The sequence below is a fragment of the Anticarsia gemmatalis genome, chromosome 22, assembly GCF_050436995.1.
Source record: "Anticarsia gemmatalis isolate Benzon Research Colony breed Stoneville strain chromosome 22, ilAntGemm2 primary, whole genome shotgun sequence".
Classification (NCBI taxonomy): domain Eukaryota; kingdom Metazoa; phylum Arthropoda; class Insecta; order Lepidoptera; family Erebidae; genus Anticarsia; species Anticarsia gemmatalis.
Window position 1 is genome coordinate 6,541,111 of NC_134766.1, and position 1,047,875 is coordinate 7,588,985.

At 35.3% G+C, this 1,047,875-nt stretch overlaps 30 protein-coding genes and 5 non-coding genes across 83 annotated transcripts; 12 read left to right on the top strand and 23 right to left on the bottom strand.

Annotated features, from left to right (window-relative positions):
• The first annotated feature begins 1,541 nt into the window (after nt 1-1,541).
• LOC142982580 (uncharacterized) lies at nt 1,542-8,783 on the top strand. 2 transcript variants are annotated; one of them, XM_076129148.1, is made up of 3 exons: nt 1,542-1,619; nt 1,725-1,874; nt 3,430-8,783. In XM_076129148.1, the coding sequence occupies exons 2-3, from the start codon at nt 1,761-1,763 to the stop codon at nt 5,503-5,505; spliced, it is 2,190 nt and encodes a 729-aa protein (XP_075985263.1). In that variant the 5' UTR covers nt 1,542-1,619; nt 1,725-1,760; the 3' UTR covers nt 5,506-8,783. The 2 variants fall into 2 exon arrangements, with proteins under 2 accessions (XP_075985263.1, XP_075985264.1); XM_076129149.1 differs by lacking the exon at nt 1,542-1,619 and having other exon boundaries at nt 1,626-1,874.
• Nucleotide 8,784: 1 nt separating this feature from the next.
• Nucleotides 8,785-10,088, bottom strand: LOC142982581 (uncharacterized). 2 transcript variants are annotated; one of them, XM_076129150.1, is made up of 3 exons: nt 9,952-10,088; nt 9,219-9,867; nt 8,785-9,025 (listed from the first exon to the last, which is right to left on the bottom strand). In XM_076129150.1, the coding sequence occupies exons 1-3, from the start codon at nt 9,970-9,972 to the stop codon at nt 9,000-9,002; spliced, it is 696 nt and encodes a 231-aa protein (XP_075985265.1). In that variant the 5' UTR covers nt 9,973-10,088; the 3' UTR covers nt 8,785-8,999. The 2 variants fall into 2 exon arrangements, with proteins under 2 accessions (XP_075985265.1, XP_075985266.1); XM_076129151.1 differs by having other exon boundaries at nt 9,215-9,867.
• Nucleotides 10,089-33,037: 22,949 nt separating this feature from the next.
• On the top strand, nt 33,038-184,873 carry LOC142982555 (nucleolar protein 4). Of its 5 annotated transcripts, none has more exons than XM_076129097.1 (15): nt 33,038-33,216; nt 33,611-34,351; nt 111,178-111,312; nt 112,304-113,149; nt 170,038-170,089; nt 170,281-170,355; nt 174,492-174,619; nt 175,400-175,573; nt 177,472-177,720; nt 178,370-178,516; nt 178,933-179,183; nt 179,563-179,643; nt 179,945-180,021; nt 181,533-181,625; nt 181,916-184,873. In XM_076129097.1, the coding sequence occupies exons 2-15, from the start codon at nt 33,806-33,808 to the stop codon at nt 182,149-182,151; spliced, it is 3,090 nt and encodes a 1,029-aa protein (XP_075985212.1). In that variant the 5' UTR covers nt 33,038-33,216; nt 33,611-33,805; the 3' UTR covers nt 182,152-184,873. The 5 variants fall into 5 exon arrangements, with proteins under 5 accessions (XP_075985212.1, XP_075985213.1, XP_075985215.1 ...); XM_076129098.1 differs by having other exon boundaries at nt 33,654-34,351; XM_076129100.1 differs by having other exon boundaries at nt 33,038-34,351; nt 181,539-181,625.
• On the top strand, nt 62,444-64,876 carry LOC142982882 (uncharacterized). Its single transcript, XM_076129605.1, has 2 exons — nt 62,444-63,302; nt 63,392-64,876. The coding sequence occupies exons 1-2, from the start codon at nt 62,961-62,963 to the stop codon at nt 64,085-64,087; spliced, it is 1,038 nt and encodes a 345-aa protein (XP_075985720.1). The 5' UTR covers nt 62,444-62,960; the 3' UTR covers nt 64,088-64,876.
• Nucleotides 115,145-115,251, bottom strand: LOC142982949 (U6 spliceosomal RNA). Its single transcript, XR_012960033.1, has one exon. It is a non-coding gene; the product is annotated as a U6 spliceosomal RNA (small nuclear RNA).
• A 275-nt stretch (nt 184,874-185,148) lies between the features above and the next one.
• LOC142982896 (uncharacterized) lies at nt 185,149-189,631 on the bottom strand. The gene is made up of 7 exons (XM_076129621.1): nt 188,692-189,631; nt 188,476-188,620; nt 187,287-187,448; nt 186,848-186,941; nt 186,235-186,393; nt 185,694-185,764; nt 185,149-185,411 (listed from the first exon to the last, which is right to left on the bottom strand). The coding sequence occupies exons 1-7, from the start codon at nt 189,542-189,544 to the stop codon at nt 185,222-185,224; spliced, it is 1,674 nt and encodes a 557-aa protein (XP_075985736.1). The 5' UTR covers nt 189,545-189,631; the 3' UTR covers nt 185,149-185,221.
• Nucleotides 189,632-189,759: 128 nt separating this feature from the next.
• IFT52 (intraflagellar transport 52) lies at nt 189,760-195,857 on the bottom strand. Its single transcript, XM_076129473.1, has 9 exons — nt 195,659-195,857; nt 194,946-195,163; nt 194,289-194,424; nt 192,874-193,022; nt 191,791-191,939; nt 191,290-191,437; nt 190,801-190,904; nt 190,410-190,551; nt 189,760-189,962 (listed from the first exon to the last, which is right to left on the bottom strand). Exons 1-9 carry the CDS (start codon nt 195,769-195,771, stop codon nt 189,793-189,795), a joined length of 1,329 nt encoding a protein of 442 aa, XP_075985588.1. The 5' UTR covers nt 195,772-195,857; the 3' UTR covers nt 189,760-189,792.
• Nucleotides 195,858-196,303: 446 nt separating this feature from the next.
• eya (eya transcriptional coactivator and phosphatase 2) lies at nt 196,304-247,132 on the bottom strand. Of its 2 annotated transcripts, none has more exons than XM_076129288.1 (15): nt 246,855-247,132; nt 225,260-225,509; nt 215,109-215,152; nt 207,831-208,171; nt 207,611-207,722; nt 204,503-204,607; nt 203,617-203,770; nt 203,064-203,217; nt 201,593-201,695; nt 201,078-201,249; nt 200,704-200,793; nt 200,139-200,350; nt 199,704-199,826; nt 199,275-199,396; nt 196,304-198,912 (listed from the first exon to the last, which is right to left on the bottom strand). In XM_076129288.1, exons 2-15 carry the CDS (start codon nt 225,335-225,337, stop codon nt 198,731-198,733), a joined length of 1,992 nt encoding a protein of 663 aa, XP_075985403.1. In that variant the 5' UTR covers nt 225,338-225,509; nt 246,855-247,132; the 3' UTR covers nt 196,304-198,730. The 2 variants fall into 2 exon arrangements, with proteins under 2 accessions (XP_075985403.1, XP_075985404.1); XM_076129289.1 differs by lacking the exon at nt 246,855-247,132 and adding an exon at nt 246,658-246,750.
• Nucleotides 247,133-247,607: 475 nt separating this feature from the next.
• On the bottom strand, nt 247,608-259,374 carry LOC142982597 (ethanolaminephosphotransferase 1-like). Its single transcript, XM_076129170.1, has 10 exons — nt 259,333-259,374; nt 256,635-256,719; nt 255,915-255,983; nt 255,331-255,529; nt 253,572-253,728; nt 252,897-253,005; nt 252,000-252,154; nt 251,220-251,400; nt 248,249-248,425; nt 247,608-247,751 (listed from the first exon to the last, which is right to left on the bottom strand). The coding sequence occupies exons 2-10, from the start codon at nt 256,689-256,691 to the stop codon at nt 247,686-247,688; spliced, it is 1,170 nt and encodes a 389-aa protein (XP_075985285.1). The 5' UTR covers nt 256,692-256,719; nt 259,333-259,374; the 3' UTR covers nt 247,608-247,685.
• A 52,476-nt stretch (nt 259,375-311,850) lies between these two features.
• On the top strand, nt 311,851-317,980 carry LOC142982613 (stress-associated endoplasmic reticulum protein 2). 4 transcript variants are annotated; one of them, XM_076129203.1, is made up of 3 exons: nt 311,851-311,988; nt 313,356-313,466; nt 317,083-317,980. In XM_076129203.1, the coding sequence occupies exons 2-3, from the start codon at nt 313,380-313,382 to the stop codon at nt 317,188-317,190; spliced, it is 195 nt and encodes a 64-aa protein (XP_075985318.1). In that variant the 5' UTR covers nt 311,851-311,988; nt 313,356-313,379; the 3' UTR covers nt 317,191-317,980. The 4 variants fall into 4 exon arrangements, with proteins under 4 accessions (XP_075985318.1, XP_075985321.1, XP_075985320.1 ...); XM_076129206.1 differs by lacking the exon at nt 311,851-311,988 and adding an exon at nt 312,115-312,133; XM_076129205.1 differs by lacking the exon at nt 311,851-311,988 and adding an exon at nt 312,239-312,259.
• A 186-nt stretch (nt 317,981-318,166) lies between these two features.
• On the bottom strand, nt 318,167-458,248 carry B4 (imaginal disc development protein B4). The gene is made up of 6 exons (XM_076129689.1): nt 458,034-458,248; nt 402,819-403,420; nt 338,338-338,475; nt 337,710-337,846; nt 323,319-323,547; nt 318,167-323,103 (listed from the first exon to the last, which is right to left on the bottom strand). Exons 2-6 carry the CDS (start codon nt 403,387-403,389, stop codon nt 320,894-320,896), a joined length of 3,285 nt encoding a protein of 1,094 aa, XP_075985804.1. The 5' UTR covers nt 403,390-403,420; nt 458,034-458,248; the 3' UTR covers nt 318,167-320,893.
• Nucleotides 326,678-326,768, top strand: LOC142982950 (U6atac minor spliceosomal RNA). Its single transcript, XR_012960034.1, has one exon. It is a non-coding gene; the product is annotated as a U6atac minor spliceosomal RNA (small nuclear RNA).
• LOC142982942 (nucleoredoxin-like protein 2) lies at nt 328,414-329,168 on the bottom strand. Its single transcript, XM_076129690.1, has one exon. The coding sequence runs from the start codon at nt 329,152-329,154 to the stop codon at nt 328,495-328,497; it is 660 nt and encodes a 219-aa protein (XP_075985805.1). The 5' UTR covers nt 329,155-329,168; the 3' UTR covers nt 328,414-328,494.
• An 8,453-nt stretch (nt 458,249-466,701) lies between the features above and the next one.
• LOC142982530 (serine/threonine-protein phosphatase 2A regulatory subunit B'' subunit gamma-like) lies at nt 466,702-475,907 on the top strand. Its single transcript, XM_076129056.1, has 8 exons — nt 466,702-466,936; nt 467,128-467,479; nt 467,867-468,038; nt 468,357-468,545; nt 468,933-469,069; nt 470,380-470,593; nt 471,031-472,733; nt 475,770-475,907. Exons 1-7 carry the CDS (start codon nt 466,792-466,794, stop codon nt 471,256-471,258), a joined length of 1,437 nt encoding a protein of 478 aa, XP_075985171.1. The 5' UTR covers nt 466,702-466,791; the 3' UTR covers nt 471,259-472,733; nt 475,770-475,907.
• LOC142982529 (5-oxoprolinase) lies at nt 475,773-496,485 on the bottom strand. Of its 3 annotated transcripts, XM_076129053.1 has the most exons (32): nt 496,354-496,391; nt 493,528-493,605; nt 493,297-493,366; nt 492,742-492,915; nt 491,446-491,637; nt 490,945-491,062; nt 490,116-490,286; nt 489,362-489,563; nt 488,929-489,026; nt 488,642-488,749; nt 488,052-488,204; nt 487,597-487,736; nt 487,102-487,169; nt 486,890-487,023; nt 486,145-486,296; nt 485,637-485,782; nt 485,043-485,184; nt 484,192-484,324; nt 483,642-483,786; nt 482,979-483,126; nt 482,419-482,531; nt 481,972-482,147; nt 481,580-481,677; nt 481,140-481,250; nt 480,391-480,524; nt 479,895-480,006; nt 479,405-479,536; nt 478,898-478,990; nt 478,382-478,517; nt 477,713-477,820; nt 477,259-477,356; nt 475,773-476,976 (listed from the first exon to the last, which is right to left on the bottom strand). In XM_076129053.1, coding segments are annotated over exons 2-32 (3,957 nt in total). In that variant the 5' UTR covers nt 493,530-493,605; nt 496,354-496,391; the 3' UTR covers nt 475,773-476,826. The 3 variants fall into 3 exon arrangements, with proteins under 3 accessions (XP_075985168.1, XP_075985169.1, XP_075985170.1); XM_076129054.1 differs by lacking the exon at nt 493,297-493,366 and having other exon boundaries at nt 496,354-496,485; XM_076129055.1 differs by lacking the exons at nt 493,297-493,366; nt 493,528-493,605 and having other exon boundaries at nt 496,354-496,485.
• Nucleotides 496,486-496,877: 392 nt separating this feature from the next.
• On the top strand, nt 496,878-506,401 carry Nsun2 (tRNA (cytosine(34)-C(5))-methyltransferase Nsun2). Its single transcript, XM_076129416.1, has 14 exons — nt 496,878-497,057; nt 497,136-497,228; nt 497,482-497,696; nt 498,108-498,285; nt 498,896-498,980; nt 499,443-499,582; nt 500,235-500,368; nt 500,802-500,989; nt 501,433-501,577; nt 501,964-502,175; nt 502,657-502,888; nt 504,849-505,015; nt 505,592-505,753; nt 506,140-506,401. The coding sequence occupies exons 1-14, from the start codon at nt 496,929-496,931 to the stop codon at nt 506,328-506,330; spliced, it is 2,271 nt and encodes a 756-aa protein (XP_075985531.1). The 5' UTR covers nt 496,878-496,928; the 3' UTR covers nt 506,331-506,401.
• On the bottom strand, nt 503,429-503,500 carry TRNAC-GCA (transfer RNA cysteine (anticodon GCA)). Its single transcript has one exon. It is a non-coding gene; the product is annotated as a tRNA-Cys (tRNA).
• Nucleotides 506,402-506,876: 475 nt separating the features above from the next.
• On the bottom strand, nt 506,877-533,207 carry LOC142982685 (centrosomal protein of 104 kDa). The gene is made up of 20 exons (XM_076129318.1): nt 532,817-533,207; nt 527,967-528,125; nt 527,467-527,602; nt 526,827-526,914; nt 526,352-526,532; nt 525,707-525,918; nt 525,073-525,270; nt 524,455-524,644; nt 524,012-524,099; nt 523,562-523,718; nt 522,975-523,201; nt 521,832-521,969; nt 521,158-521,289; nt 519,909-520,122; nt 519,057-519,476; nt 518,407-518,839; nt 518,195-518,297; nt 517,787-517,926; nt 517,232-517,327; nt 506,877-516,922 (listed from the first exon to the last, which is right to left on the bottom strand). Exons 1-20 carry the CDS (start codon nt 532,854-532,856, stop codon nt 516,801-516,803), a joined length of 3,474 nt encoding a protein of 1,157 aa, XP_075985433.1. The 5' UTR covers nt 532,857-533,207; the 3' UTR covers nt 506,877-516,800.
• Nucleotides 520,767-520,838, top strand: TRNAC-GCA (transfer RNA cysteine (anticodon GCA)). The gene has a single exon. It is a non-coding gene; the product is annotated as a tRNA-Cys (tRNA).
• TRNAC-GCA (transfer RNA cysteine (anticodon GCA)) lies at nt 522,240-522,311 on the bottom strand. The gene has a single exon. It is a non-coding gene; the product is annotated as a tRNA-Cys (tRNA).
• Nucleotides 533,208-533,710: 503 nt separating the features above from the next.
• Nucleotides 533,711-543,992, bottom strand: LOC142982840 (venom serine protease-like). Of its 3 annotated transcripts, none has more exons than XM_076129534.1 (10): nt 543,965-543,992; nt 543,591-543,673; nt 542,853-542,993; nt 540,349-540,475; nt 537,353-537,450; nt 536,542-536,740; nt 535,411-535,474; nt 534,884-535,017; nt 534,249-534,400; nt 533,711-533,919 (listed from the first exon to the last, which is right to left on the bottom strand). In XM_076129534.1, the coding sequence occupies exons 2-10, from the start codon at nt 543,669-543,671 to the stop codon at nt 533,740-533,742; spliced, it is 1,176 nt and encodes a 391-aa protein (XP_075985649.1). In that variant the 5' UTR covers nt 543,672-543,673; nt 543,965-543,992; the 3' UTR covers nt 533,711-533,739. The 3 variants fall into 3 exon arrangements, with proteins under 3 accessions (XP_075985649.1, XP_075985648.1, XP_075985647.1); XM_076129533.1 differs by lacking the exon at nt 543,965-543,992 and adding an exon at nt 543,899-543,947; XM_076129532.1 differs by lacking the exon at nt 543,965-543,992 and adding an exon at nt 543,754-543,892.
• A 499-nt stretch (nt 543,993-544,491) lies between these two features.
• LOC142982888 (uncharacterized) lies at nt 544,492-547,219 on the bottom strand. Its single transcript, XM_076129610.1, has 5 exons — nt 547,075-547,219; nt 546,471-546,600; nt 545,911-546,048; nt 545,423-545,549; nt 544,492-545,141 (listed from the first exon to the last, which is right to left on the bottom strand). Exons 1-5 carry the CDS (start codon nt 547,107-547,109, stop codon nt 545,053-545,055), a joined length of 519 nt encoding a protein of 172 aa, XP_075985725.1. The 5' UTR covers nt 547,110-547,219; the 3' UTR covers nt 544,492-545,052.
• A 2,757-nt stretch (nt 547,220-549,976) lies between these two features.
• LOC142982833 (uncharacterized) lies at nt 549,977-553,001 on the bottom strand. Its single transcript, XM_076129521.1, has 5 exons — nt 552,660-553,001; nt 552,163-552,292; nt 551,671-551,808; nt 551,239-551,365; nt 549,977-550,911 (listed from the first exon to the last, which is right to left on the bottom strand). Exons 1-5 carry the CDS (start codon nt 552,695-552,697, stop codon nt 550,769-550,771), a joined length of 576 nt encoding a protein of 191 aa, XP_075985636.1. The 5' UTR covers nt 552,698-553,001; the 3' UTR covers nt 549,977-550,768.
• A 726-nt stretch (nt 553,002-553,727) lies between these two features.
• LOC142982832 (venom serine protease-like) lies at nt 553,728-562,888 on the bottom strand. 3 transcript variants are annotated; one of them, XM_076129520.1, is made up of 10 exons: nt 562,711-562,888; nt 560,291-560,371; nt 559,721-559,861; nt 558,780-558,906; nt 557,992-558,095; nt 557,202-557,400; nt 555,969-556,035; nt 555,306-555,439; nt 554,499-554,650; nt 553,728-553,967 (listed from the first exon to the last, which is right to left on the bottom strand). In XM_076129520.1, exons 2-10 carry the CDS (start codon nt 560,369-560,371, stop codon nt 553,785-553,787), a joined length of 1,188 nt encoding a protein of 395 aa, XP_075985635.1. In that variant the 5' UTR covers nt 562,711-562,888; the 3' UTR covers nt 553,728-553,784. The 3 variants fall into 3 exon arrangements, with proteins under 3 accessions (XP_075985635.1, XP_075985633.1, XP_075985634.1); XM_076129518.1 differs by lacking the exon at nt 562,711-562,888 and adding an exon at nt 561,016-561,142; XM_076129519.1 differs by lacking the exon at nt 562,711-562,888 and adding an exon at nt 560,736-560,948.
• Nucleotides 562,889-565,130: 2,242 nt separating this feature from the next.
• Cep89 (Centrosomal protein 89kDa) lies at nt 565,131-575,917 on the bottom strand. Its single transcript, XM_076129217.1, has 13 exons — nt 575,481-575,917; nt 574,776-575,013; nt 574,210-574,385; nt 573,513-573,750; nt 572,959-573,097; nt 572,267-572,421; nt 571,679-571,777; nt 571,100-571,393; nt 569,799-569,958; nt 569,181-569,348; nt 568,598-568,760; nt 567,469-567,656; nt 565,131-567,099 (listed from the first exon to the last, which is right to left on the bottom strand). Exons 1-13 carry the CDS (start codon nt 575,499-575,501, stop codon nt 566,916-566,918), a joined length of 2,223 nt encoding a protein of 740 aa, XP_075985332.1. The 5' UTR covers nt 575,502-575,917; the 3' UTR covers nt 565,131-566,915.
• A 1,198-nt stretch (nt 575,918-577,115) lies between these two features.
• shot (dystonin-like protein short stop) lies at nt 577,116-952,812 on the top strand. 33 transcript variants are annotated; one of them, XM_076129009.1, is made up of 112 exons: nt 703,306-703,438; nt 730,786-731,557; nt 744,305-744,366; nt 755,223-755,240; nt 759,032-759,094; nt 760,436-760,525; nt 762,303-762,473; nt 822,225-822,418; nt 822,736-822,821; nt 825,688-825,875; nt 826,170-826,301; nt 826,620-826,789; nt 827,236-827,457; nt 827,887-828,091; nt 828,550-828,654; nt 828,990-829,108; nt 829,669-829,813; nt 830,389-830,412; nt 830,842-830,958; nt 831,481-831,605; nt 832,036-832,264; nt 832,700-832,879; nt 834,953-835,045; nt 835,388-835,562; nt 845,570-845,785; nt 846,460-846,556; nt 846,823-846,943; nt 847,746-847,978; nt 848,428-848,578; nt 849,654-849,737; nt 851,475-851,753; nt 877,288-877,400; nt 877,574-889,499; nt 892,208-892,354; nt 892,676-892,780; nt 893,344-893,462; nt 893,677-893,875; nt 894,406-894,633; nt 895,042-895,179; nt 895,901-896,124; nt 896,506-896,706; nt 897,593-897,793; nt 898,135-898,237; nt 898,647-898,754; nt 899,180-899,323; nt 899,695-899,800; nt 900,148-900,276; nt 900,704-900,861; nt 901,254-901,385; nt 901,652-901,764; nt 902,112-902,253; nt 902,609-902,775; nt 903,239-903,398; nt 903,813-904,009; nt 904,488-904,678; nt 905,059-905,183; nt 905,902-906,062; nt 906,492-906,616; nt 909,029-909,228; nt 909,643-909,837; nt 910,330-910,557; nt 910,948-911,082; nt 912,092-912,331; nt 912,662-912,832; nt 913,231-913,425; nt 913,762-913,893; nt 914,582-914,715; nt 915,441-915,633; nt 916,142-916,368; nt 916,872-917,016; nt 917,289-917,408; nt 917,618-917,815; nt 918,128-918,291; nt 918,666-918,765; nt 919,091-919,276; nt 919,641-919,759; nt 920,108-920,266; nt 920,763-920,994; nt 921,411-921,599; nt 922,080-922,234; nt 923,245-923,256; nt 924,217-924,442; nt 925,157-925,289; nt 926,055-926,178; nt 926,631-926,751; nt 927,073-927,230; nt 927,673-927,824; nt 928,173-928,413; nt 928,797-928,892; nt 929,299-929,481; nt 930,059-930,218; nt 930,874-931,071; nt 931,489-931,761; nt 932,897-933,020; nt 933,427-933,554; nt 933,994-934,070; nt 934,722-934,793; nt 935,568-935,600; nt 937,473-937,547; nt 938,486-938,657; nt 938,978-939,095; nt 939,530-939,639; nt 940,816-940,938; nt 941,423-941,540; nt 947,800-948,011; nt 948,338-948,495; nt 948,583-948,689; nt 948,782-948,944; nt 949,249-949,317; nt 949,832-950,191; nt 950,954-951,046; nt 951,254-952,812. In XM_076129009.1, the coding sequence occupies exons 2-112, from the start codon at nt 731,377-731,379 to the stop codon at nt 951,432-951,434; spliced, it is 28,524 nt and encodes a 9,507-aa protein (XP_075985124.1). In that variant the 5' UTR covers nt 703,306-703,438; nt 730,786-731,376; the 3' UTR covers nt 951,435-952,812. The 33 variants fall into 33 exon arrangements, with proteins under 33 accessions (XP_075985133.1, XP_075985137.1, XP_075985138.1 ...); XM_076129035.1 differs by lacking the exon at nt 947,800-948,011 and adding an exon at nt 947,069-947,205 and having other exon boundaries at nt 703,307-703,438; XM_076129018.1 differs by lacking the exons at nt 703,306-703,438; nt 730,786-731,557 and adding an exon at nt 577,116-577,610.
• LOC142982640 (proteasome subunit alpha type-7-1-like) lies at nt 671,906-675,601 on the bottom strand. The gene is made up of 4 exons (XM_076129252.1): nt 674,921-675,601; nt 674,383-674,596; nt 672,418-672,567; nt 671,906-672,091 (listed from the first exon to the last, which is right to left on the bottom strand). Exons 1-4 carry the CDS (start codon nt 675,178-675,180, stop codon nt 671,981-671,983), a joined length of 735 nt encoding a protein of 244 aa, XP_075985367.1. The 5' UTR covers nt 675,181-675,601; the 3' UTR covers nt 671,906-671,980.
• wls (Wnt ligand secretion mediator) lies at nt 943,042-945,625 on the bottom strand. Its single transcript, XM_076129039.1, has one exon. It carries the CDS (start codon nt 945,518-945,520, stop codon nt 943,883-943,885), a length of 1,638 nt encoding a protein of 545 aa, XP_075985154.1. The 5' UTR covers nt 945,521-945,625; the 3' UTR covers nt 943,042-943,882.
• A 946-nt stretch (nt 952,813-953,758) lies between the features above and the next one.
• LOC142982711 (26S proteasome non-ATPase regulatory subunit 9) lies at nt 953,759-955,848 on the top strand. The gene is made up of 3 exons (XM_076129361.1): nt 953,759-954,076; nt 954,347-954,579; nt 955,086-955,848. The coding sequence occupies exons 1-3, from the start codon at nt 953,866-953,868 to the stop codon at nt 955,299-955,301; spliced, it is 660 nt and encodes a 219-aa protein (XP_075985476.1). The 5' UTR covers nt 953,759-953,865; the 3' UTR covers nt 955,302-955,848.
• Nucleotides 955,823-957,483, bottom strand: LOC142982710 (dual specificity protein phosphatase 23-like). The gene is made up of 3 exons (XM_076129360.1): nt 956,936-957,483; nt 956,389-956,512; nt 955,823-956,121 (listed from the first exon to the last, which is right to left on the bottom strand). The coding sequence occupies exons 1-3, from the start codon at nt 957,335-957,337 to the stop codon at nt 955,823-955,825; spliced, it is 825 nt and encodes a 274-aa protein (XP_075985475.1). The 5' UTR covers nt 957,338-957,483.
• Nucleotides 957,484-958,310: 827 nt separating this feature from the next.
• Nucleotides 958,311-961,602, bottom strand: LOC142982843 (dual specificity protein phosphatase 23-like). The gene is made up of 3 exons (XM_076129536.1): nt 961,032-961,602; nt 959,750-959,873; nt 958,311-958,569 (listed from the first exon to the last, which is right to left on the bottom strand). The coding sequence occupies exons 1-3, from the start codon at nt 961,431-961,433 to the stop codon at nt 958,412-958,414; spliced, it is 684 nt and encodes a 227-aa protein (XP_075985651.1). The 5' UTR covers nt 961,434-961,602; the 3' UTR covers nt 958,311-958,411.
• A 7,387-nt stretch (nt 961,603-968,989) lies between these two features.
• On the bottom strand, nt 968,990-988,648 carry par-6 (partitioning defective protein 6). The gene is made up of 7 exons (XM_076129096.1): nt 988,416-988,648; nt 987,144-987,369; nt 977,838-977,965; nt 977,257-977,354; nt 976,606-976,774; nt 976,129-976,265; nt 968,990-975,725 (listed from the first exon to the last, which is right to left on the bottom strand). The coding sequence occupies exons 1-7, from the start codon at nt 988,473-988,475 to the stop codon at nt 975,605-975,607; spliced, it is 939 nt and encodes a 312-aa protein (XP_075985211.1). The 5' UTR covers nt 988,476-988,648; the 3' UTR covers nt 968,990-975,604.
• A 490-nt stretch (nt 988,649-989,138) lies between these two features.
• On the top strand, nt 989,139-990,197 carry LOC142982645 (coiled-coil-helix-coiled-coil-helix domain-containing protein 7). Its single transcript, XM_076129258.1, has 3 exons — nt 989,139-989,336; nt 989,410-989,508; nt 989,714-990,197. The coding sequence occupies exons 1-3, from the start codon at nt 989,286-989,288 to the stop codon at nt 989,822-989,824; spliced, it is 261 nt and encodes an 86-aa protein (XP_075985373.1). The 5' UTR covers nt 989,139-989,285; the 3' UTR covers nt 989,825-990,197.
• A 994-nt stretch (nt 990,198-991,191) lies between these two features.
• Nucleotides 991,192-1,008,587, bottom strand: LOC142982496 (ethanolaminephosphotransferase 1-like). The gene is made up of 9 exons (XM_076128974.1): nt 1,008,322-1,008,587; nt 1,007,400-1,007,468; nt 1,005,114-1,005,336; nt 1,004,744-1,004,897; nt 1,003,638-1,003,746; nt 1,001,550-1,001,707; nt 1,000,647-1,000,824; nt 1,000,085-1,000,261; nt 991,192-999,462 (listed from the first exon to the last, which is right to left on the bottom strand). The coding sequence occupies exons 1-9, from the start codon at nt 1,008,376-1,008,378 to the stop codon at nt 999,400-999,402; spliced, it is 1,188 nt and encodes a 395-aa protein (XP_075985089.1). The 5' UTR covers nt 1,008,379-1,008,587; the 3' UTR covers nt 991,192-999,399.
• A 12,274-nt stretch (nt 1,008,588-1,020,861) lies between these two features.
• On the top strand, nt 1,020,862-1,027,507 carry LOC142982856 (caspase-1-like). Its single transcript, XM_076129554.1, has 5 exons — nt 1,020,862-1,021,516; nt 1,023,144-1,023,322; nt 1,025,601-1,025,761; nt 1,026,204-1,026,590; nt 1,027,294-1,027,507. The coding sequence occupies exons 1-5, from the start codon at nt 1,020,934-1,020,936 to the stop codon at nt 1,027,481-1,027,483; spliced, it is 1,500 nt and encodes a 499-aa protein (XP_075985669.1). The 5' UTR covers nt 1,020,862-1,020,933; the 3' UTR covers nt 1,027,484-1,027,507.
• Nucleotides 1,027,508-1,047,875: the final 20,368 nt, after the last annotated feature.

Genomic DNA, 1,047,875 nt, shown 5'->3' on the forward strand with positions numbered 1-1,047,875 from the left:
TACAGAATAATTTCGTATCGATTTCTTTATGTATTTGAATAATTTTACTTATAAACTTATATATGATAAATTAGTGATTAAAGAGTGTTTAAATCGGTTATTAAATCTCTTCAAAGGATGATTAAAGGGTTAAACTTCTTGCGTTTTACTATCCTAAGCCCTAAGTAAGGCCAAATTACATTGTTGAATGAGGATCTTATCATCAGAAATTGTATAAATTAACGAAAGTAATTCCGGTAAGGGCGCAATACAATGCAATGAAGCAACAAGTAGCGCCATCTAGTAGCATAATACTTAAATAAGCGTGAGAATCCTGAATCACGCTATCAAAGTTTACACGGCAAGTATCATTAGGTCCAAAATTGAAGCCTAGTTTAACGGGGTGCAGCCAACCAGGCACGAGCGACGCGTTAGCCCGGTGGAAGTTCCTCCCTTTGATTCGCGTGGCAATTTTTTTTTTAATCTTCTTATCGTACGTTCATTGGTCAACCTAGTGTCAAAGTTGTTCAAGCCAGCCGAGAGGCCTTTGACATGACTTAACGACTGTTAAATTAGTGGACAACAACCGAGAACGACTTTTTACGCGCCCACGCGCCCTCCGAAGCATGGAAATACCTTTATGCGGTCACCCATCTATAGAATTACCGCGCCAATGATTGCTTAATCCACAGATCGTTAACAGACCGGTGACCGCAACTGGCTATGGTATCCTCATTTTCTTTAATTTGGAAAAGTTATTTTTAATTGTTGACTTTCATTATATAATTTACAACGAGCATTGACCTAGAGCGAAATTAAAACTACCAAGTAGGTAGGTATGTATAAAAATAAAAATATTTTTATATCTATCTGCCTATCAGTTACTTATCGTTTTTAATAAAATGATTTAGATATTACCTAACCTATAAATTGCTTACAGTGCATATATTGTGTATTATTTCTATGTTTCTAGTTTTTCTGAAGCCCACATTAAGAAAAGTCTGAAATTGCAATAACCTCAAATCTCGAATAAATCTTTTCGTATTTAGCGGCAGTCTTTGTTTATACAAAGAACTCTTCTCTTTCAAAAGAATAAATAAATTGTCTATGAGTATCACCAAGCTGTTCTTATAATATGATAATATTGCGAATTAAAAACATAGTTCTAACTTAGTTTACAATATTCATACATTTTCCAGCATAGAAGTTATACATTTAGACGCATAAATATCTTGTAGATTAGTATGTAATAATTTACTATTAAAGTATGTATCTAATAAATCTCTATGAACCATAAAGACAGACGCATAATTCCGCGCAGGCCAAATTCAATGCGCACTGAGGCATTGCACCATATTTCTATTAAAATTCGATCAAAATACATAAGTTTTTAACTCCTTTATTTCATTTATGAAAATATTTTATTAATTTACGGTAAAGAAGGCATATATTTTAAATGTAATTGAATTCTTTAGATAAATTAGTATCAGTTTGACCGGAACTTGCTCTCAACTATCAACAGTAGCGCCATCTTGATTGTCGATTTACTTCGACGCTATTTCCGCCGTTGCAGTGGTTGCCTCCATTTTGTACGCTCGTCTCTTGTCTATAATTTCCAATAGATCAGCTTTATGGGCATGGTCCGTAGATAATTTTTACTCTTTGGATACCTTACATTATTGTGGTCTCTGATTACTAACTGTCAAAACAATGTATTACTATAATGTTTTTGTTAATTTTTCCAGGTTTTACTGGTTGGATAATTATGTGCGTCTAGTGAAATGGATACGTGGGCCGATCTTTGCCGATGCTGTTTGTCTGCCAATTGCGAAGTGTCATTGTTAGATACAGAACAAAATGTAAATGAGAAGTTTCTTCAAATAACATCTATCGAGGTGAGTTTAAATCTTTGTTGTGAATGAGTAAATTAGGGCAATGATTGTGAAATGTGTATTTATAACGTATTTAAATCATGTTAGTATGTCAGTCTGTGAATTATTGACATGGGGCATAACCTCTTTTGCATTGTGAAAAACGCCGCGAAATCATGACATCGTTGATAGGCAACTATTCAACTGGATATTTTGTAGGAGATACATTGCTCCTGAGGTTGATTTCCTCCTGTAAAGATTAAAAACGTCATCGGCGTGAAATGACATTGTGCTATTATTTGTTATACAAACTCTTCTGTCACCAACAACTAGTAAAGAGGTTAGTTTATTATTTTTATATTGCCTGTTTCTGTTAAAATCTTACATACATGTCCGAGACTATCTGAAAGGCTGCTCTGGACATTGCATTATCAAATATATTTATAAAATTAGCTGTCCGATGAACATGGTCCAGTATGACTCTATTCAAGTTACAAGAAACTTACTATTCTTTTATACCAAAACTCTAATATGTTGTGATCGGCTATTATTCTGTCTGGTCTATACTGTATACCCAAATTTCTAATATTTAATGTTATAACCTAAATCGAACAAAACATTTGAGGGAAGATTTCATTTTGTTGAAAAGCTGCCTATAATATTTGGCTATGTAGAGCAGTATACTATGTTATAAATGTGCTTGCTTGTTATACTTGCTTATTCTTATAAGATTTTACTTGTTTCACTGACTTTCCTGCATACCGCAATCAAAGTTCTGACACACAATACTAAGGCAATCCCTCTTATGTTTAGCCAACAGAATGCTCAATATATGATTGGCAATAAAAATGATCTTAGTATAAATAACATTACGGACTTAACATTAAAATAAACACTTAAAAATATATAAAGAGCAATTTGTTTCCTATCAAATTAGGCAATATTGCATAGTTAACTTACCGAAAATCATCAGAATAGCAGTATGGGTTAAACAACCAGTTATTTGCCAAAACCTTCAGTAAACAAGCAATGTATTGCATTATACTATGTTAACAAGACAATCATTATTGTCGATACTTATCTGTTTATCTAATCAGCCAGTAATCACTCACTGTCATGTTACATTCAGTCCTTCAGCCTCTCAGTAATAGGATTGCATCATGATAAAGTAGCACTGCTAACTTGGAATGAAAATAACTTGACCTAATTCTTACATCTAGATAATTTGTTATTCTCTGATTAGAATAAGGAGTGGGTATCAACTACTTAAGTATTTTTGAATAATTTAAGAACAAATAAAATTAAATACTTCTAGTCTTGTCATTCCAAATATACAGTATTGTTTTTCTTATCCTTTTATTTATAATACTTAATAATTATACAGAAAACTAAATATAACATATTCAGAGAACTAATAGAGATAGACAACTGGTTTTAATACATGATACAATTGATTAAACACCTAATTGCAAAAAAAAAATTGGAATCTACTAAAGCTGAAGTTTTAGGGATATTGAGTTAATTAAATAAAGATTAATTATATAATTCTTTACTAATATGGCCAAATTAACATTTACAGGTGAGCCAAGATGATGGTCTACCACAGAAACTATGCAGTGAGTGTTACAATATCCTAATTGCTGCACACCAGTTCCGTAAACAGTGTATCAAGATGGATAACGAGTTGAAATTACAACTAAATGCTCTCTTAGAGCCTGAACATACCAAAGATAAGGGTGTAGACCTCCCTGATTTATCAGAGGAAATATGTGAGGACGATGAATTTGCCAACGATCCTGTCAAGCAGCTGGAAGCTATTATCAAGAAAGAACCGACGGACAGTGATGATGATTATTATTACGTACTTGTGATTGATGATCCCAAAGATAAGACTGATGAAGAGAAGACAGCGGAGCCTATTGAAGATACTACTACTAAAGTTAAACAAGAAGATACCAGTGTTAAAAGTGAAGAACATCAGGAAACGGTCAATTACGAACCAGAGGTACAAAATACTTCACAGTCACAAAGTCAGTTTGAGGACTCCATCAATGCCTTCCTAATGTCTAATACTAAAGTGTCTGCGAATGTGCCTGCTACCATTCTGGAGAATGAGGAAGAAGGTCAAGAAACTGATGATTTAGATGCTATGAATATTGACGAGACTCAAGACAGTACCTCTCAAGATCATACATTCGGCCAAATCATTGATACAGAAGACAATCAGATCATTGAGACAATCTCGGCTGATGCTATCAAAGATTTGCCTAATAAGAACTTTATAAAGATACTAACGACAACTGATTCTAACGGCACTATACTTTTGAAAGGTAATGATAGGATCCAGTACCTGACTGATACGCAATTAGTCACAAATGAGGATGAAGACGGTGATGCTATGTCTCAAGAAGTGATATTCTGTGAAGGAGACGAGTCCTCACAGTTCCAAATATTAAAATATGATGGGTCTGAGTTAGTGATTGAGTATGCTGATGAAAGCCATATTGCGACGGTACTACAACAGGAAGATGGGACGTTTTTGTGTGACTGTGGTGAACAATTTGAAGACTTAGCTGATTATGAGAAACATCAGTACAAACACAACCCGGCTGGAGAACATCTATGTAACCTTTGCGGAAAAGGCTTTGAATCTGCAGAGATATTAACTGGCCATATGTTGTTGCATAGTAGTACAGGACTTCTGATCAATTGTCCATTCTGCAATCAGCTAATTCGGCGCAATGCGTTGACTCAGCACATCAAATACGGCCATAATAACATAAAACCACGATGCAGTGTTTGTTTCAAAACATTCGCCAACCCAAATAACTTGAAACGCCACATGATGATCCACAGTGGCGTCCGAGAGTTCGAATGTGATATCTGCTTCAAGCGTTTCCATCAGAAAATTACGATGCAAACACATCGGCTAACACACATGCACCCGTTTTCATGCAATCAGTGCGACCAAACTTTCCAAAATAAGAGTGCATTGACCCTTCATAAGGAATCAAATGAATGTACCAAGTCTAAAGTGATTAAAGTGAAGGAAGAACTGATGAGGACAGTGAAACAAGAGATAACAACAAATCTTGGCAAACTTCTAGGATATGCTTGTTCATTGTGCAAGAAAATGTTCTCAGTTGAATCAGCTTTGGAGCAGCATGTTGAGAGCTCACATATTGTGGACCCAACTGATTTACTTTGCTCTGAGTGTGGTGAAGTTTTACCAAATAAGAGGGATATGCAAGCCCATATACTTACACATAAAAATATGAAAGCCAAGAATGCTAAGAGGTTTGAGTGCAGCATTTGCGGGAAAGGATGTTCAAGCCAGGCTATGTTACTTATGCATGAGAGGGTCCATACAAATGAGAGGCCGTTCCCTTGCCAGTTGTGCTCACTACGGTTCAAGACTAAGACACATCTGCGGACTCATCAACTAACCCATACAAGGGAGAAGAAGTTTGGATGCTCAGTCTGCATGAAATTCTTTGCCCTGAAGGGTAATTTGGTTGTCCATTTACGGACACATACAGGCGAACGGCCGTATGTCTGTTCAATATGTGGAGAGGCATTCATAGACTCTAAGTATCTTAAGAAGCATAAACTAAAGAAGCATGCCATTGATAATGTTCCGTGGAATCAATATTGACATGAGGAAAATTCAGTGGCGGAATAAGGATTAAGCTCCTTTAGACCCGAGACGGAAATCTTTCATAAGACTCAGTCAAAGGCTCTTTATTAAGTTACCATAATTTTTGGGTTTTGCTTGTAGTACTATACTGTGAGCAAAATCCAAAAATTATGGTAGTGTGATGTTTTTGATCAATGATGCAAGCCATTGCACTAGTTTAACTGAATGTGAGCTTTTGATACTTCAGACCAGTGTTTCTTAACCTCTTTCAGTCAGTGGAACGTTAAAAAGTCTGGCACAAATGCAAGGACCCGCTAAATAAAGAAAAAGAAAAGGTAGAAGAACTATTAAACGGTAACTACAAAAGAAGTCAGCGTTTATTCTTAGACTAGCTAAAGAGAAACGTAAATTCCTATTTCCAAGGTAAAGCCGGACCTCCTCACACACGCTCGTTCGCTCGTGGACCTTCAGAGGTCTATGAACCACAGGTTAAGAAACACTGCTAGACATCCGCCTTTCCGCTCCCGGGTCAGTCCGCCACTGAATCCATGCTCCATATCAAATATGCGGCATACTTTTTAATATAATATCGAAAACTTTTATCAAACTGTCAATAATAGATGACGAGTAAAGTAGCGATATAACATTATAATTCAAAAATGAATATGTACAGTAGCATGTAATATTATAAGCCTTTAAATATAACTAGGTGACTTTATCAATGTATGTTATACAAAATTGGTTAGTATTAGGACTGGCTAAAAGTCAGTTCTTAATAGTATTTTGTGGCCTTAGCTGTAATTACTTGTTGGATGATCAAAGATTTAAAATTAATAGATAGCCTACTTATACTCCAATTCAACAATTCAAATTCATGTAAAAATAATAATATTAGCCGAGTTAAAAATACAGTTATGTAAGAATTATGCAATATTTTACTTGTTACAAATGTGTAATCCATAGGGCCAGTTTCGCGGCTTCAATAAGTATTAGAAAACCTATTCAATAGATAAAACAAGAAGTGTATATCTCTACAAAATCTATTCAATACAAAAAAAGTCAGTTGTGTAGTACTCGTAACAGGCGGTCCTGTATGACAAGATGTATGGATGTGAATGAGGCAAGGGAAGTTTGTAAGGATTGTACCAAGTGGAGTTTTTTGGTCTCTGCCTAACCCTATGGGTACAAGGCGTGATTTTACGAGTGTATGTATGTATGTACTATGTACTTACCAATACTTATTCTGATTTGGAGGATCTTAGAGAAGCGTCTACTATATAATGTATAGCATCAGCATTGTAAATTGATATAAATATAGCCTTTTGTATCTGTCTTTGTCTAACCCACCATAATAAAGATATAGACACCATTACACATAAGAGATAGAGAAAGACATAAAAAAGTAGTTACATTGACAGTTTGATGTTAAGTTTTCGAAATAAAACCATTTGCTTGAAAATGTCAATTTTTGTCACGGCTCTTCTTATGTAAAACAATGGAAATGAGCCGAAATGTAAATAAAAATTAGTGTTTTTGTTAGTTAGATAAACGAATTGTTAGTATTTAACGTATAGTCAGCACTTTTTATGTATTTTTCATACATTTTGAAGATACCACGCCAAAAGAAACATTTTATTGTTTAGATACAAAAAGTCTTGCGAAATATTTACTTAGGTGTTAAAACGACTTTTTTGTTAGTAAAGACATCAATTTTTATACATAGAATAGACTTTTTTCTTTTTGTATTTTTTGACTAAGATAATGTAATCAATTGCATAAAACGACTTTTATTTTTTGTTTTTCATGTTGTAAGCGCAAGTCTTCATTCGCAATCGGCCAGTAGCATATTTTTGCCGCTTTTTTGTCTATTTCTGTGCTGAATATACGTTAGAAGTGTTATTTTTTACATTGAAATAAGTAACGTTTAATTTATCGCATGAATTCTAAGTGTAATTATTAATTTGTAAATATAATGTTTTAGGTTACAAATTGTGTTAGACATCACATATTGTGACGATTTGGCGGCCCTGTTTGTAGAACATGGTTTTTTAGTTTTTATCAAACAAATTTTGTACTTATGTAAAGTTGGAAGGCCTAAGTCTATTCTAAATTATGTATCTTATGTTTTATTTTGTGTTGTGTGAGCTTGAAATCTCTCTGGAGAAAGAGTTCCTCTGATCTAAGGATTGTTACACAAATATTCGGTTCGGCATGTACAGTTCGACAATTTTTATCGAACAACAAAACCAATTCTAAGTAATTACTGCACATGTTCAGCTTGTGTCCGATTACGCGGCGATGTCGAGAGGCATTCATCTACACCCCGAGTTTTACCGCCGGGCTAGGCTGATTAATGCCGAACTGAATATGTTGTAGCAAGCCTAACTGATTACCGTTTTTAATAGTATAGTATCCTATGTTTAAATAAACACAAAACTGCCATGCTTTTTATATAGTACAAATATCAAGATCCTGAAATTGATTCGTACTGAGCATTTTTACAGTGTAACATAGTTTGTTTTAAAAGCACAGACAATGGAAAGAAGATACCATAACGCTCTCAATCTCATTGTAGTAATACTGGGTCTATTTAACTGTGCGAGTTGAATCGCGTTGCAGTTTTGTGTTTTCAGTTAAGTGATTTTACTGATAGAATAGCTTTTATTGGCGAACGATTCGCCGTCCAAACTGGCTTTAACCGATTCATTGCCACCTTCATTTTCGTGATTTTTTAATGACTCAACTGTTGAGTCATTGGCCATGAATCGGTTAACTCCTAATAATAATATACCAAGCTTTATTACTTGTCAATTAATTTAATAGTGAAAACACGAAAGCATTTTAAAGTGTAGTTATGCCTGCAAAACCGATTACAGTTTAAGTCCATCTTACACAACGTTACTTAATACTTTATTTATTTTCTCCTACACAACGAGTATTTTAAGGCTTCATTTCCATTTTTTATAGCATAATAATGTAATTTATTTTTTTATCTTATAGTTTGGCCGCCAATCTTTGCAAATGCATCAGATAGACTGGTTTTTTTCATTTATTGTTACAAAAGTACTTTGTATGTAATAAATTATGTGATAAAAGTCAGAGAGGGTCGTTCGGAACTATTGTAAAGTTAAAGTTATCTTGTTTTTAGGATATTTCTTTTGGTCAGTCCAAAATGCAAGACACTCTTTGACTTATAAATCACATAAAAATAGTAAAATACTCACAATTGTTTGTGATCATAGAATATTTGTTTTCAATCTGTTGATAAGCAACATAATAAAGTTACACAAATTATATTTCGTTGTATTATTTATTCGAGTCAAATTTCTATTACATGATAAAAATAATCCTCAATCTCACTATTCAGTTATTCGAAGACACAAATTATACTACTGACATCTAGTGGCAAACGATAAAACTGAGGTTCCAAGTGATTTTCTGCAGATGGCATTGTTTAATATTCGGTTTAGGTACTTGATTTTCTTTTCTCTTTTAGGTAAATCTTCATTGATCTAATCTAATTTACCGAGATAAGTACCTAAAACAAAGAAAACAAATTTTAAAAGGTTATTTGTGTAATTCTATAGGGAACTGAATGTACAGTAATATTTCATCTTGTCACTACTTTATGAGAAATGTAGGTCTGTAATCTTGAATAAATAATTAATCTTATTTGTGCATTCATAATAAGTAACTTTTGCAATTATTATAAAAACCTGCTAAATACCTACTCAACTGTGATATAATACAGTCAGAAGTGTTTGTAGAGACCGTCTCAACGCAACATTTATCCAAAATCGTCCGGCTTCTGGGAAGTAACAGTTCAGCATTCATTCTCGTGGTTGACGGAGAAGCGGCCACAATGAACGTCTGATTGCGAGTAGGTTCAGAGACTTTAGCCGACTTTATAGAATAGTTCTCATCATCAGAATCAAGTGAGAGAATGCAATTTTCATTCGGAAACGATTCTGATAAAACCACTTCGGAAGGTACATCAGCGCGTTCATGCAACGACACTGAAAGGGGCGACTTTGAAAACTTTGTCAACTGAGACGAGTTCGACGTTTTCTTAGGCCTTTGTACCTTTATAGAAGACTTCGTCAAGTTCCCTAATTGCGCTTGGAATAGAATATCATTAATTGCTTTCTCAGCGTACAGTCTTTGGTCTGGTTCCAACTTTCTCAACTTAGCCACCCATACGTTAGCTATATGATAGTCGTCGTTCACACATTCTATGTCTTCTCGATCGTAATATGATACTGTACCATGTCTGGACACTACAAGCTCGTTTGATGGATCTAAGTTCTTTTTTTTATTAGATAACGACTCCATGGATGTTGCAAAGTCATCTTTACTGTCTTTTGCTATAGTTTTCAGTTTCTGTTGATAAAGGAAAAGTAAAATATGAGTCAAAAAGTACCAAGGAAGTATAAATAAGAAGGAAGTGTTGTAATAAATACTTACATCGAGTATTATACGAGACATGGTTGATGGTGACGCTGGTAAAGTTGGTCAATACATTTTTTTAACGATACATGTTAGTTTCGGTGTTTATTTCTTCATTTCATGCATTCGGGTGTCGCTGACTTCCATGTTGAATTTTGACTGATTTGATTTATTGATAGTGACAGTTTATAATAATATGTCAATGTGAGTGTAAGTTATTAAAAAGGTTGTTTAACAAAGACCTCTTAATTAATAAATACTATTTCACCGCGCGCAGGCAGTTTTAGGTCATAGATAGAGTGCCTACTAATCTAGTTGGAGCAACTTTAGTTCAGACGTAAAGTAAAATGAAATGTAAAACTAGTACTAACATTTTTAATACTCGTAAACCAAAGAACCATTTCTGTAATATGTGCCACACTAAACAGACATTTAGTTTTCAACGTACTAAATAAATCATAATATTATCAAAACCCCAATTCAGAGATTTGTCGTTCTTAAGAAAGTGTATCCAGTAGTTCTAACATACGTCGCTAGATGACTCTGTCCACAAAATGAATTACCTACACTTTAGGATAGATTCAAATCTTTAAATTGGACATTTTAAATTGTTAAAATCTGAGTTACCTATTTGGTATTAGTAATATAATTCGAAAGATAATGATCTCTACTCACAACGTTTTGTTTATAGTTAAACTTGAATCAACATTAATGTTTAACTTTGTATTGGGCAAGCGTCTGAAGTGATAACAATTTTATTATTTTTATTGATAAACTGATAATAAGCCTGAATTGAATTCAGGATTTCAGGATTTGCAACATTCACATTAATTTTAAGTATATCTTAAAATTACATTTTTAACTTATTATTTCACTAAAGTTAGCGAAAAAAAATACTAAACTTTGTAGCGCGTGAGCGTAAGCCTGAGTGAGCACATGTCTGCAGTAGTGTACGAACCGTCCCCATTCACCCCGTCAGAATTGAATTGATAGTACCAGGACAGCATAACAATGCAGGAAGAAAAATAAAGAATTGTTTCTCACTTCGTAGTATTGAATCGCGATGGATCTAAGGGCTCTTTTATTGTCACGCGTGTTTGCGTACGGATGCGGGCCAGGCGCGCATCCGTGCTGCGTGCCGCACGCAGAAAAGAATTTCTACACAACTGTGCAGTATTGTGCGTGTCGCCAGGAAGAGAACTCGTGTCGATGCTGCATACTAATTCTTTGCAAATTTCGAGCCACGCTGCGTCCCTAAAATCTCTGTTTTTATATAACTCATTTTTCTTATCCCATAAGCAACATCGTAAATGAACCTCAAATATTAATCTTTCGGTATCTATTTTCATTTTGATTGTACAACGTGCGTGCGCCCCGCTTGACTGTAAAAACAACACTGGCGGTGGAGAGTCGCCACACGCGTGCGGGCAGCACGCATCCGCGCGCACCTGCAGCGTGTCACCCGCGTACCGCTTGCTGGTGGCGCGCATGATAATAAAACCATGTATGGCACGATAGGTTGCGGGCGGCACGGATGCGCGCCTGGCCCGCATCCGTGCGCAAACACGCGTGACAATAAAAGAGCCCTTAACCTTGTTGCGCGCGCGCAAGCCTCGCTCAGTATACGAACCGTCCCCATTCACCCCATCAGAATTGTATCGATAGTACTAGGATAACATAACAATGTAGGAAAGAAAAATAAAATGTTGTTTCTTGCATTCATTTTATCTTAATGTATGTTAGACAGATTACTTTTAAACCTTGTTGCGCGTGCGCAAGCTTGGGTGAGCACACGAATGCAGTGTACGAACCGTCCCCATTCACCCCGTCAGAAATGTATCGATAGTACCAGGATAGCATAACAATGTAGGAAGGAAAATGAAATATTGTTTCGTACAATCGTATTGATAGTATTAATATTGTAAGTTAAACAAATCTGTACTTATTGTAGAACATATATTTTTTTAATTTATTCATATAATATCTACACTGCATTTTGTACACTTAGTTTTTTTAATAATTTTGTTTAATAATTCATAGTCATAGTATGTAAATCGTTAAAAGTAATTAATTACCTTAATTAACTGTATTGCTTGAATAAGGGGGTTTTATCTGACTAACTAATGGCCTTCTCACCGCACCTAAAGTTAGCATATCAGTTCTTAAGCCGAAGAACAAAACATATAGCGTTACGTCTTTACTAAAGATACAATCATAATATTAACACAAGCGTTACCTATATTATATTAGAAGTTATCATTAATACAAACAACAAAAATATCGATGTTGTTTATTTCCACGTGCCGCGATGTTCTGTCTCATGTGTCCCGAGCTCTCGACTTATGTCAGCGACCTCAAGTTACGCTATTGGTCGATACGCAGCCCCCGCTTCCCGCGCCTTCGTTTACCGCGGCCCTCGTTTAACGCGGCGCAACTCATTCGGCCGCCATTTGCCATACTACCATTCATGCGATTACATTTACGTCAAAAATATACCAATTAGTCATCAATTTAATTGTGTGTGAGTTAAAATGTCTTCAAAACCATCTAGTTCATCCACTCCTAGGAAAAGAAGTATACTAACATTGCATAAAAAGATATTTATCATAAAGAAATACGATAGTGGAATGAAAATTAGTCATATAGCAAAGGAGCTAGCTCTTCCTAATTCTACAGTGAGCACTATAATCAAGGATAAGAAAAGGATATTGGCTGCCGAAAAAAACGACTCTGTGTTACAATCTAGTACTATTATACGTAAACGACACGGAGTTATTGCTCAAATGGAGTGTGCGCTCAAAACGTGGTGTGAAGAACAAGCTGAACAGAACATAAAACTGACAAGATATGACATTTCGGAGCGAGCAAAAGCTATCTTTGACAGTTTGAAAAAAGATTACGGGGAAGCAGGCAAGAAGGTATCGTTCGTAGCGAGTAAAGGCTGGTATTTTCGCTTCAAACATCGTTGTGAAGGTAATCGGATCACGAATATGTATAACGAAGAAACCGAAGGAGAAAATCACGAAGTAAATACAAATGCAGATGCAGGAAAAGTGAGAGAAACTGAAAAAGAACATGTAGAAGTTAACACAGAACCTACTTTCTCCGACAAATTACAAGAAATTATTGATGAAAATAGGTACACTGCACAAACAACATTCAATGTAGATGAAGTGTGTTTGTATTGGAAGAAAATGCCTGAACAAAGCACACTAGCACGCAATGACCAAACTGCCAGCGGCTTCAATGATTCAAAAGACCGTTTTACAATCTTGCTCGGAGGTAACGCGTCTGGAGACTTGAAATTGAAACCATTGCTGATATATCGGATTGAAAGTCCAAGGGCTTTACAAAATAAATCGAAGGGTGGTCTACCAGTAATTTGGAAGTCTAACTCGCGGGCAAGCATGACATCTTCTATATTCGAAGACTGGTTCGGTAACTACTTCATACCTGAAGTAGAAAGGTATTGCTACGAGAACAATATACCTTGCAAAGTCCTGCTTCTGTTAGACTGCGCAATATACCACCCAACTTCGACCTTAGTAGACTTCGATCACCGTGTCAAAGTGGTATTTCTACCGCCTGGAGAAGCACATTCCTTGCAACCGATGCATCAAGAAATTTCATACATTTTCAAAGCAATTTACACTCGGCGTGTTTTCGGACACCTCGTAGAACTAACTAGATCGAACGGATTTGTGACTGTAGAAGAACTTTGGAAAGATTTTAATATATTAGATGCTATTAGAATAATACTTGACGCGTGGGCCGATGTATCTGAAAACGACTGGAAGAATTCTTGGAGTAAACTGTGTCCGTTTTTCTTTGAACCTGCCGAATATGAGACTGTCTCTGACACCATTGATGAAATTGTAAGCTTCGCATATGAATTAGACATGAAAATGAACAAGAAAGAAATCTGCGAATTACTTGATTCACACATTAAAGAGCCTACTATTGAAGATTTGATAGAAATGCAAGAATACAGCGCTAATGAAGAAATGGACATTCAAGATCCACTTTTATCAGAAGGTACCATGACAGTTGACAATCTGACGGAAGCATTTAGCCATTTTAAAATTGGCTTACAGATTTTAGAGAACATTGATTCTAATGAGCAAAGAGCTCGCACTACTAAGTTAGGAATTTTAAAATTATTGAGTTCTTATGAAGAGGTGTTGAACGAGAAACTTAAGACAATCAATCAGGAACAAACAATCGATATGGATAATACGGCTTCTAGTCAGTAAGTTTATATTTAATGACGGCTCTGATTTTTCTTCTTGTTGTAATAATCCCGAAAATATATTCTACTGATCATACATACCAATGTTTAATTCGTTTTCTTGCAATAAAGATCTTTTGTATTTCCGTCACTGTTCTACTTATTTTGTATACCTACTAGTCGTAACACAAGTTTACACGCCTGAAAAACTAAACCCGTACGTGGCCTGCGTGGTGGCCTCAAGGTCTAACCCCCCTCATTAAGGGAAGAGACCCCTACCCAGCAGCAGGATATTAACGGGTTAAATTAATTTATTTATTTCTAAACAAAATTATCGTATCACTCTAAAAGCAGCATCGCATGAAAAAGAGATTTTTTTAAATGTATGAAACTTAGATTTTGCAAATCAAACATTGCAAAGTCAGCGAGATGTTAAAAAATGTCAGTCAGACGTTAAAAAATGGCTTTTATATCATGCAAATATTAAATCTGAAGTACTAGAGCATCAGACAATCTTCTGTATATTTTCAAGTGACCTCAGTCTACTAGGCGACCTACATAGAAGAGTTCCAATGGCAAATACACTAGGCGTTCAGGTATTTTAGGCACCTTTACTTCCAAATGACCTCAAATGACGAACAAAAAAAATGTTTCACCTTGTCGCAGGTTTCACAAGTACTAGAACTACATAAGAATAAGGTAAAAAACACAAAATTTTAGTGATAAAGTTTATCATCAGTAAGAGAATTGATAGATGGATTTTTAATAAGCATTGATATTTGCCAGATTTGCCTGGCATTGAGCATGAGTAATATGATAAAAATATCTATAAATATATTCTTTACAAATGATAAACCAATATTAACAACCAAAAATACATATCCTCTGAAACTTCATATTCATTTGAGAACATGTTTATCGCGATGTTCAAACAACGTCAACGACTTGTCCGTTTCATTTTACCCCGTCACATTGGGTTTAAATGTTGTCAAGTACCAGGAGTTCACAAGTTTACAGGCAGTCGAACTATAGTTACGACTGCGACTCACGCGACTCTCGGCCCTTCATTCGTAAGGTGTTCAAACTGTAGAATGACATTGAAGTATACTTGTAGTTTAACGGTTTTATGAGCAAATAGACACCTGGATACTACAGGATCTTCTAAAAAAACACCCTTTGAGTTTGTGGGAGATTTTCGCAGCATTCGCTTCACAAATCGCGTCGTCGATCACGTTTCAATGAGAAAGTATTGTTCACGATCTACGTTTGTTTCTATTGACCCCGTCGCTCGCTACACTAAGGACTACTGCAGCGATTACCAGGGTATCAGTACCTCGTAGATGGTGCGATAATATTTCCGAGACGCCAGTGACGACACAACACCCAAGTGGCGACTGGCGACACGATAGAAAAAAAACATTGGATCCCTTATGTATAGCGTAAAAAAATAACATTTTTAAAATATTATTTTCACCTTTTAACCCTCAAACTAAAAATTAACTAACGCGCCACAGAATAACAATATAACTAATCTATCTAGTACATGAACTTCTTATTTTGTACTCGTCTCAAATGGAAATTAAATTTCAATTAACAAAATAAAAAAACAATCGAATGTAATGTACCTACCTAATTTAATAAATAAAAAACTCTTTAAACAACTTAACTTTTGGTGTGATTTCATGGAGTTCAACTATCAATACTTTCGCGGTGTGATCGAGGTGGGCCATCTTGCCCGCACATATTTCATCCCGACCAACACAAAGTACCAGGAGAACATCACACTATAGGAGAACCTAACTAATACGCAACAGCTTGAAGTGGTCGGCGAGGCGCGGTGCGGCCTGCCTGTTCTTTGGGGTTGGATCTCTTTTGCTTGCAACGTTTTGTTCATTTTGTCTACGAAACCAGGGTCGCATAAATAGTAAGAATTATTTTTGCTAAATGTGAGCTAGAGCGCAGTGCTTACTGGCTGTTGGATGCAGGTTTGTCTCTTGTTTGATTTTTAGAACTTGTAGGCAAAAGGAAACAGTACAATCATCATCACAAACAATCATAGCCAAAATTAACACTAATACACTAAGGTGAGGGCAAAAAAAAGTATAGTTTGCGTACTTAGCTAAATTGATTTTTATTAAAATTAGATTTTTTATGAATTGGGAATCTAAAAAAAAACAATAAACAAAACATTCTTATCATTATAACGTCGCGTCACCAGCTTTTACCCTACACGTCGTGATGATGACAGCTGTTGGACACACACGTTGTGTCATGCCGTGTTTCTATTGCCCCCTTCACGATTGTGCGGATCACAGCTAGCAATACCAGGAATTCAGAGCGTTATGGGAGGTGTGACAACTTGCGCGGCATTGACTGGGTGGGCTTTTCCAACGCGTTGTTTCTATTGACCCCGTCAATACCTACACGAAGGAATACTTCCATACTACAGTACAACTAGAGTAACAGCGCTTGATAGGAGGTACTAAAATTACTACTGCGGGAAAACCTGCAAGAAGGCTAGGAAGCCAATACAATGTAATGTAGCGACGAGTTTTTTATAAAATGATGTTTGGCGGGATGAGGCAGGTGGTAGACTTTGGGAGAGCCATAATTATTATCCCAACAATCATAATTGAACTGATAGAATAACTGGTTGAGAAAAGTTGTAGTTGCAGACCTTATCACAAACTACCATAGAACAAATTATATTTATTAAAAAAAAAAGATAAATAATAAACAACGCTGGCTATTTTCTTAGAACTATTCACATACAATGTTAAGTTAAAAGACTATATCGCTCCTTGAATACAAAAGGGACACAAATCGAAAACTATAAATTTTACAGGAGAGCCAAAACAAATTTTTAAAACTGTTTTTTTATAATATTTTATATATTTATTAATTAAATATAAGATGTTAGTATATCATTAGATGCGTATTTTTTAGCTCTATCTATCTACAATATAAACTTTGAAATAGCTGTTACCTATTAAGAAAAAAAAGCATATAAGTCCGTTTTGCATTCAAAATTTGAACCAATATCATGAAAAATATGTCAAAAATTAAACACAGTTTTGCAAATAAAAATGGTTTATTGTACATTTTTTGGTAAAAAACCGTACCAAAAAGTTAAATCTTATAAGTATATAAAATCATAAGTGAATAGACACCAGGAAAACATTGTATTAAACAATCTAAATTAAAAAATCTTTACTTATTATTTAGTAAGTAATATAATAGAGATCAACTTTGTGCGTAACTTTCATTATGCTGTAAAATTAAACATCAATCAATGGGTAACGTGACGGGTAGACTGAGTGCAGCAGGAGTATTGAAGAAATAAGATAATAGAAAAGTTTTATGAGTTTAATAAACCTTTATATTTATCATTCGTGGATTATTCAAAAGCTTTTGGCAGCATCACTCATTCCGCCATAGAATCATCACTTCATAACCAAGACCTTCTTAAAGATACTATGTAGAATCGAAGCTCCATACATCAAACTCGTCAAAGCAATATACAACAATCTCTCTAAATCCAAAGAAGCGTGAAACAGGAAGACGCGCTATCTCCCAAATTACTTACCAGCACCCTCGAAAAAAAATTCAGGAGCCTGGCGGCAATCAAAAGGCATTGTTGTTAGTGGCAAACAGTTAACAAACCTTTGTTTTGCAGACGACATTGTCCTCTTCTCTTCCTATGCATTGGAACTCGAATCAATGCTCAAAGATCTGAGTACGGCAAGCCTTCAGATTGGACTAAGTAAGAACCGTACAAAAACCCAACAACACAAAACGTAGGGTCGAGGTAGGCGGGCACGTCATACACTATGTCGACGAGTACACCTACTTGAGCCAGATAACCTCTTTTAACAACCGACGGGACAAAGAGTTGGACAAACGTGTCACAAGTACCTGGAAGAGCTCCTGGTCCATGAAAGAGCTAATGAAAGGTAACCTTCCACTGTCACTAAACCGGAAGCTCGTCGAAATGTTTATACTGCCCGTCCTAACCTACGGTGCCCAAACATGGTTCCTTACGGAAAACCAAAAGTAGAAACCGAAGGTTTGCCAGAGAGCGATGGAGCGTAGTATATCAGATGTAAGAAGAACAGATCACGTCCAAAATTCTATACCGTGCTCCCAAACTCGCATAGCCGATTTAGGGAAGAAGACCGCCAGGTTGAAATGGAACTGGGCCGGCCACATTATCCGCATGCATCCGGAAAGGTGGGCCCGCATATCTACCAACTGGATGCCAGAGGATGGTCATAGCAGACGCGGGAGGCTTAAATGGAGATGGCGGGATGACTTAGACGCATTTGAAAAGGACTAGTCGGATCTTGCCGCTAAAAGGGCGATTTGAAAGGGAAGGGTCCCCCCTTGCCTTTCCCTGCATCAAAATGTTTTTTACTTCGAAAATTTTAACGAAAACTAAAATTATTATCATGCCAAACGGCCATATTTATGGCTTTCCCATTCGAGCATGCTAAAAATAATTATTTATTCCACAATAATTTAATGCAAAAGGGACGTGTTTCAAAATATGCTACTGTTATATTACAAAATATAATAACAAATACTAGTGTTTGAATGCAAAACGGTCATTTTCAGAAATATGGCACTTTTGTATTCCAAAATATGGTAACAAATACTATAGTCAGAATGCAAAAAGGACGTTTCCCAAAATATGGCAGTTTTGTATTGTAAAATATAATCACATTTACTTGAAATTTTTGCACCCAACACAGACGTATTTTGGATTGTGGCACTTTTTCACGCAACTGACGAGCATTTGCGACGAATCTCCGGGCGCAACTCACAAAGTGGCTGTTTTGCACTGACATTACCTGTCAAAGTGAGCTAATGCAAAAAGGGCAGTAAGTCAGTGCAGCCATAATATAAGCAAAAATGATGGGGGTTTTTTTTTTACTATAAAATATAGTCGGTTCAGGTGTCATTTTTGCAATTAAACGATTTTCATTTTTTTTTGAGTTGTGGCCCTTTTGCATTGAAGGAGCGATATATACTTAACTAGACGGTACTGGCACCCCCACCCCTAAGATAAGATAAGATAAGATAACTAGACGGTAATGAACCATTATGAAGATGCTTTATAATTTTTATCAGTGGGCCATGTGCGCGTAGCACATATTTTATCCCGACAAACTCAAAGTACCAGGCGAATAGCACACTACAGGAGATTATTTACCGACAAAAGACGCGCGCATTAGTTTCTTGTGGGTTGGATCGTTTTACCTCACAACATTTTGTCCATTTTGTCAACGATACCAGGGTCACATAAAGATCAGAAATTACTGTCATGTTTGTCAAATACGGGCGGGAACCACATGTCTGCTTTTTCGTTCGCCAAAAAAAACTTTGATTTGTGATTATCAACAATATTCTCGTGAAGAGGTTTTGGTACTACCGTGGTCAAACTTCATGTAATCGATGTGCACTGTTTTTAAAGACACAAAATGCATCTAGTTTAATTAAATATACAAAGTTTTTGTTAAGCTTATGTTATAATTCTCGTTATTTTTTCTAATTTAATTAACCTTGACAAGTTTAGGTACTATTACAATGCATAAAACAATTAACTATATGTACATAAAAAATTTGTTAAAAACCCTTCTGACAATGGAACGTGATGGTACGTCGCGTCGCGTCGCGCTGTACCAATCTGCCCCGTCACATGCGCCCACGGACACAGAAAGTACTAGGCGAACATGACACTCGAGGCGCTCTAATCACCACGCTTCCCCGTATCTGCTGTGCCGCGGATTGACTGATATGATAGGAGCCGATAAAAGAATGTTACTAGATGAACGTGGATAGAGATATTGGGAGCTATTCAGCAGTGACAGTTAATTAATACGATTGACGAATTTTGATGTAAATTAAATTTCAAGACCTTAAATATGCTATACTTAATTAGTATCTAAGTATAGAACATTGAAATATGTATCTGTTGTTGCCAGATTACCCTGATTTTACAGACCTAGCCGGTATTTTGATGATAATGTCCTGGCTACGGGCGGCCTCCGCAGTTCACCTAACCTTTACACAAGTGTGTTTATGTCAATGACAATGCCATCAAAAACATTCTGTAAAAACCTCAAGTCTCGCCGTAAAAAGTTGTGAGATCTATATAATACCAAGTCGATTAATCTATTTAGTCTCTACTTAAAGGACCTTCTGTCTTAAGTTATTACGTATGTTATTATCATGCCAATTTAAAAAAAATACCTCTAAAACAAATAGACCGACCTGGCCATCGCATGATTTGATTATTAGTATGTATCACACTACACAGCACGACGAGAAGTTAATGCTCCTGAAATGTTAATGGCGAATTTGTGTTTTCTTGCGATGACCAAGTCGATCTATTTGTTTTAAAGGTATTTTTTTTTAAATTGGCATGATAATAACATACGTAATAACTTAAGACAGAAGGTCCTTTAAGTAGAGACTAAATAGATTAATCGACTTGGTATTATATAGATCTCACAACTTTTTACGGCGAGACTTGAGGTTTTTACAGAATGTTTTTGATGGCATCTCACTTCTTTTTGTAGAGCGAATAGAGCAAACATAAGTCTAATTTGTATGGAAAGCCGTATTTTTTTCATAATTCAACATATTTTCCTATGGGAATGTTGTTCAGTTTCATGGGCTAAACACCCTTACCCACCCTATACCCCCTCCCGTTATGTCTCATATAGTAGATACATATTTACACCTATTTATTTTATTTTCTACAGAAATAATAATTTAATTCATTAACTGCAAATGAAACCTTGTAATCTTATACATTTATATGGGATTACAAAGTTATTGTTGCAGTTAGTGTATTTAGAAAACTTGACCGAAATTAGAAAATATTGAATTTTTCCCATGATTAAGACACTAAACCCTATTTGTATTCTAAATTTTAAGCTTCTAAGTCTGCTAGAAGTACCTTAGACTTTTGATGATCGGTGAGTCAGTGAGTCAGTGAATCAGTGAGTGACAAAATTCAAAATTTTAACAAGTTGTCATTCTTAAACTACTGGTTTAAATTGACTGAAATTTTAAATATACCGTGTTTATACAATGACTGATTAGTTGCTGAAAATCCAGGCTTCTTGTTTTATCCACTACGAAATTATAGGGGTGTCAAAAATAGCCCGAATTGCTTCGAGAAAAGGATGTTACGGCCGTGCCGCTTTTTCTTTGCTCGACTTGCGGGGGCACTTCCGTGCCCCCAGATAATTTTAGTCCCCGTGAACAAAAACTATTGCCACGTTTGAATTACTTGTATGACGGATGTCCAGACTTCATGAATAACATGTATTAACTATTGAGTCTTCACATCAGACATCAATCGGCATTCAAATATTTTTTTCATGTGCAACCGCATACGCAGCACTGAGTGTCCGAGGAGACTGAGTGCGCGCTCTTACCCCGACATATTTTGTCCCTATAAACTTCGAGTACTAGGCGAGCAGTACGCTACAGGAGACTTCAAAAATGTTGAAGGCATGCGGTTACTGCGACTTGTCTCTTTTTACCTCGCCACATTTGTCCACTGACTTTGCGAGGACTAGGCTTGCATAGGAGCAAGTATATTGTCTAGGCTGTTGGCCACACAATCCCCGCGAAGTTATTTGCTATGGAATATTGCAAAGGCGTTTTCTAACGACGACCGTAGTTCTCTATTAAACCCAGCATATTTTATTGTAAAGCATTAGAAAATACTCATTGGTTACAGTTAAAAAAAAACCACAACCGAACATTAAGATTGTCACTTTACGTGCTGGGGAGCATTTGCAGTCAGTAGTTAACTATTTACAATGACCTTAGAAGCATACAGCTGACACGAAATGGAACCCAAGGCAATACATCAATGGCTTTTCGAAGTTATTACTTATCACAGTACTGAGTACAGACAAAGTACTTGGCTCTACAAAATATTACATCTACAGTAGTATTCGTCTTATTATTCCGTAGTTGTTCAACTAGGGTACTAGACCGTAGGACGGAGTTAGATTAGGAATAACAACTAGATGACGTCACGGAGACGATCAATCTCTGATAGTTTCTTAGATTGAGACGGAACTTAAGTTTGTCATAGTAGCCAACATGGGACGGCAATATGACTGGCAATGCAATATAGGCTGTTTCTTTCGCTCTTGATCACGCTCTTGATGGTTAATCAAATATCAAATTGTTTAAAGTCACTAGCTTACCCTCACACAGCTGAATGACTTCTTGATATTAAATTTTTAGAGTTTCTTTTGACTTGTTAAGATGTTTGCAAACTATTTTGTAAATTCGATATATTATTTTGTTTGAGCAAAATAGCTTGTTCGTCCAACTGAATATAGTATTATAAGTGTACTCTGCGTTTTTTATACTATTTCAAGAATTTCGTCACATTTTAAAGTACTAGTTAGTAAGTACGGAACAAACGAATTTTCAACAAACATTTGTTCGCAATTCGTCTAGACCCACTTGGCCAGCGTAGTGGACTCAAGGCCTAACCTCTCCCTCATTACGGGAGGAGACCCTTGCCCAGCAGTGGGACATTAATGGCTTTTTATTTATTGGTTTCTCCTCTGATCCTAATCATCAGTATCAGCTCAATATAATCCATCAACACTATGTAATAACACAAGTCATGATCGCTTAACCTTTCTTCCAAACCATGTTGGAGTCGGCTTCCAGTTTCACCTGATGCAGCTGAATACCAGTATTTTACATGGAGCGACTGCTTATCTGACCTCCATAACCCTTCGATAAGACCGGTTGTCTGACTTTCAAGATTCTGACTACTGTTAACGACTGTCAAAGATCTTGAAAATGACAGCCGGGACCCACAATATAACGTGCCTTCCGAAACACGGAGGAACTCGATATGTATGAGATGGTCACCTATCCACAGAACCACCCCGGCAAGCGTGGCTTAACCTCAGAGATCGATCCGCGCGGCTGTTGTTGACTAAGCTATGTATTAACACAAGTATTTTGACTAAATAGTTAAATACTGCTCTCACACGGTGTCGATCACATATACGTGAACAGGCAAATTCGTCAGTTAATGTATTCGCAGCGTATTCTGGCGTTATGTGGTCCTTCATTATAAAAGTGCGCGCCGGCAACCATACATACATACATACATACATACATACATACATACATACATACATACATATACTAACATATAGTGTATGTATGTGTGCGTGCGATGTGGAAGCTGTGTGTTAGTGTGTGTGTGTGTGTGTTCGTGTGTGTGTGTGTGTGGTATACAATATACGGGACGTACGATGTCGATGCGGCGTGCGGCCCGGCCGCGCCGCGCCTCCGGTGAATCATTGGGTAATGTGCTGCTACTTGGATTGTGTGGGGTTGATACTTGCATTTTTTTTTATAAATTTTGATAGGGCGAAGTGGAGAAAGAGTGTAAGGAAGGCTGATCCTACTACCATATGGGATGAATAGCCAGGAAGAGAGAGGGAGAGAGATAAGGTAACGATTGCCGATTGGGGTTTGCTTTGATGTTGCTAGCTTTGTTCTTGTTGATGATTTGCTTAACTCTTTGTGTTATATTTCAGTTGCAAGTTGGTTTTAACCTTATTTGTTGTTCAAAATTAGTACCTAACTAGTAGAGATTCCATGTGAGAGTATGTCTTACCATTAATTTCATTCACTCATCATTATCAATTTTAGACATACAACATTTCCACACGCCGGGGAATAAAAAAATAATCTTGCTATGTTACAAAGCTTCTCAATTTTAAATTTCGCTAAATTGACTTGATAGAATAGGGGATGAAAGTTTATATGAAAATTCTGTCCTAAGTCGTGACGTCGTCCGTGGACTACGTGGACGACGTCGCGGACAAAAGCTAGTATCCATACTAATATTATAAATGCGAAAGTAACTCTGTCTGCCTGTCTGTCTCTCTGCTACTCAATCACGCTTAAACTACTGAACCAATTTGCATGAAATTTGGTATGGAGATATATTGATACCCGGGAAAGGACATAGGCTATATATCATCACGCTACGACCAAAAGGAGCAGAGTACCAGTAATTAATGTTACAAAAACGGGGAAAGATTTCACCCATTCTCTCTAATTGGACGCAAGCGAAGTTGCGCGGGTCAGCTAGTAATAAATAAAAAGTCAAAAATATGTAAAGTATCAAGTAGGTGTAGTAGCAGTAGGTCGACAGTGCGCGGTGAGTGGCGCTCGGGCGCGCGGCTGCTTTGTTCCCGGGCTGGCAGCCGACGCGCCGCGCTCCGCCCCGACGATACACAGGGCTGACACACACTATGTGAAGGAATAATAATTAATATTATTTTTAGGTGTGTTGTTATATTTTGCGAGTTTTGACTGTGGTCAGTTGGAGCAGAATTCTAATGACATTGTAGAGAAAAGTAAAAATTGTGTCGATTGATGTTAGTTTGAGTGTAATAAAAGATTGTCAATATCATTATATCTATGACAATGAATGATATCGGCAGCTGTAAACATGTAGAGAAGTCTTTACATTCGGATTTGAACACATACCAGCATTAACATTTATAGATACTGTGTCGCAAGAACTACTTACTATTTATCAGCTATAAGTACAAATATAAGCATGAAATAAAAATTGCAAAAAGACTCAAAATAACAACTTGACAACACAGTAAGTGCTTCACGTGAGCTAACTCACCACAAACTTATAGACACCTTATTATAATTTCATAGAAATTCTTAAAATATGTCATTCAGTAGAAATCATTACCTATTATGCCACGACCATTTATTATGTCATGCTTACCAAAACATGTCAAAAATATATATTATATTCAGCCATAGCGCAATACCAGCCCTACGTTGAACCGGGGCGGGCCGATAACAATATCGCTGAGTGCGCGCGTCGGGCTCGCGCCGAGTGTCCGCCGCCTAATTTACTCCCAGCGAGCGCTGCGGCCCTGGTACCAACGACACGCCAACACCCGCTTTCTTGCATTTTAATCATTTTTTACGTAGCAATGGCGGCCAGGCGAGCGAAGCGTCGAAAATAACACTAATTGGAAACTAGTGTGAATTCAAATGAGATGCAATTGTTATTGGAGCATTAACGTTTTGAGAAGAAATAAACGATAAAATGAAGTGTAAGCATAGCGTAAAGTTGTTGCCTTATATTTGCAGTTTCATTGATGAAGAATCAAGATCATACTGAAGACCTATAGAGGCAATCCTGTTACCTAACTGTCATAGGCTTTGCTCAACGTTAAGCAAACATCATACTCTTGTATATTGTTTGTGCTAAGTTACTACACTCGGTACAGTGGAGCCCTACTCGTATACTTAAATGTGTTTTCGGGCAGAAAACATAATGTAGGGTGTTTTAGATAGATGTTAGCTGATTGTCAGACTAGCTACTACTAGTCATCAAAGTAATTCCTGTTTCTTGATTTTCATGCAACCTCTTGGGCTAATGGGAAATCTAGTTTAATTACGAACTAGCTAGCGTACCTCTCAGGATTTCGCAAGAAAAGACTTCCTGTGATAAAAAGTCGTACGTGTTAAGTACATGTTATAAACTATCTGGCTGCCAAATTCTGTGGCCATCCATCAGTACTTTAACAAACATTCACACACCACCAATTACTATAGAAAACTGGATAGTTCAATAAAATAGCCTATTTAAGGCTCTAAAACATTATAAAAAGATTATCTAAAGTAAAAAAACACAGTTAATTTTACACTACAATAGAAATAGGTCCGCATTTGTCCATGTCCGAAGTCCGATAGGTTTATTTATCGTATTTCTCAAGTAGAACACGTATGTCAAACGCGAACATCCACTGTGATGTATTCAGCCAATCTTGACTGCAATACACAATGCTACTGAAATATTGTTGGGCAAATATTTCATTTGTATTTCTTGAAAAAGTTTATGCTGAGATTGTTGAGTTAGCAATCGCCAGTTAGGCCAGCGTGGTGGACTTTAGGCCTAACTCATTACGGGACCCTTGCCCAGCAGTGGGACAGTAATGGGTTAAATTACTTATACAATTATACAATTATATTAAAAGTTTGAAATACACTCACTTTTCATAGAACATATAGTATTTTTGCTTTATTGTGAACGTTAACAAAATCCGGGCTCCTTTTGAGGGCATGCCAATAGAAAGAACCCAATAGCACTTTGACCGACTTAGGAATCGAACCCGAAATCTCGTGACCGACAGTCGCACATTCTACTAATCGGACCTCAGAATTAACGTGTAGAATGTCCACTAAAATTAGGTAACACATATTTTTCGGATTTTATAGCGTTATATTTTGTATTGAAATTAAAATCACACATTCTGTTCTGCATAATTAAAGACTAAAGCTAGATTTTATCATTATAATTAACATATTTATTAGTTATAACTAAAGAGTTAGTAAATCTAAACTTACTGAAAATCTGTGAAACTAATAAGCTGCGTTTGTAGGCGTAATTTTTTAATTAAAAGCCAAAGTAAGCCGCAAGCCGGTATCCGGGCCAATGTTGCCCGGACGGAAATCATTTTTATTTGAGCCGGCTATAACCGTGTTACTATGTATTTAGGCGTTTAATTAGAAAATTAGACAAATATAGCTAATATAGCTATGTTCTAGACCTGGTGCATTATTTTTGAATACTTAGATGATAAATTATACTACAAATGTTGATTTTTCAGCCTACCCCGGTGGGAAAAATACGTTTTATGTATGTAATTTTACAAATGCTATGTTGGAATCGAACTGATAACACTAATTTATAGGACGGCAGCCATTGGATTAATTTTAATTTATAACAAAAACTTGAATACTTTCCAGATTTTATTCCTGAGACGGAATGACGGAACCTGAGAGGAATAAAATCTGGAATCACAAAGTACACATTTGAGACCTCTCTATACATCAAACAAGAATCGAACCTAGATCACGGTGTAATTTACAATGACACGGCGACACTAACCTTTAACCGTTGCACACGCTACACACATGCCTAAAATTAACTAGAAAATATTTAAAATTGATTCGTTTTAAACATATCAAAGGAGACTTTAATTTTCCATCGTAGAACTGATAGACGTGTCTTCAATAGCCTGTGTCTAGTCTATAGCAAAAGGCAGTGTAATCCGACCGTTACGGTCTCCTTATTAAATAACTACCTATAGTGCAGTTGCTGATATTTTCTATAGACATTTTATAGGAAACTATACCTTTTAATGAGTTTAAGTCAAGTGTTGCAAAAATTCCGTGGAAATTGACATTTAGCTTTTAGCATTTAGCTAGGGATAAGTTCTTATTATAAGGAGAGATTTTCGGTGCGTCAAACGGGTCTTTAGAGGTAGACTAAGGTTACTAAAGGTACTTACTATTTTCTATTATGGAACTTCTATGAATGAGTGTGTAAGAAGGGTTTAAAGATTACTATCAAAATTTTAGTAAGTTTATTTCTGCCTATCCCGCAATGGAACTAAAATAACAGCGTAATATCTGCATGAACCGTCATTGTTTCGTTGCGTTTGAAAACTGTACTGAAAGAATTGAAAAATATTTTTGTCGAAAAACGATGAAGAATTTTCGCGGACAATTTTTAACTTTTACTTAACAAAATTACGATCAAGTACCAGGCGTCCAGGCAACTGTAAGAGTACTGAACTCGCTGAGTGCAGAAAAACTGTCGAGTGGCGAGATGAAATATATCTGGTCTACGGGCTTCCGCGTCAGATAAGCCGCGGGCCGAGTGGTGGTGACGGGGGGTGGGTGCGTCAGGGCCGGGGGGCGGGGGAGGCAGCGATCAAACCGCGGCGCGCGGCACTGGCTCGGCCAGTTAAGTAGGTGTCGATAGGGATGGGGTATTTTTTTTGGTTGTTTATCGATGAAAAGGACAATATTTTTTATTTTATAATTTTCCGTATTGCTAACTTTTTTCTAATTGTTTTGATTTGTCGAGCAATTTCTTGAAATGTCCACAAATCAATTAAAATGTTAGTTGTAAATAAAATAAACTATTTTTGTAAAATCGAACACTATAAAATGACCGCAAGATAGACCATAACGTGAAACTTAAGAAGGAACTCATTAATCATGCTTTCACGATTATGTCTAAAATTTTTATGCCTGCCTGTCCTATAGACCTGCATTTTCTTATAAAAACTCTAAGTGTCCAATCTAAGCTCAAAAGAGAGGGTCCCGCTTTTTCATAAGAGGAAATTTTTAACCAGGACAAGTCCTTGGTTTCTAGCACACTCTTAAATACCTACATTTCTTAGTTTCGAAACACACGTTAACTATGCAGATAGCACTGTTATCGATATAATAATAGTCAGTCGAAGTCATCCTGATTTAGAAAGTGCTAAAATATTAAATAGATAGACTTATCGATATCATCCTAGCCCATCACTACTCGCCGGGTGTGGAGTGCGAGTGTCGTGAAGCGAACTACGAAAGGCCCGCATTAGCGACCGAGTCGATTGTATCAACGACGTACTAACCGTACCGGCGCAGATACCTAACACTCCTACACTGCTCCTTTGCGAACAGCTGATATAACTGAGAAAAATACTTGATCTGAAACTAGAATTTACCATTATAATGTATTCGTAAAAACGGTGGCACCGTTTTGGATGAAATTTGGGTGGAGGATAGTTGATTCGAGGAGCTTACATTTTATTTTTAATAATTAACCCATAGGTATGTGGCAAAATTAAAGGATGAACGACACACGCGTCCTAGTATGTAATAATAATGTGTAAGTTTGTTTTAATCAAAAACGACCACTTACTGCCCCGTTTCTGAGAACATTTAGCGGTAGTTTATCTATTCAATAGCGTTTTTTTTTTCTGATGAGTTTATACTTTGGTGAAGATAAACTACCGCTAAATGTTCCTTAAAAACCGGGGGTAAGCAGCTTTGGATGTGATTTGTAACATTATCTTATCAGATGGAATTTAGACATGTTAATACAAATACTGTTTCTTTATTAAGCACATCGGACATTTAGTTCTTTTATACACATCTACTTATAGCTATAGAAAAAAAAGAACAAGCGTGAAGTTTTTTCGAAACAATGAAATAATCATAAATATTCTAAGAAGATCCCTTCTAATTAGCCACCCGTGGTGACGCGGAGGCGTATCGCCCCGCCTTCCGTCACGGGCCGTGGGTTACGTTCCCACACGAGGCAAATATTTGCATGTCCGACTTCAACTGTATGTCCCAGCAGTGGGCGTCTATGTGGGATTGTAGAATTGTGTGGATATAAGTTGTGAACGAAATAGTATAAAATTAAATAATTTACATGTTGGATAAAAAATAATGGAAAACTTCTTATATTTTTCACGATTTTATTTAATATACATAGTTTTTCCTATTATTTATTGTATGAAGATTATCAAATAATGACAAGCATGACAAGATGTATGGATGTGAATGAGGCAAAGGAAGTTTGTAAGGATCGTACCAAGTGGCGTTCTTTGCTCTCTGCGTACCGCTATGTGGAAAAAGGCGTGATGTTGTATGTGTTATCAAATTACTAAAATATTAAGTTATTTTTTTGAACGAAGTCTTTTTCAACACGTCCTTATTTTACTGACTCTATCAACTTTTGCAGTTTCTGCAGATCTAGTATCATTACATCACATTCCCGAACAAACTTATTTAGGAGGTGGATCACTTTTACTCGACCACTGCAACTATATGACGCCCTAGTAAATCGGGCTATGAAAGAACTAGCAATATGTCACTGACACGAACCGAGAGACGACAACCGGTGAACCACGCTCTTGAACCAATCATCTCATTTTATTCCATACTGTTAGAAAAAGACAGAAAATATTAAAAGGAAACCGCTCGAAATTCAGCTTCGTAGTTTGGCAAGAAAGCTTGGATGGACTTCCCGACGCATATACGCGGTTTTCGAGTTTCTTTGGGAACAATATAACTAGGAGCGCATAAACGTAAAGAGGTAAAACTGTGTCGTTTGTGACACTTGGTTTAATCAGACTCTGTATGACGTATGTTGCCTTGGTATAAGCGCAAGGCGGTTAAATCAAAACCGCGTAAGTCCGTCTACCCCGTTCACTTTGCTTGTCTCGAACGAAATGTTTGTTTATTTTTGCGTTGTATGGGACTTTAATTACGAATTAACGTTTCTCTGTCTTATTTAGATATGTTCTACCAAAAAAACTGCGTTAAGATTTTGTTGGCTCTATTCTATCCCACAGCTGGGCTAATAATTTAATTAAGTGATGATAAATTTATCAATAATAGTATGTCAATATCAAAGGGATCTGATCATCAGACTAATAAAGAAAGTAATTTTTAGACGTCTAAAGAGGTTTTGTAATCTATTTTATAATATTTGCACGTCTTATGATAATTAATTCAACTTAAAGTGATATCATAGATAAACAGTATTGTCAGTTATTATGTATCACGTAACATTACGTATTGTATTTAATTAATGAATTACAGCACACGTATGGCCAACCCAACACAATGAAAATGTGTGTGCGTGTGTGCGCGAGCATTGCTTAGATCTGATTCGGATGCGGGTGAGTTTCATGAGTGAATGAAACAGTAGTGTTAGAAAGAGACAGGAAAGGGGCGTAACCGATTGGTACCGCCCTCCCGCAAGGCTTGGCGCGTACGCGCAATACCAATCGTGCAGCTACTGCGTAGTTATGATGTCTTGGTACTTTTGAGCAAGATAGTCACCAATTGGCAACGGAGACTGTTTCGTTTACAAAATTGTACGTACTCGCGGTTATCGACAGATGGGTGCTGCCTGAATTACTGTGACTTTTGGTTCAAGTTATTTCTTATTCTGTGTTTAGGAAAAGTAATAAATAATTATAAGATGAATGTATTTTAATATTATATTTATTTAAGACACGCCAGAAAATTAATATTACACAAAATAAAACATTGCAAATGTAATCGACAAAGTTTCCTGAAAATTTAAGTTGCTGTCTATTTATTGTTCCTTACGCCATCTATGAATTAAAGTCGGAACTAAACGATTTAACGTTCTGTTCAATATTCGTCGAACCTAATTATTATATCTCCTTTAATGTTATGGTAACCTAGTAGAAATTCGTTCAATGAAGCAACATCGATTCTTCTTATTCAATCTAGTTGATCAATATGTAATTCAGTGTTTTTTTTCTGTTTGGCGTTTTTGGGTACTTTCATACTAAAATAATTAATGAATCGTTGGTAATTAATTGCATTCAGTCTCAATCACAGTATATTTAAAACCAAACAAATGAATAGTTGTAACAGTAATTCGCAAGAAACTAGCGCAAATGCTTTTTAGAATGCCCTGAGACATAGTTCACCAAGAAAATTAAATTAGGGCTAGATCAATCGCTCGATCAAGCAAAATCAATAAAAAAAATAATGATCCGAAATCATGGCTAACGTGTTCATCAAGTTCATAGGGCAGCATAAAAGCAAAGAATTATAAAGAATTTTGTTCAAACTTAACAGCCCAATGCCAGCAGTCAAACTTTTGGCAACTCCCAACTTATTACAAATCACAATAGTTATAAGAAAGTATTCCTTAAAATTACACGGATAAGAGCTAAAATTGAATGGGGCGCCTATTTGAAAGGAGGAGGCAATAAGTATGCGCGCGCGCCGCTGCTGGTGGTCTTGCCGCCTTTGTGGCTCTTCATATTTTATGTGCGCCTAGTAACATGCGCACATTTCGCGCAAGAGTGCGGGCTCGTGCGCACCAGTTTCGTGCCCGATGCGCGCGCAGCACAAACGTTGCTAATTACAAAACGCATTATATCCATCCTAACAATGATAAAAAAACGACTTTGTAATAAGAGACTTAAAGTAAAAAATTGTATGGCTAGTTTGTATGAAATGTTGAGAACATGTCAAAGCGAATTTGTTTAGAAGTGCGCGCGCGCGTCGATCGCCGCGGCATTTAATGTTGAACGCGCGCCGCTCGATCTGTGTCTGTCAGTTCGGACTCAGGATGGCGGGTGACTCCGACGCGAATGATGAGCTTTATTATAATTTATTTAGAAAAAGGGAATAATTTATTGAGATTAACCACAGATTATGGAATAGTTTTTACATAAAGATCTACATTTTCATTGCAATAATGTTCTTATTTGCAGACATGTGTACTATAAATTAAATTAAATCAGTAGGTATGTAATGTGTAGATTAGTAATTATTGAATAAATAATTGTGGTAAAACGGAGACTTTTATTACATGGATAACAAATTTTTTTTTTTTTTGGTCTACGTTAATTAATAGAGATGAAATGACTCCAGAGTCATGTTTGGTTAGAATTTAAGGCAGCTGGCGACCTTATCATATTTTTAATAACTTTTAATAAGGAAACCCGTAGTATTCTCTTTTCAGGTCCGCCCAATTCATCACAAACTACAAAAAAGCTGAACAAAACTTTTTGCGATTGGCGACATAATAATTAACAGCGCTACGAAAATCGGTGTTAAACCATTATCAAACGGCAACAAAACTTGAATGAAAACAGTCTAATAATTTAACAAGCTCCCAGCTTTTCAGCTCAGTTCGTAACAACAACGTCTGCAATCCATTGCAAATTAATCCCCCGTTGGGTTAACTTTAACGTCGATCGTAACTTGTGCATCGAACACATAGGTATTCGTGGCTCAGTGCCGGTATAATCGTATTGGAACGCGTCGGCAAACAATAAGCACACAAGTATAACTACAAGTAAACTTATCTATGGAACAATAGCCGGCGTCGCGTTATCTACGCGAAGGACGGGCACAAGTGCGAGTATTATCGGTGTAGGACGGCGGCGCCCCGCGGCCGACGATCGGCCCGATTGTTTTGCGGGCATAGCGTCGGCCCGTCCCGCACGTGCCGCGTACCGCGCTTCGACGCGCCGTGCGCCTAGCGCCCGTACTTCAGTGCTCCGCGCGCGCTGTCCGCGAGCGGTCGTCACGGTAGATCTGTGTCGCGCAGCGCTCTGCCCGCCGCGCGAACTCCGCACGGGACGTCTGCCCCGCACCATCCGGTACTTTTTTGTTTCGCCACCAAATTTTTTTCTTCTTTCGAACTTCGATCGCTGACACCTGTTGCCAGCCGGATTGTTTACCAACAAACTTCTAAATCGACTTTTGATTATTTTGACACTACCGATTTCTATGATATGGTTGACAATAAATAACTACAGATGTTCATCATCTCGTAAAATTGCAGTCCAGCTGATTCGGAAAGACCGATCATCCGAAGCCGGTGCTGTAATCAAAAATACTAAAAGGGCGAGCGACGTTCTCCTGCGGCGGTCCCGATCGCCGCCCGCCGGGAAAACTTTTCCTCTACACAAAGTCCTTATAGGTCGATGCGAACTTCGCAGTCAAAAGTTCGCGTTCTCGAAGTTGTACGCACGAGACTCGGGAACTTTTCAGTTCGACAACTTTCCGCGAAAACAATTCTGGAACCGTTTCTTAGAGCGATACGAGTTGCGTTTGCCCTAATGGAAAACAAAAGAGTACTGGGGAAGACGTACAGTGACTTTGTGATCAGTTCAAAGACAAATTAAACTGTTAACTAGACTATGAGGAGCTAACTTTTAAGTGCAGTGCTAATATAACTTATTAAACATGGCAGCGGCGATGATTAGTGACCGCGGACTTCGTAAAAAGTTAACGCAGGAAGCTATTCCGGAGAAAACTCCGCGGAAACCGTCGAAACGTAAATCAACCGCTGGGAGCTCGAAACAAGACAAGAAAAACGAGCAAAACAACAACAAGAGATCCAAGATCCACACTGGGGATCCTAAATTGGATCTGTTTTCGACGTACCAGCCTTGGGTGATTCAGACGTACGGTGATTTGGCGAAAACGAAGACAATAACTTTGAAAAAGTATGCGCGAATCCTGCGCACGCTCCGAGGAGAGGAGTGCAACAGCTCTGACAGTTCAAAGTTCCGCTTTTGGGTGAAAGCGAAGGGTTTTCACGTTGGAAAACCTCCGGGCTACGACGCCAAGCCCGCCGACGGGATCGTGTGCAGATACAGCGTGCATGACGCGGATGGGTGTAAAGTTGGGATGGACGGACAAGAAATATACAGTGGCTCCCAGAACGACCCTCCTCTTTACATACCCACGCCGCCGGTAAAGGTGAGAATGTCCTCGGTTTTATTTAAGGTATCGATGATCAATACAATTTTATGTATTATGCCTTTGCTGTTGTCGACTTTCTTTCTATTATATGGTAAATATTTTCTTGTATTTCTCTAGCCTGCATGATTGTTGGTATCGTTTAAATTACTTTTGTGTTCACTTCATACAGGTTGGTTTTGTCATCAAACAAAACGATAATAACCGTCACACTACATTGTTTATTTTCGCTCTTATTCATAAATAGAAACAGGTGATTTCGCTTACCGTTTTACCAAGGAAACATAACGCATGAGGAAATCTATCAGATTCATTCATTGAATAAATCTCGAGCTCGAGTACTCTTGAGGCGGTGCTTGAGGCTTTACAATATTTTGAATAGCAATGATCAATGGCTGTGGGATCCAATGAATGAATGAATGCATCAAAGATCTTACTGATGCACTTTTCTGAAAATGATGGGCCCGTTTTAGTAGGTCATCATTATCTTATAAATGAAATAAACAAAAAAGATAGTATAAAGATCAAAGAACAGGTGATGTATACTACCGAAGTACCAGGTTAGCATAATTGAGGAAGACATGACACTGTCATCATAGTGCGGAGAACCAACTCATTCATCATGGATGCGTCTAGAAGAGCTATCTTGATTTGCCGGTTTACGTCCTGCTTTGCTCATTCAAAGTTTGGCAACATGGATTATGTTCTACGGAATTTTAGAGTAGCCTAACTAACATTAATTATGTATGATTGGGACAAAAACTAAGAAATTGTATATAAGATTTGACCGGTTTTAAGAATCTGCCAATCATAATCGTAATCATAAAACTCCGTACCGGGACAAAATCTCGTAAAACGGTAACTTGCGTGATGGTGGATAAATCAAAGACATTGTTAATTAAGAACTCAATCAAGTGTTATCAAACGTCCACCATGGATAATGGAGCTACATTATTAGATTTTTTGCTTACGACCAGTGATTGGAAACTGCTTTTTCATTTCCTCTCGTTTCTTGTGAATAGATTAGACAGAATTAGAAGGACGGACGATGGGATGTTGTTTTGTTCTAATTACGACAGTTACCCATATGTATAAATACTATCTGACACCTAAGCAATATACTAAGGATGTCTTCGACTCCTTACTAACAACTGCGGAAGGTGCAAAGGTAAACTGGGTATAGAGTATCTATGTTAACGTCTACGCGTAACCAGTAAAATCATCCTATCCTTAATTTTTAAATCAAGTCAACAAGCAAATGGTACAAAATTAAAAATTTTGAGAAATGAAATATCTTGCTTTATCTGATACTTAACTATGCAAGCCTTATCTATCAAAAAGAACAGGGTAACAACAAAAACGTGATCAAGGAAACGCTTGCAGTGATTAGGGTTTCATCAAACCATAATGGTCGCAACATTAGTTATAAGATGTAGTTATACTCTCCTAGTTTCCCTTGCGCCGGGTGCCGGGTGTGCAGACGTGGCCGGCTCGCTCGCTCATTTATTATTAGCGGCCCAGCCTGCTACCTCATGTTTATTAAAGAGTCGGCTATCCCGCGAGCCAGGTCTCACCTGAACTCACTGCGGCCCACAGATCCGCTTATTATTAATATTTCGTTCGGTTCTTTGGATGTTATAAATGGTAAACTACAAGTCAAAGTTTAGTTAGCTTAGCGTATGCAATGCAGGAGGTTAACATTTCTGTTATAAATACAAAACCAGCTAGGAATAATTGCATCGCGATTTTAAGCAACTCACAAATAACATTCTCTTTGTGACAGTACACTAGCTACCTCTGGTTTCCAATTATTTTGTTCCAAACAAGGATCAAAATCGACCACTTGACCGTGCACCGAACGTGCATTCTAATTTCACGAGTATATTTGCTAAGCTTTCAATAGCCGGAGGCTTGTAAAAGCGCGTTGCGGGACATTTCCCCCCGTATCTACGCGCACATGACAATACGGACGCGGTGTGAAATTTTAAACAAACGCTCGCATTCAATTTATATTCACCGGGCGCTCCGGGCGCACGGTTTAGCAAAAACGTGGAGAACAATGGGTGGCGTGGTCGTGGCGACCACACATAGATGCCACCGCTGATATGTGGCCGATAACAGCGATCGATCCAACGCTGCTTGTTCTACTTGATCGCGCAACCTCTTGTCACGTTATGTCAGCCTGGTGATTCTTATCGAATGTATCGATCAATTGTTGCGATTGCGATGACAGCTTTACTTGGTGTCTCACTCAATGAATCGATAAAATTAACGAAGAAGATTCGATCCCACAAACTTGTGTGGTCACGGATGAAGTGGTCATGTACCGCAAATAGTTTCTAGAGAGAGGGTAAAAGCAAACAAACAAGCCGGAAGATTTAGAGCGCTATGACGCTACCTTATTGGACCAATAAATGATTTGATTTAGATATATGAATAAATTATTTAAGCTCGGACCACACAGATCCAAGTATAAGAACAGAAGACGGCACTAAACCTGGACCTGTCAACGTCCATGCGTACATATTTTATTAACAATTTGCAATAAATAGCGTAAACTGCAACGTTCTGAGATACTGGTAGAGAGAACTCAACTCGCACTAATGTGCGATCGTAACGCGACTTGCTCGTTGACACACCGTTTCTATTTTGCAAAATATTAGTTCTACGACCTCTGTTCTACAGAAAGTAAGTAAATAATAAAATTAAGTGTGAAATGTAAACTTAGCGAAACAACTCAAGAAGTGCATTTGAACCGTTTACTTAAACGAGACCGAATTTCAAATGAAGATGTCAAACTAATAAAAAAATGTCTGGGGAATTTAAAAATCGAGCGTCGCATTGCCAGCGTTATAATAAAACAAAGCGGCCGTAGTATAATTCATCTGGCAATCGGGGTGGTTCGGCTGACACACTTGATTAAAATGAATGCTGGACCACGACCAAGCCGTGCCGTTTTTACCTGCGCGCAAAATTAAACGCTTATTAGCAACGGGGACCTTTTAAATTCCTATAATTTATGGGTTTCCTAATCCTTTTGCTAATCAAGATAAATCCTGTCTTCATGGCCTTTTTTGCGGAATAAAAATGATGGTGATCTCCTTTATCTATGTTTAAAAGGTTAATGGTGTTATCAGAATGTCAGGCGTGTGCATTTTATATGTTAAAAAGCATATTTTTTGTCCTTTATTTTTTGGAATATCTGACCACTGACAAATTGTAAACATAAATCAATGATAAATATGATTAATTTCTACAAAAAAATGCATATCGATTTGTCAAAAAGTCCATGACTTTAAAAAGACATATCACTTCTAATTTTAACCACTCCAAACAAGACTGGCACACACGTCGAGAAACAAAAAAAAAGTAAAATAAAAGCGCGCGCGCGGCGCAATGGCGGATGCAGTATGGTGGTTGGTCGGCAATTAAATTATTCCACATGATCACACTGCGCCGGGTGAAGCTAGCATGTGCAAGAATCGCTTACTGCCTGCCACGCGATATTACCACGAAAATGTTGATGTTGATGAACAACTGCACGATTAGGCGGGAATATTTTGACGTTTAATTGGAATCCAATATGGCCGGATCTTTTTGGAAAAATTACTGATATTCGGCATGATTTAGAAGGTTATATGATTCAAAGTCAGAATAAATAAACCAAATACTGCAAATAATGCACGCAAATAACAGCCAAATTATGAAACCAACTCAAGAATACTAAGTAAAGTAAGAGAGTAAAAAAATTACTTTTCTACTAGGTAGTACATTTAATAAGTAGTAACAGTTTATGATTCTACTAAAGATAACTTACAGTCGCCGATGAGCAAAGTGCAACAAGTTACAAACTTATTATCGTCTTCGATTCTAAAAAATACAACAACAAAAAAGGTTCAAGTCCTAGATTTGCGTCCTCAACTTCTCTACTCCACACAATTTTTGAGAATTTATTGTCAATAATAATTAAGTCTAACTTTAAGCCTAGACTAGGATTCCATCCAGTCTTATATAACATCGATGCGAGACAGTCACATAAACTACTCGCTACGGAAACAGTCAATTAGGAAGTAACTCGTACAAATAACGTAAAGAATGAAACAGCACAGAAAAATAAGCTGCTTTAGTGCCTCTCTCCTTCGTAACAAAACATTTCAGGCACACAGGATCTATTGTAGTTACTAACTATGTACTAGGAACACAGAGAATTACGAAACGTAGCAAAATTACGTTACCAAAAACGAGTTTTGTTCCGTAACTTGAACTGACCAACTCCCGTTTGCCAGGTGATCATCGCACGCTGTCACGTGTTAGTGTTGAAATTAACTAAAATTCCCCTTTATGTGTCTTTGTGTGGAATAGAAAATTCGCAACTGCCTGAACGAAGTCAATTTAAGGTTATTTGCTAGTTTGGTGTATGTAATTAGGGTTCTAAGATATCATTTTGTGCGATGACTGATTCGCTATTATAAATACCAAAAAACGCACTAACAGTATTATTATGTTGAGACTATACCTACATCAAATCTCCTTCTAATTCGTCTTTTTCTTATAGGGGTAGGCAGAGACCAGAGAACGCCACTTGATACGATCCTTACAAACATCCTTTGCTTCAATCACATCCATACATCTTGTCATACCGGAACACCGGTTACGGTTCTCTATTTCTTTAAAAAGAGCAATCAGCGAGAATAAAACTAGCTACTGAAGAACAATAAAAAATGTACATATTTAAAAACAATCCCATGATTCAAAATTAGTACACTTAAAATAAATTTCAAAATCAAAGACGTCTGTATCTTGGGAGTCGGTTTTACTCGGCAATATCTTCGACGTAAAAAATGTATGTGAGAGAATCTCGTCAGATCTCGTTGTGTCCCATGGGACGCCATACAAATGACGGAATGCACACTCGTTCTACCGACATTTACGTTTACGTCTGTGCCAAAGAGCATTTTGTTATTTTTTTTTATTCGCGTGTTCTAGTTTTTGGGCGCTATCAGATCTGTGCATCCTTTTGCCGCGGGAGATTATATTCTAGAATGAAGATTTGAAAAAATGTGTAGGATTTTTGTGCTTTCACTTTTTTTTTGACGAAATAATCAGACAATGATTCTTTTTTCGTGTGAATTACTAAATCGTCCTACTAATATTATAAATGTGAAGATTAGTGACGATGGATGTTTGTATGTTTATTTTTAAACAAGAATAAATAAACATATCCGATGGTATGGCTCTTTTTCGACACCGATAAAATTAATTTAATTAACATTTGAAGGACGTTATCCGTACCTGCTTCTTCTACTTGACAAATAAGATTATTATATTGAGGCTCTGTTCAATTCTTCAATTAAAAATCGTGAGCAACTGGTAAAATACCTAACAAAAATATCACGGAAATTCATTTAATATTTAGACCGTATTAAAAAATGAAGTCAGTACTTTCTTAAAAACTAACCTAAAAAATAAAGCCCTTAGTCCCTTCATCTACCAGGCGCTCATATCCCACAAAGAGCTCCCTCTTACATAACACGCTGAACAATACGTTACTCTCAATGCACCGCAGAACGGTCAAGAACTGTATAATCCCGACATAGGTCGGTGGGCCATTGTAAAAATTACGCTATAAATTGGGCCCGGCTCGCGCCCGACGACGGGCCGACGCGGCCCCGCTCGTAAATTATAGTCAGGGCTGGCCAAAACGCCAAGTAGATCTATTATCCCTGTTGGGGGTAAAAATATTGAAACTTTTTTCGGTAAAGGATTATGTTGTGACCTCAGTTGATGTTAGTTTGAAAATACTTAACTGCGTTTAACATTGTAGAAGATAAATTGATAGCAATGCATTTTTCACGAAGTATGGAATGTAATGTTAAACGAAATCAGGAAGGGAATGTAAGAAGGTTTAATGTATTAAAGTTAGTACGTTAACAAATAGCTCCTATCCCTATACCCACAGAGGACTAAAAATTAAAAAGACTTTTAGCCAAAATATTTCTCTCTCAATAAATCTACTGGCTGAATAATTTTTAAATATTCCGCCAATAAGTCGTAACAACCCTAGATCTCGAGGCACGAGACAAGCGGCAGGCGCGACTACACAGGGTGCGGCAAAAAGTGCCGATAAGCGACGTGGCTACATTTAGACTACAAAATATGGGCCGTCATGATACATGGTTGTATGTGGTGGGATAACCACCAGAGCACACCAACCTTCTGCGTTTTATGTTGCCCTGGTAACTAAATGTCAAATTGTTTTAGCAAGACTAGCATTTTTGCGTTGCTTTGCCCCGCATCTAGTTAGTGTGAAAGATAATTTATTTAAAATAGAGAGAAGAGAGTTATTTCCGATTTTTTTTAATTAAACCTAAAAGCCAAAAGCGATTATCTCAAAAATAGGAAAAAAATCTAATGCGCTAGATCATATTTCTAAAAGTTAGGTCGATTACAAAGATCCTATGGTAGGTACTTTATATAAAATATCTTAGCAGTTTGTATACAACGTTGCAGTATTTGGCACCTAAATACTAAGTTGTTTTGCGTGCCAAGAGTGTGACAGTTTTTGCCCGCCCTACATGTTCGCATTTCTTGTCGACTCGATGTTTATCTAGACCTATCCCTGCATTGTTATAAACAGAATGCCTAGAAGTACTGTGTAAATATAGAAACATTAAATATTTAATGTGTAGTTTTAGGCGTAGTATTTTTTAATATTTGTGTTAAAAGTTTAAAAAAACATTTTTTCTTAAGCAAAAAGTTCACGATGGACAGAGAATGCAGGAATAAAACAAATACATTTCGAAAATACAAAAGATGATTTGTAATTTTTTTTGAAAAAAAAAACATTATTTCTTGTTATTGACGTCCTAAACTCTCAATCTAATAAATGGATAGAGTATACTTAACTATTCCTATTAGAAAATTCAACTTTAACTTTTTGACGACTTAAAAAGCCCAGCATAAATTCTAGTGTCTCGACAGCCCTGTGCAAGCGGCGGGCGGGTGCGACTTAACAAAGGCGCGGCGAAAAAATATAGATAACCGTATGTCTACGTGTTGAGTGCACGAACCGTGACGTGTGCGTATATCTGATTACGATATGGCATTTGACACGGTTGAACATCACTTTGACCCTATAACCGATCGAATATTGTATAGAAACTGTATTTTGTCAGTAAAAGTAGTTTATTCTTAGTGTTTTTCGGTGTTCAAATTGCTGGAAAAGTGTAGTACAAAATATTTGTGTAGTAAATCGTAGGGAGTATCCCAAGGAGCGATATTAGGTCCTTAATTAGTGCTACATGATTGACTTTTTAGGTCTCTTACTAACGTAGATGGGCAAAGATTCGTAGTACAGTAGGTTTTATGCGTAGATTGTTGTCCTCAATCGTTTGACGAACATGATTTTGTTCTTTCCCTTTAATTTGGATGAAGTTTTGAATGAGACAAAACACGTGGTTTTTTAAACTTTTAGTAAAGAGACCAATAGTTTTCTGTTGCTGACAGTCTAAAGAGACTTTTCATTTTATTTCATAGTACAAAGTTTGGCGTTTGAAAATTCCATAACGTAGTCAGGGGTTGTCAACTAAATATTAATGTATAGTACGTACTCGCTGGAGACTCCTTGAGATTCCCGGACGAATAAGCAGGGGTAAAAGAGCGAGTGTATAAAGCGAGCTTCGTATGGGAATGCTTTCAGTCCGGGGAACTATGCCGTGGGAGATACGGCCAAGGAAAATTAAAAACTACGACGTTATCTGTAAATAATGGATGTAAAGGTTTCTTTATAGATGATCTTTTAGTCTAAAGATAGGTAGGGATGTTTTAATAGTGATGTCTTCGACTTGAAATTGAGATCACACCAGTTGTCTCGGTCTAGAATCAAAACCTGTGCTTTTAGCATGTGATACGTGAATGTAGCGATTAGTTATTTATAGCGCGCATTAACACAAGTGATATAGCACAATCGTGGCGGTGAAAACCGTCCTGAAACCTGAAAATGTAAAGGATCGCTATATCATTTTTCTAATTTTGTTGTATAGCCTAACTATTCAGATAAATCAATGGCTTTATATTTCTAATAGCAAATATTTAAAGGTTTTATAGTTCTCGGAAAGCTTTGACAATATCAACTTTGAACAACAATTAATATTTAAAAAATCTGCAAAACATACGTATATTTGACGTAATTTCTCGAATCGCTAAAGGGAAAATGTGTTGAAACATTTTACTACTGAGTTGAACTCTCGGAAAAAGGTCTTTGTTGAAAAAAAGGTAAATAAAGACAAGCTGACGGCATCGCTGTCTACATTTTGTGAAACTCCCCTTGGAACTATAGCCTTAGTCACTAGGTTTCTGTTCTTTTGTATGTATGTATGCTTGTCTATTCGTTGTTTTTCGATGCAGTTTCTGTCTCCCTGTTTTATAGCTACAGGTCTTAAAGTCCTATCATTTGATTAGTGATTATCAAAAGCTCCTGTTTTATTTGTTGCTTTGAAATGAAAAAGTGAATCCTGTTAGAATATTTCTGAATTATTTTTTTAGAGTTATCGCGGGAGACACAGAGATGTATGTAGTTATAAGTGAATATAATTATTATAACGCAAAAATCTTAATTCTACTATTTCCGGTACTTAATTAATTGCCCGACGTTTTGTCCGAATTACACCGTTGCAACTTGCAGACCCGATTACTATGTGAACAAGACCCTCCCTATATAACCCGCAAAAAACCCTCTATATATAAAAACGGTTTTAAACTTCAAAATTTTACTCAGAACGGTAATTTTTAAGTGAAATAAATATAAATTACTTTCCCACTAGGCATAACAATGCGATAACATATTATTACATATTGAACGGTGTTTCGCATTCCTTCAATTAGACACGCTGCTTACTTCATTTATAACACGAAAGCGTGAAGATAAGGGTTTTGATATTATAACTGTAATGCAAATTTTTAAACCACAGTAATGAAAGGTACTTTGAAAAAAATTAAGAATCCTTTGACGTTAATTTTTCTAAATGCTCAGTACTTGTGGACTTTATATCGCACTAGGGACTCACCCTGGTTTCAACCGATTTTAAACTTTACTTTATAGAAATCTTTCAATGTTTTTACACAGCAACCTTCCCCATCAAACATTCTATCTATTATGAGAAACCGCATCAAAATCCGTTGCGTAGTTTTAAAGATCTAAGCATTGTTAGACAGATAGCAGAAAGCGACTTTGTTTTATACTTACTACGAGTATGGAGTGAAAAATAAATGTGCCTGGCAGCGGGACATTCAGGATTAAAAACAAATCCGTAACTGACCATTTCTTTAGGATCAATTCGGTCACTGTATTCTCTTATCTTCTTCAATTCGCTAAAGACAAAGTGAGACAGAAATATCTTGTAGGTCTTTTGTGATATCTATAGTAGCCATTTCCTTTTCTTTATGTAACTTTATCAAAAGTAAATTCTCCAAGACTTTTTTCAAAGTGCGCAAGCAATGGACGATTGAAAAATTTCTGCAACTGTATTTTATTTGACGTATAAAATACAACATAGAGTTGCATTTACATTATTTATGAATGTGAGAATATTGATAAAATATTTATAATGATCGGAAAAGCATAAGCGTAAAAGCAGTCGAAGTAAAAAAGTCGTTTAAATATTTCACTTTCCAGTATATAATTATTTAGTTGATATTTCGAAAATCGTCTCGTTTGTAACTTCTGCTGCCTAAAAAGCACATTTATCATAGTGTTCGTGTGGAATACGTATAAAATTATGCGTCCTAATTTATAATTACCGCATCTAGCGCCCATCGGACTCGTTAGCATCCTCGCGGGACGTTTACAATGGAGGCTTAGCACGTTTCAAACTCTATGTTTATTATCGGCCCTACCACTTGTCTTTGAATACTTGAACTTGATAATACGGATTGCTACGGAAACAGCTAGGGCTGTTCCGATAGTAATAAACTACATTATGTCATTTAGTTACAGTGCTTTCACAACTCTTTTTTTCGACGGTAACGAATCGTGATAGCGTTTTTTTTTAATTGTTCGAAAGCAACTGCATGATTTTACTCCCGATATCCGCGCAAACACGCAAATATTGTGTACATTGATATCGACAAACATTTCATGTGCCTTCGTGTCCGGGAAAATGCAAAAAGGGGGGTACGCACATGATGATCGTGCGACAAAAAGCTGCGGCGCATTCGCATTGCGGGCGTACGGCTGGCGGCAGAGTACCAGGGCCGCAGCGGCGCGAGGAGATAAGTAATTCTGCGGCGCGTCGGGGGCGAGGCGGGCGGCTGTGTGAAGTGGGGGGAGAGAGGGAGGGGGGGTAAATGCCCGCGCGGCGGCGGCGGGTAATTGGTTCGCGCCGCCCGAGGCGAGCCCGTAGTATCGCGCTTTAGCGACGGCGCCCTCCGGTGTCGAGCGCGCACTGGCCGAGCGTGGAGTCGAAATGATACGACATGTTTTTGTTTTCTTTTTTGTCGCTTTTTGTCGGTATAGATAGCAGGGTAGGTTCGTTATGGTAATAAGTTTATTCTGTATTTTAGATCCAAATGGATTATGCTACAAATTTATGTTTTATAATTTAGATTTAGACAATGCAAAAACTAGATTTCCTAAATGGATACCATCAAATAAAAATCATATTACGTAACATTACATTTTTTAAGCCGACATTTGAATTATGAATTTATTTCTTGGGAGTTTATTCTTGGTAATAAAAATAACGCAACTGCAAAATACTTGCAACTGACTCAACAGTAGAACTATAATTATTAAAATTATATGGACGACCTTTTTAGTCCTTATTCAATGACTCACAAAAATAATAAATCATCGTTCTAAACAAAAAAGGTAATAAAATAAAGACGTCTCCATGCCACTCCCGGCGACTGTTTGTCATGCTACCGCGGAGTTATAGCTATGTCATGCGGCCACCGGCGCGCCACTTTATACATCCGACCGACGGCGCTACCGCCCGCCACGAGCTACGAACACCTCTACCCACATATGTATACCTAGTACTTCAACACGGTATATCGAGTGCCATGTCGTTACCTCTCTACCGAAAAGTTAACATTTTGCGACGGTTTTATTACCAGTTTAGGTTTCGCACTTCGTTAATTATGGTTAATTTCTATCTCTACATTTAATTAGTCCACTTCAACCCATGGTTAATTATGTATTATTTCAACCGACTCTATGGAAGGTTTTTCGTTGGGACTTTCATCTACTCCAGACATCTGGATATCGTCGCCGGGGGTCTCCCCTGTTATCTACGTCTCATTCCGCTAACCGGTCACTTCTTAGTTCAATCGCTCTGCTTCACATGAGATAATCAGTATCAGGATAACTGAGATTCAACATATTTCTTAATAAAGTATGGGTTCCTAGTACACCACTACGAAATATCGAGAGTCAACCTCTACTTTGAAACGATATCGAAGTTTTTGGTCGGATTGAAGTTTGACAAGACTGGTGCTGGTAAAATTGCTTAATTTTTGTTACAAAGTTATTCAGATATGGTTAGTCTTCTGTACTCCAACGCTGTACTAAACATTGTCCAATACTTTCCCAGAATACTTTTGCAGTGTTTAAAAAATTGCAGACAGTGTGGGATTGTTACTTGTAAATTGATATCTGTCTAGATAGATACTTGGTGTGGTGGTATTATTTGATGAGATTCGCGTTGGCTATATCTACGAAAATCTATGAGTCAAACGCTACATAATCTGAGGATCGCATTGAGAGGTAATCTGTCAAAACATTCCTTCTTATAAGACATCTGGTTCAAGGAACAATAACCTCTTACATACCTATACATACCTAGTACTTCCATCACGAATTATCGAGCGAAATAACCTTTAACTGAAAAGTTGACATTTTGCGGCGCTTTTATTAGGTTCGCACGTCGTAAATTTTACAACTCATGAGATATTAGAATAACTGAGATATTTTAGATTAACGGTTTCAGGCCCGGAAAGGGAAAGGTTAAGGGTGCTATAAAGGAAGTCACACAGATGATGTATTTATTTACGTTGATGGCATATAGTCCCTTATGGAGTCTACAGTTGCCGACCTGCTGACATGCCATGTTGACGAGTTGCTGTTGGCGACTTTATTGCAAAGGTAGTCAACAATTCGCTGACATGATACTCTTGAAATAAGTAGTCGCCGACATCAAATTGACGACATATCGTGGTTCTTTGTGTGGCTGTATGTGTATAATAAAAGTCCCGAATTTAGTAGAGAGCCTTGGCATGTATGATTTCCCTAAATTATAATTAAAAATTCTGTGTATTTCTAGAATAAAGAGTACCTAACTGAATCAAACAGGCTTCCCTCAGCTGCATAAATAAGCTTGCGGGTCACTGATTTTCTCAATTTTGAATTTTGTGTACCTCTAGTCGCGAACCTTACATTCAAAGCTATTTACTATGTTTGACTATAGGCGCTGCGGCTAAAGAAAAATAGCTAAAATTCAGCTAATTTCTTATACAGATAATAGATATATATTGTGCATAGTAAACCAATGTATCTGACTATGGTACTAGATAGTTTAAACGCTAGTTGTTTTACAACGCAAATAGCGCGTTTGACTTTTGAAAGAGTCGAAATTGCATTCTGATCTCTGGAAATCCAATTCGGTAGGCGTTTCGAGTTGCTGTTAAAATAGTTCCTGACAGGGAGTCGATAGGGCCTACGTTTAGAAAAAAGTGATGATAGTTTTAGGTTAACTTGTGAACTACAAAACAAGGATTTAGGTTCCTCGGTTGTTCTAGCCTTTTTAGGGGGGGTTTGGCATGATTTTCTTTACGTGCAGCGTGTATTTTTAAAAGTTTAAGAGCCGGAAACCATTATAATATGTCGCACGGAGCAAGGAAAGGAAGGGTACCTAAATCCACTACACTAGCCAAGTAATAGTTAGTATTTTCAGGTTAGTCAGTCAAACTAAAATAAGCTTAGTTTTTTGGCACTCAATAGTTTTTAAGTCAAGTAAAGATAAGAATAGAATATATTTTTAAGCCTGAAATACTTCTAGGAACTAATATTCATATCTATTATTTCATCTTACCTATAAATAATGAAATCCGAGTATTTTTGCAACACAACTTATTGTTCTTTTAACTATTCATAAAAATAAGTTATATTCCTTAGAACAAGATTAAATCAACATAATACCGCTTACGTCCTTTTACTACTGGAAGCTACGAATATTTACTTTAAAATAAGTGATATTTATATATGACAAGATGTATGGATGTGAATGAGACAAGGAAAGTTTGTAAGGATCGTACTAAGTGGCGTTCTTTGGTCTCTACCTACCCCTATGGAAAAGAGATGTGAATTATCTATGTATGTACGACGAAGCCCAGTTGCCCAAACGGCAATGTTGTCCTACCCGGGAATAGAACCAGTGACCTCATGATAAACAGTCGCTTAGCATCATGTCGGCCGGTTGGTGTCAATATAATTACATTAGTATTTAAAGTTCCCAACCCGCACTTGGCCAGCGTGGTGGACTCAAGGCCCAATCCCTTCCCCTCGTTTGGGAGGAGACCCTTGCCCTGAAAAAATAAAAAAAAATAAAAAAATAAATCAAATAAAATTCTCTCACCACTTTAACTCAGAATGACATCTGTCAAATGAAATCCACCATCTTAATTATTTCCAAATAGTTCCTTCTTACATTTATTTAGGGGCATGCAAAGTCCCCAACCCGGACTTGGCCAGCGTGGTGGACTCAAGGTCTAACCCCTCCTTCATTACGGGAGCCGGGAGGAGACCCTTGCCCAGCAGTGGGACATTTATTTATTTATTTTAGTCCCTTCTATAACAATCATAATCGTAGCTTGACGGTTGAGCTTTATATCAAAGAGGGGTCTAAACTAGCGTGGCCCGTGGTCAGTAATGATAGGGCGACGCGGACATGTTAATTTTAGTGTTAAGCCCACAGGTAACTAGCGAGGGTTCAGACTGGGCTTCAAATTGAAAATAGATAGTTTTTTTTTTAGGTTAGTGCTGTACATGACTTGTTACGTATTATACCTCTACATATAAGATTAAATAAAGATTAGATGTATTTTTTTTCTTAAGCTGTGTCTTTATGACACAGGAAGGATACTTTATTATAGGAAAGAAGCCTGAATACAACAACGAGCCTGATAATTTAACAAATATTAAATACGAGCTTTTGCCCGCGATTTCGTCTACGTGGTTTAGTGACTTAGGGCAAAATTTCAACACAAACATTCTCCTTTTCTTACCCGTTGTCTCTAGATCGCACAAATAATTGTTCCGTGTGGGAATCGAACCCGCGATCTCCCGACGCAACGTTAGCAGCGTGGCGACCTAAACCACAGCGCCACGGAGGCAGTCAAATAGTTTTTTGTTTTTGATTTAAAAATATTTGGCGTTTAAATCTTCACAATCTTTGCCGTATGAGTGACATAATATATATCCCATCGTGTTAGTAACGCGTAACGCCGCGGCGCGAGACACTCATCAACATGGGAGCATCAATTAACATCAGGACAAAAACATCGACTCATTATAATTCGTGGGCTGCTATGTTCGGTCATTAGTCGGCCGAGGTCGGCTGTGTAGCTAGGGCTGAAATACGGTTGAAATTTTCGACGTGGTTTTATGTTAGAATAAACTTTGTTACTTTTTATTTAGTTTTTTTTTCATTTATTGGATGATAAAAATATGTCAAATGCCAGCAGAGGAAACCGAAGAATAAATAATATTAGTGTAAAGAAAATTAATTTGTACCTAAGTGTTCGATTTTTTAGGAAAAAAATGAAAATAGTAGATTTAGGATGCTTTGAAAACTGTTTTCAAAAAATATATTCGTAAGTTCGTAATAAGTAAGCTTTAATTATTTTTAGGGTCGGAAATCAATTTTTCTTTCAGTGATCTATAGTTTTTTTTTCTTTAGTTAGCTTTTTACCCCAGTCATGTCTTTAGATGTAAAGTTAGTACAAGGCGAATAAAGGAAGCATCTTCTGAAAAACTGTTATCTAACAAATGCTCTAGATAAATATTACCAGGAGAACAGTAGATTAAGCAGATTATAAGCGTAGTTGTTCTTGCCAGCAATCCACTTACATTTGCTGCCCTATAAACATTGCAAGTTTTTGAAGTTGCACTCTCTACAGGCCGACATTTTCTCTCACTAATTTACAGACTTGAGCGGGCTAAGTAGCTTTTAATATTTTCTACCAAGGAGCTAGTTAATAATGTAGATTGTCTCTGAACGGGACGAGGGTGAAAAACCCGCTTCCTAGAAAGGTATAAATTTCCTTGAAACTATTTTGTCCTGCTCTATGATAGATAAGATGGTAATGAAATTCGTAGAGTACGTAATATTATTATTGTGAGCCTGTATCGTCCCACTGCTGGGCAAAACATATTATTTAATAGTAACACCTTATTTTTTCCTGCAATTGGAAGATTAAAATAGGATTTTTTTTTTTGGAAACTGCTAGTTGTATTCAACCTCAATCGTTGCAATTTTAAAAAAGAAAAAGAATCATCAAAATTGATCCACCCAGTAGAATGTTATCGAGATAGCAAATAAAATACAGACGAATTGATAACCTCCTTTTTTGAAGACGGTTAAGAAATATAAACGTCAGTGTCGTTGTTGTGGTAGCCCTTCGGGTGGTGTCGGGCTGGGTCGGGCGCGGTCGGGGCCGCGCGACGGGGCGCATAAAATACGCCGCGCGATGTCGTCGGCTACACTACACGATGTGTCACGGATACACGACCCGCGTGGGGATGTGGCTACAGTGTTAAAACATCGACATCGATATTGTTTTAAAGCATTAAGAAGTTGTTCTGTGTTTAGTATCTTCGTTAGTGCTAATGGAGAGCTTTGCTAAACTATAGGAGAGTTTATAAGTTAAGAATTATGAAAAGTTAGATTAAGAAAAAGCGTAGGGAGTGGCAGATCGGTCTAAAACTTAAATTTTCCAACAAATTTCGGTTTAAACCTTTTATTTTCTAAAAAAAATCGTATTATCATGGTACAAATACGGCAATGCAGTAAAAATCATACTGCCAAAATTGGACAGTTCCTCACAAACTCGCACCAATATCATCCCTCTTTCAAAATTCTATCGACATAATATAAAGCGTCTTTACCACGTGGTGCGCTCGCATGCAATCAGTCGGGGCGAGTCGCGGCGACGCCACTCAGCGCGGCTCGTAAACGTTATCGGGTACATCGTAAAAACGCTACGTAAAATGGCGAACGTGCCGGCGACTGCCGCCCGCCGAGCGCCAACCTCGCACCATCGGCCAAACATGATATAGGTACTTGCTATATTTGAAACTGCATTTGCAAGTTTTTTTTTTGGCTGCTTTAACTTGGTGTATTTGGGAATGGTGTACTTATTTTTGGTTAAGTCATCGGACTCTATGTTTAGAATATTATCGAATTTAAAGGTCTTTAACTATTTGTGCTATACTTGTACTTATATCTCTTATGCAACGCAATAGAATTTTGCTAGAAAATGCTTTAAAAATGAAAATTATAGGCTTCATACAAGAGAGAATAATACTGCGTAAGACTAAAGTCACATACTAGATATTTTTTACTTTACTGCTCCTCTGCTAACTCGGGATTCCTCATAAAATGTCATAAGGGGTTAGACCAACTGCGGGATGCATATTACAATTATACAATTATAATTGTAAAAAATGTGTTGCCATTATTCTATTAGACATTTTATCGACATATCAAAACGTCCCTAACGATCAGTGCCGTTAGAATTAGCAGGGTAACACAGGGTAACTTAGAAGTTAGGATTATAGTTCCGGCTTGGGTCCGCAGTCCGCTACCCTTACCGTGCCGGCTGTCGGCCCACTCGGCCCTTCTGACACCGCTCTACATAAGTTATCAAACAAACGTCTGGTGAAAAGCCTTCAAAGCCTTTATAATAATGTTGATTTCTAATTAACGTTGTTTGATAATTCGTAGATAGATGCAGTGAGTGTCCTTTGGATGGGTGACCACAAACTGCTAAGTATGAGGCGACCAATAAGTGGTTTGCATTGGGCAATTAAATTATGCAAACTTGTTTTTATAGAATTTTGTTGCAAATTACTATTGCGGATATTCGGGTTTCTGTGTAGTGTGGCTCATAAGTTTTCGAAAAGATAAGATAGAACTTTGCAATTACTTTCCAGTTAACTACTTGTCGAAATCTTGTGGAAAACGGCAGTTCCTGGTTTTTTTTTATTGACACCCGAAAAAAAAATTCTTGCAGTTAATCCACACAAAATTTCAGCCATTTCTATGAGATAACTTCTGAATAAGATCAAAACTATAATTAACTTAACCAAAGCCTGGGTTCTTCATTAATCAAAAGGCTATTGATTTGCAATATCACCCGTAGGTACTAGGGGCACAGAAACAGGTGGGGACATCATTTTACAGCTGTAATATCTCATTAAGCCGTCGGCGAGTCCCGAGAAGGCGGGGCGGAATGGAATTAAACGCCGCCGGGACCGCCCGGCCCGGGGATATGCGCCCAGGGACTATGGTGTTGAGTTAAAATACAATTGTGGACTAGATGTGGCTGTATTATTTTGTTGACCTCCTTGTTTTTATTTTGTCCTGGTATGATCAGAGATTTTGTACTAATGTGTATTACAAATTCTGAGGATTGTTTGCTTCTGAAGTTCTGAAAGTAAAGATTCGTATTGTTTCGTTTTCTCCTTCGTTCGGCAAGAAAGAGGGAACCCAAAGAAAAAGCGAAATAAAAGTAAAGAGACTACTCTATAAAGACGTAGGTTAGTTCCTCGGCATGTAACAAATGCCTAAAACATCGGAAAATTATTTTCATTAGCACTATTACACAACCTCTACGTTACAATTAGCTCTTAATTGACTAAAAGCGTAATTTTACCAATGCACCAAATAATTACATTTACTATACCATACATTATGTATAAGAGTATATAAAACCCATTTTTTTTTAAATAACACCAATACAATATGTTATCCGTCTCCCAAAAACAGTCTTATATTTTTGACAAATGCCGTTTAAACCTATCTATTCCAGTGTCTCTACATCTAGTGACAAGGGTCGGACCGGCCTAGCCGTTCGCAAGTTCGATCAGACACTAATTGTGGTGTGAATTCGCCTGTGACGTCACAGCTCTCGGTCCACAGCAATATTACGTCACAGCTTGTTTAACAATATTGTAGTAGTGACCCCTTGTATGCTACTACTAACAATTGCTTTCATACGATTAATGGTTAGTAAGTAAAAACGTACAAATACTCCAAAAAACATTTCTTAAATGTCTTCGGGGTTTAGAAGACACTAAAAATATAGAACTATAGTATGACAACTGTTTTGAGAATAGAATGTACGATTTACCTGGTTTATAATTAATAAGTTCTATGTACTTATTTCCAATATAAAGTCGGTCAAACGGTCCACCTTCAGCTGTATTAGCCTGCGGGTCACTGATTTTCTAAATATTAATATGGTTCTCTACCATAATTGTAGTGATATCACTCTTAACAGCAGCTGTTTAACAAATAATCAGGTTATTGAGTGCCTCAACAGCTCTTATTACTATTTTATAACTTCTAATAAACCTTAATATCACCGCTTAGGGTAGCTTATTTTCACACTTCAAGTGCATATATCTCACTGTTGTTACACTAACTTGTGTCAAATAACTTTGACTACGAGATAGCACTTCTTTTCAACAACAGAAAAAGTAATGTTAGTTGCGCATAGCGACGTAAGATTTACAAAAGTAGAAATAATTTTCTCCTGTAAGTTTAATCTGTACAAGCCTACACACAACCATTAGAGTTAAACACACACACACACACACGAGGAGGCGAACACACGCGGCACAATGTTATCGTTTCATTCCGATTTACATAAAAATAATAAACAGCGAGCGAAGCCGCCACTAAAAACCATATCTTTTTCTCCCGGATAAGCCCCGGGCCGGGATTGTGGGTTCCCGGGTCGCGGGATTGCGGATCCCGGGACGTTATCAAGTTATCAATTTGGCCCGCCCGCCATATGTCCGGGAGATCTTTTGTATGGTCGTGGGGTTTCTTTGTGTGAGTGTGATTTACTGAGCCTTCGACCGTTTGATGTGATATAAAAATTTTAGTTTCGTAACAAATGTAGTTACGATCATGCGATGGAGTGAAGATATTGGTGTTGTTCTGCTATTGAAAATGTTGATACCTGACTAGATTTTATTTGGAACTGTGTTACCTGGAGGCTGAAATTCTGCTTTCATGTTATTATACTGATTTGTTGATAGCTCTCCTCTCTGTTTGGAGTAAATATGACATTAATCTGATCTGCGTTAATCTTAAATATTGATAATCCATTTACATACTTTATAGTTGTACACACATACATACAAGTATACATACATCAAATCACGCCTTCTTCCTACAGGGGAAGGCAGAGACCAAAGATCGCCACTTGGTACGATCCTTACAAACTTCCTTTGCTTCTTTCACATCCATACATCTTGTCAAAGTAATGATCAACTTTCAGCTTCAAAGTAATTATTACGGATAAAGTAACCGGAAAATAGAGCAATGGACTTGTCCAAAAGTATTATGTCTGAAAATGACACTTCACGATCGTACGTACTAGGAAATAGAGTCATATTTAATAACTAGTCAACTAAAATGTACGCACGATTCAGGGAAAGTCCAATTAAAGCGTTTCTCTTGATAGTCGTAACTTTGTGACGGGATTCGCAGAAAACTAGCTTTCCTAGAAAATGTTAGTTCCTAGGTTTAGACTAACCTGGTTGATGAAAACTTAAATTAATTAGCTAAGTATATAATAAATAATTAGTTATAGCATTTAGAAAATATAAAACGTGCTAAGTAGCACTACTGAGATATCTCGATACCATCGAGCAGAATCGAGTTCCTGTCGTCGAAATGTCAAAGTGACGTCAATTTATGATTCAAGTGTTTTGTAAAGTTATTATTCATTGTCAAGATTTTCATAACGTAAGGATCTCGACTTCTCCTGACCTCCTTTTTACTACAAAAGTAATTGATTCGATTAGTCATTGAACTATATTATTTACATTCTACTGATTCTTCGAGAACTAGGGATTCCCTTAAAATTTGATTTTTTCTTTGGCAAAGCTGCGGTCAAAACTAGTGACACGAAAACTCCCCCTCACCCTACCAGGGTCCCAGATTTACCGCGAAAGTCATTGCGTGCCGTGTAATCCACTTTTAATTTTGATTAATGCGCCCTAACCGAGCCGTGTACCCGGGCAAGCGCGAACCTAATACTGAATTAGGTGACTCGCCAATTAGGGATCCCGTACTGTTTCGTTTTTATGTTTACCTGGTATTCACAGTGGATTACTTTTGCATCTTAAACAACATTTTCAGCGACAAGTCGTTATTTTTATTCTTTAAGAAACTATTGTAATATTATGTGTTATTTTTATTTCCTATGTTGGTGTCGTCAGCGCATGACTGTGCTTGAATGTCCAGAATATACACAGCTGTAAACATAGCTGAAACTGATTTGTATACTAACTATTTGATTAGTGTTTTAATAATCATACTGTTTATTTTTCAGGTACGTCAACCATTTTGTATATCTTCAACGGCGTTATGTAAGTCTTCCTCACATTAACTGACATAGCTATGTAAGTATCTTATGTAGTTTAGTACATAGCACATACCTTCTCTATGTATAAGTTTAAATTTTAAACTAAAAGCCAGAGTAGAAGCGAGTATAAAACCACCGCAGCGGAATAACTTGGAGACTTACTAGGCGTAGCATACCCGTATCAAAATCTAGTGCAGACATCAGGCGCACATAACTCAGTAGGAGTAGGAGCGAAGTAACTTAGCGACAGGCGAGGCGGACGCGGCGCGGCTTCCGGGCGCGCTTCCTTGCGGAAATAGGGCCCGTTCCGGGGCGCCCGCGCCCGCCGCCCGACGCTCGTCTAATGGCGCGTGCCTCTATAATGTCATGCCACCCTGGTACCCGACGCTCGTTAGCCCTCGCTCCCCGGGTGACGATTTTTCTTTTTTTTTCTCTTTTCCACGGATTTTTTTGTACCATTATTATTTCCAGAGGTCTTGCTCAGCTGCTTGTTAGGTCCATGTTTCGCTATTTTGTTATTTTCCGTCGAAAGCCTTTCAGTTTTCTTCAAAGAAACTAAAATGACAGCATGTTTTTGTGGTTCTTTTAACAATGTTTCACGTAGAGCAGTGGGGCAGGCTAGGCGAGATATTAGCAACTAGAAGGTGGTTCATAACGAAAAATACATTTGCTCAAACTTGTTGATATTTTCACGTCTCACATTTGTGTCATACATTTTTATCTGGTGTCTTACATGTCATCATGATTATGCATGTCGGCGTAGTTAGTGAAACGTCACATGTTTACAAGTGAGCGAGCACTCATAGGTGGCGGATGTCGGCACCGACATACCGGTATAATATACGAGTAGGCAGTGAGTACCTAGTTGACATACAAGTTAGACGTATAGTGCGAAGAGGCGCCCTTAATAACAAACAAGTACTTGTACACATCAATCACTCTGCAATTTGAATGAAAACCAACATTCCAATGTGTATGAGCATTGATGAACTATACAAAACATTATGTTGATGAACCACGTTTAACAACATATGGACATTTAAGACATACTTACATGAGTTGTTTTTACTTTATTTGCTGAAAACTTCGAAACTCTTGAAGTTTTCATTGGCCACCTGCAAAAAGTGTATGATAGGTATAAATATATTTTTAGTTTGATAGCAATGACAAAAGTAGTTCTAAAGTTCTAAATTATTTATTTCAATTTGGAATGCTTTAATGATGTTGTTACTGGCCATCTACAAAAATACCATGAAATATAGATATTTTTAGCCGACTTCAAAGTAGGTTCTCAATTTGACTGTACATTTTTTTTGTTTGTTACCTCATATCTTTTTATTGGGTGGACTGTTTTTCTTTGCAACGACAGTCTTGTAATTTGAAGTCTTTTTTTTTTACAACGATAGACTTAAGTCAAAATTCTTACTTACAATTATATCGGACTTAAAGTCTACATTTTTATTATAATTTTGGTAGGAAATAAATGTTGCATAGCGTATTGCACATCTGTGTAGATGTAGATCGCGTGTCGTGTTCGTGTGTTCGTGTGTTCGTGGTAGGCGGGCGGTATGTGCATCGCTCACGTCTCGTGGTAGGTTGCCGCCGCGCCCCGGGCCGCGCCTCGCGCGCCTGTCGAGTGCCAGCGCTGACGGGCTATACGCCACACAACACTGTTTGATACTTGATATTTTTTTTATGTCGAATTTTGTTTTTTGGTAGATGGAGTTAGGTAAGTGTTGTTTGTAGTTTCCTTTAGTTTAAGTTTGTTGTTAGGTCCATTTTTTAATATTTATTCAAAATTTGTGTAATGTAAATTGTTCTATTTTATTGAAATTTTTGTCGTAATTGTGTATTAAACCAAAGAAAAGGTAGCTAAGGACAGGCTCATAATTAATTTTGAATGCTTTAATTATCTTTACTGAACCCACGCAAACTACAATCTTAACTATTCCATATTAAATATAAATAATACATCACATACAACACAATACTTCCATTAAACTAGAAACATTATTTATCAGCCTCATCTAAACTTATCAACGAAAAAATGTGGAATATCCATCAAAATATCGCGTTATCGTTAACGATGAGGCGCGCTATAGCGGCGGTCGGCTGCTCGTCAAAGGGCCAGGGGGCTCGAGCCTGTTAGCCTCCCACGCCGCCCGACTCGTACTGTCACCCTCATTATGTTACCGCGTGATACATTCTGCAAAATGGCGCTTTGCCACGGGGTACTGACATACACTTGTCAATTTACAACACTGTTCATTTGTATATAGACTTTCAATATATGAAGCTACGCGTGAGGTATTTTACCCACCAGTATCTGCTGTTTTTTTACAGCGCTATTCAATTTGAGCTGAAAATTCCAATATTTTCTATTTTACTGGCCCATTGTTTAGCTAACATATTATTATATTTTTGAACAAAAAAAAGTACATACATATAAGAAAATCTCGGCTAAAATTCCATCCGCGAATAAAACTATACAGGTAACTTATTATCTAACTTGCTTGAAGCAATGAATCTTCAAATAAGTATTAAATCGTTAACTACTGAATATCGTATTGACAACTCATTATTCGGACGTATTTTCATACTTAACTACTTAGCAGTGAGATAATAATGATCAATGGTCACAGATGGCGAGCGGAACAGACAGGTTCACACACTACACCCTCGCGTGGTTGTGACGACTGATTATGATTATAAGATTTTAGTGCGGCTTGATCAGTTATTATTGATTTAAATTCTACCCTGTACCGTTATTTATTCTGCATTTCTTTCTGGATTCGAGTCGGATATAGAAATAAACTCTTCTTTTTCTTGGAATAAGGTCAAGAAAATATTTTCTAATGAAAAATCTATCAAAATCGAGTAAAAATCCATCTTCTTTTGTGAGATTAGTTTTAATATAGGTAAACTTAAGTACTTTGCATACAGTAAGTACGTCAAAAAAATGTCAAGTGTAGCTGTGAGTGGTAAAAGCTACTGCTGTAAAGTTGCTACTGACACTCAGTTTCTTTATCACTTTTATAAATTATCTCACATTACGTCCACCTTACGGTCATACCTTCATCTCGCTTGCATCTCCAGATATACCTAAACCTGCCATAATCAGATATATAGTCCTTTTAAGTATTCTCTCAAACAAGGCGAGTCATGAAAAGGTCTATCACAAATCGCTGTCGGGAGTGTCGGGACCACACACAATCGTTTGTAATTCACTTCACGCAGATGCAAAACTGAAACTGCGCTCTATCGTACTGCGGTTCCGCTTGGATATCACTTACTTTAATATACCTGGTACTTTAGCAAATAAGTTTTCTGCTGTTTAGGGAATATTGCATAGGTTTCCTTTTACTGATAACCACCTATATCAGCTGAAATTGCTATAAACCCACTAATGACGCTAATGATGTTTCTTCTTTAGTAGTTTAAGTATTTCATCTTCCAGAAAAACACATCTTTCAAATCATTTTTCTTTGTGCAGCACCTACTTTACCAGATAAAGGTGGGATATGGCAATAAAATACCTTCTTTTTCACAATAATCTTCATGAAAACGGACCATAACTAGTGTCTGTAATACGAGAAGTCTGTACGTATATTGCATATTAGGTTTCCACAGAAATCGCCACTAATTTAGATAATCGGTACGTGAGATATAACTTGGCTCATCTATTTGGAGGAAACTAATACTGTTACTAATATTTCTGCTAATATGAGAGAACTGTTTTTAGGTCTATCCAAGTTAGCTTATTGGGACGCCTAGTCTTTTTCTGATATTGGTATTCTGTTCTGTTTTCTATAATATTGAAGATATTAACCACATTATCTAAATTCTGCTACTGAAGATGTAATTTATCGTCTCCAGAAACCGCTTTACATCCTTCACCAGACTTCCTGAACATAATCATACTACACATCCTTTTCTCAGTTAAAAATCTTACCATAATCTTCAAACAAAGCTCGTACAATAATCGTAAAAGCTGTCGCCAAGCACGTTAGTATATCACCGTGATAAATATACACGGGACTGCTAACGCCACAGCAGTGAGAGCGAGAAAATTACTGACCGCACTGCTTCAAAGCGATGCGATGAGTATAAAGCGATATTTATCTGTCTCTTGGCCTCGCCGGCACCGGCACCTATCAAGTCGAGTGCCGCACACAACGATTTACCACCCACACAATCTTTATATCTCCTCCCATAAGGTTTATTTTCGCTTGTCAGGATTATAGGTGGGTGTGTGGAACTATAGCACCGTAGATAGATGGGCTCGCGTGCAGTGACGCAACGCGGGACCGCTTGACATCTATATGTATAATGATGTCTGATATATTATGCGTGTATGTCTATGTTTTTGTGTAGTCACCTGCTTTTTGTAATACGACTGGTTATTAGATTGTAGTTGTAAGTGTCATCATTCGTTACATAAAAAGCTTTAGTTTGAATTGAAGATTTTTTAAGTTTTAGAATCATGAAACGTTTATTTATGTAATATTTACTAGTAAGTTTGTTTAAATTAGTTCAATATGACGACTAAACTAAAGTCGTGAAATTACAACAGACTCCTTTTACGTTGACGATATTGTATAGTATTAAATAAGAGGCTAGTAAGCCTCTATAAAGTAGGAAACGCTGAAAGAAATACAGATAAAAGTTACTAGGTATAAAATATAGCTAACATTCTTTAAGATGGTATCCATAGCGGTATTGGAGAAAAGATAAAAGAATCGCTTGAGCCAGTTTTAAAGACTAGATTACAGTTAACTACGAATTTAGTTAAACCTATTATAATTACGCCTTTATTTAAAACTTATTAGATTTTCTTAATTCGACACCACCTTGAATCCTCCACAAAAACCTTATTTCAACTCAAAACAGCCAACCTGCAATATGACAACAATTCCATTCAGCAACGTTGATCTCATAACGGCGAGCCGGGGCGATATTTAACCGTAGTGCGCCACAGCGGCACACATTTCCACGACATATTTCACGGGCTCACATCGCATCGCCGAGATTTTCCTCCGTTCCTCCTTACCCCGGCTCCACACTTTGGCCCCAACGATCGTTCCAACGTTGGGCTGTAGACTGCAAACGGTGAGGCGCACTCACGTTGGCTAATAAACTAGTTCTGTCCCGTCAGATCGCGAGCGTTGGCGCAGATTCCTTTGATCTAAACGACACGACTACCAACGCTCGCCCCAGCGGTGGGACCAATGCCTTTTTCTAGATCTACACTTTAGACGAATAGCGTTGCGCGTTGGGTCCTATCCTGGGGCCAACGTGTGGAGCCAGCGTTACCAGGCCCGTCGCGTTCCGCATCTTATCTAAGGCGTTTCCACTGACAGTGTCAGCCGTACGAATATTGCCACTTAGCTTTTATTATAGCGGCACAATTGTTCTGATAGTTTTGCTTAATTAAAACGGTGAAGGATGTGTGTTTGTTTATGTTTGGATAACATGTCAAGGCAGACATGTGAACGTTTTTATAAAAAAAAATGGTAAAATCTCGATGAGGCTAGGAAACATCACTTTATATCCTTTTTTTACAAACAGATATTGATTTATTGACAAATAAATAAAGTTTGCTTCGCAAATAGTACTAGTTATACTCGAAGTTTAAAGTAACGCCCAGAATTTTAGCAAGAAATATTTAAATGTGCCCACAAAAATATGCTTCATGTGTTTCTGTAAGTTAATTTCCTATTTCTATAGCACACCTCTAATATTCTTTACTTCCTTAGATTATAAACATTGAATACTTGTAAGAAATTTCATAAGAGAGTAACAACAACAGGGATTCCTATTGTCAAGTTAACGGGAGAAATTTCACTCCTAACGAACAAATATGACTTGAAATATTTGTTCGCCAGTTCACCCCTAAACAGCAAGTGACGAGTAGGAATGTTAATTAAATGCGCAATTATGTAATTTAAATACGTTTGTATTTGTAATTATAATAATATTTTGTACAGTGGAATATTTGATAGAGAAAGGTGTGTGAGTATTCATTTCAATCTTTACACTCTAAGAACTAAATTCTTCGTTTTAACCGAAATTTCATGACATACCGAATACCGAAACGTTAGCATTAAAAATACTTAGTTCATTAAAATAACTATTAAAATTTAAAGACTATTAAAACCACAATTAGAAGCAGTAATCGTTTCGAAACTGTGGGAAAACGCAGTGAAGAAAATTTATGAAGTATAAAATGTACAAACTTCCGATAAAGTTCAGAAAACTATTCTCCAGTAGTAGCCATTGCTTTAAGTAGGACATTACTGAGATAAGCTAATTCAAAACAATCATGTATCCACATAAAGTCACTTCTTCGTGTCATCAAAGTGTTTCCACTATTTTAATCTTACTGCACCTGCATTCAAATCGCTTCTACACTTCTACCGAGCACCTATTATCTTTATTAGGTGCTATTTCAATATTAATCGGTCCTTCTTCTACGTGACTCCTCATATTTACGACATAATTAATTACAATTACGTCACTATCCATTTATAAATGTTACACTAGGTGTCAAAAGTTCCAATCGTTATCTCGGCAAAGCTTTTGTAGTTAATTGAGGTTTCATCATGCGATGGAAACTTTAACTTAATGAATAAATTTAAACCGTTAACAAAACTCTAGGTATTTTTATATAAGGTTAAACTTTAATGTGACCAGTAGTTTAATACACCAGTTTATCATTACCCCAAAGACCATAATCAAACACCGTTTCTTAATTTTAAAATGCAAAACCTACTATTAAAGTTTCCATCAGATAAATATGGTACCCAATCCTGCAAATTGCATGGACAATTAAGCGTAGTCACCGCGGTCGGTGAGGTTATCGGCTGCAAACATGTGCAGACGTGAGGGCGGCATAGTCGACACGCCACGGTCGCCGAGCGGCGCGAGTAAATGGCCCGCGCCGCGCCTCTCCGGCCGGCGACGACGACCGGCGACCGAGCGAGAGCCGACTTTCAAGGATCATGGACGCTCGGGCACCGTACACACTTGATGTAGTGTGCTGTAGTCGAAATTCAAATTCACGATTCGATTTTTTTTTGTTTTGTAGTTTTTACAGTGTGATATTTTTTCTATCACAGATATTTAACTCTTTGAGCTAAGTTATATGAAGTAAAGTTTTGTAAAAATTGTTTTTTAGTAAAAAGTTTATAGTTTCACTTAATAAAAATGCTTTTATTGATTTTTAGTCACTGTGATTAAGTTTCTTATTAGAATCATCTTAATTTAGAAAAAATAAGATTCTACAAAGTTATGACCATAATTGGAATTTTAAATCGGTTAATAAAGTAAAATTACTCTTTTGATTGTTGATAAAGTACCTATTAATTTGCTCGATATTATTATGTGTTGTTAATATTTTATTTGCAACGCGGATAATACTTCAAAATATCTGATTCAACGGACAAACGTAATCTATACAGTAAATTATACAAGTCATAAAAGGCAACAATCCGACCAGAAAAACAAACATAAAATTTACAATTCGATTTGTTACATTTTCCGTCTAGGTCGCGTGGCGTACGGTTGCGGGAAATCTAAAATTCAATACCGCCGAAGATCGTAAGTGCTCAATTGAATAGTGAATGTGACAATAGTTGGCGAGTCGTCAGTGGCGGCCGGTCGCCTAGTAGGAACGAGCAGGCGTCCGTCCGCCGGCGGCCGCCACAAATCTTCCGTTTCACTCGTGCCCAGCCTCCGAGCGGTGAGAAGAGGAAACAGCACGCTCCAAAGCACGCGGCTGCGTGATACCGGCTACTCCCGAAATAGACCCCCCGCGCGGGGTGCCGGCCCATCGACGTGCTTTTAGTATGCTGCGCGCATGCGAACCGCCCGCACCCTTCTGCGCTCCTAGTACTTACGATACTAAACTCGCGAAATTAAATAACAAATCCGACTAAATAAAAATCTAACCGTGCTAAATAGCATGCTGTAAAACAAAATGGTCGCTATCCTGGCCAACCCCAAGTGGAGCGAGGACCTCACCATCCAGATGATAATCGAGTACGAGAAGCGCGAATACCTTTGGAACCCGGTGTCGGAACACTACAAGAACAAGAAAATAAGGGAGCAAGGATACATTGAGATAATAAACGCGCTCAGTTTGGTCGACGTCTCCGTTAAAGAATTGAAAAATAAAATAAAGAACATACGGTCGTCGTACAGCGTCGAGCTGAAGAAGATTCGCGCGGCGAGGAAGGCTGGCGCGCATGCGTACCGGCCGAGCGTCACGTGGTTCGAGCACGCAGACAGGTTTCTGCGGGCGATCGTCACTCCGAGCTCTGTGAGTTTATACTTTTGTTGTTTACGACGCTCGTTACACATGTTTACACATGCGCTGTGATGTAAAGAAGTCGAACGTTTGTTTGATAGGTGGACAACAGTCTGCTGGAGATTCCGGCGAGCGACGACAGCGACGCGGTGCAAGACTTGAGCGAAAGAAAATCTCCCGAAAAGAAAAGTCCGCGAAAGCGTCGCAGCTCGACGCGGTCGTCGACTCCGTACGTTCTCAACACGCCGTCGCCGCGGCCGGGCACTCCGTTCGGCCTGAATCAGGGGACGTTCGGCATCCTCCCGCCGGTGACGTCCGCGCCATTCCTCAATCCTCCGGTAGGGATAGCAACACCGCTGACAACTTCCCTCGCAACTATTTACCCGGTGCCGACGAAACAAAAGAAGAGTAACTCAGATAGCGGCGACCACACGGATCTGCCGCAGGATCTGAGCCAACACTCTGAGAACGGGAATGAGAACGAATTCGAGATGTTCGGGAAGTTGATAGCGAGTCAGCTGCGGAAGCTGCCTCTTAGCTTGGCGCTGGACACTCAGCTGAAAATACAAACGTTGGTGAACGCTGCGCGGATACAGGCTGTTTACCAACAATATAGTTATGCTGGGCCGTCGCAAGAGGCACTTTCTGTTCAGGCATTGTCTAATGGCATTCTAGCCAGTATGGCTACTCAGAGCTCTTACGCATCCCGTTCTTTGGGCTTGAGGAACGACTCTCCCGAAGACATGAACAGGGATATGAAGACCGAGTATTCTTTGGGTTCGGAGGCAGAGGACTAAACTCTGTTCGCTACTTTGACACCTGTTTTTGCTCACACACAACCTAAAGTACCTCATCATTCTCAATTAAGAGAATTTTGCTCATAATTTTTATGTACGTTCGTAATAAGCGTCCGACGCACAAATGATCACTTCCCGGTGATTTGGGTAAAATATTTAATGTCGTTATTTATACGTGTTTTAGATCAAATATTATTGTGATCGATGTGTAGTATAAAAAAAGTCTAAAACTATTTTCTATGGGAAAAAAATAAGAGTAGATTGTTTTTTCAAAACTAGTCATTTCGGTGTGACGTAGATCTCGATGTTTCGGCTGTGTTATTTTATTTTACGAAAAAAGAAACGAAAGTTACCGTTTTATAATTTTTTATATTTTTAAATGTTTTTTTTATCGTGTCCCCGAATTTCAAATGTTGCCAACATTACGAATTTATTTTATTGTGATAGGTTTTAAAAGTAGATGTGTTATAAATGTGTCTAATATAGATTGTTTAGGAATCTTGGGCAATGCCGGAATTACCCGGATATTTGCAATAATTTTAGTATTTTTAATTCTTTTATCGTGTCAATGTTTTATAACCGAGTAATTTGGGCATTGCCTAGGGAGTTTATCCTTAAATCTAAATGCATGCTAATAATATGAAATAAATTACCTCAGAATAGTGACAGTACCTCAAAGTAGGGTTATAATTTGGAATATTATATATTTGTTGTTCTATGTGCCACAATTAGATTGTAAACAGAATGTGATTTATTGAGAAATAAATATTTTATAAATGTCATAAACAATGAGTTTTATAACACCCTATATAACAGTACTAAAAAAAGCAAGAGTAAATAAAACGATAATTCTGAAATAGAAAGTACACCTATAAACTCTCTCTAGAAAATTGAATAAAGCTTAGGCTTAATTTATTAAAAATATGTTCCATAGTTACATAATTTTCTTTTCCGGTACCAATAATATCTTTTTTTTTTTTTGTATCTTTAAAAAGACAACTCCCGCACTAAGAATTGCTCTTGTGTCGCGGGGACTTTTACAAACATACAAACAACGGACACAAAGCACAACCAGACCCAAAGCAATTATTTGTGGATCGCACAAATAATTGCTCCGTGTGGGAATCGAACCCACGACCTCCCGTTGCAGTGGTATCGGCGTGGCGACCTAAACCACTGCGCCACGGAGGCAGTGATAATAGTCATTATTATTTATTATACACACACAACTTCAAAAAGTCATTGACCCTAAACCATTCACAACTAAAAAACAAAAACAAAAATGAACGAAAATTAAAAAATAAAAACAAACGACTTTTCAGTTTTCCGACTTCAATATTTCCTAGAATTCACCAAAAACATGGTAACATCGTTCATTTATTGTATAAATTAACTTCGACGCAATGGCGGCGCGTCTCAATGGCGAGTCGTGAACGTTTGACAGCGCGCGTCATTTGACAGTTAGGAATGGCGGGAAATCTGTGTATGTTGCCGCGGGAAATGTGTGATGCGAGGGCTTTAGGTATGTAGAATAGAAACTTTACGGGATCGTATGATGGGAATATTTGAAGCTAGATAATTTAAAATACTTGTGTTTCTATTTGGATTTGAACAAAAATCTTGGTACAAAGTACTTATAAATACTCAAAGACAAACAACGGACACAAAGAACAAGCCGAAACAAATATTTGTGAGGCAGTTAAAATTTTGGACTTACATAAAAAAAATATTCGATGCAGTAATTAAATAATTTACCAATTTTTTATCTGTAGTCGTAATCACGCTAAAACTTAACAGTAGTATAATTAGGTATAGTTTATGCACCTAAAAAACGAATAGGCTGTAGAAATATTATCTACGCAAACAGAATTCCGAGCAAAAGCTAGCTAAAATTAAATGTCAGTCTAATACATACAATAATCGACTCGTTCACAACTCTGACTCGAACCCCAATACGAGTAAGAGCATTGCACCTCGCTACTGATCGTCTCGCCCCATTACCGTTTATTATTCGTCCCGTTCCGCGTCGTCCCGCGTCGCTGTTATTATGTTAATACAATGCAGTGTACACGCGCCTTTATTGGGGCGAGTTTACAAATGTCCTGTTATTTTGAGAGAGGGGGTGTTATGGTGTTCTCTGTCATTTTTTTTATAAAATTTTTGAGACAATGTAATACAATAGATGATTTAAAAAGTACTTAAGAAAAGAGCAAGGGATATACTTTCATTTGCCAACCGGAAAATCTGCGAATAAATCTTTTGATACTTACTGAAAACCGAATAATAACTTTTAATTGTACCTTATATTGTAACAAGCAAACGAAACCGCTATCAAAAATAAGCCTTATCCAGTAGCTAGTAAAATTGGTTACAAAATGCATTGCAATTTGTAACCAATATTTCGCCAACGCGTATGTAAATAATATGTAAAGATAGATAGCAATGAAGCAAAGTAAGTTTGTAAGGATCGTACTAAATAGCGTTCTCTGGTCTCTGCCCACCCATATTTTTGGAAAAAAGGCGTGATTTTATGTATACTGTACTCCCGCGCAACTTCGCTTGCGTCACATAAGAGAGAATGGTTCATAATTTTCCCCGTTTTTGTAACATTTTTCGTTGCTACTCCGCTCCTAATGGCCGTAGCGTGATGTTATATAGCCTAAAGCCTTCCTCGATAAATGGTCTATCTAACACTGAAAGAATTTTTCAAATCGGAGCAGTAGTTCCTGAGATTAGCGCGTTCAAACAAACAAACAAACAAACTCTTCAGCTTTATAATATTAGTATAGATTTTACTGACGCACATGTAAGTTTGAGCGAAACTAGCGCTGATTTCCACTTCCTTACCAAGATCTTAGTGTTATAATCTAAAAGACTTAAATATAGTACATTACGTCATTCTTCATGTGTGGGATTTGATCTTAACTTATGAACTATTAGGCTATCGGGGCTTATTTATATTCTAGTTAAGTATTGGTTGTACATATGTAAGACTGACATCATGCTTGCTACTATATACTAAGAGCTTGCTTCAGGATTGTGTCTATTCTTGGAAATAACTTTGTGCTTACTATAGAGTCTTCTTCTTCTTCTTGTCGTACGGTTAGGGGTCAACCTAGTGTCAAAGTTATTTAAGCCACCCGAAGGCCTTTGACGTGGCTTAACGACTGTTATCTTAATTGACAACAACCGGGACCGACTTTTTACGTGCCCTCCGAAGCACGGAGACGCCTTGTTCAAATACCACTATGCAGTCACCCATCGTTTACCGACCAGTGAGCGCAACTGGCTACGGGCTACTTCTTCAGAGTAAAGTGTTCATAGGTAGGATACTTTTAGGTGTTGCTTACAGCCAGACCGGTTTTAAAGTGTGAAACTTTTAGTTATTTGTATTTGGTCATCCATCTAAATAATCACTTTTCCGATCATGTGAATATTGGATATGCATTTTTCAGTAAATGATTAAGTTATCCAAAATTACAATATTTTTCACGTTTATCAACTTGAAAGTGTCAAAACACCTACATCCCGCAACAAAATCTCAACTTGACATTATACTTCGAAATTCAAAATTTCCGACATTACAAATCCCGACACGTGACTTTCAACCTCTAAAACAAATCCGATTATATTCCCGGAAAGTTTTCAACTGATTCGCGACTCTATGGGTGGGAGTGAGAGGGGTATAGTGTGGGAGAGAGGTGGATAGTTAGTCTCGGTACGGGACGGGCGCAGTCGACGGTAGTTCACACTGACCGCGGGCGTGTACGGGGTGCAAAGGTTCTTGATACTTGGTAGTTTTTTTTGTTTATTATTTTATTGCAACAGGTCTTAGAAGAATCATGCTAAGCTGTAATTTGACTTGAAAGTTAGAGTTTTCAGTTAATTCTTTGTTGGTAGGTATTTATTATGACCAATATTGGAGGAAAACTGAAGAGTTGTTTATGAAAACTAGTTAGGTTTATTAAAAATCATCACTATTTATACTTTTCGTTAACTTACACATTAAATTTTCATATAAGTATGTTGGTGTTGTAAGTATGTTACCAGAGAAAAAGAATTTGAACGCTTACCCACATCGAAAAGGAAAATATTTTCGCGATCAAAATAAACCGTATGAATTTAATGCCATCATTATCCTCCTTGCCTTAATAAGAGATCTCGTCCCCTAATCTCGTTTGTCTAATTCACCCTGTTCCGATGACATTAGAATGATTACTGCCAAACTGGCTTCGTAGATGTCGCCACCTTTATATTAATAAACGTATATTAGAGGAAATTTAAAGTTGGGAAGTTTGTATGGATCGTACAAGTGGCGTTAGTCTCTGCCTACCCTTATTGTAAAAAGGCGTGATATTATGTATGTATGTTAAAGTATTTAGAATTTTAATTCATATTTGTTGCGAAAAGACTAATATCGCACTGATCAATGGTTTTTACAGTGTTCATGGGGTTCAGAACGGAGAGGTAAAATTTCAATATAATAAGTAACACTACAGTAATGGACATTATTCCTATAAGAAAGGCCAACCAAAAAAACCTTTCCCAAGAATTGAAAAAGAAACTAAAGGTGGTATAATTCATCATAAGACCCCTAACATAAGACGCGACACAACACGCACTCCATAAATCAGGCCCCTTTCTTCAACTTACGCTAGTTTACATGACACTCTTTATAATAATCGTCGATGCGCGGTCGGCCACCGCGATAAGGGATTACGAGCCCCCCACGCTTGCCCGGAGAGGGGGGAGGCCTCCCTCTTTTGCCCTGCTGGCTTTTTTCCCGCGCGCTTGCACTTTGCCGCAGAAAACGGAGTGAATATTGAATTATGAATTAAGATATGAACTTATGAAGCCAGTTCTCTTTAAGGCGTTCTGGTCTTCTGCTGAAGAAAGGTCTCGCTTACAAAGTTTGTTATGACAGTTTTCGTTGCACGTTATACTTAAGTGTTTTATGCTTTCAGCTTTTTAATGATAAGAGTTTTACGGAAGCCTCTTTTGTGGCTCTGTGAAATTTGTGCAGGAAATAGGCGAGATTTTTGTTGTAAGTAGGCAATCTTTTAAAACGATCAATGGCTGCCAATAATAATGCTTTTGGTAGCAGATATAATCGGAGTTTTCTTAACCTATGCTTTTAAATTATAATAATTATTGGGAGATTTGTCAAAATCAACTATTTAAAGCAGTTATAAGAAATGTTTCTAATATTTTTTTATAGAAACTTTCGTGCCGCTACGGTACAGATGGAATAACTATATAATACGTATTAAAAACTTATGTTGATTGAATGGAAAAAAACCAGAAAAATTCGGCGACGGGATTTTTTTTCTTAGCTTAACCCTGAACCGGTTAAGTTTGAGGCCAGACCCGCCCGTGCAATATTAAACAAGACTTGAGGTCCCAATAGATAAAAAACTCGGCTGACCCTTCAATAGTTTAAATATTCCATGTGGTGACAAACTTTTCTATTGTTTTCTACGGATATTCTTAAGTTCAGAGAGTTCGTGCCGAGGATTACATTTTTCGGCTTACTGCGACGCCCCGCGCCATATTTCAATATACGAGGTTGTGAAAAACTGACTCTAAAATGAGACTTTAATCTCAATTTTCTTATAATTATCCCTTCTGTATAGATTTTGTTTTATTACAATATACATATTACATACATCAAGTCCCCAAGCCGTATTTGGCCAGCGTGGTGGACTCTAGACCTAACCCCTCCTTAAATACGGAAGGAGAACCTTGCCCAGCAGTGGGACTTTAATGAGTTATTTTTTTTTAACATATTGGGACAGTAATAAATTTATTTAGTACACACATAATACCACGCCTGTTACACCCGAAGGTTTAAGCAGAGGTATATGAAATACCACCCCGAAATTAACACTATTAGTCCCATGTTTTATGGCATTGCTCTCTAATAAAAGAGATGTAATTGAATCTTTAGTTTATTTTCATCTCATTCTTCTCTTGATGAGTTGATAGCTGAATAGGTGCATTACTGTCGCTGTCAATATATTACTAACACCTATTGTCTATCCATTAAACCTAATGGATACACTGTAAAGAGTAAACAACTTTTGTTTTTCACTATAACGATAGAACCATGTTAACTTACCTATTGACTCGTGTCAAGAGTTCAATAAAAAAAAGTGTTTATATCGTTAGCTCGTACAAATCTTACAATTCCTATAAGACAATTGAATTTCAGTAACAAATTCGACTAGCTTAATATTTCGTGTTGTTGTCAAGTGTTCTGGGAGACATAAATCGGTGGGTCTGTATTCAGCACGCCCACTTGCCAATAAAGTAGCGATTCCTCATCAGGCAGCCCTGTGGAGCGAGCGATAGAGCCATAACGCGGTACAAAGCGACGCGGCGCCCGGACTGAAACCAGTCCTGGCAAATTAAATATGTAGGAGGCAAGCTCGCACCCACGCCGGCCAGGGCTACGACGCGACGCGTTTTTAATTTGTGCACGTTTATTACTTATTTATGAGGAGGATTCTTTTTGAAATGTAATTTTGTTAGGGTATGGTTGTGTAGGTACTTTGTATTTTTTGGCCTTGGGAACAATTCTTTACTTTATCAGTACCTAAGTATCATGGCTTAAAAAATACCCGATTCTCAGTTGAGAGCTATCATTCAATTCTTCTGAAAAATTTCAAGCCCTCGTATTATTTTTAAACATTCATAGGTATAGATAGGTCTACTTTCTACCTCAAAAAATATCCAAAACCCCTCAATCCTTCCAAAGAGTACGTCCTAAATCTTATAAGATCGTCAGCCTCATTATCCATAATACGTTGAGATAAAAAAAGCTACGTCAAACATCGCAGCCCTATCACAAAGCGTTCGTGGAGCGCACCGTCATTAGAGCTGCCGTTAGCGACCCGCGCCGCGCCAGACATTTTTTATGCAGCCCAGAACGACGCCCGCCGGTTTTCGACACGAACACAGCGCCTGATGTAGATGCAACGCTTAAATTATTGTTCCAAACCGAAGCAGAAGCTTTTTGGTCATTTGAATTTACGATTTTGCTCGATTTTTTGATGACTATTGAATTTGGTGTATAAAGGAATCTGGCACGATTCTGTACTGACGAGTATCGAAAGTTTGACAATTAAAATGTACTGCCTAAATCTACGACGCCCGTTAGAAGCGCTGATCAGAATTTCATACAAAATTTCTCGATAACTAGCCGGTGGTCGGTAGTCGATAATAGTAGAGAATTGAGCTACTGGTCTATTTCGGAGGTGCAACTACTGTGTTGTGAAGTTTCGAATGATTGTCTCATGTGTGACAAAGTGCTCCAAGTATTCTATCATGAAGTTCCGTATGCTGTTGTCATTTAATAAAGCACTGGTAGAGAGAATATTGTTACAGATAGAGGGTTCATTTATCCATAATTATTATTTCATAAACTTTTAACAAGTATTGAAATCGTCATTCCGTTTCGGAAAAGCTGCCGTGAGAAGACACGGCAAGAAACTCAAGGCTTGCTCTTTGTCAAAACACCAGTCTTATAAAGCTTAAAATATAACAAGCAGAATGTGGTCTAACCCTTGCGGGAAGCCGCGATAACATCAAAAAATACCTAGCTCAGTTAATAAGGCCCTAGTTAGACGTATGCCTCGAGGCAGGCAAATATGCAGTGAATGCGCTCTATGAAAAAGCCGGATGTCCTGTACTTCTCATCACGGATATGTCGTCTGTTGACTGTTGCACAAAAGAAAGAGTTTTACAGTTGCATTATTCAACTTAAATTAAACCCTTTAATGTCCCACTGCTGGGTAAGGGTCTTCTCCCGGAATGAGGGACGGGTTAGGCCCTCCCGGAATGAAGGTGTTTGGCCTTGAGTCCACCACGCTGGTTGGGAATTAAGGACTTTGTATACCTCCAAGAACTGTTCTAAAGATCTCTCAGACAGGCAAGACTGCATCACGATGTTTTCCATCACCGTTGGAACAAGTGATAATTATTTCTAAACACACACGTTACATCGAAAAGTCATTGGTGTGTTGCTTCGGGTACGAACCGTCGACTACTTGCGTGACAACTTAAACTCTTTTGTCAATTCCGAAAAATAATGGTTTCTTACGTCTTACAAAAATATTTTTTCTCAGAAATCTATCACCATCTACGCCTCAAGCCTTTATAGAGAACTCTCTAAGGCTTCCTATACATAGTTGCTGAAGAGTATTAAATTCCGCCACGATGAGGACCCAGCCACATAATATGCGGGCAACTAGCTCAAGAAGTGTCCTAAATATTCATGCAGTAGTACGAAGTTATCTGCGATATTCAGATCCACATACTACCAAATGTGGGAGTCTTGATATGAATTATGTGTAATGAAGGTCGAAGAGATATTGAGACGTTCGAGCAGAAATAACTTAACTTAAGCGTTAAATGCTACAAAAAAATGTATTAAAAGATGTATGGATGTCAATGAAGTTTGTAAGGATCGTACTAAATAGCGTTCTTTGGTCTTTGCCTACGCCAATAGGGAAAAGGCATGTATGTATTTACTACCAAAAAATTAAATTATTATATAAAATACAAAAATTAAACCAAATTATTACTAACGAAAAAAAGAAACGACTTGAAATTCTATTAACAATGCTTCAGCAAAATAAAAGAGTAACTAGTAAATAGGTTTTCGCAAAAGTTACGTGAAACTTCTATATATACGTGTAAAATTTCCTCTCATAGATAGTAGAACCTTAGTTTAGGTTCATTAAATTGACCTGACTCTCATTTTCAATGCTGCCCAAGTTGCTTTTTTTAACTTAAAGATGGGAATGATGATTCATCCAACTCTCATCGAGTTAAAAATCATCTATGTGAGTCTCAAATGATATTATAATATATTCGCAAAAATACAATGAATAAGCGGTGGAGAGGTTATAGAACAATATTATATTAGCCACCTTGAGCGTTAATGATAGAATACATTAGTAAGTCATAATACGAGACGTGACTCATTAGCGCGACGGGTGGTCTAATCTACTGATACTACTACTACTGACTGATTTACTTCGAATATGTGCGATATTTTATATACAAGTACCTATTATCTGCCTTAATGAGTGAATTTTTTCATCTAGTCGTTGGCTAGCTTCATATTTTTTGAAGATATGGTTATGTTCTTTTTCTTCTGTGGTAAGGATGTTAACTTTCTTTGTCTCTCCAAACGAGCAGCTTTAATATCTCCACAATTCATCTCGTCATAAAAGTCGAAATTACATTCAGGGAATCGCAACAATTTCCACGAAATATACAAAAATGCATAACAAAAACCATACGAATGCAGTGCGTGTATTTAGTATTCAAGAAAAAAACTTGCAAGCGTAAGTTATCGTGTTGCGTGGCACGAGTGGCCTAAAAAAACAAAGAGTATCCCACACCCCGTATCGAAGCCGCGTCGGTCGGTGGGCGCGGCCCACAGCGCGGTGGCTCGCCCGTCGGCCGCCGGCCACAAGCTTAACTGAACGTTGCCATGCTACCCACGTACAGCGCACGGAACATACATTTCACACTTTGAAGAATTATATTTTAACTGTTTTAAAGCGATGTTCTATTTCTATTTTTGGTATCGCTGTCTTTGTCGGGTTATATCTTTTCAGTTTCCGCTTAAGTTCGCGTTTGTCATATCAATTGAAGTTTGCTGTTGCACTGCAAGTTTCAAAGATTCTCTACTGCTTCGGAGTAAAGCAATTTCGTACAAAGAAATAGTTTGAAAAAAGTACAACTCATACAAAAATATAATATCATGCATGAAATAAAGTGAATTGAATTAAGTATATGCACGCGTACTATAAATTAGATGAATACCGAATTTTCCCTAATAAGTATTGTCGAACTAATAAACACATTTATCACGGAGCGCACACGTAGGTACCAGGCAGTGTTGGGTCAATCAACTAATTTTTTCAATCAATTGATTAGTCATGACTAATTTAGTCATGAATTATTTAGTCATGATTGAATTAATCATGAGTAAAAATAATAATCATAATCATGATTAAATAAATTAGTCATCAATCATTTAATGATTAAATGACTGATGACTAATTTATTGTATTTTTGTATGATGATTAAACTAAAAAAATTAATTCAGGTGACATAATTTTAGTTTAATTGAACACATCTATAAAACTATAACTGATCACCACCTTAAGTTGACTGAAAGAAGATAATTCCATTATCTATAAAATTTGATTTTCAAAACGCGTAGTTTTAAAAAGCAATTTAAATTATTTTAAACTAAATTAGCCCGAACTTATTTTTGCAAATGTGTACCTGTGTAAATTAAAAAAAAAAATTACTGATTCTGTTGTAAAACTAGCTTTAATTAAAAACCTGTGATTAACAAATCAACAGTCATGGAACGTAGACTTGAAAAGCTTAGTTTTATTTAACTATTATTTTTAGTCATTAAAATTTTAGTCATGATTGAATAACTAACACTAACACTAATTAATCATCAATCACGACTCATGATTGAATTTTTTTAGTCATTATTCATTAGTCATGAATAAATAATTTAATCATCAATCATCAATCAAACTAAATTTTGCCCAACACTGGTACCAGGGTGTCATAAATCAAAGAAGCATCAAGCCGGAGCGCGCCGCGTACACGGCAGCCCATTAAACCGGCTCGGTGACAGGGTGACGTGCCCGCCGCGGGGGCGCGATAACGCGGCCCGTATCCTGTGTCGTGCCAACTAGGGTTGCCGCACTTTCTTAACGATTTTGGTGGTCCCATGAGAAAATAAATTGTATCCGTTGTACGCGTGAGATAAATTACAGTGTTTTATATAATTTGAGAAGTTCGTTTGAAAATAAGTTTAAGGAAACGTTATTTTTCAATACACAAATATGTATTCAATGTAGTTTCATAAGCTGACCATTCATGATTCTACTATACCTCTAGTTTTAGTACTAGTCAAGTAGAACTTAGTTGTATGAACTTTCCTTTTACCGTATTATAGTGAGCATTAGTGAGTAGCGCAAACACGCCGATAAGTTGATCGCTAACAGCCCTAGCGGTGATGCTCGCCCGCCTGCCTCGTTCAATATTTGAGTATCTATACATGTTATGGGCGCCCGGTACTTTCGGTGGATTACCGCACGGCTGGCTACGCTCGTCTTTATTGTACCTGCGATTATAACAACCGCGCTATATAACGTTATATCTTTCTATACATAATAATAGTATATAGGTATGTTTATGTTTATGAGAAATCGCTGAGATTTTGTATAGTACCTATTGAGAGAAACAGAGCCTTTTCTTAGCAGACATGATTGTCTACCAACTCCTAATGATGATGAAGCTAGCTATAGGGATCAAATGCCTTTAATCTCACGAGCTTTCCTGAAAGAAAATACTTAGTGAAAACGCCAAATTTGGTGTTAACTAGCTGGTAAAATCCTTTGTTTTAAAGACAGCTGCCGCACTGAGAACTGCTCTTGTGTCGCGGGGATTTTTTACTAACATACAAACAACGGAGTCGAAGTACACCAGACTCGAGCCACTCATTTATTTGTGGATCGCACAAATAATTGTGCTTTAAGGGAATCGAACCTCGACCTCTTGACATAATGGTAGTGCCCTGAACCATAGCGCCACGGACACATCAAGTTCATAATATCTTGGAGACACTTCAAAATCTTTAAACCCTTGAATATTGTACGGTACTGATTCTTTATTAAATGCTCACGTTCGCGTGTTAGAGTTGAATGTTTTAATAATGGCTGACTTAAGTTCGCGGCACTTGCTTTGACTGATACATAAATTATGGCCTGTAGTTAACTGTTGCGACACGATTTTGATATTCGTCAATAAAGTACTTGAATAACTCCTGATCGGAGATAGTTTCGAGTTTGATTGTGCTTTGTTAGGTGAGTGTGAGGCGCCCATAGCCAGTTGCGCTCACCGGTCGGTAAACGATCTGTGAGCGTTTTTTTTATATGAGTTTTAACACTATTGAATAGATAAACTACCGCTAAATGTACCTCAGAAACGGGGGGCAAGTCATACACCACCGTTACGAACTGACCTATTGAAATTTCCAGTGAATGAGAAACTTGTATTTTACGGACAAAGGTCTCCCTCGCGGACAAAATATTTTCAAAGTAAAAAAATAAGATTAAAATCAAATCATAATATATTCAATTAGGTAATACCAGACACTAGACAGAGAGATTTGAGTACCTATAATATTTAAAGTTAAATGGACAATTGAGCAGCAAAATAACTCATTTACTATATCAAATATGTGTGAAAAATATTTCTATGTTCTATGTTCTATGTTCCCGCATCACAGGTTGTACGAATTACACAAAGCTAAATGCAACTGGTATTCCGCTTATATCGGAAATATGCTTTGTTCATGACATAGGACACGGGATTAACCCGACACTGGTCATTTTCTTTGTGATAGATTATAATTAAGTACGCTTGCATACTCAGACCTTTTACAAATTATGTTTAAATTAAATTTAACCCATTACTGTCCCACTGCTGGGCAAGGGTCTCCTCCCGTAATGAGGGAGGGTTTAGGCCTTTTGTCCACCACGCTGGCCAAGTGCGGGTTGGGTGTTTATGACAATTTATTGGTAGCCATATTTATGATTTTTTTACTTCTATGACTGAGGCCGATTTTCCGTCGGACCACTAAAAACCTATGACTTCCACTTCGACCAATTAAAACGGATCAATTGATTTTGTTCGTTCATCACACATTATCGGAAAATCATGACTTTTGTATTTTCTACTTTATTGTGTCTCGTGGTCAAATATGGCATCAAAGTTCATATCTAAAAGTGTTTGCTAATCACAAAGATGGTCAAATGTTACGCCAATATATTTATCAATGCCTTTTTGACACTGGCTTCACCAAACATTGAATGTGGCTATGAGAGACTTAGTCGATTTCGTAGAATCATACAACATGTAACCTCAGATGCACTATGTTATAATCAGTTCTTCTTGTAAATAATATATATTAACCCGACACCAACCGTCTAATGAAAACAGATAAGGCTGGACCGATTTGGAAAAAGTACAGTGAATGATCGTAGCATGTATCGGGTATTACTTGTTTAATAAAATGCAGGCAAAACCGCAGGCATCGCTAAAGCTTGTCTTAGAAATTAGCCACTATCTTAAGAACGGTGAAAAGGGGTCATTGCGGTTCTTGAAAAGTCAAAACGCGGGGATTTGACCGTCCATCTTTGAATCAGATGCGCTTTAAACATCCCTGCCTCAAATGTCGTGATTGTAATTAACGTGGGACTATGATGAGGGTTCAAACCCTTAGACTGCGTTAGATTGATGTACAAGCTGATCTGAATGCGGAAGGATCACTAAATTCGTAACAGCTTTTATATGGTTTAACTACAATAAGCTATATACATATGTATGTATAGTATATGACCCGCGCAACTTCGCTTGCGTCACATAAAAGAGAATGGGTCTTATTTTTCCCCGTTTTTGTAACATTAATTACTGTTACTCTGCTCCTGGTGGTCGTAGCGTGGTGTTATATAATATACAAATTATACAACAGCAAAATATTTTTTCAAATCGCACCAGAAGTTCCTGAGATAAGCGAGTTCAAACAAACAAACAAACACTTCAGCTTTATAATAGTTGTATAGATAAGCTTGGTGGCTTGTTGTACAGTGTATTTGACTCCTCATCTTGAGGTCTAAGGTTTGATTCACGGGTGGTGCAATTTTTTTTTAAGTTTTTAGTACAAATTTAAATACAAGCATGACTTCCGTAACTTGATACGTTCAGTCACACTGCATCAGGCTCTTAACGCGATCTTTATAAGAGTAGAGTTGCGACGTGGCGACGAATCGTTATCGCTTCATTTTACGCGACACATAAATATTCTGTCTGTTTGCAAGTGTGTGTGTGTTTGTGTGTGTGTGTGTGTGTGTCATAATGTGTTCTTTTGTGTGTGTGTGTGTGCGTTATGACTGTCGTCTGTCACGGCTCATGATGTGAAATGAAATGATGAAGTCGATTTGACTTTTATATTGCTAGTGTCTTGGACTTAATGGCTGTAATTGTGGTTCCTGTAAGGAGTTGGTGATGTGAGCTGTCTTTAGGGGTTTTATTCATTAGGCATAGTCAAATTACATAATATTAAATATAGTTCAGTAAGGAACTTTGTTCCACTTTGTCTGGACTTATAACTTTTTAGGGATAAATGAGCAACTTCATCGAGACTTGGCTTGGCATTTTTATTTCTTTAGTATAAAGACAAATTAGTTAAGATGACCAGCGTATAATAAACAACACAACATAAAAAAATATTTAATTTTTTTACGACTCCCAAATCAATCGCACAAATAATTGTTCCGTGTGGAAATCGAACCGACGACCTCCTGACGCAATGGTAGCGGCGTGGCGACCTAAACCACTGCGCCACGGACTCAGTATTTTTTTTTTTTTTTAATTAATATGCTAAAGTATCAAATCATGTCGGACTAACACACTGCGGCGCAACGGGCCGGCTCCAAGTGAGTGTTGGCCGTATCTGAGCCGCGTCGCTGGCGTACGGCCAACGTTTGATCAAACCGCGGCGAGCCGTACCCTCATATAATCTAATGATTGGCTGTGCTGCACTTTTAAGCCGAGAGCCTGTCAGATTTAAGTGGATTGAAATTGTTTTGCAGATTATTACTAGCTACTACTGTATTTGAGTGATTATTTTTAGCTAATAATGGATCAGACCAAATTATTGCATTTTAAAGGCACTCTTTTTAGATTAAACTAGAAAAATACTGTTCAATGTAAAGGTACTAGCAATAGTTCTCTAATTGCTGCTTCATTAGAAGACAATACAATGCGATTTTTTGTCACAAAAAAAAATGCTTGGTAACACTAACTTTGGGTCTACATAAACAGAAAGCAAACTTAACAAAGACATATACCTACACAAAATATATGCCTACAAGTATCAAGTACGTTCCACCGCGGTGTACCGTCGGTCCCGGGCCGCTCTGACGGCTGTCACTCCGACAGGCCTGGCCCCGCGCCAGCTGGTCACCGCCGTCTGCACTCATTGCCTCACTGTACTGCTCGCGTTTACAAACGACTGCTCTTTTCATGCTCTACCCCCGGTTTCTGAGATACATTTAGCGGCAGTTTATCTATTCAATATCGTTTAAACTCATTAAAAAACGGTATTGAATAGATAAACTACCGCTAAATGTACTACCGGGGGTTAGACCAGTGGTTCCCAACCAGTGGTCCGCGGATCACTAGTAGTCCGCGGAAGTCAAAATATGGTCCGCGAATGATTTAAAAAATTTAAATTATCAGGATGATTATTACATTTTATTTTTAGTATACTTACACAGTGGTTCATGCTAGCAAGAATAATATAAGAGTGGTCCCAGACTACACAGGTACTAGGTTGGGAACCCCTGCTTTTGACTAATAAAGAAGAAAATCGTACAATTTACTTTAAATTTGAACATACGAGACAATAGGACACTTGACAACAGTCGAATCAACTACTCTTTATGAAATACGGTGACGTCACAGTTTCATAATTTCGTTGGCATCAAATAAATGCCTAATAAAATGATTTAGTCTGTAACAATAACGATTTCAACAATATTTACAAAAAAAAAAACCTTGGCATTTGAGATGAACCTTTTACGAATACAAGTGTAATTAATCAACTACCTAATAAAAGAACGAAAGATAATCAAATCAAATAGAACACGAAAAAAAAATATTTCGCATTATAAAATACAACAGAAAAAACAAGTTTTAAATCGAACACCAAAAACTCATGTCCAACATCAATAAATCTCAAGTGACAACCCTAACGATTACTGCAAGCGACAAAAAATATCGCGAGCGAGTCAATCTTCGCGTCTCGTGCACGATAAATCTCATATTTATCTGTCGCTCAATACCTTAGTAACTCCCCGCATACGACTCCACCGCAGATATTGCTGCGGCAAACGCCTGCCACCTTATGTGAGCCTGGTACTTGTTGTAAATTTGTAGTGTAAAAAGACGTATCTGCAACCCAGTGTGATTTTCGTAGTTCTAACTAGTTGGAAGTATTGAATGGGTGTTATAGCGATTAATGGGAAGAAAAGGAAGAGGCCTTTTCTGCCAAACAGAAAAGTCACATAATCTTCTTTTTGTAATTTTATTTTAATTTGGAACTTTATTTTTTTATTGTTTTTGATTTGTTGCTCTGTAGAAAGAAAAGTTGCTACAGTTTGATCAATATTATTTTATTACTTAAGTAAAACTAAATAAATACTGGTTTAGCTTGATCCGATTTTTTTATATGTGTGAATAAGACAAAATATTTCAAAATACATTAATTATTACTTCAATTGAAAATTCATTAAAATATCTAACGTTTACTATTCGCGGTAAAAAAACAAATGAATCAGCAATAATTACGAAACGTTATGTTACATACAATTCGCTTCAAGTGTTTTATGATATCCTGGTACTTGTTGTAATTTTGCAATGTAAAAAGACTTGTGGTTACAATTGCGTAGATTTAGCAAACAACAAGTTTTATAATGGCGAATATGACGTAGTATTAAAACTGATAAAATGTCTGCCAGACTATGGACTGTTCGTCATATTGCTAGAAATGGAAAATATTGCGAAACATTTTATCAAAAATTATAAATTTAAATTGTACAATAATAATTTATTTCTGTTATGTACTGAAACTAGTTATAAGTAACACAATTTCATTTAAGTAAATCAAATATTTGTTCCGTATTTTTGGCATTTTTTAGGACTAAAGTATAATAAAATTATTAAATGAAAAATAAAATTGCAAAGAAAGATGTTTCGTAAACAAAAATATCCAACGCAACAAAATAAAATGCAACAAGGCAAAGTAACACCAATTCCGAATGTGACTGAAATACTAGGAGCGCATGAACAAAGAGAGGTGGCCGGTGCGCGCTCTGCCTGTGTCGCATTAGCGAAGCGGCACCTACATAATTTAGTTATAATGACGGCGTACTCGTTACCTCCCGGGCCATTAGGTGCCGACTACCTACGTCGACGTCGCGCGTCGTGTGAATCCACCGCGCCGTATAGCGATATAACTTTAGCATGTTTCTACAAACCTAGTAACTATATGTATGTATGTTGTTATATACTAGATGTGGTGTTCGTTATGTATTGTGGATATGGTTGGTTGTTTACTATATTTATCGTACACGTTGGTATACTGAATGAAATTTGGTATAACATCACGCTTGTTTTATTAGAGGGGTAAACAGAATTGTGTTACACTAACAAAATATTTTTTTTTTGCTGTTTTCTGTTATCATGTCACGGGGTGAGTCTTTTGCCATATTTTGGGGTGGTTTCGAACAAAAATTAACCCGTATTTGCGATTAAAACTTATAGACTTTTGCCGGATTTACATAGAAAATATCAGTAAAATATTTTTGTTAGCTTCAAAATCAAGATTACAAAATAATTACAGCGTCAAGTATTTACGGGTGAAGCTACCCTTATCTCATCCCCGCAATTTGCTAAGAAAAAAAAGCTTTGGAAACCCCAGTGTCGTAGAGACGTGCTTAAGTATACAACTGTCAGATCACCACGACACGACAACCGTGACTAAATCACGGTTTTTCACAAAAATACACCCCCAGCTCGAGATTTCGCAGCATCTCTACAACAAAGAGCAAAACTTTGCCGTTTGGAGGGATAATTACTAAGACATAGTCGATGCTAAAACTAAATATCTTTCGTTATTAAAAAGCAAAACTTAATGTACGTTTTATCTTAAATATGTATGATTTTTAAAGGAAGTTTTCAACGCAAATAAAGTGTCGAAAAATCTAGATGAACTAGTGTGTAATATTAAAAAAAGTGCCCCAGGTATAACAGCAATCAGTCGTGTATGTAAAACCAAAAGTTGGAAAGCGGAATAATAATTGTTTGACAGCGGTTGATTTAAATTGATTGATTTGTTCAGTGCGCTTTGTTCAATTTCACGTTACAAACAGACTGAACAAAACAACATATCCAAACGCATTTTTCATGTATTGGAAATTCGAATTTGTATTCTAAAATAGTGATGGACTGATCAAAATGCATGCAACCGACTCGATTAGGGTTTGCCTCAACAAAAAATCGACTAAAAAACTGTATCGATTGTTGGGAACTGGGACATAACAAGTGAGGTACTCCTAAACAGTTTAATAGCCGACATCGCTCCGTGATACCTCCCCTTCGTATTTTTCCGGCCACTTGTTCGGTGTTCCCCCTGTTCATCCCTCAGTGAACGCTCAACGTGGCTTTAGATACTTCTGTTTTGGACCTATTTTATGTTATAGTTGTATAGAAAACGAGTGAAGGGAAACGGGTTATCGTGGCATTCTTTAGGTGAGGGGCTTGTGGCCTGTCACTTCTTATGTGTTGTGATTAAAGATCACTAAAGTATGTACTTAGATACTTGGATAGACTGTGAAGTGTATTGCACTTCTAGATAAGTGGGGATTTAGATAGTTACGAGTATTTGCGTATTTTATAGTACGATTTATGCGAGATAGACGTTTGTGATTTCCTTTTTGCAACGGTGTTCCTGTTTCCTTATTTACAGTAATTTTCATCGACACATGTTTTGAGTAAATTTTACCCACGTCGGTAACAAAGGGAAATTAAAAATTACCCATTAAAAATGTACATTTTAGCACCAATTTCATTAATTGCGAGTTCCCGACCGCATCGGTATCAAATCGGTAAACATGAAACGTAGGCGCGATGTGAAATTAATCAGTTATTCCAATCAGCAAAAACCCATGAGAATTTTGTGCAGAGTTCCGTGAAAAAGAACTTTTGGAAAAGGAAACTAAAATTGATTACTTAAAAAAACTTAATCTTTTGGACTAGTTATTAAGAAACTGAAATATACTTTGATAGTATCGTTATCTTTTGAACTACTAATAGCAATGATTTGGCTTACAGACGTTCTGGAAAAGTGGTCATGAGTAAAAAACGCTTATGCTTTGAAATTGATGAAGAATGTTTACAGAAAACAGGTAGTTCATCTTAAATCTACTACAGAGATCAAAATGCGTTCTTATTTTTATTTATATGTTGATTTCAGTACGATTGATTAATCGAATAAAAAATCTAAACTTACGTCATCCTTGTAAAATACCATAATAATGTCCGACATGTAAAATATATTTACTAGAATTACGATGTAACCCGCCAAATAAATTATACCCTACTTCCAGCCATCACAATAATTTCAGCACATTACTTTGCTACATCTGTTTGTACCGGATGTGGCTCTGCGTGATGTTTTTAAAAATTTCACACTACCCGCGTTGGCGGAGGTGAGCAGGCAAGGAAATTATAATGGTGTATTGTCGCGACACTCTCGACGGATTTCCGCCTTTTCGTCCGTTAGGCTGCTGGGGCATGGTGGTGGGCGGAGCGGATGACACACCTGTTTTTTGGAAGAATTATTTATTATGCTATTAGAGGAGTTTTGGGTATATTTGAGAAGGAACTTAGAGTTTTCAGTGAAAGAATAGGAATATTTTCAATTGAGGAAACTAAATTTATTTAATAAATACGTTTCTGTTAACACTGTGTTAAATATCAGTACGTTCTATAGCAATTGTACATTATTAAAATAATAGTATATTCTATGAATATTGTACATTATTAGTGTAAATGCCAGCTCTGTCCGGTCACTCTTAATACAATTGAGTTGGCAGGCGGTGTCGAATTAGATTTTCTTTAATATGTATTTTTTTGAATGAAACTCAATACTTATTGTTGAAATTCATCTTATAATGCATTAGAGTTTACAAAGATCAGGTAACACGCACATAATCGATCCAAGCATTTACACATACAGTAACATTGGAATACGTTTACCAAAGTGACAGTAACCAATTCATCACTAACACTGACCAAAAAGAACGTTCCACTACTTAGCATTATCAACATTTTAGTCGATTATACTAAATCGATTTCACCAGTATTGACAGCTCATCGCCTAATCGTACCTTTTGTACTTCAGTCGAGTTTTACGACCTGTTCGCGATAAGAGTAACCGATTTACTCTGTTTTTGTTTTATTTCTTTATTGGTAGAGAATAAAACTATGGAAAAACCATTTCCTGTAATAGCCATAATACACTACTGTATTGGATTTCGGTCTGTCTTACACTTCTATTCAACGTCTATGTTATTCAAGCCAACTTAATTACAGTTGCTTGTTGTAACTGTAGGCCAGTGTAAACACCTTAGATTTCACCTGCTTGCTTTAGTTATTTGAACGGAGAATTTCATGCCTGAAAGTTACCAAAAAAATCTAGTAAAATGCTGTTGTTGTTCAGTTAAAGCGGCCTATAAACATAAACTACTTAGTACAGGAAGCCAAGAAGCTCATCATCATAGTCCTATCCCACCCGCTGCTAAATATAGGCCCGTTTTCTATATAATTAAGCATCCATCTTACTAAAATCGCTTCACTCAGCGCGACACCATGTCCCGTATCTTACGCAGTAATGGCGCTGCGGTCGCCAGCCGTGTCACTTTGAGCGCCCGCCTCGTTATATCCATCTAATTTTTGTACAGGTATCTCTGCCATTTGCCCCTAATGTTTCTGCTACTTAGTTCTCTAGAGACACGGGGATCGACGCAATATTTCAAACGATTTAGTAATATATTTTTATAATTCGTCGCGTTTTGATTTATGGATCGCTTCTTACATTACCTATTACCTATCTTTGTACTACTTTTTTTTACTACTTACTAACTAGCCTTTGTTATATAGCCTGGTGTACACACGTAACGTTTGTTTAAAATGTTTAGAATACGTATAAAAATCGCCTTGGAGATATCTAATTCAAAACACTGCAAATATCTAACACTCGAAAAAATCTGCAGAATTTTCTACAATAACCATTTAAAACCGGCTCGAATCACCCCACCTCGAATAAAAGCACTTCTTCCCCGCAACATGTATTCGATAAATCATCGACTAACTACTGCCTACTGCACCCCGCATCTCCCATCACTATATCTATACTATAGTGTAACGGCGCCATCTAGCGGCGCTCCCTGCTCATTACCCGCGCCACTTTCCCTCCACCGCGCTGATTGATTGATTCATTCGCGCGGCCCGTAACGATAAGTGCTCAGTTTAGCTTGTTATCAAGTCTGCGCTCCTAGTAATTTCGCTTCGATTGTATGACGCTGCCGGCTTTGTTTACCGGGTTTAGTCGATTATCAGCTAATTACGAAACGGGAAGGTATTCGACTAAAAATACAAATTAATACTTAATTAACTTATTTTAGAATTTATTATGTCCGTTTTTCCTAGAATCAGAGTTACCGAGTACTTAATTCATACCCGAAATTCGCTGAACGACTTATAAAAGTTATGAATTACACGCACATTTAACGGCCAAACAATTCCATATCTCCGAAAACACTTTCCAAAAATTCAACTCCATGCAAAATACCAAACAAACAACCGAAAAATCTGTTGAAAACATCTTTACGGGCATTATTTATGGGAAACGTTGACGTGGCCGGTTTACGATGGTGAATTGTTACCGGTTCATGGCAGATACGGCCGGTATCTCATGGCGTTAAAGTATGCCATTATCGGACCCGCGGCATTGTGGGGAACGACCATGATAAAGGTGTTTTCGACGCACCTACTGTAAAATTGTTTTGAAAATTATAATGTACCTGTGGAGTTTTGTTTGAGAGGTCGTTTTAGTTGTATTTTTAGCTGGAAAGATTTTTAAACTGCGTGAGGATGGTCGTTTTAAGAGCGGAGAGGTCATCCTGTACATAATAACTGTTTGTAAAAATACTTAAGTACATATTAAGCTAAACACAAATAAAGTGACGTATAGGCTTGTAGGGTAAGGAAAATTTTATGTATAACTTTGATTCTCTTCTAGAATTATATTTCGGTAAACCATATAAGACCAGTTTCAAATCTGGCTGAATTCATGACACTATAAACGTAAACCCTAGGAGTTAGGGGAGATAAAAGCATGCAGTTCGTGTAATTAAAGTACTCGCATTTTCTAACCCTAAAATTCACCGAAAAATCTCTGCACTAACAATCTCAGTCTCAGACTAGCTTTCAGTGCATAATAGACGCTTGTATTTCAGAGGAACAGATTTCAGCAACATCGCATGATATCCTTACCCCTCTTATAAGGTAATCACGGAAGATATGTGTGCTTAGGGAGTAACCGGACTCCGAGCGAGTCGGGCCGAGGGGGCGGGCCAGCCCGCGGCATGCGGCATGTCGAGCCAAGCCCGCGCCTTATAATTAGAGGCGCGTTGATAATTACGTTGGAAGCGAATAATTAATCTGTGTGGGCGAGATTGTAGGCGTTGTCTGTCGTACTACGGGTTACGTTTATTAATTATACACTGTTTGTCTCATACTTTATTGATAAAACTATCAGATACGTTCAATACTCGACTCGAAAAGCATAAGCCGATTGGCAATTTAAAATTTGAACGCCATTTTTTATTTAATAATCGACTAAAGAGATTATTCAGTGAAGACAATTGAAATCCGATTCGTCGTGTAACGGATTTTAGTCGATTCCGAAATTCGATAGTGTAGGATCGAGCCGCGTTCTAATTACGCGTCATCAGCGTCGCCGCGCCTGCATGCGCCGACGGAGCACGGCCCGTACTCTTTGACACGCGACTTTGTTGCCGCTAACGTTCCTGTTCCTATTGAAATAAAGTCGAATTTAGCGTGTTTCAACTGCAGTGCTAAGTTTGCTGAATCGTAATTACCGACCGCTAGTGCAATGCCGCTAGCTTGTAATTTATGATAGCCTGGTACCGCCGCGCCGGTAAATGTCGTCACCGCTCTGAGTGGTCAGGACTTTTTTTACAGGAAAAGCATTTTTAGGGTTCCACTTATTGAACATGGAAACCTTATAAAGATTACTTTGAATTTTCCCAGCTGTTCGGCGTTGCACAATATTTGTTACGAACATTTTGTACGCAATACTTTCATGGAGTTCCTGATTTCACCACGAACTTTTCGATATTGCGTGGTTACGTTTCCTGCAAAAGTTTTATTCTTGCTTTTAGGAACACAAATTTACAGATACCACAGTTATCTCTGCATATTTATAAAATGAAAAATGGGACCAGTTCAACTAAAATGAAGCAGTTGTGTTCAGGTTTCAAGTGAAAATACACGCAATTTCGTAGTTCGAAAACAGATTTGAAACTAAAACCGAGTATGACGCGTGGTTCCTAATATCCCTTATGAAGTTAGCTTCTTACTAGATTAACCATGTCATTAATATTTGCTGATAATGTCGCCTCCCCCGTATATGTACCGTAGTAGATTATATCTGCTAACTGACTCAAGAAGGGGGGACAGCGGGACAGCGCCGACAAACAGCCTTCCAACATAAATATTCGAGCAAGAAGCGACACCGCGTAAGGCGAGACATTCTCAACAAGTTGCAATAAATATAGCAAGGACTTAAATAAAACGCGGGACGAAAAATAAAATAAAATATGGCGGGTGTTCCGGTTGGCGCGAGCGTCGACGTTCGAGACGCATTGTTCTTGTGGCGCCGGTGTCGGTCGGCCGTCGTGAGCCACTGGATGCGGCGCACCTCCCTTTGTTTATGTGCTCCGTGTGCCTCCAAACATGTGAAAATGAATTTTGTATTGCACAACACGTACTCGGAAATTGAGCTTGTTCGAGTTAAGTTTTGTATTTTCAAGTTTTGGTAGCTCTCTCTATCGTCTCTACCTTTATACACTGCTGTATCTAAGTGGTTTTTTTGTTTGAAGATTCTCGAGAGCTTTTTCGGCCTTAATAGCAGCTGTTCCGTTGACGAACGAGGTAATGATTGATCGATAGGGTTAGATACAAGAACAAAGCAGAAATCATTTCTCTCTCGGTAGAAACAATCATAACCATACTATATTCCTTCTAGCACCACTAAACCCACGACATATGCCGGCGGGCAATCGCGAGAAAGCGCGGGCAACGGGCTGACGAGAACAGCGAGAAGGGGCGAGATGGCGGGATCGCGCGGGCGGTAACAAGTGCGTCATTAGCGTCGAGTGATGCTTGTAACGCGACGCCTGCCGGGCGCGCCGCCGCCGATGAAATTTATCGGAGTTATATAACTCCTGTATACTTATGTGCTTCTGGTCTCTCACCCAGACTGATCCCGACGTAATTATCAATTAATGTGTAAACCCGTCTGATTTGATTAAAATTGACATTATCTATCATTAGTAATTTCTACTGAATATCTCATTTGGCAAAGAGTTCGAGGGAAATAGGATTAAATTAAAATAAAAAGTCACTTGACTGGAATAAGTAGTATTTTATCAAAAGAGTATAATAATATAAATGAAAGCGTTAAGTTCCGTCCTCAACACCTCTTAATTAGTTGAACTTTTCCACCAAACAATTTTCCCAGCAAGCTAGTCGTGTATAGGGCAGAACTACACGCGCCACGTCCCATATGTTCAAAAATTCACAATATCAGTTGATTTCCCAGTCCTCCACACATCGCCCCATAGCTACACGCAACATTTTTACAAAACACACACCCAATTATCAAAACTGCTGGCTTACTACCGACACTCGAATACGAAAAATTTAACTTTAGACCAGAATAGCTTGTGATCAGAAGCTGATTTTAAGTAAAATTAATCGTAATGAAACAATATTAATTAGTATTATTTAAAAATTGCGATTAATTAATTATGCGTTAGTTCGAACGATTATACGCCCATAGCCAGTTGCGCTCACCGGTCGGTACACGATCTATTGGTTAAGCAAACCGTGGCGCGGTCATTCCATTGATGGGTGACCGCATAGTGATATTTCGAACCCGAGACCACTCGCACGGCAGTCGCGTACACTAGCAACCGCGCCACAGACGGCCTTAATACAGCCTGTAATATGTATACCATAGAGTATAGACACCCTTTTGTCGGTAGCCGCCTATCTGTATAATGCCTATACAGGTAGGTAGGCTTGTTTGCCCTAAGGCTTATACTGTCTGCACTCTAAATATGCTGGCTTTTTAGCATAATTATGTTTTAATTTTCAAAGAAATGGTTTTGGTTGCAACTGCCAGCATGTAGACTTTGTAGAGTTATTTAACAAAAATGGGCGTAAGAATTCTGTATTTTGGCAAATTTTACATGGTAATGTAATTTGATTTCAAACTAAGCAGAGCTTGTACTATGGTCATCAAATATAACATGCTTACATGCTTTTAAATACATATTTATATAGATAAATCAACAACCGGTTTCAGAACGGATACTCGAGCTCTTCACACAAATTTTTGACAATTTGTATGTTTGTATGTTTATAAAAGTCCCCGCGACACAAGAGCAATACTTACAGCGGGAGTTGTCTTTTAAAAAGAAAAACGATAAAATATACAAAATAGGTACATTAAGATTAACTTTTAAATCTAAAACCACATCGTGATTTTCACAAATAACATCAAACCAATCCAGGTATGCACTCATTCACGGTGTAACTGTAAGGCTAAACACCCAATACACTGTACTAGAAGCAATAGTGAACGATCAACATACATACATACATTACATACATACATCTATGTATATAGTCTGTGCGCTTCGGTGTCCCGCTCGGCCAGTGTGGGCCGCGTGTACAGGGTTGCCAGATGGATTTCCGGGATTGTCCCGGAATTTTGCGTGTCGTCCCGTGTATAGTAATTTTACTTTGCTGTCCCGGAATGAAAAAATACTTGTTTTTTGCAAAGTTACGATACTACGTGTGCAAAAGTCCAAATAATTTTTTTTTTAGTTACGTACTTCCCGGACCGAAGACCAAAACTCTGATTCCGTTCGTGGTCCCAGAAATGTCCAGGAAATTATGGCCACGGCGAGTGCAACCTGCGCCGAAACGTTAGACATTTTAAGATAAAATGCGTGTTCGCGTTAATTCCCGTACTCTATACATTAAACATGCAACGCGAGAGTTTAAAGTGTCCGGGAAATGATCAGCTTGGATCTGGCAACCCTAGAGCCGCGTATAGGTAGGTAGCCGTCACCGGTTAGCTACCTACACGGGCGTCCCGCGGTAGGTAGCGGCCGCCCGTAGGTATGTAGCGGTCGCGCGGTCACCTGGGTGTGCGCCAGTTTGCGAGTTGTCGCGCGCTCGTAAATCGCCCTCGGGCGGCGAGGCACGCGATAGTGATGTGCTAAGCACGATTATCGATATCGAGTTAGAGGTTTAGATGTTTTGTATTAAAAATGTTAAGTTTTTGTTTACGTTTTTGATTATTTTGATATTTTTAGGTACAATGGATTCTTGTTGTTCTTGTTTTACGTTAAAATATTTTTATGTTTAATGGATTCTTGTTGCTTTTGTTATTACAGGGCTGAATAGACTAACTGTAAATATTTTCTACGCTTATTGTGAGGATCAAGCTGTATTCGAAATATTATATAGTCATTCGGTTTTTGAATTAATACGTCCTGTTGTCTAAATGATAGAAACAGCAAATAATGATAATAAAAACAAAACACTACTTTGACATTTATTTTTCTTCTTTTTAGTTTTCTAACTAACAACAAAATCGACGACACGATTACTCACCTCGCTACTAACACATTGATTTATCACACGAACCGCAGCGCAAAGAGTAAACTAAACTCTATAAACATTGCCCGCTATTTACCCAATGCCAATACATCAGCATATTCACACTCCTGCATTATCATGCTCGCCTGGTACTCACCGGGCGGCTTTCAAGGGGATTTCCACTGTCACAATCAACAAAGCTCCGAGACATTTGTCCAGCTATTGTGGACACGCCGCCGCTCGAAACGGCCATATTTGATATTCGGAGAGTAATTTGTAGGTAAATTTAATATCACGAATATGTTTTATAGGGCTGTGGTGTTATTTAGATGTTAATTGCTTTCCTTTTGAATGGTTTCAATAATAAACCGCTTTTTTTTGCTGGGTGAAAGAAAATTATGAGGTTTGCTAGAAAAGTTAACTATTATTATGAATCTAATATATGTAGTTAAATTTACAGAGATTTTATTTTGTTATGCTTGTATGAGACAATTTTTGTATCTGGTTTTAATCTAAGATAGAACCGATTAATTAATATACCGACTACTTTTGTATTAGTCTGTATAGAACACGCAAGTTGCCTATGTTACTAAACCCAGAAAAAAATGTTCTATTTTTATATTAAGTGTTGCTCATGAACATTTTTAATTAGCGTTAGTAGTAATATCTCACACAAAAGCTTAAGTACATGGAAAAGGAAATATAACTTGACTATTCGCCATTTCGGCTTAGTAAAGAATTAGGGGCGACTTTATGTCCCCTACTAAACCGCTTAATGTATTCCTCATAAAAACTACTATTAGATTAAATAGGGTAAACATATGAGTTTCTAACAGTCGCTTTTAAGACTGTCTATCAGTTTAGCCTTTCTTCCAACTATGTTGGAGACGGCTTCCAGTCTCACTGGATGACTAGAAATCAGTATTTTACATGGAGCGACTGCCTATAGGACCTCCACAACCCAGTTACCTGGGTTATAACACGATACCCTTCGGTAAGACTGGCTGTCAGACTTTCAAGCTTCTGACAACTGTTAATGACTGTCAAAGATCTTTGGAAATGACAGCCGGGACCTACAATTTAACGTGCCTTCCGAAAACACTGAGGAGCACGGAGGAAATTATGGCCACCCATCCACAGACCAACCTCGGCAAGCATAGCTTAACTTCAGAGATCCACACGGTTGTTGTTAACTAAGTATCGAGCTCCACATGCGAAGGTATTGCAGCTTCAAAGTTAGTAGGTGGTAGTACCAAGTGATCTGTTAACTGCCAAGTCTGATTTTTTATTCAACATTTTTAAGGTAAGTAGTGGAGGGAGTACTGAGGAGTGAGGAGTGAGTAATTCACTCACATCACATTCTACTATAAATTACACGTAGAGCATAAGCCTTTGATTATTTTTCGTTGTCGAATTCTGCTATTTACACGATCTGCTATAACGACGACACACGTATTATTAAACAACATTTTTGATTTGGTGTTTGGTTTAGAGTTCCAAAAGATTTTTTTCTGAACACTAGAATATTAACAAATAACTTAATATTACATTAAAATCCTTTATCATCCTTAAAGTGGGTAAAGGCTTCTCCCAAGCTTAACACTGTAAACGATACAATCGAAATATAATAAACTTTGGCGTAATTAGTGTTATAATACATAGGTATTATAACACTAATTACGCCAAAACATGAGGCTCACATTCATAAAACTTGCGAATATTCAATATCAGCGGAGTCTCAGTAATGCGGCTGTAACTCCGTAACTCCGCAACTCCGCAACTCCGAACTGTAGTGCGAGCATAGTTGATGTAATATTAAATATCGCGGGTAGGAGTTGTTGGCGCGGCGGCTCGGGAGCGCGGTGGCGTGGCGGCTCGGTGCACGGTGGCGTGGTGGCTCGGTGGCTCGGTGGCTCGGTGGCTCGCTCACTCGACTCCCTTCACAGTCTCGACACGTATCGCACAGACGTATCCGTGTTTACTTCAGGGCTGTGCTGAGTAATTATTGTCACTTTGTTGCTTCGCGTAATGATGTTGGAAATTGAAATGTTTGTTTTATTTTTGAAATATGTTTTAGGATGTTGAGTGGTTTGTGTGTCATTTATGAATTGTCAAATACCAAGCATCAAAGAAAAGCTACGAAGTATCAATGACTCAATCATCTGGACCTCCAGTGACACTGAAAACATAAGCTCTGTCATAATTTAACTGTTAAAAATTAAAATAAATCAAAAATGACCTGATGGGAGGAGAATACACTGTGATACTAATTAATAAAATAAGCTTACATAACAATCTAATATAGTTAACATAACCGCACACAACATTTACTTATAACATAGTCTCGATAACATCCCATACTACATCATCTCTTCAAACCAGCGAAAGCAGATATCTATCACTACGCTCACATCATCATCATAATCTACGGTATCCAAGCCTAATATTTTACCAATATTGCCTTGACTCTCATATCACCCCGACCTTGTACACACACAAACACAAACACACACACACAAGCACACACACAAACACACAAGTTGATGTGTAACACAAGTTTGTTCCGCACGTACTATGACACGAAGATAAGTACAGTCGGATACCGTGTTTACTGCCACAGGGCTGTCACACAGGTAATTATTTAGATAAGCAAGATTAAAGCTTTGAACCTAGGTTTTTGGATATGTTAAATAATGCTAGAAGGTTACGCAATGTCAACCTGTGAAATGAAAACAAGGTTTTGGAAATTGTATTTTAGAAAATTTAGATTAATAGAAATTTTCTGTTACAAAACTGTTAAAAGTAATATGTTTCCCTGCGTCTGATGAGTCTTTTTTTAAGTAAAACTACGCTTAAAGTATGTTAAGTTCAAATTAAAGTATCTTGGGATACATTTTTTTTTTAAATTCGGTTGCAAATTTTGATAAAGAACTTCTTGCACTGCGTCTGAAAAGTATTTTTTTATTAACACTGCATTTAGAAGTATTCTTAAGTGAAATTAAGACCATTTTCGGTTAGGACAGTGTAATTTAGTCTACAATATATTCAAAACTATTAATTTCCTAAACATTTATAATGTAGCGACGTCAAGCCAAAGTAAATTATTACAATTATTATAGATCTTATGTTATGCTAAGCTTTCATTCATCATAGTTTTTTAAATGTAGTATGAATAATTTAGCACTAACACGCAACAGGCTTAGGCTGTTGACTTTGTAAACTAAGTATTATAATATATATTATTTATAAATACAATAAACTAACGAATGTTCTCTCTACACGATCTGATTACCATTGAACATCACGCAAGGAATAAAACTATAGCATTAACGGTTCTTAAGAACTATAATAACTTTATTAGAGGCTATAAAAACTGCTCATTAACGCTTATAAAAGTAAACGAAGGCAAATAAAAGCATTGTGGGATTATTTATCAGGTAGAAATGCTTAAATAGTTTTATGCACCTTCATATAATATATAATCAAGTCTTCCCATAGGAGTAGACCCACAGAATGCCACTTGGAACGATCCTTACAAACTTTCCTAGCTTCATTTACATCCATACATGTTGTGATACAAGACCGCCGGTTACGAGTACAACGCCCCTGACTTATTTGCAAAAGAGCTATATTATTTCTAGTTAGCTTAAGTTAATAATAATAAATTTATCACATTACTATCCCACTGCTGGGTAAGGGTCTCCTCCCGTAGGGATTACGCCTTAAGTCCACCACGCTGGCCAAGTGCGTAAATTTAAAATTAATATTATTTGCAACGAATTCCCACATCCATGGAACCATACCAAAAAACTTAACTATCAGTTATACTAGGTCGGAGAAAAAGTGTTTTCGCATTATAGTATGTATGAACTTGTAATAAAATCTCTTTGCTTCAAGAATCACAAATGAGTACACGGTTCATTAGGTTTCTTTCAGTGAGCTCGTGAGGTACCCAAATATCGAGCTTTTTTGTGTAGAGAAAAGATTTTATTACAAGTTTATACATACTTTAACGCGAAAAGACTTTTTCCCCGACCTTATAATTTATTACTACATCAAGGCATGAAGGCAATCAAAAAAGAATAATAAAATTGTAAAAGGTGTGTTGGCAGCCCTGCGCTAAGTACATAGTGTCTACGGCTGTAGCTACGTGTAGGTGTACTGTGTAGTGCCGCCGACAGAATCACCTGGTCTCGCAATTTTACGACCAGCCCGCCGCTTCCACCGCCTTTCACGAGCTAAGAGATGTGGCTAAATTGTATCGATAAAGTAGATTTTAATTTTAGGTTATTTATTTTTTTGTTAGCGTTTGAGTTAGAACTAGTTGGAGCTATTAATATTCCTAAAAAACACGCTAAACATTGACAATGACATTGAGTTGCCTTAATATTAAACGTTGTTTAATTTTGTATTGCAGCTGCGGTTCTCAATGTTAATTAGTAGAAAGCTCCGCTTTATATTTCTAGACATTGTGTAAAAATTACATTCGAATTTATTGTAAATTTTCTAAATAAAATACGTAATAAAAACAAGTCACCAAATACGCTGCAAAATGTTTCGCATTAGAATTTATTCACAGACACACAGATATGACCTCTACTGTCCTGTACTCTCTCAATACCTGTTAAAACAACAAGTGGTCCTAAAAATATACACAAATCTATCGATAACTTTCCTCCTAACACGTTTACATCACTACACCTCAAGTGTGCTCGGGCCGTCGCGTCGCGCGTCGTCCCGGGCGCGCCGACGATGGAATTAAATCGCACGCACGACACTTCCGCCCCCTCCCCCCCCCCGCCGTCGTACTCCCCCACCCCTAGCGCTGTTGCTCCCGTCGCGGTTAGGGCTGCCACTTCACGCTCACAATTTAACTTAAGAATTTCAACGAGTTGATAGACTTCTAGGATTAGTTGTTTCAATTAAGAGACTGCTTCTTGTCTGTGTTCTTTTAATCATAGACCTTTATACATCAAAGTTTTAAACGTTGACAGCCTCAATAATTGGATATAACTTGTGTGAATTAAACGTGTTTTGGTTTTGTTTAGCCGATTTAACCTTCAATAACATCAAAGGACTGAGACAACATAAATGCACTGTAGTTTCTAATAACAAAAACAAGAATCATCAAAATTAAATGTCATATACAAAGGTCACATTACCAAGTGTGCATAAAATTTAGGATGTATAAATTTAGGTAGGTTGAATGTGTCACGCAGCCCTAAACCACATCGGCAGGGGCACGCCTCGCGGGGACACCGAGGTGACTGATGCTCGAGGCACATGTGCTACACGGGCACGTCACTTAGCTTACGTCATCTTATTACCTACTACGTGCGCGCTTAGTTTTTCCAAATTCAAATGACTCCTTTAATTCTCTGTTAGCCTGGTACTCTGACTTAGAAATAGCGTTTGTGTTTTGCACATAAAGCATAATTTTGTTAGAATCGTGTTTGTAAACGTCGATGCGACCGGACGGACCGGTTTGTTGAATAAAACTTTGTTTTTGATTCGAAGGATTATCTCTGAAACTTGAAAACCGACTATCAACATTATTTGAGTAGTAGACACCTATTTTATTAGAGATTGTTTATTGTTTATTTGCTACTGTTTATCCCGGGAAGTGATCGAAAGGATATAGTTCAATGTCGTCGAAGTCAAAAGCTGTCAAGTACCTGGTTTACAAAAGGGTGATTAATTATGCCCACCAAATAAAGTAACTGGTCGTGCGTGCAGCATTCGATTCCAAAAACAATTCGAACCAGTTATTTTCAAAAACGCGCTCTTCGAGTACTTGCTCTCCTAGTACATTTTTGAAAATTTTTGAGGTCTCGTATTGAGGCGCAAAAAATAAAAATACGCAAATTCGATTTGGCGCGGGTAAAGTTACCGCAGAATTTTCAATATAGCGAAGAATGCGCCTATGTATGTGTATTTTTCATGCTACATTTTTATAGTGAGGATGTAGAAAGTTGTTTTGCAACAATGAAAAATAGGAGCAGCTAAATTCCCGTTATTAAATTTATAGAAAAAGCTATATAAGATCATAATTTCGATTGTCAAATTTCAGATTTCTTGTTGGTATCTAAACAGCTTTTAACTAATCATCGTAAAGGTTATATTTTGAACCCGACTCTTTTTAGTTCATAACAAAACATTTGATAAGATTAGTCCCTTGCCTCATCAGTCAAATATAAATTTTCAAACAAACTCTAAAACATTATACAAAAATTAGTTCAAAGATAACGACTCATTTTTAAAGCAGTGGTTCAAGTTCAAAATGCTTGATAGTACTTATATCGAAGTAAATACGCTTATCTGTTATTTTTGTCAAAAATAATTAACAGTAACAATATCTAAGCGAAAACATAAATAACCAATTTATTTTGATAATAACTTCTCTGGTCTCTGCCTGCCCCTATAGGAAGAAGGCGTGATTTTATGTACCTATGTATAATGTATGCGTAGGAACTTGGGAAGAGTTTTCTCTAGCTAAAAAACATACTTCTCTACTAGCTGACCCGCGTAACTTTGCTTGCGTCACATAAGAGAGAATGGGTCAAAATTTTCCCCGTTTTTGTAACATTTTTTATTGCTACTCTGCTCCTATTGGTCGTAGCGTAATGTTATATAGCCTAAAGCCTTTCTAGATAAATGGTCTATCTAACACTGATATAATGTTTCAAATCGGACCTGTAGTTCCTGAGATTAGCGCGTTCAAACAAACAAACAAACTCTTCAGCTTTATAATATTAGCTTTATAGATTTATTTCGAAAGCTACAATTTCGCATGATATTTTAGAAATGACCGCAAACTAAAGAACGGTTCTAAGCTTACTCCAAACTTCTCAATAAATCCTTCAAATTGTACATTTTTATCCATGCATGAACTATTAGCGTGTAGCGATTTCCATTCGGTAAAGTTCGGCTCACTTCGGCTCAGTTCGTGAAGCCTGTCTGTCCGGGGGCGGGTCGCGACAGCCAAGTGACTGATGCCTCGGGGCTCATGTGCCGTGCCATGTCGCCACAGTTCATGTCACACCTATACTATTTGTGTGATTATAGATAGACCGAAACATTTTGACAGTTGGATCTGAACATTTCGAGGCTGAATTTTAGCTTTTGGTTCTATAATGTTGCTGTTGAGTTTCTCTTAAGCTCAGACCATATTCTAATGTGTCTAATTTCTAATGTCTTTGCTCTCATATACATTATATTATGCCTTTTATCATAGAGATAGGCAGAGAACAAGTACTTGGTGCCTCCTTCACATCCAAACATACAAAATCCTTTGCTCTTATATTTGGGCACAAATATAATTATCACTTCTTATATGTTTATGCAGTTATATTTAAATTAGACAGACATAATTAGCAATCATTAGTATAAAAATAGCATAATTAAAATCTAGTTTGTAGACGTCATAATCACATTTTATATAGCTTTGCAAAAAATCATTACTTTGACTTTGATATACTAGGAATTAAGGAACCGCAAGAAGGTCTTATGAAGCTTAGAAAGAACAATATAACGCGCTTAGACGTTTCGCCGCCATTTTCGCCGGGAACCGTAATAGACGTAGCCGGATTGACTAATTCTATTATCGACGAAAGGCACGCGCTACGTGACTTATCGATAAATCGATACACATTGATAATTCAGTGGGTGCAACACTAGCGCTAATTAGTGATGGAACTTATATTGTTCAGTTCTAGAAAACGTGATTTTTCATTGCGTAGACTGGAATTTTATTAATTCGTCTACATTGCAGCGACTATACGGAAAACTGCAAATATTTTATAGCTACGTAATAGTTTAGAGGGGAAAATACCGGCGGCTAATGAAAAAGCAAAACGTAAAGCCTACTGGATATTCAATATGATGTTATTCCTAACATTTCATGTCAGCCTGGTACTTTTGTATGCAGTAGATCGGATAGTATTTCATTTACATAGGTTCTCTTGATTAAAACGCGCGTCCATACATTACATGAGTGAGGTAGGTAGTTAGTAAAATTATAATTAACTATCATTATTACTTAAAAACGAAATACATTTGTAGTTTTTTAGTTTGTACATTATATGCTATTACCAAATTGTTAAGTTATTTTCAAGGGAAAGAAGATAACTATTGGAGTGTCCGGAACTCGATAAGTTAGTTATTGTTACATTTCAAACTACGATAAATATTTTGTCTAACTTTAAATATTAAAGAATAAAAAAGGAAGATGCAAGTTAAAGCTAATCTTCGCTACCGAAACCAGCAATCGCAATAAGTTGTCGAAAGTGTTCGCGGAAATTTCACGTTCCATCTGGCAAATTCAGTACCAGGAAAACAGAAAGTATCAGCTGTTTATCAAGTGTAACTCGTAAAAATCGAGGGGAAGGGTTACTGACAATCGTAGTAGGTGATATAACGCACACAATCTGTCTATTCACACCCTTACTGGGAGCAACTTGATCAGCTATGGATGGATTATGTTGGATGAACATAATAATATAGGTCAGTTACCATATTGAAACAGTTTGAGCCCTGCTAGAACGGTGGTTAGATAGAACAAGAATTAATGTTCATGTGCTTATAATTTTGATGGAATCGGGACAGGAAAACTGATTAAAATGTCGTTTTGTTACCAGACCATGACTCGAATATCGTTCGGCTGCGTACTACTTCGGTAATCGGTTGATTGCTAGTACACTTGATAAGGTTGCAAGCTTAATTCATAAAAGCGTATGTACTGTCAACACATCGATCTGCAAAAATACTTTAGTTTTCAGTTGTGCTGTAAATATAAAGCGTAAAAACCAGTGGAGTGTGTATATCTGACGTTTTGCCGCACTGTTAAGCGCCCGAGTATCGACACGGGCGACTATTGTCATTCCCGCGCTACGCTCGCCGGCCCGCTTGTTTACGCCCCGAGGCTCCCCCGACCTCCTCCCCGGGTGTGCTCCCCTGGTAGTTTTTATGTTCTTTTATTACGTCACGTTCTCGTTTGCTCCCGTTTACCAGTTTCTTGTCTTTGTTAATTGTGGCTGTCTTCTAGTTTAGTGTTTTCCCTGTGGGAGTTGGGCAGTATATTTTCATTTTTACTTATATAAAAATAGTTCTGTAATATTAAGTACAAACATTGACTATCCCTTCAATCACTGTTGTAGTAAATGAGACGGAATAGTTTATATTGGTTCCGCAAACCATCATTGAGATAGAGGAATTTCAATGTTTCCATCATACCCCGTAGAAATCCAGTACCTACTTATTCTGTTATTTATGGTATACCCAATATACCTATGTTTATTTACCTGTTATACGTTTATCAATGCGACTAGAAGCGCTTTTACATTCTAATCCATACTAATATTATAAATGCGAAAGTAACTCTGTCTGTCTGTCTGTCTGTCTGTCTGTCTGTCTGTCTGTCTGTCTGTCTGCTACTCAATCACGCCTAAACTACTGAACCAATTTGCATGAAATTTGGTATGGAGATATTTTGATACCCGAGAAAGGACATAGGCTACTTTTTACCCCGGGAAAATGACGCCGGTCCCGGGAAAATTCAGGTGGCGAACGAAGTCGCGAATAATCAATATTATAATGACACTGAATTAACAAAATTCCGTTGTCATGGCAACTGTTTTAATGGCGGATATACCTTAGCGCGACTTCGTTATATTAAGAGATATAAATAATTTTGAGAATAGTTTTCGTGAAAAAAAAGCATATTTTATATCATCACGCTACGACCAGTAGGAGCAGAGTACCAGTGAAAAATGTTTCAAAAACGGGGAAAATTTTGACCCATTCTCTCTTATGTGACGCAAGCGAAGTTGCGCGGGTCAGCTAGTATCTAATAACGTATTTTCGGTGTAACATTTAATTTTAAATCATAATCATTCGTTCAATGATTACAAATAGCACTCATGATCTCGCTCCTCGTGTTTCAAACGAATTCGAACATATTGGTTAACCAAACTCATATTTAAACGCTGTCGGTTTACTAAATAAATAATAATTTAATTAGAATTTATACACGTCGGTATTTAAATGTCATGTCGCTAATGCAAATATATTCAGCTACTGTTTTTAAACAACTGTTTTCTTGGTTACAAATAAATAACAGTTTTCATGTCGGTGTACCTATGTCATTCGAATAATAAAAAAACATTGATAAGTAAGTATAACATAGGTACCTACATACATACCTACATCAAAATTACGCCTTGTTCCCATAGAAGTAGGTAGAGACGAAAGAACGCCACTTGGTACGATCCTTACAAACTTCCTTTGCTACATTCACATCCATACATCTTGTCATACAGCACCTAAGTCTCGGTATTTATATTTTTTTAGCTTATTTTGGGTCAAAGCCGGCGATATAATTTTTTGGTAGGTATTATGAAACTAAAATGGAACTATGAAAATATCACATAGTACGCGATATTACAGCAATTTAAACCAGCTCCCTGTATTCGTCAAAAACTGAACTGACTGTTATGTGCGTGCATATGTATGTGTACGTATGTGTGACGTAGGTGTGTAGTTTTGCCGAAATATATGATTGAATCGCACAAAGCTCTCGAACCTTTGCACTGCCGGAAATTATGTCCGACCGTCATTAATAATATTGATCTCCGTTATAATGAACTGACAGCTGTTATTCTACCTTTAAAATACTCAAATAACACGCACCTATTTGTTTATAATTTCATACACATAGTGGATCGGTTTGGGGGATCAGACCGGAATAACTCATATTTCGAATATTGAATTTCAAAAAGTTTTATTCCTCGTGTTTATAGTTGATAACGCTGTGGTAGCCCCACTATTACTACTAAACTCCCATAAAAATGCTAAGCACAAAAACCAGAATTACCAAGACACCATAAAAGCACGAGCGTAACCGCAATATATCCCACAATGTCGGTTATATTTTTACGGCTGTGGACTGTTGCCTCCGGCATGCGGTTGCCTTGATGCGGGACCCGGGAGCCGGGCGCACATCCTGTACGCAAACACCTCTTGCCTTTCTCTGAGCGCCTGGTAACGTGGTATATTATTATTAGGGGAGAGGTAAGAATTTATAAATGAAACTAGAGTAACCACCTGCTTTGTATGAACGCCTGGTTATTTCGTAGGTGTTTATTAGGGTGGACCAGAATGTTTAATTAATTAGTTTCACCTGACTTATTCCTACTTATAATCTGTATTTATGGTCTTACTTGAAATGTGCGTAGATCTGTAGTGTACTTTTTACAAAATTTCTTTGATGAAATACTGACAAAGCTATGATTACACCAGACACTTTTCTCCCTGTTATCCCATTTCAATTTATTTTCTTGTCTGGAGCATAAAAACCCAACGATTTATAATTTAAACGTACCTAGATTTCAAGTTTTTGAACTCGAGTCCGGGTGTACTCAACCCTCCACCGCTAATCCGGGTCACAGTGACACTTGACAGGTAAAAATCGTCTCTCAACAATAGAAGGGACCCGATTCTTTATGAGGGTTACTTATGAGTGCTTTCTGGGTGATTTCGGTGCACGCCGAGATTTAGAAACGTGACTTTATTTTGAATTTTTTATAAATAGAGCCCAACATTTCCTGGGAAGAGGGCATTTTCGTGGCTAAGATTTTTTTAAGTCGTCGTTAAGCGACGTCTTATAAATAAATATACATGACCTCTTGATGTTTACAAATAAAGCGAAATACATGGAATTTTTCTATTGCACAGTTATATGTATTTTGCAGTGCAAGATCGTTTCATCCGGTACATTTATGACCGAAAACGGCGAGCGAGAAATTTTAATATTTCAAATCGGACGTTGTGTGTGTACGTGTTGCAATGGTGCACGGTGACGGGTGAAATCTGCGATGAATACGTTACACAGTATGTCTCGACATACCCCGCAATATACGCGCTAATGTACAAAAATGAAATGTAGCCTGCTCTTTGTCTAAACGTGGCTTAACGTGGTTAGTCCCAAAATATTTTCGAGTATATTTTCTCTACTTTTATGCAATAGGTCACACATAGGTCATTCACTGACTATAAAAAGGAAGAGGTAATATTTTCGAATGTTGGTTTTCCTACTATAAAACTGCAACTACATCGGCATATGATTAGACTAACCCTCAAAAGCGACTGTGTCACAATAACAATAAATAAAATTACTTCAATGCTTTGCTTTCTTCGGGAAAGGTTAAGCTGACAAAAAACTATCTTAAAACTCACTTTACTTCCAAAAACCTTTAAATTAAACTCCAAGCACAATTCCCAGGCAAGTCTCTGTGCAAACTAATTGTAGAATCAGATCGACTGCAGTGTTCCACAAAGTCGTTTGATCGCTGACGGTGACCACAAAACAGACGGTATTAGTGCAAGTAAAAACTACTATTGAATGTTGAGTGCTGTGGCCAGTTGGGACGAATAATCAGGATAGATTTATAAACGACTGGCCAAGTTATGAGAGTATTAGAATTATTTAACAAATAACTTTTTGTAGCTATGTTACAACGCGCGGTAATTTTGTCTTATTGAATATTGCATACAATGCACACGTAAAAATTATTAAAATTAGGGGAAATGTGTAAAGACGAACGTGAAATAACTATTCATGAATCACGCAAAGCTTTTAATAGTGGAGGATCGAATCATAATGATAGATAATTGTCAAATAATCCCGAAGAACTGTCTTTATAAATCAAATTGATGCAGTTAATGTCGAAACAAGAACAGCGACATCAAAGTCAATATTCCTATTTGTCAGTTTTCTTTACCACAGCAATTAATTTCGCACATTCCCTCGAGCTAGCGACACCGTTGTCACCTCTGCGTCTCGCCTAGATGAAAGTGTTGGCACGCAAACAGACCGGCGACCGGTGCCGGCGACCGATGTCGGCGATTGAGAGCTGCAACTCGCTAACAGTTCAGAGCTGTTTTACATTCCGACTGTACATACGTCACAGTTCAGACGGTAACGGGTAATGTGATCTGGAACATAGCGCACGTTTTACTTTTGGTAGTTTTGTGCTATTTTAAATCCTGTATAATGTTGATTGGGGAAAAGGGAGTCGTCCAACATTCTTAGATACTCAGTAGGCCTAGGGTAATTAAGTCCTTTTTATTCTTCCCTAGGGGTATATAGTCAGGATTTAGACTAGAGATTCGATATCTAAGCCGCTTGATCATCTTTGGCGATGACTATGCAAGATGAGTAACAATTTTTTTTCAAAGAAACTATGAATATCTAAACAGGCATCCGTTTTATAGCTCACACGAAAAAAAATACATAAATCATAACCACACTTATCCGTTAAACGCTGAACACATTAACCAAACAATGCCAAACACATCAATTTTTTTCGCCCATTACCCTTCAAGCAAATCGCTTGCACATATCTGCTCTTTACCTCTGACACACACAACTGCATTGCCGCGATGTACGTCGTTCCTCAGTTACACACAACTGCTATGATGTACGTGGGGCCCGGGACAGACGCGTGTCGATCTCACAATACATCGCCAGTGTTACACATCCTGCACGGCACACGTTCGTCCCTTTGACACGGTAGCACGTGATGGTTTGAAGAGCTACTGTGAAGTAATACTGAATTCAATATATTATTATTAAAAAAATGTATTTATAAATAGCTCTTATTGCTGAGTATTAATATATTTTCTTTTGTATGAACCAGATTTTAATTTCACTTTAGTTCTTTAATTTAATCAAAATATATGTAGTATGGTGCCAAATGCTGTCAAAAAAACAGTGTACAGCGCTTGCACACTTAATATCACTTTGCAAGGTAAAAGTAGTCCTTTAAGTACAGAATTCAACATTAACAATATTATTTTTGGTTTAACAGTTTATTTATAAGTTTTAAACAAGAGTTACATTTCTTCTTTCAGCATTTTCCATCAAAAATAGTGTCCAATCTTATTTCATCCCAAACTGCATTAATTCCCAACCAAACTTGCCAAAACAAAATCTAAAATCAACAAGTTGACACCCCTCACGATCAATCTACGCACACAAGTGCACTGACATGATCACACACACACACACACAAGTGCGCGGCGTTATAATGGCAAGTCTTGGCGCTGTCGCGAGGGATCGCGGATCAAGTGTCGCGGGGAAGCGAAGATAGGGATCTGTAGGGTTGAACGTAACGGGATAAATAGTTGTGGTTTTTTTTAATGATCATTTATTTGAAGGGAAGTTAATCTGCTTTTTGTAAGTGAGAACGAAGCCAGTGGTGACGACTGGGAAAAAGTTATAATTTGTTTTCATATTAATCATATTTGTAGGACATTCTTGAAATTGCAGCTGTAACTTGTAAGAAATCTGACATATTATTATTATCTTCTTATTTATTTAGAATTTTACCAATTTATTATTATTAATTACCAATTTATTTAGATAAACAATAATTTGCCGTAGATCTCGTATTTTGCTAGTTAATGGAATTAAACAATCAGAATAATTACAAAAAAAAAAAATTGTACATATTGTACGCAACTCACATCTCAAAATTTGCTCTCAGAAGCTGCTGATAACAATTCAACAGTGTATCCGCCTGTTATCCTTCTGTACATGTAATCGAACGTGTCCCCGAACACTGTCAAACGTTTAACATGTCTCAACATGTCCCCATTCGATCGATGACCCAAGATGACCTAAATTCTATGTCAATATGAACCTATCAGTACAAAACTGTTTAGGAAAGGACTGAGGTGTAATGCTGTTAGTCCCTTTACAAACGCCCGAGGCAGGTTTAGTGGATTAAATTTTATATTTTTCTAGTTATCTTGTGGCTACTAGTACGTATTAGTGAGATATTACATACATTCATAAAATCACGCCTTCTTTCCCATAGGGATAGGTAAAGACCAAGGTTTGGTCCTTACAAACTTTCCTTGCCTCATTCACATTCATTATATCTTGTCATTATGACGATTGTTAGAAAGATAAATGTCTGGCTGACTTAAAAAAGTCTTGATTTTATGGTTGTATATCATCGTAACGATTCATTTATTTCTAACCAAACGTTTCTTTCGGTATGTGTATTTATTCTATCTCTTTCCACCACAAAAAAGCTCAATATTTGTTCAGCGCCGTGGTAGCCCTATAAAGCAAGTTTCGTGCAACGAATGTTAGGGGCCGTGCCGGCGGGCGGCGCGTCTAACGAGCGACTAGCGCCCGCTCACTGATCGCTTCTTAATCATATATTGATTGATTATGTGTTTCCTTGTTATGTACTACTGCTTACGTAATGCACCTTAGTAAATAAGCTGAGGAATTTATAGTATTCCTTTTCTGGAATATTTGTCGTTAATTTCTGGAGTCGTAGAGTATCATGAATTCTATCAGTCGTCTAAGAGAAATTGTACATATTTTCATCATGTGCAACTTGATCATTATCTCTCTTACCCTCGGTTTCTGAGGTACATTTAGAGGCAGTTTATCTATTCAATAGCCTTAAAACTCATACAAAAAAACCCGATTGAACAAATAAACTACCGCTAAATGTACTCAGAAACCGGGGGTTAAATCCTTAAGTGTCACCTTAAATTCGAAATACGCTTAACGTATTTTGATCACTGCTAGTTTAATCATCCGAGAGACCGACTAATACTGAAACTAGATAAAATAGAATATAAATTAGATAGCAATAGAAATAAGATTTTTTGGATAGTCTAGAAAAAATGCTTTAATAAGCTTCCAAATGTATGACCAGTAATACAATGTGCACACTATGACTGTGTCTCACACCTATTATCTAAGAGAAAGGAATAAATACAATATCGTGTGTGTCTACCTCCTACCCACATGTGGGTAATGCCTGCAGCCCCAACACGCTATAAATCTTGTAAGAAGATGCCATCACGTAGCGTGACCAAATGCTCGAGCCATTTGACATCGCCTCCGATGAATTCTTCTTCCAGTGCCACCTACTTGGCGTAGAGTTAGTTAAATACCACATATCTTAAAGAAAATGACTATATTTGATTGTACAGTTTTATACGAATTCTTTTCAATTATTTTTTTAGGCAGATTTACTAAGGAGCGCCTTTCTTAGCCAATCGTAGACTCCTTCCGAGAAATAGGTGAAAAGATTTTCTTATAGCAAAATAAAGAACCAGAATAATAAACTGTAGTTTTACAGCCAAACTTAATAACTACTAAAATTAGTAATCGCATGAAACACTTTCTCATACACACATACTTACATAAAATCACGTCTCTTTTCAATAGTTGTTGATAGAGGCCAAAAAACGTCACTTAATACGATCCTTAAAAACTTACCTTGCTTCATTCACATCCATACATCGTCATTCTTTTTCATCTACAATCCAATAGCAAATGCAACTCAGTCATTTTAGCCAAATATATTCCACAAATCTAAATACAAAGCCTATTAGCTATTAAACTAATCATGTGACAAAAACATGCTAATGACATCGTATTCACGCACGAGTGACCGCGCGCATATAGTAGTACCGTCCGATTGTCCCGTCCGTGCCAATGTCCCGTGCCGTAATGTACGCGTTTGAGGGTTAGCGATAGTGTCCGGTTTGCCACGCGTGGATGGGAGTTTTCTTAGGGAGAGTTAAATGTTTGAAGTGGTATTAATAGTAGTGTGATTTATTGTCACTTTTAAAATGAAAAGAATAACTCTCTTATTCATAAAAATATGCGAAGTTATAAAAGGCTTATAAAGTGTTTTGTTTCTTTCACTACTTAGCGAAAGGAAAAAAGAAAACATACTATAGTTGCTTTTTAACTAAAATAGGTTTATAGTGTGTTTATGAATAAAAGGGTAAGTTTTTAGAGAGTGTCAAGTAGTTAGTCAGAGTGTTTGGTCACTGCATGAGCATAATTTTATGAATTTTGTTTCACAATCAAAACTATATTTTATCTTAAGATATGTTGGGACTGTTTAATAATACAGATTTAAGAATTAAGATACAGATTAGTGGTTGCTGTGGTAAGGTCTGGACGTTGAGTAATATACACAAAAGTTCAACTTTAACTTCTTTGTGGGATAACTAATACCCAGTCTCAGATAATGCACGGTTTTGGTCTTTAGTTGTCGTAAATATTCACTTATATTCCAATGTAATATTAAGAAGTAAATTCAGTTCAATATCACAAGGTTCAGCAAGTACATCCGTGTAATAATGTCGTCGACGTCATATCCGCTTATCGGGAGTACAGGACCGACCGGATATCCCCCACTGGCTGCTTACCCACATCCGGCGCCCACCCCCACAAGTACTAGGATAGCATATCGCCGGGGAGGTGAGCTTCGCCTGTTTTAAATTGTTGGGAATTATTTTCAATGGTGTTTTAAGAACTCTCTTGGTTTTATTTTTCGAGTTGTGACTGTTTTATTCGCAGTCATTTCAGGTACTGGAGTAATGAAAATAAAGTTCCGACGAATATTGTGATTAAACATGCCTTTTAGCTAAAAGAGGCAGACTGAATTCTAATAATCGCATAATGCACCAACATAGCAGACAAGTCCGAAGTCTCAAATTGCAGGTATCCAGTTGCCAAAGCGTCCAACTCGGGACTGATTCTGGGAATTTCGTTGCAGAAACAAAGAGAGAACAGACCTGAACTGTCACTAACCGGAGTCGCACTTATTGCAAAAGTAGCTTACATTTCAGGATTAAACTCTGGATTATCTGAATTTACAGGAACATCTAAATATGTAACCCCTGCCACTCTTATTTTGGTAGTAACATTAACCAGTATTTCGCAAATGTACTAACATTCTCAATTTCTTTGTAAACTTTTTCAAAAATCGCAACTTAAAGTATCAAAACGTGGCGCGATCGTCTCGATCTAACGTTATCGAACAGGCCGCAGGTGTGAGCGAATGAAGCATTGCTCTACATCTCCACCTGTTGCTTACAGCCTGGTACAGCGATGTTTATCTCAACATGTACTCCTTTCAACACAGTTTGTTTTGTTCGCTTTCTTATTGACGAGAACTGATTTAAAAGATGGCAAATGTTTGACTGGTTTCGTTCGTTTTGCACGGAGATATTTTTTAAATTTAAAATTGCGGGATATAGCTGTACCTGAGTTTCCGTCTTGGGTTTCTTCTTTCAACTGAAAAGTGTTTCTACAGTTTTCTTTCCATTAATGAAAAAGGACACAGGCCAGGAAATACTGAGATTCGGAAAAATAACAAATAGCAAACAATGTTGGTATGTCTTTCAGACCTGTTGTCCATAAAATTGTATAAAATCGGAAACAAGCAATGTATTTCAACATTAACCTAATGAGCTGACTTAATAAATCTTATGAGACGAAATTTATGTTGACATTGCCGAATAAAGTGGTAAAGAATTGTTTCTAATTAAGACGTATGTATGAGACGCACGTCTGCTGGTTTTATGCGTGGAGAAGTTAAAATAGTGAACAGCGTTAATATATGCCATGTGACAACAGTTTCCTAGAGAGTGTGCAAAGTTTATTTCGCGAATTCCCTAAGAGCGTATCCTTGAACGTCTGCAAAAAAGATTCTTTACTTATTTTTGTAGATCCAAGCGCGTTTTTCCAAATTTAATAAACAATATCTAAATACCCTAAAGCTAAGGTAATACCCGAAACTTAATAAATTCTAGGCCAGCTCAAATACAATTTCATCAAAGTGGTTGCATTATAAAGGCGGCGTGGCGTACCGCACCAGGGTGGCATGAAGCGCGAGGCGTTCGCCAATATTTCGTACAATTTATTTTTATTTGGCGCGGGAATTGTCTCGGCGCGAATGGGGCGGGCGGGCGCGCTGCTAATTGGCGCGCCCGCCACAATAGGGATGTGAAATACTCGAGCCGGGCTCGAAATGTGAATTTAGTAAAATATTTCTTGGGTATTTTGTACTGGTTATGGGTTTAGATGTTGAAGATTGGTTGATGTAAATATTTGAGGCCGATTTCCTTTTGAGTTGATGTACAATAAGTTATTTGTCTCAAATATAAAACAAAGCTGATGAAGACAGGGCATTTAATTCAAAGACATAAAACTTAAATTTATTAAAGTTACGGTGCCCTGAGCCCGCCGAATTTGCTATTGATGTAGAGTTGGACTAATACACAGTTCACTATGAAATCTTTTTTCATAGATTAATTATATACTAAAGCCTTAATACAACAGTAACTACAAACACATCGACAACTGGCGGTCTCATCTCTTTACGGCGCGAATGGCGCGCTTCGGCCGTGTAATTGCCGAAGCCATTAGTCCTGCCCCGGGCCACTTTCAGACCGCGGGATAAGGATCTCTGATGATACCGCTGTTTCGTCGCCACCCATCTAACGCGCTACTTATTTTTTCCCCCAGAAAATAAATTCGAAATGTTTTTCGGTAAATAAAATCGCGCACGTAGGCATTTTCGAGTTGTTATTAAATTTACAGTGTGTAGAAATTGGTCAGTTGCTTTAACGTTAATGAGTTTGATAAGTTTGTCAGCAGTTTAAACTACTGAAAAATAACTTGACAAAATTAATCACAGTAAAAGCTTTAATTATTTTAAATAAAGGCAACACTAGTTTTCCGATTTTCTTTTCAGAAATTCGGCGTTTTTTATCAGCATGGAATTATTTTCTTACAATGGAACACTTTTCAGCTCAGTTGTATATTTCATTTAATTCAAAATTTGTGTAAACATTTTACTCAAGAGGTTTAAAGTCCCAAAGCTATCACTTTCTTTACTTCCTTGCCAATTAATTTGACCCGAAGTATATTTTGAAACAGTGTATTCATGCCTGGGAAATACAAATATGATGTTTCATTATTGCTTCTGTTTATTTTCTACATGGAAATATTACATAAATTATATTGGTAAATATACCAGTCATTGCAACGCACAGCATTTATTTTGCGTAGTTTGAAATCCGTAATGCATAGTGTGGCGCTTCGCAACTGATCCCGTAATTACGGTGGTCCCGGGCCCGGCGTCCGGCTAATTACAGCGGTCCCGTGCTCCCGGGACGGCCTAATTACGGTCGAGCCGCGATCGCGAGCCTAATTGCCCACCGCGGGTAATTTATGAAACAAATTACATGATTCACTTTGGTCTCATCCCTTCTGTTGTCGTCGGCATTTGAGGAACCCATCTTGATAACGTATTATTTAAGATTATTATTTTAATTCAACAGTATATGCTGCTGTGCAATCTATCGAAGAAGTAAATTCTCTATACAGGATTTTATAATATGAAATAAGTTATCCAGTTTCGCGCCAAAATTGTAGCGCCCTCTATAAAGTTTTGATGGCGAAAGCTTTGTCAGTTTTCAGTGGCGTTGGCCATCTAGCGGTGAATAATAGAACGACAGTAGTGCAACCTCTTGTAATGTACGCTAGATGGCAGTGTAAGTTATATTATTTACGAAGTTTTAAAACCTTATTTTTTATTTTGTTACAGAATGCACCAAACCAAGAGCCAGTGTACAGGAAGGTAGCCATCGTAGAAAACTTCTTCGATATAATCTACACTGTACACGTAGAACTAGAAGGCAGACCCGGAAAACATGCTGGACAGAAACGAACTTATAGAACTGTAAGTATTGTGCAAATCTTCTAATATTTAATTACACAAATCTTTATTAACTGAGATGCATAGAATGTGGGAAAATTATAGTAATATTTGGTGGAAGTCCCTTCTCTAAAATATTGCTCGGTATTGAAGTTAACGCCATCTAGCGTGCAATAGACAAATTATTACAGAAGCAAGCACACACTATACTCATGTCTCTACCACCTACCAGTTTTCGTCAATAGATGGCGTTACACACTGTTTGTCGGTTTAAAATAAAATTGTACTTGCTTTGTCTATTTATGAAATAGTTAATAGAATTCTTTACTATGATTCTCATGGTTATTCACTGCATGTATTATTCAGTAACATATCTTTCGAATGCCTTGTTTTTATACGTCTGCTCAGATGTTACCACATCGTTGATTATTCTTGTATAAATAAGCAATAGGATGTAATCTCTGACCAGCACTAGTTTCTACTAGATCCATTAAAAAAACCTTTACAGATTACAATTATGTTAACTAGGTTGGTGATGTATGGCACAGAATTAATGACAGTGCCATCAGATACTGACACTAAATATCGCAGGTTCACTTGTCGATTGCAATTAATTTATTCCTAGGAAACTTTTGTACAGCTACTCTGCATCACTAGATTTTATAGTACATTTTATACGAACAAGATAATAGCTTGTTTATTGTTACGGTTATAGTTTAAGAAGACTGAAAACAATCTATACTTAAGAATATTTTGTATAATCGTTTGCACATTGCAGTGTTTTGTAAAAAAATGTAAAATCTTAAACATTACGGTACTTGAAGTTACTGACAGATTTCCATTCATACACAACCATTTCATTAAAAGTCATAAAAGTTAACCAAAAGCAGTTAAGAGTTGCAGCTACAATAAAATAAACAACGGTAGGCGTCAATTCAACTGATTATCTAAGCGCAACTTTACAAACACAACAAAAGAAGTACTATCCCTTAATCACGGATGTTTTCGCCAACAGATCACGGAGACGTACGCGTTCCTGCCGCGGGAGGCCGTCACGCGCTTCCTCACCGGATGCGCCGAGTGCGCGCGGCGCCCGCGCAGTGCCTCCCCGCCACCCCTGCCCACGCCCTCCCCCTCCCCCACACGACACCCCACCTACCTCCCCTTCATACCCCACAGCGTGCCTGATTACACACGAAACTGGGAATCAGAGATTGACGCCGCACATTCCAACTATTACGAACCAAAGTTCGACTACACCGACCTCCAGCCTTTAAAGAAAGTTGAGAGCCCCAAGCCCACGGATGCAGAAGATCAGGAACCAACTTATATTGAATTGACGTCGAAGAAAACGAATGGATTTGAAGCCACCCCACTTTTAAGTAGAAGTTCGCCCGTAGAACCACCCTTCAGGGAGGAGGAGCCTGTCAGAACTGACCCTGAAATTGACAAAGATGACAATAGCCTCATAGATGTAGAAGATGTCAATCCTGACAGCTCACCTCCACTATCGTTACAAAAGGATGAAGATACTAAACAATCTGAAGCTGAAAGTACTAGGGCGGCAGAAACAAATGGAGCTAAAGAAAAGACTGAAGTTAAGAAAAAGTACAATCCGCTCGATGTCGCTAATTTGACGTCGAAAGATCCTCCTAAATCGAGGTCACCGCCTAGAAAAAAACTATTGCCTTCAAGTTTAGAGTTTCCTAATTCGTCAGGAAGGTTTCCAAAGCCTTGGAGGCCTGATGGTGGTGTGTTTTATGGTGGTGAAGAGATGGACTACAGCGTGCCTATAACGACGGCGTACCTGAAGCATATGAGAACTATGGGCTACCAGGAGCGCTTGGACACTGAGACTAAGGTGAGTTCTAGTTATAATACATTACTTTACAAATGCATCTAGAATTAACATTAAACAGGTACAGTAAAATAATCCTTAACGCAACATACAATTAAACACACACAACAAAACATATTTCCTCGATATCGCTCCAACACGAAGTCGGGTATATAAACACACTCGCGGAATCCAAAACTGTTTAAAATTCCACAATAGGTTGAAGTATCAAACCGCAACGATCTGACGAAATTATTTTTGTCCAAACAAATTTACAATGTAAAATATACATATGATTTTGCGGACCGCTTAACCCTAGCTTAAACTTTTGGCAACAAAACTGGCAGAAAGCTGTGGCGGTCGGAGCGACCCCAAGCTCGCCTTTGTACCGGTCCTTTATACCCACCCCTTGTTATGATTTTGAAGACTGGCATTTGATGTTAAAGTAAAAATGATTGGAGATCGCCGGCATTATGTCTGAGGGGCTCCGATCTAAGGTCATTGTTGACTGAATAAGATGTTTATTATATCAGTTCTTGGTATTTTCATGTCTTGTTAGTATTTGTTAAAATAATTATTAGGTAAAGCGAAACAGGTAGGATCTTTTACTTCGGTTGTTATTACAAATAGTAAGTTGTTTTGTTTGTGATACATTTTGTTAATAAAAAATGTTTAGGCTGTGAGATTTTGTTCTTGTTTCTTCTATTTGTCCGAAAAAAGCAAAAATACAAACTTTGCAATTATTGTTATGACAGTTTCATAGAGTTAGCTATCAATCTTGTTTTTATTTTTATTTTAGTTGAGATTAGTTGAGACTAGGCAGACATGTTTATTACAAAAATATTCTAAGATTTCGCACAAAAGTACCAGGCTCACAGAATTGATAGGCGTTAGACGTACCTGACACATAACCGTGCAATGGTCGCGGTGTCCCGACCCGATTGATTCAGACGAATGTCCCTCACAAAGGACCACAGGGCGTCACGCCATAATCGGGCGCCGCATCTTTTCTAACTCATTTTTCTCGCTTGGGGCGAGCGGGTGAGGGTGGCGGGTGGCAGGTTTCATCAGCCTGAGGGGGCGTCACGGTATTAGACAAGACACAAAAACGATGCCCGACGGAGAAGTGGGCAAGTAAGTTTTCTGATGACGGTTATATTTGCTATATACGAGATATAATAGGTTTTTCAGTGTTAAATTATGTTACATACGCCGGGGAGTTTCTTAGCTTTTATTTTAGTGATGTACTTGAATGTGTGGTGTTATTGGAAACGGTTTTTCGAGAAAATAAATATTATGTTGCGATGTTTGCTGTATGCTAACTTTTTTTTATATTTTTTGTTGTTTTTTTAACAAAGCTGACATCTGTGGCTGTGAGGGAGACGCTTAAAAGCGCTGAAATTATGCTAAACAATAAACATGTTTGACACTGAAAAAAATATTTTTTTCTGTACATTGTACACAAAACATTTAGTCAGAGTAATAGAGCCGACATTAATTGCTATAACCACATAAAGCTCATATTATGAAGCGACCTAACGTACAAAATATCCTACTAACAAAAAGTTTATGTTTGACCTTTTTCGTGTGGAGCCTCCCGAAGGGTCAGTGAGGCCCGTCCATAAGAGGGTATCGTCCCTTCGACCCCCAAAAGTGCCTTGTCCCCCCCCCCGGGCCCCGCATCGCACTGCGACTTGTAAGATTGATTGGGGCTCCTTCAGTCCATTGCCGACCACCCTTGCGGGATATTCGACCCTCCCCCCCCTTTTTTCTCGGGTACTTACCACCGAGATATAGATTAGATGGAACGGTTTTATTTTACACGCTTTCTCAGCCGTAAGGGTGTTTTAATACAATTTTTTTTTTCTAGCACATTCAATTTGTTTTTATTCAATGTTTGGTTTTCATTTTATTTATTAGATTTTAAATTTAGATCAAAATAAAGACGGACTTCGTGCCTAAAGTATCGTTTACTAGTCTCCCTCCATATTTTTTAAATTTCCAAAAACGAAGTCTTCAAAAAATGTGGAACGCTTCACGATTTTGCGTGTCATCCTTGCGCAGGGGCCATGCTAATCTTCTCTGTATCGTTCCAATTTTAGTATATGTACTGCCGAAGCAAGTACATCTGAACTAAATTGATACTGGTACACGTGCTAACTGCACCGAAAACTTTGATAGCGCGATTCAGCACTTCCTACATTTAGCGACATTTGAATATTGCGCCATCTATTGACGTATCTGTGAACTAAATGTGACGTCATCGTGGATATTTTTTATCCTTGAGATAAGAATGAAGTACACTAGTGTGTACTTATAATTAATATAAGACTTTGTGGATTATAACGTTAAGATACGTTTTGTGAAATAATTGCTTATCAGACCCAACTTCCTCCGAATACAAAAAAACTATTTATAACATCGGCTAAATAAAATATCTTAATATAATCTTAATGTAGAGGCTTCCTCTATACGCGAAAAGGTACATAAAAGTTTCACATCTTTCCAATAATTCGAATATTTTACAGGACCTGTAAACAACTGAATAAGGATTCAGTAGATCATTAATAGTTCAAACTAATTACTCTTAAGTCTTAAATCCCTTCCCATGTTAAGATTTTCAAATAAATACAATTTCAGTTTCCCAAACCCTACAATAACAATTGAAGCCACATCTAGTCCACACACCCCACCCCAGTTATTTTTGTGAGGCGATGTTAATAACACAACAGGCTATTTTATTCGTGGACCGCCACTTGTGAGCCGTGCGCCGGCTTTCATGTCAGAGATTAGACTTGCTGGACGTTATAGCAACACTATGTTGTATAAGTATTAAGAATATTAAGATCATGGGCTCAGAGAATTTTGTTGGACTAATTTTATGTTGGTAAAATTCTGGAAATGATAAAGTAAATACAAATACTATATTAATCAAAATGAATAAACGTAATGAATGCGAAAAACTTTTGAACAAGTTGTACCAAATACTGCATATGTGTATGATTATTTTCTTAATGTGTTTGTAATGGTCTGGTGGTGGAGGATTCATGGGATCAAAATTTCCGAAAATTACTTGCTTGCTTGTTTTGCAGTTTTGTTGTCCTGGAAGTATAATAATATGACAATAAAAATTAAGCGATCACATCATCTTTGATTATACTTCACCAGAAAAAATATTCTAGGTTTAATTGTATCGAAAATCTATCAGATAAACCTTTTTGACATTAGAAATTGGCCTTTAATGCTACTCTTAAAAAAACTTTTTCCAAAACCCACAAACATTCTTCTTCTTCTTCTACAAGAAATAATTCTTGCCAAGAAAAAACCCCATTAAACAACAGTGTGAAGTTAGCATCAAGTTGTATTTACGTCTATAGATCGCTGGGGGCCAATGTTTGCGTCCAAATTGTTAATTTACATTACCTTCGGCGGCATAACAATTTACTTCGCCTGTTTGATACAAGCCCGCTACTGGCTTCTTACTGATATAAGTGTAGATTTGACGGCCTCCGTAGCGCAGTGGTTAAGATTCACCTGGCATCTAGAGGTCGTAAGGTCGATTCTTACACGGAACAAATATTTGTGCGATCCATATGAATTGTTTCAGGTCTGGTTGTACTTTGTGTTCCTTGTTGTTTATAAAAAGTCCCCGCGATTCAAGAGCTATTTAGTTAGTGCGAGAGTTATATTTTTTAAACTTAAACTAACTAAATTTGTATGTGGATGGTATGACGATTGATTGTCGATTTTTCTTGTATTTATATAAAATTTTTCGATCGCAATTAGTTTGTGTCAAATGAAGTCTTGTGAAATTGTTTTTTTCCTTTGTATGAAAACTTTTGTCTACAGGTAACTTGATTTTTTAAATGTTGTTTAAAAAGTTATTGAGGATTTAAATAATCAGCAATCAGCAATTATAAATGAAAGAGAAGATTCAAGTATAATGTCTTGCCTAAGAAATTATTTTTTCTGGACGAACAAACTTGACAGACGAAATCGTGTAATATAAAACATTCTCAAGTAATCTTACTAAAGCAAACTTTTAAAATACAATTTTATCAAAACAAACAACTACACAAAAGTCACAAAACAAAGTCCCCCATAATTGCATCAACGCCATTCAAGACTCAAGACATCAATTACAAAAGTTATTCAAAAGCGATTCAACGAAAAGTGAATTTATGTGTGAATGCATCGTGACCTTGAGTGGTGACATAATTACGTTTCGGTCCCCTGCTGATCGATTCTGTTTCATTACCATGGGGTCCGCGAGACACCCGCCTGCATTCATAGGGTTATCTTCCACAACCGATGAGTGACGTAAAAACGAACACGCGCAAATGATTCTCATATCTATGCCCTTGCTAATTTAGCTCATTTTACAACACACACCCATATCAGTTTTAGATGTTTTGATTTCTAATTGTTGCGTACACGTGTTTTGGTTTAGCTCGTGTTATTAGGTCAGTCAGTCGGCGACCGATCAACAATTCGCAGAGCAGAACGTCAGCATAAATTCAGTAAGACACTGCGCTAAAAGTAAGCGCGCAAATAGCTTGGATTTAAGTGTTATTCTGGCAGCACGTTTAAATCAACCAAGTTGAATTTACCCCACACGCCGTGCCAAGTCGGGTTGAAGAGCTAGTCGCAAATAAACGCGAGCTTAAAGCCCTTGCGCCGCGGGGGCGGGTGCCAGCCAACTGGCAACCACCCCCGTTGTCATTTACCCTACTTACCGTCGCTACCAGGGAAGCATAACAGCAGAGAATTTTAACGGAATTAGTCGCGAGGCTGCTCGCCGCCTGCAGGGCGCCGTAGTAAATTCACACATGTACCTAGAACGTAAGGCGAAGGGTAGGAGCGTTCCACCCACCTCCACACCTAGTTTTAGCGCCTAGTAACTCGTGCACGAGGTGTCTACACGCAATGCCGCAAAAACAATATTAACTGAAGGAATAACATATTTTTAACTGCGTTTATTACTCTAAGTACGCCACTGATTGATAGGTCAGTCGAGCCATTGTAAAATGTTAATTTAACAAAGTGGTTTTTATATCATAAACTTAAAGCAGTTATACTACTATCACTATCACTATAGACTACTATCACTGTTTACCTTATTTTAACACGGTTGGGCTAAATTCAGCGTAAGTAAACCCTAATGAAAAATAACTTTTAATCAGTTGCAAAAAAATATCAGACTTATAAGCGATTAAATTATTCTTTATAAAAAAAAAAATTCTTTCTACGAATTTGACAATTGCTAAACATTTGTGTAGCATAATAAAGGTTGATCTTGAAGTTAGTAATTTAATAAGAATCAGCTACATTTTAAACAATAATTATAATATGAAGTTTAACCAAATTATTTAAAGTCAAATAAGTTAAAGTCACACCGTCATTGAACGGTTAAAACTAACGATTTGACGTATCAGCTGACGCTTGCATTTTCGTTCGTGACTTCTAGACATGTCTTTGTAGACTTTGAATTGTTACAAATAGTTTAAGTCGTAAGAAGAAGCATTAAATTTTATAATATTCATAATTAATGTTTGTGAAAAATCTATAAGGTAATTAAAATTTGGATCTTGCCCGGGTGTACCCGTGTACTGTATACGTCAATCCTGTAATCATGTAACACACTCTACATTAGTTTAATGATCCACGTTTAGAATTTCAGCAATATCTATTATTATCGCAAGATAGCGTAGGATTAGCTCAATATATTTTCAAACAGCCGGGCACGTGTAACAATGTAAGAGGTTGTACTAAATTGAAATACTTGTACTAGGAGAACAGCAACGCGGACAAGTAATTCTGTGATTACATTGTATGGTAAGCAACTACAACGTTGTCTTGGCGGTGCTGTTAGCTTAGTGCACTATTTGCGTTTTACTGCGGAATCTCCATAGCGCATATGAGTGCCTGGTACTTTGTAATAAAGATAGCCGAGGGACTTTCCTAGCTGGAGTTAACCATAAATCCATAGTTAGACTTATATACGGTATGGGCTATGGGTGGGGTAGGCTACTTTTGAGTTTTATGTAGCCATAATAGCCAATTGTCAGATATATTTTTGTACAGAACTAAAAGTAATCTCTAGCAAGTGTAATCACAAATTGAAGTTAGAAATGTATACTACTAAGTTTATTTCTTCCCGACTAATTTCCAGTACTAAAAATAAGTAAAGTTTTTACAACATGCGTCAAGCCAAGTCATTTAAATAATTCTCAAAATCAATGCAGTCGTACCTCTTTGGGTACAGGCGATCCATTTTATATATTTACGGAGCGGGCAGACTAAAAAAACAGGCTTGCATAAGTTATCTGGAGGTCCCAATAAATGTTTTAAGGGTGCGTAAATCATTACTGAGCCCGCTACCCCGGGATGGGCAAAGGACTGATCGTGGAGGGATGAAATTATGGATGAGACATATTTTCAATGCAGTTAAAACTAAGAGTTTTTTTATTCTGCTAAAAACATTACAATATACTATTTACGACATTCAAAATAATTTAACAGTATACATACAAATCGATACAAAAAATTAAAAATAAATTAAATTATCAAAATGGGAAGCTAAACTTCTATTAAAAAATCTATCTTTTTTTCGCATAATACAGTAATTGGTTTTATGAATTAAAAAGATTTGTCGTAGACGGTGAAACTGAGAATTGTTCATCATAAATACTACTTCGTCGTCTAAGTATAAATTGTATGGGCTATATAGTTTCCTTATCTCATTGATTGTTTACCAAATGTGGTCGTAACTGGCTTGACCTTCAGTGCAAGGACAGATTCTATAACCTTAGTTAATAGAACATCATTGCGTAAAGCTTAAATCCTATGAGAAACATTTTAGTCTAGGTTTGATTATACTATCACAAATTACAAAAGCAATTTTTGTTATTTCAAAGTCTTGTAAGTCACTCCCTAAAACTTTGTTACTGAACGAAATGGATGTCAAAAATAGTATTCGCGTGAACCTATTTAGGAACGAGCTCTTTTCTATACAAGTAAAACAAATCAAAGTTTACAAGGCAAAGTTACTTATTTCGGTGAACTAGGTATATGAAGAAAGTTGAAATTTATGAAAGTATCAACATAATAACGTGTGTTTAATTTATGACATCCTGGTACCACGGCGCGTCGGGCCCAGGGTATCACCCGCGGGAGTCCTTGCGACGCACAACCCTATATAATCTGCACTGACAGCCGAAGCCGAACCACCCGCCCTTCGCTATGTACACATTATCTTCATATATCTTATGGCGTCCTGGTATTTCAATAACGATAATGTTAAATTGTTATTCATATTTTATTTAACCTGAATAAAAAAAATGCACATGTTATATCAAATTTATTTAAATTCACTGATGGTTTCAGATACAAGTTGTTTCGTAGGAATTTGATATAGTTAACCTACAATATCATCATCGTCATAAACATCATTGGCCTGTCCCATCGATGAAAATACAGGTGGCATCAGACAGAAGAATATTTCTAACACAAGAATATCTTCTTTTGTAGCTATTAAGTACTTACTACTATACGGGAGTGACTACCTACAGTACCATATAAGCTAATCAAAAGCCAAAAGCACGTTCCTAGACAGGAGATATTCTTATAGAAAACTTACTTGGCGAAAAGACTGCATTCACAGTAACTAGGGCCGACATTTTAAGTGCCTTAGAGCTTGTAGACAGTCTGTTCGTCATTGAAACTTTAAAACTATGTTGTTCCTAAGACCCTATAGTTAAGGCAAGGTTACATAAGTGAAACAGTGCGATCGCGTAATATTTCAAATTCTCATAATAATCGTTTGTTCTAACTAGTTGTAATAAACCGCGTACGACTCCGTATTAGTTTTGGGTTCATAGAATTTACGAACAGCGATAGATGTAGAGTCGATAGGGGTAGATTTTTTGAAAAGAAAATATTAGTGGTATATAAAAAAACACGTTTGTGTTCTGATTTATTGAATTCTTGTAATTTAAAAACTAGTAGCTATTATAACAATATTTTAAAAAAACTCTAATTAAAAAAATATACAGCTTTCACTGCGGTCGTAAGTCTGACAGGTACATATTTTCACTCATAACTGTACTACAAAATACAATATTACGAAATTAAGTCAAAAAGCAGCCATGTTGTTCAAGCTACTCGGCTCTATACCTTTTCCCTGCCCAGTCCCTTAGTTTGATAGACGTGGCTGCAAAACTTTTTCTATGGTATCGTACCCCACGGTCCGTTGGGGAGGCTTTCTATTAAATAATCATTCTGTAGTCCGCCGTAGGTGCGCCTCTATTAACTGGCCAAATTAGTACTCCTCGCGTTTTATGCGAGCCTGGTATAGTGATGGTCAAATTGTTTAATATCACGCGTCATATTTTAGAGGGGTAGTTTGTTTTATTTATTCAGCAATTAAAAGTAAAATAATAACATATTTATTGCTGGGCACGAGTTTGTTTTTACTTTCAAATGTTCTACTGGGTGCCGACCAAGTGTACTTTGGTACCTTTGACACACCTTCTTTTGTACCTCAGACAGGTAGTAGTTTCTTTACACCTAATTAATGCAACTGTGTGTATTTGCAATCATTCTACCAATACCAACAATTTAAGAAAATCGTTCGGAAAAAGTAAGTTGATAAGCCGTTTTATGCAATTACTATTATAGGGCTTTCTTCAATAATAAATGTTTTGGAAATAAGAACTAGTCACATGGAAAAGTACACGAATTTGTGCATAACATTGTTAAATAATTTACCCAAGTTTTTTTTAATAAGACTAACACAGCACGTGTAAACCCCGATCGTTACAACGACAAAGGGATACTTTTAACAAGGTTTTACTAAAAATAATCTTAAATATGGAGTCCAATCCACCTACTACGGTTGCCGGGTAGGGTCGGGTACCTATCGAGTCATACGGGGTTCCGTCCCCCTCGCCTTAGCCCCCTCTGTGGCCCCAGGGGGCGCGTGGGAGGGACGAAACCTCTTAATTATTGTCACATATGAATTATTTTGATATTGACGCGCGTCTCGACCTCCTCTCGTTAGCGTCCCTTTGGGTTTCTTTTGAAAGCTCTGCGAACGTTATGCTCGCCTGGTATTCCGGTGGAGGGATCTCCTTTATGGTGATTTTTGTTTGTGGTTTTCAAAAGCAACGCCGCGTGAATGACCAAATATGCTTTGCCTCTTACAACGATAATAAACGTTGGGCTGCGAATTGTGGAAGAAATAGAATTTCAGTGCTATAACTAAAACAAACGAAACCGACAAAAGGTTTATAGGGTCTCTTGCCTTCCTTATTAAACCCTAAATACCTATTTAATACTTTATTTTAAAAGAATATGTAATTGTTTTTTTCGATAACAATCTTGTTTATTTTGGTATGCAAAACAAGAAGAAAAGACAATTGCGTTGTAGAAACAAACAATTTATTTATAGTCTTAAGTCTTGTAAATTTACTAATTTTATTTATTGTTCTGAATTTATTCACGAAGTAAAGTAGCTAGAACTAACTCTCAATAGTCACTATGATAGTTTCAACATTTCCACACACGGCTCGTTTCCTTAGTTATAAAATCGTGGTAACGTATTGCGAAAATTAATTTCCCCAATTTTCATTTGGAAGTGTTCAACTTTCACGATAAGTTTCCAACTGTATCTAAATTTTATTCATAAGTGGGTTTCGTGTCGCATCCACAATTAAGCCAAGCCTTGGTCCACCAAATACCCACCTAATGGCAACTTTAATTTTCCAAATTCACCTGGCGTTTATGTAATTCACCCCATACATGCGCCCCCTGGCCGCGGGGTGTCTAATGTAAGGCTAGGGGTGGCAAGCGACGCTCACGAAAAGGAAAGGGTGGTTCTAGCAATTTTTTTCTGATTTCCCCCCTCCCTTTTTGCCCGATAATACCCTAATGGTCGCTTGCTTCCTTTTCGGCGGATTTTTTTTGCCGTCGAAGATCGAGACGTATTTTTTACTCGCTTGTAATTTCCTCGTTTCCCCCCGAAATGAAAAATAAACGGTCAGATTTTTTTTCTATTGACGTATGATTTTTTTGAGGTCGCGAGCTCGACGCCCGATGATGACACGTGCATGTGTGAGCGCGCGGTACACGTGCCGCTGACACCACTCTCATACTAACACAACTAACAACTATACAAAGTTCTTTGGTTTGAGATTTGCTGGTTTACTTATTTTATCCCTTAGACAAATAACTGTCATTTTTCTTTTTATTACATTCAACGATTAGAGTTTAGTAGTACTAGTATTAATTATGTCTAGTCATTATGTTTATCGTAATGTTATTATGATTTTAATCATATTTGACCATTAAAATGCACAATAAGAGCTGAGTGTACGCGATGACAATTTGTGCTACGCTAGTTATTTTTATTGACTCTACTTACTAACTTACTTTGTTCATTTTGTTTTGAATTTATTTATATAATTAAGCTTTGTTAATGTTTTTTTTCATACTAGGTCAGACCCCTAATTTCGTTCGCCTGGACATAATAATAATGTTGTTTTTCTTTCTAAATACTTAATTCCTGTCTCTGTCGTCAAAAGTGATGTTTTATTAAAATTTCTCCTAGGTTCAAATAGATGGTTGAGGTAAATTGTTAAGACGTAAGTGTAAAAGTGCAGTCAGGTTTTGTTCGTTTTCTTTTGCATTGAGATTTCCTACTAATGGGTTCTGAGAAATAAAGCTATTGAGTTTTCTGCGGCTACCTATAATTTTCATGTTTTGTAGACGTTTTTACTGATATAGTTTATATACTGGGAATATAATTAAGTCTTTATACATTATAAAAGCATCCAAGGTTTGTTGACCCCGAACTTCAAAAACTTTCTGCACTTCGCATGCGTACTTCCGTACATTTTCATAAGTGATTAAGTCTGAATCCACTATGAAACTGACCATTAATGTACGAACGTCGACCTATTTCGCTTTAAGCGTGTTAATCAAGATAAACAATTTTTATGGACGCAATATATTTCCAATCCTTTGATTACCCTTAATTCTGTGGACAGTTTTAACCGATTATATCGAATGCCGGAGGAAATTCTCAGCGAGGCTCGCATGCGAGCGCAAGCACATTACTTTTATTTTGGCATCGATAAATTTTCGTACCCGGGTACCACCCTGCATAATGCATGCAGCGAAAAAGTAGGGAAAATAGAGAAAAATCGGGGAAAATTTCGCCCCCTCGACGGGGTTCCTTGGGCACCACCTACCAGGAAAGCAGGGGCGCGTAGGAGGTTACCGTCCGCCAAGATTAATACGGTACAGTACGACCGCCCGACGCCGCAGCTTTCATTAAAAATACTGGGACCCTGATGGGTTAGCTGGCAGACTTGCAGACTAGTGCCGCTCCGGGGCGCCGTCTGCGGTTTTACACAGAACACGTTCTACTAAAATGAATTCCGGGAATCTTTGCTTTTCTTTTGCGGAACGGCAAAATTTTGTTCGAAGCGAAAGAACACTGCCAAGCGAAGTTTTAATGTTTAACATACATCGTAGCAGAGTTATTTCTTAGTGGTACAAGCGCCCTAGTGGGCAGGGGAGACTTGTATTAAGAATCGCATGACTGTGAACTATGTGCGTTTGTAACTTTCTTTTGTGTCGACTCGAGTCAGATGATTGGTTGATTATTGCTACGGCGCTCGTAGCAAGTTCTACGTATTTGTAAGGAGGGTGCGCTACGCGTTGTGTGGTCTACGGGTTTGTGGTGGTGAATTATAAATTCATCATTTTATAATGCGAAAATTGTTTCCTATACATAAATATTGTATGTATGTAGGAAATTTATCCTCCAAGAAATATGCCCAGTACCACATACGTGCATAGAAATAAATATCAGTAATTTTCTTTGAAAAAGAAAAGGCAACGGTAAACAGTCATGAACTTAAATGATGCACAAAATAACAGCCCTTTCGTTATAAAAACCAGAATGTAATGTTCCAAATTGCCCAAAACAACATGAACAGACCAAGTTACCACAGCCGCAGCTCAATACAAAACCAATTTAAACCCATACACAAGTACAAGGCTAGCAGCAGTCATTAGGATTCCATCACTCACAAAAAGTATGTCCAGTCGCCCCTACCTCTTGCATGCTCCACAGTTATTATTTCTTAGCTCTTGCACCCCATGTCCCCCTAGTCGCGCTAAGTACTAAGCGGACTGTTTGTAGGCAAAAAGTAGAGTTACCCTCTCCCCCCTCGCCCCCTCGCTCACGCTTTTAAACCTCAAGCGTCCAAGTGCGGGGAATATGAAATTTTCGAAATGATAAAGCCGGTAAATAATAACTAGTAGTACGCCGGGCACGGCCGTCTAATGTACTGACTGCAAGAAATTACTTATACGCACTATTTATTATTTTGGACTTTCTTTTGAGTTACGTTTGAGTAAAGATTGTAATGTAGTCGTTTTATTTTTGCGGTGTTTGGTAAGTTGAGAAAAGTTGCAATTGTAATTGACTTCTTCTGCCGCTTTATTAAATGTTTCATTTGACTAAAACATAAAAATTCCCGATGGAGATCATCCATTTTGGGCCTTTTTTCAAAATGCCGGCCAACAAAAAAAAGTGGCATGTATCAATAGAGCTAGCCATTTGAAGCAATAGTTAGTATGGCACGAAACCGGTAGGATCGCTTTGAACCGAGTTATACAGTTTTGAATATTCATAATATTCAAACATTAATTCATTTCTGAAAGTGCTGTGAATCATAAAATAATGATTGATTTTGCTAGAATTAACTATCTTAAGCAAATGACCACTCTGAAGTTGATTTAAGGTCGTAAGCCCACGTATCAACTCGGAAACGGGCCGTCACCGTATCAGCTCGAGATCATCAGTATTATTTGTATGTAATTCCCTACTGTAACACACTTTTCGGAATCGTTATGTGATCGCCCCGGCTCACGACCATGGGAGTGGTTCGTATGCACATTATGCATACACCAGCACCCAGGGTGGAGTGCGGGGCTATGTGCAAATTCCGATAGAATTGTGGGCATACCTTCTAAACCGCAACATGTGTCCTCATAACAAGGGCCCTCATCACAAATCGTGCCCGAAGCACAAAATATTGTTCCACGTGCCGATGAGTCGGACATAACAACCCAACGGCAACACTCTAGATGACCTCTTACCTAGACGATGGTTTGTTAGTTGCACACAACCGAGGGTGCGGCCCCTTAGGTGCGAGTTTGATTCCCCCGGCGCCTCTATGCGTCGCCACTGGACTGGTCACTGGCGACTAGCGGAAGGTCAGCGCATCCTCCCTTAGCGAACCCAAGGGGCCGCACCCTCGATTGTGTGCAACTAACAAACCATCGTCTAGGTAAGAGGTCATCTAGAGTGTTGCCGTTGGGTTGTTATGTCCGACTCATCGGCATGTGGAACAATATTTTGTGCTTCGGGCACCATTTGTGATGAGGGCCCTTGTTATGAGGACACATGTTGCGGTTTAGAAGGTATGCCCGCCCTTCTATCGGAATTTGCACATAGTCCCGCACTTCACCCTGGGTGCTGGTGTATGCATAATGCGCATACGCACCACTCCCATCGTCGTGAGCCGGGGTGATCACATAACGATTCCGATAAGTGTGGTACAGTAAGGAATTACATACAAATAATACTGATGAGCTCGAGTTGATACGGTGACGACCCGTTTCCGAGTTGATACGTGTGCTTATGACCTTAAATCAACTTCAGAGTGGTCGTTTGCTTTAGATACTTAATTCTAGCAAAATCAATCATTATTTTATGTTTAACAGAACTTTCAGAAATGAATAAATGTTTGAATATTATGAATCTTCAAACCTGTATAACTCGGTTTGAAGCGATCCTACCGGTTTTGTGCCATACTAACTATTGTTTCAAATGGCTAGCTCTATCGATACATGCCACTTTTTTTTGTTGGCCGGCACTTTGAAAAAAGGCCCAAAAATGTATGGAGCGTGGATGATCTCCTTTTAAAATTTATGATCCGTAAATGCGACGTTGCAGATAATAATATAAACTGTTGTTGTTTTAGTTAAAATGTTACTGTGTTGTATGTATATTTGTACTCCGTTTAAATCTGAGTTTTCGATTTTATTCACACTCATATTTAATTGAAACTGCTAGAAAACTTCGTTTGAGTAATATTTTTTCAAAAATTACTGAGAAAATGTAGGTGTTTTTTGTGCAGTCAGTACTCGGGCAGCAGCGGGGTTCGTGTGTCTGCTTTCACATTTCCCACTCGCAACGTAAGGCGGGGTACGGTACACCCCCACCGCCCGCTGTGCTCCTGGTCCCTACACCCGCTTTTTATACCTTCCTGCCCGTCGAAAGTAATCAATTTGCGACTTAATTAATTAAGAAAAAAGCTTTGTCCGACGTTTAGTAACTTCAAATGACTTGTGTTATTTTTCCTCTTTGTTTTTTGTTTATTAAATTATACGCAGATCATTGCCATACTCAACAATATACTGCGAGTTTCCGTCAAATTCTTAACAACTAAATGAAATCCTTTTCCGATTAGATTCGGAAAGTTGATGAATCAAAAAAGATAAAAGGATAAAGGGTTATCGTTGGCATTTTAGTGTGAATGGTATGCGCGTTTTGTTCGTAAAAGAGAGCATTTACGTATGTGTAAGTAGTCAATATGTGTGTGACTTGACTCACGTGTCGCACTTACACGCCAGATAAATACTTAACAGACTTGCGTGCATACGTGAATTAAGTAAATATTATCAAGTCGGGCCAGTCTACCGCTGAACATAAACCTCTCTCTGCGCCACAACAAGCCGTAGTACACACGACAACCGCACAAACATGTCCACTTACTTAAAACATTCCGAGTTTGTCGTCAATTCCGTGATTATCAAACAAACCACCGAACTAAAATGCTTATAAAGCTCACTATAAGTTTGAAAGGGCCGAGTCAGCGCGCAAACATGTTAATTTACCGCGCGACCCAATTCCCCCATCCTAATTCCGTACCGTTTCCACACTAGCAGAGCTACAAATACTTTTCCTTTAGTTTCGTTTCACCCGATATCGTCGTTATCTAGTTAGCCCGGGTCGACGAGGGTCCGAAGGGTCCGGACTAAGTACCAGGACCGCATAGGTAGGTAGGAGGCTCGCGTGATGCCTGCCCCACACCCGCCAAGACTATTTATAAACGCTCGCGCTACGCAATGCCAGTGAGGGATTGTGTTCGCGCACGCTGAAACCAATTAGAGCTTATATGATCCTGGTAATGGTATTTTTCTTCATGTATTTTTCTCTTTAATTAATATTTTCCTTTTTGTTATATCCGCTGTCTTTTTTACCTAACTAGTCAGAAGGAGGGTAATGTTTTTATCCTACATTGACGTTTACTGCTTTGGCTTGGTTATAAACGCTCCATATACGATGAAGTATACAAAACATAGGTCTGTTACTACCAGTTACTTACTGCCTACTGAATACTGAAATTATGCAAATGGCGTCCCCACATGTTATCACTGACACTAAAAAGCAAAAGAATGAGTAGATACCATACAAACTAATATGGTGTACTCGTATGTAAACAAATCTTTGTACCAATATTACTATTTTTTGACTAGTACTTGTCAAATTAAATATGATTGACATGCAATAAAATTGTCATTACCGATATAACTAAAAGCATAACAACATTCCTATTGTACCCGGTCCACAGAGATATCCCTAACAAGAATCGCCCTACACTTGAAACACAAAGCACAAAGATCGCTCTTCTATCGTCCAGACGATCGACGCTTAAACTTAAAAATATAACGCTGCCATCCTCGACATTTCATACCTCCCACCCCTATATAAATTTTACCTTAAAAATCCGCAAATTCGGGGCTCCGGCACGGTCGCTAGACCTTTCGGAAAAGGGTCCACCGAAAGGGATTTGCCTTGGGATCGGGGCATTCGGCCCTACACTTATACAAAATGTCCAATATGGGCCCGCCCTGCGGACCCTTGGGGTCCGAGGTAGCTAGCCCTGTGAACGTAAACATACAAGTTTGTTGCCTAACCAACGGTCCTATTATGTAAGTGGTTGTCAGTTCAGACCGCAATCACGGCTAGTCTCCGCTAGTCTCGGCTAGCGGAGCTCGCTTTACTGTACTCGATTGGCTTTTACATGTTGAAGACATCATTTCTGAACTTTAATGTTTTAATTCGAATACGTAATCAAACAAACAAATCACATCGCAAAAGTATTTCGAACAGTCTCTATTTTTTCACTTCGAAAATACAACTGCTTGATATTAACACAATATAAACACACTCTCATATTGGCACGAACCAACCAACTCCTATTGGCGTATTCTTCCCTGGTACTGGTTCATCTCAGTGCAATTTAACGCACTTGCTCCAAACGCGCTGTCAATCTTATAAACTGAATAACTCTGTACTATTTACGAAACACGAAAGGGAAAACCTTTGATTCTTGCAAGAACATGAGGAAAAATAATACCGACATGCAACCAGCAAGAACATTTCTGGTAAAGGATGTTTTCCTGAAAAAAGGTTGAATTTCCTGAAACTAAGATTTTTAAATTATTTTCTATTTTGTCCGATTGTGAAAAAAGTGAAATTCGAGAAAATTTTTGGAAGCTATCGATGTGGTACGATTCAAAGTATTGTTTTTCTATTTGATAGTACATATATTGTTATATCTAACAGTATAATAAGCGCTTTTTGCAATATTTTTAAGAAGGCTTTAACTATTATTCATTACTTAAAAAGTAAATATATACAATAAAAAACAAAATCAATATTTAGTCTTTTTTAACTTTAATAATATGTATATATTATTCTTTATTCAGCTCAAATTAACATGAAAATCTGTACATTTTACACGGTATACGGTATACTTAACAAAAAAACCTCAAATATTCCAAAAATGATTTTTGCAAATTACAAGATTAAACCATCAAAATCTTGTATTTTTCATACTTACAGTAATTTTTATAATATTTCATAATAATTTTAAATTATTTTTCTTTTCCAGGTAAGACACTTCTCACAAAACGAGTTTATAAGGTAAGAGAGTTATTTTCTAAAGGCAGGAAGTAGAGGAATCGCGCCAATTAAGAAACGATACAAAGTAAAGATCTACAACCTTGACATTTAGATTGAAAAACATTATATTTAACTTTGGTAAAAATGATTTTATGAAAAAAGGTTGACTTTCCTGTAACAAAGTTTCTAAAACTATTTTCTATGTTGTCCGATTGTGAAAAAAGTGAAATTCGAGAAAATTTTCAAAACCTTTTGGCGTGGGACGATTCAAAGTATTTAGTTCTATGATATTGAGAATTGATAGGACAGTTCAATCTTCAGTTTTTGTATAAAATGAGAATAAAACGTAATGTTAAAAACGACATTGGGAAAAGTAAATACATAAAACTTTATATTGCCACAGTTTTAGTAACCAGCCAGCCAGCTACCAACTACTACCCAATACCAACCAGCAAGAACATTTCTGGTAAAGGATGTTTTCCTGAAAAAAGGTTGAATTTCCTGAAACTAAGATTTTTAAATTATTTTCTATTTTGTCCGATTGTGAAAAAAGTGAAATTCGAGAAAATTTTTGGAAGCTATCGATGTGGTACGATTCAAAGTATTGTTTTTCTATTTGATAGTACATATATTGTTATATCTAACAGTATAATAAGCGCTTTTTGCAATATTTTTAAGAAGGCTTTAACTATTATTCATTACTTAAAAAGTAAATATATACAATAAAAAACAAAATCAATATTTAGTCTTTTTTAACTTTAATAATATGTATATATTATTCTTTATTCAGCTCAAATTAACATGAAAATCTGTACATTTTACACGGTATACGGTATACTTAACAAAAAAACCTCAAATATTCCAAAAATGATTTTTGCAAATTACAAGATTAAACCATCAAAATCTTGTATTTTTCATACTTACAGTAATTTTTATAATATTTCATAATAATTTTAAATTATTTTTCTTTTCCAGGTAAGACACTTCTCACAAAACGAGTTTATAAGGTAAGACAGTTATTTTCTAAAGACAGGAAGTAGAGGAATCGCGCCAATTAAGAAACGATACAAAGTAAAGATCTACAACCTTGACATTTAGAATGAAAAACATAATATTTAAACTTTAGAAAAAATATTTTATGAAAAAAGGTTGACTTTCCTGAAACAAAGTTTAAAAACTATTTTCTAAGTTGTCCGATTGTGAAAAAAGTGAAAACCGAGAACATTTTCAACACCTTTTGGCGTGGGACGATTCAAGTTCTATGATATTGTGAATTGATAAGACAGATCAATCTTCAGGTTTTGTGTAAAAAAAAAATGAGATTATCAGTATTTAGATCATTGCAAAAGAAAAACGACGTTGGGAAAAGTAAATACATAAAACTTTATATTACCATAGTTTTAGTAGTTAATAAAGATAATATTGAAATACTCAATAAATTAACACATATTTTGTAGTTGGAGAGATAATTTATTTAAACGCAACCATCTCAGAAACTACTGATCTGTGTACAAATATTTTTTCACGGATGAAATGTGACATTATCTTAGCATAATGCTACATTTTAATCCATAATTTAACGAGTAAACCCGCGATAATTAAGTAGTATTAATAAATACTTATTATGAGTCACGGTAGCAATTAAACTTGTTAGGGCCGTTACGTGATTTTCATAATTATAGTTAAAACATGGCTAAGATTATAATATAATAACTAGGACCACGGTAACTCTTATATTGTTTCTTTTTGCTATAATAGTAGTTAAAATAAAGATGATTGAAGCTAGATTGTATTAATTGGTGCAAAGTAAGAAATATTGTTGAACAAATTGTCAGATTAAACAATAAATTACATATTTAAATTCAAGTACTTAAATAAAATGTAAGGAAGTCAAAATAAATAAGCGATAGGAAACTCTTTTTTATAAATCATTGACGTAACTAATTTAAAGTTGCAGTCGATTTTATACAGACAAAAAACATGTCACAATAATTTAAATATTTGTTACGTGTAGAAATCGAACCCATGATGCGTACGACTACCATTGCACCGCAGTGCAAAAGTATGAGATGGTATAATTTATACGTTTAAGAACTATTAAAACAATTTAGAATGCCGTTCTTTTGAATATGTTTCCTTGTTAGAAAAACACTGTCAATTAAATTAGCTATACTTTAAAATTGATATTATAATTTACAATTACGAAAATATTTGATATATTTTCTTAATTTCTTTTCAAACAAGCTCTCTTAAAATTGGAAATACTTTTAAAAGCCAGAATGATTTGTTTTTAAAGATAATTGTACTTGGCAACATCTAAATAAAAATTATGTATTTTCGTAATTTCTATAAAAACAACCTTTCCAAATATCTCGTGTTTCATTGCACACTTAGGTACAATTTGCGCCCAGTATTTCAGTACGCAGCGGGTGTACGGAAAGTGCTAAAAGTACATACATATAGGGGTGTCGGGGAAAAAGTTATAATAACATTAATGTAGGTTCTTTTGACAGCTCTCCGGTCGTCGTTAGCAGCCCTGTGCTCTGTATCTTGTCATAATCTTTTAGGGAGGTCCAAGTTTGTCGATAGGGTTTCGTTTGTCGATGAAATTTTGTGAAGGAAAGGTTAGTGTGTAAGTAAGATGTTGAATTCATAGGTGACGTTTTGATTTTTTAAATTTGTTATTCAATATTGGATTAGATATTTGGCTCATATCTCATGTATGATGTTGAGTTCTATTTAATAAGAGAGCAGAGACAGCTTTCCCGAATGTGTTTTGCAAATCTGATTTTGTGATAAGAATTTAAAATGCTTTTCACTTTTATATTCTCTATACGATTTTTTTGTAAAGAACAAAAGAAGTGAAAATATAAGAGTAAAAAAAATGTTGGTGCTGCATGGCTGCGAGATTTTCCGTAATTTTCGAAAGTTCCTCATTTATCATTTTCCTCTTCCACATAAAAATAAAGCTAGAATTATCGAGTGGTACATTATCGACAGGGCAGCAGCCCGCTCCAGGCCGCATCACTAATTACGGGCGCAGACGGCGGCGCCGGGTCGAGCCAAGGGTACACGGTCCTCTCGACTGAATTTTTTCCCCAACACCCCCATACCCCACCGGATGGGGAGGCTTCCTGTCCCTCCCGGACCCTTCTTAACATTTCCCTGGCTCGGAGGCACAGAAGGAAGACGCCTCGCTTATATGAAACCCTGGTACCTACCGCTCGGGTTATATACTTTTTTAGGGTCGGTCAGACCCTTTGAGGCCTTTCTCTCGAGTTAGGGACCTACATATTCCCTTTTCAGGCCCTTTTTGACCTTTGTAGGTTTAGGCCGCGTTGTTTCGTCGTTATATTATATAAAAGTTTCAGATTTCTCTTAGTGAGGGACCGTGTTGACACGGTCGCCGTGTGAATTTTTGGTATTTACACTATTCGCTATTGGAGTCAGCTTTAATTAAGTTTGTTAGTGGCTGCGCAGCTAATAAGGTCCAAAGCCAACTATCACAGCAACTTTTTAATATCTAAGAAAGCATCATACCTTCAAAATACTATAACAATCTGTGCAAAGAAACTGACTACCTATTTCGTCTTAATCACATTAACTGTAAAAATATAACTAGAATATGACAAAAAGTTCTTCAAACTAATCGACAACAACATAATAACAGTACTATCTAACTAAACCATCAAGACAAAATAAAATAAAAAAATTCACGTGAAAAACCCACTTTGAAAAGTAATTTTTCCGAAGGTTCCGTACAAATTTAACAAAGTTTTCACCTCAAGTTACCAGGAGGTTAGTGCGGCGAGGAGATATCTAGATACGGCGGCCAAAAGCACTTAAGTCAATTTTTGGTCAAAATCTTAAAAAGTCACAGCAATCATATTTTCGTATGATTCATCGATGGGAATAAGCACGTAAGTCAACGACGCCTTAATACGGTCGCAACAGTCTACCGTACCATATAACTTATGTTTTATCAACACATTGAGCGGCGGTATTAACCACTTATGTTGACTTAAGTTTTTTTAACCTGCACACCAAATCTAAAACTAACTGACTTAAGTGATTTGGTTACAGTAATTTTTGCTTATATTATTTTCAAGTATCTACCCTCTTTTTTTAAGTGTTTCATAAAGTGGGTGTCAAAATCATGGGTGTAAGAAGAAATACGCATTTCTTCATTAGCAGTTCTGTGTGACGGTAGTATTGTGCATTCATTGTGTCGTAATACTCGTAATTCAAAATGGATTCAAGAGGCAGAAAGTTAGTGAACCTCGTCTTAACTGACGCAAATACAGGTATGTTTCAACGTTTTTCTGTCATTTTAATGCAAAATTGAAGTTTTCGTAGAGGTATAATTACTACCCAATACAATGTCTAACCAACTGTAATTTTTTTTTACAGTCAATGACGACCCATACGCTAATCCACAACCAAGTTCATCTGGAACTCAAAAACAAATTAGTACTGAAGAAATAGTTATTGACTTTTCTAGTGACGATTCTGTTGCTGATCCTACCTACTCTCCAACGAGTCCTAGCTTGCTACAACATGAAGCAATGGACACCACTATCCACGACACATCACTAGATTTACAGATAATACAACAAGATGAGATACCTGAAAACATTGAAGATAAATTACCACAGCAAAACAAATCAGTGTCTTGTAGAAAGAGGAAGGAAGATAAGAAAATAAAAAGAAATTTAGGCCAATCCTATGAGACAGCTTCTGGGAAAACAGTTAATGAACGACAAATGAAGGAATTACCTAACTGTCGGAATAAGTGCCGAGAAAAAATAAGTGATGAGCAGCGTGCTGTAATTCACAAAGAAGTTTGGAATCTTGGGTCCTATGATTTAAGGGCCGCATTCATTTCATCTCTGATTACCATCAAAGAGAAAAAAACTGAGCGTCGTCGGGTCGAAGATCCTAGTAAACAAAAAAATAGACAGTGCACTTATAAGTATCATTTTAATGTGAATACAGAAAAAATATCTGTGTGTCAAGGTTGCTTTCTAAAAACCCTATCGATAAGTGACAATTTTATAAAGCTAATCGGTTTGAAGAAACGTAGCAGCTCGAGTGGTATAATAAAACCTGATAAACGCGGAAAAAATACACCACCAAACAAACACTCTGAAGAAAAAATTCAAGAGGTGATTAATCATATTAATTCGTTTCCACTATACGAAAGCCATTATACTAGACGCAATAGCACCCGGAAATATTTACCACCTCATTTGACAATATCAAAAATGTATTCTCTTTATAGTACAGCACATATAAATCCAGTAAGTGATAAAATATACCGCAGAGAATTCCACAAATTAAATTTAAGTTTCAAAAAACCGAAAGTGGACACTTGTCATACTTGCGACCTATTCAAAATGAAATTAAACTTAGCTACAGACGAGACCAGTAAATCAGCTCTTCAAAATGATCGAGATTTACATTTGCTAGCAGCTGATATGGCTTATAATGAGAAGAAGTTAGATAAAAATATGGCAGTTATGAATAACAAAATCAAGTGTCTGTCTTTTGATTTGCAACAATGCTTGCCAACCCCAAATTTGCAATCATCTGCAGCCTTTTTTAAAAGGCAACTATGGACATTCAACCTGACAATACATGACAACGGAACTGGAATGTCAACACACCACATGTGGCATGAAGGCATTTCGGGTCGAGGTGCTAATCAAATAGCCTCTTGTCTGTTTGTATATTTACAAGAATTGCCTCAAGAAATCTCGGTAGTAATTTTGTATTCTGATACTTGCGGAGGGCAAAACAAGAATACACATGTGGCCGCAATGTTTACATTATTTGATGACAATAAAACCATCTCTTAAGATCATTCATCACAAATTCATGGTACCTGGTCATACACATATGGAGGTTGACTTGGACCACGCAATCATTGAAAAAAAAAGAAAAGAACTGAAATACAAATTTATCACCCACACGACTGGATGCAATTAGTAAGATCGAGCAGCAAAAAATTTACTGTAAGAGAAATGCGGCAAAGTGATTTTTTTGATTTTGCTGCATTACTAAGAGGACCCTTAGTAGCACGAAACAAAGATGACGAAGGACATGTTTTTAAGTGGCATGACGTGAAGTGGCTGTGTTATGAAACTGAGTATGGCGTCTTCAAATACAAAACATCTCTTTCTAGGGATGAAGCTTTTAAAACCGTTAACTACAAACGGAACACGCGGCGAGAAAAGGAATTTCACTTGATGCAGATAAGAGACAAGCCATTACCAATAAGCGTGGAAAAAAAACGTGATATATTATCACTTTTACCTTTGATACCAGAATGTTTTCATAATTTTTATCAGAATTTAGTAACTGCTGCTGATGCCAGGAATATTGACCCAGATATATCAGATTCTGAAGAAAGTGACGCTTTGTAGTAATATTGTCTCTGTTGTTGAAATTTAATTATAATAATAAATAATAATTCATATTAATTAATTAATTCATTTGTATATCCTAAATGTTAATAAATAAAATAAGTAGTTATAATACGCTACTAAACACTTAAGTCGCGTTGTCAGTGCGTTCTAAAAAACTTAAGTCAGATATTTCAGCGAATAATAAATAAAACTTAAATATTCAAAACCCAATGTAAAACTAGTTCGTTCTTGTGCAATAAAAAACAATAAAATCTTTAACCATAGTACATTTTTTTTACACCAATCGATTATAACGCTCTCCTGTAAAATTTATGCATGCAAGAAAAATTGACTTAAGTGCTTTTGCTTTCCGAGTCTAGATATATCGGTCACTGTTTAGCAATCGCGCGACAACACTTCGACATCGTAGGTTTTCCCGCGCCAATAGTTGTGATGTGCATTGAATATTTTATAGCTACTTAATTGTTAAACGGTTGAGCAAATTTAAAGCTGTTTTCATTGATTTAAATGGCTTTATCTTAAGTAAATGTTACTAAGTTGATATCTTGTGAAATTAAATGATTGAAAAATAAAAACAGTTCTTTCATTTGTATATAAAGACGTAAATAAAGAAGTACCTATGTAAAGATCGTTGTAGTGTTATGTAGTCTCTACTTACTACGTTAGGAACAAAGCGTGAGGTACTAGGCCTGTGCTGCGACTTTGTCTGCTTTAAAAGACTTTTCCCATAATTTACTGGATTGAAAAGTGGTTTATAATTAATTATCAAAGATGTCTATTTGTTAAAACATACATAATATCACGCCTGTTATACCCCAAGGGTAAGGCAGAGATGTATGATATATACTATAATGTAAAATTTGTGGACGTAAAAATAAGTGTAAAAAATTTGGAGGTTAAGATAATAATATTATGAATTACACAATGCCTTTTCTATAATGTCAAAGAATTGCGTACATAGAACAATTATTATTTTGTGTGCAAAATGTTCGATCTCCATCAAACAAATGTATATGTGTGATTTAATTGTATCTACACCTATAATCATAATTTTATTCGTTCAATAAATACGAAGGTTATGTTCCAATTTCGTTCGTTCACGTAACACACATAGGTGTCATGAAAATCAATGACGTATACATACATACATTCTAAATATTATGCCCTGCGTCATCAAATTACATAACGTTACGAAAATAAATAATAAAAATAATTTTCACCCATTAATGTCCCACTGGTGGGCAAGGGTCTCCTCCCGTAATGAGGGAGGGGTTAGGCCTTGAGTCCACCACGCTGGCCTAATACGGTTTGGGGACTTTGCATACCTTCAAGAACTGTTTTAAAGAACTCTCAGGCATGCAAGGTTGCATCACGATGTTTTCCTTCACCGTTGGAACAAGTGACAATTATTTCTAACACACACATAACTACGAAAAGTCATTGGTGTGTTGCCTCGGGTTCGAACCGTAAACTACTTTGGGAGGTACCAACGTACTTGGCTGGTTACCAATGAGAATAAAATAAGATTTATCGAATATTTTTATCATAAACATTTACCTGACATGACAAATTAACTTCGATAATTTATTTCACGTCACTAATGAGTTGTATAAAATGTACGATATTTAAATTATGTGTTTTTTTTTATTATACTTAGGGATGTGATTACTCCGGAGTGCGATTTGATGTCGATTAATTGTTTTATTGTTTTCAATGTTATGTGAATTACGTGTTTGTGACTTTTTATTGGCATGACCTAATCAATTGTAAGATTAATCGACATAAAATATTTCGTTTGTAAACATTGAAATTATGTTTTTCAATAAAGTTCTGTTTAGGGAGTGACTCTTTCACCATTTGCAGACAAGTTATAATTTGCTCAACGCCTAGAATTTTTTACAGATTATCTATTTATTAGGTTCTGTTAACCTAATAAGTAAATAAACTGTTGTGTGTTAATTCAGACACTGTTGTTCAAACCATTGACTCATTGACATACATAAACGAATTACTTAAAAAGAAGAAATGTACCACTACCGCCTATTACGAAATTATTTAAATAAAAAATCCTCATTTTAAGAAAAATCCGTTAGGATTTAGACTAGATTTTAGCTTACGAAAAGAGATTAATTGAAAAAAAAATGTTTTCTGCATCTTTATCACACTAATTTTCACATATTTGGGTGCACTTCACACGTTACCAGGGCCACATATTCACCAGCGGGTGTCTGGATGGAATAGTGTACGCATTTCATAGCCCCACTTATTATACACGCGTTCAAGAAATAACGTACACCCACGAAATCATAAGAATTAGCGATTTTGAATCGTAACAATATAGAAGTTTTAGGAGCTAGTTTGAATAAATAAAAATGTGAATTATTACGTAGTTTTTTGCTCGTATTTGAGTTTATATTTTATATGAAACTGCAGTTTTGCTTAACAGTAGGGGAAACTGATATTTTCAATTGGGTTCAATATCAATGAAATGATGCTAAGAAAACACCATAATTTTTACTTATTTGACAGTTCATTAGGGGCTCAGTTAGTAATTTATTTGTATAAATAGGTAGTGTTTTTTGTGCTGTAGTAATAAGTTTTATGAAGCACACATGCCAGGTACTGTTTTAACAACAGATTTCGACAGTTTACTTTATGTTGATCTCTTCAAAACTCTGACTTTTTCTCGTTACTAGTCAAAATAAACACTTAACTTGTTTTTCTATAGCGTTAGGTTGTTATCAAGCCACATCAGTCGGCTTGGTCCGCAAGATACTATCGTACATTTGACATTTGGACTCTGAGATTACAAACGAACTTTGCCAAGTCAGTCGTAAGCGCCCGCCAACTTACTAAGGATTATACTACTTTAATATAGCGCTGCGACCGTGTGTATCTCCCTTAAGTGCCACTGTCACGAGCCAAAAGGCGAACAAAGTAGCAGAGCCTCTACCCTCCTACACCGAGTATAGCCGCCGCGCGCCACGGGGGTAAACTTTGATACCCCAAAACCTCCACCCGCGTCATGCCTCCCTGGTACCCGGCCCACCCACCGTGGGGCTTTGAGGACGTCTTTGAGCCCAACTTTAGCGGGGAAAACCCCAAAATTCAAGTTGGCCCACGTCCCCGATTACGAGTTGGCGATATCTTTGAAATTTTCTGCTCTCCTGGTAGCGGGAGTGCGGTTTTTAACTATTTTTCGTATGTTGGTGTATTGGGTTTACGATTCTGTTTGAGTTTGTGCTAAGAAAAAGGAAGGAAATGTGCAAAATTACATTTTTAAGAGAAGAGGCGATACTTTTAAATAAATCGCTCACAAGATTTCATCTTTAAAGGTACCATGTTACACTATATCAGAGAAATATATTTATTTATATGTATTTTGTTTCATACAATTGTTTTTCTTTTGAATTCTTGCACCAATAACATCTAAATTGGCTAATTGTGATTTTCGAACCCTCCTTAAAGTATAAGGGACATTAAATAATCTTCATCAAATATTTCATAGAATAAATAAAATACCTAGGAATATCATCGAAAACAACATACAACAGCTGCACAAAACAATTTGACAAACTAAGAAAGCTGACGACAGTCTTTCAATACAAGAAGTTTTCTCAAGAGAGCGGTGTCAAATAAAAGACATCAACGGGCGACTTAAAAAGAGTATTTTAAAATGTTCATTTTGATTCATAATAAAATTGAATAGTCTAACAATTAATAAGTATAAAACTATTTATTTTTGAAGGTATAACGTTGCGTTTGTAATACGTTCGGAACTTCGAATGAAATACATAAAAAAAAACAATAAAATAAAAAATAATTGTACTTTAATGATTGCGTTAATAGTGTTTTCGGTATTTCTTTTATGTTGATGATAAAACAAGCTCTGAAGATGCGGTTTATGCTACAAAGCATGTGTATGCAGTTTTATTTTACTTTTTATCTCGATAATCGATAAGTAAGAACGGCTGTCGTGGACTTGTTTCAATATTTTTCGTTGTCTGCATACGAGATGTGAGAATTATTCGTTTCGTGAATGGTTTTAATTTGATATTTATTGGATAACACGTTTATGGTAAAATGTCTTATTAAAGAAAATACCTAAATAATAAAATGGCTTGTTAGGGACACAACTATCGATATAATTCTATTTATTGAAAGTTTAAAGCAATTTCCAATTTCCTAACACCAGTAGCGCAGACCTGAGAGGAGGTTGTTAGATACCGAAATTACACGAATCTATAGAAATGACCAGGCGTAAAGGCGACGATAATACCGGGCTAGCATGAGCCGTAGGAGGTATAAACAAGGATAGCATTGCGTGATCGCGCTGTACTAGGCGTAATGTTTATTTCGGGCGCGGGCGTGATTTCAGTAGGTGTGGAAGTTATGCCATGTTGTTTTGTTTTAAGGGTTCTTTAGGTAATCAGATTTTGAAGTTTTGATGATAATTATTCGGTTTAGTGCTAAGCTAAATGTATGGCGTTTAAAGGCTATTGTAAAATTGCGAGGAAGGCGTGTTTTGTATCATATTTGAAACTAATTGAATGTGATTAACTAAAGTATTGTAATCGGAACCATGTGTTCGAAAAAATGCTTGCGGTTAATTATCATAAAGAGTAGAATTCTGACAGAATTTCAATGGTATTCTATTTATTAATTGAAAGATCGTAAGAGTTCTTTAAACAAATATGATTCGCTTAGATTTATAACTGTAAACTGTTTATAAAACCCCCTTCAATTTACTCTAATATTTTAAATTATCAGTCGGTACACGGTACATAACAAATTATTTTGAAAACACCTTAACTCACCATGGACTCAGGAGAGCTAGTAACTACTTTTCATAAATTATAATAAGATATTAAACGAGTTTTATGTACGAATATAAACAGAGACTAAAAGGGGAAAAGGGTTTTTTTATTATTTTCGAAATGCCTACAGGCCGGGGGCGAGAAAGCAAAGCTATCTACCGTTTACGATCAACCCAACTTAAGATTGGGTTAGGAGCCCTTAATGTATATTTGGTAATAATCGTTTTACCCGTTAAAACAATGAGATAATAATAAATACGTGCTTAGTGGAGCCCCTCCAAATTTTGTGCTTTTGATTTGCATGAAACATTACTGTGAAATTTCAACGCGGTTTTGAGTGTTGAGAAAATTATTTTAAGGCGCAATTTATTTGTATTCTGAATTTCTGAGTGAAAAAACTATTTAGAATACCACCTGCTTTATTAATTTAATCTTTATTCAATTGATACAAACACTCAGTTCTTAATGAAGCGTAGAATGATGGAGGGAGTCAATTTTTCATTATCCTTTTTCATTTAATTAAGATGAGAACACCTTACGTCCGTGGCTACTAGGGCGGCAGCGACCCGCGGGAGGTGCGATTAACTACTTCGTAAATAAGCAAAGTAATACTGGAAGAAGAATTACCGGCTGCCCGCCACTGGCCGGGTAAGGCAACCGGATATTTCTTTTAGCTGTCCAAAGAACCCCCCGGTCATAATGCCCTAGTGGGGTGCAGGGGGGCAGATATAAAGATACAGGCCCCCCACTTATCCCGGGACCATACCCGGTCCTTTTGCTTTTATAGGGGGTGTGTATAAAACCGAATCGCCCGGTTTTAGCTGTGCTAGAGTGTTACGATCGGGGCCGGCGGCGGCGGTCGCATTATGCCGACGGAACGAGACTATATCTGATGTGGCTATGGTGCCTCGGTACTTATATACAATGTTTAGACGATGGCTTCGCTCATTTATTAGTCTGGCGTCTCAAACGGTCAATAAAATGTTGAAGGCTCCGTAATAAACGGAAATTAGCCAAGAAAAAATGCGGTTGGAAATGTCCTAGTTCTTTTTTCCAAGTGTTTATTACTTTTGTTCCCTTATTTATGGCAAAGGATATAATACGATTTTGTTTTCCTTCTTCCCGAATGTCTATAAAACCTTTCTTTAATATTATAAATGCGAAAGTGTGTTTGTTTGTTTATTTGTTCCGCTTTCATGGCTTAATGGATCAGCCAATTTTCATTTGCATACGCGCGGACAGTATTATAAGGATACTATGAACATAAAGGAGTAAACCTAGTTTTTATATGGTACGTTTTCTTTCTAGTAAAGAGCGAGCCCACATTAACTTAGCGGATCATTTTCACTCTTTTTATTTTGAAAGTGGAAAAATAGAGGGTGGATCTTTTAACATCGTCCTGTAGGTGAGGCGGTGCGGCGCTGCATGTTGAAAGAGGTTACAAGTAATTCTTTTGTAAATTGAAATAAAACACCGGAGACGGGATTTTCATTAACCGTTCATGATAATGAACACCTATTTTTAGAACTAACTTTTAAATAAGTGAATAATTGTTTAACTAGTATGAATGAGTACGTTTTTATTCACATATTGTTTGATTCGTACATGCTTTATTAATGTGAAATATGAAAAACTTTTTTCATGTGTGACGTCATCGTATTTTTTTATTTTTTATACACCATTAACTCTACTGATATACATTGAGGGAATGTAAAAATAATAAGCTTTTAATTTATTATGAAATTTTCTTCCTTTGTAATCAAAACGCTTTGGTAGTTAAGACAGCTGTCGTGTCCAACCCGTGTCCGTTTCGTTCACGGGGAGGCGATACTAACCTCAAGATATTAATTTCTCTTTATTACCAAGGCGACATGTGCTTATAGGAGTTATAAGATGAAGGTAACTATGTTGTTTCATTATTCGAATGTCGGAGGGCCCGGGTGAGGGGGTGGAACCCGTATAAAAACGACAATTTCCTCTAAACGCGCGCCGCACCCGCGCCCGCGCCTGTCTCGCCGCGCCCTCCGGTACTAATTAACTGCCACGCGGTTATGTCATCCTAGTACCCCTGTTTGTTGGGCGGTGTTCAATTTTTTGTCTGGAGGTTGACAGCTTGACCTTTTCATATATTGTGAGATGTTATTTATTGTGTAGGGCTTCTATAATAAATAATAGGTAGCCTAGGGGTTATTCAATGTTTTTATTAGGAATAACTTATAAATTTATTGGATAACGTAACGTTAAATACGCCAGCAATAAATTACTTTTCAAGCTACTTAACAAAACCGTTTTAAAGGTGAATAAGTCAGTCGTCAGTCAAATAGACATGAAGTTTATGTTCATATTGGATTTCCATAAAATAAAAATACATTTTAAAACGTTCCTTTAAATTATATAACACACAGTCAATATTTTCATCTTTAAAGTAAACATGTATATAACAATATATGCATCTCTTCTATAAATATACATAGTGGTTTTAAAGTGTTCTAAACTATAGTAATTGTATTAATTAGTTAGCAAGGGAAACACATGCAGGTGTTAGGGCGCGCAGGGCATTTGATAAGGTGTGACCGCTTGACATTATCAGTCAAGAGATGAGACGTACTCAGCTGGATTGCACCTGTGTGTATCTTCACTACACCACGAGCGATATTGGGCGAAACACTAGGTGTATATAATACTATTATTGTAACTTTAGGAATAATGACGACTTCGAAATTGATTTTGATGATATTGCGGTTTATTACAAATTTGGTTACATTAAGAATAGGTCTAGTTTCTGCCCGCAACTGTGTTTACGTGAAAAGATTCCCGGGGAAAAGAATCCTATTTATTGATCCAAGTTATAAACTATCAGTGTACCAAAATTTCTTTAAAATCACTCCAGTAATCTTTTGTGAATGAGTAACAAATATGCATCCATCCCCACAAACTTACGCATTTATAATTTAGTAGGATTTAAGAAAATCTTTTTTTAGTTCGGATGTGTAATCGTTTAAATTAGACCATCGGAATCGACTCTACACTTTCTGTACTGGTTATAAATGTCTTTTATTGACTGGGCCTATTGTAACAAAGATATTGTATTTTCAAATTATTAAAAATTACACATGCTCATACATGCCTACTTTCACGTGGTAAGTTTTCAGTATATAACCACTATTGACCACCCATCTTAATCATGACCGCACCTAAGGTAGCTTCGATAATCGTTTACCGTTTACACAAGTAATTCTCAGGTAAAAGGGACTTAACGATGATGTTCTAAGACCAATAAGGCAGTGGACACAACACTAAACGACAAGACCTTCATCCATCGGCATATCTTCCACTTTGACCACTACGCCTAATAGCGCATTATAATAAACTACTGCTAATATATATTAAACCTTGTGACTATCTATTTAAGGTAGGTAATGGAATAATAGCGTTAGTTGTTATGTGTCTGTTTAGTAGTTAATTATTATGATCGGTTTGCTGTGTTGTAGGTAGAGTGGGAATTAGGGTGGTTTGTTTATAGTGTTGGTACTAGGGTGGCAGAAGATGCTGGGAGTAGAAGTAGTTTTTGACATGTACGATACACTTCGCTACTGTGTTTGACCATTTGATACTGCTACGAAATGAAAGCTGGAAAAGCAACAGAGTATACTTTTATGATACAAAATGAGTACAGTCAACTTGGGTAACTTTGAATTATTTGGGTAACATTGAACGTGGGAATTTGAACTAGTTTTTATTATTTTTTCATATAACATCAACACAATTGATAAAAGTTTGCAAAACTAAAATGAATCTTTACCAATTGTGTTCGTTTCATAAGAAAAAATAATCGAAACTAGTTCAAATTCCCACGTTCAATGTTACCCAAATGATTCAAAGTTACCCAAGTTGACTGTAATTACTTAAGTATTTTTTTTGCATTTAGATTTCTTGTATTTTTAAGTATTTAATTTTAACAAATAATATGCCAAAAAAGGAGAGAGTAATAACGATTGTAAAAATTTTGTTTAACTTGAAGTCCTTTCTTTTCAGAAAGCTTATTTTCATAAAACAGTTAAGAAAAAATCGTGGGTAAAATTATTTATAACGAACTCTTAAATTCCAGACAAACTTAAAAAATATAACACCTACTTAATTCCCTGGAAGTAAAACTAAAAACTAGCAAATATGACCCCAAAAAACAATTAACTAACACAGGAATCAAACACGATCACATTCAATTCAATATACCCATAGATGTCCGCACCTGTAGTTCGTTGCATATAGCGTCATTTACCTATAGATCAACTATAAGATCTAGGTTATACACATACCTAGGCTATGTATAGCATACCTGTATTAAGCCTATGTTGCAGGTCGCTGTGCCTAATTTTACGACATTTGATGAAGTGACTAGTTAGTCGGGCAGTTGGGGACCGACTTTTTACGGCCGATTTTTGTATCATATCATATTTTCTAATAAGATGATATTATTTTGATGGTAAATTATTATGTCGTGTGGATAGCTAGTCCAGTAGATAAATTTAAACCCATTACTGTTTTACAGAGTGTGAGAGAATTTTTAGTAAATGTTGTTAGATCTCTTATCCAGACGGATTTCTTTACTATGATTTTCGCGACCCTACAATTACTATTATACTGAAACTCCAATAAAATTAGCCCATAGCCAGTTGCGCTCACCAGTCGGTAAACGATCTGTGGGTTAAGCAACCGTCGGCGCGGTCATTCCATAGATGGGTGACCGCATAGTGGTATTTGAGCTGGGCGTCTCCGTGCTTCGGAGGGCACGTAAAAAGTCGGTCCCGGCTGTTGTCTACTAAGATAACAGTCGTTAAGCCATGTCAAAGGCCTTTCGGGCGGGTTGAATAACTTTGACACTAGGTTGACCACTAACCATACGACAAACCACAATAATGAAATTCTATTGAAACAAGTGGTGGGTCAAAGAAGAATTGAAATTTACAGTACATACATTTGAATGTTCACGATAAGCATAAAAACTTATGGATTTGTTCTCGTTCTTCGAACATCTCCACCTTGGGGCTAGACGATTCTTAATCTTTTTTCTTCACTTATTGACTTTATGAAGTAGGTACAAAAAGAATTAATTCCGAACAAAAAAAATACCAAAAGTGATTCAATTAGTAATTTCGCAACAAGCCTGTCTACCAATTACTGGCTGCGACACAGCACAGCTGTGCGAAATACACCTAACTATACACATACATACATACATACACATACATACATACATACATACATACACATACATACATATAAGTAAGATGCGGCGTCTTACGCTTCAGGCCCGACACACGTCTTGCCCGGGTCATGCTATCGCGATATTACAAGACAGTACTCTACCAACTGCTTGTTACAATTGAACTCTTATGTAGTTATGTACTCCTGGTAGCAAATTTACGAAAATTGTTTATTATTGCAGAAAAATGCAGCGGATAAGAAAATAGAAAGTCTAATTTTCGTTTAATCATTTGCTTTAAGTGCTGGATAGGCTATCTTGCAAATAAAGTAACAAGGAACATCATACGACTTATGAATAAGAGTCATATAACCAACGGTCAAAATTTCACTTGATAACCTAACCAATACTTAGTCAGACGTGGTAAAGCTAAGGTTAAATGTGATAAATGAAATTGCATCAAAGTTTTATTTAAGTAAACCTTATTTATCTCGCTTTGCGGCTATAACTGAACCGAAATAGTATTATTTGGAAGTACAGAATAATTTTAAAATAGTTTTTTCACACTGGCCATTAACAGGATAGTTAGTAATCTAGATTTCGTCTGAAAACATTGTCAAAAACTAATTGCAATATTTCGATTTCGGTTATAAAACAACACTTCCATTAATTGCTCTACTATCCCTTACTATAGGCCGAATTATAGTCACAGTTCACTCGCATTCAGCTATCAAAGTGTGCTGGAAATATCATCTTTATTACTAGTAAAGGTTTGAAAAAGAGGCTGTATTGTCTTTGTGTTCAAAGAATTTTGCTATCGAAGTAAATTTTTGTTTAGTTGATTCTTGTTTAACTCTACATTTAAAGGATCGGTTAGCTAATTTGTTAATTCTGAAATTATCCGAGATAATTGATGCCTAATCGAATGTTATCTTACTAGACACAAGTTATGAAAATAGTAACTACGCCACTGGTTTCAGAAAAAATGAACAATGTTAATAAATGAAAATAATCCGTCTACGAACGCATTTAGATTTAAAAACAGAATGCATATTTGTTTTACGCAATAGTTCAAATTCGCAGGCCCACCTATCCTGCAATTTTTTTCCACCATTTAAACACCCGCATATAATACACAGCTACCGCTTCGTATTTCATGAAACCCTGGTACCTCGCTCCCGTATATATGCACGTATTAACACATACAGCCTTTATTTGCATGTATGTATGTAATCGATAAAATGTATACCTACATTTACTGTGCGTGTCCCTGTGTGTGTGTTGATTGTATAATTACATCATCATTATCAGTTTATAGTCATGCAACATTGGTTAAATTGATTTTCCTAATTAAGATGAAGCTAGGCATGTGGAGGTTGGAGTCAAGATTGTTACGAACAACTGTGGCGACAATGCCTGCAACCTACGTCGATTTAGCTCATATTATCGTCTATGTAGCTGCTCATTTCGGCATAACAGTTCATGCGTGCATTTCATCACTAATGTAGCCAAATCGTGCTTAGCTAATGACTGTGCCAAATACAATAACGACCTGAATATCAACGAGAAATTGCAAGAAACTTTTTGACAATTTGCTCCAAGTTTGCAGTTCAGAATAGAGCTCAACTTCTCACAGCAAAGACAAAGTACTTTAAAAACAGTGAGTCAGAGCGACTTTTATGCGCAAACTTGTATAAAGTGCGGGTGCTATCGTCGGCAGGCTAGCACGCCTTAGGACACCTAATGAATTGACAAACATTTTTTACCTATCGATTGTCCCCGCGCTCAGAATGTGCGTGTGTTTCGAGTGTCATTGATGCATTTCGGTATGGGGACAAGGGGGCGATGGGGGCAGGCGGCCGGACAGAGCGGACCGAACGCACCTCGGCCACGACTCCGTGCCAGTGTGCGTTGAAACTCTGAGGGGCGAGCACGCGCGTCGCGCCCATCCACAACTTCCTCGCGAAACACGAACGAATTCTGAGCGATCATCTCGAATATTTGCTCTCAAAAAATAACTTCTGTGTCCTAAATAGGTTAGTTATCTACAGTGCTTTGATTATGTTGCTATTTTTATTATGAAAAATTTGCAATTAGGCGTCTACGCGCGAAGTTTTATCATCTTGACATACTAGTTTTTTGCACGAATGCAGGTTTGCATAGACCGTCAGGAATGGACATAGGAACTTGATGAGTAAGTAAGCCTTGGCATTAGTACATGGTGACAGCAAAAAAATGCAATTAGTCCATCGCTGGTTCGTGTCGCTAAGTTTCCTTTGTCACGCCAGTTTGAGTAATAAGACAGGGCATTGTTTTAGTGAATTTATTAGACGAACTGACACTTATGTACATAACGATTCAATCTTAGATTGTTCTAAGCAATTTCCTAGTTGGGTTTTTCTTTATTCCACGCAATTCGTTTTTATCGCCGGTTTCATAGTTTAGGAATTTTATGACACTATTTTTATAGATAGGCTTTTGTTATCTGTTTGAACATCGGTGTTAACTTTAAATGCTATGATTTGTTTCTAGATTACACTAATACCAATACGTACAATACGTATTTACACTATTGTTCGAAAATTAAGTAATTCTTTAGGCTTTATCAAATGAAGCCTTAATATAACTTTAATAACTGAATAACTTTACTAACTATATGCTACGTTTACCAGGGCTATCCGATCTCGTATAATTTTACTTAACGATACCAGGCCCGCAGACATGTACAGAAGTTCTAATGTTAGAACGCAGCGAAGTTTGAAAGTAATTTTGGAGTGCAAGCGCGCGTCGAACTAATCAAATCGTTCACGGTCCTTACTTTGCTGATAACACTACCCAGTGTTATGTTGCTCTAGTAAGTGAGCAACTTTTTTATTGCCTTTTCGTACATATTTTAAACGTTTTTAGATGTTTGCATGAAAAACTTTGAAGACCTTTGAAAATGTCATTATTTGATTAAATTCTCATCCAAATTAACCATTTATTTCTTTAAATAGTATGTCATTTTCATTTGAAACTAACCGTACCGTATAAAGATTCCCTCCTTTTGTATTGATAGCCTTTATCGCAATCCTCTCCATGCGTTTAATTAGTATATTCATGAAAAAAGGCACAAACCGACGGGTCGGAGGGACAATAAGAGTGGAGGACCGTTACTCGGTTAATGAGCCCCTCACATTCGACTAGCCGGGAATAACGTGCAAGGGCCGGTTGGCCGACCCTCACACCGTCGCGTAACGAGAATTAAAATATTTTCTTGCTATTATTACAAGTAATGTATCTTTAAATGATAATTGATAGGCAATCAACCTTTAATTAATTTTTCGTAATTATTATTGAGTTTTTGAAATGGGAATATTTTCAGTCACTAATGGTTTCCAATCAGTATCATATATAAATGATAATAACCTTAACTCTTAAACTACGCGTTAACTTACTAATTTACAAATTAAAACATGCAAATTAACATAATATTTGAAATTACCGTGTAAACCCTAATTCAAAAGTTTCAAAATTTCTATCGAAAAAGAAGTTACTAACAAGACTAACAAACTTCACAAAATACTATCTCATCTCGATTACAGCGCATTGTAAATGTGGTAGCTAATTCGCAAACTAGGCAGTTAATAAAAAAACGTTACGGACCACCGTACCCAAAGCTATTAAAGTGGCCTTGTCGTTATCGCTAAAAAGAAAATAGCTAGCAGTGCACTGACCGGAGTGCCGAGTGTTTCCAACTATAGCCGTGTGTCGCACCGTGTCGATCATTCTTCAAGGTTCGCAATGCAACTTGATGCACCGTGTGTTCACCGTGTCATTATTTTGCGCTGTGTATCGCTTGAATAATGTTTGTAATATCGACTTCAGCAGTTATGGAATAGGCAGGTAATAATGTTAAATTCGCGATTTGTTTGATTTATCGGGTTTATGCAATCGTCGTATTGAAGTTGAATTCAATTATATTATTAAGGTCATGCCTTGGATATTATTATTTGTCGAAATTACAATACCTACCGGTAGTCCAAAATGGTCGATTTAAGTTTATGTCTATACTAAAAAGTATAACACTATATACTTAAGTTATTATACTTTAACATACATACATACATAAAATCACGCCCTTTTCCCATAGGGGTAGGCAGAAGCCAAAGAACAATTATTCTATAAAGCTATTAAAAAACTTAAATCCCGTCATTGGAAATCTAAGTTAAACTAAAAACTCGATGCAAAGAACATTTCAAACATTTTTCTTTCATTCCTACTAAAGTTACTTTGATTGATTATTATGAATGAATCAAGTAAGAAAATAGTTATGTCAGTAATTAAATAGTATTAGATTATAACGTAATGTCTCAATAATAATTATCTGTTGACGTCAAAGCTTTTTACACAAGTTATTTATTATATTTTTATTGCGCGTCGGTGTGATTTCATACTTTTTACTTTTTTAATTATTTAAGTATTAATACGATTATTCTTATATTATCCGATTGCAGATGAGTTAAAACAAAAATATATAAAAAAAAAATTAATACCACGAAAAGATCTGTTCTAAATTTGTTTATTTGTTTTTTCTATACAAGTTTTGCTTAAAGAGTTTCCTAGCGTGAGTTTTCGCGATTTCGTAGAACACGTTTTTTAATATTTCCCGCGATCTCCCGACTTTTTAAGGAAATAAAAAATAGCTAAAGTTGATCAGAAATAATATAGCGTCTACTCAATGAACATTACATGGGAATCGGTTCAGTAATTTCAGAGATCAGACACCACAGATATACAAAAGTAAATATGTCGTAAAGTTTTTATTGTTGAATAATAACTTTTTGTCGTGGGTGTTGCATTATGTAGAAGATTGCTATATTGCCCCGCTTTATATGGGGCGAAGAAATAACCGATAATTTTAGCATTTTGTTTAGTAATCGTCCTTGATTGTTGAAATTGGGCCCTACCTTTATGACGAAGATGCTCAATTAAAATCCACACCTTAATATCATATTAGTTTAAATTAGAAACCCATACAATTTTAAAAGGTAACTTTATAAATAGCTAAATAACTAAAATTTACTTGAAAATTGCACGTTTGTAGACCAACAAGATAGATTGCCAAACTAAATGGACTAAGGCATCATAACAATAGCGAACATCAACTTGAAGAATTTCATTCTGAGATACAGATCGCATAAGGCACGTAAGCCCGGTGCCTGCAGATGGAAAATGGCCTATGCTGTTATCGCGCGCAGCATGAGAATGAGAGCCTTTGCGATTTAATCTGCTCAAAGCTCCGCCGTACCTCTGCAATCCTAGTACATTTTTTCTGTTAAATTTTCGTTTGTTCGTGCATTAAGGTTTTTTGAATTAATTAATTTGCCTACTTTGTCAAATTACTTTTCAGTTGGAAATCTAGATTATATTTCTGTGCCTAGAAATATCCTAGATTTATACACCTATTTTAAGAACGGTATAAATATCTAGAATGGAAAAGTTCAATCTTAGTTCGTTTTAAATTTAGCTCCCATTAAAATTGGCTAGAGTTTAATTTTACGTGGATTTTCTAGTTTGTAGGAAACATAGAACTTATATTATATAAAACTACCCCTTTGTAGATAATATTGTTTTGTTACTAAGGGGTTGTCTAGGCTCATAGAGTTTAAGACCCCCATTAAACAAAGATTAAAAGAAACAGCTTCTTAACTGTAAAATTTTTAGTCACTGTATAAAATGTATTTCGTTATTATAAAACTACAAGCAAGTTATGTGAATTAAAATGTAGATAGAATCAGTAAAACGATATATTTCATACAGATGAACTACTTTATCCAAAGTTTTAAGTATCTAAGCAACGTTAAAAGTTTTGTGTTCGCAGTTCTTCACATAAGTAACTTGTGTTTGAAAATAAACACGGTAATATGTTTTTAAATACAATATTTTTCGTATTAAGACTATTATTTTGTAAGTTTAAACATTTTTTTATTGTTTTAAGTAAAAAATCGAACTTGAATGTTTCCTTACAAAATCACTAGATTTCTTAGCAAGGAGTATATATACCTTTATGCACATTACAATTAGAAAACTACTAAATAAATCCAATATCACGTAAAACGATGGACATGAGTTTCTTTTTTCCACAAAAACAAAAGAATCGGAAATTAGATCTAGAATTATTCTATTATGTCAATTTATTGTCAGTCACAAAATGTCATGGATACCATTTAAATGTAACTACAGGTTAAAAATAAGTATAAACTTTATTTACCCTCTCAAGATATCTTAAATCAAAGTGTCTTCTAGATTTTTTAAATAAACATCTCATTAAAGCCGGTATAAAAGAAGCAAGGGTGCAAATTGGTGATCTGTTTAACTTTGCTACTTCGTATTTACATAAACAGTTTGACTTCTTTGATGTTCCTGCGAGCCTGGTAGCGGATGGATTAAGAATGACTAGAATTTTAAAGGAAAATGGTAGTATACGAACATTGTTTTCTAAAAATAGTTGGTAAAGTAATATTGAGTATATTTTTTTGCTTAGACTGTCTTTGTTTAAAACACAATAAGGTTTCTTTTATTACACTAACATGGTTGCCATCATACACTTCTTTCATAATACTTGTAGTAATTATTGATACTAGTGTCTACCTACAACTCAACTGCAGTATAAAGTATAACCTCAAAATTTTCACCGCGTTGAAGAGCCGTTAAGAAATGTAGTAAGTATTGTTCAAACCGCTATAGTTTACTAAATCTTTTTTGTGCTTATAGTTTCATCAAAGAGTTTAGCCGCTCTGTTACTGATTGAGTTAGGAAAAACTGAGTGAAATGAAGTTTCTTTTTCAAATTAATATAGTTATTTTAAATATTTTATCTTTAATTCCGACCCGTGTAAAGTTTTAGTGACGTCCCGCGTTTCTTTATGTTGTAAAAATAGAATAGCCAAGTCTCCCATCATTTCATTCAATACTATTTGATATTTTTAACTATCTCGTATAGTTGCTAGTAGTAGCTAGTACACGCTCTATTTTGATAGCAAAATCAATAGTTTTCTATTCAATTGTTAAGGGGTACAATCAATAGGGTCGGAAAGAAACTGGTTTCACAGCAATGGTCATTTCAATGGCGTAATTTGCTCTTATTCACCCTATTTCTATTTCAACAAAATACTGACAGGAGTAGCAAACAATGGGCTGAGTTCATTGAAAAGTATTGTGCAAATAGGGGAGCGGCGATGCGCCGTGAAAAGTAGCCTCTTCTCGAAAATAGCTGTTTCAAATGCGTTCCTGTAGTTTGTACTGACCTTACGCAATACTGTGTGGGCACCCCTTTATGCTGCTTTTTATACAAAGCTCTATCTTTTTTAGTTGCTCGTTTTAAATACGTAGGGTAAATGTTTAGGAAATGAAGTGTAGTATTTTTTTGTTGGAACATACAGGAATAAAAATATGAATGTCTTTGACACACTTAGTAAACACTTAAAAAAAATAACTATCGGATAGTCTCCACGTAAAATAGTAAAATAAATATCCTTGCTGTATCGTTTTTGAACACTCAATGCTTTATGTGTAAAGCAAAATGTAATCATAATATCATTGGATACGCGATTGTAGATCGGATAAGAGAGACCCAGAAGTAGGACATAATAGTTATGACGATAAAATGAATATATTTCATAGAAATATCGATTTTTGTCGCGAACAATTGTCCTTACGCCATTCCACAACAGCTGACGGTAATTGCAACTTTAAAATATTTATTAGGTAATTCGAAATGTCTATGGTCATATAAATTGAGTCTCGTTTAAAAATACGACAGCTGGGTGCTGTTTATGAAAACAAGAGTTGAATAAAAATTCGCCTTTTATAGCAAAATTAAGTAGTTGAAAGAAATTGTGGAAATAGGAACGCAATCGAAGCACCACGAAATTTTGTTTCTAGTCTTTCTGAGATGGGGTCAATGAACTGAAAACATCTGAAGAATACCTTACCGAAACCAAAGACAAAAGTGCTGTGTGTGAACCGTCAAAAAACCAAGATGGCCGCCAAAAGGAAAGCTGGAGCACTTCTGCAACATGTCCTGCCAAAGGTAACTTTTTAATTTTTTATCCGCGCTCCGATTTCAAGACGGTCCATCCTAGTAATGTATGTAAAAGGAACGAGGCGCATTTCAAACGGTCAAGATAAACATGCCAAGGCTGAGAACACCGCGATGGCACTTATAAACTGCGAGTTCCCGCCATGACTGCGCTGCCTACTATAAAGCGCAGTAAAAATGGTATAATTAAAGGAATTTATAATGACACCCGTAGCGATGTTAACCGACAAATTTGTGATGGTTTTAGGTTATAAGGTCCTTTGTATAGTAGGCGATCATTCTGATACGGTCGGATAGGAGTCGTGGCCGCATCGAAATTGGCGCCAAAGTCAGTTTTCCCGCCGCGGGCGGTTCGCCTTGCAAAATGGCGGCATCTCAAGTGACACGCGGCTAGCGTTGACAGCGTTAGAATGGACATGCTCCTAACTAATGTTTATATTAACATTAATTTGTCCATGACATGGAAATGGAATTTTCTATTGTTACGTTCGATTATCTTAGAATTCAAAACGCGGGTGAAATTCTTGGAATCCTATGAAACTATTTTTTTGTTTTACACAATAGATGTAAGCATTAAAAGAATCTGATTGGAAAGTTCGCAGAATTTTCTTTCATTCTTTGGAAAAACGGGCATTGTTATGTGCCAATAGATGCTACGTATTATTAATTGATTGTATATTATTATATTTGCATTCTTGTATTTAGAAAACCCTTTATGTATTTAAGAAACGTACTTCCAGTAAGTTTTCGAATCATTTATACAATTAGATCTATCCGAAATTCACATTTCTAAACGAAACAATAAAACTGCAAGTAAAATAAAAGCGTTAGACAGGTCCACTCTAAGATCGCTAGCGACCAATGAGGCGCCGGTCGACCTTGCATGCTGGCCGTATCTACTGCCCATGCCTACCCTACATCTAAACATAGCTACTTAGTGCCTATAACGTACCTACTTCATGCTACAAACAAGATGCGAGTAGTTTGTTTTAGGGATACAGTTTTACAGTTATTGTCTATGTAACCCAACCACGCGCGGCGCCAGCCGGCTATATGTGCGCTACCTTTGCCTACATCGCAAATGTCATTTATAAAAAAAAATGCTATAGAGTCAGAAATATTTGCGTTAAATTTATTTTGGCACTATTAAATAGTAATTTGAAGCCTATTGATTTTAAATTATGTTTTAATGCATGTTTTGAATTAGGACTGAATTATATTTTCTGCATAAGGCAGAAAAGTAGAAAAGGTCACGGGCTCTTAGTGCCTATTATCATAAATTACTGCCTGTAGCAGATTAATGTCAGTAAATTATGTGTTTATTTTACAAAATCTATAAGTAGTTACGCATATATTATATTAAACATAAATAAAATTTAAACATACGGTTAAGTTAATTGTTAAATTCATTTTTGAAAATAACGAGAAATAGAGACCTTGTAATTTAGTAGAGTAATAAAACTAAAACAAAACAAAAATATAGATAAGCTTAAAATATAGCGATTCTCACATATCAATTAACCTGTGAATGCTGTACACCAATTTTCTTAAATGGTAGAAAATCAATAGGTCTTGGCAAGTCCTCAGGGACTAGCTACCAGGCTGCCAGGCAGCCAAGAGATCGAGGTAGGATTAGACTATTAGCTGTCAAGATGCTTCGTAGACGATATCACTGTTACCTTAAGACGTTTCTGCTTGCTCACTAGGAGCCAGTATTTGGCATACCATGCTATAGAAGCATAGTAACGGCTTAATAATTAATGTTTAAAGGTGTACAACGTAACAAAAAATAATCGATTTCAAGAAATATTTAATTTCTTGAAATCTATACAACTGAAATTAAATATTTTTATTGATTCGTAAATTCAGAATTGTCTATTAAGGCAATGCGGCAACTAAAAATATGCATGGCTAGCCTAGGTACCTACTTTAAAGTTTTGCTTATTACCTAGTCGCGCAGGTGCAAACAAGATAAGTACCACATAGTGTTCTTAGTACGAGTATCGCTTTGAAGTTAATGCTTGCACTGTTCATATAAATAAACTTAACTAAACTTTATGAAGAAAAGTTTAAAATTCAAAGATCCTTATTTTATGGGAGCCTTAAACCAATTAATAGATGCTTTCTTAAAATTTAACTCCTTAAAACGTCGTCAAGTACCAGGCTGGTATAACAGCGAGGCGGTGTCCGCTGAGACGGCGCGTACATTATTCAACGCGCGCTCCCGCGCTCGCCTGCATTCCGTATACCTACCCGCATTGTTTGCATGTCCACCTGATATCCATGCAAGACTTGCTGCCTAAACTTTGCACATGAATTCAAGAATAACCGGACACAGCACTTGGCTACGTTGTTTATAGAACCAATAGTGCGCATTATTTTAGCATATAACTTCTTGCACTAGCGCTAACTTCCCGTCAACGCGTCCTTTGGTTTTCGCGGTTAAACTTTCTTGTAAAACTTTTTACTTGTATAAAGCATCACAAATTTTGTCGCTTATCAAAACGTATGGTTAACCATGGTTTAGCTGCAATTTAACTTCCATTTTAAGTGTTATAAAAATGGTCAAATAAGTATTTAAAAAAAACGATCTAACTTAGGTTGTTTAATTTCAGAGCTGACATAAATACTTGGAATTGCTTAAAATGTATAGAACTCAATGCCTTACTTAGCAACATTTAATAATGTTCAAGTTACGTGCATTTTCGCCTTTCTTTGTTTGTTTCAATCCATTCAGTATTTGCCGATTTAGCACATACTTAAGTAAGTAATCAATATAATATTGTTTTCGGTATTTACGAAATATCAGCGATTTCGTTACGGGATTAATAATATGTTGCGAAAGAGGTATACTTTTGTATGAATGTGTACCTATCTGCTTCAATGTTTGTTGTTATTACAATATAAGATTGTCATCAAAATCACTAATCATTGGACAATTCAGTTCAAAAACATCATAATCAATACATGTGTTTTTTGAGCTCGGAATATGTGCGTGTGATCTTCTCTTATTTAAAATAGAGGCTTACTAAAGCATTTGTAAATATAGCAATAAAAGCCTTAAAATGTACGAACGCCTACAAAACGTGTAGCACGACACAATGCAGATGTGACAGGCACAAGAAAGTCACTACAGATATCTGGCAAGCCGTCACTAATTCCATTTTCACCCCCAATTTATATCTGTCACTTTTGGTGCCGTGGACGCTGCGCGTAAAAATATTGTTTTTACTTATCCCCGTTGGGTGGGGGTATTACCCCCCTTTAGGGGACTAGGGGGCGTAATTACTTGAGCAGCCAGACGCTACGAGACGCTCCGTGGGGGTTGAAATTACTAACGGAGGTTTGCCCGCAAGCAGGCTACGCTTTTTGTAGGTGACGCGGGAGAATTTTTCTTAATCCGCTGTGTGGAGCTGTGAGGCTGACTCGCAGATCTTTGTGGCGCTCTTTCCTTTACATATATCGGCTTATTAAGTTAAGGATAGTGCTGTTTGGTACGTGGAAATGGAGAATGTAATACAGATTTTGTCGACTGGCAGGTTCATTTAGTGAGAACTACGTGCGTAAGTAGTGATAAAATTTTTTTGACTTTTACGATATTGATTAAAATACTTTTGTATAAATCAGAATATATCTCACATTACGAAGCTAGCTAAGCTAGTAGTGTGAGCCTTGAGAGAATATGGGTTGTTTAGTCATGTTTGTAAATTATCGGTGTGTTAGTACAAAATACTTTATCTATCGAAGTAAATATTGTACATGAGGTTACCTTGTGGTCGTACGAAACGGCGAGCCCAAGATAGTAGATCTTTACTTAATTCAACGTTTGTATGCTGCGTGCACCGTGCATTTCCTTGACATGACCTATGCTAATTCATAAGCTCCTGGTACTTTACAAACCGCCATCGCCGTGTTATTTCTGCTGACCTGGTAGGTCTGATTAAACATTTTGTATGTTTGTAAGAAGAAATATATACTTGTTAGTTTTATTTACTTGATTCACTCACTAGAGTTTTCGTAATTTTACGAAATAAATTAAAGGTTTAACAAAAAATGTTTACTTTTGGAACTATGGGATAAAAATGATAATATTTATCTTAGTAGCCATTTTTGAAATAATATTAATTAAAACCTTACTTTATTAATAAACATGCCAATTTTATTTAGAATGGCTTGTATAAGGGCAAAAGGGTGGCAACCATGTTGCCATACGTATTCTCTCAATTACTGCTTCGTTTATAACAACACTTGCGAGCTACAAAGTAGAAATCATCAAAATAAACCGTCGTCTCTAGCGTTGTTGGAACTGACCGTAAAGTTCGACTAGAAGTACCTACTATATGACTTTTCAAAGCGACAATGTACTGGTAGAGTCACGGACAATAATATGTATCACTGTCACAGTTTTCAATTGTACATCTTTGGGTGAAAATATCTTTTCAATTACTATCCATGGTATTTATATCACATTTTCGTAGGTGCTCCTTTGTGTGAAACTAATATTTTAATTATAGTTGTTAAAAACAATAATCATAATAGAAGAAAAATACATGGTAATTGTAAAATCACTTGGACTATAAGAATATAGTCAAAGTAATTTTACAATTACTGCCAAAAATAAGTCTTGAATGAAATAAAAGGTTTTCAATTAACTTAGCAATACGACTAATAACTTGTCAAGGTGTAGACACATTTGTCATCATTTAGACGACCCATCAATTGCAGGACATTACTCAAAACTTTATACTTTCGACTCTTACTAGAGTTTGAAAGAATAAGTGCAATATACAACACTAATGGACTATTGTTGCACGATTCTCTACCACTATCGACTATCGGCAACCGGCCAGCTATCGATAAATTTTGTTTGTAAATCTGATCAGTGCCTCTAGCAGGCGTTGTGGAAACTAATTTTACAGTACATTTTAAATGTCAAACTCCAGATACTCAATAGTACTTCGGAACGCAAGGGATAGACGCGAAACAAATGCTATGCAATAGGATGCAAGATGCAAGTATGAAAGCTGGCTCCTGGCCGCAACTTCGCCCGCGTGGACTACAGTTATATCATAGACATAACCACGAGAAAAGCTGTTATTTCAGCCTATATATAAGCTACAACACTACCAAGTTTCATCAAAATCCATTCAGTCGTTTTGTCGTAATTAAGTAACAACATTTATCCAAAATTTCGCAGTTACTATAATAATAGTATAGATTTATAAGATAGACCGTTGTTTTGATAGCATTGCATCTCTTTCGTAGCTAACGTGGGTACCAAAGACTAGTTTTATTGCAAAGATGTGTGGGCAAGGAAAAATTCTGCCAATAGGATTACTTCATTTTCATAGCCTTGTTTTGCGCAACTAATCCTATTGGGGCATTTTTCCTTGCGTACAGCTCCGATACTTTGCACATTTCTGGTGTAAACACAGCCCTAAACCGGTACCTAGGGATGTTCTGGTCTATACTTGACAATAGTAAATTGAAATATTTGCATTGATTAGGATGTACGACAGGTAAAGTGTTAATTATTGAGTCAGGGGGTGATTTAATTAATTAATTTCTTACACTTTTCACATATAACAGTAATTTTTGTTATATGGGTAATTAAATGTACTTACTTATTTGGCTAAGAAACCATAACATTGAAGTGTTATTTTCTGATGAGATCCTTTATTCAACGTCAAATTACGAAAAAACCACACAAATGTATGTATTTTCTAGTAAATATTCATGTTACTATTTGTGATTTTCCACTCGGTTCTTCAAATGACTTGCTTTTGCTTGGTGCAGGTCGACATTTATATTTGGATGGGTTCAAAAATACGGCAGCGGTGTCTGCACCGTTTCGATACCAATCGATATCTCAAAAATAGTTTCTAAAGTGTTCGGCCGGTGTCACTGTCAAATCTCAATTGCGTTTTAATATGGTTTGGGATAGACGTCGTAATTTTAGATTTTGTTATTCCTTCCTATGAATATTTGTGGCAGCCGAATTTTGTGAATTTATGAGTAAAGACTTGCTGAGAGAACAAGAAATATTATAGAAGCCTTTTAGTTACTCTTTATTTGACTTTTTCACAAGACATTTTTAAACCCGAGCAAAGACAAGCCCTAAAGCTAGTTGTGTTCAAAAGACAATTTTCTGTCGCTCAGGATTTGCCCGTTACTGAACTTGACATAAGTCTAGCTTTATCTCAGTCTGTGCGAAGGCGTGTGAAATCATGATTCTGCAAAAATATCACGGCATCCTTGGGAAGCATTCTGCCTGTTCGTGAATAAAGTAACTGTGTAAGTATTATCAGTGTGTAATGTTAGTATCGGAACATGCGTCGTGACGTAACCACCGGTATTTACATTACGGCGAGATATAACAGTAAATTTAACCACGTTTATAAATCTCGGCGACTAGGGGAGCAGGCGGGAGCAGGAGTCTCCAGGCGAGACGCGGCACGCACTCCTACGTAGGTATCCATATTTAGTGGCTCCACTCGCTCAGTTTATCACACTTCAAAGCGCACGAGTAAGCGCCGACTTGTAACCGCGTCTCCCCAGCGATACCCCTGTAACTAGGAAGCCGCTTTGTGAAATTCGCGATGCTTTTCGACGTAGACGCGACCCCCATTCGGTTTTTCGAGGTCGGCCCGCTTCCCCCTCACATAATGCGAGTATCTACCTTCGCGCAGTTTCTGCTAGCCTGGTACTTAACACGCGGTAACAACGCGGTTTCTGCACCTAGTTTCTCACTAAACTCGGAGCGAATGTGGGTGTTTAATTATTTATTCAATCTGTCGGAGGATTTTTCGCTGCGTGTTCCCCTGTTTTAGTTTTAATCGCATTAACGAAGTAACGCTGTGTTACCTACAAGGTATGTTTACATTAGCTGTCATCAATAGTAATGACTAATGGTCTGTCGATTCCTATGGTTGGACATCAATTTCTTTATGTATTTGGAAAATAGGGTAATATTTAATCAATATGTACTTCGATTACTCAAGGTTTTTTACAAGATTCTTTGGATACACGAATGACTTAAAGCTGATTGAAATTGTTTGTATGTTTCGTCTGCCAGAGAAGTCTTGAAGTTCATAATTGAACCACTAATATGAAATGCTAAAAGAGCAACTGTATATCGGTATTGGTAACAGTTTTTTAATAATACGTGCATCAGAGTTGATAGTTAAATGAAATAAATAAGAAAGTACAAAAAATACCTCGTAGTGGACAGAGGGAATTGATGATTGTTAAAAGATGATGAAGAATTACTTAACAGGGATCTGTTATCCTTTTGAAGCCAACTGCAAACTTTTGTCTACTTTCGCACACACACCAAGTAACTCATTAGTTTTCTAATAAAATTTAATAACTCAAAGGTATTCTCCAATTGTAGGTAAAAGAAGAATCACATTTTTAAGTGAAGCCAATAAAAAAATCCAATTAATGATCTGGTGATACGTTTATGGCACCAAAAAAGAACAGATTGCAATAACTCCTGCTCAATTTCTGGAACAAAGTATTTATTCCATCGTAAAATTCTCAGTATTCTTCTATCAATAAAGCACAAATTCGTTGTGATTTTTCCTAGAACTTTTCACACGTGCACTGGTGTTTTTCTGGTGAACCTTTAGCTGATAATTGTCCCGGACAAGTTATCTCTCGAGCGCAAATCAATTCTTTTTATAAAGACAGTGTGACATTGCTTTCGAAGTGCGTTACGGGGAACTGAAAATTTTAAAGGATAAAAAATGTAGGTTTGTAGGTTAGGTTCTATTTGAGTCTTTGTTTGCGTTCCTATTGAATGATTTTCCGGTGTTAAAAGTATTTTTAGTTAATCGTTTACGATATTGCGATCTTTAGAGAAATGTTTTTTGTGTGTTTAGTAGTTCCAGAGATATTTGTAACGTATGAATATCAAAGGGTCATCATACTTTCCAAAATACTATGCTTACAAGGATTCTTCAGGGTTTTTAAATATTAATAATAAATATGAATTATAATAACAAACAAAGAAATATAACAAAAATGCACCATAATAATAACTCAAACAAACTGAATTCTTGTTTTACATAAAGGACTTTTAAAACTTAACCTATTTTAAAATCTCCTGTTTAATATGAATACCTGGTAATCATTACCCAGCTACACATTTTAGTCTTAAATACAAAATGCTTTCCATTTCTGAAGAAAACCGCTGTAATATTGGCATAGTGCGTTTCTAATCCTTCAGTCAAGCTTGATTACCGAGTGCTTTCCCCCGGGAGCCGGCCAGTTTCCCGGAGCCGTGTTTGTATCAGTTAATATCTAAATATACCTATAAATCCCTCTGTACTACGAATTGCTAATATACTTCAACTATTTTATCATCCGAAAATTTAGGAGAACAGCATGCACGATTTATTTAGATAATTATGAAGGTATATCAAGATGTATGGATGTGAATGAAGCAAAGGAAATTTGTAGGGATTGTACCAACCGGCGTTCTTTGGTCTCTGTCTACCCCTATAGGAAGAACGCGTGATGTTGTGTATGTGTGTACATGTATAATTAAGAATTTTGTGTATTTCTTATATAAAGTAGCTATGTAAATCAGGCTACCATCAGCTGCATAAGCCTATGTTCCAATTTGTATGTTGTATACCTCCCTCAGTCGTGAATCTTGCATACAAGGTTTCCCACTAAGTTGTTGGACTACAGCAAAGCTGTAAAAATATCGATACTACTTTTGTTAAATTAGTTTTTAAGTAATACAGCTTTTAAACAACCTTAGGAAAGAAGAATTTGTGTGTTTTTTTCTTTGTTTGTTATTTTATTTCTTCCCATTAGGTGGATTTTGATAATATGTTTAATATTTCAAAGCTTGACGCTTCCTGTGTGGTGCTATATAAACAGAGTATTAATACTGATAGTGTTTCAAAGAATCTACAAACATAGAAATAAAAACTAGATGAAATCTTTATGATTGTTCAAGCCGTTGCGTGGATTCGAATCCTGCACATGAAATGTTGGTTTGACGTAAAACATTAAAATGTTTTATTTTCCTTTGTCTGTCTATTCTTTCCTGCGTAGTCTTTTATGTATATAACGATACTGATAAAATTTGTTAAGTAATAGTTTCAACTCCTATTAATGAGCAGTCGTGGTGTTTGATAGATTTCTTTGTATATAGGTGTCCAAAAATATATTTATGCATTTGTGCCCCTTCTTAGAATTTCTAAATACCATTGTGTGGGTTATAAAACAGTAGGTGTTAAAAAAGGTTAAGTCTTAAATTAGATTTGTAAACTAAGCCTACGTTTTACTTGGGCAGAATACAGGGCCAAAATAAAAAGAATTTCGTACATTAAGGAATCGATATTTTACCAAGTTGTTCAATATTCACGTAAGTATAACATCATGCTTTTACCATAGCGGTGTAGTATAAGCAGTCACTACGGTCGCCATGTATCGTGTACTATTATCGATACTTAAACAGTTTTGCAAAACAGTTTTGGTATGAAAAATGGAACCACCGCAACTGATCTTGTTTGGTGCATTCGTTCATTTTTGTCATGGACTGATGAGGCTTAAAGCAAGGGAGGGATGGCTGTCGTGTATGAAAGAGCTCCGTATTTCATCATTGTTTTGGTCAACTCAGTCTAGTGAATCCGTTATTCGAGTGAATTTTTGCCACCGCCCATGTAATCGTCATTGTGTCCGATGACAGGTAGCGTCCGCCCGGTAAATCAATGCCTGTTATGTACAACAGTCATCGCTTTATGTGCCTATGTACTGCTGGTATATAAGCGTCGTATGTATTGGTATAGTGGATACGCGTGTACGTAGATAATCTCGTCATAGCTCGCACCCGTTATGGTATTACTGTGTGTGGGCGAGGAGGGGGCAGAGGGGGGACACGGGCCCCGCGAGTGCCGCAGGGGGCGCTGTCCGCTTTAAAAATACTGGGGCGCAAGCGGCGGGCGAAACTACCGAGCAAGCAGAATGCTAAAGGAAGCCGTTTATTTTGAAAGACCGAAGACTTTCAACTCGCCTATGCGCTCCTGGTGGAGACGGGTAAAAAGTTGTAAAAATGGCGAATAAAAAAACGCCAACCCGTTGTAGCTATTAGCTGTGCGCTTGCAAAAATGTTTTTGGCTCATGAAACCGGCAGTTTAAAAGAAGTGCCTGCCGCATCAAACTTTTAATTCTTAAGTTTAAGTTAGCAATCGCCAGGAATGATAAATATTTGCGCAATTTTATAGTACCACTGGTAATTTTTCACTTAAACAGTAAAATACAGAATTCCTGAGTCACTTTGGAAACTTGGTGTATTTATGTAGTTGAATCGGACCGGAGTTTTTATAACTAGAAGATAGTTTACTTACGCGGTTGGACTAGTGACTTACTTTCCGAAAAAGTCAATCAATACGTGTCACATCTCGGCTCATATAAATATGTAAGAAAGCGTGCACAATAAGGATGTGGTCGCGCCGCACTCATTATCGATAATCACAGCGACATCGTGTTTAACGTCCTTTGACGTTCGAAAAGCGTTCCAAATTTGTATTTTGTTCGTATTTTCATAATTGGGCGCGGGTGGGCCGGGGTGCTGGGTGGCGCCGCGGGCGTCATCGCACCCCTTCGCGTGGGTATTTAATGATTATACGCTGACTGCCACCTGATTGCTGGCACTCCGACGCGCTATCGATGATTACTTGTTATCGATAGATTGCTTCATATGGGACGGAGATTTTCGTTTATTTTTGATGTTCGAGTGGACAGATAAGCTTCGTACCGCGATATTAAATGAAGTAGATTGTTTTTTAATACTTGTTGCTGTTTGTCAGACATGATTATTGCATGTAGATTTCACAATGATTTATCTTCTTGAACTTACTGTTCATAACTGGGAAATATTAGCAAGATTTGTAAGTTATTTCGCTAACTAGATATAAGAGTACTCGTTAGTTGCGGCAGCATTATAAAAACTCGCTTCTTTTTGAGCAAACATCTTGATCTGAATCAAAAATATAATGCACATCAACACACTCACAGAATACCTCACGAAAGTACTTCAAAATGTACCCAATAATATTTTTATCGAGTATCGATAAACTGGCAATGCGTGGCAACAGTGTCGCAGCGCGAATCACTCGCGGGGTGGCAAGCACTACACGGGCAACACGCGGAGTGTGCCGGCGCGGGGGCCGCGGGGCGAGGGGGCCGGGGGGACACCGCAGTACATAGCCCATGTATCAGTACATACCAGGCCCTCAGCACATAACCGCTGGTGGATTCCCGAAATTTTGCAGTTATTTTGTATGGAAAACTAGGTTATTCCGCGATTTATTCGTCTATCGGCAGATGACCGAGCGAGCGGTGTCGCTTCGACGCAGTTTATTTGATGCTATATGACCCAGTCAACTGGCACCGACAATAAAACTAATGTGCTGACAGACAAAGAATTCTCAATTCTGCTGAATTTCAAGGAACTCTTTTCGAATATTTTCTTGGCACATGCTTTGAACTGAAGTTTTAACTGGAACTTCATGATTCAGACTGCGAGGATTGAATGCGTGACAAATAACAGAGTGAGGAGTTAATTACGAATCAGTCAGTTGGATGTACGTTAAACGATCTAAGTGCACATGTTAACCTTTAACTTAATGACATATTTGTACTAAGCTACATGTAATACATACGCTAGATATACACGCACCACTGCACCTTATCTGTCATTGAGGTGTAATTAATTACCGACTAAATTGCAACGGTATCTACATAACTATACTAGGCATACATGACCGACGAAGGGTCAACGGATATTTAGTGTCCGCATAGCAGATGCGGTCCTTGGCCACCGCCCTGAAGACGGTCGATATCTAGCTTGTCACCCCACCTAACTCCTAACTGGCTATGTACACCTGGTACTTAGACGTTCAAGTACTAGTTGTAGCGAACATTTCGGTTTGAATAATAATACGAAACTTGAAAACGTTAAGTGAGGTTTAAGATAGAATTATGCGAAATTATTCTAAGGTGTCACTTAAAGTTATAAAATCAAAGTAATAAAATGCGGGTTAAGTTATGAACTGAATAAATTACATTCCAAACTTGAAGCGTTCACTCAGCAAGTCAGCGTTAACACTTAAAGTGTAATAAAGGCATTCTACAATATGAAAACGTTTTAATTAGCAAAACATACATTTAGCTTAGTCGAAGTAAATAATGTTACATATTACGAATTCAAGACATCTTAAGAATGTGCAAAGAAAACGTATTGCTTAATCGTTTCAAATTGAATTTTCAATTTTATCATACATATCGTATAATCGTAAAAAGTCAGAAATCAGTCTCTATTTAATGAAACTTAAAGCAAAAAAGCAATAGCCTCTACTAATAACATAATAAGTACTATTAGTTTATAAATCAAAACAGAATCACAAAGAACGTATCAATCAACAATCACAAACTCATAAAACGAAGCTTCAACAATCAAATAAAGAAGCAAAAGAAAACATTCGAACGTTTAAAAAATAAAACGATTCACGTTCCGAGTTCAAATAAAGTTCAATATTTCTCCACTTTTCCGTTCCGAAACTTAGTGTAAGTGTAGTGGTGGATTGATGACGTTTTGCATGGGATAGCGGCCACTTGTTGAACGAAAATCTTCGTATGTTTTCGTAAGTCTACGCCGACGTCAGCTGTTCGAAAGCATACAAAATGGCGCTTCGGAAATTTTCGTAAACTTTTTACTTTTTTTGCGAAGTCGATTTTAAACGAGTATTGTTTGTTTGTTCGTTTGTTTGTTGAACGGTGTTTTATTCGTTTTGAGGTGTTTTTGTGTACTTTTGAATTGTGTATTTTGAAACTTTATAATTTTAATAACGTTGCAAGTTAATCTATCGTAGTTTTTATTTCCCAACGAATGCAAACTAATTATCTATTTTAGCTAAATTACTGACTCTGTTTAGTAATTTCAAATCTGTAGATGTAGTCTACTATAATATGTACTTTGCTCTTACTTACTATTGTTAACAAAATCAGATCAATTCACATGATTTTGTCATAAGTATAAGCGACGAATAGTAAAAAAATGTGTCTTAATGTCCCTTAGTATATTATACTCTTAACTATCTAAAACTAAGCCAGGTAAATCTGTGGCGTTATTTTTTTACGCTGACATAGCGTAAAGGTGCAATTCCGTGTCCGACGGCAAACGGAATCATTTATAGATTCAGCAATAATGCATTCTAAAACTACGATAGTTGGACTCTATTGCTTGCTAAAGTTAATATATTTAACCAAGGCTTAAAGTAGATTGAATGCAACCATTTACTTTTGTACTTAAATTGACAAGACTTCAAATATTATCTTAAATTCAAGTGTATAAATCTGACAAAAAAATTAATCTTATTTTAAACGTCTAATTTATAACAGCCAAGCAACATCTTAGCGCTCCTGCATCTATGTGTGCGTGCGTTCGTATTCCACAATACAAAGGTTAGAACTCGCAGGCATTCAGTCTTCATTCATGCCGTCACTCACTGTTGAATTACTTTTACATTTCATTAGACAACCTCCTACATGATTATGGTACCCTGGTATAATCGTGCGTACTTCCTGTGATGGTAAATGACGCAAATGTTTTTATGCCTACAGTTCCTAACGACCTATCGTAGGTTTGGTTCCGCTCCGAAGAGACGCATTAAGCCTCTTTTGTATTTAGCTTATTTGGAAAATGTTAATAGGAAAACTATGTAAATGGACTGCTAGTCTTCTGTAAGGCTGTTTTTTTTGTCGCTATTTATAAATGAATGGAGGAAACCTATAATTAACTCAGCCACCTGTACATTACTATGCTGAGTACCTAGTAGGATTAAAACACGATTCAATTGATGATCTAGTTTTTTCCTTTGTGTAAAAGGTCAGAGTTTTAGATTTACACTAGATTTATATCTTTACGTAGTTATGTGTTAGAGACGAAATCGAATCAATTAGGCGTAACGAAAAAGATGGCATGTTATCATAAAATGTATTATTATCTTCATTAACAATTTTCTTTATTTAATTGCAATGCTTTATAGCTACATTGCAAATGAAATATAATATGTTTAACGCTCAATTACTTAACCGTTAGTTTAGAACTCTACCGCCTGAAGTTTCTATTCGCCTGGTCCGGCGTCAACTTGCAACCAGGAGGGCTGCTCGAAACTAGCTGCATTACCTTGATACCAGGGGGCCAGCACACATGCTGGGTACATCCAGCTATATTTAGTGGGTTGTCCATTTGAAGCACTATCGATTTGTGTCCGCGGGTCGGAGCGTTGACCCGCCCAGCACGGCCCGCCGGCCGTTTCGCTAATTTATTAATTATTTAAACTTACGAACGCATATGATGTCCTGGTATCAAGCATGCGTATTCCTGCTACGCGAGCGAAAACTGGGAATTTTGTGTCCTCCATTTTATTTGCTTTTTTGGTTATATTTCCAGCTTTAAATATTAAATGGATCGGGATGTTAACTGGCTAAAAGTTGATACTGCAATTTATTTTCTGAGTTTACTTAATAATAATATACTGAATATACAAGCGTATACTTCGACCGAGTACCTAATTGAAATAAATATCGCTTTATATACTTTAAAACATATAAAAGCAGAACATAAACAATCTCTACATACTATGAGAAACAAAATTTCAAATGATCTAATATTTAATATGTGGATCCACCAAATAGCAAATATTTCACTATGACATAGTAATACAATAGTGCACTATACTTGTTGTCCGTTCCCCGTTTGCGACGTATTCACACATGCGACAGGACAATAGGACATTACCAATCGGAATGGCGATCTCTGATTGAGAGATATGGATAGCAATCGGCACTTATAGCTATCGCAGTTAGGCATAGTTTAAATTTTGGGCTTAGAAGATAGTTTACTAACTATAGTTATTTTTTGACCCTATTAATTACATAACTAGCGAATTTTGCAGATGTCCCGAACTTTAAAACCGATTTCAAGGCATTTTATTCGACACTGAAAATTTCTTTCATTGACGCAAAACCTTAATGTATTGTACACTAAAAACCTTCCTAAAGAATCTACTGGTCAGAACCGCATAAAATCTGTTCGGCAGTTTTTGATATTGTGTTCAATAGACAGACAAATAAAACGGGGAACTATGCTTAGTACACTAATATCTTACTAATTAATCTATTGGTAAAAAACACGTGAAGCTTTGTGGTGTACTTTTTGATTTTGTCTATATTTGTATTCAGGCAGTAAAAGCGGGGGATTACTTTTTTATTATAAAGTGATTATAACATACTTATTTCCTTTGTTACAGGATAACTTAACGCCCGAACCGGCCGACATGAATGATGACGACAATTTTTCTAGTAAGTATTCACACAGAACTACAAAATATCTTCTTAAAAAACTTGCATCAAATCAATTTAAAAAACTACCGAGAGTTTATGCCGATAAAAATGATGGCATAAACGACTCAACTATTGGCATATTTTTAACAAAATGATTTGTAAATGAGACAAAATTTGGTGGATTGATTGGCAAATGTGATCTGGTGCAGGTCAGGGAATCGCGAAAGATGCGGAGAAGTTGAAAATGATGTTGCTTGCATGGAATTACCACAGTCAGACACAAGGTAACGTTGTTTTGTTTATTTCACAAATGTTTACGTGAAAAATTAACTACTATATGAAATTTGATGCTGAAAACCTTAATTATTTTAGTAATTCAATAAGTAGGTACTGGGAAAAAATGTATTTGCTCCTTCATATGCTATACGCAAAGTAAAGAAAATATACAAGAATAAATACTGAGATGACGAATTAACTGCGCCAAAAATAAATTGATTTGTAGCTCGATTCTCTACTACTATCGACTACCGACAACCGAACTGTTATCGAGAAATTTTGTATGAAAATCTGATCAGCGCCTCTGACGGGTGTCGTAGGAAATATTTTGGCAGTACATTCTTAATGTCAAAATTTCGATAGCTAGCCGGTTGTTGGTAGTCGATAGTGGTAGAGAATCGAGGTTTTGTATGTATTATAGTACTCGGAACATGACGCAGGGTTGACTTCTAACCACACGAAAAGTATCATACTAGAAAAAGACTTAAATCGTCAGTAAAATTCGCAGGCTAAGTGTTAATTGAGCACTTAAATCCTTTAATCCTTATGAATTTATAAAAGTACTCTTCGGTGCGTAAGTTATCATTATGATGCATTTATAGAAAATCCAAGTTATGCTAACAGACCTTTAATATTGACTGTTATTTCATGATCACGATAATTTCGAATTGTTATTTTATTATACTAAATAGCACTAAGGAAAAATCTAAACTAAAATAAAAAAAAACAAAATGTTCTTTCATAATTTTCACTGTCTACATATACAAAGTACCATTTTTATTTTGTATAATATATAGATGCGTGGCTACAAATCTTTGAAACATATCGCAACATCTTTAAATAGAATATTTACCATTCTGACTTACTTCAAGAATAAGATACTTTTGGCCTACTCACCTAGGTATATGAAATCCGAAATAACACTAACACATATTTTTTCTTCCACATTTTTTTTTCACACGTACGAAATTTGCAGCAGAAGCAAGTTCATAATAATATGTTTAAAATGAAAAGTCACAGATATTACAAAATATTTCCTACACAGGTGCATCCATAGCACAAAGCTAGTTAATACCATAGACATTTAATGAAGTCTACTTCAAAGGCCACTCTATAAAGTTTTTATTTGAAAAATCGTTTGTCGATGGTATTTTATTATTATCTCAACTAATTGTCGGTGTCAAAGAGTAAAGAAAAGCTTTGAATGGGTTTTGATAAAATGGTGTTAACTAATATGAGATGGGATTTTCTTGATAATTGTGTTTAAAGAGTTTTTGTGCAATGATTTAAATAAGTCTTCTCGCCTGTACGTATAACGGATTTTTTTAGCCAGCTGCGCTCAGAGGTCGATAAAAGATCTGTGGGTTAAACAGCCTTTGGCGCGGTCATTCCATAGATGGGTGACCGCATAGTGGTATTTGTTGACATTGATAGTTGTTGCTAAATATTAAAGATATCTATTTATCTAAGTTCCCTTGTCTCTGGCTACCCCTATGGGAATAAAGCGTGATTGCATGTGTATGTATCTATTCATATAGTATAGTTATATGGTATTATCGCTCCCCTAACTCACGAAATCGAAATACCATCAATTATTTGGTCAACAAATTACACGTGACAATCAAACCATCTTATTATCTTACCATTAGTAACACGAATCTCATACATACATACATACATACATACATACATACATACATAATATACGCACAATGGTTGATTAACAGTGACAAACGCATTGCCTATATCACTAAGTATACATACATACATACATACATACATATGTCACATTATTGATTATCTCAGAAGCATTGGGCCATTGTGACTAACTACATCTTCACAACGAGTTTGGGATAAGGATTCTTAACATTTGTTAAGGATATAACATTATTATTTTGACATCTTTTCTTGTATTTTTTGTTTGGGTTAAGTCGAGATTCATAGTTACAAAACACACTAGAACATTTTTACATCATATTTGATTTTAATGCAAAATTTTCTATAGCAAGAAATATTACTGTATGTAGAATTGTTATAGTTTAGAACGGTTGTAAAATTTACTGTCTTATAACTTAAAAAAAAAACAATTCTACGTTCTAGTCAGCTATCAAATGGAAACGAATGTATCTAGTAATTCTTCATACCCACTTATTTAACTCCAAACTTCGTTCTCAAACCCACTTTTCTTGTCAACCCAATAGTTTATCGACTGCATAATTTTCACTTCAAGTGAACGCATCGGCTATTTTTATTACAGAAGCCATATCGAGAGTACCAGGGACGCAGACGACGCAGGCACCTTCTCAAATTATTTATAACCAAGGGGGCTTGTTCGAGTTGACATTTAGAGGCAGATGCACCGGTCCCTTGCGTTCTGTAGGCCCTCATTAATTTCTGCCGCCTTGGTAACTAACTGTGCGAACACTAAATAATATTGCGAAATTATCTGTTTGTATGTACAGGGGGAGTACTTATGCGAAGTATTTGCCGCAAAAAATATATTTACACCGTAGGGCACGTTTAATGAAAGTTAATAAATATAAAATATTACTATTTTAGTCCATTCCATTGCTTCACTGAGTCGCAGTGGCACTTTTTTCAATTTATGCGCAAAGAATAAAAAAATCTAACGAGTTGCTTTTTTATAAATAGTTAATGATCGTTTAGTGAGTAATATGTCGCTGTCTTTGCGGGTAATGAACTAAACAACTATAGTATCTAAATATTGTTTTAGTTATTATAAAAAAAAACGGAAAAGCTTGTCATAACTAAAACGACCTCTCGCCTCTAACTATCTACAAATCAATTTATCATTTCTCTAGCAATATGAGCTAAAACAAAATGTTAAAAATACTACGGACTTGACAAGAGGCTGGCACAGAATTTAGGATACTATAAATCGTACAGTGTAATGTGCTCGCATAGTTTTAATGAGCTGGCAAATGAGTTGTAGGCACTGAAAATGTTCATAAATACATGGGTTTATAACCGGCAAGTAGAGATGGGGTACACTCGAAGCGATAAAAGTGCACAAACGGACGGACATAAGTAAAAAAATAGAAGCCGTTAGTTTAAAGATACTTCAGCCTTTTGAATACTTACTTTACTTACTTACTGCATTTTGGGTTCGAATTCGTCTATTCTAAAATATGTATTTATTTCTCGTTTTCTGATTGCATTTTGTAGAACACAATTTTTAATCCAAAGTAGCTTCTATAAAATTAGAAATTGTGACAAATATAATAAGAGATATTGGACCTTAATAATAAGTGATTTGATTTAGTATCCAAGCAGTTCTAACTTCCCTTTTATTGTAGGTTTGTACCTTATTTCTTCACAGAAGCAATCTACTGAAATGTAGTTCAACTTATCAATAAACTAGACCAACCTAAGGTTTCTTGCTCTTCATCGACTTCAATTTACCCATCGGTCAATGCAATGGACTGTCTCTACATATAAAAAAATATCTTTATAAAAGTTGCACATTTAGTTTCATCACTGCCTCATGAAACATATAAACCTATTAAGTTTATCTCAAATAAGTCAAATAACTTACTGGTCACTTAGCAAGCCTTTTATATCTTTGATTGTAACTTAATGAAACAACGAGGTACGGAAGATTAACTCGATAGTTTAGTAAACTATTGAATGTCCCGATTTCGGATTATAGTTCGTCTATTTTCAACAAACGCTGGACAAATAATAGAAGGATCGATATTTAGGTTACTCTCTCTCTATTTTAAAAACTTGACCTATATTTATTTCGATGCCTTTTTCGTGTGGTTAGTGGTGGTCAGTAAATGACAAAAAAAAGATTTGAACTTGAAGAACTTTTCCCATTTATTTAAGTCAGTTAAAAATAATAAAATATGTTGTCAAAATAAACTTAAGTTTGACTTTACTGTGTCCCATCACTAGTAATCCTTCCACGCGTCATGTAAAGCGAAGCTAGAGTACAAAGCAAGCTGTCATGGTTTTTATGACTATGAAATTAAATGCACTTGAAAATTATGAACTAAAACGACTTCTCCGAACAATGAAAGTCATACTACACGTCTGATTTTTATTGCTGTTTTGAGTGAAAGGGTGCAATTTGGTTACTTTGTGCACCTCTTACTTAATGCTATGTTCCTGGTACTTGCAGGCCGCAACGGTGATATAACTGAGAGTGGCGGAGACAGCATGGCAGATCTCTGGGCTTCATACCACAGCGCATTGGGACTCGGCAGCAAGCCACCCAAACCACCCACACCCCTGGCCACTGGCCACTCGGTGAGTTTTAAGGTTGAGCAGCGTTTCATATTACTTCGTAGAATATTTAAACTCTTTTCCTCCCATATTTTCCTGGTACGTAATAAAATTTTACTGCATTTTGCTCTTCTATGAAAAAGTGCTATCCGATATGCAGAGTTCTAACAAACACCTACGCGCACCTTGTGAGTTCGTTTTTTTATCGCCGAGGTCTTGATATAAGATATTGCTGCATCCTTTATTAAAATATCGTAGATTAAAATATCGCTGCATATGAAAAATGCACCGGCAAAGTGCATACGTAATATGGATGTCTAAAGTTGAGATAAAATGAAAATTCGATCTCCTGGCCAATTATATTGCCTTGGTGTTCTGATCCTTTGTTCCCATGTGAAAACATGGCGGCATATTTTATGCTTTTTGGTTGTCCATTTTATAAACCAGGAGGTTATACAGCTGCGTATTATTATGGTGACATTTCACCTTTTTGCCTTTATACCTGTATTCAAACGTAAATATTACATCTCCTTTTTATTAAAATGAAAGTTAGTCCTGTCTCTTTTAAAGGCGGCGACATTCAGTCACATTTAACAACAGATGTTAACTTAAAACCAAATAAAAAAATATCATTACTCTGATAAACACGCTAGGATTAGCAGCTATTATTTGAAATTAGGTCAACGAGATCGTATCTTCAATCTCTTCAAATTATCAACCAAGAACCAAAACAACACACATTTTCTCCCTTTTTCAAACATACTTTTCCGTAGTTGCAAGTACTAACTTACATTATTGGTACAGAGTCCCATTCACGTGGGTTCAGCGACCCCTGGCGTGGAGCCGGCATCAACGCACGATGAGACCTCGTCATCTGATCGGACCAAGGACGACGATGACGGCGGCGCGTCTGATGATGACTCCGACGACCGAGTCGACCCTCAGCACCATGATCCCGAGAGGCTGAAGGCTTTTAACGTGAGTACTACTTTATTGACCGAAATGATACTCAATTTTGAGTATCATATGAAGTCTCGTGATGACTGTTACTTTGGCATTTGTTGTGGCGATCGATATATCTTTAATTTATTTTGTTCGGGTAATTGCTCTTCCATGAATGATATTGTTATCAATAGTGCAAATAAAGAGAAAGTTCAAAGATGCTGTATTCGAATAGTTCGGAAAAGATAAAAACGGACTTTGATTTAGCTTTTAGAGAAGAAATCATGATACATAAAGAAATAAATGTTCTATCACAAATTGCTATCTACAGTGCGATCCTCCGCAAACCCAATTAAAACCAGTCAAGGATATTTACTTAAACACTATTGTTCCGACAATTTCCTGCTACCTTGACCTGTACCTCGATTCTGTACATTCGATACTAACGTCACGCTATCGAATACCATACATTACTATCGAGCTACTCGTTAGGAAACCGGCAGCAATCCGGCAGAGAATCGCGACCTATCGAGTATCGAAAACTTGACATTTAAAGTGAGAAAAAGTTTCGTTCTGAAAATTGCTGCTTAAATGCTCTTTAAATAAAATTTTTTTGGTAATAATTGTGTATAAACTAATTTTAAATATATTATATAGTGGATAAAAAATAATCATGAAAGGTATTATTCTCATAAATAATAATTATAGTCTACTTTAAACGGTATTAGTAAAAATAAATCAATAACATAAAAATATCATAATTAATGTTGGTCAACGAAACATTATCAACACAAAAAAAGAATCAGCGTCTTTTTTTTTCTACGTTGAAGCAGGCAAAGGAGACAATATCTTTTCAGCCTCGTTGGCCTCGTCTTCCTAAAAATATCCAATAAAGATTATTAAAATAATTTATTAAAATTAAAAATGGAAAGAATATTTTATTTCGAAATTCGAATTTCGAATTGCCCCTAAGTGCGTTCCAGCAAAAAAAATATTTATTTAATTTTATTTTATTTTAATGTTTGGTGGAAAATGGCGCCATTGACGAACATAGTTGTTGCGAAAATCCGCTAGGGGCGCTGATCAATTCTTCATACAAAATTTTTCGATATCTACTCGTTACTCGATACTCGATAGTTGTACAGAATCGCGGTACTGTACATTCGATACTAACGTCACGCTATCGAATACCATACATTGCTATCGAGCAACTCGTTAGGAAACCGGCAGCAATCCGGCAGAGAATCGCGACCTATCGAGTATCGAAAACTTGACATTTAAAGTGAGAAAAAGATTCGTTCTGAAAATTTGTTCTTTAAATAAAATTTTATTGGTAATAATTGTGTATTAACTAATTTTAAATAAATTATATAGTGGATAAAAAATAATCATGAAAGGTATTATATCTCATAAATAATAATTATAGTCTACTTTAAACGGTATTAGTAAAAATAAATCAATAATATAAAAATATCATAATTAATGTTGTTCAACGAAACATTATCAACACAAAAAAAGAATCGGCGTCTTTTTTTTCTACGTTGAAGCAGGCAAAGGAGACAATACCTTTTCAGCCTCGTTAAAATAAAATAAAAAAATTTATCTAAATAAGATTATCTAATATAGAATATTTAAATAATTTATGAAAATTAAAAATGGAAGGAATATTTTATTTCGAAGTTCGAATTTCGAATTGCCCTTAAGTGCGCTCCAGCAAAAAAAAAATAATTTTATTATAATGTTTGGTGGAAAATGGCGCCATTGAAGAACATAGTACTTGCAAAAATCCGCTAGGGGCGCTGATCAATTTTTCATACAAATTTTTTCGATAGCGAGTCGATAGTCGATAGTTGTACAGAATCGCGGTACTGATCATTACATATTTATGGGATTGCTCCAAGACAGTTCTTAAAGGTTTTAATACCAATTTACAGATGTTCGTTCGTCTCTTTGTTGACGAAAACTTAGACAGGATAGTGCCAATATCCAAGCAGCCCAAGGAGAAGATCCAAGCCATCATCGACTCCTGCACCCGACAGTTTCCGGAGTTTGCCGAACGCGCCCGAAAGCGCATCCGAACTTACTTGAAGAGTTGCAGACGGAATAAGAAAGTGAGGGGCGATGGCCCGACGACTGGCAATGGAGGCAGTACTCCTGGTACCGGCAACGCTTGGGATACCGCGGTGAGGGTCCGATATCGCTTTCATTTTATGCTACCTTGGTAGTTTAAATCCGTTCTTATGTGGTAATATGGTCATGTAAGCTAGTTTTTTTCCCTAAGTTATAAATCAACTACATATCAAGCTATTCTCAATGTCGCGTAAATCTTTACTTTATTACATTACGATCTTCAACAAGATCTAGTTTCCTTACGAGGCGCTTTATTTAGATACCGGTTTGCTAGTGATATATTTTTTGCTGCGATTGATGTCTAATAAAAATTCTTCAATTACTAGCTGTCCAGAGCATTTGTAAGACGATAATCCTTTGATTTTAAAAGAAACTGAACGTACTCTTGTGCTCGTGTAATTTGTAGGCCATGTTAAGAAAACAGTTAAATAGAATTGAACTGGACTTTATCAACTTACAACTAACTTCTCACCCAATACCAAAGTAAAATAAAGCAGTAGCTACATGAGATAAGGCTTCACTTAGAAGCGGCTTACACCAATGAACTCGAACTATAATTTTTCATTTCGACTCAAAAACCTTCATCGATTTTGCAGTATACTTAACTTGACTTACAAGTCACTAGCTATAGAAAGGTCCTGGAAACGTGTCATATAGAATTCAAAGAAGGCACAAATACTTAACAAGTATTTATTGTTGCAGGTCCGGCCGACACCAGCTCACCTGACATCAGTGCAAGCTGAACACATCCTGGCGCAGGCGTGCGAGAACGAGAGCCTGAACGCGAAGCGCATGCGCCTCGGACTCGATCCGGTCAGTCAGCCCATGCCGACAGTACCTACTCCTATGGTATGTGAACAGTACTACCACAGTTCTGTCAAGGGCCTTTTTAATCATTTAGCATAGATTCTTTTATTAAGAGGCAGTATTAAAAATTATCCCTCACTAGATCAGAAATAATCACTTTTTTCTTTTTCTAAACTTTGTCTATCTTTGTCTTTGGCATCGACTAAGACTAGTTTTGCGTGCTATAGAAGCCAAGCATAAGCTGAAATACCACTATCGCGCTAGGCCAAAAGTTAATTCTTATATATTGGTCGTTAACTGATTGTAGTAGCTTTGTCAACGTGATTAGCTTAAGTAATTTTTCGCTATTGTACTTCGTAAATAATTTTCCGACATAGCGGCAACATTCACTTTTAAATATCTTGAATCTGAATATAACTTGCGACATAAAATCTAAATTCTAATTCCTTACTTCACAGGCGATCGACACAACAGCCTCATCAGCCGTGGCGTCCTCATTCCTGGGCTTATACAGCGGTGCCATCAGCAGCCCAGCATCTACCCCGGCCACCACCACGTCCACCACGTCGCTGCCCACTGCTGGGCACAGCAAGGCCGCTGCCGACACTACCAGGCCTTCAGCCAGCCCCACTATGGATACTTCGCTGCTCAACAACAATAATCTGAAGCTTGATAACGCTAATGGCAACGCTGGAAGTAAGACTGCCAGGTGAGTTTTGAGACCGCATAATAACAAAAGAGCTAGGTGGTCCGACGACTTAGTAAAAGTTGTGGGAAGCCGATGGAAACCTGCGGCGCTAGACAGAACGTTGTAGTCATCGTTGGGGGAGGCCTATGTCCAGCAGAGGACGTCCGGCTGATATGATGATGAATAGTAAAAAAAATTGCCATCACGCAGAATAACCTGTTTAAACATGACTATAGATATAATTGCAACTACATTTCGTTACTTTCCATCAATTATGCCAATAAACTTCCGCTAAATTTCTTTATAAAATTTAGAGTCTGACTGACTTGGATACCTTTATTTTTAGGTAATTCTTTAACATTTACGGCACTATTAAAATATATTTTTCCCACATTCACAGCCCAGCTTCATCGCCAGCGCCTCTGTTCCGGCCCTCATTCCCCAACACATTCGGGACTCCGCAGACTTTCGGACGACAAAAGTAAGACAATAATTCTAAGAATGTGTTTTAATTACGATTTTTATGACATTTTTTTTAGACACGCGTTAGTGTGTAAAGGTCAAACGTATTAGTTTTAGAACTTAAAGCAAGGCTTCGTAAACAACAACCGCGCAGATCGATCGTTTAGGTTAAGCTACGCTTACAAAGACCGTATTATATATTCCGAGTTCCTCCGTGTGGGTCCCGGCAGTCCTTTTCAAAGTTGCCGCCTCCAAAATAGTTAGAAAAAAGGCTAGGCTGATATAGTATATGTACTGAACATAATTTTGTAATATTACAGTACTGCGACTAATCCTGCTGCATCAGCGCTATCAAGCAGCGCTCTACTGTCGACTCTGACTGCTCTGCCACCCACCGGTGAGTTATCTCTACACATAATAACAATATACGTAATTCTAATGTAAAAGGTAACCCACAGAACTATAAAGACCAACTTTATATTACCGAGAAAAAATTTTAAAACAGAAAATAATGCCATACAGTCGAATTGAGAAACTCCGCCTTTTGAAGTCGGTTAAACATGTCAAAGCAAATATAGAAGAAACGTTTTCTAGTATATTATAGGGACTTAATTTCTAGGCTTATATCCTAAAACAGGCTTTCTAACTCTTTGTGTACCTACTTTGTAATAAAACTATAAGACGTAAGTTAAGCATTGTATTACTATTTGTTTTGATTAAATGGATTGGTTGTTTGATAAGATATATCCTTCAACGTATAATAGGTAGGGCTAGAGCTCAATAGTCATGTGACAAACAGAAAAATAACATAGTGAGCTAATTGAAATACCAAAATGTTACACATACAAAATATTGAAATAATGTAATCATAGTATCACTCTGTACAAACATTCATCCCGCTATGACTACAAACAATTACTTACGTGTACGCTGGAGCGGCGACGTCGCAAGGCTCGCGAGCACGGCGCCGGCGCGTCTTGATCCTGTGACGACACTGACACTACGGCGAATGCATTACCTACCCACTTACGAGATATTTTTATCACTTAGGTGTTGTTATTTATTAATCATTACTAATCACTTAGGACACTTATCTTGGAAAAGCAATTCATAGTGAAAATCAACCGGTGAATCCAAAATTAAAACGACACCGCGAAAACAACACAAACCACACTAACTAATTATGAAAAACTATTAATAACTAATATGGCGACCTTATTATTGAAATGTCAAAATTACACAAAAACATAAACTAACACTTTTTAATTGCACTAATAACTTATACAAAAAATATAAATAACGTAATTTTTGCGGAAGATTAACTTAAATTTTAGTTTTTTGTTGAGGTATATACTGGTATGTGTGACAAGGCCACAGGTTCGGGCGGCACTGGCGGATCAAAGTAGGTACCTACATCAAAAATCGAACAGGACAGCGTCGCGTGCGCCGCCCAATAGCAGAGTTTCCAGAAAAGAGAGGCTTTATTGTAATAGCATTCTTTCTCATTTTAGTTTCATTGATTCGAATATCGAATGCCTCGTGAGCACGGTATTCTATAATAATCATAAAAATGAATCGCTTAGCGCTAAACTAAAGAACGACTGAACCTATTCCACTTTATTTTTATTATACTCCTTGGAGTACGAGGATGATGCTTACGGAGAGAAAAAAATCTGAAGAAATTGCTTAGGATTTCGCTCACGCAATCTACACCCGCTTTTGGAGTATTCTTTGAGCGAACTATAAATAACTATTTCGAGTTCGCTGGGTCAGCTAGTAAATAATAATAAAAATTTCTAATGACTAAGGACCTCTAGCCCTACCCATCGAAGAAAACAAGTCAAGTGGAAAGTGCTTCGATCATTGTATTTCAGGAACGAGTGTATATTAAATTGTTTAATTGTCTAGGTGTAGGTGTGAACGCAGCGATGGCGGCCTACCAGAGCGCTCTGCTGTCGGCCATGGCGGCACACACGCACACCTTCCCCACCAGCCTTAGTGGTCAGTATACAAACATATTTTAACTTATAATTACTTTAAGAGCTAACCGTTTAACTAGATTGTCTGCTTGTTCTATAACTTACAATAATGTACCAACATAAGTAAAAAAGTAGATAAAGTGACATTTAAAACTTCCACTTGTTTTGCTAATTCTCAACCACAATTTGATCGTAAATGCAAGGAAACGGTATCATTTGAGACGGAGTATCTAGTCGTTAATTCTATTGTGTTCCTCCAGATCCATTTGAGACGGTGTTTCTAGTTGATGCTAATGAGTTTTGCCCTTCCAGCGCCAACAGATCTGTCTCTGAAGACGACCCCGCCCACTTCCCTGCACGTGACGTCCAGCGCCTCGTCCCTGGCTGGCTCCACGTCGTCTCCGCAGACCAAGCCGCTGCTGTCGCACAAGCTGTCGGGCGCGGAGGTCGGCGCCGTCCGCCAGCTCATCACCGGCTACCGTGAGTCCGCCGCATTCCTCCTCCGCTCCGCCGACGAGCTCGAGGCGCTCCTCCTCAACCAACCCTAGGATTCACTCAAACCCCTCACCGATGTTTTCGGATTCAAATTTGGATATTTCTAAAAACATCTGTGCGTGACTTAAAAACTAAAGTGCGAGTGTTGAGTGGTTTCGTTTTGAGTGTTCAACCAGCCACTTTTTGTCGATATATCCCGTCTGAGGTACAAAAAGTCGCTGGTGTACGAAGTTATTGTTATTACGGCACAGATTTAAAATTCCGAATTGTTGTCTGGAAAAATGATTTGCTAAATTGCAAATGTCAAAAGTTAAACGATTTGCGACTGAATATTGCCAATTTTACCTACAAACGTTTTAATATTGTTTCTACATGTTATTATTAAACATAGTTAACCGAATTTTTTGTCAATAGTAACAATTAATAAGATGTTTCGACCGATTCATTGATCAGTTCGTGTAACAAGTTACAACAGTGACGGTCAGTGATCGGTTGTTCTTCTCACAATAGATTAATTCAAATTTTTTCAATAGATATTTCACACATCGCTTACATATAACCTAAATAAGTAGAAATACACGAGGCATAGTTTATTTTACAATTGTTATGTTGGTCACACTTTTGCATGCATTAATGAGGTGCTTGTTATATCCGTCTAAAGTGTTGCCAACATTACTGATTTGTCCAGACAAGTAGTGTTACAAGTTTAATATTCACTGATTATACGATTACATAAGAACACGCGCACACGCGGCGACAGTGGACGTTTATCGACTGTTTACTTATTTATCGATTTTTCGATACGTTCGCACACAACTTAGGGGTGAGTCGCCGATGTGCGCGGGCTCTTATATAACTTTATCGACTTTCACAAAATGAAATAAAATATACGCGAAGAGTTTTATTTTGTTGACGTCGAAGAAGTTGATAAATATACTAGAAATCTATTTCGGCGATATCGTACAAAGCTGCCATAATTATTGTAAAAAAATCTAAATGTTGCCATTTGAAACTCGTTGGGAGAGTACAAAATTATTTTTGTGTATATTTAGATTATAAGAGAAAAAAATCAGGGAGTCTCTAGATATAAAAAAAACGATTTCTTGCCTGGTGCGTTTTATAGAATAGAATATTGATTATCTCATCGAAAATTGCTTAAAAAGGCGGCTAAAATTTGGAGACGAAATACATCTTTACATTAATCGGTTAGCTTTGAAATGTGGATGTATCACATGTTGCTACAACGAATAATCTTGAAACTTTCGGTACTTAATTGGTACTTATTGTAGACACTAGCAAAGATACTTTGCTAGTGGTACTTTAGTGACACTTTAGTGTCGTACGTCGTCGTTTCAAAGTTGACTCAGAGCTCTAATATTTAGGTTTAAAGTGGCATTCTAGTAGTAAGAGGCACGAATTTATTTGTTGTTTTGTAAAATAGCGCTCTAGCAGTACAATGATTAATATATTTATAATTTAAACAATTCATTATTTAAAAAGAATCTATAGCTCTTTATATATTGTGATCGGCTCCATCCAAAATCTTTTTCGCTAGTTTTTTTTTCATAGTTTTAGTACTTTTTTTATTAATAATTCGCTTTGCTCAGTACAATGGATCGATGTTCGACTGTATCTATTTGTTACCATAGATTTATGGCCAAGTACTGTAGGTAAGTGTAATATAAGTTACTTGCTTATGGTGTACAAAATAAGATTCCACATAAAAAAAACTGTTTCGGATCAAAATATTTTTTTCAATTGAAGTTTCTATTTTTGGCCTAAAAATAATTTCGTTGAGCTACAAGTGGATTTTGGTATACCTCGTAATGTTATATCTGTTGTTAATTATAACTTAGTTTTACATTTTGGCCAGTTTTAGTCGATTTTTGTAATCTATATTGTAATTTCGTTAATAAGGCTAAAACAGAATAAATACAATAGAATAATTCAAGTCAAATAAACGCTTATTATGTTGCTACTGATTTTATAAATTCAAATCTTGACACCATTGTAGAACAAACATTGTTGAGTTATTCGGCCAATCACTATTGAGTATGTTGTAGACGCGTCTATTTCTAGCCAATCAGATGGTCGCGTTTGTGTTACAATGGTGGCGAGTATTTGAATTCTGCAAATATAAATGTATAATAGTTTCTCAACTTTGCCAGTTTTTCTCAATAGTGTTAAAGCTTAACGCCAGTTTTAAATAAAATTGTAAATTCACTTTTGAATACTAAAATTGCCAAAGAAACGAATTGATTTTTCGTAATTGAATTATGTATGTACGTGGAATTGCTGATTAATTTACTTATTATAATTATAATATTTTCGATGTTAAGTATAATTTTAAGGTTAGGTTTTGTTTTTGAAAATGTCATTCCAATATTTTTCTAAAAGGACACTATCGGTGCGAAGGACGACACGCTGTAGTCATTGTATATGGAAAAAATGTAAAAAGTATCTTTAGAATTATAAAAAAACGTTGATTAGATTACGAGAAAGTTGATGTTGGGATAACGATAAAAAACGAAAATGGTGGTAAAACGTTGAGAAAATGAATTTGTTAGACATTAAAATATATTATTATTAGAGATGTATAAATGGTTTACAATTATTATTATTAGTTCGAGAGAAATACAAAATGGTGAAAAAAAAAACCTACAAATGGCGATTGTTACTATTAACGATATGAGAATTTAGTTATAATTTTTGCAATTTCAAAATGTGAGTTTTACAATTTTGAAAAAGAAAATATTAAATATGCTCATATACTGATTACTTTGTTTTATTTACGCAACATGATACGTCTCCTTGTTCATTATTTAGCCACATTAGCCAGATTTATAACAACTTTTCTACTGCGAAAGGAAATAGTCAGTGGTAAAGCGAGTGTAGTCACTCTTCACATTATCATATTTCCATAATGAAATCATGTCCGGATACAAATGGTTCATGTAAGCAGGGTAGGACACACAGCACCCTAGTTCTATTGTGCTTCACTTAGCTTGAAACGCAATTGCGTGTAAACTAATATTAAAACAAAACAAAACAAAAATATTCTCAATCACTTTATTTATCTCCTTAGGTCTTACTATTTCAAACGAAAAGACCACATGTTCAGCGTCAGTAGCCGGGTGGCAGAGTCTCGGCGGTGGTGGTCGGTACTTTTCTGTATATGTGTGGTGGTCTCCCATCCATGAACGGATGGAAGCGCTCGTCTGACATGAGGCGGGCTGTCGCGTTCGTTATAAAGTCCATGTTGTCTTGAGAAGCGATGTATGAGAACATTGCTGGGAAACGCTCTGTGCCGCAACTGAAATGATTTTATATAGTGAGTGAATTAGTTGAGTAGTTATTATAAAACCATTTCTAAACTGCTGGTCTTCTCTGCTAGCTTGATAAGAAATAATATTGGTCAGATCTATACTCTACATTAATAAGAACAGTTTAACACAACCTTCTAAGAACTTAAGAAAAATTCCACTTGTTCCTAAAATCTGAATTGCCAACACGTCTGTTGTATAGTGGCAAAATCAGTTTGAGTTCATTAGTGGGTTCTTAAAGCGAACAATCAAGAAACAAAAGTGATACTTACAGTTTTCTGATACCCCAGGAAGCGATGCCCCATAATACACCATCACTTACAGCTGGAGCACCAGTATCGCGCTAGAACAACAAAAATTTGTTGAAACGTATTTAATCGGAGATAATGAGGTAACTTTTGTGGTTACTTTAGTAATCAGTAGCTCGATTCTCTATTACTGTCGACTACCGACAACCAACTGTCATCGAGTGTATGAAAATCTGATCAGCGCCTCTGACGGACGTCGTAGAAACTTTTTTGGTAGAACATTCTAAATGTCAACAGTTCGATAGCTAGCCGGTTTTCGGTAGTCGATAGTGGTAGAGAATCGAGGTACAGCAGACTGTGTGCCACAAAGACGATCGTTTTGTAGCGAACATATTATAAATCAGCAGCTGATTTTATAGCCTAATAAACGAAAACAGGCAAAGGACAAATATCTGTATAGATATAGGGTAGATAGGACACTCATATAGCTAGTACCTCCTTATATACACCTCCCTGGGTAGTGGTAAATAACCTCTAAATAGACTACAAGTACCAGGCTACTAACAGTACAAGGAGCTGTCCGGGCGGACTGCGACAGACATATGAAGTTGTCAGAGACCGCGACGCCGAAGCGTTTGGTGATGTTGTTGCATGAAGCGAGGCTCAGCAGATATGTGTGGTACGCTTGCAAGTGGTTCTCGCGGTCGTCGAAGACGCCGTCACGCTGGAAGATGAATAGAAAGGCGTTAGTTAGAAGGGAGGCAAAGCGAAGACCAATGTAATGTCTTTTAAACAGGTATGGGTGCTGCCAAATAACTTGAGCAATGATGCTAGATCGCAGTGAACGATTTTTTCCGCCCGATTGATAGATCAGTCAACCGGGTGTCCTCGGTATTGTGTCTGCGTTTTGTTTGTTTCCTGTTTCCTGCTACAATAACTTGTGCTCAAATTGTTTTGCAGCTATTATTAATTTGCGTCCAACAGCTGCTTTAGGGTTGCGGTTTAGTACTTATATGAAGATATTCTGTAAGTGTGACGATTTTAGTGCTCTACCCCTAAGAGCATTTATAATTTTATAAGTAAACACTACAATAATTCGTTCGCGATAGTGCCGATATTGTACAGCATTATCAAACGCCAGGAGTGCTATTCTCCGTAAAGGAAACTGTCCATCTTACCCTCTCGGATCCCCAGCTGGTGACCCACGCATCATCGAACGGTGGCAACATGGCACGATTAGGCAGATCAACTCCATGTACTGAGTGAGTGAACCTGTAGAAGATATAAGATGTTGCATATGAAGGTCACCTTGTAACCTTCTCGTCTGCACTGTGTGTGATCTTCGTCAAAAAATCTATTCGATCAAACCTTATATCTTAGTTGCTAATCCAGGTGGAAATATTCTCATCAAGGGTTAAGTTCGGTTACTGCTTAGATAATAATATTTAGATAAATGTTATTAAGAACACTCTACAAAATTATAAAAACTTTGTGATTATTTTAATTACCAGCCATTTCATCTTTTATTTCCAACAACCCAAAATATGCAAATCTTTTGGCTAACATTTTATACACGGACCTAAGACCAGCTTCCTCAAAAATTGCCAACATAAGTACCTTAGATTTCTATCAAGCAGTACTAGAGCGACGTCATAATCTGGTTTCTTCCGGATGCCCCACGCGGGGTGCTTCATCACCTCCTGTATATCTGCCACCTGGCCTCCCCTGTCCGTCTGCGTGGAGCCAGCGCGGACCTGCATGCGACTCATGCGTTCTGCTCTGTTAAAACAAATACATTATTAGGAGCTTGCGATACTGTGGTGTCAAAGTTTTTTAACCAACCCCTTGGACAAAAAAACAGACCACTGATTGTATAGATGACTTATGATGAGAAGTAAGTGTCACCTGCTGTCCTGCGAAAAAATAGTCGCCAACTCACAATTAGTTTGCGGAGTTAGCAGGCTTTTTTTATAAAAGTATGGATTCGTTATTAACCCTCAACTTTTCTTGTCCACAAGAAATACCCTAGATGTCAATAAAATGCTGCTTTTTGTTTTATGCTCGAAGCCTTGCCATCGCCAATTAGATGGTATAATCCTATTAGTCCTCTCAACTAGAGTAGGTATTCCAATGTGACTGTATCTTCAACGACCGCGAGAGCCACTTGCAAGCGTACCACACATTCCTGCTGAGCCTTGCTTCATACAACAACATCACCAAACGTTTCGGCGTCGCGGTCTCTGACAACTTCATATGTCTGTCGCAGTCCGCCCGGACAGCTCCTTGCAATGCTATTAGCCTGGTACTTTGCTACAGATATTCTTTATCATCATCCTTATTTAAATAGTTATCCCGGCACGGGTTTAAAATCAAAAATAATGAAGACTGTTGAAGTGTTCTTGCTGGTCAAGTAAAGAAAATTGTATTTTCTAATACTACATTTACATCTGAATTCGATAAATCGCATGAAATGCTTGAGTGATTTGTAATTATTGTACTTTTAATTGAATTTTACCATAAACATTCACGATTATCATTTAACTGGTATGTTTTCGCATATATGCGAGGTCATTGCCTTATATACAAAAGAAGCATATTGTATTATTTTGTCTAAATCTCATCATCTACAGGGAAAATTAAAAAAGAACTTCGCAGACGACCGTTATCATAAAATCAGAAAGAAGTTTATCACTCAGTATCTGAAGAAAAACATCTTGTATAACTGAAATGAAATATTAAAGCGTAACTTCAGGTTCTAGAAACCCCTGCATAAACTATTTTTGTATCAGTTCCTAAGCATACTCACTTCCAAAGGCAGTTGGCGGTAGTTATGACAAGTCGTGGGTTGAGCAGTGCGCCGGTGCACCAGTGGTCGCCGTCCTTCTGTATGGACACCGTGTACGGGTACTCGTCGATCATCGCCTCTCTGGCGCCTATCAGCCGCCTCGTCTCTAACAACGGGAAAGGAACCAAATAAAAATCAACATTTTATTTAAACTCTTTTATTTTTTACTTTAATTACCTTTCACATTTTTATTGCTAGAAGATTTTCCTTTATTCTTCGCGGCCTTGCCTTTGTCCCCTTTCTGCGATCGGGCGACTTTAGGTTTCTTTGTATGCTTGTTGTCATGTTTCTTTCCTTTAGATTTTGATTTCTTCCCGGGCTTTTTCACGGATTTCCCCTTGCGTGCCTTAGGCTTTCCTTTGTTTCCTTTCCCTTTTGATCTGACAACAGCGCTTCCTTTTGACTTTTTGGCGCGGCTCTTAGCAGACGCCCTTTTCTTATGGCCTTTCGCCCTTTTATTCTTAGATTTCAGACCACCTTTTTTCCCATGTTTAGCAGCTCCTTTTCTTGGGGCCCTAACATCTTTCTTATCGGAAACTTTAATATCCTTTTCTTGTGCTCTCGATTGTGTATCCCCAGATTTAGCGGGCGTTGAATTGTCTTTCTTCGCTGGTGAACTTTCTGTCAGAGACTTGGTTCCTGATTTCCCATCGCCTTGTTTCAGGGCAGACTCATTATTTTTAGGTGTTTCATGTGGAGACCTCTTTGGTCGATGTATCGGAGAAAACACGTAGTCAGGTAGGACCTTTTTTACTCTAGGTTTGGCATCAAAGGCCTGCTCTACGGGGAAGTAGGGGCTGTCAGGGACGCCCCCCACAGCCTTTTGGCTGCCGACCACCTGGAAGGCTGTGTACTTCTTATCCAGTTTTGAATCAGATCCTTTAGGTTTAACCACATATTTGCCAGATTTGATCAATATCTGTCCAGATCCATATGGTTTTACTTTTTTCGGGTAAGTTTTGACTGGATACTTCTCATTGCATGTAACGTAGCTTATATAAATAATAAAAATTACTAGCAGCGCCTTCATCGCTGCCGTTCTTGAAGCAAAATATATGATTTAATTGAAATTTTACGCTTACATTTTATGTTTGCGGAGATGGGTTTGTTTTATTGTGGTATTTCAATTTATATTTTATGGATTTTGTATTAGGTACGTGTATGATTGCGATATCGTGTTTCACTGTGGAAGAACGACTAATGTCAGGGGTACAGGGATTAATAAATAAAAGACTGGAAGACGTTTTGTATTTTATTTCTTAACTCAACGATGCTATCCTAGTCCTTGGGTGCTATTTTCTTGTAGGTGGCGAGTTGAACGGCTAGTTGGTGCAGGATGGCCTTGCCCGCGGGACCCTCGTCTGGTGGTAACGCCTTGGACAGTCTCACAACTCTGCCACACTCACGCACGAAGTATTCCAACTCGTTTTCTAGTTGACGGCCGTCACCTAATGTAACAGAAATATTATCGCTTAACTTAACCATCAGCGATAAAACGCTAAGAAACGCTTTACGCCGTTTTTCGAAAGACCTTTGAAATAGATGGACAATCTGTTACCGAATACTCTGCACATGAAGGTGGAAACTGTAAGCTAATTGCAAAGCATTAGAAAGTGACTCGCAGGCAATAAAAATCCATACTACTTAATCTACTTATGAATGCATACTTTAGTATCTGTCCTTCTTTTGCGTCAAAACAGCTGAACCAATTAGAAAAATAATGTGCAATAGATTGCAACTCGAAAAGGAACATAAACTACCTCAATCCACACCCATAATCTAGCGATTAATCATTTCTAAACATTATTCAACAATTATATGACACAGCTCCTACATAGTTGCAGGAAAGGCTAGGCTTAATGTATACGACACTGATAGTGTGCATGATATTTTACCTTGCCCTAACCGCGAGGCGGGTGGCTGTAGACACTTGTTGGTAAGTCTCGCGAGCTGAGACTTCTCCGAGCTGAAGGCTTCGTCCAGGTCGAACAGCTCGAGAGGGGGAGGGGGCGGCTCCCGGAACGTGGGGGGAAACACCTGGACAATAGACGAATTAAAATTGAATTTAAAGGATTCTTTGTGTCAATCAAAAGTAGGTGATTTCCATAATAATTGAAGTGGCTCGAATTTGAGACGGCCTCGACTTTAAAGACCGGCAACTGATATATGTTTTAGTTAGATTCCGACCAACCAAACAATTATACTGCTAAGGTATCACACAAATAACAATAAATTGTATCCTGCATATAATTTAAAAACATGTAATAATATGTTTCCACAACTTACAGCTAACTGTAAAGGCGGGAAGGGAGTCTCGAACTGTGGAGCGATCAGTCGCAACGGTTCGTGTTTGACTCCTAACGCTTCATACAGACCTAGTACTTCTGGTACTGGAACAAAGTAGATACACATGTAATAAGTATAACAAAACAAAGTAACAGAAAAAAATATATAAGCAGTTAATAATGGGGACCTCGGCAGGTCCTGTCAGGTTACAGGCCTCAAGAATTTAGAACCCTTAACTACCCTCATGTTGTTTGTTAGTTGTAGTAGATATAGTAATTCACATGCATTTAAGTGCATGCAGATATAGGGAATATTGTCAACCTGCCTATAGTAGTGCCTATCATCTTGTATACTTGCCATTTCTTTACAAATCAGTGTCTTTATCTACGTCCACCGTCGAAAAGATTGCTTTGCGAAGAACAGTAATAAAAGATTTTTATAACAATATTTTTTCTAATCATGAAGTAAGAACTATTAAGTTGTACTTACACTGTGCCAAGTTCAACGAGAACAGTCTCCAAGTGAAGAGTGCGTGTGGATGTAGCGGCGCCAGTCTCGGCGGAGGAGCTGTGGCCGGTTCCGGCAGAGGAATCGTGCTCAACCACATCATGTCGCCTAATGTACGGTATTCGTTTATCTACAATCGACAATAGCATTACAAGTTTTAATTATAATGTCTTTCTACTTGATGTTTTGCAACGACTACTTAGAAGTTTGATAGATTTCATTCCATCACACCTTCAGGCTCATATTAGTTAAGTTAAGAACACGTAAAAAATGTTTGCTGGATGATTCATTTTACTTAAGTAAACTCGAATCAAAAACTGTATTAAAACTATAAAAGTTTACCAAGATATTTAAGAAAGAGTCGGCGTTAAGGAACCACCAAGACCACAAGCAAGACCAACACTAATAAACATTCTATGACCGTTACATTCAATTCTCTACAGTACCTACTTTATCACCTCTCATTTAACTAAGTCAACTTACATCTGGATCCTCAACATCCACAGGGTTGAGATGCAGGTCAGCGGTACCGCCGAGGTAGTTGAACACCATCTCTCTGATCAGGTCGTTGCACTCACACTCCAAGTACTGGTCCGCGAAGAAATGACCCGAACCGATCACGAATAACTTGCCTGGAACATAAAAGAAGCGGTTAATCTATACTAATGTATACTTAGTTGTCTTAAAAAGAAAAAAAATAAATAAAAGTTGTCTTAAAAAGAAAGCTAAAGAGTTTGTTTGTTTGTTTGAACGCGCTAATCTCAAGAGCTACCGGTCCGATTTGAAAAATTCTTTCAGTGTTAGATAGCCCATTTATCGAGGATATAACATCACGCTACGGTCATTAGAAGCGGAGCAGCAACGAAAAACGTTACAAAAACGGGGAAAATTTTGACCCATTCCCTAGGTGACGCAAGCGAAGTTGCGCGGGTCAGCTAGTCTACACTATATTATAAAATTGTAGAGTTTGTTTGTTTGTTTGAACGCGCTAATCTCAGGAACAGCTGGTGCGAATCGAAAAAATATTATGCTGTTGGATAGCCTGTTTATTGAGGAAGGCTATAGGCTATATAACATTACGCTACAAACATAAGAAGCGGAGTAGCAACGAAAAATGTTTCAAAAACGGGGAAAATTTTGACCCATTCTCGCTTATATGACGTAAGCGAAGTTGCGCTGGTCAGTTAGTAAGTAAATAAAGCAGATGAGATAAGAAATATATTGACAAGAAAATTTCTCGCCTCGTCATGATTGGATTAAACAATATTTTATTTATATTATCTATCTGACCCACAAATCCCTTCAGATCCATCAATTATTTATAGATCCCGCGAACAAATGTGACTTTCTGAAGTAATTATTTCGAAGTAAATAGGACTCAAAAAGCTATTTTTAAAAGAGTTTCTAGAGATCTAAAGTTATCCAAACAGTCTCTGTATGTCAGTCAGCTAGTATAAAGGCTGCTACACAACAGAGCTACACACAACCGCGCAGAGATGACGGGAAGCCGTGTAACCCGCTGGTACACCCCTTGAGAAAGATAACAATTGCTTATTATTTACCGACCTCCACTTTTATCCGAGGTGTACATGGCAGCCACAGGTCTTTTCACAGGGTAGCACACGTCACTGCTAGAGAGTACCGCGGCGGCTGGACGCTTCACTGTCAGCGTCGCGCCGTACGGATACACAAAGTTTGGCGTGGCTGGCTCTTCACTGGAAGGCAATGAAGTATATTTAATTTTGTGAAAATAAATAATTAAAATTAAAATAAATTTAACCTATTAATGTCCCACTGCTGGGCAAGGGTCTCCTCCCGTAATGAGGGAGGGGTTAAATGACCGAATGCACACCTAAATGCCGACGACGTCGGGGTAGTCCACGAAAACATTGGTATCGTACCAACGTTTTCGTCTCAGACGCCTGTCTGGAGGATTGGCGTAAGATAGCCAATGACAGAAACTGTTGGAAGATTTTGGGGGAGACCTTTGTCTAACAATGGGAGTTACAAGTACAAGATGATGAGAAAATCCTAAATTATATTTTTTAAATAATTATTGTCCTACTACTAAGCACTGGTTGAGAGCCTCAGCCTTGTATGGTAAATTCTCAGACGGCGAAGGTATACGAAATTCTGAATTTAGTAAATCAATGACCCGTAAACTTATGCAGCTGAGGGTGGTCTATCTGACACGGGATTAAAAATCCTCTAGTTTGAAAAAAATGCAGATACATAATTAATTATCTGGATAAATAATATATGCTAGGACTATAAACAGAACTACAGCACTTAAAATTAAAAAGGTTAATAATTATTCAGTGCGTCTAGCGGATTTTAGCAAGAGCTATGTTCTTCAATGGCGCCATTTTTCACCAAACAATAAGTACATTATTTTTTTAATAAATAATATTATTTGCTGGAGCGCTTTTCGAAATTCGAATTCTGAAATAACATATTCCTTAAGTTTTTTATTTTATTAAATTATTTCAAGAATCCATATTGGATATTTTAAGAAGACGAGGCTGTATAGATATTGTTTCCTTTGCCTGCTTCAACGAAGGTAAAAAAAAATAGACGCTAATTCTTTTTTGTGTTGATAATGTTTCGTTGAACAACTTGAATTATGATATTTTAATATTTTTGATGTACGTATATTTACTAATACGGCTAAACGTAGACTGTAATTATTAGAAATTCGAATAACTTTAATGAATATTTTGTATCCACTTTAAAATATGTTTGAAATTATTTTATACACAATTATTGCAAATATTTTTTTTACAAAAATTTTTCAGAACGTTTTTTTTTCTTTTCTGAATCACTTTAAATGTCAAGTTTTCGATACTCGATAGTTCGCGATTGTCTGACGCATTAGAATCGAGAATCGAGCTATAGTACCTACAATAAATCCGATGAAATGTTAGGTAATAAAATAGTTGTCAAGTAGGTACATATAAATGTGGGTAGATAGATATTCTTACAGAAAGTCGTCAGACTCGCTGGAGTAGTTGGGCATCTTCATCAGGTACTTGGTGATGGCACGGTTCAGTATACCGTTGGAGATATGACACTCCTTCGGGTGATAGAACTTGTGGTACTTGGCGCGGACCACGCAGTCTGGAACAAGGTAGGACATTTTGTTATAATTCCTACATTTAAATATTTATTTAAGGAGGACATAAACAATGACCAGTAAAGAATTGAGCCCTGTTGCCCAATTAATAAGGTTATTTTTTTATAGGCTTCATTGCGTAGGTTACGTACCTAGCTTCTATTCTACTACAATGTTTTTACAAACTGTGTTCGCCTTTATCTATTGAAAGTTTTACTTGGTAGTTATTCACGATCTTCATCCTCCCATATTTTTTGAGTAATCGATAGTACAGAATTCACGCACCTACTACTACTATTCATTACTATACATTATTTAATACTACGATTCATTAAAGAACGGTTAAACGTTAGTCAGAGGTGCATGGAATACACCATGACTTCACATGACGTGAACATACGTGACGTCACGTCAATTACGACGTTCCATGCAACGAAATGGGGCGGGTATTGCATGTATCGAGCAAATCTTACCATCGCTTATATTTTATTGGTGGTTTAATTACCTACATCATTCTCACCCTTACCATTATTAACGACAATCCCAAACTCTTCTAGAAAGAAGTTAATATTAGTATTAGTTCGTTCCTCCCCGCCGTCTGACATGGCCACCAGCACGGAGTCTCCACGCTCCACCATGGCCTTCAGGCAGGAGAGCTCGTCATCCGTGAACGCGTTCTGAGGACCTGGGATCACCAGGATACGGACGTCTTCTAGTATGTGGGCGGATAGCTCGTCACGGTTGCTGAAATATTGTTAAAATCGTTTTGAAATACCTAGCTAACTTCAAGGTTCTATTTGTAAATTCATTGTACCTACCTACATAATATTATTTCGACATTCATTTAGGTACCTAAATAATCTTATTAAGTACTTATTTATGTACCTACCTAGTTTTTTATTTTTACCTACCTAGTTATTAAAAAGATGGAAAGAAAGACCCCTACCCAATAGGTACCTACATTACCTACTCAATTATAAAGTTAATAGCAGGTACCTTTATAGCAGTAGGATTAACGCGTTCACTGCCCAGCGGATTTTAAAGAATATCCTCTTTTAATGAGCTGCAAAAAGCTCGTCGAGGGACCAGTAAGCTATGTTGCTTCATTTCTGACGAAGCGTTAGGACCTAAGCGAAGTCTTTCGCTGGAATTTACAAAACTTGTTTTTACTGCAATGTCAAGCCCAGATATTTTGCGTCTTAAATTTAGTAATTGAAGTAAATAATCTCGTTCACTCACATCATAACTTTCCACGTAGTCTTCAGTTTTCGATGCAACAACTTGTAATTCTCTGTGATTTTGAACAACTCATTTTTAGACACGTCGAATAACACCGTGTCTACAGACTTCATGTTTGTTTAATAACACTAGATACGCAATAATAACTAAATATTATTTACGCTTTATTTCGAGTCTATTTCGAATCCTCTTTATTATGTTTTCAATATGTGTTGATTGTTGCCTAGCAACCGTGTTGACAGCTGTGGCAAATTGCTTCGTCATGTTGGTACACAGCAGGTTAAACTAAATAGTTATTAACACTATTTATTACTTGGAGCCCAGTTTTGTTATAGATAAAATATAGGTGCTGGCGGATACGGGATAGGTACCGCAATAAATAGGTAGTCAATACCTAGGTATGGACTATAAAATCACCTATATGTCTATGACGTATTTATTAAAAAAAGATATTCCCATTAAACTAAAGTAGGTAGGTATTTTATTTAACCAAAACTGTCTATGCACATTGCACATTGCACATTAAGCATTATTTTGTACTTAGTTTAGGTTCCAAAACCCATATCCAGGCACAGTGAAATTGGCACTTTATATATTGAAGTCCGGGGTTTCAATACTTGTTTGTTTAATAAAACAACAGATAAATTGTCAAATAATATAATTTTATTTACAAATCGAATAATGATAACTTTCGAACTAGATTAATAAGCTATGTCTAATCTAGAATTTAGTTCTGTATTTACAATTTTGTCTATTTTTAATTATAATTAAAAATATTGCTACGCTTCAAGTTGAATAGTCTTCGAATACAGCCGTTTATATGATTTTTGAGATATATTAAACAAATATACGTGTAATTACTACATAGCGTAAATATCTGGGAACATAAGATTTTCTTACAATTTACTTAAAAAATAGTCTTGAGGTGGAATCAAGACCTAATCTCTCATTTATTCTGGGAGAAAGACTTTTATTTAGTGATGGAACAAAAATGATTTCATTAACAAGATAATCTGGGATGTACAGTCAGGGACAAACATATAACAAACAATTTAAAAAAAATGAAAGAAAACATTAGATTTTTTACGATTTAACACATTTTCATCCAAATTATTCAAAATTTTGCATGCTTTAAATAATTTGTCCAAATATTACTATTTTTTTCGTGTTACGTGTTTGATAAGGAACATTTTTAATAGAACAGATATTTACGCTATGCAGTAATTAAGTTAAGAAAGTATAAAATAGTTGTGCTTATAGTAACAGGAACAATTTTTGTTTATCGCATGTGAAGAAGTCTTTTAGGCCACGACTTACCGAATACTCATCAAAATATATTTTTATAGCGAAATCTGAGAACAACATTTCCAAATTACTATTTAATTTAGTATATTATAGTGCTTTTGCAAACCCTATTCCTATGAGGCAGGCGAATTTTGGCGAAAATTATTTTTTTGCCTGATTGTTTTGCATCCATCAGTTTTTTACAAATTGCCATAAAATGGATCAACAAAATACGGTGTTTTAATTTTTACCTACTTTAAGAGCAGTAGGTGTTAGTTTTATAGTTTTATCAGATTTCGCTATAAAAATATAACTGTTAAAAACATCAGACCGAATCAAAAATAATATTGCTTTAGCATTTACATTTCAACAATTTACATCAACTCAAATAATCGTCACCTTCATTTAGTCATCCGAAACAGAAATAAAAAATAACAAGTTCTTTATTAGCTATACATTGCTCTAAATATAATAATACGACTGTACATTGTATAGAATATATAAAACTTATATAATAGGAATGGACTTTTTTAAAAGAAACTTACTATTTCTCTACTATTTTCATTTAAAAAATATTTACAAAAGAATCATTTTAGTTTCGTACATTTTGAGCTGACTTTGAGCTTTTATAAACTAAAATAATTAATATAAATAGCTGTAGCTCCACCTAGTGATAGAAAAATGTACTTTTAAGGAGCTTAGATAAAAATGTTTTGGATTTGAATATTGGTGCGATATAAACATATTACAAGTAGCTATAAAACGCGGCTTTGTTAAAATATTAAATCGTATTTTATAAATAAAATCCTACAAATATCCACAAATATAACAGTAGAGAATTAATTCCAAACCATACTTTTTAACATTTTCAAAAATTGAACCAAATTTGACCAAAGTTTTGCAATAAGTTCACACAATATTTCTACGTCCTGCCAAAGTCCTAAAAATCTTTTCCTTTTTATATCGCACCAATATTTTTAAAACTCCAAGCCTAGAAAAGCCTTCGACAACGGCCTTACAGTGAAACCTACTTATGTATCAGCTAAAAAAATAATATCAAATCTGTATAATAAATAAAAATATGTTTTTTCAAATAAGCTACGTTAATTCTTCTAACTATTGAAATGATAACATTTCTTCAATGTTGAAAACATACGAACACCATCAAAACCCATGACTTTTAAAATTTTCGCGTTGCATTCTATTGTATTATTCATCCAAAACCTTTTCTCATTTCTTTTGAATAAGTATTGGTTATCTTATAAGGTGGATTTATTGCAGCTTTTATATGCTGTCTCTTTATCTATCGGATAAGTTTTACGACACTTATCCATAAGATTTTAAACTGGCTGTTAGTATTTTATTTTTTGTACTGTCATAAAAAGTACTTCAGACCCCAAGCCCTTCAACAATGATTTTCTTTGCTTAATATCTTTGCATTTCGTCCGACCGTATTCCGTATACTTATTTATCAGATAGTTGAACCGCAATTAGTAAATTTGGCAGTTAGATCCACCAACCCAGCTTCACTGCTTCTGAATAAGAATCGATTAGGTTATCAGGTGGAATTTTGATAGTTGTTTCCATACATTTGCTGTCATTTTATCTACCGTTTAGGCTATCTGAGACTTATCCAAAAGCCGAAAAAGGCTTTCGAACTTCAATATCCAAACATCGATGTACCAGGCAATCATAAAACCAAAAGAGTTACAACAACAAATCAGTTATCTTTCATCCGTGTTCTGTCTTTCTGTTATAAATCGTGTCAAGTACCAGGGTAGCAGCAGATCATAAGAAGCCCATGTCTAGCGCGTTGTACAGCGCGGCGATGTCGGAGTGGCTGGATATCCTCCAGAAGGGATAGTTCTTGGCTTTGGCGGCCGCTTCCTCGTCTTGTCCATCGCCGATGACGACGTATGTACAACGTTCGCCAAAACGCTGTTTAATTTTTTCGAAGCATGTTTCTTTGCCTGCAAATAAAAAAGGTTAAAGTTACTATAATTATCTTTTGCTAGCACAGTTAGCACACTTTTGTTTCGAATCATACAAGATTATTCACGGTCTTATGTCATTCATGTCTTTTCTGCTTTCTCCGAAATGGATGGACTGGTTTTGACACGTCTTTCAGTGACAGATAATGAAAATTTTAAGATGGAAATTGGAATACTTTATTCAAAGAACTCAAGCGTAGTCGGTCTAGCTAATAATGCATAATTAAAGATTTAAATTGTCTCTGCCTACCCCTATGGGCAGAAGGTATGAAATTATGTATGTAAAGATTTAAATATAATAACACGAATTGCAAAACTGAATGAACCTAAGCAATACATACCAGTTTTAGTAGCGGAGTATATATTTTCAATAGGGAACACTCCGCCCAGTCCGAACAGCAACACTTTAGCGAGCGCCGGCACCAGCTGTGTCGTCGTTACTAACACGTTCACGCAGTTCTCTCTGTAAAACAATATGTTTAATTGTATTACTTGATATTTCTTTACTGTGTCGAATAGACGTTGCGTTAACTTTTTCTTTCCATTTGCTTTAAAATAGGGACAGGACTCCCAAATACAAATATCTAGTTCTGGAATCGGAATTTAAGGAAATATAAAAATTTAAAAATAAATTTTAAGTACAGCTCACAAACCTCTACACCTGCTATAAACTGGGATTTTCTCGAAAGCTCGAAAATGTCATTTCCACAAAAAATGGAATGACTTTCCGAACCTGATATGATACAAATGAAGAATATTTTGTTACTTACCTAGAGTTAATCATATTGAGACACTTGCAGGCGAGGGTTAGCCAGTTGTCTGTAGCTTGTTCTAGCTCAGCTCTTAGCTGTAGCCACTGTTCACGTTTTGCAGGACCGAGGAGACCACCCACACTAAAACAATACAATGTTACATTAGTAAAATCAAATGAAAGTATGTTTCGAATGTGATTTTTTTGGTTTAAAGGTGTTTTACTCTAGGTGTTTATGATACTCGGTTCCTGCACGTTTTAATGGCTTTATTGCACACACTTGCAAAATATTCGAAAAAGGCAATTGAATAAAATAGAGATACTCTGTGCAAATATGTGAGTGTTTCTTATTTTTCTAATCAGAGAATGAGGTAATGAGTTATATTAGGGTATATAGGGTATTATAATAACCTTATCATGAACATAGATAACTAAATGTCCATAGCACACATACCTATTCCTATAATTATTATAGGTGTCCTTAATCTTCCTGTAGCGGAAGGCGAGCTTGCGCATCCAGTCCACGCCGCCCCGGACACCCGGCGCACAGAGCCCCGTGTTGGGCGCGGCGCCCGCGTGGAACCCGTCGGCCGCGAAGTTGTACGCGGAGAGATCTTGGCCGTTGTCGTCCGCCGCCACTGCGTCTATGTGCTCCTGGTCACAGTCCTGCGGGAATGAGATTGTTTAATACATTTTTGTACAAAGGTAAGGGCTTTTTTAATGTATAACATTTAGCTTGTTTGGAAATTTATGAAATTCATCAGTTTATGACCACTTGAAAGGCCGGCAATTATCCTTGAAGATCGAAATGTCTTTCATTTCCAGAAATAAACGAAATGACTTTACTAATAAGTAAACCACTAGTTTCTTTTCATAATTTATCAAAAAACACTGCAAGCTAAGAACTTATATGAAACTATGTCTATAAAAGATAAAACATTATTTCCACACCATGAAACTAATTCATCATTTTACAAATTTTGAAACCAGAATTTAATTGTAAAGATAAAGATTCTTACCTCAACATCATTAAAGAAGAAGTGTGTATCTGCCAGGCTGAATATCATCTCTTCCATTCTAAAACCCAATTGAACTATTTGCTGTGTATCCTGTGGAAGAGACAACAAAAAATATTAATCAACTGTTAAATCCTACCTATCTACACTACAATATTCATCTTAAGCTCTTCTCTAAGATATCAATTAGACCTGAGTCCCAACTCGCAATAATATTTAACCACATAAATAAACACATACACTAAAGTTTGACCTGAGAATCGAACCTGCTACCTCATGATCAGAAGACAACAGCTCCACTTTCTTTTATTTGAATTTAAAATCCTTAAGTCCTAAACTTCAGTATGGCCAAATCTTATTTTAGATGAATTTTTTACCTTATTGTACTTAGTAGCATATGTCCCAGTGAGCAGTGAGTGGAATATAATGATGGTCTCGTCCAGGTCCCATATGAACACGCGGTCCGTGGCCGGCTCCGGCACGTGCTGCGCGGGAGACGACGATGTGTTGCGGCGACCTCGACCGCGGGATCGTGATGCTGTGCTTTCACTACAATAAAACAAGGTAAGTAAGAATTCTTCAAGCATTAGGCTATATTTACATACACATTTTTTAAGTTTACTAACACATTTTAAATTGAAAGAAAGCAAGACCATTCTTTTATGACATATTTTGCTGGTTGGATGTTTGAGGATGCCATCATTTTAGGTATATCTCTTTTAAATGTGAGCACTCCTTGACTACATGTCTATTACTTATTTTTTGATGTTTAAATAACAACTTTTTGATATGTTCAGATGCACAAAGTAAAATAATAATTACTCGGAAACCCAATTTCAAACTAAACATGACACACAGACCATTCAAAATTTAAAATGCGGAAGTTCCTTACCCAGAGTTCTCTCGACACCTCCGGCTGGCTGCATGTACTTCTGTTTTGATAGGGGATAGAGGACTTGTGTCATTTATTGATGGCAGCATGGACGATGGAGATTCTGTTAACAAAATATAAATTTATTAATACTAATACTCTACTTTTTTACACAATGTTGCCTGTAGCACAAGTCTCCAGTTTGTTTGAGTTTTTTAAATTATCAATGCCTAATTTATAATGCAAATGTTTCCCTTTTTCATGAGTGGGTACGCTTTATAAACTGCTGTGTTAAAAGTATAAAGCTGTGTACCGAAACACTTTATTTTTCTATATATGAAGCATATAGAATATACTCATGTTGCTTATTGTGCTCCACATACACAACTTACATTTTAAATGGCATAGTACTAAAATTATGCGTACATGAAAGTACAAACATTGAATACTAGAGACATTACATTTTAATTGAAAAGTTAATTATTTCTTTAATATAACAGTTTTGGTTACGGAAAAGTACTATCGATTAGGTAAATTATATTAGGAAACAATAGTTGGTCATTCAAGGCAATTAATTACAGATTGTGTAAGTCTTACTACAAGTCTAATTTCAACCCATTTAAAAAAAAACTAGCAAGCCTACTAGATTTAAATGTAGAGCTTTACAAACAGCCAGAAACATAAAACTTGAATTTAGAACAGCACAAATCACTCTAGATTGATAGGAAGCTATTTATTACTCGGTGACCTTAATAGCTTCGGGGTAAATTCGTTCAATGTCAAGGAAACGAAATTAAAACTATGGGACCGAAAAATTGATGAAAAAAAACTCATTTTAAACGACAAATACCTCTATCATCGTCACTATCTGTATCTGGCCAGTAATCCGAGTCATCAAAGCGATTCTCAGGCGTATTTTCTTCAACTTTTCTACGTTTATTGTTGTGAAAACTCTCGTTTTCTTTATTCATTTTTAACTAACACTATCACGGTAAAAGTTCTTAAAGGAATGGTAATCAGTCTTCTATAGGCTTGTTTGTAATGAACACACGGATTTGTACACTGTATTATGTTTTAATATAAGGCATTTGTTATAATAACACTACTTTGTAAACATTAACAACTTCGGCAACAAGTAAAAATTATGGCTGTCAAGTGTCAAATGCCCAACTCGATTTGACTTTGACGCATTTTTTGACGCGCTTTGTTTCAGTGTTGCAGTAAATAATAAAAATATTTAGTGATACTAATAAGATGATTTTGGTAAAAAATAATTTAATCATTAACCGTTTAAGTTAAAAATATGAAAGCAAGTTCCAATTTTATTTTTCTCCAATTTATTTTTTGATATGTGCCTAGAGCTTACAAATACAAATAACAGATGGCGATGTACGACTTCTTTGATTGCTACATAGATGGCGTTAGTAGTAGTTTATAAAGACTTAGTTGTGTTCACATTTATTTTATTTACTGATTTAACGGGATAACATACCTGATAAAGCACCTCCTAAATGATATGAAGTGTGTCCGGCGCTGCCGCTGCTGCTCGGTGAGCTGACGTAGGGAGAATAACTAGGCGTGGCGTAGTACCCACTGTATTGAGCCACATTGTGGTCCGCGTAGCCTGCTGCGTAGCTGCTGTAGTCCTACACAATTAATGATAGATAATTTAGTATGTAGTCTCGTAAATTTTATTTATGGTATTACAAGATAACTATAACGGTAAGACTGAATAGCGAGATGAGTGATGACATCAGACGGATGGACTTAAAACGACTAATAAAAGCCCAGGAAAAAAAAGTCATTGCTCTGTAAAATAAAAATATCCAGACCTAAATGTACAAACAAAGTCTGTCATCAAGTAAGACATACTTAAAGAAAACTAGCATCAGTTTTCGTCATCAATAAATTCGTTTTCTGAAGGTCCCAATCGATCGCAAATTCACCTAAATAGAATCAGGGAACCCGATCTTCTTTAGCGTTTTTCCAACCGCTGCCTAAATTTAACAGTAGTCATATAAACACATAATAAGGCACCGACTCACTTGCTGTGCAGTAGGGAAGGACTGCGAGAGTCCCCCGTTGTAGGAGGAGTACGCATACGGCGAGGGCTGCGTGCCAAAGCCGCCGCTCGGCACTCCGCTCACACCGCTCACGCCGTACGCGCTCAGGTAGGTCGGTGTCGCTTTACATGATGACCTGGTGGAATATAATTGTTAATTGGTTGTTTTTACTAATAATATTACGTCGCGTAGTAGTAAAAATCCAGTTTCTAAGATGGGTTGACGTCAGGCAGGCGGTTGTTTGTAAATACATCAGCCCTTAACAGCATGTTTTGAAATAGAACAAATGTTGTGCCGAACTCACTTAATCTTAGACCTTTATAGCTGTAGGTAAAGAAATCGTAAATATGTTTGCTGAACACATACCGACAAACTGTTATAGTATTCTAAACTAATTATCTCTTTATTCACGTTAAGAAAGGGATGATTAGCCGTAGTCCTAGAACCAAACTTAGCGCAGAGAGAGCCAAGAGTAGCAAACAAACCCTTCTTCTTCTCGTCGTATGGTTAGTGGTCAACATAGTGTCAACGTTGTTAAAGCCGCCCGAAGGCCTTTGACGTGGCTTAAAGACTGTTATCTTAATTGACAACAACCGGGACCGACTTTTTACATGCCCTCCGAAGCACGGAGACGCCCTGTTCAAATACCACTATGCGGTCTTCCATCTATGGAATGACCGCGCCAAGGTTTGCTTAACCCACAGATCGTATAGGTACCGACGGGTGAGCGCAACTGGCTACGGGCGCCTACAAACAAACCCTTATCTTAGAGCTTTTTAAGAAAAATCCGTGTTTGGCGTAAGTGTCTACTGTCTACAGTTAAAAGGCTGATAAATAAAAAAAACGTGAAGAAATGTGTAAAAGTCACCTGTTATTAGTGTTATGTGGTGGTGGGTAGGCTCCATACGGCTGGTTGTACAACGTCGAGCTGACGTACGACGAGGCCGCGCTGCCGCTACCATACTGCTGCATGCTGGGGGAACAAAGTGTCATAAGAATACTGGAACTGATCTGAACAGATCTTTGGTTTTAGATCAGGGGTTCCCAACCTTTTCTCAGTCCGGGACGACTTTTATATTATCCTTGTTAGCAGGGACCACTATGTACCTAAGTATATTAAAAATAAAGTGTAATATTATCGTCTTGAAAATTAATAATTTATAATCATTCGCGGACCATATTTCGACTTCCACGGACCACCGGTGGTCCGCAGACCACAGGCTGGGAACCACTGTTTTAGATACAGCTACGTACATTGATGCTGTTTATGTTGAGATTCATTGATTAGGAATATCTTAATGTGAGAGTAAAGTAGCACATATTTACCTTAAGTTACTTACACAGGTGTCGTAAATGTACTAACATTACTTCGTGATTTTTTGCTAGTTGAAAAAGAGTACCCTACGGAAGTGAGTAAGTAGGTAGGTTACCTTAAAACTATGTGATATTTCAGTTTACCGCACAAAACAACAAAAGATTGAACTTCGACAAAGTCCTTAACAATTTGAGTCCCAAGTATTTGTTAAGAAAATTAAATATTTTGACCATTTTGAACTGAGTCGCATTTCACGATAATTTCTGAAGACCCATAGAACACATTTATATAAAAGAAATCCAGTTGTCCTCCATACCTTCATCCATACCTAAGTAATACAACCGGGCTAGTTTTACTGCTCATTAAAATAAAACAAGGCACTTAGCGCCATTACGTAAGTAGTAAACGTCACAGATATTTTATAAAACATTTACTTGATAAAATCCCAGTAGTTAAGAATAAAAGATACAACTTTATGATAACAAGCGTGGACATATTTGAAATATTTTAAAACGAGTCTAATTTATTCTATTTAAATTAATAGGCGTTTTGAGGACGCTCACCGGTAATTGATTAGAAGTAAGCTACGTTTGATGCGGTCAGATTGTTGATGGATGACCGCAATATTATGGGCTTTAGTGCTCATTCACGTTGACTCGCGGGCGCGGTGGCGGGCGCGGTCGCGAAATATCAAACATATGGCGATGTACCGAAGTGTTCACGTACAAACCGTTCGCGCGGTCTAAGTCGCGGGCGAGCTAGCGGCGTCGCGCGCGGCCCGCGCGGCGCGCTCGCGCCAATATCAAACAAATGAAGATGTTCGTGTGTGTTCACGTCGAACTAGCGGTGGCGGGCGCGATTCACTCGCGATGTCAAGTAAGATCAACCAGTTTGAGCCAGTTTGAACCAAACGCCCGCCTGGCGGCCAACGTGAACACAAATCGCCACGTCCCCGCGCTCGCGACCGCCACCGCGCCCGCGAGTTCCAACGTGAACAAGCACTATATTTTGAATCTAGGCTTTACTAATACAGCTGGCGTTTGTCAGCGTCATGAATTAGAAATTTTTCATGTGGTTTTCAGGATAAATATAGAAAGGGGTACCGAGGTAGTTTAAGTATGAAGAACTTTAAAATTGGTTACAAGAATACGGTTTTGCTTAGAAAGTCTTTCGTGAAAAATTGCCGATGATGTTAGAAATACAGCTATCTAGGTAATATCTTCCTTAATCCAATTAAAATCGGACATATGAAAGCTTGTATCTAATGATATATTTGTATGTATGTTTGTTACTCTTCCACTCTAAAACCACGATAATTAGTTAGTTAAGATAGTTTATAACCTGGATAAACACAGAGGATAGGTACTTTTGTCCCCGAAATAGTTTCACACGAAAGAAGTCTTAAGCTGATTTCTATTCTCTGGCGTTATAAGGCCCTAATTATAATACTCTACTTTTATAAGCCTTCCTCTTCAGGATGTTATAAAACAAATTAATCCCCAACAAGATTAGCCATTGACGTATAGTTTACATAAGTGTGTTATATTAATTTTGCTATTATAAGGCTTCAGGTTCAACGACCGATGTGATTACCTCGCAAAGATTATTGTTTGACGTAGGTACAGGAACTACTCGATAATTAATTAGTTTACCTAATTTGTCTTGTTAAATATTTAATTAAGTATGTAGTAAGCTTCTGCCCACGACTTCGTCCGCGTGAATAAAATTCTCGAAGTAAAAAGAATTAATCCACGTTTAACGTGGTTACCTCGCCGAAATAACCGTCGCGCCGCGTGTTGTGGGTTCGAAACACAGGACAAATATTAGTGTGATGAGCACGAGTATCTGTTCTGAGCCTGGTTGTAAATTTATCTATATAAACATGTATTTAGAAGTATATAAGCATGTTTATTAGGTACCTGGTCACCATAGTCCACGCTCTGTTTAGTTAGGAATCAGATGACCGTGTGTGGGTTGTCAAATAATAATATTTAATTTAATAATACATTATAAGCCAAAGTACCAAATTTTATTATAATCTGTCCAGTAGTTTTGACGTGAAAGAGTAACAAACAAACAAACATACATACATCCTCACAAATTTTCGCATTAATGATATTAGTAAGATGATAATACGTCAGATTTACTCTATGGACAAATTAATTATGGAATCATCAAGCTTCTGGGTATCCCTGATTCCGTATTAGTTCGGGTATATTAGGAATTCGGATATTCGATTTAGCGAGAATAATATAATTAATCTAGCTAACTAATAATAATTATGGTGAGCTACTATTGACGGCGTGGTGAAGGAGAAACTAACTGATGTGCCTAGCTTCATAGGATTCGCATTATTACCGTTAACCAAATACCTACTGATTGATATCCAGCATCTTTTTAGCTTAAACTTAAAATTAGTAAACATTATCTATTAGATATTGGAATTAGTATATTTTCTAACAATCCGTCCGTCCTATAATGCTTTAAAGCTGCCCTCGCACACAAAAATGGAGAATTTTTGTTGTCGAAATAGCTTAATGACACCTAGTAACTTAAATTATCATTAATAAAGTTATAGCCAATCGTAGCCGGTCGTTTGCAGCAGATAAAGTCCGCTACGATGCCAAAAAATATGCGATAGAGAAGCTATAAAGTACATACCTATTATAATACTGGTAGGGCAGCGCCGACTGGTCGTAGGGCAGCGTCTCGCCGTACAGCGCCACGTCTGCCTCGCACAGCCCTGGGCTGCGCACCTCGCTCTTCACACCACCTGCATAGAAAAAACTTAATAACTTGAACGAAGAGAACAGAAGATAATGACATGAAAAAGGAGACTAAAGAAAATGAGAATAGTTGTATCGAATTTGATTGCACTCACCCGCACTATCCTCATTCATCAACCAGGCGACCGCAGCCGACGAGGAGGTTGAACACAGCCCTCCTGACGACGTCAACGGCAGAGCCAGACCCCCCAACGAAGACCCGCTCGAGCATCCGTTCGCCAAACTACAGCTCTCCACCTCCGAAGTACCAGGCAAGCATAAACTATCAACAGCTGACAAACTCAGCGCCGTGTTCGAAGTAGACGTCGTATTCTGGAACAACGTTGACGCTCCAGACACTAGGAGAGCTGGCAACGTTGCATCCTGGAGTAAAGACGGCGGGGAGTTGGACGTTGATTCCGATTCGCAAGGACTTGTGTTGACTTCGCCTGACAATCTGTAAAAAAAAAAACAAACGTCAGTTTGAAAACAATGGCTCGGAACTTGCAGTAAAAATCAACGTCCCTTTTTGTTTACGCCAATTAAAGAGTTAAGTGGACAATTAAAGGGCAGTTGTTTACGAAATAACAGCTTTTTAAGTTGGTCTAAGAGAACAGCCGACGTTATCATAACAAAGGGTGTAGAATCGTAAAAGTGCCTTCCGCTTCTTTGCGTGAATGTAAACATTTGTTATGTCTTAATTTTAGGGCGATTAAGCGTGATGGCTACTGACTTGATTACCGCAAATTAAATTTAGCTTTAGATTGAGGAAATGCGACAATTTAAATATGAGAACGTTGAGTGCAATTTATCAAAATCTATATCGCTACAAGGCGTTTCATTACGTAACTTTTCTAATAGTGTTATGTCATTTTCAATTAGAGGGAAATAATAATCAAGTTCGGTCGTCGTTAAGGATAAGCAATTAAACGACACGAGCATAAATTAACTTATCACTACTCGACGACGTAAAAATAATGACAACATGACGCACTCATAACAGTCAACATATTGCCCCAATTAAAATCGTGTTATACAAACCAAATCACACGATGTTTATACTAAATTAGTATCATTAAAACAAATCACCAGAATCGTATAACAGATGCCACAATTTGTAGCCCCTATCTCTCGGGACGACGGATTTATCAAACAAAATGTTTACACGTGTTCCGATTAATTAAGCCCCTTATCAACATTTTGTGAACGCAGTCATACCACCCGCCATTATTTAATCAATTCCCGCGCTGTCACTGTGACAGCTCATGACGTCATCACTACATTTTTATTCTTTTTTTTTGCAGCAAAAGTGGACAGGTTTATTTAAATTCTGAACACAGTTTAAAAAGCTGGAAACATGCAATATATTTTAATAAAATTAAATCGTTTTGTACTGTTGTAAAAGTTAGTTTATTATAATAGGCAACCGATCATAAAAATGAATAATTAAATTATTAACATATTATTATAATAATTGAATATCTGTGTCATAAATCTTTATTGTATTAAAATAAGTTGTCATCAGAAAGGCGTATCTATTTATTAAAATAAAATATCTTGTATTTTTCCACATGTTTACCTACTAGTCGGTAGATTCGAGCCAGTCTAGTCTAGACTTTTATTGGATCTCGAGACGGTCGACGCCCAGCATATTGGTAGGCTGCTTACCGTTCTTTTTTCGTAGTAATTATTTACTCTCTGTGCAATTATGAATATATTTTATTACAGACTGTAATATTTATGATTAGTCTAACTGTCAAAATTGCATAAATTACAGATAATATTCTTTACAAGAACCCGGCGAGGCGGCTACCCGTCTAAAGACCACTCAATATTTAATAGATTCGATCCTCTATTCCTTATACCTACAAAATAAGTATAATCATAAATACTTATTAATTGGATATTATAAATGTTTAATATCGATAAAACTGCACAAATTCATTTAACAAGCTTGTATTTTATAGATTTATTCGATGCTGTCATTATATTATTACCTACAAATCATATTTAAATGATAATTGCCAACAATTTATTAAACAAATGATAAAACAAAGCATACTCTATGGTATCACGCCACACCCATCGACAATTTATAATATTTTGCGCAATAAAATAGTTATAAACACTCATAACATAGTCAAATCTATGTTAATGGCGTATTTTAGCATAACACCTGTTTAATTTCTATATGAATATTTGCATAATTTAAGTCAAATTATATCTATGATTAATTGTCTAGTAATATTCATTTGGCGGGAACAACGTTTTTAAATTTTTTTTTTGTCACCAACCAGTTATGCTCAGCGGGAGACTAAGTCCTTTGGCACAAGTACACAATACTCTTTTCGTCCATATTTTAATTAGTAGCCGCTTTTAATTGGTGTTATTGCACGCGTCGTATGTTTGTGTTAAATGTTAATAGTAATGTGTGAAATTATTTATGCTTTTAATTGAGCATGAGCTTTGTGAGTTGTTCTCTTGTGGAAGCGAGGGCTTAGTAATGATTCTACGCTACCATAATTTCAGCAGATAAAATGATTATTTTAATGAACTACTGATGAATTTAGTGCTTTTTCTATACCAGATTGATTTCAGTGATAGAAAGGTTCAGTTGGTAAGTTAACGCTGAGGCTTCATAAATCGTAAAAGTGACTTTGTTTTCCGGATTATATTCCTAAGAGATGTATTTATTTATACTATTTCGTGATTGGTTTATATCATAAAAATAATAGCTTGACCTATTTATAACAAAGGTTCGGTTACATCAAAGCCCTAACAAATAAATTAATCTGCTTACGACATAAACAGCAAACGTAAATAATACAGCATTTATAAAGTCAAGAGGCCGAACACCGGGGCCTTTGTCTAGAAAAAAAGCTCTTGTTTATATTAGTTCGCGCCTTTTTCAAGTGTCACTTTCGAACTTCGAGCATCGGAACAACACTATCATATATCAAACGTCGGAATTTTTCAGTTAATGCTCGCATTGTCACTATATTTTTAATTGAAAGCGTTTTTTTAATGTTTTCGTCGGGATTCTTTTTACTCGCGGTAGTCATCGTAAAAAGTCGTTAATTTTTCGTCTAACAAAAGACTTCAAACGGTTTAATAGTCGGTCCATGCTTGACATTCCATATGGCGCAGTGATAGTTGTCACATTTTTAGTTTTATGTTCCGGACGAATTGATGTTTGAAATATGTGGCAGGCTTGATTAAGATATTCTTATTTCAAACGATTTATTGTTTGTGTGTTTTTAATAATGTTGGTAAACGAGTATCAGCTGTTTTTTAACTAGACAGATAGAAATCAAAGCTACTGCTTCGATGGAACATAGTTTAAATTACCGAGTTGAAATAATAGTTAAAATCGAAGACGAGCTGGAGGGCCTACTATAATTTAAGGAAAACATAACCGTGCATATGAAATTCAGACTTAAATATAGATCGAGACTTCGGCTACTGATATATAAGTGGAAACCTAGGCTACATAAGTACAGTTTATTCCTTGTAATCTTCTTAAAATATTCGTAAATGTTCAGCAAACGCTTTATAACCGAAAAAAACAGAATATTATGACCACACCTTTCCTAACCCTTGCCAAATTCCTTCAGAAATAATAAACAAATCGGATGGAAAAATAAAATACAATTATTCCGTAGCAATTTATCGTCACTCAAAAACAAAATTGGTTTGATCAAATCAGTGATTTAGTTAAGTGTTCGTTAGTTTAAGTCCTCAAGTAATTATGTTGAGGTCATCTTTCAATTCCAAGCCACTGATTAATTCGTACACAGCGGTGCACGGGACAATAATAATAATTGACCGGTATTTGTTCTTGATGGTTGTCATTTAGGCTTTGTTTCTAAGTCAAATAATTTTCAAGACTGTCTCTTCGGCGCGGTCGTTAGTGTATTCGACTGTCGACCGCGAGGTCCCAGGTTCGATTCTGTGATCGGGTAAAGTGTAATTGTTCTGTTGCCAGTTTTTATTGGATAAATTTTATTCTCGATAGTAGGTATTCGTAGTTCGGAGTTAGTAACGTGCCCGATATAAGGCAAGGCCCTCTATAACTTAGGACTTACAAAGTCGAGAAGTTGTGAAACTTGGCCTTAATAATCTTATTGTCAAGATATTTGAGATACCTAGACGTTTCTGCATTTTATTGTGCTTTATTTTCTAGTACAACCATTTAAATAAGTTTTTATAAAAAGTGAAACGACAAATCGTCACAAACATACGCAACACTACTCAATTCCAAATTCAAATCCTTCATACCACTTAAAATCCACACGCCCGCGCCCTCCGTTCGGAAACAAGTGTGCAGATACAAAAACGAACCGTTTAATTGCAACAGGACGTTTATCGCTCCTAATCCCATATACTTGAAGTTTATGAACGAAACAATAATGAGTCTGTGCCCTTTTGACAGGCACAATGGACGGCACACGACTGAATGAAACGACCTCTTTGTTTTTGTACGGGTTCCGTATGTGATTATTACATGTTATGAGTGTGTGAGTGGTTTTTTGGCTGCTTTGTGCTGTTTGGCTGGTAGATTAATGATGATAAGTTGCGTTATCGAAAAAATACTTTTTCTATTAGTGTTTATTGTAATAGAAAAGAAGATACAGAAATTAGGTATGTAATTTTATGTAAGGACATCGTTAAATTTAAGATTTGTTAACTACAGTTTAATGTTACAAATAAAATAGATAGTTATTATTATTAAGCAAAGTAACTAATCATACTAAGTTTACGAAAGTAACTGCAAAGATTTCATACACAATACATCGACTTGCGAAGCTCATAAAATGTATGTAGACTTCTCTACATTTGTAAGTAAAGTTCATGTTCATTTGTAAGTTAAAGTTTGGGTTAAAGATGATAATTTGTCATAAACAGCTCTATAAGGATCCCAAAACCAGTAGGCCCTTCCCGCCATTTGGTAACCACGTGTCAAGTTAAACGTCAAAAATCTATTAATTGCTGTTTTTTTACAGCTGCCAAATTTTTACGCGGTAAAAAATATAACAGATGGCATACGAATGAGTAATGTAAGGGTTAAAAATAAAACTTTTTAATTTATTACTCGTCTTAAAACGAGTTCCACGTTAGATTAAGTGATCTTATTTATTAGTGTGTTATTTCAATGGATGTGTTGATTTTAATTTTGTGATTATTTGTTTCATATTTAAGATTTTTATAAAAAAAAACTACTCAATTTCGTAACTTTAGAATCCATGAATTTTCGCAAGCCATTTGCTTAGTACTCTTCTTAGGATTTTAAAAGTTGAGTCTTCTGGCTAACAGTCAACTTAGTAATGTGTAATTGTGTAAAAATGATGCAATTATTCCACCAAAAACGTTATCAGGTAAAGGAAATGTCTGTTTAAAAATTAGGTTTTGGTATTACTTTATAGCCTGCCACAGTCTGTACAGTTCAATATATATAAAACCATCGCAGGTAAATATCCAGATAACTTTTTATCCATCGCTTGCAAAAAATAGCCGTGTACTAATTAAAACTAACAGAGTGTTCGAGCTACCATTCATTTAACCTATATTTACCACAGGATATTAATAAAAAACGACAACAAAACATCAACAGACTCACAGACAAGACATACGATACGTTAGATCCTGCTTGTCACACTTAAAAAAAATATACCGTGTAACGGAACGGAATTGTGTCAAAAAACTGATTTATACCATTCAAAACAAAGTTTAAGTTTAGCCATTCATTATTTTTGTTAAAAGATGTTCGACAACGTTTAAAAAGTAAAGGAATGTCGTGTTAACCACTAATTAACCTAACTAATATGCTGCCTAAAACGGAATGTGGCCAGTCGAATTCCGAACGTGGTTATTTTTTTTAATGTTCGCGAGATAAAGGCACGCATGAAATGTTTTTTTTTTTTAAATATATATTTTGGGTGAAAAATTGTGTGAATATATAAAAAGCCAGACATAATATAAAATTTAATAAAATTTGCATTAGATCTACTGATAAGATAGTGATCAAGAAGGTAGGATAGTTTTATTTAGATTAATGCGTCTGGTCTGAACTGTAGACGGCTGATGAAGTTTCTAAATTGAATGACGTCAATGATAGATTAATATTATTTTAATTATGAACGACGGAAACTAATTTAAAAGTTTTATATTGTTTGTACGATTCGGTTCTTTTTAGGCCGCAGAAATTTGAATTCAGTAGTTTCACGTGACAAGACAATATAATATCACGCCGATTATTCCCAAAGGTTTTGAGCAGAAGTGTATGAAATATATGTTTCATGTTTCCATGTTTTCCCATCAACAGTAAACATCTATAGTCCCATATAATATTGGGTGAGCCAACTGCCATATACCGGTCACGTCACCAAATGGCTGGCTACTATTGAGAATTACTTTCATAAATATAGGAAAAAGACCAAAAGTACTTTGCTGACCTGGGAATCGAACCCAAGGCCTCATGATCAGCAGTTAGTTACACTACCGATACTAGTCTCATCTTTAACAAATTTTTATTCTGGTGAAAATAAAATTATACACATAGTTGCAAATAGGGATAATCTACCTAACCTACCTTAAAATACACCTTGCAGCTCCCGGATTTCATCAAAAAAAATCTATACCATCAGATAGACACATATTGCAAAAAAAACCTCTTTAGGGTCCCAAAATCGTCACGTAACATAAAACCTATTGTGTTTTCCACTTCCTTTGATCTCGGCGTGATAATATGGCGGGCGTGTCACTAGTTTTATTAAGTAGCTCTTTTCACGGCAATTGTGTTCACAAAATGGCGGATTATGAGGGATTAAGGACCCTTCTCATTGTTGAAGGGCCATTGACGGGTGCGTTTCGATGTAAACTTTAATTGAAATTCGTATGAGTGGAATGATTGTGCTTTAGAGATTTATCGGAGAGATGATCTTGACTGTAGAAGTACGAGTATGTTATTGTATGAATTATGTTGAGGGTCTTTGTATCTGTTTGTAGTAGCGAAAAGAGTCTTTAGGTTCTTATGTAGTCTTCTGGAGTAAATTAAATCTACAATATGTTTTTAATTAACAATCGGTATGATTAGTTGACGTCATTTCAAGGGGAAGGCACTTTTTAACTATTAGTCGTAGCTATTTAATTGAGATAGCACAGCGTAATCAAGGGGCCCGTTACAGCTTTAAGCATAGATGGATCTCAGAATTATATCCTAAGTATTCATCCATCTCTATAGCAACGTAGAAATTGTATAACAAATATACACACGTAGAGCTGCATTTATAGCGAAAATATCTAAGTCTATAAAGAAGGTCTTCCCAATCTTTTGAACAGTACTAAATAATTAAGTTTTGTACAGCTCAAAGTATTGTAAATAGAGTTTTACTTACCGATCCGAAACATCGGTACCCGTGTCAGGTCTGGGCCGTTTTGCCTGAAACAATACAATAACTAATTAGGACATAGCCACGTGAAATAAATAGGTACCCAAGCAGACATGCAGTGCGAGAAGCAACTAAATGATTATAATACCCATACCTACCTACTTTAGGTTTATAAAACTACATAAATGTCTATCTAAATAAATTGAATTGAAGGACTATGATCTTGTTTGATATACGCTTTTACAATTAAAACCCATCTAATTTTATAGGACTATTTTTGTAATTTAATAATACGTATAGAAAAGGTATTATTTGACAAATTTTTGTCATTTCGAATTCAAAATAACAGTTTCACGTGTTTTTTTTTTAAATTGTGTCTGCATCAATGGCGTCTATTTTTTGTAAACTTACAAATAACCAAACACCATCTTTAAAAAATAGTAATTAATATCATTTATTGAAACTTGTTATTTTAATATGTTGTTAATTTGATGTGTATCAGTTTCCCGTTCCCGTTTGCGTGTCTATTGGGACAGTGCGTTTTTCACAAACATCTTGTACTTCTGAGAATTACATTCATTGTGTGTTGAAGAATGGTGTGTTATTGTGTGTCGTTCACTGTCGTACATAGTCACTAATCCTTGTTTTATTTGCAATATGTTCAGAAATAAATTTGAACGTATGTTGTTAAGAAAAGCCTTTTTTATAGAATATTAAGAAACTTTGATAAGAAAAAATACTATATGAATCAATCCAAAAAGCAGTTTTGTGCAGAAGCTATTACCGAAATTAAATCTATTTACAGGGTATAAAAAAATACATGTCTATTTCAAATACTTTGTATGAAGTTTACGAAATAAATGATAATAATATTTTGAATTTACACGGAAAATATATGTCTACATTTAATATTTATCTTTATCTTAAGAATACTTATTTGCGCGGTTGACAATCGCCCTATCCTTGACGTCGTCTACCTCAACACTAAAATAAAATTTCTTAACAAAACATAACACTAACAATCACGTCATCACAAAGATGGCCGCTAAAAACAAGTCGCTTTCACAATATTTAGCTAACTGACCTACGATATAAGTTTGCGTAAAATATCGTCTATAAATATGTACATATGTTGACATACAAACATGTAACATTCATGAGGTTTTCTAATAGATCTAAGAGATAAGGCTTGAAATTCCAAAATCTAGATTCCTGACCTGCGCAATGTGCGTAACGTGCTAAATCAGTTAGGCTATAAATTGTCACGTTACGCAAAAATTATCTCGAATCAAATCGACCTCTTTAATCAAAATTACGAAAACTCAGATTCGCCTTGCCATGTGTTACCTTGCCATGTGTATATTTTTTGCCGTAGGTACTGTCCTCAAATGAGCTTGTATTAATGCTTACCTACTTCCTGAATAAGTCCCTTCTAAAAATCGGTAACACTCAATTGAAAATTTTAAGTTTATGAAAGAAAGATTATAATATAGCTTGAACATAATGAACATGTTATACATTAACGCAACGTAATTAATGCACGCACTTTATTAAATTCAGGATGATCAATTAAATGTAAAAAAAACTATTTTCTAAGTAAGTATGTAACTTCTGGAGTAAATTATTGTGTTGTCTACGAAATAATAAATATTTGCAAAGGATTATAGAGAAATTGATGAAAGGCATGGAAGTTACAATATAATGTGTGTGCTACAGAATAATAGATGATTATCTTACAAAATTGTTTGTGGCACGTGTAAGCTAATATACACGTGTATACATATACATATTTATTAAAATCTCAAAGCTCAAAATATTTTTTATCTATGAATGAGATTTCAAAAATACCCAGACATCTAGCCATGAAATTATAAATAGCAAAATATTATATATAAAGATGAAAGATAAGCTCAAAATAGATAGAGAATAATTTAATCAAAAATGTATGTATCCGTAAACAACATTTGTTTTTTTTATTTTTGTAAAATATATTGTCATACTCTATGCATCTGCGTAACAAGATCATAATCGTATAGTTTTATAGATGTCCGAACATCTACTTCATTATTCACGGGCAATAAAACGATTGTACAATTTAATTGTTTTATGTAAATAACAACATACTAATTTGTATTTAATTATTTGGTATTTAAAACAACATGGCCGATTTAAAAAAATATATGGCACTGACAAACGACCGTTACATCTCAAACCGAAACAGGTTACATTTTATTACCAACCTTTGTGGCTGGAAAAAATGCAGTCTATGGTCAGTATTATTTTTAATTTTAATGTTTCCACGTTCCTGGGTATCTATCTTTGAAATCTTTGAACGGAGGTCAGATGGTTGCACAATTTAAAATTGACATTTTAAATCGATAAATATTATCTTTACTGATAAAGCCATGATTTCGTAATCTGAATTTTTAAGTCTCACGTCAATTAAGATGACTAGTTAAAATGGTAGCCGGCCATAAGTTTATGTATAAATGTTGATTTTTTTAATAACACGATGACATAAGCAAGTTCAGAATGGTGTAGAGATGATTCAGAAATTCTTATGTTAGCTATTGATTTAATCATTTTACGGCCGAATATGTTTAATGACCAACTAAATTTAGAGATAGCCGCAGTAATAAATCAGATGGTGATTATTTTGCAGTCTTCTTACTTATAGTTAGTGGTCAACCTAGTGTCTAATTTTATAAGCTGCCTGAAGGCTTTTGACATGACTTTACGACTGTAATCTTAATAGACAACAACCGGGACAACGTTTTTCCGTGCTCGGCAAAGCACGTTTCAAAGCGCAGTTCAAATACCCATATATAACATGATGCGCCAAGGGTTACTTATCCAATCGTTTACCGACCATTTAGTGCAATTAGCTAAAAGAGATGAGAAATTGTGATTTCGAAGCTTCGTTTTACTTTGATATTAAAATAAAAAAATAAACAATTATTTAAGGATTAAACAGTATTTGATGATAGAATTGCCTATAGACCAAATAGTTGTCAGCCCTCAGGAAAACCAGACAGGAAAAGAAAATAGTTAGAGACAAAACTAAAGCAGTATTTACTAAAACGGATGCGTGTAAATTCTTAGCTAAATATTTCTTAAATCGATATCCTTATCTAATAGATATCTCGATAAGTTTCTAAAACTAATGGTGGTTATAATAAGCTATTTATAGAGGAAAACAATTTAAATGGCCTGTTTTTTATCAACTAATAAAGATAGCTAGACAAAATTGATTGTTATCTAGCCGATCTTTAGATGTTATGTCTGTCATTGACTTTGGTTGCCTAGATTTGAAAATAGGTAGCCATTTTAGTACGCCCGTGCGTGTATTCTGTTGAACTTTTAATTCAATTACTATTAAACATTTAAGTTGATATTGTCGATGTCCAGAAACAAAGTAATTTCTAAGAGGAATTTTTGATAAAGAACTATGGCTATAAAAAGGGGATTTTAGCAGATAATTCTTCTTCTTATCGTAGGTATGGTTAGTGGTCAACCTAGTGTCAAAGTTTTTCAAGCTGCCCTAAGGCCTTTGACGTGGCTTAATGACTGTTATTTTAATTGATAACAACCGGGAACGATTTAACGTGCCCTCCGAAGCACGGAGACGCCCAGTTCAAATACAACTATGCAATAACCCATCCATGTAATGACCGCGTTAAGGTTTGTTTAACCTACAGTTCGTTTACCGACCGGTGAGCGCAACTGGCTATGGGTAAGAGTAACTTATGAATGATTTGTAAAAAATATCCGAACCATTGGTGAATGTTAACCATAAGTGCCATATTGGTAACTGAACTATGTGATATTTAGTATTTTTTTTTACATTCATAACATCACACCTTTTACACACAAAGGTCATCATCATGATCATCATCATACACAAAGGTATGCATGTTATATACAAAGGTTGATCCAAAAGTAATGATAACGAAGGTGATACACGATGATTACAGTAAAAATAATGATTTCATTTTTTACATAGTCTCATAACAAGTGAATAAAATTAATCGATCTCTTTTCTAATCCCAATATTCCCATAGAAATCTTTCAAAATGCCCCAAAATCACTAGTCACTTCGCTATCGTCGCCAAATTTCTTGCCTATGAAGTGTTTTTTAAGAAATTGCAATTGATAAGAGTAGCTAAGAGATGGATTTAGCAAATAGAATGGGTGATCAAACAATCTAAAAGCCATTTCTAGAATGGCAGCCACCGCAACTGCGACCTGTCAGAGCTGGTCTTGGTGAAACAGCAATCCAGCTCACACTTTCCGGTGTTTTTTTTTTAATGAGAGCTTCCCGTAATCTTCGTGTTTGGTATTTGTTATAAAAGCCTATTATAATGGCTCTCTTTTTCAATTATTTTACTGAAGTGATTCTTTCAGTGTTTTGAAAAAAAAAAACGCGGGAATCAAATGTCGACCTTGACACCTTCAATTTCTCCTTTGTTGGTGAGAAGGCTCTTTTCCAAGTCATGGATAGTTGTTTTTAATTTGGGATCAAAATGGTGGGTTTTCGACTAGTCTATTGTCAAATAACGTGACAAAAAAAGTCCTTAATCCGTTTGGAACTTTCCAAGATTCACCCGCGAAATGTCGACACGTTTTCGCTTTCGTTCGCCGTTTAACATTTTCGGTACCTAACGCGCGGAAACGTTTTTCATGAGGACCTTCTTAGAGGAGACCCTTAAAATGCTACTATATGAAATGCCTATGATCTAAGCTACATATTTGATGGTCATTCTTTGATCTGCTATCACAAAATCTTCAACTTTTTTGACGTTATCTTCAATAAGGGTGGAAGGCGTTTTTCGCGATGTTCATCTTCAATTGAAGTTCTTCCAATCTAGAACTCTTTTCTCCGACGTGTAACTATGGGAATTAGAAAAACAAAGTCCCCTGATGACAACAACAAGGCGCAATGTACTTCTTTAGTAGATTTTTTTTCAGTCGTGGGCATTGGCTGACTGCTCTAATGTAGTTTTTTTACATTTTTTGTTGATGTTTTGATGTAGATGTTTTCTCTGCGACAGCTCCTATTCAAGTGAATGTATTTACCAAATTACTTGGACTATTGATATGATTATTTTACCCCGAGGTAGTAAGTAGGGTTTATAAGGAAGCAAAAAAAAATCGATCGACCCTAGTATACCCTTAGGTGTATGAAATACACCCACGAAATAAGGCTTATATAGCCATATATCGGGCACGGTAACAAGCTCCCGGCTTCTAGTGAGAAAAATCCTAGGAAACAAAATTTTGCCAAGCCGACCTTACCCGAGCCGGGAAGCAAACCCCTCATGATCAGCAGTTGATACACAACCTGCCTGTTAAAAAAAAGCAAATTTTCTATTCGAATCAACCCCTATCTGTAACAATTATTTCAAAGCTCTTTTTAATATATTCACGTACAAGTACCAGGGTATCATGACATGGTAGGAGCAACGTGAAGGCATTTCGATCGTCACCACGTATTCCACAGCGCCGGACCAAATGTCCGTATATCATATAGACGGGATGGCGCCCAATCTTCTACCAGTAGGGTGACACTGACTATTATCGGCTACATGTTTTCTTTCCACTTAAGATTTTATTTTGTCAGTTTTCGAGTGCTCTAAGTATTTTTTTTGCATGTTGTTATTATGCGAACGAGATATTATAAGATAATTGCGTGAAAGGGTGTTATATTGAAATTTTAATGGGGTTTTGCATGACCATGGAAAAACGAAGGATTTTAATATTACGTTAAGTATAAGCTTTTTCCATTTTTAACAAAAAAATATGTTAATATAATATTATTATGTAACTGGCTCGTATTTAAAAACGTACATAGGTGGTACATAACACTAAAATATAATATTTTTCATATTTGCTTACATCAAACTTAATTTACTTTTTCTACAGTCTTTTTCACGGAGTATGTCATTAACTTTTAAATAATTTCTTTTCGACAAATATTTTTCTTTTTCAAATCAATATCATAGCTTCTCAAACGGCTGACAACTACACACATCACCTAACATGCAGGTTAAGTTTTTATTCACGTTGTTAAGTTAATCTTGATCAGTGAGGCGACGTTTAAGAGTTTTATTATTTATAACGTTCTTGTTATCTTACATCAGTGGTTCTGTATTCTGTAGCTAGTTACTTTTGATATATTGAATGTTTGTACTACGCTTATTAGTGGGAGACATTTGGAGCAAGAGACCCGTTTTATAGGGAAATCTAGGCTTAGCTTTTACTTACTTTCTATAAAGTGTTGTATTTGTATAGTAATCTGGAGTAATTTATTTAAAACTGTGTGCTTAGTCTTAGTCTTAGTTGAACTGTGTGGATTTATTTTGATTGAAGCAGATTTTGTGAATTGTTATAACCGGGAATAAAATCCAAGGAAGTGCGTTTTGTGTTCGTGTTGATGTGATCAGCCGAAACGATTATGGAGTACATAGGAACTATTTTACGTAATATTTCTCACAAAATAATTACCTGCTAACTAAATAATTTAGATTCAATTAGGAAAAAAGATCTTGTTGGGAAATAAATTTATAGGACGCTAAATAGCTAATCTTTTTTATTTATTAACCTAGTGGCGATCTTGGCTTTAAGCTGAATTTTTTAAGTTGCATTATTTCGACTAGTAATATTAAAATAAATGTCCCTTACTATTTTTTCTACCTTTTACTATAAATCATTCATGTTCACTCCAATTCTATCAAACAGAAAAAGTCTTCAACGCCTTGTCATGTTCACAAAGAACTTTCAACCTAGTTTTTTTGTAATAAAAGAAAAGATAAATGATTGACACAGTTGTTTCTGTCAATGTGGTTTATTTGTGGGACTGTTCACGCCTCTACGGTCCCAAACATATTTAGTACTATTTAGCAGGTACCTTGTGAAGGACTGTTCGTTAAGTTTTTGTTTATGATATTCAATCATTTATTTTAATTATAAATAACTTAACTAACATTTTGCAGTAGCAATTAGAAACATTTGGCAAATTTCAGTTTCGTTGCTGAAAACTGCCATTGATTTTGTTTTTAGTCTGTCTTAGTAGGAACGCCTGATTTTGTAACTTTCACATTTTATGCAAATACTTAAGTGTTAAAATTTTTAAGACATAGTAGGTAAGATCGCATCCTACCAAGCAACGTTTTTGATCTCTGCCTACCCTAATAGGAAAAAAGCGTGATATTATTTATGTATGTATGTATTTCAAGACAATCAATTGAAATCAAATTTATTCGTAAATGCAGATACTTATATATTTCGGTTTCACTTTTTTTTTTACTTTTTGATCGAAGTCACATAATATTGATCAAAAAATCTTCCATATCAAAGATTCCATACAAAACGATTTGATATTATTTCTACGAAAACACCATTTTCCGATACCCAACACCCTGCTTACCCAAAAATGATGAAACCGAGCACTCATTAACATCGCAGCCACCAGGAGAGCATGGGTCCCGAGGAGGTATCGTGTGAGAAAGGGCGTAAATCACCGGGCGCATTCCACTCGAGGTGTGAGGCCGCCCGATGTCGCGATAGCGCGGCTAATTTATACGTTTTACGCGGCGACAACGCGCTTGGACCGGCCCTTACATACAGGCTGGTTTATTTCTTGTAATTGGATTAAGGATGTTTTGGACAGTCTTTAAAACTTTTTCTAAGGTTTAAATCTTGATGATTGGTTGAGATTTGTTATTTTGTTTAGGTTTCGAGGCGACTAATATCAAAGCCATTCTGTATCAATTTGTTTTGCTAGAAATCTGCGACCCTAATAGGAACAAATTGAGCGTATTCAGGTCTGTCGCTAATGATCTTTGATGACAAACCTTAATGTAGTCTTCAAATTTTAACTTTGGTTCTTTAGGAAGAGGTTAGTTTTTTTTATTAACAGGTTTTTCTTACTATTCGCAAGCAAGGTTTAAAAATAATAAATGATATCAGCATTTTTACAAAATATTTGAGATGCCGAAATATTTTACGATATTAAGATAAGAAGGACCGCAATTTGTCACGGAAAACACGAAATACATTAATAAAACTTCAAATTAAGTAACACCCTATATCCTAAACAAGCATCAGGACAAAACGCTTCTTTATTTAAACGTAATTCGTTTATTGTTTTATCTCGCTGCATATTTACGATGGGGACCCCGCCTCGCTCCCGCATCCAAACGAATAAACCATCCAATTTATTGTCAACCAATTTTATGTTTTATCTCTGATAATAACATGTGATATTGCCGATTATTAATAAGTTAAGAAAGTTTTTTGACTCGGCGCGTGAAATGTCAATTTTAATAGTGATTTATATTTAGAACGATGTGTGGTTCATTGTTTTTATGGTGTCATTTGTTTTGTGCCTGTAAGCCCGTGTTTGAATTTGGAATGCGTTTGTCATGTCATTAATTTGATGACGAATGTGTAATTAATTTGAGTTTAGAATGAATGAATGTTGTTGTCTATGAATAACAAAGTTTTTTTTATGTGTTAGCTGAGGTTAGAAGAACTAATAATATGTAAGTATGTATAATAAAATAGAGTTTCTTATTATGAAAGTAAATGAAGCAATTATTGATTTCCGAAACTCAATTCGCAGAAGCCAGTAAGATATGGTAATGAGTATTGTGGAATGTGAAGATTGTTGCAAAAAGATAAAATTTTAATCATATTTTTTTTCCGTCAAAAAATTCGACGTATTTTTTGTCCGGCACGTTCTCAATTCCCAACAGTGTCAAAGGACAGTCTGTTTTGGATTACATAAACAAAATGGAGTTAAGCCCAATCGATTTAACGCGGGAACTTACAAGTTGTATCGAGAAAGACATCTCGGTCGATAAATCGCACCGTGTTCAACTATCAACTTGGACAAATTTGTTTTTATTGCTGTTATCTCTGGGTGGCTTTATGTTTGTTGTCTTTGCCTTCTATTTGTTTCTTTGTTATAGTATTTTATGTATCGTGCGTGAGATACGTTAAAAATGTACCATTGATTTAAATTAATATCTCTATTAATTTTAATGATTTGTTGAAGCTATTCTTGCATACATATATTATTATTATGGTTCAATGAACTGTAGTGAATGGTCATTTTTGAAGAGTTATTGATGTCTTTAAAGAATACGTTTTTAATTTTTAGAGGCAAAGGTCAACAGGTTGGATTCCGTTCAATTTTATTAAATGCCTCTGTCAAAGTTTTACTAGAAAAAAATATTTAATGAATAACTTTTCTAGGCGTATCGTATAGTTTGTTATAACTTACAGCGAAATCATTTTCACATTACAACCTAATCATCCGCGCAATTAGGTATTGTTACGCGCTAATCTCTTGCATTCCAAAATTAAACGATCAACCATCGTGTAAGCGAACACCGGCTCGAAGTTATGATAGCCTGGTATCAAGTGGCTAACGACGCTCTGTCCCGTAGGTAAGAACCAATGTATTACGACTTTTTAATGGTCACCATGAATGGGTAACATGAGATCTGACGCCTCACCATGCCTTACCATGAAAACATAAACAGTTTTGTACAATGAGAACAATAAAATTTGGTTTTAGTTACCATGGACAGATAACGCGCGCGTTAATTAATCATGGCGGTGTCTTCCATAAAGCTCGTTGTCACATGTTACTTTTTCGTGAAAAATAAAAATGTTCGATGTCGTGTTAAGACGCGAACATTTTGTTATACTTACCGATATACTTACAAAATTCGAGTTGTGAAACAGGATAATGGCTATTTAAAATAGGTGCGATCAAATAAAGATGATAAACTTAAGATTGGGTGCAGTTAATCAGGATTTCAGGGTATCATGCAAACATTAATCATATTAGGCCATACCGTGCATAAATCATAAGCTTAGAACTAATAAGAACATTTACTACAGAAAGTGCATGTGTGTGCGAGCGAACAAAAAAGTGCATTTCGTGATCAACGATTTTCAAGTCGCATGAGCTGATAAAACCCAATACTGAGTTAATGCGTTTACAAATGAGAATTTCCATGCGTTTGCGAGGTTTTTAGAAAGCCACAGACAATTATCTAGACGCAGGGTCAAAGTGGCGCCATCTATTATTCTAAAATGGAAATTCTCACAGCTCGTACGTTTGAGAGTATCAGAATGCATCTGACCTTTGGCTCGGCGTGGTCCAAGCTGCAGCGCGGGGAGGCGCCCCCGCCGAGGTAGCTACACGGCATCAGGGTCACCATCCTCTACCCTCGCGGTAATGTCACACACAATGTCACTTTGACAGTTCTTTTGGCGGGAAATAGTTTTTGTGCTGTCATTTTGCGCTTATCGTTTTGTTTTTGAACGGCACACAGTGTCTTTTGTTTGGTGAAGGTTTTTGTTTAGTATTCCACAATCCATTGCTTGGTTAACCTATGAACGAGATTTAGTTTTGAAGATAGTTGTTTTTTTAATGACTTTGTAGCATAGGCATAGTGTTAAATGGGCGTAACGTTATTATTTAAAAGAGGTCTACGTTATCAGTAACGACATTGTAAACTCATCAACGAAGGTCGGTACGCCAAAAAGTCAGAACGATTATAACGCTTCGCCGGTGGCTAGTTATTGAGAGCTTAGTCATCGCCCTACGGTGGTCGAAATAAAAATAATATTTAAAAACAATAAAAAAATATCCACGCATGCCGGACGGACCACCCACGACGATACGTCAAATGCCGATCGGCTATGTTCATCAAGTTGTCAAATTGAGTTTGACATAATTGTGAAGGAACCTTTTTTGTTGAACCTCATCTGTATTGGTTGATAATCTGTGGCTTCTGTTCGAGTGAATAGATACAGTATGGTACGAAGCTTTTTGTTTCGTTTGATCAAGTATTTTAATTAGGTTCTATAATTAGAATGACCGCGCGTTAGCTACTATCGTTACAAAAACTAGTTAAAGGGTAGGTACTTTGTTTTAGCGATTGTATAGACGTTTGAACGTTTGTTAGTTTTGCCGGAGAGACATAACTGTAGCTTACCTAAGTAAGGACATTTCAGTAATCATTATGACTAGTCAAATTTACAATAAGTAGAGTTCAGAGACAGAATTTGGTAACATGACCGAAATCTCTGTAACAATTTTCTAATTGATAAACAGGAAAACTTACATTAATATTGGTAAAATAACAAGTTTTTAGTAGGTCAAAAGCTCCTTTCCTTACTTCCCATTATAAGGAACTATGTAAATATTCATCCAATGTCTTTGTATCAATTTAATTACATCGACATCTATAATAACTTCTTTTCTTAATTAGCATACAAAGTTCCTAGTTCTAAAGTAGTAATTTTTACACCAACTACAAAGTTTGTAAGACCAGTAAGTAGCGAGACTATTTCCTTATTCCACAGAATACTTACTTAACAGTACAAGTATTTCAACCAGACATAACATAATCTTCTTATTGCAATGAAAATCTACACAGACAGCGATTACACGGCAATGTACCTGTCTAATAAATACATTTGATATCTTCCACAAACATCATAAATTCGTCTCCATCACATCAATTTATAACAAACGACCTGATGCCTATCAATATTAATAAATGCTTAACATAAAACGATTAAATACGGGACAAGTCGCGGGCGGTCATTAGCGTAAAAATAAAATATTTTTAAAACAGTGTGTTCTTAACAACAGGGGGTGAACAGTAGCATAGCGACGCTGCGTGAAACGGAACGCCAGGGTGGCCAACATAATCATAAAATATAAACTAAATATTGTCTTTGGTGCATTAAAATTGTGATTACTGTGTTGTTGTCTTTGATTTTGACGTAATGAGCGTTTATATTCGAAGTTTATTGTTTGCGTATTTCTTGTTATGCTTGTCTTGAGCTGAGAGTAAGAGTTTTAGATATAGACACCTTCGAATGTAGCTAAACTTAATAAAATACTGTCTATTAATGATTGTAAATGAAATTTACTACGTTTGTTTCATGTTTTAGTGAAGATTCTTTACCGTTGTAATGTATACTAGTAGATAAATTACCACTTGTATCACAAACTAAAAATAAAAGTGACCAATCTAACATTCAGGAATTAGTAACTTAAGTATCAATATTTTTAATTCGAAATGACATCGATGTATTTAATTGACTATTAAATAGGATATTATAATCGAAGCGACACGTTATGTCCTAAGTTTAATGGACGATGTTGGCAACCCACTCTCGTGGCCTTTGCCTCCTTCACAACGGGTGGTAAACGCTTCTACGGAAACGTCAAACTGCTTTTAATTCTTCTGCCAAAATACATTTAACATCCATCTCTCTCTTAACACGACGTATTAAAGTTCAATTTTCATTACCAAAACAGCAATAGTAATGTTGGCAGAAATCATAGCACGTGACTACCAAAAAATCTTTTCACATTTGTATTTCGAATGAATAAAGTTGATTTTTGAACTTTTTCTTTCCAGCCAGTTGGAAGTTAAGCTTGTAACTCAGAATTATTGGAGATTTTAAAGATGGAGGAGTCCATAGAATTTTATAGGCTATCAAAATGGTTTTTATTATTGACATTATGACCTAGGAGAGGTTAACGAGAATGTGAGACAATTCCTTCGCGCTAAGCCCGCGTGGGGTAGGGCCCAGTAGCTGGGGTCGTAAATTAAAAATTAATGTATCCTGCCTAAAAATATTAGACAGTGGCCAGTGGCTACTGTCGTTATTAACTTTGGTTTAATCACCTTAATTGGGAGAAGGGACATAACTTTTATATGAACGTGTTTTGTTAACAAACAAGTTAAAATAAAATAAGAAAAAAAAACACGCTGTATATAGACATAGGAGGAAAAATTCTGTACGACTTATTATGCGGTCCTGTATAACAAGATGTTTGGATGTGAATGAGGCAATGGATGTTTTGTAAAGATCGTACCAAGTTGCATTCTTTGGTCTCTGCCTACCGCTATAGGAAGAAGGCGTTATTACATGAGCGTCTTTTATACGAGTTTAAACGCTATTAAATAGATAAACTACTGCTACATGTACCTCAGAAACCGGGGGTAAGATTAGTTTATAATTTTGACATCTGTCAAAAAAAAAACAATGTCCGAACAAGCAATTTAGTACTGGCCACCAAGCACTATTGAAATTTGTAAAGAACATTATGAATATTCATTATTGGTATAAAAACGGGCAAGAGCGAAGTGGTCGAGGTGCCACATGTCCGAGTGGAATCGATTACTGATCGAGTTTATGATCGAATTAAAATCAATTGCTTGTATTGCAGCCAAAGAGTGGAGGTCCGTTTAGCCAGATTTAGTGAGATTGTAATCGTTTTGCTCTGAACGGGGATTATTGATAATAATTTTGGGTAGGCAATTATAATAGATAGTTTGTGTATGGTATGAGTATGCCTAAAAATCTGAGGCATTCTGTTGCACAACATAGATTTTATCATAGTCTTTTGATATTCTGTAGATATAAAAGCGAAAAATGCTAGGCGTTTTTCTCTTAACTAGCTCTCAGGCCACTAGTCCATTTAAATAAGTAGAGTTCAATATTTTTTGCAATAGTGAAACATCGAGAGGAGAGAGGGTCTACTTGAACGCAAAGAACACTCCTTTCAATAACACTCATTTGTAATAGCTCTATACTTAAAAAAACACACATCTTTATATATATAATTCTTCTGTAAGTGTGTATGTCACTGAACTTCTCTTAAACGACTGGACCGATTTTGATGATTTTTTTTGTGTGTGTTCAAGTGGATCTGAGAATGGTTTAGATTCACAATTTTGTCCGCTGGACAATGTTGTTTTAATTATTTTTTACAAATTAAAGACGTGTAGACAGGACAACGTCTGTCGGGTCCGCTAGTCTCTTATAAAACTTAGAAAAGGCATGTCAATGACAACCTATCTAAATCTTAAACAATCTATACCATCGTTATAATCATTTGAAACATTGTAAACACAAACACGACACGTTCACTACGAGTCTAAGGGCTAAAGGGTTCACTAACCGGTCGCATCGATAACATCTACTATATTAGGCATAAATTAATCGATTATAATCGCTAAAGAATCGACTCGAATACAATCGAGTGACGATAATGCGAATGAGAAAGGTAAGAATGAGTTTGAATGTTTTGATTGTTAAAAAGTTGACGTTGTTTTTTTTTAAGTGTTTTGTGATTTGATGGTCCTGTATGACAAGATGTATGGATGTGAATGAGCAAGGGAAGTTTGTAAAGATCATACCAAGTGGCGTTCTCTGGTCTCTGCCTACCCTTATCGGGGAAAAGGCGTGATTTTATATGTGTATGTTTCATATATAAACGTATATTAAGACGACTGCTAAAGACATAAAATAACATAATAATGAGATGTCATTATTCGGTGCAACCGTGCAATTCCGAGTGCTGCCACAAAAATATGCAAATCGACATGTATTTTGGAAAGCATAACCAATAATCGTATTCTTTTTTAAAATAATGATAATTGGCAACACAGAATTTACGGCGGTACAGATGAGACTTATAAAATTATTGATTATTAGTATTGACAGTAGTAAAAATAAAATAAATTTAACCCACTAATGTCCCACTGCTGGGCAAGGGCCTCCTCCCGTAATGAGGGAGGGGTTAGGCCTTGAGTCCACCACGCTGGCCAAGTGCGGGTTGGGGACTTTGCATGCCCTCAATAAATGTTTGAAACAATTTTTTAGGCATGCAAGGTTTCCTCACGATGTTTTCCTTCACCGTTGGAGCATGTGATAATTATTTCTAATACACACATAACTTCGAAAAGAGATTGGTGTGTTGCCTCGGGTTCGAACCTGCGATCACTTCCGTGGGAGGTGTCAACTTATACCACTCGGCTATCACTGCTATTTCCGCGTTTTTTAAAGTTTGCATGTATTGACAGTAGTACATAATTATAATTGTTTTAATTAATTAATGAATCATATTTCAATTCAATATAACATGATATTTTAATACAGAAAAATATTTAACAATCGATGTCCGCACGTGATTCTGAGATTATTGATAGAACAAAAACGTTAGCTCTTGGTTATCTACTAAAACCTTGTTAAATGGTATCTTAAATCTAGAACAGTTATTAAAGAACAGAACAATTATATTTTACGATAGTACTCGACCTAAATAGCCGGAAAATTACTTAGGCTAAAACGTAATGTAAGGGAAAATTAAATTAATTACTTAGGTAGGTACCTGTTTACCTAAATATTCCATTAGAAATATTAAGCTTTCGTACTACTGAGGCCGTTTACCTATTCCTTTCAGTTCGGTCTAAAACATAATTGCAAACGTCTTAAGAAAGAATATACAAAACCGTTTGATTTAGTTGCGTATAATATTAATTTTCAAAACAAAAAATTTTTTTTTCCCATCACTGTCCCACTGCTGTGCAAAGGTCTCCTGCCCAACGACGAACGGGGTTGGGATTGCATCTTCCACGTTCTAACTATTTAATAATATTTTTTTGACAATTCAAAATCAAAACTAGTCTTATAAAAGCACGTTTTTTCCCATAGGAGGAGAAACCAAGGAACGCCACTTGGTACGATCCTTACAAGCTTCCTTTGCTTCATTCACGTTGGATATTATCTTTATATATGTATATAATTCTTCTGTAAGTGTGTATGTCACTGAACTTCTCTTAAACGACTGGACCAATTTTGATAATTTTTGTTTGTGTTCAAGGGGATCTGAGAATGGTTTAGATTCACAAAAAAAATAAAATAAAATATAAAATTCTCGCGTCACAGTTTTCGTTACCGTACTCCTCCGAAACGGCTTGACCGATTCTCATGAAACTTTGTGAGCATATTGAGTAGGTCTGAGAATCGGCCAACATCTTTTTCATGCCCCTAAGTGACACTTTTTTTTTTTAATGGCAAAACAACGTTTGCCGGGTCAGCTAGTAGTATAATAATATTCAGGAATTGCATGCAATGCATTTGAATGAAAATGCTCGAGTTCGGCGCCGAAACGTCGAGAACTTCAAGGTTCAATTCATACTTGTGATAATTTTACATACTTACACTATTATTACTCGTATACTTAGATCATAAACACGCAATGTAAAAAAGTCATCTTATTGTATTTGTGACTTTCAGAATAAAATTCGTTTAAACAGCGTTTTAGAATAAAATTGTATACCTATCTATACTAATATTATAAAGCTGAAGAGTTTGTTTGTTTGTTTGTTTGAACACGCTAATCTCAGGAACTACTGGTCCGATTTGAAAAAATTCTTTCAGTGTTAGATATTCCATTTATCGAGAAAGGCTATAGGCTAGGATATACATATCATCACACTAAGACTAATAGGAGCAGAGTAACATTAAAAAATGTTTCAAAAACGGGGAAAATTAAGACCCATTCTCTCATAATAGTATGAGACGCAAGCGAAGTTGCGCGGGTCAGCTAGTCTTTATTAAGATTGTATTTGTCCCTAAGCAACCACCGGATGAAGTATTGTATCGATTTTCAAGAGAAATAGTCGTCAACAACGACAATGCGATTATTTAGTCTGCCGCGAGCCGATATTGTCAATGATGCATGCGTCAAATTGATGTACGGCGCGACACTGTGTCGGCTGCGTAGCACCTATATTACTTTCAGTTAAGTAAGCTTAGCCACATTTTCTGCCTTACGTATTGATCATTATTAATAATTGCACTGCATCATATTGTAGGCTAGTTTAGTTAAACAGAAAGTATCGAATAAGTTACGTATTTTAAATATTTAAAATACAGAAAAACCAGTACTTTTTTTCAGGTCATTGCATGTATTTTTTTAGTGGAGCAGACCTATAATCATTTTGGACCTTTACTTTAGCACAATTCCTATTATTACTCCTGTAAGCCTAAATATTAATTTTGACAACACCAATCTAATTACACACTCACTACAAATCAGGATTTATCTTCAAACCATTTAAAACGGTATTACCAAACCACGGTACATGTAATCTACGTCGCAACAAGATGAAGTGTATAATTGTCTAAACAGGTTCAAAATTATTTCTAATTAAGCTTCAATAGTAACTCGATAAGGTCAATTTTAGGCGCCGAACCGGCTACCTTCCAGTGAGAACTAATAGACTGACAGACTCCCACTAAACTGTAGCAAAAAATGACTAAAAACTTTGAAATGAAATCGATATGCCGTGTGAATGTACTAAATATTTAAATTGTGGTCAAAATAGAATCAAAGATATGGTCAATTGTGGTCATCTGTGTGGTCAATTTTCCAATCAAATTGGTCGATTGGTTTGCTACTGATTTGTCGAATGTCAATGTCAAGTACCAGGGTGGCATGAACATTAAGAATGTTGATTACGTGTGAACGATGCGATAATTAGATTTTAATGATGCTTTATCGTTTACTAATCTTCGTCATTGTTATAAAGCGACTTTGCTAGGGCATTAGGCTTTATTTCAGTAACAGATAGCTATAAAGTTGGAAAAATATCACAGTATTTTCTTTTTTAAAAATAAATAAGTACACAATTAAATACTTTACTCTGTAAAAACAACTTCTAGCTACGAATACAGTCACGTAGAATTTTCTTATATAAAAGTTAGTATCAAACCAGGTTATAAACCTCCAGAATGATGAATTTCATCGGATTTAATTCAGTACTTTTTGCTTGGAGTTACAAACATACCTACATCGTCACAAACTTTTACGCTTGAAGCAGTAGGGTAAGTATCGTAGCAAAACAGACATTTTGATTCGATAACCAGATATCACGTATAGATACTTTAATTGTAATTAATTACATTGGTCAACACGAATTTTGAGTCTGAGTTCTGTACCGTTGATTTTGATTACGTATACCTAACTAAATAAAGAAATAATATTTTTATCTAATAAAGTTTGCTTTTGTAGCTTTTAGAACGAATTTTAAATTTTAATGGAAAAGCTCTTCATTCACATTCAATTATAAATATATAAAAGTAAAAAAGTTATGATTTATGTATTTTTATTAATTAAAATGATGAAATAAGGCATTAAGAAATACAAAATACAAAAAAGGATACAATTTTTTTTTAGAAATGTATACTTTTGGTTTTTCTTGTGTGAAAATAGTAACTTAACGTATCAGTAGGCTCTCTCCATATTTGTGGTACTGCAAACTTCATCTTTTTTTTCTCTCCTCAGTACCAGGCTGAAAAAAATATTAATAACATTAATTAACGATGTACACATGTAATTTATATTTAAAAAAATATGTATATAGGCATATAAATGTTCATTTAATATAAGGAGTATTTTCTTACCTTCTAAAGTGTTTTTGCAGTTATTACACAAGAAGTGAGGTGCCCATATTTTATCCTGATTTCGTACTGACATGTTAAAGTAAGCTTCATAGGCTTCACAAAGTGTCTTATTTGATGATAAACAAATTGTATTGGCTCTCACTTTAATAAATTCATCACAAATGTAGCAAAAAGAGTACACGTCGATTTTACACTTTTTCGATGCCATTTTTAGACCCCGAGACGCAAAAAAATACGTTTTTCCTTAAGAACGCGCACGTGCATACTGCCATGATACTCTGCTAACACTCACTTCACACCCCCATCCCCGTTACCCCTGGTTTTGCATCATAAATGCAACGGCTCTTCAAAAAATCTGCCAAAACCTCATATATTTAGGTTTCGTTATATATAGTACAAAAGCAAACTTAATTTATTATTAATGTTGTTCCTGTTTTCTTTTTGATTTATATTATTAGAAAATATTCATTAAAACACAGGCTCAAAAAAAAAAAAATTTTTGTCGACTTGTGTTATCTATGCACCTAATAAAAGAAGTATAAAGATGTATTTTATTACTTTTTTATAGTCTTTGCTCACGTGGCCTCTCGGAACTTTGAATTATATGGTACCATTAATTTGTTCGAATTGAAAACCGAATCGAAACGGAATATTATAATTTTAAACGTACTTTTAAAGCTTTTCAATTTGTGTAGGTTGTTAATTGTCGAAGTAAATAATAGATATTTTATGTAGAGTTTAGAATTTCAATATAATAATGATAACGGTATATTTTTCTATTATTTTCATGTCCAATTAATAAGTTAAGTATCCAACGTTTTTTACAGATATGCTGATCAAATTGTTTTACGAAACGAAAGACAGAATTTTCAACGAACCATTTTAAAAGCGTAGTAAAAAATGCATTAAAATATATTCTCACTTACAGAATCGACAAATAAAAAGAAATAATATTCCAAAACTATTCCAAATCAAATTCTTAATCGTTTAAACGGAAGCCCTATATTTAAAAAAAAGTACATTCATAAAACCATAACCCTCAAAACGCGACACGCTATTCTCTATCTCTATCCGTTAATACACAGAACATCCTTAGATTTAACGATTGTGCATCTCTCTCGCACGCTCCGCCCATAGCACGCCCCATCCGCACCGGCCGAATTTCGACAATAGAACCATCGTATATACAGATATACAAACTTTCTGTATAATAATACCTATTTTCAATGTGCTTTGTAGTACGGCTGCAGTTCAGTGGAGCTTTCTATTTCGCTACTATAGAGTACCTATCTTCATATTCTAGAGGTCGTGATTTGCAATTAGGAAATGATTTTCTGATAAATGTTTCGTTTAGTTGATATTATTTTACCTTAAAAAGACTAGGATTGACTAAAACTTTTGCGATTTAAAAAGATTTTAATCCATTCTGGACTAAGAAATTGGTCATTTTATAAGATTACCGTAGCTTTTTACTACAGTGCAACCTTATTTTGGCTTCACATTTTGCTAAGGGCATAGTATCTTTCTGAACGATCGGGATTCCTTTGATATTAATTGACTATATTAACCAAAGTGGCTTGTCGAATTTCGAAGAAAACTTTTACTTTTGAAAACAACAAACCCGTATTCACACTACAAGATGTTATTTTCCTAAGATTTTCTACAGCAAAACAGCTAACTTCATAAATAATATCAATAAAGAGCCATATAGAATAGCGCAAACAAATTGAATATCGGTAACAAGGCTCCTTATAAGTTTAATATGACAGATACAAAATGGCGCGAGCGATAATAGGTTAAACGTCGTTCAGTTATACTCAGGTTGGCAATATTGTTACTAGTCTATGGCTTTTGAAATTAGACATGGCGGGAATGCTAGAAATAACTTAAATGCTATGATTTGAATAGCGATTTCAGTATAATCACGAGAATAAATAAGTAATTATGTACATTTCGACGGCTACAAACTGTATCACAAAAAAACCAGATCTATCGTTTTTTTTGGATGTGTCAAATATATCCAGTCTTAAAAAAGAAATAGCATTACAGCCCTGCACTACGGTCTTTAATATAGAATTAGAATAATGGTGTAGCTTTCGGTGAACGAAAGACTATCGAGAATAGTGTTTTTTAAATAAACGGGCAAAGTAAATTTCCGATAACATTTTTGGGTATCGAATAAATCAAAGTTATAATAATTACAATAAACTTTCATAACATCTTTATTTCAAGAGATAGAACATACAAGGTGCCTCTATATGCATTATACAAGGGTTAGCCGATCAATTTTCCATATAAATTATTATTGACAACGCCTAGTAAAAGACTAGTCGAGAATCTAGCTCCTTTTAGCACATTTCTACATGAAACCTCTTCTTATATATAATAATACGAACAGGCCAACATCATGTACGGTCGCCATTTTCTCTTAAACCCTTTACTGCATGAGATCGTAATAAAACCTCACTCAAATGTTGCACTACTTTGTTGCAAATCTGTTGTATGATCTAAGTGGTTTCGTACACGGGTGACTTTTTTGTTGCTGACATTTGCGAAGTGACAATAATCAGCGTGATTTTCTCGTGAATCTCTTACCCCCGGTTTCTGAGGTACATTTAGCGGTAGTTTGTCCATTCAATTGCGTTTAAACTCATATAAAAAAAACACTATTGAATAGATAAACTACCCATAAATGTACTCAGAAACCGGGAATTAGAAATGGTATATTCAATTGCATCCACAGCCAGTGTAGCCTTTGTCGAAATGTCAAGCAATTTAATGTAAAACGCATGATTTTATGTGTAATGACAGTAATTTTGAATCAATGCGAAAGTTTTGGCTATTCTTTGAAAAAATAAACGTGTTTTTCTCTAAATCATATTCTCAACTTTTAAAATTATTTGATTCCGAATAGTGTTAGTTTTACGCACACGCACAGATAACAAACACTTTATAGTTTCACGTCATTAAACCTTTTTACTCAAGAAATGATGACGGTGAAGAGATCTAGAGTTGTTTATCTACAACATAAAATTGCGACGTTTGCGCTGATACTTCGTGCAATATAGGAGAACCAGTAAATATTTTGTACATTAGTATGTAGAGCTATTTCAATCAGCAACAAACTCCTGTCTTCACAACTTAGGATATGCATATAGGACAAGTATTATGCAAATGTTTGCAAAGCATTGCTTATTGATATTTTCTAGCGAAATATTATTTGTTGTAATATACATATACATACATAATACATGTGGTTCATGTCCAAGTTTCAATTATGGGAATAGATATCTATAAGCGTAATATTTACAAGGTTTCTGAAGATTAAACAAGTAAAATAATGATTTAGTTTAGACTTTTAACAATCAATCACAATCACCTACGTAAGACAAAAGTGTTTTTGGACTAGCACACGATAAAGTTAAACGACAAAGGATTTTTTTTTATTTCCAAGATGTTTCCTATCGAACTACGACAGGATTATTGTCTAAAGAGATTTGTTAAACATAAAGAACAAATAAACTCATAAAATAATCTAATTCCGTAAACTTACATGACGGTGGACTCTATCAATTCTTGCTTGTTAGCGCTTAGTTGTTTCGACCAGGTTTTGACCATTATGCATATCTTGATATTATTTCCAGCTCTAACTACTAGGCCATCACAACCTGCTAGGAGTTGCACCGTTGCACGACATGTTTACATTACCGAGCCCATATCGGGCGAGACACCTAACGCTTACGATTCCTGCCACCCTGGTGGTCGCGATACGATGATGTCACTATTTTGCAACAAATACCTATTTGTATGGCTTTGTATGGTTTGTGGCGTTTGAATCATGTCGGCTCCTATGATATGTGATCTCCAATTGTTTTGGTTTCTATGAAATAACCGGTGGAAAAGTCAGTAGAAATTGATACCTAGTGATATTTCTCACGACGCTGTCATTTTATGTTTGAATACCTGTTATTTGTTTATAAGAAGGTAGTCCAAGTAATTCAGCAACTGAATTTCTAATCTATACACCAATCGTATTACGAATCTCCCTCATTCATAAATTCTTATTTTTTGCGTCTTAATGAGAGTAATAAATTTTTAGGCGAAAAGAAGCAATGAAACGACATCAATATTTAAAAGAAAACAAATAACATGGTTTAGCAACATTCTTCTAAGCCTCATTTTTTGAGTCGGTAAAAATAATTTTAAAATACCCAGAACTATATTAACGCGACTCTTTTTAATAGAAGAAAACCTAGGTATAAATCTAGCATTAAATAATCTTTATTGCGTATTCACTGTTGACACAGGTTGTGAAATCAACCTTGGTTTAACAATATTGCATGACTTTCAGACATCCCACACAACAATGCAATTGTATTACATCAAACTAAATTTATCTCCTTCAGATACACTATAACTGATAGGTTATTTTAACAGAAACTTTGTTCAGAAAGCATAGATTAATCATAGTTATCCTTGCACACCCAGAGTGGACGGAATACTCGGAAACGATCAATAGCTACACATTTATCAATAAAATTGCTGTGTTTTGGCTAAACTTTTTGAGTTTCTAAGAGCATAAAAGCAATAAGTCAATTTGATTAAAATTGTCTTAATTTGACTTCAACAAAATTGTTTTTTCCGAATGAGCACAAAAACATTTGCAACGTTAGAATATATAAAATAGTTATAAAAATATTGCTTTTCCTAACTTACATAAGAGTCAATGTAATAATACATTCCGATAACATTTTGTTCTACTACAAGATTGTGGCTTGAGTTTAAAAAAAAATTTTAGTAATCTTCACATTCCTTCGGGCGCCTGAAATAAAATTACCTCCTCAAATGTCATGTTCCCCTGCACCGATAAGACGACTAATAACGTGTAACCACGCTTCCAATTATCGTCTCATATCAAACAGATTACTAGAATATCAAGCCAATTGAACACTAATACAAATCTTATCGTAGCATATAAAATAGATCAAGATTATGTCAAAAAAACCTTCGCTATGAATCAGATGAACGATAACTAGGCATGTTGAAAGGGACCCAGATGTTTATCAGCGTCGAATCGTCGACCTCTAACATAGTTTTGGGAGCCTGGTACATTGTATGAATTTATAATGGGACAAAATGGGTGAAAAAATATAAATAATGTTTTTTGTGTTAGTTTTGAAGGTGTCATAAATATTTTGTAGTGTTTTTAAGTTTATGATTGAGAAACAGTTACTATGACGTGATAAAATGTTAGTTCAATTCATCATTGTAGATTAGAGTTGTAGTTTTTTTTTATAAGCCTTGATAAAGAAGTTGTTCGAATGACATTTTTGATTAGTTTAACGCAACTGTTAGCATTTTAGTAACAAGCAACTGACATTGCTATTTTAGATGCTTTCCGAAAACTCTGTCTTAATTCAAATCCATTTATGCGAACACCCATTTTTCGACTAGCATCCAAGTACTTGTTACTTTACTAGCCATTTAGCATCCGATTAATGTAATTTACGGCCGCTTGCACCAATTTTGTGTTATTATCGACTAGTACAAGGCATTTAAATTTTGTTATTCATTATGATATATTAGATGTGAGTTAATTTATCAGAAGTCCTAATCCGTAAGTCTTTTGCCAAAGTGTGTTTGATTCTCTTCATACAAAAAGCATTGTCTAAATTCGTACGGGCGGAACTGAGTAATAATAAGTAATGAATAAATACGCCATTACGATTACTCAGTAAAATAATTCAAGTTGATTGTTAAATGCCGGCCTGAATAACATCCGTTCAGTTAAACGTATATAATTCATAGTTTTGTGTTAAACAATTCGGTCGTGACATACGTTTGTTTTAGTTTATATATGTCGATTGAAGATATAGGCTGTAGTAATTTAATTTTTTTTACGTGATGTCTAGCAAAACGGTCAGGTGCGTAGTACTCGTAACCGGCGGACCTGTATGACAAGATGTTTGGAAGTGAATGGAGCAAAGGAAGTTTGTAAGGATCGATCGAGGATCGTTCTCTGGTCTCTGCGTACCCTTTTGGGAGGAAGGCGTGATTTTATGTATATGTAATTTTAACTGTGGAGTAAGTATGTCTTAAGACTTGTCTCTAAGAGCACTGTAGCGCGGGGGTCGTAGGTACGATTTCTGAACGAAACCTCTAGTTGTTTGGGGTTTTAAGTGCATGGTGCCGTAATTTGTGTGGCATAGTAGTACGTTAAAATAAAATATGCTCGCCTTTGTAATATTATTTCTAAAACAATATTGAATTAGCAATTAATTAATAATAGTAGAGTCATACTTAACTTTGATTTCAAATTTAGTTTAACAAGTTTAGGTGTTATTTATATACCTGCCCATAGGACCACTTTACATCTTTCAGCTGTAGTCAAAAAGAATTATAATCCAATCCCTAACAAATTAGTGAACACGACATTCAAATACCAAGAAATAACGCTTGAGAGATCCTTGTTCAATGAATCAAACCTTACACCTCGGCTAATTGTCCCACATGCCATAAACGGTGACGGACGCAGACATATATCTCAGATCACACAGACAAATCACATCTACATACATAAACAACACTCGTACAACATATTAATTAAACGAACACCCCAGAAAGTTCAGTAACCATATCCTTAAAACCAACAAAATAAAAGAGAGAACCCATCAAAAAGAATGACCATAAGGTCCGAGAACAATCGCCACATGTGGCCTGGAGATTAACCAAAAGAAAAATAAAATTAATATATCGCTGTCCCTTTTCAACTTGGGTGTTTTTTATATGTCTGTCTTGCTCGTTCGACAAAATCGTTCTTGGAAGTGCCGGGGCCAGCGTACGCGCATACAATGCGGGTGTTGTGAGCACGAATTCCGAATTTTAAAAAGGAACGAATGTGCAGGTTTGCTAAATCCTTTGACGTTAGAATCTTATGTTTGGATAACGGTCGCTGATGATGATTCTATTAAAATTGTGTCTTTTGTAGAGCCTTTTTTACGTGTAATAGTTAGTTTTTTTTTTTTAAAGTTCAGAACAGTTTGTAATTTTAATATGATTTATGAGCTACATTAAATTTGTTTTTTGACATTGCAAAAAAGTTCAAATATAAGAGTTTAAAATTGTAATAACTTTAGTTAATTACATAATAATGTATTGTTCTTGAAAATATTTATGTAATATTATTTCAATAACACTTTTTATTTACACAACTGATTCTATACTGCACTTGTGTGATCTTAACTATAAAGTCAAACTATTAGTAGTTTCAACAGTTCAAGAACACTGTCTGTAAATGAAGTTTTAAAAAGAGTTAAGTACACTTATATTAAGACGCGTATACCAGTCATAGAAAGACACGCACTCTCGAACTCGAAATGGATGGGAAAGACAAACTATATTTGAAAATTTTACACAATATTAGATTCTCTGATCTATCAAAATAATTGAATAGATATCATGAAAAGTAACCCTTATATTCATAAACACACTATAATCCTATTTTAGTTAAAAAACTACTACAATATGTTTTCTCTTTTACATTTCGCTAAGGAGTGAAAGAAACAAAACAGTTTATAAGCCTTTCATAACTTCATATATTTTTATGAATAAGAGGTTAAAACAATTTCGAGACGTCGTTTTCAGAATTGAAGCAACAGTAATATATCGTCATAGTGTTAAGGCATTGGATATCTTGCTAGGGCCATAATGGTTTTAAAAAATTAAACAAATTATCCTCTCTGCAGTTGTCAACTATCCAGAAGGGTAAGTGTTCAACAGTCGTTAGCTCTTAAGCCACGAGTGCACCACCATGTAACCGAACACCCTACCCCGCGACACGCACGCCAAAATGACGTCCTCTACATATTTAACCTTTTATTAATGAAGTATGCATTGTCCTCTTTTTACGGCACGAGACACTAGTGATGTGACAACAAACAAATATCGATAAATTAAAAATCGATTTTATCGATACAAAATTCACCAACAAAATATTTTTTCGGTGCCGCAATAAAAATGTTTATCTGTTGAAAGATAGCAAAATGAATATGATTTTGTAAATAACTTAACATTTTGATGTCGTCCGGTCGTAAAGCATAAAGAAATTAATACGTTTTTTAAAACTAAACGTTACTGAATAACGCAGTTTATACTTATATTTTCCGCTAAAATGTCCGACATTAAAATTTGATTTATTATAGGACATTCTTCATATAAAACATATGTCTTCACGTTGTGATAAATATGTGAGGACAAATAAAAATATAATAGCTATATTTTAGGAGTAGTTTGGCATCATATAAAACTATAAAGATATGCCGAAATAAAACTTAATAAAGTATTTTAGGAATATATTTTCTCGGAACGTTTCATTGCCTATGACGTGGGATTACACAACAACACAGCTATCAAACATGTGTCACCTAAATCTTAGATGACAAAAACCTATAATATTAAGGAAATGAAGGATTAATTAATGGACTTGACTACAAAACTACTAAACTACATTTTAGTTCAACTCCATGTTACAAAAAAAAAACATCATTACATTTCAACAAATTAGATACGGTTTTATAGTTTCAAAGTGTAATGTATTTATTGAATTTTAACTAATGAAATTGATAACTAATGATTGTTGATATAAACTTTCCAACCCTTTGAAATATCAGTCAAAAACAGCTAATTTGTTCTTCGAAAGCCTAGTGAATAAAATAAGAATGTTTGTTTTAGTAACTTAAACAATTTTTACGGTAAATCTTACATGAAGACATTTTTTTAAGTAAAAGATATACCTGTGCTAAGGAGGCTTCAATCCTAATCTTTACTATATTAAAATGTAGTACGATCAATCTTCAAATCGATAAACCTAGGCATCATATTAGTTAAATATCGACGTCTCCCCAACCCTACCAAGGTGTCACGCTTGACTAAGCTAAATAATCCCGACTTGGCGAGCTCAAGCTATCAGAGTTTCGCAGAACTCGCCACCGGCCCCGACCACTTAGCCACCCTTTGTTTTATTATTAATTGTGCAAAATTATATATTATTATAAAGGTTTTATAGGGATTATGCCACACACTGCTTGAAGGTTAAAGTGAGGCGGTGTGAAGAAACGATTCTTGTAGTGTTAGCTAGAAGCTTAATATTTCGTCAACATGGCTGAAAATTAGATTAAGTTAAGCTATAAAATATGGAAAAAACATGCTTACAACTAAATCTGTTTGTGTGCTTTTTGTCTGATAGAAAAACAAAAGGCTTTTCTGAATGTAGGAGCTATGCTGCATTATTGGGTTTTATTATGTGATGGAAAATAAGTAGAGATGAATTTATTGACAGACTTTTTCATTTACAATTTTCAGAATGTTTTTTTTCGAAAGCATATAAAATATAATGGCATAGCCTTAAACCTAACCTTTGAAAATACACCGTGGAAAGCGTCATAGCGGCTTTCAAACTAATTACTTGATGGAAGTTCATGGGACGTTTTCAAGAACACAAGAAATAAGTAAGCCTCCGTCGGCTATTAGCCTGAATTCATCTGAAACTAACTATCACCGCCTGTTGGTACTAGATAAGTACCGATTAAGCAATCGATGGTTTACCAATCAGTGACTACCGAATAAAATTGGTAGAGCTTTTTCAGTTCTTTATTTGGGACACCAAAACCATTATCGTTTGCGTATTTTCCTCTATTCAAGATTTACAAATTCCTGTCTATACACTAATAAACATGCCATTTTCCTACAGATATAGATAAACCAAGGAACGTCAGTTGCTACGATCCCTAAAAACTTCCTTTGCTTCTCATTCATACATCTTTTGATACAGGACCGTCGGTTACGAGTACTACGTACCTAAACTTTTTGCAAGGCATCACCGATATGATCTATTTAAACGCTCCAAAACATATCAAATACTACCAAATTTATAGATTTTCAACAATAAAACAGTTTATCAAACAACTCAAACGTCGTAATGTAAAAAATTCTCTTAATTTTAACGTGTAATGTTTATCAAATAAAAAGGCATGTATTTTGGAATCGGATCGTAGTTCGTTAACTAAAGCAATGTTGAATCATAAACATAATGCACGTAATTGTAAATGAATTGAACGTGGGTAACGAATCGTGACACTGTGTTGGGAAACTGTTGGCTAATTCAAACAGAGGAACATTTTTAAGACATAGATAGTTGTAATTCAAATATTAGTAACTAGCTATCTATCCGGGACTTTGCTTGAAATGAGTAAATGTACTAAAAAGTATATTTTCCCGGTTAAATGCTTTAAGTGTGCCTTTCTTTCTAATTAATTTAGTAAATTAATGAGTAACAAAAGTCAATCCTTAGAACTAAACAAGCTTTTGCATTTAGAGCAGTACTTATGGACAGTATTGTTTTGATATAAGAAGGTAGGGAGAAGAGTCATCATCGGTCTATTATTATCATATTATAGCCGAATTCTTCATTTTCAATCGGTTTAGACGTCCAACTGTGAACTGCGAAACCAATACGAAACACTCTCGCATTTCCTGATAATCATTGTAGAGTGTTTGGTGGACAGTCAAAGTTAAGGTCTTCTGGGTTTAAATTAACAACATCAGCTAATCCCTACTAGAACTATCTTTTCTAAGTTTCACGTTAGAAAGCCGCATTAGGTTACATTACTTACCCCCGGTTTCTGAGTACATTTAGCGGTAGTTTATCTATTCAATAGCGTTTTTTTATATGAGTTTAAATACTATTAAATAGATAAACTAAGGTTAAATATACCTCAGAAACCGGGCATTAGTAATCAAGTTAGATTTCTCTTTTAGGTGTTATTATAATAAACACAGAACCTCTTTGTTCAACCCTAAATACTAAATCGTATATAATCACATCAACTGAGAACTGGAGTGAGAGTCGTGAAGGAAATGAGCAATAAACCATTATGTCTGCCGCCTTGTTTATTGTTATATTACTTACACTCTATTATTTACTTATTACATTACTTTAAAAGATAGTAGAGGGAAGAGAATCCACGTTCTCCACGGTCAAAGATTTGGAGGATGTTGTAAGAAATGTAAAAGATCTGCTTTTACTTCTAGGTATAAGCCAATCTCTATGATTTTTCTTGCGTTTTTTTAATAATTAAGTTCGTCACAGTTAACCCGACTTTAAGGTCAACATGGTTTTATAAATTATACTTATTTCTACTAATTGGAGAATATGAACACAAAAAATCATATAATAACATAAATATAGCTCTATAATAGATACCTTATTTATAATTGTATTCTTGTTCTTATCGTATGGTTAGTGGCCAACCTAGTGTCAAAGTTTCTCGAGCCGCCAAGGCCTTTGACGTGGCTTAACGACTGTTATCTTAATTAACAACAACCGGGACCGACTTTTTACGTGCCCTCCGAAGCACGGAGACGAGCAGTTCACATACCACTATGCGGTCACCCATCTATAGAATGACCGCGCCAACGGTTGCTTCACCCACAGATCGTTGTCAGACCGGTGAGCGCAACTGGCTATGGGCTTATATTAATTTAAGTTTATTAATATTAAGCTTTGGCTAATTATTTAAATAAACAAACAATTTCTTAATCCTGTCTGCCTAAAAATAATGAGTGTCATAATATTTTACTGGCAAGAGCAGAGATTAGCGAGATATCTCGTAATAACAAATTGTATCTTATAAGATTTGAGATATAACCACTGATTATAACATTGTAATAAAATAACCAAAATATTCAAATTCGCCGTTTTTAAATACCGTCGCGGGTTTAAATAAAAGACCTTTTTTGCTATACATGTATAATACTTATATTCTCAATTATTTTATTATTTGATCCATATAACATATTATGTAGAATAGGATGAAAATCTATACTAATATTATAAAGCTGAAGAGTTTGTTTGTTTGTTTGAACGCGCTAATCTCGGGAACTACTGGTCTGATTTGAAAAATTCTTTCAGTGTTAGATAGCCCATTTATTGAGGAAGGCTATAGGCTATATATCATCACGCTACGACTAAAAGAAGCAGAGTACCAGTGAAAAATGTTACAAAAACGGGGAAAATTATGATTCTCTTATATGTAGCAAGTGAAGTTGCGCGGGTCAGCTAGTTAAAAATAAATATACTGAATTGCAGTAGTGACTTTAAAGATATCTTTCTAATGTTATAAATGCGAAAGTTTGTACGATTGGGTGTTTGGACATTTGTTAGTTACTGGATTGTTTTTTTATTATTTGACATAATAATATAGATACTCTGAATTAACATAAAATATTATGTTTTTATTATCTTTCAACGTGGACGAAATACAAAAGCTACCTGTTTTAATAAATCTTGTTCAACAATATTTAACCTATGAGACAAAAACAATTAAAACCTATGGAGGTAGGTAAGTGTATAATCATATTCATACGGGTAGATTATTTTAAAATAGAAACCTTACAAAATGCCTTGATACATCAAAAAATATTCTAACAAGACTCTACAGTCTAAAAGTAGACTCTACACCATATTATTATATTAAATTAATGTTACTATAACCCAAGTAATTTTATTTTAGCAGTTAAGTTTGGTAAGTAATCAGTGATTTTGCTCGCAAATAATTAAATATTCCCTTTAATTCATTAATATATTTTTAATAATCATAAATACAATTTTCTTATAGGAAATAACAATTAATATAGAGATAATCAATTACTAAGTCATTAATCTGGGGGCACGGAAGTGCCCCCGCAAGTCGAGCAAAAAAAAGCGGCACGGCCGTAATATAATATAATTTCAATAAAATCAAAATAGGTGCGGTATATTATATTTTAAAATTAATATTTATTGGATTCCTAACTGTCTAACTAACGCAGAGTTATTAAAAAAACGAATAACTAAGTAACATCTTAAGTAATAATTAATTTTACTGATAATGTTTATTATATTTGAGATTCTTGAAAAAATCTACAAATTACCTATGCAATGACTTGTTTTATTAAGTTTTTGGTTAATAATAATATTTTATTCTAGCAATATTTTTATATTATAATTTATATTTCGCTGAATTATATTAATATAATTGTTACGAAATTAGTAAGTGTTCCGAAATCCTAGCTTCCAAATAGTGCCGTCGTTCAATATAATAAAATCAATGAAAATCTAATTATAATCATTTTAAATTTTGATTATGTATTAATTTCAATAAAACAAGTTGTAGACATTAATAGAAAATAGATTTTGTTAAAAGTTTCTATAAATATTTACCTCATAGATATTCAACATGTCTCCGTCGTTATCATTTATATTGTATCAAATTCTATCTCCTCAGTACTCAACATCATCCAGCATGCGTTTTTATTTTATTTTTATTAAGAAAATATCATGCCTTGTTTATGCCACACCACCACAAAGATTTTTATTAAAATCTGTTAATCGCCATTCTCATGAAACACAACACTTACCTAATTATTTAATTAAATAATCTTCGTTCACTAACATGTATATTTTTATTTAATTTCACTCACTTTATTCACAAAAGTTCACAAGTCACAAGTTTTTCGTATTTGTTTTTGTAATACAATACTGTTGTAGCGGTTAGTGCTTTACTAAAAGATTCTTGTTTCTTTAAATCCGGTTCCTATATTTCGTATACGATAATAGACGTCGGGATATTAAAAAAAAATCGGTTCTGTAAACAATTGGAGATCTAACAAAGCAGCGCTTCGCGGCTATCCGAAGCTGTACTGAAATTCTAAACCCTGACTTCGGTGTCCATGTCGCGCACCCCCCATTACTAAATTTCGTATCGGATTTGAAATGACACAACTCGTAACTAACAAAACCCCAAACCCAACTCTATACAATTTAACATAGAGTTTAAAATGCTGCAACGCAATGTCCGACATCAGTCGTTTGTCAAAACTCCCAGCGCGCTACAAGGCTATGAGAACGTATAATTTAAAGACGGAGCTGTGCGCCTACTCGCTTACATACAGTCGTCTCGCTCACTCACACGGCGGAGGTTGGGCAGCTTTTCGCACAGCGCAGCGTCGTCGGATTGCTCATTTTTTTCGCTATTCAGTATTGTATTACGTATTATTTTGTGAATTAGATTGTGTCGTGGTGTCATATTCTGCTCTCTACCTGGCATTCTTTTAACAGGATGGATAGGGAAGCAGGTTGGTGTAATCTTTCTAATATCTTAAACACGAAAATGTAAAAATATAAATTTTATTTCTATAAAATTCTAATATTAAGAATACATTTGGTATAAATAGTTTTAATTAGTTCGTTTATTTATTTTTTTCTTTTGGTACGGTGAAGCAGCTGATTCTGAGGTGTCCGCAGATTTGTTTTACCTGAGAAAAAAAAACTCATTAGTATCGTGCCGAGTGCCTAGCCGTACTTATTGGAAAAAGCTCTTTCCGATGACAAGAAACTTTTTTCGATTGTATATTTTTACAAAAACTATAACTATTTGCAGACCACCTTCCAGCAGCTAAAACTTTACGTAAAATAGACGTCTTATTAAAGCAAACATTAAAACTTCGAATTCTAATTCCGTCACTCATTTGATACTTGTAAAATTCTATCCGAACTTTTCACCAAGAGACTCTACCGCTACACCTATCAGCTTTTCTGCTCATCTACTGTCATCTTTGTATGTGTTTAAAGCTTAAACAAGGCAAATATTCTTTAATTATTCGAATATTTTAAACCTAGCACATAACAAGAATGAGTCTCTACTATAGAGACTCCACCGTGCTTTATTATTCTAATAACTTGCAAAAAAATAAGACTGAATCTAGTCCTATTTTATAATAAGGATCTAAATCAGTTATGTATCAGTTCTTACCACACAAACTCCATAATGCACATGAGCGTATACAACACCAGCTAGCAGAAGAAACAGCGCGGCTGTCTCCAGGAGCGGCTGGTTGAAGGACACCACGATGGCTGCCAGCAGCGGCCAGAACATCGTGTTAATGAGCTCGCACTCACTGTTGCACATCTCGGCAATTATTAGCCGGCTCTGGAGACAAATGGACCAGTTATTATGGAGCTAAAAAAATATTGCAGAAAGACATTTTCCGCAGAAGGAAAAATTGCAAGGAATATTTGCTTTAGATGGCCAAATTGCTTTCCTAATCATCCGATCCGCGAGTTCTTATTCCGAAGGAGTGTTCCACTTTAGTTTTTGTGTTTTTTAGTTTATAATATCATGCGTAAAATAGAGATAAGGAGATATTTATATTACGAGCCCAGGAAGCAAGAAACATACTTCTATTGCGTCGGGAGGTCGTGATTTCGATTCCCACATGTAACAATTATCTGTGCGATCTACAAATAATTATTTCGGGTTTTGTTGTAGGTACTCTGCAGAAGTTCCCGCGACACAATAGCAAACCCAGGTTCAAGAGCTGTCTTTAAATACAATTTTCTATAAGTACGAAAAGTTCAAAAAGTTTCATAATTATGGAAGTTTCAATCAGGATGTCGAACATTCAAGTAGTTATTTATTTCTAGAAAAATACATTTTCCCATACAAACACCTATCGCAGCAATTTATAAAAATAATGCGTATTAGTTTTATGAATTCCTGTAGCGGCTACTAAGTGTATCGTGTGTCAAATAAAACAATACCTACAGGATCAGGTGACGCTGTACATTGCTGTGCGGCGGCGATACGATAAGATTGACGCCGGCTTTCACGAGAAATGTATCAGCAAGTTTTATGTACCTAGTTACTACGTCTTTTCCTAAGTTGTTTCCTAAGCATAAAATTAAGTCTTATAGTAAATAAGCTTAATTTTGATGTTGTAGTTTAATGTACTCTCAAATTAGTTAATTTGCTGTTATGAAGATATCACAATCACAGAAAAATTATATTTAATTGTCTCAAGTAAAGTGTTGCTTAATTTATGGCACGATAGTTGAATATAAATAATACCATTTGTTTATTGAAATAGAATTGAAGATATCCCACTGAGTTTTAATTGACGAGAATCCGGTAGATAAAAGTCTAAAAATCGCTTCCCGTCGGTATCTTCGCCGTTAAAACAACACATTCACGATTTAACTGCAAAGCTTAATGTTGAACTACCACTAGAAGTCCAAATAATGCTCATGTACTCCTTTAAATCTATCAGTAAATATCAATACTAATAACTCAAAACTATAGATAATTTAGATTTTCTGAAAATATTTTTTCGCTTCCGCAAAGTAATTAGTTTTTCCGTTCATCTCCCTAAAACTAACTTAAAGTCCAAATAATGCTCATTTATCTTAAAATTCAATTATAAAATTTTAGTGTTTGTAGTGTTTCGAAACCAATTTTTTTATATACAGAGAAATTATTTTTACGCCTTCGCAAAGAAATTGGTTTTGCAACTAACACTGAATCTCTCGACCTTTTGTAAGCCGATCAGGCTATAGATAGTTTGTGTAGCAACAGTTTCAGTCTCCTATTAGTTGTGTTACTGCCAACAACTATTTATTTTGACATTGCCAATACTTTGGCCTCACATTTCAGTGGCTCAAAAGTCACATGAGTGACCAAATTGTCTGTGAAAAAAAATGGTGACACAGCAAAAAATTGTATCTTATATAGGTATATATAGTGTTGTTTTACATAAATAAATATAATTTAGCAGATGACGCGCACATTCTGAATTAATTTTCGAAATACTTTTATTATATTTTTTTCGTAGTTCTATCTTTTACATAAAAAGAAGTACGAGCAATTTTTATTTATTTTATAACTGAGAATAATTAAAAACCACTAAAAAGTTATAGTTACTTAATAACAGCTTTTAAACATTTATCTCTATAATCGTGAAAGTTATTTAAACACGTAAAACGTAAACTTTTATTTAACACCTGCTATATGCAATTTCAAACACACTATAATTATCATTTTATTACTTTTATAGACACTTTATTTACTTAATTTATTTTAATGATATATTTGCGAGAGTTTAAATCCTTGTATGTATGTTTGTTTTTACCTTTCCATGCCAAAACTACTGAATAGATTTTAGTAAAAGTCCGCAGATTAGGGCACATGCCGCCAAAGTTGTAGACAGAAGCTTCCGAAGACTCACATTGCCTACACTACTTTATCCTTTAATTTAAAAGAAAATAATCAGTCGTACGTCATTAAATTACTTTTAACAAAATCAAAGTCTTTTGAATATTAATTTTCGTTTACAAGTTGTTGAACTGATAACATCGACTAATAATAAATAGATCCGACCGTCGGACTATGAGGTATAATCCTACGACGCTCATAGACTTATTTACTAAATAAATAATAATTTTACTGTGTAGTAGTAGGGTAAAGGTACTATTGTATTTACGCGTTACAAAGGTAGTGTACTCTAATTTTACGAAATACGAATTAAGTCAATGCAATTTCATGTGGCTCTTACTATAATTCTATTACTTACGAAATTTATTGGGATTTTCTGGAGCTTAATGTGGTTATGACAGAAACAAATGCACACTAGCATAGAGTTCGTATAGTTTTAAAAACAACATTTTAAACTTAGATTACTTTGTCAACTCTACCTCAAAATTATAAAAACGATAGTAACTCCATCTACTTTACGCTTACGAATTTAAACGGCTGCATTCAGTAGAACAAAATTGGAAAGCAATATTTATTCATTAGTAATCTCGAGACTAAAAACAAAACCCTATTTCCGTCAAAAATGTAGTAAATTTTAACGCATTATATTATTAAAGGGTTGGTTGTATTTTTCTGTCAATATATTCATTTCAATGAAACGTGAAAAATCTAGTAGCATTACAAAAAGTCTACTCACAGCAATATTACTGAACAATGTTCCGTAAAGGAAGATGAACGCCCTGGGATGCTGTTCCACCACGTCGTTCTTGGAGAACACCGCCCAGACGATCATGGCAACTGTCACCATGAGGATGGCGGATAACGGCCTCAGCATACCCTTGAATGAGTACATCTTGCCGGTACGGTTCTTGTACGACCTATGAAGAAAAACATTTCGATCAATGAGCAAAGGATGTTTGTAAGCATCACCAAGTGGCGTTGTTTGGTCTCTGCCTTCCTCTATTGGAAGCTGCCGAGATTTCTATGTATGCATATTATAGATTTCCGGGATAACATACTATTTCCGTTTTAGTTTTTTAAAGGATCTGCGTCGTGGAGTCAAGACCTTGCCTCTTTGACATTACGGGAGACCCTTACCCAGTATTAGAGGAGTAATAGCAAACTGATTAAATTGGGATAACTAATAATGAAGCCGGGCTTACGTTATACGACAAAAGAAAAGTCTTTATATTGTCCATACTTATTGTTGTTGTTGACAATGCATATTTCTCACTTCTCAGTCCAACTTAACGTCTAAAACACAAATACCTATCAGATATTATTTATACAAGAAATCACTTTGGAAATGTGAGTTAATTAGGACACAACTTCTACATTTCTACAGAGTTATCTAGTGACTATGAATTAATTATTATAGCGCCAAACATCGTCAAAAAATAATGATCAATCAAGGAATATTCTAAAAGCTCCAACAAAATATTAATATGTCTAATAATACTATATGGTTTATACTTACAAATAAACATTATAAATAGCAACAGGCAGCGTAGTAAAAAGTCCCACTGAATGTATCAGCACCTCGAAGGCCTGTGCAAAGGTATACCCGAACAGATACACCTTGTAGACCCCTGGACCATACACGCCTTCTACTATGAAAAGGATTGTGCATACCTGCAAGATATTTAGACAATTAGAACTTAAAGTCCACTAATCTGTGGACTTTAAGTTCTAAATGTCAGGTGTATATAAAATTAGGAATGAGTTTGTTTGTTTATTCTCTTTACACATGAAAATTTCGGTATCATCGCAAGATAGGAACAAAATGGCAGAGTGATAAATGTACGTAAAGAGTAGTTAGAACATTGACGGGACTCAACAAAATGTGGACGAAGCTGTGATAATGATTTAATTAGTATGTAGGTGAAATAAAGGTTGTTCGACAAGGATTATTCCATCATTTTTCTATAAGGGGTTAGTTTTCCCGGGATAATATAGTATCTTCCCGGGAAAATTAACCCAGGAATCCCAGCATAGAAGAGATCATGTTAGAAGAGTTCTTTTAGACCGTTGCTCAACAAAATGACATTATAGATAAACATAAGCGCAGTGGTTTAAGCGGTCACCTCGCCGCAACAACCGCAGCGCCGCGTGTGGTGGGTTCGAATCCCACCCGGGACAAATCTTTTGTGATGAGCACGAGTATTTTTCTGAGCCTGGATGTCAATTTATCTATATAAGTATGTATTTAGAAATATATAAGTATGTTTATCAGTTATTTGGTTACCATAGTACAAGCTCTGCTTAGTTTAGAATCAAATGACCGTGTGTGAGTTGTCCAATGAATGATAATGATGATATTTACTTACATTAACTCCGAATAAAATATTACAGGTATAATAATATGGTTACTCACCCACATGCTCAAGTCATATCCCCAGGGTAGGTACAAAGTCCCTGTACTGTACTTCTCCCAGTGACTGATGTAGAAGTTCAACACCACACTCATTACGATCAGAAATCCTCTGAAAACAATATTTTTATATACTTCTTGACACTATCGATTCTGGGATAACCTTATAATGTCCATATAATACTAATTTCGCTTATGATTACAAATCAGAGTCCAAGTCAATGAATCAATCAAGTCCTCACGACGCTTTCGTCGGAAAATGTCGACAAAAATATAGCGTCGTGGGCACGTTCTGATTTGTAGAGTATAGCCGACTATAGCCGACCGTGGCGGTCAATGGGTAAAAGATCGTAATTTAATTTGGGAAACGTGATCTCAAAAATGATAAAAATTTAATTTTGAGGCTACACTTACAATTTTTTTATTAAAAAGGCGGCATTATTTTGGTACAGTGATTAAAACATCATGATTAAATAATTGACTTCCTTCAAGATGAAAACTAATTAAAAAAAGAAACACTTTTATATTTAATTTGTAAGCTGCATTTGTCCGTTTTAGATAGTTGCAAAGCTTATGAAACCTCATTCGCCCGTAACGAATTAGTCTATATCTCGACCTTCCACTTCGCCTAAGAGGGGTAATGGCAGAATTATGACAACTATAAAAAAGTGAATTTACCTAAAACACGACACAGAATATTCCGGGTCTCGTCCGAAGATGGACATGATGGTGTAAGGAATGAGGAACACGATGTACGAGTCCAGGCCATGGTCGAACAGCTCGCCCAGTGGCCCGGACACACCCAGCCGACGTGCTTGCTTGCCGTCTAGACCATCTGTGAAAGAGAACAGGTGATAACAAAATGATAACCATACATGCTGGACGCTGGTCATACCACTCCTAGACTTAAGTCATAGTGCCAGAGTAACTCTGTTCAAATTTATTGCTGAAAAAGCGCTGTACGTTCAATAATATTATGCAATATAAAATATTACAAAATATGTAACAATATTGGTAGTCTAAAGGTAATCTAACTTTTTCATCACAGGTAATGTAAATCCACCCAATAGTTAATGAACAATGATTTCGAAGTTAAACAAATTCTCTTCCACCCAGATCTATTTAAATAAGCAACTAGATGAAACACTATTATGTAACATACATAATATTACGCCCTCTTCCCAAAGGGGTAGGCAAAGACAAAAAAAAACGCCATTAGGTACGATCCTTACGAGCTTCCCTTAACACTATTAAGAACATAATAATATCCGAATCGAAATATTACATTTGGCTTTTCAGGTTAAAAAGGGCTCTTATTTGTTGAAACGGAAAATCAATCAGACCCACCGTTACCGGCTTAGGAAATTCTAGGTACATAAGCCAGTTTTTTCCATCTATATTCTATATACATTTATTTTAATACATCAAAAGTAGCCTACTGAAATAAGTCCACAGTCCACTGTGACTCACTTCAGAGGTGTGAAACACGTGGAACATTCAGGTCAATTGTTCCCCAAGGTGAAGGTCATATTATGATTCACTATTCATATAAATAATTCCACACATACATCTAAATTACCTACAAACTCGCTTTGTCTGTCTCGTGTATGTGACGTCACTATACACTATTGTTTTATTTACATAATAAAAATATTACATACTAGCTGACCCGCGCAACTTCGCTTGCGTCCAATAAGAGAGAATGGGTGAAATTTTTCCCCGTTTTTGTAACATTTTTTACTGGTACTCTGCTCCTTTTGGTCGTAGCCTGATGATATATAGCCTATATCCTTTCTCGGGTATCAAAGTATCTCCATACCAAATTTCATGCAAATTGGTTCAGTAGTTTAGGCGTGATTGAGTAGCAGACAGACAGACAGACAGATAGAGTTACTTTCGCTTTTATAATATTAGTATGGATAATTTCATTGACTTTAGGAACTAATAAGGTCAAAGGTTAAGGCTTATATAGGCTCTTTAAAACTTCTTGCCCAGACAAGTCCATGCCCTTCTATGTACGAGTTTTGAGTAGTCTGGGCATAGGTTTGAGTAACGTTTCAGAGGCTGAATGGAACTTAGATAAGACATGGTCACTGCGTGTTGGTCAGAGTCGTAATTATGATAGCCGAGGAACATCTAGGCTGTCTAAATTAGTAAGACGTAATTTACATGGTCTAGGAACACCTAGACTATACTAATTTACACCGCAAATACTTCATCATACCATAGGCTTCTCGAAGGATAAGTTGCTCAACCTAGAAAGCTTGGTGTAAACCTTTAAGTAGGTGACTAGGAAAATAACATACTTGTAATAAAAAATCCCGCAAGGCAGACTTTGGGCAAGACCCATGACCAAAAATATTAATTGCATTACCATTGGGTGCTTGCATCCCACTAATCAACTTCTTAATTAGGTACTACAAATGCACTTACCCACCTAAATTATAAGCCAGAAAGATCAGCGCTCCACACAGTATATACACTTTGTTGGGTATTTCACTAACGTACGGCGGTCCTGGCCGGCCCCCTGCCGCGTATAGGTCGTAATCATGTATAGAGAGGTGCACGGTAGCTAACAACATGCATAGAAAGCCGGCGAATGTTATTGAATTCGGTGCTATTGATTTTGGTATTATCTGTGGACGAGAAAAAAAAGGATTTTTAAAGAAAAAAATTGACATATTGCGGTTTTTAAGACAAAAGATAAAAATAATATTTGTTAAAAATGGTTGCTTAGTTCGTCCACTATATTTCATTTAAAATTATATAATGCTCTGCCTCTTGACTTATTCAGCATACTTAAATTAAATCTTAAGTAAAACTATGAAGGTGTATGCGATGACGTATTTAACTTATTAAATAACAATATTTGCATACAAGTTCCCACGATTATTCAACTATTCCACTTGGATTCCAAAGGTTGATAGCAAAAAAATATATTGTAGAATTGAGAACCTTCTCATTTTTTCGAAGTCGGTTAAATATCTTGTAATAGATATACAATATTATATTTTTACTTACTTTGACTAGAGTATTCCATGTTGGGTGCATCACATATTGACTGAGAGGGCTTGTGTCTACTGCGCTGTACTGAAAACAAAGACAATTCTTAGTACATTTCATACTACCAGTATTACTGTATAATATTATGTTTCATATATATACTATGCTATTCATTGGTTATCTGCCATGCCCTTTGTTTATTAACTTTGATAAAAGCTAAACATTATCTAGTATAAACGCACTTGCCGTTTCATGGATAAGCTTCTTATGCCCCTATGCATAAAAGCCCAAGCCTAGTTAGTACTAGGTATATTTAGTCAAATAAAGCAGTGAGCAAGCCTGCTCTTTCTCTTTCTTTCTTTAGCCTGCATAGCATTGACATAGATACCAAGTGAGGGGCCAACGTTTTAACCACCAATATTATAGAAAAAAGGTTTTCATAATGCATGCATTCTGTATCTACTTACACAAAATCACGCCCTTTCCCATAGAAGGCAAATACCAAACAAAGTATTTATTTGTATTAAAAAAGTATTTAAGAAGATCATTGGTCATGACGTACCTACCTAATCTATTTTTCATTACCACCAGAAGGCCTTCACTTCACACACGAAGTACCAGGCACGCATAAATGCTTAGGAGGTTATCACTAAGCAACAGCCGATACGATATTATCAACACACATAATCTCTACGATAGTGAAATTCTTACTACTAAATCAATATTCAAGGTTCTTACCTTATATTTATTTAATCCACTCAATTGCCCGTATTTTAAATATTTGTGGTTAAACATTTTGTACAGCTACACTCCACACACGATACTGAGGAAATAACAAAAACACAGAATATTAAGGAAGTAGTAAGGTCAAGAAATAATAAAAAAAAATTGCTTGCGTAAGAACGGTCATTGTTTTTGTGAGCAAATACTGAATAACTTGTTTATGAATAATTGAAGACCTAAGACTTTAATCATTTTGTAATTAATATACATAGGTATGTACACGCTTTCTTCCCATAGCGGTAGGCAGAGACTATAGAATGCAACTTGGTTCGTTCCTTACAAACTTCCCTTGCCTCATTCACATCCATACATCTGGTCATTTGTAATTAGTATAGATTGTAAATAAAGTTATAGTCATGATAATAAAATCTATATATACCATTATAGATCTAACCCCCTTGTTTCTGAGGTGCATTTAACGGTAGTTTATCTATTCAATAGCGTCAAAACTCATACAAAAAAACGCTACTGAATAGATAAACTACCACTTAATGTAAGTACTCAGAATTAGGGTTAGTATTTTATTTGAAAGAATGTGTGATGCAAAGGTTAAGGTGAATGACATGCTTATATCACTGCACTGGTTTTCGTAGCTTCGATTACACTTAAATCAAATATTTTTATACAGACTTAATAGTCATGAGTTCGGAATAACTAAATATTATAATATTACGAATGCTTAATTTTGTGCTCTTAGCTAATTAATTAGTATTTGTGTGAAAATTACAAAAAATGATCATTGTTTAACCAAGTATAGAAATTTTAGATGAGGTAATTAAATTACTCAGTTATTTTTCACAAATATTGTATAATATTAGTAGGTATAATAATATACCATCGAAATTTAACCAAAAACTAAAATATTTCTTGTTTAAAAACGCGGAAGTTGTATGTTTATTAAACTTTGTGTATTGCGTCAAAGTGCATTCTCCAGACCGGTTATGTGTTATCATTATTAGATGTTACGTCAAAACCATAATTATATAGCAGATATTTATCACTGATATCGTAATATATATCTAATATCGTTTTCCTGCCTAATCTGTGTTTCCTAGGAAACAGTGAGCAAGAATACTAAAGGCAGAAGGAGGAAAACATCGTGGGAATTCGATTCGGCACCCATGAAATGAAGTCATTTATTTAGTTTAGTTATTTTAATAATTAAGTCAAACGGATTAATACGGTACTTTTGAATACAGGGGTTATTTTTAAATGGAAAGAAATGGACATGTTTAAGGTCAATAACACTATTTGAAATGCAACAATTTTATTTATAGCGATATTTAGTACCAAGAACCGGAAAACTGAACTCATCGCTAGCTTTTTATGCGAATTATTACAATAAAATTTACCCCAAATTTTCCTAAAGTAATCCCGTAGTAAAGTTTTACAGTAAGTTAAAATTTCTTTAATTTGAATAAGTAAGAAATGTTTTTTTTGTGATATTTAATTCTCGTATGTACAAAGTATAACGAATCGTTTCTTGCAAATTTTAATGACCTTTGCATGTAATCTAAATTTAAATTAAATTAATGATACTTAATTAGCTTTAAACAATGTAGAAACTCATTGACTTTCAATTAAATTGCTTACATTTTGTTTACAAAGAGTATTTTTAACCCGTAAACAAACAATAGCTGTTAAACGGACAATAGACCTTTGACCTGTGAATGTCCCGAAAGTAAGGTTTGGGAAAAGAAATACTGTAGATTCCTTTACAAGATTTAGCTATCCTATCCACAAAAAAGTAAGAAATAAAATCTACTAATATTATAAATGCGATAGTTTGTGAGAATGTATGTATGTGTGTATGGATGTTTGTTACTCTTTCACGCAAATACTAATGAACCGATTACGATGAAATTTGGTATGTAGGTAGCTGAAGATCCAGAATAACACATAGACTTTACACGGGAAGGGTTTCCACGCGGACGAAGTCGCGGGCGGCCTCTAGTATTACATATGAAAAATATCATACACTATTAGAGACAAATTTTGGCTAATGAAGATGTGAAAAGGTCTTGAAGCATGGTTTGTAAAATATATTTCGGCTTGTTTACTAGCATTCTATCTGTATGCCCGCCCTTCTGGGAGAGAGTCCTACAAAACCCTGCACTCCACCCAGAGGGCAAGGGTATGCTTAATGCATTAGCCACGTAAATGCTATCTATAACCACTGAGTAACTAATTTGAATAAATGATTAATTTATTGAAAATTATGAGCAGTCTATATGTCAATAACATATAATGACTCGCTGTATTTACATACAAATTATGTAAATCCTGCATATCACGTTATTCACATTACATCATAAGTTTCACTATCATTTACTACTGATAACGACGTATTATTTCACTTAAATGACATTAGTTCTATGAAACAAACTGCACGCACTTTTCAATAGCAACTTGGCGAAATACACTACCAAGAACAACGTTTATAAGACTACTTTAAAACAGGCAAAAGTTTCTACGTCTTTTACATTAAAACTACTAAATCGATCGGAGTAAAATTTGGCATACACATAGTTTATAAATTTAACTAACACATAGGATACTATTTAACTTTTCACACGCGTAATTGCAAGCAAAAAAATAGGTTTTTTCAACACGAATGTAATCAGTAGGTAAAATAATGACCAAAAATACTAACTGTTTATAAAATACGTGTGTTTTCGAACAAAATGGTAGAAATACTGATAAATGAATGATTTAATTGTAATCTTACGAATATGTGGCCTTAGTGTTTAATCAATGAAGACGGTCAAAGATTAGATAACAGTACAGAAGTGTACTCATTGATTGTGGTCAGTAGCTATAGATAACCTATAAGTTAAATTGTTAATCCGGTTTTACCGGTTCTGGATAAGTCTCTCTCTTATCGTATGGTTAGTGGTCAACCTAGTGTCAAAGTTGCTCAAGCCGCCCGAAGGCCTTTGACGTGGCTTAACGACTGTTATCTTAATCGACAACAACCGGGATCGACTTTTTGCGTGCCCTCCGAAGCACGGAGACGCCCAGTTCAACTACCACTATGCGGTCACCCATCTATGGAATGACCGCGCCAACGGTTGCTTTACCCACAGATCGTTTACCGACCGGTGAGCGCAACTGGCTATCGGATAACTTACCAGATGAAACTTTGACAGTAGGTTTCATACTTTTACTGGCACTTTATCTCAAGTAAAGGTCATGAGACATTTATTCCTAAGCTGCACAACTGAAGCTGAAAGCAGTTTTTCAATTCATCATTCTGGGGGATATATTTTAAGGTAACTATAAAAAAAATAAAAGTATGTCATACCCCCGGTTTCTGAGGTGCATTTAGCGGTAGTTTATCTATTCAATAGTGTCAAAACTCATATAAAAAAAACGCTATTGCATAGATAAACTACCGCTAAATGTACTCAGCAACCGGGGGTTAATCCAGGTTATACATTTTCTGTCTGCAAAATTGAAATCAAAGTCGGTCAGTACTTTTTACGAGAAAGAGTATGGCAATATTTATCGAACAATCAATCCGACTCGACTCATTTGTTCTTCTTGTGCCCATGGGGTTCATAAACACTTATTCGGTTTTACCGCCCGGCTAGGCCGACTAACGCCGAACCCAATAAATATGTAGAAAGTCTTAGAAACAGGCATTTACCAAACCTCACAAACAGTGGCGTAGCGTGTATTGGCGGGACCCCGTATAAAAAAATTTTTGGGGACCCTTATATCGTTTGGGGGCCCTTATATTGTTTGGGGGTAAAGGTTTTTCACTAAAGAAAATTATATTAAATATTAATATGCATGCAAAGTCCCCAACCCGCACTTGGCCAGCGTGGTGGACTCAAGGCCTAACCCCTCCCTCATTACGGGAGGAGACCCTTGCCCAGCAGTGGGACATTAATGGGTTAAATTTAAAATTTAAAATTTAAATTAATAAAAAATATAATTTAAATTTTAAATTTTATTATTATTTATTTTTTCTTACACACTTTTAGGGGACTCCGTGGCCCGGGGGCCCCGTATAATTGCTACGGCAGATACGGCGGTAGCTACGCCCCTGCTCACAAACTTCCGTATTTTCAGTATTAGTTAGATTAATTAATGCAAAATGTCAAATATGTCATCATCTACTAAATATCTCACGGATTTCCTTTGTACTTCGTCCGGACTCATTTAAATCACTTTACATTGTAATAATGTTAATAATCAATCGATCAGAGGATTATCATATCTATATGTTATATAATCAGTACCTTATCTGTATGTTACGAGACTCACATATACTGATAACAAGTTTATATTGATAATGTATCTGTAATCGTTATTATTAGTTAATTATTTTGACCTATATGAGGATATTTTAAAGGTTGATTATGTTGGGAATTAAAATTGCTAAAAGCTTCGTGTTAAAAGTTTGTAAAGGTCGTACCAAGTAGCGTTTTTTGGTCTCTACCACTCTACCACTATGGGAAAAAGGCGTGATACTTTGCATGTTAAATATATTAAGGGCTTATATATGTTTCTGTCAATTTCTCCTCACTTGTTTTTTACTTCTTTCAGCTAAGTACTAGATGCCTATATATCGACCGGTCATACGTACAAACGGATGGTATATTAACCAGGATGCCTCAGACTATGTTTGGTGTGAACCTGAAGAAAGCGCCAATATACTGTGAACAAATAATTTAAATTTCAGCTAAAATACAACACAAGTCTCTTTGAGTCGTCCTATTTATTGCAGAAAGCCTTATCTGACAGGCACACAGTCCTAAACTGAAAATTATTTGTAATCGATACATGGACTGAGGAGGTAAGTAGGTATGTGTGTTTTAGAAATAATTATCATATGCTCCAATGGCGAAGGAAAACATAGTGAGAAAACCTTGCATGGCTAAAATTTGTTAAAGACATTTATTGAAGGCATGCCCCAACGCGCACTTGGCCAGCGTGGTGGACTCAAGGCCTAACCCCTCCCCTCATTACGGGAGGAGACCCTTGCCCAGCAGTGGGACAGTAATGGGTTGCATTTATATTAAAAAATACGAGCATTCGAAAGATAACTTCAGTCCTGTACCTCGATTCTGTACCACTATCGACTACCGACAACCGGCTAGCTATCGACATTTTGACATTTAGAATGTACTGCCAAAAGGTTTCCTACGACACCCGTCAGAGGCGCTGATCAGATTTTTATACAAAATTTCTCGATGACAGTTCGGTTGTCGGTAGTCGATAGTAGTAGAGAATCGAGGCACTGGTGTTCAAGATTTCTGAAGTGTTACGTAATTATAACGTGTGAAGTCCCTAGTCCATTATGCATCGAATCGTCTCGACAAGCCGTTGTTAATAAAAATTGACCCACTCGCTTGATGCCGGGGCTAATTGATGCACTGAACTGGATGTTGCATTCGTTCTCGCCTATAAACTGTCGCGGTTTCAGTGCGAGATGAGATGAGCGGAGATGAGTAGAGAAAAATGATGGTTTAGTTTTTTTATGATGATTGATTTGTTAAGTGAGCAAAAAAGTACTATCTATATACATAGGTATATAAAACTCGGTAGGTGACTGACTGACTGACTGACCTAGTCTTATTATAAATCGATCCTTTTACGATACAGAATTTTGATTTGTAATAATGTTTAGAATTTAAGATCTAGATCTTGAAAAATATTGTTGTAATTTAATTTATAATTTTTATTTTGTATGAAGTTAAGAAATTTATTATGAAATTGTTAAGTAATAAATACATGAATGAATTTGTCCTACTGTCTCTTAAAATGGTGGTTGAGTTATAAAGGCTACTAGTACAATGACCCCTTAAACTGTCTAGATCCGATTTAGATCTATTTTAAATCCAATAATGTTCTATACCCGGCACTGAAACCGGCTACCCTTGGGTAGATTATTGGAATAGACTTTGATAAGGAAGAAATTAATTTACCAAAGAAAAAAAAATGTTGTGACGATTGAATCTCGTTCGTTACTTATTCGACTTAGCACTCTTAATAAAACGCTCTGTAATCGCTTATCAGCCTCCTCCGCTGTCAGTGAGCCCGTGCCCTACACGCGACACGTAAAAATAGACGTATGTTCATTTGTCGAAGTGCACAATGAGTTACGAGTGCAGACGTGCTAATTGCTCGTTATTTATGATGTCCTGGTAACTCGCACTAATTATCTACGCGTTGATAATATGCATCATTGTAATTTTGTTTAGGTATTATTTACATTGGAATTTAAAGTATGAAAAATAGCGTTTTTATAATTATAGTACATATTTTACATGGAGCGACTGCTTATCCGATCTTCACATCCCAGTTACTTAAGTTATAACACGATACCCTTCAGTAAGACTGGTTATCAGACTTTGAAACGACTGTCAAAGATATTTGAAAATGTCAGCAAGGACCCACAATCGTGCCTTCCAAAACCCGGAGGGGCTCGGTATGCATAAGACGGTTACCCATCCACAGAACGACCTCGGCAAGCGTAGCCTCAGAGATCCATCCGCACGGCTGTTGTTAACTAAGCCACAGCTAACAGAGGGAATACAAGTAAATATTAGGTCGGGGAAAAAGTCTTTTCGCATTATAGTATGTATGAACTTGTAATAAAATCTTTTCTCTACACAAAAAAGCTCGATATTTAGGTACTTCACGGGCTCACTGAAATAAACCTAATGAACCGTGTACTCATTTGTAATTCTTGAAGCCAAAGAGATTGTATTATAAGTTCATACATACTATAATGCGAAAAAACTTTTCCCCCGACCTAATATTATACGTAGAAAGACATGTAGTTAGATCAAAACAAAGACAACCTAAGCTATCAAACTAGATTCAGTATAGTGTACGTCTGTTTGCCCAGTTACCGGTAGTTATTAGCTACACTCGACACCAAACGGATTGTCTTGTCTTACTCAATCAAACCGTAAGTTGTATTACTGCATTGTCTGCCCGAAATTATACCACACTAGCTTCCGTACACGGCTCTGTTTGTGAAGAAGGATTTTCGTGATCTTTAAAATATTTGTATACTTACTTATTTTTGTATTTATTCTTTGGTTTCTTTCCTTCCTCTATAGGAACAAGGCGTGATTTTATTATGTGTGTATATTTTAGTGAAATGAATGGTGTTGTAAGATATTGTAGCTTCGTATTGAACTAAATCGGTTTAGTAGTTTTGTAGATCATGTACATGTATAAACTAATTACTAAATATAGGTTTTACTCACAGTATTTTACAAAGTAAGCTTATAGGTTACTTTGCCGATTTTTCTCAGTCCGATGAATATGTAACGAAAATCTTACCTATAGTTTATTTTTTAGATACTTACATAGCGTAGGAAACTGGGTACTCAACTAAAAAATATAATCATCTACAATTGACAACATTTCATTTTTTTAAGTAACATATATTATCATTTTATTTTAAACTAGATGTGAAATAAAGGGACCCATATTTTTTATTTTTGTGATATTCAGTTATTTTCATTCATGATTTTCACTTTGAAAATTGTTTCATTCTAAACAGACGTAAGTGCCAAATGACGTCACATATACGGCGGAATAGCATATAATGCCTTTGCCTCACAAGTAACACCATTTAGAAAAAAATATTATAAATGTCAGTGTCTTGTCAACCTGGCGCGTCTATCTTATTATTGTTTGCTTACAAATACATTATTAATTGTTTTATAAGTTATTATTTTCCGTTCTCCGTTATGTATAAGTCATAAAGGTATCTGAAGGATTCCAAGTTGCTGATAGTTGGAACCTGCCCAGTGTAAATTACTTAATGCTTTTGGAATATATGCACGAAAACATACTTACTTATGCATTACTTTGTCCATATTTTCTGAAGAATGTGAGAAGCGAAAAATAGACTCAGGACAAATTCTGAATTATTGTGGTAACCATCAGCCTACTTTAAAGGACTACAGCATATTTAATTTAATGCTCCAGTATATACACCAGCAGCAAGACCATAGCTATAGGGGTTTTAATCAGTTCTGTCAAGATGCTCTAAGTGAAAAGGTGGTTGACAGTGTGGCTGAAGCAACAAAAGATCAAGCAGATTCAAAGCTGTGGCATTCCATGTGTCAGGGAAGAGTCACTGGTTCTAGGATCTATGAAGCAGTACATTGTCAAACAGGAAATGGTGTTTTGGTGCAAAGTATCTTAGGTGGCAATAAAGTGCCTGAATTTAAAGCCACAAGACGAAGTAAAACATTATAAAAACAGATAATTAAAATATTAGAAAATGATTTTGGAGCTATTCTAAGTTCAGGCCTAATACTAATATTTGTGTTATTGGTGTTTCACCAGATGGGATTTCTGCGAAATTTGTTCTGGAGGTAAAATGCCAAATAAGTGGAAAAACAATCAAGAATTATGTTAAAAATGGCAAACTCCAAAAATAATGTAAGGCATAATAATGGTTCAGATGCATGCTACACATAAATTATTGAAAGATCTGTTTTGTATTGCTGATCCAACTTTTGAACGGACAAAATTAATACACAAATATTGAGTACGATGCAAATTACACTACAAAGATTTTAGAAGACGCTGAACCATTCTGAAAGCAATATACTGTTAAGACTATTTTAGAAAGTGTTAAATAAAACAAATTGAAATTAGTTTACGTCTTTTTATTCATTTTTTATTATAGGACTATGGAGATTTATTGACCCACATGCTACTGTGACTATTTCATCTAAATGTTGAATTAGTTTATTATATTTATATAACAGTGTGGTTTGAGTATCTTAAACACGGACACACAACACCAACAGCATTACACCATTCTTGCTTGTTTGAGCTAGGCACAGCAAAAAAATGTTTTCGATCGTCTCCAGAACTGTTTTCACAAGATGGCACAAGACAATATTTAAGATCCTTCATAACCCTATACTGTTAAGTGTTAACTAGGATTCATTTTGAGAAATCTATAATGTTTAATGTTCTTAAATGATGCTAAATACTTCAATGACTTATTTATTGTGGTATTTTCATGTTTGTTTACTTTAAAACATTATTGACATTCCAAATGTCAATCTACATAACTTTTATTCAAATTGCAAAGGCAAAGGTAATACGTTATTCTTCCGTATATGTGACGTCACATCGCATTTTTTGGTTTTTATTTTATTTCTCCCGAAATATTGAGCCAAAAAATAAAAAAAAATATATATTGTATTCAGGATGAGAAAATAAAGAAATGGTATTTTTATTTTAGGTGCTTTAAAATTTTGAAATGTTGTCAATTACCTATAAAAATCTACTAAGTACAATACATTATTACGTTCATAAACTTCAAAATTTATTTACGTTTCACTCAATTATTTACGAACCGAGCTCAAATGCTCGCACACCTACAAAACAAACATCAACCGCTGGTGATATGTGTTATATCATTCCGCGACTCATTTTACAACCAGTTTATTTCAAAATCTGTCCAGACAGGATACACCCTTAATTATTTCCAAGACACCCATCCCCCATTCGAAATTACGAGTAATTTTGTCGAAAATAGTGGGCACGCGCTCCCAGAGCAGACATTATGGCGCGTTTCGAATTTCAAATTACGCGCCGGTGTCGGATGGCGCCCTCGCGTCGTCATGGCAACGCACAGGTGTCGTATCGATCTCTCGCTGTGTCTGTACGCCTGGTAGTTTTGGAGAAAAGTATTGGCTGTTTAACTCTTGTTTATTTTCTACATACTTCATGATAATCAACTGGCATCGTTAGTTTCATATTATTGTGTAAACAGGGCACATAAAAAGATCTAATCGCGATTTTTATCTTCTAGGATACTCATTCAAATTATAGCTCATTGTATGTAGGGTAGGGCTATTTGCGAGGTACGATTTATAATGATTGCAACTCATTAAACTATTAGTTCTATGTACTTATCGATATTCGAAGCCATCACGTTACAAGCATTAAGTACTTTACTTCTCTATGGAATCCGTAGCCAATATTAATGACTAAACTACACAATAATAATTTAGACCCCAAAATCAACGTTTTTATATCTCGAAAGCATACAATAAAATGCACATAAACGTCGCAATAGCGAGCGCATTGAGCGCACGCTCCGTAAATTCAACTAAACTAGCTAAACATTAGTTTAAATTAAAACGGTAAAGGCCGTTTTCATTTGCATCGCACGTGATCGTCTGTGAACGCGTCTAGTCGCCTCATCAAGCTGGACTCAGCGATTAATTTGGGGAATTATAGGGTCTTTGTCATAAGCGGTAGCGAGTTTAAAGGGCTGATGATTTGAATAGAATACGTGAGATTTTGTAAAGCGTACTTAAAAATCTTGATTATTTTTCTAGCCGTGTTCGTTTAACTATGATGTTCAGTTATCAAAAATACAATTTGGAGGTATACTTTTCGATATTCGACAGAGTATTATGTACACACGCACGCATTTCGATATTTTTCTGCCACAAATGGACAAAACTAGGATATTTTCATGATTCTTTTCTTGATGCAATCTGCCTAAATTTTAATTAAAAAGTGCTAATTGTAATTTATAAAGCATGACGTGCCGAGCTATAAAGTGGTGACTGTATGTATTTTAACGCATCTTGTTAATTTATTCTAACCCTTAGCAATAACAAAACTATAAAATAATTAAAGCTCTTTGTTGTTGAGTTGAGTCATCCACAATTAAAACTACACAGTATCAATCATCAAATTCCCGCAATATTCTATGATATCACTATATTAGTCACTCCAGACGCCTATTAATCAATTGCCCTTATTCCACCCTCGCTCACTTGCAGATTGCACCAAGCGCCAGCCATTAGCGCGTCGGGCCGGATGGTCTCAGTCTCACACCTATTTACACAGCTTCCTCTTATGCGCTGCGCTCCTAGTACTTGCATATATCTACATATATGCAACGATTGCTAACATTGAAATAGGGGGTGAGATCATAGATACGATTTATTACTGAATTTCAGTAGATTTTTTTGAAAAGATTCAATCTCAAAGAAATTAAAAAAAAATCTCTAATTTTCATCCGTGCTGAATTTTGATGTCGATCGCAGGAACTACGACGAAATAAAAATAATTGGCTCTATGATGATACCCTGAAAAGTCGTCGTTAGAATGTGGCCTTTTGCTTTTTGTAAGCGTATCGGTAAATTTAGAACTGAAAAAGCTTTTAAGTCACAGAATATCGCTAGGTAAAACTGAATAACAATATGATTAGTCTTGTAATCTCATTGCCAAAGAATTTCCTTTTCCAATGATGATGATAGAATGTTGATTTGAAGGGGCACGAACACTCCAATACATGGAGCATCACCCGGATACTTTGTAAAATTGATACAGCTTTGGCGACAACGATGTTTTTTATTCATGGCCCAGTATCAACATTAGTTTTAAAACATGAACATTGTTCAGAACGATAATTAGAACAAAACCTACATTATAGGTACATACATAATATGTACTACACATATCTAATACATAGCAAACGTACATACATAATCTGTGAAACAAGACCCCGATTTATGGTCGTAACAAACCGCAATTCTTGATAACTTATTCTAATACCTACAATACGTCAGTAAGACAGTTGACATGCAAATCATCTGCCGCCGACAGTTAGCTATAAATTCATTGTAGTTGCATTGCCATTTGTCCTCCACAGTAATTGATATAAATGATTGGCTGATGTTGTCATCGTTGCGCTATCACGAGGTTTGTGTATGTTAATTCCTAGATATAGGTATTTGTCATCCGATTTGAGGATCCCTTAACGCTTTAACGCGCTCACGACATTATATTTTTGTCGACATATGCCGACGAAAGCCTCGTGAGCACTTTCTGATTTGTCGAGTATAGCCGACCGTGGCGGTCAAAGGGTTAAAAAGACCTTGAAACGAACAACAAAGGCGTTTGATTTTTTTTATATTGAACACGAGATATTAATGGAGGTAAACTGGCTAATGATAAATGAAAAAATCCATCAGTTTATGTAAGACTGACGATGCAATTGTACACGTATAAGCGTTGTTTTGCTGAAAGTAAGTAGGTAAGCCTCTGAAGGTCAACGGATTTGCACTCACGAATTCGTGTCATTTCAGGACATTTGTATGAAGAAGTAGGGTTTATTCTACTATTCCCATTAATCTGCTTAAGAATTTGGAGTTTGGTTGGCGAAGTCTATATCTGAACGAATTTATAGAACGTTTGCGTTCAAGGTAGTGGAATCATTACAGGAAACCAAAAAGTTTATAAGTACTTTATATCACTAACAAACCATTATCAATTTTTAACCTCCATTTATATGAACGATCCCAACGCCTAATCCTCTCTCATTTAACAAAACTCACAATTAACCATGAACCAATCAATATAAAAGGCATTAAACTCAGTAATAAGTAATCAACGTCAAATCATACAAGACGGCCCAAATCATTCTGATTTGATGACAATTTAAAGTTATTCCGGGACATTGAATTGACTCCGATTCATTTAAAGACGATCAACGACCACAATGACAGGACAGACTGTCGTGTCTCAATTACTTAGCTCTCAAATATGACACAATTATATGACAAAAATTGCAGGATTATAATCTGGTTTGTGTCGTACGAAAAATGTGATTAAAATTTAGTGATTACGTATATTTCAAACGTTAGAATGCGTTTGCCGACAAACGGTTAGCTATCGAGAAATTTTGCTCGAAAATCTGATCAGCGCCTCTTCGGAGCTTCGTAGGAACTTCTTACAGTACATTTTTAATGTCAAACTCTCGATACATGACAGTATCGACTGTAGAGAATTGCGCTTATGTTCTACATACATACATAATGCCTGGTAAAACCGGAGGATTTGACAGAGGTGTATGAAATATCCGCATTTTGCCATTAACAATGTTGGACTCGTGTTATAGAGGGCGAGCCTGTTACCACATGCGAAGCACGTTAACAAATTCCGGACTACTGTAGTTAATAATAATTATTATATTATGATATATTCTAACTTTAAAAATACTCGAGGATACAGTGTGCTAATTTCCCGAAAACAAAATAAATCTTTAACTTTTCTAAATTCTTTTGCTACCTTTTTAAAGTACCTTTGAAACCTCTGTTCATGTTTTGTCTATAAACTGACCGCTTCACACATTATTCAAAACTAAAATCTATACTCGTACAATAGTAATGAACGGCGCACGGTTAATTAAACCAATAAAGAGATGAAGTGCACACATACATACATAGATGCCAGCTGTGTTGTTCACTCATTACTAATAACTTCGATATAACACATAACAATTAGTTTTAGAGGTCAGGGCTGACACGCTGGTGTTTTGTTGAGATTTATATGCAGGTTAACTTTTGTGAAATGACCGAGATGATGAGATTCCAGTTTCAATTCCAATTCAGGTGAAGTGATATTTGTTTTTTATTTTGATTATATTGGCCATGTGCATGACAAACGTTTACGCAATTTCCAAATTGTATAAGACTAACTCATCATACCATGCAGTTAGACTACGTTTCCATGTGGCTCTTCGATAAAATCGTGCATAGCCTCATAGGTCTCAGATTATTTCGAAGTGCTCAAAACAAACAGTTATAAAAATACCAAATCTTATCATAAATTGAAATATGAAACAAGCTCTTATTTACTAATTCAATCTAACAGTTGAACTCGATCAAATTTTTGGTGCCAACCCTAATTAACAATGTGAGTTGCATTACAGTTGAACTGTGCGTATTAGTTGAGCCGCTCGTCTTTTTGTGAGCTATAAGCGGAAACTGATCGACGCGAGCACAAATGTTTGTAAATGCGATAATTTTTAGTTGCACGCATGCTGACTTAATAAACCGCGTGCTAACAATGTAGTGTAAGGTTTAATTACACGTAGGGCTGGCGACAATAGGCCTAATAGTCTTTACTTACAAGAGGAGATCTTTAACATTTCAAGTATCTACATAGTTTCCTTTCTGTACCTAAGATTACATTAAGTCCCGCTTGTATTTAGGTATTGAGAGCTATATAGGTAGATTTATATTATATAAGGGCCAGTTTCACAGCTTATTAGCAAGAGTCAGATAACCTATCTACTAGGTAAAGTCACAGTAATAGTATGATAACAACTGTACATCAACCGATAAGCCTTAATCGATTAAAATGAACCGAAAACGGAAATGAATAAAATAACAGCGTCTTTGTATCACTACACTGTAAAAAAAATTTAGAACATTGTTCAAAACAAAATATCGTTTTGAAATCGCTTAGAATATCTAGTGAAAATCAGAGCAAAAGCATCGAAAAAAAATTGTCTCTCTTTAGTCTTTGGTAGTTGAATTGTCAATGCCATTCTTTTAGGAGTCGATTAAAAAACCGGCCAAGTGCGAGTTGGATTCGCACACGAAGGGTTCCGTACCAAAAAGCGGCAAGGGAAATACATCATTTGTGAAAATTTCAGCTTTAGCTATCACGGTTTATGAGATATAGCCTGGAGACAGACAGACAGAGAGACTACCCTTTTTGTACGGACCCTTATAAGCATATAATCCAACGTAATCTGCAATTCGTCATCAGTGTTAATTACTATGATGTGTTTATGTGCATTTAATGAGAGGCGGGGTCTGATCATAAAGAAATGTGGTACTTTGTTTTATTGCATAACTGAATATTAGTGAGCGTTATGTGTGGCCTGTCGTATTATTTAATTGATGAATACTTTTTAACGACAAAGAAGTTTGTGTTTAAGAAGGTTTATAGTACTTTTTAATGAAAAAGAGGTTTCACGTTGTTTAAATATTATATTGAGTTGTTCTAGCGTGTATGATGTTCGTGGTGCATGGTGTTAAATATTATCTTTTATCGATTTCGTCGTGAATGTGGCTATCAAACAGAAAGGATTTTAGTAGCTTGTTCTGTCATAGGAAACTGCACTGACTTACTCTAGAGAACTAATTTATGAGTATCTAAGCGGGATAATAAGATACATGTTTATATATTATTACAAAATTTTATTTAATTATTATTAAATAAGACAGTTTTGGTAAAACCCTTCTCAACTTCTACACTGTTACGTGTGACAATATCTGGCAATCGCTACAAAAACCTAAACATTTTCGAAAAAAATAAACAATACCAAATTTTAATTTTACTTCGCATGATCGCCAAATAATTATACCTATCTAAAAATATCAAGTCTTGTATTCGTTTGAAATCTGATCTCATTTTGGCGCGATAACAGTTTTCTTTTGTCTTCAGTGACGTTCAAGAGCAAGTCTACAATCTCTATTACAATTTGTTAAGTTTACACTTTGCACAAACTCATAGACAACTCGTTACTTCATACTTTGTTATACAGCAGCTCTCAACCTTCGGCAACAGATAATTTTACAGCATATTGTATTGCAGTAAGAATAAGTAGAACTGTAATTTATCAAAATTTTGTTCTTTTACCAATGCACAATTAGTAACATACATAGACATATTGTTTTATTATATAGCAGCAAACCAATTTTTTGAGGTTTGCATCAATTTAGTAAATTTTACGTGATCCGCTCCCGGCCAAAGTGTGTTCCTTTGTAAAATTAAAGTTTATTCGATCACTTACACTTACAAAACTAACACATTACTCTTTTTTCATAACTCCAAAACCTCTAAAATTCATAACTTTTAAACTCTCGCGTTGCATGTTTAATGTATAATAGAATACGGGAATTAACGCGAACACGCATTTTACCTTAAAATGCCTAACGTTTCGGCGCAGGTTGCACTCGCCGTGGTCCCAGGCAGACTGCCTGGGACCACGGCGAGTGCAACAGGCAGACTGCCTGGGACCACGGCGAGTGCAACCTGCGCCGAAACGTTAGGCATTTTAAGGTAAAATGCGTGTTCGCGTTAATTCCCGTATTCTATTATACTCTAAAATTCAAACGTTGAGACGTTCCATGGAAACAGTTTAAATTTTACAAACTGTCATGATGAACGTATCGCGGTAAATAAATGTTGATAACACCTGTCCGAGGCTGTACGCAGTGTTGTCTGTGCCAGATATCAGTTTCAGTCACGGTTCGGATCCTTTGATTTTGTCCGTCGGTTTCTAAAAACTTCACAATATCATGTTACTAGTCTATTTCGCAACAATTAGTCTATGAAACAATGGCTGAAGACTTTCATGGCCGACGAAATTCAGATTGAAAATGTTTGGTTGTTTAGAAACTCATTAGTTACTGTAGCTTTTCCTACAGTAACTAATAATCTAACAAGCTAAAACGAATATTTTTTTTACAATTACGCATTTTGATCTCTTTGTAAAACAAACCTGTGAGTTATACAGACATATTATGAATTGAAAACCTTAAAATTTTTAATATACTACCAATTTTTGAAGATTTTATTTAAATTTTATCTGTATGATTCTTAAAAATAAACGTGTTTTGTCACATTTTCAAATTAAATCTGTTTAATCATATCATGAAAACTAGATGACACATTCTATTTGCTATTTTAAAGATCGGAAATGATTTAATAGTCATTTTGCGTGTGTCCGGCGCGGTCACGGTTTGCGCGGCAGATCGACGGTAACCGGACGCCATGTTGGGCCGCCATGACACCGCTTTGACAGCTGTCATTCGTAGCGGACATTCAAATTTAGAATGTTTGAATCATATTCTTGGATAAATGTTGTTTTTTTATTATATTTTGTCAATGAACTTTTGTTTTTATGACGATGTATTGAGAAATAAATGTAGTGTTACTTGTTATGTAAAGCAACATTGGTCGTCCGTCAATTGTTCAAGGCTTACATAATTTTACGTAAAATAATGCGGACCTTTATATTTAACCAATTTTTTTTTTTTTTAATATCGAAATTCAATTCATAAAATACAAGGAAATTAACCAAGTTCGTTTGATAGCAAGGAAAGTTACGATAAACCAAGGATAATTTCATTTACAAAGAAACGATTTTTTTTTTATTACATACAATACATACTACAATTATAAAAATCATCAAACCAATCTACTCATACTACGAATTAGTTTCCGATCCTGTAACATCACCCGGCTTCGTCTATCGGAAGGCGGCTAGCATTAAATTAATGTAATTAGCCCTTCCGTTCAATTTGCGCCGCGACCGACAAGTCGCTGTTAATAATAACACGTTCTATTGCTGACACTTGACAGCCCTAAGAACCGTTAGATTCTAAATACAACATTTTGACAGCTGTCATTTTGAAAATTTTTGAAACATTTGAAAATTGAAACAAAAAAACTAGTCTGCCCTTACTTGAATAATAAAATTATGATAACCAATTAACGTCCTGCAGCATTTTCCCATAGTTAATTAAGAAAGGATTTGGTAGGTCTTGGGTTCACAGTCTGGCCAATTTTAAGGACTTAACATAGGCCAAAATAACTCTTAGACATGTTAGGTTTTATCTTAATGTTTTTCTTCATTGTTAGAACAAGTGGCATCTAATGATAACTAGTAATAATAATTGATCTTTGCCTTAGGTTCGAATCTTCCATCATTCTCTTGGGAGACGAATGTTTAAACTACTCAGCATTTAGTTCTATTTTTATAGAAAATACCTACTTTGGAAAAAATCTATAACGTTTTTTTTTATTAACTTTTTTAAGGTAGAGTTTAATTCTGCCAGCCCTAAGAAATGTTTGAATCTTTTTGTAGATTGAGTTATCGTTAGTCTTAATGTTTTCTTTTAGTTTTTAGTATTGCTTTGACTAGCTTTAACTGTTTCGTTGTATAACAATCAACATTCAGCCTATTATGATGTAGTACGCAAATGGGTTTAAGGTCATAACATTTGTAGGAGAAGTAGGGATCAAAGAATACTCTTATAATTTATTGTTGCAGATTAAATACCTGTAGGTACGGCTGGCTATGGAAATTACGGTGCTTTTTTGCGAAAGCATTTAAGTATTACTTTATGATACACTAGCAGTGATAGCCGAATTGTATAAGTTGACACCTCCTACGCAAGTGGTCGGAGGTTCAAACCCAAGGCAACACACCAATGACTTTTCGAAGTTATGTGTGTTGCCAAGGAAAACATAGTGAGGAAACCTTGCATGCCTAAAATTTGTTTAATACATTTATTGAGGGCATGCTAAGTCCCCAACCCGCACTTGGCCAGCGTGGTGGACTCAAGGCCTAACCCCTCCCTCATTACGGGAGGAGACCCTTGCCCAGCAGTGGGACAGTAATGGGTTAAATTTATTATTTATTTATGATACTATAATTAAAGTATAATAGAATACGGGAATTAACGCGAACACGCATTTTACCGTAAAATGCCTAACGTTTCGACGCAGGTTGCACTCGCCGTGGTCGCAGGCTGACTGGAGCAGCGATGACAAGACTTCGTGTATATGAGGCGGACGAATGTCCATCCACCCTCATATTTGGATTTTTTCAACCGTCAACACAGACTACACTAACGGTGTCCCTATTCTGTATTAAAAGTTATGACTATAATTAAAGCTCCATTTTATTTAAATGCCAACGGCATATTATGTGCGGTCACATACATGAATATAAATTTCTGTAATTTTGACGATTTTGGTACGTCGACGACGTCAAACCCTTTTTTACATATTTTCGCAAAGTAGTTCGTAGTGTTATAACAAAACTTTTTTCTATTGCGACACCAAAAAAGGACAATTTTTTTTATTATAAAACCATAAAACATGCCTTTTCTAAAAAACCAAAAATTAACATCAACAAAACGTATCACTACAAAAAACAAAAGCAATCAACGTCACAATCCGAATTCCCATAACAACCCTCGCAATAAAACAATCAAGCAGAAGCTCGAACAAGTCTAAATTAATAAACACTAGTGGTAATCCTATCAACACGATCTACCCCCACACTCTCTCACCCTTCACCTACCCTTCTGTCTCTAGGGGTTGCGAATTATTGACGGCATGCAAAGTCCCCAACCCGCACTTGGCCAGCGTGGTGGACTCAAGGCCTAACCTCTCTCTAGTTTGGGAGGTGACCCTTGCCCTGCAGTGGGACAGTAATGGGTTAAAAACAGATTATAGTAGTTCAAAAACTGGAAGATTTTTGATTGAAATGACTAGAATTTATTAGGTATTATAATCATAGCTTGATAGTATTTGATACTTTCAGAATGTGCATATTATTATAATATAATACCATATTTTGTGATAAGACAAGACAAAAGTACTTAAGATGAGCCTGCCTAAATACTCAATAATAAAGAGACGTGCGTGATAATAATCACCTTGGTTTGTACCGAGCCTGTTTTATAGCAATTGAATCCCGCGAAATTGGAATGCAAAAAAATTAAATGAATTCAATCGAACTCAAACAAGCATTGATCTAAAACCACATTTAATGAAGTAACTATATGAAAATAAATAATTAGTATATAAAAATATACTCAACAAGTTAAGCTCAACATGAACTTGTTAACCACGCGTAATACGGATAATCCCTAGATTTTTCGAAACCGATTTCTCAACGTCACATATAAAAATGTATAACGAAACAAATTATTTTTGAGCTTTGTAGTTTATTTTATAAGTCGCTAGCTTCTGCTTGTGTTTGCATCCAGGCTAAAAGATTCCAAGGGTTAAAAAGGTAATCCTATGAGGCTAATACTGAAGCCGCTCAGTAGTTTTTGGATGTAGTGTAACAAACAATACAAGCACACATACAACTTCACAAACTTTCACAATAAAATTGTAATATTAGTAGGATCGGCTCTGAATTTCTGTTGAAATGTATCTATGTGTCAAAAATCAAACCCATTCAGTAGGTTTTGAATGTAAAGAAAACACACAAATACTGATATAATTGTACCTACATCCTTACAAATTTTTGTTTTTTTTTAATATAATAGGATAGCTCCAAATAAAATAATCAGTTTGTTAGAAGCTAACCACTAATGAGCTTGACTAATTAATTCACCTTATCAAAAGGGTGCTAATAAAATTATCCGGACATTTACTCGATTACACTTATTGTTATCATTATGTTCCATCACCCCCTCAGATGTTATCTGTCAAGTGCACACACCCTTCACTGCGAGGGTGTAGCGAGGGTAGTTTATATTGTACAGGGTTTTACGATAACAGTTTCATATTAGCACTATGATAACTTCTACTTAGAAGTATAAATAGCTGTATTCGTTTCTAAAGGATTGATAGCCAAAAGCTTGTCATAAGAGCTTTTTAACCGACTTCAAAAAAGGAGGAGGTTCTCAATTCGACTGTATGTATTGTTTTTTTCATGGAAATTAACAATTATAAGGTATACATATGCCTATTTATTTGCCCTATTTTTACCTAACTACTTCTTACCCTATCAAAATATATATTCGCTAAGCCTTTGTTAGAAACTATGTTGGAGTCGGCTTCCAGTCTCACCGGATGCAGCTGGTTGTTTGTGTAGTGTTTTACATGGAGCGACTGCCTATCTGACCTCCACAACCCAGTTACTTAGGTATTAACACGATACCCTTCGGTAAGACTGGTTGTCAGACTTTCAAGCTTCTGACTACTGTTAATGACTGTCAAAGATCTTCGAAAATGACAGCCGGGACCCACAATTTAACGTGCCTTCCGAAACACGGAGGAACTCGATATGTATAAGATGGTCACCCATCCACGGAACAACCTCGGCAAGCGTAGCTTAACCTCAGAGATCGATCCGTGCGGCTGTTGTTAACTAAGCCACGAGCTCCTCTCTTACCCTATCAAAATGAAAAATCGAAATGTCATCTGTAACAATCGATGCATAAATTACATGTAAAATAAAGTACAGTAAAAATTTGCATGTAAACCTTTGAAAATAAAGTAAAGGAAAGCTTTCTAAAAGAACAAAAATGTTTTTGCCGTGGTATTCCTTAATTTTTATTTATTTAAACCTAAAACGTAAAATTCCCACTGACTGCTGGGCAACAATCTTCTCCCCCTCCCGGTTCTATTTGTATGTATATAGGTATACTTTTATTTGTATTACTTATATAGAAAAACAAACTAAACAGAGCAAATCTTACACACACACTTATTTATAAACTTCACTATCAATAAACTCAAATCTATTGAAATCTTTCAACGCGGTTGTTACAACACTGCAGAAATTAATCCAATTACTTATAACATATTCATTGATGATGTTCATATCTGACGTGTTGGGGGTGATTATCACCCCTTCATGATGTTATCTGTCCATATTCTATACACCCTCGCTAAGGGTTGTTGTGTGGTACAACTTGGTATCCGTCTGATGCATTTTTTTATTGTCTTACATCTTAATATTTTCAACACGATGTGTGTATTAATTTTTATTAACTAAAAAGGTAGTTATGGATACAGTAAAAACAAACATTTTTTATTTTGTTAAGGCCGTGAAAAGAGTGAAATCATGAATGTACTGATTCTCACAATTTAGATGAAAAATTAGCGAATGTCTAATGTTATTTCTTTAAAATATAACTTTTAACATTGCAGTTACAAACGTTTTTGTCTTAATTTAACTCGCATTATGCCCCTGTTATTTACTCATTTATATAATTATTTCCGCCTTACATTAACAGTATTTAATACACATGTAAGTTATAGGTACATTAACATATACTAAATAAAATATTTAAAATACAAATAACTTTACGGAATCATGCTACCTAATTTTAGTATTTAAGTAAAGATAATTTCAACAAGTCACTTTAAAAATGATCACGTACCAAGTTCTCCCTCCCACTGGTCTATTCCCGCAAGTACGTCGATTTGTCAGTAGATATCAATGGTAGAGTATTGTAACCGCACACCATGCGATATGGGAATTCATTACGAGACCACTACTGGGAATAAAATGTCGAGACCATAAGGTCTGAGTGTTATGAATTATAATAATACCATTTGTAAGGGATGGTGATTTTTTATGTGGTAAAGAATATGTATTTTTTTACATTCGAGTGCAGAGCTTTAAGAAATACTTACCTCTACGTGTCGTGGCAATCTTTATCCCATAAAATACGTAGACAGTAGTCACGAAAATTCTTGAGTATATTCTAAGAGAAACTAGACAAGCGCTAGACTCCGCCCGACCTAGGAATATAACCCTGATCACGAATCAACAGTTGCAAAAGTACGTAACTATTCGGATCACAAATAGTCTGCAATGTATTTCACATTTTTATTGACTCAACATTACAAAAAGCAACGATATTTTTCAGCCATTTTCTTTCCTTTTTCCTTTAACATATTAAAGAGTACTATACCAATAGGTTTGCGCGCTATTATATGATACTAACATTGTATGGCAAAATGTGTATTTCATACACATGAACCTACATCTTCGGGTAAAACAGACGTGATTTTAAGTACGCATTAAAAAAATCTTAACATAGTGTTCCTCGACCTTTAATCACAGTTGCCATAAAACAAGACGCGTCAATTGGCGGGCACATCGACACAATTTGTCAGCGCGAACATCATTTATGTGTTGTAACCGTACACCGCGCGGGTACACGTATAAATTAACCGCGCGGTTTATCGCTCGCGATGTAGGTGGGATGAGTGTATGCCTTTATGATATGTGGTCTTTGTTTTTAGGGCTTTTTGGTAGTTGTTATTAAACTATTTTTATTAAAGTTCACGGAGGTAGAGAGAGTTACTTGTTAACGAAATTTTTCAAATTCATCAAAATGTATCGCTCGTCACTATTTTCAGTAAAGACCATTTTAAAACATATTTAACTTTGAAGAAATAAATTAGCCATTATAAAATAAATGTTTGTACGACGAGGATGAAACATAATTTGGCGCAGTGGTTTAAGCGGTCACCTCGCCGTAACAATCGTACCGCCGCGTGTGGTGGGTTCGAATCCCACCCGGGACAAATCTTTGTGTGATGAGCACGAGTATTTGTTCTGAGCCTGGATGTCAATTTATCTATATAAGTATGTATTTAGAAATATATAAGTATGTTTATCAGTTATTTGGTTACCATAGTACAAGCTCTGCTTAGTTTGGAATCAAATGACCGTGTGTGAGTAGTCCAATGATATTTATTTATTTATTTTATTTTAACGCCTTTTGTTGAAAGAAAGGTTTTGATTTTCACCGACGTATCCTTTTCAAACCAATTAGCCGACCTCAGACAAACTTTAAGATAACGAGATAGAATAAGTACAACATTTCTAATCGTAAGCTGTATTGAACTGGTAGATTATTGTCTTTTCGTACTCTAAGTATAAAATAACACGCACATTAAACTAAAACTATTAGTTCAGAACAATCAGTCATACAATCCTTATCTACTACACTATCTCCAATAGACCATTTGCCACATGACACCTCGTACATACAACTGTATAATAATAATATACATTATATTATGTATGTCATCATCAGTCCTGCAGAAACACATGGCTATACTGATAACAATAATGGCACATCGGAATTTTTATAATCAGTACGTTCCTAGAACTATGTCAGAACTTGTTTTTGTCATCGACACGTTAATATGTTCGTATTTTATGGGACAATTTCATGAACACTCTTGCCTGGTTTCTGTGGTACATTTAGCGGTAGTTAATCTATTCAATAGCGTTTTTCTATATGAGTTTAAACTCTATTTAATAGATAAACTACTGCTAAATGTACCTCAGAAACCGGGGGTGATCGGTAAACACTTCAGTTCCATGAAAATAATTGATAGTAAAGACTGCACGTCATAGCTGTATTTGAAACAAAATCCAATTTCTTTCCTTCCTAGGTCGTTAGTATTCTTTAATGCTTAAATCTAGGCTTTCATGTGAATTTAGCGAAAGTTTTCTAAAATCATCAGTGGCTGATAGTTTTAGTACTGTCGCTAAATTACTTTCATTACATTCTAAATTACAAAGTATATGCCAAATTTTCGATTATTCCGAACCTGACCCGAAATCCTGACCCGGTCGTGGGTTAGGTTAGGAATATGAAAAAATAATTAGTTTTTATTTCGAACGTAACCCTAGTCCTAACCTGACCCGACGTGTCGTTCCTATCATAACCCGAATTACGAAGTAGATAGGTTTCCCTCTCCCCTTTATAATAAAAAGAACGTATGTGTCAAATCAGAGTTTAATATTTGAAACACCTAATTAAAATATCACAGAATCAACATAATTATTGAATAATCAATATACTTATAAAACAAATTCACATCATTAATTAAACATTTACATAAAATGTAAAAAAATAGTGTTGAATGTAAATTTAATATTTGTAAACTGTCCCTCACCTTACCATTTCTTCGGTATTTATTTTCCCTCATTAATAATTTAGTAATGAAAATATCACAGAATCAACATTATCTTTCCTCAAATGATTTTCGTAATTTCTGGAAGCACACCAATAAAATGCAAACGAAACCGGGACTCCCGGTGAGCGTCAGCGGCGTGTCTGAACCAGGAGAGATCGCCAATATATTTAGGGATCTCTTTATTGTAAAATCCCCTCTAGGACAATCAACGTCGGTGATCGATGTTGAGACCGGTAAAGAGTTGGGGATCAAATTTAATGCAAAAGATGTTGCTCTCACTATTAATCGCATGACTAAAGGCAAATCTCCGGGTCATGATGGACTCAGCATCGAGCACCTCCGATACGCTGGCCCACACTTACCAAGAGTTCTCGCCATGTTGTACAGCTTCTGTGTGAGCCATAGTTACCTGCCGGCAGAGATGATACGAACGGTAGTTGTACCCATAACTAAAAATAAGACGGGTGACCTCTCGGACCCAGGTAACTATAGGCCCATATCACTGGCTACGGTAGTGTCGAAAGTGTTTGACGGCATGCTTAATACACAACTGAACAAGTCAGTAAAACTACATGACAACCAGTTCGGGTTTAGACCTGGCCTGTCAACGGAGAGTGCAGTGTTGTGTCTTAAGCAGGCTGTCACGTACTACACACAGCGCGGTACGCCTATTTATGCTTGCTTCCTCGACCTATCAAGGGCTTTTGATCTGGTTTCCTATGACAGGTTATGGAGAAAATTAGAGGAATCTAAGTTACCTATAGAGCTAATTAACACCTTTAAGTTCTGGTATAGAAATCAGATCAATCATGTACGGTGGGCTGGAGCCTTGTCTCATCCGTATGGGTTGGAGTGCGGGGTGAGGCAGGGAGGATTGAGCTCGCCTACGCTCTTCAACCTATACGTGAATGAGCTGATTGACGAGCTCAGTAGCACTAGGGTCGGCTGTTATATTGATGATGTCTGCCTCAACAATATTAGTTATGCAGATGACATGGTGCTGCTTAGTGCGTCTGTCTGTGGTTTACGAAAACTTATTAAGAAATGTGAGGAATACGCGAAGTCACATGGATTGACCTATAATTGTAAGAAGTCAGAGTTAATGGTTTTTGAGTCTGGAGGTAAAAGTCCGAATGTGGTACCGCCTGTAACCCTTAACGGGATGCTATTACAGAGAGTACGTATATTTAAATATCTAGGTCATATATTGACCCCTGATCTTAAAGACGATTCTGACATCGAGCGGGAGCGGAGGGCGCTGTCGGTCAGAGCGAATATGCTGGCTCGTAGGTTCGCACGCTGTTCGCTAGAAGTTAAGATCACGCTTTTCCGCGCTTACTGTACAACCTTTTACACGTGCAGCCTATGGGCTAGATATACTCAAAGGGCGTACAGCGCTCTCCGTGTTCAGTTCAACAACGCGTTTAGGGTTCTGATGGGGCTGCCTCGCTTCTGTAGCGCATCAGGGATGTTTGCGGATGTGCAGGTTAAGTGTTTCTTTGCAACGATGCGTAGAAGATGCGAGTCTCTGATGCGCAGGGTGCGGACCAGCTCCAACAGCATTCTAAGCATGATTGCAAAAAGGATGGACTGTCCTTACCTGGTTCATTGTAGTGCCATTTCACATGGAATGAAGCGACAGTGAGCCAGCCATATACTTTAATTATGGTATGTACTAATATAGATATTAAGTTTTACTAACAAAAAATGAGTCATTGTTACTTGTAATAAATAATATTCTATTCTATTCTATTCTATTATAATTAACAATAATAATAAAATTATTTCTCTCTCCAAATCAATGCTTTATAGATTAAAGATTGTTTTATCGAATATAAAATTACCTTAACATTTCTAAGGAGTGACCTACAGTAATCTTTCCATTTTTGACTTGACCTACAACGTACAAAATCCATAAATCTCGGTTAATTGAATTTTCACTCCTTTTTTCATTTAAATATTTCTTTTTTACAATGTTTAAAATCAGAATCACATTTGAGAGCATTTAAAACTGTCATTAAATTGCAGTTTCCTCGGATTTTTTTATTAATCCGATTATGCCACCCTTCAAGACAATTTGTGGTCCTGTGTCTTTCCTCGCTAACACACCAGACGTCAATAAACTTCTCATTTTCTAACCACTGCTTAAACATATAAGCTGAGAATGAATTTAATTTTTCATCAGAGTTCATAACATCCAAAATATAATTCCAACCTTCAATAATTAAATTTCGGGGCAAAAGAGGTAAAGCAGTGCACAAAGCTACTGTTCGGTATTGTAGCTTACTTTTATCTAATTTTAATTCTTTAGCTCGTCTCTTCACAGCCTTTGCCATATGGATCTGACAGCCCTTAATCTGGACTTCAGGAAAAATGAATTGCATAGCATTCATAGCTGCTTTTTCAAAATCTGATGAAAACTTGAGAGGTTTCCAGTTCGGTATTACTGTTTTGATTAAATCAAAAACTATCTTATATGTATTCTCGTTCATTTTGGTCATGAGCACGTACACTAGTGGTATAACACGTGTGTGCTCCATGTCACTGTTGTCATCTCCGTGTATGGTGTAAATTTGTTTGAATGGAGTAGGACAACTTTTAAATGTGCCATCACCAAAAAAATGTTCTAATACCGACATAAGATTTTTCGCCTCTTCACTAGCAAATATTAATATACGGTTAGCGTCATCGCGATAGTCTGCTATCAAAAAATCATTAAATTTCGGTGGAATTTCCACATCTTCGGGTTTGTTAAATTTGATTTTTTTAATATTCTCTTTTTTGTTTCTATTATAATAAAGTGAAGATTTAACACTTTTGAAATTAGGAACTTTTGTAACTAGTTGTATACCAGTGTCATTAATTGAGGCTATAGTTTCATTGAAAATGGTCGGTACAGGCTCAAAATTTGAATTTACAACAGCTTTTTTCAAGCTATCCAATTTTATGTCGACTTCGTTTTTAGCCACATCAGGAGTGCATTTATGTATTGTCTCTTTGACTATCGTTTTGTTTAGCTGTAAAATAAATTTGACATTGTTATTTTATCATTAACTCTGATACTATCGGGTCATTCAAGAAAAAGATTGGATACAATACCTTCACCGTTAACAACCCACTGCATTTAATATTTTTGTGATAGTTAACGCATCTCCATACAACTGTTTCTTTGTTTATTCTTTTCTTTGTGTACTGGTAACCAGCTCGTAACAATAAAGTACCACCATTTCGATTTATAAAATTTAAATCACAAGTATTATACGAACATCCTGGTACATTAGACATATTCTGCAAAATAAAACCAAGTACTATAGACGGAAATATGCAACCAACAATGCACATTAAAGGATGTCAATTGATTAACTTACCGTTTATATACTTTTAAATTGCACAGTTTTATATGACAACAGCGGATCACACACAATTATACAAGTGACAACAGAATAAATAAAGTTGCGGTACTTAGAAAAAAATATTTTCGAAAGTACCTTCATTTCAAGTTTGTTTGTTCGCTTAAGTTACTGTACGAGTAGGGTAGGTACTGTTCAGAAATATTAAAGTAGTTTTACATTCGACAGTTTTATATTTTTACAATTTTTAAGGTTCATGTTTGTTTATGAAATATATTTATTTTGTGATATTTTAATTAGGTGTTTCAAATATTAAACACATACGTTCTTTTTATTATAAAGGGGAGAGGGAAACCTACCTACTTCGCAATTCGGGTTATGATAGGAACGACACGTCGGGTCAGGTTAGGACTAGGGTTACGTTCGAAATAAAAACTAATTATTTTTTCATATTCCTAACCTAACCCACGACCGGGTCAGGATTTCGGGTCAGGTTCGGAATAATCGCAAATTTTGTATGTTCTTTGGGGTCATGAATGACATGGCATAAGCATCTTGGGTATTATCCGTTTACCCAATTACCGTATTCTCCTATAGTTTTATATAACTGTGAAGAAGGGTAAATAAAAATTGCATTTTGTGCAACGCAATCTTCGAGTGCTGTAGAAATTATAAATATATTATAATTAAATTAAAAAACCCTACCAGTTACCTATAACAAACTAGTAGGGCCCCCAAGGTATAAGGGCACGGATGCACGCGAGTGTCGTCCCGTATCAAACCACAATGGGTCATGTGTGCAGTGCGCGGAAGACTTTAGCTGGCTTCTCAAACAGGATCTACTGCTTCCACTCAAGGGGATGGTGATTGATTTTTATGGTAAATAGATGAGGTTTTTGTTATCTAGACCACAGATAACATCTAAGACTGGCTAATCTTTTAACTATTAGAGTTGGAGATGTCTACATGTTTACAATTGAAATTGAAATTTAGCATTAACTGAAATGAAATGGAAATTGAAATTGAAGCAATTTGAACCGCAATTTACCGAATACTGCTGTCTCTATATCAATATACGAAAACCAAAGGAAATGGTCCTATTTATCCACTACAAGAGCGACAAGTGTCACTGATTTTGTTTCGCTTAACTCTCAGTATTATTTTTTGCCCAAAGCAGATGAAGTCATCTTACATTTCTATAAACATCATATACCTACATCTACTCACAAATTATACCTTCGACATAGACAGCGCACTTACATCATCAAGCCTTGTTAAATGGGAATAGGCACTACCTATGCCTAATAGGCAGAGAAATGCCAAAAATACCCCTTGCCTCGTTACCTGCAAACTGTTTTTGCTTTATTAAATAAAATAATAATGTATGTCTCTACTCATAGTCTTTATAAAGCGTATTTACAATCATATGAGTTGGTACTAATACTGCCTACTTGTAGGTAGGTAAGCTACTCGTTCCCACGCTTCTGCTGCCTACGCATTATGTACATATATTATTATATGTATTGTTGTGTTGCACTGGGCGACGACAGCGGTTTTGTTATAAAGATTATTTAGTTGAAGATGTGACTTTTGATTTTAGTTTGGTGTTTTAAGGCAAAGATAAAAGTCTAGAATCTTGGGCCTTATGGAGGAAAACTGTTTAAAGAACAAAATTCATTGTCAAAATGTAGGGCTGCTGCGTCTGTTCGTTTAAAGCTATGACTGACTCACAGTTACACGACGGTTTTCTCATTGGAAAGAAGAAAAGGTAATAATTTCAATGTTTTATAGTCGTAAAACAGGCTGTCAGATTTGCTACACATATTCGGCTCGCCATTATGATGAACCCGATCGACACAGATTGCTACTTACGATATAAAAATACAGGACTAACTAAGGTAGGAATATAGATTATACTTTCGTTAGGGTCGATGAATGTATTATAAAAAGTACATAAGTAATTTGCGCATATCGCTTCTGTACAAAATAATCTACCTTCCTTACAATCAACGTCACAACAACTACCAATGTCAAGGTCGGTATTTTCTTCACAATATACATAATTGTATGTAAACTATTGCAAAACTAGGGCAATGGCGGCACCGGCGGCATATGACAGACACTTGACGAATAAATAACATTGTTCTAGGAAATGAACAAGTGTTGAATGACAAAGAAATGCGTGGTAGAGTGTTTTGAAGGAAAGATTTGTGTGTGTGTTTAGTAAATATTGTTAATTTAGGTAATAAACTTAGAACCTGACATAATTAGTTTTTTAACTGTTGATGACTTTATTAGTTATGTGTGATTGAGTTGACTTTTCTTCTGTGTAATTTGTTTAAAGAGGAATGTTGATGACGTTAACATAACTTAATATCACGTAGTTTTTGATAAGCGGCAAACCTCTTAGCTACTTATTTATTTTGTATGTGGAAGTCAGTTGTAGATACGACAGGCGTGAGGTTTAATCGTAAACCTCCTGAAGTATAGAGTATTTTAAAACAAAGGACCCAATTTTGACTGGAAAGACGTAGGTGTATTAATAAGCTATCTCTGCTTACAATAGTTAGTGTAGGTACTGTAGGTAGAGCTTATTTATTACATTACAGTCTCAATTATTTACTAGGATTATCATTGAAGTAATAGAAACTTATACCTTTTCAGCCGATGCCTAATTTATACTGAGATTTGTTATTTGTTTAGTCTACGCGTAGGTCGGCTAAACAAAGAGTAATGAGATAATAAATGAATTACCTAAGTTCAGTACCTAATAAATAATTGCCTACTACTTTCATGAATCAAATAATTCAGTTTATTAAATAAATATAATTGAATCGAATAATATGGTACCAGGGTATTATAAATACTAAGCGATAACTGATACTGCGTCGGGCAGGCGCCACTTGCGTCGGCACAACAACGCTGACTCAGATTAGAGGAAACACTCCTACTAACTTATGCGAGCTTGGTACTTCGAATGAATTTACTGTTAGTTTTTTACAAACAAATAAAAAAACAATTTTGTATGCATGATCGTTTATCATAATTTAGTATTCATTTTAGTGAATGAATTTGCATAAATAAAAAAATGTTTATCATCAGTCTAGCCTTCTTCCCAAAATATTGAAATCGACTTCCAGCCTCGCCATATACTGCCTACCGGACTTCCACAACCCAGTAACCTGGGTTATATATAACACGTTACCCCTCGGTAACGTGTTATAACCCAGGCTGTCAGACTTCCAAGCTGACTACTGGTAACGACTATCAATAATAATCTAATAATCTACTAATCTTTAAAAAAGACAGCCGGAGCATGTGCTCCGGCTGTCATTTTAAATTTTTGTAATTTTTTTGATTTTCAGTCACCTTAAAATTGTGAAATTTTAATGTGACGTTTAAAATCGGTCCAGTAGTTTTTGTGTTAGTTCGTTACAAACATACAGAATAATATAAAACTTTCCTGTTAATAATATTATTATAGATTTCAAACGTAAGTTTTGACCGTAACATAACTTTCGCGAAAACCTCAACTGAAAAACGCATCCTTTTGTTTAAAATACCAACAAACATTTACCACCAATTTACCAAGAAATATGCCATTAATATAATATTATATTTTATATTGAAAGAAACCATTAAGTTGGCCACTAACAAGATATTTCAATAAAGAAAATTATATATTTTTTATAAAGCCCATCGCTTGAACGTAACTTAATATGGAGGAAACCGGATAGCAGACAGTATGGCGCGGCCTTAAGTTTACTTTTTAATTTTTCTTTTTTATTTTATCTAGAGACTGACGGCGGTGATGCAATGACACGTTAGTCATTAATTTTAATTGATGTAGGTACTATGTAAATTACATGTTTTTACTCCCGAACTTGGCTAATGTGGTGGACTCAAGACCTAACCCTTCCCTCGTTCGAGGGTAAACCCTTGTCCAGCAGTGGGACAGTTATGGATAAAAAAACTATTTTTTCACGGATTCAACTTAAATTTCGAGGTACAAAATTAGGCACACCAATACGTCAAGAAAAAGTTTTTTTCAGGTTAAGTTAATGTTTCACCTTGAAATTGTATAAACTTGCATTTTAAATCGGCAATACTTATACAAATTGTTAGGTTAAGGTAATTTTATACATGTTAAAGGTTTATAAGTGGCTTAAACAACATCGTATCAAAAGAATGTAAATTAATTATCATTTGTCACTTCCTCCGTTCTCCATGACGCGTGTCGCAAGGACATTTTGTTGTTTTATTTCCACGAGGCACGTTTTTGTATCGTGTGTGATCCGGCGGGTGATCGGTTTTCGAGAGGACGTTGTTTGTTGATGGTAACCGATGGGTGCCAAGGCTTGGATGAGGATGGGGGAACGGATGATGAGCAATAGGGTGATGAACTCGTTTGTTGATGGTATCTAAGTTTTCCAGAAGATACCTATTTGCAAAAATTTGGACGCTTTCCGGAATGGATGGCCGGATGCAACAGTGGACCGAGGGGACTGGAAATTCTAGGGAGAGGCTCTTATTCAATAATTATTACTTATGAACAGATTTTAGAGAATGAGCAAGTAAACAAAATATAAAGTTTTAATATTTTTTGCAAGCAAATTCATCTAATACTGGAGCCTTTCTCCTTAACTATAAAAATAATAAACATTCACACCCAACATATTCCTTTCTAAGTTAGTTTGACATTTGGTATAGAGTTCCCGGCGGCCATGTTGTTTTTACGTAAAGGGTTGTGACACTGACAGATAGATAAACATTTATGACGACTGCTACGTGTTGAAACTTACTAAAGTATCGTTTAGTTAGTTTGTTTTATTTTGAAAGTATTTTAGTAAGTTTAGTTAAGTTTAAAATATACATAGATAATTTTGCGCTTTTTATAGCTGAAGGTGACGGCCATTTACCGGACGTGTTACGAAACTCTGGGCATTTATTGAGAAATCTTGTGACTTAAATTAAAAAAAGACTAATAGTAGGTAATTTTACCGACCAGGGGATTGAACCAAATACTTCATGACGAGCAAGCGGATACACTACCAACCGCGCTACAGTCTGATACACCAAGAATACTCAGTATTAGAAGCCAAGGTCTAGAAGATTTTGTAAGATTAGATAACGGTCTGAAAATATCTAAATAAATCCGTAAGAGCTCCCAATTAGTCACGATTAGTAATTAAATCGCGCCCGAGCTGTCGTTTGTGCCGTTAATAAGAGATATTATTTGTGTAAACTGCTCAAGCACTTGCTCTTAAACTCATAAACTTCCCTAAACTGCATCTTAGCTTGACAAAAAATCATCCTCAAAATATCTGTTACGCTTAAAAATATACCAAAGATTGACGTTTCCTTTTGTTTTCCCAAAATAATTCGGTCTGTATGTACCTCCATCAGGAACACATGTCCGAAATCGAAATCGGCGACCGAAAACTCCAAAAATTATCAAAACGAATCCCCGAAATAGACGAAACACGATATTTTCGCGCGAAATCAGGGAATATTGTTGAAAAAATACATTTTTTTTTATTTTTCTTACAAATCGTCCGCGCATGTGCATTGTGGTTTTAAATTACGCGGGAATGGTAAAAAAAATGTTTTTTATTACCTGTCACCTTTTCATTTGAAATATGGACAACCGATTGTAGAAAGGGTCAACTTTTTTTGACAAATGTCAGAAATTAAACTCTTTTGTCAACCCTTTCAATGATTGACCCTTTGGGAATTTGCAGTCGTTAATTTTTATGACTGTTTATTGACCTTTTCTTGTGCAGAACACGTAAAAAATGTATGTATACAATTTCGAAAAGGTTTGAATGATACCTTTCCGTACTTGTACTTGTATAAAAACGGTTAAAGTTTAGGGGAAATAAGAAAATAGTTATTCGGTTTTTCTGTTCGTAGTTAATTTCTTAATTGTCTTCTTCTCAGTGCTATAGAAAAGAACGAATGGAATATAATAAAGTATTAACAGCATTAGTGATCTAAATTCTTATTTGTGAGTGCAAAAATGAATGTTAGTAATTTGTCACTGGGAAATCGTGATTTTCTTAGTCTAAAATTTAAAATAGTTTTTCATTTTATAAAAAGCGTTTATTCATTAATTACATTGAACGCAGGATGTCTTTAAAAACTTCACATGACGACACCTTGCATCTTCACAACTGTGGACAGTTTTCAATTAGTACCCATTTATAATTAAAACTAAAGCAATCCGTCACCGGACACAGCTGGCCCGCTTCTAGCCGCTATTTAGTTTGGTCCTGTCTTGTTAGTCATTCATTACATTAGTAATGTTTTACAAACTTACTAAAACTATTTAGACTAACTAAAGGCAAGCCAATCCCATCCTTATCTACATTCCAATAAGGAATTACTGAATCTTCGTTACTAGGATAACATAAGTTGGTAGAAAGCAATGAGATAAATATGGCGGGCCAACGCGAGTGAGATGTCAATCACCTGTCAACGACGTCCCGCCTTCCTATACTCTCCTGGTACTGCCAAACGTAGTGTACGTATGGGATTTTGTCTTGCTTTTTTAACACTGAAAAATGTTTTCCTGTCCGTCTGTCAGCTTTAAAATGTTTTAAGAATGTGATGAATGTTTAATGTTTGAATAATTGTAACTTGTTAATTGTGTTGTCAGAAAAAGTAGTCACTGTCAACGGGTTGTGATTTGAAAATAGTCGAACTATTTCTAATGACTTTGAGCTAGAAATGTCATTCAGACCGATTTGTCATTCATCTTTCATGTATTTTTTTGTTTTTGTTGGAGCAAAACTATGTTTATCTTTCGGATAAAACAGCGTGTCTGACCTAGTCCTAAATTACATCAAATAACAAAGATGAGGTTTCAATGATTTAACAGAAACCATGAATACCAAATTGAGATTTCATATCAACCAAATAATTTACTACACATCGAACATGCACTCCGATTACCTAACTTTGTGGATCATTTACACATTCTAGTGACATCTCCTTCAATTTATGACACCCTGGTACATGAATAATAAAATCGTGACAGTAAATCATCGAAAACATTGACAGTATCAAGTTATTTATCCACAAGACCACAAGTCAACGCGCTGGGGCTAATAAAATAATATTTTTAGTGCGGTTCAGTAACCACACGCGCTCTATCTCACGAATATCGTTTGGTTTTCAATAAAACTCTAATATAATATTTCTTGGTGTAACGAGCATGGTTATCTGACAGTAGGTGCATGTTAACAACTTTTTTGAGACCACCGATGGTTAGATTGTTCAGATTATACTTTACTTCTATATTCTTTCGTAAAAATATATTCGACGATAGGTACTTTTACAAAAGTTCTTTACTCACAAAATTGTATTCGTGAGATTATAAGCGATTTTAAAAGAAATAGTAACAAGAAAGGTATTATTAGAATTTTGAATGCTTGCCAATTTAACCCGATCACAAAATATTTTTTTCATTGAAAATAAACTGTTAACTGAGTAAAAAGTGTAAGAAATACCCATTTACAAAATACAAAAGCTCAATAATAACTTTGTTATTGAATTTATAATTGATTGAAATTTGGGGTCAAAAGTCAACCTTTTACAACGTTCGATACAAGAAGTCATTGACCTCTCTTGTTAAGATATTTTCTCAAAAAGTCAAAGTTCACGAATTAACCCACAAAAGGTCATGATTGTATAAAATATCTTTGTAAACCTTTTCATAAATCTTAAGCAAACTCATAAAAAACATCAATAAAGGGTGCTTTGAGAAATTATTACACATTTTTGCGGTTTTCAAGAAATTCTCACGCGGTTTTGTAAGTTTTTTGTTATAAAGGGTTAAGTTTTACCCTTTTTGCAAAAAAGGGATACTAACGATGTAAAAATTATACTTATATTTTGAATAATCCTTGTTAAGAATTACAAAAAACGGTGAAAAGTTGTTCCAAACTTTTATATAAGATTTATGATGACTTTAAGATACATACATATTACGTATGTAAACCCGTTTTCCCATAGGGGTAGACAGAAACCAGAGAATTATAACATTAAAATCATAAATAAGAAATTACTGATCGTAGTTAGTTTTTATTTTTACTATATGCAGCTTCAGCTGACAGTCAGCCCTTACTAGGTAGGCTTGAAAAAAGAACTAAAGTATTGGCAACCAACACCGGTCCTTTCGACCGAGCACACAGGACGGAAGCGCGCCACTGTGCACACACATTCAAGTGTTTCGCAAACAACGCTTCGACGCACTGGACTCCTGGTACTTCGCAGAATTTTCGCATTTTTCTCCTTTGTTGCCTTCTGTTTACACAACCTTTTTTTCTTTTTTCTGCTATAAAATATATTGGACAATTTATATGTACATCCGGCAAAATTGTCCATAGTTTTGACAATTACGAATTAATTGGGTATGGTCGTGGAAGAAATGAAATGAAAGTTTAAACTTCCCAACAAAGGTATATTTTCAGGATATTTTCTTATCCAGTAACTGCTTACAAAACTGATGTTTGATATTACTTTGAAGCCTATATTCTATACACAGCATTCAGTACTGCATTAATTAAGCACTGCTGAATCGGTCGGTTCCTATTCGGTGGCTTAGATCCCCTCGCAACATTACACTCCAACACTGCACATGCGCAATAGATAGGTTGAGGGGTGAGTTAGATTTCTCCTTGCAGCTATGGACTCCTGGTAGTTTGCAAGATACATTTGCATATTTCGTTCGTCTTAAGAAATTCTTGCGACCCTTGCGTGACTTGCTAAGGAGGAGAGTTCGAATTTAAAATTTAAGTGACGATTTTATGAATAAAAAAGATAAAACATATTTCTGAAAACTTGGATATTTAATTTGAAGCAGTATTAACAGGTCAATTTAATTTTCAGAGCTCTTATGAAAAAAATATTTTAAATGAGAATCAGAAGTAACGCATAAAGTACAGAAGTCCACCAAAAAAAAAAAACTAAAATTAAATGAAGGGTGTATTTTAAATTACGCCCTTAAGTTCAAACATTATTACTTCATCCCCTAGAGGCTAGATAAATCACACAATGTGTTAGATGAGTACACAAACGACACAAAGCGGTCGAGGGGTGCGTGCAGGTGGTTGCGCGTCTCGCCGGCGCCTACTGTTTGCACACCGCCACAGAGATATGCCGCCCTAGTACATTGGGGTATATTTGCAAATATTTCGCAGTTGCAAAAAAAATGGGGTACTCTCAAAAATAGTCAATTAACTTGGTAATTGTTTAGTGAAAAAAAAATGTGCTAACGAATAAGATATTATGTCCAAAAGATGAGCTTTTGTATTGGGTTGTAGATTATCTTAGGGAGTCTTCTTGCATCGGCAAAGACCATGAATCTCTGGTCATCTCCCCATTCTGGGGTAGACCCTTCTACTGGGTTTATCGGTAATATTAACCAAAAATTCATGAACATTGTGTGAAATTCTTGTGTGTGGTCAAACAATTCAAAAAGCTTCTATAGACTATAGACTAGCACTACTTTATTTTACAATTCAGTCAATTAAAGTCAACCAATGGGTAACATTTTAATTTACTACCATTAAGGAAAAAAGCGTTTCTAAAATTGAATAATTAATGGCCAATATTTCGTCATATCGATCAGCTAAAATGGCGTCGGCTGGGCCATTAAAATGTTTGTTCTATTAAAAGGGGGCAGTGAAACAAACAAATTTGGAAGATGCCCTCTGTTTGGCCACCACTCGAGGGTGGGATGTGGCCCGATTCACTAAATGGAACAACGACTTTATGATAGGCACGAAGAACAATTTCAAATATTGAGCAAACTGCGTTTCTATCAGATTCGTTTTAAATTTTAACGATATAAATGCAAGAAACATAATAAAAGTTTTTTCTCATTTTAAGCTTAATAAATTCCTGAAATTCCTGTATATTCTTCTGAATGACGCGCCATTTTTAGAATGCATGATATACCTATGAACTTGCATACGCACTTAGGTAAAATTATCTTCGTGACCCTTTTGTGTGAAAGGGTCACGAAATTATTTGTAACAAAAAAAAGTACTACAAAAGACTACCAGGGCCGCAGAAATTACCAAGAGGCATGTCAAATTACGTTGTTAGGTGCGTACAGGGGGATTCAGAATTGGGATAATTAATTCCATTTGGCAGCGCGTGGCGGTAGATGGCGGTGGCGCGTAATTGCGGAACGCATTATTATTGGCACGCTCCACGCATTTGCGATAGGATGTGATTTTCAATGCATTTGTTTTATAATCCTCTCAATATCATGTGTTTTGAACGGTAACTGATAATAATAGGATATTTCCCGTTCGTTTTGCTTTGGTCATTTTAATTGGATAGGAAGTTTGATATTAATTATGCATGTTTGGTAATGATTAATGGCTATTTTAATTGCTATTAATTTAATTTAATTTGAATATGCCTACATACTATAGTCAAAACATTATTTTTGCTTTTGTGGAATCATTGCATTTATAAAATTTTACGAACATGTTCTAAATCTAGTGATGAATTAAGTGGTTTGATGACAATACTAGCTGCCTTTATCTATGTGATCGCTTTTTTTTTAACCCGTAACTTTCCCACAGCTGGGCAAGGGTCTCCCAAATGAGAAAGGGGTCAGACTTTGAGTCCACCATGCTGGCGAAGTGCGGGTTGCGAATCTATGCGATCTTACGAAAACGATAAAATTATTCATCACCCAGGATTGTTCTATTATTTCCAACCAATACTTACTTAATTATAGAAAACAGATTTCTTGTAACTAACTACAATGTACATTCATCAGCATACAATGTAAATATATATAAGTAAATAAGTTCTAAGTTTCATAGTACAGCGCGACCGTCAGACCGCAAAGGCGTTGTCTCGCGGAAACCGCAGCGCGCCGTCACACGCTCACTCACTGTGCCTGTGTCGTGGAAAATGTTGCTTTTTGTTTTGTTTTATACTACACCCTTCCGCTGCCGTCCTGGTCCTTGGACTTTGATACTTGTTTTTTTATATATATAAAAACGGTTAATGCGAATTATAAGCAAATTAAATCATTAGCAAGCAGAAAGGATTTTTAAAGATAAATAACATGCGCGAGCGAGGCAGCAGTGAGAAGCTTTTAAAATGTAATTGATAAAAAATATAATTTATTTGAGTATTGTTTTATTAGTAAAGGAAGGTTATTTGTTTTGTGCTTTGTTACCTAAGGTCTTGTAGTTACTGCTTCTCATAAATAACTAATTAATATGCATTGAATTTCAAATTGTTAAACGTCTTAAAATGTCTATCGAAATAAATTACTTACCAAAACTGTTACAAGTAGCTTTATTACTAGCGGAACCAGGGCTAAGTTTTACAGATAGTTAGAGCATGGAAGTTATTCTAACTGGTGGTCACGGGAGACGAGCATTTGAGCAGCGACTGCGTTCTGCTCTTATTGAGCGACACCCATGCCTCTGTGAACCAAGTACTACTTACTTTTAATTTTCGATATGTATATCATATTATTCACGACATTAAAAATAAGCTAAATTTGCACTATATAGAAATAGATAAAAAAACGAAAATATTATAAACAATAAAAATAGGAAGCGCACTACGCGTCGTAGTACAAAATAGTGTTCCTAGCAGAGCGTTGTCACTTATTGTCTAAAGTCGAGGGCAAATATAAATATTGATTGCTAGGTAAGGTGAAAAATACCGACCTATACGGCTTATACGCTATTTGCCATAAATAAAATACCTACCCATTTACCTACAAATTAATAACGGTTTAAAACGCTATCTCGATTGTCATCTCGTTTTTTTACTCATCCTTAATCTATTAAACTAACATGAGCTTTTATATTACTGTCTAATGTATGAAAGGCGTTAATATCTCATTGCATTAGTACCAACGACCAAGCCGGTTTATGTTCACAGCACAATCAATTACGTAGCCTAACTGTCGCATGTAATTACTTATTACAAGCGTTTACACTGCGATATCGATACTTTCTTACCATCTACCGTAGAAATTATACTCAGCTTATAAAATAACTGTAGGATACAAAGAGTATGTATATAGCTTTTCTATACTATTGTAATAAAGAATCAGGACTATTATTTTACCCTTAGTGTGAAAGTCGTATGTAGGTAACTAATGAATATAATAATAATATGATTTTTTCATCGCACTAATAATTTATCCTTATATACTATTACTCAACTTTATTCTCTAATCGGGACGAAGTTACCATTTTTTAGATAAAAACGTAAAACTAATTACCAAAAATTACACGTTAGACAATTTTCGACGGCAGTCATTGACAGGATGAACACTACCCAAACCACAGTCTATTAAAACAATACGACCAAAGTGATTGTGTCAACAAAAAAAACCTTGCAGCGAACCTTTCAAAAGCCTCTTTCATCCCCGACCGGGAGCGGAAAGCTTCTACGGACGACGAATAAAAAACACTCTGTATATCATGTTACCGTACATCTGGCTGTCTGGCGAAAAAGCACGAAATGAAAGGAAATTGTATTTGATGTGCTCCTTACAGTTTATGAGAGCCTGGTACTTTTTTTATATTCCACCTGCACCTTGTATGTAACAAACAGTCCTTTCTAGTATTATATAGAACTAGCTGACCCGCGCAACTTCGCTTGCGTCCAATAAGAGAGAATGGGTGAAATTTTTACCCGTTTTTGTAACATTTTTACTGGTACTCTGCTCTATTGGTCGTAGCGTGATGATATATAGCCTATGTCCTTTCTCGGGTATCAAAGTATCTCCATACCAAATTTCATGCAAATTGGTTCAGTAGTTTAGGCGTGATTGAGTAGCAGACAGACAGACAGACAGACAGAGAGACAGAGTTACTTTCGCATTTATAATGTTAGAGAAGAGATTAACTATTGTTATTTAATTTTTGATATAATTGGCTGGCTATCTACATTTGTATATAAGTTACTTATTTTATTTCATAACAAAGTACACATTCTATATTAATCTTGAATGATTTCATTTTCATAGACTTGTAACATCAAAAAGTTAAAGTAATGCTGTAGGATATGACTTATTTATTAAGTTCCATATTACACCCACTCATTTTATGTGTGAACATTTAAAACCCTATATAGGTAAACTATATACATAAACTATTTATATCGAGTACATAAAAGCACAAGTTACCCGTTACATTGTTAGCACATAGACATCTTAATCGCGTGGGTGTAGCCATAACATAAACTTAACCATTATTTCAACAACAAAGTCACACATTGTCCTCTTAACACCTAGTTTATGGTTATACCCTAAGAATTGACGGCTATGAAATCAAGTAAAGCAAGTAAATTGACAAGTTCGGTTTAAAATGTTTTTTAACCTATTTTTTAAGAGGTTTGTTTTTTTTAATTATTTTTGTAAAGTTGATAAAGAATCAATGCAATTTAAAAGTAGGTACGGTATGTACCTATATACTTCGCGATGGTGAATAAATAATTGGATTTTAATAAAATTACATAAGTACTCGCTATTAAAGCTGTTTCGATGGAGTATTGACTTCCTTATTTGACATACGAAAATTGATTAAAATTAAATGTTCGCAATTAACAATGTTCGGCTCTACCACTTAAATTATGTCGAATTTACTAATCGCTTGTAAAGAAAACTAACGTGCTAAATATTTGTTTAAATTAAATTCATGGAAATTAAACAGTATTATTTTTAATCTAACTAACAAACAAAATAATTAGTGTGATGTTTAGAAAAACCATGGCGCAAAACCAATTCAACCGAATTAGAATATCTAAGCACAAGTACCAGGGCAGCATACGATCCGAAGAGGTTAACTTTATCCTCAATGTTATTTGGATATTCCCACAGGCTTAGGACACGTGACCCCTTCATTAAATCCTTGACAGGTGACTTGGCGCGAAAGACTGCATGACGTCTAGATGATTCAAATTTGGAAGGATACAGTTTTATTTAAATTTGTACGTTAACTGCACATGATAAAGCTCAATTTGGTTTGTTAATCTTTATAAGGGTGGAAAAGAAGCGAAACTATATTTTTGTTTTTGTTTTGAATCTTATGCTTAGGTAATAAGGTTGATATTAAAAGTGTAAGGGTAACTTTGGAGGTGGTTTGTTGATCACATACGAGATGTGACGAGTGCCACGTGACTGCGGCCATTATACGGAAAAGCCCGTAATTATTAATAGTTTGGGGAAAATAATGTCGTTATTGTTTAGATTACGGAAAGATTTTGTGATTGATTGTTTATTTTGGCAACTACGAATTAATTTTGGCCGTATAATTCTACACACAGCTGCTTTTTCGAAAAAAAAATCCATGTTTAATCCTATTAAATTCCCAGGCAGTAATGATATCCCAAACACCAGTAAAAGCCATAATTACCAAGTAAAATTTATTTTTTCTTTAACTTGAACAAATATTGTCTTAACGCAAATATGGGTACCAACTGCGCTCCCACCGCTAATTACCCAGAGAATTTATAAATATTTGAACTTCATACGTACTTTTCATAGTTATATCTTTATTTAGTACTTGATTATTATCTTAAAAAAATATTGGAAATATGTATAAACCTTTCCCTTGCAGTCGAATAAAATTGTTCATAAATGTTTGTACACTGGTTGATCTTCTAACGTATATGAGACCCTAATAATGTATATCAATAAAAGAAACAAAGTATGGAGCAAATGTTTTAACAATTTTCTAAGAAAATCTCATTAATAATTATGAACTTTCCTGTAAATCATTTCAAAGGTACACGGGTTGATCTTCTAGCGTATATGAGAGCCTAGTATCTAATGTAACTCAATAAAATAAATAAAAATATAGAGCAAATATTTTAAACAATTTTCTACGAAAATCTTATTAATTGATAATAAACTTTTTTGTAATTAATTTCAAAGGAATTAATAAGCTTTATAATATAAAAAGACCTTTTGAAAAAAACGTTTTGAATGTTTGATGAGTGTAATTAGTATTATGCATGATTAATGAACATTGAACAAGTTAAGATATTTATATAAAGTGGGTCATTCCAAAAAATGCTTACGCAGTTCGTGCAGTTAAATTTTCACGAGTAAGTATTTTTTATCTCCACTCCTAGGTACATAGAGAAAAGTACTAGGCATACAGAAATGACGGTAGGTTGCCTTAACTTTCGTTTATGGAGGTAGAATAAACCCAGGTGTACCAACACCTCCCTCCCGCCCATTTCAAGCAGTAAATACCTCTTCATGAATAGTAGACAGGTGAACAAAATTACTAGGCATACAGAAATGGCGATAGGTAGTCAACTAGTCCGCATTTGTACAACGTTACCTACCCAGGTGTAACACACACTCCACCCCTTATTTTCAGTATGTATTAACAAGTACTAAGCAGGTGAACCAAATAACTAGGCACACAGAAATGGCGACAGGTAGTCCTAATATCATACAACGTGGAATATGGACAGAAACCCAGTTGTGCCACCCCGTCCCTCTTATTTATCAGTACCTCCTACCAAGTACTAGGCAGGTGCACAAAAGTACCAGGCTCACAGTAACGGCAGTAGGTATATAGTATCACGTTACCTCGGTATAACGTGACTGTTCTGCATCGTGACTAGAGATGACCCGCTCTACTAACCACTATGAATCGCTACTGAAATTCACAACAGAATTGATTTGAGGTCTATATAGAAGAATTACTATAGCAGCTGCTGTATTCATATGTTTTCCTAGTAATGTCAGTAGAAATTCTAGAAATTGAACTCATCTATTGACGGCCAAATTGATTTTGTGTCTAATAAATTCCATCGTAAAATATTGTTAAAAGATCATTTCAATAAATCATTCGTAAGTTTGTAATTGATAAAGGAAGTTCCTAATCGATCTTCTATGTCACCTACCCATAAAATAAAATTAAATTGCTGAATCGTTTTAATTTTAAAGTAAATACCTACATTACATAATACATTTTCATACATAATTTCTAAACTTAACAATAAAATAAATTTCTTATTAAAATTTTTCTTTTGTTTCTACAGGACATACTTTCCAGAGTTAGAAAATAAGTAGGTAATTCACCTTATTAAAAAAAACTAAAAGCCAAATTTTTTACAGACCTACATTTTTATTCCTTAAACGACATTCTCAGGTAGTTAAGAAAATCCAAAGAATATCTTAATAATATTATTTCGTGTGATGTCAGCCGGTGATCGGTGCCATTGTTCTAACGTTAATCTGTTTGCTTGTTTGTCGGGGTTCGACTCCGGGTCGGTCAATATTATAGCGATCGACTTAGCTTTGTGTCTTTCGGCTGAGTGTTACCGGTTTTTGGGAGATTAAAATGGCGCTTGAAACGGAATTGTACTAGATACGTTGAGTTGTGTACGATAGTTACAAATTACAGTCCTTTGAAATAAGTCTACTATAATAATGATAATATATGTTTATCAATACAACTTTCAATGACTGTGTCCAATAGTAATTTGTACTGTTTTGCTAATCATAACTTTTGAGCAGTTCAAGGTTTCGATATATTTTGGGTAACAGGGTTTTAGCAGCATCTCAAAAGTTGACAATATGACATGCGTGAGAAAAAATAATGACTGGACACCTCCATCGCATCGTTTTGAAAATAATTATATTATTTAGAGTCGTTCGGGTCAACTGTGCGCACTTTCACCTTTGGGACCACATTGTGAATTAGAACAGTGTAATCAAGACAATAAAAGTAACATATCAAAATAAACATTTATTAGACTACAATTTGGAAGACAAACCAAATCTGTAAGTATATTAGTTTTCATTCAAACAGACAAAAACAACTGAAAGTCGGAATGCGAACACTTGACCCGTGTTGTGGGTAAGTGTGCGCACAACTATGGGGTAAATAGACGCACTTAGGGCAAGTGAACGTATTGGTTAATTTGACCGAAATGAATGATATTAATTAAATTACTTCACCAAAATTATCTATCCATTGTAGTAAATTTAATGAAAATTAACCAGAATCGAAGATTTCCTCCTCAGAAATTCCAAACACCAAACCAACAAAACTACTTGAACATTCTAGGTATAAAAATAAAAACTTAATTAATCAAATTAAATAATTTGTACTCTTTCTGGCTTAAACCGACCCATTGAAGATGCAGCTACGTTTTATTTAAGTCTTTTGCGAAAACATGACTCGCTTATACCAATTGCTCCTGCAGCAGTACGTTTACTTTTACCCTGTTCAATAAGAGCTTTTGCTTTAGCGATTTGTTGTAACAGGCGCAAGTTCAGGTTTTGTTCTAATATAATTTCGAGGCATTGCGCTACACTAAAACAAATAAGTAAATAAGAGTTTATTTGGTACTAAAATTATATACATTTATTATTATCTATGAGAATCCGGGGCAAGTGGGCGCACGCGCACACTTTCCCGCAGACCCCAAAATTTAATATAAGAACCACTGAGTCCAAAGTAATGAATATAACTTTAGATAACGCTTACAAATTTCAACAAAAATATCCACATAATTAAAAAAATATGACTTTCCTGGTGTTTCTTTAAAATCTTGCGTGTCAGAATGTTTTCCAAACAACAAGAAAGAAACAATTAAATGGCCTAAAACAGTTTTTTGCAAATAAATAAACAACAAAGTGTGGTGCGGCGCACTGACATGTCGGGACTAGTTCGCATCGTTTGTAGCTAGGATTGACCAAAACAGTCACCCGCGCCCCCTCACCCCGATCAGAAGATATAGGCACTACGCTCACTTACCCACTGCGAACAGTTACCCCGAACGACTCTATAGTTACCATGAATACCTCTTATCGAATAAATGAAACAAGAAAAGATAATTATTTTTATGCCTTAGATACGACTTATTCAACAAGCGTCATTTTATCGCTCCCCAAAAAGTCCAATATTGTCTTGAAGTGCGTGTACGGTGTGTTTAGTTTGGCTGTGTCCAAACCGATGTGTTTGTACAAACGAACAGCCTCGAGTGGCAGTCAGCCGTGCACTTATACATATATACTTATATTACTTATTATTACGCTTCATTACTTTATTAGCCTGAGGAAAACACTCATTTACATATTATGAAGGTATTTTTAATTATTCATTGAGGTTCTCTTTTGCTTCAATTGTTAAGTTTACTGTAGTTTACGAAATACGAGAGTAAGTATGGCAATAAATTTAGTTCAATATTAAGCAGAATTCGATTGAAATGAAACTGAAAATTATTCTAATGACTCTATACGTATTTTTTCCAAAAGACATGGATATTAAGACACGATTTTGGTTTAACTCAAAAACATTAAAAAGCATTCTCCATAACACTTCTTATAAGTCGTTAACTTTTAAAACGTAGCTTTGACTGTATACTAATTTCAGTAGATTTACTTTTACTAACTCATGTCGATCGCAAAATCGTCTCTATATTTTTTCCCTTGAATGTAGACATTAAAAAATCCTTCGGCGTTTTCAACGAAACCCAACGAACTGCAAACAAACTTTCAAACAAAAACAAAAAAAGGTGAATTTTTAAGCTTTTTATTTGCCCCACGGAGGGGAGGTGCTTCCTAAAAGGTTTCCGTGTCGGTTTCCATTTGTTTATAACTTTTCCACCCCTCAGACCATCACTGAAAGGGTTGGAAAACCTTATAAGTGCCCGCCCTTTTTTTGTTTTACGAAAACATCCAGTTTTTTCCCTATTTTTTTTAAGTTTGAGAATTTTTCTTTGTTGTGAGAAACCGGTGAAATTGTTTTTTTTGTTTTAGTTGTTTATTGTTTGGTTGTAAACGTTTGTTTTTTTGAAAACAATGTGGTTTTTACGTAACGTCTATTCATTTGATAGAGTACCTACCTCAGAGCAAAAGTATAGTATATTTCTCCCTCAGTTTTGTGTCGCAGTACCTATTACCTGATTAGCCTTTTTTCGAACACAGATTTTGCAACGAAATGTATGTATAAAGAAATAATTTTGTGAGTTAGAGAAACCAATTTTTAAGTCCCAGAGACGCGGGCAGCGTCTTTAATTTTTAGCTTAACTTATTGTTCTTGTAGAAAAAGCTATTGATTAGAGACCAATTATATTTTCAAGATTACAGCTGATGATTTCTATGCATTCTAAAATTAATTGAAAAGTTGACCCTCAACTTAGCCGTCGCTTATTTTCCCCCCGTAGTCGAAAAATGATTTTTTTATTATCTCTTACTTCAAATGTCCTTAAATCTATAAAATTCACAGACAATTACACTGAACAACGTAAGGTGGCTGTACATTGTCAAAAGTGTAACATAAGCACTTGTATTTTTTACAACAGACATACGATACGCGGACGAATCATTTGCCCGTGAATATACTATAATTGCAGTACGTGCAATAACTAAACGCATTCTGTAATGGCGGACAGCAATGGCGCCAAGACTTTTTTCTAGTAGGTAATCCTTGAAACAATTTAGTTAAGTTAGGTTTTTTAAACTTAAGAGTAGATTTGTTCTATTTTTGATTATACAAATCAAATATGACTTAATGAAAGATTTAGTTTAGTTAAGTTCAGTAAACATATCTCGATAACTCGGAGCAAAAAAGTCTGCAGTAAGGTGGTTCGCTTCTACTTGCTAAACGCTTTATTTATAACAGAAGGCGTATCTAAGCTTATTGTCATGCATCTTACTCATAGAAGACACAAATAAAATACTAAACTCACTTGCACTTACAAAATACAATTAATTTTTTATTTCTTTTCAAAAGAAAGTGTAACTCAAGCACTTTCGTCGGACACCCGATACAGGCACAGGCAACGCGCATTCAGCCAGCAGAATACAATAATTGCACTCAAACAACTTAAATTGTTTTTCAATATGGCGCCTGCATTGTGTTTGGCGCCAAAACTTTGCGTCATCCCCGCATGTCTGATTTCGAAAAGAGTTTTTTCTAATTTCTGCAACATTAAATTTGTAAAATGTAGATTTCGCTTTTCACTTTTATTTCCTTTTGTTGAAGGCATGCGACTAATGACAATAAGGATTATTTGGTGACTGAGTTTGTGCAATGTCCAAATCTGCTTATTTGGATGACAGATTCTTGCGATGTTTTATAAGATAAGACTTTTACTTATTCGAGAATTCTCAAGCCAACGACGCAGCTTTAATCGCTGTATACAAGATCCTGACTGCTGTAAAACTTTACATTAAGTAGAATTTACTTTGTCGTTAGAACAAAAGTACCTAATATGTAGGTAGAGTCATAACAAGAGTTCATCTCCACTCATTAGGTATAATTAATTATTAGAATTATCCTAAATCTGCAATTAATTTTTTACCCAGCAATTGGTAAAAATTAAAAACCACCCATCGCTGTAACATTCATAGTAACAATTATAAAATCAACACAAAATTTAATATTCAGCTAAAATAATTGGTATTCCAACCCTCAAACGTCATTACGGCAAAAGCGCATCGCTCAGCCCGCGGGGGTACAATACACCCCTATGTTATAATAGTATTCAGCATATTGGTCGAGTTAGAACACAATTCGGGTGTAATGTGATATTTTATTACTGGCTTTGTTTAACAATTGCGTAAGTGATTGTTAGGATCTGCAGCTTTCACAGGGATGAGAGAGAGGGAGCCAGCGAATGTTCTTTTTTTGAATTTGGTGTTCTCTTTTTTTTAAGGCGTGTATTAAACAATGTTAGGTGACTATCGGAGTTGCAATCTGCCATTTATTCTTACTAAGTAATTTATGTTTTCGAAAGCTTGGTACCTCCGAAAACAATTGCATTAAAAAAGGTTCTTTAATTATCTAAAACGTTACATGTGTCCATATTAGTTTCTTAATTTTTTTTCTTGACTTATTGATAATTTACGGCCCATGATATAATTGTAACTTAATGAGTTATCTACCTAAAATACCTAATTACCCAACTATAATCTAGTTTTTCGAAAGCATTTTTTTGTATAGACGTAAATTTATATAGTAAATTACTTGTTTTGCCATCTTGCAAGGAAAATACGATTATCGGAGCTGGAACTAATAATCCTAAAACAATAATCTACATGTCATCCTATTCCATACAACCATCCAGAATCTATCCACTATCGAGCGAGTGTCGGCATAGGTCGCGGGGGAGTGCGGGGCGGGCGCGGCGCGCGGGCGGCGTGTATCGAGTTACCACTACCTCCTACCTACCCATGCTCTCCTGGTTGTCCGGACCAGTTTAGATGAGTACCCGGAATATTAACGGATGCTGCGGGTTTGCTTGCATTTGTGGGAATATTATAATAATGAATGGTAATTGTTGGAATAATTTGCTTTACAGTGAAACTTTATTTCCATAAATTCCATAGTTACAGTGAATTTTATTACGTCTTTGCGACGGTGCAACATAGATGTCAATGAAATCAATTTAAGAAGATAAGTGCTGCCTATGAGAATTTCTGTAAGTACCTATCTACATCGCGGCGGGCACCTAAAACTTCGTGAAGATTCTACAAAAACCACGAAATTTTAAAAGCTGGTAAATTATAACCAATCGTCTAAGTGAAGGATTAATACATTTTAGCAAATGTGAGACTATGAAAATGGTGCGAATCCGTCGCCGTCGTAAAGATCATCTTAGTGAATAAAAGAATAAATAGATACATAATTAAGAAGTATACTTATTTAGTGAACAATGATTATTTCAGTAACTACTTAACTAAGTATTCTTCGTATATGTATTATTAGCAATCAAGAAATTCTATGCAGTCTTGAACTTGTAAATTGGACCTTAGATATTATCAGATCTCGCCATATCTACATATACCAATCTACAAACATTTTACGTTAAATATTATATAGGTACTAAACTATTATTGGATAAATACACTTTCACTAAACATCAACGCAAAATCCTAATCCCATAACCATTGAACCATTTCTAAAATACGCAGACCTAAAAAAAGTTTGCACATTTTGGCGCCGCGCCTTTACACACGACTACACAAGGAGATTCAATACTTAAAATATAATCTCTTCTATTTGCTCAAGTATTAAGTAAAATTGTTAGGTTTTTGTTTATTGTTTAATTTCACGGTGATTTTATATGATTTGTTGAGAACTGACAGGTTTTAGATAAATATTGGTTAGACGGCGCCATTGCGAAGTTACTCTAAGTATGGTTTTATTGGCGTATTCTGAAAGTCAGTTAGCTAATTATTATAGTAAACATGATTTTAAAGACGTGTGGTAGGCGTTCAGTGATGAACTTAGGCTATAAGCAACGGTCAGCGAGTAAGTAGTATAGGTACTAGTAATGATCCTGTAACCCGGTTAAGTGATAAATAAATTCTAAAAGTGATAAATAATAAACCATGTAAGTACCTAGAAGTCGGTTATAGTTATTCAACGCATTCTTATAGAAAAAAGAGCAATATCCAATTTAATGGAATGACAAATTAATTAATCTAGTTTAGTCCTGCAGCTAAAATTTTAAATTTTCACGACCTGGGATAGTTGTACCTCGTCTGTACCTATAGCAGAAATTTGACTCATATAGGTTGTAGACACACTATTCCGACCCAGGAATAATTAAATTTTACCGTCGGGGTTCACAAAAAAATTATAAAAAAAAAGTCACGTATGCCTACTTTCAGAAACTTTAAAAATTGGCACACAATGTTGCAAACTGGTGTTCGACTTTTTAATTTTATTTTTTAATCGGGCGACGGCAACGCGCATTCTGCCTGATTGGTCCCGTGACGAGGTTTGACGTAATGCAAGGAGGTGGCAACATTGACGACCACACAGCTTCCCGCAAGTTATCGTTTATTAACCAAAATCCAATTTTATAGAGCCTTTTGTTATCTAGCCATGTGTAACGAGGAACAAATATGGATTTTTTGTTATTTTTCATTTGACGGCAGATGTGGGTGGCTGGTGGTTACGCAAAGGTGTGGAAAGATTATATTGATTTTAATCATAAATATTTTATTTTTATCTTATTTTTGATCTTAAAATTCGGGTGCAATTTCCGACGGCAATCATGACTCTACGCTACGTCTATTCAAAATCAGATTAAAACTTGCAATTTCCATAAATAGGTACTTTAAAATAAGAAGACACGTTTTGCGAAAATCAATATTATTATGACTTTCTCATAAAATCATTTTCAGAAGCTTTAGCTGACTAGTTCTTAATTATTACAGATAAAAATGCTTTTTAAATAAATACTTATACCTAAAGGTACGTAGTAGTTAACATACCATAAGTACATAGATAGGTATGTACTATGTAATGAAGTAATAAAAAATACAAAACTTAACCTTATCGTTAGCATCTAAAGATACTCTGATAAACATAAAAATCTCTACAAAAAGCATCTTAAGGCTAAATAAAAGTAAAAAGGTAAAACTATCATTGTTACAAAGTAGGAGGTACACGTATAAATATGTCCATTGTCCTTTAACATCGTGTTTATGCGACAATTGTCCTAAAATCCGTGTTTATTTGCTCATTGTCGTATTGTCTACTGTCTGTTTGTCGCGTACCTTAGAGATGCAAAGGTAAGCTGGCGGAAAATCGGTTTAAATATGTCCCTCTGTTAAAAGTGCCGCGAAAATAAAATGCAAAAAGCCTTTATCGGTCTATCAAACTGAAATAATACCTTTCAGTAAGTCTGTACAGTAAGAGTGTTAGTTTATTCCAACATGCACCTATTGTGCTTTAATTTTCTGTTAGAAAGATACTTCTTTTATTAGGTTAAGCATGAAAAGCGGGTAGCCATTCGTTACGTCCTTAACTTTAAATAGATATTTAGTAGAGTACCTACCTAGTATATGAGTGTTTATTTTTCTACAAAATGAGATACAACGACGCTAATTTTAAGAATTTAAGATTTATTACCCGAATACTTGTTACAAATTTATACTATGCAGTTTCGGCAAACCCGAAGAAGTCTTATTTATCACAGCGCTGTTCCATACGCTGAAATCTATAGTACCTTAACAATTACTGCATCCACTGCCACAACTTTTCTGATTATAGACACTACATTTAGAGCAAAAAAACACAAATTATTTGATTACAAAACACCACAATTACTAAAGCAGAAAAAACGCAAATGAGCATCAAAAACCATTGTTTTTCTTCGTCGTCTACAGGATTAACTGTGTCGGTCAGTGACGGCCCTTAGTCCTTACGAAGCCGACCGACAGTGGCGCGGGGAGACCGGTGGCGCGGCTGTTGGCGCGGGTGGCGCCAGACATCGCAAATACAGCCTCGTCCTAAGATAACACGTAAAGAAAGTACCTTTTACTTTCTAGTTTCATTGTTTTAATAACTTTTTCTGCTGGTATTGATCCGAACACACATTTTTTGTACTCAGACAAATTCTTAAACGAAATGTTGCGAAAGTTTTTGAAGCATTTGTATCTACATCATTTCCTCTGTGGATGGGTGACCATCTTATACATATCAAGTTCCTCTGTGTTTCGGAAGGCACATTAAATTGTGGGTCCCAAATGTAATTTTCAAAGATCTTTGACACTCGTTAACAGTGGTCAGACGCTTGAAAGTCTGACAATCAGTCTTACCGAAGGGCACCTATTGTGTTAGGTATAGCCCAGGTAACTGGGTTGTGGAGGTCAGATAGACAGTCGCTCCATGTAAAACACTGGTATTCAGCTGCATCCGGTGAGACTGGAAGCCAACTCCAACATAGTTGTAAGGTTAGGCTGATGGTAGTGCTAAACTTTATCAATAACGAATCAGCTTTACATAATAGATGGATGACTCATATAATAGATAATACAATATCAGAATCACTAATTAATGAAGAAGGTATTGTGCTTTATGTGCCTAAATTATGTATTTATTAATTAATTATGTATTAACAAGATCTCTGATAATCTGCTAATTAGAGTTCAGGGAATTATACAGACACGTATCGGATAAATCGGCTAAAGTTTGAGTCATAGGTACATACCTAGTACCTAGATAGGTATGTAAGGTTATATATAGTCAAGGATAGGTACTCTACGTGGCCTATGGTCAGTACCTAGGTACCCACACATTGTTAGGAATTCCTAGGTAGGTCCTACGTAAGTTATTAGGAATTCTCACTGTAAAGCCTAATTTATGCGATACAATTAGAGTCGTTCGGGTCAACTGTGCGCACTTTCACCTTTGGGACCACATTGTGAATTAGAACAGTGTAATCAAGACAATAAAAGTAACATATCAAAATAAACATTTATTAGACTACAATTTGGAAGACAAACCAAATCTGTAAGTATATTAGTTTTCATTCAAACAGACAAAAACAACTGAAAGTCGGAATGCGAACACTTGACCCGTGTTGTGGGTAAGTGTGCGCACAACTATGGGGTAAATAGACGCACTTAGGGCAAGTGAACGTATTGGTTAATTTGACCGAAATTAATGATATTAATTAAATTACTTCACCAAAATTATCTATCCATTGTAGTAAATTTAATGAAAATTAACCAGAATCGAAGATTTCCTCCTCAGAAATTCCAAACACCAAACCAACAAAACTACTTGAACATTCTAGGTATAAAAATAAAAACTTAATTAATCAAATTAAATAATTTGTACTCTTTCTGGCTTAAACCGACCCATTGAAGATGCAGCTACGTTTTATTTAAGTCTTTTGCGAAAACATGACTCGCTTATACCAATTGCTCCTGTAGCAGTACGTTTACTTTTACCCTGTTCAATAAGAGCTTTTGCTTTAGCGATTTGTTGTAACAGGCGCAAGTTCAGGTTTTGTTCTAATATAATTTCGAGGCATTGCGCTACACTAAAACAAATAAGTAAATAAGAGTTTATTTGGTACTAAAATTATATACATTTATTATTATCTATAAGAATCCGGGGCAAGTGTGCGCGTGCGCCCACTTACCCGCGCACACTTTCCCGCAGACCCCAAAATTGAATATAAGAACCACTGAGTCCAAAGTAATGAATATAACTTTAGATAACGCTTACAAATTTCAACAAAAATATCCGCATAATTAAAAAAATATGACTTTCCTGGTGTTTCTTTAAAATCTTGCGTGTCAGAATGTTTTCCAAACAACAAGAAAGAAACAATTAAATGGCCTAAAACAGTTTTTTGCAAATAAATAAACAACAAAGTGTGGTGCGGCGCACTGACATGTCGGGACTAGTTCGCATCGTTTGTAGCTAGGATTGACCAAAACAGTCACCCACGCCCCCTCACCCCGATCAGAAGATATAGGCACTGCGCTCACTTACCCACTGCGAACAGTTACCCCGAACGACTCTAAGGTTTGCGGATTAAAAGACTTCCTTAGGAAATTACGCAGAAATACCTCTATAAAAAAAACTCCTGTAAAATTACAAACCTAAGTACTAGGGAAGCCTGGTTACTATTTCAAAATGGTAACTTTAGTTTATTATGACAACAACTAGAACACTCATTTTTTTTTAACCTTAACCCTAGTACCTTTCAACAACTTTAAAAATAAATTCTAGAAAAAGTCATTTACCACAATTTTATTTAATAACGTTCTCCCTTCGACATTCAAATTCAAATGGATTCTATCCGTAGGCGTCGCTTTCGAAGGCGTTGTCTCAATCGGCCAATCAGAACGCAAGGATCACCCTTCAAGGATAATAGTGGAGTCTGATTGGTGGGCTCGTTGACACCTGATAGGGATGTCCTGTGGATCCTTTGGAAACGGTTATCTCTTTCGTTCTTGACGCGTACGCTGTATAAGCGTGCGATCTCTTTTTGTTATTGGTACTAACGTTTTTGTTATGCGTAGCTTAATTGTTATGATGTAATATTCATTTATTTTTATTGGATGTACCTTGGATAAAATATTGCTGTTTATTTTTATAGGGCTTCGGAATTTGGTTTACGTAAATGTATAAAGATATGGATTATATTTTCTGTCTGAAACAGCACGTCTTTCTATTTAAGTAGTAGTAATATTACTTGACTATTTATTATGTTAATTTATCTAGCAAGAAATAAGTGTAGGTACAATAAACAAATAAAATTAACGAAGACGATGTTAATTAGTCTATTTTTTTTAGAGCCGAACTGCTAATTCCAAGACCATAAATAGACACTCCAAACTCAGAAACAATATACATTATAAAAAAATAGAAATAAAAAAATATATTTATTCCGTTACAAGACTTATTTATTTATATTTTGTGGTTACGCCATTTAGTGTCATGTGCAACTAAAATAACGACATCTAGTGGCAAATTTTGAAAAGTTAAGCTGACGCTATCTCTTGATAGCCTATGGTTAACATTTGAGATTACACCTCATAATTTACTTCTAGTAATCGACACTAGATGTCGTTGTTGAATTCAATATTTAATAAAATGTATGTATTGTTTAATAGCTGTGTAAAAGTTTCTAGTTAAGATTAAATGCTTTTGAATAAAAGCACTATACTATTTTATTGGCTAAATTGCCAAAGTGTATATTTTTTGGAAAAAAAACAGTGACTTTATTTACTATTGTAACATTAACTGACGCGTGTCTGGGACATGCGCAACACAACAGCTTTCAAATAACGCGTTTGACATTTCTGTCATTTCACTTTTTACATACGTGTCAAGCAAACTTGCGCGTTTGGCTTTAGCAGCCCGTAATTTTAGGATTTAATTGTGAGTAAAATTGAATTTTTATTGTAATTGTTGTCTAAACGGTCAGTGTTATTATTGTGTGCATCTACCTCGCATTTCTTTCACGTAAAAACCAAACATCAACTTTTACATCAGTCGGCCTGTTTACGGTGTAGTTTTATTACGTGTATGTAAAAACATTTTTCTCGATAACAACGCTCGATTTAGTGTGAAATTCGCATTAATTCTGTGAATATAACTCATTACATCAGTAAATTGCGCATTTCGCTCGTACATTTCCATCAAAAAACAGGTTTGTTGTCGCTATACATAATGTCCATCTGTGTCAACACGGTTTTGTGTTTTTAAGTCTTTTTCCGTGAGATTTCACTAACTTGCTGCGTAAATTATAAGTGAAACTCATTAGATTAACGAGGATTATTGCAGCGTCCTTCGATTTACTGATTTAATTGGGTATTTATCATTACGTTGTGATTAAGTATTGTTTTTAGTAGATAAGGTAATTTCGTGACACGTAGCCAGCGTGGAGAGTTGATAAAGGTCTGTTTCACAATAGAGTTTAGTGAGTAAGGAGGTCTTGACGTGTCTTATGGTATAAGATAACTGTGTAAAGTTATTTGTCCTATATATTGTGTGTAACTGTATGTGGTGACGTATATCGTCGGCGAAATATCTAGAAAACCTGTTGGACCTCTAACTGTGGGTATAGAAAGTGGTGTTTTATTGAATGATAGTAAAAGTGAAGTTAATTAACTGTAACTGTAGACACATTTTATGTAGTTTTGTTGTACTTTTTATGTTTCCATATGGTACATGAAAAAGTTACTTTTGTAGGATAGTAATACTGTTTTTGATGTAGAGAGTAAAAATACAGGTGTAATAGCTACATAGAATTGTATATTACCTGGTAATAAGATTCCATATTGTGTACTTGCAAAATAATTCAAGTTATTGTTATTTAAATTGAAGTATAATCCTATATTATATCAGTTTTGTTCTTATAACATAAATATAAATAGGGAAATTTCTAGAATTAATTACCAAAATGCATCATGCAAGCCCGTTTAATTATTGCGAACCGATGGTAGGTTCTAAACCGGGAAAATCAAAAGAAACTGAGCAGTACTTGTATCAAAATTATAAAATTTTTCCTAGTGTTTAATATTATGAAATGCATAGTGTTTAATTGAATGATTTAAACATAAGATTCGATCCGGAGTTTAAAAAAATAAATAAAAAGTGTTAATTTAAACTATAACCTACACGTAACATGACGTTACTTCAAATCCAAATCAACTACCCTAATATCTAGTCTCAGCCTTTACAAATAAATACCACAATTGTGGGACCATTTCCTTTCACTTATGTAAGTTTCTCTTAATTTCCAGGACAAATATAACTGCTTATTAAAAATGGCACCCAAACAGAGGATGCGCATCGCCAACGAGATTGCCAGCAAAAACATCACACTCAGGGGCAACGTACCTAAATCCACCAAGGTAAGGACATTACGTACCTTGTTTATGTTTCCTATTGGGCTTGTTGCCATGTCTTACATTATTACTATGTTTAAAACAATGTCTCCACTACTAATGTCTAAATATCTTTAATTTAAATTAAATTTTGTTTCTGTCTTGCCCACTGACAAAACTATTACGATATTTACTTAATTCAAAAGTAATTAGGTACTTTTACATACCAATATACTCAATTGATGAAATCTTTAATTTGGATTACACTATCAATTCAATACAGTATTACCACACAAATTTTTATGACCTAAAGATGTTCCTGCCATACAGTTCCTCTATCTGATGTGACCTAAATCATCATCATCTGGAATAGATGGACATACTCCAATGATCAATTGTTAAAATTTGACCGAACCAAGAAACATTATTTCAAAATTTGTGACCCTCATCTCCATTGAACCAATGAGTTACATAACAATTGTTGCATCTGATTCTATTACAACAAAATTAAGTAATGACCATTAAACTGTCCAATTAAAATCACTAGATCACTACAATCTAGTAAAATTAATAAAACTCAATATATTTGAAAGATAATGAAATGGAATAAACGGTCAATATATTTCAAAGGTGATGAATGAAATGAGATGGCTTGTATGTTTAGGGAATGAAATATTAAGTAGAAGTGTCAGGCTTCAGTTAACAATTAGATACAGTTTTGTTGAATTGTGTTTCAAAATTATTCACACATGATTGATACCAGTCATTTGAATTTTTTTACAATATATACTAAGTAAAACTTGGTTTTTATACTTATTACGCCGCGCGTTAATGAGTTTTAAACGTGATACTGTAGGCTACTTTTGCTTTTATACAAAAGATATTTGCTTACTGAGAGAAATAAGAGCTATTATGTAACATTTGATGATGCAGTAATTAAAACAAAATTGCTATTATCCATTCAAGCCAAACTAGGTCAAAAGCCTCACTTTTTTAGTATGATTACACAAATCTTGCTAAAGTTCAGCATTCTTTAACAATCGAGAAATAAAGTAATCAAAAAATAAAGTTTAACTTTTGAAAAACTTGAATTCCAAAGTATTAACTACAGTAAGTATGTTAACATAACTGTTACAATGATTAGCATGTGGCATGTGGACACTAAACATATGACAGTTCATTGACATTTGGCCCTTACACGATATGAATATAGTAGATTAGAAATCAATATCAATACAAATACCCACTTTATATACTTAACTAACTTACTTTGGCATTGATCTATTTAAAATTGTGGTTTTTGCAACCAATTTAATTCCCTGGGATGTATGTACTGTCCCAAATATTAACTAAATTGTTTTGTTTTAACGAAAGTAACTGATGACATTCACTGGGATGCATCTTCTTTGCCTAGTTTTTAACTAAATCATGAATAGTTGAGAAGTCTTAAAATAAAAGAAGGCCAATTAAACACATTTACTTATATACTATCAGCATGTAAATTGTACAGTTCTAAGAACCATTTAAAGATTAGGCTCTTTTTTAACCAATTTATTTTAATACTAACTGGTTTTACTTGTTATACGAAGATGTAAATTAAATATTCATAGTATCTTCCTAATTATATACTGTTGCTTTTTGGACTATTCATTTAAAGTTATTAAAAAATATTTGTTAAAGTTTAACACTGAAGTTTAGTATTTAGAAATACTTTTCTTGTGTTTACAAAAAAGTTATTTCAAACAATGAAGTTATGATTTTTTTTGACTGAAAATATGTATGTTGTTACCAATTACCAAACCTTTCATGTTTAGGAATAGCTGTTGTTGGGTTAGTAAACAGACTATTTTATATTTTTTATAAAAAAAAAATTGTCTAATATTTTTCACATTTTACCAGAAACACAAAAGATTGAAAATAAGTCAACATCCCTATTTAACCCACTGGTTTCTTTCCATTATTTAATTAATACTCAATATCTCATAAATTTTTATTTAAAAAAATCAGTGTCATTCAAAAAATTATCTCACATTTTTTATTTAACCCCTCCCTTATCAGTTTTACAACAGATTACATTGTAATATGTCAGTTAAGATAACCCCTACCACGTTTCATAGCATGTGTAAAACATAGTTGCATACCGTTGAAGTTAAAAGTGAAAGTTTACGTTCGTACGTACAATAAATTGCGCCGTTAGTGTTTATCATAGTAGTTAAATTTTTATACTATCTTAATTGGTACGATTGGGTGACTCCAGTCAATGTTTTTGTAGTAAAAAATGGTAATGGTATGAAAGATGTTCTTGTTTTGAAGAATATTGTAAATCGCGCGTGGTGCTTTGTTTTGAATCATAGTGTACCAGAATATCTTCTATGTAATAAATTGTATATTAGAACATTTTATTATGAAACTCATAACACATAGTTCTTGCGTTGCATGTTTAATAGAATACGGGAATTAACGCGAACACGCATTTTACCTTAAAATGCCTAACGTTTCGGCGCAGGTTGCGCTCGCAGTGGTCTAAAATGCGTGTTCGCGTTAATTCCCGTATTCTATTATACATTAAACATAGTTCTGTTATTGTGAACTTACCATCTTAAACGATCAAGCTATACACTTGAACAAATACTGCGTCATTTTAAAAACGCAGTAAGTAAAAATGTCAAGGATAGGAGCTGCTTAAATACTGCGCAGTTATTATATTTCGTACAAAACATACGTTTTAAGACGCATTTTATTAATACATACATAACAGATGTAGGGAAATGTATGAAATACAGTCAAATTTCACCATTACAAAGTTAGTCCTATGTAATGGGGAGCGGGCCTATGGCCATATACCAGGCACGTTACTATTCAACGGCAACAATTCAGAAATATTTTAACATAAATTAGAAAAGACCACTAGCTCTTTAAGAGAACCGGGAATCGAACCCGAGTCCTTATGATCAGAGTCCTACCGTCCTTACCACAGAGGCAGTTTGCAAATACATTTTTCAAATAGTATACTTAGCCATACTTTTTACGCAATATGTTTGGAATTTCAATTAAATGTATTTTATAGGAATGTTTTTCAAACATAACTATTAAATTTAAATTGTGCATGGTGACTCGTAACTTGTTTAAATTGATTTGCAACACTGTTGTAAGGCGTTCTAAATTGGCAACACTATTAGTATTTTGATTTAAGGAAATGGTCGTAAATGTAGTTTTAATTAGATATTGCTGTTAATTATTGATTATGGCTTGATTTGATATTAATTAAACATAATTAGAACAAGGGAATCATAAATTATGTTCATAATGTAAATGCAGTAACATTCCTCTCTTTTAATAATTTAGAAATGTACAGCAATTAGTAAATTACTTGCAAAGATGGCAAAAATGATGAAAAACAATCTTTTGATCTCACTAAAAAAATAATATTTCATCGGAATCGAATCCGCAGTCCCGCAGCAATAAACTATATTATGCTACTTTATAGTATCTATAGTTAGTATATAGTCAAGAGACCACAACTCTTTGTGCTATAATCTGAACCAAATTGCTCCAACTCTACCTTTTTCTGCCATATTATAAGAACGAAATGTCTTCAAAACGAAACTACAAAATCTAATTTTATTATTTTTGTTTGTTACAGGAGAAGGAGGACCAGTACCCCGTAGCTCCATGGCTCCTCGCTCTCTTCATCTTCGTAGTGTGCGGCTCAGCAGTTTTCCAGATCATTCAGTCTATAAGACTGGCCTAGGCCTTCCTGTGATCCCCACCCTGACTGAACCTACTTGTGGCTTGTACCGTTTCCTTCTAAGTACTTATTTAAGTATTCAAACCACCGGCGATAGAACACCTCCGCGCCACATCTACTACCCTAGTACTTTTATCTCGAGTATTTAAATAATACATAGATTTATTCATAGTCTTATTAAATGTAATGTAATGGTAATATGATATTTCGATCTTTCGAAGCTGTATATCTATTATTTTATTATGTAAGACTTACTCTTCCATTGAAACCTTGCAAGCCACGACACCCGTAGTAAATTACAATTTTTATAAAAATGTCCGCAATAGAAGTTTTTTTTCTAATTGCTTCTATTGAAGGCACGACTGCGCGTATCTCTCTATGTAGCTTTCGAAGTTGCATCGTTTTGTGTTTAGTAATTTAAGCGCAGGTAAAAACATATAATCTCATCGTGGAAGATAACATTGTACGTATATTCTTGTATAATATAAAAATATTGAATTTAATATTAAGGTGAAGAGGAAAATCGAAAGCATTTAGAAGATATTGTTGAAAATTCATTCCTATACATTTTATTTGAGACCAAGTGTTGAAAGACGCACAATGTCCCGGCTTCCAACATCGAAGCCGACGGATCTTTTTGATTTTTAATCAATTTTAGTTGATTTATTAATTAAATGAATGTAAAATATGAATTTGTTTTATATCCGCGCCAAACTATCGAAATTATTTGTCGGTACTATTTTTAATTTTAAATGTAATTTATTTGATTAAATACAGTATATTTGTCATATTATTATCAGTTTTTTATTTAACCCTTTTAATCTTAGTACTAAGAATTTGAAATATATTTCAAATTTATGTTTAAAAATAATGTGTTTCACCAAATGTATGCACTTATATCTAATAATAAATATATTTTATCTTATTTTTTATAATTTGATACAAAAGTAAAATAAATATTTCACAGGATTAAGTAAAACTCATAGTTTATTTCAATAATTTGTATAATTTCGCAAAACATTACAATTTTACATGTTTATTTCGTCGAGAGCACATTCGCATATTATAATACATTGTTAAACTATATAATACAAACATTTTATACAATTTATGTCATGTGTGGTACTTATACCATAGTAGGCCGTTATACCAGTAGCAGGCAAGGAATCACTTCAAAGATATCATAAAAAATATAATTTTATTGATATGTGTGAAAGTGAATGGAGCAAAATTTTAAATCAGTAGTTATAATCTGTCTTTAAAAGCTGTAGTTTTTAAAGTCTGTAAATTTTTTAAACCTAAACATACATAGGTTCGTAAAATCACTCTTTTTTAATCTAGGGGTAGGCAGAGACCAAATAACGTCATTTGCCACGTTCCCTTCAAACTTCTTTCGCTTCATTTACATTCACACACCTTATAAATCTTGTCATACAGGATTAAATTTTCATGAATATTAAATTAACCTGCTATAGTCGCGACATCTATATTAAATTATTATTAACAAAGTAGGCATTTAATTAATCTACGCTTACATTAAGTTATATTTTTTATTGTGATGTTTCATAACTTTTCTATTAGTTTAAATAGATCGGAACTAAGAATAATTCATAACTTGTATTTATAGTGTTGACGAAAGTTTGAAGACACTTGGCTGCTACTGGTATATTGGTCATTATTCTAAACTACTTGAGCACCTTAAATATAGCACCAATTGTGATTTATTCCGTGTAGACAGTCTATTTTATTGTGATTTTATTATAAGCGATAGAATTTATTGATATTGGCTAAAACACTGGAAATTGATTTTTGAAATCAGGTATAAATGTAAGTGAAAATAAGTTATCTCACCCACGTTTTCTGAGGTACATTCAGACGTAGTTTTTAAGCGTTTTTTTATATGAGTTTAAACGCTATTGAATAGATAAACTACTTCAAAAACTGAGGGTAGTCTTCAATCTGGAAGCCAAAATTAGTACTACAAAACCATTACAGCTGAAATTCTTTTAGTTAAGTGACAACACAAAAGTTAGAGTAATCTTTAAAACCGCGAAATAGTGATATTGATATCGTAAATATCAGATGATAATGAATATCATAAGACTGGCTGACCCGCGCAACTTCGCTTGCGTAACTTAAGAGAATGAAACAAAATTTTCTCCGTTTTGTAACATTTTTCGTTGCTACTCCGCTCCTATTGACTGTAGCGTGATGTTATATATAGCCTTCCTCGATAACTGGGCTATCTAACACTGAAATAATTTTTCAAATCGGACCAATTTTTCCTGAGATTAGCGCGTTCAAACAAACAAACAAACTCTTCAGCTTTATAATATTAGTTTAGATATATCTAGAGTAACACATTGTTTATAGCGTAAGTATTTTATCGTAATTCGGCAAATCCTCTACTATGTGTCAAATCAGTATTTTTTTTTTATCTATATAATACTATTTGCCAATCTTACGACGCATGCGGAAAGATAATATTGTAATTTAAATATTCGCGTGGTATTTCCAATTATTTATGTAATATCATAAATATTGTATTTATAGAGACACGTGGTTTTAACGATATGGCGCGTAGTAGGTACAGCCATTTTAAAATCGCGCCAATGTTTTGTGAACAACGTTGAATACTTAATTTCGAAAATTATTGCTATTGTGAAATATTAGGTCGGGGAGAAAGTCTTTTCGCATTATAGTAATAAAATCTTTTCTCTACACAAAAAAGCTCGATATTTGGGTACCTCACGAGCTCACTGAAAGAAACCTAGTGAACCGTGAACTCGTTTGTGATTCTTGAAGCCAAAGAGATTTTATTACACTTTCATACATAGGTACTATAATGCGAAAAGACTTTTTCCTCGAAAAAATCTACACAAAGCAAAAAAATAAAATTAATGATTCGATTTACAGCATACTTAATCGTAATTCCGCTAGTATTGATGTTTACAATTCAATTGCTTTGCGAGAAAGTAAATTGCAGTATTCCAAAAATGAGTCTGTCGACGAGGGCCACCATCAAAAAATTCTATCACTTCAAACCTTATTAATTTAACATTTCAAGTTACAAATGACAAATTAGTAGGTGCCTTAAAGAAACGTGAAAAAAGTGCTTTACATTATCTGGTACACTTCGTGTCAGTAATAAGTATACACCATAATTATAATATATTTATAACTATTTTTACAACATTTTATCACCCAATAACGTGTACATGAATAATTTTATGTTTATTGATAAAGAGAGCAAAGTTTAAATTAATGTATACTCGACAACCACAAGCAAAAAGAATCTTACTATGGTCTGAAATTCTATTCATTTTAATAAGATTCTGATACAAAATGCTGGCACAACTAAGTAATATTAATATAAAACGGTAGCAAATAGACTTCTGTATCAACACAGTAGTCTAACATTGAAATACTTATAACTCGACTTATTTCATTTATCTACGTTTCATGCCAGAAAAAAATATGCCACATTTTCACTGGTTTTCATCACAAACTTAATTCATTTCTAATATAAGTGACTTATTTATGGAATATAGCATTTATACACTGAAGCAACCTTAAAATATCTCGTCGAAATCACGAAGTGACTCGACAAAGCGGGAACTGTAGGCTAATATTTTTATTGGTACATCAAAAATATGACTACAAGACACTATTTGTGGCCGCCAGTGTAACTAAACTAGACTAATAACTATTTTAAAGTATCATAGATGGCTTCGTTGGGATATGTACCATTCAATTGTATGCTGTTGCTAAAACTTAACGAATTATCTTTACTTAAACATATTTCAGTTTTTTCTATATTATTATCGTTTTCGTTCGGATATTCGTCAGCATTGCTAGTTATTTCTAATCTTATTGCGTGGATTTTTTTGTCTGAATTATCTTTGTCTCTTTCCCAAGAATCTATAATTGAGACGTCATTTTTACTGCCCATGTCATCAGCTTCACTGGACGTGATACTTGAGTTGTCTAGATCGAAATCTGTTGTTTTCTCTATGACGACAACTTCTATATGCCTGAATGGGTTTTCTTGATTCTCTATCATTTGTCTCGCTCTCTCATCGTTCCTGATAATGACCTCTTTCTTGACATTACATATCACTGGATCGTTAGCGAGCACGTCGATGTTGTTATCGTAACTTTCTTCGTCGCAAGGTTTGTTAGCATTAGGGGTGCATATTTCCGCGTAAATGTTATCAGAGCTTGCGTCTGATTCTAATTTTTCTTCCTCCACGTGTACAGCGTCTGCTACCTGACCATAAGGTAGATCTTCTATAACAGGCAACTTTCTCTTCTGTATAGATGATATGGATCTGCGAATTCTCACTTGGATCTGCGGTTCTTCTTCAGAGATGTCTATAGGAGTGATGTCTTCCTCTACTTCAGATTTCGGTGTAGGAGCTCTCGGTTTATCGATCTTCTTTCTGAAGTTCACAATTTTATCGTTGTCATTCGATCTCTCAGTCTTTGTGGGCATACTGTTGCTGTTGCTGCCTTCTTTTTTGTCACTAGACTTCTTAGGATGGAGTAAATTAGATGTGGATTTACTAAGCACCCTCTTCGTCTTCACGTGGAACTCGGAACAAAGCTTCTCGGTTATAAAGGAGTGCTGTTTGTAGTTAATTTCGAAATCACTATCGTTGTACAGAGATCCGACTCCGAACATGTTAATGTCTTCACAGCTTTGAATTTGGTTGTAAGACTCCGATTTCACAATGGCCTTTTCTGGTATTAAGTCTGGTTGTATCCTCTGCCGTCTTTCAAGGTTCGTAGAAGATTTTGTAGCAGAGGACTTCTTGAGCATATTTTCGTCCAGACTCTTGAGTTTTCTACCAGAACTGGTGTCACTTTCCATAGAACCGCAGTAGTTGATTTGATCAACGCTCAGGTTTTTACGACCATGTTTCATGTTGATGCCACTATCGTCTTCTGTGTAAGAGTTGTCTGGCATTCCAGTCTGAACCGATACTGATTTAGTTAGCACTGGTTTCTTATGACTCGAGCTACATTGACTGGTACCCATGTCGGACGACGACGTTGTTAGACTCTTGTAAGAATGACTCTTCTCTGCCGTCCCATCGTTCTTCCGTGTACAGCCAAATCTATCTTCAATTAGTTTAGCCATGTCTTGGTACCGTTCTATAGAACTATGTTTTTCTCCGAGAGGGTCGAAAGGATCTTTGAAGTCTCTCAATTTCTCATTGTTCTCTATAGCAGTTATCTTTTCATCAGTAAGTTTCTCCGTACTCTTTAAGAGCTTGAGATTCTTGAACCACTTACTCTTTTTATGGCCAGAGTCTTCTCTGAAGACGTGCATTTTATCATTGGAGAACTGTTCCTGTTCGACCTTTTCTTCTGGCTTTTCTTCTTTACTCTCGTCGTCACTATAGACATCGTAGTTCATGTGCTCGAGTTCGTTTTTGCTTAAAAATATAATAGAACCTTCAGTCTCATCCGGTATATCTCTGAGCACTTTCTCGCTTTTACCAAATATCCTCGACGTATCAATCTTCAAACCTTGTAAAGTAAACTTTCGTTCTTTTTCAAACTTGACAGGCTCGTGGTCTTCTTTGATGAGATCTTCAGCTGTTTTCGCTTTTCCGATCACAGTTGAGTTGGCGTAGGAGATCTGCCTGATCCAGTTGTCAACATTGAGTTGACAGAAAGTTAGAGCTTTTTGGAGACGTGCGGAGAGGAACATGCGCTTCTCGTTCTCGAAGCCGAGCTGTGTGCGGCGCACTTTGATGGCGCTGTTGAGCGGGAGCAGCTGTAGGGTCTCCTTGGCGTGGTAGCGCGGGTCCACCTGCTTGCTGGGACTGGACGGCATGGACCCGTACTCCGGTAATGTGCACATCACCAGCACTGGTTCGGTCACTGCTGCCCGCAGCAGAAGATCGTCTGAAAGATTTAATACAGCTTTTTTAATATGTGATTTACACTGTTAAGTGTAGGATTGAAAAAGTTTTTTTAGTTATTGAAACATCTTAGGAGTAGAAAATGATTTTTCTTTGTACACCAAATACACATTAATATACTTTTCTATGTACCATGCCATTTACTTTAGGAAAACAGCATATTACCTGTTAAAGAAATATGGTTGTCAAAACACTCACCTCCAACATCGTGTGCCATCTCAATAGGCACGGTGCCAGCTAGCAGCCTCACACGCGTCGGCAGCCGCCATATACTGAGCAGATGCGGCAGTCGGTGCGCGCGCGCCGCGACCTCTGGCGGCGGCGTGGAGCCGTGGCCCTCGCCCACCGGCTCCCACTCCGCTGGCGACAGCTCCTCCGGGCATACCTCGTACAGTTCCCCTTTAGTGTTGATAGGCACGAAGAGCTCCTGTAACGTTATGTGCTCCTGGTATAATAAACTGGTTTATGTGAATTTTGTGGTCTATTATGTAAGTTTGTACGCTTCAAATAGGTTAAAACAAACAATATGCAAATAAATTTAAGGCAATTAAGAATTTTCGGGTTTTTAAATATTTAGGTCATATATTTTTATACCATGCAAAGTTTTAATTACATTGACTAAGGTTGGTGGATGTTTTAAATTCGTTTAGTATAAACAAAGTAAGTTTACGTTAGTTAAGTAATACAATTAAATTATTATTCCACAATCAATTCATCTTAGTTCAACGTACGAATATAAAGTATCATCACACAATTCATACTTCATACACCAGAGCCGACAAAGAGGTAATCTTTAAATAGACCGCTGTCATGGCTTCCACAAAGAAAGTGAATATCGTGAGGTGTCTCAACCGCATTGCGTATTATTGTCAGACAAGATACAATCATTAATATTCCTACACTGTCTCTTAAATCTTTACACACACCGACAAGGAAACGACACGACGACGTAACTGGCTACTGCTCGCGTATTCATACGTGTAAAATTTCTCTGAATAAAACAGATTTTAAAACTGTATAAAATTTCATCAAATCGGTTCAGTAATTTTAGCGTAAAGTAGTAACACTCGCATGTATCTATATCCAATATTAATGTCATACAAGTTTTGTTTTTATAATACTGATATGATTGTAGAAAACTAATTTTCGTATTGTCCTTTATTTACTTTTACGTAAACTGCTAATTGTTTAACCGTTAAACCGTTAAACGGTTTACTATTCGGAAAAACAACACGCATTTCAGGGTAATTCTAATTATGAACTGACAACAAACGTTAAGAAACAACAAAAGGAAAATAATGCACTATTATTTTAATATATTTCAGTCTAGCAACATCGTTCGGTGTAACTTGAACATGGCGTCCTTTTATTCTATGCCATTTATTTTAATGTATTCGTTGTCACGCAAAACGTTTATTGTTAGTGCTTTAACACATACCACGCTGGTGATGACCGGCGGGAAGGAATATCTACAATTACTAACTGCCTACATAACATCTTGCCTGTAATTCCCGAAGGTGTAGGCAGAGGTGTATGAAATGTACCTACCCACATTCAGCCGTTAAGACCGTCAGTCTCTTGTAATAGAGAGCGAGTCTATTGCCATTTATCGGGCACGTTACTTAAACTCCGAGCTCCTACCGAGTAATATTCTAATATAAGTAAGAAAGGACCAATATAATACTTTGCCCAACCCGGAAATCAAACCCGGGACCGGACCAGCAGTCGGACACTCTATCGACCGTGCCACAGAGGCACGTCTGCCTTGTAACCCGGAGTTTGGTAAAGTGACTATAGACTCGTCCCTTATTACATGGAACTGTTACTGTGGAGAAACGTGGGATTATTTCAGACACCTTCAGGCATAACAAGCGTGATATTATGTATGTATGTCCTCAACAAGAATTTAATTATTACATTTTACCATATAACAGGAAAATTTTATGATTCAAGTTTCCGTCATTAAGAAGAAACAAAACCGAACGTTCAACGCCATCTTTTGTTGAGAACCGAACATTACCGTTAGTTCATTAATAGTAATATTGAAGTTTAACGTAACCGTAAGATGTTAATAGTAGGCCTCATAAGTTATAATTAAATTTATGTTAATGTTACTTAAAAACAAGACATTATATAAGTATTATAATCAGTGGTCACTCGAGTAGTACTTCTATTCGACAACAGATGGTGTTAGGAGTATAAAAATTAGGCAATCAAATATTAAGCTGTGATGTACTGAAAGGCTAAATTAAAAATGATTTCTTCATCAATACTTAAAACAATTGCATCAAGTAACACCTGATCAGTGAAAGAGTGATGGCATAAGAATAATAACTGGTTTAATAACAACCTAAATAAAAACTAGGCTTCATCAAACAATGGTGCAATTTTACGTCTATCTAGATTTAAATACAGGTTTATTGCTCAATCGATCTTGGCTGAATGTGAGGTGCGGGCGTCATCCATTGTTTAAAAAAAAGTTACTAGTTTGACGTTTGTCTAATTTAATGGCGGGTTCCGTGAAATGTATTTTTGAGATTAAGGACATCACTTTATTAACGTTTTTATTGAAGAGTGTGTGAAAAGTGCCCTAAGCATTCTTATGACTTGGATCGTTTTTGCCTTTATGTGTTTCTGATGTTCTTAATAAAAAAGTTTCAAAATTATTTAAGCCTAATTATGGTAATAAAATGATATAGTAATATTATTAAATATGTATAACAACTTCAATAAAGAGATATTACTAAAAAAGCACCACTTATGTTTTTACTATTATAAAGTTCCCCATAAAATTAAGAGACATAATTCAACTTGAGGGTCTCTCCTTCCTAAATTAATCACCTATCTCAAAATGCGGTACCCTAAATAATGACATTTTAACAAATTGTCCATTGCTCTTTGTGCTCCTGTCACTTGTTTTGTCATAGACAACGACACCTTGCGTTTTTAATTTGTAACTTGTTTTTGCAAGTGACACTAATTGCTTACATAATTTGTAATGTCCGTTAAATGTACCGTGTCTGAGTTATTATTATTGATTAGTAATGAGTAGTGTTGCTTTCGTTGCGTTAAAAATAACTTATTACTGTTCCACTGCTGGGCAATGGTCTCCTTTTGGAAATAGAGCGGGATAGATAAAGAAATGTGGTCATAATAATTTTATTATAGTTGTGTTTTAAAAATAAAGACCGTAGCAATTACTTTTACGTGCATAATAATATACAAAATTCGAGACAACCAGAATCCAGTAGCATCCAAAATATAGAACGCATTTTAATTTGCGGTAATAATAAATTATAGTTCTTTTCAGCACTACTAGATGGCGTTGTTACATTAAACTCGACCTTCATAATAAAACCATCGAATTCACCCATTTATCTTATAAAAGATAATACAAACAATACAGAAATAGATACTTTATGCATGTTACTTAATGTTTCAACTGTTATTAATTCGATTACAATACAAATAAATCAGTTATTATCAAAAGTGCTGCATCGCGCTATCAAAGTTTTCTTTACAGTATGTATCAGAGTTACAATTTCAATGCAATAGTTGTGTCTATTGAAAGGAGAGACGGTTAGCACTCCCCTTGACAAGGATGGAACACATTTAAACGGTTAAGGCACAAATTAACCGCATTTTTTTTAACTCTACCATTTTGTAGCTGAGTTTATAAACCTAGGTAAGTTAATATTATTCTTGTTTCTATAGTTTGCTACGGGATGTACAACAGGCCACGTAACTAAACAAATAGATCTAAATAATTACTTTAACAATGGTAGAGATGACGCTACCTAAAATTCGTATGATCTATTTTGTTTGGTCGTGCTTTTCAATGATAAATATATAACAATATCGTTGATTATCGTGATAACCCGACCGAACCTTCTTTAAATTAATTGTTATATATTTTAACCGACATCAAAAGGAAAGGTTAACAATCTAGTGACAGATTTTCAAAATATTCTGTTCCTCTCACTTATGCAACAATTTGAAAGATTTTCAAATCGTTCTATCGAATAGTTTTCAGTATCAACAGTTTTATATCATTCCAAAGGCCTACGGCTTTTATACCCTTTCAAAGAGAGCACAATCAGTTCACAGAACAATCAAATAAACTCTTTAATCATTAAGTTATTGTTCAATTAACGACGTTAACCCACTACATTCCTGTCATTCACAAGTACATGACGCGCATACATTGAACAATGTAATGAGCAGCACCTGTGTACTGTGTACATTCATTCACACTAATCTATCACGACTTGCATTTATTAGGACCTTTGAGGCCTGTGGAAGGAAGAATGGCTTAGAGAGATTAAAGTTATTTTTTCTATGTTTGTCGTATTTTAAACAGACATCACTCGTTCTAACGGTAAAGGAAAATATTGCGAAAGTCTTGAATGCCTTAGAATTATTTGAAATAACTATAGTTTTTAAAAGGATGCAACGGTCCCAACCTGCACGTCGTAGTTCAGTGTGATAGACTCAAAGCTTTGGACTATCTAGACAAATGTTATTTATTTAATAACTAGCTGACCCGCGCAACTTCGCTTGCGTCACATAAGAGAGAATGGGTCAGAATTGTCCACGTTTTTGTAACACTTTTTACTGTTACTCTGCTCCTATTGGCCGTAGCGTGATGGTATAAAATATCTTTTTTTTTCACGAAAAATATTCTCAAAATTATTTATATCTCTTAATATAACGAAATCGCGCTAGGGCATATCCGCCATTAAAACAGTTGCCATGACAACGGAATTTTGTTATTTCAATGTCATTATAATATTGACTATTCGCGACTTAGTTCGCCACTTGAATTTTCCCGGGAAATGCGTCATTTTCCCGGGGTAAAAAGTAGCCTATGTCCTTTCTCGGGTATCAAAATATCTCCATACCAAATTTCATGCAAATTGGTTCAGTAGTTTAGGCGTGATTGAGTAGCAGACAGACAGACAGACAGACAGACAGACAGACAGACAGAGTTACTTTCGCATTTATAATATTAGTATGGATATTTTAGCTAAACATGTAATTGCCAAAGTCCCAGTAGTTTGTCCATCAAGTATACCAGCGTTAAAAAAGGCCTTTGCGTTCGAAAAACTTTAATGGTAAGCGAATATTAGTTCAAATAGACAGGAAAGATCTGCGGTAAAATGTATGTAGGTATATTGTTTTTAAAATATGCTGAAACAAACATAATAAATTAATTGCATTAAACATTTATTTTTAATATTAAGCAAAAATAAATAGACGAAAGTAACTCTAATAATAAACGCAACTACCAGGTTATCATAACAATCGAGGAGGTGACTCCAAACATTTTTGCCAACTCGACTCTTCTCTCGACAAAACTACCAGGCGCCCATAACTACTCACGAGTTGGCGAATCCGGATCAGCGCTAAACTTCCTATGATACTCAGGTTTCTTATCCGTCGAGTCACTTGCATTCACATACCTCCACCTTTGCCCATAAACCCCATCGCTACTCAACCTCCTAGGGGTCTTACTGCTAGATGACGTACTCAACCAGGAAACCAGAACATTTTTTCCATATTCTTCAAAATCTGCCAGTCCATTGTGACTGATGACTGTCCCGTCGGGTCTTAGAGCCATTAAATGTGGAATAGAAGTGACTCCATACATGTAAGTGAGTAGAGAAATCATGGTATCACCGAATTGAAGAGTGAACCAGTTTGCTTGTTGGTGGTAGTTTGCTAACATATCTTCTTTTGATTCGTCCGTCGGTATGTTTATTACTTCTATAGGCAGGTTTATAAATTTCGCGTTTTCATACGTCTCGTAAAACTTAGTTACTAAACCTTTATAGTCTACTCCTTTAGCGGAAAATAGAGCTACTACGATGTCAGCGTTTTCGTTCAGCCATTCGTAACTAATGCTTACAAAATCTTGGTTGTATATTTTTGCTTCTTTTATCCAATTGTACGGAGTGAATTCCATGGGACGAATTCTTAGTTCAGACGGCTTCTCCTTGGTAAGAAGAAACGCTGGAATCCCCGTATGAGCCATTTTTTCGAACAAATTATTTTATTACGTTTGACAGTTATGACAGCTGTCAAAGTGATTACGTTTTTATTTGACAACATCATGGAGGTCTTAATCATTATAATATGTTAACTTTTTTCGAATGTTGTTTAAGACCTTTTTTTGTTCCGTGCCAGTATCAATCACAGCTTATTACAGCTAAGTAAGTTAGTGTGGAAAAACATGAGTTATTGCGTGTAATCAGTTTTAATTCGCGTGACAAAACAATTCCTCGCAAGTTAAGTCTTACGCGACAAAACAGCTGATATTGCAGTATGTTATTCCCACATTAAAAGGAAATGAAATAACCGAATCCAAGACTAGGTTAATAGTACAACATTGAGAACGTAAATTGAACCTTATTTTGTAACAGATAAGACTCATTATAGAGTGCTAAGTGAATTTTAATGGTTTCCTTTATAACGGGTGTGCAATGTGACACAGGTCTTTTGTATGTGTCTCTCTTCCTTTTACGGTTCAAAGTTGAGCGACACAATAGCATTGCCTAGAAACCAACATAAATATGCATTAGCGAAACTCATAAACATACCTTATTCCCTTGACATTGAGTCTCAAATCACTTGAGCATTGTTTTATAAACAGCAAAAATAATTATGTCGAACAGGATTCGTACGTGCAAATTCGTTTGCGTTTCAATAAATTTCTTTTAGCACTTATTTCAAGGGCATAAAATTCAAATTTGATTGTTTTATTCGTTTTAGAATTGCAAATTTAAATTGGTTTAGTTCTTTCGATGCATTCGGAATTTGAATTAAACTATGCCAGTGCGTTGTATCAGACGTGACTATAAAAACTGTGATGGAATACCAATGAATTAAAATAATTGTTTGTTGTAATATGTATTGTAGTACTAAGTGACTAAAGTCGAAAGTTAATTGAAGATCTTTATTAGACAGGTGATGATTATGCCTAAATATTTTGATTCATATTTCAAACATTTTAGAGATAGTAGCAGACAGTAGCAGTGTTTTTTCAATCCTTTTTTTTTCTAAAAGTGTATTGTCTGCAATATAATATCTTCACTTTGCAAGATTATTTATTTGAATAGACTTTGGCTGGGTTTGGCTACAAAAAAGTTATTTTTATTTCATTTCGTTCTAATAATCTTGTTACTATTGTACGTACTAAAGATTTTATTTAAAATACCAATCTTAACTTTGCCATTGAACTTTTCTGATTCGTAGAGGTCATTTCTCATCTCAGCAGTAAAATAGTAATAAGTCAACATTTCCGTTTATTAGTTCATCTTCTAACCACTAGAAGCGCTAGTAGTCAATAGAGAAATCTAAGAACACAATCCAGCATTTCAAAACGATTACGAACTCCAAAGATATTATTTGCTGAGAAAAATAGTGATTGCAAACGAAAGTATCGTATTGTGTGTCAAAATGATGGGAAAAGGTGTAAATTGCTGGGTTTTGTAGAAATAGATATTGTTTTATTGAGGCTCTGGTCAATGTAGGTGCGTATTTTTGAATTGTGTAGCATATTCTATTGTTATGAAGACATTACTTAGAGTGTTAGTTAATGATTTGATAAAAAATGTTTAATTTAGTTAACGACTGACGTAAAAGGAGGTGTTATAAGAGTCTGACGGCACCTGGATGGGTGAATTTGGATGCGATTATTAATATAGGTAGAGAATACGTAAACGTGTCATAGACTCGGGCAAAAAGGGAGCGACAATTTTACTTATAAGTGCAATTGACGACTTAGTTTAAAGTGATAATTGTAACTAGGGTAATGTATAATAAATATTTACGGCTATGCTATATGCATTTGCTATAGGTTAATGGTTACGTTTATAACTTGTTTATGACAAAATTACCTTTTATCTTTGAACCATGTTTATTGCTATAAAAAAAATAAATTTGAATAACCAATTTTCCATCGTCAAATAACTCAGTGCAAGAAATCAGTCGTCAATAAAACTCTTATAGACAAAACATTGGTTAGAATTTGATTTATTGTTTGTTTATGTTTAATCATCCATACTAATATTATAAATGCGAAAGAAACTCTGTCTGTCTGTCTGTCTGTCTGTCTGACCAAGAAACTCTGTCTGAACCAATTTGCATGAAATTTGGTATGGAGATATTTTGGTATATTCCCGGTGTCCACCCCCTGCTTGTCCACCCCGGGTGGACAGAGACACAAATCTTTTAAAAAGTTCTCGGTGTCCACCCCTGGGGGACAGTGAGAATTAATTTTAAATTATTCCCGCTGGCCACCCCGGCCGGACAAAGACACGAGTTTCATATTACTACTCTCAATGTCCACGCTTGCTGGAATTGGGTGTAAATAATTATAACAAAATTAATTAAGTAGGTATATAGTTTAATCATATTATCAACATCTCTATGGTAAATAGAAGTACCACTATCTATTGTGTGTTTTCCCATATAATGTTGATTGACCCTAAGTTGCGGCACTTATTAAACCAAGGTATATGTTGTAACAATAAACGTAAAAACATATATTTTAAGTGATCATTTTATTCACGACATGCGAATGGGACTTGTCAATGGGGACTTCAATATTGATTTATTTCTAGAAAGGATGGGGATGTAAAGATTTTTCTGTGACTTTGATTAATACCTATTGTGATAATTATTTGTGTAGATTGCAAAAGTAAAACATGTTGATAATATGATTAAACTATATACCTACCTACTTAATTCATTTTGTTATAATTATTTACACCCAATTCCAGCAAGCGTGGACATTGAGAATGTTTATTTAAGCAGTGGCTTTGTCCACCGGCGGTGAACATCGAGAGTAGTAACATGAAACTCGTGTCTTTGTTCCCCCGGGGTGGCCAGCGGGAATAATTTAAAATTAATTCTCACTGTCCCCCAGGGGTGGACACCGAGAACTTTTTAAAAGATTTGTGTCTCTGTCCACCCGGGGTGGACAAGCAGGGGGTGGACACCGGGAATATACCGATATTTTGATACCCGAGAAAGGACATAGGCTATCATCACGCTACGACCAATAGGAGCAGAGTACCAGTGAAAAATGTTACAACGACGGGAAAAATTTCGACCCAATCTATCTTATGTGACGCAAGTGAAGTTGCGCGGGTCAGCTAGTAGTTTATAATTATGAAAGATTTGTTATTGCTTGTTTTTCTTTTACAACAAGAAACTTCTTAAAATTCTTTTTAATGTTAAAAAGCCTTACATTATGTTGTACATAGTAAGTGATGGTTTCCTCTGATGGCGCATGCGTACGAATGCTAATACCCCAGTGTCGTTCTCGCTAACTTGTTACATTATAATTATATAGCCTCGTTCCCATGGGAATTATTATTACTACTTAGTATTAATAAGTAAATTTAACCAATAAATGTCCCACCGCTGGGCAAGGGTGTCCTCCCGTAATGAGGGAGAGGTTGGGCCTTGAGTCCACGCTGGGCAAGTCCCGGTTGGGGACTTTGCATATCTACTTTATATGCTAAATAATCATTATTAATAATTATTCTTGTACTGTAACACGGCTATGCAAAACTCTTACTAGATAAAAACACTACTATGGTCCTTGAAAATTAAATTACGTAAAGTATTGAACATATTTGTTTGTGACTTGTCTATGTTATTTTGACACCGACTACACAAAAGAGCGACTAATTTACCTGACACTTTGCCAAAATCCGGGCTACTGCTAAGAAATATTCTAATTTAAATTAGAAAAGACAATAATAATACTTAGCCCAACCCAAGAATCGAACTCGAGACTACGATTACGCCACAATTCACATTCACAATATTATTATGGAAACTAATTACCCTCTTAGAACCCACAATAATTTTACTTAAACACTCGTTTAATATATATTAAGATAATAATTTTCCACAAATAAATAATTAAGTACTCCATTAGTCGCAGACACCATTAGTCTTCCCGCCAGGGGGCGCTGTGAGCTAATTAACTTTAAGACTATTTCTCAAAATTATCTAAACGGTTTACTTGCACCGTTTTAGTATTTAAAGGTAAAATAAGGGCAAATGTTAATATGTAAGGATTAGCGTCTGCCCGCTAGTTCGCTTGCGTGAAAAAAGTCTAGGTAAAAGTATCCATATATGACACGAATTGTAGCAAATGGTAGGTTACTAGCTTAATAGTATTTTTAGTGAAAGAGTAACAAAAACACAAAATAATGACAGACGTTATTAACTAATACTTTCAAATTATATTTTTATTGTACAATGTTGGTAATACTTTTTTTTTTTAAATTGAGTACTTTATATAAGTTTAGATCTACCTAATTTGTCTGTTATTGATTTATATATATGTTATACTTACCTGTTGTGTTACTTTTAAATAAATAAGTAAATATACTGTACATAAAACGCTAGCAGACGAAACCGCTGGCTTACCCAAATTAATTAAAGAAATGTTTGAACTAAGATACAATAAGAACTACTATAGTAAGTATATGATTGAACTTTACAAAACTTCGAGTATTAGATCATTGCTCTGAAAAACCATCACATTGGAACTTAAATTCGGCACAATTACTGGAATCTCAAATACTCTATCTACATAAGATGACGCAACACAATGCAGGCTGAGATCAGAACCCGTTACAGATCGCTATCTCTCTGAGAATATTGCAGACTTCACCTGTGTGTGCTTTTTTAACGTCTGGCGACTGAAATTTACATATTTTTATAAAAATTGTGTATTACAGTTTTGCAGCTGTTTAAGGCATTTCGCCGATGTACAAAATACCACAAATATAGGTGTTAGTAATAGTAGGTTATATTTTGTTTTACTCTACTAGAAAATCGAACTGGTTGCAGCAATCTTCTGCGTCAGTTCACACAGTAGTACTGGTCTGCGAAATATATTATTGCCTCTTAATGTAGTTGTTAAGATATTTTCAAATAATAGTAATATTATATTGTACTACGAGTCATATATTTGTTCAATTAAAGCAATTATAAGACTACCCTGCCATTAAATTAACGTCGATACATTAGACATCAACGCGTTCAGTTTTTCTTCAGATTATGAGATTAGCTAAAAATCTAAGTTAAAACCAATATTTCTTTCTTATTTATTTTAAATCTTTCTTGCTCCCAGTACTTTAAATAGCTATTTGTACTAGAAACTCAAGCGGAGATAATAGACAGTTCCTTAATGAGTACTGTCTACATAACAAGTAATATTTAGTTTATTTTAATACCACTAATGCACAATGCTTTAACTTAAACAAGTGTCACAAAAGCCTATATTTCAAGTAACGTGTAAAGGGGAATACACATTAGACCATAAGGAAAGTTAAACAAATAATAATATTATAAATGCGAAAGTTTCTGATGGTGGATCTATGTATGTATCTCTTTCGTAAAAAACTACTGAAGAGATTTTTATGAAATTTAATGCACAGATTATTATTTATTTAATTAACTGCACGTTTGGCGCAGTGGTTAAAGTGGTCACCCAGGACAAATATTTGTGCGTGTGTGATGAGCACGAGTACAGAGGCTGGTTGTTAATGTAATGTAATATAACTATGTTACGGCTTTATCTATCTTTCTGCGACATATCTATATAAGTATGTATTTAGAAGTATATAAGTATGTTAACCAATTATTTAGTTACAATAGTCCGCTTAGTTTGGAATCAAGTGACCGCGTGTGAGTTGTCCAATGATATTATTTAGATAGTTTATAACCTAAAATAACAGATACAATACTTTTTACCACGGAAAGGCGTGAGGTCTAGACTCCACTCACCTCCTGACATGTCCATCACGATTCCAAGTGCGAGTTGGGAAATGTCTTAAAAGTTGTTAGGTATAATTAAAACCATTATGTCCCATTGTTTCCCTTCAAAATGTGACAATAGACCCATACTATACCACACTAATGTATATTACCCCTAAGCGAAGGCTGTAGTGGACGTCAAACAATAATTTTAGTTCCCCAATAAAAACTAAATAACAAAACTCTCATTTCCAAGTCGTGACAGCCCTAGCCATCGTCCTAGCAACACGGTTCATGGAGGACACTGCCCTGCGACGAACTAACAAACAAACAAACATATGCACAACACAAGAACCTTAACACAACGCAATAAGATTCAATTTCGCTTAACACAACTACGTAAATAAACGTACTCGTGTCTATGCATTCCATTTAGACATTCTAAATTTTATATAGACTCTATGTAGAGATATTAAGGTCGATTTTCGCTTGCAATTGTCGAGTTAATGTCAGATCTTTACTGTCCAGATCCTGTGGCGTGTTACTATGGGTTGTCGAACAAAAATAGACAAAGAATTTAATGTTCTTTCGAGTGTAAAGAAGGTTTTCCTTCTTTTATTATTTTTTCAATGTATAATCGTATAGTGTTCGAGATCAGAATATAATTTCTCGTTGAATATAAAAGGTATTAGTAATTTCAGCTGTTGTATGTAATTTAGGTAATAACCTGCTCTATATATAGAGCGTAATTTTGAAAAATAAATAAAAAATGTAAGCGATTGGTGTTCACGATTATTGAAAGATCGAAAATGTTAAGCTACTTTGTAAGGATACTTATTATTAACCATTACTAAGAAGAAAATATAGAGCACTTGCAGTCATAAGTTAATTAAATCAATTATAAGGCTTAGGTCAACTGACTCTTATAATTGCAAAGACACCAGTTCAAAAAGTAGAGACAATGAGACGAGCGAACAATATAGAGATTGTTAAAGAAATGTTTTTATTTCAACAGCCTTTAACTTAACCAACCAATGAAATATTTCAAAGAAAGCCCTTAACAAAAGTAACAAACTAGAGTTGTATAAAGTAACGACTCTACCGTCTCTATCTTCTAAAAATAAAGCTGAAGCTAATTATAATAAAATCAGCGTCTAGTCAATCTGGTATTAATCGTAAAGTTGTCGAGAGCCTTTACTAGAGCCTTAAACTCTCCTTTTTGCATTGTATAGGGACGTGGCCGCCGTGATGGACTTGATTAATCGATATTAGTAGAGTTATAAAGTAGTTGCTGTGTATGGCGGGCTTCTGGTCCAAGTTATAAGAGGTAGCGTTTGGTAGAGTATATGCTTGTTCTTTATGTCAAAGTGATTACTTTTGTGCAATTCCAGAGTAAAATTTATATGATTTACAAGGCACTTTAAACTAAATTGACTTAGCACCTACATAATTAAATTGAATAAGTATGTAGGTGCTTATTAGTAATTAATAATTAATTCCCTATTTTTTTATAACGTATTACCGTCCCACTGGATAAGAGTCTCCTCCCAAATTAAGGAAGGGGTTAAGCCTTGCATCTACTACGCTCGCCATGGCTTGGTCTACCTTTGCATAGAAATAATCAATTTTATGCAACAGTAAGAATTGTTTGCTTTTAAATGTCTAAGTTAAATGGATACGCAGTAAATAAACTATTAATATTTAATTAGACGCACCTCGGGGTTCAATATAATTTATATTTATTATTCTTACACGCAGTTTATAAGAGGCTACTGGTATTAACAACTTCCTATGGTTATGTCAATAGATATAAGTTAGACTCCTTAAATCATAGCTGTCATTAGTTTCTTATGCCATAAAATTCTTAACAGCACTAGTAAAGTTTCCATCCAATCAATTATAGTAAACAGCTTCCGTATTCCCTCAGGCGTTAATTTCATAAATAAATAATCATAAATTAAATTTCAAAATAGGTAATTAAAGTAAAAGTTATGCGTCTAACTTATTTTATTACACAAACAGCCCTTAAAGTTTATCGTCTCTTCTCATCTCATTTCCTGAGAAGGGCTGACGTTAGGCAGAAGCTAGTAAAAAACTAGTCAAATCTCTTTAAGGTATGTTTTTGAAAACTAAAACAAACTGACAAACCTACCTACTTAATATCGGATAAAGAGAAGTCAAAGTAGAACAGCACTAATAAAAAAATCGCTACCTGCCCCGCTATCATCCTCGCTTACGCTTGTGCTTTAAACCATCCAATTCATTACGTCGCCGGACTATAAAACCAATACCTCTGTCCGTCCGTCTATCCTCGACATGTTTAGGACCTTCCTAAAGCCTATTACCTATTGTGTGCTAATTGTATTTTGTCACAAATACTATTAGAGCACAAATACACATAAATATGAAGTCCAAGTGCATTTAATAAGAGACAATTGATTTTGTTTATTGTTGTATTGTTTTGACGGTAGATGGAGTTAGTTGTTTATTGAGATATTAATTATGCAAAAGTAAATGATCAATAAAATAGGATCCAATTTTGAATCTAGCTTTTTGAGAAGATAGATCCTTATTTCTAACTCTCAAATACTTAATTTATTACACATCAAGTCAAGGAAATCATAAATATTACAAGAATATACAAAAAATACCTGTAACCAACATGGGTTAGGCGCGTCGAATCCTTATCGTATTTTATAAATTATTTTTTAACGGTATATAACAACTTTCAGGTTACGTGGACACATGATTTCTAGTAGACCCCTACCAGTTAAATTTAAAAAGAAAATATTATAAGGTACTCACGTTCCCCTGCGGATCTATAAGTTGTGCATATTTGGGCGCCTTGGCCTTGCTGCCGTCGGCGAACACGCCGGCGAGTCGCAGCGGCGTGCCGGGCCGCGCCGCCGCCCGCTCGTACTGTGCGCCTACTCGCCCGCTCTCTGTGGGACATGGGGTTTATGGGTTAGAGTTGATAAGAAATATGCTTTAAAGGAAAAAAGTTACTTTCCTGACAGTTCTGTTAAAAGAAAACCTGATGAAAGCTATTATTGTTCAAGTATATCTATAGAATTGAATTTAACACACTGAAATGCTTACTGTAGTGCTTACATTTTTTAGCGAAAAGTAGTATTTCATGATTATAATTCCCAACTCACAGCTAACTCAAAGCTGAAAAGCTCATGTACCGCAGTAAAATAATCACTGGTTAGAAAATTTTCATTAAACAGCATTATCATGATCAACATGTACCAGCTTCCAGCACAAGCTAAACTTGGCCGTAGACTTTACAAAAATGTAAGTACCAGAGCTCCCAGCACTTCAAAAGCTAATGAACTTGGCGAAAGACGTTACAAGGATTAGATTTAGATTTGTGAGGCAAAGAATACAATGCATTAATAAGAAATACTAGAACATAAATATTAGTACTGACCAGAAGCCGGCCGCGCTCTATACGCGGAGATAGCGCGGGGCGAGACTAGGGCGAAGGCTCGCGCCCGCAGCAGCGCCGCGATGGAACCGCGCGCCGCCGCCAGAGCACCCCCTCGGCAGCCGCATGCTGAGAACCAACCTGGAACAAAACACCTCACATTAGGAACATTGTAAGTTTTTAAGTTTATGAAGTAGGACTATGTAGTAATACAAATATGATTTGTCTCTAAACTGTACGAGTATAGCAGCAATCAGACATTTGAGTTGTTTTAATGCGTGACATAAAAAAATATATTACCGAATACCTACGTAAGTACATTTGTATTCCTATAGATTTCATACAGCCGGAAAGCCAGCCTTAATAATATCTTGTTTTTCAGTTTCGTATAATGTTTAGTGATACTAAAATTGTATTTACTTCATGTTTTGGGTACCCCTAAAAATCTATTAATTTGTGCATACAGTTGACTATAAGGGTTGATAAGAAATGTCTTCTTAAAAAAATATGTTCAAACCCTTAAACGTATTAAGTGGATATTTTTTGGTGTCTATCTACCCAACATTTCATATTTTGAAGCATGATTTTATGCACTTACGCATGTAAAATTTCCACACATATTGAAAAAGACACCAAAAAGACCTACACAACACTAACCCTATAAAAACCCCTATACTTGTTAGAAAACCCAAGACATGTATAATATTAAACACATCCAGTAACTAGCTATAAACCCAGGCACGCGACGCGACGACCTTTAATTACGTCACCGGCGCAGAGGTCACAAGTTAATGGCATCACCTGACATTTCCCAACTATTCCAGCACTTTTTCTACAACTTGTCAGGGAAAGACTTTAAAGTTTTACTTGGAAACTTTAATTAATTACATTTTTAACACTAATTTGGTTTTTTATGTGTTTAGCACGAATTGTGCAGGTTAACGATGTTTTAAAATTGTTTTTCTTGTAGCTAACAATGTGGGAATATTTATTCCTGATATGGGAATACGCATTAGGAATAAGTATTCCCAAATGATGGACATAAAATTTTATTGTATTTTTTCAATGATACAATTGGGCGCTTTAAAGCGTGTAGCTTACATTTAAGTCATTATATGGTAAGATTGTTTAAATTGACTTATAATCTACTATATTATGTCTAAATTTCCACAGGCGTATCAAGCGTATCCAATAAACAAACGATCACATCTGTAATATTATTACGGATCTCTAAAATTTTACGATTTTACGATCATCATCCATCTTTGATTATACGACATAATATATTAAAGACGTATATTACTCCAAAAACACGAAATAACGTCCAATGTATTAGTCTATTAGTTAAGCGGACACCCATCCGAAACCCAAACTCATCAAACACAGCTTAACCTTAATAATTTACAATCAAACTCAACTGGCAATACTTGCTTACCTTAACCAGCTACTCAAGTTTTTCTTCAATACTTTTTACCAACACCATGTCCTTGCTTCGAACAGTTATTTAAGGGGGGTGTAGGGGGTGGGAGGGGGGTAAAGGGGGTGTAATTTGTCTCAACGTGTACGCAACGCGACAGGTCGCCGTTGACGCATGCGCTTATAAAGCGGTTGTTAGTGAAGCACAAAAACGCATCGCGCGGGAACCACTCTCACTTGCACAGAGTAGATGTTGATAGAGGTTGTTGATTGATTCTTTTCTTTTTATTAAAAGTGTGTATACCGAGTTAATTGTTATAAAAAAATTACAATAGTATGTTATTGTAAATATACTCGAAAACGCGTGTGAACAAAATACTTTTGTCAATGTTACTGAAAAGTTCTAGAGCGAACTGGAAAATATTAAGTTCTATTTGGGGCAATATTTCGTTTATTTTTAGTGACGTTACTAAAAATGAAAATTAAGTAAAGTTTAGTAGAAAACTTCAAAAAAAAGAAGTTGTTCTGTTCAGCTATGCCCGAGTAATTACATATATAGATTGTTTGCATTTTGTTATACTAGAACTTACTGTTAAACAAAAAGCTTAAGCTGTAGTATGAAACACTAAGCGTATACAATTGGCACACGACAATCCCTTCCATAAGATTTCATAATATTTATCAGCCTACGCTGACGAGCCTATAAAATGAAACGAAGCACATAGTTTAACGTAAAGTTGTAAATTAAGTCCTGTCAGGTAACACAAACTCAATAAAAACACTCGTAACCTAAGCTTTCATTTCAAAACACAACAAATAAATATACACACTAGCTGACCAGGGCAACTTCGCTTGCGTCACATAAGAGAGAATGGGTCATATTTTCCCCGTTTTTGTAACATTTTTTACTAGTACTCTGCTCCTACTGGTTGTAGCGTGATGATATATAGCTCATAGCCTTCCTCGATAAATGGGTTATCTAACACTGAAAGAATTTCTCAAATCGAACCAGTAGTTCCTGAGATTAGCGCGTTCAAACAAACAAACTCTTCAGCTAGTATAGATAAATTATTTTAAAAATTATGACGCTATTAATTTTACAACGCAATTTACAGTTCATAAAATATAATGGTATGCCTCTAAGTTTTTCATTGCTCTGTGGATTCAGCCGCCATTATAATGGCCGATTTTTATGGGTTAAAAAAAGTAAAAAGCTGGCAAAGGCATTGCGTCCTTCTGCCAAGGACGACAGGTCGCTTGGCCCTTTGGACCTTTACTTGGAATTACGTGAAATGGAGAAATGCATTGTCTATGGCAGTCTATGGTTAGTGGTCTGTATGTGTGTGTGTACGTTTAGAATTCTATCGTGTTTTGTTTTTGTGGGCGTTTTTTTTATATTGACGGGAATAATGTTAGCGAGTGATGACTAGTGGTGCTTGAATTGTTTTATATGTATCTATAGGTATTTACCGACTTCATAAAGGAGGATGTACTATATTCGAGTGACCGTTTTTTTATGAATGTTCATTGATTACTTCGCCATCTGTGGTTTTATCATTTAAAATTCACCATTTCATCTGTAATTTAACCTACACCAATTGACCTGAGTTCGTATACATATTATCATACGCTTTTATTTGACGCAAAAAGTACTCGACAGACATATTTCAATAATTATTGACGCACAGGTAGTTCACAAACTGAAACACCACATAATACCTTTTACTTTACAAATCTTTCTACGCGGACCAAGTTGCGGGCAAAAGTTTGTATCAAAATAAAAACCTACTAGTCTTACGAAAACGTCTAATTTGCACGTCCATAGAGAGTGAGCAATAATATACACATATTTGATTACAAACATAACTGTGTAATTATCAGTAGTATAATATTTAAAGATTATACCCCGTTCACTGTTGCATCATCTGATGAACTGTGAACATTGCAGTTTAAACTTGTTGCTTTTTTAACTACTATTTTCTATTAGTTGCATTAAAAGAATAATTTTTTTATGGAATAATCTATACTAATTATAAAGCCGAAGAGTTTGTTTGTTTGATTGTTTGTTTGTTTGTTTGAACGCGCTAATCTCAGGAACTACTGGTCCGATTTGAAAAATTCTTTCAATGTTAGATAGCCCATTTATTGAGGAAGGTTATAGGCTATATACCGTCACGCTACGACCAGGAGCAGAGTACCAGTAAAAAATGTTACAAAAACGGGGAAAATTTTGTCCCATTCTCTCTTATGTGACGCAAGCGAAGTTGCGCGGGTCAGCTAGTAGTAAAATAAAGAGATTAAAAAGGAAAGGTTTTTAATAAAAAGAAAGAAAGTATTTTTACAAACATAAATTTTCTGAGTAAATTACTATCTATGGCTATTTATCTAGGTATTTTGACAGTTTCCATTGAGAGAATTGGCGTTTAGTTTTGTCTTAACTTATCCACTGACCAATCCGGTAAAATTTATTTACTAACCGTGCTCTATATCGTTGGGAATATATTTTTATTATAAGTCCCGTTCTGTACGTACTATCATATGGTTGAGTAAAGGCTTTTCTATATTGTTGGGAATATATTATTATTTTGAGTTCCTTCTTGTACTGCCATATTGCTGGGTAAAGGCCTCCTCAATAATTTTATAGGAATTAACTTAAATCGTTGAAGTGTTGATCACGGCTGAAATATTTAACAGATTTTATTAAAATTTAAAATAGACTTAACTAAAGACACCAGAGAGAAAATAGTGTAGCTTTTTTTTCAGTAATCAGTCTCCTTAGCGGCTAAAATTCTTACAAATTGAAAGAACGTATACGGGGCCACTAGTGTCAGTAACTTGAGATATAATTTGCGATAGTTTTAACTGTTGATCTGCCGCTCACTGTTGCACAACTGATGAGTGTTGCAGTCTGATATTATATGTATGCAATACAAACAAATTGTTACTGGGAATTTTATATGTAAGGTTTAAAATGAGTTGTGTGGGTGCTTTTACCGATAGCTAATATTGTGAGAATACTCGCATACTTTAGCTCTCTAGTAGTTTTAAAAAGGGTGACTTTGAATTAATATTTCTTCGCTTAGAAGTTATTTTTGACTAGTAGCGCTTTTTCATAAGCTTGGTATTTCGTTACTTGATGTTTAAGAGGATACAGTAAGCCATATACTCCTCAAAATTTGCGCCTTACTGAAAGTTTGTACACATAATAATAATATGGTCCATAAAATAACCACTGATACACCTCTTGATATATTGATCGACTTATGAGTCACTTATGCTATTACTAGACGCTTATGCGTGGTAGCATTATTTATAAAAAAATACTAATCCGGATAAAATCTCTATATTATTATAAACTACAAGTGTGCCAAATTTTATACTCCTCCGTCAGCACAATTTACGTAAAAAGAGCACAAAGTTTTAGCTTCACAGATAAATATTGAACCAATGCTCACTACAGAATCGAAAGGTCCGTCTCAAATACAATATAAAATATTCTCTCCATTCCTAACTGCACCTTCTAAATCTAAAGCAAACAATCCACAATCAAGGTACTCCACAAGCCCAATGTCCAGTTATCAAAAGCTTGCATCAATTCTCGGCGTCATGTCTATAGATACGCGCGTTCACCGATACTAAGATATCTACAATCTTTGGGGCCGCACTCTGACGTGCTAAACAGATCCAACTCCTTAAGCCAGACAAGGATAGAGCTATACAACCTGTATAGCGCTATCTCTCTCTACTATTGAAACATAGATCAGTTTAGCATGTTTTAATGCGGCCCCTGTACCAAATGAGGTCGTTGAACCCGGTCGCAAAGTTATTTGAGCTATGCGCTGATAAGGGTTGAGTGTTTATGCTAATTTACTAGTTTGGGTACTAGGAGCGCAGATTTGAGAAGTGGTGGTCTGTTTTATAGAATGAGCTAAAGATTTTCTTTATACAATAGTGGGTAATGAGGTCCTTACTTGACTACTATTTAACTACTCTTTATGAATTGTTAAAATTGTTTTTATATTTCTATCTGTAGTAATTTTAAATTCAAAATTACATATTTTGGGTGAACATTTAACAGCAAATATCTTATTTGGAATTGTTATTAACACTCTTAATGTCATCTTAAAGAGTCACGTCTTAAGCCGTATATTTAAAAAGTTCTAAGTTTGATTTCCGGATGGTGAAATTGCAAGTCATTTGCAGTTTTGTAATTTGTACGTTATATAGAAATAGCCTGGCCCCCTATTTCATATACAATTTCGGGCCTATATAATTCTAAATTTCTTAATAAAGATCTACTTCCCACGAGTTTGCTATAAACCTCAATAAATATGCATGTTTCTGCAAGACTCGTTATATAAATAACTATTTTAACTTCAAAATGGCTTCTTTATGTATTTATTAGGTAGTTTTATTTACATTGCATAATAATTATGTAATTTTTATTATAAATAGTTGCTAACCATACTATTATTACTAATAATAATTATTTATTCAAAAGTGTGTTTGTCTGTTATGCTTTTCGACTAACCGCTAAACCAATTTCGACGAAATTGATCACTGAGATACTTGAAGACCTGATGGGATTATATATAGGGTGTTTTTTTTTCAAATATCAAATATTGTAATTTCTTTTATAAAAAGCAAATATTTCGCGAAAAGCGCGCAACCTAAAGCGAAGCAATCCAAATATGGATCGAAAATAATTTATATTCAAATCATATCATTAATTTAAGAAGCGTCACCTTAATTAGGTGTTTTAAATGATAACAGATGTGATAGAAACCAATCTAGTGCCCGGGCCGATAGATAGAAATTAAGTTAAAATTTTTAATATTGGTTTAAATAGTTGATTTGGTTTAAGAAGCTGATTGAAATACAATTTCGTTTTTTGTCGGCAAACTATCTTGTCCTTGTAGATATAGGCCAACAACTTAGTAGAGACTTATAGAGTACGGCTGTCGGAAGCATCTAAAATCAATCATTTTGAACATCAGTGACCCGTAGCTAACGTTAACATATTATTTACTATGCATGTATGCTATGTACAATTTATTTTTTTAATTTTACTATTCCCGCACTAAGAATTGCTCTTGTCGAGGGGACTTTTAAAAACATACAAACAACGAACACAAAGTATAACCAGACCTGAAACAATTTATTTGTGGATCGCACAAATAATTGTTCTATGTGGGAATCAAACCCGACGCAATAGTAGCGGCGTGGCGACCAAAACCACTGCGCCACGGAGGCAGTCAGTATATCTTCTGTACTATGTTCAACATAATATTCGGTGAGTACAATCACCACCCACACTACATTAATGTAAAACTGTTAGGCACACAGTTGTGCAACCGTGTTGTTATTGACATACGAAAACTTGAACACATACGGGAAACTAGTGAGAACGGCCACGTGTGTTTTTTTCAAAGGGTTAATATAATCGACTATATTGGATTGTTTCTTTTAAAAAGACAACTTCCGCACTAAGAATTGCTCTTGTGTCGCGGGGACTTTTACAAACGTACAAGCAACGGACACAAAGTACAATTAGACTCGATACAATTATTTGTGGATCGCACATATCTTTATGATGATACTAGCTGGCCCGCGCAACTTCGCTTGCGTCACATAAGAAAGAATGAAAAAAATTGACCCGTTTTTGTAACATTTTTCGTTGCTACTCCGCTCCTAATGGCTGTAGCGTGATGTTATATAGCCTAAAGCCTTCCTCGATAAATGGTCTATCTAACACTGAAAGAATTTTTCAAATCGGACCAGTAGTTCCTGAGATTAGCGCGTTCAAACAAACAAACAAACAAACAAACAAACTCTTCAGCTTTATAATATTAGTATAGATTGTATTGATTTATTAGAAATTTTGTTAAAGAATCATATTAGCGTTTTATTAAATCACCATAACATTTTTCAGGCTATATTTCAGCGCTCTGCTCCCCTATTACACCCCAACTTCTAACGTCTCGGGAGCGAAAGTTAATTTACCTAACATTGGCGACGCGCGTACAGGTTATGTACATTCAAGCTGGCCATTTATTAATATAGGAAAATAAAATAAAAATGTGAAAACTTATAAATCAAAAGTGGTTGCTTATGTGAGGTTTTTATTGTCTTATATAACTGTCTATTGTTGCCTACGATCACCCAATAACACGGTATGTTTATAACTTCATATTTTATAGTCTAACAATATTCAGGAATGTAGTAACAATAGCGATTTAAATACCAAGTAATGACTTGATAAGATAACGAGTTATCTTGTTAACTATTGCAACTATTTATTGTCGCATACTTCGAGTCATTCATTGATTGTTCGATTTTGACAAAGTGCTTTGATACTGATGGAATGCTGTAGGAATGTAAGGAGTTTAATGAACAAGTTAAGTATAAATTTAACTATTATATTGATATTATATGGGACTTAAACGACTTGACTCGATTCATAACGATTAGGATATTCGTTTGGCTTTGAAAAGACTTCTCAGACTTTTTTTGTAGTGAAAGGATTTAAGATATACTAAATTCCAGGAAATAGTGTAACTTTAAAAAGTATTTATAGAACACATAAATATTTGTTTTATACGGGTATCGAACCCACAGTACAAGTATCATGTTAGTGACGTGGTAAGCACCATGCAAACGTATTTTTACCCATTATAAATATTATCCCACTGCTGGGAAAGTGTCTCTTCGTAGTAAGAAGGGGGGCTTAGACCTTGAATCCACCACTGTGATTAAATGCGGCTATCGCATACGCATAGCTCCTGGTTAGTCTTGTTTAATTAATAGTTGTCAATTTTATTGTAATTTAAAGTCTAAAATCAATGAGCCACTTTAAAATACAGCAAATAAGATTGCTACTGAGACCCGATGAAAATGAACTCACACGCAAAATATGTAAATAGTAAACATATCAATAAATCAATTACTAAGCCTGATTATTCAACAATTAACATCAAAGATAATCATACACAGTACATACAAAATACCAATAGGTACGTATTTATAATTGAAACTAACAAACATACAAAATTACATCAATTAGAAACGATTATATGTATAAAGGAAGCTGTAGTCATGTTTAAATCGTTCACTTTATATTCAAGGATGTACAATGAAACTCTGGTTTCTAATTTAATTCAAGGATTCTTTGATCCGTTTATTAAAACACTTTTAAATCTGAAAACGCTGTAGTTTTATAGTTTGTAACCGTTCAGGTAATTATTGATTTCTGCTTTGTGGTATGGATTATCAGCATAGCTAGATTCTATCAAAATCGGTTCAGCCATTTGGCCATGAAAGCGCAACAGATAAATAAAAATAAGAGCATATTAGCTTTGGTTTTCGTCACATCAGTTTCATAATTTTGTTATGAACGGGGTACATTATTAAAATTTCAGCGGTACATAGATTTACAGTGGAAAAAAGATCTTAATCCCTTCTTTTTAAATTGGTCTTAAAATATCACTAAGGAAAAAAGAATATCTGAACCCAGCCTTTTCCAAATCGCTGCATCAATCAATTTACTCCAAAGCTATCTCTACTCTATAAAATACAACAAGTTTTTAAGAAAACTTTAAACTCAACGTGCCCGTCCGTAATACCTTCCCGTATATTTCCATAAAGCAAATATGAAGAAATTCACGGTACATACGTCTGTACATTTAACACTCACACTCTAGTTGTTAAATACTTAGTTTATTTGACAATTCAATATTCTACTGAATATCTAGTGAATATTACTACTGGGTAAACGGTATACCCACGCTGACGTTTATAAGACAGGTCGAGCTTTGGGTTTTGAATATTATTATGTATTTATTACTATGTAAAGGACTATTAGGTATTATAAGGTAGGACTTAAGATATTATGATAGGATTTAATGTTTATGCACATAGCGCCTCTCAGGATAATTTGTAGTACCAATCTATAATCTATCAGTATTTCAAATTTTATCTCAATTGGTTAAGCCGTTTTAACGTAAAAACGGAACAAATTGAAAACAGTCTTTAGAATACTGAATAAAAAACCATAATTATTATTTAGGTACTGGTGTATACAATGTTTATTCTTTTCTATTCCTTATAAAAAGTATAAATTAGAATTGTAGAACAAGACTAACTTTAAAAAAAAAAATCTATCTTTGTAACAAAAAAAACGTTCTTTATCCAAATAAGCTACAGTATTTCATCATAAAATCCCGTCAATTCTGAAAACATGTCCTGAAACAAACCCTTCATGTAAATATCTTCAGGTTTGTAAAGCTCGCTACAAATATGACAACAATAAATATAATGTTACGCAACAGTCCGCCCACAGTCGACCAACATAACACAGCCTTGTAAAGGCTTTTACACACGAAGCTCACTGGAAAACATGCGGATTATCGTTCAAAAGATTTAATTTTATTTATCTTTCTCATAGAATAATTTTTACTTAAATTTACTCGACTACGCGCACCGTTTTTGCATGTTTTTTTACACTAACCAAAGATTCAAACTTCGGACATTTCAGTCGGGTGTATGTGAAAGCTAACTTTATCAAACAATGTTATGTTCACATTCTATTATGTTATATAACACATGTAAGTACAAAGGTAAAACGGTTAAACAATGACTTTTCCAATGATTTCGTAACCTATAATATATTACCGATAAGTGCAATGAGACTAAATATAATACTTTACAAATACGCGCTATACGACATCGTCCTAATACAGTTAAAATATGCACCAAAAATGTGCCTTATACGTTAAAGCCCTAACAGGTCAGCGCGGTGATAATAATTTGCATTGGCCCGAACCGGGAAGCATACTTATCACCATTCTGTACATCAAGGCTTTCTCCGAAACACCACGGGGGAAAACCACCTCTAAAGCCTTAAACATAAGGTTCATATTCGTATGTTATATAGTGATATATTTGTGACTATATTTCGAAGGGAATAGAACGAAATGCAGGCGATTATGCAGTGCTGTATCTAGTTTGATTGTGAGGACCTTTTGGGTGATATAACAGTCTCTAGTGGTTTATTTTTGAGATATAGTTCGTAGTTTGTTTCTGTATAATGGAAAATGTATTTATTGTGTTTGTTGGTTACGAATAAAATAAATGGTATGGTTGTTTATAAGTAGTCTGAATTAGGTATGTCTGCTGACGTCTAACGGACGATATTTACGAGTAATTTGAACAGCTACTTAGTAGATTGTCGGTGCAGTTTTGAAGGAAAATGTTTCTGTTGCAATGATATTAATTGCAAAAATCGACTGAAATATAATTGCGGAAGAAATATTATTATTCAAAATTATTATATTTTTCATACACTCACTAGACTGTGGTAAATATTTTATTATTGTAATTTAATTTTGGGTTTTATTCAGGAAAGTGTAAGACATTTTCAGTGCTGAGTTGGGACATACCAACTTTTTGTTTTCGTGCACAAATAATTATTTTAACCTGCTCTAAACTATACAAAAAATTATCAAAAAATCCTTCCTTTTAAATAAGACTATTAAACTCTAGTATATAGCTTGACCTAGTTATAATCTTCAGACAACAAACATATAAGAACAATACGCAACGTGTATTGAACCGTATAATAAAATGTATGTTATATTATAATGTACCACGGATCATTTATCAAAAACGATTGATCCATAATGTTGATTGTCAAAGATTAAGTGGACTTAGAAGAGAGTGATTAAGTTTTCTGCCTACACTTTGTTGGTATATTATAAATATAATATACTAATATTATAAAGCTGAAAAATTTGTTTGTTTGTTTGAACGCGCTAATCTCAGGAACTACTGGTCCAATTTGAAAAATTCTTTCAGTGTTAGATAGATCATTTATCGAGTAAGGCTTTAGGCTATATAACATCACGACACGGCCATAAGGAGTGGAGTAGCAACGAAAAATGTTACAGAAACGGGTATAACCCAACTAGCAACACAACAAGCTGCTTATACAGTCGTTATACAGCCTGATAGTTGCATAAGAGTCGTTCAAATGCTGTACAATTCTCTATAAGTTGTATACTAGCTATTTAAAAAACCCTTTAACAGCTAGGCGGGACAGTAGCCGTTTAGTAGGAAACTAATGACTTATAGTGATATATGAGCATGTAATTGCATCGCTAGACAGCCTAGGGAAGTATAACTGAGTTAATGGAATCTTCTATAACACCGTAAACTGTATAAGGGGACTTTAGGAGATAAAGGAGTTTAAACGGAGTTATGCGTTGCGCTTATAGCGCTCAAGAGCGTAAATAAGCTTTTTGTAATGCCTTAGGTTCTATAACAGATTTTTTTAGGGCTAGTGTATTACTCATCTATAAAAGAGTTGCGTAGGTCTTTAATAGCGCCTTGAGCGTTATATCAGATATTTATATGGCTTCTGTACGGCAAATAGATGTATAAGGTATCATTCGAAACATTTTTACAGCCATGGAGATTACAGAATTATGTTAAGCACCTAAAGCGCTATAACCGAGTAATATACCTTTATACTAAAGCTTAAAATTATTATCATAATATATTTACATAGGTGCAGTGGTGGTTCAGTCTGTCAACTGTTTTTAAAGAAAAAATAAAATAAAATAAAATAAAATAAAATAAAATAAAATAAAATAAAATAAAATAAAATAAAATAAAATAAAATAAAATAAAATAAAATAAAATAAAATAAAATAAAATAAAATAAAATAAAATAAAATAAAATAAAATAAAATAAAATAAAATAAAATAAAATAAAATAAAATAAAATAAAATAAAATAAAATAAAATAAAATAAAATAAAATAAAATAAAATAAAATAAAATAAAATAAAATAAAATAAAATAAAATAAAATAAAATAAAATAAAATAAAATAAAATAAAATAAAATAAAATAAAATAAAATAAAATAAAATAAAATAAAATAAAATAAAATAAAATAAAATAAAATAAAATAAAATAAAATAAAATAAAATAAAATAAAAAAGATTTTCAAACTATTTTAATATTCAACGACTGACCCCTAAAAGTACGAGTAAAATGCTGGTGTGCGACCAAAACAGTTATATTGAAGCACTCCTATGCCACAACTGCAAAACCTTGAGGTCTACAACAGCAAACACTAGAGCCTTTGTACAGCTTAAGGCGCTAGAGCAGATGTAACCAACTCTGAGAGCTGCTTGATCGAGACGCCATTATAGCATTAGGTAAACATATTTTTTGAGGTTATTACGATCTTTTGAAGATCATATAAATCTATAGCCTGGTAACGTTAACATAATTAAAATCATTTTTTATTACCTATAACCCTAATTAAATTATCTGTAACCCTCAAAGTCTTATTTATGTTCAAAATACAATTTCCAAATCCACATATCTATATAATTTTTGCACTTAAAACTGAATATTTTGAGGGCGCATGAAAATATTGACGATAATATACATATATATTGGCAGCAAACTTGAACTCGCACTTTCATATCACGTACACAAAGAAATAAAAGCGATAGACTACTTGTTATTTTAATAATCCAATCCGTAAAAATAAAATGTCTCCTCATTTGTCACTGATGATTCATTTTAAAAAAATATATTTAGTTTACACCATAATAAACCGACTATATTACTAATTTAGAGCGTTAGCATTTATAACCGTTACACAGTAGCGCTAAAATAAGGTAAAGGTGGTATAATCGCGCTGCAAGAGCTTTTTCGAACGCTCGTGGCGCTAACCACCTCTGTACAACAGCTGGTAAGCGCCACGAAGCTGCGAAAAAGCTCTTGTAGCGCGATTATACCACCTTCATCTTATTTTAGCGCTCCTGTATTACTACTATACTACGTACTATTATAATTACTATTTACGACCACTGTAGATCCAATGTCGAGCTATAAGCTGGACAGTATGGGCCTATTTGACGCTACAAGAGCTCTGTAGCCGCTTATAGAACCACTATACTTCTTACTAAGGAGCCTAAGGCGTTATAAAAATCCTTTAACCGGCCATTGTACAGCTTGTTATAGCGCTTGTGTGCTAGTTGGGAATGATGACCCATTCTCTCTTATGTGACGCAAGCGAAGTTGCGCGGGTCAGCTAGTTTGAGATATGTGTGGAAGTACGTACGTAAGATGTCTTTAGAAAACTTACTCTCAGTCTTTTTCATCTTATCTTTAGAATGGGTCTGAACTATGTTGGAGTCGGCTTCCAGTCTTACCAGATGCAGTTTAATACCAGTATTTTAAATGAAGCAATTGCCTATCGGACCTTCTCAACCCAGTTACCTGGGTTATAACACGATACTATTTGGTAAAACTGGTTGCCAGGCTTTCAAGCTTTACTGTTAATGACTGTCAAAGAACTTTGAAAATGACAGCAAAGGCCCACTATTTAACGTACCTTCTGAAACACGGAGGAACTCGAAATCTTTAAGATGATCACCTATCCACGGTTGAACCTCGGCATGTTTAGCTTTCTGAGATCATTCCATGCGGCTTTTGTTGCTTAGTTATTAGCTACATAATGAATCTGAGTGCTCCAAACTTAAAGAATTGGTGATATTTTGCACAATTTATATACTTTTAGTATAACTTAAACAAAAATAAAATTGACTATAATCTCGCGACATAACCTTTTCTTTACTAACGTCAGTCTCATCAAACCATAGGGTGAGTATAGACTACAACATTTTCTGGAGCATATCTGTGTAATGTAACGTTCTTACGAATGATACAATACAGGCAAAAGCTCAGTTTCCAAAGCATTTCCATGTAATGTAACGTTCCTGCGAATGCTCGGCGTTGTGTTGCGGACCGCGTGCGTCTTTCGTCCCTCTCCCTCCGCGTCACCCCGCAACCGCGCATCGCCCGCACTCGTGGCTCGACGAAATGTTACACCAATACGCTCGACGAAATGTTACACCAATATGCTCCTTGGTTTGTAACAAGAGGCCTGCGTGCTCGACGTTTAGTTCGTAAGAGGATGATACACTAGAACATATCATAGAGCGGCTCGTTGTTCTGTTACAAGTAAATGTTGTAGTCTATACTCACCTTTAAAACAATAGGCCACATTAACACAGTTCACATTACAACAACACATCTGCATTAATTTCTTAATCTGTGGCTATCATGTGCTGAGCAGCGAAGCGTGAGCTATTGTTTACATCTGACAACGTGCTCAGCATTGATGGGCGAGTCTGTTGCGTCATACATAATTGTACATCAATCGCTTTGTTTTGTTTATCAAGGAATGTGCCTTTTTGTGGTGGTTTCAACCAATACTGAAAACTTAGACATAACAGGGATGATGACTAATTTTTATTTTTTTGTAACTGGTAGCTGTAAAAAAAATATTTTTTGGAATTATCTTACCGTCGGATTTATTAGGTTTTCTGTTTTTTTTTTGTACCTAGAAAACATGCCTATTGTATTAATGTTCTCTAGCGGTGTTAGTTTTTCTTAATCAAGCAATTTGCCTTCCTAGTAAGAACTGGCGAAAGCAAGAGACTTTTTAATACACTAATGATTACGACTCCGTTGTGGACGCTGCAAATAGTCTAATTTTGATTTTAAATCTTTAACTGTACCGTGCTAAGATTTGTAAGTACTTATTAGTTCAGCGGTTTACTTTTGAAAAGCCAACAGACAGACACGCAGTCTTTGAATGGAACTCATTACACCCGTGTGTAACTTTTGTAAGCTTAAAATCTCCAAATGCTCGCCATTATGTTGAGGCAGTAGGTATTAATGTCACAAAAAAAGTTGGTTCTAAGCCTGAATCTTCAGCATGTAAGAACAACACTCACGTCGCATCGCAAAAATGATACAATACTGAGTACTATCATGCCGAGCTTTGTATAAGTCCCTTACTTCAATTTCCTTACCTTATGTAGAACATCAGTGAAAGATCGTCAATTCCTTCAAAGCTAACGGTGTTCGCAACAAAACACAAGTTGTAGCGAATTTATTACCGCTCGGCTAACTTCGGTAAAGTTCGTAACAGTCTCGGGTGTCCGCTTACAGAAGGATTAGTATGCGACTGCAGACAGCTATTTAAAACTGTATCCATACGCGGTCGGTGCATCAGACTGCTGATGGACGATTTCCGGGTAGGGCAAAATAACATTTTGGTCTTTTTTAATTGATAACAGAATATTTCTCAATATTTGCCCCGAGTTTAGTAACGTACCCGGTAAATGGCAATAGACTCGCCCCCTATCACATAATGGGACTAACTTTTTTGAAAGCCTAAGCCTACAGGTATAACAGGCGTGATTTTATGTTTATATTATAATAAGTTAAGAAGCGTTTACTACAACGTCTAAAAGAAATGAGAACAAGATTTAATTACAATTAATTTACAGTACTACTCTCTGTTATATAACAATAACAAAAACATCACTAGTTTAAACTGTGTCAACGTAAACAGTTATTCTATATAATAGCTATTATATCAACCGTTAAACGCTTTTCTTTCATTAATAGATCGTTGTATACACAATCAAAATAAATAACTGTCTGAGTGTCCGTCTGCCTTTTTTTTACTTTTTTAACAATACGCCAATTGCGAAGTGTTCTAATTTATTTTTCGTATAGAAATAATTAGCTGATCTAATTTTAGTTTGTGTAAAAAAAAATTTACTTAACATACGTGCAATCAATTTAGCAAAAAAACAATTCCTACATTTTTAGTCATACATTTTTTTAAGATCTAGAAATCAATTGCCTTAACGGTTAAGGAAAACATTGTGATTAAACCTTGCATGCCTAAAATTTGTTTAATACATTGACTAAGGGCATGCAAAGCCGTCAGGCCGCTTGAACAATTTTGACACTAGGTTGAGCAGTACGATAAAGAATAAAGAATTTTCACATTAATAAAAACTACCTATTGCGTAAAGTCAAAAAGTCATACTTTAAAAATTATAGTTGAATTTTATACAACGCTGCTTATATTTTTTGTAAGATTATTTTAAATTTAACGTCAAACTGCAAACAACAAAATCTTTAATCTGTTTAATATTTTTTGCGTCGCGTCTGAACAATCAAACATACAAAAAATTTAATAATTTGTGCAAAGAAATCGCAGAAAACATCTCAACTTTTTGGCCGAAAATATTTCTATTGTATAGTTCTTTATCCGTTAGATAATATAATAAATATCATTAGGTGCTACTCGCTGATTTTATTTTATCAATAAGAACTATGAAATTGGGCCGCATTGAGAGAGTATTACAAAATTTTTCATAAAAATTTGGTTTTCTGCGGTAAAAGTTACCTATGCCACGCTACAGTCCTTACTATCACCTCAAAAGTATTAAATCAATTCATCGTTCTATATTTTTAAGACTCATATAATGCAAAAATCTGTCAATCTGTCAAATTTGATGATTCTTAGCTTGAAGATGGCTAAAGATCAGGTATGAAACACACACTTTTTCAAATGAATTAATGATCTTATTGCCCGAGCAAAGTCGCGTGGGTCAGCTAGTTCATACTCATAATATTTTTACCATAAAATTGTACAATCTACAACAGGTTTTAAAACAATAATAGTGCAACATTTACGCAAGAGCTGATTGTTGATTACATGATTAAAACACGACTGCGACTAATCGGTAATGAGACAAATCGTTGCGATTGTTTCGTCGTTTGTCATGTTGTGCAAATTGTTATTTATACTGACCTATTTACTATTCAATAATACGATATTATGCCGTCATTTGAAGCGTAGCTTTAGAGACTGTACTATCGAGTATTGAGAGTTTGACATTTAAAATATACTTCGAAAATAATTCTGACGGTGACCACTAGAGGCGCTGATCAGATTTTTATACCACAATTTTCGGTAGCTAGCCGGTTGCCGATAGTAGATATTGGTACAGAAATGCGCTGTTTTCAGCCTTGTTTGTTTCACTATAGAGCATTTGCCAGCGGTCTCTCCAAAGCGCCGAAACGTCAAACAATCCAAGGAAAAATGTGAAATTAAATTTTCTTATTATATACACAATTGTATACATATACATTGCAAATAATAAGTGATTTTCACTGCTTATTTCATCGTGATGATGATCTATCCGACCGATTTTGGCGATAGCGGCAACTTCGACTATCAAAAAAATGAAACCTTTCACGGTATGGCTACAACAAATCAATAGTAGTATACAAATAAATCATGTGACATACAAATTATGCATATTTGTAGTAACAAGACAGCAACAAGAAGTGGGTGTGTCGTGTGTCATCGTGACTCAGACGAACAACGTGTCAAATGTTAGACAATGTTCACAGTTTATATTATAATATACAGGGTGTCCCAAAACTCAACGATAATCCGAGACAGGATGAAAGGCCAAGTCATACCGGTTATAGGAAAAATAAAAAAAAAATTCCATATCACTTAGTTCAGCAATAATAGACACTTTTCAAAAAAGTTGAAATTCCACACCCTTGGTCGCATTTTCAAGTCCTGTGATCACCAATGTCACAATTTCGCTGTGTTTTTTTGAATTTCGTGATCTTAATTAAGTATGCTATTAATCGTATAACAAATTAATGCACAAAACATTGTTAATTTAATAAAAAAAGTTAAGTTTTAGTGAGTCATCTTTCTCAAAAATATCGTTAGTCAACTTTGACGCTTCATACTGAAAAAAAATGTACTACACTACCCTTGGCAAGTTATTTCAAAAGTTGGCGCATTTAATCAAGATTCCAAAATGGTATAACACTTGCCACTTTTCTTGCCATTAAAAATGTTATTTTTATTTGAACGAAGAGTATCCTCGCAAATGGATCGGACGCAGTGGTACAATTTTATGGCATCCTCGTTCCCGCGATCTAAGTCCAGTAGATATTTTTTACTGGGAATGCATAAAAGGAAAAGTTTATTCCAAATCAATACAAAACTATCAGAATTTCGCCAAAAAATTGACACAGCGTCAGAAGAAATAAATGCAAAGAATTTGGCTTGACTGGTGAAAAAATCTTTTGTACGCCGTTGCAGAGACTGTATTCGTGCCAGAGGAAAGCAATTATTTTTAGTAAAGAGGTAATTGAGTCAGTCCATAACAAATATTTAATGTAATAAACATAATAGGTTATAATAATATAAAAAAAAACAATGAACGAACCATCGATCTTATTTAATTATTCTCCTTAAGCTAAAGTAATTCCGAATTGTCTTCCTCTGGCATGAATTCGGGCTCTGCAACGCCTTACAAGAGACCTTTGCACCAGTCAATCAAAATTAATTGCATTTATTTCCTCTGACGCTGTGTCAATTTTCTGGCAAAGTTCTGATAGATTTTGTATTGATTTCGAATAAACTTTTTCTTTTATGCATTCCCAGTAAAAAATATCTACTGGATTTAGATCGGGGGAATGAAAATTGTACCATTGCGTCCGATCCATTTGCGAGAATACTCTTCGTTCAAATAAAAATTACATTTTTAATTGCAAGAAAAGTGGCAAGTGTTATACCATTTTGGAATCTTGATTAAATGCGCCAACTTTTGAAATAACTTGCCAAGGGTAGTGTAGTACATTTTTTTTCAGTATGAAGCGTCAAAGTTGACTAACGATATTTTTGAGAAAGATGACTCACTAAAACTTAACTTTTTTTATTAAATTAACAATGTTTTGTGCATTAATTTGTTATACGATTAATAGCATACTTAATTAAGATCACGAAATTCAAAAAAACACAGCGAAATTGTGACATTGGTGATCACAGGACTTGAAAATGCGACCAAGGGTGTGGAATTTCAACTTTTTTGAAAAGTGTCTATTATTGCTGAACTAAGTGATATGGAATTTTTTTTTTATTTTTCCTATAACCGGTATGACTTGGCCTTTCATCCTGTCTCGGATTATCGTTGAGTTTTGGGACACCCTGTATAGTTATTTCTATTGGTTGTAATAATTTTTCAAATCGGACCAGTAGTTTCTGAGATTAGCGCGTTCAAACAAACAAACAAACTCTTACAGCTTTATAATATTTGTGTAGATTTACTAGAGATTGTGAATAGAAGGGAATTTCCCGGACTAAACCTATAGTCAATTCCGGCAACTACTAAAATTATAAAGAAATTACACGAATTTGTATCGATGTGGCTCGAGGAAGACGCATCGCAATACAAACGTTGCACACTACAACGACAAACACAGACAGACATTCACTCACAATCATAATATTTGTATTATCTATCAATGAATGAAATAATCAAATATCAACATATTTATTTACGTTTCGTAACGTGTTTGCTTATGTATAAATGTATGTTTATTTAATGAACGATAATCATCGATAAGTTGTTAAATAAATAACGAATGTTAACGGTGTTGTAAAATTGTGTATATTTATTTTACTCTTATATAGAGATGATAAATAAGTGTGTTTGATTAATGCAATTGTTAGGACAACATAGGTAACGTAGTAAATACATAATGCTGACTGTAAAATAGTGTTTTTAATGGATTTTAATTAAGTTTTTCAACCGCATAATGGTCTTATCCTGTCTTTAGTCTTGTCTGTATTATGTTCTGTGGAGAGATAGTATAGATATCTGCCCTGCTGAACACGAAGTCTCAAGTTCGACTTCTTACAAAATCAGCGCATCTTTGAAAATTTGAAAATTGTATGAGTAAGACTTAATACAGACATAACATACCATTAAAATGGCGATGGTTGTCAGCAGTTCAATTCAACACGAATTTCTTTTTTTGAAGAAATTTTATTTCGCTTTACAAAATCAGGCTCTTGTGTACATGGGTACATGAAGATTACTCTCAACTTGATAGTATCAATTAACACTGCTATATGCTGCTTATTCCAACATACGCAAAAGTAGTGACGAGAGCATAAAAGTTATTTAATCTAGGTACAATTCCTCAAAAACATTGTCTAAACTATTTCAAACACTACCGTTTCCCAACTACACAAGTACACAAAACTACCGATGCTCTAATATTACACCGAAGTGTCTCGTAGCTGTCAACGGCGCATGCGCATCCAATCGCCCGATCATCCGCGCGTGCGCACTCATTGTGAAATATTGCAACACGTACATCTGTTCGAGAAGTCTGTCTTGAACATGAAACGTGTACGAGAGTTCGATAGTTTTTGAGACTAGTAGTTGTAAATAAAAACTCGATCAGTAGCGAGGTTTCCTACTACTGTCAATTATCGACAACTAATTAGCTATCAAAAAGTTTGTGTTAAAACCTGAACAGCACACCTAGTGAGAGCCGTAGGAATTAATGTTTAAGTTATTTTTAAGTGTCAAACTCTCGATACTAGTACCAACTGTAGAAAATTTTTCCTACTACTGTCAATTATCGACAACTGATTAGCTATCTAAAAAGTTTGTGTTAAAACCTGAACAGCACACCTAGCGGGAGCCGAAGGAATTAATTTTTAAGTGGCAAACTCTCCATAGTACTTACCAATTATAGAAAATCGCGTTGCATTATTGTGTTACAATTAGAAATTACGGCTTGACATGTCCCCACGTGTAATCTAGTAATACTTTGGGATATGCTTTTATTTGCTTGCAGTTTCAACCCGTTTTAACTGTCTGAACATTCACTGTTAAAAGGCTGAAAATTGATGAAATTAATCAAAGTTTTAGCATTTAATTATGTATGCACGTTATCGAAACCCGAGATTAAACATGCACGTCCTTATATTTCAAAAGCTAGCCACTATATATGAATACGACATGACCTTTTCGTGCAAGCAGAACTACACAGATCCGCTTGTAAAACATAAACTTTCGCGCCTCACAATGTAATTTTTTTATCCAAAGCTAAACTAGAACATTGCTTACATAACATAGAATTATGAATATCGTACAGACGCGCCCACGCATCGTGCCATTGTTACAAAGATTCTTATCTTTTAAACAGCTGTTTGGAGTGTGAAAGTGTGTGTTTAGGGTGCAAACTGGGTGATTTGTTTGATGTCTGATTAGGTATTGTTAGTGACTTGTTAGAAACTGGCAGATTGATGGTTATGCCAAATGTAAATGTTGCGCGATTTACTACATACGGTACTAGCGAATAGAGAACGTTTGGCATTTCAAATTACTTAAAAATGTATATAAAACTATAATTATTTCATACAAAATTTGTCTTTATAACTAAATAGGTCTATTTATTTATTAACTTTGAGAAAAGTTACAGCTAGTACATTTATTTATTATTTTTAACTAAAAACATAGAATTGAACCACAATACTTTCTTTCCTGACTTGTTGAGCTTACTTTAGAGTAACGAATTTGGCACAAGAATTTTAAAGACTTTGTTGCTAGGAAGAACTTAATAAGCTTGTTAAACAGCAAGGATCGAAGTATAGAAAAAAATGTTGAAAACATAAATAGGGGAAAGTCGGTTTATTTGGACCACTTTTTTTCAAATGTGTTTTTGACACAATTTTTTAATTATTTTAAAAACAATTCTTATACCAAATTAAACTCCATTTAATTGGATTTATTTTTATTTAACAATAATCAACATTATAATTATATATTTATCTCAAATTAACAAAATATGAGATCGGAGCTTTGTTCCAATTTACCAAACCAGTATGGTTAATTGGACCATGGGGTTGCTAAATTGGACTTAAGAGTAGATCTAACGAAAAATAAACAAAACTAAAACATTTTTTTCAAAAATTATAGATTAAATCTAATATAATTATAAAAGAACTCGAAATCAGCCTCATATATAAATCACCTAAGAAAAACAATCATCGCAAATATCAGGATTGGTAATATTCCATTTATGGCATCGCACGCATTTCACCCAGTCAACTTTTGGCCCTCTTTTATTCAAGTAATTTAATCTACATGTAGCAAACTCATTATCAGAATTTTCAGAGCGGCTACTATCTGAATCATCCAAAACTATGACTTCTTCTTCTGAAGAGTCCTCACTTAACTCCTTGGTTTCTCGCAGTTTCTTCAGGTTTCCACTTATAATATCTTTTCTCGGTCACCTGTAAAGAGGCAAGAAAGTTGATAGAATTTTATTTCACTAAATTGTAAAAATATAGTTCGGTAATTTGGACCGGTCCATTTTATCAAACTACATGCGGTCCATTTAATCGAACTGTATAATTTTAAGGAAATTACATCAAAACAAAGACATAACATATCAAAGCCGCCAAATAGTTTTAGCCAGTTATTTGCAGATACATTACGGATATACAAAAAAAATATGAATCTTTACAACTTACCTTTAATTTAGTTACGTCCTTAGCACAGATCACATAAAATTACAGTAAATATCTGAAAAATAGATTATTGTTAACAGAGACAACACGCTTGCTTTTATGCCGAAATAAAAATAGCCGATGTCAAATGAAGTTAGTTGCACTTCATTATGTGTTTACACTTTTGAAATAAAATTACTACGAAACGGGTTTTTAGAGGTGGTCCAATTTAACGAGCGGTCCAATATACCCAACTTTCCCTTATTAATCTAGACCATAAATATGACCGTATTCAGGGTCTTTTAAAATAAACCCTCAATTGTTTGATAACCCAATACCACAGAAATGCTCTATTTCCATTCCAATTTACATCTAATTACGTATAATATATGTATACGTAATAAGGAAAGTCAATCGCGTTCTTTCTGCATATCGCACATTCTCCTACTGACCTCTGGCACCCTGGTAATTAGCGAGCCTCGTGTACTAGGCACGCAGCTTTTGAGACACTGCGAGCTAATTGCTTAATGGTGTAACTTGACATCCTAAGTGCTTATGCGTGCCTGGTATTACGTGTCTACTATGTTCTTACTATTTAATATAAAAAACAAATGAGCATCAACGGTAGTATAATTTTGATAGCGAATGGTCATAAGTGTCTTTAGTTTGATTGTCGGGTTAATAAAAGTTAGTAAAAATAAGTTTGCAGTACTTTCAAAGAATAAAAATTAGCTGTTACAAGGAATTTATTGTCTTGCAAAAAGACGCTAATGGACACACTTTGCTCGACCATGGCATCGAATCCATGAGAATTGATTGTTAGAACAAGAACATAACATTAACAAAAAAGGGAACATAAATCTTAGTTGCAGTTAATACATTTATCACTAAATTAAAAGATAGAGCCTGAGAGTTAGTTGGCAAGCAACTATGAAAATAGAAAACAAAAAACATTTATTTGAATACTACAACTACTTTACTCCCTTTGAGGCGCTAAGTAGTTTTCTTTCATGACACCAAATTGGTCCTGTAAGGCACTACAACCATTAATAACATTAAACTACACTTAGGTCTTAAAATAATGAAACTATTTAATTCCCAAACAATCAATACATATCCGTGTTTGAAACACAACTTTCCTATACATCAAGTTAACCTGTTGACCAAGTAATAAACGTTACACCGTGCTTAACGGACAGTCTGTTTATAATACTAGGCAAGCATGCACCAACGAGAGTTCTGTGTAGTTTATTAACCAAAACGGTGCTTTAATGACTGTTGTTTAGTGTGTTCAATTACTTGGTTAATAGGGGGTAAATAAATGTTTTGGTTTAGGATTTCATCCAGGTTTTGCTTTTGAATGGAATTGGAATTTTTTTTCGTGCCTAAGGGTTTTTTTGAGTACAAAATATCTTTTAATCTATCTAGTGCAATTTCTTCAAAATCATGAAAGAGTATTTTGATAAAATTTTGTACCAGATAATTTTTAACCTGGATTACCATATAACACATGGACGAAATCGCGAAAGAAGCTAGTACAAACATAAATAACATCACGATGGTTATACCCGACGGTGTAAGCAGAGTTGTTAGTCCCATGTAAAAACATGCTAACATATTGGAATTTTGTTATGGATAAATTTAACTTATTAACTACAGCATCCACAATGATGTCTATAACCACAAGACATAAAACTTTTAACTCTTAATACTATTATTTTTCCTTATTTCTACAACAAAACGGATATCCTCCTTCATAACTATACACACATATGTATATATAACAGAACAGTTGATCCGTATGTACGAGAGAATACAACTTGACTTATCTGCCTTGAACAACTGCCTTTCACTGTGTGTTTTGAATATCTAATGTTTGTGGTTCACTACCCAATGATATTTGTAGTTTAAGAGCTCCGGATCATGTACTCTAGTGGTACAAATAATATGCAAAAAATTTAGCTTGATATAATCTACTCTGCTATTTCAAAATATTATGAACAAGTTGTTTCTGCCTGTGAGTTTGCGGACGAAAGATTTTCAGTACTAACTGCTTAATCAAAATATTATATCTTAAATATCATCAAAATCAGTCAACTTCTTTCAAACAGTCAACTTCTTCAAGCGTATGTTTGACTTACTTTTCACTAGGAAATTTAGTAGACTGTCTTTGTAAAACACATTTTTTAAAAACTCGAAAATTTGGAAATTTATAATTGTTGGCAAAGCATGCTAAATGTGTCGATTTGGTTAGTAAAAGTTTGGCTAAAGTAATTGTTGTCTATAAAACATTTATCGGTAAATTAATGTTGTTCAGATTCAAATAAAATATGAGCCAAAATTAAATAGCACTCATCAGTTATTTAATCTTGAAACATTGAAATATTAATTTACAAAGTCCAAAAGACGTGTGTACATAATTATTAAAAATTATAATTAATTGCTCGTTTTATCAGCGACTAACTGACCCGCGCAACTTCGCTTGCGTCACATAAGAGTGAATGCGTCAAAATTTTCACCATGATTGTAATTTTTTTTGCTGGTACTCTGCTTCAATTGGTCGTAGCGTGATGGTATATAGCCTAAAGCCTCCCTCGATAAATGATCTATCTAACACTAAAATAATTTTTCAAATCGGACCATTAGTTCCTGAGATTAGCGCGTTCAAACAAACAAACAAACAATCAAACAAACAAACAAACTCTTCAGCTTTATAATATTAGTATAGATGCAATCAATCAAATATAACTTGAAGTTTTTAAACAACATTATTGTATGCAGACTTCTAGACTATTATCTCAAAGATTATACGCTAAGATTAATAGTTTTTTTCTTTCACAACTACACCGTTGAGTTTATAATTAAAATTGTATACTCGCTACTCGCATTATTTATTATTATCTATTACCAAATATGTACTTTCTAAATATGCAGGTTAGTGTTTGGTTTAAACACCTATTTGTCTAGACTGGAAAGTCGTAATGAATTCATTTTATAGAGCTCTTTTGTAAAGTACTTTAAGCAGTATGCAGCAGTAAAAGCAATTTTATGTAAAAAAAGTCAAATATAAAACATCCAGACACCACTGTTTTTTGTTGTTTCTGGCCATTTAGGACTGCCTCCAGGTGAACACAGGTCAATATTTTCACAAATTTGGATAATATTAGCTGATCTCCCCAGGTGTAATCGCTACTTGAATTATTTATAACAATGTATGTTATACATACAACATTTTTTCCAAGGTAACTTTTGCAGCCTACTGTTATTAGACTGCTTGCTCGAAAAAACACACAATTTGCTAAAGAATTAGCTAACACTCCCATATCTCCCTACGACTAACGGCAAATACAAATTCCGATATAATACCTGAACTGCTTGCACAAAAGTACCACCTATAATTTGGCAATAATTTTTCCATCACCCCCATATGTCCCCATACTACTAAAAGCACACATTTAAAAATCGTACCTAGTTACAGTACCTCGTCTACAAAATGACCGCTATAAATAATCTAGCGTCAACGCGACAGACTTAGAACGTAAATTGCTCATTCTATTTCCATCCCATCCTCCCTCTAACAAGCGTGTTCTAAGTAAAAACAAAAAGTATTATAACCACACATTGACCACACGTCACCACAGCTGCAACCACACCGGATGGGACAGTGCCATTTTAGGTAAGTGCCGACACGTGGAGATATGCAGCTTTGCTCTCTTTTAGTTGTAGTTTCTATGAAGAGTACTGTCCATTTTGTTACTGTTCATTTAGAATTAGATGTTTAAATAATAAAAAAGGCTTGGAAGGAAAGAGGGGAGACCTTTAAAAATTATCCCTGGCCGATTTCGGACACGGCGGGCAGTTTAATTGAAGCCACCCAAATGTGCAGGACTTTGTTTATATTGGTCAAGTATGTGCACAATACACAGGTACACTCTCTTTTCCTTTACTAACATAGTCTGGTTGGACGGCTAAACCAACACGACTAGAGAGAGGTCAGGGGCAGGACCAACGACTTTAGCATCTCTGAGATTTTTTTAACAGAAAACTCAGTAAAGTCTTTTTGGCCCAACTCGGGATTCGAACCTGAGACTTTTTTACTTTGCCCCTATGCTTTGGCTGTTACTTTTGATGAAGAACCTGGCCACTAATTAATTCGGTCTCCAATCAAATTATTTCTACTTTGAGGTTTTCTTAATGTATGCTTTCCTTTAAAGCGTTAAAGCCTCAATACATCAGTAGAAATATATTTATTGTACGTTACAGATCACTACATTTCAGTAATAATTACCTTCCAAAAAGCTACATATCGTGCATCAAACCGAACCAATTAGGAATGCACTATTTTGGTCGTCGACAGTGAATTTTGGATATTACCGCCAAATTCGTTATCATGCAGTTTCTCGAGGTTTCCCTTATAAGAAATCGGCCGACTTTCATCCCATACTATTATGTGAGACAGATAAGATTCAAATGTAAAACGATTACGTGTTTTGAATAAACTTTCACGATTTTCTTTGTTTTGCTACAGTTTGACTTAATATGCATATAGTTGCACTCACTGATCGGTATATGAGCTGTAAGTATTGCATTGTTTCATACAAACAATTTGTAGGCGAGTAGGTACATACATATATGTAGTGTATTGAGGTGTTCGTGGCTTAGATACCAATAGCCGCGCGGATCGATCTCTAAGGTTAAGTAAAGTTTGCCGAGGTTGATCTGTGGATGGGTGACCATCTTATACATATCGAGTTACATACAGTCGCTCCATGTAAAAAACTGGTATTCAGATGCATCGGGTGAGACTGGAAGCAGACTCCAACATAGTTTGGGAGAAAGGTTAAGCTGATATACATACATACAGTGCATTACTGCCTCAATGCCGGGCTAGGGTCTTCTTCCGAAATAAAATGTGCCTTGTGTCTACACTGCCAATGTGCGGTTAGACGACGTCGCATTTCTTAATGAACTCTATGTCATGCAAGGTTTCTTCGCAATGGTTTTTTTCACTGCTAGAACAAGTAACGATTATTTCTAATATGTAGGTATTAGAAATAATCGTTACTTCTAATTATCTTAAAGTTATCTTCAAAAATTTGTTGTTGGTTCGAACCTCTGACATGAGGGGCTTTTGTCACTCGATTATCATGATTATCATTTTTTTTGCGATCTGTTAAGGTAACCTCTATCTCATTCTGGAGAGAGTTTTCTTTTCCAGTAGTGCGACAAAATGTGAGTGAATGTGTTGGAAGAAGCACTAGACTGAGTCTTACCGGATGCAGCTGAATACCAGTATTTTCCATGTAGCGACTGCCTATCGGACCTCCACAACCCAAATAGTTGGGTTATAACACGATACCATCGATAAGACTGGCAGTAGTGAGTCAGTAATGGGTTAAAATAATTTAATTCATATTGTTTTTGACCATGTTACATGAGATTTACATTTATTAGAGGACGCAATTTTATTTTTGGAACATGTAGGGGGGGTCAATAGAAGCTTAACTTGAAGTTTGTGGGGTCGCCACCCTTGTCCCCCGGCCGCCATCTTGGAAAAGGGGGTGGAAACACTTTTTTCGCTATATCTCGGAAACTATGCGTCTTACAATAAAATTGTAAAAGCATAATTTGTAGCAAATTATTTTGTCTACAAATATGTTTAACAACTTTTTGTCCTTAATTAAGAATTAAAGAAGTTATAAGCAAAAAAGTGCAATTTTTTTTAAAGTTATTTTCTTTATTGCTCTATAACTTTTTTTAGCGACAGCCGCGCGGATGGGTCTCTGAGGTTAAGCTACGCTTGCCGAGGTTGTATGGTGGATGGGTGACCATCTTACACATATCGAGTTCCTCCCTATTTCGGAAGGCACGTTAAATTGTGGGTCCCAGCTGTCATTTTCGAAGATATTTGACAGTCGTTAACAGTACTCAGAAGCTTGAAAGTCTGACAACCAGTCTTAACGAGGGGTATCGTTTTATACCCCAGGTAAATGGGTTGTGGAGGTCAGACAGGCAGTCACTCCAAGTAAAACACTGGTATTCAGATGCATCTGGTGAGACTGGAAGCCGACTCCAACATAGTTTGGAAAAAAGGCTAAGCTGATATGAATATATTAAAAAAAATGAACTCAGACCAATCTTGTAGAGAATTTGGCGAGGAAAATTTTGCCCTATATTTTTTTTAATTTCATTAATAAGAAACTCAGTAACAGCGCTCCGAAATAGACCGGATTCGGAAAGAAAATTTTTGTAAAAAAAAATTCACTATTTTGCTTATAACTTCTTTAATTGTTAATTTAGGACAAAAAGTTATTAAACATATTTGTAGACAAAATAATTTGCTACAAATTATGCTTTTACAATTTGATTGTAAGACGCATAGTTTCCAAGATATAGCGAAAAAGGTGTTTCCACCCCTTTTCCAAGATGGCGGCCGGGGGACAAGGGTGGCGACCCCACAAACTTCAAGTTAAGCTTCTATTGACCCCCCCTACATGTCCCAAAAATAAAATTGCGTCCTCTAAGAAATGCAATATTCGGCCCTCAAATTGTAACATTTCAATGGACTAATGTCAATTTAGACGTATAAAGTAATGACCGTGCCTTAGCTTCTGTTACACCATTCTATAGGTAAATAAGACAGCAATTTAAAATGGAATTACATGTCAAACAGACATGAACTTGAATGATTTAGTTTAAATAAATCGTTTAAAGTGATTGACGTTCTATTATTTGTTTTAGAGACAGTTATCGGTTTTGAATATTAATATGTGTATTATTTTCTTTAATAAGTCCAGTAGCTTAAGAAATGTACTCCAAGAAGACTGTTTATGCAATTGAAAAATATCTATTTGTACAGTTAAAATCTTAAAAGGCCTTTCAGATACAGTTATTTGAGGAATAACTATGACCATGACCAGTATCAAGTCAAGATTGTTCTTGAAATTATTTGATGGAAACCCGACTTCATGTAATTCACAGTAGGGTCTATTTTTCAGCGCTGAGTAATGATTTTCTGTAAGTATTTCTTAAAGAAAACTTTGATAGCTGCCCGATTTTTTTAATGTGTTGCTTATACTAACAACGGAGACACAGTTAAACAGATACTTAAGAACTCATCTTAAAGTAAAAGTGTTATATATTATGTAATTATGTTGCTTAAACGTCAATTTTCTTCAATCGATTTCTACCCCATTACCAATTAATCGTGACGTCATTACACGGGGAAAGTTATCACCCATAGAAAGTGTTGTTACCAGGAAAGCATATAAGTAGAGGCAGTGGGACGTTCACACGTGATAGGTAATTGTTACCTCAGTTCCCTGTAGGTGAAAACACCCGGATGTTCTGCGATAGTGTTTTATCTAACTAGTTCGCGCTTATGCGAGCCTGGTACCTGCTTTTGTTTTCGTTTAGAGATAAACTCAAATTACATTTGAAATGGTTTTTAAATGGGCTAGACTGACAAGAATGTCGTCTGTTCAATTTTTATGACATCCAATTTCCTGTGTAGAAGAATATTTTTTAATGGAATCTCAAATATGCAAACATATTGCTCATTAGTTTCGGTCGAGATTGTAATTAGTTGGACACATTTTATAATCTTTCTTTTTATGTTTCCTTTTCCTATTTATTTTATTACGTAACTACTGTAAATTGCACTCATTAAGGTATTGACTAGATCAGGCTGAGAGTTTGTTAATTACTTGTAGAGAGAAATAATTTATTTTGGAATCATTATTTCTATTTTTACCCACCCACATTTAGATTGTCACAGATTCAGTGCCTCCGCGAGTAAATACAACCATAAACCAAAAAAAAAAAAACAATCTAATTTATCTAAGAACAAAAAACAACAGCAACCTGCCACAAATGCATAAAATCGGCTAGAAACCCAACAGTTGCAAACTATCAGCCGCAAACTCTTTGCCTCATACGAACGGGCCTTCATTCTGCCTGTACAGTTGTAAACTTGTTCCCGGATCACATGGAAATATAAAACACAGGCTAAACCGGTGCGTTTCCGTCGATAAACCACGTTACTATTAACGGTTTTTGAAAGAAAACAGCACGGCATCCGTACTAAAGGCACGTACAAAGGGACTTTTTTATTGTTTTCATTTATAAAATACGCCGGGAAATGTGAAGGTGGAAATATATTTATGCTCACGGCTGTACCAATAAAAACACTAAAATAATAATTGTTTTATTTTTAATCATTGTTTTTTCAATTGAGAGAATAATACACTCGCTTACACTAAGTCCACAATTAGCGACTTTGGACTGTAGAGTCACTCTATATTAATATCACGAATTGTGTTTACTTTAACATTCTATGACTTCTCATTATAATGATTTCCTATCAGTCATGTATATCGGGATGTATAGATGTGAATAAAGCAAAAGAAGTTTGTAGGGATTGTAGTATTCATCACCCATGGGGTTGATGAATAAGCAGTGATTTTGTGCATACGTAAGTAGAAAGAAGCCTAAAGTAGAAATATTTCAAAATTAGCTGACCCGCGCAACTTCGCTTGCATCACATAAGAGAGAGTATGTCATATTTTCCCCCGTTTTTGTAATATTTGTTACTGTTACTCTGTTCCTGTTGGTCGTAGTGTGATGTTATAAATATAGCCTATAGCTTTCCTCAATAAATAGGCTATCCAACAGTAAAATATTTTTTCAATTCGCACCAGTAGTTCCTGAGATTTTCAAACAAACAAACTCTTCAGCTTAATAATATTAGTATAGATATATGAATTTAATTTCTTGAAATCTAATCAATCTATACTACGAATACATATCTGGAAGCATCTAATCTCAGCTTGTAATAAGTAAACATGAAGTGAACCGGTACAAGGGCTTAAGTCTCCGTTATACAAACATTATTGTTTCAACATTGCCACATAGATTTGTAATCAACTGATGAACTAGTGAGATGATACGCAGATAAAATAGAGTCTAGTTTTGATGATAGAAAGAGATGAAAAGATTCACATCATACAAATACGAATCTATCATAATTTTAAGGGTAGTATATTTGCAAAAGCAATTTAAAGAATAAAAAGAAATATTTTAATTTATCACGCTGTCAACTGGGCCAGGGTCTCTTCCTGGATTTAGGGATGGGATAGTGCTCATTCACGTTGACTCGCGGGCGCGGTGGCGAGCGCGGTCGCGAAATATCAAACATATATTATGGCGATGTACCGAAGTGTTCACGTACAAAGCGTTCGCGCGGTCAGGCGTTAAGTCCACCACGGGGCTAAGGTAGTTGCAGAAAAAAGACTTTGCACCTAATCAAGCACTGATTTAAATAGCTCTCAGGAATCTGACGGTATCATCATGATGTACTGAATTATCAGATTACTAGTACTTATACCTACTTAGTATGAGTTTTAAATATACTTTTGTGTGCCTTAGCAAATAAATAAATATGTTACTGTAGCTTAGACACTCCACATCTTTTAATTCATTTATGTTTTCCCAACATAGCCCTAGTCAAAATCCCATAGCTAGGATATACCTCTACATCGCCACAATGTAAATCTAGCTAAACCATACCAACATCTTGTATAAACTATCTGACAGTCAGCAAGTAAAACTGAGTTCAAACAAGCTCAAACAAATCGCAGTACAGGCGCGTCGTTGTACCAGGCGATCATAAATAACTGGAGCACTTCGTCCCATGTAATACAACGAAAGATAAACATCACAGATTCAATTGTTCGTCTATCTTAGTACTCGAGTTCGATGGCCAGTCCATCATCAGATTGGAACTTTTTGATTTTTCCTGTGTATTGTGTTTCTTAATTGTAAAGTCAATATCTGAGATTATTTTGATAATAGATTCGTCCCAAATGTTTGTTCCGTTAGTTTAACTATGAGAGTACAGAGTGTTGTTTTTTATTGGACCAACTTTTGTCGAGATTTATGTAAAATGTTACAAGTTAATTAAGTTTAAATCTCATATTATATTTGCTAGTGAATGCACTGTTTTAAAGAATTCTCACATGAAGTTTCATCGTGATGTTTTTTCTATTAGAAAAGTATTAAGTACTAGCTGACCCGCGCACCTTCGCTTGCGTCACATAATAGAGGATGGTCATAATTTTGCCCGTTTTTGGAACATTTTTCGTTGCTACTCCGCTCCTAATTACCGTAGCTTGATGTTATATAGCCTATAACCTTCCTCGATAAATAGATTATCTAACACTGAAATAATTTTTCAAATCGGACTCGTAGTTCCTGAGATTAGCGCGTTCAAACAAACAAACAAACTCTTCAGCTTTATAATATTAGTATAGATGTATTTCTTATAAGCAGATCAGTGATAGCCGAGTGGTATAAGTTGATACCTACCACGCAAATTTATTATATTATTTTTATTACCAGATCAATAATCCACACTTGCGTGTAATTAAGGCAACACAGAAAAATAGTCAGGAGTTGTTATTTAAAAGGTGCCGTATTATTTTTTATCCCGGGTCTTAAATTTAGCAAATAGGTTTAGCCGTCTAAGATAAACAGACAGACAGACAGACAGACTTTTGCACTTATAATAATTATAAACTATGGATTATAAAAGATACTCCCATCAACCTTAGCTAGCATGTAGCAAGGTAGTGACTTTGTCTCAAAGTCGTCACAACCAGAGCGAGACGGTCACGGTTGTGACGTCACACTTTTGAAAATCAACGCCCTCCACTGATAGTGTAATCAACGCGATTTTACGCCTGTTTAGAAGCAGGCTCTAATGAAATATTGTTATGATTAAATAATAGGTTTTCTTGCAATTTTCACAATTTTGTTTGTATCTCTTTATTTTAAAGACAGCTCCCGCACTTAGAATTGCTCTTGTGTCGCGGGGACTTTTACGAACATGCAAACAACGGACACAAACCACAACCAGACCCGAAACAATTATTTGTGGATCGAACAAACGATAGTTCCGTGTAGGAATCGAAACCACGACCTCCCTATGCAATGGTAGTTGCGTGGCGACCTAAACCACAGCACCACGGAGGCAGTTGAAAAAAGTGTTTGTTAGTTTTGTTTTAAAAAATGTAGAGATAACCTAAACTTCGTATTTCGGGAGAAGACCCTTTCCCAACAGTGAACTAGCTAGAAATAGAGTATCAGCATAACTTATCGTTGGTATTTTTGGAAAACCTAATTACACCAAATGAAAAATTATTAATTCAGGTTATAATGGTAAAAAGGCCATTGGAAATTACAATTTTTAAAGCTCTTTAAATCGCGTTGCCTGAAGACCGGTTCATATCATAAAATTACTTCTAAAAAGTTTAATCTAGAATTATGATTACTCTTATTTGAAATTCAGCGTGGGTTTTAAACATGTAATCGTTTGAGTGTTGACAATTGAAAGTATGTAGTCATTTGTCGTACTAATAGTACATGACAGATAACATGTGTATTATTATTATTAACACTAAATAGAAATTGGTATTATATCAGAAACATAAAATTACAGCAGATTAAAAAGGACTGTAAAAAATTTGCTTCGTAAACTGATATTAACTTTGTATATTGTTTTGAACGGAATAAATAGAAAGAATTACCTTTAAAAAAATCCTGGATATTGCAGTTTAAGAGACCGGCAATTAAACAAATATTTTTTTTTCTGGAATGATAAAATAAAAAAATTGTGCAAATTACACCTACATATAAGGTTTACGAAAAAAAAACAAATTAAATTGAGAACCCTCTCATTTTTTTCAAAGATGGCTATATAATATACATAAGAATAACCATCTCAATAGGCAAAAACTATACATAAAAGTACCAGGAGAGCATAAATCGGCAAGAAATTAATCGATCATTTCATGCCTACATACTGCACACGTAACACCTTACGTGTGTAATAACCAACCTAATATGAACTTTAATACTATAGTGTAAAGTTCCTTATTGCTTGAGGCATTATGATTACACAGTGGGCGAAACATACTATGATTTCTAATAGCGTAACTAAAATATAACAATTTTAACACAAGCTGATATTTACGCCTCTATTTGTATACACATAAGGTTGTTTTCTGTACAGCAAGGTGCAGAAATAACTTTGTAATGCAGTGGTTATTATAAATTGAAGGAAATAGATGTGTAGATATAATGCGATTTGAACCTCCTTGGTTTCCTGATTTCCAAATCATGAAAAAACGTTAGAGTTCCGTATATAATATTAAAAATCAATCCATTTATATAATCTACACTACCTAATAATTGTAAATGCGAAAGTCTATTTGCCTGTCTGTAAAATCGGACTGTTAAATTCCAAACTAACGAATAAATAAACACTATTCTTTCAATATAGCTAAATTGTTTCATTAGGATTATTTCCATTTTAAATCAGCTTCTTAATTTGGAAGTTTGGCACTTTAAAGTTAGATTTTGACATAAACTCGAATTCGTCATGATTGGAATCGAATTTGAGTGCCGGGAGGTAAGTCAGCTGATTTGCAAAACACCATTGTATCCGAATTGCAAAAAAAATATAAAAACGTAATTAAGAATGACTACCTAATTTAAGAATTAAGTTCTTTGATTTATAGTCTATTGTTATATCAACGAGGGCAATGAAGTAAAATATAGTAGTAACTCTAACTGAATTAATGTTTTATAATTAAGGCTTAAACTAATTAGATATTGACAATATATTGAATAGTGAAAAAACAACGTGAGAAAGCAATGTATGAAATGCTTGCGAATGTTCATTCCGATATTTTATTTACGTAAGTAGTTGTAAGGACAGTTTGTAAGGAGTTCAACGCAACTGCTTTAGTCTGTCAACTTACTGAAAAGCGTTGGCGTGTATTTATCTAGATTATAAATATAATTTCTGTGTTTTTCCTTAGTAAAGTAGCAGTCACAGGTCACCTACAGCTGCATAAGGATCACAGATTTTTTAAATTCCAATTTTTGTACATCTTGGCCAGATTCGAACCTTGTATACAAGGCTTTATACTAAGTTGTCGGAATTAGGTATAGTACGCATTTCGCACCATCTAACTTTGTATTCTGTATAGCAGCAAATCGCTCATCAAAAGAGAGTTAGATAAGGGAAGTCGATCACGGAGATGTAAGAATTACGATGTTTGTTCGTTTCGTCATCCACAATTTATTTATTTATTTAAACTTCTAATACAATTTGTATAAAGGCGGACTTAATGCCTAAGGCATTTTCTGCCAGTCTACCTAATTCTTGTTTACATCCCATTTATTACGTTTGTTGCCTCTTGATCAGCAACTTATTGCTATATTCAGTTACAATTATCCAGGAAGGTGAAATTATCCATAGCTTCAAAGGAAGATTGCACTTAAAAACTTTACAAAACAAAAAACATATACGGAACCCTACAATTAGCCAGCGACTTGCCTAATACGTCGACGTAAAGTCGGAAAGGAGATCGGCTTCATGATTATTTAGGTTAAAAATATTCAAAGTTATATGCATTACTTACACACACTGATGTAATGTGTTACATATATACATCGTTATGTATGTGTGCGATGTTTTGTTGACATACCTGAAACAATAGGATTTGATTATTTTGTTTGTGGTTGTTGAGTGAAAATTACGTAATGTGAGTTCAAAATTATTTAAGACCGTTTTTCTATTGCTAGTTAACTTCTTTTTTGGGAAATATTCAATGCTTATGGCTAATGATGTATGGAGATTCTGTTATAATTGGCAAAATTTGTATGACTATGGAAAATTTCGATAAAATTTAGAACAAATATTGTCCTTCAGATCAGTAAAGATACAATTATTGAAGATACTCAACACTTCAATCTCTTATATCACCAAATAATGTTTATTTCATGCATCGTGGTGTATAAATTTGGATGAAATAAAAAGCATGTACAAGTCAAAGCTACTGCCATTCTTTAATTTCCCCAAATACTTCTATAAATTATAAACATTTCATCACAAAATTTGAGTTATTCCGTTCGGATCCCCAATACTGATACCCTAGTATTTTAAAATTATTTTCTATTCCGGTCTGATCCCCCGTATATAAACAGTCAGGGTATCCGATCGGAATGAAATATTTAAATTTATTATAATGTTTATTGGGGATCCGAACGGAATAACTCCAAAATTTTCATTATGCAAATTGAAAGTACCAGGCTACCATAAATCCAAAGAAGTATGTCCTTATTCGCATACCAACGTTCAGTACTTTCCAACAATACGAAATGTTATGTTTCAAGTAATGCACCAGTGATTGTCCACCGGCTTAGCAGGCTTCCACATACAGGCTTTTATATGGAAATCCTTACATTGAAACTAACTGTGTGTTTCTGTCAGTTTATTTGCATTAGCCATTGTTTTTTGGACGGCCAGTTATTTTGTATTCTATGTTCCGTGTTCTGTGAAGTGAATGTGTAGCGGAGTTTACGAATTGTGTTTTCAGCGTTTTCAGTTACGGTTTCTAGTGAAATGGCCCGTTAAGACGTTTGTTGACAGTTGCCAATTTTGCATTTTGTATTAGGTAGGGAAATTGCGACTACACCACGTATCATTTAACTTTATGTATCAGAATTTAGCAGTAAACTAGAGCGAGAGAGTCGAAAATTGATAAAGATAGCACTAACAGGTATGCAAAGTTCCCAATCCGCACTCGGCCAGCGTGGTGGATTCCAAACCTAACCTCTCCCGGACCTCATTACGGGAGGAGACCTTTACCCGCAGTTGGATTGATGTGTTAAAAATATTTATTTATTCTAACTTTAATATAATCTTACTGAACACATAGAAATTGCTTTAAAAATCGCTGATAATTTTCCATATGAATATTGACAAACTCAATAGAAGGAAAACTTTTCAACTAATACTGCAAAATCTTCTTTACGTGTTCGGTCATTAAGTTAATATAGTAGATCCTCAAATGAGGAGTTCAATACCCTAAAAGTGTACTCAACCATCTCACAAATCATAATTTCGATACAACCAAACAACCGTAGTTCCTAATATTTAAAATAATTTCGTCTGCCATACCAAAGAACCATGTAACAGGCATAGCACGCAAACGCGCTGTGTATAATCCAAGGTTGTGATTAGTTACGCGGTTTTGCTGTACAACACATGGTTTAGAGTAGGGTTGCATCGGAACTGAATCGGATGTGAAAAGGAGTTTTAGATATCTAAATATAATAAGACTCAAAGGTGACTGACTGACTTACCCTCGGTTTCTGATGTACATTTAGCGGTAGTTTATTTATTTATTTAGCGTTAAAACTCATATAAAAACACGCTATTGTCTAATAGATAAACTACCGCTAAATGTACTCAGGAAACGTGGGATAGTGATCTATAAACGCACAGCCTAAACCACTGGATGGATCGGGCTGAAATTTGGCTAACGCTAATAAAGGATTTTGATCAATACTACCCCTAAGGAGATAAACTAGGGGATGAAAATTTATTTGGTTTTTTGTCCTAGGTCACAAAACACGCAGACCGCCTTTTTTTTCAACGATGTTTTGCGGGCCCTGAAACGTAAGTTCTCGAGGAAAATCCGCAGTTATGCTGACGCGGCTCAAAGGTCCGTTACGACCCTAGTTTAGAGTTATGGGGTATCATGGCGTTATAGGCGTAAGAGATTTATAAGTATGATGGACGATAGGATAAATCTTAATCTTGTATGTATGAGGATATTTTGTCCTTTGTTCAGTTTGACTGCCTCCGTGGCGCAGTGGTTTAGGTCACCACGCCGATACCACTGCGTCGGGAGGTCGTGGGTTCGATTCCCACACGGAGCAATTATTTGTGCGATCCACAAATAATTGTTTCGGGTCTGGTTGTGCTTTGTGTCCGTTGTTTGTATGTTTGTAAAAGTCCCCGCGACACAAGAGCAATTCTTAGTGCGGGAGTTGTCTTTTAAAAAAAAAAAAAGTTAATCTTGTACATTGAAATGATTTAAGACAAGGGTTATATTTAAAGTTAATTGTTATAAGCTTGTATTCTCCTATATGGTTGATCTAAAATCGTCCTGCTGCATTTTTTCTTGGTTTAAATGTGAGAGGTTTAGATATTGGTCCTGTGAGGGAGGTAAAGCCTCTAATGGAGAAAATAAAAAGTAGTTTATTACAATTAATATTATTAGCTTCCGGCCGCGACTTCGTCATTTGTGAAAAGGTTACCCGTGGTAATCTAGATTATAAACTGTATTAAAATCGAATATCATTAAAATTATTGTTTAGTAGTTTTTTCGTGCAAGCAAATAACTATACATCTATAATATTAAACAGAATATGTCATGATTTTGAACACGGGCGAGTATTTTTTCATCAAATAAAAAAATAGGTCGCTTTTAAAAATCCATTATAACAATCCAATTTACTAAACCCATTGTCCAATTACTCCACATAGTTAGAAGTGGCAAGGCGACTAATACCAGAGTAATAAGTAATGCGCCGGTACAAGCACAATCATTCATTAGCATAGAATACTGACAAGCTTTCTCGTAGCGCTTGTTTCATAATTCAATGGTTTACATGTCAGCAGTTGCTTCATTAGGGACTGTGGAATGTTTGAGTACAGGACTGGTGGGCTAGGAGTTGACCTTCCTCATCAGCTAAGGAGAAGCCTAACGAAATACCTTCTAGTAGAATAGGACTTTTGTAAGCTTGAAGTGTTTATTCCTAAACATGTTGTTTGTTTTTGTAGAGTTTAGCGAACTTTTAAATTTTGTCAACTGTAAATATTCTTGACGATGTAAAACAAATATTTTTACTTACCGAAAAAGCAGTTAGGCACGAATAAGTACGGACAAGACAATTAGGCACGAGTGTCGAAAATCAATATTTTGCAATAGTTACAAAGAGAGGAATTTTTGTAAACAGATAATTATTATTGGAGAAACACTACATCTTGTTTGTTTTTTACCAATTAGTCAAGAAACATCAACAAATATAATACACATATCAAATATATCTTTATTACTAACATTTAGTATGAAGGATTTAGCATTCAAGAACATTGGGCACGACTACAGCTTACCCGCTTCAGCAGTTACAAACTTAAATTCTCTTTTAGTTTCCACCGAAACTGTTAAACAGTTCATGTCAAAACGTTACCTTCATCAAGCTCACATTATTCCCTTCATAAATGCAAGAGCACCCGGGGGCGATGGCTAGCAATCACGTAATAGTTGTATATTAAAGTAAGCGTAATTCGGTGTGGCTAGTTTTGCCGTTGCGTAAGCTGTAATCAAATAATGGTGTGGCATCGGCGAGAACCTGTTTAGAATCTGTGCCCGATGTCGGTTCGGGACTAAGAGGAATGTAGTATAGATGCGGTATTTTTAAAGGGAACTGTTGATCTTGAAGATTCACTATAAGAGTTCTTGTTTGAGGGTCGATTTTGTTATTGGTATATTCAGTTAAATATTTGTTCATAACATTATAGCTTGAAAAATGCTGGTGGCAATTATTTTTATAACCACTCACATTATTTTTTGTAACTTTTCTAGTATTTTGTTGGTTCAATTTTCAAGTCTTTAGAAAAGACTAATAATACCGAATTGGGATACAACTTAAACAGTTTTGTTTCGTCTAAATAGTGATTTGTAAGATCTTAACTGTGCTTAATATTAATTATCATCAATTATATTTATTGAATCGCTGATCTTTATTTTAATTCAGTGAGGGAATTACTACTCAGGTAACGATTAGCTATAATTCGATGATAATGTTTTTGACATGAATATATAACAGTTCTCATGGAAAAAGTAGCATATCGCACTATTTCATGGGCTCCAAGTTTATAACGTCATCAAAAGTCATTAATATATTTAAATACAATTCACCTTATCCACAATTTCTCCGTTCCCGTCGTCCCACTTCTTCGCAAGTTTCGAATAACGGTCGGCGTGGTTAACTAACTCTCAGTGATAACACAAGTGGGCTACCATGCGCCTTACCACTCATAATATACTAACATATATGTGTGTAGTTTATTGTTATATATAAGTACATGTAATTTTTTTTTGTAAATCTTAAATGAGCCGTCTCTGTCTTATGTTTGTTTGTGGAAAATGTAGTTGGTAGCATATTTATTAGATTTATAGTTATATAGCTGACCCACGCAACTTCGCTTGCGTCCAAAAGGGAGAGTGGGTGAAATTTTTCCCCGTTTTTATAACATTTTTTACTGCTCCTCTGCTTCTATTGGTCGTAACGTGATGATATATAACCTATAGCCTTCCTAGATAAATGGGCTTTCTAACACTAAAATATTTTTTCAAATCGGACCAGTAGTTTCTGAAATTAGCGCGTTCAAACAAACAAACTCTTCAGCTTTATAATATAAGTATAGATTTATTTGTAAAACGCAATATGTTACTGGTTGTTTTCCCAAAATAATAAAACAATGCTCCTCTATGTCAAGATGTATGGATGTGAATGAAGCAACAGAAGTTTGGAAGCGTTGAGAGCAAATAATCGTGCTCATCACACAAAGATTTGTCCCGGGTGGCATTCGAACCCACCATACGCGGCGTTACGGTTATTGCGGCGAGGTGACCACTTTAACCACTGCGCCAAACGTGCAGTTAGAAAAGAAAATAGAATGGAAAATAGACTAAGCCCTAGTAGTCTTTAATAAAGTACTATATTAAAGTCGTTCAACCATATTATCAGGTGACTATCAACTTTACAACCCATATTAAAAGCTTATTTACTGTTGTTTGTTTGTTTGTCGTATGGTTAGTGGTCAACCTAGTGTCAAAGTTATTCAAGCCGCCCAAAGGCCTTTGACGTGGCTTAACGACTGTTATAGTAGTAGACAACAACCGGGATCGACTTTTTACGTGCCCTCCGAAGCGCGGAGACGCTCAGTTCAAATACCACTATGCGGTCACCCATCTATAGAATGACCGCGCCAACGATTGCTTAACTCACAGATCGTTTACCGGCCGGTGAGCGCAACTGGCTATGAGCGCCTCAAGAGCTTTTTTAGTCAACAACATAGTAGACTAGCCTATATTAGTGAAATGTAACGGTATTTAAGTAAACACACTTGTGATCTTGATTTCTAATGGAGTAAACAAAATATGAGATGCTTGAACACTTTTTTTTGCTGAGTTATCTGACTGTGCACTTTTCAATACACTGTTTATTTTTCTCTTTTATTTGTTTGTACTACAATTGGTTCATTTTTGTCACTTGCCAGTTGTATTTTGAAAGAAAGTTTATACAAAGATATCATTTAAATTTTTATTACTTTGACCACTTAAACGTTGTTGTAAAGTAGCACTGATTAAGAAGTGCAAAGATTTATTTCCATAAACTTAAAGTAAGGGTCTAATAAAGATAAGACAATCTAATAAATGAAAAAAAAGAGGCCTATCTTCATATTGTTATTTTAAGGGCTTGTACACAAAACTGCGTTGCGTCGACGCATCGCTAATAATTGCGACGCTTGCCTATGAATCTTGTATTGCTGTGTGACGTCGTATTTGCGATGCGTCGTCGCATCGCAGTTTTGTGAACTAGCCCTAAGTCAGCCGGTTTACAATGATTGATATTATATGATATATTATTATTTTAAAATACGTTTCAACATAACTCGAATACTCCTGAAAAACGACTTCATTCAAATTAGAACACGTATGTAGGGAGTATACCAGCTTGATAACATTCGAAGACACTTATAAATTCACCTGTACCTGGCTTTGTTCTCACACTACATCTACATCTAGTTAAAAAAACAATTCATACAAGTTTTACAGTTTTTTTGCGATAAGATTCGAGATATAACAGGTTCTATATTCTAGGACGTCTCAAGGAAATCTTTACATCTTCAAGGTGCAAAAAAATACTATAACGTCTATTAGGTAGGTACTGTTTTACGGATGAACCCAAAAATCTTAAAATTAAGTTTACTTATTTCTTCAAACTTAACACCGGTATACAGTGCCTCGATTCTCTACTACTATCGACTACCGACAACCGAACTGTCATCGAGAAAAATCTGATCAGCGCCTCTGACGGGTGTCGTAGGAAACGTTTTGGCAGTACATTCTAAATGTCAAAATTTCGATAGCTAGCCGGTTGTCGGTAGTCGATAGTGGTAGAGAATCGGGGTACTGGGACGAAGTTATACGAGTCAAACCTCACACGTCAGAAAATCTGACACATGTATTAGGTTGGGGAAAAAGTCTCTTCGCATTGTAGTATGTATGAACTTCTAATTAAATCTTTTCTCCACACAAAAAAGCTTGATATTTGGATACATCACGAGCTCACTGAAAGAAACCTAATGAATCGTGTACTCATTTGTGATTCTTGAAGCCAAATAGACTTTATTACAAGTTCATATACCTACTATAATGCGACAAGACTTTTTCCCCGACTTAATAAATATTTAGTTCCATAGCACAAACAGCAAATTAAGTACTTATAACCCACTATTTCATCCTCTCATAATGAAGCAACAATGACAAAACCCTTCATTGACCCGCGGACCTGTTTGTCCGGTGATTAAGTCATGCCCGATATGCAAGTGTACCACGGATTATTGGTTAAATGTTTACGAAAGTACAGATTAAGGGCCGTTTCATCTATTCTTGGGTAAAGGTTTTAAAGGTATCGTGTTTTGTTTTATGAGGAAATTGTACTCTTTTTTATCATGTTATATAGTTTTGTTAGATTGAATTTTCTTTACCGGTTTAGGTGCTGTAAAATGAAGTCACAATATAGCTTTCTTTATGTATTAGAGGCAAAACTTACGATTAGACTTTAACTTCAAGTTGAAAAATTATTAGGGGGCAATAATTGATTTACACAACTCCAGTGACATAAAAAGAGAGCAATAGATAGAAACATTTTTTTATGTTAACAATAACATTGCCCTATAACAAAATATCTACACATACGTAGACCGTTAAATTATGGAAGTCCTTGTGTAGTAGTATTAATTTGAAACATAAACATGGCATTTTTTTCAACGTAAGCGATGTCACAGGCAGAAACAGAGATTTATGAATAAAAACATTCCTACCAGGCACAATATTCAAGTTCTATCAATACAATAGAGCTTTTAAAAAAGCAATAATAAGGAAATAAGCTCATGTATTGCCAAAGTTCAGTTAACCAAACAATAAAAAGATAATCACAAAAACCACACATTGTCTAGCTCCTCCCATCAATTAAAAACAACATCCCGCCCAAATTACTAACTAACTATAACCTATAACAGGAAAGGTCTTCATAAAATACTCCCTGGGATTCCCCATACTCGAAGGAATATACAGACCTAGGGTTACCTTTTTGCATTGACCAGAATAACAAGCGTGAAATGTTCAGACTGAATGCGCAAATATGCTACATAAAATATTTAAGAAAATATAGATACATGCATAAAATCACGCCGTCTTCCCATAGGCATAGGCAAAGACCAGAATCAGGAAAATTTGTATCAAATACGTCATGTTCATATAATACAAGCTTTATTATATTATATATGCACAAACGATCTGACCATGTAGGCATATTATTTTTCTTTTAGAGTGTATGAAACCAGTCGGTTGGCAACCCTACTAATTTCTCGAATATATCTTGGTATCTCAACCGATACGACATAATCGAAGTTACTTTGTTTTGCATTCCATTGCGTTTTCTTAACGTGCAATTTGCTATAATAGCGCGCATTTAACGTAATGGTAGTGTGGTTTGTCAATATTTACGCAGTGTGTGTAAACTTGACCGTGTGTTGGTTATTTAACTGGAACTTGGTTCTTTACTTTATACTTGTATGATAGCCGATTTGATGGTTACAAATACTTGCCTGATAAGCTATGTAATAAGCAACATGTTATCATTATCATAACGTACAGCAAAAATTACAAAACTTAAAAACTCTGCCAATTGCAATTAACGGTTATTTTTATGAAGACTAGAACTGTCAAGTTTAAGATAAATATTATTTTTTACAAATTTCTTATAGTCCATCTTCTACTTCAAGTCCATCATGCTCGCCGAGTTAGAATCTTCGTAAAACTTGAATTTATAATCTTACGCCCTACTTGAATTTATATTACTACATCGATAAAGAACATCTTAAAAAATGCTGTTGCAAAAGATCAAGCAAACATACATACAGGCATACACGGAGGTAGGCAAATCATAGTTGAATAATATTTCTCTATTTATATTATACACAGTTATTAACTTTGTGACCTTCATGTTACCGTGTATTACGTATTACACCATAACTTTATTACCTTAAACATAATTGTTTTAAGTTTCCCTCACGTTTCAATAATTACCAATGATTGTATTCAAACGAAATATACTTAAAAGCGCTAACTAGTTTGACCCTAAAGAACATTTTTACACTTAATTACTTACATACATGTTAAATTAGGTAATTTTGTTCTTCTATACAGCTTGTTTCAGTAACCATACGTCAGAACAAAATTCTTCCACGTGGTTTGTGACTTAAGATAGAATTTGTATGCATAATTTCATTCCCTATTCTATCCCCTAGGGTAAAATATATCAAAATCCTTTCTTAGCGGATGCCTACGTCATAGCATCTATCTGCATGCCAAATTTCAGCCCGATCCGTCCGGTGGTTTGAGCTGTGCGCTGATAAGGCGGGTACAGACTGCTGCAACGCAACATGCAATGCAACACGAAACGAGCATTGCATCAGTGTAGACGCGGGGCGCGCACGAACCGCGCATGTACCTACTCACATCTGTTTCCGAGATGCGCGCGAACGGATCGCTCAGTCTGCAAAAGAACACGCTTTGTTCTCATTGTCTTGTTCCATGTTCGCGCGCGTCTAGCCGTACACACCACACAACCTGTCCACACTGACGCTCCGCGCATACTGCGCGCCTCTTTGTGTTCGGGGAAAAAACCGACAAATTTCGGGTCGCTACGCGCAAGAGTTGCAACAATCTGTTCGTGCGCGTAGTAGACGCGGTTCGTGCGCGCAAGGCGTCTACACTATGGGAATTCTGTTACTTTACATGATACATTGCAGCAATGTGGACGTCAAATTCTTGCATTGCATGTTGCATTACATGTTACATTGCACCAATGTGTACCCGGCTATAGATCACTATGTCAGTCACTCAGTCAGTCACCTTTGAGTTTATAGACGCCTGTTATACTCCAAAGGTGAAGGCAGAGGTGTTCTATACCCATGTTTGTCTTAACAATGTTAGTCCCATGTAATAGGGGGCGAGCCTATTGCCGTATACGGAGCACGTTGCCAAGTTCCGGCTATTGAGAATGATATAATAAAATATTATTTAGCAAAAGGTCATTAGCGCCAGGGAATTGAACCCAGGACCTAGTGGTCAAAAGACAGATGCACAACGTGTTACCAAACTTCGGGCTACAGTTAAGAATAATCTAATATAAATTACAAAAAGACCAATAGCTTGTCCCACCTTACAGTTAAGAATAATCTAATATAAATAATGAATAATCTAATACGACCGCGCCACAAAGACTATGATTGTAATCAAACAAAAAAGTACATAACGGCGCTAACTAGTTTGACCTACAACACTTTTACACATAATTACAAGTTAAAATTACTAATAATTAGTACTGAACTAATTAACTTAGTAAATTGTTACGTTTGACTGCGCACGCGCATCGACCAAACGAAAGTTTTCCTGCAATATTGGCTTGTGTTTTATACACTTTTGGTAATTTTGTAGAGTTTATTATTAGCTTATTTATTACTCTTTACGAACACCAAGTCCAAAACTGTAGGAAATACCTTCATAAAATTTTATACATGGCTCTATCCCCGGTTTTAATAGAACCTGATATATTTTCCCAAATATTTATACCTAAACTATACAAAATTTACTATCGCCGTAATTTTACGAGTATAATATCAATCAGAGTTCTTTTTTAGGACCAAACTCAGAGCTACCAGAAACCACCAAGCAAAACCTTAAGATACACAGTCGCATACACCACAAAACTAAACCACAATAATAAAAATTACTAATTAACATACCAAATTTTGTTTATTAATTAGTAACTTAGTCTTTCTCCAATGATTATAACAAAACGGCACGGTAGAATGCGCATGCGCATCGCGAAAACGAAAGTGTTCCTACCATTGCTTATAAACGTATTCAGTTAACGAGAGCTAATTACATTCTATTGTTCAATGTTTTGTTATAATTACGTGCTTAGTAATTAGATGAATCGTTGATTGAGAATACTAGGTTTTGAATGTGAAGAGAATTGTGATACATGTTAGACTATCTATACTAATATTATTAAGCTGAAGAGTTTGCTTGACTGTTTGTTTGTTTGAACGCGCTAATCTCAAGAACTACTGGTCCGATTTGTAAAATTATTTTAGTGTAAGATAGCCCATTTATCGAGGAAGGCTATAGGCTATATAACGTCACGCTACGGCCATTAGAAGCGGAGTAGCAACGAAAAATGTTACAAAAACGGGGAAAATTTTGACCCATTCTCTTAGGTGACGCAAGCGAAGTTGCGCGGGTCAGCTAGTCACAAATATGACCAGTGGAACCTGTGGCAAAATGTCAAGGTAATTGAGGGTAATGAGCAAGGGTCTCCCGAAATAAGGGAAGGGTTATGCCTTTGATCCACCAAGTTAGCTAATATATTGCCGTATCTGGCCTTTCTTCCTAGCTGCTGTGTTTACAATGCTCAAACAAATCAAAGTAATGAAGTACAGAAGGTAACACATAAAGTTAACGTGTAAACGTGCGCAAGTGTCCGTGACGACCTCCGTGCGATTTCACTCGGCCTCACCGGATCATTATCTTTACTAATTAATCTACCTCTGTTCATTTAATGCCGAAATTATAAATAGGGATGTTGTCTCAGTCACTCCACGTACTAGTATCCAGTTGAAACCGGTGAGACTGGAAGCCGACTCCAACACAGGTGGAAGAAAGGCTATGATGATGATACAAATATTCTATTTGTAAAATCACCTCCTAAAATTTTCGATGCTTTAAGTGAAGTTTTGAGGCGCTCATAGCTAGTCGTGCTCACCGGTCGGTAAACGATCTGTGGGTTAAGCAACCTTTGGCGCGGTTATCCTATAGATGGGTGACCGCATAGTGGTATTTGAACTAAGCGTCTCCGTGCTTCGGAGGGCACGTAAAAAGTCGGTCCCGGTTGTTGTCAATTAAGATAACAGTCGTTAAGCCATGTCAAAGGCCTCTCGGGCGGCTTGAACAACTTTGACACTAGGTTGACCACTAACCATACGATAGATAGATAGATAGTGAAGTTCTTACACCAAAGTTAACAAGCCATCAGGTGCAAGTGTTTGGTACAAGTAGGTTACGCCCGCATTTTCCAGCGAGAAGTGTTTCATCGCCATTACACCGACCAACGAGCCGTGACCGTTACATCGATAACTACACATTTTGTTTACATCTTCTGTCTTACTTGCGGACAAATTAATATAACAATATGGTACTTTAGAGTGGTATTGTAGAGCAAGAAAGTTTGCAAGGATAGATGCCACAAAAGCTGCAATATTTTTTATGAATATTGACAAATATAGTTTAATTAAAAAATAACAAGTAAATACATGAAATATTACAAAAATTATATTTTATACCGTTGATCTTGACTATGATGACATGGTGAGCTTTTGTGGCTAAATTACAAAATGATTTTAGGGAAAATTTCGTAGTAATATTGTTGTTCTAGTTAAGTTATTCTTAAAGCGGGGCGATGGGCGTACCTAATCTAGTCCTGTTTATATATTTCAATACTGTAACAATAATTTTAATACTGTAACTATCCTCATGATCTAGGTAAATAATTATCTAGTTAATATCTAACCCAAAGTTCCTCGGTCATATGCCATAGAATCAGACCTCAGAAAAACCAATTTATTTCTCTAAAACCTACAGAAACAATCCCCTACTTTCTAAGTGGAATTCAAGTCGATGAAGTAAAGAGCTCATTGTTAGTTTGTCAGTTTGTTGACCGTTGACATGTACATGAAAATCACTAGCATACTTACTTAAGTGTTACTACAGATTGTTTGAGTACCGCACTTAAGATGGTTCCGTATTGGTTGCAGTTTTAGTTAAGTTTTTTCTCATTTGATACTTATTTGAGTCTTTTCTGTTAATCAAGCTTTAGTGCAAATATAATAAAATATATCATTTGATACTAATTTAAGTGTTTTCTGTTAATCAAGCTTTATGCATGTTGTGCAAATGTAATAAAATGTTTCGGGTTTGACTCCCAGGTTGAGTTATGTTCTTGTTTATGAGTAAAGTCAAATTATTTCTTCATTGGTCCAAGCAAAAATGATATTTATGATTGTCCAAATTATTTAAAATTACAGCTAATTGGAAACAAAGCTTGTAAATTTTCATAATGTATGCTGTTGCTAAACATATATTTACAGAGTTACAATCTGACTTTACTTTTCAGGGAAAATCTAATTCAAAACCTCACGATACTATAACTCTTAAAACTTCAAGAAATTCCATTATATATCTTTACCATTGTTTTATAAGTACATATTTATCAAGTACATAAGGAACCCCAAACGTAGCAAGTTAATTACGTGGTGGCAAGGTTGTGAAACCACAGACAATGCTTGTCTATGGGACAGGCGCCCCGCGTTGCGACACCACAACAATGCCTGATGATAATTTGTGTCTATGGTAATGTCCTTATTACATAAACCATAGAGCATGCGTTTGTACCTTTTGATTGTACTTGACTATGGTCATTGATGGGAATTGTTTTCAGGAAATAATCACCCTTTTGTGTCCGCAAAACGAGTAAAGGTATGTTTCTAAACCGTAATTATTTTTTTCCTCGTGAATTAATAACAATGGAATAAGGAATGTCAAAATGTCAATGCAAATTGCAATATAATAATAAACGAACTTATAAACTAAAACTAAGGTATACTTTTAGATAATTTTACAGTTTCACTGAAAGATAGTTTCGGTTTCCTACGTCAGTTTTTATTAAGTTTCAGTAGGTACAATCAAATCTTGGAGTCAAGTTAAGTCACCTATTTAAATCATAATTTAAATAAAGTTGAAACTTATGACATAAAAAAAGAAATCTACTAACGCAAAAAAAAATTAAGCCTAAAATCAGAATACCTTTATCTATTCTTTATTAAAATAAACTCTTTCATGGACTAAATTATAATATATTCTATTCTTATAAAACTTCAAAAAATCGCCTAAATAATAATAACAAAACCTTGCTCTACTGTTCACTATTTCATAACAAATATGTTCAATTGTCAACCTTAATGATAAATTGTAAAGAAGAAAAGTGAAAAAGCAACTTTCTTTTTCTAAATCGTTTGGAAATGAAAAGTTTAGGATTACGTCACTCTATTATAAGGGTAACTGTGTGTGTTGTGCGTAATATTATTTTGTGTGAAGGTTTTATGCGTGGCTTTGGGAATAGAAAAAAATGCGTATTGAATAAAGAGTAAGCTGAGATTTAAGTGATGATATTGCCCAACTAGCACACAAGCTGCTTATACAGTCGTTATACAGCCTGATAGTTGCATAAGAGTCGTTCAAATGCTGTACAATTCTCTTTAAGTTGTATACTAGCTATTTAAAAAACCCTTTAACAGCTAGGCGGGACAGTAGCCGTTTAGTAGGAAACTAATGACTTATAGTGATATATGAGCATGTAATTGCATCGCTAGACAGCCTAGGGAAGTATAGCTGAGTTAAGGGAACTTTCTATAACACCGTTAACTGTATAAGGGGACTTTAGGAGATAAAGGAGTTTAAACGGAGTTATGCGTTGCGCTTATAGCGCTCAAGAGCGTAAATAAGCTTTTTGTAATGCCTTAGGTTCTATAACAGATTTTTTTAGGGCTAGTGTATTACTCATCTATAAAAGAGTTGCGTAGGTCTTTAATAGCGCCTTGAGCGTTATATCAGATATTTATATGGCTTCTGTACGGCAAATAGATGTATAAGGTATCATTCGAAACATTTTTACAGCCATGGGGATTACAGAATTATGTTAAGCACCTAAAGCGCTATAACCGAGTAATATACCTTTATACTAAAGCTTAAAATTATTATCATAATATATTTACATAGGTGCAGTGGTGGTTCAGTCTGTCAACTGTTTTTAAAGAATAAATAAAATAAAATAAAATAAAATAAAATAAAATAAAATAAAATAAAATAAAATAAAATAAAATAAAATAAAATAAAATAAAATAAAATAAAATAAAATAAAATAAAATAAAATAAAATAAAATAAAATAAAATAAAATAAAATAAAATAAAATAAAATAAAATAAAATAAAATAAAATAAAATAAAATAAAATAAAATAAAATAAAATAAAATAAAATAAAATAAAATAAAATAAAATAAAATAAAATAAAATAAAATAAAATAAAATAAAATAAAATAAAATAAAATAAAATAAAATAAAATAAAATAAAATAAAATAAAATAAAATAAAATAAAATAAAATAAAATAAAATAAAATAAAATAAAATAAAATAAAATAAAATTAATAAATTTTATAAATTTAAAAAAAAAAGAAAAAAAAAATCAAACTATAGCTAAGCTTAAGCCGCTAGAGCAGATGTAACCAACTCTGAGAGGTGCTTGATCGAGACGCCATTACAGCATTTGGTAAACATATTTTTTGAGGTTATTACGATCTTTTGAAGATCATATAAATCTATAGCCTGGTAACGCTAACATAATTAAAATCATTTTTTATTACCTATAACCCTAATTAAACTATCAGTAACACTCAAAGTCTTATTTATGTTCAAAATACAATTTTCAGATCCACATATCTATATAATTTTTGCATTTAAAACTGAATATTTTGAGGGCGCATGAAAATATTGACGATAATATACATATATATTGACAGCAAACTGGAACTCGCACTTTCATATCACGTACACAAAGAAATAAAAGCGATAGACTACTTGTTATTTTAATAATCCAATCCGTAAAAATAAAATGTCTCCTCATTTGTCACTGATGATTCATTTTAATACAATATATTTAGTTTACACCACAATAAACCGACCATATTACTAATTTAGAGCGTTAGCATTTATAACCGTTACACAGTAGCGCTAAAATAAGGTAAAGGTGGTATAATCGCGCTGCAAGACCTTTTTCGAACGCTCGTGGCGCTAACCACCTCTGTACAACAGCTGGTAAGCGCCACGAAGCTGCGAAAAAGCTCTTGTAGCGCGATTATACCACCTTCATCTTATTTTAGCGCTCCTGTATTACTACTATACTACGTTCTATTATAATTACTATTTACGACCACTGTAGATCCAATGTAGAGCTATAAGCTGGACAGTATGGGCCTATTTGACGCTACAAGAGATCTGTAGCCGCTTATAGAACCACTATACTTCTTACTAAGGAGCCTAAGGCGAAATAAAATCTTTTAACCGGCCTTTGTGCAGCTTGTTATAGCGCTTGTGTGCTAGTTGGGTGCCTACTAGCGGCAAAGATGGTGTTTATCATCACAGTTTAAAATAGACAATAGTAATTGTTTGAAAGTGTTTATATCTATCTTGGTTTTCAGATGCGTAGCGTATTCCAAAGGAATAAGTTTTTAAAAGGAATTTAACCGTCATATTTATTATACAAGGAAGTTTGTAAAGACCGTAGCAAGAAGCGTTGGACTCTGTCTATCTTTATGGGAGGAAGACGTGATGTTATGTCTGTATGTATTTAAGACAAGACCAATACGGTTGTACTGAATATACACAATCGTGTAACAACTTATGCTTGTGTCAGAACTCAGTTTGTTTCTTTCAGTGACAAAATAAAGACCCCGTCCATTACGGTAAAGGGTGTTACGATTGTTTTTAGTTTTATTCTAATATTATAAGCTTTTTATATCTAAATACAAACGCTCATTTGATTAAATTAAGGTAGATAACTAATGAAGTAGGACAATTGGACACTTAAGACCTTACGACATAGATCCTAGATTTTTTCCGCATGCGTGACGAGCAAATCATTGCACTTTACTTACGCACAATATAACCTTAATGTACGGCGTTAGATACAGCGGATTTAGCGAAGTAATATTACACAATGGAATTAGTTATTATGATAAATGTAAATGAGGCGATGAGAATCTGTCAATGAGGTTTGTCGTAACAGCATAACTGCTTTGTTATGACACGGCCCTTTGAAGCGGAATTCGGTGGCGTAATTTTAAAGATTTGGGTGAGATTAAGATAACACTATTTACACTTCCGTATGACCCTTTTTAAAATGGTGTGGAATGAAAAATTATAATAACATCGAATGATTTACAGCTTTTATAACATATTTTTTTTTATGATGATGTGTGATTAGTATAATAACAATGTTTTGCTTATCTCATAACAAAATTGTTTCTATTTAACTGAATGTTTTCCTAAAGGGAAATTAAATGAAAACAAATGACCCTAAACATAGTTTTTCTATTTACTTCTTTTATTTTAGCGGTAAGTTTTTGCTAATTGCTCAACATAATCAAATTAAAGGTCTCTGAAAAGATAAGCCTAAAATATGAAATGTCTATACAAAAAACTTTGATGAAAAAGTGAAATTCAAATAATTTTAATACCAAGCCATTCAAACCAGCAAAATTATTCTACGCATAAATTACATCAAATCATCACCTAATAGGCTCGCGTGTTTCATAGCCCCACCGTAAATACCATAGCCTAATAACGGCGTAACTGTAGCCGGCCGGCTATTTGCCTTATTACGGCCACACTGACCATGCACAATGGACACCGTCTTTAAAGATAACCACTTAATTCTACTGATATTAATATAGTTATAATGTTATGTGAGGTTGAATATGCCATAGCGTAGTAGTGAATTAAACTGCTATGTTTGAGTTCGAGTCCTGAAATGGCTAAAAAACTGATGACTAACTTATAATTTATCGGCAACCATTTCAATACGAGTCAAATGTCGAGCATGGGAGTGAAGAATCATGGACCTGTTAGACCTTGTACTGAGCTCACACCGGCGACGATCAATGATAAAATATAGAGAATAAAGAGTCAAATCCTAATTGTAACAATACTGAGAGTAGTAATTAGAATAAAGAGCGGTTCTGTTAATTTGGCAGCTGGAAAGTTCCTAAGCGTATGACTAGTCTTATTCAAGCCGTCATGGCCGAAAATTGGTCATGAAGGACATTTTAATCTGAGGTTAGAAAGGAACAGATTTATGTGTTAGATGTAGATTAGAACGAGATAGCAGATGAGTTTGGATAGGTGTTTGAAGGTGAACAGCCAATTGACGTTCTACTTGCCTTTTGGAGCACGGAGACCCTCGGCATATTTTATCTTAGCTTATTAGGCTAGCGCATATCTTCCACCCGAATAAAGATTTTATGAATATTAATTAAAAGCCTTTAATTTTATCTATTTGGTAATTTGGCCGTTCATTATGTAAAAAGACAAAGTATTTTTTTGAATGAAGTTATTCATCAATGTAAGTGTCGCCTATTAATTCATTTATTATATTGATAAACATAATCAAAGAAGTCATACAAATGTCAACTTTTTTGGCGCTAAATGAGAAATGTAATACGACCTATTTGTTTTAGGCCTATGTAAAGGTATATGATATGACATCATTTGGTATTGATCACTTGACCCGGGAGAGCCAAGCTAAGGAACGTAATGCATGGAAAAAGACACTAGCTGACGGCGTCACTATTCACGACAGCGCCTGGCTGAACAGGTAAGCATATAAACGGACACTACGACATCTACGTGCCTCCAATCCACCATCGACCTCGGGCTCTTTTATCTGCCAAAAATGCGGTCGCGGTTGTCACTCCCGCATAGGTCTTTTAAGTCACGAACAAAGATGTTCCCTCATTACTAATATTCCTCTATCTGACGCCACCTGAATCATCTGCAATAGATGGACACAGGTCAATGATGATGATGATGTAAAGGTAACAGCCGAGAAGATGCAAAGATTTATTATAAGCGCAAATTACATGACGAGTACTGATACACCTACGAAATTACAAACATCTATTGCAATTAAAACTTGCTTCACAGAAAAACAATAATTCTCGAATCATAAATCTTCAAATCAAGATCAATCAAAAGATTGAATAGCCCTTGAATTTTCCTGTCGTAATGGCGTGTAAAGCAGCCATTAGCAACGCCATAGACAAACGGGAAGTGTGGCAACACTGCCTACGTTCGGAAACGGTCCTAGGAATCATGGTTTTATTCATACAATCATGGTTTTACATCCTAAGACCTTAGCCCTAATAGACGAAGATCCTTTTATCTTTGCAGATATTTCGAAACTAGTCGTGAATTGATTTTGCAAGCTGCGTTTTTATGGGCTAAATGAGGGAGGCTTTACGTTTGAAAGATGTTCTTGAGATTATTTTTCTCTGAATAAATTGCTACGATAACGTTTGTGTAGTAACTTGGACATCTCTCTGGATGATTGTCAAGTAGCAGCTAAAGAGACAGACCAATTTTATTGAAAAGTATGAAGACCAATTGTCCTATAAGGCGCCAGTATAGTTTCTGATAAAAATAACTGATAAATATTAATTTAGTACAGGTATAATTATATTGTAGATATGACAAATCATAAGACTGCTCCAAAATTTGTCAAAGATCGTAGCCGGAAAAAGACGAATAGCAAGTCTCCCTCTATTTTAAAGTCGGTTAAAAACACGATAAAATAAATCTTATCTTGACATTAAAGAATTCAAGTGAACTTTCTTTTACGCCACATTTCAACATATTTTAAATCAGATTCTGAATGACAGTGTAACTGCAATCACATAGTTCTTACTGTGTTGCCAATTAACCTAAATATAATACCTAAATATTTCCAACACGAATTAAAAAGCATATTATCAAATGCATCTTTTCTCACACAAATATTTGTTGTGTTGAAACAAACGGCCGTGCAATGACAAAATGAAATAACAGTCGTAATTTTTTACAATTAGCTATACATCGTTGTCTAGCCTTTCTTCTAACTGTGTTGGGTGCAGCTGAATACTAGTATTTAAAGCGACTCCACAACCCAATTTCCTGGGTTATAGCGATACCCCTCGGTAAAACCGAAACTTTCAAGCTTCTGACTTCTAGTAAAAACTGCAAAGATCATTGAAAATTATAGCCGAGACCCACTATTGGAAGACTCAGAATGTATAAAATGGTCACCCATCTACAGAACAACCTCAGCAAGTGTAGCTTAACCTCAGAGATCGATCCGGCTCTTGTAACTAAGCCATTTATATTTCTCGTTCGAAAAGAATTTATTTTTCTCATCAGATAAACTCCTGTCGTATTCTGATGACCTTTATAAGAGCAGTACTAACTTAATCTTCAATATAGAGATGTCACAACACCCTATATTATCATCCTAGTCAACAATTTATCGAGACCCATATCATCCAACCTCTTAAAAAAAAAGAATTCTTGGCGGCAAAACTTCGAAACATTTTTTATCTGTGTTGCCAAGATTATGCGGCGCGATTCACACAGCACATTGTTGCCAGCGCAAAATTGTTTTAAAATTTAAATTTTTTTGTTTGTTTATTTTTTAATGGTTGGATAAGGTAACTGGCCGGGTCTATCTGTTACATACATCGGAGTATCCATTCACCTGCTTGCATTTATAATGCCTTGTTTCTTTGGCCTACGTTTTGCCGCCAATTTCTTAGGGATTCGTTCTAGAGTCCTGTAGGTTATAATTACGTATTTTCTTTTTTGTTTCGTCGAAGTATCGATTGGACCGTTTGTTTTTATTTTTTATCTTATGATATTATTTGCTATACAGATAGCTTGTTATGACATGTAGTAAAGATATGGTTATTACATATTTATACGTATTATGGAAATATAATTGGGTACAGAAGACGTTTTATAATAGCACTAGCTATCGCGGCTTTGCCTGCGTGGAATTCAGCCCTTCGAGGTTCCAACAATTTTCTCTTTACTTTTACTTCTCTACACTTCTTAAGGAAACTTCGTACCAACTTCAACTTTCTACGCTCAATAGATTCGGCTATGCGTGGTCCATCAGTTATCAGTTAGTCTCTCAGCAACGAAAGATTTTTGTATAATATATTGATTGATTGATAACTGACGGTAATTTAAACAAATTGTCACTCTGTCAAATACACCCCAAGACAAAAGAGGCCGCAAGTCTATGATTATAAACAGAGCCTACTACTCCTCTCCCATCATAAAATCCTAAACATTCGATCTAAGAATCCAATCTAATAAAGGTTTCCTAATAAGGCCTAGTACTAGTATATCAAAACAAATACCTAACTAAGAAAAACTACAAAACACATAACGGAACCCACATAAGATCAAATGAGCTTTACTTTTTTATAATTCAACTGAAACATCCCTATGACGCCTGGACGTGACGTCACGTCTGCAAACCTAACCTTATACATGAAAAACAAATCAACACACCTTATTTGTATTGCACTATGGTTGAAATTCATTTGACACGACTGTAGAGTTAAATTTGCAAAGAATGACAGTAGGCAATTTTGTTGTGCGATTGATGTAGACTTTATTTTTATAGTAATAAGGTTGAAATTTGTTCGTGTTGTATGTAGTTTAAAGTTGTTATACAGGGTGTTGGTGTACGCGTGATTGAGATTGTCTAGAGATAGGCCAGGGAATGTCATTGTTCTTAGGGCTATCAAAGTTTTTGTGAATGTTTCAATTATTTATTTTGTTCTAAGAATAGCTAGCGTTCGGTTAGTGCTGATTAAGTTTTTAAAAGGTTTTGTGGCTCGTAACGGTTAAACTGTATTTTTATGATTAATTAAGAAGTGAATTGAATTTTTTTGATAGAGCAAATGTTTATTCAAAAAGCAGCAATAAATAAAATATATGCTTTGATTACTTATGGGAATTATTTTGCAAGAGATCATTACACACTTTTGCTGCTAATTACTGAAGAAGATATTTCAAATATAATATTTAGAACTACACAAAGAAACTTCAATATTAATTAATTCAATATCTACGGTCCCTATAACACCTGTCACAACGGTTTCAAAGCAACTATTTAATATCTTCAATTTTCCTCTTAAAACAATTTGTCACAGTGGCAGCCCCAAATTTCTAAGAAAAGCGAGCGTACCTCATCAGTACTCAGTACACGTAGCAGCTAGGGACGTGCTTAATGAGAAAAGATCGAGCTGCGTCTGATTACTGCGCGCGTTTGATCTGCCGTCACCAGAAATGTCAGCGTGAAGAATGATTTGTGTGTAAATTAGTTCAAGTGATAAATTCCTGAATTATTTTATGTGAAATGTCTATCTAGACAATACATCAAAGCGTTTACTGAAAGCACTTTGATAAAATTATTAAAAGGTTTTTTTTTTGTTACCCTATTTTAGTATTATATAGGGAAAACAAAATCAAAATTAACTAAAAATAACTCAATAAACGTTGATATCAGACTGATTGAGTAATCGTCTTCTACAAGAAAAAAAAATGCATTAAATATGCTTGTAGATCTGACTTTCCGATACTTTTCTGACTTTTCGATTTATTTATTAACTGAATTACTTACAGTAAAAATAGCTGGAATTATAATGCATTAAGACCTACATAGATCATTAGCAATAATTTGCGCACATTTTACTTTTATATTTCCCAGATTACTTCTCAATTTACACGTACTGTATTTATTTATTTATTTATTTATTTATTGTAACTGCACAAATTTTCGAGTCAAACGTAGGATCCCCAAGAAAGATTGAGGTTAGAGAGGCGGGGTGTTGTAAAAACCTCAGCCAAATCCCTTTTACAGCATGTTTTGAGAAAACAATAATAAAAATATATGTTGTACCGGTACCACGTAACGTGGGATAAGGACAAAAAGGGAAGAAGACTTTCTATTGCTAAGAATATAGTAAAAATTGGATACGCCACATCAACATTTACAACACATAACTCACGTAAACTTTACTACTAGCACAAGCAATAAAACTTTAAAAACAACTCATAAAGCACATTACGTCAATATCAAATGATTCACTGAATACTACAACACTTTGTATGCACAATGTGTTATAAACTGCACATTGTATACTTTTAAACTAAGGTCTGGCGCTAAGACTTGTCATAGGATAATTTAAGAGCCTTCGTTTACATGTCACTGTTGAAGTTGGAATCTATACTAATATTATAAAGCTGAAGAGTTTGTTGGTTTCATTGTTTGTTTCTTTGTTTGTTTGAACGCGCTAATCTCAGGAACTACTGGTCCGATTTGAAAAATTCTTTCAGCGTTAGATAGCCAATTTATCGAGGAAGGCTATAGGCTATATAAAATCACGCTACGGTCATTAGGAGCGGTGTAGCAACGAAAAATGTTACAAAAACGGGGAAAATTCAGACAAATTCTCTTAGGTGACGCAAGCGAAGTTGCGCGGGTCAGCTAGTGTAGGATATATGTACGTGAAAAATCTGTGGTCTACAGCTTACCGGTCTAATGTGTACTAGTTCTGGGTAATGCACTATTGATCAGTAGGCTTATAGCTGGTTAAGAAGTCTCGGGTTCGATCCCTAGGACCGGCAAGGTGTTTATCGGTTTTTTCTAAGTAATATTGCAATTTGATCAAGTAGCCTAGAGATTATTGCAGTATATGGCAATAGCCTCATTCTCTATTAGACTAAAATTGTAAAAGGGGAAATGTGGCAGTATTTCATACATCTTCCTATAACTTAACAAGTTTATGTCAGCCCCACAGGAAGTCAAAACACTATACATACATCTAACCGCGACACACAACATCATACTCTCAACATCGAGGCTCAACGTTAAAATCTACTTAAATATAAATAGGTACAGCTACAGTTTCAATATAAAGCAGTGAATAATATCTGCCTCTCTCATTGTTTTCTTTATTGTTTTTAAACAAAACTACCAATAAAAAATCACTAAACTATTACTATTTGCATACCAATCCTCTGATCGACACCTCAACCAGATTAATAATATACCAAAACAAGTAAACACTTCAACTGCAAAACATTGGCAAGACAATTGTTTTACAAACAATTGACTGTCGCCCGCGCATGCTCGGAATACTATAGCGATTAATATAACTATACAGACTGTAGTTAGTCAGCTCGTGGCTTAGTTAACAACAGCCGCGCGGATTGATCTCTGAGGTTAACTACACTTGCCGGGGTTGTCCTATGGATGGGTGACCGTCTTATACGTATTGTGTTTCTCAGTGTTTCGGAAAGCACGTTAATTTGTGGGTCCAGGCTGTGTAAAGATCTTTGATAGTCGGTAACAGTAGTCAGAAGCTTGAAATTCTGACAACCAGTCAGGTATCGTGTGTGTATAACCCAGGTAACAAGGTTGTGGACGTCAGATAGGCAGTCGCTCTATGTAAAGTACTGATATTCAGCTGAATCCGGTAAGACTGGAAGCCAAATCCAACATAGTTTGGAATAAAGGCTAAGCTGATATAGTGTGTAGTTAGTCAGCTTATAAAAGGATTGAGTCGTATTAACGTTTATTGAGACGAGGAAGTCATTGGGCCCACGCTAGCTATGTTTCTGTAGTTAGGCAGTAGGCAGGCTTTAATCGGGATTAAAGATAAAGTCAATGACACTTGTCAGTCTAATAAAAGTTACGCTTGTTTTGTTCTATAGATGGGTGACCATATAATACATTCTGAGTTAATCCGTGTTTCGATAGGCACGTTAAATTGTGTGTCTCCACTGTCATTTTCAAAGATCTTTGACAGTAGTTACCAGTAGTCAGGAGCTTGAAAGTCTGACAACCAGTCTTACCGAGAGGTATCGCGTTAATAGACCCTAACATAGTTAGAAGAAAGGCTGATTGATTGTTATACTTGTTTGACAAAAAAGCTCTGAATAAATACAATATTAAAAGACAGAAGACGTATGCAATAAACTAATTGGCAGCATCCTGCATCTTCTTAACCTCTTAGTACAAGTCATGATATCCCGTTTATTCCCTTCATAACAAACAAAACTAATATTACCAGTACAATGTACCTAACGGCTATCGGGCCCCGGGGTCGTGGGTTCAGTGCCTGAGCAGTTAAAACCCTCGGGTATAACAAAATGAATGATGTCTGGATGATGTCATGAAGATGTTTATCTTAACTATGGTTACTATGTAATTTGATTAGTGATTTTATAACCTTTTCGACGAAGATAGGATGACCTGTTGCAACATTGTAAGGGAGCGATGTTTTTGCTATCAATTGGACTGCCTCTATCGCCCAGTGGTTTAGATCGCCGATGCCATTGCGTCGGGAGGTCGTGGGTTCGACTCCCTTACGGAGCAATTATTTGTGCGATCCACAAATAATTGTTTCGGGTCAGGTTGTGCTTTGTGTCCGTTGTTTGTATGTTTGTTAAAGAGAGCAATTCTTAGTGAGGGAGTGTAAAAAACCCTTAATAGCTAGTGGAATCCCTTAATAGCAGCCCGTAGCACTAGTTTAGCTTTTCAATTGTGTTTAAACTCATATAAAAAAAACGCTATTGAATAGATAAACTACCGCTTAGTACCCCAACAACAAAGTAACTTTAACGACTCAAAAATCCAACTTCTTCTATCATTTAGCATTATTAATTTCAATAAAAACTAACAAACAAAAGACAAACATTACACAACAATCATGAACATCAATTAAAAATACCTACATCAAAGTCACATCAAGACAATACTACACCCACAGGTTCTATGCATCAAATGTACAAGTTCGTCGGCCATAGAGACAGTGTAAGGCCATAACCTTGTCTGTACCAAGCCTTATAAGGCCTATGGGTAATAGGCCGGGTCTCCCACATGAGGCCCAGGTTGAATAAGCCTCAATTAAGGCCATTTGCGGCTCAATAGGGGTGTATTGTAGATTTTATTTATTTGATTTTAATTAGATGTCTGATTGAGTTAATGGTTGCTAGAATTTTCAGGATTCAGGTGAGGAATGTAAGATTGTAAGTTATATTTCTACTTTGTCATTTAAATGAGTTTTGAACTAAGTTCAAATTCCACGATGTTATTAGGGTATTACTGGAAATATGATCGATTTGAAGAATTACTTTGGACAAAAATATTACAGAGAATGAGATACGTCATGTAATCAACTTAAATCACTGAAACAAATATAATAAAAAAAATAAAGAACAATACACATACGCACTATTATGTCATACTACTTAACATAAGGAACACAATTTATACATACAACGCAAAGTTACACACAGCAATTGAAAAAATATTCAGTTCAGGCTAAAATAACCCAATAATAAGAAAAAACAAATCCTCTTCGTATTTTTAATATTGGCGCCAATATTTCCTTTTTGTATTTCGACTAAACTATTCAAAATATAAATATCGGCGGCAATACTCACTTTTTCCAACACATTATTAGAAAAAAAAATAATAAATAAAAAAAAAATAATAATAAATTGCCTATAAACAAAAAGTTTGGCCAGTTATAACCCCGGTATACACGAGATAGGCTGAGTATGCACATGTCGGGGGCGCGACCCGTACGGTACTGTAATGGGACGTTGCTCCCGTGCCGTGAAACACAGCTCAAGTTACTATAAGAATAATATGTGCGCTTGATTTGTTAATATAAGGGTGGAAAATAATATCTGTTTTTTCGTTGCTGTTATGTATCAAACGTATTCCATCGTAAGGTTTATTATCAAAAAAATGTTATTAATTAAAAAAAAATTGATGTATTCTTGTTTTGTTAGTTTTGGAGAAATGTGTCTACGTAATACCTTATCGAGATAATTTTTCGCTGCCATTTATTTTGATTTTTTTGTATATTTTTCAATGTAAGATTTGGCTAGATATATGTATATTTTTACGTTCTATATAAACGAAACACTAATTAGGATCTATGCTCAAACTAGCAAAGAAGCATTGTTTTCAAACCTCACGCGATCATCATACATAAGTAACACAATTTAATTTATTATTAAAATGAGTATTTTTTTTATAAGAGCTTATTGAAACCTACTCAATTTGGTCAACAAATTATCACTAATAATATCAAACCAATAAGTTTTGATACTTGTACAGTCAAATTAATTTCCATAATAACTTCAATCAACTAAATTAAATTCATTACTCAAAAACATAAACATACATCAATACTACATCAAAGCCATCTAATAAAATAATAATTACTTCTCAATATGATTAATACGACCTTCAAGGTTATACATAAAATGATCAAAATTAATTGCTCCAAATACCAAATTGGCTTCCGCATTATAGAAGATACGATTGTAATAAAATTTTATCAAATAATCAATGCTCTATTAAATTTAATCGTAGGTGTATCAAAATAGATTGAGTTTTGAACTTCTTTGTGAGAATTTGTACCAATATTTTAAATGCAAAAATCTATCTTATAAGCCTTAACGGCTATACTGCTAGACTGATTTTGATGAAATTTAACGTGGTCATAGAAGAAGATCCGATCAAAGAAAGATAATTTAATTTTGCAAATGTCAAGTTCTTTGGTCTCGGCCTATACATATATGTTAATAAGGTTTGATTTTTTGTTTGTATGTATCAACTTTTGGGGACTGAAATAGGGTGACTGTGAAGGGTTCCGCGCGAGTCCACTAATTTACAGCAAGACTACTAAAGCTGAATTCTATAATCAATTAGTCGTAAATGCAAAAGTAATAAAACGGAATTTACAAATTAACTAAGTTGTACAACACGTAGGTTGGGTTCAGTTTTGGGTCAGTATCATTATAATTATTCATCTTGGTATCATTACTGACCCGAACTGAATTAAGACAAACGATTAAAAACCCAGTGAAACAATAACCTTCCATAAATAACAAGTTAGATAATATAAAGACAACGCTTCCAGTGTTACGTACAGTCAGCAAGAAAATACATTTATGCCGAAGAAACCGTTCAGTTGGAAAAAAACTCGAGAAAAATATAAAGAACTACTAATTATGTTGCAACTTTACGTCTACTTTGCATCCCAAACAGAGCGAAAATAGGTCGCAATTTTTTAGTTAGCCACACTTTGCTATTAGTTAGCCACGGGGGTTAGCTTGAGCTAGTCGATATTTAAAGCTATACATCAATCACTCATCCAAGTTGGCGACTCCAGTCAATCGTAATAATTACGATTGACTGGATTTTATTTTATATTCAGAACTGTTGATTAGGTACTCTATTAGTAAATAGGCTTTAATAAAACCGGATTACTTTAAAAGAGTAATAATTAAACAAAAAAAATCATACACCTCGAAAATGTTCATCAATTTTTGTTGCAAAACGTCCATTACATAACTTGCCCGGTCACTTAGAACAAGCATTGTCAATTATATCCATTGTTTAATATTAGCTAATACATTGATTAGTTCAGAGTGAAGCCTTTCAAACGTCTTTACATTGCAGCACTTTAGATTGTGTCTTCCGCGTTGTATGTCTCTTATCTGCACTTAAAGAGAAATTTTGTGAAGAAAAACAATTGGAACTTTAATTAAAGATGTATTTGATGAATCATAAGAGAAGTGTTTTATTGTAAGTTCTCTATATCTTACACCAGATATGTTCTCCCAAAATCTCTCTTTTAGGTGGACTAGAGTATTCTAGTACCAAAAGCTCTGTGAATGACCACTTACGTAGCTGTTTAAGGGTCGGTTCATTTTATGGCCTTCTATACCTACCTACCACACAAGAAACATTACGCGGCTAGATTTCTTTACAACCATCCGATCCACCAAATCTAGTCAATAAAGGATAAAAGAAATTCTGACTCACCATCATAAGAATCCGGGATATACAGCGGCTTTCCGACGAGCTTGCCCTTCTTGCCTGACAACGGCACCGCCTCCACTCTCCTGTGCGCCTCGAGCACTCGGTAAAGAAGCACTGGCCTATCCTCACCCTCAAACTTCACCACACGGGGCAGAGAAAACTTATCCACAAACTCTTTCAGAGTCATCACTTCACTGCTATCGTCTTCAGGTTCGACAGACCCGTTCCTTCTTCCGAGAAGAAAGTTATCAGCCCATTCGGGAGCGTTAGGTCTTCGCTCCAGGTAATCCGGCCGTCTTTCACTGCTCCTCGGCTTATAGCGCGGAGGCCTATCACGGCGAACTAAAGCCTCGTTTGCTTCTGCCAGCCATCTTGTGACTAGCCGTTCCCTTTCCACGTCAAGGTAGCGAGGTTTCGAAGCGTCACAGGCGAACCTGGCCGCGTCGAAGCAGTACTGGGGGGGTGGCGGCCGGATCCGGGGCGGGAAGAAACGGGGTGGGACGTAAGGGGGGTGCGGGGCGTAGGCCGGCGGCGTCCTCGGCCCGGAGCCCTCGACTGACGCCGTTCTGAACATGTTGTCAGGCCATTGATGTTGATCCCGCCACCTGGAACAATACAAAAGACAAGAGTTAGATACAGCTAAAATGTCTTAATGCTCTACACCTATCAAAGTTTGAAAAACATTCCTAAAATAACTTTTTCCCAAACAAGATACCCTAATTCTTTAAGCAAATCAAATGAATACACCCTAAACAACAAAATTCAACACGAATCTAAATAAACGAACAGTTTATTTTATCCTGATTAAACTTTGAGGTAAAAGAAGAAACCACATATTTCCAAGCGGAAAAATAAAAACGAAAGCAAACGAACCACCATATTACTTAAGACATGGCGTAACATGACCATAAACAGAGTCTAATCAAGTTTCATACAGTAGCCAGTAGCTGCAGTGAACCACGCAACGATCAAACGCGCCGCACGTTAGCAAATACCAACAAATACTTGAACTTAGACCCGATACTAACTAACTATTTATTACATAAATATTAATGGCATCTCGAACTATTTAATTACGTCATTTGATAAGTTTAGAGGCCTATTCAGATGTGAACGACATTCGATAGCGTTGATTTTCTCGCTTATTTCTGTTCGCGAATGTGTAATAATATTTATTAAACTTATTTATCTTTTCTATAAAGTAATTTATAGCTCGGATCAACTATAATGTATTTGTGTGAATTCTGATTTACATTGTATGCCAAAATCTATCAAATCCGAACAGTAGTTTCTGCGGGAAAGAGTATAAAATACCCATAATATTCGTAGGATGGTAGAGGTCTTCCTCATCATCAGCATTGGCCTGTGATCATCTAATGCAAATGATACCCACTACCAAAGTCATTTCATGATTTAACTACTAATGATATAGACAAATAAATATCTTTTAGCGTGCCCTCCGAAACACACAGACGTTCAGATCAAATACTACAAAACGGTAATTTCAGTGATGGGTGGCCCTGAGTGTAATCCATTCAACAATAAAAACCCTCTTCTTTTTCGCCAAAGCGATAAACAAATATAAAGAATACAGCCTTAACCGGAATGCGAACAAATCATATGGGGAATCAATTAGTTGCGTGAGCGTAATTAACTAAGTCTCGCGATGTCATATAACAGAAACGTTCTGCTTTTTACCACGATGTATATTTATTACTGAGCCATTTATATAGTTGGCCTGGTTAGTCCTTTTATTTTACCTAAGACTGGTCAAAACCGGCCAAGTGCGAGGCGCACTAGCGTAAAAAGGGTTCAATACTAAAAAAACATCGGAAATAAACACGTTTGTTGTATGAGGACCCGCCTTTTGTCGTCTTTGTTAGTGGCAACGGAAATACGTAATTTGCGAAAATTTCAGCTTCCTAGCTGTTACGGTTTATGAAATACAGCTTAGTGACCGACGGACAGACAGCGAAGCCTTAGTAATGGGGCTACGTTTTTACCCTTTGGGTACGAAACCCTAAAAGTAGAGTAGTGCAAAAAAATAAAAGATGTGACAACTCTGCATTATTTATAAGTAAATATTCTAATTTTGTAGTTTATAAATATGTATGTGGTTAAATATTACGACTATACTCGGGCCTTAACAAGCTTAAGAACTAAATCATAATCAAAAGGACTACATATAGGAATGTGTCTATGCAATAAATCGTTCATAAAACCTGTAAACTACAAGACCTGTAAAGTACGAGAGAGAGAGAGAGAGAGAGAGAGAAAATAAAAATGACGAATGATGTACTTCACACATTTATCATAACCCTAATATAGTAATATCAAACTATTTTGACTGCGGCAATGAAAAATTTTAGAAGCATTTAACTCGTAGTGAAAATTCTTTTTACTGCAAGAAAACCACTTTAGAAACCCGAAACCCGGTTCTAAACCCGGTTCTAAACCTGGGACAGTAGGTATAAATAGCCATTATATAAACTCGATCCCGGAACAAAACATGGGACAGTACAAACGTTTTTTTCTACTCAAGTCAACGTCTTCATCACACCTATCTGACCCACCCTTTGTTCACATTGTTTCTAACAATGTTTCAAAACAAGCCCAGGGACTAAATATTCCCGCAGTTTTTCTTCTAAACCGACAATTTTCCTATAGTATTAATTGCAAAATATCCGCCAATGGTGGCCAAAGGTACAATTTTCTAGCCAATCTCCATATAAAAGGTGTTTCCCATCGGCAACTAGGCAGGCTGGACAAAAGTTTATAAATGATGTTCACACGCAGATAGCGGACGAACACAGATGGCAAAATTGTATGTGTCGGTGAAGAAACTATATAATATATTCCTTGTTGTTTCTTATAGAGAAGACAGGTGTGAGACATACAAATACTGTAATTATTATGATTGTGGACACAGGGCCTAATCCCTCCCTCATTATGGGAGGAGACCCTTGCTCTGCAGTGGGACAGCAATGGATTAAATTGTGATATTTTGGAACCGCATATTAAATTTTCCTCTATTCTGCAAAAGTTGGTATTCTTCTTCCATCATCTTTTTTTTCAGCAGGCATGTTTTCAGCACCTAAACTTTAATCCTTATTACCTTGAGATTGACGTGCAGAAGTTGCAGGTGATAAAAGATAACTTTGTTAGAGCCGTAATATGAAATTTTAGCGTTATTTTTGTGAGATAGGATAATGCAAATGCCTTGGGTGTCCATGTTGATCACAAGGTAGCATGTTGAATTACCGACTTGTGCAAAGTCTTTTCTAATTTATATTTTTAGACTAACATCGTTAATGGCAAAATAGGTATATTTCACACACATCTGCCTTCACCTTCAGGAATTGACTTGAATTTTCAGACTTGATATTATGTATGGTATGTATGTACACATATATATAGATTCAAATTCTCTTCAATCAAATGTTTCTTCAACAGAAACATAAACTTGTATTGCAACACGTGAGATTGTCCGATACTATTCCGAGACAATAGTCGTATTATTACTAACTATAGTTCCCTAGGTTTTCCTACACTATTACTAATATTGTAACTAAACAATGGACTCAAAGAAACGTCTCAATGAACCATGATCGGTCGATCAAGTGCACTTGTTTTACATAATTCATGTGGTAATGTATTGTGGCTATAAGGTTTTTTATGACGCTAATGTTATTTCATTTCTTGAGGGCATGCAAGGTCCCCGCTACCTCACCTAACTCCTCATTCAATTCGAAAAGAGACCCTTGCCCAACAGGGGACAGTCATGGGTTAAAAAGAAAGTATATTATTACGTTAATTAGTCTACATATAAAAGATTGAAAATGTACTTCGAGATAAAACGTTCAACGTATTTTTTTTCTGAAAACAAATAACTAAACATAGAAAGAGATAATAAAAAGAATCGTTGTATTTTAAGAACCCAATAAAGTACTAAAATTCTATCTACTGGGTATTGTTCACTTTAAACCTGAACGACTCCAGAATCAAACTTGGGTAGGACTATGTACATATACATAGAGAGGCCACAAAAAAACTTAGATCAAACAAAAACGCCGAATTAGGGACCAATCAAATATCCTTCATTTCAAAACTAAAAGTCAGTTTCACGACTGATGGATCCGTGTCAGACAGACGATCCTATAAAAAATGACAGGAAATTTATAAAAAACTAGGGTCAAATTTTCACCTGAGTAACAAGCCATTATTTTGAAACCAGAGCTAAATTCAATAATACTTCTCAAAAAACGCTTAAATTGTATGGGTCACAAGGTCGTTTTAACCACAGCATCTAAATGCAACATAAATATAAATATTAGATATAAGTCTGACACAACAGCCATTGTTGTATGTTCACACAAAAACTCAGAGATACACGTAATGAATGACTCAACAAGTTTTAATGATAGTATACACATCCTGGATTGGGAAATGGGATGGGTTTTTTTTATCTAAATTATAATTGCATTGGCTAATTTTGGATCTAATGTAGTCAAGCTTCAAAACAACAAAGTTTCACGTAGTGTAGTTTCCCGTACTATGCCAGACTGAAATTCCTCATAGTATTTGTAAGATCGACCGAGTTTGGTATCTAAAAATAAGCATAGATTTGGAAATAACATAATATCGTTGTCTGAGTAACAAATACGAGGAAAATTGTTAGCAAATGATTATCGTTAGTAAGATCGTTCTCGGAAGAGATGTAGTAAAGAACTTAATCATTCAACCCGTATATAACGTGGAAAATAATTTGTAACTAATTATTATTACCAGAAAATAACTTAAAAATGCCTGAGTAACCTTTTAAAATGGATTCCTCAATTCATTTTAGCCAATCTTAGCCATTACCTATGCCTGAAGATCGTTGTCCTGCATCCTATTAGATTCGTTTTTACATCAAATTTTCAATTACAAATCCCCAGACATGTCTAGTGAATACAAAAAGCCTAAAAAATCAATCACGGATGCTCAAAATCCAAATACTAACACCTACTAATAATATTTTATACAAAAACTATCACGTCTCAATCGAAATCATCAATTTAAAGGAGACTTTGAAAAAAATAAGTCGATGTCCCCACTAATCAAAACTCGATGAACAGCCAAGACACCTGTTCATACGATAAATAACTATAAACAAGGAAAATAAAACCTTCTGTCGTGAGTAATAAGATTTGAATTCCTTTACACAATAGAAGTATGACAACTCATGGTTGAAAATAAAACAAATTTATTAATACACCTGTCAAAATCAATTTGAATGAAGAATTGAACTTTAAATCTTTACTATAGTAGATTAAAAACTTGTTCTACAAGTTTTTGGACCGCAAATACAAGTTTGCCGTCTTGCATCACCAGGTTTTAGGTACCGTGCTCCATTTTTTTTTAATAAATGCTAACGTAACAATAGTTTTTGTGTTGTTTAAAAGTAATTAATTTCTGATCAGATAACACTGAGTTATCTAATTCGAATTTAAGGGATTACTGAGCGCGTTTTTTTGGTATTATATTTACAGTTATAAAATAACTTGGTCTTGCTCACGACTTCTTCCACGTGGACACTGGTACAGGTTATGTACAAAAGCCAGCATTTCTTTAAGAATTGAAACTCGTGCTGTCATAGGCTAAGCAAGGGACTCATCTCGAAACGAGGTAAGGCCGGGCCAGCCCTAAGGTCTGCCACGCTGGCAATACCGGGTTAAGGAACTTCGCATTTCTGCCATAACTAATATTCAAACCTTCGCATTTATAATATTCAGGCCTGTTTTTTTTCATTAATTCTGGATAACTATCAGATAGCCTAACAGACATAATGACACTTTATAGCAAAGAGGTTATGAGACCTATTCATAAGCTGTGTTTTAACCCCAAATAGTTTGTTTTAAAGAAGACCACTTTCTTATTACGGATGATAATCTTTAATCATTTCTTTCATACATTCACTTGAAGCGAACGTTCGATTGCAAAGGAAAATATCCATTAACTGTTGCTACTTAATGCGTTAATTTCCTTTTAATATTAAATTATAACTGATTATAAACTATATCCGACGTGTATTTATTGTTGCACGTCTTGTTGGACTTAGAAACTAATCATAGGATTGCCTTTACTAAATATCTATTAACAAGAAGAAAACATCTCTCTTTACACAACTCCCTATATAACAATTTCGAAGTGTTTTTAACTGCATATTCAAATACTATTATATATACCACTTAATTCCTTCTAATATAATAAATGGGAAAGTAATTCCGTCTCTCTGTTTGTTTGTTTCTTTTTCATTCTTAAACACCTGAATCGATTTGGATAAAATTTTGTACAAAGATTTTTATCCCAGAGATCCCACAGGATCGGAAACTATGCTGGTAATAAGCCATATAATAAGAGCTAAATAAGATAATTACTCAAATACCTTCCTCAATAACTCAAGGAACCCGTAAATTCATTCAAAATTAATTTACTATCGAACGAGGGGAATAATTTACTCTGACTTAGGACTCAAACTAGGGTTGTTAAAAGACCGGGAATGCCGGAATTTTCCGGGATATCTGCCCTTTACTCAGTGAAAAATAGATAGACCTTGCCCGGGTTTCAGCTCCCGAGGTGGGTGCTTTTTTACGTAATTTAGTAAATAAGGCAATTTATTCTGTAAGACCCCGAAAATCCATGTTTTTTTTTCATTTTTTTACGTTAATTGTGCTACGGTTTTTTAATTGAATTATCATAGGAAGGGAGCATCTAGATCATTAAGTGGAAGAATGATTCCCAAGAAGACGATACCGACCCCTAGTTGTCATCGGCGGACCTGTATGATAAGATGTATTAATGTGAATGAAACTAGGGAAGTTAGGGATCCTACGCAGTGATATCTGGTCTCTGCCTACCCCTATAGGGAAAAATGACAATAAATATTGGGAACCGACGATTTCAACCTGGCAACCCTATTTCCAGCACACTATTGTATGCCTAGATTTAATTTACTCCCAGTTCGTAATAATACTACGGTATGGATGTTTCTATAATCATTAATATTGCTTCGACATAAATCGAACGAGATTTATCGCCTGCGGATAGTAAATCAATTGATATTAAGCTTTCCTTATAGGATAACTGTTGTCCTTTTCTATTCTATTATGAAAGGCTGGGAAGGAAAGAGATGGAGTATGAAAGATGACGGTCACGGGTGCTTTTAATCTCTTTGTGTTTACGAACAAATTGGATATCAAAATTAAAACTGTTTTATGTTAACTGTATACTTATTGTCTTCCTAAATAAACAAAAATGTAGGTTGGATTATTCTTATAGATATTTGAGATAAATCAACCGAATTTAATAGGATTTCAACAATAAATTATGTCAACTGAGCATTACACGAACATCAGGCCGTTTTTTCAGTTTCATTTGAAAATTAAGCATCAGTCAATAGTCTATCCCTCTCTACATTTATCCTTGAAAACCAATATCTAGTTTTACCTTAAACTAGGTTTACCTACACCTAAATATCGGTCTAAAAATCCAGGCTAAAAACATGCAAACTGTGGCTAGCTGTGTGAACGAACTGCGCCGGTATCTCCAAATTAGGAAGGTGGTTCGGTAAAGAATTCGCTCAGGCCACGACCGCCGGAGGAGTTACGTCACGATTTACCACCTATTATATTTTTTAAAGTGATTTTTAGGATATTTTGGTGGAAATATTGGTTGTTTTGTTTATACTTTTAGTGCTTTCGTAGATTGCTGATCACATAGTTCGATACTCAGGACGGACAAAGTGAAATATATGTATATTGAAAAAAGGGCCATATTGGGAACTACTGAAAAAATCTTCAATAGTCAAATTAGTTTCCCACCGTGGCCCAATTAATTTTTTACTACGTACATTATATTGATTGGTTGGGTATAAAAGACCAGCACACGTATCACGTATTACGTTGACAACTAGTGTTCAAATTGATAATCACTATTCAGTACATTGCTGCTTTGACGTAAAGTGTTAATCACTATAATCTAGGGGAGGAAATAATGTACAGCATAGTGGCTTTCAAAACGGTGTCAGCTGAGATACCCTGATTAAAAAAAAAATGCATTAAACATTTTAGTTATACGATAATCATGAATTCAAATATCGAATTACAAAAAAAGAAAAATAAAAACCTGCCAGAACACACACATAGCAATAAAAACACGTGTCTTCTAATACCCCTATTAAATAATACCTCTTTGAAACTCCACCGCTCCTGGTACCAACAAAAAGTTTTAAACTATTTGATTGACACTTTGATTCTAAACAAAAAGCGCATTACATAAATAGGACAAAGAGGTCAAGGAACTGGGACGTCATAAAGCCTTCTATTGAAACACACGTGTTAAAGGTCCTGCCATAAACAATGTCGTAATGAAAATCGCTCTTTTTATGTGTGGGAATTGGGGTTATCTACGTGGTGTATGACTGCACCCCTTTTCTTTTATAGGATATGGTTTCAATTCTTATGGAAATTGATGTCAGTAACTTGAATAAGGGGGGTCTTATTATAGATGATATTCTATAGAATAAAACTAAATAATACCACACGTGGATATCTCTTAAGATGAGGGGAGACTCGTATCTTTTGAAATGTTTTGTGATCGCTTCTAGAAAATAATATTCAAAACTACTATAGGTACCTTTTGGAGGAATTCCTGACATTAATAAGACGCCACTGCCATTATTCTTTTTAAAAAGATTTTTACTACGGATTTAAAAATGAATATTATCAGAGTATTATACTCTGATAACATAGGTAGTCCGTCATAATAGATTATTCTATTGCCATTGATAATAATCTAATAGACTTATGAAAAGTCCAATAGTTCCGACTTCGTGATCAGCATTCATTGTTACACCAGCTGGTCGCACCAATGTAAAATAAAGATTTTGCTTTTTGTGGACCAGTTGGTGTAACCAGTCTTCCAGCAACATATACGACGCTTGAGACCACGAACGCAGTCAAAGTCTAGATATTTAGATTTAAATCAATAAAATCATTGGCAGTATAAACATACTAAATCAGTTCTAACAAAGTAACACTAAAATTGATACCACTAAAAAGGTTTTAATTGATAAAATCAATGATAATTTATTTAACAACTAACATAGTACCACTAATAAAAAGGTTATTATTAGATACATAAGCATATAAAGTGAATGTAATACCGTATCGTACCGTAACGGTATTACATCCTGCATGTAACACGGAGAGGAAACTACCAAATTACTTAATTTCTCTTGATGTATAAAGTAGATAACTATGAGTCTAGCGGTCGAGTGTACGATTACTGATTGTGAGGGCACTGGGTTCTATTCCCGGGGTTTAAGGTTTAACCACCTATTAGATGGCGGTTTAAATAAAAGTATTTTAAATATTTAATTTTGTCATAAATTGTGCATTGATGGGTAAACTAAGTCATTAATTCAATTAAGTTACTGGCCTATTACGGTTAGAAAAATGAGCAGGCGTAGTTTCTTATTCAATCTCTATAAATGTGAGATGAAATGTTGTGTTTCATGCTAAAACCGAATTAGTTCCGAAATATTGTAGGAAGAAAATAAATAATTATAAACTTTGTTTCCTTAAGCAATACTTGCCCCGTACTACGAGTATATGGGATATATTTTATGGAATTCGGTTTTCAAGCACGATACTATGTAGACCAACTAACACCAAGTTATAACTCCATAAGTACCTGTAGGTACTCATCTATCTTAATATCAAGGACCATTAATAACTAACTTATTATGACAAGCGATATTTTTTACAACAAGCAGAAATATTTGTAACACAAAAACTATGGGACCTTTATAAATAAGATCTGAATGAGTCACTGACACAAATACATGCGCAGGAGTTTATAAGGCTCGATACACACGGACTACAACCAATGTATACAACTATACAACTTTAGATGGCTAATTACATAACATCACGTGTGGGGTCAAAGGTGTGGGAATTACAACCGTGGTTTTACAACGTTCGTTACATTTTTGTATATTTTGAATAACCAACAATCCGGAAATTAAGTCGTCATTTCAATATTCTATACTAAGATTTTAAAGTTGAAGAGATTGTTTGTTTGTTTGAAAGCGCAAATCTCAGGAACTACTGGTCCAATTTGAAAAAATATTTCGGTGTTAGATAGCCCATTTATCGAGGAAGGCTTTAGGCTACATATTATCACGCTACAACCAATAGGAGCAGAGCAGCAGTAAAAAATGTTACAAAAACGGGGAACATTTCGACCCATTCTCTCTTATGTGACGCAAGCGAAGTTGCGCGGGTCAGCTAGTTAAAAATAAAATTTTGTAGTTAATTTTAAATTATCGTACCTTTCATACTCAAAGAATATTGTTATTCTTTGGGACGAACAGACGAAATATTGTTATTTTACAACATCACGTGGATTTAGTCAAAGTATGAATATCGGCGTGGCGACCTAAACCACTGCGCCACGGAGGCAAACAATAAAAACTATCGAGCGTTAATTTAAAATATTCCATCTGTGGATAATTATATTTGTTAAGTTCATAGCAAGTGACATTCTTTGGTTTGTGTCTTCCTCTATGGGATAAGGGCGTGATTGTATGTACGCATGTATTTATGTATGTTTGTATGATAATTACATTCAAGATCATGTCACATCTGTCATACTTCATTTGACAGCTGTTTGTATGTACTCCGCCTTACATTGACATTGAAACGTTTTTTACCAATGTTTTTGTCACTTAATTCACAAATCTTTTTGTAAAGATTACACCCAGATATTAAATAATACTAGTTATATTATTTTTTATGTAAAACATCGCATCTGTTGATGAGATGAAAGAGACAAGATGTAGTAAGAAGTGTTTCGCGTACTTAATCGCTTTTACAATATAACAGACACATACATATGTACATGTAATTACACCTTCTTCCCATACGGGAAGGGAGAGATCATAGAACGCCACTTATAATCAGTCCTATGTAATAGAGGGAGACTCTAGAAATAGGCAAGTTACCAAATCCAAGCTATTATTAAGAATATTCCATAATGATAGTCTATAATTTACTTTAGTCCGACCCAAGAATCAAACCCCAGACCTTGTAATCAGCGGTCGTATACATAACACACTGAGACAAAGGCAGTCAAAATAATTACTACCAAATATCATATTCTCATGAATATGTATAACTGAAACCTATGTTTTACAAGATTAATTAGTTTCGCAACCGTTTCACAATATAAGAAACTCGATACTATATAATTAGTTGAAATAAAATTAAAAGAAGGTTTATTTTAATATTAGTTGGCAATTTTTCAGATTTAATATAACATCAATCAAAATTAAGAGGCTCAGTTTAAAATAAAATTTTAGTAAGCACTAATTGTCTTAAGATTTTTGAATACTAGATGACCTTTGCGGCTTCACACACTTGAAACACGTCAAAAAAGCCTCTAGGCCTATCTGTATGAAACATGATTTAAGAGACTGTCATGAATACAATTGTGGAAACTGCATTTAAGTTGGTGCAGTCGTTTCTGCAATTCGTAGACAAAATTAAGGAAGACCATACGTTTCCAACGGGTCAATACCTCCCCCTAATGGCCAATGGAGCTTTTTGTGGGGGTCCAAAGATATAAAGTGAATAACATGAGGTATAAAATTTATGTAGTTATTTTGTAGAAGGGGTGCTAGTATAGTACAAAAGGTTGGGAATCTAAACGATAGACAAACAATTTTATTTATTTCGTAGATGTAAATGTTTCTAGTAAAGAAAACAAAAAAAAACAAAAAACGCAACATTATTGGCAACTTTGCCTGCTAAAACCAGCTTGGAATTCCCATCAAAATTAATTCACATACCAAGCTACACTTTCGTAAACTCTCTCACGACGAATTATTTCTTCACATGCTTTTAATCTCGTTACCCCGCAAATATCTCACATATATTTAACTCAAAATAACAATCCAGTATACCTTTAGCCACGTACTACAGAGTTCAGAAATAATTCGACATAATTTCATCGCGTCTTGTTTTGCTAACGGTACAAGTAATGTGAATTGGCCTTGCCTGGTCAAAAAACTTTTGAAACTGTGTAGGAGTTTATTGCATTTAGGAGGAAAGGAACTAGAGTTCGTTGTGTTCGTGTTTTGGGATTACCACTTGATTGTGGTTTATTTTCATGACATAATCGTTTTGCGAATGAAACTAAGTTTAAAGTTTGTAATAAAAAATATTAGGAGAAATGGTAGCGGAAAGGTATTGGTACACATTTGATCGCGGTGAGAGAGGATTCAAATATAAACACTCAATATTTTTTAAAGTTATGCACGGATTATGATAACAACAGTGAAAAGAAATATTTCGGAACCATGGATACCTGAAAATTTTCAAGCAGTTCTTGAAAAAGTCTATGTTGATCGTAGTAGACTTACGAATAAACACCTCTCAGGTAAAGGGAAGACCTCCCCAGCTATGAAAGTAAAAATCAAATTACCGTAATAAAGGCGAAGTTAGTTAGTTTTCGTTATCGGCTTCTGCTTAGAGTAGGCAGAGCCCAGAGCACCTGAATAGCATAAAAGCAAGTCTTCTTTCTTACAAAACTATTATTAAACCAATCATATAAAGCACTACGAAACAAGTGCAGCAAGTATTATTATTCAAAAGTGTCATCCTCACAGATATGGCTCGCTGAGGTCACTCTACATGTATGAAGTTACAAGTTATGAGAGTTATTGTTTCTTGTATGGACTGTTTTATTGGTTTGAGTGGACTTGTTATGTTAGTGGTGTATTGTGGTAGCTGATTTGTTTGGTATGTAAAATGGTTCCTAGATCGGATGTGTATTGAATGATAGATAGATGGGCAAAGAATTGTGAGAAGCAAATTTGAATGCTTTTTTAAAATTCTGCCATCCCTGAAATAGGGGTTATTTTTATATAGTAGACAGTTGTAATTCATAATATTGCAAAATGAATACATTTTTTTTCAGATAGAACTCCAGTATAAAAATGCCTAGAATGGAATGGAGCAAGGCTTAACCTTCCACCCTCTTTTCCTCTAGGGCAAAAGCTTGTCTTTATGCTTGTCAATAAGATAAGCCAGCCAAATCAAATGGTTACAATCCAAAAAAGGTATGATAGGCTAAAACACTGAAAACTGAAAGTAAGAATGAGTTTTTCTATTGAGTCTGGTATGTAAGCAAGCTGTAGTCACTTCACATCAAAAAAGCCTTCTAAAATCGCTTCCGCTACCTCTTCTACCTTGTCCCTCACCACCATTAAGGCCGAGGCTCCTCCGTATAAGGCATTCGTCATAAGGGCTGTTCTATTGTTGTACCAACTTGTACATAGAGCCACAATACGACAAATTACTAACATTTGTTATACAACTTACGCAAATTCGCTAGCAATATGTTTTTTGATTGTGCAAGGTTGAGAATTTGAAGGTACTTTATACTTTTCGATATAACAACTTCTGTGTAATTATAGTGGGCGTTTCGGTTATTTTGGTGATGTCTTTCAAAAAAGCCATGTGCGTAGTACTCTTAACCTGTCCTGTATTACAAGATGTTTGAATGTGACTGAAGCAAAAGAAGTTTGTAAGGATCGTATCAAGTGACGTGTATCGGTCTCTGCGGGAAAAGGCGTGATATTATATCATGTTTACAAATTGTAGAATCCCATTGATGATTGATAATAATATATCCTATATAAGATTATTCTCAATAGTAGTCCGTAGTTTGGTAATGAGCCCGGTATATGGCAATAGGCACTTATTACATAGAACTAATACTGTTTATGACGAAACGCGGGTGTATTTCATACACCTCTGTCTACACTTTCGTGTACAACCTGCTTGATATTATGTATGTATTGCTTGATTTCGTCGGTTTAGAAAATACAAATTCCATTTTTCTTATTTTTATACTTTCCTGAACATTTGGAGCAAATCATAAATAATTGATTGCATGTAATGGCCAATTTATTGTTGTCGAACAAAGATATTTGTACTGAAACATTATGTTTCTATTCTAAAGAGACAAGTCCCTCACTAAAAATTGTTCTTGTGTCGTGAGGACTTTAACAAACATACAAACAACGGACGCAAAGACAACCAGACCCGTAAAAACTATTTGGACGCTGACTCCAACATATTTGGAAGAAGGGCTAGGCTGACGATGATAAACACGGTATAAGTTCTTTTTCTTAACTTTCAAAAAAGTCAACTCCCGCACTACACTTGTGTCGCGGGGACTTTAACAAACAAACAAAGAACGGACACAAAGTACAACCAAACCCGAAATTATTTGTGGATCGCACAAATAATTATTCCGTATGCGAATCGAACCCACGACCTCCCGACGCAACGTTAGCGGCGTGGTGACCACCACTACGCCACGGAGGCAGTCTAAATGTCTTAAAAACCACCTAAATCATGACATAGGGTCACAAAGTTTCCTATTTCCCAACCGATTGTTTAACACATGAACAAATAGAACAATAAACAATTATACGTGATGTTGTTCACACGATAATAATGCACATTGAGAAGCCTTGAGGCTTGAGTAGCTGATATTAATCTAAAGGTTGCGTACTGGGCGCAATGTTTTTCGTCTTTGTCGTAGCTTTTTATTGTTTTTTGGGTTCCGTAAATTATAAGAAGAAAACCGCACTCTTCAATAACTTTGTTGTATATTTGTGTGGCTGTCAAGGCTCTTTATCTAAACACAAAAAGATATTGAAATTAATAGTAGATAATCAGGTCTATGATCACTTGGAGTGTTGGGAATATCAAACTTCTAAGTTGACTTATTTCTAAGAATCTTTCGATCACCTGGAAACATGAATTTTGGCAAGAAACAACGGCATACAGCACAAAGATTCGTAGTTCAGGAATAAATTATAACTCAAAAATGTATTGCAGAAGGTAAATACTGATTCCAAAACCTACTTCTGTATACGCAAACAAATACGAAATAGTATTTCAATAACATGCAGCTTAAAAAAGCAAACTTCTGCTTATTTTCTTTCAACAATGTTGTGACAACTTTTACGTTATACGGAACCCTTAGTTCGCGACTCGGACTTGCTTGTTTTTTTTCTTTACCCACGGCTAAAGTATGCGTTACAAGTATTTGGTACGGAGTTATGTAAAATAAACCTTTGACATCGAAATATATGTCAGTTGCATTATCAGCTGGACCGACAATGGTACGCACCATGACGGTATTTCAATCGCTTTTGAATAGTTTAGAAATTGAAAGAAGTAGTTTCATGCATTTCAGAGTTATAGCAAGCCAATTTCCTAGCTGTATCGACAAGTGAACACCAATCAAATTTGTTTCTGAATTGCGTGAAAATTGTAAGAAATGATGTCATATATTTTATGGCAGAGAAAAATTTTGTAGATTAACCGACAACTGAACAGTTATAATTTTTTTTTTTTAGCAATACCATGATTTAGGATTATTTTAAAAGAAAGATTAGGTAACAAAAAAAAAGAAATATTGCAGGAAGTATATTATCCGAAGTATAATACCTATATATTATATTACGCACTAAGAACATAACCGGGTCCAAAACAAATATGTTTTGATCACGCTTTTAATCACTATATAAACATTATAAAAGCAAACATAACACTGCCTGTCACGCTTTCATGGCAAACCGCTGTGCGTATTTTGATGAAATTCAATAAATATATGTATAGTTAAAGACCTAATTACTTTTTGTAAAGTCACTAATCACCCTATTATCCTAATAAGCTAGTATACTATTTATAAATTATGTTTAGTCTCGGTGGTCTTAGCGATAAGTCCACTGACAACGAGGTCCTCGGTTCGATTCCCGGGTCGAGCAAAGTACTATTAGTCTTTTCTTATTTGTAGACCGGAGTTTAGTAACGTGCCCGGTCAATCACAAAATGCTAGCTTCTTATTACATGGGACTTACAATGTTCATGGTGAAACGTGGGTGTATTTTCAGACAACTCTACCGGGTAAAACAGTTGTAATTTATGTATGTATATATAATTTTCCTTATTAAATAGCGTGGCTATTATATTTTCATTATCCCAGGGTGTCCAAGTAACAAAGTATTTAACAGCCGCTTGTAATAGAAGAGAATGTCCACCGTGGTGTCGTATAATCTAATGCGCTAATGTCGTAGCATTTAACGAGCCTTTCCAAACATACTACCTATTTATGTACATTATGTACAAGGCTGAGATGGAATTTAAGTTTATAATGTTAAGATTTTTTACGTGTATTAATGTTTTAGCCGCTATTTGGCTACGGCCAGTTTCATTGAAACTAGCCAACTGTGAAGAACTTTTAGATGTGTTGTCTTTATTCCCTCACTCTCATAGCCCAGTAGGACGAATAACCGTTTTACTAACAGTTTTACATACTCTCCAAGGCAGGTAAGTCTACAATCTCGACTTCCCAACCCAGAGAGATGCACTAAGAATTACTTGGCAAAAAATCAGAATGGTTTTTTGACCTACCTGGAATTCGAACCCAAGACCTCTGCACGACAGATGAGTTAGTGCATCCCGACCACGCCACAGAGGCATTTGATATTTTTATTTTTTCTATTTATTATTGTATTAGGCATTTGTGACCCATTTCATCTGATTAAGCGGCGAGGAAGACGTAAATACTTTTGGAGACTAGTGCCTAGTAGTTAGTAATAGGCTATATTTAATTAATTTATAAATAACTGAACAACACAACTTCGTATGAGGAATAGCTCACTACAAACCAGAAAAGACAGCTGAATATAATGAATTTTCCAACTAATTGAAACTGAATCAATAACTCAATACAAATTGATGTTCCGTTATCAATTCATCATTGATGGATGGATTGATTGATTGATGTGATAATTAATGATTCTGCTACTCATTGTGCTTTAGGAACGTTCATTTGGATGAAATATGGCAAATGAATGGAAGTATATTACTGAAGGTTTTGAAGACATGGCCAGGTTCGAAGTAGTATGGTATGGCATAATGGAGAAAGCTTCGATTTAAGTTAAGAAATTTTCTGATAACCACTTTTTTATTTAATTTTTTACTCTCTCCGGACGATTTTTTTTTTATAGGATCTTGACTTTGTTTGCCTAAATGTTTACATAGGTATTTATAAATGTTTTCAAATAGAAAAATACGATTTGGTGATTGTTATGGTCACCATCTACTACCGAAACAAATTGCTATAACACTTATTGCATATTATAAGAACAGGGACGACAAGACGTACTTTGAAATAATTGTCGATGATTCTGACACTACAAGTTTATTTGATCAGTCTAAAAATGCCAATTCAGCGACACATCACTACTCACAGATAGACAAAACCTGTCAAACTTCCTTTTGATAAGCTAACTAATACTTGTCCAGGAGAAGAGATACCTTGAGATAAATATTCATATATTATGATTTTAAAGTATCAAGTAATGTTACACATATACACAGAGTACAATCAATCAATGTCTAATTAGAATTCAGGAAACAGCAAAATAGAGGTCAGAAACATATTCTCACACAAATCTTAAGATAATTTAAATTTAATAAAGCAAAACTTTTAAGACCTACAAATCGCTGTTTTAGTCAACTTTCGGAAACTTGAGTTTTTTTTTTATAATAAAAGTCAACTCCCGCACGAACAATTGCACGTGTCGCGGGGACTTTTACAAACGTACAAACAACGGACGAAAAGTACAACCAGACCCGAAACAGTTATTTGTGGATCGCACAAATAATTATTCCGTGTGGATGACTACTGACTACTTTGAAGGATCCTAATATATACAAAATCAGTCTATGTACTGATCAAAGCTCTAACCTACCTATGAACGACATTTGAATCAAAATCCATTCAGCAGTTTTAGCGTGATTTAGTAACAAATTTTCATACCTACAAACCTTCCCAATTTTAATATTAGTAAGCTTCTTTCATAGTCACGTATCAATCTGGGAGGCACTCCCTACTTACCACCAACGATATGTAAAAGCAAGTATATGCTTTTAGCGCGTGCCATAACCTACCACAACAAACCAACACCAAACAAGCCAAAATCAACCTTATTCCTATCCACATAAAATCTAACACGACCGCATAAAACTTGGCGAGTGAATCTAAGTAAAGAGTGTGATGTTATGCAAAATTGAACCTTATTGCGTTAGTAACAAGAGTGGACGTGGTGTAATAATTGGTCTAGATCTTTACACCTATCGGGTTACGGCGACTTCCTCGTTGCTAGGTATTTGTTAGGGCTATAGTGTCAAAGTATTGAGAACTATTATAATAAGAATAAAAATTAAGTAGGGATATTGTTTGTATGAAGATGTTAAAGTGTTTAGAATACGTCGTAAGAATTAATATTATTTGTATATTTTATTCTTATTTAGTGCCATCTATTTCATTTACATTTCAGATGATAATTTCGCAGTAGTAAGATGAAAGAAACCATACTAATATTATAAATGTGAATGTCTGTGTGTTTGTTTGTCTTTATGTTTGTAACGTTTTTACCTCTTAATCTTTGCAATAATTTTAGATAGTTGAAAACCAGTAAGCAAACACAGGCTATTTGGCATCTCTCTAGTAAACTTGATTATTTCTCATGCTACATAATAATTAATTTTTAACATCGTTAACAAGGTAGAAAGTCAAAACAACGAATGAAAATAAATTCAAAATTTATCTATTTCATAAAATATATCCACAAAATATGTCCTAAATAACTTACTAAAGCCCTTACTCTACTAGAAAACATAAACACCATCCCTATAAAATTCCTCCCATTCCTTACAACCTAGGCATCCTACCGCTTGAACTAGGATTAGCAACATTGTTGCAGACTTGCGATGATTACACGCCTTCACGATTACGCCGTGAAAGTGTGAGTCTAAATCACTTGGACTTATTGATAACGGACTTAAGCTCTATCATTCTGAAAGATTATGGGATGTTTTAATAGCAAATTATGTGGGGTTTTTGTTGAAAATATTTTGATGCACTTAGGAGCATCATAATTTAGCGTGGTGTCTGAAAAATTGTGGGTATAAGCTTCTAGTTTAGAACTAGTAGTTCTAGTAGTACTACTATTTAAAGCGTCCCAACTCTTTTTCATTGATTTATTAAACCATTCAACGCAATTGAAAAAAACAAATCTTAATAATTATCTTAAACAAATTAAATACATATGCTCAATTTATTTTGAGCAGGATTGTATGTTGAAAAGTATCGCCTTAAAAATACGTCTCAAAATATTCACCGCTTTATTTTTTTTTACCAATTGTAATGTATTATATTTTTTAATATGAATCAGACAATAGGGACAGCGGAAGAAAAATGTAGGAAGTCTTTTCCCATCAGTAGGATGATAGACTCTAAATAATATAAAAAAACAAATACACCAATTAACCCTGCTGTTTTCACCTACTTCTTTACTTACTTCTACTCTGGTAATAAAACAATTCAAGCCCCAATCTACCACGCAGCTCCAAAGCTAAAAATACTAACAACATCTACGTAGCTACAAAAAGCCCATACAAGCACAACGCCACATAACAATCCTAGAAAAACAAACACGTTTAATTTCCACACATCTTCACCACATAACCTATAAAAACACCGTTCCAATTCATCATGCAATCAGGAACTATTGCATGACGATGATCATGCTCACTTTCATCTTCGTACAACAATGGATCTTCGTTCGTGGGAGTAAGGGTTTTTCACAGCACATTTTGTAATCGTATTACGGATTTAATTAGTTCTTGATAGGTGATTGTGTGATCTTATGTAAATGATGAGTATCAAGTGATGTGGAAGTGGTGATGGTGGGATCTAGGACTATGATTTTGGTAATTAGACAAAGTACAGTTTAAATACCTCAGGAGCTCGTGGCTTAGTTAACAACAGCCGCGCGGATCGATCTCTGAGGTTAAGCCATGCTTGCCGAGGTTGATTTGTGGATGGGTTACCATCTTATACATATCGAGTTCCTTCGTGTTTCGGAAGGCACGTTAAATTGTGGGTCCCGGCTGTCATTTTCGAAAATCTTTGACAGTCGTTAACAGTAGTCAGAAGCTTGAAAGTCTGACAACCAGTCTTACCGAAGGGTATCGTGTTATCCCAGGTAACTGGGTTGCGGAGGTCAGATAGGCAGTCGCTCCATGTAAAACACTGATATTCAGCTGCATCCGGTGAGACTGGAAGCCGACTCCAACATAGCTTGGAAGAAAGGCTAAGCATGATACATACAGTTTAAATACCTCTGTGGTCGGGGCGGTAGTGTTTACAACTGCTAAAAACAAAGGTCTCGCGTTTTATTGTCGGATCAAGCTCATATGGAAGTTGTGATGGTGACATTTTGATGAGGACTCTGATTTTGACGATAGACAAAGTACGGTTGGAACTACATCTTGGTCCGAAGGGTTAATGCTAATTACAAGGTCTCGGGTTTGATTGTCGGATCGAGCATACTGTTGAGTTTTTCTAACTTAGGTATGCTATTAATATCTATACTAATATTATAAAGCTGAAGAGTTTGTTTGTTTGTTTAAACGCGCTAATCTCAGGAACTACTGGTCCGATTTGAAAAATTCTTTCAGTGTTAGATAGTCCATTTATCGAGGAAGGCTATAGGCTATATTTAATTACGCTACGACCAATATGAGCGGAGTAGCAACGAAAAATGTTACAAAAACGGGGAATATTTTGACCCATTCTCTCTTATGTGACGCAAGCGAAGTTGCGCGGGTCAGCTAGTTCTCAATAAAAGCCCAGAGTTCAGTTCAGTCTATAAATTACTGGCAAAATCACGCTTTGTAAATGAATAAATAAGTATTACTAATCAATTGACACAATGTTATAGATTTATTACGTTTTCTTCAGGCAGATGAATACTAACATAATGAGGTTATAATAAAAATAACTACGAACAACTAAAGAATCATGTTTACAAAAAAGTACTAAAAAAATGGGTTCCGTAAGATCACTGATTGTTTAACTATTGACTAATTGCTTAAACTACAGAATGACATGCAAACGCCAGTCTGTAGCATTTAGGAAGGAAATCCACAATATTATGTAAACAAATAATAATAGTAATAATTGTTTACTACTCGCTATACTCTGAATACGATCAAAACAATCGCGTATTGTATTCATATTTGTATTACCAAAACAAAACAACATGTGCTCATCACTACACTCGGAAGTGAACGATGACAGTTCTCAAATTAAATATTGCGACGATATACATACATACAAACATACATACATGTCATACATACATAAGTACATACATACATACATACAAAATACGAGTATCACGCCTTTTATACACAATGGTTAATGATGTAGGGCGGCCGCGAAAACTTAGTTTGAAAATTAAATTAATGAAAACTCAGCAGCGCTTAAAGTGTTCGTAAAACGAACTAATTATGAAATTAGTATTTAAACTGTAATGTGATTTGTAGTACACTACATCACATTACATTCACGCAACCACTCGGGTCCCGTGAGGTTTCAAGTTCGATTTCCGGATCGCGCGTAGTATTGTTTAAATTTTTCTAGTTCCATAAGAATATTAATTTAGAATACATTCTATAGCAGCTGTCTTGTAACGAACTAGTTAAATAAACCCAAGCTTTGCCATCAGATCACAGTAAGTTAAAAAAATATGCAACAGAATAAAATTCAAAAACAGTTTTTAATTCCATAAACAACACGTCTTCCTACGCATATTGTTAAAACAGGCATGATGTCATAAAAAAACATTGAAATGACACACACCACAATTCAGAATACACAGCTAACCAAACTAAACCAATTTAAAGAGAAGCACATCAAATACATAATACTATACAAAACACGGAAGGGCCCAATCATCTTCTTACACATATTATAAAATACCGGAGAACACTGTCATTATTACACGCGTGTGAACACGGCCTATTATGACGTCATCATTACAGTGACGTATGCAACCGCCCTATATTACATTACTTTTTTACAAGGCTGACACTCCGTGTTTCGGAAGGCACGTTAGATTGTGGGTCCCGGCTGTCATTATCAAAGATCTTTGACAGTCTTTAACAGTAGCTTGAAAGTCTGACAACCAGTCTTACCGAAGGATATCGTGTTATGACCTAGGTAACTGGGTTGTGGAGTTTCAATAGACATTTTATAACCGTTTGCGCTCACCGGTCGGTAAACGATCTGTGGGTTAAGCAACCGTTGGCGCGGTCATTCCATAGATGGGTGACCGCATAGTGGTATTGAGCTGGGCGTCTCCGTGCTTCGGAGGGAACGTAAAAAAGTCGCTCCCGGCTGTTGTCTACTAAGACAACAGTCGTTAAGCCATGTCAAAGGCCTCTCGCCCGAGAGGCCTTTGACATGGCTTGAACAACTTTGACACTAGGTTGACCACTCATCATACGACAAACAAACAAACAATAGGCAGTCGCTCCAAGTAAAATACTGGTATTTAGCCGCATCTGGTGAGACTGGAATCCGACTCCAACGTTGGAAGAAAGGCTAGTCTGATCAGTCTGATGTAATGTACAAGGCATTGACAATTCTTTTACAGCCGGTGATGTCATTTCATTCAGCCTATATCTTTATTTGGAGATTCTTATGCGAAATATTTTGTTAAACATAATTCTTTATGTAATCTCTTTTACGTTATTGTCAGGTTCGATGTCCTTTTTGGTACAAGGACAATATGGTGAAAATGTTGCAAGTTTTGGATGACTAATGATGCATCGCATAGAAAAAGATGAAATATTCGGTTACATTTTATGGCTTAGAAAAAGAAACTGACTAAAATCAACATAATATATGGAATACCGCGAAAGATAATGCTCAGAAGAAGAAACTAGTTTTCTTCTTTTTTCTTATTGGATATTACCTTGATTTGACTAACTACTTACAACCATTGGTACAAAAAGTTAGTGTAAATTGAATGCAGTAGACAATTTTATGCCTCTTATGAAGTCTGTCTGCAACGTAATCGCAGTTTTATTAGCAAGGATATAGTAATTAATTAATTATGTATACAGAATATAGAAAAATAATATTTCAGACTGTCATTTATTTACAAGACACTCTTCCATGAGAAATGAGGTAAGAAGAGTTTTACCTAATAACTAAACGAAGTTTCTTAGTCAAACCAGAATCGGTTAAAAAAGCTACAGAAATATTCATCCACTGTTGACATTACTGTTTAACTCCAAAACGTTACATTTACTTTACATATTAGCGCGTGTTTAAATATTTATAGATATTTATAGCTTGTGTCACCGTTATGTATATAAGATGGTAAATAGAGATAAAAGCATATTAAATATTAGTTACTGATAAATAAGTAGCGGCTAATTACTACCTACGCAGCTTTTTTAATAATAAGCTAAGTAGCTAAGTCTTAATAGGTCGTGAGTGTCTTTTTAATGTATAGAATATAGTATTGTATTTATAAAAATATGGATCTGCGTGTCTGATTTAAATAATAAAGAAAATAAAAGAAGTGTACCAAACTTCTTTAACGTAAAAAACGTCAAACTGTAGTTCCTAGTAAAGATTACATGCAGTATCAGTTTCGTATCGCAACGGTAACGCAACGGTAGCGCGACGGTGACGCAACGGCGTGGAAACTGTGCTGAGCGTACACTCTGATTGTTTGAACAATTGTACACAATTAACTATGTAACGTTCATAAAACGCTCATTAAGACGAAAAGTGAGAGAATAAGCGTTATTTAGTTGTAATGTGACACTTTTTCTGCAAGAAAACTCGATGGAAAAATGTTGAGGGAAGTATGAAAACATTAGCTATTAATTAAGTGGTTTGTAAATAATTTTACGGTTATGTTAGTAGGGTAGTAGGTAGGGTTAGTAACCTTAAAATTCAGAAGGTTTAATGTTCGTTTTCTTTTGTTCAGCATATTTTTATGTTAAGTGTTTGCTGATAAATAGCTTATCCTGGAGTCCTCAACTCCAGGAACTCAGTCGTAAAATATTTGCTTCGGCAGGGTCCTTGCGCAGGCTACGCAATTTTCTCCCCATTAACACTAAAATCGCGCTTGTACAATCCCTTCTCTTCCCCATCCTTGATTATGCCGATGTCAGCTATCCCGATCTAACCGAGGACCAACTAAACAAGCTTGAGCGCCTTCAAAATTTCTTTATCAGGTTCATATTTGGATTACGCAAATATGACCACGTCTCAGTGTATCGAAACAAGCTCAAGTGGTTACCAATACGTTCACGCCGGAATGCTCACATTCTCTATCTTCTGTACAATATCTTGTTTAATCCTTTGTCTCCCTTCTATCTCAAACAACGTTTTGTTTTCTTACATGACACACATTCAAGGTTTTTACGATCATCAGAGAATTTAAGACTTAAGATGCCTGTGCATTCCACTAAATTCGCAGACAAATCATTTACTGTGCAAGCTGTGCGGTTGTGGAATGCGCTGCCGTTATCTATTAGGCGAGCACAGAGCTTGCCAATTTTTAAAAATCGGGTGAAGGAGCACTACTTATCACTGCAAAACGATTTAACTTGAATACTTCTCACTCTTTGCTTTCACTAACCTAAGTTCTTTAATTTCCCATGACTGTCTAAACTCCTCTTGCTTTCTCTGTATTAATATAATTACATGTATATTTAAAAATATATATATTTATATATTTATTTATTATATATATATATATATATATATATATATATATATATATATATATATATATATATATATATATATATATATATATATATATATATATATATATTCTATGTATTATTTACATATGTGCTTATTTATTTATAGATGATGTCTATTCTATTCTATTTTTTTTTTTTTTTTATATGTATACGATTTGTATTTATTCTTTATTTTATATAACTCATACATTTAGGTTAACGTGACTTGTACGCAGTACTACCTCTTTTCTGGTAAACATCTCTTTCCATCCCATGGTTGCCTGTAAGAGATTGCCTTGTGCGATAAGGCCGCCGATTGTGCATAGGAATTGTATCCAGCCTTAGATTATAGTTTTTATCTACTCCTATATTTTACTGATACATTGTGTACAATAAAGAGTTTTATTATTATGCTCTTTATTTATAATTCTTCTTAATTATTACATTTTTAAATATATATTTTCATTATAGTAAGAAAAATATAAAAAAAAAACATATTTAAAAATATAAAAATTAGGTGGCCACCGGTATCGGGAACAGGGTCCAAAGTACCGGCGGTTAGGACTCCAGGGTTATTATTATTATTATTATAAATAATGTATTACTATCATTTTTGTTTCGGTTAATTAAGACCAAGTTAAAGGAGAGTCAAGTGTTTTGAATAGGTATTTATACGAACCAATAGTGTAGTATTCGAATGGCACGGGACAATTACCTGAAACAAAAAAACAAGCAATTATATTATTTCTTCTATTACACATATTTTCGCACTGGACCTGTAAGAGACGTTTCCCTGGCACGTCAAACGAGGATCTATATTCTTATGCCATTCAGTTTTGTACTCATACAAATAAAATATATAATAATATTAGCTAATTTATTTACTTCAGCACTAAAATAATCCAAAAAACGCAATCTTCTAGACGATAATATGATTGTCAAGACGTCTGTACTCGCTTTCGTTGAAGCCCCAGTCATAATAAATCAATTCACATTATAAAATTGTTGGTCTTAATTCTGTATACATATTTCAACCTGTACAGCCAGCTAGTCAATCATATGTAACGCACTTGACCTAACGATTACTTTTTGCATAAAATATTATGACATAACATGTCAGTACTGTTAAGACTAACTGAAGTAATTAGAACAAAGATTATAAGATTATCACGTAATTGTACACAACGGTTGTAAACGTTACACACTTTCAACTGATTATAAAAAATATAACATACTAGCTGACCCGCGCAACTTCGCTTGTGTCACGTAAGAGAGAATGGGTCATACATTTCCCCGTTTTTGTAACATTTTTCGTTACTACTCCGCTCCTAATGGTCGTAGCGTGATGATACATAGCCTATAGCCTTCCTGGATAAATGGGCTCGATAAATTTTTCAAATCGGACCAGTAGTTTCTGAGATAAGCGCGTTCAAACAAACAAACAAACAAACAAACATTCAAACAAACGAACTCTTCAGCTTTATAATATTAGTATAGATATTATGCGTTAATATAAAGCTCTATATAGTCTGCAAAAATAGATTCTTTGCACTGACAGAAAGTGGTCATAGTCAATTTACCAGCTTGCCCACTACTGGACTTTGGTTTCCTTCCAGAATAAGCAAGGATACCTTGAATCCACTATACTACAAAATTTATTCGAAAACAGTCTTATGGAAAAACTTTATTCATGCAAGGTTTTATTATGATATTTTCCTCTATCATTGAATCAAGTGAAAATAATCTGTACTGTATAAAGGTTGAACAAGTATTACAATCCCCTAAATTCAATATAACATTGAACAAAATCACCCTTAACTGTACCACATCACAACGTGGGCGCACTTTCAAACACATCAAAGAGTTTATACTACTATGACGTCACTATCCAGTATAAACACAAACGTTGACGGCAAGTATCCGACAGAGGTCGTATTTTATCTCACTTTATTGTCACTGGCTGTACTCACGAACAATATTTCGTAATCGGTATAAAATCAGATTTTATCGCACTGAGTACGGTTTTAGTGCCTTTTTTTCAAGTTGGTATATTATACTAAAGTTGGTAAAGTTGATACACATTTTAGGGCTTGATTTTTTAATTGTTGGATACCTGATTTTGTGGTGTTTTTTATGGGATAATTAAGAAGAGAATTAATGTCTTAGAGAATTTAACTAGTGACTTTAAATTACAATGTAAGTTACGTTGTCTTCGTTTAAGTTACATACAACTAATTCAAATTACTTATTGTAAACAATCAAAATAACAAAATAACTTAAATTGTGTTGGCAGGCTGCTTAGCTACATCGTGTCGCTGCGTCATATCACTGCTTGTCTTTATTTCACCTCAAAACGGCTAAAACCATTTGAATACAATTTTGTAGAATTATGTAATACATCCCGGGAAACACAGTTTACTAATTTCAACAAAGCAAAGTCAGTGTTTTAAAAAATACCATCGATATATACCGTCAGTCAAACGTACATCAATAAAAATATAACTTTAGTCAGATAACGAGTGATTGTGTTACATAAAACAATAATACTTATTTGAAATTACGAGGTAATTGACATTTGAAGATGAACCAGCTAGCAGTAGGTCAGACTCTGTGAACGTCTTTATATCTTGTTATAAACTTACATTGTTATATTAGATGCTGTACGGGGCATTCATCTATACTATCTATACTAATATTATAAAGCTGAAGAGTTTGTTTGTTTGAACGCGCTAATCTCAAGAACTACTGGCCAGATTTAAAAAATCTTTCGGTATTAGATAGCCCATTTATCGAGGAAGGCTATGGGCTGTATATCATCAGGCTACGACCAATAGGAGCAGAGTACCAGTAAAAAAGTTACAAAAACGGGAAAAATCTGGACCCATTCTGTCTTATGTGACGCAAGCGAAGTTGCGCGAGTCAGCTAGTATTTTATAAATTACTAATGGTATTATGTACAGTGATTGAATTACTAAAACTACAACCTGTATGAAAAGTTTGCCAATAGGGCGTACTTTTTTGGGAGGCTTTGATGAGGCACATGTCAAACAGATTTGTTGTATCCGAAATCAGATTTAATTGAACGTGAAATCTACAAAAAGCTTGTGCGGATTATGCTAGCGACACTAAGTCTATTAACTTCGTGTTATTGCCATGGTGAGACTGGAATATCAGAAACAGAAAGAGGTTTAGAAAAAAATATAGGAGATCCATGGTCACTAAGCCAAAGTCACTTACACAGTTCTTATAATTATTTTATAACAGTTCACAATCTTAACAAGACTGCACTCGGATTCAAAAACAAACTTGTAATTCTGCTTTTGATCGCAACAAAAAGTTTCACCTCGTTCGGTCAAGCATTCAATGAGCATAATCTTCAATTATAACAGTAAAATCAACACCTTACTATTAAACCGTATCTTCTTATAGAGGTCAATATAACAAAGTTAATCTATCACTTTTTTGTTCAGATGGTAATGTGGTAATGAATGAATCTGCTAATAAAGTCGTGGCAATAATATGCGATTGTTTATTGCAAAGTTTTGAGTCGGAAAAGATTTTTGTGTATTCCTCTTTTAGCATTTAATGAGGTGATGAGAGTATTCCACTTTCACCTTATCGAAAGAGGCAAAAAAGAAATAGCTCGAAATCTAGAATCAGAAAAAAAAATTGGCGATGTCAAGTGAATTCGAATAAAGATCACGAGATCTTGAGTTGATAATTAGGAATTATAAGAGGATTTTGTTTGGTACTAGATTTTCGAAATGATAATAATAAATGCATGAAGAAAATCTGTGGATGACCCAGAGAAGCTGAACATGAGGGCCATTGTCAAGCGTTCGATTTCTGGATAAAAAAAATGGAGTCTTTGTAAGGGAACTCGACAAAGCATTAGTAAATAGAAATAGTTAAGAAAACGTAATTTAAAAAAATATTTGCTAACAATTTTATTTCTACCTTACTCTTCAAGGAAGGTAGTCGCAATAATTTTAAAGCATTATATAAAATAATACCGTAATACTTCTATGAGTTCACGAATTAAGTTTTTCTGAAGCTTTTTTGCTTACAAAGTGATGTGTAGATTCTGTATGTGAATGAATCAAGTGATTGTATCTAAGACGATTAAAACTCGGGTGAGTGAATTAAATGTAGGTTAAGTGGTGTTTGCCGTCGTTGATTTTTTGGATGGGTGAGCACTTAGTATTCTTATAGGGAATCATTCTAGTATCGTGGAGATTATTTAAACAATATTTAGATCAGGATCAAACAGTTAGCGATTTGCGAAAATTTCAGATAACATTTTTTTCTTTCAGGAAATTGAACCAACGACACGACATTGTAACTGATGAAGCAACTCTCAAAAATCGTCTATTGTATCCTTTGTTTGATATTACCAAAATTGCGATAAATTGAGTCTGATAAATAGAAGACTATGATTTCGAACTTCAAACGTGAAAAACTTCAAAAGCAAGTTTTGAAATTTCATAAGATCCACTACAAATTCATGAATACACACTAGATCACTATCTCCACCCGCAAGCCTGCAATCAAGGCTCAAAAAAAACCTCCCACTACCTCTAACATAACTTGAACAATTCCTTTACAGTTATCTCCTACAGTTAAATTATTTAACTCCCAAGTACCGCAATAGAATTATATTTTTTCACACTTGCATTTGAGACGTGCGGCCACCTATTTATTTACTTAGCTATACGGTTCAACGAACTAACAAAACAGAACTTACAAGCGAATATGACCCTTATTTGCTATAAGCTAAGGTTTATAGAAAAGTAAAATTATGTTTGTAAGTTGGCTTGCAAACCGCGGGCCGCTCACGAATCGCGGTGTTCACGCGTTTATTACCGAAGCGATAATGTTTAGGCCTCGTTTATATTGGACAGATAGTTCGCTGTTTTAAATAGATTTTAAAGATGTCGGAAAGGTACAACGGAATAGTTTTTAAGAGAGTTTTGCGGTATAAATATCCGCTGGGTCCCATACCCATTTCATACCTATTCAATTAAAGAGGCTGAGTAAGGCTTGGACTCTACTTCGTTTAGGTCTTTCAATAGGTATTCATTATTTTCAGTATATTCAAAAATAAAATCACGCCATTTTCCCATAAGAGTAGGCAGAGATCAGAGAACGCCAGTAAGTGCGATCTTTTCAAACTTTCCTTGCTTCATTCACTTCGATACCTGGGCATACAGAACGATTTTATTTTGGAAAAAGACTTCTAGGTTTCATCGTGATGTTTTTCCTATACAATTAAAGTAAGTATGATTCTTTTTGAAAGTTGAAAACTGAAAAGTACTTTAAAGAAATGAATTTAACTAATCTACAGTTTCGACTGTAAAATGTCGCCTTACGACTACTCTTTCAAGATCTTACAGGAAATTAAGAGGAAATAAATAAAGCTATTTTATTTATATCAATAAGGACTACAGATCTCAGAAATAATAATGTTATAAACAGTTCTCCTGTACTGTTTCTTCTCGGAATAGAGGTAGTGAGAGGGTAATGCACTTCACTGGCCTATGGCGAATTCAAGGTAACAGGTTTTCTTCAAAATTGTTCGCCGTTTTTTGTTAACTTTTAGGTAAAAAACATCGAAAACCCAAAGTTTTTATCAGAATTTAGAATCGATTTCTCGCATTTTGAAAATTCAATATCTATACTAATATATTTCGGTAACTGTAGGAATTTTCTCCGTTTTTCTAGTCCAGATTGATATTATATTTGGGTATAGGTGGACTCCCACAACCTTACATGGGACCTACATAACACACGACAAAAGTAGATTTATTAAAAGACATCTCCGCATATTTTTATTTATAACTTGCTAAAGCCATTTTTGCTAAAGGTCGGCCAACAAATTTGTTTAAAAAATGCAAAATGTATATCGCAAAAATCTCTAACTAAAGTTTTAGTAATGTTAGTCTGCTGTGAACCACGCCCTAACAGATCCAGTGGTTTCGTAAAAAAGCTCTGAACCCTACTTACCCTAGAGTTACCTACGTGACGATCCGATCATTGGCTTTCAATGAAAATTACACAAAAACAACATCCATGTTGCGTAAAACCCATTTTGTTTACAGAACTTTTGACTTTGACACTATTGTTCAAAGTTTTTCCTATTTTTACGAGACTATTGTTTGGTACTTGGTTATGAAATAGCTGGTGAAGGAAAAGGTAATTTGTTGGTGTAATAGGATATCTGGTATTTGCACACACTAGGAGTTAAATATTGGCTGGAGAAATAATTAAACTACCTAGTCTTCTAGTCTCGTCCCCTTGGAGATCAATTTGAAGATGCGTTAGTATTTTAAGTGCAGAATGATGGAATTTTTAGGCTAATTTAGAGCTTTCTAGATCCAGAGCTGCAGTTGTGAGAGACAAAGAATGACAATGAACCTGTTTTTTTCATAGACATCTTATGCTTCTAATAATGGAAGCTGAAAGCCTTGCTGATATCGTACACTTGTGACGAATCCAGGCACATTAAAGAACTATGCCTCGTGAATCATGAAATATGAAAGGCTTGCTGATACAGGGCACAAGTGACAAATCCAGACGCATTTAAGACTTAACTAAATTAACAGATTTCGCTTATTAAATGCTTTCTTGGCTTATTTTCTTGGTCACCTTAGAAGTTACAAGTAGTTTTTATATACGGAGGGAATTAGGAAATTCCGATATTATCTCCACCATTGACCTAAATATTCAAAATTCCATTCCTCTTAAAACCGTTCTTATTACGTAACAGGGTCATCAATCACGTTTTAAAAGAAACCAGTATTAAACTACCAACATTGCACAAACGTACACTGAACAGCTCCAAATTTCCATTCACCAAATAGACCGTGACGATGTTTGAACGAATTTGTTGTTATATGTACCACTATATAGTGATAGTGGGTTCAGTATATATTTTAGGCTGATTTTGTGTATGAGAAATCTGTATTAAGGCAAATGTTATTATGATTCAAACAATGGATAATGTGCTTAGTTGTTTGTAAGATAAGTGTAGGTACGCTTGTATTAGTCAAGAAAACAAAAAGTTTTATGTAACTGAGTGTCGTAATATATGACCAGTTGAAACCATAGTTAAGTGCTAAAATTAAACTAGTAACATGAAAAATTCAGTGCTCTTTTGCCAAACATCTTCCTTTATAAAGCAGTATAAACTAAAAAAATATTGAAATTAATGTCGTGGAGACCTGTGATCATCTTTTAGTCTATATTTTTCGGTTTATGTACACAAAAAGGACAGAACGTAAGGATCTAAAGCTCACCATCGACTCCAATTTTGTGATTAAACAATGATAATTTAAATCTATAAGCTCTATAACATAAAACCTTGCCGTAAGCAACTCTGTCTTTCAACTTCTCTATTCACCTTCCAACCAAACGGTTTGCATCAACACAGAACAGAACCCCAATAGATTTGATTAACCGATCAAAAGAGCCGCTAAGTATTCCGCACGCACGTTCCTTGCCTCACCGCAGTAAAAACATTTGTCTCTCGATTTATTTGCACTTGCTGTTCCGTTGCTCATTCTACTGTTTTTAAACACCTATAGCACATTGGCGTGATTTCCTACACTAGGTACTGATAGACGGTTTGACAGTTCAAAAAATAGTTCTGGCGGAACACGCTAGGAGCGCTGATCAGTTTTTTATACAAAATTTGTCGATATTCAGTCGGTAGAGATAGGAAACTGACTTAATAGTTCAACTAGTTCATGCGGGTTGTAGGATTAAACTCTTCCGATATTCCGTCATGTTTTATTGTGAAATCTGTCTGAGATTGTTGTAGACTTTTATTACCAGCTACCTATTATATTCTTTACCTTTAAATACTAATATTTCTAATAGAACACAGGATGATTATTATACTTATGATTATTTTTTGAATATGCTTTTAACCGAAGCTCATTTATCATAAATTCAAAAAGTGCACCCATTACTGTCACGTGCTCAAATAAACCCAAAGTTCGAAAAAAGCAACACCATCTGGAACATCAAACTCAAAAGGTCAAAAGCAGATGTCAGCTGGACCCAACACATACCATGTAACATACCGTATCAGGGCAAATAAAAACCACATAAAGAAAATACAACCTTAACACAAACCACTAATGTTCAAATTCTAACGACATTTTTCAACAGCTGATCTAATCCATCTGTCATGAAATTGCGCAGAATATTGAACTTTATTACATTGTGATAAGGGATAGAATGGTTTGAAAGTGGTGTAAGCAGATGGGCCACGGTAAGCACGTGCCAAGAAATTGCTTAGAAAAGTAAAGGAACAATGGAAGCACTAACAATAGTATTTTTTTTCTTTTCGTTGCAACTGCGCGTGTTGCGTTTTTTTTTATAACGGCCAGGTTTAACTTTAGAAGCTTAGTGGGGACAAAAAGAAAAAATCAATATTGTGTTCAAGATAAATTTAGAAGGAGATAGGTTTGTGGAAACAGGGAATAGATTATGGGAGTAAGTTACTAAACGTTTTCAATATAATCTTAAGTATAAAATTTGAGAAGTTCGAAAATTTTAATATACCTATCTAAAGATCGACAGTTAAATCAGTTATTATGGCATCCGAAAACAAGAGCACTCAACTCAAACTGACATTCATTAATACAGTCTGTCTCGTAGAGATCGAGAGTTTGACATTTAAAATGTGTTGCCAAAATAGTTCCTACGGAACCCGGTAGGGGCGTTAAACTGATTTTCGAGTACAATTTCTCGAATTGAACTAACAAACTACAGTAATATAAAGTCGAAGTCGAAGTTTGTTACACTTTAGCCAAAAAATACTGAACGGATTTAGATGAAATTTGACACCACATATAGTTTTAAGTCATTGCACAGTGCCCATAAATCTTTCCCGTAAAATCTTTCCATTAAAGCGAAATTACGAGTAAAAGTACATAAGTAGTATAAATATCGCAATTGAAACAATAATTATGAGTAAATAATTGTCAAAACATAAGAAATGAGGTCGTAGTATGCTGTAAGAAATTAATTTCTTTTTTATTACATCCCTTCTTTCAACATTTGGTTATATCGGTGATTCGGTAATCGGTTACTGCCGGTAATGTGGCTAACTAATTGGCCTTTTATTAATTGGTAATCTGATTTTATATAATTGTCATCTTGTGGAAAACTTGATACAAGTTTTAATTGTGATTTTTGAATTATCCATAATGCAAATGCGTAAAGAACACACTATTAATTACTATGACGGGTTTAGATCTTAGTCAAAGATATATTTTCCCCGGGGATATAGTCTCACGAACTGCATTTTTTTTTGGTCAGGCATTAAGTGACATTCAGACAAAATTATTTTTTTTCGCATCCAATGAAGAACAAGCAAGGCTTATAAAAAGACGTTTCTGATTAAAAAGTGTCCAATGTGTAATTCCAGGTTATAAGCTATGTACCAAATTCGATTAAAATCTGTCCAGTAGTATTTTCATAAAAGCATAACCAACATAGACACCCATCCTTATAAATATTGGCATTTATCTTAGTATAATAGGAAAGGATAATTAAGTTAATTACTCAAAAACCACTAAACTAAACTGAAAATTTCATGCATTGCCATGAGGTTACACTATTCCAGAATAACACAAGCTACGTATTTCTCGTCTTCACGTAAACAAAGTCACAAAACACTGCTTGTTGTGTTTTACTCTTCCTGTCGTTCGATTTCGCTCTGACACTGTCAGTATCGAGTGATCGATTAGTTTGTAATCGACTACATCCACCTTTACTTGGACGAAGACTACGGTGGATATTTACATCAAGTGCAATATTAAGGAGTGTGGCAGAATTAATTTAGGTATAAAGAAAGTAATGAAAGACGTCTGTTGTTTAAATCTGAATAATCACAATTTAATCTTTTAAAACCCAAAGAAACACTTATACGCAGGCAGCGCGTAGCAAAATCAAATTTCCCATACTATGGTAGTATCAACCGCTTGGATACCAATCCTAATTTCATATCTTCTTAAGTAAAAAAAAGGAAATACAAAATATACCCTGGATGTGGCAAAATATTTCAAACGCTTAATAACACACAATCGACAATTTACTTGCTTGAGTTACTCCCATAAAGAAAATCAACTATGTAACAGAATATGTATAAACAACATTTAACAATAGATTACGCCAAAATGTATTTTTCTATCAAAAAATCAGAATTAATAATATTTCAATAAGATTACAATCTGACACTCTACAATTTAATTTCACAGCGCATCTCTAAGGTCAAAGATCGTCACAAAAAGAAAACAACTTACATAAGAATAAAAATTTAAAAAATCTACGATAGTTCGTTCACTCGTCCTTGAAAATAAAAATAGAGAAATAAAATCCTAACTCGTAGTTGGCGGGTAGTTATTAAAATCGCATCGTTTTACAATTAGCCGGAGTTTGCAGTCATTCGTCACGGTCGTGGTAGACCTGTGCATTTAAGAATTACTGTCAAGTTTCCGAGGTGGGTCGTGAACTTGGCTTTTATTAAATAACGTATTTTGTTATAAGGTAAAGATTTTTTTCTATGTGTTCATTTTGGGGAATTTGACAACAAATTATGTCATATTAAAACAGCTATTGATATAAATGATCAAGTTACAGATAAACAAGCGATAATTTTCGTATATAATAGTATTTTTGATGCAGGCAACTTTAGTATTTAAAAAAAAGTGCTATTCTTTTTTTATTAAAACTTGTTAAAGGATTTCATGATAAAATACCTAACCTTACATAGCCTATACAAATATAATTTAATAAATTTTCTACTCTACCACTACACTATACAGCAAAAAAATAACCCAACATATAAAAAAGGAAATAAAACCGCAAAATTATATTAAAACCTGCCCACATCGTCCCACTTCAGTCCTCCCATCACACCGACACATCTTTTGCGATATCCCATCAAAAGCCTTACTAAAGCCAATCTTATCGTATGATAACCGACAATTAGTGCGATGTAAATGAGGTCCCATTTCTCATCGGCGACAGCTGTGGACAGTGAAAGTGTACTACTCACGATCGTTTAATGAGTTCCATAAACATTATGCCAATGCGCATAATACTTTTATGTATCTTGTTCCAAGGTGTTAGCCGGAGTGAAATCGTTGGGCTTGGGTTTGAAAGGGATTAATTTTTAATGTTGTTGATATTTATAAGAAACTAGCTTCCACCCGCGACTTCGTCCGCGTGAAAACGTTTCCCGTCGTATAAAGTTTTCTATCTAAGTTAATTTCAGTTCAACTTTCACCCCCTATTTTATCCCCTTAAGGGTAAAATTTTGCAAAATCCTTTCTTAGTGGATGTTTACGTCATAACATCTACCTGCATGCCACATTTCAGCCCGATCCGTCTAGCAGTTTGGGCTGTGCGTTGATAGATCACTATGTCAGTCACTCAGTCAGTCACCTTTGAGTTTTATATATATAGATATATAGGATGTTGTTTGTTAAATATCAAAAGATTCGTTCGTTAAGATACGGTGTCCTTTGTACATCTTTAGCCGTTAGCTGTCCAATTAATACCGAGAGATTACTATTCTTTTTATTAATATAGAGCAGTGCGAGGGTCCAAAAACCTATCCAAGATAACAAATATGACAGAAAAAAATATCATCTACTTTAACAACACGTAGAAAAACATGTTGATAAAACCTTGTACACTTGAGTTCTTTAAAACAGCTCTTGAAAACCCCGACAATTCCCAAGCAGATGGATTTTAAGATAAACCCCTATATAATTCTAGAAGGAAACAAAAATAGTTCTTGAATTCAAAGTCCCCAACCCACTTGGTCAGCGTGGTGGACTAAATTATAACCTCTCCCTCATTTCGAAAGGGGACTAAATCCTTACAGTAGGACAGTAATAGGATAAATATATTCTATTTATAGAGATAGCAATATAAATCGCATGGTTAATTAACACGTAATGCGATCCAGTCAAGTTGATACAAATCAGTGCAAAATAAAGCATACAGCGGGCACGCGATCACGCAACGTTTAACTTTTAGTTTAATTGAATGGGTGAATTATTTTGTCATGATGTGTATTTTATTGGAATGGTTTAAGATATAATTGGATTAAAGTAATGAAGAATTTTTAATAATAAATATTACGACAGTATTAACAGCATAAGATTATTTATTTTACATTTCTAAAGTGATTTCATGGTAAATATCGTAATTAGAGGCTTTTTGTTTGATCTTTCAAAAAAATGGAGATTCCTGATTTTTTTTCTGTTTTTTCAGTTTCAACACTTCTAAATATCTATGAGGTAGCTAATCCGATAGAATTTGAAGGATACTTTTACACTTGCTGTCACTTTATTTAACAGATAAGTTATCTAACACTTAAAACTGCGAGGCTACTCTTAAATTCCAAACAAATGCGTGATTAAAAGCTATTTTTTAAATCATACTTATAAGATTGTTTCATCAAGATTATTTTTCTTTTAACCTGATTCTGAGCACTCGCTATTTTGGGATTCAAAAAATTCAGTTTTGTTCTTTCACGATTGGGATCGAATTCGAGTGTTTAGAATAAGCCGGCTGGTCCTAAATGTGTGACTGTGTTATAAAGCGGGTCCGCTTTCAAAAACAATAATTACAAATGCCATTTCTCCCATTACTAACTTTCTATTACCTAATAATCCTTCCTACTTTTACAAACAAACAAATATTAATAACAGTATTTAGTACTCTAGTTTAATAAAAACATTCACTTTCGATTTACAACATTAAATATGCACCTATCATTTTGAACATCGGACAAATAAAAGCGTATATATACCATCCATTCATAATATAACGCCTGTTATACAAGGTATAAACCGATGTGTACCAAATATACCCAAGTTTCGGCAATATTAATGTTAGTTTCATGTAAAAAGGGCGTGCTTATTGCCATTTACCGGGCACGTTATCAAACTCCGGGCTACTACTAATATTACTAATACTTCTCGAAACCCTTGCCTCGTAAACTCTGGGATAAAAAGCCTATGTGTTGTTGTGGGTCTTCAGCTACCTACATACCAAATTTCATTTGAATCGGTTCAGTTGTATTTGCGTGAAGGAGTAACAAACATCCATGCATACTCACAAACTTTCACATGTGTAATAGAATAAATCAGAAACGACCAATAGTATTTTGCCGGACCTGGGACCTCAAGATCAGCAGTCGGATACACTATCACCCGCGCCACAAACGCAGGCAGTATCTCTTTAGAGTGCGAAAAGCTGCGCACACGCAGGTCGCAGTGCCCAAGCCCGTCACTCGCGCACTACGGAATGTCACACCGCCCGCGGCCCCACTAGACGCACTTTACAAGATAATGGCCGCCTTTTAAAAAAATAGCCGGTCTTACTATAGTCCAACAACTTAGTAGGAGAGCCTTGCTTGCAAGATTCGCGGGAGGTATACAACGTTCAGAATGCAGAACATCAATGAAGAAGCTTATGAAGCTGACGGTTGCCTATTTGATACAGCTACGTTATTAAGGAAATACACAATATAATTTATAAAAATCTAAATAAATGGTCGATAGACCAAGACGGGGATGGCGGGATGACCTTGACGCGTTCCTGGATGGATGGCCGGACGCAACAATCTGTATTTGTAAAGGCAACTCCCGCACTAAGAATTGCTCTTGTGTCGTGATCACTTTAACAACAACGGACACAAAGTACAACCAGACCCGAAACAATTAATTGTCCCGTGTGGCAATCGATCCCACGACCTCTCGACGCAATGGTAGCGACATGACGACCTAAACCACAGCGCCATGGAAGCAGTCAGATCGACCGAGGTGACAAATTAAGGGAGAGGTCTTTGCTCAGCAGTAGGACACAGGAACGGGCAAAAACATCGTGCAAGACACAGCTCTCTACTAGCTTGTAGAACTATAGGCGCACGTAACACGATAAATGTCCATCTTTAGAAAAATAGTCGAAGCCACTAAGTACCCATTTCGCTAATAATTCACTCTTATTCTGTAAAAGTTCATTGTAAAAGTCAATGAGTTTTAAACTATTATTACGTGCGATAAATTTTGCATAAATGCTGTGATGGTCTTTAGAGAAGAGATGATAGACGTTGTTACGTTTGCTAGTCGTTAAATGGTTATAAGCATGTTAACTTTGACCACACGGACATAAAATACTACTAGTACCTTGCCTCTTATATAAAAAAAACTAAGTGAAAATAGCATCCCTGACCTCGAATTTCCTTGTTACCTAGGATATAAAGCGAAAACAAACTTTGAGATTCTGAAAATATTAATAACTTATGTTTTCCTTTGTCACAAACTTCGTATTTTGTATGAAGACTTTTGTAGAAGTTTCATCTAAATCCGTTCAATAGATTTTGAATGATCGAGTTAAACATCCTTTCAGAAACCGGCCAAGTGCAAATCGGACTCGCGCACCAAAAGTTCTATATCATCATAATAAAAAAATACAAAAAACACGTTTATTTAAATGTAATTTTAGTTTTTTTTATTTTTAGTATTTGTTGTTATGGCGGCAACAGAAATACATAATTTGCGAAGAATTCAGTTTCCTAGATAATACAGTTAAAGAGAAGCCTGGTGACAGACTGACAGACGGACGGGCAGACAGCGGAGGCTTAGTTATAGGGGGTCTCCGCTGTCGTCGCTGGCTTCCAGCCTTTAGGTACGGAACCCTAAAGTTTCGCATTTATAAATGTGTAAGATAGAATGTGTATTAATTATAAGTTGGTTTATTAAGTATGGCTCCAACATCATTAGCCCCCACTTCCGTACTTAAATCCTTGGCAGTCTACTCAAAGGCCTCTATCCGACCATATTGTGTAGGTTCATATAAATCACGAGCATTTGACTCGTGGTACAAACAGAGACGCATAACACCCACGTTTGGTTCCTTGTAAGACATGACAGCGATTTAAAACCATTGCCAGTTTCTATGTTCTAGCATGTATTAGCTGTTAGATTTCATACAAAAGGACGTATATAATTTGTTTAAGCGTCTACAATTAAATAAAAAACATAGTTGTACTTTTTATTTTTGTTAGAGGTTGATTTTTGAATAAATAGCCTTAATCCCAAATCTTTAACTAAAAATAATTACTGCCAAATTTTCACAAAATAAGTTAACAGTTAAGTCTTGAAAGTGTATCAGATAATCTAACATAACATATTTGTATTAGTATTATGATATAAGCATTCTAAATCCAGTTTGGCGATCAAAGGTTTTCTTTTATCAATGTAAGTTTAAAAGATCCTGACAGTAATTATATTATAATTTATTCTGCTATTTATTACCATTAAAAGTCCAAAAAATAAAAGTCTCTCATAATACTATGTAGTTAAGAATAAAAAGTTATCTTAGTTACATTATCTTATCGCAAAGCCATAAAATTATACATTGAACAATAAGATCAATATAAAATTGAGTAGAAACAGACCCTTACTACGAACACTCGATAAAAACTCGAAACTAAAAAGTACAAGCGAGAATGCTAAAGTCGACATGTAACTCAGGTGACTGATGCGAATAATAATCGAAATACATCAATGAAAATCTTGTGAGTTCAAAAAATGTACCTTAAATGTTTTCAATTATTTGCAATTTGGCACGCCATAATTCGATTATAACCTGAAAAAGCAAGACGAATTTAAACACTAAAGTCAAAAATCCAAACTCACTTTTGTATAAACGATTCGAGTTTTTATAGTACCATCCAATCTACCATGTCATGTCAGAAATGCAAATAAAAAAGACCCTATTTGCATTAACACCAAACCTTAAAAAGGATAAAAGAAAATGGAAATTATAATGTCTCTAGCAAAGATGTAGATGGAATAAATTACTGGCAAGTTGCAAGCTTGCATGATTTTTTATTCTTATTACATATGTACGTACTTACATACAGACATACATAAAGTCACGCTTTCTTCCCTTAAGAGTAGACCAGAGAACTCCACTTGGTACGATCCTTAGAAACTTCCTTTCCTTATGAGGTTATGCTTTATGAGATACAGCAGATTAATGATAGAGGGACAGACAAATATACGCGAAGGTTTAAACAGGGTTCTTATGCGTTGGGTACGGATCCAAAAAAATATATGTATAACGCCCCGCCCCTGCTGCGCTCAGGTGTTTTACGCAAAACCTCAACAAATAGTACTTTAAAACCTTCCTCAGGAATCTTTCATATGTACGCTGAAATCTGTTCAGTATGAGTTTATCGAGAACAAACAGACAGGAGCGGTGAGGGCCTATTATAATGTGTAGTGAAGTGAATCTGTTAATGTAAATGTGAAATAGACTATTTTTGTACAAAATTTGGCGTTGCAATACAGGATCTTCGAGTAAAATAGAGCCCTATTATTATCAAAAATTAAAGATGCATCGCAGCCTAAGTAAACTTAGCTTCAGTAATCTCGATACTTGTATCGAATTAGCATAGAAATCGAATTAAAACGCACCTGTCTCTCCCTTCATTGAGATGAGCTTGTAGTCTTATTGTACAAAAGTATGCTAAAAGAATAAAATTGATCTAGAATGCTTATGATGCAACTGCAAGACATCGCGATAATTTATAAGACACGCCTTTTTTAAATATATCGTTATACCTTCTGTTCGTGGCAATTTTCCCAAGGATAGTTTTTAGAAAAATATTGTTTTTTTTTTAGATAATAAGTTGTCGCATTAGCCAGTTTATGACAGTTTATTGTAGTTATACTAAGTATAGATAGAGAGTAGTTAGTCTTTGTAGCAATAGTAAATTGTATTGTATTTACAATAATTACTAATAAGACTATCAGACTAGGCTAATGTTATTCTAAATATACTTTTAGTAAAAAAAAACATATTACTAAACACGAAAGAAACTCATTCTATCTGTCTATCCCTTCTTCATGCCTAAACCACGGAGCCAATTTGAATGAAATTCTATACGACGATAGTTTGATGTTCGGAAACGACATAGGAAAGTTTGATCCTGAAAGTACCAAAAACGGGGATAATTCTCATTTCCATTGACATTCTTATTATATTATCTTCTGGTAAAGAATAAATAACTAATTTATCACATTGACAACAATAAATACCTAAACCATAAGTTGTGAATTCTCAGGTCTAAGACCCGGATCTACACTCAAATTCCCAATTTATCACCAATGAGTCATGATACAACACCATATATAATAGATAGATATGGTAAATAAATACATTTTGTATGTAATTCCCGTGAAAACATACACGGTTATGTTTAATTGGTTATGGTGGATTCGCGTGCCATAACGCATGACTTTGAACTTTTTAGTTATTAAAAGAAAAAGGTAATGTTTATGCCTACGACTTCGCCCGCACCGCCCTGATAATATAAGTATCTCATATTTTTGGGGGAGATATTTGCCTAGCAGTGGGACCATAACGGCTAAATAAAAAAATGTGTTAATTTTTTACAAATCGGTATATTTTTCTGCGGTATTATCTATGTCTCATTTTCACCACCTCTAAATATCTATTAAATTGTTTATCAGATAGAAATACATTAGCTATCACTTTATTTAGCAAATAGGCTTAATGACACTGATTTATAAACTACGAAGCTAGCCCTAAGTAATATTAACTTTTTTATCTCTTGGTTTGGTCGTCAAAGTCACCACAGCATTAATAAAGTAACATTTTTGAAATAGAGAAAAAATTGCTCCCTAAGCTTTCACGATTACTACGACCCCTAAGTGTAGAAAACACCACAACAATAACAATATTAACAGTAATATAATTAACTCTACAGCAACCAAATCGTAATAAACAATTCCATAATCAATGTTGCAACTAGCTAATTTATAAAAATAGTTAACAATTACTTGTATTCTAACAATGTGGATGGAATCTTGAATGGACGAGGTTTTTTTACTTAAATCCAAGGTTTTTGATTGCATAATAATCGTTTAAGTTGTAAAGCAAGTAAGGTCATAGATGATTGACCAGCCTTGGGTTATGTGACGAATGCACGATTAGGCGACAAACATAATATTACTCTTTACTTAGATGATAAAGAAGTTAAGAAAGAACTTTGGTGGACAAAGGATAGAGGATTGTAAAATAAAAATACGTGGCGTGGATATGGTTTGGAAGAAGTACAAATAATGAACTTAAAACTGAAAAAATAGAGTATAAATAGATTTTTGTTATATACAGGTAATGTAGAAAATAAGACTGTTATAGAGGTCTTATGTAGAGAAAAGAGGACTTGGGAGGAAGGAAAATAATACTGTATAGGAAATAATTTCTGCAGAGAAAGTTGGCATCCTTAATAGGAAGATTTGCAACTTTATTTAGAGTATACATGACATTGTGTAAAATATGCAAGAAAATGTTTAGAAGCGAGTTCAGTACTAGTCTTCTTCTTATCGTATGGTTAGTGGCCAACCTAGTGTCAAAGTTGTTCAAGCCGCCCGAAAGGCAGTACTAGTAATGCTTATCAACTGTTGATAAAAAGAGTTTATGAAAAACACAAGAAATATTTATTACGTGCTAATAACGACTAATTAATATTTCTTTGATTGGTTTCACACATAATAAAACTACCGATTTTAATAAAAACCTTAATTTTCTATCACGCCACACGTTTTACCAAAGGAAAAAACCTAAAAATAACCAATTAAAGAAAACCGGTAATAACAATACAAGTCTAACTTGTCGTTTACCTAATTACCGATTTTTTAAATTATGCTATGATGTCGTGCGAGCGGTCAACGACACCGAATCGTAAGAAAAAAAACCGGAATATTACGTTTTTTTTTCTCAATCGTCAATAAAATAAATAACTAGAAATGTTCTTTTATTTTTGTTGTGGCGTAAAGCTAGTTTCGTTACGCGGATTTATCTTTTACTAGCTGACCCGCGCAACTTCGCTTGCGTCACATCACGTTTTTGTAACATTTTTTATTGCTACTCTGCTCCTATTGGTCGTAGCGTGATGATATATAACCTATAGCCTTCCTCGATAAATGGACTATCTAACACTGAAAGATTTTTTCAAATCGGACCAGTAGTTCCTGAGATAAGCGCGTTCAAACAAACAAACAAACAAACGAACTCTTCAGCTTTATAATATTAGTATAGATTTTTTATTCATTTGTATAATTTATTCATGGTTTTATGATTGAGCAGCTCATTAGTCGTTTAATATGCTGTATGAAAAAATGTAGGCTTTTTAACAATTCGGGGTCAAGATCAAATAAAAGAATGGTTTATGTAATTTTACGACTTAGTAATGGTTACAAACAATTTTACAGAAACAGCAATTACGTTCAAAATTAAATTATCGTTTGATTAGAACCTTAGAAAAGGCTTGATTAAATTTATTGATATTATGGCCTATGTGTGTTCGGTATTGTTGGTAGCAGCCTTACATCATCAAAGTTTTATAACTAATAGAAAGATTGTTAAAACTAGTTGGCGATTAAAAAGAGTGGCCTGAAGTTTCTTGCCAGCTCTTCTCATTGGCCCTCCTTTCCGAACTGGCGGCGGCGGTAAATTCACTCTCTGTATCATTGACTATCATAAGTGTCAGCATTTGACCTATATGAATTGATTTTATTTTTCTTGAATTATAATTTCTCAGGCAAAGGCGGGAAATCAAAACATATATCAGACTCTTCCGTACCTTACTAATTTACCTCTTTAAAACATTATCTTGGTGTCTAGCATGATTAGAAGTTTAGATTACCCGGAGACATACAAAAATCACCCCTTATTTTCATAGTTCATAGCATAGACCAAAGAACGCCACTCATTACAATCCTTACTCACCTAGTCCTTACAAATCCTACTAATATTATAAATGCGAAAGTTTGTGAGAATGTATGTATGTATGTATGGATGTTTGTTACTCTTTCACGCAAATACAACTGAACTGATAACGATGAAATTTGGTATATAGGTAGCTGAAGACCCAGAATAACACATAGGTTACTTTTTATCCCGGAGTTCCGAGTGATCGGGATTTTCACGGGAAGGGTTTCCACGCGGACGAAGTCGCGGGCGTCCTCTAGTTCACATAATGTCACGGTTACAAACAAAAAACAAACAAATTAATAAAGCATTTCACAAAATCTAAATATTAGTTCAGAGTATGTCGTAACAGACATTGAAACTGACTAATGTCGCCGCTTCGTGTAACATGTTGCATAATTTTATAACATTTCCAACTTCTAAGTTTATTGCCAATATTATTTGCATATAGCATTATGACATGCTTTATACGGCATAGGCTGTATTATCAATATAATAATACTAGCTGACCCGGCAAACGTTGTTTTGCCATATAAAAAACTGTGTTACTTAGGGGAATGAAAGATAGATGTTGGCCGATTCTCAGACTTTCTTAGTATGCTCACAAAATTTCATCAAAATCGGTCAAGCCGTTTCGGAGGAGTATAGCAACGAAAACTGTGACGCGAGAATTTTATATATTAGATAGTTACTGTCAGCTAGTTTGCAAAAATAGCTGCAGTCGCCATTATATTCTTTTGCCACCTATTTTCAAAAATGGCGCTCGTATAGAGATACCTTCATCCCCTATTTAAGGTTAGGGGTTGAATCAAAATCAAAATAAAATCATTTTTTCTTTAGGTTAATTAATGTTGACATTTATGATTGTCGTTTCAATTACTGAATTTTCTAATATCTCGGAAAGGGAGTAGAGCCTTATGAGAGGAGCGAGAAACTGACGGCTTTTCTTTTCAATCGCTTTTAATAAATAAGTAGACTATGTTTAGTTCTGAAACCTTAAATAATGTTATGTCAATTTTCATCAAGATTACTTTAGCAGTTTAGTCATGAAGACATAACATACATACTATACATAGAGACGAACAAACTTACGCATTAAGATAAGAATGGAGAGGCGGTTCGATATAAAGCAGGAATCTTTTAATCAACATATTTTATTTATTTAATATTGTAATTCCGTCACGCTTTATGAGACATCTCTGTTCTTGAACACTGACGTGGTATTATGAATCTACGTGTTTCCTATTGTACATAAGCACTCAAGGGATTAACAAATTAGGAAAAAAGTAAAAATTTGAGTCATTTGACGTATGTAAATGTGAGAAGGGATTTTTCATCCGACAATTTGGATCAGATTAATACTATCCTTGTCCGAATTTAAGATTACTTAGATAGACGTACATACATACATACAACACCGAAATTAGGGTCTACTTAGTAACCAAAAAAGAACAAAAATAAGGAATAATAAGCCTGCTCTTAATACATCACTCACTCAACACGTGGTATTTAATACAACAAACAAATATAAAGAAATTCGTGATTTTTACATAATAGTACTTTAAGGAATTTAAGTCTATTACAAACGATTTATTTAAATCTATAACAATAAATAAATCAATAAACATTCAAAGTAGTCGATAGACGTAACTATTTTCAATATATTTGAAATAAACAATATAAATTTAACTCACCACCCACGCACTGTGTTTGACTATAGTCAGGAACAATGTTTTCAACAAAATTACAGCACATAACCATCTATCATTTACGAAATTTGCTGGAGAATTACGAAATAACCTTTACAACGGAAACGTACAATGCTAAAAATCGCTAGCATAAAATGTCGGTAGAAGTAAAAAAATAGTTTTATGCTAACCTTTTAATATAAGTTGCTATAAAACAAAAAGTGGCACAGATAAAAAAATACTTATATAACTCCTATTTATTAAAAAAAAACATTTACCGGGTTATAATAAAAACTTAAGTGATTTTTTTTAATGCGAAATTGTCTTTTTTAGTCTTTTTAAATTATTAAAATATATTTGACAAAAAGTCAATTTTTACAAAAAAAAAGAAGGAATTTGGATTTTTGATCTGTGGCCCTTTTGTTCTAAAGCATCGATTATTATATGAAAAAGTGCAGAGGTTTTGTAAAAAAACATGTTTAAACATGTCATACTTAAGAACCAATTGGCATTTACTTTAACGATTTTATTTTAGCTATAGAAACTATACTTTAAAATATATAACTATAAAATTCTATTTCGCAGCATTGGCTGTAACTGTACTGTAGTATTAATTTCTATGTCTGTTGTCTATTTATCTTATCACGAAAAAACGAATATACTTGCATATTACTATTCATAATATTTAAATAACACAACCTTTATAAATTTAAATATAATAATTTCATAAAGTCCCCGACCCAAGCCCTACCGAAAGTAGCAGACCCTTGACCAACAATGTACAAGTTCAGAAAATCATATATTAAAAACAAAAGGCCTTAAGCGCCAATTTCTAAGTATAACCTAGACGCGATACACACAGGATGCGCCAAGGCCGGGCGCTTAGCACGTTTCAATGTACAGTGCACAGGAAGACATGCAATACCGAAACGTAACTTGAATTCACACGCTATTTCTTAAATATGTTGTCGTTACTGTTTTTTGTATAGGAAACGGATGCAGACTGTGGTTTCTGACATAGTAGTGAACATTATAAGTAGAGTACTGGGAAAATAACTTGGATGTGTTACTTAACTTTATATTTTCAGCTATATACTTACATAACTGACTGCCTCCGTGGCGCAGTGGTTTAGGTCGCCGCGCCGATACCACTGCACCGGGAGGTCGTGGGTTCGATTCCCACACGGAGCAATTATTTGTGCGATCCACAAATAATTGCTTCGGGTCTGGTTGTGCTTTGTGTCCGTTGCTTGTATGTTTGTAAAAGTCCCCGTGACACAAAAGCAATTCTTAGTACGGGAGTTGTCTTTAAAATCAAAAACAAAAAAACAAATAACATGTATCGTGAGCATTGTCAGGACTCAAGGCATAACCCCTCCCTCATTACGAGAGATGACCCTTGCCCAGCAGTGGGAAAGAAAAGGGTAAATTGATTGATTATAATTTATTTATACCTCATACACCTCTGCCTGCGTCTTCAGGCAAAACAGGATGCTATAAATTCTTAAATACTTTGTAGGTTTTTTACTAAAGTAATTATTACAGAATTCTAAACTCAACCTATATTCACATCGCTATCAAAATGTATCTTGAACCAGATCTATCTAACATAGTATTAATTAATTCCTAATGCGTTTCTTGTTATTCACAAACCTAAAATATTTACTAAATCTGGTATAATCACGAACATAAAAAAACCTAGACCTGTGTTGTTCCATGTAGTAGGGAGCGAGTCTAATTGCTATTCTACCGGGCACGTTATCAAACTCCAGGCTAAAATTTAATTATATTCCAATATAAATAAAAAAGACCAATAGTACTTTGTTCGGCCCGGGAATTAAACCCGCGATCTCATGATCAGCAGACGGACACAATACCAACTGAGCCACAGGGGCAATACAGTCTAGAACACAACACAAAAAATAAAGATTTCAAAATTAGTATTTCCTTTCATACCTGACCTAATCGTTGCAACAATAGGTACCTTCTTTTTATTTTGATCCCATTAACCCCTAAGACCTTATTCAGCCATTCCAAGAATCCGGGCCACAAAATTAGCTACAACCTCATTTCAAGAAATTCACAAATTATACTAAGCAATTCTGATAAAATATAATCATTTAGTATGTTCTAAATTGCCTTACGAATTAATGGTCTTAGGTAAAGCATTTAATGGTTAGGAAAATATAACTAAAATGTAGAAAATATGCTACTATACTACCTATAAATAAATATACCTAAATAATACCTATAAATGCGAAAGTGATTTGTGATAATAGGTGTATTTATAGATGTTTGTTATTCTCTCACTAAAAAACTACTTAACGGATTTTAATTATTTTTGAACACAGATGATTTATAACCTAAATTAAAACATAGGATAAATATATGATTTTATGAAAGGCGTAATATATATTAATAAACGAAAAAATCATACAGAAACAATGAGTTAAGTGTGACAAAATAAATTAATATTTATTTTTCAATTATCATTTAATTGTCTACTGAAACGAAAGGGCAGAGTCCCACGATTACACAGAAGGCATTTTCTGTTATTAAAATTGATTAACATTATATTTTATCAGAACATTCAGTAAGTTTTCTGTACTTATTAATAAAAATGAAATGTTAAATGTGTGGCTAAACACAAAAAAGTCTCGAGAGCAGTTGAACCGATTTCGCCAATTATTTTTTATTGAAGGTTCTTACAGAGAAAGATTAAAAACATGCAAAAAAAAACAAATATATAAATAATCAATTTATTGTAATGAAAAATATAGTTAGAAATTATTAAGGGTACCTAAACTTACTTATGCCCATGATTATACTTGTCGCGACAGTTGAAATACATTTAATTAAAACAACTAGGATTCTTTAAAACAGTGACAAAATTCTCAGTATAAATACTAAATGTAAATGTTTAAAAGAATGTTAGGTGTGGCGCTTAAGTTAAATCAGTGACTAATTGTTTCTGTGAAGTGTCATGTAATACCTATTGCAGGACATTTATACTTATCATGCATGGAATCTTACGTTATCCTTGCTACTAGCGTTTTCCTTATAGTAGGTAATCGTTTTTTGAACCGGAATTTGATACCGAGCTTGAGATATTGCTGCTAAGCCTCATTCTCGCTTTATCCAATATTACCTAAATGCATGGTTATAGTGTTATTAATCCATACTAATATTATAAATGCGAAAGTAACTCTGTCTGTCTGTTACTTAATCACGCCTAAACTACTGAACCAATTTGCATGAAATTTGGTATGAAGTTATTTTGATACCCGAGAAAGGACATAGGCTACTTTTTATCCCGGGAAAATGACGCATTCCCATGAGAAAATTCAGGTGGCGGACGAAGTCGCGGGTAAAATTTAGTATAAAATAATTTAAATAAAAATAAAATGATACTAAAATTTGCTACGCCCTTACAGGGTTTATGTTGAGAATACACATAAAAGCAACAAGCAATTAAATTTGAATTTGATAATATTGTTAATGCAAGTCTCTATACGTCTATCTGTTAAGCTTAGATGGCTTAATCACACAATCAATTTCGATGGAATATAGCATGGAGATTAGATAAACTTAATGGCACAGACACAAACGTAATACGTGGGCCACTACTTATATTTTGAGCCTAACTATGAAAAACGGTAAACGTGTGAGTGAAAACTACTTTATCGTGTTCTCGGGTATTCTTATGCATGATCTAGATAGATTTTTATCCGATCGAAATATTTTTTTAATATTTTTTTTTCTTTCCCGAAGACCCGCCAAAAACAGGGTGTTTAAAAGCATAACCTGTTTCTTGAGGCGATGAAAAATCAATGTTTACGGTATTTATTTTTGACGTTTTGGATCTAAATAAAGTCATTTGATGTCAAACTGTAACGGCATTACGAGAAACTCATTAATTAGTTTTTTTCGTTCACATAATAGCCGGCTGTTTAGCGAGATGCGTTACGGCCGGCATTATTTTTATGGGTCCGGCCATTACGCTCTCATTCCACGACGCCCTCGGCCAGGACGCTCTCGAATAGAAAAAAACTGTTGGTCCACCACGCTCTCGGCCAGCACGCTCTCACTTTTTATGTTTTTTGGTAGGACACTTGAGTAAGTACAGTTTAGAACAAAATTGTAAAGAAGTTTTAAGAGTGTGTAGTAAGTAATAAAATCCTACTACTATTATAAAGGCGAAAGTTCGTAAGTATGGATGTATGGATGTTTGTTACTCTTTCACGTAAAAACTACTGAATGGATTATAATGAAATTTGGTATGTAGATAGCTGGAGTCCTGAAATAACACATAGGCTACTTTTTATCCCGAAATTCCCACGGGATCGGGAATTACGCGGGTGAAACCGCGGGGCGCAGCTAGTAATAAATAAAACCGTCTTTTTTTCTGATTGTATAAATATTTATTTTTTTGGCACACAGAAGACAGGATAATTATAAATTCTAATAATAACAAAACTATACGAGCGTGCAAAATCATCAAATAAAAACAAACTAATGACTTTTTAAAAATCACAGTTTTTGCTTATTATATACATAACGGATAATTTCTAATATTAAAAACTAAGTAATTGACTTTTTAAAAATCACAGTGTTTGCTTATTATATACGTAATGGATAATTTCTAATATATACCGGGGACGATGGCACTTGATTTGTGTCAACTGGCCCGGTAAACATATCACCGGGCCAGTTAAAACTTATTTTCCCATGTGGCCCGGCGCCGGGCCAAGTCACCGGGCCAGATGGGATACAGTCTTAATTTTAAGTAAAATAAAATTAGAAGCAATATATTCAAAATTAAATTAAATTAAAGAAACACTTTCGTTTTTAACAGTACTTGCTTCAGCATCCTATTAAAAAAAGGTTTATATAAAAAGTGAGAGCGTGCTGGCCGAGAGCGTGGTGGACCAACAGTTTTTTTCTATTCGAGAGCGTCCTGGCCGAGGGCGTCGTGGAATGAGAGCGTAATGGCCGGACCCATTTTTATAAAGCTCGACCTGTAGGATTTTGTGATTTTTCCATATTTTAAACCAGTCTTTAGGCAAATTTTTGGTTGTAAATCAATAAAAATTAAACATTCTGCATTTTTCTAAAGACACTTTTCACCGTAACAAAGTTTTTATAAAAAATCAAGGGACCATTTGTTCCGAAGTGCTTCAAGCGCGAATATTTTTTCCTGGATTTGGTTCATCTTAAAGCTTCCATAAAGTCAACTGGTGTTTATTTTTGGGCTCATGTGCATTATATCCTAGATCCCTGTTTTATCACAATTTGATACACGTATTTTGAAGCCAAACGATGGACTTTTCAAGCATTTGTTTGCACTAATCGGCGCGAGGACCTTCTCGAACTGTTGTAAAAAAAAAATTGGTTCATTTAGAAAAAATCTTCTAATCGGAAATGTTGTTACCTAATATTTTATATCTAAGAGTGGAAATAATGTTTAGGATTGTGTCTTTATTTTTTTGTATCAGGAAACTAAAATGCATAATTAATTTTAGCACAGCATCAATTTTTCCGGAGACAACTGGTGACCTTGGACGACCTTCAGGAATTACATTGGTGATGGAAAAATAATCACGATAGAACTCTATTTATTGACGTTTTAAATTTTCAAAGGATCAGACTTTATTACCAAAATAATAAATAAGTCGATATAGACACGACTGTTTCTATAAGTCACGTCGAAAGTCGTAAAAAATATTTGCACGAAAATGTTAACATCCTAATGCCATTTTCCCGCACACTTACAATTTTCGATCGACGATATTGAAAATATTTTCAGCGCAGATTTCAAAACTTTCTTAGGAATGTAGTAGTCAAAAAGATCAAACTTTACGATGAAAACGCCAAATGGGGTCTAAAACAATCAGATTCGTCAAGGCTCAAAATATAAATAGTGACCTAAGTATATGTATTATGCTAGTTTTTTCAAATTCAATCAATGAGGTGCTAAAATAAGGAACATGTGAAGGTAGGAGTTTCGGGACAATTTGGCGTTTATGCCAATTTAATATACATTTCTGAAAAGTATCATTTATGTTTAAAAGTAGCCGCAATCTATGTTATCTATGTTACGTATTTCTAAAATGACTAAGATTCAATCATTCCACGACACTGCAAATAAATAAACACAGTATTAGTTAAGTAAATGCAAATTAATTAGCAAGAATGTGGCGTGCCATCATTAGCCATGCGTGTAACGTGTAATAAGGCTCAGGTTACATCTGTGACATTGACGTGGCCCTTTCTGAAGGGCGCCTAAGGGTAATGAAGAAGCGTATTTGAAACACTTTTTAGAACTTTTAGAAATGATTATAACCTTTATTTTTGGAGCGTTTTTAGTAAGGACGGTCCTTTTGTTATATTGTTTTATTACAAGCTGTAGAATACTTTCATACTCTCTTTGCACAAACGGTGATAAAATATTCTACGATCTAGGAAATTATGAAAGATTAAGTTGACTTACTCCGCGCCTTTTTAACCCGTTTCATTTGTAATCACCAAAGTTCATAAGAAACTATTTATTAAGTACATTTTTTCTTTTCACCTGTTACACCTAAAAGTGTAAGCAGAAATGTTTTAGAACCTGTCTAGAATATAACGTTTCATCGTTAACATTTTTTTTCCTATGTAATAGAGTATGAGCCTGTATCTCAATGTAGAATACTCTAACACATATTTGTATATTCTAACATCAATAACATAAAGCAAGACCTGCGCATCAAAACCAAGACCTCAATATCTCAAATCACATCATCAGACTCATGCTCAGACAACAAAGCATTATCATTGATTCGGTCATTATTTTTATATCTTTCAATCAATAATTTTGCAGCTATTTTTTCAGATGTACTAACGTCCTTGCAACACGCAACTTAACACTAATATTGGTCAATATTCGCATATTAAATAGTTGCGTGTTAATCACTTATTGGTAATTATATTTAAGATTAGCCGCTGCCCGAAACTTCGTCTGAGTGAACTTTTGTTTCCCCATTTGGCACAACTATTTTTATAGTACTGCTCCACTCCTACAAGTTATAGCATTATGTTATAATTATAGCCTAAAGCCTTACTCAATAATTGGACTTATAAAGGCAAAAATATTTTTTCAATTGGGCCCAGAGGTTTCTGAAATTTGCGCGTACACAAAAATAATCAAACATACTAATTAGTTTTATATTATTAAGTATTTTATTGGTTGTTTTTCTATGTAGAGCAAGCGTGTTTTATAAAATTCATTGTTTTTAAAGTTACAAATGATTTGTTTCTATAATTTGAGGTGTTTTAGTGTCAGTGTTAAGCAAAAAATTAAGTATTTATTTAAATAAAAATGCTTACCGCATAAGTAAGTATAGGTTTTGTAAAGAATTTCGTAGCTAGAATTTAATAAGTATCAGGATTCGTAGAACAGGATATTTTTTATCTTTATGACGTCTTGAATCTAGTTTTGAACTTAGTTTATACGTTCCTTACGGGATAGAGGAGCGAATAAGTATAGATATGTCATATTAACATAATAAATGCGATAGTTTGTGTGGATAGATGTATGTTTGTTTGTTTGTTCCTCATTCACGAAAAAACTACTGACCAGATTTTTATGAAATTTGATACACTGATAGCTTATAACTTGAATTAACACATAGGATACTTTACTCGGTTGAAGGCGCGGGCAGAACTCAATATATTTATACCTACTTTTTAAACATAGACGTAGCCTTGAAACCATATTTTAATAGATAGTAAGATAGCAATATGAACTGAACGCAGAATGAATACATAATAATGTGTCATTGACCTATCTTAAAAAAGCTCATCTTAACATGTCAAACTAGAAATTGTTGTCTTTAAGAATTTAATTTATTATCTAAAGAGCTCCTGTATTGAGAATGTTTCATCTTTTTAATTACTGGGCTTTTATATCCTGGTCTAGTCTTTTACTGAAGACAAACATTTCAAAGACATCCACAGCTCAGTTGTTACGTCTCCAAGATACTCTACCAGGAGGTCGTGAGTTCAAACTAGTGCAAATACCTACTTATGTGCCTTTTTACTATAGATCATGTCATAGTATAGATGTCGTAGATTTTGGTATAGAAACGTGAATGTATTATGCAGTATTAGAAGTAGTATATTAATAGAAGGTCACAATATTTAGTTCACGTATAAATTCCATAGCAAACCACATCGCCTTTCAACTGAGCAATATTCAACAATGTCAATTACATCGTTCTTTACTCCAAATCGTAATTATTCAACTCTTACGAGTTTAACTGTCAGATAAAAATGTGAGGAAACCGAGAATTACGTAAATCAAGCGAACAGACTGAACTGGACATTCCGGTCATGTTCATATAAAAATATCGCTCCTGCAGACATCCTGGCCGCGCTGCCCGCCTGGTACCTCCACGCGAAACCACTTTACATAATAACTAACTTATCTCAACGTCATAATCGTTTCTCTTAATCGCGAACTTGCCATGAGTAATCACGCCACAGTAATTCACAACGAGATTAAAAATCGCAAGTATCCGACAAGTCTTGCACAAGCACTACGATGAAAGCTGCGATTAACACTTCGAAAATAAAAAGTCCATTGTAAGAGCTATAAATCGCTGAGTCCGATACTCTACTTACAGACCCACTGCATCAAACATTCACATTTCCTTCAAGTAGGCAACATTCCGCTACAAGGCCGGAGAGATTGACTACGCCGAACATAATTGAATTACAAAACAAGGGTCACAATTCTATCAAAATTCAAATTCACGTTGCACAATAATTGTTGACAAATGGTCTCCAGTCGCAGAATGTGATCCGCCTTGCAAAGCCCGCCTAACCCTTTCGAAAAGAACTTGAACCGCTAAAATAGCTTATAGTAATAGAGCCCTTCTCAACTCGGCCGTGTTATCGCTTACCTTTACAAAATCAGCGTTATGGGTAACGCGCATTTATCCAAGTATTAGCATGAGGCACTGCGCTTTATCAATTATAACTTTTAATATCACGCCAAAAAACGTTGGGCACAATTGTGTAACACTGTTTCCGAACGCACGGCGATATGATTTTGCAATGTTCAGGGGGACGAGACGTCCGCGCCCCTCGGCGTTTTACGCATAACTGGCGAGTTGAGAGCGGAAACTTGCTCGGCGGGTCTGGTGCGCGGGCGCAGCGCGGCGCAGCGCGGCGCAGCGCGCAGGCCCGCGCGCCCAACGGATGGGCCGGTTTACGCTTGCGTTTCGTTACCCCGCCTTTTGTCATACCAATAAATTGGTATCGGATAAATAAAATTACATAATATTGCCTATGATGAGTGACTTACTGTGTTTTACATGATATACAGTGAAATGTAACATGTTATTTATGTTGGTTATGCAAGGTTTAATAGTAAAAGTGTATCCCGCGGCGTCGCTCGCTTGATAGGGTGTTTGAGCATGACTGTCCTTGCAATTACGCAAGTATGTGCCCTCGATAAGTCAATAGAAGAATTATTGTTGGCTATTAGTAGAGTGTTGAGACAAAGAATTTAAAATAACATTTAGATCGTCTCCATGTGTGTAATTATGTAATTTGAATATTTAATTTATCAATACTACTAAGCTGGTGCAATATCTTTTAACAGAGCATTGTATGTGGCCAATACACGTATGTAGGCAATAAAACATTGTTTATTCAGGTAAATAGGATGTATAGTTCTTAATAGACTTCGACAATAGCCATTCTGTAATTTCTATACACTTACCTACATATAAGGTACTGTAAGGGTATTTACAGTCTAGATGAAATAGGAAGCAAGTTTTATACCTATGTATACTAAATTACTCCTAAGATTTTCCGAACGGAAAATCCCACTGCTATCTTGCCCCACCTTTAAATTAAAGCCGGATTTGAGTACGACACAGACCAATTACTTTTATCGCTATTTATTCTCTTAATGTCACTACCTTCAGCATATAGCGTATATAAGTGTTCTTCTGCTAGGTAAAAGTCTCTACCGTAAACTTCTAGATCTCCCTGGCTTGCTGTCTCGAGGTATTAGGCCTCCCTATCTACGACAAAATCTTGAAGTAATATCATTTTATATCTTCAGGTGCATTCGACGGATACATTAAACAGGACATTGGCATTATCATCACCTTGATCAGTTTTACTAAAATTCTGCTATATTAAGTATTTTACTTACTAAGGGCACTTCTGTTAAGTGTCCTTAGTAAGTAAAATAACATTGTTGGTAGACTGTAAAACTAATAATTTCAGGTGTGCTTTGATTATATTTATTTACCGACTAGACTAGGTTCAATAACAACATGAGAAAACTGTATTCCTAAATTGATCATTCGTTAACTGATTGAACATTTATATCAGAAGATCAGTCAACATATTATTCTAGTTTTTTTTACAACAACGAAGGGCAAACATCTATAAACACCAATTGTGAAGAACAAGTTTCGTACGAACATAAACTTAAGTGGTCACTCCAAGGTTTCATACAATTATATATTTTACTAGAGGCCGCCCGCGACTTCGTCCGCGTCGAAACTCTTCCCGTGTTAACCCAGATCCCTCGGAAATTCCAGAGTAAAAACTAGCCTATGTGTTATTCTATGTCTTCAGCTACCTACATACCAAATTTCATCGTAATCGGATCTGTAGTATTTGCGTGAAACAGTAACAAACATGCATACATACTCACAAACTTTCGCATTTATAATATTAGTAGGATAGCACATTACTATAATTCGTAGTTCGACATCAATAATAAGAGTTAATAAACTCTTTGCTTGACGTGAAAATTGTACTCACAATATCACGCTTTGTACTTCAACGTGTAGGCAGAGGTTACACCCACGTTTTGCCGTTTATGGTTTTAATAGAGTGCAAGCCTATGGCCTTATATGGACAATAATGAACATGTTGCCAAACACTATTAATGATAATAAGTGTTCCGACAGAAATTGGGTAAACCCATTAACACTTTGATAAAGAATCGTAACTGGGACCTTGTGATCAATAGCTGCATGTACAAATACTCGGATTATGGAGATATCTCTATCTTATTAATATATATAATAATTATTAACTTTGTGCTCGCTCTTTCTGTCGCGTGTCCTGGTATTGCCTGTAAAGAAAAATCTATGTATATCCTTTTAAAAACGTTTTGCTAATAGATCATTTTCATCAGATATAATATTTTTTTGAAATTGGCCGTAAAATTAATATCCTGTATTCTTTCTTTTAGTGTATAATTTTCAGATATTATTACAAGTTAGAGACAACTTGAGCAAAAGAATCCACCTTACACATTTACTTGTGACATTAAAAGTATCGTTATACATTATACACATCAATACGACAGTTTAACCGTAAAGACGTACCAGACAGACGTTCATATTTATATACATTACAATATAGATTATAAAACTAATTCTAAACAAATACCGCGTTGAAAACAAACTCACACATTAGCTTTCTAATTTCATATAATTCAATGAAACGGCGGCCCGTCACGGATTGTAGTTTATTAAGTAACACTTCATGTTACCATCTTTTATACAAGACATTACTACTAAGTAAAATTATGATTTGTTTAATACGTTTATTGGGGTCATGCAGAGTCCCCAACCCGCACATGGTGGACTAACCTAACCCCTCCCCCTCGTTTGGGAGGAGACCCTTGACCTGCAGTGGGACAGTAAAGGTTAAAAAAAAGGTAGCTCGTGTTATAACCTAGGTATAAGGTAGGCAATAACTCCATGTAAAATACTGATATCCAGCTGCATCCGGTGAGACTGGAGGCCGATAAATGTATGTAATAATATATGTATGTAGTTGGAAGAAAGGCTAGGCTAATTTAGACCAGTAAATAAAATAAAAAATACCCATTTCTGGGCAAATATCTACTACGGGAATAAGGGACAGGTAAGGCTTTGTCAACTATGCTGGTCAACTGTGGGTTGGGGACATTCAGTGCCTTTAAAAAATGTGTGAAAAAACTCTCTGAGATTTCCACTTAGTCCTGCACTCCATCCAGGGTGAAGTTATACATATACCAAACCATAACTAGCACCATGGGCATGCAAGTTTTCATCACTATGTTTTCCTTCACTTGTTAGAACCAGTGATAATACACGTGATAAAACACACATAACTTGAAAAAGTAATTGATGCGTTGCCTGGACTGCTTTTACGTATAAAACAAATGTTATTATTATTCTTAAGTATACATTATTATTATTTATTGATATAATTAGGCCTCTTTCTATTGTACTAGTTTAAAGTCCTACGTAATATTATTTATGATGTGTTACATACTGTCGTGCACGTAAGGTAACAGGTTTTTAACAGCTTTACCTAGCTACCTATATATTTTTTTCTACTGTCGAATTTTCTAGGTGCATACGTAACACATAAATACTTTTATTTACTATTACTAATGAACATCAAATTTATGAGAAATTGTCCAGACAGCTATGGATTAAATAAGCTTTCAAATAACCCTAAAAAGATGTATGCATACAAAGTTTTCCTACTTTTAGCTGATTTATCTATGATGAATGACCTTTTCTTAAAGGACAACCAAAGCACCTAACTTTATTAATAATAATATAATAATATATATTTTATCTAAGGATCGTAGCCCTAAACCTCTTATTCCGGAGTAGACTTTTCAACACAGACTAGAGTATGATGTTTATTTAACCTATAAAAATTGTATTATTTCAGTTGAGAAATTTAATAGGTACTCAGGTTAACTAACTATAATTTTAAGAACAAAATCTAGATCATAATATCATATTTCAGTTACTATCTGTCGCTAACCTCAAACAAACTTGACACACATATTCAAATATTTTGACGGATGGATTTAATTTGAGAAATTTTGAACATTGTTCTGAAGTCACATTTTACTTGGATGCAGCGTAATTAACTCTAGTTTTATGTTAGTTACTACAGTGCCAGTACCTAATAATCAGAAAAAACTAGACCTAAAAGTAAAAGTAAAAATCCCTGAAAGTACCTATCTTATCATGACTCCCGTTTTCACAGCATTTTTATTGCTGCTCCCCCAGCAGTCCTATTGTCCAACAAAAATAGATTATTTTTAATTCGGAACAGTAGTAATGACCGAAATTTCACACAATCGAACTCTTCAATTACAATTAAAGTACCTATATATTAAGTTTCAAACACCTGCTCACTCACAATACAAACAGAATATTCCCAAAAAAAATCCAAAAAAAATCTAAAATTATAAACACTCTACTATTCATACTTCACATTAATTAATAGTACAACAAAGTGCATTGTTATATAACCGTTACACACAAGTTATGATGTTACATACACATTGAATAACATGCACAAAACATTCGCGAACAATATTCATGAAAAACAAGAAAACTCATGACGTAATCGTTCACTACACTGATTATGTCTAGTGTAAAAAGTAATGAATTAAGAACCGTACATACTTATCTTTTACCGTAAACGAAACTACCAGATATCCGAAGTACAATACTACCTGTAAATGGTATACTATTTTCGTATAGTTTCGGATAAAGAGCAGTATGTAAATTGATAATTTGATTTCTTATAATAAGGGGCTGACTGACTGATGGACTCATGGACAATACACAGTCGATATTTCTGAGCATAAAATCTTGAATTTGGTATGATGCTTTCTTAATAAGTGTAGAGGGTGCTCCTCTACACTTATTACGAAATCTTCTTAAGAGACGATTACTGGAAATTCTACCAAAAAGGGGGTGAAACGCTGCGCGTGAAAAGCCGCGGGAAGCTAACTAGTCCTGTATAAAACTATTCCGCGAAATATTTTTTCCTACAAAGATGATACAGCTCTGATAATCATTATTTAAAAACAAAAATGTCTTTGAGAAACTTATAGTCTGTGCTAAGGTAGCCCTGTGTTGCGGCTAACTCTAACTAAAGTTAAGCTATTAGGACGCACGGTCCCACTTTAACCTTACTTCAGTATAACTACAGTATATGAACGGAGCTTAACTCCTTAACCACTGAATAATTACATGTCAAGCATGTTTTTGTCTTATTTGTCATGTTGGCAACGCTTCCGTTACGTACTGTTTACAGTTTTTACTGAAATTTCACTTTTAGCTGTTTTAATTTATAAGTGCCATGATTTACTACTTTCATATGGGTTTTTAGCTCATTTGAGGGTGTAAATCTTCATGCTTTCACAGTTTATTATCCATATTAGGTGATGCTGTAACAACTCCTGTGTATGCTCATTATTGTTCATATAACGCTATAATACACTATAACGATTTTTGAATATTGTTATTGAACAGGTATTCATTGTTTAAGCTATTATTTACGATAGGTAACTTCTTTTAAAGTTTAAATACCAACACATATGAAGGTCCTATAGTGTGCTTATAATAATTTGAAATGGCTTCAAATTATTATTTTGCCTTGTCAGACGTTACGGGGACGGCACAACATCTTCTTTCTCAAAAACATGCTGTTAAGATGTTGAGCTCATGTTTTTACAACCAGCTGCCTGCCTGACATCAACCCTTCAGAAGTTTCAAACAATATCAAAAAACTATTATCGCAAATACTAAATGCTTTTACTATCTTGACCCATCTATCTTTCTCTCCTTCGACCATGCTAGTTTGAACAACAGCCTTTTAAAACAGGCTCAAATATTTAATTTAGTTCCTACTAAAAACAGACTCACAGACTAATTACTCTCCATTTAAAAGAAAGTATTCATCTTACTAAACACTTTAAACTATGTAGTTATAATTTGTCTATAATAGTAGTGTTTTATAAGTTATGTCACATTGTTCCACGTGGTTACAGTCGCGTGACAAGCACACATATTTGCACGTAACTACGCAAATATGTGCACATGCAACACTTACACGGGTTTTCAACGTAATTGCAACCTTTATAGTGGTTCTTAGATGGTTATTGTTTGATGGATTACTGGCTGGCTTTCTTCTTTCTTTTTCGTAGTTATTTTTGCTATTAATTTAAAATGATGTGTCTTACTAGTTAGGTGCTAAAGTTGTGTCAGCCGTCTGTCGGCTTTTGACTGCTGTTGTAGTTAGTTTACAACCACTGGGACCGGTTGGTTACTGCAATTCAAGCATGAAAGATACAGTTTAGTTACCTATTGCCCGTTAAATCAAAGCGATGTTCTACTTACAATTCGTATAAAAAACCTCAGTGGTTGTTTGCAGTGCGGGAGTTAGAGAGAAATCTTTTCATCTGTACGACATCGGTTTACTGGATCTATTCTCTGTCAAATTTATGTTTTAGGGTCTTGCTCTACAAAGAAAAACAAGGCACTGATATAGTAATAAATGTTAGTCCGTACATAAAACCTAGACTAATTTAAACCTATTTATTTTTTACTAGCTGACGCGCGCAACTTCGCTTGCGTCACTTAAGATAATCATAATTTTCCCCGTTTTTGTAACATTTTTCACAGTTACTCTGCTCCTTTTGGTCGTAACGTGATGATATATAGCCTATAGCCTTCCTCGAGAAATGAGCTATCTAACACTGAAATAATTTTTCAAATCGGACCAGTAGTTCCCGAGATTAGCGCGTTCAAACAAACAATCAAACAAACAAACAAACTCTTCAGCTTTATAATATTAGTATAGATAAGAAACAACATAATTCGCTGAAAATATCCAGACAGTAAGCATGTAGGCCACTTCACGACTTTCAATATAATACCGTCGCTTAAACATTCACGTTTTAAGTGAAACTATGATTGGAACAAACTAGAGAGTGTTTTTCATAAACCACTGACAACAGCCCTATAGTTATGGAACAAGGATATAAAGTACACCTGGAAAGGTCAGAGCACCCTTTTAATTTAAAAGATATACGTAGGTGCAATTCAGGCAAGTATACGACTACGAATCACGAAATATCACTGCGTAAAACAACCTTCCTATTTCTGATAAAAAAACGATAAATAATGCGGTTTGCTTTGCAGTCTTGGTAACACGTGTGGCTGTAGAGTCCCAGACCCTTCATTAGATACATAAAACCAAGGCTAAACGCTAACCATGGTTATATTTAAATCTGTCTCTGGTTACACCTTCAGGTGAATAGCGTGAAGTCTATAACATACATTGGTATCATATTGTCTTCAATTTGTGACTGCTTCTGCAGCGATAATTAATTCCGATGAAATATCTGAAAATCACTATTAATCTTTTAACGTATATCGCGTGAAACGCACCAGCTTTATATAATTACACATAGATTATGTACAGTAACGAACATAAAATATATAAATGTATATGATTTTATTTATCTGATTTTAACTTTAATTTATCAGCCTTGCCTTTCTTCCGACTCTATTGGAATCAGCTTCCAGTCTCACTAGGTGAAGCTGAATACCTAGGTTATAACCCGTACCAGTCGGTAAGGCTGGTTGTCAGACTTTCAAGCTTCTGACTACTGTTAACGACTAACAAAGGTAAATGGTCTACTTACCAATGATTTAAATTCCAGTATATTTTAACTTAATTAATAATTAAGTATCAAATATACCAATTCTTACTCGTGACTATATCGCACACTTAACCGCGAAATAATAATTGAAAACGTTAATTAAAAACAAGTGTTATATCCACTTTTTCAAATAATAATGATTGATATTGCCGGAACATGGTTAATTTAGCAATACTTTGATGAACACTTCCGTTCATTAAGGCTCTATGTAATGAGGTTTCACTGCAACACGACGCGTAACGTTAGATCGTGAATTAGAAAATTTACCGCATAATGTGGTTTATGTGACAATATTGATTATTATCATGTTTGGACTAGATGGGAGATGAAAATGGTTTGACGTCATAGGTCAACGCCTAGATTTTGTGAAGAATATGCGATTTAAAAAAAGGCACTCGCATTACTGAGATAAATAAGTCTTTTGGAAATCGCATTTTTATTATTTTATACAGTGAAATTTTTCCCTGTCTGCAATATACGTATGTTTATAACACCGACTTTTCTTTAGGTACCTTTGCTCAAATAAATATGTGAACAAGAGAACATGGTTTGTCGTTAAATGCAATGTTAGTAACTAAATATGCTAAAATATGGACTGTACAATCAATTAATTTCTTTTTTAATAACTTAAACTTGAAAATAATACATATCATGTCGAGCACGAGACGGATTTTGATTTTAGTAACTTAAATTGATGATTATTTTGTCGTCATAGAAAAGACATCAACGAGTGCGTAAAGCATTATTTTGTAGTAACAGCGCCTCTAGCATCAATTAGCGCCAACTATATAAACACTGCCATCTTGTGTTAGAATGTTACATAAAAATTTATAACGTTCGGTTACACGTAGTGGAAAACACTTCTCTAATTGATTCTAATTTCAGAAAAGCTGTGTATTTTGCATAAGCCTAGACACGATTCAATATTAAACTAAAATATTACCATTAACCATTGTGTCCGTTTATTTAAAGCCACATCACCATTTTCTTTTCTTGTATTTATAAATAATATACAATAGTAACTCTGCGTAGAACGAATCAGCTTAGGCTAGCTGTCACAAATTTTCTGTCAAACTCATACCGAAATATTTTTGTTGTCCAAATCACAACAAAATAAATTTTTCCAAGAAATTTATATAAATTAAATACAAATCATGTCTGAAACTGTGAAAGAAACAAAAAGTGAGGACTCGGCTAACAACAACACTTCCACAGAGGCTAAACCGGTGGACGAGAAACAAGTTAAAATAAATAATATGTTGAAAGATCGACTTCGTAAATATATTAAAAAGTTAGATGGTAAGAAACTGTTATTATTTATACAACCATTAAGGCTAGTTTAGAATTAAAAATCGTATTTAACGTGTGTTTTAAGTTAGTCGAGTTATCTGAAAGTCCATAGTAAATGAAATAATAATCTACTTATTACTTGAAGCTAAAGCAAGCTAGTCTTAAATTATGGTCCTATTAATGCTACGATATGTTCGCAGAAACCAACACAAGTGTAACAAAAGAAGAAAACGAGAAAATCGAAGTAGAAACCTTCAAACAGCTTTACAAGCCAAGAGTGGCCGGCGATGAAGAATCTTATAAAAAAATACCTAAATTCTACTTCAAATTACCAAGACCTGACGATGTTTTAGCTCAGAAGTTGAGAGAAGAGACTAGAGCTCAGTTCTTACAGAAGAAAAGTAAAGAATTATTGGATAATAGTGAATTGAAACATCTGTGGAGCTTGTTGGAGAAGACTAATCCGAGTTCTACTGTCGGGAGCAATGATGAGCTGATTATTGATTACTTTCAGTTTAGGAAGATTAGGGAGGAAGCCGGGCCTAAGTATAAGTAAGATTTTTATGCTATTTCTAAAGCTATCTGTAGAAAAGTGTATAGGTGAAACAACTAGCAAGTAATTACTTTATGTAAATGACAGAATTCTCTGCAGAGGTTTATGCATGCATTTTAAAACATTGTGTCATTCAAATTTCCATTATAATAAGAAGTTTAATTAAAAGATAATAAAATAATTGCTAATCATTTTCGAGGTCCAGGTCAAAACCATCCCTCATTGTTCATCTCATGCGTTACTAGATCTGAGTATTTGTTACATATTTTATTTTTAGGTCAAAACTGCATGACCTAAGTAAAAGCTTTTCTGTAGGGTTCAACTTTATTCTAGATCTTGTGGACTCTATTTCACATTAAAAAACACTATGTAAAATTTTCTTACAGACCATATTTCACAGCAGAAGTATTTGGCAGACTGCAAGCAGCTGAAGGTGGAGTGGGCAGAGTAAGAGCTGTATCTCTGTTCAACTATGTGATGCGCCGAGTGTGGTTGCAACAGACCAGGATTGGATTGTCATTGTATGATGTGACAGGGCAAGGGTATTTGACTGAACATGTAAGTTTAAAAACTGTGCCATAATAGGTATTACTTTGTGGAGACCAGCAAGCAGATTGAGGTACTCTTTGTAAATAAAGTTAATTGGAAATATTTTTTCTGTGTAGTGTGTGAGAATCGTAAAAGCAATCTTTTGTGCGCGGGTTGTAATGCAATGGCCACTTTACTACTGAGACATTATGTTGTCCAAATATATTTCGTTTCTTATTGATAGTGTCATTGCATTGCATAACCTCATATGTCCTTTAATGGATTTTTATCAAAAATTTACAACCTTAGAAGTATAGAAATGTTCATTATTGTCACAACAATTTTCAGGATCTAGAAAGTTACATAGCTGAGTTAGTCCCGTCACTAGCAGCTCTCGATGGTCTGGACTCGTCCTTCAGTTCGTTCTACGTGTGTACAGCTGCTAGGAAGTTCCTGTTCTTCTTAGATCCACTCCGAGTAGGCAGGGTTAGGATACGAGATGTATTGTCTTGCTCGTTCCTGGATGATTTACTAGAGGTGAGGTCTTGGTATTTATAGACTAACAATTATATGTTACACATTCTTATTTGGCTAAATTTCGGTCTGTCCTGAAATACGATATGTGATAGGGTTGCAAATTAGTTTACAGTAAACAATTATACGTTGCATCGAGATTTAGCGACAACCTGCATTCGAATGTGGACTCGGAGTGCTCATTTACTGGGACCCTAAATAACATTCAATTTACATCACGACTTACAGATTTGCAAAAAATGTTTTGAAGTTATTTGTCACTTGCACGTCTAAACTGCTCATCAACTTTAGATAGAAGTGCGACATAGGCAACTTAAAGAGATACACAGGCAACGGTCACTCGGACTATATCGATTCTGTTCCGGTATACTTACTAGTATTTTTTTTCAGCTGCGTGAAGAAGATCTTCCAATGGAGTTGCAAGAACAGAACTGGTTCAGTGCAGCGTCAGCACTGAGAGTATACGGACAGTATCTCAATCTAGACAGAGATCATAATGGGATGCTCAGTATCAATGAACTCGCTGGGTAAGACGATTTGATACATTACTGAAATAACTAATTTATATTATTACTATTTTATATTAGTCACAGCCACTCACAGCTACTCTAAATTCATTTTTAAAATGTGGTCGGGTTCAAAAATCTTCGGCGATTGTTGTTAATTCCTTCGATTTTGACGACCGTTGCACCCTTATGAATCTTAAGTCAAGCAAATCTGTAATGTTGTTTTACGAGAGTGACGAACGCAATACAATACGACACGACATGGTATGCCAATGCAAAATGCAAAAAAGCTACTTGCAAGAAAAAAACCAAGTGAAGTAAGCCGTCGTTTTGTGAGAGCTTGATTGCAGCACTCCATTAATTTTACTGTTTAGGCAGGAATCAAAACTACACCTACTATTGTATAATTTAAAAAACCAGTATAAGTGCTTGTTCACGTTGGAACTCGCGGGCGCGGTGGCGGTCGCGAGCGCGGGGACGTGGCGATTTGTGTTCACGTTGGCCGCCAGGCGGGCGTTTGGCTCAAACTGGCTCAAACTGGTTGATCTTACTTGACATCGCGAGTGAATCGCGCCCGCCACCGCTAGTTCGACGTGAACACACACGAACATCTTCACTTGTTTGATATTGGCGCGAGCGCGCCACGCGGGCCGCGCGCGACGCCGCTAGCTCGCCCGCGACTTATGCCGGCTCCACATTATTGCCGTGAAGCTCCGTGAACAGACGCGAACGTGAATGTGGACGGTTTTCACGGGGTCCACGCGCGTTCACGCCTGTTCCCCGATCAGAGTCGGTATTAAAGTCCCGTGACAAAGGGTTCGCGCGGCGTTCACGCATACACATACACATTCACGGCCCCGGCGCAGTTTACTCTGGACTATAAAGGGGTACGGACCGTATAATGCGCTCAGCTTTTCAGATTATAGAAAAATGGTGTGAGGAACAACAACTTTCTTGTTTTTGACATCTATATAGTGGTATAGGGACACAGCAAATAAAGTTATCGCAGCAGCAGCTTCTACGTCCATTTCGCGGAGGGCTTCGAACTATTGTGAGCATTCCGTGAATGTGGAGGGCATGGAGTCGGTCCGTGAATTCACGGCGAGAATACGCGCGTGAATTCACGGCAATAATGTGGAGCCGCCATTAGACCGCGCGAACGGTTTGTACGTGAACACTTCGGTACATCGCCATATGTTTGATATTCCGCGACCGCGCCCGCCACCGCGCCCGCGAGTCAACGTGAATGAGCACTAAGTTACCGATTGCTTACATTTACCGTAACATAGATATGATATAAAACTACCTAATATTTTCAATTATTTTCCCAGCTACGGCTCCGGCACACTAACCCGCGCGTTTCTACAACGCGTGTTCCAACAATGCCTCACATACGACGGAGAGATGGACTACAAGACGTACCTGGACCTGGTGCTGGCGCTAGAGAACAGGAAGCAACCTGCGGCCCTCGCGTACCTGTTCCGAGTACTCGATATCAACTCTGTGGGGTACCTCGATGCGTTCACGCTTAATTATTTCTTTAAGGTATGTTGGTTATTATTATGTTAGTAAATATTTAATTACATAGTTTTATTTAGCTTGTTGGCTTACAAATAATTGATTTGTGACAGAAGTGATAACTTCTGCTTGTATTTTTATTATCAGATCTAATCCAAACTATCTGAATTTGTTTTATATTTAAAACTACTTTAGAGAGAGGACTACTATATTTTTATGGAAGGCAATCAGTGTTGTCGTATTGTAAAATCAGCAGAATAAAAAAAATATCACACCTTTAATAAGACATCATGGTTCGGCTTTAATTAATGGAAAATCCAGGTCAAGAAAAAATATGATTCATGAAAAATATATATTGAATGCCTACCTTACACTACAATCTTTCCGATACTGTCACAAGTTTCCTAACACAAAAACAGCAATGAACAAATTAAATAACACTACTTACCCACCATTTCCCCTAGGCAATTCAAGAACAAATGATAGCCCACGGCGCAGAACCGGTGAACTTCGACGACGTCAAAGACGAGATCTTCGACATGATCCGTCCTGAGCACCCATCACGGATCACCCTACAAGATCTGATCCGCAGTGGGCATGGGCACACTGCCGTGTCTATATTGTTGGAGCTGCACGGATTCTGGGCATATGAGAATAGGGAGGCACTCGCCGCGGCGGGAGATCATGCCTGACATACGATGCAAATGGGGTTTCATAACGACAAGTTTCTGATGTGATAAAACTTTTTAAAGTGGACTCTTTAAATTGGTGAATTTAATAGTGAAATTGTGAACAGTTTGTTATATGCATGACTATGATAAAGAATATGGACTATTAATGGTTTGTCTGCAAAAACACAGATGTAATTTTGTGTGTACCGCCCGGAAATTAAAGGTTGTGTACCTTAACATACTCAACCTGTTTGAATTGTAGTATCTGTTATACTAGAAAAAACATTTCTAAGGACTCGTAAGTTAATGATATATTGTGACTGCATTCTTGTGTGTATTCTTTATCAAGAATGTAGACTCCGAAAGCGATGTAGACTAACCGAAACGACGGGAAATAAAAATTTTAATTCGTTAGTTTAGTTAATTATTTCAATGAAAAATTAAGAGGTTAGTGAAGTGTTTGTGGCGATTCTTTCTTTTGTAATAAAGCTTTGAAATCCAGACGGCCTACCTCTTCTAAGGCCTGGCAAAGTGCAATTACCGTAAAGACAAAAGAGGGGGGAGGGCACACAGCCAACCTACGAAAGGTGGGGTGTAGGCGGAGTTTGTGGGTATATGAAGAAAAAACATCTACTGATTATAATGCTTATATTTCAACAATAACAATACTATAATATATAAAAACTAATGTATATTATAAATAACAGTTATATAATTTGTAAATATAGACCTGTGATTATTGTGATATTATTGTACTTAATTATTATAAAAAACATCCATTTAAAGCTTACTTTGCAAAATATATCACTTGGAATAAATAGTTGTGAAAATTAACAAATGTTTGATTACTGTTCAATGATATTATAAGTAAAAGAGGCGTCCATTGCCAGTTGCGCTCACCGGTCAGTAAACGATCTGTGAGTTAAGCAAACCTTGGCGCGGTCATTCCATAGATGGGTGACCGCATGGTGGTATTTGAGTTGGGCGCCTCCCTGCTTCGGAGGGCTCGTAAAAAGTCAGTCCCGGTTGTTGTCAATTAAGATAAAAGTCGTTAAGCTACGTCAAAGGCCTTTGAGTGGTTTGAACACCTTTGACACTAGGTTGACCACTAACCATACGATAAGAAAAAATAAAATATTAATAGCCGATTGCAACTCATAATTTTTGCTCCATATAGGCATTTCGGCAACCTGGCTGAACTGAGAAGCAGTAGGTATAAGAGCATGATGTTATTACGGAGAAGAAATATGGTCGATTTATTGAAAGCAAAAAATACTTAATAAATGATGGAAGCAAGATTTTTTAATTTTAAAATTATCGGTTTATCCCTTCATTTTGTGATGTTCTTTTAAACTATAAAGACATTTTTTTACTTATAATATCATTTTACAAGACGCGAAAATTTTAGAATATAATTTGGTTTGATTTGAATCACTAATCATCTTTTAGAAGGATGGATTATTATTTATTTTGCTCTTCATAATTACAGCTAATAGGTACAGGGGCCGAAACAAGTTCCATGATCGAAAATACTGATTTTACTGACCAAAAATTCAAAAATACTGACCAAATACTGACCATTTCCAAACCGTTTTTTGGGTGAATGGTGTGAAATATGAAGCTTATTTTCAGTTATTGGCCTCCACCATCCCCATAAACAACCAGCACCGCCTTTTTATTGTGTTAATGTCCAATAGACTCCAAAAAACACTTTTTTTTTTGTTAAAAAAGACAACTCCCGCACTAAGAATTGCTCTTGTGTCGCGGGGACTTTTTACAAACATACAAACAACGGACACAAAGCACAACCAGACCCGAAGCAATTATTTGTGGATCGCACAAATAATTGCTCCGTGTGGGAATCGAACCCACGACCTCCCGACGCAGTGGTATTGGCGTGGTGACCTAAACCACTGCGCCACGGAAGCAGTCAAATGGTTTATTTGTGTTTTTTGGAGTCTATTGGACAAAAAAACGCCAATAAACTCCAAAAATTCTAAAAAAACTCCATTAAACTCCAATAAACACCAAAATCTCTAATAAACTTCCCGTCTTACGAATTTTCGATGAGGTCTTACGAATTTTCGATGAGGTCTTACGAATTTTCGATGAGGTCTTACGAATTTTCGATGAGGTCTTACGAATTTTCGATGAGGTCTTACGAATTTTCGATGAGGTCTTACGAATTTTCGATCAGGTCTTACGAATTTTCGATCAGGTCTTACGAATTTCCGATCAGGTCTTACGAATTTTCGATCAGGTCTTAAGAATTTTTTACGAGTTGAGAAGTTTTTACCCATTCCAAAAAAGTGCGCAACGCCGCTAAACACGTTTTCACTCCAAAAATATTGATTTAAAACAGATGCTATTTTTGAGGTCATGTGATGCTTAAATATACAGGGTGTAAATGACAGCCTACCGAAAACGAAAAAAAATGACTTTAGACATGATTCTGATTTTTCCGATTTTTTATGCGTTTTTTTTAATTTTTTTTGGTATTATTTCGTTAATACTACATAATGCAACATGAATATGAAAAAAAATCCGTCATATTACTGTTTTCCACAAAAAACAGCAATGGATTAAAACAACGTATAAATTCGCTATCAGCTGTGCGCGGCCAACGACACCGCGCCGGCGGCGGCCGGCCGCGACGGTCGACGTCACGCCGCGTACCTACGCGCGCCACACAGACACACGATTACGCACACAGCTGTCAGCCTCACACTCACTAGTATGCAGCGTTACTTAGTATTTGTTCTATGTTAAAAATGAAAATTACATAATTATCCCGCTCTCCGATAAAAGGTAAATTCATAAGATTTAAAATGTGTGATATCTTATTATTACACGTACAAATACATACAGAACGACAAAAAATCCTATTGATATTCTTTAGCGCTATAAAAATCTCTAATAAACAATTTAACATGTATTGTCGCTTTGTTCCATTTGTTCTTGCAAATTTCTATTCGATATTTACACGCTCATTCATACTTCATACAAGCGCGGTGCGCCTCGAAAAGAAGATGGCCGTAGTGACGCGTGACGCCGCGACCGCGCGTGGATGTTACATAGATGGGATGCGACAAAATGGATGCTAAGTAATTCTCCGGGGATTATGAATTATGATAAGTTAGTTTCTCTGATAAGAATATTAATGGATATTGATTGTTATCATTGTTATGTACCTACATTTTTTATGGTTTAATTAAATAATCGTTTCGAGTTTATTTTATTTACTTTAAGCTGATTTTATGTTATAAATATCAAAGTATTTTAAACTTACATCAATAATGTTTGTAATGTTATTTGGTATTTGAATAAAACTACAATGCAACCAGTAACAACTGTGACAAGTAAAAATAGTAATGCCACATCAATATTTTATTGAATCTAATCTCTCGCTGGGATACTAACTCGTCGCTCGTCACCAAATCGGCGGCGCGCGGGCGGACGGCGCGGAGGGAGCGGGTGGCGCGGGCGAGGGGCGGCGCGAGTGAGCGGAGAGGCGCCCGCGCCGGCGGCTCTCTTTGATAGTTCGAGCAATTCGCTCGCGGAAGACGGAAGCTCTTCACCGGTGTCGTTCGTTATGTCCTATTCGTCGTGTCGTGTGTGAACTATTGTTTATTATTACTTGTTATTGTTTCGGTTTTGTGTTGTTGTTTTTATTGTTATTATTTTTGTTGTTATTGTTTTCGAAGTGCAGTTGTGTTCGTAAATAGGAAGAAATGTTGATGTGTTATGTATGGTGAAGCACGTGGAAGTGCACGGCGTGCTCTGCACCTGTACGTCCGGATCCAAAGGTACTCAAACTCTCGCCATACACCAGGTATTTGCGTGTTGATAGACATTGATAACAATATGTTTTAGCACTTTCTTATTATTGGTTACATTTTGCTATTATTGTTTGATTTCACGTAAGCCAAGTAGGTACCTACCTGCTTACAATTTTACTATGAGCTATTGTAACATACGGGCCTACTTACGATACCATAAACGATACATAAGATTGTTATCTAATGATAGGGTTGCATACTAGTGAGCGCATAGACGTGGTGGTACGCGTACGTACCTACGACGCGTCGCGACATGTCGTCGATCAGCGCGCCGCCGCCGCCAGAAGTCTCGTAGGCATGCGCGGAGATACATCGCGTTGTTCACTATACATTGAACGCTCAAAAATGACTAACTCGGGAACCAATCATTTCCGAGAAATATCGTTGGAGTAAATTTCGCGCATACAGTGTCACAAACTTACCAGTAAAGTTTTCGGTTAGCTGTCATTTACACCCTGTATATGTACGTAGATCATCCACATATACAAAGTGTCCAAACCAGCCCTCAGATATCATCACTGGACAAATCGAGAATGTAGGATTGGCCAAAAGCAGAGGAAAACCAAAAAAAGTATATTGAATTTGGAAAAATACTGACAATACTGACCAATTTTCGAAAATACTGACTTTTACTGACCAGGTCCAAAAATACTGACTTTTACTGACTTTACTGACCTGTTTCGGCCCCTGTAGGTATTATATTTTAGAATACAGTAGAAATTATGATTTACGCATTTAAATATAATTTAAACTAAAAATAAATAGAAATTGTATACATGCCTTTAAATGCTTATAAAATTGATTATTATGCATTGTTCGAGTTTTAGTGTAATTAGTATATTTGTAACTAAATTAAATATTGCTTCTAGATATGTACTTATTTTTGTTATATTGTACAAAAGAGCTGATTTTGTCAACATCTGTAGCGCGATTTCTTACAGTAGGGTACTATGGACTAACTCGCATTTGAGATTGAAAAATAAGTAATAAACTAGTTCTTGCAAAATACGCGATAATCAGGTTTCCGTTAAAAATATAGCGATAGCAGTCAGAAATATTCACAATGAAATAATTGTAAATATTATTCGGAAATCACACCGTGTTTATATTTTATTTGATGATACTACAACTTTATGAGTAATTAAACATCAAAATTAGTGCAATGAGAAAATCAGCCCTTATTAAAACATAATTATTATGATTTATTTATAATACTAACACAAAAATGCATTAAAATAAATGCTTTGCAATATCAACTACAACCTATTATAAGCTGCCAAAATGATTGTTCGAATAAAAATATGTGACTATTTTATAAATTTTGTCTTTGAATTCATAAGCTAAATTATACATTTTACCCATATCTGAATCACTTCTAGGCGAGGGTCTCCTCTCGAAATGAGGGAGGAGTTCATGGGGATAGATAGAAAACAATTGTTTCTTTAAATTGTTCTATAAACGAGTATTGATGTTATAACTAGTATTTTTCTTGCTTATTACATTTTACATAACTTTGAAGAAAAAAATGGATATTGATTCATCTTCATGAAATCATTAGATTTTCAATTAGGAACAAGGCCTTATTATAAAAAAAATGCTTTGTTTTAAACCGACACTGCTAAAAGAGGAGTGTTATAAGTTTACCGTATCTGTGTGTCTATAGCATTTTAGCTCCTGAACAAATAGACCGATTACGATACCTACTTTTGTTTGAAAGCTGTAGTTAGTTGTTACTTGTGCTATTCTTATCTTATACAGATTCCTGCGCGCTCCGGTACTCGAACACGCTACCCCTCTCTATAAACTCGCTTGTCTGTTTGCTTGTTTGTATGTTTGCGTCTGACTGGTCTGAAGGAACGCCATAACCGCCTCCGCCGGGCGAATTCATTATGTATTTATCCTGAAAAATAGGCAATTTAGAAAAAAAATATAACATTATCAAATTTTCATTTGTTAATTTAGGCCTTGTTCTCAATGGGGTAGGTAAAGGTGAAATAAGTTACATTATTCATCAAATTATTTAGGCGTTAGTTGGCGTAAATTTGAGAGTTAAAATTTCAAAATAAAGTGACTTTATAGTTTAGGAATAATACCTACAATATTTATCTGATAATGAAAATTGAATGAGAAAAATCTGCCAAAATGGGTAAAGTTATTTAAATTATAAGTTACAAGTACTCACTCCGGGATAAGCATGTATGGATGCTTTGCCGCCAAGATTGATCAATCGTCCGTCAACGCGCTGTAGCAGGTTCAATCCTCTCTCGCCTGCCTCTCCACCTAAAAAGAAAACATTTATCATATAATCAGAAGACTACGAGTATGTCACTACGCGGATACTTATAGATTCATTCTGAAAAGTTCATTAACTTGACAGTGCAATAAGACACGATGCTGCCCAGCAATCAACGCACGTAATAAAGATTTTTTTATGATTTAAAATATTTTTAATGATATAGCAGTGAGTGTTGTTGTTGTTTAAGTTGGTATTTCCCACGCAAGTGGTTGATGGTTCGAATCCGACTCAACACACCAATGACTTAAGGCCTAACCTCTCCTTCATTACGGGAGGAGACCCTTGCCTTGTAGTGGGACGTTATAAATATGTATAAAATAAGCAACTTTAAACGTCATACCGTTCATCCCGTAAGGCTGGAAAGATCTACGTTCTGTTAGTACAGACAACTGTACACTGCGACGGAACACCAGCTCTCTCGAGACACCATCACCACCGTTCCAACGACCTGCGAAAAAAATATTGCAATTTGCATGTCAAAAATATTGACATAATTAGAGCTAAATTACTAAGCAGTTTTTTAAATGATTAAAGAGGCCAGAACATTTTTCACTAAATTCAAAACTTAGTACAAAGCGTTGTATGCAAAATTCGCGGCTGGCGGAGGTATATCAAAATCAAAATCAAATGACACTTATGATAGTCAATGATACAGAGAGTGAATTTACCGCCAGTTCGGAAGGTAGGGCCAATAAGAAGAGCTGCCAACAAACTCCAGGCCACTCTTTTTAATCGCCAAATGGTTTTAACAATATAAATACAGAATTTAGAACATCAGTGACCCATGGCTAGGCTGATAGTGACCTGCAGGCTTATGCAGCAGACAGAGGTATATATTTACAACAGTTCGTTTTCTTAAAAATAGTAAGTAATTTTAACTGTAATTTTGATAAATCATGCATGCCGAGGCTCTCTACTAAGAAGTCGAATTATTGTATACTGTTTTTTGGCAATAAAACTATCAGAAAACTACTTTAATTTAACTTATAAAATCGCAAGCTGAAGTTACCTTTCCCGCCAGAGTGTGTTCTAAGTGAGAACTTGGTAACAAGCATGGGGTACCGTCGCTCCACGATCTCCACGTCCGTGATGCGCGTGTTCGTCATGTGCGTGTGCACGCCGCCCGAGCCGTGCCAGCCCGGACCCTGACATATACACATAATACATGAGTTATTAAATTATATAATACATAGAACTATGCAAAAGCTTTAATACCTAAGAGTATACAAAAATACGATATTATCTTCATTTTATTAAAGTTATTTGTAAATAAAACTGAGTTATTAGGTCGGTACTATATTCACAACCACATATTATAAAGACTACAAAATGAAATAAATTACAAGCAAAATCTAGTAAAAGAAAATAAGTTAAATCAGGTCCGGTGCGGTGAGTAGTTAAAGAACGTCTGAGTATTTTTTTTTCTATTGTTCACTGTTTTACTATTTATATGATATGCCAAACCGATAATAAAAAAATTACAGAAATGAAGAAAGTAACTGTTCAAAATTAAAGTCAAACTTACTGCTCCACTCCCTCCAGCTACAGTTTCATAATATCCCCAATCCTTTTCACCCAGCGTCAGGTTATTCATACAACCTTGTGATGCGGCGCACACCTATAATATTAATAAACCATTCTAAAAACACGTATGTTTTATTGAATTTTCATACTTTTGACCAAACTATCGAACTAGCTAACGATATCTTAATAAAAAACAATTTGCAATTATCAATATTAACGGCCGCAATTTGCGCTACGTGGCGCAGTGGTCAGTGTTGGTGGCAAGGTGGTCACCACGTTACTACCAGTGTGGCGGGAGGCCGTGGGTTCGATTCCTACACGGAGCAAATATTTGTGCGTACCACAAATAGTTCGGTCTCGTTGTACTTTGTGTCCGTTGTTTGTATGTTTGTAAAAGTTCCCGCGACATAAGTCTTAGTGCGAGAGCTGTCTTTAAAAACTTTTCTATGTCTTTATTTATATTATTATGTCTTTGAATAGGAAAAGAGTTATTATTAACATTATGTACCTGGAAAGCTTTAAGCACGACATCTACGATACGTTGTGAAGTGAGCACGTTCCCGCCCACCACGGCCGCACCCTCTGACGGGTCCAGTATGGAACCAGCCGGGATTATCACCTTCACTGGGTTCAGACAACCCTGGAACACAAGAGGAAAAATATTTTCATAATCAGCACAAATTTTACCAACTATATTACGTTTATACAATAGCTGATTTTGACTCTGATTGAATAAGTATGCGGTGATTTTCTTCTATAATTCTTCGATTTAATTTTAATAAGAGATTTTAACCCGTCATTCTCCTTCATTGTACTACTCATATGATTCCCACTCAAATTACCCCAGGTTTTCGAACTTAACAAAGAGAGATTGTACAAGCAATGGAAATAATCTGTGATGTCTTGTAATAAATTAATTGTGTTATTCTTATGCCTATTTACAGAGAAAGAAGCAAATTACTGAATAAGCTTGGGTATATTATTGTTAAGTCGGTTACCTGATTCAAAGGCACGTCGTGTCCCACCATACACCGCAGACAGTAGATAAGTGCTGACAGAGTAATGGCGCGCGGCGCGTTCAAGTTACCCCATACTTCTACACCAGTACCGCTGTGAAACAATATAAAATTATTTACATTTACATATTAGATATAAGACATTCGTCTTTTTCCTCTGACAGTTTTGAAAGGCTTTTCATGTGCATTAACTCGAAACTATCAGAGAAAAGAGACTTGTGTAGTAAGGTAGTAAAAATAAAATTTTATGTGGCGTATTTTCGCAAAAAATGCATTTTTCCTCAATGCGAATGACAAAATACCTAGAGTAGATCGGTATTGCAACGTTACCGCATTCGTCATTCGGATAGGATTAAGTCATTGTCAGTTGTTTATATATGTATATTCCCTAAATATTAAAGAATCTATACCTTACAGACTAACTGCATAATTATATTTAAAAACAACAAACAAAATGTGTTTCTATAATATTACTTACGTGAAATCACATATAGCACTTCCCAGCTCCTTATCTAATGTAACTGTAAGAGTAATAGGCGTCCCGTTGTCCATGTATTCTGTAGCTTTGAGTACCGCACTACCCGTCTTGGTCAACGCATTATTTGCTATCTCCTGCAAAATGTTATACCAAATATTTTCCAGTTGAAAAGTTAAACTAGATTGTAAAAAAAAACTTAAAATCTGGAAATACTAAACAAACTTATTCATAAAAACTTCAACGATTTTAGAAGCAACAGTTCATTATGAGCCGTAGTCAAAAGTTGTAAGGTAAATAGACTTAAAGTATTTTGTAAAGATATTTCACTTGGTATAGTTATCAAAATAAACAAATATAAAACAGATACTTATTGAAACTTTAAGTACTTTTTCGAATACTAATAATATTTATGGTTTTTTTTTGTTCAATGCTTCAGTAGTGAACTCATTAATTCATACATAAACGGACTATAAATAAATATTATTGGACAACTCACACACGGTCATTTGATTCCAAACTTAGCAGAGCTTGTATTATGGTAACCAAATAACTGATAAACATACTTATATACTTCTAAATTCATACTTATATAGATACATTAACATCCAGGCTCAGAACAAATACTCGTGCTCATCACACAAAGATTTATCCTGGGTGGGATTCGAACCCACCACACGCAGCGCTACGGTTGTTGCGGCGAGGTGACTGCTTAAACCACTACGCCACAGTGCAGTTACTATGGTTCTCACCTTTAACATATCCCTGACTGCTAGTTCAGCATTCTTCTGTATATGCGTCATGTAAGCTTGTACCACATCTAGACCATACTCGTCGATCAACTCGCCTACTAGTTGAATACCCTGTAAATAACAGACACTGTAGCGAATATGCACTTACGTATACGTGCGTGTACGTGCACGTACATGAGCTGAAAACCCCAATGTACTTTGTAACCCTGTAAAGTACATTGCCGTTTTCAACTAATGTTGTCACATGTCAACACAGTCGGGTTAGAACAAAATACCAAAGAATTGGTAAGAAAGATTGATAGGTACTATAGATTATAGAAAGTTTTGTGTGGTGTATAGATTTACTAGCAACTTCAAGTCTTATTTTGTAGTTGATAGAATAATAAATATAAATAAATAAATATATTTATTAGGAAATAATGAGGTAATGTTACACCTACCCTTTGGTTAGCAGCGACTTGTGCCTTCAAATCTGACAGATTATCAGCTAAATTCCTAGTACCGGAACAGCCAGGTTCCTTGCCAGGCTTCATTAGTTCTGTAACACGTAGATATAATTTCCCGTATAAAAAAACTTTTGTGAAAGCAATTTTGAAATTACTTGAATTTGCAACTAATCGAATATCAAAATCTTATTTTTTATTAAAATGATTTTCTTACAAACAAACACTGAAACGAATTTATTGCCCGACTTTTCGGCCAAGTTACATTAAAAGGCGAACTTAGGCCGACAAAATAAAAATGTAAAGATCAGCAATATCGTCTGTATCGTAGCCCATTTTACATTGAATTTGTATTATTTTTCTATACGATAAGTCTTTTCCTCACAGACCTTCAGTGAGCTGCTTCTCATTGAAGTGTCCCCCGTCCACCAGCAGCAAGGACTTGAAGGCGGCCCCCTCCTGCGCCAGGCTCACGGAGTGCGGCGGCATGGAGCCCGGCGACAGCCCGCCGATGTCGGCGTGGTGCCCGCGGGACGCCACGAAGAAGATCGGACGATTGTGAGATCTATACGATAAAAATTACTATAGTTTTAGTTACAGAATGTAATAAAGGGTGTATGTAGATTCACTAGCAATTATTCCAAGTTTTATTTTGTAGTTAATACAGTTTGTTTTCGCATGCATGTGACAGCAACGCAACTTAATGTACACGATGTTTAATAAAGCAGGAGAATCTTCAGCAGGAGAATATTCTACTAATTTATACTCTCCCTACATACTCTATATTATAATTGGTTTCAACTTACAATATTTTGACCATAGCTAATATAACTTACTTGTGGAAGACTGGTGTAATCACAGTGAGGTCTGGTAGATGTGAGCCTCCTGCTTTCGGATGATTTGCTAATAACACGTCGCCTGGCTTGAGAGAGTCACCGCGTACCTTCATCTAGAAATTAATAAACATAATAAATTAATATGATTGATCACCACTTTTTAACACAATACTAACATTAATCATTTTTATGGTCTGTGTGTCCATCCGTATGTATGTTTAATATCCGCATGAAAATCGTTAAGGATTCGATTTTTTATATGCTAACATTTTAAATTAAACCTGGGAAAAGCCGTCCGGGTCAGGAAGTGCTAAGCTTAGGTTTAAAACATTTTATATATTTTAGCCTTCATCGGTGGCCCACTGCTGGGCAAAGGCCTCTTCATATTGGTTACGAAAGTATCTCGACGGGAAAAATCCTTTCGGATACCCGAATTTCCTGGGGGGGAAAATCTGGGCTATGTGGTGCTGCTATTAAAAACCACCCTGGTAACCTTCTTTGATGTTCGGATGGAGGAGCTCTGGGACCTTAAAAACACACAAGTATACGTGTATAGCTACCTGGTACTGCACAGTCTCCTGCATGGCTCCGAGGTGCACGGGTATGTGCGGCGCGTTGGACACCAGCCCGCCGTCGGCGCCGAACAGAGCGCACGAGAAGTCCAGACGCTCCTTGATGTTCACCGAGATTGATGTGCGTTGTAACACCCTGTAGTATATCATAACTTGTAATAAAATCTATGTGAACAGCAATACACTAGCTGTATAATTATATAAGAATGATTAATTTGCACTCAAATTGATGCGGGTACAAATACTAAGGGACTACACTGGAGTCTTAAAGGGGGTTTAATAATACCGTCAAGACGACTCATCTTCCCAAAGTATAAATTTTATATTAAATCAAATCATGTTCTTGGAATTTCAGGGAAAAAGATGGCTTTGACAAATTCTGGTAGCATAAAAAATGAGACGATTAAAATTGTTGGTTGGTTTCACATTATAATTTACTTAATTTCGAAATCATGAAAAGTGAGGGACAATATGAAAAGATTTACTTTGCTCAAATCAGTTATATGTTGCAGTGCTAATATATTTTGTTTGTAGGTATGTTAAGTAAATTTCTACATAATACCTAACCTACGATATCACATCGGTTTTCTTCACATAAAAAATAAAAATATCATGCAAGATTTTCAAGTAATCAAATGTAGGTATACATACCTGCCCATTTGTTCAGCGATAGACATGAACCGATGACTAAAGATGCTCAGTTGTATGGAATCAAGGTCGGTGGTGACACGCCGAGCCTGACCTGACCCTATCGTGATGCGAATATCACCCAGTTTGGTGATCTCAGCACGACAATCTAGAAGAATACGAAATAACCATTATAATGTGTTAGTCTATTAAAAATGGTAAAACAAAAGTCGAATTAGCTACTCTTTATGAAGTATTAAGAACTTTAGTATACTTCATTTGTTTTAGTATAAAAAAACGCCATAGTGACGTCACAATTTTGTATTTTCGTTAGGATCAAATGAGTGCGTGATAAAATATTTAATACATACATAATATCAACCTTTTTTTCCCATACGGATAGGCAGAGACCAAATAATATTTCAGTATGTACCTAATAATTTTAATTTCAACATTAATTACGAAAAAATTTACAGCATGAGAATTTTTGATGAACGTTTTGTTAGTACAAGTTTAATAATTTTTCGTTTACCCAGTCAACTATTGTATTAGAATCATTGTTTTCTCCACTTACCTGGCTCTACAAGTATAGTAGACAAACTATCCATAATAATAGCTGGACCTGAGATCACTTGTTCAGGCTTCAGTTTCTCTAGTAGGTATATTGTAGTGTCCTGGTAGCCGCCTTCAAAATATACTTTTACTGTCTGTAAACATTTTATAGTATTATATCGTTGATCAAATTATCCAAAGGAGAAGTTTTGAAGTACAGTGAGTATGATTTATCTTTAATGCCCGGTTTCTGAGAAGCATTTAGCGTTAGTTTATCTATTCAATAGCGTTTTTGTTATATGAGTTTTAACGCTATTGAATACATAAACTACCGCTAAATGTACCTTAGAAACCAGGGGTAAATAATTTACAGTTGAGTTAGTTGATCACGTATACTCAAGTGCACGTTACACTACCTCCGATACTACAAATCTGTATAATTTTTCATATTTTTTAAACCCCTACGCAAAAAGAGGGGTGTTATAAGTTTGACGTGACTGTCTGTGTGTCTGTCTGTGGTATCTTAGCTCCCGAACGGTTGCATGATAGTTTTTTTTTGTATTAAAGTGAGGATGTCTTTATCTTAATAACTGGTGCGTACAAAACAGACACAAATAAAACTATTTTATTTTTCGTACTAAATAATCAACGTTTAAAACAATGTGCATAAAAATATTTGTAAGTTTTACTAACATATTGTAATTAAATAACTATATAACTCACCTCCGGTTTCTGAGGTACATTAAAATTTAGTGGTAGTTAATCTATTCAATAGCGTTTAAACTCATATAAAAAACGCTATTGAATAAATAAACTACCACTAAATGTACTCAGAAACCGGGGTAAGTCACAATAAAATTATAATTTTCTTACCTTTTCAGAAACAGGTGTGGTTCCCTTCCCGCTAGGTGGCGCGACATCTTCAGGCACAGCGCTCATGCCCACACCACGGACACGGATGTCATCCACTATGACGTCACGGTCCGCTAGAGTGAACCCGAACTCGCTTTTGTATCTAAAATAATTAATTTATTATTTATTAAAGTCGAGGATACCTAGGATGACACACGTTGTATTAGTTTGGATTGGATAATCCAGCGACCAGACTATATCCCGCAGTTTTCGAAAATAAAACTACCTCACTTTATATAAATAGATCAATCTTTTATATTTTTTTTTGAACCTAAGAGCCTGCTAGTTACCAGCCTGCCAGCCTGCTGAGCAAAGACCTTTCCCCCCTTCCCTTCCAAATTTCCCTATCGGCGGCAAGATCCGACTAGTCTTTTTCAAATGCGTCCAGGTCATCCACGTCAACCCAATCGATCATTTTAGCATAAATTAATCTCGCTTCTGTGCTTGTATTAGAGTTTTTTTTCGACAAGTCATCGACTTTTTAAAGGTAAGTGCTATATCATAAAATTTAATCAAGAATGGCGACGTAAAATCCTGCAATACACACAAACATACCTATTAACAAAGGCAGTATAGAAGTCTCCGTGCCTGCAAGCGGTGGGAGACTCGTCGGGTATCGGCGACACCATGAGCGCGCAGTCCGTCCCGCGGTACCGGAGGTGTAAGTACGGCTCTGTTACTATCTGACTGTCTAGAATACCCTGCGAATTTAAGAACAACTGTAATATTTGCGCTAATCATACTAGATGCCATCATCTCGCATATAATATTGTTTATAGCAGTAGTTTTGTCGCAAAATAAGCTCAAGATTAGTTGGATGCTTTATAGAGCGAAAAATTGATGACTGATTTTCCAAGTAAGTAAATCTGGATAGCATTGACACTTAAGTTCATAATAACTTAATTTTAGCATTAATTACGAAAACACATTTTATTTTTTCTCTACAACCTAGTAGTTTAGAATTAGATGACTGTGAATAGAGTCATACAAACATACATACATAAAGCGAGTCATCTCGATTAATATTTACTCGTATATTTATAAAATGATGTTCTAAGCTTACTTGTTTAGTAAGTTTGTCCCTGGCGACTGCAGCGAGCACGTCGAGTTGTTCGTCGATGTTGTCGAAGCTGTCGGCGCAGTACACGAGCGCGGCGGGCTGCTGAGCCTCCTGCACTATGTGGGCGAGGGCCATGCCGTATGCTGACAGAATACCTGCATATACGAGGAACTTAGTATCACTATTGACTATGGACCGTATTAGCTGATTCTAACGATTTTTGTGGTAATTATGTCAAAATAGTTAAGGTGGTCATCACATAACTACCACTAAGCAACACTGTAAACTAACAATTCCTTCCCCAGCTACACATAAAATAAACAATTTAACACGTTGTGTTCTTGATTTTATAAATCTTACAGTGTAACACATTTGTGTTGTCAAATTTTAGAGCTACATTTCATAATCTACATAACGACTGACGATCATAACAGCTATAGTATGAATAAGTAGCTTGAATACAGTACAGGTATGAAAATCTTAACTCTTTGCATTTAATTATTATGCCTAAAATAGTAAGTCAAGTTGTCAAAATTAGCAGCTTAAACCCAGAGATAAATTAGGAAGCAAATGTCGCACGTGTCAGCAACATTTCAAACGGACAATTTAAATTAATGTATCTGGCAACATCGCGCGACTCATATCCGAGCGAGGTCCGGCAACATTCATCTCATTAGCATTGCACCATTTGTCGTCACAGAAACACAGGCTTACTTTAACGCTTGGCCAACCAGGTTTGTTAACTTACCCGCATACTTATGTATGAGTACAGTAGTGATGCCCAGTTGTCTCGCCACACTGCAGGCGTGCTGCCCGCCCGCGCCGCCGAAGCACGCCAGCGCGTGCTGCGATGCGTCATGTCCACGGGCTGTAGTCAACGCTCTGTAATTTAAACAATATATAACAATTTGACAAATTATATTTAATTTTAATAAAAAATGTGCTGTTCCTGTTATTTACCTGATGGGTCTGCACATAGCTTCGTTGGCAACATTTAAGAAACCCATTGCCACTTCCTCCATGGTCATCTGGAAAAACAATGAAGAAGTTGAATGAAATGAACAGTTTTCTATCGTTATCTTATCGTTAATTAAAAACCGGCCAAGTGCGAGTCAGACTCGCGCACGTATGGTTCCGCACCAAAAAGTACGTAGTCATAATCATTTATTTGCCAGAAATGTGGTAATTACAAAGATAATAATAACATTTTATTTTCAGTATTTGTTGTTATAGCGCCAACAGAAATTGGCGCTATAACAACAAATTGTAAAAAAAAATATGAATAATTTATGAAAATTTAAGCTTTCTAGGATACACACAGACAGTGGAGGCTTAGTAAAAGGGTCCCGTTTTCCCCCATTGGGTACGAAACCCTAAAACCGACTTAACGCTAATAATTGCAAATCTCTAAATCCAAGGTTCAACGCGACTTCAACAGAAAAATATTTTACATACCTCTTTCCCTCCATCTTGTCTCAAGAAAGTGTTAATTTCATCTGTCATCTTCTTGAACGCAGTGATTGTTGCTTCTTTGTCTAAAGGCTCTTTTTCAGAGTGACCGAATATCTTGGGGAAATATTCGGGGAGAAGACGACCTGAAAAATGTCACGTTATTAGTTTCAGTAATGCATGAAGCTAGACTTTCTTTTCTTTTGCTATACCTTATATCTCAATACATATATAGATGTAATAAAAGACATTTTAGATAACTTAGGCCCAATATCAATATCGATTCTCAACGATTCTCTAACAACCAATTAACAGCAAAAAAACATTATTTGCTAAGACATTATAATAAAGATAGAATGGTCGTCTTTTGTGTTCGTTTTTCGTCCAAAATGAAAACTAAAAAGGCAATGAGTGGAAGCAGATTTTTTAATATTTCTTAATAATAATAATATAATTTTTACCTAGTAACAAGTTAGCGTCAGTAACAGTCAAAGGTCCCCCCTTCCTGTAGCACGCAGGGCCGGGCTGCGCGCCCGCTGACTCGGGCCCGGCCACCAGCAGCCCTGATCTGAACATCAGCATAGACCCACCGCCCGCCGCTACTGTGTTTATATCTGTTGAAAACACAAGCTGGTTTAAAATGCACAAAGATTTTCCGGTTTATCCTACAACTCCGATAAAGTTGTCGTATTTTGCAACTATTATGCCGAAAAAAGGTATCCCATTGGGACCGACCCAATTTTCTTAATTGGAGAAGTAAAAATTATGATAAATGTTGCAATAAAATTATGGAAAGTAAAAAAACTTTTGTTGCTTTTAAAAAAATATCCATAAGTAACTTAACTACGTCTATAATATAACTGCATGATACATATAATAAAACTTGACTGCATGAGCTCTACAGGTAAGTTATAACAAAATTACTAATATTTTTAACGTAGCCTTGCACTATTTTCGGAATTTATATTCCTAAATACGCATTCCTAAACTCTTTAATGAATTCCTATTGATTTCTTTTTTATGTAACCTACTTATATATTGGCTATATTACCTAACTGAGGAGCTTGTATCGTAACTCCAGCTGTGGTAGCTTCGTGGACGTGCTCCAATGAACCGGCGTATCTTGATACGTCCGTCGATGTTCCACCCATATCAAAACCTAGAAAAAACAGTCAGAATTAGGCATCACAGTTCTCTAAAATTGTTACACTTTATTTACAAATATAGGTTATAAATATAAATATGTGTAGATGTAAATCCTTTTAATTGTTTTTAAATGTCAAAATACGAGAAAATAGGATTAAAATACGAAAAACCATACATATTTTAGGTACTTACCGATGACAGGTAGCCCAGTTTCCTTTTGGTAAGAAGTCATTGCGTATCCAACGACACCTCCCGCAGGACCTGATAGTATGGCTCTGGATCCGTTGAACCTACACAAACACAAAATATAACATAGAGTCTGTAATTTGCATCCGGGAATTTGTTGCTAGCTAACGAAATAATATTCATTAGAAGTCAAAAATATCTACTTATTAAAACCGTGTATCTGACTACCAAACGGACGCATAAAAGACTGGAGGTTAATACAACCATACCAATATTATAAGTGCAAAAGCCCTGTTATCTGGTTACGGTTTTACGGTAAAACTTTGAAACTGATTTTCTATCAAATTTAGCATGATTTTATTCAAAGCTCGGGTACAAACATAGGCTATTTTTTTAAATCAATCTCAAAAACATTATTTACTATACTTATATGACTCACATATTCATAGGCGTGAGTCCTCCATCAGACTGCATGAACAGCACGTTCCCTCCCCGCAGCCCGTCGGTGAAGCCCTCCGCGAACCCTCGCACGTAGTCGCGGATGTGCGGCGTGAGGTAGGCGTCCGCGCTCGCCGTGAACCCGCGCGGGACCATGCGGACCATTGACGTCACCGAGTGGGACAGGGAGACTTGCTTGAAACCTTAGAGGAAAAACTAAGTTGTAATCTTGCTAAGTAGCCAAGTCCTGACTAAGCGAGCAGCCTCGCGAGCCAATATCTAGGTCTCTTTTCTTTCAGATCGAAATGAGCGGGACCGAGATACTGCCTCGCGTGTTGACGTTACCGAGTGGGACAGAGATACTTGCTTGAAACCTGACGGAGAAGAATACGTTGTAATCTTGCTAAATCACGTATCTTTTACAATGTTTTTTTATGAAACTGAATGTGAAAAAAACGGTTTTACCCTAGACGGAATATGCCACCCTAACTATACGTAATATTTTCTTGTAACAAAAATCAAGAAGAAGTATCGTAAATAGATTTTTTTGGATAATTTAAAGGCTTTGCCAAATATATCAGACTGAACACTAGCGATAACACTTTATATATCGCTAATCAAAATAGAAAAGTACTATAGCCATATCACCTTAGTTTTTGTACAAATGCATTATGATAATCTTCATCATCTATCATTTTTCAATTTTTTTTTTTACAATCAATGCAAAATATTTCTTTAAAGTTACTAAAACTCACCAATTTCATCAGCAATCCTGCCTATCCTGACTTCATGATCGTGATAAGTATAACTGTGAGCGAGCACCACCGCCACACTCTCTATACCCCTCTCTTTCAGTCCCTTGAGGTCTCTTCTTATCTCTTCTTCTACCAAATCTTTGATCACCAGCATTTTTTCTCCAGTAGTACCTGTAGGGAAACAAAAGCCGATTAATCAATAAATACATCGATATATTAAAAACATTGTCAAAAGAACCTTAATCTATCGAAACGAAAAAAACTTTTTGAAATTTCGCTTCCAACTTAGAATTAACGCGGCATGCATTTTTCTTATGATTGAAGTTTGAAGTTTCGGCACCGTTTACATTGAACTTGATTGCAAACTGACTACCTGACCTTCAGCTTTATACTCAAACTAGCTGACCCGCGCAACTTCGCTTGCGTCACATAAGAGAGAATGGGTCAAAATTTTCCCCGATTTTGTAACATTTGTTACTGTTGCTCTGCTGCTATTGGTCGTAGCATGGTGATATATAGCATATAGCCTTCCTCGATAAATGGGCTATCTAACAATAAATTATTTTTTTAAATCGAGCCAGTAGTTCCTGAGATTAGCGCGTTCAAACAAACAAACAAACTCTTCAGCTTTATAATATTAGTATAGAAGTATAGATCGTATCAAATCAGAAAATATTTGCCCATGTAGAGTAGCTAATTTTGTCGAAACATCGTTGACAATAACATCCACACATAAGCATTGATGTTTTTTTTGTTTAAAACATCGATGCTTCAAACAATATATCAATTTTATGTTGATTGGTACTAAACATACACAATCTACACATACCTGTAACCTCCTTCCAGTGTTTCTCTCTGGGCATCTGACAGCGGTCTTCTAGCGCTGGTATGACGCGGCAGTCTACTTCTATCACCTCGGTATAGAGAACTCCTGGACGTTTGATGTTCTGAAAATAAAATAAGATTGATTTAAATGGTAAATTGATAGATTCGTTCGGTTCTTTTAAAATAGTAGTTAATATGTGGAAGCTATAAATGACTATCTCTATTGATTGAGGGGTAGTGTATATCAGCGTTTCAGGTCCGATTGCAAAGCGAATAATTTTTGTTAGCAAATTATAAAATTAGACCTTAGTTTTGTAAAATGCCTGGAATATGCCAAGTCAGTCCCCCTGTTTCTGCGCGATTTGCCTGCGACCGCGGAAATTCGAATCATAGAATTCATGCCAATCATATCAATTCTTGAGGGACCCATATAACAGGCTTTTGCCTTTACCTATGCTGCACCAGCTATTAAAAATCTTTTAGGCGTAAATTATAACATTCTTACCAGTTGAAATATATTAGGTCTAGCCTGATTGCCAATATACAGTAGATCCTTGAACCCCTTGTTGATGACCAGCGCCATTTTAGCTCCCTTCCGCTCTAACAGCGCATTGGTAGCTACAGTAGTACCCATACGAATTGACTCTATGAGAGACGAGTTCACTTTGCCGTCCTTGTCTAGAGCGTTGCCGGTTTCCTGAAAAATATTAAAGAATATTTAATACAAGCAGTTTTATTTATTACTAGCTGACCCGCGCAACTTCGCTTGCGTCACATAAGAGAGTATGGGTCAGAATTTTCCATGTTTTTGTAACACTTTTTACTGTTACCTACTCTGCTCCTATTGGTCGTAGCGTGATGATATAAAATATGCTTTTTTTTACGAAAAATATTCTCAAAATTATTTATATCTCTTAGTATAACGAAGTCGCGCTAAGACATATCCGCCATTAAAACAGTTGCCATGGCAACGGAATTTTGTTAATTCAATGTCATTATAATATTGATTTTTCGCGACTTAGTTGAATTTTATGAATTTTCCCGGGAAATGCGTCATTTTCCCGGGGCAAAAAGTAGCCTATGTCCTTTCTCGGGTATCAAAATATCTCCATACCAAATTTCATGCAAATTGGTTCAGTAGTTTAGACGTGATTGAGTAGCAGACAGACAGACAGACAGACAGACAGACAGACAGACAGACAGACAGACAGACAGACAGACAGACAGACAGACAGACAGAGTTACTTTCGCATTTATAATATTAGTATGGAAGTATGGATATGGATTATTATTTTTATTTATTTATTGTACTTTTACAATTTATCTTAATCTATTAACTATTTTATTATTATGACAGCCTTCGTGATGCAGAAGTTGAAGTGGTTGCCACAGGCACTGCCAGTTTTTACTATGTTGTTGTTAGGGCTTTTCTCCCATAAAATACGTGGACAGGATTCTCAGTCAGAAGAAATATTTGCACGTTCCATAAATAGCCGTTTAAGATATGATTGTAGGTACTATAATTGTAAATTGTAATCATATAAAAATCTCCGCGGCACATCAGGTTAAGATTATAGGAAAATAAAAAAAAACGCTAAGATTCGTAGGCCAAGTAGTCCAAGATTAAACCAAATCAATATAGCAGTAGATGAATTGAGTCATAAACTACTTCTTATCTTTTGGGATTTAAACCTACTATTTGCCATGATTACCCGGTAACTAAATTAATTTCACAACACGCGCTATATAATAATAGTTACACAATTTTATTTGGCTAAAGAGTTGCATCCGTAAAACATACCTCTTGTAAAATCCTCCTGATAGCTTCTCTAGGCGCATCATCATAGTTCTGAGGGTCCACAGACAGCAGCTTCATGACCCTCACCTTGCCACCAGGGCACCGAGCATACACATCCGTGAACGTGCCCCCTCTGTCTATGGCGAACTGGAAACCTTTCTGCGGAGCCATCTTCAACTGGAAATAGGAAATATATCATTTACTGAAATGAAATGAAAATTGACCCGGTTTGAAAAAAATGGCAGGGTTTTAGACCATATCCCTGAGCAAGAATTAATAAGCTACTATTTTCAACGGGTAATAATAAGCACGCAAGCGGAAGAATAATACGCGGGTGAAGCCGTGGGTAAAAACCAGTACTATTAAAACTAGATTAAAATAAATAGGTAGGTACTGTCCCACTGCTGAGCAACGGTCGACCAGTCCACCAAGCAAGCTAACTTCAGAATAGGGACTTTGCGATGCTAAGAGATGGAGATGGATCGTAACTTTTAAATTTATGCGTTGCATGTTTAATATATGATAGGATACGGGAATTAACGCGAACACTCATTTTACCTTGGAATGCCTAACGTTTCGGCGCAGGTTACACTCGCCGTGGTCACAGGCTGACGATCTGTCAGTCAGCCTAGGACCAAAAAGTTAATGTTTGCATTAATTCCTGCATCGTATTATACAGGTAGGTACAGAAATGGAATTTCAAGAACTGTTTAAAAATCTCAGGCGTTTAAGGCTTCACCAATACATTTCCCTTCACCAATAGCACAAGTAACAATTATTTATACACACATAACTTTGAAAAGTCATCGGTGCCTCGGGTTCGAACTCCTGGCGACTTGCGTGGTGAGCGATGCTACTCGGCAATAACTGCTCAGAGAAAATACTAGTCACGATTAATGATAAAAACATTGTCTGTTATCATTATCAGTTGTTCAATATGTAATTTATGTAATCTTCTTTCATGATAAGCATTAATAATACTAATTTGTAACAAATAGACTTTTTTATGCCTAAATTAAATAAGCAACAAGACTCGGTTTGGTTCTGAAGTAAAAATTCTTATCAAAATTTGTTGACTATTTTAGCAGAAGGAAACACACAAACAGAAAGACATAATAGTTTTCTTTGTGATATGTCATGATTAAATATTGTTTTTATGATTGGTAATTTAATTTTAATGAATTGCTTTAAAATATATTACACAATGAGTTTTAATTAATTATTGTTAATTTAAAAACCATAAGAAGTGGAGGATAGAGAACTTTAAAAATATGATTTAAACATGCATATTGGATTACTTTTGAATTCTAATTATGCGTTTATTATGGTTAGCCTGTTTCAAGAAATCTTTATTTAGGTATTTAAACCACCTGCAGTATGCAATAATATGCATAGCATTTTCCCTAACTATAACAAATTGTGAACACTATGATAATTTTCCTGTTATGAATCAATCTTTTCAACTAGAGCAAAACAAAGAATTAGAATACAAATACTGTCTTACTAATAATCGTCGTTTAGGCTGTAATTAACCTGCTTATACAGTGTGTTGTTACTTTCAACCAATTCTGAATATATTTGTAGGTACCTATATAAGAGTGAAAAAGACAAAACACTGTATAAATTAATTAATTAGAGTTTACACACAATTTATTACTATCAGCTGGAATATTAATCTGCAACCTATAAGACAGTCATAAAAAATAATTTTTAGATTAAGAGGATCAAGATTAGGTATCTGCCTACCCCCTTGAGAAAAATCTGTGAGTTGATAGACTCATGGATTTTTATTACATACCCTGATACTGGGGTATGTATGTATTATTAGTATTATAATGTGTGTTATACAAATATTCGTTTAGGAAATGATTGTAGGTACTATATATATAATTATATTAATATAAAACTCCCTGCATAAGGTAATTTTTTATGTATTTAATAATACCTACATACAGAAATATTAAAATATACCTACCTAGTATGTGTGAAAATCCATGAGTTTATTCTTTCAAGAATTTATTTCTGTTTGTTTCAAGGCCAGATCAATTTGAGACATAATTAAGAAGTTATTGCTCTATTCCCCACTCAAGGTGTCAACTAGACAAATTGAGAGGGCTACCCAAATTGATGATTAATGCGTTAGGTGCCATAATAAAAATTATGTATTGTATCAGGTGTCTGTCTCTCTCTCTCTCTGGCTATCATTCTAGACAAGTCAAATAACATAATATTCTTAAAATCTTCTTTTAATGCTCCTCTACATTTCCTAAGAAATCTTGATAAAAAAAATTAACTTTCCACTCTAAGTGCAAATGTCAGTTACCCAGTCACTCAGTAACGGAAGAGTTTATTGGGTGCTTGGGTTCTTTTGCTTTACAAAGAGGGTAAGCTATTATTTATAACAAGTCCTGGGTTACATTACAAGTTGATTTAAGCAATCAGTGGTTGAAGCAATCACTAGGGGTAGAAGGCATACTGTCTTAGAAAAAACTTATTTCCTTTATAAAATTGCCTTAACAAAAAAATTGCATGTGACAAAGGCCTTATGTTGCTTTGTTGCCTAATGTTATGCAATACTAAAGAGCAATGAGATCCATGTATTTGTACATTTGAAGTACATAACATCCATCTCAATTTCCATGACTAACTATCTCTAAATGCAAAACCAGTATATTTATTGTACCTACTGATTTCTTATTTAGTGATAAATTGTTATTACAATAAAAATATGTTTTACTCAGTACTAATATTGTTCTAATTAAAGATTCCTACAAGCAATTTACCGAGTTCAATGTTTGTTCATCAACATGACAGATAACAGATGAATTGGATATTGTTTTACTGATAAAACTTGTATTACCATAGGAAAATGATCTAAAACACATTGTGATAAGGGTCATATTAGCATGATAAGCAGATTTAAAATTAATATTTGATTATACATATTTAATCAAGATGCAGTGTTTGATAAAAAACATCTTCACTGAAGAAATAAAATATATTTCTTTAAATAGTTTGTAAAATCAATGAATATGTAACTATGTACCTAATTGTACCTTACTAAATAAAGTATCTACCTATTCATCAATTCAGTTTTTTTTTACTATGAAGATTTGAGTCACTCACTAGTTAAAAATTACCTTGATTGTATCCATTGATCTAAATTCTAAGATCTATTGATCTTAATTGAAGTCAAGGAAACCTATCAATAAATATACCTAGGCACATATTTTTTTATTTTCCAGTCATGTTTACTAGGTAATTGGTGACTTGTAAACCATTGCTACAGTCTATAAATTAGATAAATATCAAAAGATAGGCACTTAGTTACTGTAAATAATGTAGAAAATTAAATTAAATGTTTGAATATATGTACTTGAACTGGTTTGCACACGCCTTTGTTGCTTTTTTGCGATTAACAATATTGTTTTTTTTAGTATCCAATTAAAACTAGTTTAATTAGCATAACAATCAAAATTAAAAGTTAGGTAAACCTCTTCGGCGTAATATCAAACGGTGTAGATTTTAATTGATAACAAATGAAAGTCATGTTTATTATGCCAATCTTTCTACTGTATCTTTGTATTGTATCTCAGAAATTCTCTAATAACTTACTGTTTATTCAAAATTTTCCTTATTCTTGAGAAAATAGCCGACGTCTTCACGTAAACACTAGAAATCGAAAACTTATCAAAGTACGCAAAAGCTAATAAATATAATTAGACAATGTGCAGCCATTTCATTCGCACTCGCGATTTCTTATACTGCTGTCTTTTTCTAAAATTAGCGGCATGTTGACATTTCATTAATTAATTCAGAATGCATTCATAGTCAGCTGATATTGTCAAAGCTAAACAAACGCACGCTATTTTAATCCTTAACGTATGCACGTAGGACAGTTAATTTTACGATCAGTATTGAAATCGATTTATTGATTGGCGTCCTTATTTTGGAAAATTAAAAAGCCTTTAATAGAAAAATAGAAAGAATCTACAGTCTTGTGACTCAATATTAAATATGTTGTTATTTCAACAAATACTTGAGTAAAACAACATAAATACAAACCACTTACATATCAGATTTACATACAACTTTAATAAAAGTTCTGAACGCATTTTAACCTCACAAATTGCGTCAACTAGTCAACGTGAAACGTCAAGCAAAATCAACAACACTGCCGCTTACATTGAATGCTTACTAATTTCATACAAATAAGATTAGTTTTACTCGGTGCTTATTTAAAAAGGATGGGTCGGAAAAATGGAAGGAAACACCAGGTCAACAGATTCGCTCAACGCAAAAGAGATCGAAAAGAACAGGTAAAAAAATAAACAAGTGCTTCTAACCTTTTTGCTGACGAATAACTCGAATTATTCATGGTTATTGTATGCTTTTAGGAGAAAAATCCTCAAGAAAAGCCGGCGGGCGATGTAAGGAAACATTACGAAGATATTGTGAGGGAAAATGCTGCATTTGAAGAATATTACAAGGTACTTTTACTGTCTGATGTTTCCTTTTCTTAAATGAAAAATATAATTAAATTATAATAAGTCCGTCTAACACTCTTACACACTATACACCTAAAGCACTGCATGGAGCACCTTATTTTTAAGTAATACCTATAAATGTTGACCAAAGAAGAGAAAAATAAAAAAAAACAACATGCTTGGTCTTCAAATTTTTCAAGTTATCAAAATAATGCGGAACACTTTAACAAATAAAATGTTTTTTTTTTCTTTTCAGTCACAGAAAGTATGTCCAGAAGACCAATGGGATACATTCATGAAGGCATTGAAAGAGAACTTACCGACAGCATTCCGTATCACTGGGTCCAAGTGTGAGGCAGCGGCGTTAATGAAGATTGTTAAGAGCCAGTACTTCTCTGAGATATTGAACATGAAGCTACATGCGGACAATAATGAGGAGGGGGAGGAGATCAAACCTATTAACTTGTCTTGGTAAGTGGCAATTTAAAGTAAAACTTTTATTACTAAAGATGTTGAGAATATCATCTAACTGCTAGTAAGATCAGACTATCACAGACAAATCAGATTTATTCAGAGAGAAACAGATATCAGAAAAATCTCTCATTTTACATGCCAAACATTGATTATTCAGATTTGCGTTTTGAATAGACAAAAACAGTACTAAGCCTTAACCTGCACAAGTTACAATTCATTAGTTAGACCTAGTGTACAGGGAATAAGAGTAGTTGCCATTTTTGGAGTGCTGCAGAAGCTTAACTAATAACACTCTTAGGCTGAATTTGGTACTTAATGGTTTCACATACACTTTTTCTGCTTTATTGTTATTGCCAAAGAGGTAATCATCTAATACTGATTGTCAATCTTACATAATGTTTTTTACAGGTACCCTGGAGGTTTTGCATGGCAACTCCGTCTATCCCGCACAGACATCAGACGTAATGAAGCTCTGTACCGTCTGCACAACTTCCTTGTAGCCGAGACAGCTGCCGGAGGAGTATCACGACAGGAAACCGTATCCATGATACCACCAGTTGTACTTGATGTGCAGCCTCATCATAAGGTACCTTGCAATTTCTATCAATAAATATCTAATAACTTTTGGTCATTAACTCTTTGACGGCGAACTATCCGCCGACCGCGAACTTTGAACACCATTAACGCTTTCGTCGGCAAATGTCGTCAAAAATATAGCGTCGTGAGCACTTTCTGATTTGTCGAGTATAGCCGACTGTGCCGGAGGGTTAAAGAGCAGAGACTTTTGCATTTAAATTGAATTGTTTATGTCAATCTTGCTTTCTACTATACTACTAATATTAATCAAATGTACTTTTATAACTACTATACTGAATATACACTAGCTGACCCGCGCAACTTCGCTTGCGTCACATACTCGTAAGAGAGAATGGGTCAAAACTTTCCCCGTTTTTGTAACATTTTTCACTGGTACTCTGCTCCTATTGGTAGTAGCGTGATGATATATATCCTATAACCTTCCTCGATAAATGGACTATCAACACTAAAATATTTTTTCAAATCGGACCAGTAGTTCCTGAGATTAGCGCGTTCAAACAAACAAACAAACTCTTCAGCTTTATAATATTAGTATAGATAATATGAATAACTAGAACAACAAAGTATTGTAAATATTTTTTTATTAATTAAATTCACAGGTATTAGACATGTGTGCTGCCCCTGGTTCTAAGACAGCTCAACTGATTGAGTTTCTACATGCAGATGAAGACAAAATGCCTACAGGTAAAACTTTATTATAATATTAAACTTTATATCATAAAAGAAAATAGATCTAACATTGTCAATTTGTCATCAAAAAGTGTCTACATTTTATACCAATCTGCATTACATTGTAAGTCAGTTCAACATATCTATCTTTGTCTGTTTGAGTTGATTAGTGGTCAACCTAGTGTCAAAGTTGTTCAAGCCGCCCGAAGGCCTTTGACGTGGCTTAACGACTGTTATCGTAGTAGATAACAACCGGAACCGACTTTTTACGTGCCCTCCGAAGCACGGAGACGCCCAGTTCAAATACCACTATGCGGTCACCCATCTATGGAATGACCGCGCCTACGGTTGTTTAACCCACAGATCGTTTACCAACCAGTGAGCGCAACGGGCTATGGTCGCCTCGTCAATCTACAAATATCATAGCTCCTAAACAACTAGACTAATCTTAATGTTGTTTATTTAATCTATTTCTAGGTTTCGTAATGGCGAATGATGTTGACAACAACAGATGCTACATGTTGGTACATCAAGCTAAGAGGCTCAACTCGCCTTGTATACTGATCACTAACCATGACTCTGCTGTCATGCCTGCTTTAGAAGTCAGTGATGAAAAGGTAACACTAACTTTGTTATCAACTACTTCTGCCCTGTGGCTACACTCGCTTATGTAAATGCTTTGCACGTTTAGGTCATGAGTGACTCGTAGCCTTCTAAATAAGTGTTGTTCTTACACTACATTTATTCAGATTCCAGATCATCTCAGAGACTAGCTTATTTAAACTAATAAAATAAAAGCTGTCTTAGTTTCTTTAAATCATAATTTTTTGTGATATCTAATATATAAATAATAAATTTAACCCATTACTGTCCCACTGCTGGGCAAGGGTCTCCTCCCGTAATGAGGAAGGGATTAGGCCTTAAGTCCACCACGCTGGCCAAGTGCGGGTTGGGGACTTTGCATACCCTCAATAAATGTATTAAACAAATTTTAGGCATGGAAGGTTTCCTCACGATGTTTTCCTTCACCGTTGGAGCATGTGATAATTATTTCTAATTCACACATAACTCCGAAAAGTCATTGGTGTGTTGCCTCGGATTCGAACCTGCGACCACTGGCGTGGGAGGTGTCAACTTACACAAAAAAAATGATTTAAGGAAATCACACACTCTATAAGTAACATTCCTAAGTTTCTAGGTATTTTCTTAGCATTAATTTTTGCCTCACAAAACTCAATGCTATGCTAATTAGTGCTAATTTATTTACAGAATCCTGGTAAAACCAAGCCGTTGAAGTTTGACCGTATTCTCTGCGACGTGCCTTGTTCAGGCGACGCCACTTTACGGAAAAACCCAGACATCTGGCTCAAGTGGTCTACAGGAAATGGAAATAACTTACATGGGTAAGTCAGTCAGCATTTAGATTTTGTCTTATTAACTTACATAAATTATTATTTTTTACCTTTAATTCAAAACTGTTACTCCCCAGAACCGCAATGATGTCTTTTTAGTTAGTTATACAAGTAAATGATTAATAAACCAAGCAATCTTTGGGGAAGACTGTAATTTACACTTAATTAATGAACATTAATTAATTGGGTCTTAAAATGTCCATAAAAATTTACAATACTGCCAAGCAAAGTTTTGGGTGTAGCTAAAATATAGCTAAATCTTAAAAAAACTCACTTTAATTTGAATGCAGTTCTCCTGCCGTGTGAACTATACACCATTAATCTTACATAGACAATTGTTGAGCAGAACTTAGAGACGTCAACTGCATTATCCGTCATACAATTAAAAAGGAATAAGTTAAAAACTTTTATTTCTCTTCATCAGTATCCAATACCGCGTTCTAAAACGTGGTTGTGAACTCCTGGAGATTGGCGGTAGACTGGTGTACTCCACCTGTTCCTTCAACCCAGTGGAGAACGAGGCAGTAGTGCACAGAGTACTGCAGGAAGCCGGCGAGAGTATCAAGCTAGTGAGCGTTGAGGATATGCTGCCTGGACTTAAGTTTCATAAAGGTATACACAATAGCAGTAAATTCTGCTAAATAACTATAAATAAAAAATTAAAAAGAAAGCTCGTGGCTTAGTTAACAACAGCCGCGCGGATCGATCTCTGAGGTTAAGCCATTCTTACCGAGGTTGATTTGTGGATGGGTGACCATCTTATACATATTGAGTTCCTCCGTGTTTCGGAAGGCACGTTAAATTGTGGGTCCCGGCTGTCATTTTCGAAGATCTTTGACAGTCGTTAACAGTAGTCAGAAGCTTGAAAGTCTGACAACCAGTCTTACCGAAGAGTATCGTGTTATCCCAGGTAACTGGGTTGCGGAGGTCAGATAGGCAGTCGCTCCATGTAAAACACTGGTATTCAGCTGCATCCGGTGAGACTGGAAGCCGACTCCAACATAGCTTGGAAGAAAGGCTAAGCTAATATATATACTAATGATATTTTGTCCCAGGCATGACATACTGGCGTCCAGCATCAAAAGACATGGTGTTCTACGAGAAATACGAGGATGTACCGGAGAAATGGCAGACCGTGGTGCGACCACAGATGTTCCCGCCCAAACCTGAAGACTTGCCCAAATATAACTTGGATAGATGGTTAGTAAACTTAGTTAGTCATAGTAGATGGATGTACAAAACGTAGATAATGCCTTGTGACGTCACGAATTCCCAACATTGCTTCTGTCTGTTAAACTACTGAACGGATTTTCATGCGGTTATTACCTAAGAAAAAGCTACCCTAAGAATGGGGGTTACAAAAATTTAAGCAAAATTTTTACCAAAACGGTAGATTCACAGGGGACAGGGGTTTTTATGCCTATTCTTCTTTTATGTTCCTTCGTTCGATTAGATTCGATTAGCGACTTGAAAGCAGAAAAGGAGCACGTTTTTACGTACAAGCGGGCATTGGGGTTTCAAAATGCGAAATCCTTATTTTCCATAACTTTTCAAATTCGCATTATTTACTCTTCATATTCTTCCAGCATCAGAATCCTCCCCCACCATCAAGACACCGGTGGTTTCTTCGTAGCAGTGTTCGAGAAGACAGCACCCCTTCCTTGGGAGAAAGAAGAGAAGGCCACAGTAGCGACAGAGAAGAAAGCGGAATCAGAAGCGAGCACTCCTAACAAAGAGCCGCCTAAGAAGAGAAGGAGAATGGGAGGGTATAGAGAAGATCCTTTTGTATTCTTCTCAGGTATGTGTAAAGCGAAATTACTTTGCCTGTTTGAATATAGCTACAAGCGGTTGCTAGGTAGAAGAATAATTAAATTATTAAGAGACTGTTGCAAAACTTTTGAAAGTGTCGGTAAAAATATCTGACAGATAAAGGTTTCCACTTGATGAGCTAACCAACACATATAAAGTTTGGTGTATATCGTGTGTAAAATCTTTTCAGTATTTTTTACGAGAGGGATAATAGATTCTAACATATAAACATTTTTATATTAACTCAAACATAAAGATTTGCTCTTGTGTCGCCGGAACTTTTACAGACACAAATAACGGACACAAAGTACAACTAAACCCCGGACAATTATTTTTTATTTGCACATATTATAGATCTTCCGAGTAGGAATCGAACCCGCCTCCTGAACCACTAATAATGGCGTGGCCACCACATTAACTACTTGCCATAGAGGCATATCAAACATCCTTAACGAAGTTTTTCTTTCCAGGTGATACAGAAGACGTATACCCATCAATAAAAGACTTCTACGACCTGCAGCCGAGCTTCGACGCGACCTGCCTGCTAACCCGTTGTCATGTTGGCAAGAAGAAGAACATCTATCTAGTGTCACCTATTGTGAAGGATGTAGTGACGAGAAACGAAGCTAATATAAAGATTATTAACACGGGCGTGAAAACGTTCGTGAGATGCGATAATAAGAATATGGTGTGTCCTTTTAGGTGAGTTATTTGTTTTATTTTTTTATTAAGAATCAAATTATTTAGGGCTACGGACACTTCGCGGTATAAGAACGTATCTACATTTTGCTAATTTTACAGTAGAGCAAAAGTACTGTGGAAATTCACCACTTCAAACTTTACTAACTCGTTTACAAATATAACAGATGTTTTGTAAAAAAAAAACCGTATATTAGGAGCCTCTACCGAGCATACTGTTACTACATGAATTGTTTATATTGTGAATTGGGGATTTGCATCTCTTCAAGAACATAAAAAGATAACAGATATCTCTTTAGATTTCAAAATATTTTATTAATAATTTTTTAGTAAATTTACAGCATGCATAGGTTTTTCACATGTTTTAAAGGTGATGTATTATTATTATTGTGGGTTCTAACCTTACACCACTTCTATGGGAGATGGAGACTTGTCACAATTTAAATACATGATTTGTTATCAATAATGGCATAAAACTTGCCTATAATTACCAAACTGAATGTAATTACTTTTAAAACATACAAAAAAGTTATTTCATAATCAAGGGGACACCCGGATTTGAACCGGGGGCCTATCGATCTGCAGTCGATTGCTCTGCCACTGAGCTATATCCCCGACTGATTTGTTAGTTCAAACAACACAGCGCGTTCTAGATGAGTCATTTGTTTTTAAACTCATAATGTAGGTGTAAAAGGTCATATAAGTAACTAGCTGACCCGCGCAACTTCGCTTGCGTCACATAAGAGAGAATGGGTCAGAATTTTCCACGTTTTTGTAACACATTTTTACCGTTACTCTGCTCCTATTGGTCGTAGCGTGATGATATAAAATGTGCTTTTTTTCACGAAAAATATTCTTAAAATTATTTATATCTCTTAATATAACGAAGTCGCGCTAAGGCATATCCGCCATTATAACAGTTGCCATGACAACGGAATTTTGTTAATTTAATGTCATTATAATATTGATTATTGGCGACTTCGTTCGCCACCTGAGTTTTACCGGGAAATGCGTCGTTTTCCCGGGTTAAAAAGTAGCCTATGTCCTTTCTCGGGTATCAAAATATCTCCATACCAAATTTCATGCAAATTGGTTCTGTAGTTTAGGCGTGATTGAGTAGCAGACAGACAGACAGACAGACAGACAGACAGACAGACAGAGTTACTTTCGCATTTATAATATTAGTATGGATAATTGCATAATAATATTCTTTATATGGATATGTTTATGAATCTATGATTAATTATAAAATGTTATGTAGGTTTAATTGATGCTTAGGTTTGCTATAGTTTTAATACTATTTTATTTTAATGTATGTTAATGCTCTAGACTAACATCTAAGGTAGTTAAAATAGATTTCGAATTCTATAATTTACCTTATTTTACATAATTGTAATTTGTACTTGAATAATATACCACTTTTTTTAATTGTATTTCTGTATTATTCGCGAAAGCGATTGAAACCGTTATGAATGGTGCAGTTTATTTTATAACTTATTTTCTATATAGTCACGTTCGTGTGTGACAAAATGTATGAAAATGAATGTTGCAAAAGAGATTATAAGGTGTCGTAGTAAGCCGTGTTATTTGGTCCCTGCCTTCCTAAGGCGTGTATTTCTTGTGCGTATTTTATTATTTTTTGGGAAATTGACTGCCTCCATGGCGTAGTGGTTTACTATGCAACGCAGCTACTTTGCATCAGAAGGTCTTGCTTTCGATTCCCACACGGCACAATTATTTGTGCGACACATTAGTAATTGTTTCGGATCTAGTTGTGCTTGTGTCCGTTGTTTCTATGTTTGTAAAAGTCCCCGCGACACAAGAGTTAATTTTTAGTGCAGGAGTAGTATTTTAAAAAAACCTCGAATCTTAAGTTTTATATACGGGTTAAAACTACAGCTTTCTTTCCACTCTACCTGCCAAGAAAGAATGAATAATTTTACTCATGTATTCTCTTCTCTAGGTTATCGCAAGAAGGTCTACAAAGTATAACTCAGTTTATAGGCAGCAAACGTCGCGTGCGTATACTGAAGGAAGACCTGATCCTGGTGCTGCAGAACGACAACCCCAGCAAACCGCCGCATGTCAGCCAGTTCTCAGAACATACGCAGAAACTTGTTGAGGACTTTGGTAAGTTAGGCCATTTTTGATTCTCTACATAAGGAATATTATGAGTACGAAATTAGGCAAGGAAATTTTCTAAAACTGATAAGTATGTTATTTCAAAGATTCACAAGTTTTATATGACTTTATTGATCCAATTTAACGGGTGTTTAGTGAGTGCATTGTAAATCTGTCTTGCAGTTCAATAGTCGTTAAAATAAGTTAAAGATGCTCTTAAGATCGACTATAAAAACCACGCTAATATATGGGATGCCTAATTGGTGAGACAGGCGCAAGGCCGAGTAAAGTTCCGTGTTATATAAGAGAGGGGGACGTATGATGAGATGGGAGGGTCTTTACTCAACAGTAGGTTGAAGTGCCTTGAATAGATACAAAAAAAACTACATCATTAGACGGCATTGGTATTAATATTATTCTTCCCTAAAGTAAACCCAGAGGTCTTACAGACACAGTCACAGACACTCACATAGACAAAAGGCATACCCCTCCTGTTCCCCGCATGTTCGGGAGAAAAACCTTGCCCAGTAGTAGGACAGTAACATGTTGAAAAAATCATTAAACATATAAAATATTTTTTCACAGCAACCGGCAGCTGCGTATTAGAGTACAAAGAAGAAGGCGGGGAATCGAACCTGGAGCTCACATTGGTGGGGTGGCGCGGCGTGAACTCGCTACGTGCGTACACCGCCACACCTGATACTGTGCACTATTTGAGACTGCTTGGGGCTGACTATAGCAAATATGGTGAGTTGGAAAAACTTATATTTAAACTAAAGTTTTTTTTTTTGTAAAATAAACTTCGAGGAAGTATGAGTAATTCTTTTATAAGTTCATTCTTTTTTAATTATACCTAAAGGACAGATAAAAATAGGAATTGTTTAGTTACCCCGATCATTTGCATATAATTTTTAGCAAGTTTTTAACGAATTATTCTTAACGGAAGATGAAATTAAACGCGAAGCTTCTTAAAAAAATCCGTCCGCCAGATCAGGCCAGACCCAGGATTCGAACCTACCTAAAAGCTCAACAGTTTTGCTACTACTTGGAATCAAACTTATACCATAAAAATACATCTAAATCTTCGCACGAAGCATAAAAAAATAAAATATATTGAAATTTCGTTCCTTCAGACGTAAACAAATTCAAGAAAGCTTCCGAAGTGCCGGGCGCTGAGGACGAAGCAGCCGAAGCCGATGACGTCACAACAGCCGCAGCTGATGACGTCACTGCACCTGTGGACAATGACGCCACAGTGCCAACAGAGAGCACTGAGGAGAAACAAAATGGCGACGGTGACGTCACCATGAAAGAGACTTCTTAGTGCGAAGTATTGTTGTTAGTTTTAAGGCATATTGTTATTATATTTTTCAATAATAAAATATATTATGACGATCTTAAATTTTTATTTTTATTGTTATTTACTTACTTCTTGGCAAATAATGTTCTTTGATAATCAACATTTATCGTCTGTCCGTCTGTTTTTTGTTGCCGCTATAACAACACATTCTGAAAATTAAAAAATATATAAGTATTCAGAGTCGTTGCAGTGATAGCCGCGTGGTTTAAGTTGGCACCTCCCACGAAAACATCGTGAGGAAACCTTGCATGCCTAAAATTTGTTTAATACATTTGTTCGCACTTGGCCAGCGTGGTGGACTCAAGGCCTAACCTTCCCCCTCCCTTGCCCTGCAGTGGGATAGTAATGGGTTATATAAAAAAAAGCAAAGTCCCCATGCAATAAACGTGTTTTTTTTGTATTTTTTTGGTACGGAACCCTTCGTGCACGATTCCGACTCGCACTTAGCCGGTTTTTCTTTCAGCATGTAACCCAACTAAGGTCAACCAGTTTCAAATAAAACACTTATAATTGTTAAGAAACCCTTTATTCTTTCTTTCGCTCCATATCATTCGCATACTTGCGATAACAACCCTTATTCGTACGCATTAAAGCCCATCATTGTTTAACACATTTGGGGTCAATACATAGTACTTAAACTTATACAGTAATAACATAAATATAAATAAATTAAATAACAACCTAGTAAAGTAATTTAAAACATTTTGCCTGTTTTGATCATCACTTTACCATTTCGATTATTGTTTACAAAATCAATTGTAAAATATAAAATCTGAGATCTGTTAGGAATATTTATTATTTACAATCAAAATATTTTTTCAATTTGGAAATTTTCCTTTTTTTTACATATCTTGGTAGGTACATCGATAAAACCAAAATTAACAACTGAATTCCTACAAAACTTGCTCAAAAGTAAGGCATAAAATAATTCATAATATGAGTAAAACTAACTGTTCTAATGACAATCAAAACAACAAAATACAATTACATTTTTAACAAAAAATTAACAATGAATTATTGCACATATTATTAAAGTAAATAAACCTATCAGTGTCGGGCCCACAGTCCTTACGATTCCGTTTCAATTGACAGTCCGTGAAGCAACAACTATCTAACAATCTTGTCATAAATGAGACGAGAGAGATCAAAAACATGAAGTATTTGTTGAGATTGACAGACAGAATGAGAATCATAGGCTTGGTTTGTGTTTACACATATTCGGTTCGCCAATATTTATCGAACAAAACCGACTCGACTCACTAGTTCTGCTTGTGCCCAGTTCATCTACACATATTCGGTTTTGCCGCCCGGCCAGGCACATTTATGTTAGACTGACATTTTTTTTAACATTGAGAAAATACTATTAATGCACAAACTGCATTTTAGACATCCGGTGTCATGAATATGCGATTTAGACCACCAAAAGTGGATCACACAATATATATGTTACTGTCTAACCTAACCTACCCATGTCGCTTTGCCCAAAACTCCTCTTTATAACTATGTTACGGTGTATAATTATACCCTAACATAGGTATGAAGAAGGAGTTTTTTATATAGGCACCGTAAGACCGCAACATAGTTTTTAAACTCCGGCTTGTTCGGACTTTTACCATTGAGAGTTGGTAAATCTTAGGTGTTACCGGAAAATCTTAGGAGTTACCACCGTTCGGGCTTTTACAGTAACATATATACAAAAAGGATCAACACAATATATATATCTATATATACAAATAATAGTGACCAACTAAACGTTAGTAGAGGACAGTAAAATATAAATATTATACTCGTATGATTAAAATAGTAAAAGTGTATTTAAAAAAGATCGCGTAGATAGTTGTCGTAACCGGTGGTCCTGTATGATAAGATGTGGATGTTAATGAAGCAAGGGAAGTTTGTAACGATCGTTCCAAATCTTTCTTTGTTCTCTGTTTTAGTACCCCTATGAGCACAAGGCGTGATTTTATATATGTGTAATGTGTATGTGGCCATGTATGTAAAATAGCAATAGTCTCACGTATCTGTCAATCTCAACTTATAAAATGTTCGAGCTAATCGCAGTCTATAGCTAGGTACGCGTCAAATAGAAATCAAAGCAGAAAAGTCGAATCGAATCTCAAATTTTTACAATCAGTCCAATTAGTTACAATAATACTTAATTTTTTAAATACCTTCTTAAAGAACGTTGGCGTAATTCTTGTCTAATTTCTTGTGCGCAAAATCATTTTTAGAAGACTAGCTTTTTATTTCTATAAACATTTTTACAGGAAAACTCTTGCTGAAATTAACTATTTCTATACTTTAAACATTACATTGCAAATCTTTGCAGTAATCGGTTGACAAATTCATCTCCAAAGCTGAAAAAGGTGCTTGAAAATCGCGCGAATAGTAATATAGTAACTTAAAGTCTTATTATTTCCAATATACAGCAACGTTGATTAAATCCCAGTTTCTGAGGTTCATTTAGCGGTAGTTAATCTATTCAATAGCGTTTAAACTCATATAAAATAAACGCTATTGAAAATAAACTACCGCTAAATGTACTCAGAAACCGAGCATTATAGACAAACACTTTATTTTCGCTACCACGCTTACTATTCGCGCGGTTTTTAGGCCTCTAAGTACCTAATTATTCTCGTAGTTAAAACTGCATATACTTAAATTGTCAAGCCAAGAAACACTAAAGTATGTTTTAGAAAACAAATGCAATCTCCACTTATATTTCTAACGCATCAATCTTCACGATTGCCACTCAAACAAATCTTTACGTCAAACCAGTGCCTACTTATAGTTAGGAACAAATCAATATTATTTATTTTATTACAGTTAGGTACTATGTGTTATTGCCAAGTACCTACAAACTGTGTACGTAACATAAGTATCGTGTCGTAAAAATCAATATCATACACTCAAATTATAGTGAACGCCAGCCAGTTTAAATAACGCGCAAACACAATAATTTGTTAAAATAAAATACATAAAACTGACATAATACACGAAAAGCATAGATACAGATTGTGTAAACAAAAGATAGTTAGGTACAGAATAGTTTTTGTGACATAAGCTGTTCTTCCACTGAGTATCATTTACACAAAGGTGTTATAACTAGGTACAATTTTGTGGTCATTATAATTGCTTTTACAAACACAAATGATAGAGTATCTTAAAAAGTATCATTAGTCAAATGGATTTGTAAAAATATACAAAAATCTTTATTAAATATCAAAGGTTAGGAACAACGTAACAAGGTATTTTTACTCCCTGTATACTTGAAATATATAAGGTACTTAATTGGTTAATACATATTATCTTAGAGCAGGAACGAAGCACTTAGCACTTTGAAAAAAATCATTAAAAGGGCCGAATATTGCTATTCAAGAAAGTTTTTATGTACTGAATCGTAAAGGATATTATTATTACCATGTTATAGTTTTTCATATAATATTTGACATCGAAAAACTACTTATTTACTTCACTTTAGTGTGTAAAGTATATTGTTAGCCGGGTCCTGACAGAGCGAACAGCCTCGCGAAGCTATATCTAGGTCTCTTTTCTTTCAGATCGAAATGAGCGAGACCGAGATATTGCCACGCGAGGCTGCTCGCTCAGTTAGGACCCGGCTATAGTTCGTTTTAATTGGTAATTTGGATTTATTAAATTGTTTGAGCTTTAAGGTCGTGTACTTGGATGTTACAATTATGTTTTCAAGCTATATCAAAGAGCATTAGGAATCATTTTGAAAATTAGCTGCAGGATTTCATACAAAAAGATAAAGATAAATAACAAAATAGCAGGAACAAGGTGACACTTAAAATTAGCTTATTTGATGTATTGGTCAATATTCGTATATCTACTTAAATTTCTAAACACATCGTGGAAAAAATAGAAGAATCTATACAAAATGCAATTGAAATATTAAAATGTACAATATTTGTAGTTTGGAAAGAGACGTACACGGGAAAAATTCCAGTATATACAAAGAGATTTGCATAGAAAAGAAGTGAAGCGAAAGATTTTGAAGTACACACATTTAGGAAATACGTGGGCCACTACTTATATTTTGAGCCTAACTATGAAAAACGGTAAACGTGTGAGTGAAAACTACTTTATCGTGTTCTCGGGTATTCTTATGCATGATTTAGATAGATTTTTATCTGATCGAAATATTTTTTTAATATTTTTTTTTCTTTCCCGCAGACCCCTCAAAAACAGGGTGTTTAAAAACATAACCTGTTTCTTGAGGCGATGAAAAATCAATGTTTACGGTATTTATTTTTGACGTTTTGGGTCTAAATAAAGTCATTTGATGTCAAACTGTAACGGCATTACGAGAAACTCATTAATTAGTTTTTTTCGTGCACATAATAGCCGACTGTTTAGCGAGATGCGTTACGGCCGGCATTGTTTTTATTGAGCTCAACCTCTAGGATTTTGTGATTTTTCCATATTTTAAACCAGTCTTTAGGTAAATTTTTGGTTGTAAATCAATAAGAATTAACCATTCTGCATTTTTCTAAAAGCACTTTTCAGCGTAACAAAGTTTTTATAAAAAATCAAGGGACCATTTGTTCCGAAGTGCTTCAAGCGCGAATATTTTTTTCTGGATTTGGTTCATCTTAAAACTTCCATAAAGTCGACTGGTATTTATTTTTGGGCTCATGCGCATTATATCCTAAATCCCTGTTTTATCACAATTTGATACACGTATTTTGAAGCCAAACGATGTACTTTTCAAGCATTTGTTAGCACTAATCGGCGTGAGGACCTTATCGAATTGTTGTAAAAAAAAAATTGGTTCATTTAGAAAAAATCTTCTAATCGGAAATGTTGTTACCTAATATTTTATATCTAAGAGTGGAAATAATGTTTAGGTTTGTGTCATTCTTTTCTTGTATCAGGAAACTAAAATGCATAATTAATTTTCGCACAGCATCAATTTTTCCGGAGACAACTGGTGACCTTGGTCGACCTTCAGGAATTTCATTGGTGATGGAAAAATAATCATGATAGAACTCTATTTATTGGCGTTTTAAATTTTCAAAGGATCAGACTTTATCACCAAAATAATAAATAAGTCGATATAGACATGACTGTTTCTATAAGTCACGTCGAAAGTCGTAAAAAATATTTGCACGAAAATGTTAACATCCTAATGCCATTTTCCCGCAAACTTACAATTTTCGATCGACGATATTGAAAATATTTTCAGCGCAGATTTCAAAACTTTCTTAGGAATGTAGTAGTCAAAAAGATCAAACTTTACGATGAAAACACCAAATGGGGTCTAAAACAATCAGATTCGTCAAGGCTCAAAATATAAATAGTGACCTAAGTATTACCAGAACTATTAACTACACAGAAACCATGAAAAATATGGTAACCTATAAACATCGAAAGCGAAAATAAAGTAACCACTACTTCAATTGTCATCAATCAGAAATCACTGTGTGGTTTTCCACATTCAAAGTGACATACATTCATACACACAATCAAAAACCGTACACAAATATTGACCAGAAACGATTACGAATCATTTTCCATCGAAACACCAACAACGAGTTTCCCATTAAAAATTCAGCCAAGGAATCACCAAATGATAATTCAGTTGAAAAGGAGATCATCCATTTTGGGCCTTTTTTCAAAGTGCCGGCCAACAAAAAAAAGTGGCATGTATCGATAGAGCTATCGATATGCATAATGCGCATACGCACCACTCCCATCGTCGTGAGCCGGGGCGATCACATAACGATTCCGATAAGTGTGTTACAGTAGGGAATTACATACAAATAATACTGATGAGCTCGAGTTGATACGGTGACGACCCGTTTCCGAGTTGATACGTGTGCTTACGGCCTTAAATCAACTTCAGAGTGGTCGCTTCACAATAAAAATTGCTTTAGATAGTTAATTTTAGCAAAATCAATCATTATTTTATGTTTCACAGCACTTTCAGAAATGAATATTATGAATCTTCAAACCTGTATAACTCGGTTCATAGCGATCCTACCGGTTTCGTGCGGTACTAACTATTGCTTCAAATGGCTAGCTCTATCGATACATGCCACTTTTTTTTGTTGGCTACTTTGAAAAAAGGCCCAAAAATGTATGGAGCCTGGATGATCTCCTTTCAGTCTAAGAACTGAATTTTCAAGTCGTCAAGTGCCCCAATTTCGAAACGTCGTAACTGCCGTACATCATACTATACCTTAAGGCATCTTACAATTAAGTTAAATCTATACCAACAACTGGGAACCCACTCTAAAAACCATTATCAATTGCAACTCGCTCCAATATCACAGTGGGGTGATGTGGTCTTTTGAAGCTTAAGCTAATTAATCGCTACTTATTCTAAATTAGGAGTAGATAGTAGGAAATTAATATTTTGTTATAAAATAGGAATAATAACCGGTAAACCAGAGCATAAGTTAGTTTCCCTCCCTTATTCCGGGAGGAGGTCCTTGCCCAGCAGTAGGACAGTAATGGGTTACGTTTATTTTAGATTAGTTTCTGCAGAAATAATTTATCTTCTGTCGCTAAAGTAGAGAGTAAATAGCGTAATCAAATTGTATATTGGGTACATCTTAAATTGCTTCCAAAATTGGGTATCAAATTTAAGAGCATAAGGTTTACTTAGTACAATAATTGTGACAAACTGTGTTACATCATTATTCATGCAAGATGGGCATTAATATTCGGTACTTTTAAGTAGGAAAATGTACTCAAAAGTTTCAGTCAAACCTTCAAATTTTAGCTGCAAATGTTGCAAATCTAAGTTAGATGCTTTAATACATCAGGAAAGGCCCCAAAAATATGATAAGACACGTCAAATTTCTTATTATCTTTTTCATACTATTATAATGTTTTTTTCAAAAGTAAAATTACAAACAAAATGAAGACAAAGTCTAAATAAAACAACTCTTACTAGTTATAACATCCTAAACTACGACTAAATCTATACTAAACTTAATGCTACAGTGTCTAGAAATTAATTAAACCTAATTTAAATCCATTTGACTAACATACTTTATAATAAAATAAATAAATTCTAAGATGTACATTATTTTGCTATGAGATCAATTATTTCGTAAATGATAGTAACTTAGATACTAATTAAAAAACGAATGACAAAGTAAAACTAATTTAAAGACCTAAAACTCCCATGAATAATAATACTACCCTCGAGTTATTACAAACGTGCGAACTACGTCACGACGGACTCTCTCGCTCGCACATACACATTGACACATTCCTAGGATTCTTATGACAGTAATGTAGCTCGCACGTCTATGGTATGGCTCGAGTATAGTAACTGTATCAGTTATAAACGTCGCGTTAGCTTTGATTAGTTGTACCTACAATGTTTTGTTTTTTTTACTCATATACAGTTTCAGTATTGATTGAAAGAGACAAAGCACTGTATAACTAATTAGAGCTTTCATGACGTTTGTTAGTAAGACAGTAACCCTCTTATTCATAAAAATATATGAAGTTATGAAAGGCTTATAAAGTGTTTTGTTTTTTTCACTCCTTAGCGAAATGAGAAAGACGAAACATATTAAAGTAGCTTTTTAACAGTGGCGTAGCGTGCATTGGCGGGACCCCGTATAAAAATTGTTTGGGGGCCCTTATATTGTTTGGGGGTAAAGATTTTTCACAAAAGAAAATTATATTAAATAATAATAAAAAATATAATAATTATTATTATTTCTTTTTCCTTACACACTTTTGGGGGCCCCGTATAATTGATACGGCAGATACGGCCGTAGCTACGCCCCTGCTTTTTAACTAAAATAGGTTTATAGTGTGTTTGTGAATAAGATTTAAGTAGGTATATAATAACAGTTGTTTTGTACCTTTTAAAAAAGCTCATAATAATGGTGATTTACACATAATCTTTGGTCGAGTAACGCAAAAAGATTTTTGAGAGTTTAATGTGCAATAATGTTCAATATTTTATTGAATAAATAAATGATAATAATAAAATATTCAATTATAAAAATGCAACGGTAAAATGCGTTTGGAATTTCTTTAGATTTTGTTTCCGTTAGAAGTTATAATGCGTCAAAAGTGAAGGGTGTTCATTTTCCATCGTTTTCCAAACAGTTTAATACGATTCCCATTAGTATAGTGATTATTGCACAATATTATAATTTAAGAGTAATTTTATAGACACGGTTTGTGATTCCACATACTGATAATGTAGATTAACTAGATTTATTTCGGTTATATTGCAGAGTTAATTCCCATAGATATATTTTTCCACTATTTTGTGATTAAAATATGATTTCTCGTCTATCGGTAATCTCGTAATTGGTATGTGTAAGTTAGCATTTAATATTTTGTGGATATTTTCTATATTGATCTTATTTTTTAGCTGTACAATTTCAGCAACGGTATTCTTATTTTTATCAGTAAGTGGAACCACATTTCTAGTGAAATCAATGAGCAGTCTAAGACGGAATCCATATACTTCTGGACGGTAAGTAACGGACTAAAAAGCAGTGCTCTCTTAATATTAGTGGAAAGTAGAATTGACGGATGCGATAGTACTTAGTGATACACGCGCCAGATAACTTTGTGTGCATGAATCTAGCTGCAAGCCGCCGCGAGGAAGGAAAAAGGGATTTTGTAGAGGAGTGCTATTAGCGTTTCATGGACGTCCATGTGGTTTAGGTCCCACCGCATATCTCTTCAATTTTTTGTATTTCCTTGAAGTGGTTTGCGACTATATTCAGACACTTAAATTAATTTGACGCGAGCTGTAATATATAAATCATATATTTCATGAGTATTTTTTTATTTATCTACTCTAGAGTTTGAATTTGAAATAAATAGGTTATTTTCTATAATAATCAACGTAATAGTGACGATATTTTATGATTTCTAAATCTACAAAATACATTTTCTGCTAAGCAGTTGAAAAAATAAAAAATAAATTTAAATTCATAAGTATTTTTGACATTGGTATTACCAGCGCTACACTAAAAATAAAGATATTTTTTTTAGTTAATTTATCGAAGGTAGGTCATAAAAGTGATTAGTATTTTTTTAAGAAAGTGCTTATACGATTAACAATTGAAAAATTTAGAGATTTTTCTTTACATTAAATTCTTGAGCCAATTTTATGATTGTATTAAAGTCTTCAAAAAATAAACGAGTTATGATTGAGCGTTTTAAAAATTTGATCAAAATTTTGCATCGACTTTTTAAAATTACAACTATCTGCTTTTTATGGCAACTGTAAATTTCTAATAAGAAGTAAATGTCACGTATAAATGCCAATACTGTTGGGTTTCATATTTCGTATAGTTTTAATACTTAATTACCTAACTGCGAGACGCAAAGGAGGGTAATGTGCTTTTATCTACGTATTTATTCTGCATTACGACAAAGAACAAATAAACATATTTTTTTAATTGAAAGATTTGTTTTGAAATGTTTCAGGAGTTGAAAGATTAGTTTCTTATCTAAAAAAATATCTATCTGTGAAAATAATAATAAGTCAAACCTATTAAGCTAGACGTAATTTTAAAAATCATATAATCACTTTCTTGACGTAAAGTACTGAATTTGAAGAAGTAAATAAGTTTCTTCCTTATACATGGTAGTACTACGCAAAGTTATACAGTCTGTCCTTACGAGTTGATGATCACCACACGACGTTATTTGTCTATTTTAATCATCTCGATATTAAGGTGACAGTTCGCAAGTGAGACAGAAAAAGACCGATACATGAGACCGCTACTGGAGACTGCGACAGTACCTTTACTTACGATCGATCTGTCTACTGTGTCGGTCTTGCTTGGGAAGTGTTTCATATGCATTACCTATAGTCAAGTAACAGACGCGGTATTATGCCTCAAGTCTCCTATCTGTCGTGACGCGAACCGCCGCCTTTACTAACGACATGTCTCCTCTCTGGTCTTGCTTGCGAAGTGTTTCATATGCATTACTTAAAGTTAAATGACGGACGCGGTCTTATGTTTTGGTTTCCTACCTCTGTCGCAAACCGCCGCCTTTACTTATGATCTGTCTCCTGTCTCACCTGCGAACTGTTTTATATGCATTAGCTATAGTTAAGTGGCAGCCGCGGTATCCAGTCTTGGTTTCATGCCTCTATCGCGACGCGAAATTCCACCTTTACTTGTCAAAACAATTTCTTTGACACACGATTCTCAACTACGACTTACTCTCATAAAACCATATTCAATACCGAAGCGCTCCTTCATATCGACCATCTGGAATCTGGATGGGATTTTCCTTCATTCAACATGATAATTAACCACGTAATTCCCTCTCTCTCTTCAATAAATATCTTACCAGATCTTCACTAGCGTTACACCACGAACCTTCGAGATCCCTTGCCAAGTACTACCACATACAAATATGTACAAAGGCGCTGAGACACAACACCTCTTGCAGCAAGTCCCTGCACTATGAGGACTGTGTGAGCCTGGGGTTGCGAGGACACTGCATCAGGTGGCGCTGCCAGGGCAAGTCCCGCGCGAGCACGTTGGTGAAACAGTAGGGACACTTCCACTCGTCCATGCCGAGAGCTGGAAACCATTTATAAGGGTAATCTAGTATTTCCAACTATCGTCGCATTTACGAGTATGTCCTAAGGAGAATGTAGAAGTTAATAGTAGTGCCGTGACTATAAAATTTTAGGTTTACATTTAGACTTTATATTTAGGATTGCGTAACATGTAGTTCCTCTTTCTTGTAATCTTATCTTTTAGAGTATTTATGTGCTTAATATGCAATAAAAAAGCTTCTACAGTTGAAATAGTATCTACTAATGTAGCTATGCTTTTCAATTCCACGTTAGTAACTATGAGATAAATTGGATCTGTATGTGTACTCACGCATGCAGTTGACATGATAATCGGAGTCATCAGCTCGGAGCGCGGCACCGCATTTATGACAAGCTTTCCAACTACCCTCACTCATCGAACATTCCTCTGAAATTAGTAGACATTTACACTGTGATCAGAGGAATAATATGTTAAATTAAATCAACCGCTGTGCAACAGAGCTAATTAACACTTCAATAGCCGCCTTTACATACACACTCTATGCGATAGAGTGTGTGTCTAAAGGCCGCGTTCTTAGGAGCGTGCAGGATTACGCACGGCAAAGCAGCGCGCTCTTCGCTCGCGATTTTCTTCACGGGTGTAAGGGGAAAGCACGAGTGTGTGAGACTGTGTGTGTTAATGAGTCCAGTTTGCAGCCAAACACTCGTCAACAACTTATTATATTTCCATCTATCCAATCATATCCAGTTCTGGTACCAATAATCTCGATACTTCTAGAAGTTTACGTTCCTATCGAGCCTATAGTAGTCGAACCAACGACCCTCGCGAGCAATAGTTCTGACCACTTCGACCACTACAACAGACAATGCTAAATAACATACATACCCAGTAAATGCGCATGCAACATCCTAGCTTCAAGCGCAACTCGGCAATGTGGACACCTCGCTAACAGCACACAGCGCCTCCAGTAATGAGACTCCAGCGCATCAGCTCGCACTCGACGACCACACCAATTGCACGTCGTACTGGAAACAATACAGTTTACCATTTGAAGAAAGACCACGAAATTAAGAGTAGCGTAGAAGAAGAACAAGATCAGACAGTGTAATAACATCACAGAAAGTCTTTACAAACAGATGCCTGAACTAAATCATCATGTCGTTTTGGAATTTTTAATTGATGGCCAGACTACAGGCTCAAGTAAATTTAAGGGAAGGATTCGAGTAGTCATAAGTGTAAGTAGGCTTCATGAGTTTTAGGTGATATATTATGTGTGTATGTGTTCATACTTACTGTAAACTTATAGGATCTGGTATGTTATCGGCACTGTCTACTCCACCGACATCATACCCTTCGTAGTGCCTCTCATCACTGCTGGTTGCTTGGTGTCTCCGACCTGATGCACAAATATTTTATAGTTGAATTTAAGAAGCACAACTTTATATAATCTATTATTATCAAATTACGGAATTTATCAAGAATTAAACCTAAGTGTATGCATTTACCTGGACTATAATACCCGCTCTCATCCATCTGGCTATGCTCATCAAGATGCAAGTTCCTCAACCCAGCCACCAGTCTTGGAGACTCCAGCACTCCTTCCCTCAGATAATCTGCTTTAACCTTCGGAGAATCCAGGCTTCTGCAGTCGGAATCACACCTTAAATCATTCCTCGACATCTGTGGAGAATCCATTGGTAAGGAGTCCATACTCCGAAGGTCATTTCTGGAGGTTTTCGGTGACCCTAAGGTAGGAGAGTCCCTATAGTCTAGGTGTAAGGGCTCGTAAACAGTGACTGGTCGTTCTTTGAGCTGAGGTTTCGAAGGTTCGTGGTCGTAGTGGATCATGGAGTGACGGTTCTCATTGTTGCGGTTCGTGCGACGGTAGACCACTTGTTCAGGGGTTTGGGACTGGCTTTGGCTCTCTTGAAAATGTACCTGGAGTAGAATTTTTGGAGCATAAGTGCAAGAATCAATGGTCATCGGGTAAGTTATTTCGATTTCAAGAAACTATAGCAGGCAATTAGGTAGAGTAAAGCAATTGGGTAAATACTGGCTATGATTCTCAACTTTTGTTAAAAAGCAGTTTAAAGAATAACACAGAACTTTAAGAGAATACATCTATTTCCTGGGCAATAGTTAGAGAATCACTCACCTTCTCAGTTCCAGAAGAAGTAGACCTCGGCGAGTGCTTCGGACTGACAGCACTATCCAACCTCAGCTTATTATAACCCGGATAATTAGAAAGGTCTTTCGCTGTCCTGCTAGTAGTAGGAGTATACCTCTTAGTAGGTGACTTTTTCAGACTACTCTTTGTTTTAGACGTGGTATAGCTTCCACTGATACTCGAAGGTGCTAAAGTTCCGCCGCTAGCAGTTGACGTCATTGATTTAAGGCTGTATGATGACGTAGCCCCGATTGATGACGTCATGCCTAGGGATGCCGTCATCCCGCTGACGGTGGTCCCACTGCGAGTGGACTGGGAGACGCTGGCCGTCTCGATACTGTTGTCGATTGCTGATTGGTCTGTTCCGTTTAGGATCTGTTCTTCAGTTGGTGCTTGGTTTAGCATTTTCTGAAAGATTAGATCATAACCTTTAGATTTTTAGAACCTTGTGTTTTATAGGTAAATAGGTAAAAGTAATAATAACGAACTAGTTATAATGGAAATAGTTTGGAATTAGGGAAAAATTAGACGATTAAGTTACCAAAGTAGGAATGAAGGCTGTAATATTCTAGGGTAAGAAGTTAAAATAAAGGCTATTTAAGTACTTACAAAGAATTTTTGTTTTAATGACCTCATAATAATTAATGACCTAAAATTAATAATATTTTACAATGGTTGGTGTAAAAGCTGGAATTTTAGACAGATTAATTATTCGAAACTTTACCTTTCTATGCATAGGTACCTGTTTTATACAAAATCTTTTCCATTGTGATATTCAGAGAAATTGGGATATTCAAACAACTAAGAAATAATATAAAAAAATGTGAATACACACCATACCTGCATATCAATCCTATCAAACTGTTGGAACAGATGCCTATAAATCAGGTTCCTCCGAGTCACGGCATCATCTGGAGGTAGCTGGGCTCGTACAACTCTCGGCGACCGAGCGTATGCGGCTAACAGTATGCGTTCAGCGGCCGCGCGGACTGACCCAGCTGCGTGCTGGGCTCCGGCCGCTCCACACTCGGCTAGACGACGAACTGTTAGGCCACTGGAATTAAGAGTATAGGAAATTGTAGGAACAGGTTAGCAGGAAAACGCGTTTGGTTCAAGTATCCGAAGGTCGTGGGTTCAAACCCTGAACCCTAGGCAACACTAATCGATAGTTATTAGTATACGAGTATACTGACTGATGGACAACGCACAGCCGAAACTACTGAACGTAGAAAGTTGAAATGATATGAAGATTCCTTAGGAAGTGTAGAGAAACACTAAAAGAGGATTTTCGGAAATTACTGCTCCGAAGGGGATGAATTCCCATGCGGACAAGCCGCGGGAGGACATCTAGTAAAGTTAAATACGAGCACATAAAATGTGACAGTCGGCCTGTTACGCAATCACGGCAAAATCGATTTCAATTTATATAAGCATGGTGAATAAGAGACATAATTGAAAACCCTTTTGTTTTTCATATTCAAGGATGACTTTCCAATATCAGCCTTATATTAAGGGAAGAAAGTTCATAAGCGATCGGAACCCGTGGGTTAGCTAGTAGGAAAATGTATTAATTATTGTATGAACGATGCAATATTATCAAATAATTTCTCTATAGACTCATAAAACTTACATTAGTTTTATAAAACAAATGACTCATAGTTCATATTGGCATGCGTCATTTAGTCGTACTACTCATTCGGGGATATAGCTCAGTGGCAGAGCAATCGACTGCAGATCGATAGGTCCCCGGTTGAAATCCGGGTGTCCCCTTTCCGGTACGGGACGCAAACCAATTTTTTTAATATATATTTTAGGAATAGATCAACTTATAGCGAAATTATTATTATTATTGTGAGCCTGTATTGTCCCACTGCTGGGCAAAGCCCCCCCCCCCCATAGTTTTCCACTGTAACGAAATATGTTAAAAAAAAAGCGAATTGAGAACCTCCATCTTTTCTTAACTTGATAAAAGTACAGATAAAACAATTCGAAATTAAACCGACACACTACGAACTATAATAATATATCTCTCGGGGTACTTAGGTTAATACACAAGCAAAATGAAATAAAATAATGTAAGGTCAATCACCTGTTCTTATCCGTGGAGATGCCATGACTGAGTATGAGCTGTTCTAACATCTGCAGCCTGGAGAGAGCGAGGCGAGGATGCATGGAAGCCGCTACTGGTCGCACCAGCTGTTGTGGTATTACGTGGAGGGCTCTGAAATACAAACAATATAGCTTACTTTAGAATTTACAGAATAATACAGTTTGGCTAATATTTGACATGGTGGCCAGTTTTATTTTAACTAGCCATTAAGTTAGGCGTAGAGCTATGCATGGCAATACGTGATCTCCAAGGCACCGAGATCTCTGATTTCAACTTTCATTAAATAAATTAAATAAATAAATATTATTGGACAACTCACACACGGTCATTTGATTCCGAACTAAGCAGAGCTTGTACTATGGTAACCAAATAACTGATAAACATACTTATATACTTCTAAATATATACTTATATAGATAAATTGACAACCAGGCTAACAACATTATTCAGATGGAAAATTGCAAGTAGTACTTTTTAACCCGACTAGGTATCGATCTCGAGACCTCTGCGCGCAACCGCACAACCGCTCAAACACATTAACTTTCAAATTTGTCAAAAGACCCCTTAACTTTCTTAAATTAATAGAAAAAGATTAATCCTAACTCCAATTGATTAAAGATAGGATATTAAACTAAACTAAAGAATCTACGCACCTGACTTGTGGACAATCAGCGACGGTAAGTACTGTGTGTTGGGCCGTGGAGTGGACCCGTGGTGCAGGGTCTCCACATGCTCGTAGTAGTTCTGGTAACAGCTTCTCTATACAACGACCTACTTCGGCACCACATACCCTGGAAATAAGAACAAAATATGAGTGCGGGTTTTATGCCAAAAAAACTTACAGTTGAATTGAGGACCTCCTCCTTTTTTTGAAGTCAGTTAAAAGCCGAATACAATATTAATTATAGTAGCGGCCTTGGGAAATGTATAAAATAATTAAATTTTCAACAAAAATAATAATATTTTTTGCAATAGAAAGGCGAAAAATAGTCGGTAAACATTGTGGAGGATTCTCAATCATAAAAAATAGTAGGCAACACTTTGAAACGTGATTTTGTGTTAGGGGACACCCGGGTTTGAACCGGGGACCTATCGATCTGCAGTCGATTGCTCTACCACTGAGCTATATCCCCGACTGATATTGGATCTCAAATAACACATACTTTTCTAAACGATTAGTCATTAAATGAAACAAAACGTGTTTAGTTTCGGTTTGGTAAATGCGAGGACGTGCTCCCACGGTACGTGACGATTATAGTTATGCAATTACATCATATTATCGCCTTTTATATCGAAATGGAAATGTTTGAACAATAGGACTGCATAATAACCTTTAATCCATAACTTTTCATCTTTCGCGTTGCATATTTAATATGTTCGCGTAAATTCCCGTATCCTAATATATTAAACCTTAATCAGTTTTTTTAATCATCTTACAAGACCATATATTTACTAATGTTACGGCGCCAAAACATATAATATGCAATTCTTTAGACCGTGAACTGATAAAAGATAGTTACCTACAAAAGCAAAATTAATACGATAAACATTCAACCGTAACAATTGACGCACTGTTTACATGTCGTCAGCGAATCAGTCCCCGGGCGACCAAGGCTAACGTCAGAAGATCTATCTTCTAACTCCAGCCTAGCTCTGGCCAAGTCGCAAAAGACGGGTCGACGGTATGTAAAATTCTAATTGAAAACGCAACAGTCGTCAAACAACGTCACAATGAAGTGAAAATGGCTACTTTACACCATAATAATAAGAAAGAAATAAACTGTTTGTTTCCTTACCTATCCGGCACGAATTCCTTAAACAGCACCTTCACGACCTCATTAGCCTGACTGTAGACAGAGAAGACCTTGTCCCTCAGCGCCCTCTGCAGGAGTATAGCGGCGGCTCTAGCAGTCTTGTTCGGAGATGTCTTCGTACTGCCATTGGATGGAGATGTTAGTTCAGCTCGGAGACGGGATAGACCTTCCTCTTTGTCTAGGTAGTTCTTTGAGAAGAACTTTTCAACCTGAAAGAAGATAAAAAGTTCTGAAATTCATCTTAAGATTTTGGGTCTTATACGCGATTCGAAAACGAATTATTCCTTTTCATTTCTCGAAGTATCAATTCGCGTTTCGGGGATTCGGGGCTCGAGGTTTTTTGGGATTTTAAGGAAGATTATCGTAAACTCTTGTGAGAATTTCAACAAGTAAGATGATGTTTTAGAAAAAAGACAAATCGCTTTACAGGGAGATAGTCCTTTCGTTGGCTTTCATTAGCGATAGATACGGCATTGGAAGCATTTTTGATTGCAGTACATCAAGTTTATATGTAGAAGAAGTTGTTAAATTCCATTTTTGTTTAGTTTAGAGCTCCCTTTGATACTTACCAAAGGATAACCAAATATAAGTATAGGTAAAGCAGCGTGTTTTCTCTCTCTTTCGTTCAGTTTGTGTGGCGGAGCGGAGCGGGAGTGAGATGTGGCTGCGCTGCCTCCGCTGCACTCTTCCTCACGACCCTCGCGCAAGTACTCGTTGGTATGGGAACTGAGGACATATGGACGCCATTATAATTACATCTCCGTTGCCCATGTACTCCGACGTCACTCGTTTTTATTCTTGCTGCTATCCTGCTGCCTCCTCAGAGCGGCTTGCATTTAATTCAGACACACAAAGTAATTTGGCTCGTACCTGATATATGTACTTGAAATTGTAATACTTTTAGGGAGTCGGAATCCGAAGTGCGAATCTTTCAAAGGTAAGCATTATTGTCTCTCAGGATATTCCTGTCTAGTGTCTAGTAAACAAATAGTTTTGATGAAGAGGTTTCTTATACGTACTGTCTCAATGCAGGTAGTAAACGTTCTTCATAAGCTTCAAATGTTGATCGTGGACCTGCACTTTTGTTTCTGCGACGAACCACTGAACCTAAAAGACGCAAATATTTTCATACTTAACTTTAATAGTAGGATCAAAACAGGTTTATCATTTTATTGGAAAATTATTAAAATAAAAAAGAGTCAGAATAATTTACTGAATACAGATTATATTTTAGATTAGACAGTCTGAAGTAAAGTAGGAAGGCATTTACCCGACTTAGTTTGCGTCTTTACTTTAAAGGTAAGTTCAATATTTTTTCGTTTAGGTTCTTAAAACCGTGCTTCCATGTTGATTTTATAGATTGGTTAGGGCTAAGTCAATGACTGATTATTTTGCGATCAAACGACAATGGTCTATGTCGGCTTTTCGTAGATTGGTAAGGAATATTTTCAGGTGTTCTTACCATTAGCAGCATTAGGTGTAACACTCCTCCGAGGGCTGTCAGTCTCTTTCCTCAGCTCCTCTTCCTCTATCTTCTTTTGAGCTTCCATTCTTTCTTTCTCTTCCTGCATCAGTTGCACTTGGACGGCTTGCGCTGGCTCCGGGTGAGGGTATGATGGTGGTATTTCTTCTTGAAGAGTTGGTTCTGGTGACTGAAATAATGGTTTATTCGTACTATTACAAGTATTGTTATAGACAACTTAACGACTAAAAGACTGACTACAGTAAAATAGGCTTTTGACCTCGCATCTCTCCCGAATGACGAACTCAATTGATTTTGTAGGAACGCATTGGTAGCGAAAAATAAAAATCTCTATCTGAGTATGTAGCTGGTTTTTCCAATGAATAAAAATCTCAAATCTTTTTAGAAATAACTACTGTTGATATTAACTCTTTTCGCAATGCGCACGTTTGCCCGTGCGGTGAACACAGTGAAACCCGTGCCTAGCAATGGAATAGTCATAGGCATTTTTTTGTATTTCCGCAAACAATATGTGAGTTGAAACTGACAAACTTTTGCTTCTTGTAGAATTTCTACCCACGCACATAATATACCTATGTTACTCGAAATATCACTTACTGGAGGCATATTAACGACTTCCTCTTCTTCACCATGCTCTACTCCATTCACATACTCCGGTTCTTGTTCAGGCTCGGGGTCTATGGGGGGTACTGGCGAGGGTATGTCCAGGCTGAGGGAGCCGGCGACCACGGACGGAGACAAGTGGTGCGAGAAGTCATACTCTTGCGGCATTGATGAGTCGTTGCGGCGGTCAGGCTGAGAAAGATGGAATAATTGTATTGAAATCTACAGCTATTTCACGGTCGGTTGCCGGGGTAGTTCTGTAATAGACATTTTTAAGAGAGATTTCTATGATTTTCTATGTAATATGTATTTTTATTCATTTATTCTTCAATAGGCAAATATATGAAGGGATTTAGGCCCTTGTGTAAAAACAAAGCATAACAGCTGTATAATCTGCTTTTACAGAAGCAGCAATAATTCACTACTAAAAATCTGCTGCCACGTATGAGAGTGGACTTTAAAATCCTAAACCCGAGATCAGAGAGCATTGCAGTCATAAAATTAAATGATTTTGAAACTAACTACTAAAAACTGAATTCGTTAATTTCCTTGTGACTTTCCTAGATTTTTATGCATTTTTCATTGCAATAAGTCCTTAAAGCAGGTAACATGAGAATAATTGACTCACCCCATCCTCCTCAAACAGTCTACAAAGCGCTGGATCTTCCTTCACGCCACACAAGGCATCAGCAATCCTATCCCGCATACGGCGCGCCAGCTCGAAGTCGTCCCGCGCCGCCGCTGTACGCTTGCGCAGACGCCATCGACCGATGCGGATACCGGCTGACGCGAGAGCTGAACCCGCAGACTTTAGGCGGCGGGCGTATTCGAAGCGCTCCTCTGAAAGTAAAAAGTAGTAGATTAAAAAAATAAGGAAAATAAAAAGTGCTTTTGGCTTTTTAGCATGAGAAAAATTACGCAATACTGGTACGACGTATCTTAGGTTAAGGACTCGATAGATAGGCTAACTGCAGCCATTGAATTGACTACTTCAAAAATAGTTTCACTTGCTCAATAGGAGACAATTACTATTTAATTAAGTACTAAGTACAAAACCGAAAAATTCCCTACAATAAAACTCGAGTTTGGTTCTTTTCTGGCTCTAGCAATATATATACGTAAATCACGAGTTATTGAACCGAATTAAAGCGACGAACAAAGTTCTTTTGTTTTATTATAATCTGCGGGAAAAGTCTTAGTTGTAGCCAGGAATAAAGAATGTAATTTTTTTAAAAAGCCTATAAATCTACAGAGACTATAACCTTTAGCTTACCCTGAACTGCATTCTTCTTCTTCTCATCGAGATTCCTGACGAGATCAGCGATGTCGTTGTCCACGTACATGATGAAGGCAAGGTCATCGTATGGCGAGTACGCCGGCTCCTTGCTGGCTGTGGGCGTGGTTTCTTCTGCTTCGGCCTCCTCGCCCAGGACGTTGACTGCCATGAGGGCTACCTGGAAGTAGAAGTGAAAGAATTATGTAGCTACAGTGCATAGTATTGGAATTAATCCCCGATCGTGCGTCCGAATATAATTTTTTTACATCGGATTCATTAGTCTTTACTCAGACTCAGTCCAGTTGTTAAGACAACTTTATTATTAAGAGATTGCTTTTGCGAAACCAGTGTCGCATTATCGACAACAACCTAACTAAGTATGTTTAGTCTCACGTAACCCACTTTGCTTAGGTATATCAAGGAACTTTGCTGAATTATTATAAGAATAACAATTTAAATACTTTGTAGTTACCTGATCATCATCTTTAGCTGGTGGATGAGGTCCAGAAAGTCTAAGTTTGACAAATCGTGCCACAGTTGGTTCAGGAAGGGCGGCAGATCTGGAATCATCACACAATGATTAATATCTATTAGTATATTAAAGCAAGCAAGCACACGTCAAGAGGAGCCCGTGGCTTAGTTAACAACAGCCGCGCGGATCGATCTCTGAGCTTGCCGAGGTTGTTCTGTGGATGGGTGACCATCTTATACATATCGAGTTCCTCCGTGTTTCGGAAGGCACGTTAAATTGTGGGTCCCGGCTGTCAATTTCGAAGACCTTTGACAGTCGTTAACAGTTGTCAGAAGCTTGAAAGTCTGACAACCAGTCTTACCGAAGAGTATCGTGTTAGAACCCAGGTAAGGGTTGTGGAGGTCAGATAGGCAGTCGCTCCATGTAAAACACTGGTATTCAGCTGCATCCGGTGAGACTGGAAGCCGACTCCAACATAGTTTGGAAGAAAGGCTAAGCCATGATGAGTATATTAAAGCACTGATCAGTGCAAAAAACAATTTCATTTCTATCGTATATATTGCACTCATCAAATATATTCTGGAAATCATGTATCAACATTACGACCGCAAACAAAGTTGGTGGCATAGTAAGACCATACCTTAGTTCCCTAGTCCTGGCTTGCGGTGCTGGTCTCGCCAAAGTGACTCGACCGACGCTGGTGTAAGTAGCGCCGCATGGTGTCGCCGCTCCCTCCGACACCAACCCGCCTGATACCAGGACTTCTACACATGCCGCTGTTGGGAAAGATGACAAAGTATAAGCAATGTGTAATGTAGAACTACAACGCCTTTATTTGATATAAAAGTCTTAAGTACATTTTGCTCCAAGCCTGAAGCGTATAAAATTATATTCTCGAGTTTTTCCCGTCAGATATTATCGTCTGTTTCATTGAGTTGATTTTCAGTAGACTTCTAACTTAAACCGTCCGTTTCTATAGACTCCAAATTCATAACGGTCGGAAAACCTTGATAGGTTCATTGAGTTGATTTTCAGTAGACTTCTAACTTAAACCGTCCGTTTCCATAGACTCCAAATTCATAGCGGCCGGAAAACCTTGATAGGTTTCATTAAAACTGATAGTTATATTTGTCTACTCACGTATAAGCTGATGATGAGCTAATAACTGTAGTTTGTGGACAGAGGTGACACGTGAGAGACGGAGCAGGAGCTCGTGGGGTGGAGGACCCTCGCTGCGCCAGCCGCGCGCCGCCGGGCCCTGCGCGTTCAGCTCGCATGCCGGGTAGTTGCTGTCCTCACCTAAAATCAAGACAGTTTAACGTTACACATAGTTTACGAATAGACCCGGCCATAGTAGAGCTAGAACAATAGTAAAATGATTCTAGTAAATAGGGTTTAAAAAATAAATAATACTTCAACTTTGTAAAACTGTTATGATCTCCTTGATCGGTTAGCCTTGAATGTCGTTCTTTTTAATCTCATTTAGGTAGAAGATACGTCAAAACCTACTATTTACTTCTCCATGTTCTGTCTTAACGACTGTCTATGAGTTACAGAGGACTATTTACCTAAGTTAAGTTACAATGAATCTATTAAAAAATATCGTTTGATCATCAAAGTACGAATTCATCCACTTTACGTATTTCCTAAAACATAAAACTAAAAAGAGCATCCCTCCGTTCTATCCGAAAACCTATGTCATCAATAAGTACTAATACCCAGATAATTAAAACTAGACATATAAAAAACCTATTTAAATTATTATTAAGTAATAACATAATATAATAAATTGCTTTTGAGGCAGGATAAAAATATGTTAAAGCCATGAAACTGTAATTTCAGTAAAACATTTATTAATTGTTCAAGAATTCCCATATATTATATTATGTACGCGCCGATCTCAACTATGTAGTCAAACAATATTAATAGTATTTCAATATAAATATTTTAATTAACGAAGTAGAGTTCAAGCAAGGTTGTTGGACGAATTCCAAGCTCCCGATTGTTGAAAATATGCCTTTGTACTTGCAAAGCTTCGTAATTACGGTAGTAAGTGGAGAATGTATATAAGTAAGTATATAGGTACACTTAAGAGATTAAAAGCAGTAAGGAAAATTACTCCCAGGCGGCATTTTGGCGATTATGCTGTCTTACGAAATGTGTTGCTGAAAAAAATGCTTTTTTTTCAACTTATTGCTACACAAGGGAGTGATTCTTAGACCTTGAGTATGTCACGCTGACCAAGTGCAGCTTGTGGACAATAAATGCCCCTAAGATATGCTTTAAACAACTTTTATGCATACAAATTGATACAAAGATTCATCACGATGTTTGCCTTCACTGATAGAGCAAGTGATTTTTTTTAATACACACGTAACCTCAAAAGTCATTGGTGTGAAAACCAATTTATTTACTCATTTGTATGCAATATCAAGTGAAACACGACCACCGTGGTTGTCAAAATCACAGGTAATAAAACTCCAAATTCCTATACAAATCGCTATAAAAACGTCCATTACGAATACAGATATAAAGTACACACGACATCAAAACAAAGTCTATACACCTTTCATAACCCCATCGGTGCATTAAGCACGAAAGTTCTATCGATCGAGTTAAATATTTTATCAACCGATTCGGTCGAAGCATATTTAAGTGGTTATAATGATAGTGTATCAAGACATAAAGAATTACCGATAGATGCAGACTGATCGATCGAAGGGTAAAAGGTTATAGCAGTTCAGGTTGACGTGGGTTGTTTATTGATTTTAGTTTTGAATAATTTGAGTTGTTTGTTTGTTTTTGTAGGCATAGCTTTTTTAATAGAAAGTCTAAACATACTTATTACTTATATTATTGCATAGCTTTTAATTGATACTCGTTACAGAAATATGGTTAAAACAATTTCAGTGTCATATAATTAAGTATATTTGTCGTTATAAGTATTACAATGATTTCTATAATATAACGGATTTTATGTCTGAAACTCCGAATTTTCCAGAACTCAAAAAACCTTTTAACTTTGGCCTACTCGCATCAAAATCCCACCCGCAGCCAAAAAACACATTCTTATAACATTATTACGGAAAATATTTCAATATAATGTAAATACAAACATACATACACAACATCAAGCCCGTACATGCTCACCCGTTTTCATAAATATTAACCCTCTTATTCATAAAAATATATCTTTCTCTCCTTAGCGAAATGAATAAGAGAAAACATATTATAGTAGTTTTTTTACTAAAATAGGTTTATAGTGTCTTTATGAATAAGGGGATAAGTTATTTAGTGCGGAACCCAGTTTAAAAATACTGAGCAGAGAAATAATTATATCTCTCTTCTTTATTTCACTAGTGAGAGACGTTCGCGGAGTTATCTCGGATTACAAAGAATAAAAGTTAAAAAGGTCACGTCTCCCTCGAGCTTAAAAAGACAACGATCTCATTGAAGTTTTTACTTAACTTTTTTTTTGTTTTAAAAGGTCCCATCGGATGATAAAGTTGAAAACTGTGTCACGAGAATGTAAAGAAATGAATGCTAATCGGAACTCTTATAATTATTATTATTCAGTTTTTTTTTTCAGTTAGGTATTAGGTTATTAGTATTTTAAAAGCCGTTTCTATTTTAAGTAATTCGTTGGATGCAACTTAAAATTTACTTCATAAATAATTGTCTCTAAGAACATTCGAAAAATTGTATTTTTCTGTATTCCTCAGGCGTTTAGACAACAATTTAGAGAATACCATCTTCATAATAATACATAAGCGTCTTCCTGCCTTTACTATTAAATATAGTTACAAATGGGCATTAGACACATCAGCAGTATATAACTTTTATAATAGTAGATAATTAAGACGTTAGAAAACCTAGCGAGTCTGTTCTACCCGGGAATCTATCGATCTATCTATCTGTAGCTCGATTCTGTACCACTATCGACTACCGACAACCGGCTAGCTATCGAAATATTGACATTTAGAATGTACTGCCAAAATGTTTCCTACGACACCCGTCAGAGGCGCTGATCAGATTTTCATACAAAATTTCTCGATGACAGTTCGGTTGTCGGTAGTCGATAGTAATAGAGAATCGAGGCACTGAGATGTCGATATATCTAATATATAAAATTCTCGCGTCACAGTTTTCGTTACCGTACTCCTCCGAAACGGCTTGACCGATTCTCATGAAACTTTGTGAGCATATTGAGTAAGTCTGAGAATCGGCCAACATCTATTTTTCATGCCACTTGACACCTTTTTTTTAAATTTTTTATGGCGAAACAATGTTTGCCGCGTCAGCTGGTCTATCTATATATCGACATCTCAGATTTGGCCATCACATGCCACTACAGCTGTCAGTCAGCTGTCTGCGTAAAATTTCACACCCCATAAAACCACCATTACGAATGAAACATTACGTCTAGTGTTATTTTAACCTCTACAAATGAAGAACTAACTAGCGTCCACCATGTTTCCTATTAGTCTAATGGCCACTCTGTCATTATAAAATATTGACACTACTAACTAATTATATTTGTTTTACTACGAACGAATAACAAACCTAACTGTGAATAAATAGAGTGTACTTTTGTGTATTTGTTTAAACATCGATTCTTTTATAATAGGGTAGTTTTTCAAGGCTTTTTTGTGATTAATCGTAGTAATACTAGAAATTATTGTTGTCTCCCAAACCTATGTTAGGGGATTGTTACATTGTTGGAAATTACATTATAAGGAACAATTTTGGATGGAAGACCGGTATAGTTTATGATTATAACTTTTACTTTGTACTTCTTGTTACAAATAAACTATATGTATATCTTTATATATAAAATTCTTCTGTAAGTGTGTATGTCACTGAACTTCTCTTAAACGACTGGACCGATTTTGATGATTTTTTTTGTGTGTGTTCAAGGGGATCTGAGAATGGTTTAGATTCACAATTTTGTCCGCTGGACAATGTTTTTTTATTAAATTTTTATGGCAAAACAACGTTTACCGGGTCAGCTAGTACATACATATTATGTTAGGCCATCAAGCGCCTTCAAATGAATAAACGAGTGTTTTCTTTTTACCGAGCTCCTGTAAGGCAATAGTCAAAGCATAAGACTCGTGAGAAATCGTTTATACAAATCCCTGTATTGCGTAAAGACGAAAATCACTCCGAATATTAGCATACCCCTTCATTTGAGAGAAAAGTAGTGAATCACTTGAAAAAAAAATGCAATGCTAAATTATATGTAATTAAGCAGTTTATTCTTAAAAAGAGCGATTATCGTTATCGGTTTATAAATTATACTTCGAAGAAGTACATATTTCTTAAACTACGATATTTTCAGTAATATTCATCTGCTTCTAGATGAATATTACTTTAAATTTTCAGTCTAGACTTGCATTTGATCCGTCTGAAACAGTTTATTATACTAATTTAATTTATCGGTACCTCGTTTAAGAATTATTTAAAACGGCAGAAAACAGTATAGGAATAACTAGGACAATGAAATGTAGGGAATATAAGTACTGTGACGAAAGAACCCTTTGGAAAGCAGACTGCACAAAGCATAATTTATTTAACCACTCTCATTATGATAATGGGAAAAATACTTCAGAAGCGAATTGAACAAAGAAAACGCTATTTATTCGTGACTATTACAAAAAAGTAAAAAACAATCCAATTAAAGTAAAACAGGATTCTTAAAACGTTAACAGCTCATCTCAATTTGTAGAGATCAAATATTTATGTCGAAGATCAAATTGGATGTAGAAGTTCATGACATTTAGCATTATTGTAGAGAATAGACTCTATATACTATTGTTAGAACATAAAAATGAAATTAAGTAACGAAATAATAGATCAGTCGAACTAGAAATTGTTGAGAACAAGATAATTTTGATCCACGTCCTCATAAGAAAAAACCTTCAATCGCTTAAAACAAAGACAAAATCTTTATAAAGCATTTAAAAAATATTTTAATAAATATTACTTACTTGTTGCATACACGACGTGAAACGGAATGCGTTTTGGCATTCTAAAACAATATAATTACTACCTCTTTACGTCCAAATAAAAAAAAATATTCACTTCCATTGCTACTATTTTTGAAAAAACGTAAAAATATCAAATATTATTGAGACGGAACACTTTATTAGAAAACATATTGACAGATTTTACATTTAAGAAGGTAAATGTAGTTATTTGAATAAATAATTGTGCTATGTAAGGGCAGAGTAGGGACTGAGTGAAGTTGGGGTGGCTCGCCGGTAAATGAATCAATATTTGCGCGGCTAAACTCATTAGTTGACGCGTTTGAAATACCGCGCAGGCTGCATCGATAGTAACGCCATCTAGTTAGACGGTTGATAACTACCACCATCTTGTTTTCATATGAAAATAGGAAAACTGCATGAAAAGGAACGATGTGATTGTACTTTTATGAAAGTGGTGCCATCTATGTTTAAATAAGTAAGATTGAGTTTTTATCGCACTTGATTTGTGAAATGGCTGGCGTAGCATTCGTAGCCGATGTCGTAGCTGTTTGCTACGAACTGCCCTCAACGCGTTGTAGTGGATCTGCAGTGCCTAAATCGTTGAATTGAATGTATACTAATTATACATTCAATTCAACGATTTAGGCACTTAGGGTTTTATGTGGTTGCTTTTGAGTGTAACAAATATTTGTAAAACCATTTGGATTTTTAAGTACGTTTTATACCTTTTGTTCCGTTGTTTGTATATTTATGAAAATCCTTGACACATTATCAAATTTCCGGATTAGTGCTGGAGCTATCTTAAAAAATATTAAGCACCTTAATGTAGAGTACATTCTACCACAAAACTATTCTTTACTCCAACTTTCACAGTTTAAAAAAAAAATTACCCTCAACATATCAAATCCTTTATTTTACATCATTTAAACGTTACAGTAGTTTGCTCCAGGTGTGTTTTGTTGGATCCAGTTAAGCAGCGAAGTGACCCGGGTATTAATGCCCGGATACCCGGACGCGCAGAACCGGCCGTAGCTGATGATACCCACGGAGTAGAGGCGCCCGTTGGATGGGTCTGTGTAAAGGACTGGGCCGCCGGAGTCATACTAGGAAAAAAATGTGATAGTTAATTAGCCAGAAGCTTAAGTTGTTTGCTTGTTTATCGTATGATTAGTGGTCAACCTAGTGTCAATGTTGTTTAAGCCCCTCGAGAGGCCTTTGACATGTCTTAACGACTGTTATCTTAGTAGACAATAGCCGGAACCGAATTTTTACGTGCCCTCCGAAGCACAGAAACGCCCAGTTTCGGGTTTGGTTGTAGTTTGTGTCCGTTGTTTGTATGTTTGTAAAAGTCCCCGCAACACAAGAGCAATTCTAAGTGCGGGAGTTGTCTTTTAAAAAACAAAACAAAAAAAAAGAAGTTTTTTGGCTTTACCTGACAAGCGTCCTTCCCAGGAGTGAAAGTACACATATGTCTGTCAGTGATACTTGGTTCCTGCGAGCGACACACGCCCTGGGTTATGACATCCACATCCACCTTCTGAAGCGTGTTGGAGCTTGGACCTCCAGGGAACAAGGTACCCCAACCTGGAAGCATCGAAACAGTTCACAATTCGTTTACAGAAATTGTTTTTAAACTTTTTTTGCCTTGAAAAAACTTTTTCTTGTTAGTTTAGATGTTTAATATGTTTATACAACAACTCTACAGATGCCTAATATAATGAGAGTCGTAAATACGTTTAGCTGAACATGAAAATATTTACGTAAATATTTCCTTACAATACTATTACTCTTAGTTGAAGAAAACATAGTTTTATTGATCCTCAATAGTATTTCTATATACGTCAAAGGTCAAACGATATATAACAAAGACAGAAGTAATTTAAGATACGGGATTCGAACCTGAGACAAAGCGATCAGCAGTATATACAATCACCTAGACACACGCATTACTTAAGAGAAAATACTCCAAAACAGCAAACATAATCAGTGACTTTAAATAGAAAAAAAAATGCATCGAAATTTCCTCCTTTTTCTAAGTCGGTTATCAAAAGCTAGTTCTTTACTTACCGAGCATAGTAACTCTAGCGCCTGCTAAGTCGCTGTTAGCGAACTTGAAGGGTAAGCAGACAGGGCCGACTCGCTCACTGTACACTATTGCGTTTGAAACAGTCACTATGGAGATGTCGTAGTCGTAGTTAGTTCTGAAATTATAATAAAATATTTAGTAGATCAGCGGCCTTATCATGTATCTCAGTTGACAACTAGTGTACGTCAAATTGATGATCACTATTCAGTACATAACTGCTTTGATGTAACATGTTAATCACTACAATCTGAGGGAGAAAACAATGTACAGTATAGTGGCTTTCAAATAGTTGTCAACTGAGATAGGTGATAGCCCCCAGATTTTGAATATTGTTGTACTGTTATTAAATCTATTTTATCCACTCAATTGATTTCAAACTAGTTACAATAATTATTTGGTCTCTGTCTACCTCTCATACGGGTGGGAGGTTATTTGACTATTCAGTCACGCCTCATCTCTTTTGGCCATATTAATTTTGGGATAATTTCGGAATTCGTGAGTAACTTACTCCGTAAACCATGGGTGAGATCTAAATGACGATATTCTGTATGCCTGTGTTGCTGGCGAATCACCTGCAAATTAACATAAAACAGGTTTATCAAAAAATTTAATTATAAGGAATGGATTGGATTTACATTTAAGTACAGGCTACAGCGTATTAGACTACTTTCAAAAATAAATGGCGTCATCATAAAATCACTTTTCGCAAGGCGAGAGTGGTACAAAATGGCTTAAAGCTTGAAATTACATAAATTGAGTCTGAAAACTCTCTTCGCGTTTGTGTCAGTGTATTTACCTCAACTTTTGATGGACATTTTGCAATTGATAAGAATTTGGTATTCAATTGAAATTAAATAGTACAAAGGTAACCAGTAAACTAGAAAAAGAATGTTTTTGTGTTCACTGCATATACAACTCTCGATGAATATTTATTGCAAATATGATAAATGACATATTAACATATCATTGTCTATCAACATGACAATAACTAAAATCATTAGATAAACCGCTAATTATTTTATTATGTATTGGCAGTTTATCAATTTCCTGTATAAACATATTTCACGATATTTCTCTAATCATTTATTCAACGCTCACCGACAAACTTATTGATAGCGAATCACTATTAAATAATGTCTACGGAATAAGTAAATTTAAAAACGATTAGATATTTTCTTCTTTCAGTAAATAAGAATAATAAGCCGTTGCCGTCCCTATTTTAAGTGCAAACCCATCTTTGGGACTTGTTTTTTTTTTATTTTAGGATACTTTTACATAAATAATATAATAATAATAAAATAATAAAATATGGAAAATCAGTCTAAAAGGAAAAATAATTTCTGCAGTAACCAACTGCTGTCAGGCTTAAAGTTACCACTTTTAAACTCTCGTGACTTGTACACATAATATTCTAATGCAACGTCTTAAAGGCGATTGAAAATAAAGGTTTGTACATCTTATTTGTTTACCCGACAGTCCGCCCGTGACCACGGTTGATGCAATTCGATCGAAACATCATTATAATATTATAAGGCTTTTAGTTCTTTTAATTTCTCGGTATTTCGAAACAACCTTTCAAAACACCGCGGAAGTCATCATTCTACCAAAAATAGAGAACTATTTAACAAACAGTCCTTACCAACAGTAACATCATGTTCGCCAACAATGACGGCGTAGTTGAAGGGCGACTCGTTGACGAAGCAGTGCGCGGCGCTGAGCACGTACCACGGCGAGAGGATGACGCCGCCGCACGTCATGCGCGAACTCCTCACGTCTGCGATACCCACCATGCTCGGGAACTCGTTCACGCCTGTCTCCACACCGCCTACGATACGGGACTGGATTGAAAAATATTAATTTAAATTTATATTAGTCATCAGCGTCGTCATTGGCCTGTGTCAATATATTGCAGATGATTCAGGTGGCGTTAGATAGAGGAATATTTGTAATAAGGGAATATCTTCGTTCGTGACTTAATGTTAGTACATACACACATTTAAACGGCGATGTCTTGCAATAATGTCAGATGCGTAATATTCGTAGACGGGTGAGGTCCTGCATGACAAGATGTAAGGATGTGAATGAGGCAAGAGAAGTTCGTAAGCATCGTACCAAGTGGCGTTTTTTGATGTCTGCCTTCCATCTATAGGAAAAAGGTGTGATATTTTGTGTATAATATAAAATAATTTGTTATTAAATTACGTGTTTTTCAAAAGAATGGACTATGATTTATTCAGAGACCCTTTGGATGCCAGGCCTCGTTGTGCTGCTCGCGGGGGCTCAATAATTGACATTTACGCCCTTTTTATTCTGACAATTGGATTACAACTAATGCTTAAAGTCAAAGTATGGGAATCCTGGGAATCAGTGGCACAATAATAAAATCATTATGATGATCAATCCAAATTTGAGTAATGTTGCTATTATAAAGTTATTTTACATAGACTCACCCATCGCCTGTCTCCACACCTGCAAGAAGAAGTGCTCGGCTCAGCTGACAGCTGACACGTGAACCTTCCACCTGAACTCCTGTTACTCGTGACCAGACCTTAAAGGAAAAACATCTTGTTGTTACAAGGTTCCTATTGCCAATTATCTAGTTACTAAGGGCTGATGCACACACCTGGCGGCTTGCCCGCTGCGGGTGCCGGCGGGTCGGCGTTATTTTGTTCCTAACATTCGAGCGATTGCTTCGAGTATTTGACAGCTCTGTGCGGCATGTGTGTAGCAGCCTTAAGACTAATTATCTGGTTACTAATGATTAAGAACTGAAAAGAATTTTATATTGCCATTTCAGGCATGCAAAGTAAAGATAGCTTGGAGGACATATAATATTAGAGATGGCATAACGCTAAATAATCGTTTCGTTTAAAAGACAACTTCCGCACTAAGTGCTTGTTCACGTTGGAACTCGCGGGCGCGGTGGCGGTCTCGAGCGCGGGGACGTGGCGATTTGTGTTCACGTTGGCCGCCAGGCGGGCGTTTGGTTCAAACTGGCTCAAACTGGTTGAACTTACTTGACGTCGCGAGTGAATCGCGCCCGCCACCGCGAGTTCGACGTGAACACACACGAACATCTTCATGGCGGCTCCACATTATTGCCGTGAATTCACGCGCGTATTCTCGCCGTGAATTCACGGACCGACTCCATGCCCTCCACATTCACGGAATGCTCACAATAGTTCGAAGCCCTCCGCGAAATGGACGTAGAAGCTGCTGCTGCGATAACTTTATTTGCTGTGTCCCTATACCACTATATAGATTCTGATGTCAAAAACAAGAAAGCTGTTGCTCCTCACACCATTTTTCTATAATCTGAAAAGCTGAGCGCATTATACGGTCCGTACCCCTTTATGGCGGCTCCACATTATTGCCGTGAATTCACGCGCGTATTCTCGCCGTGAATTCACGGACCGACTCCATGCCCTCCACATTCACGGAATGCTCACAATAGTTCGAAGCCCTCCGCGAAATGGACGTAGAAGCTGCTGCTGCGATAACTTTATTTGCTGTGTCCCTATACCACTATATAGATGTCAAAAACAAGAAAGTTGTTGTTCCTCACACCATTTTTCTATAATCTGAAAAGCTGAGCGCATTATACGGTCCGTACCCCTTTATAGTCCAGAGTAAACTGCGCCGGGGCCGTGAATGTGTATGTGTATGCGTGAACGCCGCGCGAACCCTTTGTCACGGGACTTTAATACCGACTCTGATCGGGGAACAGGCGTGAACGCGCGTGGACCCCGTGAAAACCGTCCACATTCACGTTCGCGTCTGTTCACGGAGCTTCACGGCAATAATGTGGAGCCGGCATTATAGTCCAGAGTAAACTGCGCCGGGGCCGTGAATGTGTATGTGTATGCGTGAACGCCGCGCGAACCCTTTGTCACGGGACTTTAATACCGACTCTGATCGGGGAACAGGCGTGAACGCGCGTGGACCCCGTGAAAACCGTCCACATTCACGTTCGCGTCTGTTCACGGAGCTTCACGGCAATAATGTGGAGCCGGCATCACTTGTTTGATATTGGCGCGAGCGCGCCACGCGGGCCGCGCGCGACGCCGCTAGCTCGCCCGCGACTTAGTGCTTGTTCACGTTGGAACTCGCGGGCGCGGTGGCGGGCGCGGTCGCGGGGACGTGGCGATTTGTGTTCACGTTGGCCGCCAGGCGGGCGTTTGGCTCAAACTGGCTCAAACTGGTTGATCTTCCCTGACATCGCGAGTAAGCCGCGCCCGCCACCGCGAGTTCGACGTGAACACACACGAACATCTTCACTTGTTTGATATTGGCGCGAGCGCGCCACGCGGGCCGCGCGCGACGCCGCTAGCTCGCCCGCGACTTAGACCGCGCGAACGGTTTGTACGTGAACACTTCGGTACATCGCCATATGTTTGATATTTCGCGACCGCGCCCGCCACCGCGCCCGCGAGTCAACGTGAATGAGCACTTAGACCGCGCGAACGGTTTGTACGTGAACACTTCGGTACATCGCCATATGTTTGATATTTCGCGACCGCGCCCGCCACCGCGCCCGCGAGTCAACGTGAATGAGCACTTAGACTTACTCTTGTGTCGCGGGGATTTTTACAAACATACAAACAATGGACACAAAGCACAACCAGACCTGATGTTCTGTGTGGGAATCAAACCCACGACCTTCCGATGCAATGGTAACGTAGTGGTGATCTAAACCACTGTGCCACGGACGCACTCGAATCTTCTTTTCTTAATATCAACAATTTATTTCCAGTTTCGAGAGACAAGAATGATGTAAAAGAGGTAAAAAGTACTAAAGGTACTTAACTATGGTTTCATTCAACAGTTTTGATTGGTACTGATGTGGCCTAGTAACAATTATAAATTCTTGGATTCGGTTGAATAAATCCGCTTATATCAAAGTAATCGTTTAATGCTTTTAAGTAATTTATCATAAAAACTTTCACGTGTTTATATTACAGATAATAATCTTATCGGATCACTGTCGTATCTTATTATTAGATCATTTTGTTATATTTGCTTATAATTATTTATTATGATTCATTATTTTTGTAAAACCCAGCGAAAGATACCGCAGGTAGCGATACTATTCGAGACTGTTTAAAATAATAATATGGCGGTTAATTCTTTCTAAATAACATTTTTAATTTAGACTCTCCAACATTTTAACATGTATACATGTCTCTCGTTTTTTTATTTTTAATGGTACTGAAATGTAATTGTTTTAATTTATCAGATTTTCATAAGAATAATTGGCGTTCTGAACGTTCAACACATGGCTCAGATAGAACAGTAATTTTCTTTTTGTCCACGGGACACCAATTACTGAAGGTAATTTTATGTTGAAAATTCTGGAGTTGAAAATCTTTACTAAAATATTATATTCAGTCAGCATTATATAACTGAAATCAAATATAGAAACGCAAAAATGTTATAAGAAACTTACCCATGGATATTCTGGTGCCAGTAGACAGTACATTAAGGCTTCCCCGGCCACAGTATGTCTGAGCATCCGAGAGTTGAAGGTTTCCTGTCAGTGACACCAGAAACCGGTCCACTGAACATGACTGCGACTGAAATTTAATGTTATTGTATAATATTTAAAACATTAACACCCCGTCGCACAGATATTCCGACATGCGTTCCCAAGTTACCCGAGCCACTGAAGCCTTCATCAACTCCGACCTATGTATACCCCAGGGTCATATACCATTAACATTTCCCAAAATTGACCAAATGTCTCCTAACATATAAATAAATAAATAAATAAATAAATAAATATTATGGGACAACTCACACACGGTCATTTGATTCCAAACTAAGCAGAGCTTGTACTATGGTAACCAAATAACTGATAAACATACTTATATACTTCTAAATACATACTTATATAGATACATTAACATCCAGGCTCAGAACAAATACTCGTGCTCATCACACAAAGATTTGTCCCGGGTGGGATTCGAACCCACCACACGCGGCGCTATGGTTGTTGCGGCGAGGTGACCGCTTAAACCACTGCGCCAAACTAGAATTCCTAAGGAAGGTAGACGCCAGGCAGGCGGCCGGTTGTAAAAACATTGACAAAGTTTGACAAAGAAATACAATACAAGCTAATAAGACAAAGAAAGGTTTGAAATACAGGCAGCACCATTTAGAATCAGCGTTTGATCGTGCATTAGTCCGAATTAAAGTCGATCGATTTAAAATTTGATTCTGTCGCCCAGGTATAAGAAATATAGTTAGCTCTAGTAATTGGCTGACTAGAGCTAACTATATTGTCCTCTTGTCTACTACTAGTATAAATACTATTCATAAGAAGGGAGTAGTTATTTTAATCTGTTGAATAAACCAACTTTTGTATCTACTGTTCGACATTGAACTTGTTATTATCAAAAGTTTCTAATCGGTCTATGATTTATTCAGTAATTATCTTCAGTAGAAACTTACATATATCACGATGACAAAGCGAAATGGTGACACAACTTTGGACGGAAAAAGCCTGGCCTAGATTGATGGCTGACATCACGATGATAATAATAATTTATTATTAATTAATTGATCTATCGCGAGTTTACGTTATCAAGATTTTTTCTGACCAATCCGGAGATTTCATGATAATTTTTTCACATGAAGTACTATTTATTTTTCTAATTAATAATAACGAAGTCCTGTAAAATTATTTATATATGCAATGTTTTGAAGTGAAGTCGGTACAAGCAAGCAGATAGACAGACAAAAGAAGTGCATACAAAATATTTAATATGCCTCTTGGGGATAAAGGAGAATGCTCAAAATGTATGGGAAAAAAACCCAGGCCGTACACAAACGGTGTGTACCTAACTCAGAATTTTAGTGATACTGAGTGATTCAATTCCAGATATTCGTCTCTATCAAATTCGATGGCTAAATACTATTTTTTGCTATTATCTACTATTTAAAAGGTGAATTTAAAAAATAAATATTTTTCAAACATTCATCACAATGATTATTTTTTTAATAATATAATTGTATAAGTAAATATCTAATACTAATAAATAATTAATTTTAATGGAACTGTGATTTTTAAAAAATAATTAACAATAAAATAATTATATTCTATCACTACATAGTACATAGAAGGTGCCAGCTGCATTTCTTCCCGTGCATACGGCAAAAGTCAGTAGAGGGATAGAAGGGTTTGGTGCTTCATAGGCTATAGGCTAGCAATCTACCACCATGACAACACTTTTCTACCTTATAATAGCCCTCCAATTGTCTGCCAACCCGCATTAGACCAGTGTGGTGGACTAAGGCCTGATCCCCCTCTTTGTTAAGAGGGGAGGCTCGTGCCCCTCGGTGGGGACATATATGACCTGGTAATGATGACTCATTTTTCAAAAATATATTTTTTAATATTTTTAATTTGTAACTCAGTTACATACCTATATTAAAAATGTGTGATTCAAAAAAGATTAAACATTTATATAGGTAACTTATTTAAAAAATATAAAAATATATTGAAAACCCCTACTGAAAAGTTATAGCAAAATAGTATGTTCAGCCATCGAATTTGATAAAGGTAAACATTGGGAATTCAATTACACAGTATAACTAATTTTTTGAGTTACATAACTTTTGTGTAGAGCCTGGGTTTTTTTTGAGCATTCTCCTTTACAAAGAAGAAGCTTGTTCCCCTTAGGAAATTTATCCACACAGATAGCGAAGCATCAGAAGTTCACGAATATCACGCCTTCTGTACTCGGAGGTGTATGTAAAGATGTGTGAAATGCACCCCCGTTATATACCGACCACGTTACCAAACTACCATTGAGAAATATTCTGATGTACACTTTCTCCCGACCCGGGAACCGAACCCGAGGCATCATGATCAGCAGTTGGATACACTACCGACCGCGCCACACAGGAAGTCAATAACTAGATATAAATAAATGTATAACGTGTAATTACCTGAGGCAGATTTATCTCAGAACATACTAGCCGACAATTATAGCCAGTAGGACAGTCAGCTACCCAGCGACATGTCTGACCGATCCCGTACGAGCCGGGCCAGCCAGGACTGTTCACTGTGTAGGTACGGCCAGCTAGAATCTGTAGTGATAAATATGGTTTAACACAGGAGGCTTATTCCAACAATTCTAAATATTTTTTTAACACATTTCGAGATTTCATATAAGTAACTACAGCTGAAATATGGAAAACGAGACAATCGGTTTAACTTGTTTAATATTAGATTGTTGCCTATAGACTTTAAAAATCATGACCCAAAATATATTAGAAAAAATCGCGTAAGATTTGAGTGATCCTCTCATAATTATTCGAAATGATCACGGTTTTGGCAGGAAACTGGAAAATTAAGGTTTGTTTGTCGTATGGTTAGTGGTCAACCTAGTGTCAAAGTCGTTCAAGCCGCCCGAGAGGCCTTTGACGTGGCTTAAAGACTGTTATCTTAGTAGACAACAACCGGGACCGACTTTTAACGTGCCCTCCGAAGCACGGAGACGCCCAGCTCAAATCCCACTATGCGGTCACCCATCTATGGAATGACCGCGCCAGTGGTTGCTTAACCCACTGATCGTTTACCGACTGGTGAGCGCAACTGGCTATGGGCGCCTCAAGGTACTATTCTAATATATTTTATATACTCGTACTTAAATTCAAATAAATACATATTGCTAGATTCCATACCTGTTGATAGAAATCGCAGTTGGAGTCTTGTGCCGCCACAAGACTCAGTCCTAAAATCAAAACTACTGTTTCGATAATCATACCTGAAAAACACACTAATTAATAAATTTCACCTTCATTTAAGATAACTAAACTTAAGAAAATTCTCACTTTTTATATTAACCTTTAGTAAAATATACACTATTATTTTCGTTTTTCATGTATTGAAACACGAGTCTTATCTATTACTTAATAACTTAAAGTAGTAAAGTAATAACACTTCGATAAATACATTCCAACTTTAACTGTTTTACATAAATACGACATACCTGCTGTCTACCTATGTGCACTGAATGTGAAAAAAACTATAAATTATCGAAGCAATTATTACTTACGTTATCAGTTAAGACTAGGATTCGGCAGTTTCATCTCTTTGATAAGAAAGATTAGAGATAGCATGTCGGTGTTTTCATTGATTATAATTATCTGTTTGTGAAAACAGATACTTAAATGATTTCATGAGTTATTATAGATTTATAGTCCTAAAATTTAATTTTCTATTGCTTCAAAAGTAGCATAACTAATAGGTAAAAGAACTGCTGAGGTAACATTTGGAAAGACGTGTCCACCGACTGCACTAAAGAAAAGTTGTTTATTCAGATACTATTCTATACTGTACCCTTTCTATCCAAGTTTTCCGCCAAAGTCTTCCATTGTTGGTGTACTGACTTTCATCTTCAGCCATAGTTCCTAATTCTTCAAATAGATGTACCCTAAGGTCAAAATCTCTCAAAAAAGTTTTGCCCAGCAAAAGGCGCCGGAATCACACTAAACAGAAATTGCTTCTGTCATAAGTATTCCAGTAAGTTGCAGCAACTAATTGTGTAGTAGATTAAATAAAACAAGTTTCTTATTAATAGCTTTAATATTTCAACAATAAACACAAAGCCCTTAACATGATTACCTATGCTTTTTCCAAAATGTTTAAAAGTATGTACACCAATAACATGATATTCTAGAGGCGGTACTATCGACTAGCGAGCTCTTGATTTAAAAATTTTAGCTAAAGACTTTTATACAACATGTTGCTTGCCCGCAAGAATACTATATTAGCCCTAAAAATGCACTTTCCCAAAAAAATAATTAAAGTTCTTGACTGCAAGTACTGGGCAAACAAAAAGAACGATAAAGAGATGCAACTTATTTAAACAAATATTGTTTAGTCCAAAACGTTAAGAATTTGCAATCTAATTTACAAAACGTTTTTTTTAAGTGCCGGACAAAATACCTACTGTATAACGATTTAACGAACCGTTTCCACAGTTTGTACACATAATTACGATACCTTATTCGTTTACCCGATGTTTTGTGTTCTATATTCTTTTTAAGAAACGATGAGTCGATAGTCGATAGTAATAGGAAATCCATCGCCCCACAGTACCCAAATGTCCACTTATACTTATTTGAACTATAATTAATTTCTTCAACCTTTTCTATATCTACGTTTAGTGATCACCGACGACACTGTACATGTAAATCTTCCGCCCGGACTTCTCATACTTGATACTAACGCTGAAAATAAAAATAAAAATACCGTTATGTTTCTTAATTGTACATGCTATAAAGAATTATCATATAATTGACTTTAAATTTTATTATAATTCTTTATATTCATTCCTATTGGGCTACGAAGAACTAAAAGATGTCTCGAACGACGAACTCTAAAGTTAAACTTTACCAAATTTCGCATACCTACTTAGATCATCTGACCTGCATAAGCCTGCTTTTTATCTATTGGATTGTCTAATCGAAAGTAGCATCTGGCACGTTAACTGACAGATAATTATACTCACCTATAGCGATCATTTGTCCGCGAGACCTGACGTTAATCCTCGAAGAGCCGCAGTAAGCGTCACCACCGTCATGCTCTATATTCCCAGTCCTCGATACCAACAACATGTCTACTGTGCATTTGTTTGACTGAAAAAGAACAAAATATATTTCCATTGAACACGCTTCCACAGCGCGAATACGTGCCACGAAAAAGAATATCTATTTGTGCAACTGACAAATTTAATAATCGTTTCGATTTTGCTTTGGTTCTATGCTTGATTTTTCACTGGTTCTGTCGGTTAGCCGTCCCATTTCATCATCGGTGTATAAAAGTAAGGGAATAGAGAAAAAATCAACTATAACCTAGTAATCGATAACATAAGTACAATTATTTTTTTTCCGTTATAAGGACAATTTGCAATCAGGTATCTAGCGTCAATTATGACATTAAGGTAAGAGGTTTCGAATAAGTGGAACAAATAAGGCATTATATTTACGTTTTACTTACTTCAGGCATTCCAAGGTTATCGCATTTCAACCGGCAGGAGCCGACAGGGCACTCAAACTTCCACAGACATTTGGTCCCGGGAGAATAGATCTGCGGCCAGTTCGGGTTGTACAAACGTACTCGCTCTCTGCGATTCACCTGCCAGATAACAAACAGACATTTCAGGCCTATAGACAGTGGAAAGTATCGGATAACGTAATGATAGATATAGTAAAAATGTTGGCTATCATAAATGTCAGCATTTGACCTATACGATTTGATTTTCATTTTGAAGAAGGGGCCCCGAATGTATGAAAAGAATCTGTAAATTTTCCAATTAATAACCAAACCGACACTTAAAGCCGGTTCCTTCATCAAAAGTAACAGCCAAAGTATAGGGTTACATGAAAAATGAGGGCCAAATTTATTCCTTGACAAAGAAATATATGTGTTACTTTAGATATGTATAAAGATATACCTGGGGGCCTTGCCATGTTACATTTCTCTCCTGGAGAAATGAAACATGGCAAGTTAGTTAGTTTTTTCTGTTATTGAAAAGTAATGGAACGAGTGAAACTTACTGATTCATGTAGATCACACCCGCTAGCGTTATCATTCTTCAAGTTGACATTTTGTACATGTAATCTATACACTTTTTTCATTGACATCGGGTTTATCGCCAGAAACAGTATTAACGTTCCGATAATCATCCTGAAACAGAAAATACGACTTCAAACCCTCATTTACCCTCATGTACATTTAGCAGTTATGCTTAATGCCTTAGTCACGTTAAAAAAAAAAGGTCCATTTAGCGGTAGTTTATCTATTCAATAGTGTTTAAACTAATACAAAAAACGCTATTAAATAGATAAACTACCGCTAAATGTACTCAGAAACCCCCGTTTCTGAGAACATTTAATGAACCTTCTGAGCTGAAAGGGAGACCTGGTCAAGTGTCTACCAGAGTTAGTTCTTCATGTCACTAACACGAACAAATTTAAACACAGAAGCAGCCGTAACTTTTATGATAATTGCTTTTAATTTAGAGATACTTTTGTAAACAGACTTGTTTGGTTTTCAGACACAAATGTATGAAATAGGCTTTCTTTTATCAGCATCAAAAAGCACTACAAAGCACTTTTCTTTGAAAATAGCAGTACGGAACTTAAATAAAAAAAAATATACCTGCAACTCCAATTGTCCAATGACACACAAGGCATAGCCTTTTCTAAGGTCAAAACTCATTAAATCACATTCACTAAGTAAAACCCGTCTAAACCATTCAATGGCTTATATATTTTTAAACAAGAATAAAGTTCCTTGGACTAGACTGCTTGTTGAACTGAATTAACATAATAAATGTTTTTCTTAAATAACCTTTGTCATATAACACAATTCCCATTTCTTATTGTTTTGTTATTTCATTCATAATGGAAATATATCCATTCATTGGGTACTTACGATGATAGGTCAGCTAAGGTATGCTGAAACATTTATTGTAATGTTCTTCGTACTATCAAACACATATAGGCATCGTACTTATATTATTTATAAACTAGCTGACTCGCGCAACTTCGCTTGCGTCACGTAAGATAGAATGGGTCAAGATGTTACCCGTTTTTGTAACATTTTTTTCCGGTACTCTGCTCCTATTGGTCATAGCGTGATGATATATATGAGCCTACAGCCTTCCTTGATGAATGGGCTATCTATACCCGAAATAATTTTTAAATCGGACCAGTACTTCCTGAGATTAGCGCGTTCAAACAAACAAACTCTCAGCAACACTCTTCAGCTTTATAAAATTGGTATAGATGCGAAAAACGCAAATTCTACTGAAATATTTTTTATGAAATTCGGTACACAAATAGTTTATAATCTAGACTAATACACAGGACACTAGAACTAGCAATACTATGGTCTTACAACCTATGGTCTGACAATTCAGTATAGTATAGAGCCTTAGCGTGCACGATTTATTAGAATAAAAAGAGAGCGAGGTCTGGTGCGTACATACATATGTACCACTGTCCGTATTTGATAGAATGCTGTCCCGATTGAAAAGTACCTTATTCCTGACCAATATAGGATTTACAGGGTGATACAATGTATGTTACTTAAACCATAAGATAATACAAAATATACAAGAGCGTATCTCGTCAACAAGTAAATGAGCTTGACAAGAAAAAATGACAAAATATACTTACCTTTATATAACACTAAACAAAAAGAAAATATAACACTTTTCCCGACCGGGAATAAATCCCGAAACCTCTTAATAACAGTCGTAATCACTACCGTCCACACCACAGAAATAGTCAGTCAGTCAAATAAATAAATCTTTAAAAAAATTAATACTCCGAGTACGTAGAATCTACCAGAAATCAAAATGCATTAGTTAATTGTGTTCGTTATACGCCATGTTTAGCTTCCGAATTAAAACAATGCTTATTGTATAATCTATAGTAATCAAAACAAACTAACGTCCTGAATATTTCAGCATGAGTAAGGGCTGATAGTAAACTGAAACAGTTATGACGCTACATGAGTAATAGTGAGTAGGTATTAGCTAACAAACAAATGTTTGTAAAAAAGGTATGGATGTGAATGACGCAAGGAAAGTTTGTAATGATCGCCTTGTTTGTTTGTGTGACTAAATGTATGGATGTGACTGAGGCAAGGGAAGTTTGTAAGGATCGTACCAAGTGGCGTTCTTTGGTCTCGGTTTAACCCTGTGAGAAAGAGGCGTGATATATAAATGTAACTACAAAACAAGAAGGTTGACGTCAGTCAGGCAGCCGATGGTTAAAATATCAGTCAATGATTTTTAGAGAAAACATCTTGCGCCGACCCCACGTAATGTGGGATATGGACAAGAAAAGGAAGAATCTAGGAGTATCTCAGACTTTCAACGATTTTAGTCTTCAAGCGAGTACCACCATACAAATTAATTGAGGTACGAACTACTCGCGTCGCTGATATTCGTCCCGCGTCTGGATTTGTTGGGCGGGTGTCCATTTTAGACCTAAATCGTCGAGTATCAGAGATTTTCGTAGTTTTGTGTAAGAAGAGCATTTAAATTACTCAGCACATACTCGTAGATTAAGCATTGCCAAACAGTATGACAATGCTGCCAGCATTTCGGGAACTTTCCCGGTAGATAGCGATGCAGAAGAGTACTACGACGAAAGGCGCACTTCCCATTACCTTTTTCTGATATTTTATAATGAGTATGTAGATATAATGAGTATGTTTTGTACAGTTTAAATAATATCGAATAAAATAACTTCAAAATCAAATCATTTATTTATTAAGATCAAATATTGACACTTATGAAAGTCGTTACAATTTCTAAATCTACCACTAGCTCGGAAAGAGGGTAGATTATGAGAAGAGCTAGCAAGATCACTTTAAATAACTAATCACTTTAAAAACACTTCAATGCGAAATATCACTTAATCAGCACCGCTACGATTATGCCCGGATCGTTAATGTAAGTATTTTTAATGATGTCTCAAAAACGAATAGTCATTGAATTTCCAACAGATTAGCTCTGACACAGTAAATAATGTATATTAACTCTACTATTAACCCCTAACCTTAACTAACCTAAGGGAAGCACTTCTACTGCCACCATCAAAATTGTAGAAGCTTAATCTTAAAGTACCTAAGAATGTATGAATAATTTAAAAAAATACGTCGCCGCTAAATTGAAATTACTGCATCCGTTCGGGAATTATGATGCCACAGACAGACACACAAACAGACACACAGACAGATATGTCAAACTTGTAACACCCCTCTTTTTGCGTCGGGGGTTAAAAATAGGCCCAATTAAAGGAACTAACTCTAAATATGGCGTAATGTAGGTCTAATCTACACGCCTCTGCCCTTGCCAGGTATAACTGGCGTGATATTATACATATACGTTTGCAATATTTTTTATTTTATAAGAAAGGAAAGAAGAGGCTTGGATCTAAATGTAATGGTTTCAAAATAAGAAGGATTTAATAAAAATCATTTGTCGTTATTAATCGATTTTATTCACTAAAACATGAAATAAATATTGGTGTGTATAATGTGTAAAGTAGTTCTTATTTTTAACATTAATTATTTATATTATCACATATTATTTTTATGTTAAGTAACACTTATTTCTTCAACAACTGCGGTAGGTACCTAAAACCTCAAATCAACAATAATGTAAAAACGTTTTTTTTTTTTAATTGTGTAACCTTTAGGTGTAAGAAATTTTTACGATTTTTTTTTCTTAACGATACAGTAGTTGAAGCGACAAGCAATTACAATGTAACATTTTATCTTAAAATCTAATTATTTTAAACCTATAATCTAGTAACACTTTTAGTTGGCGCTTGCGTCTTTTTGCAACACAGTGACATATAGTGAGGGAAATAATATTATAATGCTTCATTTAGTTTTTTAAATAAATCATGTGTTAGCAGAGCGGTAAACACATCCGTCCATCTTCCACTTCATCGAGTTATAAAATCTATGTATCTTAACAACGATTTTTTTAAGGTGAAAAGTTGCAATGTTGAATTAATGTTGCACTAGCGGGAGTGGTTAGCTTTACCGGTGAACCGCATGGCTAACCTCTCCCGCGGTCACCCGCTATGATATTATGTATGTTATTATTTTTCTATCGCGTTCCCGATTGCAACTTAGAAGGTCCAGAAGCGAAACGAGTCGTAGTCTTATACTAAAGATTGGTAACAAAAAGCTTAAATTAGAAAAAGGTGGAAGGCATGAATAGAGCCTTTACTATGCAGTAGGACAGTATTGTTATCTGCTCGATAACAATTATAAATTAACTTATTTATAGTGATTATTATTGCTAAGCGCGGCTGTCAAACTGCAGCTACTCAAACGTGTATCCCGATGTGTCTGAGCTGGTTTCACCCAAGATGTATTCTGTAGCCAAGTTCAGTCGACGATCCTCACTCTCCGTCCTTACTGTACATACAAACCTTCCGCCGGGACTCTTGGGACTTGATGATAATGCTGGAAGAAGAAAAAGAAAAATTGAATAAAACTGATACTTAAGATAGTGTCTTATACGACAAGGTAGGAGTAAATGAAGCAAGGGAGATTTGTAGAGATCAAAGCAAGTGGCGTTCTTTGAATGGATTAATGAATTTTATGAGAAAAAGTTTGCAAGACCCTGTCAAAATTTAAGTTTTAGTTCTCCATGGTGTCGGTCCTGCGTGTGATGTCGCGCTCGTGCGCACCCTTAAATATAATAAACAAACTGTGCAGTAGACTGATTTTTTTGTTCTAAGAAACCGTAGTCGAAGAACGGCTAAGAGGCCATATTGTTAAGTTTCTTACCCAAAGTAAGTGCTTGGCCAGCAGACTTGGAATCAATAACAGTTCGTCCACAGTAGATTTGTGCGTTGTCAAGTTCGGTGCTACCAGACTCCGACACCAATAACATGTCCACGAAACATTTCTTTGACTGAAAGAATAAAAAATAAGTCAACCAACACTCATATCACAATTTACTACCAGGAAATATCTTTTTTTCATAGGCTAAAGAACCAAGTCACTCCGGCAGACATATAGAACACCATTTATGACAGAAAGAAACAGTTTCCCCCACCAGTCTTGAAAAAAGGCGACACACGCTCGCCAAAGAAAAAACTGCGCTGTGTGTAAATATTCATCAGTTTCTAGTCAAAAGTGTGAACTAAAACCTAGAACAGGATAACAGTATCTTTTCTGTAACTTCATAGGGAGTAAAAGCCGGCAGTCAGCACTTACTTGTGGCAAACCAACATCAGAACAATGCAAATGGCAGGTAGATCCTGGACACTCAAACTTCCAGCGGCACATGATACCAGCGGAGTAAATCTGAGGCCAGCCGGGGTTCCTGATTGTGATGATTTCGCCAGGAGTCACCTGAAAGAATAGACAATTTTATTGCCATTCAACTCAAAATGTTAAAAATTACTCCATCGTCCGAGTAAAAACATGGGAAAGGTCAGGTAGAAATTCGGAGCCCGCCATTTTTATTTTTTTAATATTAATTATTAAGTCTTCGTCGACAGTTTTGGGCACGTCTTTTCTAGAACTTCGTTATAGGACTTATGACGGCCAAGTCAGCCAATTCTGAAGAAGTGTCTGTTAGCTTTTCAATTAGAATTCTGATTAATGTTTTTATTCATTTGTTGTTGTTCTTATCTATCGGTTAGGTTATTTCACACTTAACCATAGACTGTATAACTAACTGCAAGAGCCGCAAACTACACTCACCGTCTCCGAAGAATCACAGTTGCCAAGCATGCTAGATTTAGGTTTCTGACGTTGAATATGCTTGTGTCCTATTCTCCGAGCTGAAGCAATGTTCACGGCCACGAGGATGACCAGTATTCTAAGAATCACCCTGAAAGTAACACATATTAGGACGTATTTCAAGTACCTTTAGTATTGTGGTTCTCAAATACTAACGTTTTTCTTCTAATGGAATGAAAGGGCAGGGTTGGGGCAACTTGACGTTGCTTCGAATTATATGCAAAACGAAACTTCTAATTCACAATTACAGCTTAAAGTCAATCGCTGTTAAGTTAATTTTGCTACAACAGTCAGGGCCTACACTTCCATAATATATTATATTTTAATCAATACCGAAAATAAAAAAAAAAACAACAGTTTAGGAAAATAATTGCTCCTACATTTCTTCCAAGTAAAAATTGGTTAAATATATCAATATCAGGTTTGCTAGCTCCAAAGATTTAATGAAAACTACTTACCTGCAGTTTCTGCAGCTCAAAATATGAACACGAAGCATGATTGCAATCCGAAATAATGCAGAAATATCCGAAAATAAATCCCTTTTCGATTGAAGAATCCCCAATGTACCTCCAGACTCAAAGTATAATCATTAATAATATTTCTAATATCTTTTCCAAATCAAAATTTAAGAGAAAATAATTTCTCCTCTGAGTGTGTTCCCGATCACGATTACGAATCGAATAAATCTAATGACTGTTGTTTATACCTTAAATACGTTATGTGTTTACAATTAGGCTTAAAATTACGGCATTGTCTAAATTTTGATTCTTCATTTGGCTATTGAAAACCACAATAGATTATGTCATGAATCGTAGTTAGCTAGTAATCAATTGGTGAAATGAGACAATGGCTTTTATGAAATTTGGTGAATAACAAAATGTATTCAAGATAGACTGATGTCACTCTGATTTAACTGGATATAAAAGCGGAGTGTTACGCGATTTAAATATTCGTTATTGAAATTTTAGCTAATAAAATTCATGCGATAACATAATATGAAGCTGTAAAACAGTAACTGTAATAGGAAATATATGAAAAAATTGATAAATAACAATTAAATGTACAAAAGAAATATCGTTACTTCATAAGTTTGTACTGTCACTTATGCTTATACCGATAAACTGCGAAGTTACATGAAGAGCTAGAATAAAAAGAAGAAGAATTGTTAACTTTCGAACTTTGCATGCTAAGCTCTGTAGCTCAATTCTCTATTACTATCGACTACCGACAACCGACCTGTCATCGAGAAATTTTATATGAAAATCTGATCAGCGCCTCTGACGGGTGGCGTAGAAAACATTTTGGCAGTACATTCTATATGTCAAAATTTCGATAGCTAGCCGGTTGTCGGTAGTCAATAGTGGTACAGAATCGAGGTACTGTATATCAACTTTTGTAGTAAAGGATTCATCATTTTGGTTTTCCTATTTTCAACCAAAAGATACGTATCATTATTAACTCAGGATTATAACATTAATTTTAATATTTTTTATATACAGACATTATCTCCAATAAAACAAAAACCATAAAACAATAAATAATTTATTAAATTACTCATAAACGATTCGTTTTCTTGCCAAGTGCTACTTATAACAGTAATTCCCTTTAGTGTTAGCTACTATCCAGTCCAGATGCGAAGTGATGCGAGTATTGACGGCTGGAGACAGTGCTGATGCGCAGAAGTCCAGGCCGTAGCTGACCAACGCTGCCAGGTGGAGTAGCCCAGTATCAGGGTCCGTGTAGAGGAGCGGACCTCCCGAGTCATCCTGAGATGTAATAATAGAGAATAATTAACAGGCTATTAGAAAATGACTGCGGTGTTTACACTGTTTATGAAACAGCAAAAAAATCTCTTTTGTAATAAAATCTTTTGAGTATTTTTACCGAGATCAAATGAATAATTTTCATAAAACATAGATTAAGCATGAGATATAAATTTAATTGTGTATGTGGTAAGTAAACAAGCTTATTTTTTTCCGACACAGTCAAATACCAAGACTGTCTCCAGAATTATTCTTTATATAGCAAACACTTTTTGAATCATAAAAGCAAATGAAACAAAGTAAAACGGCAGAAAAAAAATCCGGGTGGAAATAGAACCTACGACTTTCGGAAGCAATGGTTGCGACGTGGCGACTAACTAATCCACTACGCCACAAAGGGTGTCAAAAGGAAACCAACGACTTCTAGCGCAGTGGTAGTGTCGTGGCGTCTGCCTTAATTAACTACCCCATAAATACCGTCTGGCGTCTACGCTCCTAGATCCATCGTAGTACTCAAAACTAAATAGACCTCACCTGGCAAGAGTCCTTCCCTCTGGTAAAAGTGCAGATCTGCCTGTCAGTGAGTGTCGGCACTTGGTAACGACACTGCGTCTGACTCATGACGCCCACGTCCACTTTCCTCAGCACCTTGGAATCAGGACCACCAGGTTCCAATGTACCCCAACCTGACAGCATTTAAACTTTGTGCTAAATAACCAACTTCAAAGAAAGTAATGGGTTCTCTTCGACAACTGTTTTTTTTATGAAGGCTTACTAATCTCGAAGTAACTTTCCTATTTAAAATTTCAATATATTTATTAAAATTGTATTAATGATTTACTGTGTGCAGTTAATAAAAAAACAGTCACAAATTTTAAAAAGATAGTAGGTACTAATAATAAAAAAAGTTAAGCGGGATCGTATGGATAAGACGCAGTAAAACATCGTACTTTTGAATTTTTTAAACAGACGTGGAGAAGCATAACAGTCCCAAGCTTATCGTCCAAATAAATTTTTAACAGTATAATAGCCTTTAAATTTTTTTTTTTTTTTTTACAACTCACACACGGTCATTTGATTCCAAACTAAGCAGAGCTTGTATTATGGTAACCAAATAACTGATAAACATACATATATACTTCTAAATACATACTTATATAGATAAATTGACAACCAGGCTCAGAACAAATACTCGTGCTCATCACACAAAGATTTGTCCCGGGTGGGATTCGAACCCACCACACGCGGCGCTACGGTTGTTGCGGCGAGGTGACCGCTTAAACCACTGCGCCAAACGTGCAGTTAAATAATAGTTATAAGTATATCCATAGAAGTGCTTACCAAGAATGGTAACATTTTTGCCGGCAAAGCTGTAACTTCTGAACTTGAAGGGTAAGCAGACTGGGCTGACTCGGTCATTGAACTGAATAGGTGTCGCCACTTTTATTAATGCTATGTCGTTGTCGTAATTAGAACTGGAAGAAACAAAATTACGATTTAGCGAAAGATCTGTGTATATTTTGTGCTGGAAATAATTACCTCACCTGCCGACTTTTATCTAAGTTGATTCATGATAGAAAAGTTAACTTAGAATCATATACATTATTAATGTCCTTTATATTATTTTTATAAATGCGAAATAAAGTTTATATGGTTTGTTTATTTGCTTTTAACCCCGGCAATATATTGCCAAATGTACAGTCGAGTTCTATAATATGTGACGGTGTTGATGAATCAAAAATATATAGGCAATATTAAGGTTCATAAAAATCTAAACACAATACTTTGAGTCATTGTCTGTAGCAATATTATTGATATTATTTAGTTAGTAGTAACATATATTTAGGATGTTACAGAATGTAAACATTTTATTACAAGGCAAAACTGTTTAGATTTTTATGAAACTTAATATTGCCTATATATTTTTGATTCATCAACACGGTCACATATTATAGAACTCGACTGTACCATAGAACGTTAAGAAAACATTAGGAAGTTACTTACGTTGTATAACCTGGGTGTATTATGTATTGGGCTATGGCATAACCTTTTGCCGCTGAGGTCTCATTACCTGAAATAAAAAATGTCTCTAATTGTTGTATACATATATATATGTATATTATTTTTTATTTATTATCAGCTTAGCCTTTTTTCCAAGCTATGTTGGAGTCGGCTTCCAGTCTCACCGGATGCAGCTGAATACTAGTGTTTTACATGGAGCGACTGCCTATCAGACCTCCACAACCCAGTTACCTGGGATAACACGGTACCCTTCGGTAAGACTGGCTGTCAGACTTTCAAGTTTCTGACTACTGTTAACGACTGTCAAAGATCTTCGAAAATGACAGCCGGGACCCACAATTTAACGTGCCTTCCGAAACACGGAGGAACTCGATATGTATAAGATGGTCACCCATCCACTAATCAATCTCGGTAAGCGTTGCTTAACCTCAGAGATCGATCCGCGCGGCTGTTGTAAACTAAGCCACGAGCTCCTCAACAACTCAGTAACGAGCCTGAATGGGTCAGGGGATGCACGATTTACTTAGATTATAATTAATATCTCTAGGTATTTCCAAAATAAAGAACTTGTATCATAAAGGCCACCGTCAGCTAGATAAAACTGTGGGTCACTCATGTTCTAAAGCACATAGCTAGTTGCGCTCACCGATCGGTACACAATCTGATTGATCAAAACAAAGTAACAAATCTTAAAGCGCTCATTCCAAAGATGGGTGACCGCATAGTGGTATTTAAACTTCTCCGTGCTTCGCAGGGCACGTAAAAAGTATAGGTAGTTGCCAATTAATATAACAGTCGTTAAGCCACGTCAAAGGCCTTCGGACGACTTGAGCAATTTTTTTTAAACCTTCACGTGTAACGAACCCTGCATACAAGGCTCTCTACTAAGTTACACTTATATATACTAATATTATAAAGCTGAAGAGTTGGTTTGTTTGTTTGAACGCGCTTATCTCAGGAACTACTGGTCCGATTTCATAAATTCTTTCAGTTTAAGATAGTCCATTTATCGAGGAAGGCAGGGTCGTATTGAGAATCGAGGGTCGTAGTATATATAGCCTATAGGCTATATATCATCACGCTACGACCAAAAGGAGCAGAGTAGCAATAAAAAATGTTACAAAAACGGGGAAAATTTTGACCCATTCTCTCTCATGTGACCCTAGCGAAGTTGCGCGGGTCAGCTAGTAACAAGAATAAATGTTCAAAGCTTACCAGTAGTAACATCATGTTCTCCGACGATAACTGCTAAAGATTTCAAATTCTCATTCATGACGCAGTGCGCGGCAGTGACCACGTAGTCCTCAGATATGATGGTCGCGCCGCACTTGATCTTAGACCGGCCCACGTCGGCCAGACCTACCATCATTGGGAACTCGTTGATGCCTGTTTCCACCCCGTTTACGATACGATTCTGAAATAAGGTATAATAATCGCGGTTGTTTTAAGTATACTCGAATTTCGCTGTTAAGAAATGCTAGTTTTATGTTATGGAGGACGAGCCTATTGCCATATACCGGGAACAATACTTAACTTCAGGCTATTATTGAAAACATTCCGAGATAAATCGGAAAAATAATACCTGGCCCGACTCGGGAATCGAACCTGCGACGAAATCGAAATGATCAGCAGTCACATAAACTACTACCATAGAATCAGATAAATTTACTTAAGCTATGGTGTGATAACACTACTTGTAAATGCCGAATTTCATCTAATGCATTGCTGTCGATCACTAAAGATCACAAATAACATCATTAAAGTAAAAGTCATTTAGCAAAGAATGGTCATTAAATACTCTAAAGTCCTCGCGACATTAATTGTGCGATCCACAAATAATTGTTTCGGGTCTGGTTGTGCTTTGTGTTCGTTGTTTGTATGTTTGTAAAAGTCCCCGCGACATAAGAGCAATTCTTAGTGCGGGAGTTGTCTTTTTTAGAAAAACTTTAGAAAAATATGTTCCTTTTTAGTCTTCTTACTATTATATAAAGTTGTATAAACATACCTGTCGTCTCACTCCGCATACACAGTTCTTATTAGGCGTGGCAGGCTGCGCTGTTAAGTCACACCGAAACTCGCCGCCCGAAGTGCTTTTACTTGTGATCAGACCTGCAAATTAACACCTTTTATATTTGTCTGATTGCTTTAATTGTGGCAACAAGTTATAATACAATTATCTCAAAGACACAGCGTACATACAAAATATCTAACCCCTGGTTTCTGAGGTACAGTTAACGGTAGTTTATCTATTTAATAACGTTTAAGCTCATATAAGAATGACAGTTTGAATAGATAAACTGTCGCTAAATGTGCCTCAGAAACTGGGCATAGGTCATTAGTGTGTTAGGCTTGCTTCACACATAATCCGATCGGCACGTTCGGTTCGGCAATATTCATCGAACAACAAAACCGAATTGAAGCTGCAACTGCACTTACCCTCGGTTTCTGAAAAACCATTTAGCGTTATTAAACGTTTAAACCCATATAAAAAAAACGCTATTGAATAAAATAAACTACCACTAAATGTACCCAGAATCCGGGGTCAGCTTGTGCTGATCGGGTATTCCCTTCCAGTTCGATCATCAAAATTCGTATGGAATAATCAAGCGCGGCGATGTCGAGCGGCATTTTTGTCACACACTCACATATTCGGTTTTGCCGTCCGGCAAGGCCGATTAATGCCGAACCGAATATGTGTGTGAGCCATACTTTGGATTCGAACCCTTGACGCATTTTAAAATTACTTAGACCATTTGTGTAGATTTAATTGGAATAATTAACCCAAGTACTTACCAATACTGATTCTTTGTCCAGTAGACACAGCAGAGAGCGAGCCTCGTCCACAGTAGGTGTCAGCACCCGTCAGCAGCAGGTCTCCGGTCTTTGATATTAGGAGTCTGTCGTTCATGCATGATGCCGACTGAAATACATCAATAAATTTAACCCATTACTGTCTCAGTGAACTGCAGGTCAGACCTTGAATCCACCATGTTGGCCACGTGAGGCTGGTGGATTAAATCAGTCCGAGAATAATGCTAATGAATATTATATAAGTAGGCGTTTTATTAATTTTTTCAATCATCACGCTTGTGCATCCGAAGGTGTAGGCCGAGGTGTACGAAATATGTATTTATAACCGCTTTTCACCATTTTTAATGTCAGCTTCTTATTATGTGATATTTTGATATTGTGATATTACCAGGTTATACTGAAAATAGCTGCCGCGCGCAAATTCGCTTGCGTCACATTAGAGAATGGGCGAAATTTTTCATCGTTTTTGTAACATTTTCACTGGTACTCTGCTCCTATTGGTCGTAGCGTGATGATATATATAGCCTTTATAGCCTTCCTCGATAAATGGGCTATCTAACACTGAAATATTCTTTTAAATCAGGCTACTGGCCTGATTCCGGATTTATTCCTGAGATTAGCGGGTTCAAACAAACAAACAAACAAACAAGCTCTTCAGCTTTATAATATTAGTATATGTAGATACATTACTGGAAAATTAAAAAAAAAAACAAAAACATCACTTTTCCATACTCAGAAATCTTCGTGATCAACAGTCGTAGATGCTACCGCCGAGAACATTTCGGTTTTTTCTTTTTGCTGACAATATTCTATGTCGTTCTCCGATATGCTTATCATCGTACCAAACTCACAAATTGGCTAAGCCATTTTAAAATAAAAGAAGAATAAACAAACATATTAACATAATAAGAATATACTCTCACCGCTGGCATGTCAATGAAGGGACAATCTAGGCGACAGTTGTAGCCGGAAGGACAGTCGGCTACCCATCTACATTGTAACCCGCCCTTGTATTTACCAGGATAATTCGGCTGTCTTATAGTGAACTGGTCCGTCGCCGCTACCTGAAATATTAATGAGAATATAATACTTTTGCACTCAAAAGAGGTACATTTATTACATAATATTGACGCCAACTTCAAATATATTTTGATTAAAATGTGTGAAAAAACATGAGTGTTTCGATCGAGAATTTGAGCACTAGGAAATCTTTTATTACTTGGGCTAATTCAATGTTGGGAATTGCAATTGCAACGACTACCGTATTTTTTTAATTAGTTTCTGAAAAGCGTTACTTGGACTTCAAGAAATTCGGAAAATGTTCAATTTGCCGATAGACCCGAATTAATAATTTTCTTTTTTTTTTTGTGGTAAAGAGTACAACGATATTTATAGGATTAACTGGAATTACTTTACTGCGCCTAGAAACTGTACACAAAAGAAAAAAAACTTTCCGTCGGAATTTTGCCATAAAAAAAAATAATGATACTCACTTTCTGATAAAAGTCACAATCGGAATCCTGTGCTAAGGCTGCAGCTACGAACAAAAGTAACCCTGCCCATATAATATCCATCTGAAATAAACATTTATTTATAATAACTGTAAACAAGAATAATTAGTAAAAACCTTCCATACTTTAAGTTCAATGGTGGTTTAAAAAAGACTTGTTGTACGAATAGAGATGGGGGCGTAAAGCAATGAGGGCTATTTTTATTGATAATCTTAAGCACTTTACAAATCCCTTTTATTTACGAACAATTTGCCTACGAAAGATTCTAAAATTTTCCATAGATGAACTTCCATAGACGACTATTACAAAAATCAGCGCTGTACGTTTTTTGGCTGCTTCCGGAATGCCGAAATCAACAATACGTAAAATTTTACTTGCAACATTTCCATATCCTATAACAAATGTATTACTTCCAGATCATTCTTACCTTTATCGTTATAGAAAAGTTAATAAATTTACATTTATCATTGATATTTCAAAATATTCTACGTTGTTAAATAAATGCTCGGAAAGGACACACAGAACACGATTACGAAAAATTTAAAAAATTGCCATAATTAATCCATTTCTAGGCAGTTTATTCGCACAGGATGCCGTCGATAGCACTCCACATGTCCTCACCAGTGGCAGTGAATGGCAGAAAGTATTTATGTCACAATTAACATAACAATTTGAAACACTTGTACAAATCATGATGGAATACACACCATTTGCATGTTCTGCGTCAAACCGCACGTTGTTCTTTATATTCATCCCTTTATTAAGTACAGTATAGATAGACAGAAAGCCACGTGTAATATGTATCTAAAATTTCCGTAAACATGTTTCGTAATATCTCCTGTCCTATTGTTTTATCGCCTTTATAATAACGTGGAGAAAGCACGGAGTTATTTTAATAGTCCAATAAAAATAAAGGTAAAACAACAGGTAGTCTACCGTTTGTCAGTGGAAAGAAATACTCCGAGCTTACTCAACGTTTAATAGGTGAATAGAGTCTCATTATCAACATCCTCTCAAAAGACTTTACTTAATTTGCTTAAAGAACTTCCATATTTTTTTGTGGATCGGTCGGCGACATTTGGACTTTAGATTGTAGACTAAACTGTTATAGTATCAGTATCAGACAATACTGATATAGTATCAGACAATGATAGGATCAGACAATAATTGCAAATTATAGAAAGGGGTACCGTGTCATAACCCAGGTAACTGGGTTGGGGAGGTCAGATAGACAGTCGCTCCATGTAAAATGCTGATATTCAGCTGCAAACGGTGAAAATGGAAGCCGACTCCAACATAGTTTGGAAGAAAGGCTATGCTAATGATGATGAATTGCAAATTATTGAAAAATATTTGCGTCGCTATTGCGCAAGGGGAAATTTGTACTAACCTTACTAACAACCAATTTACATTATACTTTCTTATTTAAAATAAAATGAAATAAAAAAATAATAAATATACAACATGTTTTGAATAAAACAGTCGAATAATATTTACCTACTAAACAATGTTTTACGCACTTGTATGTATTTGTGTTAATTAATATGATTAAACAAATGGAAGTCATTAGGCGTGATTAATTGGTCGTTCGCAGTACCTACTTGAGTATGAATTATTTTTCTGTCATAGGTCATTGCTCTAATTTCAGTTAATTAATATATCATCTTGCCTAGAATTCTCTAGACTCCCTAGGGTTCCCAAAAAATTACACTACCTATGATGTCTGTAATATATTCTCGTCTAAACTACGAATCTAATTTATAGCTTCTTATCTTATCTTAGGGGTGGGGTTGCCAGTTAATACCTGGCTGACACTTCGAACATTCCTGACCCTTAGTGTCACCCCCTCCTTCGCTACTCTAGACGTTGGGGGGCAGGGCAAAACTTAACAGTTTTGCTATGCACCCCGCCGGAAGCAGCCTGTAGTCTTCTGGTTTAGGGTAACCGTCATAGTTTATCCTAAAGGGAAGGACTTTCTATATTAAAGAGGACCTTAGCTCTCAGAGTTCTGAATTTACGAAAAAGCTGCGTATACCTCGATATCATTAGACGATTTAATTTGTTTTCCTGTAGAAATAGAACTCGTCAAATGATTTAGGAAACTATGAGGGGTTACTATCTTTATTTGATGATATTTCTTTTAAGACTCATAGATTAATGTAAAAGCGTTCATTTCGAACAACTCTCTTATCGAAGAATTATAGTGTTCTTACCAAAATAAAATTTTGCAAAATGGAATTAATGCAATTCTGTATTGAAACTTATGCATTTTTAGCAATATTTAAACATATAATGAGATCTACATTGAATTGGAATGAAAAGCATTTTACACAGAATTACATAAAAAATATTAAAAAACATATCTAGTCACAAAAATAGTTTACTAATACGCATTTACTTACCTTAATAAAAAAATCACTGTCTCAATTTCCCCACTGTAGAATCACCTGAAAATTTTCCTTTTTATTTTAACCCTATCACTTTCCACATACAACAGCCATAAATAGTCTAATGCTATTAAGTTATTAATTATTCGTGTCACAATACTAAATGCAGTGATAACACAGGCACGAGAATATGCGAAGGCTTCAAACTGATAACGGATTGTTTTTCACTCATTTAAATAGGCTCTGACATGCTTATCTTGTTGCATTGAAATAGATCTGGTTTAATTCGGTAGTGAAGATAATTGCGGAAGAGTGAAACTTAGGTTCAAATTCAAATCGTTTATTGCTTACTAAGTTATTACAAAAGGATCTTATATTAGGGTAAAAACAACTTTAGTAGCCTTTTTCAGGCATCGCAAACATTGGTTACCCGAAATAGCTAAAGAATGTGCTGGTAAATTAAAATAAAGTTAGCCCATTAATGTCCTATCGCTCGGTGAGGGTCTCCTCTAGTAATCAGGGAGGGTTTAGGTGTTGAGTCCGCCACGCTGGCCAAGTGCAGGTTGGGGACTTAGCATACCTTCAAGAACTGCTCTAAACAACTCATAGGCAAGTATTTGTCACGATGTTTTCTTTCACTGTTAATCAAGTGATAATTATTTCTAAGACACGCAACTTCGAAAAGTCAGCGGTGTGTTACCTCGGGTTCGAACCGTCAACCACTTGCGTGGAAGGTACCAACATAAACAACTCGGCTATTACTCTCTGGCTATGGCTCTGTTGGTAATATATATTTCCAAAATGCTTAAGATACGTTTAATAAATAAAATATGAATATCATAAATATGATATGTCTTGACTACCAGGCACGCAGTAGCCACTTGTAGCCTCTGGTCATAACCATAACATTTTCCACCGAACTATTACCGATGTGTTTTATGCGGTAGTGAATTGTACTGTCGATCATGTTCGATTCCCAGTTCAGGCCGAATATTATTAGGGGTTTTTCTTGGATATTTATATAAAAAAAGAAGATTTGCTATGTAACCATTATAACGTTTTAGAAAAAAGGTTGGCAATATATTGTCTTTTATAGCGTTCGTTATAATAGCAGAACAGTGGATGGAATAGAGTCAGCTTGCGACCACGGCGAGTGCAACCTGCGCCGAAACGTTAGGCATTTTAAGGTAAAATGCGTGTTCGCGTTAATTCCCGTATTCTATTATACATCTCCACATTCTTAGCTCAACTCCAGAATTGAATAGAAACCCGATCGACGGTGGTTTTACTAATGCCTATAAAACGCAGACAAGACAGGGAAAACTCTACATTTATTTATTTCACACCATAACATCGTTATCAGCAAACCTTGCAGATAAACGTAAATTAAAACCTTTCGTACAAACAATGGTGTTTTACAAAGATTTTGATTTTGACCTACATATCTGTCAGGCCTTGTGAAATGTTCACGCGACGTTTCCTTGGGCGTGTTGTTTAAATTAGTATTAAAATATTAAGCCTACATGTATTTTGTTCGATTTGATATCTTTTTACGCCTATCTTTGACAAATATAGGGGTCAATTAGGCTTTATACGCACTTGCAATTCCACTATAAATTGTAATTATACATACTTACTTGGTTTGTAATTCATTAAATCGTATTTTTTGTACATATGTACGTGGTCTATGTGGCAATAAAATGTCAATAAAAATAACAATGGGGAAGCAATTCTTGGGCATAAATTCAACGTTAAATACGCCTAGGGACCGTTCATCCTGACGGACACGTTAATAAGGCTACACTCGGACTGCCTCCGTGGCGCAGTAGTTAAAGTCGCCACGCCGCTACCGTTGCGTCGGGAGTCCCAATAATGTAAAGTTTTACTTTTCTAGCTCCAAAAATATTTATTCCAACCGCTTACGAGATATTTTCCGAAAATACTGAAACAAACGTATTTATTCGTTTTGAACGAATTAACCCAAATATGAAGTTTCGTGCTTCTACTTCCAATAGTCTGACTTCAATACAAACTTTCAACACCTGTTTTACAAATGAAAATATATGGAATATTAAAAAATCCCTTCATAATATATTGGATCCTACATTATAAAATGCACCCTGTGTCAATTTCATGTTTCTAACTTTCTTAGTTTAATTATCAGTCAGTCAAGCAGTCAGTCAGGATAGATAATTCATTCAGTTTATTCAACGCGTGTTCGTTGGTTTGCCTTAAGCCTAATACTACACATGCAATATAAGTTGAGAACAAGGTTAGATTTATTTTGTGTTTAAGTAAATAAGAAGACACTATAACATGTTCCATATCTTTATTATTTCTACATATATTATAATTAATAATTATATTAATATGTGTTTTTATACTATAATAACATATGTTATTTAATAATAATATCAAAGTATTTTTATTATTTTGATCTAATAATTATTTTATAGGTAACAATTTAATTGATTTATTATTTTTATTATACTATATTATAGGAATAATTATTGTATTCAATCAAGAACTCTTTTTACGCCCAAATACAGTCACGAGCATCATTTCATAGTATATGTAACTTTCAGATAAATTGATTAGAATAATGAACAATATTTATTTAATAGACATACCTAGGTAAGGTATGTGAGACAGAGTTTACCTCAAAGCACCAGGTTCAATTCCCAGGATAAAAAATCAGAATATCAGATTTTTCCTAATTCTAATCGAATATTTCCAATTAGAGCCTGAAGTTTGACTCACTTTGTTATTGCTCGTGATTATACTTGGCGTGTAAAGTATTTATTACATATTATATGATATTCTGCTACATATTTAAAATGTACTACATCTTACAAAGGTACAAACAGTTTTTAAATCATTATACTTTTTATTGAACAAGCAATAAATGTATAATGAATAATATCAATTTTATAAAATTTACAAGCTATAATAATACTGCCAAATAGGCAATTAGTTTAGGCACAAAACATAACGACACTGGCCTAGGAATCAAACTCTGTACTTCACAATCCTTAGACGTGCGACTAGAATAATAAAACAGCCTATGTAACCTTAATTATTATTTTTTAATATATTAGTTCGGGGAAAAAGTCTTTTCGCATTATATTATGTATGAACTTGTAATAAAATCTCTTTGGCTTCAAGAATCACAAATGAGTACCCACACGGTTCATTAGGTTTCTTTCAGTGAGCTCGTGAGGTACCCAAATATCGAGCTTTCTTGTGTAGAGAAAAAAAAATTACAAGTTCATCCATAATATAACGCGAAAAGACTTTTTCCCCGACCTAATTTCATCATACAACAGCCATACTCTACTGACCTACTGTTCAGTAAAGGTCTGTCTTCCTCGAAAATAAAATTTAATACTAGTATTGAATTGAAATAAAAATTTAAATTTATTGCGGGCATGCAACGTCCCCAACCCGCACTTGGCCAGCGAGGTGGACTCAAGGCTTAATCCCTTCCCTTGTTTAGGAGGAGACCCTTGCACAGCAGTGGGACAGAAATGGGACTAAACAATTTTTTTTATTGGATTTTCGGCGCAATGTCAAGAGAACACGTCATATACGTATACGCCCGTGCACGTTGAAACCACACGCTTTTAAATCATATAATATCCCCTAACTCGCGAATACTACATTTATTTCAAGCATTTCCGACATATATCTCTAAATCTTACCCTGAAAAGCGTATATGTAGTTTAAAACTAAATATGACTAGATATTTTCAAACATATTTTAGTATTAGTCTATGAAGCTTTTGACTACGTGATCTTCAAGACACAAGGACAATAAGGTTCATACTTTATCGACTGCTATATATCATCTTTCAAAACTGTTTATCATTCAAAAAGACTACGAAAAGATGAATAAGTTTACCATATGGTATTATTTTTAGTCTAGTTTTTATAAATGTATATTAACCTACACAACAGGTATGAGTGGACGGAGTTTTAGAGACGTTATATTATATTATATTTCTCTCGAAAACAGCTGGGAGCCAGCCCAATATAAAGTTTAGTATATGAGTGGGTATTTTTGGTAGAATTATATATTTTATATTTTATTAACGGAATTGCCTCATACGATAGGTTTGGGTAAAAAACAATCAATATTACGATACTAATTTTACTCTAGTCTAGGAAAATGCCTGTTCAGGTAAATCTTTTTTTTTTCATTCATTCATATTATTCGCAAGTTTACTGGTTATTCTTCTCTCTCTTCTTAGATCCCTTTCCTTCTTTCTCCTGGAAGTATCCTCCGGGTCCCGGCACCAACTTCACGGCTGGCTTTGTTTCTTTACGTTCAGGGTTCGGAGACGTTCCCTCGGGAGATGAGTCGGTTATTATACCTTGAAGACGGTGCGTGTTGGTTTGACTTAATCTGTTGAAGAGATGATAATTTTTGATATTTTTGTCCAAAAATAGCCGGCCTACGTGCTTTTATCATGTGTAAATAAGAAGAAAAAAAAACTCATATACATCTTCTGTGAACATTTAGCCTTGTTTATGTGTTGGTTTAGCCGTGAAAACATAATATAACAAACTTTCGAATTCATAATATTAGCATAAAAAGTAAGGTAGAAAAATCTGCATTGAAGATGTTTCTAAATACCTGCCATATAATTACCCAACTCCGTAACACATAGGAGAATAATGTAATAAAACACATTTTTCTGTAAATAGCAATATCCACCCGACCCGTACACTGTGCCCTAATATACACTGCAAAGAGGTTTCTGTCATTACCCACCTGACTTCTTCAACATCAGCCACCTTATCAATAAGGCTACGTATGATGGCCTCCTTATGTTCTAGCGCCAGCGAGGCTCGCTCCAGCTCGCGGCGGTACTCGGCGTGTGCGAGCGCCGCGCGCTTCTCCTGCTCCACTATACGACGTTCTAGCTCTTCTAGGGACGTGTATGCGCGGGACTTTACTAGCTAAGGGAGAGGAAATAATAGGAGATATAAATAAATATTATTGGACAACTCACACACGGTCATTTGATTCCAAACTAAGCAGAGCTTGTACTATGGTAACCAAATAACTGATAAACATACTTATATACTTCTAAATACATACTTATATAGATACATTAACATCCAGGCTCAGTACAAATACTTGTGCTCATCACACAAAGATTTGTGAGTATTTGCATATAATACAAAACTTCGACCTAGAGTCTTTAAAATGAAATACTAGAAATTTAGTTAGATTGTATGAAGTTTTGCATTCACAAAATAATGTTCTCTATTTCTGAAATGGATGCCTTTAATATTAGGTTGTTCGGAGAATCATTTAGTTTATCAAATTAGGTTTCTCAAATTCTAGTTCCAAACTGTTGAATTTGACAAATTCAACAGGTTATGACATGTATGGCTGTCTGACTATTTACACAAAAAATCTTCTTCTAGCAGTTTTAGAAGTCTTGATAGCCTTAAGCAATTTTTTTATGTATAGAAATTAAAAATAGAACAATTGTCATGTATAGAAAACATAGATGAAACGAGACATTAAGCCTCCACGCTAAGAGAGCCAAGCACAAATTTGTGTAATGTTGACTGACTTAAGACCCTCGCGCGTTTTCAGAAGAAATTTGTACTTGGCTCTCCTAGCGTAGACGCAGCTTTACACTCTAGGAAAAATTAATGCATTTAATTCAAAGTCATTAAGTGGACTGTTTCATAACGTAAGGTCAATTTCGGTAACTTTGAATCATTTGGGTAACATTGACAGTGGGAATTTGAACTAGTTTCGATTATTTTTTCATATGCAACCAACACAATTGATAAAAATTTGCAAAACTAAAATAAACCTTTTAATAATTCCCATTGTCAATGTTGCAACCCAAATGATTCAAAGTTACCCAGGTTGACTGTACCTTAATTTCTTGTTTAATACTATTAAGTGCTTGTAACGCCTGTCTCAGTGGTTCATTGTTCTGTTGTTGTTTGTGTCGACGAGCGCTGGTCCGCACGCGGGTGGCGCGGGCTGAGGCCGCTTTTAAACGCTGACGGAATATCACTGCGGCTTTGCGGTACAACCTGGGAAAGATGTTTTTAGTTGGTAAAAGTAAATTATTCATATATCTATGTGTATTTTATACCTCTAAGCCCTAATAAATGCATTTTCCTGGGCTCTGTCTAGTCTTATGGAAAGAAGGCGTGATTTTTTGCGGTATATACGATTTGGGTATTATGTAAATCGGGTCTACAAAAACTCGAAAGGGAGCCGAGCATTTTTATATCAAGCATATTAAATGAAGATATCAAATATTGTACAAATAGCACTCCTAAATCACGTATCTACAAAATAATGTATACCTACGTACGTGTACGTATGCGTAGGTCATACGGCTGTGTATGTACGTATACAAACATAAGCATTAATAATTTTTAAAAGTAAATACTAGTGCCTTGTCTTCTTTTTTTTGCGTGTCGCAATAATGTTAGTATGTATGTTACCTGACATTCTTGAGCGCCTTCTCCAGCTGTTCCTTGAGGTTGTCGTTCTCGACGCACGCTTTACTACACTTGTCCTCCACGAGTCGCAGTTGTTCCTGCAGCTTGCTCACTTGCTCCGACTTGCGCTCTGTCTCCATGCCGTATTGATGTTTTAATTCTTCTAGTAATCTAAAAGAAAAACAGTCTGTTTTATATCAAAATACATTTTTACAGATCTGTAAGGCTCCTGTCATATTAGGTATGCATGTTTCTTGAACGTGTGAGCGACGATTCTATAAAACGCGACGCGACGCTGCCCAAACATATGGCGACATAACGCTATGCTCACGCGGCGTAGCCGTCGATCACACGCTTGAAAAACGCGCATACTGAATGTGGGCGAGGCATAAAAGGGTATTGATTTCAGGAACACGCATTTTAAGACCTAAACCTTTTCATAGGTACTGTTCGTACTTAGAAAGGAGAGAAGAAAATTGAGAAAAATCTAAATTTCTAGATGCTTCCATTCAAAGTTTTGACAGTCTTTTGGAAACCTCCATCAGCTGTATATGGCCCATTCACCTAACAAATGAATAATGTCTATACTTCTAGTTGTTTGAGAGACTATTCAGCAGTTACCGCTTGCAGTGGTCGAGCCTGCGCTCGTGCATGTCGGCGGGCACGGTGCGCGTGCGCAGCGCGTCGAGCGCCGCCAGCCGGCTGTCGGCCACGTCCAGCGCGCTCTTCACGCTGAAGTACTCGCGGTGGACCGTCTCGTAGTCGCGCATCATCGCTGACACTACCACACATGTTACATACTTTATTTCAAGTTAAAACAAAAAAAAAGCGATCGGTATCCGCCCAGAACAAAAAAAGATAAAACCTGATCAGGCCTGAGGATCAAACACGCTATAATCAGGCTATTACAAACGTGCCAACGACGACATAATCAAAAGAATGAAATGAATGTGACAATGTGTGAGTGCGAGCGAGAGACTCCGATAAAATGACATGAATTCGTTCGAACGTTTGAAATGGCCCGAGTATAGTCTTATGATCGAATAAAATCAGTTAAAAACGATTTTAACCTCTCGCGACTTGTTCACATAATATTATAATGTAACGGGACTTAAACGCGATTGAATATTAAAAGTAAGAATACCTTATTTGTTTACCCGACCACGGTTGATGTAATTCGATCAAAACGTCGGTTCGTCGATTATATAAAAATTATAACTTTTAAACTCTCGCGTTGCATGTTTAATGTATAATAGAATACGGGAATTAACGCGAACACGCATTTTACCTTAAAATGCCTAACGTTTCGGCGCAGGTTGCACTCGCCGTGGTCCCAGGCAGACTGGGTCTTGTCTGACAGTCGGGTAAACAAATAAGGCATTTTAAGGTAAAATGCGTGTTCGCGTTAATTCCCGTATTCTATTATACATATATAAAAATTGTTATTTTGTAAATTGGATAAAAGTTGGTTTATTTATTAACTGCACGTTTGACGTTTTAGTTATTGTGGTACCTTTCCGCAATAACCGAAGCACCGCGTGTGGTTGAATTTGTGTGATGAGCGTGAGTATCTGTTCTGAGCCTGATTGTTAATGTATCTATATAAATATGTATTTAGAAGTATATATGTATGTTTATGAGTTATTTGCTTATCATAGTACAAGGTCTGCTTAGATTGAAATCAGCTGACTGTGAGTGAGTTGTCCAATCATATTTATTATTTATTTTGCTCTTACAGTACGAATTAACAAACCTATACTAACCCTCTTATTCATAAAAATATAAGTTATGAAAGGCTTATTAAGTGTTTTGTTTCTTTCACTCCTTAGCGAAATGAAAGAGAGAAACCCTATTTTAGTAGTTGTTTAACTAAAATAGGTTTATAGTGTGTTTATGAATAAGTAGGGGAAATATGCACTTACTTTTATCTTCATACAACTCATAAACCTCCTTCAACTTAGACTCCGCCCTCTCAGCTCGTTCAACGAGCGTAGCTTTCTCAATATCTGTCGTCTCTTTCTCGACCACCATCTTCTTATGCGTCTGTCTCAGTTGCACCAGCTCGTCTTCCAATGCTTTCACTCTATCACTCAGCAGTTTGTTCTCTGAGACTATTTGCTTGGACTTTTTGTTCATGTTTTCAAATTGTTTCTCGTAGTCTAGGATGAGACTGTCTTTTTCTTGAAGGTTTTCTTGGTATGCATCGAAGAGTGGTGCTGGAATAATAATCCTACACCTTTAAAAGTTTACTTTAGAAATTTACGAAACGAACTCGACGACAGCCGACAAAGGTAATTTCATATCACCAACATGATTGTTTTGAAATAAAAAGAAACTGACCTCTGCCAGGCAATGTCGGCGGGCGTCGTGTTTAGTTTGTATATCTTTTGAAAAATAGCTTTTTTTTAAAGTCCCACTGCAGGGCAAGAGTCTCCTCCCAAACGAGGAAGGGGGTTAGGCTTTGAGTGAAAAATTTAATAAAATATAAAATAATATTTTACCTAATGCCTGAGCACTCAACAACCCGGAGAGGTCAACAGTCCGACTGGTATGTGGAAGATCATCAGGCTTTGATTGTCCATCGTCTGTGTGTACAGTATCTGAAAAACAAAACATGTATCGATATAACTGTATTTTTTAACAATTAACTCAGAATCTTTAAAACAACCCCTAATAGTTGGATTCAGGATCGATCTAATCGAAACTGACTGCTGAACAAAATTAATCGCGAGGACTCTACAATGTCCATAACTATATTCGGCTTCGGCAGCTCGTTTCATTGAAGCCGGTGCACGAATTTGTTTATAGTGACAAAGTGTGTGCCCAATGCATAGTCCAGTTTCATAACTGGCACGACCAGTGAGAGGTTTGGCGCAGAATCGACACGTGCTCATCGAAGCACGGAAGTCTACTCCCTCTACTACCTAACTCGGGGAATCTTATACAGCGGTCCGCGCCAAAAAATCTGATTTGTAGCAAAAGAGCAACCATCTTTAGACATTTATCAGCAAGAACTTTCTATAAAAACTAATTCAGAGTCTTTTTGAAGCAGGACCTAATTTCCATATAATTTTAAAAACACTTGTTACCTGGTCCCTTGTACCCAAGACTAGTTGTAAGTAGCGAGTCTAAAGCGTCGTATTTAGTGTCAGGCACTTTGTACACTTGCTCCTGTTTATCACCCGCCATGGACTGTATGTTGTTACGCAGCTTCTCTTGATAACGGGACAACTGCACGTTTAATCTAAAACATTCGTACAGAAAATATATAAATCTTCTATAGTTTATTTTTCTAAGTCCAATGCTTTTAATGTAAAGCTGTTTTTACATAGTTTTATCCGATTGAGACGTGATTTTTATGCTCAACTCATTTTTCATATTTATGATATCTTCATCTGGATTAAGGAAAATAGCAGGATTAAGAATATAAATACTTTGAATTTGCTTGACAATTCCACACAAATTGCACAGGTTCTAGACTCAAGCTGTCTGTTTTATAAGCAATGCTGCTTGTGACTTAAGTGCTACTTGGTATTCAACAATAGAATTTATTGTACCTACAATTAAGTAAATCTAAGAGACTCTTACCCTCTTATTCATAAAAATATACGAAGTTATGAAAGACTTATAAAGTGTTTTGTTTCTTTCACTCTTTAGCGAAATGAAAGAGAGAAAAAATATAATAGTAGCTTTTTGACTAAAGTAGGTTTATAGTGTGTTTATGAATAAGAGGGTTAATATTTAATTTTATAAAGAAGTATTTAAATATATAGAATGTTACCTATAGAGCACATCTTTAAGCGCCTGCATATCTTTCTGTAGCCGCGCGTTGTGTTCCCGCGCCTGGTTCACGATGATCTGACGACTGCTGCAACTCATGCATACTTCCACCAGAGGTATCGCGGTTGGCGGCTCGTGATCTGACACATAACACAAAATTAAATGAGAAATTAATAACAAATCGTATATCTACTAAAAATAATCAAAGAAATATCGGTAGTAGAAATATACTAAAGACGCTATATTGTTTGTTTGAAGATGCAAAGCTTCTGTAGGAGTACCTAGCCTGTTATTCTACCTTAGAACTTAAGCAATGATTATAGGATAGAAATTCCATAATAATGATAAGGATAAATTTTGTTTAGATTGCGAAATTAGAAATTAGAAAACATTCTATTTATATATGGTATGTAGTTATTTAGAAGTACATAATATAAGTTTGTCAGTTGTCTGATTTACCATAGTACAAACTCTGCTTAGTTAGGAATGAGATGACTGTGTATAAGTCGTCTGAAAATTGTATAAAAGAAAAGACATCAATAGATTTACTCTTACCTCTATCAGGCAATTCATATTGCTTAACCTTCTCTTGCAGCTCTTTCCCCCTGACCTCCAGCTCTCTATTCCTCTCCCTCTCTTCCCTGATCACCTTCTTGCACTCCTCAGCATATTTCACGAGAGTATCATATTGACTTCTTAACTGATCATTCTCTTCAGCAAATAACTTGTTGTATTCTAATACAGCTTTCAGTTTTTCCTTTAGTTTTGATATTTGGGCGTCTTTTTCTGATAACTGGAAAAATAGTAGGTTGTTAAATAATATATTTTTTAAGTTACAAACTGATTCATGTTAAAGTTTAAACTGTCACACAATGTGCTACAACAGCTTAATATTCTGTGTTGCAACAAAATTATGAATTGAGCTTTCCTAACTCTTTTTGCTTATTCTTGCATGGGTGTATACAAACCAAATTCTAGGTACTCTGTTAATTCTTTGTGGATCTATTACAAAAGTATGTGTGTTTTTGTTAAGTACATATATTCCTAATAATATAATGTACATAAAACCACAAGATATTATAAAAATGGTGTCAATTTAGTTGTTGGTTTAAGATTACTTGAAAGTTCTTAAATACTTGATTAATGTGACATGTAACTTTATCTTTTTATTAAATGTAGCACATGGCATAATATAGTTTTGTTGGTAACATACAAAGAAATGCATTTTTCATTTATATAAAAGAGTATTAACCTGCACCACATTTTCCTCACATCTTTCCATAAGTGAAGTGATCAATTGTTCATACTTCTTAGTAAGTTTCCTCTTCTGTTCTTTCAGAAGAGACTTGCCTTCTTTAGAACCTCGGGGAGATGACATTCCTATGCCTTGGATGTTACGCTTTCTGGGAGGTTTTGCTGGTTTTTCTCCTGGAACATAAAAAATAATGATGAGGCTTCTAATATTCAGTACTTTATGTCTTTAAAATTTGCTGCCTGCTCAGCCTGGTTTATGTGGAAAAGTAATTCTGCTGAATCTCATTAATATGAACTAAACAGAATATATTTTTCTGCATATCTCTTTATATGATTGCTTGTTTTTTATTACTAACATGATGTAATGTTAGTTATATAAGTAGAGAGTACTTGTACTTGTCTGTATATTGACACCTAACTTTTAAATGGATTGCCTTCTAGCTTGAATGTATTAAGAATGAAACCGCTTCAATAGCTTCAAATCCAGAGGTATGACATTGTTAGACTTATGTATCAAGCTGTTGAATGTAAGAAAAAAATATGTTAAGTATAGTTTTTACATACCAATAACGTCTCTCGGGTCTTCATACAAAGGATTATCATCAGTAAACCCCTTCTCCTCAGTAATCCTGGATTCAGTTCTCCGAGCTACCATGTCAAGTATATCCTGCCTCATGCTGGCCCTTTTCAGTGGTTCTGTGATGTCAAACTCCCTGTGTCGCTGAGTGAAGTTGCCCGATAGAGTTAGTTTCTCTGGAGAGACTGGTAGACATCTTCGTGAGACTCGGCCATAGCTAGATAACTGAAAATTTATACAATGACAAAAAAGAGTATAACAACTATATTAATGCTATAAATCATTACTTTTACTAGAGTTTTCTAAGAATGTATAAATTGAAATGATTTAAAAATTCTTAATGAGTGATTTGCTAATTGAATCCATTTCGAAAGTTATTAAGAGTATGATAGCCACTCATGAGTAAAGCTTACATTATGCTAATGTTAAAAGGATCTAACTAATACTCATAAGTTAGTGAAATCGGAAGTAAAATTAGAGGAAGAAAAACAATTGTATCTTTTTAGGAGTATAATATGGTTGGATTTAAAACAATCCCTAATAGGTAGAATACAAACCTACAGGACCTGCATTGCGACAACACTGCATAAAGTTGCTGGGTGATTGCCAAAAAATTGGGCCTTACATAGACACACTGGATACACATAGTGCACCTTTGCTATACTGTCTTTTTATTATCATATCACACATACCTTAGGAGTACTAACATCCATCGTCAACTTGTCAATATAAATAACATCGTCTCAGCCATTTTATAAAACGTTTTACTGCAAACAAGTGTCGATAAACACACGTTTATCTTCAAGCAAAACTTTTCACGATATGTTCTCTTTCCCTGCCTATTTACCTCCAATATCAAACAAAGGCAATCAGTCAATCTTATAAACTAGGTCACTGGAGCAGCTCAATAAAATTTTGAGCAAGATATACCAATTTTCTCGCTTTTATTGATAAAACTTCGATCAAAGTTTTGGCAGTCATTTTAAAGGGAACCATTTTGACCTCCTATAAAAATGATAAGTGGCAGTTAATTCACATACTGGAGAATCTGTTTTGTATTAATAACGCAATGTTCAGGGTCAAAATATTAGAAAATTATCGAATGAAACATTTTCTTCTCAAACGTAAATACCGGTAGTTTGACAGTTTTGTTGTCATGGTAACCAAGGTAGATTTCAAGGTTACCACAATCAAAAATTTATGCACACCGAAGCAAAGCGAAGTCAGGGCCGACATGAAGTCACCCAGAAAGACCCGAAATCATCTGACCAATGCAATGGTGTGTGTATAACTTCTTCCTACAGATACTCACTATAAATATCGCATTTTTCTATTGGAATAGGCAAAGAATCAGGAATTTACATCTTAAATGACCTTATACTCTATTGTTTTAATAAACTTACTACCTATAAATCGTACAACTTTTTTCATAAACACATCTGAGTCAGAAAACTACATACCTAGTCTATCTAATTACCGTCATCATATCCATTTGAATATCAAAAGGTGGTCAAACGAAAAATTCGAAAAAGAGAGAAGCAAAGAGGGAATTGTATGTTTGTGTCCAATTTTATTTTCATTCTCCTCTTAAATCTAGTCATACAGGACGGCCGGTTAAGAATGGCCTGGCCTAGGCACCTGACCTATTATCAACATCGCCAATATGATCTGTGTTTGTCTTTCTAGGGCGTCCCCTCCTGGGTCGCTTCCATTTACGTCCGTAGGTACAGTACATTTTATTTACGTACACCTACTTTCATTATTTCTCTCTTCATGACCAAACGATCTGAGCATCCCCTTCTCAATCCGGTCACTATATCCATCTTCTTCCTAACCACAACGATCTCTTGTCGTGCTATTTCATTAGCTGTCATTCAAAGTCACATTTGGTCTCACCGCACATGCAGCGCAATGAGCGCAATTCTACTGCATTTATTATACTCTCGTTCTTCTTTGCCATGTTTAGACATTAGAATAATATCTAAATCTAATTGAGATAATAAATAAATAAAGGTTACAAATTATAAGACAAGAGTTATTATTTCCTCATATTTTTTATTGGCAACTTTTTATCATTTCACTAGTGCTGCCATCTGTTATCTAAACTTAAATATACAGTTCCTATATTTTTCATAGATGGCGCTAGTAGTGTCAACAATAACAATAAACCAACCAATAGAAAAGAAATGAGTCACTGCGTAAAATACGTCACATGAACTGCTTTTGCATTTCGTCGGCTAATACACAGCGTGAGCATGCGTGAAAACAGCTGAGCGATAACAGCGACCTAAAGCGGCCACCCGACGAACTAGGCAGTCGCATCATGTCTGCCCGCCGGTCCGGTGTATGATGCTTGTCGGCTTTGATAACCTCTAAAACAGTTTGTTGTTACTCCGTCCCCTGAACCGGAGTTCCTTAGAATTGATTTTACATTTGTTTTAGTAACTGCTTAGTTATTATTGTTTAAGTGTTGCATAATAGTGAATTATATCAGTGTGTCTGTCGACCGTCGGATACGCACTTGCTGCCGTATCCTTGTTAGCGTTTATCGATTTTCATTTTACAATGAACGTAACGTTTTGTTTACTTATTATTCGTTCCTAATATTGTGTATATCATGTTCGTAATGTGCATAATTCGACGATAGTGCTGTGAATTGTGATCGATTCAAGTATGTGCGAGAGTTCGCGCGAGACTTTGTGTTTTGGATGACAGAAAAATGGAATTTGAGAACGATTTCAGCTTGAAAGAATGGGCGAAGGACAAACCTTTGTCCATTCTGCAGTTGGACCCGGCCGACCGTGCAGTTCTAAGGATAGCAGGTTGGTTTCTGCCCGTGTTTTGGGCCCCTAAAAGGTTGATGCACAGTGGTGCAAATTACGGCAAATTAAACTTAGTGGTCCTTGTTTTTTCATGTAATCAGGTCACGTTATCGTTCACAGTGATAATGACGACAGTTTAAGATTAATGTTTGCAGTGTGAACTCGATAAAAATGTATGTTTGTTACCTATTATTACATTATCTAGTTGTTTACTTTCTCATCAACGTTTCAGCGTCTAGCATAGTGTTTTTTTTTGCGTGATCACGGCTCTGAACGGCCTCGCATACCTAGGTTTTCACTTTCGTCCAATTGTAGTTTGTTTTTAGCGTTTGTATAATATTATTTCACTGTAACAACGCATGTTATCGCATGCCGGTAGTTAGCCATAGTTAAATGCATAGCTTGCTGTATAGCATGTCTTCGTGCGACTTTCCCATGGCATAGAGTATTAAAGTTATGGTATTATTTTTATTATGCCACCGGGCAGGCAACTGTGTGGAGATTCCCATGATTTTTGTTTGTCGTTATTGTCATCGTAGTGAATAAACAAATGGAATGCGAGGCCTTACTTTAACGATTGTTTAGCCTATCGTAAATTCTTGATACGTACCTACCTGTGTTATTCGTTATCTGTGACGTAAATTCGATAGTGATGTAAGCATCCTGTTAATTTGTCATACCCGGAAATTAAAGTCACATACCTACCTAGTCCATGCTGATAGCTAGATCTATCAAAATTTACGTATTTTCCACCTAGAACACCATCCGTTACAAAATTGAGGGGGATTCAAATTGCATCAGGCCATTTCCACGTGCAATTACTTCGTAACAGCTTCGTTCGTTGCGACTTGACCAAATATGAATTTGAATCCTTCCTACCTACCTACCTAGTAACTCGTCGATCTAGGATTTATTATGCTATTAGCTTATGAAGGTAGGTTATAGTTTAGGAGCAGTTACTATTTTTATACTGTTTTATTAATATCTAAGTATGTAGGTAGGTAGGTACCTAACAATTATAGAACTTACTTGATACGAAAGTAAGTTATAATGTAGGTTGTTTTAAACAGAAATAACAGGACATATCGTCATTCCTACTTATCTGAATTCACTGGGAAAAACCCACGACGCTACAATAAAAAACTACACTTTATTATTAACGTGTTATTTTATTGACAATAGGCACTAAAACTAACACAAGCAGTATTCGAACCCTATTTAAAGCAACCCTTAAAAGAATTAGGGGTGAAATTGTCCCTATCACCTGTGCAAGGGTAACTATTGCAACCGGTATGATTATGTGACGTCCATACTAGGTATAATCCGACAACTTGGGAAAGAGCTTTGTGTGCGAAATCCGCTGCTAGAAGATGAATAATTTAGAACATCAGCGACTAGCAGGCTTATGCACCTGACTGTGCCCTGTAACATATACCTAATTATTAATTACCTAATTAATCTAGATAACTACTATGGAGTACCATAAAAAATAGTTACCTATCTAAATGAAACGTCAGAGTATTGTAATTTGCTATTAAATGCGCGAGCGTCGCGTGCACTGAGTTTGATCATAATCGTGTGATACACACACACAATATTACGATACTGGCTGGAATTTTTCTAAACACATTTTTTTCTACGTACTACCTACTACATCTAGGTAGCAAATATACAAGCACCTTATTGCACGATTTTCGATATTTACCTAATTTTGACTTAGCTGTGTAAGTAATCTCATAGATTATGTACCTATTTACTTATTCAATTATTGACTACTGAAAACAGACTGGCCACGAAGCCCGTCGTACCTACTTATATAAAACGAATAAATTTGGTAAAAAAATATACGAAAAAGATTTACAAACAGTCTCTCAATAAACAGCCAGACTCTTGGTTCTATACATCCATATTACTGAAACCTACCAAAAAAAAATCACAAAGTAGTAAAGAAACAACATATACCTACCTACTACACATTTAAACACCTCTATTCTCTTGAGGGAGAAGTCAAACTACCCTCGTAGTACTAACTATTCCTCCAGGCCATATTGTACCTGCAATCGATATCTAAACGTTCCCTAAGGTACTGTCAGCTGATCAGCTCCAGAAGTCGCTGAACATATTCAATATTTCGAAACCCTATATTTGTAGTATTGCATATTATTCCCTCGAGAAAACTGACGGTGCTTTAAATGATTAATTCCAACTAATTTTATTTGATTTTGTTCATGTATTTATTAACATTTGGCAAGTAATAAAGAGGTTTTAAAAATATCAAGGTGTAAAGTAAAGCGACCTATGGAGCTGTACACAACATGAACAGACCTATTAGCTAATGATTGCACAAACACACCCTCTGTTCTAGCTTGCATTCGCCCCAACCCCTTCGTTACCACTTGCATAACTAGTGTACTTCGTAAGCTGTCACACTTACCCCTCTAACTACTAACTACCCTTTTGAATTTTATTAAAATGTGTACGCGACTTCAAACACGTGAAATCCAGTGACACATTCAAAATAAAAATCAAATCATTTATTCATTTAGGTCAAATATTTACACTTATGATAGTTAGTTCACTGGATTATTATTGAAATTCGACTAAGTAAACGTCCATTTTTTCGTAGACAGACAATTTGATGTAATAATTTATTCGCTTTTTTATTATCAATGAAATTGACAGTCAGAAAAGACACCTTGCCATGGTGTAAATCCACGTGCCAGTTTCAAGTTTTTAAGATAAATTATTATATAGATAAAGCTACTAATATCTGGTCCTATCATATTCTAAATATTAAAATGTTTCAGAGTACCTGCACATTCCCTTCTAGGTATTTAAAAACTGTTTGCATCCAACAAGCTTCGTAATAAAGCTATTGCTATCCAAAAAATAAAATGTCTAATTAATTACTATGACCCACGGGAAATAACTGTCACGTGTCCATAACCCGCGGGAAATACCCGTCATGTTATATGTTGCCCGCGAAAAAACATGGCCACCCCACAACGATATCAATTTGAACTAACGAACGAATGAACCCATTTAACTGTTCCCCGGCAGGTGTTCCACAGCATAATAGCAAAACCCTAAGTAACTTTTTCCGCATACCTGAATATGCTATCTTCTTCTTACATAAGTAAAAGTGTATCTCCGTCCCTTTCTAGAAAGCATCGCTTGGCCATTGTTAACGCATTACAACTGAAGTGTTCTAAATTTAAATTCTCGAAACTTAAAGGTCAATAGACCAGAGAATAGTTTTTGTTTTAAAGTTGGCAATGCTGTCCCTTTGTTTATAACCTTCTCAAGCATAAACTGCTTAGTCATAATACCTTTTAATAGGTCCATAATCCTACGTTTACCAATACAAAGCTAACAAAAGATTCGAAACTAAATTCAATTGCAAAGTATCCCCAATTGATTTTCGTAAATCCTTAGGGATTTTACTTTAACAAAAACTTTCATTATCTAAAAGAGATAAAATTGAAAGCATTGGCGCTAAGTAATTAAGAATAAATCAGGCTTAACACGTTTCTTGATAACGGCTAACTACAAGCGGTGTAAACAACAAAAAACAAAGGTACTCCATAAAGTAAAACTACTAATAGTTTTTTGTTCTTTTGTAAAACGTCGATACTGGTTACTTTACTTTTGTTACTGGTTGTTTAAAAAGACCTAGTAGACTGTTTGGCGGCAAGTTTTATTAGGTACCTTATAGCCAGTATTTGGCATATTATAAGAATTTAATGTAATCTATGCATTTAATGTTTTGACTCCTATTTGTGTATTAAAATCATATACAAAGTCAAAAAAAGGCCGGGTGTAGTATTGGTAACTGGCGGTCCTGTATGACAAGATGGTATGGATGTGAATGAAGCTAAATAAGTTTGTAACATTTTTTGTTCTTGTTTCGTATAATATGCGAATATTAAATCCGACCGTACACAAGCGTAAACGACAAAGAAAGTTGTCCAATTACTTATTTAATTGCTAGTGAGTTTGTTTTTCTTTTGCACCTAAATGTTATTATGTTTTTAGTTTAATTGAAGTGTTACATATGCTGCCAGAATGTTGACTTTACGAATATGTGGAATTTTCAGATTTTAATTAATTGAAATCTGATGGTAGCTTGATTAAACATGCATATTTTATAACCGATGGGAGAAGTGAAGTTCAATACAATAAATACACCCATGTTTTGCCATTAACAATGTTAGTCCAATGTAGTAGGAGGCCTGAGTTTTCTGCCATTATTTTACAATATATACAGTACAAAATAAGTAATCACAAATTAAGTACCTAGTACTCTTAGAATTACAACAATACAAGTAATAGTTAAAATGAGTCGGTCTTTTCGATGTCGAGTTCAACGAAGCCTTTAAGCAATTCGTAGTGCACTAACATTTTTTTTGTTTATTTTAAGTCACCAAATCAAATCGGAAATTGATTACCAATGTCACTCGATTTCCGAACGGACGCAACGTTTTCACAAAAACAATCGTTCTAATCGGCCAGTTACTTACCATAGACTTGATGTTCGAAAATCCAATGAATATTTTACTTTTTTTTTTGCTAGAGTTGCAAGCAATCCGTTTCTTACTTTCACCATTGTAGTCGATGTTCCATTTTAATAGTGACAATCGATTCCATCAAGGTCTAATAAGAACGATTAAGTCACTATTTACTCATCTGGAATGAGATAGTCGCAACTCTTCAGTGGTAGTCTATTTTTAATTTCTAATGAGATATTTTAGAAGGTGATTGAGGTTACGGTATCGCTATTTAGTGCTTAATATTTGTAGCGATATAAGACTTAATATTGGAATAATTAGAAATACTTAAACTAGTTTTTCACACACTAATATGCAGTTTAGTGAATCCTTGAGATAAAATCAAATAAGAATGTTAAATATGATGTTTATTAAGAATACGGGAAATTTTGTTTTTGTCGTAATATTTGCAGGACAAAGATCTAAAGGAAACAGCCAGTATATCAAACTCTTAAAAACTTATGTTGTACTTACTTTATTCAACTGTCAAACAAACCACATGTTAGAATTTCGAAATGTGACTTTCTTTCAGAAATTACGAAGCACATTAAATTATTACGCTAACCGTTTTTATTACGGCTATTACTCATAAAAGTTGATGTACTTTTTTGTAAAGTGAGTGCAATACAGTAGCGGCCAGTATTTTTGATACGCTCCGCGGTGAAATACTTTCGATTTCTACAAATGTTTATGCTTTGTAATTCCGTTGGGTTTTTGAACGGATTTTAGTTTGATTAGAGATTACGACGATTTCGTGATTCGATTGTGCTCGCTGAATCGATTTGATCTTTGATACGATTTTAATCGTTAAATTAAGTTTTGCGCTCTTGATAGCGGATGAAAGTAGTTTTATGTGCTCGAATTCAAGTGCTCTTTACATTATGTACTTGAGATTAATAGATATTTAAAGAAGAAATAATTTTAGCCCATTTCTGTCCCATTGCTGGGCAACGGTCTCCTCCCATAATAAGGGAGGGGTTAGGCTTTGAATCCACCACGCTGGCCAATTGCGGGTTGGAAAATATTTAAAATGTTGGAAATACTTAAGTAGCGTTAAGCAGTTTTAGGTGTGTAACGCAAAATAGCGTAACGTTATAATTATGTTGATGACAGCATTGTTATTCAAGCGACCAGCGACTGAAAAAACTAAACAAGTTGTATTTTTTTAAAACGCCGTTCACTTTCAAACGGAGAAGAATAATTTTACTTTTTAATGGCATTACTAAGAACTAATTTAACGGAGAACTTTAAAAGCAGAATTTATGAAAAACCTAGGTAGTCATCTGGATCACTATATATTAATTGTTGTCCTATGCAACTGTTTAGAGTCGCTGTGACGTGATCGAGTTTAAGTTTAGAAACGTAAGAGTATCCGGAAAATATTTAATACAACCAACATAGCCAATAAGCTCTGGAGTGGCTAAAGATGACATATAGAAAAGCCCCTACCAGGTGGACCGACAACGGCCGTAGTAGGTAGATTGTATGAAGGCGACCCAGGACCGGTCAGCATGGATTTCTATGAACTATGAAGGTGGCCTATCTCCAGCAGTGAAACTATTTTGACTGACATGATGATAATGTAATGACGAGATGCATTACTTTTTAGCACTTTATCACACCTATCCATGATTAATTAGTGAGGAAATGTGTCTGCTCCTTGCATTTTGTCATATCGTGTCACATAGCGTTTGCATCGTCACTTGTATAAAACAAAAAGTTACCAATGCCACTAAACAAAAAGCTAGGCACCTAATTGCACTAATCGCGCCATTAACATAATTAAAACTTGTTATGAGGCGAATGGCAAACTCACTTTAAAAGAATAAAACTTTATTTATTACACTTAGAAATAATATATGAGTTATGAATTAACACTGATTTACGACTAAGATTTGGAATTGATTTAGAACTAACTATGTTTAGAACTAACTATGAACTAACTTAACTATGAACTAACTTAACTATGAACTGACTGTTCGTACATCGAGGACGAGCTTATATACTAATACAATATGTGAAACGTTAACTTATTAGCTAATGGTTTTAGGGCTAAAGTAAATATGATAAGCGAGTCCTGAGAAAAGACAATAACAAAGTGATTAGTAATTATAGTAAACAGGATACATTAAGATGTTTTGATTTAGATGATGTTAAAATATGAGGACTTTATAGTTATATACTAGGTTACAAGGATTTATGTATTAATATGTAATACTACAATGTATGACTTATATGCTATTATAACACCTCCCCCCTTAGAACAAAGATTGGGCGTTGGCGCCTAAACTTTGAGAAGATGGTGGCAGTATTCTTGTAGCATTATTTTCTTCGTCTTCGTCTTCTGAGATACATGAAGTATTATGAGTGATGGTCCTCATTGGGATACTAATTTGACTGGATCGTCTTCTGGAGGAGTTGTCAAAGCAGTTATTAAAGATTTGTATACATCCTCTTTCGTTTGTACATTGGGTAAATTCTATACCATCGACTGAATAGTTTCAACAGGAGAAATGTTAACATGAATATACCCAATATAAAATAGAACCATGAAAAACTAGTTCGGTTATTCTCTAAGAACCTTTGAGATGCTGATTTAGACCGTAAGTTTTGTAGTTCTTGAGAGTAAGTGTCTAGATGATTCTTGATAGTTTTTAATGCATCTAATGGTACATCATTGATGGCTATAGGAAGTAGAGTTGGAGTCTTGATGTCTTCGGGTATTTCAAAGCAATCTTCAGTTCTGATGTCGGGCACGATGACTGGATATGTGACATTGTCTTCTGATGACTGATATGCTGACAGAGTGCTGTATCCGGTGTGGAGTTTACAGCCCTCAGGTAGATTTATGATTCCGGATCCTTGAAGTTTGTGGTTGGAAATTTCATTCAGACATTGTAATACACAGTGAGTATCCTTTGTTAAAATGTAGAGCCACTTATTGTTGCCAAGAGGTTGAAACGTTTGAATTTCGGCAGGAAATGTTGTGGTTGTACAAGTCGTAGGGATTGTTGTCGATTTACTGAGGAGGATATCCATCTCGCAGATTGGTCGTGCTGAAGAATCGTAGATCACGAGGTCTTTACAGATGCTTTTTCGTGAAGCGTAGACTTTGCAGTTGTTCAGCAAACTCGTTGAGACATATCTTTGTCCACTAGGGTTAGTGGCCAGGTAAGTATGCTCAGGGATAATAGTTGAGTGGAAAGAGGAATTAGGATGTTGGATAGGAATTGAATATATATGATATAAAGTTAAAGGATCATTCTGAACTAATGGGAATTCTAAAATATAAACTAGTCGATCAGAGAAGACGTAGGCTGATAGATATGAAGAATCTAGAAGTGTATGGATGTTTTCTATAGAGACGGAAGTAACTAATCTTTTATTCGTTCTTAATTTATTAGATAGTAGTAATTCATTATATAATTTTTTCAAGGATATAATAGACGGATGGATAATGTTTGATTTAGCAAAGAGGATACTTGTAAGGCAGTCATTGATATCGTTTTCGAGATTTGTAGCCAATTCAAGAATTTGTATAGTAATAGATGTAATATCTTCAGTTATCTTTAAATTAAACACTAGATTTTCGGTTTTGTTGAAGTAGTCATTTAAGCGACGTATATTTTCGTTGATAATTTGTTCATCGAATGATATTTTAAATATGGTTTCGTTAAAGTTTTTTATAGTTGAGCTAGTAATTTGAATTTGTTTTTGCATTAGTTCAGACATTTCTAGATTTTGTTTCTCGAGAAGATCTATGTATTCGTTGTAATGTTTGGCATCTTTGGCATCAGGAGTACCAATGAGCCATTTTAAAACAGAACTCAAACCATCTAACAGTTCTCTCTTTTGGCGTGAATTCTTACCTAGATACATACTTAGTTCTGAGAGTCTATTTTCGATTTTATTTAAGCTAACATTAAGATACGATTTAGTTGAAAGAACAGTAGGGAAATTCAAATGTTTAAATGACATAGAATTAAAATTATTTGAAAGTCGTTGTAAGGACTCATAGGAAATGAATAGGGGCTTCAGATCACGATATATGATTAATTTCCATGATTCTTCGCTAATTAATATTTGGCCTTCTTCGTTATAAAATATTCCAGCGTTGGAAGTGAGAGGTTGGGAGAAATTTATATTGGCAACGATTCCGTTGGTTGCCCTGCAATAGAAACAACATTGTCTCTATTAGTTTTACGATAATTTTGAATTCGTATTTTAATAAATTTATAAATTTTGTATAATAATATTACAACTACGAGTTTAATAAAGGAACAGATTATAAAATTGAGTATATAACTAGGACTATAAAGGGATTGGAGTAAAGATATGTCATTCTGGGCTGTTGTAAAATGACAGACCCTGGAAATTATAAATAAATTTTACTTAATATATATCTAACATTAATTATCTCTACTACATATTATTATCTAAATAAGGTCGCAAACGGTTTGCATGCACTAATTGATTTTTACCTGCCTTTCGAATCAAATAATTTTCATTAAAGCCTACACGTAACACTTCGTATGGACCATCCCATTTTGCATCTAAACTATTAGGATTAGGAACTCGTAACAATACCTTTGAACCTACTTTATATTCTATTGGGTTTTTAATTTGACTATCATAGCGTTCTTTAGCTTTTTCTTTCATTCTTTCTAAGTTAATCAGAGCTGTATCACGAGACACTCGAAGACGTTCGTTTAAGTCCATTAAATAGTCACATGCGTTATATTCTGGAATTGGTTTTAACGAATAAAATGGACGAGGTTTAAATCCGAAAAGGAGTTCGTGGGGAGTGTAACCCGTAGAAGCATTAGTGGAAGTATTGTGGCACATGATTGCAAATGGAATTATGTGATCCCAGTTTTTTAAATGACGATTATAATACATACGAATATGGTCGCGTAATGTTGCATGGAACCTTTCTAGAGCACCGTTTGTTTGTGGATGGTATGCAGTATTGAATGTTTGATTGCATCCTAGAAATTTTACTAATTGTTTCATAACTTTATTCATGAATTCGGTGCCTTGATCAGAATGAAAACGTTTGGGAACCCCGAAATGTTGACAATAATGTAGTAGTTGCTTGGCTACTGTTACGGCTTCTTTGTCTGGGATAGCATAAGCTTGTACAAAACGCGTTAAATCATCTTGCAAAGTTAAAATATACTTGTTACTGTTATCACTTATTTCTGAGTATGAAACAAGATCAATTGAGACACGTTCAAATGGTTCAGTGGATTGGGAGGTAATAACCATGGGAGCTTGAAAATTCTTTCTCTGAATTTTATTCCGTTGACAGGTGAGACAAGAGTCGATATAATTTTTGATATCATTGGTCATTCCTTTCCAATAATATTCTTCGCGAATCTTTTTTGTTGTTTCAGAAATACCACGGTGTCCTGAAAGTGGTTCATCGTGGAATGTTTTAAGAATTTTCGGAATTTCTTCTGGTTTAGGATATTTTACTTTGTTTTCGCAAATGATAATTTCGCAATTATAATATTGGCCTAGGTATGCTGAAATACGCAGTTGCTCATTATTTAATAATTTACAAGTTGTATCATACTTAAGATCGGGAATATAAAGAGTATCTATATTATGGTGTTGTAGACAGGACAAAAGTGCTTTGAAGTAACTTTCACTGTCCCAAGGATCGAAATGGTTGGGTCTTGTATAACATAAATAAAAATTTTGCTTTTCACTAGAAATAATGTGATCTACACTATAGAGTGATTTTGGTTTATCTAGGTTGACAGGTGCGCATAAAGATAAAGCTTGATTTAGTAAATTATTATGGTCAGCGTGATTACAAGATATGGGTAGAAATATGTTTTTATGTCTAGGATCTAATAATTGATTCGGTGAGATTTTTATAATAGAAGGATCAAAGCAATTAATATCAGGATCTTGTAAAGAAAGGAAATGTTCATAATTAATTTGCATATAGTCATCTTCATCGGATGGGAATTTATTGTCATTGCGTTCTACGTGGTCTGAAGGACTTGGACTATCTTGAGTTAAATTGATTACGTTAGAATTCAAAATAGGAGGTCGGGATAATGCATCTGCATTTGTATTAAATTTACCTGATTTATGAATGATCTCGTAGTCATATTCTTCAAGTTTTAGTCTCCAACGGACTAAACGACTACCGGGATCTTTGATACTAAATAGCCATTTAAGAGGCATATGGTCAGTTACGACTTTAAATTTACGACCGTATAGATATGGGCGGAAATGTTTGACTGCCCATACGATGGCTAAGGCTTCGCGCTCGATCACTGAGTAATTAGATTCGGCTTTGTTTAATGTTCTTGATGCGTATGCAATAGGTAGGTCTTTGCCTATTTCTCCTTGAGAAAGTATAGCACCGATAGCATATAATGAAGCATCCGTGGTTAAAATAAATTCTTTGTTAAAATCTGGATATTGAAGAAGGGGAGTTGTGGTTAAAATTTCTTTACATTTATCAAAGGCTTCTTGTTGGCTTTCACCCCAAATGAATGGTGTGTCCTTTTTAAGAAGACATGTTAAAGGTTTAGTTAGTTTACTAAAGTTTGGAATGAATCTGCGGTAATAACCTGCAAGACCTAGAAATGATTTGATATCTTTACATGATTTTGGAATTGGGAAATTTTGAACTGCTTCTACTTTACTCGGATTAGGTTTAACACCTTCACTTGATATAATATGACCGAGATATGCTACTTCTTTTCTCATAAATTCACATTTATCTGGTTGGACCTTTAAACCATGCTGCTTAAGGCGATTAAAAACTTCGGTTAATTTTTGCTCGTGTTCTTGAAGGCTTGATGCGAATACCACAATATCGTCAAGATAGACAAAGCAACGGTCACCTTGTAAACCTAAGAGAACATTGTCCATGGCTCTTTGGAATGTTGCGGGTGCATTTTTCAATCCAAAAGGCATCCTAAGAAACTCATAGTGACCATATGGAGTGCTGAACGCGGTTTTAGGTATGTCTTTAGGGTCCATTTCGACTTGATGAAAACCAGAAGCAAGATCTAATGTAGTAAAATAAATTGAATGACCTAATTTGTCTAGAATGTCTGTTATGTTAGGTAAGGGATAACTGTCTCCGATTGTGATTTCGTTTAATTTGCGGTAGTCTATCACCACACGCCATTTTTGTTTTCCTGAAGCGTCTAGTTTTTTAGGTACTACCCAAATGGGGCTGCTCCAAGGCGATGTGCTAGGTTGAATTATGTTTTGGTCTAGCATTTTTTGAACCTGAGATTTGACTTCTTGCTGATGTACGTAAGGAAACCGATAAGTTTTAGTGTTGATAGGAACATCTGAGGTAGTTGGAATTGTATGTTTTGTATGACTTGTGAATGTAAGAGGCTCATCTTCTATATAAAATATATCTGAGAAGTTGTTGATGATTTTATCTAATGACTGTTTCTCTTCGTTATTTAAATGATCTTGTCGAATTAATTGTTTTACCTTTAACCTCTTATCATGGACGTTGTATTTAATATTTGTTGAGTTAATTGTATGAATATTCTGGGATAAGTCAATAGTTTGAAAACTCGTTGCTTTAATTATAGGAATATTTATTAATTTGTCTTTGTCACTAGTGTTTACGCATGTAATTAGAAATTTGTTATTTTTGACTGTCACTAGTGCGTTTGGAATAGTTATGTCTTTGTTAATTATTTGTTTGTCTATGATTGCGGGACCATTCTGTACATCATTAGTGAGACATGTGATTACTGTTTCGGCCCTTGACCCTATTAACTGGTTTGTATCTGAGGATCCCTTTGTGATTTCACCTATATTGAACAATTTATAGGAACGGTCTCGTACACGCATTGTTTTAGATTGAACATGAATACTAACATTAAATTTAGTCATAAAATCATTACCAAGAATTCCGTCAACTTCTATGTTAAGATTAGCTACATGAAATTTAAACTTAGAGAAATTGTCTAGAGCAATTTGTGCTGTGCCAAAGCTTTGTATTGAAGAATCTTTTCCAGATATACCAACTATAGATACGATGTCCGATACATCTAGAGGTGCGTTACCAATCTTTTCCTTTTTGAGGACAGAAATGGCTGCGCCGGTATCTATTAGCATAGTAACTGGGTTGCCTTCAATATGGAATTTGCAGTGTAGAAGATTTTCAGGAGGTACGTTTAAAGAAGATATTCTGATGGATTTCGTGATCTTTGATTTTGTTGAGTTCAGACGAGATTTAGAATTAGATTTAGTATATGATTTAGAATTAGATTTAGTGTCAGATTTAGTACAAGATTTAGTATTAGTTTTAATATTAGATTTAGTTTCAGATTGAGTGTCAGATTTAGTACAAGATTTAGGATTCGATTTTTGCTTAATACTAGAGCTAGAGTTATTAAATGATATAGGATTAGATTTAATTATTGTTTGGATTTCAGCCTGAATACATGCATCGCGAAGTTGTGTCCGATACACTGGTAGACTTGGCGATGTTTGAGAATCAGTCTGAGTAAAAGCGTCGCGAAGTTGTGTCCGATACACTGATAGACTTTGCGAAACTTGCGTGTTTTTTATGTGTCCCCGATGGACTGGTCTAGAAATTTGTTTTGTTATAGCTGGAGATCCTCCAGCGGGACTTGATTTTGGATCATTTTTGTCTGGACATAATATTGAGAAGCGGTTTCCTCGGACATGTCCAGATCCGGGGCCGCTTTGGAGTTTAAATTATGAATTTTAGGCTTAGGAGCTGGAAGCGCACGTTGGTTTACCTGATTCGACTGTAGATTTTTATAATTGTTAAATTGCCTTTTTCGGCACTCTGAAATTAAATGACCTGGTTTTTTACAGTAATTGCAAGTTTTACTGGTATTTATATGATTATGATTTGTTGGTGGAGTTGGGTTTGTTAACCGAAACATTTGCTGTCGAGCACGATTCATTGCACATATTTTCTCCTCTTGTATAGCGAAACGGCCTGCTTCAGAAAGAGTTGTAAAGCCTTTGGTTCGCAACATTACTCCTATCTCTGCGCTTATACCGTTAACGAAGACGCTTAAAGCTGTTTCTTCGGTAACCGCTAATCTACCATAAAGAGTACTGTCAGTGATTTCTGTGCCTAACTTTTCGACTATTTTACTCCTGCATAGATCTACTCTATTAAAATACTGGGTTATAGATTCATTTGGTTTTTGAAACATAGATTGAAGTTCTAAATTAAGATGCGATATGGTTTTTACGTTTGAAAATTGGCTAATAAGAGAAGATTTCAATGCTGCCCATTTATTATATTGTCTGCAATGGATATTTGATGCTCCTACACCAGAAATGTTATTCAGGACGTACACTAATAGAATTTGCTTTTGATCCTCTGTGGCTAAATTAAAAGCTGAATCGCAGGATCTGACGAATCCGTAGATCTGGTCAGGTACATTTGTTTCGAATTTGGGAATTAGTTTGAGGAGAGTCGCTATATCTAGAGAAGTTGAAGTTTCGCTTTCGATCGACATTTTGTAAAAAAAAAATTTGGTAAATATACGAATAATAAAAAGGTTAAAACAACTTGGATAAGATTTAGAAACTAGGAGTTAGATTTAAGGATTTCAGGCAAGGAAATAGAGCATATGAGTTTGGCCACTTACCACAGTAACATCAATATGTTCAGGAGCTGCATGTTCGGCGAAAACTGTTAAAAGCCGTCGGCTACCACACGATGACTGGGCGATGCTGTCCCTACGTGAGTTTCGTCTTCACAATTGCAGTATCCTACCGACTGCGCCAAATTTGTTATGAGGCGAATGGCAAACTCACTTTAAAAGAATAAAACTTTATTTATTACACTTAGAAATAATATATGAGTTATGAATTAACACTGATTTACGACTAAGATTTGGAATTGATTTAGAACTAACTATGTTTAGAACTAACTATGAACTAACTTAACTATGAACTAACTTAACTATGAACTGACTGTTCGTACATCGAGGACGAGCTTATATACTAATACAATATGTGAAACGTTAACTTATTAGCTAATGGTTTTAGGGCTAAAGTAAATATGATAAGCGAGTCCTGAGAAAAGACAATAACAAAGTGATTAGTAATTATAGTAAACAGGATACATTAAGATGTTTTGATTTAGATGATGTTAAAATATGAGGACTTTATAGTTATATACTAGGTTACAAGGATTTATGTATTAATATGTAATACTACAATGTATGACTTATATGCTATTATAACAAACTGTATTCAATTTGTTGTATCTCATTATTCTCGTTTTAGTCGATAGACACGATTGTACTGTTCATTAGTCGATTAAGTGCTTAATAAGATAAATGGCTTAGTAATTTTAGTTATCTTGCACTGCTTAGTGTTGTCGTGTTTAGAAGTTTGTAGTAAGATTTATAGGCGTAAGATAAGAATGTATTATGATGAAAGGAAGGCAAGGCATTTGATATACTAATAATATAATTAAATAAGCAGTCCTCCGCAGACTTAAGTTATTAATATTCCCGTTTGCACAACTTTTTTTGCTGGTCCTATTCGTCATAGCGAGATGTTATATAGCGTATAGCTACTTTAATTAATGAAATATTCAGTTGAGAGGATTTTTTAATTCGAGTAGTCCCTAAGACTAGTGCGTTTAAACAAACTCATAAGCTTTATATAATAGAGTAAGTAGTGTAAATTAATTATATATATGAAAGGAATTAATTTTGTTTAATACAGTATGAAAAATATCACACCAATACATGAAATGATATGAAAAATTGTCTTCCCCCTTGAGAAGTTTAGTTTGCTGGTAAAAATACAGCCAAGTCAAAACTAAATATATCGACCTTATAATGTGTTAATAATGCCATAACTATAAAATACAATGAAATACATGAAATCGGTAGTTTTTAAAGTTATCTATTTAGCCCATCTTGTCATTAAATAATAGCAAGGCCAATTAAAACTGACACCGAACATTTAGCGTGAGAAAGTAGTCTAATAACAGGTACAGGTTCGAGACCGGTCCGGTGTAGTTTTGAAATAATTTATAAAAACAGGTTTTATTTTGCACAAATGAGGATATTATGTAAGTTGAATGTTTGAAATATTAGTTTTGCTCTAGTTTGAGTTGCAAATATAGGTACAGTCGAGTTCTATAATATGTGACCGTGTTGATGAATCAAAAATATATAAGCAATGTTAAGTTTCATAAAAATCTAAGCACAATACTTTGAGTCATTGTCTGTAGCAATATTATTGACTAGCTGACCCGCGCAACTTCGCTTGCGTCACATAAGAAGGAATGGGTCATGATTTTCCCCGTTTTTGTAACATTTTTTACTGGTACTCTGCTCCCATTGGTCGTAGCGTGATGATATATAGCCTATAGCCTTCCTCGATAAATGGGCTATCTAACACTGAAAGAATTTTTCAAATCGGACCAGTAGTTCCTGAGATTAGCGCGTTCAAACAAACAAACAATCAAACAAACAAACTCTTCAGCTTTATGATATTAGTATAGATATTATGTAGTTAGTAGTTACATATTTATGATGTGACAGAATGTAAACATTTTGTAACAAGGCATAGCTGTTTCGCATTTGCAAATTCTTGCGTTTAAGGGAAACAATACCTTAATTTTTATAATACAAGAAAGAAAAGTTATTCTATCGTCTATTTATTGAAGTAGAGCAGAAAATATAACTTAGCAGGCATCGAATACTTAGTCTTTTTAGGAGAACCCAACTTATTGCTTATTTTAAATATTGAGGCAGCAGTATACACGTTATTTTTCGCTGAAATCTGCTCTTTTCGATCTTATGAAAAAACTGTAGGTAAATAGGTAAGTAGGTATTACTGAATTCATATTAAACTTGTTATTTATCTTTTAAAGCCAAAGGGCAAATACCTTGAACCATTATAAAAAAGCCATGTTATTGACATTAAATAAAACTCTATATGGTCATATAAATATAATTATTTACGAATAACACTATACTAATGTATTTCTTTTAATATTGAAACTTTGACCTCGCCATTCCTTAATGAGTGTAAAAAATGTGTTCTTGCCTAATAGTTATCTGATTATAAAATAATCACTCTGATAAATCTTTATCAATCCATTACAATGTGACGTTCTGTGTGTTTTTTATTTACGTTAGATAGTGATCGATATACTTTGGTCTGTATCTAAAACTAGCTGACCCGCGCAACTTCGCTTGCGTCACATAAGAGAGAATGGGTCAAAATTTTCCCCGTTTTTCTAACATTTTTTACCGGTACTCTGCTCCTATTAGTCGTAGCGTGATGATATATAGCCTTCCTCGATAAATGGGCTATCTAACACTGAAAGATTTTACAAATCGGACCAGTAGTACCTGAGATTAGCGCATTCAAACAAACAAACAAACAAACTCTTCAGCTTTATAATATTAGTATAGATAACTTAATCTAAATACCGACTTCGGTAGTGGTATTTTGAATCCTTGACTACTGGAACTGGTTTAAACACGTAGAGTACTTGCATTATTTCCTAAAAAATGGTAATGTCGACTGGACTGGATCCCGCATCAAGTTAGGCTTGCTGTATTCGGGTTGTGTTCGGCAGTATTTCTTGAACAATAAAACCGACTGCACTTGTCCGACTTATGCCGATTGTATAGTTCTTTCGGGTCTGATCTTCACAATTCGGGTTTGCCGTCCTGCTAGGCCGATTAATGCGGATCCGAACATGTGTGTAGTAAGCCTTAGACCGGTACTTAATCGTAAACTTTATCATGCATGGTATGGTCACCGTAAATAAATTTGGTAGCCAAATATGCACGCAATCATATTGCAGTAGCAATATATTTTTCAATTTACCCAAAAACCTCACACCGTAAATCTTCATGCAGTTTTGTGCGCGATAAATTTATTGCACTGCAGTGTAAAGGCTTTTGTTTTGTAAATTAATATGCGGTGATAAATATCAGAATATAGCAGCTTATTTGATAATACGTAGTGCGCTGTGCTCTAGATATGACCCTACGGTTAAAGTTTAAATTGAATGCGGTACATTGTAGTGAAAATTAATCAACCCAGACACGGCGCTGGATATGTTGGCAATACAAATAACAAAGCTACAATATATTAATCTGACCTCTCTCCGAAAGGATTTTACCTTGAGTTCAGAGGTTAGAACTAAAACTAATCTGAAAAAATCTGCTTAGTGTCACAAGTAGGTTCCTTACGGGCTAGGATTTGCCTTATTTACTGGTAGTAAAAGGTCAACTTAGTGTCAAAACTATGTCCCGATGTTATTTCACTGCGTTTTTTTTCTGTTGAAAACAACTTATTTTCTTGCTTTCCGAAGCACAAAGACGCTCATGCTGCAAAATTCATACAATTTGTATAAAAATGTGTCAAATAAATGTCTCTATACTACCTTCCACATAGCTTAAGGAGACTGTCTTCAGTCTTCACTCAAATAATTCACAACAGTTGCAAGCGAGGCTTCTTGCATTAATAATATCCTAGTTAAGACTGTCCCGCTTACTCTCACGACATTCAACGTGATGGAAAGAGATGAATATATCAACTGATGTTCAAAACTACCCTCGCGGCGAAAACTTTAGTGCCGTTCCTACTGTCTTGCCTTCTTGTCTATTTTAATTATTTAGTCTAGACTTCGAAGATGGCTGTAGAAAAGATACGACACATTGTTGATGCAATTTCTGTTAAGAGTTTTGGATTCTGAAGATAATAGACTTTTCTGTTTTCTCTTCTGGCTCGCGAATAGTCATTTCCTTTTTCTTAAATGCAAATCTGTATTTTTCTATGTATTGACCAATCTACCTATGTATTACTCAAATCTTTTCTGTAGTTTTTGCTAGAGAGAGAGTAATAGATCCAGCTCACAAGCTTTTACGTTTATCATATTAGGTACATACCTACCTACTTGGTATTAAATGTTATTATTGTGAGCATGAATGCTATTCACCAGTTCCAATCACATAATCTCTGATTCCATAAGTCCATCATACGCAAATACCAAATAAATCAGCCTTATACCAAAATAGTCCATCGTAAATATCCCCGCTATCATCAGACTTGAATCAAGCGTCAGTATCCATACAGATCATACTGGCAGATATTATTTATAATACGACCACGAACCTGCTCTACCGAGAATCAAGCCTTTTATGTTGATTATCGTGTCACCATCGTCCGGCAGCCATTGTTATTATGGTTGCTTTTTGCCATACTTGCAATTCATCAATCTACGATTGTTCTTTAAGGTTGGATAATATTGTCTTTAACTTAAAGATCTTGGTTGAATAAGATATAAAGTAAAACTACCTTCTGACTATATCATTTACAAATAGTGGATAGTTAGTTATAGGCAGACCTGAACTTCAGCTAAAAAAAACAGTCTCTTCGTTTTGATTTTATTACATTCGAATGCGTAGGTACTTGCGCTGGTATATTCCCAGTTGTCCCCTCTAACACTGACCTCGGGGTGACAACTGGGAATAAAAGTAGGAAGAAAAGTCCCAGTAGTCTCCCAGGGGACTTATATAGAGGGGTCAACTGAGAGTATAATTATTCTTGCACCCAGGTCACTCACCTTTTTGACATAATACTTGTAAGCCATATTTTGGCAATTTTCCCTGTGCATAAATTCGCAGCCCTGTTTTACTGCAGAGAATCAGCAGTATCAGCTAAAGCGTTCAAGTAACGACCATTGGTCTAAATTTTCTTCTACAGGCCTCCCAAAATACTTTTTATACATTTTAAACCAGTCATCTTAATCAATAGGATAACCAATGCTTATAGCCAAACTGCTTCATCATCCGCCTTGAAATTGTCGACGTAACTCGTGAGCAACTAATTAATTTTATCAAATAACTGAATGATTCGATCTTTTAAATCATTAGCGTATCGAGTTCATCTCGGGGCATAGTTGAGTGTTATTATTAATTATCTCTTGTGCGGTACTTTGATGGTTTATCAGCTGTTTATGAGTGCTTGTGTAGTGAAGGGAGTGTGGGATTTTATGGGGGAGTCTCTCGACTTTATTGCTTTTAGAGATTTTAAGACAAAAGTAGAAGAATTTTCAATTACATCCTTTTAAGATTTTTTCGTTTTTTCTTGTTTTGAACTTAATATAAGCGCTTCCTAATATTCGCCATTTAATATTAGCGTTGTATGATTGCTTTTACAACTGAAGATATCACGATCATGTGTTACTTTTGTTTGGTTGATGTTTCAAAAATCTCGCTTATACCGTAAAATCCTTAATGCTTTTATTGAAGTATGTAAGAATTTTTATCAGTTATCTGATAACCGTAGTACAATCTCTGCTTTGTTTGGAATCAGATTACCGTGTGTGAGTTGTCCAATTGTTGATTTTTTAGTACCTATCTTACTCGTATTTTCAAAATAAAGTCCCACACTTGTTTGAAACTCTCGTTGCGTTCTAATTCAAACCAATTCCAGCATTCCGAGGTATCTTCGAGTCTGGCGGCAATAAATAAAATGAATTAAGTCGTAAAACAAAGGTGACACGATCCACTCAAGTTTTACAACGTAAGAAGGATGCTCCTAATTCCAAAGGTCGTTGAACTATGTGATGGAATATGCTGATGGAATACGTAGTACTAAAGACTGATGAGTCAGTATGGGACTGCTGATCACGAAGTCGATTCTCCGTTGTAAATGCAATGCAACATTCTTGAATAATCGAGCTACCTTCTTAATGCGTAATTTCGTACAAGACTTACAGCCTGGAAGTTTAAGTAGCTGGTGTTTTAAGAGTTATTGAGTAAAATTATAATGAAAACTCGCAGATTTAGTACCTACTTGTAAACTAGGTACTTACCTATCGTTTTTTATTTTGTTATTCAAGTCTCTCAGATTTAGATAATAAAGAAAAATATCTAAAATCATACAAAGATGTTAAAACGCTCGCCTAGAAATATGCAAATCGACACGTTTGAAAAATTAGGTGTTCATTGGTATTCATGCCAAAGTGGACTCAAATTGGCATCGCAAAATTCTGCATTCCAAAAAATCTTCCTACGTTCCGATATTGAGAGTACATTCACCTAATGCCATCATCCTATGCAGTCTGAATACGGTGTAACTTCATTAGCGTCGTTCAATTTGCGAGGACTGCCGAACATGTTCGCCGACAGTGTACACTGTACAGCTAGTAGTAATAAACATGGAAATGTACTTGGGTGCAAAATACTTGGGTATTTTCAAAACGGTTTTGTTTTTATGGAGTCTAGTTTTAGTAAAACCTTATTAGTGTTTCGTAGATTACTTTCTTTCTGTTTCTGAATATTCTTTTTACTTGGGGTGGTTCCTTATGTGCTACTTTTATATTCTACGGTCTCTGCCTGTCTTCATAGAAAATAGGCATTCGTAAATTCAGTAAGTACTTACATATTTAACTAGCTGACCCGCGCAACTTCGCTTGCGTCACATAAGAGAATCATAATTTTCCCCGTTTTTGTAACATTTTTCACTGGTACTCTGCTCCTATTGGTCGTAGCGTGATGATATATAGCCTATAGCCTTCCTCGATAGATAAGCTATCTAACACTGAAAGAATTTTTGAGATCGGACCAGTAGTTTCTGAAATTAGCGCGTTCAAACAAACAAACAAACAATCAAACAAAAAAACTCTTCAGCTTTATAATATTAGTATAGATTCAAAATATAATGTATGGCTAATGGTAATTCCTAATATTATAAAGCGCGTGAGTTTAAAATCGTTATATGGAAATTTCTTCAAGAAAGTCAGTACTATTTCTGAAATAATGATATCTGACTTTGTCTTAATCTTATAAGTTTTCCCAAGAAACACTTTTTAATAGTCCAAAACATAGTATCTTTGTTGAATGTTGACACAAGTGGAAGCTGTCAGTACCGTGGTTAATGTCTTGCTATTGTACGAGATATTTACGTACATAATTTAGATATTTTTGCTGCATACAATTAGTAGGCGTAATGTAGAAGCTGACAAGAAACCGGATTATTTGTGAAAACATTTATCGTAGAGATTTTTAGTCGATAAAAGATGAAACTACTGGCCGAGCTGGCGTTTATAAAAGCCTCAGACTAAGCTCATAAGTGAACAGTGTCGTCTAAAACACCAATATTTTTAACCAACAGAAATATTCGTACCTAAACTTAAGATTTTGAGTAGTTTGTCATACTACTGGAAATCTTTTGACGTGGTTGAGGTTAGTGGTCTGAAGCTGATTGTTGTTTAAGAAAACAATACCATATAGAAATATTTCCCAGAAATACAACATTCCTCACTGTGTTCCTAATGCATCATCAGCCAGATGTAACCTCTCAGTTCTAATATGCACTTTATCATACTTGGATCAAAGCAAACTTACAAACTTAAGACCCTTTGTTACTAAGCTGAAATATTGCACAGCCGGCATCGCTTCAACGAAACCAAATAACTAACTATCTTACGCTGGCATATTAATACCAAGATGGATTTTGCATTTAGTTGATATTTATTAATTTATAACTTTTATTATATAATAACGCGAACACGCTTTTTACCTTGGAATGACTGACGTTTCGGCGCAGCTTACACTGGCCGTGATCGCAGGCTGATTCACCCAGTGTAACCTGCGCCGAAACGTCACTTAGTCAAATCGATTCATTTGTATGAAATTTTAAATACCGAAATCTTATTTTATAGTTATAAAACTAGATTTTAAAACTGGTTTTAATTGATAAGTGACGTCGTTTTAGATTTAGACTTGTGATTCAATTGATATCAATAACAGCTGAATGCAATAATCTTCTATATCAGAAATATTGCGGCGATCGTTTTTGATTTCTGGCGATAATTCAAATGATATGATCTAAAATGAATATAAAATTCTGATATGGAGACTAGAAATAAACGATTATTCATCCAGTAACAAAAATAACTCAACCAAAATGCCTAGATACCAACATAGTTAAATAGAACATGCCTTAGTTCGTATAAATTAACTAGTTATGGGTACTTTATACCTATCTTGAAATTTTGAGTAACTAGTAGGTAGATAGTTATATGATACAAAAATTTGCCCGCGACTTTTTCCGCATCAAATGATTTCTATGCTAAAGAGTATATTTATTTATTAATTTTTCAAAGTTATAAACTATCTGTGTTACAAATATCATCAAAATCTTTTCGGTAGTTTCGTCGTGGTCGTGATTGAGTACCTAACGAACATATAAATACAAACATATAATACTATATATCGGTAACTAGTAAGTAATTGTACGTTATTTTTCTCATCAACACCTCGTACCATACTACAACCGTATGTTAAACAAATATGTACACGTTACACTCAGCTACCATTGTTCAGGTGTTTCGCACTTAGCATACTGAGTCATTTCATTTGAAACCTCCGGTGTGAAACAAAAACGTCTGGAGGCCTGAATGCCGAGAGAAATAGGAGACGAAATGAGCCCTTTCGAAGGTTCGAGATCGTTGTGAAGTTATTGCTAAGGGAAATTGAGGTTAACTGAAGTTTTTTTATTCAAATCTGATTGTATTTCGTACTAGCTGTCCCGCACAACTTCGCTTGCGTCACATAAGAGAGAATTGGTCAAAAATGTTCCCCGTTTTTGTAACATTTTTCGTTGCTACTCTGCTCCTAATGACCGTAGCGTAATGTTATATAGCCTATAACCTTCCTCGATAAATGGACTATCTAACACTGATAGAATCTTTCAAATCGGACCAGTAGTTCCTGAGAAACAAACAAACAAACAAACTCTTCAGCTTTATAATATTAGTATAGATACTTCATACGTAATTAAATTCAGATCTTACTTGCTCCATGTAAAATATTGGTAGCCACATTCGATGAGACTGGAAGCCGACTCCAACATAATTGGAAGACAGGCTTGGCTGATATATAATTAGTTATAGTGAAAAAGTCCATAAATTTCATATTTCCATACATAATAGTAGTATACTTAGTTAGTCACTTGTTTAAATTAGTTAAGTTTTAAAGAAAGGATCTAATTGAGAACGCCGTCCTTTTGAAATCGGTTAAAAATGGAAGCCTGTTCTACTGAAAGTTTTTGTTACGCTTAAAAAGGTATAGATTACGTTCCATTTTGGGGCTTTAAAAGCCGGTACTTTTATGGTTTAAGTCCATATTAAGTTTATGTATTGTACTATTGATGTGGAGAAGAACAGAGCCGTTTCAATCAGTAAAGAATATACCTTGCTACCTTACCGTTTCAGTAAGTTACTGTTGTGTTCAAAGATAATCCCGTGTCATGGTTAATCTTATGTTGCGAGGCGCTTGCAAACTCATGTAGGTAACATATTATTGTCGAAAGCAGAACTAGGTAGACACTTATTCAACATCACTTTTATCAATAAAAATATTAAAGTTAGTCTCCGCAATAGGTTCAATTAACAAAAACTATGTACTTATTTGTGGTTGACTAATAGCAGCATATTTTGCACAATTATTTTTTCATGACTCATATTTGCCTCTTACAATATTATTACAGCAACTCTCGGCAGCTTGTGTGTTAAGAGTAAATAGTTATATAAAAATTTAAATGTACAAACCTAACCGTGAATAAATATAACTTAGTTTTTGCCTATGCAAATACGAAAAAGTTCTACGACAAAATAGACCTTATCTACCGGAAAGTAATCTACAAGCCGCTCAGCAGTTCGGTAAAGCCAAGATACCGCGACGTTTCTAAAGATAAAAGTATTTTTGGCCCCAGATCAATAAAATAAAGGGTAGGCTATGTTTGTCCAAGGCGAAGGCACTATCTACTGAAAATCGATGCAATGGCGACAAACCGATTAGCGAGTACGGCTTCCTTTCTTTAGAATTTCCTAAAATTGTTTTAAGCCGATAAGTTTTAGATGTTCCTTGTCGGCTTACTATAGAAATGCATAATGTACTGGTATGGAAGTAACCAGTTTCGTGAGACAAAAAAAAATAGGTATTTAATGTTTCTGTAAAAAGCATTGTTCAATTGACATTGTCAAAATCTACTATCAATACAAAAACTTGTTTATTGATTTTGCTGTTGGTCTTTGTTCATTAGCATAAAGACTGAGGTCATGTCGGACATTTTGCTATTTCACTTTATCAAGAAAATCTTATTTTATTCAAACGATATGCGTTGCAGCTATTGAAGGCTTAACTATCCGTTTAACATTTCCTTTTAGCCCCTAACTGTACCACTGCTGGGAGTCTACAACGGCTAAGTGCGGATTGGGGACTTCACATGTCCTTAAGAAATTTGTTTAAGGACTTTGTACCTTATAATTATTTCTTTGATTTGGGGCTTAAAGTGTGATTGTACCTTGCATACAAGGCTATCCATGTTGTTAAAGTAGAATACAGACTAAATTAAGCCCTTAACAAGTAATTGGTCCTGTGCATCCATATTTAACTTCGGCTTCCTTACTTAGGGTATCACCCACACAATACTAAATGAAAGATTACCTCAGGATGTTATTGTCAAATTACAAGCAGGATGTTAATTTCCAGTTCCTTAATACTCACCTTCCTATCTGTTAGATGTTAAATTAATCAAAAACTTTAAAGAAGTACTTGACCATTTGTTGTGTCATCTTTTCTTTCATAATTGAATAGGTATTCTAAAATACAAATTGATACTGAATAATTTGAATCTTGCATGTTTTATGAGCGGTGGTTCAGTCTTATTATTTGATAACAACCGGACTTTAGCTGAAGCTTCAGATAAGTTGCTTTGAGCTTTCAGTAGAAAGCAATGTTTTGCGGTTTCAGGTGTATTATTTTTTTTACCTTCGTAGCAGACGTAGGTTAGTAGGTAAAGGACGGTATAGGAGGTAAAGGACGTAGGTAAAGTTTTTTAGTAAGACACCCTCTTACTAAAAAACTTTGTGAAAGTTTGATTTAGTTATACTGTCTATTGTAACTTTTGTTCACAAATAATATAAGATCAAGTTGAGAGTGTAAATTTTTTGTTGATATAGAGAAAAAATTAGGTTATTAGGTAGTTAAATTCAGTATATTAATTATAACAACTTTACCAAAGCTCTATTTAACAATTCAATATATTGCGTCAATAAATACAAATGGTTTGTTTATTATAAACTAGTGAATGGTTCTAAAACTACTTTCAATTTGCAAATATTTAGTAAAGCAAATTTAGAAATGCTCTAATAGAATGTCGGCAACGAAATTGAACGGAACATTTTAGTATTATGTTACAATACCTTTCTATTGTTAGGACTTTAACTATGTCATATAAGGTTGCAATGTTTGTTTGTCTAGACGGTTTCGTAATTAATATTGTGCTATTTCATTGTATGAGAGCTGGGTGTGGACTTAGCAAAGTGAGTAAAAAAATACTCTTAGATTTTTTTTTTTGAAAAAACCGTGATTTGTACAAAGTTCTTAGATTTTCATAGAAGTCTAAATCTGAATGTATGTAATAGTATGTATGTCTAATTATACTACTTCTATACTTGTATATCTTACACGGTGAAGACATAAGATTTTCATTAAATTTAGAATGGAGAAAGATAAACCTTGGGTCTAATAACTGTAGGCTGCTTATTATTCCAAAAATCGTCTCCAAACTAAATTACATGCAACGTTTCTCTAAGAACTACCCAGATTATCCGAATATAGGTAGTTCTTTGAGAAAAGAAATATATAAAAGACTGTTTTTGTAAAAACCAAATACAGAAACATTCGAATACATTATTCTTAAAACAAATGACGGAACCCGATTCTAAATTCATACATTCCCACCGGCCTGCGCGTACGCTCCCATCGTCACTATTTTAAAACTATAAATAGCACAAGAATTTCCATTCATAGATTAAATTGTGTTTTTTTAAATGTCGCGCGTAGGTGTTCAGAGTTCAGTAACTGAGTCAAACAACTCGTGAGGTCACAGGTTCAAGGTCTTGTGTGCGATATTTTAACCCGGGTTTGTCTGCAATGCACCATACTTGCGGTATTGCGATGTGTGAATGGGTGAATGGGTGATAAAACTTATTTAGTTTTAAAGGTGACCTTTGCCGCAATTGTTGGTGCAGAATGTTAACTGTTTCAGTTCACGACTTGAGATTGTTTAAACATCTTTCTTTATTGGAATGTTGGAGAAAGATGGATTTTTTTCTACTTATCTGTGATTATCACTGCTGTAAGCTTTTCCATGGTGATCCTGGAATAGACGTTGCATCATCCTACACAGTTAGACATGTCTTATGTCACTTTTAACCATAATATATGAGCTTATATGTCTTTTTTGTGTTTATATTAAATACGACTATACAAGCTGGATCCGATTTTTACCCGATTTTTTGCTGCTCAGGAAGAGCATTCTACGTGACATTTTCTTGGTATTGCAGAAACTGCAAGCCTTAAATTCATTCCGGGTGATGGCTACGAATCTATATATATGAAATTATGCCGTCAGATGGTTCTGAATAGCGGTAATTTAGTTACTAGTTGCAATCAGTTGCATACGTTTTTAAAGTTCATGGTAAAATTTCATACTACCCACTTTAATATGGATTCCAGGAAGTCCTCTCAAGCTTTTAACTCAAAATACACTTTCATATATAAACATTACTGAAATAGGATTTAATTAAATGCACTTTCTAAGCGTAAACTGTTTATGTTATGTGTTTATGAAAATAGCCGCTGAGTAATCCTTTGTTATCAACTGACTCATTAAATTGTACTAATAAATTATTACATGCTTGTGTTATGCGCAGTTTTGTGTAAAATTTTCTTCAGAACACGACTTATCTTGTTATGTCTCACAAATAATATTTTTACCTAGGTAGTATACTCTATTGTTATGAATATAATGATGAAAACCAGTAACGGAAGGAGTATGTCCTTCGAGATTCGATTAATAGGACCATAGTCTTGAGACCACTTGAAAGTCCGGGTGATATTTTAAAGGTCTGTAATTTCTAGCCGTGGTATTTGTCCCGGTTTTACAAATCAGTGAATAATATAGCCAGGCTGTATGAGTTTTATAAGATTGCCGCATTACTGGATATGTCGGACTCGAAATAAATATTTGTACTTAAAGCTCTCAGTTTTTTCAAGGCACTACATCGAACCCACTAGATCAGACTTAAAGCTAAAATTCCCACGTCACGAATTCTAAAGGAGCATTTTCGTTTAAGAAAAAATACCACTGGATTACGATCCTACGGTATTTACACAATTTTAAGTTCACTTCAAACATCCAAGCACTTGAAATTTAAATACTCTAAATGGTTATTATGCAAATTACCCAGCATTGTAGCCAAAATGTAAAAAATTCATCATCTGCGACACGTTGGCCAACTTAACGGCGGAATTATTTAAATTTACTGAGTCATTTCATAAGTATGTGCTTCTAGTATTACTTTTAAGTAAATGCTGGTATTTAAGAATGTTATACTTTGTTACACAATGTTACTAAGTCATTGTGATGTTCCGGTGAAAATTTTGACAACAACCAATTTTGTGGTCGTGCTCAGAAATCTCTGAATTCATTGATGAATATTCCAAATCACTTGTCAAGCGTTTTGTATATAATAAAATACTAACTAGATAAGTAGATGGATTGTTTCTGTCCGCTTTGCCAATATTTTTCGGGATGAAGTAGAATCTATACGTCTTAAATCGTGTTTGCATACTCTAGATCGAAAGCGCTTATGGCTCCGAAATGCCTTAAGGCTTCAGTTTTCAAAAACAAAAATATCTATGTTACTCAGGGACTACTGCTACTATTCGCCGCAAAACATGAAGAGCGCGTATTAAAAAGTTTCAGTACAATGAAATAATTTCACAGAAAGTTACGCACATTTCTTTGTAAACTTTTTTCTTTTTATATCAGGCCTAAGCAATTAACCGTTAAACCGTTCGAATTAGATGACTTTTCTCTGTTTCTTTCAGAATGTCACCTGTCATGTCAATCTTTAGGCAATGTCAATACTTACCTTTACATCAGCAATACTTACAAAACCCAATAGCACTAAGTTCGGTGTGACCTCTTGAAGTAGTCTTTTGAGAAAGTCTGTGATATGAGATAGTCTGCAATATTTGTGATTTTATATTAAAAGCAATGCCATTTATCTACCTCTGCTCTTACGTATCTATACTAATATTATAACGCTGAAGAGTTTGTTTGTTTGTTTGTTTGAACGCGCTAATGTCAGGAACTACTGGTCCGATTTGAAAAAATCTTTCATTGTTAGATAGCCCATTTATCGAGGAAGGCTATAGGCTATATATCATCACGCTACAATTTATAGGAGCAGAGTACCAGTGAAAAATTTTACAAAAACGGGGAAAATTTTGCCCCTTTCTCTCTTTTGTAACGCAGGCGAAGTTGCGCGGGTCAGCTAGTCTAGTATAATATTGTGCTCAGAGACGTGTTATTCACCTCTCAGCGTCGACTTTCATGTTGATATGCTCGTGCTGATATGAATTATGAATTAAACAATATTCCATACATTATGTTTTACAATGTTATTGCACTTAGCTCTCGCAGATGATCACGAGAGCTCTCTTGTCGTTTATGTTGATACGTACATACATAATATCACGCCTGTTATTCTTGAAGGTGTGGGCAGAGATGTGTATGAAATTCATTCGCGTTTTGCCGTCAGCAATGGAGAATGTTACTAGGTATGCCAAATCGCTTGAAATTTTGACTCAGTAAAGCCTGTACATGTACATGAAAACTAGTTTTTGTTTTAGACAAAAATACCAAGTAGTTTCGATTTTACAAGCATTCAAAGTTTCAAAAAATATCGAGTCCCGCTAACAGCGTGACGTCATAGTACACCATGCCGCGCGGGCCGCGTCCCGCTTAATATCAAGTCTCCAGCCGTAGATGTAATAGCTTATGCAGTATTTTGTTGTGTTTTCGTCTGCTTATTACATTTAAAGTGTAATAATAGTAAATATTATTAAAAAAGCCTATGTGAGCCAGACTTAGCGTAATGTACAATGACGTCACACCGACTCGCGCGGTTACAAATTGTTTTACTTATAAATCGGAAACTAATTGACGTATCAAAGTAATTCTTTCACTAGTATTTTTTATTTTTAACAGAGAATATGGAGAGCTAATAATCCAAATTTGTTAACATTCTCCATTATTGCCTATTGCTTTATTTCGGGCATCAAACTCCGGGCAAAGTTACCAAACTTCGGACTACTTGTAGAATAATCTATTTTTTTTTTATAAAACGATTCCAATATGTGTTTGCTGATAATCCGTTATATAATACTTGAAGTCGTGATGGCAGAATGCTGAATTCGTTTTTTAACCTGAACAAAATCTCTTCTTTTGACGTAGATCCAGATGTCTTGACGATGGACCAGATTCCAGTCTTATACTTCGAGCGTTGAAGTTGTTCTAAGAAAATCGGTAGACAGGCATGAATTTTTTCCGTCCTAGGCGTGTCCTACACAATATATTATGACGTCAGATAGTATAATAATAGTCCTCTTAACCTCGGTTAAGAGGTTTCGAAGTTACGTTAAAGATAAACATAAAAAACAATAAAGCTCTTTTGCTACGCCTTATACGGGCAAAAAATCAATACGCCATTAACTTAAAAGGTTGAGTCCATGCCTTGCTCTATTTATCATGACTCTCTTGAACGGTTCAACGCTCCCATATCCATTCAGTTTACTTTCTCCATTAATGTTTTTAATAAGGTATTGTGTTTATACTTGCTGTTTAATAATGCAGGTCCGTTTGTGTAGTATTGTATTGATTCATAAATTGTTGAAATTGCGGTGAATAAACGGTAATGGAGCATTGAGATAAGATTGCTATCGTGTTGACGTTGTGGTACGATAAAATTCAATGTTTGGTTTTAAATAAAATACCTATGAAGTATATTAAACTTTAAAAGTTATTTAAGATACGAAGATTTGGTACTTTGCCAGTTTTATTGGTTCGTATTTGGTCATAGATTTTCAGTTGCCAGATTCGGAAAACTTTACTTATGTTAGCTGTCGCTTTGTTGAACTTTGGTATAGTAAAACAATTACTGAGAAAAAGTAGCGAAATATTAAAATAAGTAAATGTTATTGGTTTGTTGTATTAGTTTTATAATATTAGGGAAAAGGTCGCTTTTTTATTATCATATTGAGCGTAAAGTGATATAATATCCCTGACATTAGATATCTTTTATGACATTTAGGTCATTTTTCCAACTCATTTGACTATTAAAATTTAATCGAGCATCACAAATGTTTGATTGACGCTCAAAGTTAGCTCTTACACATACGTTAAAGTAACATTGACAGCACAAAACTCAAGCTTAACTTAAAATTGAGTTTCATTCAAGTATTCAGCCATCAGTTACTTAAACTTAATCCTCTATCTAAAAGCCTTGAGTAACCTCTTGGTAGATAGCCAATATCAGTTTTTATGGAGACTGCAAGCTGCCCCAGATTGTGGAGACGAGGCGTCGCGGCGCCCGGCGCCTGTGACGTCACACATCAGCTGATGAATAATGTAAATAAAACCGATAGACGAGCGCGTATTGATTTTTATAGCACGTGGTTGATAACCTTTAGTCTGGCATTGTTATAATAGATTTTGGATATAATTTTCTCTTTTTTTGTGGTAGTGAATAACATTTTAGGTTTGTAGATACTTCTACTTCTACCTGATTGCTCTTATGGGTTGTAACAATGAGCAATTGAGCACTTTTTAAGTATTTCGTAGTTGGCTGTTAACGGTACAATTCGCATTTCGAGTGTTCCCTTATTTTCGAAAATTGTAACGATAAAGATTTTTTTTTTTGTGAATTATCTCTTCATCTCGCCACGGAGTTCGATACGACAGTTATTTACATAAAGAAAGTTACTTGCTTAAAAATCACGGTCTTTTTTCGTGGGGGTAGTCAGTGGCCAAAGGACGCCATCCTTTACAATCCCTATAAACATCTTTTGCTTAATTCCATATCTTGTCATAAAAAGTTACGTCATAATATAATCTACCAGTAAAAGTAAACCTGGCTTAACCTTCCCTCGAAAAGGGTGGTACTGGTCGAACTAGTCCAGATGGCTTCCTACAGATTTCTCTCAGAACTGAAAGAAACTCACAGAATGTTAATACCGTATACTGAGACATCAATTACAATAATTATCAGGCAATAACATTCTTAGAATACACTTTTTCCATCGCCACATTGCTTCGCGTTCGGACGTTTAACAAGATATTTGTTCAATGCGACGTAAATATACTTAGGGCTGAAATGAGACGATTTTAGTAATAGGAAATATAAAAAAGCGCTCTTTTCTCAAAAGTATATTTTGATATTTTCGAATATCTTACAGTTGGATTCTGTTTGTCATTTATGTACTAGGAGTAATTTCGCCCTTAATTGTCTTTAGTTAAATTAAACTTAAGTAGAACTGCTTACCTCTACGTCTTTTGCAGCTCTTTAATGGTTACTAAAGTATCTAATTTTAAAAAGCTTGTTGCAAAAATTGGTGCTTAAAATGGAATAGGTAGGTACACTCCTATTATTTATACATCAACAAAGTAACAAATAACATTATTTCATTTTGGAGAAAGACCCCTATATTTCATCAAACACCCTCATGTCAGTATCAACCCTATACAAATCAAGCTTTGAATGCGAAAATGGCAATTAGTTCGGACACACCGGACGGACGGTATCGTAAACGGATCTCTGTTCGTGTACATAACGACGGAAACCAAATTAAACCCTGTCATGTGAGCCTTCCGCCCATTTTACAGGCATTCATTGATTTGATAATTGATTTAGTTGGGACATAAAAACTGTGTTTTTTTAAGAAATGCTACCATAGGTTAGAGGAACTAATGACAGGTGACGATAAAGTCTCGAAATAGATTGTTAGGTGAATATCTATCTTAGGTTGAAGCCGCTCTTCAGAAGTCAGGATCCCTATTTCTCTAATCACAATTTAATATACAGTATAGAATTGCTGAGCGGATAGTCTTATTTAATAACCTGTATCCAAGAACAGATGAAAAAAAGCAGCAAAAATACAGATGAATTTAGATCCTCCTTCTTTCTGAAATCGCCTAAAAAGAGTTGAAAAACAATAACTTGAATTCAAAGTTAAAAGTTTCCAGTACCAGTATTTCCAGAATTAAAAAAGAATGACGATTTCCAGTACCAGTAGTTCCAGAATAAAAAAGTTTTCAGTATCAGACGTTACACAGTATAGAAAATATCATCCAAATCTAGATTTTTAAACTGACACTAGTCTAAACCACATTTTTTCAACGGTTGCATCATATGCTCCTCTTTGATTAGTCTCAGACAAATGACTGGCGTCGTGGGATTCCCTGCGTTGAAAAGAATGATGAATGACTAGCTAGTCCACTGCCGTCAGTGTCGGTTTATAGTAAACAGTTTCTTATGAAAGTATCGTAGAACGCTAGAGCTAAAAAGTAGGCTCTTTTTTGTAATAGAATTCAATTCATTGGCCTGTATTCATCTGTAATTGATGAAGGTGATATTCAGGTAGGCTTAGTGCACAGGTCTTCGTGGCTCAAATGGCTTCTATAAGAGTAGAATATATTGTTAGTGGTACTTCTAGATATTTTAAGATCCGAGTATTCAATTAATTATCTGTTTGTTCTGAATAAAAAGTGGAACAAGTTATTATACTAAACAAAAATCTCGGCAGAAAAGCCCAATGTCACTACATCCCAGAAGGGAGTGGCCGGGTAGTGGGTACCTTCCCATATACTATTCCAGTAACGCAGATCGATCCTAATACCGCAATTTTATCAAGAATTCTTGTAAATTAATAATTTTGAGCAATCACGCGTTCCCGGATCACGCAGAAGAAATATTTCCTGGTGGTTCACCAGGTGTATTTAATAGAATGATAATTCGGTTAATACAAAAATCTACAATACGTGATATTTCACCATAACAAATAACTACCTACACAAACATCCGTCACAAGACGCTCCAGTAAGCAGGTAGATTGCCAAAAGGAGAAAACAAAGTAATCTCACTTTTCATTACACGTTACTTGGTTCCAGGCGAGTAAAATAACGTACGAACAAAAAACTGCTGCCTAAAAAGAAATGGTATCATGAAAAGCGAAACTTGTTGCTTTAGATTTTTCTTTTTGCTTGCGTGATGTTTGTGTAGGTTGGGCTTTGGAAACTATTATATTTAAAGCTATATTATTATGAACTACTATAGGCCGCCCGCGACTTTGTCCGCTTGGTACCCCCTTCCGTGTAAATCCCGATCCTTCGGGAACTCCGGGATAAAAAGCCTATGTGTTATTCTGGGTCTTCAGCTACCTACATACCAAATTTCATCGTAATCGTTTCGGTAGTACTTTCGCATTTATAATATCAGTAAGATTTCCATAGGTTTATGCATGGCTCTTGTGTTTATGGGACTGTCAGATAGACAAAAGTAGGTTAGTAAACTCTTTACAAAAAATTGCTGTTAAATTGGAAGACACTTCCAAGACTTCTTTTGTCATGATTTGTGACTGTCTAATATACACTTGTCCTTAATAGTTGCATTATGCGTTCGTGATAAAGGCATAAACAGGTATGCTTTTACAAAAAAGCTTTTACGCAGTCAATTTCAAGAAAACGGACTTATGTAAGCTTAGCTTTTATTTGACAATTCTACCGTAATGAATGAATTGCACGCTAATATCATCAGCCTAGACACAATTTAACGTGCGTTCCAAAGTACTTAGGCACTCGATATGTATAAAATGGTTATCCATCTCCAGGACAGCCTGGGCAAGCGTAGCTCAACCTCAGAGATCGGTCTGGCTGTTGTTACACGAGAAATTGCATTCTAATAGTCGGTAGATAATCTATACCTTCTCGATAAAAGCAGAATGTCTACATATTAGCCCCTATGAGGAGTCCCAGGAATATGATCCGAGCACGGTAATCAATAAGTCAAATACAAGCCTATCTGTTCACGGGGTCAAGGGCGAACGACCCCTAGTAACGAGCGAGCGCTGTAGGGTTGCCAAGAGAGAGTATCGACTAAATAGAACATTGTTGCCTAGTTGAATAAAGACTTATCGTAATGATTTATGTAGGTACTTATGACTTTTTAGAATTAAGACTATAGTCTGTTAGAATATGATTAATGTTTTTTTGTTGTAATTTGTAATTGAAAAGTGAAATAATTATAGGTTATTATTGCATTTTCTATAATTAAGACTTAATAATCTGTAATCATGGTAATTTATTAACGATGTTCGATTGCATTAGTATAATGACATATTTATCCTCAGTTTTAGGTATAGTTGAATCTCAGAGATCTGAGGAAACGTTAGGCATTTAAGGTAAAATGCGTGTTCTGAGAGATCTAATCTGAGAGATTTATTTAGAAGTCAACTACAAACGTTTTATAAAACCGCTTTTGTCAAAGTCTAATGACATAAATATAATTATTTAAAAATAAACAGTGTATCAAAGAGAGAATGAAAGATTAACAAACATTCATTCATCCATACTTACAAACTTTCCCATTTATAATATTAGTAGGGAGTAAAATGACCGGTTTACTTTGCAACAATTTCTCTGTAGCAGTAATCTCCCCAGCCCTAATATGATGAAATAAATCGTGCAACAAGATGCTTACTCATTCCCCTCGGTCTACATTCATAACACAGCCAGTCATGGTGCCTCATTAAACGAAACACAGCTCAAAGGCCAGACTGATGCCTTTTATTTCAGTCTGAAAGGTACATACAACGTGAATGTAGGCTTTTAGTACTAGCTTTCGAAACTTTGTAAAACACTGACAAAGATGATGAACGATTGCAGAAAGTTGTTGCAACGTTGTCGTGGTAACTAAACTAAGAATGATTGTATAACTTTTGACTTGTATAACGGATACAGTAGGAGACAAAAGTCCCACTACTTGCATCGTCAGTGACGTCAGGTGTAGTGCATATGACGTTGCCTTGTTACAATAGTAAAACATGCTAACACCCAGAGTTTTTAAGTACCTAATTAATGTAAAGTTATCCATCACGGTATCCTGTTATCCAGGTAGGAATTCGCTCCATGTAAAATACTGGTGTTCAGCTGCCTCTGAAAGACTCGAAAGCCTGGAAGCCGACTCCAATATAGTTGAAAAAAAGCCTAGGCTGATTTATCACATATCTGACAAATCTATTTAGGTTGCGTTCCGGTTGGCAATCGGTTATATTGCGATTTCCAATCTATTGCGTATCGATATCAAACTTTCTGTAATGCCATTTTACCTTTACCTATGAATAAATATTGACCTACGAAACATTATGTATTATGCATTTAGATAAAGTGCACATACAGACATAAAATCACGCCTTTTTCTCATAGGGTAGGCAGAGACCAAAAAACGCCAGTTCCTACAATCCATACAAACTTTCCTCAGTCCATTCGCACACAGTATCATCTTGTCTTATAGTTTTTTCGCTAACAATATTCAAAGACATCGACAGAACGATAAAATATGCTTGCATTTATACAAGAACATGAATGAGAGGCGTAGAAAACACTGGTACATATCACGTGGGGACACTGAAGCGTAACCGCAGACCGCCACTTTCTACCCAAGATACTCTTGAATACATTACTTTGATTGTTGCTCTTTTAACTTGGATGGAGTGAAACAAGCATGCAATGAATTTGAAGTTAAACATCAACAGTCCAGCGACAAAGGCTTGTGTAATCTAAACATCTGTTTCTTTTTTTAAAGACAACTCTTGCAATAGGAATTGCTCTTGTGTCGCGGGGATATGTAAAGTATAACCCGATGACCCGATGACCCGACCCGAAACATCTGTTTATGGATCGCAGAGATATTTGTTCCGTGTGGGACTCGAACCTAGCTTCAGCTTGTTTTGTAGTCCCCGAGACTCACCAAAATCTAGTTTTTGGATCTTACAGTATGGTTAGGGCTTGACCTTATCTCTTGACTCTTATCTGATAGTGACGAAATCAGACGCCTTTTCAGTAATTATGATTTTGCAAGGTAAACATTAACAATCGTCGGATACTACAACTTATTTGTAAAAGCAGTCAACATTTCTGGAGACCCATTTCTTTCTGCTTTCTTCATCAGCTAAAAAAAATATCCAAATTCCAAATATTTCAATTGAACAGCCGTTGAAGAGCCAAACGATCCGTTGAAAAAGATACTGGTACGAATAAACGTTAACAAACGAATGTTTTTTTTCTGAGTTAAAAAAACATGTTCGGCTACCGTATAGATCGTTCAATTTGATTCGCTCACGACTTATGAACCCATAGCCTGTGGGCGTCATATGATTTTTTGCTATACAAATACTGAGTTGCTTCTGCCTTTGACTTTGCTCTGGTTACAAAGTTTCTAGTGCCTCGTAATAAATAATTTGTTAAACCGTAATTTATTAATGTAATTTTTTCGTGGAGATTCACAATATTTTTCTGTCTTCCCTGAACCTGCAATAATTTTGCTCAGTATTTAATTTTCCAATATTTAACGTTACTGTGTATTAAGGCTGTATAAAATATAAAATTATTGCATATTGTTATAAACACTCAACTGTGAATAAAATTTGATACAATGTAATACGCCAATTCTGCAATGCTTTTAATTGTCTAAGGACTGCCTCAGTCCGTTATGATAACTTTTAAACTCTCGCGTTGCATGTTTAATGAATAATAGAATACGGGAATTAACGCGAACACGCATTTTACCTTAAAATGCCTAACGTTTCGGCGCAGGTTTCACTCGCCGTGGTCGCAGGCTGACTGTTACCCTGCGACAATGTAAATTATCGTATTCTATTTTACATTAGTCCGTTATGATTGCCATACCAAACTTGTATGGCAGTTAGAACATACTATATACTTACACAGATATACTCAACATTATTATTACAGTATACATATACATATTGTAGATCCATGTCCAGTATTTTGTGAGTCAGCCTTTGACGCCATGGTGGTGACGCAATCAAAGTTCACGGATGACGTCAATATGAAAAAGTTGATATTAGATCCAGACTTTATACAAATAGACGTCGTTGCTAGTGCTAGTACCATATGTAGGTATGTCTTTCATACACGTATGTGTGAAAATGAGCTTTGTTTTGGTGTTATATATTATCTAAAAATATCGAAATGAATTAAAAGTATTGAGCTGCCCTGTTGACTGAGTTTAGGATTAGGTATTTTACGAAGATTTCATCACTTTCCAAGGTTTTGTTTGAATTTATGCTGAATCTAGAAGATTCAGGAACATTCGCAAATGTAAGAAACCAAAAATCTACTCAGAGACGTGATTGTTACTGAGCATCGATATTGTAACGTAACTTCGGATTAACGCAACATAGTGTTACAGAGTGCAAAGGTGTTAGTGAATTACATTAAAATAGGAGAACAAATTGTTTTATTTTAATCACGCAACACAAGATCCTTGTCTTCAAAAACATTTCACGGTTATTCCTAAATTAATTTGTACTGGAAATCAGTGACAAAACGTAAACTGCGACAAAAGAAAGGAAGCCAACATTTCACAGTGGATTTAACTTGTAAAGCGGTCCTGTAGATAAATGGACGGTATTACTGAAACATTGTCATTTTGTCATCAATCTTTGAGTCTTATTGTGGATTAAAAGACATTCGAAGAAACTGATAATTTCGAAGAAGGCTTAATAAAAGCTTGGATTTCGGTTTTCCTTGAGTTTAATCTTATTTGTGTTGGTTTTCTTATTGTACGTTAGGCTTAATTTTTAATAGCAATATCAGCCCGCGCCATTTTGCCCGAGTGGAAAGATTCGTCATTTTAAAAAGTATCCTCTCTATTAGTCTAGGTCTTCAGCCTTCTGTAAGCGAAACATTAATAGCTTTAGTCTTTTAGTAGCTGCTTTTACTACGTTGCTTGAAAGAAGAACGATTTTTTCTTTACACATGACACGAAATAAGAAGTTTGCTACACCTCATTTCTTAGGGTTAACTCGGGCAATGACCTCATAAAGTATAGCCTTGCTGTACCAACACAATATTGTACCTAGTAGATACATAGTTAGCTACACAAAATACCCCAATGTCTACTATGTCTATTTAGCTCTTCCCTATCTATATTTATACTTCTATCCTATAATATTATAAAAAGGAAGATTTGTATGTAATATACTTACATACAAATCTTTTTATTAAATGTTACTCTTTCACACAAAAATTACTTTTCGAATTTTCATGAAATGTTGTACACATATAGCATAGTTTATAACCTAGATTAGCACACAGGGTTTTTCTTCCACCTTTTATCCCGGGAAATGTATTCACGCAGACGAAATCGCGGGCAGTACCTTATGTTGTATATTTTAATCCATTCAAGAGTAAAACCATTATAGGAATAGTGTTTGACGTGTTTCCTACGGATTAGTGAGTGCAGTGCGACGTTATCGGCGAGCGAATGTTACTGCCAATCAGATAGACCAACGTAATCCCTGAGCCGGCTTCAAGGCATTTATACTGAAGGCTTAGCTTTAACGATACTGTGTAAATGTAGTTCTATATTTGTCATACTGTTTATGTAATCCTACTCATATTATAAGCTAGCTGATCCGCACAACTCTGCTCACGCTTTTTTTACTCTCTATAAAAACCTTTTCTGTATCTCAAATACAATCATACAAAAACATAAAATCATTTGGCGAGCCGTTCTTTTGGCCTAATTTTGATCGGAAAATAGATACACAGCTACCAGGAGACCATGACTACTTGGTGTTGTGGTTTCCATGTTCTGTTCTTCCACCAGGTACAGACATGGTCGAGCGGGATAATAATCCCATGTCTGTCTCCTAGATCTAAGCTACCGTTCTACCGTTCTTTCAACCGAATCGGTTCAGCCGTTCTTGAGTTATAAATGGTGTAAGAATTGATGTACGTATAAGGGTGTATGTATGTTAATCTTTCACCCAAAACTACTGAACTAATTTAGTTGGATACACAGATAGTTTATAACCTGAATAGGATCACTTTAAAACAATCTAAACTACTCGTAATTCCGGTTCGTAAATACATTGTTTTGTCTCTTACATTCAATTTGAAACTGTATATGCATGAAAAAGTAAACACACTGTATAACTAATTAGCGCTTACACGACGTTTATTAGACAGACAGTGCTTATTTCAGAACCACTACTCCACCACTAATTTTCACTATCAATAAATTAATCATACGATTTACTTTTTATCCGTTCAATGATCTTGTAACTGTCGTCGTTTTCATTGTATATTCGTGAAAACTAGTATTTAAGTTTATATTTACATATTTATAATTGCTTTAAAACACGAATCGGACCTGATGCGTAACGCTTTCCAAGATGAGGTAAATACGACAAGCGGCGCTGTTATCGAGTTACTATCATAGTTTTTTGTATAGAAAATCGATCAACGTCCTTTGAAAAAACTTTTTTTTTTTAGTACATGTCTAACTGGACACGAACGTGCGATGGTATCGAGTTTGTGTATCGTTATGGTGCAATAACTCTATGACATTTTACTGTAACTTGATATACTACTATAGGCGAAGGAAATAATGATTCTATCAAGCATTTTGTAAGAAATTCTGGATCATTTCATTAACAGACCGACGACTGCAGACTCACACTATCATTTTTATTGGAACACCAACTTTCTGTTAAAGTAGAATACGTACTAGAAGGACAAGCGAATTAGGATTTGACAAACGTGGACTGTCTATTGAAAATGCATCTCTATTAGTCAGTCACAATGTTGTATTTTTTTCAATTAGTAGTAATCGACTCATTTTAACGTTGTTAATTTATATTACCAAGAAGCAAGATCAGCTGATTGTAGATAAAAGCCCCAAGCTTCGTAAATTTATTTCTAGTTCTAGTTATGTTATGTAAAATGGACCTCAACACCTTGTAGGTACATGGCAATAGGCCTCTGGCGATAAGTCCATCTTAGTCTTCCTTTTTTAACCGACTTCAAAAAGAGGAGGAGGTTCTCAATTCGACTGTATGCTTTTTCAGTTTGTTACTTCATATCTTTTTACTGGGTGAATCAATTTTGATGATTCTTTTTTTTATTTGAAAGCTAGTGCTTGCCCTGGTCCCATTTTAATCTCAAGAAAAAGGGGTGGAATATGTTTAAATAGGGGATGAAAGATTGTGTGAAATTCGTCATTTACAGAGATAAAACCGTGAAACTTTGTATTAAAACATTTGATATATCGTAAAGGGTTGGGTTATACACAATATTTGTAACTGCATTATATAATGTAGTTACAAATATTATTATTTTTGACTTTTTAGTTTGTTTAGAAATATTTATTGTTTGAAGTCGGTATTTGTTTTTGTTAAAAAAATTGTTCATTCTTGCGCTGAGTCTCATACGTCTCGTACGTCATACGTGTCTCATACGTCGATCAAGCATATGCCGATTGTGGGCATCGGGCCTAACTAATACTTAATAATTTTCAGTGCCTAGACATTTCTCCTACAGTCAATAGCTTGTTAAACGATAAATGACGCCATTAAACTAATTTATTGATTCAGGTCAATGTAATGTGTGGTATAGTGCAGTTTATTACTGCAATGGCCGATTAGACACAATGATAATATATCAATTAGTTTATGAATGATTAAGTATTGTTGGTCACGAAATACTTTAGGAAGTAAGGTTTTATATTGTGTTATGAAAGTCCTGTCCGAAAATTTGCGAAAACACTGTGGTACTTCCAAACGCTAACTCTTTCTTTCGATCTTATCTTCATAACTAACAATAAGAAATGGTAAATTATCATTAACATAGTTTCACTTCTGTTTAAGATTGTTTTCTTTTTGTCAAATGGTCAAAATATCAGTTTGAACGTCAAGGAGTTTTGGATACGATTCTAAATTAATAATATTCACTGGTGATAAAATTAACAAGGTATTCGTTCGTGTATTGCAATAAAAATATTATCCTGTGTCCGCTAGTCATTAAGTTTGCAGTTTCCTATAAACTATCCTGTTAACCGCTTAGCTATTTAGATAAAACTGATTAACCCTCGGTTTCTGAGTACATTCCGCTATAGTTTATCTATTCTATTGCGTTTTTTTTATATGAGTTTTAACGCTATTGAATAGATAAACTAGCGTTAAATATACCTCAGAAACCGGGGGTCAATCAGACAATGAATTACATCATGGTAGGTGATAACAAATAAATCAAATAATACAATTTTCTATTACGTGATAATTATTATTAAAGCGATCTTATTTGTGTGACAGTCACGTAATGGAGTATCCTTTTGTATTCAGTTTATTACTACTGACCTATTATGGCGTTGTTCCTGTTCGTTTCGCTGTTGATTCATTCATCAATTAGTCAATGGAAAATATCGGCTGTCAATCAAATGTTATAAGCTACTGTTTGTAACTTTTTATTAGTTGTCAACGACTTCTATTTGAAATGTTGTTAAATTATAACCTGTAGAGTTTTGTAGAGTGACAGCTTGGTGGCCATTTTTATGTCTTTAATGGACAAGCTGCGTGTATCATAACTTTTAAACTCTCGCGTTGCATGTTTAATGTATAATAGAATACGGGAATTAACGCGAACACGCATTTTACCTTAAAATGCCTAACGTTTCGGCGCCTTTCAGTCTGCCTGGGACCACGGCGAGTGCAACCTGCGCCGAAACGTTAGGCATTTTAAGGTAAAATGCGTGTTCGCGTTAATTCCCGTATTCTATTATACATTAAGCTGCGTGTATGTCTTAAGATAATCTAAGCCTGGAATATATTTTCGATACAATAAAAATGGGGTTTTATTTTAGGGCATATATTGGTAAATAATTATTAAAAAAAAACCCCCAGACAATCATTACCATATCATCAATGCCCATATCTTGAATGGATAGAAAGTTACGCATTTCAAAGGATATCCTAAAAATTACTCCTCAAACCTGGTTTAAATTTAAACCTTAGGAAACACCAACTTCCGAACAAAACAGGAGTCACAAATTGAAAGCCTCCTTTTTTAAAAGTCGGTCGAAAGAAATTGAACTCTGTGTGTAGTCTTAAAATAAAGTTCACTATGCATTCGCAAGTTTTTCCTTTTTAACTAGGTCCTTCCAGGCCAGTGCGTAATTTACTTCACAATTATAATTTATACGTAGAACTCATTACCTTTATTAAATTCAGGAAGTAAGATAATATTGTACCTAACGTTAATGTATTCGTTATGATAATTAAAGTAATTAACCAGCTATTTAGTTTGAACATGCTAAGTTTATAAATCAACATAATTTATTATGTTTTAATACATGTTTAGGCAAATTAATAGTTTAGTTCACGCAAGATGGCTGAAAAACTAGACTTTTTAGGTATGAAATTATTTTTTAATTTTGAGTTGGAATACTATTACTGTTATAAACGCAAGTTTTTTGTGTATCATGTACATAAACTAGTTTTGTTACTCTTTGAATAAACAGATAGTGAATGTTATTTGGCACACAGATAAGTCGTTTAATTAATTAACACATAATATTGCAAGAGTCACTCCCGCTTGCAAAAATTTGTATTTATTATATTTCAAAGTATACTTACTTGCTTGCAGATCTGATTTCGACTGCTAAATTAAGTATTTGTAGTAAAATAGTCATGCAAATTTTCATAAAAAGAGGTTCAGATGTTCCGTCTTGAAAGGGTGGTCAAACAAACACGCTTTCACATTTATAAAATAAGTGTGGATTTCAAAATTTTCATTGGATTATTATCTACTCATGGCCATTATTATGTTCGTGTATAAGCAATTTCAAGAATGACTCCTTGATTTGAAACGAGTTGTCGTTTAAAATATTCTAAATCGAGATTTTATCTCCAATTAGCATAATCACAATGGCATTGTGTTACAAACTAACGAACTCAAACAATATTATATTTATTACCTGCTGCTTAATAAGTAGGTATTATAGAATAGTAAGTGTATAAAGTAACTATTTAAGTTATTAGCAAATCAGAGTCACCCGGATCCGCTCGGGTGCAAAAGTTTTATCCCCTTATTTCGGCCGCTTAAGGGCAGATTTTACAAAAAAAAGTGGTCGGTGTTAAATCTCCTGTATTCAAATATCTCTATAGTAAATTCCATTAAAATCAGTTTAGCCGTTTAGTCCTAAAAACGTAACAAACAGTCTTTGGCGTAAATCAATAACGCGGTTGAGTTTATACGAACAAATTTTACAGAAGTAAAATGAAATAAGTTAGCAAAAATATTATGAAGAAACTTCATAATTTACAACAATTTGTCAACAACTCAAACATAATAATAATTATAATCGATTCGTATATTATCGATTATAAAAACACTGGCTGACATTTCATAAATTCATAAAAGGAACATGCAATGTCAAGACGGGACCGTGACCGGACATTGGTCAGTTGAGCCGCGGGGTTCATTAACCCGCGATCGCGATTCGAGATTGGTGGATTACGCGCATGCGCACAATCGCGCGGGAAAACGACGATTGAATTTTAAATGTGTTTAAAACGGATCTCATCTCTTGATATTGAGATAGGTACCTACTTATAATTACATTTTAACTGTGAAGTTTTTCACAGAATATCCGTGTCGAGTAAGAATTTAGCTATCTTGGTCATCTATGCTCGTCGACTCTGAGTTTCTGAAAGTTCCTAGTCCAGAATGCTTTCAGTCCTATTTTATTTGAGTCCTATTGCTTTGAATTTGATATGTCATTGCATAGGACTCAGTAGTGGGATTTTTCTTCATAAAACCCACTTTTTTCATCTCGTCTAAAATTTGATTTTAATTATTTCGGGATCTCAAAATCAGCAATCTTTATACTACTGCTAATAAAACGAGGTTTGAATTTTTAATTCGTCAGTGTAAAACGGAACTTGTCTATTCATTTTGACGTAAGGTGGCGCCAGAGTTTCCGATACATTAATCATTTGGAATGCGTAGCTGTATTTCTCTTGTGTATTAATAAAGCAATGGACATAATAGACCTCATTAATACAGTAGGCGTCTAGTTAATAATGGTGAGATTGATTTGAATAGGCTGTTGACTCTAAAGTAGTATTAAGAAATATGACTCCACGTTCTTAAGTTTTCATACTATTGTTAGAAGTTTTGAACAGTTATTTATCTGTATTATTAATATCTCTTCCCCTAGCCGTTTTAATAAAAAAAATATCGTGGTCAATAGAAAAAAAGGCAAACATTTGAGCTTTGAAGCTTTAATTATGATACTACCGTCTGCAAGGAAGCAAGACTTTATAAAAGTCTTAGGAAATTTAGTGTCGTTTTGTCACTGCCCACTGCCGTGTCGATTTTGTATGTTTGTACATTGTATGTAGGTATATGTAAAATAAAGCAATAACAGCATAATAATCTTTTCCTTGATAAAAATCATCGGTATTTTATTCCACACACTAAAATCTTCATCCAGTCGTGCGCAAAATGACCTAAAGAAGCGAGTATTAAACAAAAATAAATCTTTTTTTTGCCTTCATAAAAACATGCTTTACAAAGCTGAGACCGAAAACATACAGGCCCGATTACATCTTATCTGATGGTAGTTGATACGCGACACACAGTTCGGTTTGGATAGCGGTAGGAGCAAAGCCAGGTAGACTTACTCGAGTGGAATTGCTATGTGGTTATATTTTTAACCGACTTCAAAAAAGGAAGAGGTTCTCAATTCTATTGTATGATTTTTTTCTTATTGTTACCTCATAACATATCTTATTTTTACAGGGCAGACCGATTTTGATGATTCTTTGAAAGCTATAGCTAAGCGTAGAAGTTACAATATTTGTAACTACATTATGTAATGCAGTTTTAAATATTATTATTTTTGACTTTTTGGTTTGAGTTTAAAGTGAGTTTTTTGTTTGAAGTCGGTTTATGTTTTTGTTATTGTCAATAGAGGCTTGTTTCCTGGTTCAGTTTGGATAGCGGTAGGCGCAAAGCCAGGCCGACTTGCTCGAGATAAATTGCTATGTGGCTGGTTTTTGTTAAAGGACCGCCAAAAAAATATGTCCAGTAATTCTATTAGTTGATAAAACAACAGACGCTGTTATTTGCTAGGATATCGCTGTCGAATTGAGAATCATCTTATTATGAAGTTGGCTAAAAACAATAGCCTGTATAAAGACAGAAAAAATGTGAGTGCGATTGCTAGTTAATATGTCAGGTATAAATTAAGGCGTGCCCTAAATCTTCTTTATGTTTAGGAGTAGTAAAGATATTCAAGAACTTCTTGACAATAAATCTGAAACTAGAATAATAATGATTACGTATGAAAGTTGTCTTCTCCCATTTCTCTCTTTGTATTAAACTGCAAGGTTAGTTTTATCAGTTTTCTCTACAAATACCTATGCAATAGTATCATCTATAATTATAGTAAACTTGAACTCCACAAAGTTTATCAGTGAAAATCAGAACAGAAATTGCGATGACTTCAATATTACGTGTCGAGAGCGCCATTTAAGTCATTAGTGATTTAATTAGAGGTTAGTAATGTATAGTATCTTAATGATCAGCATCGTTATGAATGACTTGTGCTGATCTTTGTATATTTATAGTATCTGATCTAGTATTTGTGGAAATTTCATTATAGTTAACTGTTTTTCAGTAAAATTAAATAGTCTATCAGCTCTTTGTAGACAGTTTTTTTTATTGGAGCTAGTTTCAGTACCTGAAAATTATGTTACGTTTTATTGCCTCAACTTTTTTATTATAAAACTATTATCACATGCTCCAACGGTGAAGGAAAACATCGTGAGGAAACCTTGCATGCCTAAAATTTGTTAAATACATTAATTGAGGGCATGCAAAGTCCCCAACCCGCACTTGGCCAGCGTGGTGGACTCAAGGCCTAACCCCTCCCTCATTACGGGAGGAGACCCTTGCCCAACAGTGGGACATTAATGGGTTAAATTTATTTATTATTGACCCATTGTCATGATTTTCAAATACTTTGGATTCAAATTTCTTAATGTCAAACAGTAATAATGTAGAGGTAATATGCCATAATACATTTACCATAATAGTAATACAGACATTGCTCAAATAAGAAAACACTTATCCCAAAGTAAATTCGTCATATTTTACGTTTACTTTCAATTTGTTTTTCCAAGAAATAAGCAATATCATAAAAGGAGGTCCTCTTGGACATGCCTCCGGTCCCAGACGGAAAATTCCTATATAGAATTAATGTGAATTCGTATATTTAATGTACCGTGAAATAACCTCACTTCACCCGGAAAATGTCTGCGAGATTCACAAGTTTACCTTCAATATTGTACATGTACAGTAACAAGCAAAAATATGTATCGTATGTCACTGTAAGAGGCTTGACTTCGTACTAAATTTCACTATTGCTTGATGGTAAAACCGTAAAAGATCTATTTCCATCATCATAGCTTTTTCTAACCACTCCAGCGCTAATTGGATAACTGCGATACAGCATACATGTTCCTGATGATAAAACGATCGATTTCTTTTTTATATTACAAGAAAACTTAAAACTGCGTAACATCAGTTAAACAACTGTGCTATAAACACCTAAACTTCAGCAATAATTACAATTAGTAGAGCTTTCACATAAAGGTCAATTTTAAATTGTGAGTTACCATATTTCAGCTCATAACTGTACGAAGGATACAAAAATGATAAAACAAAATAACACAAGTTTCTTTTCCAATATGGCTGACCTGCTACAATTTACTGAGAATGTTGAAACTGTCCATTCAATTATTTATTGTCTGAACTCGGTTATTAAGTTGTGCTGAAATTAATTACGTTTAAACCATTAACATTGTAGTTTGTCGTGAATGAGCTAGACACGTGGGAATTTCTAAGTAAGAGGGCTAATTCTGCTGAACCTGGTTTATAAAATTACAAAAAAGGTTAGCCTGATAAATATGGATTGAAGATTTCTATAGCATCTTAAGTTTGGCTTGATATGTATGGATTGAAAATTACTGGAGCATCTTAAGGAGTCAATGGCTATATAGATAGTCTTAACCCAGTAGGTTTGAAGACTGTCTTTGCTAGGAGCTCAAAGTCGTAGTTAAAAAAACGTAGGTTTCCAATCTCTCATTTTGGACAGCCTTAATTCCACTATCATGGATTCTTCTGGGCAACCGACAAGTCTTCATATTATGACTCAAAATGATAAAACTGTTTAGATGTCCTCATAAATATGTTAACATTTTAAGTCTAGAAAGAATTAAGAAGTTCATAGACTTAAAGGAAGAAGGAGACTCAAGGAATCTTAGAAAATAGATGTTAACTTTGCTACAAATTAGTTTAAAACCCCTTTGCTTCATTTGTTATCCTTCTAAATGATGTTGAGGAAGCAGTTACACCTTCTAATCTACTAGCTCTTAGAACCTACTTGCCTGAAGTTAGACGAATTCCTTAGTAACTACGAAGTACCGAGTGTTTCTAAGTAGCGATTGTATCCAGTTTCTCCTAATCATCGTCATTCATTCACATTCGACACGTGAACGACAACTGGACCGGTACATAGCGGGCCGTAGGGTTCGTTCACGGTGACTCATTCGGTCTATTCCAAATTTGAAGTTTTTGCACGTATTTTTGCGGGTAGATTTGAATTACCGTTAGAATCTGTTTTTTGACTGTGTTCGTATTTTAAATAGGTTAATAAATTTAAGCCATTACTGTCTTACTCCCGGACTTGGGTCTCCTCTCAAAATCCACCATGTCATAAGTCTACCGAGCTGGCTAAGTGCAGGTTGGAGTCTTATGTTTCTTGATTCAGGGTCGACGCAGCTTTTATCTCGAAGAATTCATGTAACAATATTTTATAATACACACATTGTCACACATATTATTATCGTATATCTTTCGTGTTTAATGATTATTTATTTTATCTGTTACTTCTGACTACTTCTGAGAAAGCAAAAAATGTTTGAGAGTAAGTATAGTTTTTCTTATAAACCCACATTCGCATAATCATAACTTAAACTTTACGTTTATTACGTCTACGTCTGAACTTTTATGTTTAACTTAAATTTTACCGCAGCCTCTGCGACAGTTTTTATTGTAATGACTTATTTACCACTCGCGACGGGTAAAACAACTTTATTTTATTATTTTTGTAAACCAGTTTACCGAGATGTAACCTCGATATCAACGACTAGTGTCGCGTTGTGGCTTCGTTTGCGAAGGACACATAACTTGAGTCGTATTTATTTATTGAAACATTTCAAGGGCAAGCACAAAAAGGCTCTTTTCAAACCTAAAATTAAGTTTTTTTGGATTTTCCAGTATCCCAGTCTATCTATCATTTGTATGTTTTAATTTTTTCCGTCTGCCCTCACTAACCGCCTACTAACTCATGGATGCAATTAGCGAAATTAGCTATACGCGCTTCAAATCCTTCTTTTTCACAAAAAATATCTTATTTCTAAAACCTGCCTAAATTCCTAAAATTAAAACTTTAACTAGATTCCCTCAAATGTGACTACCACCTTACAAGTAATTGAAGTTAATAGCCGTGGGGGCTTTCTTTTCATTGTTTATATTGTCAGCAGCTTGTTACTTAGTGCCTACTATCTTTAGTAGAACATCTTCTGTGAGTTATGGTGCCCTGGTACTTTTCTCTTTGTGACTGACCTGTCCGTGTTAGGAAGTTTTGTTAAGATGTAGGGCTACTTCTTGTGAGCTTATGCTGGTATTTGTAAATTGTTAAGTAGGCTTTGCTGATCGGTGATGCCGGTTCGTGCTTGACCAAAGGTAGTCTATGATGATCAGCCGGTTCGTGCTTGACCAATTTCGAGAGACCATTTTTAATATGACTAGTACTTAGGTGTGTGTAAGTTAGTGTAAGTAAGGTACCTATACCTTATATTGGTCTTTGGGCCATATACGCTATTGTCCGAGGTGAATTTTATTCAAAATCCAAGATATACTAATTTGTTAATGAAAATCCTGGGTAGTAATATTCAATCCATTTAAGTATTACATTAATCCTGAATTTAGTGTTACACATAGTGAATCCTAAACGAAGCTTATACTTAATATTATAATGCAACGGGTCTTATACGCGATTGAAAATTTAAAGGTTAGGATACCTTATTTGCTGCTTTGTTGAGATAAACAGGACGTAGAACGGCTGTTGAACACCCTGAACTCCATTCATCCTAACATCAACTTCACATATGAAATGGAGACAGACAGATCGTTGGCCTTTCTCGATGTCGAAGTAAAGGTGAGAAAAGATGGTACCTTGGGTCACACTGTTTACCGAAAACCGACACACACCGATAGGTATCTTCACGCGAATTCGCATCATCATCCGCGACACCTGCAATCCGTGGTGGCTTCGCTGACAACTAGAGCATACGACCTTTGTGACCCTGAACACCTAGACGGTGAACTCTCACACGTTCAGGAGGTACTTAAGCGAAACGGATACAGGAGAACCGAACGACGTCTGAAGAGGCAAGAATGTCAGACTGGTGTTAGCAGAGTACCAGCTTTTATGCCCTACATAAAAGGAGTAACGGATAAAGTTGGAACAGTACTGAAGAAATACTCCATAAAGACTGTATATAGTCCGTTCTCCAAAGTAGCTAACCATTTGCGCACGCCAAAGGATGTAATTCCTCTTCAGACACCTGGCGTTTACAAGGTGGATTGTAGCTGCGGTAGTTCATACATCGGACAGACCAAAAGAACAATAGCTGAAAGGGTCAAGGAACATATCGCAGCTGTCAAGAACCGGCAAGTCAACAAATCCGCGATAGCTGAGCACTTGTTGGAAGCAGGAACCAATCACTGGATCGAGCTACATCAACCCCGGGTCCTCTCCACAGATCGTCACTATTACTCCAGGATAGTACGAGAAGCGGTTGAAATCAAAAAACATACTAATTTCAACCGTGAAGAGGGATACCGTTTATCATCTACGTGGAATCCTGTCATCAGCAAGTGCAGCCGTCGCCGGCATGACGTAACGCGCCAGTGTAAAGACGTCGTTAGTGTTGTGTGTCGAAGTACCGACAATTCCGAACAATGTACACTAAGTGAAAACCAAGTGAGGGTAGGCGTCGAAACTCGCGCCGCAAGAAGACGACGCTTAGCAGCCACATCAGTCAGCTCGTGACCACGGTCGTTGTAATGCGATCGAAACGTCGGGCAGCAAATAAGGTATCCTAACCTTTAAATTTTCAATCGCGTATAAGACCCGTTGCATTATAATATTATGTGTACTAGTCGCGAGAGTTTAAAAACATTAGAAGCTTATACTTTCTTCCAACATACTTAATTTAAATTCAAGATAATATCTTTGTAATCTCCATTTACCATCATGTAAAGCCATTATTTAATTAGCAAAGATTTACGCGTGCATTTGAAGTGTGATTCGTATCAAAGGGCTTCATTTATCTCGCAGATAATGCGGTGATTCAGCGCCATCTGTGAACAGTTCGCGTCGGTTATAATTGATTTATATTGTTTGTTTTGATTTTAATCGCTGTTGCAAGGGAAATTGCAGTTGTGAATTGTTTTTGCAGACTATTAATCGTAAATAGAATTTGTTTGGGGGTATTAATTTATTAGTTCGCGTTTTGTTGCATGCCCTTTTGAGAGGGGGTTTTTCGAGCGTTACAGCTTTTTTTCTAATCATTTTTTAAGCTACTGGATTGAGTTTATGTACGAACATATTTTTTTGTAAGTTTGTAATCGTAATTTTACCTACAGCAATTAAGTTTAAGTTACGCAAATACGCAAGCGCAATTAATGTTCAAGCGCAATTCTTTGTGTTTGATACCCAAATAGCTGAAATTAAGCTAATTGAAATTAAGGGTTAAAAAGTAGGCGCTCCTGGATTCAAATCTAGACAGACCTAAAAGAAGCATAGGTAACTTGTTCTTTGTTTTTAAAACACACATGCTTGATGTTTTAATCATTATACAATAGTTAAAAAAACGACTAAACGAATTATAAATTCATTGATAAACGTAAAATAAACAGCCTTGAATCAATTAACAGGTTTTAGTTAAAATATAGAATAAATAAACATATTTTAAGGCAATAAAAGCTCATGGGCCATTAACTTGATTACGAAATGTGTTTTGTATAAAATATAGGTTGTATAAGGATTCAAGTTTTTTTTGGAAATACACATACTTTTTACATCAAATCACGCATTCTTTCCAAAAGGCAGAGACCATGGCCGATAGTGGAAAAGAATCGAGCTAGTGAAAGTACAAAATAAAGTCTTTCCTGACTTAAATGGTGGAAAGGTACCAGGCTCGCATAAAACCAAAGAGGCTATACTCACGCCTGTATACTTTCGAAGCACTTGGACAGTGTAAGCAGCCAGTAGTTGTTGAGTATGATATCACTGAGTACAATTCTTACAAACATCCTTTTCTTCATTCACATCCACAGATTATTTTTATGTTCTCAAATAAGCACTGTTGATTGAAGATTTAATAGTTACTGAAATGACTTTCTGGAATTAAGTCTAGTATAATAATAATTGTGTTTGTAGAGACGATCGCAATATAGACGTTTGTTACTAAGGAGATAGAGTAGTTTTAATTGGGTAATAACCGCATGAGGTGAAGCGGTTTCAACGCACGATGAAAATGGTTTTAAGTGCTTGTGCGATGGCATAGACCTTTTATGAAGATACTAGAAAGGGGTTTATGTATTTGTCGTGCGAAGAAAAGTTTAGAGGCTTCTCAGTCTTTTGTCAGTTAGGCCTTATCTATGAAATAATTTAATGGCTTTTGGATTATTTTCGAGTAAAGAAACTATACTTTTGCTTAGTTAATTATTACCTACAGTAAATTAATACTTTTAATCTCGAGATGATGGGTAATGGCGGAAGGTTCCGGAAAATCTTTGTGGGAAAGTCAGTTAAATACGCGTAAGGGACATACCACTATTTTACTACAAATTGAAGAATAAATTAAATTCAAGGATCACTATAAAACGTTGTAACTGGCGAATGCTATTTAGTAATAGTTTTACAAGTAACACACCTAGAAATTCTTTAGCTATTCAAGTTTTGTACTAGACTTTAGATAAATAAGATTGGAGTAATCCCTAGTTAGATAACCGTTTTGAATTATTTATGAAAAATGTCTGAACTTGTTATAATGCGTTTGTTTTGGGTTTGCAACGGATTACGTTTGATTTTATTTTAAAGACAGATGTGGTCAACATAAAGTGATTTTTTATATTATTTTAAATAGAATACAATATTGCTCGTCGGTTTAATTCTGCGTTCAGTAGTGTCACTTGAACTTAAGATAAAGTTTTAACATATGATCACGTTTATTATATGGTGTTAAGTGCTCTATGCCATTACCATAGAATAGATAATTAATAGTACAAGTATGTGAATTTTGTATTACTTACGCGAAGGTTATCAACATTTTTCTAGGCAACACCACTCTGCCAGATTTTCCTTCAAGAAAATCTTACTTGCCATTTTATTTAATTAAATAGGTTTCTTGAATTCTTGAAGGTGCATTTCTTCACTATTACTACACTAGTAAGGCGACTCTTCAACTTCTCTTCAAGAAAATCTACTTTGCAATATTATTTAATAAACCTCATTTTACATACCATACTTTACTCTCTGAATGTTCAATTTTGTACCATTTTTATCAAAATCTTAACCTAAAATCTCTCTTGTTACAGGTATGAACATCGTGAAATCACAAACAACCGTGAAAATCGTGTAACGATTCATGAAGACATTCGTCCTTGTTACGTATAACACAATATACAATACTTACTCCGTAGACTTTATGAAGAAAAAACATGTTTATAATGATAAACGTCGTCTCATTGTAATTGATTAGGTAATACGTTAGGTGTTTGGGGAAATTTAGTTATTTTATTTAGGTTTTAAGCGTAAGGAAGACGGCCAACGGATCATATTTGGTGTGTAACTATTCTTTTTCTCTAATTTTTTGTCTGATACGATGAGGGACATTATATCGTAGATAGATACCTTGTTTAGTGACGGATGGGAAAGAAATCGATTGCCTAGGTACTTGGTAAATGTACTATTCTTTGTGACAAAGCATTTATTGTAAATAATATTAAATAGACAAAATAAGGCTGTGCTTAGTGCCGTTCATGAAATCGTTTTAACGTTTAAGAGATCGCAATAAGCAGCTTCTAAAATAAACATTGGTTTAAAATGTTGAGTACCTCTGCCCAAAATTACGTCACTCAACCTTGCCAGAAACACATACAACTGACATCGTTATGTTAAAATATTGCTCTAAATGTTAAATTAAATGATCTTATATCCTTGACATTAAATAAAATGTCGTTTTGTACTGAATCATGTTTATGTAAATACATACCTGCTTAGAAAAAGAATTATATAAACTAGTGGTCAGACCCTACTTTGTTCAAAATTACAACTTTGGGTAAAGTACAACTTTATCTCTTTGATTCCATTGCCATGGGAATTTTAATCCCATGGATCCAAATATCGATCCTATACAAATCTTGTCCCGGCAGTTACAAACATATAAAAAAACTAGCTGACCCGCGCAACTTCGCTTGCGTCACCTAAGAGAATGGGTCAATGGCCCGTTTTTATAACATTTTTCGTTGCTACTCCGCTCCTTATGACCAAAGCGTGATGTTATATAGCCTATAGCCTTCCTCAAGAAATGGGCTATCTAACACTGAAAGAATTTTTCAAATCGGACCAGTAGTTCCTGAGATTAGCGCGTTCAAACAAACAAACAAACAAACAAACAATCAAACAAACAAACTCTTCAGCTTTATAATATTAGTATAGATAACAATTTAGTCTAGTTGTTCAAAAGTTATGCGCGTACATACATTTCGGTGAATAATTTTTATTTATATAGATGTGTTTATACATATAAGTACACGGTTCTAATCCTTCCTTAAGAGAGAAAAAAGCTGTATTTGTTAGTAAAGGTCAAATATTTGAATTAAAGGTGACCTCGAGGTGAGTGGAAACCTCTTGAACATAATGCGAAGTTGTGTTTACCCATATAATGGAAGCACTTCCCTGTTTGATATTCTGGGTACTGTGGAATTTATGAAATAGGGCAAAAAAATTGGGTGCTTTAGGTTTATAAATGGATATATTATGAATTTTTCTGGTCTTGGAAGAGTAAGAAATAAAATACGGTTTCGTTTTTCAAATAGATAAATGTGGTAATTAGTTATTTTTTGTTTTTGTGGTAATATCAGTTAATAAATCCTACTAGTATGATATACGCGAAACTTTGTAGGTATGTCTAATTCTTTAACGCAAAAGCTACTGAGGGGATTTAAGATTAGCTCAAATATAGATTTAGATCACGAGACATATTAAACACTTTCTACATCAGAAAACCTTTCCACACGGATGCAGTTCGTTCATAACTAAAAAATAAAATATGCGGTAACTGGAAAATTAGTTTCCATGAAGTTTCGTATTTCCCACACGAATTGGGTCAGTTAAAATTACTTTAAATAGTGACCTTTCCTCAAGGTCAATGTCCAATAGGCACAATACGGCAAACTATTATACACTAACAATACTAGAAGTCATGTCGGTCTGTATCTACTGTGATACTGTAGCTAGTGTACTAGTGATGTCACCGGGCGTGGCTTAGTTGCGCTACCTGTACTTTATTTGCTTAGGCGAGGCACTTGTTGCTGACGAGCGACTTGTGGCAACTACGCATACATTGCGACTTTCTGAGCGTAATTTTTATTTTCGATTATTTTTTATGAAAAACAATCATATAGCATTTTTTTAATCTCACAAAATATATTATAAGCCTCCGTGGCGCAGCGGTTTAGGTCACCACGCCGATACCACTGCATCGGGAGGTCGTGGGTTCGATTCCCACACGGAGCAATTATTTGTGCGATACACAAATAATTGTTTCGGGTCTGGTTGTGCTTTGTGTTTCGTGTCCGTTTGTAAAAGTCTCCGCGACTCAAGAGAAATTCTTAGTGCGGGAGTTATCTTTTTAAAAATATAGAATATATATAGATATTTAAGTTGAGTTTAAACTATGTAAAGTTGGTCGGGTTAGAAAAAATACACAAAACAGGTAGGGCGTAAACGAGTGATTATTGATTGCGACCCCTAAAAATACATAAATTAACCCCGTGATTAGAATATTATTTAAGAATCCATTCGCATTTGAAACTTTTATCCATTTCACATAATGTTCATCTACAAGATTTACCTCGTTGTAAAATTACACCACTGAAAAAATCGCTATAATACTTACTTTTTCTTTCAAGTTCCTTCAAATACGTCTTAATTATTAAGACATAAATATTCCTTATTAAAAGGCACTCGTACCTCATATAATTTAACTCCATAAGACTAGCAGCCATAACTTATTTCACTTCATCAGTGGTTCAGTTAATTGAAGTAATTATTGCCGTTCCTCTCATTTGGGCAGCTGTTAGAACGTTAGTTCGTGTTACACTAATTTAGTTAACTAGCATTTATTTTCTGTTTATAAAAGGTTTTAGGGAGTCGGTGTAACATGAGAAAACACTCGGGCTGGGCTTTGAAAGGAGACTTCTTCTTATTATTATGCCCAGTTAATTAATATTAATGAGGTATAGTTTCAGAAGCCTAAAAGTTTTTAAAACGCTTTCTTGATTTGCAAAGCAATTCCTTTGAAGTTTTTTTTTATATCTCCGGTGGCAAACAAACAATCGGTCCACCTTATGGTAAGCTGCTATCGTGTCCAATGGACGTCTGCAACATTATAGGCACTCTTTAAAATCGATTAACTCCCTTTTTGTTAGCGGCCTATTAGCTTTTAGTAAGATTAATGTCTTTATATGGTATCATTCCTAGTTCCTATCGCAGATTTTTTTTACTATTAAGTAAACAGTATCTGAATTTATTAGACCTTATGAACTCAGAGATAAATTACCTTCTATCTACCTTTTACCGCATTATTTTTTCATATCGCATCTGTAGAGATAAGCCTGTTTAAACAAAGCACAATCTCTTTAGCTCAATATTACCATAGATTAGGCACCTCATCAAAGTAAAACACCACACGTTTTTGTACTAAATTCCCACGCTAATTATACTGCATAGTACAATACAGTAAACTGTATGATTAGTTAAACAGCGAGCTGAATGCATGATAACTGTGACCAATCAGTAAGATAGCGGGCTGTTTGATCTGCGCCTGCGCTGCATTACATACCTATTGTTGTGAGTTTGTGACCACCTGGAGACCGCCATGTTGGTTCAATTGTTGAAACTGCTTTGGTGGTCTTAACTGTAGTTTATGTAAATGATTTCGAGATTTCTGGAGTGCACATTTTGAAATTATTGAGTAAAATTTTTGGTGGACTTGTACTTTCGCTGCTGTGCATGGCTTCTTTAAGTTCATAAGGACCACTAGAGCCTAAGACATGGTCTACTTAAAGCCAACAAGTTGCCAAAAGCAACGGAGGCAATGACCATGCCCGAGGGTTACCTTGACTTTTAAGTATATGCGATGGAATTTTCACTTGACATCCAAAATGTAGGAAGCTAATATTCCAAACAAACTCATTAAATTTCTTCTCCCTTTAAGAATCAATGAAATGAAATCCCCTCGCACTAAGTAACTCGATCACAAACTTTCAATAGCAAACTAAACGAGCTAGTCAAGAATTCTCGCATATAAGAATCCAATTAGGCTCCTTCTACGAATAGTTGGGAAAGAGGAACTTTATTAAAGGATCCCTCGGGCATATTACGCTATTCCTTGCTATAGGAAGTCCCACGAACTAACTTAATTAACAAACTTCTTTGTTCTTTGACTAAACGGTTTTTTAACCTCGTACTAAAATAGGACACCAGTAGTTAACTAATTTAAACTTGAGATACGCTGCATATGGAGTTTGTGTTAGATCCCGATACGGGTATTTAGTTTATTTCGTTTTCGGAAATTGTATATTTTATTGCTTTTTTTTATTGATCCTTTATGTCCCACTGGGTAAATGGTTGCGGATATAAAATTATTTCGGACTGTACGTTACTTACCCCCGGTTTCTGAGGTACATTTAGCGGTAGTTTATCCATTTAATAGCGTTAAAACTCATATTAAAAGAATCAGTTTGAATTGATAAATTACCGCTAAATATGCCTCAGAAACCGGGATAGTTTCGGTTACAGATTGAAAAAACGTTTAAATAATGGTTAAGACTGCCCCTGTTCGAAATAAACGTAATTTTTACACCGGTTTCGGTCACAATTTTAATTTGGATATTCGATAACTCCGGTTACGAAGCTCAATAACATTCGTAATGTAAAATAAGACTACAAAGTCGCTGCGACTAAAAGTCGTCGGCCTGTCGACACTTTTCTATAATTTAGGGTAAAGCTGCTTCGTAATTTTTACCTCTGTGTTTAGTTTTATTTTTATTTGTTTTTCGCGAGCTCACCCTTTACAGTTATTTGTGTGAACTGGTAACCTTAATTCTAATGCTAGTCCTAGTTACTACTAGTTTTCGTACTATTTACTTTTACGTAGTTATTTAATCAATTAAGTTTGGTGCTCGAATTGGGCGTTATGAATTATTAGCTTCCGCCCGTGACTTATTCCGCGTGAAGAGATTTCCCCAGGTAAAAAGTATCCTACGTAAGTTATAAACTGTCTCTGTATTAAAATTTAATTTAATCCGTTCAATAGCGTTTTTATGAAAGACAGCAAACATACATACTTTTTACTCATCCTCACAAACTTTCGCATATCAAATATATAGCTTCATCTTAGGAGTATAATAAGTACTATGTCAAGACACATACTCGCCTATAACACACTCATATTAAATCTAAACAATATTCAAGTAAATACAAATAACGTCAATAATAAACACAAAGATAGATTTATAGCGTGATATTAGCAGTGCAATTAAAACACGAACAGACACCTACTTAGTTCTCACTCGCTGTTTAAAGCTGTAATAACGAAACATTACTTACACTGATCGGACGTACAATCGTAATTATTATGGCTGTAGTTCTCAAAGTTTTAGTAGTTTCAAATTGTTGGTGACCCCATCACGTAAAGGATTTTTTATCAAGTTATACTATTTAATCAAAGTATCAATCAGCTTTTCATGTAGCTTTTACGCAAGTACCAACTTACGTTTATCATAATAAAACAAATAATTTTGATTCCTTATACCTACAGTAGATGTAAGGAATCAAAATTATTTAGTGTTCAGTAACTGTAGACAGTAGGTATTTTTTTTTGAAAATCAAAGAACTGAACATTTTTAGCCTCCCCTAATAGCCGTTCCCCATAATGTCTGTCGGATGTACCCAAATCCTGACTGCTATTGAGCAAATCATTAATGAATTATTTGTCAAGCTTATTTTAAATTTTTACACAACACTAGAAATTAACTTAACAATTAAATTTCCCAAACTTCGAGTACCTTTTAGGCAAAGTTCATTCACCCCTTTGGGGTGTATCATAGAAACTTTGAGAACCACTGTCTTAAAGCCCTTACCGTACCTTACACTAATCTAGCACCGTGTAAGATAATTCAGCTTATTTACTGCCACTTATAATTGCTATCTAAAGCGAGTGCAGATGAGATTGTGGCTTGTATAGATAGCTCGGTAATTAGCGGTAATAACCCTGATTGGAGTACGTTCGTGTATTATTTAATCTTATTTATGTAGAGAACTGTTTTATTATGTGATGTAGCTGTTGTATTTTCTGGTTCATTTATTGTCATCTTTACAATTTTTAGACGAAGTACTTTTAGGTGATATTTAGATAGATGCTGTTTTTTGTGTCAAAAAAATATATATTTTTATGATTAGCTTACGCATACGATATCTTCCAAAAGGAAACTAGACTCTATGATGTAATAAAACACATTAATTTTTCTCTGGATTTCTCGAGGTTTCGGCGCAAGTTACATTAGTGGTGATAGCAATATGACTGCAAATGAGACTTAAAAGAATCTCTAAGGAAAAAAAGATTTTGATATTACAGTTGAAAATATGGACATTCTAGATAAAAAAATGTTTATAAGTAATTTAGGTCAAGAATAAAGCCACAATTTAATATTCAAACAAATAATTAAGCGCAGGTAATTTTAATATTATTACGAGATAACTAACCTACGTGGTTTTTAATTAATATCTTTATTTACGTGGTACAAGGCTGCGAAGATGTAATTAAAATGCCTTAAAGGGATTAAAACACACTTTATAGATTACTTATTTAAATATTTAAATTGATTTTATTAAAAAATACCAGGGATGTTTTAAACATACTTGGGTATATTATGCTGAATATGTTTAATTAATGGCATTTCAGATAGGAATAGACCTAATACAACTGACTTTACATTCAAATGAATAATTCTAGCAGATCGTGCGATGCTCCAGATTTTCAAAAAGCATTTGATTTCTTCACATCCACATTAGACCCCGGCTCTCGTAAAATCATTTTTTGAAGCCGTCTCCATCAAAATCACAGGTTAGCTACTGCTAACGAAAGTGTTTTATATTAAGAAAAGACATCAATATCGATCCAATCATTATTAAGAAAATGTATGTGACGCACAGGCGCAGATATATAGAAAGACACGTCGAATTATCAACAACCTAATTTTTAAAAACAAAACACAGCTTAAGAAAATGTAAGCACCCGCATGAATCATAAGAATGATAAATCACATCTACATTTAATCAGATCTTTCACACGCAAAATAACTAAAAGCACAAAACCAGTGGCATCGCAACATCACAACATCACATACTGCATTGTACGCGTAATTGCAAGAGCTTGTTACGTGACAACTTTTATCTCTCACGATTTATGCGCCCCTGGTACTCGCGGAGACTCACTACTCTTTTTATTAAGTTTTCTCAATTAACTTGAGTATTTTTAGATAGGTGCTGTGCTATTAATGAAGCAATCTAACTTAGTAATGAATTTTTCTATAAATAAAAGTAACGCTTGTATAGTTTTTTTCAGGCAATTATTATTTTCTTCTTGGATGAGTAAAATCAGTATCTAAAATCAGCGGTAGCGTAAATGTAAAGGCCTTTAATTTACATGCCATGACATAAAATATTGTTATTTATTATATATGTGACTATTAAAATCGATATAGGTAATTCGGATCTCGTGAAATTTGGTTTTAAAATGTAAATCAAATCCTGGTTTCAATTTTGGAATTATACTTTTTCAGACTCTACTCAGACTATTTTTGACGCATAATAATACGGTGTTTTTAGTGTATAGACTCAAAATAAAAATATTTATTCTATTGTAAAAGCTGAGACAGCGATAATACGGCAACTAATTGACGTCCTAAATCAGGATTGCTATGTTTATCCCGCGGGCACGTCTGCCAGCTGTGTTGTCTCCAGGAATTACTTGGAAGTCTGGTGTCAAATGACGCCCTCATAGGTTATGTATTATTGGACATGACTTAATACCTACTTACATAGAAGTGATGTGTATAGACTGTAAAGTTGTATTATAAGTATTGTGTCGATAATAGTAGTTGCTTAAAAGACTATTTTATTGATGAGTTCAAGAATAACATATTGATATTAGTTGCCAAAAAATATCAAGGGCTTTGAAAATTTATGAGAGAGCGTCGCTCTTATCAACATTTGTGCCCGGCTGGGAAAACTTTCAAGAGGGCAGAACAGTGCTCAGGTGTTTTTTTAGCAAGAACCATTTTAATTTGTAAAAGCTGAGGTATATAGCTTAAATAAATATTCTTTTGATAAATTCAACCTCAACTACGCTCGTCTATAACTCCAGCCTCCAAGAATTTAGTTTACAGTAAAAAGTTCATGAATATTTACGTCAGAGGTAACGTATAAAGTAGATACTTCTTAGTTTATAAAGGTTTAACCTTTAAAGTCTAAAGGTGACAGGCACCTTCAGACATACTGAATTTTCGTCAGAAAAGTTTTTGTGATCACAATCTTTTGTTGAAAATGTTTTTGTATGAAGCTTAGAACGCAGACCTAAGTCTAGACTGACTTAAGACTTGTCACATATAGTCAAGTCTTAGGTATTCTTGTAAGATTTAGTTATTACTTAGTTCTGTGTATGAGACGTTTTGTTTAAAGCGTGTGCTAAAAATATTTATGCCATCAAAAACATTCTGTAAAAACCTCAAGTCTCGCCGTAAAAAGTTGTGAGATCTATATAATACCAAGTCGATTAATCTATTTAGTCTCTACTTAAAGGACCTTCTGTCTTAAGTTATTACGTATGTTATTATCATGCCAATTTCAAAAAAATACCTCTAAAACAAATAGACCGACCTGGCCATCGCATGATTTGATTATTAGAATGTATCACACTACACAGCACGACAAGAAGTTAATGCTCCTGAAATGTTAATAATGGCGAATTTGTGTTTTCTTGCGATGACCAAGTCGATCTATTTGTTTTAAAGGTATTTTTTAAAAATTGGCATGATAATAACATACGTAATAACTTAAGACAGAAGGTCCTTTAAGTAGAGACTAAATAGATTAATCGACTTGGTATTATATAGATCTCACAACTTTTTACGGCGAGACTTGAGGTTTTTACAGAATGTTTTTGATGGCATCTCACTTCTTTTTGTAGAGCGAACATAAGTCAAATTTGTATGGAAAGACGTTTTTTTTTCATAATTCAACATATTTTCTTATGGGAATGTTGTTCAGTTTCATGGGCTAAACACCCTTACCCACCCTTTACCCCCTCCCGTTATGCCTCATATAGTAGGTACCTATTTACACCTATTTATTTTATTTTCTACAGTAATAATAATTCATTAACTGCAAATGTAACCTTGTAATCTTATACATTTATATGGAATTACAAAGTTATTGTTGCAGTTGGTGTATTTAGAAAACTGGACCGAAATTAGAAAATATTAAATTTTTCCTATGATTAAGACACTAAACCCTATTTGTATTCTAAATTTTAAGCTTCTAAGTCTGCTAGAAGTACCTTAGACTTTTGATGATCGGTGAGTCAGTGAGTCAGTGAATCAGTGAGTGACAAAATTCAAAATTTTAACAAGTTGTCATTCTTAAACTACAGGTTCAAATTGACTGAAATTTTAAATATACCGTGTTTATATAATGACTGATTAGTTGCTGAAAATCCAGGCTTCTTGTTTTATCCACAACGAAATTATAGGGGTGTCAAAAATAGCCCGAATTGCTTCGAGAAAAGGATGTTACGGCCGTGCCGCTTTTTTTTTGCTCGACTTGCGGGGGCACTTCCGTGCCCCCAGATATATATTTTTAACTGACTTCAAAAATGAGAAAATCTCAAGTTCTGTATGTTAATGATTATTTTATTTTGGAACATTTTTTTTTACTATTAGACGTCTTGTTTAGAACGTTAACATTCTCATACATTTTTAATCGATTACAAAAAGGAAGAGGTTCTCAAGTCGCCTGTATGTTATTTTTTATGTTCATCACCTACTTCATAACTTTACTGGATGGATCGATTTTTGTGGTTCTTTATCTCTTAGTCTGTCTTAAGTTGGTCTTGACTATTTGCGCTGGGATTTAGAGTTACTACAGCAGAGAAAATCTATAAATGCGATAAGCTATCACAATTTATCAGTCAAATGAAGGTATATTATACCAGTGGCGTGAATTTAGATGTGAGCGTGTGATCTGATCCACGCAAGATGAATGCCGTACGCAGTTATGATAATCAGTTTCATACGTGGTTGCAGTGAAAAAGATACCACAAAATCTGAAGATTATTTCATATTGTATGCAAGACAAATACATTTTCGTTTGTAGTATAAATATTTACTTATTTTTTTATAGTTATTGTTTTCATTTAGTCCAAAAACGCAATTACGCTCTAAATAGGTTTGTTTAGTGTATGTTTTTGTTGATTCTTTAAAATTAGAAAATATGTATCATTGATTTGTTCGGCTGTAAATTTTGCAAACGATTTTATGATCGCAAAAAATCTTTATCATCTTTCCAGCCAACACTCTGGACAAAAATCACTAAAGAACACTATAGAGGTCTTTCTAAGCTATTCCTGAATAATCATACTTTCGTTACCAGCTTGGACAATAATCATATTTCAAGATTGTATCCAACAAGTCACAAGTGGTTACCTCATCCTTAACACATGCTGCTCATCATCAAATTGTCTTCATCAAAGCATCATTTGGTTCAATTACTCCGGCCTATACTCACAGACTTTATTATCGACGTTTGTAATAAGATCGCCAGTGTTGCCTAGTGAATGGAGAATATCAACTTTCTGTCAGGTTTCGTTCCAGTGATTGGGAAGACCTAGTTTTAGACCAGTTACTTTAACTTCGGATATTGTATGAGATAGATAAGGTTTTTGTAACGAGAGCGATGTTTTTTCTGGTAAGAATTTTAAGAGACGTCTAAGATTCTTTCTTAAGTATCACAGAAGCCCTTTCCTTAACTTTTAATAAAGATTTCTTATCATATCTGATATAAAAATTTCTGTACTAACCTATCTGCCAATATACTCACTCATAAACTCTCATTTCTCACGAAACTTGGCAGAAATTAAAGAACACAACTTATTCAAACTTTTTCTAAATTAAAACATCTTATCACGCCCACTTGCAAGGACTAACAAAACATTACTTACCTCCAGTCTCTGAGGTACATTTTACGTTTTTTTTTATATGAGTTCAAATGCTATTGAATAGATAAACTACCGCTAAATGTGCCTCAGAAACCGGGCATTAATCAATTTCAAGCATGACGCTATAAATATCACATCAAACACTACACAGTCACACTTGATAGAACGTCATCACAATGTACACCTGTTCCTTACTACTAGGAACAGAAGCCCTGACCTACAGCGCAGTTTAAAGAACATAACTCATTCCAATTCTTCAAACTACTTCTATATACATACATCTTATCATAGCTACGAATACTACCTTTATATTACTCAAAATCACTTAATCTATATATTAAATTTCTGGCAGCCCCTCGCACGATCTCTACATATTTCTAGATTCATACATCTTGTCATGCCCACTAACGAGTATTGCCCATAAGTTAAAAAGTGTTTTTTTATATGAGTTTTAACCCTATTGAACATATAAACTACCGCTAAATACACCTCAGAAACCCGGCTTTAATCAATTCCAAGCATGACGCTATAAACGTCATATCAAACACTAAACACAGTCACACTTGATAGAACGTCATCACAATGAACACCTGTTCCTTACTACTAGGAAGAGAAGCCCTGACCTACAGCACAGTTTTAATGACCTGTAACGAATTACAGGCAATAATGCTTGCGTACGATATGAGAGATGGTAGTTTTTATACAGTGCTACCGATTCCTTTAAGACAGCCATTTTGAAGTCAGGTACGACCATGAGTATGTTTTTTTTTTATGAGGTAATATATTTCGTTTTTAAGGGTTTATTGTTGGTAGTTCCTTGCATAATCAATTTCACACTCTTTTCTCAAGAAACTAGACAGAAATAAAAAAAACGCCACTTGTTCCAATCTCTTCAAACTTCTTCTATATTCATACATCTAGCCATACCTACGAGTACTGCTCATAACTTAAAATCACTTAATCAATTCTAAGCATGACGTTATAAACGTCATATCAAACACTACACAGTCACACTTAATAGAACGTCATCACAATGTACACCTGTTCCTCACTACTAGGAAGAGAAGCCCTGACCTACAGCGCAGTTTTAATGACCTGTAACGAATTACCTATTGAGTTGTGTAGAAGAACAATGCCGATAATGCTTGCGCACCGATATAAGTGTATTATTACAACGAATTACGTATAGCATGATGGTTTTTATATAGTGCTACCGATTCCTTTAGAAAAGCTATTTTAAAGTCGACTTAGGAGTACGACGTATGTTTATGTTTTTTAAATAGGTTAATATATTAGGTCGGGGAAAAACTCTTTTCGCATTATAGTATGTATGAACTGGTAATAAAGTTTTTTCTCCACACAAAAAAGCTCGATATTTAGGTACCTCAAGAACTCACTGAAAGAAACCTAATGAACCGTGTACTCATTTGTGATTCTTGAAGCCAAAGAGATTTTATTACAAGTTCATACATACTATAATGCGAAAAGACTTTTTCCCCGATCTAATATTGTTTTTGTGGTTACTTAATACTGAAGAGTCTGTGCTCTTTATCTTTGCAGACATAGAGCGAAGACTCTTTTCATAGATTTACTATTGTACTGTTACTATCTAGCATATATGACTAAAACGTCTACAATCAAAATTAGGGCAAAAACATTAGCCTAAATTATATTTCATTGAACACCTACTGAAATAGTACGTTTGCCAAAAAATATGTTCAAGAGTATGAATGACCTAACTTGTGGTCCCAAAATAAATTAGAACAAAAAAAGTAATCGAAATAAAGAGATACACATATCCGACATTCCCGGAGCAAATTCTTTTCTCCTACAACCTATTACTAAGCTATACTAGCATTGACCTAAAACCGTACACCCTACGAACAATTGAGCTACTTCAAAGAAATGACGTCACAACACTTGTTTCCAGTCATGCATCACGAATACGCCGGCACGATGTGTCGTTGATCTCATTGTGTTCCACACCGACATGGAAATTAGTATGTCTTTGTGGAGATAGTGACAAGGTACGGTTTACTTGTTTGTGGATTTTAAGGCTCGGAGGTCAATGACCGGAGTCAGGTGTTTTTGTAAAGGCTTTATGGAGAGCAAAGAGAGGCTTTAGCGCAGCAGCATGTGGACAGAAGTGTTCCGCTAAAATGTTTTACTGCTAATATTTTTTGAAAGATGAAATCTGATGATTTGCTTACTAGCTTCTTGATAAGTACATTTCCTATTTGTTTTTGTAGTATTGTTTGACACACACAAATACTGGCGAAGTAAGCACACCGAATAAAGTATTTTTCTTTCAGTGACAAGTTTTACAGTACCTACAGTTTCAGCACTGTTGTTCCTTTAATTCCTTTTTTTCTTCAACTTGAGGTGCTAAAAAAGGGAATATCCACCAAAATACACCTAAATCGAACCACTCAAAGTATTATGTGGCTAGTATATAGCCAGTTGCGCTCACCGGTCGGTAAACGATCTGTGGGTTAAGCAAACCTTGGCGCGGTCATCTCATAGATGGGTGACCGCATAGTGGTATTTGAACTGGGCGTCTCCGTGCTTCGGAGGGCACGTAAAAAGTCGGTCCCGGTTATTATCAATTAAGATAACAGTCGTGAAGCCACGTCAAACGGCCTCCGGGCGGCTTGAACAACTTTGACACTAGGTTGACCACTGACCATACGACAATAACAAGAAGGGAATACCAGCCACATAATATTTCTTCCCAGTATCATCCCATTACCACTAAGTACCACAGCCATACATACAAACAACATTAGAACGGAACTTTAGTACTGCAACCGGCATTACTATTCATCACCTCACGCCGATGGCTCAGTGGTTAACGGGTGTAGACGTGGATGGCATTCTTAGAGATACAGGTTTGGCGAGATTATATAACAACAGTTGGAAGGGCAGATAACTGTTAGATAAAGATATCTAGATGTTACATATTTAACACTTATCCTACTAATGCTACTTAATATTATAACTGCAAAAGTTTGTAAGTATGTATGGATGTTTGTTACTCTTTCACGCAAATACTACTGAATCGATTGCGATGAAATTTAGTATGTAGGTTGCTAAAGACTCAGAATAACACATATGCTTTTTATCCTTTTTATCCCGGAATACCAGAGGAATCGGAATTTATACAGGAAGGCTTTCCACGCGGATGAAGTCGCGGGTGGCCTCTAGTGTTTTATAAAATTCAAAAACCTTTTTGGTTGATACGCGATTGAGGAACAGAGGTAGAACAATATTGAAAATGTAATTTTGCTTCTTCAGATTCCATTTTTACTAACATTTTTGACATTTGGCAGGTAACATTATATAGCAAAACAGTCACGTCAGAGTGATTTTTTTAATAAAGTTTCATCAAAATATGCTTAGTGGTTAAACATGAAGAAGAGACACACAAACATTAAGTTCCTTTCGCATTAATCATATTAGTTAGAAAATGTATCAACATCGAAAGAGGCATTTTCAATAGACAGACATGCTTAGTTCACACATAACTTATGCCCAAAAAAAATTAGCAAAACCTTTCAAAGATTACTTGAAATGATTCTACGCGTATCTTATATATTTTCCTTAACCACTTCTATATCTTTGCTATTTTTTGTTCACAGGTATGTTGGAGTCATTCATTCTCGGAAGATGCAGTCGATGTGGTATCAGATTCATTCATATGTATCGTTCGTTGGATAAATGCGGTGAAATACGATTGATAGTGCGTGTGTTGAAATCTTTGCATTCTGTTAGAGAAAAAAGAGCAATGTTTTATGGCGATTGGCTTATGTAGAATCTTAATTTGGCAAGTCGGTAGTTTTAGTACCTAACTATGATTTTGTATTGAGTTTTTTTGTGTAGCTTAGTGGCTGGATTATGCCTTTATGCCGAATTCTGCCAATAAACACAGTGTTTAGGAACAAAAAATATTTTAAAATTGCATTTTTTCGATTGATAAGTAACCAAGTTGAAGCCATTGATTGTGTTTCGATTTCAATGTATTTATTCTGTACTTTGACGATACTATTTTATTAATAATATAGTGTATTATTATCAGTGACATAACACGTACTGTCATTCCTCGCAAGAATCTATTACCGTGCCAAATGTCGGTCACATTCATTTAGCCGTGATTAATGATATTTTAGCTTCGAATAGATACATACATAGATATTTTTTATCTTTTGCTTTTAGGATACTAATTACTTTAAGTGTATATAAAAAAATATGTTATAAATCTATCAACCAGTACAATATTTATGGTTAGTTCATACAAATATGTACTAGATATCACCAAGAGAGTCCAACTTATCGCTATTTCACTAAGAATAAGAAAAAATACGCGCCCTCTTATCTCTCCATTCTCATAAATCATTCATTAGCACTACAGTTTAACAGATAAATACTTAATAATAGGTCATTCACCTCACATAAATTATAATGTTTCATTAAGTACAATATAACTGTATCTGTATGTATAAGAGAAAAAATACACCTACACGCTTTAGAGTGTGCCTGACCTACCTCAATAGTGAATCGATAATTTCAGAGATGGGACAGTTACTATTCGTTTTCTACCTACGCAACGTTGCGGTCACCGCTCGGTACACGATCTGCGAATTAAGCAAACTTTGGCGCGGTCATTCGATAGATGTGTGACCGCATAGTGGTATTTGCACTGGGCGTCTCCGTGCTTCGGAGGGGACCTAAAAAGTTAGTCCCGGTTGTTGTCAATTAAGATATCGGTCGTTAAGCCACGTCAAAGGCTTTCTAGCGTCAAAAAACGTACAATTATGTGATTTGGCTGATGTTGTTATGACCGGCCGCCTGCGGCGTCTTGTTAATTCTACGTTCAACAGGAAAATTTAGGCAGGAATCGGTAATATAGGTGGGAATGGGATGGCGCTGTGGGACACTGCAGTAGCAGGTCAGGATCCACGGCATGGCCAATTATATCTATTCTGCGTTGGAGCAAAGACATAGATAGATACATCTCTGACCAGCTCCTCGCCTACGTGTATTGTATTAATTTCATACTGATTCTATTTGCGTACGTTTTATACATTTTAATATCCAGTCATGCGATAGCATAATCGATCATTTGCAATATCATGTTAGAATTTTAATCGAGACTAAGTTTTCTATTTATAATTTGCATATTTATTATGTGGATGATTGATAGATAATCTTACTACCATTTTTTTGTGAATCGGTAAATGTAGTATGAATGTTTAAAAAACATTTTCTAAGTTGAAGTGCACGTCGCATTGGGCTTTACGTTATACACGAAACTGTAGGCAGAGGTGTATGAAATACGCCCACGTTTCGCCAATTATAATGTTAGTCCTATGTAAAAGACAACGAGCCCTTTTTGCCCTAAACCAGACACGTTTCTAAAAAAAAAACTTAAAATGTATTAATTCCAATAGCACTTTCTCGGACCCGGAAATCGAACTTGAGACCTTTAATCGACTGCACCACAGAGGCAGTCAGTAATAATATATCGTTCATATCTCAAATATCAATATATGACAACTGTAGCGCGATTCTGTACAGTCGGTACTGTCGAGTATCGGAAGTTTGACATTTAGAATGTACTGCCAAAATAGTTCCTACGACGCCCGTCAGAGGCGCTGATCACATTTTCATACAAAATTTCTCGATGATAAGTCGGTTGTCGGTAGTCGATAGTTGTAGAGACTCGAGTTGCGTCAATAAGTATTTTTAGAACCCAACAGCATATCTTTTATCATAATCTTTGACCGCGCCTACGATGTCGTAGGTCCGTATTTGTAACACTTGATTGATATATTCTATTCATGTCCATTGTGATACGTGTTACGTGGTGATTGTGTGATATACATATGTGTATGTTATCTTACTGTTGATATAATCGGTGATGTTGATATTTTGACTGCATGTGTGATTATATTAAATGTGGTGTTTGTCTTGTTGTGGTGTATGTCATTACAATGCATTTTGGTTTATTTTTGAGGTAATTAAGTTTTTGAATGTTTACACTACAATTTTATAGTAACACTACTCTCGGCCTAGTGCTAATGTATTGATGAAATTCATTAAAATAATATTTTGATTGTTATTTAAGTAGACAACATTGGAGGTTGCCTTCAACTTACTAGGCAATCCACCTAAGGGTCGACTACGCATAAGTCTGCTGGCTGTCAAAGATGGTTAGTGGATTAGTAAAAGTAATCAATGAGTGCTCATTGATTACTACTACTACTTTTAAGAAATAATTAATGGTCGGTTTGACCAGTTCTGAATAAGTATCAGTTAGCGTATCTGGTGGAATATTTAAAAAATCCTCATGACGTTTGCTTTGAGGTAGGCTATCCGAAACTTATCCATATGTCGTGACATTGTCCAAAACTGTTTAACAAAAAACCTTTTACTACAATCTGCAATGCACCAAAAACAACAACTTATCATTACATAAATTATTACGAAAGATACATCAATTCATACACTACATATATTCAAATGCTATCATATATTGAGTCAAAGACATTTACAAACATGGTCACACGCGAGAGGACACTAAGAAAGTGGTCGTTACGGTACAGCGGTTACAGACTATTGCGTATACAACTTACAAACCTGTAATAAGTATTACTATTAAACTATATCATTATATATCAGAAAGAATTATTATTTTTTATAATTTTAAAAGACAAAATAGAGGTGTTATAAGTTTGACGTGTCTGTCTGTGTGTATATCTGTCTGTGGCATGATAACTCTCGAACGGATGCAAATTTATTCGTAGGGGTCTCAAATAGCTTCGTGTGATGAGAAAGTTGGTGGTGGGAAAATTGGAATGGCTTAACCTAGATTAACCGACCTATAAAAAGTATGAAATAAAAAAAATATGATAAAATCGTTTTTTTTTTTAATTTATAGTTTTAGTTCATAACGCCGTTATTTGTAACATACCAGCGTGATTTAATTCAATAAAAAACTCTCTTAAAAATCTGCTTCTAAGTATGTATGTAAACTCACACTCTACTTTTCCTCTAATCTCTATACAACAGTTATCACGCCGTTTTTCACCTGTTACAGCGAAGTATCACATTATGTTAATTTATGTACATACTTATCCCAATGAGGTGTGGATTAATAGTCAATCAGCGCACATAAATGTTTATTATCATCATTGACTTTGAAAACGGCTGTTCAACTTAGAAATTGCTTGATGCAACATTAGGGATAGTAAATGGAGCGGAGAGATTATCTGATGAGTTTTGAATTAAGGAAAGAAACATATGACTGTGTTTGTAGATAATTATGACATTACATGATAATGTTGAAAATTTTCTAGCAAGATGGATACTTATAAATATAATTGAACAATTTGCACACAGTAGTAGCTTTTAATATGGTAACCAAATTATTGATGTCTGATATTTATTAGTTGTCTGTTAACCATAGTATTCTGCTTAAGTTGTCCAAAAATATTTATATTTATAAATATCCTTCATCATCATCATCACATCAGCCTGTAGACGTCCACTGTTGGGCATACGCCTAAATAGGCTTATTTATTTTAAATTCGTACTTAGGTATGTAGATAATTTAACAACCAGGCTCAGAGCAGCTGGTCATCCCAACAATATTTGTCCCTATGGGATTTGAAATCACCACACGTTCTATAGTTACGCGACTAGGTGACCACCTTAACCACTGTGCCAAACGTGCAGTTACTTATCCCGACAGAGGTCCGTACTGTCCTACAGTAGCATACATACAAACAAACATAGCTATGTGCAAATCTCCGTTATTCCAGATCGTACGAGATGTAACTTCCATTGTTTTTGTACGGTCTCCATTCACTCGCTACTGAGAAATGGCGATCGCGAATTTTTCTTGCGAAATGTTTTTGTATGTAGGGCTGGTAGTAGATAAGAATCTGTATAGTTTTGTTATTGTCCTTTGCAGTATGAGAAAATGTTGTACAATTTTATTTTGCTAGTGTAAAGGTAGCGTAATAAAACGTGACTTAATTTTAAGTTACGTTTTTAAGGTGTTTTATTGTTAAATTACGTGTAGACACAAGATCCTTACTAATAATATGTATGAGTGTGTTTGTTTATGCGTCTATTAATGCGAAAATAGCTAGACCGATTTTAATGCAATTTGGCGAGGGGGTAGTATACGACTGAGGGAAGTGCGTGAGTTACTTTTAGTAAAGCAAAAAATCGACCCTTAAGTAACTGAAATATGGGATGAAATAGAACATTATACATTAACTTTCAAAGTTGTCGATGAAAATCTCTTATTCAAGTAGGGTTTGAACCTACTCATACTGGTGCAATAATAGCGGCAAAATACCTTCTACACAGTGACTTTAATTCCCACCTAGAATTTTGTGGAATACAATATTCTTTTATTTACCAAGTCCTAGGATTTATGTGCCGATTATTTCCGCAATTGGTCCTAAAGGTACAGAATAAAGGATTTACCAGAGCTGAAAAAACGCTCATATTTCACAGTAATGTGTTGCGGTTTTTCACCTCTAACCTTAGATTTTTTCTATTATACTAAGACTATATTTTTCTTACGTATTTTCTTTACTGTGGCAATAAAATAAAACATAACTTAGCCGTAAAAGTTTGTATATTATTTATTATCTTTTATATTAGTTTTGGTGTAGTCATAATGTGTGTGCTTTTAAGAGGTATGCTAACTATATTTATGTAGGTATAAATTTCATGCCTCATATTTTTGACTTTTGAATTTATTAATAACCTAGTTTACTTTATCACTACATATTATGAAATAAAGTCCCTTTGCCGTGTCTGCCTGTCTGTTTGCGGTAAACTCAAAATCTAATTTTGACATGCCATTTAAAATCTACCAACCCTAAACAAAAAGTACAAGCATGCATAAAACCGTCATCGAAATATTCCAGGGACCACCAATGTGACGTTTCTGAATGATATAATGAATAGTAGTGTATACTAACAACTTAGTTCGGAGTCTTTTAAGCAAGGCGCGTATACAAAATTCAGAATTTAGAACATCAATGACCCGCAGACTTATGCAATTGATGGTAGCCTGTTCGACACAGCTACTTAATTTTGGAAATACGTAGAATTCCTTCTGATAGTATAAATGCGAATGTTTGTGGGGATTGATGGATGTATGTTTGTTACTATTTCACAAAAAAACTACACGACAGATTTCGACGAAATTTAGTTTATAGAATGTTTATGACCTGGATTTCTTGGGGTCTTATGACTTAGATGAAGTCGCTGGCAGAAGCCAAAAATTTTCTTGTTGGTATGGCAATAAAGTTGTTGGAATATAAAACTATCACGTCACAGACCTTGAGATAAAATGATAAGCCTCCAAAGGGCACCTGAACAAACATGCCACGACGTGTTTTATGAAACTTATTAATATTTAGATTAGTTTTATCGTTCTAAGAAATCATTGTCGTCGTAATCATTAAGTGTAGCTGGGTGGGTATGTTGATTGAAATGAAGTCATTGTAGGATTTGCATTTTGTGAAATCAAATCTTTATTCACCTATATTTATAGAGGTGCTTTAAGCTTGTAGCAAAGAAACGTAGTTCTGTACCAATTTTTGGGCGTCTCCCTGCTTCGGAGGGCACGTAAAAAGTCGGTCCTGGTTGTTGTCAATTAAGATAACAGGCGTTAAGCCACGTCAAAGGCCTTCGGGCGTCTTGAACAACTTTGACACTAGGTTGACCACTGACCATACGATAAGAAGAAGAAGTTAGCAAGTCGATAGCCTCTACTACCAAGTAACAATTCATATAGAACACTTATGAAATATGAACTCCCAGTACAGCAATAACAGTTTCAATAAACCACTAGATATGTATCAACTTAACGACATTATCATATATTATTTTATCTCATTTACTGATCAGGTAGCAGCCAACAATAGGCGACAGTGCGTAAAAACTCTGTTACTCCGTTATACATTGTCAATAACCCGGCACCGCCTACGCTCTTAATCAGTGTGCGAATCTTTGTGGGACAAGGCATAAGAATAAGCGATTTAAATGATAAATATCGTAATGGATTTGGTGTTTGTCCTTTAAGTAGCTATTGTTTGTTTGAACTTCGTTGGATGCTTGACAAAGATATATATGTATATTATGTTGAATCACGCTTGAAAATGTGACAAATATCATATGATAAAGGCATCGTGCTCGAGATCTTGAATTATCATGATTACGTTGACTTTATCCTAAACTAACTGTAAATGGTACAATGTGTTTTCATCTTCCATTAATTTCTTTCAGCCGTTAAATCTGACCTCTCTTTTATTTCCATGTATTTAAGAAAACTTAAACCGAGGAAAAATAAGGAAAAGTCATAGTTATCATTGGCCTATGACAATCCATTGCAGATTATACTGAACTGCACAAAAAGCGTGTAAAATACTTCAATCTGAAACTATTTTTACTAGAATTTAGAAGACATCTCTACATGAAGCAGTACAACAAAAGATGCATACTATAAAGTAACGAACTATTTGTGTCGTGACAAAAAAGCAAAACTTTCGCCTTCACCACATTAACAGCACAATAGCACTAACGCTGATTACATTTTCCAAAAAAACTCCTTCATTCACTCTCGTTACGTTTTTATGTTCACTCCTAGATCCGGTTCGAGGTGATTACTTGTCTTTAACAGGGGTATTTAACCTTTTGTTTGTGAAAGGACATTTAGAATAACCTTGTCAAGGATGTTCAAGAAATTACAGGCAGCTTCTGCTGAGGTGATTAGTGGTCAAATTTAGTAAGAATAGATTAGTCATTTTTTATATAAACTGAATTCAATTATGGACAAGGGTCTCCTCCCAGAATGAGATAGCGGGGGGGATGGTACTGGAGTCGACATCACGACCTAAGTGCGGTTCAAATTGTTTAAACAACTGTCACTGGTTCTGTAAAAAGAATATATTTATATGTTTTAAATAAGGTTGTTGTTACTATTATTTTCCGTATTTAGAAATGTATCGAATCTCTGCATTGATTTTAAAAAATTTGGTCGGCTACATCGTACACGTAAGTAGTAAATGTATCAAGCTGTCAAAAGGTTGAGGACCACCGGTGTCTAACAACTCAATCAAAACGTCAAGTTTATCGGACAAAAGTACTAAAAAAAACTGTCGATTGATTCCTACGGCTATTTGCATTTCGGTATCTTCTTTGTACAGTTTTTGTTCTCATTTTACTATAACTAGCTGTATAGTTTTGATTAGTTGCAACTGTTGATAAACTACTGAAAAAAAAACTTTAAGACCGCAAGTCTTTATATATTTCTTCATATTTTTAAATTTCTGTTCTGGGGCGTTATCACGTATCTCAGTTGACAACTATTTGAAAGCCACTATGCTGTACATTGTTTTCTCTGTTGAATGATTGCGATTTATACGTTACGCCAAAGCAGCAATGTACTAAATAGTGACCATCAATTTGGCGTACACTACTTGTCAACTGAGATACATGACATGATAAACCCGCTGGCACCTTCCTTGGTGTTTCGCAAATTCAAACTATCGATTTCAAGAATGCGGATTCCAACTTCAATCCTACATTCTGCAGTTTTATCGTAATAAATCTGAGGCATAAACAAAATTCTTATTGGAATAATTTGACAAACATTTTTCATTGTAAAATTGTGTAAAATTCGTCCTAGATTTTGCTTATAAATGTGCAAGTGCTTTTAGTCACCAATACGCCTGGTCCATTTCATAGGCGACATATAGAAATATCTTAAGTCGCTATTCGCGTATGCCTTAAGCTGGAACAACGTGCATGAGACCAGACGGCGGCTTGTAACCTCTAATCGAATGCAAAGTAGTGTCAATGATTCAGACAAATTTACATTTTGATCGTTTCAGTAGGTTGTTATCCTTTCTCTTATGTGTCGTTTTCATAAAGATTTTAGTAGCAGTCGATTTAGGTAAAGATGGTGTCACGTCCTCGGCCATAAATACTAGACTCAGTGTTATTTTTCTCTCCATGTCTGAGTTAAATAGTGGTATATATAAGACTAAAGTAGTGTCTGAGACTGCATTTTAAATGCCTGTCTATATAGTTGTTTCAAGCACGCCTAGATATTTTTACAATATCCTGATTAGCTAAATCTAAATAGTACGCCTATCGTAGAGTATGAAAATAAAGTTATTTACTCATATAAGCCAGGTTATCGGATTAGTTAGAAAACTAATGCATAAGTAACAGTTGTTCCAATACAATACTCTGTATTGTAGAAACAGTTTGTCAAGCCTTAATATACATAGAACCATTTCCTAAAAAAGGATATTAAAAAATCTTTCAATAATTTACTTTGTGCTACGTTGACCCGGTAACACCCCGTGGGTGTGAAACTATGAACATTAAACGTATGTAAGACGTTATGTGAGGATCGTGGGCGGCATCTATTTACTAATTAACCTGTTATTGCCATAACGTGATTATCTTCTTCCTTGATTGTCAGTTGTTTGATGGGGCCCATGGGTTTTAATGGGGCTAGTCTATTTTAGATGTGATGACCTCGGGAGATATCAGCACGATCTTAATGCGAAGGAAGGAAACTTTGTAGTTGTGATTTGTGACGCAGAATTTTGAAATAAAACATACTTTTGGGAATACTAGTGTGTATGAACTTGTAATAATTTTTTTTCTCTACACAAAAAAGCTCGATATTTGGGTACCTCACGAGCTCACTGAAAGAAACCTAATGTGTAATCATTAGTGATTCTTGAAGCCAAAGAGATTTTATTACAAGTTCATACATACTATAATGCGAAAAGACTTTTTTCCCGACCTAATATTTCAGTTTAATAATTATGGAGCATATTGTCTGTCATTCAGACGTTTGTTAAATGAGATTAAGTAAATACTATGATTTCACGGATACCTACTGATTCTGTAAATATTTCGCTGTTAATGTTGTTAGAAGCAAAAAACACTACTAATTCTTGTTTAAGTAACTAGCTTCTATAGCCAAAATATTTCAACTGAATGACAACCATTTAATTTCTGTTTGCACTCTTTGACTCAAACCGTAAGCACTCATCCTAGCATCAGAAAAAAAAACGCGACAACAAATTTTTGTAACCGCTTATATCTTACAACTTGCACCACTCCTTACTCTTCAACTGCCTCAACCGAGCATCGAAGTCAATTGAATCCTGCGACGTATTGTTTTTATATTATTAACTACAACCGTTCTTTCATTCCTTCATAGTCTTTGATTCGTTTAGCGCCAGTTATTCTCTATACTTATAGAGACTACTAGTGGGAGACTAATTGAATGACTTTCTTTGGAAATTGTCTTTATTTTTTGTTTTTACTATGATTTTGATGAGTGATTTAGTTGTTAAATTAAATTTGGCCAGTAATGAAGTGATTGGTTTTTTTTAGTATGTTAGTGCAATCTTATTTGATGTAACGGTTGCTGACATGTGTTTAGTACTTAGTCGGATACACTAAACTAATATTTTTTTTATTTAATTTGTTTTATGTGCCTTTCAATTATCGATAAGAGTCTAGCGGATGGATTTTCTGAAGGAAGATATTTATACGCTCCTTGGTCTCTGGCTACCATACATACACACTTGTTGTAGATTTCTCTGGTCTCTGCCTACTCCTATGGAAAGAAAGCCTGATTGTATGTATGTATGTTGTAGATGTTTATTCCTGCATATTAAGTTGGGGGTAGAATAGTACTTGAATTTGAACTCTAAACCTTTAAATACTGTCCGTAACTCAATAGTTTTCCAGCAGATAAAACCAGTTACTCTACGCTCTACAGCAGTCCAAACTACTCGAGACAGACTCAAGTACACAGTAGATAATCTACGTTCTTATTGATCCGCCGTGGTCCGTGAATGCGACTAATGCTCCCGAGGTATGCCGGCGAGGAATGCTCCCGGCTCATCGAGAACATTCCTTCAAGTATAGGTGACTGATGCTGTTAGCCGTGGTGTTGATTTCTATGTGTGTTGGAGGCTTGTGTTGAGGATTGCAGATATTGGGAATTGCTTTGAAATAATTGTGCTACCAACAAAAATCAACTCGTACATTTTTTGTAGCCTTTTTGTGTTCTACCGCTGGCCAAAAGCCATCTCTTTCCTTACAAATTTTACTTTCCTGTGTCGCTAGGTCGTCACCTGCTCGGTGTATTTGTATTAATTATTTGATGTTTGCCTGAAAGTTTGTCTTAATATAATAAACAAATTAGAATGTGTCCAGTTGACCATCTTTGAACTGTGTGTAATGATGTCCCATGTCACTTCATAGCAAGTTGGTGGTAACATCACTTCTAAAACGGTTATAAAGTACGTACCAGTTAATTATTACTTAGTATTACTTAGTTATGGTAATAAAATTCAATATACAACATAAGCGATATAAATTAGTGCACCTGTTATCCTGTATAGTAATTCATTTACATATACAAGTTCTTTATGTATTTATTGGAGACCTGCCAGCAGTTACAACAGTAATCTATTTTATTTAATAAAGCATGCATATATAATATATAGCCTTTTTTCCAAGCTGTGTTGGACTCGGCTTCCAGTCTCACTGGATGCAGCTGAATACTGTTTTACATGGAGCGACTGCCTATCTGACCTCCACAACCCGGTTACCTGGGATATAACACGATATACTTCGGTAAGACTGGTTGTTGCTTAAACATAAACGTACCACATTCAATCCTGAACACTTTTAATGGGATTTAAATTAAGTACAAGTATTTTTAAACATATTTTATACATTCGAAGCTACATATTATCCAGTCTATAGTTATAAATATTCGCTTATTCAGTCTCAAGTCTCTACCACTATCAAACATTCAATTTTTCTCTACTATTGCAGTCAATACTCCGTACAATTTCGATTCACTCGTACACAAAAGCTCTATCGAACTGGAAACCAGTAAATATCTCAAACGCAGTCAACGTTTGAGGTATTATTGAAGCTCGGAGTCAAACAAGGCTCGCTTTGTTGACGAAACTACCCCAATATTGCACCCAGTGTACCGAACTCGATCGATAGTAGAACGTACAGTCGTGACCGCAAGTGAGTTACTCTACCACAATTTCAAACGTATGAAATATTAATACTAAATGAACTTGCTATTTTAAAAGCTCGTTTTGTAGGGCATTTTACAAACATACATTTTGCAAATATCAAAGCTCAACCAGACCCGAAATAATTTATTGGTTTCTTGTTGAAATATTTGGTTCGTGTGCAATTTTTAATCATATCCTGTTCTAAATTAATCACGATTATGAAAATGATAAAAGAATATCAAATCAGTAATTTTACTAATGTATTCATAATAATTGGTAAAATTATTTTCTAGTTTGCTCTTATTCTTGACTGTACTAATGTTAATGGCGTCGTAAAACTTGCACGCGAGTGACGTCATAGAAGGAAAAACCAAGATCTACATGCTACATTAATGAAGTAATTGTATGTAATATTGAATACTGTTAATTATAGGTCTTGCAGTTGTAATTGCTTGAACTTGATTGTTTGTCTTCAATGTAGAGGTAGGTTAGGTAATTGAAAACTTTACTTGGTGTAGATTCAGTTTTGTGCAATATTTATATACGAAAAATAAATCGTGTCAAATATATGCTTTGTAAAATCTATAATTTAATACCACAGTTTGTTTAAAAGCTCTTTCTTTATTTTCGTAAGCACCGCTGATTGACTATTTACATAGGCACTGAAACACCATCGGCAGATTTTTTGTATGCGTACTTTGGAATTAAAGCGAGATACGATTAAGAGTTTTATTGATGTAAATGTTTTTACAGTTTGCCAATAACTTTGTTTATTCCTCCGTCATACGTATCAGGCACCCTCTACCAAAGATATTTATAGAAACTAAGTCACAGGCGGATTTATTGTAGCTTGATTTTAATCAACTACTTTCATACGGAAAACACTTATTAAATTGCATGTTTTAATGCAATTTTGCGCAAAACTTTCATACACAAAAACATTTAATATAACACGATACTGTACAAACTTCAGCACTCACTGCAACAATTACCATCCCCCTGAGATGACCTTCGCGCCACCCTCATTGCATTTCACCTTGACCTACTCCCACCCTCAGATTAACTCCACTCAGTACACGTATAAGCTTCCGACTACGGCTTAATGCTAATGGATTGTTTATGATTAATACTTGGTCTTTGATGCTTATAGGATTAGAAGTAAATGTTTTTATGTTGAAGGAGCTAGAGGTAGTCTTTGTGTACTATTGCTAGGAAATATGGATTATTTTTAATAGAAAAGCATTTAGTAGTGGGTATATCGTCAAATAACGAATATTTCTTCATTCGTCTTCTTTCGTAGCTAAACCGCTGGTTTCCTCTTGCTTTTAATGTGAGTAAAAGTTAAATGTTTGTCCACGAATCTTCAAAGATCTGAATTACGTGCCAAAATGCTGAAAGGTGTAGTACTTTTGCATTTTATACTTATTAGTTTGGAGACACTGTTTTTTAGAAGCAGTCCAGTAGTTCCAGAGATATAACCTACAAACCAAACAAGACATATCCCTTTATATTACTAGATACACCTTAAAAAAATGTCTTAAAATCCAATAACCATAGTGATTGACTGAAGGACAACGCACAGCTGAAACTACTGAGCGTAGAAAGTAGTTTTGCATGAAGATTCCTTAGGAAGTGTAGAAGAGTACACTACTAAGAGAGGAATTTTGGAAAAACCATTCGGGCAAAGCCGCGGGCGTATAGTTAGTACTTCATATAAAACCATCTCATAAACGCCTTATTCATTTTCATTACATCTAAAAGCTATACTTAACAATATTACCAGCCATTCTCAGTGGTTTTCCACTTGACTTTCTCATGTTTTCCCACCAGTGACGTCATAATAACAGTCAAGTGTGAGCCGTGTGAACAGTCAATATAAAGTAGATTGGAAAGTGTTTACTGTTGGTTTGTTTGCTTAAAGTGATTATGGAAATTTGGTTTAGTTTTCCGAAGTAGTGAACGGTAAAATTTCTTAGAATTAATGCCTAGAGGTTCTGCTGTTTATTGGAAGAATACATTAGAATTAAAAATTACTTTTAAGGTTGGTAATTTAGATCCCACAAAAAATAAACATTTTTTTACGAGACGAGACAATATTAAAATTTGTCATTGTCAAAAAGTAATCAGATTGCATGTAGATGCACGTTCCTTCCCTTCTTAAATGTAGTTACTTATTAAAACTTATTTTATTAATTAGAAGCATGTTTGATTTTATTGCCTTTATAAGCCTAAAATTGTTATTTTAGTTCTTCGTATTTAATTAGGTTCTAAGCTTACAAAATATCCCTTAATTATATTTTGTAATAACACTCATCACAACAACTAACTATTTATTACCATCTAAATTAATAGCAAACCTTCAGATTGACGCGACAGTTATCGCTTCTATCAATGTATAAATTACATCAATCATAGATTGATGGCGACCAGGTAATCCATTAAACGATTCGAGGCGATTGATCAAGTGATTGATCGCTGTAATTGGTTCAAACGTCGACTGAAACTTGTTTGTTGATATCTTTATGATTGACCGGTTTGTGCCTGCGACTTTGTCTGCGTGGAAAGAAACCTGGGCTTGAAAAGTATCTGGATTTGTACATTCAGTTATTACCTATCTGTATGTTGAATAGAAATTAAATTCATTAATGCCCGGTTTCTGAGGCACATTTAGCGGTAGTTTATCTTTTCATACTGTCATGCTTTTATGAGGTTAAACGCTATTGAATAGATAAACTATCGCTAAACGTACCTCAAAAACCATGGGTAAGTACGTATGTGATGAGTGTATAAGTATTGTTGTTTGTAAATTTACTCTCATTCTCCATATTTGGAATTTGAGAAACAAAAAAAAACAGATATACTTAGATCTCTGCCTACTACTACGAGAAAACGGCGGGATTTTATGAACTGATGTATGTATTGTCACTAGGCAAGTTGCTTTTTTCTGAAAACTTTCATCGCTAGCTTCTAAATTAAGTTTCTTTAAAAGAACCCTCTAATGAGCACGAGATCATGAAAAAGGCTAGTTTAAATATAACTTTATCTCAGTCTATTAATATTAACCGTCTTCATAGCTTACTCATAAAACCTGACTATATTTCCCTACAAGCTCATTCCCATCGAAGTACGAGATAACATATCAATAACCAGTAATAAACTGTAAACTTGAACACTTTAATCTTATCAGTTATGTACTGTAATCATTATAATCTTTGTGTTCGCGGGAAATCAGCGTTATCGTAAATCCTGGGCAGACAACCTGTCTGTATGTTTTTATCCTTGTACCGTATACACGTGGTTGAGTCCCTGGTCTTAAGCATAATCCTTATTATAGTAAAGACTTGACTGCCTCCATGGCGCAGTGGTTTAGGTCGCCACGCCGATACCACTGCAACGGGAGGTCGTGGGTTCGATTCCCACACGGAGCAATTATTTGTGCGATCCACAAATAATTGCTTCGGGTCTGGTTGTGCTTTGTGTCCGTTGTTTGTATGTTTGTAAAAAGTCCCCGCGACACAAGAGCAATTCTTAGTGCGGGAGTTGTCTTTTTAAAACAACAATAACAACAATAATAAAGAATGTTTTTTAACCCAACCCGCACTTGGCCAGCGCGGTGGACTAAGGCCTAACCCCTCCCTCATTACGGAAGAAGACCCTTGCCCAGCAGTGGGACATTAATGGGTTAAATTTATTTATTTATGTTTTTTACTCGATCGAGTTAAACTGTAGGTGAATTTGCATAAATAAAAAGCATTTTTTAATAGTGCGAATGGTGCGCGTGGTACCTAATCTATCTTTATTTTCTGCTATGCATAGTAGGGTTAGTCTTCCTTATCTTTTTCCTCCCATTTGTTCTTTTCTCGGAATTGAAGTCTTCAGAAACTAGCTTATTTAATTTGTTGCATTGTCGTTTGCCATTCATTCCATTCATCTTAATTATCCGTTGATGATATTTGGATCAATCTATCACAAACAATCATATAAATGCGTGCAATAAAATTTATAAACAGAATGAAATATAGGCTACTTTCCTAAAATGGCTGACCGCTTTCTAACGCTAAAGAAATTAATAGGATCTTTCAGTTACAGATTTATTCCCACACGGGATAAATATCTGTGTGATGAGCACGAGTATCTGTTCTGTAGCGCGATTCTCTTCAATCGGAGCCACCGAGTATCGAGAGTTTGAAGTTTAAAATGTACCAACAAAAATAGTTTCTACGACGTCCGCTAGAGGCGCTGATCACATTTTTATGCATAATTTTTCGATTTCTAGCCGGTTGTCGATGCTCAATAGTTGTAGAGAATCGAGCTACTGGGCCTGGTTGTTAATTGATCTGTATCACATAAGAGAATGGGTCAAAATTTTCCCCGTTTAAGTAACATTTTTTACTGGTACTCTGCTCGTGTTGGTTGTAGCGATCCTCGATAAATGGGCTATCTCACATAGAAAAATAATTTTTCAAATCAGACGAGTAGTTACTGAGATTAGCGCGTTCAAACAAACAAAGAAACAAACAAACTTCAGCTTTATCACATTAGCATAGATTCGATTACCGTAGTACAAGGTCTGCTTAGTTCGGAATCAAATTACCGTGTATGAGTTGTCCAGTGCTATTAATATATATTTTACAATAGTTACTCGATCACGCTTCGCCCACGCCTCGCATGCCATCCCCTCTTTCCCAAGCGATAGACTTACGATAATCTATCAAATTCTACGAACTAGAATTATAAAGAGGATTATATATTATAATCGTACTTACCTTACGTATTCCTAGAAAATACGCCTAAAGCGATAATTTCAATGTTGCGGATCTAGGTCTGACAAACATTATTATTAGCGTTTCCTAATCAACTAATAGTAGGTTATCGTGCCAATTAAAAAGGTTATTATTGCAAGGGTATTTTGCGCGTGAATGGTTCATGACCTAGGTCAATTTTGTTGTCATAAAACTGAGAATAATACTAATGCCAGCAATCAGACACGATTTTCTCTGGTTACGAAATAAATTCGAAAAAGGGTTTTATTTTTGCCAAAATTAACACAAATGTATTTAAAAATATTACTTTTATATATATTTACTGAATTTAAATAATATCATTATTATAATAAAAAACCTATCCTTAAATAAAACGTATTTAAAACAATGAAAATGTAGTAACTGATTTTGAGGTTTCACACTCACAACTTTACTAGGTTAATACGAATAATTCTCAAGACGTTTCATAGACATCGCACGTGCCTTAAAATTCAACACAAAACTGTATTAACTCTTCAATCGTCAATCTCACATCAATTGCGATCAATCGCTGCAATTTCAATCGTCGATATAATCAGTGGCAGCGATTGAAGTCACAATAACATGTTGCGACCTTGCGACCTCTGCACCGTGATGTCATTCGATTGAAATCATCAATACATTTGTAATCTGTCATTGTGGGGAGCTGTTGGTTTTGTAGATTTATTGTATGTTGGTTTATACTATGAGGAGCTCGTGGCTTAGTTAACAGCAGCCGCACGGATCGATCTCTGAGGTTAAGCGACGCTTGACGAGGTTGTTCTATGGATGGTTGACCATCTTATACATATCGAGTTCCTTCGTGTTTCGGAAGGCACGTTAAATTGTGGGTCCCGGCTGTTATTTTCGAAGATCTTTGACAGTCGCTCCATGTAAAACACTGGTATCCAGCTGCATCCGGTGAGATTGGAAGCCGACTCCAATATAGTTTGGAACAAACGCTAAGCTAATATATATATATGTATGTTGGTTTAGTTAGTTGAAGAAGTGACTTGTAGGCCTACAAATATATATTGAATAGATAAACTACCGTTAAATGTCCTCAGAAACCGGGGGTACGGCACTCAGTATCTGTCTTCAGAATAGCAATATAATTGTATTTTATTGCTGGTTTGTTCGATAATATTTCACACACAAACTAAAAAGTTAAAAGTTGTCAGTTTGCTTCTAGACTTGTAAGAAAGAGCCTTTTGAACCCTTACATCAATAATTGTTAACGCACAATTTAGTTATACATTTGCGTAAAATCACCGTTGCCAAAAAACACAATTTGAGAGAAGTAGTACTTCAAATTGTCTTGTCTCATAACTCACAGTACTCCATTGTACTGCTAAGATGATTATTTATCTCTACTACTGAACAATCTATAAAAGTGAATACATAACCGAGCTCGTAACGAAGGGCGTTAAATGCTCGCCGATACTTGGCTATACTTCAAAGGATAACAAGCAGTAGTTTGGCCAACTTGTTGGACGATACGGTAGGATATGTCTTGAAGTAATAACATTTCTGTAAAGAATGATCTATGGCTGCAAAGATGTTTAAAAAATGTACTTTTGTTCTTATTTTGGTCTGTAATATTATATGTAGATTCTTTAAAGTTTATTTTTCAGTATCTTTATCAAGTAGTGTTTAAAGTTTTATTTATTTCAATTATATAAGGACTGAAAAGCTTGATAACAGCCAAAGTTTTATCTGTAATACAGTCTAGAATTCAACATGCTAATTAATTATTGCAGCTGTCGACAAATGCAGTCCCTGTTTTACCTAATAACGTAGTTGCACCTTGAGGAAGGAAAACACCCAAACGACAACACGACAATATCTTGCCGTTTCTTCTCATAATTCTGAAATAATCGTATCTACATTCATTACACCATTATTTTGAACACATCTATAACAAATATAAAGTAAATCATAGATGAGCACTTTAAATTCAAAACCACAAAAATTGATTACTAATAAAATCATTGCTGAAAAAAAAAGCCATCAAATGTCTTCTGTTAATTTAAAAATACGACCGATGGCATAAACCTTTCACCACAAATACCTAAGAGAGCAACAAAACGATTCTCACAAAACACGAACACATGGACACTGTATGCTATAATAAAACCACACGGCGCGTATGAGTGGGATTAAAATAACTCTTCCCGGTTTGATGAACTTGACATCTACTGTGTATAGCTGTGTATAGTATACTGCGTATTATACAGTTTAAGTTTACATTGTGGTTTAATACTGGTTGTACTTTTTGCGGAGTTATAAGTGCATGATGAATAGGATTTATAAAATAAATATTTTGATATGTACGATGATTTTTAAGATATTATGTATTAATGTTCATCTGGATTTGTAGATTTGATAATAAATATGTATTTTACTGACCTTTTCCTTGATTTGTGTGTTTTGTAGAGTGTCTTTATCTTACTTTATTCCAATATCAAACTTAATTCCATCTAAGCTGGTCTAGTGTCGCATTAGAGGCTTATAAATCTGAAAATAATCATGAATTAACAAAGGATTATTACTATTGTCTTTTCTATGAACAAACATCACCGACAAAAAAAGGAAAGGTCGTGATTCTACGAATACTGTCATGTACTCGTAATTAACCTAAAGACAGACTTATTAATCTTCTTCTAATTAGGGATTTGTAAGAAATATTCCAGGAAATGTATGAAACAGTACTATAGCAGACAAATTATGATGGTAATACAGTAATAAACTAATAAGGTACAAATGCCTGGTTATCACGAATACAGGAAACGTATTAGATAAATGTACCGGTTACATGAAACTGCTATATTAATATTGTGCTTAGAATAGAATAGTATTTATAACATTACTGGTCTTATTATGTACTTATGTAAAAATCATTTGTTGGCGGTGACAATAAATAGTGTTGAACTATGAAATTTGTAGATTACGAAATAAACTATGGGCCCAGGATGTGAAAAAAATATGAATTAAGTCGTATATTTGTAGAAATATTTCATAAATTCATAATCACAAACAGTCACATTATTATAATCACAATATTATAAAATTATATTATAATACAATTCAGAAAATCAAAATTTATTATAAATTATGTTTTCAGTTTCTTAAAATCGTTTTTGAAGTCCCCAACCCACACTTGGCCTCACACAGCATGGTAGCCTCCAGGCCTAACCCCTCCCTCGATTTGGTAAGAGACCCTTGCCCAGCAGTCGGACAGTAATGGGCAGAAAAAAATCTTTCGCTTGCGGAAAATGTGGTTTCAATTATAGGTAGAAATTTTCTATTAGGAAAATCGCGAAACAATTAAGTTTCTAATACTAGCATTGCGAGTTCAAAAGTCTACGTCCGTAGAATCTTAAACAAATTTAGACAGTCTAGTTTAATAGCATTTTAACAGGTTTAAAAGGAAAGGAAACAATTTCACAACGAAAGCCTTATCACACTGGACTAAGCTGTTCCTTATCACTTGTATAAATAGCAAGATAACAGATATTTTCTCTTGTCTGTCTTATCTTAGTGGGACGTTACAAGATTCTACATGATTTATAACGATTATGATAGGAATAAACCATTTGCAAATAAAAGCTTGGTTCTTTTGCGGTTAGAGGTTTTTTTGCTTCAAGTAGGTAATTTTTTATGCCTGTTTTGACTTGTTATTGAATGAAATATGTTGTACAATGATTGTTATATCAAATTACATATGTTACAATAAGTATTATAATTTATAAGGTATCATTACATGTGAATATTAGGCCTCTTTGATGTTTTTTGCGGTGGTCTCTTCGTGACCTCAATGGGTGGAAATTGGTTGAAATGATTCTTGTTTTGCTTTTCAGAAACACCTTGTTTATGAAATTTTGAACAAGGTAATTGATTTTTCTATCTGACCTGGTCCCAGGTTACACCGCTCGAAAGACCTCTCCCGGAACGCTAACCAATCCAGAAGAGGCTTCCCTGGATTTCCTTTTTCTTCATGGTCGTTTGGTGCTCCTGCTCACCCATTCTGATAGTTCCACAATTCCCATTACTATTTTAACATAAAAAAAAAATACTTTTAACATTTTTAAAAGACAACTCTCGCTCTAAGAATTGTTCTTGGGTCACGGGGACATTTACAAACATACAAACAATGGACACAAAGTACAATCAGACCCGTAACAACTATTTGTGGATCGCACAAATAATTTTTCTGTGTCAGAATCGAACTACCTCCCGACGCAATAGTAATGGCGCGGCGGTCACCTTAACCACTATTTTCGTCTTCACAGGAAGCTCTCCATCACCATCAAGACTCCTCAATTATACCTTTCATCATCATGCATAAATTCATCAAATGTCTTGCACATCGGTAGGAAGCTGATCGTTACCTGTTGCTTGTTCCCGCTGTTGTTACCTACTGACAAATTGACGTCATCCTCTCAAACACTGTGTCAATGGGTTTTGGAGGTGGTCATGCGTTACTCGTATATTTTTTGTACCTTTTATAGTTGACACATGGTCATCTATACTAATATTATAAAGCTGAAAAGTTTGTTCGTTTGCTTGAAAACGCTAATATCAGGAACTGCTGGTGCGAATTGAAAATGTATATATTACTGTTGGATGGCCTATTTATTGAGGAAGACTATAGGCTATATAACACCACGCTGCGACCAATAGAAGCAGAGTACCAGTAAAAAGTTTTACAAAAACGGGGAAAATTATGACCCATTCTCTCTTAAGTGACGCAAGCGAAGTTGCACGGGTCAGCTAGTTCATTATAACATAGAAATGTCAAGGTTGTGAACTGAAAATGTTTTTCTCAATAAGTAAATAAGTAAGCTGTAACTACAATATAAACAGTAGGTATTACCCCGAGTTTCTGAGGTACATTTAGCGGTAGTTTATCTATTTAATAGCGTTCAACTCATACAAAAAAATGCTATTGAACAGATAAACTACCGTTAAATGTACTCAGAAACCGGGGGTTAGAGATGGAAAAGAAAGAAATAGATACAAAGCTTAGGGAAGATCTTTCATTTTGTATCTTGGTTTTACATGCGCTAAGTATGTGTAGAAATTTACAATGTTAGTGTATTGCTATTTACTACGTTACCAAACTCCGGTTTACTATATTAAGAAACATACTAATTTGTATAAGATTTACCTATGGCCTGGTTCTATAGAAAAAAACAGACAGTTCACGAAATATAATCAGTTTGAAACTTGTCATTCTTAACGTGAAAACTTACCTTCTTATTCATAAAAATACATAAAGTTATGAAAGGCTTGTAAAGTGGTTTGTTTCTTTCGCTCCTTAGCGAAATGAAAGAGAGACAACATATTATAGAAGTTTCTTAACTAAAATAGGTGTTTATGAATAAGAGGGTTGGTCTATTATGCCATACTACACGTGTTTCAAATACAACATAAAACTCAGCAATGACACAACACTTGTCACCATATTGTTAATGGCACGCGAGCGTGAATATTTGCACTACAGTTAGACAATCCATACTACTACATACTGGTACGTACTAATAGTAGTTCAATATCGTGATGTATTGTCCGGGTTGCAGGTGATAAGGTCACATTGTAAGGTACGTTTGGGTATATTGTGGTCTTGATATACTTCCTTGCTATGTGGTCTGACTGATTAATCATTTGGCGTATGTTTTTCAAAATTTTCCCTCTTTGCTAAGATTAAATTTTTCGTTTAGTTTTCTTCACGTGTTAAATTTCAAGTTAAGACCACACAAGATAATTTTTTTAAATGCTAAGATTCTGCCTGTTTCTGGAGTCTTTGAGAGTGTCTCTAAATTGCTTTTGAGAATTAATTCCAAGGTGTTCCTGTGACATTTGAAACAAGATGGCCCATAAAGAAGAACCGGGAAATAATAACTTAATAAATCATAACTTTAATAAATCAATCAAAACCTCTTCAGTAATTAAGTTTACCACAATATGAATAAATTATATTTTAATTAATTATTCACTATAATTTATATGAAATTATATATTTTAATGATTTAACATTGACATCGTTAATCATAATACGTGTTTTGCATTTCGTTGAATTTGATAATAATTTCCGTTATTCATCATTTGATGTCCTTGTGACATAAATAGGTCATTGAACAAAAATGAGTGCGACTTATTTTGATTTTTGAAAACTATGTGTCTGTTAGTTGTTAATAATCACAAATACGGTAAAGGAAAACATAGTTAAAAAATTTAGCATGCCTGAGAGTTCCTAAAAACAGTTCTTAAAAGAATAACGTCTGCGGCATGGCCAGTCTGTTGAACTTATTTAATCGAAACTCAACTCTGGTTCTTCTTCTTATCGTATGGTTAGTGTTCAACCTAGTGTCAAAGATGTTCAAGCCGCCCGAAGGCCTTTGACGTGGCTTGACGTGGTTGAAAGGCTGACTCTAAGTAAAATAAGCTGTGGCCTTTTCGAACTTGTAAATACAAATTCAACACGACAGTTCCAACGATTTCTTAATAAAATCATTTTCCCAGCAGATAAAGATCTATAATTAGTAGATAATGATGACATAAACGATTATCTTGCACAATGGTCTGTAACGGAGCTATTGTTACGAGATATGGTTCATTCATGAGGTACGGAGTGGGTCAGTCGTCTGGCAGGTGGAGACGACCTGATGGAAATATCAATTGATGTTTAGACTTCGATTGACAATCGATTGATCTATTGATATGATAAACCTAACGATTTACGGCGATTAATATCATATATTAACTCAAACCGATAGAATTGGTGTCGTAGGTTGAACCAACGTGTGTAAGGGTAAACCCAAGTTACTTATGCTTCTTTTTTTCTAACCCCTGGCTGTCCCACCGCTGCACGCTGTATAAAGATCTTCTACCGAAAGAGGAAGTTATGCCATAACATACGTGTAAAATTAAAAGTTCAAGAAAAATCGGGGGCGCGTTACCCATAGATTGCCAGTATCATAAAGGTACTTTAGTTCTTGTCGTAACAAATACTTTACAATGTATTATTTGCCATGGAGCTGCCATAGTTACAGTGATAGACCCTTTTTTTTCTTGAGGAAAATCCTTCGGGCTCGCAAAGTTCGACTCACTAGGCTAGATGCCGTGTCGATATCCGCCATGGAGTCCACCAAAAACCTGACGAGTGTCCAACCACTTCCACAAAACCGTGCGCCGGGATCACCGCTATAGGGTAGTACCGCAAGACGCACGCCATGCGCAGCTCGCCTCCCTACGTGGCGATCTACCTTGGGACAGTGATGAACCTTCCACCCCTGTAATGAGGACAGTTATAAATAAAACAATGCTTAGTCTCAGCAACTCGTTTTATCTTCGCCCACAGATAACAAAGCTCCAATATCACGGGCTTCATGGAATAACGCCATAACTTGACGCGCATATAATATGAACTTGACACCGTGAGAACACCCACGTGTGAAGACAAACCTCACTGAATTATGAAAACTATTCAGTGTTCAGTCAATTCTTGTCGAAGGTTGTGCTATGAATAAGGTTTGGTACACATTATGTATGTCAAAATATATAATCTAATGTGGGCAATACGGGTGGTCGCAACGTAAAGCCTGCTTTGAAAATTACGCGTAATAGTGTAAAACATAAAGTATATTGCTCTTAAAGAACTAAATGTTTAGTAATCAGTTATTTACTCTTTTAACCATCTTACAAAAATACTTCACACTCATATAATTTATTTTTATTACTTTTCAGATTACGTAATTAAGCTTCTACAAGTTTAAGTGATAAAGTTCTAAATTAATAAACAATCTTATAATCATAAACTACACGAACAAAAGTTTAAATTGAAAATGCACATAATTAAAAGTTTTCCAAATCGTTGCTTTAATGGCTCCTCATAATGTTGGTATCACATGTTCCGAATGTGTTTTGGCTTTGCATTTCACACGGCAGAGTGCAGGCTGAATAATAATTGCCTTTGCCGCACTAGGTCAGGGTTTGTGCCAACTTTTTTTTTAAGAACACCATGTATTTTTTTAAACGTGTTTTCATAATAGTGGATTTATTGTTAGTCTGTGGTTTATTTTTACCGCGCTTTTTGTATACCTACTGAAAATTACTGCAGAATAATTTTGACATTATTATTGTTTTGAATTAAAATATGACGTTAAAGGCAACAAATATATGTACTTGGTTTGATTATGATTTATTTTCGTAGCGTAGTTTTTTCTATGTTTTATCGACTTTTTAAACAAAAGTATACAGGTGGACCTAATGCCTTAGGCATTCTCTCAGTTAAATATATTTTTTATTATAACAGTCTTTAATTCTTAATATTTTTTTAATTAAATTACATTTATGATTAAGTTCAAACGTTGTTATTAATTAAACGTTGTTGTTGAGAATGTTTTTATTAGCTTCTAGGCGTCTATTTATGATTCACACTCAGATTGACCTCAGTCAACTTGGGAAAACCCTATGATTTTTTATCTAAATTACCCATCTTCCGTCAAGTCACCAAGGCCATGCCATGATTACACCATGCACCATGGCAAAGTTAAATAAAGTAAAAATGAAACTAGGCTACATCATAATTTATAAACGCACTGAAAAAATAATCTCATTAATAAAACATACGTAATAGCTTTTCAATTAACGAAACAAAACATCTTACATGCACTTTTTATCTTGTTCAACGAAGCGGGAAAATATAAGACCAGTGTCGCACTCTATCGCTTAACTTTGGAAACTTACTGCCGTTAACTGCCCGTGAAGTGAAACAATGAATAACTACGCGCTTACGTAGTTTAAGACTGTTGTAATAGATGGCGTTGTATACCATTTTCATTGCTTACTACTTTTCTTTTTTTTACAGGTAAGGATTTTCAAAATTATCTTTTTGAAAGAAGACGTTTAATACGAATGTAAGTATGTTTATAATTTAAATAAGTTATTTGTTTTGGCAAGGTTGATTAAATAATGGCGATGAAAGGAAATCCCTCAAAAAGTATTTTTGGTATGATAGGTACCTACTAATCGTTTTAAAAATATCTTATCAGGGATTTACTGTGTCGTAAAAGTTGTTTTTATAAATAAATTGTCATTGATATCTTATTATGAAAAGTACGTAACAATAAGGATTTGTTTATCATTTTTCTCGGTACATTTATCATATAAAGGTCGTTTGAAAATGATGAGCTTTCTTTGGTCACGTACGCAGAAAAGTATAGGTACGATTTACAGAAAAAGTGCTGAAAATCGTGACTTGGTATTGTCTAGAACGATAAGCAAATTGGTTGATATTTTTAGTAGAGATAATTGTCGTAAATTATATCTATTTTCGAAAAGTATATTTTTAGACTTTGGTTTTGAATATCATAGTATGGTCAGTAAAAAAACCTGTAAGCTCAACGTTATGTGTGAAATTGTATATAAGACAATCTCTTACGTACGTACGATCTCTTATGTACGATAACTTTGCTGTTTAAGCGAAAATGTATGCGACTGTTTATCTCCAGCTCGAATTCGATACCCATGTCGGGCATGCTATTGACGTTATGCTATTAATAAATTATGTCGCTAAACAACCATTATTATTACACATTTCATAATGTTAAATTAAAATAAAACATTATGTTATTAGATAAAATACACTTTTCAAAGTGTTCAATTAAAACGGACAAATAACCATTTTGCTAAGTTATTGGTGCTACAAAAAAACAATATATTACTGCACTACAAATAAACCAAACGAACAAATAAACTAAGTATTATTAGTAGGCATTTACCCTCAAACGAGGTCAACACTCGAAATAAGTTTGTTCATCAAAGTCATTGCTAAGTTGTGGTTATTGTTTATTATAGTGTGAACTTATAGGTTGTAAATTAATTTAGTTTTTTAATTAAATATAATGAGTATTTTGGTGTATTTTCATAAAGTTTTTAATACTGTACTTGAAGTTTTCGACGATTGCAAACTTGACGGATGTCATGAATTCTTTTGGTTTGGGATTGAAATTTAGTCGAATATACCTCAATAATAAAGTAAATGATCTTCATCATGATTTAGTTTTTACGAATTTAGTAGAAATAAAAAAAGACAAACCACTGTATAACTAACCTGAGTTTACAGGACGTTTAGACAGTAGGTAAATGTGGAATCTTAGCCAGAAATAAAAATCTTTTTCAATCTCAATAATATAAAAGAGTACGTATATTTAAATCTTGTTTAAATAATATATCTATCAAAATACATAATATCAACTATTTGCTGTTCTTTATCACTTCATTTTCTGATTCAATGTCTGATATAAACGCGTCAATAGTTGCTCGGTCCAGTATTTTAACTGGTTCTCCCCTTTTTATTACTGCCACCTGAGAATGCAAGATTAAATTTTACCAAAGTTTTCATTTAACATTCTCCTTGTAAAATATTTTTACAATGGTAATACGTAAATCAGGTAACAAACTGAAAAAAAACAAAACACAGTCGAATTAAGAACTTCCTCCTTTTTTGATGTCGGTTAAAGAAGCCCTTATACGTACTCGTCGCGGTTGTCTCTTCGTGAAACCTTTAAAAGTACAAAATGATTTAGGATTTTCTATTTTGATCGTGAAAACATTTGGGTGTTGGATCCATCTTGGCAAAAAAGAAATGTCGCAAAATAATTGTAATACCATAATGTATATCAGTTACGTACGTCTAAATTATACTGTCCAGTGTGCATAGCTTCCATCAATGCTCTGATAGCCAGTTTGATAGCTCGGCTGTCTGTCGCCACTGTTTCTGAGTTGTAGTGCTTCTCCAGATACTCTCGTACTGTCTTGTCGTGTCTGCCCGTGGATGCAGCCTGGAGACAATAAGATAAAATATACTTTATTAGTTTATTGTTAATTAAGTACAGGCCGACAAGTTGTAGGACTAAGGGTGGAATGATGGTAGAAAGTCAAGCTTAGATTTTTTTTAATGCTAGTAATGGGTGACGGTCTGTGAACAGACTTTACTAGCGTCTAGCTTTTATTAATAATACTGTAAACGTGAAAAAAGAAGACTGTTTAACAGCAGGATTTGTGCCTCCTTATATTGAAATAATTGCAACAAAATATTTTAGAATAATTAGGCTTTATTTTGGCATGATTTTGAAACAAAAGCTGACTTATTCGTCAACTCGGCCGCAATAAACTCGTCCGCGAGGTCGAGTCGGGAAGTTTAAACATTAACTATTTTTTTATTGTGCATCTCGGCCGAACCACGTGGTCGAGTTGATGAAGCTATTTTTTCGTATCTTGTATTCGTCAACTCGACCGACATTGAAAATATGAGGCATTATTGTACAGTGATAAACAAAAGTGTTTCGTTTTTAATTTAATTTTTGTTCTTCTATGGGTAAAATAAAAATCCGATTCAATTAGAACATGTATATTTCTGAAAAATCAACATAATCAACATCAATATAAAAATGCTTAGTCTAATAGGAATCAACAATCGGTAGATATCAACAACATGTACAATAATTATGAAAGTATTTGACTTACAAATTACTTGAACAAATTAACACTATTGTTTATAATATCACACAAATCATTTTAGAAATCAGAGAACATTTTAAAAATCACAGATCAATTAAAAATTATTTGTAACTATTTTACACCGCTGGCGCTGGTGCTAACCCAGCACGAGCACTCGAGCACTGTGGCAGCTAAATGACACGACTGGCGTGGTATGATCGACGCTAGCGCAGTAAGAACATACATATTTACATGCGAAAATGACCTGAATCTCAATGCACGAGGGCTCCATTTCCGTTATTCACCCCAGTATTGTGTGTTGTCGCAGGGTTGCAAGCACTCAAAATTAAATGCTTGTCTTTTAAAAATAAAATACTAAAAATTTTAATATATAAATAAACAAATAAATAAAGTTTATTTTTTATTATTTTATATTACAATTTTGTGTATATTTTTATCAAATGATAATCTATATATATGTATATAAAATATTAGACAGATGCTTTTCTTATGAGGTATAGGTACTTTGTTAATAACTTAAAATTTTAATTAAGGACAGATAAAAAGATATTTTTTTTTCGAAACAATAGCGTACTCTATAAGATTATATAAGCCAAAATAATTGAAGTTTAGATATAAACTATAATCTGGCATAGCTCAGTTGATTATTACTTCATTTCTTTCCTCCAAGAAAAATTCAAAGTTGCGAAAGAAAGACAAAACTATTTTGCGAGACAGAGAAAACTATTTTAACTAATCAGGATAAAAATGCTACATTTTACAAAACTAAACGGTGATTGTAATGAAACATCTACGATCGTTATGTTAGCACAGCACGCATTTTAATTTGCCTAACAAAATAAATCTTTCCATGATATGCCTTAAACATTTTCTACCCGAATGTACATTTTGTACTCGGTCGAGATGACGAATAAAAAAAATCACAAAAATTTGCCGGGTCGACTCGACCGCATAGTGAATGTTCCTACGGTCGAGATGCACAATGAAATTATAGGTAGATTTAAATCTTCCCAACTCGACCGCGCGGACGAGTTTATTGCGGCCGAGTTGACGAATAAGTCCAAAAGCTATATCTTCACAACATGAAACTCTTGACGTCAAAATTCAAACTTCTTTACTACAGTAATTCCTCCTACCTTCCACTCATAATAAATTCCCGACGGGTCAGTTTGGAACAGGTGTGGTGACCCATCGTAATCGAAGCCCCCGACCAGACAGGAGATGCCGAAGGGTCTCCTGCCGTTACTCTGCGTGTACCCTTGCTTGAGCTCAGCCATGTAGCGAGTGATGTGTTCTAGGGAGACTGGGTCTTCTACCATCAGGCGGTAGGATTGACATTCTATTTGAGCTCTGACGATGATTAGAAATATTAGAATATTAATTATTATTTGAGAGATCTATTGCGTAGTGTGTGCTTTGTTCAGTTTGTATACCGCTGTGTACTAAATTAGAAAGCCTGCAAGGGTATTATTTTATGTAAAAGTTGCCATGTAAAATGGTAAGCATCTTATTGTCTTAGCAGTATCAAGTAAAGCTCTTACTGTGCCAAATTTAATAGGAACTTATATAAAGTTTGAGGTGCCACTAAACAGCAACCTCCAATGGTCAATATAATAGCTAATGTTACCCCTTTTACAACTCAAATCCCATACAAATCTAAAAACTAATACTTACCTGGTTATTAACACCCTCGCATCAGCTCTGAGCCCAGCAAAAGCCAACACAACATGTTCATCTAAAGCCACAATCTTCCTCTCAGTTCTATCATCCTCTAGTTTCTCCACCCCTCGCTTCTCCACCCCCAAGACTATCACATCTGGACCCCTTATACCAACTACAGGAGACCCCCTTCTCACAGCCTCTTGAGCATATTGCACCTGCAACAACTGGCCATCAGGGGAAAACACCGTAATCGCTCTATCATAACTACCCATAATAAAAAATATATTTAAAAAAACTTGTGTAAAAATATAATGACTTATCTGTCACTTTTGACAGATTTATGGTTCCATGTTTTTAGTTTTTTAATTTTTGTAAAGGAGGTGGTAAAACGAGGAGCTCGTGGCTTAGTTTACAACAGCCGCACGGATCGATCTCTGAGGTTAAGCTACGCTTGCCGAGGTTGTTCCGTGGATGGGTGACCATCTTATACATATCGAGTTCCTCCGTGTTTCGGAAGGCACGTTAAATTGTGGGTCCCGGCTGTCATTTTCGAAGATCTTTGACAGTCGTTAACAGTAGTCAGAAGCTTGAAAGTCTGACAACCAGTCTTACCGAAGGGTATCGTGTTAGTACCCAAGTAACTGGGTTGTGAAGGTCAGATAGGCAGTCGCTCCATGTAAAACACTGGTATCCAGCTGCATCCGGTGAGACTGGAAGCCGACTCCAACATAGTTTGGAACAAAGGCTAAGCGAATATATATATATATATATAATTTTTGTAAAGCAAAGGCATTAAATCATAGGATCTTTTTGCACTTTTTAACAACTTTATTAATTGGATTATGTTATAGTCGTGTTTATAGCCGTATAAATATCTGTCTATAAATTAATTAAGAAATTGATTGCAATCTTGTTCTTTGAATTTGTTGTTGTAAAATTTCTAGGAAACTAGATTTTATGTTATATAGCCGGGACACCGTAAATGCATTAAATTGAATATCTAAGATTAACGGGACTAGCTCGGGCTATTACTAAGAAGTACTTAAAAGAACCCATTGGCAGATGAAATCTACAAATCAAATCTTGGCAAAATGGAAATCTATACAAGATTCTTCGTCTCCAAGATTCGCAACTGCTCAGTCACATATACATACATAGTAGAACAATTAATAAGGAATAACGTAACGTAACGTAAGCAAGTTAAACAGATAGAATTTGATCTAAACTAAGTTTGTATTAATTCTAAATCGAATGTCACTATATTAACTCAAGAATGTTCGCCTCCCAAAATAGCCACGACATTGCTTGCTGTCAGACACTCGCAATAACTCTCATACACTTGCTGACACCGCTAAATTCCTTACAAGATAATATGAGGACATCGTCTTGACACTTTCGTGTAAACATTTAGAGAGAGACGTTAATGTCTGAGACTGATTGATTTTATTGCTGTAGAGCTTTTGAAGTGATATATTGAAGTGCAAAAAGGTACCGTGGATGAAATTATAGCGAATTAATTTAAGTTTTCATATGGAATGTTTGATTTAAGTTTGCGAGTCTAATAGCCATTTGTTTCACTGTTTTGATTAGTATAATCTATTATGTGGAGTAGGTTTAGTTGTTAATTTAAGGTATGGATGAATCGGTAAAATATTAATGTGACTGCAAACAGTTTCTAAAGAGCTATATTTAGGTATACGTTATAATTTATTTTACTGGAAATATTTTGCAAACTCTTCTTAAACTCTCTTGGCGTTGGCAGTCAATATAAACACACATCTTACAACCATCATGATCCTTTATAAAAATTTTGGTACCACAACTTAAAAATAAACACAACCCTAACCTAACTGATATAGTGATTCTTTTCAGAGAGATAAATACAAAATAGTATAAAGCCTTTTCCTAAAGCCTTCATTACAAAATATATTTTACGAGTAGATCAAAATGTTCTTTGAGTTAAGGTGTGTTCTCGCCCTGTAATACGATATGTAAAGAGTTAGATACAAATTCTAAGATGCGGCTTGTTTCATCACGTTCTCGTTGAAATATCTTTGTAAGTTGTCATTCATATTGGTGACTATTCGTCATCGTTTGTGAATGTATCGGATATCAAATGTACCGACGGATCGAAACTACAATTATTTTTACGTGTAACAATTTTGTTAGTATTATAAGCTTTTGTCGTTTATTATCATTAAACGACAAAATCTAACAATATCCTGAGGTACATTTAGCGGCAGTTTATCTATTCAATAGCGTTTAAGGTTTAAGCTCATATAATAATGACAGTTTGAATAGATAAACTACCGCTAAATGTGCCTCAGAAACCGGGCATAAGACGATACCATTGTTTCTATAGAAAGCCTTTAACTAGAACTGCTAAGTTTAATAATAATTAAAGTGAAAATGCTAGAAAATATGATTGTCCTGACAAAGGCGTGTAAAAAGCTTTGAAATAAACGAGAAAGTGAGGGAAAATATGATTTACTTAATGGAAAATGTCATACTTCTCTGTCGCGTTCCTTGTCTAGGGAATGGTAAAGTAATTGGATTCTAAACAGCTCAGTTTCTAGTGTGGTTTTTCAATTTAATTTCCATTTGACTGCAAAAGTGACGAGAAAGATTTAATTTTTTCCTATAATTTAATAAAGGCCTTAAATAAATAATGTGACGTTATTACATCTAATTGTTAGTCTATAGGAATATTTTGTAACTTCGCCTACAATTTACCAAAATTTCTGAAGATTTTTACCGTCCTGTTATTCTCATCTTATTAGACTACAGCTACATTATTGTAAGTAATGTCCTATAAAAACGTCTTGCGGTCAACAAACCAAAATTTAACACTTTAATCAAGTATTTTTTACTAGACTAGAATATTACACATATTTCTTCGAATCACAAGCATTCTGTCCACAAGTTATTCACTTTGCCAAGGTTAATCACATAAATACATCGTGAACCATTTTAAGTATGGCGTCTCGTACCAAAACTAGTTTATTATCCGAATTAGTATTAGCAGTCGCATTTTAGAAGATATTTATTGTCCACTTGATTTTATTCGGGAGTTGTTTTGATAAAATATAAATGATACTTGCTTTTTGCGTACACTTAGTTTAAATTTTTTAAAGTGAGTATAATATAAATTAATCCATTACCTACTTACCCATTGCTGAAAAAGGTTTTCTTTCAAAAAATTCGCGATTTTTTATGTATGAATGTTGCATGAAATTCCTTTCATAACCTGCGTTAGTAATAGCTTTACTTATTGAACATGTTTAAATCCCAAGCATGACCGAAGCTCTTAAGCACTGGACTTGACTAATGACAGTAACCCACATAGCATTTTTCCACTATTTCATTTTGGGATTCACAAATGCTTGCATGTATGTATTATTCATACTGCGGTGTGCTTTTGCTTGCCAAGTTTCTTACAAGGATGGGATTTTATGAACTTCTGTTCCGTAGTCCAAATTTTGTATAGTATTTTTGTATAAATGTATTTTGGATTAGGTATTTTATAGGACAGATTGTGCATTCAAATTAATTAGAAGAATTTTTATAAAATAAGACTTGCTGAAATCCTGAAAGAAAGTTTGAAGTCCTCAAGTGTAATTCGTTCAGATGATATTGCAGTTGACTGATTGCATTGCAAGGTGTTTGGTTATTATAAAACATTGAAATATCAATACTAAGATGCAATCATAATGTACGCTATTCCCTTAGGAATAGAACCTACGAACCCAAACAAAAGTAATCTTATGTCTATTTCCGGACTTTTTAGACACTGGACTCCTTTGTCAAAATGTAGTTCCAGTTACGTTCTCTAGATGTCATTGCACGCATGTTTTTTTTCAAACCATTCAACGGTCGTTGCAAAAGAGAGCTATCTCTTGAAACACAAATAAAGGTGAAATTCCATAATCTTTAAGGAATGCATTCATGAGTAATTTATCATACAATACATCAATGTTTCGTTATCAGTATAGATAACAGATAACGTAGGCTTGCTATACAGGTATTCGGTTCGGCATTTTCGATTTGGCAGTATTTATCGAACAACAAAACTGAATCGAAGCAATTACTGCAGTTGTTCGGTTTGTGCCGATGGGGTAGTTCATACGGGTCCGATTGTCACAATTCGGTTGAAGCATTGCCGCTGCAAACGCTCAATGCTTCGTCCAACAGAACTAGTTTGTTCGCTAGTTCTATGAACGAGTTTACAAAGGCTACTTATTGTATAATTTGTAATAGGATATAGTTTAGTTATTTTCAAGTATAGTATTATTGTACCTAATTAATTCATAATTAAAGTGTAACTTCACGTAACTATGAATACATACATAAATTTCAAATCTATTACCATTCAGGCGCGGCGATGTCAAATGGCATTTTTCCCGAACATGCATCTGCACATGTTCGATTTTACCACTTGATTTTACCGTTTAATGCTGATCCATATGTGTGTAGCAAGCCTTACAAACATACAAATATTTGAACCGCCAGGTTATCGATGTTCAATGCGTGTCTTTAACGATTATGTCACTCTGATAGTGCATTGATAATGCGAATATGATGTCATATTAATATGGGTCATTTGCTTTTGAGAATTTTATTTATCACAGTATTAACGTTAAATTTGGGGTGGTATGATGTGTGGTAGTTAGCTTAATAAATAATCTCATATAACACCTGTTGTTACTTTAAATTTCTGTCGAATTTGTTTTAATATTTTCGGGGATTTTCTGGCCATTTCTTGATATATATAGCATATAGTCTCCTATGTTATTTAATTTTGACGCCCATAGCCAGTTGCGCTCACCGGTCGGTAAACGATCTGAGGGTTAAGCAACCGTTGGCGCGGTCATTCCATAGATGGGTGACCGCATAGAGGTATTTGAGCAGGGCGTCTCCGTGCTTCGGAGGGCACGTAAAAAGTCGGTCTACTAAGATAACGGTCGTTAAGCCATGTTAAAGGCCTCTCGGGCGGCTTGAACAACTTTGACACTAGGTTGACCACTAACCATACCACAAACTAAAAACTATGTTATTTAATGACAGTGTAGTCGTTTTAATTTGGTAAAAAATTAAGCAGTCTTTTTTAATATTTTTAAAAAAAGTAGAGCAAAAAGAAACAGAAGTGTGGCCTTTATTCAGCAGTATTTGACTGCCTGCTATTATGTGTATATTTTTAAATACAATCTGAAACATAGCTTTTAGACTACCTACTAATAGCATTTCAATCCATGGCGACGGCAGTACATTACATACTTTTCTAAGCATTTTTTTTAAACTTAGGCCCTCAATCTACATATGACATAACAGTTAAAATTTAACAACAATATATGTAATTCATTACAAGATTTCAACAAGTTTTTTTGTGCATATCAAAACAAGATCTCAAGCCTACTCAATTCTTAATGAGTAGTACTTATGACGTCACTTATTTACTCTGCCCGTCCTTCCGCGTGTGCCCTTACACGCCGTGAAGTTATTTACTAACCGTGGGCGCAGTGGGGGCGAGTTACCTAATACGCAGGTTTGATGCCCAGTTGATGTCATCGATTCAAATGAGCTCATTGGTATTAAGATATTGTTTTTGGAGTGATTGTAAATCTTTTTTTATTGATTTATTTTGATTGATGTGTTGCTAAGATGAAAGATTTATTGGTTATCGTAAATATTTATACAGAAAAATCTATTTTTCTCCTTCATCCAAATTGGTGCAAAGTACCTACGTGAAGAATGCTTCTATAGGGCGATTGGACTTTTTAGTGTATAGTGCTTTTGAATTCGATTCACTTACACTAATTCGTTGCAAGTTTCAACTGAAATCCTACAATTGTAGTCGAAATCAAAATCATTTATTCATTTAGGTCAAATGCTGACACTTATGTAAGTCAATGATACAGAGAGTGGATTTACCGCCAGTTCAAAAGGCAGGGCCAATAAGAAGAGCTGGCAGAAAGCTCTAGTGAAACTCAAAATCTTGAAATATAAAACCTTATCTATCTTTAGTTACTGTAAGTTTGCAAGGCAAACCTACACAACTACTCTATTTTAACTTGCCACTAGGAAAAAGCCTACATATTTATCGATTAATCGACGTTTGATACCCTAATCGGAAATCCACAGAAAACCTATCAATGAACGCCCAAGCAGAAGCCGTACAAAAAATCAAACCGTTCTTCCATCACCATTACTTCCGATCGACAAAAACGCTTGCCCGTTAGTCATTCAATCTTTAGTTTTTGCTCACTAATCTCCTATATAAGGTCGCCAGGTGACCAGTTATATTATTGGTGACGACTGTGATATATATAGATCATTTGTCAAATGTTTTTGTTGAACTACCCACTGCTCTTTGCTGTACAGTCACTTCGACGTCGAATGAAATGGGTTGTGGTTTAAAGATTTAGGTAATTTTACTCGAATATACTAAGTGCGTTATAAAAATTGTTGTGGAATGCTTTTGCTACTTTAAAAATATGTGCGTAATAGGTAGTTTCACTTTGCTTGAAGTATATTTTGAATTCAATATTTTACGCCGCGAACTTATTGTTCTTAACCAAACAAGTTATCAATCCGAAAAAGCCCTCGAAAGAAAATATTTTGCATTGCTTTTCGGATAACAGATTTCGTAATTTACAGATCATACCATATTAAACCTAATACATCAATTATTGGATAAAATCCCGGATTGTCCATTTTCTAACGAGTTTCATACGGTTAAGTCATTTAAGTACTCTTTACCTTTTCAAGATAGCTTTTAATATAAACGAGGCATAGCAACTGACCTACACCAAAATAGTCCCAATAATTTCAAACTCCTGAGTCTCAAATGCCAAAGCAACTGACCTACGTCTTTAAACTATCGTAACCAATCTAACCGGATGTGTTCCCAAAAACAATCCGCCAACCCTAATCATCTATCGTAGTTAGCTAATTGAAATAACGGTCGTGTTTAGACAGTAGTCGTTTTATTCTGTTGCTTGTCTTTTTGTTTTCACTTTCATATATGTCGACTTTTTGTCCGTACGTCTGTTGGTTTTAATTTAAATTGTAGTTTAACTGTTAATGAAGTTTGTACCGTTTGTTACGATAGTTTAGTATAGGCAGGTTTAATAAAATGAAATATTTTAATGGAACGGTTCTTTATGAGTTCATAAATTTAGCACATTACTATCCCAATCTTAAGCAAGAGCCTCCTCCCGGAATGAGGGACGGGCTAGCTCTCTAGACGGCCTAGACAACTCCCTCACTAAGATTTTTTTCGTGTGGCGGGGACTTTTACAAACATACAAACAACGAACACAGAGTACAACCACACCCGAAACAACAAGTTGTGGATCGCACAAATAATAGTTCCATGTGGGAATCGAACCCACGACCTCCCGACGCAATAGTAGCGGCGTGGCAACCTTAACCACTGCGATACGGAGGCAGTCAGTCATTTAACATTATAAAATATTTTGCATTTCCCTAAACCTACACTCCTACGGCATCCGGTAACATTTTACTTATATTTAACTCAACATATCCACAACCTTGGACGCCCACTGAAAGGAAACGCTATTCTTATTTCAATGAATAATTCATTAAAAAATGTTAGAATAAATCTAAGACCTAGGTCTTGTGATAAAGTAATCTAGATATAATTAAGTGTGTTATTCTGTACATGTTCAGAATATATCAATAACACTTCGTACATATGCCAATGGAATAATTAAATGAGTACACTTGGGTACTAGAGTTTTAGCTGTAATATTATTTATTATTTATTTATAGCGCGTATAGTCATTTTTTAGTTAAGCAAAATTTTCGAAATTTACCTGATCATAATTTTTTTTTAATGTTATTTCATACATACACTAGACATAAGAGAGAAAAGGTCATAATTTTCCCCGTTTTTGTAACATTTTTTACTGTTACCATGCTCCTATTGGTCGTAGCGTGATGATAGCCTATAGCCTTCCTCGATAAATGGGCTATCTAACATTAAAATAATTTTTCAAATCGGACCAGTAGTTCCTTAGATTAGCGCGTTCAAACAAACAAACAAACAAACTCTTCAGTTTTATAATATAAGTATAGATTCTTGATAATGTGATTTTACAATTTCATATAATTAACGGGCTTTGGACCATTCGTTTCTTTAGTTTATTTTTCTGTCTATCTATTACGCTTTTACTTCCAAACTATATCGATTTGGATGAAATTGGTAATATGATACATACTGTCCAGACCAAAGACATATTTGCTCAAAAAGATCCAAGCATGTGAAATCATAAACAAAATAATATTGCCCGCGTGCCATAAACAGATTCTTTTTCCATCCTTGCGAAATATCTCTGTATCTTCACTTGACCTACAAACAAAACTCATCAGCCCATCAACACCTTATTTCCATACTATCAAAATAAAAGTTAACAATTATAAACCTGAAATAAAGGGCAGGCGGACACCTGCAGTACCTTGCATGTCGTTATCACTAACAGCTGACAGATCTTATCAGTTACTTTAATTTGTAATACGCACCTGTTTTTATCGTCTTGCATTTTGGTGGGGTAAATGCAATGCGCTTTTTGTATAGCTGTAAAAAAGGTTAGGCAGGCCAGAGTATTCCCAAGTTACGATATGTACAAATTTCTTTTTCGTTTTTAATATTTGTACATGTTTTCACACACATTTTATATTTGACGATTGACGAGGGCAGAGTTTTGGATGCAGAGATAAACATTTTTTTTAAATCTTAAGTTCATAATGCATACTTGAAACGCATATTTGTAGAAATTTGCAGTTTAGCTGTCATTTGATGAGTTTCATAAATCATTGTATTGTTTATCATTAAGGACATTGCACGTTAAGCTGAGTTTCCTACGTAAAAAGTTTGAAGCAATATAAATTCTTTGATCGCTTTCTATAAACTACATGAAACTTTTCAATCGTTGAATAGGAAATAACTGCGCGCTAAGTATCCTGAATCATCAATATTATTTTGCAATCCCATGTCACACAAAGACCATTTCCACAGGTGTGAATACAAAAGTAAACTATATCAATCAATACTATTAATTACATAATAATCAAGCATTCTGTCCGCAACAGTATCGTCTCATTAAATCAGCGAACATGTAACACCCTTTGTTATATTCAAGTTTATTGAAACTAGGCGAGAACGTGTGGGATGTCAACCTATGTCTCTTTGTCTAAGCTAGACTGGCATTGTTCCAGGTTATTGTTTATAGAACAGCTGACAGGCTAGGACATTAATCTGATTGGTGATAGACGGGTAGATGGAATTATTGCAGAGTTAAGTGTGATACATACTAATATTTACACTTGAAGGCAAATCCAAGAACTGATTGTAAAGAAAAATTACCTGATAAATCGACACTTAGTCTAAGGTCTACTAGGACTGGTTATTGGGCGTTGAAGCGGCTCAAAATGCTTAATTTATAAAACATTAATATACCTACATAGCTGAATGATAGAAAAGAAGTGTGGGATCGAATATTTTAAGAAAAACTAACACGAAACATGTAAAAGTATCTTCTAGTTACTGGGTTTTTCGCCTGATATATTCCATTAAGGTATATTCTTTGGTGAACTAAGTAGACCACCTCACGTCTAGATAGCACAGATATGTAACAGAGTAGTAAACGTATATAAGAGACCACATGTCTGTATGACCAGAACTAATTGTCAGCATGCAAACTTAAAAACCATAATTATAAGTAACTAGCTGACCCGCGCAACTTCGCTTGCGTCACATAAGAGAATCATAATTTTCCCCGTTTTTGTAACATTTTTCACTGGTACTCTGCTCCTATTGGTCGTAGCGTGATGATTTATAGCCTATAGCCTTCCTCGATAATTGGGCTAACTAACACTGAAAGACTTTTTTCGAATCGGACCAGTAGTTCCTGAAATTAGCGCGTTCAAACAGACAATGAAACAAACAAACTTTTCAGTTTTATAATATAAGTATAGATTTCTACACAATAAACTAAGTAACCTCTAATAAAATCAAATAGAAACATTCTTCAACCAATAAGTATTACCTACTAAGTATTGCCTCGCGTTGTCAACCGCCTATTTTAGTTCAATTTCTTAACGAGCATGCTAATCGACTGGAAATTCCATTTATTTCTATATCTCCATTATAATGAGACAATATATATGCCAAATTACATACAAACAACTAATAAAACATGATGCCTGTATATGGAGCGCTGGAAAATATTCTATACATGATAACTGGCTCATTCATGTAGGGTTTGGACTGTGCTAACGCTTTTACTAACGCTAACTGTTTGCCATCTCATTCTCTAATGAATGCATGTAACATTAAATGTATATGGACTTTACTTTGTATAATTGCATTTAATAGGGAACACTTGAGTATGAATGAATTACATATTATGGTGAGAAAAATACTACAATTCGTTTTAACGTTTTTCTCTGTTCTCTTTGTTACGGCGTAGCTCCTTTTAAAAACATCGTCACGCTATAGTTTTAGGGCTGTAAATATGTCCAAAAGTGTCCTATTAAGAAGATTATCGTGCTTTTTGTTTTAATAAAAACAGTTTTTGATTGCAATATTTGTAAAGTTACCATCAATAATCTTAGCAACATTATTAAAGTAAGCCGCAAACAGTAAGCCTAATAAAAACACACCCCACGGTCGGAAAACTGCACCATATTCGGTTGGCATTGTCGCTCGCCCACGAGTTGCCTACGCGGTCCTAAGCACCTTAATTGTGTTGTTGATGACATTCCTATGTGTTACTTGCGTTGCTTAGTAACTTGACAGATGGGCTCTTTGTACCTTGCAAAGACCTTACATCGTTATGGTGCCTTATTACTGTCTTAGAAGCTTGTTGTCTTGATCTACATAGTTTTCAGCCCTTAGTAGAAAAACCTAATACGTTTTTCCTCTACAAGCGTAGCAGGGAATCCTTTTGCGCTCTTTACATCGTTAATTTTCTCTTTTTCTTTATTTGGAGTCTTTCATATAATGGGAAAAAGTAAGTAAAATAAGCTGGTCATTTGTATATTTGACAACAGCATACACAAATTTATCATCTCATCCATCATATACTAAATCGCCTGTTTTTTTCTAAAGGTTTATGGTGAAAACCTTTAGATCGATTTATTGTTAAAACAGTAAATTCAGTGTTAATCGAGACTGTTCCTTTTGTCAGCCATAATATTCCCAAGCTCTGACCTGCAACTTAAAAGAAAAAAAACTAATCTAGGTTACATCAAATACTTACTAAGCTGCTTTAAAAAATATTTACGTATAGATAAGACCACCAGCTCTGGAAATAACTCGCCTAAGTTAATGCCAAGTTTTCTGAAGATATTTTAACTCAACAGATCAATTAACGATCAATGAACTTGTCTTCAGCTCCAAAATGCCTATTTAGACCTCGTCTCTCCTTTCTGGAATGTTCTTTTATGGTCCACGTGGGTAGAGGAACTTTACATAAGTTTGCTACATTTTGAACATTTGATCTTGTAATAGACTTATTGAGAGGCAGTTAGTATTATTTTGATTTGTAGTTGAAGATATTTATGGAATGACTTTAAATGCTATTTTAAGAGTTTAGAGATGGTAGACATTTTGTAGGTAGATTGGTCTTAAATTATTCTTCTTCTTGATATTTGATGGATAAAGTATAGGTTTCCTATGTAATGTTAAGTCCCATATTAAATTTCCAATTAATACTTTAGAAAATAAACTATTACCCTGCTATTCTTTTTAGATCGGGTTGGTAATATTGACGCAAAAGAAGATTTTGGTTTATCCATAAAATCCTAGCCATAAATAAACTTTGGCATCTTTAATAAAAATATGGATTCTATACATTTAGCGAATTACATTTTGGTCGTCCAGAAGTTAACTTTGACATACAAAGATACTGAAAATAGCTCTTAGATTTCGAAACAGTGATATAAATAGTAAACCGACATTACTTGTGTATCAGTGAGTTGCTTATTCATAGCATATAATCATAGCACAGGATGCTGGGTCATATATCTCAGTGTTATATCATCTCTTACGCATCATCGTTGAGAACTCCCACGCTTTGCTGTGCGATTTACTTGTGCGGTTATTTGTAGTTTACTTCTATATTCTATATTATATTATCGAAGACTAGGTGATTGAAGATGAGCTGGCGTTGCCTTTGGTTTAATAAAATTAGTCTACTTAAAGAGAAATTTACTTCACACACAAATTAATTACTGACATATCACCATTTTCAGCATCTGGATAACTGACGGGTCAATGTGAAATTTTGACAGAAGGAAAATCTTCTTTAAGGGTTGTAGTTCAAATAAAACATAACATTTTGTTGCGTAACATAATTGTGCCTTATGTTACCTTACCTTGTTGTTTGTTGCTGGATATAATTACTTTTTTGCACAAGAATCAACAATATAGAATTTTGTAAACTGCGGGAAAATATATTTTGGAAATTGTTGCATATAAGAGAGACGAGGATCTTCTTATCATCCGTCAAGATATGGTCATATCTACTTTATGTCTAATTCATTTTAACTCTTTAACCATAGGCGCAATACTATACACGCAATGTACTCCGCAACAATATAAGCACAACCAGTACTAAACACGCAACGTATAAAGCATCAGGTGCATGTACGTTTGCTTGCACTTGCGGTTTCTGTGTAAACGTGTAGTGCAGTATTTGTGGCTGTCGGTAATGACTTGCCGCTAAATATGGACCGCTTCCTGTATGGGTTTTCAGTTTAGCATAGTATTTGTAATGTTTAGCTATTGGTTTTGTAAGAGCGACTTTTAATCGCCAGGTAACATTCAAATTTGAAAAACAAAAATGTTTTAAAAAAATGTGGAAAGGTGTATATGCTAACAATGTGTGAAGAGGAACATCGTAAGGTTAATTTAAGCCCTTTTTTTTAAGGAATTGGTTTAATTCAGTTTACGCTGGTTTCTTTAAAGTTAAGAAGGGAACTTGTAGATACAAAGTAGAAGGATTAAGCCGTGAAGCCGTGAGTTTCTTGCCGTTTCTTCTCACGAGCAACCAGCTTTCTCGAAACGGACAAAAAAATACAATATACTGACTGTTTCAAATACTTAGTAAAAAATTTACGAAATAAAGAATATTTGGAATTTGAATTTGATTCAATTGCGAACTGTACCACTACTCAATAAAAAAAAATTGTAACCTATTTCTTTCCTGGAAAAAGTGGCAGCTTCTCTCCCTGAAATAATTTGTTATTATTACAAAAACAGTTATTTTCGTTTTTATAACTAGATAAAGACCATTATCACATTATTCAGGTATTAATAGAAGTACCAGACAAAATGGCGCTGGCTATCGATAACACTCAATCACATAATTAGCTTATCATTTAAATATCTCTAATCAATTCTAAAGTGCAACTTTAGCATATAAATTATTCACAATGATTTATTTTCCCACTTTCCTACAAAACACAGGAAATTACAATTCCTATAGTAAAACTAGCTTCCTAGATCATAAATGACTTCAGTATCATAAGTTTCTTAGATCTTATCACCTTGGAATAAGGTTCAAAATTGTTTGTATGAAATATGTAGTTCCGTTTACGGGAATCGTAAAATTCTAGTAATGTGTAAACGTTTGCAAATAGAAATGGTGTCAATGAACTCTTATAGTGATTGTACTTTCAGAAGAGCTTGGAAAGTTTTGTATGATTTTATCGCAATTTTCAGGCATGGTCTTTAAAAATGCATTCGTTGATATTCGTCGAGCCAGTAAGGACTTTAATGTATCCATGATCTGATCGCGCAACTTCGCTTGCGTCACATAAGAGAGAATGGGTCAGAATTTTCCACGTTTTTGTAACACTTTTTACTGTTACTCTGCTCCTATTGGTCGTAGCGTGATGATATAAAATATGCTTTTTTTTTTTACGAAAAATATTCTCAAAATTATTTATATTTTATATCTCTTAATATAATAAAGTCGCGCTAAGGCATATCCGCTATTAAAACAGTTGCCATGACAACGGAATTTTGTTATTTCAAAGTCATTATAATATTGATTATTCGCGACTTCGTTCGTCACTTGAATTTTCCCGGGAAATGGGTCATTTTCCCGGGGTAAAAAGTAGCCTATGTCCTTTCTCGGGTATCAAAATATCTCCATACCAAATTTCATGCAAATTGGTTCAGTAGTTTAGGCGTGATTGAGTAGCAGACAGACAGACAGACAGACAGACAGACAGACAGAGTTACTTTCGCATTTATAATATTAGTATGGATGAAGCATTTTGGATAAAACATCGCGATAAAGACTCCTTTAAACTATGCATGTCTATAATTTAAACGAATCGCTCTTCTAAATAACTTTGAATTAATGTGTTGATGAAATATTTTCCGAAATAATTTTTTGATGAAATATTTTCCAAATCTACAATCGTGTTGACAGATGATAATTTGTTTCCAAAAATATAACCATAGTTTGAGTTCAAGTACAGACGAAGGAGGATCCGTGTCATAATATGTAAGTGTAGTGACACACCTGTCAATCTTACGGTGCCAAACGTTTGGCGATTGAAGATTTTGCGATACGCTGGACGCGATGTTATTTCGACTTGTGCACCATACGTAAGGGACTAAATTAACACAGCAAGCGTGTTCAACAGAATGTTCGCGACGAACGTTGCTCAGGTGTGTCGTTATACTTAAGGTAGTTTGTCTTCACCAATTTGTCTAGCCTTTAGCCCCAAAGATCAGATAAGCTCTCATTAAAAATAAACAGTTTATATATCAGAACAAAACTACCATGTACCGTAACTATTATTTCGTGAGATAACAACGCGGCACCTTTTCATCTAAGATCTTATCATAGCCTGGTTTCGTTTTGAATTAAGTTTTTGTAAGCAATTTCACTAGGTGAGGAACACCTATATAATAAAACAGTTTCAGTTGTAAATAGGTCATGTAAAAAGTAGACAATTTATACATAAAATCATGATTCTTCCCATAGGGTTCACGGCATTCCCATGTAGGAAAATGTATGTATGTAATATGCCTTCAGAATTCAGATCAAAAATGTTATACGACGCTTTGTTTCTAATAGATCCAAAAAAGGGGTCTAAGAGTCTCAGAGTCCGTTACTCCTCCGAGGGTCCTGAATTCATCTATACTAATATTATAAAGCTGAAGAGTTTGTTTGTTTGATTGTTTGTTTGTTTGTTTGTTTGTTTGTTTGAACGCGGTAATCTCAGGAACTACTGGTCCGATTTGAAAAATTCTTTCAGTGTTAGATAGCCCATTTATCGAGGAAGGCTATAGGCTATATAACATCACGCTACGGTCATTAGGAGCGGAGTAGCAATGAAAAATGTTACAAAAACGGGGAAAATTTTGACCCATTCTCTTAGGTGACGCAAGCGAAGTTGCGCGGGTCAGCTAGTCACTTATAAAGATACGTGGGTCTAGTAACAAGCGTATCAAACTTCAAGCTGGCATGTATGTCAAGTAGCTTAAACTAAAATTCTCAAACAGCTGCTGCTGGATCTTTGTACTATTTACCATGCTTCTAATAAATTGCAGCATTCCAAAAGAAAAACTTTATGTCTATCTTAACACTTCTCCTTATTGAGTTATATAAATATATAAATAACTGGAGACTTCTCAAAAGTCCACTCCATTTAACTTGCAATCGGAAACATTAAAACGGTTAGTGGTACTCATGAAATGTGCCTCCACTCTCAAAGATATGGGTTAGATATAAACGCGTCAGGCGGTGTTAGGTGACGAGTATTAACTTGTCCAATAACTTCACACTGCTATCGTCTTTCATACGTGTTTGTATAGACCGACAACTTAGAAGAGAGTCTTATACAGATATAAATAATTCTGTGTATTTTCGAAATAAAATACACAAGTGCCAAAAATTAAGGGATATAAAAAAACATTCAAATTTTTGGGTAATTTTCAACAAGCTGTAACTCTGAGGGAAATGGTTGTACAGAAAAAATAAAAAAAGCAAATTGTAGCTCCAAGTGTCTAGTTTTCAGATATGACCATGCAATTTTTTTGTCATGGCCAGGTTTGGAGAAATCCTACGAAAACTACTGCAAAAAAAAATTTCCAAATTTTTTCCCGTCTAAAAAAAGGTCCACGGGTTTCAAAAAAATTGTTTTGATTGTTTCGTTAAAAAGTTCTTTTAGAAAATTTAATCTTCTTTAATTTGCTTTATTCAAAAAGCCTGTACGACGATTTGCCGCGGAGTTATCGTCAATCAAAGCAAAAAAGTTCTTTTTGACTTTGATATTCAATAGCTCCGGAAATAATGATCGTACAGGAAATCAAAGGAGGGTTTTGAAAACTGCACAATATTCTCTATAAGAAAATGTAAACATCTTTGAGAAAAAAAAAATTTTTTAATTGAAAACTCGGACTGAAAAAAGGACAAAAATTCGCAAAATTAAGGATATTTGGATACCTTGGTATAAACTTTGGATAAAATGGATGAACGAAGGATATCGTCGGTAATTTTTCAACCTCAAAGTGTCCCCTAGAATCCCTCAAAAATTCAAAGCGCTGCGATGTTTTTTTCATTGTGCTCCGAAGCTTCAAATTCTTTGTTTTTGCAAAATCACCATTGTGAGCAATTTCGTGATTGTTATTCATTTTTTTAATAAATTTTTTTTTTCTCTCTTAAATCTTTATTTTTTCGATTAAAAAGATTGTCTCACCACAATCGACGACCAAGCATGTCCCAAACATGCTCAATTGGGTTCAAATCAGGACTCATAGCTGGATGATTAAGCGTTGTTACGTTGTTTGCGCGGAGAAAAAATCGCGTGCGAACTGCAATATGAGGATGAGGATGAGCATAGGCACGCGATTTACTTTTTAATTGAAAAAATAAAGATTTTAGAGAGAATATTTTTTTTTTAATTTAATCAATTCAAAATTGCTCATAATGGTGATTTTTGCAAAAACAAAGAATTTGAAGTTTCGGGGCACAATGAAAAAAACATCGCAGCGCTTTGAATTTTTGAGGGATTTTAGGGGACACTTTGAGGTTGAAAAATTACCGACGATATCCTTCGTTCATCCATTTTATCCAAAGTTATACCAAGTTATCCAAATATCCTTTATTTTGCAAGTTTTTGTCCTTTTTTCAGTCCGAGTTTTCAATTAAAAAAATTTTTTTTTTCTTAAAGATGTTTACATTTTCTTATAGAGAATATTGTGCAGTTTTCAAAACCCTCCTTTGATTTCCTGTACGATCATTATTTTCGGAGTTATTGAATATCAAAGTCAAAAAGAACTTTTTTGCTTTGATTGACGATAACTCCGCGGCAAATCGTCGTACAGGCTTTTTGAATATGGCAAATTAAAGAGGATTAAATTTTCTAAAAGAGCTTTTGAACGAAACAATCAAAAAAATTTTTTTGAAGCCCGTGGACCTTTTTTAAGACGGAAAAAAAATTGGAATTTTTTTTTTCGGTAGTTTTCATAGGATTTCTCCAGACCTGGCCATGACAAAAAATTTTTATGGTCATATCTGAAAACTAGACATTTGGAGCTACAATTTGCTTTTTTTATTTTTTCTGTGCAACCATTTTCCTCAGAGTTACAGCTTGTTGAAAATCACCCAAAAATTTGGATGTTTTTTTATATCCCTTAATTTTTGGGACTAGTTTAGCTTTATCAAACTAGTCAGTATAGACCTAAGGATCACCGATGTCCTAAATTCTGACTATTTGGGTACCTCCACCAGCCGCGAAATATGCATATAATCGAGTTTCTACCAAGTTGTCGAACTATAGCCATACTCGTCAGTTATGGTTTTTAACACCTGTCAACAAATAAAAATTCATGTCAGAAAATAATCTGGAAGAGACTTTGTATTTGGCAATTTTTATTATGGTTTAGTACTGTAAAAAAAGTGAGAATACACCTTACTTACAATACCTTTTACATAGTTTAATATTAACTGTAAATGTCCACTCAACGTGCTTCTGTAAAGCCCTCAAGAAAATACGCAAACTTTCATTTCAAGTTCATTCGTTAGATTACAAACTCTCATATAAAACAGTTCCTGCTTCAATTCCTGGATAAGTAAAAGTGCGTAAACAAGATAGCAACAAAAACATAAACTTGGTATATTAATTTATATCGAGCAGCTAGGCGTGGCGGGGAAAGTGCACCGGTTTGTGACAGCACCGATGTCTACTATGCTAATGTAAAAGATTTATTAACTGGATCCTGCCGCGCTTACTTACAGCTTTTGTCAATAATATTTGTGTAACTGCTGGTATTTATGAGACTTGTACTACGATAATGGCGAGCTGTTGAGCTTAGAGAAGGTTCGATACGATTGCATCGATATCGACTGCCTCCGCAGTGGTGTAGACCGCCACGCCACTACCATTGCGCCACCACCATACCACTACCATAGGAGATCATTTGATTCCCACACGGAAAAATTATTTGTGCGATCCACAAATAGTTGTTTCGGGTCTGGTTGTACTTTGTTTCCGTAGTTTGTTAAAATCCCTGCGACACAAGAGCAATTCTTAGTGCGGGAGTTGTCTGTTTAAGAAAAAAATCTACGGCGAGCTGTACCCCGATTCTCAACCACAGTAGACTTAATAAACTTGTTATTAAATACAAAAAATGTAGCAAAATTTGCAATAAGTAAAATCTACCGTTTCCATTCACCCCGTCTAGAAGATTTCGCCATCGCGTGCTACGCGGCTACCAGGCGCACAGACAGCGAAGGTAGTCGTCTCGCCTACACAGCGTACGGCTAAATAGGGCTGTACAAAGTGCCATATTAGAGGACTAATGATGACTGCCAGTGACGCGTGATTGAAGCCCTTGACTCGCGATTATGACGTCATACAGACCTTCGAAGAGTTTAATCGTGTTTGACCATGAATTTGTAGGTATTGTTGAATGGGCGAGGGCGTTTCCTATTTTTTGTTAACTATGAAAATTTTACAATTTGTGAGATTTGGTTTTTGGCCTCTAAAATGAGAGAAAAGTTAAAATTCCTTTATTTTTTGTATCAACTAGGTTATGTATATTATACTACTAATATTATAATTGCAAAAGTATGTGAGGTATGTTTGTTACTCTTTCTTTAAAAATACTGAACGGATTTTAATGAAATTTGATACACTCATAGTTCATATCCAGGATACTTTTTACCGCGGGAAATCTTTCCACGCGGCTGAAGTCGCGGGCGGAAACTATTTATTAATATTGTTCAAATATCTGGCATTATAGTAACTCGTTTCATGTCTTCAGAGTCTATGAATAGTGATGCATAAATAAGGCAAATCCATTAATTAGGTCATGAGTTCGAACTCATTTCAATCAATGAGTAAACTTCTTAGTAAAGCACACAATCTCTTATTTAGGTTAAACTTCTCAATTAATAAAACAAAACAATTCCTAGGAAATCAAGACAATATTCTGGTTATTCATTTGTTCAGTAAAAAACAAATGACGACATTATTATTGAATGGAGTTGTATGAAATCATTGATTTACTTAAGGTTTTAGTTGTGGGTGGTCAGTTTCTGACATAAAACTGTTACTCATTAAAGTTAAATTTATTGTAATGCCAAAATGAAATCATATTTTATTTTTTTAATTTTTTGTATGTTCTCTCCATAAAAAAACCTTTCCCGTGTCTTAAAGACAATTAGGTTGAGCTGTTCTAGAGTTCTGCGCTTAGCAACACATTTCGTGATTCATTTTTATAGATAAGAAGCTATGACGAAGATAAAAATATCTACTATAAGACAGCACAAAAGAAAGTTCTCCCTCTCTCGCTTTTAAAAGTTGTCAGTTTATCGAATTCGGTTTAGCAATTAAGGTGTATTCTCTGGTCTCTGCCTCTCCCTATAGGAAAAGGTGTAATTTTATGTATGTATCATAAAATGCAAGAAACGGGTGTGATTTTATGTCAGTAACTTAGCTGAAAAGTAACAAACAAACATTTCTTTAGAAATTAGATCATTATTAACTGTGGTTTTAAAAGTCATTCTTTCAATATGTACGTAAGTCACTATAGTTTGTAATAATATGATTTCAACAGTGGTACTGGTAACTCAAAGGTATTGAATTCCTGTCAATAAATAAGTATTAAGACGAACAGTCATGCGAGTTGTAACAACTTAACTAAGCTAACAGGATAATTCCATGAAACGTGACACACGTGACGATAACATTAGTGGTTGTTACTAAGGATCGGTTATTGAAACCGTCTCGGGGTACCAAATGTATGATGAATTATTGTAGAACACTTTTGTTTTCGTGAAAGGAGTAACTTTTTTTAATTTTCCATAGTTATATGATAACTTATATACTCGTAGCTCTACTGCAAGTATGTTTAAAATTTACATACAATTATCAATTTGTGAGAGAAATAAGATTAGTAAGTAAGGCATTATATCAGCCTAGCCTTTTCTCCAACTATGCTGGACTCGGCCCAGTCTCATCGAATGCAGTCGAATACCAGTATTGTAAAGTCGTAAGGCATTTTTATTTCTAGGAAAATAAAAGAAATTATTATTTAAATTGATAAATTAAACATTTTTTACTTGGCTTTTCTCATCTTCTATCTAGCTTCCGAAAAGTCGCGAGTCGCCGATTTGGGCGTTTTAAAATAGTCGCTGCATCTAGCTTCTGAAAAGCAATTAAAACGCCGATCGCCAATGCTAAAAGTAGCTAGTATGCGGTCTCCCTATAACTTATTTTGTCGTTTTCGACAAATTTTGTCTAGGCAACCTATCTCAAACGTAAATACTCTTCAATTAAGTTAACAGTTTCTGAGTGGTCTTAAACTGTAGCTCTCCCTGTCAGCCCTAGTATCAAGTCAAAAGAGAAAGAACTAGGAATCTATTACAAGTCTAGCTGAGACTTGCTCACACCCACGTTCAGCTATTACTTGATAATTAACCCTTGGAATGTTCAGTTGTCGATGGCGTAATCCGAGGGCGGCAACGATTATGACTATATGCGGAAAATTGTTATGTTAATGCGATGTTTTTATAACGTTTTGTGTTTGAGCTGGCGTTTTTTTAAGTTAAGTAAAAAAGACTTTATTTTATTAGACTCAAAAGTTATTTGAACAAACTGTTTTTTTGGGGTAGTTTCTTTGGCGTACTATTTTATAATCTTGGGTGCAGCACGCGTGCGTTGCTTTCTGTTAAACTAGTCTGTCTTTTCCCGAATCATTATTGATCACTTGTGAAACATTATGCAATCGGTTCAGCTTCGTTTTCGCAGCATATAATACACCCATCGCATGTGCATATCAGCATATTCAATATTAGTCCATTTTATGCCGATTCCGTGCTTACGCTTTAAACAGTATTTGTAGTACAATTTTTATCAGACACAATCTAGCTTTTGGTAGGTCTTTCTCCAAAGCACAACATAGTGACTGAAACTTTCAGAGCTTTTTTAAATCCATGTCCTAACATTGAAACTTAATATCGGCTTCCAACCCTATAGGGTCTAACCTTGTGCAATGACCCTACAAATCACCTGCACTAACCATATCGCTCACAACATTGTACTAGGCCACATTCCGCCGCCATATTTGAATACACAAGGGAGACCAGAGACAACGTTAATAATCATTAATCACTTCATTAGATCCCGCCATTTTTGTCTATGCTCGCGTTTTTTTTTCTGTCGGCTTGTTTATGTTGATCGTTTATGGCCTCGTTTGTAAATAATTAGTAATAAATCTACATAGTGGCCTTAATCGGTTAAGTTATGGTGGACTTGCATTTTTTGTGACTTCATGCTTAAGATTAGGTTGGTAGGTACTCCATTCGGCTTATTCCGGCTTATTATGCTTGACGCTTTTTATTTTATTTCGATGTTTATAAAAGACTAGCTGACCCGCGCAACTTCGCTTGCGTCACATAAGAGAATCATAATTTTCCCCGTTTTTGTAACATTTTACTGGTACTTTGCTCCTATTGGTCGTAGCGTGATGATATATAGCCTATAGCCTTCCTCGATAAATGGGCTATCTAACACTGAAATAATTTTTCAAATCGGACCAGTAGTTCCCGAGATTAGCGCGTTCAAACAAACAAACAAACAAACAAACTCTTCAGCTTTATAATATTAGTATAGATATAGTATATAGTATAGATGAGAGAGTGAAATTTTTTAAGCACATTGAATGAGCACATATAAATCTTCGTCGAAAAGTTTAAAGCAGTAACTGAAGTGGGAATCCCGATTAGCATCCGCTATCGATTAACTCATTTTGGTTCAGGTGTCGAACAAATATTTCTGCGATCCACAAATAGTTGTTTCGGATATGTTTGTACTTTGCGTCTATTGTTTGCATGTTTGTAAAAGATCTCGCGAGGCAGGAGCAAATCTTAGTGCGAAAGTTGTCTTTAAAAAAGTAATTGTTGACGTGTAAAGAACCGTTGTGAAGTCAGTTAAAGCTCTAGTTTATAAGTGAAATTTTAACTGGAAAAAAATTGCGTAGGAATATAAGATTTGTCAATTGGCACAAACATTTGCGTTCTCAAGTTATTTGCGCAGGCGCCGCTGTATACAAGTGGCTCACTTATTGGCAACATTAATAAACTTATTTGTGTCAATTCTGACTCAGGCCTGACATCTGGCCTTCCATAGAAAATCTTACGTCACCACAATCACTGTGACTCGAATTTAAAATAGTATACTAGGAATAAGACCTAGATATTATTTAGGTTGTTTAGGGAAAATAGTGAAGAAATATGTAAGAATTATGACCTCTTTACACAAATTTGTTCATTGTTGTTTTGTTTAGTACTTTTCCTTGTTTCATATTGCAAAATTGAAGTCATGTTAACCGCAATACCATACATGTCTACTGTAAGCTTCGAGGTGTTCATAGCTAAATGCGCTTACCGGCCGGTCAACGATTCGTGGGTTAAGCGTCACTGATCGATGTCATTATACAGATGGGTGACCGCATAGTAATGTTTGAACTGAGTGTCTCCGTGCCTTAGAGGGTTCTTAAAAGTCGGTCCCGGCTGTTGTCTATGTAGATAAGAGTTGTTAAGCCATGTCTAAGGTCTTCCGTGCGGCTTTAACAACTTTGACACTAGGTTGACCATTAAACAAATATTTAAAAAGAAGTAGTATGTGGTGTATTGATGTCAAATCTTTATTTATTTACATTCATGGGACTGTATGTTATGTTGTTTTTAACAGCGAAAATTGTCCTTGATTTAGGCAACAATATTTCGCAGTATAGTCGTAAAAGCAATTCACTAGAAGTGGGTCTTGTACGTCTGCTGAATTTGAATGATGCCATTAATGGAACATGTGGACTGTTGAATAGAAATCTACAAAATGCAAGGGCATATGTATTGTGCAAATTTTAGTGTACGAGAAATTATTCATACTTAAAAGCTTCTTATTTATATATAATCTTGAAGTTACGTATTAAAAGATTCTTTAAAGAAACTGTAGTCCTTTACTGACATCATAATTTAATGAATTCTTTGTGTTTAAATATTTAAACAAACTCCGCATTATCTAAATATACTAATATTATAAAGCTGAAGAGTTTGTTTGTACGATTGTTTGTTTGTTTGTTTGAACGCGCTCATCTTAGGAACTAGTGGTACGATTTAAAAAAAAAATTCAGTGTTAGATAGTCCATTTATCGAGGAAGGCTATAGGCTATATAACATTACGCTACTACCAACAGGAGCGGTGGACCAGTAAAAAATGTTACAAAAACGGGGGAAAATATGATCCATTCTCTCTTCGGTGACGTAAGCGAAGTTGCGCGAGTCAGCTAGTTTTAGATAAAACTCCATAATTTCGACTTTGAAAAGTCGGTTGGTAAGGTTGCTGGAATTGTTTATTTTCTCCGTACCTGCTAAACTGACGTAGTTTTAGTTGATTGTGCAATGGCTGATATAAGAATCGTCAGTGTAAACCTGGACCATACATCTTGTAATTTTTGGTAACATTATAATTGGGTATTTTATGTAAGTAAGTAAGATCTGTTTAATTTGTCTCTTTTTGATTTATATGTATGCATATTTTTGTTGACTTACTTTTAAATAAATAAATCTTGTCACAAATTGCAAAAAAAAGGCAAAAACGAAATAGAACCATCTTTGCAACTTTGACCTTGCGTCCTTAACCTAATAGCAATAATACCTCCTTACAAACCGCACCCAGAATCCCATATATAAAAGGTTTGAGGATAAATGTATAATAAATAAAATGTTTTGTTTTCCTCACGTGCGTTCGTATCAAGCGACATGCAAATCAAACGGATGTGCGTTAGAATATATTGTGTTGAATGTGTTATGTTTAATTAAACTGTAGTTTGTTTTATTCGCAATGTTTTTAACGCCGGCGCTTGATGTACTGACTGTGCATATTTATAAGGCAACTCTGAATGTTGGTAGTAGTAGTACTTAGTAGTAGTAGTATTTTTGCGAGGGTGATAAAATGCTAACCTTTACTCAGGTTAAAAGTCGGTCCCAGTTTTTGTCAATTATGATAACAGTCGTTAAGTCATGTGAAAGGCCTTTAGGCTTGAATAACTTTGTTACTAGAATGACCATACGATGAGAAGAAGACCTAAACTCCTTAACGTTTCCTAAGGAGAGTTGACGTCAGGCAGGACATTGACAGCATATTTTTTGAGAAAGAAACATTCTGTGCCGACCAAAGTTAAAAGGTGTTCAGGACAAGACAAAGAAGAGAGGATAAAACGTAACTTTTTCAGGTTCAAAAGTCGTGCAACTTAAAGTGAGGCGCAGATCAGATTATTCTACAAAAAATCTCGTTAGCTAGCCGGTTGTCTTTAGTCGATAGAGGTAGAGAATTGCTCTACTGTATTGTTGTTTTAGACAATTTCTAAGGAAAAGTAACAATATTAATTAAACCAGCGTTTGAAAGTCGGATGGTTATTGAAAACAAATCGTGCTATCAGCTTTGTGGTCAACATACCATATAATGATTTTAAATTGTTTAAGTCATCATTTAAAAGTATAATGTTTGAGTAATTTTATTTTCTTGTTAATTCGTTTTGTCATTAGTGTTTCTACTTAAATAACAATAATCAATTAACCAAATGACATGATATGAACCAACCTTAACTTGAAAATTATTAGTTCCATATACTTCGTGCCAGACAATATGAGATGCCAATGGGCTTATCAGTTCATTGATAAATGCTGTAAGATAATCGTTTAATTCTCGACCATACTATTTAATGCAATATATTTATTGTTTCTTATTTTTGTTACAGGTAATTAATAAATGCTGTTTCGTGAAAAAAATAAAGGAAAAGTTTCGACATTTGTTCGACCGTTATCAAAAAAGTACAAAAACAGGTAAAATTTATGATATTATAATTATAATGTTACGGGTCTTATAAGCGATTAAAAATCAAAGGTTATGGATAGTTCAAGACCCGTTGCATTCAAATATTAGGTGTAAGTCGCGAGACTTTAAAAATAGGTAAAATTGGTCAAAAAATATATGTTAGGTGCTTTATTCATTCACTGCAGTTTATTGTTGACACAAAATAATTTCCTTTAATATATTTTTAATCTTTAATGTCCCACTACTGGGCGCGGGTACCCTCCTAGAATGAGGGAGGGGATAGGTGTAATGAAGATAGGTTACTATTACAAATAAATCATTTTCTATTAAAATTTATAATAATATTCTTTATTAAATAAGTTTCCTATTACAGAAAAAGATATCTGTCTATAGTCAAATAACTAAACCGTATACAAACATGTTTTCAGATTTTTATCAAAAGTGATTTATAACCTAAAGGCACAACATACAATACCTAGTATTATTATATTAATATTTCGCAACAATAATAATAGTATTATACTAGATCTATATTAAGGTCATCCAGTCTGGTATAGAACTGTTACTATTTCGTAACAACCCGGCTACTTCCCACGAGCTTAGACTGAGCTTAATTTATACTAATACTAAGAATAAAGGTTGTATTAGGTGTAAATTGTTTAAACTATTTATTATTTTGGTTGGAGAGTGGAGACAGATTTTTAAAGTCTTGAAAGAAATAGTTGGTTTCTATTTTGTGGTGTTTTTGAATTTCAAAACTCTGTTAAAATTTTCCTTCTATCTTCTAATATTATAAATGCAAAGATACCGAAAATGGGTGAATTAGGTGATTAACATTTCTGTACCTGATAATATAATATCGTATAAACATATCGAAAAATATATTTTTCAACTACAAATAAATGGGTGTATTTCACCTCTTTCTTAACCTTTGAGTTAAGTAGTCGTAGTATTTTGTACAAATATTATTACTTTACTGTTTTTCTATTCCAATAATCTAAAATCGAATTCCCCAAGATTTTACCCTTACTCTTCAAGAAACTTCTAAACCAATAAAATGCACTTACCCAAGTGACTATATTATCACCAATCGCACCTCAAACCTGTGTTAAGTCAACAGTTTAATTAACCTTGCGTTATGCTAATCTATGTTGATTAGTCACTAGTCAACTTTGTCGGCTGGACGTCTTGCGTCAAGGTATGCCACAGCATCCGGTTGTCCATGTTTGGACATGTCTTTTGCGGCTATTTCGAAAGGTTTTTAGGCCCTTTCTTTTAGGTATGGTATATTTCTGCCTTATAGAAGTTGAGATTGGGAGTTTGGGACCATCAAGCCTGACCTCAGTTAAAACCGGCCAAGTGCGAGTCGGACTCGCACACGAAGGGTTCCGTACTAAAATCGCGAATCCATTTACTAAGATCGATTAAAAATTGCCTAAAAAAATCGTTTGTAGTATGGGAGCCCCTCTTTAACATTACTTTATTTGTTTTTACAATATTTATTATGAATAATTTATAAACAAGTCAATATTCTGTGAAAAATTAGAAGCATCTACCTGTTACCGTTTTTAATATAGAGGAACATACATATAGGTTACTTTTTGCCCCGGGAATTCCTTTTACGCGGACGAAATAGCGAGCTTAAGATAGTTTTTAATAAATCAAGTAACATTTAAATCAAATCGTAGGCAGTGCTCTGAAAAGAGGTTGTAGAAAGAGTCGGCCTTGACATTAGTCGTACAGAACCGCCAGTGTTGCCACCTATGAAGAGTAATTGCGATTTTTTATCAACCCACGTCATGACTCATTGAGGACTGTGTTGCAAGACGCGGATTCAAATTTGCCAAGTGTAGGTGGATATTTGAAATGTATTGGTATATTGGTATGAAACGTAAATTGTCTCTGAATGGCTGGTTAATTTCTCCTGTAGGCTTTTATTTGCGAATGGATTGATGGACATGTTAGACCTTTTTTTCGTCTTTCTTTTATTCTTCTTTCTCTTGTACTTATTCCACGCTGAGTAGAGTCAGCACATGTTTCCGTTCTCAAAAATATGCTGTAAAAAGATTTGGTTTCTTTGGGAATCCATCTTTTACCTCTTTTATCTGTTTTTTACTTGACGCTTGATTTTGAATTGTTTGGGTTTGAAATTCTCTAGGTTGCAATTTTTTTGCAGTAAAGTAACAAGTCCTCCATTCAAATTGTCATTGTCTAATGTCAAGATGACAATTGAAAAAGTATTTACCCGATGAGACTAACTGATATTTAGTTGACCTAGCAAAAGATTATCTTTTGATAGATTTGATATAAACGATATTTCGTTTATCGATTAATATCTTGAAACTATGAACTGATATTGAAGAATTATATGACTTATTTGAGAGACAATTACATATATAACTTATTTTTGAAGTTTCTTACTTTATTATGTTTTATTATTCAATAATCAAGTTGATCTTGTTTACCTTTACTTGCTGCAGATTTTTATCCTATTTACTTTGACGTCAAACTTCAAGGATTTAAAATTTATGTTGTTTTCAATATCGATCATCAATGTCAGAAAAATATTGATGTATGATGATCAAAAATATAGATTTCCGCATTCAACACTGATATCTAATAATCAGATGTAATTTATTGATGTTATTCATCTAACTATGTTTTAATGTATTAAGCTATCTGATTATTAATGAACGCTGACAATGTGAGGACATCTATTTCCATATCTTTCATCTCACCGTTTATAGCTATTAGCTATTCTTGAACGTCACTACCAATTAATAACGACAAATATCCATTTAAAACTCCATCAAACGAAATTCCGCTAAATCGAGCCCGAAATGTTTTCAAATAGATCTTTAAATAGTCGGTTTCGGTGAAAAAATGTTATAGCAACACTCGACTCGCAGTGGTCGTCTGCTACCAAGTTTGTATTATGAGCCTTTATCCATTCAAGCCTTCGGCGCACACACGCACGCGGTCACTATACGCACACAGATAAACGGAGCGAGTTTGACAGTTCGCGGCACTCGGATCAGTTGGCCGATGCTCGGCGCCGCGGTACGATCGCTCACCGCCGCCATCTTGTATTTACGAAACACGGGCTATTTTTTTTATTAAAAATAAACTATACGTGTCAACTGTGTAAGTGTGTGCAATACGTTCTTTTGGAGGTTTTTTAAAATTTGATTCTGTTTCCGATACAATTGCGAGGATTTCGGTACACATGAAAAGTTTTTTTTAACGTGGCATGGACCGGTGTTATGTAAATTGCAAAATAATTATCGGGGGATCAATATAACGTGTATTGTATAGATGTAATACGTAAGTACTAATGTGTATATGACGGTGAACAACCTAGAGAATGTCTGTGCTGGAATTTTAAATAGTTTTGTTGTGGCGAACATCCCGCCAAAATGTAGGTTACGGTTAAAAGACTTTAACGCTTATCTTGACAAGCATTAATCCCAATTTACACAAACAATGCGCTTTTTGAGTGACTATTTGTATGTAATAATAATAGTATGTTGATGTAATAGTAATAATATCAATTTTAATAATCTCAAATTTGGTAAACAAAATATATTTATCACGATGTTGTCATAGTGATGTCAGAAATAACTATTAATGCGACATATTTGTGTTTCCACATTCCGAAGGTGATTTTGTTATTTCCGTTATTATTGCATTATTAATAATTATTTAAGCTAACAATGCTAGGATGATGTCAGACTTGCTAACGACTAAATATTTAAAGGAAAAACATTTAATAATGCGATCAATGTCATCTTTTAAAATGTGGTTTATAATTTTTAAAATGAATTTATTGTTATGACTATAATTCTGTTCTATTAATTCTGATTCATATGATTATTATTATTATACAGTGTATTGTTTTAAATTCAAAGTAGGTAGGTAGCTTTGAGTACATCTATGAACTTTGCATTATTGATAATAGGTACATACATTTTTGCATTTAAATTCCATTTACATTGATGTTTATCAATAATATTATTAATAATAGATTTCGTATACAAATAGGTAATAATAACAAAAAATCCTTAAGCATTTTTTGCTTGAAGCTTATTTTTGCGGCAAAGATGATGCCGATTTTGAGAATCGGTAGGAAAAAACCCCGTATAGAATTGACTATTGAGTTTTAGTCAGATTTTATTATTTCCTTTTGGTGTTGAATAGGTATTGTTATTGAGTTAATTCAGGATAAAATATCCTAAAATAAAGTTTTACTCGTGTTCTGTGAAATATTGGAAGAAGAATGTCTATTCAATCGATATAATTATAAAATAATCCTTGTATTGGAATAATATTCTAGCTAACGAAAGAAGTTTGCGAGAAAAGAAGTAAAGCTTCAGTTTCAGTAGAACTATAATAATTAAAAAAAAATGTCTTATTTATAAGTCCCATCTGTCCCTCAGTAAAAAAAGTGCTCACAAAAATCCTCACAAAACTTAGAAGTCTAATCGACATTCTTGACGACCAGAAAAGATCCAACGAAGAGCCTTATACCTACTTACCGTATATCTCCAAAGGCACCCTAAAGTCCACTCTTGCGCAAGTCGATGACGTCACGCCCAAAAATCCTTAAACCACATTCTTTTTAGGGCATTATAAAACGTCTCATACACCTGACTCACCGTCATCGCAGATAACGTGACGCGAAGACAAAATTCTTTCACTTTTGATAGAAATTTGAACGTTATTTGTATGTAAAATAAGGGCTGTTTTAGTATGATGTGTGTGCCATTCGATGTAAATAGTAAACTAACAGTGTAATGTAATACAAAGTTGTGAGCGCGTGTGAAAATTGAACGGAGATTGTTAGGCTGTGGTCATGACTGACGTTAATCTTTAGAAATATTCGTCACAAATATTATTAACTTCAGTATAACAAGTCTTAGCTTTGAAAATGATTTTTCTAATAATAGTTACAGTTATTATCATCAATACTATTTTCTCTACTTACTCCAAGCATATACCTTTCCCCGTGAGGAAATATCAATAAAAAATCATCCATTTCATTCGTATTACCATACATATGACACAAAAAGTACAATTAAAATACTGAAATGAAAAAACTATTTTGTGCTAGACTTGTCCAGGTTTTTTCAAAGACTTAAATTTGTCAAAACTATGTAATCGTTACAGTATTGACAACTAACTAATGTTTTTGTCCTTATTATTATAGTTTAAAGATATGTATTAAAAATATGTTACACAAATCAGGGGCTTCCCTTTCTTATGAACTATAACGATTTACGAGTAAATGATAATTATACTACTTCAATTTTTATTTACATAAAAGTAAGTATCACTACTGGGTACAGGAAACCTGGGGTTCAGTCTTAAAAATAAATTAGTTTAACCCATTACTGTCCCATTACAGCTAGGGTACAGATCTTCTAAAATGAGGGGAGTTTAAGTGAGTTTAAGACGTTGGCCAATCACTTTCATTCACAATTTTGTTTGTTATGTCAAAGCACTATTAAACTAAAAGACATTACTGCCCAACCCAAGATAACTGCAAATAAACAACCGTAATTGCGTTTGCGACAAAAATTGCTCCATTAGGCCACGATTTGTCGCAAGTCGCAGCCAAAAGTGGGTCATCATGAACACTCCTTGGTGATCGAGATAATCTCCGATTGGCTAATCCAGCTCAATTCGGCTAGACCTGTTTGTCAACTTAAAGCTAAATGTAATAGTTCAGGCTAGTATAGGCGCCGATAGCCAGTTGCGCTCGCCGTTCGGTAAACGATCTGTGGGTTAAGCAACCGTTGGCGCGGTAATTCCATAGATGGGTGACCGCATAGTGTTATTCGAACTAGGCGTCTCCGTGCTTCGGAGGGCACGTTAAAAGTTGATCCCGGTTGATGTCAATTAAGATAATATTCGTTAAGCCACGTCAAAGGCCCTCGGGTGGCTTGAACAACTTTGACACTAGGTTGACCACTAGCCATACGATGAGAGAGAGATAGTTGAGTAACTTAGTAGAGAACCTTGTATGGAGCTATACAAAAGTCATAATTTAGAACATCAGTGATTCGGAGGCTTATGCAGCTGACGGTGGCCTGTTTGATACAGCTACTTTATTTTGGAAATATACAGAATGACTAATAATAATCTAGATAAATCGTTCTTGCCAAGGCTCTCTATGAAGTTGCCGGACTATAGTCCAAGGTAACCGGTTACTTTCCGATCCGGATTTTATTATTCGTTATATTTATTAGGTTGTAAATCATGTAGAATATTGGGTATTTGTATGTTTGCTATTTTTTGTACCTACCTAGTTATATGATGGTCGTACGCAATTAACTATTTTTATTTAGTTAATGAGGGTAGAAAGATAATTGAGAATGAGTTGCCCGGTGTAAATGTCAATATCTTTGGGCAAAGCTTACAGACATATGTAGATTTTATAAGTAATATATAATATACAGTTGAGAACGAGATAAATACCAGCCAAATTCTTAAGAATCTGGGTTCGATTCTCTGAATTGGCTTTTGTATTCGGGTGTTTTATTGAAAATATTCACAGTGGCAACCAAAATTTACATAAGGAATTAAGATAATTGCAGTAGTTAACCCCCTATTCCATTGAACCTTGAAATAATACTTAACGTACAGTCGATATATTTCTAAAGTTATTCTACCCTCAGACGAAAAATAAGTACGTTCATAACTTTTGAACTCTCGCGTTGCATGTTTAATGTATAATAGAATACGGGAATTAACGCAAACACAGTCAGCCTGCGACCACGGCGAGTGCAACCTGCGCCGAAACGTTAGGCATTTTAAGGTAAAATGCGTGTTCGCGTTAATTCCCGTATTCTATTATGCATTAAATAAGTACGTTGCTTCGACCGTGATATATGGAGTCTTTTCCTTCTATTTTATTTTGTTCCTTGTATACAATCTTAGTCTACAAGTACCAATACATAACAGACTTATCTTCTGATAACCGATAGATATACTTATCAGACGGAACCGATTCGCGTCACAGAGATATCGAGGTGTAATATTTATAGGTATATTATTATTATGTGATGTCACTGTGTAAACGAATGTCTGCTAAGGCTGTTTGCTGTTTGGATAAGGTGTTTTTGGTAGTGTTTTTATTGTTAGAGTGTGTATGAAACTAAAATCACTAAAATTGAATTGAAGTTAAAAGGAGATAATTAAGATTTTGCATAAGATTTATGCTTTGTGCATAAGAAAGTTGCAAGTGGGTAGATTGAGAATTAATCAACACTGAAATTTGATTGAAATAAAAAAATACCAACTATCGATCTCGGTTTTAGACAAGATTTCCTTCATTTTAATTAGTGAACTTAAGAAACACGTAGTGTTAATATTTTTGCATTACCCTTCAATAAACTGTAGGTAGATTTTAAAGATTGCTTAGTTTGCTAAACCTGCTTTTATTCAGTATGATTGTTTGGACCAGAATAGCTACAGCAATTCTTAGAAAACCCCAAAAATCTATTGATACACACAGACTATTCCCATAGAATGAAAACAAAAATATGAGTGACAGTGAGTGAATGAGAAAGTGCGAAGCGTGACGGAGACAGACATAGTCGGGACGAGACAAGTACTGAAGTGATTTGATTCAGTTAATTTCTAACATGACAGCTCAACGTGGTTACAATGGGAGTTAGCTTTGCAATCAGGGTTGGCACTTGATACTGAGGATCTTTAAAGTATTTTGTGTTATATGTATGTATTTGTATTTTTACACAACTAAACCGTATTTCGGGGTGGACGATCACCTAAATTTATTCTGGAATAAAAAATATTTTTCGCAATTATAACATTTTTATCTTACCGCGCTTGTAGGACCAACGTGTAGGGAAATTGCTCAAGCTAGGGAATTTTGGAAGAAAAGGGGGAGTCCTTTACCTAGCACTCAACGAAGCTGAGGAAAAAGTAAAAAAATATGTCGATTTTTCCGTTCCTAAAACACCGGTCTTTGCCAGATTGCTACTTATGACAGAGTTTAAGATCTCTGGTGGGCAGTTATTATATTCGAGTTTCAGTATGGTTGATTTAATGCGTGACAACCCTATTTTAAAATATCGTCTCTCAAAGTCTCAATATGAATATATTATTTGAGGGCTTTGACTTCTATAACAATAAAATACAGTTTTAGTTAAAGACAAGATTATTTTTAAATATATCACATAACAGGCTACATGTTTATGTATAACTTTAAATAAATCTATTTATATGTCTATTACACTTTTACAGCTAAACCCCTGTACTGCTTCTTATAAAATTCTGCAAGGAGATAGTTGATAAGCAGATGCCTTCAAGCTACTTTAAAATCGATATTATTTCCTGTTAAATAAAAAAAACATGCCATTGTTCCTATCAGACACGAAAACACGTCAATATATTCGAATTGAAAACCCCCTCCTTATTGTAAATCGTGTTAAAATCGCAGACTTTTATTAATATAAATCTAAATATCGCAATTTTACTCGAACAATAAAGAAACAATCACTCGCATGTCAAGCTCTCATCTTGGATGGAAAGTATGACGGCATGACGGCACCATAGAGGAATTCCCACGTACCTTACCAATAAAAAAGAAAGTTAGGTAATCTAGACTGTTCTAGATATATGTAAGGCTTCGCAGTTCGCACACGTGTACAATAGGCTTATTGGATGAACCCCGAAATAGATTCGGTTAATAAAGTATCGAATGTTGCTAAATATAGCTTAGATTAGTTTTTGCAGAGGGAACCTTTTTTTGTGGTTTAATGTAAGTACTTGAAGGTTGTACTTTTCAAAGAATATTATTAGTCTGGGAATACTTAGGTACTCGTACAGTCCCTTGGCTCATAGATAAGGGTTGGTTAACCTATTCTATAGATAATTTGACAGTAAATGTATGAAAAAAGTAAATGTTTCTTGTCTGATAAGTCAACCGGCTCTTGTTCAAAAGATTAGTTAAGAATCACCTATTCAAAACGCTGGTTTTGAAGAATAGAAGAATCTCTTAGTCAAAACTTCGATTCATTTCAAGTTTCAGTTTATTGCAGGGGTTCCCAACCTTTTCTTAGTCCGGGACCACTTTAATATTGTTCTTGTTAGCGCGGACCACTATGCTAGTATATTAAACAAAAATTGTATTAACCATCCTGAAAATTTTAAATTTTAAAGTCATTTGCGGACCACATTATGACTTCCGTTCCGATAGAAGAGAAGTAATTTGAAGAAATTGTAAATGTTCAGAACGTGATATCAGAATTATTTTAGAGGCAAAGTTAGTCTTAAAAGGTGCTTACAGTAGTATTGTAATTTTAGTAGTATCAAAACATAATCAAAAACGAATTCAGTAGCGAAAATTGACCATCTAATTATAACAAGGATATTTGATTATCAATTTCTCGAAATCCCAAGATTACGATCATTATTAATTAATGCATTGATAATAAAATGCGTCATTTGATATGCAAATTAATAATTTAATTGCACTACATATAGATCTAAATGCATTAGCGAAGATTCTTTAAGAATAATAAATGTCCGAATATTATTATATTTGTCTGCGAAATTCTATACCCGTTTTATTAGTTAGAAAAAGTAAAAGAGTTTGATAAAGTTAAGATAGAAACAAACCAGTGTTTTTATTTTATTTGCAAGAGGATGATATAAAAATCTCTTGAGAACTCTCGCAAGATCTTGGATAGCTAATAAAATTGATAACAGGTGGTCAGTTTTAAATATTTTGTAAGAAAGATATGTAAATATCTAGAATAAAAAGAATCAACGCTCAGTATTTTTTCTTTTTGGATTTGTTAAGTTTATTTGCAGATAAATGGTTACTATTGTGTACAATCAGAATATTAAAATTTACAAAGTCGCTCAAATAAATAAAGGAGCTAATTTTTCAAACATACAACTTTATCGTAGAGATTTCAGTATATCGATTACTCAAAATTTCAAAGGTCAATGTAGGAACTAAATACAAATATGTAGATTTTTGTTTAAGTACAATTGAAGATGCAGGCATAGACAATTTAACGCTTATAAATATAATAGCGCTAGAAAGAAAGTTTCCTCCTAGTTTTCTATCTTTTTTCAAACTGTAATTGCTCTTACGCAACAATATAAAAGTGACTTAGAAAATCTAAATAAATATTCCATAATATTAACTTTTGTTACAGTACTAGAACTCTTAGGTAATTTAATCTTGATCTAATCGCGAAATGTTTGAATTTCAAGCTCTATTTGTTATAGAAGAGAAATCTTCGACAACTGTTTTACTCAACGGTGTAGCTTCATGGCCTATGGGATAAGGTATTTTAACATTTCCAGTAATAGTTGGCTTATTGCCTAATCCCTCCCACGAAAGGAGACCCTTGTACAGCAGTGGGACAGTCATGGGTAAAAAAAGCAGACAAAATTGACCCTCATTTGTAGGGTTTAACCATACCACTGACATAGTTTGGACTCATAACAGGTCAAAACTTTGTCAAATACTTAAAAATATTTGAAACTTATAGATATCTGGGGGCACGGAAGTGCCCCCGCAAGTCGAGCAAAAAAAAAGCGGCACGGCCGTAACATCCTTTTCTCGAAGCAATTCGGGCTATTTTTGACACCCCTATAATTTCGTTGTGGATAAAACAAGAAGCCTGAATTTTCAGCAACTAATTAGTCATTGTATAAACACGGTATATTCAAAATTTCAGTCAATTTGAACCAGTAGTTTAAGAATGACAACTTGTTAAAATTTTGAATTTTGTCACTCACTGATTCACTGACTCACTGACTCACCGATCATCAAAAGTCTAAGGTACTTCTAGCAGACTTAGAAGCTTCAAATTTAGAATACAAATAGGGTTTAGTGTCTTAATCATGGGAAAAATGTAATATTTTCTAATTTCGGTCCAGTTTTCTAAATACACCAACTGCAACAATAACTTTGTAATACCATATAAATGTATAAGATTACAAGGTTACATTTGCAGTTAATGAATTATTATTACTGTAGAAAATAAAATAAATAGGTGTAAATAGGTACCTACTATATGAGGCAACGGGAGGGGGTATAGGGTGGGTAAGGGTGTTTAGCCCATGAAACTGAACAACATTCCCATAGGAAAATATGTTGAAATATAAAAAAAAAACGTCTTTCCATACAAATTGGACTTATGTTCGCTCTACAAAAAGAAGTGAGATGCCATCAAAAACATTCTGTAAAAACCTCAAGTCTCGCCGTAAAAAGTTGTGAGATCTATATAATACCAAGTCGATTAATCTATTTAGTCTCTACTTAAAGGACCTTCTGTCTTAAGTTATTACGTATGTTATTATCATGCCAATAAAAAAAAATACCTTTAAAACAAATAGATCGACTTGGTCATCGCAAGAAAACACAAATTCGCCATTAACATTTCAGGAGCATTAACTTGCCTTCTCGTCGTGCTGATTAGTGTGATACATACTAATAATTAAATCATGCGATGGCCAGGTCGGTCTATTTGTTTTAAAAGTATTTTTTTTAATTGGCATGATAATAACATACGTAATAACATAAGACAGAAGGTCCTTTAAGTAGAGACTAAATAGATTAATCGACTTGGTATTATATAGATCTCACAACTTTTTACGGCGAGACTTGAGGTTTTTACAGAATGTTTTTGATGGCATATATTATTCTGTTGCTGTCGCTATTACAATAACGCTAAAATTTTGCGCGATATTGGCTCAATGAAAATGATACACTTGAAATGTGATTAAAGTAATTAATATTTTTTTATCATCACGATTCCTTTAATTTGCACTAACTATTAAAAAATAAGAACATCAAAACCATTACCACTATCTCAAACTAGGACAATATTCGACAATCATCTCATATGCGCTATAGATTGAACAGTATGTTTTGATACTTTCATACCCTCAAGGCAATACGCGGCAATGGTAATCGAAGCAAACGAATAAGTACAGGTGAAAGGTACAAGCAGTGTTTAGTAGTACAGAGTTTTAAAGAAATGCTTTAATAACGACGTTTGAACAAATTGGTCTGCGATTGATTTAAACGATGATAACGAAGTATTAGTTAATTGCGCTAGTGATTCGCATTTTATTTATGTAGAAGGTACTGATGCGTAATTGATTTTAATCCTGTAGTTACAATTAGTTATGGAATTTAGGGTACAGATAGTTTTAAAAGTGGATTTTAGAAGCGACTTATACTAGCAGGGACTATGATGATACTAAAGGGATTTCAATATAATCGATAATTTGGGAGAAACTATCTATCTATTGCAGAACATAAATCTTCATTTATATAATTAACGTATTTATAGATTTTGTACCAAAATCAGACAATATCGCAATTAAAAATATCAAGATTCTACTTACAGAACCTTATCAACGTTGCAAATATTAAGACTGCAGACAGCTTTGATATAAAACAACGGAATGAAAGTACTCTTCAAGTAAAATATACACTCCAAACACTAGGCATCACGAATAAAAGATCCTTATACAGATAGCCCGTTAGATTTGATCGGAACCTATCTAAAAGTTGCATTATGTATAACTAGTTTCTGCCCGCGGCTTCGTCCGAGTGAAAAGATTTTTCTAGAGTACACAGTTTCCAGAGTATTTACTCCAGGATTTAAAATATCTGTGTATCGAATTTCATCAAGATCTGCTGAGTACTTTTGACGTGACTGAGTAACATACATCCATACTTTTGGATTTAGATATACTAAGTTCTGGCTCGGGCCTGCGAGTATAGTCATTTAGTCTATTGGTTATTCTGGTTCATAAGCTACAACATTGCCTAGTGCGATAAAAATCCGATCAGAAGTTTGAGTATGATTGAATTTCAAACATCTTTACATCCGAGGATCCAGACTTTCGCATAGTTATATTAGTTAGAAGCAAGATCTATGCACCTAATTTTATCAAAATGCGTTTAGTATCGAGTCTTAAATATCCTTCCAAACTTTCGCATTAATACTAGTAATATTTGTGGCATCAGTACATATGTCCCCGAGGCTGTACGTGGCCGATACATCACAGTGTAAGTACCGCGTCAAATCCGAGGTTTCGTGCCTCCAGTACTTTATACCTATACCGTTAGCAACCGGTTCGGAATGGCTCGCGTTCTTAGCATTGTTTTGATGAATACTTTGCTTCAGCTTATATCGTTTGTTGGTGTGTTTGTTTTCGATTATAGCTTTATTATTGTCTATTGGATTTGTTGTTATTGAAATTATAACATCTTTTTTTTTATTAAAGCAAAAATTTCGTATTTTTTTGCAAAAAGATTACTTTGGTTATCAAGACTATATCTCTTAAGATTTGTGGTTAAGATGTTTTTAATAAAATTTGGATTTTATTACAGCTTTATCGCAAACAAAGAAAGCCAAATCAAGACCCCATTTCCTATTTACTGCTATGGAAGCCTTATCTTTTCCGTCGTATTTTGTATCGATTTATAGAATCTAAGGTCTAAATTCTAAATTAATTCGTCTGCAAACAATATAAGAGCTGTTTAACTATCAATATTCTCTACATTGGTATCTAAAGTTTAATATGATGAGTACAGTTTGTGGTCACACATAGGAGATGTAATTTTCAATGTGTTCTATGCGGTTTTGTGTTTGCAGTTTTATTAGAGTCGTGGTTGACAATGATCGAATTAGATTTTCATTACTTATTTAAGTTCTAAATTAATTTGTTATTGAAACAAATTAAATGGTGGATTTACTACTTTTGGTTTTTAGATTTCTATATGAAAAATCTTTTTATTTTGATCTACAGAAAGGTATTTCAGTAGGTGCGATTTTTCTTAAATTCTCGTCAACATCAACCTCAACAATCAACTAAAAAAAAAAGATATTAAAATATACCTTTAAGATATTTACATTTTAAACTAGGTTGGATTTGCATCTTTTTATATAATTTGAGATCAAAAAGTTAATATCTATCTATTAAACTACCATGAGAATAAAGAACGATTATCCCAACTATGATTCACTGTACAATAGTATTACTCACTACATAATTTGGACTCAGAAAAAGCTAGTTTAAAACCGGTATCTGATTCCTAACATTTTGTGCTTAGAATACTCAGTTCGTCTTAAAGATGTGATCTTGCATTTAAAGATATACTTAGAAACTGCATTTGGCAACGGAGTAGAATAATTAGAAAACTAAACATTTTAATGGCGATACATTTTTAATTAGAACTCCTGGACTAAGTATAAGTTTTGTGTCAACTTTTACAAACATACAAACAACGAATACAAAGTACAACCAGACCTTCTTCTTATCGTATGGTTAGTGGTCAACCTAGGGTCAAAGTTGTTCAAGCCCCCCAAAAGGCTTTTGACGTGGCTTAACGACTGTTATCTTAGTAGATAACAGCCGGGACCGACTTTTTACGTGCCCTCCGAAGCACGGAGACGCCAGCTCAAATACCACTATACGGTCACCCATCTATGGAATGACCGCGCCAAGGGTTGCTAAACCCACAGATCGTTTACCGACCGGTGAGCGCTACTGGCTATGGGTGCCTCTAACAACCAGACCTAAAACAAACTATAGGTTTATAAAATGTCCATTAGATCATCTTAACCACTGCGCCACGGCCGTTGTGATTTTTTTCTCTATTTACATATTTTTTGTATGTTCGTTTTTTGCAATATTTCTTGTAGGTTATGTAGATTAAGTCGATCGTATTGATGATTACTTATTTTTAACGATGATTTAATATTGGACTTAACTTTCGATTATTTTTTTGTAGTTTCTATTCACAATTGATTGATGAGATGGCACGCTGTAAGAATAAAAAAAATCTTTAACGTTACTCCAAATGATTCGTATATTACCGTAGGGACTTTACAAACATACAAATGCGAGAATATTTATCAGCAAAATCTTAAAGTAATCTAAAGTAAAAGAAAAAAATATCCATTACATTCTACTCAATATTAGGTCCGAGTCTCGCAATGATTATCTCATAACTTTAGTCTGAGTTCAGAAAAAAATGTTTCAGTATAAGTCCAAATACAAAACCTAACTTCATAAAAATCTCTTCAAAAGTATCAAAAGATTCTTGCAATATGCACATGCGTGATTTCACGGCGATGTCACGTAACGGTCTGCGGCGGTCAATGGTCACCGCTCACTCGCCAGAGATGCAGCAACCACGCACAATGGATGATCCGTCTTCATTCTAATTAGTTCGCACGGGTTATAAGAATGGCTTTTGATTGCTCAGGTTAGGGTATTTAGGTGCTTTTTTTGTGTTTGATTCGAATGGGGTATTGTTTTATTATATTGGTTGGTTTAAAATATAGTGCACTCCCTTTGTTAATATTTCGGATTTAAGCACCAGGCCTGTTAGTCCTTATAAATGAGTTAAAACGCTATTGAATAGATAAACTACCGCTAACTGTACTCAGAAACCGGGGGTTAGACAGTCATGTTAATCTTTATAAACGAATTAGGTCTATCCTGATTTCTGAAGATTTCTATAATTCTATGTTATTTGTTCTTATGAACTATTCAATAGCTTACCTTGATACCTTAGTAGTTAGATATGACAATTATTTAACTTAAGATTATACGAAAAAATAATCTTATAATATCTGACACTACCAAGTGTCTTCCATCATCCGTGTAACAAATATTTTAATATTACTCATAACTGAAAGCATCCGCATATTATTTTACACTAAACTCGAAAACGTACATCCCAAAATCAACCTTATGTCAGCCACATAAGATTGTTAATTGATTGTATTGAAACGTCATTGGATACGTTCGGCGGCACCTTTAAGTTCATGATCCTCAGAAACTGGTTTCTTTAACCAGAGGACATTGGACTTAGAAGCATTAATTACTTGTGTACATATTTGACGAGATTTTGCCCTTTTTTGAAGTAAAACGCCTTGTAAAATAAACATGTTGTAATTGCGGCGCTAAAATTGTTGGTGAAATGCGGGTATTTATAAAAAAGATTCTGAAAAAAAATTAAAGTTTCTGTTTCAATTATTAGTTACTCAATCACGAAAACGGCTATACATATTTTGATGAAACATATTGACAGTTTATAGATGCCTAGGATTAGACTCATTTAGCATCCCTATAATACGTAATCAAAAACACATTAATTGAGCTTTTTCTTTAGAGATTGCATGGCATCCTAAAATAAGAAAAATAGTCAAAGGACTTTAAAAAAACTTTTCGTACAATAAGTAGAAGTTCGTTAACAAATATCGGCCAAATTGCCTCCAACACATAAATCTATGATCGATTACACAAGTGCCGTGATGTGTTTGCATTGTATGCCTGCAAATATTTGATCAAACGTTGGACAAACTCACTGACAACAAATATTATTATAATATTGGGTCATCGATGTTTTCGTAAACGTTATTTTATTACATTTTACGGTTTTAAATTACTGTTACGGTTTTCGCACCTATACGTGTAGTAATTTGTTGGTTTTTACTATTTGAAGCCTTTAAATTATGTATTTTTAAGCGTATTTAGTTGTTTAACTTACCAATTTGTAGTTTTAAAGTGTTTTCTATGGGTTAAGTTAGTTTTCCTTATTTTTATATATGTTGATCCTATTAAAATAAAAGGGTGCATAGATGGCATTGCTAATAATTCCTGAAGTTTCTGGTGTGGTTACAAATGATTATGTTCTTATCTTTTCTCTCTCTCTCTCTCTCTCTCTCTCTCTCTTTACAAAAAACGTGGATATTATTCTTAATGCCAGGGGTATTATCTCCCAGCCGGGTTTAAGCTGATTCTTGATAAGTTTATACCCTTAAGTATATCATGTCACAGGTAATATTTTACCAAAAAGACATTATTTTACCAAGAGGTCCTTGTACCGGGCAGAAAAAAAAAAATTGAATCGAAATTTGTACATTGTCTTTCGTAAGCTCAGATATATTTTTCAATGACCACACATGACCATATTTTGACTTTATAAAGTTATCTTTACATTTTATTTGACAACCCTTTACATTTATGTTCATGTAGCAATCGTATATGACAAAAAATAGTCATTTAAGGTACACATAACACCAGTTCGATCGTAAAACCATAAGAAAAACAATCTTGATACTTGCAATAAAACCTTGTATGTTATTTACCAAAAATAACCGAATATGACATAATGACTGAGGTCGAATGAACAAGATATACACGAATTAATTCGTACAGTTCAGGGCATAAGTACATATTTAAGATTTGTAGTTTTTATGAATGAAAATAGAGACATTTTATTGCTTGCTTGCATAGACTTGCATGTTACGTATGGATTCAGAACCTGGTATCTGCTAGATTATTTTGAAATTTAAAACGTGTCAAAATAAATTATTATCATATGCAATCGAAAAAGCTACTGCTTAATTCACTGCAAGATAAAAGCATTACGAAAAATGGTGAAAAAAAATTAACCTCATTCAATATTCGTACTTATGTATAGGCGATGAAAACAGCCGTAAAAGTACTGGTTGTAAATATACCGGCGTATTTTTATCCTTTCATTCATGAACTTAATTTTGATAACACGATAGTTAAGTATTTATGTTCACGACTGTACATAAAACGTACGAAATAAAAATGAAATAATATAAATGGATACCGTGACGTTCTCAGAGATAAGTGGCGTAATCATTTCAATGACTGATTTAATTATTTTTAACCAAAAATTACAAGGCGACTCAGTATCGTTGATTTTATCACGAAATGACGACATTTGTACGAAAAAAACACAAAAATAAAACATGACTAAGATTATGTCGCGACTGTGCCTGTAGCCGTCTGATCAAGAGCTAATAGAAATTCTTCATAGAGAAAGAATTTTTGGAATCGGTCCAGTAGTTTTCGAGATCATGTGTCAACACACGAACTCACACTCGTTTTAATGATTTATGACCTATTGTACTTTAGTTTCGAACAAAAGCGTTTTCTTAATTCATAGATTTGAAATTTATAATGCGATATAAATTCTGCCCGCGGCTTCGTCCGTGTGCTAAGAATTCTTATCATCATCCTTACTGAGGTGGTTATTCGATTATTTAACGTAATAAGAAGTAGGAACTATCATAAGGATAATATATCTATTTTTTTATTAATACTAAATCTAATACAAACTTTAATTATACATTACAAAAATTAATATGTTCAACTAATTCTGCAATTGTCTGTCTCTGTCTCACTGCTGGGCAAGGGTCTCCTCCCGAAATGGTAGAGAAGATGTTGCCCAAGTGCGAGTTGAAGACTTTACATATGAACAGCATAATTATATACCATATTTAGTCCCGCCAGTCTCCGACATTTCTGTTCAAAATACAATTTTCTTTCTGAATAGCAATTGTATACCATTCAGAGCAAATATTTTTAAAATAGGCTTCATTGCAAACGGATAACGCCGAGGTTAGAGAATGGAAGGAAAGGCGCTAGACTGTATCGATTTAATACAAAATGCAACAGTCTTTAGTCGAAGGTTATCTGCCAGTTTGTACATCGTAATCTTAAAACAAGGCTAATAACTTCTTTGTTTGAAACACATTTTAATACAGAGAATTTCGTTTCGATTGAATTTTACGAAGCGTTGCGGATTGCATATGGCACGTGTATATTTTTATAAGGGGGATATGCTCCGCGTCTTTTGAGAGTACCTCTATCTCTTCTATCTCCATAGACAGACTAATATTATCTACATACTCTCAAAAGACACTTTCTTGTATTAAGTTTTTAAAAGGATTAGAACTTTGACGCCATAGTTGACTGTGTTGGATAAACTCGCGATGAAGGAACAATATCATTGCTATTTACGTTGGGAATCAAATAATACATAAGAAAGAGTGCTATCTTATAATTCGAAACTTGAATGATATATTAAATGGAAGCTAATGAATGGACCTTACTACACAAAACACGACCATAGAACATAATTCAAAGACTGACAGATTGTAATCTATTATTTTGATCCAGATTATTTAATCAAGATTCAGTTAATTTACAAACCTAATGTCATTAAATGTATGACAAAATATATGGATGTGAATGAGGCAAGGAAAGTCTCTAAGCATATCGCATGTGACATTCCTTGTTCCCTACCTATCCCCATAAGATAAGGCGTGATTGTATGTCTGTATGTCATAGTAAAGTCAAAACTATTACAGCGAAATAATAAATCAGCTCTCCCGACGGTATCAGGCTAGCAGTGGGCGTAAGAAGTGTCGTCAACTCATTTCGCTACCACTTACCACTTAACTGAATCGAATACAATTTTCCAATTACTTTGGTACTGTGGTCCTGGTCGACGGACAGGCGGCTAACCTAATTAATTTATTAGCGGTTGAGCTTTTTTAAATGAATATAAGTAGGGCTTGTGGTCGCTCGATTGGAGTTGATGGGAAGTAATACGCGATTTCATTTCTGTATTTGCAAAATAAATTGAGAAGATGACGAGAAAAATTTGCTGATTATTTCAATTCTCAATTATTTATTGCACGTGCTGGTAAAATTAAAACTATGACATAGTATCGCGTCATCGGCTGTGCACGATTGGCCCAAAAGCACTAGTCCTTTATTCGTATTTCGTCCCAATCGCAGTTGGTCCCACACGCAGTTTGTCCCGTTCACGAACCCTGTCAGGACAAGCAATCTTGTTGGATATAACGCTAATATATAACACTAAACTATAATGATTTATCAATACTCTAGAAGTCTAGACAGTTCTACCCTAATTTTCAGTCAGTCCTATGAAATTGGTCGAAATTTATTTTGAAACTAGTGTTTTCGTATATTTTCTCACGTGGTGAATAAGATTCGACAGTCGTCATTAAGTACATTACGTTATCTAGGTGAAGGCAACTGTTATGTCAAGTTTATACATTTTTCAACTACATTTCAAGATAATTATGTCAACTGACACTATAGTCTGGTGTTTATTCGACTTTTATGTCGTGTTAAGTTAAATGGAGTTACTTATTGATTTCATTAATTAATCGTTAATGATGAAACACAAAAAGAACTAATCTTATGATATCATAATAATATAAAAAAACACTTTTCTAAAGCTATACAGGGTGTCCCAAAACTCAACGATAATCCGTGACAGGATGAAAGGCCAACTCATACCGGCTATAGGAAAAATAAAAAAAAAATCCATATCACTTAGTTCAGCAATAATAGACACTTTTCAAAAATGTTGAAATTCCACACCCTTGGTCGCATTTTCAAGTCCTGTGATCACCAATGTCACAATTTCGATGTGTTTTTTAGAATTTCGTGATCTTAATTAAATATGCTATTAATCATATAACAAATTAATGCACAAAACATTCTTAATTCAATAAAAAAAGTTAAGTTTTAGTGAGTCATCTTTCTCAAAAATATCGTTAGTCAACTTTGACGCTTCATACTGAAAAAAAAATGTACTAAACTACCCTTGGCAAGTTATTTCAAAAGTTGGCGCATTTAATCAAGATTTCAAAATGGTATAACACTTGCCACTTTTCTTGCCATAAAAAATGTAATTTTTATTTGACCGAAGAGTATCCTCGCAAATGGATCGGACGCAGTGGTACAATTTTATGGCATCCTCGTTCTCTCGATCAAAATCCAGTAGATATTTTTTACTGGGAATGCATAAAAGAAAAAGTTTATCCGAAATCAATACAAAATCTATAAGAACTTAGCCAGAAAATTGACACAGCGTCAGAGGAAATAAATGCAAGGAATTTTGATTGACTGGTGCAAAGGTCTTTTGTAAGGCGTTGCAGAGCCTGAATTCACGCTAGAGGAAAACAATTCGGAATTACTTTAGATTAAAGAGAATAATTAAAAAAGATCGATGGTTCGTTCATTGTTTTTTTTTAAATTATTATAACCTATTATGTTTATTACATTAAATATTTGTTATGGACTGACTCAATTACCTCTTTACTAAAAATAATTGCTTTCCTCTGGCACGAATACAGGCTCTGCAACGACGTAGAAAAGATTTTTTCACCAGTCAAGCAAAATTCCTTGCATTTATTTCTTCTGACTCTGTGTCAATTTTCGGGCTAAGTTCTGATAGATTTTGTATTGATTTTGAATAGACTTTTTCTTTTATGCATTCCCAGTAAAAAATATCTACTAGATTTAGATCGGGGGAACGAGGATGCCATAAAATTGTGCCACTGCGTCCGATCCATCTACGAGGATACTCTTCGTTCAAATAAAAATAACATTTTTTATGGCAAGAAAAGTGGCAAGTGTTATACCATTTTGAAATCTTGATTAAATGCGCCAACTTTTGAAATAACTTGCCAAGGGTAGTTTAGTACATTTTTTTTTCAGTATGAAGCGTCAAAGTTGACTAACGATATTTTTGAGAAAGATGACTCACTAAAAATTAACTTTTTTTATTGAATTAAGAATGTTTTGTGCATTAATTTGTTATACGATTAATAGCATATTTAATTAAGATCACGAAATTCTAAAAAACACATCGAAATTGTGACATTGTTGATCACAGGACTTGAAAATGCGACCAAGGATGTGGAATTTCAACTTTTTTGAAAAGTGTCTATTATTGCTGAACTAAGTGATATGGAATTTTTTTTTTATTTTTCCTATAGCCGGTATGAGTTGGCCTTTCATCCCGTCACGGATTATCGTTGAGTTTTGGGACACCCTGTATATGACTAGGAGACCATGGCGGTGAGACCGGGATGACACTACCTTAGTAAAGAGTTTTAATGAAATAGGGCCCTAAATACGATCAATTAATTATGCAAAAACCTGGACATTTTTTTACGAGTAGTAAATATTCGAAAAAACCCTTTGGCTTTGGGAGTAAAGACTCGGGCTATGTCGGATTTTTACCGACTAAAACCACCCTTGAAAAACCAACAACACTCTTTAGAGAAACTCTGGTACCACAATTTGCTATACAGATAAATTTTAATATAATTAATTTAACAACGTACCTTATCGTTGCTATGTTTCGTAAGTTATGTAAGTATTGTAAATTTGTATTCAAAAAATATATTTTAAGATGCAAACACCTGTATTGACACGCTGACATCTTAATCACAATAAAATGACGCAAATGAAAACAAATTTGCCAAAATTCAATAACAACTTATAGAGAACTGGTGAAGCGTTTATAAATCAATTGGTTTCAGTATAAAAATGTACAGCGGGACAAATATATCATACAAAATGTATATCCTACTAATATTACAAATGCGAAAGTTTGTGAGAATGTTTGTATGTATGTATGTATGTTTGTTACACTTTCACGCAAATACTACTTAACCGATTACGATGAAATTTGGTATATAGGTAGCTGAGGACCCAGAATAACACATAGGCTTATTATCCCGGAGTTCCCGAGGGTTTGGGATTTACACGGGAAGGGGTTCCACGCGGACGAAGTCGCGGGCGGCCGCTAGTTTAGTTATGTATATGTACATTGCACAAGTGTTATACAAAGTCATTTGTGGTGGAAAATTAAGTGGAAATGTAAACTGTGTCGCGACGGGAAAGCAGTCGCCATTGTTATTTGCGTATAGATGAGAAACGTTAGTCTTTATTGGCTTGTTACACTGTTCTATAGTTTAGGATATACTAAAATCATATCTTTATTGGGTCAGGTCAAATAAATACTAACACTTATGATAGTCAGAGATACGGAGAGTGAATTTCCCGTCAATTTAAAATGTAGGGTCAAGAAAGCAGGCAAGAATTGCTTAGCCACTCTTCTTGACCACTTTAATTACCTTGTGTGTGTTGTCCAAAGACATTATTTATTATGAAACAATTAATGTTAATTTTGTGAGATTTCTGCGTTTATTGTTAAATTTTGGTTCATAGCTTGCTATTTGAATACAATAAGAGAAACTATTATTATTTTTCTTTCAGTTAGATATAATCAAACTGAAATTATAGTAAAAACTAACGCAGTTTTAATTCATCCATGTTGCAACACAACCTCTTTATAGCTTATATCATAACGTGACAATAATTACGGACTGTTACAAAATATTCAATCTTTTGTATATTACGAAGTTTACGAAATTTGACGGCAGTGGGAAAATGAAGAACAATACGATTTGATGTAATCATTTTGATTTTACCAAAAAAGTCTTATAAGCTTATAACAAAATCTAAACTAGGTTGTGTAAAATAGTTTGTAAGGAGATAACAAAGGTACATGTTATCATAGATCATACTTTGAGGATCTAAACTTCTAGAGGTTCCGGGTTCGAGCTCAGCCATAACCTAGATGGTTTTGAGCTAGAATTGGCAAATAACAGTATCGATAATAATATAGTGCGATTAAAAAGTTTTTCAACTTTTAGAACAGTTTAACCTTGGAGTACTAAATTAAAAAAATATACCTATATTGTTGACAGTGTCATATATGGCTTCCTTTAATTTTTATCACACTAGTTTTTAATTAGGTTAAAATTAAACCACTTATGAGTCATCAAGCTATAAATAAGTCACCTTCTAAACCTGTAAAAGCATTTTAGTAACAAGATCTATCCGGTTAAAATTAAACCAAATATTAATAGTCGATTATTATACTTACATATAACCTGTAGCCCATTTTAGTAAAAAAATTCAACATTTATAAATGTTCAATTTATGAGTCTCCATACAAAATAATACACGAATATCACACTTAACAAAAATTCAGTATCGTTATGGTCTTTACAAAAGCAACAAGGCTGCAAATTTCGGACCCTATCATGTTATTGTCTGCGACTGTCGTTACCGCGGGGTCCCATTGATAGCGGACCGGTATAACCGGTGTTATAGCGATTTGAGATTCACTTGAATTTTGTATTTACTATATTTAGGTCATAAATGGGGTCTTTGGTTTCTTCCAGACAAGAATTGGCCAGTACATCCGACTTTTGTTCATCTTATTTTCATGGTTAAACAATACATTATATTGTTAATTTTAGGCTAAGCTACAGTTATGAATATAAAAACCTGTAAAGATGGTTGTAAGGAAGATAGATAAATAATTGTAACTGCACTTATGGAATTATCTTCAGTAATAATCGCGCGTGTTTGATTTAGGCCCTTGGTAATGAATGTGTTCAAAACATCACAGTTTCAATTTACTGTAACAATACGTTAATAAAATCAAAATCTAATCCTTTTACCTGTAGGTCACGTACTACCACTTATGATAGTCAATGATACAGAGAGTAAATCTACCTCCAGTTCGGAAGGTAGGACAAATGAGAACAACTGGCAAGAAATTCTTGGCCACTATTTTCAATTGCCAACTAAAAAGTACACATATAGAACTAAATTTGAGTTCAAGTGCTAAATTTTACAGAAACTTGGTCAAAATATACGAACACTATAATAATTTTAGTAAAATCATGTCAATGAATTTACAAACAGTTTCAGCTCCCACATACACGAAACGCTCAAAATATAAGTGTAGTGTTTAATCTTTACGAGCCATTGTTTAGTCTCAGAGATAAATACTGGTATTATTTGATAAACAGATACTGTATCTTTGAGTCACGTTCACTGGAAACTTATGAACTTTGCCTTCACCTGGTTAACAAAACATTTAATAGATAAATAAATAATAAATTGAACCCATTAATGTCCCACTGCTGGCAAGGATCCCGTAATAAGGGAGGGGTTAGGCCTTAAGTCTACCAAGCTGGCCAAATGCGGGTTGGGGAATTTGCATACCTTCAAGAACTATTCTAAAGAACTCTTAGGTATGCGAGGTTATATCACGATGTTTTCATTCACCGTTAGAACGAGAAATTATTATTTAAAAAAAAAACTCCAAAAAGTTTTTGGTGTGCTGATGTACAACCATTTTCACGTGAAAAAAGGACAATCATACATACTTTTAGATTTACAAACTCAAAAACGTGGTAGCTCCTGTAATTTAAATGACCTAAAAATTCTAGAATTACAGTTCTAGCCTTTCTAGGTTTAAAATTGCCGCGTTGCATAATCTAGATGAATACTATAATAATACGTAATAAAAATTAACACGGTCATACATATTTCTAGTCGTTACCCGGCTGTAACAATGCAGGTTTGGTTTTATGAAACAAACTCATTTATTCAATTTTAATTATAGTTCTCTTGTTATAATAGACAACTTAATTCTAAAACCGACAAACCTGTTGTAATTTCCACTATCAAGGAAGGAATGTAAAAAAAAGTTCAATGAATACAATCGTAATAAAACTAATTTTATTTTTTCCTGCACTTTAATAATACGAGTATTATTTACAATGTGACCCTAAAATTGACATGAACCGGTTTTCTGCAGACTCCACTATCCAGACAGACATTTCATCTTTCAAAAGCGAAATGCAGTCACAATACAAGCTTGCATTATTTTCTTGCACCTTTACGATTGCAATTTTATTCCCATAGACTTGTAGTCTACCTACTTAGTAGAGAGCCTCGTATGCAAGTCATGCAAGGTTCATGGCTGGCGAAGGTATACAGAATTAAAAATCTACATCATTTTTTTTTGCGTAGGTACATTAAGGATTGCTTTTTTCAGAGAACGCAATTATTTGTATGTGGAGTTGAGTCAGTAGATGCTAAAGCGAAAACCCCCCAAACTTGAACGTAAGCTTGTCTTGACCCCTACACATTGAAATATAAAAATTGCGTTCTCTGAAAAAAAACAATCCTAGGACAATTTTTTTTATATACTGTCAAGCATCTCTACCAAGTTGTCGGACTATAATATTTTATAAAAGGTACCCAATACGGTAGTTGTCAGTCTTCCCCTAATATTCTCGTTTCCCGCTACCACTAGGGCCGTAACCTCTTCTTTGTTTACCGTTTCCCACGGCCGAGTCGGTCAGCCGAAGGTTCTGACCTTGAAGGTTTGTCTGCAGCGGGATGTCGCTCGCTGCGTTTGGGCCACTTATCATTGTTGGACAAACCTGTTTGGAAACTAATTGTGTGAGAATTTGGACCGCTGATTGTGATTTGCGAGTGGTTTTCAAGTTTGTAACGATTGTTTTTTGGTTACTTCAAATATGATGGATCTTAGTAATGTTATGTACTCTATTTTAATTGGATATCCTATACTGTATATAAGACAATTTTGGGGCGTAGATAGGCATCAAATCAAAGAACGTGATTCTTGTAAATGACTTAGTATGAGGTACTCAAGAATGCCATTCTTGCCATTGGCAAAACAGACACATTTTTAAAGTTTATTTTTTCCTTTATTGAATTAGAAATCGACACTGTTTAGTGTACAATAAAAATCTCAGTAAACCCTGTATTTTCAACCATTCCTTTACTATACAGTAACAATCTCTGCAGCTCGGTGCGGACTAAAGATTTACCTTCTAAGCAACTGACCAACTTTTACCCAAGCAATAAAAAATTCTAAGCTCGTACCAATACAAGAGATTCATACATATTTAAAAAGTAATATTTCACCATAATCGGTGGTTTTTATTCCGTACATGTCCAGTACACGCTTAATCGACCGAGACTGGTAAAAAACTGGACTAATAGAGGTATTCCGCTTGAGGCTACACTTGATTTAGTTAGAAGAGAATGTATAAAGTTCTGCGATTTGATTTTATTTCGTAGTTTTTTGCAAAGGAATTTCAAGAAAGACGTAACTGATTATTAAGTTTTACGAAACAAGTTTTTTTAAAGGAAATTATAATAAACTAGCGACCCGACCTGGCTTTGGTGGTTATTATTTTTCTTGCAATTAAAATAGCCTTTATTAATCAAAGAATTTTTAAAATTGGTCCAGTTTTTTTTGGAACCAATTGGTTACAAACATACTTACATACGAACCTTCCTCTTTATAATATTAGTACCCATAGAAAAACATGGACAACGACTAGAACCTTTTTTCTTAACTACGGAGAAAGCTTCTCACGATACCCTAGTCCTTAGGAGTTAGGAGTCCGGTTATGTCTAATTCTAACCGTCTAATAATCAACTACACTCTTTAAAGAAACTCTGTCGCTATTAGCTAGCTAGAAAACAACAAAAAACTATTACCAAAAATTATGCAATTCTAATTTCACAATCTGGGGGCACGGAAGTGCCCCCGCAAGTCGAGCAAAAAAAAGCGGCACGGCCGTAACATCCTTTTCTTGAAGCAATTCGGGCTATTTTTGACACCCCTATAATTTCGTTGCGGATAAAACAAGAAGCCTGGATTTTCAGCAACTAATCAGTCATTGTATAAACACGGTATATTTAAAATTTCAGTCAATTTGAACTAGTGGTTTAAAAATTACAACTTGTTAAAATTTTGAATTTTGTCACTCACTGATTCACTGACTCACTGACTCACTGACTCACCGATCATCAAAAGTCTAAGGTACTTCTAGCAGACTTAGAAGCTTAAAATTTAGAATACAAATAGGGTTTAGTGTCTTAATCATGGGAAAAATTTAATATTTTCTAATTTCGGTCCAGTTTTCTAAATACACCAACTGCAACAATAACTTTGTAATCTCATATAAATGTATAAGATTACAAGGTTACATTTGCAGTTAATGAATTATTATTACTGTAGAAAATAAAATAAATAGGTGTAAATAGGTACCTACTGTATGAGGCATAACGGGAGGGGGTATAGGGTGGGTAAGGGTGTTTAACCCATGTAATTTAACAACATTCCCATAGGAAAATATGTTGAATTATGAAAAAAAAACTTTTTTCCATACAAATCGGACTTATGTTCGCTCTACAAAAAGAAGTGAGATGCCATCAAAAACATTCTGTAAAAACCTCAAGTCTCGGCGTAAAAAGTTCTGAGATCTATAAAATACCAAGTCGTTTAATCTATTTAGTCTCTACTTAAAGGACCTTCTGTCTTAAGTTATTACGTATGTTATTATCATGCCAATTTAAAAAAAATACCTTTAAAACAAATAGATCGACTTGGTCATCGCAAGAAAACACAAATTCGCCATAAACATTTCAGGACCATTAACTTCTTGTCGTGCTGTGTAGTGTGGTACATACTAATAATCAAATCATGCGATGGCCAGGTCGGTCTATTTGTTTTAGAGGTATTTTTTTTTAAATTGGCCTGATAATAACATACGTAATAACTTAAGACAGAAGGTCCTTTAAGTAGAGACTAAATAGATTAAACGACTTGGTATTTTATAGATCTCAGAACTTTTTACGCCGAGACTTGAGGTTTTTACAGAATGTTTTTGATGGCATTCATTTATCACTTAATCGCCTGAATCATTAAAATCAGATAACGATCAAGATAATGTAAAACTATTAACGACACTTTCTTAGTATTAGTACAAGGTCGGTTTGCAGGTCGATCACCTTATAAACATCGTTTAACAATAGACCAACTATTTATACGTTTGTATGATAACAAAGAAATACCTTTCAGATGATAGTATTGAAATAACTGTTTTAAATAGCAGTGAATACAAATTCATGACAATTAAACAGCTCATCTTTGGGCATATGAAATCTGGAGTAGGGTATGGTCCTACTTAATGTGGTCTTAGACCGGAGACCAAAACTCTGATTCTATTCCCGGAAATGATCAGCCTGGACCTGGCAACTCCAGGAGTATCCCAGTTGACAACTAGTTTACGTCAAATTGATAGTCACTATTCAGTAAATTGCTGCTTTTACGTGGTAATCACTATAATCTAAGGGTGAAAACAATGTATAGCATAGTGGCCTTTAAATAGTTGTCAACTGAGATACGTGATAGCACACTGGTTGAATGCACAGGTTTCTTCTGAAATATACTTTTCCAATGATTTGAATGTTAAATAATGTTAAAAACTTTATGAAAAAGATTTGTCTGTTAATAAAAAGATTGGTTTGACTTTGACACGTTTGGTCTCCAGCCGTGATTTGAGATGCGATGCAAATGATTACGCAATCAAATGACTCAAGTTAAGTGCATTCTGACGACTGTTAATACCTTCTATTTTTAGAATGGTCTAACTTTGCGTACCTACTTATTTAGACGATTCGCGAAATTTCTCGTATTTGAATAAAAAATGCTCTTTAAATCCTTCATTAGGAACTATTTTTTGACATACCGGGACATATGCAATAACTACTACGACATGGTTGGATAATTTAGCTTCGGGACCATTTCTTGGCACACCCGGACATAGACACAACTACGGCCTGGTCAATTTCAGGCTTCGTTGGTCAAATATTGACTGCATTGGCCAATTTTTGGCTAGATGAGACATTACGATGAACCATTTCTAACTGGTTTTATTTTAAACTCGTTTATGAGCCATTTCTGGTTTGAAAAGTTTATTTATGGCAATTTTTTAAGACATTTGACTACAGTAGTCAATGTCTAGTTACATTTATCTAATATTTACGTTTAAATAAAAGAGAAAGCACTATTATTACATCACTAAGACATACAATAGTCAAGTCAATTTTAAAACGGTTGAAGTACAAGTTTAAATGCGCAGTGCTGTAATGATTTACAAGTATTAGATGACGAATTGATGATGCAGCAAATGAAGGTCGTTTGTAAATCGACAATCATTTCACAGATTATGTCGCAAATATTAAACTTTATGCTATTGTAGAGAATATTCTAGAAGTACTTAAATTTGTGTAAATTGGGATAGATTAGTAAGTGATTAAGAATTTGCTTGCCGTGTGCTATAACTTCTAGTTTAGTATTGATTAACTTAACGGGTAAAATTATAGACGTCTTCATTCAATTTCCGTATTTTACTGAAATAAAATCGGTTATTTATCTGAGAGATGTCCGGCACTTTTCAGAATAAATGTAAAATTGACACTACACTGTAGTGGTTCATAATCTCATACGATAAGGTTTTAAATTGATATGACACTAAAGTGACGTTTTTCTTCGAATGTTTTTAAATTCTCACAGTTTTATAACGTGTGTATTTTTTCTACGATTCAAGTTTTATAACATAACGACCGTGACACCGTGATACGCGAACACGAATATACCTTGACAAAATATATTTTACGGGTTATACAAGTTTATAATTATTCACAAAGACCGGTACTTATATAACTATTATTTAATATCACCAATAATATTTATCGATTCTTCAAAATCATGTTTCATTAACAAAAATTACGATGCAAAATGGCGATTTACTTTCTTAATGACTCGGTCGATTTTTGAAAATGAATTTTATTTCGACTTTTGGTGTGTAACCAGCCAGACATAAGCGTGTAAGTTCTCAGCATAGACAAACTCGACTATACAAATGAGGTCGTTCACCATAGTTTTTAATACCTATTTTCGTCGTGCAGACATTATTTCTTTTTCATTCAAGGCCATCTAAATTACCTAAATCCTCGTTCTCATCGTAAATAGTATCATTAAAGTACCTCCAAAAGAACGTGTGACTCATTATTTGTGTGTGGCAACACAGACCTCGTGAAACAAATGTAAATCTTCGTTCCCTTTGTTTCCACAGGCCGTTTCCAGTTTTATTTACACAAATGTGTAAGAAGCTTTATGTGAAAAACCCAATACGAAGTGAATCATACCATACCGACAGCGTATCCGAACGGATTTTAATATATTAAAAAGTAACCAAGCATTCCAAATTAAAAAAAAAAACTAACGTTTAATATAGTGTTGCCATATTAACATTAACAAGCTTTTTTAATACTCGATAAGGCAGACATTTAAGTGAGTAATAACAGAAAAAATCGTGTCAAGAGCAATAAGTGTGTGTCAAGGGGGTTTCTGCAACTTTCCTTTTGTAGAACAAGCGGACTGGATGACATCGATCGTGATAAAATAGTGGTGAATCGTTTAAATACGACCTCTGTTACCTTAAACGGGCTTATTGTGGATGGATTTTGGCGGATCCTTTCATAATAACTCGCGAAGCGGCAGTGCTCGGACCCCTTGTTAAACGAAAACGAAAAAGTGCTCACAAATATTCCGAATCAAATAAAAAATAACAAGCTAACATAAAAACTAGTGCTCGAACATTAAATATAATAAAAAATAAAGTGCAGTTCTAAATTCGAACTATGCTGAGTGTGTGTGCGTGAAAATGTCTACACAAGCGTATTATAAGGAGCGCCTCGGGTTTGACCCGCAAGAGGTGATGCAGGATGGCGTCAACGGAGGCGCCGCTTACTACGACGGCCCTCATCAACCGAAACGGCACAGAGGGGAACATCAGTCGGAGACCCACGACCAGGTTTACGAGGAGAACCTGACGAAATTCAAAGGTACAACAGTTTGGGAGTTCTTTATACAACAGTCAGGTTCGTGGTGATGGGTTATAGAGAATGCGCGTGTGTGTGTGCATACGTGTAAACGCATCGATGTACGTGTGACCGTTTGTTTTTTAAAAACATTGGATTGTTTTGATGTCACGGCGTTGTTTTAACATTCTTCGCGTATTCTGTTTGGTACTAATGCGGGGTTGCTAGCCGCCGGGCATTATGCCGTGAAAGTCACATCAATGAGACTGATGAATGAAGATTCATCTGTTTTTGTGGAACAAACAACAGTCTCCCACTGTCTATAAAAGGACGTGTTTTAATTGGAATTTGAATATTCTCGGCTAGCAACCCCATACTAATTAGATGTCGTGTTACCTACATTAGTATAATGTGTACATTTAAATGAGTTTGTCTTTAGAATTTTAGATTTTCTAACACTTAACGTGATTAATGGTGATTCGAGTAATCGATTTAATTATCCATTTCATCAAACCCTCCGTCATTAGAGCCCTTAATGTTAACTGTCATTCCTCGAAATAATAATTAAAATAAATATTATCATTAGGTTAACGTTCTATACCTATCTTCTATTCTAGACCAATTTAACGATGAAGTTGAGAATTTCTTTAAATATGCGTCTTCTGTTGTCCTGTGACCGTCAAAAACTGGTTTCAAGGTGGAACATATAAAAAATCGAAACGGTTATTCGGTCTATCCTTTACACACACAGTGCAATATGCAGTTCGACTATGACTATGTGGTTTACGTACTAGAGTTAGGTATATTAAGATATTATTAATTATGTCCTTGAAATTGACTTTTGGGCACTTTTTGCTTAGATTACTTTCAAAGTTACATGAAAAACGTTGGGTAAACAAATAACGTATCGTAACCTTGCATTTTCAATCGCGCTTCAGACCCGTTGCATTATAGTATTAGGTCTGTCTTAGTTATGGTGTCTTTTTAACCGACTTCGTATAAGAAGTCATTATCAATTCACCAGTATTTGTCGTTAGTGGTAAATATTTTCAGCTTTTAACGCCAATTCTTTATACTATTCAAGTTTGTCTTAAAATCCAGTTTCACTATTTAAAGATCTCGAAAACCTGTCTTCCATTTTTTACTTTTATTTTGTTTTCGTTAATTTATATGTTAATAAGATAACGATGTTTTTAATTTACGAGTTCGAAATTCAAATGTAACGAATCATTTGCTTCTTTTTTACAAATCGGTTAAGTAATTTTAAATATTTTTGCATTAATTTCATGTTTTAATTCTGTTTTTTATACTGATTTTGTTACATATCCATTTTAAATCGATAAAAGCCGTTACTGGCGTCGTTTACATTTAATTACTATATTTTAGTAACATTTGTAGGTTTTAACCTAAAGAAAAATGGAGTCAAGTTTAAGGACGACCAAGCTTTAGCGAAGTTATTGTCATACAAACACACATTCTAATATTTTACCTGAACTTATCCTTGTACCAAAACTTTAAGTTTTGCTATTTAGAACCTTTTATTATATGCATATAAGGAGTAATTCATTATTTCTAACTTGGTCAAGTCGGGTATACAGCTAGTGCACCTGGCCGAAACGTCAAGCAAACCAATGTTAATAATACCTTATTGCATTCATGCTATATGGTGCTTCAGTGATTGCTATGTTAATTTTTCTTGCCTTTTCTTCAACAGCAAAAAAGCGTAAAGCCGATCCAAAACCAAACCACTTACGACTTTCTTCCTTTACGTACTTATAGCATTCTTCCACTAAATATCACTCGCAATTGCAATAATATTATGCAGAGACTACAGACATAAGTAATTGTAGACTGTTGCACCCACGTAGTGTCGTAACCGCTCTGACTCAGGAGATTTGAAAGTCATTTTATGACATCAGTTCGGAACATAAGCTGACCTGGTAATAGGCTTGCAGGATTCTGTGCGTTCATGTTAGTTGAAATGATGGATGAAGTGACTGTTCACTTCAAACATTCAGCCATTATTTCAAGATTCAAGATTTATCGCGTTGCATCTGTATACCTACACTGCGATAAATCTTGAATTGTATTTAAAAGTCATGTTTAGATAGTTACTGTGTAATGAAAGGGATTTTATTATAGTTCATCAGGCTTTTTGAGAAACTGGTCATTTTAAGATAACAATTCGAAAATTAGACATCGGGCGTCAATCAATTATTTTGATATGACTATTTATTTTGTAATTTTTATATAAACAAAAATGTTGGATATTATTTAACTAGATTACAATTTCAGGTATGTTTACTACGGTCTAGATCAGATCTAGATTATTATAAAATACTGAAACTTTTATTTAAAATTTCAAGTTTCTTATGAGCCACTCTTATTTACTTAACAATATATTTCTGAAGAGGCTTCTTTCAGTAGATATTTGAACAAAAGGCAAGCGTTGGAACATATTTGCAGGGATGAGTCATAAAACAGACTGTTGCAGTCAAACTACATTTACTGAAGGATATCGCTGACTCATGATAAGATGACCCCTCGTCAAAATTTATATTATTTGTTTTTTGAATATTTTTCAAGACGAGACATGATTCATCTGAAGTCCAGATGCATTGACAACTTTAAATTGATTTAACTGTGTTTAACAAATTCCTGTTGTGCTTACTTTCTACCAGTCTCTTATTATAATAAGTTTTTAAATCATGCTCATTATTTAGAAATTTTATTAGACCGAAATAGCCGAAATAGCAGGACACAGAATTTAAACTTTATAAACCTCACTCGCATTCCGTAAAAAACCTTACCTAATTCGGAAGTTACTTAGTGCCAGAGTAAGCTAGCTGGTAAAATCACTTGAATTTATATTTTACTGTTGATTTTTTTCTGTTCTGATTATGGATTTATTTTGCTTAGCGAAACACTACCAAATTTATTAATATTCTGAGATAGCACGCAATAACCGGACTCAATATTCTTTGTAACAAATCTATCGGTAGGAAGGGACTAAATTCTTAAGACAAGTCAAAGCGAAGATATCTAACAATAGTCGTAAGCCTTATATCAGCTTATCACTATCTTATCTCAACATGTGTTTGTACAAAACAATGATAATAGCAGTACTTATAGTCCTACGAAGTTACGATATGAGGTAACGTAGTTTAATATACCTTCATGTAACGAGATGACCACTGTTCAGATTAAATTAAATGGAGCTTATTTATAATCTAGATTTTGTCGGAATTATGCAATTTTTTAATACTGTTTTTGATCCCGACGAATTGACTAGATAATTTTTTGAGTTGTCCTTTTGATAATGACTCCAAAAAACCTGAATCTAAAACGATTTTCTTTAACCTAGGATTTTTTTTAGCTTTTTTCTCACTATGCCACTTTTGCTTATTTTTTGTGTACTCCTGTGGTAATATTTTGCTCCGAAAATTATTTGCCAATTGATAAAAATGGATTGAACAATTTCACCAATATTTGTAGCTCAAATATATTCTTAGTCGAAACATTTCAAGTCATTAAGGCATTTTAAGGTAAAATTCTATTATACATTAAACATGCAACGCGAGACATTAAAAGTTAGGATTTCAAGTCGGACTATTTACCTACATATAATCTTTGTTAGACTAGTTCATTATCACATATAGAATAATATATAGTTATGAGTAGATTTCCTTAATGGGTCGAGGTTATACCACTTGTTTAATTACATGTATTTGTTATTGCTATTTCTGATTTGTCGTGATCACTGCATTGAATGTGTCTATAAAAGTCGCGTGCGAGGATTATGTCATGTTCAATAAGTATTACTTACTCACGTAGCCATGCTTATCGGCGTTTAAATGATTGGTTAAGCAATCTTTAAGCGGATGGGATATAGATGGGTGACCGTGTTATAGTATTTTAATTGTATCCTACTACGGAAGTGCGTTGAAATTCGTTCTCGGTAGTTATGTCAATAAGAATATTGGTCAATGGTATAGTTTGTGATGAACAACATTTGAACAGCTTTGACACTAGTAAGACCTCTTTCTCTCTCACTTCCATGTTACGAATCCCGTATGATAGTAGGGTCAGTATATCGTCTCCGGAAACCTCACACTCACTCATATTTTAGACACTACACACTACACTAGTAAGATCACTAACTAAAAATGTGCTGATGCCGACTTTAGCCTCAATTTCATAATAACACTAACAACAAAGTATCAGTACAGCAACAAACAACGTTGCCAAATTGTAACATTTTAGAATTTGATTGTCATTTGTCGTATTTGGCATCGATTAAGATCGGAAAGAAAGTAGATATAAAGATCATAAGGATGGACGCATGGATGTATGTATAGATGGGTGTTTGTTTATTTCTCTGTTTCAAAACACAATTATGTAGTCTCTGCCTACCCTTCGGAGAAATAAAGATTGCTTCGTGGCACAGTGGCTTAGGTTGCCACGCCGCTACCATTGCGTTGGGGGGTCGTGGGTTCGATTCCCACACGAAACTATTTATTTGTGTGACCCACAAATATTTCTTTCGGGTCTGGTTGTACTTTGTGTCCGTTATTGGTATGTTTGTCAAAGTCCCCGCGACACAAGAGCAATTATTAGTGCGGGAGTTGTCTTTCTTTAATAAAAAAAAATTAAGGCGTATTTTGTAAATGTACTTACTATTGACAAATTGGCTCATACTTTCAAATTTAGATCAGAGTAATTTTATTCACATTTTAATATGTTGTCATTGAATTGCTAAAAAGCGACCCTATAAACCTGTGGCTCTCAACCAGTGGTCCGTCGAAGATAAAATGTGGTCCGCGAATGGTTTTAAAAGTTAATTTTTTTTATATACTTACATAGTGGTCCCTGCTAACAAGAATAATATAAAAGTGGTCCCGGACTAAAAAAAGGTTGGAAACCCCTACTATAAAGCAGTAACGCTTCTGTCACTCTTCATAACTTAAATAAACAAATGACAACTACTCCAGCTGATGTGACGTGTCATTGATGCAGCTTGCTACTAAGAGTGATGCACCGTCCCCAAGCGACCTGGTTGATTGTATTGACCCGACGTGGAACAAATCGGTTCATTAGCGCAATCAGTACAATTGCTCTATATTTCTTTTAACTAATGTATTTTGAGATATGTTTTTTTGAAGTGACGGTGACAGGTGTTTATGGGATGTGGATAGCTTTTGCTGCAAATTAATGCAAGTCGAAGAATACTTTCGAAATGATGTTAAAAGGGTCTAAGCTTTTTGTGTGTCGCACTTATTTTAATGCAAAAGCCTATTTTAAGTCTGTTTTGTACAGATAGCCAGGCAACATCTTAACTTTAGGTGTGATATAAAAATTGCCACGTATCTTGTAATTATTGTGACACTAGGTTGCTTAGGTTTTTCAATTAAGGTGTAGACTGTTTGTATTGCGCCTTTTTTAAATGGTAGCTGTACCAGTTTTTACAAAAATCAAATATTAGTTTCGCAGAAATCGATGTAATCCGTGATTAATTTGTATAATGTAGAGTCGTTTATAATATTATCATCGATTCTTCCCACATCTCACATAACAAATAAATAGAACAACAGATCCATATGTATGAATTATGTAGATTTATTTACTTGTTTCATATATAAATCATTGAAGTGATAAATAATATGTCCTCTCTTTATATTCAAGGTATACAAGTGTACCACGTTTGAATTATATGTATTAAGTATGCATTAGTGATATATTACGCGAACATATTTTTTTTACGGACACATTCATTCATTTTTCTATATTCTGAAAGTTTTAGTAGGTATATGAAAAAAAGAGTAATGTAAATTCCGGCGGGTAGATTTGGGGTCAGTTTCACTACTTGTTGACAAGAGTTGGATAACCTATCTAATAGATAAAGAAAATCTTTAGTTTTAGGACTTCAGCTGTGCCCTACAGTACTGAATTTGAGATTGTTTACTCCCACTATAATATAATGCCACTTCTATGAACAGGACAAAGAGACAATTTCAATAATTACGTCTGCATTTCGTTAATTAGCCAATTTATGTCTCAAATAGCCACATTTACAATTGTCTAGATATGACACACTAGGTATAATTTTTCAGTCACGACGCCTAGGTTAGTCCGTGGGTGATAGTCATCAATCAAGCCGAATTCAACCATGTCCTTTTTAGGAGTGAAAGGTGAAAGATACAAAATTATGGCTCTCTCTTCGCAATTTGGGAAATCCTTGAACATTCTACACTTTTTGTACAGTAATTAGTATTATTATTGTTGTAAATACTTTTCTTTAAGAACGTTCTTTAGAAAGCGTGTTCTTACAAATTTTGTAAATAATTTTATGTTGACATTAAAGTATAACTTTTTTAGCCTGTCTCGCGCTTAGTCTTTATACAAAAATGCACGTTTTGTATTTTTATTTACCATTATTTGAAGTCACTTATATTTTTAGTATGTAATAGGTATAACCACTTGCTATTTCAGTCTAGATTACTTATTACATTGGCTCAAGTCGCATACTTCAACAAAAAATTACCCCACATTAGTGGCCGCCTGAACTAACTACAAATAAAATTTTATATAATTTGATCAATCGTTTACCTACAAAAGTATAGAATTATCATGAAAGTATGACCTCAAAGACTCGTTGCAGACGGCCATGTTTTTCATTTGGGAATACTCTGACATCACTATACCACTTCATATTATTTACGAGCGAAAGGCTCTCACGCCAGACGTATGTCGATAATGTTCGACTATTTTACGACCTTGGTTAAGGTTCAACCTTTTACAGAGAATATTTCCTTTACACAAAAATGTTTGACCCAAAATTTATATTCATTAAAACATTTAACAAAAACAGTGACAGGTGGCCATCCTTCCCTTAGGCTATCAAAAATTTAACTTGAAAATGGATAGTTACTAAGATATCGAAATTAAAAGTAAAATCTGGTACTCAATCATCACTCTAAAGAGTCGCTTAAATGTAGCAGAACGTGAATTGAATCAAAAAATGGAGGAAACCACAAATATCCATTCCCTTCTTCCTCATCTTCGTACGACTGTATCCCTTTCTATAAATACGAATGCATACAATCTTCTTCAAGAAGATCTAGCAGGTAGGAGTCAATGGGAAATAGGTCATTAGTACAAGCGGCTACAACTACAATGTAAGATATATCAGATACATTACTTGCCTTGCGAATTAATTCAAGGATTTGCATCATAACACTCTTTAGTTACGTCACAAGGATGATCAATACCGGTTTGATTCGCTTCTGGAAAGTTTCTTGAAGACGAAGAAATACATTTTTGAGATCTGTATTTGTCTGTCTATCTGTGGGATTATCCTGGTATACTTAGACATGTGAACTATTACTGCATTGATTAATAGGAATCATACAAAAAGAACAATCAAATATTTTTCCATGTGACTAGGTAACCAAAGAAATTAGCTACGCTGTAGGTGTACGATCACGACCACTACAAACCTCTTTTCTGCTAACTTTGACTATAGTCTCAATATACTACTGAATCTTTTATCAAAATTAGTTGTCTGATAAGTCCAATCTCCAATAGCCAAGAACTATCAGTCATTTTCCACAACAAAAATTACGTTTCTGGTAGCCAATTTTTAAAATTAGCTAGATAATTTATGCCATAGTAATTTTGCTATTCAACCAAACTGAAAAAGCACTTGACTGCACATTGTAAATGAATATTACTCAACTGCGTAATATGTTAACATTCGTAAACTCATGTAAATGCAAGCTACAATCAATCAGTGGCAACAATTGCTGACCCATATTGGTGAATGGTGCGCAGGAGTGCATCGCTCTCGGACTGCAGTGTTGATTAAATGATCATGCTTCATACACTTAGTGGCATGTTCACACGGTGCGAATGTTACTGCAGATGGTGACGTCATATTCAGATGGGCAGTAAAGTGCATACATAATATGTCAGCCTATAGAAAGAAATTAGCAAGGATTGCTTACATAGTTCGTAAAGAACATCATGTTGTATTTTAATTGATTTGCTTTAACACTTTTGTAAAGCAATAAGCTTTTCTGAGAAAACAAACTTTCCAAATTAGCATTAAGCTTGTCAGAATTTTTCCAAGGAAACTCCTCATAAATGGGTCGGTTCTGGTGTTTGGTTCGGGTAGGTTCGGGTGTCTTTTTGAGAGAATTTGCGTTTTCAAGTGTCATGGTTGCGATAAAAACATAATATTAATTAATTATCACTAATCATCATGCTTCAAAAGGCTATAGATTTCATAAATACTGTCGAATTCTTTTTCCTATCAAGAGCATTGACTACAAATGAACTATCGATAAACTCAATTACATAATGTCATCAATCATAGCTGTAAATAGCTCGTAATGGAATGGAATGCTCAATTGAAATCCTTATTCAGTCATGTGTTGATTTGACAATTTATGCATTGTGATGAGGGGTGTCTCTTGCAATTTGGCACTTTGTTTCTTTATTTCCTTACAAAACTCCCTGCTGTTATCGAAATTGTACAGTTTAAGGGCCTAATTATTTAATTTTTTTTTGGAATACACTGCTAAAATTATGTATTGAAGGTTATTCTTTGACTATTATTTATGAAATGCTTGTTACTATTGAATTTGATTGGTTTACTATTGAATTGTTACATGTATAACAATATTAAATGTACACAGTAAACAGTACCAAACTTCTTTAAAAATCTTAAAGCCTGGATGATATTTTCAACGTATACACAGAGCTTTAGCGTTCATACTTTATTTGCAAGATAATTTTGCACAAGTTAATGAATGATTACATCATAGTGAATTACCAGGATACAGGCATTAACCAGTTGTATACAACTGCATGCCTCCTAATAAAAAAAAAAAAAGTTACCACTATGGCTAGTATCAACCCTGTATAATACGGACAATATATTTTATGGCGTTGTAAATACACGCGAATTCAATGTAATCAGTGAATTGCATCAGCGCGTATCATTTCACTTGATTACTTGATATATATCTTACAATTCTGTAGCAAAATGTAGAAGTTACTTACTTTTTGCTTAAAAGGAATTATATAATTAGTTTAAAAACGTTAATTAAAGTGACGGAAAGGGGATTCCCTTTCCGTAATTAAAAGTTGATTTACTTATTCGTCCACCTTGTATCATAGCTATGGAATAATCTCAATTTAATCAGTTTCCAAACATAAAAATAGCATTAAAACTAGCCCATTCATTTAGGAGGTACGACATACATGATAGGTACATAAAGAAAACCTCGTTCTTTTTCGTGTTTTTATGACATTAGCTTCAAAACAGAAAATTTGCATCAAAATAATTAGTCTATTAGTTTGGAAGATTCTATATTTCAAACAAACACACAGAACATACTTCAAACATACACGAAAATGTCACATTTTCGTCTGCATTACTGCATGTTCCAGTGACTGTTCTCCTAAGATATGAACGGAACATAAATAATTTCAATTTCACAATACTAAAGCCTTCCAACCCCCACATGCCATTATGAATTTCGTCAAGTTGCGCAAACGACGCCAGGTGGGTAGGCCTAGCTTAGAGCATGTTTGTGGGTGTATTATGACGAAAACTCTCTATCGCCTTGAGAGATGCAAATTGTACTGCATTGACCTAGTTGCTAATCTGCTTGAAGTTACTTGTGAGTGTATGAATGATGGCAATTGCGATGGTTTGTTAGTTGAAAAGGCAAACAAATTTATTTATTTGTATGCTCTGTCGTCGCTCTGAAAGGTTCTTTAAGTGTATTCCTTGTTTAGTTCTAGTAGTTAGGTTTTCCTTATTAATTATTTGGATACTCCATTTACTGAGTATTGAAATGATCATTTCATTTTAATAGATGACTAATGACGAATATTAAATAATAATAGAAAATATGTTTTTGGTATACAAAAACTAAGTTAGTTCGATCTCTGGTCTCTACTTACGCCTATGGGAAAAAGGTGTATTTTGATGTCGAAATTGAAGTATGTAATGTAAAAAAACTAATTCTTTAATTTTTATATGTAATAATATATATGCCTAATGCCTATTGATTGACGAACATAGGCCAAAAAAGCTAAACCTTATACGAAATCTCGAAATTTCAGAGATATCTAGTCAAAGTTAAACCCTATGTTTCTACTATCTCCCAAACCCTATTATTAGCCATAGAAATTTCAAATTCCTTTGCCTATCTTATCTCTAAAGCAGTAACTGCACATTAACATAGGACAATGTAACGTCTAACAGCTGGTATCTACGGAAGCACCTTACAAAGTATGCGAGATAATCATCACGATATGTTGATAGAGGGCGCTGTACATACATTCAAACTGGCATGTAATTGCTAATAGGATTTAGTAGTATCGTTTGTTCGCTAGCTTTTGTCTAGGCTGCAAGTTTGTTCGGGAATAGTCGTAAGGCTTCGGCTGTTTCCGTGTGTGGTTGAAGTTACCTGTACATTTGTTAGGTGACTTGCGAGTCGCTTAGTCGTTATTCTTTCAGGCTAATGTTACTTCTACAGAGAAATTTGTTTTTAGTTAATTTAGGCATTTAATCCCACCATCTTCTATACTTTGCAATGCTTGTATATACGTCGTGAAATCCCCACGGCATAAGATTCATTTTTAAGCGAACATTTTTTGATAAGTCTCTCAGTCAAGTCATATATTGTTTTTGTTTCGAACAACAAAATAATTAATATTTTATATGAAAAAAAATGCAATTAAAAAGATAAACAAAAGCAAAAATAAATAAATAAGCGCAAAGACGCCTACCTTAAATATTATAATCACTCGCTACCCAATCAAGAAGTATCCTTACTAAACATTGCTTAACCTACTGAACGCTAAGCAACCGGCGATAAACAATAACAATATTTCTTTTGCGCAAATAAAACAATAAACACTCATACACTTGAGTGAGTTGAGTGATAATGCCTTCAATTACTTAGTTTGAAGCACCACTCCACACTGCATCACGTCATGTAGACTTGCAGACAGCTGTGAGAATGTTCTGATCTGTGCCAATGTGCCTGAGAAATTTGCAAGTTCTGATCTTTGATGTTGGTGTTGAATTTCATCTTCATAATGTTCCCATTTTGTTGATAGCAGGATTTCTGCCAAAATTATGAGTATGAACGCTTGTATTTCTTTCTTGAAATGTAACTGCAGAAATATGGTTCTGAATTCATGTTGTGTGATAATGATATTGTTACTGATTTAGGGTGTTTTGAATAAAGAGGAGAGTAATTTCTTATAGAACTGTCCTTTGTATGTAAGCCTAGGAATTTAGACTCTTTGATCTCCTCGTGTCATATTTAGACCCTTGTACTAAGTAATCAAAAATATTCAATATCATTAAAATGCAGAATTGCCTGCTTTAACTCTTTAATCTATTAAGCAACAAACTCATACCAGTCTCACGCCAAAAAATATTTACAGTTACATATCACTCCAATTACTTTGTTACATATTTACTACTTTACTTACTACTAGTAGTAATATATCAATCAACTATCTTAGATACTAAATCAATAGCAAAATCCCATCTAACCATAATCCCATAATCAACATACCATACGGTCATGACAGCCTGGTACGTCAAACATTTTAATGAACCATCGCCACGCTTAATTAAGATATCGCGCACATACTCCATCTCATTCTCTCCTGGTATGTCCATGTAGATTTCCTGTTTTGTACCTAGGTTTAATGGTGGTCTAGATTACTTTGAAGTAGTTTATGGCTAATTATTTTTGCTTATTGCTAGGTATAAAACATGATTTAGTTTCTAATTTTGTGAAATTAGCTGTATTTGCAAGATTTGATGTATATTAGTTTTATATGCTTAGGCCCTGTTTCACGACCTATTTATCAAACAGATTATCAGATGAAATGCTGAGATTATTTATCTATTGCTTTATTTAGCAAGCTGGCTACCTGACACTTTTTTATAAACTGTAAAACTGGCTCTTAGTTCGATACATACTTTAGGCGAAACTTAAAGTACTTACCCAATTTTCATCTTACTTTGTATTATACCAATAGATCTATCATAGATGTATTTCTCGTCCTAAAAAAGTATAAAAAATATGCAGCATTAAATAGGTACTCTTCTACTTTTAACGTCTAAAGCAAGCCGTTCAGAAACACATCGTTTTAAAAATGTAATTCGTTTCAATTTCCTCAACTAAAAGTAATGTTACCTATCTCTATAAGTAATAAAAATCTTGACCAAAAACTATCTTATAACCAATCATTGCGGTAAAAAACGTGCAGACAGTTTTCATACACATCGCACTTCCGATCTACAAATAATTTGGCAACGGTTTGCCCGCCAAAATAGTACAAGGTATTAATAGACCAAATAAGAATGTTATCGATCACGGCCCAAGTTCGTTGACCCGTGACAGCTGTTCTATTCGGCCGCGTTATATCGAATAGAATGTTTGCTATTTGAAAACTGGCGCTAATTATTTGACAGCCAATTTTTTTTTCATGACATTTGAATTTACGTTCATAAACATTGAATAACTTTTTTGAAGTTAATTGTTTCGTTTTTATTTTGATTGATCATTTTTTTTATAATAAATATTTTTTATCGCCGATGACATTTTCATATTAGAAATTAACATAATAATAAAGTGTTTTATTGATGTTGTTTTTATTAAAATGTATTATTATTTTATTTATTTATAGTTATTGTGACTTTTATTAATATGTTTATTATTTATTTCTTTTTAGATGAACGTGACGCGATTCAAAAGAAGACATTCACTAAGTGGGTCAACAAACATCTTAAAAAGGTAATTACTATTGTTTGTTTTTTACTTTTATTTAATTATTTATTTTCTGTCAACTGTCACAATTTGCTAATAAATCTTTGAGGTAAAGAAAATGTATGTCTTACACAATATTTTTGGCCTGAATGTTAAATTTAGACGTATCACTATTACATTTATTTTTAAAACTACTGATTCATGATTTGTAAACATTTGAAATCATAGTCGATTACGTACCACTATCACTTCACGTGATGGTCGTGGATTCGATTTCCAAACGGAACAAATATGTAATGTTCACAATTCACAATTATCACTTTAGGTCTAGTTTTAGTCCCTTCCTCAGCTCTACTTAATGCATATTATGGAAAAGCGGAATCATACTTTGTAAGGCAATATCTTGTAAAAAGTAGGTTACCTAAATGTATGTAGAGTATCTACATTACGTTTTAAATCTAGATTTCAATCTACTTACAGTCGGTCAATACCGTTCTTGTGCTATCTCTTTCCATCAATAGCAATTAGAAAAGGAAGGGCAACAAATCATGGAGGTTCACTTCACACCTTATGACACGTAGTTAAATCACGTTTTGTAGTACAATGGTGATTCATAATACATTATTTTGACATAACAGAAAGGAAGCAGTACTATTGTTAATATTCTTTGTTCTATGCGCGTGATTATCGCGAGCGCTTTGAAATTTGTCCGAATTCTAAAAGTCACCTACCTACTAAGTAGTTGATTAGTTATCAAATCATCATAAACGATGTGTTATTTTAAATGAAAACTACGGCTTATATCGGCCAGTTTTATTCAGCTCTAAAGTTAAAGGCCATCTAATAATAAGATGGGATTTAGTCTCTTTCAGCAATCATGCCGCCACTAATCTTTCCTAAGGTACATATTTATGCAAAACCTATATTTATTATGTTGCCGTAATTAATTACAGTTTTCACACTCGTTTAGAAATCCGTTCAATTTCACCTTAATTTATCAATCTTCAAGAATCGTACTGACTTTACCATCTATATTCCTATACCATACAGACATAAGTCAACGCCTTGCCAATTTTCTGTCAGTTTGGCGACATTTCAAGTAAATTACACATCGAACTATCAGGCACAGTACAGACTTCACCTTCTGTTTCTCTCTACAATATTGCCTTAGCGCCACACACACCCAGTGAGACAAGTGACTTGTGAGTCGTGTGCAATAAACTGTCAGTTTGGCGGACACCGAGCCTGTCATCGTGAGCACGGAGCCGCGCCGCGAATAATGATCACTTGAGTACTGCACTTGACTTAGTTACTATTAGTTATGTGATTTGAGTATGTAATAATGGTGTATATTAGCATTTTACGTAAAATATACAAGTTAAACTTCAGAGATAGTTGCAAAATCTCGTGTTCCAGAGTGAGGCAGCAACAAAACAAGAACAATAAGTTACATTTAGGTCAAATGTTGACACTTATGATAGTCGTTTCAATTAATGAGTCTACCACTAGCTCGGATAGGGGGTAGAGACTTATGAGAAGAGTGAGAAACTCGCTACCTCACTTTTACAAATCTGATTATCAATCTCTATAACTGCTTTAACCAAAAACAAATAGGTACATTTGACTAAACTTTACAGAAATTTTGGTTCGCATTAATTGCTTTCAAAACCGTATAAAGTACCCTTACTTTGTGAAGTCGAGTTTGTCTTTTACAGAAAACTCCTTCTTTCAAGTAGTTTATCGCAAACATAATAATTATTGATACCGCTCCAACCAAAGACTCGGAATCGTACCAGACATACAAACATCTTAATTCCAAATTTCCTCGCAACTCCAGTGAAGCATTAACCATTGTCCATCAAAGTCGATAATCTTGCATACATTCACCTCGCCCACAAAGGGCTCAGATCAAACACTCCTTTGTGTAAACACGGGCAGGATGTGCGGTGTCTCTGTTTATAATACCTCCATATTATTTGTATCGGCAATTACATCAAAGGTGGCAAGGATTTGAGCTGTTTTTGCAGTATTCTGGTTGATTTGTTGTCTTGAACTTCCTTGAAGAATGGACAGGCATTTGGCAAATGTTTACGAAGGATTCTGCTTCAGAATCATATTCCGTACTTTAGTTCATTTAGGTATGTTAAAAGCAAAATCAATAAACCAATTGTGGGGGTCTTGGGCAGTAAATAAGCGAAAAGGAGATCTCTAATATGGATTTTGACTTCCTGTTTGATACAGATCACGATAATATACCTGGCATTAGATGTATTTTAAAATGTATGTATGAATGAATAGATGGAAGTTTGTAAGGATCGTACTAAGTGGCGTTCTCTGGACTTCGTTAACCCTTGAATGAAGAAGGCGTGATTTTATATATTTACGAATACCATATTATTACATTTTGGGCTATTCATAGGAAAATATTTTGGTGTTGATCTTCGGAATTTCGCATGCTGCCAATATGTTGTATCGCACTAGGTAGTGATCGTAAGTCAACGGGTTATTCCAGCGAGCAGATATTTCGATGACCATACGTGCCATTTGGATCTCTTACATATTCATACAAATACATTAATCAGCTCATTATATCCAGTCACAAAATAGTCCCAACATATTCACATCTGGTATTTCTCAACACATAGCAAAGGTTAGGTACAGGTTTTATTATGACCAATGTAGTGAATGGCTTGAACATTTGTAAGCTCTATATAAGGTAATTTAGCTAAGACTTGTATCATTGAACTGAACTATGATTAAGTTGTATGACAAAGACCGTGATGGAGTATTCGCAAAATGAACGTTTAGGATTAGTATTTGCTTTAAAGGTCTGTTTTAAATGCTATAGAATATGAATGCTTAATCCCTTTAGCTCCTTATTGGAAGCAAAGTAGGTAGTCTTGGGTTTTGTGCGAGCATATTCTTATTGCTTGTTTTTCGCTGCCAGCTTTTGATATTGTACTTAGTAAAGAGCGAAAGTCTTATTAATAATACATTATTCCACGGTATGTGTGTATTTCCTAACATAAATTAATTGAACATTTAATTTTATCTGTCTGTAGAAGACAAAAAATAGAAAAATACTGATAAACGGTCATGAAAAGTTTAAAAGATTTCCTCAAACAAATAATCTTTAAAGACGTCCCAGTTTCTCATTTAAAGACATTCTCAGAAAAAGATTTTCAGCTCTAATTCATGTAACAAGGTAGGTCAAGAAACCCTTCACAATTATGAAGATCTCTTAAGTATGCATGAGGGTTCCTTACATCGTTTTCCTTTACCGTTTGAGTGACGTGTTAATTTTTGCAACGTTTTCCTTCACCGTTATATGGAGCGATCATTAGGTAAGCGAGTGCATTCTAATGAGTGATGCGTGAACTGAATCTGTAAGCTCTCGGACTGTCAAAGTTGTTTGTGTACTGCGTTTGAGGAATGTTTAATGAATTCAGATTGTAGAAATCTAGAATTCAAGACTGTTGTAGATGTGATTTTTAGACAACAGATAATATTTTACAAGCTTAATATTTATGAAACAGTACGTACTGATTAGAATTAGACGGAATATGTTTTCAATAAGTACCATTTTTATATCTACATACTTTTTTTAAATTAGTTTGTGTGCTTTAATTTTTTTCCATTTCTCAAATTACCCCTGAAAACTATAAGTTGGTACTCTGTAAGCTATTCAAGATAAGTAGTCTTTCCTTAGTCTATGCCACGATAAGGTTTTAAAATTCTTGGCACAAATATTTACTGTAAAACTACGCATTTTTAGTGCAATTCTCTACCCAAGAATCAAACCTAATATATACAGAAAATTATTAAATTAAGTATTGTACGATTTTTTTACAAAGTTGTTATAATTTTAGCATATTTGCACCACACAAACTATGTTCAATATACCTACAACGAAATAAGAAATAAGCATCATCCCGACTACATACATAGCCACTCATCTCATCAAACAAATTATTAAAACATAACCTCCTTTAATTCAGTCAGATAACATCAGTAATATCCCGTGATAATGATCACTAACAAAGAAACCCTGTTTCAACTTTGACTCATACATACATTAAAGAAAGTGCTTGTTCCATACATTTTTGTATGAAAGTACTCTTGTGTATTATGTAGGTTAAGGATGTGAAACTGTTTTCATTTTTAACTTGTGTTGGTTGATTGTATTCGAATTTAAAGGATGTGTTAAGCTTTATATTTAGCCATTCATGTATATTAAGCTTAATTCTAGCTTTATTACTCGGGTTATTATAAACGTGCGAAAAGAATCATTTGAATGTGACATTGTGCTACTGCGAGTGAGAGAGTCCGATAAAATGACATGACGTAATTCGTAAGTTTGTAGTGGCCCGAGTATAGCTCTTCTTTATAATATGGTTTTATTACCGGTTAAATATGTTTTTCGTTAAGTTTATGGCTTTAAAGCCAAAACGGATAAGTTGTGACTAAGCTTATAAATATTTGAGCATAATCTGTTTCGATATTGGTCATAAGTAAATCGTTGTCATGGCAACTATATCACAATCAGTCTATCTTTGCCTACACCTAATAGTGCGTATTTATTTTGTTAGAAGTTAACCTGTCGTAACAAAATCAAACAATTTATTAATTAAAATGATATTTTAGGACTATTGCCAATTTGAAAGGTAACTGTGAGAATAGCAAGATTAAAATACCTAGCAATTAAAAACTTATAATATCGACTAGCTACCTTAGCTAAAAACCTTTCTTAAGTAAAACTCTTCTTATTCCTAAACCACCAAAACCAATTCTATCCAAATTCCATTGTACCTTTATAGAACAATCATATTCTCAGTCTAAACTATGAATAATCCCTTTTGTTAGCACATCCTGTTATGTTTCAGAGGTGTTAGGTTGCCATAACAACGGATGAAGTCATGTGCGTGTTGCAACGACCTGGGATTAGTCAGGAATTGATAAGATTGTGATAAGGCGCGATTAGGAACGTGGTGTGTGGTGTGATGGGATTTTCGAGTTGAAGAATTAATTAGTTGTTGTAGAGAAGAATGTGTCTGGAAGTGCAAACAGAAATGATATAAGATTAATATTTCTAAAATCTTTAAATTATTTTAAAAAAAACCTTTGACCGATTTCTGTTAAATAAAGAACTAAACTATTGTTAAAATCGTAGGTCAAATCCCTCCCTCAATTTGGGTGAAGACCTTTCCACGGGGAAATGGTAATTAATGAAATAAATTGAATGAAGTTGGAGTAAAAGTATTTTGCGTGCTTTGTTTTTCTTCCTTAGTGTTAGTATTAAAAATACTAACATAACTTTAGATTGAAATCAAAGATATGCCACGAGGTTTGTTATTTCACTGCCCACTACACATTTCACCAAAACATATATTTTTATTTTCGTAAGCCCAGCACAATCGAAAATAAAGCAATCAAGCCTTTATCTCCACATAAAACAATAAAAAAAAGAAATATTTAATTCTTAATTCAAAAATTCACACCTTTTAAGCCGATGGTCATCGTCCCACTTAAAAAAAAAACATGAAAATTCAAATATGGCTGCCGGTGACATAATCTTTCGTTTTGTGGGTGTCGAAATTTGAATTGATGGTCGGTGGCCAGTCATATGTGACCTGAGACCATATCTGGTAAGATCCCGGTGAGGACGCCCACGGTATGTGCCTATAGATTATCTCAGATTACTGATATAAAGGCGATTCTTTTTACGATTTAAGAAAAATTATGAGATATGATTTCTTTTTTTTTTTTCGAAAAGTACTGTTGTAATTTGATATTAAGATGGTAATACTGCTTTGTCATTCAGGTAATTTTGGCAGTATGTGGATTAAGCCTAAACTTTTTGTTTCTTTTTTCTCCTAAATAAGAGATTATAAGTAATAAGGGATTTTTTCCTTTAATCTAAGTATAAATAGCTCCTACATACTATCTGTCAGTAACGTAACTTTTAGGGATTCGTGAAACACCACATTCTAAACACATACCGGGTTTAAAATAGGATTTGACAGCAATTTATATTCTACGTAAAATTTTTAAATCTCCAAAAGTCTTTCCTAAACTAAAAATAATACCTCAAGATGATTTTTATGGTTAAAAACATCTTTTTGTTTCTCGAAATACTGAATTCATGCATGCAATCATTCCACATCAATTTGCAAGATATTTCCAAGTCACGAACGAATTTGCCAAGTTCAATCACCTTTCCCGATGCTATTGGTTATCTAAAAAGCAAAACTGTGTTTAGTACTGAGTTTATCGCGTTTTGTTATCTCTCTGTTACGCTATTATGTCATTTAACTTGTACGAATAGTATCTTACTTTTTTTTTGTAAGAATTTTATACAGAAGAATATGTTTTTTTTTAAATTAAAACTAAGGGACCTTCTCTGGTCTCTACCTCTCTTATGAGTAGAAGACGTGATTTTATGTATGTATGAAATAGAATTGGTAGACAGTATTTCTTTAATCCATTACTGTCCCACTGCTGGGCAAGGGTTTCCTCCCATGTTGAGAGAGAGGTTAGTCTCTGAGTCCACCATGCTAGCAAAGTGCGGGTTGAGGACTTTGCAAATATGAACGTAAACACACATTTTGCCATACATGTCTAATATTTTAAATATTTTGTTTAATATTTTTCCATTAATAAAAAAGAATTTGCATTGTAAATATATGACATTTAAAATTCTCTTTTTATTGATCCGTGTGAAAGTTTTACCCAAAGGAAATGATTAATTGTACAAGGGAAATGCATTATAAACTAACAAATGCACCAATTAAGCATGTGCAAATTATTTCTCATTGCATAAAATTGGACAATTCACAACAACTGTGTCAACCCAACAACAAGTTAGAAGAACAGTTGTTGGCTAGTGTCTTAAGAAAAGTACCCAAATAATTGAAGCTATATTAGTAAATTGCCATTCATCTATCTATAGAAAATTTACGATTGCTATCCCACTAATGTTATGAAAGTAAGGCTGGATAGATATATTATTCTATCACACAAAAACTTCTAAACTGATTTTGATGAGCAAATAGACTGTTTATAATCTGGACTAACACAGGAAGCTATGAACGCTGGTGCTCACGAAGACGGGGTCGCAGAAGCTAGTTTAAACTAATTGCCAAACCCCACATCCTAATAGCATTCAATTCCCAACAAAATTAAGATGTCTTACTGATAAACATCTCCCTATTAAATCTAATAGACCTATTTTAATACAGACTTGTAGCTACATTACTTCTAATAGACACTTAACCGCCACTTAATTGGACGCCTAGAATGTTACGAAGGCAATCTGCGACTAAATTGAATCTTAGACTCTCATTTAACAGATTCGCATGAACGAATTCGTATAGTTCGACAACTTAGAGAGCAGGCATGCGCATTAATCTAGATTGTAATTAATAACTCTGTACATGTTTGAAATAAAGTAGCTGTATCAAAAAGGTTGTCGAAATCTACATGAGATTACGGGACACTGTTTGAATTTTGTATACCGTCAAATGTAGCTCGATTCTCTACTACTATCGACTATCGACAACCGGCTAGCTATCGAGAAATTTTATTCGAAAATTAGTTTAGCGCCTCTACCGGGCACCGTAAGAACTATTTTGGAAGTACATTTTAAATGTCGACTTTACAGAATTGCGCTACTCTGGTGTCTTTACTTTGTCGTGTTAACTTTACCAACTGAAAAATACAGAATTTTTCACTGGTATTTGCGATTAGTAGAGAAACATAGATCATATTCTTAATTAAAGTTTAGGTTAAGTAGCGAATTATCATTGAAATTAAACATATTTGTCATTGAATTATGTGAAGATAAAGTAACCATGGGAAAGTAAGGATGCCCCAGTTGACTGTATTCCCGCCAGCCGTGAATATTGCACACAAAATTTCTACTAAGTTGTTGTACTAAAGTAACTGTTTAGCTATTTCTATACGAACGGTATGTACCATTTGTATATGTCAGTCACACCCACTACGACAATTGTTAAATAGTATATGTTACTGTTTCATACATTAAATTAAGTTGTACTAGTCTTTCTTCGATAATGATTAGTAATTTTTCTCGATTGTCTAATAATAGACAACCTACGTTTGTACGTACAATTAATTAGACCTTCTTTCCTTTGAGCTAGGCAATGACTAAATAACGCTTTCTGCTTTCCTCCAAGAAATATTTTTCATCTTCTTCTACTTATTTTTTTTGTACCACAATTCTTTATCGATTCTGGCTTTGGATCGCAATTAACATCGCCATGGTTGTTCTACTTAAATACACCTTTATTACCATCATCACGTATTACATGGTCATAATCACTTAATGGTCGCCACTAGCTGGTTCAGTAAAAAAAATGAGGTACCCATTTGCACTTGCAAGCAAATTCCAGTACGACCAAAATTGTGCTACCAAATTGACTAAAAACATTGTTCATAAACCTATGGGCGTAAGGTCTTGGATTTGTGTGTGTGTATGAATGCATGTTTTTCTCAAAAACTCAATCCAATTACGCTCCCGTCTCACCTCACCCTCTTTTGATCAGCAATCAAAACAAGCTCATTATTAATCATGTTACACATATGGTAACGTCCTAATAGCAATATTAATCATACTTAATGATTCAGACGGTAACAGTACATTCCTTTAAGGAACATTTGTTTTATGTTCACTAAGATAAATATGCTCTTAAGATCGACTTGAGTTTGACTATGTTTGGTTGATGTGACGAAGAATTTTTCAGTATTTTGTTTGTCGTATAATAACTGTGAGGTTTTTGGAATTAGTAAATAATCCTACTAATTTTATAAATGCCAAAGTTTTTAAGAATGTATGTATTGTATGGATGTTTGTTACTCTCTTACGCAAATTCTACTGAATCGATTACGATGAAATTTGGTATATATGTAGGTAGCTAAAGATCCATAATAACACATAGGCTACTTTTTATCCTGGAGTTCCTGAGGGATCGGGATTTACACGGGAAGGGATTCCACGCGGACGAAGTCGCAGGCGGCCCCTATATGTCTATAAAAAGGAACCGCATCTAAAATATTTCTTTGAAGTCAGTGTCAGCTAAAGAAAATGGTGCTCTTTATCTGATTTTAATTAATACAAGCTACTTGGTTCCGAACTTAGATTGTTTTACGTAAAACCGTGGGACTGATAATTTGAGAATTCCCGGGGAATACAACGAATTGGTAGATGACTTCTCGCACGCTGAGCATCAAACAGCTTGCAATAAATAATGTAAAAAGCAAAAGAGATTTCAAAGGCCTTCGAATGACTTGATTTTTTTTTATTTTAAATTACAACTCCCGCATTGAGAATTGCTCTTGAGTCGTGGGGACTTTTGCAAACATACCAACAACGGACACAAAGCACAACCAGACCCGAAACAATTATTTGTTGACCGCACAAATAATTGTTCCGTGTGGGAATCGAAACCACGACCTCTCGACGCAATAGCGGCGAGGTGACCTTAACCACTGCCCCAAGCAGTACACACTAGATTGATGAGTACTAACCATACGATTTATACGTTTCTGGAAATCCTATCGAAGGCATAAAACCCTACATTATTACGTGTTTATTTCTAATAGTATCGTTAAATATAACGGCTAGTATCATTAAGAAATCGCAAGAAAGTCGCGGATGCTATCAAGATTCCTGACACTTCTATAAACGGTAGTGGTATTTCAAGTGTATCACTGTGTTCATTAAAACCGACTTAATCTAGATCTAGATAATTGGAATACCTTTCAGAATGACCTAAAACCCTAAAGAAGTTAAGCAGCGTTTGAACAAATTTTGATAGAAATACTTTGGACTAATGAAGAAAGTTTTGAAACTAATTTCGCTTTCAAGATATTTTCGAGTAATTTGTTAAAATACTGCGTGTCGTAGTTTTGAAATTATATTTGTTTAGAGTCCTAGATGCCGGTTCATTATGAACGGGAATGCATAATATCACGCTTACTCTACCCGAAGCTTTAAGCAGGGTGTATAAAATACACCCATGTTTCATCATAAACAGAGTTAGTCCCATATAATAGGGGGCGAGCTTATTACCATTATAATTTTGTAAAACAATTTTATTATTAAATATCGTTCAGTAGGCCTAATACTTCGAATTAGGGTTTTATAAACCTATCGGCAGTTAGAGATAGGTTTGTGATTCCCATTTGGGAATACCCGCTCTCGATCTTCAAAAACTTGCCTAAGCTTGTAACAATGGTACGCCCATTCAATCCGTTGTGCGTTGTGTAAGACATACAATTGATACAATCGATTAACAGTGTCAATGACCCTGATCAATTTGTTTTATTATTTTCACTATTCTTATTGTTTGGTGAAGCAAATTGTGACAGTATAAAGCCTCTTATTGACTGAGAAACTATTACGCGTGCTTTAAATTTAGTTAAATATTTTATTTCGAAAAGGTCACATGTCTCCTGGCTTTTTTGTGTGGGATGTGTCCTTTTTGAAATTGAATACTGAATTGAGATGTATCGCAGATTTTTTACCGCGATATTAAGTCGGATTTCGAAAGTTTCTTAGTAAATATGAGGCATAACCAGACCGCACATTACAATAATTATTTCCTCTAAACTATATGCACAAATTTTGAAGCGTTTGCGCTTTAATAGTATCGAAAAGTGTGCGACCAGGTTAATATTTTAATTAATTTATTAATTGTTTACATTGAACGTATATTATTACATTAAATAATTCAAAATATACGTTCAGTGTAAACAATTGTCTTGATAATTTTTCTCCCACCGATATTTTGTCAATAATATCTCACTAATACGAAAGTCTGTATGTTTGATTTTCCATCGCTTGTCGTTTGGATACGGAGCAGCACTGGAAGTACCTCAAGGTCTGTAGCATACACTGCTATTACGTTCTTCTGTTTTTTGCTTAGGCTCGACACTGCCACTGATGTATTAACAAAGATGTAATTTTTTAAAGTTGGTTAGTTGAAGTCGAAACAAACTATACCGACTTATAGTAGATTTACAAAAATATGTAAGATTAAATTTGTGATGTAGTTTTTTCGTCTGTATCTCGAGCTTAGCGATATAACGTCATATATAGTTCGAGGATAACTCTTTGTAAAACATATGATAATATTCCAAGTATGTCCAAAAAACATTTCTACTAAAGCGGTAATCATTTTTCTGACTTGCGAAGTGTAATTTAAAATTAGTTCCTCTTTTCTATTCAATTCGACTCTACAACTATTAAAATTAGTCTAATAATTCGGATTAAAGTCGGTTAAAGTTTGTTTCGAACTTAAAAACCACACATCTTTGACAGTACAAATTGATGTCGTAAGCTATTGTAAACGGCACGAGTCTATCAGCTACAGTTATGTTTACAATGTCAAAGAACTTGTCACTAGTTCAGCAAATTGTTTTACAGTGTTTACGCATTACAAATACATGCTAACTGCTGAGGAATTTTAATATTCCTCTGAGTGTGGCATGTGACGTAAAAGTATTGTTTTACAAGGAAGTTCACTGTTTCTTAACGTATTTTGTAATAATACACTCAGTTCGGTTTTGGCGACTGCAAATTGTTATTAAATAAAAATTAGTCGATCTTTGTCTTATTGAATTGACTGTATCAGTGCAATTGATTGATAGGTCATCAATTGTAGTGATATCCTTATATTAATTTATTATTCTTCCTTGTAGTAACTACATTTTATGATTGCAACACTTTGTATTGATAATGCATATAGCTCAGTGGCTTTGGGGAGATTAATTGTTATGTACGTCAGGCTGGCCCGGCCCCATGGAATTTAATAATGAGATTGTTATCAATCCAATGTACCCGGGTATACTAATATATGTAACACCTTCATTTTCAATGTAACTCTTTTTAAAAGAAATTACGTGCACTTCTTAGTGGCCGGGCCAGCCTGACGTTTTCAGCCCGGCCACCTTGTTTCCCACTAATCTACAAAAAATACTGGCAATATTGTGCTACAGATGAAATGTACCCTATAATTTATGCATATGTAACACAAAATCGAATCCTAAAATGCAATAGCATACGAAATATTAGCGGTTGCAGGTGGCCGGGCTGAAATTATTTCGTTAATATAAAACAGTAAAACTGCAACACCTACCAAAAACTAATACCAGTACATAATGAGATATAGAGATATAGAATACATGTAACGCTTTCATTTTAAATTATAATACATATTTAGAAAGAATAATCACTTGAAATTATATTTCAGCCCGGCCACCTAAAAGCGGTAATATTCCCTAAAATCTTATGCCAATTTGTACAGTAAAACCTGATACAGCCTTGAAATGAGAGTTACATTCGTTTCGTTTTAGTCGTATACCTTTAAGCCTTCTGTTTGACTAGATTGTCAAAATCTGAGAAACTTGCCGAAGAGTGACTATCATTTATTAACTAATTTCAGGACATTTGGTTTGTTGAGTGAAACAAAATGCGTTACTATGATATTTTTATTAATAAACTAAGTAGTATAAATCACACATAATAATTGCTGGATACATAATACCTAAACCTATATATATTTTCCCCGTTTTTGGCTTCACAACATAACCATACAAAGATAATAGTTCACAGACGCTACCACCGATTTTTAGACGGCGCCTGTGTCGCGTCCCAACCTAAGTCGTAAGATATTTTCCCCGAGTAGACAGAATAGATGCGCAAGAGGCGTGTGTTTTTTTTTTAGTTTTTTGAATTTAAAGTTTTCAAAACTTTAAATTCAAAGTTGATGTAAAAATCATTATGAAAACCTGTGATTTTTTACCAAGGTATAATAAGTATTTAACCAAAAATTATCTTCTAATATTCTGAATGAATGAATGTTCGATGTTAAGGTAATATTGATATTACTATAATTTTTTGATAACTGTGTTATTATCAATGTGTAACCTTTTTTTACATTATTTATAATTTACAATGGTTATAGTACCTAATTAATATAAGTACAAATGTTGTCTAACTAATTTCAAAAATGATTATTAAAAAAATATGACAATTACCAATTTTGTTTCACTCAACAAACCAAATGTCCTGAAATTAGTTAATAAATGATAGTCACTCTTCGGCAAGTTTCTCAGATTTTGATAATCTAGTCAAACAGAAGGCTTAAAGGTATACGACTAAAACGAAACGAATGTAACTTTCATTTCATAGCTGTATCAGGTTTTACTGTACAAATTGGCATAAGATTTTAGGGAATATTACCGCTTTTAGGTGGCCGGGCTGAAATATAATTTCAAGTGATTATTCTTTCTAAATATGTATTATAATTTAAAATGAAAGCGTTACATGTATTCTATATCTCTATATCTCATTATGTACTGGTATTAGTTTTTGGTAGGTGTTGCAGTTTTACTGTTTTATATTAACGAAATAATTACAGCCCGGCCACCTGCAACCGCTAATATTTCGTATGCTATTGCATTTTAGGATTCGATTTTGTGTTACATATGCATAAATTATAGGGTACATTTCATCTGTAGCACAATATTGCCAGTATTTTTTGTAGATTAGTGGGAAACAAGGTGGCCGGGCTGAAAACGTCAGGCTGGCCCGGCCACTAAGAAGTGCACGTAATTTCTTTTAAAAAGAGTTACATTGAAAATGAAGGTGTTACATATATTAGTATACCCGGGTACATTGGATTGATAACAATCTCATTATTAAATTCCATGGGGCCGGGCCAGCCTGACGTACATTAATTGTTACTACCCGGAGCGGATCTGATGCCGCAACAAACATTTTAGAAGACCTTAGTTCGATTTCAAAGCTCCTTATTTTATAGTTTGTAAATTCGTGATCGTCAATTAGTTTTTTAAATTAGTATTTGTTTAACTGTAGGTTTTCGTATCGAAAACGAACATTCGTAGATTCTTTGAACAAAGCTGATAGACTAGTGCCCATAAAATTCATCATGTCGTAAATCGTTCATCATTTTTACTCTTGATTTGCATGCTCTTCGCTATTCTTATCAATTTTGTTGATATATTTTGTTATACACATTTTCACATTTTGTTGTTGTTGTTAGACGTTGTTATTTTTTGTTAATATTTAGTTTTCTCACCGAATTTTGTTGTTGCTTTGTTTATTTTTATACAGGTAAGATTTGTATATAGTAATTGTACATTGGTTTTTTTATTGCGGTGCTGTAATGTGACAAAAAAGGACTATTTTAATAATGAAAATTCTGTTTTAGGATTTGTTTATAAGAAACTGGTGAACAGAAAATATACTTTATATTTAGTACCCTATTTCACATTTATTGTTTACACTTCTGTTAACATGCTCTATCGGTAGAGCTTTGAGCAAAGTAAATAGATCATTTCAAGATCTCGTAATTGCTTAAGTCTATAAATCCTGCCTTAAGGCGTTTTTTTAATGTTATCTAAGCCAATATTTCTAGATCCTTGTATTAAAATAAGTAGGAATAAAAATAGGGAAGAGCGATTTATTTTTTTAAAAAAACTCAACGCGTATATGTTTTTGCATGACCCCGCATAACTTTCTACAGTGTAGTCCAATTTTGATAACTCTTTTGTCACATTACCGACCGTTGTCAGTGACGCTATCGTAGCTATACAGGGTGTTTTAATTCAGGTGTTAACGTATCTTTGTCCCACGCTGCTCGGACAGACATACACACGGCTACACGTGTGCGAGGTCATCAACAACCAGCCGTGTTGTCCCCCGCAGCAAGTAAGTTGTTGTTGTTGACTGTTGTTTGAGTTTGTCGTTGTTTGGTTTTACTGTTGATTGGAGAAGGCAAAATAAGTATGTGAGAAAAAAAAAACTAAAATGTATTTTTGCTTTTGGTTGAAATAATAGTAGCTTAATTATTTTTTTTGCTTCTTGCATCTAATTGTATTAGACTCAAATTTGACTGTTTCAATTTAGTTATTTCCGTGCCTTAATTTTTCAGACTTACAGTTTTAAAAAAAGATTACAAAAATGAAATACAAGTTTGCTGGAAAGCTGAAATTATTCTCCACCTAGTTCTAGTAGATTAAATTTTTAATTAGTATGCCTGCAGCGATATCTAGGTTATACTTACTATTCAACCAGGTCAGCAGTTGAAGATAGTATTGATTTTTTAAATATTTCATTTTAAAACCTACTTTTTCATTCGCAAGTTTTATAAATTCTATCTGTACTACCTCTGTGGCGTAGTGAGTAGTGTATCCGATTGCTGATTATGGGAACTGGGGTTAGATTCCAGGTTCTCGCAAAATGCAATTGTTCTTTCCTAAGTTTATGAGAATATTTTTGTATGAGTTTGGTAACGTGCCCGGTAAATGGCAACAAGCTTGCCGCCATTACATGGGACTAGCGTTATTTAATAGCGAAACATTGGTTTATTTACATATACCTCTGCCTATATCTTTGGGTATAACAGGCGTGATATTATTAATGTAAGCTACGGACCTAGTTTTTCTTTAGTTTATAAAGATTGCCTTCTCCAATATAATAGGTATTGTTAGATTAACATTTAAATAGTCAATTAATTTTGTCTTTAGGCATGCACTTTGTTTGGTAGATATTCTTCTCCTTCTTTTTATTTTTTCTTTCGTAGTAGTTTGTTGTTGTTGTTAGGGTTGTTATATTTTGTTGTTGATGCATTGTTGTTAGGCTTTACTAATCGTTGATTGGCTGCTTTTTTATTTTCAGTTTTATTACATTTACTATCATCTTAGAGTTGTTTTGCTTTGATTGATTAGTTTGATTGTCTTATTATTATATTTTTTCTTTTTAGGTGGTTCGTAATAATGCAGTATAGTATTTTTAAAGATTAATTAATAGTTACAGTTGTAAATTTTCCTATAATTTACGTTTAGTTATATTCTATGTGGACTGTTATATTTGAAATGTTTATTAGATATTTGTAATGTTTTTCAGCTTCTTAAGGACAAATTACTCTAGATTTTTCAAGGAACCAGTAATAGATTTTGGCATTTCCTATGAAGATATGGATGATATCTGTTCTGGAATTGCATATAATAATATTTTATCGAAATATTAATGTGTTACATTTGTGTACAGGTGAATCGTCACGTGAACGACCTATTCGAAGACCTGCGCGATGGACTCAACCTCATCTCTCTGCTGGAGGTGCTTTCTGGCGAACACCTCGTAAGTATATGAGTTTTTTTTATCTCTACCATTTTATTTTATTTCTACCTCCTATTTCACTCATTTAGGGGTTGAATAATGAAAATTATGGTTATTTTTGGGTGCTGTATTACCCCCTGCGCAAACTGTTTTATTAAATTCGATACAAGCTGTTTTATGCAGCCAAAGAAAGTTGGATCTTCGTCTTTACAATAGTGTATAAATTAAATTGATTACTAGTAGGTACTTAATACTACTGAGAAAGTGGGAAAACCTAAGTATAGTTGGATGACCTTTTCCCTGCAAATGATTTTAAATTGGCTCATTATAAAATTTCTCCGCAACACCTACGTACGGTATTGTTGATAGATAAGTAATAGACGATGTTTTTTGAAATAAACGTTAATATGTATTTTCGTTACAAAATAAATGTATTGGATGGATAACCACTTAATCGCTCAATCTGTAGCACTTTAGTTTTAGTATCTACGGCAAAAACACACCCCAAAAATACTTCCTGAAATTCTTTCAGTTAAAATTAGCCCCTAATTCCGTAGCTAATTACCCGTGAGGGTGTGAACCAGCTACACATTAGAAGCTCATGTTGCTACAAATTAATTTAGACTAACGACCAAATCGCGTGATTCCTTCCTTCAAATAAAGTTATTATATCTCTCAATTGTTCCGGAAACATGCAAAAAGTTGTATCAAAAAGTATTCAGCTTTGTTGTAGGCTCCGCATGGCCGGGTTTTGAATGTATGTTCAAACAAAAAGTGTATGATATCGTGAAAAAATGTATGTAATGTTTTTGTGTATTGTTTTGTATTAATATGGTTAGATTGTATGATGATTAATGAGTTGAATTAAGTTTATGTTGGTGCAATTTTATGTAGGAAAACACCAGGTTTTTTTTTTAAAATACAGGATATTGCTTAGAAATAAATAAGATTTCAAATATAGTTATATTAATAATATTGCATTAATTTCGTATAGTAAAAACTATTTTATTGTTAATAATGGGATCGGGATACATTTACTTAATTTTATGACAAAATAGTCGTAGCTCTAATGGCGTCGTAAGTGGTCTTTTGAAAATTTAAAATATTGTTAAACAGTGACAAAAATATCCTTTATTTCGTTCCCAATATTACCTACCAACACAACTTATTATAAAAGATAAATTTCTTATATTCGTATTTAAACAAATCCCAATATAAAAAATACTCAAAAGTATACACTTGACCCTATACAACCAAAGCTAAACCCATAGATAGTTATCGATCCCCAGTTAACCCACAAAACGGAGTAGTAAACGGGTTATCTAGATGTATTCAAATGGATCAGGTCTATCGCAGGTGTGGTACCGCACCCCTTGTTGCTAAGGGTTGCTAAGTGATTAATGCAGGGTTGAAACGATACTGGGGATTATCTGATAAGTGACTAGGATATTCTAGTGATGTTTAAGAAGGGCAATTATTTGTACCTAACGAAATTGTTACAACATCATGATATTATGCCCGAATACCGTCATTTAAGACACTACTATACGGACCTTTACTGACACTAGCTTCTTGCCACGGCTCCACCCGCATTGGTTCATTATCAATAGCAGACTGACATAGACTATGTTCTTAGAAAAATATTATTTATCACCCTACAAAATTTCATCAAAGATCGGATCACCTGTTTTGATTTGAAATAGGAGCTAACGAATTCTTAGTAAAGCATCTAGCTACTCTACTAGAAAGTTACACATCTTCATAGCATATTCCTAACCACTGTATATTTTACTTCCAGCCGCGCGAGAGAGGAAGGATGCGCTTCCACATGCTGCAGAACGTCCAGATGGCCCTCGACTTCCTCCGGTACAAGAAGATCAAGCTGGTCAACATCCGGGCCGAGGACATCGTCGACGGGAACCCCAAGCTGACCCTCGGACTGATATGGACCATCATCTTGCACTTCCAGGTTAGTGAGCATGCTATAATAAAAATTAACACCTATTCTCTACCAAAAAGATTAACCCCCGGTTTCTGAGTACTTTTAACGGTAGTTTATCTATTCAATAGCGTTTTTTTTATATGAGTTTAAACGCTATTGAATAGATAAACTACCGCTAAATGTACCTCAGAAACCGGGGGTGAGAAGATTACTCCGAAAAATAAATAGTTATAGTATACTGCAATGTTTTAGACTTCGCGAGGTGAAATAAAAAAAAAACGTGTTACAAAGTGTTGAAAAATGTTCTTCGCATTAATTGTCGTCTTACTTCGGTTATTTGTCATTTGCGATGACATTCGTATGTCCTATAATGACAAACAAAAGTTGTTTTGCTATAAAAAATCTATAGGATCTTAGGCACGCCTGTTGATGAATGCTAGAAGAACTTGGGATTAACGTCATCGATTATTTTGTTGATGAATGAACGAAAGGAAAATGGTAGATGGTAATTTCAATGACGTGTCGCTACGTCGTTACCGGATCTAGGCATGTTCGAAGTTTCTTTTGTGTGAGATGACTCGTTTAAGAAAATACTAGGAATTATTAGTAATATTTATTTCTCTATTCTGATTTAAGACGAAAGTTCAATATTGCGTAACTTTAGGGAAATTTTCGACAGCATTTTTTTTATGTCTTAGGACGTATTATGCTTCTTAATCAAAATAGTTTAGCTTGTGGCTGAGTAACAGCCGCGCTGATCGATCTCTCAGGTTAAGCTACACTTGCCAAAGTTGCAGTCAGCTGCATACGTTGAGATTGGTAGCCGACTCCAACATAGTTGGAGGAAGGACTAGGCTGATGAATATGCTTCTTTTATTTGCTTGCTAATTAGCACTTAGTATTCTAATGAAATAAGACTAGCTTTTCTATATAAGTATGACGATAGGAGAAGATATGACGCATGGCTGATGACGTCATTATGTCGGTACTATTGATGACACATTACGATGATCAAAGTTCTAGATGATTAAGGACCTCTATGAATAGCCTTAGTAAGAATTAAAGTATTATTAGATAAATATTGTTACTGTTGTCCTAGAGGAAGTATGTACTGCAGATGCAGATGACATGAGTTCGAGTTCGATTCTCGAGTTAAGTTTTATTGGTCTTTTGTCTCAATAGCGCGGAATGTAATAACCTGTCTTAATTTTTTTTATCGACTCGCCTCCTTTTATTTAGCACGAATATTCGAAATAGTTTTCTTTTGTACCCATAATAGGGAGTGATAAACAAGTTATTCGTCGATTCCGATAAAAGTTGTATTTTGAGTACTTTCTAGATTAAAAATAGGGCTTTAGCTTTATCATTACATAGTAAAGTTAACTGATTAGCCAATGGTTTAGATTTTTGACACGATTTCCGCTGCTGGCAGCGATGTGTGTGTCCTTGCCAAGTGTTGGTACACACTGAGGAGTGAGGCGGTACTTTGTAAATAGAACTGAACTTTTATTATTACGGCTTAGATCATGATTACAATTGATTGGTTTTAACTATCAAAAAGTGAATAAAAATTTAGATAGACAATTTTTTATCTCAAGAATGCAGTGTAAAGCAACCAAAAAAAACCACTGAAATTAGGAAGTAGGTAGGGTTGAGCAGCTTGTCTACGAAATTGTTATGCAAAAATTGTTAAACCAGTATCTTATTACATACATAATCTTAATATTTTAACGCTGGACGTTTAAATGACTTTCCTATTTCGAAGTAGTTTTGATCTATGGATATGATTGAAGCAAAATAACTTTTAAGAGATAATAGCGAGTGACGTTCTTTGGTCATTTACGACCCCGCAACGTACTATGTGTTAGTCAACCATTTTCCAATCACCTAGTTTTCAGCTTTCACAATGCTTCAGTTCTTAATATATTCCTTCGACCTTAAAACTGTCTGTTCCGGGTCATGTATCAACATACCAACGGTGTCGCGACATTACAATTGATACACACAATGGACAGATTACGCAAATCTTTAACCGTGCTTCAAATCCGATTATGAATTAGATACAATTGTTATTTTTATTTCTGGAGATGGGATTATGATAATATAGAGGAAGTAAGTCTTAATTGAGTAGTTTAATTTGATATTTCAAAAAAATGGGCAGGATAAAGTATTCTATACTTATTTATAATACGACGAGATTACAGTTTTAGTTAGAAGAAAGTAATCTATACTATTTTTAATGCGATTAGATTTCAGTTTCAGAAGCACTTCTATTAATAACGTGTTGTTATTAGACCGTTTAAAAAATATTGTTTTAATTCGAACCTGTAGTTTTCGAGATTCACGTGTTCTAACCAACAAACAAACTCTTCAGTTTTATATAATCGGTATTAATAAGGATTTCTATTATAAAGTAGTTTGAAACGAAAAACATCGAGATAATTTCTAGTTTAAGATTACATAGTGATAAAGTTAGACAGGTATCTAATGCCTTTTGTATTTAGACTTGTTGTGACATTTCGCAAATCTAATGACATTGGATGTCCCCAATGATAAAAGTTTACGTATTATTAAAATGTGAACTAGTTTTGAAGGACTTTTGATGATATCTGGAGACCAAAACAAAAATACGAATACTATTTAATAACACCGTACATGATGAAAAACTATGTTATGAAGCGATTTACCCAAATATAGATCTTTGAGAGCTATTTACCAACAATTTACGAAACTTAAAAGATACTTTTCCTGTTTATACAAAGCATTTTCATTCTTATTTTTTTAATCCAATGACAGAAACTAGAGTTACCTTTATGAAGTCCAATGGCTTTAGTGTTGCAGTTAAAGTAGACAATACGTCGCTATTACTGAGTGCGCGTGTTCAATGCCCTCATGGAATAAATATTTGTGTGATCAACAATAGTGATTTTAAGTAAGTTTTTAGGAAAAGGACGATATAGATAAGTATAATGGTTTTAACCTATTATTGTCGCATTGCTTGGCACGGGTCTCCTCTCGAAAATAGAGAGGTGTTAGGCTTTGAGTCCACTTTGCTGACCTAGTGCGGGTTGGGGAGGCCGGAGGCGCATGATTAACTATTGTTAAAATGACATACTTGTACTATACAAGGATAAGTTGTACATAAAATGTTATAGAACAGATGATATCATTGCATTACGTGTTAAGTAACTGATCTGAACTGAATACTTAATTATTACATACAAGTATGTTTGTGGTTTTGCATACTGATATAGAGAAAAGTGCAAGTGAACGTCATTGATTTTTTTGATGAAGTAGGGACAGGCGAAAAAGTTGCCAAGAATTGGATTGCCGTACAATTTTAGACTTATGGATAACTGTTATTTTGTTCACATGAGGAGTTGATGATTTTATAGAATTACGGGTTATAAATTTAGATTACGAGGATAAAGGCTAGAAGGTATAAGTTGGTCAAGATATGTAGATACCCTTTGTCGAGTTTGAAACTATATTTGGACAAAATTTCATCCCAATCGGTTCATTGGTTTTGTCATTAAGTTAATACAGACAGAGTGAGATACTTTCTTATCCATTGTATTGGTCAGGATTTACTTACCTTTTGTTATATTCTTTTCGTTACGTTTCGATCATGGATCTGCTAACTAGTTGACTGAAGTCAGCTAATCTTTACACGACTGTTTAAAACGATAAAAGACCCATTTAAAGACTTTAAAATTTACCCAAATATTTCTTAAACATCACATAAAGATGAGTTAACACTCTGTTTGGCCACATTAGCCAACATCACCGTGTTATGCTCATATCATTAACATAACAATGCGTCCGTCTATAACCTGTGCTAACTTTACGTCATGCCACTTACTTTGATGTTTACGTTTGTGAAGTTCCGATTTTAATAGTCTATGTAAATTGTACATACATGCATAGTATCATGCCAGTTGCGCTCACCGGTCGGTAAACGATCTGCGGGTTAAGCAAACCTTTGCGTCATTCTATAGATGGGTGACCGCTTAGTGGTATGTGTACTGGGCGTCTCTGTGCTTCGGAAGGCACGTAAAACGTCGGTCCCGGTTGTTGTCACTAAAGATAGCAGTCGTTAAGTCACGTCAAAGGCCGTATGGCGGCCTGAACTACTTTGACACCAGGTTGACCACTATACATGAGACAAGAAGAAGAAAAAGACGTAGATGTAGGCAGAAATATACCCACATTTCTCTGTTAATAATGTTAGTCCCATGTAACAGGAAGCGAGCCTTTTGCTATATACCTTTTGCATTTACCAAACTCTGGATTACTGTTGAGTAACATTCTTAAATAAATTTGAAAAACCAATAGCATTTTGTCAGTCAGGCAGTCAAACATTGCTTCGAACATCCTATTATGTACTTCCAATTACCACTTATCTTCATTTAATCTTTCTAGGTCCTATCTCATTACTCTTGAGTCCTTATTTGACACGTGCGCATGACGATAAGACCCTAACGTTGCCACTTTATAAGCATATTGATATGTAAACATCAAATGAATACTGAATCATATTTGATAAGAAAAAAAAGAGTTTGTTTTCTCAAAGATTTCATAAGCAACTTCAAAGGTAAGTATAATTTTTGCATTGGCTAGTTCAAAAAGTAAAACTAGGCTTTTCTAAATATTTGCAAAAGTCTTCGCTTTGGAAGCGAAATAAATCCTGTATGGAAAACGACCTAGCAATCCAAAAACTGGCGAAAACTAGTTACGACTATCTTGTTCTGAAACGAAAGTACATAAGTTTCATCCATTACATCCTCTCGGAAATAGGCACGGATCAGGCTTTTGATACACTTCGCTTATTCCGTACTCAGCAACTGTTGCCATTTAAGGCAAAAAAAATTGAGCCTTTGGCATCCCTGAACGACCCATAAAAATGTGTTGATTGAAAATAATCTGTTTTAAATAGGAAATAGTAGTAAGAAAATACTCTGTTTTACTCTTGTCTATATATTAAAGAACCAATAGTAGTACCTACTGCCCAGTACCAGTATTTAAACGAGTCATGAAGGTTGATAATGAGCTAAGGATTAATTCTCGCAGGGAAGCCTTGTGGCGCCGCGCCAACGGACTTGGCAACATGCCTCCATGTTATTTACTTATTTATACTAACTACACACTTTATTTAACACTTAAATGTGTTTTAAATGCACAATATATAAGGTCTTTCAATATTTAGATGACCTTTCGTTAGAGAAGACGTCTTTTTTATTAATGTAAGCCTCTGTGGCGCAGTCGGTAGACTATCTCACTGCTGTTTATGACGCCTCGGGTTCAATTCCCAGGTCGGGAAAGGTACTTATGATCTTTTCTAATTTATATTAGGTTATTATCAATGTCCTATACCTACCTATCTATCGTATGATTAGTGGTCAACCTAGTATCAAAGTTGTTCAAGCCGCCTGAAAGGCCTTTATTCTCAATAGGAGTCTGAAATTTAGTGTTATTCTCGGTATATAGCAATTGGCTTGCACCCTGTTACATGTATTGTATTTTATACACGTTTAACTGCACGTTTGGCGCAACGCGCAACGGTTTAATTGGTCACCTCGCCACAATAACCGTAGCGCCGCGAGTGATGGGTTCGAATCCGGGACAAATCTTTGTGTAGTGAGCATGAGTATTTGTTCTGAGCCTGGTTGTCAATTTATCTATATAAGTATGTATTTGAAGTATGTAAGTATGTTTATTAGTTAATTGGTTACCATAGTTCAAGCTCTCCTTAGTTTGGAATCAAATGACCGTGTGTTGTCCGATGATATTTATATTTATTTATTTATACACCTCTGCTTACAACTTTGGATATAACTGGCGTGATGCATATTAAATGCATATCCAATGCATTTCCGATTTCCTACCGTACGCGTGACATCCTGAACGAGTGAAAGAGACGGCAACATCTTACGCAATAAGTTGAAAAGAGAAAGGTGATGTAAGTTTTGACGTGTTCAAAGAGTATTTATGTAACTTGACATTTTAGAAGTTCAAAACTGTTAAAGGTACAGTGATAGACAGTTGTGTGTGAACTTTATATTATCATACGAAGCTATTGTTCGAAATGATAAGTTCATGTTTAATAACAATTTTAATAATATTACTGTTGAAAAATATTCTAACATTAGCTGACTCGCGCTACTTCGCTTGCGTCACGTAAAAAGGAATTGGTCATAATTTTTCCCGTTTTTGATTTTTTTTTACTGGTAATCTACTCTTTATGGTTGAAGCGCGATTTTATATAACCTAATACCTATAGCCTTCGTTAATAAAAAGACTATCCTACAATAAAAGAATTTTACAATTCGCACCAATGGTTCCTGAGATTAGCGCGTACAAACAAACTCTACAATTTTAAAATACTAGTATATATAAATTAGAAAATACCAGATAATCAAATCCGAGACCTCGATCAGCAATCGTACACACAAACATTCAGAATTTCAGACCATAGATACAGTTATGCATTTAATACATGGCGAAGACCTCTACCTGTCTATGGAAAAGTCGTTGTTTATGGTTTTATAAGGCGATAATTGGCAAAGATCGGAAAGGTTTTGACCTGTGCTGCTTGATCCCACTTCTAATATAAGTATTATGGTCGTATCTTCAAACCTGTAGTCTTTATGTGCCTATGTTGCGTCGTTAAAAGCGTCTTTTATTTTGTACAAGACTTTCTTTTGCAATTGATTCCAAGCCAAAGACAAAAAATGATGTTTTTAATACATTAGCGTGCTCATTTCTGAAACAGACATGTTTCATTTCCAAGCTAAATATTTGAGCAGATTTAAATAAACTTTGTCAATTGATAGACATCATTGTCCCTTCCACGAAATTGCTATACACAAGAGAAATAGTTTCAGTTCCAAAAGTGTCGGATAAACTGGCCGTCAGATAAATTGACGGCAAATTTATGAAAACATGTGTCAAAAATCCACCTGATATTTGATACGTAAGCTCATTATACTTCCTTCCCTCAGATAGCTTACCAGAAGGAATTTTGACAGTACTTTTCCATTCATGTGCTCTCACTTTATCTAGCAGTTATGTAATCTAACACTTTTTGTATCAAATCTAACTGTTTTACAAAACTCGAATTCTATGCCTCACCATCTAGACTCCAAAGTATATTCAATGCTGGTTCATGAACTTCAATTTACAAGCGAGGCCTTTCATTAAAAGCTTTCTAAGAGGTCGTCCATTCGTGTGTTAGGCATTTTCTCGCCATTGTGATTGTAAAGAGAGAAAATCTAGCGTTTTAGTGTTCATAAACGTTTGAAGGAGGCACTAAAACCTGCTATGTTATGAGAGAATCTATTAAAATTAATAACTACATGTCATAAATGTTGGATTTCAGGTTTTTAGGAATGTGAGGTAGGTCTTAGTCTACCAGTAAAATTATATTTTAAATTAAATATGCGACGTTAATTTTATAGTATGGCAACACGGAGACTTTAAATCTATACTAATATCTATACTAATATTATAAAGCTGAAGAGTTTGTTTGTTTGAACGCGCTAATCTCAGGAACTACTGGTCCGATTTGAAAAATTCTTTCACTGTTAGATAGCCCATTTATCGAGGAAGGCTATATATCATCACGCTACAACAATTAGGAGCGGAGTAGTAACGAAAAATGTTACAAAAACGGGGAAAATTATGACCCATTCTGTCTTACGTGACGCAAGCGAAGTTGCGCGGGTCAGCTAGTTTATAATAATCCGGAGCTTACCTTTATATAAAAAAATAGTATGAATTACTAATTCGTTAAATAAATTAACTTTCTTTTCATTATTTTGTCGGCTAAAAGATGACCAGCATTGCACTCGGCCAGAGTAATTGTCTAGTTATTTAAGTGTACATACTTAGGTTTAGGGTTTTCTACGATTCCTATAAACTTCTTTAATACATACTACAACAAGCTATTGGTGCATTGCCTAGTGTTTAAACGCTCGACCACTTGAACGGCGAATGCCAAACTATCACTGCAACTAAAATAAAATAAGCCAGTCAAAATCTTAAACGTTTACAATTACACAGTTCCATCTCGTAGACAGGCCACTTTCGTTATAAAGAGTTATACAGTACATAACTTATCTGAGTCACCGGTGATGCAACCTTTGTGCACTGAATAATCACTACACTTTCGCTGTACAGCATCTTGATAGAAGGATTTTAATTCGATTCGCTATACGGAATATTGTAGCATTTTAAACAAATGTGATTTTTAAAAAAGTATCGTAAAATATTTTGTTATTAATTTGAGGAGAATGAAAGATGATTTGTAGGACTGAGAAATAATGTAGCTTTTTACTAGTGAAAGAATTTTCCAAATCAATCTTGTAGTTTCGGAGATAAAAGTATTATTATAAATAGCTTTTTCAGTTTTATTGATATTAGTGATACTTATTCTCATCTCATTACAAGGCATTTGTTTTCTATCAAAATGGTTATCCATAAGACTTACTAAAAGCATAAAGAAACAAGTAATTTGTATCCATTTGAGAACATGTCTAAGGAACTCTATCGGTAATGTATGGGTAATCGGTAAAAATAATTTTGGTTATAAATATTTTGCGTACTCGTACACTTTAATATATTATACAATTGTAGGTAAAAATATAATATTTAAATATTTTTAAAAATAAGTTTTATTATTTTCAGACTCATTCTAGGAAGTAAAAGTAACTTAAACGAAATAAACATTTGCTAAATTTAGTTAATTATTTATTTTTACATAACGATCTTTATATATAACTATTATTATACTACGAATTATTATATCATAACGTCTAGAATTCTAGATAGTTCGATTTCTTTTTAGTGCTGCTATTTTTATGTTTGCTCCAGATTATTAATTTTTAGGACATCAGTGTTAAATTGTTTATGTTTAAACTTATCGCAACTATAAAACAGCTTTATTTATTCAGATTCGACATTAATTATATATGTCGTTAATCAAGGATAATGACCGTAAGATATGTGACAGTTTGACCCCATTTGGAATCGAAAGTAAGTTCATACATGTATGGAGTATTTCATACATGTATAGGGACTGTCCATTAATCATATGAGCCTCGCAAGTGGGTAAGATGATTCGTAAAAACGTCACCAAATATCGTACCGGGGAGTTAAGTCTTATCTCATCATCCGTATTTGTTTAATGCACTATTTAAAGATCGTAACTTGAAATTACCTTATTAAAGATATATATTTTTAACCCGTTACTGTCCCACTGCTGGGCAAGGGTCTCCCGTACGTAGGAAGGGTTAGATTAGGTTAGCTTTGAGTCCACCACGCTGGCCAAGTGCGGGTTGGATAATATATATTATAAGAAAAAAATAGAAAGACATTTTTGCAATAATAAAAAACACATTTTTATACTTCACTATGAGAAGAGGGGGGAGGGTGTTCTAGAAAGTCCAAAAAATATTACGTGATGTATGATCCCATAGTAACATACATGTATGATCCCATACACAAATATTAAAGTAATGAGAAACATGTTAACGCGTGGGTGGCGGCATACTTACAACACCCCGTATATGGAGTGGCGCTTATACAGCGGGCTTGCGGTTTTAAATGGAAACGTTCTACTGAGAAAAATATATTTAGTGATGTTATTTTATTATTGAAATGTGTATTGTGGTATTTAATCAGGCGTGTTTAATAATAGAAAAAACTGCACATTTAATTGCATTTATTTTATAAGATATTATTTTGTAGACATAATTTTGACTTTCACTGCTTCTGTCGTGCGGTCGGTAGTGAATCCGACGGCTAATCGTGAAGTTTCGGGTTCGAGTCCCGGGTCGGGCAAAAAGCTAAATTGGTATTTATATAAATATTGTAATGGATATCATAAAGCTCAAATCATGGGCTTCTTTTATATACAACACTTCGAGTACATAAAGCTGGTAGTCTGGAATGGAAATGCAATTACATTCCTTACTACTTCTTACCTTCAAGTCAAAGCAAAAGGTACTTTTATTAGCGTCTATATGACAGATATTTATAATAGCTCTTAAATTAATATAAACCGAATTTATCACCAAATACAACCAAATTAGGTAAAGTATGTATTCAAAACGATTACGTTATAATCTTAGTCGCTTCGCCCACGTATCTCGGGAACTGCAACATCCGATTTGCAATAACAAGTTGAATCACCCTGTACATACGAACCTCTCGCTCCTTATACAGCGTGTCATTTTAAATAATAGCTGATTCTACATGATGTTTGTTTTTGGTGGTATCTTATTTGTGAAATTATTTCTAACTGCGTTGGTGGTCTGATTGTGCAATTGAATGGGAAGCGTAAGGTTTGATTTCCAGGTTGTCATTATTTGATACAATAGTAAAATAGATCAGCTATCAATATTTTATGAGCAGTCGTCTGATTTAATAGAACTTAGGATTATACTTTGTAGACTTTGCTTATCATTGAAATGTTAGTAGGTTAAAGGAAAAAGGGTAAATAATTGGTATTATTAAGCAAATAAAATAAGAACAATACCGTCGTTACCGGCTTATCACAAGATGTATGGATGTGTATGAAGCAAGGGAAGTTTGAAAGGATCGTACGAAGTGGCGTTCTTTGGACTATACCTACCCCTTTACAAGGTTTGATTCTATGTTTGTATGTTTGTACGGATGTACGTATGTATGTAAGAACAATTTCGGTTGCAGTTGAACAATATTTATTTCTTAATACCTTATGCAGATGTTCGTTGCAACAAATACGTTTTATTTCAAGAAAGATGATTCATCTCGAATTGAGAGGTCACAATTTATAAGGGTATAAGTCTTCTTTATATCGATATGTAACCGAATACTGTTATTGAGGTTTTTTATAGCGCTTCGAAATTTTATGTGTAGTTTAAAGTTGAGATATGAAATATGGCGGATTGAGTTACAAATATGGTTATATTGTGTTTCTTTTTTCGCTTTTGTTGGGGATAATACTATGATTTTATGTTTATGTAATACTAGCCGACCCGCGCAAATTCGCTTGCGTCACATAAGCGTTAAAATTTTTCCCCGTTTTCGTAACATTTTTCACTGGTACTCTGCTCCTATTGGTAGAAGCGTGATGATATATAGCCTATAACCTTTCTCGATAAATGGACTATCTAACACTGAAAGAATTTTTCAAATCGGACCAGTAGTTCCTGAGATTAGCGCGTTCAAACAAACAAACAAACAAACTCTTCAGCATTATAATATTAGTATAGATTTGCAGTGATATGTACGTGGTTAAATAAATGCTGATTATTTCTACAGATTTTATAGTTATAGAATCTGTGTGATTTGGGTGGTATTGCATACGACTGCAGATCACAAGGTCTCGTGTTCTTTCCAGAGTTAGGTAAATTGTTAATAGATTTTTCTAGTTATTTATTTTAGAATATTCCCTATATCCTGGAGTTACATAACGTACCCCGTATATGGCACTAACCTAACCCCTATTACATACATAAATAACTAGTCTATACTTTCCGGGAGTTCTATTAAATCCGGTATTTTAATTTCATTAAATTAAGAGCTATCCAAAACGATTATTACTTTAAACAAAGAATTAAAACAGATCTACAGTTAGGTTTTTTTTTTCAGTGACATAATAACAAATGTTCTTCAACAATGACACAGCAATCATGTGGTCTCTAACGATAATGACCGACGTCTAAGAGTTCAATTATATTAATCACAACAATGATTCTTACTAATTGACCGTATGATTGAAAATTCTGACCATATTCATTAATACTATACATGAAAGACACCTACCGCAAAAATACTTCTGGAGTGCGTAGTCTAATTTATTTGTCCCGAAGTGTATTTGACTGTTTTAGTATAAAAAAGTTCTTTTTTATACTAAAACAGTCAAAAAAAAGTTATTTTTTATACTAAAACAGTCAAATTTTCTAGTATAAAAGTTAGATAATAAAGTGAAAAAAAATAATAAAGTGAGCAAATGTATGAAAGCAACTGTCAAAAATCCACGTGATAAAATATCTGTCAAATAATTTAGAAGCGGTGGTACCGAAGGCTAATTATGTTGGTCGGTGGTTAAGCAGTTACCCTATGTAATTGTGACAGATACAATTACATAGGGTAACTGCTTAAGCTATTTAAATTAGCAAGATGCATAAACCTTACAGCCTATTTTAAGATGACACATTTGTATATGCTCTTATTTTCGCAAATGCAAAACGGTCTAGGCTACTTTTTCTTACAAAAATGACGAATGTTCGTAACTTTTCCAAAAAGTTGTAGATGTACACACAATTTTAATCACGTGTTAGTCTCACAAACAACCTGCTATATCCTTTAAATTTAGACTGAAACAATAATTAGTTTAATTTTTACGGTCACTGGCCACATTATTAAGTCACTAACAAGCGTACGATTCTACTTACAGACTACATTTTGAACACAATATCTAGGTCTGTATTTACTTAAATACTAACATTAACCACGATTTCACCTGCTTAGAAAAATAATGTCTGGCTATAAAGTATCCTAAATGTTAATTCAGTGTATAAACTATCGATTTGCCACATTTCATCAATACATTCAGTCGTTTTCGCTTCACGCAAACATCTTTAAGCTCCAAACATCGGCATTTCTATCTTCACTAATTTTTGTTTTTTTTACAAGTATGCAGAATCCAAAAAGACATAAGTCTCATATCAAAGTAAAGTAAGACGTGTTGTTTTTAAAATTGCACATTCATCTGTATACGAACATCGAAATTTTTTCACAAAATTTCGCAATTTTTACATAAGCAGGATATAATTTCAAAAGAGCGCAAGTCTCATATCAATATAAAGTGATGTGAGTCGTTTTTGAAATAGCAAGTCTATGTGTACAATATAATATCAATGGTTTCGTAGTCCGGAACTGCTAAACCCAAGTAACAGTGCGCAAGAGCACGTACAGTTACGCAGGTCGGGGGTCAATGACACCGCCGCGTACGTGCCTTTTTAAACCATAGATTTACTTCTATGGTACTGTTTTCTATGATTGGATTATTTAATATCTAGGTTTACTATTTACTTTAGTTTGAAGGAAAGATGGATTGAGTGATGTATGAAATCGAAGATTTGCGAGTTCATTTAAATAAATTGTAATACTTAGTAGTACTTAGTAAATAAATTGTAATACCTAATAACTGAGTCTATATTTTAGATGGTCATCTTTTTACCTAATTTATCAGATTTGAATTCATACAACAAAATAATATCTGTACAACAAATAAATGAATAGTGGGTAAAAAAATCCTCAGTATCTAGGTAGAGGTAGAGTAGGTTAAGTAGCCAAAGAATAAAGTATGGCAAAATTTCAAACACCTTTTATTTTCAAACCAAGATAGCAAATCTACAACTTTGGCCAACCACAACAATTTTTATTACTCACAAAGATCGTAACAAAAAATAAATTTGATAACTTGCGCCGAAATTTATTTTAAAATTCGTTTACCTGAAACCCGACATAAAGGCTGATAACTTAGCTCGAGTTTTTATTGTGATGACGTCAGCGTGCATTTGACATTGTCCTTGTTGGATTTCAAGGTCTTTGCCATTTTACACACCTAGCGCCATCTAGTTGTGTGAGTTGGAATTATTTGGAGTTGATTCGAACTTTGACTCTAAGTTGACTTTGTAAAGGCTTATATTTTTGAAAGGTTTTTTTTAAGCAAATTTAATTCCTTGTCTAGTAATAAAACGTCGTACGTCGTATTACGTATAATGGCATAAGAAAAGATAAAAATTAAGTTAAAAATTATGCAATCGTTCAATCCATATTGGGCATTACATTCTTTTTTATGGCCAATTAAAAAAAAATATTGCCACTACTATAACGCCATCTGCGATAAACCGCAAAATAAACAATTAGTTTGAACAATTCGAAAAACTTCCCTTCCGCTTGAAGTAGGTAGCGAATTTGCATACGTATCAGTATTCCGGTTGCTCTGACGTCATACTGTCAAGCCTGACTGACCTATAGGCCGTAGGGCCCATGTAGGTTGCCTCGAAGGTCATAGACCAGATGGCGACACCCACTTTACGCCCTCGCACCCTCTTACGAAACAGTTTTTGAATATTTTTCTGGTCCTGCCTTGATATGATTTAATGATCGTAGCATTGGTAATAATTGCGTAAGTTCGATATTTTTAACTGCTGTTATAGTAAGAAATAAATTTATATTGATGGTAGCTTTTATGCATCTTTGTGGAAACGAATTATGAATGATTGAGTAGTATGATTCAATAATGATTGATCCTACGTCTATAACTTAACCCATCGCTGTCCCACTACTGGACATGAGTCTCCTTCTGGTTTAAAGGAGGAGATTCTTGAGTCCATCATTAAATAGGGTTTTATTCCGAAATGTAACAGAGGTCAAGGCATTAGAACATCATCAACAGCCAATTAAAATCCTGAAAAATTAATGCCATTACAAAAGAGACCCTATTTAAAATTCTCGTAACCGTCAGTTAATACATTTGCACAACAAATCACGTCCTATCAAGCATGTGTCTAAAGTAATTATAAAAAATACACTCATAATGATTTATTTACACAAACATAACTACAATGTTGAGCTACAAGTCAATTATTATATCCTATTCAACTTGAATGACTGTGATTATTACTGGTAGTTTTATTACGACTACGCAGACAACTTATCAAGGGTCTTGTATGCAAAATTCGCGGCTCACGGAGGCATACAACATTCAGAATTTAGAACATCAGTCAATCAAGCTTATGCAGTTTACGGTGGTTTGATACAGTTACTTTATTCAGAAAATTTGCAGAATTATTGATTAAATTCATTTAACATTTTATTTACAACTTATCCTTGTATAGTTAGGGGTCATTCTTACAATCTGTATATCTTAAGACAGTGCACCTTCCAAAGTCCGCAACGCTCCCTTGGCCATCGAAGTGGACTCAAGGCCTAACCCCTCCCTTGTTTGCTGAGGAGACCCTTGCCCAGCAATCGAACAGTATATAAAGTCTATATAAATCGTGCATGCCAAGGCTCTCTATATTAAGTTGTTAGACTGTAGTTTTATTACGACCAGTATCAAAGTTTTTAACAGAGCCTTCTGACACCTGCGCCCGTGATTTACGGCTGACGTAATTGTTATTTACGATCAGTTTGTTTATATTTTTTGTTATAACGAACAAATTGACAATGTACATGTTTATTAAGAATGTTTGAGTAGTAAATGGGCTATTTGTATCAATGTAAAGTTCGTAAGCTACTTTTTTATTCTAGATCCCTTCCTATTTGGACACGAGAGTTTTGAAACTCCTTTTTTCTCGCTACGAGGCCTATAATAACAAAATGTTGGGTAATCTTGACCACAGTTACCCTTCGGCTTCTACGGGATTTGCCGATTGTCTTTTCGAAATCCTAACTTGGCTCTGGGTTAATCCAGTTTTTAGTCGATAGTGTGTTTAGAACCTATAAAAGAACTTTCTATTATGCATCTACCTACTAAATAATCTAAAGAAGATTCTAGACAAGCCAATGGTAAAGGTCTCGGTCCCGCACTTGGCTTGAAGTTCTACCCTTTTTTCTTCCGGGACGCTCATCTGTAGGACAGTAATGGGCAAAAATGATTACACTTCGCTGTGTACATGTCTTTTATGTATTGGATAATATGTTTCGGAAGTAGTTATCTTGTTCGTGGTGCTGCACATTGTCATTTGAAGATAATTGGGGGAACGGTATTGTGCAGTCGTTAGTTACGTTACTTCTGTTCAAGTGACATTGGGTAGAAACTGTTATCTGTGTTGCAACTTAATAAGGAACTAGAATTGATGGTATTTGTGTACTGCATTAATACAAACATACAGTTTTTCATAAAACCAACTCATTAATAAGAGATTCCGTAATCTTGTTAGAAGTTAAGTTAAAGTTTGGACAACTGCTACCCCTATGTTGATTGTAAATTGCACGTAAAGAGAACAAAGGGCGTTGTTTCTTGATCCCATCCATTGCACTACTTATTTATTTGCTACGAAAACAAACTTTTAACATCAGCTGGAGATACTAAAAGGGTGACAGAGTAACCTAGCGTAATCCACAGTCCAAAAAATGTTTATACAACACTCGATTTTCTTGCGCAGTCGATCAAAAATAAGCAAATCAATTACGTCAATATATCATTTAACAGTAACCTTAAATTACACAAATGACTTATTCACCACATTTGTTTTGTTAGAGCTTAGATCAGTCTATTGATCAATTCTCAAGTCAATTAACAGTCGTTGTCGATGTCAAATACATCAAAAGGTTAAGAAATGTTTCCTATCTTGTTGTTGTTGTTGATTGCAGGACGTTGATAGATTAAGTTGTTGAATTGATGTAAAACGTATAATTTTACATTTATTTATTGCCTTGTTTGATTATTTTGTGAAATAATCGCTTGTGTAATTGTGTTTCGTGTTTTTGTGTATTTCTGGGTTTATTAATGGGTTTGAAGTACTATTGTGAGCGTAGTGTAATTGAATTTGTAATTTTGGGAAGGGCTTACACGAGCCTTTGTTAAGGAATATATGTTTTTCGGACTCAGTTATGTATTTTAATAATTTTATGTATTGAATATTTTTCGTAGCGTTCTGAAACGTTCTGAAAGAAGTCTACTAAATTGGTAACTTTAAAAATTATTGCTTTGTTTGACCCTTATTTATTCTTCCTTTCTCTTTTATCTATTTATCTATCTATATTGTAGGCTACTGTATGCTAGCGTATTTTCCGCAAGATATGCTTCTAAAATCGGGAGCAATTTAAATATAATTAAATCATAAGTTAAATTATAAGTCTAATTGCTAGAATTACCTGAGTAATTGAATATGGAAATAATATTAGAATCTAGTGTGTGAGCAAGGCTAATGTAAAAAAAAATAGCCTAAGTATTTCTAAGCTTTTAATGTTTTGATAATCACACACTTTATTTGTACATGCGTCCCTCTGGCCAGACCATAATGGTAAGTTGTCAGAGCGAAAAAAAGCGCAAGAATAAAAAATGCTTGCTTGCTTAAAGTTGTTGTAATCAAATACTAGATGGCGCTAACAGCGGCCGCGAGCAAGGTTCGTATCTTAGTAGTTCCGTAACGCTTTACTATTAGCGCCGAGAGATGGCGTTAGTGGTCGCGTTTGATGTTAATGTATTTTATGTAAATCTATAAGCTTTTGTTTATGCGTATTTATTATTGTTAGTTTATTATTTATTTAGTATCAAGTAATTATTTATTTATACAATATATTTAAGTATCTATGATGTAGTATTTGAAGCTTTTATGTAGAATTCCTTGGATATTATATACAGGCCTTTATTTATTTATCTTGGCAAACAAGATTTGCAATTATAATATGTATCTGTTTGCATAATGTCCAGTACTTTATTAGCATGAGGGACAAAAACTAGTGCAAGGAAACTGGTAACATCACGCTCGCCCACATGAAGGTTTGACAGAACTGGTCTTGATGTAAATATTTACTGAACACTATTTAAAAGGAATGTATATAACCTGTCGATTGATACTACAAAAGATTATAGTTTACCTACCATTACTTAAAATGGTAGGTAACTATAATCTTTTGCAGTTTATTGTTGGGCTAAGCTGTCCTTTACAAGAAATCGTCTTGGGAAGTTTTAAAAATAATGTTCTATACTCCATCGCTAAATTCTGTATTACACTAAGGTTTAAAATAATTATAATTTACTAATTACACACAATCACGTCCTTCCCATTTCCTTCTATACATCACCATGATTTTACAATGATGACCCATCCGATTCGTGTCCGCACAAACATTGCATAACCTTTTTAATCGGATGCCTTATACCGAAGCTCTTGAACTAAAGTGCGTACTTGTCATTTTAAATGGCGTGCATTATTCTATACATAAATATATGACATACAAAAATGATTATTATTGTAAAGGAATAAAGGCTCTATTTCATTAGCGGGAAAAGGGGTAATTAAAGGGTTTTTCATGACAAATTATTGATATACTGTGTAAAATCATAAATAGTTTCGGTTTGATGTCATCGGTCGAGAAAATCATTCTACTTTTACATAATTAAATAAATAGCAAAATGGACTAAAGTCCTTTTATATTAATATATTTTTTATTACGTCGAAAGAATAGAAGTACATCAACTCACCCTTGACCAGCTTGTATGATTCAAACCCTAACAAAATTCGGCGGTAGGATAGTATTTTTATTTCATAAATATGTATCTTCCCACAACAAAGTTTAAACATTTAATAATTATAGCTAAATACAATAATAACATTTAGTCACAAACCACAAAATAAACCGAACTCAAAATATTCGTTAAACAATATTTTCTAACTCTAAAACAATGGCTTACATTCAGTCTACACATACCTACTATATAACTAAGTTTAGTTGACTCATCTGTCCATCGTCTCACAATAGACTTACGACACAAACATACTGACATGCTGTCTATACCTCTTACTTTCACTTCCTTATGAACCTATGAGAAAAGAAAATTGACTATCTAAGTCATCTTCGGGCGCATCGGCACCAGTTTGATTAAGGGTCGAAGGGTCACCATTACCAAAATCCATTGGAGGTCATCATCATCATAAGAGCTATCAGGGAATAGTAGAGGGAACTTTTGTCAGAAAGGTTTGTCTTTTGTCTAAGGACTCCTACGTTTTTGGATTTCAAAGTTATAGTCATAAGAGGCTCCGTGTTAAACATACGCAACACATTTGACTACCTTTTCATACCATATCAACGAAAAGTCAATGGAATTTTCACGTTTGGATTTTCGCTCTATCAATTCGATTAGGTGGAAGAAATAGTATAAAGACATATATTTACATTTATTTAAAATCAGATGGTCCAATTTCGATCTGAATTGAAATTAACAAATACTTTTTTTCTGATTTATTTTCTACTTAATATTATTAAACATCAAGCTTACAAAGTCCCGCATACGCCCACAAGGTGTTTGAAACTCTCTGCTGTCAGCTCTTCCGTCAATCAATCATCAATGCCTCTATCGGAAATGATGGGACTTCCGATGGATGCACCAATCAGTTTGTAACAAAACAGACGCAATGAATTCATTGGTCCGAATTAAAATACAACATTGAGAACAGCTAAAAGTTTTAGGTGTTACATTACTTAGTTTATTGACTCGCGTCAAAACAATGTCTAAATGTGACATTGACAAGGGTCCATGTTTTAAGAACATGCTGTATATTGGTAACAACTTAAACAAGCTTTAAAGAACATCTCTTTAATGTCATAGTTCCCTGGTACTTAGTATAATGACGATGTGCTGATAGTTCATTCTTTTTACAATAGTCGGGTAAATTTTATGTATTTTAGTGACAATGTTAGGTCATATAATTATTTAGAAGGTGACCGTTTCGCACCAATTGAATGAATGTAATTCATAGAAATAATTACTTTAATTATTTTATTGAAGTGCACTTGACGCTGTCAGTCAAATCATTATGCATGACGTTTTCCACAACACACTGCGAACGCTGAGTGAACTAAATATGTATGTTCACAATATTACATAAAAATAGTATATTTTCTTGTATAGAGTGCTGTAGTTATATTACAGTCATGTTTACATAAATTAAAAACCACTTGACATAATAGTTCGCGGCATTTCTTCTATTATTTCACATACACATTACATATAAGTGTATAACATGGATTACATAATAAAAATGATCGATAACATCATGTATAATATTGTTCGACGCAACCTCATTAACAAACTCATAATCCCACGTACAAAATACTTGGTTTTTTACCGACACAGTCCGTCACGGGTAACTTACTGTACGTTTGCGCTTGCGCCGCCAGTCACCTGCAAGCTACCGGCGCAGACGCGCGCACCGCCGCATAAACAATTACAAAACCACGAACACGATTTCGAAAATTCGAAAAATCTAACTCGACTAACAAACTAACAGTGTTTTGATAATCGAACTAGTGGTGTGTTGTGTTTTTATTTTGTGTTGTGATCTACCAATTACGGATTCGATACGATTATCGATTTTTTTTCACTCGATACCGGTGACAACTAACGGTTTACGGACGACATTGTAGTTTTATCAATGAGTTATTGAATGGAGATGTTAGGAGTTTGTAATATTTGTTCATTAGTGTATATTGGGATCTGTTACAAGGACGTGTTGGGCTGTAGTGTTAATTTGCTTCTAGAGGCGTAACGACGTTATCTGTACTGCTATTGATTTGTTATGATACCTGACGTCATGTTACTCCCAATTCGAAGATATTACTTAAGACCCACGCAAACCAATTGATTCTAAAAGGAACTGTGGCGTAATCGAATGATAGCGATCGTGCCTTCATAATTAATTATGAAATAGTACAAGAAATGATTACAATCCTTAAATATTTCTAGAATTTTATTATTTCATAGGTGATGCAAAATCTTTATATAGAAGTGATTTATGCAAATAGTGGACGTAAAAACACCTGAGACGAATGTTATGTGTAAACAATAATATGCGTAGAAACATAAACTTATTGTTTAGTAAACAATTTGTGCGTGACTTATTATGTTTCGTTTCAGTATATTTATTGCACAGTATTCAATTATTAATGTCCTCAATATGGCCGTGTGGCCTGTTCAGATTTACTGTCAAAGGTTGCAAATCCAAAAAGGCTTTATATAGAATATGATGTACATTGAAATGACTGATTGTCATTTTTGTAGATTGTGACCTAAATACAATATTTTTTGATAGAATAAAATATGATTTTTATCATCTTCATTCATAGTGGCTTTTCTCTATCCAGTCCCGGGCATAAATCTACCGCCTAGTCCAGTATATGGATACATTTTGTTAGTTAGGACTGATCAAGAAGGTAGTGAGAGGAAGGTAGTGAAATATTATTAAAATTTGTTCAAAAATGGCATATACAAACAAGGATTATTAGTTTGGTGTAGTCATGCTTTAATTTAGTTTTTCTATAATAAATACTAGATCAGTTAAAACAAGCAAAGTTATGTTTATACTCTAGAAAATATATAAACCATTTGTTAGACTGACAGTGTATCTAATACAGCTTATATTTCATTTGATATTAATTGCCAGTTGTAAAGATTTTCTGTATCATCCAACATTATATGTCCGCCTGCCGTGTCCGAGTAATTATACTTAATTTATTTACTTTATCTTGTAGTGTGTCTTCCTTTCTAATTAATTTCAAATGACATGGTATACTTAAGAAAAGACTTAGTGGTTACTAAACATTGAAACTTATGAATGCATTGTTATTCATTTTAACCTAGATTTAATTCAAGTGGTAACATTACGCACATTACCTGTGCCGCGGTATTCTGCTCTCGTACAACCTTTCAACCAATCCTGAAGGGTTGATTTTGGAATAATATATTAGCTTCTTTTTGACAATAGCGTCTGCAAGGTCCTCCGGTCCTGCTTCATATTAAATTCATATACCTTTAATATTCCACTATTCAGTAAATCGGGATTGTTTTTAGATGTGGTCCTAGTGTAGTTCCTTTAACCATCTACTTCAAAACTAACGCTACTAGGAAGTCTTTACAAATATTACAAAACAGCTGTGAATGTCAAGAAATTCTTCACAGTTGCCTCCCAAGTGGTAAAAAGTATGGAATTTATCATCTGCGTGCAATCTTGCGCACGTCGCGTCGCTACTGGCAAATGTGACTGGTATTTAGCTACTTCGCAATACTACTTACTTCACCTTGTTTGGACTATGTTGTTTTAAGGCTACTGGTCTACTGAGATTTCATTTGACGTACAGAATTTTCTCTTAGGTTTTTTTTTGTAGTGAAATTTGTACTTGTTGAAACCTATTACTTAATTGTCTGTCTTTTTGCCTTTCCATAATTGTGATTTTAATAAGTTTTGAATTCCTTAACCTGCTTGAGAGTGTCACTGCTGGGCAAAGGTTTCCTCCCTTTTCTTCCAAATCATTTTATCGCCAGCAAGCTGTAACCAGTCCTTCATAAATGCGTCCAGGTCTTCAGAATATGAACATATTCATAATAACTTTAGGTAGAAAAAAAGACGTTTAGTATGATGCTCTTCAAACGATTTCTTTGTTTCGTGTCTTCATAAGACTCTATTAATCTATCTCGTCACAACCACAAATCATAAATACTCACCAATAAAAAATGCATTATGCAAGAATCCGAACGCCCAATTAAAATGGAGCCGACAATTATTCTATAAAATGTTGTCCCCCATATAAAGATAGTCAAGGTCCACGTGGGTGTCACCATTGAAACCTAACACCTTCGCAGAGAACATTTTAAGTCACCCACACAGGATATCATTGAATATAGACTGCGGATTGAAACAAACAAGATTAATAAAAAAGTTAATAAGTTTTTGTTGCTAAGCACCAAAAAATTTGAACCATTTTAGCCGAAATTGCGAGTCTGTATAACCGAAATAACTTTGTAGAAGATAATCTCTGAAATTACTGAAACGATTTTAGAAAATCAATCACCAACAGACAGCTTAATTAAAACAGATTTAGAAACACTACTTTTCTTTCTAAATGTAAGCCTTGAAAACCCAGAAGCTGGCTTTAAAATAAAAAATAGCAATATCAATCTTAACGATAGTTTTTTAAACAAAAAACATGCAAACGATAATACCGAATATGCAAAATGAATCGTTGATGTTTTGAACGCAACAGATGATCTTACGTCATATTAAAGGCATTTCAATAAAGACCTTGATCGTGAGGATTACGATAAGGACTATGCGATCGATAATGCAATAACATGCAACTGATAGTGCAAGTATAAAACATATCTAAACAATTTTGGAAATGTAAAATATGACTTTTGATAAAAATGTTGATGTAATCTCGAGTGTGTTATTGTTTTGTGTTGACTATCCTACAATTCTTCTGTTGTTAGTCATCATTGTTAAGTAGCGGGAAAATGGCAATTAAAAATAGGCGTACTATAATCAGTGTAATATTATAGTTTCGCCTTTAACTTGACATTGAAATATTGTTCTGGATTGTTAAAAAACTTAAGTTAACACCTAAGTTCCCCCATCAGGAATCTTCCAAAGCTTCTTACAAAACTAAGAAATTTATTAGAACTACAATGTCTTAGGAGCAAAGAAGTAGGTAAGGGGGGGGGGGGGGAGTTACTTTAACACCTTCGTTCTCCCTTCAGGAATCTTCCTACAATGGCTATAAAAAGCTATGTTTATTTAATAGCACAGTCGATTCATAAAATAATCTATTTTCTCTACAAAATAATACACGAACTGTTACAATAGCAAAGCTTTTCAATTAGTATGCATATCACGTATTGTGCAACCAAGTGGTGTGTTCGAAGGACCTCGGCAAAAACAATAGCAATTAGCACATTTACCTGCCCACCGGTTACTATGAGTGGTCAGGTCGTGTTATGTTTATTCGCTACTTGAAGCTCTGTTTTATAATCAGTAGCAATAACTAGTGATCTTTTCATTTTATTGGTCTTTTTATCGTGTTTGTTTATATTAATGTTTTATCTTGTTCTAAGAACCAGTTTTATAGCCTATGGATAAGTGTCGGATAGGCTATCTAAGAGAATGGATGAAAAAACTGCATAAATCCACTTGATAAACTATCGTTGCTTGTTTTATTGTGATTAGCTGATCGTTAGGAATATCTATATTTATACCTATATTTTCCGGCATTGTAAATCTGTTATCTTATACAAGATACATTACTGTAATCGGAACTAAAATTGCACATTCTTCAACAAAAATCTTGCCGTATTCTGGAAAATCAGTCTGTATTGTGGTTCTTAAAGATCCTAGAACAAAAAGTAGTTTCAAAATAATAAACTACTTAACATACTAAAACGACTTCCATATACAGAATAGATAAAAAAGCCAATCAAAAAACTAGCAGTAAAGGAAGAAATAAGATTAAAATAGTTTTTAACGATTTCCTACGAGACTTAACGGTGGCCTTAACTGCATGTGTGTTTATTAATGAATTTCCTGAAACATATATTTATTTATAATGAGTCATTCATTTCAAAGTTATGTCGGGCACGATTTTAAAAGTGAAGTGGTTTGTGCACTTATGACGTATTGCTAAGTGCAGTGCGAAATAACAAAAGATTTTGATAAAATATCGATGAAAGTGTCGTCTTAATACTTATTTTGTTGTCCTTGCTTTTTATTTTATTGATCATTTAAAGGTAGAGTTAGTATAGAAGTAATAAGCCGATTACGGGACCAGCTTATAGCTTTAATAAATAAAAACCTAATAACAAGTAAGAAATCTTAGCAATTGATACCTAAAAATTATCCGAAATAGCGAAAAAATATATATAGTTTGGTGAAAGTGGTCTAAAATTAGAATTTTTTCTCATGTTATTGTTGTGCCAGCAACTGATGCCTTAAAACCTACTCATAAAAACACCTAAAACATGAAAAAATATAATTCTTCGCTAAAATAGTCCCATATTCAATGTTTTCCTCATGTTTTGATTATTGTTCAAAAACACATGTGTAAAACCAGTTGTTATGTAAAAATTGTGTTTGCCTTCGTTCTGGGTCAAGTTTCTACCATTGACAGTGACATTCTTCATTTATATAACGTTTATAATATTTTAATTATTATTATACCTCTCTATTTTATTTAAATAAACTCGATTTTATTTAAATTTATTAATCGTTTTTCGTAATTATTTTTGCCTTATCATGGTGTTGTTGGGGAAATATGGACGTTACACTATTTTAAATGGATTTTTCGCGTTACAAACAAATAATTTACAGGCTTTTGAGGTTTTTAAAGGTCACTAGAAAAGTAGGTTGTATATTACTGATATTTTTGTTTACGATAAATATGCGGAATTGGAAGAGACACGTTTTATTTAAATTCGGTCTATTACAAGTTCTATCGTTGATTTAACTCACAAATATGAATTAATTACTTACCCTTTTAGAGTCAAAATAATTTTCCCGTACTTCTGGATCTCGATAACTTTTTTTAGTTCGCTGGATAGATCCATTCATCTGCCTTACTAAGGGTTCGTTTCACCACTTTAGAGTGGTGACAAAGTTTTGTCAAGTACTTTCGGAAAATATAGTTTCTACAGTTTATCTAACAGTTAGGTTATTTGACACTTATTCATAAGCTGTGTCGTCGACCCTTAATAATTTCCCTCTTTTTCGACGCCTTTTTTAAAATCGTGCTTACATCTTCACGGCAGAAGATCGTGACCTTACACTATAGCAAGTGATTCACAAATAATTTTCTCCTCCCTATTACAATATCCAGTTACAACATAGTGTAACCTTTAGTGCTGAATGTTCAGGTGAAAGGTCGAACAGGTTTCAGTTTCACATTTAGCTAGGATGTAGACTAGTGTATAAGTTCAACTACTTAGTAAAGCCTTGTATGCAAGGTTGACGATTTGCGCAGGTATTATTAGGACTGCCTCCGTGGCGCAGTGGTTTAGGTCGCCACGCCGCTACCATTGCGTCGGGATGACGTGGGTTCGATTCCCACACGGAACAATTATTTGTGCGATCCACATATAGTTGTTTCGCGTCTGGTTGTACTTTGTGTCAGTTGTTTGTATGTTTGTAAATGCCCCGCGACATAAGAGCAATTTTAAGTGAGGGAGTTGTCTTTAAAAAATAAAATAAAGGAAATTCTGAATTTAGAACACCTATGATCCGTAGAAGCTGCTTTATTTTGGAAATAAATACTTTGTCTTTCTTTACTCCTCAGTAGCGACCTAGCTATTAAAAATAACCTGAGTTACAGTTAGCTAACTTGCGACATGTAGTCGAATTGAACAGTTTATCTCTGAAGATAAAACTAATGAACAGATACAGTTTCATACAGGTTTCTTATCATCGTTAGACTAAGGATGTAGTTAATCTTCGGTTTAGATCGTTATTTATTACACGAACTAGTCCAACGTTATTCTGTTTTAAATTAAAAGCTTGTCCTCTGCTTCCTGGAGGTGACCGCCGGAAGGGCCTCGCCGCCAGTCGCCAACAGACTCCTTATATGGACACCACACCTAATCCGTCACACGCTCAGTACAAAACCACTCTTAGTTTCAACCCATGCTCGTTTACTTTCGTAACTTTTTGCGCCTCTCTCATAATAATAATATGCAAACATAGTTTTTTTTTGAGATCTCAAAATTTGGGAGGTCTTAAAATCTTATCTTGCACGTCCTCTAAAACATGTTTGTTATTCCATAAACGTTTTACGATGTATTTTCGTCTTGCAAAACTGCATAACGTTACACAACATTACTAAAGCATATCTTACCATAGCTTTGCATACTTTTCCTTAATGTGTCGAGAATTCACGCCATAAGTTGTCACCGGTACATGAATAGGTAATCGCGACGCGCATCGAATCCGTAATAAGTGGGAATTCCGTTGCAGAGAACAGTGTATTATGTGGTACGTAGGCCTTAAGGCCTGAGCGAAGCCGTCATGTCAATGTACAGATTTGTGAAAGAAGGTGGCAGCAGCAAGCGGCTGTTCGTTCAGGGGACGCTTGAAAGCGATGACTCGAAACCCCTGAAATCAAGCTTGAAGAAGTCCTCTCCATCACCTGTCGGGTCGCCCATCACGACGAGTTTGAATTTGGCCTCAGTACCCAGAAGTTTGAGGGAAGGATTGACGAGACACGAGACAGTATACGATGGAAACTACCCTGGGATGGAAAGATCGTCCAGCTACCGTTCCGGTTCGTACCGGGAGGAGAGCTACAACGGACGCATTGTACACGATGGTAACCAGACCCACTTCGAATACGATGGAGAGAGTGCTATAGCTGTGCCGACGTCAGCCGGTGGCCTAGGAATGTCAGAGTTGCAGGCGATTCACACGAACAAGAGAATGTCGACCGAGGTTCTTGGCTCTTCACTAGAGTCGACAAAAATCTCGAAGAAAGACGACAGTGGGCAGAGAAGGATCACCACCAGGATTGTGAGGAAGGTGACTACTTTGACCCGCGGTGAGGAGAAAGCTTCAGCCGAGGATGTGCGAAGTGGAACAGTGCAGCGGTCTGCTGAGCACTACAGACACGTGGAGATGGAATCCTCGCTTCCCAGAAGAGTAAAGGTACATATTCTGATGTGGTTTTTCTCATTAATTATGGTAATCAACGTTGCTACGTGTCTTACTAAATAAGTAACGTTTGTGACATCAGACTATGATAGGAAACCGGCAACATTGAGATGTCTGTCACAATCTGTGCGGACATTGCAAGTAGGATATACCACTCCTTTTATCTGAGAAAACATAGCATTAAGTGCACACGTATTTATTTAAGTAGCATATTCATTTACGATGTTAAATCGTAGTTTCTAACCGCTGAAAAAAAGGCTTTTTCCTCCATACCTTAACAGAAAAATTATTAATTTAATGCATTTCAAATTCTGACGCTAATCAACCTGTCTTCAAACAGCTTTGTACAATCATAACTATGAGAAGCAAAGCCATACAATTATTTCCGCGATAATAACACCGTATCAGAAACAGTAAAGTGATGGCGCCCATCAAATTGATAGCCATTTTAATGATAAAATTACGAACTTTGAAAGAACAGTCATTAAAGCAGACGTCTGACAAATAGCTGCCATTTCTGTACGACTATTAGCCGTGTATTTGGACAACCTAGATTTTTTAGAACAAGACTTTTAGAAGTTTTAATCGGTTTCAATTTGGTTGCCAATTGTTTTTGGCACGCAAGAATTTTGTTGCTGCAAAGTTATTCTGTTCTATTGTCTTGCTTATGTGAAAAATTGGACTCATATGCATTCCTTTACTTCTCGACTTTCCTCTTTGGTTCATTGGCTATATTTGGGAGTATAATTACTCCTCTGTCTGATCAATTGAAGAGATTATGGTTCATGTATGTATCAAACACATCATCGTAATCTTGCCTCTTACGATCAATTAAAATTTTAAGATCTTTAAGAGATTCTAAGTATGGAGATGTTCTCTCTTCAGACTCTTGATTTCGAAATTCCAATCCAAAAATACTTTGATTGCGCTCTTCAAAATCTCTTGATGTCTATGTTTGTAGTACATTTATCTTGTACAATTGAATGGAGAGAGTTGATTTGTAAGGTTTCGCCATATGGAGCTGTTTTGTTGGTCGTACAATGGTGGCATGTACCGTTGTAGATTAAATTTAGTCAAAGACTTTGCCTTTAGTCTTGGTCTATATTCTTTCAAAGAATTCTAATTCCTACTCTTGTTATGCGATTACTCCTTCACGAAAAAACTACTTGTATGTGAATGGATTTTAATGAAACCTAGCTTACAGTTAGTTGTTAAACCTATTTCAACAGATTTGATCATTATAACTCTTTGAATTTTTTCTCATGATTGATTATAAAACGACGAAGACTATTACTATAAATTCTTTAATATCAAATGTTTTTGCCTAGATTGTAAGCGTCTCTGGTACGGCAGATCCTGTATCTTTCGAAGGAATTTAGTTTAAGTACCCATAAAATGTTAAACCGAGCTTTGACATTTAATGTGGCATTTGTCTAGTGCTATGTTAAATGCGGCTCTCGAAACTCTTCGTGCATTCATGACAATTTAAAACTACGTTCCGTTGTATGCACACCATAATGTGATTATGTTATTTCTATTTATAGAACTATTTTTTCTTGATTTAAGGTTGATTCATAGCAATTACATATGTCTAAAATCATGCAGTAACCTAATTAAAACATGTTTTATAAAACCTTTTTACATTTTATTGCTTCTCTTGCTTTTATGTCGTCTTTTGAATGGAAGGATTCTTTAGAGTGAGGATGAAGATATCCCATGTGATAATCTAAGTTATAAACTATCTCTGTACCGAATTTCATCAAAATCAAATCACTAGTTTTTGCACCAAACAGTCACAAATATGCATACAAAACTTTTGCATTTATAACACCAGTAACCTAGCTATGAATCAAACTTAGGTCTGACAGTATAAAATCCGAGCACGCATACCTCTAATCGCTGTCCATGTGTCTATGTAAATAACAATAACGAATTGCGCACGCGCCGCTCGGGTACAGCCTTCGTGACGTCATCGCTCAGTTTATTGATAACCTCACTTGCATTGAATTTAGGTGACGGGGTTTTGATTGTGCATGATTGTCATTTGAATTTGATTAAATTTTTTTTGATGAAATTGTAGAAGCCTATGTAAGTGTGATGATGATTTTAGTTCTATTGAGAAATAGGCTAGTAATTATGTTTTGTAGAACGTAACTTTTCAAGCCTAAAAAAAATTATAATTGATCTGGGGGCACGGAAGTGCCCCCGCAAGTCGAGCAAAAAAAAAGCGGCACGGCCGTAACATCCTTTTCTCGAAGCAATTCGGGCTATTTTTGACCCCCCCATAATTTCGTTGTGGATAAAACAAGAAGCCTGGATTTTCAGCAACTAATCAGTCATTGTATAAACACGGTATATTTAAAATTTCAGTCAATTCGAATCAGTAGTTTAAGAATGACAACTTGTTAAAATTTTGAATTTTGTCACTCACTGATTCACTGACTCACTGACTCACCGATCATCAAAAGTCTAAGGTACTTCTAGCAGACTGAGAAGCTTAAAATTTAGAATACAAATAGGGTTTAGTGTCTTAATCATGGGAAAAATTTCATATTTTCTAATTTCGGTCCTGTTTTCTAAATACACCAACTGCAACAATAACTTTGTAATCCCATATAAATGTATAAGATTACAAGGTTACATTTGCAGTTAATGAATTATTATTACTGTAGAAAATAAAATAAAAATAAATGGGTGTAAATAGGTACCTACTATATGAGGCATAACGGGAGGGGGTATAGGGTGGGTAAGGGTGTTTAGCCCATGAAACTGAACAACATTCCCATAGGAAAATATGTTGAATTATGAAAAAAAAAACGTCTTTCCATACAAATTGGACTTATGTTCGCTCTACAAAAAGAAGTGAGATGCCATCAAAAACATTCTGTAAAAAACTCAAGTCTCGCTGTAAAAAGTCATCGCAAGAAAACACAAATTCGCACGTGCTGTGTAGTGTGATACATACTAATAATCAAATCATGCGATGGCCAGGTCGGTCTATTTGTTTTAAAGGTATTTTTTTTTAAATTGGCATGATAATAACATACGTAATAACTTAAGACAGAAGGTCCTTTAAGTAGAGACTAAATAATCGACTTGGTATTATATAGATCTCACAACTTTTTACAGCGAGACTTGAGTTTTTTACAGAATGTTTTTGACGGCATTTATTTATTGAGGGCATGCTAAGTCTCCAACCCGTACTTGGCTAGCGTTGTGGACTCAAGGCTTAAACTCTCCCTCGTTCGGGAGGAGGAGGGTTAAAAAATGCGCGTATACATGTAAGAAAACTAAAAATATTTAATAATTTTTGAATGCGTCAGTACCTATGATATTTTTTTTGGAAGAAATCGCAACGGCATGAATTTGGGCGAAATTAGGTACCTACTACTGCTTCTTACCTCCGGACTTAATCAGGCTTTATAATACAATTTTATAAAAAAGTTTTAAAAATACGTTTTGAATCCATAAAGTATTTTTTAATAGTAAAGACAATTTGGTCTTCTTGTAGAGCAAATTGTATTACAAAAATTGAATCACCTTAATTTTATTACTAAAGCTACATATTATGCATTTGCATAAATGGTTTAAGTGAATGCATAAATCAATTTTATGTTCCAAACATATGTTTCAAGTGAAGGACTTGCTTGCGTCATAATTTCTGGATGATATCATTGCAACCTTGTCACTCTGATCGATTCGTATGAATATTTATTTTGTAAACAACCTTTTGAGGTCAACTTTAAACTAAGTTTGATTACTTGATTTTGCTTAAGTGGTTGTACGAAATAAGCTTTTAATAAGACAAATTATCTGGCCAGTTAGGATCATCAATTTAAATTTAATATACTAAAGTGACATCTACTTCCTGTCTCAGATGATTTTATTGTGGTTTCAAAAGTCAATGATGCAGTTGTAAATTTTAGACTCTATGACCCTGTTATGTCTTCCATTACATGAATTTTCAAATGCCTCGGCATTGCCAGGTTCGATCCAGGAAATTTTTGTAATATATCTGAAAATTTAGGTGTTTAGATGTTTGTTTACTCACGCCAAAACAACTAAACGCATTTTGATGAAATTCCTTTTTTAGTTGTACAGTTAGTTTAACCTGGATTAACATATAGGACTCTTTTTCCCGGGAAATTATTCCAAGCGGAGGAAGTCGTGGGCAGAAGCAAATTTAAAAAATTCCTAGTTAATCTCTTTTAGAATATTATCTATTCCTAAATACGTCAACATATCTTTGTTATTTTCATCTCAAATAAATCGCCTCAAATCAAACCAACTCAAGCCCTTTTGGAAGATAGAAAGTAATAGATAAACACAATTGTGTTTTAAAGTTCAACTCTTGAAATAAACGGAATAATGTCACTGCAGCATTGCATACAATAATAACCCTTACAGCTTTAAATATAAAGATGATTTTAGCATACATTGTTTTGGTATTTCAGTAACCCACATTTAGGATATACACACATCAACACTGTCTAGGGATATTTTGTATTTACTCAATTATCTCAAAATTTATTAAAGATAACATGCAACATGTATATATTTCTATAAAGCCCATTTATCTGACTATACTTCAGAATAAAAAAAATCTGTAATTATTTTGCGTTAGCAATTTTATACTTAAATAAAGAAAAAACTAAAATATTGGTAAAACTAACAATGAATGTTTTTCTTCAGAAAATGTAAAAAATAAGAAAAAGTTATTGTTTTTAGCAGTTTTCTGAAAAATCAGTAGTCTATAAAGCTATCTATGACATTTATAGCAGTCCTGCAGCGATTTTTCATAATTTGGATAGAGTTATCCAAGTCTTACTGCGGTATATTGTCCCAGGTCCGGCTAAGATGCAAAAAAGTGGCTCTTCCGTTGCAATGTTCGCAGGGAAATTTCTCAAAGCTCTTCTTTGGGGCATACTCCACGCGTGCTCTATGGGGTTTAGGTCAGGTGATTGAGCGAGCCAGCTTAAGACCGATTTGTCGTGTTCCTGCGACCATCTCGTCACCGCTCTTGCTGTGTGCGGACGGGTGTTATCGTGAATGAGGGTGAATTCTTGGCCCATTTGAAGTTTAAGGGGGTAGATTATCGGCATTAGCACCTCATTACGGTATTTTTAGCCGTAATGGTGTTTCTGACCCAAACGCGGTCTGTTCGTCCACCGAGAATAATTTCTGCCCAAACCATCATTGTCCCGCCGTGCTATGAATGGACTTCCTGAGGATATTGCAGACGGCTATCACGACCAGAGACTCGCCAAACACGTACTCTACGTGAATCGAAATGAAAACTGAACCGGGACTCATCGGTAAACAGTAATACAGACTACGGGTTATCATCCCAGAGCAAAAGTACAGGGAACCCACTCTAGTCTTCGTCCGCGATTTCCTCAGCAGAGTGCTGGAGTACGAAGCGGTCTGCGAGCGTGAAAGTTATCTTCATGCAGCATTTTCCTCGCAGTTTGGTCACTCACAAGCAACTGGTGCTCTGACTGGAGCCTCCGAACCAACTGCATGGCCGTAACATTTGGTTCTCTTTTCACGGCAATTTGCAAAAATCGGTCTTGTCGATAAGTGGTTATTCGCTTTCCCCCTGGATATCTTTCAACCACTTCACTAGTAGCACGGTAGGATGACTATAACCTAGATATCACGTTTTGTCTTGTTCCGATCTCGTCAGCAATACTCCGTTGAGCAGCCACAGCGTAGAGCATGCCCACTGCCCTTAGCATTGCTTCTCTCGTTATATACCGCCGCTGCATGATGCACACAATTGATTTAACTCGAAATTAATCGATAACTTGTTATAAAACTTAAATCTGGCACAAAAAATATCCCGATACTACAGTAGTTAAACAAAACTTGCGGACTTCGCAACCATTATGCCGCGTAATTATTTTATTTTTAATTATTTTTTATAAATTCAAATTTAGAATCATCCAAAAAGGTTAAAAAAAAATAGTCTTTCATCAAAAGATTTTTAAACTGGCCAGTATTTTTTGAGTTTAAGAACTTTATACAGAATATCCCTAGACGGTGTTGATGTGTGTATCTGATCGAAGGATATGATTGTGGAGATCGACTGCGTATTCGTTATTTTTGATAGATTTATTGAATGAATTTCTTTTTAAGCTATTTAGTATACTTATATGGGCAGAATGGTGTTTTATACTACTGTTGATCTTGAGGTATCGGGTTCGATTCCCGGGCCGGGCATAGTGCTGTCTTTTTCTTCTTCGTATTTGATTAATTTCAATAATAAGTAGTGTAGTGACGTACTCGGTATATGGCAACAGGCTCGCCCCCTATTGTACGAGACTACCATTGCAAAGTAACCTAGCCTGGCCCATTATTGGGCAAAGGACACACAAGAGTCTTAATCTTCACAGCCTTTCCTCGGCCTGCATCATCATCGTCGATGTTATAAAACACCTGCGTAATTACAAAAAACATACCGACCGAATTGAGAATCTTCTTGAAATCGCTAATAAAATATTAAACTTTGTCTTGGGTTTATTTCAACTGTGATTCATTTCGTCCTCGTTAATCCTTTGAGCTGGAAATGCTGGAATCAGGTCAGCCGTTTTTATGTCAACTGTATATTCATTCTGAATTTCTTAAATATCTAAGTGATGATACGTTGGCTTATTTTTCGCATCCTAAGTGTACTGCAGTGGAATAAAATCGTAAGTTGATTTAAATACACGGTTACTTAAGCCCTTCTTCTGATGAAGATGGTGAGCAATATTGCTGATATATTAGTATCGTTGTATTGTACTGTATTAAATAAGTATTTTGTATTGGAATGTTGTTTGCTTTCGTAACGATAAACAAACCAATATTTATGTTGACATATCTAAATCGATCAGATAATATTGCTCCACTTTTTTATCTTTTCTCAAAACCCTCAATAAGTGAAAGTATTTTTTCACCGAATGATGCTTTACAAGCAAAACTGCGCAACATTGGTCGCGAATTAAATTAAAAAATGAGACTTAGGGGTTCATTATTAACAAAAACAAGGTTATGTTCCATCCCGGTTGTTCAAATATGCAGATGCAAATTTTCTTCAAAAATGGATCAGCCGTTTAGTCGTTACAGCAACAGACAGACAGACTGTCACATTGAAAATATTAGTACAGATTAACGGAATACATTTTCTAACGTATAATTTGTGTAACACGATGTCGTGTTGATGTCTGAGACGATCAGAACATGAAGAGCGAGCTATCAATCATTATTGTAATCTTGATGTGATGCGCTTTTTATTATAATTTGACACGCCATATATCATGTACTTTAGTTGTATGTTTACTCTGTTACGTTACGTGTTTCATATGTTATGGATTAGTTTATGAAGCAGCAAGAGAAAAGATGAAAAAGTTTGAATTCTTAGTCTCAGTAATATGAATTTAGATGGGGTCAAATTTTTGTCCTGCAGTGCAACAATTAACATAAAAAAGTTACAGCAACTAACATGAAAGCCTACAAGCCGAGTTTTTATTAGTATGATCTTATTTAATTAAACAGATAGGGTAAAGATTTTTGTCCTGCAGTGTAACAATTAACATGAAATTTGTAACAGATGAATATTGTATTCCTAAAAATCGCTTTTTCACACTTATATGAATAACTATAATTTTTCCTTTCATAATTTTATGATTGTCGAAATTCTTTAATTTTGATATCCAGTCCCTTCTTAATCCTTTGCCGCTGAGAGTCTGACATCTACCGTTATAAAACTGCGTTCATGTTTAAACTTCGCATTCACTGCTCCGTCAACCAGAAAACCCTCCATTCACTCACCAAAGAATCCCTTTGTTCCGTGTAGAAGTAATTTTGCATATCAGTTACCCACCATCAGTTTGTATTCGCCCTTAAACAGGCGCCGGCATTTTGGGCAACGTGCCATTGCCATTGGAATTTTAAGTACTCACACTTATATCATAATAATTGATTCCGTACACATACTGACACAAATGTGTCACATGAAAGTGAATCTGTTTAAATTGGCCTTTCCTAGAACGAAAAGGGATTAACAGCCAATTAGTAATGATGCAATATGCAGGATGTTTAAAAGGAACTTACTACCCGTTTCAACTGAGAAGTACTTGGTAGCGTGCTTAGGTTTCTGTCTTGCCCTATGTGAAAAATGTGTGATTATATGTACATATGTTTGTATGTATATACGATAGAAATGATGAGCATTACTTCAAAGTTATTGCCGTTTCTTAGAAGTCAAAACATTAAGCACTCAACAGTATTACATCTATTATGAATCGTTTTAGACTAATTTCCAGATTAAATTGAGCATAACACTAAGTAAAACACTCGTGGTGACATGCAAATAGTTTTTGCTAAACTCACACGAGTCGTCTCAGTATTGTGTTCAACAATGCGTAGTCTAGATTCTGAATTTACTTAGGCTTAATAGCTAGAAGTCCTTTTATTTTGAAATTTTCGCTTGTATTCTTGCATTGTCTGTCTGTAAAACATAAAGTTCTGTATTTTTTTGAAGACTTTAGTTTTGAAATACGGCACTTTGTTCACTTATAAGCACAAAAAAAAAAATAGTTTTGATTTTCTTGTATCTTATTAAAGAAGGTGTAAGTCGGCCTTCTCGAATGAGAAATTCTAATGTCATTAATTTGATCTGAAGGAATAAATTGCGGAAATGATGCAAGAACTAAAAACAATTTTTATTGCTCTAACGATGCAAAAAATAAATCAAAACTTTTTTGATTAAAATTTGGATCAAGATCATTAGGTCGCTCTTATATCATTAATATTTACTCTGAAATGTATTTTGATAATCTCCATTCATAAGTGACTAATACGCTCCACTTTAAGAACCAAGCCAAAGAATTTCACTAATGAAATAAAATTGTGCCGTGAGAGCATTTTATATGTGGTTTAAGTGTTTTGCGATCTCATTTCGTGGTTGTTTTTGCCCTTAATTAAGTTAATACGATTTCAATTGTCATAACGGTTCCAAATATAACCAGAAAATAACTGGTTTACATTACCAAAGTTAAAATAAATTGAATAATTATCCCACTATTGGGCCGATCTCTCTGAGGTCGAGTCCTCGAATGAGAGAATGACTGGGCTTTGAGTCCACCACAGTGGTCAAATATAAGTATGGGGCTAAGCATTTCTTCAGAAACTGTGTTAAAGTGCTATCAGCTATGCAAGGTTTCATCACGATGTTTTTATTTACCGTTAGAGTAAGTGGTAATTGTTTGTAATACACACATAACTTCGAATAGAATTCATTTTGAGTAATTCCTATTTATTGTACAGATGCGTGATTCAGTGCGTTTTTGTTTACTTCAAGGCTTTTACGATTTACAACTGGTTCTAGAAAATACGTAATTAATCGTAAGATGAACAATTATGATGTAAACACAAAACTTATTTATACACAGTCGGTCAAAGGTCTCTCGGTAATGTAAGAAGTGATTATTATGATAGTGGCTATATAACAATACGTCATTTTATGAATAGTGTGTAGGATTTATCTATCTATAATATAAGGCATTAATATTAGGCATTCCCAACAAAATTACATTTTTCGCGGGTTCGTAACCCAGGGTTTTGAAGAACTCATCCCTAAATCTTATTTACTTCTAACTTAGTTCTTGGTTTTAAAGTAACTTTTGAACTTATTAGTATTTTAAACTTAGTTACAACAATAACGCAAGTAGAGCTTTTACAAAGTTTACCTCCGAACTATTGCAAATATATATAATTTTTTTTTGCATTTAGACGATAAAGTCTGTTTAACAAATAGACAATAGTAATTAAATGACAACATTATTAGCAGTTTTTCTCTACACACTGGAAGATATAAACCTTCTCCGTTTATGTCAGTCATGGCTTGTGCCTCTCCTTTCTAAATAAGAAGTCTAAATAACAAGAAATTAATATTTTACCAGTAAATAAGTACCCATTAACATAATTTCCAATAGCCATCTTCATTGAATCGTCTAATGACTTACCCGCCTGTCATTATGAAGGTATGCAAATAATACACTTTTAGTGGCGTGTGTGATCTTACGCTCTGATGCCTCGCAATTACACGTGTGCAAGAAAAAATAGATAATTAAAGAACATGCTGATTAATATTCAGGATTTCCTATTGAACGCTTGAAGGATTAATGTAGGCAAAATTATTGTCTTTGCAATTCTTGAAAAATTATATTTTGTGTCATTAATTTCCTTTAAAATAGTGAATAATATCAACGTCGTCTGTGCGTCAATAATTTACCAGTTATTGCACATCCTTGCACAAAAATAGGCCCGTTAATTAATACAATTTATGTACTCTGCTGTTTCCCGTAACAAATTTTTTATAGGCTGTCAACCATGACTAAGAACACATAATTATTACAATTGACAAAGTATTTAGTATCAATACAATGAGACGCTGGATCATAGGGGTACCAATATCTCGAAGGTATGTATCCACTACCAAACATACTTTCTTAATCCACTCCGTATGAACGAACTCCACATAAAGTATGTACAATGAAACACAAAAGTGTTCGTATAAAGCCGGTACAATACGTGTGAACAATGTGCCAGCGATGTCTTCTACAGGAATGTTTCACACGGTGCATTGTTGTTGATGACTGTACCGGTTGTCATGCTGTGGCGAATTGACGGGCATGAGCCGGCAGGTCAAATGGCAGGTCAGGCTGTAGGCTTTTATTGAAGACTAGCAGACCCGCGCAACTTCGCTTGCGACACATAAGAGATAATAGGTCATAATTTTCCCCGTTTTTGTTACATTTTTCGTTGCTACTCCGCTCCTAATAGTTGCAGCGTGATGTAATATAGCCTAAAGCCTTCCTTGATAAATGGTCTATTCAACACAAAAATATTTTTTCGATTCGAACCAGTAGTTCCTGAGATTAGCGCTTTCAAACAAACAAACTCTTCAGTTTCATGATATTAGTATAGATGAGTTTACTTTTTGTTTGTAAAGTGACATGTTACATGTAAAGTATGCCTCATTATAAAAAAGAGTATAGGAATATCGTTTCGCGTTGTATCCGTGGTGGTAGGTAGGGTCTAAGAAATAATATATTCTACGATTTTTGCTTTTTGATTACGTTTATATATCGTGTTTGGGCGTGCATAATGTCATGGAAATACATAGACAAATGTAGGTGAAAAACAAAAACAATTGTAATAACTCTAAAAATAACATTAAGTTTTTCGTACCTCGGCAAAGAACAAAGGATATGTCAAAAATACCGCTTCATGTTTTTAAACATTAGTACCAACTATGTATTTCCTTCTGACTTAATATTCTCAACTAAAATTAATAGCCTTTACCGTTTTTACACGTTTTACACATTACTCACACAAAGTAATTACACTCGGTTTAAAATGAAGACATAAGTAATCCCATTACGAGCTAGGCCATTTATTGTGCACTACACTGTACTTATAATTTATGGCCATAATAAATGAACCGGCCAGTTTTTGTCTCTACTTCATCGAAGAAAGTCGAGCGAGATAATTTTTGCGCTGCAGTGTAATTTCATGTAATTTGCACATAGACTTGTTTTACTTTCGTATTGGGTTTAAATCGATATAAACAGTCCAATTTTGTAGTTATACAAAACAACTTTTGACTGTATCTGTGGTCCAGTGGTTAAGGCCGCCAAGCCGCTACCATTGCATGTCCACCGGTCGTGGGTTCGATTCCGACACGGAGCAATTATTTGTGCGATCCACAAATAGTTGTTTCGGGTCTGGTTGTACTTTGTGTCCGTTGCTTGTGTGTTCTCATATTTCTTCTCTTTTTCTTCAGCGTTTCAAGCCTATTACATAAACTGGTATCAGTACCATCTTCAGATAACGGTCCACGAACATTTTCCTCCACGTGTGATTGTTATTCGTATCTACATATTTGTATGTATGTATGTACAAAAGCGTGAGACTGTAACGTCAGCCGGAGATTTCTAACATTAGTCATCGTGTGGACTCAGTAAATCGCGTTACTACTTGTTGAATGACGGAACTTACTACTGTACATTTAAACCACTCTTTTAAGAGTATTTTTACTAGTATAGCAAGCTTTTATTTTACAGGGAACTACGAATCCTTGGATCACTTTAAAAATGTTTAATAGGCTTAGTTATATTGTAGGGAATTGTGTATTGTGTTTCCTAGTAATATATTTTCTAAGGGCATCGAGGTAAACTAAAGGTCTCAATTGAAAGATTTCTAGACTATCTTCCGAGCCAATCAATAGCCAATAATCATAAAAAAAGTTTTTATTGAAAGACGTTTTCAATTTAACTTTAGTTTAAATAGTACGTGTAGTAATCCATTGTGTTATATTTATCACTACACATAACATTGATGATATCACAATCAATTTGAGCTTGTTTAAATTAGTGTACAAGTGCATGCAAAAGTAAACAGTACAACATGATTCATATTTATTATAAATACTACTTAATCCAAGTAAATCCCACACAATTACTTGATGAAAATCATGTACAATAATAGATAAAAGTACTTATATTTGCTAATAAACAGCAGTACCGTGCAATAATCACTGCGCGCTTGAACTAAGTACACAGTAACGCGAGTTAATGACTGTCATGACTGCATTGTCGCTAGATATCTATCTATGCTGTTATTAGACATATTGTAGACCTGATACTAGTTGCTGTCTGTGACTTGGTCCGTTGTTAAAATGAAAAAAGTTATAGGATTGTTGAAAAAAAGTTGTAGATTAATAACTGGTGTTGCTGTGAAAGAAATCTGAGGATAATAATATCCTTTACGTTATAAAAGGATTCAGATTCTGTTTGCACGCTTCCGCGCAGAAGAAATCTTAGAATAATGTTTCCTACGCGTAATAATCTGACTTAAAAATATCGTTGCTTACATTTTAGCGAAGTCTTTCCAATAGTTTTTGTTTGAAATAATCACAGATATCCTTCCGTATTCTCATAATCATTCGTGTGTAAAATTGCTATAGAATTAATGCTTAAGTTAAGGATTACGAAATTAATTATTTCTATTTATTAAACTTGACCTATAATCGTCTTATTACTAAACAGCAACTATGGCAAAATATTATGACTTCAGTTAAAATAACAGTTAGAAACAGACGTATTTTTTAATTTCTGCAATTCTTCCACTGAATTCTTAGCCGAGTTTGGTCAGCGGTTAGCTGTCTTGGCTCCTAATGTTTAACGGTGTGTAACATACACAGAATCGCGACTCCATAACGCTTTTTATATATTTCTAACCGTATACGAAATGTATATTATAATCTGGGCATTTTGAGGTAAATTACTTTCTAAACTGACAACAAAGTATAACTGATGATCGCTCCAGAATTTAATGAGTACAATTTGATTAAAGACTTACTACAATAATAACTTTAAACTGGTTTAAACGTCTCCAAATAAATGATATTTTGGTCCTGCTACGTATCTCAGTTAGTGTACATTCAAATTGATATTACTATTCAATACATTGCTGGTTTGATGTAACGTGTTTATCACTATAATCTGAAAGAGAAAACAATGTACATCATAGTTGCTTTCAATTAGTTGTCAACTGAGATACGTGACAGCCCCCCTATTAAAAACAAAATAGCCTGTTTCTTTCTTCAATGAGGGTGAATTAACTTATAATAATAATAGACAAGTATCAGCACTCATTATACGCATTGATATTTCACACAACATATTCTAACATGTTTCAAGAACAACAACATGTGTTGTATTCCCCTATAAACTAAAGTTCTAACTTAAACCCGACACTGTTATCCAATCCCCAAAACAGACGAAACCATATAAATAAATCGAATCAGTTCCCAAGTGATCTGACGAGGGCCCGCCAGCAAGATGGCGCGCAGGAAGCGGGCAGGTGCGCCGGCGCATGGCACAGCGCGGCCATGCGTGAACGTGAACTTGCGCCGTGCTGTATGGACTGATGAACCTCGTGTGTGGGGTGCGATTGATTTATGGGGAAATTTGTTGTTTGTAATGTTGGAGGTATTTGTTAACGTGAAATGTGACTAGTCTGGCAAAAGAAGGTTTGATTTTTGGGGTCGAAAAATTTTCTAAAGAGATGTCAATTTTGGTTTTTATTTCGTTGCAATAGACGATTGGTTCTTTGTTTGTACTGAATCAACGGCAGTGCAGTTTACTTGTCCATAATATGGAGGGAATGAAAATTTTGCACTACAGTATACAAATGAGTGTCTTACTCTTCAAACTGAAGAAATACGAAAATCACAGCGTCGTCAAAGCAATTCAGAGAAACGATTTTTATCGAAATTAAAATTTTAAATTTTTTGCCTTTTCTTACAAGGATGAGAAAAATTTACGAATTTTCAAAGTCCATTTCATCATTTAGTAAATAGTACTCCATATTCGCGAATCTCATACGAGGAACATCCTCGGCAACATCGAAAGTGGTTGTTCCGTGCTAATAAGCACGAGTTGCGCCGCTAGAAAGCAAAGGGCTCGTTTACACCTGACACTCCGAGAAAGTGAGAATACGATAAATGGACAATGTATAGCCGTGAGATTGATACATTTTAATTGCTATTATTTTAATTGGTTTACACTAAAATGCAGAATTCAAGAATATAACAACACAAAAAAAATATCTATTGCTAGCGTAACCTCTCGGAATTTTAGCTCTCGCTGCCCCCATGGAAGGATTTCAATTCATTTTCTCGTTAGTTACATTTTAGTGTTTTCACGGTGTTATGCAAGTCACGTTTGGCGTTTATTTTGGATATAACAAGCTGACTAATGTCAGTTTGACTCTTCAGCATAACCTTTATTCCAAGTGAGTCGTGAGTCGGCTTCCAGTCTCTGATGCAGCTGACTACCAGTATTTTACGTAGAGCGAATGTCTATCAGACCTTCACAACCCAGTTACCTGGGTATAACATAATACCCCTCGTAAAGACTGGTTGTCAGACTTTTAAGCTTCTGATAACGACTGCAGTGTTCATTTTGCAGCACAAAACTTTATTCAAGACTTATCTGTTGTAAATCTTATCTGATGCAACTATAGCCGGGTTTTATGTGCTCACATACTTGTCGCGGCAGCCATGTCAAACGGGCTACTGTACTCCGTATGTTGACTTCCAAGAAATCTCTGCAGTTTATGTGTCACTTGCTCCTTGAGTACTGTCTGTGCAAATAACTGCTGAGAATTAAAAACATTTGTTTCGTTTTGGAAGTATTATTTACTTTGGTAATGAAGAAGTTGGCTACCCTGTTATTAATGGATTACCTTTGGGCAGTAAGTCAATGATAAGTCGAAGTTATAGAGAAATCATGTGGTTACTCCATAATAATTTAAGTTGTTCTTTGTGATGTATGTTAGACTAACATATAGGGGGCTAAAATCTCTGAACACTGATTTGTCTATTGTCGGATGAAGTACTCCCGCTTCGGCCGTCATAGAAACCGAGGTTTCGTTACTGGTTTCTGAAGTGAATTAATCGTTCAAAATGTTCTTATACAAACATTATCTACTTGTTCAATTGTCCTTCAAAAGCAGCAGAATTTGGTTTCCAAAATCTTCTCAAGTTTGTACAAAATCATCGATATTTTTGAAGTTAAATAAAACGGAGCAACTCAAACATTAGCGAAACATGCAAATTTTTTGTTCAAACTAGAACTTATTTCCTTTGAAATGACATCATTCGGCATATTTATTGGGAAGCCGTTAATTTACTTTTCCGTTTTATCTTTAATGATATATATTTAAGCCGTTCAGATAAATTATTAGTTTGTTACGTTATTATGTTTGTGTAAAACAGCAATTTTGTAGGTGTGGCTGTAATAAATTGGATGTTGATTGACAGAAACTAGATTGATATCAAATTTTATTATAGATGACTGATTTGAAAGAATAATTTTGTTTTAAATTATTCCTTTTGATAATAATAGCTGTAGTTAGACTATAGCACTTGTACTGAGGGGGCGGCCTATCTCAACAGTGGGTGAAAACGGGCTCAATAGACATAGATAGCACTCATAATAGATATGACTCATAGATAGCACTTAATGTATGCTTCATTTTCAATTTACTTTGTATTTAAACTGCACATGATCTTATTTTTAATAATTCAGGTCTTAATTGCTATATTGCATATTGCTTATCCTGTCGGAAGATATTAAAATAAATCAAAGCTTTGCCATCAGGCTCTGAGCTCTGAGTAGTTCTGACAGAATCAACGTCTACGGAATCCTCTTGTCATAAATTGCTTGCTCCTTTACATCTTGTCAAACTCGTTACCGATTAATATACCAAGATAAAGACATCCCGAACATTATCTCATAAATTATTATCTTTATCTAAACCAACGTTGACGAGAGATATCCTGCGCGGCTTCCGTCCTTGCAGCACTTTTTACAAAGTACCGTAGCACTTGTCCGGCACTAAACGGTCGGATCGCACTAAATCTTCAGTGCTCACCGTTATGAACGAAAGGAATAAGTGCTACTTGAACGCTTTTGTTTGGTTCAAGATGATATTTTACTGTCCTAACAATAAACGATTTATAAGCATGGTTTTGTTAATGTTTTGACAATCGATGGAGGTTGAAATTATCTTTGAGTGAAATATTACATAAGACAAAATACGATACAAGTAATCTGAGTTCGCAGTTTATTTATGTTCAAAAATTAAAATTATAGAATATTTTAGTTTAGTTTGAGCTTGTTTCTTTTTCATTTCTTGTGTCATTTCTTTTTTGAGTATAAATATTTTGATAAAGAACATATTTTTGTGTGTATTTTATATTTTATTATGATTAAGATATTCATATTTTAGCTCCTATTAATAAAGCACTAATTTTTACCCAAATCATTAGCGTCAAAATCAACCGTAGCCTGAATAATATTGACACTATCTCTTAAGAGGTCAAAAATATATCTAGACAGTTGCACCGCGCTAAATCTTTTTGACCACAATTTTGACCGTTATGGACCAGAATTCTGTATAAGGACTTCAACATGATGTCATGTGTAGCTGTAAATGTGAATGGTGACATGTAAATTGTATTAGTTTTATATTTTATTGTTCTCGGATTTAAAAGATTCTTTTGTGATGATGTCATGGATTAAAGTAATTTATTGGTTTAGGTCAAATATTGACACTTGAGATAGTCAGTTTGATATTTTTATTTAATTAAGAACTTTTTACGAAAAATCCGCTACTTTATTTTCCTGATATTGTCGAAGTGTTGAGTATTTAATTAATTTTAACATTATTTCGAAAAAGAAGAGCAATTTTTTTTCTAAAAAATTGCTACTAATTCACCGGTATTTCTTTGGGAAAGAGGTGTAATTTTATGAACCTTACATAGGTACATTGACATCGTGAATCTTTGGATATACTACGGCATTTCAGATTTCTATCACCATTTGAAAGATATCTTGTACACAATATGTCAAATATAACAAATACTCACCAGCAAAAAAGTAAATATTGGCTTAAAAAAGATATAATCACTTTAAATATTAAACCATATTGCATTCACTTTCTTTTATTTATCGTTTAGTTCTTTTACTGTAGTGGCTCTTTGACTGACGGACCTGTCATTGCAATCATGTTTGATCTTAATAGACTACAACTACCAAATATGGCGATGTCGTGTTACAAACATATTTTATTTATCTTTTTTCCTTGTCGCAAGATGTGGTTGATGTTAGTTGTTTCTTTAATCTGAAGGGTACAAGAGAAATGGAAGTACTTATTATAATTTGTTTTTGTAGTTGGTTGTAAAAAGAAAGTTTTACGTTTACTGTCTTAATGAAACTTAGTTGATCATGATTGTTAAAAGTTGTATTATAACTTGCGTAAAAAATCTGAGTTGAGACATTTTTAAACCTTTATATTTTGTTATACAACTTGAGGACAAAAGCCTCCCTTAGTTTTGCTAGTTTTGTTGAGCATGTTTTCTGTGTTCTTTCTTGAAATTTGATTTTCGTAAAAAGATAATGTTCCGTTTTGATATTTCTGCCAAATCAATTTAAGAGTTAGAGTCGGGTTTTCCATCTTATGGGCAAATGTCGCACACCTTACCTGCCCGATAGATATAGTGACAAGAAATGAACGAAAATCTTTGTTAAAGTTGCACTCGGTAAGATATCTGATACCTATCGAATAGTGGTAAAATCATAAATATCAAAATATGCAGCAAATCGTTCAATATTCTAACCAGTAACCCGTGTTATCCAATCACAATAAACAATTGAAGAACAATGAGAACAGTTAACCCTTTCCCACCGTGTTCAATATTCAACCGGCAGATTACGAGAGACCAACAAATTGAAACTATCGATGATATTTCACTCGTGAGTTAGTACCGTTTTAAACGGAGATAGGGCCGGCGCTAAGCCATGTACAGATAACTTTAGGTAGAATATTTTAGTGGGTAAAATATATCTTAGGTTAGTTTAAAAGACATTGATGCGGCCTAGACACCTATCTGGGTGATTGCCCATTAGTAAGTTAAGTCAGGGATCCACGAAAAAATGGAATAACTTAAAAAAATATGATGTCCTTAAGTGAAGACGTCGCAAGTGTCATAGGTTCAATTCCCACACGACACTATTTTTTTCGCTATACCCAGACATCAATACTCCGAATTTAGCTGCTTCTTGCATCCGTTCATTGTATGATCGTAAAATTCCCCGCCTAGTTATGCCTTTTTAAAGCAAAAGCGGATAATCTCGAAATCAAAGCCTTCCAAGTATTTTCGGAAGTTAGCCCGGAAACTATACGACTATTGATTTTTTCGTGGTTTAAAATATTAGCTAGACAAACAATATTTTTGCCGTCAAAAGTACTAGTTACTTTTGTCTTCAAGTAGTTATATTTGCGTGTCTTCTGCCCGTAAAATGCGACATTTAGAAATGCTATCGAAAAGTCTCAATGGAATGCGTTTACAAATACTTTTTCTATAATTCTCATTTTTTGCACCAGACCGGAAAAAGATTCGAAATATCGCTCAGTCGGACACCATTCACAATAGTTATTTTACCGTAATGTTTAGTTTATAAAAAGTGATATAAAACTTCGAAAAATATTAGTGACAGTTCTATAAAAGATTTAGTTTGATAATAACAGTGATTTTTTTAAAATACAATCCATATTTCACTGCTTTTGTGCTATTCATTTTTGTAGGTAAACCGCAAAGCGAAAACAAACTTACATTTGCGGTTGATCGTCCTCTTTTTGGGTATAATTTGTATGTAGAAATAATTTTATGGGCCGCAGAGTTAAGTTGGTGATTTCCCAGAGCATGACCAGACGGTATTTTTTTTTATTTTGGTGGCCAATAAGCGGTCTTAAGTCGTTGTTTATGCTTTAGAAATAGTGTTAATTAACTCTGATGAGCTTTATGAGGTCATAGAGGTCTAATAAAAAGTGCCTACGTGACTTATTACAAAGATCTTCCGGAAAATAATGATCAGTAATTAATTACAAGTCGCCGCCCCCGGCTTTGCTCGATAATTCAATTATGTGTTGCTATCCGAAGTTGGTTGTAATCAAATTTTGAGTACTTTTGACATGGTGCTCTGTTTAAAGTAAGTTTGACAATCACTGTGTATTTTTTTATTAAATAAATATGTGGTTTTGATGTTATTATGGTCAGTTATGGTCAGAGTCTTAATCTACATTAATAGACTACAGAAAACTTAATATCTGTTTTACTTAGTTAAAAATTACATACATGCAGGCAATTATAATCATTATTCAACAGCTGTTTAATATCAATCATTTCGATAACTAGAGCAGATCATACAAACAAAATTTATTGAATGAAATAGTTTTCGCGAAAGTTTATTTGTATGTATCTATTATTATGTTTGTCTTCTTTTACACCAAAATAACTCATTCATTTCATTCATTGACACCAAATGAATGAACCAAAATAACTGGATCGATTGTAATAAAACTTTGGCAAATACATAGTAAATCGCTTGGAGAAATGTCTAAGTTACTATATTATGTAGGAAGATGACGTAATTACAATCTACATTATCTTTAAAATAAAACAATTTGCAAAAATGTTTACATTACTCAGCCGATATTGAACGAACTAATAATAAATATTAATTGACATCACATCGAGATCCTGACCGATGAGGTCACCGTTTGACATCATGACCGTATATGGTCATCGACCATGTGCGACAGAAACGGCTTGCAGTAAAAACATCAAAGGCACTGTAGGAGCATGGACATGTAAATTATGTTGACTTGATTTAAAACAATGATTTGATTGTGGGTATCGATAATTTATTTATGTATCTCGTAAAAAAATCTTTGTTTTGATATAACTACTAAAGTATCTCACGTTTCCACAGCTAAACTACTGAACTGATTTTAGTGATTTTTGTTAAAAGACTCCCTCACTAAGGATTGCTCTTGTGTCGCGGGGACTCTTACAAACATACAAACAACGGACACAAAGTACAACCAGACCCGAAACGGTTTCGCAGAAAATTAAGATTGCTCATTGACATAAACTGCTAAACCGATTTTTGTGAAATTTTGACATGAAGATAGTTGTTTGACATTTATTTGGTTTTGGGGTTTTGACACTTAAATGTCAATTTAGACATTGTTTTGGGTCAAAAATCTCAGGCTAATGCAACCCACAATATCATTAATCTTAGAAATACAGTTTCGGATTGTTAATTTATTAACGTAAGGCCCCGGGTTCGACGCCCGCTCAAAGGAAATGAAGGTTACTTAACAGTGGTATATATGGAGTGAAGACCAAATGTGCGAGAGTTTGCATAATTAATAAGCCGGCGCTTGCGCCACTGCGCCATAGGGAGTTTGTGTACGTCATAGATTAAATGATCGTTTGTACTATCCATTCATAAGACCTGTGTTTGTAAAGTGAGTTGGAAAAATTCCGCGTCGGTTTGAAAATAGAGAAAAATATAGTTTTAAGAGAGGAGTGCTCAAGTACAAGTTCGATCTCGTAAGAATAATAAAAATATGTTAGTTAGCGTGATGGCGTAAATGATCAGCACGAGTTATAGGTACTATTCGGTACTTCCCCGTGATTGAAAATTAATCTTAAGTACTTGAGTTGTCTATTAGAAAAGGCGTACAAGTCATATTCAAGTTTACACCCTTGACAATACAAAAACAAGTAAAAAAACTTAATCCACACTACTTAATTAAAAAAACAGTTTATTTATTGAAGGCAAGAGTACTTACGATTATTTTATGTCATTTAATAATCAAAATTAATTTTCTACAACATTTTTAATACCCATTAGAATTATGTCTAGCCGGTCACCCACCCATCTATAAACTGACCTGACCATAAGCCACTTAACCTCGCTTACCGTTCGAGTGCTAGCTAAAACTCGTATGATTAATCCAACAGGATTATATTTGGATATGATTGATGAAACGTTTTATTTTCGAACTGAAGTGATCCATTCAACATTTATTTAAGACTGTAGTGCGATGAACTTGATCATTTGATTTGTTTTTAACTCTTTAGTTGTTATTTGAAGAAATTAATAATTTGGAAGAAAGTTATTACAGCTAATCATCTCTTAATGTTTTCGCATTTGGGTTCTTATTTGTGATGCTACAACTCAGTCCATTCACCGAAAAAAATTCTGAAGAGGAACATTTTTCAAACAGTGTGAGGGTCGAAAGACAAATGATACCATACTATAAATATGAAAATTAAGATAACTGTTATGTGAATTTGACTTTTTTTTATATAAATAAAGGTGAAAAACCTAACATAAAGTTTATAAAAAGACGCAATTTTCCAAAACAGCTTAGTCACATATATTTTTTTCTATTCGAGGACCAAACACTCAATTTCCAAATAGTACATTATTAGAGTGAACAAGTAAGAATCTCTTAACGACACTTCACACGTATTAAGTATACGTGTGAAGTATTTTTTCTATGAATTTTCAAATAACTTCAAATCTATAACAATCTAAAGAAAAGCAGCTCCATTTCTGTACCGTTACCAGGAGTACATAATCAAGTGGAAGGTTGCTCCAAATAAATATCGGTGGCGTGGATTTTGTTCGTGAGGCTCGCTCGTGATCCCGCGATAACTATCTACCTTCTCGCTTCAAAGTGACATGCGAACTGTTGTCATGAAAGTTTGCTTTCCATTGAACTTTTCAAACTGTCTATCGGTTGTAGGGATAGTGGTAGTATTGAAAGGGCGTAAGTGGTTTGTGGATAATTTGTAACATACGCCTTTTTTGAATTGCTGGTGTGGGAAGGGCGTAAATGTGTTGATGTGTATTTCGTCTTATCCGTTTTTTGGTTTTGAAATGCTGGTATGAAAAGGTCATAAGCATCGTTGAAATGCTGGTATGAAAAGGTCATAAGCGACATGAAGTGTAATTGTTTTTTAGGCATTTTTCTTCTGATAATTTCAGAAGTTGCACTTTCAGTGTTATATGTATGGCCATAAGAGAACTCATGTTGAATTCGAATTATACTGTTCTTCTGCTAAATTCTTGAATTAAAACTTAGACGGGCACTACTTTTATTTCCATACCCCACTTAGGGCACAATTTTCAGTTCCATAAAAATTATGAATACACTACTAGGTACTACTCATATTTTTAAAGTCTTTTTGTATTTGGTAGATAAAAGACATCATAGGTACATATATCGTTGTATATTATAAACATCCTAACAAAACAATAAACACAAGTTAGAAGCACAATATCTATTAAACGATGTGGCAATATCCTTTGAGTCCAAGGTCCAGAGGCAAGGTGTGGCGCCGTGACGACTCAGAGACCTCCACTTGTCTAGACTTTTAATGTATAGAGCCTGATGTAAAGGTACCTACTTGTAAGTCATATGGTCTTTGTTACACATACGAATGCAATGTATCATTCTCGATAAACTGTTCGACCAAAATCTGAATATTATAAAGCTGAAGAGTTTGTTTGTTTGAACGCGCTAATCTCAGGAACTACTGGTACGATTAGAAAAATTCTTTCACTGTTGGATAGCTTATTTATCGAGGAAGGCTATATGCTATTTAACATCACGCTACGACCATTAGGAGCGGAGTAACGACGAAAAATGTTACAAAAACGGGGAAGACTGATCCATTCACTCTTATGTGACGCAAGCGAAGTTGCACGAGTCAGCTAGTCTTACGATATTTCCGCAATGCAGTATTACTTTTAATATCTTAGCTAACTTATACAATGTGGTGGACAATTGAGCATTTTTAATCAGCTTATTTTCATTGGGAAAATCGCCAAAGGAAAATATCATTAAATAATGTTAAACTTGGATGTTATTATGAGACGGAAAATGAATCAGAACCATTTACCGTGTCTTTTTTCGAGCACTTAAAATATCTTTATAACACTAAAGAAAAATACGTTTTTTTGCGGTTGCAAGTGAATGTTCCAATGTATACTTACCTTAATGCATTGAACTTTTACCGGTATCGCAAGGCTTTAAAGATCACTCATATTTCAAATTGATTTAGTAGAGCGCTACTTATATTAAGCTATTTATTTATGTACTGACATTTTGAACACTTTAATAGCATTCTCGGGATTTATTTGTTTCATAGACTGAGACGAAATAAGAAAATTTTCTTGTAAACTTTTACAAATTGCAAGCACTCGAATGAAGTGTTTTTATCCATCATTAACTTCTGCATATTAACGACTTGTATGCCAAAAACATACAAACAAACAAAACAATAAAAGATAGCATTCAGTTAAAACAATTGGCCAATTACTTGTGAGTGAGTGAAAGAGATGGCAGATAGAGTGGGAACGATACAGAGCATTGTTGTGAAGAAACAGACGATTGTTCAAATTATCTGTTGTGTATGGAACATGTAGGGAACTACTTTATTGTTTGAAAGATAGAAGATATGTTCTGAAAGTGATATTGTTGTAGAGACAGTTTTTCATAAAAGTTAGGTCATGAACGATGATTTTGTTTAGAAAGTCTTTGAAGAATCAGGGTCTTTGCATCTCTGGAAGATTCATAGGATCTTTAAAGCAAGGAAAATTTAACAAAGAGAGAATTTTGGGATTTTGTGTACATTGAAGACTGGAGGATCAAAGATGCCATAGGATTTCGCCAAAACGAGGCTACTAGTAGAAGTCACTGGATAAAACAAAAGGGTTTAAACATTTAATTCAGAGGAGCAAGAGTTATTGCCCATAACTCATCCTAAAACTTGGTAGAAAAACTGTCGGTCTATAAAAAATGAACTTGAGATTGGCAACGGAATAGTCGATATTTGATTTATTAGAGCTCCACGTAAATATCGTAAACAGCAATTCGGTATGAAGCAAATAAACAAATAAATATTTAATGTACCTAACTATTAAAACGAAATGTTTTCTAAATTTACAAGTTTAAAATAAGACGCCATAATAATTATAGGTAAATATTGTAACAGCTTAACAACTTTAATAAGTTGTAAGTACTTAATAGATACCATGATCGCCAGTCATTATAATTCTTAGAAATATCATTAGTACAAACTCCGGGGGACTTGGATGGTATTTATGACTATTGTATGAGGTAATAGATATAGTAAATTTCTTGTGAATCGTATTATTAACGAATATGATAGCAGAAAAACAACTTACATACGTACTTCTAGTATAAAAATGCGAATATCTGTTTAAGATCTGCATAATTGAAATAGTTAAAGACCTGGGATAAACATAATATATTTTTTGAAAAATTAACCCCAAATATTTTTTAATATTTTTTTATTTACCTGGCGAAGCCACGCTAGTCTCTTAGAAAAATTCTGCACCTCGGAGGGTGCTTGGGTTCAAAATTATTAAGCTTGCAGTTGTTATTTGGTCTTTGCTTACCCCCGTGGAAAGAAGGCGTGACTTTTTGCATGTAAGTCGGTTCACGTGACAGCTAAAAACCCATAAATGGCGAATTAAATTTCAGTAACCGTTCTGACTAAGTATTAGTAGAAAATATCAATATAAATAAAAAGAGGTATGCTTTAAGTTAAAAATAGTTAGCAGCCATGTCTACCAACCCCATGGGAACAGAACCTATTACACATGTATTTATGTATGTCTTTGTTCTTCACGGTGCAGATAAACATCGCTACTCACAATAAATCGTGCCCAAGTTGCGATGAGTTCACGGATGAAAAACTATGGGATGACCTAAGCATTCACATCGCAAAAAAAGCTGTTTCTTTCTTAGTACTGCGCAATTCTTGTGGTTTAATTGTCTTGGGAGAAATGATATAGGGAAATAGCACTATGAGCTATAGCAATGCTGACTATATCGGCTCATATTTTAAGAAACAAAAATAGTTTTAAAGGTTTAGCGCAATTCAAAATTCTGCAAGATTTTTTGTATGGTTTGTGGCCAAACTGCATTTTCAATAAATCGTCTATGTTGGCTGCTTAGATAATTTTAGCTGCTTTAGGGTCGATCATTGAAAACTGCGTTTGACCGGTTGACGGTACTTACTATGCTTTGGCCGTGAAAATATTACAAACAGTCAGACAGACTTTTGCGTTTATATCAGTGTGTAAGGATTGTCAAATATCTTTCGCACACACACGACATGAAGAATATGTTTTTAGATATTGTCTTTATATATTTATTTAGGGCTAGCTTCTAAAATTTGATGACATCAACCAATTTTTTTCGTCAGTTTCCGATTTCAAGTCACCTTGGAAATGAATACACTGCCTTACAAGCTCAACTCTCAGAGTATTATAGTTACAAAAACGACTAAAATCTTCGCGCTAAAGTCATCTAATTTATACGCTTTGTTACTTTACACTTTATCGTCTGATGGTCCTAACGGCTCTGCAGATTCCCAGAAATACCATTAAAATAATTGTTTACAAATGGAGGCAAAACTAAATGCTTCCGTTATTCGAACAGAATTCCATTATAGATGCTCTGTAGTAACACGAGTGAAGTGTCTTTGTCTGTTGCGCTTTTTCGGCTAAACTGCTGTATGGAGTTACATTTGAATTGAACATGCAATTTTAAAAAGTCATATGTTTTACGTCTGTTTGGAATGAAATATCCAATTTAATTACAATTGGGGCAAGTTTCACCGCTTCTGGAAAAGTATTAGATAGCTTATCAGTAGGAAATTCCACAGTTGTTTATCAGAAAAGTTATTTAACACTTGTCTTATTCATAACCTATAAAACTGGTCTTCAATATTTTGATTCGGTTTAATGTTATTAGCCAACATATGGTTAACTTTTAGTTAAAAAGGTGCCCTACTCATGGTTCAATAGAACTATTACGTGAATGAGTAAGCATCTCGATTATCCAGTGTGATGTGTTTGATCGTCGATTAGTACCTATGAGTTTGTCCGCAATACTCAGATAATATGAAAACTAAACAATGATGATACGACGAAATAAGAAGAGATGAAACTGTTTTGTGACTATTTATTTTGTACCTATCGAAGCAGTGAGAGCCATGTTGTATAAGCCGAGACTTCAAAGCCAATGAAAAATACCAATAACTTTTCTGAAGTAATTATGTATGATTAGAAGAAGTCACTTGTGTTATATTTGGAGGAAAACATAGCGATGAAACTTTGCAGACTTGACTGTTCTTTAACACAGTTTCCATAGTCCCTAGCTCTTAATTTACGTAGTAATCTAAAGCATAAACTATTAAAAAAGAGCAGCATTAAGACAGTTATCGCTTGTATTTACTGTCTAAAAATTGCCACAAAGTATTTGAAGCAAATTTTACTCCCATCTATATAATTCATGGTCTAAAATTCTGCGCAATTATAAAACAAATGCAGGCAAAGTAGCAAGCAGAAGTTAGTAGGTAATAAAATAAGTTGAGACTAAGTGAAGACCGTGACACGGAGTATATGACATCATAGATGCCAACCTCGACGCCTACGCGTTACAAACTTAACTATAGCACAACGCAGAACGGAAAAACATCCTTATTTTCTTAGCTTTAGGGGTGAAATTCGTTCAGCAGTTGTAGGAGTACATATTGTATGTTATGTAACGATTTGATATTGATCTTATATGTGCATTGAAGAGAGGAATTTCGGATTTCCTTTTAAGTTATTTTAATGGACTTTAAATCTGATCTGTAAGAAAATATGCACCCATTGATAGTCGATAGAATTGAACCTATTTTCTAAGTGGTTTTTAAATCTTATCTTTGGTCATGTTTTTTTTAGATTTGCACATATATATCAAAAATTAACCTATGTAATTATTAGTAAAACTAATCAACTAAATGCTGGGTATTCATTCATAAAGTTCCAATTAAAGCAGTTAACTAGTACTTTATAAATAATATTTCTATCTAAACGGAAATAAACAAGATTAAAATACCAAACGGCCTGCAAACGTTTCTCCATTTAAGTTCCCCCGGGGTATCAAACTGGCGCTAGACGGACAGTTTCCGGCCTCAGTGTATAAAACCCTGGACACATGTCGGAAACCAACGACTGCAATTTTATGGCCAGTAGATTAAAAATTCTACTAATATTGTAAGTATAAAAGTTTTTTTAGTTGTATGGATAATTGTGACCCGTTAAAGCAAAGACTACTGAACAGATTTTGTTGAAATTGGGCAAAAATGTATTAGGTTGTTCATGAGTAGGGAAGTCATGTCTTTTTTTTGTGGAAATGAAAGGCAGTTTCGAGCTTCTTGGATAATCTGCTGATATCGTGCTGAACTTTATAGTCTAGTTTTATCAACATTATAATTTTGATTAAGATACAAGCTACCTTCTGAACGGATAATACAGATTGGTAGATTGATGGTTCATAACCTGGATTAACACGAAGGTTACGTTTTGCCAAGGGACATTGTACCACACGGATAGACTGTAGATAATTTGACATCCATACTACCCTATAACTTGAAATACTTTAAAATATGGTCTTTAATTTAGGGATACGATGCAGATGATACATCCATTTCAAGGCAGGGTGTTAAAGTTTGATACCTATCCATCTTTCCATAGTGCTATTTATACTAGTATTCTGTGCCTATCTGTATAGTATAGAGTCAAGAAAGTACAATCATCGTGCTCATTGGCTTGTTCACGGGAATCAGTCCATGAAACCATGTATGTGCTACTACTTTCACTGATTCATTTATATTGGTTTTAACCGATTTTTAGTTATATTGAGCTAATTATAACTAAAGTAGTTGTATGTAAGTAATAAGTCTTTAAATTAACCTCTTAGTTTGAGGTACTAGTTTATTATAATCAAAGCTAAGTAAAGAGAAAAGATAAATATTGGCAACAGTATCATTATTTCTAAGTGTATTTTTTTATTACCTTATACAATGTGGTTTATTTCTCCTATATTTAAACTGACGTTTTATTATTTATTTTTAACTTACTTACTGATCCATAGCCTTTGTGTCCGTGGTTATTTCTAAAGGTTTTTCTTTTCTTAGCAAGATATAAAATAAAATCTAAAAGAAAAGTTTAAAGGTCATTTTTACTTTACTTATTGAAGCAGTTACTTACTCCATATTACACAAGGTCGTACAACTAGTTTGATACTCAAACTGACTTCTTCAAGGTCGGAATGCGGACATCTGAGTGATTTCGCCTGAGGGTCTCATGGAGCCCATAAGTTATGGTTTACGCTTTTAAATATTGAGTAAAAAATAAAAGTTAAGTGATCTTACTCAAGATGATGGATTACATTTTTCAATGATTTTACGACTGGACGTTCTGATAGGTCACTCAAATATAAGTGGTACTTAAATGTCTTTTTGACTTGTGTCTGTCGCATAATATCTCAAAAGGACAGTGATAATAAGAATTGTAAGATTAACTTAAGTTTAAGTGATATCTCTATTGGTCGTTTTTGTGAAAAAGTAAGTTATTTTTATCGTCAGGTATAAAACTCGCGTAAAGCTTAGTGTTAGATCGATTTAGCAGGAATAATCATAATCTAAAGCCAGCTATTATATTAGTTAGATTATGAAAATGTCAAACAAAATGACTTTCAAGAAGTAGCTACAATTATGTTATCTAATTCTCCGTATAAATTAAGCTACTACATATTCAGACGATATCATATATCCTAGGCGTTAAGGTTAAAAAGGTTAAGGCCTGTTGCTCAGCTTATGAATAAGTATGAGATACCCAAACTGCTAGATAAAATGACCGCAAATGTGTAAAAAACTGTCGTTATTCCGTCTGCTAAACTAGCTGATACTTACTTGGAACATTTATTGTTTGTAATATAAGACGCGTTTATCAAAATGCCGGACTTATCCAGCATTATTCATAGTTATTGCAATCCATTGTACATTGATAGTACCAAGAACTATTAATATATAAAGAACTGATACACAAACAGACAAACGTGCTGTAAGCATTGACAGAAACGATTTTCATTCATTGTGTCGTATACAATGACGGGTCCGTTCCGAAAACGGTCACGATCACAAAAAGTCGCCTTTCATTAACGTCGATGTATAAAAAAATGGTTTATATTTGTATTGATTGCGATGTTCTTTATAAATATAGTTTTGGCATTGTTATTTTATCGAAAAGTAATGATGAATTTGCTGATATTATATTAACATATTGTATTGGAATTTGAAGAAAATCTTGGATATTACTTTAATTAGTGCATATTAGGTATGTCAGTCTATTTAGGATGAGATAAGATTTATAAACTCCAGTTTAAATCATTCAATTATAAGTTCATTTTGCATTTTTATAATAGTAGAGCTATTACATAGAACGTCACATGCTAGTACGATTCCTGCTTCTTCTTATAACTTGTTATTTCTAAATACAAACAAGTTTTTTCATTATATCTATTGGTACTAGAAACATACAATATAAATATCTATCATAATGTTACATAAAGAATTTTAGCTACACTATCACCAAAACAGGTTCATTTCTGTTCTTTACAATCAGTAAATTATTTCTGCATACATACAATACATTTGTTTGCCCTCTTTTCAACCAAGATGATTTTCCTCAACACATTCCATTCCACTCACAACTAAAACATTCTTTACAATGAGATCTTTCTTTAAAGACATATAACATTTCAGTTGAACCAGAGTTCAATGACCCGTCTGTCAAACGATTCGTTAAGCTAACAGCTACTGTTATTGACGACCTTATTTAACCGACAATTAAAAAGAAAGGTGCGATTGTTTCGATTCATTCAGCTTTTAAAATCGATTACGCGTAACGTTCGAATTTACGTTTTTGCAGAAAAATGTGAAAAATCAGTCAAGTTATTTTAAAAACTTTACAAAACGTTGGCAAAAATTTAGTTGTAAGTTTTTTTCTGAAGATTTTTCCTGGAATGGACCAATTGTGAGTGTAAAAAGTGTCTTTATTTTAGTCATATGCGTTACGCTTATTTTCTTTATCAGTAGTTTAAAAAGATAAGAAGATTCTTCGTCATCTTATAACTAGTTATAACATACTAATTTTCTTTTAAGATTGTCCAATTAATTTTGAATGTAAACATTTTCTATTACGCGTAGATAAGACCAAAATCAGTAACGGATAGTATTTGCCTTCAATAATGACAATTCGTCTCAACAACTAGAATTTTTCTGTTTCCTGAAGTACTTAACATAGTCATCTTCAGTCAATACTTATGTATGTCCAGGAATAAATCTAGGCGCATTTCCTCATAGTTCCGTCTATTATTGGGCCTGGATGTAAGCCAGAACGTTGACCTGGTCTAGCACAACGCTGGAACATTTAGCTAACACGTCTGGAATCATTTGATCATCAATCGTACTGCACTTTTTTATTGTTAAAATATCGCCAAGTTTATTAAAACAAATGGTTCAGATTTCTATGATTTTAAAATTCACATTTTTCGCTTGAATTCCAACATATTTCATTTTATCAAAGATAATGTAGTTGTCGTATGAGAAAGTATTTTTAAAGTCTGATCGGTTTCAGAGATAGGCTCTCACAAAAATACAAAATATACCATCGAATCCATCGATCATTGTTCTTTTGGGTACAGTATTTAGAGTAGATTATTCTAAAGACCAATTAATTAAATTAATTGCCTCTAAATATAATAACAGGGTCCATTACCTGTCTCCATTAATCTATTACTTTGCGAAAGCACTGCATCTACGATCGTAAGATAACTTCAAAATATTTAAACAATATTTCAGATTACTATCAACGGAACATCGACAGTTCTTTTGTTAGAAACGTTAAACTATCAATTTCGAACTTAATTTATAGGCTATTAAGATTTAGATTTAAATGGCAATGTTGCAGTAAGAAATATTTCTGTTTGCAAGCAATTTGCAACTCTAACAGAAGCAGTTAAGGTTGACTTTGTAAATGTAGTGTTAAATTTTAACAACCTATTGTGGTTATGACTTAATTGAGAGTATTCTCATGGCTTGTAAAATTTTCGCGATAGCATCGACATAGATACGATTCTTATTTGTAGCCTAGTTTCTGAAGAGTAAAATATTATAATTAGTCGAAAGTGAAGTTTAAGTTGAGAAAATTTTTGGTGTTATCTTGAAAATCTGTTGGGACAACTATATTTTTTAACACTTTCTTTTCTTAAGTTAACACATCATAATAAAAATGCGCCTCGAATTTAAAACCTTCTTTTCTTTTGAAGTCCGCTAAAAATGGTGCAATGGTAAGGGTTTTTTACACAGTGGCGTTTAGTACTCAGTACCGAATAAACGACCTCATCCCTAGTTTTTTGTGCCCGCTATTTTGCTCGTTTCTGTTATGAAATTAATTTCGCTTTAAAAGAATTGTCTTAAAAGACAATTGTATGTTTTTTCTTGAATTCTAAAATTACCCCCGAGTAGGTACGGTGTAGAACATACTCTTGCTTTTACTTTAAAAAGAACTGAGTTTAAAAAGCCTCATACATTGTTACTTGGTATAAAAATTGCATTGACTTGGCGTGTGCTCGACCATGTCTCCTCGTAATTATCTTAATAACGTAACACAATCGAATTAACCTCTCCTTTTGATCTTGACACCGACGTATATGCACGTCAGCGTACAAAAACTTTACGTTCTTTTGCACTCCAGCTATGATGTATGTAGATATACAACTTTATACTATAGCAAGATGTTGATATAAGGATTGAAAGAGATGAATGGAAGAGAATCCGTTATCCCGAATAGTTATTTTAGCAGAACGACATGTAAGCACGTATAATACCTGTGTGTTCACTGTTCATACATAGATCAAGAGGATATATTTAATTTTACATCAGTATTATTATCATTTATTATACCAATCCGTCAGTTGATCGTCGATTTAAAAAATGCTGACCAACCATCATGCCACTAGCCTTACCTCCGGGGTATAGTAGTTCCAAACGATACGGCCGTTGAGAGAAACCCTTATTAATATTTCTTCGACGTTTCACCCCCCGATTTAATTATATCGACTGTGGCATAGAAATTAATTTTATATACTAAATATGTTCTCTTTACTTCAGGATTCCCTTTAGATATAGGTAAACGTCCAGATGATTGTGACATCTAACTAATAATTTTTTCCCTTTTGTCTCCAGATATCCGACATAGTGATCGGTCAGGAAGCGAACGTGACCGCCCGGGAGGCTCTGCTGAGCTGGGCCAGGCGTTCCACCGCAAAGTACCCAGGCGTCAGGGTGACGGACTTCACCTCGTCCTGGCGCGACGGGCTCGCCTTCAACGCGCTCATACACAGGAACCGTCCTGATCTGATAGACTGGCGTAATATCAGGTGAGAATAAATACAAATATTTGTTATCTTAAGGTTCAGAGATCCAGTATGAGATAGAAATAGCGTTTTTTATCCGGCTTCCTTCGATGAATTCCTTAAAAGCACTCAAGTTTTATATACTACTAAGTTGGTCACGAATGGTTTTGACTTATTTAATAAGAAAAAAAATGCCTTTATTTTGGTTATATTTGTTGCCAAAATTATAAACACCAGAATGGTTTTTTTAACATGATCATCATCATAACTGGTCTGTTGCCAGGAAGGTAGAGAATATAATTTTGTTGGTTTTGATTATAATGTTGTAATAATTATTTTAGGTCAAGACAAGTCCGCGAGCGCTTGGAGACGGCTTTCCACGTGGTTGAGAAGGAGTATGGAGTTACCAGACTACTGGATCCCGAAGGTAAGTCACCGAAACATAGACTATATTTCCTCAAAGAACAAAGTAGCCGAAATAGGTACTAAGTAGTACCGTAATAGTAATAATCGAAATTGGATATGGTGAAGCAGCCAATATTACCTAAAGCCGAATTTATAGAAGAACCAATTATTATGATTATTGAATTTAAAATAACAATACAAATAAGACCAATTCATTCGAGTGAATCACTACTATTATTAGAAATGAAATAATTACGATTCTTTCAATTGAATAATAGGTACCTATTGCGAATTACTTTAGAAAATAATTGAAGATGTTATTTTTTGTTTCGCTTCGTGACTCGATCAATCAAAAAGTCGTAAAACATTCAATTGTTTACAAGGATCTCTGAGTTCCGTGCTCCGAATCTAAAATCGGAATAAATACTGTGTGGGAAATATAGGATCTATTGCATTATTTTTTTAAGCTAGGCAGAGTAAACTGTCCCTCAATTTTGTAAAGTCTGTGGTATTGAATTGCCTTCGATTCAAAGTCTTTGATATTCCAAATTACTTGTCAAAAATAGTTCGGTAGAGGCGCTGTGGCTCCTCGATAGCCGTAAGAAATCGCTTTTCTGACATTTAATACTGTGGGAAAAGGTGTTACTTTGTAGCATTTTGTTAGGCTTTTAAATCCATCGTTGAAATGTTCGAGTTTCTAAAGTATTGATTCAGTGCAAAGAAAGTATGTAGAATGTCCTGAAAATGAAAATTAACACGTTCACGTGACCTAGAAAAGAAATCGAAGGTTCATATGACAATATCCTTAAACGAATTTACACCTGTGATGTAAGTTCTTAAAAACGACATTTCGCAAAATGATATAGGTGTTTGTGTATGGCCTTATATTATATTCAAAATGGAGCAGGCAGTAATTGATAAACATGCTTGATTTATTCTAGTATAATAGTTTCATCGATGTTCTATAACCGATAGAATTATTATAAGAAACAAACGAAATTTTCGTTTTAGTTGATTATACCCTACTGTTGTTGTCAAATATTATTATATTTTTTTCTTTGAAAAGGTAACTCGCGCAGTAACAATTACTCGTGTGTCATAGAGCTGCGCCATGGAGGCAATCATATACAACAAAATTTTAGTACCAACGAACTTGGCCCATTTTCGTAGACATTTCTCCGACGTCCGTCCGGTCACGCGTCATAAACTACGATAATGTTTGTGTAGCGAATCGTTTAGCGTATGAGTAACGAGTGCTGGCTATGGGAACGTATAGGTTTTCTATCGTGCTAGAAAGTGATGGGTTGATGTAGGGAAGGGTGAGATAGAAGGGGATGCAAAATGTATTGTTCTTATGATCGGGTGATACCTAATTTTGAAGTGTCTTTGACTGATGTTTGCTTTTTCTTTGTTGTAATGAGACAAAAAGGTCAGAAGTTGTACTACTTAAGGTATTTTATTTTGTACTTCTTCTTATATATTTCTTTAGTTGTCATTTGAGTCCCTTTTGCTCACAGCTCTATAATAATGCCTAAATTTTTAAGTCGGTCTTTACTTGGATTTTCTTCTAAGTGAGATTGCTTTTTATTAAGTAATCCAATAGGTCCCAAATTCGAGCTCTGGTTTATCCAGAAACATATCTTCAATAGGGACTTTTATCCATTTCCCAATCTTTTAAAAAATTTCGTCAAGGAACAATCAAACCTATAAGCCCCATAGCAACATCCTTGTGTCCATAGAAGCTCAGTGAATAAATCTATTAAACATACACAGCAGGTTACACCTTACTTTACGAGCTATTGTTCTGTACTACAGGTGTGACGTCACTGTAAACATAGTCCTATGATCATTGAGATTACGAACCGATGAATAGTTGAACAATCGAATTTAGAACCAAGTTCCTTGAGTATTTTGAGGATGTGATACCTTTTTAAGGGTGAGAATAGTGAGTCATATTTTAGTTCTATGTTCCAGATTATGCTAATGCTTAGTGTAGAGAGAACGATATTACAGAGATCTCAATAAAATAACCTGTATTCATTTAATTTTCATTTAAATTCGAGGAAATGTGTACCGGTAAAGAAACAAATACTGATAGACTATATCTATCTATTAGATTGCATTATTAGTTGGATGAGATTAATATACTTTTCTGGCAAGCAAGGAATATAAACGGAATGAATGTATAGCAGCAAAATCTTATTCTAATCAATACAAAAAACTTTAAACCATTCTTCTACAAAATACTTAGACAAAACTTTAAAACGTTCGAAGTAAAACCATAGGGTATACAAAGGAGTCATTAAACTTCAGACAAGTATTGTATGTATGTAACTTGGCGTAAATAATGAGTGCAACCTCGGCACACGACATTACTGCGATTGTGCGATTTGTCGTGCGATAAAACAATGCGACGGTTTGCGACTAATTGCTGTCATTTTTGTCGGTGTTTGAAGGTGTTTGTGTCATGGGTGATGTGACCTTTGGATAGATGATAATAGAGAGAAATGTACTTAAGAATGTGTTCTGAAAGCTTCAAATAATATAGGTAAACTATGATGACAAGTTTCGGGACTTATAGTAATTTAAATCTAGTTGTTGTAACGCTACTAAATTTAACCAAGTTGCTAACAGTCAGATCTGCGGGTTTCTTAAAATTTTCGTTCCCTGTTGCGGCATAAATACATATATATTTTTTTTTTTATCTTGCTCGCCACGAACTTACTAAGGTAGTTTTATATCTTTTACGTACAGTGTCATAAAATCCAAAAGCCAAGAAGACTTCCTTGCACCTGAAACTCTTGCGTAGCCAAGCCTAAATTTACATTACTCTTAAATACTTTTAATCAAGAGCCGTTTAATAATATTTTCTTTAATATTTCTTGTAGATGTGGACACCCATGAGCCCGACGAGAAGTCCCTCATCACGTACATCTCGTCTCTATACGAGACGTTCCCCGAACCGCCGACGGTACACCCGCTGTTCGACGCCGAGTCGCAACGCCGGGCCGCCGCCTACACCGAGCAGGCCGCGCAACACCGCGCCTGGTTGCACGAGAAGTGTGCACTTATGCAGGTAAGATGATGCGGTGTGATTGAGGAATAGTTTATGGCTGTATACTCTGTATAGCCTAGGTATCGTAATAGTAAAAAAACATATTTTATTTAGTAACAACTCTTCTTGATTATTGTGATTAAAAAGTCCCTTTTACAGCTTTATTATGAAAGCGAAGTAGTAATTTCATTAATTGATGTAATTTAACGTGTAGCTAGCACAGTAGTGCAAAGGCCAAGTTAAAATATTAAGACATTTCATATGATAGGTCGGTTCTTTGTACAACGAGATTTTAAATTTTTATTGGTGTTTTAGGACCGTGCTTTCCCGTCAACTTTGATCGAAATGAAGAAGCTGCTCAGCGAGAGCACGCGTTTCCGCCAAGAGGAGGTGCCGCTCAGACAGAGGGAGAAACAGAAGCTCTTCCACCATTACAGGGAATTAGAGGCACGTTAACAACATACCATATTTAAATTATCACTGTTTTATTCAAGTAGGTAGTCGAAAGTGATGAAGAGTAAATATCTCTTTGATAGACTTGGATGGTAGGCTACTTGTGGCCCGAATCATGTGCTTTCACTGTTTGAACCTTACCATTAATTGATAATTTCCATTGTCACAAAGAGCTTTATTGTAAGTAAGCGTTTTTCTAAACGATATATAAGATAGCTTTACACTGTTCCGAGATAATTTGTTATCTTTTAAAAACGAACCTATAAATATTTTTGGTAGCTTCTTCTTAATTATGTTATATTTTATTTGCAGAAATACTTCGAGTCGGTAGGCGAATGCGACATCGAGCCGAGCCTGCGGCCCGACGCGCTGGAGCAGGCGTGGGCGCGGCTGCTGATGGCGCAGCAGGAGCGCGAGAGAGACCTCACCGACGAGATACGACGACTCGAGCGCTTGCAGCGACTCGCCGAGAAGTTGCACAGGTTTGTTTAACTTGGCTACTTACACAACCACGGTTAATACTGTCAAGGAGTTGTAGAAAATGATGATTTCAATGATGCCATTGAAATCAGTTCATCAATTCATTCATAACGAACGAAAATGATGACATTTTTGTTGGTTATGAATTAATTTTAGACCTGGATTAGAATGATAAAAAGGTGACTGGCGTAAATGAGAGGAAGGCTATGCCCTGTCAGGAGAATAGCTATCAATAATGAGTATTGCAATTTAGTTCCAACTGGGTGTGAAACTTCAGTTTGCATAAGCTTTGTTTATTTGAAGAAGTTCTATAGTAAAAGCAATAAAGCCTTTAGAAAACTTCAAGTGCTTGTATACTTTTCTGATAAAAACCTTTTTTGCCAGTAGAACTAGATAATGCTCGTCTAGTTTAATATTTATCTATTCACGTACCTTTTCATACCTACAGAGACATAAAACAAACGGAAGGCGGTCTCGACAGCGTCGAGCGTCACATCGAGAGCGAGATCCGTCGCGTGGAGCGCGGCGTGCACCCCGCAGACGCCAAGCTGGCGGCCGAGCAGATAGAACAGGAGCTTAGGGCCATGGAGCACACCATACAGGAGATGTTCCAGGACAGCCACGCGCTCAGAGAGGGACGGTACCCACAGGCGCAGGACTTACATAGAAGGTAATCTGAAATATTTGTTAAGATTTCACGAATAGTTTTTACGGAGTTTAATGGATTTGAAGTGATATCTTCGAAGTTAAACGAACGTGCACGTATGTATACGTATGCGTGTACGCTTTTGACAATCGGCTCGTTAACATATTTATTATCTTTTGAAAATTTAAACAAGTCTCTCTTTAATAAGGCCTAAAGTTCACCAATTGCTAAAAATTGCAAGAAAAAGTATTCAACATTTCTTCTACAACTGTTTGAAAATCTCTCAAGCATCTCAGACATTTTAAAGATCTGTTTGAATTATTATTGCGTAAGACAATCATTTCTAATACACGAAAAGGTCATTATAGTGATGCCTAAACTAAAAAAAAATAGAGTCATTGTTAAAAACCTTATTAAAAAATTGAATTACTAACAATATTTTTCACTTTCCAGAGTTCAACAAGTCCACGACCGCTGGCTGGCCGCTCGCCAATCATTCACCGGTCGTCTGCTCCCGCGTCTGTCTTCAGTCCGTCTGCCGGTACAACAGACGACGGTCCGCCGCGAGACCCGCACCGTGCTTGAGACAAGAGTGCATGATGCAGACCCGCACTTCCAACATCTTAGCGAGGCCACTAGGTGGTGTAAGGAGAAGCTGGTGAGTAACGCTTTGAAAAGTGGGTGGGGTTTGAAGAGATAGAAAAAGATAGAGAATGTGTTTATGGGCGGGGTTTTGTTAAAGTGTATGGGGTTTGGAGAGAAGGACTGAGATAGAGAATGTGTGCAAGGACGGGCTTTTGATAAAGTGGTTGCGGTTTACAGACAAGTTGGGGATTTAAAAGAGAGGGGTATAGTTTGGGTAAGATGTTGGGATGGATGGTATTGAGATTTAATATGGGGCAGGAGTTAAGGTGGCTACCATGCGACTACGTATGTATGGATAGTATATATTATGTACGTATGGATAGTGGGTATGATTCCTACGCAATCCACGAATTGTTTCTTTAAATGGTTAATATCTTACAGGTACGCAAAAAACGTTACTATCTATTTGAAAAGCCTATTTTAGTCATATTATTATGCGTTTAACTAATGATAATAATCTTTGTGTTACAGAAAAAGCTCCACGAGTCGGACTACGGCTCCGATTTACCGACAGTACAACACGAACTTGACAAACATCAGAAGGAACACAAACAGATCGACATGTTCCACTCTAAGGTAAATTTAAAAACCACCTATATTTTACTTACGTATATGTCCCTATAAGTATCTTTACTCGTAGTGAGGTCGTAATTTCGTTTTAAGTTGTTTAATTAATACAGTTATATAAACGAAATTGAGTGTAAGTTGACACAGTATTTATTCGAATCAACATAAAAGAAACAAATTTATAAAATAAAAATAATTTTTAAATGTAAATTTTACCTTTATCAGAGAGAATAGTTTAAATGAAGATGATCTAGGCTTTGGTCTAGTCTAAATCAAGCCTAATCAAGCAGACTCTATATTGTAATACTAGTACAAAAACGAATATAATATATTATTATCTGTAGGTGGAACAATGCGTGCACAATCGCGCTAACTTCAGCGGCGAGGAGCTGAACTTGTACAATCAACATCTCAGTCAGCTACAGAAGTTGTACGCTGAACTGCTGTCTACTAGCACTAAACGGTAAGAATTATTACATACTTTAACGTAAAATCATTTCTACCATTTGTGTCCATTGCAATCAACAATTTATGTGATTGCAAAAATACTACTGAATTTTTGTTAATATAGATATTAAGCACAGGACAGACAGGTTTGGAAGGAAAGAGGGGAGCCTTTGTCCAGCAGTGGGACACATAAAGGGCTAACAAAAAAAAATAGATATTGAACATAGGTTACTATGTCGTAATTCTTCGAGGGAATTTAAATAAAGCAGACAGAAGTGTTATTATATTTGGTTTAAATGTATAGTTTTGTTCACGTTAAGAAAGTAGTGAGCCCGCATTAACGTATGACTTTGGCCACGCCCCCTCGACCAATCTTATCGTAGAAAATTGTTCATTCTGAACTTAAGCTTTTTATACTAAGAAGTAATTTTCAATTGACAAAAAATATTATTGTCATGTTATACAAAAAAAAATCAGCATATTAAATCTATCATCACTTAATACAAATATCACAACTACACACTAAATGAAAATAGCTCCTATTCTTTTGTTAATAAAATGCATTTTCGTCTGCAGCATGTCAGACCTGGACGCGTTACAAGACTTCCTCCAATCAGCGACGGCTGAACTGAACTGGTTGAACGAGAAGGAACAAGTGGAGCTGTCCCGCGACTGGGCCGACCCACACATCAACCTACCTGCTGTACAGCACTATTATGAAGTAAGTCTTAGTGTACTCCTGGTGCTTTTTAGTCCCCTGGTAGTTCCTGTTAGATTGTGTAATTAATTTACAATTATTATGATGTAATTAATAGTAAGCTAGGGTTATTACAAACGTACGAACTACGTCATAATGCAAGCAAGAGAGTCCGATAAAATGTCTCTACTAAGTTCGCACGTTTGTAATGGCCCGAGTATAGTGATATTGTGTATTTAGTCAGTGGGAAAAAATGGAATAAGAACGTTCCTTTAGAAAATTCTTGTCAGATAATGGAAACAATTTAAACTGTAAAATCTTCTTGGAATATTTTACAAAATGTAATACTAGCCTATTTATAATTTTTAATACCATGTTAATTCATTTCATTCTTCATTCCATTAGCTTCGGTAATTTTGACGAATATAAATAATTAAGTACATCATGAAATTAAGAATACTATTACGAAACGAACGTTCATCAATCATAATAAATGACATCTATTTTGAAAAGTGCCTGAATCTGAAACCCCACATTACCCTTTATACTCCTATACATAGTTGTTTTACAATAAGTTAACAAATTCGTTTGTTTACAAGCATTCGTTTGGCGACGATAGAGAGGTTGGTTTTACACATCATTTAATTTTTACAATAATATTTTAATTTTTCAATTATTATACTTTGCCGTATTCAGTTTTCGATGTGCTTTTTCTTTTATTCATAAGTTAGTTCCATAAGTCGACGACAGATGGCGTTACAATCATACGAATCCCTTTTACATAACTCATAACTTTACATTATTCTCGAATTTTCGAAAAAAATACTTTGCTGTGTATTTAAATGTTTGAAGTGTCAGTTACACATCTACAAATAAACTATCTAATAGATAAACAAAGCAAATATGTGAAAATATCTACCACTCGTTAAATAACCTATATTCATCCAAATATGATGAAACTTAACACTAAAGTCCGAGAACGTGCTAAGTCCAAGTCTATATAATGTAAAGTCAACTTTAACAATATATTAATAAGACTGAATCTCCTTTAGCAACTGATGTCATCATTGGAGAAGCGTGAACTGCAGTTCAGCAACGTGATCGACCGCGGAGAAGCGCTGATCGCTCAACACCACCCCGCGACCAAGACTATTGAAGCTCATCTACAGGTTTGTATTAAAACAGTCACTTTTTTAGGGACTTTCTTATAAATTTATGAGTAAAAATGTCATTTAGAATTTATATGAGGGTATTCTAAATGAATATCTGAGATGAATCTATAATTTACGGTCATTTTGTATTGAAATAGAATCTATATTCTGTAAAAAAAACTACTCTCAATAAAGCGACACAGTTTAAATGCAATTTTAAGAAACACATCACACCGTGAAACTATTTAAATTCTAACTGGTTTTCTCATAAGCATCAATCAACCATCAAAGATCTGTAGGAGCCGCTGATTCTACGTTCCATTTCATGATTCCTTATCTCTCTTCGAGGCTTCAAAAGTCGTCACACATACTACAAAAATCGTAACGTTTTCGGTTTTTGTTTAATGGCAACACTATCTTTTTTATACTGGCCAAACTTCCTATTTAAATTTTCTAATATAAAAGTTGTTGTACCTTCATCAAGCATCGTTTTGCAAAAGTGCATTATTTTTACTGACATAAAATGTCATTTGCCATCAGGTGATGCAGTCTCAATGGGCGTGGGTGTTGCAACTGACGCTGTGTCTTGAAACTCATCTGAAGCACACCACACAGTACCACAACTTCTTCGAAGAGGTCAAGGAAGCTGAGAAGTGGATACAGAAGTAAGTATACGAGATATAAAGTGACGTCATATGAAGGGTTTTACCAGTGAGATTGTTTGACAAATAATATCTTTATTCATGGGGTTGCTTTTGACCTGAATCTTGCGTAGTCTATTTCTAATATTACATATATTCTAATTGTCCATATTTTTCTTCGTTTATGAAATAGAAGCAACAAAATCACGCCTCATTTTGGTCAAAACCTAGTAATTAATTAGGTAACATTTTAATCTCATAATTGACAGATCAATATTTTAGTAGACCGTTCAATATTTTCGATGTTTTAATGTAGGTGATATCATTCGTGTTCTACGAATACGTAACATTATTCACCGTTTTGTTATTTCCTATACAGTTTCACTTGTAGAATTTTCTTTTCGTCCATCTACATACAGGAAAAGCTAAACTAACCTAAATATCTTTATTCCAGACGCGAAGAAGCGCTAAACAGCACATTCTCTCAATCGGAGTTCACGCTCGACCAAGGCGAGCGTCTCCTCAAAGGCATGCAGGAACTGCGCGAGGAGCTGAACTCTCACGGCGCGAGGGTCTCCCGCCTCAACGACCTGGCGCAGGACGTGAGGCCGGTGAAGCAACGACGATCACCCATCACTAGGCCGCTCAGGGCGGAGACTGTTTGTGCTTATAAACATGCTAATGTGAGTATTATTTGTTTAATATTAAGGTCTGTTTTTGAATGGAATGATGTTTGATTGCATTTTTTTGTGAAAGCTGCTAGTTCCTTCGGGTCACCGAGTGGATTTTTACTATAATATTTTCACTAATAATTCGATTTTAGTAAGCTTACGATCATTTCTTTTCGAGCTTAGATTTCGTAAGAATTTTTTTATACCGACTTATTAGTTTTACGACTTAAATACATTATAAGAATCTTCATAATAACGTACTTTTTATCTTGATTCACCATATGTCGAGCCAAGTGCAGCGATTGAGTCAAACGGGCTGCCCATGTGATTGTCTTGTTTGGCAAAAAGTCTTCCAAACTTTACTGCCGCTCTGATATTTCAGCCAATTCCTTTTAATAGTTTAGATTTCTACAATATAAATATTAAAATACTACTTTATACGTACAGGTGGCGATCGAGAAGGGCTCAGCAGTGACGGTGGTGGACAACTCGGGTCGCAGTCGCTGGCGCGTGCGGCTGGGCGGCGCCGGCACGGACGTGGCGCTGCCCGGCGCCGTGCTGGCGCTGCCGCCGCCCTGCCAGGACGCCATCGACGCCGCCGCCCGGCTCAGGCAGGCCTACGATAGAGTGAGTATAATATTATCTAAATACATTTATACTACACGCCACTTAACGTTCTATGACAGAGACGAAGCAACGACTGTTTCCGTCCCATTAGTCATCTGTACTTCAATTTCTACCTACCGTTCCTCTATCTATCCAACTTGTCGTTATATTCAGACACACAAAGTAATACGGCGCGTACTATCGTCCGATAATACGCACCATCTACACAACCGTCGGGTGTAAAAACCTTAAAAAGTATAATTTATACAACTTGAAAGTGTTCGTTAACATTGATTTTCATATAATCACAAATGATAATTATATTAAAGGAAACATTTTATTTGACACCTAAATATAGACCAAAAAGCTACACTACCGCCATCTACTTACGAATAATTCTCCACACAATTTGTCCTTATATGACAAACATTTACCGTTATCTAAACGACCAATAACACAATTAATTAACGATCAGTATACAAACATTACATCACTGATATAAGTTCAGTTATAAATTTATACTTGAAGCTAATATGTCGTTAGGTTAAAATGTTTTAACGGTATTAAACTCTCGCGACTTGTACACATAATATTATAATGCAACGGGTCTTAAACTCGATTGGAAATTAAAGGTTAGAATACCTTATTTGGTTACCCGACATTTCGACCAAATTGCATCGACCATTGGGTAACCAAATAAGGTATTTTTACCTTTGATTTTCATTCGCGTTTAAGACCCGTTGCATTATAATATTTTAGTTATAATATAAAGTGAGAAATGTGTTGGATCCATCAATTCGTGTGTGCTGTGATAGTGTATTGTTTTTTTAAGGTGTGTGTTTTTACGTAAAGAAGTAAAAATAATATGTATTTCAAATATCACTACTTATTCTGTAACGAGTCTTCAGTAACTTAGTAGCTAACTTAGCCTACCAGTTCAATTGATTAATGTATAATAGAATACGGGAATTAACGCGAACACGCATTTTACCTTAAAATGCCTAACGTTTCGGCGCAGGTTGCACTCGCCGTGGTCCCAGGCAGACTGGAGCAGCGATGACAGGACTTCGTGTATATGAGGCGGACGAATGTCCATCCACCCTCATATTTTGATTTTTCCAACCGCCAACACACACTACACTAACCGTGTCCCTATTCTGTGAGCTAACCGATTGCGAAACATAGCGAGGTTTTGTAACAGTAATCACTGGATTCCACGTCGCGGATAATTTGAAGCCGTCTTCCCGATTGAAATTTGGATGTTTCTTGATTTCGATCGCTTCACGAACAATCCTCGAGTAGAAATGTCGTTCAGTGGAGAGGACTTGAGGGCGATGGAATTCAATCCAGTGATTAGTTCCTGCTTCGAGTAGATGTTCCGCAATGGCTGACTTGCTGATTTGACGGTTCTTAACAGCGGCGATATGTTCCTTGACCCTTTCAGCTATCGACCGCTTAGTCTGGCCTATGTAGGAACTACCGCAGCTGCAGTTGATCTTGTAGACACCTGGTGTTTGAAACGGTAGTACATCCTTCGGTGTGCCCACCATGCTGCTGACTTTTGCCCCCGGCGTGAATACTGTGCTGATGCTGTATTGTTTCAATACATTCCCTATCTTATCAGTCACTCCTCTGACGTAGGGCAAGTAGGCGGGCTGTCTGTTGACCTCCGGATGTTTACTCCGTTTCGTGATCCTGTTCCTTCGTCGACTTACGTGGTATCTTAGTGTAGTGTGTGTTGGCGGTTGGAAAAATCAAAATATGAGGGTGGATGGACATTCGTCCGCCTCATATACACGAAGTCCTGTCATCGCTGCTCCAGTCTGCCTGGGACCACGGCGAGTGCAACCTGCGCCGAAACGTTAGGCATTTTAAGGTAAAATGCGTGTTCGCGTTAATTCCCGTATTCTATTATACATTAAACATGCAACGCGAGAGTTTAAAAGTTATGAGTTCAATTGATTGATTGAATTAGAATGAAATACGGTCTCTAAAACTTAACAATCGTTTAATACGTCGTTCTGCGATTGTGTGTTGTCGTTTTTATGCGTGACTGGATAATAAACTTGATATAATTTAATTTGCTTCGTTTAGGTGATCCAACTATGGCAGAGGAAGCAGCTCAGGATGAGACAGAACATGATCTTCGCTACCATCAAGGTAGTGAAGGGATGGGACTTCCCACAAGTAAGTACTACTCATTTTAAAAAAACATTTCGAATAGTATATATTGTGTGTAAAAGGTTTAAACCTATACAGATTTCTGAACCTTCGTCTAATAAACTTTAAGTTGAGTTGCATTACATTTGGTTAAAAATTTAACTGTCCATTGAACTGGTGACTTCTTGGTATATAAGAATACTACAGTGGTGCTGACAGGAGCGAAAAAAATGTAAAGAAAGTTAAATACCATTGGGAAACTTGAATACTGTTCTAGGGTCGGTTAGATGCATATGCTATGAAAATGACTGCATCGTATGTCTTAATGAAGTCCTTATGTAAAACGAATATCTTTTTCTTTTTAACTAGTTCGTAGCGATGGGCGCGGAACAGCGTCAAGCCATCCGTCGCGCTTTGAACGAGGACGCGGAGAAGTTGCTGGGAGAGGGCGACCCGGCCGACCCGCAGCTACGTCGCCTGCGCAGAGAGATCGATGACGTCAACCGACTGTTCGACGAGTTCGAGCGACGGGCGCGCGCTGAAGGTAGGCACTTTACAGCATATTATATGTTGATGATGATTATAACGAAGCCAGGATATTTGTAGTTTTTTAGTGCTGTTTGTTACATTCCTGTTGTATAGTGCTTGGTTGAATTAATGATAAACGGTACATTGGAGGGTTATTAAAAGAACTGCTTATTAGTAAAGTTCATTCAATTAAACCCAGAAGCATAGTTTTGGATGCTGACTTATCATGTGAATTTGATGATTCGCACGCGTACGTATACTTATAACGTGCACGTTACACGTATAAGTTGCACGTAGATCCGAGTAGATTTTATTTAATTAAGAATTTAATTGATAACTAGTAATTATATCAGTTAGATCAAAATTCTCAATACGTTTTCGTATCAACCCAATTATGATATAATGTGCTGTTCTTAGTGCGTATTCCAAGAATTCCTACTGTTATTTCCACAACGACCTTCTCAAAGTTATGATAGATATTTATTACTCAATAGTGCAGAAGCTATGATTATTCTTCTATCTGAACAGCGTTAACTAAAACAAATGTTCTATCAACCAATTATCGTATAGAAAAATACATACTTTTATATTGGCCTAATTGAATAATAGACTGCGTATCAATTGAGATTTATATTGCAACGATCTTTTTATTCTTACTGTTTGAACGTTACAAGATTATGAAGTTTGTTTATAAATTGTCTAAAAGATTTGAGTGGATTATTTTACTAAGAAACTTCACACTCCTTTTGGAATATTCGAGTAAAAATTATGTGACGTCGCACACCCATCAATGTCCCACTGCTTCGATCTGCAATCGTGATGCAACTTTGTATGCCTGACAGTTCTTTAGAACAGTTCTTGAAGGTATGCAAAGTTCTAACCCCTCCGTCACTACGACAGAAGACTTTTGCCCAGCAGTGGGACATTAATGGGTTATATTTATATATAATTATACCATAGTATTTCAATTATTTCATTGCCAGGAATGTCAGTAGGTAGACTAAACACTAAGGTCATATAGTAAGCCTGCAGGACAATGCCAGTATGTAAACAATGGCATATCAACAATATCTTACTCATAAGTTTAACTCATTAGAATAGAATACTCAGACTGATACCTTCTTAGTGGTTAAATTGTAGGTACAGATTTATAAGGGGTGCATTTTGAGGTTCAATTTTCAATGCGCTGACTATTATTCTAGTTTGTGGTGTCGTAGCTTCAGAATGGATGACCCTATTCTGATCTAGGTTTTTATGTTACTCTTGCATTTATTAGGGATCTAATTAACTTATTAGACATTATATCCCAGTTGGACCTATTTCCCAATAGAAGGCTCAATCGTTCTCTAAACTAGTGGTAACGACACATTCGTAATTTTCCGAGTAAAATAATTCTATCATTTTGTCCGACTGTCATTGAGTAAAGAATGATGATAGCAACTGCTAAATTTAATTGACATTGAATTGGAAGCTTAATTCAAACACAACAATAATAAAAAAATTACAATTTAGACGAAAAAAATTGACAACTTTACTTTCCTCCATTATTATAAATTGTTCCACATTACGGATACAAATCATATGTTCAAAGATACACTCATCTGCATATAAGTACTTAACAAGAATCTCTCATTTCAATGTACTGCAATGTACAGGAGATGATTGTCAATCGCGCTAGTTTTGTGGCCACATAGACTGACATAGAGCACGAGCGATGTCGTGGAGATAACGTAATTTATCTACTGACGTTGATTATACCTTGACGTTATAGAGATGTGATGATTTTGATACTTAATGACAGAACGATGACTATGGGGTTGATGTTTTGTATTGAAAAGATGTACCTAAGCATTGGGTGTTTAGTTAAATATTAGGACACGTTGTCGTAGAGATTTGAATGATTGTTATCAAAGATATTATAGTACTTCATCGTTTCAAAATTACTCGTTTACGGCTGCTGATGTGCAGGGGTGCGACAATTCCATTCTATTAAGATTCGCTTTTTTTTAACCCATGACTGTGTCACTTTTGGTCAAGGGTCTCTTCCCGAATGACGAAAATTATTGGAATAATGTAAATAAGAACCAATAAAATGCTGACTAACGTTTTATAAGTTATGAGGAATACTACCAGAAGGCTTCCTGTTTACAATCTCGAACTATTAATTAACTAATCGAAATCATATTAAACATGTACCATAAATTAATCAGACCACCAAAAACACGCTTTAAAAAAGTACGTATAACGACTACTCCTATTTATAATTATAAAAAACTGGTTTAATAATTTTATTCAAGTATCAAGAGTAGTAGTTCGTAGTAAAACGACGTAAGCGACAAAGGACTCGGTCCTACGGGCGCTCAGTCGCAATTAGCAATCGTAAGAGATGTCACTTACGCGCTTATTCGCGTAGTGCGTGTTGTGCTAAAAGTTTACGAATTTTGATAATAGGTGGCAGTGTTGATGTGTGTTGTGATTTTTTTGTGTTTGATTATAAGTGGTGTTTTTAGTGAAGCTGTAGGAAAATAGAAAATATTTTTAAGGATAAGATTTAGAACTTTGGTTTCGCGCCTCTTATTTTTAGTATAGAAAAGCAATGTTGGAAAAGTTTTTTCAGTTAATATTCAGCGTAGAAACTACAACCAAAAATCATTTGTCAACATTCCCAGTAATTTTTGTCAAAAACTTCGTTTTAATTTTTTCAGTGATTAATGTCAGAAACTTTTATTGAAAATACACTTTTTGAACTCTTTAAAATTGTCTAAGCACCCTGGCTTATCTAAAACCACTCATAGTATTAGTATTGTTCTATGTTTGCTAAACCAATTTAAAGTTGAGCCATCGGATTACCGTATTATGAACGCGATAGTTTGTTTGCAGAAGATAAACTACTACTAGTACAAAAGCTAGTTCGCTTACTGGTTTCTTTTGAAAATAAACAAGAAAAAATATATTTGAAAGAAAATCAATCTTAAATTTTGGTTAATGAAGTAGTTTAAATGTAAATGATGCGGGCCTATATCTGATATTTACATTTACAAAAATAACCCGCATTTTTAGACTTGATTTCGTAAACGATAGATAGATTACATACCCTGAACAGTTTATCTTCTTTGGTTATCCTTATATCCTTTGCTACTCAATAGTAGCATAAGTCATAATAATAAATATTTCTATTAGGTTGTTCGGAAATAATGTTGTTGATATGATAAAATAGTAACAGTATATGACCACTTGAAAAGCCACGGACTATTCTAAAAAAAACAGTCTTTCATTTCCACAAAAATACCGAAATGACTTTTCGAACAAGCTAACACAATTTATCCACATTTGTGGTACTGAAGAAGTGTCCAAATGCCAAACCTAAATATTCGTAGATGTATCTTCATTGGGCCGAAGTCCTCGCGTCATCTCATTCATGGCAATTGCGTTAACTGCAACGCTTATCTCTATTATTTCGTAAAGCGAATATTACCTGGCAAACATGACCTACTACAATTTAGTACAAGTTTTGTTACGAAAAATGAACCGTTCAACACCTGCAACTGTCTAGATTCTGTCTGTATGTCCGTCTGTCTTATCTTCGTGCCTAAAGCACTGAGCCAATTTGGATGAAACTTTGTACAAATGTAGTTTGGCACGCGAGAAGGGTAGGAAGTATTTTTTGTCCCGAAAATCCCACGGGAATGGTAACTATGTGGGTTGCCATTAAAGTTTTTTTTCATAAAGCTAGTTTCTGTCATTACTTGAAAGCCAATCTAGTTGGCCTTTAAAATAATTTTCACACAGATGTGCATCGCTATTGACACTGGCTAAAATACTGCTTTTTGAACTCTAAAATAAAATCAGATGCAAATATTTTCATAACCTTATGGTTTTTATAAATGACGACGTTCTCATGACCTCCAACTGTTAATAGCATCGGCTAAGATTTATTATTTACTTTCTTTGAAGTTTAATACCATTTTATTTATTTGTTAATTACGATAGGTAATTAACAAATAAATATATTAATCTCTATAAGATCAGAGATTGTTTTGTACGAGATCTACTCTACAAGATTTAACTTTGAATAATTACGTATTCATACACATCACAAATAGAGTAATATTTTTCTAATAAGTTGAGTAGTTCCCGAGATAACCCTGAATAACACGAACTCACAAATTTCTCTCACACTTTATAGTTAGTATATAGTTTTGCCCTTACGACCTTTTCACTCTAAGCTCTGACATGCAGACGACATTTACCTGAAAACAAGATCTATTGTTATTATTAACCTAAATTAACCCACACATAACTGAAAGTAGTTCTATATTTAGTTTGTACCTTATGAAAATCAATGAGATTTCGTCTCAGTACCAAACGCGGTCTCCTACAGATAATGTGTTTATTAAATGTCTAACTTGCGAATAGTTTGCTTTCGCGATTTTATATAGTGAAGCCTTTTCATATTATTGAAATAATATAGGTTTTAAAGGGATTACGATGTTAATTCAGTTTTAAATTGTGCCGGTGTCAAAACTTACGGATAGATTGAAAGACCGATAGATAAAATGACAGCGATTATGCATATAAAACATATTTTATTCCATTTGATAAACTAACCGATTCGTATCTAAAATTGGTAAAAGTTGTAGGTAAATATTTTTTTTAAATATTGTAAGTCCCAAAGAAATCAAAAATTAACTGAAAATATTGTAATATGTACCAAATGCAAGTACCAGGGTGACAGTAAACGTAGGAGTAGTTGATGATTAAGTTTAGCTTGCTTTTTCCTTTCTATTATTTTATGTAGCTCTTCTTAACTTATGTTTTCCTGGTGGTGTTCATAGGTATTTGAGTACAATTTCATAGTTTAGTGTTAAACTAGTGATAATGTTAAGTGACACTGTTTAGTGATATCGAGTGACCATTTTATGTGCAGTGTGCGTAAAAATGAAGAAAATTAAACGTATCTTTTCCTTTGGAAAAGGAGGTAAAGTATTGACTTAATTCCTATATCTATTCTTAACTTCAACACACCTTCTTCTCCGAAAAGGCTCGCACATAAGTTAATCTAACTATCTTTGTACAACAAAAATATTTACTTAATGTCGTGTTGAATTCAAAGTAATCAAGTTTTCCTTAAGTCAAAAATATGAATGTATTTGAGTTTCTATACCCCTGTTCTGGAATCATCAATCAGAGAATCCATCTGAACACCAATCCAATTAACAGTATCATCACAAAAAAAACACCATGTCTTAGCCCATTTTCCGTTCTTGGGACACCCTGTATATAGTGTCCAAGCCTAAATTCTCTTCTTAGTAGTCAAACTATATCTGTCTATTGTCTCATGCCTCAAGACAACACCATCAAATTATCCAGACCCTTCACACATCACGCTATCACTCCTACTACCAATTTAAGATGATATCATTGACCTTGTACCGCCAGATATTTACAATACAATCAAAGACACCCACTTTAAGTGAATCAGTTCATCAGGTCATGTTTTTGATGGGTCTTATGTCATATTTTAATATGGGATAAGGTTAGGATGATTGTAGGACTAGGAATGTTATATGATTTATTTGTTTTTCTTGAAGGGTTAGTTAGTGTGGGTATGACACTTACTTTTTGTGCGTGGTGTTGAGTATCTTTACGTGTAATTTTAGGTTAATTAATTTTTTAACTTAAATGCGGCCATTTTTTTCCTTTTAAATATACGGGAATAGAGTAATACCGTTAGGTCGTCTATGAAAAATAATGCTCTCGCTCGTTTGATAGGGTATCAAACATAGGCTTAGCCTTTAGTTCATTATAACTGACATTTTATTTTATAAGGTTAGAAATCAATTGCACTAATCGTCAATGCTATTGAATACTATAAATAATTTAAAAATCATCAGTTTATTTTTATAAACACTACTAATGCCTAAAAAACAATAAAAAGTAAATAAAAGAGTCAGAAGTTTGAGCAATACTTTTCCGGGAACAGAAGACTCACTGATTCTAAATATACGAATTGATCATCAGGAGTTTTTTGTTGCTAACTCCCGCTGGTGTAGTGATTGAAAAGATTTTTTTAAGAAATTTCAGTATTTACCTACTTCAGGTTTTGTAAGTGACCGTTTTTATTAAATAGATTTGGCCGTTTATAGGTAAAGTTTTTAAACTATTGCGGCTTGTACACATAATGTTAATTGGAAAACAGGTTTCATACATAGATTTTTTCAAAGCATAATGTTCTGTTTTCGTAAGATTTACAATTGGTTTGATTTCAAATCACTCTCCTGCTATTTCAATATCTGTCTTTAATCTGTGCCTTTTCTTACGAGAATAAGATGATGATTTCATGTCCCGCAATACTGATATACCTATCACAAAATTTAAAAAAAATGACTGCTCTAAAGCTGGAATCATCTGCTCTAAAACAAAACAAACAGCAAAATGACAACTCATCAACCTAATTAACGCGCTAATTCGCGCACAATTTCCCAGAACAATCTACTCGTCTCACATGACATCTATTGGTCTAAAACGTCCAAATCTCAATCATAGCTGAACACAATTAGTGCAGCCTGATGTCATAGCACCGACTGATTTGTATGACCTTGCGTGAAACACAGGTTGTGACAGTTATCTCAGCCACTCTCAATAGAACGAGAGTGGGTGGCACAGAGTAGAATTTAACAGTAGGTTAAATGAATATTTAATGCAGTTACTACAGTATAACTAGTTAGAGATGTATAATGGATGAAAAATTTGTAAAAAAGTACGGGTAGGCTTAATTTTTATGTAGTTTATCGCTGTATATCGTTCGTCGTATCACTAAATATAAGAAATGAATGGTAAAATAACACCAAATGGTAGATGTAAAAACCATTGAGCTTATTTGTTGATATGAAAGCGTCATACGGAGAGATTACGTATAACATAAAAAAATAAACTTCTTTGAAAGTAGACATTTTGGATAATAATTTCCAAGGGTCAATAACCTAGCTTTTTGTTCTACATCAATCAATATATGACTTCAAAAACATTTAGTTCCGACATCATTATTATCAACAAACTGGTTCACAACTCTTAAATAGCACCTAAATTACATTTAATAGGCACCACTAGGCGACCTAGATAGTAATTATTTCGTAACAATGTTTTTTTGTTAGCGCCAAATATCGCTTGTATTTTTTAGATGTTTTTGCTTGTAGTCGTCTAGTTTTTTGTGAAACACTTAATAGAACTAATGGAGCTTAATTATTATCTTTATTAGATAAAATTAATACATTTAAGACTTGTATCAGACGACTAGTCGAGAACTGAAGCAAGAAATAATAATCTATAGCATTTAACAATAACTTTTCAAAAGCAAACCAGTTGTTTTTGAGATTTATACAAACAATATTTTCAACTGTATAATTCAAGCAGTAGTATCGATTTGTATAGATAGTTTTTTGATAACAAACATTCTTTCTAACAACAAAAATCGTAGATGAGCATAAAGCAATTTTTCCCTCAAGTTGTCTAAGCTATCCAGTACATATCTGTAAGATAACAGCCTCTTCGTACCGTCCGAACAGCCTTTAGGCTTATATCTTACATTTGGCGACCATGCATGCGACGTCCGCGCCAAAAAATTACGCAACGTCTATCGTTTCTCGATCAATAACTTCAACCGACGCGTTTTAATCGCCTACTGTCTGCTTCCATCTAATATTTTCTTTCTCAACGTTATTATTTGCTTCTACACTGTACAATGTATAGTTTAAAAAATATGCTTGTCCTACTGTTATTTTCACTACACTGTGTCATTCTGTTGCTCTAGATTTTTAGTATTTCAGTAACGCGTTCGCTCTGTTCAGCTTAACTCGTACTTTTAATATAAGTTAAATGTATTTAAGAGTTTATATAGTGTATGTGGAGAGGACTGTTGAAAGGGTTCAGCGCCGGAGACCTACAGGTGGTAGTGACAGTGTTTCGTGATAATCAACCTTTTGCTTTATGTTATAAAGTGCATGTTTGTTTGAGCTGTTCGGAGGAGTTACTTGCTTTGTTATTTTTGATGTATTTTGGTGACGTTCAGTGAAAAATTGTGGCCAGTATTTTAGTTCCTAGATAAACAAAATATTGGTCTTTTACTTAAACAAAAATTGTGATGTACATTTACATGAAGTCTGTCAAAACGTCTTGAATATTTTAATGTTGATTTCTATCTCATTGTTCTTGAAGTGCGTTTAAAGTGTTACAGTAAAATGATTTGTTATGGTAACAGCAGCGAGTTGCTCAATGAATTTAGATACGGTTTATAATTGTAACCGGTTTTTTGTACGGGGTTAAATGCGGACATGTATCTGACCTTAGAAGGTTATCTGAAGGCAGCATGACTTGGAATTTTGCTAAGATTTTTTTCATTCATTACATTAGGGATAACCTTATGTATAAAAAACTAAGACGCGGGAGATACGCGATGTTGTGTTTGTGTTTATTTGGAGATCTTATTCAAGAACTAGCAGATTGCTTGGGTTTTGCATAGTCTTGTTCATAGAGAGACTTGATAAAAAATCGATTTACTTACGATATATGAATAAAATCACACCTGTTTACAAACTTCTTATGCATCCTTCACATCTAAATACATGTTGTTACACAGAGCACCGGTTACGAGTACTATGAATCTGTTTCAAAATCTGTTTCTTTCTTAATAATAAATATTGAAATGGTGCATATTGCTGCAGGTTTAAGTAGCGCTGGTCTTCGTTCTCTTATTTAAATAAATAAATCGATGACTAAATCGGGTCGGAAGCTGCAGAGTTTTGCAAAGTGGGACGAGCGCTCTTCGCAATGAATATGAATGTAGTGTTGCTGAGCTAACTTTGTCATATTGTGGAGATGTAGGTACCGAATACTATATTCTCCTACAATACTGTACTATAAATCTTTGCAGTACACGTGTTTTGAATATAGGAATGTATACTGAAAATACTTTTGGAGTGGCATCTACTGAACAAATCTAAGTTAGAATGTAATGAAACCCAAAAATATTTGAGGTTTAACAATGTATATACTAAGTTTAAAATGAAGCCGAATTAGTTATTGATCTTTTTTCTTTTGTAATAAATGATTTTTGAGTATTTATTTTTTACTAGTACGAAGGTGTGATCTGATTTCCAATATTTTCATCAGAAAATCCATTAAGTCTACCCAGAGTTTAGACGTCCGCGCTGGAGGCCCACGTTTAGTCTTATAGATCTTAAAACGGACTCGAAATCCTGTATTCATATAACCATAATTATACATTATATACAAACAGAAACGTAATATTTGTCTCCATTACAACTTTGTCCAGATAGTAATCAAATAGTAGTCATTACTAATAATACTCTATCGTTTGAACTTCAGCTCTCCACGGGTCGAGATGTCAGTTCCTACAACCAGCACTTGATTTGTGACTCATGCGCTATTTGTAGTTCATTGAGTTGTTTACTTATTCATTAGATATTAACAATACGTGCCTTGTTTATTGAGTAAAATGAGAATTATTGTGTAGGTTAGTGTGTTACGATAATAATATATAAGAAGGGGAATCTGCCGGCAACTGAAACAGATATTGATATGGAAATCGTATCGTTTCGTTTCAACGAAATTTAAAACTTTTTATAACGGTAAAAATAAATTGATTTAACCCATTTATGTCCCATTGCTGGGCAACGGTCTCCTCCTGTAAAGAGGGACGGGTTAGGCCCTAAGACCACTACGCTGGCCAATTGCGAGTTGGGAACTTATAAGACTTACTTTAGAGTATAAGAAATTGTATTTTGTTTGTACGTCAAAGTTTACTCTTATAGCAAGTTCTGCATTCTAGAATTCAATTATAAATTATATCATAGGAAATAAGGCTTAATTTTAACCATATTTTAACAATGTTTAAATATCAGTGACACCGAACACTCAACCTTAATATCTGGTAGTCTCATACATTACATTATCTATTTTAAAATTATAGCAGAAGACACTAACAAATTCTCTCTCCTTTCGCAGAGGAATCAAAGAACGCGGCCCGCATATTCACAGAGCAGTCTTCAAGCCTTCTGGAAAGGCTTGAGATCCTCGAGCGGCAGCTGCATGAGAGGATCGCGAGCCACATCCCGCGGGACCTGGACTCCTTGGAGCACCTCGTGCTGCAGCACAAAGACTGGGAGACCAGTGTACATGCCTGCACGCATGATGTTGAGGAGGTGCAGAATACCTTCAGAGGTAAGAGCTGGTTGAATTTTTAGCAGTTGTTTTGGCAATCTTTTTGGATCTACCTAGGCAAGAAATCAGTTTCGACTGTAACATGTGAGGTCTTTTGCTAAGTAAAAGGGCGCTTATATTCGCTTAGAAGAAGAAGTATTTGGGTTAATGAAGCTCGTAGATTAATTGTATTTTGTGAGGTTTCACATTATGCTCTTAAACCGAAAAAAATACTGGTGACTTAATGAATAGTTATTGTTTTTTTTTTTTTTTTTAATAACCCATGTCTGTCCCTCTGCAGGGCAAGGGTCTCCTCCCAAACGAGGGGGAGGGGTTAGGCCTTGAGTCCACCACGCTGGCCAAGTGCGGGTTGGGGACTTTGCATGCCCTCAATAAATGTATTAAACAAATTTTAGGCATGCAAGGTTTCCTCACGATGTTTTCCTTCACCGTTAGAGCAAGTGATAATTATTTCTAATACACACATAGCTTCGAAAAGTCATTGGTGTGTTGCCTCGGATTCGATCCTGCGACCACTTGCGTGGGAGGTGCCAACTTAAACCACTAAACTTAAATTGTCTTAGTTTTTTAAATACAAGAGTCTATCTGGTCACATCGAAAGGAATTAATATTATGGAAGCGGCATGCAGTATACTTCCAGAGTTCTGTTAGTAAAACTATGTTTATGTCATCAGGTATCGCGCTCAAGACGCCCGCCATGAAGAAGAGCCTCGACAAGGTGATGGGCAAGTGGAACGACATGCAGTCCAAGAGCCAACTCTTCGTTGAGAGGTGAGTAGACTATTCAAGCCAGTACTTGGTCTTTGTCATTGATACTCAATTAATAGTAAAATGATTAATGTTAAAGTGTGTCCATTTGCCATTTTTCTCGTAGAAATGGCTGAAAACATTTGAATAAAAATTTACAGGTTGATAGATTGTATTCCGGCAACGAATATAAGCTGCTATTCTTTTTACAAATAATGAATTATTGAGTTAAAATCCCGTAAAGAGTAGGTCATATTAATAAACTAATGTTGTGTTTTTGTGTTCTTCAGGTTGAAGTTTGTTGAGATCGTAGTGAACAGCATGGAGGAGAACCATCAGACTATCTCAGAGTTTGAGATCAAACTCGCGCAGTTCAATGACCTGCCTAATGATGTTGAACTGTTGAAGGACGTAAGTACCTATATAATTATTTTCTTTTCTCTTAGTAGATCTCAAGTCAGCTTTTAAAATGTTAAACTTAAATAACAGCAAAAATGATTGTAATATTATAATTACACGACTAGCAATTTAATTCTCATCAAACTTGTCAATAAAGGAGATCGGCAGATTTCGTACAGCTTAAAGTTTGTGTTGTTTCGTAACAGAATTTGTACCACTTATTAAGGGGACTAAGTCACATATTTTTATATGGGAGTATTATTTTTAGAAGTCCGGATTAATAAGAAAGTATTTGTTTATTTAAATAATAATTTTTGGTCCATGGCTTATATTTGTTGACAACTAAAGAAAAAGAAAATCTCATGAGACGTCACTTTTCGTCTGACGTCTACGCATCCGCCAATTTGCTGTTGTTTTGAATTGTGGTTTAGACAGCATCTGAGCATTTTAGCGAACTATCGGGGCTTCTAAAAATGGACATAACTTTTACCTCCCAACTTTTAAAAATATAAGAATTTTAAAATAAGCTTGTCTATCATATTAGCTACCAATTAAAACAAAAAGTAAACCTAAACATGACATTTTATAAGCTGTACGAATTCTTCATATAAACCTGCCGTTCGCCTTTAAATTCACAGTTTTAAAAACACACACAACACAATAAGTTACTTGATACCTGCAACAATTATGTCTACCAGATATACTTGCAGACATCCAAATTAGTTCGACAACATTACTCTAACTGAAGTAGGCGACAAGTTGGAAACATAACATCAGACCAAAATCCATTACTAACTTTTTCACCTTTCCTTAGATGCACGAAGACCTCCTCCGTATGCAAGTAGCGGTCTCCAAGCAGCAGATCCAGGTGGACCAGATGAACGACGACGCGGAGAACTGCAGGCGCCTGGTGGAGACGTCCAGGGCTGCACTGCCGCACTCCTCACTGCCTCGCGCTGGCAAACATATTGATCTGGAGAGACTGGACAAGGAAGTGTCCCAGCTGAATAATAGGTGGAATAGCGTGTGTACTCAGCTGGCTGAAAGGTGAGGATGATGAAATGGAACTGTTTATTTTCTTTACATTATTTTTGTACTAAGTAGTTTTTTGACCTTTCTTAGTCTCGCGGACGGTTGTTAATGCCCCGCTGAGGTCTTGGGTTCGAAACCTGGTTTGCGCCAAAAATGTCTTGCTGCTTTTTTCGGTCAATAAATGTTGTGAAATTGTAGCCAAGTCTACGTTTAAGTTCGTCACAAGATTAAGCTTATGAAAACCAGGAGATATACATTTTCTAATATCCTCAAATCTAGAGATAAGATTACTACTACTAAAGCTTAGCTACTAATTTAAGTCACTTAGATTTTGTTTCTGATTGTATTTAACTCATAACTGAATTACAGTCTTGATCTACTTTCCAAAGTAGTCTTACAAATATTTTTCTAAGGTCCACAAAACGGCTTCCAAAATCTTAATCTCAACTAACATTTCTCACCAGACTCCGCAGCTGCGAAGCCGCCTACCAACTCCTACGCAACTACAACGCCGGCCTCGAGAAGGAAGCCGAATGGATCGACGACGCGTATAGCAAGCTGCAAGCACAGCCGCCCATTGAAGTCAGGCCTAAGGAACAGTTCGAACCTACCAGGGTGAGATGAACTAACTAATACTGTAGATGCCAGCACTATCAGATGTTTTGTTTCTTTCACTCTTAGTAGAAAGTATGGGTTTTCTCGCTCTAATGTTGTATATTGAGTAAAGCTAACATGTTGAGACTTTAAGTTTTTTAAACTTGGCAAAACTTTCTTAAATTGATTTAAGATTGAAAGTTACAAAATGATCTTGCTTTGGCTGAAGTTAGAATTAATACTATTGTAGTATTATCGGTCATATACTCAAACGTTACTCAATTTTAAGTGATTGTTTAAAGCTACGTATATTTATCGTGCTTTAATGTAACTTAAATTTGAGTATCGTTTGGATATTTAACTATGAGTCTACTTGTAGTTTAATAAAGATAGAATTAAGTTTTTTCAGGATCAGGATTTTGTTGCAAATCTTCGATTTTCTATAGAGATAGGTCGAGAGTTTTTACATAAACAAGAAGAAACTGAGAAATATTTACTGAAATTAGGGTGTATATTTTCATAGGTCAGACCAGGACACGATATAAGTTTTCACTACAAAATCTTAATAAAGGTTTTTGGTTGGTTTATGGTCAAAAGTGTGAAAAACATTGACAAATTTATGGTCATTGGTCTTAACTTTATCATAAAGTGTGGGGTTTGGACACGGGTCCTTTGAGACGGGGTTCGGAAACCAAAAAGTTTTAACTTAGATTAAGATATTATGCATGTATTTAAATATTTATTTTAAGATTTTTTTTATAATAATACGAGTGACAGGTTAATGGTATAGTCCGACAACTTAGTAGAAAGCCTTGGCGTGCAGTATTAACCTAAATTTTAATAAATAATTTTATGTATTTCTGTTATAAAGTAGTTGTATTAAACATACCGTCAGCTACATAAGCCTACGGATCACTAAAGTTCTTAATTCTGACTAAATAAATTGCACATACGGCTCTCTCGTAAGTTGTTTTACTACACAAAATATTGTACAGATTCATTAACTGTGATTTTGATTAACTTCACAAAAGATGTTTTTTTCGCACATACTAATAAAATAAATAATAAATATTCGGGTGTCTTGTGGTATTCACAGAACCTACTGACCAGTGTCGTCGAGAGGACTCCTAAGATTGAAAAAGTAAACGTTGATGGAGGGCGATACATTCGCGAGGCTAAGGTAATTATTATACAGCTGAAGAACTTTGAATTAGGATGATACGTTTTGTGGATTATACATTGCTGCTTTGATGTTACGTGTTTATCACTATAATGTAAGCGAGGTATCAATGCACAGCATTGTGGCTTGCAAAGATGTTAACTGAGATATAAGTTAAAACACTTGCGGGCGTATTACGTATGTCAGTTGATAAAGTGTACGACATGGTCACTATACAGTACATTGCTGTTTTAATGTAATGTGTTAATCAATATAATCTGAGTGAGGAAACAATGTACAGCATTGTGGCTTTCAAATAGTAGTCAACTGAGATACATAATAGCTCTGGTTTCTTTTTGTTTATTTAGATGTATAAATTATTTATGAGTTGATATTTTATATGTCTAAATAGATAAATTGAAACCGTCTAAACATTGTTCTAGAGGAAATGTTGATGTTTTTCCACAAAACGTTGATTTGTCTCTAGGAATTGTTTGATGAAAGGTTTTGAATGTCAAAAAGAGAAGGAAGTTCGGTCCAGCGTTTTGTCCTTGTCTTGCTTTGTCTTTGTCTCGGGTCTTCAAGTCTCTTCGTATGTCAGAGGAATTTCGACTCTATATGCACGGTCGCTTTTCGCTCTAAGACTAATGCTTGCGATTTTTTTACTAAACCCGCTTCGAAGTTTAAACAATTCTGCTTACTAAACTAAGCTAGTTATATAACTTTTGAATAAGAGTCGGTTAGATTATCTGGTGGCTCTTTATCTATTGGATAGACTATCCGAAAGTTATCCTTAAGTTGTGCAACTGGCCCTTAATCATCTGAATGCGTGATGTGTGTGTGTGTGTTAAAGTAATGCTGATTTTATTCTATGTGACTAAGGTTTGTTAATTTTTTTGTGCAAGCTTTTTTCAGTGTTTGTGCGTTAATTAAAATAATTACTAGTTACAAATATTTTTGTATAAAAAATTACATATTTCGCCACCTTTTCTTTGTAAAAAAACCGTATAAATAATAATGATCTTTTTTTGCTCATGTTTCCGTTATGTCGGAAACTTTAAAGTACTTTTTTGTTCATTTAAAATTCAAATTAATTTCTTGTAAATAGCTTTCATATTATGAGTCTATTGTTCTTCCAAATGTGAGCTTTGCATGCATTATGGGTGTTTCAATGTTGCCAGAATTATAAATAGAATCTCCACCATTTTACATCAAATCTTTCTTTATGGGTAAAACACGATCTATTGCTTTATAGTGCACGAAATGGGGAAATTCCACGTTCGGTGTTGCACGCTTGAAAAATACCTGTATACTGAACAGGCACTTCCAGCATGACTTCATTCCTGCGATGTGAAGCTGGACTTTAGTGTTACCAGTGAACAAAAAACATATTGATATGTTGGGTGAAAGACGAAGACTTAGTATTTAATTTCATATTTTTGGTTTGTTTGTAAATATTGGGTCTTCTGTGAGAGTGAATTATGAAAGGATAGATACGGATGAATATTTTACTTATTAAGTAGGTATATGTATGCAAGGAAGGTGAAAGGAATAAATAATTAATTCTAATTCAGCTTTAATTTAACAAGCAGACTGTTTTTTTAAACCTTTTCTAAAACAAAGCCTTTAGCCCATTCCAATACTTATTACAAACTCTTTTTAAGTATTTTTAGTATCTATACTATTATAGAAAAGGCAAAAAAACAGTCTGTACGGAACTAACCTGAATAACCCGCTTGAAACCCTAACCCTACATAGATATACTCGTCGAGATGTCAACGCTACGCCGAATGGCTATGCGACGAGGTGCACCCGTCGCTGGACATGCGCCAGCTGCGGCGGCAAGGAGACATGGAGCTGGCCGAGCGGTACCGAGCGAGGGGGGTAGCCGTCGACCCTGAACGAGTACCAGCCGGCTCAGAGTCTGTTGCAAGGGAACTTGATGAGCTCAACGCGAAGTACCAGAGGCTCATGGATATGTTGTACGAAAGGCTGAGAAGGATTGCCGCTGCTAACCCTGGAGACATTGTTACACTGGTAAGTCATAGTTGTGTAGTTTATTTAATTTTGTAGTCTGGTGCAGAATGGTTCTTTACTTGACGGCATGAATATAGTTATATAGTTGATCTATATTTTTTTTATGTCATTCTAATATGTGCGTGCACGTGCGTGTACTTTCGTACTATGCAAAAGTATACGTATGCAAAAAGACCTATTATTTTTGTTACCGAATAAATTGTACCAAATTTGTACGTTAGTTGGATAAAGATGAATGACATGTGTAGAGTTAAGTAAAGAATCATTCTTTAACAGACATTAGTATTTTTGTCCTCTTCTTATTATGAGATGTCTTTTAATGACGACGTTCAATTACGGAAGCGTTTTTGCGTTAATGTAAAATCCAATATTCTATTATAATGAAGTAAGCAGACATCTTTAATAAATTTACCTTTATATCTATCAAAACTTTAAAAAATATTACGTAGACTTAAACATAGTATAGACATTTTAATAAAATTATTTAACCTTGTAGTTTAATACAAAAACAAGCAATCAGAATGAAACAATTCAACACAATGTTAGTTCTATTAGTTAAATGAATACAAACTATTTAATGACAGTTATCGTACTACGCATAGTGCAAAGCGTAATGCATTTTAAATTGCGGGCAAAGTCGCGAGGCATGACCTTGTGCGAGTCATTTATTGATAAATTATAGTAAAGGTTTATTAATTGGTTTTATTTTATAGAAGATTCTAGATACATATGGAACTAGATGATTAGTCAGCGTGGGAGATTTTAAACTTAATCTACCCCTTAACCTCTCAAGCGCCCGGCCACCGTGTCACGGTTGAATGTTCTACCCCCGTCAAGCGCCCCGCCACCGTGTCACGGCAAAACGATCTTGCATTTAAAAAACGTAAAAAAGAAATGCTAAAACTATGTTTATCCCTTTCAAACATATTTGACATTGAAGCTGATGAAACGAGACGACGATCTAATGCACACACTTGAATAAGTGGTTGATATAGGCCAGAGAGCACCTTAAACAACATCTGACCCAACGACATGTTCCTTTATGACCAATATTGTAAATCCTTTTTTTAACTAATTTTAAAGATTTGAGTATATTTTACAGTTGGATTTTAATGTCATTATTCATTAACTACACGATAAGACCTTTCGTCATATTATTTTTTTTGCCTAAAAATATTTTTTTGACTTTCTTCAAACACATGCCTAAAGCACAAAATATTTAGATTAAACCGACTATTGTACTACCACTATCAAATATTATTTGTGGTTTATTTTTTTAATCTATAGCAAATTTAATGTAGATTTCAAATATATAAGGTATGACTAGGGTGTTAGTATTAAAATATGACGGAATCGGCGCTTAAACGCCAACCGCCAATTCAATTTCGCGCGCCATTTTTGGCCCGGACGCTTAACGGTATATTTGAATTTTGACGTTGGGGCGCTCGAGAGGTTAAAAAGAACAATCAAATAAATAAAACAATGAGTTAAATATATTAATATTTTTATTGTTTAACATTGGTATAGAAGAATTAGGAAGTTCACTCGATTTTTATACTAATGTACGTTTAATATGATAACCAAAGTAATTAACAACGATAATTTAAACGCAATTTGACATCTGTCAAATATTTATTGACATTTACTTTTCATTAGTGTCATAATTCGTAGAGCAGTTTTACCGTTGGCAACATTTGTCATCTCATAGACCATAAACAATTAATGAAGTGGAGTTTTATCTTAAAAACTTGTCTATATTCGGTTCGCAATTTGACCAGGGACTATAAATCTATATTTTTTATAGTAGCCTGTACAAAGATTTGTTTAACAAGTTCTAGTCAGACGAGTAGCTGATGTATTTATTCGTGGCTGTGTTTACATTAGTTTTAATTGCCGTCTGGCTAATCTGTTGACTTATCTAAAAGGCTAGGCTGTTTGCAAACCGTAATTATTATTGTAGAGTACATATCAATGGATATGTTCCGAAAACTAAATCGTAAAAAAATATGAAAATTATTTAAAAGATTTATTTTTTTTACCCTATTTTGGCAGAGATTTTTTTAATTTTGTTTCATAATTCAATAAGTTAAAGTGAGAAAGTACGCTGTCTATCTGTCTTAAAAGATTTCACGGCCATACCGTTGAAGCAATTTTGATGCTTTGTGTATTTTTTTACTTGTAATAAATTTGAATCAAACATGAGTTTCCAACTAGACCAGTTTCCAGCTCATTCAATGTTAATAAAGAATAATAAACCACAATTTGCTAAATGGAACAAGTTTTTTATGAGAATCTCAAAACAAAATGACATTTAATACTGAGAATTGACATCGTAAATTATATTTGAGGACAAAAACTAGATTGCTAGTCAGATATAATTATTATATTGGCTTTAGAATATAATAACTTATAAGATACATTTTAATTTATGTCAAAACAAATTTGTCCGAATTACAATTATGAATGTCTAATTTCGACATAAGATTGACAGGTTTTTTTTTATTGAAGGAGTGTTGATTTGATTTTGATGTCAACAAATCAAAACTTATTTTAGTTGGATTATAGACTTTGTAACATGTGCTAGGTAATAGACTAGAGTTGAATAATAAATTATGCATTAACAATTTGCAAGAACCAAGAATCGTAGCTTATGTAATATAAATACATATTATTATACAAGTGTTAATTTAAATACAAGCGTATATCTACGTCGCTACACTTTTTATTAAATCTTTTTTATTGAAAATAATAGCTAATTTTGTTTAGGATGTAATCTTATACAGAGTAAAATCCTTATAAAACTGGGACAGTAATGTTGTTAAAAATTGAAGCCTGCAACTTTTGCCGGAATATAAACTACTATCCTGCTAAAATTGTATCTAAATCGGATCAGCATTTTTGACATGAAAGAAAGACGGACAAACATATCATTTATAATATGGAAAAAAATAAAGAAGAATGTCTCTATTTTGCTTTGTAGAGTGATTATCAAACGTACAAACACTTCTGTCACTATAAAAATCTCTTCATATCCCTCTACCAAGCGCCGGCGTCTTACAATATCCGTCTCATAGAATACCATTAACACTACGTACAAAGTTTACCTAATTCACTTATACGCCATGATGTCACCATTAGGTCATCACACGGACATCTATCAAGGTCGCATTCAAATAAAACGTTCGAATCGTAACGAACTTTTTAGTGTTAGTGTTAAGTTATATTTACAGCGTTGTCGGTTAAGTTATAGAGGGTGTTGTTGAAATGGATGGTTAAGTTACAGGTTGTTGTTAATATTGAAAAATAGTTTCTGTGTGTATTACGAATAGTTGTTTTGTTTGAATAAACATGTTACAATAATATAAGGAATAATTTTGCTGCAAGTAGGAACAAAAATAATCCGCATTGCTAAACGAGCCAGTAGTTTAGGTATATAGTAAACTTAAAAGTTAAACATACGTTTTAATGTGCACTGTTGAGTAAAGATCTTCTCTCAGAATGAAAGAAGATAGGCCTTGAGTCCACCACGATGAATAAGAGACTTCGAGATTGACATAATAATATATTAAAAAATGAATATGAGAAATAAACATCACATTATTTAAAAATAACGTCGGTAATAAATCAATAAATATAATTTTCCATGCATAATTAGGTATTAAAGGTCACCTTCCTTTAACAGTTTTGCTACAACTTTCAATTTAAGTTTATTTATGACGGTCAAATTAATTAATATTGTAGGTATATAGCGAAATTACATAACAGACCTTGTATAACAGGTTTTTAATCAATACAGGTCATATGGAACTGGAAAATGTATCGAAAACATCCTTATGCTAATTATATTGGCGGTATTTCTATACTTGATTGGGAAAATAAACCAGTACGTTTTAATTTAGATACTTAATACATAATTGAGATACTCTCTCATTAAGTTGCAGTTAAAGCTTACGTTACCTTTTTTAAAAATATATATAAAATACATTTAAATTTTAATTTGTTACCGTTGAAGATAAATGTAGGTAAAGATCGTTCTATAATATCGAAAAGTAGGAGACTTACTAGTCAACCGACTTTGCTCGTAATCCAACTTACTAGTCATCCGACTTATTTGTGAACCGACTTACGGTTCGAATACTACCGTGACTCTATCATATCTACAATACCGCGATTCTCTACCACTATCGACTACCGACAACCAGATAGCTATCGAAAAATGTAGTATGCCAACGATTCAGCGCTTCTAGCGAGCATTGTAGAAACTATTTTTAAATGTCAGACTCTCGATATTCGATAGTACCGACTGTACAGAATCGCGCTACAGATACAGCATGTCACAACAACGACAAAAACTGTCATTTCTATACTATTTTGACAGTCAGTGTATGGACACGCTCAATTTGACCATACAAATCAAAACATCCGCATTTGAAATAACAAACAATTATCAAAATAAAACTCGAAATTGTAGTTTAATTGAACATCGTAACATTTATTGTCTGCCCACGTTTGACTGTATAAGTCCATGGCGTGGGCTTAGACAAACTAAGGTCACTGTATGGCGACGGCTTGGGAATGTAGTTTGTGCGATGATTTCATTCGTAATCGCCTTGTATTTATGCGATCCTAGTACTTTAACATAATATAAATACGAAAGTTGAGGTAATCAAACAAATTTTTGAATGGATTTCGATGAAACTTGGCATAAAGATAGTTTATAAATTAGATATATAGAGGCGTGGATTAATAAACGATTAGTGGTAAGGCCTTAAGGCTAGCATACTAAATAGATTGGTGGTCTTATTGCCAATTTTTTAAAAGGTTATAAGCTAATTTAAAAGCCTTCGAGCGGCTTTGACATACGAAGGCTGAATTTAATTGTTTTATTTGCCACATAAGGCCTTATAACATAAGATCTATGAGCTCAGCTGTTCCGCGAAATTGTGGGTGTAGCACACCTCTGCTAGTTCCTTCAGGGCAATAGTTAAATTATGTAATTTTGATAAGGTCAGTCAAAGGATTACGTAGACATGTAAGTATGAGGTTATGAACAAAACCTTGATACATTGCCAGCCTATTGTGAACTTTTTGTAGGTACCTCTATTACAATGAGGATATGTATGGTGTATTTACATATTTATTCATCTTGTTAGTAATATTGTAGAGTTTCTTACCAGCTCTTCTTACTGGCTTCAGTAGCGCGACCGTTCGACATTTAAAATTAAATACTAGAAAAAAAAAATAACTCCTATAAAACCCGCGAGAGGTGCTAAAAAGCTTCTTATACTTTGTCTATAGCTGTCAATAGTAGTAAGAACCCCACAAAATTGGTAGTAATTTTGTTTATACCTACTAATAATTAAGACAACCATTCGAGTAATTATCGTGTTTTAATATATTTTTTAAATTGGGTTATGTAAAGTAAGATTTTAACTTGAAACCAACTTGCAATATTAAGAGATCATTGAAAAGTTAAACAAAATGTTGCTCCATTTTAAACAAGAAACTAAATAGTTCTACGGTATACGCGTACCTCATTGAGACTGGTCGCAATTATGGCGAGACTCTCGGCACAATACAAGGAAGGCACTCCACGGCTGCCGGCGACATAGGGAAAGTGTGTCTGAAAAGTTTAATACAGTTTACATCAGCTAGAAACGCCGAGGGTGTTACTTACTATTATAAATGCGAAAGTTTGTGAGGATATTATTCTTTGTAAAAACTACTGAACGAATTTTGAAAAAAAATTGCACATAGACAGTTAATATAACTTGGGATTACTGTAGGTATGTTACGTGGTATGTTACGTAGTGTACTAGGTATTGATCAGAAAACAATAAAATTAAAATTAGTTAGTGTTATTTAAATTTGAATGATCGTTCTCCTAAAACATTTGCTCATGAAAAGCTTCTTTTCATTTGCAACCCCGATAGCGAAAAAGCGAAAATTGTCCTTCAAATGCACAAGGGCAGACAAAGTCATCTTCATAAATAAATTTTAAAAAGCCATAGTATTAGGTATTTCAAAGAGTCATTTACCTATTTCACCAGTCATTTATAACTTTCAAACACGATAACATAACTTTAAATAGTTCGATAAACTCAAACTTTCATGTAACACGAAGCATCAACTCGTAGAGAATCGTAAAAAAGCCTTGTTTCACAATAAAACTACTAAAGTTTGCACGGTTCGTTGACCTCGACGGTGTTCACAAAAAATGGAGTAAATGCATAGGTGTATATTTTGTGCGTTGGTGAATTAACTTGGATAGACAGTGGTATTTGATAGTCATTATGAGGTAGACTGTTTGAAATACCGAGACTTATAATTTAGGATAATATTTGGCTAGTGAAGGACAATGTTAGTTTAAAACCTTTGAGTATTATTAGATTTTTTTCTGAAGACATTGCACATTTTTCATTATTATGCAAATCGTATGTAAAATGTTTTTGTTTGTGATACAGAAAGTATTGATATTGTACTATTTTTTCACAATACCTCTCATCATTCACCCTCAAACAGCGATTCAAAAGAAATCCAAACGCGATCCAAACGCTATTCTCTTGCTATCAAACCTACACTACACAAACATTTCACATAACTACAACCCACACGAACCCTTTAACCATATTTTAAAACCCCCCACATCGCTATAACAGTATCTAAATAGCCATATATAATATCATATACAGAGGGCGTGACCTCATACATCCCGCTACGTCATAGCGTGATACAACCTCATGAAAAAAGCCTTTATTTCATACATTTTTTACGTTGTTTACAAAGTTTTGACTAGAATAGTTATTTTTTGTGAACTGACTGTTCGTTCGTCTGATTCACTGAATCGTTAGAATTTGTTGCGGTTGAAAATCCTTTATCGTGTCCCGTTGGTTGATGGTTATTACGTCATTGATTCGTCATTAATGTAGATCTCTTAGGTTTTCTTTGAATTTAAATGATGTCATATCTAATAATCTAATATGGAATTACAATCAAATAGTATCTTCGTAGCACGGTCTGTAGTGTCGTTACCCGGGTCGGGACAATTAATATTGGACTTTTTTAATTTATATTAGAATATTTCTCAATACTTGCGTGGAATTTTGTATTGTTCCCGGTATATGGCAATAGGCTCGCTCCCCTATAACATGGGACTAACATGATTAATGGCGAAATGTGGATGTATTTCATACATCTCTCTCTGCTTACAGTGTTGGGTTTAACAGACGTGAGATTCAGTATATATGTTCGTATGTATTGTATGATTGTGTATGACTTTTACAAGTTTTACAAATAAACATATTTGTTTTTAAAAGTAATTGCCTGAAGGTTACAGCTATCTTTGCAGTTTAATTCGCAATGACATCACGATCGATAACTTATAAATACTTATTATTACGAACAGTTACCGTAATACCTAAAAATAGTTGCACTGTTATTAAACTGCTATTGAATTGCTGAACAACATTTGCGAAGTTTTCCTTAACCGGCGTAGATTGATACTTTGTGGGTGTTTTAGTAGGCAATTGCACTCAAGGGAAACGTACAATGATGTAATTTTATGCGTAGCCTATGTTGAATGTTTGCAACAATCATATTGGTTTTCTATTTGAACTATGGTATGAAAATATTAAGAGTAAAAAAAATCTTTCATATTCTAATATTTTACAACCAAAAGAAGATTCACCAAAAGTAACATACAATTAAAAGCATTACGTTACCAAAATATAAATCATAAAATGAAAAGCATGTACTATGACGTCATAGTTCATTATGTTGGCAAAAAACCGTTACGGTGCGCACACTTATGGAGGGCAGAGTTATGTGTTTATTTTTAATGGGAGATAACGATGAGTGCTTTTCATTGAATGATGGTGTTCATGGTGCTTATCGTAAATAGTGTTCACCTTTTATAAGGATTATCGTGGGCAATTTATTTCTGATTAATTGGGGTCGTTAGTTTAAAATATGTAGGAGTGAAATATGGACTAGATTTTGAATCTATATTTGATTTAGTTTATTTTGTTTCCTCTTATGTTTTCTTTAGTTAGTAGGTTATAATAATTATTGTTCAATTAAAATCTACCTGTTAGTTAAAAACATTTAAGTGTCTATCGTCGAAGCCTCAACTTTTGCGCAAGTGTGAATAAAGAGTTAGGTAGACATTTTTTTGACAAAACATGTGAAAAAACCATAAATTTCTTAGACTCTATGTGGAGATCTACTGTACAGTCAGGTCTAAGCATCATATGTCCAGAAAAATCTGTAAATTAAGTTCAGTTACTCAAGAATCTTTTCTTCAAACATTATGCTTTACAAATTAGTTGCCATACTTACAAACCGACTCTCATATCTCTTAAAGCTAGACCGGTATACTCTGCCCACACGGTCTTAGACCACATAATACCTAGACCGTTACTCCTAACTTATTAGTTTCATTGCCGCCCACCACTCGCATATATTATTGAGCAGTAAAGTCTATACTGTCGCTTTACATTACTACCGATTAAGGATAAAAGAGTGATTGCGAAGATTAATGCTTTGGATCTTCTTTAGGCAAAATTAAGGCTTTTATTTTGTTACAATATTAAGTGGTAGTTGGCTTGCACAAGTCCATTTGCGTGTAATTTGAAGACTATGAAAAGGAAAATTTTCCTTACTTATTATTGTGCTGTATTTTAGCCTAACTGGGATTCATTTGGGAAATAATAATCATTGCGCGTTTGACAGATTGTTAGCTACCCTCATGCTAAATTTCATTTGGCTATACATTAGTGCTTAAGACAAGGAAACGTTTCAAACTGTCAAAGAAACTAGTAGATAGAAATACTTAAGTATTCATAGTTATTCAAAGGATACTAGTATGTTTGAACACTCGCTTTACGAAATAATGTTCCAAAGCTCTTTTATGCTCCTAGCTAAAGTGCTCTTATTCATTTAAGTCTTTTGTAATGTGTCGCTGAATCACTCCCGAATTTATTAAGAAACCTTTACTCATATCGGGAATACCCCAAATCATTTTAGCGGTCCATGAAATCTACGTCTGACGTAATAAAAGGAGGTCAATTTTATTTTACCGAGAATTAAAAAGTCATTGATATCAACCAACATTTGATATCACAGTATTTCGTCCAGGTTTTCCTTAAAAAAAACCTCACTTTTTGGTAGTTTTGTTCTCTAATTAAAGCTAACAATTGTAAATTTCAGACGCTTGTTTGTTACACGACCACGCGAAAACTGCTGCATGGATTTTAATGAACTAAATTAACACAGAAGGAAAAAGGAGGAAGACTAGGCTGGTATAATATACTTTCGACTCAAAATCAATTTCACACAAACAAAGTCGCAGACACAGGCTAGGTTATATTTCACACCAACGAAGTCGCAAACGCTAGGTTATAATAATAGCAAGGACAAACTGAAATTCCAAATAATTTCTGTAAACGGTCCACGTGGATATTCAAATAGAAACACATATGGCGTAAAGCTGTGGCATAAAATATAACATTCTCCTCACATATTGAACGAGTTGGTCATAGAATACATAGTGAGTGACGTAATCATTCGCATGACATTGCCGTGTCAAGGTCCCATACTGTCATTAAGTCTATAGACAGAAGAAAAGGAAAACTGCATTTTAATGTCCTATTTCAGAATGTTTTTACATTGAAAATTGTTTTTTAATGGTTATAGATTGGTATTATACTGAATTTTTGGTATAGTACTTATGAATGCTAGAATTGCCTGTTTGTGTGTTCAGTTTTTACGGCTGAAATACTGAGTCAATTGAGATGAGGCAGTGTGATAGATATAATCTTGAAAATGGTAAAAATAACGGTTCCTGCTAATGTAGCCATATCCATAAGCTAATAATATTATTTCTACATTTTTTCTAAACGCATTAAAAAGAATTGCTTTTCAACAGGAAACCTTGGTCCTTGAACTCGTAAAACTGAAAATATACAAATGCATTTTCAGCAGATAATTGTAAACATTTATAATTACTTCATTGTCTCAGTCTTTTCTTCTAAATCTTGCAAATACAACATAAGACGATTTCTTGATACATTCATACCGCCCAAGTTGCAAAACCAAATAGACCATTTGCGGGCAATGAGCTAACAAACCATTAAAATTAGTTCCAGCTCATCCAAGTGCTCAATAAACATAAAGATAACTGCTAAATCGTGAACGGAAATATTTACAACATTAAATAGATGCTTCTGATGTAATTTACTCTATTTCGCTAGTTCTAGGCCTATGGCTGTATTATTTAAAAGGGTAGGGCAATAAAGGCCGAAGCTATAATGCCAAGGTCGATTTAGTTAGACCGATAACATCTCATAACAAACTGGCCGTTAAAACGATAGCAGAATACCGAAATACCAGCAGTTTTCTTCATCAACGAAAAACGGAACTCTGAAAATGAATCATAGGATTGTGCAACTGCTCAATTACTGAAACGTTATGTAAAGTGCAGCTATTTGCGTTGAAAGGAAACCTACTGAATTAAGTTTTCTTTTCGTATTGCTACTTCGGATTAATTCGCAAACTCCTTGATCGGATGAAGCCTTAGTATATGGCGATCGTACATGTGCCGTCAGACGAAACGATGCAACAAAATACCTATTCGTGATAGCAACAATTTGATACGATGAGTGTCTACGTCCGTTTTTTAGTAGCGCGCGAACGACGACCGGCGATCGACGCACGCCGCGCCACACTGACTCAGGCGAACGATTTATTTGAAATTACGAATTTGGTTTTCGAATTACAATTTCAGTGCATGTTCTTTTGTGCCAGTGTTTGGATTTCTGGAATACAGTGTTGTAAAGTTTGTTTTTTCGAATTGTGTTATTTTTTTTTTTAATTTGCGTTCGGAAATTTTCATTTGCGGTTTTATCTTTTTAATTTTACAACAGTGGTTTAGTTTTATCGTACCTGTTAATACAGATTATTAAGAATTTACAGTCGTATGATAATTGAATTTGCCATAAAATAGAGCGACCTTAACCGACATTATGAGTAATGTAAACGATAAAAATATTATAGGAACCAGTTCGAAAGCATTGCATTATTGCATGACCATAACATGCGAGTTTTTAAACAATATGAATGAATATAAAACATTAATTCGCTGTACTAGTCATACTTTATTTTTGTTTTGTTTACATGCCGTCAAGGTTAAGTCGATCAAGTAGTTTTTGTATCATCTCGTACAATAATGTGATAACATTTGAGCTGAAAGAAAGATAAATTTTATTATAGTAACCCGGTTTTGATATAATGATAACAATATGAGGTGGAAAAGTAACTGGTCGAAAACTCACGAGTAAACAATTTGAAAAAACTAATCAGTAGGATTAACAATTTCGATATATAAAAAGTAGGTAAAGTAAAGAAACGTGAAAATTAAAGAAACAGTACATTTCCCAGTACATAAACTATCGTTGATGAATTTTATATCAGTTCAATCGTTTAGGTGGAAAACCATAACGGACGAATAGATAAAATGACTTTCGCTTTCATAATATTAGTAAACATACTTACATAGATATAATCACGCAAATTTCCCTAAAAGAATGAGTAGAGACCAAAGCCCCATTCACGTCACAAAAAATGGATTTTAATTTTTTCCCCCTTTTACCATAGTCTTTAAAAATGCCATGTAATTCTGAGAATTTGGTGCATAAAATAATACCTTTATCTTTTATATCGTAAGTATTATTAATATTGAGATATTGCACTTGACCGTAATCAACTGTTACATATTCTTAACATTGCGTAAACTTAGATAAGATAAACACATATATAATATGGACAATAAATATTTTACTTCTATTTGACTACTTCCTTAGTTTTTTAGGTTAATAAGTAATCTTTTCTTGCAAAAATTTGTATGTTTGTAACATACAAATAAACTCTAAAGAGCTCATTTTTGTAAGACTAATATTTATTTCGTGTAAAAGTTTAATCATTCGACACTGGGCCCAATGTGGGTACCTTGGGGAATACCCTAATCATAGCTATACGCTACTTGAAGTAGATGAATCATTGAGAAATTACTATCAAGTAGACTAGCTTTTGCTAGCGACTTCGCGTAGAATGATTTCTGAAGTAAAGTGTTGTTTGTTTGTACAAGTTATACACTATCTGTATAGAACATTTTATTTAATTATATACTATAGTTTTTGTGTACAATATATAAGTTAAAATAGCACATATTAACAGTGATAATCATCCCGACATCCATCTTCAAAAACTTTTGCTTTTATGATATTGTTATGAGTTACAATATTATTATAATTTCGTCTATCCATCCATCCAGATATAGTATTAGTAGGATAATCTGTATTGTTCAAAATTCTAGATAGTTTTTGTTTAGTCTTAAATGTAGTCACGATCCAGTCTAATCATTTATTCATTAGTTTTTAGTTCCAATTAGTTTTACGACAAAACTAGGACTCCTATTAGCATACAATCAATACTAAATGTCTTTTATAGACGACGATTTAAAGGTTGTTCAACTTAGAATTAGAATTTTATGGATCTCTTAGTTTGAGTTAGTGAAAATGTGTCAAAATAATATGGTTGTTTTTGGTATTTGATACTATAAAAGAAGCGACTGGTCTATTGCTATTTAGTAAATAGGCTCCAAATATTTAGGAGGTTTCTGAAGTCTGATATCTTAAAACCTTGAACTTAAAACTCTTACAATACCTAGTGATGCCAGAGTATAAAATTTGAAATCACAAAACTATGGTTTAGATGGAATCAGCAATTTTACTTGATGCAATCTGTCCAAGAGTTACAACAAATTTTTGTGTAATATTTTACACAATGTTCCCAATTCTAAGCGCTCATGTATTATTTCGTTTGAACTGCTTCTATTCCATAAAACAGAGGAGTAAGTTCGTGTATTATTTAGTCTTTATATAATACTACTCAAGAATGTCATAGGAAGTGCCTTCAATGTTAGAAGTGAACTCATAGCAGACCTTGACAATGTTTACGTTCAAATCTCCAAAACTCAGCAGGATAATGAAAATATTACGTCATTTCTATATTATGTAGATTCCAAGAGTCATCTTTAGAGTATTTATTTAAATGTATTTAAGTGCTTTAAATAATATTAGTAATATTGAATAGGCGAGTTTTTCGTTCGTCTGCGTTTTAGACTGTATTTGTGCTGAAATATTATCTTCTATTGTCTGTTCAGAATGTAAAGTTTTCCTGTTTGTTTCAATCTACCTACGTACGTAATAAATTAGTTTTATATTGATGTTTGTATTACGGGAATATAAAACGATGTTTCAAATTGAAATGATTATTGTAGGTAACCAACACTATTCCAAATTAAGCAGAATTTCGTTCTTTGGACTTATTATGATCTTGTTACTTTAGCAGTCTAGATTAATGCATTTAATAATGGAATCTAAAAAATCTAAAGTCATTTTAGTATATTAACACACGTGCTTTTTCTTCGGATATAAATGGATATTCGAACAGTAAAATTGCCCTTTTTAATATTTCTTGCCATCAACGTCTTTCCTAAAGACTTACAGCTTAAATACTATTCAAAACTTTAATCTACAAGTTATCTTCACGATTCAAAACCTCACAATAATTTCCCCTTTCAACTCGACCTTACAAATGTTAATAGTCTCACTTATCTTGTTCATTTCTTCAACCCATGACCTTAAACTAGTGCATTTGAAATTCAAAGCGGATCACGATTACCTCGTTCTATTATTGCTAAAATAGGCTTTGCATTATTGCTACTTATGAAAAGGTCTTAGGTATGTCACCTTATGTTTAGTTTTACTTACGCCTTTCTTCTGCTGATAGACAATTTGGTAAACTTGTACTTTAGCATTAACTCTCTACAAAAAGGGCGTATGTAACCTCATTTTAAGTTAAACATAGCTCTTTCTTCTACTACTTCGACTTCAATCACTACTCTCCATGTCGATTCCTGAATTGAGCTTGTTTGAGTGGAGTCTAGGTGTCAAGGAATTTACAATTGATTGCGGTTGATATTTTACTCTATAAACGTCAATTAGAGCCCAACTATAAGTTTACAGATAATTCTAACATTATTGCTTTGAAGCAAGCAATTGCAATATAAATACCAAAAATGTTTACAGAATTCATTACAAGCGGAGTTTTATAGTCTATGATGATTATCCCTATAGCAACAATACGTATTGATTCCGTTTTATTGTTTTCTTCGTCGTCCTTATTTAGCAACGCAAAGGTATTGTTGCGATCAGCCAGTTCTGTCAATTATCGTGTTATGTCAATTATCGAGCGGTTCCCTTCTATTTTTGTAACAACTGTTTTGGTAGCGTTTCTTTGAAATAGTCCTTTTTTATTATACGACTGTCTATTTTTGTATAATATTTTTAGTAAGTTGTTTAAAAGCTTGACAACTTTTTTATAGACCTGAGTGATTCAAAATGAATAATAATAAATAAGTTTGGACAAGTCCCACACAGCTATTTGATCCCAAACTAAGCAGAACTTGTACTATGGTCATCAAAGACGAATAAACATACGTATATACTTCTAAATACATACTTATGTAGATACTACTAACTCAGATACTCGTAATCATCACATAAATATTTGCTCCAGGTTGTTTCAACTAAATAGTCTAGATTTATAAGGAAAACGTTGAATTTAGATATAGGTGTATTCGTAGTTGATTCACACAATGCACGGTCGTTCAGTCTACAAGGTGACACAAGAACAGTAGGGGACATCCAAGGATAATGTTATGAAAACTAAAGGATAAATTGTTTAATTTAAATTAATTGAAGTTCAACGTACTAATGAATAGGTAGTGATGAAATTACTATTTATAGTTAACTAACACAAATGTTAAGTTTTACAGCTCATGGCTGCCCAGAACCTACTAATAGTATAAATCTATACTAATATTATAAAGCTGAAGAGTTTGTTTGTTTGTTTGTTTGAACGCGCTAATCTCGGGAACTACTGGTCCGATTTGAAAAATTCTTTCAGTGTTAGATAGCCCATTTATCGAGGAAGGCTATAGGCTATATGTCATCACGCTACGACAAAAACGGGGAAAATTATGATTCTCTTATGTGACGCAAGCGAAGTTGCGCGGGTCAGCTAGTAATTAATATAATATTTCCTCGCATGTTGGATAAAGTGATAGCAAAGGTATAAAAACAAATGTCAAAATTCTACCTTAAACTACTTATCGAGAAGTAGTGTAACTGTGGCTTAGAATGTTCAATTATCGTGGTTATGCAATTAGTGGTTGAAGAACTAAATGTTTAGTTAGTTTGTCAAGGTCGGTTCAGTCATTTATTATGCACCCTAAAAAACGATAAAGTAAGGTTAATTGCTAACACTAAACGTTTGTATTTCAGTAGTATTTTTGGACATGGGTATAATACTATAGTGAGTTATATTTGTATAATTTAGTACCAGGATCATCCTTCTAATGTTTTAATAAATAAAACAATTAAAACTTTACCTGTTCTTCGCTAAGACTGCAATCATAAAAGTCGTGTACACGATGTAATTTCACCAAATTTTCACATTACATTTTATTCAGCTCCAAATCTTCGCACGGCTCCAAATTACATAAATATGACATCTATTTATACAACAAGCCGTGACCTCATTCACCGGTCACAATTTCCCAAACAAACTCTTTTATAGAAGATCACAATGCATGGCGCTGAATCGTGCGACAGACCTGCCATTTGGCAGCCATCATCAAATGAAATTGGTTCACTACGCGAGCCAGATTCACTATTTATAAGTACGCACATCGAATCTCTTCGAAGTTAAACCAATCAAATGATATTAGCTTGATATATTGATAATTATTCTCTTATCTACCACCTCCAGTTGTTTGCTTATTTTCAGTAAACGCGCGACTTTCGTCGCTACTGCTTGTGACTTATGGATTATTTTTGCTTTGTTTTCGTGAGTGACTTTCTTTATTTTTATCATATTGTCATATTCTTTAGTTTTTGTTCTGTTGACATTGCTCAGCGTCGCTAATTAGTTCAATGCGTGATCGTTTGCTAAAGTTTTATTTTATCAGTTGCAGATATGCTTGATTGGATTATGTTTTGAATTTTATTGATTGCACTCATTTAAAGGTTAGGTAATCTGTATCAAATAGTCAATGTTTATGTTGAAATATTCGTTATTTATCTATATAAATGCCGCTGCACTCTCGTGAGACAAGCCGAGAAAAGTAGCTAGATTTTCTACCACTATCGACTACCGACAACCGGCTAGCTATCAAGAAATTTTGCATATCGAAAATCTGATCAGCGCCACTAACGGGCGTCGTAGGAACTATTTTGGCAGTACCTTTTAAATGTCAAAGTCTCGATACTCGACAGTACCGACTGTACAGAATTACACCACTGGTTTTAGCACTTTAATTGAATTTATTAATACTATCTACAATAGTCTAGACCGACAAGGTCATAGTAAGTAACTAGTGCCCTGTATAAACTGTCAACAACTGCATCTAAATTTTCAATCGTCGACAGACCATTTCAAAGTGTTTTTTGTTCAAGGTCGGTCTAGCATTTCTACTGCTACCTGAAACTATTATCCTAGTCTGAAGGTCGTCGCGTGTGTGTTAGGTCTGATTTAAACTATAGCTTGATTACTCAGTAGAGAGTTTTAGCATGCACGTTTAATTAGGATATAATTAACAATTCCGTGTATTTCCAAAATAAAGTAGTTGTATCAGACAAGCCACTGTCAGTAGCGGGTCACTGTTGTTGTAAATCCCACCCGGGATAAATCTTTGTGTGATGAGCACGAGTATTTGTTCTGAGCCTGGATGTTAATGTATCTATATAAGTATGTATTTAGAAGTATATAAGTCTGTTTATCGGTTATTTGATTAACGTAGTACAAGCTCTGCTTAGTTTGGAATCAAATGACCGTGTGTGTGTTGTCCAATGATATTTATAAATTTATTTTATTTAAATTCTGCATTATAAACCTCTGCTAGCCGCGAAGGTTTACACGCACGGTTCACGATCACTACTAAGTTGTTGTACTATAGTACTTTTAAAATGTTTATGTAATTGTTGTATATCTATATTTGTAGAGTTTTAATTTTTTGTTGGTGCTGCGAGAATGATGTGTGAATGGAAGCCGTCGGAGATATTTCTGTCCGGTTGTTTAGACATGTTAGTAGTTTATATAAAAATATGAGAGATGAAGTTTGTTTAGATAGTCATAGGGAAGTATTTACGTAATGGAATTTTGAAACTTTATTCTGAATATTTATCGTCTATTTTATATTTGACTGTGTTAGAATTTTTACTCACTAATTCTATAGTGAATAAAAATTCTTTAAAGCATTGATAAAGAATTCAGATTTTTATTACCGATAAAAAAGTTATGCTATACATACATGCATAGGTACATAAAATAACGCCTTCTTGTCATAAGGGTATGGACAGTGTTATGCTATTTGGATTTAAATAATCTATTCTATTATTCTTATCACATTTGAGACACAAAAACATTAAAATGTATTATGCGAATGTATTACTATTATTCACAAAACAACAATTTCTCGTCCTAAACATTTCATAACAAAAGTCCATTAAAACAGTCTCAATAAAAATTCTTATACTCCTAAAACCGACGTTATTGCGCAAAGCAACGAAACGTACAGCATGATTTATATTGATTGTTTCAAAAACATTGAATTTATAACCACTGCTTAACTTATATAGGTTGATGAACTGGTAGCTCTTTAACTGAAATAATATTACGTATAACTCTACACGCAACGTCTGAACAAGTAATGAGTTAAACTGAAAATTACAGCAATTATAATGTTTTATTAGATTTCACTTTGAAAGTTCTCTACGTACCTAAATCTATTCTTTTCTATCGTTTAGTTAATGAGCAACCTAGTGTCAAAGTTGTTCAAACCGCCCAAAAGGCCTTTGATACTGCTATATTAATTGACAACAACCGGAACCGACTTTTAAGGTGTCCTCCGAAGAACGGAGACGCTTAGTTCAAATATTACTATTCGGTCACCCATCTATGAAATGACCGCGCCAAGGGTCGCTTAACGCACAAATCGTTTACCGATCGGTAAGCCCTGGCTATAAACGTCTCTAAAATGAAATAGGTTGATACGATCTGAAGTAAGCTAATTTATATGCGACAATAAAGTTGAATTGGTTGCCTGTCCCATTATCATAGCTTTGCATATTTGAATAGCCAACTTTATTCAAATATGGTAGGTCTTTATTCTTGATTTTCTGCTTAAGGAATATCTGAAGACATTTATTTAGATCTTTAATTGTATCAGCTATTACAGAAATGTTATATCTAGTGCGTAATACAGAATTGTAGAATTTGACAGACAATTGAGAATTCCAAAAAACTGTTATTGTTTCATTTCTCAGTAACATGCTAAAATCAACTTCAAGGATCTAATTGAATAGACTAAATTTTGAGTTTAGCTACCCATTTTCCACACACAAATACTAAATCTAACACTACATGTTTAATAGCTCTTATTAGTTAGGCAATAAGGTCGTAAATCGTAGTTTGGAACAGACAAAGCCATTCGATTGTGTTGCTAATCTCCTGACAAGGCAAACATCGTATTTCGGCATGTACCACTAATTATATTAGGTGTTAAGTATTATGTGGCTTACTGTTCGCTAATATTTTGACGGTATATAATGAAACAGGTTTTAAAACTGGTTAGTTTCCTCCATAATAAATTAAGTAAAAAAGGCGTTTCGCAAGGTATGAATTTGGGGACCAGCTTTTAATAAAATCCATCCAGTTATTTTTTCGTGAAAGATTAACAAACATCCCCATGTATCAACATCCATCGCCACAAACTTTCGCATTTATAATATTGTACCTACTTCTTCTTCATCTTCTTCTTATCGTATGGTTAGTGGTCAACTTAGTGTCAAAGTTGTTCAAGCCGCCCGAAGGCCTTTGACATGGCTTAACGACTGTTATCTTAGTAGACAACAGCCGGGACCGACTTTTTACGTGCCCTCCGAAGCACGGAGACGCCCAGTTCAAATACCACTATGCTACTATACCCATCTATAGAGTGACCGCGCCAAGGGTTGCTTAACTCACAGATCGTTTACCGACCGGTGAGCGCAACTGGTAAATAATATTATAGGAGGAGAATATTGCTAGTTATTATATCTTTTAAATTATGACGTTTTTACCACCGCAAAGGAATAATAACATTTATTAATAACAGATGTATAAGAATATATTTGTATCACAAAGAAAAAGTGACCTATTTCCAGTATAATCTCGTGATAGAATCTCAATAAAATCTCGCTTTCTCTTTCACGCTCTGTTTACGAGAATATTTATTTTTCTAATCTTTACCTACATTCATTGATTTCTGGTGCAAAAAGTTTTTAAAAGGTTAAACAAGTACCTTAATTAATGGAAAATAATATCTTTATTTGTAGTACATAGTTATATAACTTTACAGATGTTACAAAAGCAAAGATTTTATTTTTCAGTGGAAAGGCATGGTATAGACCTTTGCCCAGCAGCGGGGTGATATAGGGTCGTAATAATATTAAATGCGGGCACTAAGCTTTACCATAATGACATATAAATGTTTGCAGCCCAGAAGCAAGTAATTAGCAGTACTGTTGATGACAGGTTATTTTTTCCTATAATCAATTTGGAAAGCTTCATAAATATTTATCAAAGTGTAAAGGAAGGAAGGGCTCTGTAAGGATGGAATAAAGCTATGCATAAAACAATGATTTTGTTATTATGGTTTTAAACAATGGTTTTGTAGCTGCATAATGGGCACCATGACTTTTCATAGCGATAAGCGATTATCGACAGTCTGCCACACCTTTGGTAAATAACTAGTTTTCCAAATGGGAAAGTGTTGTAATGTTTTATACTTGGTAGAAGATAAAACAGTACGTTATTAAAAATTATTTACAAAGTAGTGTTTGTAGATTAATGTCTATCGAATTGGTATTGATTCCCGCAAATGGGTCCGGTGCGTAGTACTAATCGGCGTTCCTGTGTGACTAGATGTATGGATGTGAACGAAGCATGTGGCGTTCTTTGGTCCTAGCCTAACACAATGACAAGAACGTCGTGATATAAATAATGTAGAAAGACGAGAATTATATTCAGAATTAAATTGTTTATTTAGATTCCAAAGGTGTAACCAAATTCTGTTGTACATACAATAACTACCTCACATTAAACTACAGCATTCTCTAGCTTATAACAAGCTTCAAAGAGGAGATATATTTATCCTTCCTCTCAAAGACTATTCGACACAGCATTAAACTAAAGGTGTGAAAATCCTCAGTACTTTATGCTCTACGATACACGATATAATGCTACTCTGTCCTACTGTTACACAAATAGCTCGTGTCCCTAATATAACCACTTCCTCTCCATCTGTCCTCTGTTGAACTTTTCAACTGTTACGCAACGCTTCTGAGTTCGACCTACCGCAATTTATTTTAATACTACATTGACGCTTTCATGTCCTACAATTGACTGAATTTCAATTAAAAGATCTCTGGGGCAAAAAGTATATTATATGTTAATCTAGGTTATAAACCATCAAAATCCGTTTGGTAGTGGCGTGATTGAGAAACAAAATAATATCCGTCCAAGCTTTCGCATTTATAATACTAGTAGGTAAGGTTATGCAATTCCAAAAAGGGTATATCTTTTATTACCAAAGTATAAGACATGAGCTCTCTTATCATTGGCATGTTCTATAACAGTCTTTATTACATTAAAGTTCTCTCTATCTGTATATGTTGTTAGATTCATATCTGTGTGTATACATATTAATCTTAATCTCTCTAAATTACTGAACTGATTTAGACTTATATACATCTTGATTATCTTCCCACAGTACAATATGTTTCTATTGTGTATTAGATCATCGCTTTTTATCTTCCCTAGGAAATACCTTGCAATTGTCAGTTTTTGTGAGATCCTATAGGTAAGGTAGGCCTAACCCCTCCCTCATTACGGGAGGAGACCCTTGCCCAGCAGTGGGACATTAATGGGTTAAATTTATTTATTATTTATTTACTATAGGTAATCCTCCTTTTCTACTAAAAACTACGTTTTAACACTTAATAACGTTTTCAGTACTTCAATATCATTATTATTGTGCTTTAAGGTTACTGTAGCGTATATATTACTAGCTGACCCGTGCAACTTCGCTTGCGTCACATAAGAGAGCCACGATTTTTCCCGTTTTTGTAACATTTTTCACTGGTGCTCTGCTCCTATTGGTCGAAGTGTTATGATATATAGCCTATAGCCTTCCACGATAAATGGGCTATCTAATACTGAATGATTTTTTCAAATCGGACCAGTAGTCACTGAGATTAGAGCTTTCAAACAAACAAACAATCAAACAAACTCTTCAGCTTTATAATATTAGTATAGATTTAATAGTTTCCAACGAACCATTAAATAACCATTCATATTGGCAGAAGTATTTTGGCACATGTTCCCTTTACTTCATAATCCGTAATAACTATTAGCGTATTTCATAACTTTTCCATTTTTATACATTACGATGTTTAGCGTAAGTAGTAATACATACCCACAGACATAAAATCATGTCTTTTTCCCATGGTGGTAGGCTGAGACCAAATGATGTTACTTGCTGCGATCTCTACAAACTTATTTTGTAAATCTTAGGTTTTACCTGAAAATCTTAGGATTTACCTCAGTTCGGGCTTTTACAGTAACATATATAACTTATAAAGTATGGATGTGATACTTTTTGTCATACTTTCTTTATCTTTCGTAGCAATGTATTGTTATATTGCTTATTGATTTTTTACTGACTCTAGTAATTTAATTTCAAACTTAAATACACAATAACAATCAGCAAAAGTTGAGCAATATCCTCAAATTGATTGTTAATTCATTACTTTTTCCTGCTATATTTATAAATTCAGCAGACTGCATTCGGCTAATAATAGTCATTATTTAAGGAAAAGTCTGATTCTTCGGTAAAATGTATGTGTGTTTTATTAATATTTTAACATTACTACATGAGTGCTTGCAGAGGTTTCTGAAACTAAATTTACGTTCTCAGATTAATATTTATAAAACTAAATATTATGTTTTCTGTACGCTTATTTATTTAATTATATCATAGCAAGTTATGTTTATAACCCTCTTATTCATAAAAATATATGAAGTTATGAAAGGCTTATAAAGAGTTTGGTTTCTTTCACTCCTTTGCGAAATGAAAAAGAGAAAACATATTATGGTAGTCTTTTAACTAAAATAGGTTTATAGTGTGTTTATGAATAAGAGGGTGAGTCTATAAGGGCAGTAATACTCTGTTTTTATCGTATATCTCTCGATAGTTTTACTCAGCGATGTTTATGAAAGTGTCGGTATGCGTCACGCACTATTAACCGCTTAGATTGCAGTCTGCTCACCCTATTTACATAGTAAACGCGTAATGTATAGAGTGACAGATTATGAATCAATTTATAGTAAATTATAGCTCTTAAGTGTGGTAGTTTCTATATATCAAGAGAGTAAAAAAGAATTTTCTTGCACGAGTTTGTTTGACATACTAGCTTTGCCCGCGACTTCGTCCACGTTCAAGATTTCGCTAGCTATACGTATGCCAAAATTCATCAAATTCTGTTCGGTAGTTTTTGTGTGGAAAAGAAACAAACATCCAACCTTAAAAGATGCGCATTGATATTGTTTGGATATACTATTGCAGTATTATAGGTACAAAGTAATAAAAGGTAAACCCTAGTTTTGAGTATATCAAGGTTATAACTAATCGTCAGATACAAAACAATGTTAATGTATTCGATGACGAAATTACAAAGTAAAATTAAATTCTAATCACGTCCAAAACTTGACCGCAATAACATTGCTTAACCTTGCCAATTGATCGATCCGCAGTCACGAGCCCCTCATCTAAAACAGGGAGATATCAGAAAGGGGAGCACCCTTTATTACGCCAGCTGTATTCATACATACCTATACATATATGACAATAAAAGCTAAGCGTAATGCAATAATTCTCTCAATAAACAGATCCTTTGCCAACTCGGCACTTGAAATATTTTGTGTAGTTATACAGGGTCCCTAGATATAGACACTAAGGGTACGACAGATTGTTACGAAAATGCGTGTCACAGTGTCAAGAGTAGCGGGCGTCGCACCGGCGCGGTTGGATGCGCGCGCATCGACCTCAAATTTTCCTCCGTAGTATTGAATCGGCCAGTCACTTTTCCTAACCTCAAAACTACACCGCAAACAGCTGTTTCGTAATTCTCGCTGAAACAAACCGAAAATTAATGAAAATTACCGCACGAACAATCACACGGCACGTCTAGACGCTTCGGATGCCATTACGAAATTGTTTAAATTTAGAATCCGGCAATATTTTTTTTCAATTTACGGCTTTCTTGGCTTTCATTCAGTTTCCAGCCAGCCGGATTCGCGGATAGCTGTATTCTTGTCACTTATATTTAAAAAGTATTTCATTGTTTTTGTAGAATTAGTGTAATTTTATTTATTTCGTTCGCTTGTGTTTTTAGGTTAGTTTCGTAGGTCAAAATGTTATTTATCGCGTAATATGAAGTGTAGTGTTAATTGTGAGACATGTATGTGCTAAGTGAACCTTACGACTAAAATATACAAGTGTTGTGTTGTGTACTTACTCGAAAATGGACGAGTACGAGTATGACTTCGCGTACGAGTGCCGGGTGCGTATTTACTTCAGTACCTTTTGGTCCAATATTGGTGTTACCTGCAAACGTTTGATCCAATGCAGATAATGCATTTCGCGCACGTGACTGCGCAAACAAGAGAATTCCTATTTATTTTTAACTTTTAATTGGAGCATAAATTTACAATACCGGCAATTTTTCTTTCAAACATTTAAATGAATGTAAAAAAATTGGCAGCTGAGCTGGCAACTTTTAAAAGCAGGTGAAAATATAGGTCGTTTTTTGTCGGTCAATTGCTACATATGGCCAAAAATAATGTCAGATTATTCAATAAATTACTGAGGACCGGTCAGCGTGGCCTTATACGAAAAGTCGCGATTTTGCAACTACACACTGCACCGGTCAATTACCTCTTCGAAGCAAGTTTTTTTGCTCACCGGCGATATCAAAGGCGCTGTTAAGAATCTAAAAATGCATCATTATCAATCAATAGATGCTAATTTGCGACCGATCTATTTATTTTTTACTGACTTTTAATAGCCTGATAGTTGTTATAAGATACTATTTGAATTGGTTCATTTTCTCGACCTTAAATAGATCGAGAAGGTCTTAAAAATGGTCGTGTCGACAAATTATATATTTTGTTTCGCTCATTTCTGAAAATACGATCATTTATTGAAAGGGAGTAGACGTAAGATAAATTATATTAAAATATACACCACCTCTATACTCTTTTTTATGACGTCAAATTAGAGTATTATCAAGCCAATCAAGTGTTTATTTTTAATTTACAAAAGTCTGTATTATCAATCACGAACTCTATAATAATCTAAAATAATGTTCACAACAGAACGTCTTTTTGAACCTATTATAAGGATATTTTGAGATCTATCTTGCTACCGATTAACGTTGACCGTGAGTTTCTTGCTAGCTCTTCTCATAAGGCTCTACCCCCTTTCCGAGCTAGTGGTAGATTCAGTGATTATAACAACTATCAATATTTGACCTAATTGAATAAATGATTTGATTATGATTTCGTTTATTAATACGAGCCTAAGATATTCTCAATAACAAACGCTCGATTTTTGCAACGGTACCATATGATCGATATTAATATTAATTTAGAATGTATATCTCAGATAAAGATCTAGATATGTTCATTCAGCTATTAACGGTTGTCAAACTACACGTTTATTAAGTTTATCTTAAACGAGTCTATGACCGTCGATATTTGTGGTAATAATTAGAACATTAGTATGTTTTATTCATATGTTTTTATTGTATAGATTGTGATTATTATTTTTTTGTTCAGCCCTCTTTTGGATCCCACTGCTGGGCAAAGACCTCATTATTAACAGCAGTGGGATTGTTCTTAATGTATCTAAAAAAGTAGGCTATATGAATTTAGAAACGTTAAGTTTCTTGCAAGGTTTTACAAAATGGTTTTCGTGCCAGCAGTAAATTATGCTTAGAACAGATTTGATTGTATTTAGGTGATCTCTACGTTAGAATTTAGTAGTAAAAACGTAAAGATATGACGTAAAGAATAAATTCTAGTCTGCTAACAAGAACTGCAGTTTTTCTGTATATTGCATTCTATGGTAATATTGATAATTGGATATTGATGAAGACATTAACGCAATTACGCAAAAAAACAAGGAATATGGAAAATAATTCTCAACTTTTTACGACCAATTAAGTCATGAGTAATTCTGACATCATTCAAATGCCAATTGATTGACGTTTGACGACCATAGATTAAATATTACTTTGTTTTTTTTTTTCAGCGTCTCGTTGAGGCGATGGCACCTCGGTCGGCGCGGTCCTTCCGCCAAGAATTTAACATGACACAAGACTTGACCACAGAGCACACGTACTCGACGCATTATACCACAGAAAAGTAAGTACCTCTTAGAATATAAGTGTACCAAAGTGATATAAATTAGCACCTATGTCGTACTAATAGGATTTGTTAACAAAGTTGTAGATTTTACACCAGATTTATTTTTAGTTGTATAATATGTTATTGTGTCATTCATGTTTCGTAATATGTCATTTTTCCTTCACAACCAGAATCGTCAGAACGTCACATACGACAGAGCTAGACGGTCAACCAGTCAAATCAATGACCAATGGCAAACTAAATTCACCTAATTATACAACGAAAACAATTATATCAGATGACGACAGACCTGACGTACGAAAACTTAAACGAGTCCACAGAATGTACGAAGGACCGAACATTATCGAATCTAAAGGTATATTGCATCCCGAGACTAGAGAAATACTCACAGTTGGTCAAGCGATCAGTATGAGAATACTTGATGTACGAACGGGAAGGTTACTATCTTCTCCCGAAACAAGACAAACGTTAAGCATCGAGCAAGCAGCACAAGAAGGTCTCATAGACCCGAAACTCGCTGCCAGATTAACAGGACCATGCGGTATGACCGAAGACGGAAACGAAGTCACATTACTAGAAGCAATACAGAGAGAATTATACGACGCCGAACAAGGACTCGCAGATCCAGCCGAGAAGAGAATCAAGGTAACTGTTGAAGGTGAACAGTCCACCCAAGGAATGAGTATCTCGGATGCACTAAATCGCGGACAAGTTGATTTACAGAAGGGTCTGTACAGACTACCGAATGGAAGCTACATAACAATAGCTGAAGCATATCAACGCGGCTACCTCATCTACAATGAGATTATTAAGATTAAATCAAGTGCTCTGTGTCTGTCTGACGCGATTAGTCAAGATTTAGTCGATAACAGCGGCTGGATTCTGGACAGGAATTCGGGCGACAAATTCCAGATAGACGTAGCTATTAAAAACGAATTAATCAATCCTAACATTAGAGAAGTAGTTGATCCTAAAAATGACACGAAAATAACCCTTGCTGAAGCGATCGAGAGAAATATTATAAATACTAAACATTCTAAATACGTACATAATATAACTAAAGAGAAACTAACATTTAAAGACGCGGCGGTTAAGAGGTATATTTGTAAACCCATGACACTTAAGGACGTATGTGACAATAATCTTATGACTAACGATGGTAAGATATTCTCGCCGGCTAATAGGGCGCCTTTGAACATTCTAGAAGCTATTTCTGCTGGCGTTCTTGATAGTGATACAGTCAAATGTATTACTAACACGACGACAGGAGGTCTTTTAACGTTGTCCGAAGCGTTAGGTGCTAAAATTATATTACACGACAATAAATTCCGGGATAACTTAACCGGTGAAATCTGTACTATTCCTGAAGCTGTTGATCGTGGTTTAATTACGTCAGTGTCTCAACGGTCAATATTCGACATTGACGGATTCAAAGATCCTAAGACAGGGGAATTTGTATCATTCAATGTCGCGATGAGCAAAGGTAATCTCAAATACGTGAACGGCGAGACTTTCGTAAAGTCGGAAAGCGGAGACTGGGTGTTCTTAGAAGACTGCACTAAAGTGTCTTTAGTTAGGGCTGAGGTATTAGAAATGTTAAATCGTAAGATAGGTGTGTATGAAAATGGTAAGGAACTGTCAGTTTTAGATGCCGTATTCAAGAATATATTAGATCCCAAGACTGGACATTTATTAGACGCGACGACTAAAAAGCCTATTCCGTTCAACAAAGCTGTAGAAATCAATATGATTACACCTGAGGGTGCGGCCTTATTGAATTCTCTCTTGAACATTATTCTTACATTACAGACTGTCACTAAAACTGTGAAACGGTACGTAACAGTGACTAATACGAATACTTCACAAAGATCTGAGACTATAATCACATTCGCTGAAGCTATTAGGCGCGGACTTATTGACGAACACACACAGACTTTCACAGACCCCACCACGGGAACAGTGTTCCCCATTCAACAAGCGTTAGACGAAGGATTGTTAGGCGTAGAAAAGAACGAACCGCGCGTTGTACATATTTCGGACCGCGTTTCCAAAAAGGACTTGATTCCAGGACAAGTGGTTGAACTTAAAATCACAAAGAAATCGTTCATCAAAGACTTGCCGCCTAGTCCTGAAGGCAAAGTCCAAAGAGATAACAGACCCGAGACTTTGAAGAGTCCTGATTATACCATTCGCGAAACTAGCCAACCTCGTGAAGTCATTCATGAGAGTAGAACTGTATCTAAATCTGTAGTTCAAGATCCTTCCGTTACTTCCATGACAATTAAGAAGAATACAATAGAATTGCCTCGCGGTGGCTGGACGTTAAGAGAAGCCATTCAACAAAATCTCTTTGATCCATCTACAGGCATGTTCATTATCCCAGGAACAGACAGAATCTTAGACTTAGAAGAAGCACTAAAACTCAACATTATTAATCCAGATTCTGCTGTCGTAATTGATTCTAGAACTAAGAAAGAATTCCCTCTTAATAGAGCCATAGAGTACGGTATGATTGATAGTACAGGTCATTACAAACTTGTCGGTGAAATTATTACAATGACTGAGGCCATTGAGCGTAGGTACATTACGTTTATCCAACTGACTAGAACAGTGACGTCACAGAAAGTTATTACAATTACATCCATAGCGGGTATGCCAGACAAGATGGAGATATCTGAACCACGCGACACGCCTTCCCGCGAGCTTTCTGAAGATCAGTCAGCGTTAGAACCGGTGCAGGTAACGCCAGGAGTCATCTTCGACCCTGCAACGGCATTAGTTATTTCCACCTCATCAGGTGTCTCTGAGAACGTACTCGAAGCCGTCGAACGCGGACTAGTTCCATCAACCAGTGTCCAAGTAGTCGATCCTCGAACAAACAAGCTTATAACTTTGAAACAAGCTCTAGATCAGGGTATTGTCGATCAAAAGACAGGCGAATATAAGGACAAGTCAGGTAGGAAAATAAACCTTGTAGATGCGGCTAAAGTAGGTCTGATTGCAGTAGTAGGAGCGCCTTTAGTTGCTGCGTCTAAGGTTATTCAAGTAGTTAGAAGCACCATGGTAGTAGACCCTCAAACAGGTGAAAACTTGCCTATGGAAGTAGCTTATGAACGCGGACTGGTCGATCCAGTGACATATAGGAAATACGAAGAATCTATTAGGGACAGGTCGCCAGTGACGGAGGTCACTCAAGAAGTCAAAACTTCGACCACCACAAATGTAACCTACTCACAAGTTACTACAAAAACGATGCCTACAGAAACTACTGTTACCGTCGTAGTTGATCCTAACACGGGAGAAAAGTTGCCAATAGAAGTAGCTTATGAAAGAGGTCTAATAGACCCAGTGTCTTTTAAGAAATACGAGTTGTCAATTAAAGAGAAATCTCCTGAATTCTCTCATAAGATTAGTCCCAGTGAAGTCACATTTACTCAAGTTACTAGTGCGACTTCACCGGATACAATCGTAACAATGGTAGTCGATCCCAAAACTGGCGAGCAACTGCCCATTGAGGAAGCTTATAAGAGAGGTATTATCGATTCAGTTACATACAAAATATACCGTGACACTCTTGCTATTAGGCAACAAGGTCAAGTACTTCAAAGTACTGAGACTAAGAATGTTCCTGGCACTAGCTCAGTAACTTTCACTCAAACCACAGCTAAACCAGTATCAGTCGGAGCAGCAGTTTCTGAAGGTTTCATCACAGTAGAGTCTATTCAAAATAGTCTTTCAGCTGACAATAGAAAGGTCATCGAAACTGTTACCATTGACAAATCTAAAGCGCGTCCAGCTGACATCATCCAAATTACTAAGACTTCGATAACTGCTAAACCCAAGTATAAAATCAATATCAGTAGGGAACAAACTCCTGAAGCGCAAGTATTTGACACAAAACCCGTAGTACTACAAAAATTGAGGAAACACGTTGTTCTCCCTCTCGAGGCTGTCGAGAAAGGATTAATTGACTCAGAAACGGCTAAGATTCTAGAAGCTGTAAAACTTTACAAGGATGAGAACGGAGCGCCAATTACACTCGAAAAGGCCATTGAAAAAGGTCTTGTCGATGAAAACAAGGGTAGAATTACTGACCCCGTCCACGGCGATGTAATTACTATTAAAGAAGCGCTAAAACGAGGTATATTAGACGGTGAAGGCCAGGATGAAGTATTAATTCCTCTAGCAAGGAGTCTATCTATTGCTGAAGTTCTAGAACAAGGATTATTAGACCCGGTCACTGGAAAAATAATTCATCCTGAGACAGGCAATCTCTTAACATTAAGAGAAGCTATTATCTGCGAAATTGTTGATCCTTTATCGAGCGTTACTATCGCACCAGGAAAGAAAATCACTATAGCGGAAGCGATTGAAAGAAATATCATTGATAGTGAAAAGAATGTAGTGAAAACTAGTGACGGACCACTTGATTTTATATCAGCTGTAAATGCTCAGCTGTTCCCTGCTATGCAAATTAAACCTATAGAGGAAATTCCTCCCGCAGCCATGACATTGAATGTTGCAGTTAAGAAGAATCTAATTAATCCTCACACAGGGGAGATGAAACATCCTCTTACAGGAGAACTCATCCCAGTTAACGATGCTGTCAAGAGAGATCTTATTATGTCGATACCATACCCGCAAACTGAAGAAACAATGTCCTTAGAGGAGGCTCTTGACAAGGGAGCTGTAAATCTTAAACACGCAACTTTCGTTGATCCGAAAACAAAAGAAGTGGTCCCACTAGACCAGGCCTTAGAACAAGGTCTGCTGGCCGTAAAACCAATGACAGATATGCAAGTTACCGGTGTAGTTACTACAATCACAGAAACATTCTCATCACAGCACACGGTTACGACTAAAATGATTGAATTATTAGCAGACTATGTATTGGTCAGTTCGACCCAGGTTCAGAATACCAGAACGGGTGAAATCATTTCTATCGACGAGGCTCGTGCTAGGGGTATTGTCAAAGATGAACAAACTAGCAAGGAGCAATTTATCACTAGTGATACTAATTTCGCTTTTGATGACGCACTCGCTCACGGGTACATTAATATGGAGACAGGTACATTCACGCATCCTAAGACTGGTGAAACTGTAACAATTTCTGAAGCTATCGAGAGCGGTGTCTTAACTACTGAAGTTCCAAAAGAACCGAAGAAATCGTCTCCGAAAAAAGAAGTTTTAGAATTATTAGACTTGAATGAGGCGTTTGAACTTCTATTTGATGAAAAGACACAAAAGTTCAGAGATCCTAAATCGCCTAATAAGGTGCTCACTTTCAAGGAAGCTCTTGAAAAGAAAATCATTAATCCTGATTCCGTGATTTATAATGTAGAAGCTGGTAAACCAGTTACATTACGGGAAGCTTTGAATACGGGCCTGATCGACAAGAAGACTGGTAAACTAAAGGATACCAAGACGGGTAAATCTATTGATGTTAAGAATGCTGCTAAAATGGGCTTAATAGCGGTCGTTGCTGCACCCGTGCTCGCTGGTATGGCAGTTGTACAAGGAGTTAGTGCTGTGAAAAGCAAGATTATGCAATCAAAACAAGACAAGGCTATAGAATCCCCCAGTCGCATTACTACCTCAGAAACTGCCTTTACATATGAGCCAGTTGATCATGGCAAGGTTAAAAAGCCAGAAGAAAAGGGCAAGAAACCGGACGAGAAGAAACCCGAAACGAAGGATGCAGCAATTCGAAAACCGGTTAAAGAAGATGACAAACCACAGAAATCTACGCCTTCAGGCAAGACTACTCCTCAAGAGGAAGTGCCCAAGTCAACAGAAACGACCGTTGTTAAGAAAACAACTGTCATAGACCCAGCCAGTAAGCATCCTGAAAAGTACGAAGTTCAAGAGATAGTTACTACTGAAGGAACATCGGAATCAAGAGCGATCGAAAGTGTAGTAATTGAAAAGAAGACTATTATAATCGAGAAAGATACAAGAACTACAGAACTACTGACTTCAGAAGAAATTACACGTGGCGACATACCTTCTGAGGGAGAGGTAACAATCGAGGAGATAACCACCAAGACCAGAGAGGTTCCTTCAAAGAAAGATGCAACTCCCGAAACTCCAACAAAGAAAGGAACTAAACCTGATGAATTGCCCAGCAAGAAGCAACCTGAAACCCAAAAGGTTAAAGAAAGCTCAGAGGCCAAACCGCAACAGCCTACCAGTGAAAAGACAGTCACTGAAACAACCACCATTGTGACAGAGGTAACCAAAAAACCAGATGACTTCAAACCTAAAGAATTAGACATTGCTCAAGGCAAAACTGTTGTCGAGAAACCAAGTCCAATAAGAGATATGGAACATGTCGTTTTTGAAGAAAAGCCAGTTATATCGGAATTCAGACAAGTTACTCCTGATGGTGAAGAAATTGTTACAATTGTCAAGAAGACAACAGTCACCAAGACTGAATACGAGACTGCGGAAGAAGCAATACCTAAGGATGTTAAAGATAAATCACCTAAAGACAAACTCCCGATCGAACAAAAGCCAGAAGATAAGGCTACCAAACCTGTTACAAAAGAAAAGACACCAATTGGGGACAAGCCCGTAGAAAAGACAACTGTTGTTACAAGTGTTACATCAGAATCGAAAGTAGTCAAACCTGGTGATAAGAGAGTTCCAACGCCGGAGGAACTTGATGACGACAGTCCATCAATCGATCGTGACTTTGAAATCATCGAAGAAATGCCAGTGGTACAAGAAATACGTGAGATTACACCTGATGGTAGGGAAATTACAACTATTATTAAATCCACGACATCGAAATCTGAACCAACTGAGTATATCACTGAGTCTAGCAGCACAGTGTTCTCTACATCATCGTCTACTGTCACAACCGTTGAAGTAACGCAGAGTCAGTCCACCTCATACCAAGTTGTGACTGAGGAAATCACCGGGCCTGAAGGTATTACAACGGAGACCGTTGTACAAGAATACTATGTTACTGAAGCACCCGATGAAATCGATGATGCTCAACCGATTCGAAAGGATAAGCTATCTCCTGACACTGAAAAAGATACTAAACCAATCAAAATTAGCGATATTAACAAAAAACCAACTGAATCAGATTACGCTGACACACAGCCTAAAGCGAAACCTGAGAAGGTCAAAGATCTGGAATCGCCCAAAGACAAGGCACCTGAAACCGGTGACAGAAGAGAAGTTACGCCAGAGAAACCTCTAGAAGTAGCTCCCGGCGTAATTTACGATCCCAATACTTCAATTGTTATTTCTTCACAAGAAGGCGTAGCTGGAAATCTATTGGAAGCTGTTGATAAAGGTATTGTCCCTACAGACACTGTCAAAGTTGTTAACCCGAAGACCGGTAAAGAAATTCCTCTCAAGGAAGCTATAAAGAAGGGAATTGTGGACAGTAAGACAGGAGAGATAAAGGACAAATCAGGTAAGAAAATGAGTATAGCTGATGCTGCTCAGATAGGATTGATCGCTGTAGTCGGCGCGCCAATCTTAGCAGTTGCTAAAGTTGTAGACGTTGTAAAGAACGCGGTCGTTGTTGATCCGAAGACGGGAGAAAAGCTTCCATTAGATAAGGCACGTGAGAGAGGTCTTGTCGACGCTGATACTTATAAGAAGTATGAGGAAGTGATCAAGACACACAAACCTGATGAAATAACAACTGAAGTTATTGAGAAGACTACTACTAAGAGGCCTAAAGACGTTACTTTCTCTGAAGAAATCGTTGAACATCATACCACAACTAAAACAACCACACGTCCCGGTCAGGTCGAGATAGTTACAGAGACGACGGAGTACTCCAAACCCGTTGTGTCTGAAATTACCACAACCACTGTCGAACAGAAACTTATTGAGTTTGGAAAACCAACTCAAACGACTGTTCATGACGGAAAATCTATTTCTGCTATGTTAATTGATGCCGAAAGACAGCCTTTGAGAGTGATTGACGAGATCACTGAACAAAACCTGACTAAAGAAAAAATAGAACCAATTAAGCCACTTTACGAAAACATTCCATTAATTGACGCGATTTCTCAAGGTAAAATTGAGCCTAAAGTTTGTAGGATTATTGTAAATGGCGTAGAATCTCCACTCACAGTTCAGGACTCGTTAGAACAAGAACAAATTAGTAGGTTCGCTCCTGTAGATGTTTTATCTAAGAACTGTGTCGTAGTAAAGGAAGTTAAACCTAATTATTGCGTCGCTATTTCTCAAAGAATAACTCCCGAAGAGTTATCGGAGATGGGCGTGTACGATATTGAGAAACAAATATTCTTGAATCCAGAAACTGGTGCTAAAATATCCTTCGAAGAACTCGTCTATGGCCTCCAGATCTTTGATCCAGAGTCCATCTTAGTGAAAGATTTGGGTTCAAAATCGGACGACTACATTTCATTCGATGAAGCGATTGCCAGACCTATTATTGACAAAACTACAGGTCATATGGTTAATCCTAAAACAGGCAAACGCGTGCCTTTCTTACAATGTGTACAATTAGGCTGGGTAGTCGAAAAGCCTGAGGATGTATCAATTCCCGAACAAGTATCAATAGAGTCTGCTTTAGAGCAAGGACTGTATAATCCCAAGACAGGAGAGATTACAGATGTTAATACAGGCGCGTTGGTACCTATAGGTCAAGCTGTAGAAAAAGGTTTAGTTGACCAAGATACTTTACTCATTAGGGTACCTCACACTAACGAAGTCATTACAATATCTGATGCCATTGAACGTAACATTATTGAGATTCGTGAGGGTGTAATTACTATAATCGAGACCCATGAAATCATAGAGATATCCGTCGCGATTCAACGTGGAATGATTACAATCATTCGTAGACCGATTTCTATTGAGGCGGTTATTGAAAATGACATGTACGAACCAAAGTCAGGAAAGATAAAGGACGTAGTAACAGAACAGTTAGTAACGGTCGGAGACGCCGTAGATAGGAACATTGTACACCCAACAATTTCTGAAATCAAAGACACTGCTTCAGAGAAATTCGTGCCGCTTATTGAAGCTCTTGACTCGAAACTTATTGATCCCGAAACTGGTAAAATTAAGGATAAAAAGACTGGTAAACACATTCCATTAGATGATGCTTTAAAGAAGGGATTAGTAGCGACAAAGGCGGTTACGTACTCATTATTCGATATTATTGAATTAGGATATTACTCTCCCGAAACCGGCAAGGTATTAAATCCTAAAACAGGAGAAACTATAACACTCGGCGAAGCTATACAACAACAGCTAGTAGATCCGTCTGACGTTAAAATCAAGGATGACAAGTCCGAAGCAGTTATTCCGTTCGATAAAGCAGTTAAATCAGGTCTCGTAGACCTAGAAAAGGGCATTATAACTTCCCCACTGACAAACCTTAAAGACGCTTGTGATAGAGGATATCTGCTTAGCGACAAGAAACCTTGGACATTACAAGAAGGTCTGGTGCAGGGCTTCTACGATCCCGAAACAGGACTTTTGACTATTAATGACGTGACAATGACTCTCGAAGAGGCGATCAAAATCGGTAACATCAACCCCGAAGCTCTTACTGTTAGGAACTCTATCACCGGAGAGATTATTTCCCTTGCAGATGCCATTAAAGCCGGCATCATCGATTCTAAGGAAGGTAAAGTTAGAGATCCTATCCATGGTGACAATATGTCTCTTACAGAGGCTTCGGACCTTGGTCTAATCCTTCCAGCTAAACGTAAACTTAGCTTACCAGAAGCTGTATTCAAAGGCTTTTACGATCCTAAAACTGGCAAGTTCTCGAACCCTCTGAGCAAGGAAAAGATACCAACCGATAGGGCTATTAAGAAGCGTTTGATTGATCCGCAATCCACATTAGTACACGCCGCGGGTAAAGTAATACCGTTCGAGTTCGCAGTAGATAGGGGAATTGTTGACAGTAGAACAGGAACAATTAGGTTAGGCGATGAAAATATCGACTTCCGTGAAGCCTTCGAAAGGGGAATTCTCGTAGAAGTTCGCAAACCTATGTCTCTTATCGAAGCACTCGAAAAGGGCGTTTACAACGAAATCACCGGATTATTCATGGATCCACAGAGTGGAAAGAAATACACGCTTGTCGAGGCCATTAGATTGAACTTAATCGATGCTCACTCAGTCCACATCTTAGACAACAGGTTAGGCAAATGGGACAAAATTACATTACCGGAATCACTAGAAACAGGTGTCATTGACGACAAAACCGGTAAGATTAGGAACATCAATAGTGACAATGAGGAAATTAGTCTCCGTACCGCGTTCGAAATTGGCCTATTAGTTGATAGCAAGGCGCCTATTAGCCTCCAACGTGCTTTACATCAAGGCCTCTATGACGACAGTACTGGCAAAATTATCGACCCAGCCACAAACCGCAAGATAACCTTACACGAAGCTATTAGACGGTCCATTATTAGTCCCAAATATCTCTGCTATTTCGACAAGAAATCTGAAAAGCCTTTGTCACTCGCCGACTGTTGCCGTAGCGAGATTGTTGATAGGAGAAGTGGCAAGTTCCATGAACCTGGCTCTGATGTACAAATTACTTTGTCTGAGGCTATGAGCTTAGGTCTTATTGTTGACATTGAAAGTGCTGGATTCACTTTGTATGAGACCTTATCTATGAACATGTATAACATCACCGAATTGGTATTCATACACCCAGTCTCTGAAAGAAAGATCTCATTAAAGTCGGCTATTGCTGAGGAATTCATTAACCCCGAAACATCTCTAGTTAAACATATTCCTAGCAGCAAATACATCAAACTTAGCGAAGCCATACAAACCGGTGTCATTGATGAAGAGAACAGCGTTTATGTTTTACCAAACGGTAATCAAATCAACTTGTTAGACGCTAAGCATCGCGGTCTTATAGTTACAGCTAAAAAGAACTTGAGCCTCGAAGAGATTATTCGCAATGGTCTCTTCAGAGCCGACAACGGTAAAATTGTTGACCCTAGTACTAACGAATTCATTGACATTAACAAAGCTATTGAAACTGGCCTTTTGAATCCCGATCTTACCGTCGTCAAAGATAATGTAACCAACAAGTTCAAACCACTACCAATCGCTATTCAACACGGCGATGTAGATGTTACTAAAGGTAGGGTTATTGATACTAAAGCTAAGAAGACCTTTAGCTTAGACATCGCATTCGACAAAGGACTCTTGGTTACCGTTATCCAACCACTAACGTCCCAAACAATCTCTAAGAAATACGTAGCAGACTCGTCTGCGTCGAAAGAACCGGTCCTTAGAGAGTTCACTTTAGATGAAGCTATCAAATACGAATTTATCGACCCCGAAACGGCTGTTATTAAAGATCCTCATAAGAATAAATACATTCCATTAAAATTAGGTATCACTGAGGGCATTATCGATAAAAATGCTAAAGGTTCTTTCGATGCTCAAAACAGAGGACGCACTCTTTGCTTTACTTTTGAGAACGGTTTGATTGTGTACGTCCGCGAACCTCTAACGTTTGAGCAAGCGATTGAAAACGGTCATTTGAACGTCGCGACAGCTCGATTCACTGATCCACATTCCAACGAAGTACTAACTATCAGAGACGCGGCCACATTGGGTTACATAGATTCAGACACGGCACTTATAAAGGATAATCTCAAGAAGAGGTTAGTGAAGCTCCCTGAGGCTTTCCGCAAAGGCCTCATGGATGCCGAGAAGGGCAACATCTTAGACACAGAGACCTCTAAATTGAACACGTTGACCGCCGCTATTGAGAGTGGGCTTCTGATGACTCCTAAAAAGAGCTTCAGCCTAATAGAGACATTGAACTTCGGTATATACAATCCAACAACCGGAGCTCTGAACGATCCTTTCATTACCACAAGCGTGATGGACAGAAAGAGGCTGAATTTAGGTGAAGCGATCCAACAGGGCATCGTAGACCCGTCGAGTACTGTCGTTAAAGAACCAGAGACAGGAAAGATTTGTCCATTGGTACAAGCGATAGAACAAAAGTTGGTTGATCCCGTCGAAGGCAGGCTCACTATAGATCCAGTTAAATCGATCAGTCTGGACTTAGTCAAAGCTCTGAAGAAGGGCTACTTGCTGCCAGCAGAAACGAGGGTAAGTCTTTTCCACTATGCATTCATTATGTGCTTCTATCGAGCAAAGGTGTTGCTTTACATCTTCCTGTTTCCATTCTTAGAAGGTGATCTATCTAAAGCGTTTGGCTTAAAACATTGGCATGGCACGACACCCACCGGACTCATAGTGTCGATTTTCTGGGTTGTTGAGCGTTGATTTTGGTGCGTCACAGTTTGTACATGTGGCCTATCACTAATGAACATAACATACAAACATTTTAATACTAGATTTTTTCTAAATAAATAGATATTTTCTTTTTGTAAGAGTAGTGACAGCACATATACATTATTCACTTACATTTTTGATTTCAGTAAGGTTAGCTTTTCACTTAATTAGAGGAGAGATTAAGCTTAAGACGTAGTGTAAAAGTTCAGTGCCTTGTGTTGTCCTTAAATGCTTATAGGTAACAGCGCTCGTCCATCGCTAGTTTTTCGCTGAAGAGCTAGCGATGGGACGGTGTGCTTACCACCCATTGTACTAAGGCTCGATGTATGTTGTTTTTTATTTCCAGCCGTTGCCTGCGATGCTAAAGAACCCTTTTGAGCTAAATCGTGAATGCTTGCCTGTGAGGGATCATATTAACGACGATATAAAGAACCATCACCGTTTCGCCAAATACCTAACCTCCCATGTATCACTTTGTGCTAAGAACTCGAGGTCGTTGCATTGGGTTCACGGTGGGACCCATGCGGCCTGTCAGCTTTATTATGTTCGCTTCCATTCAAAACCAGTGTACTATGACTACTGGTTCCGATATTCCGTTTTTTAGAATTTTCTAGAGTTTTTCGATGATATACTCATTCCTTGGAACCCGTGCTCACATGTTTTGGAATGCATGAACAACGCTATGCTCTTGTGATGTCGATATAAGGCGGATACTCGCAAACATTCACAATATCGAATGGTAAAACATTTTCAACACACAAACACGGAAGGTAGTATTTATTCATTATCGTCTTTATTTAAACGAGCGTGATCGGTGACGTGTTTAGTTTGTGTTACTATACTTCTAGCAGGTCTAGAAAATGATGACGTAGTCAGTTTGAGGCGCTGTTCGACCAATGAGATTACAGTAAATTAAATGGCCTTCTTTTTTAAAGTAATCTGATTGGTAGAACGGTGTAATTGGCTGTTTTATTATTTTCTTAATCTGGGTGAATTATAGACGGATGTATGTAATATTGATCATTTGTTTTCAGTTGTATTTTATATAAATAACTCCAACAATCCATTTCATCGCAATTCAGGGGTTAGTTTTATATAAACCTGAAGCAGCTGAAAACTCTTGGTTTTATTTCGTACATCGTTTAACTCATTCCAAACGTGTTAACGATTTTCATGTGACTTCATTTATTTGCATTTGATACATAGCACAATAATCTTAGTTGACTCTATTTTTTATTATGTAAATGTTGTCAGTGAACTAAGATTATTCGACAAAACAAAATATAGAGAAAAACGGCCCTCAAGAATCAAATCAAATGAAGTCACATTTTTATATAATTTAAATGTAAATTACGTCCGAAGTTTCGTGTAAATTCTTGACTTAATTTTTTATACTTTTTTACTATTCAAAAAACAATACTTTTTTATCATTTCTTACTTCATTTACTGTTCAAAAATACTTTTTCAAAGTTTCAGATTTACGAGAAGGTACTCTTTAACTTTTATTTATACCTATTTTTAACAAATAACTCTAAAAACATTAATTTAAGGTTATAACTGTCGGAAGATGTTGATACCATATTACGCAAATGTTGGATGCGTATGTCACAAATTGTCACTGAGATAGCAAATGTTTAAAACTATTGCAGTAGTGTGTTTGGAGACTGGAAACCTAACGAAAGCATACACTCAATTTCATTCTCTATTCACACTACATGCGTACACAACTCATGACATGGGTATGAAAGTCATGACATGCGCATGAAATTCATGGCATGCATGACAAATTCATGGCATGCGTGACAAATTAATGGCATGCGTTCTCAGTAATATTTCTGACATGCGCATATTCACTGCTTGCATGCTCTGCTTTTGCATGTTATTGTTACGGTCCGTGTGTTTCTTGTTGTTTCTCATTCTCATTCTCTATTGGCTGTCTGTTGTCGCTCGTTTTGAGTTTGTTTCGACTTCGCTTACTGTCTGCGTAGTACTGTGTTTAATATGCTTTTATTACAGGTGCTGATTGGTGCATGAGATAAGTTACAAAAGTGTGATTTGCGTTTTGCAACTTTGTTACTGTCAAAGACACTTGCTGTCCTTTTCTATTTTGTTCGAATAGAGAGAGATACATCATTTGATGTTTTCATGAATTCTGTTTGGACATAGAAGAAGATGTCAGTGATGTCCTTAACAGTACCTTTTTTAAATTTATTTGCGTCATTAAAATTTCGACCACATTCATAACAAATTACGATCGTAATTTTAATGCACGTTCCATCAAAATTCGGATCAAAAAGTTGCAATTTGCATGGATGCTATTGTCCTCGTCTGAACAATGTCTTGTACAGTCTTGAATCTTTTTACTGAAATATCACTTTTATCCAGTGATAGCACAGAGTAGATAGTACGCATTGTAAAATAGCTCCGTAGATTAGCTGCACTGTTCAATAGCTCGACGAGCTAGTGTATGTTCGTATAATAAATTTGAGTATGAATATTAATGGGTGTATTTGTATGTGTAGCAAGCAGTGGAAGAGAAATACAGGCTTTGCGATGAGACGCTGTCTAAGTTGCTCGAATGGATCGCTGTGGTGGAAGAGAGGCTCGCCAACCAGGAGGCCGTGAAGGAAGATATGGATGAATTGAGGAACCAGATTAATATTCTCAAGGTACCGTGTTATTTTTTGGTCAATTAAATCTATAAAGTTGTCATAGCTTTTTTTTCAAATATCTTTGAGAGTAGATTCGTTACTTCCACCGAGGGTCTGCAATTAAAAAAATTGAGAGTCGTAACCTTTCTTAATCCTTTGAAGAAAGCATCTTTATTAACTAGAAATATCGCAAATAGAAATATGCTGTAAAATATCAATTTAAACATTTTAACCATATTTTTTGTTTTGTTCGAATTGATCGAATTGATTCGATTTTTTCTAAGTTAGTTTCCATACTATCATTATGAACCATGACTAACGTGTATCTTCTATTGGCAGCTGATCAAGGACGACCTGGAGAGTCACCAGCGCCAAGTGTCCGCGTGCGCTGACCAGGCCAAGCAGCTGCTTGTGTCTGGGGGAGATGTCCTTGCGCCGCATGAGGTAAGACCTTCTTTCAAACTCATCTTTCTACCCACTTTGTTTGTCGAAAGACTACGTTTGTGTCTCTAAAGTAAACATCTCATTACGAGATTTTCGATGTCTCGCTAGTTTCAGTGTTGAAATGTACAAGAGGGACACTTATAGTGTAAAAAAATATATATCCAGAGACTTTAGTTGTAACTCTCTGAGCTCTTCGTAGCAATTATTAGGAAGAACTAGACTGCTACTTTAAAAAAAAATTCCAATTTAATCTTATATAGGCAAAGCTCGGAATCGTTCAAGCATTAAAACTGACAGGTGGAACTAATAGTCCATGACTCTATTATCTGAGTTAAAGCCAAGACCCGTGTCCCATCAAAACACCTGTTTCCTCTAATCTGAATACAATACAACCTGTTGATCTACCAACAGGAGGACGCTACTAGAGCGTGATTAATTATTGCTCAATTACAGGTCTTTACATATTGCCGACAGATGGCAGCACTTGATACTTTGTAGCGTCTGTACTCTAACACTAGATGGCATTACTAGCACCTTCAATAATATCAAATTGTTTCGAACAGGTGGCAGCACTGGAACGAGGTGTGAGACAACTCAAGCAGCGCTGTGACAAGTGCACAGACAAGTGTGATAAGATGTTGAGACGTCTTGCCGCTGCCAGGGATGAGCTTGGAAAGTTCTCGTAAGTACCTACAAAGTTTTTATACTTCTTAGTTTTGTATATAGTTATTTTATATGCCTATTCTATTATGTATAAAGGCAATTTTCACTTTAAAAAGGGAGAAAAGGTATTGTTTTCTGCTGATAACGTAATAACTCAAGTAATAACATATTTCAATATGAAAACGATACTTTTGAATGTATCCTGTATATTTCAAATATTCCCAATTTTCCAGCAACGAACTAACAACATTCAACACCTGGATGGAGGGCGCGTACCGTACGCTTGAGGACAAGGAGGCAGCCCTCTCCAAGCTCAACTCGCTGCCCGACCAGAGCGAGGACGTGAGGGAGTTCGTGAGTGACGTCATCGCACATCAAGCCGACCTGCGCTTTATTACTATGTCAGCGCAGAAGTTCGTCGATGAGAGCAAGGTAAAATAACTTATTAATATCCATATAATAAACTATTGGTCGTAGCGTAATGATATATAGCCTATAGCCTTCCTCGATACTACCTAACACTGAAAGAATTTTTCAACTGGGACCAGTAGTTCCTGAGATTAGCGCGTTTAAACAAACAAAAAACAAACAAACTCTTCAGCTTTATAATATTAATATAGATATTTGTTTTGTAGTGATCGTAACCAATTTATTTTTAGTGTTGATTGAAAAACGATCTAAGTTTTTCAGGTCACTTATTTATTATTTTTAGAAGATTTACTTTATAGTCTTATATACTTTTTGAGTAGTATAAATACCATTGTTTTGGATTCATCTAAAGTAAAGTGAAATGTGTAAAGTGGTTTAAAAGGATCTAAAACTAGTCACGAAACATTTTTAAATTACTGTTTTCCATAAAATTTGTCAGTAATTACGATTAAATTGGTACACGTTTATTTTCTTTATATTTTAATATAGGTATAGGTACAATTGGACGCTAAAACCGTATGTTTCTCCTCCAGGAGTTCTTAACGATTCTGAACGAGTACCGCACGTCTCTCCCGTCCCGGCTGTCGCACGTGGCAGTCCGGCCCGACAGCGCGGTGCGGGAGCGCGCGGCGGCGGCGCGGCGCCAGCACGCCGACCTGTGCGCGCGCGCCCAGCGCCTGCACGACCGTCTGCGGGGAGCCGCTGACGTCACCAGGCAGTACCACGATGCGCTGCAACGGGCTACTAGATGGGTCGCCGAGGTAACACTAATCTTAACTTACAGAATCACGGCCTCTTGGCCATAAGAAAAGATCTTTTAATGGAAAAATGTCCTTTTATGGTGTTTAACAATGAAAATTTTGAGTAATTTATCGGGGTTGTAACCTGCTATATTATACATTTTAAGTATTGCAATCGTGATTATACTTATGATCTATGTGAATGAATTCTATGTGAAATCTTATGAATTTGAACGAATTAACATCGAAAAAAGGGTTTTAGTCGATCTAAATCTTCATTTAAATATTAGATACCTATTCAACAATCCGTATTTTTTATATTAAAATTATAATCCACCCTCGTCAAAATATCGGATACCTATCTTAAATCGAATTTTCATATATTCTTGAACTAAGTAGCAAAAGGACTAATAATATTTTTCTTTATAGATCGAGCCACAAGTCCGCTCCGTACTATCGGAGCCAGTCGGTGGAGAGCCACGCGCGGTAGAGTCCCAGCTGTCAAAGGCCAAGACTCTACACAACGAGATCTTATCTCAAGGACGACTTATTGATAACGCGAGAGATGTAAGTACCAATGTTCAATTAATATTTATTAATAATAAATCTTATTTATTTGTTTTTCTTACCCCCGGTTTTTGAGGTACATTTAGCGGTAGTTTATCTATTCAATAGCGCTTAAACTCATATAAAAAAAATTAAATAGATTAACTACTGCTACATGTGACTCAGAAACCGGGCATTAGTTTATTTATTAATTAAATAATCTACGTATCTAAAATGTACACGTGCACGCTGTAAACGTACATTATAAGCACGTAGATTATAAGTTATTTTTATGTATTTTTATGCCTATTGTTGTTTATTAAGCTCTTGTTCCTTACGCAAATAGCAAAACGAGAAAATAAACTGAATCGGATTCGTTTCTGTATGAAAGTTTAAGAATACTCCCAGCGATTTTAACACTATATTTAATACTAGCTGACCCGCGCAACTTCGCTTGCGTCACATAAGAGAGAATGGATCAAAATTTTCCCCGTTTTTGTAACATTTTTTACCGTTACTCTGCTCCTATTGGCCGTAGCGTGATGATATACAGCCTTCCTCTACAAATGGGCTATCTAACACTGAAAGAATTTTTTCAAATCGGACCAGTAGTTCCTGAGATTAGCGCGTTCAAACAAACAAACTCTTCAGCTTTATAATATTAGTATGGATTTTATCTTATGCCGAAGTTTAACTGTACATACCTATTGTTTCAAACACTCATCAATATTTCTCTTCCCAGGCATGTGAACAACTAGTCAAATCATTGGAAGGAAACCTCACACCTTCGGAGATCCGTCAGCTGGAGGTGCCAGTCATAGACCTGACATCACGCTACAAGGACATGAGCGATGCCGTCGGTGGTCGGTGCACGGAACTCGAAGCCGCACTATTACAGTGCCAGGGATTGCAAGACGCTGCTGAGGCGCAGGCCCATTGGCTGTCGCAGGCTGAGAATGCACTCAAGTAAGTATTTAATTAATGTTTCTTGAAATAATTGATTACCAGCTATTTGTTATTTTATATGTAAAACTAAACAACGACGACTTTGAGGGAAAGGTTATTGGTAAAATTCTAAAACATTGTTTTTGTTTTGTTTCTAAACTAGAAGTATATTTTTGAATCATGGATGTCTATTTTCCCATATGTACGAAGCGAACTTTTTAGCTGTGAAGTAGTCAACAGAATGAAATATCCTATAGGTTCCTGTTTTCATACTGGGACTGAAATATTTAAAGTTATTGCCAGATTTAAACAATCAATTCTATGGCCTTGTGATTGCGTACCTTAAAGCCACGAAGCTAAAACACTTTCAAATCAATACTAAAATCCTCCTTTCTCTCCTAGGACCCAATACAAACCAGCATCCCTAATCCGCGAGCGCCTCGACGAGCAAGTTCGCGAGCAACGTCTGTCGTTAGCCGAGTTGGAGGCGAGACGGCCAACGTTGGCCAAACTGTTGGCCAATGCCAGGGACGCCGCGCTGACACCGTCCAATGCCAGGATCGCTAAGAAATTGGAGCAGAGAGCTGAGGACATTTACGCCAGGTATTTTTTTTGTTTGATTTATAAATATTAGTTATAATAAATAATAATTAATTTAACCCATTAATGCCCCACTGCTGGGCAAGGGTCTCCTCCCGTAATGAGGGGGGGTAAGGCCTTGAGTCCACAACGCAAATATTAGTTATAAATAATAATAATAAATGTAACCCATTACTGCTGTCCCACTGCTGGGCAAGGGTCTCCTCCCGTAATGAGGGAGGGGTTAGGCCTTGAGTCCACCACGCTAGCCAAGTGCGGGTTGGGGACTTTGCATGCCCTCTATAATCGTATTAAACAAATTTTAGGCATGCAAGGTTTCCTCACCATGTTTTCCTTCACCGTTGGCGCATGTGATAATTATTTCTAATACACACATAACTTCGAAAAGTCACTGGTGTGTTGCCTCGGGTTCGAACCTGCGACCACTTGAGTAGGAGGTGTCAATTTATACCACTCGGCTATCACTGTAATAATAATTTTAGTTATTGATTTTAATAATGAAACGTCTTAACCTAAAGACAGTAGGGATAAGATTTTTTTCTGCAGATAACATTAGCAGAAATTCAAAAAAAACTTTTTGAAAAGTTTTTTATATTGGTAACAGTGATTCACTATTCGGCTCTTGGGTTATGGTGTTCTTACGAAACTTGATATTTTGACGCGGCCTGCGGTGATAATTTATATGATTCAGAAGTATCACTATCTATAATTATAATAATGGGCTCGCTAGTACTTGTAAAAGCCCCCAGGAGGCGTCATTAATAATTGAATGAGCTGATTGTTGTTATTAAACAATTGTTTACGTAAAATTCGTCTGTTCTTGAAGCACCTAATTTTTTTACTTACATAATTTCAAACGGTTTTTTTTCATGAAATCCCTTCCCCACAGATACGAGAAGCTTGTAGAGCGTTCAAGCAAGCGCAGTGGTTTCTTGGACGAGGTGTCGAGCGAGCTGTCCCACTTCTCCCAGCTGGCGGGCACGCTGGACGCGGCGCACGCGCAGCTCATAGAGCAGGCCGACGCCAGGGACCTCGTGCGCATGCCCGCTGAGGAGCTCGGCGGACGCCTGGCGCAGTTGGCTAACTACAGGTGAGAACTTCTATGAAGATTTACGACACATTTTAAGTACAAAATGTATCGCTTGTTATACCCAAAGGTATGGGAAAAAGTGTGCGGTGAATGCAGAATTCTTTCTTTATTATATGTATATCAGAAAGGTGGAAAACTTTGATATGCTTTTCACGTAAATTACTCAAGATCTGATGAAAAAAATACAGTAACTGCCTACAAGGTAACCTACTCACTACCCACATGCCCAAGCGGCCTATTGGCAATTTAAATGAACTTTTATCCATTATTCAATTCATATTTGTTCAATAAAACACTCATTAATTTTGATATAAATACTTAGATATGTTATATCATTTCAGGGACAAACAAATGCCATTGTTGGAGGAGTGTCTTCGTCACGGCAAACAGCTGATCGCTAAAAAGGACGTAACCGACACACACGTGATCCGCGATAGGATGAAGGTATGTAACATTTATATTTCTCTATGTGTTACTTTGTTATTTCCTGAAAATCCTATCCTACTAATATAAATGTGAAAGTTTTTGAGAATGTATGTATGTATGTATGTTTGTTACTCTTTTACGCAAATACAACTGAACCGATTACGATGAAATTTGGTATTTGGTAGCTGAAGACCCAGAATAACACATAGGCTACTTTTTATCCCGGAGTTCCCAAACGATCGGGATTTACACGGGAAGGGTTTTAACGAAATCGCGGGCGCCTTCTAGTTAATAATATACGTAACCCATTATTACATTCCTGTACTGTGTCAAAGGTTACCTTCTAGGTTAAAATATGTGTATTTTGAACATTCGTTGTTTAACTTTTCTTTGATAAATATTTGATAATGATTTTATCGTATCACAGGCATTGGAGAACGTATGGCGTGACTTCAACGCGACTTTGGAGGAGAAGCAGAAGCTGTCCAAGCAGAGAGCCGATCAACTCAACCAGTATGAGACGCTCAAGTTACAAGTAAGTTGTTATACCATTCGACTACAAACATGTATCCGAACGTAAAAGACTATTTTTTATCTATGACGAGCTTAATCTCTACGATGATTTTTGTTGCGTAATTTATACCTTAAGTTTGCTGCCAGTCGAAACATCTGAATTGGTCATCACACTTTTCGTCAACATCATCGTCCTGTGTCCTAGATGGATCACCAAAAGTGATATATAGATAAAGGAATTTCAAAAAATAATTTCTTCCAAATACAGCAAGTAAAAGGAGCGCCGATTACTTTTTCGTATTTTTTCGTATAAAACATCTCGACAGATACTCGATAAAAACTCGACAATTACTCGATAGTCGATATTCTGAATATCGATATGCTCCATATTCTGAATACAATTAATTGTTCCTAATAATTCTATAACTTATTCCCTTTTTCCCTCAGGTGCTAGACTGGCTTCAATCCATGGAGAGTCGCGTGGGTCACCTACAGCCGGTGGCCGTAGACCTGGACGTCATCAAGCACCAGCAGGACGAGCTCAGACCCCTCGCCAAGGAGTACAGAGACGCTTCCATTACTATTGATAAGGTAACTTGAGTTTTATTTAACTGCACTTTACATATGTATTACTTTTTAAGTAGATGCTTTTTCATTACTCTTGTAATGTACTTGTATTCTTTATATTACAAAGAAAAATATCTTTACGGCACTTATGCCTAAATTGTGACTCATTGAGGTTCATTTATCTATAAGTTCTATTGCCTGCATCCAAAAAAACAGGCCAAAATGTGTTAAGACCATTCCCGCAATTTCAACTCTAACAATCTTTTTTGTCAGAAGAAAAACTTGACTTTAAAATACTGCAGTATATATTTTAAAGTATAATAAAATATGAGCCCTGTTCTTCACAATGTTGTACTACAAAATATGACTAAGCTCGTATTGTTTATTACGTGCAGGTGAACGAAGCAGGCGCGGTGTACGAAGCACTGACTCGCGGCGACCGCGCCGACAGTCCGCACCGCAAGAGGCAGATCTACAGCCCCACCAAACGACAAACACCTAGTAAGTATACCTAGATTACGTTTACGATCTACTATTACTTGATTAATATCGATCTACTAAGATATTGTTTCATTGTTTGTACACTGCCTCTGTAATAAGTAGTCAGATTAAAAAAAAATGTATTAATTGATTCTCATTGTTCATCATGTTTCATTCATGAAACCAGAGGTAGTATAGTTGAATAGACACTTGATCTACGTTTTACTTGGACTTTCTCGATCGTTCAGTTAGATACCCCTGCCATTTTTGGCGCTATGATCTGACTGGAAGTAATCGTCATAGACAAAAGCTTCGATGAAATAGTAAAAATCCTTTAAAAGTTTAAACTAACCTGTGATTATCTGTAGGTCGCACCTTGGACGGTCGTTCACCGTCTCCGAGCAAGGGCCACGGTCTCGTGAGTCCCGGCTCCACACACTCTACATCCAGCGGCTTCTCTTCGCGACGATCCAGCCAAGATGGCTTCCATCTTGAAGGTAAAGAAATAAACAATAAATATTTCACATGGAACCCATTGAACAATTACAAATATATGGAAAAAAAGCCAAAAAAAAGTTTCTTCGGAAAAATGCGATGACTCCATAGCACTGTCTTTAACAAATACTTGAGTAGTGTTACTCAAGTATTTGTTTAAGCCAGTGCTATCGCTTTTTTCTTAATAAGTTGAAAATGACCAATTTACAATGTACAGCTGTTTATTTCATAAACTATAGTCTCGATAATTATAATTACAGTAAAATAAAAGGATTTTCTAGGATACGCAAATAACGGATCACTGGAATTAGTTGAAGATAGGTTAAAAAAATATTCAAATGTAGTATTCAAGTGCAAAATGCATGCAAGCAGCGAATTTAATTGCATTATTCTAGTTTGTATGAATCTAACCATGTTTTACCTTTTTAGAACTGTCGCCAGTGCAACAGCAGTTGTCAGAGATCAACAACCGCTACAGCCTGCTGGGCACCAAGCTGGCCGACCGCCAGTCGGAGCTGGACGCCGTGCGCGAGGAGCTCAGGAAGCACCTCGAGAGCTTCCGACAACTTAACACCTTCTTAGATAAGGTAAGATTTGAACTATAAAGTTGTTTTTATGATGAAGTTTTAGGTTTAATTACTATGCTTTACAAAATGTTGACATTGTGTTTGTCACTCCTAAATTTTATAAAAAAAGTATATATTTATAGTGTTCTTTGCTGTCTACCTATCTATATGAGACCATAGCGTGGTTATATAAGAACAGCGTGGTTATATAAAAACATAGCGTGGTTATATAAGAACATAGCGTAGTTTTTGTATGTCCAAACTTATTGATAATTATTGTAGAAAGTGAAATCCTGTAAAAGAGATAAAAATTGATTGTAAGTGAAATTATTTGACATATTCATGTATCTACTATCCACTTTCTTAGTTTCTTACTAGGAAGGAAACCTTACTTATTGCCTATTATTCCTCAGGTACAAAGACAACTACCTAAGGAGACAGTGCCTAACACTAAGGAGGAAGCCGACAAGACCATCAAGCAAGCGCGCGCGGTACTTGAAGAGATGTACGAGAAGCAAAGCATTCTCGACTCTACTAAGACTCAGGTAAGGTTCAAATTTTATTGAAAAATGTCTCTACCCACATTACAAATTCATAAAACATGAACCCTTTTCAAAATAACATTATAATTATTTGATGTAGAATTTCGAAGTGTTTATTTTTTATTGTTTAATATCTTAAGTATCGCCGAAACGAAGCAGATTTACGCCATTTTTTTTATATTTTTTATTGGCGAAAATAATAGGCTTTAAAGATAGGTAACCTCTTTACTCTGAACTATGTAAAATTAAAGCATTTTTACACCTCACAGGTCCGTGAGCTACTGAAGCGCAAACAAAGCGTGCTGGGAGCCGACAGACTGCACGATGAGATGGAAGACGTGTCCTCCAGGTGGAAGGCGCTACACGATGCCTTCAAGGACAAGTTAGTATTATAAATAACATATTTACTAGGCAATAAATATTTCTTGCTAACGATTGATTGATTGCTATATCAAGATATTTTTTGAGAAGCCACTGTTTAGTAGTTTCTATAAAATATAAACAAATTGCAATTGCAGTGGTCTAGTCCCTTTTCATACAGTCGTTAAAACGAATGCTAGGCAATAATACGATAATCTATAACCATCATTCAGTAACAAGATTGCTTTTTTTTATTGTATTTTTGCCATTTATCTCAAAAACACAAATTTGCTCGCTCACAAATAAGTAAAGATAAATATAGGAGTAAAATGCGCTGTGTTCAGTTATTTACAAATGTTTGTTCCCAAGGATCCGTCTAATGGAAGAGATGAAGGACTTCCACGACACGCACAGCAATCTGTCGCAGTGGCTCAGCGCTAAGGACCGCATGATGACCGCGCTCGGACCCATCTCCTCTGACTCCAGGATGGTGCAGACTCAAGTGCAACAGGTAAGACAACTCAGCTTTTACTAGCAATAATGAGTAATAATGTCTATGTTTGCGTCTTAAGTTGTTTAAAAATGGTGGGTAATTATTTTCCGAGTCACAAAAACCTTTTTAAGTATTGAATGAAATAATCACGACACGTTTTCACGCGTAACACATCTGAGTTTGTCAGTATAAAATTGTCAATTTTTTTTTACATTTCTTTAACTATTAAATTGTTTTCCTTTTCTAATACAAACTGTAGTTTCTTGCGCAAGTTGTCAATGACATAAGCTGACGGCTTTTAGTTCAATAGTTCAATAAAATATAAACAACTTTCACGAGATCTTCTTAATAATCCGATGTCGTTTGTCTTTAGGTGCAAGTCCTCCGCGAAGAGTTCCGTGGCCAGCAGCCCCAACTAGCTCACTTGGAGGAAGTGGGTGCCGCTGTCCTGGACCGCCTGGAGCCACAGTCGCCTGACGCCACCAAGCTCAGGCAGAAGGTCGTCGACCTTCAGGACAGGTGGAACGATCTGCTTAACAAGTAAGTTGGAAACTTAACTCTTGTTTAAGATGTACATTTTGCTGGTATTATTGATCTAATATAGTAGGAATAAGAACATGTAAAAGTTGATCGTTAAACCGTTGTAGCAATAAGTAAAATTCAAGAACTGATCATGAAACATTTTAAGGCAGTTTTTAGGTCTTTAAAATGCATAAGAAAACTTATTTTTGAATAAAATTAAAATAAATTTAGCCCATTTATGTCCCATTGATGGACAAGGGTCTCCTACCGTAATTAGGCCTGGAGTCCACCACGCGGGCCGATTGCGGGTTGGCTACTCTTTTTTATATTTACCCAAATTATATATACATTTTTTCACGATTATAGTACCATTATCGCGGTTCCTATTCTATTCTATAGTTATGCGAGAAGAGGTTTAAATTACACAATTTCCTATGAATAGCATAAAAACATATTCCTAACCTAATATTCTCTCTCTCAGACTGGAGAAGCGTGCGGACAGTCTGGGCGCGGCGGCCGATACGTCGCGAGAGTTCGACGCCGGCCTCACGCGGCTGCGGGACGCGCTGCACACCATCAGCGACAAGCTGGACGACGTGGCCATGGAGAACGAGCCCGATGAACAGTTGAGGAAGATCGAGGTAATGTGTTAAAAATAATTGTTATGATGTAATGTTAAATAGAATTACATTTGTCAAACTGATTTTTAAGTTAAGATACTCAATAGTTAGTGTCTAAACGAAATATATAAGTAGCGAAAAGTTAGACACATACATTATTTTCTAGATACGTTTTAATATCACCCTATCATATCACGTTTACGTATACGGGTGTATACGTAAAGCGACATCATTATTTATATTAATGGAATTCAGTTAAGATTAAATTAAATTCAATATCGACAATTTTTCTGAGCCGCAATCAATAATATGTAGCAAAAAAAATATTTTAAAATTGACTTAATTTCATATATTGACACAGCTTTGTAAAGAGGCCTATTTCAACGCAAATTTCAATACATGTTCAAACATTTAACCATCATTTATCTTTAACAGAACTTAGAACGTCAACTGGAAGGTCAGCGACCTCTCCTGGCGGACCTGGAGGCGGCCGGCGCCGCTCTGTCCACGGTGCTGTCCGACCCGGCGTCGCGGCAGGACATACAGAGCAAGCTGGCAGCCGTCGCGAGACAGTACGACAACTTGCAGAGGAAACTCGACCATAGGAAGGCGGAGATCGAAGCTGCTTTGAAGTGAGTATAGGAATATTTCTTTAATTTAAAAAACATCAGATAGATATTAAATTAATAGATTATATGTCTTCTTAAAATGTAACAAGGAATAGGGTACTCGTTTTTTTTTTACTGGCAATGTATTTTCTTTTACTTTAATCATTACGTGTGCATAATCTTTTCGTGTAACGATGCTGTATGTATTGAACATACAGCATCGTTACACGAAAACGAAGGCATTATTTTTTTTTTTTATTATTTACGGAACCATTACCGATGCTATATACAGGATTATATTTATATACGATTAACAACCGCTATTCGTATCTGAAACACAAATATCTATCATTTCATATCTTGAAGTAACAATTTTAATTATATAGTTGACAGAGCAACTATGTAATAAAAGTTGTTGTGAATATCTAAAAAAGTAGAAAAAAGGTCATATACTCTTTAAAAATTAACTCCATATTTATCCTAATTCTCCTCTCCCCTTTAGGGATGGTCGTAACCTGGAAGAGAACGTGGCCCGCACACTGGGCTGGCTGCAGTCCGAGCTGGGCGCGCTGCCGGCCCGCCTGCTGGTGTCGGCCGACATCAACAAGCTGCAACAACAGCTCGAACGACATGAGCCGCTGTATAGAGAGCTCACGCAGAGAGAACACGAGCTTATCATGCTGTTGGACAAAGGTATGTGGGAAACTGCTGTGAAGTGTCATTCGCTGAGTCAAAGATCGAGCTTCATGTACAAGCGGAATATTTCAATATCAGTAGTATCTTCTATATGAATATGATCAAGACAACGATGGACTTATTTTTCCTTATGATTCTTAAACCATGTTCGGTTAGATAACACATTTTTTTAGTCAACTCCTGTATTTAATACGAAACTACTTTTCGATCTCACAAAATATATTGATGATTCATAACGTGTAGGAATCAAATTCATAACCTATATGGTGGTATTCCACTTTGATTACTTCGCCAAAGTCGTCATTAAATTGCATTAACGGCTAAAGAAATAATAATTTAAACGCATTGATAATTATTATTATTATGTCTATGTTCAGGTCGTGAAATGGAGAAGAAGCCAGCTCATCAGAACTTGCGTAAAGACCTGGACAGGATCCAGACGCAATGGGACAAGCTCAAGCGGGAGACTGTCGACAGACACACCAGGTTGCAGACCGCTATGGTATGTTCATTCCTTTATTATTTACTATTATAGTTATGTAATCTATACTAATATTATAAAGCTGAAGAGTTTGTTTGTTTGTTTGTTTGATTGTTTGTTTGTTTGTTTGAACGCGCTAATCTCAGGAACAACTGGTCCGATTTGAAAAATTATTTCAGTGTTAGATAGCCCATTTATCGAGGAAGGCTATAGGCTATATATCATCACGCTACCGCCAATAGGAGCAGAATACCAGTGAAAAATGTTACAAAAACGGGGAAGATGTTGACCCATTCTCTTATGTGACGCAAGCGAAGTTGCGCGGGTCAGCTAGTATTTCTATAAAACTATAGTGCTTACTTATTTATGAGATATTCGACTTTAGTGTTCACGCTTCAGCAATCATAGGAATAACAAACAATTTCGGGCTAAGAGCCCGCAAAATAAAATTGTCGTTGCTTGGAAGACAAAAATACAAAACTGAAACATAGTTTATGGTAACTACGAACTTTACACACGCTATGAAAATTAGTCGGTTCGTTGTACAAAGATATTACTTTTCGTCTGATAATATGTTGTATTTCCATTAAAAAGACATGCCGTCGTTCCAAACCCTACCTTTTTACTACTTGCCAAGTACACCACAAACAACAACACTTCAACACCACACATTAAACTTTTTCCCATACAAAAAATCATACCATAAAAAATCTACATGAATCTATTTCTATTTCAACAGGAGCATTGTCGCAAGTTCCACAAGGCGCAAGAGTCGTTCACCCCGTGGCTGTCGGACGCCGAGGACAGGCTGAACAAGCTCCCTGCCACCGCCTTCACCAAGAAGGAAGTGGAAAAGCAGCTCAGAGAACTGCAGCAGATCAGAAATGATATCTGGAAGAGGTGAGAAGTTATTACGAATATTATGAAACATGATAAATTTAATAGCACGGTAATAACTTTAATTAAATGTAGCTTTTTTAAAATAAAGTCAGCTCTTAAAGTCGCTGAACTTATTCAATCTATCGAAACCCTTTATTCCAAAGTTTGTATATTATTCCGTTGAATAAGCTTTTGACAGTGATAGAAATGTTTAAATACTATTTTGTTCTGGTATTGATTAACATTTCTGAAATGAAGAGGTTTTGAAATTATGTAGTTATCAAGCGTCTTTTGTAGCTGAGTTTATAATGTAATACTTAGATTACGTAGTTTCATAAAAATAAAAAGGAATCGAAAAATAAATAACTCGATCCACCGACATTTTCTGAAAAAGAAACTGACTTTCTTCTACGATTTCGATTCGATATTATCTTATGAGTATTATCTTAGGTCTGGTGAATATGAGAACAACAAGACCCTCGGGGAGACGTTCATATCTTCGTGCGATGTCGACCAGGAGGTTGTGAGGAAGCTGCTCGACTCCATGAAGGAAAGATGGGACAGGATTAACAATGGTAAGACTCCCTTGTTATTATTGATTATATAAAATAAATATTTTAATGTTTTACTCTATTTAATATAAGACACTTAAGTTCGCATTTTTTCTTGTATGCTGACGAATGTGCTTTCAAAACCATAAACGTAGTTATTTACAACACTTTTGATTTCTTCAATTTTTAAACAAAAATGGTGCTAAAATTTAGCATTCAGTTTCAATTTATATTATCGTTAGCCTTGTGTACTGTTTTAATTCGTGTATTTCAGGTGTACTCATCAAAAATAGACTATGCCACCAAAAACATTCTGTAAAAACCTCAAGTCTCGCAGCTCAGTCTTTCTGGCGTAAAAAGTGGTGAGATCTATATAATACCAAGTCGATTAATCTATTTCGTTTCTACTTAAAGGACCTTCTGTCTTAAGTTATTACATAAGTTATTATCATGCCAATATTAAAAATATTTTACGTTTAAAACAAATAGACCGCCCTGGCCATCGCATGATTTGTATGTATTACACTACACAGCACGACGAGAAGTTAATGCTCCTGAAATTTTATGGCGAATTTGTGTTTTCATGCGATGACCAAGTCGATCTATTTGTTTTAAACGTAAAATATTTTTAATATTGGCATGATAATAACTTATGTAATAACTTAAGACAGAAGGTCCTTTAAGTAGAGACGAAATAGATTAATCGACTTGGTATTATATAGATCTCACCACTTTTTACGCCAGAAAGACTGAGCTGCGAGACTTGAGGTTTTTACAGAATGTTTTTGGTGGCATCTCACTTCTTTTTGTAGAACGAACATAAGTCCAATTTGTATGGAAAGTCGTTTTTTCTTATAATTCAACATATTTTCCTATGAGAATGTTTTTCATTTTCATGGGCTAAACACCCTTACCCACCCTATATCCCCTCCCGTTATGCCTCGTATAGTATGTATCTATCTACACCTATCCATACTAATATTATAAATTCGAAAGTAACTCTGTCTGTCTGTCTGTCTGTCTGTCTGTCTGTCTGTCTGTCTGTCTGTCTGTCTGTCTGTCTGTCTGTCTGTCTGCTACTCAATCACGCCTAAACTACTGAACCAATTTGCATGAAATTTGGTATGGAGATATTTTGATACCCGAGAAAGGACATAGGCTACTTTTTACCCCGTGAAAATGACACATTTCCCGGGAAAATTCAAGTGAAGTCAAGAAGTCGCGAATAATCAATATTATGATGACATTGAAATAACAAAAATCCGTTGTCATGGCAACTGTTTTAATGGCGGATATGCCTTAGCGCGACTTCGTTATATTAAGAGATATAAATAATTTTGAGAATATTTTTCGTGAAAAAAAGCATATTTTGTTGTTAAGGAATAATTAAAGCTTTGTATTAGTAAAAAAAATCGTGAAATAATTCAGTAGTTTTAGAGAAAACCCTACAAACGTATCATACAAAGTTTTTATTAACTTAAATGCAACATTCTTTAACGAGCTGTGTTAAACAACTGTCGGACATGTCATTCCTCATGATTGTTTCTTCCAAACTACCTTCACACAAGAACTATTGAAAATCTTTGATGAAATTTGGTAGACAGATCCTACTAATATTATAAAACCAGACACAAAACAATTATTTGTGGATCGCACAAATAATCTATACTTATATTATAAAGCTAGAAATTAAGGGTCCGATTTAAAAAATTATTTCAATGTTAGATAGCCCGTTTATCGAGGTTATATATCATCAAGCTACGACCAATAGAAGCAGAGTACCAGTAAAACTGTTACAAAAACGGGGAAAATTATGACCCATTCTCTCTTATGTGACGCAAGCGAAGTTGCGCGGGTCAGCTAGTTATTTATTATTTTCTGCAGTAGTAATTATTCTTAACTGCAAATGTAATCTTGTAATCTTATACATTTATATGGGATTACAAAGTTAATGTTGCAGTTAGTGTATTTAGAAAACTGGACTGAAATTAGAAAATATTGAATTTTTCCCATGATTAAGACACTAAACCCTATTTGTATTCTAAATTTGAAGCTTCTAAGTCTGCTAGAAGTACCTTAGACTTTTGATGATCGGTGAGTCAGTGAGTCAGTGAGTCAGTGAATCAGTGAGTGACAAAATTCAAAATTTTAACAAGTTGTCATTTTTAAACTACTGGTTCAAATTGACTGAAATTTTAAATATACCGTGTTTATACAATGAATAATTAGTTGCTGAAAATTCAGGCTTCTTGTTTTATCCACAACGACATTATAGGCGGGTCGAAAATAGCCCGAATTGCTTCGAGAAAAGATGGTACGGCCGTGCCGCTTTTTTTTGCTCGACTTGCGGGGGCACTTCCGTGCCCCCAGATAATTATGATAACTGTATATTTTTTTATTATTAAACGATCTAATCTTAATATTTCCCGCCAACAGAAGTGCTCCAACAAGTGGAGTTCCTGGAGACAACAGCCCGCAAGCTGGGCGAGTTCGCGGAGCGCGTGCGTGCGGTGGACACGCCGCTGCAGCGCTGCGAGGAGCGCCTGGTCGAGGCGCTCGCCGCGCCGCCCGCGCACGCCGCCGAGGCCGTGGCCAGGCTCACCGACCAGATACATGCGCTCAGAGCACCGCTGCAGGTCCGTGCACATATATTACTAAGGGTTTTAAATGGTTTTGAAGTTATCATTTTAGTTCAGTTCGTGTTTCATAAAATTTTAGCAAGTATTTGAATGAATAGTATTTTAAATCTACCACCGTTTAGGCAAAGCTGTTGGTCGTGAGAAGAAACGGCAAGAAACTCAGACTTTTAAAGTAAACTTTATGATGGTGTAATTGAATCGACTACTCTTTGTATACACATTTAATGACGTCATGAAGGTTCACACGATTTCAAAACATCTTGTGTCCAAGATAACTTTTCGGATTTTAAGCAAACTCTTTGATTCTGAGAACCTTTTAATACGAACGAATTTCGAAAATTGTCGCACGTTTCGTACACTTTGCTTCGTTTGTCTTTATTAAAAATCATAATTTATAATGTCTTTCATCAGAGTATCAACGCAGCGGCCGACGACATAGTATCGCTAGCCCTGGAGTGCAGCGGTCGTGACGCGGCGGCGCGAGCCCGCAGCGTGCTGGAGGAGCAAGCGCATGCTCTCGCTGACCGCCTCGACGAGCTGGAGGCGCGGGCGGGAGAGGCCAAGGGTCGCATGGCGGGAGCTGCTGCTGCCATGTCGCACTTCCAGGTATGTTTTGCTACATATCTTATAGATATATTTTAAGATGACGCCAGCAAACTGTAATGAAGTTTGGCGATTTTCGTGAAAATGTGAATTTTTATTGATGAACTTTAATAAATTATATAAAAAACGTTTAAAGACTTATAAAGCAGGATCTTCAATCGAGTAGCTTTTTTTATAAAAAAGAAAACCCCCGTACTAAGAATTGATCTTGTCTAGCCGGGACTTTTAGAAACATACAAACAATAAACGCAAAGTACAACAAGACAAGAAAAAAAAATTATGTATTGTACAAATATTTTTTCCGTGTGGTAATCGCACCCACGATCTCCCGGCGCAATGGTAATAGCGTGGCGACCTTAACCACTGTGCCACCAATGGTTAAAATTAATATTACCTAAATTTAAACAAACAATCCTATGCATTCATATTTTTAAAACTGAACACCCGCCCTTATTTTTTCTTCGCAACAACTTCTAACCACATTTTCTCTTGCAGGATAAAGTAAAATCTTTGTCCCACGACTTAACGGACTTGGAGAAAGAACTAGACGGCATGAAGCCGCCGGGCCGAGACATCAAGACAGTGAAACAACAGCTAGACGACATAGGCCGTTTCTACAAGCGGCTTGAAAACGCTGATGATTTAGTCGGCGATACTGAACGAGCCGCCGAGCAACTAGTCGATAGTGGTTACACAGTTGATACTGCTAAGACTAGAGACCAGGTAGGCGATTTTTTTATTTGTTTTAAGTATTTCGTGTTGTAATAGGGTTGAGTTTTGTATGAATGAGTTGTGGCACTTAAGATTATGAATTTTAAAAGTTGTCTATATAGTTCTTGTGTGGTTTTCAATTGAATAAGGAAGAGTAAGATTTTAAGGAATACTGGCGGTTGTAAACTTAGCTTGTTAGCTAGTATCTTTTAAAAGTTTTAATTACGTATACGTGCGTATACGTTCACCTACTACAGTTAATTGTTTTTTGAACAACAGTTAAATAAAATTATTTTAATTTAGTTAGGCACCACAATAATCTTTATTTTGCAAAGCATTTCTTCATATAATATTATTCTCTACAAGTAAAACTTTATTATAACTACGTCTATGTTTTCTTAGGTGGAAGGACTTCGCAAACAACTGGCCAAGTTAGACGAACGCGCTCGTTCTAAGGAACAAGACTTAGATGATACTCTGAGCAAACTTGAGGCATTCTACAAAGCTTACGATTCCGTCATGGATGATGTCAATGAGGTAAGTTATCCATACTAATATTATAAATGCGAAAGTAACTCTAGTCTGTCTGTCTGTTACTTAATCACGCCTAAACTATTGAACCAATTTGCATGAAATTTGGTATGGAGATATTTTGATACCTGAGAAAGGACATAGGCTACTTTTTACACCGGGAAAATGACGCATTCCCGTGGGAAAATTCAGGTGGCGGACGAAGTAGCGGGTACCAGCTAGTTGTACTAATAAAATGAGATTTCATTTAAGAAGAACATAAAATTACTATATTTGTAAACAAATACATTTCATCACTTAAATTAGATAATAAACTCTCGATGTATAGATGACATCGTGCCTATTATACCAGTAGTTGTAGGCAGAGGTTTCCATTAACAACGTTAGTCTCATGTTATAGACATCGAGTCTATAATAAAAATATACTCGAAATGTCATTTTCGCCAAAAATTTAATTTGCGTATTAATGAAATGGAATTTAAATGATACTTCAACAAAATGACTATGATAACTTTTTAATCATTAGTCCCTGTAAATATTACTTCTTTCGAGTGGCTACCTGCCACTTATCAGTAACAGGTCATAAGTATTATTATCTTTTTGTTTTACTAATAATAGTTTACACTGTTATATTGTAACACATAACCATTCTATGTGGTCATCGATATTATTTTACACGATGTGAAATGTCTAGTAAATAATTGTGATTTTAAATCAACCAATACAATTTAACGTTCTTATATACAATTTTGATCCTTACTTGTACGACATAGGGTACATTATTTGAATTATTATGTATACTTAACTCAATGTACGTTCCTTTTCACATAAGTATTACTATCAAACTATATTTATTTGCAGAAAATATGGTCAACAAAATAATTTAGTTGGTATCACATATTTTGTCATGAAACTGACATGCAAATAGCACGTTTTAACCATACTTCCCCTAAAACTACAATGTACTGACAACAGCTGAATTTTATAAATAATTATTTAAACTTTTCTTTCACAGGCCTCAGAACAAGTTCGCAGCCTTAAACCGGTATCATCGGAGGTAGAACAGATTCGAGCTCAACAGAAAGACTTCACTGAACTGAAGCGCCGTACTTTAGAGCCTCTAGGCCAGAACGTGGCTCATTGCAACAAGATTGGCCAGGGTCTCGTCAGGTCTGCGCTGCAAGGAGTCAGCACTCAAGTGCTCGAGAAGGATCTGGAGAAGATGAATGATAAGTGGAACGCTTTGAAGGAGAAGGTGGGTCTTTCAATTTAATGCTTTGAATAGAGCTTTGTCTGGTAATTGTTGTTACGGTTAAAGATTAAATTTAAGACATAGTTTTGGGACATCTTAATATTTCTCAATTATTATTTTTTTAAAACCCTTCAGATTTTTAATATTGTAATTTTACTGAATAAACATAGTATAATATGGAAAAAAGGCTAAGCTCAGCAAACATAGTTTAATTTGTCTTAACAATTATTGTTTTCAATGACTTTATTCAATTGTTTTTCTTGCAACACTGTTTTAGAAAAGTTAATATAAGTCATAAACAAAAACAACTAACGATACTATTTTTATCCATAGACGAACGAGCGCGAGCGTCGTTTAGACGTAGGTCTGCTTCAATCCGGCAAGTTCGCCGAAGCCCTCGCCGGGCTCGAGAAGTGGCTGGCTGACACCGAGGACATGGTCAACAACCAGAAACCACCCTCCGCTGACTACAAGGTGGTGAAGGCACAGCTTCAAGAACAAAAGGTAGGTTTAAGTTTAAATTATTTTTTGTTTTCACTAAAATGACTGATGAAATGTTCTAGATCTTCATGTTTTAGACCGATTTATTTAAACTAAGTTAAAATTCTACTTAGTTTCTGTGACAAATTATAACGAAATACGTATAAAAAATAGTCAACAATCACGGTTGACAAGAAAATGAGATAACAAATAATTGATTAGTGTCTAAAAATATATATCGCATACCCAAGGGCCGTTTTCATGTTAGGAATAAGTTTCATATAAACTATCCGATGGATATAGGAGGCAGTATGAAAACTACTGTCAAAACCAACCTGATAACCTAACGGGCACTTATTGAACAGTGGCAAAACTGTTGCTAAACAAACCAAACACATACTTAAACGCAATTTCTTTCACAGTTCTTGAAGAAGATGCTGATGGACCGTCAGAACTCGATGTCGTCGTTGTTCGCGATGGGCAACGAGGTGGCTGCCGGCTGCGAGCCTGGGGAGCGCAAGACTATTGAGAAACAGCTCAAGGGACTCATGCAGAGGTTCGACGCGTTGACCAACGGAGCCCAGCAAAGAATGCTCGACCTCGAACAGGCTATGAAGGTACGGAGATTAGATGGCATTTGATAATGGAGATTGAGAATGATTTAATAATTGGTATAAAGAGTGGAGAAAATTTTGGACCATAGAAGAAATTTACTTTTAATATTAAAGATACCTTAATTCATGGAATCATGTAAAAACTGCATTCGACGTTTTTCTTATAATATGACAGAAACTGGCAATCCAAGAACAGTAATATACCGGTTCTCTTGTGCTCAAAACATTGAAACCAAGTTGAAAATAAAATAAAACGAAGAATGTCTATTTTCAAAAGGTTTCATGAAGATGTCATATTTAGTTATCACATTATACTTACAAATCAATGTTTATTCTTAGGTGGCTAAACAATTCCAAGAGGAACTGCAACCGCTGGTAGAATGGCTCGGCACCACTGAACGTAAGGTGAAGTCGCTGCAGCTCGTGCCTACTGATGAAGAGAAGATACAACACAAGATCAGAGAGCATAAGGTATGTTTATACTTGCGTTATTGTACTAGCTGATATATGGACAGGGTGGCCAGTTTCTTTGAAATTGGACTGTTGTGCAAAAGTTGAGCATAAGATATGTTTCTACTTGTGTTACTGTATTAGCTGGTAAATGGACATAGTGGCCAGTTTTATTGAAACTAGCCAGTTGCGTAGGAGTTGTGTGTCATGGCCAGGTGAATAAGTATTACGCAGATTAACTATTATTAAATTTATCTGTCAATGCGACAATATTGTATTTTATGTGGCGCAAAAGTCTAAAGACCCTATAGTTATAACATCTAGACCTCGGGCTGGTACAACTTGTTTCTTGACAGGAAAAAAAATACTTTTTGCCTTGGTTTTATTCAACTAGCACGGCTTAATCTATTGGATATTTTAGTCGCATACGGCTTGTAACTTTGGATATCTTTAGAAAGGTAACTTAAAACTCTACTTGGGAAATAAACCTGATCCCTCTAAAGCAGTGGTTCCCAACTAGTGGAGTCATAATATGGTACGCGAATGATTTTAAAATTTTTAATTTTCTCTTTATTTTAGTATACTTACATAGTGGCCCCTGCTAACAAGAATAATATAAAACTGGTCCCGCACTAGGAAAAGGTTGGGAACCCCTGCTCTAAAGTGACAAATTCCGAAAACAACTATTGTAACACATTTTTAATTACAGAACCTGCACGAAGACATCTTATCGAAGCAGCCTCCATTCAAGCAGCTTACTGAAACAGCATCCACTCTCATGGGCCTGGTAGGAGATGATGAAGCCACGGCGCTTGCCGATAGACTGCAAGCTGCCACTGACAGGTAATGAGTTAGCTTTGGGTATATATAGAAACCAGCACGAACGGTAGGCGTGGTTTTGATAATAGGTTTGTAATACAAATACGAATGAGTATAAGTACTTTAAATTTTAGAAAAGTAATAAACAAAAATCGAATATCCAGCGGTATTTCCTATCATTCGCAAACAATCGGTTTTATATTTTACTAGCTGACCCGCGCAACTTCGCTTGCGTCACATAAGAGAGAATGGGTCAAAATTTTCCCCGTTTTGTAACATTTTTCACTGGTACTCTGCTCCTATTGGTCGTAGCGTGATGATATATAGCCTAAAGCCTTCCTCGATACATGGACTATCCAACACTGAAAGAATTTTTCAAATCGGACCCGTAGTTCCTGAGATTAGCGCGTTCAAACAAACAAACAAACAAACAAACAAACAAACTCTTCAGCTTTATAATATTAGTATAGATAGCGATTTTTTTTACATTTGCGTGCGTCAACGTTGATAAAACCTGGATAAAGTATTCTATATATTAATCTATGTTTGAATCTATCTGTGTACCCAATTTCATAAAATTCATACAATAGTAATTTTTGCTCCTCCTGATTACTTCATTACTAATTTCGCATTTTTTATTCAATAGGATTTACTTTTTTCAATAAGTACTCAAGTAATTTGCACCACAAAAGCACAAGTTTTATCTTTTCTACTCAACCATGTTCTAACTTTATTCCTCCGTTTCTCAGATACCAAGCGCTAGTAGACCACAGTTTAGAGATCGGCGACCTACTAGAGAGCTCTCGCAAGGGTCTCCGCCACTTGGTGCTGACGTACCAAGACCTGTCCGCCTGGATGGACTCCATGGAACAGTACCTGGCTAAGCGGAAGATACTGCCGGTGCATATGGAGAAGTTGTTGAGACAGATGGATGAGCTGGCTGTGAGTATAATTACTTATATTACTTTAGTTTAGTACTGTCTTACTGATGGGGTAGTGTGCCCGGAATGAGTCAGGCTTAATGATCGAGTCATTAATTGACCAAGTCTACCACGCTGGCTCAGTATAAGGGACTTAAAATTGAAAAAATAAAGAAAATAAGATACATTTTGAATGAAATACATTCTGATTTTTGATATAATATTAGTGAGTCTTTAATGTTATAAATAATCGTATTGATCAACGTTTCGACTAACTTACTCCGACGTTGATTTTCAGCGCGTTTAAGCGATTTTGATAAACTTAACTAGATATTTTTCTCATTAAACTAAAGGACACTGTATGTCCAAATCTCGTTATATTCAGAGACTTGAAACAAAACATTAGACTCAATTTAACGAATTTAAAATGTTTACTTTTTTTAATGTTATAAGACATCTTTGATCTTGGGAATAAAACCTAGTTTTCTACTAAATCAACACGACATCGCTAACCGAACTGTCTCTTCCAGGAAAAAACCGAAGAGATAGCATCAAAACAAGAAGCGGTGGACAGCACGGTGGAGTCAGGGTTGGAGCTGATGAAGCACATCTCAGGAGACGAGGCCTTGCAGCTGAAGGACAAGCTGGACGCTCTCCAGCGAAGGTACAACGAGCTCACCAGCCGCGGAGCTGAGCTACTGCGAGTGGCTTCTGAGACCTTGCCGCTGGTGCAGCAGCTGTATAATAGTCATGGCAGGTTAGTATCGTGATCTTCTTGTTATCGTAGGGTTAGTGGTCAACCTAGTGTCAAAGTTGTTCGAGCTGCCCGAAAGGGCTTCGACATGGCTTAACGACTGTTATCTGAGTAGACAACAACCGGGACCGACTATTTACGTGCCCTCCGAAGCACGGAGACGCTCAGTTCAAATACCACTACGCGGTCACGTATAGATTGACCGCGGCGAGTGCTTAACCCACAGATCGTTACGGACCAGTGAGCGCAACTGGCTATGAACGCCTCAAATTGATTTTATTGGCATGTTCTTTTACCATACTCGTACATTACTATACTCCGGACAATATTGAGAAATATTCATATATAAATAAGAAAATAATCAGTATTTTCGAATTGCCATTTGTGTAACCTGGGAATCAAACGAAGACCAGTCAAACTCAACACTACATCACCTGCCCATACCTCAGAAGAAGGAAATTTAGTAAATTGATAGCTCATGTTCTAAAATACATTTTCTTCACCAGGCTGACCGACTGGATGGCGGGTGCTGAATCTTGCCTGCAGTCCGTGGAGCCCCGCGAGGAAGACATCTTGAGACTCGAAGCTGAACTACAGGAGTTCAGACCAGTCCTGGATAACATCAACCAGATTGGACCACAGCTGTGCCAGGTAAATATTATCACATGGTTTAAGTTATTTTTTTGTATTTTTGACAGGTTAAATCTTTTTGTGTATTTTTAGTAGATAATGCTGTTATTATTGAGGTCATACTCATGCTATAAATATTTGGTGTTCATTCATTTATTACGGTGGAATAAAAAATGTGCGTATTTTTTGTTGGAGATATAAAACTGGTTTTCGTCTAACTCTATTCACTTTACTCTACATATATCACTTTCTACATAAGAAATTGCAATTAATAAATGTAATTTTGTTCTTAGATCTCACCTGGGGAGGGCGCCACTTACATCGAGAGTATCGTGACGCGCGACAACCGTCGCTTCGACGCCATCGCTGAACAAGTGCAGCGCAAGGCTGAGAGGTTACTACTCAGCAAGAAGGTAACATTATCTATACTAATATTATAAAGCTGAAGAATTTGTTAGTTTGTTTGTTTGAACGCGCTTATCTCAGGAACTACTGGTCAGATTTGAAAAATTCTTAATCAATTTCTTCAGATCCGTCAAAGTTTTAATTATATTCTGATTTCATGAGAAAACATGTTTTAAATTACCTTCAAAGATATTAACCAATATATTTTCTTCTACAGCGTTCTCTCGAAGTAGTAGGCGACATGGAAGAAGTCTTAGAATGGCTGCGTGGAGTGGACGCAGTGCTTCGCGCCGCGGAGCCGCCCGCCGCCGACGCCAACACCGTGCGCCGACAACTGAACCAACAGAGACCGCTCAGTGACGACGTCGCTGCGCAGAGGGTGCGGGTTCGAGACCTGCTCAGTCAGGCTAAGAAGGTCGGTTGAATAATTGATTGAACAGTATGTTTGAGAATCAATTTGTGGCACCGATCGTATTTTAAGTTGAATTTCGTGGGTCACAATTTGTTACATAGTTATAAAAAGTATTTAGGAACAATTATTTGCCTCAATACTATTTGAAGTTTAGCAAAATTTCGCTTAGTCACAAATTTGAGTCTTTTCCTTATTTGATTTAACCTAGTAATTTTTCTAACTTTGTCTCCTAAACAAAATATTCCACACGTAATTTGAAAACAAGTAAAACATACTAGAATATTCGTCTTAATGTTACAAATTATATTTGTCCAGGTCCTTCGTGAGTGCCAGTCTTCAGAAGAAACAGCAGTAATCCGCGACCGCAGCGAGGAGCTGAAGGAGACCATGGAGGAGGTGGGCCACCTCAGCGCCGCCAGACTCGCCGCGCTCGAACAAGCACTGCCGCTAGCTGAACATTTCGCTGACACGCACCACGGGTAAGATAACATAACACGATCTTCACGACACTGCATAAAATCGTAAATTCTGTCCTTATTTAGGTTACAAAATATCCGAGTATATAAGTAATAGTTATCACATGGAATTTGAAAGATGTTTAACTGTCATGTCTTTGGGACTACTATTTTGAGCTGACGTGCCTAAGCCAGAACACATGACAGGGCGAAATCTGTCGAAGTCTCATTCGTTAAGGTGAAAGATGCGATCATCTCAATGGGCCTGATAAAATACTTCTATTGATCATTGACAGTCACTTGTGAATAAAACTAACAAAAACTCATAGCCTTTTCTCCGATATATACTCAGTGTTTTCAGATTGTGAGTGTGTATTAATATAATAATGTGTTTTCAGCTTGTCCTCGTGGCTGGACGACATGGAGAAACAGATCCAGATGCTGGCCATGCCCGCGCTCAGACCTGAGCAAATCGTTCAGCAGCAAGACAAAAATGAGGTAATGTACCATTTTTAACCTTAACACATTGATTATAGTGTCTATTTGCACATAATTCGACTACTTAAATCTAACAAAATTAAATTAATTTTGGGTGTTTTCCATTTTTAAAAAGTACAGCTTTTAAAAAAGTACTTATTTATTATTTACCTGTGTGTTTGTACCTGTTTGACCTATGGATCTAAATTTCATTTTGCTCTTAAAATATTTACACTTTCTACATTTTATACAAGTGACAAAGAAATACAACCCGTATTGCGTATATTTTTATGAAACTTTTTTTTGTGACCATATTATAATATAACTTTTATTTACCTATGTACAGATGCTGCAACAATCAATAAGCAACCACAAGCCCCTAGTGGACAAGCTGGTGAAGACGGGCGAGGCGCTGGCCAAGCTCACGGGCGACGACGACGCGGCCAAGGTGCAGGACATCGTCGACACCGACTGTGAGAGGTACAACGCGCTCAGAGCTGAGCTGAGGCAACGGCAGCAGGAGTTGGAGCAGGTAACATTATTGAAAAAAAACATTACTATTACTTAAATACACCATCCAATAGCCACGATTAATTGCCCACTACATTTATAATTCAAAACGAGCCACATTATGTTATCTTACAAGATTTTAAAGATTGGACGAAAAATGTTTTCTACGTACCCGATTTTAAGGTAGCCTAGAATCGGGTGTTTAAAGAGAGGTATGAACCTCTTTTGATCAGTCAAAGAATGTTATCTAAAGGGTTATTTCTTAACTGTAATATTTAATTAAATTTAGTGTTAAACTACAATTTACTTTTACACACAGTTTGCGACTGTCACTGTTTCGGATGTCATTGTATTTAAATATATCTAACTATATTTTGTTCTCGCAGGCTCTACAAGAATCGTCTCAATTCTCCGACAAGTTGGAAGGCATGCTCCGCGCACTGAACGGCGCCGCTGATCAGTTGCAAAGAGCTGAGCCTGTCTCCGCACACCCACCTAAGATTGAGTGAGTAAACATTTTAAACTAACACGTTTCAAAAGAATATGCCTATATTAATTAAACATAATATTTCTGCTATGTTTAGAAAAAGAAGTTACAGATCCTCTAGTTCACGATAACTTAACGTTGGTAATTTAATTCATAGTAAAATATAAAATAATAGTAAAGATACCATTATCTAACGTTAGAAGTACCTCTAATTCTCTCAATTTCTATAAAAATGGTAAAAAATCAACGCTACGTACATCTGTGTATTTCTATACCACGCTCCAAAATTAGCTGGGAAATAACACTTAAGAAATCCGTGTCTATAGAGTTTTTCATAAATACTAATCCATATATTGCCTTGAACAGAGACCAAATCGAGGAGAACAACGCGTTAGTGGAAGACCTGGAGAAACGTCAAGAGGCATATAACGCAGTCCAGCGAGCCGCCTCTGACGTCATCAGCAAGGCTAACAAGAGCGACCCCGCCGTCCGGGACATTAGGAACAAGCTCGATAAACTTAGCAAGTTAGTATAATACTTATAACAAAAATAATGTAATACATGAGTTTTCTGCTACAAAAATTCTCAGAGATTGAGTCAGGAAGTTGAGGTCGCAGATCTCCGTGCCTCAGAGAGCACGTAAAGCTATCGTTCCTACGCCTGACCTCTCTCTGGTCGTCGGTTTAGCCGTTCCACCGGACTATGAGAGTAAAGGAACAGAGAGTATACCTACATATGTATTGTGCGCACACTGTGCCGTTATAAACAAAGTCCTGCACAGATGGCAAGTTTCAATGAAACTGACCGCTGTATATTGGCTAGGAGGACATTATTATTTTTATGCGTATAATAATTACGTATACGTACGTGTCATTCGTATTCAACGCATAAGTTTAAACTCATTTTATCGTACGTTTAGTAGTCAACCTAGAGTACTTTAAACCTAATTACTCTTTTAGAAAACTTGTCTAACTGCCTCTATGGGGAAAAAGGCGTGATTTTATATATGTATGTATTATAGAATATGGGGCGAGGTACAGCGCGCGAGCAGCGACCGCGGCAACTCGTTGGACAGCACGCTGGAGGTGGCTCGTCGCTTCTGGCAGCAGCTCAACGCCGTCATGGCGCAGCTCGGGGAGCTGGAAGACACGCTCACTGCCCAGGCCCCGCCCGCGGCTCAACCCGCTGATATACAGGAACAACAGCTCGTGCTGCAGGAGATCAGGAATGAGATCGATCAGACTAAACCTGAGGTGAGAATTTGATTGAAATTTTTGATTACTGAACTAGGCACCTTAGAGTTTTTTTTAATAGTAAATTTCTGCTATTTCCTATGTCGTCTCACTGCTAGTTAAAGACTTCCTCCTTAATATTTAATTTTAAGCTGCATTCAGCAATGGTGTTTCGTTAAATATATGAGTAAAAATGATAACCTAGACTGTATTTATGAATTAAAGATGCTCAAAATATTATTTTATATCAAATTTCCCCCAAATACCAAACTAGGTTTTTCAAGAAACTCGCTTTTCATGAAAATTAAAAACATGCAAAAGTATTTTGTAAAAGTTTAATCTATTTATTTCCAAAATATTAACAATTGACAGCAATCGAATCTTTATTAAATCACACTAAAAATACTTATTCATCAACACACCCCTTCTGAACCCAGGTTGAGAAAGTCCGCAAGACCGGCTCGACGCTCATGTCGCTCTGCGGCGAGCCCGACAAGCCCGAGGTGAAGAAGCACATGGAGGACCTGGACAACGCGTGGGACAACATCACCGCGCTCTACGCCAGGAGGGAGGAGAACCTCATCGATGCCATGGAGAAGGCTATGGAGTTCCATGACACTTTACAGGTGAGATACGAGAGACAAAAGAATGTACATATGTAAAGTAATGTACCCCAAAAATGGTAGAAGCCTGAACGGTAATGTAATATACTGTTAACCATGAGGGTTCGATTCCCGGGTTGGATGAAGTACTATTGGACTTTTTCCATTTATATGAGGAATAAATTAATTCTCGATAGTAATCTGTTGTTCCGTAGCAAGAATACGCAAGTATTTTTAATGTTTTTTTAGTGCTTTGATGTATTTTTTTTAGCTGACAATTTGAACAAGAAATGATTATTTTGAAGTTTAGTAAATTTTCGTCAATATTGAAAACATATTATTAAAAGTATTGTCAACCCTTCTTGAATGGTAAAAATAACTTTGTTTTTATTGACATCGTATTATCTTTCTAAACGCATAATTTCAAATACCCTCAACACGACACACTAAAAAAGTCTTACACAACATCAGCATTACCCATGCTAACCTTCTTTATATTTCTAGAATCTCCAAGAATTCCTCGACTCGGCCGAGGAGAAGTTCTCCCGCATGGGTCCTCTGGGCTCCGACATCGATGCCGTCAAGCGTCAGATCGCACAACTAGCCAGCTTCAAGCAAGAAGTCGACCCACATATGGTCAAAGTCGAAGCACTTAATAGGTATGTACGAAATAGCATGAGAATATATAATGTTTTTAGGTATTGGGGTAAAAAAAAATTGCTTGAAAAAGTATGGGGTTATTTTCAGTCTTTTAGGGGTTTTGGGTATGGAATTTTTTGGACTTTATTTTAAACGTTTTGATATGATAACTTTGCTGTTTGATGAGAATTGAAATATAAAAAGTTAGTGATAGTTTTGGGTGTGAAAATGCTATGGATTTTTACTTGGTTTAAAAAAAGTTAAAGTATATTTGTTTCGGGGGTAAATTGGTTTGCCATATATAAAATGATTGGGTTCGAATCCTGAACACAAATATATTGTTATGTGTATCGAAGCATTAGTACCTAAAACTGCTGGTTTATGTACCACAAAAGATATATAACTGAGAATTATTGTATACTAAAAGTATATACCTTTTTACTTCTCTTATACTAAGAGGACGTGAAACCAAACAGTAGCATAGTCCCCGATTTTATATCTAAGCTTTAAAACCTTTAGCTAGTAGTATTTTTGGGTGTTTATTTTATCCCTTATTATAAACTTTCTCTAATACGGTGATGGGTTTTCCCCTATTTTAGACCCTTTTCAGTAATACCCGTAAATAAACCCCAATTATAACTTTGCTGTGAGAATTCGTCACATTAAATACTTACTTTTTATTTTACATTCATATACTTATTGAGTTAGCCATTAAATTTATTAAAATACTGATTTATATGCATTTCCCAAAAACGAATTGACATACTTAGTACTTGAATTACTCAATTACTTAAATGAAAACAGAAATAATCTGTGAAGGGTTTAGTTTAATTCAATTAAATTAAAATAACAATACCTAACAAAATCATTTTCAGATAATTGTAACGATGTGTCGAAATTATAATGTTTGCAAAGCAATAAGAAATTGAGATTATGTGACTGATTCTGACAGTAAATTAGTCCTTGTATATTTCCAAATACTAATATACATATTTTTCTGTGCGTTTCCACCCTGGATTGTACAACGAAGGAGTTTGATGAGGCAAGACACTTTACAATATATCCTGTGTTTGCTTGTGTATATGTACCTTTTTGTTATGTACTTATGTACCTGTGTGTGTGTGTGTGTGTGTAGAACATAGTACTGTAGTTGCTTTTACCCGATTGCGTTGTAAAGGGTAATGTGTTGTGTGTTGTTACTCGTATAATAGTTACTGTTTTGGTTATATCGTATTTTTTCTTTTTTTGTTTCAATATTTACGTTTTGTCCAAAACATGGACAGCAACCACTTCGCGGGCACCAATCGAGGAAGTGTCCGCGCTAAGGTTGCTTATCCCACTAGATTTATTGAAACAGATAAAAATATAATCAAAATAGGATTTATTATTTTTGTGGATAGTACGAGATATTTTATGTTTTAAGGTCTTAACTTCCATTGCTATCGACATTGCATTTTAGACCTTAACGTCTATGAATAGAATGCAATTTTGTTATAGCATTGAAAGTGACCTGTATGTGTTTGTTTTGTCTCTGCCATGTTATATGTTGTTTATGTCTTGTGTATTGTCCTGCATCTATTTGTTAAATATAACTAATTTGTAGTGGTGTTTCATACTCCCTTTACTGTTTAGAAAATCTGTAAAAAATATGATAGCTTTTAACAAGTAGTAGATAGATTGCAAACATTTATTATCGTGAATCTAAAGTTAAGTAACTTTCCGAAATTATCTAATTTTTGCTTTGATTTCGACCACGGCTAGTAATTAACACTGAAAACTTCAAGCAATCCAAAGTAAAATGCATGTTCATGTTTATTGCCATTTACTAAAAAAACATGCACAATAACTCCCCTATAATAGAAGAAGATCATCATGCAACTCGACTAAGAACTATATAAACACTTTTCAAACTTCCTATAAAATCTTTTAGACCATACTCCCTATTTTCAACACCACTACAGCCCTCTCAGTCACTCTTTTTATAACCTCCTACCCTCTCCAGGCAAGCCCAAGAGCTGACAGAACGTACATCATCGGAGCAAGCAGCTACGATCAAGGCGCCTCTCACGAAGGTCAACTCTCGCTGGTCGGCGCTACTGCGAGGAATGGTGGAGAGGCAACAGCAGCTGGAGAGAGCGCTCCTGAGGCTCGGACAACTGCAACATGCGTTGCAAGAACTGCTCAGCTGGATTCAACATACTAGTGATACGCTGGACTCGTTGAGACCGGTAAGTTGATGAAATATGAATTTTGATTATAAAAATTTTAATATGTATCTATAAAAATAATAAATTTAACCCTTTAATGTCCCACTGGGCAAGTGTCTCCTCCCGTAATGAGGGAGGGGTTAGGCCTTGAGTCCACCACGCTGGCCAAGTGCGGGTTGGGGACTTTGCATGCCCTCAATAAATGTTTTAAACAAATTGTAGGCATGCAAGGTTTCCTCACGATGTTTTCCTTCACCGTTGGAGCATGTGATAATTATTTTTAATACACACATAACTTCGAAAAGTAAAAAAAATATGTATCTAGGTATTTAAAATAAATACATGAGGCTACTGGTCACTATGTACCAGGTTCGATTCCGTGGTTGAGTAAAGCTTACTGTATTACTTCGAAACTAAACTTGCAGGGTTCTATAAATTTTACTTTACCAATTTACTTACGCAAATGTTTTGGAATATATTTCATTTTAGATTGGTGATCTAATATTAAGTAAAAAAAAGACCTCTGTTTGAAATATGAGTATAAGACCTGTATTTATGTTGAGGCAAACATTTTGCAAAGAATAAACATCCAATGCGTTTTCACGCAATAAAATACAATAATAAAGACCATTTTTTCAAACACCCTAACACGTACATATACTATTATACCTACAAAACTTCATACAAACAATTGTCTAAGCACTCTTAAAGAAATCCAATTTCTTATGTCCCCAGGTGGCCGGCGACCCTCAGATCCTGGAAGTAGAACTGGCCAAGCTGAAGGTGTTAGTGAACGACATCGCGGCCCATCAAGCCAGCGTCGATACTCTCAACGACGCCGGCGCGCAGATCGTTCAGCACGGTACGGGTATGTGCACGCAAAACGCTTTTGTAACACGTTAGTTTACGATACGTGTAAAGTCACTTTACTGTTATTTGTAAAGTGACTTTACGGTGGTTAGGTGTACAGTGTAAAGTCACTCACACAACTTCACAAACAAGTTATATTTGAAGGTGAAATTAATTCAAATCTATACTAATATAATAAAGCTGAAGAGTTTGTTTGATTGTTTGTTTGAACGCGCTAATCTCATGAACTACTGGTCCGATTTGAAAAATTATTTCAGTGTTAGATAGCCCATTTATCGAGGAAGGCTATAGGCTATATAACATCACGCTACGGTCATTAGGAGCGGAGTAGCAACGAAAAATGTTACAAAAACGGGGAAAATTTTGACCCATTCTCTTAGGTGACGCAAGCGAAGTTGCGCGGGTCAGCTAGTACAATATATTACGTAAATATTAAACTTAGTTATTCGATCTATATTAAAGTTATACTAAATCGTGATCGGTAAATGAAAGATAACGTCAATAAATTTTGTATATCTTCATAAAACATTATGTGACAAAGAATTTTTCTAAAACGATTAATTAAAACAATAAGTAACTAATAAATTATTAAAACTTCTGAAACATAGAAAGCAAATAACGCTTACAGCTTTATATATGTCCTAACAAAAGTAATCGAAATAATTACTTAATCAACTTTTAATCATTTAATGTCCTATAAAGGAAATAGAACTTTTGCCTCAAACTAGCATTATTTTCTCAAATACTGTTTTATGTTGTATAGGTACGGACGAAGCGGGCGAAACAGCGGAGAAGTTAGCGACATTGAACAGGAAATGGCGTGAACTGCAACAGAAGGCTCGTGACAGGCAGACGGAGCTCGAGGACGCGCTTAGAGAGGCTCAGAGGTAAGATAATGTCGTGATGATAACCATTTATAAACAAAATATTCTTACTGGCCCACTGCTGGGCAACAGTATCCTTCCAAAACGAGTATGGAGTTTGGCCTGGAGAACATTATGGTAGCTAAGTGCAGGCTGGAGACTTTAAAAAACGGTTAAGTAAAGAAAATGTATCGATATACTTTAAAGAATAAAGCAAATATTTTATCTGCAACATTTCTTAAATTTTTGGCAATTTTAAGTTAACGAGTTAAATACAGATAGTTTCGATTTAATAAGTGAATTTAATCTTGAAATATTCTGATCATTTTAAAACATAATAATTAAAAAGTAACCTTGCGGCAGTTATTGTATGATTTGAAACAGATACAAACTAAATTATCATATAGTATCTACTTCAAACTCTTCGAACTATAGAGTTTAACATGTTTATTCAATGTTATGTGTCTTCCTCTTAGCTTCAACGCTGAAATTGGTGATCTATTGAGCTGGTTGTCCGAAGTTGACAGCGTGATCGCCGCTTCCAAGCCCGTTGGAGGACTGCCCGAGACCGCCACTGAACAACTCGAGCGGTTCATGGTAAGTTATTAAGTATTTCATTGACTGTTTGAGAAAATATCTTCACAGAATTCGGTTTAAAACATGTCTGATTAGATGAATGTGTGAGAGAAAGATTATGATAAAAGTAAAATTAACCTTATTTTAGTGATCTTTATTATTTTAATTCGAATAACGATTGATTACGATAGTGGATACTAAATCAGAATTTCAGCAAAATTACAAAATCACTGTGAATAAAATAAAAGTAATATTGGAAAGTAATAAGAAAGGTACACTGTCTCTTTCACTCAGTCTCCTCGCACTCTTTTTTTTTCGCTCATTCTCCCCCTCTTTCCACAGGAGGTATACAACGAGATCGAAGCCAACCGTCCCAAGGTAGAAGCAGTACTGCAGCAAGGCCAGGAGTACCTGAAGCGTCAGGACAAGCCCAACCCCACGTCACAGTTGCACCATAACCTTAAGAACTTGAAGTCCAGATGGGACAACGTCACCGCCAGGTAATTATATCATTATTAATTATGATACGGGTTAAAATTATGTTCATCACGTCTTTTGTACCCGAAGTTATAGACTGTGATGTATAAACTACACTAATATTTCGCCATTTACAATGTTAGTCCCATGTAATAGGGCTATTGCCATATATCTGGCACGTGAGCAACCTTCGGGCTACTATCAGATTAGCTATTGTATTATAAGTGAAATATTTCAAAAAATAATTTGCCTAACCCGGAAATCGAACACAAGACGTCGTGATCTGAAGTCATCTACTCTAACCCCAAACCACAGAAGCAGTTCAATTAAAATAAATTAAATTTTACAGTACACTCTTCACGGAACGATGGAGTATTTACGCCTCAGAAATAACGATTTTTAATGGAAAAATTGTATTTCTTACATACTTTTCTTCTGCATTCTAATATAATTCTTCTGTCTCAGGGCGTCAGACAAGAAGATCAAGCTGGAGATAGCTCTGAAGGAAGCGACGGAGTTCCACGACGCGCTGCAAGCGTTCGTCGACTGGCTCACCAGCGCTGAGAAGACGCTGACCTCCGCCAAACCAGTCTCCAGGGTCATGGAGACGTTGCTCAGTAAGTTTCAGATACTTTTACTTATTATTTGTTATTGCGTAGACTTCTTGATTGAGTTTTCTAGTATGCCGAATAGAATCATATAAAATCGTCACGTATTTGTTTCAGAAAGGGTAATAAATTTAAATTGACAATGGCTGAAAAGATTTTTTTTTATTTTCTTTTCGCTAAATAAAACATAAGTATTTTCTTTTTTGTAGTGCATATTGCAGGTAAATACAACTCACAATTTGTAAATACACTAAAGTTACCCTCATAAATACATGGATATTTTCAAAGAAAACACTTCAACAATGGCAATTTGATCAATCGAATCAAATCACACAATTATTTTTATTTCTCCAACAGTTCAAATCGAGGAACACAAGTCGTTCCAAAAGGAGGTCGCCACGCACCGGGAGACGATGCTCCACCTGGACAAGAAGGGCACTCACCTCAAGTACTTCAGTCAGAAGCAGGACGTGATCCTCATCAAGAACCTGCTGGTCTCCGTGCAGCACCGCTGGGAGAGGGTCGTGTCGAAAGCCGCCGAGAGGACCAGGGCATTGGACCACGGCTTCAAAGAGGCTAAGGAGTTTAATGACATGTGGTAAGTTCAAGATTTTTAGTTTCTTGATATATTTATACACATAACAATTTTAAGTATTGTAATTTGAAGTTAAAGTAAATATATCAGTTTTCCACTGCTAGGTATGAGTCTGAACGAGGGTTAGGTTAGGTTCCGAGTTACTACTTTACATACGTCTGAAATACATTTACTATTTCTTTATGGTTTAAAATAACTTAATGAACTACCAATTTGGCAAATTGTATACGATAAATCTGCTGTTTCATATTTTTAATCATTTAAATTTGATTAAGGATATCGATGATGTGTTCTCTTTTGCTACAATAGATCTGAAATGACTATTATCAATTAATAGTTTTTATAAAAGTTGTTTAACTTGATATTAATAATAATTATGTATTCAGGAACAACTTGATGAACTGGCTCAACGACACTGAGGAACAGTTGGATGAACTGAACTCCGAGGCCACGGTCAACGACCCCGAGAAGATCAAACAGAGGTAAGATTCAGCAGTTCCGTAATTGACTGTTGACCCCACTATGTAAAAAAATGCCTCTATATTGCCTGTAGATTAGTTATTTTCTTTAACAAAAGAAACAAAAAAATACCTTAATTAGTAATTTTCAAACGACTTATTAATATTCGAACCAATTTCTATTATTATTACTTATGTGTCACTACATTTTATATATATCGAACTTTTTTTTTCGTTTTAGATTTTGTATATATAATAGTAATTTGTAAATATTCTTATGTAAATAATAATAGAAATAATTAAATAAAGACTCTATTTTTGGATCCTTTGATTTTAACAAAGCATTTTATCAGTAACTAAAACAAAATATATCCCAAAGAAATAAAAAAAAAGTCATTTGTAATAAATTATACCTCTTTTTCTTCTCTAGGTTAACAAAACACCGTGAGTTCCAAAAGGCGTTAGCCGCTAAACAGCCAGTGTACGACCAGACGATGAAGACCGGCAAGCAGCTGAAGGACAAGGCGCCCAAGAGCGACGAGAACACGCTCAAGACCATGATGGCTGATATGAAGACTAAATGGACCACTGTCTGCTCTAAGGCTGTTGATAGGTACGTTTGAACTTTGCCTTAGGTAGTTTAGACTGACGCGCAAAGGGAGGGTTCGATTCCCGCGTCGGATAACATTTTGTTTCTGAGTTTTTTTGTCAAGAAATTGCCGTAAATATATTTCAACGATATTTTTTTTTTACTAAAGCGATCCCAAATTTGTAATGTACAATATTAATTCTTATTAGTTTGATGTATTTAAAAAAAATCAAAGCTACCACATTTTTATTCACTCTTCTTATAGAATACAGAAGCTGATATTGATTACGAAACTGGGCAATCAAATTTTCTACAAGTAACTTAGTATGACAACTAGAAATACCTATTACTTCCACATCTCCGAAAGGGGCAACAAGCTCGATAACCAAAAGATTTTAAAAAAGTTGAAATACTTATAACACAGTATAAAAAATAATCATCAAAATCGGTCCACCCGGTAAAAAAGTATAAGGTAACAAACAGAAAGAAAAAATACAGTCGAAATGAGAACGTCCTCCTTTTTTTTAAATCGGTTAAAAATGCATACGTAACAGCAGCATTTCATATATTTTCAATATTAAATTTTCCCTTCTTTCCTCAGACAACGCAAGCTAGAAGAAGCGTTGCTGTACTCCGGTCAGTTCAAGGACGCCATGTCGGCGCTGCTCGACTGGCTCAAGAAGCAGCTGAAGGAACTGTCCGCCGACTCGCCCGTGCACGGCGACCTCGACACTGTCATGGCGCTCATTGAACAACATAAGGTAAATACATATCTATATTCATTTTTTTTAGGTATTCTTTATTTTTGAAAAGACAACTCTCGCACTAAGAATTGCTCTTGTGTCGCGGGGACTTTTACAAACATACATACAACGGACACAAAGCACAACCAGACCCGAAACAATTATTTGTGGATCGCACAAATAATTGCTCCGTGTCGGAATCGAACCCACGACCTCCCGTTGCAGTGGTATCGGCGTGGTGACCTAAACCACTGCGCCACGGAGGCAGTCGAAAGTATTTACATACATAAAGACACACCTTTTTCCCATAGGGAAGAGACCAGAGAACGTCACTTGGTACGATCTGTACAAACTTCCTTTGTTTTATTTTTAATTTTTCATTTCATTTACATTTGAGTCAAAAATAATATTAAAAATCAAATATTATATTATTAATCATATGACAAGAAGTTTGGATACGAAGAAGGCAAGAGAAGTTTGTAAGAATCGTACCAAGTTGTGTTCTTTAGTCTCTTCCTCCCCCTATGGGAACAAGGCGTGATAATGATTTGTCGTTTATTATTTTTCTGCCAAGCATACATCCTATCATTAGAGTAATTTCAGCACTACAGACTCCACTTACAAAAACACGTATTACTATATAATTATCACTAATTTACCACTATTTTCTTAGCAATTCGAGGAAGACCTGCACTCTCGAGAGCAACAAATGCAGTCCGTGATGAAGACTGGCAAGGAGTTGGAGGCCACAGTACCTCGTGAAGACGCCGTGCTCATCCGCCAACAGTGTGCTGAACTACAGACAGCTTGGGACCAGGTCCACTCGCTCACGGAAACTAAGGCACATAAACTGGACGCGGCACTTAAACAGGTATGTAATAGTAAGAAATTCCTTCTAAAAAGCTTTCAGTAATAGTCATAAAAATGACATTTTAGCTGATATTCGGCAAACTGCAGTTTTTTCCGTGAGTCCACCACGCTGGCCAAATTCGGGTTGGGCACTTAGCATACCTTCAAGAAATGTATAAACAACTTTCAGGCATGCTTGCATTCATGAAAGGTTTTATTAGGATGTTTTCCTTCACCGTTAAAGCAAGTGATAATTATTTCTAATACACACATAACTTCGAAAAGCTTTTGGTGTGTTGCCTCGGGTTGGTACCGTCGACAACGGTCAAATGTGGGTGCCAACTTATCTCAAGCCCTGGAAAAGTAATAGAATCAATATCTGGAAAAGTTCACCTACAGGTTTATACAAACACAACTGACATTTTTATTTGTCTTCTAGGCTGAAAAACTCCACCGCTCAGTCAACATGCTCCTCGAATGGCTGTCAGACGCGGAGACCAAGCTTCGGTTCTCCGGCCAGCTTCCTGAAGGCGATCAAGAGACACAGCAACAAATACGAGAACACGAGAGATTCGTGCGCGAACTGAACGAGAAGCAGAGAGACAAGGACGACACTATCACTCTCGCTCACTCTATCTTGAGTAAGGCACATCCCGATGCGGTCACTGTTATCAAACACTGGATTACGATTATTCAGAGCAGATGGGACGAGGTAAGTCTAAGTAATTTTTTTAGTACTATTGTTCTTAAGATTGTTATATTTCACAGCTGGATGATGCTTTTTAAGACAAATAAATAATAATTTGTACGTTAATACGAATAGTAGGTATGTTCGTAATAATGACTTAAAGTTAAAGGTTACTTTGATAAGACTTTTACCTTAGTTATGTGACTAAAGCAGTAAAATGAGGGACTGACAATTAATATTGAAGTAATAGCAAGAAAAAAGTCGAAAGAAAGTCTTTACAGCCGTCAACATTTCATAATATTAGTATTGTTTAAATTGTTTGTATTAGGCTTTAATTTAACAGTATCTTAGTGCTTATTTCATATACTTATGCCTACTTTTCATAAGCGATATAATTATGAATTTGCATACTGCAAAATCAAGGTCTATTTTCGTACGATCATAACAAACCTTGAAGTCTTGCATTCAATGAATATATTCTCAGATAAAACATTAATTAATCAACAGATATCGATAATTTATCTAGAAGATTATTTCCCTTGTATTTTTAGTTTTCATGTGATTTTAGTTATATAAGTTTGATGTGTTTATTATGAAGTAAAAATTTAGTTTAATATTGTTTAATGTTTAAGTGATTGTGTTAAAATGAGTACTAAAAGACAGTTAGTGACTTCGGTTAGGCCTGTGTTTCAGATATTTAGGAAAGTCACTCCTATGCAGGTAAAATAAAGGCGAAGACATAATATACTACTACTATTTTTAATATTCTAGCAGCCCGCCCTGACTTCGGCTGGGTAACCTGAACAAATGATACACTAAAGCCTTCGTCAAGAATCATTCTCCATGTCTACCTATCTATTGGTTAAAATCGCGTGAAGATTCGTTCGGTAGATTGTGAGTTTATTACGACCAGATAGACAGACGCGGCTTTTAATGTTGTTTAACATGTAGTGATTACAGTCTCACTGTTATTTTGCCAGAAATCAGAATTGATATAGCCTTTTTGGCTCTTAAGCGGTGCGGTCGAGAAAAAATCTTATTTTCCAACACCTTCTAACGACGAATAATGTTGTATCGTAATGAAGGATGTTCTTTTAAGTCATGTTTGCACTGAAGTCGTATTGAACTATATTGTTATAAAAACCATGTTTGCTCGCAGGTATGGCAATGGGCGATGCAGCGGGGCACCAAGCTGGAGACCCACATGCAGAGCCTGAAGGACTTAGATCTGGTGCTCGAGGAACTGCTGCAATGGCTGGTCGGACTTGAAAACACGCTGCTTTGTAAGTATCGAATGACTTATAACATAGTACAAGAGTTCATACAAATAGATTTTAAATGGGTTGGGTGAAATGCTTTCGATAAATCTCTGGTTTTTTCTATGATTTTCGATGTAAATTGATTATAAGGGACGGCTAAGTAATTTCACACTATATATATGGTATAATATTCTGTGTACTGTGTAACTTTGGTAAACATAATCGTCGCTATAAGGACTTAATGTAAAAGTCCTCAAAACTCAATAGGATTCTGTATCTAAGTATGAAGTTAGTCTAATTCTAAGCATTACTCAAACTAATGCAATACTTTATTAGAAGTATGAAATCTAATGAACAGTAATAAATAAACTGACTGAATTTAGCTTACTTTATATAGTACATTATTTTCAATATTTGTTTTTTCGTGTAGCGCTCGAATCGGAACCTCTGCCAGAATCGATCGAGCTGCTGGAAGGTCTGATCGAAGACCACAAGGAGCTGATGGAACACACGCAGAAGAGACAGAACGAGGTCGACAGAGTCTGCAAGGCTTACCAGGTATATACACCATTATTATTTCTATAGAAAACCAGACTTACAGAATATTTCTGATGATAAAGAAGTCATAAATTTCCCACCCTAAAAGCTCCTTGGAAAAAATGTTTTATTAGTCTATCAATGGTAAAGGACTGCCTCAGTGGACCTGAATGGTAGTGTTTGAATCTACTGACTACCAAGTTCCGGATTCAATTCCTGATTTTGGGTTTTCCAATATTTTGAAATCATTTTAAGAGCATATACCTACTTAGTTTGGTTATCTGACTAGTATTCGAATTTAGTAAACTCGCCCTTTATAACAGGACCAAAAATTATGAAAACGGAGAACTGTTTGTACAGTGACTTTTTGCTCCAATGTGTATCCACAGGAGGGTTGTTAAGAAAAAGACGTTGTCATAATTTGTGTCATACATATTTTAATGCCAATATGAATGTTTAGGTGAAGAGTCAAAGCCAGGGCCGGGAGAGTACGCCAAGGAAGGTGTCTGCGAAGAGCGCCACGAAGGGAGCACCTGGGTACGTACTGACACATAACAACACTCTGATAAAATGTGTGTGGATGGAACATTTACTTAGCACACTTGCTTGAAATCTACTGCCGGTGCAAAAAATACTTATCTTTTTATTCATGTTATGAATCTTTATCTGGCTTAAATTATTACCTTTGCATAAGTAGGTACTTTTACTTTATTTTTTTATATGTATATAAATGAATTTCAACCCATTACTGTCCGACTGCTGGACAAGGGGGTCATCCCGTAATGAGCGATTTTTTATTTTATAAACATAAGATCTTTAGATAAAGTGAGCTTTATTTTTTAATTTTTCTATGAATTATTTGCCCTTCTATTAAAATGTGTTTCTGTGTTTATTGACTATTTCTTTTCGTGAAGTAAGTTTATATTAACGCTTTTTAAACTATGACTTTTTTTATTTACGCAAAGTCTTAAATTTTCTTTGCTATTAATAAAAAAATGTCTAAAATACTGGTAAATTAAGCACTTAATTATATAAATCTAGAAATCCACACACATTTCAAAGAGTAATCACTATATGTACATCACACTTATTTGTTCATATCCATCACCTTACGTTTGTTTGTTTTGTCCAATCACGTTCATGCACGCGGCGGCCATGTTGTGACGTCATTGCATGGTGTGTGTGTAGCCGTGGCTCGCAACACGATCTGCATAGAGAGCGATCAGTCTCGCCTGATTACTATGGATCTAGGCGATTCAGGTGTGTTTTTTTATGTTACATTTATGTTTTCTAATTTAACATTTTTTGGGGAAACTTTTTTACCATGGTTTTTTTCTATAGTAATTTTATATTAAATGAAGAATAATATAAATTGATTTCTAAAATTGTTACCTACTACATTTTAGCTTACAAAATAGACTCTTCTGACTTCCAGTATTTTGAGAAAAGTAGAAAATATTGACATGATTAAATATTAATAAAGATACTTGTAAAATAATGGTGTACTAAATTTTAAGTTTTCGGGGCATTTAATTATAAAACATGGTAAAATAGTTCTCCATATTTTGTTTATGTTTCTTTTGATATGTTCTCATTTCACACCTAAAATGTATTTATGTGATTTTTTTCACTTAACAAAAACAAATATCAAAGTTATCACATAAATATATTTTTAATAAATCACTTTATTATTTAACTTACATGTGCTTTACGTGTCATATGTGTCACATTCGGTTTTATATCAGAGAATATCCATAAAAAAACAATTTAAAAACTTCAACAATAAAGTCACTGTTCACTAGTCTCTGCCTACCCCTACAGGAAAAAGGCGTGATTTTATAATATGACAATTAATATTAAGTTTAGAAAAAGCATAGCTAGATAAAAAAAAAGGAATTTATAAAAGATTCCATTTTGAAATTCAATCGGTATGTGTATTCTCTGACATGGTAACCGACAAACATAGCTTCATCCTGCTCTAACACATTGTAAACGTTGCTTTCCGTCACGCTCTGTGGCACGCTTCGACGGCAGGTCCCGGATACACACTCGCAGTAGGAGAGGAAGGTTTGACAGAATATTTCTTTTTTTTTAGTGTGACGTAGTTTAGTTGCCTGTGTTGTAGTGTAGATGTTTTGTGTTGCCAGCGTTAATATTGTTTTCCGTAATAATGGAAGTATAGTATATATACATGAATAACAATTTAATAATGTGGAATTATTTTCAGCATTTTTCGAAATCTCCTTTATTTTGGAACTTAATAGCATTTTATCTTCAACTCAAAGACCTTAATAAATGTTGACTCCAACTTCTAGTTCAGAAAAATTATCGATTCTGTCAAAAAATCTGTATCGAGTAGTGATACTGCTGGAAAGATATCAAAAGTCAGGCAGTTTACGTAAGAACATTGGCTATGTGATAAAACAAATATACTTATTCACTTTTGCCTAAAAAACTTGAACATTAAGAGCTATTTTCAATTTAGCACTTCTATTCTAGCTTATTTTTATGCATTTTGTTTTCAATGTATTTAGGTTCACGCATGCTTACAATATACGCAAGTATGAATTGCTTATAAGAATGTATACCAATCACCAATTCTATTTTGAACCTTAATACATACATTATAAAGTTGAAAATACTAGTGTTTTGGTGCTTGATATACATTTAGGAATGATAGTATAAATGTTCTGTATTTAGAAAAGCTCCATATTCGCACTTTTTTGCACAAGACTTAAGAATTTGCAATAAAAGTTAAACATTTGGCTTAACTTATATAGAACAGCATGATAAACTGCAGAGTTTAAAAAATATACTCTCATATCTGTAATGGCACATATTTTACACAAATATGTAAAAATTTTGGATTGTTTACAAACTTTAATGAAACAGTTTTTGATTTGAAGGGGTGAAACAGATCTCTCAAAGCCACCAAATTCACCATTTTATTATCGTGTCAATGCCAAATACATTTCAAAGTTCAGAACGAAAATCTTGACCGACTAAATTATTATTTGCTTAAAGATATTCTGTAGTATATGCATGACCTAGAGCTGTCAATCACAACACTAACCAGAAGCACAGCACTACGCTTTACCCAAAAATAAAAACACAAAAATGAACTCTGTCGAAACAAAAATACAGTTCAAATTCGCAAAAAAATCCTTCGTTCAAAAGCTAAACTTGTAAAAATAAATCAAATCAAATTAGGAAGCACAGTAGAATACTAACAAACTTTCGGTAACTAACATCACTCGCTAAAACGACTTTATTACTCACGGAATACGGTTCGTTTTCCTTCGCACATGATGCGTACTTATGACATGTTAAGTGATCAAAGTTCCGAGAGAAAGAGATAAAGCTATACTGTTTGTATAGCCTTATCTCTTTCATAGCCATCGTCCAATAATCACGTAATGTTTTTAGCACCTCTTTGAAATCCTTATTCTCCATAATGGCAAATAGTAAAGTAATGGATTATCAAACAATCTATATCTAAAATGTCGTGAACTTTTATTATATATTTGATTTTCATTGGTGTGTTCAGAGCACCAAACACGTTGTCCTTTCAAAGAAATAAATTCACTTGATCCTACATGCAATCGCCCCTTTAATCCTTAGTGATTTCTTCCAATATTTCCTTCTCTTTTCTGACTTTTAAAGATTTTTCCACATACGTGATGTAAATTTTATTCATAATTAAACTTTAATCACGTAAGTTAATTCATTTAAATGAACCATATACACTTTTTAGACTCCCTTTCAAGTCTAGTCATTTAGAACGACCTAGAACCGCAACTTTTTTCGCTTAACATGTCATAACACGTTCCAATTAGCTGACTAACAGGGCTGCCCCTCGGTGACTAACGCGTCCATGGTTTGACTAACACCGCTCGGATTGGTATGTTGCCCTGTGATTATATTGTTGCGTGTGTGTAGTCGCGTGAGTCCGGGGCGAGAGACGCCGGATCGCAACCTGCCGCACTACGGACCGCGGTTCCCGCCGAAGGGAAGGTAAGGACCATCCGTGACTAAATTTTACGTCATTAGTCAATCCTGACTAAAACAATCGATATAAAACTTTTTTGATTCGAAATTGTGTAGTAACTTGTAATGTTAGAAACAATAATCTTGTAAATAAACTCGAATAATAATTTTCTCGAAATCTTAAGTCGAAATTTCGACTAAACCAAATATTGTAGACGTTACAAATTAGAGGAAAAAATAAAATTAGATCGTTTAGGACTACCTTCAAAAGTTTTGTAAACTCCACAAACAAATTCGAAATATTGCAGGTGACTATAATTTTTAAAGATTTATGTAGAAGTAAGTACATAGGCTGCATAAAAAAAATACATTTTTGCCGCAGTTCAACTAATTGTCGATTTTTTTTTGTTTCCTATGCTTAATTTTTATTTGTGTTTTTGCTGGGTTTCTGTGTGTGACAGCCCTATCGCTATAGATGTTCAGCATGGCAATTTTGCAAGTTGGCATGCTGGCAAAGTTGTTTTTAGTTGCTGGTGTTTATTTTGCCAACTTAGTCACTTAAGATCAAACATTGCCTTACAATTAGATTTCAAAAAATTATCGATGTTATCAATTCCATATTATCTCACTTTTCATTCAAAAGTCATCAGTATTGATTAGATTTTTATACACAACCATTATTCTACATTTAGTATTTACATCCATATAATTACCCTGTTTTTATAATACACATTATCTCTCTGTAATCTGAATTCAGAATTTTTAATAACGTAATATTTTTTTTTCAGTTTGACATATATTATACTTATTCCAATAATTAAAAAAAATAGTAATCAGTTTAAAAACACTTAAAGTCAAAGTTATTGAGTAAAATGACAACAAGATTGTTTACAAAAATCACTTAGGTCTCAAAAAATTACTGCTATTTTTTCTTAAACTCATTTGGTACTAATTCCGCTAAACAGCAAAGGAGCCGAGCCTGAGTTCAGATCGCCACGCGTCAAGCAACTGTGGGACAAGTGGCGTACGGTCTGGCTCCTGGCGTGGGAGAGACAGAGACGGCTACATGAACGTCTCGTGCATCTAAAAGAGCTGCAACGAGTCTCCAACTTCGTCTGGGACGAATGGAGGAAGAGGGTATGTGGATATTTTACGTTTTTGAAGATATTTTTTGGTAATAAGTTACTACAAACTAGATTTCTTTGAATAAATTTCTCGAAAATTAAGTACGGCTCAGCTTCAGCTTTAAAAAAATTAAATACGTTTGTTTAGCTTGAATGAAAATTCTTTTGGAAATTCAATTTTTTACCTACAAAGTAAAATTTTACTTCTTACAAAAAAATACTTCATAAAAATATGGAGCCTGGGCAACAATACGTTGACTATCATGTTTGATCTTTGAAAAGATTTCTTATGTGTTTATTATTTGATATTAAAGCAACATTGTTTGTCCTCAGTTCTTGAAGTTCATGAACCACAAGAAGTCTCGTCTCACAGACCTGTTCCGTAAGATGGACAAGGACAACAACGGACTGATCGCCAGACACGAGTTCATCGATGGAATTATCAACACCAGTGAGTATTTCACTCCTTAGTCTTCACTTTACCTTACGGGTCGACCTTATGGGTCGGTACAGCATGTTTTACTTGTAAAACCAAGCTGCAAGGTTGCATTTTTTTTTCAAACCGCCTAACGTCGACCCTCTCTGGGAAGTATTTCTTTCTTAAACTCCAAGTAATGACTATTATTACTATCGCATTGATGGGCAAGGATGTCTTGATTAATTAATTATCAATAGATTTACCTACTTGCATAATGTTTTATTATAACACACATTGATTTTGATTTAGATGCTTAAAGTTTTGTAAATATGTACCTAACTTATTTTATTTCTACGCAAACAACCTTTTTAGTGACACAAATAAAAAAACGTTTAATAAAATGTACCAATTTGCTTCATATACCTATATTTTATTAGTGATCTCAACCATATTTTTTCCTTGTATAGAATTCGACACATCCCGGTTGGAGATGGGTGCTGTAGCCGACTTATTCGATAGGAACGGCAGCGGCCTCATCGACTGGGAAGAGTTCATCGCCGCGCTCAGACCTGATTGGGTAAGTTTACATGCTTGTTATAGCAGAAGTGTATGAAATACACCAGCTTTTAGTCTTTAACAATGTCAGTCCCATGTAATAGGAGTCGAGCCTATTGTCTTTACCAAGTTCCAAACTCCGAGCTGCTATTGAGAATATTTGAATAGACATTGGAAAAACCGAATATAGAAATATCGATACAGAAACGAATACCTAGGATTCCATCCTTAGGTCTGATTTTACTTAGTTTACAAAACGTTCTTACAGAAAACAGACGTGGCGCAGTGGTTTAGGTCACCACACCGATACCACTGTGTCGGGAGGTCGTGGGTTCGATTCCCACACGGGTCTGGTTGTGCTTACTGCCCGTTGTATCTATGTTTGTAAAAGTCCCCGCGACACAAGAGCAATTCTTAGTGCGGCAGTTGTCTTTTTAAAAATAAAGAAATAAAGAAAAAAAATGTTCCATAAAATTATCTGGCGATGAGAAAATCGATCCTAATTTAGCCTATTACATATGTATTTAGTTAACTCTAGGTATATCAGAATGCCATGTCATTGTACTGCAGTTATCTATACCTTATCTATATCTATCGGCTATGCCGTCGTGTTTATGCGACACCGAATATTTGCACTGCTGCAAGAATAAACGCTTATTGTTGATATTTCGTGAGTCTATAACTTTACACTATTTGTTTTATAATTAATTCTGTTAAGAAAGTGCATTGTGTTTTGTTTGCCAAGAAATGTGAAGCCTAAATAAGTTGGTAGGTAAATAAGTGTTGGTGGTACAATTTTAACAATGCTTTTTTCCAAAAGTAAACTTATGTATTTTGTTTCAAAATGTATACCAATTGATTTCTTTTATGAGTCTATTATAAAATGTAGTTATTATTGTTAATAAAACGTAGTCAAAATTAAGTAACATCAACGATGCAGAACGTTAACTTGAGGACTATAGTCAAGGCATAATCGTTCCATCAACTAGGGTCCTACCTACTTAAAAAGAAAACAGCATTTGTTTTTTTTAAGTGTACCTACCTACCTATATTCGTTAAAATGGCTAAATTATTGCTCGCAAAAACGGTTACTTGTACTAGGCAATGAATACATTTTCTACTGGAAGTAAAAGAGAGAGGAAATTATCTCTTGTAAGCCGGTATTTTCAGGCAGGTTCTATAGGAGTTATGTTTGCAGGTTGAGAGACGCGGTCCACCGACGGACGCGGACAAGATCCACGATGAAGTGAAGCGCCTCGTGATGCTGTGCACGTGCCGGCAGAAGTTCAGGGTGTTCCAGGTCGGCGAGGGCAAGTACCGGGTATGTACCTTACCTACCTACTATTGTAAAGAAAAGTTTGGATGTTTGTTGGTTAATCACGCTAAACAACTAGATTTGATTATATTTGATGCATACTTAGTTAGTTCATAACCAGAATTGACACGTAGGATACTATTTACCTCGGGTTTTTTCCACGAGGACGCAGCCGAAGTCGAAGGAAGTGGGTTCGATTCCCACACGACTCAAACATCTTAATTTAAAAATTTCAAATCTTTGTTTGCAATTCTCCACGCGACATAAAATCTGCTTAGGCAAGTTGTATGGTTATTAAAGTTAATTAGAGAACGCCATCAAATCGAATATCGATTTGTATGTAATATGTACCAGATCATATTATATTATGCGTAAATTACCTATGTACCTACAAATTTACAAAATACCTAACTGTTTGATAACGGCTGCATCAAAAAAATACCTGTACAGTGTGCTAGGAAAGTTCTAGAATATAACATTTGTCCTACAGTTCGGTGACTCACAAAAACTCCGGCTGGTCCGTATCCTCCGCTCCACCGTGATGGTGAGGGTCGGAGGTGGATGGGTGGCCCTCGACGAGTTCTTGGTCAAGAACGACCCGTGCCGAGGTACGTACTTACTTATATGGGACAATGGGTAACGGGTTCAAATTACAGTGAGAAACTAGCTTTGAAAAAGTTGTTATTTATTTTTGCATTTATTGAATTACCGTGAAAATATATTGTCAATATGTGAAGGTTTTCATGACTCCCTTTTGTATAGGGATGGAAGAAGAGACGCGATATTTTTTATGTTTTATTAAACTGTACGATAAGCCAAATTTGTTCAAACTCAGAAATTAGGAATTCACAGTTCATCAAATTAATTATGGAATTCATCATTGCTTTCCTAAATTTACGAATAGAATGGGATTTTGAAACTACTTACGTAGGTAGTTCAAAACTATTTTTTTTCTTTCAAAACTTATTTCTCACTGTATTCTAATAAAAAGTAATTGTGTTTTAAACTACAGTCCCTGTTTAATATCGATCTTACTGCCTGAACTTTAATTAGGTACCTACTTACATCGAATTTGCAAAATAAATTAAGAATTTTTCACCTAAAGAACTCGGATAGTAACTTAAAAAATCTTAGTTTACGAGTATCATTCACTTTGTATTTGTAACAGGCAGTAGGATAGGATAGAAATAAGGCGATTTTTCTGAACTTTACCTATAGGTACTTATATCGGTGCTACTACTTACATGAGTAGACTAGTATTCTTCCATATTTCGTTCTTGAATCTTTATCAGAAAAGTCTCCTCTATCCCCAATACTGAACTTTGAAAACAAAAGATTAATTGAAATAAAAACGATTTGTTTTTATCTAAACTTAAATTGAAATGTAATGTGGATTTTTAATTATTATTTCTTACAGCATTAAAAATTAAATTAGAACATACAACATTATTTCACGAGAAAACTAACGTGTCTAAAAGTTTTATGTCAAATAGATGAGATGAGTATTTTTTGTGAAATCCACGCCACGTTACATTTTATATTATGAACTATGAAGCCAATCTCAAAATTCTTTTACAGACTTACGAAAACTTTTTGGAAATAATAGGCTTCATAACTTGTACACAACTTCTACAATGCTTTTGAACAAAAGCACTGTAAAAGTTGTACTTTTTCCGACTTTGAACATTTAAATGACTTTAATAATTTATTTGTAATTTTGAGTCGGATTTTTTCGACTTCTGCTAATGGGTGTGTCAAAGTCGGAATATTTTACTTTTATTAATAGGTATTATGGTGATATTCAAAGTGTCAATCGAACGATATCGGTATAACGTAATGTGTTAACACCCTAATGAGGGAATATTGACTAATATGTGAACGTCCCCTAACTTTGTGGACAAGTATTTTTGTGGCGAGGTCTTTATGGGTTAAGAAAAAATATATTTAAAAAGGCGCCTAAATGTTAAAATACATTTTTAAATTTAAATCTTAAAGGTGCCATTTTAAATATAACTATCCTAATACATTGAGGTTTCAAAGGAAATGCTTGTCCAATAGTGTTTTTAAATAACAAAATAACACATTTTTTAATACAATTTTATTACGGGTACAAATGTTAACTACAGAATACAAAATTAATTTCACATTAAACTTACATTACATTTATAAATTATTAAGTAGCTGGCAATATCGTTAATCGTTAATACATTATAAACTAGCAATACTGTTTAAAAATGCAGAAATAATAATCACAGAGTACAAAATTACATACTAAAAGGTTCGACTCGTTTTCGGAAGCACAAAACTGGAAAGAATCAAGGTCAAACTACCTGTTTTATGATCTAAAAAATAATTTTAGCATGACGCGTTAGCTGCCTAAAACTGACTCAGGTATACAACACTCCGAAAAATAAAAATCATCGAAAGTATAAATCCAATTATTCAGTTCATGTGATAATAACAAAATAAACTTAAAAACTAGTACAAAAATCAGTAAAAACAGGCATTAAGTCTTTAAATATATTCTTATTTCTAATGGTTACTGCTCGGCAAAGTTAGGCCTACGTCCGAGCTGTCCTAAATAAATATGGAATTACAATCCTGCTAAATATTCGAGTACAAAATTTGTTCGGCGGTTACACTAGGTCTAACATTCTATTGCCTATATCGAGAGATTCTATCATACTACGGCTAATTACCGCCCACGTAAAGCGCGCAAACTTCTACCAACTAACATGATGTTCGCTATAATCGTAAAATCGTATTTACTGCTGATGATCTAATCGCAATTGCGCGTTCGATCTTAGAAGGCAATACATTTGAGCCATTATAGGCTAGGTTCTACATGAGTTTCGTGACTAAATTGGACCAGGCTTTATTTCCAATATTGGAATAAACAATTGGAAGAGCAGACAATACCTAAACACTAGAAAAGTACCAAAAATACAGTTTAATCAACTGTGGTTTTTCTAATGAAAGAAGTGAGAGATGAAATCTCACTGCTCGCCCTCTCGCTTGGGAGAGGACTGAATTCTATCTCCTCACTCAAGTTCTGTGTGTCAGAAGTATTTTCCACGGCAGGCCAACGTTTGTGACTCGGTGCATACAGCACTAGCAAAGCAAAGATGTATATGTTCCACATGCCATAAACTCCGGTGAAAAATGCAGAAGTATATTCCAGTTCAATGTTCTCGTCCCACTTCCATTGTCCTTCAGCCACTTGGCCTAGTATAAACCCTATGACAGTCAGAGCAGCACAAAGCAAGGTAGCCAACATTAGGAATTTGAAACGGTAGATGATCCCCTCATAGTGCAGACGCCTAACAGAGCACATAGTTGGTAGAGACTGCCGCTTGTGGGAGATATTGATAAAGACCTGGTATATCATATAACATAAGAACAAGAAATACACCCCAGTAGATATTCCAGCCAAAATAATGAATGTCAAAGCCAAATTTGTGCCAATATCAGTTACCCAGATGGAATAGAATGGGTTTCGAAGCTGTACCCCTCTCTCACACATATCAAATATGAAAAGCGAGACGCAGCCCATAGCAACAGCACTTAAATGCCTCCAATATTGCTTCAAAGAGCTCTGGGCAGATGCATCTTGTATCAACATGTGTTCCCCGGCAAATACAAGCCAAAAAGAGAACAGAGTAGCATAGAAAAGTCCTTGACGAATATCTCCCAGTAACAACATAAATGGCAGGTCAAAATGTAATGTAAAGTACTCTAGTGGCATGTTAAGAAGACAAAGGGCGATTCCTAAACTCAATAACATCTTTTCTAGTAATACAGGCTTTCTCGATAGCATGTGAATGCGCCTCCAGAACCAAACAAGTATAGCAATGATACAAGGAAAGAAAACAGTTTTCAAAGACAACCAGACTTTAGTAAAACCTCCATTTTGATTGATTACAGTCAGCCACATGTCTTGTATATGACCTATGTGTGAGTTCATAGTAGGTGTGTCTACAGGCAACCTAACATTAAGTAGATAGAAATCATGGAACAAAGAACCAAGCTCAAATAGTGGTATTGCTGAACAATTATACAGATATTCCTCACTTTTAACATCAATGTCACAGTCCAAGTGCCGTTTTTCTACAGATTGTGTGTATAGCTTCCACTCGTCCTCGGGGTCGCCCTTGTTCCTGTACGCGAGGCGCGCGTCGATTGTTATAGTACTCCGCGGCCGCACTTCTATCTGCGAGTGGTATTTAATGTCCACTTGAAGCACTCCAATCAAGTTTTGTTGCCATCTCGAGTAGTCTAGGATCTTGCTTTCGCGTGGGACCGGCATTTGAAACGCGAAAACTATGTCGGTCTCGGACAAATCATGATGCGTTTGTCCAAGGTCGACCGTCTTGCAGGAACCCTTCCCACGGTTATAGAACCACTTCGTCGTGTCATTTTTCACTGTAGTCGTATCTCTGCACACGGTTCCGAGTATATTTTGAGCGTTCGCAGGCATGGGCGCGACCAATCCACCGATAAGGAAACATGTTAGTTGACACAGTAACAGGAAACTCACTAATACGGCGAGTTTTCGTCCGCTTAAGTTCTCAATAATCGTGCCCGTCATATTGTAGGCGTTGAACACGCGAAACACATTTATAAACTGAGTCAACGCGACTTAAAATCGACCGGTGGTGATTTCCATTGTTCTTGTTTTCTTTTCGACGCGATGTATTTGACATGCGCAGTACGCGATGTTGCCAGTGTAAACGAAATAATATTGAATAGCGGATCGCTGATGTCTGCTATTGAATAACGCGTAACGTTATTAAAATGATATAACAAATTCGTTTATAAAATTACTTCGTACAATATTACCATTACAAAACGTAACCAACTGTAGCAATCGATAATACCTTCTAAAATAAAATTAATAATGGAACAAAATAAAATTATTTACTATAATCCTCACACAGCCACATTATTCACTTCACTTCCATTGTGAAGCATCAATACAAAAACAGCTAGTATCAGCAAAAATGTATAAGCTAAAGTAAGCATTGAATTATGTCCACATACAATTTGATGTTGCTACTAATTTACTAATTCGTATTCGCTTTGCCCAATCCACCTCCCGTGGTCCCTTATAAAAATTCGTTTATTTTCGTTATTTTTTATATTTCGTTTATATCCCTACGGTATCCCTTTACATAAGTAGTATCATTAGTGCTACCGCTGCCTGATCCGAGCAAGCCGGAGCAGCATGAAGCTTGTTGCCCGCTCGGTAAGAGATACGATCTGTTCTGGAGCCATAATAATTTATAAATTAATTTCAACACTTTTGGCTTTTTATACACATTTTGAAGTATGGTTCCATCGCAGACCGTTTAGTTGGTGTGGCTTAGAGTTTAATTTTTGCAACGTTGTAGAATTATTTTGCTCTATAAATACATTTTACACGTTTGGTGCTTTTATTGTTATACTGCTTTATATGGTATTCATCAAATGTGTGGAATGCTATTGTAGTTGGTATTATTTATAAATAATATTTTTACTAAAATTATGTAGTTGGTTACAAGATTTCACTTTAACTAAAGTATGCTTAATATCGTAATAGCATGAAATAATGGTTCTTTATTTGCATACTATATTTTTATAAAGTTTATTTTATTTGGTAGATACTAACTGTATATAAATCAAGCGCAAGATGTTAATGTCGGTGTTTATTCAGGAACACTCGCTTCATTTCACCGTGTAAATATTACATAATAGCTATTGCACCTGAAAAATATAACAAATGTCTCGATTTTTTCTCAATTAAGACTTGTAAAATTAGATATCAATTGCTATCGATTCTTGCTCTTGACTTATAAACTGCATAACATTTGGTGAGAGAATAAACTAATTATTGTATTTTACTATTCCTATTCCTAACTGCACACGATTACAAAATCCCCCGTTTTTTTTACAACTGTTATGTTTGTTTATGTTTGACATGTTCTGATTTGTTTGTTGTTTTTTTTTTCTTTTCCTCACTACCAATGCACGCTGTCCCGTTTTAACACTTTTCGGTGTTATTTTTTTTCCGCCTGCCCATTTACCGAACGGTTTTCTTTGACCCCTTCCTTTCCTGACCCGTTTTTGATCCCGCGCACCGGACGCCGCCCGCATGCAGCCAAGGGACGCACGAACATCGAACTGCGAGAACAATTCATACTGGCCGATGGAGTGTCACAGAGCATGGCAGCGTTCAGACCGCGTACGCCCCGCTCTAACACAAACACACCACCGTCCACTGGACCCATCACCAAGGTAAGTACTCAAACCGCTATACTTATTAAATCTTCTCTCCTACAGGATAGAACTTAGTTATAATTTCGCACAAGTAAAAAAGCGCACAGTAGTTGTTGGAGGGAGCAATCGGTTTGGGACTCAAACTTTTTCGCTTTGTTTTCTATTTGCACTTTGCACATGGATTGTTGTACATCCATATGCAAGGTTCATTGTCGTGAGTGCAGCATGTGTTGAGCTCGTAGAGTTTGGTCTTATTGCATTAGTGTTCAAGCTATGCATTGTCGCACAGGCTCGTGTAGTGTTTGGTGTTGTTTGTTAGTGTATTTCATTGGATCCACTGCATTGGAGAGGTGGCACGTCTGCGCCTATGGATGTTATGGTAACGTATTTCGTTTCACCCATCCCGCTAGTCCCCAAACATACCCGCATCAGCAAAATTCACTCGCGTTCGACTAAACGTGTGGACTAATCGTAACTGCGTGATAATTCGTCGTAAACAAACGCGTTCCGGCAATAAAGATTGGCACTATGAAGGCAAAAACGATTTGTGTTTCGTTTTGTACGACTCCTTCCTTATTTATAAGCCTCCCGGTTTTGTATTGGTGCGTTTAGCTGAGGAGTTTATGGAGCAGCTGAGGCCTATATTTGAGGCTCTCAGGCAGCGGGAAGAGCTCCCGTGTTCGTATCCCCTGCACGTCGGTTCAACGCACGGCACTAAGCAGGCGTTCATATATGGCCATTCAAGATCTCAAGGTTCGACGACGCCGGGCGCGCACCACTATAGCCACCACCATGGCTATCAGCCTTCTCCAGGATATCATTGGGTAATGCTATGTAGGCAGTGTGAAAGTGTCGCGGTTGATTGCACTCTCGAATCATTTACGGTTTTATTTTATTATTATTTTAATTTGTTTGTTGTGTAAGTCCCATCAAGTGTTAGTACAGTAGATTACAACGTCAAGTCCGCTAGACTAGCATGACCATACTATAGATAATTGTCGATCGATTTGTTTTATACAATACATTTTTTGCTTATTCATTTCATTTGTCACATACATGAACACGAGTTTCGAAGTAGTTAAAATGCAGTATATAAGCAGCTAGTGGCTTAGTTCGGTGCACAAGTTATAATATATATTTTATGATATAGGTGAGGGAACGCACAGCTCGTTCCGTGCCAATGTCCGCGGGAGGAGTAGCGGGTAGAGCGTCGCGGTCGTCCCTCAGCGCAGGAACACCGGACTCCTTGAGCGACAACGAAGCGGCAAGCGGACTTGGAGCGAGGTATAGGAAACCAAGCGTGCCAAGGTAAGAGAAATATTTCAGTAGATCTTGTTAATTGTTGTACTCTTTGTAAAAAAAAACTGGTATTAATAATGTTTTTCCGTCTATTAGGTCTACCTTAACACCGGGAGGATCTCGACCAGGTTCTCGGCCAGGCTCAAGAGCTGGATCGAAGCCACCATCTAGACATGGATCCAATCTCTCTTTAGATAGTACAGGTTAGTGATAAACATTCCTTAATATTATAAAACAAATTCCAATTTTTTTTTTCTCAAATTTTCTTGGAACTAATTGTTTTTTTTCCAAATAGATGACGTTTCAACGCCATCTCGTATCCCGATGCGTAAAGTGACGAACACACGAGCGTCAGTGGCCCGTGCGGCTGCGACTGCTAGCAAGCTCGGCGTCGCTACACCCAACGGTGGATCCCGACCACGCACGCCTACTGGCCTCTTGACGCCAGCGAGTGGCAGGTATGTACCGAAATAACTTCAAATATTTACTTAAACGTGAATGTAGATTGAAGATTTCTAACAGTATTTAAAAACAATGAAAATTCCCACTTTGGACTTGATACACGAAATCTTATCTACATTCAGTTTACATAGACAATATGAAAGAGAATTAAGCCACTCTTAGGTATACCAAAGAAGTTTACCTGAGAGAAACAAAACAACAAAATACCAAAGGCATTTCAATGTTTCATTTGTCGACCACCGACATACATTTAAGTGAAACGACATGTAAAATAACTAGTGTACTGATACGCACGGACAGGTTACCTAGCGGCGCGATGTACCGCACTTCCAGTATACCGACTCTGTCGCCGGTGCCCGCGTTAGTGAGGTACACACCAAACAGTTTGATCCTTGACTTGTTTGTCCAAACGTGTATCTGGACCTACCCACGTACTTTGATTGTCCTAAAACCAAAGTTAAAGACTCAATTGTATAATTTTAATTATAGTTACCTAAGTTGCTGGGAAAGTTTGCTTCCAATCAAATTACGTCGGTACTGTGTTGTGGCAGATACACGAGTTTTGAGCACGTCACGCTTGTTGAGGGATCTTAAATGTAGTGACGTCCATGTTACGTCTAGGATTGTTGGGTGCACCAGTATGGGGCCAGATCACAGATATTCTTCGTTGTTTTCTATGTAAACAATGTAAAAATGGTGGCGGGTTTCATATAGTCAAGGTTTGGTACAGATCTGAAGGCATGAAGTAGACGGCTAAACACAGCTTCACACAGTGTGGATTTTACTAACATCTTCGACAGGTTATTAAGAGCGTAAACTAAATTGTTATTGTTTTTTTTTTCCTTCGCATGCGAATACGAAAATGGGAAACAAAATAAAACAGCTCGACACATTCCCAGCCATCATCGATGGCTTCCGAACATCCTAAATCCTTATCCCATACTCATCCCGCATTCCAAACACAAGGTTCCACTAAAATTCCAGTTTATGTCGGCAACCGCTCCCACCGATCCCCGTCTGTTGAGAGGAGACTGAAAATATGCAGAAAGTCACATTCTAGAGAAACTTCCCAAGAACCTAGTCCCACTTCCCAAGATCCCTCGAGGAAGTCCGAGCAGAGAAGTCCCGAAGACGACTCCTCGCTATTCAGCATATCGGGAATGACGAGCGACAATGAATATGAGAGTAATATAAGCGAATCGAGCGGCGAAGCGTCAAAGCCGACCCAGCGCGACGTTAAAGGGTACAGCTTGTAGAATGCTAGCTTCGGATTTTGCCCGATTATTTTGGATTGATGCTCTTTGAATTTTGGAATTTATGTTTTCATGTCATCATCGCGCAAAATTACATGTCAAGTCATTTGCTTGTCGAATCATGGAGACGCTCATTATGAAATCGTTTGTCGCACTATAAACATCTTGTATTTATTAAATCACTGCATAAATAAAACTAACATCGCCTGAAGCACTAACGACTAACAAAAGCTTTGCACCTAAGGTTTAAGTGACCAAATAGTTTTCACAGTCACATCCACAACTCATTTGGAATCTTGATCACGCACCGTATTACTATTATGTTCCAGCATTCATATGACATGCCTTATATTTGAACCTACACTATGTGCAATGCCTCTTGTCATGTCCTAATTATGAAAATATTGCAATATGTTGAAAAATCTAATCGTTAGAGAATTTGCAAGAGATCAAGTCACTTGTATTTGAAATACAAATAACTGCAGTTCCTCCAGATATTTCTTGTATTTTAGTGTTTATATAAATTGCAATATTTTCATAAATATATATTTATTGATATTGTAATTTATTGTATCTTTTGTTCTATTCCTGTTTGTTGCTGCACATACATTTATTTGTTGTTTAACTCACAATTCTTCATAACATTTTCTTCACCTATTCTTAATGTATGTGCAGTGACAGTCTAACAATGTTTCCTTTCTGTTGTCCTGACTAATTTTCTGTCTGTCTGTGTGCTCGCTAACTTCAACTAGGAGTGGGTCGTTTGCCTCCACTGAAGGACAAACGCCCGGCAGGAGTCGCATCCCAGTACTAAAGGATCACCATACTAACAGTAATATGAATAGGTAACTACTAAACTTACGTAGTGTGCTTTTCCGTTTGTTTGTTTGTTTTTCTTCGTAGTCAAAATTTGTTTTATAGGTACTTTACTACTTAATGTAGAATAATTGGCGGTAAAAATGGGTTTTGAGTTCTTTTTTTCCTTAGAATGTTAGCTTTGCATGTTAAGTATAGGATAAAGAATGTTAGTAACGATTTTTGTTTTATGCTAGGCAAAGGACACCTTCGGGGAGCACGACGCCGGTACGGTCAGGTCAGCAAACCGCCGTGACGCGGCTGCTGCGCAAGCCTTCGGACGCGTCCGACGCCGGCACCCCCACCACACCGGCCTCACGACGCGGTACTCCGGCATCTTCTCGAACTACGGAGAAACGCGAACCATTCCGACTTTAGACGATTCAATACACGCCAACCCCAAACACTTTATAATTATGACTACAAATCACAATTATGAAGTCGGGGCCCACCCCTGCGTGGTGCAAGTCGCTCTCGCGTAATGCTATACAATTTAAAATCATGTTTAATCAATTGCCAAAATTATTATATACCCCACCTTTAAAATTTTTACCACGACAGAGCGACTCGCACGCGCAGGCTAGTGCCGACTTAACATTAATGACTAACATAAAATTAACAAACGCGCGAATTAAGCCAAGCTTAATAAAAAATACGCCAATATGGCTTTTAATTTAAGTGAGAACAATTTATAGATAATGGTATTAGTAAAACTTAAAGTCTGCACTTGTTGCCTTGTATTTTTTTCTAAAATCCGCGCCAGTTTTTGCACTTGGTAATTACTTGTTTTATTTATTTGTGCTGTCGAGACTTACAGGAGATGTTCGTTCATTAGTCGATGTGAATAAAATACTTCTCTTATTTATTGTCAACGTTGCCATAATTGTTAGTGTACCTATGTTTTTGTATGTAAAATGCGTATTATTGTCTCTTTACAGAGACCGATAAAGTGTGATGACGTTTTTAATTTTTCTTTAGGGACCATTTGGTTTAACGGATTAATGAAAGATAGGTGATCGTTTGCGAACGCTTTCAGGCCGTCACAAACTTATGCGTATTTCGCCAGATACGCGTGTAGTCAGATGACCTGTAATTTGTCGCACATCGATCTGTTAAGGTGATAATAGAATACTTTTTCTTTTGTAATGCACAATTATGTGTTTCTCTTCATATTTGTAAGCCTTTTCTTTGTCATTAGACATGTTTTTTTATTGAATGATTCCTCTGTTATATACATTTCTGTATAATTGTTTATATTGTATTTATCAACTGCACAACTTCTCGTCAAAATAGAAACAGTATGTATTTGACTAAGAACTTGGAACATTCGCGACTATCGCCAGAGTTGCGACTGTTTTTCGTTTAACAAAAATCAAAAATCTGCTCATGTTGATATATTTAAGTACATAAAGTACACTGTCGCAAAAGACATTGTTTAAAGCGCTAAGAATATTTTGATATTTATTGAAATAATTGCTTTAAAATGTAACCTCTTTCAAAATGTTAACCATCGCTCACCATTTATTTGTAAGTTTTTTAATATAAATCTGTCCCTGTTATTAAGCTTAATTATTATTATTACGAAAAATTATTAATCTGGTCATTTTTATTTAAATCATTGTTATATTTGTTATGTAAAATCGTGGCAAATCTACTAAAAGGCTTGATATTTTTTGTATAAAAGGATATCGTTGCATTACATCAGTTTAAAATCTCATAACAAAATACCTATCAAATAAATGAAAAGTAACAATTATGATGTGGTTTCAATTTCCTATAAATAGCAGTTATTATTATCTTGAGGTAAGTATTTTATTTTTAATTTTTCACGGGCTTACGCCAAGTGAGTTGATGTTCTTCGTATAATGTTGTGGGTGTTTGTATAGTAGATGTCATTATTATGAGGAATCGCTTATTATGGAACGGTAATAACGGATTTCTGCAATAGAATGAATGTATTTTTAGCCCTAGTTCTTTCAGTAACGTATTTAGTGATTTTGGAGTAGCTGTTGTTATTATTATAGTATCATCAATTAGTTGAAGGGTATGGTTAAATATTAAGGGTGTAATCGGAGACACAAGTTAATTGCCAGTAAGAGTGATCCCTCTTTCCCCAAATTTTCAATTATCTATGGTCAAGTTTCAGTAGCTTATGATAACATAGTGTCAAATTCAGGCCATAATATATTATATCGACTTTTTATAAGTTGAATTTCTTTAATTGTTTCATAAAAATCACGAAATATTTGGCATAGTAAAATGATAGTAAAAGTAAAATACTAATGCAATTTTCTGAAAAAAAAGAGAATTACGAGCGGTGCTTTTATGCGGTTCGAGAATTCGAGATAACGCCACCTTTGTATTATATGGGACTTGTATAGTAATAAACGTCTAAACATAAGAGCAAGCAATCTTGTGCTGTCGGCGTTGAACACTTTTTCAACTAATTATATAGCAGATTGATATGATAAATAAAACAAATAAATTATCATCCACATACCATTTCCCCAGTTACTATCTTCGAAAAAATTGAAAGACAAATATTAACGCAAAATATTGATTAGATAGCAACTATTATTGTAGTTAAACTACTTTTTTTTAAAGAATTATTTCAGAAATGTTGAAGTAACAGAATAGCAGTCGTTATTTTTCGAGTAATGGTATGCAAACCATAATTTTGTTAGATGGCAACACTATTGCCTTATCTGTCACATAAGTGTCAAAGTCAAACCGAAATTGCATTAAAGTTTTGTAGATTTCAAGTTGTTAAATAAAACAAAGTTAATAAAAATACGCTGTTCTTTAAATCATGGTTGGACAAAATATGGACTGGCAAAAACGGGATGCGGTCTTGAAGTTGATAGAAGAGAAGGACAGGATTGAAATCGCTATACGAGAGCAAACAAGTATTTTGGAATCTAACAATATTGGTATGCACGAACCTCTGGTTGATGCCGAAGACTATCCTCGCAACGATATTGATGTATATAAAGTCCGTCATGCGAGACACCAGATAATTAGTAAGTATAAAGTTATTGAAATGTACATGTAAAGAAAAACCTTGCAATGACTAAGCAAGTTTGATATTATTCATCACTCAGAAGTTTCAAAGAGTTTGAATACAGATTTAGTAAATAAAGTTTAACTTTGACATGAATGTGAAAGGAATCTTTTTACTTATTTTCTCACTTTGTAAACACTATGTTCCAAAGTTTAGCTGTGAGATAGACCTTATAGCCTACTGGTAATGACAATAGTGCCTAACAAAATATATGACATTTCAATTTCAGCACTACAAAACACACACAAAGCAATAATGAAACAGATAGAAAAAGGTCTTGCAGAGTTACATTCAGATTTCCTCGGCTCCAATGGTGAAGGACATTCAATGAACACTCCAACGACATCTGGCAATGGTTATATGAATGGTCATAGTAATGGGGACAGTTGGAACGGCGGTACTCATGAACAGTGCTTTGCTACCGTTGGTTTTGTCACTCCAGGGTCACCTGCTGACTTTGCTGTAAGTATTTTTTATAGGAAGATTTATTTTTTCACAGCCTACAACTACCATTATAGGTGTACCACCCAATGCGGTAGTTATGCCACAGATACAGAATTATTCATAATACTTATAGTCCATTTCATTTAGGATGGGTACGGAGACCATATTTAGATTTGAGGACATAATATTTTTTCTTTTCTGTAGAATGGAAGCTAAGTTATATAAGCATTAAGTGGTTGTGGTTTAATAAAACAATTAGTGTACAATTTGGTATTAAACAAAACTATGACTTTTTAAAGTTGTGTGAATCTGTGCTTTTAGTGTAAAAAACATTGTTTCAACCTTGTCTTTTTAAGATTTCTTGAAGATGTGTGAAGGTCCCCAATTTGCTTCAAGCCTGCTAAATGGACTCAAGGCCCCTATTTATTATTTTGGAAGGAGACCCATGCCCAATAATAATCAATTTTATTTTCAATCAAATTAATTACGTAACTTTATTTATACTTATTTCTTATGAATTCCAGGGTCTTTGCGAGCATGATGAAATTCTTCAATTTGGTTCAGTGAACCATGATAACTTCAGAGACATGACACAGATTATGGAGATAGTTTCGCACTCTGTGGGTCAAACTGTCACTGTCAAAGTGAAAAGAGGCCACAATGTATTGAATTTGAACGTAATGCCTAGGCCTTGGCAACAACCTGGCCTTTTAGGATGCCAGATAAACAGGAAAACATAAGTACATCACCTATATTTTTATTTACTTGTAGAGTGATTTTCTACCACTATAGGCCTGTTCAGGTTTGAATAGACCTTTACTGTCAACAAATTTCCAAAGACAATCTGATCAGTGCTACTAACATATTTAGCAAAAACTATTTTGTTCTTATCATTTGAAATGCCAAAAGCTTGATAGTCAATAGTACCAAATATAGAAAATTGCCCTACTATGTACTGATCTATTTCGTCAGATGTTATTTATTTTATTTCAGCTATGTGATATTCATATATGTATATGTTTATACTAATAAGATATCTATGAAACTGCCTATCCAGATATGGTGACTTTATTTTGTGTTCAATATGAACTTAAACATTTTATATTGTTTTAATAACACATGAGACATAGAAGACGTAGAAGTCTCATTATGTCTATAAGAAGCCCCATAATAAAAGAAATCTTTAAGACATTCACATGTATTTATTACCAACCTTCATAAAAATGTATAAAGTAAAAAAAAAAAGAAAATTGTAAATAGATTAAAAATAAATCTTATGATTAATGATCATTGCGTTTGATTTTTTCTTTGGTATTTTTATTTTGACGCGTTTTTCTTCGCTATGGTCGCCTAGTTTGACAATTTTGAGGTTATCTTCTTGTTCTGTTTCCTCTTCTGTCTCTTTCCTGCGTACTATGTCGTCATCATACATGTATTTCATAGAGAAATCGAAGTAAACTTTGTCTTCTACTAGGCGGTAGTCTGGCTTCTCGACGGTGCCTCGGACGCAGTCGTGGTAATGGCACACTGCTTTCTCTTGCTCGTAGGTTTCACAGGAACCTGAAAAGATAGGTGTAATGTTTTATTTTTAACGACGTTTAAATCGGAAGATTTAAACTGTTGACTATTTGAACTCCGGAAATTAGGGGATTTCATATAAAAAAAGATGCGGTGAATCTAAATATGAATAGAAAAATAATTAACTAGCTTCAAAGATTTTAATGTAAGGGAAAATTACCAAAATTTATCAATATGGCCCCTCCCAAACATCGAAGCAAGATCGACAGACGCATCCCTCTATTAAGTGTTTATTTTTTAAGTATTTACCTGGTCTTTGTACTCGTACGGTAAGCACCGCTCGTTCAGGAGCCATGTTCTTTAAATGCACCAAGTAGCAGGCCAGCATGGTGCCAGTGCGACCCCGGCCGTGGCGACAGTGGACACCTACCACCTGGAAACGGTACGTGCAGTAATTAATATATATATAATGTAGATACTCTGTAACTGTACTGGTACCTACTTTAGCAGCTGATACCGCCAATAGGTACCGGGAGGTAGTAGATTTGACTCTCAATAGAATAAAATCTATATTTTGTGGTATAATATTAGATTTTAGTGTTGTTATTGATAAGTATTTAATAGTCTCCTATTTGGGAATGTTCAAATTAAAGACTAATGTGCCTTGTTAATGTTTATACAGTAGCGCCACCTAGTGGCACAATAGATCAAGACAATTTTAATAAAGATAATAATATTATTTTATTTATTAATGGTGAAGGGTCTCTACCCTCTCTACAGGCACTTTTTTATGTAACCGTCATAATAGAGACGAAAATTTAAAAAAATAGACAAGGACAAAAACTTAGATACCTACCTCTCCCCTGATATCTGCCCTTTCACAAATTTCGATGAATTTCAAAATCTGTTTTAGTGTCGGTACACCGAACTCCTTTACTCGTATTTCGGTCCATTTTAACTTAAGTTCACAATCCAAAATTGGCGGGATTCTCTCCGGCGACAGAGTTATGAGATGATTTACTCCAACGTCTACCAAATAGTTGAGATTAGCCACCGATTGTGGGCAGCCCATCGCTGCAATTTTATTTGGAATGAACCATGAAAAATTATACGGGGGATACGATTCATATTCCTTTTTTTCAACCACTACAGGCTTTTCCGGCTTCTCTTCCTTTTCCTGCCTCTCTTTTGGCTCCTCTCTATATTTATACCACAGTCTTGCCAACTTCACGTTGGGCCGATTAGGTACGGTACTCATTTTCACACACAAACACGGTTTTAGTAAGTTCACAAACTGTTTAGGGATAGAATATTTAGTAAAGTTTATTTATAAGACGTTCACCGCACTTGGTACACGGCCAGCCGCCATTGGCAGCCACATTGGCACGGGCAGATCCGACATTTCGATGCGATATTTATAGCCAAATGTCAATTAGGAATAATTAGGTTTAGTAAACTATGCCCGCTTTATGTTGTCGGACTATGTAACGAGGTGACCTAACTATCAAAAATATTATTTTATTGTTTGTTAGGTGTCAAAAACCTAAAAGATTGTAGTGTTCTTTCTAATTTTATATTGTCTGCATTGTGAGATTATAATAGACTTGTTTTGAAATCAATGATATCTATACTAATATTATAAAGCTGAAGAGTTTGTTTGTTTGAACGCGCTAATCTCGGGAACTACTGGTCCGATTTGAAAAATTATTTCAGTGTTAGATATCCTATTTATCGAGGAAGGCTATAGGCTATATATCATCACGCTACGACCAATAGGAGCAGAGTACCAGTGAAAAATGTTACAAAAACGGGGAAAATTATGATTCTCTTATGTGACGCAACGAAGTTGCGCGGGTCAGCTAGTCTTAGATAAGAGTGTCTTAGACGTAGCGAAGTAACCAAAAAAAGTTGCCGGCTTCGTTCAAATTTGTAAGCGCGGGAATCAAATAACTTTTTTTATAAAACAGCTTTTTACCTAAATCCATCTCAAGCCCTTGAAAATTAAAATAAATTTTGTAAACATCTTAGAAATCTATTAAATATCAGGTGTGCGGATTAAGACGTAGAACTCGTATTCAATAAATAATTTAAATTAATGTTTCACACCTGCTGTTTTTAGCTAGTATTAGAAATGTTTATGTGCGTTTATGAATCCAGTCACACTATATAAACGATTGTCTTTATGAGACAAATACCCCAGTCCCCATCTCTGAGAAATTAAAATATTTTTTTAGATTAATAATAATATTTATTTAACGAATATCTTACATACAAAGCAGCCATTTGGCTCATAACAATCAATAAAAATTTAAATATCAGGTACATTATGGTATCACAGAAATGCCAATACAGCCTTGGTGGTGTCCTTGGCTGTTTGTATGAATTCCTCCATCACTTCGCAGCTCACTCCAAATTTAAGAGGGTTGTCTTCTGTCAAATATTCAAAGTATCTACCCACTGCTTCCTCTTGTTCATCGGCATCTATTGAACCTGAAATTTGATAAAATAAGTTTGTGAATCGTTTTGTTTATCATAATATTAAGTTTAGTGTACTGTTTTGATACCCGTGTATAAAATGGATTGTAAAGTGACTTGAAACAAGAGCGCGATGGAAGTGAGAAAGTTTCACCGAAATTTCAGGTGAGTACTTAAGCTAAAAAGCTTTTAAAATCTTTCTTTATTTAATAGTAGGTACATCCTTCTTTGATTCTTACAGGGCATCCGTAGTATGCATAGATCGCATCAAATTGCATTCGTTGGCATTTTTCTTTAATGTAGGTAGGTAGTTAGTTGCATGTTAAGTAGGTATACAACATTAACATAAATCGAGACTTTTAGGACGTTGTTAGCTTAAAAAGTAACATTATACTTTGATGAGGTATTATAAAGTGGGTAGTATTGTATAAAAATTACATGTTGTCAAAATGATAAAATTTTACGTTACAAAAATACAAATTATTAAATCGTCGCGTTCATTACTAACGAGATAATTCGCGCCAGAAACTGCTACAATGTGTACGAAAGTAATAATTTAGATCAAAGTCTAACAATGTTATTTACGATGACTTCCTCAATAAACGTTTCTCTAAGATATTAATTCATGTAAAATTATTATTTTTAATCTATTTTCTGTTGATGTTCCGGCTTTCCTCGTAGTTGAATGAAAATGGATGAAGGCCAATTTTTTTTATAAATATTATTTCAAGGTTATTATGATGACAGGTTAACGAGAATATCGTTGATTTTTAAATAATTTTCTATGAAAAATTATTTTCCGTTTTGGATCGATCTTAAAAGTTTAGCTTTTCAGTATTTATTTGTGCATCTAACAAATACGTACTGGAAAGTTGGCAGAATTAAATAGGTATTCAACGGTAACAAATGGTGCGTAGGTAATCAATGTCGAGAATAACTGCACCGGGTAAATAAATTACTGGAATAGTCAGACCTTTCGGCGATACATACCTACACTCATTATTCTCCGAGGAACTACCATTTTGTTGTGTAAGCTGCACGGGAATCATATAAAATAAACCATAATTTTGGTATCAAACTAACACTTTTTGTCTGACCGGGGAGTATAACTAAGAATTCGTCATTCGATTCGGAGATTTACACATAGCAGTCATATGTACTTTCTTTACGCTATAGAAACATCAAGATAACATACCTGGTCTGATCATTCTTATTACGTTCATGGCTTGGTCGGGCAGGAACCGGTGGAAGTGCACCAAATAGCAGGCTAACATCACACCAGACCGACTCCTACCTTGCCGGCAGTGGATACCCATCACCTGCGGATATAAAGCGAGCACATTTCAATAAGGGTCGGATACGTGGCCGGCTTAGCTTCGGAAACGGTAGGGTCAAAGAGAAGCAATCAGGGCCCCTTTAAGATGCTACATAATAGCCCCCTTTACACACTATCGAGCGTGAAACAAAAGTCGCGCGTGTAAGCGGAAAGGAAAGACCACGCAGCTGACTTGCTTTACTTTTGCCACAGAATAAGTAATAGTACTACCGTACTTTTGCATAGTATCCAAAGGATTACTATACCTATTTCATAATGCACAGAGTCCTGAATTCTCCGACTTACCATAATTAATTTGTAGTAGCCCAAAATAATGAAAGATTCAACAGTTCACCTGAATCCTTGAATCCCCAATTATCTTAATTTATCTGTCGTTCAAAGTATTCGTAAAACTAAGCAGGTACTTAAAAGTCGTTAAAATAACATATTGTTGTGAAAAGTGGTCATTTAACTTGTCCAGCATATAATTATGGCACCGCGCCACAGAATTTTAATTATACCTTACATTTATTTGGCAGTGAACGCACGTAATTTGTTCACACTCAGGTAAATACCTAATGCTTTAAATAAACGTGTATTTTTAAAGGGTCATTGCAATAGTCAAGATGAACTTTGAAAAGAAATATCAATGCCACGAATTTTAAGTCCTAACTTCTTCTTTTTTAAAGATAATGTTCTAGGAATAGCCAATTTAGGCCCTCATCATTATTTTTGAAAAAATTGCTACACAACTATTTTTGCCGCGGGACTTTAACCTCGTATCTCAATACAAAAAAAAAACAAACAGAAGTTATACTTATATTAAGCGCTTCTGAAACTATGATTGAACGGTAACTTGGGTCTACGTTTACGGACTACGTAAATAAACTTCTTTAAAAAAGAATAGGTTAGGCGAATTTTCTACTGCTAAGATTAGATTTCGTTTAATTTCTTGTTCAGCTCTCTTTGATCACGGATATTTTTGTGTCACGTGTTACGATTATAAACATACAAAACCACGTGCGAAATTGATCTCGTTTTTGTATACTTTAAACCCTTAAGAAAAAAATCGCATTTAATTTTTTTCTAAATAATTAATTAAATTATATAAAAGCTCTTAAATTATTGCAGAAGCTAAAAATAATATTTGTATAAAACTCACCTCGCCATTTTTGTCCGACTTCTTACATACATCGATGAATTTTTTAACTTGCTCTAAGGACGGGATCTCGAATTCTTCTACAGGCACTTCTGACCACCTTAACCTGGCAATATCATCCACTGGAGGTTTTTTACCAGCTGTCAGTGTTACCAAGTGCGTAATTCCTTGATTGACCAAGAATTTCAAATTCTCCTTATTTCTAGGAAAAGCCATAGCTGCTAATTTCTTCGGGATTACCCATGAGAATTTCAATGGTGGATATGCGTCGACTTCAATTTCTGGGAAAGGGTTCTCGGGTATAATAACTGTTAATTCATTCCTTATTTCTTTTCTTGCTCCCGCCAAACTTTTGTCGTCCGTGATATCCTCCATTCTGGATATAACTTGAGATTCCTCACCCATGGCTGTTTTACTTGTTGTCACTGCCACAAAAGAAGAAATAAATTTTCGCGCGCAATATTTGACAATTTATTTTTTTATTTTATAAGAGACACAGGTGTTGACAGTTAATGCCGCGCTTGACCATCTACCGCGGTTTTTGCGTGTAAACTGACTGCGTGGTAAGGTCGGGAAAGAGTTGGCACCGACCTCACTGGAGGATGTAACATTTATTTCTGGAGTTTCTTATGTTTACAACGATCAATATCTAGCGTCAAACATTAAGATTTACGATTCTCAACCTTAGAAAATAAAAAGTTTTTGGTGTCAATGCTCTTCTTATTGTTGAAAGGTTGTTCTTAAATTATAATTTTGCTAAAAGATGATGGTTTTAATTTTGTGCGACGTTTTGAGATAGAGTTACTGTTGTGAATGACGTACAATTGATCTGTAAACAGAGACTTAAATATAGAGATTACGGATGTAGAGCAATAATAAAGTTATGGGATCGCGAGAACAACAACGTGTTATATGTACGAAATAGATTAAGATGATGTTTTGGAAGTTGGCATCGCTAATCTTAACAGAGAATTAATTACTAAATGCATACAGTGAATGCCTGCATCAGACAGCATTTATCGTATTTACGTAAATAAAATCCATTTCATAAATAATTTATATTTTATAATGGCACGCTTAGGTCTCTATAAATACTACCTCTAGACACCCTAAAAGAGGTTTTGCTAGAATTTTTAAGTTACTTTTTTAAAGAACTTTGGACATTATTATTACAAAGAAATATAGATTTTCGGGAAAGATACTCGCAATTTAAATCGTAAGGATTTATTTTAGCATTATATTCTCATTTAAAAACTTACCTAAATGTTATATTGTTACGAACACAAACAATATCTCCGTATCGAAAGACAGACTGACAAAGATTACTAAACGTGACTGAATCAAGCCAAATACTAACGACCCCCCAAAATGGACGCATTGGATATTACAATGCACCTGTCAAGCCTAGCTTATGAATTAACAGTTAAAAGTCAACCAAAAACATACTTTATTGACCGGTAATAGAGTTGAAAATCCCTTTATCAATTTGAATAGTCTCCCTGAATTAGGTTTTAAAGGAAAATAGGTCTTATTTTTGTCGTTAAAGAGGTTATGTTTGTTTGTATAACAAAGGTAGGTGTTTGAACGTTGAACTCTCACAGTTCAAGGGATGTTTCTTCGCCAGACATTTTGACGTCTACGAAGACAACTGCCAAAAGAGCGTTTAAATAATATTAATTGTATTTATTTCTATAGTGATCTGTTACTAATATTAATTAGTTTTGTTGTTAATTGTTATATTAAGTGCAAGTCTGTAATGTACTGCCAAAATAGAATTGGCTAAAATAGTTTTCGTTTCGGATGATTTGCGCTAAGATAATAAATAGCCCAGCAGATATTAATCATCTCTCTCTCATAATAAGAAATGCTAAAGCTTATGAATAAAATCATCATGAGGTAGGGCGCTTAATTACTTACGTATTCTCGGATCTACATAGTATAATCATTGCGTAGGTACGTTTATTTAGAAAACAAAAGGTAATGGCGGGATTACAGATCTTTTTTTTAAGAACGCTGATGAAATAGTGTAATATGTTATTTTCATTTTAACTGCACGTTTGGCGCAGTTGTTAAAGTGGTCACCTCGCTGCAATAACAGTAGCGCCGCGTGTGGTGAGTTCGAATCCTACCCGGGACAAATCTTTGTGTCATGAGCACGAGTATTTGTTTTGAGCCTGGTTGTCAATTTATCTATGTAAGTATGTATTTAGAAGTATATAAGTACATAATAATATGTTTATCAGTTATTTGGTTACCATAGTACAAACTCTGCTTAGTTTGGAATCGAATGACCGTGTGTGAAATGTCCAATGATATTTAATTATTTATATTTATTTCAAAATGTTAAAAGTCTTCAAATCAAAATAGCCTCATCCAAAACGGCTCAGTAGTATTAGATAAAATCGTTGACATTAATAAAGTGGGACATCCCGTGCAAATTCGTACAGTTGGCATACAACGCTTGTCAATCATCAGTTGGCTGCTTCCTCTTCCACATGCCTAGCATCAATGGAATCGGCCATAAATAATATCGATCGAAAAGGAAATAGAATGTTTGTGTCACGTGAATTACATTGTGTAATACTTTCGTTACGATATTGATAGCGTGTTCGGGTCAGTGATTCGATGCCCTGTTCTGACAGGAAATAAAAATTTCGGGCGTTTATGTTTGGCAAGCTTTATGTTTGCTAGGGCAAGTAGAAAATTGTAGGAAGGTACCTACATTATATAAAAATTCATTACTTTACTAATAGAGCGTATACCTATGGGTCGATGGTTCGATTCCGTGTTTTGACAGGAAATGACATTATAGGCGTTTATATTAAGGCTGGCTAGACTAAATTAAAATTTTCATTCTTCTACAAATAAAATGGGATAGTAGGATTCAGATCAAAACATCGCTAACCTTGGTTTCAAAACCGAGACATCTTCATCGCTTTTCTTAGTAACATTTATCTAATTTAACCTTGATTCCCTTTAACATGTAATCTTTAGAATCAAAGTATATTTCAAGTTCAAATTGACCTAACACGTGAACAGCTATCTAATTTTAAATTCTTACGTCAGGTGAAAACTGTTCGCAGCTAACGAAATTCGACCATTGCTACAAGAAAATAAAGTTCAAATTTGAAATTTAATAGGTTGTAGTAAAATGGCTGATTGTCTCATTTCCTGAACCATTTCTCTTTGATTTGACGTCATCAGATGATATAAATTTTACACGTTCTCTTGACACACATAACAAGCACGTGTAGGAAACGATGTATTTAATCATACAGAAATAATTTTATATTGAAAATTTTGTGTTTTTATTTTTCACGGATATTTTTTTAGTAGGCTAGGTACAAATTTCCTCGCGCCAGACCTGAGCTTTTGATGAAAGCTCAGCATTAAAAAAATATGTACGGTAGTCGAGGAAGGTACAATTTTATTATTATTTTTTACATCTCAGCGTGTGATGGAGTTTTTTTGAAAAATATGTAGGTCTAGTATGTATTATCTGACACACAGATCGACGGTCCCTACGTACATTCCCTCAAGTGGTGCTTACGGGATTTGTCTTTTTTGTTTCCGTGACCTTCCGGGGGTCATACACTTTCGATTGATTAAAAAAAAAATAGTAAAAATGCTTTAATTCTACCCTAAATCAACACTCGACAAACCCCAGAACTACAACACTTCCAATGTAAAATGTCACTAGTGAGAGTTAAGACATTTTACATTGGCAAGTCAACAACACCCCCGCGCGCCTCCCCCGTAACTCCCACATGCGGACTTGTTTCGCTCGCGCAAAAAAAGAAAATGAAAAATGTAAAAGATAAAGGTAAAACCATCAAAATATCATCAGGTAATCTGAATTTGACGTTTTATTTTATTGTACCTTCTTTAAATTTAATTATTAGTCAGTAAAAAGTATATTTTTAATTACATTATCAACTTAAATTACTTTTTTGGTAATCTAAACAAGCTTTATTCAATTCCGACGTAATTAGTCGCTTTTGGTTGTTACGTTATTTTACTTGGGAATGTTTGAATCAAAAAGTCTTAAGTGTTACATAAGTGTTTTTACGTGGGAGAACATTTACTACTGTTTTAAGTAACTGCCACTTAAGTTATTTTACATCGGGAATATTAAATTAAAAATGTAAGTAATTACCATTTCTGTTATTTTACGTTGTTTTTTGTTATTTTTTTTAGGTCTATTTTCGCTAGTATCAAAAGATGAACAGTAAACCGTGGCTCAAATCCATGCAAAAATGAGTCCTACGCCACCCTCAGCTCCATTAGTTTCAAATTTGCTCAGTGACAAAATACTGTCAGATTCAGGTATAGTAGAAATATTGGAATCGTCACAACCGACGTCTTCTCTTTGGCTCCAGGGGATTTCTCAATCACCTTCCAAACATCGTGTTCCTTCATGGACTCCAACTCCCGCTTCATCGCTGCTATCCACTCATGGCTATCAGGTCTTCGAAGAACTTCTTCGTACGAACGTGGTTCTTCCTCTAACTTGCATGTACTGTTGTAGCAATATAGTCCACTTTGTGCGCTACGAAGCCTATTCCTCAGAGGATACCTAGGCTCTTCCTCGATATTCACACTTACTGTTCTGACTCTTGTATCACAATGTTCAGCATCAGATTCATTTGAATTTACAGGCTCCACAGATTCAACACAAGGATCTGTATCCACATCTGCTGAGTTTGAGCATCTTCAATACTGTCTGCGTATGTCAGACGTGTTTCGTTCTCCACATGCCTCACGAAGTCTTTGAAAAAGTTCAAAGCTTGAGACTTCTCCCTGATAAAGAAGTTTACAAGTGAAATCGTCTACTATTACGAACATGTTACGAGCTCCACCATAAGAACGTTCCGACATGGGACCACACAAATCAGCATGTAATAAACTGAGTTTGTCTTTCGCTCGCCTTGCTTCACCCTTTGGAAAAGGTAATCTATGTGCCTTACCTCTTATACAAGCAGCACAAGGTTCCATTACACTTTTACCTCCAACCTCGATGTTAGGCAACTTCCGTAAATCATTCAAGTTAACATGCCCTAATCTACGATGCCAAAGTGCCAACGAGTCTTCAACTTGAACCGTAGCCAAAGCACCATCTACAATAGCAAAACAATCATCCAACTTATAGATACCTGGGACTTCACTAGCAGTAACCACAAGTTTACTCGTTATCTCGCTTATCGATTGGTGAAACATCCTACAGCCATCAGAATCAAAAATAACTCTCCATCAATTCTGTGCCAACTTAGATACCGACAAAAGATTAACTTTCAAGCCAGGCACAAAGAAAAACTCCTTTCATATTAACTATAATATCACCTTTGCCTTCACTTGACATTCTATCATCATTTGCACACGTCACAACATTCTTATCAGTAACCTTAAAGTCTCTAAACCACTGCTTCTGAAAACTCATGTGTGTCGAGGCTCCACTATCGAGATAAAACGTCGAGGGGCTGAAGGATTTGTGCACCGACAGTGAACACTTGAAGACCATAACGCAACTTTCTTCGACTTCTAGGAAGCCGTTGGTAAGCGTGCACCACATCCTTGTCCAGCATCGGGCAATCGGACTTCTTATGACCTTTCTGTCCACATTAAAAGCACTTGAGCCTTAATACTGACTGTTGTTTCTTCACTACTAAAGCCGAGTTCGACGAGGAATAATTTGAAGAGCTCTGAGCGCTATCTTCTTGTAGAAGCTTTTGCCGAACATTTTGAGAAGTAATCTTCATTCCTGAATGCTCTAGTGCCATCCGTAATGGTCGGTAAACATCAGGCATACCTCGCAAAAGTACCACGGCAAACAAATTGATTTCTTTACGCTTTTGAGCGTGACTCATGACAGCAGATCGGTGGTTTTCCAGCTTCTCATCCAAGAGACAATTCATCAGAGTTATGCGCCTATTTATTGCCTTGTCTTCAAAAATTATTGTTAATGCATCCCACACTTCTTTTGCGTAAGTAAGATTTTGAACATACGGATACAGATGAGATTCTAAGTAAAGGCATATTAACGTGTATGCTTCTTGATCCTTCTCGATCTTGGCTTCATCATCCTTCTTTGGAAGTGTTGACGTATACTTGAATCATTTTTCTCGAGAAACCATATTCAACAAGTACCTAATTATGATTGCTCAATATTATTACTATGTAATATTTTATATCTTTATGATGAAGAAAAGGGTTGCCTATTGTGAATTTAATAAAAAAAGTTTTTAAAATATTTATTTTTATTTTATTATCAGCCCTTACCTCATAGCTCCCAGTATGAAAACACCGTAAATCAATATTATACTCAACGTAAAATTTTGTAAAAGGCAGTTACAATTTAGATCGTTGTTCAATCCCCCATGTAAAGATCAGTAAGTACCACTTAGGTAAATGCTAGTCGGAATGTTTCCGATCTAAAACGACGGTTGTGACCAATGGTACATAAAATGAATATATTTTAACGTTTTTATTTAATTTTCTCATAAAAGACAACAAATAAAGACTTCGTGCAAAATTTCATAGCTCTGCGATTGATAAAACTTGAGATACAAGTGTTTGAAACTTCAAACAGCTCTCCTGTAAAATTTGCGTTTTGCAATTAGGTTATTGTACGTAGGGACCGTCGAGATAATAACGTAGGTATAAGATACTTTTTACTACGGGAAATTTGTTCACACGGACGAAATCGCATGCACAAACTATGTAGTTTATTCTAAAGTGTTAAATCTATTTTCGGTAACACGAGACAAAACAGACAATGTTGTTATTGCGATACATCTTCACTGGATTCAAGTGTCTTGCGATCGCATCATTCATTCATTGCAGTTATTTTTAGTGATTAGATATGTATACGTAAATAGCGAGCATTTTATTGAAACATACGTTTTCATTTGAAAATGTTCTGTCATGTTTTCACGGTTAACAAACGGTAGACTTCGATACCGGGACCAAAATATAAGTACTTATGCTACCTCTATTTAAAAAAAAATGTATATGCAAGTACTACCTACTACTAGTAGTACCTACTTAACTCGTGCCGTTTTCGTAAAGTGAAGAAGCTTTTTAGTGCACATTCAATTCAACGGCGCAATTAGTAGTATCGGCCGTAGGAGCTCATTTTTAATGTCAAGTTCGATACTTAGTAGTACCGACTGTAGAAAATCGAGCTAAAGGTTCTACTAACTACCTTTCGAAAGAAGGGATTTAATGAAGTTAGGAAAAGGTAACCATGAAACAGGCCTCTCCTTAACCTTCAACTGAAGACCTAAGGTTATTTTAAAGAGAGGAAACCCTCCATTAACCTTGTGAGTTCTTTAACACGCGACATTATGAACAAAACATACAAATTGGCAACACATTACAAATAATTTCTGTATCAAGTGACGGGTACCATTAATTTCTATGTTGACAGAAACAAGCCGTTATAATAATGTATCAGAGAATTGTAGATTTTTGGCAGTACTGTCCAGTCCATTAAAATTAAAAATTACTTAAAAATACACAAATTGTCTGTTTGCCCTTTCTAGACAGGGCTTAAAAAAATCATGAAATGACGTCATGATATATTATTAGACGTTTTTTTGTAAATGTGTGTGTTAGAAAGACATATCACGGAAATTGCTACCCTATTTCATCAAAAATAAGATCCATTGTTAAATATGTCACTACGAATTGTTCGCGACGTAGTTAATTTCCTATGACTTTAAAATATTTTGTTCTAAAATTGTCCTTAGGTTAAAACGATACGACTGTTTGGTATTAAGTATGTGGTTTTCTACACATCAACGCAAGACAACTTTTTCCCCCAATAGAGAATTTTTACATTGGAATTTAGAAATCACTGATTGACGTAACTCGAACCCAGTCAAAACTGGTAGCATTTACCACCGTTTCCCCACAACCAGTATTTCAACAAAGGCAGGAAGAGTAATAAAAATACATCAAAATTAAATATAATATATTTTATTATAACACAAGTATACTAGCTTACATGTGTAAATATCAACTATGTATAATCGCTTGACTATAACAATATTTTGGACAACGTTTTGAGCCAATCAGCTAAATTATTGGAAAATTTCGTGCAATTTTTCATCTCAAATTTTGAAATTTTGTTTCTCATAGCAAGAGTGGAGGACTGCAGAAATGGAAATTCGTAAAGCCTCTAAAGCATGGCGTATTTTCTAATTGGTCATTAAAACGAATTTGTCTATTTTAGCGAAAATTTGAATATTTAATAAATTGGTCAGTAAAAAAACTGTTTTTCATGCAGTCTCCTTTAAATGCTAGACGTTTGATATTTCACATAATAAACTATTTTTAAGTACATTTCATTTTGATTCGAAGATCACAGAATGTCAATAAGTAAAAAGAATACTGTTTTACAAATACATCATAAATACTTGGAATGCTGAAAAATCTATCATAGACTAAAAAACAAATGGTGATATTTTTTTCAGCCTTTACACAAAAAATCGTTGTAACTCTAAAAAGGTTTTATTCAAGGAATGTTTAAGTACTGGACAGAATTAAAAAATAAAAAATGCAGTGTTGCAACACTAAAAATGGTGAGACAAAAAACATTGATAAACATAAAAAAAGGTTTTACATATCATCCAAAAACTTAATAATAAAAATTTATATCTAAATAATACATTAAATATCGGACGTAACCTAATTAAGTTAAACATAATGAAACGACTGATCTAAATAAATCGATAATTACAATAGTCTTGATATAAACCTAATATAAGTTTGTTCATGACGCCATATTAGTATGACGGACAAACTAATTCGACATTTCTCATAATATACGTCACGCACTTTCATATAAAACTCTTAATTAAAATTTTGGGAATATTACAATAATATACTAACTCAAAGTAAACTTAATAAGCTCTTTTCGTGTATACCTTTCAACCATAAAACATTTTGTAAAATACATTAGTCTACGTCCGTGGCTTTGATGCCTATATTTCTTAAACTACTAAACCGATTTTGACAAAACATATCACAGTTCATAAGCTAGAAAAAGAACTTTACAAATGTGAATGTCCCATCAAAATCTGTCCAGTGATTTCCACGTAAAGCCCGAACAAAACAGACAATTTAAAAATATTATACATACAGTTAAGTAGACATTTCAACATGACGCGTGATTTTACATTCATTCCGTTTAACAACTTACAAATAAGTGGATAGCCTAACTGATGGACACTGAGCTATCCAGCACTTATCTGGAGGTTGTAGAACATTTAAAATATAACAGATATTGTATAGTTAATACGATGGAAGGCACGATATTAGGCCTATTCATGATCCCGTTTTGGTGCAAATACGCTACCCGTTTATAGTACAACTAAAAACAACATTTTCGTCCGCTCCTATAGGCCATAGCGCGATGTTTGATAACCTATAGCCTAATCATTAATGCAGCTATCGTACACAAAAAGATTTTTGTAAATCTGGCTAGAAGTTTCTAAGAAAATCGGATTAAAACGAGCAAATTTATTTTCAGTTATATTATAAGTTAAAATACCATAAGTTAAAAATGGTCGAAATCAATTGCGTTTACATAGCAATTGATTATGATATGTAATGCTCCTTTCGATATGTGTTAAGTGTTAGCTTTATAAATAAATAAGCTAGAAGAGATTCAAGGCACATTGTCTTTTATAATTTGTATGAGGCAACCGAAATAAAACCAGTTGTCAACTGAAATGCAATATTAGTCACGGGTAATTCGATTGCTGGTCATAGTTCAATTCCCAGGTATCCATTAAATAGTATTATTGGTATTTTCTAGTTTAGTTTAGAACATTTCCCATTAGCAGCCCGGAGTTTCGTCACGTGCCAGGTAAATTGAAATAATCTCGCCCTTTATTATATGGTCACATGGGCCTCTATTTTATGGATTACATTGTTAATAGCGAAACGTCGGTGTATATTATACAAATGTATAATATGTAAAATTTCGGTTGCCTCATACACTAAAGACTGGAATGTCTTTTTTCAGAATTTTAGTACCAATTAAAAGTCACTTAAATTAAAATAGCGCTTAAGTTTGTTTGTCTCTAAAGATACAATGTAATACTACTAAGTGTTACTCAAATTTAAGTGACGTTTTAGCGGTATATGTGTCTCACTTAGGTAAGCCTCACAATTGCAACTGGCCTGACTATGCTATATAAAAATGAACATCTTAAGGCAGACAGAACTTACTCGCGTATTAGTATAAAAGTAAATGTGTAAACAAATATATGTTTATATTACGTTTTTAACTTGTTCTGTATGTATATTTTTGCTGCTAAAATGATAATTTTTAAGGCGTTTTTATGTAATACGCTAGGGCTTCAGCATCCGACGGAATATCGTATGGGTGGTGCATAAATGCATCATCATTTATACAAATTGCCGTTACGCGACCAAATTTCTTTCAGGTCATGTACAGACCCTTAAAGTTATAAGTACTAGCCAAATAATGTGGAATTGTGAAGTAAATAGCAAATTAACATCAAAATCTATGCTTACATAATTATTTTAGGCCAAATTCATAAGTACAGATATTTAAAAAATCTGTGATCAAGAACTCACAGTCCACTAGCGCCACGAATAAAAGCGGCGCGATATAGAACTACGCAAACAATAAGGCATTATTTTCTTATAAAATTATACGATAATTTGACAATTTCATTGTTAATTTATATTTTTATACTTAATATTTATTGTTAGACGAAAATATTTATAAAGGAACACTGTTTATAGGCATAGAGATACAGGTTATTTTTAAAGACTACTCCCGCACTAAGAATTGCTCTTGTGTCGCGAGAATTTATACAAACAACGGACACAAAGCACAACCAGACCCGAATGGGAATGGAACCCACGACCTCCCGACGCAATGGTAGCGGCGTGGTAACCTTAACCACTGCGCGGAGTTAGTCAACACACGTATACAAACGAAACGTGTAGTGTCAACAAAGCATTTAGCCGAGCTGCTGAAGCGGATACAAGGCTTAAGATGCGCATGCAATGTTTTTTTTATTTTAAAAGCTTTTAACTTCTGTATAGATCTTCAGCTATTCAAAATAAAAGGAGGTTCTTAACTTACTTAGTGAATTTGGAAACGATTAGATAAAATTTTATAATACAAATAATCTCTAACTTTCGTTATGGACGAACATACGAATGCTCTTACAACTTTATAAATATTTTCGTCTTTCAATATTTAGATGTTATTATTAATTTTCTAAGAAACACAAGAATTTCGATTAGCTATAGCACCTTCCATAGGAAGTGGGGAGAACTAACTGTTCAAATAATTTCATAATACATAGTGTTTTCGAGCGAGTTACATAAAGATTTTAAATTATTCAAAATTGATTAAAACATGTTTTGATCCTTATCATGAAAGAAATATATTATTGAAAATATCTTCCAGGTTTACGTTTACGAAAAATAAAATTGATTATTATTACATATTATTCTAAATAAATTGTTACAAAAAATAGACAAAATTAAACTATACACAAGTAAACAATTTTTTACTAATAGTTCAACATATGTTTGAATATTTATAATGCAAAGCTAATTGGGGCATCGCCCGCGATAACATGTTGCAAACATTATCTCTCAAAACGACAATATTTTAAGTTATATGTAAAAAAAAACCACCACTCGTACTTTTACATAAAGAATACGAGAGTACCTGTAGCCTAAGTAACGCCATCTATATTCAAAATCTGTATGCAACTCGCTCACAACAATGACAATCATATGGATGGAGTTTTCACTTATCCAGTAATAATACAACTAATTTTATTGTCGACAAACTAACGTTTTATAACTGAGTAGTAATGTTTACTTAAGTTTATTATTTCTTACCGATTTACAATTACTAAGTAAAGTACAACAGAGACTGTCTGTTTTAACCGACTTCAAAATAAAGTATTCAATTCGACTGTATTTTGTTTTTTTTTTATCTGTGTTAAAAAGAAAGATATACTGCAGTTTAGTGTCTTCTATACAATAAAATTAGTTTTGGAAGTAATGTAATTTTTTTTTAAATCTATTTATGACACAGAAGCCATATTGTTCCCTAGGGTATAAATCTCTCACTTCACCAAATACCAAAATCGGTTTGGCTGTTTTCAAGGAAAGAGGGATAAACAAACTTTCACATTTATAAAATGAGAGAACTACCTTTAACCTTATGTTTAATCAAAATCGTTTCAGCAGTTTTGAAGAGTAACAGTTATTGACTGTCATACTTTACTTGGTAATTATAAAAACTGAATTTTATATTATTCTTTAACTATGTGATCCCAATGACATGAATGAATGGAATAATTTAACACACTGAATGAATGGATAGAAGGAATGAACGATGGAATGGAATATAATAAGCCTTCAGATGAAAAATTGAGCTAATTTCAAAGTTTTAGACTATAACTATTAAAATATTAGACTGGTTTTAACACTCACAGATAGATTTTTTATTCATTTATTGTATGGTTAGTAGGCAACCCCAACAACCAAGATATATTAGTAATTAAAGGGCTTTTACCATGGCTGAACTACTGGTACCATAATAAACTACTATTCAGCATGCCCTTAAATTTCAGTTCAAATACCACAAAACGACCACCCATCCATTGTATGTCCGCGGCATAGTTTACTCAACCCACTGATTGCCTACTGACTGTGTTAAGAGCCTCGTCTTGTAGATAAAAGTGGCAGATACATCAGTTAAGATCGAATAAAATTGCCAGCACTTATCTGGGAGTGTTAAAACCAATCAAAATTATTTTTGGAATGATCATATCAGACACTAAAGTATTGGATAGTTATAAAAAATACTTTACACACATTTTAGGCACAATTATGAATTAATACTACAATTACGGGTCTTTATTATCACATGCAAAATTATTATCTACTTCTTTATGTGGTACTAGCTGACGCGCGCAACTTCGCTTGCGTCACTTAAGAGAATGGGTCAAAAATTGTCCCCGTTTTTGTAACATTTTTCGTTGCTACTCCGCTCCTAATGACCGTACCGTGATGTTATATAGCCTATAGCCTTCCTCGATAAATGGGCTATCTAACATTGAAAGAATTTTTCAAATCGGACCAGTAGTTCCTGAGATTAGCGCATTCAAACAAACAAACAATGAAACAAACAAACTCTTCAGCTTTATAATATTAGTATAGATGCTCTGATTAACATCATGTTTTATACCTATGTGCCATTTAGCATTGTAAGGTGGGTAACGCAAATAAGGCCTATTCCTTAAATTCCCGCTCCTCGGTTTCGAATAGCCGCGAATGTATGTAGAAAAGTGTGAGTTTATCAACAAATGCACATACTTCTTTAAATTAAAGTAAAGAAAATTTAAGAAATAGGCCTTATTTGGGTTACCTAACTAACATCAACAATGTATAACGACTTTTTTCCCATAGGGTTAGGCAGAGACCAAAGAATATAAATATAGCATTGCCTGTCTGAATATAGCAAAGAGCTGAGCAAAAAACTACAGATGTTACATCTCCTTCACTCTTACTTCAGATCTAAACCTTTATTGTAAGTATTTATGTTTAATCTATAATCTCGTATTGATGTCTCTTGTCGCGGCAAGTTATTGCTGTTTTCAGACATATAAAGTTATATGGCGAGTATTTTACCTTCGATTACTGGACGTTTCGGCCATTTTCATTACCCATGGTCTCAAAATTTCAAGTAGTTATCATTTTGCATGTGATTATAGATTGATATACGTATCTTATAATAGTCGTATTGCGTTCTTACTCTATTGTGACGCCTACACATAGTTTTGACACTTATTGCAATATATATAAGGCAGATAATGGAATGTTTATATGTAGGTACTAATGTTCGAATTGTAAAGGACTTGGTTTACTCGTGAAATGCGGTTGTATGAAGTATTTGATTTCCGTAATTACATTTATCAACATAATAGGAAGAATTATATCGACTATTTTTAACAAGAAACATTTGACCCTAAAATCGTCATCTATATTGATTTTTCTTCTTTAAATGAGAAATCAAATACCTGGTACTGACAACACCCAACAGAAGAAACTTTAACACTAAGTCAAGCTTCTTGCAATAGACTCAACTTTCACTTGTATTTAAGCCGACTTGTAAAGCTCCTTGCAATAATCGACACTCGGCAAATACAAGTTTAAACTTGTATTTAGGGTTCCGTACAAAAAGGTCAATGCGGAACCCTATTACTAAGCCTTTGCTGACTTGTCTATCCGTCTGTCTATCTGTCACGTGGCTGTATCTCATAAACCGTAAGAGCTAAGAAGCTGAAATTTTCAAAAATTATGTAAATTTGTGAAAGTCACATATTAAGAGAAAAAAATCCCCATACAATAAACGTGTTTTTTTTTCGTATTTTTTTTGTACGAGACCTTTTATGCCCAGGTTAGACTCGCACTAGCCAGTTTTCACTTCATACAACCGCTTGACACAATCACTACACTGTCACTGATCACTTGTTGTCTCTCGCGTGCCGGTACCGCCGCAGTATGTACTAGAGGTGCAGGACCTGGCCGTCGTCCTTGGACGGCACGTGGGCGAACGCCGGCTCCGGCTGCTCTTCGAGCGTCACCGCCGTCAGGTCCACTATCTCGTCTTGTTCGTCTTGGTCGAATCTGGAAAGAGAAATTATTTTTTTAAATTTTTATTAGACAGGTAGCAGTCATAGATAAATAGGTCTTCGTGAAGCAGTGGTTATGGTTGCCACGCTGCGCGCTGCTACTGCTGCATCGGAAGGTCGTGGCCTCGTGGGTTCGATTCCCACACGGAACAAATATTTGTGCGATCCTCAAATAGTTGTTTCGGCGGAAGATAAATGTGAGAAGTGAGAAGATAAATTTTAATGTGAGTATTTGTTATGAGCCTGATAGAAATATAATCCATATATTATTTTAAAAGTATCTAAGTATGTTTATAAATTGATTCGCTTAAAAAGTTCCGTTAAGATTGGAATCAAATGCCCATGTGTGAGTTGTCCAAAGATATTAATTACTTATTTATAGTTAGTGGTGTACATACCGATCCTCGTCAGGTTCGCTGGAAGGCTGTGAGTGTCGCGAGCCGGTCTCGGGCGCGGGCGGCGGGCCGGCGCGCTGGTTGGCGGGACGGACCGTGATGATCAGGTTGGACGAGTTCGCCACCATCATGTCTGTCACCTGAAACGGACAAATTACAGGGTTTTTACACCCGAAGGTAGGAGCCGAGGAGTGTTGTACAGTCAGCTCCAAAAGTAGCTGATCATACTCAATCTTTTGAAACCCTATATACTGAAGTGTGCACATTATTCCATTACAAAAACGCATTTGTCATTGATTGAAATGTTTAATTCAAACTCATTCTACCTGATTTTGATCAGTTATTTATTAAATTTACGTCTCTCGTCGTCCTCTTCATATTTTCAAAACCTCTGTTTTGAAAATATGAAGTGGTTCAGCTACTTTTGGAGCTGTTTGTACCTATGTTATTTAGTGGCAAATATTTTTTTTTTTGACGTACCTGATCAAGGGTCTTGTTGGAGACGTCGATGCCGTTGACCTCGAGCACCTCGTCGTTGACGCCCAGCAGGCCGGTGGACTCGGCCAGCCCGCCCGGCACCAGCCGCGAGATGAAGATGCCGGGACTACGCTCCACGCCGTTCGGAGTCACCCTCACTGACGTGCCGTCTCTGGAAAAATTACATAAAATAAAATAAATAAATTTAACCCGTTAATGTTCCACTGCTAGGCAAAGGTCTTCTTCCGTAATAAGGGAGGGTTTAGGCCTTGAGTCCACCAAACTGGCCAAGTGCGTGTTACATATTCTTGGTTAATAAATAAATCATTAAATAATCCAAGATTATGTTTTTATTTCAATCTATCGCCCGCAAAATGTCGACATTACGGCTATGTTTAGAATAACATTTACAATTAAATATAAGTTTACACAATACTCTTTGGTAAGACTGTTTTTCAGACTTTCAAGCTTCTGACTACTGTTTTCGACTGTCAAAGATCTTTGAAAAAATTGACATTTACAATGTATAAGATGAAAACAACCTCGGCAAGCGTAGCTTAACCTCAGAAATCGATCTGCGCGGTTGTTGTTAACTAAGCCACAGGCTCCTTGTACGGAGGAATAAATGGTTTTAATTCTGTAGCAGTGTGTTACCTGATGAAGAATCCGAGCGGTCGATCTGATCCGTGTTTGAGCAGTTTGACTCGTCTGCACGTCGCCGGCACGATGTCCACGTCTATGATCGCCGATACCTGTGGACGTATTCTTACTTGATTAGCTAGTGGGCAAAGCAACTAACTTAAATATATTTATTACTATCACTGTTTCTAAAGCCCGACCGCAATGGACGCATTAATGACTTCGTTAGACTCGCAAGCTCAAACTGCATACTTTAGAATTCCATTTTGGTGAGCTTAAGAGAGCTGTGCGAGTCAGCGAGGCGGTACGCCAGGAGAAAAGCTACCAATAGGATTACTTATTGTATCGGTGGAGTCCTACACTGGCGTGCCACTTAGCTACGACGAAAATCTATGTTGAAAACCCAATAATGTTCTCCTCGCAGATAGTCCGCCACGGTCAGTTCTACTATTCTGGTTATAATAAAACTACCGACCGATCTGCGCAAGAGTTTGTTTGTAATAACAAAATGTGTGCACAATTCCGAAACGGTACTTGCAGAACTCTTCAGAAATCAGATGCAAAACATCATTAGAAACTTCTTTGATGGTACTCACCATTCTGAAATCATGTGGGTTAGATATAGCGAGGCCCTTGTTCTTAGCCGGCGTACCGCTCAGTATTGACGAGATGATGTTGCGTGGCCGCATCGTGCCGTATCCGTTGAGCTCCTCCAGACTATCGCCTGTAACAGAATAGGTATATTGCTTGAGTACATTAGAGTCCTAGGACTTACTGTTTAGTCAATCATGCTCTGTCGGGTCTCAAGACAAGTTTGTAGATATTGTAAGTAATAATTTTCTATTCACGTTTTGTCCGACCCGGGAGTCAAACTCTAGATCTCGCTAGTTAGACTACAAAGGAGGCTGTAAAAGATAAATACCGTTAGAAAACGGCTATAATATTTCTCTTGTCGATATCAATATCTGGTTCAAAATTTCGTTTTTATTCCGGGAGGGGCCTGTTGGATTGTAGGGATCGTAATATATGGCGTTCTATGGTCTGTGCCTGCCACTAAGTAAAGAAGATTGAATCACTACATAGTACTGCACTTGTAACGCTCGAAGCCGCCGTGCAGTCTCGCGTATAATCGATAACTTGTGTACCGATAGAACTCGTAGGAATGCTGAACAGCTCACTTCCTTATATAAATACTAACCTCGCACACTTAGAAAGATTTACTAAGATATTTCCATGACAACTTTTAAATGGTTCCATGTGGTATACATGGGAGCACATTAATGAACTTATGTTGATGATCTAATCAAATTCAGGATTACTATTGACCACTCTTCTTCTTATCCTTATGCCAAATTATTTATATCTCAGTTTATCTTTTAAGGAAGCGATAGTCAAAAAGATTTAAGAAGATACTTTCATTTTAAATCATTTTAATAAGGTTCTATGTTTACTAGTCCATCACAATTTCAAAAAGGTTATATGTAAAATAGGCACATTGTTGACATAAACAAATTCTGAGTTACTATTGAGAACTGTTTTTTATCTTATCCTTATCCTACGTTATGTGGGATCCGCACAACATGTTTTCAAAAATCACTTCATCTACAAATAACTTCTCAAATACTCATACTAAAGCGGTTTCGCCAACTTTTGACCATAGGTAATGTTTAACTATGTGTTTGTATAGCATTGGTCATAAAAAATAGAAAGTTATAAACGTACATAGAAAGGTGTCAAATGGGCAATAATTACTTAATTAATGTTCTTACAACGAAAACTTGAGGCGTCCATAGCCAGTTGCGCTCACTGGTCGGTAAACAATCTGTAGGTTAAGCAAACCTTGGCGCGGTCATCCCATAGATGGTCATATTGGTATTTGAACTGGGCGTCTCCGTGCTTATAAGGGCACGTAAAAAGTAGATCCCGGTTGTTGTCAATTAAGATGACAGTCGTTGGTAGGTATATATTGGGCCAACAAATACATTATGTACATAGGAATTCAAACCTAAGCAATCAATGAAATTCTTCAAGCATTTGTGTGTTAGTAAATATTTACATTGCAAAATGAATGGTCCCAAAATAGTCATAACTTATAATTGAACGTGAGTAAGCTTATTGTGATCATAAGAACTATATTAGGAAACTTGTGCGCATTCCTTTGATATAAGTTGTGTGGGAAAAGAGTAAGGGGGCTTAACTAGTGACTAAATCACTGCTTGTATGACCCATTTATCACTACACAAGTATCCTATGTCAGCCCATGACCACAGTCGATGTAATTCGATTGAAATGTCGGGTAAATAAATAAGGTATCCTAACCTTTAACTTTCTATCGGGTATACCCGATTACATTATAATATTATGTGTACAAGTTGCGAGAGTTTAAAATCGATAAATATCGGATAGGTTGTCTTATAGATAAAGTAAGATTGTACTTGATAAGTTAACCGATTAAGTTAACTTATTCAGCATTAGTGAAACTGAGGTTAAGTCACATTATAACCATTTTACAGCAGGACGTTTGTAAGCGCCAAATAACTTTGTGGGTCTAAATATAGCAGCAAACCGATGCAAGGTAAGCAAAAGATAAATCAAGAGACGTATAAAAAAGTAGTTTTAAGTCTATTATTTTGTTTCCTTTTCAAGGCTACAGAAGGTTACAGACTCATTTAATACTTAGCAGATAATAAAATCTGGAACATTAAGATCTCATTACTGGAGGCACCATATACCAGGACAATCGCTGAATTCCCGGCTTCTTGACAACTGTACTTGAAGCTATTTACAGGTTATTTTGTAAGAGTCAAGGCTATAACAATCTGTATCGTTATAAATAGCGTGTACAAAGTTATTTAACATCGAGATCATTGCCACGATCCCTACTGCAGTGCATCCGTTTCTAGCGCGTGACTGATATAAGTTATAAGCAGAAGCGATTCACTTTAACTATGTACTACAGTATTCGCAGAGCTGATTAGAGCAGTAAGTCACAGAGCCCTCGAGATTCCAAAAAAAAACTTATATTCATAACGTTTGTCCTATGTATTAGCATCTTGTCATATACCGGGCACGTTACAAAACTCAAAAACACGTTAAAAACAACTCCGGGCAGCTACTGACAAATCTTTATGTATATAATTCTTCTGTAAGTGTGTATGTCACTGAACTTCTCTTAAACGACTGAACCGATTTTGATGAATTTTTTTGTGTGTGTTCAAGGGGATCTGAGAATGGTTTAGATTCACAATTTTGTCCGCTGGACAATGTTTTTTTATTTAGTTTTTATGGCAAAACAACGTTTGCCGGGTCAGCTAGTTTTATGTAAAACTCAAGAACAGCTGAACCGATTTCACTTATACTTATATTTCTTGAAGTACAAGGATGGTTCTTACGGAGAGAATTTTTTTGAAATGCAATAATAACAAAGAATCAACTGTTAGGCGATACGAAGTCCGCCTGGTCAGCTAGTATTCTAATATAAATTGGAAATAATCAAAACATATTTGGACTGGGAATCCTAAGAGCTCGTGATCGGTAGTCGTAGCCATTACCACCCAGACCACGGAGGCAGTCACTAGCTAACCTTAAAGAAAATCCAATAGGCTTGAAATGCAAAGAAACATCATACAGGTACAGCAATAGTTTCAACGTGATACGAACGCATGTAAATCACATATACGGTTAAATAAATAGCGTCTAACAAGTATAATGAGATCAGTAGCCAGTGGAGATGCGAGGGTCGGCGTGGCGTGAGAAGCCACGACGTAAGTTATGAGCGAAATACACAGAAGGCGCAACAAAAATAAAAGAAGAGTAGTAAAAGACCAATAACAACGATTATTACACGACTTCCACAGAACCGTATAATTTGCACTCATTTAGTAAATTATAAAGCAAAAATTCACCCTCTTATTCATAAAAATATATGAAGTTATGAAAGGCTCTCCTTAGCGAAATGAAAGAGAGAAAACCTATAGTAGTTTTTTAACTAAAATAGGTTTATAGTGTGTTTATGAATAAGAGGGCCAGTATACAGATCACAAAATAAACGTTATTTTGAAGCGCCAAAAAAAAGTACGATCTAATACTCCGGGTAAAACAAACTTACGGCTCAACCGATCAATCGAGTAAAAGTGTGCGAGTACGGACAGGTACAATGGAAGAAAAAGTTCAGTTTACCCAATAAGCTGCATGCACAGTGAATTTTTATTTGACTATCGATATAAAAGCTTAATCGCAAGCGATTAACCCCCGGTTTTTAAGGTACATTTAGCGGTAGTTTATCTATTCAATAGCGTTTAAGCTCATACAAACATGACAGTTTGAACAGATAAACTACCGCTAAATGTGGTTCAGAAACCGGGCATACGATGTTTATAGAAGTTAAGTAAATAAAAATAAGTAAATTTAACTCATTAATGTCCCACTGCTGGGCTAGAGTCTCCTCCCGTAATGAGGGCGGGGACTAGTGACTAATATTTAAAGAAGTTTGATGCGAATAAACCGCTGTCACTTATAAACTGGGGCCTACAATCATCCCATATACGTAGTGTCATCAGGGTCATGGGTATCAACACAATGCAACACTGCGCCGCCATTGTTACACAGGAAGTGACGTACACAGGTGCCACCTAACACACTGTTACTACTCATAATTAAACTTTTTGAAGATCTACCCTCGGTTTCTGAGACACATTTAACGGTAATTTATATATTCAATAGCGTTTAAGCTCATATAAACATGACAGTTTGAATAGATAAACTACCGCTAAATGTGTCTCAGATACCGTACATAAGATATTATAAGTTTGATGAGTATAAACCGCTGTCACCTATAAACTGGGCCTACAATCATCCCATATACGTAGTGTCATCAGGGTCATGGGTATCAACACAATGCAACACTGCGCCGCCATTGTTACACAGGAAGTGACGTACACAGGTGCCACCTAACACACTGTTACTACTTATAATTAAACTTTTTGAAGATCTACCCTCGGTTTCTGAGACACATTTAACGGTAATTTATATATTCAATAGCGTTTAAGCTCATATAAACATGACAGTTTGAATAGATAAACTACCGCTAAATGTGTCTCAGATACCGTACATAAGATATTATAAGTTTGATGAGTATAAACCGCTGTCACCTATAAACTGGGCCTACAATCATCCCATATACGTAGTGTCATCAGGGTCATGGGTATCAACACAATGCAACACTGCGCCGCCATTGTTACACAGGAAGTGACGTACACAGGTGCCACCTAACACACTGTTACTACTTATAATTAAACTTTTTGAAGATCTACCCTCGGTTTCTGAGACACATTTAACGGTAATTTATATATTCAATAGCGTTTAAGCTCATATAAACATGACAGTTTGAATAGATAAACTACCGCTAAATGTGTCTCAGATACCGTACATAAGATATTATAAGTTTGATGAGTATAAACCGCTGTCACCTATAAACTGGGCCTACAATCATCCCATATACGTAGTGTCATCAGGGTCATGGGTATCAACACAATGCAACACTGCGCCGCCATTGTTACACAGGAAGTGACGTACACAGGTGCCACCTAACACACTGTTACTACTTATAATTAAACTTTTTGAAGGTTTTGTTGACTTTAGTTTAGATAGAATCAAGGGCTCTTTTTTTTTTATCGCATGGTTAGTGATCAACCTAGTGTCACTTATTCAAGTTGCCCGACATGGCTTTACGACTGTTATATCAATTGAAAATAACTGGAACCGACTTGTTACGTGCCCTCAGATGCACGGAGACTTTTAATTCAAATACTACTCTGCGGTCATCCATCCCTATAATAATCGCACCAAGCGTTGCTTAACCCACTGCAAACACCGATGCATAAAAATTACCGTCTTTTTCAAATTAATAACCAGTATGACGTGCATTTTTCTGTCTATTAAATATCTTCATAAAACTGAACCGTTACAATTATACATTTAGATGATTCATTGCTAACGAATTATGAGTAAAATAATTCATATAATTTATTACTAAACACGCGAAATTTTTGTACGGACTAGATTCTGCACGCAACTTGGTCTACGAGAAAAGATGTCACGGGGTAAAAAGTATTCTATCCATATGATAACCTAGGGTATAAATTATTTAGGCAGGCACTATACTTACATGAAATTTGTGCAGTTGTTTTATCTATCTAAACATTCAAACTTTTATAGTTATAACATTTATAATATTATTAAAATGATGATTTTTAATCAAAAAGAAGTTTATAGGGACGAAATGGCTACCGGTTACAGATCATTTAAATTATCTCTTCATCATCTTCGCTTGCGTCACATAAAAGAGAATGGGTCATAATTTACCACGTTTTTGTAACATTTTTCGTTGCTTCTCCGCTCCTAATGGCCGTAGCGTGATGTTATATAGCCTAAAGCCTTCCTCGATAAACGGTCTATACAACACAAAAATATTTTTTCAATTCGAACCAGTGCTTCCTGATATAAGCGCGTTCTTACAATCAAACAAACTGTTCAGTTTTATAATATTAGTATAGATTTTATTAGGGGAAGACAACCAGTTACGCACTAACATACAATGAAAATATTAATAAATAATTACCATTGAGTCTTATTTTCCCTATAAAAGGAACTCCCAAAAAGGAGAAAGGCGAAATTATGAAAAAAGCCACATGAACATAGCTCATTACATTTTTACAAAGGCCGATGCGGAAAGTTCACAAAACAGCAGTTATACGTCTAAAATATGTATAAAATGATCCCTCGGAGCGAAAAGTTTAGGAACCCTGATGTAGCATGAATGTTAATTGGCTATTTATCTTAACCGGGTATAACTAGTTTCTCTTACGTATACAGGGTGTTAGGAAAACGGTTCCGTTTATAACAACATTTTTTTGAAAATGCCTACCACTTTCTATGTTTTGTTTTAAGGAGCGTTTCTTTTATAAAATGCACTAGCTAATGCTCGCTACTACACAAGCATTGATTGACATTTCTCAGGTAAAAAATATCCTAAATTCTATACAAATCGGTTTAGACGTTTTGACGTAAAATAAACATACACACATTACCATTCATATTATTATCATCATAATTAATTCTTAAGTCATGATTTATTAGCACTAAACAAGTCAAAATTTTGTTATGTGTAATAATGAAAACTTTCGTTCCCCAAAGATATGTTAATTGGGTATAATTATGATCAGTCTATTAGTCACGCGACGCCGACTGTCTATTGCACTTTAGTCTGCGACTGTACCATCGCAGTGGTATAAGCACAGAATGCCAAACATGCCAAACATAGCCGAAAATAAGAACTTGCAGTGTAATCGCTCAGCGAATAAGCCCATTTATTTTCTTATCCCTTTTCCAACGTTGAGTATGCTCGCCTGTCTGACGTCAACGCTCCTTGGAAATTCTCAGTTCAACAGAAAATTTAGAGTGGAAATTAGGACTGTGGTGGGGATGCAGGTTACTGGTATATGAGTCTAGGATATAGGGAAGGCGTGGGACACTGCAGTAATGGGTAGGAACTTGGTAGTGGAAATTTCATTAGCACTCTCGAAAGTGTTCAATAAGTAAAAAAAGCCTTGGGATTTATGCATATTTTTCGTGAGTACCTACATCCTTGGAAGTTAGTGTTAAAAAGTGGCGTCTCTTTTACATATTTGGTGGAACTTGCCATAGCCACTATAAGCTATGAGTGCATGCAACGACATTACACTATTTAACAACTTACTGTGAAGAGTTAGACTGTGATACTGCAGTGTACGTAAATCTTAATTGCCGTATCTTTTGCACTGCAGCGATTTCGCGTGAGCTCACGTTATAAACATTTTATTTATATTTTTAACTGTTCTAGTTAATTTAAGGCTGTAAAAGAGTTCTATTTTTATGATTGCTGAAAGCAGCGTTAACGTACAATTATTTTCAACTGAAATACACAGCACGTATGCTGATTTTGATTCATCGTTATGATTTTCTCTGTAAATATTTAAATTAATACACGTAGAGCTCCTTCTTAACCCTTTTAAGCGTTTTTTTTCTCTTCTTACCTACTCTATTACAAATATTACGCTGCCTGTCTGTATGACACCAAACTGCATCTCTTTTTGTTTTCGTTATTATGTATAACATATAATGTGCATGTTGTATTCACCTGTAATTGGTTAAGCAATTAGATAAGTTCCCTAAACTAAGTTCATATTGTTTATATTATTGTTTTAAACCGTTGGTGAATCTAATAAATAAATAAATCTCAAGAACTACGTTTACAAGACAGTGTTACAGATAATGGCGCGGAACCCTTTGGCACATGTCAGACGTCTAGTTGGACGTATGTGTTACCAACAAATTCTTCATCTAATTTAATTTGTTTATCAATTGTATGACCAACAGAAATTATTCAGTAACCTTTAAATATATTAGAACACAAAATATATACACCATGAAAAACCATCGTGACATCAATATAACAAGATAACATTCCTTTAACAAACATGGTTTACAATCAAGTGCTCAAAGATAGTGTAAGTACACACAATAATGAACCTTATGCCCTTGACATAAGCTATGTGGGTGTGGTGTCGTTCTATGCTAATTAATGGTGTTCTGTACAAGGGGCACTATGTATTGTACTATAAACGTTATATTGGACAGTAATTTTGGCGTCCTGTGATTCGTTAGGTCATGGGACGCATGAAATGTTCGGTTGTACATATTCGGTCGGGAAAAAAGTCTTTTCGCATTATAGTATGTATGAACTTTTAATAAAATCTCTTTGGCTTCAAGAATCACAAATAGGTACACGGTTCATTAGGTTTCTTTCAGTGAGGTACCCAAATATCGAGCTTTTTTGTGTAGAGAAAAATTTTTTTTCAAGTTCATACATACTATAATGCGAAAAGACTTTTTCCCCGACTTATAAATTTTTTTATTAACCTATATCGTTTTATTCACATCCATACATATTGCTATACAGGACTGCCGGTTACTAGTACAAGTATTTAAGTGAATATAACATAAAATGGATGCCTATCATGTAATATCTGAAGGAGTAGGGAGATGGAAGACACCCACATTTCGACATTAACAATGTTTGTCCTATGTAAAAGGGGGCGAGCCTATTACAATGTTACTGAACTCCAGGTTACTATTGAGAAGAATTCTCATATAAATTAGAATAGTTCTTCGCCCCACCCGGGAATCGAACCCGAAACCAGCAGTTGGATGCACTAATAAGTGTATAATAAAATAATAATTTTGTATTATTGTAGCCCCAAAATGGTTGGTAAAGATCCACTAACTAAAATGTAATCTATGAGTCTAATCTTTTTACAAAACAATGAGCAGTCTGTAGGTCATAAAGTACTCATTGTTGAATGTAGTGAGAGAAACCAAGGCCTCTTTAAATTAAAATAATAATATAATGTTTAACAATCACGAAATTAGTATTTAAGTAAATAAATTTCGTGATATAAAATTTTGAAGTGGAAAGATGTTTTCCTTTATTATTAAGGCCTATTTCATCACCCCTGCATAAGGATTAGTTAGCTTAGAAAGTAAATTTTGACATATTTATAAAATTACATACTTATCTATATGTCATGGCAACGGCCATTTAACTTTTTAATAAGCAATGACAAGAGAATCGGTCAATGCTCGTTAAAAAAGCATTGAAATTATTCTGAATTAAAGTTATTTGACATCAGATAAAGCAAAAGAACGTTGCTGGAATCTTAGCAAGTATTCTTTGATCTCTGCCCACCCTCATAATATGTACATGATTATGTATGTAAACTTCCTGAAGCCTAACTCTAAACAAAATAAATAACTTTTTCCTGCTTTTTCTGAACATAAATAAAATTTAATTATATTAAACTCACCCTTTCGCTGTATAATAACCCTGAGCAAAGGTCGTGCCGTGAGCAATGCTCTTGCAAGGTTATCGTCATTGTTGATCGGCAGCAGGTCTCCGTCTCTAGGGTCTGTATAGGATATGAGGAAGGCCACATCGTGCAGTCTGTGGAGCTTCTCTATAAGAGCTTTGAAGTCCTCATACTTGAGCTTCTCAGTGCGACTGAGGGAGAAACGACGGAACTCTGCATCAAACTGCAATGGGAGATGATAAATTACTTTAATACAAGGTTGTATGGACTTAGCTTCATTTCGTTAAAAAAAAAACCACCACTAAGGATTGCCCTTACATTGCAAAGAGTTTTTTTTAACAATCAACGGACACAAAGTACAATCAGACCTGAAACAATTATTTGTGAATCACAAAGGAAATGTTGATGGTGAAAAGAATTATGTACCCTGACGTTACTGTCCACATAGAAAAGAAATACAACTCCTGGTTTAGCATAGTTTAGCAGACAAGCTACTAAACAAAATAAAGTTTGTGTGGAAAGATTACTAAAACTCAAAAGTATGCTATCCTTTACCCCAGACTAAAATGTACTTTTATCAAAATGTGTTCAGTAATTTTAGCATACGCTTCCAGTAACACTATCACAACTAAAGAACATTTTAAATATGGACCAACTTTTCACCATACTATTTTGTCCACGCATTGACCATAAACAATGTATATTTATTTTTATATTGTGGTAACAATTGCCTTAGGCTTAGGTACATAGTTTTTCTTAAGAGGATAAAATAGAACACTCATTCACTTTGTTGTTTTTTAAGAATTAGTCATCTTGTTTATGTTTAATTATAAATACCCAATATCATTGTTTCCTGGTCTTTAACCTACTAATTAAAGTTTTAGAATAATGGCCAGGAGTTTCAAAATTGATCAAGACCACAAATTGCTTCCATTAGAAGTTTGAAAAGTTTAACATAAACTTAGTTTTGAAGTAGTGCTAAAAGTAAGTTTTTGGTAATAAACTAACACAAAAGTGGAATATATTAATGGGGAATCATATTTAATGTTATAATGACACCATCCTTTTTTGTATCGCGATTCTAAACGAGTGATTTTTTTAACATTGTTACTCAACATGGCATGAATGACTGGACCGTCAAAATTACTTTACAAACTATCAAAAAGTTATCATAGAAATATTTTTAATATCTAGGTTCTCGTAACAGCTTTAAATGTTTGCGTGACTATTCAATTATGGTAAAGAAATTAGAAATTCCTACACAGTTACCTTAGTTTTGACTTCCACGGTCTGACTGTCAATACGAGCCGCAATTTTGTTCTTCGACATCTCGAAAGCATTTATTATAAAGCACTAACACTAATAAAACTATTCTCAAAACATTTAGGCACTTAATTTCAAACACAACATTGTAAAATATCAAAAGTTTTATTAAATTATTGATATGACGGTGTCCATTCCACTCGCGTCGTAATTTCAGTCAGTTTGTTCCTGCTTACAACATTTTTCATGCATTAGTAATACCTGACGTTATTTCAACCAATGAGAACATCCTAATGTATTTATTTTTTTCAAATGGTGGACGATGATTGGAGGATAATCACAAATCATCTAAAACAAATAACGACAGTTGTTTTTACGTTTCGTCTAACGCAGCACTGCAAGTTGGCAAATTTTCACTTCATCGGTTTATTTGTTTAATTCGACGCTATTCTTTTATTTTTTAATAACTATTTATTTATTTATTTATTGATCCAGTATTAATAAAAGGACTGTACCTTCCCGTTACACGTTATGCTCACTGTGTCCAACAAACCGGCCTTTTGCGTTGGTAATTGTTCAATTTTGCTGCCTAATGACTCGAAGGTCTCAAAATGTTGGTTGATACTGAATTATTTTCTTATAATTCGAGATGTTGGTGTTTAACGTCGTAAAGAAGCGGTTGGTAATAAGATAAACGAACCACTAACGAAACGCATATCGCTGTTTTTATACCTGTCATTTGTCAAGTCAAAGTGTCAGGTGAAGTGACAAAAAAAAAATATAAAATCTGAAAAATAAAAATAAAATTACATGTTCATCAATACATTGAAAATCTGTTCAAGCTACTGATTACCGTATTCAATTTTATAGTTAAAGATGACTAAACTGGTTAATAAAGAAGCAGAGCGTCTGAACCCATGTTTGAAGGTTATTGACTTTTTATACAACTGTTTTTTAGCAAAAACAAGACCAAATTATGTAATATTTAATGTTTTTTTAGGAGCAAGAACAGTCTTATGCGTGCCTGAATAAGAATAATTTCGACCAGTCCAAATGTGAGGGCTATTTTGACAACTACAATACTTGCAAGAAGTTTTGGGTAAGCCAAGATTTTGTACATTAAAAGAGGTTAAAACTTGTTATGGTTATGTTTGATATTAGAGTCGCTATCTGACTGAGATTACGGCCAGTGCCAAATCTGTGCTGAAACTTCGAGCAATCGGAAGTCTTTTTAACGCTAAGTACCTACCCATATTGTACATTAAGGGTACATTTTTAACACTTATGATTGTTTTCTGTTGCAGGGTAAAGTATATAGAGACCGAAAGGCTAAAGGACTGTACCCATACTTACCTGATATTGAAGACAGGCCAAAAATAAAGGAGGATTACTTTAATTCAGTTAAAAATAGCTAATTTCATACTTGTATTATAAATATACTTAATAAATCTAGATATAAATAAATAGGTACTGGTTTTAAAAAGTCACTATGTTGACTTTTTTTTGGGACAAACGGAATTTTTTGACTGTTGTCAATAAGATTATTCCTAAAGCAGAAACAAAATGTAATTTTTATTTTAATACCTTTATTACACAGGTAACTTTTGTACAAAGACGTAATTCAATGTATTAAACAACTCAATGCATTTACAGGAATTCTATGGTTGTTTGAGAATTTGTGCAATATATTTTAGATATCCACAGATGTGATGAATAATACTTTATTTTAATATATTCTTGTCACTGTTATAATCTGTAATTTAGTTTGAAAATAAATTATTTGAATTACTTATTTTTTTCATATTACTTCCCAGTATTGATAAAGAACAGTGTATAAAGAATTCTGCAAAATTGAATGAGGTTACTCAAGCAGGAAAACCAATGTTAAAATGATTACTACACCCTACACTACATGCTTACTAATACTACAAATGCCAATTTACTCACTACCTACCTATCTATTTGTTTATTCTTCTCTCAAGTTTGCTACACACATATTCGGTAAGTACAGCATAATCAGCCTACCTGGGCTGCAACACTGTATTTGTGTAGATCAGGGCTTCCCAACCTTTTCTTAGTCCGGGACCAGTTTTATATTATTCTTGTTAGCAGGGACCACTATGTTAGTATATTAAAGGTAAAGTGTATTAATCATCCTGAAAATAAAGTCATTCGCGGACCACATTTTGACTTCCGCGGACCACCGGTTTGGAACCACTGGTGTAGATAAACCCTATCGCCGATTGGCACATGCCTAAACAAGTGAGTGGAGTCGGTTTTATTGTTCGATAAGTATTGCCGTACGTGCTGAACCGAATATGTGCAAGCCACATGTACTAAATCATAGCTATATGACTGATCTATAAGCCTTTGATAAATCTGATTCTCATGAAAAAATATGTAATCAGTGGCGTTGCTAAATTAAGGCGGTGGGGCGCGCCGCACCATACCATTTTCTTTTTTTGTGTCCTGTAGTTTATTTTTGTACCACAGCCTCAAACTACTCGGCTACTCCACTGTATGAAAGAAACTTGTTATTGAACATCTTACCGGTAATAGATGGCGTGAGCGTAGCTGCAGGTAAAAACTAGTATTTAGTTTTATTTTCTTACAAAATCATGTTTTGATCTAATTTGAAAATTATACATTTACACATAGGACAGGTATAAACTTAAGTTTTTATCTTAGATTAACATAGGATAGTTTTTACTCACGAGAAATCTTACGCGACCGAAGCCATAGACAGGATGTAGACGGAGGCTAGTTGAATAAAACGACTCGATACATCTAAATATTTATTGTGACTTAACAACAGTGGAGAAGCGATGACGGTGTTTGTGTAAAAGCGCTAGCTACAAATATACTAGTCCATCACCACAAGGCAGATAGGGAAGAACATGTTCCTCATTACAATATGTCCGATATACCGATACACAACTGCGTAGATTTCAACTAGTTATAAAATAATAATAAATTTAACCCATGGCTGTCACACGGTTGGGCAACAGTCTTCCTGAAATGTAACCCTTTACTGTAACACTGCTAGGCAAAGGTTACCTCCCGGAATGAGGGAGAGGTCAGGCCCTGAGTCCATCACGTTGGCCAAGTGCCAGTTGAAGACTTTGCATTCCTTCAAAAGCTGTGTCAAAGAAACTCTCAGGCATGCAAAGTTCCTTCGCGTTTAGTTAAGTATTAATTACACACAACTTGGAAGAATCATTCGTTTATTATCTACGGTTGGAACCAACATTCACTTACATGGAGTCACTTGCGTACACCACTCGGCTATCACTATTCGTATTGCAGTTAAACTTTTTATAGTACGTATTTAAAATTAACATTTAGTCATTGAATCAAGGTCTATTTACCCAGCCAAGTGTAGTGCACATCGAAACCATCATTTATTTGGAATTTAGTAGTTTATAAAGTCTTTACACTCTAAAGTCTTGCTGATTTCGTTTTTAAAGCTATTTGGAATGACCGAAAAGTTTTAAGTTCCCGTTTTCAAATAAACATAAGAGAAATAGGAAGAAGAAATTAAATATAAAATTCGTAATGTTAAAATACACGCAGTTGTATCGTCTCATCTCTTCTAGTTACCCTGACTTACTTTCAGTCTGAAACCGTTTTAAGAGATAACTTAGGTAACGTTACTAAGTTAAGTTTTAAATACATCAAAGGACAAACTGCTTACATTTTAAAAAGTTCATGTTTCAAGGCAACAAAAAAAATTAGGACCTACTGATTTTTTTTAATATTTTGCAAAATGCAAAACAGTTTGTCCTTAGTATCGTCTTTCTAAATTATTATTTCTGAGGAAAACTTTTTACAAATTATTTTAACTGCAATCTTATGATACACACAAAATAAAGTCTTTAAAACTATCGTTGTTTGTACACATAATACTAAATTTCTAAGCGGATCTTAAACGCGTTGAGAATTTTAACGATTCCTTATTTGCTCTCTATAACTCCGGACGTTTAGGATTTGCTGCACACATATTCGGTTCGGCATCAATCGGCCTAGCCGGGCGGCAAAACCGAATATGTGTAAACGAACCCGATCGGCACAAGCCGAACAAGTAGGCGAACCGAATGTGTGTGTAGCAAGCTTACCGTACCTTAAACTTTAAAATTCTTATTGCGTTTAAGATCCGTTTAGCAATTTAATATTATGTAGACACAAAATAGCCTATAAAATCTAGGCCTTTATAATAAAGCTCCATAGATAGTTTACAAAAAGGTTTCAAAGTTTGGAAGGGATAATCCTGTAAGAGGTTGTTTAACTCAATAATCAGCACAAAACAGAAAGAGATAATGGCGTCAACAATTAGAAATCGATTACTTGAACGTATTGTAAAGTAATGTACTTATAATACAAACATACATTTCCATTTACAGCTGTGTATAAATCTGTGCCTTTAGAGAAAAAGGGTATAAGTCCGATTTTGTTAAAAATGGGTTGAGAAATTTGAGTGCACTTATAGACCACTTTTGCAATATTTTTAGTATAAGTTAACCCCTTTTGCACATTACTAACATTTTCATTTTAAAAGATAAACAATATTTGTTTTCGAATCAAAAGAGAATTTTTTTCTGACCATATTGGTAGGTATATTCATTATCTACTTTATCTCATTTTCGACAAAATCGGTCTTATACCCTTTTTCACTAGAGGCACAGAGATGTCATAGACCTTTATTCCACTCTAGGTGGCGGCACCACATGCCATTTTATAGTTCAAATATTAAAAGTATATAACTTTCATATTGGAAATGATGATTTCTCATTTAAGGTATCATATTGCCTAAATTTTTATGTGATCTAAACTTAGCTTAATGTCTACTGGAATTACATTTTTGTTTCTAATTTTAAAGTAATATGCATTTTAGGTGAGTCTCTCCGAATGTATGCACAAACATACAAAAATTTGGAAGTTTGGATTAAGTAATGTCAAACATGGTTTCTTTTGAAATAAATATATCTGTCCGTAAATTAAATAATCTCAATAAATCGGTAGTAATGTTCGTATAATCTCTGCAGTAAAGCTGTGGTAGATCAATGGATGAGATGTCAGACTTGCCAACAAGAAGTCGTGGGTTCGAATCCAGTAAACCCATTCCTAACACAATATTTCAGTTTAACTGGGAACGTTAATGGGGTTGCCAGTATTAAATAATACATACATAAAATCAAATACACAGATATCAAATAACAAATAAATTATAGTAATCTCTAACGAAAATACTTAATTATTAATTTTTAAGTATTCTTGTATGTTTGTGCATACATCAGAGACTTAAAGCAACAATATGTATGGAAAAATACTCTTAACTAAGAGGCACTTTTACTTTGTAATCAATTAAATCTCTTAAGGATTGAGAATGATAATAATATGTTAGCAGTTAAGGTTTCGCTAAACAACTTTGTGGAACTATTGAGGCCATATTATAAGACCCATGGTACGGCATTTTCACTACAGTGTAATTGAATACGCAAAATGAAAACCGACTTCAAAGTAAAACGAGAACATGACCATATCTATACTTAATATTATAAAGCTGAAGAGTTTGTTTGTTTGAACGCGCTAATCTCAGGAACTTCTGGTCCGATTTGAAAAATTATTTCAGTGTTAGATAGTCCATTTATCGAGGAAGGTTATAGGCTATATATCATCACGCTCCTACCAACAGGAGCAGAGTACCAGTAAAAAATGTTACAAAAACGGGGAAAATTTTTAACGCTTATGTAACGCAAGCGAAGTTGCGCGTGTCATCATCAATATATACAAGGTTACGCATTTTTAAGCCTAGCCCAAATAACACTAGGCAAATTTTAATGGAACCCATGGGAAGCACCAGCTTTCAAACAAACAAACAAAAAATCTCCTATGGGAAGAAGGTGAAGAAGACAGACCAGTGAACGTCACTTGGTACGATTCTTACAAACTTCTCTTGCCTCATTCACATCCATACATCTCGTTATACAGTACCGCCGGTTACGAGTACTACGCACCTGACTTTTTGCAATACTTTATTAATATGTTCTGTGTATGTCTTTCTAGGACATCCTCTCCCGTTCTTTATGAAGTCGTTTACAAAAAGACATATCTGGCGATACAAAGTATAGACATGTGCCCTTTTCAAAATTGCGTATTCAATTATTTGTTATAGATTTATAATGTGTATACCTGTCGTGGTGGGTTCGTTTTAAATTAAATGAATACTGGAGATTTTATAAGGTGGCAACTACATAGTAATAATTTCTTTTGCATTGGTCGAACGAAACATATTTTAGTTTATAATAAAAGATATAAATGTACGCATCTTCAAACTGCATTCGGAAAATGAGACCTGCATGAGCAACGAGTCTCACGCAATACAATTGATAGCAGGGCCGCGGAATCATTTAGTTCAATACAACTTTTGCTCAAAAATGCGTACATATTATGTAACTAAAACATACATATACAGCCAACCTGGGTAACTTTAAATCATTTGGGTAACATTGACAGTGGGAATTTGAACTAGTTTCGATGATTTTTTCATATGAAACCAACACAATTGATAAAAGTTTGCAAAACTAAAATAAACCTTTATCATTGTGTTAGTTTCATATGAAAAAAATATCGAAACTAGTTCATATTCCCACTGTCAATGTTACCCAAATGATCCAAGTTACCCAAATTGACCTTACAGAGAAAACTTATATTAACAATTTTGGTCGAAATACTGATCTCTCGTGCGATCACAAAATATACACAATGTCATATATTTATATAATATATACTTATATTAAATAATTACAATGCCTACAACTAAAGTTATTTTGGTTAAAATCAGCAACGTGTTTGTTCCGAATCTCATTTTTACTTAAAACTAAAAAGTATTGTTGTTTTAATTATATTAATAACATTTATTAATTATAAACGGGAATACGATACCTTCTTAGTGCAAATACTTAGTAGAAAGCCTTGTATGCAAGGTTCGCGGCTGGAAGAGGTATGTAAAATCTAAAACATTAGTGTCTCATTGGTTTATTTAGCTGACGGTGGTCTGTTTTATTAAACTAATATAAGCCACCTTATTTTAGTAATAAGCAAAAATACTAATAATGTAGTTTCGGTAAATCCTGCATGCTAAGATTATCTACTAAGTTGTTGGCTTGTTGGACTATAGAGTAAGTAATTTGAGTTAAACCCGCGAACCAACTGCAAATTGGCATATTTTCGTTCACTTAAGAACTATTTAAAGATCTCTCAGGTATGCATGGTTTCCTTACGTTTTTCTTCATAGTTAAAACAAGTGACAATTATTTCAAAGTTAAAATAATTAAAACAACAACAATTAATATCTTAATCCTGTCTAAATATAAAAACAAAATTAGTTTAATTGAGGAATGGGCGATTTGAAATTTAAAAAATCTCATCAACTTTCTAATTCCGCATAATGCTTATAGCAGCTTATAGATAAGTCTCGGATACCGTATCAGGTAGATAAGGTGACAGTTAATGTGATAAACACAATGGTCAAAATTTTACCTGATAAACTAACCAATTCTTATTAAAAAGTAATAATTCTGTCAGTTTTCCACATGATAAGTTAACCGTAACTTATCCAGCAGTCGTGAAAGGGCCACATGTTACACGATTTTTATTGGAAATAGTTCATAGTTTAAAATCTAACATATTTTTTTTTTATTAGGTGTTTGGAAATTCATTCGCATACTCATGTAATATAACATTATCTTTAAATGTTGATTAAGATAAGGGTTAGAACATACATATAACATAAAAATAAGTTAGTATACACCTACAGATCTTTTAAAAAAGAGATATTCTTAACTAAAATGACTGCGAGAACAGTTTTCCTGAAGTTTTTTACGGTCGACGTGTATTATATATACTCTGCGTTTTAGGTAGATGGGTGTCCAAACGAAGCAGATACCTAGTCTGCCGGCTTACTTTTGACAGAAAAATCATCATTCTCACAATCAACTTATCAACTAAAAGCCAGCTTTTAACTTACAGATAAGTCTATGATAGCGTAATTGATAGATAACGAGAAAATTTACCAAGAAAACATGAAAAACTATCAGTCAAAATTTCACTTGTTAAGCTATCCAGTACTTATCTAGAAGATAAACCGGCAGTTAAAACATATAATCTCCATACTAATACTGTTTTAAATAAAGAGAAGTCTATCGCCCCATCCCTCAATCTGTCGGTCAAAGCTGGTAGGTAATGTTTGAAACAGCCGGGCAATTACTAGATCGTCTAATGGAAAATTTTGTAACTAATTTTAGTTGAAAAAAGACATGCTCTCTGTCTACCCCTATGACAAAAAGGCGTGATTTTATGTATGTATTTAAATAACAATTGTCAAAATTATGACAATAGATACAAACATACACAAAATCACAACTTTTTCTTAAGAAGGTAGGCAGAGACCTAAAGATTACTGGATTAAATCGGTAAACATACATACATAATTACGCCTTTTTCCCATAGGGGTAGGCAGAGACCAAAGAAAATAGGTAATTACACAATTAAAATTATTGATAAGCAGACAATCGTTATCAAAGTAATAATTGCATTGATCTATCTCTCAGAAACAAAAAGCATTATTTTTCAACATTACCCAAACTTATCAACAAAATATACTTAAGATAGAACCAAGAACTGGTTTTAAACATATTAAACATAGACAATACGTGCCATAAACCCTTGAAATAAAGAGGTACACAGATGAAAGAAATATCACTGGGATATGTAAAATAGGGGGTCCGGAATTATCATGACAATTATAATAAGTTATTAGTTAGCCAGTTGCGCTCACCGGTCGGTAATCGATCTGTGGGTTAAGCAACCCTTGGCGCGGTCACTCCATAGATGGGTGACCGCATAGTGGTATTTGAACTGGGCGTTTCCGTGCTTCGGAGGGCACGTTGAAAGTCGGTCCCGGTTGTTATCTACTACGTTAACAGTCGTAAAGCCACGTCAAAGGCCTGCGGGCGGCTTGAACAACTTTGACCACTAACCACACGATAAGAAGAAGTTAAGTTATTATTAATAACTCTAGTCTTAGAGGCTTATAAGAGATGATAAAGGGGAAGTAGCTAAGTAACAATAGATGCGCGAATGGATCACCCAGGTTAAGCTACGCTTGCCGAGGATGATCAGTGGATGGGTGACCATATTACACTGAGTTTCTCTGTGTTTTACGACACGTTAAATTGAGTGTTTTCAGAGATCTTTGACAACCGTTAACTGTAGTCAGAAGCTTGAAAGTCTGACAACTAGTCTTGCTGCGATGTATCGTGTTATAACCAAGGTAACTGGGATGTGGAGGTCCGATAGGCAGTCGCTCCATGTGAAAACAGTGGTATCCAGCTGCATCCGGTGAGACTGGAAGCCGACTCCAATATAGTCGGAAAAAAGGCTAGGCTGATGATGATTTGAATTATACAGTAATTATAAAGAAAATAATTATCAAGATTTTCATTATTGATGATAATTTTAACATTCCGAACCCCGAAAACAGCTAAGACAGAAATCGAAAAGTAAAATTTCATTTTACAAAATATCTTTTAGCTACTATTGTGTACAATCTTTATAAAAATAACATAACTATTTGTGAAATAATAACAACATGATGTACTTTACTTTTCGTAATAATAATTATTATTTAGGTATTATTAATTTCTAATAAGGAACGGTAATTGCATTGAAGCATTTTATCGTAACAAGTTATTTAGTTTATAGTAAAAAAAATAATTGCAAATCCGTCTGAAGGTGGCGGAGAAATCTGTCAAGATACATTAAAAAATAAGTTTCTTAAATATGTCAATTTGTTTTGTAAAAAATAACTGATATTTAAAGTAAAAAAGCGACTGTCCCACTGCTGGCCAAGGGTCTCCCATTGGAATAAGGGAGAGGTAAGTCCTTAAGTCCACTACGTAAAGTGTGGGATGGGACAATTCTTTAAAATGGAATTAATGTATCCACTCAAACGTCCGTGGAGGGTATTGTAAAATAATTATGGATACTTTAGTCTCCACGGACGTTTGAGGGGGTATTTAATTGATTTTATCTTATCTTAGGGGTGGGGGTGCCAGTTAATGCCTGGCTGACACTTCGACCATTCCTGATCCTTTGTGTCACCCCCTCCTTCGCTACTCAAGACGTTGGAGGGGGGAGGGGGGGGGGGAGACCAAAACTTAACAATTATGCTCTGCACCTCATCGTAAGTAGCCTGTAGTCTTCTGATTTAGGATTTTACTTTTAACTATAAACTAAACAACTTGTTTCAGGAGTGTGGGTGGATCAAATTAAAATGTGAAGTTTTGTGACAGTTCGTCACTGGTAAGAGGATACGTAACTGGAACAATTTGCACTACATTGTTAGCCAAAATGGCTGCATTATTGTCATTATTAAGTATTTAATTGTATTACTAGCTTCTGAACGTGACATCAACTGATTGAAAAGATTTCGTGACAAAAATATTGCACAATATAAACTATTCTGCAATATAATTAATCACCGATAGGCGGTCATGATCCTGGTTATAAACTATCTGTATTGCTAGTTCTATCAAAATTTGCTCAGTTGTTTCATACGTTGAATATTTAGTCAACATTAATTTTAGACAACATTCTGTTAAGCTTTCATAGCTAAATTGCTGTACCAATTTTGTTAAAATTTAGAACAGTCATAAAGACCCTGGGATTAACACAATAAGCTATTTTTATGCAAGCAGAACTATCAAGTGTATGTATATTTGTTACTCAATTACATCAAAACTACTGAACAGATTTAGAGAAAATTTGCAACATTCACTTTTCAGACAGTCACGTTTAAAAGCCAATACATAAAATAATAAGTCACAAATACCTCACATTTAACACATTAGTTCCGATTATGATAGATATGTATGAACGCGTACATAATGTTGTTTCTGTTATGTTACTAGCACGCATTGTCGTCTAAGAGTCAATCTGACCTCTGCTTTATGTAGAAACAGCTTATTCTGAAGTGGTCACACATCTGTCTCACCTGTGGAGAAAATAATATGTGAGGAAAGTACTTGAAAAACATACATACATAACATAATTTGCACTTCGGACAGCAAGGTTTCGGGTACGAATCCCGAATACAGCGACATCTAATGGAACGAGCGCACAAACCACCAACTCGCAGAGTGACTGACGTCACAAGTCCTGAATCGCGCTATCAAAGTTTGCACTGCAATTCACTATATATACAAGTTCCCGACTACAACAGTCGGGCAGCCTAGGCGCACCAGGAATGATCACCTAGCCTGGTCGGAGGATCCTCCCTTTGTGTTGGGACACCTCGTTCTTCCACAATTAAACATCTATATAACACAGTTAATTAGTTGATGTCCCACAAAACTACCGACGCAGTTAATTAATTAATTAGTGGACAAATCTTTGTGTGATGAGCACGAGTATTTGTTCTGAGCCTGGATGTCAATTTATCTATATAAGTATGTATTTAGAAGTATTTATGTATGTTTATCAGTTATTTGGTTACCATAGTACAAGCTCTGCTTAGTTTGGAATCAAATGACCGTGTGTGAGTTGTCCAATTATATTTATTTATTTATTTAATTTCATCTCAGTTGAAAGTAAGAGAAGGCTGATGGTGTACTCACCACACAGCTGCCATAATGCACATGTGCGGCGACACTCAGAGCCGTGATGAGGTAGAACGCGGGCAGCTCGAGGTGCGGGAACATCATTGACGAGACAGCACAGCCGGTCAGCGGCCATAACAACCAGTTGATCGCGTCACAGCGCTGGTTGCTCATCTGACTCACTATGAGACGACACTGCGGACAAAACACATGGTAATAAGTAAAATAGTCAGCAGATATGTGTAAAGTCCCGCCTCCCTCTATTTCCCCGATTTCTATATCACTAACCCGCATGCCGTTCACTGTCCTTATTTCTCATATAAAAATCCTTTTAATCGTAAAAACCCAAGAATCAACCCAAATCTGTTTACAGCAACAAAACCAAGGTAATAAATAAGTAAAATGCTGGTTTTTTTTGCAGTTTCTGAAGATTGCTAATTGATCTTTTCAACCATGGATATTTTTTGCAATAAATAAATGTATTAGAAATTATTGAGCCATGAAAACCGTTTGTTGGTTATTCAGGTGTTCCTTGAAATTGTCGATTTCTGTTAGTTTTTGTTGAATACCATGTACTTACAGCCACATTACTGAACAACGTGCCGCACAGTAGGAACATAGCTCTCAGGTCGTAGTCCGGTAGCACAGTAGACTTGTGCACCCATACTGAACAGACCATAAACACTGTTAGGAAAGACCACAGTGGTCTAAGCGCTTCTGTCGGACTACGCATCTTGCCTGTACGCAGTTTGTATGACCTGCAAGAGAAATGCAAAATAAAACACTTGTTTTAGAAAAAGATACATGTACTGATCCTGTGGTATGGACAGTAGCGAGCCACTGTCGATCAAGAGGTCTCAGGTTCGGTTTTTGAGTGAAAAGCGATAATAATTTTCTAACAAACACATAACTTAGAAATGTTATTAGTGTGCTACATTGAATTCACGACCACTACAACTACAAGAGGAAGGAGATTCTCAATCTATCTGTATTTTTATTGTGTTTTAAATTTAATTAGAATCAGTTCAGTAGATTTTCCGGAGTTTTTAAAAGAATAACAAACAAACGACAAACTTTCCCGTTTGTACATTTTTGAAAGATAAATTAGAAATTACCAATCAGTACTAGCCTGACCAGGGAATCGAGCCTGGGACCTCACAATCAGCAGTCATTTAAACTGGCCACATAGACGGCCTTTATTTAACACAGGGTTCCCAACCTTTTCTTGGACCGGGACCAATTTTATATTATTTTGGTTAGCAGGGACCACTATGTAAGTATATTAAAATTAAAGTGCAATAATCGTCCTGAAAATTATAAATTTCAAAATCATTCAATGACGATGCATTTTAAGGTAAAATGCGTGTTTGCGTTAATTTCCGTTTAATGTATTAAACATTAAACATGCAACGCGAGAGTTTAAAAGTTATGATTCAAGGACCATATTTTGAGTTTCACGGACATTTACAAGAATCATACTTACTTATATATATTGTAAAGTGCGACTGGTAAATTGGTGACCACTCCGGTCGCGTAGATGAGCACCTCGAACGCATTCGCAAGAGTATAACTAGCGAATATAAACCGCTTGTAAAATCCCGTGCCTTTTACACCAGTCCAAAGGAAGAATGCCGTTGATGCCTGAAAGTAAAAGAATAACAAATAATAATTAACACATTAATGTTCCACTGCTGGGCAAGGGTCTCCTCCCGTAATAAGGGAAGGGTTAGGCCTATAGTCCACCACGCTGGCCGATTGCGGGTTGGGGACTTTGCATACCATCAAGAACTGTTCTTAAGAATTCTCAGGCATGCAAAGTTGCATCACGATGCTTTCCTTCGCCGCTGGAGCAAGTGATAATTATTTCTAATACACACATAACTTCGAAAAGTCATTGGTGTGTTGCCTCGGGTTCGAACCTGCGACCACTTGTGTGGGAGGTATCAACTTATACCACTCGCCTTATTGGGGCCTTACTGGTACTATGTATTATAATCCATACTAATATTATAAATGCTAAAGTAACTCTGTCCGTCTGTCTGTCTGTTACTCAATCACGCCTAAACTACTGAAACATTTTGCATGAAATTGAAATTTGGTATAAAGGTATTTTAATACCCGAGAAAGGACATAGGCTACTTTTTACCCCGGGAAAATGACACATAATGGGAAAATTAAGGTGGCGGACGAAGTCGCGGGTAAAAGCTAGTCTAATATACATTTAAAAAAAAACAATACCACTTGTCTGACCCCGGCATCAAACCGGAGACTGCGTGATGAGCCATATTATACTACCGGCTAGACAGTTTCGTTATTAACAGTAAACAAAATGCGCAACCTGCGCCGAAACGTTAGGCATTTTAAGGTAAAATACGTGTTCACGTTAATTCCCGTATTCTATTATACATTAAATGCGTAAACAGTCTGAATCATAATTTTTATTATACAATTCTAATAGATAAAATGTATTAGTATTGATAATGAAAAAATCTACGTTTCCTCAATAAAGATAAAGCCAATACAAGCACAGATTGAACTAGACATACGAACATACAATAAATTATGATAATTTATTATTTACAATATAACTCGGTCAAGGATTTATTTTGTTAACCCAATTATTTTTATGATAAATTTCCGCGTTTATCTTAAGAAGGCAGAGATTTTTATTATAAAAATCACTGTATAACTAACCAATCAGAATTTACACTATTTCACAAGCTTAGCTTGGAATAATGACCGAGTGTGAGTTGTCCAACAATATTTATTTATTTGATTTAAAACTAGGCAGAGCTTCTACTATGGTAACCAAATAACTGATAAAAATATTATCTATATAAATACATACTTATAAAGATTATTTTACAACCAGGTTCAGAACAGATACTCATGCTCATCACACAAATATTTGTCCTGGGTGGGATTCGAACCCACCACACGCGGCGCTACAGTTATAGTGACGAGGTGACCACGTTAACCACTGTGCCAAACGGTAACCGGTTTTAATCAAAACAGTATATATTTGATACGCACAATTAATTATTAGCGCGCAACCACTTTCCGATTTCACTGTAAACTTGAACAGAGTTTTATTTCGTGATAGCATGAATTATGGTCAAATTAATCAATACTCGCGGCTTTGCCCGCTATAAAAGATTATTTTACAAATAAACCTGTTTCAATTGTACAGTTACCATTTCTGGTGAATCGCTCTAAATATTAGTGAAAACCGCATGAAAATCCGTTTAATAGGTTTGAGATTTTCGCGAACAGGCAGACGTGGCGAGACGATTTCAACTTATAATATTCATAATATTAACTGTATAAACAGAGGCTGAAAACGTTCCAAGTTTGATTCTTAGCGGCAGTAGACTTTATAACTACTGCTCGCTCGATCTGTCTGTCTGTCTGTATCTCCTAAACGGATGGACGGATTTTGATGCGACTTTTATATTTTATTATAAATTTTGCAGTGCTTTTATAAAAGTACACGTTATTTTAGGAGGCCGTTTCGGAATATCTCGACCGGTCTTGTCGAATATACTACTCGTATATTATTAGTCGCACTTACCCACATACTGAAGTCATAACCCCATGGCAAGAACAAAACACCAGTATTGTACTTTTCCCAATGACTAATGTAGAAATTGAGAAGGAGATTCCACATCACATAGTATATTCTGAAACAACAAAACATTACAATTTACGGTAGACTGCATAAAGTAAGGAACTTTATACAATCGAACCATCACTTTTAATAAAAACATACGGGGTCAATTGAGTAAACTTGTGAGTAAGTATAGTGCATAAGCATAGAGAATATTATAAATGCGAAAGTAACTGTCTGTCTGTCTGTTACTCAATCACACCTAAACTACTGAACCAATTTGCATGAAATTTGGTATGGAGATATTTTGATACCCGAGAAAGGACATAGGCTATATATCATCACGCTACGACCATTAGGAGCGGAGTAGCAACAAATATTACAAAAACGGGGAAAATTATGACCCGTGTCTCTTCGGTGACGCAAGCGAAGTTGCGCGGGTCAGCTAGTACTATATAAAACATACATGTTTTCAATCAATCATCTTGATGAAACCTTCCATACCTAAGTTCTTTAATGCCGTTTTTGTAGGTGAACTTGCCAACCCGCTCTTGGCCAGCGTGGTGGACTTAAGACCTAACATACATACGTGAACCGAAATTGAGGTAGACCATAAGGCAGATGGCACGATCTTACAGTGTCTGTAGGACCAGCTTGGAGGGATTGCACAAGGTAGGAAATTTTCTAAAGTCTTTGTCCTTTTTTTTCGTCAGGGAAACCAATCGGGGTCGCTTCAAAAGGTCGACCCACCGGCTAGGTCCCCGTCGCACTGGGACTGCGCAAACGGAGTATGTGGTCCGCCGTAGAGCTCACTAAAAACCTGGCGAGTGTCCAACCACTTCCGTAAAGACGTGCGCCGGGATAACCGCTATAAGCTAGTACCGCAAGACGCACGCCGTGCGCGGCTCGCCCCCCTGCAGGGAGCCCCTACCTTGGGTGATGCCGCCTGGGTGAATAGTGACGGCATCAAACACCATAGACGATGGACGTGGCACCACCCGCCCATCACCTATCTTGGGAGGAGTCTTTGCCCTGGGACACAAATGAGGGCTGAACAAAAAAATACTGACCTTATAGGTGGTATGGAGTAGTCAGAGCGTCCAAATATGGAGTACAGACAGGCGGGTATGAAGAATACCGTGTAGGAGTCCAGGCCGTGGTCGAACAGCTCCCCCAGAGGCCCTGAGGTCTGCGTCCGCCGGGCTTGCTTGCCATCGATACCGTCTATAATTAATTACATAAGAGTTAATACAAGTCTCGTTTAGACGGCCTACCGCCAACGTTTTTTTTTTACTCTTTTTTTTTATTAGGAGCTTTTAGCTGTAAGATAATACAACCATGTCAGCTCCATCATACCCTAATTCGATTAATACACCGGACCCTAAAAAGCGTAAGTATTAAAATAATGTTAAAGAAAGTAGGAAAAAACATACAACTTACCTAAAGTGTAAGCGAGAAAGAGGAACACTCCAATAGCGTACCACAGTGACTGCGGAATGACTTCCACATGGCCGTTCAAGGGAGACTCAGTCACCGTCTCGTTGAGGGTCGTGCTGGCTGCGTAGTAGTCATAGTCGTAGTACGAAAGCAGGAGGAAGTTCAACACGATGAGGAGAAACCCGCCGAATGTTAGCACGTTGGGAGCTACCCATTTTGGTACGAACTGTGAAACAAAAGATCATTTAAATAATGTCCGCCTGGCCGATAATCGGCTTGCCATCGGAACATTTTGTATCAAAATCTCATCAGCGCCTCTAGCGGGCAACATAGGAATTACTTTTGCTTTATGTCAAACCATCGATACTCGATAGTATCGAATGTATAGAACCTCTCTTAACAATCAAGTAGTATTAGATGGAATAAAAAAAATCAATAAAATAAATTTTTGGTGAAATAATATACGTATGCATGTTTCAGAATATAGTTCCGAAAGATTGAATATATTCAGCGACTTTTGTAGTTGACTGTATACCTGACATAGACTGCTAAGTTAACCTTAATACCTTTTATTTTTACACCATACATAAGGCTTCGCTAGCACTTGTATAAATATATTTCCAAGGTCAAAGCACAAAACGGAATTATAACGGTGACCCTCCTGATAAAGTAGACAGCAAAATGTCTGATAAGTTTTCAAAATACATACACAAACACTACACAGGAAAATGGACTTTAAGACTTGAACATAAGGTGGAGAATATTTTCGATGTACGTCTCCGATGGTGTCTGATAAGAATCGTACGATATTTGTTTTAATTCATTGTTGTTGAAAATGTTCTAAGAAGATGTTTATCAATTTCCTTAACGTGAAAGGAAGTTTTGTAGATCAATCTATCAGCCTAGCCTTTTCTTCAACTTATTTTTAAAGACTACTCTAAGAATCGCTCTTGTGCCGCGAGGACAAAAAACATACAAACAACGGACACAAAGTACAACCAGACCCGAAACAATGATTTATGGATCGTACAAATAATTGACCCGTGTGGGAATCGAACCCACGACCTCCCGACACAATGGTAGCTGCTCAATACCAGTATATTAAATAGAGTGACTGCCTGTCGGATCTCCTGTCAGCGTCAACCCAGTTACCTGGGTTATAACACGATACCTTTCAAGACTGGTTGTCGATCTGCTTCGAACTACTGCTAACGATTGTCATAGATCTTTGAAAATAATTTCTACATTACCTTACCCCTCCCTCATTACGAGAGACCATTGCCCAACAATGGGACATTAATGGGTTACATTTAATTATTTATAATGCGAAAGTGCATAATTCACGTTCCTAATTCTTATACTATATGTATATTTTTACACGCGAAAGCTATGACGCGCCATTTCTGTGTAGATTTTGATGAAAATTGTCATGCTGATAGATTCATAGTTTATAATCAGTCAAAGGCAAGTCAAGTTATATAAGAAAGAGTACTAGTTACGGTATAAAAATAACTTAGGCTAATAAAAATCAATATATAATCATAACTTTATTCACAATGTTAACGACGTAAAAGTCTTGAATTAAAAATCCATGTGGTATTTACTTATCGTAAATAATCACATGGCGAAGTTGCCAGTATTCAGGCTGTAATGTATGTTATTTTAACTAAGGAGTATGTACATCAAATAATTATTTAATTTGGACATGCCTTTACCAATTACATAAATGTATATTATACTAGCCGTCGCCCATTATTTCGTCCATGTGACATTTCTAGGTAATAAAACTGAGTATGACATTTTAGTTAAAATCTGTTCAGCTTATTTGTGAAAGAGTCACAAACATACAGCCATCCTCACAAACCTTTGTATCAATAATATTAGTAGGATAGGATTACTGGCCATCCTGTATGACAAGATGTATGTATATGAATGAAACAAAAGAAGTTTGTAGGGATAGGCAAATGGAGTTATTTGGTCTATGCAGGGCCCAAGAGAAAACATGATGTAAATAAATATGAACGAATTTTTACCACATTTATGTTTTGGTAATTGTGGTTTCCTCCTCAATAAAATAATTCACTCCCTAGGTTTGAAGCTCACAGGAGAAAAATATATGTGAGCGCATTTAGCAAGAAGACTTGGTATCAACATATCTAGCTTATTTAAAAACCAATATTCCTAAAACATAAACGGTAATGAAACATTGAATGCACATATTTGAATTATCTTTATAAATAAATAAAGCTAGGCAGTTAGGGTAAAATTCTTATTTTTATTAAACCTTACCTCCACAACTTTGTTCCAAAAAGGATGCATTACATAGACACTCAGCGGGCTGGTGTCTATTGCCATGTACTGAAAAAAAAAAGAAGAATAAATCTCGTGTGCACTGATGTCACTGATTTTCAGTCAATAATTCAGCTGTATTTATTATAGTATGTATCATACAAGCCTATAATTTAATTTTATTTAACAAGACATCTTTTCAAATAAAAAGAAAAACAGACAAAATCTGTCCTTTAGGATGGAAAAAGAGTATGAAATTATAACTCAGCTGTGTCACTGAGCAGTGTATATATATAGAAATTCTTTCCATATTTATAGATACCTTCCTATTGGATGGACTAACTAACATTTTAGAAGAAAATACATACTCCATATTTTTTGTTACTTGTTTCTTTAAATAAACACAATAAGAAAGAGATGTACGAAAGTAATAGGTAGCTACTGTTATATTAAAGTTAGCATCATGTTTCATAGAAGAAATTCCAAATATTTACTTTATTGTTAATAAATTAAAGTTACCAAAGAATATTAAAATTTTCGTTCATTTATTTATCTTTGGTTATTTTTGCGTGTTCATCATTAGAATGTGTCTAATAATAGCTAAAACTTAATTTCTACATGCCACTGCATAAAATGAACATTTTTAAGTGCTCATTAATCATTACATGTTACAAACAATGAGTCACCACTATTTATATTATGTGTTTTAATTACGGCAGTCATCTTAATATACATAATTTGTCAATTTAAACGACTTCCGTGTAAATATGTTGCGTAAAAAAATCAATAGTTTTAGGTTAAGTTTATCACAATGGTTTACACTCAAAATCAAGTTTTACATCAATATTACACATTTAATACACTTTAGTCTCCAATAGTTTGAATAACGCGTTGTTTTCTACGATATTACAAACATACATACCTTATAATTATCGAAACCTTCAAGGTGTTCGCGGCCGAGGTATTTGTAATTGAACATTTTCACTTTTTACGATAATAACACACTACTAAATTAATAAAATAATGTTAATTAAACTCTTCTAACTATATATGCACCTTTCATATAATACATTTTTGGTTCCTTGATATTTTAATGTGTAAAAAAATAAACGCACTTCACGACAGCCGCAGTTTGGGTGGCTGACGTTTGACTTTTGACAATTTCAATTCGGCTTGCTTGACAATTACAGAAATCTTGTTACCAACTGTAAAAATTTGGTTGATGTAGTAAAAATAAGAATAAATGTAGGCAGGTACCTAGTTTGTATTATACTATTGCAGTATTATTTTGTACAAGATACGTAATTATTCTTAAAATTACACAATGCTTGTGCAGAGCACATGCTCAACTGTCAAATTGTTGAATTATATTATTCGTTAATGAGTTGTAACCTCTTGGCATTATTATGTGATGACCTTATTTGATGTTAAAACAACAAAGTTGACCTATTAATTGATAACACGATCGTCCAATTCATTATAACGCAACATTATTGCTTATCTCCAACATAATTTATATTATTTTAATAGTATAAGTACTTACCGACAATTTACGTGTTATTACTTATGACTATTATAGCCACTTTACTTGAAACTTTAAAAGAGATGCCCAAAGTTATGAGTATGGGTGATCCTTGGTTGAGTAATAAGTATTTAGGTAAACAATATTTTATGAATACATTTACTCTGTAACCTCATTCTACCCATTAAATATAAGTACCTACCCACCATTTAGGTTTAAGTCGGGATTCTCATAATTCTCATTCGGATAGTACCTAAGCGTTTATAAAGCGGTTACCCATCAATGGACTGGCCTCGCCATAGGTTATCTTTCACTGACCTGTGTGTGAGTGTCCATTTACGAGTAATGTCAACAGTCAACATGTGATCCAATGTTGCGGTAGGTTGTGCTACCATTTGCGATACAACCGACTGTCAAATAAATACCGATACGATATATTTTTCTTAAAATGCTATGATTCAGATGAAAGAACAAAAAGGGAACATTGAAATGGAGTACAGATACTTTCAATTTTCATTATAAATTCATTCGACATCGTAAAAATATTCCTTGTATACATGCAACATTTAATTTTAATTTTACTTGATTATGTGCATTGGCGAACCCAAGGCAACACACCAATGTCACCAATGACTTTTTGAAGTTATGTGTGTATTTTAATGATCACCTGCTCTAACGGTGAAGAAAATATCGTGATCAAACTTTGCATTCCAAAAAAAATATGTAAAAAAAATACATTTAATGAGGGCATGTAAAGTCCGCACTTGGACCACGCAGCGTGTAGGGCTCAAGGCCTAACCCCTCCTCCAGTTGGGAAGGAGACCCTTGCCCAGCTGTGGGACGGTAACGGGTTAACAAAATAAAAATTAATGTGTCATGAGGATAATATCTAATGTAACAGTAGTTTCTACTTACTGCACTTTATATTTCAATTTCTTTAAACGAAAACAAAGAAAATAACGCGAATATTGCGCAACAAAAGTCAAAATAACTGAAATCGTATCACGTGTGGAAACCTTGTGTCATGGTGTGATTCATAAATGCACACGTGCTTTAGGGAAGATACCCATCCATATAATTCTACCTACAATAGACAAGGTTGTAAGATTCTTGTTTGGGAGAACACTTTGTGTCTGATTCATGCACTTTAAGTATCAACGTAGACGCTTTTCATGTACAGACATGAGGAAATTTAATCTACAGCCATTTGGATTTTTAGTCAGTTTGTACGGTTTAAATTTTTTCGTGATAAGTCAGTATGTTAGGAAAATTTTCATAAAGCGCTGTTTTTAAAAAAACTGTATCAAGACTCCAGTTTACTAAACTAGAGGCCTGCCGTATAAAAAAATATTTTGCTAAAATATTTAGCTACAAGTTTTGCGCATGAACCCTCTTTTTGAATCTCTCTATCTATGTAAAAATACACATAAGTGTCCTGGAAGACACAAAACAATATAAATATAATGTTAAAATGCACAGGAATGAATACACTATCACTTTTATAAGAGCAATAAAATTAATTACAGTTATGTAATTTATGCTTCATAATTACGTCAGGCGTTTCAGCATTCAGAGCCGGTTAAACTGCTAGTCCAGTCATTATAGTAAGTTCACCTCGGAATTCGAGATACCCAGCTGTAAGTCTGTAAATACTTGTATATTGACACCCTAAAAGTTGTCTCAAAACCTACATATGGTAGGGTGTACGCAACTATAAAATTTCAAGGTCCAAAGTCCCAAAAACCGGTTTTTTAAGCTTTTTTTGTAAATATCTCATTTCCTATGGAATTTTTGCATTCGTATTCATTACCAATATTGTACAGTATAAAATTCTCTACAAATTTTGTTTGATTTTTTTTTTTACGGTGAACCGTTTTCGAGATAGAGGGCGGAGAGCGCGCGGTCACAGGATCATTTCAAGTCAACCGGTGCCTCCGGTCGAAGATGCGCCATATATAGTTGATGAACTATCGATAAATCAATGATTATAATAATAAATAAATTTAACCCATTACTGTCCCACTGCTGAGCAAGGGTCTTCTCCCGTAATGAGGGAGGGGTTAGGCCTTGAGTCCACCACGCTGGCCAAGTGCGGGTTGGGGACTTTGCATGCCTTCAATAAATGTATTTAACAAATTTTATTCAAGCAAGGTTTCCTCACGATGTTTTCCTTCACCGTTGGAGCATGTGACAATTATTTCTAATACACACATAACTTCGAAAAGTCATTGGTGTCATCATTTTCTTCATAATTATATTAAATCTATATCTTTTCAATAATACTGATTTATTTGTTTTTTTTTTCATCATGTAAGAAGTTATTAATATTAATTAGGTTAAAATTCAAATATAGTGCCTATATTTTCATGAAAAATTCTGCAATTACATGGGCAGGTAAGTGTTTATAAGTTAATTAATACTGAATAAAAAGTGGATAGGTTATGAAAAAAATGATAAAAAATAATGTAATAGTTAATAGAAATTGACAAATATTTATTAATCATTGTGTACGAGCATCGCCACAATATGATTTATATTGTTTTACTTTTATATGAAATAAGCAATATCGTCATACACGCGCGGTCTATATAAATCTAGGTTAATACTTTGTAATGTAGTGTGTACAATAAACTCAACCAGCAAGTACGGACACAATACAGTGATTTTATTTCCTGTGAACATCCCGTCTGCTGCGACAACCTACCACAACACACTCCACACAATTACAACTCAGTGTACGGGTAAACTGCTCGTACATTTATGGTCCTTCGAGCCGGATCCTCCGCATCTGGAACAACAGTCCTGCAACTAAAACAGGCACGAAGTGGTTTTTATTTACGATAGCGAATCGGTTTAACTGGTCTTCCACAAGCGGATCGCCCCAGTTAAATTGAGAAGGAGCACATATCGTACGTAACGAATCCTTTGTATCCTGTGATCACAACAGGAAACATCAACAGTCGGTGATCCGAAAGCTATTGAAGACAACAGAGTTAGTATCCCACAACTACAATGGATGCTAAACAACAAGAACTACTCAAACGGCAGGAGATCATCGCCGAGGGCATCCGAAAAATCGGTGTCAACTTCGGAAAGGACGGTCCTGACCGTAAGAACGCCACATATATTAAGGTTAGATTGGATAATCTCAAGGCCCACTGGAACGAGTTTGAGATGAATCATAGCGTGCTGCAGAGTGCTGAGAACCAACTTGATGCTTACTACATTTCAAATGCGTATGAACGGGTCAAGACTGAATACTTAACAATACAACAAAAGTTACAATCCTGGCCCACTTATACTGATGGTGACAAGGAGTATGAAACCTTAGGGAATCAAAGTGAGAGCAGCAAGAACATGGGAGTTCTTTCTAAATCGGATGAACTCAAAACCCAACAAGCCACTAACTTCCGAGCTTTCTCGCGCTTCACCCGAAACTTGAGTACTGCTGACGTAACCGAGAAATGGGACATAGAGGACAAACTCAAGACTCTCGAATCTCGATGGAAGACGATCGACGTAGTACACTGGCAACTCGATAACATTCTCGTCGGCAGTGATGTCAATTATGAGTTTGAGTTTTCGAAGTATGAAGAAACGTACGAGTCGACTAAGCGAGACCTTAACCGCAAGCTCAATCTAGCTGTACAACAACGTGATAGTGCTCCGAAGATAGAGATACCTGTATTTACAGGAAACTATTCACAGTGGCCTACGTTTCTTGATCTTTACTCTGCGGCTATTCACAACAACCCTACCTTCTCTAAGGGTCAGAAGATGCAACATCTGAAAGGGAAGCTAAAGGGAGAGGCTGAGCGTTTAGTGCAACATTTATCTGTTTCTGAAAGCAACTACGACTCCTGTTGGGAAATTCTCAATCACAGGTACAACAACTTACAGTTGTTTTTCACTAAACAAATGCAAACTTTGATGAGTCAACCTACGATTCAACATCAGAATGCTTACGAGCTGAAACGCCTACACGACACCAGTCTCGAAACAGTGCACGCCCTTCGGAACTTAGGCATCGACACTTCAACATGGGACCCCATTCTAGTGCATATACTAACTGGAAGACTTGATTCGCTGACCTACTCAGACTACATGGAAGCGAGAAAAAATCCCAGAGAACTTCCTGTTTTTGAAGAATTTATTCAGTTCATCGAAAGCAAGTTTACAGCGCTGGAATTAGTAACAAAGAAAAAGAATCCCACTAACTCTAATAACAACAAACAAGCGTTTGCGTCTTCGACTTCACAAAACAAGGAGATTACAACATTCCAACGGGATGCTTACAACAAATACAAACGAGCTCCCAAGGTGAATCATACAAGCTCCGACAGAAATTGTCCAATTTGCAAAACGAATCACATTTTACTTCATTGTAACACGTTCCAAGAGATGACACCTGACGTAAAATTGAGGACACTTGAGCAATTGGACATTTGCAAGAATTGCATGTATTCACACAATAGCAACAAATGCACTTCGCCAAAAAGATGCAGAGTGTGCAACAATGCACATCACACTACGCTACATGACATGATACGTAACACCTCGCCGATGACGTTTGCGAACAGTCAACAACCTAACAAGCCGGTGAACAAGTCGTCTATTTCGCAAGGCAAAACTAATCACGTGTCAGGAAATTTTAACGAAGTTTTACTAGCTACAGTTATGCTTAAGGTGAGAGCCGCAGATGGGACTTACATCACTTTACGATGTCTTTTAGATCAAGGCTCTCAACTGAACTTGATAACCGAATCGGCTGCCCAACGACTTGGCCTTCAGCGGTATAACAAAAATTCAACAGTATCCGGAATTGGAATGGGGGCCAGCCACAGCAATGGGACAGTTCAGTTGGACTGTGAGTCACTTTACGGCGACTATCAATTTACAACAGAGGCGCTGGTAATGGCTAAATTACTTAACAATTTGCCTAATTATTCCTTCGAGAGACAAGAATGGCCTCACCTACGAAATATCAACTTAGCCGACCCGCAGTTTAACGTATCTCGACAAGTTGACCTTTTACTTGATGCTGGAGTATACGCCGAGATAATCATGAGTAACATCCTCCGAGAAGACATACAGGCACCGATTGCACAACAAACAAAACTCGGATGGGTGTTATTAGGCAATACAAAGACCTTCAGCTGTCATGTAGTGGTAAACACCGATGATTTCTCTCGTTTTTGGGAAATGGAAGAGATAACAACTCACAATGAGTCCTTGACAATCGAAGAAGAGTACTGTGAGACCTTGTATTCACAAACAACAAAAAGACTTGAAGATGGACGCTATGAAGTTCAGATTCCCATGAAAACGGACTTTCAACAGCATTTGGGACACTCCAAATCTCAAGCAATCGCACAATTCAAACAACTAGAAAAACGATTGACTCGAGATGAAATCCTCGCTTCAAGTTACAAGGCCTTCATAGATGAATACATCTCTCTTCATCACATGAAACCATGCACAGTGTCGATTACACCTAACTGCTTTTTACCTCATCATGGGGTAATAAAACCCGACTCCACTACAACAAAACTACGTGTCGTGTTCAATGCATCTGCTACCACGAGCACAGGACGTAGTCTAAACCACCTAATGGCATGCGGACCTAACTTACAAAAGGACATACAAGCCATGATTTTACGGTGGAGATCTTTCGAATACGTATACACTGCAGATATTGAGAAATTTTACCGGCAGATTCGAATTCGGGAAACAGATCAACATTTACAGAAAATTATTTGGCGAAATTCAGTCTCAGAACCATTACAAGAATTTCAATTAACGACAGTAACATACGGCACAAAATCCGCTCCATTTTTGGCTATGCGAACGATACAACAATTGGTCAAAGATGACGGCGGGACATATCCTCTGGCGGCCACCATTCTCTCCAATCAACTTTACATGGACGATTTATTAGGAGGCTGTCACTCCATTGAAAAAGGGCAGAAAGCTCAAAATGAACTTATAACCATGTTGAGGGGCGCTGGATTCAACCTTCGTAAGTGGGCCAGTAACAATACGTGCCTACTTGAAAAGTTGCCTAATGAATTATTAAGTCAAGGAATGTTTGACTTTAAAGACGCTGAGACAAACAAAACATTAGGCATAACGTGGAATCCGCGCACCGATCAGTTTTCATACAAACAAATGCCACTTAGTAACAAGAATGACGTCAACACTAAGCGCACGCTACTGTCGGATATTTCGAAATTGTATGACCCACTTGGCTGGCTGTCGCCAATCACACTGAAAGCAAAATTGATTTTTCAACAAGCTTGGACAACGTCAGCAGGCTGGGATGATATTCTTCCAGCGAACATACAACATGAATGGGAACAATTCCGCCACCAGATGATCTACATTCACGACATAACAGTTCCACGCTGGATCGGCAACACACAACAATACTTTGAACTTCATGGCTTCTGTGACGCATCAGAAAGAGCCTACGGGTGCGTTGTATATTGCAAGTCCTCTGATAAGGAAGGTCAACAGCTGATTAGACTGATAGCAGCTAAAACGAAACTAGCTCCGCTGAAAAAACCTATATCTCTGCCTCGATTAGAGTTATGCGGCGCGAGTTTATTAGCTCAGCTTATGAAAAAGGTCAAAGAAGCAATAAACACACCTACAGTCACCACTTATTGCTGGACGGACTCAATGGTGGTACTTGGGTGGCTACAAGGAGATGTGAAGCGTTGGAAGAGTTTTGTGGCCAACAGAGTATCCCAGATAACATCGAGTATTCCACCCAACGTATGGAGATATGTCAAATCACAAGAAAATCCTGCGGATTGCGCAAGTAGAGGGCTATCTCCGTCCGACTTCATGAGTCACACACTATGGTGGAATGCGCCGTCTTGGCTGAAAACGAATGACATTCCTAAACAAGATATTTTCATCACCAACGAGGAACAAAGAAAGCGGGAACAAATTTGTGTAACACAAACAACGAGTACGTCACTCATTGAGGAGTTATTACAATCACACAGTTCGATGACGTCTGTAACACGAGTCGTTAGTTGGATACTACGATTCATAAACAATACACGTCACTCTCCAAATGCCAGGCGAATGTCTCACTTAACGACACACGATTTGGAATCAGCGCAAAACTTAATCGTCAAAATCGTACAGAACAATAGCTTTGGCGATGATATTGTTTACTTACAAAAACACAAGAAGGTACGCCCCACAAACAAACTTTTGAGTTTGAATCCCATATTAGACACTCAAGGTATTCTTCGAGTGGGTGGACGACTGGAACGTGCTAACTTGAACAACTCTCAAAAACATCAAATTATTTTACCCAACAATCATCCGTTATCATATCTCTTGATTGAGCAAGCCCATCAGCATACTTTTCACGGTGGTGCCAGACTCACTTTGGGATACCTTCGAAATAAATATTGGATTCTTGGTGGAATGAAAACAGTGAAGAAACAATTAATTAAATGTGTCATATGTCATCGCTACAAAACGCAACGCAGCAGTCAGCTGATGGCTGACTTACCGCCGCCTCGAGTTACGCCGTCTCGGCCGTTCACGCACACGGGCGTCGATTTTACTGGGCATGTTGAAATAAAAGCCAACAAAGGTCGAGGCATTAAAACAGTAAAAGCATACATTGCGATTTTTGTATGTTTATGCACTAAGGCGATACATCTCGAGTTAGTGTCCGATCTCAGCACTGCGACATTTATGGCCGCCCTGAAACGGCTCTGTGCACGACGAGGAACACCAAAACATGTCTACAGTGACAATGGAACCAACTTTGTCGGCGCAGCAAAAGAACGCCAGGAGGCACTGCAGCTTCTAGTCAACGACAACCTCTTGAACAACATATCCGAATGTGGTATTGAGTGGCACTTCAATGCCCCATCTTGGCCAACAGCTGGAGGGTTGTGGGAAGCTGCTGTCAAGAGTATGAAGTATCATCTGAAACGAGTGTTGGGCGAACAAAAATTAACGTACGAGGAATTTGCGACGTTACTGGTACAAATTGAAGCCTGCCTCAACTCTCGGCCACTGGTCGCTCTTACAAATGACCCCGAGGACTTAAACTATTTAACACCAGGACATTTTCTAGTCGGTGGTCCTGTTCTAGCGCCTCCCATGACTTCCGAGGTCGACCATGCGAGCTTAACAGTGCGATGGCGTCTGACAGAAACCATGTACAAGGAATTTTGGAAGAAATGGTCCAAAGATTACCTACAAACTTTACAGTTGCGAGGAAAATGGCAAACTCCTTCACAAAACATCGCGGTGGGTGATATCGTCCTTATAAAGGAAGATCACGTGCCGCCTGCGAGATGGTTACTCGGACGAGTCATAGAAACACATCCTGGAGCAGATAACTTAGTGCGAGTCGTGACATTGAAAACTAAGTCAAATATTATGAAGAGGCCTATAACGAAATTGTCCCGGCTGCCCATCGAAACAGAGAGTCGACTTGAAGACAAACCAGTACAACAACCTGACACTGAACTACCAGAGACTATAACAACCACGCCACCGCGACAACGTCGATTGAACGGTCAGACAGCAAAGGGTGGTGTATTCTCAACTATCTTCAGTACGCTGTTATTATTCATGCTTATGTGTGTGACACCATCGATACAGCAACTCGTCAACGTCACCTCTCTTGACCCATCCCGACTTGTATATTTTGACAAAACCGCAGACTTACAAATAATACAAGATGAATGGAGACTAGTAGTTTATTACAATATGTCCACGTACTGGAGAAGTGTTTCCGCTGTTGAAGAATACATAAAACAACTTAGAGAACTCGATCAGCGAAACACGGCTTACTTTGCTATGTCGACACAATTTGAACACGAATTAAACGAGCTGCGGCACTACCATGAAGTCTTACAATGTGAACACGGAAGACGCAACAAGCGAGGTCTCATAAACGGGATTGGTAACATTGCTAACTCTCTGTTTGGGATACTCGATGACAAATTTGCCGAAAAATACAACGAAGACATCAAGCTCATTCAGAACAACGAAAATCATTTGATGAATCTGTACAAGAACCAAACGTCGATTATTGAAGGCGAATACAATTTACTGAAACGAAACGAGCAAGTGATGAACCGGCAATTCATAATCATCAATAAACATCTTAGAGATTCCGTGAAACAATTGAAATCCGACCAAGAAAGGGCAATTTTCATCACTGCTACTGCACTTTCGGCGAATATGATGATTGCTAATTTACGCAGAATACAAGACACATTGATCGATCTCATTACGGATATTCGCAACGGAAAGGTCGACACACACTTGTTGAAACCCGATGCATTCGAAAAACAGCTGAATATTATATCCGGACAAGTGCCGAAAGGATTATCTTTACCCTGCACTAACAGTCTCAAATGCATCCGAAAAATGTACAAGTTATCAAGGGTCCACGGCAAACTTATCGAAGATTTCCTTATTTTTGAAGTAAAAATCCCCTTAGTGACAGACGAACTGTATGAATTAACGGAAATTATACCGATTCGCAACATCAAGGGAGATTCTATGATCAACATCATGCCTACTGCTAAATACATGGCCGTGAACTTGAGAAAGGACTTGATAATACCTTTGAACAGTGAACAACTTTTATCGTGCATACAAGTCAATATAAATCAGCTGTTATGTAACTTTGACCTACCTATATATGACATAAAAGGTGCAACAAATATTTGCGAAGCCGACATTATAAACAATCGAGGAGCGTCGAGTTGCCGCACTGAGATATCAAATTGCAAGAATGACTGGGTCAAACTACACAGCAAGGACGCTTGGCTGTTTACGTGTTGCGAGGAATGCACTATGCGCATTTTCTGTCCAGCTGGTATTACGTCACAATCACTACGTAATACGGGTATAATCACCTTAGCGGCAGGATGCATGATGCGCGGTGACAATCACCTTATTCACTCGCACTACAATCTGCAAAGTAAACTGGAACTGGGAAATGATGATGAAGTCTATGTTCCAGACACAAATATAAACTATTTAGTATCGAGTAATAACAAGATTACTAACTGGACAGACATGAAAATCGAAACACATGAAGAACAACTAAATAGTTTGAAGAGAAAAATAGAAGCAATTAAGGAACAACAGGACATACAAACTATCAAGTCTGTTGATGCTGAACAACATCATTACGTTCTATATGGTTTCATGATAACCTGTGGAATTATATTAGGCATATGGATACTTTTCAAGGTGAAGGGACGACGCATCTGTCTACACCAAATAACCCCCGTAACAACGCCAGAGCTCCAAGAAGAGATTGAAATGGAAGAAATCAACAAGGACAAGAAACCAAATGCAGAACAGATAAGAAAAGAGATCACCGAGCATCAACTTCGATCGTACCCGAGCGCCAACAAGGTGGACTGTGGAACATCTCCCATCCCGCTCAGCGTCGACCGAAAAACTCTTTGATCATTTTTACATTAATTAATTAATCATAATTATTTACAATTTACTTTATCATTTTATTATTCTTTGTTTTACTCTGTTTTATTTAGTTTTTTGTAGTTGGCAGGATGTACGAGCATCGCCACAATATGATTTATATTGTTTTACTTTTATATGAAATAAGCAATATCGTCATACACGCGCGGTCTATATAAATCTAGGTTAATACTTTGTAATGTAGTGTGTACAATAAACTCAACCAGCAAGTACGGACACAATACAGTGATTTTATTTCCTGTGAACATCCCGTCTGCTGCGACAACCTACCACAACACACTCCACACAATTACAACTCAGTGTACGGGTAAACTGCTCGTACACATTGATTTATCGATAGTTCATCAACTATAATATATATGGCGCATCTTCGACCGGAGGCACCGGTTGACTTGAAATGATCCTGTGACCGCGCGCTCTCCCCCCCTCTATCTCGAAAACGGTTCACCGTAAAAAAAAAATCAAACAAAATTTGTAGAGAATTTTATACTGTACAATATTGGTAATGAATACGAATTCAAAAATTCCATAGGAAATGAGATATTTACAAAAAAAGCTCAAAAAACCGGTTTTTGGGACTTTGGACCTTGAAATTTTATAGTTGCGTACACCCTACCATATGTAGGTTTTGAGACAACTTTTAGGGTGTCAATATACAAGTATTTACAGACTTACAGCTGGGTATCTCGAATTCCGAGATCCTTACCTAATTTAAGCTTAATTGACTGCACTATGCATAAAGATCCTTTTGACCTTATTTGGTACTAGCTGACCCGCGCAACTTCGCTTGCGTCACATAAGAGAGAATGGGTCAGAATTTTTCACGTTTTTGTAACACTTTTTTACCGTTACTCTGCTCCTATTGGTCGTAGCGTGATGATATAAAATATGCTTCTTTTTCACGAAAAACATTTTTAAAATTTTATATCTCTTAATATAACGAAGTCGCGCTAAGGCATATCCGCCATTAAAACAGTTGCCATGACAACAGGATTTTGTTAATTTAATGTCATTATAATATTGATTATTCGGGACTTCGATCGCCAGCTGAATTTTCCCGGGAAACGCGTCATTTTCCCGGGGTAAAAAGTAGCCTATGTCCTTTCTCGGGTATCAAAATATCTCCATACCAAATTTCATGCAAATTGGTTCAGTAGTTTAGGCGTGATTGAGTAGCAGACAGACAGACAGACAGACAGACAGACAGACAGAGTTACTTTCGCATTTATAATATTAGTATGGATTTTCATGATAATGTGCGCACATTTATGAGTCATCAATAGTTCCTGTTACAGCAAATGCATTTTATTGATGGCAAAACCTTTTTGCATGATGTCATCATAAAATCCCCTCAACATATTGTTTATCATATCACTTCGATTAGATAAAAATTAGATTATAACACAAAAGATAGTATTGATACAGTGTCACAAATTGAAAGACATGTCGAACTAATACATGTGTTTTGAAATCTTTATAAATTGATATAGTGTTCTGTGTGAAAATATGGACCGAACGTGGTCGGAGGTATTGACTAAAAAGAAGAAGAAGAAATTAAATTTTGCTTCTGCAATGATTGACAATTCTAGCGACGAGGCTGATAGGTTAGCTTCGCTGGAAATTTCTAGTCCTAACGGAGACAGTAATCCCGAAGTGTGTAGTCCGAATTCTGAAACCTCAGCAAAGTATAGGATGAATTGGTACCGCAACGAAGTGGTAAGAGATGCTGTTATGAGTAGGGAGCCGTTAGGCGAAACGGAACTGGAGAAGCAGGAGTTAGAAAGTCAATCCAGTAGTTCCAGATTGACCAATGATGTCAAAATTATTGAAGAAGAGTCTCAAGAGGAGCCTCCACATGAATGGATCAACACAAAAGCATTATCGAAGTATGCTTCGACCTATGAACTGGAGAAATTCGAGAAAAACACAATGCTTGTGTTCAACCAAGTGAATGTAAATGGGCATGAGCCGAGAGTTGGCACCCAAGCAGACGTAGACGCTTTAAAAAAGACATTCGAAAAGTTTAATTTCGAAGTGACAGTGCATGATGATTTTACAAAAGAGCAAATTTTTAATGAGCTTAAAAGATGTAAGGGCATTTTTTATTTATTTGGGTTTTGGTGATTGTTTTTGGCGAAATATTGTGAAATATGTTATCATGTAACGTTGCATTGTGTTGCATGTAGAAGTTGAGACCTTGAGATGTAAGTGTGTGATAAAACGGCAGCGTCATATCCTCCTTAGTTCGGACCTTTAAGACATTCTTTCTTCTATATCTATTCAAGGCATTCTTTAGTGTAGAATGTATTAGAAAAATAACTAATTATTTTATTGTTCGATAAATAAAATGCGAATTGTTTTTAATACGTCAGAATTTCCAGGTTTATTCAAATTTTAAATAACATTAATCCGCTGTGTCCTCTAGGTGTGATCAGACTTTATTTGCATAAAGATTCTTATTTTTTCTTCAATACATTAATACGTTAATTAATAAATAATAATAATAAATGTAACCTATGTCCTACTGCTGGGCAAGGGTCTCCTCCCGTAATGAGGAAGGGAGTAAGGTCTTCAGTCCACTACGCTGGCCAAGTGCGGGTTGGGAGCCGTTAATTTTCACGTTAAAGCTTGACTTGGTCATCAGTATTCTTATCTTTCCGCCCGGCATTTTGTTGTGCTTTGTTTAATAGCATAACAATCCGAAGATAAACGAAATATAAATTATTTATAGCGGACGTAATCAGAGATAACAGTCGCAAATGTTGTCCATCTTTAAAAAAAAAAAAAATATCACGCCTGTTAAGGTGTAGAACCATATGAAATAAAATCGCGTTTCGCCATTAACAATGTTAGTCTCATGTAATAGGGAGCAAGGAGCAAGCCTATTGCTATTACCGATCACATTACCAAGCTCAAGATTACAATTGCGAATATTATATTTTATTAATTATGAAAGTATTCAGAAGTATATAAGTATGTTTATCAGTTAGTTGGTTACCATAGTACACGCTCGGCTTAGTTTGCAATCAAATGACCGTGTGTGAGTTGTCCAATGATATTTATTTATTTATTTTAAATTAGGAAAAGACCGATAGCACGATAGAGGATAGCAGTCGGATACTAAGAATTTATCGATATAAAAACTCTTTCTTGAGTTATTCAACATTTGCTTTGTGTTATCGCTATTTTTATTATCTTGTTGTTAACTATTACATAAGTAATCATTATCATTTGTTTTTATAATTATAACACGGGGTATTTATCTTTTGATGGCCGGAAATGAAATATTGAGTGTATCAAAGTGCGGGAAAATGGAGTTGATGATTAAGTGGCTTTAAGCAGTGTGAGTTGATTCCATTCAAATTTGTATGGATTTTTTCTCCTGTCAGTGTGAGGCGCCCAGAGCCAATTGCACTCACTGGTCGCTAAAAAATCTGCGTGATAGGCGACTCTTGGCAGTCATTCCATAGATGGGTGACCGCACACTGCAGTGGCATTTGAACTGGACGTCTCCCTGGTTCATTGGGCACGTAATTAGTAGGTCCCGGTTGATGTCAATTAAGATAACAGTCGTTAAACCACGTCAACAGGCCTTCGGGCGGAACACTTTGACACTCACACACAATCTTCCTTTGCCTCATTCACATTCATACATCTTGTCATACAGGACCGCCGGTTACGAGTTCTTTGTTAACCATATTTGTTTTATTTTACAGACAGTTCTCAAAATTTCACGGACTATGGTTGTGTAGCGGTGGCTGTGCTAACTCACGGGACGGACAATGGACTCCTGAGGGCTAAAGACCAACTGTACAGCGAGATCGAGATCATTAACCTCTTCAAAGTTCACAACAAACCTACTTTAGTCACCAAACCGAAACTACTGCTTATTCAGGTCAGTGATTAATTGATTTTTTATTTATTTATACACTAGCTGACCGCGCAACTTCGCTTGCGTCATATAAGATAGAATGGGTCGTATTTTCCCCCATTTTTGTAACATTTTTTACCGGTGCTCTGGTCCTGATGGTCGTAGCGTGATGTTATATAGCTTATAGCCTTTCTCAATAGATAGGCTATCCAACAGTAAAATAATTTTTCAGTTCGTACCATTTATGTATGTTAATAGCAAAGTGTAATTTTACTTTTAGTAGAATAGTGGCAAGTATTTGAACCCGGATCCTTCTTTATCTGATAAATAAACAGAAGGATGTTTTTGAAACTTCCGGCATTCTGAGATCGAAATAGAAATGAGATAAATTTCGATTACTCATTTTATTATCATTTCATGTACTTGAAATACTTTAAACATGAATCGTGTTTTAGAAACTTTCATCTTTGTCAAAGATACTTATTGTTATTTGTTTTGTTTTTTATGCTCTTCATACATAGCCCATGTAGTTTGAGCAGTAGTAGAACTGCTGAAAACATGGTTTAGGTTTTATAAGTCTGATACATACAGGGCATGCTTTTTCCAATTTCTGTTGCAATGTTCTTAAAAGTAGCTTGTGTTTTACAATTTCGATATTGGATAACTACCACGAGTGTAAATCGATTTTTCGCACCGCGCTTTTTGATTAAAATAAAACGGTCCCGCATCTCAATAATAACGGGTGTCATAAGCTGGTTTGTAAGTAGGTATGGATAGATGTATGCATGTTTGTTACTCTTTTGCGAAAAAACTACTGAATGGATTTTAATGAAATTTGGTACACACATGGGTTATAACGTGGACTAACGCGTAGGATATATTTTTCCGGAAAACCTTTTTACACTGCAGAAATCACGAGCAGAAGTTACGAGTGAAATATATTCTTCTTCTTCTTATCGTATGGTTAGTGGTTAACCTTGTGTCAAAGTTGTTCAAGCCGCCCGAAAGGCCTTTGACATTGCTTAACAACTATTATCTTAGTAGACAACAACCGGGACCGACTTTTTACGTGCTCTCCGAAGCACGGAGACGCCCAGCTCAAATACCACTATGCGGTCACCTATCTATAGAATGACCGCGCCAATGGTTGCTTTATCCACAGATCATTGTCAGACCGATGAGCGCAACTGGCTATGGGCGCCTCGTGAAATATATTTTAGCCAATGTACCTAGTAGGATGGCTAGCGTATGCAGTGTTCTTCAAGTATATTTTTCATGTCGCATGAATCATGCATATTATTGTTTTTGTTCTGTAATTCATTGAACGGTAGCATAGATTAGATTAGCTCTATCGATTGGTTAAGGATAAGGACCTCAGGACGAACAAAACACGCTGTACTAATTTTTAAAACTATCGCGTTGCATATTATTATAAAATATAAATATAGGATACGGGAATTAATGCGAACACGAATTTTACCTTGCCGTGGTCTCAAGCTGATTGTGGTTGAAGGCGGCTCGCGTTAATTCTTGCCTTTTGCTTTTTCCACCACCATCATCTAACTTCAGTCTAGCCTTTCTTCCAACTACATTGGAGTTGGCTTCCAGTCTCATCGGATGCAGCTGTATTTTATATGGGGTGACTGCCTACCGCACCTTCACAAACCTGGGTTATTATACGATACCCATTAACGTGAATTTTTTAATGTTGCTCCTGTTTCCGTAGTATAATTGTCCAAAATTATAGTCAAACCAGAATTTCATGGCTAATCAAGAAAATGTATATTGTAAAGTGGAAAATGTATGTATATCATGATTCGAAATAATTTTCTAAATATTTACACTAAGCTTCGGGTCCACTGCGTCGAAAAACTGTAAGGATTTGTTACTTTATATTTATTTTTATGGTAGTGCGTCCCCTGGAGCGGCATTTCAGCGCCATAGAAACAAAATACAAAGTGATAGATCCTTATGATCCGTACGCTGCAATTCCGACACAGTGGACTCGCAAGTTTATAGTAATAAGTAACATCTACATAAAAGTATTAGTATACGGAAGTGGTTTACAATAATAATTTATAAGCGTCAGATAACCTATCTGCTAAATAAGTGGCAGCAAATGTCAAAATTCCCTCTGATAAACTATCTAATGGATGTATTTACAAGAAGTTAAATCGGGAACAAATAACTAAAAAGAGCTAAGAAACAAACATTTCTTAATCAACATTTATAGTACCTACAAAATAGATTTTCTTCATTACCCATGAAATTCTTGTTGGACTGTAATTAATACTTGTTATAGGCATGTCGGGGGACAAAGCTTATCCCGGGCGCTGCAGTGTACCAGTCAGCAAAGATGCAGAAAGACTGGACCCTCGACGAGACCCTGGAGCCGTACATCCTTCCCGTAGAGTCAGATATGCTGATTCTTCACAGCTCTTTCCATGGCAGTCCGTCAATAAGGTACGCAATGGCTCAAATTACGATGAAATGATTCAAATAAGAATTTGTCTTTGTGGGCCGCTAGTGTAAAGAATCTTAAACCATTACTGGTCCACTGCGGGGCAAGGGTCTTCTCAAGTCTTCTGCCGAAATTAGCGTGTTGGAGTCAAGCTCTAACGTTATCCACGTTAGGGCTTGACTCCAACACGCTGGTCAGTTTCAGGATTTTGTATTCCTTCAAAAACTAAGTTTAAGAATTTTAGGTGTTGTATAAACGAACCTAACTTAAAACTCCTAACGATGTTTTCTTTCAAAGCACTTCGCCTACCCGGGAGACTCTCCGTCTTTCCTATTGTTTATTAAGTCGTATTCGTATTGTAATCGTATTGTAATAAACAATAGGAAAGACGGAGAGTTTTTTTTCTAAATCTATACAATTACAATATTTTTTTGCGACTTTCAGGGACCCTCTCCTCGGCTCCTGGTTCGTTCAAGAATTATGCAACAAAATCGAGACTTTATCAGCGACCCACGACTTTGAGTCTATTATCACGGAAATGAAAAGGGAAGTAGCTATCAGCAAAGAATTTGAAGAGTATAATCGGAGGACTCTTGAAATGGAGGTCAACAAACAGATGCCTGTGCTTACTTCGACCCTCATCAGGAAGCTGTTCTTCAGGAAATATGGAGAAACTCCTCGAAGAGCTGTGACGTATGCTGACAAACGACCCAGTGTGTCTTTAGCGTCGAGGAGCGAGTCTGTTGACTCTAACTCCACTCCTTTGCTGGTACAATTTGGTCCCTGTTCCTGCTTTCTGGATTATTTCGTATATATCAGGAGTTGTTTGCAGTAAGTATTACTAATAAAATTTATTGTTTTTTAACCGCCTTCGTAAGAAGGAGAAGGTTTCAATTCGTCTCTGTAGGGTTTCGTGCTCAAAGGGTAAAACGGAACCCTATAACTGAGACTTCGCTGTCTGTCTGTCTGTCTGTCTGTCCCAAGGCATATCTAGTTTGTCAGTTGAAATTTTCACAGATGATGTATTTCTGTTGCCACTTTAATGTCCAGTAATAAAAAAACAGTCCAAAATAAATATTTAAGGGGGCTCCAGGACAGTAAACAAACATCATTTTCTTCGAAAACCGGCTAGGAGCTGGTTTAACTAGCACTTGGCCGATTTTTCTATAATGTATCTTGTTACTCGTCGTGTCGGGTAATGAAGTACAGTAAAGCTAAACTATATTAAATATTAATTACTAATCCATAAGTCCCTTGTAAATATATTTGACTGCCTTCGTGGCGCAGTGGTTTAGGTCGCCACGCCGATAGCACTGTATCGGGAGGTCGTGGGTTCGATTCCCACACGGGACAATTATCTGTGCGATCCACAAATAATTGTTTCGGGTCTGGTTGTGCTTTGTGTCCGTTGTTTGTATGTTTGTAAAAGTCCCCGCGACACAAGAGCAATTCTTAGTGCGGAAGTTGTCTTTTATAACATAAAAAGTATAGTAATGAATTAAATGAATGTTTTAAATAAACTTCTTCGTTTCAGGCACTACATCCTAGACCATCCGAACGATGAGATTGCCCGCCATTACTTAGACATCGCGAACACGTACGAGGACAGCTCGGAGTTCAACGCGTCCAAACAGAAAACAAGCAAAGCCATCTGCCAGTACCTTAGTTCAAAAGTACAAAACTGCGACGATTACAAATATTTGTATTTTTATAAACATTCATAGCAATTGTTCAGTAAATTAATTATTAGAAAATATTTGGGTTTTTAATAGCCGAGTGGTATAAGTTGAGACCTCCGACGCAAGTGGTCGCAGGTTCGAACCCGAGGCAACACACCAATGACTTTTCGAAATTATGAGTGTATTATAAATAACTAGCTGACCCGCGCAACTTCGCTTGCGTCACATAAGAGAGAATGGGTCAGAATTTTCCATGTTTTTGTAACACTTTTTACTGTTACCTACTCTGCTCCTATTGGTACTCGTAACGTGATGATATAAAATATGCTTTTTTTCACGAAAAATATTCTCAAAATATTTATATCTCTTAGTATAACGAAGTCGCGCTAAGGCATATCCGCCATCAAAACAGTTGCCATGGCAACGGAATTTTGTTAGTTCAATGTCATTATAATACTGATTTTTCGCGACTTCGTTGAATTTTCTGAATTTTCCCGGGAAATGCGTCATTTTCCCGGGGTAAAAAGTAGCCTATGTCCTTTCTCGGGTATCAAAATATCTCCATACCAAATTTAATGCAAATTGGTTCAGTAGTTTAGACGTGATTGAGTAGCAGACAGACAGACAGACAGACAGACAGACAGACAGACAGACAGACAGACAGACAGACAGAGTTACTTTCGAATTTATAATATTAGTATGGATTATCACTTGCTCCAACGGTGAAGGAAAACATCGTGAGGAATCCTTGCATGCCTAAAATTTGTTTAAAACATTTATTGAAGGCATCAAGTCCTCAACCCGCACTTGGCCAGCGTGGTGGACTCAAGGCCTAACCCCTCCCTCATTACGGGAGGAGACCCTTTCCCAGCAGTGGGACATTAATGGGTTAAATTTTTAATAGGGAAGATGATTAATTTTTCTTTTTTAGTCCATCTAGTAGATTGTGAAAAATAATTATACACGTATTTGTAATTTTTGTGCATAATCAAATTATTACCGCGATACATTGAGTTTAAAAGTCGCATGACGTCACGTTAGAGTACAAAATGTACAACACCGTGACGTCATTAGCCCCCACTCCGTAACTTTAATGCTTTTTAAGTAAGTCACTTTATTGATTTTTTTATGAAAAAAATACGTGTCTAATATTTTTAAATTATCTGACTGGTGGACTTATTATAATTACTGTTCTGTTACCTTGGAAACATCCCTGGACTATTCCTTAACGTTCTTTTCTTCGAAAGGGTAAAGTGCTGTTAGATTATGTACTGTAATATAGAAAACAAATCACCCGTCTGCGCTAAAATAAAAGAAAGAAGGAAAAAAACTAAATAATATCTAAAAAGTTGACGACTTTCAATTCTTCTTTCAGCTTTTTATTATTTTCCTAACTACTGGGTTTGATTGTCGACAGTCTGGTACAAACATACATAGACTAATAAACATATTACTCTCCTTTACGTCGCGCAGTCGGGTAAAAATGAGGTGATTATGCCTGCATTTAAAACTTACATTCGCTTTTCGAAATTAGGGCCTTAAACAAATCTAATACCATATTCTGAGTACCAGAATATAGGAGCAAACTTACATACATAGATTCAAAAACACATTACTCTCCTTTACATCGCGCAGTCGGGTAAAAAAAGAGGTAATTATGTTTTCACTTCAACTCACTATCCGAAATTAGGGCTTTAAATAATTCTATAAGTACGAATAAAACACAAATAAATATAAATGTAACACATTCTTAGCCTCGTTACCTAGAAACGTATTGTTTTCATATCGTGTTCACATCAACACCATTAGTTAGCCGTTGAGAGATCAACATCGTACCGCGCCCTTCGAGTATCGATCCACTTGACTTATTATTAGAACTTTACTAATCTATACTAATATAATAAAGCTGAATCTATAATAATATTATAAAGCTGAAGAGTTTGTTTGTTTGTTTGAACGCGCTAATCTCAGGAACTACTGGTCCGATTTGAAAAATTCTTTCAGTGTTAGATAGACTATTTATCGAGTAAGGCTATAGGCTATATAAATCACACTACGACTAATAGGAGCAGAGCAGCAATAAAAAATGTTCCAAAAACGGGAAAAAATTTGACCCATTCTTATGTGACGCAAGCGAAGTTGCGCGGGTCAGCTAGTAAATGTAGAAACATTGAACAATCATTACTTTGAAACTTCAACGTTGCATGTTTAAGAAACATTTTCTTTTAAACTCTCGCATTAACAGTTGCTCTTGTGTCGCGGGGACTTTTACAAACTTACAAACAACGGACACAAAGAACCAGAACAGTAAAACCAGACTCGAAACAACTATTTGTGGATCGAACTAATAAATTGTTCCATTTGGGGATCGAATCCACTATCTCCTACCACTGCGCCACGGAGACAGGCAATTATTAAAATTAGGAGGAGCTGTGTTAGAGCTAGAGCTATGTAAAAGTCGGCTTCCAGTCTCACCGGATGCAGCTGATTATCAGTATTTTACATTGAGCGACTGCCTATTGTACCTCCACATCCCAGTTACCTGGGTTATAACACGATACCCCACCGTAAGACCGTCGATAAACTTTCTGACTACTGCCTACTGGTAACGACTATCAAAGATCTTTAAAAATGACAGTCAGGACACAAATCAACGTGCCTTCCCAAACACGAAAGAACAATATGTATAATATGAACCCATCCACAAAACATTAACGTAGCTTAACCTCAGAGAACGATCCACGCGGATGTTGAGTACTTAGCCACGAGCTCTTCTGTCTTCAACACACGTCTTTTAAACCATGTCTGTCTGTATGCAAACACGATGACTTGTTCCAAAACGTTCACAATGACGTACCTCACTTCAGAGCACAAAACAAATGGTTTATTCTCATGCTAACTTATGGTAATACTAGCAAACATTTGTTTAACACCATAGTAGACGGCCTTAGGTAGTTTACGAACTTTTTACCTTACGTGATGCTGGAACATACAGACAATTCGGTATCAGTATCCGTTATTTAACAATAGTTTTATTTTTAAATATACCTAGTCATTGTCCCCAACCCGCCCTTGGCCAGTGTGGTTGACTCAAGGCCCTAACCCCTTCCATTGGCTTGGGAGGAGACCCTTGCACAGCAGTTGGACATTAATGGGTTAAAAAAAAAACAACGTGCAGCTTTAATCTCTCTACAGATCTATTATTTGTATAGGTAAATTGTGCAAGCCACTACTAAGTTATCAGACTATATCAAAACTCGGCAAGCAGTTTAAAGACGATAAAGTATGCTATAACGTCTTTAAACTGGCTTCAATTTGCTATAGCTTGTTGCTAAATTCGGACACATCAAATTAAACGGCGAGCACAGAACCAAGGATAAACTGTTTCAAGTTTGCGTCAAGCCTTTTCTTGTCACCGGAACCTTTCATAAGTAAATAGGTTTAACCAGGATATTGTTCGTGATTAGCATTTCTTTTAAAGCTTTGTTCTCCTGTTGCTTGGCAACACACAACACATTTATTTATAGGTAGGTAGTAAACACCTCATTTTGAAAAACTCACCTTTCTTATTTTCATATGAATATTGTATTGTGTGTTTTGTGTGTGTACAAAAATATGTATGTTTATTAAATTTTTGATATATTATATTTTCTCTAAAACAATGAGTCAAGTTGTCAGGTGACATAATAAGCCTGTTATACCCGAAGGTGTACAGAGGTGTAGAGAAATAAATCCATGTTGTGCCATTTACAATGTTAGTCTCATGTACCTAATACAGGGTAAACCTATCGATATTTACACGTTACCAAACTAAGGGGTACTATTGAGATTAATCATTAATACAATATGTATCTCAAAATCCGTTTCTCAGTGACTGTCTGACTGAAAGACAACACGCAGCCGAATTCACTGAGCGTAGAAAGTTAACATTTGGTATGAAGATTATTCAGGACTAGCTGACTCGTGCAAATTGGCTTGCGTCACAAAAGAGAGAATGAGTCAAAATTTTCCCCGTCTTTGTAACATTTTTTACTGTTACTCAGCTCCTATTGGTTGTAGCGTGACGATATATAGCCTATAGCCTTCCTCGATAAATGGGCTATCCAACACTGAAAGAACTTTTCAGATCGGACCAGTTAGTTCCTGAGATTAGCGCGTTCTAACAAACAAACAAAGAAACTCTTCAGCTTTATAATATTAGTATAGACGTGTAGAGGAGCATAAAGAGGCGATTTTTGGAAATTCCACGGCAAAGGCGGTAGAATTCCAGGCGCGCTAAATAGACTAGAATTAAAAGACCAACAGCATTTCTCGGACAGGGAATCGAACGGAATAAGACGCCACAGTGGCGGTCAACGATAAAGTGTACAGAATCTACAGATCCACCCACATAGCTAAGCGTTGATGTCATAGACTTAAACCTTAGACATTCACCTTGGCTTTATTACGTCTAGATCTAACATAGCACTAAACAGCTCAAGTGCTTATCAAGGCTGAGAATTTTGTACACAGAAGCAAGCATAAAAGATCAAATCATTTTTTTATTATTTTTTTTCTTTTAAAAAGACAACTCCCGCACTAATAATTGCTCTTGTGTTGCGGGGACTTTTACAAACATACAGAAAACGAACACAAAGTACAACCAGACCCGAAACAATCACTTGTGGATCGCACAAATTAATTGTTCCGTGCGGGCATTTACCGCCGGTTCGGAGGGAGCGCCAATGAGAAGAGCTGGCAATAAACTTCTGGCCACTCTTTTAATAGAACCTCAACTTACTTTATCGTGCTACACTTGACTACTCTGAATATATGCGACTATTGAGCAGAGCCCTCGGATGCCAGGTCGAGCCAAAAAGTTATCTGTCAATTAATCTGTGACTCCTGCTTGGAGTTAGAAAGCTGATGTCAGCAATGTAGACCTTTGTGCATAAAGAGCACGTGTTTCCGTCGGTCCTCTCGCTAGTCGTGTCTTTTCTCCGTCCCACCAGTCTATGAGAATGTAGGAAAAGAGTACCTGTGTATTGTGCACACGCTTGGACACTATAAAGTTGGCCGTGGGTCGGTTTCAATTAAAATGACCGCAGCAGTAAAACGGCCAGGACATTATTTTTATGCATGGATGGATGTGAATGAGGTAAAGGAAGTTTGTAAGGATCGTACCAAGTTTTCTTTGGTCTCTGCCTACCCCTATGGGAAGAGAATGTAATTTTATGTATGTATGTATGTACACACAAAATGGAAAGTAACCTCAATATTATTATCATAATTTTATTCTATTTGTTTTCGTACACGTTGTGGCTTATTTTGGTATTGTTAATTTTAGGTACAAAACGAGGTAAATTTAATTAATAAATTGTATTATTACTATTTCATTGTTTAACTAATATTGTGGTTAATTATAACTTTCAATGTTATCAGCATATTATGATGTTAAAATAACATATTTATGGCTTTATTGCGATACTAGCGGTCCAGCCCGACTTCGTCCGGGTATGTAGTACAATATCGTCCCGTTGATACTATTCCTGTGGGAATTTGGATCCAATCGCCTCATGTAAACCATTTCCTGACAATTGCAAACACAATATTTCATAAATATATAGAATATAAAGAATGTCTCTGTCTAATTTCGTGTAGTTGTTCAAAAGTTATGCACGTAAGTACCTACATACATATTGATGATTTATTTTTATTTATATAGATACCTAATATTAGTAAGTATCTGTTACATATCTAGTTAATTAAAATACCCGATAATAACAAATATATAATGAAAAACAGGATATTTCCAAACAAAACAGTTTAAATTAGTCAGATAACAGAACTACCAATGAAATACAGTAGGTAGGTAGTCAGAAGCTTGAAAGTCTGACAACAGTCTTACCGAAAGTTATCGTGTATAACCCTGGTAACTAGGTTGTGGAGGTCCGATGGAGAGTCGCTCCATCTACATCCGGTGGAAGAAAGGATAGGCTAGGGCATATTAAATTTGTGACTTTGAATAAGATCCCGGGGGTGCAATTTCATACATTAACCAAGTATAAAAAAAAGAAAAGGTAACAGGGTTACAGTACACTCAAAGTGGTCGCAGGCAACATTGTGACAAGCGCCGCTGTGGCGATTGGTTACATACATTCATAATCATTTTTTGGGACGCGGAGTATCCAATTGGAGGTACCGCTGGCCACTTTAAGGTGACTGTTGAAGGAACACCGTCAGGTTTCTAGTCGGTATGCCCAAATGTAAAACCGGAACGCCTAGCCGGTGGGAGAGCCCGACAGACCCCCGCTTCCTCCCTGGAGCGGAGTATGCAATAATGCATTTTGCTGACGAAAAGAAAACCAACATTGTGACAAGTAGTCCCTTAACACCACCCAGAATTCAAAAGCAGCAATTTTTTTTCAATAATATCAAAGAACTATAATTATTACAATGAATTCGCCCCTTAAGTTCAAAAGGTGACCTTTAGATGCAAGTGTCAGGCACCGACGCTAATCGTGAATCTACTGTGACCCTAAGGTCAAACTAGGGTGGGTACCGTCAAGCTCTAAGCTTTTACTTTCACTTGCTCTTGAGATGCATGTATGAGATTTTCAAAACGCTTTCTAGCTATAAATGTAGGTACTACTACTACTAATCGTATGGTTAGTGGTCAATCTAGTGTCAAAGTTATTCAAGCCGCCCGCCCGAGAGGCTTTTGACGTGGCTTAACGACTGTTATCTTATTTGACAACCACCGGGACCGACTTCTGACGTGCCCTCCGAAGCACGGAGACGCCCAGTTAAATACCACTATGCGGTCACCGATCTATGGAAAGACCGCGCGAAGGTTTGCTTAACCCACAGATCGTTTACCGACCGGTGAGCGCAACTGCCTACGGGCTAAAATACTAAATGTACTAAAAGCCGCCCGCGCCTTCCTCCCCGCGTAAATTCCGATTCCTCGGATAAAAAGTAGCCTATGTTTTGTTCTAGGTACTGCTACCTAACCTAACAAATTTCATTAGTAATCGGTTCAGTAGTATTTGCGTGAAAGAGTAACAAACATCCATACATACTCACAAACTTTCGCATTTATAATATTAGTAGGATAAATAAATAACTGTCCCACTGCTGGGCTAGGGTCTCCTCCCCTCCTCGCTGGTTAAGTCTGGGTTGGGGGACTATCGACTAATATCGCGCATGTTACCAGTAGATGTAGGCAGAGACGTATAAATCTCTCACGTTTCGTTGTTAACAATGTTAGTATAATGTAAAATAGCGAGCCTACTACCATATACCAGTCGCGTTTCCAAACTATTACTAACTAGGCCTATTAGCTCTTTGCCCGACCTGGGAATCGAATTCGAGACCTCATAATCAGCAGTTGTGTCGTATTTACAGCTTAGACCAAAAAGGCAGTCACTTCGAGAACTGTATAAAATCTCTTGGGCATAAATTTCAGCGCTGCACAAGTCTTCTGCCTTGTTTGAAATCACGAACATTTGCGTGGGAGCCTATATAACTCTTAAAGCCTAAAATTCTGTTTATTCTTTACAAAGCAACTCACACTTGACCATTACTGAATGAAAACGATTAAAATACCGATGTTGCATGCGTTTATTTTCACCATCTAAATATAAACATTCGCTCAACGATTGGTTATTCATGACCATTTTATTAAAACAGAAACATTATGAATTAACTCGTTAAGAATGTCTTAAAGTCCGATAACTTAGTAGTAGTAGAGTTTACCTGCAAGATGTAACAAGATTATAAATCATAATTTGGTCTATTTTCAACGGGCCATCTTAGAAATAATTATATTATCACTTGCTCTAACGGTAAAAGAAAACATCGTGATGAAATTTTGCATGAATAAAAGATGTTTAACAAATTTCTTGAAGGGATGCAAAGTCCCTAACCCGCAATTAGACAGCTTGGACTAAAGGCCTAACCCCTCTCTCGTTTGGAGGGAGTCCCTTGCCCAGTAATGAGACAGCTGCGAGTGTAGAAAAAAATATGTAGTTTTTAACGTAAAAACGATTGAATGATTTTTTATAGGGTTATAGGTAAGTACTTTATGTTCCCGACTAGCTGACCCGTGCAACTTCGCTTGCGTCACATAAGAGAGAATGGGTCAAAATTTTCCCCGTTTTTGTAACATTTTTTACTGGTTCCCTGCTCCTATTGGCTGTAGCGTGATGATATGCTATTAGCGCGTTCAAACAAACTCTTCAGCTTTATAATATTAGTATAGATTACCACTACTAATAAGAAAGTTTATCGTTGAATGCTGACAAAGTCTCAACCAGAAGTAGTTAACATTTCAACAATCATAATATATCAGGCAATTATACAAAATATTTAATTAACTCTTAGTAAAAAAATACAATTGTTTGAGTAGTTTTAGACAGTGGGAACAGACAAACACACAATCAAATATATTAATAATATGATGTAACGATTAAATATTGTGATGCATTATATTTAAAAGTATTTGGCCTACTACCAACTAATAGCCTAGGTATTTAGGTCTCAATATAGTTTATTGAAATCTAAATGTCTGAACATATATCATGTTAGAACATTGCCATTAGCAATTTATGGTTTTTCTTTTCGTATCGTGATATTTACTTATGGTGCGTACAAGTTATGAATAAGAAAAATGAAATTTGGCAAGAATCGTATTATTTGGCGTTCTTTGGGTTCTTTTCTTTACCTAAAATGTATTTATGTATGTATAGTAATAACTAGCGCAACTTCGCTTGCGTTACATAAGAGAGAATGGTTCAAAATGTTCCCCGTTTTCATACCATTTTTTACTGGTACTCAGTTCCAGTATTGGTTGGTTAGTTAAATAGCCTTCCTCGATAAATGGGCTATCTAACACTGAAATTTTTCAAATCGTACCAGTAGTTCCGGAGATTAGCGCGTTCAAACAAACAAACTCTTCAGCTTTATATTATTTGTATAGATTAGTATAGATTTATGTTTATCTCTCTAATAAACATTATTAATATTGTTTGTAAAAAGTGCGTTCTTACTTTGTTACATGTATAAGAACATGTTAATTCCTATTTAGAAAAAAAGAGGCTAGATCTTTTTATCATTTAATGATAATCATAACCTAACTTTGTTATAATTTTAACAGTTTGAAAACTTTTAAAGTTTCTTTGAATTCTGCGATGGAATAATAAATTTTATTTTCCCAATGGCGCAGTGTACTTGTAAACAGACTGTAGACAATATAGCGTATCAAATCTATGGATTAGTTCAGCTGGCTGCGTGGGCGTCACTTTAGTCCATCACATTCGAAAAATTTCAAATATTTCGAGTGTTGTCTGTGGTGTGTTTTATGTTCTCAATTTAAATGTTGTGGCGTTTTATTACTTTTTAAACTGTTGTGTTGTTTATGACTTTGTTAAGCAATAAATTAATATAAATATTATTCTTAAAGACAGACATTTGGCTTTAAAACCCACGCTTGTAGTTTAACTGCCCGTTTGGCGCAGTGGTTGACGTGGTGACTTCGCTTAAGAAACATAGCACCGCTTGTAGTGGGTTCGAATCCCACACGGGACGAATATTTCTGACGAGAGATGATGATTTCTTTAAAAATAATATTTTCTTAGACATGTTTTTCGAATAATCGGCTATATCCGGATATCCTTATTTGGTCTGACATGATTTCTCCTAATATTAATTGGTGACCTTTAGATATTGATGTTAATTGTTTAATCAAGATGGACTAATATTTCTCGTCAGAATGAAGAAATACCAACTTTATGGACTTTTGGTATAATTATGTATTTTATTTTAATATTTTTGTAGGTAAACTTATCCGTGGCCAGTGTGTGTTACAGAAAGCCTAAAGCAAAATTTTTGGCTTTATTGGTATCAAACATACATACATTCATTCATACAATCATCACATCCCGTCTGTTATTCTCGAAGGTAGAAAGTATTTAAAATACTGTTCTAAGAGGGAGACCAACGACCTCAACTTCCTAACTCCGGGCAATTTCTGAGACATTCTTAGCAGAAAATCCCAGAAAAGACTTCTTTTGGGCCCAACCCAGGATTATTTTGCGCGGCAGTCGCATATACTACCGAATGCACCACAGAGACATCATCTAATACATAAAATTCTCGCGTCACAGTTTTCGTTGCCATACTCCTCCGAAACGGCTTGACCGATTCTCATGAAATTTGGTGAGCATATTGAGTAGGCCTGAGTGAGCCTTCACACCCCTTAGTGAAACGATTTAATTTAAAAAATTTATGGCTAAACTACGTTTGCCGGGTCAGCTAGTAATATTATAATATTATTGGTAAATATGGTACTATTAATACAATGTAAGGTCATTGGAACCATACAGAAGGCAAGTAAAGATGTCCAGATATTATTCGAAGTAGCAGATGCATTAACATAACTCTCGGAATGTATACAAATTTGTTTGTTTGTATGATTTGATGTTAGACGGCGCTTGCTTTTAGAGTGAGCAATTTCATTTAGATTATGCCAATATGTTGTTTATTTCTATTAGCAGGTATTATTCCCGGAAAGTGTAATTTACTGATGTCGTTGAAAGACGTAAATTATACCAGTGGATTTTTAAACTCATTATCTTCCTTTGCGTTGTCGGTTAAAAATTAGAAACGGAAAAGAAAGAACGGAGTAAATTAAAAAAATCTAAAATCAGTAGGTTAGTTGTGTTAAAACTCCTTTATTTTAATTTATCTTACATCAAAAAACGCACCCCGGATTTAAGACTATGAAATGACGAATCATTTATCAGAACAGAAAAGACATTTCAATTTATGTCAGCTGCCAGTTGCGGCTTAAATTGTTAGTAAAATGTCATAGACCTGAAAAAAAAATTGTCCGACACTTTATTTCTTTGTAAACGTTATTGTTATTTTGTTATTCTTTTAAAATTGTGTGAAACGAAGTGATTTTTTTTCTTTCATCAGCCATTTAAACTTTGGCAATACTTAATCATTTGAAAAGTAAAGGATAAATTAATTAAGAAGAATAAGCAATCAATCGATTATTTCAATTGTCGACTCGCAAACAAATTGTTTCGTCCGTCAGGGTGACATTTGTAGATTGAGTAAAAACTTTAATTTTTCTATATAAAACACATTAAAAATGGAGACGAATGAACAATTTTATTCCCACGCTTCTTTCAATTAAAAAAATGTCGTCAATTTTCGCGCCAATTTGTCCAGTCTTAGCTTGTTATGGAGGATTTAATTTGTAACTGCATTCTAGTGCAATTTGGGAAATTAAACCAAATTCCAAAAATAACAAACCCGTATTTAAGTAATACTGAGTGATATGCTTTCACCAATAAATTATTGTCTTTATTACATTTATGCTTTTGAGATATAGAAAAGAATTTCCAAGTGTCAGGATGCGGCCAAAAAATTTATTAAAAATCTATCTTAAAAACGGCCGAAAACTACCACATAGTAAGTGTATGCTTTTTGGCAGTCTTTTAATCGCTTTTCTTATAATAAAATAAGAAAACGAATAACGCAGCAGTTGCATTCCAGACTGTTTTTACTCTTTGATAAACCACAGATATTTTATTATCTTTGATCTTCAATTCAAGATGGCTGACGAGACGAGATGTTTTAATTGATTTATTGATTCGTCGGGGCATTTGTTTACAATGTCGAATAAATAAAGGGAACCCTTTTAATTGAACTAAGTGATTTAAATATTAAGATGGCGGTTTTATTACGAGTATAAGGAGGTTTAATCTAGTTTAATATAGGGTTGAAGTTTTATTCGTAATTTCTACAAATTGCATAGTGCCATGGACTGCCTTGGAGTATATTAACATAAAGTTATATTTGACGGATTATCCCACTAATATTATAAAATGCGAAAGTTGGTGAGGATGGATGTGTATTAAGATTATGTATGTAGGTACCTCTCTCGCAAGTGGACGACAGTTCGAACCCAAAGTAACTCATTAATTACTTTTTGAAGTTATATGTGCATTAGAAATGTAATCACTTTCTCTAACGGTGAAGGAAAACTTCGTGATGAAACATTTTATGCCTAAAATTTGTGTAATACAGCCCTAACAGGCACTTGGTCAGGCCGCGGCGGACTCAAGTCCTAACTCCTCTCACGTTCGGAGACCCTTGCCCAGAAATGGGACAGAAACAGACTACAAAAAATAAAAAATAAATATTTGACATCTACATGCGGAACTTTTAAAAGACTTATTTCATTAAATCCCCTTTTTATGTCTCTTCACACGACCTAATTACAGACAAATCGCACTTTATTTTGCTATATTTACATTAACGAGCGATTGACTCACGTATTTGTTCGATTCAAGTGTGAATTACCACGACATTATGTGTTTTGATGATATTTTAGTACTTATTGACCTTATTACGAGATGCGTCAGTATTCAGCGTTGATGTTTTGTTACATTTCAATGGCTAATTCAGGATGATTGCTTCATTGCGCGAGAATATCGTTTGGCATTTCTGAAAGGCTGAAATCTTGTAGAGTGATTGTAGACAATCGGTTTGATATTATACATTTTGATATTAATGCCTAACCTCTCCCTCATTACGGAAGAAGACCCTTGCCCGTCAGTAGGTCAGTAACTCAGTAATGAGTTATATTTATACCCTTAACATCACGCCTGTTGTACCCGTAAGTGTAAGCAAAGATGTATGAAACCAATCTACGTTTCACCATTAACAATTTTTGTCCCATGTAATAAGGGGCGACCCTAATGAGAGAATATTAATATTAATTTAACTAATGTGCTGTAATGTATGTTTATATGTATAAATAAGGAAAGCCACCTTGTCTAACCTGGGATTTGAACCAGAGACTTCATGATCAGCAGTCGTATTGAGTCGGCAGAGGGAGTGACGTTTTGAAATTAAAATTTCTAATAGCAACATTCTGGTCCATTGCACAATACCCTTGAAAATATTGATTTATAATCCACCATACTGTCAACAACACTCAAGTCTAATCTATGTATGACCTTAATAATCGCACTTAAAAAACATAAGTGATCTATTTTGATGGGACCATGAGCCACTTTACAGATATATTATATTATTACTGGACAAATATACGAACAAACAATACGAAGAAAAAACACAAAAAAAATGTAAGCTATATTTTTTCCTTAAATTATATGTATATTTTACAGGAAATGCAAAGTTCTCGCATTTGGGCAGCGTGATGGATTCAAGGCACCTCCCTTTTTTGAGAGACCATTGCCTAGCAGCGCGACAGTTATGGGCTAAAATAAAAAAAAAACAGTTTCAGTTAAGTAGCCCAGAGTTTTTGGTAACGTGTCAGGTTTATGACAATATGCTCGCTCCTCATTTCATGGGACAAAAATTAAAAATGGCGAAACGTGGGTGTAATCTGTACAGTTCTGCCTCCTCTCGTAAGGTATCATTTTATAATCATATATAAAAAAAAAACACTTTTTCGCTTTGTAATCATATTTAAAAAACCTTATGTTTCAGTCTCGAAGTAATAGAACCCTAATTATGTGAAAAAATATAGACATTATAGTCTTGCAAATTTGCATACAGTTTACTTTTGCGATCGCACACCAGATGTCGCTGTTTCATTAAACGAAAACAGGTCGGATGAAAAAGGTTTTAAATAAAGTGCGCCGACTCACTCAGCCGATTTATTTTTAAGGACCTCAATTTGAGTATTGGGTTTTTGGGACGGCTGAATTTAGAGATGACGGGCCGCAACGAACTGAATTATTTTTGATTAAGGTTTAAGTTATTTGATCTGAAGGCAAATTATTTAACGCTTAAATGTAACTTGACCCGATTTTTAAGGACTTTGTATTTATTTTTTAGTTCCATACATGTTTTTGTGTAGTCCTAAACAATATCTTGGTATACAAGTAGGTTCAAAGGCTATTTAATGTTACGCTCAAGAGGAATGTTTGCGTCCAAATCTCAGGAACTACTGATCGGGTCTATTAGAAAGTTCATGTCATGACAAATCCCACTTTTAGGCGGGTCGTCTGTATAACCGTAGAAATAAAATCGAATACCGATTCATGTGGACGTTTATCAAAAAACTTAGCAACAAAAGCATGTTTCCTTTTTTTTATTTAAATCTTCATTGATTAAAACGGTTTCCATGCATGGCCCATATGTTTTTTAAAATTACTTACACTTATACTTATATAATATTAAAGTAATAATTTTAGGCTGATGAGCTTGTTTTATTTAAATGTGATAATATCAAGAACTACTGGATTACCTGTTCACGCCGATGAAGTCGCGGGCGTCTGCTGGTACTAAGAACAAAAGATTTCTGTAAACCTCTAAAGCTTGTATTTCAGATTATTATCTCTTGTCTGGACTCATTGTTTATAACACTTTAAAATTTTACGATTCTCTTTTCTTTTGGCGCCGCAGATCATTGGAAAAGTCGTAAACAACTGAGTTGTGGTCACGAAAGGTCAATAAAATTGATGGGGTTCGGTTATTTCTGATTCTTTTGTGATCAAGACCTTGAGGTAGTCAGTGGGAATTAGTAGAACACGATATTTTACTGCGTTAGCGAATTTGAAAACATGTGTAAGTAAATTAACATCGTAAATGCTATATTAAATTTTTCTGCACTTCGTAAGGAATTTTCATTCCAAATTTCGATTTCCTCAGTAATTTCGGCTGTGCGGTGTCCATCAGTCAGTCACTCAGTAACAGAAGAGTTTTAGTATGTATATTAATTTATATTTATTAGAGTATGTACTTATATTGATTGAAAACAGAAACAACTAATTTACCACGCATTCTAAATATACTAATCATATATTAATATGGATAAATTTATATCCAGGTTCGTCACACAAATATTTATCCCTGATTGGAATCTGAACCTACCTCTCACTGCGCTATAGCTATTGTGGTGAGGCTACTATGTTAACCACTGTGCCAAACGGGCAGCTGAATGAAATTGTACATAGAAGAATATTTTTGACAGTTTTTTCATCTGTCAGAAAAGTGATTTGACTTTCAAAAGCCGGTAGTAAGTATGTCATTGATACGAGAATAGCCACAAACACCTGATGTGCGTCATATTACGAGAAAATCAAACAAAACTGACGTAATACATGAAGTACTATTCGTAACTTCTGAAGGAATTCCTCCTTCAATCACAAATAGTTACAATAAGGGGGTAATAACCTTAATGCTAAGTGGTTACGGTTTGTTGCTTACTGTTTGTGTGTGCGTATTGTTTGCGGCAAACATTTCGCTTCTAATTTGTAGTAGCTAGAGTAAGAAGAGTTCACGTGTTTGTCTCAAATCCCATTTTTTCGTAACTTTTGTTTTTTAATGTCAGACTACAGAGAAACTTGAATATATAAACACTGCCTTCTTATCTTCGCGCAGTCGGATAAAATAATAAAACATTTTTGAAATTCTGCCCAAATCATTGTAAGCTGTGAAGAACCTTCAAGGAAATAAATAAATAAAATAAATATCTACATAAAAAAATCATGTTATCCCAAAAGCAATTTGGAGAGTAAATAGAATATGGTACTTAAAGCACACTAACTATATCAAAATTGCATATTCAGCTAAAACTATTAAAGTTTGCAGCAAACTGTTTGCCTACTATAGTCCCTGCCACAGCACAGTTTGGCAACATAATCGTTAACCGCGATCAGGTGAAACGACATATTTAAGAGCTATTGTAAGTGTACTAAATCAATTATTTTTAGCTCAGACACGAAGCATTCTCGCCTTACTTTGTGTTAGCGCCTCTGTTTGTTTGCATTTATCTCGAAAACTATTACACAGATTTAGATGCAGCTTTTAATGTTGCGTTACTACTTATAAGCGAATGCCATCGTGGATTTCTATTCGTGATGAAGTCAGAAACGACTAACCCCCGGTGTCTGAGGTACGTTTAGCGGTGATTTATCTGTTCAATAGCGTTAAAACTCATATAAAAAAGCTGTTAAATAGATAAACTACCGTTAAAAGTACTCAGAAATCGGGGGTTAGTAGATTTTGTGTTATTGTTTCCGATTTATACAGAAAATGCGTCTTTAGCTCGGTTGGTAGCGTATATATGTAGATCTGAATGGTGGTCGGTGGTGTGTCTCGGGTATGATTCCCGGATCGAGTATAGTGCTATTGATCTTTCTAATTTGATTTATAATATGTCTCAATAGGAATCCGAGTATCAAACAGGCCACCGTCAGCTACGCCCGCGGGTCACTGATGTTCTAAATTCTGAATATTGTGCCAGGTTCTTTGCTATTGTGTTGGACAGTCGAAGTAGTAAATATAGTTAACATCTTAGGTCGGGGAAAAAGTCTTTTTGCATTATAGTATGTATGAACTTGTAATAAAATCTTTTCTCTGCAAAAAAAAGCTCGATATTTGGGTACCTCACGAGCTCACTGAAAGGAACCTAATGAACCGTGCACTTATTTGTGATTCTTGAAGTCAAAGAGAGTTTATTACAAGTTCATACATACTATAATGCGAAAAGACTTTTTCTCCGACCTAATATAATGCGAAAGTTTATTTCTGTTATATTCTGATATATTCAAGATATAACTCCGTCCATAAATTAGCTCGATTATCAGACCATAAGGAAGAGAGGCTAGAAAGTGGGGAAGTCCTTGATATTGTGCTAACATTGATTGACATTGAGTGACGTCACTGTCTACTGATTAAGTGATAAGGTTATTATATGATGATAAGACTGGTGGCTGAAAGATGTAAGCCAGGCGAATAAATTTCATATATCAGTAAAGTCCCGATATTCAGAACAATTTTTTTTTAAAAATATAGATAATGTATTTCTGTTTCTTTTAGAGTGACCCTGTTTTAACGGTTACAAACAGGCAGATAGTTTTTGAATACTTTTTTTTTTAAAGACATCCCTCGCACTAACAATTATTGCTCTTGTGTCGCGGGGACTTTTACAAACATACAAAAAACGGACTCAAAGCACAACCTGACCCGAAACAATTATTTGTGGATCACACCAATAATTGTTCCGTGTTGGAATCGAACCCACGCAATGGTAGCGTCGTGGTGACCGTAACCACTGCGCCACGGAGGCAGTCGGTAATAATAATAATATTTATTTGTAATTAGTATTTATTATTACCCATTGACTTGTATTATTGATAAATAAGTAACAAATATAAACCGCAGACACTGTATAATTAATATTTAATTTCATAATAATACGTGTAAAGTAATAATCCTAAACTATATACTAATAATAAAATGCTGTTTGTTGATTTGAACGCGCAAATCTCAGGAACTACTGGGTCAAATGGAAAGAAAATGTGTTTAATAGTCCATCTATTGAGGAGGGCAACGCACAGCCCAAGCCACTCGACGGATGAGGCTGAAATTTAGCATGCAGGTAGATGTTATCAGCTAAGAACAGAATTTGATCAATTTTTCCCCTGAGGAAATAAATTAGGGAATGAAAGTTTGTATGAAAATTCCGTCATAAGTCACAAACCACGAGGACGAAGTCGCGGGCGACCACTAGTAACTTATAAAGCAATTCTTCGCGATTATTCAGAATTAATTTATAGTCCCTTGAATTAAATAGTGATTAATTTATTATTCTCCCAGTTGTTGAATGAAAACAATGATCTCATTTGTTGTTAAGCAATTAATTTCATACACAAGTTAATGAGACTTCAACCTATTTCTGTAACACCAGGAGAAGCTGAAATTTTCATAAATTATGTCATTCTTTTGTCGCTATAACAACAAATACTAAAATATATATAATATTAAGGGGGGTCCCCATATTATAAACGTATATTATTCGTATATTTTCACAGTGTCCCACTGCTTGGCAAACTTCTCCTGAACAAGGATTGGGGTTAGACCTTGAGCCCACCACACTACACACACGCTAAATACGGGTAAAGGACTATGTATTCCTTCAGGAATACTACTAGGTATAGTGCGACAGATTAGAAGAGAGCCTTGAGATACACGATCTGTCTAGATTAAAATAATAATTCTGTGTATTTGCAAAATAACGTTACTGTAGCAAACATGACCACTGTAAGCTGCAAAAGTCTGATCACTGATGTTTTTAATTCTGAATTTTGTATTCCACCGCCAAGCGTACTAGTATACTATAGTCCGACAACTTAGCAAAGAGCCTTGGCTTGCAAGATCTGTCTATATATTCTTAACACATTTCTCCCACTGCTAGGCATGGGTCTCCTCCCAAACGAGGGGAGGGCTTAGGCTTTGAGCCCACCTCGCTGGCCGAATACGGGTTGGAGACTTTGCATGCCCTTAAATGCCCTCAATAAATGTATTAAGCTGTCTGTGTTATTATTGTCAATTCCAGTCGCGTACCTTGTGTAAAAGATTCTCTGCTAAGTTGTTGGACTATATAAATTATCCGTAATATCTATTATTAGAGTTATTTCAATTGGTTCGTGCGCGACTATTTATATAACTAATTAAAATGAATTGAACTGGATCACAACGATGACGAAGTTTTGAATAAAGTCATTATTTATGAAGTCGTATTATGTTAGCTCACATTAAAGTTCTATTCAAAAAATTATTGTGTGGTCAGTAAACCTACCCTCTTATTCATAAAGACACTATAAACCTATTTTTGTTTAAAAACTGTTTCTTATGTTTCCTCTTTTTCATTTCGCTAAGGAGTGAGAGGAACAAAATACTTTATAAGCCTTTCATAGCTTCATATATTTTTATGAATAAGAGGGCGAGTGTCTAAGTAAATCATGCCGCCCTTTTTACGCGCACTCCGAAATACAGAGACGTTCAGTTCAAACGCCACCCATCGGTAATGCGGCTTTCCATCTATCAAAGTCCATATCGGAGTGCCTACTGACGGCTTAGCTTAAAAAGTCTTTTCAGGGTTTTTTATTGATTATTTCGCAAATTTGCCCGGAGTGAGACAGTTGTGGTCGTAGACCTCCGTACCTCGCAGACAACTGTCGGTCCTGAGCCTGACCTATCAGTGGTCGTGTCGGTTAAGCTGTCCTACAGGCTATGAGAGTAGCTAATAGAATATTTAATGGACCCCCGTTTCACCATTAACAATGTTAGTAATAGGAAATGTAGGCCTATTGCCATTTACCGGGCACATTTTAAGTATATCAGCTTAGCCTTTCTACCAAGCTATGTTGGAGTCGGCTTCCAGTCTCACCGGATGCAGCTGAATACCAGTGTTTTACATGGAGCGACTGCCTATCTGACCTCCACAACCCAGTTACCTGGGATAACACGATACCCTTCGGTAAGACTGGTTGGCAGACTTTCAAGCTTCTGACTACTGTTAACGACTGTCAAAGATCTTCGAAAATGACTACCGGGACCCACAATTTAATGTGCCTTCCGAAACACGGAGGAACTCGATATGTATGATGGTCATCCATCCACAAATCAACCTCGGCAAGCATGGCTTAACCTCAGAGATTGATCCGCGCGGCTAACTAAGCCTGGTTAACTAAGCCATGAGCTCCTCCGCTTATATTAAGTAAGAGTTAAAAATAACTAGCAAACACCAACTATTAATACACTCCTGCTTAATCCTTCTAAGAACCAGCCGTTATGGTATTACGTGGATCGATCAACAATTGGATCGCATTCCGAAGTGGCGCGTCATGTACTATGACGTCATACGTGTTTGAGAACGTAGGCTCAGCGTTATTGCGTGTTGGAGATAAATATAGGTTATATTTGCCAACAGGCTGACCCGCGCAACTTCGCTTGCGTCATCTAAGAGAATGGGTCAAAATTTTCCCCGTTTTTGTAACATTTTTCGTTGCTACTCCGCTCCTAATGACCGTAGCGTGATGTTATATAGCCTATAGCCTTCCTCGATAAATGGGCTATCTAACACTGAAAGAATTTTTCAAATCGGACCAGTAGTTCCTGAGATTAGCGCGTTCAAACAAACAAACAAACAAACAAACAAACAATCAAACAAACAAACAAACTCTTCAGCTTTATTATATTAGTATAGATTTATTGAATGATTTCGATGCGTAGAGTATATGAATAAAGGGATAAATGATTCATTGTAAATCAGTTGTATTGTAGGAGCACACACTAAAATGTTTTTTTTTTACTCCTGAAAGCAGGTCGTATATGTCTGGTAGGAGTTTGTCTCCGACTGGGTCGCGGAGTATCCAATTGGAGGTATCGCGTCCGGGCAACTTAATGGTGAATGTTGAAGGAACACCTCAGTCTGTGCTGTGCATTAAAACATTCAATTATTTTACACTTTTGTAAAATATTGCATAGGGCAAATTAGATTTTTTGAAAGCCTGTTACGAAAACCTCAAATGTATGTATTCTTGACCAGACGTGACCAATAACTCAATTCACTTCTTCGACTCCTTATACAAAACTTTCATAAAATCTCTTCATACAAAGAGAT

What these genes read in the sequence shown, in the direction of transcription:
- LOC142982555 (XM_076129097.1), top strand. Translation starts at nt 33,806, where the DNA reads ATGGCAGCGGCGATGATTAGTGACCGCGGACTTCGTAAAAAGTTAACG. An exon ending in AGAAACGAACTTATAGAACT is followed by an intron (nt 111,313 to 112,303) that starts GTAAGTATTGTG and finishes TTTCGCCAACAG; the next exon opens with ATCACGGAGACGTACGCGTT. An exon ending in AGAGGCTGAAGGCTTTTAAC is followed by an intron (nt 175,574 to 177,471) that starts GTGAGTACTACT and finishes ACCAATTTACAG; the next exon opens with ATGTTCGTTCGTCTCTTTGT.
- LOC142982580 (XM_076129148.1), top strand. Translation starts at nt 1,761, where the DNA reads ATGGATACGTGGGCCGATCTTTGCCGATGCTGTTTGTCTGCCAATTGC. An exon ending in TTCAAATAACATCTATCGAG is followed by an intron (nt 1,875 to 3,429) that starts GTGAGTTTAAAT and finishes TAACATTTACAG; the next exon opens with GTGAGCCAAGATGATGGTCT.
- LOC142982496 (XM_076128974.1), bottom strand. Translation starts at nt 1,008,378, where the DNA reads ATGTTCAATTACAAATACCTCGGCCGCGAACACCTTGAAGGTTTCGAT. An exon ending in GTTATGACTTCAGTATGTGG is followed by an intron (nt 1,001,708 to 1,003,637) that starts GTAAGTGCGACT and finishes TTTTACTTTCAG; the next exon opens with GCATCAACGGCATTCTTCCT. An exon ending in CGTTGTTCAGTAATGTGGCT is followed by an intron (nt 1,000,262 to 1,000,646) that starts GTAAGTACATGG and finishes TTTTGTCCGCAG; the next exon opens with TGTCGTCTCATAGTGAGTCA.
- IFT52 (XM_076129473.1), bottom strand. Translation starts at nt 195,771, where the DNA reads ATGAAGTCTGTAGACACGGTGTTATTCGACGTGTCTAAAAATGAGTTG. An exon ending in CACCTCGGATAAAAGTGGAG is followed by an intron (nt 191,940 to 192,873) that starts GTCGGTAAATAA and finishes TTTATGTTCCAG; the next exon opens with GCAAGTTATTCGTGATCGGT. An exon ending in CGCCTCGCGGTTAGGGCAAG is followed by an intron (nt 189,963 to 190,409) that starts GTAAAATATCAT and finishes CTGTTACATTAG; the next exon opens with GTGACGGCCGTCAACTAGAA.
- wls (XM_076129039.1), bottom strand. Translation starts at nt 945,520, where the DNA reads ATGACGGGCACGATTATTGAGAACTTAAGCGGACGAAAACTCGCCGTA.
- LOC142982888 (XM_076129610.1), bottom strand. Translation starts at nt 547,109, where the DNA reads ATGCCTTGTGTGTCATTGGACAATTGGAGTTGCAG. An exon ending in GGTGTGATCTACATGAATCA is followed by an intron (nt 546,049 to 546,470) that starts GTAAGTTTCACT and finishes GTTATCTGGCAG; the next exon opens with GTGAATCGCAGAGAGCGAGT. An exon ending in CGGACAAATGATCGCTATAG is followed by an intron (nt 545,142 to 545,422) that starts GTGAGTATAATT and finishes TTTTATTTTCAG; the next exon opens with CGTTAGTATCAAGTATGAGA.
- LOC142982942 (XM_076129690.1), bottom strand. Translation starts at nt 329,154, where the DNA reads ATGGCTCATACGGGGATTCCAGCGTTTCTTCTTACCAAGGAGAAGCCG.
- LOC142982843 (XM_076129536.1), bottom strand. Translation starts at nt 961,433, where the DNA reads ATGGGTGAGGAATCTCAAGTTATATCCAGAATGGAGGATATCACGGAC. An exon ending in AGTCGGACAAAAATGGCGAG is followed by an intron (nt 959,874 to 961,031) that starts GTGAGTTTTATA and finishes TTATATCCGCAG; the next exon opens with GTGATGGGTATCCACTGCCG. An exon ending in AATAAGAATGATCAGACCAG is followed by an intron (nt 958,570 to 959,749) that starts GTATGTTATCTT and finishes ATCAAATTTCAG; the next exon opens with GTTCAATAGATGCCGATGAA.
- LOC142982597 (XM_076129170.1), bottom strand. Translation starts at nt 256,691, where the DNA reads ATGTTTAACCACAAATATTTAAAATACGGGCAATTGAGTGGATTAAAT. An exon ending in CTTTCTGGCTTATAATTTAG is followed by an intron (nt 253,729 to 255,330) that starts GTGGGTAAGTGC and finishes TCTCTTTCACAG; the next exon opens with ATGGTCTAGACGGCAAGCAA. An exon ending in CATTGTTCAGTAATATTGCT is followed by an intron (nt 248,426 to 251,219) that starts GTGAGTAGACTT and finishes ATTTGTCTCCAG; the next exon opens with AGCCGGCTAATAATTGCCGA.
- LOC142982640 (XM_076129252.1), bottom strand. Translation starts at nt 675,180, where the DNA reads ATGGGTAGTTATGATAGAGCGATTACGGTGTTTTCCCCTGATGGCCAG. An exon ending in GCGAGGGTGTTAATAACCAG is followed by an intron (nt 674,597 to 674,920) that starts GTAAGTATTAGT and finishes AATCATCGTCAG; the next exon opens with AGCTCAAATAGAATGTCAAT. An exon ending in CTGGACAGTATAATTTAGAC is followed by an intron (nt 672,092 to 672,417) that starts GTACGTAACTGA and finishes TTGCATTCTCAG; the next exon opens with GTGGCAGTAATAAAAAGGGG.
- shot (XM_076129003.1), top strand. Translation starts at nt 788,996, where the DNA reads ATGTCAATGTACAGATTTGTGAAAGAAGGTGGCAGCAGCAAGCGGCTG. An exon ending in ATGTCCTTGCGCCGCATGAG is followed by an intron (nt 892,781 to 893,343) that starts GTAAGACCTTCT and finishes TGTTTCGAACAG; the next exon opens with GTGGCAGCACTGGAACGAGG. An exon ending in CAAGAACGACCCGTGCCGAG is followed by an intron (nt 941,541 to 947,799) that starts GTACGTACTTAC and finishes TGGTGCGTTTAG; the next exon opens with CTGAGGAGTTTATGGAGCAG.
- LOC142982613 (XM_076129203.1), top strand. Translation starts at nt 313,380, where the DNA reads ATGGCACCCAAACAGAGGATGCGCATCGCCAACGAGATTGCCAGCAAA. An exon ending in ACGTACCTAAATCCACCAAG is followed by an intron (nt 313,467 to 317,082) that starts GTAAGGACATTA and finishes TGTTTGTTACAG; the next exon opens with GAGAAGGAGGACCAGTACCC.
- par-6 (XM_076129096.1), bottom strand. Translation starts at nt 988,475, where the DNA reads ATGTCGAAGAACAAAATTGCGGCTCGTATTGACAGTCAGACCGTGGAA. An exon ending in GGTTATTATACAGCGAAAGG is followed by an intron (nt 977,966 to 987,143) that starts GTGAGTTTAATA and finishes ATTCTGTTACAG; the next exon opens with GCGATAGTCTGGAGGAGCTC. An exon ending in CCAACAAGACCCTTGATCAG is followed by an intron (nt 976,266 to 976,605) that starts GTACGTCAAAAA and finishes TGTCCGTTTCAG; the next exon opens with GTGACAGACATGATGGTGGC.
- LOC142982711 (XM_076129361.1), top strand. Translation starts at nt 953,866, where the DNA reads ATGGTTGGACAAAATATGGACTGGCAAAAACGGGATGCGGTCTTGAAG. An exon ending in TGCGAGACACCAGATAATTA is followed by an intron (nt 954,077 to 954,346) that starts GTAAGTATAAAG and finishes TTTCAATTTCAG; the next exon opens with CACTACAAAACACACACAAA. An exon ending in GGTCACCTGCTGACTTTGCT is followed by an intron (nt 954,580 to 955,085) that starts GTAAGTATTTTT and finishes TATGAATTCCAG; the next exon opens with GGTCTTTGCGAGCATGATGA.
- eya (XM_076129288.1), bottom strand. Translation starts at nt 225,337, where the DNA reads ATGGTGACCCTGATGCCGTGTAGCTACCTCGGCGGGGGCGCCTCCCCG. An exon ending in CCTTCCCTACTGCACAGCAA is followed by an intron (nt 203,218 to 203,616) that starts GTGAGTCGGTGC and finishes TTAATTGTGTAG; the next exon opens with GACTACAGCAGCTACGCAGC. An exon ending in TTTAGGAGGTGCTTTATCAG is followed by an intron (nt 201,696 to 203,063) that starts GTATGTTATCCC and finishes TTTTGTTAACAG; the next exon opens with AATCTCCATCGTCCATGCTG.
- LOC142982710 (XM_076129360.1), bottom strand. Translation starts at nt 957,337, where the DNA reads ATGAGTACCGTACCTAATCGGCCCAACGTGAAGTTGGCAAGACTGTGG. An exon ending in GGGCAGATATCAGGGGAGAG is followed by an intron (nt 956,513 to 956,935) that starts GTAGGTATCTAA and finishes TACCGTTTCCAG; the next exon opens with GTGGTAGGTGTCCACTGTCG. An exon ending in CGTACGAGTACAAAGACCAG is followed by an intron (nt 956,122 to 956,388) that starts GTAAATACTTAA and finishes CTATCTTTTCAG; the next exon opens with GTTCCTGTGAAACCTACGAG.
- LOC142982833 (XM_076129521.1), bottom strand. Translation starts at nt 552,697, where the DNA reads ATGCTTCGTGTTCATATTTTGAGCTGCAGAAACTGCAG. An exon ending in ACTGTGATTCTTCGGAGACG is followed by an intron (nt 551,809 to 552,162) that starts GTGAGTGTAGTT and finishes CTATTCTTTCAG; the next exon opens with GTGACTCCTGGCGAAATCAT. An exon ending in CTGATGTTGGTTTGCCACAA is followed by an intron (nt 551,366 to 551,670) that starts GTAAGTGCTGAC and finishes TTATTCTTTCAG; the next exon opens with TCAAAGAAATGTTTCGTGGA.
- LOC142982882 (XM_076129605.1), top strand. Translation starts at nt 62,961, where the DNA reads ATGGTCGCTATCCTGGCCAACCCCAAGTGGAGCGAGGACCTCACCATC. An exon ending in CGATCGTCACTCCGAGCTCT is followed by an intron (nt 63,303 to 63,391) that starts GTGAGTTTATAC and finishes TTTGTTTGATAG; the next exon opens with GTGGACAACAGTCTGCTGGA.
- LOC142982856 (XM_076129554.1), top strand. Translation starts at nt 1,020,934, where the DNA reads ATGGACCGAACGTGGTCGGAGGTATTGACTAAAAAGAAGAAGAAGAAA. An exon ending in CATGGCAGTCCGTCAATAAG is followed by an intron (nt 1,025,762 to 1,026,203) that starts GTACGCAATGGC and finishes TGCGACTTTCAG; the next exon opens with GGACCCTCTCCTCGGCTCCT. An exon ending in TATATCAGGAGTTGTTTGCA is followed by an intron (nt 1,026,591 to 1,027,293) that starts GTAAGTATTACT and finishes TCTTCGTTTCAG; the next exon opens with GCACTACATCCTAGACCATC.
- Nsun2 (XM_076129416.1), top strand. Translation starts at nt 496,929, where the DNA reads ATGCTTACTAATTTCATACAAATAAGATTAGTTTTACTCGGTGCTTAT. An exon ending in CATTTGAAGAATATTACAAG is followed by an intron (nt 497,229 to 497,481) that starts GTACTTTTACTG and finishes TTTTCTTTTCAG; the next exon opens with TCACAGAAAGTATGTCCAGA. An exon ending in AAATATAACTTGGATAGATG is followed by an intron (nt 501,578 to 501,963) that starts GTTAGTAAACTT and finishes ATATTCTTCCAG; the next exon opens with CATCAGAATCCTCCCCCACC.
- LOC142982896 (XM_076129621.1), bottom strand. Translation starts at nt 189,544, where the DNA reads ATGAAGGCGCTGCTAGTAATTTTTATTATTTATATAAGCTACGTTACA. An exon ending in CTGCTTGATAGAAATCTAAG is followed by an intron (nt 186,942 to 187,286) that starts GTACTTATGTTG and finishes TATCTTCTACAG; the next exon opens with GTTCACTCACTCAGTACATG. An exon ending in CCCGGACAGCTCCTTGTACT is followed by an intron (nt 185,765 to 186,234) that starts GTTAGTAGCCTG and finishes TTGTTGTTCTAG; the next exon opens with CGCGATACTGGTGCTCCAGC.
- LOC142982529 (XM_076129053.1), bottom strand. An exon ending in GAAACGTTAGGCATTCCAAG is followed by an intron (nt 492,916 to 493,296) that starts GTAAAATGAGTG and finishes TCCTATTTCCAG; the next exon opens with TTGAAGATGGCTCCGCAGAA. An exon ending in GATACAAGCTCCTCAGTTAG is followed by an intron (nt 488,205 to 488,641) that starts GTAATATAGCCA and finishes TGTTTTCAACAG; the next exon opens with ATATAAACACAGTAGCGGCG.
- LOC142982645 (XM_076129258.1), top strand. Translation starts at nt 989,286, where the DNA reads ATGACTAAACTGGTTAATAAAGAAGCAGAGCGTCTGAACCCATGTTTG. An exon ending in GTCTGAACCCATGTTTGAAG is followed by an intron (nt 989,337 to 989,409) that starts GTTATTGACTTT and finishes ATGTTTTTTTAG; the next exon opens with GAGCAAGAACAGTCTTATGC. An exon ending in ATACTTGCAAGAAGTTTTGG is followed by an intron (nt 989,509 to 989,713) that starts GTAAGCCAAGAT and finishes TTTCTGTTGCAG; the next exon opens with GGTAAAGTATATAGAGACCG.
- LOC142982685 (XM_076129318.1), bottom strand. Translation starts at nt 532,856, where the DNA reads ATGCCAAAACGCATTCCGTTTCACGTCGTGTATGCAACAA. An exon ending in AAGGAATTCGTGCCGGATAG is followed by an intron (nt 521,970 to 522,974) that starts GTAAGGAAACAA and finishes TCTTATTTCCAG; the next exon opens with GGTATGTGGTGCCGAAGTAG. An exon ending in CTTCTTCTGGAACTGAGAAG is followed by an intron (nt 518,840 to 519,056) that starts GTGAGTGATTCT and finishes ATTCTACTCCAG; the next exon opens with GTACATTTTCAAGAGAGCCA.
- LOC142982840 (XM_076129532.1), bottom strand. Translation starts at nt 543,790, where the DNA reads ATGAAAAACGAAAATAATAGTGTATATTTTACTAAAG. An exon ending in GGTGTGGAGACAGGCGATGG is followed by an intron (nt 536,741 to 537,352) that starts GTGAGTCTATGT and finishes TTTTCAATCCAG; the next exon opens with TCCCGTATCGTAGGCGGTGT. An exon ending in CGAACATGATGTTACTGTTG is followed by an intron (nt 535,475 to 536,541) that starts GTAAGGACTGTT and finishes GTTAATTTGCAG; the next exon opens with GTGATTCGCCAGCAACACAG.
- B4 (XM_076129689.1), bottom strand. Translation starts at nt 403,389, where the DNA reads ATGTTCAGAACGGCGTCAGTCGAGGGCTCCGGGCCGAGGACGCCGCCG. An exon ending in TTATAGATCCGCAGGGGAAC is followed by an intron (nt 323,548 to 337,709) that starts GTGAGTACCTTA and finishes ATAACGTTACAG; the next exon opens with GAGCTCTTCGTGCCTATCAA. An exon ending in GATGGCACACGATGTTGGAG is followed by an intron (nt 323,104 to 323,318) that starts GTGAGTGTTTTG and finishes TAAATCTTTCAG; the next exon opens with ACGATCTTCTGCTGCGGGCA.
- LOC142982581 (XM_076129150.1), bottom strand. Translation starts at nt 9,972, where the DNA reads ATGTCTCGTATAATACTCGAT. An exon ending in TGTCTCGTATAATACTCGAT is followed by an intron (nt 9,868 to 9,951) that starts GTAAGTATTTAT and finishes CTTTATCAACAG; the next exon opens with AAACTGAAAACTATAGCAAA. An exon ending in CTGTATTATATCACAGTTGA is followed by an intron (nt 9,026 to 9,218) that starts GTAGGTATTTAG and finishes TCTTTGTTTTAG; the next exon opens with GTACTTATCTCGGTAAATTA.
- LOC142982832 (XM_076129518.1), bottom strand. An exon ending in TATGCGGAGTGAGACGACAG is followed by an intron (nt 557,401 to 557,991) that starts GTATGTTTATAC and finishes ACCTTATTTCAG; the next exon opens with AATCGTATCGTAAACGGGGT. An exon ending in CAAAAATGTTACCATTCTTG is followed by an intron (nt 554,651 to 555,305) that starts GTAAGCACTTCT and finishes AAATGCTGTCAG; the next exon opens with GTTGGGGTACATTGGAACCT.
- LOC142982530 (XM_076129056.1), top strand. Translation starts at nt 466,792, where the DNA reads ATGTCTGAAACTGTGAAAGAAACAAAAAGTGAGGACTCGGCTAACAAC. An exon ending in GAAGCCGGGCCTAAGTATAA is followed by an intron (nt 467,480 to 467,866) that starts GTAAGATTTTTA and finishes ATTTTCTTACAG; the next exon opens with ACCATATTTCACAGCAGAAG. An exon ending in TCCTGGATGATTTACTAGAG is followed by an intron (nt 468,546 to 468,932) that starts GTGAGGTCTTGG and finishes ATTTTTTTTCAG; the next exon opens with CTGCGTGAAGAAGATCTTCC.
- Cep89 (XM_076129217.1), bottom strand. Translation starts at nt 575,501, where the DNA reads ATGGATGTTAGTACTCCTAAG. An exon ending in AGGCTCGACCACTGCAAGCG is followed by an intron (nt 569,349 to 569,798) that starts GTAACTGCTGAA and finishes TTTTTCTTTTAG; the next exon opens with ATTACTAGAAGAATTAAAAC. An exon ending in GTATTAAACAAGAAATTAAG is followed by an intron (nt 567,657 to 568,597) that starts GTACAGTCAACC and finishes CCTCTCCCTTAG; the next exon opens with CTAGTAAAGTCCCGCGCATA.